This window comes from Chiloscyllium punctatum, chromosome 11, assembly GCF_047496795.1.
Source record: "Chiloscyllium punctatum isolate Juve2018m chromosome 11, sChiPun1.3, whole genome shotgun sequence".
NCBI lineage: Eukaryota > Metazoa > Chordata > Chondrichthyes > Orectolobiformes > Hemiscylliidae > Chiloscyllium > Chiloscyllium punctatum.
The window spans coordinates 92,901,318-94,031,296 of NC_092749.1; the positions used below are offsets into that span (position 1 = coordinate 92,901,318).

General features: G+C 40.9%; 12 protein-coding genes, 3 long non-coding RNA genes and 2 other non-coding genes across 37 annotated transcripts; 9 read left to right on the top strand and 8 right to left on the bottom strand.

The window, feature by feature from the left end:
- Positions 1 to 964: 964 nt before the first annotated feature.
- Positions 965 to 9,963, bottom strand: LOC140483207 (ADP-ribosylation factor 6-like). 5 transcript variants are annotated; one of them, XM_072581283.1, is made up of 3 exons: positions 9,760 to 9,962; positions 5,935 to 6,033; positions 965 to 3,491 (listed from the first exon to the last, which is right to left on the bottom strand). In XM_072581283.1, the coding sequence occupies exon 3, from the start codon at positions 3,027 to 3,029 to the stop codon at positions 2,499 to 2,501; it is 531 nt and encodes a 176-aa protein (XP_072437384.1). In that variant the 5' UTR covers positions 3,030 to 3,491; positions 5,935 to 6,033; positions 9,760 to 9,962; the 3' UTR covers positions 965 to 2,498. The 5 variants fall into 5 exon arrangements, with proteins under 5 accessions (XP_072437384.1, XP_072437386.1, XP_072437383.1 ...); XM_072581285.1 differs by lacking the exon at positions 5,935 to 6,033 and having other exon boundaries at positions 965 to 3,488; positions 9,838 to 9,963; XM_072581282.1 differs by lacking the exon at positions 5,935 to 6,033 and having other exon boundaries at positions 965 to 3,488.
- An 80-nt stretch (positions 9,964 to 10,043) lies between these two features.
- Positions 10,044 to 38,580, top strand: LOC140483206 (serine/arginine-rich splicing factor 7-like). The gene is made up of 9 exons (XM_072581280.1): positions 10,044 to 10,158; positions 22,878 to 23,058; positions 27,086 to 27,262; positions 28,184 to 28,258; positions 28,347 to 28,424; positions 30,924 to 30,977; positions 33,361 to 33,408; positions 34,403 to 34,438; positions 38,176 to 38,580. Exons 1-9 carry the CDS (start codon positions 10,131 to 10,133, stop codon positions 38,228 to 38,230), a joined length of 732 nt encoding a protein of 243 aa, XP_072437381.1. The 5' UTR covers positions 10,044 to 10,130; the 3' UTR covers positions 38,231 to 38,580.
- Positions 38,581 to 54,560: 15,980 nt separating this feature from the next.
- galm (galactose mutarotase) lies at positions 54,561 to 124,045 on the bottom strand. 3 transcript variants are annotated; one of them, XR_011961912.1, is made up of 8 exons: positions 123,393 to 124,043; positions 118,149 to 118,303; positions 86,687 to 86,893; positions 77,039 to 77,120; positions 61,027 to 61,168; positions 59,371 to 59,525; positions 55,592 to 55,766; positions 54,561 to 55,099 (listed from the first exon to the last, which is right to left on the bottom strand). XR_011961912.1 is itself a non-coding variant. In XM_072581286.1 (7 exons), exons 1-7 carry the CDS (start codon positions 123,577 to 123,579, stop codon positions 55,022 to 55,024), a joined length of 1,026 nt encoding a protein of 341 aa, XP_072437387.1. In that variant the 5' UTR covers positions 123,580 to 124,036; the 3' UTR covers positions 54,561 to 55,021. The 3 variants fall into 3 exon arrangements, 1 of the variants encoding a protein (XP_072437387.1); XR_011961913.1 differs by lacking the exon at positions 54,561 to 55,099 and adding an exon at positions 58,882 to 59,027 and having other exon boundaries at positions 55,660 to 55,766; positions 123,393 to 124,045; XM_072581286.1 differs by lacking the exon at positions 59,371 to 59,525 and having other exon boundaries at positions 123,393 to 124,036.
- A 35,783-nt stretch (positions 124,046 to 159,828) lies between these two features.
- Positions 159,829 to 205,646, top strand: LOC140483210 (heterogeneous nuclear ribonucleoprotein L-like). 2 transcript variants are annotated; one of them, XM_072581287.1, is made up of 13 exons: positions 159,829 to 160,272; positions 173,818 to 173,990; positions 183,264 to 183,501; positions 183,773 to 183,858; positions 186,068 to 186,164; positions 186,254 to 186,326; positions 190,575 to 190,634; positions 193,685 to 193,884; positions 194,417 to 194,538; positions 194,641 to 194,842; positions 198,670 to 198,727; positions 203,200 to 203,295; positions 205,029 to 205,646. In XM_072581287.1, the coding sequence occupies exons 1-13, from the start codon at positions 160,105 to 160,107 to the stop codon at positions 205,082 to 205,084; spliced, it is 1,629 nt and encodes a 542-aa protein (XP_072437388.1). In that variant the 5' UTR covers positions 159,829 to 160,104; the 3' UTR covers positions 205,085 to 205,646. The 2 variants fall into 2 exon arrangements, with proteins under 2 accessions (XP_072437388.1, XP_072437389.1); XM_072581288.1 differs by having other exon boundaries at positions 159,831 to 160,260.
- Positions 205,647 to 226,054: 20,408 nt separating this feature from the next.
- Positions 226,055 to 249,368, top strand: LOC140483211 (uncharacterized). Its single transcript, XR_011961914.1, has 3 exons — positions 226,055 to 226,184; positions 231,999 to 232,196; positions 244,793 to 249,368. It is a non-coding gene; the product is annotated as an uncharacterized lncRNA (long non-coding RNA).
- Positions 249,369 to 286,473: 37,105 nt separating this feature from the next.
- On the bottom strand, positions 286,474 to 318,034 carry LOC140483214 (uncharacterized). 5 transcript variants are annotated; one of them, XR_011961917.1, is made up of 6 exons: positions 317,886 to 318,034; positions 316,283 to 316,441; positions 310,898 to 311,119; positions 307,456 to 307,586; positions 297,134 to 297,190; positions 286,474 to 286,866 (listed from the first exon to the last, which is right to left on the bottom strand). It is a non-coding gene; the product is annotated as an uncharacterized lncRNA (long non-coding RNA). The 5 variants fall into 5 exon arrangements; XR_011961919.1 differs by lacking the exon at positions 286,474 to 286,866 and adding an exon at positions 295,598 to 296,293; XR_011961918.1 differs by lacking the exon at positions 286,474 to 286,866 and adding an exon at positions 296,312 to 296,945.
- Positions 318,035 to 318,119: 85 nt separating this feature from the next.
- atl2 (atlastin GTPase 2) lies at positions 318,120 to 426,027 on the top strand. Of its 5 annotated transcripts, XM_072581290.1 has the most exons (14): positions 318,623 to 318,825; positions 351,033 to 351,280; positions 382,774 to 382,908; positions 392,414 to 392,518; positions 393,976 to 394,026; positions 394,915 to 394,971; positions 398,582 to 398,674; positions 398,981 to 399,119; positions 403,207 to 403,334; positions 403,446 to 403,502; positions 404,593 to 404,664; positions 421,583 to 422,014; positions 424,082 to 424,096; positions 424,225 to 426,027. In XM_072581290.1, exons 1-14 carry the CDS (start codon positions 318,753 to 318,755, stop codon positions 424,324 to 424,326), a joined length of 1,707 nt encoding a protein of 568 aa, XP_072437391.1. In that variant the 5' UTR covers positions 318,623 to 318,752; the 3' UTR covers positions 424,327 to 426,027. The 5 variants fall into 5 exon arrangements, with proteins under 5 accessions (XP_072437393.1, XP_072437390.1, XP_072437391.1 ...); XM_072581292.1 differs by lacking the exons at positions 318,623 to 318,825; positions 424,082 to 424,096 and adding an exon at positions 318,120 to 318,337 and having other exon boundaries at positions 424,849 to 426,027; XM_072581289.1 differs by lacking the exon at positions 424,082 to 424,096 and having other exon boundaries at positions 318,567 to 318,825; positions 424,849 to 426,027.
- On the top strand, positions 324,029 to 324,130 carry LOC140483431 (U6 spliceosomal RNA). The gene has a single exon (XR_011961960.1). It is a non-coding gene; the product is annotated as a U6 spliceosomal RNA (small nuclear RNA).
- A 7,773-nt stretch (positions 426,028 to 433,800) lies between the features above and the next one.
- eif4a3 (eukaryotic translation initiation factor 4A3) lies at positions 433,801 to 461,171 on the bottom strand. Its single transcript, XM_072581294.1, has 12 exons — positions 460,969 to 461,171; positions 452,845 to 452,917; positions 451,251 to 451,317; positions 450,973 to 451,035; positions 449,391 to 449,523; positions 447,451 to 447,531; positions 440,607 to 440,748; positions 439,179 to 439,317; positions 435,599 to 435,714; positions 435,404 to 435,511; positions 434,585 to 434,712; positions 433,801 to 434,128 (listed from the first exon to the last, which is right to left on the bottom strand). Exons 1-12 carry the CDS (start codon positions 461,111 to 461,113, stop codon positions 434,112 to 434,114), a joined length of 1,212 nt encoding a protein of 403 aa, XP_072437395.1. The 5' UTR covers positions 461,114 to 461,171; the 3' UTR covers positions 433,801 to 434,111.
- Positions 461,172 to 470,963: 9,792 nt separating this feature from the next.
- ninl (ninein-like) lies at positions 470,964 to 628,631 on the top strand. Of its 4 annotated transcripts, none has more exons than XM_072581295.1 (26): positions 470,964 to 471,239; positions 483,200 to 483,399; positions 486,849 to 486,945; positions 505,784 to 505,989; positions 509,587 to 509,653; positions 519,285 to 519,475; positions 535,869 to 536,012; positions 536,879 to 537,046; positions 549,361 to 549,497; positions 561,916 to 562,056; positions 564,267 to 564,441; positions 574,415 to 574,525; positions 575,001 to 575,090; positions 587,251 to 587,407; positions 589,139 to 589,260; positions 589,604 to 590,124; positions 591,891 to 592,544; positions 593,737 to 593,841; positions 593,930 to 593,999; positions 601,883 to 602,167; positions 614,372 to 614,485; positions 615,420 to 615,566; positions 616,835 to 616,948; positions 624,008 to 624,220; positions 626,845 to 626,958; positions 627,633 to 628,631. In XM_072581295.1, the coding sequence occupies exons 2-26, from the start codon at positions 483,217 to 483,219 to the stop codon at positions 627,819 to 627,821; spliced, it is 4,515 nt and encodes a 1,504-aa protein (XP_072437396.1). In that variant the 5' UTR covers positions 470,964 to 471,239; positions 483,200 to 483,216; the 3' UTR covers positions 627,822 to 628,631. The 4 variants fall into 4 exon arrangements, with proteins under 4 accessions (XP_072437396.1, XP_072437397.1, XP_072437398.1 ...); XM_072581296.1 differs by having other exon boundaries at positions 591,891 to 592,436; XM_072581297.1 differs by lacking the exon at positions 615,420 to 615,566.
- A 146-nt stretch (positions 628,632 to 628,777) lies between these two features.
- Positions 628,778 to 673,892, bottom strand: gins1 (GINS complex subunit 1 (Psf1 homolog)). Of its 2 annotated transcripts, XM_072581300.1 has the most exons (7): positions 673,677 to 673,885; positions 647,745 to 647,809; positions 641,703 to 641,801; positions 639,833 to 639,923; positions 634,347 to 634,463; positions 630,348 to 630,422; positions 628,778 to 629,612 (listed from the first exon to the last, which is right to left on the bottom strand). In XM_072581300.1, the coding sequence occupies exons 1-7, from the start codon at positions 673,749 to 673,751 to the stop codon at positions 629,544 to 629,546; spliced, it is 591 nt and encodes a 196-aa protein (XP_072437401.1). In that variant the 5' UTR covers positions 673,752 to 673,885; the 3' UTR covers positions 628,778 to 629,543. The 2 variants fall into 2 exon arrangements, with proteins under 2 accessions (XP_072437401.1, XP_072437402.1); XM_072581301.1 differs by lacking the exon at positions 641,703 to 641,801 and having other exon boundaries at positions 673,677 to 673,892.
- A 9-nt stretch (positions 673,893 to 673,901) lies between these two features.
- Positions 673,902 to 819,668, top strand: abhd12 (abhydrolase domain containing 12, lysophospholipase). Its single transcript, XM_072581299.1, has 14 exons — positions 673,902 to 674,003; positions 679,543 to 679,750; positions 696,293 to 696,414; positions 698,251 to 698,356; positions 724,560 to 724,679; positions 731,593 to 731,623; positions 748,385 to 748,430; positions 774,971 to 775,100; positions 778,983 to 779,020; positions 783,423 to 783,502; positions 794,903 to 794,985; positions 799,961 to 800,039; positions 809,333 to 809,451; positions 818,117 to 819,668. Exons 2-14 carry the CDS (start codon positions 679,572 to 679,574, stop codon positions 818,148 to 818,150), a joined length of 1,167 nt encoding a protein of 388 aa, XP_072437400.1. The 5' UTR covers positions 673,902 to 674,003; positions 679,543 to 679,571; the 3' UTR covers positions 818,151 to 819,668.
- Positions 819,669 to 828,517: 8,849 nt separating this feature from the next.
- pygb (phosphorylase, glycogen; brain) lies at positions 828,518 to 931,360 on the bottom strand. Its single transcript, XM_072581302.1, has 20 exons — positions 930,999 to 931,360; positions 912,854 to 912,955; positions 910,798 to 910,876; positions 907,073 to 907,176; positions 895,753 to 895,884; positions 894,157 to 894,268; positions 875,757 to 875,839; positions 874,029 to 874,172; positions 869,999 to 870,091; positions 868,171 to 868,317; positions 855,580 to 855,743; positions 851,613 to 851,727; positions 849,913 to 850,014; positions 847,818 to 847,965; positions 841,705 to 841,763; positions 838,008 to 838,149; positions 834,682 to 834,889; positions 832,833 to 832,967; positions 830,865 to 830,931; positions 828,518 to 829,248 (listed from the first exon to the last, which is right to left on the bottom strand). Exons 1-20 carry the CDS (start codon positions 931,239 to 931,241, stop codon positions 829,096 to 829,098), a joined length of 2,532 nt encoding a protein of 843 aa, XP_072437403.1. The 5' UTR covers positions 931,242 to 931,360; the 3' UTR covers positions 828,518 to 829,095.
- A 29,831-nt stretch (positions 931,361 to 961,191) lies between these two features.
- On the top strand, positions 961,192 to 963,817 carry LOC140482617 (barrier-to-autointegration factor-like). The gene is made up of 2 exons (XM_072580133.1): positions 961,192 to 961,317; positions 963,671 to 963,817. Exons 1-2 carry the CDS (start codon positions 961,192 to 961,194, stop codon positions 963,815 to 963,817), a joined length of 273 nt encoding a protein of 90 aa, XP_072436234.1.
- An 11,972-nt stretch (positions 963,818 to 975,789) lies between these two features.
- Positions 975,790 to 1,036,319, bottom strand: entpd6 (ectonucleoside triphosphate diphosphohydrolase 6). 2 transcript variants are annotated; one of them, XM_072581304.1, is made up of 14 exons: positions 1,036,198 to 1,036,319; positions 1,032,036 to 1,032,326; positions 1,024,679 to 1,024,755; positions 1,013,354 to 1,013,497; positions 1,007,286 to 1,007,361; positions 1,005,355 to 1,005,390; positions 1,003,991 to 1,004,079; positions 995,806 to 995,885; positions 994,627 to 994,682; positions 990,958 to 991,059; positions 989,836 to 989,976; positions 988,660 to 988,716; positions 978,416 to 978,528; positions 975,790 to 978,315 (listed from the first exon to the last, which is right to left on the bottom strand). In XM_072581304.1, exons 2-14 carry the CDS (start codon positions 1,032,265 to 1,032,267, stop codon positions 978,232 to 978,234), a joined length of 1,287 nt encoding a protein of 428 aa, XP_072437405.1. In that variant the 5' UTR covers positions 1,032,268 to 1,032,326; positions 1,036,198 to 1,036,319; the 3' UTR covers positions 975,790 to 978,231. The 2 variants fall into 2 exon arrangements, with proteins under 2 accessions (XP_072437405.1, XP_072437404.1); XM_072581303.1 differs by having other exon boundaries at positions 994,618 to 994,682.
- Positions 1,036,320 to 1,069,263: 32,944 nt separating this feature from the next.
- Positions 1,069,264 to 1,119,916, top strand: LOC140482618 (uncharacterized). Its single transcript, XR_011961769.1, has 3 exons — positions 1,069,264 to 1,069,487; positions 1,106,691 to 1,106,863; positions 1,119,459 to 1,119,916. It is a non-coding gene; the product is annotated as an uncharacterized lncRNA (long non-coding RNA).
- On the bottom strand, positions 1,085,396 to 1,085,554 carry LOC140483408 (U1 spliceosomal RNA). The gene has a single exon (XR_011961943.1). It is a non-coding gene; the product is annotated as a U1 spliceosomal RNA (small nuclear RNA).
- Positions 1,119,917 to 1,129,979: the final 10,063 nt, after the last annotated feature.

Genomic DNA, 1,129,979 nt, shown 5'->3' on the forward strand with positions numbered 1-1,129,979 from the left:
TCTTTCCCTCCCTGCTCTCCAACCAGCAGAGCTTGACACTGTAATGGCAGGTGGGAGATTTGCTTCCAGTTTTTTTGTAGAAGCTCATTTATCTCTGAGTCAACTGCCAAGAAGCTAGCAAGAGCTATCAAAACACAATGCTTCTTTTCATTTCCAACATTTTTTGCCTTCTTTGTGGTGCTTTCCTACAGTGACAAAGCTGAATTTAGGGACTTAGTAGAGTTGGATACTGATCCTGCATATTGTTACTGTGTGTCACTTTGTGTTAATGTTTAGATTAGTTTAGATTACTTACAGTGTGGAAACAGGTCCTTCGGCCCAACAAGTCCACACCAACCCTCCGAAAAGCAATCCACCCAGACCCATTCCCCTACATCTAACAATATGGGCAATTTAGTATGGCCAATTCACCTAACCTGCACATCTTTGTGATTGCGGGAGGAAACCGGAGCACCCGGAGGAAACCCAGGCAGACACGGGAAGAATGTGCAAACTCCACACAGACAGTTGCTTGAGGCGAGAATTGAACCTGGGTCTCTGGCGCTGTGAGGCAGCAGTGCTAACCACTGTGCTACCGTGCCACCTCAAATGCAAAAAGAAAAAAAACTTTATGCAAAGTATTATGCATAGAACAAAGTAGTTTGTGAAGCACTACTACTAAAGATCCCCTGTAACCAATATTTCCTTGTAGCCAATAAATAGAATTAAATAATTTACAATGTAGTCCTTTTAAGATTTGGTCAAACTCATTCAGCTGTAACGTGGCAACTATCAACAATGCATAAGTCAAATTCACATTTAAAACAAACGAATTTGAGACAATGAAAAATGAGGTTATTATGTCATTACTATTATATAAAAATGCAGGTCAGCTGAGTTCAAAACATAAAAATTGCATTCATAAACCATGTTCCAGGTAAATTCAAATTCTCAATTTTGTAACAGAATCTGGTTAAATTCCAGTGTTTCTTTTTGTTCTTATAATGACTTACACTCAGACTCAGTAAGTGCTCCAAGTCCATTCTATATTGATGGCATCAAATGGTTCATACAATCAATTGTGAGACAACTAAGTGATAGAGGAGTATCAGTCATGAGGTACATTAATTTTGTTTTCAATTGTGCAATTTCCCACTTTATTATTGGTAGGATTTCACATTATTTTATGAATCACAGAGAATATTCATGAACAAATTATCAAAATAAATATATCCACTCTAATATTTCTTTGATATTTCACACTTTTAAGTATAGTAAAACAGTAATATTACCACAACATATCGTTTCTGTTTCCATACCAGTGTCAGGAAGTAAACTTCTAATGTTTACTTTATAAGAACTTATACTTCTATCACTCTCAGCAAGCAATGATATTAAATCTGCATTTCAAAACCTGAAGTTTTTTTGTAATGTAGCTTTAAAGATTTTTACCTATTCCAAAATAAACACGATATTTGTTACTACGGTTAGGCCACTTTTGGAATACTGTGTGCAATTCTGATTTCCCTGCTATAGAAAGGATATTGTGAAATTTGATAAGGTTCAGAAAAGATTTACAAGGATGTTGCCAGGATTGGAGGACTTGAGCTACAGGGAGAGGCTGAATAGGCTGGATAGGCTGGAACAGTTTTCCCTGGAGTGGTGGAGGTTGAGCGATGACCTATTAGAGGTTTATAAAATCATGAGGGGCATAAATAAAGTAGCCAAGGTCTTTTCCCTGGAGTGGGGGAGTCCAAAACTAGAGGGCATAGGTTTAAGGTGAGAAGGGAAAGATTTAAAAGGGACCTAAGGGACAACATTTCCATGCAGAGGGTGTTGCATGTATGGAATGGGCTGCCAGAGGAAGTGGGGGGTGGAGGCTGGTACAATTACAACATTTAAAAGGCATCAGGATGGGTATATGAATAGAAAGTTTTTCAGAGGAATATAGGCCAAATGCTGGCAAATAGGATTAGATTAATTTAGGATATCTGGTCAGTATGGATGAGTTGGACCAAAGGGTCTGTCTCCACACTATAGAACTCTATGACTCTAAGTAAACGTTTAACACATATGATGCTTAAATGTTCAGCAACATTGGAGAATAAAAACAACCACAGTATATGGTTGCCTTTTTGCAAACTTTTGAAGTTCTTTATAAACACTAACAGTCTAATGTAAATTTAATACTTATTCTTAAAGGCTATCCATTAAATGTAGCACACACACTGTAACTGGACTGCCAGGTATCAATACAGATTCTGCTAATAGATCAACAGTGAAAATAAAAATCTGACTTTTAATCAATCTGACATAGTCAAAGCCACATATAATAAAAGCTAACTGTGATAATAATGTTGCTATAAGCAAATCTTTACCAAGTGCCAAGTTGCTCTTATAATGCCATTCCTCCTACATTGTTAAAAGCATCTTTTCTTTGAAGCAGTTCCACTCTGTTGCAAATTGAAGGCAACGGGTATGAAGTTCATATGCAACATCTCTAAGTTTTAACTTTGTTCTCAAGATGTTTTGTAATTAGAAGTTAGCCAGGTTAGCCCTTCATACAGTCCATCTCCAGTGGTTGCTGAGGAAGGCTGAACATACCAGTTACGATCTTGAATCCTATTCAGGCCCAGTTTCTCCTGGAGCTCAATGGGTTTCATGGCATTAGGCAGGTCTTGCTTGTTTGCAAAGATTAGAATAATAGCATTGCGCATTTCTCTGTCATTTATGATGCGATATAGCTCTTGTCTGGCTTCGTTAATGCGATCTCTGTCAGCACAGTCCACCACAAAGATCAACCCCTGGGTCCCTGTATAATAGTGCCTCCAAAGAGGTCTGATCTTATCCTGACCACCTACATCCCAGACATTGAACCGAACATTTTTGTAAGTCACTGTCTCCACATTAAAGCCTACAGTTGGAGTTGTACTGACAGGCTGTCCCAGTTTGAGTTTGTATAGAACCGTAGTCTTTCCAGCTGCATCCAGGCCAAGCATCAGAATTCGCATTTCTTTGTTTCCAAAAATCTTTGACAGGAATTTCCCCATTTTTAAAATAATCAATGCAAAATATGTTCTCACAAACAATACTGGATTAATACTGATATTTTAACATCAGATTTCTCGAAATATTAACACAGCCTTTGAAATATTTGAGGAAAAAAAGCATAAAGGAGTGACAACCTGTTGCAGAAAAGGTAACACCAAAGCGAAATCTCTCACTGTTCTCCCAGATTCTTCTTGCTTGTTAAGTCAAAATCAAATATGAATGAAAAAAGTTTTCCTCCTGCTCTAGTTGTAGCAGTCAATATTGGCTCGAGAAAGTAAGATGATTAGCTTCTGAAATTCATCAGCTTCACAATAACAGAGCAATTCTCAGTTTGTAAAGATCCCAATTAACCAAACAGATTAGCAGAAAAGTGCAGATCGAGTGAAACTGTTTTGACTCCTTCGTTCTCTTCTATTTAGTAGGTTTAAGGCCTTATTACTCAGGCCTCTAAACGCCACCTGCTGGAGGAGATGTAGAATTATTTCATTGGTCCATTTTTGCATCATGTAACTATGGCAATACAAATTCAATAAACTGACACTGAAACACTGTATAAGGACTCATAAATTCTGAGTTTAAGTAATTCAACAGAGATTTTTGAAGATCATTTGCAGAGGTTTATAAAATCATGAGGGGCATGGTTAGGGTAAACAGACAAGATCTTTTTCCTGGAGTGGGGAGTCCACAACTAGAGGGTATTGGTTGAGGGTGAGAAGGGAAAGATTTAAAAGGGACAACGTTTTCATGCACAGGGTGGTGCAGTATGGAATGAGCTACCAGAGGAAGTGGTGGAGGCTGGTACAATTACAGCATTTAGCATCTGGATGAGTATATGATTAGGAAGAGTTTAGAATGATATGGGTCAAGTGCTGGCAAATGGGACTAGGTTAGTTTAGGATATCCGGTCGACATGGATGAGTTGGACTGAGGAGGTTTCCGTGCTATACTCTAAGGAATTCCTAAAGATGCATTATATAACAGTTCAAGCACTGCCAGTCATAAGATCACAATGTACTTATAGGTGAGAAATGCCATTCAATCAAAATTCATTCATCTAAAATGATCATATGCTCCTCCATTTGCTGTATTTAACTATAACTTAAATTGAAGGTTTTCATCTGCACCATTCTATGTGGCGATCAATTCCAAGTATTGATCAACCTTTAATTTCACAGTGCAGAAGGATTTGGGTGTTCTTGAGAACAAAAAGCACAAAAGTTAGCTTGCAGGTACAGCATGTAATTAGAAAGGCAAATGACTTGTTGGACATTTTTGCAAAAGAATGCAGTGTAAACATAAGTTTTGGTACAACTGACAGGGAATTGTTAGAATGTACTTAGAATACTGTCTACAGTTTTGACTTCTTTACATAAGGAAGGATATACTTGTCTTTGAAGCAGTTCAATGTAGATTTACGAGGCAGATTCCTGGGTTGAACCAGTCTTGTCTATAAGGTAACGGTATGATGGGCCCTTCTATGCTGTAAACGTCTGTGAGCCTATACTCATTTACAAGAATGAAAAGTGATCCTATAGAAACAAATAAGGTAGAGCTCCGATGTGGGGGAACCTATAACTAGGATGCACTGTTTAAAAATAGGTGGTCTCTCATTTAAGACTGAAATCAGGACAAATTTCTTCTCTGAGAGGGTTGTTGTCCTTTGGAATTTGCTTCCATAAACAGCATTTGAGTCTGGACTAATGAATGTATTCAAAGCGGTGAGACTTTTTTTATCTACAAGAAAGTTGAAGGTTATTGGGAGCAAGGAGAAAAGTGGATTTAAGGGCACAATCAGATCAGACATGATCCTCTTGAATAGTGGGACAGGTTGACGAATTACCTACTCCTGTTCCTTATGCTCTTGTTTTCAAGAAACCATTAATTTTCTGGATCTCTCCATTTTGTGGCAACAATTTAACTTATATTTTGATTGGTGGGTCATTTTCAAATTATTATTATAATGGAGTAATTCCGTTTTAATTTCCACATTTGCCATTCAGATAGACAAATGCTGGCTTTGTAGTTCTTTACTCATCTAGAAAAAAGACACAAAATATATTAATCATCCTAAACTCTAAACTGTCATCTTAACTAAAAAGAAGTAAAAGGGAGGCTTGTACTTATACAGCACCTTTCATGATCACAGGATGTCAGAAATAGTTTTCCAGTCAATTAAATATTTTTGAAGTTTTTCATAATTTTAATGTAAGAAAAACAGCAACCAATTTGTGCACAGCATGGTCCCACAAACTGAAATGTAATAATGATAAAAAAACCTTGTTGCAACAAAACTTCGCAAAATATAGGAAAACAAGATTCCATAGTACTGAAGTAACATTCAACCCCGATACATGAGTTATTAATTTCTCTCCTTTTTCTCTTCATCGCTTAATCTGACTTATGCAATTCAGAACTAATGCAAACCTGTGTTCCAAGCATATTGGGGGTGAAATTGGAATGAGGCTGCAGCATAAAATGGGCAACAATAACTAGCAATCATTTACATGCTCTTCCAGTAATATCAAACCAGAAGAAATAGGATAATTGTCAAATCTACACATTCAGAATGGAAGCAAGGGATGGAAAATCACGTAATATTTAAACAATACTGGCAAGCATTTTATGGTGACAATTATAAGGTAACATGACAATTATCATAATGAAGAACTACCACTTTTATTTTTCTAACAATGACACATTTTGAGATGAAAATCTTGAAATTAAGATCAATATTGATGGTGAACACTTGATATGTTCATTTAATGTGGCTTTATTTGCTAATCATGCAGATAAGGTAGTAATTTTAAAAAGAGTTAGGAATATTATACTAACATTGGCCACACTATATTTGGTCCAAACATATTTATGATACCAGAAAGAAAATGGAAGTAATATGTTACTTACTTTATCACAATGTAGGAAGGAACTAATATTTCACGTTCATGCTGTCCTGGTGTAATTCACAAACAATCAATTACTTCTGAAGTGTACCTACTGTCATAACTTTAGGAAATGTAAACGATTCACCATTACTGTTTTTGGCAAAGCTCAGAAATGTAGATTCTCTCACATGAAGCAATAAACAAATCAGAAACTACTGAGGTTAAGGTTTTGCTTTGGGCACAGTCTGCAATCTGGGCATTTAAACCATGCTAGTTTCCTGAAGTGAAGTTATAGTTCTTGTTTCAGTTCAAAATTATTAGTATGTTTCAAACAAAAAAATTCTATAAGCCAGTGCAATTAGGCAATGTCACATTGGATGTAATTTTTGTGCTTCCCTTGCATTAAAAAATCCTTCATGTACTGTATTTTCGTGGATCTGCTGCAGTTTTATAACATAATACTGCAAAAATGAATTTATCACAAAAGGTTAACAACTTCTAGTTCCTTACCTACAAGTAACGTGATTTTGAATTATCAAAAATGTCTTTAGGCATCTATGCAAAACTATTTGCTTCTTTCATTCATCTGTTTCATAAGCCAACATAAAACACATATGAGCTGTAAATCAGAAACAAAAACAGAAGTTGCTATAAAAGCTCAGCAGGTCTGGCAGCATCTGTGAAGAGAAATCGGAGTTAACGTTTCTGGTCCGGTGACTGAGGAAGGTACACTGATTTCACTGCACAGGTGCTGCCAGACTTGCTGAGCCTATCCAGCAGCTTCTGTTTTTGTTTCTGATTTACCACATCTGCAATTCTTTCAGTTTTTATAAAATGCATATGCTTCATTATAAAATTTTGAAAAGTGCATCAAATATAGTGTCAAAAGTCAACCTTCTCTAGAGGAAGTGTATAATCCTGGGACCACCCTCCTACAAAAATATCCTGTTCTATGATTTGTAGTACACTCACTTCTAAAAACTACCAATATTATAAGAAGTCCAAGCCTATGCTTGAGTTTTCCACAATCCCACTCCCATTATGTGAGTTTGACTCAGCAGTAGCACTCAAATTACAACTGAATCATAGTGAGTTTAAGCTACTTTTAGGATTTAATCACATAAGCTTGGCTGATATTTGAGTGTATAGACAGAATGCTTTATCAGTGGTAACATCTTGCCGTTTGTTCATAAAACTGAGATTCCACAACACTGATAGTTATTATATTGGGCCAAATCCAATTATGAAATAGTGTAAATAAATCTGTAATTTTTTTTGCTGGTGTCAGATATATTGAGTAGTGGCACTCTAACTTGTTACAGAAATCTTATAAGCCTATGGGAAATAGGAACAGGAGTAGGCCATTCAGCCTCTCAAGCCTGCCTACTGTCAGAATCATAGCTGATCCGACATTTCTGAAGTCCACTTTCTCCATAATCGTTGATTTCCCCCTACTAATCAAGAACCTATCTCAGCTTAAATATACTCACAGCTCTCTCTGGCAAGGAATTCCAAAGACTCAGAACTCTCTGAGAGAAGGAATTCCCTCCCATCTCAGTCTTAAATTGGCACTGCTTTATTCTGAGACTATGCCCTCTAGTCCTCGACACTCCCATGACAGGAAACATCCTCTCAGCAATTACCAAGTATACCCCTTAAAAATCCTATATGTTTCAATGCGACCACCTGTCAATCTTCTTAACTCCAATGAGTCCCAATCTGTTCCGCCTTTAATCATAAAACAATCTCTCTATACCCAGGATTATCTTAATGAACCTTCTATGAGCTGCCTCCAACAAAATGATATCTTTCCATAAAGAGATCAAAACTGTGCACAGTACTCCAGATGAGGTCTCACCAGCACCTTGTACAGTTGCAGTAAGACTTTCCTACTCCTATATTCCAACCTTCTTGAAATAAGAGCCAACATTCCATTAGCTTTCCTGATTATTGCTGCACCTGTGTGCTAGCTTTCTGTGATTTGTACACAGATGCCCCCAAGTCCTTTTGTATTGCAGCTTTCTGCAGTTTTTTTTCCATTTAAATAATACTGTTCTTTTGTTCTCCTTATCAAAATGAATAATTTAATGATTCATTAATTGCTTTAGGGAAGGGAGTGTACCATGACTAGCCCACATATTATTCTGGTCCCATACTATTTCATTATTTTTGCCTTTTGAGGTAAGCTTATTGAAAAAACAATTGTCTTTCAAGGACAACTATGTATGAGCAAATGCTGTCTTGCTAGTGCCTTATTTATGAACAAGAAGTACAGAAAATTGACATCTCTGAGAAGATGTCAATTTCTTGTCACTTACATCTTAAATATATTAAAAGATGTTTGCTTGTCGGTAAATAACTTGAGAAATGCTATTGAAGCTTTTTATCTGGCACTTATCGGGCAAATGTAACTTTCTCAAGGGAATCTACAGGGAAACTAACAGCCCAAAAGTGATTTTATAAAAATAAATCACAAACTTAAATTGAAATTGCCTAATGAAATTGCCAACTGAAACAGCACACCTAATGGACGAGTTCAGAATTACTGATAGCAACCTTCAAATTATTGTGTGCAGGTATTTGAAATTGCTGTCAGTTTCCTTATAATGACGAATTATCCGCTGTGCTGTCATTTCTGCAACAAACTATATTGGAAGTGACTTCCTCAAATGAGGGGACACTTGTAAAGCAATTTTCTAATTAATAATACCAGAGCAATCTAATATCGCCTATATTTGTTCAGTCAAAAATAGTTACAGCCTAGACTGAAATGTCAGTTACTGAAGGGGTTACGCATTGCATGAGATGCTCTTCTTTGGAAAAAATGTTAAAATTGTGTTCTTTAAACATTCCTAGAGCTTAGTCCCATTCATTCTATGCCCAGTCACTACTGCCAGAAAGTAGATTAACTGACCATTCACCTATCTCATTGTCACTTGTGGGATCTTGCCCTGTCTAAAATAGCTAACAATAACTGAGTGAAATGGTTTGAGGACTTTCCAACAAGCACCAAGACATCATTTGGCTGGTGGTGAGAAGGACAATACTGTGAAATTCTTCATGTACGCCAAGACTCTCTGCACCACCACAGACTGCTCTCGAAGCAGCTGCAGAGTAGAGACTGTCACACATCTTCTGGAATGTGCCTTTGCAAGGAAAGTCTAGAGACAAATGTAGTGGATTTTGTCAAGCTTCATCCCGAGCAGCTCTGTGACGCAGGACACTGTGCTCAACGGTCTGTTCCCTGGGACACACAGACACAAACATTGACCACATCTGAAGGACCATCAAATTAATGAAAGAGGTCTGCCTGAAATTTATTGGGTCTCTGACAGCAAAGAGTTGACTCTGACTGAGTGTTGCAGACTGGCATATTCCAAGGTCCAGGACTTCATGATGAGGGATGCACTAGAGCTTGGGGGAAGCTGCCGCGAAGGTGCAGTGGGGAAAAGGCCACCTCCTCTGCCAATATTAAATGGGGGTCTATTCAGTTATCGGACTCCCCCATTTCCTCGAATGTATGTAAACTTAGTCTTGTAAAAATAAGAAATGCCTTGGGGTTGTTTGTCTTAAGTGTGCTATAGTGACTATGTTTATCTCCAAAGGTTTTATATGAATAAAGTATATTTTTGAAATAAAAGTTTGGGGTATTTCAGAGATGCAACAACGCTCTATATGAATGGAAGTTTCTGTTTAGTTTCTTATACCTAAAGGAAGCATTTGATTTTGTTTTACTTTCTGGTGTTTACAAGAGATAATTCTGGACTGCAAAATAATGTGCAGGGTAGGAATAAAAGTTTCAAGTTCGAACAAGGACACAAAATCATTACAAGTGCAGTGTGCTCACAATCAAGCTTCGTCAATATTCGGTATCAACTCCGCCTACTTCCTCCGTCCGATCTAAATAACGAATTATGGTGCGTACATTGCAGTTTCTGTTGCGTATTGGAAGCCATTTTGGAGCTGTTATTATTCAACGGAAAACACTGTGATCAATATGGATCCCACAGAATACGACAAAGGTTCGGCGCGTACTGCGCACGTGATCTCGATTCCAAACTGCCATCCGTTCCAATCCTTTCAGCCCGCTCGCGCCGCACTTTATCGAGTGCCCGTATGTGACTATGTCCTAAACGCACATGCGCAAGTGACAGAGGCGGGGCGGGTTTCGCTCTCAGTTAATGGAGAACGGGCGAAGGGAAGAGTGAGTGTGTTATTATGTCCCGATACAACCGGTGCGGTGGAGGTGAGGATCCCCCCCCTTTAGCACTGAAGGAAAATCCAAACGGAAAATAAACCCATCAAAACAGGCAAGCGTCTGATCCCCAGGCACCCCCTTCAAATCGGATGCTGCTTGTACAATCCCGAAAGGTGCGGAAGCTGCCATCCGCGCGATGGTGGCACGCCAGCCTCTTCAGCATGGAGGGGGTCGGAGCTGCGAAATGGCGGCCTCTTGTTCTCTTTCCTCTCGTTACTTTCATTTTGGCGATGCCTTTTGCGATTTTGATTTTTGTTTTAAAAACCGCTGTACCTTGACGGTTAAATATAAATACTGTGAGGAATATACGGGGAGCAGCCACTGAATGACAATAGTGCGCGCTTTGGCGGGCAGTGCAGGCGGCAGTGCCTCCATATTGTTTAAGGGTACACAACACATCTCCGGTTTATGCTTGAAGGGTTTGGGAGAAGTGATCACCGAATTGTGAGCCCGACATGTCGGTGATTCTTGACTCGGTCTGGGGACCGAAAAGCAAAGGAAGCACGGCAATGTATCAAGCGATTGGATCCAATACATCATTTTGACTTCCACCCCCAACGCGGTTAACCGTGTTCTCGTCCAGTAAAATACGATTTAACATTGCTCATTGGGGGAATTTAACGATGCAATATTATTTAAGATCATAGCATACACCATTGGAGCTGTGACCCAGGTTTAGAATATCAATTTATATAATACGTTCGGTTTTCAAAATCAGCTTATTGAGGAATTGTTTATTAAAATTATAAAATTTGGAGTTGTGCCTTCTAGGTTTTTCCCTGTGCCTATAGTTGAATTTTACTTTGATTTTTATGGTGAGCAATAAATTCACAAGAGAAATTGGTTGCCTTGAGAGATTAGGTTATTTTATACAATAGAGGTAAGCTTGATTATAATATAAAGTTAAAAGCCTGTGCTTGTCAGAACTGAATTACTTTCATAAGCTGCAAATAAAAAAATGCTGGTATATGGAATCACTTGATCCACACTACCTGTTCTGGTTCTAGTTCCACATTCTAATGTAACCTAAACTATTTTTGCTTACACTTTACGTCATCTTCCATATTTTTATTCAGTGTTTATATAACCCTTCCTGGGTACAAGTTTGTTTCCTTCATTCTCACTTACTAGTGAGAAAGTCCATTTCCTATTGATCTGAGCAATCCAACCATCTTTGCTTCAAGTGTCAGCCTCGACTGTGGCAACACTCTTACAGCTGAGTGAAAGTAGGGATTTCACCTGGACATCCTGGAACCAATATCTAGTGATTTTCTTACTGCTGTCTGTGGGACCCTGCTGTGCACAAATTAACCACCATGTTTCCTAATCTTATAACAGTGGCTGCACATCAGATCATGGAGCAGGCGAAAACCATTCAACCTCTCAACCCTGCTCCACCATTCTAGATTATAACTGATCATCTACCTCACTACCATATTCTTGCACTATCCCATGTCCTTTGTTGGAACCTGTTGGACTATAACCTGGTGTTGTGATTTTGATGGTATTGAATGACTTCATTAGGTTAAAGTGCTTTAGACATTGTTAGGAATGGCACTGTAGAAATGCTTTATTATTAGTTCTGAGCTGGGTGCCTGACATTTCCGATTCAACAGAAATATATTTGTATTAATACGTGAAAATACTTTCATTTTTACTGCACATATTAGATTTCTTTTTATATTCTCAGCTGCAAACCTATTTATATTTTACAATATCCTAATCCTTAAACCAATTGATATCACAATCTGCTTTTAAAATCTTAGTTCTGTAATTTTTGTGATCTTCTGAGGTACTGTATTTAACTTCTGACCATTTTAATTTATGTTTCCTCTCTTTTTAAAATTGTGCTGCATATACTTCTGTATTTTACTGTTGCTGTCAGATCAACCAATTATAATACTACTTGTCTTGTACTTTTTGGTTCTCTTTTCTACAGTTTGCAAGGTCATTTTTATTTTCCCTGAGTATATGTCATAGTTTTTACAGCATAGAAAGAGGTCTTTTGGTCAGTCATCAAACATCCATCTATTCTAATCGTACATTCTAGCATTTGGCCCATAGCCTTGTATGCTTTGGTGTTTCGAGTGCTTATCTAAATTGTGCTTAAATGTCTTGAATGCCTTATGGGCAGAGTTCCAGATAACCACGACCCTTTGGGTGAAAAATATTTTCCTCAAATTCCCTCTAAACATCCTGCTCCTTGTCTTAAAACTTGCCCTTTTGTTATTGGCCTCTGTACTAAAGTGTGTGTGTGTGCGCGCGCGCGGAGGGGGGATCTATTTACCTTGTCTATGCCCCTCAGAACTATGTACACCTCATTTGGATTCCTCCCACCTCAGCCACCTTTGCTCTGAGGAAAGTAATCCCAGTATCTGTAGTCTCTCTTTCATTAATTGAATTGCTGTAGCCCAGGCAACACCCTACCGAATCTCTCCTGCATTCTTTTTAGTCCAGTTTCATCCTCCTTATACTGTGGTGACCGAGCCCCACAGTACTCCTCCTGTGGCCTAATTAACACAGTATGCAGCTCCATCATAAATTCCTTGATCTTGTACTCAATGCCTTGTCTAATAAAGGCAAGTATCCCATATTCTTTCTTATTCATCTATCCTGCCTTTAAAGATCCAAGGATATGTAAGCTGAGGTACCTCTGATCCTCTGCACTACTTTGGTACTCCTTTGCTTTGTTAGTCCTCCCAAAACCCCTCACCTCTCAGGATTAAACTCCATTTGCCATTATTCAATTCATCTGACCAGCCCACCTATATTGTCCCATAGTTTGTTTTTTCTCCTTGCTATCTACCAACTATCAATTTTCATGTCCTCTGTGAACTTACTGATCATACCTTCTACCTTCATGTCTAGACCATTAATGTACTCAAAAAGCAAAGGACCTAGCCACTAGGTGCAAGCTTCCTGTCATAAAATACCATTCAGCCATTGCTGTCCACACGCTGCCATTAAGCCAGCTTTGAATCCAAGTTGACCAGTTGCCCTGGTCCCCAGAATCCCTTAGCTTCTTACCAGCCCACCATGCAAAACTTAATCTAAAATCTTATTGAAGTCCACACAGACTACACCAACTGCACTACCCTCATCTACACACCTAGTAACCTTGTAAAATTCAATTAAGTTGTTAGGTATGATCTCCTTACAAAATCATGCTGACTTCCTTGATTCATTCCGTCCCTTGGAACTTTTCCAGTAGTTTCCCTACCACCGATTCATTTATATGGAAATAAAATATCTTGGTATGTTCCTGGGATAAATGTTCATTTACTGCGGCTGTCCTGCAATCCTGCAGTTAATTTTTTTTAATACCTGGTTTTAGTTTAGGGAATTCAGTGTCGCAGTTCCTCAGACGCTTAGTAGTAGTCAAACTATAACATGACTTACATAGTTATTATCTTGCTTGTATAGGTTACTATTTTTATACATTGAGTATCATTGTCTCCCGATAAGCGACTGCATATTATGTTCTAACTGAATAAATGTTTAAGTACTCCTATTAAAAAAGAGTAAATGTACATCGGTTCCTTTTATTTAGATAACTAATTGTCACTGTTTTGCAAGATACTATACTTATGATGGGGCCATTAGATCTAGCAATTAGCCCAGAGTTGATTAGAGAAATAACACTGCTGATAAACATCAACACCATTGAAAAGTTCTGATAATGTTTTGGTCAGGTTCTACCTATTCATAATTTTTCAATGTGTTTACTGACATCAGTTATCCAATAATCATTGCTGACTGCATGTGCTCAATGTTGATTATTTACAAATGTTATTAAGCTGAATTTTTTTTTCATACTGTCACCTTTTGTTTAAATATATTTCTGTGATATCCCTGCCAGTGTGCATGTTCCTGGGTGTCAGTTAACAACCACTTTTCTTTCTACAAAATGTTGGTGCTCCAAATGCTCCCAGCTAGTAACATTTCTTCACTTGACCAGAATGCGTATTGGCTTTTCATTTGATAAACTAGGGAACGTTCTCAAACTAGAAGAATATCTTAATTCGATAATTAAATGGACTTTGAAGAGGGATTTTCATTTTTGTAGCAGAGGTGTTCGATACTGTTTTGAAAACATGCAAAAAGTTTTCACAGCTATAATGCTTCTTGCATATACTACAGAGAATGAATGTGAAAAACCCTCTTTGAAATAATGATATAGCAAAAATGTTTTTGCATAAGTTAACATGCGTGCACTCTATTCTAAGAACCTGTTTTAGTGTCATAGATTCAACTACTCCAGTGTATTGGAATTGGCTATTCATGTTTTTTGGCCTCTTTTCCTAGTTTATTTGTATCATGGTATTATTCCAAAAAAAATTAGATATGCTATTATAATTTTTTTAAAAAATAATCATGTTTCTGATGTTGGGTGCGCTGCAATAGAAAAGTGAGCTCTAGTCACATATTCCCATAGTAAGGGGAAGTTGTAAGGAGGCTTGCATTAGAATTGTACAATTTTTAGTGACTAGTTCCCTATGCATGGATGTGATTTCTAGAGCCAGATTATAAAAAATGTGCAATCATGTTAATTGAAAAATTATTGTAGATCATCAAACATTTTGATTACATCTCATGCACAATATACAGTGGTTACCTTTTGTAATTGTGGACGGTCATCCATAACATTCTAAACCCATTCAATAATGTATTTCTAATCTTGTCTCCCTTCCCCATCTCAGTCTAAAACTGAATCCTTTGCTAATTTTGAAATTTTGTTCAGAAACTACATGTTTTGCTGTGCTTGTATGCAATTCATCTTCAGTTTGACATATTGTCTAGGAATGAGGTGGTCTTTAATAATGAACAGTAGGACTTAATGGTGAAAACTTTTGTGTTCAGAAAACAGGGTCCCATTCAGCAACTAACATTTTTGATCTGCATTATTTCAGACTGCCAATTTTGTTGCCACTTGCACAGGAGGGCATCAAGCTGAAGATAGTTAGAAGGAAATTTATATGGAAATAACTGGAGACCTGTAGTTGACACTTTTGGTTACTGACTAGAAATTACGAGAATGAACTTTGACCAGATTCCTACCATTCATCTTTGTGGCTGACGAAAAAATGGTCCAGAGAACATGAGAAAAACTAATCAAGCTTTGAATCGAGATTCTAAGAATTTCCTAATTTGCAAGCCTCCCATGTCACTATTGTACTAGTTGATTCTCATTTGTAAGAAATTTCTAAAATTTTGATAGTTTGGTATGCATACCAATATGCAATTCACTTTTGCTGTTTGTATTAAAACTTTATGCTTTAGACTGAGTTGCGACTAAGGGACTTTTCTGAGATGTTCTTGCTGCCTGTGTGATTAAACGAACGCACCAAAGCATTGATGCAAGATGCCATTTGAGTGAGGGGGTTGTGATGAATGTGACAGTGGTGGTTTTGAGGCGGAGGGGTGTTGAAAAAGAATACAGTACAGTTCGGTCAAAGCTGCAATGAGCTGTTTTAAGCTCGTGCTACCTGCCTGCTATCAAGTCATCTCTTTGTGATTACAAAAGAACTTTGAAGTTGAACATTGAAGATCCAGTTATGGTCCATGATGGAACCAGTGGCAAAAGTTGAACTGAGAGTGGTTCAGAAATTTTGGTGGAAATTAAAATGTAACTTTGCAATTAATATATTTTGTTATTTAGGCAAATAAATTAGAGTTTTATAAAAGCACAATGCTAGAAAAACTCAGGTCAGGCAGCATGTGCAGATAGAAATTTAGTAAATGTTTCAGGTCAAGTGACCTTTTGTCAGAAGTAAAGAAGGATTGTATTGGAAGGTTTTTAATCAGTTTTAAAAAGGGATAGGGCAGAAAGAAGAAAAGGCAAAGAAACAATGCTGGAGAAATTCAACAGGTCTGACAGTATCTGTGGAGAGAGAAACTGAGTTTTGAGTCCACTATGATTTCTTTGAGAACGAAAGACAACTTCTTTGATAACAGGGGGACCAAGGGAGATTTTAAAATAAAAGATTTCATGATGTAAAAGCTGAAGAGAGTGGTGATGGTCAAAGAAATAAAGGTTTTGTCCAAATGTTGTAAATGGCTAGGCAAAAACATAATAAATGCAACATGAGGAATAAAGAAACAAAAAGCAAACAGAATGAACATAATTAGAAAGCACAATAAGCCGAAGGCAGAGTCGTGATCTAAAGTTGTTGAACTCTTGAGCCCAGATGACTATAGAGATTTAAATTGATAATAAGGTGTTCTTGCATTTGTATTGGAACACACCATGGACAGAAATGTCGTTGTGGGAGCAAGGTGAAAAATGAGGATGAGCACCTGGAGGCTTGGGGTCAGTTAAAAGGAGTTTTGTATAAAGTGTTACCCAGTCATGAGTTTGAGCCCTCCAAGGTAGAAGTGATTGCATCATGAACTGAATGTACAGTATGCTAATTGAAAGAGTAGAAGTAAATTGGTTCCATTTGGAAAAAAATATTTAGGGCATTCGATGATGAAAATGGCAAGTGTTGCATCTCTTGTGCTAGCATGAGAAGCTACTGTAGGGAAGTATGTGGGTTTTAAGAGTGAATGAGAAGTGGATGAGAATGTCAAAAAGAGACTGATCAATTTGGAATTGTAAAAGTGCAGGCAGGGAAAATGAGTTTGATTTAAGGTTGCCAACTTATAGATATATTATGATGTCATGGAATCAATGTCCTGTGGCACAATTGTTCAAGCTGATCCACTGGGCTGAGGGGACAGTCAAAAAACCCAGGCACCTGCTGAACTGGGTACAGCCCTTTATAAACAATTGCTTCTAAATCCTCAGCTCAGACCCCAGTTACTGTACTTTCCCATACATATGGGTTCCTGAAAAACAATCTCTTAAGCAGGCATTGATCAACTGCCTTGGGTTTTAGTCTCAAACCAGTGCAATGCTTCCTCCTGTTTGTTGCATTAGCAGATATGGCATTGTAATGAATGTAAAGCAGCTAGGAGGTTTCCTCTAACAGACAAATTTTTGTAAAGTATGCTGTTCTCCACAGCTATATGGGAGTATTAATATATGATGGTAGGAATGGGTGTGAATGTGTTACATGTACATGACCCATGTCTGGTTCTGGTGCATTTAAGTCATCACATTGGCAAAAATACTGTCTGATTGCTATTATACAATGAATAATAAGCTTTTGACTATTGTGTATATTAATTTATTTTCTTAAAATATCACAGATTGCTTTCAATTGCCACATGCTGATTCTAGGAGATTCTGGGCTATTCCACATGATTTGGTCGTATCATACTGGACTTGGTGGAAATGGCAGAGGATGATGCCCTGCTTCCTTTAATGACTGCATTCCATTTTCCCAGTCTTATGGTGGAACCTAATTTGATGGTGCAACCTTCTTTATCAATGCTTCTGACATTTTTTTCTCAACTATGGATTCTCGTCCAGCATAGTTGTTGGGGGTCTCCAAACGGACTGTTCCCTGCATGCACCTTTGTGCACTCCTCAGTTATCCTAATACCCATGTCATTCCATGCAGCAAATATTGATGTAAGCGTATTATGTGTCCATTGCGTCAATTTTCTTGAACTTTCAATTTTAATCTGTATTTGCAGTTTATAATGTGTTTTCCTCTTTGAGGAGATGACAGGCTGAGTGACCACTTTGCAGACAATCCATTAAGTCTGCCAGCATGACCCCAGTTTCTGGTTGTTTGTCACTTTGATTCTTGACCTCACTCCCATGGCAATCTTTCTGTCCATAGCCTTCTCCAACACTGGCTTAATGATCAACATGTTTCCTTTTGATTTGGCTCTGCAGCCTCTGAACTCACCAAGTTATTTTGGATCATAACCTCTCCGTTCTTTTTCTTTCTTTCATTTTATTTGTTGGTCTTATTTGTTTCTTTATTCATTTGTATTGCATTCAAATGATTTTTATCGTTCAATTGGACTTAATTTTGTTCCTTTTATCGGTCTCCATTCATCAACCCTTTAAGAAGATTTCTCTTAAGCTCTGTTTACAAAAATAAGGTATCGTCTATTTCAAGAAAATCTGTTACACTTCACCCTACCATGGAACTTGTCTTTTGTTCTTCTACCACCTCCCTTCTTTTGCTGTTGTAAAAACTCTTTTGTAGATTTTTTTCTATTCTGGTGAAAGGTAACTTACCTTTGTGCGTTCTCTTTCTTTCTCTGTCGCTCTCTCTCTCTATACACCACCTGACCCTGCCCAGTTTGCTGAGCTTTTCCAGCAGTTTTGTTTTTATATTAAATTAGGATTTCAATCGCTTCACTGAGAGAAGCGTGTATGATGTGGGGCACTTGCACCGGTATGGGCAAAATAAGTTGTTTGATTAGAAAATATCTGAAACATGTTTAGAGATGTTATTACAACCCTAGAGAACTTTTGGGATTTTAACTGAGCTGTCCTGGTCCTGGGACACTACCACTGTACAACAGAGCCTTCCAAGAAATTACCTTGGAATATTTTTTAATTAACCTGTTCATGGTTATTATTACACCACCCTAAAAATAGTTGGGTGTTGAGCCTGGGTATCTGGCTGAAAGGTTGGAACTGTGCCACAAGAGCCCCCCCTAAAATTGTATTGGCCTCCATTTTAATCAACTAAGTAGAGGATAGAGAAAATTGATGAAGGAACAACTGGGAGGATTCAAGTAGAGTACTTGCAAAGCAGTTAGAAGTATAAAGAATGTAGAGAAGAGTAATGATTGAGATTAAAAAATGTAAAGTGTGTCTGGAAGAGATGTCCAAGAGTTTAACAAGTTTCATATCATTCCTGAGATGAGGCCTTCGGCAAGCCAGCATTTATTGTCTATTGTTAGTTTTATTTGAGAATGTGGTGCCAAGTTGCCATCTTCAACTACTGCAATTTTTGTTAAGATACAGCCCCAGTGCTTCTAGGAAAGGAGGTCAAGGATTTTGTTCCGGTGTCAGTGAAGGAACAGTAATATCCCCTCCAAGTCAGGCAGTTGGCCTCCCGTGCATCAGCTGCCTTGTCCTGCTAAATGATAGGGGTTATCATTTTGGAAGATGCTGTGAAAGGAGGCTTGATGAATTGCTATGGTCATTTAGTAAGTAGTGTACACTGCTAATGCTGCAGGAATAGATATTAAAAGGGGTGAGGTGGCTGCTTTGTACTATATTTGAATGTTGTTGGTGGTGCATTTATCGAGGCAAGTGGAGAGTATTCCATCATACTCCTTTTTTTTAATTAGGAGAAAGTGAGGACTGGAGATCTGAGTCTCGAGTCTGGTGCTGGAAAAGCACAGCAGGTCAGGCAGCATCCGAGGAGCAGGAGAATCGAAGTTTCGGGCATAAGTACTTCATCAGGAATTTCCTGATTAAGGGCTTGTGCCCAAAATGTCGATTCTTCTGCTGCTCAGCTGCTGCCTGACCTGCTGTGCTTTTCTAGCACCACACTCTTGACTCCATTTTTTTTAATGCCTTATGGATGGTGGTGAGGCATTGGGACTTAACTTGCTACACAATCAATGAAGAATTACTTGCTGCAGAAGTCACATTACCTGATTTGCTCTTGTATCAATAGTATTCATATAGCTGGTCCAGTTCAGTATATTGTTAATGGTAACTCCCACAATGTTGGTAGTGGGGATTCATTAGTGGGTGGTCATTCCATTAAACCTCAAGTGGTAATGGTTAGATGGGATTGACAGATGTCTTTAATTATTCTCTTTCCACATTGTGAATTTTGTATTTTTGATTTTAAATGTATAACCTGTCTTAAAGAATTAATATGCTTTTAATATCCTACAATAGTGAGCTGTATGCAAGCTGATGTTGGGAAATATATTTGTGGCAGAAATTTGTATATCATGAGACAGGTTGTCAGAATGAAGAAAATGCAACCTACTAGTTTAAATCCACTCTACCAAATCATTCTCTGTATTACTTTTGAAGTTGCATACTAATGTGGCCTTTGAGACCTTTCCTGATGTGTAGGAGAAAGTGAGGACTGCGGATGCTGGAGATCAGAGCTGAAAATGTGTTGCTGGAAAAGCGCAGCAGGTCAGGCAGCATCCAAGGAGCAGGAGAATCGACGTTTCGGGCATAAGCCCTTCTTCAGGATTCCTGAAGAAGGGCTTATGCCCGAAACGTCGATTCTCCTGCTCCTTGGATGCTGCCTGACCTGCTGCGCTTTTCCAGCAACACATTTTTCAGCTTTCCTAATGTGTGTCAATTTCAGCTATTTACTCTTTCGAAATTGCTTTTAGCTCTGGTTCTCCCCATTTTTTGATATCCTCTTTTTCAATCTCTGGTTGCTGGCTCAGGATTACAGTGATGCATGTCCAGTCTGTTCATCCCCGCACCACTAACAACCACGACAGAAAAATGTGTTTGTGTCCATTTGGGCATGCAAAACACTGCAACATTTGGGATGAGACCTTGTTTGACAACATTATCTTACTAGGTCTATCATCTATTTGAAAAAGTGTTGAGGGTTGTCCCTGTCCTTCTAAATTAGTTAATGTAGGTGTGTGTGTGGATGACAGTCTCAGCAGAGAAAAAAATTAGGAAATTACAAAACAGGTAAATAAACTGAATACAGAAATGGGTCTTGGGTATTGAATTTTGTTCTGGGGCCAACTTATTAAGAATAACAGTATATAGACTTATAGCCTATCCACATGGTTGATTTGTTAAAATAACCAATTGTATTAGTTTTGTATTTGCAACAACAAACACATCTTTGAATTTCTCTCAGTTAATCAAAATTCAGATGATACTTTTGAAGCACCTTGTTTAGTGAATGAACGTAGAGAGTACTGAATTATCGTTAATTATGTGCAGTCAGTTCATTTAGTACTTGTGATTGAGTTGTATAATAATTTTTGCCATATTTTAGTCAGTCCTTTTGATATATTTTGTTCACACTTGTATATATGTGGATGTATTTCAATGTTTTTCCCCTTACTACAGAAGATGGTGACCATACTACGACTTAGTACAATAAATTCCATAATGTAGACATTGTCCACCAGTGTTAGTTACTTAAAAACTTGCAGGTTTAATGCCCAGTGTTCCCTTTGCATTTGCTGAGCAGCCCTTTTCTGTATATTTTAATTTTTTTTTAGTAATGGTTAAGAGAGGAACGTTGATAACTTATCAGATTGGTTCTTTGGTTGTGCCATGTATCTTTGTACTTAATTGTACATAGGTTGCCCAATTACTGAAATGTGTTTTAGATTAGATTACATTATAGTGTGGAAACAGGCCCTTCGGCCCAACAAGTTCACACCAACCCGCCGAAGCGTAACCTACTCATACCCCTACATTTACCCCTTACCTAACACTACAGGCAATTTAGCATGGCCAATTCACCTGACCTGCACATCTTTTGGACTGTGGGAGGAAACCGGAGCACCCGGAGGAAACCCACGCAGATACAGGGAGAACATGCAAACTCCACACAGTCAGTCACCTGAGGTGGGAATTGGTCTCGGGCGCTGTGAGGCAGCAGTGCTAACCACTGTGCCACCGTGGCGCCCACCTAATTGGCATATCTGTTTTCTTAATTTCTGTAACAAAATGTCCAAATAACTATGTACTCAAATTCAGAAGTAGAGTTTGAACTCAAAACTTGGCTGAGAGGTGAATGCTGACAACTTAGCCACATTGACAGTTTCTGATCAAAGTATGTTAAATGATTAACATGTACAAGTTACAACCAATGAATCATTTCTATTACCAACCACATAGCCATATTTATCACTGGCCTGCTGGTGTTAACTATCGACCTACATTATTGCTCAAGTTTTTTAAATTACTTTCCTTCACGTTCATAATTCTTTTACCCTGTGTCTTTCGTTCACTTGTAGTCTCTTGTATTTGGAATATTAGCTCTTCATATGTGCAAGCGAAAGAAATACTTGTCTTAAAGTCTATGCTCTTTTCTATTTTTATTTTCAACTTTTATTTCTAGCCCTTACTAATCAATCCTCATCAATTCCACTACAGTCTGCAGTCAGTTCATCATGCAGTATTTTTCTTTTCCATTCCACATTGAGTCAGTGGCATAAAAACAGTATGTTGACAATACAGGAGAGATAAGGCAACATTTGTGGAAAGAGAAATAATTAATGTTTCAGATTAATCATGGATCTTTAAAAAATTGTTTCGTTGTGCACAGACATAACCATACTTTGGATATTTCCTGCATTTTCACTTTTATTCAAGATTTCCAGCAATCACAATATTTTACTGTGTGACTAAAATTCTGGTTCCAAATGAGTCTGCTGCCAAACATTCCCATCGTATCTGCACTTCTCAAGCAATTTTCCCCACTGTCATAAATTTGTTGATCTTGAACATAGGTATTTTGCCATGATGTTGCACTTCACGTGCCTCCATAACAAATAATTTTTGCATTCATTAACAGAGAACCTTCTTTAAAAATTGTGTAGAGATTTTTCACTTCATGTTAAGTCGGAGTACTGTGGAATAGAGTCCTTTATTGCCTTTTAATAGATGTCTTTGTATGCTAAACATTTCTGTTCTTCGATAAGAGATTCATTTTTATCACTTGAGATTTTCTCCCTTTCCTGTTTCTCTTAGTGCAGTAAGGTTTATGTTTTTTTAAGTATGTACCTAAAGTACACAGTCCAATAGTTATCAGATAGTTAAGTGTTGTATATTTAAAGTAGTTTTTATTTAGTGTTTTATTTCGTAGACTAATGATGTCTGATGTGCATCTCAACAGAAACCAAGGTCTATGTAGGTAACTTGGGAACAGGTGCCGGTAAAGGGGAACTAGAGCGTGCATTCAGCTACTACGGACCACTGAGGACAGTCTGGATAGCACGGAATCCCCCTGGTTTTGCTTTTGTGGAGTTTGAGGAGCCTCGAGATGCTGAAGATGCTGTTCGTGGTTTGGATGGCAAGTAAGTAAACTTTAAAGGGGATCTATACCCCCTTGGTAAAGTCACTGCTTTCATTATTACTTGCTGATCTTTCGAATTACTTAAATGAATGTTTTCAGCTGTTTTTTAAAAATCTGCTCAGAGCACAGTTGTTTGGTTGTGAAGGTACTAAAGGGCAGGTTTGTTTCCTTAAAAGTAGTGATAGTAATAATAGTGAATGTGCAACCTTTCCTATAATATTAATGTCAATATGCAGGAACTTTCAGTATTTAGGAACATGGTGGGCATTGTGTGCTCTGATCAGGAAAAAAACAACATCTGAGGATCATTCACTGTACTTTAAATGAGGGTATGAATAATGAAAGGACTGACTTTATCATTTGGATTTAGCTCCCCTTTAAATATGGGCAGTTGTCAGTGAGTGACAAATGTATAAAATTGTTGTATATATGTGTGTGTGACTGTTGTGCTTGGTATCCATACATTTTTTTTATTTATTACAATAAATACAATAGTGTATGGATAAAAAAACTATGACAGCTGCCATTACTGTAACCAAACCTGTATGAAACACTCGTGTGGTCTGACACCTGTGGAAATGATAAATTGTTTCCACAGTTGTCATGTCATTCACCAGCATACCAGTGCTATTTTCCCATCAGAGAGCCTGTCCAGTAACTGAATCTGTGTATCATTGTTTTTCTGTTTTTTTTAGGTATTATCTGCCAGTCAGATTCTAACCAGTTAAGAGCCTTGTTTGACTGATTTTACTGCTTAGCTTATTCTGCCAGTTTCTCCTTGTGTACTAAGCATTCAGTGGTTAGAAGGAATGGAGGTACTTGCTCCTAAATGTCTGTCAATACTGCACTGTAATCTTCCCATTTGCAGGAGTATCTAAATCCAGTATAGGCAGTCTAGAGTATAAATCTGTGTTGTTGATTAAAGGGTCCCAGACTTCTTTTGCCAATGCCTCCCCTTTTAGAAATTTGTATGAGCTCAACCTTTTGAGCAACAGTTGGGGGAATAATTAGTATGAAACCAGCAACATCAAACCATAATGGTCTTTTGATTGTGTATGATTTCAATTGAAGTTAACAAAATAAAGAAGAACATGAAGTCAACTGGGGTGTTTGATATTGACTCTGGCATTATTGACAAATAAGTACTTCCCTACCCCTGTCTTTTTGCTTGGAGGATTTTGTTTTCTCAGCACAATTAATATTGATTCAGACTGCAATATAAATTGCACTGACCTTGTATTATACAACTAAATAAGTCAAACGTAAAACAATCCTTCGTGATTTGCCTTATCTCAATTCGGATGAATTTATTGCAGTGGCATAATTTGAAAATTAATGCTTAATACTGAAAAAAATCTTAATTCTCACATACTTTGAAATAACACAAGCAAATAATAAATAGGCTAATAGGGGCATTGGATTTGAAGTGAGATTCAGCATTGATCAAAAGGCAAAACTTGAAAATTTTCTGAAAACAAAATGATGGATATGTTTTTTAAGATATGATGCCAGTCAGAAATTTACTACAGAATCCTGTTTTGATCCCAGACAGAATACTTCAGAATTATATCTTTAACCGAGGTTTCACATTTCTCAGTCCATAACAGCAGAAGGCAATATTAGGAATATGGCTCATAGGCAGCTTTGAAAAGACCGATCCCAGCATATCATGCTGTTTCAGTAGTACCTGATCAACTTTAATTAGTACAACTTTTATGATAAAGAAATCAGCATGAATTCAAACATCTTGTGATGTGATTGCCTTATGCCATGTTACATGTTTTACACTCTTCCTTTGAATTTCAACTTCAATCTGCTCAATTTCTTAACAGTTTAAAGTAATTTATATTTTCTGAAGTGCCTCCTGTCTGCGAGGTTGTATTGGTGGCTCACCCTTCAGCCAGCCTGTGGTCATTGCTCCCATCCCCTGGCATCTTTGTCTGCCTAGGGAACTGCTGCTGCAAATAGCTTGACTGTCATATCCTTTTAATTTCAGGCTGCCTATACTTGAAGATACATTTACCCATTTGTTCGTCTCAACGAACCTTGGGTTCCCCTTGCCAGTTTCATTGCCGGGATCTGTCCCTATGCTTGTGCTAATGCTCCCTTCTGAATATTTTTGAGATACTTTAAAAGTGATTCCTTTTGGATTTTTGTTTCGTATGGAAAAGTGCTTTTGGCTTCACTTGTCCCAATCCCTTTATTGTATGCCAGAGATTTAGAACCTGTGTTCGAACTAGAAGTTTGAACATAATTTGGGCTTTAATGAAGCACTTTGGCACACTGTCCAATTCTTCTATCCTTTTCAATTTTTAATGGGTTCTGTTGTGGAGTTGAGGACTTCCTTTATTGCTCACTGAAATACATTTGAACTATGGCTAAGATATTGTAAGTTTAATGTTGCATCATAGTTTGGTTGATATTTGAAATATCATCCAGTTGTTTGTTGCAAGAAGAGTTTCGTATGGCCAACTAAAGTATGTAAGAGTGCTCTCAGCACTCTTTATACATTTATTTAAAAATGACCACTTGAGTATTATATGCTGTGGAGGGAAGTGAAATAGTTTTTGATTTGCACTTTGGGAGAGATTAATTCTCCTGCGACTTTGTCGCTCATGAATTGTTAACTTTGACAGTGGGCAAATTGTATTTCTTGCTTTTTATCCAGTATCTTTGGTCAGCTGACATTAATAGGCTATTTAAAATTTCTCTAAATAATAGTTCTGATCTGTGGTTCCAGATATTCCACAGGAGCAGAGGTCCAAATAACTGCCCCAACTCCAGTTTCAAAATAAAACTTTGATATGCGCTTACAAGGCTTTGGCTTGACTTTTTGTCTCCTTTTTGCCTTTTCCCTTTCACAGAGAAAGTAAAGATAACCCGTTTTTACTAAAATGTGATAAATGCCATAAAAATCATTTTACTTAAAGTAAAAATAATAATGAATTTGCGTAGATGCACAAGTGTTGGCATCAGTCCCAGTTAAACTTTTGTAATGGTAATCTCATTTCCTTTCATTAAAATGAATTCTCCTGTATTCTGTCACAGCTTTATTGGTGTCTAATTTTTTTATCTGACTACTTTTCATGATTCTCGCTTTCCTTTCATACTCCAAACTTCAAATTAAGTCAGACACCTGAGTCAATAGATAATACATTGCCACACTGGACCTTCTGTTTAAAAAGTAGAGGCACAGAGTACCTTTTTAAGACACCATGTTTTGCTAACTTGTGAACTGAAGTTTGACTTTTTTTGCTGTAAACGTAACTGCTCAAAGTGTTAAAATTTAATTTTCATTTAAGTGGATGGAGTTACTGTGCGACTCTCTGCTCAGTTAAATGGTGCAGTGCCTTTAACCTTACAAATACTGTTGATTTGCTTCTGTTTTGCGTTAATTTTGTGTGTTTTTGATCTGTCTCAGCTGTGATACTGTTTTTTTCCAGTCTAGTGTCAAGAAAGGTAGGTACTGTTTGTCGTCTCCTCTTCCCTTGCCATGTACTTTTCCTCCTTACCCTCCCCATTCAAATTGTTTTTGATTTTGATTGGTTTGGATTTTATCCTTTAGGATGTCGGGAGACCTTTTTTTAGATTTTGGTCAGATCTTCAACTGCCTTTCCTGCTATTCTTCCCATATCAGACAGGTTTGCTTATGCAAATGTTGCCAAGCGACTTTTAATGTGACGAGCTTCATCGTAAGTTTATATTTCCATATTTGGCCTTTCATGCATTGGTGATCTAATGTTCACCTCCCTCTTGTAGGAGAAAACTTGAACAGGGGTAAAAAGGAATCTGAATAATCTGATTTATTGATATGTTATAATAGGTGTTGAAACTATAGAAATTGCAGAGGTCCAAACAATTTGCATTTAACTGTATGCATCATAAGGTGAGGGACAGGTTATGCTGTTGAAGCCTTCAAGTGCCAGCCATTTCATAGAGATAGTATTGTTTTAGTTACATCTTTTTAACTGATGCTTTATGATGGATTGTCTTTGGCTTTATGTAAACACTAATTTCTTTAACTTAAGGGTAATTTGCGGCTCACGTGTTCGAGTGGAATTATCAACAGGAATGCCACGCCGCTCACGCTTTGAGCGGCCACCAGCACGCCGACCCTTTGACCCAAATGATCGGTGTTATGAATGTGGAGAAAAGGGTCATTATGCTTATGATTGTCATCGCTATAGCCGACGCAGAAGGAGCAGGTATGAGTTGCCAATCTCTATGACTTCTAATATTGCTTTAAAAATTTAAATTTAAGTATATTTAAGCAACTTTATTTTAAACTGAATAAAGAAATGCAATATTTATCATTTTTGCTTTATAATTAAGTGATAATCAGGCCTTGTGGCAATTTTTGCTTGACTTTTTGAGTTTCACTGTGAATGTTTTGAATATTAATGATCCACCTGGTCCAAACCTTTCAGGTTTCTTCGTTTGAGTCAGTCACCGCGATTCAGAATGTCGTGAGCCTCATGATATCAGGCTAAGGCATCTAGCAAATCCAACAGTTTTGATGCGCCTAGAGCATACGGTGATTGGCATGAGGCCAGATCCCCTCGAGAACCTGCTACAACTAGCTTCACCTTAAGATTCTTTTGAGGGCAGAAAATGTTTGAGAATGAGACAAGGTGATCGCCGTTATGCTGTAAATTGGCTTTCAATTGGGCCCCTTTCTAGAGGAACGCCAGATTGACCGCATTCCCTCGTAGACAAACCATCCTGCGTCAATCAAGCCTCACTTTGGCTCATTTGGCTGTCAGTTTGATCGTCGTTAGATTGAAGAACATCTAGATGCTGCGATGGTCTGATAGATACTTCTAGATCGCCTAGATCTGCTAGACCTTGGTCCAAAGAGAGGGTCGACTGACCTGCAAACTTGCAAGGTTTACTTTACGTACCACTTACAAAGTGTTTTTACAATGCACAGAATACTAAAAACTATGTAAAACTTTTAACTGAATCTACGTTATGTAGATTTAATCTAAAAAATAGGGCCCCACGTTGTCTTCAAACTGACAAATGCATACTATATTGTAGCAATCTTGTTTTGACTCCAGCAGAGGTATTCCAAGATTTTAAATCTGAATTGTTAAATTTAATACTGCATTCTTCTGTTAAACCAGGTCTAGGACTAGATCACGTTCACGCTCACGGGGAAGAAGGTATACCCGTTCACACAGCCGTAGCCGTGGCAGAAGGTATATCTTTGATTATCAGGTTAAGATTTGAGAAGTGAAGCCTTCACTTTCTAGATATCCATTTAAAAATGACCAATTTTTAAATTAGGTCCAGGTCTTTTTCTCCTCGGAGGTCCAGGTCTTTCTCTCCAAGAAGGTCTCGGTCATTCTCTCCTAAAAGGTCCAGGTGAGTGAACATTTTTCGTTTTCTTCCTTTTTCCAGTTGAAGTCAGTTTTTGAAATATATGATAGTACAAATTGTGTTTTTTTTTCCCCATAAGTGCAATCACTGGGATTTAAGCATATGTACTTTGTTGCCTGATGAATGTTTGAGAAACTTGATTTGCAATGAAAGAACTTATTTGTTAGTGCGACACTGAGAAGCTGCCATTATAAGAAATAAGTAATTTGGTGCTGCAAACTTTGAGTTTTATACAAATAATCTTTCTCTTAATTTGCATGCATGTAGATGACAGCATTTTGGTCAATATAGTCATTTACTATCAATCTACCTTTACATTTGGGCAAATTGTAACCTATTTTTACTTAATCTTTTTGACTGTTACCAGGCTACTTCCTTTCTTTGTGTCTTAAGCTTCAGCTTATGACCACCTTTACTGTGGGCTTTTGACTTATTGGGTTTTTCTTCAAGATGAAGCATGGAAATGCTGTTTGGATGTTATAGTTTCCATGTGCCAAATGGAAAGATACTGTTGAAATGGAACTATTTGATGTAATATTAGAATTTTTATTTGTTGTTCATGGGATGTGGATGTCACTGGGTCAGCCAGCACTTTTTTACCCAGAGGGCAGTTAAGTGGCAACCACATTACTGTCGGTCTCGAGTCATGTAATAAGGGCAGCGGAATTCCTTCCTGAAAGAATATTAATGAACCAATCAGCAATGGTTTCATGGTCTTCATTAGAGTCCTAATTCCATGTTTTTATTGGATTTGAATTCCACCATCTGCATGGCAAGATTCAAACCAGAATCCCCAGACATTGATTAGGGTCTCTGGATTAACAGTCTGGTGATAATATTGCTAGGCCATTGCCTCCCTTTTTAACTGGTTCTGTAAATGTTCTTTCTAGGAAGCTCTTGGTTTTCATTTGATAGTGTTAGTAGTTGGTAATCTTAGCTGCAGACTTCATTCTGTCTTTCTCAGGTACATCATTCTTAAGAATTTATTTTAAGTCTTCTGGCTTTATTATGGTTTTGTTGACTTATGACACCTGATGTGAATCTTTCTCAGTTATTCTGGACACTGCAATGAAGCAATACAGTTTACCCAGAACATTGAATGGTGCGCAAGTGCTACATCTGGGGAAACAAAAGCAAAATGTCCTAATGCTGCCACTTTGCTATTGAGTTTGTATGAAAATGATGTTGACATTGCCAGCCTAACTGAGCAATGCTGACTTTTAATATTTTTGATGGCATGTCGTATGGAGCCTCACTTGTATTTTAGAGGGATGATATAAGGTAATTTGCATATATTATCTGCTAGTACAGCCCAAAATCTGTAGCTTTTTATCTCAACCATCTCGAGCAGAATTGGTGTTTGTAGACTGATATGAAGCTGATTGTCATCTAATGCACGTGATTATGTAGGTGCTCATTTCTGCAAATCCCTTACTATAATCTTGTAATGTGAAGTTGATGTAATTACAGCATACAAATGCATTATTGCCCTTATCAGCTTCTGGGAATTGTAAGAGATTAGATGTGTACAAATTATCTGTCTACTAAACTTGCTTTATTGATAGCTTACAGAATTTTGAATGTGGCACCCTTTGTAAACAAGAGAATTGGTATTTACTGGGATTCTTGTCTGACCACAAACATTATCCTATTATATAAAGTTTTCTTTAATGCATTATCCCTGCAAACACTTGGAGACATTGGCATCATGGTAGTGTCACTGGGCTAGTAATTCAAAATCAAGGGACGAAATTCGAATCCCACCAAAGGAGATGGTGAAATTTCTATTGAAATATTGGACAAAAAGCTTGTCTAGTGGCAAACATGTAATAACTGTTGATTGTCATTTAAAGCCCATTGGGATCGCAACTGTCCTTTAGGAAAGGAAATATGCCATCCATACCTTGTCTGGCCTAGTTGTGACTCCAGACCCACAGCATTATGATTGACTCTTAACTACCCTCTGCGCAGTTGGAGGTAGGCAATAAATGCTGGCCTGGCTCGTAACCCCCTCGTTCCATGAAAAAGATTTAAACTAGGAGCTATGTTATATGTTTCAACAGATTTTAGAATAGTTAGTGATTCGGTTTTCATAAACTCCAGAAAACGATTGGCTGTCCCCAGTAGAAATGAGTCAGAAATTTCCTCTGCAGCAAACCTTTAAACTGTTGAAAATTGTCTTTTTTTTATGCTTGCAAAATGATAACAATACGCGATTTATTTTTAAGCTTATTCTCAGCTAGGTTCTTTCCAGGAAAGATTGAGTTCTTTAAAATGCAAACTAAATTGCATAATTTCCTCACTGCTCATAGAAATTATTGTATTGGCACTGCCTTGCTGGAGTTGACTTGACTTGAATTTCTTTATGGGTGACATGTAGATGCTTGAAGTGTTTTTTTTCCCCAATGTGCCCTGTGAATATTTCCTAGTAGCCTACTTTTCCTATATCACCAAAAGGGTCAATGCTTTTGTTTCTCTTCATAGGTCTAGATCAAGGTCACGGTCCAGATCCAGGTCTCTGTCGAGACAGAGAAGCAGGTTAGTTTAGTTTTCTCCCTCCATTCTAATAATTGACAGGTGCACATTTGATAAGTTGTCAATTACGTAGGGGCTGTGTCAGATACAGTTGAGTCGAATATGATGCCTAGTTAAAGTAAAATTTAGAAGCCTATTTGAAGAAAGCTGTTTCAACTGTGCCCTCTAAACCATGACCTTTCGTATTACGAAGGATAAAGGTAGTAAATACCTGGAAGAAGAACTAGGAACAATTCAACCCCTCAAATCTGCTCCGCCATTCCATATGATTATGGGTGATCTTATCTTGGTCTCAAATTCAATTTACTGCCTCCTCCCTATAATCTTTCTACTGTTACTATTTTTAAAATCTTTCTCTTGCATGTATTTATATATATGGTATCAGCCACATTCTGGGGAAGTGAATTCCAGAGATTCATGATCCTTTGAGAGAAGTAGTTTCTCATCACCTATTTTAAATTGCTATCCCTTATCCGAAAGCTATGACCTCTTGTTATTGATTGCCTCACAAGAGGAAACATCCTCTACATCTATGTTGTCCGTCCCCTTTGGTGTCTTACATTCCTCAATAAGATCTTTCATTCTTAAATTCTAGACAACGTTGGCGTAAACTGTTCAATCTCTTTTCATAAGACTAACAATTGATCTCTGGTATCAATCTAGTGAATCACCTCTGAACTGTCTGCAAAGCCTCCCTTAAGAACATGAAGACTCTGCACTGTACTCAAAGCGTGGCCTCACTAATGCTTTGTACAGTTATGGCAACGCTTCCATACTTTCATACTCTATTACTTTCACAATGAATACCAAAATTCCACTTGCCTTTCTTATTCCCTGCCATACCTCATCCAGTTTCAGTGATTCAGGTACAAAAACACCCAGATCCCTCTGCACTGAAGTACTGTGAAGTTTCTCTCTTATTTAGTCAGTAGGGTTACCTTTCAGTTCCACTGACCACAAAGGCTGACCTCACACTTATGTTATACTCCATCTACCAAATTTTGACCCATTCACAAAATCTATCCATATCCATTGTTAAATTTCTTGTTTCTTTATTGCAATTTAATTTCCGACTAATTTGTGTCGTCTGCAAATTTGGTTTGTCTGCATGTCTATGTCTGCATTCAAGTCATTAATGTAGATTGTAAATAGTTGGGGCTTGAGGTCTAAACCCTGTGGTGCCCCACTAGTTATATGCTGCCAACCAGAAAAAGGCCCATTTATCCTAACACTACTTTCTGTTGGTTAGCTAATTTTCTGTCCAAGCTAATAAATTATCCCTAACCCCATGTGACCTTATCTTGTGTAATAACCTATTGTGTGGCACCTTATCAAATGCCTTCTAAAAGACCAGATATAATATACGTGTTGGATTATCTACTTCACTTGTTAAAATGTTTGAAGAACTCTAGCAACTTATTCAAACACTATTTACCCTCCATGAAACCACGCTGACTCTACTAGATTGTGTTATGACTTGCCAGGTGTCCTGTTATTAGTTCCGTGATAATGAATTCTAACAATTTCCCATTGACAGATATTCAACTAACTGGTCTGTTGTCTCATACTTTCTGCCTGCCTCCCTTTTTGAATAAGGGTCTTTATAATAGCAGTTTCACAATCCACTGGAACCTCTCCTACACCCAGGGAATTTTAAAGTATTATAATCAATGGATCCACTATCTCTGTCGCTTTCTTTTAAGACCTAGGTTGTAGGCCATCAGGCCCTGGGGATTTGTCTGTCTTAAAACTTAATCGTTTGTTCAATATATTTTCCCTACTGATTATTCTAAGTTCCTCCTTTTCTATAACCTTGGCATTATTCTTCAAGCAGGCAGCAATTACATTAGTTATTGGGAGGAACTTTCTACCAATTTTTCAAAATGTTAACAACTTGTCCATCAAGCTGCACCACATTTTGGATCACAAATCTTAATGTGAGGCAGAGCAGTGGCAGAGAAGGAAAGGAGATCACTCCTGCTCTTGGGATTATGGGATACCCTGTTCTATGTGCCCAAAGATCTCTGGGTCAAGAATTGGCTTGTTTAGTCATATGAAGACCTGTGGCATAAACTCTTGGTCCTAAGTAGATGCCATCCTCGAGTCAAGACAGAGCTGATGAAGAATGGGAGCTTACGAGAGAGCATCAGCAGGTTCTACAGTATAAAGTATCTTGTCCAAAAAATATAGAGACAAAGATTGTATGACATGAGTTGGTGCTGCAATAAGCAATTACATTAAAAGCACAAAGAGAATAACTCTGTTGGCTTGCTATTGAGAGACTTGCATAGATGTGAAATAATTTATTCACAAGTGGGGAATATGTTTAATCTGAAGGTAATACATTTTGTTGCTGTCAGCTAGCACCTTTATTTTGTTTTAATAGGTCTCTATCTCCCTTAAGAAGATCCCAGTCTGGATCACCGGTTCGAAGGTGAGGAAACTAAATAAAACTCTTTTAAAACATTTAAGTTTTCCTAATGTTTGCCCTCCAATATTAGTTTACAAATGGGGCTTCTGATGCTTCAGGGTTTTCCATAACTACATACAAGATAGTTGACTTGCTCCCAACTATCTAAAAGTAAAGTTGAGCCAGTTGGTGATAGCTGTGCAAAATTAGTATGGATAACTGTTTATCTGTCATTTCAGGGATTCTACTATTAAAGTACTGTTAACATAGCTGTGATCGGATGTCTTGCATTCTAGTCATTGCATGCTAAAATACACAAATGCTTTTCTGTGTTATGGGAGCCAAATGAGTATTGTTTTATCGGTGCGGCCTGAATTTGAATTACGCCCAAACTGGTCATTTGAGTTTTTGATTAAGTCAGCTTGGTCATTCTGAACCCTTGTACTACACAATTGCCCACCAATTAGTGAAGTTGGTTAATACAGAAAATTTGAAAAAAGGCGATATTATTATTTTGAGATTATTCTGTTGTTCAGGTAAATTAGAGAGAGTTTCACTCTGCAGTTTTCTTTGTGGTGCCTGATGGGGTATGATGCTACCCAGCTCCTCTCAAATAATAATCTTCAACGTTGGTGAAAAGAGAAATGTTCTTGTACCTTTTTCGTATTGCATTCATCAATTGAAATACCAGAATGCCAAATTTTAAACAATCTCAACAGTTTATAGTTTAGGAGAAAAGGGTTGGCTGATGTGCGGTTATGGTGAAAGCAATAGGGAATTAGGTTGCTCACACTTCCAGATAATTCAAAAAGTGTGCAGGACTTGAACAGTATTTTGTTTGCAGGGAAACTGTGTAAAGTGTGCAGTGTCGTTTCTCGCAAGTGTAAATAAAGTAGGTTATAAGAGCAACGCATTATCTTAAATTTATTGAGTGTAACTATTAGTATATTCTGAATTATTCTGTATGTGATTGATCTGGATGGTTTGCTAACCTTTGTACTTTCATTTCTTAAAACAGTCGCTCAAAGTCAAGATCACTTTCACCAAAGCGAAGGTAAGGAATTATTTTCTAAGTAACACTTTATGCTCCATTGCCATACAGTCTGACTTTGGTTTGGGGCACAAAAGATTAGGTCAATCAAAAAGGTGACAATTTTAAAGTGGAAATACTGTCTGAAGGAGGAGAATTTCCAACATAATTGAAGATTGCCATTTTCTGTAATTTTGCATTGATTATAATGATCTGTGCTGATGAGAATCCTCCACTAGATGGAGCATGGTTAAATTAACAGTAATGAGAGGTATTGCATTTTCCTTTGTTAAACAAACAAACAACTTAAAACAAATTAAAGATTTGTGAATTAGGAATTTACAGTACATGTGGTATTGTATTTCAATTTTGATGGTACAACTATAATTTTTAGTCTCTACAAGAACCTAAGTTCAATTTTACCATTCCGTCACTGAAGTTGCAATTTTCAGTAACGTAATCCTGAATTTGATGGCTCCCTGTATCTAAGATCCTATCTGTCAAATTAGGCACAGCCTTAATCCATGATATTTAGATAAAAATTGTTAAAGGTGTGTATGCTACGTTAAATAGGATAGATTACTTTAAAGGATGTTATTACTTGAAGATATCCACAATTAACAATTGAAATATTGTGTACAGTAGATTCACCTGCCATACTTATTAGACGTTTTCATGAAAGTAATTTATTAAAGTGAATGAAATAATGTTGTTTCATGCCAGATACCCTTACGTAAATGAAAGATTTCACTTTAAAAATACAGCTTCTAAATTACTTTGTTCTCAATGAACAGCAATTATTTGGGATGGGAGGTTTCAAACACATGGCATTGTCAAATTCCTAGATGGCATATAGCGTAACACAGAGTGTGATATTTTGTCGGATTCAAATGAAGAAGACACTGCATACAAATTCTATACTCTTGCTTAACTCACTATTTGAGATGGAGCATAATATAGAAAAATGAGAGTTTGTCCACTTTGGCAGGAAGGATGGAAAAGTAGACAATTATGTAAATGGAGAGACTGCAGAAAGCTGCAAGATAGCTACAGAGAGATTAGGGAAACATTATATAAATCACAAAAGACAAGCATACAAGTTCAGGTAATATGGAAGGCAAAATAAATCTTTATTCCAAATAGAATAGAGTACAAAAAGAGGGAAGTCTTGTTAAAACTGCAAAACATCGATTCAACAAGAATTGGAATAGTTTTGGCCCCTTTTCTCAGGAAAGATTGGAGGCAGTCCAGAGACAGTAGGTTATGTTGATCCCAGGTATGGAGAGATTGTCTTATGAAGAGAATGAGTAGGTTGGGCCTGTACACATTGGAGTTTAGAAGAATGAGAGGCAACCTTGTTGAAGCATAAGGATTCTTAGGGACTTAAGGTGGATGCTGGGAGATTGCTTCCTCTTGTGGGAGAGTCTAGGACCAGAGGACATAGGGTAATAAATCTGTGAAATACATTTACTGTAGAAGCTGGGTTATTCAGTATATTTGAGGCAACATAGAGGGTTATGAGGAAAAGAAGGGAAGTGGAGTTAAGGATCAACAGATCAACCGTGATCTCATTGAGCAACAGAGCAGACTCTGTGGGCTGAATGTTATAGATGGGATGATGTTTCAGTACAGAGGGATGTAGATGTCCCCGAAAATGAAATATTTTAAAAAGTCAGTGTACAAATACACAAGTAGTTAGGAAGGCAGAAAATATGTTGGCCTTTAAAGCAGAGGGATTTGAATATAAAAGTAGGGAAGTCTTATTACAATTGTGCAGGGCATTAATAAAACAACAACTGTGGTACTGTACAGTGTTTTAGTGGTCTTAAGGATTTGAGGCAGTTCAGAGAAAGTTCACTAGATTGATTCTTGGGATAAAGGGGTTGCTCAACAAGGATGGTATTCAGGAGAATGAGAGCTGTTTACTCCTTTTTTTTAGATTAGATTACCTACAGTGTAGAAACAGGCCCTTCAGCCCAACAGGTCCACACCGATCCTCCGAAGAGCAACCCATCCAGACCCTATGGGCAATTTAGCATGGCCAATTCACCTAACCTGCACATTTTTGGACTGTGGGAGGAAACCCACGCAGACATGGGGAGAATGTGCAAACTCCACACAAACAGTTGCCTGAGGCGGGAATTGAACCCGGGTCTCTGGCACTGTGAGGCAGCAGTGCTAACCACTGTGCCACCACGCCGCCCATATGTAGTTTGATGGGGACAATCTAGAACTGGGGGCACAGTTTCAAAATAAGATGTCTCACTTAAGCTGGAGATGAGGAATTTCTTCAGGACTGTTAACCTTTGGAATTCTCTTCCCAGGTAAGCAGTGGAGACGGTCATTGAATATATTTGAGGCTATGTTACATTTTTGATTGGACATTAAGGGTTATTAATGCCTAGTTATGGGGGGGCAGGCAGGACGGTAGAGTTGACACCTCAGTCAGATTTGTCAAAATTTTATTTAATGGCTTTTTCCAATTGTGTTTCAGCTATAGAAACATATTATAGCTCCTAGTTCCAGAGGAAGTGGTGGAAGCTAGTACAGATGCAGCATTTAAAAGGCATTTGGATGGGTATATGAATGCGAAGGGTTTGGAGGGATATGGACAGGTGGGACTAGATTGGGTTGGGATATCTGGTAGGCATGGACAGGTTGGACTGAAGGGTCTGACTCTGTCATTTTTGCAATTTGGCCTTCAGTGCAACTTAATAATAATAATGATGCAACTGATTAAATTCCAACTTCATTCATAAAATATTATCACCTAATAAGTGAGTTTGGCAAAAACCTTGTGACAAGATCCATAACTGTTTTGTTGGTCAGTGTTATGGCCCAAACCAGACCCCCTCAAAACATTTCAAGAAAGTAGCCTGTACCCTAACTTTGCTAGTTGATTTAAGCAGGTGTAATGTGGATATTCCAGTGTGATGCAGCTGTCCCAACCACTTAGCTTTAAACAAAACAATTTATTTGCAAATTACTGAATGAAATGCAATCAAAAGAGAGCAAAAATGAAGAATGCACTGCCAGCAGTGGTAGTAGAGTCAGATACATTAGGGACATTTAAGTGACTTTTGGATATGCACGTGGAAGATAGTATAATGAAGGGTATGTCAGTTTGTTTGATCTGAGTAGGATAAAAGATCAACACAACATTGAGGGCCAAAGGGCCTGTACTTTGCTGTATTGTTCTATGTTAACAACCTGTCTGAAAACCCAACAGACTATCCCAACTTAATGATGCTGTTACAAATACTTCCCATGAACACCCCTTGGCACAAAAGGAAAAGTCTAACATATGAGAGTCCTCCAGGAGAGATGTCAGAGAGAGGGAGGATCGGCATGGACCTGCATCTTTGGATCCAGCAGCTTCATAACTCTGCTAGCCAAAACTAAACCAAACCAGATAAAAGCTGAACTGGGAGAACTGGCCACTCCCCTTTCATTGTGCAAGTATTTTTGTTTAATGTGAAACATTTTTCCTGAGACCGTGTCCATTATAATCAAACTGGCCCAAAAGCTCTCCAAAACGAGACCCCCTGAAGTCTGTGTTTAGGAATCCTCTGGGAGGAAAAAAAACCCAAGGACAACATAACCTTGTTAAAGGAACAGCATCATCAGAGTTAATAAACCAGTGAGTTTTACTCTGAGAATAAGCTGAAGGAAATTGAGTCACATGAAATAAAGATGTAAAAATCAAATTAATTTTTCTAATTTTTAAATTTAATGTGATGAATTTTATTTTTCTCTTGCAGTCGTACACCATCTGAAAACTCTCGTAGAAGTGCAAGTCCTGACCGAAATGACTAAGTTGCAAAGCAGAACTTTAGAATGAATGTTTTTTGTTTACATTCTTTGAAGTTGTATGGGAATCTTGATTCTTTGTGGGATTTTGATTTGATTTTAAATGTAAGGGCTTATTTCTAAATTAATTTTTCATGCTTCCTTTCCCCCTTTGTGGAAAACATTTGGCGCGGGTAGGCCTGATTTTTTTTAAAGAATACACATCTTAGAGTAGATACTAAATCTAGTAATCTGCATTTATTTTCCTGCATAACTGTGTTGTATTCTTTTGTTCTAATATCAGATTCCTCTCAGACCTGTTGAAGTGTATTACATTTTTGTATCTGGAAATAGAAATAAATAAATTGTCCTGAGAATTGTGACTTTCTCTAAATTTGCATGCATTGGTCAGAGACCTTTTATGTTCGGACAAACCTACTGGTTGTACAGGTAGTTTTATAATGCAATGGTTGTGTTCTTGTGCAACCCTCTGTTCTAGAAAAATCACACTTTGCCAACACCAAGTGCTGTTTCTAATGTAACTGCGTAATAGCTAAAAAGTTTTAAGAGTTTGCACTTGAGAGACATTGTTCCCAATTCATCAATTTCATTACAGTGAATTCACATTAACAAAATGCGCATGATAGCAGAACAACCTGTAATTCTTTGGCGTTGCTCAGGCTGGTCAAATTTCAGAATAGTGGGCCGTGGAATGTTTGATCAGGGAATATTGTGAATTTGATCTCAAATTACTGTAGCAGGAGCTTCTTGGACCATGCTTGAGGCAATATGGTAATTAGGCTCCTGAATTACAAATCAAGTCCCAACACAACAGCAGGGGACCTAAATCCAGTGGCTTTTTTTTCTTGATTATCAGCCATGATGAATGTGAAACTGACTATTTCCTGCATGTAAAAGCAAATCCAGCTTAATGATTTACATGAGTAGTTATTTTAGCTGTCCTGCAGCAACATAGTTGACTCTCTTCTTAATTGCCATCTGAATTGATCTAATAAGCAACTCAGTTGCATAGGGCTAGTCTTGCCAACAACACCTGAATTGTATGAAATAATGAGGACCAGTGGGATGGGAATGAACAGCAACCTTGGAATTTGAAAACCTTAAGAGATTCTGATTCAGGGGACATGCTATTTTGTGGCTTGAGAGCAAAGGAGAACTGAGAACAGTATGAAGAAGAACCTTCTGGGTTTCAGCAATAATGTGAGCAAGGGTGAGGAATTTAGAACTGCAGTCTGGAAGTATTGGCAGTTGCTAGGATATTCTAATATGGAGAAGGAAAATAGAATCCAGCTTCACTTTGTGAATTAGCAAGACTGGGGTGAATAGGATTGAAATTGGTCTCACTGTTTCTCAAACCATCTACCCTTGAGCCTTCTCCCCAAACAAATCTAACAAATCCTTTTGTGCTAAAAAATATTAAACCCATAACTGCTACAATCATCTGATATAACTTGGTTAAAAGAATTGAGTACAAATTTAAAATTAATGAATAAAACTTCAGGGCTAGAAGTCTTTGAAAAAAAACTGGAAAATTTATTGAACTTCAATATAATTGCTGTCCTCTAGCCTAACAATTTTCTGTAAAGGTGTTGTTACAAATTAGTTATTTATACTTTCCTGTAAACTGTACCTAAGTTTCAAGGGTCAATAATTAGAGGGCACAAATTTTAGATAATTGGCTGAAGAACCAGAAAATGAAGGGGAGAAGATCAGCTGTGCCTTATGATTTGGAAAGCACGGCAGAAGTAGATTCAACACTTTTTTCAAAAAGGAATCGAATACGAACTTGAATTTTTCGGGGCTAATTTTGTGATTTGATTAATATAAATAGATACAAATTTTAGATACTGTTTGACTGGGCTTTTGGTAAGAATTGCTGATATGTGAAGAACTGTGATTGCACGACAATGGCATGCCTTAGACGAGATGCACATAATAGATGCAGTATCATGAAGAGTGAATGAGGGCAGTGGACAGACACTTGTCATATGTGACTCCATGTTGCCCCATGTCAGAGTCCAGGATATCTCAACAGCTACAGGAGTAAGCAAGGGCATTTTGAGTGGGGAAGGGCTGAACAATAGAGGTAATGGTCTGTGTTGGAAACAATAACAGGAAATGAGGTCTTACATGTGGACCTGTAGTAAATTGAAAAAGCAGGATTCTAAAGGTAGTAATCATAGGATTGCTCCTTATACCCACAGTAGTGAGTCTCGGAATAGAGCATTAGAGCAGATGAATTTGTGGCTGGAGAGACTGTGGGGAGGGTTTAAGATTTCTGAGGCATTGGGAGCAGTGGGAACTACTAGGATGGGTAACAGTTGAACAGGAATGGGGCCAATACCTTGGCAGTGAGGTTTGTTAATGCTATTGCAGTGCTTGTAAACTACTGTATATTAAATGGGATTCCTACAATTAAAGGGCAGAGAAGTTGACGTGTTTTTGTAAGTTGAAATGGTCTAGATAGGGTGAATTTAGCAAGATTGTTGGAATAGCTTTAATGCAAGAAGCCTGAGGAATAAGATGTCACATGCAGGCAGCAGTATGATGTCATCTGAGACTTGGCTGAAAGTTCAGCAGGATTGTCAGTTCAATATTCCTGGATATTGAATATCGAGCTGAGAGAGAGTAGGGTATTGCAATATTTATTGGAGAACCGATTAAAGTAATGAGGAGAGATGATTGATGTCTTGGAAAGATTCTCAAATGAGGCCATGTGGGTAGAAGTAAAATAAATCATAAGGGGCTATCTGTGGTGGTGTGTACTATAGATGCCAAAACAGAAGGGATAGAGGATGAAATTTCATAAAGTGTAAGAATAATAAGGATGGAATGCTGAAATATTAAAGAAATTAATTTTGAGAAGAGATACTAGGGTTTAGCAGCCTTAAAAATTGATAAAGCTGGATGCCCAGGTGCGATGTCTTCCAGGATGTTAAGGAAGGCAAGAGAGGAAATAAGAGAGGCCCTGGCAGTAATTTTCAATTGCCCTCTGACCACTGTTGAGGTGCTATTTTTTTAAAAAGGCAGGAAGGAATAGCCCAGGAGGTGACAGGCCAGGCCAATTAGTCTAACCTCAGTGGATAGGGAACTTATTAGAACGTTCTGAGGGATATATCTGTACTTGCAGAGACATGAGTTAATCAAGGTAGTCAAGGATTTGTTAAAGGATGGTCAATTCTATCAGATTCAATTAAATATTTTGAGATTGCCAGGTGTGTTAATGAAGACAATGCATTTGATGTGATTTATATGGACTTCAGCAAAGTTTTTGATAAGGTCTGTGTGAGCAGACTGGTCAAGAAAGTAAAAATCCATGGGATCCAAGAGAGAATAGTTCATTAAATCCAGAACTGGCTGAGTGTCAGGAAGCATAGGATGATTGTAGACAAATATGACTGGAAATCTGATTTGAGCAAGGTGCTAGGGCCCTTGCTGTTCGTGGTGTACATTAATGATTTGGACTTAAATGTAGGGGTATGACCAAGAAGTCATTTGATGATATGAAAATTGACAGTGATAAATAGCATAAATGGGGCTGGTTAGTTTACAGAGCAGTGACAAATGAAATTCAGCCTGGAACAAAATGAGGTAATGCAGATAGAGCGGGCTAACAAGGCGAGGAATTACACTGTGAATGGTAGGACCCTGGCAAAGTGCTGAAAACCAGAGGGATCTTGGTGTGCATATCTACAGTTCCTTGAAAGTAGCATGGCACTTCAATAAAGTTATGAAGCAGATATATGGAATATTTGCCTGTATTAGCCAAGGCATACATTACAAGAGTAAAGAAATATCCCTCTAAACCCTTCCTATTCATGTATCCATCCAGATGCCTTTTAAATGCTGTAATTTTACCAGCCTCCTCCACTACTTCTGGTAGCTCATGCCATACACACTACCCTTTGTATGAAAAACTATGCAGAAGCAATAACTGAAAAATGTTTTAAGAAACTAAAGATCTGTATAATGTCTGTGGTTCAATAATCTGGTGTAACCATCCAGAAATTTATATTTCACGTTGGTTTTCTCAACTCATAGGTGTGTTGAGATCTAGCATGTTGTTATGTGTTGACTGTTGTCCTCATGCCCTTTTACATCTTCCCATTATCTGAGTGTATGTTTACATGTACACTGTGCACAACTAAAATGTTGTACAGTTTCCTAAGTTGGCTTGTTTCTCCTCCATGTTCCACAAGATATTGCAACTTTGTAGGATCTAGGTTTACTGCATTCTTTAGGTACCCTTAATCTCTATGGCTACGCATATACCCTATGCAAGGTGTATGTTTGTCATTTTAAACTGGATTAGACAGGTATATCTGTACTCATGCACTTCTTCCATTGTAGCTTGTTTCTTGAGAGGTTTGAAATATATTGCTGAGAACTTGGACAGATTATGACTTGACTGATTGTTCTAACTTACTGTCCAAACTTGGGCTTACCATCACCAGCACACATTGTTCCAGAGGTGTAACATAGCAATATGAAAATCTTTTTTGTCACTTTGACGGTGTGAACATTCATTTGGCCAGACTGTTAGATCTGAGTTAACATGGCGAGGCTGTTATGTGGCTTCTGCTTGCTATCTTATGGCCCATTGTCAGATGTGATTCTCGTTGTGGACTAGACAAACCATACATTGAATCCATTGTGTCTACCACCGATGCACTTGAAGTGTCCTTTAACTATCTAACAATTATAAGTTAGTAAAAGTTGTCAGTCGCTAGCAGAAAATCATCACCATGTACAGGAATAAATCTATACGATTTGCAACCAAGAGCTTATGAGGAGGTAGGACTCATAAACTGCATTTATTTCAATGCAAGAGGCCTAGCAGGAAGGTTGATGAACTCAGGGCATGGTTAGGAACATGGGACCAGGTTATCATAGCAATTAGAGACATGGCTCAGATGGACAGGACTGGCAGTTTGAATAGGAAGGGTTTAGAGGGATATGGGTCAGGCGCTGGCAAATGGGACTAGATTAATTTAGCATATCTGGTCACTATGGATGAGTTGGATCAAAGGGCCTGTTTCTGTGCTATATATCTCTGTGACATTATCTGTGATTTAGAAATTGTTTGTGCTGTTATCAGTGACTCTTGTATTCCTTGCTGACTTCGCAGGACAGCCATCTCATTCGCTCTATGTCGATGCCCTTAATATAGCTGTGACACAGATGGCTTTTTATCTGCCTTTAAAACATATGATTCTTTGGATACCTAGTTCATGTTAATGTCTGGCACCTCTTAACATGTCAGACAACCCTTCTGTTTTTTTTAAATAACTATATTAGATAGAATTAGTGTAGACTATCTCTAAAAGGGCATCATAACAAATATCAATATTTCAAGCAGAATTTACAGATTGAAATCTGTATAATCTCCTGGGGTAGTGAGATGGTGCACTCGAGCTCCTGTGGCAGCCTTGCATCATGGAAGGCCTGAAGTGTAACCAGGGACACCTGGTTTCGGGTGTAACCATAGAGGAGAGGCAGGCACAGTGATCCCCTCCATAATCCACTGCCCGACCTGTTCATTACTGCCTTGCCCAAACCCAAGAGCAAAGATGGTAAGAGGTCTGATGCACCAGGTGTCTAAAGATTGGGACCATGGGGCTAAAGTGCAAGCAAAAGTTTAAAAGCAAAGCCTTTAGAAACCAGAAGATATAAACTCCAGTCCGTATTCGTAGATGCCTTGTGGGTTCTTTGGTTATAGCAACAATTCCAGGCAAACAGAATCCATGAACCAACTTAATCTATGGTTGCATGGGACTGCTGTCTGCACACCCTTAATCCAAGATCCCTTATGATAAGGGGGTGGATTCCTGCATAATGACCTGTCAATCAGGGACCTTCACCACTACTTTTAGGCAAAAATGGAAGGACACATAAGGTATTTCCTTAAGGTTTGGGGCACAGATTCCCAAGAGACATTTTGGAGACAATGAAGTTCCCTGTGGAAGGGGAATGAATTTAGACTGATATCAAACAGCATGAGTCTTTCATGCTGTACTTTGGAATAGTTGGATTATGATTGTATTTGTATCCAAAAGTCTACCACAATTGGTTGGCAACTCTCTCACGCTGTGCACTCCTAACACATTCTGGGATGCACTAATTTCCAGAATTGCCTTTTTCCTTGTATCAGAGTTCTGTAGGATAGACAATTCTGCTGACAACTCGAAGATTCAAACATATTGATGGTCCTTCTGCTACACGCAAGATACAACTTCCCTTAGTTCTCTGAACAATGATGCTTTATTAGAAAAGTTTGGTATGTATAGTGCTAGTAAGACTCTATAGTCATTTGTAACTTATTGTAGTTGACTACTATTGTCATGTAATCTCAACCAGTCTATGAAGCAGACTGGCAGATACGTGCAGCCAGTGTCACTGAAACAGATTAGCAGCTGTTGGGGGCAATAGCAGGAGACAAAAACCAGGAACAAAGAATCCCTTCAATCTGTTTCTACTTTTCAGAGGTGAATTGTAATGTCACAGGAAAACAGGTAGGTGATTTTTTTTGATTCGTCAAGGGGATTTAAATCAGGAGACAATATTACAGCTGAAGAGTATAGTCAAGAAATTCTCTAAAATATTTAACATTTAAACTAATTTGCTGGCAGGTGAGGTGGTGCAGCTGTAGAGTGTAGGAGCTGATGTATAATGATACATTCCACGGTGACCACATCTATAGCAATGTTGGCTGTTGGCTATTAGAGGAACTTTGAGTCAGAGTTAATGAGCTGGAGAGTGAGCTGCAGCCAATGCAACAGATGAGAGGGGGAAAAATTACCAGGATATTGTCTCCAGCCACAGTCACACTCTTTAGATTAAGTGCATCAAATTTGGCCTGTAGTCAGGGACAGGAGGGTGTAACTGTGAGTCAGACAGGTATGGAGATCTTGAATTTAGCTTTGGAAGAACCACCAATGCCCTTGTCCAATAGGTTCAAAATTTTGTTCCTGGTGTGCATGAGGGCACAGAGGGTAGGGAGGATGAGCAAACTGACCATTACACCATATTGTAGAGTGGCATTCAAGTGAGGAGCAAAAGGCACTGGTAACAGGGGTAGTACAATTAGTGGAATAGACTGTTCTCTGCAGCAAGGACAGAGTATCCCAAAGACTGTGCGCCTACTTAGTGCCATGATTCAGCACTTCTCCTCTGGGCTGGAGGGGAACTTGGGAGGAGGAAGATGGATTCAATTGTCATTATCCATGAAGATACAATTGACATTAGTAGAACTAGGAAAGAGGTCCTGCTGAGGAATTACAAGCATCTCAGGGCTAAATTAAAATACACATCCAAAAAAGTTCATATTCAAAATTATTTCCTGAGCCTCATGCAAATTGCATAGAATAGGAAAGAATAGCAATTTTTTGTCACTTGTGTGAAGAAAAATACAGTGAGATGTGCATAAAGGACCACAATTTAGGGCCATGTTAATTACAGAAATTTTAAAAATTGGGACCAAGTTAGCATTAAGTTCATCTTTTGTTCCATTCACAACAATTTGGGTTTATGGAGTGGCTATGGGATGCTGCCAAAGCAAGGATTTCCAGCACGCCGCCACCACCGAAGCAGACACTAAAGCCATTACATTGCTGCCAATAGCAAGGAGAGACACACCAGACAGAACAAGTTGCCGATGCTAAAGCCATCACCACTTCAGTCACCACCCAAAGCTGCTACATGAACACCACAGCCATGAAGAATGAATTAGAACCACCACACCCCCATCAGGAGGAATGAACCAGACCTACCGCCTGAAGTCTTCAGTAAAGCCTCAGCCGGTATGCCAGTACTAGGCAGAGAGCTGTTGTATTTTTTATATAAGCTTGGAGGTTTATTATAACATTTGTGTCTTAGACACTATCAAATCAAAATACATCTGTACAATTGGTTGAAAATAAAGTACCCATTAAAAATAAAGGTGGATGATGATGCATGTATGTACAAAAAAATATATATTTCTTCCAAACGAAAGCCTTTATTCCAGATCATTCTCTTTGTTTCCAAAAGAGAATTCATGAACTTGTTAAGCAGTAATAGATTGTGCTGGCCCGGAGCATGTTCAGATGAAGTTCATGAGAATGGTCCCAAGAATGAAAAGCTTAATATATGAGAAACGTTTGAGGATTCTAGGTCTATTCTTGATGGAATTTAGAAGGATGGGGGGGGGGGGAATAAATTAAAACTTACATAATACACTTTGGGAAGATGTTTCTATTGACAGGAGAGACCAAGACCTGAGGGCACAGCCTCAGAGTAAAGCAAAGACCTTTAGAACAGAGATAAGGAGAAACATCTTCAGCCAGAGAGTGGTGAATCTATGGAATTCATTGCCACAGAAGGCTGTGGAGGCCAGGTCATAGAGTATATTTAAGACTGAGAGAGATAGGTTGTTGTTTATCGAGATGATCAAGGATTACAGGGAGAAAGCAAGAGAATGGGGTTGAGAAATGTATCAGCCACGATTGAATGGCAGAACAGATTCAGTGGGCTGAATGGCCTAGCTTTTGCTTGTATGTCTTATGGTCTTATAATCTTGTTGCTTTGAAGCTCGGTATGGTTCATATGCTTTGTTTTCATCATTCTTTGAGAACATGGAGAAAGCATGCTGTCAGTTGGACTCTGGAAGAATTACAGAGCTGTTCTATTGAACAGACCTCATCTGGAATCATGCTGGAACTGGTGTCCTGGCAAATAGTAGAACTAGGTTGTAGATTGGGATTTAAATTAATTAGTGAGGGGAAGTGAGAGAGCAGAGGTGCTAAGTAGTGAAGAAGTAAACAATAATCAAAAGTGTGACAGGAAGGGTTTGACAACATGAGCAGAACAATACAGCAGAAATTTCAACAGAGAAAGTAATATGTGAATGTACCTACTAGAGAAAGAGCAATACATGACCTTCTCTTGGGAAATAAAGCAGGGCAAGTGACTGAGGTGTCAATGGTGAACACTTTGGGGCAAGTGATCATAATTCTATTATTTTTAACACAGTTATGGACAAGGACAAACCTGATCTACAAGTTAAAGTTCTAAATTGGAGTACAGCTGATTTTTATGGTATTACACAGAAACTTCTAGATGTTGATTAGGGAAGGCTGTTCGCAGGCAAATGGACAGTTGGATCATTGGGATGCCTTCAAAAATGAGATAAAAAACATCCAGAGATAATATGTTTCTGTTAGTGTAAAGGGCAAGGCTGGTAGGTGTACGGAATGCTGGTTGACTAGATAAATGGAGACTCTGCTCAAGAAAAAGGAGGCATATGTCAGGTACAGACAGCTGGGATTGAATGAATTCATGGAGTACAAGGGCAGTAAGAGTATATCAATGAGGGAAATCAGTAGGGCAAAAGGGGATATGTGATAGCTTTGGCAAATAGAGTTAAGGAGAATCCAAAAAGGTTCTATAAATACTTTAAGGGAAAGAGTCAACATTTCAGGCAGAACCCTTCATCAGGACACCTGCTCCTCTGAACTGCTTAACCTGCTGTGTTTTCTCCTGCTCCACATTTTATCGACTCTGGCTACTGCGGTTAGGTCACATAGCATCCAAAGGGAGCTCGTCGATTGGATACAAAATTGGCTTGAAGGTAGGAGACAGAGGGTAATGGTGGGGGGTTGTTTTTCACCTTCAAGGCTTGTGACCAGATTCAGTGCTAGATCCACTGCTCTTCTTCATATATTTAAATGATTTAGATAGGAATATAGGAAATATGGTTAGTAAGTTCACAGATAAAAGTAGGTGTTGTGGACAGTGAAAAAGATTATCTCAGACTACAATGGGACCTTGATCAGATTGGCTGAAGTTTAATTTAGATAATCATTAGGTGTTGTATTTTGGTGAGGCAAACCAAGGAGAACTTCCATCAGAGCCCTGGGCAGTGTGGCCAAAAAAAAAAGAGACACCTGTGGAGAAGATAGTTCCTTGAAAGTACACACAGGTATACAAGGATAGTGAAGGCAGCGTTTAGCACTCTTGCACTCTATGTTATGACCAATGGAGGCAAGAGTTAGGATGACATGTTGCAGCTGTATAGGACAGCGATGAAGCCACTTTTGGAATACTGTACTACATTCAATTCTGGTTGCCCTTCTACAGGATGTTACTCAACTTGAGAGGACATAGAAAAGACTTACAAGGCTGTTGCTAGCACTGAATGGTTTCAATTATAGGGAGATGCTGAATAGGCTGGGGCTTTTCTCCTTGTAGCATCGGAGATTAAGGGGTGAACTTATAGAGGTTTATAAAATCATGAGGGGCATGGAGAGGGTGAATAACCAAGATCTTTTTCCTAGGGTGGGGGAGTTCAAAACTGGAGGGGGGGGGGGGGGCATAGGTTTTAAGGTGAGAGGGAAAGGACTTAAAAAAAGACCCAAGGGGCAGAAGGTGGTGCATGTCTAGGACAAAGTAGTGATGGAGGCTGGTACAATTACAACATTCAAAAGACATAGGGATGGGCATATGAATAAAAAGGGTTGAGGTGGATATGGGCCAAAATGCTGATAAATAGGCCTACATCAAATCGGGATATCTGGTCAGCGCAGATGAGTTAGACTGAACAGTCTGTTTCCATGCTGTATGACTTGCTGTAAATAATACTTGGCCTTTTATATTTCAATGAGGAAAAACCAATTAGCCATGTTGTGTGGCATCTGCCATGTGTTTGCCCACTCACTCAACATGTCTAAATCATCTTGAAGGTGATGAAGGGCTTATGCCCGAAACGTCGAATCTCCTGCTCCATGGATGCTGCCTGACCTGCTGTGCTTTTCCGGCAACACACTTTTCAACTCTATCACCATGAAGCCTACTTACAGCCTCCTCACATATTGCTCACACTGGGACGGTTTCAAAATATAGTCCATCCTAAATCTCTCAAGAGCAGAAAAAAAACACAGCAGAAAGTGTCTAAAGCTCTGAGGGGCATGTTTTTAGCCCCAAGTGAAGGGTATGTATTCAATACTAGGGAACAAAGTGAGAAAGAGTCTATAGATCAATACATAATGTAATTAACTCCACGAGCAGACCAGTGAATGTATGCAATTAAAGGAAGAGTTCATTAGATGCAGGACTTATGTTTAAAAATAAGGGATTCAAAAATGACAGCCTGCCTATGGACAGAAGACAAACTTAGGAGAGCAACTGACAGAAGTACCAAAGTTGTGAATCAACAGACAGAGCAAATTCATGGCTGAGCAGACCAGTTCTTACATTATGAAGACAGATAGTTCAGGTACAGAGGGCAGAACAATCACAAAGCATGGGATACAAGTACTGCAGAGGACATCAGACAAAAATGAAAACATGTCTAGCATGAGGGAAGCATGCTAGACATACAAAAACAGAATAATCTTGCGCACAGATGTACAGCTAAAAAGAGTCACAACAAGCAGATACAGCTGGCCACTGAACAGGTAGCAGCTAAAGATTCGGATGAATCCGTGTAGTCTATACGACAGGTTGCTCCAGTCAAAATCAAGAGGGAAGTTATGGTTTGTGACTTTTGGAACGATGAATACAGAAGGAGAACATCAAGTCAACATAAAGTGTTAGATAAACACTGTTGCAACATGCAAATCATGACTTTGACAGACCTATGCAAAGTGGCTCAACATAGCAAGCCAAACAGTGAAGTCCTTCAAAGGAAGGTTAGGCTATATGATAACACCATACTCATTCCAACAGACTAGATTAATGAACTAGTAACTCTCAAGAGTGCTAAAAAAAGAGATCTGCAACGTGTTGCAGTGCACTAAACTATAGGCTATGAAACACATTCCAGATGAGTGCAAGAATGTGTCCACCTGCCATCAATGCCAGGCTGAAAAATAAGATACAAGAGCTGGAAAAGATGGAAGCAAGAAAGAAAGTGATGACTCCCACTGAATATCAACACAGCAGCAATGAAATGACCTAGCAAACAGTGAATGCATCAATCCATAGAATCCAAATGAAGTCTCAGAGATTGCAATTCCCTCCAGTTAACCATTGAAGCAATTTTGCCACAACTTGGAGACAAACATTTTTGCTAGCTTAAAGCAAAGGATGGTTACTGGCAAGTGACACTGGATGAAAGCAGTCCTTTTCTAATCACATTCTGCACACTCTTTGGGAGATGCAGATGGTTGCAAATGTCATTTGGCATTTGCCTTGCTCCAGAAGAATATCAACACAGGCAACACAAGGGAGGCAGCGATTTTCCTGGAGTGGAATCTATATTGGATGATCTGCTAGTCTATGGATGGAGACACAATGGTAAAAGATATTTCGGACAGCGATCAAAACCTAGTGTGTGACTGATTGACAGAGCTCACTAGATGATACTTTACTTTACTTTACAAGATGCCTAAAATCTTGTAGACAGGCCATATACTGACAGCAAAAGGTATCTGACTAGATTCAGAAAAAGTGGACACAGCAACCAACAGATGTAAAGGCGGTGCTATGATTCGTCAACTATATGGCAAAATTCTTGGCCAATTTGTCATTGGAGTGTGAACCATTATATAAGCCCTGAGCTAAGGACCTGCAGTGGTACGGAGGCACTGACACAGATTCTGGATTAGTTGTGCTAGAAAAGCACAGCAGTTCAGGCAGCATCTGAGGAGCAGTAAAAGCAACATTTCAGGCAAAAGCTCTTCATCAGGAATACAGGTATAGTGCCTGATGGGTGGAGAGATAAATGAGACAAGGATGGGGATGGGAAGAAAGTAGCAGAGAGTACAATAGGTGAGTGGGGATGGGGATGAAGGTGATAGGTCAGGGAGGAGGGTGGAGTGGATAGGTGGAAGAGAAGATAGGCAGGTAGGACAAGTCATGGGGACAGTGCTGAGCTGGAAGTTTGGTGAGGTGGGGGGAAGGGGAAATGAGGAAACTGTTAAAGTCCACATTGATGCCCTGGGGTTGAAGTGTTCCTCCAGGCGTCAGGTGGTGAGGGAGCAGCGGTGAAGGAGGCCCAGGACCTCCATGTCCTCGGCAGAGTGGGAGGGGGAGTTGAAATGTTGGGCCACAGGGCTGTGTGGTTGATTGGTGCGGGTGTCTCGGAGATGTTCCCTAAAGCGCTCTGCTAGGAGGCGTCCAGTCTCCCCAATGTAGAGGGGACCGCATCGGGAGCAACGGATACAATAAATGATATTGGTGGATGTGCAGATAAAACTTTGATGGATGTGGAAGGCTCCTTTAGGGCCTTGGATGGAGGTGAAGGTGGTGTGGGCGCAGGTTTTGCAATTCCTGCGGTGGCAGGGGAAGGTGCCAGGACGGGAGGGTGGGTTGTGGGAGGGGGGGGGGGGGGGGGGGGGGAGAAAAAGTGTGGACCTGACTAGGTGGTCATGGAGGGAACAGTCTTTGCGGAAGGCAGAAAAGGGGTGGGGAGGGAAATATATCCCTGGCGGTGGGGTCCATTTGGAGGTGGCGGAAATGTCGGCGGATGATTTGGTTTATGTGAAGGTTGGTAGGGTGAAAGGTGAGCACCAGGGGCGTTCTGTCCTTGTTACGGTTGGAGGGGTGGGGTCTGAGGGCAGAGGTGTGGGATGTAGACGAGATGCATTGGAGGGCATCTTTAACCATGTGGGAAGGGAAATTGTGGTCTCTAAAGGAGGCGGCCATCTGGTATGTTCTGTGGTGGAACTAGTCCTCCTGGGAGCAGATACGGTAGAGGCGGAGGAATTGGGAATACGGCATTTTGCAGGAGGTAGGGTGGGAAGAGGTGTAATCCAGGTAGCTGTGGGAGTCGGTGGGTTTGTAAAAAATGTCGGTGTCAAATCGGTCATCATTAATGGAGATGGAGAGGTCCAGGAAGGGGAGGGAGGTGTCAGAGATGGTCCAGGTAAATTTAAGGTCAGGTTGGAATGTGTTGGTGAAGTTGAGGAATTGCTCAACCTCCTCGTGGGAGCACGAGGTGGCGCCAATGCAGTCATCAATGCAGCGGAGGAAGAGGTGGGGAGTGGTGCTGGTGTAATTACAGAAGATGGACTGTTCTGCGTAGCCAACAAAGAGACAGGCATAGCTGGGGCCCATACAGGTGCCCATGGCGACCCCTTTGGTCTGGAGGAAGTGGGAGGATTCGAAGGAGAAATTGTTAAAGGGTGAGGACCAGTTCGGCCAAACGAACACAGAGCAGCATTCATTTAATAAAATCAAGTAGTGATAGCAATGCCAATGCAGAAAAACTACAACAATTTATGAAGTAAAACGGTGGTGTGCTGCCAGCGAGACTGGACTTTGTGCAACCAGCATTTGAATCCAGGGTGCTAATACAAGCAGAGAGGCATTATGACCAGATTAAGCAAAAGTGCCTAGCCATTGTTTTTGCTTTGTGCACATTTTCACCAATACCTAACTGGGAGAGAGAGAGAAAGTGACAATCAAGTCCAACCATAAGACACTTTAAAGCAAGCCGCTACCTGCTCCAAAAATATTACTGATTATAGAGCTACTACTTGGATGTGACACACAAAAGTGTTATGGACCAGACCAAACCCCCTCAAAATATATTAAACAGATAGTCTAGACTCTAATGTTTTCTTGTTTTAAAAAAGTAAGTGTAAGGCTTTGTGTTCCAGATGCAATTCTATTAGTCAAACTACCATGCTTGAGACAAAATACACTGTACTTGAAGTAGCAACTCGCCATGCACTGGAAGTCATTAACTTGCCAAGACATTGAATCTAATTGTAAAGTTCTTTGTTCAAATCAAGCAAATTATCCAAGACGCACACCTCTGAGGGGTGTAAAAAGTCAAGGTGAAGAGCTGGCCCGAGAGCATCAAGGACAAACCTGTTGCTGTAGCAGCATATTAGGCAGACAGAAATAAATTGAAAGGTCAGAGTGGCATACCGTGCAAAGGAAATATAGCCATTATCCTGAAGGAGTTGAGAGGAGAAATGCAAAAGTGTGTCCATGACAGCCTCAGGAATTAAGTCAAGTCTGAGAAAGGCATGACATGAAAAATGAAGGCATTGAAATTGGAGACCACATCAGCCAGTGAAGTACTTGTAATGGGGACCACGCTAAGCAAACTAGACAACTGAGGGCACATGACATCCCAGACAGACCATGGATGAACAGGTGGTTTCATCCTAGTTTTTGGCTTATGGGTACACTTAGCTTTTAAAGAAACACACCTCTTAAAACAAAACAGGACTAGAGCACAAAATTCCAGAATGACACCAGTGAGGGAGTGCTGCAATGTTTGTGGTACCATCTTTAAACCCTGTCTGCTCCTCTCAGGAGAAAAACTCATGGCACTCTTTCCAAAATGAGATACCAATATCTTTATCAACAAAATACTGATCATTATCATCTTATATTTGCTTTAAGAACTGTCGGAGTTTGCTGTCTGCAAATTGTCTCCCCATGCACTGCAACAGGACCACAATTCAAAAGAAAACTAAGTGATTGTAAAGCAGTCTGAGACATCTTTCAGTCGTAAAAAAATCTCCTGTCACTGCATTGGAACAGGATATAAATGCCAAGGATTTCATTCCTGTGCACCCACTGTTGCTACTTCCCTGTGCTGCCCTACTTACAACTACCCTACTTTCCACATCATTCTCCCATTCACTTCAGTCACTGCTCACTGTCCTATTCTCTTCACTCACTGCTCAGCTTGCCACTTGGCTTGACAGCAGGGCAGCGAGAAGAGCAAAAAGGTGGACGTTAGCAGGACAGTGAGTGAGCTGGGAAATATGGCAGTAAGGGATTGGGAAGAGGGCCAGCAATTGATCTTTCGTACATGCTGTGGCATCACAGATGCTGTTTCAGTGGCAGTAAACAGCCCCATATAAATTCAATTCTTTCTCTTGTGTCTGTTGTGGCTCTTCGAAAGTGCATTTCTTCCCCAAGAATAGCTGCCTCATTACTCAACTTTCTCTGTCCTTTCTTCATAAGAATCACTAGTGTCTTTGATTGTACAAAACAAATGTAAAGTCACATCACTAATGAACTAGAGTCATGTTATCTGGAATGTATTGCTTGAAATGACTGCAGCCAAAAGATTAAAATTTATTCTGACTTAATTTTGGCATGTGACATTTTCCTCATTAGTGAATGTGCTGTCAGCTAGACATTCAGGATAGTGATCACAAAGAACAGCAAAATGAAAATAAAAGTGAGTTCTTCAGCAATAGATGTGATGTGGAAATACTCTTATGTCACTGGTCATAAATTCCAAGCATTTTATCTTTGAAGCAGCAGTTATCACATTTATAAAGATATTTTTTCCAAAGTTGCTTGTTTTTAACAACAAGGAAACCAGCAACAAGATGCACGGTCATTAAAAAAATCTTAAAATCGATTCTTTTAAATAAAATCACGTCACTTTCCAATTCAAACAAGTTTTATTTTTATTAGAAGTCCTAAGTTACAGATGTTAAGATTCATTTTACTCACTTACATGTAGTTTGGTTCTATGGGAAATGCAGATCTTTGAGCATTATTTTATTATGGACAAATTGACAATTGCTAGGGGTTTGGCTAGTATTAAATATCCAATTTTCTAAGTGTTTCTGCCTTCCCAAATAGATTGGATCTGAACTGGTATATAATTTAAGACCTCTCTGATTTTTAGGAAATACTCTTAGATAAATGCTCATTCTTGGTATGCATTGCTCAACATATGGGCACAATGAGTAAATACTGCACACAATTTAATTTTCCTCCCAAACAGTTAGTATTAATGTTTTACCCCATCACCAGTGATTTTTAAAAAAATATTAAAAGTAAAGCAAGTGTTTTGATTAAAGTATGACAACGGAAATTCAACTACCTACATTACAGCTGTTAAAGTACAGAGAACTTAAACCATGTTGTATGGTCATATTCCTCGCCGGGTCTCAACAACGCATCTGGGAAGTTTGCCTGCAAAATAAAACATTTGAATGCATCAAATTAAAATGTAATGCAACTATCAGAAACAGTAAGCAACAGTTTACTCTCCTGACCAGCTTTCCAGTGCTTTCAGCACCCCAGTACACTTAAATTCATCAAATGCTCTGCAACTTGCATCAAATTTTATCTGGTAATGTTCTCATGAAGCCCCTTAGGAGGTTTTACCACATCAAAAGGTGCTAGGAGTGCAAAATGTTTTTCTAACAATTTGCAACTTGTCCTAATTTGACACATCATCTGTTTTTTCTTCATCTTAGCAGCAGCAAGGTTGCAGTTGCAGGAAACATTGTGTTATGCTTTTCTTTCAAGTTAGAAGTAAAGGTTTAACTTAAACGGTTTTCATAATCCATATGTCAATCTTGGGCACATTAACAGAAATTTTGTTCAACTAGAATTCTTATATTATTTCTAAATTAATGCACATTAAAATGTGAACAGGTTCCTTTCCCCTCTCCTTCAAACCTTGTTAACAGCATCAGGCCAATTCTGAGTTTCCAAACAAAAAGCTGAATGCTTAGGGTACACAGCCCCTCCTTTGCCCTTCAGATTCCCATCCAGAAAATTGGCAGTGTAGAACTGAACTCCAGGTTGCGTGGTCTCGATCTCCAGTAACCTGCCACTTGGCTGGTGGTAAACCCTGTAAATAAGAACAATAGGTCTTCACTGGCCATCCTTCTTTCAGCCTAATTCCACTGGTGGCTGAAGAAGCAAAATGCTATTAAGTTGCTCTAATCTGCCAACAGCAACTGAGACCTGAACACAGTCGATCCGTGGGCGATACTGAAATCGTCATGTCGGATTCGAAATATTAATTCCATGCTGCCAGACCTGCTAAGCTTCTCCAGCATTCTCTATCATTGTTTCAGATTTCCAGTATCTGCAGTATTTTGCTTTTATTTTAAATTGAATCCCTACAGTTTGGAGGCAGGCCATTTGAGTCATAGGTGAGCCAGAGCTGTTCAGCACAGAAACAGACCCTTCGGTCCAACTCATCCACGCTGACCAGATATCCTAAAATTAATCTAATCCCAGTTGCCAGCACTCGGTACATATTCCTCCAAACCCTTCCTATTCAGATACAATTACAACACTTAAAAGGCCTCAGGATGGGTAACAGCCACCATCACTACCTCTGGCAGTTCATTCCATACACTCACCACCCTCTGTGAAAACGTTGCCCTTAGGTGTCTCTTAAATCTTTCCGTCTCACCATAAACCTATGCCCTCTAGTTCTGGAACTCCCCACCCCAGAGAAAAGACCTTGTTGTATTCACCCTATCCATGCCCCTCATGATTCTATCAGGTCGCCCCTCAGCCTCAGACGCTCCAGGGAAAAACAGCCCAGCCTGTTCAGCCTCTCCCTATAGCTCAAATCCTCCAAACCTGGCAGCGTCCCTGCAAATCTTTTCTGAACCCTTTCAAGTTTTCACAACATCCTTCCTAGAGAACAGAGACCAGAATTGCATACAATATTATAAAAATGGCCTAACCAATATCCTGCTCTGCTGCAACATGACCTCCCAACTCCAATACTCAATGCTCTGACTAATAAAGGCAAGCATACCAAACACCACCTTCCCTATTGTGTCTACCTGCGACTTCACTTTCAAGGAGCTATGAATCTGCACTCAGAGGTCTCTTTGTTTAGCAACACTCCCCAGGATTTTATCATTAAGTGTACAAGTCCTGCCCTGATTTCCATTTCCAAAATGCAGCACCTCACATTTATCGAAACTAAACTCCATCTGTCACTTCAGCCCATTGGCCCATCTGATCAAGATCCCATTGTAATCGGAGGTAACCTCCTTCACTGTCCACTATACCTCCAGTTTTGGTGTCATCTGCAAAATTACGAACCATACCACCTATGTTCTTACCCAAATCATTTATGTAAATGACAAAAAGCAGTGGACCCAGCACCAATCCTTGTAGCACACTACTGGTCACAGGCCTCCAGTCTGAAAAGCAACCTTCCACCACCAACCTCTGTTCTCTACTTTCCAGACAGTTCTGTATCCAAATAGCTAGTTTTCCCTGTATGCCATGTGATCTAACCTTGCTAACCAGTCTACTATGAGGAACCTTGTACAATGACCAACTGGTCTATATAGATTACATCCACCATCCTGCCCTCAATCATCTATGTTGCTTCTTCAAAAACCCCAATCAAGAAATGAAACATGGATTTCCCATGCCGCATCCCTCCGGATTCTCTCCAACAATTTGCCCACCACCGATATCAGGCTCACTGCTCTGTAGTTCCCTGACTTTTCCTTACCACCTTTAAGTAGTGGCCATGTTGCCAACCTCCATTCTTCCACCACCTCATCTGTGACTATCGATGATATGAATATCTCAACAAGGGGTCCAGCAATCACTTCCCTAGCTTCCCAGAATTCTAGGTTACATCTGATCAGGTTCTGGATACTTATCCACCTTTATCCATTTTCAGACATTCAGTACCTCCTCCTCTGTAATATGGTGACATTTTTCAAAATGTCACCATCTGCTTCCCCACATTCTATATCTTCCATGTCCATGTCCACAGTAAACACTGATGCAAAATACTCATTTAGTATCTCCCCAATCCCCTGTGGTTCCACACATAGGCTGCCTTGCTGATCTTTGAGGGGCCCTATTCTCTCCACACCCTCTGCTGAAGAAAGGTTCTTACCCAAAACGTCAATTCTCCTGCTCCTTGGATGCTGCCTGAACTGCTATGCGATTCTAGCACCCCAGCCTCGAAGTGGACCCTATTCTCTCTCTAGTTACCCATTTGTCTTTAATGTATTTATGAAATCCCTTTGGATTCTCCATCACCCTATCTGTCAAAGCTATCTCATGTCCCCTTTTTGCCTTCCTGATCTCCCCCTTAAGTACACTTCTACTGCCGTTATACTCCAAGGATTCACTTGATCTCTGCTATCTATACCTGACATATGCTTCCTTGTTTTTCCTTGACCAAAAACTTCAATTTCTCTATCGTCATCCCACATTCCCTCCACACCAACCCACTAAAGAGCATTCCACATAGACCCATCCTCCTACTCTATCCCTATAATTCTCATGGTTAGTCCACCTAGCCTGCACATTCCTGGACACTATAGGTAAATTAGCATGGCCAATCCACCTAACCTGCACATCTTTGAGATTGTGGGAGGAAACTGGAGCACCCAGAGCAAACTCATGCAGAGATGGGGAGAATGTGCAAACTCCACACAGACAATTGCCCGTTAGAATTGAACTCTGGATCCCTGACACGGTGAGGCTGCAGTGCCACCAATGAACCACCGTGCTGTGTCACATGGATGCTATTTGCTCTGTTCAGCATCTCTCAAGATGAAAATGGAAGTCATCAACTTGTGAATGGAGACTACATTCCTTCATTTAGCTGCAGCTCACAACCACACAATTCTGCTTTTAAAATCCTATTGTACACCTTAACTACACAACTTATCTTGTTGGTTGATCTTATTTCACAAACCTCCTGGGGTCAAGTCCCTCCAGAGACTTGAGCACAGAATCGAGGCTGATGCTTGGTGACAATACTGACAGTGTGCCACATTACCACAAATGTTGTTTTCCAGAATGGACATTAAATAAGAGATGCCGCTTCCCCTCTCAGATGGGAACAACTCACTTTCACCAACATAAAACATCAAGTTTTACAGAATATTTTGACACTGAGCCAAAGGAAAGCAAGTGTCAGAATGTGTGTGAACAAATGCTTAAAATATACTACTTCAACCAACCTGAGTCTAAGAGAAAGATAAAGATTGAGTTTTATGGAGCACATTCTGTGACTGCACGGGTAAGAGTTGAACAAGGCAAGGTTAGTCCCTTTCATTTAGCCAACAGAGGCATTCAAGGAGAATGGTGAGCTCAAATGCGGCAAAGGCTGAAGAAAGAAGAATGAAAAGGAACACAGGATCAGACGTAGGCCATTCAGCCCATCAAGCCTGCCTATCATTCAATACCATCATGACTGTTCATTTACTTTAATACCTATTCCCACACTATACCAGTGTATCTTTATATCGTAGATAGATTTCTAAATACCAATCTCTAAACATACACAATGACAGAGCTTCCACCACCCTCAAGGATACAGAATTCCAAAGATTGATAATCCTGTGAGTAAAGTAAAATTCTACTCATCTTGGTCCTAAGTGGCTTCCCCCTTATTTTGAATTAGCCCTTGGTTATAGATTCCCCAATAAAAGGTTAAAAAAAAAGCTTACCTGCGTCTATCCTTTTAAGCATTTTGTAGGTTTCAGTGAAAGCATCTCTTACTCCTTGAAACTCTAGAGAATCTAGTCTCAGTTTACCCAATCTCTCTTCTAGGACAGTCCATGAATGAACCTTTACTGCACTTCTATATGGCTGTAATATATTTCTGAAAGGGGACCATATTGCACATTAAGTACTCCAGGTATGAGCTATCAAACATATATACAATTGAAACAAGACTTTGCTACTCCTGCTTACTTAAATCTTCTTGCAAAAAGTCCATCATACCCTTAGCCTTCCTTATTACCCACTGCATGTTAACCTTGTGTCTTAGTGGCAAGGATACCTAGGTTCCTTTGTACATCTACCATTTCTAACTTCTGCAAAAATATTCTGCACATCTATTCCTCTGACCAAAGTAGTTAGCCTCACATTTTTCCACAGTACATTCCATCTGCCAGGTTCTTGCCCACTTAGTAAGTCTGTCTAAATCTTCCTTAAACCACTCTGTATTGTCCTCACAGCACACAAACCCACTCGGGAATAGTACTCCATGGTAACATTCACATAGAATGTCATTTGTGATTTTGATCAAATTTGTTTCATCATTGATGTAGGGACAGAAACCTGATTGAAGAGGTTCAGTGACAGGATTGTGGGAAAAATTGGCACAGATTAGGGAGGCAGCAACACATTCTTCAAGGTCCTTGAGGAGAAAAGGGTGGATGGAAATGGGACAGTAATTTTCCAAGGAGGAGAAGGTGAAGACTAGTATTTATTGAGGGCAAGGTGATGACGACAGATTTGAAAGGAAGGGACTCGTGTCCGGAAATAGTAGACCATTAATGATATCAGCTAACAACAGCATCTCTAAAATAGATTATTTCTTAATTCTCACCCAAAGTATTGTGGAATCATACAACATTCAGAAAACTGCCATATTACGTATTTCAACAGTGATTACATTTCAGAAATACTTCATTGGTGCTTAAGATAGTGAAAGACACCATGTCAATGGAAGTTTTTCTCTTTAAATAATCATCCCCAAAATTGCTACCGCTAAATCCCAGCAGTTGAGTTTGGAATAAAAACACAGAACATACCATAGACTTGGGAAAAGGTAGACTTTGGGGTGGCACAGTGGCTCAGTGGCTAGCACTATTGCCTCACAGCACCAAGGGATCTGGATTCCATTCTCGGGCGACTGTGTGGAGTTTGTACATTCTCCCAGTGTCTGCACGGGTTTCTCCCAGGTGCTCCTGTTTCTTCCCACAATCCAAGGAAGTGAATCTTAGGTGAATCAGCCATGCTAAATTCCACATAGTGTCAGGGATGCATAGGTTAGGTGCATTAGTCAGGGGAAATGGGTCTGGGTGTGATACTCTTCGGAGGGAGTGTGTGGACTTGTTGGGCCGAAGGGCCTGTTGTTTCCACACTGTAGGGATTCTATGATTTAAGTGCAGTAATATGAACACCTGGGGTTTTGGTTGAATTAATCGTTTCAGTGTGGCTGTTTTATTTTAAAATAAAATAATTTCTGAAAAAAATTATGCAAACTTATTTTTACAAATGAAGAAAATCACAAGTATAGCTAGCATCACAAAACACACACAATTATGCAAATAAGGCAAACCTAAGTTCAAGAGTCCTTTTCTCAGGTTGGTTACCTTGCACAAGGAGATGGTTGTTTTGAGGAATTTAAACAGAAGTTGTGGTCAAAGCCTCCAGGTAACTTATTTGCAATATGGTCTCCAAGAACTACCGGGTTCCTCAAGTCAAAGCTTGTGTTCTCCACCGCAGCAATCTCTCCTTCATAAATGAGAAATACTGAATGAAGCACAGGATATTAAAAAAAAGTCTGTTTGTCTTTTGTTAATAAGGAATAAAAGTACTGATAGTCTTCATAACCTTCAAAGTCTTCATGTGTTAGCTGTGATGTGTTGGTTACCTTCCACCTCCGAATCAGAAGATTGTGATTTCAAGGCCCCCACCAGACATTTGAGCAAAACATCAGTACAGAGACATCGCTGCACCTTCAGAGATGGCAGCTTTCAAATGAGATGTCAAACTGTGATCCTGTTGACCCTCTCAAGTGGATAGGAGATATCCCAGGACATGATTAAGGAGGAGCGTTCTCCATGCTGTCCTGGCTGATAATTATCCCTAAAAGCAGATTATCTACTCAACAGCATGCTTATGGGAGCTTGCTGTGCATAACCTGCTTGCTTCAATTCTTACATTGAAACGAAAACAAAAATTGCACTTCATGACTGTAAAGCACATTGGGAAATCCTGAGGTTGTGAAATGTACTACATAAATGCAAGTCAGTCGTGTGTTGTAAGAATGTCATAACGTTTACTTCCTCTGAAGGCTCTCTGCATAACTCTTCCTCATGTCCACCACAAGGTGGGTTTACTTACTGTACAACTTTAGTTTTACATCAAAGTTGGAGAGACTAGAAAAAAAACAGGTTAGTTCTAGTTTAAAGAGGAGATTATAAGGGGTGTTCAAAATAATGAAGGAATACTACAGACAAAAGCAGCTGTTTTCAAACACAAGTGAGTCAGTAACCAGATATTGCTGATCTACTGACAAAAAAAAGAGTTACTGGGAGACAAAGAGGATTGTTTTACATGCGGCCAATTATTAAGTCTAGAATGTATTGCCTGAAAGAGTGGAGGAGGCAGAATCCATAGCTACTCAAAATATTTAAAAATGAAATTGCAGGGCTATAGGGAAACAATAGGAGCGTTTACCTAAAAGAGCTGATGCAGTAAAATTAATGGCTCCCTACACATTGTATGATTCTAGATTGTATTGTAAGTCTAGACTATTTAAAACTGAAATCAGAACCAGCTTCAAGAACCAATTGAAATGAGTCTCCATGTGCTAGCAGTTACTGCCTTTATTTCAGATACAACTATGTCAAAAAGCTGTAAAACAGATTTAGTTTTTTTTGGCTTTGACCTTTTATCGGCACTTAAATGCTGATGAGATACATCAGTTCCTAAATATCACCTAACATAAAGGAAACAGGATTTGCCCTCAAAACAGGAAGTTGCATCATTCATCAACTGTTTATTAGATAAAATCAACACTGGTTTAATGATGCAGTATAAAAATTCACCTCTGGAAGGCAATTAGAACAAATGAGAAAATAGATGGTGATTTTTTTTTAAAAAATCAAGAAAAAGAGGCACACACAAAAAGAACATACACTAAGAAAAAAAATAAAGCTTTGTCGGTGCAGTTACCTTAGCATGAAAATAGAGAATGGTGAAAAAATAATAAGTTTATTCCCTCCTGATAAACAACCGGCAACACAGGATGCGTACCCTTAATCTGTTCCTTTGAATGTATCTTCTGACAAATAGTTTACCTGATCGAATAGGAGATAACTTGGCAAATTGGGTATAATTTGTCTCTGCTTTGACTCAATAGTTTGCACATTCACCCTGGCTGTGGTTACCTGTCTCAATCCAGAGATGGGAGCTCATTGAGGCTGACATTTCATGCTAAGGAAGGTGCTGCCCCTGTTTCCTCTCACAAATGGATATAAAAGCCCCCAATGCGCTATTTTGAACAGTCTGCCATTATGGCAAATCTCTGAAGCAACATCGTTGGAACAGATTATTTAGTTCTGCATCACATCACTATTTGTTGAATCTAGCTTTGTACAAATTAGCGGTCATGGTTCCCACATTACAACAGTCACTGACAACTTAAAGCGACAGTACATTGGGGGTCATCCTGAAGGATTTAAAGGCACTATATAAATTCAAGGTTTTAAACACTACCAATTGTAACCACGATCATGTTTACCATCTTTAAAGGCTAGGTGTATATCCTGGAATCAGCACAAACAGATTGACTAGTTATTTGTCTTTTTGCCTTGCTGTTATTACTGATATACTAATTACCACAATAATTAATGGTAATTGATTCACAGTGAACCATTTTAAAAAACAGCCAAGAGGATGTGACCAATACTTTGCAAAGTACAAGAAATTTCTTCATCACATTTGTGCCTGCAAGCGGAGAATTCAAATCTGACAATACAGATTGGAGCATAGAATCTGCAATAATAATTTGAAGCATTACAATGCTGCATTCTCAGAGCTGCAGCCTTTTGACAAACATCAAACCTATCTGCTCTCAATTAACGCTGAGAAAGAGAAGGGAGCTGTTCTGGTCTGCTGGACAAAATAAGTCTCTCAAACAGTATCACCAAACAGAGATTATTGGATCATTATCACACAGGTGTCTGTGGGATCGTACTGTGCGCGAACTGGCTGTTATATTACAATGAGAATCTTGGAATTTACCTGGAAAATCGTTTGATTACAGAGATCTTGAGGACCGTTGAGAAAGAGATATGTCAAAGCTATTCATCTTGCATTCATGTCAGACACAAGAATACTTAATATCAAACGGAACAACAATTTATACTGCCTGTGAAAACAATGAGTACAGGGACTTTGAGTGAAGCATTGCCATGGACAATGCAGCAGGGAACAAATATCCCAACCATTCAAATTCATAGTCAAGTAGATTCTGATTGGTTAAGGTGTTGCCGTGGGAACTGTTGCCCCATGTACTTTTGATGAATATAAAAGATAAAAGACCTTATTCTACTTTCTTTCTGTTTACTGATGACAAGTTTTTACACAATATATACAACTCCCAATAAGCACTGGTGAACCACATTGCAAATCTAATTTATAATCTTACACTGGCTGTTACTGCAATTCCTAGCATACTTGGGACTCTTCAGTACGTGCTGTCCTAAACAGACTCCTGGACATTACGGGCAGAATCCTGTAATTTTGGGGAGAGACCTGTACTGCCACTTCCAGGGGTGCCTCACTGAATCTAATGTGAAATAGGATTGGCAAAGCCAGTGGTAAGCCTTCACTTGGAACAAAGATCTCAGGGAGGGGAGTGTGTAAACATCCCATCCAGGAAATACTGCCAACCAATCTTACATGCTGCAGCACCTCATACAGATGACCGTAACTAGTGCTGAAAGAATATTCAAGAATGCAGAAGATATTGGAGCAAGTAAATGATTTTTGAGTAGAGGGGAGGTTTATGGGGATTGGGGTTTATGGGCAAGGGCCAGTGATAGGAATCACAGGCCAGGAAATGGGAGCTAAGGTTGAGTGTGGGCACCCAGTGGACACTTCCCCCTGCTGTGTCCAATCCCTTGATCAGGCATTGACCACATCTGATCAAGGGACCACAATGATCTCCCCAGCTCCCAAACCACACAACCCCAGCTGACAAACTGTCTGTACAAGTTGATCTGTTGGATACACCACACAGTAACAGACCTGCTTGCGGCTGGGTTAAACTGAGGATTAGTGAGCTAAGGCCCTAAAGTCTCCCCATAATTGGCCACTTGGCTTCAAATGGCAACAAATGGTCCTTTTTGTCCTGATCCTAATTCCAGTCAAAGCAAGAGGTGGTAGAAGTTTGGTTAATCCAGGATGGGACCATTCGCCACAGCAGATTCGTCGCCAACAATTAGCCACTGCCCTTTGACCACCGAGGACGCTTAGCCACCGTCCATTGGCCACTGAAGATGATTTGCCACCGCAAATAAGTTTAAAATGTTAGAGGACAAGCATATCTAAAATTGGCATTATATTGGTTAAGGTAGTGTTTGCATTGTTTCAGTAACAACTTATTTTCGTTACAGGAGAGTTTTTTTTAAGCTTGTATTTCTTTTCCCATTTACCCTCAAGTCTTCAAAACGGAAACAGAAATTAGTAAACGTAGAAATAAGAAGTTTTACCACGATGGTTTTATACATGTTTTTGATAAACTGTCCAAGAGTGATTCAAGTATTAAGTTTTGGTGATGTGAACATTCTTATTGTGTTCTTATAGTGTTCTTATTAACGAATGTGTAGCTGATGTCCCTCAGTCAGTCCTAACATCTTTACCGACGACAAGCAACATGAAGAAAATAATTCAACCAGAAAGAAATGATAGGAGACGCAGACAATAGAATACAACAATTGTTCTTGAATACTGTGAAAGAGATTGTTTGGAATATCTTAGAGGAATAGCGCATAACTATCAGAGTAAGTAAAAATTTCACTGTTTAATATTAATGTGAGATTTTACTGCCATTATAAAGATTTTAAAAATATATTTCCTTTTTCTGGTTAAGGTTTGTAACTCTTATATACAAACCAATAAAATGATATTTATTTTACTTTTTTTTTAAAAATCAATATGTAGTGTGTAGTATGTAGTTGTATAAATAACAGGGACTGAGAAGTATGAAAGAACAGGTGGGAGGGAAAACAATCAGTACATATATATATATATTTCTGGTGGTGAATAGTCTCCAGAGGTCAAACGACCCCAGTGGAGAAACGCTGGTGGAGAACTGGCAGTGGCTAATCATCAGCGGCAAATCGTCACCAACCCGGTTAATCACCACCTCCAGGAATGGATAATTCTGCCATAAAGTTTGAGTTTTGCCATCAAGGGGCTGATTGAGTACAGTCAGTGTCTACCTGTTCTGAGCAGCTGAAGAGACAACTTGAGTGCAATATATATTGTTGTTCCCCTTGAACTTTGTGAATTTCTTGTTTACTTTTTATATGGAAGGACTACTTTGAAAAAGGCTTCCTTCCTTTAGTTTCTAATATTTCCCTTCACTAAACGTTTACTGATCTCCTCACTGAAGTGTTCCAACCCAGGTAATACCCTACTGAATCTCTACTGCATCCTCTCTCGTGCAATTACATCCTTCCTACAGATGGTGACCAGAACTGCATGTACTACTCCAGTCATGGCCTATCTAAAATTATAGAGAGCTCCATCATAACCTCTTTGCTCTTATATTCAGTGCCTCAACCAATAAAGACAGGCATCCCACATACCTTGACCACCTTGTCTACCTGTCCTGCTGCCTTCAAAGATCTATGGGCATTGTTGATGCTGTTATTTTTATTGTTCTGTATTTTTGATTGTGGATTGAAATGGGAAAAGCATAGTTTTAAAACTAAGGATTTAGGAAGGAATCACTGCACTTTTAAACAGCAAGCTGTAAGTCATGCTTATGCTGCTGCCTTGTCCAAGCAGTGGGGAAGGACTGTTTGCAGAAGCACTGGCACTGGAGGGTGTATTTTAAGTGAGATTCAGCCAGCGACAGATTGCTAATTAGTTTATGGAACGGTGAAGAATTGTGGATGACAAAGGCCATTAGACTAACAACTACTCGACTGGAACAATACAGGCAGAAGCCTATGGACCTCTAGAAGGGAAGGTGGAGTGTCTGTGCAGCTTAAAAAAGAACATTAAGTTTGAGGAAAGCCACTTTTATTCTCTCACCAATTGCTGCAAGCTATTGTTTTTAAACAAAGAGCTAAGAGACTTTGCAGTTAACTCCTGCAAAGGGGTGAAAAGGTCTAGAGAGGTTGAAGAGCAGCAAGCCCTGACAAAGAAAATTTCAACGAAACCTGTGGGCTACAGGCTATTAAACTGCTTTCCCAGGATTTTCCCTCCATTTTTAATAGTACTGTTTTTTAATCTGTCTATACATGTGCACTAGAGTAGCATTTTAACCGGGAGAGTTATTGAGGAATTTTGTATACTTTGATAAGTACTCCGGGAACAGCAAGGCTTGATTTCCAGTGCACTACCTCAGTGAGGTATAACAAAATGCACACTAAGGTCTCTGTGATACAATTCCTATGGTGCATTAATTTTTTCCTACATACATTCACGTTCATCATACATAATCCCCCAAAAGTGCAACATCTTATACTTGAGAGTTAAATTTCATTTGCCACTGTTCAGCCCATCTAATAAGCCTGTCAATGTCATTCTGTGGTCGAAGGCTTTCGTCTTTGCTATTTACCACATCATTAATTTTTGTTAAAAATCACAACACCAGCTTATAGTCCAACAGGTTCATTTGGAAGCACTACTTCTTCATCAGGTGGTTGTCACCTCCAAATCATGACTAATTTTTGTGTAATTTATTAAATTTATTCATCATAAATGCTGCAATCATGTAAAGATCATTAATGTACACAACAAACTGCAAGGGAGCCAGCACCGAGCACTGTCATATGCTGCTGGACACAGGCTTCCGGTCACAAAAATAGCCATTAAACATCACCTTCTGCTTCCTGCCATTAAGCCAGTTTTAGATCCAATTTGACAAACTGCCCTGGTCCCTAATGGCCTCTTAGCTTCTTAACCAGTCAGCCATTCAAATCATTATCTAAAGCATTACTGAAGTCCATGCGGGCTACATCAACTCCATTAACCCTCATCTCCACCTCAAAAATATTCAAATTTGATACCTATGATCTCCTCCTGATAAGTCCATGATGAAAACATTAATTCTGTCTGAACTTTTTCCACTAGTTTCCTGACCTAGTCAGACTCACTTGACTGTATTTTCCTGGTTTATCCCTCTCACCCTCCTTGAATAATTAAGCCACATTAGCTGCCCTCAGTCCTTTGAGCACCACATCTGTATCTGGAGAGGATCTGAAAAGTCTTCCACACCAACATGGGATATATCCCATCTGAACCTGATGATTTATCTACTTTTAAGCCTGATAAACTAGCATTTAGTGGGTAGGGACATGAATGGTTTTAAGTATATCACAGACCCCTCTGATTTCTATACTTACACGATCCTTCTCTACAGATGCACAGCACTCAACTGAAACCTCACTTAAGTCTGCTGACTCCACACGATGATGGTCAAATTGGTCCCTCACGGGCCTACTGTTTCCCTGATTATTCTCTTGCCCCTAGTATATTTTGGACTTTAACTAAACAGTATTTTTCATTACACTCGTCCCTTAAAGTTGTCAAAACTGTGTGGCTGTGTATGATGTCCGGATGCTGGATGACCTCTAAATTTGCCTAACAGGCCCACTGTTCCGTATGTGTGCCTGAATGGTGAAAAACAAAGTGATAAGAAATAATGCAGTGAAGCCCAAACTCATTCTCAGCCACATTTCATTTAATTGTGCGCCTCAGTTCCAAATGTCACATGACGTACTGGAAAAGCACATTCTTGCACATTCCTCCCACAGAATGAATCATCTATATACACTTTAGTTTTTAGTAATTCACTACAATAATTTTACACATCACTAGTTAAAAAGCTAGGCATCTAAAAAGAATTTCACTGATTATAACAAGGTTTTCTTTTTAAGATCAATGGCAATAGTGAAATACTAAACATCGAAGAACATAGATCATGACAGCTCAGAACAGGCCCTTCAGCCCTCAATGTTGCAGTGACCTGTGAAACCAATTTAAAGTCCCCCTAACCTGTGCTATTCCATTAGCATCCATATCAAACTTTAAAACTGGTGAGTCTACTCAAAGTTTGAGAGAAGATTTGTAGCTCAGGTGCTTGTTGTGGTTCTGTTCGCCAAGCTGGGAATTTGTGTTGCAGAACTTTCGTCCCCTGTCTAGGTGACATCCTCAGTGCTTGGGAGCCTCCTGTGAAGCGCTTCTGTGATCTTTCCTCCGGCATTTATAGTCTACTACTGTTGCAGACAGGGTGTCCCATACCCTTACTACTCTGAGTAAAGAACCTACCTCTGACATCTGTCCTATATATCACCCCTCAATTTAAAGCTATGTCCCCTCGTGCTAGCCATCACCATCCAAGGAAAAAGGCTCTCACTGTCCAACCTATCTAATCCTCTGATTCATCTTGTATGCCTCTATTAATTCACCTCTCAACCTTCTTTCTAACGAAAACAGCCTCAAATCCCTCAGCCTTTCCTCAAAGTCTCCATACCAGGCAACATCCTGGTAAATCTCCTCTGCACCCTTTCTAATACTTTCACATCTTTCTATAATGTGGTGACCAGAACTGTATGCAATACTCCAAGTGTGGTCGCACCAGAGTCCTGTACAGCTGAAACATGACCTCATGGCTCTGAAATGCAATCCCTCCATCAATAAAAGCTAACACATCGTATGCGTTCTTGTTGGGGAAAAGTTAACATTTGCCTGGAAGCCATTTTCCTGATTCGGCTGAGAGTTCCATTTTGTTCCCCCAGCCAGAACTTGATGGCTATGCATTCCTTACTATGAGTTAGTGTGAAAGGTTGTCCTTATCTTCCCTCTTAAGATAGTGTCGCCTCCCTCTGCTAAATGATCAACGCAGACTGTAGAACCAGTCAAGCTGATATAGACTTTCCAATTAGTCCCCCTTCCTCCTCTAGTTATTGCCTCTTCACGGTCATTCAGCCAATTAAGGATATCTCTGCTTAGTATTAGCAATCTGTGTAGCTAGAACAGATGGTGAAACAAGTTGATCTGTCCACTTGTGGAATGCATAACAGTGCTTTAGTTTTGACCTTAATGACTAACCTCTAATTTAATACCAACTTGTAAGCATGCCAGACTGTGCAATTAACAAGCAGCTCCTAGCTGTTTTCTCTATATATTCCTGTAGTTCCCTGATGTACTTTGGAATAACACTGAGCCACAGTTAGGACAGTGAATTCTCCATGATATATCATGTAATAAACTAATCAGTTTGCAAAGTCCAAGTCTGAGAGTTTTCTTCAACAGTTCTTACAACCCTCTCAGCCTGGGTGGCACCTTTCAAGGATATATGTACCTGGACACAGATCTCTCTGCTCATCTACACTACCAAGAATCTTACCATTCACCCAGTACTCTTTATTTTCGATGTTCCTTCCAAAGTGAATATTCTCAATTTTCCACATTAAATATCATCTGCTACTTCTCAGCCCAGCTCTGCAGCATCCTTCCACACTGTCCAAAACTCCTCCAACCTTACTGTAATCTGCAAGTTTACTAACCCATCCTTCTACGCCCTCATCCAGGTCATTTACAAAAATGGCAAACAGCAGTGACCCCAAAACAGATCCTTGCAGAACACCACTAGTAACTGAATTCCAGGATGAACATTTCCCATCAACCACCACCCTCGGTCTTCTTTCAGCTAGCCAATTTCACCCTCAATCCCATGCCTCCATATTTTCTGCAAGCCTACCATGGGAAATCTTATCAAATGCTTTACTGAAATCCATGTACACCGCATCAACCACTACCTTCATCCACCTTTTTGGTCACCTTCTTAAGAACTCACTAAGGTTTGTGAGGCACGACCTACCCTTCACAAAATCATGTTGACTATCCCTAATCAAATTATTCCTCTCAAGGTTATTATAAATCCTCTCTTATAATCCTTTCCAACACTTTACCCACAACCAAAGTAAGGCTCACTGGTCTATAATTAACAGGGTTGTCTCTACTTCCCTTCTTGAACAAGGGGACAACATTTGTTATCCTCCAGTCTTCTGGCACTATTCCTGTAGACAATGACGACAAAGATCAAAGTCAAAGATTCTGCAATCTCCTTCCTAGTTTCCCAGAGAATCCTAGGAGTAATTGCATCTGGCCCAGGGGACTTGGCTATTTTCAATCTCCAGAACTTCCTGCTCCTGTCCTTGACTGGCCCTAATCTTACTCTAGTTATTATTTTATTTCTGACCTTCCTATAGAAAGCTTTAGGATTTTCTTTGATCCTATATCAAGTCCTTGATCCAATGACTTCTCATGTCCCCTCTAGGCTCTTAGCTCTCTTTTAGGCCCTTCCTGGCTAACTTGTGACTCTCAAGCACCCTAAATGAGCCTTCACGTCTCATCTTTACATAAGCCTTCTTCCTCTTGCCAAAAGAGGTACCTTCCTTCGTAAACCACAGCTCCCTTGCTTGATCACTTCCTCCCTGCCTGACTAGTACATACTTAAAGACCTGCAGTAGTTGGTCCTTGAATAAGCTTCACATTTCAATTGTGCCCATCCCTGCAGTTTCCTTCCCAATCCTATGCATCCTAAATCTTGCCTAATCGCATCATAATTGCCTTTCCCCTAGCTATGACTCGTGCCCTGTGGTATCGGCCATCACTAAAGTAAACGTAACCAAATTATGGTCACTATCACTAAAGTGCTCATCTACCTCCAAACCTAACACCTGGCCTCGTTCATTACCCAGTACCAAATCCAATGTGGCCTTGCCTCTTGTTGACCTATCAACATACTGTGTCAGGAAACCCTCCTGTACACACTGGACAAAAACTGACCTATCTAAAAGTACTTGAACTATAGAGTTTCCAGTCAATGTTTGGAAAGTTGAAGTTCCCCATTACAACAACCTTCTTAGTTTCGCTCCTATCCCAAATCCTCTTTGCAATCCTTTCCTCTACATCTCTGGAACTTTTCGGAGGCCTATTGAGAACTCCCAATAGGGTGACTTCTCCTTTCCTGTTTCTAACCTCAGCCCATAGTACCTCATTAGACGAGTCCTCAACAAATGTCCTTTCTACCACCATAATACTATATTTAACCAACAATGCCAGATCTCCCCTTTTACCACCTTCCCTGTTCTTACTGAAACATCCAAACCCCGGAACCTGCAACCACCATTCCTATCCCTGCTCTATCCATGTGCCTGAAATGGCCACAACATTGAAGTCCCAGGTACCAAACCATGCTGCAGGTATATCCACTTTATTCCAGATGTCTCTGGGATTGAAGTATGCATACTTGAAAACCACTTTCCTGCCTGCCGGTGCACTCGTGACCTTGAAACCTTATTTATGACTTCACTACTCAACGTCCTGTAAACTGAAGCAACAATTGTCTCATTCCTGATGAAGGGCTTATGCCAAAAATGACAATTCTCCTGCTCCTTGGATGCTGCCTGACCTGCTGTGTTTTTCCAGCACCACACTCGACTCTGATCTCCAGTATCTGCAGTCCTCACTTCCTCCTAAAATTCAGGTTCTCACCCCCCTGCTGAATTAGTTTAAACCCTCCCGAACAGCATTAGCAGATTACACCCCCCGAGATATTGATACCCCTCTGGTCCAGGTGCAGACCATCCCATTTGTAGAGGTCCCACCTACCCCAGAACAAGCCCCAATTATCCAGGTATCCAAATCTCTCCCTCCTACAACATTCCTGTAGCCACGTGTTCAACTGCTCACTCTCCCTATTCCTTGCCTTGCTAGCACGTGGCACAGGTAACAAACTAGAGATAACAACTCTTTGTTCTAATTCTAAGCTTCCACCCTAGCTCCCTAAATCTCTACCTTACATCCCTATCCCTTTTCCTACCTATGTTGTTGGTACCCATGTGGCAATTGAAACCATTCCCTGTGCTCATCTCATAGCCCTATATCTTCCTTTGTTAGATTTACTTTTCTCATAAAAGCCACTTCACAACTTCAAATACCCCTGTGCCCTAATCATCCTTTGCACAAATAAATCATTCCTAACTTCTCTCCTCATTCTTCCTATGACATCTATACCCCAGAACATTAAGCAGTCAGTCCTGTATATCACTGAGCCACATCTCTACAATAGCTTTGATGTCCCATACCCATGTTCCCAACCATGCCCTCAGTTCATATTTGTCAAGATAAAGTGCACTTACTTCAATACAAGTTATTAGTTTTACCTCGTTCTCTGCCAAGCTCTTGTCTGCCTTGATGAATAGACTTGTTCCCCTTATTTACCATACCAGCATCAGTCTTTTCTCACTATCACTTTGGTTCCCACCACTGCATCTGCATCTCCCCCCCCAACCACCCCCACTTTAGTTTAAAGCCTCTCAAGTAGCACAAGCAAATCTCCCAGCAAAAATATTGGTCCTCTTCCAATTCAGGTGGAACACGTCCTCCTTATATAGCTCATTTCTACCCCTGAAGAAATCCCAATGATCCAATAATGTGAATCCTTGTCCCCTGCACCAGCTCCTCAGCCACGTATTAATCTGCTCTCTCCTCATATGCCTATTCTCACTAGCACATGGCACTGGTAGGAGACATATTATCTGCACATCCACAAATGTCATTTACTGTATCCATTGCTCCCAATGAGGTCTCCTTTACATTGGGAAGACTGGATACCTTCTTGCAGAGCGCTTCAGGGAACTTCTCTGGGACACCCGCACCAATCAACCCCACCGCTCTGTGGCCGAACATTTCAACTTCCCCTCCCACTCTGCCAAGGACATGCAGGTCCTGGGCCTCCTCCACCGCCACTCCCTCACCACCTCAATCTTCCACCTCGGCACACTTCAACCCCAGGGCATCAATGTGGACTTCACCAGTTTCCTAATTTCCCCCCCCCCCCACCTTGCCACCCCATTCCAACCTGCCAGCTCAGCACCATCCTCATGACCCGTCTTACCTGCCAATCTTCCTTCCCACCTGTCTGCTCCACCCTCTTCTCCGACCTATCACTTCATCCCCATCTCCATCCACCTATTGCACTCTTAGCTACCTTATCCCCAGCCCCAACCCCTCCCATTTATCTCTCCACCCTGGAGGCTCCCTGCCTCATTCCTGATGAAGGGGTTTTGCCCAAAACGTCATTACCCTGCTCCTTGGATGGCCTGGCCTGCTCTGCTCTTCCAGCACCACTTTAATCTTGACTCTGATCTCCAGCATCTGCAGTCCTCATTTTTGCTAGATATTACTACCATCAAGGACCCACTTTTTAAAACCTTCTGCCTCGTTTCCTATATTGTCTCTGCAGAACCGCATCCTTTTCCTTACCTATGTTGTTGTCAACAGCCTGCACAACCTGCTCCTGCTGGTCACACTCCCCTTTGAGAATATTCTTCACTCACTTCAAGACATCCTTGACCCTGACAACAGGGAGTCAACATGCTATTCTGATGTCTCACTGATGGCCTCAGAAACATCTGTCCATACCTCAGGCTAGAGGACTTTCTATTACAGTTGATCGCTTGGAATCTGAAATTCCTCATGACAGTAAAGCCAATCACTATTAGAAACCTGGCTGTCAGTTTACACTCCAGAGATGCCACCCCTACTACAGGATCAGGTGGACCAAATAGTCTACTCCGATTCCTATTTCTTATGGTCTTAAATCACTCCTTAACGTGCATCGAATACAATTTATATCATTCATTATAATTTAATTCTTGGAGGCCAGGCATCATACTGGTAAATCTACACTGCACTACCTCCACAGCCAACATTTCCTTCTATAGACAAGATGTCCAAGAGTGCACACACTACTCCTGGTGTGATTTAACTGTGGTTTTCTTATTGCTGAAGCTTGACTTTTACCTCCTTGTATTTTAGTCCTCTAAATATAAAAGCCATCTTTGCATTAGTCTTCATGATTATTTCAAAGCCTGTTCAGTTAGGTATTTGAACCCTACTCCTCCCACCTACTAACATGCTCTGAAACAGATTTGAATCAAAACATTTTCTAGATTTCCACTATTTAAAAAAATATCATCTTTTTATTTAGTTTGAAATGTTGCTGACCTTATGTTTGCCTATACTGAAATACATTTGCCATAGATTTACTCATTCATTCAAATGATGAAAGTCTCATCAAAAGTTTTTTTGTATTAATTCATGGAAAAAGGAACATCACTGGCAGTTTGTTGCTCATCCTCAATTGTCCTTAAGGTGGAAATGAGCTGCATCCTTGAACTGCTACAGTGCACATGTTGCACATACACCCAAAGTCCTGATACGGAGGAACTTCCAGGATTTTATGCTTCTGGCAATACTGATTACAACTCTGGACATTTTCGTGTCATTGGCAAATGTGGCTTTCAATTTCATCATCTAAGTCATCTAAACACCAAATAGTTCAGACCCAAGAACAGATCCTCCCAAGCCACCGTTGTGTGCGCTCTTAAATAAACGACCTGCCCATTATCCTTGTGGTATGTCTTCTGCTGCTCAATGTTATGAGGATGTCAAAATGTACTGTACCTTTAAGAAAGTTGAAAGCTAACAAGGACTTAGAGAAGCACAGAGTGCTAGAGAATTTACAATGTAACTTTTGATTCAGAACAGCTAGCTCTGACTGGGCTGCCTGGAGACAAAAACAAATTCAAATTTGGCTAATCAGTTTACATTATACCCCAAAATACCAACCTCCAATCAAGTTTGAACTTAGTATATTGACAATATTAAAAACTAATGAAACAATCGATGCTTTGGGGTATAAGTCTGGTAAAAATTGAGCAGTTGGGAGGAGAACTGTCAAGCCACCAACATCTGCAGACTGCCGGGAGAACAGCTCTCTTAAAAGGTACTGTTGTCTATCGATGACCTGTGAAACAGAAATCCTTAAAAAGAAGAAAATCTACTGAGGAAAATACAAAGGGATGATTCAATAGCTGCCAGGTTTTGGAATTTGAATTTTTGGTAAATCTTGCTCAGGGGTTTTATCGGACTAGTATTATAGAAGGGAAAGTAAAAGGTTAGGAGGAGTTGTAAATAGTTGTTAGCTAATTATTCTGTTTTACTTTAAGCAATAAAATTGTTTTTTTTCCCTTAAATACTTCTTGGCCTCTTGAATTTTCACAGAATACAATCTTTTCTGTGTTGCTGGTTTATGTTAGCAGAGGGGTTTATCAGTGTCATAACATCAACAAAGTCCTAATCAGGTCAATAATAGTGCCTTCAATTTCATGAACTTCAACTTTAACTAACAGTCTGTTATGGGGGACTTTATCAAATACCTTTCCAGAAGATCACAAACAACATCCACAGGTAATCCTTATCCAGTATTTCAGCTGCCCCATCAAAAGATCAATCAGATGCATTAGGCGTGATCTAGTCTTTGTAAAAAGCATGCCGGATCTCAGTAATCAAGTTTTCAAGGTGCCCAGAAAACCAGAGTACAGAGAACTGACCCCTCCCAATGTTACCCGGAAAGAACGTTAATGGCAAGCTGAACAGATGGAGAACAAGATTTGCCACCTACCAAAAGGGGGTGAGGATTGTGAAGGGATGGGTTTTAAAGGCCATGCAAATAATAAGGGAGGGATGCAATACCTTGAGTGCCCATGATGAGCCTTCCTTCCTGCGGTTTTAAACACTTTTTAAAAAGTGCAAGCTCTTCTGGCAGTGGTAGTGTCCCTCCATCCAAGCCAGGAGACCTGGGTTCAAGTCCAAGTTGCTCCAGAGGTGTGTCATAATGTCTCTGAACAGGCTGATTAGAAAATATATACCCACTCCCACCTACCTGCCCATGCCAGGTATTACCGTGTCAGCAGAATAACATTGGGCTCAATTGAGCTTTTTTGATTCACCCCTCGCCCCCCCACACCCCACCCCACCCCCACCCCGCCTAAGTTCAGTTGGCCCTTAATTATTTACATACAGGTTCCAATTTCATTACCGCACCCTCTAAGTGAGTTCAGAAATCGGTGGAAAGATGGTGAGCTATAAATCTACCCTATTTTACTTGCCCCTCCCCCAACAGCAATCCCAAATATGAAAATTCAGCTTGGCTAGGGGCATGGAATATCTAGCCCCCATTTCCACCAATTTTCTGACAATAGATGTTAGACTAACTGGTCTGTAATTCTCTGGTTTTCTCCACTATCTTTATCAGCACAATTTTCCAATCTAAATAAATTGTTCCTAGGTCTACAGAGCTCTGAAAGATCAGGGCACTTGCAATGTCCTCATCTATTTTATTTAAAACATTAAGATGAAACCTCCTAGTACTGGACAGTTTTTGGTGCCAATATTTATCACATTGTTACTTTGCTTAGCTTAATTATGGAGAATACTCCTGATTCAATAATTCCTAATACAGGAACCAAAATATAAATAAAATAACCTGCATATTCTTACCAGTTGGAATTGATGTTTTATCGACCGGCAGGTAGTTCTCTGCTTCTATAGAAACCTCATGATCATAGATATTAGGGAATCCCTAAATGGAGAAAAGAAAAAAAGTGAAAATTCGGATGTTAGAATATCTTCCTTAAGATAGAACACAGAACAGCATATTACAGGCCCTTCAGCCCTCAATGTTGCGCAGACCTGTGGAACCCATCTGAAGCCCATCTAAATCTATACTATTCCATTCTCATCCATACACCTATCCAATGACCATTTAAATGCCCTTAAAAAGTTAGTAAGTCGCCTACCGTTGCAAGCAGTGCATTCCAAGCCGTTACTACTCTGAATAAAGAAATTACCTCTGACATTTGCCCTATATCTATCACAAGGTATTAGACAGTATCTATCTATAGAAGGTATCTATCTACAGTAATTATTATAGTTCATGCTCAAAACAATCCATGGTCTCACCTCATTTTACCTATGATCAGAACTCACTCTCCCTCCATTTCTGGCCCCTTGCACATCCGACTGCCTACACCCCGTCATTAGGTAAAGACCAAAATGCTCTGGCATGCTTATTCTAAGCTGGATTTTTAAATGAGGTGTTCACATTAAAAATCCATGAAGATCCTGCGTGGGATCAACCCATCTAATACCTCAATATTTAAACGCTAAAAATTCCTCCTCAAACCTCCCCATCCTCCACCAATCTGTCCCTTTCAGGCTCTCCTTAAAATTTACCCAAGCTTATGGTCACAATTCCTAATGTAATTTTTATTGAATTGGTGGGAATTTATTTTCTGTGGAGCATCCTGAAATCTTTTGTTACATTAAGAGGTGCTACCTGAATTCAAGTTATTGTTTTACTGCACTCAAGGAATTCCAGAAATGGCAAGTTACCGTTCTCTCTGCGGATGAGATTATTTACAATTTACCTTGTGTATTTGGAATAGAAATGGAAACTATGTTGTGTCAAATGCAATAATTTATAAAACTAATATTTCTGGGTTTCATAGTAATAGAACCAGGAGTAGGCCATTCATTAAGATCATGGCTGATTTACCCATCATCTCAGCTCCTCCTATCTACATTATCCCCATAACTCTTAACTCCCCTACCATACAAAACCCATCAACTGTGTCTTGAATATATTTATTGAAGCTGTTTCTACTGCTTCCTTGGGCGGAGAATTCCATAGATTCACTACTCTCTGGAAAAAGCAGTCCCTCCTCATCTCTATCCTAAACCTACACCCCCTAATCTTGAGGCCACATCCCCTAGATCTAGTCTCACCCACCAACAGAAACTTGCCTGCCTCCACCTTATCTATCCCTTTCATAAATTTTGTTTCTATAGGATCTCCCCATTCTTCTAAAGTCTAGCAAGTACAGTCCCAGGCAGCTCAACCTCTCCTTGTAGGGTAACCCCCTCATCTCTGGAATCAACATGGTGAACCTCCTCTGCACCACCTCCAAAACCAGTATATCCTTCTTCAAGCAAGGAGACCAGCACTGTGCGTAAAGCTCCAGGTGCAGCCTCACCAACACGTTATACAATTGCAGCAGAATCTCCCTGTTCTTAAATTCAATCCTTCTCGCAATGAAAGCCAATATTCCATTTGCCTTTCTGATTACATGTTGCACCTGGAGGTCAACGTTTAGCGATTCATACATGAGCACACTTCTGTCCCTCTGCACAACAGCATGCTGAAATCTTTCACCATTTAAATAATACTCTTGACCTACTATTTTACTTCCAAAGTTGATAACCTCACATTTACTAATATTGTGCTCCATCTGCCACACCCTTGCCCACTTACTTTATCTAAATCTCTCTGCAGACTCTGCACAGTTTGCCTTTCCACTCAATTTAGTGTTATCACCAAATGTCACACTGTCTCCTCTTCCAAATCACATATCACTAACAGCTGCTGGCCCAACACTGACCTCTGTGGCACCAGAGAAATACCCATTTATTACAACTCTGCTTTTTATTGGTTAACCAGTCCTCTCTACATGCTAGTATATTCCCCGCAACTCCATGCATTATCTTATGGAGGAGTCTTTTATGTGGCAGCTTGTCGAATACCTTTTGGAAATCCAAGTATACAACATCCATCCACCATGCTTGTTACATCCTCAAAGAACTCCAGTACACTTGCCAAACACTACCTTCCCTTCCCGAATCCATGCTGTGTCTGCCTGATGGAACTCTTTCCATCCAGATGTCCCTCTATTTCTTCTTTAATGAAAGCCTCTAGCATGTTCCCGACTACAGATGTTAAGCTAACTGGCCTATAGTTATCTGCCTTTTGCCTACACTTTTTTTTTTTAAGACAGCGGTTTTTCAGTCCACCAGGACCTGCACTGAGTCTAGTGAATTTTGGTAAATTACCACTAACGCATCTACTATAAACTTCCACTATTTCCTTCAGCACCCTTTGGATACATTCCATCAGGACCAGGGGAATTTATCTACCTTTAGACCCTTGAGTTTGCTCATCACTACTGCTTTAGTGATAACAATTGAATTGAAGTCTTCATCTCAATCATTCTTTGACATGTTAGACACATCTTCCACTGAAGACTGACAAAATAGTTATTCAAGCCTTGGCCGTTTCAACATTACCCAATATTAATTTCCCTTTCTCATCCTGCAAAGCACATACATCTACTTTAGCCACCCTTTTTGTTTTATATAAAAACTTTTCCTACCTGTTTTTATATTCTGTGCTTGCTTACATTCATAATATAACTTTCCTTTCTATATTGCTTGCTTTGGGAAAACTTCAAAAAGCAAACAAAGAACCACAATCTTCCTGTTTCCCACTACTCTTGGCTACTTTGTAAGCCTGAGCATTTAATTGGATGCCTTCCTTTATTTCTTTGGTTATCCAAGGCTGGCTTTTCCTCCTCTTACTATCCTTGTTTTCGACTGGAATATACTTTCCTTGAGCTCTGTGAAAAATCTCCACTGTTCCACCATATTATTGGTGTTCAGCCTAATTTAGCCAACGCCTTCCTCATCCTATTATAGTCTCCCTTGTTTAAGAATAACACCCTTGTTTTAGATTATACTATTTCACCTTCCAATGTATCTGAAATTCTACCATAATGTGATCACTCTTTGAGAGGATCCTAACTACAAGATCATTAATTTTACCTGTGTTATTACATAGGACCAGATCTAAGATTGCTCACTCCCTTGTAGGTTCAGTAACATGCTGTTCAAAAAAAAGTTATCACGGATGAGTTCTATGAACTCCTCAACATTGCCTTTACCGATTTGATTCGGCCAATCAATGTGCACGTTAAAGTCACCCATGACTGCTGCCATTCCATTCTTACATGTCAGATATTTCTTGATTACTGTCGTCATGTGGATATGGTTTAGGGTTTCAGTCGCTGATTTGACTAGATCACAAATGTGAGGTACCAACTGGATGCCACGGTTTATTCCAGTTGGGGGTAAGGAATAATAACGAGGAATAGTCAAGTCCATACACATCCTGGGCATAGTCTTGGCCCAGAATTAGCAACAGTTTGTGAACAGACCATGCAACAACTGAACAGGGAAGTCCGGTTAGGCAAAGGAAGAGTTAACAATATTGGAGAAAAAACCAAGTGGAAATTCAAATCATTAAAATATCCACAAGGCAAAGGAACAATCATAAAAGTCTGTATTCCTGCAGCAGACTAACTTAAACTTGTGAAAAATCCTTGTTTGACAAATCCTGGTCAGAGACCACCAAACATTTCCTCTTGAACACTGATTAGAATATTATCGACTGATAACTTGATTTGAGCTATTATTGTCACATGTACCTGTGTACAGTGAATGTTTTGTTCTGCTTGCAGTACAGGAAGATTATATCATACAATGATCACAGGGTGATAGAACAGAGCAAGAAATACAAAGTTACAGCTACAAAGAGATGCACAAAAAGCAAGATCAATATTAGATTTGAAATTAGAGAGGTTCAAAAGTCTAATAACAATAGGAAAGAAGCTGTTCTTGAACCTGTTGTACTTGTTGAAACTTTTGTTATCTTCAGCCTGATGGAAGAGGTTGGAAGAGATTACAACTAGTTCAGAAAGGGTTTCTAGCTGCTCTACTGGGCAGAAAAATGACCCTGGGAGGTGTTCCCAGCAAGTGACTGATTTATTTTTGCATTAAATGATACAGCAAACTTTTTAAATCAACCAACACTTATAGGACCAAGAGTGTGCCAGTAGATCAAATATTCTGGTTGATCAAAAGGGCCATATAATATAAAAACCATACACCAAGTATCAGAAACATATTGCAGGGGGTATATGCATCACTGATAAACTTGATTTATAGCATAAATTACTTTAATAATAGTGCAACTTTGGCTTAAATAAAAAACTTAGTAGAGAGCACCTGCACACACATACACACAATACAGTAATCTTCCAGGATTTGAGTTACACAATTTTTGCCTTTTTCAGTTCATAAGATGCTGGTTAAAACAAAAATTGCTGTAATGTTTTCTTTTTTAAAAATTTGCTGCAAAAAAGCTGACTCATTAGGTATCAGCACTGGCTCAAATAGTGGCATGCATGCTTCTGAGCTTGAAGGCTTGAACCCCATTCCAAATGTTTGAACACAAAGATTAGACCAACAATTCAAAAGGATTACTGAGGGAGTTCTGTATAGCCAGAGCTGCCGAATTTTGAATGAGATGTTAAAGAGAGCCATGCGTGCAGCCACGTCCAAAATATATTTTAACTAAAAACTTTTCTTTTCTGCCTTTGGTGGTAAGCAAATTTTCCAACAGAGAAAGGTAATTACAGATTTGTAGAGGTGCAGGTCATGTTTCCAGCTTAAATGCCTCGGTCCCTCCTTGGTGACTTCATGGTATTTATTGTACAATCCCTGTAAACAGCAATATTTTTAAAAAAGAAAGGGATTCCCACAAGATCAACAGAAAGTTGTGGACAAAACTACATTTTAAAAATTACTGCAACAAATCAGACAAAGCCAAAGTGCCTCAAACATTAGTTGATGGGTGAAGGATATTTGAAACAAAAAGTCATTTTTATAATCAATACAAAGGTAAACTTCACATAGTTGCAAACTTTTGCATTACTTTTGTATAAATGAGGCACACAATCTCAGTCTTTCCAAATTAATTTCAGTTTTGAAGTATTTGATTTTCCACCAAATAACTTTAGTCATTAAGTCACAATCACGAGCAACTGTATTCCATTCAAAGTCCCAGTACAACATATACAATGCCAAGGCATACATCTATGAACCCTCTCTCTCACCCCTGTCATGACAGTCCTGATGGCACAGATTCCTCAGTGACTCCCTTCTCCAAGCCATTTAAGCGGTCAGAGAGCCATTATATAATCGAAACAGCAGCAATGAAATAGTCTAATCCACAATCTATTGTACCTAAATCTGTCCCTTTCAAGTACATAACACACCATTACAGTCTCTGCTATATTCTCAGAATATACCATAAGAAAATTCCCCCATTTGGGGAGAACATTAATTTCTCCTTCTCCTGATCCATTCATCACCATGACAACGTCAAGTCACGTGTAAACCAATTAATCTTCTTTCAGAATACACCCCAGTATACTTTGGTCTTCGAGGGATTATTGCACAAAAGTAAAATCCTGTTTTTTAAAAAAAAAAGACATTTTGTCAAAGCTTCTCATTTTGTTTCATCAAGACAATTTAGAAAAAATACCAATATATAGGGAAAACAACAGGCAAAACATGCATGAGAAAGAGTGCTGATTGGTTGACAAGTGGACCTGATTGGAAATTATGTTACCATGCAGAATTCACCATTTAGGTGATGACTGACAGGCTTTATTTAAATTTTAAACAAGACGTTGACACTGGTGGGTCAAGACATTTAAGTGACTGTCAGCTATTTTGTTGACTTGAAACAGATGCAATATGTATACTTTTTTTCTGCCTTCAAAAGAACATTGTCCTGTGCATTAATACATGTAGCTTCTGGGACATGAAAGTGTGCCATACTCTGAACCCAACTGGCATTTCTCATATTCAGCATAATTCTTAGCACACTTAGTAAATGTTGTCCAATCACAGAATCTTAGTCAAAACATGTGATGCTGGAAAAGCACAGCCAGTCAGGCAGCATCCGAGGAGCAGGAGAGTCTGTTTTGAGCATAAGGACACTGCCTGACCAGTTGTGCTTTTCCAGCATCACACACTTTGACTCAGAGAATCATATCTAATATTGGACCTTGTGTGTTGAATTTTGCAAGTGCAGGCTGGTTGGGTAAGATTGATGGTCATACCAAACAGTATCTTTGTTTGTTCTCAACTATGGAACCTGCAGCCTACGCACCCAGTGTCATAGACTACATTACTCACATGTGTGATAGGCAGAAGATGGTTTTGATTTGAAGGTAGCTTCCTATTAGTGGTGAACACCATTTATGCAGTTACTGTACAGTAGCACATGAAACAGCAAGCTTCATCTTTTGCTCAAACTTCAAAAACACAAACATGATGGCCCTCACATCCTATGACCAGTTCTGCAAAACTTAAATTGACCAAGTAACAGATGAATTATTACCACCAACCCTGAAAAAGTTTTCTATCATATGGTGAAGGATTCCTTCATTTTAGAACTTTGTTTCTACACTGTAGGGAAACTAATCTAATTTTTTTTTAAAATGGGCAGTGGCACGATGGTTAGCACTGCTGCCTCACAGCACCAGTGACCTGGGTTCGATTCCAGCCTCGGGCAACTGTCTGTATGGAAATTGTACATTCTCCCAGTGTCTGCGTGGGTTTCCTCCAGGTGCTCCAGTTTCCTCCCATAGTCCAAAGATGTGCAGGTCAGGTGAATTGGCCATGCTAGGTTGTCCATAATGTTAGGTGCATTAGTCAGAGGGAAATGGGTGGGTTACTCTTCAGAGGGTCAGTGTGGAGCTGTTGGGTCAAATGGCATGTTTCCACACTGTAGAAAATCTAATCTAATCTAAAGCCTCCATATAGGACATGCATATCAATAGCAATATTGTGCTGTTCCCTGTGCCCATTTGAGAGAACTAGCTTTTTCACCTATGTATCAATGTGAAAACAGGATGCATCATTGCCACCCTATTCAGATCATTCCTTGCTGTTGTGTTATTCCTAAAAAGCAGCTACCTCAGATTGCCCTGGAAGGATATCTCAGATATATGAGCAACAGGTGAAGCTAGCAACTTACCAGATAATCCTTAGATTGTAAGAATTACAGTGACAACCAATTTTGGATTGTTAATTAGGCTCACATTGTGACCTACTAGCACATACTAGAAACTACATATATTAACTCCCAGGGCTTTGCTTTTGTAGAGAGAACAGATCCATCCATTGAGACTGTTACAAATCAACAAAACACATGACAACCACTTTCTGGTTCATTTCTCAGGGAAATGCCTTGACCAGAGTCACTCTGCCCAGTTCAAAACCTAAACAAAGCCTGGTAAATAACTATCATTCATCATCTCACTGGTATTCGCCATCTCAACACCGCTACAATAATCCATTTGCTAGCCAATCAACATCTCTTCTCTCATACATGTTGTTTTCTTTTACTTTAGCATTGTCCTGATGGTTGAAAGATTAAAGGGCTCAGCAAAATATCTTTTTTTTAAAAACCTCGCAGGTTCAATACTACAGGCTTTTCCCAATGCACATGGGTCATCACCGTGAACCTAGGTTCACCCATAGACACTATCAGATTCCTCTGAAGATCCAGTGGACACATATTCCCAACACACACACACACAAGCCACTCTCTAACTAAACAACTTGGTTTGGGAGTCAGACAGAGGCCGCTCACCTCTCAAGGGGTCATCCCAGATATTCTGTTACATCCCGGTTATCCATGATGCCTGGCAAATTAAATATTCCTCCAGCACACATCATTCTTAAAATATTGATTTGTGGAAAATGGACACACCAGCAAGCTAACTGTTTGTTGCTTATTTCTAATCAACTTGAAAGATGTTGGTAAGTCACTTCTTGAATGGTGCTCCTTGAGATGAGGATATTCCCAGAGCCATTATAGCAGGGATACAAGCCATGGCCACTCACTTCTGCCACCACATTCCCCCATAATGGTCCGAGTTAGATCAGTGAAGAAGTGCCAGAGATGAGGAAACTGAGATGGGTGGATAGAAGCTAAAGATGCTAGAAATAGAACAGAGAGGTTAAAGAAAGATTTCAGAAGTACTCAAATTAAGAAGAGTAATTCAGGAGAATTCAGTTCCAATTGACAACGCCAGCAATGAGTAAGCACAGATTTAAGGTGATAAGCAAAACATGATGTCGTAACAAAGCAAATTTTCAGTTATGATCTGGAACGTGCTACTTTGGAAAGACATTGGAAACAAATTTAACACCAAATCTCAAAATGAAATTGAATGAGTAGTTGAAAAGGAGGGCATTTCTAGTGTTTGGACAAAGGGCAGGATAATTGGATAGCTCTTATAAAGAGCCAGCAGAAGAATGGCCTTCATCTATGTTTTCTGACTGTAAGACTTCATCATTACTCTATCACTACACCATGATAAGCAGGAGAGGCTCAGGGTCCAAACTTTGCTAGTCACCAGTTTTTATGACAATAGGTTGCGGGTCAAGTTGTCCGGTCTTGGAGAGGCAGGGCAGTACTCTTAACTTTCCTATTTAAGTCCACTCTCAGTATCGTGGAGGACAAAATCTAAATATAAAAGCTCAAGTTGTGTTTCCCAGGGTTCGGGATATTGAACTGCTAAACAGTGACGTGAAAAGCCAGCTGCAACAGCTAAGAATATTTTGGAGCACCTGTCATGAGCCAGGCGGTGCAGAAGGCTCTTCCAAATTCCTTGAACATTTGGCCTCTTCTCCTGCTCATTGTGATCCCTCAGTGCTGTGATCAGCCCAAACCCTCTTCTCCAACCACCAAACTTGAACTCCTTCCCTTACTATTATTGTGCTCCGACACTTCTCTCAGCATCCTGATCCCGGGCTTTCCCCCTCACTCTCTCTCTAAGGCCTAACGCTGACAAATATTGGACGATTGAACAGGGATCACTTAGAATTTGGGATTGGCAATTCACACAACTATATTAAGAATTATGCGTCACCCTGAGAAGAGCTCCCCAGCCTGCCCCCCCACCAGCCCAAACCTCTTACATTCCTTTGGATTAGTGGTGCTGGAAGAGCACAGCAGTTCAGGCAGCATCCAAGGAGTGGATGCTGCCTGAACTGCTGTGCTCTTCCAGCACCACTAATCCAGAATCTGGTTTCCAGCATCTGCAGTTATTGTTTTTACCTCTTACAGTCCTTGCAGACCATCCTAATAGTCCTCAGCTGTGGTCTCCTGTCACTGCTTTTAAATTTCGACAGGGTCTCCATGATCCCAAGACTTCTAGATTTCCTTTTCCCTCTAATCCCTCACCTTACCTCTATGAATAATGGGCCCTGAAATTCAAATAAATCCAAAACTGATGGACAATATGTAGCGAAGGAACTTCAACGGCTAATGGGACAAAAGGTCTGACTTATTAGGACCATCATGGGACTCTTATCTTCATTCCAGTCACTTCAATATTAAACTTCGACAGATCAAGCTACTGCAGTGAACTTGTTTAAGAAAATTGATCTTACATGTCCTGCCAGATTGAAATAGGAATGGTTGGTCAGGTTTACAGGGGTGGTCTCAGTGGTTTGGGCCTTGTAATTAATAGACAGCACTGCTCCATCAAGACTGTACGTCACACAGACTTTCAGCTCTCCAGGATACCCTTCTTCACCATCAGCACTTGTCATGGAAAACCTCACTCCATTTGATAATATTTCGGATGTCCAAAGCACCTATGAGAAAAATAATTTGAATTAAAAATGCATTCAATTGAAATGACTAATCAATGACAAGTCTAAAGAATAATGCAGTCCAAAGATGTGCAGGTTAGGTGGATTGGCCATGGGAAACTCAGGGTTGCAGGGATAGGGTAGGGGTACTCTAAACATCTAAAACTCAGGAACAGTTCCAGTTCCTTCCCCATGCTCTTGCAGCTAATCTCAGCCTCAACGCTTCAATGTCACAGAGCCATCCACTGCCTTCAGGCTTCTCCAAGCACCCAACTACTCACATTCAGCTCCAATTGCCCTCAGCATACACAGAGTCTTTTGAAGGAAGACAGCTGGAGGCTAGAGTCTGGACAGGATTCAGAGACTGCTGTTGCTTTCACAGGTACAGTGTTGGCAGCACTGGCTCTTTGCAGAAAGACCCACTGCATCACCTAACAAATCAGGCAATTGGTAGACTGTCCAGAAGCCTTCCTGCTCCAGCCTTAATCAAGGTGAAGGCAGGAAGGTGCCACTATATCCAGTGGAATTAAATGGCTCCCTTGCCACTAGACATACTACAGGGGACAGCACAAAACTCTTTTATATATCTAATACTTAGAAAAGATTTTGACATTCCAAACAGTAACTTCTAATAACCCTATGTCACAAGTGAAGAACCATCTGTACGTGGGTCTTGAAGTTATATTCAAGTTTAATTACAACTAAAATTAGGAACGTTACTCTAATCCTTCTAAAATATCACAACACAGTATTAACCGTCTAAAGAAGTGTAATAAAGTAATGCAATATATTTTAAAGGGGGAGGAAGGAAACTTTTCTTTGGTTTCAAAAACTGAATTTCTCTCAAACTCCCTTTCACTCCAGTGGATAAACAAAACAGATAATTAGTGATCAGGTTACAAGGCTGGTATGAAATAGACAGGGATGGGGAATTCCAATTGGAACAGACATCAATGTGAGTAGTTCACGAATGTCTGTCAGACTTGCATTTACTTATTGCCTTTCATGACCATTAATGTCCCAAAGTGCTTTACAGCTCATGAAAAACTTCAGGAGAGTTATCATTGTTGAAATATAGAAACCATGGCAGCCAGCTGACATAAAACAAAGTCCCATAAACAGCAACGCAACATTGACAGAGACCTGTTTTAGTGAAAAAATAAACATTATAAATATCACCTAATACACCAATGAGCTCTCCATTTTGGATTTTCTGCATTCAGCTGAGAGGGCAGTTAACTCAAAAATAAAGGCATCTCCAACAGTACTGTATTCCTCCAAGTTTTACATTGGATTGCCAGCTTAGAACATCTGTTCAAGTCAGTTGGCATGTGCTAAGTATAGAATTACTTATTTCAAACCTATATCTATATTATGTATACAGCATTACCACAACACAATCCGTAGATAAACGTTTTGCAGTTTAGTTATACCAGAGGTTGAATTACCAACTTTTTCACGCAGAGGGTGGAATGAATTGCCAGAGGAAGTGGTGGAGACTGGTACAACTACATTTAAAAGGCATCGGGATGGGAACATAAATAGGAAGGGTTTAGAGGGATATGGGCTAAATGCTGACAAATGGGACTGGATTAATTTAGGATGTCTGGTCAGCATGGATGAGTTAGACTGAAGGGAATGTTTCTGTGCTATAAATCTCCATGACTCTACTGTACACTGTTGCATGTGCAACATGATATGACTTGCTCTATCAGAAGATATCCATCATGGGATCAGATAAAATATTTCTCAAAAGTAATTTCCTGCCAGACAGCGTATTGTATCCATGTAGTGCTCATTGCAAACTTGAAACATAAATCAACAACTTGCATTTACATAATGTCCTTAAGACAAGTTCCATTTTGCTTCAGAAGGAGAGAAATACGAGACAAAAACTGACAGTGTTAAAGGACTAAGTGGTTACTAGGTTTGGTCAAAGGAGCAGGTTTAAGAGAAGGAAACAGAAATAGACAGTTAAAAGGAGGCAAATCCAAACCTGAAGTCAATGATAGAGAAATGCTTTATAGATTGGAAGAGCAAATATCACAAAAGTACTAAGTACGCATACACAATTCTCAAAGATGCAAGATCAGTTCGCAAATTTTAAAAAACAAAAAGGAAAACCTCTATTGATGATCTATTCTATTGCACAGCAAGGTCCTCAGAGGCATCAAGAAATTAAATTTATATGATACTACTTACATTGATCTAACATTTATAATGTAGACAATCATTCCACAATATTTCAAAGTTGCGATCAGGGAAAATTGATGCAGATCACATCAGGAGTCCATGGAACAGTGACCCAAAGTTTGGTCAAAGAGGTGGGTATTTGGGACTACCTAAAAGGAGACAGATGGAGACATCTAGAAAACAATTCAGGAGGGAGTACCAGAGTTTAAGGCCATATAGGCTGAAAAGACAGATACCCAGTTAGAAGGTGAAAGATGTGGGCATGGGGCATGAGACCAGAATCTGAGGAACGTGCGGATCCTGAATGTTGTCAGGCTCAGGGAGACTACAGAAATGGAAATGGATAAGGCGTGCAGGGCTTTGAACATTAGGAAGTATTGGGAAATTGAGAGTCAATGAAGGTCAACAGGAATAGGAGTGTTGGGTGAGCCGGAATTTGTGTGAAATAGGATAAAGGCTGTAGAGTTTTAAATTAACTACTTTAAACAGAATTTGCTCTTAGTAGAGATGCTTGGTAATCTAAAATGCAACAGTCTAAATAATGATTTGAGATCTTCTCTCCTTAACTAAAATAATATAATGTAAACACCAAATGGCGATCATAGACAGCACACATACTCGGTCATCAAAAGCACAATACACTGCAAGTGTGAAAGCACCTGGAACACAATGTACAGTAACTCAAAGTCTGTAACTGAGGTTCAGTTTGTTTACAAATAGACTTCGTTAAGTGTTAGTTAACTTTCTGACAATGCTCTACTTATAATGTAGATGTGGGTTTGAGCTAAGTAGTTCTATTTCAAAACAAAACTGCAATGAAGTGGCACAACATATTTCTGCAGCTCAGATCAGATCTATTTTTCAAGGGGTTTATTTAGTGCCCCCATTTTCAAACTGCATCAGCCAAAAGGAAGGGTTCAAAATCCCACATCGACGTAAGGTTGCAGCAATCCAGTGAGGTGGAACCTCAGATTCCAAATTTAGGAACAGATCAGTTAAATATGCTGGGTAGGTACACAATACCTGCACAGCCACAATGAAAGCCATCTGCCCCAATAAGACATATACCATCTAATATCTGGCTTCTGATATGCAGGTGACAGAAGGTTACTTTTTTAAAAAAGTAATGAATTCCAAATGGATCGAATTCTGGTCAGCTATGATTTAAGACCAGGAAACATTCAGCTTTGGCTGATAAATGTCAAATGCCAGACAACGTCCACCTCCAGTGAGAATCAAACCATATCCCTTTGATATCAAACGCTATTACCATCAACGAATCCCTCACCATCAACACAGCAAGAACTGTCATTGATCAGACGAACCAGTTACATAAATTGTAGCTTTAAGAGCAAATCAGAGCTGAGAGCTCTTATACAGTAACTCTTCACTCCCCACAGCTTTTCAAGACAATAAGTCACAAATATTTTGGAATATTTTCCCCTTCCCGTGATCAGTACGGCTCCAAAAACTTTCAAGATGCTCAACCCTCCAGGATAAAGCAACCCATTTTATCAGCACCTCATCTCTTGCTTAAAAATTCACTCCTTCCAAAAATGACACATAGAAGCAGCAAAGTGTGCTATATACAAGGTACTATATACAATGCAGCAGCAATGCAGCAATTCAAAGGTTCCTTTGACAGCACGTTTCAAACCCATGACCAGTACCACAAGGGCAGCAGACATATAGGGTGAAATCTTTCCAGGCACTGAACGCACTGGCATTGGTGAAAATGTAGAGAGAATTGCATGGGATCAGCAATAAGGAAATTCCCAATGGAAAGTCTTATTCTCCAAGCAAGTGTTGAATGGAGATTCTCACTCGTCAGTGATGAGAAGCCTATTTGCATGTATTAATGTTCTCATTATAAAGTCTTCTGGCCTTGTTGATGTGCAGTTTCTATTTTTCCTCCCACTTATAGAAAGTAGACAGTGACAATCCCCAACATGAAAGTCAGAGCAGTTACCTAATAACATTAGCTTGCTCCTCCAGCCCTTCCTCTTGCACAAAAGTGCCAACATCAAGGCAATCAACTGCATGCTCACCGCTGTCCACTGGGATCTCCATGGCCCTCCAGCAAAGTGTGCTACCAATTTCCCTCTGTTCAACATGCCTGAAACATTTGACAGGAACTGTGCTGTGCAAACAAAACCAGGCAAGTGCTTTACTGGGTGCACAACTAGACTTTAAAGATGACTTCAGTACCAAGAATCCTCAGAAGTCCTAGCAGTCTCAATAATTTGAAGAGGTTACTGAGAAAATGGATAAAGGCTGAGCAGTAGACATGTCTACAATGGACTTCAGCAAGGCCTTAGATGAAGTTCTGCATGAAGGACTAGTTAGTGGGGGTTAAATCACATGAGATCCAGGTAGAACTAGTCAACTGATACAAAATTGGCTTGATCATAGGAGACAGAAGGTGATGATAGAGGGTTATCAGACTGAAGGCCTGTGACCAATGGTACACCGCAAGGATCAGTGCTGGGTCCATTGTTGTTTGTCATTTATATAAATGACGTGGATGAAAACATAGGAGGCACGGTAAGTTTATGGATGACAGCAAAATTGGTGAAGCAGTGGACACTGATGAAGGGTTTATGCCCGAAACAACAATTCTCCTCCCCCAGGGATGTTGCCTGACCTGCTGTGCTTTTCCAGCACCGCACTCTCGACTCTGGTTCCAGTATCTGCAGTCCTCACTTTCTCCTAGTGAAGAGGAGTACAATGGGATCCTGATCAACTGGACCAATGAGCTGAGAAATGGCAGATGGAATTTAATGCAGATAAACATCAGATGTTGCACTTTGGTAAGACAAACCAGGGCAGATCTTTCATGGTTAACAATAGGGCCCTGAGGAGTGCTGTTGAACAGAGAGACCTAGGGGTGCAGGTACATTGTTCCTTGAAAGTGGCATTACAAGTGGACAGGGTGATGAAGGCATTCAATTTGCTTGCCTTCATTGGTCACAGCATCGATTACAGGAGTTGAGATGTCATGTTATGGCTGTACAAGACATTTGTAAGACCACATTTCGAGTACTGCATAGAAGAACTTTGGTTGGCCTGCTAAAGAAAAGAGGTTATTAGACCGGAAAGGGTGCAAAAAAGATTTACAAGGATGTTACTGTGACTCAGTCAGTTATGAGGAGAGGCTGGATAGACTGGGTTTTTTTTTCCCTGCTGCATCAGAGGCCGAGGGGGTCATCTTATAGAGGTTTAGAAAATCGAGAAAGTCATAGATAGGGTGACTAGTTAAGGTCTTTTCTCCAGGAAAGGGGAGTCCAAAACTATACAACACAGGTTTAAGGTGAGAGAGGCAAGATTCAACAAGGACCCAAGGGGCAACTTTATCACAGAGGGTGGCATGTGTATGAAACAAGCTGTCAGAGAAGTGGTAGAGGTGGATACAATTACAACATTTCAAAGCCATTTGACAGGTACATTGATGGGAAGGGTTTAGAGGGATATGATGCAAGCAATTGGGATTAGTTCAATTTGGGAACCTGGTTGGCATGGACGAGTTGAGCTAAAGAGCTTGTTTTGGTGCAGTATGACTTTGACAGTGGTAAGTACTTGCACGTGTGGCAAGTGGGAAAAATTGACAAGTGGGATGCCATAGGAGTGTGGTGCTTCGATAATGAGATGAATTTGGGAAGATAGTGAGAGAAAATTCTTTAGGGCTTGCAAAGTAACTTCCCAAGAAACTTACCAAAATTGACGTCTAGCCAATTTCTGCTTTTTCTTTTAAAAAAAAGCACATAGGAGTATCACCTGAAAGTTTCCCTACAAACCATGCACCATTCTGACTTGGAAACATACAAGTTTCCTCATTGTTACTGGAACTTCACTTCTAATGGCACTGAGTCTACCTACACCAAACAGACAGCAGCAATTCAAAAGGGCAGCTCATTACCATCTTCTTAAGGATATTTTTAAAAACTTTATTTCTTTATTTTTCTACAATTATACTAAGCCTGTAGTGCTGAACTTTCTAAAACATTTCTTTATTTTTCTACATCTGTAACTAAGATTTTGTACCTGGGTACTTTGTACCTAAGATGGCTCTGTGTCTGGTGACATTCTACACTTTTTACACCTGCCCTCTTTTCAGAGTTCATGTGACAATAAAACCTAAATCTAAATTTAGAATGGGTAATGAATATTGGCTTTGCCAGCAAATGAAAGAATTAAAATAAAACTTCAGTTCATTTGTAACACTTTCAGCCAAGTCAATGCTTTTGGGTTCAAATCCTACTCTAGTACTTAGGCACAATATTCAATGCTGACATTCCAGGTCAGTACAAAAACAGTACTGTGTTGTGGGCCTTGTTTTTATAGGTAACGTGGCCCAATGCTCTCTTAGATCACCACACAAAAAAAATCCCATGATACTATTTTGAACAGCAAAGAAGGTTCTCCAAACATCCTGGCCAATATTTATCTCTCAAATCAATATCACGAAAACAGATTATCTGAACTGGAATCTCAATGCTTTCTGTGGAGGGCTTCTTGTGCATAATTCTGTCGTTGCATTCATTACATTAAATCATTGACATTTCTCTTAAAACAATTAACTTACTCACCAAACTTGTAGACTGAGACTTTACAAAAAAAAATTCACTTGACTGTTACAGAAGGGGCAAGAAAAAGTTAATGTGTCCCAATATAGCACCTCCTACTCTATACTATTGTAATAGTCTTAATATTGGCAAATTACTTACCATGACAAGTAAAAAGGCCAAGGGCAAAACATTTCAATTTGGAAATCACAGACTTGCAATAAGTGCAAAACTTTCTTCAATGTCAATTTCCACTCAGGGGTGCCTCAATACATTTTCAATACTCTTGCTCTACAAGGTATATTCTTCGTAAGACACCCAACACAAGGATACAACATGATTTGGAGGTGCCAGTGTTGGACTGGGGTGCACAAAGTGTACAACCACCTGTTGAATGAACAGCATTCTGAAAGCTAGTGCTTCCAAATAAACCTGTTGGACTATATCCTGGTGTTGTGTGATTTTTAACCAAGGATACAACAGTTTCAACAGCTGGATTTTTAAACACCTCAAAAGGACTTCACTGCACATAAAGTGCTTTAGCATTTAAGATTGTGAAAAGTGCAAGACAAATGCAAGGCCATTCTTTTCCTTCATGCTACCTGATTATTTAAATTACATTGCAAAAAGAAGTTTTGAAAGAAAGCGTTAACCTGTGCAAATCTATATGCAATAGAGCGGAAGACGCTGAGGTTCTTTAGCCACAGACAACATGCAATACTTCCTTTGAAGCACAAGATGAAGCAGATAAGGACACAATCTTTGTCTTATTTCCAAAGTAAAAACGACAACAACAACACTTAGTTAAGTTGTCATATTTCTGATTGAAATTGGCAGCACCTCACTCACAAATACAAAAGGTTTCCGTGCTTACCTAATTAAAACTTCAACGGTATCTGCTTTTTAAAAGATACCTACTCCCAACTGATCTCGATACAGGGTTGTGATACAAAGGTACAAAGAACAAAGCAATATTCTCCATAAAACAACAGATGATATCAAGCTACCCAAGAAATTATAGATTAGACATAGAGATCGAGAACATAGAAATTGAGAAAACTAAAGAGATTATCAGATTCTGCACAGTGCACAGTTGAGAAGCTCCAACCTTCATGCACCTCCCTCACTTGTCTCATTTGGCTCCTACTACTCCTCCTGATCAAGGGTTTTTGGAGGCTGGAGATCAACAATTCTTATAGCTAGTTACTGAAGCAGAGCTATAGGAACTAAATTAGATCATTTAGCCCCTCCGTTGGAACATGAGTAAGCCCTTTGGTCCTTAAAGCCTGGTCCTGCACTCAGTCTCCATTCCAACTTCTTGTCTGTCCCCAATAAACCTCAATTGCCTTGTTTAACTTAGCCTTGAGTAAATTAAATAACAGAGTTTCCACTGTCTTATCTGGAAGTGAATTCCACAAACTAATGATTTGGAGTTAATTTTTTTTCCCTTCCTCTTCACCTGAATAATGAAGACCTCTTACTTTTAAAATTGTGCCCTCCAGCATTCACCACTATTTGATTAGATTATAGCTGATCTGGTTGGCACTCACCTCTAGTCAAGTTCACGGAATGCAGACAGTCAACAAATCAGGATCTTATCAAATGGCAGAACAAGCTCTAGAGACTGAATGGACTAATCCTTCCTCAAATTTGTATGTCACTTTGTATGTTTGTCTGTATTAAGAAATAAAGATAAAACTGATCCAATTCTTTTTTGAAAGATATACTGAATCTGTATCCATTATTCTATCAAACAGTGCACTTTGTCTTCATGTTGCCTCTGCTTCTTTTTACAATTCATTCAACTTGTGTCATCGCATTGTTAAACCATCAGCCACTAGAAAAATTTATATTTACTCTACCTAAATCTTTAGGATTTTAAATATCTCCATCAAATCTCCTCTTAATTTATTCTAAGGAGAGCAACTCCAGCTTCACTTCACTGTAAACATACTAGCAAAAGTATTCTGCACCCTCTTCAAATCCTTTGCACTATTTCTAAACCAGTGTCTAAAATTAGATTTGGGTGCATTAGAATATAGCTGTATATAGTACAAGCACAAATAGTGCTCTACACCTCTATTTATAAAGCCCAGGTTCCCAATACTATGAACCGCTTTGCTAAATTGTCATGTCATATTTAAAGATCTATACAAAGCCACCCACGGACCCTTTTTACTTTTTTTAAGATTAGATTACTTAGTGTGGAAACAGGTCCTTCAATCCAACAAGTCCACAGCGACCTGCCAAAACACAACCCACCCAGACCCATTCCCCTAACACTACGGGCAATTTAGCATGGCCAATTCACCTAACCTGCACATTTTTGGACAGTGGGAGGAAACCCACGCAGACACGGGGAGAATGTGCAAACTCCACACAGGCAGTCGCCTGAGGCGGGAATTGAACCCAGGTCTCTGGCGCTGTGAGGCAACAGTGCTAACCACTGTGTCACCATGCCACCCCTTCTTTCAAGTACACTCTTAAATTGTATCATTAAGCATATAGTGTCTTCACGCTCCCTAACAAAATACATCATTTCACTTTTTTGTGTTGAATTCCTTCTGCTACATGTCATCTCAAAGTCTATTGCTCACTTTCTCACCATTTCCTATATTTAAGGTAATTTGCATATATCAAAATATAATTGGATATAAATCCAATTTACTAATGCTTAGCAAAAACAGTGGTACTCTAGTACTTAACCTTAGGAAATTCCAGTGTATACCTTCCTTTAGCCCAAAACAAACCACTCATAACAAATGCTTTCTAATTTTTGCCAATTTTATATCCCTACTGTTACAGCTCATTTTATGCCATCAGCTTCAATTGTTACTGATAAGTTTGAAGTGTCACTCCATCAAAAAATGGTTGAATGTTCATATAAATAACAACTGCACTGCCATCATTTATCCTTTCTGTTAACATATTCAGCCACAATATGATCTCGCAACTCCTATACTCAATGCTCTGACCAATAAAGGAAAGCACCTTCTTCACGATCCTATCTACCTGCGACTGCACTTTCAAGGAACTATGAACCTGTACTCCAAGGTCTCTTTGTTTAGCAACATTTTCCCTATTGGTTAGGCCACTTTTGGAATATTGTCTGCAATTTTTGTCTCCCTCCTTTCAGGAAGGACACTGTGAAACTTGAAAAGGGTTCAGAAAAGATTTACAAGGATGTTGCCAGGTTTGGAGGATTTGAGCTATAGGGAGAGTTTGAATAGGCTGGGGCAGATTTCGCTGGAGCGTCGAAGGCTGAGGGGTGACCTTGAGGTTTACAAAATCATGAGGGGCATGGATATGGTAAATAGACAAGGTCTTCTCCCCAGGGTGAGGGAGTCCAGAACTGGAGGGCATAGGTTTAGGGTGAGGGGGGGAAAATTTAAAAGGGACCTAAGGGGTAATCTTTTCACGCAGAGGGTGGTGCATATATGGAATGAGCTGCCAGAGGAAGTAGAGGAGGCTGGTATAATTGCAACATTTAAAAAGGCATCTGGATGGGTATATGAATAGGAAGGGTTTAGAGAGATATGAGCTAACTGCTGGACTAGATTAGGTTAGGTTAGGATATCTAGTCGGCATGGATGAGTTAGACCAAAGGGTCTGTTTCCGTGCTGTACATCTGACTCAAGTCAAATATAACTTATCCAAAATAAACCCTAGCTCTCTTTTATCCATCTACAATTGTGGAAGTGGCTACTAATATTTTCCTGCTTGTTTCTAAATGTTTCTCCATGAGCAGACCTAAATTCACTTGACTATAATTGTCATACTTACCCTTTGCCTTGTCCTGAACAAGGCTGCAATCCTCCAATTCTTTTGGAACCACCTCTATATAAGCAGCAGAGGAAGATGCTCTGAACTTCTACCCTTACTTCCCCAGCATATGGCACACCTGGCCTGGATAACTTGATTCTAAATACAGCCAGCCTTGCACTGCCTATTTTTACGGCATCCAGTATTCCAACCTCATTTAGCTTTAGCAATATCTTCTTCATTGGTGAACACTTCTATAGAATACTTCTCAAAAATCACAAATCTGTTTAGTATCTCAGTCATGCCATCTATCTCCACCAGTAGACTGTCTTTTTGGCCCTTCATAGGCCCCAGAACCTGTCTGATAACACTTTTACTGCTATTATGCTTAAAGATGCCCTCTGTTAGATTTCTCCTTAATATGCTGAAATTATCTTCCTTTAGTTAAGTATTTTACTGGGGTGCATGATGGCCTAGTAGTATTATCACTGGATTGTTAATCCAGAGGCCCAGGCTCTGGTGACCAAAGTTCGAATTCTGTCACAGCAAATGGTAGAATTTGAATTCAATTTTAAAAATCTGGAATTAAGAGTCTAATGACTATGAATCCATTGCCAATTGTTGGCAAAAACCCATTTGGTTCACTAATGGCCTTAAGGAAGGAAGCTACTATCCTTACCTGGTCTGGCCTACTTGTGATTCCAGACTCTCAGCAATGTGATTGACTCTTAACTAATCTTCATTTAATTTAATACAATGGTCACTATCGGCTAGATGCTCCCCAACTTTGACAATCACCAATTCATCCATCACATTCCTCAAGACAAAATCCAGCCATACTTCCTTCCTCATTGGGCAGAAAACATATTGACCAAGAACATGCTCCCAAACTTCAGAAATACCCTTCTCTACCGTTAACAAAACTACTATCCCATTCCATGCTGGGATAGTTAAGTTATCTCATCTTATCATCATGACTCTATGCACTTGTGTAATTTCTTTGCAAGCCTGTTATTTTATTCCCTTCCTACTATTCAGAGACTTATAAAATATAAGTGGTGTTGTGGCTCCTCTTTTTTTCCCTAAATTCCAAGTAAATAAATTATCCCCTTAAAGGCAATATCTCTTCCAAACACAAAGGTTCACAAATACAGCTGACAACACTGGATCTACTTCAGTACCACCTCTCTTCATCACTGATTTGTCACACTTCTTATCTGACCACTAGTACTAAATGAGTACAAACTTTCTCCAGTTAACCATTGAAAAGACTGAAACCATTGCCTTCCATCTCCAAAAACTCCATTCCCTATCCATTTTTATCCCTTTTCCCAGCAGTTCTCTATACACATCTGCCCCAGCCTACTTTCATCTCTATCATTCACAAACTCAGATCTGACCTCAGAACATCTGCTACTGAATTCTTCACTAAACACTTCCTATTGCCTTAACAATTACCACATTCCCCTCATCGACTTCCAGCCTTTTACCTTCCACAACCTTCAGCTTAATAATCCTGCAGCTCATATTCTATGCTTTAGCACCCCATCCACCCATTACAGTTATATGGGGCTGGTTTGCAAAGCAGTGTGATGCCAACAGCTTGGGTTCAATTCCCACACCTCCATGAAGGACATTACTTCTCAATCTTCACCTCACCTGAGGTGTGGCAGCCCTCAGATTAGATCATAAGACCATAAGACATAGGAGCGGAAATAAGGCCATTCGGCCCATCGAGTCCACTCTGCCATTCAATCATGGCTGATTGGCATTTCAACTCCACTTACCCGCATTCTCCCTGTAGCCCTTAATTCCACCAATCATCTCTCTAACGACAGAGCAGCCCTATAGCCTGGTAAGATTATGGTGGCTTGACCTGACACCTACATGCTTCCTGGCCAAACTGCCTCTCAGTCCAGCAAGACCTCTGTACTACCATTTCATCCTTGATTCCAAATCCCTCCATGATCTCATCCCAATTTTCTGTGTAACTTTCTCCAGCCCCACAACCTCAAAGATCACTGGTTCTCCATTTCTAGCCCCTGATACAATCCCGATTTTAGTCACTCCATTAGTTGAGATCATTTTCATCTGCTAGGGCTCATACTTTTGGAATTTCCTCCATAAACATCCACAGTTTCCTTCAGGATAAATGGCAAAATTATCAAAAGCCATGTGTGGAGAAAGTATTTTTTTTAAAAAAAGGTGCATTTAGGATCTTAAGTGCATTTTGTAAGTGTGTGGAGAAGGTAGATTCAATTATGGCTTTCAGATAATTATCCAATTTCCTTTTGAAGAGAAAATATTTGTAGGCTACGGGGAAATAATGGGAGAATGGGATTCTTGTAGACAACATGAATAGGACGATTTGTATGTCTTCAGATTGTGCCGAAACCATTCTGCATCCATAAGACACTCCCTGCAGAGATCGGAACCAGGTGGATTTTATTGACTACGAGATCCTTGATTGGGGTTGTTAACCTGGGTCAACCAGGGAGCCGTGTCTGACTGATATAAACAGAATATTCAGAATCCCCACACTTCAGGGACCCATACCAAGCTGGCTGGCCACATGTAGATAAAGGGTGACTTGGTGACCTCTGCACAGTTATTTCAATCCCTAAAATCTAACTTTTCAATCAAAGGAAGATGATTTGAGGTGACTAGTTAAAAAGACAGAAATAGATACTGTAACATGGTAAGCCTACAGGACTAAGCATACCCATCACAGAGAGATAAATACCACACATTGATTGGATTGAGCAACCTCTTCCTGCACTATAATTCCCATTATTGTTATAAAACGTATTTTGTCTCTTTTACAAAGAGAGCAGAACGGCGGCTCAGTGGTTAGCATTGCTGCCTCACAGGGACCCAGATTAAATTCCAGTCTTTGGCAACTGTTTGTGTGACGTCTGCACATTCTCCCAGTGTCTGCGTGGGTTTCCTCTGGGTGCTCAGTTTTCCTCCCATAATCCAAAGATGTGCAGGTCAGGTCAATTGGCCATGCTAGATTGGCATAGGGAAGTGTAGGTTAGATAGATTAGTCAGGGGCAAATATAGGATAGGGAAATGGGTCTGGGTGGGTTACTCTCCAGAGGGTCGGCATGGACTTGTTGGGCCAAAGGGCCTGTTTCCACACTGTAGGAATTCTAATTCTAATCTTAATTTAAATGTAGACCTAATGGTACTTTCAAAATATTAAGTTGTGGGGTTAGGATGATCATTTGCGTCTTCAAACAAACATTCAGTTCTCCAAATTGCAAAGAAGCACAGATAGCAGACTACAGCATATCTGCTATCAGTGGTGTTCCTGTAATGGGAAAGTGCATTCTATTCAGTTTTCTATTTTAATATTAGTTTGTAAGAAACCATGTATGTACAAGGCAGAGTGGTTAAAAGCATACAACTCAAGCACATCAGCTACATTTAACTTATACAACCACAATGACTCAAAGCCACAGGCGCTCTGACTTAAGTACTTTTTGCTACTTTGTTACCCAACAATTCCAGGAGTGAAACATCAAAATAAAGGTATGACACCTCTTTGCTGCTAACATATCTGCAGTTCTTCCCACATCTCCTGCACAATGACTGAAGAAGCATGCCAATATAGTGTAGACACCTACCAATAGCACTGGGATATAAATGGGGTCAGATAGATCCGTTGGCTGGATGGCTGGTTTGTCACCAACAGTGCAGGTTCAGTCCCTGTGCCGGCTGAGGCCACCATTAAGGTCCTATCTTAACAACCTCATCCATCACCTGGGGCATTGTAGCCCTCAGGTTAAACTCACAACTAGGCTTCCCCATCTAATGAGAGCGCAAACCTATGGTCCTCTGAGATGATAGCAACTTTACCTAAATGGAGGAGACTCACAATGGTTGGGTCTGGGTGAGTTTTGAGAGGATTTGTAGCTCCAGTTAAGGTTCTGGATGTAGGTTTGTTCGCTGAGCTGGAAGGTTCATTTCCAGACATTTCGTCACCCTACTAGGTAACATCTTTAGTGGGCCTCAGGCAAAGCACTGTACATGATTCCTGCTTTCTATTTACATGTTTGGGTTGGTGTTGTTATTTCCTGTGATGTCATTTCCTGTTCTTTTTCTCAGGGGATGGTAGATGGGGTCTAACTATGTGTTTGTTGATAAGAATTCTCACGCATGTCTCTGTTTGGCTTGTCCTAGGATGGAGGTGTTGTCCCAGTTGAAGTGATGTCCTTTCTTATCTGTACGTAAGGATGCTAGTGACAGAGGGTCATGTTGTTTTGTGGCTAGTTGGTGTTCATGTAACCTGGTGGCTAGTGTTACGGAACATCTAGAAATGAACCTTCCAGCTCAGCGAGCAAACCTACATCCAGGTTGGGTCTAGTTTTGATGCTGGATTGACTTGACATTGAATCTGATTTAAGAACATAGGAATAGGAATAGCCAGTCAGTCCACTAAACTTATTCTGCCATTTAGTGAATTCATGGCTAATCTAGGTCACCCATCTACTTAACTTGGATCATCCATGTCCCTCAATGCCATTACCTAACAGAAGTCTATCAAAACAAAATGATTAAGTGAGCTAGAATCTACTCACATTTGTGGGAGAGAGTTCTACACTTTGCATGAAAAGCTGCTTCTTAATTGTCACAACCAAGCAAGGAGGAATGAATGCATCCCCCACTCTTCAACCTTTTCAGCTGACCACAAGGAAGATTTAATGATTTTTTTTAGCATGCAGCTCTACCTCACCTCAATAAAAATGTAGTTATTTAGTTCACACAAAATATTACACAGCCAGTTAACAAAGTTTTCTTGAGTACAAGCAAGAGGAATCTTATTACTTTCAAATACTGATAAAATTAATAAAAGACATAACACCAAAACACGCATACATACAAAATTAAAGACGTAAGAGCATCCACTGCAAAGGGGAGGAAAGAAGATCCTCCATAATGGGATAACTTTCTTTCCTGAATGGCCTAACTGTTATTTTAAGGTTATGTCCCTTTTACCAAATCAACCCACCACGAGAAAGGGTTTCTCTTTACCTACTCCATAAATTCTTCTTCCTTAAGACTGTAATCAAACTTTCCATCTACATTCCAAGGAATACAAGTTTCACTTGTGCAATTTCTCCTTATATTCTAACTTTCAGAATTCCAATAACATACTAATAAGTTTATTCTATGCCTGTCCAAAGTTGATACTTTTTTTAAAGGTGTGATGCATCCATCTCTAAATATTTCCTGTACCCAGAGATTTGCATTATGATAGCAAAGTCTTTTCTCCATTATATTCTTGCTCTCAACTTGTAAAGGCCATACTTTCATCATGGCAGGACTCTTATCAGCATTAACGCACAGAAGGATCTTGGGTTCAAGCCCACAGGCTCCCTGAAAGTGGCCATTCAATTATATAGGGTGGTAAAGGAGGCATATGGCATGCTTGCCTTTTTTGAATGAGGAATTGAATGCAAAAGTTCAGATGTTATGTTGCAGCTTTATAAGGCTCTGGTTAGGCCACACAGGGTATTCCATTCAATTCTGGTCGCCACATTACAGGAAGGATGTGGAGACTTTAGATAACGTGCAGAAAAGATTTAGCTGGATGAGAGAGTATGTGCTATAAGGAGAGGGGAGTGAAACTGGTGTCATCTTCTCAGAGTGGAGACTTGATAAGAAGTCTACAAAATGAGATGCATAGATAGGGTTGACAGTCAGAATGTTCTGCCCCCAGAGTTGATATGTCTAACACTAAGGGGCATGCATTTAAGGTGAGAGGAACAAAGTTCAAAGGAGATGTGAGGGGCAAGTTTTTTTTAAAAACACAGAGTGGTAGGAGTCTGAAATACACTGCCGGGGTGATAGTGGAGACAGACATGATAGCAGCATTTAAGAGACTTTTAGGTAAGCACATTAATATGAAGGAATGGAGGGATATGGACCAAAGGCAGGCAGAAGGGATTAGTTTAATTTGGTATCATGTCTGGCACAACATCATGGGCCAATGGGCCTGTTGCTGTGCTTACAGTTCTATGTTCATACGTTATTGTACATATCGAAAACATTTTAGTGATCCATTTGCCTGAACACCTAAAACTCCACATTTTACACTCATCATTTAAAATAAAAATTATGAAGGGCATGGATAGGGTGAATAATCAACATCTTTTTGTAGGGTGGGGGAGTCCAGAACTAGAGGGCACAAGTTTAAGGTGAGAGGCGAAAGATATAAAAAGGACCTGAGGGGTAACCTTTCCACACAGAGGGTGTTGCATGTATGGAACAAGCTGCCAGGTGAAGTGGTGGAGGTGGCTACAACGACAACATTGCAAAGGCATCTTAGATGGGTATATGAATAGGAAAGGTTTAAAACGTTGTGGGTCAAATGCTGGCAAATGGGACTAGGTCAGAATGGGATGACTGGTCAGTGCAGAAAAGTTGCACTGAAGGGTCTGTTTCTATGATACTATAAAAAATGCTAAAAATCTATCTTATTTTCAAAGTCAAAATGAGTTACCTCACACTTAACTACCAGTTACTTACTGTTACTTGAATAAAAGTTATTTTAGAATTTGGATATGAACTAGTAGCATAGAGGTTTGCTGTGTGTCTATGAAGGGTTGAATGATTAATTAGTAAATATTTCTATAACCAAAGTGATTTCCTTTTTTTAAAAAAAACAGTCTGAGGAAGATAAATTTTGAAGGTTAATGGGAATTTGTTTACATTGGGAGAATTTTTCATGAGTAAGTACACTATTGTGCATTAGGCTTTCAAGTGTAAATTTTTTTTTCAATTAGTAGAAATATCCACACCTTGTCCAAAAATCCCGATTGTTTCAGTTTGGCAAGGAATCCTTGTTAGCTCTCGCTAATCTGTTAAAATTTCTGTTGGTTTTCAGTAGATTTGTCTTTTATTATAAATTCTAATAACTTCCCCTCAATAGCTGTTACACCAATAGGAATAATTTCCAATTTTTTCTCTCAAAACATTTTTAAATAATGGAGTTACATTTTCAATTTTCCAATCTCCAACGAAAACTCTTACATCAAGTATACTTTAGACTACAGCTAGCTAATTCATTTGCTATTTGCTCACTAACGATAAGGCTCTTGAAAATTTTCATTTTTAGAGCCATCGTGTTCCCCATCATGTGTTGGGTCTAGTTTGCTTACTTTTTGGATGTCACACAGAATCATTTGACAGTGGGAATAGATCAAGAATATAATCCAAAAAAAAATTTCACCAGCAAGACAAACTGCATTTTTCAGGATAGATCACCCAAGTGTCCTGGCCAACATTTATTTCTCAACAAACACACCGAAACAGATCAGGTGGCAATTACCACATTGTTCTTTGTGGCCCTTGCTGTGCGCGAATTGGCTGACGCATTTCCTGCATGAAAATGGTGACTGCACTGCAAAAGTACATTAACGATTGAAAGTCATTTGGAGACATCTGTGGTCACGAAAGATACCACGTAGATATGTCTCTTTTCTTTACATATACTTCAATGCAAAGTGTCTAGCAAAGTAAAATGCAGCAAAAAAAAAACTCAGATCAATCGAAGCTAAATAAATAGGGAGAAGGAAGGACTCGGCGTCTGAGGTGGACCCAGGGGTGAGGAGATGGCATAGAAAAGGGAGAATAACTATATTTAATTCAGAGTTGCATTATTGTTAAGCAGACCAGCAGACATGACTAACGGTTCAAACAAAAATGAGGCAGAGAGATTTGGAATGGTTGAGGTACTGAATACACATCACTTTTAGTATATTGCTGTATGGAACAAGTACATTCAGTCATCAAAGTTGGCTAAATTGATCCAGAAACTGAACATTGTTTAAACCTTTTGACACACGTGTACGAGGGTGGGGGAGGGGATAGAGAAGCAAGGATTCTTCACCTACAACTGCCTGTGTTGCACCTGAAAAACAAGTGGTTGGCAGTTGGAGATCTAACACTTTGTGCATACATGTGTTGAATGGTAATTTGCTTTCTCCCCCCCCACTCCCCCCCCCCCCCCCCACTCCCCCCACTGTGACCCCATTTCAAAGACTGAAAATTGCAGGACGCCACAGTTGAGAGCTATTGGACAAGGGGGATGCAGGGCAGGGAGATGGTGGGGTGAGATGTGGCACAGAGAAGATTTGGGGATAGCAAGAGACAAAGCATTTAATCCGCAGAGGTTTTCATTGGCATTTTTGCAACAGGACAGTGGAACCACTGGAAGTTGACCAGAGGAGGCTACTCTCTACTTTCAAGTGCAGTCTGTTGTCATAGATACCACCAAAGCCTAGGATAGGTTCTTCCACCATCCCCTGCCTGCTGCCAAAATTGCTAAACTGACTACATTTCTGTTTCTCTTTATAGAAAATGTCCCTTCTGCCACTCGCAATGACAAATAGGATGCAGATAGTGCAAAACATACTAAAATAGTGCGGAAAGACTGGCAACAAAAGCTCTCCCCAGAATACTGTAGTCATATACTTTAGTGTTACGAATGTATCAAGGCTGATTTTTAGCACAACAATAAATATCAAAACATACAAAATAAAATATTCGTAACGACTGGGTAAAAACAATGACTGCCGATGCTGGAAACCAGATTCTGGATTAGTGGTGCTGGAAGAGCACAGCAGTTCAGGCAGCATCCTGATTTTACTGCTCCTCAGATGTTGCCTGAACCGCTGTGCTCTTCCAGCACCACTAATCCAGAATTTGTAACGACTGGTCAACCATTGCAAAGACTTTCTCTATTTATCCTATCCATACTCATGATTTTATAAACCTCTATAAGGTCACCCCTCAGCCAACACTCCAGGGAAAACAGCTCCAGCCTATTCAGCTTCTCCCTATAGCTCAAACCCTCCAACATCCTTGTAAATCTTTTCTGAACCCTTTCGAGTTTCACAGCATCCATCCTATAGGAGGGAGACAAGAATGGCACACAATATTCCAAAAGGTGGCCTAACCGATGTTGAGGCTGTACAAAACATGACCTCCCAACCCCCAAACTCAATGCTCTGACGGAAAAAAAAAGGGAAAGCATACCAAATGCCTTCTTCAATATCCTATCTACCTGTGACTCCACTTTCAAAGAACTATGAATTTGCACTCCAAGGTCTCTGTTCAGCAACACTCTCCAGGAGCTTACCATTAAATGTACATGCCCTGCCCTGATTTGCCTTTCCTAAATGCAGCAACTCATATTTATCTAAGTTATTTCTAAATTACATTGCAACAATGTTGCCAGATAAGCTCTGTCAGGTAATGTCTTAAATTGTCCTTTGTTAATAATATCAATCCTCTTGTTGGCAATACTACAGATCACAACATAAATGGATAGAAACTGTCATTGAAAAAGTCCCCAGTTGAGATCATCTTCCCACTGGTGCAAAATAAAAGCTGCTCGAAATTGAACAAAAACAATGCTAAGTGTTTTTCTTTAAATAATACTCAACATCAATCCTCTAATTACAACATTAACAAAAAAAAATACAAAAACTGCAGATGCTGGAAATCAGAAACAAAAATAAAAATTGCTGGAAAAACTCAGCAGGACCAGCAGCATCTATGGAGAGAAAGCAGAGTTAATGTTTCTAGCCCAGTGACCTTTCAGTTCTGAAGGAGGATCACTGGACCTAAACTTTAACTCAGATTATAACTGTATTTATTAAGGATACATAGTGATGTCCTCTTGAACAGCCTCCCTCTTGTCAGCTCCTAACCACTTCCTGTTTATAACCAGGTATTCATGTGTTCTAAATAACTGCTAACGTACTTAGGACTACATTCCACTTTCATTTCTTTCTCTTTCCTTTAACTCTTCAATCATCATGACTCCTTTCATTCTCAGCTCCACTCCCCCAACTACCCCACTCTGAAATACTGCTTTTGCAAATCCCTACCTCAAATCTGTAGTTTTCCCTCAGTGTCTCTCGATCTCATTGAGTCACTCTGCATTGGCTTATTACCAGCAGCAATCCCACCCATCCATTCTATTCTCACTCTGCATGTCCAGCCCTGCACAGGAGAGGCACAAGATGACGACTTGGGGAAAGGAGCCTAAAAGGAAAGTGGTAAGGAGTATCCAAAGTCCAGAAAACTTCCAGGGAAGAGAGACAGATAGACCAAGAGACACCTCAACACAGATAATGGATGTGACAAAACATCCAAGAGTGCTATCATTGGAAAACCAAGTGCATTGGTTGGTAAGAAGCTGCTAAGTGAGCTGAATAGTTAAAATTTAGAAAAATGTATCATTTATTAGCTGCTTCCGTAAGGAACACTACCAAAAGAGAAGTAAAATAAAACAATAAAGTAAACCAAAGAAAAATAAAATTGACACAAGCAAACATAAGCTACCAGTAATTTTTATAGTAAGTTCATACTTATTCTAAGGGTAACAAATAGCTTTTAAGAGAGTTATGAGATGGCACCTCAGAAGAACCAAGTGAAGTGTACATCCATAGTATGTGTGAAGTCATGAACACAGCATGTATCCAAAACACATCTGTGGAAAATATCACCAACTGCACACACGTGGGTTTCTGGTTTTCTAGCTTCAGCAGCAGTGTGTTTGTAAGGCAGAGGACTTACACGTATGGGGTGGGGTGGGGGGAGGGGCGGTCACACTGCAGGTTCGCAGCGTGCTTCAGAGACGGAATGGCTGAACACCAGATAGTCTGGGGTAGTCAGGCAATTAGTGCAAGAGACCCCAGTATATTCAACTTGCCAATCTGTATTTAATTTTGGAAACTGGTGAGCACAATAGTTCCTCAAGGGAATGCAGCTACAGCCAAGTCCATGGCATCACTGGCATCTCAACCATATGATAGTGGGTAAAGGGCGAGTGGGCAGAAAAGGAGAAATCGAAGGGCAACTCCATAAGCAGGGGATCAGACAAGCATATGTGCAGGATTAAATATAACTCTAGGATCATGTTTTGCCTCCCTGGTGCCAGTGTCAGGATGTCACAGAATGGCTCTCTGACATCCTTGTAAGAAAGGGAAAATCAGCTGCAGTCATAGTCCATATTTATAATACCAACATGGATAAGTTAAGTAAAGTTGCTCCAAAATTAGATTTCAGGTCATTTAGAAGGAAGTTAAAAATCAGGACTGACCTCAAAAGCTGTAATCTCAAGATTATTCCCAGTGTCACAGGCTAGTGAGCATAAGAACAGGACAGATCAAATGAACTTGTGGCTAGAGAACTGGGGTAGGGGGAGGACATCAGATTTGAGGCACTAGGGCCAGATCTGAGGCAGGTGGGACATGTACCAGCTGGAAGGGTTATATCTTAACAGGACTGGGGCTGATACCCTTGCAGAGAGGTTTGCTGGTGCTGTTGGGGTGGGTTTGAACTCGTTTGTCAGGGTGATAAGAACCTGAAGGACAACACAAATTAGAAGGGAGTAACAGGAAATAGAAAAGATTCTCAAGAGACTGGAAGACAGGGAAATAACACCATGCATAATGTACACATCAAATCCAGATTTTCATCAAAAAAGAATTAAGGACACTAACTGAATACATGCAGGACTTGCAACAAAGCAGATGTCTGAAAAGGCACAAACAGACATAAATGTGGTCTAATTGCCATGACAGAAACATGGCTGCAAGGTGACCAGGATGGGGAATTAAACATTCAAGGACGTTTGAAGTTAAGAAGAACAGATGTGGGAAAATGAGATACAGTTGCACTGATAATAAAGGACGTCATCAGTATATCAGTGAGGCAGGATCTCAGATCAGTAGAATAATGCATGGAATTGTGAGCTTTGAATGGAACTAAGTAATAGCAAAATGTATTAGATATTGGTTTGAGTTATTTATAGGCCACCAATTGGAAGTAGCAGTGTGGAGCATGGTGCTAATCAGGAGATGAGAGAAACATGAAGCATGGAAATATTATCATGGATGACTCCAATTTGTAAATAGACTGGATAAACCCTGAACACTGAAGCTGTGGAGGATATGTTTCTGAAGAGACTTAAGGATGGTTTTTGAACTAGTATGTTGAGGCCATGAGTTTAGGAGAGTCTATTTTAGATCTTGTATTTTTTAATGAGAAAGGATTAGTTATGTTGTAAAATAACCTTTATGGATCAGTGACCTACAGAAAGTGAGGTAGTTCAATCTGAAGCAAGGTTGTTAAGTTTGAAGAGGAGACATTATGAAGGAATGAAGCATCAATTAACAGATGGATTAGGAAAACATATTAAGACCATAAGACATAGGAGCAGAAATTAGGCCATTCAACCCATTGAGTCTGCTCTGCCATTCAATCATGGCTGATAAGTTTCTAATCCCATTCTCCTGCTTTCTCCCCATAACCGTTGATCCTCTTGATACTCAACACTATCAATCTCAGTCTTAAATATATTCCATGATCTCACCTCCACAGCCTTCTGTGGCAATGAATTCCATAGAGTCATCATTCCCTGGTTGAAGACGTTTCTCCTTATCTCCATTCTAAAAGGTCTTCTAAGGCTGTGCCCTCGAGTCCTAGTCTCTCCTACCAATGGAAACATCTTCTCAACATCTATTCTGTCCAAGCCATTCAGTATTCTGTATGTTTTAGTTAGATACACCCCTCATCCTTCTAAACTCCATATATTCCTCATATGTAAGCTTTTCATTCCTGGGACCATTCTCGTGAACCTCCTCTGAACACACTCTTGGGCCAGTGCATCCCTTTGGAGATATGGGACCCAAAACTGTACACAATACTCCAAATGTGGTCTGACCAGAGCCTTATAGAGCCTCAGTACATCCCTGCCTTTATATTCAAGTCCTCTCAAAATAAAAGCCTTTATTGCATTTGCCTTCCTAACTACTGACTCAACCTGCAAGTTTACCTTGAGAGAATTCTGGACTAGAATTCCCAAGTCACTTTGCACTTCAAACCTCTGAATCTTCTGCCCATTTAGAAAATAGCCCATGCCTCTATTCTTCCTACCAAACCTTCCCACATTGTACCCCACTCGCCACTTTGCCCAACCTGCCCAAATCCTTCTGCAGCCTCTCCAATGCTACCTGTCCCTTTACCTACCTTTGTATCATCTATAAACTTAGCCAATTCCTTCATTTACATCATTAATGGTTAAAGTGAAAGGCATGGCTGTATAAAAGCAATGGATAGTCTTTAAAGAACGGTTACCTGACTTGCAACTATACATTCCTTCAAGATACAAAAACTCAAAATGTCAGTCATCAACTGCTGATGAAGCAAGTTAAAGATTAAGTAACAGGCATATAAAGTTACATAGAAACAGAAGATAGGAGAAGACAACTCGAGCCTCCGTCGCCATAGCTGATTATAAAGCTTAATGCCCCTATCCCAACCATTTCCCTTCATCTCTTTAGCCACAAGAGCTATATCAACCGCCTTCTTGAAAACACATGTTTTGACCTCAACCTCTTTCTATGGTAGCAAGTTCACCACTCTCTGGGTTTCTCTTTACCCCACTCCTAAAAGGTTTACCCCTTATCCTTAAACTATGGCCCCTGTTTCTAGATTCCCTTATCATCAGGAACATCCTTCCTGCATCTAACCTGTCTTACCCTGTAAGAATGATAAGTTCTCTCTTATTCTTCTAATATTCTCTCTTCACATCAGGCCCTGCTATCCCAGGAGTCAATTTGGTAAATCTTCGCTGCAATTCCTGTATAACAAAAGCATTTTTCCTCAGAAACCAAAACTGCTCACAATATTCCAGGTGTGGTCTCATTAATGTTCTGTATGATTGCAGCAAGACATTCTTGTTCCTGGACTCTAATCCACTTGCTACGAGGGCCAATGTACAGTTTGCCTTCTTTACTGCCTACTACACCTGCGTACATACTTTCAGCAACTGGTCCACAAGGACACCCAGGTCTCATTGAGCATTCCCCTCACTCAGTTTACAGCCTTTCAAAGATTAACCCGCTATTTTTGCTATCAAAGTGGGTAACGTCACATTTATTCACATTTTACTGCATGGCCTTGCATTTGCCCATTGACTCAGCCTTTTCAAATCAAACTGCAATATCTCTGCATCTTCCTCACAGCTCCCCCTTCCATACAGTTTTGAGATATTATATTTCATTCCCTCATCAAAAATAATAGAAAATCTCAGGAATGGAAGGCTTTTAGAATACAGTAAAGGAGAACAAAGAAACTGAGAAGGAAAAGGAGAATAGAATAGGAATGCAATCTAGCGAGTAACATAAATATGGACTGTAAATACTTTGAAGACTACACAAAATGGAAACATTTCAAATGTGAGTTCATTAAATGCAAAGGCACAGAATTTATAATGAGAAACACAAAAATGGAAGAGAAGCCAAATGATTATTTGAATCAGAGATGTAGAGCATGGAAACAGACCCTTCAGTCCAACCTGTCCATGCCGACCAGACATCCCAACCCAATCTAGTCCCACCTGCCAGCGCCTGGCCCATATCCCTCCAAACCCTTCCTATTCATATACCCATCCAAATGCCTCTTCAATGTTGCAATTGTACCAGCCTCCACCACATCCTCTGGCAGCTCATTTCATACACGTACCACCCTCTGCATGAAAAAGTTGCCCCTTAGGTCTCTTTTATATCTTTCCCCTCTCACCCTAAACCTATGCCCTCTAGTTCTGGACTCCCCGACCCCAGGGAAAAGACTTTGTCTATTTATCCTAACCATGCCCCTCAATTTTGCAAACCTCTATAAGGTCACCCCTCAGCCTCCAACGCTCCAGGAAAAAAAACCGGGGCTGTTCAGCATCTCCCTATAGCTCAGATCCTCCAACCCTGGCAACATCCTTGTAAATCTTTTCCGAACCCTTTCAGGTTTCACAGCATCTTTCCGATAGGAAGGAGACCAGAATTGCAAGCAATATTCCAACAGTGGCCTAACCAATGTCCTATACAGCCGAACATGACCTCCCAACTCCTGTACTCAATACTCTGACCAATAAAGGAAAGCATACCAAACGTCTTCTTCACTATCCTATCTATCTGCGACTCCACTTTCAAGGAGCAATGAACCTGCACTCCAAGGTCTCTTTATTCAGCAACACTCCCTAGGACCTTACCATTAAGTGTATAAGTCCTGCTAAGATTTGCTTTCCCAAAATGCAGCAACTCACATTTATCTGAATTAAACTCCATCTGCCACTTCTCAGCCCAGTGGCCCATCTGGTCAAGATCCTGTTGTAATCTGAGGTAACCCTCTTCGCTGTCCACTACACCTCCAATTTTGGTGTCATCTGCAAACTTACTAACTGAACCTCTTATGCTCGCATCCAAATCATTTATGTAAATGACAAAAAGTAGAGGGCCCAGCACCGATCCTTGTGGCACTCCACTGGTCACAGGCCTCCAGTCTGAAAAACAACTCTCCACCACCACCCTGTCTTCTACCTTTGAGACAGTTGTGTATCCAAATGGCTAATTCTCCCTGTATTCCATGGGATCTAACCTTGCTAATCAGTCTCCCATGGGGAACATTGTCGAACGCCTTAGTGAAGTCCATAAAGATCACATCTACTGCTCTGCCCTCAATCTTCTTTGTTACTTCTTCAAAAAACTCAATTTACACAGAGGAATAAACAAGCTGGCCCAGAGTTAAAGATCAGAGTGACGAGGGAGTTAAAGGAAATTAGTATTCGTAAGAAGATTGTACTGGAGAAATTAATGGGGATGAAAGTTTATAGCTGCCCAGGACCTGACAGTCTATATCCCAGAGCTTTGAAGGAAGTGGCTAGAGAGATAATTACCAATGCATTTACTATCTTCCAAAATTCTAAATATTCGAGAACAGTACTTGCAGATTGGAAGCTAGCAAATGTTACTCCACTATTTAAGAAAGGAGCAAAAGAGAAAACATGGAACTACAAACCCGTTAGCCTTATATCAGTAGTAAGCAGAATCTATTGCAAAGGATGTGCTGAATGGATACTTGGATAATAATCTGATTAGAGACAAAAAGCACGGTGCTCCTAATAATCTGATTAGGCATGTCAGCATGAAATTGTAGATGGGAAATCAGATTTGCCAAATTTGTTGCAGTTTAATGATGTTACTAACAAAATTGACAAAAGGGAATTGATGGATGTTTGGATTTTCAAAAGGCTTTGATAAGGACCTAAAGGAGGCTGTTTAGTAAAATTAAAGCACATGGGATAGAAGGCAAAGTGTTGGCATGGATTAAAGATCAGGTAGCATGCGTAAAGCATATCATAGGAATGAATCGGTTATTCAGACTGACAGACCGTAACTAGTGGGATATCACTGGATCAGTACTAGAGCCCCAGCTGTACACAATATTTATATAAATTATTTGGATGTGGAAATAAAATGCAATAGTTCCAAATTTGCAGACATTATTCTGGTGAAAATGTTTACACGGAGAAAGTGGGTAAAGGATATTTTAACATTTGATGAGCTACGATTGTATTAAATGTTGGAGCAGGCTTGATGCACTGAATAGCCTACCTCTGCAGCTACGTATGTCAGATGGGTCTATTTTTGTCAATTTCCTTCCTGTTCAAATCATCCATCCCACTGCTGACCGTGAAGACTCTGCAAGTGGCTCTGCTCTCACCATCTTATCCACATCACCTTCCAGGATATTCATTCACTTGTGGCCCTGGTCATCCATAAGGATATTGTGAAGGATTGCTTCAGCATCATTGCCTTGATGGAGTGTGACTGAAGGGATGACATTTTCTCTCTGTTAATGAAGTCTCATATCTGGCTACACATTCTACGACTTGCCTCATCAAGAACATAGCAGTGAGGTGTGGTGCTAATCATCAGATTACATTTTGTCCTGGCCCTCCACTCTTTTGGAACCAACACTTCCTTTGAGTAGCTCACCTTATTCCACCCTTCTCATGCAAAATCCTCATTGTGAACTATCCACCCAAGTTAATAAGAATTTCCCCACTTTACCTGACTTTTAGACACATTTTGATAGGAAGGGGTTTTTCTACTGAACAAGCAGCACTATTTAATCCTCACAATTAGACTCTAGCTACTGATAAACAGTTAGAAGCCATCCATATATATTACTACCAACCAAAACTCGAATCCCCTTGTAAACTCCCCGTTACATACACAAACAAGCGAATGGGGAAATAGGGACAGTTCAGTAGTTTTTGTTTCTAGATTCTGTTGTTGAGATGATCCTGATGACTTTTTTGTTGCCCAGCACAACGCTTCAATCACCTTTTGCTCATGCTTCCACTGGTTGTAAGAGACACAGATGGGCCAGTTCTTTATTAAAAGCCTTGGAATTATCAGTTAAAACAACAGTTTGGGAAGATAAACTGATTTTCTTCAGGTTTATAGTGAGTTTTGACTGCAAGTAAACTGCTCCTGAACTGGAAAGTAGTAAATGATTCCCAGCTCCAAGCTGTTAAGTTACCAGAGAACCAATCACACAATGTTGGCAGGCAAATAACTGTCACCAGTCCATAGACCAATCAACTTTTTATTGCCTGCACAAGAATGCAGTTTTGTTGCATTAGAGTGAAACTGGAGTTTGATGAAACAGGGAGTTAGGTGAAAAAAGGGAGGTAATCAGTAACTCCTTTTCACTTATTGATGTTTTTTAAATATAAAAGTAAGGTCAAGGGCATAATGGGAAAGAGTGACCAGAAGAACCTCTTACAGTACAGACCACAGGTCAGAGAGACACTGAATCTGGCAAGGACCTTCAGAGCAGAACAGTGAGAAAACTTTTGAATGACCAGCCCATTGTTATTTTTATTCAATCCAGAGGCAGAGCTCATGAGGTGGTGTCAAAGTGACATGGAGAAGTGGAAGCTGCTGAATGAGTGAGTAAGGGCAACAAGCATTATTGCATATTGGTTGTGAAGTCTTTTTTGTGGTTTATAATTTGTAAGGGCTATATTTTGTTTTAACAAGTGAAGAAGAGCTCTAAAGCAATTAATGTTATTTGAATAGTCCTTTAAAAACTTAGTCCAGAGGGGTACATCATGGCAGGTGAGCTCAAAGCCATGATTTACTCCTCAACTATGTGGGAAGCTGGGCACAGTTACAATGCCTAGGGCGAGGATGTGTGCAGGAAATATCACAAGCTGGAGACCTGGGTTTTGGAGTGGCAGCTGGGTACACTATGGAGCAAATGTAAAGCTGAGAATATTGTGGACAGCATGTACAGAGAACTGTTCACACTATTTGCAAAGACTCCATAGGTAAAAAGGGAGTGGGTGTCCACCACAAGAGAATGAAAACTACATAGGCTTGAACCCATTGTGGTTAATCCTCTGCAAAGCAGACATACCACTCTGGATAGTGTTTTTGGGAGGAGGGGTGGAGCGCAATGACTTCTCAGGGGAAACCAATAACAGCCAAATTAATTGTACCACAGTTGGCTCTGCTAAACAGGAGAGGAGAGAAAGTGTAGGAATGCGATAGTCATTGGGGGATTCAAATGTAGAGGGAAAGGTGGGTGTTTCTGTGGCTGCAAACAAGATTCCATAATGGTATGCTTCCCTGATGCTACCGTCAAGAATGTTTTTGTGTATCTACAGGACATCCTGGAGGGGGAGGGTGAACAGCCAATTGTAACGGTACAGGCCCTCCATGGCCTCACTCCTCCCTATCTCTATTCTCCTTCATACCCTTTTACCAGTAATGTTTCCTATACAACAGCTGTGACTACATTTCAAAAGTACTTCAGTACAAAAATCTGTGAAGCATTTTGAGATATTTCCAGTGCTCATGAAAGGCAAAGTGTCTCTCTTTCCATCTGCACTCATCTAATTCTGGCCTCTTGAGAATCCACTATTTTGATTGTTCCATTCAGTTCCCGAATTCTCTCCCTGAACCTCTCCACTTGTCTCTACTCACTTCCCTCCATTAAGCACTCCCCAATATCTAACTCTTTGACCAGGCTTTTAGCTATCTATCAGAATATCTGATAGTATCAAAGTTTGCTTTGCAGTGCTCCTGTCAAATTCCAATGAATATTTTATTTATCTTTTTCTATCCAGAAGGGCAATCACATGCAGCCAAATGGCCTTTTCCACATCTAAAGCAATGGTTGGCAATTTTCACCTATTAACCACCACCATTAAAATTACCAATGTTTTCCAATTGTTCAATGTCTTTCAGCTGTGAATTTTATTTTATTCCCCCCCCCCCCCCCGCCCCACATATCCAGAAGTCCTCTCTCCTACAACTGAACATTTATTTCTCAAATCATAAAATCACCCTTGCATTTTTCATCCATTAACCATCACCAGTAAATCATCGAAATTTCCCAATTGATTAACTTATATGCAAAGCTCATTAAGGGCAAAGAAGACCAGCAAAGGGGAGGGAGAGGAAGCAGAGTTGGAAGGGAATGAACATTTTGTTGTTAATATCCATTTATAAAACACATTTGTTGATGTTCCTGATTGTTAGACTGCGAAACTTCACATGAATCTAGCACATTTTAGAGTCGTACTTAGAAAATAAAGCAGAAATTGTGCAGATTTCTAGAATTTTACAAAATGCAAGATGACATTTTAGCCCCTGTACTACTGTCAGCTCTTTGAAAGAGATATCCAATTAGTAACACTCCCTCTTTGTTGGCACAATCCAGAAATGCCTTACTTTTCAGTATATTTTAAATCTTTTGCAAATTTCTATTGAGTCTGCTTCCATGGTTTTTCCAGATCACAACTTATGTTTATAAAAACTCCCAATGATTTTAAATCTTGGTCCACTGGTTACTAACAGTATCAGCAGCAAGTACCAGACTAATGTCATTTACAAGTTCGCTGATGACACCACCAGAGTTGGTCGAATCTCAGATGGCAATGAAACAGATTAGAGGGGAGGTGGAAGACATGGAAAAATGGTGCACTGAATACAACCTAGCTCTCAATGCCAGAAAAACCAAGGAACTCATTACTGACTTCCAGTGGGATATTACTCATGCCCTCCCCTACACAGTAACAGCAGAGAGGTGGAATGAGTGGAGAGTGTCAAGCTCCTGTGTTAATCAACAAGCTTTCTTGGACTCTTCATGTGGACACTCTGGTTACAAAGGCCCAACAATGTCTCTTCTTCCTCAGGCAGCTGAGGAAACTTAGCATGATGGTGAATACCCTTGCCAACTTTTATAGGTGCACTATCGAGAACGTTCTGTCTGGATGTATCACTAGCTGGTATGGCAACTGTACCAGTCAAGATTGGAGACTGTAACAGAGTGATGAACCCAACCCAGACAATCACAAAGGCCAATCCCCCATCTATAAAATCCATCCACTAGGCCCGCTGTCAAGGAAAGATCGCTAACATTTTCAAAGATCCATCCCACTCTGGCAATGCTTTTCTACAACCTCTACCATCAGGGAGAAGGTACAGAAACCTGAATACATGCACCAGCTGGTTTTTAAACAGTTTCTACCCTACTGTTGTTAGGATACTGAATGGACTCAAAATCTTAGCATTTGTTTGTACCTGTGTTTTTGTTTTGCCACTGTATACCTATAATTTACGTGGCTATGTTATTTAACTATGTGATTAGCCTGTATTGCTCGCAAGACAAAAGCTTTTCACGTGTCTCGGTACAAAGTGACAATTAAATTCAATTCAAGAGTTTCATTAAAACCCTTCTGCTTTGAGCACCTGTATCAATTCTCCCTGAACCTTGAACCGAACAATCCCAGTTTCCACAATCTCTCCACCACCTTACTTTTCAGTAATATTGTAATATTGCTCAGCATTGTTATATATTTGCCTTACCTTGTCAAATCCTTTCAAGCCACCATGTATACTGTTTGGCCCATTATTAATGGGCAGCTGATATTCCTTTCCATCAATACTAAATTTCCCTTCTGCAATTCGATTTGCAACACGGCCAATCACTGCCCCAAAGTATGGATGCTTGTTAATATAACCTGTAAACATAATTTAAACAAGTTATCATCCAGGAGTGAGTGATTTTGACTTCTTAATACTTTTTTGCACTTTACAAATTACATTGACACTCAATCAAATTTTGTTAGTATTTTTCCTCTCTAAAATTGTTACTGTTTTCCAATGTCTTTTGGAATGAGCAATAACAACCCAAGTTTATAAAGCATTTTTATGTATTCAGACATCTGACATATCTCACAGAAGCACTAAACTGTCTGACTTGTTGCTCTGTCCTGTTCAAAGAGGCAATGGGCCAGATCATCTTGACATTATATTGCATCTACCAATTTGTTGTTCATTAGCTCAACCTGACTATAATTCCTTTACAGATGCTTGTGTCATCCTCACCACTTGCTTTCCCAATTATTTTGGGTCATCCACAACTTGATAATAGTTCATTCATTTACCTCAGCCAAGTCATTAATTATATACTGTAAATACCTGTGGTCCCAGCACTGTTCCCTGTGGCACATTGCTGGTAACAGATGGTCATTGTGAAATCCTACCCTTACGCCAGGGCTTGGAATAATGATGGAGGAGGTAAAACTACACTGTCTCTGAGCATTTTGCTTTGACTGCGCAGGGGGGGGGGGGGAAAAAGAGGAGAACAGGACAGCAGACTGATCTCTTTCCTCAGTATCTCCCTGGGTCCCACCCCCTACCTTACGAGTTTAAACCCTCCCCAGCAGCTCTAGCAAGTCTCCCTGCCAGTATATTAGTCCCCTTCCAATTCCGGTGCAATCCGTCCTTCTTGTACAGGTCACTTCTACCCCAGAAGAGATTCCAATAATCCAAAAATGTGAATCCTTCTCCCAGATACCAGCTCCTCAGCCATGCATTCATCTGCTCTATCATCCTATTCCTGTCATCACTAGCTCGCAGCACAGGGAGTAATCCAGATATTACTACACGCAAGGATCACCTTTTTAAGTTCCTGCCTAACACTCTATATTCTCCCTTCAGAATCTCATCATTTTCCATTCCTGTGTCATTGGTTCCAATGTGTACAATGACCTCCTGATGGGCCCTCTCCCCTTTGAGAACATTCTGCACCCTCTCAGAGACATCCTTGATCCTGGCACCGGCAAAGCAATACACCGTTCTGATTTTTCGCTGCTGGCCACAGAAACATCTGTCTGTACCTCGGACTGGAGAGTCTCCTAACATAATTGATCTCTTGGAACCAGATGTACCCCTCATTACATTGGAGCCAGTCTTGATACCAGAAAGTTGGCTGTTCAGGTTACATTCCCCTGAGAATCCATCACCCCCTATATTTTCCAAAATAGCATACTAGCTTGAAATGGGGATAGCAACAGAAGACTCCTGCACTACCTGCCTATCTCTTTTACCTTTCCTGGAGTTAACCCATCTATGTGACTGTATCTACACCTTTTCTCGTTCTTGTAACTGCCACCCATCACACCCCCTTGCTCTTGTAAATTCCTCATTGCCTCTAACTGTCTCTCCAACCGCTCAATTCAATCTGACAGGGTTTGCAACCAATGATATTTATTGTAGGTATAATTCTCAGCAACATGTAAACTCTCCCTAAACTCCCACATCAGTAAAGAAGAGTATATCACTCTACTAAGGGCCATTTTTGCTTATTTTAATCTACAGACCTAGAAAGTAGCACTGCCTTATTCTTCAGCTCCAGGCTAACTTAATATGGGGCAGCATGGTGACTCAGTGGTTCGCACTGCTGCCTCACAGCGCCAAGGACCCAGATTCGATTCCAGTCATGGGCGACTGTCAGTGGGGAGTTTGCACATTCTTCCTGTGTCTGCATGGGTTTCCTCTGGGTGCTCCGACTTCCTCTCTCAGTCCAAAGATGGGCAGGTCAGGTGAATTGACCATTCTAAATTGCCCATAGTGTTAGGTACATTTGTCAGAGGGAAACAGGTCTGGGTGGGCTACTCTTCAGAAGGTCAGTGTGGAGTTGTTGGCCGGGGGGCCTGTTTCCATAGTGCAGGAATGTAATCTAACTTAAAAATATAAGCCATAAGTATTAAGTTAAGACATATTTCAATACAACATATAAAATAGAGAAAGAACCCACTCTACTATTGCAGACTTATTGTTAGGCCACAGTTAAAAATATTCACTTATCTGTTTCTGTGCTGTGATCTCTCCCAAACAGATTCCTTCAAGATCAGTTGTGAATTTCACTGTTTGAAAGTCTCTCACTCTCTTGCACTGCCTGACCATGTGCTGCCTTTGTCTGTTCCTCTCCCTTTTAAAAGTGCTGTTATTGTGACCGGTTTTTCCTCCAAAGTTCCAATACAATGCAACAGTATTTAAAACAGTAATTGCTGCTCCTGGAATTTAAAGAAATCACCTCCAACACCTAAAATACCTCAAAAAAAAAAGAGCAGCCTGTTACATCCAGAATTTTTTTCCTGTCATCCATCTTGGATTACCCAGAATCCATCTTTCCAATAATGGACATTAAGGTAACTGGCCTTTGTTACCAGTTTTTATTCACTATTTCAATGAAGATGCTATATTTTCAGTTTTCCAATCTTCCGATTTTCCCAGAATCTAATGATTCCTACAAGATTATTATTCATATATCCACTATCTCTGTAGCTACTTCCTTTAATATCCTGGGACACATGCAAACATAACCATGAGAGTTGTCAATCTTTAGCCCCTTTAGTTTCCAAAGCACTTTACCTAGCGATAGTTAATGCACTTATTTTATCTCATAAATATTTAGTAATTTTAGAATGCTCCTAACATTTTCTACTGTGAAGACTGAATTGAAGTATTTATTCAAATCCTAAACATTTCCTGGTTCCCCATTATTTCCCAAGCCTCATTCTTGATGGGGGCCTGTGTTTATTTTGGCTTCCCTCTTCTTTTTTTGTTTATTTGAAGAAGCTCTTGATGTTACTTGCAAGTTTACCCTCAAAGTTTATTTGGTCCCACTTAATTTATTTTTAGTCAGTTTTGTTTGAAATTTCCCAATCCTCTGCTTACCATTAACCTTTGTGTGCTTCTTCTTCATGTGATAATCTGATGCTTGTTAACATCCTGGTTAACCATAGTCCGTTTATCCCCTTTTCTAAAATCCTTTTGCCTCACTGGAATATGTATCTGATGTGAGGTATGAACTAGTTTTTTAAACATTTGCCAGTGTTTATCCTCAACTGATTTTACTGCTAAACTCCTTTAGCAGTAAAGTTCACTCCAGACAGCTCTGCTCATTCCTTTGCAATTGCCCATTTTCAACCATAGCAGTGTTGGTTCCAACCCAAGTTCTCAAACAATTGCTGAATTCTACATTTTATGGGTCCCTGCTTCCAAATGGATCTTTTACACGAAGATCACTTACTAAATCTGCCTCATACACGTCACCAGATCCAAAACATCCCTTTCTGGATCCACAACATACTGTATTGTTCCAGGAAACTGTGCTGAACAGCATCTGAATTCTTCATGACTTCCTCTGCCAATCGGACTCTTCCAATCTACATGAAGGTTAAAGTTACCCATGATTAATGGACTTGTTAACGCCGTCATTTTCTCCTGATTTTATTCTGTGTCCCACTATAAAGCCTACAGATTACTTCTCTACCAATATCTTCTTTCTCTTTTTAATTATCTCTACATCTTCCAATCAAAGATCATTTCTTGCTATTGTATTTACTCCATCCCATATTAACAATGCTACCCACCACTCTTTTTCCTTCCAATGTGTCCTTTTGAAAAGTCACATTCCACAAATATTTACTTCACACCTTTGATCTCCTTGTAACCATGTCTCTGAAATGGTTATAAGCTCATACTTGTTAACCTGTATTTGTACAGTTAATTCATCTATTGTCTTCAACATTTATGCAGGTTCAAGGAAAGAGCCATCAATTTTGCCTTTTACCAATTTTCCCTCTGACCTTATTTTGTTACTGTCACTTCCTGTCCCACTCTGGGTATTGTCATCCAAATAACTGCACTACAACGTCACCAAATTCTGGGTGCTAAGTCTACATTTCCCCTCTTCCAAAAACTCCCCCACTCTGGTTTCAAGCTCTCTGTACAGCATAGTTCAAGTGAAACCCATCATGTCCAAACTCCACCACCCCACTGATCTCCAGCCTCCTTAGTCAGTTTGCCCATGGCTCAAGCAAAATTCCAGAGATTATCTTGGCTTTTCTGCTTTCTAATTTAACTTCCAACTATTAGAAATCTTTCAGCAAAATCTCTTCTTTCCAGTCCTACCAGTGTCACTGTACCATGTGGATGACTATTGGATTCCTTCCCTCTCCAAACCCTCCTTCAATATAGAAGAGGCTGCCTTAATCCTGGCACTATGCAGGCAACACAACGTTTGGGCCTCTTGCTCATGGATACAGGGAACAGTATCTATTCTCCAATGATATTGTTCCCTACCACAATTACATTCTTATTTCCTTCCCCCATTTGAATAAAGCAGCCATGGTCAGTTCTCTCATCCTCCCTGCAGTCCCCATTCTTGGCTGGATAACTTGCAAGAACCTTCAAACCTAACTGTCAAGACTAAGGAGACGTTTTTAAAGGTCAGGAGAAAGATTTTAAAAGACACCAGGGCCAAAAAGATCAGAGAAAAAAACACACTAAAAGAACTGCAGATGGTGGAAATCAGAAACAAAAACAAACTGCTTCTAGAAGGATTAGGAAATAGTATGTTGTGGATCCAGGAAGGGATGTTTTGGATCTGGTGATGTGTATGAGGCAGGTTTAATAAATGATGTTAGTGAAAGAGATACACTTGGAAGCAGGGACTAAAAAATGTAGGATTTAGCAATCCGTTTAAGAACTTAGTCTGTCCACAGATGCTGCCAGACCTGCTGAGTTTTTCTAACAATTCCTGTTTCGGTTTGAGAAGCCGACAGTGGTAGACAGAGCATTGCAGAGCTTAAATTGGAATTTCTTCACAAGTAGACTATTTTGTTTTTAAATAAACACGCGAAGGCCCGGTTTGTTGTTTTATTGCCTCATGAGCGGCGACAAAACGCTCCCCCTCTGGGGAGCTCGCGGCTGAGTGTGAAGGCCTTGCGGTCGGTCGGTGGGTGTCCGCTCGCCCACCTTGCAAGTGATCGAAGCCCAGGACGATGTCTGCCAGTCCTCCGCGCCGGTCCCCGGTCTCCAGGCTGGTTATGATGCCTCCGAAGCTCAGCACTGACAGCTTCACCGAGTCGGAGCGCAGCGTGAACCGGTGAACCAGCCGCCCGTCCGGCAGCGTCCCGAACACATCGCGACTGACCTCGGCCATAGTCCGAGCGGCCCGCCGCGGCGTTTCTGCCGGAGTCACTCAGCCAACCCGAGGCCCGCGGCTGATCGACGAAGGCCTTCCCTCTCCTTAGTGAGCAGATGTGGCAACTCCCGACTTAGGTCGTAAGCAAAAAGTTCGTTCGGGATTTTGCAAATTCCAGTTTTCGGTTTAACTTCACGCTTTTTGCCGTTTTCTTATCCTCTACATTTAAACTGTACGGCGGGATCAGCCGTGTCGCTTGCCCTCCAAAACCAGACCCCGCCAGCACTCTCTGTCCTTCGGCCCCTATTTCCTTGCTGAGCTGGGAGGGCAGAGTCTACCTGCAAAAAGGGTTCCCTACATTGATTAGTTTATTCACAAGATTGCTGCCAAAGTCTGCCATTTATTGCTTTGCTTCCCCTCCTAATTGCCCACGTGCCATGACCATATCAAATAGTTGTGAAATGGTAACCTCAGGATGTTGATTTTTTTTATATATATTTAACCCCCACACTACCGCCTAAGTGCGGTAGTGCTTATTTTTATTCCCCAACACCCATAGTGTGTGTGTGTGCAGGTGTGAGACACAGTGAAAGACACAAAGTGCCTCAGGATGTTGATAGTGGGATGGACCGTGTTGCTATTAGATGATTAGACGATGATTAGAATCTGTCTTGCTGCAGATGGTCATTGTCTACAAATTGGGTGGTGTGAATATTATAGTCATGATTAGATTCCCTACAGTGTGAAAACAAGCCCTTCAGCCCAACAAGTCTACACTGGCCCTCCGAAGAGTAACCCACCCAAACCCATTTCCCTACCTAACACAATAGGGAAGGCCAAATCACATCTTTGGACTGTGAGAGGAAACCGGAGCACACCCACACAAACACAGGGAGAATGTGCAAACTCCAGGCAGACAGTGACCCAGGGTTGGAATTGAACCTGGACCCCTGGCGCTATGAGGCAGCAGTGCTAGCCACTGTGCCATCCATGCAGTTGTAGAGGTCAGCAGCACAGAAAAAAAGTCATTCAGTCCATTACTTGCTACTTACCAACTCAATCCTGAATGTTGTCCAGGTATTTCCACATATGTGGAGATGCTGGTGTTGGACTGGAGTGCACAAAGTTAAAAATCACACAACACCAGGTTATAGTCCAACAGGTTTGTTTGAAAGTACAAGCTTTCAGAGCATTACTCCTTAGTCAGGTAGCTAGTGGAGTAGGATCATAGGACACAGAATTTATAGCAAAAGATCATCATGCCATACACTAATGCGATGTATTGACCAAATAGAGATTGATATTAAGTCTTTCATCTTTTAGAGTGGGTTGCAGGTTTCGATTCATTAGTAAGTAAATCCCACAACATCTTTCAAGTCAGATTCCAGAGACAACTTAAGGTTTTAATTTTTAAAAGTGATTTCTCAACTCAGACAATGATAACCTCACAATGCTGCACTTCATTAGCTTCTGCCTTAAACATATTAAAACAGCCATCCCCTATGGACAAGCCCTAAACATACACAGGATCTGTTCAGATGAGGAGGAATGTGATGCACACCTGAAGTGCTGAATTCGCCCTCATAAGAACAGGATGCAATGTTCAACTCATCGATCACCGGTTCCAACGTGCCGCACTGAGAAATCACTATGATCTCCTCAGGAGACAGACATGGAATGCAACCAATGGGGTACTCTTCATTGTCCAGTACTTCCTAGAGAGGAGAAACTATGCCATGCTGTTGGTGTACGACAGTTGGCATTCTGTGTCCCCGATGAACTGTATCCGTTGCTCTCGATGTGGTCTCCCTACATTTGGGAGACAGGACACCAACTTGCGAAACATTTCGGAGAACATCTCTGGGGCACATACAACAATGCCCTGTGGCCGATCACTTCAACTTCCCCTCCCACTCCATCAAGGACATGCAAGTCCTGGGCCTCCTCCACTGCCAAACCTTAGCCACCTGATGACTGGAGGAAGAATACCTCATCTTCTGACTTCGACAATCCAAACATACAAAATCAATGTCAATTTCACCAGTTACCTCGTGTCTCCTCCACCTTATCCCAGCTCCAACCTTTCAACTCAGTACTGCCATCTTGAACTGTTCAACGTGTCCATCTTCCTTCACACCTATCCGGCCCACCCTTCACTCTGACCTTTCACCATCACCCCTCACCTTCATCTACCTATCGCATTCCCAGATACCTTTCCCCCCAGCCCCACCCCCTCCCATTTATATCTCAGCCCCTTTGGACCGCCGCACATTCCTGATGAAGGGCTTATGCTCGAAACATTGACTCTCCTGCTCCTTGGATGCTGCCTAACTGGCTGTGCTTTTCTAGCTACACACATTTTGACTCCATTATAGTTCACTCACTGTCCAGCTTGTCCTGGACAGTAAAGTGTGGAATGGCACTGAGAGCTTCTTCAGTGAAAATGTTCTCTAACATGTTGAGTTTAAGCTAGTGCCTCATCCACCTTTCCATTTGACTGCTGAATTTAGTAATGTTTCTCACTACCTTTATCCTCAAGTGAGCTGATTTAGTTGCTGCTGAAGCTGTTGCTTTCTTGGTTCCTTCATACATCCCTCTAGCATCTCTGATCTAGCAGATCATGTGCTGTGCAAAGTTTTAAACAATACTGATTGGCTCAGTTAAAAATAACCAAAAGAATTAGAGATGCTGGAAATCAGAAACAAAAAAACAAAAACCCCCCAGGGACCTGGGTTCTATTCCGGCTTTGATTGTCTGTGTGAAGTTTGCGCATTCTCCCCGTGTCTGCGGGGGTTTCTTCTGGGTGCTCCAGTTTCCTCCCACAGTCCAAAGATGTGTGGGTTAGGTGAATTAGCCATGCTAAATTGCCCATAGTGTTCAGGCATTAGTGAGGGGTAAATATAGGGGTCTGGATGGGTTACTCTTTGCAGGTTCGGTGTGGATTTGTTTCCACACTGTAGGGAATCTAATCGTAAGGCTCAGCCGGTCTGGCAGCATTTGTGGAGAGAAATCAGAGTTAATGTTACGGTCAGAGTGGTGTTGGAAAAGCACAGCAGGTCAGGCAGAATCCGAGGAGCAGGAAAATTGATGTTTCGGGCAAAAGCCCTTCATCGGGAATAAAAACAGGGAGCTTTGACAAAGGGTCAGTTAGACTCGAAACGTCAGCTCTATCTCTCCTTACAGATGCTGTCAGACCTGCTGAGATTTTCCAGCATTTTCTCTTTTGGTTTCAGGGAGCCTCCAGGGTGGAGAGATAAATGAGGGGGGTGGGGCTGGGGAAAAGGTAGCAGAGAATACAATAGGTGAATGGGGATGGGGATGGAGGTGATAAGTCAGAGGGGAGGGTGGAGGGGATAGGTGGGAAGGGAGATTGGCAGGTAGGACAGGTCATAAGGACAGTGCTGAGCTGGAAGGTTGGAACTGGGGTAAGGTGGGGGAGGGGAAATGAGGAAACTACTTCGGGTCCAGTGACTGAGGACAATTAGGAAAATGTCTTTTTTTTAATGCAGAAGATAGGGTTGGTGGATAGTGTAAGGAGTAAATAATAATGATTTGGAGATGCTGGTGTTGGACTGGGGTGTACAAAGTTAAAAATCACACAACACCAGGTTATAGTCCAACAGGTTTAATTGGAAGCACACTAGCTTTCGGAGCGACGCTCCTTCATCAGGTGGTAGAGGAGGGCTCAATCCTAACAGAGAATTTATAGCAAATATTTACAGTATGATTTAACTGAAATTATACATTGAAAAATTGATTGTCTGTTAAGCCTTTCATCTGTTAGAATACAGTGATAGTTTCACTTCTTTCATGCAGTTTTTGAGCAAAGTACAATGTAACCCTGAAAGTACAAATTGACCCCACAAAATGTGTGTGCATGTGGGTCTTTGTCTGTGTGTGTGTGTCTGTCTGTCTGTCTGGGTTGGGGGTTGTGAGTGTGAGAAAGTATATGTGTGTGTAGTGAGTGCAGAGTGTCTTAAGTCTGTGAGGGGGTGCATGTGTGAGTGTGGGAGTGTGTGTGTCTGGAAGGATGTGTGTGTGGGTGTCTGTGTGCACATCTGTGTGTATGTGTGTCAGTGTGTATGTGTGAATAGGAGGGCCTGTGTGTGTGTGAGAGTATTTGTGTGTGTGTATGAGTATCTGTGTGTGTGCGTATAGTGCAATGGTGGTCACCTGTAATGTGACATGAAACCAAGGTCCCAGTTGAGGCCCTCCCTATGAGTATCGAACTTAGCTATCAGCCTCTGCTCGGCCACTTTTCTCTGCTGCCTGTCCTGAAGTCCATCTTGGAGGATGGTCACCCAGAGGTCCAAGGCTGAATGTCCTGGACCACTGAGGTGTTCCCCAACTGGGAGGGAACCCTCCTGTCTGTTGATTGTTGTTCGGTGCCCATTCATCCGTTGTCGTAGCCTTTGCTCGGTTTCCCCAATGTACCATGCCTCCGGGGTTACATTGTACTTTGCTCAAAAACTGCATGAATTTATGTAAAACTCTGTTATCTCATTTTTCATATTAGAATCAATCTAAACATTGTGGAATAGATGGAGAACACAGAGGGTCAACACCTTCAACATATTGTCTAGCTATCACCATTGTTAACAGCTAACCCGAGAATGCAACCTTTTTTAAAAAAAGGTTTTGTGATTTACACATGAAAGAAGTGAAACTATCACTGTATTCTAACAGATGAAAGGCTTACAGACCATCAATTTTTCAATGTATAATTTCAGTTACATCACACTGTAAATTTTTGCTATAAATTCTGTGTGTTAGAATTGAGCCCTCCACTACCACCTGATGATGGAGCTTCGCTCCGAAAGCTAGTGTCCTTCCAGTTAAACCTGTTTGACCAAAACCTGGTGTTGAGTAAATAATAGGTGGAGATAGAGCCCAAAGAGAGAAAACGATAGTTGGCGTGGATAACGATCAGGCTAGGAGGGTGAATAGCTGCTAATGGGGACTGTTTTGACTAACAATGGGCTATGTGTAATAGCAGACAATGTGATAACAAGGTCTGGAGTGTGGGGGTTGGAGTAAGGACATGGAGACAGTGCCTCAAACTCTAAAATTGTTGAACTTGATATTGAGTCCTAAAGGCTATTGAGTTCCCAAGTGAAAAATGAGTTGCTGGACCTAATGCATTAAAAGAATAACATTTTGCTAACTGCTATCAGTCTGAGGAAGGGTCACTGGACCCGAAACATTAACTCTGATTTTTCTCTACAGATGCTGCCAGAACTGCTTTGCTTTTCTAGCAATTTCTGTTTTTGTTCCTGACTTGCTCAGTGCTGTGCACTCTACTCAGACTTGACAAAGCATCTAGATTTTGTTTGCCGCAGATCTGCTTATAGATCATGAGGTTCTCATCTTGGTTTCTCACTGGTTCCATTTCCATCCAATTAATCTCATACCAGTCAGCAGTGAGTCAAGATGCAGTTGTGCGCAGGTGATCACATTTTGGGACTGCATCTTGGCTTTCAGTGTAGTTATCCAAAACAGCTTAGAGTTATAGAGATGTACAGCACGGAAACAGACTCTTCAGTCCAACTCGTCCATGCTGACCAAATTTCCTAAATTACCCTGCTCCCATCTGCCTTCATTTGACCCATATCCCTCTAAACCCTTCCTATTCATATACCCATCCAAATGTCTTTTAAATGTAGCAATTGTACTAGCCTCCACCACTTCCTCTGGCAGCTCATTCCATGCACGCACCACCCTTTGCTTGAAAATGTTGCTCCTTCAGTCCCTTTTAAATCTTTCACCTCTCATCCTAAATCTACACCCTCTAGTTCTGGACTCGTCCACCCCAGGAAAAAGACCTTGCTTATTTACCTTATCTACATATCTTTTGATTTTATAAACCTCTATAGGTCACCCCTCAGCCTCCGATGTTCAAGAGAAAACAGCCCAGCCTATTCAGCCTCTCCCTATAGCTCAAATCCTCCAACCCTGGCATCAACTTTATAAACTTTTTCTGAACCCTTTCAAGTTTCACAACATCCCTCCTGGGGAGACCAGAATTGCACACAATATTCCAACAATTTTCTTGAGCAACATCAGGGGCCTCAGTGCAAATGTTGATCAAAGAAGCACTTTTCTTCTAAGAGTGCCTTTGCTATGCATCAGGAAGTGACCTGTGTCAGCAGATCAGTCAGCACTGTGATAGCTGAGTGATGAAAGCACTGTTAGGGGTGAGACACATAAAGGTAATAATGATGAGATCTAGCTGGTTCCTGTGGTGTGATCTCCATTGCCTTCACCACAATGTCTTGCATAACTTGTTTTGGAGGTAGCTATTTATTACACCGAATCCCTGTCAACAGTATAGTTCCAGAAACCTCTTGCTCATTTTCGCTCACCTTGCCAATTGCCCAGACCCTCATGCATGTTGGTCAAGCTGTGTAATATGAAGCCAACCTTGCATTGAGGTGCAGTTCCTTAACGCAGGGAATCCTGCTCATAGCGGCATCAAACATTTCATAGAATCGATCCTTGATATCAGAGATGAAGTTGGGTGTTGGGGCCTAGCTGAGGTTGACCAGCAAATAAATTTCTGTAAGTTTTCTGTGGGGGGGTGGTTTCAATCATCACGAGTGTGGTGTTTTTTTGCTGTGAAATCTACATTGTTCTCATACGCTGCCTCTGGGGTCTTCCCTGTCAGAAAAAAAAACATGGGTTTCTTTCTAAGGGATCCCATTTGAGTGAACCAGTTTTTTACTGTCCAGTTATAGCCATATAGAGCTTTGTAAGTTCTTTATCGATCACAGGTGTATATTGATCTTTAGAAGGTCATTAAGGTCGAAACATGTGGTCCTTACCTTTGAACTTGCAATGCAAAATAACTGATGTCTTCTTAGCTTTGTTTATCTTGCTCAGTGCATAGATTATTCACCAGCCTGCTGAGAGAAAACTCTCTAAACTTCAACTATAGAAGCAAGCAGACTGCAGAAAGAGAGCAGTTGGGTGCTGCCAGTTTGAGACATGAAGTAATGAGCCAATCAATACAATGATCTTGTGCTCTACCACCAATAAAGTGAGCTTATACCTCATATATTGCCTCCCTTGTTGTGTTGACATAAATATGATATTGAATGAATTGAAAGCAGACATTGTGAGAGCACTGGCTATAAATTCCCAATTCTCCTTCAGTGCAGGGATAGTGCCAGAGGACTGGAAAATTAAACCCTTCTTCAAAAGACACGGCAAATCCAGGCCAGTTAAATCTCTGTGGGACCACTTTTAGATGATAACTGGGGACAAACTTAGTGGGACAAATGTGGATTACTAAGGAAAGCCAGCACACATTCAAGGGTAACTTGATTGAGTTTTGTTTTGTGAGGTAACTGATATTTTTATGATCCCTTTTAAAGTCAGGTTACTTTTCTAAAGAAATTTTAGCTTCCAGTCAAAGAAAGAATGACAAAACAAGATTTCATGTTTTAAAACTTAGTGAAACAAATGATTAAAAACATTATTGACAACCTATTTTTTAGACAACAGTGCAAGAGATTCTCTTTTATAAACACATAGCACTGTCCAGAGAATTACAGTCCCTAAAATTAAACAGTCCAGAGTGCTCCCACCTTCCAGTGAATTTCTGTATCCCTGCTTCACTTTGACTGGTTCTTTCCTCACTTTTGGAGGGTGCTTAAGTCCAGCACCAGCAGACTAAACTATTCTGATTCCTGTTCCCTCAGCCATGCCAGAACAAAATCTCTTGGAATCTGTTGAAGACTGCTGAATGCACCTATTCAACTGGAGAATATCTCCTTCCTGCATCCACTGTGATACCTCACAAATTAAAGTTGCTTTTTCTCTGACCACACAGAGCCTCTCAATCGTATTGAAAAAGCCTGAAACTGAAATTCCTGGTCTCTGCAATCACAGACCCTAGGTATAAGAATTTCACATCTCGTCCAGCAAGTTCCTCCACTTGAGGTCCCATAGCAACCGGGCTTAATATCAAGCTGTGTTTGAACAGGTCACATGAGCCCCAGCTTTACCTACATTTAAAGATACGGCCTCAAAAAAACTAAGTCTTTCAAACCTCAAAATTGGAACAGATTGAGTTTAGTGTGGTTAACGTGATGTACATGGACTTCCAAAAGGCATTTGATAAAATGCCCAATAGTAGTTTTTAACAGGAAAGTTAGAGTCCATAGAATAGAAGTGATATGAAACAGTAATGTGGAACAGATTTTCATTGGAATGGAGAAAGATATATACAGTAATAGGGTTCTCCAAGAGTCAGTGTTAGGACCACTTTAATTCTTATATCCATTACTGACATGGACCTGGGTGCTCATGACACATTTTAAATTTCCCTAATGTTACAAAATTTATAATTCTTGATAAGTGTGAGGAGGATAGTGGTAATCTCAGAGGAAAGACAGGCTGATGGCAGATGAAATTTATTGCAGAGCGGTGTGAAGAATGAGGAGAAGGCAATATGAAACAAAGGGTATAATTCTGAAGTGTTGCAGGAGGACAGCAACATGGGGATGTCTGTACAAAAGTTATTGAAAGTGTCAGGGTAGATTGAGAAAGCAGTTAATAAAGCATACAGCATCCCGGGCATTATAAATAGGGCTGTTTTCTTGGAGAAGTGAAGACTTAGATGAGATTTGATAGTAGATACCCTACAGTGTGGAAACAGGCCCTACAGTCCAACAAGTCCACAATGCCCCTCCAAAAAGTAACCCACCAGACCCATTTCTCTCTGACTAATTTACCTAAACTATGGGCAATTTAGCACAGCCAATTCACCTAACCTACACATCTTTGGACTGTGGAAGGAAACCCACGCAGGGGAGAACATGCAAACTCCACACAAACAGTCACGTGAGGCTGGAATAAAACCCAGGTCCCCGCTGCTGTGAGGCAGCAGTGCTAGCCACTGTGCCGCTCAACAAAATAATGAAGATTCCAGGCAGGTTTGTTAAGAAGAATGTTGTTAAGCCTTCAAAAAAAAAGATAGTTACCTGAAGAAAAAACATATAAATAGATGTGGGGAAAAATGGGTAAGGGGGACAAACTGAATTGCTCTTACAGAGAACTGGCATGGATACATCTCACCGAATGGTATCTGTCTGTGCTGTACTCACTTTTTGATTCATCTTTCATATTGCAATATGACATTATTTCTTGTGTAATTTTGTTCCAGTAAAAATAACTTACTAATTATCGTAGCATCCCTATAGTGTGGAAGCAAGCCATTTGGCCCATCAAGTCTACACAGACCCTCAGCATCCCACCCAAATCCATCCTCTCACCCTATCTCCAGATGATATGCTGAAGCTTTTGCAACAATCTTCAGCCAGAAGTGCTGAGTTGATGATCCATCTTGATCTCCTCTATTGGTCTCCAGCATTACAGATATCAGCCGGTTACTGCAAAGGCTACAGGCCCTGGCAACATTTCCAGCAATAGTACTGAAGATTTGTGCACCAGCATTTGCTGCTCCCCTAGCCAAGCTATTCCAGTACAGTTACAACACTGGCATCTACCCGACAATGTGGAAAATTGCCCAGGGCTATGTCCTGTACATAAAAAAATCCAAATCCAACTAATTACTGCCCCATTAGTCTACTATCGATCATCAGGAAAGTGATGGAAGGTGTCATCAACACTGCTATTAAACAGCGCCTGCTCAGCAATATCCTTCTCAGTGACTTCTAGTTTGGGTACTCCCAGGGCCACTCAGCTCCTGACCTCATACAGGCTTTGTTCAAACATTGACAAAAGAGCTGAATTCCAAAGGTGAGGTGAGAGTGACAGTCTTTGACATAAAGGCTGCATTTGACCAAGTATGGCATCAAGGAGTCCTAGCAAAACTGGAATCCATGGGTATCGTGGGAAAAAACTCTCCAATAGTTAGAGTCATACCTGACATACAGGAAGATGGTTGTGGTTGTTGGAAGTCAGTCATCTCAGCTCCAGGACATCTCTGCAGGAATTCCTCAGGATAGTGACCTAGGCCCAAACAACTTCAGCTGCTTCATCAATGACCTTCCCTCCATCATAATGTCAGAAGTGGGGATGTTCACAGATGATTGTGCAATGTTCAGCACCATTCACTACTCCTCAGATACTGAAGCAGTCAATGTTCAAATGCAACAAGATCTGGACAATACCCAGGCTTGGGCTGACAAGTGACATTCAGAACAGACAAATGTCAGGTTTTGACTATCACAAGTAAAAGACAATCTAACCACCGTCCCTTGACATTCAATGGTGTTACCATCACTGAATCCCCCACTATTAACATTCTGGGGTTTATCATTGACCAGAAACACGACTGGACTCACCAAATAAACACAATGGCTGCCAGAGCAGGTTAAAGGCTAGGCATACTGTGGCAAGTAACTCATCTCCTGACTCCCCAAAGCCTGTTCATGATCTACAAGGCACAAGTCAAGAGTGTGATGAAGTACTCCTCACTTGTCTAGATGAGTGTTGTCCCAGAAATTCACCAAAGATCCTTAGACAACACTTTCCAAACCCACGACCACTTCCATCTAGAAGGACAATGGCAGCAAGTACATGGAACTACCACTACCTTTCAAGTTCCCACCAAGCCAGTCACCATACTGACTTGGAAATATATTACCATTCCTTCAGTGTCACTGGGTCAAAATCCTGGAATTCCCTCCCAAATGGTATTGAGGGTCAACCCATAGCAGGTGAACTGCAGTCGTTCAAGAAGTTCACCACCACCTTTTCAAGGGCACCTTTTCAAGACAAAGACAGTAAATGCTGGCTGGCCAGCGATGCCCACATCCCACAAATAAATACATGAAAAAAGTATTCCTGTTACCCTGTATTTTCCCATGGTTAATCCACAAAGCCTGCACATCCCTGGACACCATGGGCAATTTAGCATGGTCAATCCAGCTAACCTGCACTTCTTTAGACTGTCAGAGGAATCAGACTCCCTGGCAAAAACCCACGCAGACATGGGGAGGATGTGATGTGCAAACTCCAAATAAACAGTTGTCTGAGGGTGAAATCAAACCCAGGTCCCTGGCCCTGTGAGGCAGCAGCGTTAACCACTGAGCCACCATGCTGCCCAAATTAATTAATAATCAATCCTTTATGAGATCAAAGCTTTTATTCAAAACAAAAAACAAAGAACCGTGGATGCTGGAAATCTGAAACAGAAACAGAAATTGCCGGAGAAATTCAGCATATCTGGCAGCATCAGTGGAGAAAATGCAAAGCCACGTATCAGGATCAGTGACCTCTTTCAGAATGAATACTCTGTGCTGATATTGTACACTGTCTATACCAGAGGGAGACTGAAATACTATGTGGTGTTTTTTCTATTGTAAACATGGAATGAGGAATTGATTGTGAGCAAGTTAACACAAAGCATTCTTGAAAATATGATAGAAACTCAAGATTTGTGTAGAAGTGATTATAACTGCAAGTAATAGGCCATTTTTCAATATTATAGTTTCTTTCCAGCCTTTGTTTCCCCTAGGCCTATTGAACTATCATTAAAGTGTTTGCCACATTGTGAGACTATGTTCAAGAATGCCTTAATGTTGGGTGTAACTTGTTTACTGTGACTTTTTTGTCGTTGTGTACTATGTAAAACTTTTGTATTACTTCACATTACAAAGTGCTAAGTTTCAATTTGTTTGGGTGCTGTAGTTGAAGCTGTCACTCGGGATAGCTAGCTTTCAGTTTGATCAACGAGTTAATGATTAAAGAACATTAATCTGATCTCCTTGCTTTTGGAAAATTGTTGTCAAATTTGAAAGGGTGCAGAAAAGATTTACAAGGATGTTAATTAATTAGAGGGTTTTAGTGAAAGGAGGAGGCAGAATAGGCTGGGACTTTTTTCCCTGGAGTTTCAGAGGCTGAGGGTTGACCTTATAGAGGTATATAAAATCATGAGGGGCATGTTGAGGGTGAATAGCAATGGTCTATTTTCCAAGGTAGGAGAATCCTAAACAGGGAGCATAGGTTTAAGGTGAGAGGGGAAAGATTGAAAAGGGACCTGAGGGGCAATGTTTTCACACAGAGCATGGTGCGTGTATGGAGCAAGCTGCCATAGGCAGCGGTGGAGGCTGGTACCATTACAACATTTAGAAGACATCTAGATGGACAGATGAATAAGAAGGTTTTAGAGGGATATGGGCTAAATGATGGCAAAGGGACTAGATCAGTTTAGAATATCTGGTCAGCATGGACGAGTTGGACTGAGGGGTCTGTTTCTGTGCTGTACAGTTTCATTACTCTGTCTGGAAAATGTTAACTTCCAGTTATTTCAAACTATTGACTCGAGGGCTTTGGTAAGGTCTAAAGCAAGGAGGTAATGAAAGCATGGCTTCATAACTAAAGCTCCTGTTCCCCATTCCCTACGACATATGAACCATTCAGCAGTCTTGTGGTCTTATAGACTTCCTAATTTATCAGTATGATCTGTGTAATTATGAAAAAATGATGAAGAAAGACATTGACATAAGTAACAGATTTCTTAGGGAAAAGATTAAATAAAATCTTATGATGTAAATGGAGAAGTCCAAATCTCATAAAAGGGAAATTTATATCAGACCTATCACAATGAAGTAAGCCTTGATATTTGGCAATGATGTGTGCGATTGTGGGTTATCATGACACTGAAAAGGACATGAGCCAAGTTTAATTCTTTTACTGTAAAAACACAATTATGATACATAACAAAAGAACCATTTCATTTAGAAAATTTAAAGCTTTTCATATCAACTTTCCACTTCATAGACTATTAGCATAAAAGGATTTCAGACATTTATTTGGAAGAAAGTTTTCCCATTTCTCAATGGTTGCTTACTTTATCTCTCATAATGGGCAATAACTGGCCCCAGACCCAATTTATTTTCTCCATTGACAACCCCAATGGGAAATGCATCCTTCACGGTAGATAGAGTCTTTCCATTATCATGATAACTTTTTTTTTCTGGTATCCACGGAAGGTACCTATTTCTATACCTTGCAGATAACAAGGAATAAACCATACGACCATGAAATACAAAGTAGAAAAAGGCCATTTGGCCCATCAAGTCTGCGCTACCGTTTGATCATGGCTGATATGTCTCTCAACTCTGCTCCCTGACTCTCTTGAAGTTCTGGTATGCTGCTGGTGTTAGAGAAGATTTGTAGCTCAGGTTGAGGTTCTGGATGTAGGTTTGCCCACTGAGCTGGAAGGTTCATTTTCAGACGTTCTGTAACCATACTAGGTAACATCATCAGTGAGCCTCTGACCCATTTTCTATTTATGTATTTAGGTTTCGTTGTGTTGGTGATAAATCATTTCCGGTGATGAAGTCATTTCCTGTTATTTTTCTCAGAGGGTGGTAAATGATCGCTGGTTTGAAGTTTGCCATTGGCTGTTTGCTCTACTGTGACATCTAGGAATGGCGGTTTGTTGTTGTTTTCCTCCTCTTTACTGAATTTTATGCCTGTAAGGGTATTATTGATGGTCTTGAAGGTTTCCTTTAATTTGATTTATTTAGTGATAACAAAGGTGTCTTCCATGTAGCTGACCCTTAGTTTGGGTTGGATGGTTGGCAGAGCTGTTTGTTCAAGTGTCTGCACTACTCCCTCTGCTAAGAACCCTGATACTGGAGATCCAATGAATGTTCCATTAGTTTGGCTGTAGGTTTTGTTGTTGAAGGTGAAGTGGGTGGTAAGGTATAGGTCAACTAGCTTGACGACATTGTCCTTGCTGATGAAGTTGGTGGTGTTTGGTGTATGTGTTTTAGGTTCTTCTAATAATGTAGTCTGTGTTTCCTTGGCCAGTTGATCATTTACCACCTCCTGAGAAAAACAACAGGAAATTATATCACCACAGAAAATGGCGTCCCCACGGGAAATTACATCACCAACCCAAAGAAACTTAAACATATAAATAGAAAGCAGACCATGCCACCAATGCTTCATCTGGACACTCACTGATGATGTGAAATAGTATGGTGATGAAATGTCTGAAAACAAACCTTCCAGCTCAGCGAGCAAACATACATCCATGCTACTGGTGTCTTCCACTGTGAAGGCTGATGCAAAGCATACCTGTCATATAAACCCAAACCACTCTGGATGCAGTAAAAGATGTTGAAATTCAGTAGGTCTGGCACTATCTGTGAAAAGAGAAAAATCATCGGCTACATTGTACATTTTTTGACTAAATCCGAGTTTCCTGGAATATTTTGCAAGGGTCTGTGACTGCACAGCCTAGCAAGTTTGTTTGCACTTTCTTACCAAACCCATTGGATTAATTACTAGACAGGAAAACTGAAAGAACTGTGGGTGTTGGAAGTGTGATACAAAAACAGAAATTGCTGGAAAACCTTGCAACATCTGTGGAGAGAAATCAGAGTTAATGTTTTGGGTCCAGTGCCCCTTCTTCATAACTGATGGTAGCTAGGAAAAAGTTGTTTTTTTATACAGAAAATAAGGTGGGGTCCGAAATGAGGGACGTAGGTCAAACCTGGCTGAGTGCCTTGTCAACCATGATGCTAGGGAGTCCTCAGTTGAGGAAGAAAGTGGACATTTCAGAGGCCTCCTTGTCAATGTTGTCATCATCAGAATAAATGCAACAGAGATAGAGAACCTGGGAGAATGGAATATGTCTTTACAGGAAGCAGCATGTGAGGATATATAGTGTAGGTAACTGTGGGAGTCAGTGGGTTTATAACAGATGTTAGAGTCATAGAAATGTACCGTATGGAAACAGACCCTTTGGTCCAACTCATCTCTGCCGACCAGATATCCTAATGTAATCTTGTCCCATTTGCCAGCACTTGTCCCATATCCCTCTAAACCCTTCATATTCATATACCCTTCCAAATGCCTTTTAAATATTAGTGGCCAGCCTATTCTTAGAAATAGAAACAGAGATGACAAGGAGGGGAAGGGAAGAGTTAGAGATGGATCAGGTGAAGGTGAGAGCAGGGTGGAAATTGGAAGCAAAATCGACAAACTTTTCCAACTCCAGATTAGAAAGGGAAGCAGCATTGTTGGTGTCATTGATATACTGGAGAAAGAGTTATGGGTAGGGGCTGGGGTAGGATTGGAACAAGGAATGTTCCATATATGACACAAAGAGAGAGGCGTAACTGGGGCTCTGTAGGTAACCATGGCCTCCTCTTTGACTGAAAGGAAGTGAGAAGTGATAAAGGAGAAGTTGTTCAAGGTGAGGATGAGCTCAGACAAGCGGAGGAGGGTGGTGGTTGATGGGAACGGTCCAGGGTTTTTTCTGGAAGAAACAGAAACCTGAGACCGTCCTGATGGGAGATCGCGCACCCATGATAAAGTGGAGGCAGCTGCAGCACGCAGACTGGACATTCTGAAACCGACACAAAACATCAGAAGAATCATGGATATAAGCTGGAAGGGAGTGGACAAGGGGAGAAAAATATCAAGTTGAGGTAGGATTTACACTTTACACATATATATCAGCAAACAGAACACAGGATTGGACACCTTGGACAAAAACATTCCAAGGGAATCTGTGGATAATTTCAATATTAACCTCGACAGATTAATGAAAAAATGTGACTATGGAACTTTGAAATCTGAATTAGCAAGAGACTCTATTGTTGACTCTATCAGTGAGACTTTGTCAGATTTCTTTCAGTTTAAGGAAAATGTAACTTTGGAGGAAACTGTTGAAGTTGTACTGAAAGCAGAAGCAAAAAAGGCTTAGACAGATCCTGAGAGGGGAACAGCTACCCCAAAAGAGCAACAGCATCTGTTCACTTGATAGCATACAAAAAGCCCAAAGCAGCTCATGTTATGGAAATATTGATGAAGAAATGAATTGAGGTAAACATCAGAAAGTGCTGGAAGAACTCAGTGGATCTGGTAGCATATACAGAGAGAGAAGAATAGATTTAATATTTGAAGTCTGTATGAGAGTTCTTTGGCACTGAAGAGAGATAGAACAGTGAAGAGTTTTATCTTTATTTATTTCATCTAGAAAAAGATGGGGAGGAGCACATGAAACAGGAGAGAAGGTTCAGGAAAGATTTGAGGTTGTGAGAGATAAAAGGTCAAAGGTGTCACAGAAGAAAGGGCAAAGAGAATTGCAATGATTGTAAAGGAGAGAAAGTGTAGATCCACCGTACGTGTTTATATTAGGTGAAAATAATAGAACATTGGTCGGTTCTGGTCGAAAATAAGACACAGTAGGCAATGGGTGTTGATGATCTTAAGTTGTTGAGTACAATGTTGAGCGAAGAAACCTATAAAGTGACCAAAAGGAATATGAAATGCTGTTCTTGCAGCTTGCTTTGGGCTTCATTTGAATACTACAGCAGGTTCAGGGCAGAAATATGAATGTGGGAGAAAAATGGTGTATTGAAATGGTGAATGACCACTTCCTTGGCTTGTTAAGCATTTCAGTTGGGCTCATGGTGGGTGGATTAATGGCTGCCTTGACCACCCCTTGTAATATGGGAACATGTCAGTGGGCTAATCACCTGCCATAGTTTACATGTCTTCTCTCACCAAAAACCAACCCAACGTAGCACCATAACATCGAGCCCAATAACCTGGGAGAAACATTAACAGTCACTGGGCACGTATAGGCTAATAAAGGTGAATTTGTTTTGAGTAAAATGTTGTCTGACAAAATAGACTGTTTTTTTTATATAAATATTTTTATTGAGAAGAAGACTTTGAGTTTTTAACAAAAATATAAAATTACTACAAAATAATAGAATAATCTTGCAAGATAATAACAATAACAGTAAACAAATTACTACTCCACTCCACAAACAATTTAGGAGAAAATAAAACTCTATACAAGTAAACAAATTACTACTCCACTCCACAAACAATTTAGGAGTAAATAAAACTCTACACAATCTACAATTCAATAAATAACTAAATCAAAACAAAAAGAAACTAAATTAAACCAAGCTGAACCAAAGCAAATTAAATGAAATTACATTTAAGTTACAACACTCAGCGCAATCCCACCAAAGCTCCCCATCACCGGGAGCATCAGTTGGCATACCTGTATTTGTTCAGAATTCTTACCCCCCCAGGGGACCCCAGGCACTGTCCTCATGGCTACACAAAGGCCCTGACCAACATAGCTGATAAGTCCGCGTCTATATGGTTCAAAAAGGGCTACCACGTCCTATAAAAAGGTTGCGTTTTCTAGTGCACCATACTTGTAAGGAAGTCCAGGGGATATGCTCCATAACTAACCTATGCCACCCTGGGGGATTTTCCAACACCCAGCTCATCAGAATGTTCTTCCTCACACAAAATGAAAGAATACGAAACAATTTCTTCCCATGCGCGTCCAAAGAGATGAGATTCGGCGAACCCAGAAGAAGGGACACCAGATCCAACTTGACTTCGGTTCCTAAGACGCCTTGTAAAATATTCGCTACAGCGCCCCAATACCTACAAAGCTTGTGCATGACCACAAGCAATGAGTAAGAGTACCAATATCTGTTTTACATTTGGAGCACACTGGGGATGTTGCTGTCGTAAATTTCGCAAGCCACTCTGGTGCCAAATAAATCATGTGGAGTACCTTCACTGCGTCCTGTTACAAATTGAAATCCTCCTTACCTTCTCCCAAATATCCTCCCACTCCTCTGGTGAGATCTCCACCCCCAATTCCTGAGCCCAGATTCCATGCAGCTGCTCGATGTCCTTCGAGACACCACCTCCTAATAAATTATAGAGGGTGCTGACCGAGAGAGTGCCCGTGGACCGAAGCACTCTCCTCACCATATTCGATTTATAGGGACTAACCATTAATGTAGTCTTTTTCTGTATAAAGTCCCTAATCTGAACGTAACGAAAGAGGTCCCTCCTAGATAGCTCATATTTCTGGCTCAACTGCTCGAAAGACCTCATGACCTCCCCGTAAAATAACGTCTCCCAAACAGGAAACTCCTCTTGACTCCCAGGGACTAAGGCTGGAATCCATCGATCCCGGCTGGAATCCTACCAATCCTACTATGGGGGTAAAAGGGAAAGTTTTTGAAAAACGCCCTCACTTTGTCACATCATTCTCCATGCTTTAACCGTGTTAAGGAAAATCGGATTTCTGCAATGGTCCATAACAGTCCTCATCTTGTCTGTGAACAACAGATTAATGAGGGAACATTTTGCCTGGGAGGCCTTGATGTCAAGCCAGATTGAGCACAGGACCTGGCAAGCCCAATCAACCACATAGGATACTGGGAACTTATTTGGTATTTCTTAAAGTCTGGAAAATCTACACACCCCATCCCCTGTGGAAGCTGCAATTTGGCAAGCTTAATAAGAGGCCACTTATGATGCCAGATGAAAGATCTGAGCCAACTGTTAAGCCTCTGTAGTGCCTGCCTGGGCAGCATCAAAGGGAGCATTTGCATGGACTATAATAAATCAGGAAGAACATTCATTTTTTCATAAATATTTTTATTGAAAAAAAATTTTAGGCATTTTACAAAATTACTAAACCAATGCAAAATAGTATGACAACTTTATAATATAATAACAATAATAGAAAACGAACTACTACTCTACTCCATAGACTGCAGAAACACAAAAAAAAGACCCTATAAAAACTATAGTTCAATAAATAACCAAGGGGAAAGAAGAAAAAAATAAATAAACAGATGAAATAAAATTAAACCAAGTTATAGAGCATAGAACATTACAGTGAATACAGGCCCTTCGGCCCTCGATGTTGCGCCGACCTGTCATACTAATCTTAAGCCCATCTAGCCTACACTATTCCATGTACGTCCATATGCTTGTCCAATGATGACTTAAATGTACTTAAAGTTGGCAAATCTACTACCGTTGCAGCCAAAGCATTCCATACCCTTACTACTCTCTGAGTAAAGAAACTACCTCTGATATCTGTCCTATATCTATCACCCCTCAATTTAAAGCTATGCCCCCTCATGCTTGCCGTCGCTATTCTTGTCCACCCTATCTAACCCTCTGATTATCTTATATGTCTCTATTAAGTCACCTCTCAACCTTCTTCTCTCCAACGAAAACAGTCAAGTCCCTCAGCCTTTCCTCGTAAGAACTTCCCTCCATACCAGGCAACATCCTAGTAAATCTCCTCTGCACCCTTTCCAAAGCTTCCACATCCTTCTTATAATGCAGTGACCAGAACTGTACACAATACTCCAAGTGCGACCGCACCAGAGTTTTGTACAGCTGTAGCATAACTTCATGGTTTTGGAACTCGATCCCTCTATTAATAAAAGCTAAAAAACTGTATGCCTTCTTAACAACCCTGTCAACCTGGGTAGCAACTTTCAAGGATCTGTGTACCTGGACACCGAGATCCGTCTGCTCATCTACACGACCAAGAATCTTACCATTAGCTCAGTACTTTGCATTCCGGTTACTCCGACCAAAGTGAATCACCTCACACTTGTCAGCATTAAACTCCATTTGCCACTACTCAGCCCAGCTCTGCAGCTTATCTATGTCTCTGTGACCTACAACATCCTTCGTCACTATCCACAACTCCACCAACCTTAGTGTCGTCTGCAAATTTACTAACGCACCCTTCTACACCCTCATCCAGGTCATTTATAAAAATGACGAACAGCAGTGGACCAAACACCGACCCTTGTGGTACACCACTGGTAACTGGACTCCAGGATGAACATTCCCCATCAACCACTACCCTCTGTCTTCTTTCAGCAAGCCAATTACTGATCCAAACTGCTATATCTCCCACAATCCCATTCCTCCACATTTTGTACAATAGCCTACTATGGGGAACCTTATCGAACGCCTTGCTGAAATCCATATACACCACATCAACTGGCTTACTCTCATCTACCTGTTTGGTCACCTTCTCAAAGAACTCAATAAGGTTTGTGAGGCACGACCTACCCTTCACAAAACCGTGCTGACTATCCCTAATCAAATTATTATTTTCTAGATGATTATAAATCCTATCTCTTATAACCTTTTCCAACACTTTACCAACAACTGAAGTAAGGCTCACTGGTCTATAATTACCAGGATTGTCTCTACTCCCCTTCTTAAACAGGGAAACCACATTTGCTTTCCTCCAGTCTTCTGGCACTATTCCTGTAGACAATGACGATTTAAAGATCAATGCCAAAGTCTCAGCAATCTCCTCCCTGGCTTCCCAGAGGATTCTAGGATAAATCCCATCCAGCCCAGGGGACTTATCTATTTTCACACTCTGCAGGATTTCTAATACCTCTTCCTTGTGAACCTCAATCCCATCTAGTCTAGTAGCCTGTATCTCAGAATTCTCCTTGACAACATTGTCGTTTTCTAGAGTGAATACTATCAAAAAAAAAGGTAACTTAAATAACAAGGTAACATAAATAATATTCAATTAAATTACTACACTCAGTGCAATCTCATCACAGCTCCCCACCACAAGGAGCAGTAGTAAATAGGTCCGTATTTGTTAAGGATTCTTCCTCCCGGGGTCCCCAAACTGACAGACACAGTCCTCATGGCTAAAAAAAGGCCCTGAATAATATAGCCATTATAGCTGCATCAACATAATTCAAAAAGGGCCACCATGTTCTGTAAAATAATTCTGTTTTCTGGTGCACTATATTCATAAGGATGTCCAGGGGCATGTGTTCCATGCCAACTCGAGGGTCTGGGGGATTCTCCGACACCCAGCTCATTAGAATGTTCTTCCTCGCACAGAAAGAAAGAATATTAAACTATTTCTTCCCATGTGTATCCAGTGAGGGAAGATTTGGGAAACCCAAAAGGAGGGATACCGGATCCAAGCTAACCTCAGTTCCGAAAACCTTTACCAAAGCATTCGCTATGTCATCCCAATACCTGCAGATCTTGTGGCATGATCACAAGCAGTGAGTAAAAGTATCAACCTCCATTTTGCACATGGGGCACATTGGGAATAATCTGTCTTGAATTTCGCAAGCCGTTCTGGTACCAGGTGAGCCCTATGGAGTACCTTCAGTTGAATAGCCTGGGTCTTATTACAAGTCGAGATCTTCCTAACATATTCCCAGATATCCTCCCACAACTCTGAGGAGATTTCCACCCCTAATTCTTGAGTCCAGGTTTTATATAGTTGTTCAATGTCCTTCGAAAGATGACTACCTAACAAGTAAAGAGAGTGCTAACCAAGAGGGTGCCCGTAGACTGGAGCACGCTCCTCTCCATGTCCAACTTTTAGGGATTAACCATCAATGGAGTCTTTTCTTGTACAAAATCTCTAATCTGGAAGTAACGAAAGAGATCCTTCCTAGGTAGCTCAAACTTCTGACTCAACTGTTCGAAGGACTTCATGACCTCCCCGTCAAATAGACCTCCCAAACAGAAGATTCGTCTGGACTCCCAGAGCTTAAAGCCAAAGTCCTGAACATTCATTTTAACCAAAGATATTCTACCCAACCAGGATATTGGAAGATCCTCCCAGTGCCGAAGGTTCTGTCTTATCTTCTCTTGCAGCTCCACAAAGTTAGCTTTATATAATGGATCGAATGTCGGGGTGATAAAAATGCCTAAATACAAGAAACCTCCCTGTGACCGTCTGAAAGGGAATCGGATTCCACCCTCACGATCGGGTACTCCAGTAAGACCCCGACAGACATGGCCTCCGATTTCATTAAATTGATTTAATATCCCGAGAAAGAGCCAAATAAATTAATCACATATTAGATGGGTCACAGATATCGTCAGGTTATTTAGAAAGACAAGAACGTCATCTGCATAAAGGGTGATCTTATGCCTTTCTGATCCTACCTCTGGGGCACTTGCATTGGGTCATTCCAGATGGCCTCTGCCAACGGCTCAATCACCAATGTAAATAATAGCGGTGAGAGAGGGCACCCTTGTTGGCTGCCTTTGCCAGTACTAAAATTGTCAGACCTTATACCATGAGTGAGAACCGCTGCTTTAGGGTCACTATATAACACTGCCACCCACCTGGCAAAGACCCCTTCAAGAGCAAACAGTTCCAGGACATAAAAGAGGCACAGTGGCACATTGGTTGGGCGGCACGGTGGCACAGTGGTTAGCACTGCTGCCTCACAGCGCCAGAGACACGGTTACAATTCCTGCCTCAGGCGACTGACTGTGTGGAGTTTGCACATTCTCCCCGTGTCTGCGTGGTTTCCTCCGGGTGCTCCAATTTCCCTCCACAGTCCAAAAATGTGCAGGTTAGGTGAATTGGCCATGCTAAATTGCCCATAGTGTTAGGTGCAGGGGTAAACGTAGGGGAACGGGTCTGGATGGGTGCGCTTCGATGGGTTGGTGTGGACTTATTGGGCCGAAGGGCCTGTTTCCACACTGTAAGTAATCTAAAAAAAAGATACAGCCACTGCACCCAGTCAAACAATTTCTCTGCATCCAGGGAGACTACCAAGCCCGGAATCAACCCTTGCTGGTATACCTGAACCATATTTAGCACTCTCCTAATATTATTAGAGGGCCTGCGAATACAAATAAAACCTGTCTGGTCCTCCCTTACGATGAAGGGCAAGACCTTCTCCAGCCTCAATACCAGCATTTTCTACAAAATTTTAAAGTCCATGTTTAATAATGTTATGGGCCCATATGAAGTGCAAACCTCTGGGACTTTCCCTCTCTTGAGAATAAGAGAAACATTTGCTTCTCACAGAGGCTGGGAGCAGTCCTAACTGTATGATTGACTGTACATATCCAACATTGGCCCAGCCAGTATGTCTATGAACTCCTTATAAAACACACTCCGAAATCCATCTGAGCCGAGCATTTTACCACTCTGGAGCTGCCTCACCACCTCCTGTATCTCTTAGATTGTCAGAGGGGCATTCAAAAGAGACGCCTGCTCTGAAGTTACACCTGGGAGGTCCGAGGTCCTAAAAAAGGACTCAATCTTCACCAATCTGTCCTCACAGCCCTCCGACCAGTACAACTCACAGTAGAACTTCCTGAATGCTGCATTAATCTCCCTCTTTGCTGTCTGGGTGAGCACAGTATTTACAACAGCCCAGAGAGCTGTAATCCTCTGCAGCTTAGTTACAGACGGTCTGTCAAAATATGTTGTCTCGGCTGCCTTCAGCCAGGCCTCGAGCATACACTGCTGCTTTCCCTTCTGCTGCTTCCGAGTCGTTGAGTAAGAAATAATCAAACCCCTTGCATAGGCCTTGGCGGTCTCCCAGAGCACTGACGGATTACTGGTCGTACCTGAATTGATGTCTCAAAAATTTTTTAATTCCCACAAAAAGTACTCAATGAACTTGCTATCCTTCAGGAGGAAAGGGTCCATGCGCCAGTGCCACAAGCCTGTCCCATCATCACTGGCCTTAACCTTCATGTACACTGCCTCATGATCAGAAATGGCTATGTTCCCAATTCTGCAGGAAAGTACCAAATTCAAAAAGGCGGATGGAGCAAACAACGTATCAATCCTGGTATAGCACTTAGGTGGATTAGGAAAAAAGCTCAAGTCCTTACCCTCAGGGTGAAGACATCTCCACAAATCCACCAGCCCCAGCTCCCTGTTCAGGTCCACCAGCTGCCTGGGTTGCAGGGAAATGCTTGCGAGACCCCTAGTCATCCTATCCAGCTCGGGGTCCATAATTCGGTTAAAGTTCCCCCCTATAATTGTACGACACGCCCCAAGGACCATTAACCTGGAGAGCGCATCCATTTAAAATTTAGGGGGTGTGCCCAGGAGGCAATATACATTCAAGATTCCATATTCCTCTCCATGTATTAAAGCTTTAAGGATCAGAAACTGCCCACATTGATCCTTAATTTGATCTTACAATTGAAATGGAAGGTTCTTCTGAATGTGTATCGCTACTCTACTTTTCAAATTAAAGGATGAAAAAATCCTGGCCGAATCCTCCCTGCTGTAACTTTTTTTTAATATAATATATTTTTATTAAGAAAATGTAGTTTTTAAAAATATTACGACAAATACAAAACAATGCAATTCAAAACAGTACAAAAATAGTTCAAAACTAAACCCAAATATTTAAAAAAATTCCCCAGCCCACCCTCCAATACGAATGTATAAACATATATAGAGAAGTATAAAATTTAAAAAAACCTAAACTAGCTATTTAACGAACTAAATAAATACCTAACAACAAACAAATAAATAGTAATAACTCAGCCCAGCCAAACAAAACACTCATACGTTCACAGTTCCTCCTCCCTGGATATTGGACTCATGAAATACAATCATTATGGCTATTTAAAAGCCCTTGTTAGTGTGGCAGATAAATCTGTGTCCAGATATTTCAAAAAGGGTTGCCATATCTTGTAAAAATACTCAGTTTTGTGGTGTACCATATTTGTGAGAAAATCCAGGGGAACATGCTCCATAACAATCTTCCGCCAACCCGACAGGCCTGGGGGGTTTTCTGATATCCAGCCTAGCAAGATATTCTTCCTTGCACAGAATGTAAGAATATTAAAAAGTTTTTCCTTATGCAAGTCTGCAGGAAATACAATGGGTAGGCCCAAAAGGAGCGAAATAGGGTCCTTCTCCATCCCTACACCTAAAATCCTCTCTCTTGCACCCACCACAGCGCTCCAATATGTTTGAAGCCTGTCACAAGACCAAAGACAATGGGTAAGAGTGCCCATGCAGACCTTGCACTTGGGACATGCCGAAGATACCCCTGGTTTAAATTTTGACAAATGGTCTGGGGCTAAGTGGACCCTGTGGAGAATCTTCAACTGTAAAGCATGGGTCCTATTGCAAATGGATATCTTCCTTGCATTCTCCCAAATATCCTCCCATGCCTCCGATGAAACTTCAACACCCAGCTCTCTTTCCCACATCTTGCAGAGTCGATCAGATTCATCTGAGGTGGCACCCCTCCCAATTGGTGATATAGATTACTGATAGAGAGTGTACTCTTAGCCCTTAGTACCCCTCTTTCTATGTCAGATTTGTAGGGATCAGTTAAAAGTGTGGTCTTTTTCTGAATAAAATCCCTAACTTGAAAAAAACGAAAGAGGTCTCTATTAGGTAACTCATACTTCCGTACTAACTGATCAAAGGACATCATTACATCTCCCTCAAATAAATCACCCATGCAAGATATACCCCTAGCTGCCCAACGTTTAAATCCTGAATCTATCATACCTGGTTGAAAACTCAGCATACCTACTAAAGGTGTAAACAAAGATGTTTTGCCAAGATTACTTCCCCTCTGCCAAATTGTCCTCCATGCTTTAAAAGTATTGATGACTATTGGGCTATGGCAATATTCCCTAACTGTCCTCACCTTGTCCAAAAACAGCAAACTGGTAAGGGGGCACCTTGCCTGGGAGACTTCGATATCTAGCCATATTGAAAGAGGATCCCCACAAACCCAATCACTTACATAGGTCAAAAGCAAGCTTAATTGGTAATTTTCAATGTCCGGAAGGTCTACTCCCCCCAATCTGTGAGGCAACTGCAGTTTGGCTAATTTAATGAGGGGCCGTTTACAGTGCCAGATAAAGGAGCTGAACCAACTGTTCAGTCTCCTGAGTGTTTGTTTATTGAAAATCAGGGGGAGCATCCGTATAGGGTATAGCAAACGGGGCAGAATATTCATCTTAATAAGTGCTATCCGACCCAACCATGAGACTGGAAGTGCCTCTCACCTTTGGAGATCTTGTTTAATTTTTTCAAATAATTGAATAAAATTGGCTTTGAACAGCCAATCCAGAACTGGAGTAATGAATGTGCCCAAATACACAAAACCCCCCTGTGACCGCCTAAATGGGAATCTATAGTCACTCTCAAGAGCCAACTCTTTCGTAAGACCACCCATAAGCATTGCCTCTGATTTAGCAAAATTAATCTTATACCCTGAAAAAGCGCCAAACGCATGAATGCATTGTATCAGGCAAGGCACTGAGACTGCTGGATTTGTCAAGAAAATTAGAACATCATCTGCATACAGCGAGATCTTATGTAATTTTGACCCCACTTCTGGAGCTGATATATTGAGATCCCCTCCGAACGGCCTCTGCCAACGGTTCAATCACCAACGTAAAAAGTAATGGTGAAAGGGGACAGCCCTGCCGGCTGCCCCTAGAAATATTAAAACTACTTGACCGTACCCCGCTGGTAATGACCGCAGCGAGAGGTACACTGTAGAGAACCTTTACCCATCTTATGAAACCGTGACCCAGACCAAACCGGTCTAGAGTATAGAAAAGGTACGGCCACTCAACTCGGTCAAATGCCTTCTCTGCATCTAAAGAAATCACCAAATCCCTGTATTGACTGCTGTTGGCATGCTTGAATTACGTTAAGCAGCCTCCTAACGTTATTGGAGGATCTGTGACCCTTTATGAAGCCCGTCTGATCCTCTTTAATAATAGAGGGTAACACAGTCTCCAGCCTTAACGCAAGAGCCTTAGAGGAGGATCTTAAAGTCCACATTTAAGAGCGAGATGGGCCTGTATGAAGCACAGTCTTCCGGATCCTTCCCTTTTTTAAGGATAAGTGAAATATTGGCCTCTCTCAGAGATGGTGGGAGACAAAGATGACTGTATGAATCATTGAACATATTCAGCATCGGGCCTGACAGTGTACTTATAAATTCCTTATAGAATTCACTGGGAAGTCCATCAGGATCGGGTGCCTTTCCACTCTGAAGCTGCCTCACAGCTTCCTGCATTTCTTGCTCTGATAATGGGGCATTGAGAAAGGACTGTTGTTCGGGAGTCACACCCGGGAGCTTCAGATCTCTAAAAAAGGATTCCATTTTGGCCTGCCCCTCCTCACAATTCTCAGACTGATATAACTTGGAGTAGAATCTCTGGAACGCCACATTAATCTTTTTAGAATCACATGTTAGGTTCCCAGACCCTTCCCTAATCACTGTAATGGTTTGTGGGGCACTTCTCTTTTTGGGAAGGTATGCTAAGTATTTGCCTGGCTTGTCACCATGCTCGTATAACCTTTGCTTTGCAAAAGCCAGCTCCTTCTTTGCCATCTGTGTGAGCATGGAATTTAGTGTAGACCGCAGTGCCATAATCCTCTGTAGTTTGACCAACAAGGGTCTGTCAAAATAGGCCTTCTCGGCTGCCTTCAACCGTGCTTCAAGGAGATGTTGCTGCTCACCCTTCTGCCACTTCCTACTTGTGGAATATGAAATAACTAACCCTCTGGCATAAGCTTTGGCAGTTTCCCAGAGAACAGATGAGCTAGCAACTGAGCCTATGTTGATGTCTAGGAATGCCTGAAATTCCCTAGAGAAATACTCCACAAACTTGCTGTCCATGAGAATAAAGGGGTCCACTGACCAGTACCTTGAATCCACTGTAACATTCTTAATTTTAACCATGAGGTACACTGGAGCATGATCAGAGGTGGCAATATTACCAATCGTAGAGGATGCCACCAGATCCAGGGGTCAGAAAAAAATCAATCCTCGTGTGACATCTATGCGGATTGGCGAAAAACGTGAAATCCTTACCTCTAGGGTGGAGACACCTCCAGACGTCCACCAACCCTAATTCCCCACACAAACCCAATAACTGTTTAGTTTGTGCAGAGGGTATCGAGGGACCTTTAGGCAACCTGTCTGCTGTGGGGTCCATGAGGCAGTTAAAATCTCCCCCAATGTGCCGAGACTTGAGACTTATCAGTTTAGAAAAAGCATCTACCAAGAATTTAAGAGGATGAGCTGGGGGACAATAAACATTTAAAATGCCATATTCTTCCCCATTTATCAAGGCTTTAAGAATTACAAACCTCCCGTATGTGTCTTTAACACACTCCAACAATTTAAATGAGAGATTTTTCCTTACCAATATAGCCACTCCCCTACTTCTGGTATTAAATGATGAAAAATAAACTTGGTCAAAGCCATTCTGCTATAATTTCAGATGCTCCTTGTCATCCAAATGTGTCTCCTGTAACAAAGCAATATCCACCTTCTCCTTTCTAAGACTCAAGAGTACCTTCTTCCTCTTAATTGGTGAATGACTTCCCTTGATATTCCAGGTACACCATTTAATCAAATCATTAGCCATAATCTTCTGCAATTACATTTAAATTCCAGAGAGGAGGAACCCAAACCACAAATTGCTGAGCCTTAGTGTTGCATGGTCCATCAAACATAAAAACTACATAAACTAAAACCACTACATTTAACAAACATACAAAATTATTAAAAATAAAAAACAACAAAAACCAGAAAACAAACCAACATGTAAAGCGCCAATAGCACTGAGTAGGGGAACTCACCCCCTGCCCAGAGGGGGCAACTACCCATCCCAAACTGCCCATAAATAGGCATCTAACCATCTCAACCACTTCACTTCTCCCAGCTAGAGCCGCATCGCAAGCACAAGCTAAAAAGAATAAACACCCCATAGAATATCAATATGAATAAAAAAACATTCTTTTATAAAATAAAGGGGAATAAATACCCCACCCATCCTTTGGTATGTCCTAACTTAGAAATTTAAAATGTACATCTTAACCACCGCCAGACATAGTTTGAATCAAATTATTATCAATAGAGGAAAAAAAAGGGGAAAAACAAAGCTCCAACTGGATTTCCTCCATTTCTTTTACAGAATGATAAACGCATACCCAAGCAACAATATTTATACGTACTACAATTGTTTAAATTAGGTTAGTTTGTCCACACAGTCTCTTGCCTTCTCCGATGTGTCAAAGAGATGCATGGATCCATCTAAGATGATCCGAAGCACTGCCGGATATCTCAGGGAGTACTGAATCCCAAGCTTCTTCAGTCTTCTATTGACATCATCATACAATTTTCGTTTCTGGATCACCGCCGCTGAAAAGTCCTGAAAAAACATGATCTTAGACCCCTTGTAAATTAGGGCCTTTGGATCCTTCCCCTGGAGTCTTGAAGCCTCCATGACTCTCTCCTTATCCCGGTAATGATGGAACCGCACCAGGAAAGGACGAGGGCATTGAGCCAGATCCGACCTCCGTGCTGCGACCCGGTGAGCCCTCTCTATCTTCAATCCTCTCATGCCAGTCTCCAAGACAAGGAATTTCGGAAGCCAATCTTCAACAAATTCTGCAGGCCGCTCACCTTCCTTACCTCAGGCAGACCGATGATCCGAATGTTTTTTCTCCTGCCCCTGTTTTCAAGATCATCCATTTGGTCACGCAAATTACGAACCTGCGAGTTCAGGGCTTGGATCGCTTCATTGAATGAACTAGCATCAGCTTCCACCACTGTGACCCTGTGCTCCACCTCATCAGTCCTCTTCTCCAGGTCTCCCAGCTGCTGCTCCTGCTTCTGCAGCATGAGAGAGACTGGAGCCAGCTTTTTCTTCAATCTGTTTCCCCAACATCTCACAAGATTTCGAGAGCTGGTTCACCAGGTCCTGGAGAGTAATCGTCTCTGAGGCTGCTGCAGGCTGAGCTGCAGGCCTGGCCTCAGATGCTCCTCCTCCCTTTTTAGGCATTTCTGGACAGCTGAAAATACAGGTAAGTCAATTTTTAAATGTTTCTTGGGGCTCCACAATCTTCCAACGCCCCAAGAAATCCTGATGACCTGTGTTGGGTGGGTTAAAGAACCGTCCTGCTCCTGCTGCGACGCGAAGCTCTGCAGTGTGATCTTCTCAGATCGCCGCCATCTTAAATCCTCCCCCCCCCCCCCTGCTGTAACTTTAAGTGCTCCTTAGATGTGTTTTTTGCAGCAAGGCTACATCAACCTTTTCCTTTCTAAGGCTTGAAAGGATTTTTTTCTTAATCAGTGAATGACTCCCCTTAATGTTCCAGGTGCAGCATTCAAATGAGTGTTTAGCCATACCCATCCAAAGCAGCCATGACCCTGTGGGAGGAAGAAATCTCATTTATCGCGCACCGAGTGAAGGAAGAGTAAACAGTTTGTACAAACTTGAAAATAAAATAGATTGATTTTTGATGAAATAACAGAATTGTTGGATGAGACAGCACAGTTGATGGTATGTACATGAAGTTTGAAAAGGTGTTTGATAAAATACCACAGAATAAATCTCTTAAGGCTGTGCAAGTGCAGCTTGATAGCACTGTGGATATTGTAGTTAATAGAATGTCCCTTTCAAATGAAACAACAACTTTTTGGGTACTAAAAGTAACATTAGTCAACTGAATGACACGCTGGGAAAACTGGCAAACTGAATAGCATGTTGGGAATTGGATCAGTCCAGACAGATATGCAAACCATTGATTGATTATATTGAATAGGTGTTAATGAAACAGTGGAACTGAGTAAGCAAAAAAGCTTGCAGGATTCACAGTCAAACTGGATTAAGCTGGACAGAAATGCAAGCCATTCACCTTGACTGACCATATTGAATAGGTGTTGATGGGACAAGGTTTTCGTGCAACAATAGATCAGTGTTTCAATAGAATCAAAAAGTGTTGGAGATCACAGCAGGTCAGACAGTATCCAAGGAGAGAAAGCAAACTAACATGTGGAGTCTGGATGACTCTTCATCAGAGCTCAGGCCATATTGCAGCATCTGCAGTAATTTCCTCCTATGTGGAGTTTCAATGAAATTGTTTTGAGACAGCCAACCTCCTAGGGTCAGCTCAATCATGAGTGAAACTACAATATCCAATACTGTCGTTTGTAAGACCCTTCCTGTCACACTGAATTATGTTGATTACATTATTACATCAAACTGGTGACACTTAGTGATATTAAGTGAAGCTTGCCAAATGCCTTCTTCACCACCTTGTCTACTAGAGTTAAAAATCACACAACACCAGGATATAGTCCAACAGGTTTAATTGGAAGCACACTAGCTTTCGGAGCGACGCTCCTTCATCAGGCGATCACCTGATGAAGGAGCGTCGCTCCGAAAGCTAGTGTGCTTCCAATTAAACCTGTTGGACTATAAGCTGGTGTTGTGTGATTTTTAACTTTGTACACCCAGTCCAACACCAGCATCTCCAAATCTTGTCTACTAGAGTGGACTAATTCAATTGGAGCGAAGCAAGCAAAAACCAGATTTAGTTAAGGGTTTCAAAATTAGTGCTTTAAGGGAGGCATAGAGGAATAACTCTGCTTTTATTTGGGAAGTCAGTGTCAAGAGGTCATCAGTGTAATATGGTACAGAATTTCCTAAGCTTGCACAAGAGAAGAATAACAAACCAAAAGAACTGCAGATGCTGAAGATATGATAACACGTGATAACGAGGCCTGGTATGTGGTTGTTGGGGTAAGGACATGGGAGAAGGTGCCTCAAACCCTAAAATTGTTGAACTCAATATTAAGTCCAGAAGGCTGTACAATTCCCAAGTGGAAAATGCGGTGCTGTTCTTACAGCTTGCACTGTTTTCTAGAGCACTGCAGCAAGCCTGAGCCAGTGATGTTGGCCAGGGAACAAAGTGGTGTGTTGAAGTGGCAGGCAACTGGAAGCTCTGGGTCTTTTTTGTGGACAAAATGTAGGTGGTCTGTGAAGCGGTCACCCAGTTTACACTTCATATCCCCCATGTAGAGAAGACCAAATTGTGAGAAGTGAAGGGACCAGACTTTGATTAAGTGAAGTACTGATAAAGTGCTGCTCCATCTGGAAGGTGTGTTTGGGCTCTTGGATACTGAGGAGGGAGGAAGTGAACAGGAAAGTGTTACACCTTTTGTGACTGCAGGGGAAGGTGCCATTGGGCTGTGGGGTCACTGGGAGTGAAGGAGAAGTGGACCAGGGAGCCCTGGAGGGAGTGGCCCCTCTGGAAGGCTGATAAGGGAGGGGAGGGTCTGGTTTTAGCATCCCGCCAGAGATGGCCAAAATGGCAGCTAATGATTCCCTGCTTCTGGATGCTGGGTCAGATGGTAGGTTAGGAAAGGGGGACCCTTTTGTTGTTGTGGGAGGGAAGAGATGGAGTGAGAGCCGAAGTGTGATGGGTTGGACCCGGCTATGGTGCTGGGGAATCCTCGGTTGTGGAAGGTGGACATTTTGGAGGCTCTCTTGTCAAAGTTAGCATCATCAGAAAGGATGCAACAGAGGCAGAGGAACTGGGAGAATGGAATAGAATCTTTAAAGGAAGGAGAGTGTGACCAAGGTAACTGTGGGCATCAATGGGCTTGTAGTGGATATTAGTGGCCAGTCTATTCCAGAAACAGACATCGAGACGTCAAGGAAGGGAAGGGAGGAGTCAGAGTTGGTCCTGATGAAGGTGAGAATGGGGTGGAAATTGGTAGTGCAATTGTTACATTTTTCCAGTTCTGGATGAGAGAGGGAAGCAGCACTGATGATGTCATTGATATAGCGGAGAAAGAATTGTGAGTGGAGGCTGGAATAGGCTGGAACAAGGAATGTTCCACATATCTCACAAAGAGACAGGTTTAATTCGGGCCATGCGGCCACTCCTTTGACCTGAGGAAAGAGAGAGGAGTTAAAAGAGTAGTTAAGGGTGAGAATGAGCTCAGCCAAGTGGAGGAGAATGGTGGTGAATGGTTACGGTTCTGCCCAAAACCATCCTAATGGGGAAGGAATGTAAGGGGATTACACGTCCATAGTAAGGGGGAGGTAGCAGGAGCCTGCAAACTGATGTAAAGCATCAGAGGAATCGCAGACATAAGTGGGAAGGGACTAGACAAGAGGAGAAAAAAGCTGAGTCAAAGTAAGAAGCGATGAGGTCTGTGGGGCCGGAGCAGGCAGAAACAAATTGTCTGTGCAGGCAGTCCTGTTTGTGGATTTGCAGAAGGAGATGGAAGCAAGTTATTTGGGAGACTATGTGCTTAGAGGCAGTGGGTGGGATTGGGAAATCACCAGACAAAGTGAGATTAGTGACTGTAGTGGACACAATGGCCTAATGTTTCATAATGGGGTCATGGTCTGGGGGAGTTAGGAAAAGATATCTGGGAGCTGCAATCTGGAGGTCAGTCCGCCAGACTACAACAGTACCACTCTCGTCAACAGGCTTAATTACAAAGTCAAGGTTGGATCTGAGAGTTAGGACTGCAATCAGTTCATGGGGAGATAGTTTGGAATGGGTGAGGGGGCAGAGAAATTGAGGTGAACAATGTCATGTTGACAGTTCTCAATGAACAGGTCAAATGCAGGTAAATTGCCAGAGGGCAGGGTCCAGCTGGAGGGAGAGTGTTGGAGCTGGGCGAAGGGGTCTGTGGAATGGGGAATGGACTCACATCCAATCAAAATAGGCATGAAGGTGAAGGAGATGGAAGAAAAATTCAATGTCATGTCATGCTCGAAATTCATTAAGGTGGGGACACAGAGGGATAAAACTGAGACCTTTGCTGAGGACAGAACATGCAGCATCAGAGAGTGGTCAGACGGGATAGTAAACTCTCATAAAGAGGTGGGGTTGTGAGAGGCTAAAGTGGGGTAAGAGAAGGAGAATAAAGTTAACACACAGGAATTAGTTTAAGATTAAGCCAAGGCATGGCAGGGGAGCTCAGTCCTATGTATTGCACAGCCTGTGACATGTGGGAAATCTTAAATGCTCCTGATAGACTGGATGACTGGTTTGTCCAGCTTGACGGTCAGCTGAAGGCACTTCAGTGCATCCATGAGGCGAAGAGTTACTTGGACATCATATTTTTAAATGTGGACACAACACCCGTAAGGAAGTGCAGTCAGTGAGGGAATGAGTAACTATCAATTAGAAGAAGGGAAGCAGACAGGTAGTCAGGAAAGCCCAGTGTGTATCTCACTCAATGGCACATTTTCTGTGTTGGAAGATGATGAAAGTTATGGTTCCACCTGGGAATGCAGCCAGTGCTCATCTGAACAAGGGGAGAGCACAAACTGAGGAAGAACAATAGTGATAAATGATTCAATAGTGAGGGATAGAAACAGGTGTCCCTGCAGCCACAGACAGGACTTCAGGATGGTGTTTCCTATATGAGGCCAGGCTCTCTTGTGTTTTAATGATAATAAACCATGCCTCATGTAAACCACATATTATTAGTGCAAAACGAGTCCCACTAAGTACGTATCTCCTTCCACTATGATACTGATGATCGAGAGTAGGTTGCTGGGCCAATAATTGGCTGAGTTGGATTTGTCCTGCTTTTTGTACACAAGTCATACCTGGGTAACTTTCCATATTGTCAGAAAAATGGCAGTGATGTTGTTGTACTGGAACCGTTTGGCTAGGGGTATGATAGGTTCTAGTGCACATGTTGTTTCTGTTGCTAGATCATTGTCAGGGTGCAAAATGTATGCAGTATCCAGTGCCTCAAACCTTTGCTTGATATTACATTGAGTGAATCAAATTGGCTGAAGGTGGCAACTCTGATGCTGGCAATCTACAAAGATATCTGCGTTACAAGACCCCTAAGAACATCTTTTTTAAATGTGCAAAGCTAGGAAATGTAGTAGTTCAAAGAGATTTAGGAGTTCTTTAACACTGAGTACTAAATATAAACATAGGGAATGTTAACCTTTAATAGTTAGAAGGCTCGAATATAAAGGAGAAGAATTTTTGGGGCAATTTTAATCAAAATCCTGGTTCCACCATATACCAAGTAGCTTGTCCAGTTCTGGTCACAATCCTCAGAAGGGATCATTGACTCTGAAAGAAGTGCAGTGGAGTTTTATCAGTCAGTTCCCAGGTATAATTTACAGGGAAAGACCCCTTGATTCATTCACTCTTTGCCACACAGCTGCAGTGACTTGAGTATCTCATATATGTTCTCCACCTACAAAATGTTAAGATTTCAAATGTCAATTTCAATAATTGGTTTTAATTGTGACTTCCATTTGCTTGTAAATATTCAATAAAAAAGAACAAGTCGATATGGAGTAACACAATAAATGAGTAGCACAGTTGCATGATTTCTTGTGGTCAATTATTTGGATGCTTTAACCAGTTTATATATTAAAACATTTTACTGAAGCGTTCTTGTCAATGAGCTGGACAAAGGGACACAGAATTCAGTTTGAAGTTCAACTCAATTTTATTAACAAAACATTCCTTATAAATTTCCACAATATTTACATCCAATCTAGCTCTATCCTTCTGCAATAATCCACATGTTTGAGATTGAATCTCCCTCCTCCCCGATGAAAGCTGGCTCTCTTCTATGAAAATCAGTCTCACAGTCAGGGAGGATCTTCTTAGGGTGCGATATGGTCTTCTGACACAAAACTTGCTAAGGGGGTGGCTTCTAGGTGTGTGTTTTATTCCCCTCGCCCCAGACATCTCTGATTGTTCTATGGCTTTTGGCCAATGGGATCATGAATACCGTTCAAAGCATCCAACGGGGTCACGCCAACACACTTCACTGTTACTACCCTGAGGCACTGGCTGGAAGTCAAGGTGCTGGAAAGTCTGATCAATACTTTTCCAAAACACAAACCTCTGGCTGACCTTGGTTTCCACTATTCTCTGTAGCTCATAGCTGCTGGCTCCTGATTAATTTATTTTGGCCAATTATCAGTCAGACACGATTTCTACAGCTATGGGTCGCTTGGCCACATCTTTTTGTACCAACAAGAATTTTGAATTTCTTGGTACTTTTTAAACAGGACGTGCCTCAAGATGTTTCATATTGGGGAGTGCAAAACGAATGCGAAATGAACTGTAGTTTGTTAAGAAGTGTTTTGGGCGTTTTGTTTTCAAGGTAAGCTGGAGAGAACTGAATCCAGAGGGGGAGATTTTCAGTAAATAAGTGAAGTGAAAGTATAATTTATAGATAATGAATATTGCTTTGTGGAAAAGGGTTTGGGTGGTGAGTAAAATAAACTAGGGTAGTTTCGGGTCTTTGCAGAGCAGCTCCCTTTAACAGAGTTGGCCATTGGCAAAGTCAACAATTCGGTTCTGATCCCGAAGAAAATGTCAGCGGTAGAAAAATCCTGAAATTTCAGAGCTCTCTCGCGAGATCAAGAGTGAGGCTAGATTTGACTAAGAAACTGTGCCTCTGACAATTTTGCCAGAGATGGCATTTCTATGCTCCACAGGAAAATAAATATTTCTTGGTGCTAAAAGGCAGTAGAAACCTTTCCTCAAAATGCAGCAGATTCTAGCTAAAGCAATCCTGTTAAACACAAGATCAGCGCATTTCCGCTGACCACGGGGTGTGGAGCCGAGCTGGATCGAATACGGATCAGCCACAATCCCATTGAATGGGGAAAGATTACACAATCTCCCACTCCCCTCTACATTTCCAGCCGCTCTGCCTCCGACTGCAAGGGGGTGGCCGGCAGGCAGCGGAGGAGGGCGGGAAGAGATGCGGGAGTACTGACGTCCCAACAGCCAATAGAAAGACAGAAGGCTCAAGCAGCGTCTTGCCCCTTTGTTCTCCTCTTCAATCAGGGACGTCCGCCGGGTGTCCCTCCGGCCAATGGGCGAGAGGCTGGGGGCGGGGACGCGCGCGCGGATTGTGCCGTGCCCTGACGATCCATCGCATTTTCGCGATCGTGGACAAAAGACTGAAACGCTGGGTCGGTTGCGCTGAGAGGAGCGGGGATAGAAAACGGCTGAACTGAGGTGTTTTCATTTAGCAAGGCTTTCCTTCATCGAGTGGTGACTGACAAACTGGCCCCTTTTCAAATTGTCTAGTTGCTGATTTATTTTTTTTTAAAAAAGTTACATAACAGCTGCGGCCTCCGGTTTCCTCTCTCCCTCTGCATCGCATTTATTCTGGGGGAAAATTCTCTGGAGAAATGTCGTCGGCGGACTATTACGAATCGACGGACTATCTGGACGAATATTACGAGTCCTCCCGGCACCCGTCTAAGCGGCTCAAGGTCGACGAAAGCGACACCGACTTCGACAGCGAGGAGGATGAAGGACGCGACGTTGGCGGCTCAGATGCCGGGGTAAGCTGCGAGGTGAGGGCGGGGGGGGAGGGGTGGGCATGGGAGTCAGGATAGACGGTTGGGAAGGGCGGAGCAGGTGGAGTGGGTGGGCGGGGTGGTTGGGATGGGGGAGGGGCGAGGTGGTGAAGATTTGGCGCTCGAACGTTATGTAACAATGCGGGGCGGGGCGGGGGGAGGTGAACGCTCCTGCACGTTCCAACTTTACACCTTTCACATACTCTCGCTCCCAGGCCGTGCTGAAATTTCGGAGCAACTTTAAATAGTGTAATTCAGAGAGAGTACGCCCACCCCCCCCCCCCCCCCCAAGTCCCGGCTTCGTTCGTTTGTTTCGTTGATCCAGACTCTGCTTTTTCGCACTGCACCAAATGTGCCAGCGTGACACTTGTTTTTTTTTTATTTTGCGCACTCCAGCCAAAGTGCGGCTGCTGATCTATCTTTAACGTGAGTGCCATCACCACCTGAGAGGTTGGGGAGGCCTCAATCTGGAGTTGTGAGCCTGTATTTGCATACTACATGTTTTAAAAACTTCATCGGTCTACACCACCGCACGCTAGTCTACGAGTGGCTTGTTGCGATAATTATTTTGGTTAGGCAAAGGCATGTCTGTCCAGCGTCCGCATTCCCTCTGCTTGCACCGCCGCTAAAAATTGCCATATTTACTGGTTAGATAACCAAAAGAGCCACTGAGACAACGGGAGGTTGCAAAGCCTATTCTATTTTAACGAATCAAACAAATTTTCATTTTTACAGAAATTGAAATAAAGACTCAATCAACAGCTGTGTGGATTTTTTAAAATGTTGCTAAGTGTAACCTGTTAAACTACAATATTGATCCTAAAGCTCCGTTTCTCAGACCCAAAGAAACCGGTGCTTAATGTTTAAATACTGCTGTTTGCCGGATAAATCCGCTAACCACATTAGGTTAGGAGATTAGGATGGAGGGTTGGTCGGAGCCTGTTATACTTTTATTTCTGCAGTATAAGCTAAAAATACAATATTTGTAAAGGAATAACGCTGTTCTTGTGTCCTGAAATAGACAGTAATATGAGTAATAGAGATGTCAACCTCTGTAGCGCAATATGCCGACTAGCGAGTGTTGGCGTGTTTTTGTTCTGCTTATAAACCAGTGAAGGGAATGAATATTTGTGATGGGTATTATTCCTTCTCCTCCATTAGGGACTTACCGTTAATTTCAGGCGTGAATTGCAATCTTTGATATACAATTTAAATTCACGTAACTTAATCTTCCATATTACAAATTATGGAAATTGTCTTTTCGTGCTATCTCCAAGATTAATATTTTCTCAGTCATCTCTCTAGTGAGAGAGCAATCCTATCGTCCTCTGGGACTATGGAGACATGATCCTATTTGACTAATGTTTCCTGTTATGCCAAGCTTTGTTCATAACTATTTCCCTTTTGACATCTTTTCATGCAGTTGCTCCCAAATTGTAATAGTGTGATAATTTAATACTTAGACCATCCCCCCAGCAGGCTTCTAAACTGCCTGATCAATCTTGACCAAGTACTTGAATGTTGATTTATTTTGCTGTAGACACACGCAGACGAAGAAGAGCTTTTCATTTCATAGAGCTGTTGGACAAATATACTCCTAAGCAATGCCACAAGGCATCACTTGCGAAGTTCTTCTCTGGGTCATATTTTATTAACTTATTAGTGACAGTCACACTATATGTTTCCTTCTATGAATCATGGAATTCTGATAGTACAGATGTTAAAATACCTATTTGAGACTGCTCAGGAAATCCCTGATGGACTTGACCTGTAGCTTCTCTTGGTTCGCCCCAGAGATCGCACTCTGTGGTAGTCTGGAATATAAAACTCTTACAGACAGTTTAATTTAACTTGTTCCCTTTTATTTAGCAATGGCATCAGTGTTACACTATAACACCAATACCCTTCCTGATGAAGGGCTTTTGCCCGAAATGTTGATTTCACTGCTCGTTGGATGCTGCCTGAACTGCTGTGCTCTTCCAGCACCATTAATCCAGAATTTGGTTTCCAGCATCTGCAGTTATTGTTTTTACCTCTATAACACCAATACCTACAAGCCAGAACATGGATAGCTACAAGCTAGGCTTGTGTTAAGGTTCTAAAACCTTTAGCAGAGTATTAACATTACAAGAGTGCCACATGTCCTCAATCAGATAAGCAGCAATAAAATGGCAAAAGTTTGCAGAGGAAGAGAAACTCATTGACAGGTCTGCATATGCTTGACTAATTAAGCTACATGCACATCAAAGTGGAAAACCTTGATCCAGCCAGGTCCCAAATGGCTGATTGCTTTGGCTGGATAACCTTCCCTTTAAACAGTACCTCATAACAAGGGACTAGTCTAATCTATGTGGAAAGGTCATGAGGTAACCTTGCTCAGCTAACATATCCAGTATCATTATCCTACAAAATGGCTTTTTGTTTTAAAATCATCTTAGACTTCAAGAATGCAGATTAAATTCATAACCTTCCTGAATCTCGAGCTCCAGTGAACAACATGCATTCAATCCATGACAAGCCAGTGTTCACTCAAATCAGACTCTCTTTTCTCTCTCGTTTGCTCTTGCGTGTTCTCTCATTCACGTGAACATCTTCCATCTTTCAAGCTTCTTGTTTTCTGCGCCTGTAAGGGTAATGAGACATTCATTTCCCAGAGCAGTCAAGATGAGGGAGCTAAGCTTCATAAATTCAAATCTGCTAGTGTGGTTTACGTGAAAATTCCAGGATTGTTATATTGTGTGCATATTCCACTCAGTTTACTAAATTACAAGTACATTTCCTATTGAGGAAAATTTATAAATATTGAAAATCTAAAACGTTTTCCATAGACTGAAAAATACTCAGCTAAGCTAGACATGGTTCCATTGTCTTTGTTTAAAGTTTCAATGTAAAACTATTTAACTAATTTGAGATTAATATATTTTTGCTGGACAAATGTATCATTGATGTAAGAGACAAAGACCACACTTTTAGAAGAGACCATCACGTGCACACACCCCAACCACCATCAATCACATTACCAACAAAAACATCATGAAGCTAGTGGACCTGTGCCTCACCACCCACACCTTCAACAACACAATCTACAAACAAACCAATGGCACACCTATGGGATCTCCGCTATCTGGATTCATAGTAGAAGTGGTAATGCAAAGACTAGAACAAACAGCCCTACCAACCATCAAACCAAAAATCTGGGTCCGCTACGTAGATGACACCTTTGTCATCACAATTCGAAACAAGATAGAAGAGACATTTAACATCATCAACAACACCCTGAAGGCATAGAGTTCACCAAGGAGGAAGAAACCGACGACTAACTCGCATTCCTGGATGTCACAGTCGAAAGAAAGGACAATGGAGAACTACAAACCTGCGTATACAGAAAACCGACAAACACTGACCAAATCGTTAACTACACCAGCAACCATCCCAACACACACAAACGAAGCTGTATCAGAACACTATTCCAACGAGCCACCACACACTGCAGCACAGACGAACTTTGGAAAACAGGAGAATCACCTATACAACGTATTCAAGAAGAACGGCTATTCAGAAAATACAGTCCGCAGATTCCTCAAGAACAAACCACGACAAGCAGACCAAACACAGCCAGAAACCCTAACCACCTTACCATACATCAAAGAAGTTTCAGAAATGACAGCCAGACTACTAAGACCCAGCGGAATCCTAGTAGCTCTCAAACAAAAACTAACAAACTTAAAAGACCCAGTACAACCAATGGTCAAAACCAATGTCATCTACAAAATTCCACACAAGGACTGCCACAAACACTACGTGGGACAAACAGGAAGAAAGTTAGCCACCAGGATACGCGAACACCAGCTAGCCACAAAAAGACACGACCCTCTCTTCCTTGTAGCCCTACACACGATGAAAAAAAACACCACTTTGACTGGGATAACACTTCTTCTATCCTGGGACAGGCTAAACAAAGACATGCCAGAGAATTCCTAGAAGTCTGGCACTCCAACCACAACGCCATAAATGAACGCATAGATCTAGATACCATCTATCAACCCCTCAGAAAACGAACAGGAAATGACATCGCCACAAACCCCAGGAACTCCATCCAGGACAAACGGATAAATAGAAAGCAGGAGACGACAGTTTCGCTTCACTTGGATGTCGCCATTGACGATGTTACCTAGCCAGGTCATGAAATGTCTGGATATCAAACCTACAGCTCAGCGAGCAAACCTACACCCTACACAAAGACCAGAAAATAAGTCCGAGCGAATAGTCCTCAGCTGATTTTTCTTGACTATTATTTGATTTAGCCTGTAGAATTATTAAATGGACATTTGAGCTAAAATAGTTATGTGAATCTTCAGCAGTTCAAGGCATAAACTGTGTAAAATTATCATTCTTGCCATCCATCTTCCTATTATGTGTTGTGAGACTTTGGTTTCTGTAGTTTGCCAATAATTTATTTCCAGATCTTTGGAGTGTTAAAATTCTCCACCTTCAATATAGGAGTGCTATTAGAAATTTGGAGAATGTGATACGCTGATCAGGTTTATCGGTGAGAGAAAGATCGTGTTGATGTGCTCTGTTGAAACCTGGTTTTCTTTAAAATGGTTGACATTTCAGTTTTCTTGCTACTTATAGCTAACTTGTGAATTGTTGGATAATGTGTTACTTAACGTAACTTGTTTGGAAAACTAGTACTGTATTATGTACTTTGAATGCCACAACTATTTTGCACTTCATAGCTGGCTATGTTTTCTGTCACCCAGATACACACTTTTTATACTTGGAGCTAGATTAGTTAGTTACATCTGCTCTTTCCTCCTTACTGAAAAATAAAATTACTTTATACTTTTCAAGTTATTATCCGGTAATTTAAGCTTTATGGGGCGGTATAACAGAAGTATTCAGCGCTTAAGAGCCTATTCTGCTATTGACTTAGATCACAATCAAAGTCTGCACCTTGACTGTTTTCCTGTCTTTGTCTCTGACCTCCATGATTGTTTTACATTGAAATTTTTAACAAAGGCAACGGAACCATGCCTATCTTAGATGAGTATTTTTCATTCTTTGGAAAATGTATTCTAAGCGTTTTATCCTTGGCTTATTGATAGTATTCTTGCTTTTAATCATAAGATTTATAGCCTCCAGTATCACTTGAACACTTAACCTTAGCTGACACTCCAGTGCAGTGCTAAGGAGTGCTGTGCTGTGCTCTTGGTATGTTCAGTTGAAATATTAAATCCCACCTATCACAGCAAAGCCCCGTAAAAGTACAATGTACAAATTAGCATCCAGAATTCCTACATTATATCAGTAAACATTGAACTGATACACATTGATGAGAGGTACACTAAATGCAAGCTCTTTCCTCTGTAATGTGAGTCACCGTTTGCAAATGTACATAATTTGCACCGTTGTCCTTGCACCCTCTTAGTTTGCTGAAATAAAACAAATCTAAAAGCTGGAATGAATGTGGGTGTTTCTGGTCGTTACGTGAAGTCTGGGCAGTTCTCTTCAGCATTTTGATCATGCATTGTGTAATTGTATTGTGGAATTCTGCAAGTTTTTAGAATTTTTTTTGTAAGTTGCATAAAGTAGGAATTCTGTAATGATTTTTGTGCATACCTGTGCAGCTCTGTTCACAAACTTTTTATTGAATCATTTAAGTGCAAGAAAAGTCCAATTAGTCTTTTGTGTTAGAGTTTGGAAAAGCTATTCATCTGTCTCTCTGGCGCTCTTTCTTTCCTTTAGCCCTAAATAGTTTCTTTTAAATATATACATTTTAAAATTGAGTCTATATTTATATTGGACATGTTTATTTAAAATCACCAAGCTTTTTGAGCACTACTCCTTTTTGTAAGGTGCCAGTCCTGACAAAATGCTTATACATCTCTGAATCCTTTCGTGGTTTTACAACATCCTTTCCATAGCAGGGAGACCTGAATGTTCATAGATTGTTGCAATTCTGTTAAAAATTGCCTGCTCAATTTTTTGCTAAATGTCTTGTGTGAAATTGCATTCAGTTGCTCTGTGGCATGTGTTACTTCAGTTCACTATTAGTATCGCAATCAGCCAATTACCTTGAATGGCTTTGTGAGTTGGCAAAATTCAGGACTACTTTGATTTAAAGAAAAATTATTTTTGTCATTAACCTAAGTACAGTGTAAAGCTTTTGTTTTGCGAGCAGTACAGGCAAATCATACATACAAGGACATACGGATCATAGGGTGTTTAGACAGAATGAAGCAGACATGGTTCGGACTAGATTAGATTAGATTCCCTACAGTATGGAAACAGGCCCTTCGGCCCAACAAGTCCATACTGACCCTCTGAATAACCCACCCAGACCTATACCCCATATTCACCCCAATTATGGGCAGTTTAGTATGACCAGTTCACCTAACCTGCACATGTTTGGATTGTGAAAGAAAACCCACGCAAACACGGAGAATGTGCAAACTCCACATAGTCAGTTACCCAAGGCAGGAGTCGAACCTGGGTTCCTGGTGCTGTGAGGCAGTAGTGCTAGCCACTGAGCCACCATGCCTCCCATCATGGGTGCACAGGAGGTGCACAAAGGCAAAATCAACATTAGCTACCCACCCCCTGTCGAAGTAAAATACTCAAAGACACAGTGTAGTTTTAACTCCTTCATCTTTATTCCGGGCCCTGGAGGGAGAGAGGAGCGATCACCCACGTGCACAGAGACATGAGTTCTCGGCCTTCTCTCGTGAGCAACAGTTTCTTAAGGAATTGTATACAGAGGAACCTCTACTATTGGAATGAGATGGGTAGGCACTATTTCGTTCGGATAATTGAATATTCGGTTAATTGATTCAATCCCTTTCCTCTGGGGCTCGAGTTTTCTATTAAGTTTGCTCCGTGTTCAGTAGACTAGCAGCAGAACACCGCCTCCAACACCACCCACCCCCAAAACCCCAAATGTGTGGCGAGGGAGAGAGGGCGGGAGGTTAGTCATTTGGAGACAATACCTTGGCTCTCATCTATGTCCAGTACTGTTCTCGGCAGAGGTCAGTTTAATCAGTGTAAACAGAAGACTTGATCAGGGTTGAAACAGCTCTTTCACGTAATGTTTCTATCGGGACCTCTATCTCCTTCGGATAATTGATATTTGAATAATTGAGGTTCCTCTGAAGTCACTTCACAGGGAGGAGCATCCAGATAAGGCCACGTACATGTTGGGTGACCGTTACAATCAAAGTGTCAATAGCGATTAAACCATCTACTGTTACACAATGAATGTTCTTAACCTTTAACTGGCTTCACATAATGAATACTTTACTTTTCACCTTGTTAACTGATCTTACTTACTGAATGCTTCCATTATTGTGAAATGGCTCTACATAATGCTTTTCCACCTTGTTAACCCATTACCCTTGCCTCCAGCACCCAATTGTTAACTAAATATTCTTATCTGATCTGTGTCATGCTCAGCTGAACCTCTTGTTTCATAGAACTCAAAGCGTAACTCATCCCTACCTGCTTATACCCATACACATTCTCATTCCCTCCTATCATTTCGTGATAACCACCTAGATGGCACTACCAGCTTTCATAAGATTCTGACAGCCAGTGTTCAAGCAAGTTATTGATACACAGTGTACAATGATCATAGAGTCATAGAGATGTACAGCACGGAAACAGACCCTTCGGTCCAAATCATCCATGCCGACCAGCTATCCCAACCTTGGCCTATATTGCCCCAAATCCTTCCTATTCATATATCCATCCAGATGCCTCTTAAATGTTGCAATTGTACTAGCTTCCACTACTTCCTCTGGCAGCTCATTCCATACACGTACCACCCTCTGAGTGAAAATGTTGCCCTGTAGGTCTCTTTGGTATCTTTCCCCTCTCACCCTAAACTTATGCCCTCTAGTTGTGGACTCCCCCACCCTAGGGAAAAAACTTTTGTCTGTTTATCCTATCCATGCCCCTCATGGTTTTAAAAGCCTCTAAGGTCACCCGTCACCCTCCAGTGCTGCAGGGAAAACTGCCCTAGCCCTATTCAACCTGTCCCTGTGACTCAAATCCTCCAACCCTGGCAACACCCTTGTAAATCTTTTCTGAACCCTTTCAAGTTTCACAACATCACTGCGACATGACCTCCCAACCCCTGTACTCAATACTCTGACCAATAAAGGACAGCATACCAAATACCGCCTTCATTATCCTTTCAGTGCAGCTCCACTTTCAAGGAACTGTGAACCTGCACTCCAAGGTCTCTTTGTTCAACAACACTCCCTAGGACCTTACCATTAAGATGTATAAGTCCTGCTGAGATTTGTTTTTCCAAAATGCAGTGCTTCACGTTTATGTAAATTAAACTCCATCTGATACCTCTCAGCCTGTTGGCCCATCTGATCAAGATCCTGTTGTAATCTGTTTTCTAACAACAAAAATTACTAGTTGTTACAGTAAATAGAATTTGAAGAATTCTCCCATCTGGGGAGAAAAAAATCACCAGTAAAGATCCTAAATCCGTAATCTTTAGCGACCACTCCATCCCTCCTAAGTCAGGTGAAAATGAGCAAGTTCTCCAAAATCTCCTTCAGTAAAGTCCAACCCAAAAACAAAATTCAGTCTTGTCCTTCTGTATCACTCCACAGAGAAATCTGAATTCTTGGATAAGAGCAGTTAAATGCTTAACAACACTGACAAGACTTCCATTCTTCTGGAGATACTTCAGACAGAGGATACCAGCGCATCTGAGCGTGCAGTGCAGTAGCTGCAACTGCAGGCTAGGTGAAAGCAGCATTCTTCGCTGACTCTGCTCCTGCTCTGCTGTCAAATGTAACAAAGCCAACAGGCCGTTCCAATGTTTGCTTGGTCAGTGACCCTTCATATCACTTAAATGATCGAAAGAGAAGGTAAAGCTTATGTGGCCTAATGTCTATCGAAGGCCACTGACAAAAAGTGTACCGACTTCCTATTCGCTGTTGTTAGCCTATCCACCCCTCATGCTCATGCCTGGGGATCTTATTGAATCCGCTGGATCAGATTGTAGGGGGTGGGCGGTGCTATGGAGGCGTGTCAATCCTGTGAATGGAGGAACCCTAGAGAAGCTGTTAGGTGCTGAAAGCATCCTTGTGTCTCCTCTCCCCACCAAGGTGGCCATCAGTATGAAGATAGACAGACGCAATTTAGTGTAATTAAATGTGTGACTATCTCCCCCCTTATCTGAATTCTTGAAGCCTGTTAATTATTTATGACATTATCAAGTTTTATACAATCCATAAACCTCTAAATTATACTGCCTATACAATTGTAAGTTGTAAACAACAATCAGTAGTCCTAAAATCAAACCCTCTGGGTACCCCATTCAGGTTATTCAAAAATTATTTTCCTTTAACAAATTGATACTTTGTTAATGTGAAAGCTGGCAGGCAGAGGTTACAGTCCTCCTTGCTGCATTGGGCAGATGGGTGGGCGTAAGAGGTTAGAGTCTTGTGCATGGTAGTGGGGCTCGAGTCCCCTAGGTGAAAGCTGGCAGGAAAAGTATTTCAAAAGTCTGGAATGGCAAAACAATGAAAAAAGGTTTCCTGTGCTTTCGTAATTGAAGAGACTGTTTCAGTTCAGATTTAAATCTCAAATATTTATGGAAAATAAATGCTGAATATTTTTAAAATGTTCTCCAAACTGAAACTTCCTAAATAAAACAGTCAGAATTATGGTGGCAACCTTGATAGAGATCAACATGCCTTGAATTTGCAACATGAAGGGGGCCAATGAAGTGTTAACAATAATTAACAGAACTGAAACAGCTCAGCCTCAAGTTCAAGTATTCTCCAAATCTTAACAAAACATCAAACTCAAAATGCACTCTTTTTGTGAACACTCTGCATTAAAAACACAGCCTGGATTAGTGGTGCTGGAAGAGCACAGCAGTTCAGGCAGCATCCAACGAGCAGCGAAATCGACGTTTCGGGCAAAAGCCCTTCATCAGGAATTGCCCGAAACGTCGATTTCGCTGCTCGTTGGATGCTGCCTGAACTGCTGTGCTCTTCCAGCACCACTAATCCAGTATTTGCTTTCCAGCATCTGCAGTCATTGTTTTTACCTCATTAAAAACACAGCAGCAGTACTATCATCTGGCTAAAGCATGATCACTGACAATAGTTTTTTTTGAAACAGGCATTGTAGAATTTGAAACAAATCAGGGGCTCATGGCTCTCAATCATGAAATTGTACAACATTATATCCTGTTTAGAATGATCAATGTAAACACAAAATCTGGCCCATTACATACTCCACAAAACACATTGAATTGAGATCCTGATTCAAACAAGGCAAAACCGTTACTCAAAAGGATTTTCTGAATCAGTATTTTAATAAATGAAAGTTTTTAAACATCAAATGCGCTCAGCTTGGCACAATTAACATCAAAACTTTCCTTTTTCTACCCAAGTATTAGTACAACCTTAATTTCAGCATTTCTTGTTTTTTATTTTTTTCATCCTCACTGAAATTACACTTTAAAAAAGAGAGCCCTCGCAGTGGACCACATGGCGCTGTAGTCCAAACCGTTCTTTTTTTTTCCCCTAGAGCAAAGATTCGCAGAGACTCAAATTTTGCCACCAGGGGACTTTAACCCCTTTCTCACTTTAATCCTCACTGGGGCTTGAACCTCACTTAAACAGAGTTCAAACCTCAAATCAACCCACCCAGTACACTTAAACCCCAATCCACAAAGAGGACTTGAACCACAATCAACCCCACCTCGGGGACTCGAGCCCCAGTACCATGCAGAGGACTCTAACCTCTTACGCCCACCCATCTGCCCAATGCAGCAAGGAGGACTGTAACCTCTGCCTGCCAGCGCGATTGCATAACTGTGTCTCTCGACTGAACTAATTACCGTTCGAGGAGTCCATGGAATAAGAATGATTGAATGAGGGGACCATCTCTGGCGCACAAATGTCGAGAGGGACCAAGGTTTAAAATCTTACCTTGTGGGCCCATCTGTCTCAACACCGAGTGACCACTGACACCGTCTGATTGTAACTATCTGTTTGGATCCTGCCAACTATGTCAATATTGTCCCCCTTCCCAACACGCACCACCAGACTTTGGATTTTGGAGCTTTTTGGATTTTGGAATTTAAGATAAAGGGTTCTCTATTTGTACTTTCAACCTCCTGTACACTGGAGCTACAATTCAGGTTCACATCCCCTTGCAGAATTAGTTTAAACCCTCCCAAAGAGGATTAGCACCCCTCCACCCAAGGATAGTGGTACTTCTCTGGTTCATCTGTACACCACCCTTTGGTTCAGGTGCAGACCATTCCATTTGTAGAGGTCCCATCTTCCCCAGAATGACCCCCAATTATCCACGTATCTGAATTCGTCCCTCCTGTACCATCCCTATAGCAGTTGAACATGTAGCTCTCTGTCCCTATTCCTTGCCTTGCTAGCACATGGCATGGGTAGCAAACCAGTGATAAAACTCTATTCTACCTCTTAGCTTCTACCCTAGCTCCATGAATTGCTGCCTTACATCCCCATCCCTTTTCTTACCTATGTCATTGGTTCCTATGTGGACTATGATCTGGTGCTTTTCCCCCTCCCACTTATGGATCTTGGAAAAGACAGTGTTGTTGAGGAGAATACTGAAATATAGGCTGTTAGACTAGACAGGATTGAGGCTCACAAGGAGGAGGTGTTAGCAGTTCTGGAAAGTGCAAAAATAGGTAAGTCCTGCTGGGCTGGATGGCATTTATCCTAGGATTCTCTGGGAATCTAGGGGGGAGATTGCAGAGCCTTTGACTTTGATCTTTGTCGTCATTGTCTACAGGAATAGTGCCAGAAGACTGGAGGATAGCAAATGTCCCTTGCTCAAGAAGGGAAGTAGAGACAACCCTGTTAATTATAGACTAGTGAACCGTACTTCGCTTGTGGGTACAGTGTTGAAACAGACTACAAGATATAAGATGTATAATCGTCTAGAAAGGAATAAGTTGATTAGGGATAGTCAACACGGTTTTGTGAAGCACGACTTACCCTTCACAAACCTTGAGTTCTTTGAGAAGGTGACCAAACAGGTGGATAAGGCTAAAGCAGTTGATGTGCATACGGGTTTCAATGAAGCATTTGATAAGGTTCCGCATGATTGGCTATTGCAGAAAATAGAGGCATGGGATTGAGGGTGATTTAGCAGTTTGGATCAGAAATTGGCTAGTTGTAAGAAGACAGAGTGGTGGTTGATGGGAAATGTTCATCCTGGAAGGATGGTTTAGTAAATTTGCGGATGACACAAAGGTTGGTGGAGTTGCGCACAGTGCGGAACGATGTTGCAGGTTACAGAGGGACTTGGATAAGTTGCAAAGCTGACTGAGAGGTGAGAAATGGAGTTTAACATGGAAAGATGTGAGGTGATTTACTTTGGAAGGAGTAACAGGAATACAAAGTCGTGGGCTGCTGGTAAGATTCTTGGTAGTGTGGATGAACAGAGACATCTTGGTGTCCATGTGTGTAGATCCCTGAAAGTTGCCACCCAGGTTGATAGGGTTGTTAAGAAGGCATACGGTGTGTTACCTTTTATTGGTAAAGGGATTGAGTTTTGGAGTCATGAGGTCATGTTTCAGCTCTACAAAATTCTTGTGCGGCCGCATTTGGAATATTGTATTCAGTTCTGGTCGTGACATTATAGGAAGGATGTGGAAGCATTGGAAAGGAGGGTGCAGAGGAGATTTACCAGGATGTTGCCTTGTGTGGAGGGAACGTTTTGTGAGGAAAGGCTGAGGGACTGGTGGCTGTTTTCATTAGAGAGGAGGAGGTTGAGAGGTGCCTTAGAGACATACAAAATTATCAGAGGATTAGATAGGATGGATAGTGACAGCCTTTTTCCTCTGATGATGGCTAGTAGGAGGGGACATAGTTTTAAGTTGAGGGTTTGTAGATCTGGGACAGATGTGAGAGGTAGTCCCTTTTACTCAGAGTAGTAAGGGTGTGGAATGCCCTGCCTGCAACAGTAGTAGACTTGCCAACTTTAAGGACATTTACATGGTCATTGCCCTTTCATCTTAAAGATGACCACTGTTTTGTAAATGTCGCAATACTAAGTGTTGCTGCACTGTGTGTCAGTCTGATTTTCAAACCCCTGAATGGGAACTCATTCAAGAAGTGATTTGTGATGCCTACTGAACCACGGTTAAATTACTAAGCATCAATTAACAATTAAAACAGTTCAGTCTTATTACTTGAGACTTGTTTAAAGTTAGTTCTGACTGCATGAGTGTTTCAAATTAGAGAAATAACACTGGTTAGATTAGATTACTTACAGTGTGGAAGCAGGCCCTTTGGCCCAACAAGTCCACACTGACCCTCCGAAGAGCAATCCACCCAGACCCATTCCCCTACAGTTACCCCTTCACCTAACACTTTGGGCAATTTAGCATGGCCAATTCACCTAACTTGCACATTGTGAATAATTTGATTTGATGCAATGACCCATGCAGGGATAAAGTATTAAAATAGAATTGTCTTGAAGATCATTTATTTACAGTAACAAACATTCCCCTTTTAGGATCGCGATAGAGATCGGGATCGCGATAGAGATAGAGACAGGGACCGAGATCATGATCGACCGAGAAGTCAACATAAGACTGCCCCATCACCTGTGGTTCATGTCCGTGCTTTGTGTGACTCTGTGATCGAAGCTGACCTGGTGAAGGGCGTTGATCGATTTGGGCTCATAAGGTAAGTGACTCACCTAATTAGCCAACGGTAGTTGGTTAGAATTCTCACTGACCTTCATGCACCTCTTCTGTTTCCAAAGTGAACTGTGTTGTATAAAAGTATTGTGTATCAGGTTGCATGGATTCCTCTTTCAGTGTAAGATGAGAAGACAAAGGATGGATTGGTGGAAGTGGGAGGAGTGAATTCTGAGTTTTGGGAGGGGTTACTAAAGGCACTTTGTAGTTTAAATGTATGATGCTCTTACACATTCACTAATTTTGCGTAAATGCGCTTCATCACCATATTGTATTTCAAATTCCCAAGATGAAATATCTGGCAACAGCAGCTGATTTTTCTCAGCCGTTAGGATTAGGGTTGAAGTTATTTAATTGATGTTCAAGCTCGATATTGTGCATGAGGTTCAAATGCTTTGATTTTACTTTTCTTTCAAAAATATATAATTTGAAAAATAAATTTCTGATATTACAAATACAAACAATACAATTCAAAACAGTACAAAGAAAGAACAAAAGAAACCAGATTGCACTCATGTACAAGTGTATAAATCTGTATATAAAAAAATAAATACTTTAATAAACAATAACTAACTAGTAAATAATCATAATAATACAGCTCAGTGAGACAAAACACTAGCCCTCCACTATTGAGAACTATTTCCACATTCATACATTCGTAGTTCCCTCTCTCCAGGTATTAGACTCTTTAAAACACAACTGGTTTGGCTATATAAAAACCCTTATTAGTGTGGCAGACATCTATGTCCAGGTAGTCCGTAAAGGGCTGCCATGTCTTATTAAAATTTCTGTTTTATGGTGCACCATACTTCTAAGAATATCCAAAGGGATATGTGCCATAAGAATCTTATGCCAACCCAACAAACTCTGATGAATTTCAGATACTCAACCTAACAGAATATTCTTCCTTGTGCAAAAAATAAGGGTGTTGAAAAGTTTTGTTTATTTCTGATGCGCATCTACAGGGAATACATTGGGAAGGCCAAGAGGAGGAGAAATCTGGTCCATCTCCACCCTTGTCCCCAAGATCCTCTTTATTGTACCTGCCACAACGTTCCAGTATGTTCAGAGCCTGCAGCAGGACCAGAGAGGCACTGAGTCAGAGTACTTTGCACTTGGGACATGTTGAAGACCCTGTGGGGAATCTTCAACTGTAAATTGCAAATCAAGATCTTTCTCTCGTTTTCCCAAATGTCTTCACATCTCTGTGAGGCGATCTCAATCAACAACTCTCTCTTGCACCCTGCAAAGCTGTATAATCTTGTCTCCTGGCTCCTCCTCTTCCCCCCCCAACAGGTGATAAAGCGTGCTGACAGAAAATGTGTTCTTAGCACTGAGCACCCTCTTCTCTATGTTGAATCTGTGGGAATTGGTTAAATGTTCCTTCCCTTTTTGAACAAAGTCCCTAATTTGGAAAAAAATGAAAACGGGTCCCTGCTATATAGCTCATTTCCGAGCTGACTCGTCAAAAGACATCGTTGTTTCCCCCTCAAATAAATCATTCATGCAGGATACACCCATAGGAGAAAGTGAGGACTGCAGATGCTGGAGATCAGAGTTGAAAGTCTGGTGCTGGAAAAGTGCAGCATGTCAGGCAGCATCCGAGGAGCAGGGGAACAGACATTTTGGGCATCGATGCTCCTGCTCCTCTGATGCTGCCTGACCTGCTGTACTTTTCTAGCACTCAGTCACACCCCTAGCTGCCCAAAGCTCAAATCCTGAGTCCATCATCCCCAGTTGAAAACCCAGCATACCAACTATAGGTGTTTTTTTTTTAAAAAAAAATGTTTTGGCAATATTGCCTTCAGTCAGCCACACTGCCTTCCATGCTTTAACAGTATTGATGATTCATTAGTCTGTACAGGCAATATTTCATAACTGTCCTCACTTTGTCCAGAAACAGCAAGCTAGCAAGGGGGCACCTTGCCTGAGAAGTCTCCATATCTAACCACATTAAAAGAGGGTCCCCACAAGCCCAGTCACACTCATAAGATAAAAACTAGCTTAGTTGATTTTAATGTCTGGGAGAATCACTCCCCCAGTCCATGAGGCAATTGCAATTTAGCTAACTTAATAATGGGCTGCTTACGATGCTACATAGAAGAGCTGAATCAGTTGTTCAGTCTCCTGAACATTTGCCAAGTGAAAATCAAGGGGGCCATTCTCATAGGTTACAATAGAGGGGTTGGGGGGGAGGGGGCAAGAACATTCATTTTAATGAAGGCTATCTGACCTAACCAAGAAACCAGAAACTCCTCTTTGAAGGTCTTGTTTGATCTTTGTCAAATAAATGCACAAAATTAGCTTTAAACAGCCAATAGAAAACTAGAGTAATGAATATACCCAAATCCAGAAAACCTCCCTGTGAACACTTAAAAGGGAATCGAGATTTGCCATCAAAACCTAGCATTTTTGTAAGACCACCTATAGGCATAGCATATGACTTTGCAAAATTGATCTTGCAACCCAAAACAGTGCCAAACAAATTGACACATTGTATCAGACGAGACACCGAAACTGCTGGGTTTGACAAAAAGATGAGGACGTTGCTCACGTACAACGAAATCTTGTGTGCTTTTGACCCCACTTCTGGAGCCTATATATTAGGGTCCCTACGAATAGCCTCCGACAACTGTTCAGTCACCAATGTAAAAAGCAATGGCGAAGAGGGACAGCCCTATCGACTGCCCCTAAAGATATTAAAATTGCTTGATCGCACATCATTGGTGAGAACTGCAACTAGAGGGTCACCATAGAGCACCTTTGCCCATCTTGTAAAGGCTTTGCCCACGCCAAACCTTTCTAGAGCATAAAAAAGGTACAGCCACTCAACCCGGTCAAATGCCTTCTCTGCATCTAGCGAGATCACCAATCCCTGTACAGACTGTTGTTGATACGCTTGAATTACATTAAATAACCTCCTGACATTATTGGAAGATCTGTGGCCCTCTATAAAGGCCATCTGGTCCTCTTTAATAATAGAAAGCAACACAGTTTCCAGCCTTAACGCAAGAGTCTTAGAAATGATTTTAAAATCAACATTTAAAAGTGAAATGGTCCTATAAGAGGCACAGTCCTCCAAGCTTTCCCTTTTCTTAAGAATAAGAGAGCTATTGGCCTCTCTTAGATGGCGGGAGGCGATTATGACTGTATGAGTCATTGAACATGTTGAGCATCGAGCCTGAAAATATGCTTATATGTTATAAAATTCACTGGGAAGTCCATCAGGACCAGGCGCCTTTCCACTCTGAAGCTGCTTCACAGCCTCCTGCTCTGATGAGGGGGCATTAACAAAAGACTCTCTTGTGCGGGAGTTCCAGAAGCTCCAGATTCTTGAAAAAAAGGCTCCATCCTAGCCTGCCCATCCTCTCTACTTTCAGACTGGTATAATTCAGTAAAATCTTTGAAATGCTGCATTAATCTTTCTAGAATCATAGGTTAGGTTTCCAGCACCTTCCCTGATTGATGTAATGGATTGAGGGGCACTCTTTTCTTTTCCTGGCAAGATACACTAAGTACTTGCCCAGTTTGTCACCATGCTCAAACAGCCTTTGTTTTGCAAAAGTAAGCTCCTTCTTTGCTGTCTGCTTGAGCATGAAGTTCAATGCAGACCAAAGAGCTGTGATCCTGTTACTTAGCCAACGAGGCCCTGTCAAAGTACCCCTTCTTGGCTGCCTTCAAGCAGACGATGCTGCTCCCCCTTCTGCCGCTTCCTACTGGTGAAGTAGGAAATAACTAACTCTTTGGCATAAGCTTTAGCAGTTGCCTAAAGAATGGACAGGTTACCAGCCAAACCTGAATTGATGTATAGGAACGCCCTGAATTCAGTAGAGAAAAACTCCACGAACTTACTATCCTTCAGGATAAAAGGATCCATTCGCCAGTGTCTGAGACCCACTACTGCTTCCTTAATCTTAACCAAAAAGTACACTGGAGCCTGATCAGAAATATTACCAATCGTACAAGACATCGCCAAGTCCAGGGTTGCCTCAGGGCAGTCAAAAAAAATTAATCCTGATGTGGCACCTATGCAGATTGGGGGGAAAAATAATGTAAAATCCCTGCTGTAGGGTGGGCACTCCTCCAGATGTCCACCAACCCTAACTCCACACACACACCTACTAATTGCTTGGTTTGTAAAGAAGGTATCGGGGGGGCTTTGGACAACCTGTCTACTGCAGGATCCATAAGACAATTAAAACTTCCCCCATGATATGCTGCGATTCAAGACTAATCAATTTAGAGAACGCATTTACCAGAAATTTGAGGGATGGGCCAGGGGACAGTAGACATTTAAAATACCATATTCTTTACTATTTATCAAAGCTTTAAGGATTACAAACTTCCCATGTGTCTTTAACACGCACCCTAGTAACTTAAGGGAGATTCCTCATAACCAATATGGCCATTCCCCAACTCCTAGTATTAAAAGATGAAAAGTAAACCCGATCAAATCCATTCTGCTGCAATTTCAAATGTTCGCTATCACTCAAGTGCTTCTCCTGTGACAAAGCAATATCCACCTTTTTCCTTTCTAAGACTTGAGAGTACCTTCTTCCTCTTAATTGGCGAGTGACTTCCTTTGATAGTCCAGGTACACCATTTAAACAAGTCATTAGCCATAACGTTCGGCAGTAATATTTAGACTCCAGAGAGGAAGAACTTGAATTAGAAGTAGCTGAGCCTTAATAAAAGAAAATCCACAGAACCTTTAAAAACTACACAAACTAAAACCACTACAATTAACAAACCTAGTCGAGAGTGTAGTGCTGGAAAAGCACAGCAGATCAGGCAGCATCCGAGGAGCAGGAGAATTGATGTTTCGAGCATAAGCCCTGAAGGGCTTAAGTCCTCCTCGGGTGCTGTCTGACCTGCTGTGTTTTTCTAGCAATACACCCTCAACTCTAAGCTACAGCAACCAAGGCATTTAAATACCTGAACTGGCTTAAAGTGGCCGTAAGTAGGCATCTTGCCATCCCAATTATTTGTCTCCTCCTAGCTAGAGCCGCACCATAAACACAAGCAGCAAGAAAAAAGAAAGTATAAGAAAGAATAATATTGTAAACAAAGAAGTTAAAAGTGAATAGTTAGTACCCCACCCATCTGCTGGTATAGCTTAAATTAGGAGTTAAAAGTAAATTCCCCATTCATCCCAGAGCATAATTGAACCCAGATTATTTCCAAAATGAAAGAGGAAAAGAAAACCCCAACACTTTCCTTTTTTATAAAAAAAAGACATCCAAACAATGTTATTACCTGTACATATTAAATGATTCAGACTAAGTTAGCTTGTCCAGAGTCTCTTGCTTTCCCTGAGTCAAAGAAGTGTATGGATCCATTAAAGGTAATTTGAAGCACTGCCAGATAGCTTAGAGAGTACTGGATCCCAAGTTCCCTCAGTCTTCTCTTAATGCCATCGTAGGATTTCCTTTTCTGGATCACCGCCATTGGGAAGTCCTGGAAAAGCATGATCCTAGCGCCCTCATAAACTAAGGCCTTTGATCCTTCCCCTGGATTCTGGAAGGTTCCATGATTTTCTGCTTATCACTATAATTATGGAACCGCACCAGGATAGGGCAAGGATGTTGGTCCAGACCTGGCCTCCATGCCGTGACTCTGTGAGACCTCTTAATCTTCAGACTTGACCATTCCAGCCTCCAAGTTAAGGGATTTCGGTAGCCAATCCTCAATAAATTCCACTATTGCTCTCCTTCCTACCCCTCTGGCTGACCAATGGTCTGAATATATTTCTTCCTGTCCCTGTTCTCGATCATCAACCTGGTCAAGCAAATTACAGACCCACGTCTCCGGGCCTGGATCCTATCCTTAAAGGAATCAGTCTCCGCTTCCACCACTGTGACCCTGTGTTCGACTTTGTCCGACCTTTTCCTGAGGTCTCCCAGCTACTGTTTGTGCTGGGAGACCTCTATTGTGCATAATAGAGATCGAGGCCAGTTTCTTTTCAGTTTGCTTACCCAGCTCCGATATCAGGGCCTGGTAAGAAATCAAGTCCCGGGATCCTGTAGGTTGGGCTGCGGCCCTGGCCGCGGGCGAGTCTACTCCCTTCTTAGGCATCCCAGGATGGGTAACTGCCTTCTTAGAACTTTTTAGGACTTTGCAACTTTTTCAGAGTCATAGAGTACTGCGATGACCTGGGTAGGGTGGGTTAGGGCTTTGTCCTGCCTGCGATGTGGTGCAGAGCTCTGCAAAGTGATCTTCTTTTATCGCTGCCATCTTGGATCCCCTCCACTGTTACTTTTAAGTTTATACAAATCTTGAAACCCAGTAAGAATTTAAAACTTACAACATTAGAGTATACCCCTCAGAAGCTGTGATGTGCCTTCTCAGTATTCGTCAGACAAGCAATGATAATGAACAAAACAATTGTTGAAATTTGGTTTAATGCACTGCATGTGAGGGCAAAGTAGTGTACTTTATGAATAACCTGTAATTCCGAAATGACTGAGATCAAGTATCTTAGACTTGATGCTAAATGTATCTAGTGCAATAATCAATAAAGACATTAAGGCATTAAACTCCATGGCCCATTATAAAAGTTGATAATCCAAAATTGATCGTTCTGCTCAGATGCTACCTGGAGTAAAGTTCCATTTTGAAATCAAGAAACAAGGGGTCTTGAAAAACTGGACATGGTCCTGCAAAGAATTACAAAGCTGCTTTCTGATCTTATGAGGCTGGACTGGAAAAAACTGGTCGAGAAATTCGATTGTGGTCAAATCTGTATATGATTGCAATGTAGTTCCCACTGTGAGGCCCACTGCGGATCATTTCAAAGTGGCCCTCTGTCTTCATTTTATTTATGGCGCATCTTGTGTTCAGTTACAAAGGAGTTTGCAGAACAAGTTCTGAAATAGATGTTAGGCTCTCCATTTGAAGAGGAGGTGGGGTATAGGGCAGGAAATTGTGTGGTCCTCCAGCTATCCTACATCTAGGCAAAGTGGAGAAATCTTTGGGGTGAGGCGGAATGAATGACTCTATGCTGAACATGAATAAAGTGTGATTTTGGAAGGGGTGGGGAAGATGTGTGGAGGTTGCTTTGGAAGGCAGATGTGTGATGGGACAGAAAAGATGAACACTTTGTGTGTAGGAGGAGGAACTTCACGGTTTTCTGTCTCTAGGGGACGCAACCCATGCGAATGACTAAGGGATTTGCAAAGCATTTTAAAACATTTTCATATTGATATGATGATTGTGTGTTAATCTATAGCACATGAAATTTCAACCAAATGTCACTGTCGTTTTGTTTTTGTTGGCATTGTGGTTTCATTGATTTCCAATTTGCGGGTGTCACTGACCAGACCGGTTTTTGCCCATTATGTTTGCCTTTGGAACTCACCACCACTCTTTCATAGGGATCACATTGGATTTCAGTATAGCTTGCAGCCTGTGCAGTAATTTGCTCCTACAAGGTCACATTCTTTTGTTAGCAAAGACTTTGTCCTGTATTACATGCTATAACTGCAGTAAATGCTCTGGTCACTTTTGGTGATTTGATACCATTGAAACTAGAGACCAACAGTAATAAGTTTCAGAAGATTGCTTTGTCCCAATCTGACAAGAACATTTTACCCACCTGAATAATTTGTGACATGTCCATCAGTTTAATAGTGTCATAGCAAAGAGTGAGGAACCATAAAAATATAACTGAACTGCCAAGTTCCCTCATTTTCCCAACTGTCCATTATGACACTTCTGCCTGTATACTGGTACTTTTGCCCATCTGATTAATTATTTCAAACATCTAAGATTTAGTTCTTCCTATTGTTTTTAAGATCAAGATCTAATTTAAATTTCGGCCCCAGATTTTTAAATTTGTTTCAACTGTTCGAATTCTTTTTATTTGTATACCTGTGTTATTTACAATTAATAGTTCTTTAATGTGTTGAGGGGAGGTAGTCTTGTGGTGCAGTGGATAATGTATCTACCCTTTGAACCAGAAGCTCTTGGCTTGAGTCTTATTCCTGGGACTTATGACCACGGGGAAGGTGTGTTCATAAATTAATCAAACAAGTTGATCATCCACTGTAAAGCTTTTATGGCAGGTAGGAGAGTTTGTTTGATTTGGAATGGTTTCCTCAAGCTATACAGCCTGTAGACATAACTATATACTTTGTGTCATGCACTGCTGGACAAGCAAAAGCCTCCAAATCAAATTACTTTTTAATCTGCAGGCTGGATAACTTCCTAAATTGGTCATTGATTAAATACAGCATTTTATTTTTGTTAACTCTTTCTTTATGTTTGTCCAAATAATTTTTGAAGAATTGGCATCTGGGTCTAGACTTGTACAAGTCATTTTCCTACAATGGTCTTTTTGTTAGCACAAATTCGCTATATCACGACTGGGGACACTGTTTCTAAAGCACGAACTTGTAAAATGTGTGTTGACTGTCATTCAACTACATTGCCAACATTTTAAAGTGCTCTTTCTAAAGCACGATTTTCCTATAATGCAGGGTTGCATAATAATGCAACCATCTAGTTATAGAAGAACTACCTGTATCTTAAAGGTTACCCTATCAACCCAGCAACCTAATTCTCAAATCATTAGATGGTTATGGCCTATTGTGTCTGTGCCAGCTCTCTTCTAAAGAAAATAAACCAGTCTCACTCTGCTATATTTCCATTGTAGCCCTGCAAATGTTCTCTCTTTCAGAAATGAATCATTTCCCATTTGGGGAAAAACTCTCAATTGAATCTGTTACGAACAGTTTTGGGCAACTCACTGCAGAATCTAGCCTCTTGCTGTTTTTGTTTAGGTAAAGTTTTGGTCATGCTCCAGCGGTTCTTTAGATGTTCACTTTAAATCGATATCCTGGATGTGATCCTTGTGCTGAGAGGAAACACTTTCTCCCTGTTTACTGTCTAGTCATTTTATAACTTTGAAGAGAACGTTGAGAGGAGAACAAGCCTACTCCAGACTATTTTAAGATGCTAATAAAGCATAATGTTACAAACTTTTAGGAAGCCTAGTGATTTAGTGTTGGACTTGTTTGGGCATGTTTTGCTATGATATCCCCTAAATACAGTTTGTCAAAGGGTGGGTAAAGTGAGACCTGAGTTAATATGCCACCCCAATTTAAGTAGGTGAAGTGATAATGTTGACTTGTGCTGTTTTGCACTGCTGTGGAGATGGTTCAGTTGTTCGAATAAGTGTCTTTCCTCTTGTAGGCTGTTTGGGCTACAGCAGTGTTTTAGTCCTAAGAGCAATTCTTCATTGCTGGACTTTTCATTACAGCTACGTGATGATGTTACCAAACAAACGACAAGCTCTGGTGGAGTTTCAAGATTTGCGAAGTGCCCAGAAGTGTGTTGCTTATGCTAAACGGCGGATTGTCAATATTGCTGGACATCCTGCTTTCTTTAACTTCTCCACAAGTCAACGGATCACCCGTCCTGGGGGTCCTGAAGATCCAAAGCATGTCAACAATGTTCTCTTCTTATCTATTCAGAATCCGCTATATCCAATCACAACGGTAGGTTTGTCTTAAACCCTTAACAGCTAAAGTCACAATTGTTTTTAAATATTTGAAACTCCTCATATGATAGACTGACAATTTGTAAGTCATCGTAACTTATGTCTTTTATTTGGAGCGTGTCTGGCCTTATGCTAAATTTTCATTGAATGGAAAATAATGAATGAATTACAGTCTGGACCAAATTCTAATGGAAGAGACAAACCTTGAAAGCTGTTGCATCTTCATGTTCAATCCTGCTGTGTCAATCCCCATGTCTTTTTTTTTCCAGGATGTTCTGTATACTGTCTGCAATGCATGTGGTCCAGTCCTCCGTATTGTCATCTTCAAGAAGAATGGAATACAGGCTCTGGTTGAATATCTTTTTGCAGTAGGGGAAATGCACTGCCCCAGTGTGCAACATCCATTGGCTTTGACTTCCAGTTGATGATCACATTTTAGAACACTTTTTTTTTTTTATTTTGCTACAGGATTGTTTATAGGTTTTTAAACCTGTAGTGTGTTCAAGTAGTTGCTTTACAGTATCATTAACTATTTAGACACCAATACATTTATGATCACAAATGTATTTCAATGAATGAGTGAGGATAATGCAGCTGATGCGGTTACTTGGGCTTCCAGGAAACCTTTGATAAAGTACCATGTAGCAGTCTTGTAAGCAGATGTAAACCCTTGAAGTAAGAGACTGTGGTAGTATGGTTGAGGAGTTGATTTCAAGACCAAGAAACAGTAGGGGTGAGTATGCTTATTTCAGGTTGGGGGACCATATAAAGTGGAGTTTCTAAGGAGTCTTATTCAGATCATGTCTTTTCCTGTTCTCTAAATAATTTGACCATGAGTATGCAGGACACAATTTCAAAATTTGCTGATTCCACAAGATTTGGAAGTACTGTGAAGAAGAGAATGATAGAAATTAAGAGGTATTTAGAGTTGGTGGTTGGAGTGAGTGGTAAATTCTGGTAGAAAGAGCGAGGAGAGGCAGTATAAAAGATTATTGCACAAACCTTTGAAGTTGACAGTGTAGGTTGAGAAAATCGCATATGAATTTCTATCAGAATGATCCTGAGCTTCAGGAGAAATTTGATTGAGATGCTGAAAATCATGAGGGGTCCAAATGAGTAGATCTTATTATTCACTTATAAAATGTAGGCATCACTGGCTGTGTCAGCATTTATTGCCCAGAAGACAGTTAAAAGTCAACCACATTGGTATGGGTTTGCACTCGCCTGTAGATTATTAGGTAAGGACACGAGTGAGCAACTATTCTCATTGGTTTCAGAACCACCATGCCCAATTACCATAGCATAAGAATGAAATTTGAGAAGAGAAAACGTTTTCAAGTGTATAAGGTCTGGGTTGCGCTGCCTGAGAAAACAGAATCCATTTGTGGCTTTTAAAAGTGAATTGATTAATTACCTGAAGAGAGAATGTGTGGAGCTGTAAGGTTGTGGGATTGGAAGATGTGCTCTTGCAGTAAGTGGGCATGGACCTTACAGCCAAATAAGCTCATTCAGTGCTTTTGTCCTTTTGTGGTTTTAGACCAGAATTTAGTGGGTGGTCCAGAATCATGAGAGCACTGAGAAGGAGGCTACATGGTTGAAAGTGCTTGCTTTTGGGTGAAATATTAAACTGAGGCTCTGTGTTCCACTCAAAAATGGATATAAAACATTTATTGACGCCACTAGATGACGAGAAGGGTCGTTATATCTACCCCTCAACCAGCATCACCAAAGCCATTTATATGACCTGTTGACTCATTGCTGTTTGAGATTGTTGCTCGACAGGTTTGTTATTAAGTTTCCTATATTACTGTGGTGACTATGAATCTGATGTACTCCATGGATGTAAAGTTAATTTGGATATTTTGAGGTTTTGAAAGCTGCATATAAGAACGTGGCATGAGTAGGCCTTTCGGTTTCTTGACCATGCCCCAGTATTCATTCAAATTGTGGCTATTCATCTACCTGGGCTGCACCTTTCTAATATATACCTAATAAACCTCAATTTCTTTAGGGGCCAAAATCATATTGATCTTATGTTGAATGTTTGAATCAACTGGACATCCACAACCCTTGGATGGACAACTCTAGTGATTCACAAGCCTTCTAGTAATTTAACTTCTTCTCAGCACTGAATGGTCAACCACTTATGTTGAGTTCAAGCCTTCTAGGAGAAAGTGAGGACTGCACATGCTGGAGATCCGAGCTGAAAATGTGTTGCTAGAAAAGCGCAGCAGGTCAGGTAGCATCCAAGGAGCAGGAGAATCGACGTTTCGGGCATGAGCCCGATTAATGAAGAAGGGCTCATGCCTGAAACGTCGATTTCCCCTACTCCTTGGATGCTGTCTGACCTGCTGCGCTTTTCCAGCAACACATTTTCAGTTCAAGTCTTCTACCCTGGGAAGATGGAAACAATTTTGCATACCGACTTCCAACTCAACATGGAGGGACTGGATTGAAAAAGAACCTTTTATCCACATTCATAGGACAGAAATGGGTATGGCCCTGACTGTTGTTTGTTAATATTTACTTACTAAAGTCACTGTTTGCTCCTTAACATTTTTCACATTTGATTCAGTCCAAAGTGCCCAGAAGGCAAAGGCCTCTCTGAATGGTGCAGACATTTATTCTGGTTGCTGCACACTCAAAATTGAGTATGCCAAGGTAATCTTAAAATGGATCATTTTCTAAATGAGAATTCAATTCTTGCTTTTCACACACTAAAACAAGAAGATGTTCTTTCAATTCACCAGCCTACTCGACTGAACGTATTCAAGAATGATAGCGAATCCTGGGACTACACTAATCCCGATTTAACTGCTCGAGGTATGGTGTACCCTCATTATTTGTGTCAGCTTTTTAGATTTTGTTTGCACATGATGCATCCTGTTACCATGTTAGACCTCCAGCAACAAATATCCATTTTGCCTCAAGTCCAGGAATAGTGACAGAAATCTGTCTTTAACTTAGCAACAGGGTATGTGCTAAAATAAGGATCTGTCATATAGAATGGCCTTTAAAAATTATACAATCTATTGTACCATGTTCAAACACTATTTGGTTTGCACTCATAACATTGACTAACTTCTATCTGTTTTAATTAGCAGTCGAGGATTCACATCTGTCTTTTAAAATTGTGGGGGGTTTTTTTGCCTAATGGACATGGGAAAATTGGCCTTTAAATAAGGGGTGATGACAAATGGTTCTTAATATTCTGAACTGTGAAAGGGTGCAATTTAGACTGAGTTTGTTCTAATTTATGTCTTCCCAGTGGAAATCAGACACAGTTAATAGTATAAACTATATATTTCTTCTGAATTAATTGACTTGTACCAGGCATTGGTATTTTTACTATATTACAACAGTTACTGTATTTCAAAAAGTGTTTAATTGGCTGTAAAAGCTTAGACATTCTGAAATTGTGAAAGACATGATAGAATAATTGGTCTTTGTGTAAAAGCTGGTCTTTCTCTCTTGTGGAATCAAAGGCTTGAGAGTTACTGGTTTCAGAAGAGAGCTGGAAATATAGGGAGTCCTTCAGTGCAACCCATGTGTGACCTGAGTGATGCAGATTGTTAGAACGGCTCTGTGATTCAAATTGAGTTGTCCAACCCTTGTATAAAAAATGAAGGGTATCTTAAATTGGGGGTGTGGGGGAGGGGTCTTTATTGGCTTGACTTCATATTTAAGCTTTTAGCGATGCAGCACTCACGTTCTGTAACTTTGTAGCCTTAAAAAAGAAAGCCAAATCCTCATTTCACAGTACAGCTTTAGTTTGGTTTAAATTCTTGCTACATTTTTCAAAGTAATCCAACCCAGATTATGAACTAATCAAGAGATTTAAGTATTTTTTATTAAAGGAGGCTTGAGAAATGAAGAGCATACTAAATAAGTTAGCTATCCATTAGCTTTTTTGCCAAGAAGTGAAAGTTGATGCATTCATTTTATGGAATTGAAGATAGTTTTTTTTTAAATGGTTCCTGCTGTTGTTGCATAATCATTTCCTAACTATTGTAACCACTTTGCTTGATGGTTTGTATATTTTTGCAGCAATTGCTGGTAGTCTAACATTTTTGGAAAGAATATTATTCAGGTTTAGCTGCCTGTGTTGACCTGCACTGTCCTCTGCTGGATGTTTTGAAGTTCACTTGCAACACTTGTTATAGCACTGTGTAGCTGCAACTCACCTACATGAACTGTACATGCAAACAAGGCTACGGCACAGAAAATCGCAGATTTCAAAGTCGCACGCAATACTCAAGAACATTTCACTCAGAGGGGAAAGAGAGAGAACCAAGACTTCAGTTACAGAAATACTAAATCTTCAAAGCTACATTCACCTTCTGCAGATTAACATCTTCACTGTTGGAAGGATATTGATCCTTTTTCCCCCCCTCCCTTCTGGAGCAAGACATTTTCTCAGGTACACCAGCGAAAGTGACACCACAGAGAGAAGAGGGGCAAGCCAGGCAAACTAATCAATTCATGCACCTCTCCAACGAATGCCAGCATTTCGCAGTTACAAATGACAACAATCCAGCCTTCAGAAACAGAACAGACTCTCAATAAATCTCAGATCACCCAGACTGCATGCAAACACATCCTCAGGAAACTTGATCAGGAAGGACACTTTTCTTTTCTCCCCATTCATCGGTGCACAGAGGATATGTTTGCAAAGTTTCATCGTAAGACTGAAATGAAATTCTATTTGAATGCATTTAATGCTGTGAAATAAATTATTTAATGAAAAAGCTGCTCTTGTAAGTTTTTGTTGAAGAGAAGTCGTCCACTTAATGACTGTTTGTTTTGCTTTTTAATTCTTGTGGAGACATCTGAGTTTCAGTTCAAGATTGAAGTAACTTGAGCTTTTTGACAAATCCAGGAACCACTGTATGCTTGCTAGATGGAGGGCTATAAGAATTACCAGGGAATTTTTTGTTTATAATAGCCATATTGCTATTAATGGTAAAATTTCTGTAGTGCATTCAGTGAGATAATGATCACTTGGTATTGTCATTTTTAAATTGGCACATTCCCAATGTGCCCTTTTGTTACTAATACATGCTTTTAAGACCTAAAATATCAGCCGTGTAAGATGTTTCAAAAGCTTGTTTTTACTTGCTTTACAACTAAATGAAGCCCTTGTCTTCCTGTGACTTTGTAGATATCACTTTTGACTAAGTGAGGCGACCATTGATGTGTCAAGTCCTACTGCAGAAACTTGAGTCCATTATGCAGGTTGACATTTTCACTGCAGTAGAAACAGAATGCTGCACTGTCGGGTGTGCTGTTTTTGAGATATAAGAGATGTTTAATTGAGATCCTGCGTGCTCTGTCCAGAAAATGTATAAGCACTGATTTCGTTAGCAGTTTATTAAGTGCAGGGAAGTTTCCATGACTTCATCCAATTCTGAGAAACAGGTTATTTTGCTACTTCCATAGGACAGTTTGGGATTTTGCTGCCTTGCTTTTCTGTGTAAGTCACTATGCTTCAAAAAGTAGATCATTGGCTATAATGCACTTTCAACCATCCCAAGTTTATTTAGCAATGTTATATAAATGTCATCTTAATAAAGCATCACAAGATGTTTACAAACTGGAAATGCTTTACTTTAAAAATAATTAAACCTTAATTCAATTAAGTCCAATTTGAACATCTGGCTAATACTACATTTAGAAGTTAATGAGGAAATAGCAAATTTTATTTAAGCCAGGAATTGTGCAGTTCTTTAAGATTCAGTAGAGTCTGTTGATGAAATTGAACTAACTCAAAATATGAGTATATCTTCTAATTGTTAAGCATGACATGTTTCAGTATCCTTGGGGTTAGGCTATAAAATAGGGAGGAGGAGAAGAAACTGATGAGGGCAGTTACTGTATCAACTGCCAACACGAGATGGATATTTAGATTGTGGTACTGGAAAGTAAATTGGTGCATGCCCATAAAGCCCTCTCCTTCTCATACTGTTATGCTTTCTCCTCTGTCTGTTTACAATTGTGTTCTACTGGCTTCCATATTTGAATGTCAAAGCAGAGATATGTGGGATTCCCCTTAAAATGGAAAGCAAAAATAACTGCTAGCGCAAGAAAGATATCTTCATTCTCATCATAAGCTGGCCCTTTTTTTTGTCATTATGGCAATGTGTTTATAATTGTCTTGATCAAATTCATTGTAGTTTTGTATCAGTAATTGATTTGAGAATATAACTGGTTACTGTAATTCTTGATGGACCTTTCAGTACTCTGTTTTCAACCTAACTTCTGGCCATAAAATGCATTGGAAATGACAATCTGCCAAAATTGCTGAGTATTTGTAAGCATGATACATACAGTTAATTCCAAAAAAGCAGAGTTTTTTTTAGGTCTTAAAAGTTGTAGAAATGTCAGAAATGCCTGTTTCGGTTTATTCTTACTCCATCTTTGCACAACATTCGATTGTTTCTGGATTTGTGATCAAGCTTTGTTGGTTGACCATATCCATACATTAAAATAAATGGCTTTAGCTTCAAAGCCAAAATATTTGTTCAATGTTCTGTTATTACTCATCTAACTCGGCAAAGAAACCACTCCTCACATGTCTGCTGACTGAGGCAAATTTCTATATAGAATGAGGTATTTGTAAAACGTTAAAGCCATTGGATTTGCCCAACCAACTATTCTGATTTTTATTTTACCACATGTAAAGTTTTTTTTAAAAATTATGTATGTTTACCTTTTAAAACCCTGTATTTACTGATTATAAAACTGTAATGCAGGGGCGAAGCATCTCGCTTTTGCTGAATCCTCCTGCAAGTTATTAAGAAGGCCGTTTTGAAACTGCTGTATCTTGCTGTTTGAAGCTTATGGTACAAAAGAACAGGTACTGTTTTTTCAAAATTGTATTTTTATCAATTGTAAAATGCATTGTGCAAGTGTTTTTGACTTTCTGTATAATGTGTTCATGAAAAGTGAAAAATTTTGTTTTTAAATAAATACTGTACAGGGGAACCTAAGTACTGAATCTCAGTACTGTACTTGCATGATTATGCAAGCATTTGCAAATCGCTTAATTTCTGTTCCTTTCTTTAATTCCAGATGAAAGAAGGCGACAAGGACAGCCAGCCCTTCTAGGAGATCACCCTTCAACATATGGGGGTAACCAGCAGTTCTAATAAAATATTTCAGGACTCTTCTCTTTATATTCACTAACCCTAATATTGTAACCATAGACTGATTTTCACTTCCTCTTATTGAAAAAAAGGCTTGCTTTCATGGTCATCTGTTAAGCAGAGTGAAAATTCTTTCTTTTGAGCCTTTATTTGAAAGCATAGGAGAATATTTTGCATTTTTTGAATTTCCCTTTGCCATTGCAGAAATTCTCTTATTACTCAATCTGAGTCTGCCTTGCAGTATTGCCTGTACGTTCCACAGGAAGAGGAACTTGCATGATTTGGGTGCACAATGTGACCAGTTGAGCAATTGTTCTAGTGCCATCTTTTCAAAAGAACTATCCAAATTATCCCATTCTCTTGCTCTTTATCCAAATCTCTACAAAGTTTTCCCCATCCAAATGCTTATTCAGTTGTTTTTTCTTGAAAGTTACCAAATCTGCTTCAACTGTCTCCTCAGGAAGTAAATTGTAGATTTGTTATTATTTACTGGCAAGACAGTGCTTTCTTACCTCTGAGTCTTTATTATCTTAAATTTTTGCCCACTTTTTACGAATCCTGCAATGGAAACAGTTTCTCCTTATCTTCCCTTTTAACATCTGTTTTAAACAGAGCAACTCAGTTTTCTATAGTCACTCAAAATAACTGAAGTGTTTTGTACATAGGCTTGAAACAACACACTTTTGGAAGAGTGTCTGGAATTGACAAACCACTCCAACTAGAGCAGAATTATTATTTCATATAAAGGTTTCCTTATTTTTATGCAGACTCCTTAAGACTAACAATCTTCTATACCTTTTAAGCAGCTGTCTCAACTTAGACCAAAAGACACAGGAGCAGATATTAGGCCATTCAGCCCATCGAATCTGCTCCACTATTCAATCACGTGTGATAAATCTCTCAACCCTGTTCTCCTGCGTTCTCCTGCTTTCTCCCTGTAACCATTGCTTCCTTGATACTGAAGAACCTATCTATCTCAGTCTTTAATACATTCAATGACCTGGTCTCCACAGCCTCCTGTGACAACGAATTCCATAGTTTCACCACTCTGTGGCTGAAGAAGTTTCTCATCTCCATTCTAAAACATCTTTCCTTTACTCTACTCTAAGGCTGTACCCAGTGGTCCTAGTCTCTCCTACCAATGGAAGCATCTTCCCAACGTCTACTCTATCCACGCCATTCAATGTTCTGTGTGTTTCAATTAGATCTTCCCCATATCCTTCTAAACTCCATTGAGTATAGGCCCAGGGTCCTCAAACGTTCCTCGTATGTCAAACTTCTCATTCCTGGGACCATTCTCATGAACCTCCTGAATACGATCCAAGGTCAGTAGATCCTTCTTGAGATATGGGGCCCAAAACTGTGCATAATATTCCAAACGTGATCTGACCAGAGCATTATAGAGCCTCAGAAGTACATCCCTGCTTTTGTGTTCAAGTCCTCTTAAAATAAATGCCAAAGTTTACTTTGAGAGAATCCAAACTCAAACTCTTAAGTCTCTCTGCACTTCAGTCTTCTGAATTTTCTCCCCATTTAGAAAACAGTCCATGCCTCTTTCTACTAAAGTGAATGAGCTCACTCTTCCTCATATTGTACTCCATCTACCACTTCTTTGCCCACTGTCCTAATCTGTTCAAATCCTTCTGCACCCTCTCTGCCTCCTCAATGCTACCTGCCCCTCTACTTTTCTTTGTACCATCTGCAAACTTAGCTAGAATGTCCTCAGTTCGTTCATCTAGATCCTTAACGCATAAAGTGAAAATTTGTGGTCCCAACACTGAGCCTTGTAGAACACCACTTGTCACCAGCTGCCACCCTGAGAAAGACCCTTTGTCTCCACTCTCTGCTTTCTGCCAGGCAACCAAGCTTTAATCCATGCTAACACTTTGTCTCTGACACGATGGGCCTGTATCTTAGTCTGTAGCTTCCTGTGCGGCACCTTGTCAAAGGTCATCTTGAAATCCAGGTAAATAACATCCATTGGCTCTCCCTGGTCTAACCTGCTCGTTACTTGCTCAAAGAATTCTAGTAGATTTGTCATGCATGACTTCTCCTTTATGATATCGTGCTGACCCTGCCCTATTTTATCATAACCTACAACTGTCTTGTACCTGCACCCTGTGTCTGTATCTTACCATTCTCTCTCCCCTCATTCTCCTCTCTTTTCAACTACTCCTCATTCTAATGCAGTTTGTTTCTGCCAACCCTCTGTGGAACATTCATTTATGTTTGGTGTCCCTTGGCCTGGTTCTTTTGGCTTTGCTTCATAAATAAATTGAGCACAGCCACAGCAGATGTAAATTTGGTGTTTTAGTTCACATGTTTATCAAGAAGCTTTTCCATCTTTCAAAAAGCTTTCATTTTATAATTGTCATCTAGAATAGACCTTCGAGTCGTAACAGTTTTCCTATTCTCACTTCCACTGCTTCCCAGCTCTTCAAGAAGAAATACCACCCCAACATCACAGATTGACTTTTGTAATTTTTGTCAAAAAAACTTTTGAATTATCAAAGTAATAAATGAAATATCATGATGAAAGCCAATGAGGGCACGTGGGTGTGTTGCTGTAGGGTCATATGCCATGTTTTTGAAGGTGAGGAGACCAATGTGATAAAGAAAAACATATTTACATAATATGTAAAGATTTCAGTCAAAAGAAAAGAGATGAAAAGGCAGAAAGTCAGTCATTAAGCTGGCTGTTACACTTAAATATTTACTTACTCTAATTGTGGTTACATGTATTTCCTTCCAAATCTGTACATCTTGATGACAATAAGACATTTCTTCATGTCAAGGCCATGTAGAACTAGTTGGAAAAGATGGACATGAACAGTTTGTTTTTGAAGTTTGGTGTATTCAGAAATTAAAAATAACAACCAACGGTACTAACATTTCACCAATTTTTTTTTTGAATGAAGCTTGTCCTTAAATGAAAGATGCTTTTCAGAAATGTATTTATTTATTTCTGGTATTATATCTGTGCATAATTACTTTACAAACTTGACATAAAAGATAATTTTAATAATCTTTGAACAGGATATCAAACAAGCCCATTGGCATTAGCACATAGAATGGATCCACGCTCTTCCAGCAGTAGACCGATGCATCTCTACTCTGCTCCTGACTTTGAATTTGTGCCTCAGGGCAAGGTTATAATGGTTTATGGACTTAATCCACATAAAATGAATTGTGAAAAAATCTTCAATCTTCTGTGCCTCTATGGCAATATTGAAAAGGTAAGACTTAAGTTATTTCTGTTTTAGTCTTTATTTGTAATGCTTACTTGCCTTTATTGTTGAATTTTAAGCTTGTCTGAATTGAATTTTTTACAATAGCTCTAAACTCCAGAATCAAAATGTACAGACTTGATGCCATACTTTAGAAACAGTCTGGGATTGACATACCATTCAAACTGCAGCAGAACTATAATTTCACGGAAAGATTTCTTTATTTTTATACCCTGACTTCATAAAGCTAAAAATCTGTATGGGCCTGATTTGTCGGTAATTGATTTGAGATGCTAAATTATAAAAACTGTTTTCCACCTGAACCTGCAACAACCTCTTTTAAAAAAGGTTTTATTCCTTCAATGGACTGAAGAATATTGGTACCAAGCCATCCAAGCTGGGGTGAAAACCACAGCCAAATAGAAAATTTAATTTGTAATATTTTAAAAATAACTTTTTTTTTTAGTAAGATACTGTGCTACAGAATGTGGCTGCCTTTTAAAGAAATTTCCAGTCTTTATAAATGATCTGTTGATCTTAGGTCAAGTTCATGAAGAGTATGCCTGATGCTGCTATGGTCGAAATGGGAGATGAATTTTCTGTGGAGCGAGCAATCACCCATCTGAACGGTGTGGAGATGTTTGGAAAGAAACTTAATTTGTGGTAAGCAGTTTTCTTTGTTAAAAAATGCTTTCACATTTGTAGAGAATTCTCAGTTCAGTTTTTGTGATGTGGGCAGTCCCTGTAACTACTGTGCTGCTTCAGTGTCTCTAAACAGGCATCAATTGTACCAAGCCAATCATATGAGTTGGTGGATGGTACTGATAGTTACAAGGAGTTCACCAATTCGAGGAATAACCGCTTCACTAATCCTGGGCAGGCAGCCAAAAATAGGATCCAGCCTCCTTCCAATGTACTTCACTTCTTCAATGCTCCACCTTGTGTTACAGAGGAAATCTTTCAAGAGGTAAGGTGCCTAATGCAAGTGAAATAGTAAGACTTCCATTATTCCCATATCAGAAGTTAAGACTGGAGAATTGAATTATATAGCAGAGAAACTGGCCCTTTGCCCCACCATATATGCCAACTAACAAACATCAAACTACACCACTCTTGTTTAGGTGCACTTAGTCCATAGCCTCCTATGCCCCTGCATTTTAAGTACTTATCCAGATGTTTCATAAATGTTGTGAGACTACTTACCTCCACCACCCTTTTCGGCAGCATGTTCCATATGTTTGACTTTTGTTTTTCTCTTGGATGTCATCTAACTCACTACTGCTCATCTTAAACATGCCCTCCAGTCTTACAAAGTTGTAACAATTTCCTTGCCCCAGCTAATGAAAGCAATCCTTTCATATGCTGCTTCACCACCCTATCTACCTGTACTGACACCTTCAGGAATCTATGGACTTGTACAGCAAGTTCTTTTGTTCCTCATTACCCCCTAGGGGCCTGCTATTCATTTGTATATGTTGTTCCCTTACTATGCATCACCTCTCACTATTAGGATTAAGTTCCATCTGTCATTGCTCTGCCCAAGTTACCAGCTGATCATATCAGACTAACCTGGGACTATCCTCCATATCAACAGTGTCATCTGCAACTTGCTAATTAAACCTTCTACATGAACTTTCAAGCTGTTAATGTGCATAACAGCAAGGGCCGTAGCACCGATGCTCAATGGTACACTGCTGGTCACAGCCCTCTACCATCAATCTTTTCCTCCTATTTGTAAGGCAGTTTTGGATTCAGTTTGCCAATGTCTTGGATCCCATGGGTTCCTGACTTTTGACCAGCCTTCCATGTCAGACCTTGTAAATACCTTACTGGCATCAATGTAAACCACGCTCACGGTACCACCTTCACCATTTCAAAATTAAATGAAGAAATAAATTAATATTAGACAGAATCTCCTCCTAACAAATCAGTGTTGACTATCTTTGATCAATCTCTGCCTTTTATCTAGTATTGATTAATCCTGTTCTTCAAAACTTTAGATTAGATTACTTTAGATTACATTAGATTACATTACATTACAGTGTGGAAACAGACCCTTCGGCCCAACAAGTCCACACCGACCCGCCGAAGCGCAACCCACCAATACCCTACATTTACAACTCTTGCCTAACACTATGGGCAATTTAGCATGGCCAGTTCACCTGACCTGCACATCTTTGGTCTGTGGGAGGAAACCGGAGCAACCGGAGGAAACCCACACAGACACTGGGAGAACGTGCAAACTCCACACAGTCAGTCGCCTGAGGCAGGAACGGTGACACAGTGGTTAGCACTGCTGCCTCATAGCACCAGAGACCCGGGTTCAATTCCCGACTCAGGCGACTGTCTGTGTGGAGTTTGCCCATTCTCCCCGTGTCTGCGTGGGCTTCCTCCAGGTGCTCCGGTTTCCTCCCACAGTCCAAAGATCTGCAGGTCAGGTGAATTGGCCATGCTAAATTGCCCATAGTGTTAGGTAAAAAGGGGTAAATGTAGGGGTATGGGTGGGTTGCGGGTTGGTGTGGACTTGTTGGGCTGAAGGGCCTGTTTCCACACTGTAAGTAATCTAATCTAAAACTTCTTCCAATAAATTCCCAACTTCTGATATCAAACCAACTAGTCCTATCCTTGCTGTCCTCTTTGAACAAAGGAACCACATTATCTGTCTTCCAGTCATCTGGCATGTCACCTGTGGCCAGGGCAGTGTTACACACCTCTGCCAGGGCCCCAGCAATCTCCCCTCTTGCTTCCCGATCAGCCTAGGATACATACCATCTGGTTCTGGGGATTTATGCACCTGTATGCCCACTAAAATGTCTTAATGTATCATCCTTATTAATCGTAACTTCATCCCAGCTGACTACTCGGTGTTTCAGTGAACATGAATGAAAAACAGTCATGTAAGACTTCACCCATGTTAGCTGGCTCCATGCACCGGTTGCTACTTTAGTCTCTTACATTTCTCAGTCTTTCCATGGTAATCCTCTTACTCTTAAAATACTTTAAGAAAAGCCTTCGGGTTTTCCTTGATCCCATCTGCCAAAGGTATTTTGTAGCCCCTCTTTGCCCAAGGAGAAAGTGAGGACTGCAGATGCTGGAGATCAGAGCCGAAAATGTGTTGCTGGAAAAGCGCAGCAGGTCAGGCAGCATCCAAGGAACAGGAGAATCGACGTTTTGGGCATAAGCCCTTATGAAGGGCTTATGCCCGAAACGTCGATTCTCCTGTTCCTTGGATGCTGCCTGACCTGCGCTTTTCCAGCAACACATTTTCAGCCCCTCTTTGCCCTCCTACTTTCCTTTTTAAACAACATCCTACACCCTACGTTTGAAGGGCCACCCCTGTTTTACTGTGCTGTACCTGGAATATCATCTTTCTCTAATATCCCTTGACACCCAGGATCCCTTGAAATTACTTCCCTGTCGTTTGCTCTTAGAGGAATATGCTGGCCCTGAATTCTCCTACTTTAAAAGACTCCTACTTTCCAAAAATAGACTTATCTGCAAGTAATTGTGCCTAGTCTGTTTGCTGAATCTTGTCTAATGATGTTAAAATCAGCCTTCTCTAATTTATACACTTAACTTCTGCATTATCTTTATCCCCTTCAGTAATGACTTAAGAATTCAGTCACTATCCCTAAAATGCTTGCCCACTGGCACTTTAACCATTTGACTGGTTTCACTGTTTGGGATTCTGTCCAGCACTGCCCTCACCTTTGTAGGATAATCTACGTACTGGCACAAAATGCTCTCCTGGATGCATTTTAAAAAAACTTCCATCCCATCTAGTTCTTTCACTAAGGTAATCCCAGTAAATGTTGCTAAAATTGAGATGCCCTACAACAGTAGAGTCATAGAGATGTACAGCATGGAAACAGACCCTTCGGTCCAACCCGTCCATGCGATCAGATATCTCAACCCAATCTAGTCCCACCTGCCAGCACCCAGCCCATATCCCTCCAAACCCTTCCTATTCACGTACCCATCCAAATGCCTCTTAAATGTTGTAATCCTGTTTCTCTCAAATCTTCTGTGATTTGCCTACATGTTTGCTTCCCAACCTCCCTCTGACAGTTGGGAGGCCTGTAGTATAATCCCAGCATGGCTATTGTCCCATTTTATATTTGGAAGGTCTACCCATATGCCTCATATGAAGATACTGCTATGACATCCTTCCACGTATTGCAGTGATGATTTCCTATGAATACAAGAATGCCCCACTGTTCTTCTTGCTGTCCCTGTTGTTATTCATCTCTTTCTCCACACCCCCACATCCCCCCCCCCCCCCCCCCCCCCCCAAGAATAAAATGGTGTCTGAAATTTCTATACCCTGGTATGTTGAGCTACAAGTCCCACCCTTCCTTCATGTCTCTCTGTTTGCAACAATATCATATTCCCCATATAGAGTGATCATGTCTCTTCCTGATGATTCTTGGTTCTGTATAAACTGTCCAGTTTTGGAATGCCAATCAGTTCTCCTCCAGTATGGCAATTGTACGACATGACATGGAGTTTCCTCGCTGTCTTATCTGTAGAGACTGTGCATCATACCAATGCTGTTATATCTATGGCAATATGGACAGATTCAAATAGGTTACACCCTCATGCTAGTTTCCTTACAAGTAGTTTGGTTTAGTGACTACTGAGCAATTCTTGGTCACTTGTGTAAAATTCATAATTTTGTATCCATTAGGAATGCTTCGCAATTAGTTGTAATGCACTGGGATGATTGCCTCACTGTTATGAAATCATTCATGCTCTCTATAGCATTTAATGTAAACCATTCTATGTCTCACCTAGGTTTGTGAAGATTGTGAACTGAAACCTTTTAGAACTTTCAAGACATTTACTGGAAAATGTAAGTGGACAATTGAAAACTCAAGTCATAATTGTGTAATTCTATATTTTTAATCTCTACTTTTTTATGGAAACTTAATTTATTTGTGATAAATATTTTTAAATGATTTGAGATTTGATCATGCTTTGAACATTGTGAAACCTTTTCAAAACAGATGTGATTTATGCAATTTCCATTTCAAATAATTGAAATCTAGCTTCAGCTGTTCATTGCCTTCAATCTGAGTATTACACCATTGCTTCCCAAAACTCTTCTCATTTTCCCATTTTGCTGCTTGAAAATTGTAATGATTCCAGACTTGTGACACTGAATGGGGAGGGGTAAGAGACCTGTGGCAGCGGGGATGGATACAGTATGTATCCGAAGGTATGAGAAATCTTTGACAGTGGAAAAAGGGTTGAGATAGGGAGGTAAGGAGAGGTCTAGACATGGGAGAGTGGAGAACTGTTTAACTGACAACTTCTTAAAGTAAAATGTACCTACCTTTCCAATGATTTTTTTCTAGATCAGTTTCAGGTGTGCCAGATTAGTCTTTTGGGCCAGGCCCACTGTTAGAAATGCAAGATTTAAAGGAGTCGCACAGCTGTTAGCACTCAGTTGGAGCTCCATGACAGCTGCTGGAGTTCACAACCTTTTTAGTTTGGGAAGCCTTAATCATAAAAATCACACTTTCAGTTCTATTAAGTGTCATAACTTAGAATAATATAACATTTGAATTGAAGCCATTTGAATCTGTGCCAGCTTCATTTTCAAGAGTAATCTGATTAGTCTCACTTTCCCATAGTTCCTGCAATTATTTCTTGCAATACTTCCTTGCTACCCTATGCCTGTATGAGATATCTGAAATATATGCATGCCAGGAGGCACACAGAGGCATGCCCTCCACACCCAAACTTTTATGATTTGCTATTGCATAATTTGTGCCTGGCATTTTTAAAGTTAAAATTACCAAAACTAGCAATTTTTCATTTATTTACTTACTGCTGTGGACCTAATCGCTTTGAAGGTGGCGAGGAACCCCTTTCTTAAATAGCCGAAGTCCCTGGGATGTAGGTATACCCATAGTGCTGTTAGGGAAGATGTTTGAATATTTTGACTTCAAAACAGTGAAGAAATGGAGATTTAGTTGAAAGTCAGGAATGTGTTATTTGAAGAACTTGCAGGTGCTGTGTGCATGTGCATCTATTGTCCTTGTCTTCTAGATATGGAGATACATAATGTGGTGTTTATAGCCATAGTGAGTTGCTGTAGCACATATTGATGCACCACTGCATCCGTGGTGAACAGAGTGAATTTGAGTGTTAGATGGTTGGCTAATTAAGTGGGGTTCTTTGTTCTGGATGATTTCAAGCTTCTTGGGTGGTATTGAAGATGCATTTGACCAGGCAAGTGAAGATTATTGCATCACGTTCTTGCCCTGTGTCTTTCAGATAGTTGTTAGGCTTTGGGAAGTCAGGAGTGTCTGGTGTATTCTTGTGTGTGTATGTGTCTTATGTATGTATATGGCTGGTACAGGTCAGTTCCTGGTAAGCGGGATCCCTGGATGTTGTCACACGTCTACAGAAGGTGACCACATTCCCTCTTGTATGAGATGGGCAGTGTCTGACACTTGTGTAAATGAATGTCACTTCTTATCAAGCCAAGCTGGGTGATGTTCAGGTCTTGCTGCACATAGACACCGGCTCCTTCAGTATCTGAGGAGTCAGGATTGGTGCTAAATATTGTGGAACATGCTCATCTCTGACCTTTTGTGGTGAAGGGAAAGCCATTGATGAATTGGTTGAAGGTGATTCAGTCTGGGACACATAAACTCTTGAGTGATGTCCTGGGACTGAGACTATTCGTGCCTGACAATCATGACCAGCTTTTGCCCATTAACTGAAAATGTTGCTGGAAAAGCGCAGGAGAAAGTGAGGACTGCAGATGCTGTAGATCAGAGCTGAGGAGAAAGTGAGGACTGCAGATGCTGTAGATCAGAGCATCTGCAGTCCTCACTTTCTCCTTATGCCCATTAACTCCAGTTGTGCTAGGGCTCCTACATGCTACACTTGGTCAAATGCTACCTTGATGTCAACAGCAGTCACCTGCACCTCCTGTTTTCACTTTAGCTCTTCTGTCTATGTTCAAACCAAGTCTGTAATGAGGTAAAGAGCTGAGTGGCCCTGATGTAGTACAAACTGAATGTCATTGAGCATGTTATTGCTGGGTAAGTGCTGCTTAACATCCCTGTGGACAAATCTTTCTATCGTGTTACTGATAATCAAGGGTTGATTGAGGCAATAAATTTAACCTGCTCTTTTGAGGAGAAGACACACCTACACCATTTTCCACATCGCCAGATTAATGTTGGCATTACAATTGTACTGGAACAGCTTGGCGAAGAACTAGGTGCTTTTTTTTAAAAAAATCCAAAGCCTTTCAGTGCTGTTGCTGAAGTGTTGTCAGGGCCTATAGTCTTTGTAGTATTCAGTTCCTTGAGCCGCCTTTTTTCTAATATGGAGGGAATCAAATTGGCAGAGATCTGTAATGCTGGGGACCACAGGAAGAGATCCATCATATGTTCAGCACTTCTGACTGTAGATGTTTGCAAATGCTAGAGCTTTGACTTTTGTACTGATGACTGTGTTTACTTATCATTTAGAATATTTCTGGAGTCTGCTGTTCCAGTTAGATTAATTGTCCTTCATTCATTACTGAATTTGGCAGGTCTGTAGAATTTTGATCTAATCTGCTCGTTTTGGAATAGCTTAGCTCTGCATATCACATAATTTTGTTTGGCATGGAGGTAGTTCGGTGTTATATCGTCTCTTGGCTGATACGTCACTTTGGTATCATATTGCTTTTGCTACTGGTATTTTCTCACTCATTGAACTTGGATTGATCTTCGGGTTTGACGGTTATGGTAGAATGTGGGTTATGCTGTGGCCGTAAGATTACAGATTGTGGTTGAATACAGATGTGCTGTTGATGGCCTTTGGTGTCCCATAGATGTCCATGTTTGAGGCTAGATGTTTTGAAATCTATCTCATTTAACATCAGTAGTGACATTCAACATTGGCAGATATCCTTTCTCTGAAGACAGGACTTTGTTTCAACAAGTGTGTGTGGTGGATACCCCTGCCGATACTGTCATGGACAAATGTATCTGCAGCAGGTAAATTACTGATGACAGAATCAAGTAGGTTTTTCACATTTGGTTCCGTTGCCACGTGTGCAGGCCCAATTTAGCATTTATGCCCTTCAGGACTCAACCAATTGGTCAGTTTGGGCACTATTGAGCAAGTCTTGGTAATGGACATTGGAATTTCCCACCCAGGATGCATTCATGCCAGGTGGACAAATGTGATGATACTAGCTTTTACAGTGACTGACTGACTGGGCTTTTACTAGTTTGATGACCATGGCCTTGGGTGAAGTTCCATTTAAGCTTGCAGTGTATTTTTGATCTTATGTAATACTGTTGAAATGGCAGACCTCCAGGAGACAAACTCCCACTCCTTTCACTGCCAGCATAGTTTTTATCTTCGTCTGTCATTTATCCTAAAATTTTTGGCTGTCTGATTTCATCGAATACACACTTTCCAACTATCTTTCGTTTTACCGCACTGTCCTCTTCAAGTCTGTTAAGAATCTTGTCATTGTTCATTTTCTGAGGGTCAACCCAAATTCAAGTCATTTATATACATTTAAGAGAATCTGTGGTCCTGATATCGATCACCATTTAATGATGTGTCTTACAAACAAATGGATTACTGAACAAAAGGGGTAGAAGTGGAGGTTTAGGAACGTGTGTCTAGCTGAAGAAAAGTGAGTTTTGAAGATGTACTACTAACTGGGCTCTGAGAAAGGACTTTCAAAGTGTGTATGTTGGGTGTAATGGAGGAACAACACCATCTTTAAAACTAGAAGAGTGGAGAGTTGCAATCTAAAACTGTAAGGCAGGGGTTTTAGATGTAGCAAAGCTTCATTGACTAGAATTAAAAAGCTGAACAATTGGAGTAGTGGATAGTGAACTTAGTGCACTGTGAGATGCAAGCTCTTGAAGTTCAGTCAGGGTTGCTGTTTAGAAAGCAAGTCTTAATAAAGAAAAAGCATGAGTCAAAGTAGAGACAAGGAAATTGTTGAAGTGGGCTTGGTGATTGTCTTTTTGTGTATGGGTCTGGGACAACATTTTTTAAGTTCACGTTTAGAATGTGAAAGGGAGATTTGTGAAGTCAGCATGGGTGTCTTTTAAAGTTTGGGAATTCTGCTTTGTATTAAATATCTTCAGCCTTGTTTGTTAATCTGCACATAGGGTAGCTTGACGACAGACATGAGGATAGGCTTGCGTCCATTGCATGGCAATGCTTGAGTCTGAACAGTCACTTCTGAGACATCACACTAACATTCTTTCTAGTATTGTTTTAATTTAATGTATAGTAATCTGGTAGTCTACTTGTTAGATGACTTTTGGCAATCTGTTTCTTTTCTAGCTGATAGGAGTTTATCTGGCCTTTTGGAATGGGAGACGAAAAGTGATGCCGTGGAAGCACTGACTGTCCTGAATCACTACCAGATGAAAAACACAAGTAAGTGTTCTATAAGTGGGATGGTGAAAGCTTAAAAGGTTCAATTTGTGTAATAGGTAAGGATTATCTTAACCTCCCAGAGCCTAAACTAGAAATGGATATGAAAATTTGTCCAATTGTGTAAATTTAAATTTGTCAATCTGTTAGGTAATGTGGGAAACTTGAGGGAAGTGCTGTACAGCTGTGACTGTGACTAGATTACTCATATTGACTTTAGTGAGAAATTTTATCCTGTTGTTGCTTTCAGCAATAACTTGTAGGATTTGCACGCAACAAATCAAACAGAATGAGTAGCAGAGTGACTATTTTGACAGTTTCCTTAATCTTTGGGGAAGGGAACGAAGCCATAAACAATGTTCATCTGTGTCATGATTATATAGTCATGATCTAAACCAGTACTAAGTACTGCACATGCTTAAAATCTGAATACAGAACATGTTGGAAAAACACTGGAAGTGGTGGAAAAATTAATGTTTTGGGTCTTTTGTCAGAACCTGAAACATTAATTCTTATCACACTTCTTTCTACAGAAGCTGATGCTGCCAGACCTATTCAGCATTTTCATCTTTTATTTAGAATATGATAGTAGTTATGGTATGATGAGGTGGATAATTCTAGCAACTCAGTGCAGCTGGATTTATCTTTTAAATTGAGAAGATCAATGTGTGTGTATTCAAATAAGATATTTATTTCTATACACCTTTTGTATTTGCAGCACAAATTAACAAATGATAAAATTTATGACTTGAGATTCAAATACATCTATCATTCTTATGAGTTCTTGTTTATACGGGAAATGAGAGATTATAAGCATGGTTAAAGGTTAACTCCCATGAGAGAGGAAAAAATGCAAGTCACTACATCAATAGGAAAGGGCCAAAAAGCTGAATCCTCATTTTACGGAGTTAATTGGGGTAAATTACTCTACATAATTTAACACATTTTAGAATGGGAGAGTGCTGCATCAGTAAGGAAGGAAGGAATGGCTGACTTTGAGCAATACTTGAAATACCCTGGATGACAACAAATAATATGCGAAATAATCCGATTCACTGCTACGTTATCACTAAGAATGTCTATCAGACAGAAATTATTTCACTTTAGACTTGAACAAAAGTTTTTTATTGAACAGATTCGTACGTTGGGAATATTTGATTGCACATCCAAGCCAGTGTGTCTTACTGATTTATGGATTATAGCAGCTTTTTGAATTGATCGAATTGAATTTTATAGGGATTTCTGGTAGTGTAGTTATGAATGGCAGAACTTGGTTGACAATTTTGTCAAAGATGGTAATGATTGAAATGAAATTAAAATGTGATGGGTTTTTTTCTTGAAAGAAAACTTTCTGATAATGGGTCAGTGTTCTCAAATTCAAACCGCTTTCTTTTCTAATTAGATTAGATTACTAACAGTGTGGAAACAGAACAGAATTGTTTTTTGATTGTGGTATGCCCACACATTTGGTGGAGTAGCTTTTGTGACAAAATTATTTAATCATGCAATTTGCCAGCTGAAAAATTTATCTTGCATAACACTTATGGAACAAGCATTTTTCATTGAGTTGTAATGAGCAAATAGCAAATTAATTTTAGTCCCCAAATTGCAAATTAGTAGTGGGGCATTCTACACATAATGACTTTTACTTTGTAATGCTATTTAAAATATGTTTTAACTTCTGTTTTCAGTTATGTGACATTAAGCCAAGAATGTTTTTTTTTTTTAATTTTTAGATGGCCCATATCCTTACACCTTGAAACTCTGCTTTTCCACCATGTCCCATGCATGAAGATCCAAGTAAAGTCTGAAGATTTTGAATTAACACTTTGTAGTAAATATAAATGGGCCATTTACAAATTGCGAGAGAGGAGTCCTATCTTGCAACTACCTACTAAGTGGAAGACATTTTCTTTGTTTTGTTCAAATTGTAATTTTTTTCAGAATTGTATCAATGTAAAAGTAGACATTTAACTAAAGTGTTCCTTTTCCTAGGTAATTTTCTTTGCAGTCAGTGTATCAGTACTTGGAGCTTAATGTTTATGCAAGTGACCTTGTACGTTAGAACTATGCAAGTGGTGAAAAATATCTGCTTGTGGCATATTTACAAATTTAAAGGCACTTTCCGTAGTGAGATGAAACTAGGATTTTTATTCTTTGGGAAATGTAGTTTGCAAGTTTGTTTTGCTATTAACGAAAAACAGTTGTCATCTGGAAGGTTATGTATTCTACAAACTGAAGTGCCAACTGAGTTGATTTTGAACACTATACTCATACTTGGTATATGTATAGCTTGTTGCCACATGTTGATTCTTGCTGTGGTTCACTAATTCATTAAACAATTATTACAACTACCCTGTGGTTTGTTTCTCAAGTAGCAATAATAAAGGTTGTAAAACTAAACTTAAAATTGGTGGTCAACTTGTTGCAACTAAGAAACCAGTTGTCGCTAACTGTACTCTCAATATTTGCTTGTTTTTGTTTCTTTTCTTTCCTCCCCTAACCCCACACATCACAAATCCAGTCTGTGTTTGAAGCATGTGTTACAGAATTTGATCTTGACATTGCTGGGAAATCTAAATGCATCATTTGCTTAAAAGATGTGGAGTTCCCTTTCCCAAAAGATGATCAATTGATTTATTTAAAACGAGCTCGTGTTATCCAAATCCTCAATTGGAAGCCTTCCCAATGGGCATGACGGTGGGAATTGAACCGTACAGCTTAACCATACAGAGCAGTTGTCTTGCCACTACAGCTCTGAATTACCTCCGAGCACTGAGACTCTAAACTGGCTTAACTATCACATTTAGGAAACAGCTATGAGGATTTTTCACAATTCTGATACTTTTGTTGCCAGGGATGTCTTTGAACCGCCTGGTTAAATATATTCTGAATGTTCTTGCTGGCGAAAATGTTATAATCATTCAATGATCTTGTTAAAAGTTGATGATTTAAATTATTTCGTGTGAACATTATTCTTAATGATTTAGAGCAAAGCTGCGCACTTTCTGAATCTGACAGAAGCTATAAAATGGCAACAGCAATTTATATAATCTGTTAAATATATTTTAAGTCCACGTGGCTAAGGTGCATCGTAGAACCATACCTTTTGAGATGAGTGGAATACCTTTTTATAATCTGTCAAAACAAAGTCTTGCTGATGCTGGAAATCTGCATAAAGTTCTGACCTTACATCAGAACTGGCAAAAGTTGGATTGTAACAAGTTCCACATGTATTCACAGGTAAGGTAAGGAGGGAATGAAAAAGAACATCTGTGATAGGATGGAAGACAGGAGAGATCAAATGATGAAATGACTAGTGGAAATAAGCCACATGGTGTTGCAAGCCATTCAGTAAGTTTATGGCTGGTTTGCTACTGGCCTCCACTTCTTTGCTTGTTTATTTTCTGTACTCGTTCCCAAATATGTACCATTGTCTTGAATATCCAATGACAGCTTGATTCACTCTCAGGTAGAGATTTTCAGGTCATCAATATTCAGTCAGCCTAACCTACACACACGTATTTGTCCCATTTGACTTCAGACTTCATTGAACCAAAAGTTTTAAGCACAGGTTAAATTCTAGAGGTGAGTACGGAGTTCCTGCTCCACTGTCTTCAACTTTTTTTTCCAATGTCTTTCTAACACAAGGTCAGAATGGGGTTGCTCATTGATTACATAATGTTCAGTTTCATTTACACTATTTCAGGCCAGTATGTGACAGGCCTACCTTGCATGCAGTAACCCTAGACAAGCTTCAAGTTTGTGTGATAGGTGATAAATAACCATGTGTGCAATAATGGCCATCTTCCACTTCAGATTCAGTGGTATTACCATCTAGCAACTCCAATTATCAATATTCTGGAATAGTCATGAAGCTAGGCTACACAATCAGGCTCAACATTGGGAAGTCAGGGAGTTACTTGCTCTGGAATACTAGCTTCACTGCTAGTAAGTAAGAATGATGGAATCTCTTAGAACCATAATTTGTCCCATTTTGTCAATTGTTGCTCAAAAGATGCCAGATGCCCTTTTTAATTTTGACTGCATCATGTACTTCAACCAACACACAAATTCTTTTGATTCCATTCACTATAAAATGTTCTAATGATTGGCATGTGTACTGTTTGGAATCAGCCCTGCAGAAATTTACCAAGCCTCTTTTCAAGCCTACAAGCTCTACTATTCCAGAAGACATGGGCAGCAGATGCATGAGAATGTGACCGCTTGAAATTCCTCCCCAAGTGCCATATCAAATCTGAACTAGAACAATGTCACTGTTTCTCCATTGTTATGCGTCAAAATCCTGGTCCTATTTCCATAAAAAGACCATGAGTGTATCTAAACCACATAGACTGTAGCAGTTTAAGAATGCAGCTTGCCACTGTCACCTCATGTATGTTAGTAGCTCTTGCAAGTAGCTCTTTCCACATCTAGGATGGCCTGGAGTGGAATTGCTTCACTTCTCGCACCTCTCTGGATACAGTGCATTATCTTCTGCAATTCTCCCCATGTACAGTCAGACCCCACCACCGATGTATTTTCCTCCCCACACTATCTGTGTTCCGTAGAAACCGTTCCCTCTGTGACACCCTCGATAAGTCTACACCCTCTCAGCAACACACCTACACCTGGCACCTTCCCTTGCAGCTGCACCTCCACCCTCACTTGTGTCCAAGGCCCTAAAGGATCATTTCAAATCTATCAGATTTTCCTGCCCATCATCCTACCTCAATTACGCTGAAAGTGGTTTCCTCTATGGTTGGGAGACCAAGCGCCAACTCATGGAGTGGTTCAGGGAACATCTCTGTTCTGCACGCATCAAACAACTCCAGTGCCCTGTGGCCAACCACTTCAATTCCCCAAGGACTTGCAAATCCTGGGCTGCCTACAGTGTCAAATTGAAGCCACCTGCCATGAGGAGGAAGAGCACCTTATCTTCTGCCTTTGAACCCTACAACCACACTTTAGGAGTTAGCAATATTGCTGTGGGTCTGGAGTCCCAAGTGGTCAGACTGGGTAAGGATGCCAGTTTCTTTCTTCCCCCCCCCCCCCCCCCCCCCGAAGGGCATTCTATTTTATTTTTGACAGTAAACAATGCATTCATGGTTATTACAAGCCTCTTAATTCAAGATTTTTATTGAATTCAAATTTCACCATCTGCTGTGGTGGATTCCAACCCAGGTTCCCAGAACATTATCCTGGGTCTCTGGATTAACAAGTCCAGTGATAATACCACTAGGCTATTGCTTCACTGGTACATAAAAGCAGGACAAATCCAATCTAGCCCAATTACTGTCTCATCACTCTCAATCATCAGTAAAGTGATGGAAGATGTAACCAATGCAAAGGGTTATGGTAGTTGGAGGTCAGTCACCTCCGCTCGTAAGGCAGGATGTCCCAACCCAGCCACTAACATCTTCAGCTGCTTCATTAATTAACTTCCTTCCATTATGATGTCAGAAGCGGGGATATCTGCTGATGATTGCACAGTGTTCAGCACTATTTGCATCTCCTCAGATACTGTACAAATGCAACAAGACTTAGGCAGTATACAGACTTAGACTGAAAAGTAGCAAGTCACTTTGGCACCACCAGGCAATGACCATCTTCAGCAAGAGAGAATCTAATCATCACCTTTTGATAAACATTGATATCACCATTATTGAAATTATCAACATTCCATGGGATACCGTTAATCAGAAACTGAACTGGACTAGTCATATAACTACTGTGGCTACCAGAGCAGGTCAGAGGCTAGGAATCTTGCAGCAAGTAATTCAACTCCTGACTCTCCAGAGCTTGTCCACTTTGTAAAAGGCACAATAGTCCTCACTTGCTTGGATGGGTGCAGCTCTGCTTGATTGACACCACATCCACTCCCTTTACCACTGATACTCGAAGCAGCAATATGTACTATCTACAAGAGGCTGTATAGAAATTCACTAAGGACTCTTAGTATATTCCAAATGCATAACCAATAACATCTAGAAGGAGAAAGGCAGCAGATACAGGGGAACTCAACTGCCCACAAATTCCTCTACAAGCCACTCACAAACTAGATTTGGAAATGTATCACTGTTCCTTCACTGTCACTGAATCAAAATCCTGGAATTACCCCCCTCCCCCTGATGGCATTGTGGGTATACCTACACCAAATGAATTGAAGTGGTTCAAAAGACTACCACCTTGTCAAGAGCAACTCGGAATGGACTATAAATGCTGGCTCAGTCAGTGAAACCCACAATCACTGAATTAATTTCAAAAATCACTAAACATCACAAAATACATAATTAGCAATAAAGTAATTTATTTGTGAGGTTGCTATATAAAATACAATGTCTTTTATTCATAAAGCAAGTAACTGGAGATCTGGAACCAAAAGCAGCAATTCACTTTCGAACAAAGGTCACTGGATTTGAAACATTAACTCTGTTTTCTCTCCACGGAAGCTCCAGACCTGCTGAGTTTCTCCAATATCATTTTTCATTTCTAAATTTTGTCAAACCATGAGATTGCACAAACCACCACCATTAAGCTGAACCTGATCTATCTTATTAGCTCATACATCTGCATATGTCAGTGATCTATACATAGAGTCATAGAGATGTATTACATAGAAACAGACCCTTCGGTACAACTCATCCATGCTGACCAGACATCGTAACAATCTAGTTAAAAATCGCACAGGTTAGAGTCCAACAGGTTTATTTGGAAGCCTTCATTGGTTATTTGGTACCCTTCGTTGTCCAGTACTTTCCGGGACTCAAAAATCTATGCAATGTTCTTCACAGCCTGCAACACATTACTGATGAGGATGAGCATCTCTCCAAGATCTTTCCTACACCTCCACTTCTTGCCTTTAAACAGCCCCCAAACCTTAAACAGATGATTGTTTACAGCAAATTGCCCAGCCTTCAGGACAGCATCGACCATAACACCATACAACCCTGTCATGGCGACCATTGCAAGGTGTGTCAGAGTGTTGACACATATCACCATTACTCATGGGGATATGACCACCGTGTACACAACAGGTACTGGTGTCTCGGTTAACAGTGTCTATCTCACATGCTGCAGACAAGGATTCCCTGAGGCATGGTACATTGGTGAGACCAAGCAGACGCTACGATAACAGGTGAATGAACACCGCACAACAAACAGACAGAGGTGTTCCCTCCCAATCGGGAAGCACTTCAGCGGTCAGGGACATTCGGTCTTGGAACTTTGGGAGACCATTCTCCAAGGTGGACTTTGGGATAGGCAACAACTCAAAATGCTCGAGTAAAGGCAGATAGCCATGTTCGGTACCCATGGGATGGCCTCAACCAGGATCTTGGGTTCATGTCATGCTACAGGTGACCCCACTGCACTATACACTCTCTCTCTCTCACACACACACGCACTCTTGCATACTCACACACTCACGCAGACTCTCCCATACACATACTGTCTCTCATACGCACACACATATACTGTACACCCCCACACTCACACCCACGCACACACCCTCTCACAGGCTTCTACTCCATCACACCCACATGCATACTTTACCAAGATTTCACACACGCAAACACACTCTCTCACATGCGCTCACACTCACTCACTCTCTCTCTCATGCACACTCACACATGTTTTTGGGGTGAATTTGAATTTGCAAAATTATACTTGCAGATACATTCTATTTTTCTCAAAAAATGCACAAACCAGAGGCAGTCAATGCGGGCTGTCAATCCATGTAATATTTTGTAAATTCCACTTTGGAAATAGAACTGGTCTGACTCAAGATTGGGATACAGACAGACAATGACCTCATGCCTTTAATGCATTCTCTGAGCTGAGATGTCATCTTTTGTTATAAAACCTTAAGTCATCTTGAGAAGGTGACTTCAAAGAAGTTCTGGATTTACATATTAATGAATTGAAACCTACTTATTATAAAAGATGAAAGACTTAACGATCCAGGTTTGTTCCTTATATTATTTCAGTTGCTTGACACTGTAATCTTTTGCTATAAATTCTGTGTCTTATCTTATACTCCACAAATACTTGATGAAGGAGTAGCACTCCGAAAGCTAGTGCTTCTAAATAAACCTGTTGGACTATAGCATGGTGTTGTGTGATTTTTAACTTTGTCCATCCCAGTCCATCACTGGCTCCTCCACATCATAACCTAATCTCGTCCCATTTGCCTGCACTTGGCCCATATCCCACTAAACCTTTCCTATTCATGTACCTGTCCAGATGCCTTTTTAAATGCTATAATTGTACCAGCCTCCACCACTTCCTTTGGCAGTTCATTCCGAACACGCACCACCCTCTGTGTGAAAAGGTTACCCCTTAGGTCCCTTTTATATCTTTCTTCTCTCCCCCTAAACCTATGCCCTCTCATTCTGGACTCCCCCACCTAGAGAAAAGATCTTGTCTATTTATTCTATCCATGCTGCTCATGATTTTATAAACCCCTATAAGCCTCTGTTTCCCCTGCTCCAGGGAAAACAGCCCCAGCTATTCAGCCTCTCCCTGTAACTCAAATCCTCCAACCCTGGCAACATCCTTGTAAATCTTTTCTGAACCCTTTCAAGTTTCACAGCATCCTTCTGATAGAAAGGAGACCAGAATTGCATGCAATATTCCAACAGTGGTCTAACTAATTTCCTGTACAACATGACCTCCCAACTTCTCTATTCAATACTCTGACCAATAAAGGAAAGCATACCAAATGCCTTCTTCAGTATCCTATCTACCTGCAACTCTACTTTCAAGGAGCTATGAACCTGCACTCCAAGGTCTCTTTGTTCAGCAACATTCCCTAGGAGCTTACCATTAAGTGGAAAGTCTTGTTCTGATTTGCTTTTCCAAAATGCAGCACCTCGCATTTATCTAAATTAAACTCCATCTGCCACTCTTCAGTCCATTGGCTCATTTGTACAAGATCCCATTATACTCTGAGGTGACCTTCTTCGCTGTCCACTACACCCCCAGTTTTGGTGTCATCTCCAAACTTAGTAACTGTACCTCTTATGATCACATCCAAATCATTTTTATATAATGAGGAAAAGCAGTGGACCCAGCACTGATACTTGTGACACATACTGATCACAGGCCTCCAGTCTGAAACACAACCCTCCACCACCAGCACACTCTGTCTTCTACTTTTGAGCCAGCTCTGTATCCAAATGGCTAGTTCTCCCTTGTATTCCATGAGATCTAACCTTGATAACCAGTCTCCCATGAAGAATGTTGTCGAACACTTATATCTTGGAGATACTGAGGCCTACTGAAATTGACTAACTCAGCACTAAATGTTTGATTCAGTTTGGGACCTGACATATCATGAGCCACTCAAGTTATCCAGAGAGACCATGTTTCTGATGTCAAATCTTAAAATTATTTGACTGGGACTTTGTTTTCCAGTATTTCTGGTCTGTACCACATGTGCTCACATGGCATTGATCAGCATTGGCTCGAAATCTGGTAACACAATAACTTTCAATTTCCTATCTTTGTTTTTAAATTCCTCTTGATTTCAACTCTCTATCTCTCTAATCTCCTTAAAACCTGCAACCATTTGAGATATCTGCTGTCCTCCAATTCTAGGATCTTGTGCATCCCAGATTTTAATTGCTGCTCCATTGGTAGTTATGCCTTTCACTAACTAGGTCCTAAACTCTGGAATTCCTTCCTCCCTGTCCCTTGACCTCTTTCTTCTTTTGTCCACCTTCGAGGGAATAGTGTGATATTGCAAAGAAAGGTGTCATTTGAGCTACAGAGAGAGGCTGAATAAGCTGTGATTGTTTTCTCTGGAGTATCCGAGCCTGAGTGGTGTCCTTATAGAAGTTTATAAAATCACAAGGGGCATGGATAGAGTAAATAGTCAAGGTTTTTTCCTTGGGTGGGGGAGTCCAGAATGAGAGGGCATAGGTTTAGGGTGAGAGGGGAAAAATTTAAAAGGAACCTAAGCTGCAACTTCTTCACACAGAAAGTGGTGCGTGTATGGAATGAGCTTCGAGGGGAAGTGGTGGAGGCTGGTACAATTACAACATTTAAAAGGCATCTGGATGGGTAAATGAATAGGAAAGGTTTACAGGGATGTGGGCTAAGTGCTGGCAGGTGGGACTAGATTGCGTTGGGATACCTGGTTGGCATGGATGGGTTGGACCGAAGGGTCTGTTTCCATGCTGTACATCTTTATGACTCTATGTATTGGTGCAGACTTGGTTGGCTGAAGGATCTGTTCCCTGTGCTGTACTGTTCTTTACTCTTTCCTAATACCTCTCAGCTTAATTATGGTAATTTATGCAGGCTAATGTTTTGTCAGCATTTAGACATGAAAGAAATAATTTGTATTTTATTAAGCACCCACATAAAATGACATCCCAAAATGATTTTATTTTCTCAATGTCAAGCGATGTCTATTAATATTCCAAGTTAAAGGCACTATACAAATGCAAGTTATTGTTAGGTTTCTAATGATTTTTGTTTTGATTTAAGAGTAGTTGGCACAATTAATAATAAGGAGCCCAATTTTGTGAAGCTACAATTCCAGTACCACATCACTCAGATGGTGATTATTGATCAGTGTGGACTGATGAACTGTTTGATCATGGGTAGCATCACAGCCAAGTCCTGTCTTCTTCTGACTTCATAAAGAATCAGATTCATAGCTATTTTCCCACTCTCCATCTAGCTCAGAGTAACAGAAACCAGTGGTGCCACTGTTCCAGCTGAGAACAGCTGACAACATGGAGAAGAGATCAAAACTGGGTCACCTGCCCTTATCGGAGTGGCTCAGTCACCCAGCTGTTAGGCCATTGAGCAAATGTAGCAATCTGTTAGGTCGAGATTTTATTAATAAATAGTAATCAGGGTTTAGAGTTTCAGGTAAAATTTTTAGCCCAAGAGTGTGCATGCTAGAAAGAAAATATAGGACATTTATAAAAGCCATGTTGCCAGGACATTTAAAATCATTTAACAATCAGAGAAGCAATTTTGAAACTGTTGGAATGTAATAATATGGCCTTATCACAAATGATATCACAAACTACATCAAAAAGCCACTTTGGTGTGAAGAACTGAACTTTGTCGTCATGGATACAGAAGGGCAGTTCCTATCCTATAACAGGAAACTGGGCTGGGGAATATGCACACAACAGTACTCCATGTGGGGCCTCATTGTTTTCGGGGTTTGATAAAGGGTGTGGTTGCCATGGTACTATTCTGTACACAGAAAAGAGTGCGATGACATGATTGGCTGTAGCATGAAATCATCGTATTGTTTGCCAGTTCCTTGTGGAATTATAATTCATCATCCTTCTTATTTATTCAAAAAATAATTGGTAAAAGCTGCCAGAAAAGTTCAGGGTGGGTCAAATGTATGTGGTGCATGAAAATCCTTATGCCACTGATTACCATAAAGACTGATTGTGGAGAACAGTAGGCCAGGTTTGAGTCATAGAGATGTACAACTCATCCAGGTCGACAAGATATCCTAAATTAATCTAGTTCCATTTGCCAGCGTTTGGCCATATCCCTCTAAACCCTTCCAATACATAAACCCAACCTGATGCCTTTTAAATGTTGTAATTGTACCAGCCTTCACCACTTCCTCTGGCAGTTCATTCCATCTATGAGCCATCCTCTGTGAAAGAAGTTGTCCTTTAGGTCCCTTTTAAATCTTTCCCCTCTCAGTTTAAACCTTTGCCCTGACAGTTTATTCCAATTATACCTGAAAGTCAGAGAGTGGACTAGGCCCCGTTGTCAAGGGCAATGTTGACTATGCCTCCAAATCACAGGTTTCCAGGTTCAAGTCCCATTCCGGGGCTTGGGCACAAAGATCAAGGCTGAGACTCCAACACAACATGGAAGGAACATGTGCTGTCAGCAATGCCATCTTTCAGATAAGATATTAAACCAAGATACTGGCTCAGATGGCCGTAAGTGGTCAATAGCACTATTTCATAGAAGAACCGGTTGGTGGGGGTGGTGTTAACCCTGGTGGCCTCATTAATATTTATTCCTCAATGACAAAAAGTCATGCTGCTGTTTATGGTACTTTGCAATGTAAATAATTGTTGCATTTCCTACATTATGGTTACGTTTTGTACTTCATTGAATGTAAAGCAATCTGAGTCATGCAGTGTACACGGAAAACATTATACCAATGCAATTCTTTACATCTACAGCAACATAAATTTATGTGGTACCTTCTAAACAGTCAAATCTCCTCAGGTGCTTCACAGGAGAATTAACAAACAGAATTTGCCATCAATCCACATTAAAAAAAGATATTTGGACAGGTGACCAAAATGCTTGGCCAAAGAGGTAGGTTGTGAGGAGTATATTAAAGGAATGTGAAGCAGAGTGGTCTCGGGAAGAAATTTCATTGCTTAGAGCCAAGACCATTGAAATCGCAGCCTCCTGTCAAGTGTTGAAGAAACTCAGGGATACACAATAGGCCAAATTTGGAGGAATACGGAATTCTCAGAGAGTTGCCAAGATGGGGGAGGATACAGAGATTGTACAAGGATGTTATCACAAGGGTAGGGGTTTCAAATCTATGGTGTTGTTGGATTGTAGTACGGTGACTGCATTGGTAATGAGAGAATGACATTTGGGTAGGAATAAGATAGGGACAACAAAGTTTTGGAAGTACTGGAGTTTACAGATAATGCAAGATCAGATGCCCAACAGGGCATTGGAAGTTTGATTTAAAAAAGGCACAGAGTCATAGACATCTACAGCACGGAAACAGGCCCACGCCGCTCAGTTTTGACAATTTAAATTAGTCCCATTTTGTGTAAGAGTTTCAGCAATGGGTGAGCTGAGGCTGGAGCAGAGAGTGCTGACATTGTGATATAGAAAATAGCTGTCCTGGTGAGAGATGTGGCCTTGAAACCTTAAGTCAGGATTAAGTTGGACGCTGAGGTTGCAAATAGCCCACTTTCGCTTCAGACAGTGGTCGGGCAGAGGGCTGAAATTGAGGATTAGGCAACTGAATTTATGGCAGGGGCAAGGGCAAGGGCAATTACTTCAGAGTTTCCATTACATAATTGCATGAAATTTCAGCTCATCCAATACTGGATGTCAGAGAAGCAGCATGACAAACCAAAGGCATTGGAAGGAACAAACGAGAGGAAAATGAGGTAGAAACAGGTACCTGTATTGGTCATTTATATGTGAAACTTGACATTGTGTTTTTAGAGAGTGTCACCAAGGAGCAGCATGTGGATAATAAATAGAAGGGGGCTAAACATAGATCCTTTGGGGGCTCCAGAGATAAAGGAAGGGAGAGGTAAACTATTACAAATGATTCTTTGGTTATAACTTGCTGAATAAGAATAAAACTGAATGGTAGAAGAGAGGCATTGAACAAAGATGGGGCATTCAACTGTCTTAAAGTTGTAGACAGGCTGAGAAGAATGAAGAGGAATAATGCACAGAGTCACACAATCTAATATAGGCAACACTACTTTATTGTTAGAAGTGTTTAAATATTTCTAAAGCCAGGAGAAACTAAGTTGATATATATTCCTATACTTGTACAATGCATTAAAGGTCCCTGTGTCGAGGAATGTATAGAGCAGATTTCTAGTATTTTTCAGTTTGAAAACTGCGGAGTTCCAGATTAGATTAGATTAGATTCTCGACACTGTGGAAACAGGCCCTTCAGCCCACAAGTCCACACTGACCGTCCAAAGAGTCACCCATCTCATTGTGAACTTGCTTTAACAGAATTTAGAAAAGTTTAAAAGAAGTTTATTTTAATCAAGTTCCCCTCTTGACTGCAATTCAAGTTGGTGTTTGAGCTTTCATGCACAATCCATTATGGGTGGAGCTTAATTCAATGTGAAAAATGTGATCTTAGAGAAATTAATGCCAAAAATTGGACTGTTGACAAACCAATTAACCTGCGAGAAACTACGTGATAAATAACATAGGGTACAATTCTAGTGTATTATTATCCACACAGTAATTACTTACCACAATGTTTTAACTGGTCATACTTTGTTATTTTAGTTACTGAAAGTGTTCATTCATTTCAAAGATTTCTGGTGGAATTTTAGGTCCAATGTCATCCCTTTTACATTGTCCTTTGGTTCCTTACCTATTACCACATTTTCAATTTTTAAAAATTTAATAGCTAGCCTTCAGACTGTCTACTAAGCATGAACATCCATCATTGTGGTGGGAGGGAACAGCATATTTTGGCCCGTTACTGTATTACAATTTCTTTCTCTCAGTCGATTATTGGCCTTCATCTACATACTCCCTATTGTGGGTCAGCTGTATAAATCACAGCACTGTGATCACAGGCCTATTAGCTCTTGACTGATCTGGTTGGTTAAAGGCACACTCAACTGTGAAACAGCATGACCCAGGAGTTGGAATTAAAACTTCATTTCAGTGAAACAACATTCAGCCTGAGGAAAAAACAAGCTAGCTGGTGCCATCTTTCGATTTCTATATACCTCCTCTGTCTGGGTTTGACAGTGAAAATAAACGGTTTTTAGAAAATTTGCTTTTGCTTTTGTTTTAGTTTGAAGTGAAGAAGTAGTTACCTAAGTGGCATGAGAAACTGAGCAGTGACAAGTTAAAAGTTAAGTATTGCAGATTTGACAACAGTGTAGGGATCCTGTTTTTTCAAAACAAATGTTTGAAGAAAATATGAGTATCAACAAGAGGTGTCCAACGTTTTTCATCTCCCACATCCCGGAGACACCCTCTCATGATAAACAAAATCCTGGATTGGGATGTCGACCAGTGAACCTCTGGGATGGGCTGTCTATAGCTCACCTCGATCTCAGGAGAGCCTCTCTCACTGATTCCAGAAATAACCTGGTGTCATTGGTCCGGGGAGTCTTGCAAAAGGAAGAGGAGGATTCAGCGAATGACACAGATGACCCTGAGATGAAGCCAACCAAGATCACTGGAGCTATCCCCTGCATGAGCCGGTCAATGGCTGTCTTCTGCCTAATATTGAACATCATACTTCCAGGCACAGGTAGACTTGTTTAAATAGAAATCAACAATTAGTGTTTATAAGTAAAGTGCTTTGAGCAAACTTTTAAATAAAATATGTCCACATCAACTTTTCCCACTTATTTCCTTGGAATGTACAGACTCTTTGGTGAAGGCCAAATCTATATGTCCTGAATGTTCATTATAACTAACACAGATGTCCATTTAAGCTTGAACTGAGGCAAGTAAACCATGGCAACCAATTCCTGTGCAGGGTGCATCAGAACCAAGCTCACATTTGATGTCTGCACAGCCATTTTCAGCAAGTCTCTTGAAAGCAAGAATAGTCCAATGTTTCTCTCCCTACTCCAGGGCACTGAGGTGAATTATGGTGAGCTAACCCCTCCAGTTGGGAGCTGTTAGGTCTGTACAGGTCAGGGATTAGGCTGGTCTCTTTGGCTGTGATACTTGGTTTGGGAGAGGGATAAGAGAGTTAAATTATGTAATATCAGAGGCAATGCCCTCAATTTATTGTGCATTGTGCTATGTGCTTATAAAGAAATTTTAGTTTAAAAAGGTAATCAAATAATATATATTAATTAAATATTGAAAACTCTAAAAAAGAGACTTGTAATTATATAGAGGCTTTCATTGCCTCTTGATGTCCTAAAGAATTCTGTGGTCAATGAATTACTCTCCACTATAGGAAGAAATGCAGTAATAAATTTGTGTGCTGTGAGATACCACAAAAATTAATGTGATGATAATTAGGAAATGTTTTAATGATGTTGAATGAGGGATAAATATTAACCAGGTTACTGAGGGAAAGTCCCCAGATCTTCATCAAATAAAACCACTTGAGAGAAAAAAATAATTTTTAGGTGAAATACAGCACTCCATCCATACTGTACTGGAAGCATTAGCCTAGATTTTATGTTCAAGTCACTGGAGTATGAATTGCACAATCAACTTTTTAAATCAGAGGAGAAAGTCCTACAAACAGAGCCACAACTTTCAGATATATCAAATTCTGCTTGATTGGATTTTGCTGAGGATTGTGATGGAGAGTGAAGGGATACCAGCTACAGAAAGCCACCTTTAAAAATAATACGTTCAAAGTTGGGTGTTTTGTGTTTCTGCCCCATTGTGATCTGAAAGTTAAGTCTCCTGGAAACAGAGGTGAGGGAAGGGGCCAGGTAGGCTGAAATCATGCAGGGAAAGACACATAAATATTTCAGTTGCTGCTGGTAAACTCTTTTCTTTATGAAGTCCAAGGTCCAATGTGTATCGCATGAGTAGTTTAATAATGTTGATGCTGAGCAGAGCTGGAAAACTATGGCACAAAGCAGGCACCCAAACGTCAAAAATGATTGCACTGGCAATGAAAGCATTTGTTTTAGAGACAATGAAGTATTTTTGAAGTTTAGTCACAGCTGTAATGTGGGAATATGGCTTTCAATCCCCATAAACTAATATGATAATGTTAAAAATATGTGGAACTGAGTGAGACATAAATATTGTCTTGCACACAGAACAGAGCCTTCTTCCTCTTGTTTGGACTAGTACCTTGGCATCTTTAACGCTAAGCTGAGAAGATAGTTCCTCTGTCCCAAAGTGTCAGCCTGGATAATACACTCTAGTCTTTAGTGGAACTTAATCTATGATATTCAAATTCAAAGACAGGAGTGCTAACCACTGAACCAAACTGACAACAGTATCTTGATGAGCTAATTCTCCAGAGAGGACCAGTTCCACCACAGAACACACCAGATGGCCTCCTTCTTTAGAGACCGCAATTTCCCTTCCCATGTGGTTAAAGATGCCCTCCAACGCATCTCGTCCACATACCGCACCTCCGCCCTCAGACCCCACCCCTCCAACCGTAACAAGGACAGAACGCCCCTGGTGCTCACCTTCCACCCTACAAACCTTCGCATAAACCAAATCATCAGCCGACATTTTCGCCACCTCCAAACAGACCCCACCACCAGGAATATATTTCCCTCCCCACCCCTTTCCGCCTTCCGCAAAGACCGTTCCCTCCGTGACTACCTGGTTAGGTCCACGCCCCCCTACGACCCACCCTCCCATCCTGGCACTTTCCCCTGCCACCTCAGGAACTGTAAAACCTGTGCCCACACCTCCTCCCTCACCTCTATCCAAGGCTCTAAAGGAGCCTTCCACATCCATCAAAGTTTTACTTGCACATCCACTAATATCATTTATTGTATCCATTGCTCCTGATGCGGTCTCCTCTACATTGGGGAGACTGGATGCCTCCGAGCACAGCGCTTTAGGGAATATCTCCGGGACAACCGCACCAATCAACCACACTGCCCCGTGGCCCAACATTTCAACTCCCCTCCCACTCTGCCGAGGACATGGAGGTCCTGGGCCTCCTTCACCACCGCTCCCTCACAACCAGACGCCTGGAGGAAGAATGCCTCATCTTCTGCCTCGGAACACTCCAACCCCAGGGCATCAATGTGGACTTCAACAGTTTCCTTATTTCCCCTTCCCCCACCTCACCCTAGTTCCCAACTTCCAGCTCAGCATCTCAATTACTTAGCTGTTTTGGGAATTCAATAAAAGAAACAATGCAAATAATGAAAATTTGAAACAAATGCAAAATTTGCTGTTAGTTCATAGCAGCTTATCAGTCCTACAATTCTGATGTAGGTCTCTTCCCCCACCTCACCCTAGTTCTAAACTTCCAGCTCAGCACTGTCCCCATGACTTGTCCGGACTTGTCGTACCTGCCTATCTCCTTTTACACCTATCCACTCCACCCTCTCCTCCCTGACCTATCACCTTCATCCCCTCCCCCACTCACCCATTGTACTCTATGCTACTTTCTCCCCACCCCCACCCTCCTCTAGCTTATCTCTCCACGCTTCAGGCTCACTGCCTTTATTCCTGATGAAGGGCTTTTACCCGAAACGTCGATTTCGCTTCTCCTTGGATGCTGCCTGAACTGCTGTGCTCTTCCAGCACCACTAATCCAGGATTGGTGAAGTACCAGCTAACAGTATTCCTATATGGTGGCAAGCAGTGACCAGATCATAAAAAAACAGCTGAAAACAGTAACCAAAAGCCTGAACAAAAAAATGCAGTAGCAGAAAGCAACAGCAGCCTAGTAATTAGACTGTAGAAAGGGAAAAGCTTGAGGAGAAGCTAACAGTGGCATCAGACAGAGAAGGACTTCAAGGTTGGCCCAGCAATCAGACCACAGAGAGTGAAACTGTGTGCAATACTGATAAACTACTAAAGACTTCAACCATCAGAATCCACCTCAGAAATTCACCCACAACAGTGACAAGAGCAGAACACCAATGGAGCCATCAACAGCTAAAGCTGAAGATGCCAAAAACCTTGCCTTTACCCAAGCCCTTAGATTATGAGGAGGATCCAATCCAGTCACCTGCTGGATGAAATCTGTGGTGGTGCTTATGCCATTTTGATTAAACAGACCATAGAAGAAGGAACCACCAAATATAACAATCATATTATAGACCAGGAGAAGTTTAATTGGTGCAGCCAGGAGCCAGGAGAAATTATTGAATCTTCTTATAAATTACTTGTTTTCGCAGATCATTCCCACTATAGGACATTGATTGATGAACTTATAAAGGGCTGAACTGTAATGGAAGACTGGAATTTTGGAAAATTCCAAATTGATGCAAAACCTGTTTATTTCCATGCCTGATATAAATGAAGCTATTTAAAGGGGTTTGCTGAAACAGCTGTAGAGGAGTTCCACCAATGGGACAAAAGCTTAAAACCAGATCACTGCCAAGTGCAACTGTCAAAGAAATAAGTTAACATTCCTCTTGAAGGTAACCGTAAATGATTTCCAATATAGGTGAATAACAAGAAAACTAATTTTAAACTAGGTACGAGACAGGCATAGCAATTCGTTCAGATGCAACACTGTGGTTGAAGCTTTTATTTTTCCAAACATCTTTCATTAAACGTCAGGCTGCAGGGGGCACCGTAATAAGGGCAAAAGGACAATTGCAGGCTATACTTTACTGTATTGGGAAAGAGATCACAGATAACCTGTATGTCAACCTCATCAGCAATGTTCTTTATTAAAGTGTATAGCATTGAATCTTCTTCTCCAACTCCAGCAGAATTTGACATTGACTCATTATTGCTGTGAGTCAGTCTTCTGGAAAGGAATATCATCCCGAGGACAAATAAAGAGAATGCTGGAGAAACAGCGTGTGTGACAGGCATCTATTTTAGGGATAGAGTTAATGTTTTGAGGCCAAAGTGACTTTACTTCAGAACGTTCAAATGAGACTTGGAAATATTAGAATTAAGCAAGATTGGAGAAGTCCAAGTATCTAAAAGAGATTGCTGAACTAAAACCCCAGCTATTCGCAGTCACACAGCACCATCAAACCTCAGGAAGAGAAAGAGTCACACATTAGAAATGGTACAATAGAATAAAATGAATATATTGTAGTAAAGCAATGTACAAGTGCTATGCTGTATCTAAAGAGGTTACAGAGCATCAGACAGAAGTAAAAGTTACAGCACAACTATCTGAAGAAGTACCAACAGCAACTGGCCTTCCCGTTACTGTGGTAAAATATGAGATGTTAAAGTTCAACTTTCATTTAAGTCTGCATAACTTCCTTTAAATTCCAGTCCTGATTTGGATATCTTTGAGAGTCTAGATTCCTCAAATCTTCACCTTTATTGTACATTATTGTTGATGATGGAACCCTCATTTACACTGATGGAGTTTCCAAGATGTTGTTATCGGAAGAGAAGCAGCCTCAAGCTGAATGGAATATGCCAATAGTATTACTACTTACAGGAAGAGATCTTCTTGCCCTAGATTTATTAGGGAAATGATAATTTCTTCATTCTCAAAATGTCTTCAGAATGTTCTCTGGAAAGCATTTTGTCTATCAGGTTCATTCCTGAGGAAAGTCTTGAATATTTCTTCATCATTGCAGCAGCAGTGAATATCGCACCTCTGAAGTTCTTTATATGAACTGAAAGTGCTTCATTTCTTTTCCAGCCAGTGCTTTAGCCTTTGTCTAGACTGTACAAGGGGAGGGGCGAGAAGTTTCACTTCCTCATCTTCATCAGGGTTCACTTCAGTGTCACAGCCCAAGTAATGTGTGTTGTGAGAAGCTACTATCTCACTTGCCAATGTGTTTACCTTCCAAGGAAACAAATACAGCATGTTCTATAGTCATTGTGATGATGTCAGCCAGGTGGAACTCATAGAGTATGAGTTCCCTGATTGGGTCCAAACTGGTCCAATCAGGGAGCCCTGGCTGACATATAAAAAAACAGGAGTGTTGAAGGTTCTGATCACTTTGAGAGCTGGCTCTGAGCAAGCTGGATCAGTATCAAGGACTCTCCATGTGTAAATAAAGAGTGACTTGGTGGCAGGATGTTGGCCTTTGTGGAGTAATTTCATGTATCTCCTACATGTTCCCTCAGAAAGCAGTGAACACTGTTGGAAATTGAAACCTTTAGTGAAAGTGACTCAGCTTGGGGACAGGAGAAGTGCTACAGTTGGAGTTGGATGGAAACTGTAAATAGTTCATGTGGTTAGGTTAACAATTCATAGGAACTGAAAACTTGCAGGAGGTGCAGAAGAAGGAAATGTTTTACAGCAAAGGTATTACTGTACCAAGACTCTTATAAAAGCTACTGAGTAAGTGTGTAAGAAGCTATGTCATGATGACATCAAATCACATATAGGGCACATAGAGTCATAGACATCTGATGGAATAAGGCCCAAGTGAGTTCTGTATCTAGTTTATTTGGCAGTAAATCTTAATAGTTTGCATTAACCTCGTGCTCAGTTCTTACATGTCTTATGTTCCTAGAAGCTGATAATGTGTTTACTACAAAATTGATTGGCATAAGGTTGTACATTGAAATGATTTGAGCAGAGCCATAAGGCAATTGCCCAATATTTCACCAGAGGGCACTGTTATCCCTGTGGAAGAATTCCTTCATGCTGTGCACAAGTACCTTAATAACTCGGGTCAAATGAAATGAGTGCTCATTTCATAAATTATTATTCTTGACTTTTATTGCTTTGAGATGATGTACTTTTCAAATAAATGATGTTCTCTTTAATAGATAATATGATACATTTGTGTGGCAGTTTCACTAATGCTGTGCATAGGGACTGGAACCATCTTGCCTCAGGTTAAGCAACAGCTGGAGATATTGCATTCTTCTCAGTCTTTGCCTCGGCACTGTGGGACATTTTCCTCCCAATGAGGACATTTTTCTCCCTTCCCATCTCCCGATTAACCTCTGCAATGCCAGGCTTCCCTCTTCTTCCTCTTCAGTGACAGGGTCAGCTACATCTCACAGCATATTAGGCCGATACAATCAATGAGTTTAATCTTTGCCATTTCTTTGTTTCCCATTATAATTTTAGTAATATACAGTGCTAATATTTTTAATGTAAAGAATAATACACAGATTTTATAGTTAGACTGTCTTGCCAACATTGTATTTATAAGTTAATGTGTCTTCAGTTAGAATGGGAGCTGACTTTATAAACATGGAAGGGACTAATGCAGCACGTTGCCAAGGTAAAGGAGTTAATGTGGGTCCCACAATGCAGCAAGATGGGAAAGGGAGCTAGTTGTACCTGGAGGCTGCATTTAAGTTGGGAGCGATTGATAAGAGTGACCATCCAGAGAACCCTTTCCCTTCCCAAACACACATCTTATGTCCCCTTCCCATCACTTCCTCCTTTCCTCACTGCCCACTGATACTCACCTTTGACCTATCTACTCAACTTATTTCTCCCTTACACTGCAGTCTCTCTAATTACTCAACCTCCAAACTCTCCCCCTTTCCTACTTCTTCTCGAAGGGTGGGTGACAGGAGTCTGAAACACATATCACGCATACGAAAACCTAGCATCAACAAACAGCAAAAAAAAAGTGTCTTTTGACAAATTTTATAATATTCTTTTGATGCTTAAAGATAACATGGCTTCTAAGACATTAAGAATAAAAACTGACATTAAAGAAAACATAAATGCTGGAACAAATCCAATGTAATTTCTGAAAGATTAACAGTTCAAGTAGAGGTAAAAACAATGACTGCAGATGCTGGAAACCAGATTCTGGATTAGTGGTGCTGGAAGAGCACAGCAGTTCAGGCAGCATCCAAGTAGCTTCGAAATCGACGTTTCTGGCAAAAGCCCTTCATCAGGAATAAAGGCAGTGAGCCTGAAGCATGAAGAGATAAGCTAGAGGAGGGTGGGGGTGGGGAGAAAGTAGCATAGAGTACAATGGGTGAGTGGGGGAGGGGATGAAGGTGATAGGTCAGGGAGGAGAGGGTGGAGTGGATAGGTGTAAAAGGAGATAGGCAGGTAGGACAAGTCCAGACAAGTCATGGGGACAGTGCTGAGCTGGAAGTTTAGAACTAGGGTGAGGTGGGGGAAGAGACCTACATCAAAATTGTAGGACTGATAAGCTGCTATGAACTAACAGCAAATTTTGCATTTATTTCAAATTTTCATTATTTGCATTGTTTCTTTTATTGAATTCCCAAAACAGCTAAGTAATTGAGATGCTATTTCTACTGGAGCATCCACATGGTGGCTGGCTATATAGATTGCAGCAGATTAATTCCTACATTCCCTTTGTGATTGAGGGAAGATTGTGTGGGGGGAAGGGACAGAGCTTAACACCATTCGCTGTGCTCAGCACCTGTTCCTGCTGCTATGCATTCTTTTAACCGGCAGCTCAGTGCTGTTCACAGGAATACGTAAAATAATAAAATACCTAAGATGCCTGTAGAAGAATCTGTAGACCGCAACATTAATAAGGAATATTTCTTGTATTAGAGAAACATACACACAATGTGTATATTAGATAATAAGTGAAGCTTACTAAGATGCCACCAGAGATGAAGAGCACAGTTTTGAGGTAAGGTTTGTTAAAAAGTAGAACTAGGATTAGAAAATATACTAGAGAAATGAGAATTCTCAGATAAATTTAGCTACTTTGAACAAAAAGCCACAGATGGAAAAGATTACGAGTGGAATGAAGTTATGTTAGACTTTCAGTTCTCATTAAGTAAGATTAACTCAGAAGCTTACTGAAATATATGCACTCAGTGGTATGTGGAAGCATTAAGGTCATCCACAATGCACAATAGCCTAGTTCACCAGCCCCACAACGGGTAAAAACAGCTGTACTGAACAGTCATTTATGAATCTTCACCGGTGGGCCTTGTGAACAGGCCAAATAATAAATATCTGAAAATGAAATGAATACAACCTTTTACAAGTTGGTGCGGCACCAGAAACAGAATAAATAGTAGGAAAGGGCTAGTCTGAGATAGACAACTTTATAGGTTAAAAGGGAAAGAATATGGCCAGAAAGCATGCAAAGTTCCAAAACATACTTTTTTTTTTCACTGAATGCATTGCCAGCATCAGGAATGCTCTCTCTGAAAAGGTGGCAGAAACTGATTCCATAAATAATTTTAAAAGTGAGTTGGATTGATAAAGAGAAACTTAGAGTTACATATAGAAAATGGATATGTAGGACTAGGTGCAACTGTTTTTGCAAAGAGCCAAAGGCATGATGGGCCAGTGGCAACTGTATGTGCGGGAAAAGACCTACTGATCCATCAAGTTGAACCTGTAATCATGATGTCTGACCATCACAAGACAGGCCAACAGGGGAAAATCTATCCCATCAATTCATCTGCAACACGCAATCAAATCAGTCCAGAAGATCAGATTGCCAATGTGTAGAATAATTGTTAATTCATTCATTAAGATGCGATCTCTGCCTCAGCACAGTTCCTTCTTGAAGGCCTGCATATCTCTTTGAGATAAAATGCAATGCTATACTGATGCTTGCCATACCATTGTGTGATTGTTTCTCTAAGCACAAGAAATAAATATACAACCTTTCTTATTAATTGTTGCTGTCTATAGATTCTTCTGCTGGCATCTCAAGTATTTTATCATCCACATATTCCAGTGAACAGCATTGAGCTACGAGTTAAAAGAATATCTCACAGCAGGAACAGGCGAATGTTGTTAAGCTCTGAAGCTGTACAGCTTGTGGGTGAGAATGATCCATGAGAAGCATTTGGACCTTTGGAGGGACGGTTTGCATCTCCCTCTCTGCAGAAAAAAACTGAATTCTGAAGAAAACCAGCTATTTTCTCCTACCAGTTTCCAGTAAGCCATTGCCCTTAACCAGTAACAAGAGATCTTTCAATTGATGTACCAACTGCTCTTTGCCTCCTGTGAAAAAGTGAAAGAGACTGGAGAACAGAAACGGAAGAACAGAAAGTCCTAACAAGCCAAAAGGATTATCTATGGACTGGTGTTATTGTACTGTGGCCCCTAGTTTTTTCCCCTCCATCCATTTTCTTTGATTGTGTGTCCCTGTCTGTATGTGTGCGGGGGATTTAAAAGAGGGTTAGAGCTGTAACCAGCTTTAGCCTTCTAATTCCTAGGGGATTGGAGTTCAAAAATAGCAAAGTCTTGTTCAAGCTGTACTTTGCGATGGCATGGTGGCTCAGTGGTTAACATTGCTGCCTCACAGCAGCAGAGACCTGGGCTCGATTTCATTCTTGGGCAACTGTTTGTGTTGCGTTTGCACATTCTGCCTGCATCTGCGTAGGTTTCCTCTGGGTACTCCAGTTTCCTCCCGTAGCCCAAAGATGTGCAGGTTAGGTAGAATGGCCATGCTAAATTGCCCGTAGTGTCCAGGGTTGTGTAGGCTAAGTGGATTGGCCATGAGAAATGCAGGGATAGGGTAGGGGAAAGGCCTCGCTAGTATGCTCTTTGGAGGGTCAGTGTGGATTTGTTGGACCAAATGGCTTGCTTCCACACCACAGGGATGCTATGATTCTATGTACAGCATGTTGATAAGACAGCACATGGAGTATCATGCCCAGTTTTGGTTCCCCATTTAAGAAAACATGTACTGGCACTGTTCAAAAGAGATTTTCCAGGATGATCCTTTGGATGAAATGGTTGATTTATCAAGAGTAACTAAACACATTAGCTCTTTATTTATTGCCACTCAGAAGAATGTAGCGTGTTCTTATTGAAACATAGAAGATTCTGAGTGGGTTTGACAGGCTAGACTGTGGACTGCTAGCCCACAGTGGAAGCCTAATTTGAGTTGGCTGTAAATGAATGGCAATAAGTCACTGATTGGTCTGCACACCAGTGATCAGTTATTGATGACAAAGGCTTCTGTCTGCCAACAACTTTGTGATTGGCTCCCAGGTAGCTGGGAGTGTGAATGAAGTAGTCAGAATAAATTGGACCTCCACAAAGGTCAGTAAAAAGCATCACAAGTCTGAAGTTAGCCAGTTTATTTCCCCTTGTAGACAGACAGGAGCCTGGAAGAACGCAGCAAGCCAGGCAGCATCAGGAGGTAGAGAAGTCAACATTTCTTTAGGACTGGGGGTAGATGTAGGGGGAGGCTGCAGATAAAAGGGGTGGCAGGGACAGGGTGGTGAAGTGGAGATAGGTGAAGACAGGCTGAGGGTACGGTCTGGTTGGTCAATGGGAGGAATGAATCCGGTTGGTGGCTGGGAGCAATGGAAGGGAGAGGAGACAGGGGATGGGAAGGGAGGTTATTTGATATTGGAGAACTCAGTGTTGAGTCCTCCAGGCTGTAAGCTACCCAGGCGGAGGATGAGGTATTGTTCCTCCAATTTGCAGTTTGGTTTGCTGTGGTAATTGAGGAGGCCAACGATGGCCATGTCGGAAAGGGAGTGGGAAGAGGAACTAAAATGGACGATGGTTTGGAGGTCCAGTTAGCTCCTACGGGCCCGGCTGAGATGCTTGGTGAGCCATTCCCTATGTTTACGAGTGGTCTCCCTGATGTAGAGAAGACCACATTGAGAGCACCTCATGCAATAAACTAATTGGAAGAGAGGCAGGTGAGCCTCTGTCTCACCTGGAAGGACTGTTTGGGGCCGTGGATGGAGGTGAAGGGGGTGGTGTACCAGCAGGTTTTGCATCTTTTCTGGTTGTAGGGGGAGGTACTTGGGGGTTCTGGGGAGTTGGTGGGGATAGTGTCACAAACCAAGGATTGTTAAAGGGACCAGTCCTTGCGGAAGGCAGAGAGGGGTGGGGAGGGGAAGATATTCTTGATGGTGGGGGCTAGTTGGATTTGGCGCAAGTGTTTGAAGATGATGTATTGGATGCAGAGACTGGTGGGGTAATAGGTGAGGACAAGGGAACTCTGTCTTTATTGCATTTGGAAGGGGTGAGATTTTGAGCAGTGGAACGGGGAATGGATGTGGTATGGTGGAGGGTTGTCTGGATGATAGAGGGAGGAAAAGCACGTTGTTCGAAATAGATGGACATCTGGGATGCTTCGGAATAGACCTTCTCTATCTCTGATTTCCTGGCTTGCTGTGTTCTTCCAGCCACCTGCCTGTCTATTTTGGATTCCAATATCTGCAATTTTTGTGTCTCCGACCAAGCTTATTTCCCCTTTTACCAGTCACCCTGTGCCTCTGTACCCCATTTGTAAAATAAGGACATTCATGTTAAGGACAGAAACTGGGTCCATGTTTTCTGTCAATCAAAAGACAGGTTAATTGGGGAATTCTATGTATTTTTCCAAATCTTTTCTTGGTGTGACACTCTAGGAGTAGCAAGGTTTTATTTCCAGCATTCTATCCCAGTGAAGTCCGATCAGAGCAGCTAGACAGCGTTTTGAAATATTGAAGAATTGACGGCTATGATAAGGTGGCACAAAAGAAGAGTTGAGGCCTGGAACTGATCAGCAATAATTTTGTTAAATATTAGGATCGGCTTGAAGGGTCAATGACCTACTCCTGCTCCTATTCTGATTTATTGTTTGTCTCTAACCAACCCTAAGTAGATGAAAAGTTTTGTTTTGCATGCACTACAGGCAAATCATAACATACAAAGACATACAGATCATAGGATGTTTAGACAGCATTACAGCTGCACAGGAGGTGCACAAAAGCAAGATCAACATTAGATTTGATATTGGAGAGGTCCATTCACAAAACTACTAACAGCAGGGAAGAAGCTGTTCTTGAACCTGCTGGCATGTGTGTTTAAGCTTCTGTATCTTCTGCCTGATAGAAGAGACTATTACTGGGGTGGGAGGGCACTTTGATGATGTTGGCAGCATTTCCATGGCAATGAGAATTTTAGATGGAGTCCAAAGATGGGAGGTTGGCTTGTGTGATGGTCTGAGGTGTGTACACAACTATCTGTAGTTTCATATGGTCTTGGGTAGGCTGGTTGCCATATCAAGCCATAATGCACCCAGATAGAGTTCTTTCTATGGTCATTTGTACAAGTTGGTGAGGATCCTTATGGACGTACTGTATTTCCCAAGCCTCCTGAGGAAAAAGAGACATTGTCGTACCTTCTTAACCATTGCATTTACATGGGAGGTTCAGGATAGATAGTTGGTTATCGTCACTCCTAAGAACTTGACGCTCTTGATCCTGTCCACTTTAGCTCCATTGATCTAGATAGGGGCATGTCCTCTCTCATTATTTCTGAAGTCTTTAGTTTTTAATTTTGCAGACATTGAAGCAGAGATTGTTATCTTTGTACCATGACACCAAGCAGGCTATCTCCTTCCCATATTCTGATTTGTCATTGTTTAACAGCGTATCTACAATGGTGGTGTCATCAACAAACCTGCAGACGGTGTCCATACAAAATTTGGCCACACTGACATGAGTGTGCAGGGAGTGTACTCCTATTTCCTATGTTCTTATATGTACCAAATCCAGCACAGATGTACAGAAAGCAATCCTCGAGTGGGCAAACATGATGGCATGGAAAGTGGTTCAGTGCAAAAGACTCATTTTATGTTGGACCCAATTACTCTTTTAATAGCAAAATATAGCATACCATCATTAGATCCTGAAAACTAAGGTGAAATGGCATGAAGTCAAATTTCATTTTATTAAACTGTTAAACCATTGCCAGCATTGAACACTACAGAATCAGTCAGACTCCAGGGCATCAATGTGGATTTCACCAGTTTCCTCATTTCCCCTTCCCCCATCTTACCTCAGTTCCAACCTTCCAACTCAGCACTGTCCTCATGACCAGTCCTACCTGCCAATCTCCCTTCCCATCTATCTGCTCCACCCTCCCCTCTGACCTATCACCTCCATCCCCACCCCCCATTCACCTATTGTACTCTTTTCTACCTTCTCCCCAGCCCCACTCCGCCCCCCCCCCCCCCCGCCCCCGCACATCATTTATCTCTCCACCCTGGAGGCTCACTGCCTCTATTCCTGATGAAAGGCTTTTGCCCGAAATGTCGATTTTCTTGCTCCTCGGATGCTGCCTGACCTGCTGTGCTTTTCCAGCACCACTCTGATCTAGAATCAGTCAGAGTTCAAATCTTCAATGCTCTCAACAATAGTCAGCTCATCTGACAACTTGGGATCTGAGTAGACCAGTCTAAACCTCTATGGTATATTGTCAAAAGGAACAACCAGGTGTACCATTACGTTTATGCTGAGGGTAACATTTTGAAATGAGAACAAATAATTGAGTTGAAGTTTCTAAAAAAAGAGTGTGGTGGAATCGATCACATCTTTCATAAATGAATTTGCCTTGCTAGTTACTGATTCAGAATGATTGTCAGGTATGATAAATAGCGCAATAACGTGTTTCATTAGTCTCTGTCTCAGTTTGTCTAAACTATTAACAAATGTTGATTGTCTGTGAATGGTGTCTAATTTTTCAGGTACGATTTTGTCTGGGTTTACACTTCTGTGCTGTTCTGAACCAGCAACACCCACAGGCCGCAAGACCAGTGATGAGATGATGGCCCTCGTGTGCCTGAATGTTTGGGTGGGAATCTCACAGCTTTTCACTGTCCCCTTCCTCTTGGTGGGCTGGTTCTGGAGCATAACCTGGGGAGTGATGATGATTAACCTATCCTGTAAGTACTTGCCTGTGACTATAAGTCTTTGGTGATTCACCATAACAAGGGATCTATTTCTATTGTTCTCTTCTCCTAAAAATACTGATTCATGCTGAACTATGATCCATCATTGAGTCATAGAGATGCACTTCATCTTCACTCCTTTATGTGTGAGTTTAGGCAGTATTTAATCACTGGTCACACCCAAATTCTATCATGCTCTGTGCCAGTTAATACCCAGGAGTGGATATTCGAGTTAATCTGTTTCCCATTTTCTAGATGACTGCTTTCATCTTCCCCTCAGCCCATCTAACTATATATTCAAATCAGGGACAACTTCCTTTCAAAGATGTTCTTCATTAACTTCCCCATGAACAAATATAAAAGAAGAAACAAAACAGGCAATTCTTTGCAACACTTTCCACCCATTATTGTACCTATTCTGAATCAAAGCAGACTGCTAGGAGACCACATGTGTGGGAGCAGTTGAGAGAGATGGAAATGAAGGAGTGTGTAGTGGTATAAAGAACAGAGCACATATCTGGAATAAATAGTTTTTCTTCATTCATACTCTCCCATATTGTTACAACTTAACCTCTAGAATGGCACTAAATATGCTGCAAATTAGCTTAATATCTCTCGATAAAACAGCTAAATTGGAAACTCATAGATTGAAGAGAGCACACAGAAACCTGAACTTCATCAGCCAAAGACACTGTACACTGGTGTGCCAATGCAATGTGTTAAGGCCTCCTGGAAGTTAATATTTCTTAATTTTTTTAATTTCAAAAATATACTTTATTCATAAAATTATTTGGATCTCTATACAATTGGTCATGCCATTCTTGTGCACACATTACATTGCTTTACATACAGACATCAAAATTTATTTTTCCTATATACAAGTCTGTACATTGACTATCCAGCTCTTCTGCTGAGGCGTCAGCGGAGCCCAAATGACTGGGTGGGCCCCCTGTTCTTCTTAGGCAGGCAGAGGTGGTCTTTCCCCACCGCGCCTTGGCGGCAGCTGCCTCAAGCTTCTGCGCGTCCCTCAACACGTAGTCTTGGACCTTGGAATGTGCCAGTCTGCAACATTCAGTCAGGGTCAACTCCTTCAGCTGGAAGATCAACAGGTTTTGGACCGCCCAGAGAGCGTCCTTCACCGAATTGATGATCCTCCAGGCACAGTTGATGTTAGTCTCAGTGTGAGTCCCGGGGAACAGGCCGTAGAGCACGGAGTCCCGCGTCACGGAGCTGCTCGGGACGAACCTCGACAAACACCACTGCATTCCTCTCCAGACTTCTTCTGCATAGGCACATTCCAGAAGGAGGTGTGTGACAGTCTCATCCCCCCTGCAGCCACTTTGAGGGCAGTGTGCGGTGCAGAAGAGAGTCCGGGCATGCACAATATTTCTTAATGTCCTCCCTCTCCTCTTAAACTACCTGCTGGAATCCAATCCCAATGGCATCCATGGTTCAAAGTTAACACACTAGCACCTTTGTCAGAATGTTGTGAGCTTAAAATGTCAGATATTTTGTATATTTTACAAAGAGGAGCAGGGAAATTCTTTCCTCTGCCCAGGCAAATATTTATCTCTCAATCAAAACCTAAAAGCAAATTTTTTGATTATTATATTGTTTGTTTATGTGCATGTAAATTGGCTGCAGCTTTACCCGTTTTATATTGGTGTTAAAATGCTTTGCATATCCTGAGGCACTTTAGACATGAAAGTCATTCTTTTTCATTTACCAATACAGGTGTGAATAGATAAATTGGTTGGTTGTTCAACAATGTCACTGAACACCAGGCTGCCCTCAGGAGGAAACCATAGACATGAAATGTCTATAACATTTATAATTCATCTTCTGTCTTCCCAGGGCCTACTACATACAAGGCAGAAGTCAAGAATAATGAAATACTCTCAATTTTCCCCAATGGTGTAGCTCCAATGCTCAAGAAACCAACACCATCCAGAGTGCAGCCTGCTTGATTCGCACTCTATCCACCATCTTCAACAGTAACTCCCTTCACCAATGATACACTTAGGCAACAGTGTGTACCCTTTACAAGGTGCAGTGCAATAACTCATAAAATCTCCTCCAACAGCACTTCCAAACTTATAACCTCAACTACCTAGATGGACAAGGGCAGCAGATGTATGGGAACACCACAATCTGCACATTCCCAACCAAACTACATAGCATCTCCACTGTATAACAGTTTATTCACTGCCATTGGGTGAAATCCTGGAACTTCCTTCCTAAAAGCACTGTGGGTGTCCCTAAACCCCAAGCACTGCAACAGTTCAAAAAGGCAGCTCACCATCACCGTCTCCAGGGCAATTAGAGATAGACAATAAATTTTTGCCCAGCCAACACCCTCATCCCAGATGTCCCTCACACCTGGCATCTATTTAGTCAATGTTTGCTTGTCCCTTCTAGAGAGCCTTTACGTCTTTGAGGATTAAAATCTTTTCTGTAAATTTCTTCTTGCATCTGGGCTACCATGTTTGTTTCAAGTTCCCTATTTAAGTCTCCAAGTGCGTGTTTGTGGACATTACAATTGACTATATTTATTTAATCAATAAAATCTGGGGTAATGCAAATTCAATGCAAATCAAGTGTTAGTCATGGAGCTATATCATGTCCTTCTACAGGTGACAGGGTCAACGACTTAGAGCATACGTTGTAAAAAAGTGAGACCGAAACTGTGAAACTGTCTTTAATTTCTAAACTTACACATTACCCTAGATATCTCACAAATTAAATTGGATGGGAAGGGTGAAGAGCAGAACTTCCTTACATTGTCCAATAGTTGATCCCAAAGGCATTTCCCAGAGTTGGGAATAATTTGAATATCCAGGGATAGCTCTCTGCCCTGTTGGAGAGAATAGAATAGAACACAACTCTGTGCTACACCTTTATTCCAATTCAAGGCAACTAGAAAAAGTCAATTTTTAAAAACTTTTTGGGTCAGCCAATGAGCATCTGCTGAAACGATGCAGACTTATTTAGGTTTGAAATGTGGGTTGAAGATGTTCTCTTACTGGACAAATTCCCTTGAGACTATGAGGAGATAGCTAGATGGAATTTCTAGTGTAGAAAGAAGGACTTACCTTGAGTTCAGTGTCTTTTACAATCAGAGGTCATTCTAGAACACTGCACAGCCAGTGAAATTCTTTAGATACCTAGTCACTTGTAATAAGTTGAACTGAAAATGTGTTGCTGGAAAAGTGCAGCAGGTCAGGCAGCATCCAAGGAGCAGGAGAATCGACGTTTCGGGCATGAGAAGGGCTGAAGAAGGGCTTATGCCCGAAACGTTGATTCTCCTGTTCCTTGGATGGTGCCTGACCTGCTGCGCTTTTCCAGCAACACATTTTCAGCTCTGATCTCCAGCATCTGCAGTCCTCACTTTCTCCTGTAATAAGTTGAAACCAATTTGTTCACTGGAAGCCTTTACAAACAGTAATCTAATAATGCCCAGATAAATTTTTTTTATGCTAATAGGGATAAATATTGGTCAAGGAATTGCTCCATTGCTCATTCAAATACAGCCTGTGATCTTTTCCATTCAGTGAAGATGGAAGCATAGTTCAAAATCTCATCTGAGAGACAGTATCTCCAATAATGTAGAATTCCCTGAGTAGCACTGTGGTTTACCTGGGCCTTTATGCTTAAACTCTCAAGTGGGACTGGAGTCCAGAAATAGTCCAACACATGCTTTAATGTAATGTGTTTAGGCAGCGAGGTAAAAACAATGACTGCAAATGCTGGAAACCAGATTTACCTCGTTGATTTTAACCCTACTGCGAATCCTCTTGCAAGGATGCCTGCCTTGAAGAAGTTTTCCTCCTCTCTCTACAAGAATCTCAGGGAGTCCCTCTCCCACTGCAACTCCCAGGTCATTTCCTCTGCCCTGCCACGCTTCAGGCTCACTGCCTTTATTCCTGATGAAGGGCTTTTGCCCGAAACATCGATTTTGAAGCCACTTGGATGCTGCCTGAACTGCTGTGCTCTTCCAGCACCACTAATCCAGTGTCTAGGCAGCAGCCTGCCCTAAATCAAGCTACTACGAACATATCAAAGGCAGAAGTCTGTTGCAGAACTGCTTCCCTTCCTCCTGCAAACTGGAATTTCTACTCTAATGTAAAGGGCTGACAGAAAAATAAATGGATGTGCCTTGTTCAGTGGTTTTTTTTTTAGATTTGCAGGTATTTCCTTTTTCCTCCATAGGCATAATTGATTCTCTTTTAGCAACAGATGTAATGCTAATTACATAGGCATAAGGGTAGAGTTGGCTGGAGTGTGCTGGGAAAGGAGTTTAAAGGAAGTTTAGAGGGGTTTTGATGAACAATGATAGACATCTTTTTTAAAAAAGTCATGACTCCACAGCAAAAATATATTCTAGTGAGGAAGAAAGATTCTAGAAAGGGGATAATCTGACCATGGTTAACCAGGAAATTCAAATGGAAAGCAAAAGCATGCACATGGCAAATGTTAATATCAAATCAGAGGACTGCGTAAATATTAAAAGCCAACAAAAGATTACTAATAAAACAGGTAAAATTAACTGTGAAGTCAAACTAGCAAATAACAAAAAAGACAGTAAGAGCTTCTTTAGATATATAAAAATGAAGCGAGAGGCAACAGTAATGATAAACCCCTTATAAAACAAAGCTGTGGAAATAATAATGGAGAGCCAGGAAATGTGTCGCAATACTATGGCTTAAAGAGGTTTACTTTGTCCTTTTTTTAATGAAGAGAGGTTGAGACAGAGGTACTGGGTAGTTTTCTTCAAGCCAACAAATTATACAGTTTATGAGAATTGGGCTTGTTCTAAAAAAATAGAACAATAGAAGCAGCCTGAATGGGTGGGGTCAAGTTCCCACAGAAACTGGATTTTTAGTTTATCTTTTGGTAGTTGACTGCTGGGGTCTTGAAGCTGGATGTTGAAGCTCTTATCCTTTCTCTGTTACAGCTAAAAGCTGGGGCTTGCTTCCTGCTGCTAGAATTGCATGTGAGATAATTTATTTTGCTGAGTTTGCCTTTTGCCAAGGGTGTGCTTCTGGGATGTTACAATATTGAAACAATTAATGAATAGTTTATTATTTTGTTAAGTATTTTGATAGAGCTACAGTTAAGCCAAACCTTCTCTTTTCTTTGAATTTTACCTGTATATTAACTATAGTGTACAAATAAAGCATCTTTTGCTTCAAACTTGATAGTTTGACCATTCAAATTGCATCTTGAATACAACGCCTGGCACTTGCCATTAAAGTAATAAGTTGGGGTCCATGTTATCTCCATGACATGTTTTGAGGGGGTTTGATCTGGTCCCTAACAAATGGCAATATAGTTAAATAAATACTTTGTATCAGTCTTTACAATAGAGAATGCTAATAGCAGTCTGAAAATACTAAATAATCAAGGAGTTAAAGGTGGTGGGGTGATGGTTGGAAATAGACAAAATAATTCCCTTGAGAGAAAAATTATTAGGAAAAATAATAGGGTTGAAGACCGGTAATTCCCTCAGACCTGATGGGTTGCATCCTAGGATTTTAAAGGAAGTAGCTACAGAGATGCACTGGCAGTGATCTTTCAAGAGAGATCCCAGAGAGAGAGAGAGAGACCAAAGAAAAACAGCTATCTATTGGCCATTTGGCTTAACATTGTCATTGGGAAAATTTTAGACTATATCATGAAGCATTCAAAAATATAATATTTAGAAACATAATATAATCAAGCAGATTCAACATGGCTTCATTAAGGAGACATTTAATTTTGCCTGACAAGTGTATTTATTTCTTTGAGGAGGTAACAAACAGGGTAGATAAAGGAGAAGCAGAGTAATATAATATATTAATTCCCAAATTTTGACAAGATACCACACATGAGGCTATTTAGTAAGTAACTTACCCTTTATAAAGCCAATACAACAAGCATCTCATTGATTGATCAAGTAATCCCCTCAGCATGAAAACAATCTCAGCCACTAAGTCCTTCAAAACTCTGCCATCCTCAGAGTTCAACTCCTATTCTTCTCACAGAATTTGGTCATTGAGTTGCCTTCACTAGCAGCTTTACTTATCTTTACTTTACAGACATGGTTGTCTCCATAAGAGCGTACTTCTGCAGAAACTCCTTGGCTTACCTCAGGATAGTGTTTACAGCTTGGATTCTGCAGGATCACCTTTATCCAAATACAGTCAGTTCTTCAGTTCGTGATGGCTGCATTCTTGTGCAACCCCGGATTATAGAATAATTGTGCTTTAGAAACAGCACTTAAAGTATTAGCGCTGTAACTGCATTGCAGCCACGCACGCTTTAAAAGTTCATACTGTAGAAACAGCATCCCCAATTCATCAATTGTGTTACAGCAAATTCATATTGATGAAAAGCGCGTTATAACAGAACGAGCTGTACTCAGAAAAAACACCAGCCCTGGTTAATCAGTTCCTTTAAAACTGAAGCAGCAATAGTAACTTCATTTCACTTTCTTTGCTGCTAAATCCATCCTGGTTGGAAACCTGAAACAAACACAGAGATTGCTGAAGAAACTCAGCAGGTCTGTCAGCTGGAGAGAGAAAGAGAATTAAGTTTTTGGAGTCCAGTATGACTCTTCATCAGTACTTCAGTTCTTACATGTTCTTTAAAAAGATAATTTGAATAGAGAGAAACTTCAGAGGGCTTTGATACCTAAGGATCTAGATGTCCTCTTCTATGTGTTGCACAAAGCTAGTCTGCAGGCACAGTAGGTAATAGGGAGGACAAATAGAATCGAGGCATTAATTGTGAAACAAATGGAGTATAAAAGTCGGAACGTGTTGTTGCAACTGTACAAGACATCGGTGAGATGCATCCATAGCACTATACAGAGTTTTACACCTATTACTTGAGGAAGGCTGTAATTGCATTGGAAGCAGTTCAAAGAAGGCTCATTAGATTAATTCCAGAGATGAAAGATTTGGTTCGATTTGATTTGTTATTGTCACGTGTTGTGTGCACTGAAATCGAGTCATGACGTACAAAGAGTATTAGGGTAATAGAACAGATAGAAGAATATAATGGTAAAACGTGCACAGGGAATGAGATTCAAGTTTAGGCATGAGTTCAAAGTGAGAGGGGAAAAGTTTAGGGGAGAAATTTGTGGGAAGTTCTTTACTCAGAGGGTCGTGGGTGCCTGGAACTCGTTGCCAGTCGAAGTGGTAGAGGCATGCACGATAACGTCATTTAAATTGTATATAGACAGACACATGAATGTGCAGGGAGCAAAGGGATACAGACCCTTCGAAAATAGGCAACAGGTTCAGATAAAAGATCTGGATCAGCGCAAGCTTGGAGGGTCAAAGGGCCTGTTCCAGTGCTGTAATTTTCTTTGTTCTTTGTTCTTGTTTGAGATCAACATTAAATTTAAAATTTGAGAAATCCATTAACAGCAAGGAAGAAGCTGTTTTTCAATCTTAATATCTTAGCTCGATGGAAGAGGGTGGAAGAGAGTGTAAGAGTGTAACTGGGGTGGTTGCTTTGCCAAGGCAGCAGGAAGTATAGATGGAGTCAATGGATGGAAGGCTGGTTTACGTGATGGACCAGACTGTGTTCACGATTCTCTTGAGGTCTTGGGAACAGCAGTTGCCAAACCTCGCTGTGATACCTTTGATTAGAATGCTTTCTATGGTACATCTATAAAAATTGGTAAGGGTCCTTGTGGACATGCCAAATTTCCTTAGCCTCCTGAGAAAGTAGAGACATTGTTGTGCTTCTTTGACCAATGCGTCAATATGGGTAGACCAGGACAGATTGTTGGTGATTACTATTCCCAGGTGCTTGACGTTTTCAACCATCTCCACCTCAGCTCCATTCATGCAGACAAGGGAGTGCCCTCAAATTCGCTTCCTGAAGTGAACGACCAGCTCCTTTGTTTTGCTGACATTGATGTGGCACAGTGGCACAGTGGTTAGCACTGCTGCCTCACAGCGCCAGAGATTCGGGTTCAATTCCCACCAGTTCAATTCAGGCAACTGACTGTGTGGAGGTTGCACGTTCTCCCTGTGTCTGCGTGGGTTTCCTCTGGGTGCTCCGGTTTCCTCCCATAGTCCAAAGATGTGCAGGTTAGGTGAATTGGCCATGCTAAATTGCCCGTAGTGTTAGGTAAGGGGTTTGGGTGGGTTATGCTTCGGCGGGTCGGTGTGGACTTGTTGGGCCGAAGGGCCTGTTTCCACACTGTAATGTAATCTAATTGTTGCCTTTACACCACGCCACTAACCACTCAATCTCTTTCCTGTATTCTGTCTCATCGTTGTTTGAGATCCACCCTACAATGGTGGTGTCATTAGCAGACTCCAAATGGAGTTTGGCCACATAGTCATGAGTGTATAAGGAGTACAGTAGGGAGCTGAGTATACAGCTTTGCAGGGCACTCATGTTTAAATAATGGTGAGGTAAAAACAATGACTGCAGATGCTGGAAACCAGATTCTGGATTAGTGGTGCTGGAAGAGCACAGCAGTTCAGGCAGATTTCGCTGCTCCTTGGATGCTGCCTGAACTGCTGTGCTCTTCCAGCACCACTAATCCAGAATTTAAATAGTGGTGGTCTAATGTTTGTCTTGTGAGGAGAGATTGAGTAGTTTAGGACTATACTCACAAGAATTTAGAAGGATGAGAGGAGATCTAATTGAAATGTATCAAATGTTAAGGGGGATTGACAAAGTAATGTCAAGCAGTTGTTGCCCTTTGTGATGCAATCTAGAATCAGAGGTCATAGTTTTAGGCTCAGTGGTGACAGATTTAAGACAAAGATGCGGAGACATTACGTCTGCCAAAGGCTCATGACTCTGTGGGACTCACTATCCCACAGTGCAGTGGAATGCCAGGACAGTAAATAAATTTAATGAAGAAATAGATTTTTAATTAGTATTGCATTAAAGGGATACGGAGAGTTGGCAGGAAAGTGGAGTTCATAAGATATAGGAGCAGAATTAGGCCCTTCAAGTCTGTTCCATCATTCGATTATGGCTGATATGCTCCTCACCCTCATTTTCCTGCCTTCTCTCCATAATCCATCAATCAGTTATCAATTAAAGGTCTGTGTAACGTCTCCATAAATGTACTCACTGTCCCATCATCCACCTCACTTTGGGGGAGTGAATTCCACAGATTCACAACCCTCTGGGGAAAGCAGTTTCTCCTCAACCCTGTTTTAAATTTGCTACCCCTTATCCTAAGGCTATGACCCTCTCATCCTAGAATGCCCCACAAGAAGAAGCGTCTGCCCCATGTCTATTTTATCCAAATCTTTTATTGTCTTGAATACCTCAATTTGATCTTCCATCATTCTTCTGAATTCCAGAGAGTATAGGCCTAAAACTGGGGCCGAGATGAGACCAGCCACATTGTATTAAATGGTGGAGCAGCTCAAAGGACTAAGTTGCCTACTCCTGCTCCGAGATCTTACGTTTCTATGTTTCTTATGTTGCTAATCTTTTCCCATAAACTATTGAAAGCCAAATCCTCCAAGCTACATTAATGTCTGAAACAGAATAGGATAATGGCTGAGACTTGCTTGCTTGAATATGTTTTCAGCACATTGACATCAAACTGCATTCACACTGTAGATATTCCCTATTAAGATTAGTATGAAATCTCTGTAGAGTTAATATAATTTCTGTGAAACACTCTGTGTTCGAACAATCTAGAGGGCAATTTTATTCAACCTCATCCAGTCCACAACCAATACCCATCAGACACTACTGGAAAAACATCAAATATAGGAAAGCCAAGGGGACTTAAAACAAAAATATTTCCAATATTCACTCCTCTGTCACCAAAACATCTGACAAATGAACTATTGCTGTATGTGGATGTGTCACAGGATGGAATCTTAAAATTCCACCTACCTCCTATATTTACCATTTCACGAATAAATTGGATGCCTTACTTGCTCATAACACTGTAGTATCTTGGACAAAAGACCATTCAGATTCTTGATGGTAAGGAATCTGTTCATCCACAAAAGACCTAACTAAAACAAAATCAATGCTCAATCCAACCAACATTATCCTATCATCCAGTGCATAGACTTGTGAAAAAGATACACGTACAACTCTGCTGCAAACCAGATCTACCTGTATAAATGTCAGGAATCAGAGCTGGAATTAGTTTTAAAGTACAGTCCACATTAAAGCAGCTTTAACTAAACTTACCAACCTATCTTGAATAGGTAGGGCCACCTCTGCTAATGAGTATTTAATTAAGCCAATCTAAACTGAATTCGAAGTTAGTTCTCATGAAATGAATGTGAGAAATGTCTTTATTTGCTCTGATCCCTCGTTGCTCTTCGTTTTACATTTTGTCTGGTCACCATGTACCTATATTTTCTCAGGAAAACCAGGCAAACCTTCCAAAGATTCCAATGTAGATATTTTCTAATCAACCTCTTCAGAGATGCTATTGCAGACCTTTGGGACAAGTGGGATTTGAACCTGGGCCTTCTGGAAAATATGCAATGCAAAAGGTGACTTCACACGTGTATAACAGAACCTGTCTACAGGGGGCACCTGTTCAGGAGCGATTTAGATGGGAGCTTGGTTCACCTTTCAGATTTCAGTCTTGGATTTCTTTCAGAAGTTAATACTTCGGGATGCAGTGCTTGAGTAATTTGAGACTTGTCACATGGCTAGTGTAGTGTGCCTGACAGGAAAAGCAGCCTAGGACCCAATCTGTTTCCAAAACACCCCACATTAGAGGTTTTCCCATGTCATGTCTGGGTTGATTGTAAATTGACCAAAAGAGGTTTACTGCTATGAATACTTTTTAGTTTAGCAATGCCTTGTTGGCAAGAAAACTGGTTTAAACTAGTAAAGCACTGGGAAGTTTTAAATACACATTTTACAAATACCACTTGATGATTCCTCATGAAGGCCCCTATTACATATTTAAAAGATTTAAATAACTAGGAAAAACAAATAGTGAAATAATTCTGGATGAAATGGACCTTATAGGAAAGTAAACAGGCCAGTAAATAGGAAATATATTTCAATGTAAAAAAAATTCAATAATTATTTTATAATTCAATACTTATATAATTACGTATTCAGGACTCAGAGGCATGGACAGGTTTGTGGCACTCTATGTAGGTCCCTTAATTTCATGTACAACAATTGAATTTTCCATTAGCCACTTCTTAAAACAGTCAATCCAATTGTGCCTGCAGCTAAAATTCTCAATTGAATTCCATTTTCCACTTTCCACTTTATCAGTTCATTTATAGCTCCAGAGTATAACATTATTCCTCAACTATCAATCATATGGTTAATTTTCATATCTGCAAACTTAATCATGTCTCCTTCATTCAAGTGTGAATTACTAATATGCATCATGAAAAGCAAGAGACTCAGCAGAGAGCCCTGCAGAACCACACTGGGAACTTCTTCCCATTATAAAAAAAACCATGCTTTGCTTTCTGACACTCTACCAATTTAAAATCTAACTTGCTTCTTTCCCTTGGCTCTACTTACTTTTAGAGTCATTGTGTCAAAGAACACGGGAACAGACTCTCTGGTCCGACCAGTGCACCATAATCCCAAACTAAATTAGTCCCACCTATCTGCGCTTGTCCCACATCCCTCCAAATATTTCTTATCCATGCACTTACCTAACTGTCTTTTAAAGGTTGTAACTGGACCTGTCTCCACCATTTTCTCTGGAAGATCATTCCATACACAAACCACTCTCTGTATAAAAACAAAATGCCCCTCATGTCTTTTTAAATCTTTCTCCTCTCACTTTAAAAATGGGCCCCCTAGTCTTGAAATCCCCCACCCTAGGAAAATGACACGTGCCATTTACCTTATCCCTTATAATTTTATAAATCTCTATAAGGTCACCGCTCAACCTCCTATGCTTCAGTGAAAAAAGGCCCAGCCTGCCCAGCCTCTCCTTATAACTCAAACCCTCCATTCCAGGCAACATTGCAGCAAATCTCTTCTGAATTATTTTCAGCTTAATAATATCCTACCTATAACAAGGGCAACCAGAACTGGACACACTAGTCCAGAAGCTCACCAACGTCTTGTTGGTGAGGCTTCAACATGACATCCCAACTCCTATACTCAAAGGTCTGAGCAATGAAAGCAAGCGTGCTAAACACCTTCTTAACCAGCCTATCTTTATGTGATGCAAAGAATTACATATCTGAACCCCTAGGTCTCTGTATTATACAGCACTAATTCTCTTGTTGCCTGACAGACTGACCTCCACATTGCAGAGGCTAAGTGCCAGATCTCATTTTTCTGACCAGCTGACACCAATCATTTGGTTGCTATGATGAGGTTTTCAAAAAAGTTGAAGAATCTATTTCTGCATTAGATCATGCTTTACTTGGGTTATGTTTGAGGGACATACTTAAAGCAATATAGTTTAGATATGCACTGTGCCTAACTTAGACTTAATGTTAACACCAAGTTCCAAACAATTATTTAATTGTCCAACAATTACCTCCTTTATCTGATGAGTACTAAATTTAAAAACCAAAGCACATTGGTATGATATTTCTTTTGGCATTTCACTCGATTGAACCAGCTGACAAATTTTGCATAATAATCTTTTTCTGTTTCAGATGAACAGAGGAATGCTGGGGAAACACAGACCGTTACCATGGAGACAAAAACTGAAACTGTATTTCTTCCTTCTTGGATAAATGACTCTGTAAAATAAGATTAATTGGGTATTTATTCAGTGTTGGACCTGTGGGAATTGTGATACACGTACTTACCATCAGTAATTATAATAGGTGAAGCTTATATTCACAAGCTTACAATGACAGCTCCATGTATTGGGTGGATCAATGGATCATACAAAAATGGATAGTTAGGTTCACAGTGCAGAATATCTTTTGGTGTCGAGGTGGCTTTCAGAATAGCAATATATTGCATTACATTATGGGTCCGCAATTCAAAATGTATTCTGGTAAATAGGTCTTAGGGTTTATCCATCTGCGCCCCCACCCCTCAGTGAAATTTGGGCATGACATGACATCACTTCTGCCTCTGTGCCCATTTCTTTGGACAAGAGTCCTCTCTCTGCCCCAAGACCTCTTCATCCACCTCCAACACTCTCAACCAGGATCTTTTCCTCTGGCTTTCTATCTGCTCTTGATCTATTCATTAAAATCTATCAATGTGACACTGATCACTTTAATTTCTCTGCTCCCTTCACCCATTTCAAATCTATCTTCCTCTGAACTGACTGCAGCCCATACTCTCATACTCCCTGACCTTGTAACTTAACCTGCTGCCAAGAATGGTGCTCTTATTTTTTGGCAGACTAACCTCTACATTGAGAAGGCTAAATGCCAGCTCTCAAACACCTCCTCTTATCTCCCCCGGACCATGACCCCACCATGGACCATCAGGCCTCCCACCCCTCCACTGCCCCCCGGCTCATTGCCCCCAACTCTGTATATCCCACTTTCACCATCTCCCTAAAATCTACAAACGGGACTGTCTGGACAGACCCATTGTTTCTACCTGTTCCTGCACCAAGGAACTTATTTCTTCCTGACTTGACTTGATTTTTTTGTCTGCCCTTGTCCAGTCCCTTCCCAATTACATCTGCAATTCTTCTGGCACGTTGTGTCGCTTTCAAAATTTCCAGTTTGCAGGCTCCAGCTGCCTCCACTTTACCGGGGACATGCAAACCCATTACATGTCCATCCCCCACCAGGATGGTCTCAAGGCTCTCCATTTCTTCCTGAAAAGAGGCCTGAACCATCCCCATTCACCACCACCCTCCTCTGCTTGGCCCAAGTTCATTGTCACCCTGAACAACTTCACTTTCTTCAAAGGTGTGGTCACAGGTACCTGCATGGGCCTCAGTTATGCCTATCTCTTGTGGGATACATAGAGCGTTCCTTGTTCTAGTCCTTCTCGAGCCCTACCCTCAACTCTTTCTCTGGTGATGCCTTCAGTGCTGCTTCCACCTCTTGTTATGATTTGGAAAAAATTATCAATTTTGCTTCCAATTTTCACTCTGCCCCCACCCTGGTCCATCTCTGACTCCTCCCTTTCCTTCCTCGACATCTCTCTTTCTACTTCTGGGGATAGGCTGGCCCACTAGAAACCCAACTACTCCCACAGTTATCTGCACTATACATCCTCACACCCTGCTTCCTGTGAGGACTCTAACCCATTCTCCCTGCTTCTCTGTCTCCATCACATCTGTTCCAATGATCCACTTTCCACAGGGGGGGGGGCCTCAGAAATTCCCAACTTTTGTTTCAAGCGAGGATTCCACGCTACAGTGGTTGACAGGGTTCTCAGCCGCGTCTAACCCATCTCCTACACTTCTGCCCTCACCTCTTGTCTTCCCTCCCATAACTGAGAGGGTGCCCCTGGTTCTCACTTACTACCTCATCTAAAGGATCACTGAATGCCATTTCTACCACCTGAGGGGTATGCCACCACCAGATATATATTCCCCTCCCCTCCTTTGTCAGCATTCTGCAGAGGCCATTCCCTCCAGAAATATAGAATGACTACAGTGTGGAAACAGGTCCAACAAGACCACACTCACCTTCCGAAGAGTGACCCAATCAGACCCATTCCCCTACCCTATTACTCTACATTTACCCCTGACTAACCTACACATCCCTGAACACTATGGGCAATTTAGCATGGCCAATTCACCGAATTTGCACATCTTTGGATTGTGGGAGAAAACCAGAGCACCTGGAGGAAACACACGCAGACATGGGAAACATGTGCAAACTTCACACAGACAGTCTGGAATCGAACTCAAATCCCTGGCACTGTGAGGCATCTGTACTAACCACTGAGCCATTGTGCCACTCTGGGACACCCTGGTCCACTCCTCCTTCACCCCAAACAACCCCACTGGCCTCATGGCACCTCCCCAGCAATTGCCAAAGGTGTAACACCTGCCCATTTATGCCACTGTCCTCACCATCAAAGTGAAGCCACAAGTTACCTGCACCTTCAATCTAGTCTACTGTACTTGCTGTTTACATTGTGGTCTCCTCTAATTGGGAAAATGAAATGCAGACTCTGTGACCATTTTGCAAAACACCCCTATGTTCTATCTGTAAAAGTGACCCCAAGCTTCCAGTTGTCTGCCACTTTTAATGTACCACCATGTTCCCCTGTTCACATTTCTGTTTTAGGTCTCATACAGTGTTCCCAAGAGCCTTGGGGCAAGCTTGAAGAATTGCATTGCATTTTACGCTTGGGGACCCTGCAGCTTATGGAATTCAACATTGAGTTCAATAACTTTAGACCCTGACTGCATCCTTCCATGTTTTTTACCAATCCCAACACCCTGGTCCTGCATGATATGAGTCGTCTTCAGCACAGCCTGCTCGTTCCTTCCTACCATCAATTCTCATTATCACTTATTCAGCTTCTCTTCTGGAATGGCCTACCATCAATAATTCCCTCTTTCATATCTCTCGCTCTCTCGCGCTCTCTCTCTCTCTCTCTCTCTTTCTCTCTGGGCTCTGTCTCCACCTACCTGTTCACCACTCTCCTATCACCAACACCTCCCAACCTCACCTTCACCATAAGTACCATCCTTTCCCAGCTTTCTCTTCTGTTCTAATGGAAAATCACCAGACTCTGAACATTAACTCTGCTTTCTTCCCTCAGATTCTGCTGACCTGCTGAGCTTTGCCAGCAATTTATGTTTTTGTTTCTGGTAAATAGGTACCTAAATTACTAATTTTTTTATTTCACCAACATTTGTATGTTTTCTTTTCCATGTTTGAGATTCTCATTTATGTTTTATTGTCTCTTAACTTGTTAAAGAAAAAAGTAGTATTTATTTAGCTCCTTCTGCAGGATATTCAGAAAGACTACAGTCCCTTTTGAAGAGTAGCGTAATGTTGGAAACACAGCAGCTAATGTGGCCCAAAGCAATGCCCGATAATGGTAGCAATAGAAGGACAGAAAATTGATTTATGTGACAGTAGTTGAGAGACAGATACTAGCCAAGACATTAGGGAGAACTCTCCTGCTTTTCTTTAACAGAATGCTTTGGGATCAGTTTCACCCACCCAAAAGCTATGGTTTAACATTTAATCAAAAGAATCTCAACAGGTCAGCAGCCCCTCAAATGTCAAACTGAATATGTGCTGGAATAGAAACTGAACCCTATGTTTCAGAGGCAGAAATTCTGTCAATTGAGCCAAGGTTTACGCATGTTGTTTACCATAGCCCATTCTCTTTTGTTATTTCACCGCTGGTATCTGAAAAGAAGTTATTCGCTGCAGATGATCATGATGTGGAGGTGCCAGTGTTAAACTGAGGTGGACAAAGTTAAAAATCACACAACACCAGATTATAGTCCGACAGGTTTATCTGAACGTACAAGCTTGTACTTTCAAAGAAACCTGGTGTTGTTAGACTTTTAATGTTGCAGATGATGTTATTTCATCTTGGTTTGAATAAATGACACTTGTCAGTTTCCTCCTCCCTGTGGGAGTCCATTTGCAGTCCTTTAACAATGGTACTTTACATCAGAGGCACAAGGCACAACCCTGGCGATTACACTCCTTTTCCCCTTTTTGGAAAATGCTGGCTGCCCCTGGGATTGTGAATTTGGTGAAGATGTGGCAGCATTTGAATTGGGATCTGTCTCCTCAATACTGTTGAATGTCAAACACAGTTTGCTATTGTGTTTTCACCATTATTTGTCAGCCTATGGAAGCAGAGGAGAAACTGAACTGACTGTCAATTTCATTTTCCTTCCGTGACATTGGTACCATCTGGAACCATCTGTTTGACAAGCCTTCAACCATCTGCAGTATTGGATTTCTCAGCAGCTGATAATTGTTCATATTCTGTCCAGATCCTAGATATACAACCATCCTCGCATCAGAGTAATGCCTCATTAATCTACTTTATTCAGTTTTATTGTAATGATGTGGGCATATATTGGAGTGCCTAGTGCCATTTTAATAGATGAACATTAAAACAAGTGATTACTTTTGTGATGCAGAAGGCTCAGATTAAAATCATAACCTTCATAAAATTAGTCAATCGTTAAGAGTTCAAGAGTATGCACAAGGGTCACCACACCAGGGAACAGTGCAAATGAAACGTAGATGGATTTCTTGCTGTTAATTGTATCCAGTAATGTTTAGTGGGAAGTGCATGTGGACAAGAATAGATTTAGCATGACCAGTCTTAATTTTTTTTGATTCAAAAATAAAGTTTATTCATTAAAATAACTTTATGTACACACAGTCAGTTTGGTTCTGCACAGTAACATAAGAAGAAACAAAAAAATCATTGGAGTTTGATTCTATCCAACAAACAACCTAAAGGCATCTTGTACTTGTGCAAGATTATATTCACATTTATTAGAGGGTCCAGGAGGGTCTGATAACTGAACAGACATCTACCTTCAGCAGAAAAACCTCAGACACTGGTCTTTCCCCACCGCATCTTGGTGGCAGCTGCCCCAAGCTTTAGTGTGTCCCTCAGCATGTGGTCCTGGACCTTAGACTATGCCAGTCTGCAATACTCGGTCAAAGTCAACTCCCTGTCCCACTAGCTACCTGATGAAGGAGCCGCGCTCCAAAAGCTAGTCCCTCCAAATAAACCTGGAGAAAGTGAGGACAGCAGCTGCTGGAGATCAGAGTCGAGAGTGTGGTACTGGAAAAGCACAGCAAGTCAGGCAGCGTCCCAGGAGCAGGCGAATCGGTTTTTCAAGCATAAGCCCTTCATCTGGAATGAGGCTTGTGGGTCGGGGGTCTGAGAGATAAATGGGAGGGAGATTGGGACTGGGGAGAAGGTGGCTAAGAATGCAATATGTAGATAAAGGTGATAGGTCAGAAAGGAGGATGGAGTGGATAGATGGGAAAGACGATGGATAGGTCAAGAAGGTGGTGCAGAGTTGGAGGCTTGGGACTGGGATAAGGTGAGGGGAGGGGAAATGAGGAAACTGGTGAAATTCACATTAATCCTGTGTGGTTGCAGGGTCCCAAGGCGCAAGATGAGGTGTTCTTCCTCCAGGTATCAGGTGGTTAGGCAATGGAGGAGGCCCAGGACTTGCACGTCCTTGGTGAACTGCGAGGGGGATTTAAAGTGTTCAGCCATGGGGTGAGGGGTTGGTTGGTGTGGAAGTCCCAGAGGTGCAACGATCTGCAAGTTGGCGTCCTGTCTCTCCGATGTAAAGAAGACAGCATTGAATGCAATGGATACTATAGATAACATTCGTGGAGGTACAGGTAAATTTCTGTCAGATGTGGAAGGATACTTTGGGGCCTTGGATGGAGGTCCTAACCACACAATGCCCTGGAGGAAGCCCACTAGCCTCATTCCTGATGAAGGGCTTATGCCTGAAATGTAAATTCTCCTACTCCTCGGATGCTCCCTGACATGCTGTGCTTTTCCAGCACACCCTCCAAATAAACCTGTTGGACTATTACCTGGTGTTGTGTGATTTTTAAAATTTTGTCCACCCCAGTCCAACAACCAGCACCTCCACATCCTTGCTTTGGAAGACCAATACGTTTCAGGCAGACCAAAGAGTGTCTTTCACCAAGTTAATGGTCTGCCCTCCTGAAACTTGCTGGTAAAAAAAATCAGGCATGACAAAGGAGCACTTGGACAAGAGAGCTTCTAGTTATTGCAGAATTTCATTTCACCATGAGTCACCATCTTCAGTAGATGGCAAAAAATTCAAGGTTAAAAATATACGTTGGTATGTGGCAGTGTCTGCAGTTTTTCCAACTCGACATTTGGGTTAACACCTGGCATTGATCTGTCAGTACTTATTTGTATACCAATGAAAAATGCAAATAATTTTCAGCATGGTGATCATGACCTTTAAAATCTAAATTTTGCATAGCCACATTTTCAGTGCTGTCTTTGAGTACTATGATGTAAAACATTTGATGACTGATTTCAAAATATTGCCTGCGTCGCAGCCTCTTTGCACTTCGTTTGTACAGGAAATGCTTGGTTTTTTCTGTTAACCCTGTGCTACCTCCTAACTGCATTAGTGCTTTTATTAGGAAATGTTTGTTCACAAAACCCTCCCTAATCAATCACAGTTGCCTACCTTCATCAACAACAACTTGTACGATTGCAACAAAGGACAAGATCACTGGGCAATTAACACAATCATTATTAAACCAAACTTGACATCAAAGCAGAATAGCAAAATGTTGGCAATGAGGTAGGTTTTAAGGAAACTCTAAAAAGGAGAAAAGACAGTCAAAGAGTTCAAGGAATTCCACGGCTTTAAGGTCACAAATTATAACACAATTATAATCAGTGACACTTAAGCAGCTAAAATTAGATAAATGCATAGAATAAAGCAAATAACCAATGATGCCAGAAATCTGAGAAACTCAGCAGGCATGGCAACATCTGTGGAGGGAAAGCAGAGTTAGCACTTCGAGGCCAGTGATCCTTCTTCTGAACTTATTTGCTGAGTTTCTCCAGCAATTTGTGTTTTGTATAAGATTGCAATTTGAAGGGTTGAGAGGTTGCAGAAGAATACAGATGTAAGTGGGGGGGGAGAGGGGGGCAAGGCCCTCGAGGGATTTGAAATGAAGGATGAGAATTGAAAATCAAAATACTGCTAACTCACGAGCGAATATAAGTCAGTGAGCAGAGAGGTGAAGGGTGAATGGGACTTAGTCCAAACTAGGAAATAGACAGCTGAGTTTTGGTTGGCAGAGAATAGAGTATGGCAGGACATTCAAGAGTGCATTGGTGATATGAAGGCAACAAACAGGGTCGGCACGGTGGCTCAGTAGTTAGCACTGCTGCCTCACAGCATCAGGGACCTGGGTTCAATTCTAGCCTCAGGTGACTGTCTGTGTGAAGTTTACACATTCTCCCTGTGTCTGCATGGGTTTCCTCCGGGTGCTCCAGTTTCCTCCCACAATCCAAAGATGTGCAGGTCAGGTGGATTGGCCATGCTAAATTACCAATAGTGTTCAGGGATGTGTGGGTTAGGTGCATTAGTCAGAGTGGAAATGTAGAGTGATAGGGGAATGGGTCTGGGTGGGTTGCTCTTCAGAGGGTCAGTGTGGACTTGCTAGGCTGAAGGGCCTGTCCCCACACTATAGGAATTCTAATTCTAATTCAACCTGGAGATTTGAACAGCAGATAGCTGATGCAGGAGTCAGGCAATACTACCCACGTGAAGTAGGTGGTATTGGTGATGATGTGGATATATGGTTGGAAAGTTATTTTTGTGTTAAATATAACAGGAAGGTTGCAAAGAGACTGGTTTAGTCTCTTTGTTAGGGAGAATAATATGGTCAGTGACTAGGGAATTGAGTTTGTGGCAGGGACTGAAGATAGTGACTCTTCCCAATATTTAGCTGGCAGTGATTTCTGTCCATTTGGTACTGAACATCTGAAAAGAAATTCTGAAAACGTAGACACAATGCAGGAGTCTAAGGGCAGTATTGAGGTAGATCTTGGTCAGCACGTAGATGGGAAATAGGAGACGGCCAAGCATAGATTCTAAACCAATGCAGGTGATATTCTGACTATAATTGTCTTGATAAGAACAAAACCAGGCTAATGTAGTTCCATTCAGCTGAATGACAAGGAAACAGTTGGAGCAAGGTATTAGGGCCAACTGGAGACAATCGAGAAAGTTAAGGAAGGATAGACTATCTTTTATGGGCACATAAGACTTTATTTGCCTCAGGTGACTGTCTGTGTGAAGTTTACACATTCTCCCCGTGTCTGCATGGGTTTCCTCCGGGTGCTCCAGTTTCCTCCCACAATCCAAAGATGTGCAGGTCAGGTGGATTGGCCATGCTAAATTACCAATAGTGTTCAGGGATGTGTGGGTTAGGTGTATTAGTCAGGGTGGAAATGTAGAGTGATAGGGGAATGGGTCTATGTGACTATGTGACTATGACAGGGCAATATGCTGGACACAAAATTTGAGAAGCAACAGTTTTAAGGTATTAGAGATGGAAGGTGATATCATATATGGTGTAATAGAGGGTGCAGTTGTGAATTTTGCTTTATACATGCCTTGCAGGGGATATTATAGATAACATCTAGAGGAGGCAACATTGATGTCAGTTTTCCATTTCAGTGTGTGCCAAATTACTATTAGTAACATTGGCTTTTAGAATTAAGGATGAAAGCATTACTGGTGGAATCACACTAACCTCCCTGCGAGAGAGAGAGGTCGCCATCTTCTTTGGTGAAGTTTGATTCAAGAGTGGCCTCTGAGGTCATCCTGGACAGCAGTTGAGAGGCATCTGTCCATTGGTTTCTGGGTAGTGTAAGAAGTTTTTTGCTGTCAAGGGGTAATATTAAAACTACCGAACTCATTGACTGATAAATGAAGAACTGCAGCTGCCTTAGGTTTTTGATGGGGGATCCCAAGTATCACTTCAAGAAATAAAAGGCAGGATTTAATAAGGGTCTGAGCAACACGGACTATGGCAAGATGTGCAGCAGAATCGGGTGGCAAGGTCAGGAGCAATTGGCAAGGTCATCTTTTGTCTTTTCACAAGCAGCATAACATGATTCTCAACTGATGAACATCTTGTTAATGGCACAACTCACCCTGCTAATATTCAGCCTCAAATCTTACAAAACTCAAACAAGCTCAATGTCAGGAAGACTCAACATGGAAAGCAGGGCGTGCACTTGGTGCATTCAGCTCACAGCTTGCTCCAAATGACATCCATGTTGCCTAATGCCAAACCACAGCTCACAGGGCGATTGACAGACACTAGCTGCAGCACCCTTCAGCCACAGGTACTGGTACCTGAAATCTGCCATTTTCTTGTGACCAGCCTGCTACTTCTCCAATGCACTGGCAGTGAGGTCTTGCAATGCAGGGCTTACCAGCAATTAGCATCAGAAGGCTGCAGTGGGGACACAACACACAGGGACAGACACCCAGCTCCCAGACTGGACCAGTCTACGATTCTAGGCTACTCAGTTGCTCTCTTTGTGTTTGCTCACTTACTGCCTACCTGTACACCCTCAGAACCCCAGCCTTGCCTTGCCAATGAACACAATCAGAAAAACAGGAAGCTTATCCCCTTGGAAGTCACATGATTTGGTGCTGGGGCTTCAAATCTTTACAATTTATGTAAATGACGAAGATGAAGGGACCAAAAGTAGTTAAGTAGGAATTGGAGTTGTGAAGAATACATAAAGAGCCTACATAAGGATGCAGATAGGCTAAGCAAGTAGGGCAAATGGATTACAATTTGGATAAATGTGAAATTGTCCATTTTGGCAGAAAGAATAAAAAGAAGCATGTTATTTAAATAGTGAAAAGTCGCAGGGCTCTGAGATGCAGAGAGATCTGGGTGTGCCTTTGCAATGAATCACAGATGGTTAGTGTGCAGGTACAGTAAGTAGTCAGGAAAGCTAATAGAATGGTATGGGTTATCTGAAGGGAGTTGAATGCAAAAGTAGAGAGATTATGCTTCAGCGTTGGTCAGACTACAACAACTTAATGTTCATTTTATGCCTTAAGATAGAAGAAGTTTATCTTATGCTACTTTCCATTTTAACCCCCGCTACTAATATATAAAACAAGAGTCAGTACATATTTCACGCTGTTGTTAAGTTGTTAGGTGTGCAATGAAGGAAGGAAATCAGTGACACAGCTGTTTCTAGGCAGGTTGCTTGTGATTAATCTGATCATTGATGATACCAGTAAACATAATCCCAAATTACCCCATATCATTTATTAAAAGTCACTAATTTCAATATAGTAGACATTAGACATTACAGACATTAGGATGTGTTGAGTCTTAGTTACTCAAAGTGAAATGTAATGACCATCACCAATAAGGAATATTGTTTTAGAATGTGAGAATAAAGAGGTAAAGCAGAGATGGGGAACCTCTGGCCCTGGGGCTAAATTCAGCCCATTGCTTTAATGAATCCAGTCTTTGGCAAGATCCCGGGGAAATTGGTGCGTTGAATCACAGGGAGCAGCTTGAGAGTGCAGGACTCGCTGCCAAGAAAACAGAGTGAAAGCACTTGAATTGAATTGAATTGAATTATTGTCACATGTACTCAAATGAGTACAGTGAAAAGTTTATAAGTCACCAATAACAGTGCCATCTTAGGCACAAGGTACCTAGGTACAGATTCTTCAGTACAAGTTCTTGGGGAAAAAACAATTAGAAAAATAAAAATGTTAGAAGTCCAGCATTGCAGATCATAGGGATAAGGTTAAAAAATAGAGAAATAACAAGTTCAGAACAATAGTCCTTCCAACCCAGTTCACACTGACACTTCGTCTCCAGTCTGCACAGAGCCTTGACTCCAGACTGCTGTGCTTCACATAGAGGATCTCAAGACTGGGAGATTGCTCTGGACTCACCTTGGAAGTTCATGCCGGGCCAAAAGACCATCATGGGCCCCTGAAAGACAATCGCGCTGGGCTGATAGACTGCCACTACCCCCAAAAGACCGCCACACCTCGCTAGAGACTGCCATGCCAGGCCAAGGAAGGAGTTGGAAATTGCAGGAACCACATGTAAAGATGTACATCAGTGGAGCACAGTGAGAAAGCCTGGGACCCACTGACAGACAAACAGCAGGAGACAACAGTGGAGAACCACCAGCAAAGCTCTGTATCGAATGTGCAATGTAGGATGAACACAAGATGGCTCCTGTGAGTAAAGTGAGAAGGGTAGTTGCAGATTGTGGGGTGTTTAATGAAAAATGGGCAAGCAGCATTTCTTTGTGGAGCTGAAATGCAAGCCCTGAGCCTGATCTGTGGAGGAAATATTTCTTCCACATTAAAAAACCAACATGGAATGACATTAGAATACAAAAGCTCAACAAATGTGAAGAAATAAAACAAGAACACTTAGAAAGAATTTGGACAGGCAGCATGCAAAGTTCACAAGGTAAGGGTTACTCAAGCCAGTTAAGTGTTGAGTGAACTCATTGCAGAAAAAAAGACCTCATACGAAGGGTGAGTTTCTAAAGGTGTGCATCATTGAGATCCTGGAGGAGAGATTTCTTCACCCAGAGAATGGTGAGTCTGTGGAATTCTCTGCCACGGAAAGCAGTTAAAGACAAAACATAGAACATTTTTTGACAATATACTAGATATAATTACAAAGGCTAAAGGGTCAAAGGATATGGGGTCAAAGTGGGAACAGGGTAATAAGTTGGATGATCAGCCATGATCGTATCGAATGGTGGAGCAGGCTCAAAGGGCAGAATACTGGATTAGTGGTGCTGGAAGAGCACAGCAGTTCAGGCAGCATCCAACGTTTTTTTTCTGTACTGTTTGTCCTGTTCGGGTCCGAACTCTGCTGGTTTAAAGGTGGTCCAGAGTCCGTGTGGGATGAGTTGGTTACGGAGGCAGGCACTGAGGAAGCAAATGTGGCTGTGGTAGCGAGTTTGTTTCACGACATGGTTGAAGAGCTTCAGAGCAGAGGAAATGACCTGGGAGTTGCAGTGGGAGAGGGAGTGGGAGAGGGCAGAATAGCCTACTCCTGCTCTGTTTTTGTTTCGATGTTGAGACCACAGTTTTATTGGTTCCAGAGAAGCTTACATTATCTCAGAGTGCATATTTGTCTCCAGGATTGTGTTAGAGTGGATAGTGATTAAGGACTTTAAAGCCTCCTAAAGATTCTGCGGGTGATTTCAAATTCCAATCTCTGGCTATTAATGAGATAACAGACATAATAATTGCAGGCCAACTGTAATTGTGGTGCATGGAATCACAGCAGATTTTGAGAGCTAGAGAGGATTTACTTTCTTTAGCATCAATGCATGACACCACCAAAGGGGAAGATATTTTTGAAAAGGTTACATCAGCGGTGCACAGGTTTCAGTTATCATTTGACAAACCTAATTGTCCTAGTATTTGCTGTGGTGTTCTAGACATGCTTGAATCTCAAACGGGGTTAGTCACTCTCATCGAGAAAGAAATGGATCACCTCAAACTTGATCAGGGTTATTTGATTGGATGCCGCTGCTTCATTCATTAAGAGAATCTGCCCACAGCCCCAGAGTTGGATCAATGTAATGTTGAAAGTAGCATCAAACATAATCTTTATTAAAAATAATTCTTTAAACAGCCATAAGTTTAAAGTGTTACTGAATGACCTGGATTTTCTTTACTATTGTAAAGTGACGAATGCTGATGGGGATTTATGAATAGAGGAACAAAGTGAAAATTGTCACGGAGAGGAAGGCAATACCTGTGGTTGAACTGAACGATCCTAAGAGGATCTATGTCTTGACATTCAAAGTCACCTTTATGCAGTATCTGTTTGCAGAGTCAATGCCAAACTGCAAAGGCCTTAAAAGCTACTTTTTTGTCTTCCAAATTTGAAATCCTTTGAAGCTAAATTAAAGTTGTGGCAAACATGTGGAAAAGAAAATTCATCCTCTTTAGGGATAATAATGGCTCAGTGATTAGCATGGCTGTTCTCACCGTGCCAGGGACCTGGGTTCGATTCCACCCTCGGGTGACTGCCTGTGTGGAGTTTGCACATTCTCCCTGTGTCTGCGTGAGATTCCTCTGGTTTCCTCCCACAGTCCAAAGATGTGCAGGTTGGGTGGATTGGCCATGCTAAAATGCCCTGTACAGACTTGGTAGATTAGCCATGGAAAATGCAGGGTTCCAGTGCTAGGGTAGGGAGTTGGATCTGGGTGGGATGCTCTTTGGACGATTGCAGTAGACTTGATGGGCCAAGTGGCCTGCTTCCACACTGTAGAGATTCTATAATCTGGAACAACAGAGGAATACCCTAGGGAATGTGCAAATTTGCTTGAGAAATGTGAATTCAAAACCTAAACATGGAAGAATTTCAATTATATATTTTTACCACAAAAGTCAATATTGAAGCTGCTGATTTACCCGAAAACCTTCAACCTGATGTCATAGAACTGCAAATAAACCGCAGACTGAAGGTCAAATAGAGTAATCTGCCTTTGTTGGCAATTTATAGATTTTACGTAGGTGCCATTGACTTTCTGAACTTGAAGAGATATACACTGTAAACTGTAATCCTGTTCGACACTACCTATGGCTGTTACCAGACCTTTTTTAAAAACCTTCGCTGACAATGAACTTCGCTTTCCAGATTAATAGATGAGGATTGGGAACAATAGTTTTGAGTAGCAGCATCTTCATTGCTAATAGATATGGGAAGACTCACTAAGGCAAAGCAAACTCAGTCATCGTATTAAAATAGTGGGCGAGCTGAATGCTTTAGTTTTCTCTCAAAAATTAAATTAAACTGCTTTCTTTTCTGTTCAGCCCCTGACAGATATTGTACATATGTTATTAGCATTAAATACCAGACGTAATTTCTCCCACCAACCCTAAACGATGTATCACTCTCCTTGGCTCCCTTGTCCCATGCCCACATGTCAACTTGGCCCCTACTTAACTGGCATCTCATCCCTCACACTTATCTTATATCTTTGGGCAGCAGTATTTGAAGTGGCTGTCTGTGATTCTGGACTTTGATAATCCCAGAATGCAGCAGCTAACTGCTGTGGAAAGGTGGTGTAGTTTACCTTCCTTTTGACCTTTCTGCCCTGTCAGGATGGAAATATGACTCCACATTTCTGAAGGAGCTCTAGTCGGAATCTCCTGGGTGGAACGTTTCGTCTTGTTTAAAATGAACCTGCAGGAGATTGCCATTTGTTGGAAAATCCGGCCCAATATTTCCTCTTCGGTGGAAGAGCACCACTGTTAAGCTAACCCATATATATTCATTAGGAATTCAGGAGCAATTTCTTTACCAAAGAGTGGTGAGAACTTGATGTAACAAGGGGCAAATGTACTGAATAGAACAGATACATTTTAGGGGAAAGTAAACAAGCACTTGAATGAAGGAAAAGGGAATAGGTGAATCGAGGAATAAAGTGAAAATTGTCACGGAGAGGAAGGCAATACCTGTGGTTGAACTGAACGATCCTAAGAGGATCTATGTCTTGACATTCAAAGTCACCTTTATGCAGTATCTGTTTGCAGAGTCAATGCCAAACTGCAAAGGCCTTAAAAGCTACTTTTTTGTCTTTCAAATTTGAAATCCTTTGAAGCCAAATTAAAGTTGTGGCTAACATGTGGAAAAGAAAATTCATCCTCTTTAGGGATAATAGTGGCTCAGTGATTAGCACGGCTGTTCTCACAGTGCCAGGGACCTGGGTTTGATTCCACCCTCGGGTGACTGCCTGTGTGGAGTTTGCACATTCTCCCTGTGTCTGCGTGAGATTCCTCTGGATGCTCTGGTTTCCTCCCACAGTCCAAAGATGTGCAGGATGGGTGGATTGGCCACACTAAATTGCCCTGTACAGACTTGGTAGATTAGCCATGGAAAATGCAGGGTTACAGTGCTAGGGTAGGGAGTTGGATCTGGGTGGGATGCTCTTTGGACGATTGCAGTAGACTTGATGGGCCAAGTGGCCTGCTTCCACACTGTAGAGATTCTATAATTATAGTGTAATTATGAGTGTAATGGTAGATCTAGATGAGAAAAGATGGGAGGAAACTCAAGTGAAGCATAACCAGCAGTAGGACCAGTTTAACTAAATGTTTTGTTGTCGTATCATATGTCTGTCAGTGCTTCTCAAATGTCTTTCCATATGACACCCAACTGGAGAATTGAAAGTTATTGGGACCCTTAGTCTGATATGTGATAGCAGTTGGGGGCAGGGGATTCAGTGTGTGAGCAGATGCTGGTATTATATAACACACAGTCACTTGCTCACTCTCTTTCTTTCACACACTTGTTCACACAATCACCCTCCATAAATTCTCACTTCTTCACACTCTCTCACTGTCGAAACACTATTGCATTCATTTTCAGCTAGCTATACTCACTTTCTCACACTCTTTCTCAATCTTTGTCAATCAGTCTCACACTAATTCTCTCACATTCACACACACTGACACGTACTCATTCATTTGCTGTTTGTCACAGATGCAGTTATTCTCTCTCACTCTCATTTACTAACTCAGACACTATCACATCCTCTGCCATATGCACTCACTCAGTTTCACACTCCCTCTCTGTCACATTTATTTTCATTCTCCCTCTCACTCACATTTGCAGGGACAAGAAGTCATTTGTAGTCAGCCTGCATTAGGAAGAAGACATCAATGGGTTTGTGAGGTGGGCTTTGAAAGAACTATCTGCAGCCATATTAAACTCATTGGTCAGAGCAGGTTCCTTTACTCTCTGACAGAACCCAATAGGACAGGAGGCAGGCAGGAAAGACAGGAGGACCATCACCAATTCTGGTGTGTACTAATGGGCTAATGATTGTTATTATAGAGTCATACAGCACAGAAACAGAACCTTCAGTCCAACCAGTCTGCATTTGGCCCATATCCCTCCAAACATTTCTTTTTCATGTATTTATCAAACATTGTAACTATACCTGCATCCATCACTTCCACTGAAAGTTCATTCCACACGTCTTGTTTTAAATGTTTCTCCTCTCACCTTAAAGATACACTCCCATCGTTGTTGAATTCCCCAACACTAGGGAAAAGAACCCTTGACATTCACCTTATTTATACTCATGATTTTATGAACCTCAATAAGTTCACCCCTCAACCTCCTATGCTCCTGTGAATCAAGGTCTCAGCCTCTCCTTATAAAACCTCAAACCCTCCATTCCTGGCAACATCCTGGTAAATCTTTTCTGAAGCCTCTCCAGCTTAATAATATCCTTCCTAAAACAGGGCGACATAAAGGTCTTCTCCAGGTCGACTGTTTTAGTTCATGATTGTCGTGATTGACGGAGAACTTGGCCATTGAGCCTGTCCCCAGAGCTGAGCATTTCAGGAAATGAGGTAAATACAATGACTGCAGATGCTGGAAACCAGATTCTGGATTAGTGGTGCTGGAAGAGCACAGCAGTTCAGGCAGCATCCAAGTAGCTTCGAAATCGACGTTTCGGGCAAAAGCCCTTCATCAGGAAATGCTCTGTTGTAGTCCCTAGTTACCATTACAGAGTTGTGAGGCAAGACCACCTCATTTCATCAGCCAACCCCGGTGGGAGTTGCGACCCACAGTTTGGGAAGCCTTATTTTGTAACTAGGAAATGGAAGGAAAAGGATGCAGAATTGCAGTTTTCAAGGACAGAGAGATCAAGTTTGGGAAAAGGGTGATGCTGGAAAATTTGAAGGAGTGTGGCATAGTATCCAAAGAGAAGGAATTGCTAATGATATTAGCTAATATTAGAGGTAGTTTTATGCTCCCAGCTAATGTTATTACCAGACAAATCAGATCCCAGACTGAAACCTGGCTTGAGAAATAAAATAAAACAAAATATATTCTAATAAAGTAGTCTTTCACTGAAAAACAAACATGTAGATATGGTTTTAACAATAAAACAGAAGTTTATTATGCAAAACAAATGAAATAAAGTAGAATGAACAAAATTATTTTCATAACACACAATGTGAAATATTTCAAAACACAATAAAATACAATCCTATCTATACCAACAGCATACCTTTATAGTATTCAAACATTAGTTTGCTTCCCTATTACATCTACAGGTTTATCTTAACTGTTTCTTTCAACTCCTGGTCCTGAGAGGTTGGTAGCCTCTTCTATCATTAGTGACAACTGAGCTCAGCATATGCCTTCTGTTGCACCTTTGCTTGTCACAGATTCCCAGAATTGTTCTGCTGAAGCAAGTAATTTGGCCCATCATGTCTGCGCCTGTCCTCTTTGTACATCCATGCAGAACTCCCTGCAGTGGCTGCAGCATGGATAAAGTGAGGCTGTTGACCTTATGAGGGACACAACCAAAGGTCTTACAGGACACCTACAAGTGGTTTTGGCTGAATTGTGGACCGCACTGTCTCAACATGGATGACAACAATCTGAGCAGCTGTGAGAGGCTAAGTGCACAGTTGGTAAGAGGCAGCATTTACAGCTATAACTCCCTGTTAAGAGGTCAAAGTTGTTGTTAATTGATGCAAGCTAACCTCGTGATTTTGTAAGCTAGCTTAGATGTACAGTTACTTATTAGCAAACTTGGCAATGGTTGCATGTGAGGATCATTTTCACTACAGCAAGCAACAGAAAGTTTGCATTGCCTGAATTGGAAGCAACAAGTCATCGCACATTGCAATTCCTGTTCTCAATCCATATCCAATTTTACCGCCTGGTCTGTATTTATGTAGCAGGGTTTTACAATCTGTAGTTTTCATTGCAAAGGTTTTGTACAGTTTGTGGCAATCCCAACTGAAATTTGCCAGATTCCCCAAAATTGGAACAGCTGAAGTGAAAGCCACTACCTTGTTTAAGGGAATAGCGCATAAACATTTGAAAGGAGAAAGCATGACAGTAGAATTAATTTCGGACAGCTCACCCCAAAGTGCCATTTCAATGAACATCAAAACGATTCAGTAAAAAGCAAAGCATTGAGCAATAAGTGGATTTAATCACCCAATTAATCATACCAAATCAGCTTAAGAGAACGAGTAATAGCAAGGTCCTGAATCATAAACGCAGCCTCCCTGCATCTGAAATAATCAGACACCAGGGGGATATTGAATCATTTTGTTCTAAACTGTATCTCCCTTCAGTACACCAGAGACTAGTCTAATCTTACTAAATAGAATTATAAATTTAGCACCTTACTTTGCTGATGAATCAAATGTTTCTCAGCAAATTATTAATGTCTTCAAGCAAACTATCTTTTTCAGGAAACTGCTGACAAAATTAGGAATTTTGCTTGAACATCTTCACTCATGTGGTCTGAGATTAAATTAAGTTCCAAACATCTTGACAAATTCTCCACTTGATTAAGGCTGTGTCTGTTGATAAAATTCACGTGTGCGTTAAATGGAATTGGCACAAACGGGTTTGACTTTAAGCTTGCAAATAAAAGCAGAATACTGCAGATGCTGCAAACCTGAAATGGCCACAATGAACGCTGGAGAAACTTAATAAACCTGTCAACATCTGTGAGTGAGAAACAGAGTTAACATTTTGTGTCTGTTGTGAATCTACTTCGGAACTGAAGAGCAGAACACGAGGAAGGGGGAGGGGAAAAGGTAGTGGGGGAGTGTTGTAGATGGGGAGGAAGGGGTTGTGGAGAGGGAGTTCAAAAGAGGTGGCATGGGAGAAGGAGAGGGAGAGGGTGTAGGTTGTGGGGGTGAGGCTGTTGATCTTATCTCCCCCGTCACTGTCATCCTCTCACCACTGTCCCCATCACCACATACCCTCTCTGCTCTTACCTGTTACGACACTGGGTAAACTCTCCTGCTTAATTTAAAACCAGCAATACCGAAAAGATTTATCCACAGTAATTTGTAAAAATTCAAATGGCCAAGGACTATTTATGTAAAATTAACAACTTTATTTCTTAAAGTGTAACAGAGAATAATTAACTAACCACTATTTACAATTTCTTTCTCTAACCTATCTTCTACAATACTAATCCAATAAAATTCCCAATTAAGATTTACAAACAACACTGCTTATCTCAAAACCAGGCAGCTGTAGGTTCTTGTCTTCGGATCTTCCTATGTCTTCTTTTCCCTTTGTTAGGAATTTCTGCACTACAGTTTACTGATTGAAAAGGTACTTTTAAGAGAGATGTTTTCTTCATGCAGTCTGGTACATGCTAGGATTGGAAGTTCTCCTCTCAACTGTTCAATTTTCTCCTGGTCTTATACCCAAGAGCAACGGAGTATGTAATTGGCTTTTACGATTGTCAATATACTCAAGGTTGTTGTTTGGAAATTGGTATTTTTTTCAGGGTATAATTTAAACTGATTGGCTGAATTCAAATTTGTTTTTTAATCCAGGCAATGAACTACTCGAGTTGTTCAACCCAGTGTTATATACATTGTTGCCTTATTGAGAACATTTGGTGCTGTGTCCGGTAGTTCTGCTGCTTTTAACTCTCTTAAAGGTACACCCACATCTTCATAACACCTGTCCACCCCTGTCCTCACTCCACCCATCCTCATTACCCTCCCTCCGTCCTCACTACACTGTTTACTAACTCACTGTCATTACTATCACCAATCCTCACTCCCCTGTTCTCAATTCCCCACATCTCAACACACCCTGGCCTCACACCCACAGTCTTCACTAACCCCATCCTCATTCCCATAGCCCTCATTAACCCCATCCTTACTCCTCCAACCTCACTAACCCCTACCTTCACATCCTCATTCTCAAACTATCCCTTCTCTCTTTCCCATTTTGCTATGTAAGACAAAAAAAACTTAAAGAATCCTAAGACAGGAAAAGATCTAGGTCTACCCAATTAATTACTGAATCAAAGAACAACTCATGTTCTAGAAACAACACTGCTTCATCTTTGCTAAAACCAAATAATTGAGAGACAACTCAACACACCCTTTCAGATTTACAGACATGGTGTTCCCTGTTTATATTTTTCCACCCATAACATTTGTAGCTACTACCTGCCTTTAGTCTGTCTGATTTGTGAATGCATGTGTTTGTATTTGGGGTTTTAAAGGGGTATAGTTTAAGTTGCACAGCAGTAGATTAGTAATTCTTTATTTTCCTCTGCCATTTGTTAAATAATATGTGTTTACAATAAATAGTTTTTTTCTAGTTAATGATGAAACCTGGTGTGAATTGCTTTTGTCCTGAGTAGCAATCAGTTAGACAAATTGATCAGCTTAATCGTTTAGGAGCAAATTAATGGTTTAATTGGGCACTTATACAGTACCTGTCTGATGGCTCATAGATAAATAGAGCTCATTTATGGGCACACTCTTCCAAGTTAAGTCAACCTGTGCGTACACCAATTTAACCTCAGAGGGCGATTTAGTCCAGCTGTGCTATTTAGTCATGTTTGTTTGGATTTTTTAGTTTGTAGTTGGTGATATTAGCCTAAACAAGTTACTCAGAAAATAGGCAAAACAGGTAGTCAAGTTCCTATCAAGGTCATTCCATATGGACTTTTCAAGTGACAAACAGTTGACTTTGCTTGACGCTCAACGTAGCTTTTAATTTCAATTCATTATGGCAATATTCAGAATTACATGGCAACTCCTACCTAGAGAGTTTGCCTCTTGCCTACACCCTTTGATCTAAAATTAGAAATGTACTTGTATATATACTCTTCTCTATGAAACATATTTAGCTATTGAGAAACTGCTCAGTGAAAGGAAGAACTTACGTGGTGCCTGAGAGCATGCTCACAACGTTGCATAGATGTTCACAACTGAAAACTTGCTTTGCAGTAATTGATTTTTATTCAAACAAAGCAGGCAATTTGCACACAAGGTGCTGCAAATAGAAACACGAGGGAAGTGACTAGATAATCTACTTTTTGTGGTTTGGTTTGAGGGATGAAGCAGGTGCAAGGGTCCAGACTCTAATTGTTAGCTTGCTCTCTCTTCATGGGTGCTGTCTGACTGCAGTGATTTCCAGCATTTGTTGTTTTTCAGTGCAGATTCCAGCATCTGCAGTAATTTGCTCCTCCAGAACTACTTCTTTTCCTCAATCTCAATCAGGGCCATGAATGCCTTCCATCTACGCAAAACCCGCATTTGGGACTGGTTTAACATCTCCTTTAATGCAACACACTGTAAAACCTGTTGAAAATAGCTGCAGGCGATATGTAAAAACTGTAATAAAACAGAAGAAATACTTGAATCAAAGCAAAATGCTGTGGATGCTAGAAATCTGAAACACAGAAAGCTGGAAAAGCTCAACATCTGTGCAATGTTTTCAGTTCGGTCTGATTCTTCTTCAGAACTGCAGTTGGAAGTATTTAACAGGGCAAGGTTCATCCATGGAGTTTCAGGCCGTTGACTTTGTGTCAGAACTGGACAACACTACAGGTTTAGCTGGTTTTAAGCAAGTGAAGGGGGAGGGGAGGAAAGAAAGAAAAAACTGGTCTGTTGAAAGATGGAAAGTGATTAAATGATAAAAAGTTTGATGACCCATTTTTATGCTATTGCAATGCACAAGTAAGCAAGCACAAATTGGATTTAGAGAAAATAGAAATTGCAGAATCAGAAACATTACCACTCCGATGTCCGAAAAAGACTGGAGCATTTTTATAACACCATGATTAGCCTGGAGGTTATAAACTGCAGAAGTAAGATGGTGCTCCTTGAGCTTTTAAATTGTCCCCCTCTCTCTCAGCAACTCTGCTGTCTCTCAGCGCAGGAGAAAGTGAGGACTGCAGTTGCTGGAGATCAGGGTCGAGTGTGTGGTGCTGGCAAAGCACAGCATGTCAGGCAGCATCTGAGGAGCAGGCAAGTCGACATTTCGGGCATAAGCCCTTCATCAGGAATAAGGCTTGTGCACCAAGGGGGCAGAGAGATAAATGTGTGCTGGTGGGGGGAAGGTAGCTAAGGTGGATGAAGGTGGGGGTGAAGGTGATAGGTAGGAGAGGAGGGTAAAACGGATAGGTGGGAAGGAAAATAGACACGCGTTCTTCCTCCAGGTGGAGGGTGGTAAGGGTTTGGCGATGGAGGAGGCCCAGGACTGGCCTCTGTCCAAGGCCCCAAAGGAACCTTCCACATCCGTCAGAGATTTACCTGCACTTCCGCACTTCAGTTATATCCGTTGCTCCTGATGTGGTCTTCTCTACATTGGGGAGACAGGACGCCTACTTGTGGAATGCTTCAGAGAACATCTCCAGGACACCCGCACCGACCAACCCCATAGCCCTGTGGCTGAACACTTGAACTCCCCCTCCCACTGCTGGGCTTTCTCCATCGCCAAACCCTTTCCACCTGTCTCTCAGCTCAGACAGTTTGTTAGATATCTAGCGCTGGACAAGCAGAAGCATCCTGCAACTAAAACCTCAATTTTGTATGTCAAAGCAAGTCACCCTTTACTTACGCATGGAAGATTGTTGACACTAATCCAGCTTCCTCAGAGCCAGCTCTCAGAGTGAACAAGATGTCTGACACTCCTGTTCTTTTTTTTCAGAACATCTGACTCTCCTGTTTGTTTTTTTCCCTTTTTCTTTTTTTTCCCTTAAACCCCCACACTACCGCCTAACTGCGGTAGTGCTTATTTTTTCCCCAGCACCCATGTTGTGTGTGTGCAGGCATGAGACACAGTGAGAGACACAAGGTGCACTCCTGTTTTTTTTTTCCTTTTTTTTCTTACCCCCACATTACCATCTGACTGTGGTAGTGCTTATTTTTTTTCCCCAGCACCCATGTTGGGTGTGTACAGGTGTGAGATACAGTGAGAGACACAAGGTGTACGAATCTTTATTCAATTTCCACCACCAGGAAGATAGGAAAACACCCTAGTGGCCAGTGACAAGCACTGCCCTTCACAAAAGGCAATGCTCTGTGATCAAACAGTGAAGGAGAGAGCAGGGATTAAATCAAAATAGAGTTGGAGGGGGAAATAATGCACTCCACTCCCTGCGGCACCCACCTCTCCCTGAACAACTCCAAGGTGTTGGGTGGAGACCGCGTGCTCCATCTCCAAGGACACCTGGGCTCTAACGTAACACTCCTGTTCTTTTTTTCTTTTTCTTTCTTTTTTCTTCTTTTTTATCTTTTTTAACCCGTTTTTCTTTTTTTTTAACAGGATGTCTAAAACCCCTGTTTTTTTGTTTTTTTTCTTTATTTACCCCCACCCTACCACCTAACTGCGGTAGTGCTTATTTTTTTCCCAGCACCCATGGTGTGTGTGTGCAGGTGTGAGACATAGTGAGAGACACAAAGTGTACGAATCTTTATTCAATTTCCACCACCAGGAAGACAGGAAAACACCCGAGTGGCCAGTGACAAGCACTGCCCTTCAAACCACAGGGCAATGCTGTGTGATCAAACAGTGAAGGGGAGGGCAGGGATTAAATCAAAATAGAGTTGGAGGGGGAAATAATGCACTCCACTCCCTGTGGCACCCACCTCTCCCTGAACAACTCCAGGGTGTTGGTGGAGACTGCGTGCTCCTTCTCCAAGGACACCCGGGCTCTAACATAACACTCCTGTTCTCATCTGTCAGCCAGGACTCCCTGATTGGACCAGCTTAACAGCTCCAATCAGGGAACTCATATTCTATTAGGTCCAGCTCCTGACCTTGTTACAATCATTTCATCTCTCCCCCTCTGAGTCCAAGGACGCAGGCTGGTTCTTTTCCTTGTACTTCCTCCTGGGACATTTTAGCATCAGGTCAGGTTCCTCTGAACCTGCCTCTGATAGGGGTGGCATGTAATGCACAATAGGTTGCCTCTTGCGCCCGGAGTGATTAGATTAAATTCCCTACAGCATGGAAACAGGCCCCTTGGCCCAACCAGTCCACACCGACCTTCTGAAGAGTAAGCCCCCCAGACCCATTTCCCTCTGACTAATGCAGCTAACACTATGGGCAATTTAGCGTGGCCAATTCACCTAACCTGCACATCTTTGGATTGTGGGAGGAAACTGGAGCACCCGGAGCAAACCCACACAGACACGGGGAGAATGTGCAAACTCCACACAGACAGTCACCAAGGCTGGAACGGAACCTGGGACCCTGGTGCTATGAGGCAGCAGTGCTAACCACTGAGCCACTCCAAGTATCTTGGAAGAAATTCATTTTCTTCTTCAGATGGCAAAGGCATTGAAATGGTGACATCTGCTGTGTCCTCTCAGATTCTGAGGTGGCTTCAATGCTTGACAGAGAGGGAGAACCCACAGGTTCTGTCAGCCTTCCGATGAGCCAGGCTTTCATATGGAGCTTGCTCAGGATCATCACACCTAACCAAACTTTATCAAACCTTATCCTATATCAAACTTTGACCCCTGAAGTAAACTGTCTCTCTCTCTCTCTCTCTCTCGCGCTCTCTCTCTCTTTGCAGAATCTTGAGTTCAGCAGTGGTATTCCTGATGCTGTTTCACCCTCTCTGCGCATGTCTCAGAAATTCCGATTTAACCTGGTGCAGAGTCTTCTCCCCATTAGCAACTCTGCTGGAACTATCCCTGTAGTTGCATGCGGGGTGATCCTATAATCAAAGAGCAACCAGGACAGTTTGGTTTCTAATGATGTTGTAGCATGTTTCTTTACAGTTTGAACTGTTCTTTCTGTCAGACCATTAAATTATGGGTGGTATGGAGCTGCCCTTATATGCTGAATGCCATTCAACTCTAGGAAAAACTTGAAATCCCTGCTGGTAAACAATGGCCTGTTATGTGTGACTAACACTCCCAGGAGTCTGTATTGAAATAAATGCACAGGTTTTGTATCATCATCCCCTCATTTGATGAATGAACTCTTTGCACATCCAGCTACTTTGAATGGGTGCCCGCAATGACTAAGCACGTTGACCCATGAAAGCACCTGCATAGTCAATGTGTAACTGAGTCCAGGATTTACCTCGTCATTCCCATGAATGTGGGGAGCTGCTGGCAGTAATGTTTGTTCTTATTGGCACTCTGGGCACTGCCCGCCAACATGACTATGTCTGCATCCAATCCTGGGCACCAGACATACCTTCTCGCCAACATCTTCATTTTGGAAATCCCTGGATGACCCTGATGGAGTTCAGCCAGTACCCCACTGTGACATTTGCTCGGGACAACTACTCTTGTTCCTTATAATAATATGCCGTCCTCTATTGTGATCTGGTCCCTCCAGGTCCAAAAAAGTTTCAATTTTGGTTGTGATGTCCTTTTGGTTTTGCCCATCACCACAAGCTGTTTCAGTTTTGCCATGACCAGATGTTTCTGCATGCAAAGTCTGACATTGTCAGCTGTGACTGGAAATGTGCTCAGAAAATTTAAAACCATTACAGACTCTTCCAGTGGTATCACTAGTGGTGTACCTGCTAGTGGGAGGCTGCTCAATGAATCCTTATTAGCTACTTACCCTCCCGGATGGTCTTCTAATTGTAATTATACACGTTAGTAGTAAAGTCCACCATTGAATTTGGTCTGAAGTTACGGGCAACACTGTCTTGTCTTCTTTAAGTAGAGCTAGCAGGAGTTTGTGGTGTGTTTGTTGGTGGAACTTCCTGACTCCAAATATGACCGCCAAACCTTCCTTCTCTATCTGGATGTTTTTACAGTCTGCATTAGCCACTGTCCTGGATGGATGCACTATCGGATGTTCCTCTCCATTGGGCACCCATGAGCTAAAACTACCGCGATGCCATGTAGGGAAGCATCACACGTCAATACCAGATCTCACTTGAGATCATAGTGTGCCAACACCTTAGAAGATGACAGCTGTTTCTTCATTTCCCTGAAACCTATGGCTCACCTACATGACCATTTCCAAGGCTGTCTCTTTTTCAAGAGTTGATGCAAAGGAGCCAGCCTGGAGGCCAGGCTATATATGAACTCTCCATAATAATTTACCAGCCCAAAGAAAGACCTGAGCTCTGGCTTGATGATTTTGCTCTCCAGCCATCTGATTTCTGTCTCTAACCTGTAAGGCAAATAGCCTAGGGAGGGCCTTGCAAAATCATGGAATTGCTTCCTGGTCAAAATGCATGGTGGCTTTGGCTCCTTTGAGAGTCCATAGATCTTCCTGAAAAACCTCTGGGCAATTAATTAGGACTTCACTAAAGCAGCCATTTGCTAATTGAAAATATTGAGCCAATATACGTGAATCTTTCTCAACCAATTTCGCTCCATCAAGTGTAGACCTGAGCCTTTCACTACAATCAGTGGTAACTAAACCAGCTGCTTCTCATAAGAAACCAGAACAAAGTTGCACCCTTAATCTGTAGTGGTTCTCCAGTATAGGTTCTCGGTGTAGTCGAGATTTGTGCAAACTTAAGGGTTGGAGTCCAGAGTGAATTTTGTTAAAGACTGTTTCTACGATCACTGAGATGCCATGTTGGTATCGACTTCCGTTAGAACTGGGTGACCATTTAACCAGACATTTATTTTGATTGGTTCTGATTTGGATGCTGCTAAGCAATTTATCTAGTTCAATCCAGATGTAGGTGGATGTCCAGGGTGTGCACTCTCCTGGATACCAGCCTGAGTTCTCTTGCTCAAGGTCTAATGGGACACTTTTGCATGGTTATATCATTCATCCCATATACCAAATGGTGTCTCAGCATCTCATAAAGGGTTCAATCAAAGTCACATGCCTCTTAATCTTGTCAAAATTCCCATCTTGGTTCTCAAATTGCCGAGTAAAAGCAATAGCGACTCAAAATTTAGAGGAGGCTCGGGGTCATAATGTTCCTTAACTAAATCCATCAAATCTTGAAAGGTTTTAGTACCTGTTGCCTCAGAGAAAGTTAGGCTCTTAATAACCAAAACAGCTGCGGGTCCACAAGCTGTCAGGAGAATTACTTGTTGCTTTTCATCTGCCCCAGTATCATTTCCCTGTTAAAAAAAATGCATTCTTTCCACTTGTCCCTGCCCATTCTTCCACAGCAGGGACAAATGAGTCAAACTTCCCAAATAACGGCAATCAATGCTTACCTCAACTTAAAGACAACTGTTGCAAATGAGTTTCTTCAGGACATGCTTTACTCTCGTAGCCACTGAAATAACTTCACAGAGGCCGGTATCCGATCACTAAGTCACCCTTTATTAACATGTGGACATCCTTAACTGATCCAGCTCTCTCAGAGTGAACAGAACCTCTGACACTTTTGTTTATATGTGTCAGCTAGGGCTCCCTGATTGGGACTGTTAATTTGGTCCAATCAGAGAACTCATATTCTTTGAGGTCCACCTGAATGACCGCATGACAATCACTACAGTTACATTGGAGACTGTCCCCACCAACTGTCCATAGCACAAAATAGCTAAAACTACTTCTATTAAATACTTATTTTCAACATAGATAATGACTTTCATGGGTAGAGATATTCATTTCTGTAAACAAAATTGATTGCAGTTATCAAATTTAAAAGCCATATATTCATATTTATAAATGTCACTCAGTTTTTTTTTAACCAGTACAGAAAATGGGAGATATCAGCCCTAGTGGCATTATCGCTGGACTATTAATCATAAACCCAGGTAATATTCTGGGGACTTAGGTTTGAATCTCATGACTGTAGTTGGCAGAATTTGAGTTTGATTTTTAAGAAACCTCTGAAATTAAGTGTTTAATTATCAGAAAAAAAACCCATCTAGTTCACTAATGTTCTGTTGAGAAGGAAACTGCCATCTTTACTTGGTTTGACCTCCATGTGACCCCAGACCACAACAATATGGTTGATTCTTAATTATCCTCTGGGCAATTAGGGATGGGCACAGCCAGTGATGCCCATGCCCCATGAATGAATAATAAAAAAAGAAAAAAATGCTATTTGGCAGCAAATCCTATATAGGTCATGTATTAATATCTACAAATTGCTCCTTTCTTGCCTGCAGAACCAAGTAGTTCATTCTAATTTGTTCCTTTAATGGCATTAAATGGATTATGAAAATTATCTTCAATCATTCATGTTGTCATGGGCCATATCATTCTCCAAGTAATCATTCTCTGTTCCAACGAGTGCATTGGAGATCAGCCATTTTAAAATTATTCAATGACAATCTCCATTCTAATTTTGTTTCAGGACTCTCCAACCCGCACACAGGAATGCCAGTGTAAGAGTCTGAATGCTGCCTTCCTTGGTGAGTGACTTGTCTCCTCCAGTCACCCAAACATTCCAATATTTTCTCACATTATCCTCAAAGGGCTTGTTTAGCGAAATATTCAATGGTTGAACAAGACTCATTTGACCACCAGGAAATACTGCAGGATCACTATTTCATCGTCTCATTTCATCAACAAGCTTTGGTTGAAGTTTTGCTGGATAAGGAGACTTTTTCTTTACTTAATATTCCTGGTCAGAAACTCTGAACTTTCCTCAACTATATTTTCTAGCCCCGTTCATAAATCTGGATGACTTGTCCTTTTGGGAATTGCTATTTTAGATGGGTTTTTCTTTTGAAGGTCACCATTGACTTAAGCTTTTTCCTACTGACACATATACAACATTGAATGCATTGAACACCACCTCCTTCACGACTGAGCATTGTAGTGTCTTGCAGGACTTAAGTGACACACCCAGTTCCAATAACGGAGATTTGGGTGCAGTGATCACTCACTGAGTAATTGATGCCCGAAAGACAAGCAGTCTGTTTTTGTTCCCAGAGTGAAACACAGTTGTGAAGAAAGATCATGTTAACTCTGCTTTCTCTCCACAGGTGTTGGCAGACCTATTGAGTTTCTATTTGTTGCTATTTCTGTATATTTGTTTTCGTTTGTTTTTGCCTTTGTTGAATAAAGGTGAATGCTTTGAACTGTTTAAAGGCATTCCTGAATACTATGGCACCATGTTAAACAATGAGAAGATGCTGTACTCCACTGAGTGTTGGGTCAAGAATAGCACTGATTAAGACAGGGTTGTAAGATGGGACAAGGCTAAGGACAACTAAGCTGCATGACTTTCTTTATTCTTGAATAGCAACAGATTAAGCAATTAATGATAAATCCCTGGGTAGTGTTGTAGAACAGACAAACCTAGGGGTTCAGGGACATAATACTGAAATTTGCATCACAGGTAGACAGAGCGGTTATGAAGGCATTTAGCATGCCTGCCTTCATTGCTCAGACTTTTCAGTGTAGGGGTTGGGGTGCCACGTTGAGATTGTACAGGATATTGGTGAGGCCACATCTGGAGTACTGTGTGCAGTTCTGGCCATCCTGTTATAGGAAAGATATTATTAAGCTGGAGGGGTTTCAGAAAAAAATGACCAGGACCTTGCCAGGAATGGAGGGTTTGAGATCCAAAAATGAACTGGAAAGTCTGGGACTTTCTTCACTGGAATGTTGGAGGTTGAGGGGTGACTTTATTGAGGTTTATAAAATTATGAAGGGCATAGATAAGATGAATGACAAGGATCTTATCTCTAGGGTGGGGGAGTTCAAAACTAGGGGGCATAATTTCAAGGTGAGAGGAGAAAGATTTAAAAAGGACATGAGGGGCAACTTTTTAAACTACACAGAGTGGTTCGTGTGTGGAATGAACTGCCAGAGGTAGTGGTGGATGTAGGTACAGTTACAATATTTAAAGTATATGAATAAGTTCATGAATAAGAAAGGCTTGGAGGGGTAGGGACCAAATGCAGGCAGGTGGAGATAGTTTAGTTTGGGAACATGGTTAATGTAGATCATTTGGACCAAAAGGTCAGTTTCTCTGCTTTATGGCTTTATGACTCTAAAGAGGAGTGTGTACTTGTCTGTGCAATGAAGTGTCAGCCATGTCACTTGGAGAAGCATTGATTTGTGGTTGCTGTCCCATGTATGGTAAAGGTCAGTTTTGGACTGCCAGCACTTGAATGGGTGTAAAGCTGGGCATCAAAGATGGTGCTGATTTTAGGGAAATTGAGATATCTGCCCATGGTACTTCTGCCCATGGTGAGTTGAAGGATATGATGAGAGGAATGCCACAGGGATATGGTCCATCGAGAATGAGGTAAGCATGTCAAGGCAATGTGAAAAAAAAACTCACAAAGGGAGACCCTCCCCCATGACACTCACTAAAATTTACACTTGGCCGATTTCTGGTCAATTTCAGGCTGCAGTATTGGAAAACGTAGATAATTCAATGTAATCCACTGGTGCTAGAAAAATGGCCAGTGCTCCAGAATGCTGCTCTTTGAACTGTGCTGTGTTAATGAAATCAGGCCAAACATTTCAAGCTATCTCTCTTCCTTAAGGAAAAGTAAGTAGTCAGAAGATCTCTAGCATTACTGATTACTGTTAAGATCAGGAAGCTATCAAGTGCTCATCAGAAAGATGAAGTACTTATACTGAAGCTTCTGTGGATTCTGTTTGGAACTGTATGAGATAGGGAGAAAACAAAGGCCAAGGCCCCTGCCTTTCAATGTGATTACATTGACCTGGACCTTGTGGTCAGTGGTGAAATGGAGGTATTCACTGCTAACTTCACAGCTGTCTGGCACTTATTCTTCCTTTCCCCACGTAAGCTGAAATCTGGTTGGCAGTTCAAGAGGGTATGTAACAGGACTGTTGTCAGCAAGAAAGAAGGCAATAAATCAAACAGAAATATGCACCCACAGAAATCTAGAAAGTTATATAGACTTAAAGCTGTTAATTTAAGTTTTCAGATAGCAAAATAAATGTTTGCAAGCTTTAAGGTAGGAGCTAAAGGAGAAAAAATGTTTTAAATAACTTTTAATAACAGTGTAATGATAATTTGTAGATAAAATGACAATTCAAGAAGATTGTTCAACAGTATTTATGAAGTTAATCAATTAAAATCTCAGTTTTACCTGATTTGATGGGCTTTATGTTTTTCTATTGCAAAAATATACTTTAGTCATAAAATTAATTTGTAAGTACATACAAAAAAGGTTGTCATTCTGTCCTATACAATCTTTCCAAATGAGGCAAAAGAAACACAAATGAGACATTTGTAAATTTACATCCCACAGAACTAGCATGCAGTTGCAAATAACAAGGGTCTTTTAACTCATGCACAAATAAAATATTTACAATTTTTGTCAGCTGGGGGGTCTGACAACTGAACAGGCCCCTGTTATACTTTGGCAGAAAGATCTTAGATGGTGGTCTTCATGATTGTAAGAGAGATAATAACCATGGGAACCTCTACCAGTGCTTTGGAGAAGTGTACTCACTAATCCTACAGATCTCTGCATTTTTCAATCATTCTTGGGACATGACTGCTGCCTACTTTCTATCCCTAATTGCCCATGAGAGGTCATTGCAAGTTTTCTTTTTGATTCACTCCTGTCCGTGTTTTATAGATTATGTCCCTAGTGCTTCTAGGTAGGATCTGGTCCAGGATTTTAATCATGCAATAGTGAAGGAGTGTTAATATAATTCCAGCTGAAGATGGATTGTGACTTGGAGGGGTGTATACAGGTTGCATTTATAGATTTGATTGAGAAATTAATGCAAGTGGTTGAATGGGACACATATAGGCTGTTAGTTAAGTTAATAGACTAATACTCAGCACAGTCAAACCAAAAAGGCACAAAGATTAGTTTAGTCACAAGAAAAGGCCTTTTACGAAGTAGACACCATCATACCTAGGTGTGGAAATAGGATGTTAACAACAGAAGAGGTATTGTAACATTAAAATGTTCAACTAATAACAGATGATATTCGAAAATCCTCTTCACATGAATATCATTAGACACCAGGTTCAGAAATATTAGAAACTCTCAGATAATATTTCTCAAAAAATATTTTTTTCTAACTAGGAGAAGGTATCTTACTTGACCAGGGATTTAAGGTAAAATTTTAAAAGTTGATGGATATTCTGTTATGGAGTCATAGAGTTATAGAGATGTGTAGCACAGAAACAGACCTTACCATCCAACTCATTCATGCCAACCAGATATCCTAAATTAATCCAGCCCATTTGTCACCACTTGGCCCATATCCCTCTAAACCCTTCCTATTCATATACCCATCCAGATGCCTTTCAAATGTTGTAATTGCATCCACTTCTACTACTTCCTCTGGCAGCTCATTCCAGACATGCATCACCCTTTGCGTGAAATAGTTGCCCCTTTGGTCGCTTCATAGTCTTTTCCATCTTACTTTAAACCTATGCCCTCTAGTTCTGGACTCTCCTACCACAGAGAAAAAGACCTAGTCTATTTACCCTATCCATGCCCCTCATGATTTTATAAACCTCTATAAGGTCATCCCTCAGCCTCCAACGCTCCAGGGAAAACAGCCCCAGCCTCTTCAGTCACTCCCTATAGCTCACATCCTCCAACCCTGGCAACATCCTTGTAAATCTTTTCTGAACTCTTTCAAGTTTCATGTCATCTTTCTGATAGGATGGAGAGCAAAATTACACACAATATTCCAAAAATGGCCGAACCAATGTCCAGTACAGCCACAAAATGACCTTCCAACTCATATACCCAATGCTCTGACTAATAAAGGAAAGCATACCTAACTCCCTTAGGAGCATCCAAAATCCTTTTAGAGAGTGTTTTTCAATCTCCTCCACTTTGGTCTCCAGGACTTGTCCTATCCTATATGTTGTAAAACTAATTGACTGTCATCATTTGTATATGATCAATATCCATTCACAGTGGGTTTATGGTCTGCATAGACTGGTTGGACTGAAGGGTCTGTTTCCATGCTTTAAGACTCTATGACACTATAATTGGCCATTGGTAGCCATATCCTGAACTTAAATTAAAGGAGCCTAAGGCTTGTAGATGATTTGGAGTCTAAATTGTTCTTTGACTGTAATTGTGTTATGAAAGATGTTACCAGAGTTTAACAATGTGATTGAAAATATACAACAACCTAATCACTTTGTATTGTCCTTTCTCGGTCTTATATTTTTGAATTGCTTATTTCGCAAGCAAACTAAATCACTTTAAGCTGATGTATTACCATTTAATTATTATGACTTGATCCAGTTTCTTACCTTTTGCCTCTGTAAGTGCCTAGTTTTATACAACATCATCCCTATTCATTGTATGGTACCTTCTATTTACGTTAAAACTAATCAATGTAAATAACTTTTCACAAACCAGTGGTTAACTCCATACTTACTGAAAGCCCATCAAACATTTATGAAATACAGTACCTAAAAGTTGTAGTACACAGAAAAATGTATGAAGATATTTTATAAAAGATACAAAAATCAGTATCATCTGGCAGAATGTATATCCTATGAACCGTAACATTTGCATAAACTGGTTTATGTGACAAGGATGGTAAGAAAAATAAAGAAATTGCGATTTTTGACAACATTGTAATGCACCCCCACAGAATACTAAAATGTGAATTTATCCTTCAAGCTTTCAAAATTTCAGTTATAAACACCTTCTGACTTAGAAAAACTGTGATAGAGTAAAGGGTAATGAATTCTTAAAAGACAAACCAGAATTAATTTTGAAAAGGTACATTGAATTAGCTGCTGTCCTTACCCATGTTGAAATCTTCAGTAACAACTAGAATTTGTACAAGGCAATATTACCTATATCTTCATTCAATCTTTATTGGTAGTTCTGTCAGTAATTGGATCAGCAAATTTTCACTGACCAGTTATTCTTTAAGTGCTTGGCAATAAGTATTTCCTGAAAATGTCATCACATGTGACTTCTCACACAATAATTTAAAATAATAATTTTTTCCAGGTCCCCCCCCGCCGTCCCTGAAAGCACAGGAGGCTCCAAAGCATTGAAGATGTCACCTAGACAGGGGACAAAACGTCTGCAAATCAACTTCCCAGCTCGGCGAACATACCCACAACTACAACAACTGGCACCCGAGCTACAAATCTTTAAGCAAACCTTGAAGCTTTAACTCTTTGTGACTGAGTTGTACTGAGGCCAACAGCTGATTTACCCAAGTGGTCATTCCTTGTGACAGACAAATTATTGGATCGATGAGCCAAGCTTGATTCTACCCGTAGATAAACACAAAGAACTGGAAACGTTAGCTCTGTTTCTCACTCTATAGAGGCCAGCAGACCTGCTAGTATCTCCATTATTCTCTGATTTGCTTCAGATTTCCAGCATCTGCAGCATTCTGCTTTCATCAAATTTGTTGATCATCTGATATAACAGCTCCCACACGATGAACGAGACAATAGTCGAATCTCAGCCAATTTCTCAGTTTTCAAGCAACCAGCCAATATGGTGCATTCATTATAAATTTCACATTAACTTCAAACTTATCAATTGAATATTTAATCTGATCTAAAACACCATTATGCATGTTTTGTTTGTCCTTAGAAAATAATAGCATTGAACTGCACACTACAGATTGAAGAGCTCAAACCCCACCTTCTTCAGATACTTGTCTCTTTGTTTCAGCTATTATGTATTATGTATATTACCCCCTCCTTCACCTGTTCTACAATCAAGCTACTATTGGAGGATCTATAGACTGCTCCCACCAATGTTTTCCCACGTTTTTTATTTCTTACATACACCTATATGATTCTATATCTTCCAATCCAAGACAATTTCTTGCTTTTGCACTAGTTCCAATCTGTGATAATACATCAACTCCACCCCCTTTCCTTCCTTCTCAACCTTTTGCAAAATCACATACCCTTGAATATTTGGTTCCCAGTTTTGATTTCCTTGTCACCGTGGCCTTGGAATCATAGATCCATGGAATCATACAGTACAGAAGAGGCCCTTCTGCCCATTGAGACTGTACTGGCAACATTATATTACTACCTATACTAGTCCCACTTTGCTGTACTAGGTCCATAGTCTTGAATGTTATGACATTTCAAGTGCTCATCCATGTACTTTTTTAAAGATTGTGAGGTTTCCTGCCTCAAGTACCCTCCCAGAAATGCATTCCAGATCCCTACCACCCTTTGTGTGAAAACGTTTTTCCTCAAATTCTCCCTAAACATCTTGCCTTTCACTTTAAAATTTTGCCTTTTTGTTATTGATCCTTTGACTAAGATCCTATTGACAATATACTTTCCTACATATCTTTATGGTTATAAAATTAGATGCATTGACCTCTACTTGCACCAATGATCTATTTATTACATTCCAAATACTGCATGTAGTCAAGTAAAGAGCAATCAATTTTGCCTTTTATACTATTATTTCCTCTATTGACTCTTTTTGCTGCTGCTTTTTCTGTGTTTGCATAGACTATCCCTTTCTGTCTATGTTTGTACTCTCTGTTCCTTCCTTCAGGATTACCCTGAGATAAATATAAATATAGATAGATTACACTTTGAGCAACTTTCACTCTGAGAGTCCTAAAATGCCTGCAAAAATTCAATTGCGGGAGGGAGTGATAAATTGGAGAAAGGTTGGAAAGACAGAATCTCTTTCAAGCCTCTCCTCTTGTCAAAGACACCCATGAATGCTGCTCCAACTCCACCATTTATGGGTTTCCACTGTCCCTATTCCTCCATGTACAAAGGGTGGAATTTTCTCAGATCCTGGACAACATTGATGATGACAAATCAGTTGGGAAAATGTGGAGCGATCAGAAAAAAATGATGTTGAGAACAAAAGTCTGATTTTCACGGATGGGTGAGAATCTCCAAGTGAGTGGCAAGGGGTTTATTTGCATGAATGATTACCTCATTGTTACCTAATCTTACCTCATTTATACTCAGTTTGCTATTTTCCTCGGTTCTGGAGAGAAACTGGACCGTGATGCTCCCTGATGTCAAAGTTAGAGAGAATACCTTGCTGGCACCTTGTCTCGACCTCCGCTGAGATTTCCCAATATCTCAGGTCACTGGGCAGTGACCACCTGTAAACTGTATTCTTGGAGACCAGCATCGGCAAAGCACGAGGATGACCGCTTTGTGGATTCACTTGTGACTCACCTTTCATTGTAATGCTACTGCTAGGTGGTGTTGTGTGCAGGGACAGCACTTCCCTCATTTATTGGAATAGGGTGCACCTCAAGGCTCTTTGCTTGCTTTCTTTGGAACCATTCACTTTGCACCTGTTTGGGTGCTCACAGCATCTCAGCCAGACTATGCCTTTTAGCATTGACAGATATTGAGGTCAATTACAATCATAGAGTCATAAAGATACACCACATGGAATCAGACCCTTTGGTCCAACTCATCAAAGCAGACCAGATATCCTAAACTAATCTAGTCCCATTGGCCAGCACCTTTCTCTAAGGCTTATGATCTCTCATAATCTCAATATTGCATGGAGCATCTTTCTTCAATTGCTTTCACCTATTCCCCCAAACTACCAAGCCTTCCTACTCTCCACTTCCTATTCACTCAATCAGGACTTCACACCAACTTTCCTGACTGACAGACTAAACCCTGCCTGACCTTAGTGCTCCTTGACTGACCAGTGCTGGCAAGGGGAAAGATTTAAAAGGGGCAGATTTTTCTTGCAGATGGTGGCATGTGTATGGAATGAGCTGCCAGAGAAAGTGGTGGAGGCTGGTACAATTACAATGTTTAAAAGGCAGCTGAATGGGTATATACCTAGGAAGGGTTTAGAGGGATATGGACCAAATGCTGGCCAATGGGAGTAGATTAGCTTAGAATATCTGGTCTGCATGGATGAGTTGGACCAAAGGGTTTGATTCCATGCTGTGTGGCTCTCTGACTCTATGATTGTAATTGACCTCAATATCTGTCAACGCAAAAGGCAGAGTGGGGCTGAGATGCTGTGAGCACCCAAACAGGTGCAAAGTGAATGGTTCCAAAGAAAGCAAGCAAAGAGCCTTGAGGCACACCCTATTCCAATATATGAGGGAAATGTTGTCCTTGTACAGCCTAGCAGTAGCATTACAATGAAAGGTGAGTCACAAGTGAATCCACAAAGCAGTCATCCTGGTGCTTTGCTGATGCTGGTCTCCAAAGATACAATTTACAGGTGGTCACTGCCCATGAAGCAGTGACCTGAGATGTTGTGGAATTTCAGCAGAGATTGAGAGAAGATGCCAGAAATGCAATATGTATAAAGTAGTAGAGAGAAGTTGGTGACACTTAACCTTATGGAGTGTAGTAGTTCATTAACCGTCTTTGCAGCATCACTGCATATTCCTTTGGATTGTGGAGATGGCTACTCCAGTCTGGGACAGCAATGTTTGACACAGCACACAACTGGGCTTTAAATATGGCGGCCACAGCATAAACACAGGAAGACCCTGGTGAGTGCAGAATCGCATGAGAGCAGCACCATGCAGATGTGAGGTGAGCAGCATAAAATTGCTCACTCAGGCTCACAGAAGGAAACCCTCCATGAAGTTCCCCAAAGTTGATTCTTAGCAGATCTTTTTGGAAAATTCAGCTCAGAACCTTTCAAGGGCAGGAGCATGGGAACTGGTGATTGGAGGAGCTATTATGATCATTCCCACAGTTGCCATGCAGAGCTGCTTTGCTTAACAGAAATCTATCTATCTCACATTTAAAATTAACAACTGATCTACCAGTACCATTTGTGGAAGGGAGTTCTAAACATATATCACCCTTTGTGTAGAAGTGCTTTCCAACATCACTCCTGAATGGCCTGTAAAGTATCATCTAATAGCAGAGTTAGTGAGAATGAAAAGGTGTCCCTTTAAAATCAAGAAGTAATCCAAATGATAACATCTCAAGAGAAATCCTCAAAAAAATGTATTTCTATCCTTTGTGGGTCAGCAATTATGAAAACTCTGTCCCCATCCTGAATAAATTATAATTCTTTATTTTCAAAGATTTCGCTTTGATTTGCCCTTACCAGCTCTCCAACAGGAAATGCCTCAACTAATGCTCACATCTTGGTGGTTTAATCACTTCTCTGTGCCTGAGTTTCCCAGGAGTTTCCACTCCTTTGAATGCTCCCAAGCTTCTGTTTATTTCAGCTTTATCACCAGCTAATTTCACTGAGCTGCTTCTGAATTTTCCAAGCTCCAATCTTTCTCTGACTGCATCAAACAAATAGTGCTTGTGGGCTTCCTTTAGCTGACTCTCAGCTGCACTATATTACCAATAGCTGCCAGAGCTTCATTTTTGTCCTAACCTTCTTCCATGACACGGAACCATCATTCCTTGGGGCTTGTCCTGAGTCTTAACTGCCTAGATTAGCATCTCTTTGGCTTTGGCACTCTGAGCTCCAAATTACAATAATTACAATTCCCAGCAAATACACGGCCAGAGAATTCAAAATTTGAGAACCTTCTAAGTTCCACCCATCTCCATTATGATGTAGATTGCTCTGAGCTATCCTTAACCTGACTTTAAGGTTCAGTATCCCTCATTTATAATTCATTATTTATCTGATCATGTAAATGTGCTTTACACCCTTGCAGGGCTCACTGAACTTTTTAACTGACTTGGGTTTAACTCCTGAATATAGGAGTTGGAACGTCATGTTGAGGTAGTACAGATGTTGGTGAGGCCTCTTCTGGAATGCTGTGTCCAATTCTGGTCTCCCTGTTAAACAAAGGATATTATCAAGCTGGAGAGGATTCAGAAAAGATTTACCAGGATGTTATGAAGAATGAAAGGTTTGCCTTATAGGGAGAGGCTGGGTAGGCTGAGATTTTTCTCACTGGAGCATAGGAAGTTGAGGGGTGACCTTACAGAGGTTTATAAAATAATGAGGGATATAGATAAGGTGAATGGCAGGTTTCTTTTACAAGAGGATTTCAAGAGTAAGGAACATATGTTTAAAGTGAGAGGAGAAAGATTTAAAAAAGACATGAGAGGCAATTTTTTGACCCAGACAGTAGATTCATATGTGGAATGAACTTCTGGAAGAAGTGTTGGATGTGTACAGTTACAATGTTTAAAAGACATTTGGATTAGGTACATGTATAAGAAGTGTTTGGAGGGATATGGACCAAATGGGATTAGCTTAGTTTGGGATTATATTTGGCATGGACTAGTTGGACTAAAAGGTCTGTTTCTGTGCCTAATGACACAATGACTCCTGAAACATCCAAGTGGGAGATGATGATAATGTGGTGGTAATTTTACTGGGCAAGGAATGGGGCAAAATTTGGAGTTGTACCATCATTAATTTTCATAACAAAAAGCATCTGATTCACTAATGCTCTTTATGGAAGAAAATCTGCCATATTTACCCGATCTGTCCTAGATGTGGTGTGCCAGTCACTAAGTTCGGAATAGGAAACAAATGCTGACCTTGCTGACTGCTCCCATATCCCATAAAAGAATAAATAAAATGTAACAATTTGGACTGTCATTATTGTAAGCAATGATGACAATACATCAGCAGCTCCATTAGCAAGCCGACCTGTTGTTTCTGATCCTATCTTTCTAGTTGTTAGTTTATAAAGACTCAGGAAGCCTTTAGAAAATAGGGAAAATATAAGGAAGAAGGTATAATACAGTGTTTGTTAATGACCTGGGATTTGCTGACCAAAAGGATGATGAAGTGGAAAATGCTTTCAAAAGAAAATTGGTTGGCACTTAAAGGAGGCAAACCAGCAGGGATTGAGACTGACTGGATTGCTCTACATGGGACAAACATATATTTGATGGACTGAATCGCTTCCCTTCAGTTCTGTAAATTACTCCTTCCAATAGAAAGGCTTGTCTTGGACTAGCTCCCTACTATGTTGCCATTTCTTTTGTTTCTGAATGTTCATGATCTGTTGTTGGTATTTTGCATCAACCCATTCAAGGATGTTATGATACACCTCTGGAAACAGGGGAACTTTGAGCCCAGGCCTCCTGGCTCAGAGGTAGAGACACTACCACATTACCACAAGAGCTCTTCTGATCTATCGTATAAGCCATGGGCCCCACTAAATACTACATTGGCTCCTGAGGAGCTGATGGAAAGTTTGTTTAACAAGATCAGTTATCTGAACCAGTCTGCTTGCCTGCTCACACCTCATGTAAAATCACCAACGGTCAGAAAGACAACAATATTACTATGGCTGTAAAGTGACTAATTTTTGTGCTCCCCTATCCCCATACAATGCTAAATGGGATGACTGTGTTTGATAAATTCTGCATTCTTTGTTTCTTTCACTGTGCTTGAACAATACAATACTTCACTTTTTAGAAGTGTATTAACATGAGATGAGATAAAATTCAATAACCATTTCTTCATCCGCACATGACTATGACACAAAAATCGATGTGTGCTTAGTTTGGATTATGTTGCAATGGGATTGTTAGATTGTACTTGTTTTGTTATGTACAGATAATGGTAAACAACAGCAAAAAGTTACATTTTAAACAAATAGAGCACAGCTTTTTTATACTTGCAATATGTTCCATAAGGTTAGGAAACTCAGCAGAAATTGGTAAGACTGGGGATTCTTCAACGCAGATATCAGGGTTCAGTGAATCATGGCACATATGATTTATAGAAATGAACTCCATTCAGAATAAAACAAAATCAAGAAGAGCACTTTTAAAGTGCTACCCCTCTATAATTAAATACTACAGACTGTTATTGTTGTTGTGTCTCCAGTAGAAGTGGGAATGTGAGGGTGGTCAGGCATTGTTCTCTTGGGGCACCTCACTGAGAATGCTGCACTCAAACACATGCATTCAATCTAGGGGGCAAAACATTGGGATTGATGTAGAGAAAAGACCGTCTCATTAAATCAGTTTCTGTCAAAAAATCCTCACTGCGCACATTGAAGTCACTGGCCTCAAAAACCAGGGCAGGATACACCAACTGATACACCAGCTGACCAGATGAAGAGGAACTAAAAGTGATTGAACAAGTAAGAATAATGTTTGTAGTTCCGCTTTTTGTTTGCATTTGTTTCTTTAAATTGACCATTGTGAAGTCTGACGAGAATAAATTGTACCATTGCAGTTTGACTATATGAATAACTTTGTGCATTTGAATAACTTTGTTCAATCCTCAGATTACTCTGATTCAATGTTGGAGCACTGACATTTTCAGCAAAGCCTGAACTATCTTTTGAATAAAAGGCCTTTCAAGCTATTACTGCTGACGTTGGCAACATTGGAGAAAAATATTGCTGCTCTCTATGGCTATTGCTGTGTCCTTAAGAGCAGCTTTCTGGTTAACAGTTCTTCGCACACTACGGCTACTTACACAACACTGGGAGCAGCTGCAGAGAATACACATTTTTTACAAGTTAAATGTAATAACATTGAAAACTGTGATAGAATGCCATGTGATAAATCACCGGGTTTTAAAATCCTAATAAGAGTTTCTGTATTGAAATCTGAGCTCTTCTCATGATAAACCAAACAAGGCAATTCTCTGCTTCTTTTATTAAATTAAAAATAACTTTTAAAAAAAAGTTGGACAGTTACAATTTAACATTAAGTCTTGTTGATTTTTTAAAGAATGTTGATAAATTTTGAGGAATCCGAAGATCTGTCTGGTAATCACTGCCAATTGCAATGCCATATACGGTAGTGACTGTCATTTGATATATTCACATATAAATGTTTTATTTTCACTGGTGTGTTATGGCACCGTGTAAAAAGGTGATAGTGGCTAGATAAATGTGTTATTTAAAGAAAACCTAAAACAACTTCAGTAATTATGATTGGGTGTGCCATGATATATTGAGAATTTGAACATTTTATTTCTTATATTTTAAAATTGAGTGTGCAAGGATATGCATATTTACAAATGGCTTGGGTTATTTTAAGAGCAAGTGAAGCTCCTTGCTACTGCAGTCAGCATTATATCCTTCAGAGTGCAGATGTACTAAGTTTAGAGTTTCATTTACCTTTGCCCTTCACTTGGAAATCTTCTCCTCATCATAAAGCTTAGCAATTCGACCATCGGCCTCTAAAATAGTTATGTCCATATAAATCACATCATAGCAAAACTTTGATTTAAACTTAAATGTGTTTTTAAATGCATCATAACTAAACACGCTAAACTATCCAATCCAGGAACCTATTGTTTGGAAACAGCAGTTAAACACAACCTTTTGAGCGAATCCAACTGTCACATTGAATGAATGAATTAGCTTTATTGTCACATGTACTCAAATGAGCACAGTGAAAGGTTTATAAGTCTCCACTTACAGCATCATCTCAAGTACAAAGGTATCCAGGCACAATCCTTAGTTACAGAATAGGGAAATGAAAAAAAAGAAAGTTACCTTACAGCTATATACAGTATAACCATAGGTCAGAAAAACATGAAGTTAAAAAGACAAACATCACAGTCTCTTTCCAAAGGCTCTCGGCAGCAGTCCAACATAGGGGGCCTCCATGCAGTCTGACTGCTGGCTGCCAACGCACTCTGCACTGGACCACTGGTCGCCGACATCCCCTCTCTGGCTGCTGCTGGCTGGCATCCCTGTTCCAACTGCTGGTATTCTCTGCTGACCAAACTTCAAAGACCGGCTCCAGGAATCTAAGGCTGAAAGAAGGGAGAGAGGGGCAATCTAAAACAGAATTTTGGAAGCATGGATATTGAGTACTTGGATCAGTAAAACATATTTTGTTACTGTTTTATCATTGTTTTATACTGAGTACATATAGAGTTTTCTGGTTGGTTAGGGACTGTAACATCAGTCAACAGTCCAAAGGTAATGGTAAGTGACAGCCTTAAGACACTTTCCAACTGTCTCCTCACATTCACCCTGAGATGTGACTTCAAGTGGAAGCTGATGAAGGTGTCACTATGGAGCTCATGATGCTCACATTTCCTTGCCAACCCTGCCTGCTGTTATTTTTCAGAAAGTTATCTGGTGAAGCTTTTTATATACATTTGTAAGTTTTTATGTTCAATTACACATCACAGCAAGCCTCCTAACCCCAGTAAAAATCAATGACTTTCTACCAGTTATTCAGATTCACAGTTATAGCACTGTGCATGAGCCCAGAGACTGGTAAAAGCATCTGCAGGACAAGCATTAATGGAATGTTATTATGATCAGTTCCTGGATGAGGTTCTCAATTTATTACGGTTCCATACAGAATATTCCAAACTGCCAAATTCTCGGGTGTGATGGATGCATTGTAGATATTTAAGGTGTTATTTCAAAATACATAGAATAAACTAGAAGAAAATTCCAAAGAGAGGAGCCACCAACTGTGGTTAGCTAAACAATTTAAAGAAAGTATCCAATTTAAGAAAAAGCATATGATTGTACAAAGATAAGTAACGGTCAGAAGTTTGGACTGAATATAAGTAAGCAAAGAATGACGTAAAGAGTAACAAGGGGGGAAATTAGAGTACAAGAGAAAGCTAAATTGAATATAAAAACAGAAATGGTTATAGTTTTGATAGACGTTTGAAAAAAAAATTAAGTGAGCATTGAATAGTGGTAAGGAAAAGCTGAGGAACTATAGTGTTAGGTAAGTTGTTGAAGGGCATTCTAAGGAACAGGAGTTACATGATTAGATTACTTACAGTGTGGAAGCAGGCTTTTCGGCCCAACAAGTCCACACCAACCATCTGAAGGGCAACTTGCCCAGACCCTTCCCCGACATGTACCCCTTCACCTAACCCTGCGGGCAATTTAGCTTGGCTAATTCACCTAACCTGCACATTTTTAGACTGTGGGAGGAAACCGGAGCACCCAGAGGAAACCCACACAGACACAGGGAGAATGTGCAAACTCCACACAGATAGTTGGCTGAGGTTGGAATTGAACCCGGGTCTCTGGCACTGTGAGGCAGCAGTGCCAGCCACCGTGCCACCCAGATGTATTTGGAAAGGCAAGGACTGATTTGGGATAGGCAACGTGGCTTTGTGCATGGAAAATCGTATCTTACTAACTTGACTGAGCATTTTGAAGAACTACCAAAGAGGATTGATGAAGGCAGGCCGTTCAACTTTGTCTGTATGGACTTCAGTAAAGCGTAGGACAAGGTTCTGCATAGTAGACTGGTTAGCAAGGTTAAAATACATGGAATACAAGGAGAATTAGCCATTTGGATACAAAATTGGCTTGAAGCTAGGAGACAGAGGGTGATGGTGGAGAGTTGTTTTTCAAACTGGAGACCTGTGACCAGTAGTGTGCCACAAGGATTGGTGCTGGGTCCACTCCTTTTTGTCATTTATATAAATGATTTGGATGTGAATATAGGAGGTACAGTTAGTACGTTTGCAGATGACACCAAAATTGGAGGTGTAGTGAACAGCAAAGAAGGTTATCTCAAAGTACCATGGGACTTTGATCAGACAGAGAAATAGGCCAATGAGTGGCAGATGGAGTTTAATTTAGATAAATGTGAAGTGCTACCTTTGGTAGGGCAAACCAGGGCAGGACTTATACACTTAAGGTAAGGTCCTGTGGAGTGTTGCCAAACAAAGAAATCTTGGGGTGCAGATTCACAGCTCCTTGAAAGTGGAATCCCAGGTAGACAGGAGAAGGCATTTAGTATGCTTGTCTTTATTGGTCAGTGCATTGAATAGAGGAGTTGGGAGGTCATGTTGTAGCTGTACAGGACATTGGTTAGGCCACTTTTGGAATACTGCATTCAATTCTGGTCTCCCTGCTATACGATGGATGTTGTGAAATGTCATATGGTCATAGCGTCATAACGATGCACAGCATGGAAGCAGACCCTTTGGTCCAACTCGTGCATGCCGACCCGCTATCCCAACCCAATCTAGTCCCACCTGCCAGCACCCAGCCCATATTCCTCCAAACCCTTCTTATTCACATACCCATCCAAATGCCTTTTAAATGTTGCAATTGTACTAGCCTCCATCACTTCCTCTGGCAGCTCATTCCATACACATACCATCTGCTGCGTGAAACATTGCCCCTTAGGTGTCTTTTAGATCTTTCCCCTCTCACCCTAAACCTATGCCCTCTACTTCTGGACTCCCCAGGGAAAACACTTTGTCTATTTATCCTATCCATGCCCCTCATGATTTTATAAACCTCTAAAAGGTCACCCCTCAGCCTCTGATGCTCCAGGGAAAACAGCCCAAACCTGTTCAGCCTCTCCCTATAGCTCAAATCCTCAACCTTGGCAACATCCTTGTAAATCTTTTCTGAACACTTTTAAGTTTCACAACATCTTTCCAATAGGAAGGAGACCAGAATTGCACGCAATATTCCAACAGTGGCCTAACCAATGTCCTGTACAGCCGCAACATGACCTCCCAACTCCTGTACTCAATACTCTGACCAATAAAGGAAAGCATACCAAACGCCTCCTTAACTATCCTATCTACCTGTGACTCCACTTTCAAGGAGCTATGCACTTGCACTCCAAGGTCTCTTTGTTCAGTAACACTCCCTAGGACCTTACCATTAAGTGTATAAGTCCTGCTAAGATTTGCTTTCCCAAAATGCAGCTCCTTGCATTCATCTGAATTAAACTCCATCTACCACTTCTCAGCCCAATGACCCATCTGGTCAAGATGCCGTTGTAATCTGAGGTAACCTTCTTCACTGTCAACTACACCTCCAATCTTGGTGTCATCTGCAAATTTACTAACTGTACCTCTTGTGCTCACATCCAAATCATTAATATAAATGATGAAAAGTAGTAGACCCAACACCGATCCTTGTAGCACTCCACTAGTCACAGGCCCCTCCAGTCTGAAAAACAACCCTCCAACACCATCCTTTGTCTTCTACCTTTGAGCCAGTTCTGTATCCAAATGGCTAGTTCTCCCTGTATTCCATGTGATATAACCTTGCTAACCAGTATCCCATGGGGAACCTTGTCGAACGCCTTATAGATCACATCTACCGCTCTGTCCTCATCAATCCGCTTTGTTACCACTTCAAAAAATTCAATCAAGTTTGTGAGACATGATTTCTCATGCACAAAGCCATGTTGACTACCCTTAATCAGCCCTTGCCTTTCCAAATACATGTACATCCTGTCCCTCAGGATTCCCTCCAACAACTTGCCCACCACGTCAGGCTCACTGGTCTATAGTTCCCTGGCTTGTCCTTACCACCCTTCTTAAACAGTGGCATCACATTAGCCAACCTCCAGTCTTCTGGCACCTCACCTGTGACTATCGATGATACATATATTTCAGTAAGAGACCGAGCAATCACTTCCCTAGCTTCCCATAGAGTTCTAGGGTGCACCTGATCAGGTCCTGGGGATTTATCCACTTTTATGCATTTCAAGGCATCCAGCACTTCCTCCTCTGTAATATGGACATTTTGCAAGATGTCACCATCTATTTCCCTGCAGTCTATATCTTCCATGTCCTTTTTTCATAGTAAATACTGACACAAGATAGTTGTTTAGTATCTCCCCCATTTTCTGTGACTCCACACAAAGGCCGCCTTGCTGATCTTTGAGGGGCCCTATTCTCTCCCTAGTTACCCTCTCGTCCTTAATGTATTTGTAAAAGCCCTTTGGATTCTCCTTAACTATTTGCCAAAGCTAACTCATGTCCCCTTTTTGCCCTCCTAATTTCCTTCTTAAGTGTACTCCTACTACCTTTATACTCTTCTAAAGATTCACTCAGTCTATCCTGTCTATACCTGACATTTGCTTCCTTTGTTTTCTTAACCAAAACCTCAATTTCTATAGTTATCCAACATTCCCTATACCTACCAGCCTTCCCCTTTTACCCTAACATGAATATACTTTCTCTGGACTCTCGTTATCTCATTTCTGAAGGCTTCCCATTTTCCAGCCATCACTTTACCTGCGAACATTTGCCCCAATCAGCTTTTGAAAGTTCTTACCTAATACCGTCAAAATTGGCCTTTCTCCAATTTAGATCTTCAACTTTAGATCTGGTCTCACATTTTCCATCACTATTTTAAAACTAATAGAATTATGGTCGCTGGCCCCAAAGTGCACCCCCACTGAAACCTCAGTCACCCATCCTGCCATATTTCCCAAGAGTAGGTCAGGTTTTGCACCTTCTCTAGTAGGTACATCCACATAATAAGTCAGAAAAATTTCTTGTACATGGCTTAACAAATTCCTCTCCACCTAAACCCTTAACACTATGTCAACCCCAGTCTATGTTTTGAAAGTTAAAAGCCCCTATCACAATTTCTTACAGATTAAAAAAAAATGTAAAAATCAAATGTGAAAGGTTTCGGAAAAGATTTGTTAGAATGTTGCCAGGGTCAGAGGATTTGAGCTATAGGCAGAGGCTGAATAGATGGGGGCTGTTTTCCCTGCAGCATCAAAGGCTGAGGGGTGACCTTATACAAGTTTTTAAATCATGAGGCGCATAGATAAGGTGAATAACCAAAATCTTTTTCCCAGAGTAGTGGAGTCCAGAACTCGAGGGCATAGGTTTAAGGTGAGGGGGGGGGGAAGGGACCTAAGGGGCAACCTTTTCACGCAGACGGTGGTGCGTGTTTGGAATGAGCTGTTAGAGGAAATGGTGGGACTGGGACAATTACAACATTTAAAAGGCATCTGGATGGTTACATGATTAGGAAGGGGGTTTAGAGGGTTTGTGGGCCAAATGTTGGCAAGTGGAACTAGATTAATTTAGGATACCTGGTCAGCATGGACAAGTTGGACCAAAAGACCTGTTTCCATGCTGTACAGCTCTATGACTTTATTGTAAAAACAGAAGTGAATATATTTTCTATAGATATTTGAAAAAAAGAATTAAGTGAGCATTGAACTTGAACAAAAGTGAGTCTGTGGGACTCATAATGGAAAATAAAAGATGAAGAGGAAGTGCTGGATGTCTTGAAACACATAAAGGTGGATAAATCCCCAGGACCTGATCAGGTCTGCCCTAGAACTCTATGGGAAGCTAGGGAAGTGATTGCTGGGTCTCTTACTGAAATATTTGTATCATCAATAGTCACAGGTGAAGTGCTGGAAGACTGGAGGTTGGCTAACGTGGTGCCACTGTTTAAGAAAGGTGGTAAGGACAAGCCAGGGAACTATAGACCAGTGAGCCTGACGTTGGTGAAGGGCAAGTTGTTGGAGGGAATCCTGAGGGACAGGATGTATATGTATTTGGAAAGGCAAGGGCTGATTAAGGATAGTCAACATGGTTTTGTGCGTGGGAAATCATGTCTCACAAACTTGATTGAGTTTTTTGAAGTGGTAACAAAGAGGATTGATGAGGGCAGAGCGGTAGATGTGATCTATATGGACTTCAGTAAGGCGTTCGACATGGTTCCCCGTGGGATACTGGTTAGCAAGGTTAGATCTTATGGAATACAGGGAGAACTAGCCATTTGGATACAGAACTGGCTCAATGGTAGAAGACCACTCAAAGGTGGTGGTGGTGGGTTGTTTTTCAGACTGGAGGCCTGTGACCAGTGGTGTGCTACAGGATCGGTGTTGGGTCCACTACTTTTCATCATTTATATAAATGATTTGGATGTGAACACAAGAGGTACAGTTAGTAAGTTTGCAGATGACACCAAAATTGGAGGGGTAGTGGATTGCGAAGAAGGTTACCTCAGGTTACAACAGGATCTTGACCAGATGGGTCAATGGGCTGAGAAGTGGCAGATGGGGTTTAATTCAGATAAATGCAAGGTGCTGCATTTTGGGAACGCAAATCTTAGCAGGACTTATACACTTAAAGTTAAGGTCCTAGGGACTGTGGCTGAACAAAGAGAGCTTGGAGTGCAGGTTCGTAGCTCCTTGAAAGTGGAGTCACAGGTAGATAGGATAGTGAAGAAGGCGTTTAGTATGCTTTCTTTTATTGATCAGAGTATTGAGTACAGGAGTTGGGAGGTCATGTTGCGGCTGTACAGGACATTGGTTAGGCCACTGTTGGAATATTGCGTGCAATTCTGGTCTCTTTTCTATTGGAAAGATGTTGTGATACCTGAAAGTGTTCAGAAAAGATTTACAAGGATGTTGCCAGGGTTGGAGGATTTGAGCTATAGGGAGAGGCTGAACAGGCTGGGGCTGTTTCCTCTGAAGCATCGGAGGTTGAGGGGTGACCTTATAGAGGTTTACAAAATCATGGAGGCATGGATAAGATAAATAGACAAAGTGTTTTCCCTGGGGTCGGGGAGTCCAGAACTAGAGGGCATAGGTTTAGGGTGAGAGGGGAAAGATATAAAAGAGATCTAAGGGGCAACCTTTTCAAGCAGAGGGTGGTATGTGTATGGAATGAGCTGCCAGAGGAAGTGGTGGAGGCTGGTACAATTGCAACATTTAAAAGCCATTTGGATAGGTATATGAATAGGCAGGGGTTGGAGGGATATGGGCCAGGTGCTGGCAGGTGGGACTAGATTGGGTTTGGATATCTGGTTGGCAAGGTCGGGTTGGACCGAAGGGTCTGTTTCCATGCTGTACATCTCTATGACGCTACGATAACAGGTACTTTGCATCAGTTTTCATTATAAATAGTAAGGGTCACATCCCAGATATAGCAGTGATTCAGGAAGTATAAAGTAGGGAGGAACTCAAGATTAGTTCAATAACAAAAGAAGGGGTAATAAGCAAATTATTGATACTTTTGGTTGACTAATCTTCAGATTCTGATAGATTTCATCCTATGGTATTGAAAGAAGTTGCTATTGTGATTGTTGATTTCAATTTTACAGAATTCCTGGGTTTCAGGGAAGGTCCCATTATATTGGGAAACAGTGAATAGACCTCATTTACACAAAAAACGGTGGAGACATAAAGCAGGAAACTACAGACCAGTTATTTCAACATGTGTCATATATGATCAAAGTTATTATTAAAGATATTACAACAGGGCGCTTAGAAAAATTAAAGGTTATGAGACAAAATCAACATAATCTTTGGAAGTGAAAGTATATCTGGCCAATTTCTTGGAGTTCTTTAAAATAAAGGTGAACTGGTGGATGTACTATATGTAGATTTCCAGAATATATTTGATAAGGTATCACATGAAAAGGTATTGTGAAAAACAAAAAGCACAGGTAAGATGTTGACATGGATTGAAGATTGGCTAGCTAACAGAAAATAATATGCATATAGGTCATCTTCTGGTTAGTAAGATGTAACAAGTGATATGTCACAGTGATCAATGCTGGGCCTCAACTTCTTACAAAATGTATAATCTACAATATATACAAATGTACAGATAACAGACTGAAGATATGGTCAGTAAGTTTGTGATAACACCAAGATAGATAAGAAAATAATTTATGATGTGAATATAAGGATAGTAGAAAGCGATATTGATAGATTAAGTGAGTGGGCAAACATCAATCAATTGATTTGTAATGTAGAAAAATGTGAAATTGTTTATTTGGCAGGAAGAAAAGAAGCACATTAACTGAATGCTGAGAGATTGTAGAATTCTAAGATAAAAAGTGATCCGGGTGTCCTAATGCATGAATTTTAAAAGATTAGTGTAAAGGAACAGCAAGCAATTAGGAAAATTAATGTAATGTTCCTGATAATTGTGAGGGTAATTTAATGCAAAAGTAGGGAGGTTATGCTTCAGTTATGCAGGGCACATCTGGGGTTGTGGGTGCAGCACTGATCTTATTTAAAGATGAATGTTTATGTTTTGAAAGTATTTCAGAGAAGGTTTGCTAAACTAATGCCTGGAATTGATCCTGAGAAGTCGCGATAGAATCGATGTGGAAAGGATTTCCCCTCTTGTGAAATAATCCTGAACTAGGGCTCACTGTTTAAAAATAAGAGATTGTCCATTTAAGACAATGTTTCAGAGGGTCATGAGTCTTTGAAACTACCTTCCTCAAAAGACAGTTAAAGCAGAGTCTTTGAATATATTTAAGACTAAGTTAGCGAGGTAGATAAGCAAGAAGGAGCAATGTTATCATGGTAGGAATGTGGATTATGGTCATACTGAATGGCAGAGAGGCTTGAGGGGCCAGGGGGCTTAAATGCTGTTCCTAATTTATATGCTTGTTTGTCAATTAAGAAGCATCCACATGTAAACCAAGACTGACAACTGTTTTTCAAGGTTTACTATCTGGAAAATTCCTGTCTTCTTTTCCTGTCCCCAGAAGGATGATCTTGCCTTATCTTGGCCCAAATGTCTGAGTTTAATATGCTTCCCTTGGATTTTGGATTCCAAGAAATTGTTGTTGATTGAACCTGGCACGGTTCCTTAGGGTGTTCCATTCAACGCTTACTATTCGCTCTCCCACCTTCCCTTAACCAACCTCCTATGCAGACACAGGTATTACTTTGAATCCCATTATTTTAGGTTTCTGTAGCTATCTTTAACAAGAAACATGAAATAACTCCACACAGGCTGGTATCCTGCAACCAAATCACCCTTTATTGACACATGGATAGTACATGATCTAAATAGGTCAGAGCCAGCTCCTAAAGTAAGCAGGACCCTTGACACTCCTATTTATGTCTGTCAGCCAGGACTCCCTGATTGGACCAGATGAACAGCCCCAATCAGGAAACGCATTTTCTATGACATCTACCTGGCTGACCTCAATACAATCACTACAAAGCCTTATTACAAAGTATTATAATGATATAGTGCCCTTTATAACACAAAATGTTCCAAAGTCCTTAGCAGCCAATGAATTGTTTTTGATATGTTATAGTGTGGGAAACATGGCAGCCTATTTACGCACAGAAAACAAACTCAAAAAGCAACAGCAAGCTAAGATGTTTTAGTGCGTAAGTTGAGGATATATTGTCCAGGACATCAAGAACTCCCATCTCTTTCTCAAAATAGTTCAATGAATCTTTTGCTTCCATCCAAGAGCAATTAGGTTTAACCTCTGAAAGGAGAGGTGTCTCTAAGTACTGGAGCATCATATTCAAATGATGGGCCAAAGTCTCCATAGTGGGGCAGAAACTAACAACATGCAAGAAGTGTTACCACAAAGCCACAGTTGACAAAGTTTTCTCAGAGCTTGAATGTTCCTTATCATATGGCCTTCCACTTCCTCATTTCTTCAGAAATGTTGAATAGATTTCGCAAAATCACGTCCTTCTATCTGGTAAATAATAGATTACGTTTATGCAATAAATCCTGAGTTTGTGTCAGACAATTATTTACATTATTTTCTTATATCTTGATGTTAGATTGATATGTATGAATTCATTTTTTTTAAGCACTGTTTGTTAGCTTTTTATAAATTTCTAGCTGGGCCTAAAGTTTGGCTCCACAGGCTTGTGACATGCTAAAGTATTTTCCCCTTTTTCAGTGATGTTATTTCAAAATGGATATCTTCATAACTTTGCCCTTTTAGCACCTCCGTTGGGGAGCTATTGTATTAAAGGCCTATTTCTAACAATTGCTTTATACAAGCAAGTTAGAAGTGTGGAATTGGTGAACTTGCACATGGACATAAACTATAAAGACATCCATAACCTAGACAGTGGTGGAGGCTAGTACAATTACGACATTTAAAAGGCATCTGGATGGGTATATGAATAGGTAGGGTTTGGAAGGATATGGGCCAGATGTTGGCAGGTGGGACTAGATTGGGATGGGATATCTGAACGGTATGGACAGGTTGGACCGAAGGGTCTGTTTCCATGCTGTACATCTCTATGACTCTATAATTGCTCTTAGGTGCAAGCAACTTTGGTCGATTTTCCACATGTTGTAATTCTGCTTGTGGTACCTGAAACAGCATTTACCACCTAGAAAGACAAGAACATCAAAAGCATGAGCAGACCACCATCTTCACGTTCTCTTCCAAGCCACATCATATCCTGACTTGGAACTGTTTAATCATTCCGTCACTATCATGTGCTCAAAATCCTGGAACTTCCCAGCAGTGGGTGTACGTACACAAAATTAACTACAGCAGTTCAAGAAGGCAACTCACCGCAATCTTCTCTGGAACAATTAGAGATGTACAATAAATACCAGTGACATCCTTATTCTGCAAAAGAATAAATAAGAGCAATTTAAGAAGGAGCAATAAGTGCTGACCTAATCAATTAGAATTTTAATCCTCATTATCATATCTGCTTAACCATTGCAAGGACCATCTTCCCATATTAAAATACAACACTCAAAAATTAATCTTTATATATGATGATGGGACATCAGCAGGTAGCAATGAAAATAGGACACTCATATACAGTAGCACATATTCAGTACAAATGGTGCATGTACAGAATCTACATATATTCAGTTATAGTACAACCAGCTTTCTCAGGAAGGATGGAAAATAAAAACGATCTGGGTTACTCCCAGATGATACTTATTAATTGAAATTTGTCTGTAATTAGAAACTAGGTTAGCAACCCCATTGACTGTAGAAAATTAGATTTTATTAGAAACTAATAAATTCTGATGAGATGCTATTTAGTAGCGTTGAAGGTTATCAGTTAACATTGGGCCCACTTTGTTCCTTTCGGTGGCACAATTTGGTGAATGACATAAAACACTTATTGCAATTATTGGAATAAACCACAGGGACTGAATAGCATTGTGAACTAGCCCACAGTTAGTCGCTTGGATCCTGAATTTGAGTTTAATGCAGGTTGATGAGATGAGATTTTTCTATTAAAATCTACAGGAAATTGCAAATAGGATTTTGAGAAGGCTCAGTCTTGGTAGATACTGTGGCCCACAATTTGACATTAATTGGCATTAAATTTCAGACCAGTGAGCCTGACCTCAGTGGTGGGCAAGTTGTTGGAGGGAATCCTGAGGGACAGGATGTACGTGTATTTGGAAAGGCAAGGACTGATTAGGGATAGTCAACATCGCTTTGTGCGTGGGAAATCATGTCTCACAAACTTGATTGAGTTTTTTGAAGAAGTAACAAAGAGGATTGATGAGGGCAGAGTGGTGGATGTGATCTATGTGGACTTCAGTAAGGCGTAGAACAAGGTTCCCATGGGAGGCTGATTAGCAAGGTTAGATCTCATGGAATACAGGGAGAACTAGCCATTTGGATACAGAACTAGCACAAAGGTAGAAGACAGAGGGTGGTGATGGAGGGTTGTTTTTCAGACTGGAGGCCTGTGACCAGTGGAGTGCCACAAGGATCGGTGCTGGGTTCTCTTCTTTTTGTCATTTACGTAAATGATTTGGATGCGAGCATAAGAGGTACAGTTAGTAAGTTTGTACATTACACCAAAATTGGAGGTGTTGTGGACAGTGAAGAGGGTTACCTCAGATTATAACAGGATCTGGACCAGTTGGGCCAATGGGCTGAGAAGTGGCAGATGGAGTTTAATTCAGATAAATGCAAGGTGCTGCATTTTGGAAAGCAAATCTTGGCAGGACTTATATACTTAATGGTAAGGTCCTAGGGTGTGTTGCTGAACAAAGAGAGCTTGGAGTGCAGATTCATAGCTCCTTGAAAGTGGAGTCACAGGTAGATAGGATAGTGAAGAAGGCGTTTAGTATGCTTTTTTTTATTGGTCAGAGTAATGAGTACTGGAGTTGGGAGGTCATGTTGCGGCTGTACAGGACATTGGTTAGGCCAATGTTGGAATATTGCGTGCAATTCTGGTTTCCATCCTATCGGAAAGATGTTGTGAAACTTGAAAGGGTTCAGAAAATATTTACAAGGATGTTGCCAGGGTTGGAGGATCTGAGCTATAGGGAGAGGTTGAACAGGCGGGGCTGTTTTCCCTGGAGCATCAGAGGCTGAGGGGTGACCTTATGGAGGTTTACAAAATTATGAGGGGCATGGATAGGATAAATAGGCAAAGTCTTTTCCCTGGGGTGGGGGAGTCCAGAACTAGAGGGCATAGGTTTAGGGTGAGAGGGAAAAGATATAAAAGAGACCTAAGGGGCAACGTTTTCACACAGAGGGTGGTACAGGTATGGAATGAGCCGCCAGAGGATGTGGTGGAGGCTGGTACAATTGCAACATTTAGGAGGCATTTGGATAGGTATACTAATAGGAAGGGTTTGAAGGGATATGGGCTGGGTGCTGGCAGGTGGGACTAGATTGGGTTGGGATATCTGGTCGGTATGGACGGGTTGGACCGAAGGGTCTGTTTCCATGCTGTACATGTCTGTGACTCTATGACTCATCATTTTCAGAAATAATTTAAGAAGAACTAATGCATGAAATGGAAAAAACCTCAGGAAGTTAGATAAAAATATTCAGTATCCAGGCTCAGTGATAGCAGCAGCAGGATGCAGAAATTGGGCAAAAGCCTCAGCCCCACCCTCCTGTCACAACTTCCAAGAGGTAGGGAGTTGACTGCTACCAGCTGGCTGGTCCTCACTCAAATCTAAAGTGATATTTGCTATAAACCCCAGCCCACTCATCCCTGTTCAGAATTGGAATGACTAAAATGTTTTTCTTATTTGCTTTATTGCTGACAACAACTTCAAAACAGCCATTTAAATAAGGTAATGTTGGTGCAATTACAGTCAGTCTGTACCAGCAACAGAAGTGCCATTGGACTTTAGGATTTTATACCAGCTGACCTACAAACATCTAACACCCCCACTGGGGGATCCTGGCTAGCAGCCTTTTAAATTCTGTTTGGCCTTTAGCTGAATCCAAGGTTATATAACAGTGTACTGAGCAGCTTAATGAGTTGCACAGCCTTACAGAGCTAACAATTAAACTTTTAACAGCCAGCCGTTGAAGTAGGAAACCAGATACCAATATTTTACTTGATATTAAATTCATTTACTTAACTGCAACATTACAAATTTCTGGTACCTCCTTAACTGACATACAGTGCCCCACAAGTACTTCTTTAACTGTATATCCTTGACCTTATTGTACAATTAAGATACCATTAAAATTTTTCCTTGTTTTCTTTAAAACTTTATGACACACAAGGAATATTTCAAAACATATTAAAGAAAAAGAAGACAAATGATTTTCTGTGTTCTGTACCTCACATCATAATACAAGATATTCCTCTACTAGGATCTCCAAAAATCTGTCTATGCAACCATTCAAAAGCTCACCAGTGATGGCTTTTATCCACATATTTTGTTTTGGAGCTTTCTTTTTTTTCTAGCACATTATTCCCACGATCAAGATTAATCCTTAACCTCTCTTCAGTCATACTCTTTGTCAAATATGTGTATCCTAAAAGGAGCAGTTATCCATAAAATGTTCAGTGCACAAGCTATTCTCAAAATGCCCCTTTATATGATTAATTCCTTCTGGGTTAGTCAGGGTTGGAAATCTGAGTGCACACTGCTTTAAACTTCATTTCTTTAACTTCTTATGTGCCTTCAACACTTCTCTAATAGTGATATATTTTAAAATGCTGTTTAATTTTAATACATTGGAGCACAATTCTTGGCCAATTAAACTTCTCGACCAATCTGCTTCTTCCCTAGTTGTAGATCTTTTGGGATCCTATTAATATAGTCTCGGTTTAACTGTTGATTCAGGGTTATTCCCAACTTAGTCTGCCTAATATTAAAGCCTGTGGACAGCCAGCTACTGACCAACTTGGGCACTGGGAAGAAAGTTAGGAGAATCACATTAAATCAGCAGGAAAAACAGACTTCCAATGATGAAATTAAAAATTCCTATTCTCCAACCATATATTGAACGGCGAGTTGAGATTCTTACCAATGAGTGATGAGAGGTTTTTTCATTCTTATTCTCAATATTGGCTCTTCTCACCTGATGTATATGCAGTTTCCCATTCCCTCAACAGCTCCAATCCCTCCACCCCACCAACCAAGCACTACCACCAGGGCACATTCCATGGGCAGGGACTGCATACAGGACATCCAGTCCCTATTGAGAAAGTGGTGTGCCAATTTCCCCTCTGCCCGACATGTCTGAGACAATTGCCAAGAACCGTGCAGGGTAGCTGCAGATTGCCAGCACCTGACTGAGCTTTTTGGTTTGATTTATTATTGTCACGTACTGAGATACAGCGAAAAGTATTGTTTTGTGTGCTATCCAGACAAATGTTATCTTAGGTAAATACATCAGGGTAATAGAACAGAATACAGAATATAGTGTTACTATAGGTACAGAAGAAGTGCAGAAGAAGAGCAAGTCTACTATGTGAGAGGTCCGTTCATGTCTGATTACAGCGGGGAAGAAGCTGATCTTGAGTCTGTTGGCATGAATTTTCAAATTTTTGTATCTTCTGTCCTATAGAAGAGGGTGGAAGTGTGTATAACTGGGGTGCGAAGGATCTTTGATTATGTTGGCTGCTTTCCTGAGGCAGCAGGAAATGTAGATGGAGTTAATGGAAGAAAGGCTGATTTTCATGATGGTCTGAGCTGCATTCACAACCCTCTGTAATTTCTTGTGGTCTTGGGCAGAGCAGTTGCCGTTCCAAACTGTGATGCATCTGTTTAGGATGCTTTCTATGGTGCATCTATAAAAATTGGTAACAGTCATTGTTGACATGTCCAGTTTCCTTAGCTTTCTGAGGAGGTAGAGGTGGTTGTGTGGTTTCTTGCCTGTAGCATTGATGTGGATGGATAGGCTTTATAGGTGACATGGTACCAGGAATGCTGGAGATCCCAGCAGTGCCCAGTACTTCTGCCTGTGGTGAGGAGAAAAGCACAATCATTGGGATGCAAAAGGGGTAAATACTGAAGCAACTTTGGGAAAACAGTGTGAGAAATTTCACTAGGACTTATGGAGAGAAACCCTCCATGACACTTGCCAAAATTGACACTTGCCAAAATTGACACTTAGCCAATTTCTGGTGAAATTCAATGCTATATATTTAATAGCACCTGGGATCTGACTTTCAATTACGAATTCCATTATTAAGCTTACCTATCACTAATCTTTCCCAGAAGGAACTTGCCCACATTCATTAAGAAAATGCCTCAAGTTATCATTCGCAGTTCCAATACAACATTGCTGGATCGGCTTTTAGCTGAGTACAAGTCTTTAGTAGGAGAGAACTAATGGAAAAATACCACATCCTGTATGCATTTATCCCATAGATACCTTCATAATTTAACATCTGTATCTTCAGCTCCTTTTGGAGGCTTTGAAATTGGTGCCCTTGCAGAAAATGCTTCTTTTTACATCAATGGCTGTACAAATTCATTAGTATCTTGCTAAATGTGCTAGGAAAATCCGAAAACTTGCTTTCTGGCTGTTGGAGAGTCTACCCTCACTCCTTGTTGTCTATTTGTTTCTCAAGTTTCGGAGCAAGTCTGGCCTTGGTTCCAAATCATAGAATCGCAGACACGTACAGCAGGGAAACAGATCCAGCAAGGTTTTATTGGAACTGTGAATGATAACTCGAGGCACTTTCTTAATGAATGTGGGCAAGTTTCTTCTGGGAAGCTCTGAAGCTTTTGAAAAATTAGTGATAAGTAAGCTTAACAATGGAATTCATAATTGGAAGTCAAACTCCAAGAGCTATTAAATACAAATCAGATATCCTAAACTAATCTACTCCCTTTTGCCAGCACTTGGCCCATATCCCTCTAAACCCTTCCTATTCATATACCCACCAAGATTCCTTTTAAATGTTGTAATTGTACCAGCGTCCATCACTTCCTCTGGCACCACCCTCTGTGTGAACAAGCTGCTCCTTGGGGCCCTTTTAAATTTTTCCCCTTTCACCCTAAATCTATGCCCTCTAGTTCTGAACTGCCCCACTGGAAGGAAAACACCCTGTTTATTTACCCTATCCATGCCCCTCATGATTTTATAAACATCTATAAGCCCCTCAGCCTCCAACGCTCCAGGGAAAACAGCAACAGTCTTTTCAGTCTCTCTATTAGCTGAAACCTTTGAACTCTGGCAACATCCTTGTAAATCTTTACTGAATCCTTTCAAGTTTCACAACATCCTTCCTGTAGCATGGAGAACAGAATTACACACAATATTCCAGAAGTGGCCTAACCAGTGTACTGTACAGCCACAACATGACCTCCCAACTCCTTTACTCAATGCTCATTGCACTGACACATAAAGGAAAGCATACTAAACACCTTCTTTACTATCCTATCTACCAACAACTCCACTTTCAAGGAACCTGCACTCCAAGGGCTCTTTGTTCAGCAACACTCCTTAGGACCTTACCAATAAATTTATAAGTCCTGCCCTGATTTGCCTTTCCAAAATGCAGCACGACACATTTATCTAAATTAATCTCCATCTGCCACTCCTTGACCCATTGGCCCATCTGATCAAGTTCCCGGTGTACACTGAAGTAACTTTCATCGCTGTCCACTACATCTCCAATTTTGAAGTCATCTGCAAACTGACTAATGGCACGGTGGCTCAGTGGTTAGCACTGCTGCCTCACGTACCAGGGACCTGGGTTTGATTCCACCCTCATGTGACTGCCTGGGTGGAGTTTGCACATTCTCCCCATGTCTGTGTGGGTTTCCTCTGGGTGCTCTGGTTTCCTCCCACAATTCAAAGATGCGCAGCTTAGGTGAATTGGCAATGCTAAATTGCCCATGGTGTTCAGGGATGTGGAGGTTGGATGCATTAGTCAGGGATAAATGTAGAATAATAAGGTTGGGGAAAGGGTCTGGGTGAGTTTCTCTTGGGAGGATTGGTGTGGACTTGTTGGGCCAAAGGGCCTGTTTCCACACTGTAGGGATTCTGTGAATGCATACCTCCAATGTTCACATCCAAATCATTTATACAAATGATGCAAAGTAGTGGACCCAGCACTGATCATTGTGGCACACCACTGGTCACAGGCCTCCAATCTGGAAGACAATCCACCACCGCTCTCTGTCTTCTACCTGCGAGCCAATTTTGTATCCAAATGGCTAGATCTCCCTGTATTCCACAGGATCTAGCCTTGCTAATCAGTCTACCATGAGGAATCTTATCAAATGCCTTACTGAAATCCATATACATCAAGTCCACTGCATTGCCCTCATCAATCCTCTTTGTTACTTCTTCAAAAAGCTCCATCAAGTTGGTGAGACGACATTTCCCATGCACAAAGCCATGTTGACTATCCCTAATCAGTCCAAATACATGTAAATCGTTTTCCTCCAACAACATGCCCACCACTGATGTCAGGCTCACCAGTCTATAGTTCCCTTGGTTTTCCTTACCAACTTTCTTAAACAGTGGCACCACGTTAGCCAACCTCCAGTCTTCCGGCATCTCACCGGTGACTATTGATGATACAAATATCTCAGCCAGGGGCCTAACAATCACTTCACTCTCTTCCCACAGAGTTCTCAGGTACACCTGATCAAAGCCTGGGGATTTATTCACTTTTATGCATTTTAAGACATCTAACACCTCCTCCTCTGTAATATAGACATTTTTCAAGATGTCACCATCTATTTCCCCACATTCTATACCTTTCAGGTCCTTCCCCACATTAAACACTGATGCAAAATACTCATTTAGTATCTCCCCATCTGCTGCAGTTCCACACATAGGCTGCCTTGCTGAACTTTGAGGGGTCCTATCTCTCCCTAATTACCCTTTTGTCCTTAATATATTTATAAAATTGCTTTGGCTTCTCCTTAACCCTATTTGTCAAAGCTATCTCTTGTCCCCTTTTTGCCACCCTGATTTCCCTCTTAAGTATACTCCTCCTGTCTTTATACTCTTCTAAGGATTCACTCGATTTCTGCAGTCCATACCTGACACATGCTTCCTTCTTTTTCTTGACCAAAACCTCAATTTCTCTAGTCATCCAGCATTCCCTATACCTACCAGCCTTGCCCTTCACCCTTCCGGGAACATTCTGTGGACTCTCGTTATCTCATTTTCCATTAGTCCCTTCATCTGCAAACGTCAGCTCCCAATCAACTTTTGAAAGTTCCTGCCTCATCCTGTCAAAAATGGCCTTCCTCCAATTTAGAACTTTTACTTTTACATCCAATATATCCTTTTCCATTATTATTTTAAACTATGAAGTACCATCAGGAAGTACTTTTTCCATATATATTCACTTATGAGGTAATGCTGGCTGTCCTTTAACTAGCACCCTTGCATATACCCCAAATTCTTTCCAACTTCCAAGTTTTTTTCATTTTATTGCCTTTTACCCTTTCCTATCTAGCTTTGTCAGCCACTAGGGTTTCTCTATCATGATCTTACTGCTTGCGGTGTTCCTCACCTGTTCTTCGGCTCTTGCTCTTGTTTAACCACATCCCCTACCAGGATCCTTGTTCCTGCCTGAACTATTACATCTCAACCTGCCACCAGACTTCCTTTCAGAGGTTCTTGATCTTTTCCTTGAACTAAGATCAGCATGAAGCTCAACGTCTGATCTGACATTATGTTTCTTGACTTTCCACAATTTTTATCTCCTCCTTTCAATCATTCGATCTGATATTCTGCCCCTTGTCTTGCAAATTCAGTCACCTTTTGTATTTCTTAGTGTTGCTTCTTGCCCTTCCTACTATGATGACTCACTTGGTCCTCCTGGATGATTGATCTTTGTGACAAATGGCCTTACTCTGATCTTCATCATCACTTGGTATACTCTTGGTTGTATTTCACAGCTGCTGTCTGCAAAGGTCTTACATACATAGGCACATCATTGGTCTTCATCATTTGTTCAGACTCCATCAGCGTGCAATCAGTGCCAGTAAGAATGTATGCTATATGGAATGTACTCTAACAGGTTGTAATTGTTTTCAGATGTTTTGTCACCATGCTAGGTGACATCATCAGTGAGCCTCCAGTGAAGTGCTGGTGTTCTGTCCCACTTTCTATTTATGTGTCTTGGTCTATTAGGGTGTGTGATATAATTTCCAGTTCTTTTTCTCAGAGATTGGTAAATGGGTTCCAAATCGATGTGTTTATTGATGGATAAGCAGTTTCTAGCCTCTAGGAGTTCCTGTGCATGTCTCTGTTTAGCCTGTCCTAGGATGGATGTGTTGTCCCATTCGAAGTGGTGACCTTCTTCGTCCATATGTAAGGATACTAGTGATAGTTGGTCATGTCTTTTGGTGGCTAGTTTGTGCTCGTGTATCCTGGTGGCTAGTTTCCTGCCTACCTGAATGATGTAGTGTTTGTTGCAGTCCTTGCAGGGTATTTTGTAAATGACATTCATTTTGCTGGTTGTTGGTACAGGGTCCTTTAGGTTCATCAGTAGCTGTTTCACTGTGTTTGTAGAATTAGAAGAAACCTATAATATCATTAACCACATATTTACTGGCATAAATTTCACCAACGAATAAGAGTACAACAACAGGCTCCCCTTCCAACATGGAACAGTCAATGGAGAACTGCAGACCAGCATCTACAGGAAAGCAACACAGATATTCAATGACAGGAACAATCATCTCAACACCCACAAATGGAGCTGCAGGACATTATTTATACTTCCACAATATATTGCAGCACCCAGGAACTACGAGAAGCAGAAGAAAAATACCTAAACAGAGTATTCAAGAACAATGAGTACCCGATAAACATAGTATGCCAATCCTTAAACAACAAACCCAAAAAGAAGATACAACACACCCAGAGATTCTCGCCACATACCATACATCAAAAACATCCCTGAGATGACTACCAGACTACTCCGACTCCTTGGCATCATGGTAGCCCACAAACCTACCAACACACTGAAACAGCTCCTGATGAACCTAAAGGACCCTGTACCAACAACCAGCAAAATGAATGTCATTTACAAAATAGCCTGCAAGGACTGCAACAAACATCACATCGGACAGACAGGCAGAAAACTAGCCACTAGGACACACAAACACCAACCAGCCACCAAACGACATAACCAGCTATCATGAGTATCCTTCCACACAGACGAAGAAGGACACCACTTCCACTGGGACAACACATTCATCCTTGGACAGGCTAAACAGAGACATTCACAGGAATTCCTAGAGGCCTGGCATTCAAACTGGAACTCCATCAATAAACACATCGATTTGGACCCCATTTACCAACCTGGAATAGAACTGGAAATGATATCTCCCACCATTACAGACCGAGACCCATAAACAGAAAGTTGGACAGAACACCAACACTTCAATGGAGGTTCACTGATGATGTCACCTAGCATGGTGACGAAATGTCTAAGGACAAATCTACCAGCTCAGCAAGCAAACTTACAACCTGAACCTCAACTGAGCTACAAATCTTCTCAAAAATCATAATTACTTTAATAACTTAGTTTCTATGTTGCAAGATTATAGTTGTACCATCAGTGCCTCTACCTTTCTTGTCCATTCTTTTAGTCTTCCCTCTTAGAGTGTGCTATGTCCACAGGATTTAAATGCTTTTTTTCCCAGGGGCAAGGTCTGTACTGACACTCTTACCCATTGTCTCTGAACTTGTGGTAGGCTTCAAACCTACTGGAATGCTGTGGTGGGTGCAATGGAGAAGATTCTGGGTGCAAAGGTGGAGAAGGACCCGATCTCTCTTCTTCTTGGCCTGCCCAGTGTGTTCCCTGCAGATGTGAATAAGAAAAAAAACTTTCAAGATCCTCACTTTAAGTGTAAGAAAGAATACCTTGCTGGGTTGGGTATCTGAAAACACCCCCGGCCTGTCGGGTTGGTGGAAGATTGTTATGGAGCATATCCCCTTGGATTTTCTCACTAGTATGGTACACCACAAAACTGAGAATTTTATATAAGACATGGCAGTCCTTTTTGGAATATCTGGACACAGCTTTATCTGCCACACTATCAAGGACTTTTATATAGCTGTAACGATTATGTTTTAAGAGTCCAATATCCAGGGAGGAGGAATTAGAATAATAGAGATGTACAACATGGAAATAGACCTTTCAGTCCAACCTGTCCATGCCAACCAGATATTCCAACCTAACCTAATTGGATTTGCCAGCATTTGGCCATATATCCCTCTAAACCCTTCCTATTCAAATACCCATCCAGATGCCTTTTAAATGTTGCAATTGTACCAGCCTCCACCACTTTCTCTGGCAGCTCATTCCATACATGCACCACCTTCTGCATGAAAAAGTTGCTCCTGATCTTTTCTGAAAAGTCCACCTTGATAAATGCTGTACTGGTAGTATGCATGGAATTTAGTTGATCTAATTGTAGCCCTTTCCAAAATCTGGGGTTGGGGGTAATCCCACATGATGGAGAATATTTTAGGATTCCTTCCAAAAACTAACTGATGGGCACTACAGACCCCAGATATCTGATTTTGTTTTGCATGTACTGGCTGTATTAAAGTAGTTGTCAATTTACAGTTTGATAGGTCAATTAAGATTATTGTCCAGCATTTTGTTAATCATAGCATAATTTCTTTCTCAAATCTCATTACTAACAAGACTTTCTGCTATCATGTGCATTGCTATAACATTCTAATTTTCACAAATACTCCTGAAATACTCATTGGAAAGTTCTCCTTCATTGTTTGTTTGGCATGTAGCTGATGATCCCCACCCATCTCTCTAATATGTCATCAATAATTTCACTGTAATCTTTTCTATAAATTACCACTAGACTAAACTCAGTCACTATGACCTCAAAATATAAAAGATAAACCTTTATTCCTTAAGGTCTATTGCTACAGTTTAATTAGAATTTCTTTCCAGTGGAAGACTTACTACTGTTTGCAATTTCATTCTCCTATACTTTTTAAAACTATTACAGTTTTTGTGAATATCCTCTAAGTTTACCACATTCCTCATTGAGTACGTTTGCATCCTTTCAGAGAATTTTCAATTTGTGACATGATGGATGTAAAATCTTTCAATGTGGTTTTGAAATAATCGGCTTCTTTCCCTGTAAATCCTCATCCCCAATGCCATTTATAATACCTTAATGATCTGCTTAAAAATGGTAGGCCTTCTAATGGATTGCAATAAAGTCCTAACTGTGTGAATTGCAAATCTACGGATCTCCCAAAGTCAAATCACTTTATTGTACTCCATATCCAACTTAATTTGGTGCTTTTTAAGTAAGTGGTCAAATAAAAGTAAAGGTATATCATCAGACACTTTGTCGGTAGTTTTGATGTGATTTACCAATGTTGTCTTGCACAGTATTACTATTCTTTTCAGTGATTTCAATGTATGGTCATCACTGACGCTAAATTAGTAGAACATCATATTCTTTGAAACAAGCAAAAATGTAAATTACTAGAGAAACTCAGCAGTTTGGCAGCATCTGTGAAGCAAAAACAGTGTTAATATTTCAAGTGAAGAAGGCATTTGGTAAGTTTTCCTTTGTTGGTCAGAGTATTAAGTACAGCGGTTGGGAGGTCATGTTGCAGCTGTACAGGGCATTGGTTAAGCCACTTTTAGAATATTGTGTGTAATTCTGGTCTCCTCCTATTGGAAGGATGTTGTGAAACTTGAAAGGGTTCAGAAAAGATTTACAAGGATGTTGCCAGGGTTGGAGGATTTGAGCTATATGGATAGGCTGAATAGGCTAGGGCTGTTTTCCCTGGTGCGTCGGCAGATGAGGGGTGACCTCATAGCAGTTTATAAAGTCATGAGGGGCATGAATATGATAAATAGAGAAAGTCTTTTCCCTGGGATGGGCGAATACTGAACTAGAGGGCATAAGTTTAGGGTGAGAGGGGAAATAGATAAAAGGTACCTAACAGGCAACCTTTTCATGCAGAGGGTTGTGCAGGTATGAGCTGCCAGAGGAAGTAGTGGAGGCTGGTACTATTGCAGCATTTAAAAAGCATCTGGATGGGTATATGAACAGGAAGGGTTTAGAGAGATATGGGCCAAATACTGGCAAATGGGACTAGATTAATTTAGGCTATCTGGTCAGCATGGACCGAAGGGTCTGTTTCCCTGCTGTACATCTCTTTGACACTATGACTGAAGGTTCTGGTGATCAATACATTTCTTTCTGATTGGATATTATTGTCTTCCTCTCCTTCCAGACTTTCTGTTTTATATATCATGGTGAAATCCCTGTTATTCCACTCACAATGATATTTTGTGTCACATTCGAAGCCTCTATTACCTCCATCATGTTTTTTTGGTGTTCATGCCTCTTCCATAATTGTTGAACTTCAGCTGCCTATTACAGCTAACAGAAGAGTTTTTATCTTCAGTCTTTCTTTACATGACATTTTGGGCCTCATATTCAAATGTGTCAATGCTGCTATCGTTACATCGTCCATTTGTGCTGTTACTGCTAATTAGCCACTTTTTACCATAAAAGTCACTAGAAATTAATACTTGCTTGAAAATCTTTTTAGAGGTTCAGATCTAGAAGCATGCATCTGTCTTTGAACCCAAATCCCATTGGCACAAAAAGGCTATCCATGTTTAGTGTTTGATTTATTTACTGTCAAGTGTATCTTGTTACCAAAGACAGTGAAAAGTGTTGTATAGTGTTGAAACTCTTAGGTACCATGTTAAAACACAGAAAAATAAACCAAAACATAGAATATAAAGGCAGAAAAATGAAGAAATAAAGTGTCAAACTTTACAGTCTTTCTTGTTAAATGCTGCGTTACAGCCCATGGGTGCATGACTCCCCTTGTTGTTGTGCCACTGTCACTGGAACAAAGGTTGGCACTTCTGGTGCCATCCCGCCTCCAACAATGCTCTCGCCACTGAGTCCTCATTGGACTTGGCCAAAGCAGACGCCACCGATGCTAATGGGTGCCAATTCCGCTGCTGTCATGAATCTGATGTGGGCCCACCTTGTTGATGTGGCTGCTGCTGATGCCGCCAGATCTTATAATATGCCCAAACGCACCTCTGCTATCTCCATGGATTTGCACTGAAAAAAGATGCTGCTGGGAACCCAAACTCACCTCTGCAACAGCAGCCATGCGTTGCTGCTCGGATGTCAGAGGCCACCAAATTAATCTCTGACACTGCCACTATGAGTCTGTGCTGCTGGGCTCACTTGAATCTGCACTGTTGGGCCCACTTCAGTCCATGCTGCTGGGCTTTCTCAAGTCCTCATTGTTGGGCCCACTCGAGTCTATGCTGCTGCGTCTACTTGCTGCTGATGCTGCCACTGCGACTGAGCTCTTCACCAAGAGGTACATAAAATAAAATGGAAGAGAAAACAAAAAGAGAAGAGAGAAAAAAAGAAAATAAATCAAAAGCAGATGAAGTAGACGAGCTCTGGGTTCAGATGCTCCATTCCACCACTTTAAACTCCTGGCGCAATCCAATAATTTGAAGGCAATTACAGATGTTGGGATTTTTACATGAAATTGTTGCAATCTCATATATATGTGATTAAACTCTAAGATGTAGTTTTCTTGGAAACATCATCCAGCTTTCTTCGTCTGTCAAAATCCAACCAAGCCTCATTGGAGGGAGCCTTTAGTCTTGAAAAGGTGAGGTAACACAGATGAACATATGAAATAGAAGCAAGAATTGACCATTCAATCCCTTGGAGTTTGTTCTGCCATTGTGTTTTGAATTCTACATTCCTACCTAACCTTTTAAATTACAGAGTCTTCTGTTCTATGTTTTTTCATGAAATGTAAGGGAAATGCCAAATCTTTTTCATTATTCAGCTGTTCAGTTTCTAGTTCTGAACTACTTTGCTGTTGATCTTACTGCTGCCAAGAAGTGAGAAAGAAGGGGCCAGTTGTGGCTTTCTCTTTGTTAGAGATGTAACTCATGCATTGACTTTATTCTCCATTCGCTATAAGATTCTACTTCACAAAATAGTGGTAGGAAACCATATACTGAAACATAATACCTGGTTTCAGTTTTCTTTTTTCAAACACTTTCCATTTGCTGCCACCTCAAAACAAATTGACTTTAATTCGATTTGAATTGAATTGAATTGAATCTTCTATCTGAAAGTAAATCTTTGTTTCCCAGTTTCACTTTTAGAAGACCATTCCATGCTACCAATGTTAAAGAATCCCTGAGCCCATTTGTGAAACATGCACAATACTTCAGAAAAGAGTCTTTATTTCTTCAAACCGAGCTTGTTTCTCCATTCACATACATTCTCCCCCTCCTTCTGGCTGGCTCTTCATTATATACATCTTAATAACTATTTTAATTAACCTGGTCAGATATGCTGTGACACACATCTGGGACAGGTGGGATTTGAACCTGGACTTTCTGGTTCAGAGGTAGGGACATTATCAATGTGTTACCAGACCCCACATACATTATAATACAATTAACTAATTAATCCCAGCACCTATTTACTTTGTTACTTTTGACTCCTAACCATTTAGTATACTGTTATATACTAATTATATACCACTAATAGGGAGTTCAACTTCAAGGACTGTTTCTAGATTATTTCGTAGCTCTTGTAGTGTTGTAGATTCTAGTTGAGCATAAGCATCTATTTGCACTTTGATGGTTTTCTGGGCTGCTACTACAGGTTCTCTCACATCCTTGATCAGGTGATCACTCTTTACGTAGGATTTGTTTAATTGGTTGCTGCAAATTAAGAGACAGGACTGCAGATGCTGGAGATCAGAGTCGAGAGTGTAGTGTTGGAAAAGCACAGCAGGTCAGGCAGCATCTGAGGACCAAGATTATCGATGTTTTGGGCCTAAGCCTCAGGAATGAGGCTTGTGGGTTGGGACTGAGAGATAAATGGGAGGGGTGGGGTTTGGGGAAAGGTAGCTGAGAAAGCGATAGGTGGATGAAGGTGAGGGAGAAGGTGATAGGTCTTTGGCAGGGGGCATTGATGAACAGGTCCAGAGGGCAGTGCCAATTTGGAGGCTTGGGACTGGGAAAATGTGGGTGGAGGGGAAATGAGGAAGCTGTTGAAATCCACATTTATCCCCTGTGGTTGCAGGGTCCCAAGGCGGAATATGAGGCGTTCCTCCTCCAGGCGTTGGGTGGCAATGGTTTGGTGGTAGAGGAGGCCCAGCACCTGCATGTTCTTGACTGAGTGGGAGGGGGAGTTGAAATGTTCAGCCACGGGGTGGTGGGCTTGGTGGGTGTGGGTGTCCCAGAGATGTTCTCCGAAACAATCTGCAAGAAGGCGTCCTGTCTCCCCGATGTAGAGGAGTCCACACCGGGTGCAACGTATGCAATAGATGACATTGGTAGAGGTGCAGGTAAATGTCTGACGGATATGAAAGGGACTAAGGTAACAGCACAAGTCAAAGTCATACGACTATGGTAACTCGGCCAGTACAGTTTGATCAAAAGCACTTCTCTAATCATCACTTTTTTAGTCAGAAAAGCAAACAAAAATTGCATGCACCATCATCTGCACTTACAAGTTATCCATGGTACATGGTCAACAAAGTGAATGATCATTTATTGACAAAACTGTTGCTTCAGTTTCACTTTCATTAGTTTCTACACATGCATTTTTTATATCATGCAGGTTTTCTAATGGTGTGTGCTGTTTGTCTGGCATCTGCTCATTCCTGGATGATCCTTTGTGAAACATGCACGGCATGATGAGTGTTATTACCATGGTAAACATTGTTGTTGATTCATTTCCATTGTGGGGAATACTGGACCTTTGACGCATATGGTCTTTCTCTACTTGGTGTAGATAATAAAATCACATGGGAGTCATAGAGATATAGAGATGTACAGCACGGAAACAGACCCTTCGGCCCAACTCATCCAAGCTAACCAGATATCCTAAATCAATCTAGTCCTATTTGCCAGCACTTGGCCTATATCCCGCTAAACCCTTCCGATTTATGTACCCATCTAGATGCCTTTTGAATGAATTGCGCCAGCCTCCACCATATCCTCTGGCAGCTCATTGCACACAAACACCACCCTTTGCATGAAAAGGTTGCCCCTTAGGTCTCTTTTATATCTTTCCCCTCTCACCCCTAAACTTATGCCCTCTAGTTCTGGACAGTCCAAACCAGGGAAAGGTCTTGTCTATTTACCCTATCCATTCCCCTCATGATTTCATAAACCTCTGTGCGGTCATCCCTCAGCCTCTGATGCTCCAGGGAAAACAGTCCCAGCCTATTCAGCCTCTCCATTAGTTCAAACCCTCCAACCCTGGCAACGTCCTTGTAAATCTTTTCTGAACCCTTTCAAGTTTCACAACATCCTTCCTCTAGGAGGGAGACCAGATTTGCACACAATATTCCAAAAGTGGCCTAACCAATGTCCTGTGCAACCGCAACATAATCTCCCAACTCCTTTACTCAATACTCTGACCAACACAGGAAAGCATACTAATGCCTTCTTCATTATCCTATCTACTTGAGACTCTACTTTCAAGTGACTATGAACCTGCAGTCCAAGATCTCTTTGTTCAGCAACACTCCCCAGTACCTTACCATTAAGTGTATAAGTTTTGCCCTGATTTGCCTTTCCAAAATGCAGTACATCACAATTATCTAAATTGAACTCTGTCTGACAGTCTTCGGCCCATTTGATCAAGATTCTGTTGTACTCTGATGTAACCTTCTTTGCTGTCCACTACACCTCCAATTTTGGTGTCATCTGTAAACTTACTAACTATATCTCCCATCTTCACATCCAAATCATTTATATAAATGATGAGAAGTACTGGACCCAGCACCAATCCTTGTGGCACACCACTGGTCATAGGCCTCCAGTCTAAAAAGCAACCCTCCACCACCACCACTCTGTGTCATCTACCTTGAAGCTGGTTCTGTATCCAAATGGCTTGTTCTTCCTGTATTCCATGTGATCTAACCTTGTTAACCAGTCTACCATGAGGAACCTTGTCAAATGCCTTACTGAAGTCCACATGGATCATGTTCACTGATCTGCCTTCATCAATCCTCTTCGATACTTCTTCAAAAAACTTAATCAAGTTAGTGGGACATGATTTCCCAATAGCTGCCTGCAGTGAATGGACATTTGCACATAGGTCTGTGATTGAAACAAAATACATGGTAGTTCATATTTAGCATGTATGATTGAGGTGACAAATGCTCTTGTTGAGAATGGTGAATGTTTGAACTTTGTCTGGCTTTTTAATGCTTAGCTTTGGCAATGTTAGCAAAGTGAAATATGGCTTTCTGTCACTTCACGTTGATTTTGTCACTCCCTCCTGTACGACATTTCAATTCAGCAATTTTATTTTCCAAGTTGAAAGACTATTTGGATGTGGTATGACATTTATATTAGATTGGACTGCTTTCCAGGCATTCACTGGGTAAATTTAATCACTCTAAAATTGAACTGGGATGCGCTGGATTTGCTTGATTTTTTTATGAGTTGTTTGGCAGTTTTCACTGCTAGCTCAGCCTTTTTTATTTGATTGAGAAAAGTGTGGGAATGATGTATGGTACTGAATTTCACAATTCCTTATGATGCACCTGAATTCTTCACTTATGAATTGAGTGCCAAAGTCACTTTGTCACAACGTGATTCATACCAATCAAAGTGGGTTTTCAAGCAGTTTGCAATCCCGTTGGTTGTTGACCGTAGCTGGTCCAATTCCCAGTTGTCAGGATAGTATCAAATGGTGACAAGATAACCATTTCCTGTGCTGTTGAAGTCTACTCAAAGCATCATTCATGGTCTGTCTGTTATTTTGTACAATCTAAGCAGTTCTTTAGTTATCTTAGCTTAGCATTTGTTATGAGCATTGTGCTAGCTAATGTGATTCTTATTATCATTACTTAAGTTTGGCATTAGAGCACCTCTCCTGCCTTCTTTAGACTAGACTCAATTCCTGGATGGCTTGCTTGGATGTGCTTCAGCATTTATTTTCTCATCTCTTTAGGTATAATGACTATGTCCTTTGTGTAAAGTGGCACATACATATGTTATTACTACACCAGTCCTATCATGGGCTATATAACAAGCATCTTCATCCTTGTTCTTTGTACCTTAATTCCTATGCTCTACTGATGCCTACACCCTATATCTGAACAATCTTTAAAGGCCTTAACCACTGGGTCTTTCGTTAACCTTTGTGACACTACAGAATATTTAATTTATACCACCAAGACTGCTGGAAATGACTTTTTCCATAATTCACATCCTCTAATCTGCTCTTTTGGCTACAGTATTTATATTGGATTAGTGGTGCTGGAAGAGCACAGCAGTTCAGGCAGCATCCATCGAGCAGCGAAATCGACGTTTCGGGCAAAAGCCCTTCATTAGGAATAAATATCTGGTCCAGTTTAGTTTCTGATCAATGGTAACCTTCAGGAAATTGATAGTGAGGAATTCAGCAAAAATAATCTGCCAAATATTAAAGGAAGATAGTTAGATTCTCTCTTGTTAGAGATGGTCATTACCTGATATTTGTGTGGCCTGGATGTTACTTGCTGGTTATCAGTGCAGATCTGAATATTGCCCAGTCTTGCTGCATACGGACAGAGATTGCTTCAGTATCTGAGGCGTTGAAAATGATACTGAATATCATCCAATCTTCAGTGAATGTTCTCACCTTTGAACTTATGATGAAAGGAAAATCATAGGTGAAATGACTGTAGATGACTAGGCCTAGCAAACTAACCTGAGGAATATCTACAGCAAAGCCTTGGAACCAAGATGATTGATCTCCAACACAACTATCTACCTTTGTGTTAGGTGCGACTCCAACCAGTGGAGATTTCCATCCACTCCCCCCATTCCCAGTTTTGCTAAGGATCCATGATTGCACACTTGGTTCAATTGTCTTTGATATTAAGTATACTAATGCTCAAAGTATACAGGTGGTGGATGAATGCACTCGTGAGCCTATCAGCAGCAAAGTTGGGAAAAAAAGTGAGCCAGTTATTGGAGGAACACAAGTTTCTTCAATACTCTCATTAGCTCCTTGCTTACCCTCTATTTCTTTTATCTACCATGGTTTGTAATATGTAGATTGTTTGCAACTTTTGAAAAATTCTCCCACAAACTTGTAGTCAGCTTGTATGTTGAACGTAAGATGTGAACTGCCAGTGTTGGTGTTCACCAGCTGCCATGGGCATTCTGCTTAGCCTGGGCACATCTTGGTAACATTTCTATACCACCTGCTTTATCTTGTGAAGTGACTTAAAAAACAAATTTAATCTTAAACATGTATTCTGAGCTGAAATCTTGAATCCAACTCCTAATTTATATATGGTCCTAAACATGCAATTATTAGCTGAAAAATAGGGGGACCCTATTAACTCTATGTATGTTATTTCTCCATTCACAGTATTAGTGTTAAACCATTTAACTTTTCTGTGTTTTGTGAGTGAGTGGGTGTGTAATTCAGGGCTTTTGAAGAGATATAGTTTAAGTCTCATTGTGGAAATCTTTACTTTCTCTTCGTTTTTGTTGAAGTGTGTATCAGTAAATAATTATTTTTCTGTTACTGACTTAACCCCTGGAATGAATTGCCTTTGTCCAAATAGGAATTTGGACAGTTAGGAAAATTTGTCATTTTGGTGGTTTAATTGGATTTTATATATTTTGGGATAGCTTTTGCAACAGTGGGGCACGAATATTGGCACTCTTTCCAGAGAAGTCCTAAGACTTCCTTGATTGTGTACTTGCTTAAATCTTCATCCAATTCAATTTTTTTCTCTAAAGCTCCTTGGCCTGGATTGATAACACTTTCTGTCAGATCATAGATAGTGCCCAATCTGCTGATCACTTCGAGCTTCCACTCTGGCATCCAAAACGTTTCACTCTTATACACACACTATTGTTTCGCAATAGCGCAAAATGCACTTTAGGCGCGTTTCAATTTTGAACCCATTTGCTCCCTATTACAAATAGTGCGCAATCTAAATCTTGTCACGTAAATATAAATGCTGATATTAACGTCTGTTGAGCCAGAGTAAATTTTGAATATTTAAGTTTTGCGTTTAATGCAATTTCGGCCATTCATTTAGACGTTAAGGATTTTTGATCTGAAAAGCTGACCTATTTTAATGGCATCTAAGTATTCTGAAACAGCTTGATCAATTCACACATTTATTAGTGGTTCTGAAGAAGGCTCACTGGACACGAAACGCTGTTTCTCCTTCCACAGATACTGCCAAACCTGTTGATTTCTGTTTCGGTTGCAGATTTCCAGCACTCAGCAGCTCCCTGAGTTTTGAGTTGCCGTTTTCCGCTTTGGTTTCGGAACAGAGCTTCAAAGGTCTCAGTTGACGAGGGGCATTAGGACCGCGCGGAGCCACAGTTCGAAGTTCCCCCAGCGGAACCGCGCTGATAAGAACCATTGCCAGGCTTTTGACGTCAGTTACATTCCTGATTTAAACTGTCAAAGATGGCGGCAGGCGGCGAATGGAGGGGGTCAGCGATTTGTCGTCGTCGTGGTGGTGGTGGCGACCACGATGACAACAACGTTGAAGACGACAGCATCAGCGAAGGTAACAACCCCGTCCACGGAGTATAACTTCTACATTTTAACTGTGCTGTGTCGCCGTCGGCTTGTGGGAGGAATCCGGTCACATTTCCGACCGTTGCGTCCGGTTGAAAAAGTTCGTTAGCTGTCCTACCTCGGGCAAGATTTGAACAACAGCGTCGCGCGGTCAGGAACCCGCGCGCGTGAAGGGAAAGTTTTTTTGGAGGGGGGGGGCGGGGGGAGGAGAGTGAGAGAGGAGGGTTCAGCCCCTGGATTCTATGCTGTCGCGCAGGCGCAGTGAGGACGTGGCGGTTACGGCGCGGTGTGTTCTGACTGTTCCCTACGCCGACTTCCCCTTCTCCCTTTACGCATGCGGCCGTGAGGCGACGTTGCTGGCCCTAGGTCGCTGGGGGTCGGGGGCGAGGGTGAAGAAAAAGGAGATGCCGTTGAAAGCGGCAGAGAAATCTGAGGAGATGCGGGCTGGGTTCCGGAGATCCCCGGGTCAGGCAGCCGGTGAGTTTGAGGGGGAAAAGGAGATCATTGTGGGGATGGTGTGGATGGGGAGCGCGCTTCTAGCTTATTTAAATGAAGATTTTGGACAGACGCAAATGGCCCTGCAATCCTCGGGGTTTGTGCAGGCCCGCACTAGGTGCTAAGGTTGGGATTCAGGATCAAATGAAGTCAATGAAATCAAATGAAAACCCGTTTACATTCCTGGGTTTAAAAAAAACACTAACTACGGAAAGCCGCATATGTCAGGAGGACTGGCCCCAGCGTTGCTGGAGCGTTTTCCTTCATGGGGATGGGGGTGGGGGGGTTAACGCTTCTTTTCACCTACAGGCTGGCGTGTAAGTAGGGCCCCTTTGCTTTTTCATCCGATGTTGAGGGAGGAGAGAGTTGGGGACAGACTAGAGTTGAGCAAAATGAATCGGAGGAGAGTATCTTTGCAGACGCCGCGTCCTCTCGTCATTGACGACTTGTAGGACAGAAAAGTCGACCATTCCATCCCGCGATGTTGTGAAGTGTCAGCTGCTTTTGAGTGAGCTTGGGGGGGTGGGTTATAGAAGGCGTGGAGAGGGCTGAGCTCTCAGCCCATGTGTTAAGAAATATCGGGCGCTGTAGTATATTAGAATAACGTTAATTCGACCGGGCTTTAACTGTATTCCAACTTCCCTCCCCTCCACCCGTGCCTAAGGGCTGCTCGTTTGTGGCTGTGTCTCGACCGTTGAAGGAGGGTTCGTGCATCTGCATGTGGCTCGTACCCCTCAAGGCTCCGCCCTCCAGGAATTTGGTTGCACACTTCGTTGGGGGGGTGGGGGGTGGGGAATGGTTATGTAACAGCACGCAAATCCAATGCCAAGAGAAGCAAGGACATTTTTACTAGGGGGAGGGGAGAAGTGGAGAGTGAATTGATTCTACCAGATTCATCCTGCTATGTCAAGACCAGGTACTCTACTATTGCTTTAGAACGAAGTGGGTGGATTTGTCTCCTGATTCGGAGCTCATTGAGTGAAGTCAAAGCCTGAACATTTATCATTTCTTTTCAATTTTCGGTTTTTAAGAAAAAATAACGTAGAAAACCATTCGGGGCTTTCTGAATTTAAGGTTTGAGTATCACCATGCACGTTTCTGTTTTTAGTTTTGTTAATTTTGCACGTTGGCCTCAGATCCTGACATTTCATACAAACTGCCCGAACTCCTTCACTTGTATTATCTCAAGTTTGTAATCTTACACTATTGATCAAAACTGGGGACATTTTTGTGATTTCTGATGCGGTTTTGTTTGACATGGTACCTTCACTTCAGTCATGCTGTTGAAATAATTTTCTGCATTTTACTGCTTGCACGATTGTTGAATCATGTAGAATTGAATTAAGAAAAGTATCAACCCAAAGTGTGTAATTAACCAACTGTGCAACATTTTGAAGCACTGTTGCTGATAATGTTTATTGTTGCCCCTGATGGTTACCCCCCCTCCCTCCACACGCTGTAAATGCTTGAGATTTTTTATCATCAAAAGCCTTTGTTATTTGGTATCTATAGGTGTAAGTCAGCTTTGTGGCATAGCTTTTTGATTGAATCTCTAACATGACATTTGAAGAATGATCTTATTGTCACAATGAAGTTTGAATGTTTTATTGTATTTTCACAATAAAATCACCATGAAGAACTTCCACAGTCGCTCTGATCTGGTGCCATTTTGAATAGTTTAAAAATAATGCATTCGCCAAGGTTCCCCATGGGAGACTGATTAGCAAGGTTAGATCTCATGGAATACAGGGCGAACTGGTCATATGGATACAGAACTGGCTCAGGGGTAGAAGACAGTGGTGGTGGAGGGTTGTTTTTCAGACTGGAGGCCTGTGACCAGTGAAGTGCCACAAGGATTGGTGCTGGGTCCTCTACTTTTTGTCATTTATATGAATGATTTGGATGTGAGCATAAGAGGTCCAGTTAGTAAGTTTGCAGATGACACCAAAATTGGAGGTGTGGTGGACAGCGAAGAAGGTGACCTCAGATTACAACAGTATCTTTACCAGATGGGCCTGAGAAGTGACAGATGGAGTTTAATTCAGATAAATGCAAGGTGCAAATCTTAGCAGGACTTATACACTTAATGGTAAGGTCCTAGGGAGTGTTGCTGAACAAAGAGACCTTGGAGTGCAGGTTCATAGCTCCTTGAAAGTGGAGTCGCAGGTAGATAGGATAGTGAAAAGGGCATTTGGTATGCTTTCCTTTATTGGTCAGAGTATTGAATACAGGAGTTGGGAGGTCATGTTGCGACTGTACAGGACATTGGTTAGGCCACTGTTGGAATATTGCGTGCAGTTCTGGTCTCCTTCCTACCAGAAAGATGCTGTGAAACTTGAAAGGGTTCAGAAAAGATTTACAAGGGTGTTGCTAGGGTTAGAGGATTTGAGCTATAGGAAGAGGTTGGGGCTATTTTCCCTGGAGTGTCGGAGGTTGGGGGTGACCTTATAGAGCTATACAAAATTGAGGGACATGGATAGGGTAAATAGGCAAAGTCTTTTCCCTTTGAGGGATCGGGGAGTCCAGAACTAGAGAGCATATGTTTAGGGTGAGAGGGGAAGGATATAAAAGAGAGCTAAGGGGCAACTTTTTCAAACAGAGGGTGGAACATATATGGAATGAGCTGCCAGAGGAATTGGTGGAGGCTGGTACAATTGCAACATTGAAGAGGCATTCGGTTGGGTATATAATAGGAAGGGTTTGGAGGGATATGGGCCGGGTGCTGGCAGGTGGGACTAGATTGGGTTGGGATATCTGGTCGGCATGGATGGGTTGGACCGAAGGGTCTGTTTCAATGCTATACATCTCTGACTCTAACTGACCAGTATGCAGGCTAGATGGGGTTAGCCATTGGGAATACAGGAGTAGGGATGGGTCTGGATGGGATGCTCTTCAAAGGGTCCGTGTAGGCTTGATGAGCAGAATGACCTGCTTCCACACTAGGGATTCTATGGATTCTATATAGTTGACTGTTCATAACACTCCTGCCACTGCTTTGCTGCCGCCAGCACTGGACTCAACCAGTATTGAAGTTATCGCTCCTCAGGCAGCATCTTTTGCTGCTGGACTTACCTTGCCAATATAGCAGCTGAAGCTGGTCCTCTGCTCACCTCTCTGCCAGCTTCCTCCTTGCTGCCATTTGTCAGGGTCCTACTTTGGGCTCACCAGCTACCTCACCAAGTAGGTCTTTTAATACATTTACAAGCTATTTTGAGCTAATCAGATCCACATAACAATCTAGTAATCCATGCTTGCTTGTTGCAAAGGACAATACTTTTTTAAATCAAGTAGGATAATATTCTGGACTTTATTCAGAGTTTCTTCATCTCCAGAAGGAGATCTTGTGAAGTATTTTCAGTTGATTATAATGGCAATTCTGACCATTCTCTAAGTGTTAGTATATGTCCCTGGTATTGTATGAGCGAACTACTGTATTTATGGGTGACATTATGGGCATCTCATAATTATTATAAGTCTTTCATAGGTGCTGTCCAGGAGTAACTTTTGTTTATTGCTGTAGCCTAGGAATGCTTTTCTGATCAGTGCAATGAAACAATCTTTGAAATTAGAAAGCAGCTAATTTTATTTTTCCTGCTATACTGTCATAGAAGCAACCATACAACTTTTAAGTATCACTGACTTTCTAGTTGAAGCTTAATTTATAAGGTTTCTTTGGCAATTCATCCTTCCTTCCAAGTTGTTTATTCCTAATTGCTGTTGAGAAGGTGATGGTGAGCTGCCCTTGAGCTGTTAGTTTGTCATGTAGGTACCCGCACAGTGCTGTTCAAAAAGGAGTTAAATTTTCTTTTTGACCTACCAACAATGAAAGAATGGTTGTTTTATGACATTGGGACCTTGCAAATTGTGGTGTTTCCATGTGGCTGCTGTCCTTCACTTTGTGGGTGATGGTCATGGCTTTGGAAATTGCTCTGAGTTGACAGTATGCACTGCTACCAGCAATACTAGTAGAGGGGGATCAATATTTAACTTAGTGGAAGGGAGCTGACAAAAGGACCTGTTTATTTTCTGTGGTCTTGAGCTTCTTGTGTGTTGCTGGTACAGGGGCAAGAAAAATATTCTATGCTCCTGACCTGGAAATACTAGCTCTGCAACCTTTTCAGTACAATTTATTCAATATGAATTACAGTGGACTGTGAAGCTTTTAAATGTCTTCCATACCAGATGTTAATTTTGGAGTGCTGAAATGTTGTGGGGGCGGAAGCAGCAAAGAGAGCTTTTCGAAAACACTTCAAGCAGTGCTTCATTTACATTACAGTGTAAGAAGCTTCCTACCAATTGTTTAAAATGATGGCTTGTACATCAAGCTTTGTGTCCACATAGCTCAATGATGAAGTACAGTAGCAGCAGAGAAGGATGATAAAGGAGACACATTCAGAATCTTGCATCCTCGTAACATCCTGTCCCACGTGGCCAAAGATGACCTGGTACAGAATGGGCCTGTTTAGTGATAGTCATGTGGTAGTAATGTGTGTCCTTGAATAGACTTTGTCCTCAAATCAAAGGACAGCTACTGACAAATGTTGAGCATCATACAACATGGGAATAGACCCTTTGGACCCCACAAGTCCATTGCTTTGAGGAAGAAGTCTACTGTAGGACATAGTCAGTAGGCATGTTACTCAGTTCCACAATGTTTGAGGAGTTTTTGATGTTGATGATTCACAAACTTAGCTGGTAGCGTGCTTTCCAGAAAATGTTAACATTAAGTTTTAAAAGATTCAGCACTTATGGATTGGTAGGATTTTGTGAATATAACTTTCTTGGGAATGTTTTGAAAATCTCTCTGTTCAACTTGCATTTAAAATACTTTTTTAAACATAGTAATTAACAAAGTGGCTATAGATTTGGTCTTGTTTAAATTTTGTAGGATTGAAGATGTACAGCATAGATTGCTTTAGTAATGAATTGGATAACAGTGGCATAATTGTGCCACAGACTGAGTAGGGCATATGACAGTATGAAACCAAGTGTTTCCTTCTAAAGTGGCTATTGCTACGTGTAGGAATTGCTTAAAGTTGCAATTTTCACAAATACACTACAATTTGTGAAAATTCTTTTAAGTGAAGAATTGCTACGTTCCCTGTCCTTAGCAGAAGAAAGTCTGTGCCTGTACCCCACAAGTTGAAATGCAGTGCTTTAGATTTGTAAGTGAGGACATTGAACTTGCTTTGGCAGCATTATACTAAAACTGGAATGGTACAGAGGAGATTAGCATGGCCTCATGCATAAGGATGACATGCAAATTTGTGAAGAGTTCCATATTTTTAGAAGCCCTCTGGCACAGTGGTAATGTCTCTACTCTTGGATGGGACATCCAGTTTCTAGCCTCTCCTGCTCCAGCAGTGTGTAGTAATATCTCTGGACAGGTTGGTTAGAAAAGTAAGTTAAATTTAGAAACAATTTTCAATATGCTAGGGTAGCTGTGGGTTCAGCATTTTCCCCAAAGATTAAGATATGCCACTGGCTTTTGTCTGAGACCATTGCTTGTTACTGGTCATGCTATGGCCATTGTCTGTCTGGTGTTTCTTGCTTCTGCTTTTGGTGTCCACTCAAGCTATTGTTCATTGGGGCTGCTCCTCTTGGTTGGCTATGAGGCCTTGATTTTCTTCTCCTCCAAGGTGACAGGGTGTTGATTGTGGCGGGGTTCACTGGGCTTTTTCTTTGGGGTAGCCAAAGCTGTGGGGCTTCTGCTCTAGATTGTCCGAACAACCACAAAACACAATGTGGGTGAGCAGCTAAATCTTGCCCAGGGGAGAATGATGGTCAGGTTGAGTTCTGCAGTTTCCTTGCATTGTTCCACCGGTAGTCTGCAATTGACAAACTAACGACTGGAGGGGATATGGTATGCTGGTAAATGAACAATCTTGGAACTGGTGTTTGGGGTTGCTTGGTGTTGCCTGATGTGAGCCTGCAAGCCAGCAGATTAGCAGTGGGTAGCATGTACGCATGGAAGAGATTGTCAGTTGCGTTATCAAAACAAATATTAGAACAAAAGGTTTGCAATATGTAAGCTTTCAGCTCCCAATAACTTATCAACATTTAATGTGAAATCACACTAAATGGGGCTGTCTTAAATAAGAGCTTTCTTTATTGGGTACAGCACCATAACTAGAGTTGAAAAGTATGGGGCTGGAAAAGCACAGTAGGTCAGGCAGCATCAGAGGAGCAGGAGTGATGACGTTTCGGTCATAAGCCCTTCATTGGGAATGTAGTGGGAGGGAACTGAGACATAAATGGGGGGTGGGGTGAGAATAGGTCTGTGGGGGGAGGGGGAAAGTATGTTGAAGGCAGTAGGTGGGGAGGTGATGTTCATAAGTCAGAGGGTGGAGCAGATATGTGGGAAGGAAGATTGACAGGTGGGATAGTTCAAGGGGGCAGTGCCGAATTGGAGGATTGAATCTGGGATGAGGTGAGGGGGAGCACAGATGAAGAAACTGGTGAAATCAACATTGATGCCGTGTGTGTGGTTGGAGAGTCCCAAGGTGGAAGATGAAGTGTTCTTCTTCCAGGCATAGGCTGGCTAGGTATTGGTGGTGGAGGTGGCCCAGAACTTGCATGTCCTTGGTGGAGTGAGAGAAGGGAGTTCAAATGGTTGGTCAGAGGGTGTTTGTGTGACTCAAAGATGTTCTCTGAAACGTTCATTGAGTTGGTGTCCTGTCTCCCCAATGTAGAGCACATCAAGAGCAATGGGCACTCTAAATGAAAACTCTTTTGAAAGTGGTAAAAGGGTAGACAGACTTCATATTTTGGGGTCTGTTGAAAGAGTGCAGACGAATGGGGGTAAGATTATCTTGGTGGGGCAAGTTCAAAATATTTGGGGCAGTTTACAGCATTGGATTGACACTAGCATCCTGAAGATTAGTGAAAGGCTAACTTTTTGTCTTGGTTAATGTCTGACTAATCATGTTTGACTTCAAATGCAGTGGGCAATTGAGTCATTTGCATTGTATTATAACGTTGGGCAAACCCTCTTGCTTAATGTAAACCACAACACAGAAAAGATTTATTTTGTGCAGTAATTTGTGAAAACTTGAGAGGCCAAGAACTATTTAAAGTAAAAATTAACAACTTAATTATTCTGTTACACTTTAAGAAATAAACAACTATTCACAACTCCTTCCTCTAACCTATCGTTTACTTTCCCTTCTATAAAACTAGTTCGATTAAAGCCCTCGATTAAGATTTACCAAAAAATTCAAATTTTCAAAACCAGCCAGATGTCGAATCTTCTCTTTATATCTTCCTCCATCTCCTTTTCTTAGGGATTTCTGTTTCGCAGGTTACTGATCAATAAAGGTACCTTTTTAAGAGAGCTATTCTCCGGGCAGTCTGCAGATGCTGGTGGCTTGGCCATTCTCCTCACAACTGTTCAATTTTCCCTGGTCTTGTACCCCGAAAGCATCGGCTTTTAAGATTGTCAGTATACTAAAATCAAATTTGATTGGAGTTTGGTATTTTTGGGGTATAATTTGGCCTAATTCGAATCTTTTGTTTCCAGGCAACCTTTGTTCAGAACACTTAGTGCTGTCAGGTAGTTCTGTTAGCTTTTAACTCTCTCAAAACACAGTACACTCTCGTCTTTATAACAATTGTATATTCTACCTGTTGCCTATAGATTTGAGGTCATAAGGCAGATGTTATGTTCAGTAATGGTAGGAATGAGTGATTTGATGAAAGTGGAGATTTGCAGTCTGAAACAAGGTGGTTCACTATTATTGGGGCTGACCTTTTTGATTCTTAACAGTGATGTAATTGGAATAAAGTTGCTTGATTGTTCGGTGGGAAACAAGTGATGAGTTGATGAAATTACATTAGTGTTTTTTTTTAGAAACCTCTGTCTTGAATGCTGTACCATTTGAGTTCATAAACCTTTTCATTTGTGTTGGATTCATTTAAACTTGAGTCTACTGTTCAGATTTCATGGAGTTGTCGTGAAAGTGCAGCTTTGAATTGTAAAGTTTTTTTCCCCCACAAGAAAACTGGATCTCATAGATGTGAATGTTTCCAGTTAGTGTCATCCTGTTTCCCCGCAGTCAAAGCAAAATGCTCTGACACAGTATAGTTTTATCTCCTTCACCTTTATTCCGGGCCCTGGAGGGAAAGAGAACGATCGCTAATGTGCACAGAGACATGAGTTCTCAGTCTTCTCTGGAACAGTAGTTTCTTAATTATATAGTCACTTACAAGGAGGAGCATTCAGATATGACAACATGCACATTGATTGGGTGAGCATTACAATTGGAGTGTCAATAGTAAAGATTAAGCCATCTGCTGTTATGCAATGAATAACTGGTTTCGCATAATAAATATTTTTCACCTTATTAACTGACCTTACATACTGAATGCTGCCAATATTAATAAATGGCTTTATATAATGAACACTTTTCCACCTTATTAATCTATTACCCCTGCCTCCAGCACCCCCATTGTTAACTGCAAGTTCTTATCTGATCTAAGTCATGCTTAGCTGAACCTCTTGTTTCACAAAACTCGAAACTTAACTCTCTTTCCCTACCTGCTCATGCCCTATACACATTCTCAAGGGGCTACACCCAAATGTAAAAGACTTGATATGCAAGGAGCTGACTGTAGATACAGAACTGTGCCGTTAGATCAAGTGCTGTTCGTCATTGCAAGTAAAACACAGGTTGCTCAAGTCAATCCTGCAGTATGGTATTTGTCAGCCTTTGGAAAAATCGTGTGAAACACTTCAGTGTTTTCTGATCTGTGGTATGAGTGGCTTATCAGCATCTATGGGTGCAGTCTCTTGCATGAAAGACTACTTTTCAAAGGATATTAGGGAAGTCAAACTGAAAAGTAAAAGGCTTTTGACATTTGATGTTTACTGCATTAAAGGACAGGCATTTTGGAGTTCAGTACTGGCTTTTAAATCTTATTAGATAAAAACAATGACTGCAGATGCTGAAAGCCAGAGTCTCGATTAGAATGGTGCTGGAAAAGCACAGCAGTTCAGGAGCAGTAAAATCGATATTTCGGGCAGAAGCCTTTTAAATCTTATTGTATTGGTGGTACACTGGGCAGCAAAAACTTTTGTCTTGGCAGAAGATGTGAATGAAAAGCACCTCATGTTAATACTGTACATCTCCATGGTAGAAACAATCTTGTTGCCACAGAGTTCTACTTAATGCTTGTACTTTAAAATTTTAATTTATAAAAAAATTGTACTTTGTGCTGAACTGCAGATCATGTATTTCTTTATTACAACTGTTAAGTTTACCAGGCCACCAGACCTAGTCTTATGAAAATTTTAGTGGATCTTAAATACTTTCATCCTCACCGCCAGCATAATGTAATCTCAAATTGCTATCTCTGGATATAACAAAACTGCATGGAAAAAGGTCATGTTCACTTGGGGATTTATGGAAATTTCACTAATCATTCATTGCAATATTTGTAGTGAGAGTTGAAAGAAAATTGTGTTTCTGTCAAACTTTGAGCATCGTTTGCTTTTAGGATCAATCCATTTAAATATGGATTACAATGTGGAAATGAAACCTTCATTCATCCATCTTTCTGCAGATTATCTTCCACTTTCTATTTCAAAATTTTGTATGTTCATTTTGATGCAAAAATGAATTTGTTCACAAAGTTTGCAAGATAAAATGTGCTGTGCAAAAGCTGCTTGCAATGGTGAGGGAAAAGAAAGCATTTAAGTTCTGTTAACAATTTAGTTTCTTAGCTTCCAGATCAAAAATATGTCAAATGAGGCACCTGAGAGCTGTTAAATGTGCTGTACTTTGTGACACTGATCAGTTTTCTTGGAGCTGCATTGTTACATAATTCAGTAACCAACATTTTTTTTTGTAGATTTTTAGCTGATGGGATTGAAATTTATAAGTTGTGTAGAAGTTTAAAAACAAATTATTGAGGTTTACTTTTAACTACTTTAAAAGGTTTGTAAGAACATTTGATCCTCATCTTTTTGTGATGCAAAATTGCTAGGAAGTACTGTCAATTGAGCTGCTGAGATCTTTTTTACAATAAACTTTTATACTAGATGCATAACATTGGACAAATGGATTTTGTTTTATCAGAACTCTTTTATTATTTCAAGGCCATCCAATTCCTTTTACAGCAATGTCTATGAAACTGAGTGGACAGTAATTATTTCCGTATTTAGTACTATGAACTATATAGATTAGATGGTTGCCTAAAAAATAAACTTGTGGGTTTGTCAGTTTTTCCCCCTAGTACACCATATACATATTTTTCTCTTATAGCTCTTGGTAATGTTTATATACTAAAGTGAGCTTGATCCCACTTAACCTGAAGTGGCAATAAAATTAATTGACTTTAAATCCCCAGGTTTAAAAAAATATTTTTCATGAAATCCCAAGAAAGGCTGTCAGAATTTGGGTTAATGGATTTGATTCCTATTGTGTAAAACTAGATTCTTGCACCTAATTTGCTATTTGTGCACAAGTACGGAGGTTTCTCCTAAAGTAGGATTCAGAAATATTGGAGTGGAAACTTCTTTTTGTGAGACAATACCTTGTTGTTTTGTGATTGGTTACTTAGAACATTTAGTTTTTCCACAGTTGCTTTATAATTTATCAGAATGAAAATTGGTGACAAGCCGAATGACCACTTTTATTAATGTCGCTAAAATGTGCAGCTGGAAAAGCATTGGAGGAACAGGATCGTCAACGTTTTGGGTCGGAATTTTTGTTAATCCTTTGTAGCAAAAGCCAGGATATTTTTAAGAAGAACTTTTTTGTTGCTGCATATGTGCAACTTTTTAAAATGAACTTTACTGTTGTATATCAGGTAGGAAGGTGTTAACAGTTGAATATCTCTACAAAAGAGGTTTAGATTCAGTCCAACCATTAAATTCCATGTAGTTGATAACTCTCCACAGGTGCTGGCATACCTCCAGTATTTTATCATGAGACCATTCTTCGGTCAAAGTTTCACTATCAAAGGAATTGAAAAGTTTTATCAATTTTCCCTCCAATTTCCACCTCACACTGTCCTTCACCTGGTCTATCTCTGAATCCTCCTTTGCTTTCCTTGATATTTCTGATTCCATTTCTGGGGATAGACTGGCCTCTGATATCCACGACAAATTCACTGACTCCCACAGTTAGCTTTATACCTCCGCACATACAGCTTCCTGTTTTTTTTAAAAAAAAATTTGTTCTAGTCTCCCAGTTAATCCTGCTCAGTTGCATCTGTTCCGATGATGCCATCTTCTACAAGGGGGTCTCCAGAATGTCCTCCACCTTCCTCAGCCCAGGTTTCCCTACCGTCATGGTTGACAGGGCTCTCAGTCATGTCTGACCCATCTCCATTTTTAAAGAAAAAACTTGGCTGTTCCCCTGCTGTGAGCAGTTCTCCTTAGATCTTTCACTATTTACTGTATTTGTCTTAAACCTAACTAAAATAATGCAACAACTTTGAGTAATTACTGCTCCAAGACATTAAGGAAATCAGCTCCAACACTGGAAAATATCTCAAAGGATCAGCTCTAACAGCCATAATCATCTTCTGTCCTCCATCTTAGATTACCCCTACGATGTTCCTACAATAGACAGGACATTGGGGTGACTTGATGATTTTTAAGGTAGGTTGTTAAACTCATGGTGCTGGTAATTTTAATATAGCCTTCATTTGATTCGGAGTAATGTCTGCTTTCCAGACAAGAGGAAGTACAGGTTTGAGAATTTGTAAGTCCATGTACTGCAGTTTGTTCACTATGCCAAAACTGGTTGAAAATACAAGGCCTGAGACTAATTTTGTGCCAATTGCAGTGTTGTTGATGGTCATGAAAGTACAGCAGGTCAGGCAGCATCCGAGGAGCAGGAAATTGACGTTTCGGGCAAAAGCCCTTCATCAGGAATAGAGGCAGGAAGCCTCTGGGGTGGAGAGATAAATGGGGGAGGGGGGCAGGTAGAGAAGGTAGCAAAGAGTATAGTAGATGAATTGGAGGGGGGGGGGTGGAGTTGATGGGTTAGAGGGGATGGTGGAGCGGATAGGTGGGAAGTGAGATTGGCTGGTAGGACTGGTCATGAGGACAGTGCTGAGTTGGAAGGTTGGAACTGAGGTAAGGTGGGGAGAGGGGAAATGAGGAAACTGGTGAAGTCCACATTGATGCCCTAGGGTTGAAGTATTCTGAGATGGAAGATAAGGTGTTCTTCCTCCAGGCGTCGGGTGGTGAGGGAGCAGCAATGGAGGAGGCCCAGGACCTGCATATCCCTGGCAGAGTGGGAGGGGGAGTTGAAATTTTGGACCACGGGGTGGGGGGGGGGTTCATTGGTGCGGGTGTCCCAGAGATGTTCCCTGAAGTGCTCTGCGCGGAGGCGTCCAGTCTCCCCAATGTAGAGGAGACCGCTTATGCCCGAAACGTCGATTCTCCTGCTCCTTGGATGCTGCCTGACCTGCTGCGGTTTTCCAGCAACACATTTTTCAGCTCTGATCGCCAACATCTGCCGTCCTCACTTTCTTCGAGACTGCATCAGGAGCCAAGGGTTCAATAAATGACACTGGTGGATGTGCAGTTGAAACTTTGAAGGATGTGAAATGCTCCTTTGGGGCCTTGGGTGGTGGTGTGGGTGCAGGTTTTGCAATACCTGTGGTGGCAGGGGATGGTGCCAGGATGGGAGGGTGGTTTGTTGGGGGGGGGGGGGGGGGCGTAGACCTGACCAGGTAGTCACGGAGGGAACGGTCTTTGCGGAAAGGGGTGGGGAGGGAAATATATTTCTGGTGGTGGGGTCTGTTTGGAGGTGGAGGAAATGTCGGTGGATGATTATGGTTAATGCTAGGGTTGGTAGGGTGGAAAGTGTGGGCTTCTGTCCTTGTTTCAGTTGGAGGGGTGGGGTTTGAGGGCGGAGGTGTGGGATGTGGATGAGATACATTGGAGGGCAACTTCAAACACATGAAGGGAAATTGCGATCTCTAAAGAAAGAGGCCATTTGGTTTGTTCTGTAGTGGAACTGGTCCTCCTGGGAGCAGATACAGCAGAGGAATTGGGAATATGGGATGGCATTTTTGCAGGAGTTAGGGGAAAGAGGTGTAATCCAGGTAGCTGCGGGAGTCTGTGGGTTTGTAAAAAAAAATATGTCAGTGTGAAAGTCGGTCGTCATTAATGGAGATGGGGAGGGAGGTGTCAGAGATGGTCCAGTTGAGTTTAAGGTCGGGCTGGAATGTGTTGAAGTTGAACTGCTCAACTCCCTTGTGGGATCACGAGGTGGCGCCGATGCAGTCACCAGTGCAGTGCAGGAAGAGGTGTAGAGTGGTGCCGGTGTAACTACGTGGTTGACAAAGAGACAGGCATAGCTGGGGCCCATATGGGTGCCCACGGCTCCCCCTTTGGTCTGGAGGAAGTGGGAGGATTCGAAGGAGAAATTAAGGGTGAGGACCAGTTCAGACAAATGAATGTGTGTCAATGGAAGGGTACTGTTGGGGACGTCGGGAGAGGAAGAAACTGAGGGCTAGGAGGTCCTAGTCATAGAGGTGTAGAGGAATTGGATGTCCATGGTGACGATGAGACGTTGGGGGCCGGGGAAACAGAAGTCTTGGAGGTGGAGGATGTGTGTGGTGTCTCAGATGCTGCATGACCTGTTGTGCTTTTCCAGCATCACTCTGATCTAAACTTTGGTTTCCAGCATCTGCAGTCCTCACCTTTGCCTAGTTGAAGCAATAAGAATGCCTAGTGTAGGAAGTGAAATATATTAATGACCGGCTGAGGCTGGTTATAAACCTTTGAGCTTTGCATCTAGTATTTGTAGTCCTAGTAGCTTGTCCTTTTGTCAGGTGAACCCATGGTGTAAGCTTTGATATATTTTCTACAGTACGTGTTGCAATGCTGCATCAATAGTTGAAGGTTATGTATCCAGTTATTAGTAAACTTCTTTGGAACATTTTTTTATTTAGCCAAATATTTAATGATTTGAGCTTAAGAGCAGTTTGAATGTTGCGCTCTTGATAGCTGTTGAGACTGTTATCTTTTTGGAACTAGTTTTGCTGTTAGCATCACGTGTTTGGTAGCTATGTGTTAAAACCGATTGAGATGTCAATGGCACCTGATGGGAATTAGTATAACAGCAGTGGTGCAGTCGAGCACGTATTCAGGTTTGATTTATACAGAAAGTACTATGGTTTAGAAAGAATACTGGTATCTGTCCCGAGGCTAGGATGGGGTGTCTCTGACTTAAGATGGATTGTAAGGAATTTAAGGCTTTTGTCCGAGATGTCGATTTTTCCCGCTCCTAGGATGCTGCCTGGCCCTGCTGTGCTTTTTCAGCACCACTCTAATCTGGACCCCGGTTCAGTGTTCATGTTGATCTCTCTGTGCACCTTCTCTTCAGCTATAACATTACTCTGTACTTTGTTTTGTTACCTGATGCACTTTTTGTGGTATGATCTGCCTGTAGAACGCACAAAGCAACACTTTTCACTGTATTTTGGTACATATGACGACAAATCAAAGTCTGTTTCTCCTAAACTTCCATCTATGCTATAGTTCTTGAGGGAGGCCTTTTGGGAGTCTTTGAAACACTTCCTTTTGTCCTCTTCTTCAAGTGCCTTCATTGAACTGGATGAAGGTGATTTTGTTTTGATTGGAACTCTCACATCCAAACACTGGTTAGGGCTTAAACCCAACTTAGGAAAGCATTGCACAACTCTTGCTTTCCTTGCCCCTATTTATACAACCAAGGATTTCCCCAATACTTTTTATAGCTTTCTCAACTTGCACCTTCCCAGACTCTACTTTATTCCTGAAAGCATCTGTTCCTACACCTTTAAAATTGGTTCTTTTTGGTTTAAGTTGCTATTACTGATTCTCTCTACTTGGGGCGGCACGGTGGCACAGTGGTTAGCACGGCTGCCTCACAGCGCCAGAGACCCGGGTTCAATTCCCGCCTCAGGCGACTGTCTGTGTGGAGTTTGCATGTTCTCCCTGTGTCTGCGTGGGTTTCCTCCGGGTGCTCCGGTTTCCTCTCACACTCCCAAAAAAAAAGATGTGCAGGTCAGGTGAATTGGCTATGCTAAATTGCCCGTAGTGTTAGGTAAGGGGTAGATGTATGGGTGGGTTGCGCTTCGGCGGGGCGGTGTGGACTTGTTGGGCTGAAGGGCCTGTTTCCACACTGCACTAAATTATAATCTGCCATGTATCTGGTCATTGCATCAGTGTGTGTTCTCCTGAAGTCTATTACTATCCTCTTTGTATCACTCTCATCCACCATCCTTACCTGTGGAGGAGCTGTCCCCAATCACTTCCAGTAGTTTCAGAATACCACTTATCTAACTTTAGACTGGTCTGTTTCTCTTTTTTTTCCCCCTGCACCAATGACTTGTATCACCTTTTTGGGATAATTGGTCCTTTCATTCACAGCCAAATCTGGCTAAACAGTATGAAGTACTAGCAAGTCCTCCTGCAATCTGGTAAAATTGCTCACTATTTCAGGGTCATCATTAACTGCAAATATAACCCCCAACTTTTCAACCCACTGCAAGCTGATTCAATCTTTTTTTTTTCTCCTGCATTCAGCAAAGGTGAGGGACTCAGACTTACATTTTCACCTAAGGTGAGATGAATAACTGCCTTTGTGACTTATCTCCTTTTTGACAAGCCCACTGCAAGCAGAGCTCCTTTCCTAACTCTGAATTTGCACCTCCTAGTTTGTTTCCTATGTTCCTTAATGCCCTTTGAGCTCACTTTGTCCATGATACCCATCTCTTTTCATCTTGACTTTTTGTGTTGTTACCAAGCTTTGCCTCAGAGTCCTCATGTTAGCTGATGTTCTTTTAGAATTCTATTCTTTCTTGAGGTACTCTTCCTTGATCCTTCTAGATCTGCTGTCATTATCCCACTCTGCAAAAAAATGTCACTTTGTCCCCATTGTCCTTGGAAGTTACGACTTTATTTTGTAAGTCCTTGAGCATGTTATTGCATGCTCAATAACTACCTATCTTAACTGGAACACAATGTTAGTGTTCCCTGAATTTGGCTCTTCAGCCACATTCCAGCATCTCTTGAAGACCCAAATGATCTCATTTTGTGTCTAATAAAAGTCCATGGCCCCTTTTGAGTCAGTTAATCATATCATCCACCCCTGACACCTTCTCAGTGCTGCCTACTTGGCTCAGCGATAAGGAATTTCCTCCATTGGCAGAATTGTCTTTGGTATTGTAGAATTTTTGTCCTTAATTTTTTTTTCTCTCCAATCTCCAACTCCACAGAGGTGCATTTCAATAAAAGCAATGCTACTTTTGAGCTTACAAACAGCAAGCTGAAACTAGACTTGCCAATGATTATGGAGTAAAAACAATAACTGCAGATGCTGGAAACCAAATACTGGATTAGTGGTGCTGGAAGAGCACAGCAGTTCAGGCAGCATCCAAGGAGTAGCGAAATCGACGTTTTGGGCAAAAGCCCTTCATCAGGAATAAAGCCAATGATTACGCTAGGGCATGTATATTTGCAGAGTGTGCTTGGCCGTGGCTATCTACAAAGTGAAGTGTGGTTTTATCAGATGCAGCACCAGAGCAGACTGTGGGGAAACATTGAACAGTGTGTAACTGTTGCAAAGGATGGAGATTGATCAGAGGTTGTGTATGGCTCCGAGATAAGCAATTGGCTGGGTCGGACATACCTGAATGTTCAGGTATGTCCGACTAAGCCAGTTGCTTGCCTCGGGACATCTGGTAGTCGACTTTAAGAGTGCAATTTGTAAGCACTGTACTGAGATATGTCAGTGTAGTTTGTTTTCTTTTCCCAGCAGATGGCACCTATTTTCTAGGTTTGACTTGCCCTGGGCAAATGCTTTTTTTCCCCACTATCTCCCAATGGCTACAAGGAGTCTGGAGTAAATGATTGGTAAGAGTTTGAAGATTGTTGTGGTGTTTTGGTCTGAAGATCCTGAATGTTTGATCATTAGATGTGAATTTTAGCCATGGAAGACTCTGTTGTAATTAACTTTTTAGTGTGCTGAACTAGTTTTCTTGGTTATAATTCATTAATAATAAGTCTCTTTTAAACACTACTCCATTTTATTGACCAGAATGGAACCTCAAAACATGCTTGATTTCCATGACTTAATCAATTAAATTGATGGAAGACATGGGGTTTAATTTGTAATTTTGTTTTAACCAACCTTATATTTTTGAGGCAAAATAGATTTTATAAGTGTTGATTTGGATTTAAACTTGTAACTGCTGCTATATTTGGAAAAACCATTAATTGAAAATGTTCCAAAAATGCTATTGTGTGCATAATAGGGCCTTAATCTAGTTGAATTCCAAATTGTACATAGCATTATAAAACAGCATGACACTGAACCACAGAAAATGGTATTGGGTCAGATGTGTGAAACCTGATCAAAAATATAGGTTCTAAAGAATGCCATTATTGCACAAAGATAGGTAGAGGTCGATTCCAGAGTTCAGGACATGGGCGGCTGGTTTCAACAATTTTTAAATTTGGGGTTGTTCAACCAACCAATATTAGATGTAAAATTCTTCTGAAATGAAAGTGTGAATATCTTGGTGGTTTCTGGAACTGGCAAAGATTAGGGGTAAGACCATGGATGGATTTGAAATGAAAACTAACACATTTTAAGTTTCAAGATGTTGCTTAACCAGGAAGGTTGGTCATCTTGGTGAATGAGATCTGGTATGATTTTAAAGATACATGCGTTAGTGTCTTGGCTGAAGTTTAAAGTGTTTAGGATGTGGAATCTTGATCAAGAATGCATGAAAAATCTAGAGAACGCAGATATGGGTGACAATTTTAGTAGCAAATGACCTGAGGCAAGGATGGAGATGGGCAATGGTGGAGATGGAAGGGAATGATCTTCCTGATTGATGGTTGGGAGCTTCTGCTGTAGTCAGATTTGGTTCAGGCTTAGGAAAGGGATGAAATAGGGGCGTGATATTAAAGGGTTAATTTGCTCTGCTGATGTCCCGAGGCTAGGATGGGGTGTCTCTGACTTAAAGTAGATTGTAAGGAATTTACATTCCCATCCCTTGCCACTCAGAGCCATTTGCATGGCCATTTCCTAGTTGTTCAGAGTAAAAGAATTGCATCATCATCCTATTCAGAAATCATTAAGAACATTACAGTTAGCATTTTGACTACTCCCTGCCATTTAAAAAAAAAATGATTCCCAACAGATTTGACCATTGAAGGATGATTTTACATTATATTGTTTCTGGAAATGATGTGGTCACTGCGTTGTCTTGAGTGGCATGTGACTGTAGGGGAGTGACTGGGGGTTGTATTGTGGGCATCACTGACTGTGTGATGTAAAGATTTTGTATAAAGGAAGGACTGTTTCCTTTGTTCAGAGAGAGATCCCTTCACATGACTTTGCAAGCATTGAGAAGAGTGTTCAAGGTTTCTCCAGAAAGTTTGTACTATGTTTGCTTAATAAAATTTTGGCTGTTCAGAGGTTGGCATCTGTAGTTGCATCAAGTGTATAAGAATCTGAGGAAAAAGAACTTAACGGGGGCTAGTGAATTGAGTTACCAGGAGCCTGAAGACTATCTTAGAGTCATAGAGATGTACAGCACAGACACCGACCCAGGCCCTTCAGTCCTCCGTGCCGACTAGATACCCTAAATTGGTCCAGTCCCATTTGCCAGCTCTTGGCCCATATTCCTCTAAACCCTTCTTATTCATATACCGATCTGGATGCCTTTTAAATGGTGTAATTGTCCTAGCCTCCACCACTTCCTCTGGCTGCTCATTCCATCCGTGCATGACAATGATGCCTCTTTTTAAATCTTGCCCCTCTCACCTTAAACCTATGCCTTCGAGTTCTAGGCTCTAATTATTTTGAAGTTTCTCCTCATCCTGTACTGGATGTTGAACAAGCAGTCTTGAGTTAGAAAGAGGGGTTGAAGGAGGTGAAGGAGGCATGTTCTTATTATGCATGCACTGACTCCAGTTGATGGTACAAATCGAGGCCTGGATTAGTAGATGATCTTTAACATAGTAGTTAGTCACTGGCACATTTACGAGTCCGCAGAGTTTCTTTAATAATATATTAGATTTTTATTATATTGGAGAAAATACTGGAGAAATCAAACTATCTACATATGGAATACTGCTTGAATGATTTTAATACTATTTTTGTGCTAACTTTGTTTTCCTGATGCTATCTATTACAGGGACTCATTTGTCAAAATTACTTGGAGTCATAGAGCTATACAGCAAGGAAATATTTGGTCCAACTCCTCCATTCTGATCAGAAATCCTACATTAATATAGTCCCATTTGCCAGCATTTGGCCCATATTCCTCTAAACCTTTCCTATTCACGTACCCATCCAGGTGCCTTTTTAAATGTTGTAATTGTATCAGCCTCCACCACTTCCTCTGGCAGTTCATTCCGTACACATACCAGCCTCTCTGGAAAAAGTTGTCCCTTCGATCCTTTTTGAATCTTCCCCTCTCAGCTTAAACCTCTTCAGTTTTGGACTTTTCCAGCCCAGTGAAAAGACCATGGATGGCTACTTGCCTTATCCATGACTGTCATGATTTGATAAACCTCAAAGATCATCTCTCTGTCTCTAACACTCTAGGGAAAATAGTCCCAGCCTATTCAGCTTCTCCCTATAGCTCAAACCCTCCTACCCCAGCAACCTCCTTTTATGAATCGTTTCTGAACTCTTCCAAGTTTTGCGTCCTCCCTATAGCAGGGAGACAGGAATAGAATTCAGTATTCCAAAAGTGGCCTAACCAATTTCCTGTACAGCCGCAACATGACTTCCCGACTTTTACACTCAACGCACTGATCAATAAAAGAAAGCTGCTTTCACTATCCTGTCTATCTGTGTCATGGAGAAAATGTAGAGAATCACCAGGAGACGCAGAGTTCTTCAAGAAGTAGGTCTTTTATTTGCAAACAAAAAAAAACATGAAGTTGAGAAAGCAGATTCTCGAATGCCCACGAACCTGAGTCCGTGGTTTTCTTTTTATATTTTGTTTCTGATGGCTTATCAGCATGTTCAACTATATTAATCAAAGTACCTCACTCTAGCTACACAATAAACCAGTGATGTTAGTTCCCAGCATCTCTTTAGTTGTACATTCTATTAATGTTATTCTAATGTCATAGTTAAATATTTAGGGTCAGCTTTTGCAACAGTAGTCTTTCATTCCAGACCTACTTAATATTTTCCTAATATTATGATCAGATATTTATTGTCAATAATCTCAAGCCGGCTGACACTACTAACTATTTATTAGATATTTAATGTCACGTCCCAAATATTTAAGGTCCCAATCTTGTCATAATGATACTAACAGGGAGGATATCTTATCATACCAGCCTCAACCTTACTCTGCTAATTGGTGTAAGTGTATTCCACTATTCTTATCCCATCCTGCATTCCACAGAACCCTTGCAACCGATCGGCAGTGGACTCCATGCTTTAACCCTTCCCTTTGCTTTCATGCTGTTTATTTTCCATACCTACGACTCTACTTTCAAGGAACTATGATGCTGCACACCAAGGCCTCTGTTTAGCAACACTTCCCAGGACTATACCATTAAGAGCATAAGTTCTGCCCTGATTTGCCTTTTCAAAATACAGTACTTTACATTTACCTAAATTAAACTCCACCTGCCACTCCTTGGCCCATCTGATCGAGGTCCCGTTGTACTCTGAGGTAACCTCCTCCTTATTTTTCCACTACATCCCAAATTTTGGTGTCACTGCAAAGTTACTTACCATAACTCCTATGTTCACATCCAAATCATTTATATAAATGACAAAAAGGAGTGGACCCAGCACTGATCATTCTGGCACTGGTCACAGGTCTCTAACTTGAAAAACAACCCTCTACCACCACCCACCTTTGAGCCAGTTCTGTATCCAAATGGCTAGTTCACCCTGTATTCCATGTGATCTAGCCTTGTTAACTAGTCTACCATGTGGAACATTGTCAAACGCCTTGCATCCACCACTTTGCCTTCATCAATCCTCTTTGTTATTTCAAATATCTCAAAGTTAGTGAGAAATGATTTCCCACATAGAAAGCCATGTTGACTATCCACAATCAGACCTTGCTTTTCTAAATTTTGTAAATAGTGTGCCTCAGGATTCCCTCTAACAACTTTCCCACCACTATGTCAGGCACACTGGTCTATAGTTCCCTGGCTTTTCTGTATCACCTTTCTAAAATAGTTCAACCACCTTAGCCAACCTTCAGCTTTTCAGCATGTCGCCTATTATTGATACAAATATCTCAAGGGGCACAGCAATCGTTTCCCTAGCTTCCCACAGAGGTCAGTGGTACACCTGATCAGGTCTTGAGGATTTATCCACCTTTATGATTTTAAGACATCTTGCACCATCACCTCTGTGATACTGACATTTTTCAAGAAGTCACTATTTATTCAAGTTCTTTAGCTTCCATATCCTTCTCCACTGTACTCATTTGCTATCTCACTTATCTCCTGTGGTTCCACACATAAGTGGCCTTGCTGTGATCTTTGAGGCCCTATTCTCTCCCTAGTTACTTTTATTTGGGTCCTTCGTGTATCTGTAGAATCCCTTTTAGATTCTCCTTAACCCCATTTGCCAAAGCTATCTCCTCCTCCCCTTTTTGATCTCCTGTTTTCCCTGTAAGTATACTCATATTGTCTTTATACTCCCCCAGGGATTCACTCTATCTATGCTGTCTACATCTGGTATATGCTTCCTCTTTCTCTAACCATCCAGCATTCCCTACATTCCTTAACCCTAACAGGAAAATACTGCCTCTGGACTCTTGTTATCTAGTTTTTGAAGGCATCTCATTTTCCAGAGATTCCTTTATCTGGCCCCAATCAACTTTTGAAAATTATTATCTAATACTATCAAAATTGGCTTCCTTCCAATTTTTAGATGTTTAACTTTTTAGATCTGGTCTGTCCTTTTCCAACTACTTCATTCTGTTTTAAAACTACTTCATTCTGATCACCGGCCCCAAGTGCTCCCACATTCTCACCTCCGTCACCTGCCAAGAGTAGGTTAACTTTTGCTCCTTCTCTAGAAGGTACATCCACCTGCTGAATCAGAAAATTTTCTTTTACACACTTAACATTCTCTGTATCAAATTTAAGTTCTACTTAATTGATTCTTCCCAGTTTCCTTTCTTGTGAATTATGGAGTCTCCTTAAATGAATGCACTCAAAATAGACCATGAAAAAGGAGCAGAAGAAGGACATTTGGCCAATTGAGACTGCTGTGCCATTCAATAAAATCATGTCTGATCTGATAATCCAAGTCCACATTCCTGTATTTTCCCCATACACTTTATTCCCTGCCTGGCTATCTGCCACTCTTAAGTGTTCTTAACAATCCCATCTCTCTAATCAGTTATGGTAAAGGATTCCACAGATTCACTACTGACTGAGGAGGGGAAAATAATTTCTCATTTGTCTTAAATGAGCAATCTCCTCTTCTGAGATTATGACTTCTGGTCCTACACTGTCAAGGGGAAACAAACTCAGCATCCACACTGTCAAGCCATGTAAGGATCTTTTTATGTTTGAATAAATTTATCCTCATTTCTTCTAAACTGAGTGCCTGACCTAACCTATTCAACCTCCCCTTGTAAGACAATATTCCATAACCAAGATCAATCTCGTGAGCCCAAACCAGACATCGCTGGCAAAACTCAACATGTCCGGCAGTATCTGGAAAGAAACTAGTTAATGTTTCAAAGCTGTTTAGTTACTTACTTCAGTTGCCCTTTTGTAACAAGTCTATCATGTACTTGATGAAATGTCACATGCTAATGAAGACTTAAATTGTTTGTCCAGATGATTCAGCCATTCAGAATATAACTGCTAATGTAAGGATATGTGTATAACTTGAAGGACTTGATCCACTGACTTTGATGTTTTTTGAATATTGATTGACTTCTGCCTTACTTTACATTCAGGGACAAAAATTATCTGTATTACACCACTGAAAAGGAGGTGGGAAGTCTGCCTGCTGCCTTGGCAGTAACATTCGTTACTTAGACAGTATCATAGAACATAGAAAAATACAGCACTGTATAGACCCTTTGGCCCTCGATGTTGCGCTGATCCAAGCCCACCTAACCTACACTAGCCCACTATCGTCCATATGCCTATCCAATGCCCGTTTAAATGCCCATAAAGAGGGAGAGTCCACCACTGCTACCGACAGGGCATTCCATGAACTCACGACTCGCTGAGTAAAGAATCTACCCCTAACATCTGTCCTATACCTACCACCCCTTAATTTAAAGCTATGCTCCCTCGTAATAGCTGACTCCATACGTGGAAAAAAGTTCTCCTGGTCAACCCTATCTAAACCCCTAATCATCTTGTACACCTCTATAAAGTCACCCCTAAACCTTCTTTTCTCCAATGAAAACAGCCCCAAGTGCCTCAGCCTTTCCTCATACGATCTTCCTCCCATACCAGGTAACATCCTGGTAAACCTCGTCTGCACCCGTTCCAGTGCCTCCACATCCTTCCTATAGTATGGCGACCAAAACTACACAATACTCCAGATGCGGCCGCACCAGAGTCTTATACAACTGCAACATGACCTCAGGACTCAGGAACTCAATTCCTCTACCAATAAAAGCCAGTACGCCATATGCTGCTTTCACAGCACTATTTATCTGGGTGGCAACTTTCAGAGATCTGTGTACATGGACACCAAGATCCCTCTGCTCATCCACACTACCAAGTATCCGACCATTAGCCCAGTACCCCATCTTGTTTCTCTTATCAAAGTGAATCACTTCACACTTAGCTACATTGAACTCCATTTGCCACCTTTCTGCCCAGCTCTGCAGCTTATCTATATCCCGCTGTAACCTGCCACATTCTTCCTCACTGTCAACAATTCGACCGACTTTTGTATCATCCGCAAACTTGCTCACCCAACCTTCCAGCCCCTCCTCCGGGTCATTTATAAAAATGACAAACAGCAATGGTCCCAAAACAGATCCTTGCGGAACACCACTAGTAACTGCACTCCAAGATGAACCTTTACCATCAACTATTACCCTCTGTCTTCTTCCAGCCAGCCAATTCCTAATCCAAACCTCCAACTCACCCGCAATGCCATACCTCCGTATTTTTTGCAGTAGCCTACCATGGGGAACCTTTTCAAACGCCTTACTAAAATCCATATACACATCTACCGCTTTACCCTCGTCCATCTCCTTAGTCACCTTCTCAAAGAATTCAATAAGGTTTGTGAGGCACGACCTGCCCTTCACAAAACCATGCTGACTATCCTTGATCACAGGCTCTAATCTTGCTATCCAGATGTTCATAAATCCTATCCCTTACAATTCTCTCTAAGACTTTGCCCACAACAGAAGTGAGACTCACCGGCCTATAGTTACTATGGTTATCCCTACTCCCCTTCTTGAACAAGGGAACCACATTTGCAATCCTCCAGTTTTCTGGCACTATTCCTGTAGACAACAAGGACATAAAAATCAAGGCCAATGGCTCTGCAATCTCCTCCCTTGCTTCCCAGAGAATCAGAGGATAAATGCCATCAGGCCCAGGGGACTTATCTATTTTCACCCTTTCCAGAATTTCCAACACCTCTTCCCTACATACCTCAAAGCCATCCATTCTAATTAATTGTGACTCAATATTCACATTGGCAACAATGTCCTGTTCCTGAGTGTATACTGATGAAAAGTATTCATTCAGTGTCTCCCCATCTCTTCAGCCTCCACACGCAACTTCCCACTACTATCCTTGACTGGACCTATTCCTACCCTAGTCATTCTTTTATTCCTGACATATCTATAGAAAGCCTTTGGGTTTCCCCTAATCATACCAACCAAGGACTTTTCATGTCCCCTCCTTGCTGCTCTTGGCTTTCTCTTTAGATCCTTCCTTGCTACCTTATAAATCTCAATCGCCCCAATTGAACCTTCACGCCTCATCTTTACAAAGGCCGCCCTCTTCCCTTTAACAAGGGATTCCAATTCCTTAAACCACGGCTCCCTCACACGACCCTTTTCTCCCTACCTGACAGGTACATACTTATCAAGGACGCTCCATAGTTGCTCCTTGAACAAGCTCCACATATCGATTGCGCCCTTCCCTTGAAGCTTACTTTTCCAAGCCACGCATCCTAAGTCATGCCTCACCGCATCATAATTTCCCTGCCCCCAGCTATAACTCCTGCCCTGTAGTACACACTTATCCCTCTCCATCACTAGAGTAAAAGTCACCGAATTGTGGTCACTGTCCCCAAAGTGCTCACCTACCTCCAATTCTAACACCTGGCCTGGTTCATTACCCAGAACCAAATCCAGTATGGCCTCACCTCTTGCTGGCCTGTCTACATATTATGTCAGGAAACCCTCCTGCAATTCATTGGACAAACACCGACCCATCTGACGTACTCGAGCTATAGCTTTCCCAGTCAATATCAGGAAAGTTAAAGTCCCCCATAACAACCACCCTACTACTTTCACTCTTCTCCTGAATCATCCTTGCAGTCCTTTCTTCTACGTCTCTAGGACAATTAGGCCTGTAGAAAACTCCTAAAAGGGTGACCTCACCTTTCCTATTTCTAACCTCAGCCCAAACTACCTCAGATGGCGAGTCTTCATCCATCGTCCTTTCCACCGCTGTAATACTATCTTTGGCAAGCAATGCCACACCTTCCCCTCTTTTTACCCCCACTTCTGACCCTACTAAAACCCTTAAACCCTGGAACCTTCAACAGCCAATCCTGTCCCTGTTCTACCCATGTCTCCGTAATAGCCACAACATTGAAATCCCAGGTATCAACCCACGCTGCAAGTTCACCTACCTTATTTCGTATACTTCTCGCATTGAAGTATACACACTTCAAGCCACCTTCCTGTTTACAGGCACCCTCCTTCGAGATTGATACCATGTTCCTAACCTCCCTACACTCCAGGTCCTGCACCCTAAAGCTACAGTCTGGGTTCCCATGCCCCTGCAGAGTTAGTTTAAACCCCCCCAAACATGCATGCTTGTGGGGCCTTGCTGTGTACGGAACAGGTTGCTGCATTTGTGATGCTACACCAATGAACACTTGAAAGTCTTTGACTGTTAATGAAATGTTGCAGTGTGGAGAAAGTTGTTTTATAGGTGTAAGTTCTTTATTGGTCTTTTAACTCCCATTGCAGTTGAAATGATTTTGGTTTTCTGAATTTCTATTTTATTTCAGCAACATTTCTGAACGCAACTCTGAATTCTAAAATTAATATTTTCTGGCTCACCAGCTCAGCTACAATGATTCCAGAGTAAACAGAAGAAGGACTTGATCAGAGTCAGAGATGCACAGCACAGAAACAGACCCTGTGGTCCAACTCGTCCATGCCAACCAGATATCCTAAATTAATCTAGTCTAGTCCCATTTGCCAGCACTTAGCCATATCCCACCAAACCCTTCTTACTCATGCCCATCCAGATGCCTTTTTAAATGTTGTAACTGTCCCAGCCTCCTCCATATCCTCTGGCAGCTCATTCCATACGTGCATCACCTCTGTGAAAAAAGTTGCCTCTTGGGTCCCTTTTTAAATCTTTCCCCTCTTGCTGTAAACCTGCGCCCTTTAGTTCTGGACTCCCCTACCCTAGGGAAAGGACCTTGTCTATTTACCCTATCCGAGCCACCTTATAAACATCTATAAGGTCTCCAGTCAGCCGCTGATGCTCCAAGGAAAACAGCTTCAGCCTATTCAGCCCCTCCCTATTGCTCCAACCTTGGCAACATCCTTGTAAATCTTTTGTGAGCCCTTTCAAGTTTCACAACATCCGTCCAATAGGAGGGAAATCAGAATTGCACACAAATCCAACAGTGGCCTAACCGATGTCCTGTTCAGCCGCAACATGACCGTCCGAACTCCTGTACTCAATACTCTGACCGATAAAGGAAAGCATACGCTGCCGTCACTATCCTATCAACCTACGACTTCACTTTCAAGGAACATTGAACCTGCACTCCAAGGTCTCTTTGTTCAGCCACACTCCGCAGGACCTTAACATTAAGTAAATATGTCCTGCCCTGATTTGCCTTTCCAAAATACACATCTCACATTAAACTCCATCTGCTACTCCTTAGCCCACCTGATCAAGGTCCCATTGTATTCTGAAGTAACCACCTTCACTGTTCACTACACCACAAATTTTGGCGTCATCTGCAAACTTACTAACTATGCCTTCTATATTTACATCCAAGTCATTTATATAAATGACAAAAGAATGAACCCAGCACTGATCCTTCTGGCACACTACTCGTCACAAGCCTCCAGTCTGAAAGGCAATCATCTGTCTTCTACCTTTGAGCCAGTTCCAAATACAGATGTTTAGTTCACACTGTATTCCATGAGCTCTAACCTTGCTAACCAGTCTACCACGTGGAACCTCGTCAAATGCCTTATTGAAGTCCATGTTCATGACATCCACTGCTATGCCCTCATCAATCCTCTTCGTTGCTACTTCAAAGAACTCAATCAAGTTAGTGAGACATGATTTCCCATGCACAAAGCCATGTTAACCATCCCTAATCAGTCCTTGCCTTTCTAAATACATGTAAATCCTGTCCCTCAGGATTCCTTCCAACAACGTGTCCATCATCAATGTCAGGCTCACTGCTCTATAGTTCTCTGGCTTTTCCTTTATCACTTTTTCTTAAATAGTGGCACCACGTTAGCTTTCCATCTTCTGGTATTATGTTCTTTTTTTCCCACTGAGATTCTTATGCACTTGATGCAACTGCAGACTCCAACTTCCGTGAACATCCAAACTTTTATTAAGCAAATACAGTACAAACTTTGGGGAAACTCTTAACACTACTTGCTGTGCTTGCAAAGCATGTTGAGAGGTGTCTCTGAACAAATTAAACATTCCTTCCTTTTACAAAATCTTCAGTCAGTAATGCCCACAAGACAACCCTCCAGTCACTCCCCTGCAGTCACATGCCACTGAAGACACAATGCAGTGACAATATAATGTAAATCATCCCTTAATGGTCAAATCTGTTGTGAATTGTTGTAACTACAGGGAGTAGTCAAAATTCCACCTGCAATGTTCTTATTGATTTTAAATAGGATGATGCAAATGTAAATTATCTCTGAATAATAGGTGATGGCTATGAAAATGGCTCTGAATGGCAAGGGGTTGGAATATAAATTTCTTGCAATCTACCTGCAAGTTAGAGGCATCCCACCCTAGCCTGTGGCTATCCAATTTCCTGCAGATCAGCAGAGCAAATTTAACTCTTTTAATGGCACACCGACATCTCACCTGTAACTATTGATGATACAATTATCTCAACAAGGAGCCCAGCAATCACTTCCCCAGAGTTCCAGGGTACACCTGATCAGGTCCTGTGGATTTATCCACCTTTATGCGTTTTAAGACATCCTGTATTAGCACCTCTGTAATAATGGCATTTTTCAAGATGTCACCATCTACTTACTTACTTTCTATATGTTCCATGTCCTTTTCTACCATAAACACTGTTGAAAAATACTCACTTAGTATCTCTGCCCTCTCCTTCAGTTCCACACATAGGCTGCCCTGCTGATCTTTGAGGGGCCCTATTCTCTTCCTAGTTACCTTTCTTGGTCTTTAATCTATTGATAAAATCCCTTTTTAGGTTCTCCTTAACTCTATATTTGCCAAAGCTATCTCGTGTCCCCTTTTTGCTGTCCTGATTTCCCTCTTAAGTGTACTATTGCCTTTATACCCTTCTAAGGATTCACTCAGTCTCTGGAGTCTACACATGACGCATGCTTTTTTTTCTTAACCAAAACTTCAATTTCTCTAGTCATCTAGCATTCCATCCACCTACCAGCCTTGCCTATCACCCTAAAAGGAACATATCGTCTCTGGACTTTTGTTATCTCTTTTTTTTTTGAAGGCTTCCCATTTTCCAGTTGTCCCTTACCTGCGAACGTGCCTAATACTGTAAAAATTGGTCTTCCTCCAATTTACACTTTTTAACTTTTACACCTAGTCTATCCTTTTCCATCGCTATTTTAAAACTAAAATAATTATGGTCGCTGGCCCCAAAGTGCTCACCCACTGACACCTTAGTCACTTGCCCCGCCTTATTTCCCAAGAGTACGTCCAAGTTTTGCACCTTCTCGTAGGTACAGCAACATCCACATACTGACCATGTGGTTGTTGCCTTTTGTCACTTCTCTTTAAAGTGCCACTGTTTAGGCCCCTCCTCTGCCGCCACCGCCGTGCAACACTATGAAACACTAATCGCTGTTCCTGGGATTCAAAGAAACCACCTCCACCACCTAAAATACCTCCAAGGGAGCAGCTCTTCCAGCCACATTTTCTTTCAGTCCTCCAACTTCAATTACCCAGAATCATTCATTGCTTCAGTAGATAAGTATTTTGTTTTTAAATTATGGGCAAAATGCCTTTAAGAAAAGTCTTGTTTACACTGCAGTGTTGAGGTTAGATGTTAATGCTTTCAGAATGGAATTTGGGGACTTGATTTTCACCAATGCCCTTGAAGTTGAGTTTGTGTTTTTAAAGCATTGAAATATTGTTGTAACAGATCTATTGAAAGCAAATCAATCTTAGACATTCATTCTTTCTGGAAGTTTTTCAGCATTTCCTGTTTTGGACCTTTTTTGAATTTTAAATATGCCATTTAAGTATTTATTGCTGATGTTCTACAAACAACTTAGCTGAGCAGTTTGTTGCTTCCCAACCCCTCTTTCTCATTTGTGCTTACTGCAAAAATCTACTATTTAAGAGTGCAGAAGTGAAATACTGCAGATGCTGGAAATTCTCATCAGGTATAGCAATACCTATAGAAACAGTTCTGAAAGGGTTAATGCCCTTAAACTTAGTTCCTGTTCTTAGATGCAGCGTGGCCTACTGAGTATTTTCTATTCTTTCTATTCTAAAAATCCACATTTTCTGTTTGCTCAGCCTCTTCCTTTGATCACTAATGCAAATTAATGGGTCTAGAACTGAAATTGTCAATTCATTTTAGCACCAGGGTTAGGGAAGCATGTTAAATAGCAAATAAAGTCCATTCTAGCCACCTCTTCAGTACTTGCGAGCATAATAAAAACCCTAAATGTTTATGTAAGCAGACTCCTTTTTTTATGCTTAAATTCTTCTAATGAATTTATAGAATTGAACTGAGCATAGAGGTTAGTCCTGCTACTTTGATGTGGTTGTAGGCAATTTTTAATAAGTGAAATTCAGCATAAATTGGGATTAACATATGTTTGAATTTTAGTCATAAAAACATCAATTACATTCCTTTCTAACTGCTGTTGGATATTAATGATCCTCATCCTTGACTTCAATGCTAATTAGTGACTCAATGCTTTAATTTATAATCATCAATATATCAGTGCAGATCTGTACATGTAGTACTTCAGGCTGGTGCCAGAGTTTTGCTCAAAGCCAGGAATTGACATTGAGGCCCGATTAAAGGTCCAGTGACTACTGTGGACAGTCTAATTGAAACTTTCATAAAGTACAATGTGCAAGTCCAAGTGTTTTTCTCCTTTTTGAAGTGTGGTATTGGTGCAATAATTGTATCCTTTGTTTCTATGGTTGCATATGCTTACGCATATTATTGCCTTTTTATAGATTTCATTTCTCTTTCTTCCTTCTACCCTTTTCAGTCAGACATGTTCATTAGTAATTTTAGCTGTTCAAAATTCTCTGGACATTTCACACTACATGTATTAGCCAAGATTGACCTTCAGAATCTTTGCATCCTTATCTTGGATTCTTACTACAAAGAAGTCTTCCTCTAATCTCACACTTGGGTGCCAATGCCCCTCTGTCCATTTAAAGTTCCATTCTTGCCTATGCTAATTGTATTAATATTGAGTTTAGTAATATCAGTAGTCACTGACAGATTCAGAGTGCCCTGTGCATAAATAGAGACCGTGCCCTATTGTAGTTGGATATTGTTGAACCCATGCCAAAACTGGAAGCAATTAGAAGTTAATTGATTAACAATGTTTAAAAGATTGTGAACAGTGCATCAGGGAGTGCTTAGTGTGAAACATATTTTAAAATGTTCTGGTTTGGTCATGAGCCTTAACAATTTTGGCAAAATACTAAATGGCTTTTTGTCATTAGAATGAAGGCTGCATGTGACAGTAAGATGCTCTGACATAACTTAGTCGTAGATCAGAATTGGTGCAGCTGATGTACATGAGCATGGCTAAGAAATTGAATTGTTTGCATCAGTGTAAAAATATCTCTCTACTTGAACCTTTTTTAAGTACAGAATTTTATCTGTGATTTTGGTACTTTTGAGCTTGTAGGAAGACAAAAGCATTCAACAACTAATGCATATTTTGAAGATTCATTTTAAATGATGTTTGCATTTATGCAAATTGTTAACTTGTTTAATGTGTATGTTTTGCCTTTGGAGTGGATGTTCTTTTGGAAGAAATTGGTCGGAGGTTAGAGTATTTCTAGCAGGGAAGCCAAGTACTTTAGTCCTGTACAAGTGTAAGAGGTTTACAATTACCTCTGCCATTTTTGTGTACCAAAACAAAAGAGATATTTATTGAAACTGGATTTTTTAAAAAAAGAGTAGGGATAGAGCACAATGTTAGTTGCTTCGTGTCCAGTCTTCATTCTATTTCTTCTAAGTTACTTTTTTTTCTCTAGAATAGAAATATCTGCTTAGTTTGCAGGGAAATTGTAATCCTGAAGGAAATGTGAATTGCCTGATTTCATCAGCAACTTGTAGGTTAGTACTGATATTAAGTTATTGACTTTGACCTTGTTTTTGAGCTTGTGTTGGCATGTAAATTGCTGATACAGATGCCTTGAAACTTGTAGATAAGCACAGTTGCATTATTTTTGTTTTAACAGTTGATTAGCTGAACAATTTATACATAACCTTTTTGTTTAAATCCTAGTTAAATAGGAATCACTTTGCATTTCAGTCTGATGACCGTTAATTACTGTGCCTGACTAGGGTTTTTAGGGGTAGAACAAGTTTGTCTGTTTTGGATTCGAGGGAATATTTTGAAGATAAAAATGTTTGATTCATGGTGTGAGCTGAGTACGGTGGATTTCAGTTTGGCTTCAATTTTTGTGACATGGTTCTGTTTTAGGAAAGAAAAAGCTTATCATGGTAAAGTAGATCACATCTCATTGCGTGTGTAATTTTTGTTTTGGCATAGGCTAAATTATATATTATTTTGGTTTTCAATAGATGAATATGGTGTGCAGGAGGTTGCAATGAATTCAGATGATGTACCCATGAAAGAAGCAAGACCAATACAGATAGTGTTGGCACATGAAGATAATCATCATTTTGATCTCGATGAAGAATCCTTGGAGCGAATTCTATTGCAAGAACATGTTCGGGACTTGAATGTTGTGGTTGTCTCTGTGGCAGGAGCATTTCGTAAAGGCAAATCCTTTTTGTTGGACTTCATGTTGCGTTACATGTACAATCAGGTAAGAGATTACATGCTGTCAGTTTCTTTTGCATGAGACTTCAATTGTTTTGGAATGTGCATGTTGAAGAATTTTCATTTACTTAACGGTTGTTATTGAGATTGTCACTGGAGTGCTTTGATCAGTTAGCCATTTTCAAGCATTGTTTGGACTGACCTATTAAATGAGACTGAATCGGTTAGGATTATTTTCATTGGGGTTTAGAGAATGAGGAGATCTTATTGTAACCTGTAAAGTTCTAACAGGACTAGACCAGTTAAGATATTAATGACCAAAGTGTGCAGAACCAGGCATTACGGTCTAAAACACAGGGTAGGCTTTTAGGACTGATGAAAAATTTCTTCTAATTCTGTGTCTGAAAAGCAGTTGAGGCCAACACATTGTTTTCAAGAAGAAATTCAATAGAGTTCATGGGACTAAAGGGATACATGTGGAGAAAAGCAGGAGCAAGGTACTGAGTTGGATGATCAGCCAACTGGGAGGGCTTAGTTCTATTGCTCCTATTCTAGGGAACCTGTATTCAAATCCCACAGATGGTGAAATTTGAATTCAGTTAAGATGAAAAGGTCTGGAATTGAGTCTAAAGATGACCTTGAAACAGAGGTTGATTGTCAGGAAAAACCCATCTAATTCACAAATTTCCTTTTGAGGAAAAAAATATGCAGTCCTTACTTGGTCTGGTCGACATATGACTTCAGATTTACAGCTGTGTAGTTGACTTTTAACTGCCCTCTAAGCAATTAGGGACAGGCAAAAATATTGGCCTCCTGTCCTCGTGTCCCATGAATGAATTGAAAACAAAAACCACAATCCTGTTGGTACACCAGGCGTGAAGGACTGAATGACTTACTCCTCCTAGTTTATATTTCTATGCAATCAGGTTGCCTCAATGTTTTACTTGCTGTCATTACTTGGAGAACACTTGTTTCTTGGCTCTCGTTTAGATTAGATTAGATTACTTACAGCGTGGAAACAGGCCCTTCGGCCCAACAAGTCCACACCGACCCGCCGAAGCGCACCCACCCACACCCATTCCCCTACACTTACCCTGCACCTAAAGAAGTCTTGAGCATTTGGACATTGCAATTTTAAACTTGGAGAATTGTAATATTAAAAGGGCACGGTTGAATTATTTGAACTTGCTCACCAAATATGTTTGTTCTTCCTTGCCTTTTTCTTTGCAGTGATTACTTTTATAAGTTAGGATAGCCTCTCACCTTGTCCAGATCTCAATCACTGCGAGTCTTAATTGTGACTGCAAATGGGTTTTTTGATTGCAGAGGGGATCACAGTTGACTGGGAGTCTGTCAGACTCTGTAGCCAGTCTCTGTCTGCTTCCATTGGATCAGTTGCTGAAAATCCTTTTTCAGGAGCTTTTGATTAGCCATTCATTTCTCAAGCTATTGTAAGTTATTCGGTCTAAAACAGCACTGCCGACATGACTTCTTCCATAACCATCCACTGTGGTTGACAGTACCCTCCACCTCATCCTACTTATCACCTGTGCTTCCGCCCTTGTCCCTTCCTATCATCCTCAACAGTGTGATTGGGTCTCCCTTGGCCTCAACTTTGCGTCACACCAGCCTCTAGTGGATCATTCTCCACCATTTCAGACAGCTCCAGCATCACCAAACAGATGTTCCCCTCGCTCCTCCTGTTCGTATTTTGCAGGAATTGTTCCTTCCAGGGTACCCTAATTCATTCATTGACCACTGATACAACATCGCCTTCCCACATAACTGCTGAAGGTGCAACACCTGCCCCTTTACCTACTTTTTGTTATCCAAGGGCTTAAATAGTCTGTTCCACCTGTACCATTTCCAATATTGTATTCGCTGCACCCAATGTGGCCTACTCTACATTAGAGAAACCAAACCAGGCTGGGCGATGGCTTTGCAGAAAGTCTCCAATCGGTGTGCAAGTGTGACCCTGACCTTGCCATAGCCAGCCATTTTAATAGAGTCTTGCTTGTGTGCCCACTTGTCTGTCCTCTGTTTGCTGTAGTGTTCCAGTGAATCACAGTGCAAAACACTCATCTTCAGACTAGGCACTTTACAACCTTCTGGACTTAATATTGAGTTCAGCACCTTCAAAATGTGAATCAACTCCTTTTTTTTCCCCCTTTTTTCCCCCTTTTTTTTCCCTTTTCACTTTAGTGTTACTTATTACATGCTCTGCCACCATGCATCCCCCTGCCCCCACCTCTCTAATGGAACTGTCTGTGCTTTCAAATCGAAGAGGCTTTCCAATCCCAAGCATCCCAGATATCCACCTATTTCGAACAATGTGCTTTTTCTACTCCTCTGTCATCCAGACAGCCCTCCACTGCACCACCTCCATTTGCTGCTGCACTGCTCTCTACCACCTCTCCAAATGCAATACAGAGTCCTCCTTGTCCTCACCCTCTACCCTGCCAGTCTCAGCATCCAATACATCATCCTTGAACACTTCTGCCAACTCCAACTATATCCCATCGCCAAGAACATCATCTTTCTCTCTCCAATCGTCTGTCTTTCACATGTACCCTTTCCTTCTCCAATCTTTGGTTTGTGCCACTCTACCCACCAACACCCCACCCCCAGATCCCCTGTGCCTTCCCCTGCAATTGTAAAAGATGCAAACTCTGCTGGCAACCCTGTTCACCTCCATCCAGGGCCCCAAACTGTCCTTCCAGGTAAGACTGAGGTTCACCTGCCTCTTTTCCAACCTAGGTTACTGTATCTGGTGCTCCTGATGTGGTCTTTACATCATTTGAGACCGAACATAAACTAGGGGCATGTTTTACCAAACATCTCTGCTGAGCCCACAAGGGCCAACCTGACCTCAAGTCACCACCCATTTCAATTCCACTTCCCATTCTCTCTTTGACATGACCTCCTCCATTGCCACAGTGAATCAGACTGCAGATTGGGGAGCAACGCCTCATTTTCTGTCTGGGCAGCCGACAGCCCAGAAGACTCAACATTTGAGTTCTCCAGTATCAAATAATCTCTGTTTCCATCCCACCCCCACCCCAATTCCTGTGACAAACCCTTCCTTCCAACTATCAAAGGATTCATTCCTCCTATTGATCAACCAGGCTGTACCCTCTAATTGTGTTCCCCTATCACTACCTCACCATTTGCCCCACCCCTCAAAATCTGCATTCCCTTACCCCCACCACAAGACTTGAAGAAGGATCATACCCGAAACGTTGGTTTGTTCACTACCTAATGCTGCCTGGCTTGTTGATTCTTCCAGCCTCCTGTTTGTCTACTTTGGATTCGAGCATTTGCAGTTTTTTTTTGTCTCTAAGTCTGGCAGTAAAACACACCATTGTTCTGTTAATCTCTCATTCCAATCACTTAATCTGCACCATCAACACCTTTTTAATCTTCCAGCACTCTACATACCATCCACGTCCCTTATGCATGCATGCATGCACAACTTCAGCTCTGACAAAGTCATCTAGACTCAGCATTAGTTTGCCCTCTCCATGAATATTGTTTGTCCTGTGATCTCCAGCTTTTCTTGTTTTTAGTCTGTTATTTCTAATTGATCTGGTCAGAAATGTTATGACAAATTTCTTAGGGCATGTGGAACTTGAACCTGGATCATCTGATCCAGAGGTAGGGAGGGATACTATCACTATGCTACAAGAGCCCTCCCAAGCGAATTAGTGTAAGTGTTCCCTAACTAGGCACAGATTAAATCCCGAAAGCCTTCCAGTTAAATGACCAAGGATGCACAGGAAACAAGTAGATAAATTATTCCCTGAAAGTGCACATTTCAAGAATAGAACCATCTGCATGTTCTCTTTGCTTTCTATTTCACTCCTCGCTTCAGCAAAGTTTGGCAAATTTCACCATACCTGTAAATATTTCTTGACAAATTTAATAAATGCTGACTATGTCTTAGAAGTCCAACTGGAGTCTGAAGTTTTTGGGTTCAAGATAATTCCAGGATTTGTGCATAAATGCCCTGACACTAAAATTTGTGTAGAAGGTGCTTTTGTCAGATGAGACATTAAATGGGGGTCCTTTGTGCCCTATCAGGTGGCCATGATTTCTTTTTGAAGAGCATTTGGGGTGTGTATCCCTTATCCTTCAACAGAAACAGATTATTTGGTTATCACCTTGCTATTGTGGGGACATGTAGAAATTTGTTACTGTATTTTCTGTTATAGAGACTACACTCAAGAAGTATTTAATTGATTGTAAGGTGCTTTGGCATAGGAATGTGAAAAGGTATCATATAAAGTTCAAATGTTTTATTTAATAAAACAAGATACTGCATTTTGGAAATCAAATTTTAAAAATGCAGAAAACACTAAATTTAGCAACCTAGAAGGGGGGTCCCTGTTTGTGTATCTGGTTGAATGCAACTTAAAGAACTAAATAACAGCACAAATGTATTGATTTTTATGATGCCAGGAATGGGGAGAGAGAAGATCTGGGATTGGGTGAAGAATGAGAAATGAAATGGCAAAAATGTCATGAAACAAATAACAAAGTGGTGACGATGGTTGTGGAAAAGAGAAAGCATTTGTCTAAAGTCAGGCTAATAATTGTCAGGCTAATAGCAACTCTGCAAAAGCACAGCATGTGGCAAATAAAATCAAAAGTGCAGGATAAATATCATGGTCTGTAACTGTTAACTGTCCAGAGTCCAAAGGGCTGTGAAGTTCCTAATTTGAAGGTTATGGGGCGTTCCTAGAGTTTAAAATGAGCATTACTGGGACACTGCAGCAGGCAGAGTACAGAAGTATGAGTGTGACCTGGGTGCTGCATCAATGTGGCACGCAACCAGAAACTTGCGTTTGCAAGCTGAAATGTTCTGTCAAATGGTCTCCCAATCTGTATTTGGTTCTCCTGAAAGTAGAGAATGCATTGTGTGTGGTGAATACAATACACCATAGCATAAGTTGCATGAGTAAATTGCTGCTTCACCTGGAATGAGTATTTTGAATGGGGAGGAGTACATTCCTCAGTTGAGGATGGGAAGATCTATCAAGGAGCTGTTGTGGAAGGTCTGTCAGAATAGATCTAAAGCAGACCGAAGAACCAAGAGAATTGGCTTGGAGCATTATGGGACACAAAGTTTGAGACCATGTAGTTGGTGAACTTAGCAAACAGCCTATCCCCAGAAATGGAAACCCAAAGTGGGAAGAGAACTTACTGAAAATGAGTAATGGCAGGATGAGTCAGAAATTGGATGCAAAATTGACAGATTTTGTGTTGTTCTTGAGAACAGGAATCTGCACTTATGAATCTTATTATATGGCATTTTACAGCCAGTTTATGAAGATCAGTAACCAGTTTGATATTCGCACGTAGTGAAAATTTTAATTACAAGAAAAAATGTAAATGACTTGTTTTCTCTTTGCATATTTACAGCTTGGGTTTGTATTTGATTTTCTTAGTGATTTGAATGTGAAGTACTCTAAGCCAGACTATATGACATCAATATTATTAGTAATATTCTAATCTTTGAAGCATTACACCCATAGTTTAAATGCCCAATCACAGTTGAAATTCAATGGTTATTTGATTACTGAGAAAAATGTGATAGCTTGAATATTTTTATTTAATGTTGGTTACGATAAAGGCTGTTTTTAATTTATGTAAGGAATTGGGAAAATTATGCTTTTTGAAGCAAAAGATTGTGCAAAGTGTTGCTTTCACAAAGTGTCATTTGGTATGCATTTGCCAATGATGTTTAAACTGCTATTTGTTGTGGTGGTTGCATTAGTGGTTCAGTAGCAAAATGGTACCCTGCCATGTGGCAGGCTTGGGTTTGATTCTCAGCAAATGCATAGGACTCCTTTCCTTCCCTCCTTGGAGCTTGCTTGTGGTACAGGGTAGTAGGAGAAAGTGAGTACTGCAAATTCTGGAGATCAGAGTTGAGAGTTTGGCACTAGAAAAGCAAAGCAGTTCAGGCAGCTTGCAAGGAGCAGGAGAATTGACATTTCAGGCATAAACCCTTCATCAGGAATGAAGCTTGTGGGCCAGAGTGCTAAGAGATAAATGGGAGGGGGGGGAAGGAGCTGAGAATGCAATGGGTAGATGAAGGTGATAGGGTGGAGTGGGACAGATGGCAAAGACAATGGATAGGTTAAGAGGGCAGTGCTGAGTAGAGAAGCCCACATCAGGTGCAATGGATACATTAGATGACATTTGTGGAGATGCAGATAAATTTGTTGGGTGTGGAAGGATCCTTTGGGACCTGAGATGGAGATGAGAGGGGAGGTTTGGGTGCAAGTTTTGTACTCCCTTTGGTGGCAGGGGAAAATGCCAGGAGTGGGCTGGAGGGGGTGTTGATCTGACAACGTGTCATAGTGGGGATGATCTTTCTGGAATGCTGATAGGAGTGGAGAAGGAAATATATCCCTTACCTGTTTGCAGATGGTGGAAGTGGCAGAGGATGATGTGATGTGTACAGAGATAGGTGAGGACTGGGGGCATCTGTTCTTGTTGCATTGAGTAATGGGGTTCAAGGGAGACAATGGGCTGGAGGGCATCGTCAAACACATGGGAGGGGTAATTGCAGTCGTCGAAGAATGAGGCCATCTGACATTTTCTTTGGTGGAACTGGTCCTCCTGGGAACAGATGAGATAGCGGAATTGGGAATAAGGGATGGAGTTTTTACAGGAGGCAGGATGGGAAGAGGTGTAGTCCAGGTAGCTGTGGGAGTCCATGGGTTTGTAGTAGATGTCTGTGGTTAATTGGTCGCTGGGAGATAGAGAGATCCAGGAAGGGGAGGGAGGTGTCCGAGATGGTTCAGGTGAATTTGCGGTCAGGGTGAAAGGTGTTGATGAACTATTGTGGGAGCATGAAGTAGCGCCGATAGTTGTTGATGTTGTGAAGGAAAAGGTGGGGGATGGTGCCAGTGTAGCTGCGGGAGATGGATTGTTTCATGTACCTGACAAAGAGGCAGGCATAACTGCAGCCCATGTGGCTGCCCATGGCCACCCCTTTGGTTTGGAGGCAGTGGGAGTATTGGAAGGAGAATTTAAGGGTGAGAACCAGTTCAGCCAAATGGGTGAAGGTGTTAGTGGAAGGGTGCTTGTTGGGATGGCGTGAAAGGAAAGAAACTGAGGGCTTGAAAGCCTTCGTCATGGTGGATAGATGTGTACAGGGACTGGATGTCCATGGTGAAGATAAGTCTTTCTTTGAGGTGGTGATGGGCATGGGTGGTGTCCCAAACGTAGGTGGTGAATTCCTGGACTAAGGGAGACAGGATGGCGTCAAGGTATGCAGGGATGAGTTCAGTGGGATAGGAGCAGGCTGCGACAGCAGTTGGCCAGGGAAGTCAGGCTTGCAAATCTTCGGTAGGAGGTAGTATTGGGCAGTGCGGGGTTGCGGGCAATGAGTTTGGAGGCTCTGGATAGGAGGTCCCCACAGGTGATGAGGTTTTGGATGGTCTGGGAGATCGTTTGCTGATGGGAGGTGAGGTTATGGTCGATGGGGCAGTAGGAGGAATGTGAGTTGGTGCCTAGTTTCAGCAGTGTAGAGGTTGGTGTGCCAAACTGCCAGAGGTTCTCTTTCCCCACCCTGTCTGCTGGTTTGATGGTAATATTGAGGTTGAGTGGAGGGAGATCCAGTGGATGTAGTGTACCTGGACTTTCAGAAAGCCTTTGAGAAAGTCCTACATAGGAGGTAAGTGAACAAATTTAGGGCGCATGGTATCGGGGCAAAGTACTGACTTGGATTGAAAATTGGTTGGATTCCTGAAGAAGGGCTTATGCCCGAAACGTTGATTCTCCTGTTCCTTGGATGCTGCCTAACCTGCTGTGCTTTTCCAGCAACACATTTTCAGCTCGTGGCTGACAGGAAACAAAGTAGTGATAAACTGCTCCCTTTCGGAATGGCAGGCAGTGACCGGTGGGGTACCGCAGGGATCAGTGCTGGGACTGCAGCTTTTTACAATATATATTAATGATATAGAAGATGGTATTAATAGTAACATTAGCAAATTTGCTGATGATACAAAGCTGGGTGGCAGGGTGAAATGTGAGGAGGATATTAGGAGATTACAGGGTGACCTGGACAGGTTAGGTGAGTAGACAGATGCATGGCAGATGCAGTTTAATGTGGATAAATGTATGGTTATCCACTTTGGTAGCAAGAACAGGAAGGCAGATTACTACCTAAATGGAGTCATGTTAGGTAAAGGGGCAGTACAGAGAGATCTGGGTGTTCTTGTACACCAGTCAATGAAGGCAAGCATGCAGGTACAGCAGGTAGTGAAGAAAGCTAATAGCATGCTGGCCTTCATAACAAGAGGGATTGAGTATAGAAGCAAAGAGGTTCTTCTGCAGCTGTACAGGGCCCTGGTGAGACCACACCTGGAATATTGTGTGCAGTTCTGGCCTCCAAATTTGAGGAAAGACATTCTGGCTATTGAGGGAGTGCCGAGTAGGTTCACAAGGTCAACTCCTGAAATGGTGGGACTATCTTATGTTGAAAGATTGGAGCGACTGAGCTTGTATACCCTTGGGTTTAGAAGACTGAGAGGGGATCTGATTGAGACATATAAGAGTATTAAAGGATTGGACACTCTGGAGGCAGGAAACATGTTTCCACTGATGGGTGAGTCCCAAACCAGAGGACACAGCTTAAAAATAAGGGGTAGGCCATTTAGGACAGATGAGGAGAAACTTCTTCACCCAGAGACTGGTGTGTGTGTGTGTGTGTGTGTGTGTGTGGAATGCTCCGCCCCAGAAGGCAGTGGAGGCCCAGTCTCTGGATTCGTTTAAGAAAGAGTTGGATAGAGCTCTCCAGGATAGTGGAATCAAGTGTTATGGAGATAAGACAGGAACAGGATACTGATTGAGGATGATCAGCCATGATCATAATGAATAGTGGTGCAGGTTTGAAGGGCAGAATGGCCTATTCCTGCACCTATTGTCTATTGTATGTTGCAAGGGTGGGCGGTTGGAGTGGGTGAGGGTGTTGGAAGGGGTAGTATCCCTATCCTCTTCAAGATCTAGCTGTTCCAGGGATGTGTATAACATCTCTGAACAGATTGATTAGGAAATAGGTTAAATTAATAACTGCCAACTGTACGACCACTGGGGGAGATTACTATAGATGAGCTGGAGCAGAGGGTGTGTACACAAATGGAGATTTTGGCAGCAAGTAACTGTGGTGTGGAGTGGAGTGGTGACCAGTTGCATCTGACCAATTCCTCCTGTCTGCCCACAGCTGTTTGATTGTTCAACTGCTTGGGAGCCATCTTGTGGGTGTGAATGTTCAGGCAGAAAGTGTTGGACCTCAAAAGCCAGGAACTGTCAATTTCTTTATCCCTCCAGTAAAAACATCTAAAGCTTGCAGGAAACCAGTTTGTTTTCCCTCATCAGTTACTGTAATCTGTGGCACTGTAAGGAGGTCAGAGACCTTTTTTTTAATATAAAGGTGTGAATCATTCACCCTGTCTCCTGTATGCAAGTGAATGTGTACCTGGAGAAAAGATCCAGAAGCAACATTCTAATCAGCAAAGGAATTATCACAGCAAGCCCTGTAGTGAGGGATCTCTGAACAGCTTTCCCAGTATTTCCCCCTGACTATGACACCCACCTTTTTGCCTCTGTGTAGAGAATGTGTTTATAAAGAGCTTAGTTTTGACAAGTAGCTATGTTGATAGGTCATTACTGTTTCTGTACTTGAGAAAAACCTATTTGTAATAAATAGTCAATGTTTCATGCTTTTTTTGACAATTAAATATATTTTAACTTTGTTTTTGGTAATAGTGGCTTGACCTTTAGTATGCTTAAGTGAAGTGTGTAACATTAAATTTCATGTGTTTTTTAAACATTTATAGTTACGTGTATCATGAAGCTAAACTAATCAAAATGACAAATTGTTTCAAATGAATGTTTGGGACACCACAAGAATACCCAAGGAGATATGAATGTTGATTTTCTTCTGATTTAGGATAGACAGTAATCACTAGTTCTGTACCTGAGCCAGTCAGATACTGGTTTAGTTTTTCTTTCTGCTTAAAATCTGTTTGTGAGCCATGACTCTTGTATCAAAACAGAATGATCAAAGTTTGTGAAAAGATTTGTAGCTCGGGTGCTTGTTATTGTGGTTCTGTTCGCCGAGCTGGGAATTTGTGTTGCAGACGTTTCGTCCCCTGTCTAGGTGACATCCTCAGTGCTTGGGAGCCTCCTGTGAAGCGCTTCTGTGATCTTTCCTCCAGCATTTATAGTGGCTTGAATCTGCCGCTTCCGGTTGTCAGTTCCAGCTGTCTGTTGCAGTGGCCGGTATGTTGAATCCGACTGGGACAACACTACTATTATAGGACAAGCCAAACCGAACAGCCAGGAAATTCCTAGAGGCATGGCACTCATCCACAGATTCAATCAATAAGCACATCGACCTGCACCCAATATACCGGCCACTGCAACGGACAGCTGGAACTGACAACCGGAAGCGGCAGATTCAAACCACTACAAATGCTGGAGGAAAGATCACAGAAGCGCTTCACAGGAGGCTCCCAAGCACTGAGGATGTCACCTAGACAGGGGACGAAACGTCTGCAACACACATTCCCAGCTTGGCGAACAGAACCACAACAAAAACAGAATGATACATCAACCAGTCGAATAAACTATTTGATTCTTGAAATGTTGGTGTATTGACTTACTTACAATATAATATTGTTTCAGAGGAATCTTTGATTTAGATTTGCCTTGTGCTGCTCAGGAACATTAGGTTTTAGACACTGAAGGGCTGAGCTGTGCAAACTGATTTACGTAATGTGCCACCATTTAAGAGGTTTAGGGATTTGCTACCACAATTGTATTAGTTATAAAATAATAGAGCCACTCAACTGGATATATTTTTAAGATAGTTCAGTGTGGCTGTGCAGGACAAATCATTTTGAAGTACCATCCTTTTATACATTTTAGTCAAAAATGCAATATCTTAAAAATTGTAATGCTGAAATACCAATAATTAAAAGCCAAACTGAGATACTTTTAAAGAGGTTCTGTCCAACAAAACTATTTTAATGCATGCAAATATACATTTTGACGAGGGTATTTGATCACAACATTTTAAAAGGTTTCCACAAGTACAGCTAATTGTCATTCAAATGTTAAAAAGGTTTTAAAAAGCAAAACATGCCCTTCAATTTTGCCCTGTTCACTAACTATTGTTTATTTTAAAGTCATTTGTTTAAAAAAAATGGTAGTCAAGATTTAGACCATTGTTCATGCTGGCACTTAATATGCTACCTTAGTTAGCTACACTTGACTGCATAGTTTACTGACCACCAACATCCATGTAAAATTATAACATGGGTAGAACATAATGGCCTTTGAGCCTGCTCTGCCATTCATTTAAAGTCTTGGAATTTATACTACTTCCTGTTTCATTCTTTTATGAATGTCTGTCTCTGAACACCAGTATTCAAATGTTTTTCACCATTTAAAAAAACTTGCACTCATTTAGTAAGAATAGAAAATTAAAAACCTTTCTTGCATATACAGCATTTTACAGGGAGTCCATTTTTAAATTGTTAAAGTAAGCTCACTTAAAACTATTTTTTTACCTTGTAGTTGCTTCTCACTTTAAAATTGGTGCTTTATTTCCTTTGTCCTTTCATTGTTAACATCCTTTTTACTACTTGTTGCCTCATGGCACTTGTCAGCAGCAAGGCCTTTTGATTCTGCTAGAGTTGGGACTGTTTGACCTTTATTCGCAATCAATTTTTAAAAAATAACTGAGCTGTGATATAAACTTGGATATAAACTTTGTCTTTTTATTTCTCTATGCATCCATGTGAGCTTAGTGTAGCTGAGAAACCATTTTTTAAACTGTACCACTGATATATTAGCTGAGGAATTAGTACTGTACTATCTTTTTTTAAAAAAAAACTTTACAAGCAGAAGGCCTGCTTTCTCTGAAGTTTTCCATACATGAATACATGCTGTATGTAGAATGGTTTTACAATGCTTACATTTGCTTTTCTGGACAAAAATTGCTTTTGGGAACCGAACTTAGCTTTAACATTGAATTTCACAGGAAACCATGCTTCAGTTAAAATTGTTTCATCTAAATTAGATTGGATTCCCTACAGTATGGAAACAGGCCCTTCAGCCCAACAAATCCACATCGACCCTCTGAAGAGTAGCCACCCATTCCCCTACCCTGACTAATGCACCTAACACTATGGGCAATTTAGTATGGCCAATTCACATAACCTGCACATCTTTGGATTGTGGAGAAAACCCTCAGACACTGAGAGAACGTGCAAACTCCAGGCACAGTTACCTGAGGCTGGAATCTAATCCGGGTGCCTGGCGCTGTGAGGCAGCAGAGCTAACCACTGATCCACTGTGCTGCCCCAAGTTATTATTTAAAGGAATTATTTTTCAGGATTGTAATTTTCAAAGAGGATACTCTCCTTGATTCACCTATTATATTATTGTTCATTCTTAAACTGCCTGTTTCCAACAGCTTTACTACTTGAGCTTGCTTTTCCCTTCACTTTTTAATTTGTCAGCAAACATGTGCTGCCTTCAAAGTGGCAAGTATGAGGCACTAGCAATGGTCCTGAGGGCACTCCACTTCTTTACCTTTTTTATTTTTCTACTTACTCCACTTTTCTACTTTCTGCTTCTCTGCCTCTTAGTTGTAATCTGACAGTTGCAATTCAGTTTTAATGCACTGCAGTTCTTTTTCCTTTTTTTTGTTTCTTTCCCTGAGTGTATGAGTGAACAAGAAAACATCTAGGGACACTACTAGAGCCACTTCGTTGTGGCCTTTTAATTGTCTTCACCCTTGCACCTGCAACTACATTTACTGAACTAGTAATTTTATACCTTGAAAAAATTATCACATCAGCATAATGTCAGATGACAAAATGGTGCACAGCCTTTATAAGGAAAAGGTGTATGCAAATTATTGTGAATCACATCATAAGATGTGCTAACATGAACGTTCTTTGTCCTATTTGAAGTTATTACTTCATACTTTGTTTTCTCGACAAAAGCTGTGCAGCAGGGGTATAGGTGCTTAGAATCCTGTAAACTTGGCATGTTTATATTTTTTGATTAAACACGTGGTCCAAAGGTCCTGATCAGTGTCTGATGCTGTCAGTCAGAAAACTTTATGGCTGAAATTTTAATGCAGTGTCCTAAAAACTAAATGTTAAAGTCCATTTCAGAGATCCAAATGGAAGCATTAGCTATCATATGTTAAATCTTAAATCCTGGCCTAAATATTTCAGTGATTGAATGTGAAAAGGTGAGGTGAGTGATTGGGATTCTACTCCATGGGCAAGTTAAATAAGGAACCTTTTGGGTAAATATCATTGACTTGTACATAGTTTCTGACTCAGACTCTGGTCCTAAGGTACAGTGTGATTATTCAGAAACACATGTAAATCAGGGCATCCTAATCTGGTCTCTGACTTATTTCTGAACTGAAAGGACAAACTTTGAAATCATTCCTAACATAATGTTATCTGTCTGTTTTGGGGAGATGGGGGAATAAAATAAAATGGAACATTTTTTTAAGAGGAAAAACTGAGCAGGTCAGACATTTGTAGAGAGAGGAACAATTATCGTTTGATCTTCTATCAAAACTGGAAAACATTGGAACCCATGCCATGCATTCTTCACTGGAAAGGAGGGAATATTTGGAACCAAGAAACATGGCATGTTCTCAACCTTCTTCCTTACACTTCCAATGAAACCTGTGGTGCTGTACTTTCCTCTTTTAATTAGGCACATTACAGCTTCTGAACTCTGCCCTTTTTTAAATGGCTGCTGTTCTAGCTTTTCTCATTGCATCCAGACCCACTTGTTTTTATCTGGTAATCAGCATATTTTTCCCTGCACCTTGATTACTTTCATCATTAATAATCTTTTTTGCATTCCATCCTGTATGCCTTTCCCTATTGTTTCTTCACATGCTCACCCACCCCTTTTAAAGAAAAGCCTTCCTTTAAAATTTGCCGATCTTTACAACATTTTCACCTCCCTCATCCAAACTGCTATGCCCAATGAGTACTTCCATCAGATTCTGTTTTTCAGATTTTCAGCAGCTGTAAAACTTGAACTCAATGAAGGTTCTACCAGTTTGGGTAGCGTCCTCTTTGAACGCAGGTAAATGAACTTGACCCAGAGTTGTCTTTCCTGTCTATACTATATACAGCAAAAATTTTATTAATCTGCACCTATGGAGCCAAGAGTATGCTGATTAATCAAATATACTGAATGATCACTGGAAAAACACTAGAAACGTAATGCGGGGGTATACACATCGCTGTGTACTTTATTTACTGTAAATCATTTTAAATGAAATGTTGCCTGACACAGAACTTGTCAGAAGAGCACCTTCTCACTCGTAAATGACTACTCTGACGTCGTGAGGATTGTGACAATAAGTAGACTTCCTGTATTTGGATATATGCCTATTGTCCATTTATCGAAGGTGCCGGTTAAGATGGTTTGCTGCACTTTTATGTACTGAAGCATGGATTTTATTTTTTAAACTCAACAGAACTCTAGTTTGTGTAGCAGTTTGCTGTAATTGTGAGCAATAACACAATGGCTAAAGATAAGTTAAATTCTATTTTCAAAACAAAAGTGAACTTTTGCATATTGAATCAATAAATAAAATCTTTACATTTACCTCCCATCTGATTTTGATTTTTTTTCTTAAATGTGACTTGATTTGAACTGTTGAATAGTCCATGAATTTCTTTCCTCATGCACTTTGTAGTAGTTGAATTCTGCAGGGCGTGTTTTTGAATTTCTAGTTGAAGATAGTACTGCTTTTGCATCTAAAAGCAATAAAAACTAATATTGTGAAAAATTAGATCTTATTTTTACAGTCTCTATTGTTCCTTGGTAGCAATTGGTTAATGAAGACATCAAGTCAGTTCACTTTTTTATAATAAATTACTTCCATTTACAGTACTCTTGTTCTTGGGCTTCTAGTTTCCTATGCACAGACTGTGAACTCAAGGTGAACTTGCTGGACCTTTCAGGTTGATAGAAACAGAATCTCTATTGTTATAGTGCAGGAGGGGGACATTCAGCTCGTCCTGTCTGAAAAAGCTGTTTGAAAGAGCAACTTGCTTAGTGCCATTCTCATGCTTTCTCAACTCTGCACATGCGTTCTTGTTAGATGGCTACAATAATGCATATTCCTGATGAAAGGCTTTTGCTCGAAATGTCGATTTTCCTGCTCCTCGGATGCTGCCTGACCTGCTGTGCTTTTCCAGCACCATTCTAATTGAGACTCTGGTTTCCAGCATCTGCAGTCCTTGTTTTTACCTACAATAATGCATGCCCATTTTCCATTGCATTTCAGGCAGGTACTGATCTCTAAGTAAATGTTGTAATACATCATCACTTGCCTTTATTTGCATCTTTGCATTTTTATTACAGTACAACAATCATGAGACACTTTAATGTAATTGTTGCCTAACTTGATGGAAATCAGTTTTAAAAATAACCTACTCAGGCTTATTGCCTTTGTGTCTGTTCCCAAATCCCAGCTGATAAACAGCATGCATCAGTGACTTTGTGACACATCTGAGGTGAATGAGTAACTTGGTCTATATACAAACTAGCAGTGCAGTCTTATTCACTGGCTTTTTCTGCTGAACAAAGTACCTGATTGTCAATAAGCACTCAGATCCTACCTTCAACATAAACCAGTGAAATTTTCAAGGTTTAGTTAGCAAGCATTACTCCTTTGGCAACGCAGTCAATCAATACCTGAATTGAGTTGAAGAGCAATTATGTACAGAGGGGAAGGAATATCAGCTGCCATTGACAATTGGCAATGTATGTGATTGCATGAAAATATTTGATAGTACAGATTGATTACCAAATTTGGTTATCTCATAATTGAGATTATTTTATTTTAAACAGCTGAAGTATTAAGGGAAGGTTTGATTGTAAAGTGTAAAATTGGAGAGGAAAATAATCCTCAAGACTGGATGCTGGCTATCTGAAACAAAAACAAAGTGCCGGAGAAACTCTTTTTTTAAAATTTGAAGATGTTTTGGTGAAAATTAAGAACTATTTTCACCTACCAGCTACCTCAACTGTTCACTCCCTTCATTGTCAAAGCACAGCGGCAATAGTGTGCACTCTGTGCAAGATGCATTGCAACATTTCGCCATGCCCCCCAGAGTATTACCTTCCAAAACCACTTAAGACCAGTACAGTGGATGTATGAGAACACCACAGTCTTCAAGTTCACCTCAAATCTGCACACAGTCCTGACTTGGAGCTATATTGCAATTTTGTCACTCTGGGTCAAAATCTTGGAACTCTGAACAGCGGTGGGTTAAGTGAGCATACAAAGCCACCAATTGGACTACATTTCACTGCCCATAGCAACATTTGGTTTATAATGTGCTATGATTTAGCTGATGTTATTACTGGGCATCAGATCCCAGATTGAAATCCAGATGGATATATCATGATTTGGGTTTAAAAAGATGGGGTCTCGCCGAGATGAAACACATCATGTTGCAATTTAATTTTAATAAAAGGAAATTTATTAAGCATATTCTATGGTTTATTCTATTTTACTTTCAATCTGTCTGCTTATAGCACAAAATCAGTTTTAAAGGTACAATAACCATAAACACAAGCTTTTAAACCATCAGTTGTACAGTACCTAGCAGTATCCCTTGTACAATACCCTTTCTCAAATCCCTTCCTCTAGTACAAAGTTCAGAGTAACTGACTTGAAGGTAATGTAACTTCTGTATTCTTTCCTCTCAGAAGTACTGCTCTATGTAACTATTCCCATTCAAGGACGACACAGAAATGTGTAACTGAAAATATATCTGAAACAACAACCTCTCCCTCTGACTTATGGGTATTTCCTTTTTGAGTACTGCCATAAGTTTCACCAACTTCTCCAAAATAGCTGGTGACAGAAGACTAAATATTCAGTGCACTTATTGTAATCAGTACATGTGAGGTCCACATCACAGTGCCTTTTCTGAACATTCTCTAGAAGCACTCCACTCCACAATCATTCTAAGGAATCTCTCTCCTTGAGTCTTGTTGCCAGTGCCAGTGAAGGCAAGCTGATATCACAGGATAAGAATTCTGTGCATCAAGCAGACAGAGCTCAGTAAAAGTCTGCCATGTGTCCACCTTTTTTTTTTACCCCCTGCCCTTGATCAAAAACAGTTGCACCAATCGGTGGAAATGAAAGTCCTGAGCCCACTCAACTATATCAGTGATTTGGATGAGATACAAGGCATGGTTAGTAAGTTTGCTGATGACACTAAAATAGGCAGTATTGTGGATAGTGAGAAAGGTTATCGGAAATTCCAGCAGGACCTTGATCAGCTGGGGAAGTGGGCCGAGAAATGACAAATGGAGTTTAATATAGATGAGTGTGAGATCTTGCATTTTGGAAAGTCAAATCAAGGTAGGATTTTCATGGTAAATGGTAGTGCCTTCAGGAGTGTAGTGGAGTAGAGTGATCTTTTGAGTTTAGGTTCATGATTCTCTGAAGTGGAGTCACAGGTAGACAAGGCAGTGAAGAAGGCCTTTGACACACTGGCCTTCATCCGTTGGGGCATTGAGTATAGAAGTTGGAATGTTATGTTGCAGTTATACAGGACGTTAGTGAGTCTGCACTTGGAGCATTATGATCACTTTTGGACACCTTGCTATAAGAAGCATGTTATTAAGCTGGAAAAAAGCAGAAGAAACTTGCAAGGATATTGCCTGAACTCAATGGTGTGAATTATGGGGAGAGGTTGGACAAGCTAGATTGTTTTTTTTTCTTCAGAGCATAGGACACTGAGTGGGGAATCTTTTTATAAAAGTGTATAAGATCATGAGACATGGATAGGGTGAATGCATTCAGTCTTTTTCCCAGGCTTGGGGTATTGAGGACTAGAGTGCAGCAGTTTAAGGTTAGAGGGGAAAGAATAAAAGGGAACCTTAAGGGCATTTTTTAAAAAACCATTTGGTATGCATATGGAATGAGTTGCCAGTGTAAGTGGTTGAGGTGGATGCATTAACATTTGAAAGGCATTTGGACAAATACATGGATAGGAAAGGATTAGAGGATATGGGAGTAGAGAGTATGGGTGCTGGAACAGCACAGCAGGTGAGGCAGCATCGAGGAGTAGGAGAATCGATGTTTTGGGCATAAGCCCTTCATCAAGAATCATATGGGCCAAGTGCAGAGGATATGCACTTCAATGGATTTGGGTGAAGTGTAGAGAAATGGGGTTAGTATGGACAGACATTTTGGTCGGCATGGACCCATTTGGGCCAAAGGGTCTGTCTCCATGTTTTAGGACTCAAGCTCTCTGAGTACTTTACATCCTTGCTGTTTGGTTGAAAGGTGTTGTGGTCTGTCTTGCAAGAATTTTCACTGCAGTCATCATTGTCCTCAGAGGGAGAGCTTATGAGCCCAAATGTGACCTTTGCGACCCCCATTGAGAGTTGTAACCCACAGTTTTGGATCTGCTGTGTATAGGTTTAACATCCTAGGACAGGCTAAACAGAGACATGCACAGGAATTCTTAGAGGTCTGGAATTCAAACCAGAACTCCGTCAAATTAATCTCTCAAAAATAACCGGAAATTATATCATCCACCCTAAGAGACCAAGACTCACTAATAGAAAGCAGCTGCCACCGAAAGCTCACTAATGATGTTACCTATCATGGTGATGGAACGTCAGAAAACAAACCTGCCAGTTCAGTGAGTAAACTTACAACCTGGATAGTTAAGGAATGTTGCGATCCCAAGCTGGCTTTTAATGCTGAGGTGCTATTGCTTTTACTCAGCAATTTGAGAACCAGGGGAATCCTTAACAGGATTTTTGACGAAGGGTGAGGGGTGACCTTAGTGGTTTATAAAATCATGAGGGGCATGGGTAGGGTAAATAGGCAAGGTCTTTTCTCTGGATTGGGGTGTGTGGGGAAGTCCAGAACTCTTTGGCATAAGTTTTAGGGTGAGAGGGGAAAGATATAAAAGGGACCTAAGGGCAACATTTTCACACAGGGTGGTGCGTGTATGGAATGAGCTGCCAGATGAAGTGGAGGAGGTTGGGACAATTGCAATGTTTAAAAAGCATCTAGGTGGATAGATACATAGGGTTTGTGGGCCAAATGCTGGCAAGTGGAGCTAGATTAATTTAGGATATCTAGTCAGCCTGGACGAGTTGGACCAAAAGATCTGTTTCCAAGCTGTACAGCTGTATACTCTCTGACTAGGTTAAACTGACTGGTAGAAGCCTGAGAATTTGGTTAAACTCTTAATGTGATGCTTAGAGAGAATGTAGAATGTGGGTATAATGTGACAATGCAAAAACGCCTACTGGCTGAAGTTCAACTAGACTTCAAACAGGTGCTATCATTGGCAAATGTGGCACATGGAGCATGTGGGTTGTAAGGTATTCGATGGAAGTGGGCAGCTTTGCCAGTCTGTCTGAGCTTGGGGAACACCATGTAAGTGTAGGCAGGTGTACAACCTCACTCAGGTAGTATCTTGATAAGAATAACTCTAGATTTGCTCAAGTAAAACACCAAATCAAAGCTCAAGTTCAGTCAAACAATTAGTTTTCTTCTGGATCCTGCTTGATAAGACATTTGTAATTGGTATGTGGATTCAGGACAGCAACAGTGTCCTACCATATGTAAATGGAGTAAGAAAACTTGTAGGCTAGTATCCAGGAGAGCTTATATCCTAGAACTACACCTGCATTTCATTTGGAACTGTTAAATTGCTTAGCAACGTCTAAATCTGAACCAATCAAGATAAGTGTCTGCTTAAATGGTTGTTTGGTTCAAATGGAGGTCGATACAGTGATTGCAGAACCAGTTATTGGATTCCTGCCCTTAAATTTGCGTTAAGACTTCAGCTAGACTGAACCTATATCAGGGAACCTTTTGCAGGTTAAGGATATAGCCTCTGTTGTGATCTCTTATGAAAAGCAGCTGATTTAGTTACTAGTGATTGTAGCAGAAGGCATGGGTTGCAAGAGATTCACCTAGATTTTTTTCAATGAGAAAGTGGCAGTCTGAGTGAAGTCTTAATTAAATACCTGAAGTTTTCCAGGAATGTGTGGGGACTATCAGAAAAGCCAAAGCAGCTTTTGCATGTTGTCTAGAAGGCAATTCTTTGATTCTGCAAGGCCTGCCTAGTGCCATTTGCCTTATGGGCAAAAGTGGAATCAGAAGACTGGAATGTGAAAGAATCATCTAACCAGTACAGTTTGTGGAATGGGCAGTGCTAGTTGTATCAGTTTTGAAGCTTATTGGGTCAGTTTGCCTATGTGGTGATTTTAAACAAAAACTTTTTTTTGCAGTTAGCTAAATACCTATTTCCCATGGGTAGAGGATTTTCTGGGAGCAGCTTTGTCCATCAAGCTTGATGTGAACCACACTTGCATTTGTGTTGTGGGGGGTGCTGGAAAAGCACAGCAGATCAGGCAGCATCCTAGGAGCATCATAGGAGAATCAATGTTTTGGGCATAAGCCCTTCATCAGGAATTAGGCATGTGGGCTGAGATTTAAATGGGAGTGGGGTGGAGCTAAGGGGGGGGTGGGGGGGTGGGGGGAGCTGGAAGGTAGTTGAGAATGCAGTAGGTAGGTGAAGGTGGGGGAGGAGGAGATAGGGCAGAGGGGAGGATGGAGTGGACAGATGGGAAAGACTATGGACAGGTAGAGGGCAGTGCCACGTTGGAGGCTTGGGACTGGGATAAGGTGGGAGGTTGTCATCCTGTTACAAGTTCTGAGTTGAAGCAAACACTTAGACCCAGTATGGCTTTACCATCTTAATCTTTATTCTGGGCCCTGCACTCGTGTGCATAGAGACATGAGTTCTCAGTCTTCTCTCGAACAGCAGGTTCTTTAAGGAATTATATAGTCACTTACAGGGAGCAGCATCCAAATTAGGCAATCTCTATATTGATTGGATGACTGTTACAATCAACGAGCGTCAACAGTAAAGTTAAGCCATCTGCATTATACAATGGATATTCTTAACCTTGTCAACTGGCATTACATACAAGATGCTTTTTACCTTGTTAACCCACTACCCTTGCCTCCAGCACCTTCTTGTTTACTGCAAGTTCTTATCTGGTCAAAGTCACGCTAGCTGAGCCTTTGTTATGCAACCCAAAACTTAACTCTTCCCTACCTGCTCATACCTTTATACACTTTCTCAAATTGGGGAAATGAGGAAACTGGTGAAATTCACATTAGTCCCAAATGGTTGCAGGGTCCGAAGGCAGAAGAAGAGGCATTCTTCCTCCAGGCATTGGGTGGTTAGGGTTTGGCGATAAAGGAGGCCCAGGGGTGAAAGGTGTTAGTGGAGTTGAAGTGTTCAACCTCCTCGTGGAAGCACGAGGTAGCAGTGATACAGTAATTGATGCAGTGGAGGAAAAGTGGGGGTGGTGCCGGTGTAGCTGCAGGAGATAGACTGTCCCACCTAGCCAACAAAGAAGTAGGTATATCTGGGACCCATGCGGATATCCATGGTTACCTCCTTTGGTCTGGAGGCAGTGGGAGGATTGGAAAGAGAATTTGAAGGTTCAGCCAGATGGATGAGGGTATCAGTGGAAGGGTACTGGTTGGGATGGCTTGAGAGGAAGAAACTGAGGGCTTGGAGGCCTTTGTCATGGCAGATAGATGTGTACAGGGTGTCCATGGTGAAGATGAGGTGTAGGGCCCTGGGGAAACTCAAATCTTTGAGGAGGTGAAGGGCATGGGTGGTGTTCTGAATGTAGTTGGGGAGTCCCTGCACTAAAGGGGAACAGGATGGTGTCAAGGTATGCAGAGATGAGATCAGTGGGGCAGGAGCAGGCTGCGACAGTGGTCGGCTGGGGCCGTTGGGCAGAAGCTATTGGACCTCAAAAACAACTGTTAATTTCTTTATCTCTGCAGCAATAACATCCAAAGCTTGCAGAAAACCAGTTTGTTTTCCCTCATCAGTTACTGTAGTCTGTGGCTCTAAAGAAGTCAGACTTTTTAAATAAATGTGTGAGCCATTCACCCTGTGCCCTGAGATTGGCATTTACCTAGATATCCTGGTTACAAGCAAAACTAATAACTCTTGGAGAATCTGGATTTAGTCCTAAGGCATTTTACCAAAGCCGATGTATGCTTAAGAAAGGAAAAATGTGTTTCAGTCTACTCAAGTCAACTACAGGGTTGACAAGATTGGGTCATATCTGTTAGAAGGTAAAGGTGAGGATGACCAAAGGTACCCTGGCCCCCACATCTCTCCAGATATTTAAGTCATATCTGGGTCTAGTAAACTCTTAGAGAAAATTCATAGACAACCTGGCATCCATTCTAGGCATAATTTCATCAAATCCTAAAAAACGTTTAGCCTGGGAAATGGTCTCCTACAGGTCCTAGCTTTTGATTAAGTAAAGAAAATACTACTATTCAGTAATGTGTTGGTACACTATGATCCCAAGAAAGATCTGGTGTGATGCCTCACTGTATGGCATCTGAGTGATATTAGCTCATAAGCAGCCCATTGCAGAGCAATGCCCTATAACTTCTGCATCCAGAACTTGCTCTAATTAAGAGCATAAATATGCCCAAATGAAAAAAGGATTAGCAGTCCTGTATGGAGTCAAAGCTCCACCAATATCTTTGACTGGGAGGGGTGATGGTGGGTGGAATTAATGATCGTGGACCAAAAACCCCTGCTTGGTCTACTAAAAGAGAATAAAGCAGTGCTGTCTAAAGCTTCACAGGCTGCATTTAGCAGTGGGCTCTAATGTTACATGCTTATAATTACAAATTAGAACACCATCTGGGAGGCTGAGTAGCAAATGCGTTGAGCTGTCTTCCATTCGCAGGTATATGCGAATGGAATACAACCATGATACCCCCCACATGGAAGAATCTGTCATCACGTTGAATTTTCTGGGCAAGCTCCAGTTACAGCGCTCATGGACTAGACGAAGCCACCTCAAACATGTCAAGAAGATAGCCTAGATTCTAACTTTTTATTTTAATTTAAGGCATTTTAAGATGCTATGTTCCAGATGTAATTTGGTTGGTCAAACTGGTAGGCTTTAAGCAAAACACTCTATATTTTAACTGTGGTGTAAATATAAAAACAAAAACAAAAGAATTGGCATAACTTTAACTCTTTTGAAATACTTAAACTAATATTTTTAACAACTACTCATCAATTGTTCAAATTTAGCAGCATCCCATAAACGAGCCCTTGGCAAAGGCACATTTCAGCAAAATAGATTTGCTCATTTGCTATCTGCAGTTCAGGAGAAAGGAAAAACTGAAAGAATGAATCCAGCAGCAAAGACAAGCCTTAAGGTTTTTACAGTAGCAGAGTGCTATATCTAGCAGTGTAATCTCCAAAAACACCCAATTTCAACAACTGAAAGCAAAATTAAAACCCTAGGTCTGTGAGCCTGTCAGGTTTCTTTTGCCTACCTTTTCTTGTTTTAAAAAAAACTGTTTATTCTTTCCATGGAGCAGATTACTTGGCACCAGGCTTACAACCCCTCTTCAAGACAATCAGGACAGACTGCTCACTCTTAAAGACACAATGTCAGAAATAACAATAGTAGACTTTGGATGCAGATCCAGTTTTTCCCAAATTTGGTATTAATAAGGGAAACCAAAGGGCCGTTGAATGTCTTTTGCGACATAGAATCTGGGAGGTATTGGTCACAATAATGGGCCACTGTTTACAAGTAGAGACTTTAGTTACTACTTGAAGACAAATGGGATTCGACATATTAGGCCAGATCCATGCTATCCATCATCCAGTGGCCTGACAGAAAGGCCAGTCTAAACTTTGAAGACTGGACTGAAGAAACAGCCTTTAGCCTCATGAGATACCAAGCTGTCACTTGTCTAAGTGATTATTGGACCACCCTACATACAACTAAAGGGATAGTATCAGTAGAGATGCTAATGGATAGAAGACTCTGCAACATGCTAAGTCTCATCTTCTTGGACCTGTGGAGGCTTAGTGATGGTGAAACAGCATTGGGAACTCCAGTGCCAAACCCAAGACTCTGCCAAGTGAGAGGGATGGTTTGATTCAGGGGACAAAATTTGGTGAAAGAATCTTGTAAATGGCCCCACATGGGTAAGAGTCATGATAGTGAGATCAGGGTCAGTGACCTATAAAGTCCCGGTAGGTGTGATTGTCTTGAATAAGCATGTGGACAATTTGAAAGTTGCAAATTCACAGACTGCCCTGCCTCTCAGAATCTTCAGAAATACTTCACTAATCTGAGGATTCGCCCTTTCCATCAAACATTGTTGAATTCTCTGCGTCAGAGATGGACATAACAGAAGTAGCTGCCTTCATGCCTTTGCCTCTGGAAGCAGGGAGTGAAAATTTACCCAGGCGCTGCAAACGCAGTGATGAGCTTCTGTTTATTATATGCCTCCTGTGTCAGATTCAGAGTTGGAGGTGTTAAGATGCCCCCAGGATGAGGTCAAAAGAATCTGTCCATAAAATGTCAGAGCAAAAATTAGGCCATTCAGCCCATCGAGTCTACTCCGCCATTCAATCCTAACTGATTTTGTTTCTCAACTCCATTCTCCTGCATTCTTCCTGTAACCCTTGATTTCCCTGACAATCAAGAACCCATATCTCCGTCTTAAATGTATTCAATGACTTGGCCTCCTCATCCTTCCGTGGCAATGAATTCCATAGATTTACCATTCCCTGGCTGAAGAAGTTTCTCCTCTCCTCCATTCTAAAAGGTCTCTCCTTTACTCTTCCCTCAGGTCCTAGTCTCCTACCGATGGGAACATCTTGCCAACATCCACTCTGTCTAGGCTATTCAGTGTTCTATAAGCTTCTATTAAGTCCCCCTTCATCCTTCTAAACTCCATAGAGTATAGACTCCAGAGTCCTCAAATGTTCTTCATCTGTTAAGTTTTTCATTCCTAGGACCGTTCACGTGAAACTCCTCTAAACACACTCCTCCAGGGCCAGTTCAGCTTTCCTGAGGTACAGGGCACAAAACTGCACACAATATACTAAATGTGGTCTGACCAGAATCTGAGGTACATCCCTGCTTTTATATTCAAGTCCTCTGAATATAAATGTCAACATTACATTTGCCTTCCTAACTACTGACTCAACCTGCAAGTTTACCTTGAGAGAATCTTGGACTAGAATTCCCAAGTCTCTTGGCACTTCAGACTTCTGAATTTTCTGCCCATTTAAAAAATAGTCCATGCTTCTATTCTTCCTACCAAAGTGCATGATCTCACTTTCCCATGTTGTACTCCATCTGCCACTACTTTGCTCACTCACCTAACCTGTCCCACCTAGTGTCCGTAGACTCTGAGGAATGTCGTGGTTGTAGTGTGATCAGCCGACTGGACGTCACAGAATGAGTTCACTGGTTAACTATATTGAGTGTGACCTGGGCGACGTGAAAGGATAAATATCACAGATATTGAGATACTAGATGCCACACTCTGAGAGGCAGGGCTGTTGTAAAAGACAATGCATTTGTAATTGAATGGTGATTGGTGATGGAATGCTGGCCTCTGAAGATTTATTTCAGTGGGTTCCAAAGGCTTTCAACTGGATGACAGCAATCTGATTGGCCGCTGGGTAACTGACCAATTTAGGAATGTTTGCGATATTGGCATAAGCCTTCAGATTGCTGAAAGGTCAGATGGTGCCTCTGTCACTTGCATCCTTGTGTTCTGTCATGTGCACGGTTTGTCAAGCTCTGAGCCTGAGAAAAGCTAGTTTATTTTCTCTCATTAGTTGCTGTAGCCGTTTGTTTTTCACTGGTCACTCAGACTTCATAATTTATGAACCGATTGCCCTGTGCCAAAGTGAATGAAGCAAAGAATTTAGGGAAAATGGATGTTTGAAAAGCTGCTAGGCCCGTGGCAATCCTGAATTGTACTCTTATTTAATAAAAACTCCTCCATCATATTACTTCCAGCTTGTTTCCCATCAACATGTAACATCAGTGTTTTTTGGCCAGTGTGTTGGCAGGTTGGAAGGGGTTTAGAGTTTTAACTAATAGAATCTTATGTCAATTCATTTTGGTTTGCCTGTAGTTATAGTCTCTCTTTGTGAAAAATAGTTCTTAAATATGGAAACCTGGTGTGGAGTTGAGATCAATTGGGGTCTACTTGATGAAATCTTTGACTTTTGTGATGATTCCAAGATTAGCAGGGCTTGATCTCCAACACATTACCCCATTAAGGTGTAATAACACATTTACTAAGCTGAGTAATGGCATCATTGCAGTAGACTAGAATCTGAGAGCAGCTTTCTTTCTTCTCAATCATAGATGTTTGAAACTGAAGTATCCAAATCTTCTGTGGGTTTGAGTGAGGCAAAATTACATTGACTGCGTATGACCTTAACTTTCTGAATTCTGAGTTAAAATTGCTCCAATTTCAACATATTTTGTCATTTTATATAAACGAACATAGGAGATATAGTTAGTACATTTGCAGATGACACCAAAATTGGAAGTGTAGTGGACAGCAAAGAAGGTTACCTTCGATTACAACTGGATCTTGATTAGATAGGCCAGTGGGCTGAGAAGTGGTATGTGGAGTTTAATTTAGAAAATGCGAGGTGCTGCATTTTGGGAAAGCAAATCTTAGCAGGACTTATACACCTTAATGGTAAGGTCCTAGGGAGTGTTGCTGAACAAAGAGACCTTGGAGTGCAGGTTCGTAGCTCCTTGAAAGTGGAGTCGCAGGTAGATAGGATAGTGAAGAAGGCGTTTGTTATGCTTTCCTTTATTGGTCAGACCATTGAGTGCAGGAGTTGGGAGGGCATGTTGCGGCTGTACAGGACATTGGTTTGGCCACTTTTGGAATATTGCGTGCAGTTCTGGTCTCCTTCTTATCAGAAAGATGTTATGAAATTTGGAAGAGTTCAGAAAAGGTTTACAAGGATGTTGCCAGGGTTGGAGGATTTGAACTATAGGGCTGTTTTCCCTGATGTATTAGAGGCTGAGGGGTGACCGCAGAGGTTTGTAAAATCATGAAGGCCATTGGTAGGACAAATAGACAAAGTCTTTTCCCTTGGGTGGGAGGTGTCCAGAACTAGAGGGCATAGGTTTAGAGTGAGAGGGGAAAGATATAAAAGGGACCAAAGGGGCAGCTTTTTCATGCAGAGGATGGTATGTATATGGCATGAGCTGCCAGAGGAAGTGGTGGAAGCTGGTACAATTGCAACATTTAAAAGGCCTCTGAGTGGGTTTATGAACAGGAAGGGTTTGGAGGGATATGGGTTAAGTGCTGGCAAATGGAACTAGATTAGGTTGGGATATCTAAACTACTTTTGACCTCCGCTGTATAGTGAATTGGAGTTCCCTTCCGTTGAGACATGTACTGTAAGATGTTTTTCTGGTATTTCTCCTATTGAGTTACAGAATGAAGAAATTACTAGCACCGCTGCAAATGTCAAAGTACAGTGTTCAACAGTTGAGTTTCATAGGATTGTGGGACTTGAGTAACCATTTTCTAAAAACTATTTTATAACGTGGTTAAAACGTAACTCGTGTTTTTTTTAAAGTGCTGACTTTGGATTGATTTATCCATAATGTATGATTTGTCTTTCGTTTGAATGTTACACTTTTGAATTGCAGAACAAATGTGTTCCTGAGTAATAGAAATGCAAATATGTTTGGATGTTTGAAAAGCTGGTAGATCATTGACAATCCTGAATTGTACTCAACTTTAACAGAAGCAATGGAATATTTCCAAATCAACTTCAGGTTGACTAAACTCTCTCAATCGATCCATTCAGTCTTGCAATAATTTCTACCAGAAACATAATCTTCCATTGTTCTTTGATCTTATAGATTTTTAAAAATCAATTATTACATTGTTTTCAGTTCATAAGTATCCAAATCGGAATTGTGGCTCTTTATAAACCATACCCGACCATGCTTTCTTTAAAAATGTATTTAAATATATGTACCACATTAAACTAATAAGCTTCGACCTCAAAAACTGATAAATTTCCTGTGTTTAAGTGCCACATATTTAAGGTGATCTTGGCATGTATAATTCACAATAAATAACATTTGTATTAGTCAATTTAGGTTAGGAATCCTGGTGAATTTGGTTTGGTTTTTTTCCTCTCCGTGAAATGCAGTGCCTAAGCTTTAAGCCTTGACTCTTATCAATTTGGTTGGCTCTCAATGCTTCACTTATTTTTAAATGATGCCTTCCCAAGTAAGGGATGTGCCTGAAAATTATATCTTTGTTTGTATTCATCCGGGAGAAAGTGAGGACTGCAGATGCTGGAGATCAGAGTTGAAAAATGTGGTGCTGGAAAAATACAGCAGGCCAGGCAGCATCCGAGGAGCAGAAGAATCGACGTTTTGGGCATAAGCCCTTCTTCAGGAATGAGGCTGGTGTGCCAAGCAGGCTGAGATAAAGGGTTGGGTGGAGGGAATTTGGGGGAGGGGTGCTGGGAATGCGATAGGTGGAAGGAGGTGAGGGTGATAGGCCGGAGAGGGGGTGGGGGTGGAGAGGTCGGAAAGAAGATTGCAGGTCAAGAGGGTGGTGCTGAATCCGGGGGTTGGGACTGAGATAAGGTGGGGGGAGGGGAAATTAGGAAGCTGGAGAAATTTACATTCATCCCATGTGGTTGGAGGGTTCCTAGGCGGAAGATGAGGCGCTCTTCCTCCAGGCGTTGTGTGGTCAGGGTCTGGCGATGGAGGAGGCCAAGGACCTGCATGTCCTTGGCGGAGTGGGAGGGGGGAGTTAAAGTGTTCAGTCATGAGGCGGTTGGGTTGGTTGGTGTGGGTGTCCCAGAGGTGTTCCCTGAAACGTTCCGCAAGTAGGAGGCCTGTCTCCCCAATGTAGAGGAGACCACATTGGGTGCAACAGACATAGTAAATGATGTGTGAGGAGGTGCAGGTGAATTTGCGACAGATATGGAAGGATCCATTGGGGCCTTGGTGGGAGATAAGGGGGAAGGTGTGGGCGCAAGTTTTGCACTTCTGGCGGTTGCAGGGGAAGGTGCTGGGAGTGGTGGTTGGGTTGGTGGTGTGTGTGGACCTGACTAGGGAGTCGCGGAGGGAGTGGTCTCTCCGGAACGCTGAATAGGGGTGGGGAGGGAAATATATCCCTGGTGGGTTTCATGGCAATTGCATAGAATTTATAGATAACTTGTTTGGAACATCTAATTTGTGTTGATATAATGAGAGATAGGTAGTACTGTTGCGTGGAGGTTGCCTAACGTGGTGCCACTATTTAAGAAAGGTGTTAAGGAAAAGCTAGGGAACTATAGACCAGTAAGCATGACATTCATGCTAGGTAAGTTGTTGGAGGGAATCCTCCGGGACAGGATTTACATGTATTTGGGAAGACAAGGACTGATTAGGGATAGTCAACCTGATTTTGTGCATGGGAAATCATGCCTCACGAACTTGATTGAGTTTTTTGAAAAAAAAATGAAGCTGATTGAGGGCAGAACAGTCTATATGGACTTCAATAAGGCTTTTGACAAGGTTCCTCATGGTAGTGTAATGTTAAAAGATTAAATTGTATTATCTCTATGGACAGTATAGTTTAACCCTTTAACATTACATTACTGTCTCTCTACAAAGAATTGAAGTGGGTGGGTGCAGCATTCTGTCTGTCAGATAGCATGTAGGAATGTGGATGACTACCTTGTAATCCACACTTCATTTGGGCAGCCATTTACTATTATTTTACTGCTATTATCAAATTAAACTCTCATTCAGAAATGCTTTCATAGTCATTCTCTAGACAATCAAATTTGTTTGTGTAATCATCCCCAATGCTGAAGCGTATCACACTTACATCGTCCTGGGGAATCACTGAATCAGGAAATTGTTTGCATAATGATTCCCCACGACCAGGACATTTACATTTACACTATCTCAGGTACAAGGGTAGGATGAGGTCATCCTTGGAGATAATGTGTGGTTTGGGGTGGGGGGGTAAAGGCTGGAGTACCTGTGAGCATCACCAACTGACCTGTATAAGGAGATGTACCTCTTTTGTTTGGGGCCTTTTTTGACTTGACTTAGCATGCCTGCAAAGAGTGTCAATGGGGGTCACCTAGCTTGTCTAGACTTTAATTGTTTGCCAAAGCTGGTGTGTGCAAATTGCATCTCCTGGTGTGAAACTTCGGGAACCAAACCTAACAGTAGACTAGTTGGCAAGGTTAGATCTCATGAAATGCAGGGATAACTCGCCATTTGGATACAGAACTGGCTCAAAGGTAGAAACAGAGGGTGGTGGTGGAGGGTTGCTTTATCGACTTAAGGCCTGTAACCATGAGGATCACTGATAGGTCCACTGCTTTTTGGCATTTTTATAAATGATTTGGATGTGAACATAGGAAGTATAGTTAGTAAGTTTGCAGATGACACCAAAATTGGGGGTGTAGTGGACAACGAAGGGAGTTACCTCAGAGTACAATGGAATCTTAATAAAGTGTGCCAATGGGCTGAAGAGTGGCCAATGGAGTTTAATTTAAAGGTGAAGTGCTGCATTTTGGAAAGGCAAATCAGAGCATGACTTATACTCTTAATGTTAAGGTCCTGGGGAGTGTTGCTGAACAAAGACTTTGGAGTACAGGTTCATAGTTCCTTGAAAGTGGAGTTGCAGGTCGATTGGATAGTGAAGGTGTTTGGTATGCTTTTCTTTATGGGACAGAGCATAGGAGTTGGGGAGGTCATGTTGCGGCTGTACAGGACATTAGTTAGGCCACTTTTGAAATATTGTGTGCAATTCTAATCTCTCTCCAATTGGAAGGATGTGGTGAAACTTGAAAGGGTTCAGAAAGTGCTTACAAGAATGTTGCCAGTGTTGGAGGATTTGAGATACAGGGAGAGGCTGAATAGGCTGGGGCTGTTTTCCCTGGAGCGTCAGCGGTTGCGGGACGGCTTTGTAGAGGCTTACAAATCTCATGAGGGGCATGGATAGGATAAATAGGTCTTTTCCCTGAGGTGTGGGAATCCAGAACTGAAAGGATGGGAATCTAGGGTGAGAGGGGAAAAATTTGGAAGGGGCAACATTTTCACCAGGCGGTGGGGTTATGTGTGGAATGAGATGCCAGAGGAAGTGGTGGAGGCTGGTACAATTGCAACATTTGAAAGGCATTTGGATGGGCATATGAATAGGAAGGGTTCAGAGGGATATGGGCCAAGTGCTGGCGAATGTGACTAAATTTGATCAGGATATCTGAGCTGCATGGACGAGTTGGATCAAAGGGTCTCTTTCTGTGCTGTGCATCTCTATGACTCTGTGTACTAGATTTGACCATTTTGCTGTAATTCCTTCACTCAACCACATGCATGGCACATGTTTCAATCACTAACTCTAATCCATTTTACACCAACAAATACTTGATCTTAAGTATTTTTCAAAACCACGGGTTTTATTGTTATATCTATTTGAGTTAATTTGAACTTCATGGGCAAAATTCAAAGACAACACTTTGCAACCAAATTGCCCCTACATAGCATACATTATTGCAATTTTACACATTCTAAATGTGGTTTTTTTTACATCTGCAGAATCCTGATACTTGGCTAGGTGGGGATGATGAGCCGTTAACAGGCTTTACTTGGCGAGGTGGCTGTGAGCGCGAAACTACTGGAATACAAATTTGGAGTGAAGTTTTCGTCATCAATAAATCTGATGGAAGCCAGGTATGCTCAACCATGAACTTGAACTTGTACAATCAAAGAAACTTCACATTTTTCATATGTCTTGGCTTTTTCTATCAATAGGGACATTGTCTGCAAATGCTCTATATTTCCCTGATGTGTGTCTTTTTGATACATTTGATCCAAGAATTTCAGTTTCCAGCCTTTTATGGTTCTGGCTAAGGTTGAGTTAATGACAAGTCATTTTTGGAAGAGCAGGAATCTGAAGAAATAGTTTGAATTGATGGAGGAGAAATGAAAATAATAAGAGCAATCCTTGTTCTCATGGCCCTATCCCTTGCCGCCAGTAATCTGTTTTAAGAATACACTTACAATAAAAACTAGAGAGTTTGTTATAATAATGTTGAAACAATTCTTCTTCATTACTATTCAAGTTTTGTCTTGAGTAATTTGAAGTCAAAAAAGCCTCCCTTTAGCTCTTGGATGATTTTCTTCTCCTCTTGGGTCTTTTCCCCAGTTCTACTAAGGTTACTTCAAATCACACTCTAATGTAACTTGATCAAATAAGCCAATGGTATGGAATTATCATGGGAAAATATATTTCACCAAAGATGCTAATTCTGGAAACAAATAATAAAGGTTTTTTTCATTCACTCTAGTCTGCAGTTCTGCCTGTAAAGGATGGCAATTATGTCATTTAGTGTTAACAAATGAGAGAGGTATCATATTTAGAAGAATGTGTATTTTCCCTTGATCAAAATGTTTTTAAAAAAATCTATAAAGTCTACATATGCTGAAACTGCGTATAATAGCTTGAAGCATCTTTTGAAGAGCTTTAAGCAGTGTTATATTGTAACAATATATGGTGAGAATTGCCTGAAATGAAATGAGACAAATATTGCATAGAGCTGCTGATATTTATCAAATTAGAAAAATTGTTCCTTGAGCTTCTATGTCCTTGGGATGAAGGAGTCCAGAACCAAAGGGCATAGGTTTAGGATGAGAGGGGAAAGATTTAAAAGAGACCTAAGGAGCAATGTTTTCATTCAAAGGGTGGTGTGTGTAGGGAATGAGCTGCAAGAGGAAGTTGTAGAGGCTGGTACAATTACAACATTGAAAAGGCATCTGGATGAGTATATAAACAGGACGGGTTTAGAGGGATATGGGCCAAGTGCTGGCAAATGGGACTAGATTAGGTTAGGATATCTGGTTGGCATGGACGAGTTGATCGAAGGGTCTGTTTCTGTGCTGCACATCTCTTATTCTATGACTCTAGGGTTAAAAACAAATCAGATGGGTTTTTACTTTACAGTTATAAAGTAGTGATTCTGGTGTGAAAAATACACCCATCCGAATAGACAGAAGCCCAGTGGTCGTAATGGCCTTTGTGGCAACTGATGCTCACTGGGTTTTGATATGAAGAAGAGGCGCTTCATCTGCGAGCTACTAATACCCTATGATCTATATTCTGATGTAAGTGCCTTCAGGAGAAATGGATTAAAATGCATTTTTAAAAAAACTTTTATAAAATAATCTTCTAATGTCTGACAGGTTGACCAAAACGATCCAAATGGGCATCTCTGGAGGGACCATTTGGTGCACAGTGCCTTGCATATCTTGGCAGTTGGTTGCTTGGATATTTTAAAATATATTGTAATGTTTAAGTAAAATAAAACCAGGAACTGTGGGTGCTGGAGGTCAGAAACAAACAAAAACAGAAATTGCTGGAGAAACTCAGCTAGTCTGTAGCGTCTCTGGAGAAAAGTAGAAACAGTGATCCTTCTTCAGAGAAAACATTTTGAGTACAGATAATTAAATCAGGTACAAGACATTGGGATAGAGGGAGGACAGTGGCAATTGGTAGTGATACATTGTTCACCCACCCTTCTTTTAAATTGTGTTGGCCTTATATTCACATTTCAGAGAAGGGTCTAGGGAATGGAATGTTGCTTTTCCAACGATTGTGTTGATTTCCTATTTGACATATTCAAAACCACTTTTCATTTAAACTATTCTATCCACTAAAAAAAATTTTGAGAAAAGTCGGTGCATTCAAATAACTAGTATCAACTGTAAATGAAAATCAAAAGCCTTGGCATCCTCAAATATGACGCTCAGAAATGGTCATATTATTCTAAATATCCAACTGGAAGCGTTTATTTTATACTCTTTTGTACATTCTGCCTCCTTTTGTAAAAACTTGGATCCAGAATTTTTTTTAAAACTTCTGGCATTTTTGCCACCTTCAAATATTTATATATGCACACCCAGGTCTCTGTTCCAGACCCCTCTTTAAAATTGTCATTTTAATTTATATTGCCTTATCTCTGTCATACCAAAATGAATAACTTCATACATCTCTGCTTTAAATTTTATCTGCCCAGTTCACTGTCTGAAGTTTGACCATTCTTACTGTTTGCTGCATTTAAGCTTTGTCTTTTATGCCATTATCCAAATTTAACAAACTTTTGAGCTGGCGTGTGAACAATTGGAGATTCTTGCTGCACACGTAGAGGTTATCAAGAGCACGAGTCTTGACATTTCCATTAGGCATTACAGGTAAATTGTCCTAGCTTCATTGTTTTTCTAAGCATGTCCATTTGTAAGTGAAGGCTGCTTCCAATTAAATCTGTTGGACTATAACCTGGTGTTGTGTGATTTTTAACTAAGTGAAGGGGCGTATTTTTGTAATAGTTTTTGCTGAATGATAATCATCCCTCAAGAAGGGGAATTATACATTTTGAAAGCACTGTGGAATGTGCCACACCATGGTAGGGTAGTTTGGGGGTGTACCAAATTATAGTAGCAGTGCAATAGAGAAGTTATTGTCCTATGATTTGATCATTAGGGGTTTGGCCGTAACCCTGATGTTGTGACAGAATCCAAAAGGGATAAGTGATATAAGAGCAGTTAGGGGGGAACCTGGAAAAAGAAGATTCAGTTGTCATGGTCCACTTAGAGATATAGGGAAGAAAAAAAAGGCCCTACTAAGTAAATGTTTGAAGTACATTAAAAAGAAACAAATTATTGGTCTTCCTAGGCTTATAGTGTGAGCTGTATGCTAATTGCATGGGGATGAGGTAAGTAGATTAGGAAAGTGAAAGATTGGTGAGGAAAATTGTTCCATTTAATGAGCGATGCCACCAGTACTGGACATGAAAGAACTTTATTGTTGGGACAATTTCCACCTGACTGTTCCTGGGACCGAATGGAAAGGATAAGTAAGACTTGGATAGTTAGTCTGAAATGTATTTCATATTTATCTACTCCATTTGATTGCTTACTATGGGTTATCACGGTGGCACAGTGGTTAGCACTGCTGCCTCACAGCGCCAGAGACCCGGGTTCAATTCCTGCCTCAGGCGACTGACTGTGTGGAGTTTGCACGTTCTCCCCGTGTCTGCGTGGGTTTCCTCCGGGTGCTCCGGTTTCCTCCCACAGTCCAAAGATGTGCAGGTCAGGTGAATTGACTATGCTAAATTGCCCGTAGTGTTAGGTAAGGGGTAGATGTAGGGGTATGGGTGGGTTGCACTTCGGCGGGGCGGTGTGGACTTGTTGGGCCGAAGGGCCTATTTCCACATTATAAGTAATCTAATCTAATCTAATCATGTCCAGTTTACTTTTTATTTTAAATGCCATGTGTGCATTGCTTTATAATTCAATTAATCTTATACCAATTGTTCCTTCTACTTTATTTTTGGTGATTTTTTTTTTATTCTTCATTCTAAAACTGAATTTTCATCTTTTAACATTTGTTATCCTTGTTTCCCCTCTCGGTCTGATCTTTACTCTCTACTCCTACTTGGCACTTCAAGTATTTTGTCAAATCTGAGAAATGTGACAAGAGGAATGTCCTAGCAGTATTTTCGTTGGTCTGTTGATCTGGGGACCTGAGTTTGAATTTTGCTACAGCAGATGATGGAATTTGAATTCAGTAGAAATCTGAAATTAAGAATCTGATTATGACCATGAATCAACCATTAATTTTGGAATAACCCATCTAATTTGTAAATGTTATTTAGGGTAAGAAACTGCCTTCTTTACATAAACTGGTATATGTGACTCTAGGCTTAAGGAAATGTGATTGACTCTTAACTGCCCTCTGGGTGATTAGAGATGGGCCTAGCTGGTGATACCCTCATTCTATGAACAAATTTTTTAAAAATCCAATGTGAGGAATCAGATGAAGTAGTTGAACATGAAATACATTGCTGCATCTCTCCACCACCACCCCACCTTTTGTGGAATGTGGGTGTCGCTGAATGGCTAGCATTTATTGCCCGTCCTTAGTTGCCCTTGAAAAGGTGATGGTGAGCTGCCGTCTTTAACTGCTATGGTCCACATGCTGAAAGTTGTGCTTAGGGAATGCCCTTAGGGAAGGAAGTCCAGGAGTTTGACCAAGCGACATTGAAGGACAGTGATATATTTCTAACTCAGGATGCTGAGCAGCTGGGGAACTTGCAGGTGGTGGTGTTCCCTTGCCCTTCTATATGGAATCTGTTGTTGGTTCGGAAGGTGCTCTCTGACGATCTTTGGTTAATTTCTGCAGTGTATCATGTAGATAGTACGTACTGCTGCTACTGAGAATCAGTGGTGGATGCTTGTGGATGTGGTGCCAGTCAAATGAGCTGCTTTTTGCTGGATGGTGTCAACCTTCTTAAGTCCTGATGGAGCTGCACCTATCCTGGCTAGTGGGGAGTATTCCATCACACTCCTAATGGTGGACAGGCTTTGGGGAGTTAAGGGGCGAAGTACTTGCTGCAGTATTCCTAGTCTTTAACTTGGTCTTGTAGCCACAGCGTTTGTGTGGTGAGTCCAGTTGAATTTCTGGTCTTTGGTAACTCTGGCGATGTTGATGAGGGAGTTAGTGATGGTAACACCATTGAATGTCAAAGGGCATTCTCTTACTGGAGATAGTCATTGCCTCGCATTTGTCTGGTACAGATGAAACTTGCCACTTATCAACCCAAGCCTGGATGTTGTCTGGATTTTGTTGTATTTGAACTTAGACTGTTTTAGTATCCTGAGTTGTCATGAATGGTGCTGAACATGGTGCAATCATTGGCGAACATCCCCACTTCTGATCCTTGATGGGAAGGCCATTGATAGAGCAGCTGAAGATGGTTGGATGTAGAACACTACCCTGAGAATCTCCTGTAATAATGTCCTGGAATTGAGGTGACTGATGTCCAACAACTGAAACCATCTTCCTAAGTACTGTGTAAGACTCCAACTTGAGGAGAGTGCCTGATACGCATTGATTCGTTTTGTTGGCCTCCTTAATGTTATATTCTGAGGTTGAGGGCTGTCACTCTCTCCTCACCATTTGAAACTCTTTTGCTTGAACCAAGGCTGTAATGAGGTCAGGAGCTGAGTGGCCCTGATGGAACCCAAAGTGGGCATCACTGAGCAGGTGCTGCTTGATTGCACTGTTGATGGAAACCTTCCATCGCTTTCCTGATGATCTAGAGTAGACTGGTGGTAATTGGCCAGGTTTGATTTCTCCTGCTTTGTGTACACAATATACCTGAGCAATTTTCACATTGTCAGGCAGATGTGCAGCATTGTGGCTCAGTGGTTAGTACTACCTAATAGTGCCAGGGATCCAGGTTAAATTCCAGTTTGGGGTGACTGTCTGTGTAGAGTTTGCACATTCTCTGTCTGTGTGAGTTTCCTCAGGTGCTTCGGTTTCCTCCCAGAAGATATGCAGGTTAGGTAAATTGGCCCATCGTGTTCAGGGATGTGTAGGGTTAGGTGCATTAGTCAGGGGTAAATGTAGGGTAATTGGGTAGGGGAATGGAACTGGGTGGGTTTCTCTTTGGGGGGGGATCGGTGTGGATTTGTTGGGCCAAATGGCCTGTTTCCACACTGTAGTATTCTGAGATGCCAGTGTTGACTAGGGCAATGGCATGTTCTGGAACCCAGTCTTCAGTGTTGCAGGAATGTTGTGAGGGCCTGTAGTCTTTGCACTACCTATTGCCTCCAACCATTTCTTGATATCATGTGGAATAAATTAAATTGGCTGAAGACAGGTATTTGTGATGCTGGGGACCACTGGAAGAGCCTGAGATTGATCATCCACTTGGCATTTCTGGCTGAAGATTGCTATAAGTACTTCAGCCATATGTTTTGCTCTGATATGTTAGGCTCTGCTATCGTTGAGGATGAGGATATTTGTGGAGCCATCTCCTTAAGTGAGTTTTTTAATTGTCTACTGGCATTCATTTCTGGATGAGGCAGGACTGCAGAGCTTAGATCTAATTCGTTGGTTTTGGAATCGCTTGGGTCTGTCTATCGCTTGTTACTGTGCCTTTTGGAATGTAAGTTGTCCTGTTTGGTAGCTTCACTAGGTTGACACCTCATTTTTATGTATGCCTGGTGCTGCTGCTGGCATGCCCTCCTGTACTGTCCGCTGACTGAGATTGGGAATGGTTGGGTGAGATATATGCCAGGAGGTTGGATGTTGTGCTGAAGTACAGTTGTGCTGCTGTTGTTGGCTGAAAGTGCCTCATGGATACCCAGTCTTGAGTGCAGGATCTCTTTGAATCCTGTCCCATCTGGTATGGTGATAGTGCCACGCAACATGGAGGGTATTCTCAATGTGAATGTGGGACTCTATCTCCACAAGGACTGTTTGTGGTTGCCTCTCTTGCTGCTACTGTCATAGAAATATGCATCTGCAGTTGGCACATTGGTAAGGATGAGGTCAAGTATGTTCCCTTTTGTTGGTTTCCTCCCCACCCACTGCAGACCCAGTCCAGCAGCTCTGTTCTCCTCCATCCAGAGCTTGCACCCTTGCATCCTTAATGCTTCCTCCCTGTGTTGTTCAACATGGAGGAGTACTGATTAATCAGCTGAAGGAGGAAAGTATGTGGTAATCAGCAGGAGAGTTCTTTGCTCATGTTTAACCTGAAGCCATGAGACTTGATGGGGCCTGGAATTAATGTTGAGGATTCCCAAAGCAACACTCAACTGTGTACAATGCTGTGCAGCCACCTCTGCTGGATCTGTTCTGCCAGTGTGAAAGGAGATATCTAGGGCTGGTGCTGGTGATGTCTGGGACACCATGATTCTGTGAGTATGACTTTCACATTGTTGCTTGACTCATCTGTAAGACAGCTGTCGCAATTTTGGCACCAGCCCTAGAAGTTAGGAAGACTTTGCAATGATGACCGATCCGTTTTTGCTGTTGACTTTTCCGGTGCCTTGAACGATACCAGGTAGTCTGACCAGTTTCATTTTCTTTGTTGCAACATTGTAGCAAAAAGGACCTTGGCTATTCACTTTATCTATGCTCCTCATGATTTTATAAATCTCTATAAGGTCACCCTTCAGCCCCCCTCGCTCCCAGTGAAGAAAAGTGCCAGCCTATTCAGGTTCTCCCTATAACTCAAACCCTTCAATTTAGCTTCCAGAATTGTATGCAATATTCTAACAGTGACCTGACTAATGTCCTATACAACTGCGACATGACATCCCAACTCCTACATTCAGTGTACTCAACGAAGGCAAGGTGCCAAACACACTCTTCACCACCCTGTGTACTTGTGACTCCACTTTCAAGAAACCATTGGCCCATCTGATTAAGGTTCTGTTTTAATGAGAGAATCATCTTGACAGTCCGTTTTACCACCTATTTTGGTGTCATATGGAAACTTACTAACTCTACCTCCTATATTCACGTCTAAATCATGTATATAAATGAGAAAAGACAGTGGACCCAGCACCAAATTTTGTGGCACATCACTAGTCACTGGCATAGTGTCTCCATCACCACCTGCTGTTTCTGAACTTCAAGCTAATTTTGTATCCAATTGGATAGCTTCCCCTGGATCCCTTGTGATCTAACCTTACTAAATAATCTACCACTGTGGAACCTGTCAGACACTTTTCTGAAGTCTATCCTGACAATGTTTACTGCTCTGCCGTCATCAATCATCTTTAGCACCTCTTTTTTTTTTAAAATCGGGGGTGGTGGGGGGAAGAGGCTGGTAAGAGGCAGAGGGTGTTGGGGAGGGAAGAGCCAAAGAATTTCGCCAAAGACATTGCTTAGGCCGTTTTTGGAATGTTGTGTTCAATTCTGGTCTCCCTCCTTTTGGAACGATGTTGTGAAACTTCAAAGAGTTCAGAAAAAATTTGAGCTATAGGGAGAGGCTGTTTTTTCCTGAAGGCTAAGGGGTGACCTTAAAAGGTTTATAATATCATGAAGGGCATGGATAGGGTAAATAGACAAGGTCTTTTTCATGGGGTGGGGGAGTCCAGAACTAGAGAGCATGGCTTTACAATAAGTGGGGAAAGATTTAAAAGGGACCTAAGGGGCAACTTCTTCATGCAGAGGGTGGTGCATATGTGGAATGAGCTGCCAGAGGAAGTGGTGGAGGCTGGTACAATTACAACATTTAACATGCATCTGGATGGATGTATAAATATGAAGGGTTTAGAGGGGTATGGACCAAATGCTGGCAAATGGGACTAAATTAATTTAGGATATCTGGTTGGTGTGGAAGAATAGGACCAAAAGGTCTGTTTCTGTGCTGTACATCTCTGACTAGATTTGCAAGTATGACTCCTTTGTTCAAGAAATGGTGTGAGGACAGTCCCAGGTAACTGCATTTGAGACTCTAGGATAACCAGCAGACTAAGTTTGACCAAGTTATTTGAATGGTATGTGTTGATCAAGGAAATATAGGTTTTCAGAAAGTTTTAACAAAGTGTAGCAAGTGGTCTACAAAATGGAAACTCGTGGAATAGGAGGATAGTATTTAATTCAATTATAAAGCCTACCAACTCCTACAAGCTACCTTGACTACTCCACCCCACACCCTGCTTCCAACAAGGATTCCATTCTTTCAGTTTCTATGTCTCCATTGCATCTATTCATTATGATACCGTTTTCTGTCCATAGGAATAATCATTTTGCTCCCAAGATACTTAACATCTCAATAAACCATCTTACTCTCTTGCTAACATTTTTGTTCTCGGCTTGCTGCAATATACAATGAAACACAGTGCAAGCACAAGGAACAATGCCTTATTTTCTGCCTAGGTACTCTATATAGCCTTGATTTCATTACTAAATTCAATAATTTTGGAACCTGATCATATTTTGTCTGTTATTCATTCTTGCATTTTTCTTCCACCAAATGTCCTGTATTGTTTGTGTCTTCTTTACTTTGCTTTTAGTATAGAAGACCCATTCCCTTCCTTTCACACCTTCATTTCAACCCATTTTACATCTTTGTTTTCTTTTTCCACCATTAACAACCCTTTTGTCTTTTGCAGTGGGCCTCAATTTAATTAAAGTACATTCATAAAAATATTTTCCAATGCCTTTCAGCTCTGAAGAGGAGTTATACCAGACTTGATGCTAATCTGTTTCTGTCTCCATGGGTGCTACCAGACCTGCCTAGTTTCTCCATTCCGTTTGTTCAGGTTTCTAGTATCTGCATTAGTTTGCCTGTATATCAAACTACCAAATCTTGGTGTTTTGAACTATTAAAAATATTTTTAGAAACGCTATTTCAAACTTGGAATAATTTCCTTCTAGGTTGCAGTGCTTTTAATGGATACTCAGGGGGCCTTTGACAGTCAGTCAACCATAAGAGACTGTGCCACAGTTTTTGCTCTCAGCACCATGACAAGTTCGGTTCAGGTAAAGATTGCTTTTAAAACTGCTTACTTGGGGTGCAGCATGTTTGTCCTGTTGCTATTACGTAGTCTTTCATTTGGAGAGATTAAAAATATCCCAGTTTTAATAATTGGTATTCAATTGTGGATTTTTTCTGTATAGAATAGGATATGTTAATAATTTTTACTATCTGTTGAATTAAATTTATCACTTGTCAGTTTCTCAATAAGACAAGAAACCAAAAAGTGTCATCGGTATATTTAATAATGCAACTACCTGAAAAGGTATGTAAGGACATATAATAATCTTTTTAAAATGTACCTTTCTTTAAATGTGGTGGTAACAGCAAGGAATTGATACTGATAGGATCACTTTGAGAATATAGAAGGTATGGTTAGTTTGTGGATGATACCAAAATTGGTGGCAAAATAGACAGAAGAAGGTTTACAAAGATTACAAAAGGATCTTGATCAAATCTGTTAATGGGCTGAAAAATGGCAGATGGATTTCAATCTGGATAATTGCGAGGTATTGCATTTTGGTGGTACAAAAATGGGTAGGACTTTACAATTAATGGTAAGGCCTTGGGTAATGTTTGAGAACAGAGGGATCCAGGGAGTCCAGGTACAAAATTCTTTGAAGTTTGCATCATGTAGACAGGGGGTTAAAAAAGTGTTTGGCATGCTTGCCTTCACTGCTCAGCCCTTTCAGTTGGAAGTCATGATGAGTTTGTACAGGATTTTGGTGAGACCTATTCTGGAATAATGTGTTCAGTTATAGGAAGGATATTATTAAACTGGAGAGGGCTCAGAAGAGATCTACTGGGAAAGTTTTGAGTTATAAGAGGCTGGATAGGCTGGGACATTTTTCACTGGAATGTAGAGTTTGTGAGACAACCTTATAGAAGTTTATAAAATAATGAGGGGTATAAAAAGTTAATGGTAATTGTCTTTTCCCTTGGATGGTATTGTATGACTCAAGTAGCATGGATACTGGACCAAATATTGGGTGTTGCTGGCAAGGACAGCATTTGTTTATCCCTAATTGTGCTTGAGGTTGGTGTTGAGGTACCTTCTTGAACTCCTCCAATCTTTTGAGGTGTAAGTGTACCTGTGATCCTATTATGAAGTGAGATCCAGAATTTTGATCTTTTGACAATGAAGGAACATAATGTAGTTCTAAGTTAGGATGGTATGTAGACTGGAAGGAACTTACAGATGGTGTTCCTGGGTGTCTGCTGCTGCCCTCTTTCTAGATGGAGATGTTATGAATGTAGAACGTAGTGTCTGAGGAAGCTTGATTTGTCACAGTGCACTTTCTAATGCTATGCTCTCTAGCAATTATATTGTGGCTGAGAAGTAGAGAATGTAGGTGATGGGTGAACTGGATTTCTCTTGGAATGGAGCCACGCTCCTACAAGTAATTGGAGGATAATTATATCACATTTTTTTCCAACCAGTTTTTTTTCCCTTTGTTTATAGGTATACAATTTGTCTCAGAACATTCAAGAAGATGATCTGCAACACTTGCAGGTATCGTAGCCAATTTAAAAAAAATTAAAGCATGGGCTGAGGGTGTCGCAGCATTTATTGCACCATCCCTAACAATTAAAAGTCGACCACGTTGCTATGGGTCTAGAGTCACCTGAGGCCAGACCAGGTAGGAATAGCAGTTTCCTTCCCAAAAGGGCATTAGTGAACCAGGTGCTTTTTTTTCCTGACAATCAATATTGGATTCATCTGCCATGGTGAGATTCGAAATCTGGTCCCCAGAACACTACCTGGCTCTCTGGATGAACAGTCCAGCAATTAATACCACTAGGCCATCACCTGCCCCTAAATATGTTAGAAGGAAACTTTAATATTTTGATACATTGAAGGTCATGATTCCAGTTTCAGAAACTAAACTGCATTGAGATATATTCCAGCATACTAATATTTACTCGAGTTTGGCAAGTTATTTTGGCCTGGTTTTGACTCTTGCAAACTATCTCTACTTCACCTAACTTTAGCTAACCAAGAGCTGCAACCTCATTTCTAATGAGTTTCTATTCTCCTCCTTTCTCCTAATCAAAAAAAAAACCCTAACTTCCAGTTTTCAGTTAAATCAGTGTTGATTCATGTTTACCAGCATCTAACAGATCAGTCCTCCATGTTGGCATTAACTCAACATATTTATATTCAATAGATTTAGGAATACAGATGTTCAAAGTAAATGCCAGCAAGGTGAGTGTGTCTGCCTCATACAATGCCTCCATTCCAGGTGAGAAGGACTCAGCAAAACCTGTTGTTTACTGACTCAAACTTCTGGTATCTACAACTGTATTTGTAGATGTATTACATCTGTTTTCAGCCAGAACTTCAAAGCCTGAATCTATGCTAACTTTCTGATTACAATTTTTTTTTTTTGCTCTCTTGTAGCTTTTCACAGAGTATGGCCGACTAGCAATGAAGGAAGTGTATCAAAAGCCCTTCCAGGTTTGTGTATTTAATGACTTTTTTGGTATTGTGGTTACTTTATATGTAGGTTAGGTGTGAAGTTGTTTCATGATTGTATTCCTTCGGAGGTCTAGAACTTTTACATTGGTACTCAAAACCTTGTAATGAAAATAGCCTGTTTATTTCTTAAATAGCTGAGCAATTTTTAAGATAATTAAATTCAGCCTTGTTAATAAACTTATAGATCTCTCATATCATACAGGAATAGCAAATTCTTCAGTATGTGAATGTACCTACTAGAGGAGGTGCAAAACTTGACCTCTTGGGAAATAAGGCAGGGCAGGTGACTGATGTGTCAGTGGGGGAGCACGTTGGGGCCAGTAACTGTAATTCTATTAGATTTAAAATAGTGATGGAAAAGGATAGACCAGATCTATCCTTCGAAGTTCTAAATTGGAGAAAGGCCAATTTTGATGGCATTAGGCAAGAATTTTCGGAAGCTGATTAGGGGCAGATGTTCTCAGATAAAGGGACAGCTGGAAAATGGGAAGCTTCAGAAATTAGATAACGAGAATCCAGAGAAAGTATATTCCTGTCAGGGTGAAAGGAAAGGCTGGTAGGTATAGTGAATGCTGGATGACTAAAGAAATTGAGGGTTTGGTTAAGAAAAAGGAGGAAGCATATGTAAGGTATAGACAGAATAGATCGAGTGAATCCTTAGAATATAAAGGCATTAGGAGTATATGTAAGAGGGGAATCAGGCGGACACAAAGGGGATATGAGATAGCTTTGGCAAATAAAATTAAGGAGAATCCACAAAGAGTTTTTATAAATACATTAAGCACAAAAGGGTCACTAGGGAGAGAATAGGGCCCGTCAACGATCAGCAAGGCGGCCTTTGTGTGGAGCCACAGAAAATGGGGGAGATATTAAATCTAAATGAGTGTTTTGCATCAGTATTTACTGTGGAAAAGGATGTAGAAGGTATAGACTGTAGGGAAATAGATGGTGATACCTTGCAAAATGTCCATATTACAGAGGAGGAAGTACTGGATGTGTTGAAATGGGTAAAGGTGGATAAATCCCCAAGACCTGGTCAGGTATACCTGAGAACTCTGTGGGAAGCTAGAGAAGTGATTGCTGGGCCTCTTGCTAAGATATGTGTATCATCGATAGTCGCAGGTGATGTGCCGGAAGGCTGGAGATTGGCAAATGTGGTGCCACTGTTTAATAAGGATGGTAGGACAAGGCAGGGAACTATAGACCAGTGAGCTTGACGTCGGTGGTGGGCAAGTTGTTGGAGGGAAACCTGAGGGACAGGATGTGCATGTATTTGGAAAGGCAAGGACTGATCAGGGACAGTCAACATGGTTTTGTGCATGGGAAATCATTTCTCACAAACTTGATTGAATTTTTTGAAGAGGTAACAAAGAGGATTAATGAGGGCAGAGCGGTAGATGTGATCTATATGGGGTTCAGTAAGACATTCAACAAGGTTCCCCATGGGAGACTGATTAGCAAGGTTAGATCTCATGGAATACAGGGAGAACTAGCCATTTGGATACAGAAGTGGCTCAAAGGTAGAAGACAGAGGGTGGTGGTGGAGGGTTGTTCTTCAGACTGGAGACCTGTGACCAGTGGAGTGCCACAAGCATCGGTGCTGGGTCCTCTTTGTCATTCACATAAATGATTTGGATGTGAGCATAAGAGGTACAGTTAGTAAGTTTGCAGATGACACCAAAATTGGAGGTGTAGTGGGCAGCAAAGAGGGTTACCTCCGATTACAACAGGATCTGGACCAGATGGGCCAATGGGCTGAGAAGTGGCAGATGGAGTTTAATTCAGATAAATGCGCGGTGCTGCATTTTGGGAAAGCAAATCTTAGCAGGACTTATACTTAATGGTAAGGTCCTAGGGAGTGTTGCTGAACAAAGAGCTTGGAGTGCAGGTTCTATAGCTCCTTGAAAGTGGAGTCACAGGTTGATAGGATTGTGAAGGTGGTGTTTGGTATGCTTTCTTTTATTGGTCAAGAGTATTGAATACAGGAGTTGGGAGGTAATGTTGCGACTGTACAGGACATTGGATAGGCCACTGTTGGAATATTGCGTGCAATTCTGGTCTCCTTCCTATCAGAAAGATGTTGTGAAACTTGAAAGGGTTCAGAAAAGATTTAGATTAGATTAGGTTCCCTACAGTGTGGAAACAGGCCCTTCGGCCCAGCTGGTCCACTCTGACCCTCTGAAGAGTAACCCTCCCAGACCCATTTTCCCTCTGACTAATGTGCCTAACACTATGGGCAATTTAGCATGGCCAATTTACCTGACCTGTACATCTTTGGACTATGGGAGGAAACCGGATCACCTGGTGGAAACCCACGCAGACACTGAGAGAATGTGCAAACTCCACACACAGTCGCCGAGGCTGGAATTGAACCTGGGACCCTGGTGCTATGAGGCAGCAGTGCTAACCACTGAGCCACCATACCACCCAAATTACAAGGATGTCGCCAGGGTTGGAGGATCTGAGTTATAAGGAGAGGCTAACAGGCTGGGGCTGTTTTCCCTGGAGGGTCGAAGGCTGAGAGGTGACCTTAGAGGTTTACAAAGGTATGAGGGGCATGGATAGGGTAAATAGGCAAAGTCTTTTCCCTGGGGTCTGGGAGTCCAAAACTAGAGGGCATAGACTTAGGGTGAGAAGGGAAAGATATAAAAAAGACCTAAGGGGCAACTTTTTCACACACAGTGGTACGTGTGTGGAATGAACTGCCACAGTAGAATTGTAGCATTTGAAAGGCATTTGGATATATGAATAATAAGGGTTTGGAGGGATATGGGCCGGGGTGCTGGCAGGTTGGACTAGATTGGGTTGGGATATTTGGTCAGCATGGATGGGTTGGACCGAAGGGTGTGTTCCTATGCTGTACATCTCTATGACTATAAATGTTGGCGGAACAAATGCTTAAATTTTTTCACAAAACCAGTGAGCCCAATATTATTTTTGTTTGGCAATGCAGCTGAAATCTAATTTAGACTAGTATTAATAATGTAATTGGCTGATTGGTCCAACTTTCAGAGGTATCCGGATATTTATTACATAAAACCATGAGGTATAAGAGCAGTATTAGGCCAATCGGCCCATTGAGTCTGCTCCACAACTCGATCATGACTGGTATGTTTCTTAACCCCATTCACTTGCCTTCTCCCTGTAATGCTTGATTCCCTTACTAATCAAAAACCTACCATTCATGGAGGAGAATGTGTTTAACAATGATTTGTATTAAGAACAGAGATTTTAATATTTACAACTGTGAAATGTTGAGTTTTCTAGCATGCATTATTAACTTGTCTATTAGACGATCATGGGCTCTTATTTCACTGGGACTTGAGCGTTTGATTTTAGCTGATACTTCAATACAGTACTGATCGAGTGCTCTGATGTTGAATGAAGCATTTAAACCATGGTCCTACTTACCTGTTCAAATGATATTAAAGATTTTTTAGAACTATTCAAATCTGGCAAGACAGCTCTTTCATGGGTAGACATTGAGATATTCTGCTGATTGGAAAAGCTGTGTATGCAAGTGCAGACTCTTTTTTTTCAGTTGCAGAAAATTAAAGTAAGTGAAGCTAATAATGTTCTTTCTATATAGACTCTTATGTTTTTAATAAGAGATTGGAGTTATCCCTATGAACATCCATATGGATTGGAAGGAGGGAGGAGCTTCTTAGAAAAACGGTTAGAGGTAAGATTTTAAATGTTATCCTTTGTCTTACGTCAGCAGAAGAAACAGTCACCGGTTATTGTTGGTTTGATGTACCTGTTAGAAATGAAAAACGTGTTGCTCCATTTAAATTTTTAATTTTTGGAGATAAGACTGGTCAATGTTTTTAATATTTTCGGATCTTGTTGGAAGTGTTTGGGAGAAAAGTACTCCAAGAAAACAATAATTGCCTAAGTTGACAATGCCACCATGTTGTTCCTATTCTTAAACCAGTAAAAACTCTACTACAGTTCTCTAGCTTCACTTGACTATTGTTTTGATCCTTAGATAAAACAAAATCAGCATGAAGAGCTACAAAATGTGAGGAAACACATTCATTCCTGTTTTGCCAAAATCACTTGTTTCCTAATGCCTCATCCAGGTCTGAAAGTTGCCACAAATCCTAGTTTTGATGGAAGATTAAAAGGTATTTGAATGCTACCTGAAGTCGTGTGCATATACTTGCTGGATGATAAATTCTGTTTGTTGAGATGACCAGTTTGTTGTGGTAGATGTTTGACCTCTCTTGAATTCTGGTTTGCATATTCATTAAAAAAAGTACAAATCAGAAGTTTGTAATATTTTCTGACATTTTAAGATTCTGAAGTAGGATTTATTTTTACTGTCAAAACTTGCATACATTTATTTTTAACATTGAACCTCATTTTAGTTGCCTTGTAAATAAATTGATAGTGTGAATATATGACAGGATTCCCCTGAGTTACTGACCACTATGTTCTCATTCTTGTATTGTCCTTTAAATTTAATTTTGCCTTGTCTTACTGACAGATTTTTAGTTGTTCGTGGGCTGTGGGCATCACTGGCTAGGCCAGCATATTGTGCCCCCCTGATTTTCCCACTGAAGTGGAGTTGCTTGTTGAATAGTCAGGATGCTTGGTTGTACATACCTCCGTAATGTTGTTAGAAAGGGATTTCCATGACTTTGACTTCCCAACAGTGAAGGGACAGCAACATAATTCCAAGTCAGGATGGTGTCTGGCTTGGAGGGACCTTGTGGAAAGTTGTTTCCTTGAGCCTGATGCCCTTGTCTTTCGAGATGGTTAAGTTGTGATTTGGAAAGTTGTGTTGACGGAGCCTTGGTAAGTTATTGCAGTGTGTCTTGCAGATGGTATGCTGCCACTGTTGATGCAGGGAGTAAATGCTGAAAGTAGTGATCGTGCACTAGTCATGCAGGTTGTTTTATTCTGTGTAGTGTCCAGCATCTCAAATGTTGTTAGAACTGCACTCGCTGTGGTAAGTGGAGAGTATTCCATTATACTCATGCTTTATTCTTTGTAGATGGTAATACCCAACTTCTCACTTGATTTTATAGCCACACTATTCATGTGGCTGGTCCAGTCAGTTTCTGTTCAATGATAATTCCCCTGGGATATTTGTAGTACAGGATGCAGTGAAGACAGTACTGACTGTCAAGAGGCAATGGTTAGATTCTCTGTAGGGATGATCATTACCCAGTACTTGTGCAGCGCAGATGTTACTTGCCACTTAGCAGCCCAAGCCTGAATTTTGTCCAGGTTTTATGCATGCACATTGACTGTTTCAGTATTTCATTAATGCTTAATTTTGTAGAATCATTAGTGAACATTCCCAGTTCTGACTTCTTATGATAGAGGGAAAGTCATTAATAAGCATCTCAAGATGATGGAGTTTCAGATACTACCTTGAACCCTGCAATGATGTCCTTTCTCGCAGAGCACTTTGGGGAACATCTCTGGGACACCCGCACCAATTAACCCCACCGTCCCGTGGGCCAACATTTCAACTCCCCCTCTCACTCTGTCGAGGGCATGCAGGTCCTGGGCCGCCTCCGCTGCTCCCTCACCACCCGACGCCTGGAGGTAGAACGCCTCATCTTCCGACTCCGAACACTTCAACCCCAGAGCATCAATGTGGACTTCACCAGTTTCCTCATTTCCCCTCCCCCCACCTTACCCCAGTTCCAGCCTTCTAGCTCAGCACCATCCTCATGATCTGTCCTACCTGCCAATCTTCCTTCTCTCGCCTATCCGCTCCACCCGCCTCTGACCTGTCACCTTCATACACCTGTTGTACCCTCTTCCCAGCCCCACTCCCCTCCCCTCCCATTTATCTCTCCACCCCGGAGGCTCCCGGCCTTCATTCCTGCTGAAGGGCTTTTGCCCAAAATGTCTATTTTTCTGCTTCTCAGATGATGTGTGACCTGCTGTGCTTTTCCAGCACCACTCTAATCTAGACTCTGGTCTCCAGCATCTGCAGTCCTCACTTTTGTCTAGGATGATTAACTACCACCAGCTGCAACTATCTTTCTTTATGTTAAGTGTGATGCCACCCAGTGGAGAATTTTCTAGATGCTCATTGGCTGTATTTTGCTCAGGCTGTTTTGGTTCAGTTGTTGATCAAATGCTAACTTGATGTCATAAAATTATAGAACACATCAAAAACTGTCACTCTTTTGTCATCCCTAATGTTTAACTCCTCTGTTCATATTCTGACCAAGGCTGTGATCAGGTCAGGAACTGAGTGACCCTGATGGACTCCAAGTAGGAAGCAGATTATTCCTTTGCATTGTGCTGCTTGAAAGCACTGCCAGTGACCATTTCCATAGGTCTGTTAATGTAAAATGTCAGGTATTGAGTTTGAACTTCAAATAATCTTGATTCGAGGTTTAAAGAATCTGACAGTTCAAAATATTACGTCTAAAAGTGATCTGCAGTCCATTGTTGTGCAGAGCATGAGAATCTCAATTTCTAAGATTCTAAAGTATTCATCTCCCTTCCAGTATTACAGCTTATTTTTAACTTGGGAGTTCTAGTCTTGCATGTGTTGAGGTCTAACAAAGTTCTATCTACTTGGGTGATGATGGGAGACAAAATGATTGATATTTTTATTGCCATTATGGTCATGCTATCCACTGACAGCTTTTGCATTTCCCCAAAAAAAAGTTGATCGCTCATCCAGTCTTTCTGGCCTGAAGAAATGGCAGAAACTACATGAATTAGATTAAATTACTTGGTGTGGAAACAGGCCCTTCGGCCCAACGAGCCCACACCGACTCGCCGAAGAGCAACCCACCCAGACCCATTCCCCTACATCTAACACGGGCAATTTGGCATAGTCAATTCACCTAACCTGCACATTTCCGGAAACCGGAGCACCCGGAAGAAACCCATGCAGACACTGGGAGAATGTGCAATCTCCACACACAGTCTCACAAGGTGGGAATTGAACCCGGGTCTCTGGCGCTGTGAGGCAGCAGTGTTAACCGCTGTGCCACTGTGCCGCCCATAATTATTAAAGGATCAACTCCTTGCAGTTGCATAAAACACAGACATATAAGTTACAGGGCAAAATGCAACTATTTCTGCACTCTAGTGGAGAACTACGGTTTGGCAACTTGGTGAGGGAGGAATAGCATTGAACTTGACAGAAGAATTGAGAGGAAAATAACCGAGCTATGGAATATTGACTTTGGCATCAGAACAACGCAAATTCTTGGGCTAATCCTGGAGCCAAAAACTGGTGACAAAGTCCTTGAGAAGGAAACTGAGTCAGTGTCATTATCCGTGCTTTGATTGGTTCTGACGTTGCTTCCCATACTTGCCTTCACCCTTTAAATAGTCAGGCAGCTTTAAACCTCCACCCAATGCCAGTAAGAGCTTCTGGTCTTTGCAGGAGCGTAAGCCAAACCTACATTTCTGTTTGTTGAATACATTCTTTCTGCTTCTCTCCATCTGATTATAGTTAAATATAGGGTAGAAGCTCCCCAACCTCCCCAGAATTTCTAGCCTTGACTTGAGAGTAGCCGGAATTTTTTGTATTCCCAAATTTCTCTTCCATAGACGTACCTACTTAATTGCAAGTGAAAGATTGAGAAAATTCAATTCCTCACAGCAGTCCTTTTGTTGTTTTAGCAAGGAGCTCTTAACTGAATTGTCGTTACATATAGATTAAGATTTGAAAGGAAGAACATCAAAAATGGATTAGACAACTTCATTCAAATGTAGTTATTGTAAAAAGATCTGAAATGCACAAGGCAATTTGTTCATGATATGTAGTCAACCAGAATAGTTTTGGTACTAAACAAAATTTTTAGTTAACTACTGGCATCCTATACACAAATAGAAAATGCAGTAAGGCAGTACAGTATATGTAGAAGAACATAAATAGCCCTACAGGTCTATGATAACTTATCGGCCCTTTTCTGATTCTGTTTTTGGTTTCCAGTATTCACTGTATTCTGTTGATTTGATCATCACACTGTACATGGATATTAAAACATATGGATTTATGTTGCACCTTTTATATCATTTTAGGGTGATGGACCAACTTTTTAATAGTTATTTGCGTTGAATTTTGGGGTGTGACAGCCTAATTTGTCAAAATCTTGGATTCTATTTAAAAGTTTATTGCACCATGAAGTAAGCTACTCAGGTGAAAACTGCAAGATGATATGTTTACATTCGGAATAGTTTTTGTAATTTATGATTTGCAGACTTAGTATTTTATCCCTATAGATATTGATGATGACTTCAAGATAGGGCTCCATGATGTAGTGCCATTTCTACTGTCTCCTGAAAATTTAGTAGAAAAGGAAATTGGAGGGTCCAAACTTACTTGTCGAGACCTTCTGGAATATTTCAAGGTAGGAAAAGTAAATAGTCACTTTTTAAAAAAGCTTTTTGTTGCAGTTCTTTAATTCAGAAGGCTGTGTTAGCATATTAACGATCCAGGAACTTGTTTTTGTGTACTTCAGGCTTACATCAAAATTTACCAAGGAGAGGAACTACCTCATCCAAAATCTATGCTACAGGTACTTTCTTAAAAAATCTCTTTCTTAAAAATATATCTTCTTGGTACTGATATGATCAAGAAAAGTATTCACACAAATTCTCTTTGAATGTGGTTTAGAGAGGGAATCAAGAGTGACTTTGACAAAACTTCAACTCTCAAATATTGATCCTTTTGACATAAGTGTTCCAGATTCCTCCAAAACCCAGTTAATATTGCTGTTGATGCAAGATATTGAATAAGTCTGCTCAATGATTACTGGTGATCTTAATGGTTATGTCCATCCATCTATCTCAAAGATTGGTTTTTGGAAAGCAGGAAGAGTGAGGATTATTTGCTGTTTGTTTTGACACTGCTTAAACCAGCAACACAGAAAAGATTTATCCCATGCAGTAATCTGTGAAGCCAAGAACTATTTAAAGTAAAAATTAACCACTTTATTTCTTAAGGTATAACAGAGAATAACTAACTAACAACTATTCATAACTCCTTTCCCTAACCTATCTTTTACCTTCCCTTCTATAATACTAGTCTGATAAAACCCCCCGATTAAGATTTACCAAAATTTCCAAGTTTTAAAAACCAGCCTGCTGTTGAATCTTCTTTTGGATCTTCCTGTGTCGTCTTTTCTTCTTGGGGATTAAGCTTCACCGATCACAGATCGATATAGGTACCTTTTTAAGAGAGCTATTCTCTGGGCAGTCTGCAGATGTAGTTCTCTGGCTTGGCAGTTCTCCCAGCTGTTCAATTTTTGTGTCTTCTACCCCCAAAGCATTGGATTATGTCATTGGCTTTTCAGATTGTCAATATACTAAATTCAAACCTGATTGGAGTTTGGTATTTTTTTGGGGGGTATAATTTAAACTGATTGGCCTAATTCAAATCTGTTTTGACGTTTCCAGGCAACCAGCTACCCTAGCTACTGAACCACGTGTTACATTATATCTTGTTCAGAACACTTGGTGCTGTCAGGTAGTTCTGCTAGTTTTTAACTCTCTTAAAGGTACAGTACTCCCACATCTTCATAACAAGTTATCTTAAGTGTGTGAAAATTATCCTCTGGCAAAAGTTTGCTATGATAATGATTAATTAAAATAGTAATTCTTTTACAGGCAACAGCTGAAGCCAACAATCTAGCAGCTGTAGCAGGAGCAAAAGATGTCTACACCAAAGCCATGGAGATGGTATGCGACTATTTTTCTCTGAAAAATTGCCTTTTTTTTTGATATAGTGCAAATGCTTTGTTTTTGTATAGTGTTGATTCTGTATCTTGTACTGTGTCTATCTCAATTCCATGGCTACAATTCCTGATATGATACTAACCACATTTCAAGTTGGAGGGAGGAAGTTCTTTAATATTGTTGCCTGTATAATGCAAAGTTAAAAGTTTCACAACACCAGGTTATAGTCTCATCAGGTTTATTTGAAAGCACTAACTTTTGGAGTGCTGCTCCTTTATGTAACTAGTGGGGCAGGTACACATAACACAGAATTTATAAGTAATAGATCAAAGTGTCGTACAACTGATGCGTTGTATTAGACAAACTTAGATGGCTACGTCTTTAATCACCTAGAATGGGGATGCAAGTTTTGATTGATCAAGATGTAAATTCCAGAGTTTTCCATGTCACAGCCCTGAGCTAACTTGAGGTTTTATCAGTAGTTAAAACAAGGTGACATCTCAGCTCAGATAATGCCTTAAAGGTGTGAGGTTAGAGTCTGTCTGTATCCTAATCTGGAGTCAGACTGGTTTTATTATTCAAGAATAAAGTGAAGTGAGTTTCGTCCATTTTTATCTATCAATGATAATAGGCAATCTGTATAACGTCCCAATTTTTGATCTGTTGTTTAACTAATCAGTTTAATTTGACTTTGTTGTTTTTAACATACTAACAAATTAATTAACACTTATTTTTCTAACTTAATACACGACAAGTTCCTATATATAAAACTGCTGCATATATCCAGTTAATAAAACCATGAGGCATGGGAGAAGAACTAAGCCATTCAGCCCAAGTCTGCTCCAACATTCAATGAGATCATGGTTGATTTGATAATCCTGAGTGCCACCTTCTGCCTGATCCCTCATAACCTTGGATTTCTTTACTGATTAAAAACCTGGTTGTCTTAGCCTTGTATGTACTTAATGCCCTAGCCCCAGCCACAACAGACCTTTGTGTTAAAGAATTGCACAGATTCACACCCTCTGAAGAAATTGCTCCCTCCTGTCTTAAATGTGTAACCCCTTATCCTGAGATTGTGCCCTCTGGTTCTACACACTCCCACGGATGGGAAAACCTTTCTGCATCTACACTGTCAAATCCTCTTAGAATTTTATCTGTAATTCCATAAAGTAGCCTCTGATTCTTTTATATTCCAAGTACAGGTCTGACTTACCTTTATGAGGAGAAATAGAGAGTATGAGGAGATTCTCCTTCTATACTGGTATCAGCTAGTGAACCTTCTCAGAACTGCCTCCAATGCCAGTATATCTTGCCTTGGATAAGGAGCCCAAAACTGGTCAGTGTTCCAGCTATGGTCTGACTAGTGCCTCATATAGTTTTAATCCTTTTATACTGCATTTCATTTGAAACTAAAGGCAGCATTCTATTTGCCTTCCCTATTATCTGCTGAACTTGGATTCTAGATTTGAGATTCATGGATGAAGACTCCCAAATTATTCCCTTCTGTAGCTTTCTGCGGACTTTCTCCATTTAGAACATGTTCAGCACCTCTATTCTTCCTGCCAAAGTGCAAAACCTCCTGCTTCCCCATAATAAATTCTATTAACCATGTTTTTGCCCACACTTTTTAACCTTTCTGTATCCCTCTGCAGACTGTCAACTTCACCACTTGCCTTTGTGACTATTTTGTGGCACCCATAAACTTGTCTAGTACATTCTCTTTCCTTATCCAAGTTATTAATGTATATTGTAAGTAATTGTGGCCTCAGCACTGATCCCTGTGGCACACCACCGGTAACAGGTTGCAAATCTGAAAACGCCCCGTTATCCCAATTGAATCTTCCTATTTGGCAACACATTGTGTGATTAAAGGCAGTCAGCATGGCTTTGAGAGGGGCAGGTCAGCCTCACAAATCTTATTGAGTTCTTTTGAGGAGGTGACAACACAGGTTGGCGAAGGTCGAGTAGTGGATGTGGTGTATGTGGACTTCAAGTTATTTGATAAGGTGCCCCATGGTAGGCTCATTCATAAAGTCAGGAAGTATGGGGTACAGGAGATTTGGCTATCTGGATTCAGAATTGGTTGGATAGATAAAAAGTATTCGGCGTGGAGGTCAGTGTTGAGTGGGGTCCTGCAGGGCTCTGTTCTTGGGCCTCTGCTCTTTGTAGTTTTTATGAATGACTTGGATGAGGAGGTTGAGGGGTGGATTAGTAAATTTGCAGATGACACAAAGGTTGGAGGTACTGTCAATAGTATTGAGGGCTATTGTAGGCTGTAGCGCAACATAGACAAGAGGCAGAGCTAGGATGAGAAATGGCAAGTGGAGTTCAACCTGGTTAAATGCAAAATAATGCTTTTTGGAAGGTCGAACTCTAATATTGAATATAGGATTAAAGACTGGATTCTTGCAGTTTGGAGGAACAGTTTGGTATTCAACTACATCCCTCAAAGTTGGCACCCAAGTGGAATAGGGTTGTTAAGAAAGCATATGGTGTTTTGGCTTTCATCAACATGGGAATCAAGTTTGAGCCCTGAGGTTTTGTTGCAGCTCTACAAGTCCCTGATGAGGCCACACTTGGAATATTGTGTCCAATTCTGGTCGCCCTACTATAGGAAAGATACAAAATATTTAGGAAGGGTGCAAAGAAGGTTTACCAGGATGCTGTCTGGACTGGAGGGCTTGCCTTATGAAGAGAGATTTTGGCAAATTAGATTACATTACAGTGTGGAAACAGGCCCTTTGGCCCAACAAGTCCACACGAACCCGCCGAAGCTCAACCCACCATACCCCTACATTTACATTTGCCCTTGCCTAACACTACAGGCAATTTAGCATGGCCAATTCACCTGACCTGCACATCTTTGGACTGTGGGAGGAAACCGGAGCACCCGGAGGAAACCCATGCAGACACGGGGAGAACGTGCAAACTCCACACAGTCAGTCGCCTGAGGTTGACTAAGCTCTGACTTTTCTCTCTGGCGAGAAGGAGGAAGAGAGGTGACCTGATCGAGTTATACAAGATAATGAGAGGAATGGATTGAGTCAATAGTCAGAGACTTTCCCCCAGGGCCGGATTGACTGGCACGAGGAGTCATAGTTTTGAGATATTAGGAGAAAGGTATAGAGGGAACGTCAGGGGAAGGTTCTTTGTGCTGAGAGTTGTGAATGCATGGAATGAGTTGCCAGCTGTGGTGGTGGAAGCAGAGTCATTGGGGACATTTAAGCGACTGCTGGACATGCACATGGTTAGCAGAGAATTGAGGGGTGCGTAGGTTGTTATTTTATGTTAGGATTAATCCTCGGCACAACATCATGGGCCAAAGGGCCTGTTCTGCGCTGTACTTTTCTATGTTCAATGTTCCTCTATCCTTACTAATATACTAGTTTCAACATCATGGGCTCTTGTGTTATTAAGTAGCCTGATGTGTAGTGCCTTATCAAATGCCTTCTAGAAATCCAAATATTTTACATCCACTGCTTTCTCTTTATCTATCCTGCCTGTAAATTTGGGAAGGCATGATTTCCCTTCGTGAAGCCATGCTGATTTTGTTTGGTCACACGCATTTTTAAGTGCTTTGCTATTACATCATTTATAATAGAATCTAACATTTTCCCAATAACTGACATTAAGCTAAATGGCCTGCAGTTAGCACTTATTTCTCTACTTCCCTTTCTAAATAAAGATATTACAATGGCAGTTTACCAGTCTCCTGGGACTTTGCCAGAATGTAAGGATTCATGGAAGTTCCACTCATCCACTGTTTCTGTAGTTGTCTCCTTTTAATATCCTAGGATGCATCCCATCATATGCAAGGAATTTAGCAGTTCCTAGTCCCATTAGTTTCTCTAGAACTACTTCTGTAGTGATAGTTATTTCTTCTCTTGCCCCTTGAGAGTTTCAAATTTTGAGATGCTGTTAGTGTCTTCTACTTTGAAGACTGATGCAAAGTATTTATTCAACTTGGCTTCCCATTATTATTTCCCCAGTCTCAATCAAGTTCTGTTATTTGGTAAAGACATCATTCTGACATATAATTTGACTAATACTTTTCTCCACTACTAATTATCGCAAGTAAGTTTCTCATCCCAAACCGTAAACTGTTATCCCAAACAGGTAAGGAACTGCACACAGGTTGGTATCCTGTCACTGAATCACCATATACAGGAGAACCTCGATTATTCGAACGTAATGGGTGGGTAATCGTTCGGATAATCAATTATTCGGTTAATCGATTAAACACCTTTCCTTTTGAGGCTCGGAGTTTTTAAAGTCTGCTCCTTGTTCAAGAGACTAGTGGCACACAACATGCAAGGCCCTGCCCCCAACTCTGTGCAACACTCCCCACCCCCCACCCCCCACCCAAATCTGTCCCACACTGCCCCCGTGCAACAACCCCTGCCCCCAACACTGTCCAACACCGCCCCCTACCCTGTCCCCCACCCCAACCCTGTCGAAACACACTTTTTTTTCCTCCCTCCCCACGGCACGCACATATGCGGACACACATTTACTTGTGCACAATCTATCCACTGTGGCCAGCCAATTCTGAGTCAGTCCTTTCAACTGAGGAGATTGTAAATCCTCTGTTCATATGGGTCAACCATTGCCTCCTGATTGATTGAGATAGTTAACCTGGAGAAAGTGAAATCTGGGCCAAAGACTCATCAACAAGGTGCACCTGGTTCCAGTCACTTCGCTATTAATTTCACAAGTTCTAGACGTTTTTTCAGATGTACAGTGAGCAGTTGGACAGGACCAAATTTCATCCTGCAAGAGACTAAGGTGATCATTTTTGGTGATCGTGGTATGTGTGAAACCTAACTTATCAAACTCCATTTCGAGAGCCTCTTGCTTATTATCCATCTTTGTGTTCTGCAGAGTAGTTTTTTTGAATTATTTAATAATGGAATCATATGGCACAAGAGGAGGCTATTTGTTTTTTTGAACAAAGAATAAAGAAAGTTTACAACCCAGGAACAGGCCCTTCAAACCTGAGCCGGTCCAAATGGACTGTCTAAACCTGTCGGTCAATTCCTAAGCATTTGTATACCTCTGCTCCCACTTACACGTGCATTTTTCCAGATGCATCTTAAATGAATCTACCGTGCCTGCCTCTACCACCTCTGCTGGCAATGCGTTCCAAACGCCCACCACCCTCTGTGTGAAGTACTTGTCGTGTGTATCCCCTTTAAACTTTCCACCTCTCACCTCGAAAGCATGACCTCTGGTTATTGAATCCTTCTTCCTGGGGTAAAAGCTTGTCTTTATCCACCTTGTCAAGACCCTTCATGATTTTGTAAACCTCAATCAGATCCCCCCTCAATCTCCTTTTTTATAGTGAAAATAAACCTAACCTAGTCAACCTCTCTTCATAGCTCGCACCTTCCATACCAGGTAACATCCTCATAAACCTTCTCTGCACCCCCTCCAAAGCATCCACATCCTTTTGGTAATGTGGCGACCAGACTGTACACAATATTCTAAATGCGGCCGAACCAATGTCTTGTACAATTTTAGCATGACTTGCCAGCTCTTCTACTCAATACCCCGTCCACTGAAGGCAAGCATACTATATGTCGCCTTGACCACACTATCCACCTGTGCAGCAACCTTCAGGGTACAATGGACCTGCACTTCCAGATCTCTCTGCCCGTCAACTTTTCCCAAGGCTCTTCCATTCCTTGTCTAATTCGCTCTAGAATTCGACTTGCCTAAATGCATCACCTCGCACTTGTCTGGATTGAAAGCCATCTGCCACTTTTCTGCCCAATACTACCTATCTATATCGTCCTGTATTCTCTGACAGTCCCTTATGCTTTCTGCTACTCCATCAATCTTTGTGTAATCTGCAATCTTGTTAATCATACCAACAGTGCCCTCTTCTTGATCATTTATGTATATTACAAACAACAGTGGCCCCAATACTGACCCCTGTGGAACCTCACTGGTCACCTTTCTCCATTTCGAGAAACTCCCTTCAACTACTACTACTACTCTCTCTCCTGTTGCTCAACCAGTTCTTTATCCACCTAGCTAGAACACCCTGTAACTTCACTTTCTCCATTAGTCTACAATGGGGAACCTTATCAAATGCCTTACTAAAGTCCATGTATATGACATCAACAGCCTGCCCTTCATCTAACAACTTGGTCACTTCCTCGAAGAACTCTATCAAGTTGGTAAGGCATGATCTTCCCCGTACAAAACCATGTTGCCTATCACTGATAGGATCTATTTATATTTAGAAAAGAATGATCTTATCTCTTAGTATCCTCTCCAGCAACTTCCCCACCACTGACGTCGGGCTCACTGGTCTGCAGTTACCCGGATTATCCCTACTCCCTCCTTGTACAGGGGGACAACTTAAGCTACCCTCCAGTTCTCTGGCATCTCACCTGTATTTAAGGATGCCACAAAGATATCTGTCAGGGCCCCAGCTATTTCCCCTCTCTCCTCCCTCAGCAACCTGAGAGAGATCCCATCCGGTCCTGGGGATTTGTCCACCTTAATAACCTCTAGCATACCCAATACATCTTCCCTACTTATGTCAACGTGATCCAGACTAACCAAACTTCTATCTCTAATATCAAGATTCATCATGTTCCTCTCCTCCGTGAACACTGATGCAAAGTAATCATTCAGAAACTCACCCATTCTCTCAGGTTCGGCACACAGCCTTCCTTCATTCTTTTACTGGACCAATCCTTTCTCTAGTTACCTGCTTGCTGCTTATATAGGAATAAAATGCTCCGACCCTCCAGGGTACAACATCATCCCTGTGCCTAAGAAGGCTCCTGTAGCATGTCTCAATGACTACCGCCCGGTGGCCCTAACCTCAGTGGTCATTAAGTGCTTTGAAAGGCTGGTTATGGTATTTATTAACTCTAGACTCCCCACTACTCTTGACGCACTCCAATTTGTCTGTTGCACTCAGATCCATGTCAGATGCCTTATCACTTGCCCTTCACTCCTCCCCAGAACATCTTGATACCAAGAACAGGTACGTAAAACTCCTACTCATCGACTACTGTTCAGTCTTCGAAACTGTTATCCCCGTGAGACTGATTACTAAACTTAGTGATTTCTGACTAAGGCCCACTCTCTGCAACTGGATCCTCCCATTCCTGACCCGCAGGCCACAATCAATGAAGATTGGGGATAATATTTCACCCTCATTAACACTCAACACTGGAGCCCCCCCAGGGGTGTGTACTCAACCCCTCCTACTGTACTCACTGTACTTATGACTGTGTTGAAAATACCAGACTAACGCCCTTTACAAGTTTGCTGATGACACCACTATAGTTGGTCAAATGTTAGATGCCGATGAAACATACTACAGACAGGAGGTGGAAGACCTGGAAAAATGGTGCACTGAGAACAACTGAGCTCTCAAAGCTGGCAAAACCAAGGAAGTCATTGACTTTCGGCATGATGTTACTCATGGCCCCCCCGGCACATTTAACAGCACAGGTGGAACGAGTGGAGAGTGTCAAGCTCCTGGGAGTGGTCATCAACAACAAGCTTTCTTGGGCTCTTCATGTGGATGCACTGGTCACAAAGGCCCAACAACGTCTCCTCTTCCTCAGCCAGCTGAGAAAATTTGGCATGACAGCAGAATCCTTGGCGACCTTTATAGGTGTGTCATTGAGAGGATTCTATCTGGATTCATCACTACCCAGTATGGCAACTGTACCATTCAAGATCGGAGACTGTTACAAAGAGTGGTGAACTCTACCTGGACAATCACAAAGGCCAACCTCCCATCCTGTTGTCAAAGAAAGGCCACCAGCATTCTCAAAGATCCATCCCACCCTGGTAATGCTTTTCTACAAGCTCTACCATCAGGTAGAAAGTACAGATGCCTGAACACACACAAGCTGGTTTCGAAACAGTTTCTACCCTTCTGTTGTTAGGATACTGAATGGACTCTTAAACTCTTAGCTTTCATTTGTACCTGTGTTTTTGTTTTGCCGCTGTTTATGTATTTACTTAGCTCTGCTATTTTTAACTGTGATCTGCCTGTATTGCTCACAAGACCAGCTTTTTACTGTGCCCCAGTACACGTGACAATAAATTCAATTCAATTCGATTCAAAACAGCCCCAGCCCATTCAACCTGTCCCTATAGCTCAAATCTTCCAACCCTAGCAACATACTTGTAGATCTTTTCTGAACCCTGTCAGGTTTCACACCATCCTTCCAACATGACCTCCCAACTCCTGTACTCAATACTCTGCCCAATAAAGGAAAGCATACCAAGCGCCTCCTTCACTATCTTATCTACCTGTGACTCCACTTTCAAGGAGATATGAACCTGCACTCCAAGGTCTCTTTGTTCAGCATCACTCCCCAGGACCTTCTCTGCATTGAAGTTTTATCTGCTATAATAACTTCAAAGTTTGGCTCTGCTGGTTAATTTGTTAAAAACAACACTTTAACACAATTAATTAACACTTATTACAGAGCACATTACATATGCAGTCCTTGTAAGTCTAACTCCCAGATGCAATTGAAGGGTAAGTCCCCACATGTCTTTGCAGATTCCCTACTGTGTCCAAGATTGGACTAGCAAGTCACATGACCCCTCTCAGCTCCGCTATAAAGGGGCCAACCGCTTCATCCCGCCTCTTTAGTCCCGTATAACACATCAAATAATTAAAAGACAAAATAATCAAAACAGTAATGGAAAGAATACTTTTACATTATTCCATCAATATCTCAATGTCTGTCGGGTGGCTTTATCTTCTTGCAGTGTGATGTTACTTAACTGACTGAGATTCTACTAATGAGGTAGTTACTGTTGGATTTGTTTCGCAAGGAATTGCTCCTGGTACCATTGTTTCACCTTCCTCTGTTGCCTAGGGGATAACAGTCTGGCCTTTTTTGGATAATCTGACAGTTCAGTCCACAGGCGACCCACAACCCTTCCTGCTGACATCATTGGATCCGATTGTAACTTTGGCTCTTGAGATGGCTCTTGCCCACAGAAGAGGTGCAGATACTTGGCCTATTTTGACTACAATGCCTCCTGGAACCCAGTTTGGTCTGCTACCAAGGTTCTTGGAGAACACTGGATTGCCTGTCTCAAACACTTCTGCACTTTTAAATGAATAGTGGTTCCTCTGTCGTTCCCGCTCTCCCAGTTAAGTTTGGGAACATTAGACTTAACCTAGTCCTCAACTAAAGATGCGTGGGCAGCTCAGCTGGAAGGACCTTAGTGATCATATGTGGGTGATCCTACGATGATTTTTTAAAAATCCTGTCAACTTTGTGTTTAAAGCCAAGGTAGTTACTTCTTCAAGCCAGCCTTGAAAGCTTTCACTGCTTTTTCAGATGGTCCATTGGGCGAACGACAGTACAGTGTTGTTCTGAAATAGTCCTAGAGATGTACAGCACAGAAACAGACCCTTTGGTCCACCCATCCATGCCGACCAGATATCCCAACCCAATCTAATCCCACCTGCCAGCACCCGGCCCATATCCCTCCAAACCCTTCCTATTCATCTACCCATCCAAATGCCTTTTAAACGTTACAATTCTACTAGCCTCCACTACTCCCTGTGGCAGCTCATTCCACACACCTACCACCCTCTGTGTGAAAAAGTTGCCCCTTAGGTCTCTTTTAAATCTTTCCCCTCTTACCATAAACCTATGCTCTCTAGTTCTGGACTCCACGACCCCAGGGAAAAGATCATGTCTATTTATCCTATCCATGCCCCTCATAATTTTGTAAACTCTATAAGGTTACCCCCTAGCCTCTGACCCTCCAGGGAAAACAGCCCCAGCCTGTTCAGCCTCTCCCTGTAGCTCAAATCTTCCAACTCTGGCAACATCCTTGTAAATCTTTTCTGAACCCTTTCAAGTTTCACAACATCCTTCTGGTAGGAAGGAGACCAGAATTGCACGCAACATTCCAACAGTGGCCTAACCAATGTCCTGTACAGCTACAACATGACTTCCCAATTCCTGTACTCAATACTCTGACCAATAAAAGAAAGCATACCAAACATCATCTTCAATATCCTATCTACCTGTGACTCCACTACCTATGAACCTGTACTCCAAGGTTTCTTTATTCAGCAACACTCCCTAGGACCTTACCTTTTGAGTGTATAAGTCCTGCTAAGATTTGCTTTCCCAAAATGCAGCACCTTGCATTTATCTGAATTAAACTCCATCTGCCACTTCTCAGCCCATTGGCCCATCTGGTCCAGATCCTGTTGTAATCTGAGGTAACCTGTTTTGCTGTCCACTACACCTCCAATTTTGGTGTCATCTTCAAACTTACTATACCTCTTTTGCTCATATCCAAATCATTTATGTGAATGACAAAAAGTAGAGGCCCCAGCACCGATCCTTCTGACACTCGACTTGTCACAAGCCTTCAAGTCTGAAAGACAACCCTCCATCACTACCCTCTGTCTTCTACCTTTAAGCCAGTTCTGTATCCAAATAGCTAGTTCTCCCTGTATTCCATAAGATCTAACCTTGCTAACCAATCTCCCATGGGGAACCTTGTCAAACGCCTTACTGAACCCCATCTAGATCACATCTACCGCTCTACCCTCATCCATCCTCTTTGTTACTACTTCAGAAAACTCAATCAAGTTTGTGAGACATGATTTCCCACACAACCATGTTGCCTATCCCTAATCAGTCTTTGCCTTTCCAAATACATGTACATCCTGTCCCTCAGGATTCCCTCCAACAACTTGCCCACCACCGAGGTCAGGCTCACTGGTCTATTGCTCCCTGGCTTGTCCTTACCACTTTCCTAAACAGTGGCACCATGTTACCAACCTCCAGCCTTCCGGCACCTTACCTGTGACTATCGATGATACAAATATTTCAGTACAAGCCTGAACCATCACTTCCCTAGCTTCCCACAGAGTTCTAAGGTAACCTGATCAGGTCCTGGGGATTTATCTACCTTTATGCATTTCAAGACACTTCCTCCTCTGTAATATGGACATTTTGCAAGATGTCACTATCTATTTCCCTACATTCTATATCTTTCATGTCCTTTTCCACAGTAAATACTGATGCAAAATACTCATTTAGTATCTTCCCCATTTTCTGTGGCTCCACACAAAGGCTGCTTTGCTGATCTTTGAGGGGCCCTATTCTCTCCCTTGTTACCCTTTCCTCTTTAAGGAGAATCCAAAGGGTTTTTAGAAATTCATTAACTCTATTTGCCAAAGCTATCTCATGTCCCCTTTTTGCCCTCCTGATTTCTCTCAAGTATACTTCTACTGCCTTTATACTCTTCTAAGGATTCACTCGATCTATCGTGTCTATACCTGACATATGCTCCCTTCTTTTTCTTAACAATACCCTCAATTTCTTTAGTCATCCTGCATTCCCTATACCTACCAGCCTTTCCTTTCACTCTAACAGGAATATACTTTCTCTGGACTCGTTATCTTATTTCTGAAGGCTTCCCATTTTCCAGCCGTCCATTTACCTGTGAACCTTTGCCCCCAATCAGCTTTTGTAAGCTCTTGCCTAATACTGTCAAAATTGGCCTTTCTCCAATTTAGAACTTCAACTTTTAGATCTGGTCTATCCTTTTCCATCAATATTTTAAATCTAATAGAATTATGGTCGCTGGCTCCAAAGTGCTCCCTCACTGACACCTCAGTCACCTGCCCTGCCTTATTTCCCAAGAGTAGGTCAAGTTTTGCACCTTCTCTAGTAGGTACATCCACATACTGAATCAGAAAAATTTCTTGTACACAGTTAACAAATTCATCCCCATCTAAACCCTTAACACTGTTTGTCCCAGTCTATAGTTCTGAAACTACACCCTGGCAAAATTTGTTGTGTGAAATGAAAGCCTCTGGTACCCTGTGAAACACTGGTGTGGTTTTTCACTTATGGCGTACAAAATTGTGGACCACCATCCACTTTTGAATGGGTATCCACTAACAACAAAAACATTGTGCTCATGAACAGACCAACATAGTCATGTGGATCCTAACCTACTGTCAACCAGGCCATTTCCATGGACGTAGTGGAGTTATGGCAGATACCTTCTGAAAATGGCACTGATTGCAATGCTTTGCCACTCCTTCAATTCCTACATCAATGTCAGGCTACCAAACATAGCTTCTTATTTACATCTCAATTTTTTGACATGACCGGATGAGCACTCTTCCAGTAATAATTCTGTCCTGGTCTAAGAATGACAACACTCAATCACCGGGGATGATACCATTTTCTCAACTCAGCTTATTTTTCCTGATCTGCTAAGGTTTAATTTCTTAAAAGTCTTCTAATCTGCCAATTGTACAATATGTTGCTTTCAACTTTGATAACTGTGGATCTCTGTCAGCCCAGTACTTGTTGAACCGATAAAGGCAAGGTGTATAGAAAATTCATGGCCATCATCTTCCAATATTGTGAAGCGTGTATCCATCTCTGGCAAGGGCAAACTACTCAGGACATCTGCGTTGGCAATATACATCCCAGGGTGGTGATCAATGGCATACTGATAGGCCAACATGAACAACATCTAATGCTGTATCTGACCCGAAGCTATGTCCTCTCATTCTGGACTCTCCCACCCCAAAGAAAAGTCCTTTTCTATTTACCCTATCCATGCCCCTCATGATTTTATAACCTCTATAAAGTCACTCCTCAGCCTCCAACATTGCAGGGAAAACAGCCCCATCCTATTCAGCCTCTCCCTATAGCTCAAACCCTCCAACTCTGGCAATGCCCTTGTAAATCTTTTCTGAACCCTTTCGGGTTTCACAAAATACTTCCTACAGCAGAGAGACCAGAATTGCACACACTATTCCAAAAGTAGCCCAACCAATGTCCTGAACAGCTGCAAAATGACCTCCCAACTCCTTTACTCAATGCTCTGACAAATAAAGGAAAGCATACCAAAATCTACCTTCACTATTACTATCTACTTCCAAGGAACTATGAACTTGCATTCCAAGGTCTCTATGTTCAGCAACATGCCGCAGGACCTTGCTATTAAGTGTACAAGTCCTGCTCTGATTTGCCTTTTCAAAATGCAGCACCTTGCATTTATCTAAATTAAACTCCGTCTGCCACTGCTCAGCCCATTGGCCTATCTGATCCAGATTTCATTGTACTCTGAAGTAATCTTCTTCACTGTCCACTACACCTCCAATTTTGTTGTCATCTGGAAACTTACTAATCATCCCTCCTATGTTCACATCCAAATCATTTATGACGAAAAGCAGTGGACCCAACACCAATCCTTGTGGTGCACCACTGGTCACCGGCCTCCAGTCTGAAAGTCAACCCTCCACCACCACCCTCTGTCTTCTCCCTTTGAGCCAGTTCTGTATCCAAATGGCTAGTTTTCTCTGTATTCCATGTAATCTAATCTTTCTAACCAATCTACCGTGAGGAACTTTTTCGAAAGCTTTACTGAAGTCCATATCAATCATATTTACTGCTTTGTTCTCAGCAATCCTCTTCTTAACTTGATTTTGTTTTTGAAGTAGTAATTAAGACTTGATTTCCCACACACAAAGCCATGTTGACTATCCTTAATCAGTCCTTGCCTTTCTAAATACATGCAGATCCTGTCCCTTAGGATTCCCTCCAATAATTTACCCATTGCTGATGTCAGGCTCACTGGTCTATAATGCCCTGGCTTTTCCTTACCATCTTTCTTAAATAGTGGCACCACGATAGCCAACCTCCAATCTTCTGGCACCTCACCTGTGACTATTGATACAAATATTTCAATAACCAGCCCAGCAATCACTTCCCTAGCTTCCCACAATTCTAGGGTACACCTGATCAGGTTCAGGGGATTTATCCATGTTTGTGTTTTAAGACACCACCTCCTGTAATATGGACATTTTTCAAGTTGTCACCATCTACTTCCTCACATTCTATATCTTCCATGTCCTTCTCCACAGTAAACACTGATGCAAATTGCTCATTTAGTATCTTCCCCCATCTCCTGCGGTTCCCCACACAGGCTGCTGAACTGATCTTGGAGGGGTCCTATTCTTGCCCTAGTTATCTTTTTGTCCTTATGTATTTACAATCTTAGTGTTAGTATATTAGTCCCTTCCAATTCAGGTGCAATCTGTATTCCTTATACTGATCACTTTTACTCAGAGATTCCAGTGATCCCAAAATGTGAACCCTTCTCCCCTGCACCAGTTCCTCAGCTATGTATTCATCTGCTCTGTCCTCCTTTTCCTACTCTCACTAGCTTGTAGCACTCTGAGTAACCCAGATATAACTACTCTCCAGGACCACCTTTTTCTAAAAAAAAAACTGCCTGACGTTCTATATTCTCCCATCCGAATCTCATCCTTTTTCTTTCCCATGTTGTTAGTTCTAATGTACACAACGACCTCCTGCTGGTCTATTTCCCCTTTGAGAATGTTCTGCACTCTCTCTAAGAGATCCTTGATCCTGGCACCAGGGAGGCAACACCGTTCTGATTTCTTGCTGGCTGCCGGAATGCCTGTCTGACCCCTGACTAGTGAGTCTCCTATCGCAATCAATAGCTTGGAACCAGACATCCCCTCGTTATGTTAGAGCCAGTCTTGGCACCAGAACCTTGGCTGTTCGTGTTACAGTCCCCAAGTCTCCATCACCCCCTACATTTTCAGAAAACCAACCCGTTTGAGATATGGGTAGCCACATGAGACTCCTGCAGAACGTACCTCAATCTCCTACCTTTCCTGCAGGTAACCCATCTATCTGACTGTCTGTGGTTTTTCTCTCTTCTAAAACTGCCATCCATCACACCCCAGCTCCTGTAAGTTCTTCATTGCATCTAACTGCTGATCCATGCGATGTGATAGGATTCACAACCAAAGACCTTTCCTGCAGATCTAATCTCCCACATCCAACAGGAAGAGTACATCTCTCTACTAAAGGCCATCTTTACTCTTTAACAATCAACCGATCCTGACAATAGCACCATCTTACTGCTCTTAAAAAAAAAACCTACCCGTTTGAGATATGGGTAACCACATGAGACTCCTGCTAAGTTTGTATCCATGTTTTATGTTTTAAAAATGTAATCAAGAGACAGATCTCAATAAAACATAAAATGAAAAAAAAAACCCAGTCTACTCACTACTGTAGATTTACAGTAAGGTTACACTTAAAAACTGCACTCGCTTTCTGCTGTGCTGGGAGCTCGCCCACACAGGTTCCTCCAAGGTCACCTGTGAATTTTGCTGTTTATTAATTTTTCTTAGGTGCACTCTGATGTCCAGAGACTTGAAGTCAAACAACAAAGGCACTAACTGTGCAGATTCACTGCTGTCAGTCAGCAGTGTAGGTTTCTGTCTGTCTTTGTCTCTTCCTCCTTTTTAAAGTGCCATTGTTTTTATCTTTTCCCCCTCAAATGTTCCAAATCAATGCAACAATTTATAAAACAGTAATTCTGCTGCTCAAATTCAAGGAAATCAGCTCCCACACCTAAAATACCTCCAAAGAAAAGAGGAGCTGCTGTTACAGCCACATGTTTTTCCTCCATTTGGATTACCCAGAATTCTTCTGTAACCATCTCCAGAAAGGATTTGAATTCAGAGTTATTCTTCAGGGCCAGCACCTCCTTGATTGCTTTCATCTTGTCTTCTATGGGGTGCCACTCCTGTGTATCCATCCAATAATGAAAGTAAACTGCTTCTTTCGCCTGGAAGGTGCACTTCTGCTTTGAGATGCACTCCTGTGGCCATTGATTTTAATGTAAGTAAATCTCAGGTTTCACTTGGGACACATTAAAAAAAGGTGCTTTCAAAATGGTGCAAAACTATGAACAGTGACGCCCTTTCAAGAGTAAAATTAGAAAACATGTAATAAGTGGTAGGTGTTTGAAATGGCAGTAGATGCTTCGTTAGTTTTGATCTTGAGATTGATACCTTGATACACAATCCCTTGGACTGCTGGGACCTTTTTTGATTTCTTTCCAAGTCTGATGGGACAAAGCCCTCTTAATTCTGATAAAACTGAAAATGTTTCGGCTAAAAAATTGAAGACTTTTCTATAAAAGCTCTCCTGGCTGAGAAATTCCACAAACTAGACGTCACTTCTGCTAAGATCACCTGAAGTGACTTGATTCTCCTTCTAGGAGTAGGAATTCTTCCTGACAGCAATCATGTGCTTTCTTGAGGTTGTCACTTTACAAAATAAAAGTCAAAATAATTTGTTAAACATTACATCCATAGATCTCTCTTTGTCGTCATTTTTTCAAATACGATATTGATTTTGAAATAAAAATCCCAAAATATAACACAATTGCGAACCTTTCATCACAGTGTAATTCATTGGAATGGGTGTGGCTAGATCAACTAGAGTGATATTAGCTAATTGAAGTGCACAGAAGCTGAAGCCCTTTCCAATTAAGCCTTTTCATAAGATTAAAAAAGAATGTTAATAACTTTTTATAGTATTTAAAACTTTTGTGGATAAGATGGTACTGGAGTGGGATGTTGGCAGTGATCAGTGAAGAAAATGGGGCCATGGGTGGATATTTCTTGACTGACTGAAAGAAAATTTACACATTGTCCTGTTGAAGAAAGAAATTAAAAATGGATCTGAGCATGTCCAAATAAGGACATGAAAAATGAATAAACTTCTGACATGTATTTCACACTTTCTCTTTGTACTCAGCAGTTAATGCACAACGAGATTATTTTTACATTATTTTACATATTTCCTACCCCAAAATAGACACATTGTACCCATCAGCACTGGAGTTCAGTAAATCTAATTTGTTTAAAAGCAGAATCAGTTTTGAAGTATACACACATTCCATGCGCTTTGGCTAAGAATTTTGACTTCAATATTATGGAGAAAATGTCATTTGTCCTGCACCTATAGATCCTAAAAATCATAATGTCCTTAGAAAATAGCATTATATTCAAGAATTGTAAATCTGTTTGTCTTTGCAGTTCTGTGGGGGAGATAAGCCTTACATAGCACCAGCAGATCTGGAGCAGCAACACCTGAACTTGAAAGCAGCTTCTATCAAGCAGTTTCGATCTGTCAAGAAAATGGGTGGGGAAGAATTCTGTCAGCGCTATCAAGAACAGCTTGAGCAAGAAATGGATGAGAACTATGCAAACTTTGTAAAGCACAATGACAGCAAAAATATTTTTTATGCTGCTCGCACACCTGCCACACTCTTTGCTGTGATGTTTACCATGTACATAATCTCAGGAGTGACTGGATTCATTGGCTTGAACTCGATAGCTTCTTTATGCAACCTTGTGATGGGAATGGCTCTAATATCCCTCTGCACCTGGGCTTACACAAAGTATTCTGGTGAATTCAGAGAATTTGGAACAATCATTGATCAAGTGGCTGAAACTATATGGGAACAGGTGAGTACAATTCCTCCACAGCCCCTCCTTTATTGCCACTATGATGTACAGTTTAATGTAGAGAAAAGTCCCTAGTTTAAATAATATGTTGATCATTACTGTATGACTTTTAACATTGATTGCAATCTTAGCTAATTAACAGTTTATGCAGTACTTTCTAAAGGCATTGCTTTAAATTATTTGGGTGCATGTTCATAACTACGTAATCTTTCAATATGTAGCTGAATAACAAGCATGTATTAACTCTTCAACCCTATTTAACGTCTGTCGGCAATGTCCTTCCCATTAGTCCTTTGCTTCTTTCCTAAATGTCTGTCTGTCAAAATTAATGGAAATTTAAAAAACAATCTTTGAATTGCATTTGCCAGATTTAATAATAGATAACTATTTCGAGTCACCCTATTTGGATATGTTATTACACATTTCCAGGGCAGGTGGGAGTTGAACCTGTACCTTCTGGCTCAGAGGAAAGGACACTACCGCTGTGTCACAAGAGTCATCATCTCACCTTCCATTGCTGCATCACTTAATGAAAAGTAGTTGCAGCTTAGATGACCCATAGTATCTGCAACTTACTTCCCTTTTGAAGTTCTCTGCCTAAACTTTACTGCCCAGTTTTCTCATGACCATTGTGACATGTTATGGGATTTGTTTATGTCCACTGACAGGGAAGGAAGAGCCTTAGTTTAACACTTGATCTGGAGGATTGGAAGAGTGATTGGAAAGTGCAATATTTCTTCAGTACTTCTCTGGTGTGCGAACCCAGATCATGGGGTTATGTTTCTGGTGGAGGATTGAAACTCACCACCTCTGGTCACTGTTGTGACTAACTGAGCTAAGGTTGTTATATTCCCTACAGCCAGTGTGTGATCAGGATAATTAAAATAGAAAACTGGTTTTTCACCCTGAAGTACTGGAGTTCATTGGCTTTTTTTTTGTCTGTTCATCTTTTTTGCCAGTATTTGGAACGACGCAAGCTTAATGGAATTTCTCTACCTGAAAATGATCCTTTACTGAATTAGTCTAAAGTTTTAGTTGTGTACATTATTCTAATATTAAAATAGAATGTTTTAATGCAATATTTGCATTGATTAAAATAACCATGATTTGGCATGCATTTATTTTTAATGTAGCTGATTTTCTTTTCCAAAACAAGTGCATTACAAATTTATTTTCCTTTTTTGTTCTGCTTGTTGAGAGTCTCAAATATGAAATATAGCTGCTTTGAGCAATCAAATCACTAAGGTGAATTGCATAGCATTCATTTGGTTGTAATTATAGACTCTGTAGCATAGATGAGTAAGCACATGACTGAGGACGTGAGTCTGCATAAGAAAACTGACGGAGACAAATGATCAGATTTCTAAAGGTGGAGGGACATTGGTCATCTACATGACATCCTGTGCTATGGTTCAGCTTTGGTATTTGCCTGTGATCTTTCAAGTGCAAGTTCCCAATCACTGCTGTGAACCACATGTGGCAGATTTTTCACAGCATTTTGCTCTGGGTTTGCTCCTAGTTGGTTCCAGAGTGGCATTAGTGAGTTGTGAGCAGAACATGTCAAGATTGTACAAATTGTACAATAACAACATTCAGCTGATTTTGGGAGACATAGTCAACAAGCCATGAGGTCCTAATTCAGTTTTTCAAACCGATTTTTGTTTCCCTTTTACACATTACTTAATTTTCTCAATGTGAATGAAGGTGGGATGATTTTAAACCAAAAACAAGATTATCCAACTATGTTATGGGGAAATGAGACAAGGATTCAAAAGTAGTTTGTTTGACAGTTGAGACACGTGCATCAAACTTGGGAAAGAGCTTTGGATCTCAGTGATAATTGAGCTTGTATTTATCCAATATCCCAATATAAATAATTTAATAATAATCCCTGTTTTAGAGGATAGCTCAAAGTATCTGCTGCTGCTGCTGCATTCTATATTCTGATGGCTGTTGTTCTGTGCTTCTTCTGAAGTATTCTTTGATTCCTAGTCTTTCCCTGTCGGTACTGATTACTACATGCATTGATTGCTCATTTTCTTCCCTTTCCTCCTTTATGCAATCCAGAGGAGTCCAAAGAAGGTGAAAACCTTGTTTTGACTTATTACACAAACATAATTTTTTTTGACTTATTGTAGTCTTCCCAGTTCATAACTAAATTGGCAAATTGAGTGTTTTGGAGATCACTAATTAACAACTCCTTGTTTTAGGTATTATGCAAGCTGTTCACTTCAGCTCGAAGTAGAGTGGTACATCGTTCTATTACATCACTGAGACTCTCATCAAACAACAACAACAAGAAGAAAAACTAGCTGTTGTGCTTTAATCATGTGGTCTTTTTGGAGGGTGTGGGAATGTGGACATTTACACACTTGTCAGGGTCATGTTGTGTAACAAGTTATCAAATGTTCGCAGCAAATTCAATAATGTAAAGTGCAGAACTGCTCATTTAAGTGACTGTTAAGAAGGCAGGCAGATCCATGTGAAGAAGAATAGTGGTAAATGTCTCATCATTTCAGATCATTTAATTTTGAGATTTTTAAAAAATATATAAATCATGTATTATCCATTGTATTATATACCAGAATAATGCAGGCTGCTGTGCCCAGCAATTTTTCCACTTAACATGTTTTTTTCTCTTTCAATGCAGAGTTGAATTTAATTTCACATTCCATCTTTCCTCATCATTCCTTTCAATCCAACGTTCTTGTAGTTATTTTGCAACTAGTTAATGGGAAAATATTTAACAGATGTGGTTTTACTGTTTTTTAGCGTGTTTTTGGTTACCCCATTTTAAGTCTCCCTTTCTTTCTTTTAACATTCCCATATTACAGGTGTTGAAGCCACTGAGTGACAATTTGATGGAGGACAACATAAGACAGACTGTAGCAAACTCCATCAAAGCAGGTTTGACTGAACAGGGCTCCCAACATACCAAATTAAAGACAAACTGACAATCCCTTGTCTGGTTCTATTGGTGTCAAGTGTTTGCTATAGGTTACGGACTTTGAATCAATTTAAAGTTAGTCTGCGTAGATTTTGAAGTGAAAGGCCCAACTTCACTGGACACTGCCAAAAAGGTCTGAAGAACGAAGAAGGAAATATTCATGGAGATGATTTTTTTCAGTGGGTAGGTAGTTACATTGCTAAACAAGATCTAACAGAGGTTTGTAACATTTGTAACTTGAATGTTGACGTAAGAACACTAGTCAAATTTCCTTTTCAGGTCTTGTGAAAGGCTGGTTTGCACTGTAGTATACTGTACAGATAAATCAATGGGATCATTGAGGTAGCCAAGCATAGTTAAGCTTGATGAGCCAATTCATTTTTTTTGTTAATGCTTTTGCTCGTATTACCAGTATTATACATTGCATGAATCCAAACTACACAAGCCATTGGATTAATTTTGAGGACAAGATTACTGTTAGACGGGGTAATTTGAAGCTTGCCTTGCCTTTTTCCTGAAAGCAGCCCTAGAACAGTCGTATGAACAGTGACAGTCGAACTGCTGGGAAGTTTAACCGTTTCACTACTGCCACTTTAGTCCATCCAATATGCCTTTTTCATTTTTTTGTGGGGGGAAGGGGGGAGTAAACCACCCAAAAAGAACTGTTTCCCGTAGCTACCAGTTAGCATTGTCTGTACAGTGCATTTATTTTTTTTAAATTTAATTTTCTATCAAATCATAGAGGTGGGGCATGTATATTAAATATAAATATATAAATACCAAATTTTGTATCAAAGTTTTTGTAGTTAATGGCAAAATCTGGTACAGTGGTAGGCTCTGTGCAGTTTATGTAAAGGAATGTTATTTGTGATTGATGTAAACATAAGTGCACCAAATTTGAGGTTTTGATATATTTGTGATATTACCTGCCTTGAGCATTGCAGTCCCACCCCTTATGGCAAAGCAATGGGAATGTTATTTCGTGGAATTCGGTTGTCTTCTGTTGCATTTTAAAGTTATTTCCTGTAATTTATTTTTCAATACACAATTAAAGTACTCTATGAAATTCCCTGTTTCTGATTGATTTCACTGAAAATGTAATGAATCTACACGATACACTGTAAAAGAGATTAAATGTCAAGAGAGTAATTCAGTCTTTACATGTTTCTAAAGTCAGTTTTTAAATTAAGTTCAGCCGACTAAATGTGCCTAAACTATTGTTAACTGCAGTTAAATATGAAAATATTGTGTTACTGTTAAATATTTGCACATTCACTAAACAATTTTCACATAACTGATATTCCATAACAGAACAATTGAGAATTGCATAGTAATGTCTGTAATAACTATCTGTTAGGGCTGTATATGGTTTAACTCAGACCAACATTTAAAAGACTGAAGTACATCTACAATAAATTTATACAATGTTATTTCAGCTATTTCAATCTTTTGAGTGCTAACCTTACAGCCTCCCTATTACTTCCACTTCAATATTGAGTTCTACACAGCAGCCAAAAGAGAATACCTCTTTAGTGTCCCCTTGGTTTTGGACTGAAGAATTAGTGGGATTGGACCATAGAACTCCTTTTGTGGAAGTAAGGCTTCTAACTGTTCCTCCAATAATTGCTGTACTGAAATCCATGAATGAGCTCCCTGTCTGTACTTTAAAATGTGATTGTAAATGGGAGACAACTTGTACATTTGACAAGCAGTAACTTGTAGTCAAGTATAAAAGCGACAAGAAATTCTGGAACTTTTGGGGTTAGGTAGCATGTTTGGAGGAACAAGTTAATTTTAAAGTCCATAACCTTTCTTCAAAACTGGCAAAGTGTTACAGCTCTGGTATTGAGATAGGGAAATGGGGGGTGTGCAACTGCAAGAAATGCAAAACTTGCGCCCACACCTCCCCCCTCACTTCCCTCCAAGGCCCCAAGGGATCCTTCCACATCCGTCACAAATTCACCTGCACCTCCACACACATCATTTACTGCATCCGCTGCACCCGATGTGGCCTCCTCTATATTGGGGAGACAGGCCACCTACTTGCAGAACATTTCAGAGAACACCTCTGGGACACCCGCACCAACCAACCCAACCACCCGTGGCTGGACACTAACTCTCCCTCCCACTCTGCCAAGGACATGCAGGTCGTTGGACTCCTCCATCGCCAGACCGTGGCAACACAGCGCCTGGAGGAAGAGCACCTCATCTTCCACCTAGGAACTCTCCAACCACAAGGGATGAATGAAGATTTCTCCAGCTTCCTTATTTCCCCTCCCTCCCCACCTTATCTCAGTCCCAATCCTCGGACTCAGCACAGCCTTCTTGACCTGCAATCATCTTCCCGACCTCTCCGGCCTATCACCCTCACCTTAACCTCCTTCCACCTATCGCATTCCCAACGCCCCTCCCCCAACTCCCTCCTCCCTACCTTTTATCTTAGCCTGCTTGGCACACCCTCCTCATTTCTGAAGAAGGGCTCATGCCAGAAATGTTGATTCTCCTGCTCCTTGGATGCTGCCTGACCTGCTGCACTTTCCCAGCAACACATTTTTCAGCTCTGATCTCCAGCATCTGCAGTCCTCACGTTCTCCATGGCAGTAGTGATATCAAAGCTGCTTTCTCGAGAGCAGCAATTATGATCTGAAATTGTTAGAATTGATATTGAGTTTGAAGACTGTAACGTGCCTGATTTAAAAGATAAAGTGTTGTTCCCTGAACTTGCATTGTCTTTCATTTGCACAGTATTGGAAGCCAAGACCAGTAAGATCAAGAATTAAAATGGCAGGTGACCAAATCTCTGGGTCAAGCTTGCAGATTGAATGGTGCTGTACTGCAAAGTGATTACCTAATTTGTTCAGTTATCTCAATGTCGAGGAAACCACATTGCTACAAAATTGTTCTGGCCTAGAAGTAAGCCTTTGGGCCCACTGTGTCTGCACTGGTTCTGTGCGTTTTTAATTATTGGCAACGTTTTCACTGCTTCCTGTGACTCCTGTTATTTCCATTTAGATAATTATCTAATGTCAAAGACTGATACAGCATAGAAACAGGCTCTTGAGCCCACAAGTCTATGCTGACTAACAAACAATACTACACTAATCCCATTTACTTCTGCTTGTCCATTGCCCACTATGCCCTGGCATTTAAATACTCATCCCAGATGTTTCTTAAATGTTGAGAGTACCCTCTCAGGCAGCATGTTCCATATATCTATCATTTCTTTTCCCCAGTCTCCTTGAAACCACTTTCTCCCCACCTTAAACTTGTACCCTCTGATTTTTTGACATCTGTCATGGGGAAGAGATTTTCATGATTTGCTCTTTTTGTGCCTCACGTAATTTTTTTAAATCTCAGTCAGATGTCTCCTCAGCCTCCTCTGCTTCAAGTAAAACAAACCCAGCCTATCCAGTGTCTCCTTATAATTGAGACTTTTCATCCCAAGCAACATGCTGGTGAATGTCCTTTGCACCCTCTCCAATGCAATCACATCCTACTACCTGCTTGAATGCCTCCATCATACTTCTAGGCAATGCATTCCAGGCCCTAACTATTTGCTGTGTTAAAAATCTTCCTTTTCCTCTTTAATTGCTTTTTTTTAAACAGAACACTTTAAAACTCTACTGACTGGTTCTTGACCCTTTCTACTTTTTCCAGATCTCTCAGAACTTTTCAATATCATATGATATCTCCTCAGAAGGACCAGTCAAGCACTGGTCCTTCTGAGAATTCCTTTTTTCAAAAAAAGGGAAGAGCCATCTACATCAACAGGAATAGACTTCACCTGTGGAACTTTGGTCAAGTATCAGCAGTGAAAAGGTGATGTGACGTAACATAACTGTGATAGCATCCAAACTGACAGTGAGTGCCTTTAACGTGGAGGTGTACCCAATATTTCAACAAAAAAGCAGGAGAGGCATTGTGAACAGCCATGGTCTTTTTCCTAGCATGGGGGAATTCTAAAACTTGAGGGCATAGGTTTAAGATAGAGAGGAGAAAGATTTAAACAAAAACTTGAAGGATAATATAGACTGATAGGAAAAGGTGGTGATGGGGCCTTGCTGGTGAAAGGGATCAGTGCTGTAATGAGCAATGACGACAGTACAGGAGATCAAGATGTGGAATCAGTCTGGGTAGAAAAAAAATAGTAAAGGGAAAAGGACTTGGTAGGAGTAATTTATAGGTCCCCAAACAGTGGTTCTGCAGTGAAGCACAGTATAGACCAAGAAATCTTTACAGATTTGCAAGAAGGGTAGTGCAATAATTATGGGTGATTTTAACATGCGCATAAAATGGCAGAATCAAATTGGCAAGAGTTGCCTGGAGGCAGAATTCATTGAATGTATTAGAGACATACTGTTTCTTGGAGCAGAATGTTGTAGAACCAACCAGGGAACAGGTTACGCAGGATCTGGTGTTGTGTGATTAGGAGAGATTAATTGATGACATCATAGTTAAGGATCCTGGAGGGAGTAGTGACCATCGTATGTTGGATTCAAAATGCAGTTTGGGTGTGAGAAAGTGGAGTCCCAAAGTAGTGTTCTGGAATATATAAAAAAATATATAGGCATGAAGACAGATTTTGCCTGAGTAGGTTGGGCAGGAAGGCTAAATGGTAAGACAGCTGATGAGCAATGGCATGTTTAAGGACCTACCTGATTCATTACAACTAAAATATATCTCAGAAAGATAGATGGTAAGGGGGGTTAAAAAATATCAATGGCTAAACAAAGAGATCAAGGACAATATAAAGTCAAAAACTAAGGTATACCATATTGCAAAGGCCAGTGGTGGAATGGAAGATTGGGAAACTTTCAAACATAAACAGGGATACTAAAAAATTAATAAAAAGCAGTAAGATAAATTTTGGAAGAAAAGTCTCAAAATATTAAAGGATAGCAAAAGTTTTTTCCAATGTGTAAAAGAGTTGCCAATGTGAATGTTGGTCCCTGGAAGATGAAACCAGAGAGTTAATGGTAGGGAATACAGTGATGGTGGAGGTGCTGAATCAATACTTTGCCTCAGTTTTCATGGTGGAGGATAATCGTACCATCCCTATTGGAACAGGCAAGTCAGGGGCAATAGATACGGTAGAACTTTGAACAATCAACATTGATTGAGGAAAGGTACTGAGCAAACTGCTAGGATTGAGGACAGGCAAGTTCCCTGGGCCTGTGGCCTCCATCCAAGGGTAGTAAAGAAAGTTGCAGCAGAGATAATAGATCCACTGGTTACAATATTCCAAGATTCCCCAGATGCAGGAAAGGGTCCAGTGGATTGGAAAATGGCTAATTTATTGCCCTTATTCAAAAAGCAAGGGAGACAAAATGCAAAATTACAAATCTGTTAGTTTAACATCTGTTGTTGGGGACGTGTTAGAATCGATTATCAAGGAAGCAGTATCGGGACGTTTGGAAAGTCAAAATGCTATCTGTCAGAGTCAGCTTGGTTTTATGAAGGGAAAATCATGTTGAAGAACTCTAACGAATTAGTTAAAAGAAATGGCAAGCAAAGTGGGTAATGGGGACGCTGTAGATGTAATATGTCTGGACTTCCAGAAGGTGCTGCACAAGAGGTGAATTCACAAGGCTGGATCATATGGGATTTGGGGTAATTTATGAGCTTGGGTAGATGACTGTCTTCTATCCATCAGCCAGTCAGGATAAATGTGTTTTTTTTCTGGATGGCAAGATGTAACTAGTGGGGTGCCACAGTGTTCGGTCTTTGGACCCTAGTTATTTTAGAATCTACATTAATGACGTGAATACAGGGATAGAAGGCTGAATAGCCAAATTTGCTGATGACACAAAAATAGGAGGCACGGTAATGAGGAAATAACCTTACAAATAGATATAGATGTGAGAGAGGGCCAAAATGTGGCAGATGGAGTTTAATGTGGATAAGAGCCAGTTCATACATTAGAGTTGATAAAATGGAGAAGGCAAGCTATTATCTTAATGGGAGAGACTTTGGGGTGCTTTGGTGCACAAGGGTCTAGGGTGTACTTGTTCATAAGTCTCAAACCTGTATGCAAGTACAGCCAATAACAAAGAAAGTGAATGGAATATTGGCTTTTACAGCTAAGAAAATAGCACATAAAGGTAAGGAGGTATTGGTGAGACTGCATTTAGAGTACTGTGCACAGTTTTGGTCTCCTTATTTGAGGAAAGATGTGACATTGGAGGTGGTTCAGAGGAGGTTCATAAATTGATCCCAGAGGTGAGGAGTTTGTTGTATGAAGAAAAATGTAAAAGTTTAGGCCTATACTCTGGAATTTAGAAGAATGACAGGAGATCAAATAGAGGTATTCAGGATTATAAAATAGATGAAGTGGATGCTTCCTCTTGTGGGGCATTCTAGGACAAGAACTTAGTTCTAGGATAAAAGGTAGCAAATTTAAAACAGTTCAATCTGTGGAATTCGCAACCTCAAAGTATGGTGGATGCTGGGACAGTGAGTAAATTTGAGGAGTTAGTCAGATTTTTAATTGGTGATGGGTTGAAGGGATATGGAGAGAAGGCAGGAAAATGGGAGTGAGGATCATTTTTGCCATGATTGAAGGATGGAGCAGACACTTGGGCCAAATGGCCTAATTCTACACTCCTATCTTATGAACTTATAATTACACGGAGGTTGGTGTGTATGGAACAAGCCAACAAAGGAAGTGACAGTGATGTTTTCAAAAACATCTGGATGGGTACATGAATAGGAAGGGTTTTGAGGGATGTGGGTCAAATGCTGGCAAATGGGACTAAGTCAGATTGGGACATCTGGTAGGCATGGACCAAAGGCCTGTTGTACTGTATGACTGAATTGAAAAATTATGCACATGACTTCACTATTTTAAGATGAATGGAGGGGGCAAACCAATTAATTTGTTAAAGTCAGTAGTAACTTACATTAAAGAATTAGATAGCTAAAGACCTTGAAATCTTTCAGCTCTTCAGAGGTGCCCTGGACTGAATTGTAAAGGAAGTTATTCCCATTGAACATGATTTAACTTTGAAGTGACTGAAGTAGCAGACAAGGATGTGTAGGGATATTATATGAGCTTCCTGAAGGCATTTTATAAAGGCAACTGCAAGAAACTGTTAGTTAAAATTGAATCCCACAGATCCAAAAGCAAATATTGACCGGATTAGCAAATTGGCTGAGTGACAAAAGACATAGTCATTGAGATATACAGCATAAAAACAGACCCTTCGGTTCAACCTTTCCACGCTGACCAGATATCCCAACCCAATCTAGTCCCACCTGCTAGCACCCAGCCAGTATCCCTCCAAACCCTTCCTATTCATATACCCATCCAGATGCCTTTTAAATATTTCAATTGTACCAGCCTCCACCACTTCCTCTGGCAGCTCATTCCATACACTTACCACCCTCAGTGTGAAAAAGTTGCCTCTTTGGTCTCTATTATATCTTTCTCCTCTCACCCTAAACCTACGCCCACTACTTCTGGACTCACCCCACCCCAGGGAAAAGACTTTGTCTATTTATCCTATCCATGCTGCTCATGATTTTATAAACCTTGAAGGTCACCCCTCAGCCTCTGACACTACAGGGAAAACAGCCCTAGCCTGTTCAGTCTCTCCCTATATCTCAAATCCTCCAATGCTGGCAACATCTTTGTAAATCTTTTCTGAACCCTTTCAAGTTTCACAACATCTTTCTGATAGGAAGGAGACCAGGATTGCATGCAATATTCCATCAGTGGCCTAACATGACCACATGACCTCCCAACACCTGTACTCCATACTCTGACCAATAGGAAAGCATACCAAATGCCACCTTCACTATCCTATCAACCTGTGACTCCTTCAAGGAGCTATGAAGGTACACTCCAAGGTCTCTTTGTTCAGCAATATTCCTATTAAGTGTATAAGTCCTGCTAAGATCTGCTTTCTCAAAGTGCAGTACCTCACATTTATCTAAATTAAACTCCATCTGCCACTTCTCAGCCCATTGGCCCATCTGAACAAGATCCTGTTGTAATCTTGAGATAACCTGCTTTGCTGTCCACTACACCTCCAATTTTAGTGTCATCTGCAAACTCACTAACTATAAATGATGAGGAGTAGTGGACCCAATACCGATCTATGGGGCACTCCACTCGTCACAGGCCTCCAGTCTAAAAAACAACCCTCCACCACCTGATCTATGCTTGTATGTGACTTCAGTCTGACATCAATGGAGTCACTTCATCTGAAATGTCTTGGCATGCCACTCAATTGTATTAAGTAGTCAGCAGTAGAGCAATCATGTTGGCTTTAAATGTATGCAATATCACAAAAGCAACAGATATCTGAAGGGAGGGTAGTCAAGATTGAGTGAACTCTGAATAAAGGTGAGAAAAGATTGATATGGTATGGTCACCTGTTGTGCAGAAAGGTAATATGTTGAGGTGAGTGATGAACATTCCTGTTTACTTTATTACTGGCAATCCCAAGACCAAATGGAATGTTATGGTTGTAATATTTTCTTTTAAGAAAAGGATTGAAAAAAGAATGGATGATTAGTCAGTGTTCTCCATCTTTAGCCAAATCAGCATTGAGATAATTCCCAAGTAAAATGGGAAAAGCCAAAGGAAATCATGTTGGCCGTATCAGTAACACCCAAATCAAGAAAGGTATTTTGCAAAGTCTTTTTTTCAGGAAAAAAAATTGGATAAATAAAATATGAAGATCACTACACAAACTGCATAAAAAAGTGGCCCTCTTCTCTTATATCAACACCTATCAAATAGCAAGTAATTAACTACAGACCTTCCTAACTGAGACCACAAGACTTGGTGCCTTCATTTCTGAAAACTTATTTTAAGTTATGTATGACTACATACTTATGTTAAAGGATATTAATATCAAACTTTAATGAAGATAATGGTATCCATACATAGTATTTCTCTAAAATTACAGATGAGTTCAAAATTCTGTACTTAATTGCAAATAAAAACCTATAATTCCCTGTTTAACAAAAGAAACTAATAATAGTGGTTTACAAAGCCACATGGTACTGAAAGAAAGATCCAAAATTCACAAAGCTAGGAGATACACAAACAAGGTCCTTATCCTTATATAATGTGAAGTTTTTGTTTTGAACTGAAGAAATGCAATCCGCTGCTCATCCAGGTCCTCTGGTCTTTCACTTCCTTCAAATAAGGTCAGCAACTAGGTTAAAAAGAAATTGAAAAAAAAAAGTTAATAAAATGCAGGATATACAATCTGCTGTGCACACTTAATGCTTTCAAAAATTCCTATAAGGAGAAATGAAGGAACCTGAATGGCCTTCAATTAGTTAAGTTCCCCAAGCATAGCAGAACCACAATATTAATTAATGTGAATAACCAATCAATCATCATTTTCAGGCCGATAAGTAACTGTCCATTTTATACAGGGACATTTTAAATGGCGAGACTCAGGCTAACGGTTCTAAGTTTTTGTGTTGGTGTCAGTAGACTCCAGAACAAAACAACTTGAACTATTAATAAATTATGTCCACAAACTGCTAATGCATCTTATCTGGCCTATTTTTGGTAAACTAATCGATTAAAAATAATGGTAGATTATCACAACCTTATCTGTATGTTGAATAACCAGCCAAAGTTTACTATAATCAGAGCTCACCATTCATTGGCATTTCATCAATCTGTGTAGAATAGTATTGTTCAATATCTCGCAGTATACGAATGTCATCATTCTTAACGAAGTTGATAGCCACACCTTTCCGGCCATATCGACCCGATCGACCAATCCTGACAACACAAGGGCATATCAAAAATACTGTAAAGGGATTTACTGGGGTGAATCCTCTCATCTTCAACAGCTCCAAGTATTAACAGAGGAACAAATCAATGGCATTCAAAATAATTTGCCACATTACCTTGAACCAATTATAAGAGATACTCACTCGGTTCAGAATTTATTACACAGGCCTCACTTGTTGATATGTGAAGTTGGCCCCATCTTGCTTCCCTCCTCCCGCCTCCCCTCCATTGTCTTATCTGGTCTGCAGTCCTTTGCACCACATAGGAATTGTATCTACAAGAAATCTGTGCCTGATCCCTTGTCAATTATGAGGACTGGGTATAATTAGATATTTTGAGAATGTGTCAAGATACTATTTAAAATAGTAGTTTAGCCACCTCTTGCAATTATTTTGTCAAATAATGAAAATGTTTGCAGATCATTTTACTCTCCCATTTACTATAACTTGGCTTCAATCTTAAGTTCCATACTATACAAGAGAACAGGGTGGAATGGGGGATACATTGATTTTCATTGGTAGCAATGAAGAAAGGGAATTAAGATCTGTCATTTTACTGAGGAATGAGGAATCAGACAGAAACCAAAATACAAGGAAGCACACAAAAAGAAAATCAGATCAACAACTTCTGGAGGTTCCAGAGTGTGCATATATTATAAATTTAAAACATGACAGCTTACCTGTGGATATACAACTCTCTGTTATTTGGTAAATCATAGTTTATGATTAGTGAGACCTGAGGGACATCCAATCCTCGTGCCCAAACATCTGTTGAAATGAGCACTCGACTGTAAAGCAAGTGCAGGAACAGTTTATCTTTAGATCAGTAGTAGAAGAAATAATAAGCAAGACATCTGGTTTCAACCACGACTCACCTTGCACCAGAACGGAATTCCTTCATGATGGACTCCCTCTCCTTTTGTGGCATGTCACCATGCATTGATGACACTGTGAAATTGGCCTCTCTCATTTTTTCAGTGAGCCAGTCCACCTACAGATGGAAGAATAATATTGGAAGCTATTTACTATTAACTTCCCCATTGAGGACAATTTCTTTTCACCATAATGGATCTTTTTAATTAAAAAATATGTTGCTCAGAATCTGAAATTAACAAAGTTCTATTAAATGGTACAGCAGAACTTTTCACTTAGAGGCAGACAAAGCAATGCCTTAGGAACTCCAGAACTTGTTCTATGAATTAAGTCATTAAAATTTTGAAGGAACCTACAACTTAATTGGAATTAACTATGTTATTGTGTATTTTCTTTACTGCACTCTTTAGTTAGACAAGCCTACGGCATTTTAAAAAACCTTTCAACCCATCAAGTCTGAACCAGTCAAAAACAGCCACCAAACTATTCACATCCCATTTTCCAGCACTTGGCCCAGACATTTGTATGCTTTTGCATCAAAAATGTACAAAATTAATATTTAAATATTTTGAGGGTTTCTGAGTCTACCACCTTTACAGGCTGCAGTTCCACATTCCCACCACCCTCTGGGTTAAAACTTTTCTCATCATGTGTCCTCTTAGCCACCTCCCCTTTAGCTTAAAACTATATCTCTAGTCATTAATCACACCATCAAGGGGAACATTTCTTCCTGTCTACCAAATTAATACTACAACAATTTTTATGCTTCTCAGTCATGATCCCCCCCACCCATCTTCTCTGCTCAAAAAAAAAACAACTCTCCAGCTCAGACAACATCCTGGTAAATTTCCTGCACCCTCTCCAGTGCAATCACATCTTAACTATAAACGTAGATTACAAAATTGAAACAATACTTTAATTGTGGCCTAACCAACATTTTATATAGATCCAGAATAATCTCCCTGTACTTCAACTATAAGCTGCTGCTATTAAAGGCAAGTATCCCATATGCTTCCTTAACCACTTTATTCCACCTGTCCTTCTACCTTAAGGTACCAGTGAAACATGCACACCATGATCCCTACAATCCTCGGTGGTTTCTAGAGTCCTACTTTTCATTGTATGTCGTCCTGCCCACATGCATCACCTCATCTGGAATGAATTCCATTTTCCACTGATCAGCCCATCTAAAATCTCTTGTAATCCAAGGTTATCTTCCTCACTATTTATCACCGGACCAATTTTTGTATCATTCAAAGTTTAAATCATTCATAGAGACCACAAACAGCAATAATCCCTGTGGAGCTCCACAGGAGACACTTCCAGTCACAACACCCCTTGTCCATCACCTTCTGCTTCTTGCCACTCAACCAATTCTGGATCCAACTATCCAAATTCCCTTGGATCCCATGGGTTTCTACTTTCACTACGTCTCCCAGGCAGGACCACATCCTGCTTGCAATGTATATTTTCTATAAACTATAAAACGTTTCATGATTGTTTTCAAGACATTCTCATCTTAACTTACTTATTAGTAACTTGTGAGCTTATAGTGTTATATGTATAGCACATAAGATAAGTTTTTTTCTTTGTGACATGGGAGTGATTCCAAGACACCTATTGTTTCACATTATTTTCAAATTGGAAAAGCACTTTCTGAACATATTCAGAATTAACTTAATTTTCTCATACTTTTCTACATAATGTTCACATCTCTTTGTTTAAATATCCAATCCTAGTATTTTGTCCAATCTCATTCTCTTCAATCTTCTGAGGTATACCCACAGACATTAGATGTTTGGCAAAGGTCATCTCACATACCTTAATGACATTCAAGTTAACGCAACAAAATGCATCATACCTGGAACCCTCTGCTCAACATCCTGCCCCAGCTTACTATCTTAACAAACATCTCCCTGAACATGTGCTGGCCAAAAGTACACAACTGGTTGAAACTATCGGTGCTTTCCTCATCACTTATTCATCACTTATTCAAATGACTTATTCAACACAACTCCTGCTTATCTTTCATCTCAGAACCCCACATAAACAATCTTCTTCAGCCAGTCCGGATGAAGGGTCCCAACCTGAAATGTCGACCTTCCTGTTCCTCCGGTGCTGCCTGACCTGCTGTGCCTTTCCAGCTCCACGTTTTATCGACTCAACCTTCCTCAACAAGTTCTTTCAACAAAAATCTTTTTGATCAAGGAATGGGAAAAGTTGTAAGTTGCAAGTTTCTTGTGACAAACGGCAAACCACCACAGCAAGTGTGTTCCTCTCGAGACAGAAACAGGACAGGCAGGTAAAAACAATGACTGCAGATGCTGGAAACCAGATTCTGGATTAGTGATGCTGGAAGAGCACAGCAGTTCAGGCAGCATCCAAGGAGCAGCGAAATCGACGTTTCGGGCAAAAGCCCTTCATTATCTTTATGTAGTCAACCTCCACCAGCCTTAACATAAACCCCTTATGCAAAGGTGGAGACACACAAACAGCACTGCACATTACAATGGAATGTGCCCTGTACAGACGAAGTGGCAAACTAGTCACCTTAAACTCAGCAAAGGAGGCTGACGCTTGCTTTCAGGAATTTGCAATCACTAATTCGGTGGACGGCACGGTGGCACAGTGGTTAGCACTGCTGCCTCACAGCGCCAGAGACCTGGGTTCATTTCCCGCCTCAGGCGACTGACTGTGTGGAGTTTGCACATTCTCCCCGTGTCTGCGTGGGTTTCCTCCGGGTGCTCCGGTTTCCTCCCACAGTTCAAAGATGTGCAGGTTAGGTGAATTGGCCATGCTAAATTGCCTGTAGTGTTAGGTAAGGGGTAAATGTAGGGGTATGGGTGGGTTGCGCTTCGGCGGGGCGGTGTGGACTTGTTGGGCTGAAGGGCCTGTTTCCACACTGTAAGTAATCTAATCTAATTAAACGCTCAGGAGTCCTCAAACTTGTTACCAACTGGAAGAAATTCTGATGCAGTGTGGAAATAGCTGTTAATTTTCATCCCAAATCAGATAATCTTACCCCAAGAAAACATAAAAGCTAGTCACCTTAGTTCTAATCTAATACTTTAGAAAACAATGCTTTTATGTTAAAATCTCAACCACTCCATTATACTGGAAAATAAATTTGTGCTAATGCTGTCTCGCACTCACAATGAAGTACATACACCCACTCCTTGTTATACATAGATCCACACACTCTCATGTTGGCCCCAGGCTCTATTTTATTCCATCTCAGACTTGCCCAGTCTGATCACATGATCCATTGTGGTCAATAGTTGTGTGGTAGCAGTACTGCATTTTATGTTATCCACAAGAAGTCCATGTCTTTTCCCCTTCGTGGTAAACACGGATTTGGCGGAGTTTATATTTTGAATTTGTTTTTTAAAAAAATGTATTCAAAGACTAACTAATTGAGCCAATACTGTTTTGTCCAACAAGATCAGTAGATTTAGAACGTAGCTCAGAATGTTAGTTTTCTTCAAAAGGAGGATTGATTATTAGCTCAAACTCCCAACTACTTAAATGTAATTCCTTTCATACAAGTTAAGATGATGGGTGGATAAGAAATGTTTTCTGTACCTTCCGTTTTGTATTGCAGAATATAACAGCTTGAGTAATGGTCAGTGTGTCGTACAAGTCACACAGTGTATCAAATTTCCACTCCTCCCTTTCAACTGCTACAAAGAACTGTTTGATTCCTTCCAAGGTCAACTCATCACTGCAAACAAGAACAAAGTGAAACTGCAAGATTGTGCTTTACTGGCTTCAGTTCCATCACTGGTCCTCAAGTTAGTAAGTTCTTTATGTCCCAATGTAAACCTTGTTCAAGCAGGGCATTAATTCTTCTTTCGGCCAAGTCTAAGCTAATGTAAAACGTATAAAACTGTAATATAATGCCACCCCATAAAACAGCCTTTTGAACACATCACAGTAAATTTGCACATGAAGGGTGAACTAGAAACAGATCTGTCAGAACTTAAAATGGAGCTTGATTCTTGACTCTACCAATTTTGGTGTGGCTTGCTGCCTAGATGGGCATATGACGGAGTTACACAGACCAAGATAGAACAAACGTTTCTTGTTCATTAGTTCAGAGCCAGCCCATTTCAGCTAGGCTGTGTGGGACTGACAAGTAGCCATAACCATTTCTGAAGCCCAGAGCAGAGACAACACAACAATTTTTAATTTTTAGTAAGGTATAATTTATAAAATTTGGAACATAACTAATACAAGACTCTGTATTCTAAAGGCACAAGAGCCCCTGGAAACAAATTTGGTAGCCAAAAAATGTTGAATGCAAATAACATCCTGATTGGACGTTTATAAATGACAAGCAATTCATAAGTTAAGTGAAAACCTTAGCTCAGTTGGCAGCAAATCCCATTTCAGGACTTCAGCTCAAAAACTACTGAGCATACAGCAGTGCAGTACTGAATCAGTGCACTGTGGAGAGGTGCTGTCACTTGGTGCATTGGAGGACTCAGCAGTGTGTTGGGTCTCCAAGATGGCTGTTTAGAAGGTGGAGAAGCAGCGGGATACAGAAATATACAGACTGTACTCCAAGCTTACATATTTAATTTCTATTCAAATGTGGTCATTTAAAGCTATCAAAGGACTTGCCTCCTGTGTCAATTAGGAATTATATTTGGTGCTATAAGGCAAAATAGTTTTTAAAGCCCTATGAGAAAATAAGAAATGTATGCAATATGAGTTACATTAACCATGCAATAATTTGCAAAAATTAAATAGTAGCATAGTAAACAGAAATTTCTACTTGGGCCTAATTTATGCAGCTCATAGTGAACACTATAACAGTATATTTAAATTCAGTAAAAGAACAAAAAGCTAAGTTAAACGATACAATTTGAATTAATTGAAGTTTTAGTTAACTTCAATAAATTAAAAACATGCAATAGACTGTAGTCAATTCAGAGGCTCCGAGCACTGTAAGTTCTACAGGAACTTGAAATGGTGCCTTTATTAATACAGAAACAACAAACAACATACCGTTTGACAAGGATTCGGATCGGATCAGTCATGAACTTATTGGTCATTTCCAGGATTTCATGTGGCAGTGTTGCACTGATCAGAATTACTTGTGTGGCTGGGGGTAAATACCTGTACACATCATAGATCTGCTCCTTAAAACCTAAATTCAAGAGACAAAGTTAACAATTGTTGCCAGACAGACTATACAAACACTTCAGACTGGCTTTAAGATAATACTTTAAATCAACTCATCTTTCATGGTATAATTCAACACAAAATGAAATTCTGGATTAAATAAACAAATGGACATTTTATCTTAACAAACAAACATTTCAAAATATTTATTTAAAATAATTTAAGAGCATCAAAAAAAAACTTAGTACACAAAATGTACACACAATATTCAGAGTAAATGGAACTAAGAACCAAACATTACTTCTTATAATGATGTGATATATGTTTAATACAGAGGCAAATTGAATAACCATCTTATTTACTGCAACCCTTTGGGCAAAATATGGCAGAGAAAAGGATAACAAGTTAATGAAGGGATACGAACATAGGAACAGGCCATTTGACCCACTGAGCTAGTTCCACATACAATTAGATATGGCATTTCTACACCTAAATTCCATCTACCCATTTTTGCACTACATGTCCCGATACCACTATTCCTTGTAAACCGCGCAAAGTTACCAACCCAAGACATTCACAAGTTGAGAAAATGAGTGTGACATATTACGTGTGCACAGCCATGCTAAAGAGTGTTTAAAAACATAGGCATTCAAATCATCAGGCCACAAATGGTCATTAAAAGGCCACAAAATCAGGAGTGTGTCCCCAAGGTATGGATGACGCATGTAATTGTGCAAATTTAGTTCACATTAGAATCTGGAGCACAGGGAAAAGAGAAGCTCCATTTTTTTTTTGAAAAATCAACCTGCAGTCATTTATTTATTATCATCTTTAACCTTTATCATCATCCAAGCTAGGGAACTGCATTCTTCGACATATGACTTTAGCAATGTAAAACAATTCATTCATTCATTAATAAAATACATTTACTTTGACTGCAGTTTGTGGAAACTTGTGAAATGCACTGACGTCCCAGGAAAACATATCCAGTAAGTGTTTCCACTTACACAACTTTGGTTCAGAATTGAATTAGAGGCCTGAGTTACAGGCATTGGAGGAAGAGGTACAATACCTGGATACTTTGTTCCAGAAGGCAGTAACACCCCTTAGATTATGTGAAACTTAGAGTCAGTCAACGGACAGAGACAGGAGTGTGCGCCTTAGAGTCAGACAGACACAAGGTAATTGTTACTTATGGGGATGAGGATCAGCAGATTGATCATGCAGCACACTGAAGGATGCCATTCAAATGGCTGGAGTTACGAGCAATGTGGAGTTAGGGGGCAGTATAGTCAGGGGAATAGATACATAGTTGTGTCACCTAGCTCATTAAGAATATTGCTTCCTAACTGGAGCAGTATTTTATGTGAAAGGGGAAGATACAGTTGTTGTGGTTCATTAGGAGCCATCATAGATAAAAATAGGAATGAAGTCCTGTTAAGATGATCAGGGGCATTGGAATACATATTAAAATGCAGAACAAAGGTGGCCATCTCTGCATTGTTACCCAAGACATATGCTAATTGGAAAATGGTCAAGCAGATTATAGACTTAAACACATGTTTCAGAGTGGGGTTGGAAGAAGAGATTTTGATTCATGGGGACTGGCATTAATAGTTATAGAAGATTTAGCTATTCTTTTGGGATGGGTTCCAACCGAATCATGCTGACATAATGGCTAACTGTATAACTGATGTGGTTGAAAGGAAAACTATAGCGATGTGGATAAAACAAGGAGAGTGAGCAAGGGATTTAATACAAATCAGCAAATAGGGTCATTTCAAGAAACGGAGGTTTAAAAATGAAAAGGTTCCTTATTCTAATGGCAAAAATAGAGATAAATTATCAACATTGAGCTATCATTAGAGAGGCATGGCACTAAGGTAATCAAGGGTAGGAAATAAATATTCCAGGTGCACAAAGTTTGGAGAGACGTGTATTGGTGAGAAAGGATCAGGTCTCAGAAGACCATGAAGTAGAATAAATTTAGGTGCATAACAGAAAACAGTAAGAGTAAGAAAACACAAGAAACAGGTTATAGGCCTTCTAACAGCAGTTGCAACATTAGACACAGTATTAACCAAGAAATTATTAACAAAAACAATGAGATAATTGTGGGAGACTTTCATGTTCATATAGACTGGGACAATCCTACTGACAATACTCTAGATAACAATGTTGCAGAATGTTTTAATGACAGTTTCTCAGAACCAACCAGGAATAAAGCAACTTCAGATCTAGTATTGTGTAATGAGGCCTGGTTGATTAATAATACCATTGAATTTCAAGGTAAGTTAGAAAGTGATATACTCCAAATGCAAACAACAATCTTAAAGCTAATTCCAAATAGCAGAGAACAATTTTTTTTAAATTCAATGTCAACAAAAGTATACTCAATTTTAAAAAATCAAAAACTCAGCTCCACTGACCCAACTGTGGCTCATTTAAGAATAGTTATGTCAAAACAGCTGGTAATATTGTAAAAACAAAGTAATAGGTCAGAGAATTGAGAGTATATAATAGAATGCATAGAATACCTACAGTGTGGAAACAGGCCATTCGACCAACAAATCCACATCCACTCTCTGAAGAGCTCCCCACGCAGACTAACCTCGCCCCACCCTATCTCTGTAACCCTGCACCTTCCTCGACCATGGCCAATCCACCCAACCTACCCATCCCCAGACATAATGGACAATTTAGCACAGCCAATCTACCTAACCTGCACATCTTTGGACTGTGGGAAGAAACTCTCACAGATATGGGGAGAATGTGCAAACTCCACACAGACAGTTGCCAGACGATGGAATCAAACCTGGGTCCCTGCCGCTGTGAGGCAGCAGTGCTAACCACCAAGCCAAGTGTTGTAGAAATCAGCAAAGGGTTACCAACAGGATTAATAAAAAGGGTAAAGTTAGAATGAAAGAATAAACTACCCAGAAATATAAAAAAAGACTGTAAAAGCTTACACAAGTATAAGAAAAGGATGAGCTTCTAAATTAAACATTAGTTCCTAAGCAAAGATGAGTGAAGAAAAGGCAGAGGCACAGAGCAAATAATTGTGGATAAGTCTGCAGCAGGAGATACATGTTTCAACCCAGAAATAGACAATAGCCTATCGGCTAAAGAAAAGTGAGGAAATTAATGAAAAACAGTGATACACAAGAGAAGCTGCAATAGGACTCTATTCAAAAAGGCTACAAAATTCTGCAGCACTCCTGACCTATGAAGGGAAGAAGACGACCTCTACAGAGTATTGCCAATAATGGGTATCCCACAATTACATCTGCAGATGCCTAATAGACAATGTGATGAGGACATGCCATGACCTAACTCACTAGCCATGACACCTTACATAAAAAAAGTCTCGAAACTGACAGCCAGACCTCTCTGACCACTCAGATACATGACAGCCCATAAACCAACAGCCACGCTCAGACAACAACTCACCAGAACTAGAGAACCCCTTACCCATCATGTGCAAGACTAACGTAATTTACAGGATTCCATGCAGAGATTGCACGAATTGCTGTATAGGACAAATAGGTAGACAACTAGCAATCTGCATCCACGAACACTAACTAGCCACTAAACACCACAACCAGCTGTCCGTGGTAGCCATACACACAGATGACAAGGACCACAAATTCGACTGGGAGAACACAAATGATCATTGGACATGCAAACAGAGGACAGCCAGAGAATTTCTAGATGCATGGCACTCAGCCATGGACTCCATCAGCGAGCACACTGACCGAGACCCAATATACTGGCCACGACAATGAATAACTGGAACCAGCAAACAGAAGCAGCAGAAACTGAACCAAATAATCTCCAGAACACACAGTACTGCAATGCTTCACAGGAGGCTCCAAAGTATTGAAGATGTCACTGAAGACGAAACGCCTGTAAATCAACTTCCCAACTCGGCGAACATACACACAACCACAATAACAGACAGGAAAGAGAGTGTGGACATAAATGAGGTACTCTCAAACCAGCATGCAGTGATTGTGAAGCATCACAAGGGGAAGGGCTGAGATCTCAGCTTGTATAAACTACATTAATGACTTAAATGAAGGGGCAGAAAGTAATGTATCTACCGTCTAAGTGTAAGTTAAGGGGAGAAAACAAAGACTGCAAAGAGATATAGACAGGTTACATAAGTGGCAACCAAATTACAATGAAGGAAAGCGTGAATCTATTTACTTTATTTATAAGAATAGAAATACAGACTTTTACAAAGAAGCACAAAACCTATAAATGTTGATGTTTAAAGAGAATTGGATATGCTCATGTAGAGTACACAGGACGTTAGCATGTTCATAAGCAATTATGAAGGTAAATAGTATGTTGGTATTTATGCTTAGGGGACTAGAGTAAAGGAGTTATACAAGGTTTTGGTGAAACCAGATCTAAAGTGTCATGTATAGTTTTGGTCTTGACATTTGTAAAAAGAGATCTTTGGATTGGAGGTAGTATAGACAAGATTCACCAGTTTAGTCCACATGATGCAGGGGATGCTCTCTGATGAATACTGTAAAAAACTATAATCTCTAAAATTTAAAAGAATGAGGGATGATCTCATTAATACATGCAAAAACCTTAAGGGGCTTGATTGGGCAGATGTTGAGATGATTTCTGTTGGTCAGGGAATATAAAACATGGGGAACCTCTCAGAATAAGGGACTGATCATTTAAGACTGAAACAAGGAGAATTTCTTTCACTCAAAGAGTCGTGAATATTTGGTGTTCTCAGCCCTGGGAGATTGCATTGTTTCCATCACACAATACAGTTTAAGGCTGGGCTAGATGGATTTTTGGTGTCAAAGGGAATCAAGGAATATGGACATGAGTAAAGAACTAAGTAAAACCAAGGGCTGCAGATGCTGGAAACCAGATTCTAGATTAGAGTGGTGCTGGAAAAGCACAGCAGTTCAGGCAGCATCCGAGGAGCAGGGAAATCGAAATTTTGGGCAAAAGCCTTCATCAGGAATACAGACAGAGTGCCTGCAGGGTGGAGAGATAAATGACAGGAGGGTGGGGGTGGGGAGAAAGTAACAGAGTACAATAGGTGGGGATGGAGGTGATAGGTCAGGGAGGAGGGTGGGGGAAGGTAGTAAAGGGTACAATGGGTGAATGGGGGTGGGGATGAAGGTGATAGGTCAGAGAGAGAAGGGTGGAGTGGATAGGTGGAAAGGAAGATAAGCAGGTAGGACAAGTCATGGGGACAATATTGAGCTGGAGGTTTGGAGCTGGGGTGAGATGGGGGAAGGGGAAATGAGGTCAGGACATGGTTGAAGAGCTTCAGAGCAGAGGCAATGACCTGGGAGTTGCAGTGGGATAGGGACTCCCTGAGATTCTTGTAGAGAGAGGAGGAAAACTTCTTCAAGGCAGGCATCCTTGCAAGAAGGTTTGCAGTAGGGTTAAAATCAACTAAGTAAAAACAAAGGCTGCAGATGCTGGAAACCAGATTCTAGATTAGAGTGGTACTGGAAAAGCACAGCAGTTCAGGCAGCACCCGAGGAGCAGAAAGCAGAGTTGAAGCCAAAAAGCAATGATATTGACCTCTTCTCTCATTCATTTTTGGAATATGTGCATTGCTGGCTGGCCAGCATTTATTGCCCATCCCTAGTTGCCCTAGAGAAGGTGGTGGTGAGTTGCCTTCTTGAACTGTACTCCACCTGCTGTGGGTTGACTCACAATGCCATTAGGGAGGGAATTCCAGAAACTTGCTCCTGTGACAGTGAAGAAATGGCAACACATTTCCAAGTCAGGAATAACAGTGGCTTGGAGGAGAACTTGCAGGTGATGACGTTCCCATGTACTTAGAGTCAGAGTTGTACTTGCTGCCCTTGTACTCTTACATCAAAGTGGTCAAAAGGTTCTTTTATGATTTTTGCAGTGCATCTTGTTCATAGTACACACTGCTGCTACTGATCAGTGGAGGTGGGAATTCACGTTTGTAGATGTGATGTCAATCAAGCAGACTGCTTTGTCCTGGATGGTGTCAAGCTGCACCTATCTGGGCACATGAGGAGTATTGCATCTCACTCCTGACTTATACCTTGTAAATGATGGACAGGGTTTAGGGAGACAGGTGGTGAGTTACTTGCCACCGTATTCCTACGCTCCAACCTGCTCTTGTAGCCAGTGTGTTTTATGTGGAGAGTTCAGTTGAATTTCTAGTCAATGGTAACTCCAGTGATGTTGATAGTGGGGGATTCAGTGACAGTAATACCAAAAGAATGTCAAAAGGGGTGATAGTTAGATTTTCTCTTCTTGGAGTTGGTCATTGTGCCACACAAATGCCAAGACAATTATTATTCAAAATGCCAAGCAGTGGCAGAGAAGGCTCGTTGGGTCATATTCTTTACTATAACTGCTCGAGTTCTTGTGAAAGCTTAGAGGGAACTTTACTTGGTACCCAGCCTAACTCCCCAGAAAACAAAACAAAAAGACTACTGGTTACTTGGTATTTTCAACTATCAAACCTGTCCAGTATGCTTTGTGTGAAGGGGATCCTGATCATGCTCCCTAATAACGTCATTCTAATATGAAGACATGCCCGCTGTTTGGACTTGCTGCATCAGAGAAAGTATTTTATCTTCTTTGACCAAACTGAAACACTTTATACTTTATGCATTGGTTAGATCTTGGCTTCTATACTGAAAGAGATTACAAGCCAAGCTATTCCAACTGATGCTCGGATTTAAGGATCAGGTACCTTTGTTCAGCATCTCATCTGCTTCATCAAGAACCAACATTTTGATGGCACGTGTCCTCAAACTTCGCCTTCGGATCATATCTGTAAAAACACAAACCATGGTCAGGATCACTTTCCACGGACTGGCAATCATGGATGAAGACACAACAATCAAACGTTTTGCATATATGCTCTGGATAAAATTATAGGAAATTAAAACAAAGAACTGGATACTGGAAATATGAAATAAACAAAAACAAAAATTGCTGGAGAAACTTAGGTCTGACAACACCTCTGAAGAGAAAACAGCTAATGTTGAGTCCAGAACTGCTCCATTACAAGACACACAACAATCAATCATGTTACTCAGATTTTGGCAGATATTTGCTCACTGAAAATATGGATGCAGTTGAGAACAATATTTATTGACCTATAATTAGCAAGATCAACGGTTTGGAGAGGACTTACATCCGTTGTAGAATGGTACAGCATGAAGACCATTTGGTCAAACCAGTCTATGCCGAACAGAATTCCAAACTAAACTATTCCCACCTGCCTTCTCTTGGTCCATATCCCTCCAAATGTCTTTTAAACTACTTCCTCAGGAAGTTCATTCCACATGCAAACCACTGTAAAAAAAATTTGCCCTTAGTGACTTTTTAAAATCTCTTTCCTCTTTCCTTAAAAATGTGCTCCCTCTTCTTGAAATCCCCCATCTTAGAGGGAAGATAACTACCATTAACTTTATCCATACCCTTCATTATTTTATAAACTTCTATAAGCTCACCTCGCAACCATCTATGCTCCAGTGAAAAAAGTCCCAGCCTTTCTTTATAACTCAAACCTTCCATACCTGACAACATTCTGATAAATCTCTTCTGAATCTTCTCCAGCTTAATATCCTTCCTATAATTAAGCGACCAGAATTGGACACAGTCTGCTAGAAGAAGCCTCATCAATGTCCTGTTTAATCTCAACATGACATCCCAATCCTTATATTCAAAAGGATTGTGCACTTTTTCCTTTTCCTGGGAATCGTTGAAATAAATGGGTGATAATAAGAAACCACAAACCTCAACATGTAAATATGAAGCTTAAATGGGACAGCTAATACTGCTGACAAAATGCTTTCATGTAATGACCATACTGATGGATCTACACATGCAATATGACATGTTCGATAAATATGAAATCATTAATTTCCATTAATCACATGTAGGTAATGTGCTACATTATGGTATTGTTAGCCATAGCTTAGCGATGTTCTTTACACATAACGAGGTTGTTGAAGCTTCACTCCAGAAATTCAAGACCAAATCTTTAGACTGACATTAAACTTCCATATATACTAAAATACCCACTTCTGAAGATGCGATCTTTGGATGAGATATTAAACTCTCTAGTGGATACAAAAAAAATAAGCTTATGGTTGTTTATTCAGTGATCTGCAGATCTATAAGATCTGAATAAGATCAAGACTGTTGATTCGGTGTCCTGGTTAATATTTTGCTGGTCTGTGCCCATTAATTAGGAGAATGAGGACTGCAGATGCTGGAGCGTGGGGTACTTGAAAAGCACAGATCAGGCAGCATCCGAGCAAGAGAATCAACTTTTCGGGCATAAGCCCTTTGTCAGGAATTATGTCCAAAATGTTGATTCTCCTGCTCCTGTTGAGTTTTTCTAGTACCACACTCTTAACTCTGCTCCCATTAATATCTGAAAAGACTCAGTAATTCAGCATAAGTTTGACAGACCGAATGACCCATTCTATATCACAAAATTCCATTTTTACTTATGGAATGAACATAAGTGACAAAATTAATTAGCTCTTTTACTCTATGGTTTATAAAATTTTCAAATTGTATTATCTGTTTATGAACATTTTATTAGACCATCTTGATCAAGAGAATTGAACATTTAGCAATGATTTTTTTAAAATGAAGGGCAAAACAAGTTCTCACCAAATACACGCCCTGGAGTACCAGCAACAACATGCTGCCCATAGTCCAACTTCCGAATGTCTTCTCCAACATTAGTACCTCCAATACAAGCATGGCATTGTACATTCATATAGTCACCAAGAGCAAGGAGGACCTGATGTATAGACACAGGATACTCAGACACCACAATAAAATGGCACCAAACATTGCACTCAATTCTAAAGCTAGGAACTTAGCATATGGAGGTTCAGTGGGACTAGCAGATGCTATAGACATGTTCCCCATCTGTATCTGCTGAACATTTTTAGATTCCTCTTTCAAACTTTCTGTAGAGTCTGCTATGATAAAGCTTGCAATATGGTGGATGAGAAGCAAAAGATCTTATGACTCTATTGAAAAGACATGCTCAACAGTTTTTCCTATATCCCACCCTACATTCATTCTTCCAGAAAAGAAATTGGGTCAATTATCTCTCTGTAGCCTGTGGGACGTTGCTATGCATGAAATGGCCACCACACTTCCTTAAAATAGTAACTACATTTAAAGAAGAGAGTGTTAATTAATTGGCCATGGAGCATTTTGCAATATCTTTAGATTCTGAAATTTATTATAATGACATAAATTTATTATATTCAAAGTCAAAATGTTGCAAAAGACCAGAATACTTTGATTTCACACTGAAATACATAGTACAATAACAACAGTATATATAAATGTTAAAAAGACAAGTTATTTAGACTAATGCTTCCATCTTCATAATGTACAGTTAAACATCAGAGGTAGGATTACTATAAACAGACATCCTACATTTTCACTTGCATTTCACTTTTTCATCCCAACACTATTGGGATGTAGGATTCAATTTATGTATGGTGCAACAGCAAATCCCATCAGTTGTCATCAAAGATTCAAATGGGATTACCACAGTTAAGTAAATACTTTTGAGTAGTGCAGACTTGATGGACTAAAGGGCCTTTTAATGTGCTGTAGAACTCTATCACTTCCCAGAAAGGGCCACTGGTTTGCAATCAGAAGTTACTCTCGCAGCACTCAGGAGGACCAACATCAATTTTAATATCCCATTTCTGCCCAAGCGGAGTTCAGCAAACTCAGCATGTCTGTGATCTACCAAGTTACACAATGCATTCTTCAATACACCACGAGAGAAGTTGTAACTTAGTAGAACAAAAAAAGAAAATCAACAGTACAATCAGGAATGTACCCTTGAATTAATATCACACAACAACTGTAGTCTTGTATTTATCTCAGAAAAGATATATTGTGACATAACTATAGCAAAGGCCAGAACCATTGATTTGCACAACAGAAGAAGGTTAAATTCTATTTTTATTGTGTGGCATTCTGGAATCATATCTTCCAATTCAACTTACAGTTAGGGCCACTGGTTCATTACTACTTAATAAATCAACCTAACCTTTATTACAGGTCAATCCCGTATACTTACAAAGGTTTTGGAGACAGAGGACCCTTTTTATGAAAGTTACAAACTCAAATTGAAAATGATTCTTCAGCAGGTTGTGAACTAGCATTTGACACCCAGTTCTAATGATAAAGACAGACTTGTAATATGTATAATTCTTACCTTCTGTATCTGCCCTGCAAGTTCCCGAGTTGGTGCCAATATTAAAGCTTGGGTCTCACGAACCTAAATTTTAAAAATCCATTAAAAACAAGATTATGACATTCTGTTGTGAATTGCCAGCTGAACATTGCATGGCTTCAGAACTGATTAAAACAACTTTATATAACGTTCTCTTCAGTACTGAAAACAATGGTATAAGCAAAGAAATAAAGCAGAAAGTTTTGAATATAAATCAATTTCTGAGGAAATAACCAGATTCATCTGTTAGTAAGTTCTACCTGAATGTCCAAGCACTGTAATACCGACACACAGAATGTTGCGGTCTTCCCTGTACCAGACTGGGATCTAGAGTAAAAAAGTAAATTGTAAATCACAATGAAACCATTTACAAACATAATGCTTGCCTCCATCCATTAAGATCAAGACAACCATCTGGAAATGTGGACCATCGGAAGCCTCCTCTCAACAGAGGCAGACAAAGACTTCCTGATGAAGGGCTTTTGCCCGAAATGTCGATTTTGCTGCTCCTTGGATGCTGCCTGAACTGCTGTGCTCTTCCAGCACCACTAATCCAGAATCTGGTTTCCAGCATCTGTAGTCATTGTTTTTACCTAATGATATTCATCACCACCTCCAATGTGCCAATTCAGCCTTCAGCTGATAGAGGGGAAAAGAAAATTAGGACCAGGAATTCTGACTTGAGATTAGGTTAATAGTCTACCAACAGCAGTGATCCCAGTGCTTCTGTAATGGTTTGGACATTTGGACAAACTACAGCATGCAGTGGGTCAAAATCCTGGAACTCCCTCCCTAATGGCATTGTGGGTTTACTATAGCACAGGACTGCAGAAGTGCAAGGCAGCAGCTCACCACCACTTTCTCAAGGACAAGGGCAATAAATCAGGGTGAGAGTAGCAGCCTGTTGTGGGAGTACGACAGTAGTAGCCTGGTGCAGGAGCTGGGATAGTGTCCCAGCATGGTGCACAGCAGTAGTCTGCTGCAGACAGCCTTTGGACAGACCGTGATGTTTGTCTTTTTAACTTTGCTTCTTGTTTCTTTCTGACCTATGGTCATACTGTATATAGCAGAAATGTAACTTTTTCTTCATTTCTCTATTCTGTATCTAAGGATTGTGCCTTGGTACCTTTGTATCTAAGATGGCGCTGTAAGAGGCAACTTATAAACTTTTCACTGTACCCATTTGAGTATATGGCAATAGAACTAATTCAAGTACTGGCCAGTTAGGGATGCCCATGTCCCACAAATGAATTTTAAAAAGGGAAAAATGTTGGAGAAATATCACTAGCATTATCTTCAAGATGCTCAGACTCTGGTGTTAAGATAGACAATCCAATAGCAGAATCCATTAACAAGCCAACTGAGCTCAGTATAGAAACAGTGATCACTCTAAAACACTGCTGTTCAGGATACATGGTTCACTTGTTTAACACCAGACTTTCAAAACTACTGTTCTTCTCAGAACCTGGCCACACTCAGATTCCCAAGAAACCTTTCAGCGACATTCAAGAAGAGGTGAAACATCCATGCCAACTCATGGGAGCCATTGGCTCATGACTGACTAAAGTGAAGAAGGTTCATTCAGGGAGGCACCAAATACCTCAAAAGATTTCATCAAGGACATGCTGAGGTAAAATTGCGACATTGAATTGAGCACCAACACCCCATAATCCAAATCTTCAATTACCACCCGCTCATATATGACAGTGTATACAGAACACACTTTGCATTTCTCAGCCACTTAAGAACCCAGTGAACCAGAGCAGAAGCAAGTAATTCTTGATCGTGAAAGACTGCCCCCTAAGATGACAATTTAAAACATGCAATGCTAAACCTTAAAAATGTTAAACTTACTGAGCAATGACGTCTCTCCCTTTGATTATTTGCTTGATGGCCCTTTGCTGAATTGCTGATGGTTTTTCAAAGCCTACAAGTAGTAAAATATGTATCAGTTCCATGTATCAGTTCTAAATTTAAATTTTGTAATAAGTTAGACTGTGGGAAAAAGCTAGAGTAAAGGGTCACATCTGTAGCTCCTCATTTTGCACCCTGGTATAATTGCTATTAAATAGTACCAGTATAGTACTATACTGGTATCTTGAACATCAAAATGCAAATAGTATTTTGAACACCAAAATGGTCCCCACGCATGCAGAGGCATAGCCCAATACAGGCTAACTGTACACGCTAATGCAGCCAATATTTGACAACTATCACCATGTATTGGCCAGGTAACATTTTATGATCATTTATGGCCACTGAAAGACTTTTTCCTTTTTTAAAAGCACATGCAAAAATTAAGAATCAGCATACAAATAGAAATTGTTTGAATAAAAGCTAAAGTTCACACACCAAAAATTGAAAACTTAATTCCAGGCCATATCTGATTTTCAAATCAGAATCAGGTGTTGCATTCACAGTCGACAACAGTACTGTGGATTGTAACTAATGACAAGCAGTTTGAGGAATAAAATTGCTACACAAATCACAAAACAACATTTATTAAGACAGTAATTTTTATCATTCCTCTTCCTTCAGTGTTACCCATTTGCAACAAATAACAGGAATTCTACAAGGTTTCTCTAGCAGTATCTCCTAAAACTAACCTCTACACCTAGAAAAGTACTTTCAGATGCAGTTTTCCTTTAAATCCCACATGATCCTGCCTTGAAGCATTTGTTGCCATTCATTCATCACAAGTTCAAATTCCTAAAACACTAACAATAGTACCTTCACACTGCATAGTCTAAAGCAACCGCGCATGCTTCCAACCTATGCCACATTTTCAATCTGCTCTGCAACCAGATCCCCAATCATCAACAAGGTCAGCAAATTTCTGTCTATTTGTTACCATATCTCAATTTTTCAATTGTTGTTCAACTATTAGCCTGTTATTTGTTCCCGAATGCCAAACAAAAAAGAAATTTTAGAAAAGGGTAGACCACAAAAAAAAAGCACTGCGCTTTTTCAACTGTAAGTGAAGGCCACAAAACAAAAGGAGCAAATTAGACCATTTGGCCAAACAAAGTTGCTCTGCCGTTTGATCTTGGCTGATACATTTCTCAACCTCATTCTCCCGCCTTGTCCCTGTAACCTTTGATTTCCTTAGTAGTCAAGAACCTACACATATCACTGCCTTAAAGACACTCAATGACTAGGCCTCCACTGTCTTCTGCAGCAATGAGTTTCACAGATTCTCCATCCTCTGCCTGAAGGAGTTCTTCCTCATCTCAGTTCTAAAGAGTCATCCTTGACCATAGCCTTATATGGATTCAGCACTATATCTCTGCTCTGCCCTCTCAAAATGAATGTTAACATTGCATTTGCCTTCCTACCTATCAAATGAACCTGCATGTTAACCTTAAAAAACAAATCCTGAACCAGGACTCCCTTTGTGCATCAGATGTCCGAAGCCTTTTCCACGTAGAAAACTATCTACACTTCTTCCCACAAAAGTGCATAACCTTCTAACTTTCGAATAAAGTGCACTTTCCAACATCGCATTCCATCTGCCACTTCTTGCCCACTCTCCTAGCCTATCCAAGCCCTTCTGCAGCCTATTGCTTCTTCAATACTACCTGTCCCTCCACCTATCTTTATGTCATTAGGAAATTTAGTCACAATGCCCTCGGCTCCTTTGTCCAGTTCGTTAATGTAGAACATGAATAGTTGAGGTCTCAACACTGATTCCTGTGGAACTCCACTAATCATCAATTGCCATCCTGAAAAAGAATGGTTCACCCCAACTCTGCTTTCTGTCAGTTAGCCAATCCTCTATCCATAACGCCATGGGCTCTTGTGTTATTTAGCAGCCTCCTGTGTGACAACTTGCCAAAGACCGTCTGGAAATCCAAGTAGATCACATCCACTGGATTTTCTTTGTCCAAAGTACCCATTACTTTTTCAAAGAATTCTAATAGATTTGTCAGGAATGACCTCCCCTTGTCAAAGCCAGGCTAGTCAGCCCTGTTTTACTATATATTTCTGAGTACTGTGCAGTCTCATCCTAAATAACAGACTCCAAAATTTTACCAGTGACCAAGGTCAGGCAAACCAGCCTACAATTTCCCATCTTTTGCCTCTCTCCATTCTTAAATAGGGATGTCACAATAGGCATTTTCCAGTCATCCGGGATGCACCTTGACTCCAGTAATTCCTGAAAGATCAACACCAATACTTCCATTATTTCCTCAGCTATCTCGTTCAGAACTCTGGGGTGTAGTTCATCTGGTCAAGGTGATTTATCCACCTTTCAGCTTCCCCAGCACCTTCACCATAGTGATGGCCACTCACCTCTGCCCCTAATTCTCTCAAGTTCTGGTATGCTACTGGTGTTTACCACCATGAAGACTGATTCAAAATACCTATTCAGTTCCTCCCCCATTTCTTTGTTTCCATTACTACTTCTCCAGCCTCATTTTCCAGCAGTTTAATGTCAATTCTTGCTTCTCTCTTCTTACCTTTGTACATCTAAAACTCTTTCAATCTAGCTGGTTTACCCTCATTTTATTTTCTTCCACAGCTTATTGCTTTTTTGAGTTGTCTTAGAAGATGCCTAATCCTCTGGCTTCCTACTAATCTTCACCACACTATGTGCTTTTTCATTTGCTTTTATGCTGTCCCTGACTTCCCTTATCAGCCATGGTTGCTTCAGCCTTCCCTTTAATGTGTTTCTTCTTCCTTGGGATAGATTTCTGTTGCGCCTCCTGAGTTAGCCCCAGAAACTCCTGTCATTGCTGGTCCACTGCCCTCCCTGATAGTTCCCCTTCCAATCAACTCTGGCCAGCTCTTCTTTGTACTTACCTTTACTCAATCGTAAGTCTGTTACAACTGATTTCAGCTTCTCCCTTACAAACTGTGGGGGGAATTCTATCATTGTATGGTCACTGTACATTCACCTTAAGCTCCCTAACCAAGTCTACCTCATTACACATCACCAAACATTAAACTGTTTCCCTCTCCACAGATGCTGCCAGACCTGCTGAGTTTTACCAACACTTTCTGACTTTATGAAATTAAGCTGCTTTTGCCCAAAGAGAAAGAGGATAGAGATAAAAAGGAACCTGGATGTTCCTGATTTTGGAATGGCTAAATATTAAAACAGTAAAGTTCAAGGCTGAGCTAAGAAGCCAGCATTTATAAAAACAGAAACTGCTGGTGAAAATCAGGTGGTCTGGCAGTGGCTGTGGAGAGAAAACAGATTTAACATTTTGATTCAGTGACCCTTCTTCAAAACTTAAGTCAACAGTTACAATGTTTTGTAGAAATGTTGCACAGTAAGCCGCAAGCAAACTTAAGGATCCTCATTTAGAGTCTTTTACTCTAAATGACTCATTTAGAGTCATTTACAGATGCAGGCCCAACTTGTCCATATCAACAAGGTTTCCTAAACTGAAGTAGTCCCATTTGCCTGCATTGGGCTCATATTCCTCTAAACCATTCCTATCCATGTACCTGTCTTAATGTCTTTTAAATGTCGTAATTGCACCTCCCTCTGCCACTTCCTCTGGCAGCACGTTCCATATTTATCGCAGATTGCAAAATAGCTAGCAAACTAAGGAAAAGTCAAAGAGAATTCTAGGCAGCTTTGGCATTCTTGTTTTGGTTCCAGCCGAAGAGGTAAATGAACCCTCAAGATTGTAGAATTAGGCAGTAAAAAGGGAGACTGGATATGAACTCTTGATTACACATCTTGACAAACTATAGTATTATGGTAGTGTGCTTGCCTTGTCTTAATATGTACAGCAAAGTCGGTTTTGTTTAAAAACCTTATATCTAGCAGTGTAATTCTAGCAGTAAATCATTAGGTGTTTAAATTTCTCATTAAATGCGACTGCTCCGAAGCTCTTAACATGTATCTTCTGGCAAGTTAAGGATGATTCTAAAGGAAAGAGACATGACAGGCAGCAAAACGCAAAGTGACGAAGTAGAGCCCTCAGCAGGAAGCCATATCCACCCAGAGTCTTCAGGAACTATTACTGTAAGTGTTCACATGCTACAAAACCATTGTATGAAAAGTGAATCATGGAGATATGGCCTCATATCAGGAAAAGCATCAGCAGAGTCAGACTTGCATTGCCTTTAGAAATTAAGGTCACACACACTTGATTTTTATGCTACGAGATATTCCAGACATTATATATGCAGCATGTCATAATCCTCTGTGCATTTCTGCATATGTAGTGTCATTGAGTGTTTATCAGAATAGCAGAATGATTTTATATCATTGTTGCCAGAGAAAACCAGAAACATGGAGCTCCTGGATTCAACAGCAGTTAGTCATTTAGCCTATGGAGCCTGTTCTATCATTCAATAAGTTTCACCTCATCTTTGCCTTAAATGAGATACCTGTTATTACAAAACTCTGCACCCTTGTAAATTCCCCAGTGAGGGCAAACCTCCTCTCAATATCTGCTGTGTCAGGGCCTCTCCTAATTTTACGTTTCAATAAGATTATCTCTAATTCTTCTAAACTCCAATGCATATAGGCTCAACTTGCTCAACAGTTTCTCCAAAGATAATCTTTCCATCCCAATTCAGTTTTGCCCACATTCTTTTAAATCCTTCCTATTCATCTACCTGTTCAAATGTCTTTTAAATGTTATAACTCTACCACTTCCTCTGGCAGTTCATTCCATATACAGGTAAGTACCACATTTTGAAAATGTTATCCCTCAGGTCCCTCTTAAATCTTTCTCCTCTCACCTTAAAATTATGCCCTCTAGTTTTGCATTCCCCTACCCTACAGAAAACACCTTTGCTATTCACCTTATATATGCATCACCCCATAACTTCCTATGCTCCAGAGAAACAAGTCCCAGCCTCTCCAGTCTCTACTTATAACTCAGATCCTCCAGTGGCGGTAACATCCTTAAAATCTTAAAACCCTTTCCAACATAACATCGTTCCTACTGGTCAGCATGGACGGGTTGGACCAGAGGATCTGTTTCTGTGCTATATGACTATGATCATTTTAATTATAAAACTATGTGCCCCACATAGCAATAGGTAGTTACACTTCAACAGTATTGAATTACTTTATGGTTGTTGGCTAGATGGCTACTTTGTGATGCAGTGATGCTCACAGCAGAGGTTCAATTCTTGTCCCAGCTGAGGTTATCATGAAGGTCCCACCTTTTCAACTGTGCCTCTCACCTGAGGGGTGGTCACACTCATGTTAAACTACCATAGTCATCTCTCTCCAATGAGAGAGCGCAGCCCTGCAGTCCTCTGGGACTATGATTACTTTACTTACAGTCAGCAACAGGTCATGCATCCTAATAATTTCTTGCAGATGTTCACAATCCAAATGAGCTTTCTCCCATACCTGTACCGTGATATCTAACAGCAGAGCACAATCACAAGGCAAATTATTTGAATAATGTTAAAATGTGATATAAAATAAAGGTGTGTGGAATGTACTGCCAGGGGAGGTGGCAAAGGCAAATTTATTAGCAAGGTTTCAGACATAACAGACAGCCATAACAACAGACAGGGAAGATGGGGATGACATATGCAGGAAAATGTGATTAATTTAGAATGCATGATGGTCAGTAATACATGATGGGCTGAAGGGCCAGGTCCTGTGCTGTAATGTCCTATGTTCTAAAATACTGATTCATATCGGAGTTGCTCAAACATGTCTCACTCCAGCTGTAGGAAGGGACATGCTGGCAGCGTGGAGAGGGGATCAACCGAATGAGAGATGAAAAGACTAACCTGCAAGTGGGTCCAGTTATCTGCGTGACACTTTGAACACAAATGACCAAGATACAGTACATCATTTTACATTAGATAGCAATTAAATCGATCACAGCTTCCCAAGACAGTTTTTAGAATACACATATGATGATGTATGAATTCAGGGATTCCAACCATGGCAGTTATATCACTAGTTGGTCTTTTTTGTTGCCTAAGAACTTCATATCTGCATTATTTACTTACATGCATGTTTTCTAGTGACAACTGCACAGTTTAATTTACATTTGTAATGTTAAAAATAACACTTTATTGTAGTAGGAGGACTGTTTGAAAACTAATCATATAGTATAACTCTTTATCAGACATAGGACTAATTCTTCAGCTTGCAGTTCTATGAAACTAAGGTGGAAGAATCAACATGGGCTAAAGAATTTAAGGAAAAGCCATTTTGAGGCAGGCAACAGGAGCAAACTAAGATCTGAGAAAAACCTTTTTTGTCTTGGACATTTTAAGGTATTTGTGTCAGATTTGAGTTTAAATCTTAAAATTAACATATGAATAAAATGCACTCTGTGGGCAAAGGGACAGATCACATTTTAAGTTGATCCTAAAACACCTTAAGTGACTTGGGTCCTACTGAAGCATCAACCTCAGTAAACCAGCTACTTGTGGAGCACAAATGCACTTGTAACTGTCTTTGTTGTTTAGTCTTTTAAAAGCATAGTGTTTGCAAGTCTATTTTGCAGCCAGAGTACTTTTTAAATGTCATCCAAAGGTCCACACCTAGCAAGGTTCCACACAATGAGATAACAATTAAACCAGTTTTTAAATACTGTTGGTTGATATAGTTATGGGTCACAATGTAGGTGATAGTCCCATAGGGTTTTTATATTCCCATCGGTTTACAAATGATGATACCTTTAACAATGCTGCACCCAGTCCACACTGCTCCAGACTGTCAGCCTGGATTTTGTGATCCTCAGCCGAAAATGTGTTGCCGGAAAAGCGCAGCAGGTCAGGCAGCATCCAAGGAGCAGGAGAATCGACGTTTCGGGCATGAGCCCTTCTTCAGGAATGAGGAAAGTGTGTCCAGCAGGCTAAGATAAAAGTTAGGGAGGAGGGACTTGGAGGAGGGGCGTTGGAAATGCGGTAGGTGGAAGGAGGTCAAGGTGAGGGTGACAGGCCGGAGTGGGGGTGTGGGCGGAGAGGTCAGGAAGAAGATTGCAGGTTTGGAAGGCAGTGCTGAGTTCGAGGGATTTGACTGAGACAAGGTGGGGGGAGGGGAAATGAGGAAACTGGAGAAATCGAGTTCATCCCTTGTGGTTGGAGGGTTCCTAGGTGGAAGATGAGGTGCTCTTCCTCCAGCCGTCGTGTTGCTATGGTCTGGCGATGGAGGAGTCCAAGGACCTGCATGTCCTTGGTGGAGTGGGAGGGAGAGTTGAAGTGTTGAGCCACGGGGTGGTTGGGTTGGTTGGTCCGGGTGTCCCAGAGGTGTTCTCTGAAACGTTCCGCAAGTAGACGGCCTGTTTCCCCAATATAGAGGAGGCCACATCGGGTGCAGCGGATGCAATAAATGATGTGTGTGGAGGTGCAGGTGAATTTGTGGCGGATATGGAAGGATCCCTTGGGGCCTTGGAGGGAATTGAGGGGGGAGGTGTGAGCGCAAGTCTTGCATTTCTTGCGGTTGCAGGTGAAGTTGTCGGGAGTGGAGGTCGGGTTGGTGGGGGGTGTGGACCTGACGAGGGAATCACGGAGGGAGTGGTCTTTTCGGAACACTGATAGGGGAGGGGAGGGAAATATATCCCTGGTGGTGGGGTCCTCCTCCCTACCTTTTATTTTAGCCTGCTGGACACATTCTCCTCATTCCTGGAGAAGGGCTCATACCCGAAACGTCGATTCTCCTGCTCCTTTGATGCTGCCTGACCTGCTGCGCTTGTCATATTTTCAGCTCTGATCTCCAGCATCTGCAGTCCTCACTTTCTCCTTTTGTGATCCTCATTCCGGGAGTGGGGCTGGAGCCACTGGCTCCGAAGCGAGAGCACTGTCCACTCAATACACGCAGACAAGGAGATGGAGATGGAGATGGAGCCTATAATATAAGCGCTCTGGCCCCAGAGGTGTGGAACAGGCTGCACACCATCAAGGCCGCAGTCTGAGGCCCTGTACTCCGAGCCTGCCGGGGCCCTTGGTTTCAATCACCTCAGCATCATGGCATCACGGGCCGCTCCATCGAGAAGCCACCGTGAGGCTGCCTCTGCCCGTCTAGGCCGCACTCACCGTACGCGTAGATCCCCCGCAGTAAGTCCTCCCGCAGGCCCATGGTGTCGAACGTGGGAGTGACATCGACCTCCTCACTTGTCTCGAACTCCACCTTGGAGATGTCTTCCTCCTTCAGGATGCGCTTCCTCCCCGAACTCGCCATGATCAGGTTCTCGGCCACACAAACACCGTCCGACGACACGCATGCGCGAACACCACCACCACTCCACGCGTGACCTCGCTACCATACGTCATCACGTAACCATCAGCGTTGAGTCGTCTTTTGGCACGTGTCATTGATTTGATTGACAGCTACATCTGAGGGATTTAATTCAGATATTCCTGGACAGTATGTTGTATTTAAATCCCCATGATATCCAACTCTAATTATCCATTTTTGACACCCTCTATACTGTCATTGTGCTGACAGACTTCATGTGGGAAAATGTAGCATTGGATTCATCTTGGATTACTCAAACTGAGCATTGGGAAACCCAAAGTTATCTGTATCCCTTCCATAGATACCTCCTCTATGCAATTGATTCTAACCTTCATGCCAGCCATTGGTTCAGGATGAACTAAAGTGTTCACAGCTTCCATGTTATGACTGCCGCTAGCTGAACACCAGACTTTAAATCGTCTCCATTGCTTATGGAAAGTTGCCATTCCCCCTCCCCATTACCAAGCCAATTTAGTCATAGTCATAGAGAGGCTCATCCATCTATAATTCCCTGGCTTGTCTTTACCACCCTTCTTAAACAGTTGCACCACGTTTGCCAACCTCCAGTCTTCCGGCATCTCACCTGTAACTATCAATGATACAAATATCTCAGCAAGAGGCCCAGCAATCACTTCTCTAGCTTCCCCACAGAGTTCTTGGGTACACCTGGTCAAGTCCTGGGGATTTATCTACTCTTAACCGTTTCAAGACATCCAGCACTTCCTCCTCTGTAATCATAGAGTCTTAGAAATGTACAGCATGGAAACAGACCCTTCGGTCCAAATTCCACACTGACCAAATATCCCAACCCCATTTAGTCCCACCAGCCAGCACTCGGCCCATATCCCTCCAAACCTTTCCTATTCATATACCCATCCAGATGCCTTTAAATGTTGCAATTATACTAGCCTCCACCATTTCCTCTGGCAGCTCATTATATACAGGTTTCACCCTCTGCGTGAAAAAGTTGCCCCTTAGGCCTCTTTTATATCTTTTCTCTGTCACCCTAAACCTATGCCCTCTAGTTCTGGACTCCCCCACCCCAGGGAAAAGACCTTGTCTATTTATCCTATCCATGCCACTCATTATTTTATAAACCTCTCTAAGGTCACCCCCCCACAGCGTCCAATGCTCCAGGGAAAACAGCCCCAGCCTATTCAACCTCTCCCTATAGCTCAAATGCTCCAACCCTGGCAACATCCTTGTAAATCTTTTCTGAACCCTTTCAAGTTTCACAGCATCTTTCTGATAGGAAGGAGACCAGAATTGAATGCAATATTCTAAAAATGGCCTAACCAATGTCCTGTACAGCTGCAACATGACCTCCCAACTCCTGTACTCAATACTCTGACCAATAAAGGAAAGCATATCAAACGCCGCCTTCACTATCCTACCTACCTGCAACTCCATTTTCAAGGAGCTATGAACCTGCACTCCAAGGTCTCTTTGTTCAGCAATACTCCTTAGGACCTTACCCTTAAGTGTATAAGTCCTGCTAAGATTTGCTTTCCCAAAACGCAGCACCTTGCATTTATCTAAATTAAACTCCACATGCCACTTCTCAGCCCATTGGTCCATCTGATCAAAATCCTGTTGTAATCCGAAGTAATCTTCTTTGCTACACTTTCAATTTTGGTGTCATCTGCAAACTGGCTAAGTATACCTCTATACATCCAAATCATTTATATAAATGACGAAAATTAGTGGACCCAGCACCGATCCTTGTGGTCTCCAATCTGAAAAACAACCCTCCACACCATCCTCTTATCTTCTATCTTTGAACCAGTTCTGTATCCAAATGGCTAGTTCTTCCTGTATTCCATGAGATCTAACCTTGCTAACCAGTCTCTCATGGGGAACCTTGGCGAATGCCTTACCGAAGTCCATATAGATCACGTCTACCGCTCTGCTCTCATCAATCCTCTTTGTTACTTCTTCAAAAAGCTCTATCAAGTTTATGAGACATGATTTCCCACGCACAAAGCCATGTTGAATATCCCTAATCAGTCCTTGTGTTTCCAAATACATGTACATCCTGTCCCTCTGGTTTCCCTCCAATAACTGGCCCACCACTGATGTCAGGCTCAGTGGTCCATAGTTCCCTGGCTTGTCCTTAGCTCCTTTCTTAAACAGTGGCACCACGTTAGCCAACCTCCAGTCTTCCGGCACCTCACTGTGAATATCGATGATACAAATATCTCAGCAAGAGGCCCAGCAATCACTTCTTTAGCTTCCCACAAAGTTCTAGGGTACACCTGATCAGGTCCTAGGAATTTATCCACTTTTATGCGCTTCAAGACAACCAACACTTCCTCCTCTGTAATATGGACATTTTTTCAAGATGTCACCATCCATTTCCCTACATTCAATATCTTCCAAGTCCTTTCCCACAGTAAATACTGATGTAAAATACTCGTTTAGTATGTCTCCCATCTCATGCAGGTCCACACAAAGGCTGCCTTGTTGATCTTTGAGGGCTGAAAATGTGTTGCTGGAAAAGCGCAGCAGGTCAGGCAGCATCCAAGGAGCAGAAAGAAGGGCTCATGCCCGAAACGTCGATTCTCCTGTTCCTTGGATGCTGCCTGACCTGCTGCGCTTTTCCAGCAACACATTTTCAGCTCTAACTTTTTCCATTACCTATTTTAAAACTAATAGAATGATGGTCACTGGCCCCAAGGTGCTCCCTCACTGACACCTCTGTCACCTGCCCTGCCTTATTTCCCAAGAGTGGGTCAATTGTTTGCACCTTCTGTTATAGGTACATCCACATACTGAATCAGAAAGTTTTCTTGTACACACTTAACAGGTTCCTCTCCATCTAAACCCTAAACACTATGGCAGTCCCAGTCTATGTTTTGAAAGTTAAAATCCCTTATAATAACCACCCTATTATTCTTACAGATAACTGAGATCTCCTTACAAATTTGTTTCTCAATTTCCCTCTGACTATTAGGGGGTCCATAATACAATCCCAATAAGGTGATCATCCCTTTCTTATTCCTCAGTTCCACCCAATAACTTTCCTGGATGTATTTTCAGGAATATTCTCCCTCAGTACAACTGTAATGCTATCCCTTATCAAAAATGTCACTCCCCTTCCTCCCTTGCCTCCCTTTCTGTCCTTCCTGTAGCACTTGTAGCTAGCAGCTGCCAGTCCTGTCCATCCCTGAGCCATATTTCTGTAATTGCAATGATATCCCAGTCCCATGTTCCTAACCATGCCCTGAGTTAATCTGTCTTCCCTGTTAGGCCCCTTGCATCGAAATAAATGCAGTTCAATTAACCAGTCCTACCTTGCTCTCTGCTTTATCCCTGCCTGCCCTGACTGTTTGACTGGCCTTTGTTCTTAACTGTACCAGACTCAGATTGATCTCTTTCCTCAGTATCTTCCTGGGTCCCACCTCTCCCCCACCGCCACCCCCCTCCCCCTTACTAGCTTAAATCCTCCCGAGCAGTCTAGCAAATCTCCCTGCCAGTATATTAGGCCCTTCCAATTTAGGTGCAATTCATCCTTCTTGTACAGGTCACTTCTACCCCAAAAGAGCTTCCAATGATCCAAAATTGTGAATGCTTCTCCCATACATCAGCTCCTTGTCCATGCATTTATCTGCTCTATCCTCCTATTCCTGCCCTCAGTAGCTCATAGCACCGGGAGTAATCCAGATATTACTACTCTCAATGACATCCTTTTTAAACTCCTGTCTAACTCTCTGTACTCTCCCTTCAGAATCTCAACCTTTTCCCTTCCTATGTCGTGGATTCCAATGTGTACAATGACCTCCTGCTGGCCCCTGTTCCCCTTGAGAACATTCTGCACCTTTCTGAGACATCCTTGACCCTGGCACCAGGGAAGCAACGCACCATTTTGATTTGCTGCTGAAACCCTTTCAAATCTAGATTTGATATTCCAGAATGATCTCACATTGCCCATCCTCTGAAATTTAAACTGTTTACAGTTTTCCAAACATGCAAAGTCTTGTTTGTTTCAAACCCTTAATCTTGTTTGATCTCATTGCCCTCCTGTTGCAAGGTTTGAAATTTTAAAATTATAATCTTCTTTATTGAAATATTCCATGGCATCACCCTTCCAATCAATTGGAAACCCTGTATCCCATAAAACCATGCTCAAAAGTTGATCCTCTGACTCCAACCTCTGAATCTCTCCCCCACCCCTCTCCTCACCAACAGCTGCAATTTTTTGAGCAACCAGGGTTCTATTCACTGAAAACCCCTTCCCAATGATCTCCACCTGACAATTTCTATTAAAAAATTGGTTACCCCTTCCTCATGTCACAACAAGGAAGTTTTATGTTATAATGTATTAAGATTGATATTTTGATTTGTAAGCGTGTTCAATTTTGGAATAGGTAGAGACAGTTGCAGCTTTGGTTTTATGTAGGTTTCAACTCACCCAGAGTTGAGGGAGCAAAATAAATAGATGTAAGCCAGACCTGCACCTTAGGCAAAGACAATTGGATGTGAATATAGGAGGTATGGTTGGTAAATTTGAAGATTACACCAAAATTGGTGTAGTAGACAGCGTAGCAAGTAACTTCAGAGTACAACAGGACCTTGATCAGGTGGGCTGAGGAGTGGCAGATGGAGTTTGATCTAGATAAATGTGAGGTGCTACATTTGGTGGGGCAAATCAGGGAAGGTCTTATACACTTAATGGTAAGGTCCTGGGGAGTGTTGCCAAACAAAGGGACCTTGGAGTGCAGGTTCATAGTTTCTTGAAAGTAGAGTTGCAGGTAGATAGGATAGTGAAGGTAGTGTTTGGTATGCTTTCCTTATTGGTCACAGTATTGAGTGCAGGAGTTGGGAAGTCATGTTGTGGCTGTACAGGACATTGGTTAGGCCACGTTTGGAATACTGCGTGCAATTCTGGTCTCCTTGCTACAGGAAGGATGTTGTTAAACTTGAAAGGGTTCAGAAAAGATTTACAAGGATGTTGCCAGGGTTAGAGGATTTAAACTATAGGGAGAGGCTGAGGGGTGAACTTATAGAGGTTTATAAAATCATGAGGGGCGTGGATAGGATGAATAATCTATTCCCTGGGGTAGGGGGTCCGAAACTAGAGAGCTTAGATTAAGGTGAGAGGGAAAGATTTAAAAGGGACCTAAGGGGCAACTGTTACATGCAGAGGGTGGTGCATGTTTAGAATGAATTGACAGAGGAAGTGGTGGAGGCTAGTACAATTACAACATTTAAAAAGCATCTGGATGGGTATATGAATAAGAAGGATTCAGAGGGAGAGGCCAAATGTTAGCAAATGAGATGAGACTAATTTAGGCTATCTGGTCGGTTTGGATGAGTTGGATGAGTTTCTGTGCTGTACATCTCTATGATTCTATGACAATTGTAACCTTATTGTGAGAATACTGTGGGAGCTCATGCTCAATTGAAGAAAGAGTTGTGAGGGGGAAAAGAGGCTAGAAGATCTGCCTACCTTGGAGTTGGAAGATGACATCTACAGGAAACTAATTGGGCAAAAACAGTTCAGCTTGGGAACAAGCAAAGTGAAGCAGCTTGTCAAGTACTGTAAAACAATTGTTGGACTAAAAGGTTTACAGAAAATGAGAGGAAACAGGGTGTACAGGAGACAACCTGTATTAAAGCAAATCCTGGGGGTACTGGAAATCTGAAATGAAAACAGAGTGCTGGAGAAACTCAGTGAGTTAACCTGAAGAATTTAACTGTCGCCCTTTCCATAGATGCTGTCAGATCTGCTAAATTTTGCCAGCACTTTCTGCTTTAATTAAACCACCTTGTATCTGTCCAAAAAACAACAACAAATGGAACTGGGATGTTCTGATTTTTAAATTGCTAAATATGAAAGCAATGAGGTTCAAGGTTGAACTCAGAAGTCACCACTTATGGTATTTTATAGAAATGTTATACAGTCACCAAACCACAAGCAAACTTAAGGATCCTCATTGCATCTCATAATTTGGAGAATAGCTAGCACATTAAGCAGAAGACAAAGAGAATTCCAGAGAGCTTTGGCATTCTTGGTCTGGTCCAGATGAAGAGGTGAATGAACCCTCAAGAATGTGAAATCAAGCAGTCAAAAGGGAGACTGAAGAAGAACTGTTGATTAAAAGTCTTGACAAACTACAGTCTTACATTATTTGCTTTGTTTTTATTATCTCACAATAAAGTCTGTATTGTTTAAAACATTACATCTTTTGGTGTAGTTTTTCCAGTTTCTCACTGGATGCTCAAGTTTCTGTTTAGTTACTGTTCTCAATAGAACTCTTAACACCAATAGCCTCTTCTTGCAATAAAAAGTGTGTTTATACTGTACATTATCTTATTGGAATGCAGAGTGTAGGAGCTCGGGTTTCTATAAGGATTTGAATTGATCTGATTTATTATCATCATGTATATCGAGAATACAGTGAAAAGTAGTGTTTTGCGTGCCATGCAGGCAAAAAACATACCTTACGTAAGTCCATTAGAGTAATAGAATACAGTGCAAAAAAAAGTAGAACGATTATAATAGATGAGTCCAGTCTGAACTGAAATTTGTATCAATTTATGGTGATTAATTTAGGTGCAGAAAAGATTCAGGAGAATGTGTCCAGAATTATGAACTTTTGTTATAAAAATAGATTGAAGAAGTTGGAACAGTTTCCTTGGAGAACAAAAGTCGCGAGGAGGTTTGTAAAAAAGGTACAAACACAGAATTCCAGGAAACTCAGCCATTGCTTTAAACAAAAATGTATTCATATTCATGAGGGGCCTGGACAAAGTGAATAGGAAGAAAATATTGGGTGGCACCATGGCTCAGTGGTTAGCACCACTGCCTCACAGCACCAAGGTCCCAGGTTGGATTCTAGCCTCAGGCGACTGTCTGTGTTGGGTTTCCTCCCATAGTCCAAAGATGTGCAGATCAGGTGAATTGGCCATGCTCAATTGCCCATAGTGTTAGGTGCATTAGTCAGAGAGAAATGGGTCTGGGTGGGTCTCGGTGTGGACTGGTTGGGCTGAAGGGCCTGTTTCCGCACTGTAGGGAATCTAATCTAATCTAAAATACTCCAAGTGGCGAAGGTACAGTGGTGCCTTGGAATCAGAATTTAGTTTGTTCCAGGAGGCTGTTCGGATTGCGAAAAGTTCGGATTCCGAAACTATTTTCCCCATAGGAAATAATGGAAAGTGAATTAATCCGTTTCTGGACCCAATAAAACACATTTCCAAGACAGTTTTAACTGCAAATACACATGGTTAAGGTAAAGTAAGATGAGTAAATGACCTAAATATCAAGTAATAATAATAAAAACAAGAAATAAATGTACTAACATGAAAATAACTTCATTTACCTTAGTGAGGAGTGCTAATGGTGCATGTGGAAGCTGGAGACTAGGAAGGAGGGAGAGGGTTTACTGCTGGGAAGGTGAGTCACCTTCCATAATAACATCAGGTAACTGTGCTTCTGGTGTTTGCTCTCTTTGTCTCTTCATTGTCGTAACACTAAGACCACTTGTAGAGGACTCACTGGACTGGCTTTCTTTAGAGGTAAAAACAACGACTGCAGATGCTGGAAACCAGAGTTTAGATTAGAGTGGTGCTGGAAAAGCACAGCAGTTCATTTAGAGTGGTGCTGGAAAGCTTTCTTTAGAGAACCACCTTTCCAAAATTGTCTGGTGTTGGCGACTTTTCAGAATTTTTCTGAAATGGTCAATCACATTGTCATTGAACAGGTTTATGCTCTGCCTTGTTAGGATGCCACTTTCCAACAATGGCCTGTGTTTTAGACCACAGGGAGCACAGTTCCTTAATTTCAGCACTGGAAATGTTTCTTCCTCTTCCTCCTCTGAAGAAATTTCCTCTGCCACTTCTTCTTGCTGTGTCTTGTGGAGGTGCTGAAGTTATTCTGTGGTGAGTTCATTCTTGTGATCCTCCACATCCTCTTCACTCACCTCCAAGCCCATGGACTTGCCCAGAGACACAATAACAGGCAGAACAGGTGGTTCTTTGAAGCCTTCAAAGTCTCTCCCTGCAACACATTCAGGCCAGAGTTTCTTCCAGGCAGAGATCATTGTCCTCAGAGACACTTCCACCCATGTTTTGTCTATGACTCTTAAGCAATGGAGGACATTATAATGATCTTTCCAAATGTCTGAGGGTCAGTTCAGTCTTGTTTGTCACCTCAAAGCATCTCTGGAACATAGCCTTGGTGTACAGTTTTTTGAAATTTGAGATAACTTGCTGGTCCATGGGTGGATGAGAAGAGTGGTATGGGGGGCGGGGGGGTGGGTGGGAGAAAGAACTTCACCTTGATGAAGCTATATCCGCCCACCAAATCTTCTTCCAAGCCTGGAGGATGAGCAGGAGCATTGTCCATCACAAGAACAGCCTCAGCAGTAGATTCTTTTCCTCAAGATAAGCCTTCACAGAAGGGGCAAACTCCTCATGAATCCCCTCAGTGAAGAACTCCCTGGTAACCCATGCTTTCATGTTTACCCTCCACATAACATTAAGCTTGCTCTTCATAACATTGTTCTTTTTGAATACACGTGGATTCTCTGAATGGTATACAAGCAAAGGCTTTATCTTGCAGTCTCCACTAGCATTACCACAGAACAAGAGAGTAAGCCTGTTTTTCATTGGCTTATGGCCTGGTAAAGACTTCTCTTCCTTAGTTATATAGGTCCTCCTTCGCATCCTTTTTTCCAGAAGAGGCGTGTCTTATCACAATTGAACACCTGTTGTGCCACATACCCTCAGTGTTCACAAACGCACTAAATTTCTTCACAAAATTTGCTGCTGCATCCACATTCGAACTAGCAGCCTCTCGATGCATCACGACACTGTGGATCCCAGTTCTCTTCTTAAAGTTTTCAAACCACCCCCTACTAGACTTAAACTCATCACTATCAGCACTACTTCCAGGCACGTCTTTTTTTAAGATCAGCATACAGGATCCTGGCTTTCTCACAAATTATGCCCTCAGAGATGGGATCACCAACCAACTGTTTTTCGTTTATCCACACTAAGAGGAGTTTTTTCACCTCCTCTATAAACGCTGATCTCTTAGAGGTCACAGTCGTAACACCTTTTGCCACATCAGCTGCTTTTATCACTTCTTTATTTTTCAGATTTTGGCATCTCAAACATGGCAGCGAGATCAGACACATGCGTACCGCTCTCATGCTTAGCGATAAGTTCTTTCTTCAACTCAATTGTCGTTCTCCCGGACTTCCTCTTACTTTTATTTGCTACACTGCTCTTCTTGGGTGCCACGGTGAATGCACAAGGGTGATCATTTTAAAAAGCCAGCACAAATCAAGGTGAAAACACGAGGTAAACTAGTGAAGGACACACGAGAGATGCTTTCATGACTACTTCCGGGGACGAACTGAACAAACAATGTGCGACCTGAACGGTACGTGGTGTTCGGATTCTGAAAATGTGTTTGGATTTTAGGGCAAAGTTTTCTCGTAATAATTGTTCGGATTCAGAGTTGTTCGAACAATAGGGCGCTCGGATTTCGGGGTCACCACTGTATTAGGAAGTGGAGAGCGCAGATATAAAAAAGATTCGCAAAATTAGAAAAGGTGACATGAAAAAAAAACTGCCTGTCAATGTGGTAGAGGCAATTTCAAAAGTTTTATTCAAAATGGAATTAGACCGCCACTCACAAAGGAAGAATGTTATGAGAGACAATGGGCCAAATGGCCTCCTTCGGTACTGTAACACCTTCTGGTGATGTTCCTCCAAGCCAGCAGGGGCTGCAATCAGTAAAGAACAGTTTTAAGGACGATGGTTTGCAAACCCTGCCCCCAGCTTCCTGTGCTGGAGGCGAAGTGGGAGAGGAGGAGAGGTTGGTTTATGCTTGCTGGAGTTCAGAGGTGAGAACCTCGGTCTGATTGAATGGTGAAGAGTAACACTCGCCTGCTACATTGTAACAAGGCGGCGAAGTATCACAGCGATACCGACCTGGCCGATCAACACACGGGATACAATGGAGCCATGAAGATCACTGATTCTTATTCAGTGAGGCATGATAGAGAGGTTTGGGAAGAAGGTAAAGTGAAGTGAGAGCAAGGGCGAGGAAGAAAAAGCGGTAAGATTTTAAAAAAAATATATTTTCCATTCACCCCGGCTCTCATAGGAATCTTAAAACACGAATATTTACAACAGTTAAGTTATTCCAGGGCTCACTTGAAGAGTTGCCTCGGTTCCCATGGTGAAGCGTTGTCTGTCCCTCCCTCGCCGTTCTGAAAAAAAAGGTTTTATTTCCCCCTGTAGCCGGGAGGCATGTCCTTCAAAACCTTCATTTAAAATAAACTTTTCAGGTGTTGTATTTAATGATCATCCCACCTCATTAATTTCCCGCGTGCCTCGTCCGTTTTTTAACAGCGGGCAATGAAATGCTCTCCAGTCCAAGCAAAAACAAAATGTACAATTTGCTCTAATTTTTTTTGAAAAAAGAAGTAACATTTGGGTTTGCTCCAACCAAACGGGAATCGAGAAGGGCACCGTCTCCAGCTATGCTGCACCGTGTTTCTGAGTTCATCTCTGAATTTTGCTGGGCGTGTTGCCAAAATTCCTGAACATAGAAATTCTGGTAGACAGAACTTTTTTAAATTAAGGCTTGAAATTTAGCATTCTCGCCGTTACCGATCCTATGGTCAAAAAATAAGCAGAATTCGTCCTGCTATTGTTTTTTGTCCTCTCAATAATGTTGTATTCCTGTCTTGAGTCATTTTTATTTCAAATATATATTTTTCTCATAAAATCATTTGTACATCCATGCAAATGCTCTAACTCAGTTTTGTATAGTCTTTGTTTTTAGAAAACAAACATTGAAATTTTGACATTCCGACCTATCCGGGGTTGCACCTTTTTATTTCAAAAATATACTTTATTCATGAAGGTATATTTTTATATATATACAGTCACAAACACAGTTCGGTCCGGGACATTAGCATATCAAGGAAACAAACATTCGAATTTGACTCTTCAAACAAACCAAAGGCATATCTTTCTTGAACCAGGCTATCCTTGCATGCATTTGAAGCACCAGGAAGGTCCGATAACTGAAGGGACCCCCATTTAACTTCAGCCTGGAGTCGTACTTGTTTTATTTTTTAAAAATTTACACGTTATTCAGAAAAGATCAATGAATACACATAGTCACAAATGCAGTTCGGTTCTATACAGTAGCATATCAAGGAAACAAACAAACATTGGAGTTTGACTTTATTCAAACACCAGTTCACTTTATAAGCCAGTTCAAAGTTGGATTTTTGTTTTGTTTCATGTTATTTACTATCCTGCATTATAATACCACTTTTGGCTGGAGGTGACACCATAAAGCTTTATAGTATTTAGTATAACAGTACCAGTGTGAATGCATCATTAAGGGTTTGAGGAATTAATACAATTAGGAGTAAAAGATTCTTTCAGTTTTTTTTCCCATTCAAGTAGCAGAAGGTATTTGATAGTATTACAGTTTTGCGAAAAACTAAGGAGAAAATCCACTTGAAGCTCTATTGAGAATTTTAGTTTAGATGACAAAATTTTGCTAAATGCCCACGTGCATGTGGGTCTTCAAATAATGCACAGCATGGAGTGCAAAATGTAATGAAGTCTCCATATGCCAAAGTCTGTAAAATAATTCGCATTATACATGAATATGCTTGTTTCTGTACTGACATGTTGGGAAAATACCACATTCCACAGGAATTCTTTTTAACTTTAATTTCTTTAGCAGATCATTGTTAGTTTGAAAAAGTCCAGTTTTTCCATAGCTATCTTTAAAAGGTAAATAATATTAGAATATGAAAATTAGTTTGGTCCAAAAAAGGCAATAGTTATTTATTTTTCCTTGATTTATGTTCTCCCTTCCACCGTCTCCTTTTCTGTTCAGTCTGCACAGTCAATGAGTTGGACTGTACAAACAATATATCTTGAACTAAGGTTGGATTTGGAAACACTTGTGCATTTTTTTTCTTAGTCTCTTTAGTTTTCTTTTCCAAATGATGTCTCTAGTGTTAAAATAATTTGGAGATTTTCAGAAAAAGTCTCTGAATTCCATGGAAAGAAAATAATGTAATGTCCAGCATGATAAATAATATTATATTCTAGAGAACATGTGAGAATCTTGATCCATATATCTAAAGCATTAGAGTTTCCAATATATATCTGAACTCTGATTTGAATGCTTTTAAACAAGGTATTTATTTGTATAGGTTTATAAGATAACTTCTGATAATATGATGGATGAATGGACTCAGACTGTAATAGTTTATGGTAATGGCTTAATCATCAAATATTTAAAGAACCAAATTGAAAGCCACTCAATTCAACTGATAAACGTTTCAATTTTTGTAATAACTTTCATGATTTATAATGTAACTTAAAATAAAATGGTACCACAATATTATTAACTGTTTCATATCAGTAAAGTTACTACTATACCTGTGTTTAGTATTCATCCTAGAGATTAAATTGCGCCACAAACTAACTTCTCTCTGTAGCCATAACCTCTCCTACATTCTTCTCAATGGCAACTTGTGGAGCCCTGTTTCACTTGTCTGATCATTACTGATCACTGTCAAACTTTGCTTAATTGCATGCCACCTTTCAGGTCAATTGGCTGTCCATGTTTCCAGCGCACGAATTGAATTTTTTTTTTAACAACTTTAGGCCTGGGCGCCAAAAGGAGGGGAAAGGCGGTCTCATGGAGATGGAGAATTGTAGATGCTAGAAAGTCAGAGTCAATAAAATGTGGAGCTGGAAAAAGGACAGTAGGTCAAGCAGCATCAGAAGAACAGGGGAGTTGACATTTCGCTAAGATCCTTCATCAACACCCAATGTGGTGGTCTGCCAGTGTGGAAGTCTTGGCCTTATGTAGGGGTGGTCTTCATCTTGAGCGTCCAGATATTCCAGCAGCCCAGCAAACAGCCTTGTCCAGGAGTGATGGTCTCGGCCCAGCATGATGGCCACCTTTGGAGGTTTCTGGCCCAATAGTCCACTGGACTGGCATAGCGGTCTTGTCCTGGCTGTGTCTTCAGGGTATTCCACTATTCATTAATTGGCTTTCCACAAGCCCAGCAGCCGTTAACTAAACTGTGATGAACTTTATCTTGATATCACATTTTAAAAATAATTATATGTGACTTCTGATATTGATGTCAATGCTGTGGTGGGGTGACTTATAAACATTTTCACTGTATTTTTCATGTAAAAATACAAGTGACAATAAATTTTTATTCTATTCAATACTAACTTTAATACCCAAGCATCCTACAAAATGTATGCATTAAAATACAGACCTTAATCAATGACTTAGTGTTGCTAATTGACATTAATGTGATGAATGAAGTTTTTTCTTTGAACATAGGTGTCGGAACTTGTTCTAGGCAGTGGTGTGAAACAGGCTGTATTGGATGGGCTGCTAGTTATATTCTGTGTCTGTCAGTCAGTTTTATTTTTATTGGTCAGATAGTGCCTGCTTTGCCCCGGTATCTGGTATAAGTTTCTACCCCATAAATCATTTTATTAATTTATAGGATGTGAGCATCACTGGTCTCCAGATCTTTAATTGTCATTGAGAAGGGGTGATGTGCTGCTCTTTTGAAATGCTGTCGTCCATGTGGTGTAGATATATCCATAGTGCTGTTTGTATGAGAATTCCAGGACTTAGTTGATCCAGGGACAGTGAGGGAATGGCTAATTTGTGGCTTGGAGGCAAACCTGCAAGTGTTGTTGTTCTCCTGTATCTGGCATACTTGTCTTTCTATGTGGTAGAGATCATGGATTTAGGAGACGCTGAGAAAATAGTCTCGGTGAGCTGTTGCAGATGACACCCGTTGCTACCACTGTGTGGCAGTGGCGTAGGATGTGAATATTTGAGGTGCTGGACGAGATGTCAGTCATGTGGGCTGCTTTGTATGTGATGGTGTTATTTGAGCTTATTGAATGTTCATGGAGCTATCCAGTCAGGCAAATATCTATTGCACCTCCTAACTTAGTCCATTTAGGTGGTAGGCAGACTTTGAGTAGTCAGGAGGTGAGTTATTCACTGCAGAATTCCCAGTCTCTGATCTGGTTGGTGTGTTAGCTGAATACTTGAGTCATTAGTTATCCAATATGTTGGATCCTAATCCTAATGTTCTTTTATTGCATAATTAGACAACTAATCTTTGGTTGGCCATAGAGTCATAGAGATGTACAGCATGGAAACAGACCCTTTCGTCCAATCCGTCCATGCCGACCAGATATCCCAACCCAATCTAGTCCCACCTGCCAGCACCTGGCCCATATCCCTCCAATCCCTTCCTATTCATATACGATCCTGCTGATCACCTACCCAAAATATCTCTCCTTCTCACTTCATTCAGAAATATTTTTTAATTGTTGCCAGTGACTATGGGAATATCTGCTATTTGCTGTCACTAAACACCATGCTATGAAAAACCGATAAAAGATGAAAATAAACTCTGCTCCTTTAGAATCGTACAATTTGGAAGAAGACCATATATAATTGATGTAGATTTTCATATAAGGTAAAACGTGATAGCAATACCAAGTCCTATGGGACTTAAATCCACCTTGCCTCCCATTAGAAAAACATCCATTCACCACTTCTTGTATTTCAAACCAATTTCGCACCAAACTTATTTTTGAAATCTGCAGGTATAAAACCTGATATGGGAAATTATATAAAATGGACAGGGTTTGATCACCTAAGCTGTTCCTTAACCATAACATTTGGTATTCAAATGCACTGGAGTCAATGGAGTCTGTGTGAAATGGTTTTCCCTCATATCACTCATTTTGTGCCAATGTCTGGGACAAATCCTTAACCCCATTTGTACAGCATCTATGGATTACCATCATCAGATGGTCCATAAGATGACTCATTCAGGTTTGTCAGACATATTTGCATATAATAATTCTGTGCTGATATCCTTTATTAACCTGTGGTTCTCCACCACTGATTTCAAGTTTGCATTCTGACCACTCAGACAGACTAAAACGAACTATGTGTATCCTTACCAATCCCTTTGATTATTTGATACCAAACTAAATTTCAATTCCCATCACCTATTTTTGCCTTTAAAAAATTGCTGCCCCTCCGTCACTGAGATCTCGGTCCATGATTATTAAAAACAAAAATGTCCATCTTCCAAAACATGCCACTTGTTCAAAATGCAGCAACTAGTACAGTGGTATCTGTCCTGTATGAAGTTCCATTGACTAGTCATTGACTAACTTCCCTTTGACCCCCCCCCCCCCTACATATTAACATTAAATGACTAATTCTTACCATTTTCCTTCATGGCCTTGCTGCCCCTATCTGTAAAATGCCTCCAAGTTTTATATTCCCTCCTGCTGCATCCTTCAGCTCCTTCAGTTCTCTTTTCTGCAATTAACTTATCCAGATGTGGTTTATTTAATGGCATTGCCTCCAATATTTGGCTGTGGTCCTCCACGTGTCCACCAGTCTCTCCTTTAAAAGTTTTCTCAAAACCCATCATTTTGGTCATGCCTTGCTGATCTGTTTCTCTACTGCATGTAGTACTTTTCTTTTCAACCTCTGTGAATTTTCTTGGTACTTTTTCAAATGTAGATATATTTTGTTAATGGACTGTTAAATCATATGCACATTTTCTGATTCTGTGATATTGATAGTTACACTTGATTACAAAAACAAACTCTGAATTTCTTGCTTAAATTGGTGAATGTGCCCAGGCTGAAGTGGTGTTGGGAAATGAACAGCATTGCTGGTTCTACTTAGCTCTTTAGTAGTCGGCAACAGCAGGATCCTGAAATGACTCGGCTTCTTGCTGCCTGCAGGGCAAATGAAATACTTCCCCACACTTCAGCCTGGAGTCATGGGGTTTTCCGAAGCCTGTTGTTGCCAGTTGAAGTCAGTGGGTGGGAGCAGTGGTCCCACTTGCTCTTCCAAAGCCATCTCTAACTAGGTGTCCCATGGTCTCAAGAAACCACATTGTGATCAATTGCTTAGCCAGCTTCTCCAATTTGTTAAGTGTGGAAATTAGGCTCCTTTGCTTGGGTCATGCGTTGCTTTGAATAACAAGCTCATTTCCAGAAAGTTTGGTAGTGAATGAGTCTTCTGAGGAGATTTCTGACCTGTGCGGGTAAGCTTATACAAAAGGCTGGAAATCAAAGATTTCTTTCCTGGGTCCAATCCACTAGGCCATTACCATATGTTCTTGTGTTTTGAAGAAAAATACAATTGGTTAGCAAACATTCACTGGAAAATATTTTAATTACTTTCATTTTTATACATGTGAAATGAAAAATTGATTAAAGGAAAAACCTGGATAAATATTTGTGCTGGCGCTCAAATCCACCAATAGACAATTCTCTTGTGTAGATCAGGTGTGTGTCAGTTTTGAAACACCTACTGTAGACTCTAGGCCATCTCTGGTTTTCCCTCCCTAAACTACCTGATTAATAATACTCCATAAAAATTAAAACTTTGACCATATGTTTTGTTACCTGTGCTATTGTCTCCTCTGGCTTAGTATTAATTTTCTGATTTCTAGCAGCCTTCAAAAGGATGTAATGTTTCACCGTTAAAAGTGCTGTATAAATGCAGTTTACTTTTGTTCCCTGTTTGAACCTATTTCATTGACCCTAGCTGAATGTTTGACCCAAGGTGTATTGCAGAATAGAAAATTAAACTAGAACTCTGCTCATGGTTATTACTATCCAGTGATCTAAGCATTGTTTGAGCTTGGGATTTGGCCTAGACCAGAGAGTTTTCTGACACTTGTTATCAAGGCATAATTGTCTACCAGTCTCTGTAGTTGGAAATGCTGTTGAGGATATTAGTGAGAATATCACTTGATTGCAAGCAAAACTTAAAAAAAAAATGCTTGACACATGTAAACTGAAATGACAAGTTGAAAACTAAGTTGGATTCCTGTGGAAATTATTACAAAGTAGATTTCACAAAGTACTAGAAACAAATATTTGAATATATCTTTGGGATGTCTGAGTGTGTTACAGCAAGTGGAGTACATCCATGTTTTAATGAATTTAGGAAGAGCAGTTAATTTATCTGATAGTAATAAATTAAATATCCAGGTAATTTTTTAAAGATATAAAATTAGTTGAGAGATAAGTGTTAATCTGGACATGAAAAGAAACATATGACTTTTTGTTTGAACATAGAATTTCTAATTGAGAAGGCAGATTGGTTTAGCATCTCATCTGGAAGGGTACACCTCCAACAGTGCGCTACTCCCTCAGCATAGAACAGCCTAGATTTTGACATCTGCTTCAGGCTATTTTTATCTTTCTACCTTTTAAGAGTTTGATCTACATTTAATAGTGCCATGTAACATCCACTTCCTAGTCAAACCAAAAATGAAATGGATATGTTGTGACAAAAATGTTGTACCTTTACACCTCAGCTTTTTTTAAATGTGCTACTGTGTCTAAACCTTTTTATTAGCAATTGCAGATATGAGGTATTATAATACACTAGTGTTCAATGTATCACATTAATGTAGGAAATAATTGAAACAAAATATATTGAATGTGAATTTAAAAAGACATAGCATTCATAAAATGAATGTATAGAAGTGGTTTTTGATTCCTGTGCATATTTCTTGAAATCATTTGATATTAATGATCAGAATATATAGTGGAGGGGAAAGTGAAATATTTTACACAGACCAACACAGGAAAGGATGTCATAGGAGCCAGCATCCCAGCAATGAACACCATAATCATCTTAACTGCAGAATGCTACTGTTGTGGAAATTAAATCGACTCTATTCAAATGCTAGTAAGAGCAAAGAAAAAGCTTTATTGTAACCTCTGCAGGGGGCCCAATACAGTTGGCAAGATGCCGCATGTAAAGGACTGAACAACTTTCACATATTCTTTTTATACTACATTTCGCATATCCTTATCACACGCTCAAGGACAAGAACTGAGAACATTCGGCTGTTGATATGACTGCTTATGTTTTCCCTGACTCTTACTGAATCTGACTGTTTTGCAAGACTTGCAAGGCCAAGCTATCTGCTTGCAGTATCCAGCAAAGCCAGGCTGTCTACTTAAAATTTTAGCAAAGTGTTAGTTTTAACAAAGTGTTAGATTTACCAAAGTATTCTCTTTCAGATTTCACAGTAAATGTTAATTTTCCATTACACTACATATCAAGTTTCCTTTTACCATAAATTTGAGAGTTTGAAATTGCTGTTTTGGCAGCACAGCATCGTGCAAATTAATTTGCAGAACTGACAAACAGTACTGTACTAAGAGTAAAGGTTAAAGGATTGTAATCTCCAAATCTTGTATTTTGTAGTTATTTTGTCTCAGCAATATCTTGTCCAATTTTAATTAAATTATTGTTCGGTTATCTACAGGTGGCCAGAATGACTTTAAAAAAACAGCTTTTTGATTCTTGCTTCATAGTTCTTTACATGACAAACACCTTTTGTCACATCAGCATGTTCTCTGATTGATCCTATTTTGTAGTGCAAGGCTGCGATATTGTTTTAAGCAGAGCTGATCTATTAATACTAGTATAATCTCACAAATCAAGGTAGTATGATCTGGTGTCCTGGGATTGCTTCCTTCTCAGCTGCCTCTTTGCCTAATCATTGAGGCATTTGGAATCTAATCATGGTGTATCTTTACATACAAATTGATATATAGCAAGTCTTTACAGTGATTAAGATCAAGGCTACTGTGCTTTAAGGAGAGCTAAAGAAATCACAATTAAAGCTAAATGACTCAACAAGCTACTTGGTAAGTTACTTGCTGTTTATTGACCTATGAAAAGCCAGGCCAGAAGCAAGTGGTAGTTCTGAAGAAAAGAACCATATCAGCAGATCTGCTGTTCAGCCGCATAAACATATTCAAAGCCTTCTGTTTGTTTCTTAGAGTTTAGTGAGAAAGGTTAATGAGTTTGATTCGGTGGCTTTGTGCCTCAGAGAGAGACCAGAACAGAGCCAATAACATTTTGATGAATGTACAGAAAAATCACTGAATAGAAATGCTTGCCAATTTGTCAGTTCAATAAGAAAGTTGAGATTGAAGATCGAGGTGATTCTTCACTGGGGTTGAGTGTACTTTTAGGATATTGTTGGGGAAATATGGGTTGAATATTTTTCCTGTTTATGATGAGATCTTTTCAATATACCTTTTATATAAATAGCTATTTTAATTTCCCTTCTTTTAGAACCTTCACTGATTTTTTTCATATTGTTATTCTTTTATCAGTTTTGGTTTGGAGCTACGAGTTGAGAACTGAGCTGAAAATGACCAGTCGAACTGTGGGCAGAAGAGTGATAGAGCTGTGCAGCATGGAAACAGACCCTTCAATCCAACGTGTTGAGGCTAACCAGATATCCTAAATTAATCTAGTCCCATTTGCCAGCATTTGGCCCATATCCCTTTAAACCCTTCCTATTCATATACCAATCCAGATGCCTTTTAAATGTTGTAATTGTACCAGCCTCCACCACATCCTCTGGCAGCTTGTGATTTAAAAAAAGCAGAAGAAGTAAACTGTTGTTTGTTTGTGAGGCCAGGCCAAGTTAATTGTGGATTAATCAAAAGGTTCTACAGATGATAGGGGAGAGCAGTTTGTTTAAGCAGATAGCCGCTGCTGGTTGTTAACTAGGTCATTACCTGTGATTGGTTCCAGTAAGTCTGAGAGAGACCTTGTGCTCTACCAGATAGCAGATGTTAAATAGTAACTGGGACATCATGGGAAGGCAGTCAGTCTGACAAAGGCCAGAGCTTTCAATTGCTTATTGGATTGTGTAAGCTGGAGAAAAAATTGGCTGTTTTTGTTGCAGCATGAAGATTTGAAAGCTCTCTGCCTAACCTTTAGTTATCAGCTATTAGTAGTTCGGAGAATAGAAGCTAAGTCATGAGTATTACCACTTGGTGTCGTGTTGCAATGATAACAACTTCTCTCTCAATGTCGGGAAAACAAAAGAACTGATCATTCTTTTCAGGAAGAAAGGAGGAGGTCACATCTCTAACTACATCGAGAGTGCAGAGGATGGAGAGTGTCAAGTTCCTAGGAGTGACAATAACAGGCAATCTGTCCTGGACCTCCTATGTAGATGCAATGGTCAAGACTACACAGCAATGTCTCTTCTTTGTCAGGTGGCTTAGGAAATTTGGCATTCCATAACGACCCTTATCAACTTTCACAGATGCACCATGGAAAGCATTATATTTGGGTGCATAATGGCATGATAAGGCAACTCTCTGCCCAGGACCTAAGAAACCACAAAGTTGTATGCACAAGCCCAGACCATCACAGAAGCTAACTTCCCATCCATGGACTCCACTTACACTTCTCACTACCTCAGAAAGGCTGCCAACATCATCAAAGATCTCTCCCACCCCAGTTGTTAATGCTCTCTTTAAACCTTTAGGCAGAAGATGCAGAAGCTTGGACACATGCACCAAAAGATTCAAGAACAGCTTCTTCCCTGCTGTTATTAGAATTCTGAATAGATCTCTGTAATGTAAATTAATGCCATTCTTGCTAATATTGATCTCGCTTTGCGCACCTCCTGTGCAGCCATAGCTTTGTATACCTCACTCTACTAAGCACACTATTATCTGCGTGTTGTTGCTTGCTATGATCTGACTGTACCGCTCACAAAACAAAGCTTTTCACTGTACTTAGGTACATGTAACTACTATAAATCAAATCAAATTAAGTTCCAGTGAGTGAGCTGAAAAGCTGATCAACATCAAGAAACAATAGTCAATGTTTTTGGAACAACACATTGTGAAAAACCACTTAAGTAATCTGGCCAATTTTGTTAATTTCTTTTATTTATTACTTAGTCGGGTCTGTCTTTTTTTTGTGTGATTGGGTTGAAAACTCATGCTATTGGGTTTAAACATACATATCATTTAGAGTACTTTGTTGTTTAACGTTGTTCTACTGAAGTTACTGCATTGCTAAATTAGATTAGATTACTTACAGTGTGGAAACAGACCCTTCGGCTCTTTTGTTTAAGGTATGAACCAGTGTCGAGAATTGGTTATCCAAAAATGTCTGGTTTGGAACTATTGGGTTTAATTTTGAGGGTCTTCGAAGGCTTTAATTTTAACCATGGTGTGAATACAGAGGTAGAAAGGCTAACTTAGTTTGGCTTTCTTTGTATTGTAATACTTTTGTGTAATAAATTTACTTTCTTTTTTCAAAATATGTTGGCAGCCTTGTGAGAGCTTATCCAGTGGCTGACCACCATCGTAACCAATTTGCAAAAGTAAAAGTTGTGAAGCCAGGTTTCATGTCTGAAATCTAATTTATCCATTGCCATCAACTGGGATCATAACATTGGGGATTTGAGTTGTTTAACTCCGTGTTACTTTGTGTGTAGATCTAGCACTGAATTAGGATGGAGAGCTTGCTGTTTTTTGAGTTTTTATTTTGTTTGTAAAGAAACTAAATTATTTTCCTTCTGCAAGCAGACTCATTTTTTTTTCACTCTTGTCTACTTCAATAAGGCAGGTTTGGAATAGGAATCAAAATGCTATCTTTTTAAAGTTGTGTATAATGAAATATCAGCAGTGTTGAATAGTTTTAAGATATTGCCAAAGATTTTCTGAAAAAGCGCTTTGAAAATTGCTCACCCCTTCCTAAGAAACATTTATTTTTGTATAATCAATGTTTGTGCAGATACAGCATCTTCAGTGTGTTTTATTCTGATTGTGGTTTTAGTCTGTTCCATGGCCTTTAAAATTTTAAATCTGAAGTCTAAACATATCATTAGAACTGTTGGCTTGGAAGCTTTTTGGATCTCCTCCCACTTCGATGTAAGTAATTTTGAAATCACAGATCCAAAGAATTTCCTGTTCTACCTGGTAACCTGGTCTTCCCACACACTCACATCCCTGTTTGGAAAACTGTTATTTGTTTTCTGGGAAAAAAAACAATCTTTGATTTAGGGATGGCTGTCATTCTTGTATTATTCCTTTTACTCAGTGGAATATAATTCCGACACTTGTCGTCTTTTAAACTCTCGTCAACTCTTTAATGTTCCCTTGCAGCTGGACGGTGCTATGGGATGGATGAAGCAGAGCAGAACAAATATGTGTTGCAGCTTAAGGATGTGTTTGACAACTGTGACACTACAGGGACGGGTTACCTGGACAGGGAGGAGCTCAGTGATTTGTGCCAAAAGCTCCACCTGGAAGCTCAGATCCCTCTTCTACTGCAGACACTTTTGGGCAGCAACTATCATGGCCGGGTAAGTCCCACCTGTGGATATGTGTAAGTAATATTTTTTTCCTGCATTTAAGTATGTGCACATGTTGCCACATGTTCCTACAGCTGCTGAGAGTGTAATGAAACCTTTATGACTTGCATGCAAAATCCAACTTCACAGTATAAATTTCTTAGAACAGAGGTGCTCTATGCTTGTGGTATGAAAGGAGAGGTATAGAGTTGTAGAATCCATTAGCACAGAAAGAGAGTTTTGATCCATCATCTTTAAAACATCAAGCTTCCCATTCTGTGTTCATCATACCTGTAGAAGTACTTCCTTTTTATGTATAGAGGTCAGTTTTGTTTCAGTCCCAATTTCTACTGAATGTGCTGTCTGCCATCTTTCAGGTAGTCTAAACAAGATTGTAACAAATGCAAGTTTTCAAAAAAAAACATTTCCCCTCTAGTTATTTTTTTATTCATTCACGAGATGAGGGTGTTGCAGGCTAGACCAGCATTTATTGCCCATCCTCAAATGCCCACAGGGCAGTTAGAGTTATCCACATTGCTCTGGTCTGGAGTCACACGTAAGTAGGGATGGTAATTTCTTTCCCTAAAGGACATTAGTGACCCACATGGGTTTTTCTGACAATTGACAATGGATTCATGGTCATCATTAGACTCTTTAATTCCAGATATTTATTGAAATCAAGTTCCACCATCTGCCGTGGTGGGGTTTGAACCCAGGTTCCCAGAACATTACCAGAGCCTGTGGATTAACAGTCCAGTAATAATACCACTAGGCCTTTGCCTCAGTTATCTTAAATCTATGCCATCTGGGTACAGATTCTCCTTTCAGAGGAGACCATTTCTCCTCATTTACAAATTCTTCTTTGGCACTCGCTCAGGGTCAAGGGTGATGCTTCCATTGTGGTGGTTGAACAGTTCAGTCATTGAACCTCAGACACTGCCACGGCTGGGAGGATGGGATGTTATGGATTCTGCATGCCGTTTCTGCTTGGTTTCTACTCAGTGACGCTTGAAGTAGTTTGTGCCTTCATGGATATTTCTTCGCCTGTTTGTGTGTTGTAGGGCAACTGAATGCCCATGTGTTAGTGGGAGTATACATTTGTTTAGGGAGGCTTTCAGGATGCCTGTGTAGTGTTTCCTCTGCGGTCTGACTGATCGCTTACCATTGCGGAGCTTAAAGTCGAGAGTCCTGTGTTGGGCACATGGATAGTGTGGCTCACCATCACAGCTGGCCATGTGTGACCACTGCCAGGATATAGGCCTGGGAGAGGACACTCACGTTGGCATATCTATCCTGCCAGTGGATTTGTGGATTTGTAAGACAGCTCTAGTGATAACCCTCCAGGAATTTGATGTGAATGTTGTACGCGGTCAATGTTTCTGATGCATACAGGAGGGTGTGGGAGCTGCTCTGCAGACCATGAGCTTGGATTTGAGGTCTCAGACTTTAAGTATATTCTGTTCCTCAGACATCTGAAGGCTGCACTGGCACATTAGAGATAATGACAGATTTCATCATCAGCGTCTGCCCGTACTAAGAGGGAAGAGGCTTCCGTGGTATAGGAAATGACCTACATTGTCCATGGGCTCATGTGGAATTTGGTGATCGAAGAGTTGTGTGGTAGGAGCAGGCTGGTCGAGAATCTTTTGTTTTCCAGATGTTTAGTCTGAGGCCCATTTCTCTCATACACCTCCATGAATGTCACTGTGCATGCTGGGTTTTAATGTACATAAAGATTTAAGGAGCAACATGCAGAATCATTAAAAGCTAGATGGCTAATTGACAAAAGAAAAATTAAAGGGTCAGCAGGATATTGACCGTTATCTCAAAAGGTTACATTACAGCTGTACAGAACTCTGATTAGACCCCCCCCACTAGGAGTACTACATTCAGTTCTGGATATAACACTTCTTCATCAGAATGAAGCCCTCACTAAGAAAGTTAAATAATGAGAATATTTATGCAACTTAGATTCCCTTGATGATAGAAACCTAAGGGGTGATCTAATTGAGGTGTTTAACATGAATAAACAATCGATTGGGACTGAAACTATGTTGTAGGAAAGTGGTAGGTCCATAACACTGGTCTATAACAGTAGCATTTGAGTTAGGGTGATGTCAGGAAGCAATTTTTTAACATACAAACCAGTGTGAGCTCTCTTCTGTTAAAAACTGATTACTCGAAAGGTTCAGACCTGAGATTATATTTATTTTAAAACAAGGAATTAAGGGTTATAGCAGCAAAGTATGAGGAAATTCAGTTTAGCCAGGCTTGAGGGGTCTAATGCCTCCTATTGTTCACACATGGCACCAAATACCCTCCTCCACTTGTTCAAACAGCCATCATTCATCTGTGAGTCTTAACTGTAAGTGTTGGCACGGTATTTGGACAGCACATATATGAGTGACTTCGTGCAATTTAAACTATTGACATTGATATTTTTGATCAATAAATGACTCAATTTTCACTATATTGTGCAATTACCAGGATGACAAAAGGCAATGTGCTGCAGTCACCACATGCTGTGACTCCTGTCATAGAGTCATAGAGATGTACAGCGCGGAAACAGACCCTTTGGTCCAACTTGTCCATGCCGACTAGATATCTCAACCCCATCTCGTCCCAACTGCCAGCACCTGGCCTATATCCCTCCAAACCCTTCCTATTCATATACCTATCCAGATACCTTTTAAATGGTGCAAATGTACCAGCCTCCACCACTTCCTCTGGCAGCTCATCCCACATATGCACCACACCCCTGCATGAAAAAGTTGCCCTTAGGTCTCTTTTATATCTTTCCCCTCTCTCCCTAAACCTATGCTCTCTAGTTCTGGACTCCCCCACCCTGGCAACATCCTTGTAAATTATTTCTGAATCCTTTCAAGTTTCACAAGATCCTTCCGATAGGAAGGAGACAGAATTGCACGCAATATTCCAAAAGTGGCCTAACCACTGTCCTGTACAGCTGCAACATGACCTCCCAACTCCTGTGCTCAATACTCTGTCCTGATTCCGAAAGGGTTTATTTCCGAAAATAACATTAAGACAGTCAGCAGAGAGACTGATTTTTGTTGAGGGATGGAGGTAAAATACCTGCACAGGGTAAAGAAAGATCAGTTAATGTTTGATCCAGAGACATGCTGTTGATTGAGATGTTAGGAAGGAATGAGAAGGGATCCTGTTGTGACGTTTAAAAATAAAGAAAAAGATTCAATATTTAGAAGTTCCAAACTTGTGAAACAAGGTATCCATTGGTGAGTGTTGACACGCGACCATATATCAAATCGTGCTGCTGGTAATAGCTCGCTCTTGTGATCATGTGCTCGGTGCCATTCTGTAGATCACTGGTCTAAGACAAGAAAACAAGGACAGAATCTGATCATTTCTGTATATAGTGATGTCAGTTGTTCATTGATCATTATATTCTTCCAAGAAGTAACTGATACTATTGAAAATTTTAGGTAAATTTTGAGGACTTTAAAGAAGGATTTGTTGCTGTGTTATCTACCACTTTTGACCTCGGTAACTCAGAAGATGAGAGCAGTTATTTAGACCCAGGTAATTATACCTCCATTACATTTGTTTTAATTTAATTTACCTCAAGATAATACTGGATCTATTTTTCCATCATTTAATATAGAGAAACCTTGTAATAATTTGTTGGTGTAGCATGCATAAATGTCCGAAAACTGAACACCTAAGAAGATAAAGTATAGGAGAAGACTAAACTCCTCCATTCAGGGCGATCATGACTGATGTTGGCTTAAACGCCACTTTCCCACCTACTCGCACTGATTCCTTAAGAAGTGAAAAATCTGACTACCATGGCCTTAAATATATCCAAGAATAGTGCGTTCAGAACTCTGATGTCAAGACTATCAAAGATTCAGAGCACTTTTGAGTGAAGAAATTCTCCTGGTCTCAGTCCTGAATGATTAGACTCCTTACCCTGTAATGGTTTCCACCCTTGTTCTAGATATCTCAGCCAGGAGACAATAATATCTCCGTACTTAAGACAGCAGGAATTCATCCAAAGGAAAAATAAAGATACTAAGGGGCGGATGAGGCAACTGTGGCTGATGAAGGAAGTCAGGGATAGCATAAAACATGAAGAAGATTAGTCGGAAGGCAGAGGATTGGGAAGCCTTTTTAAAAACCAGTAGAGGACAAAGTAATAAGGGGAAGGAAGATGAAATATGAGGATAAACTAGTTAGTAATACAAAATAAGATTGCAAGAATTTTTGTTTTAGATATATAAAGGGTAAAAGAGATGCAGGAGTGGACATTGTTATCCATTAATACATCTTCATCAACAGTCCAAAGAAATGAAGAAGAGCTGAATGGGTACTTTGCATCGTTGTTCATGGTGGGAGACATCAGTATGATACTTGAACTTAGAGAGTTAGGGGACAGAGGTGAGTGTTGTGGCCACCAGTAAGAGAAGGAGCTGGAAAAACCGAAAGATCCGAAGGTGGATGAATCTCCCAGACTAGATGGACTACACTGCAGACATCTGAAGGAAATAGCTAAGGAGATTGTGCAGGCATTGGTGGTGATCTTTCTGGAATCACTTGAGTCGGGGAGAGTCCCAGAGGACTGGAAAATAGCTGATGCTACATTTCTGCTGAAGAAAGGAGGGAAGTAGAAGATGGGAAACTATAGGCCGAATACCTTGCCCTCAGTCATTATTAAGATTTTAGAGTCTATTATAAAGGATGAGGTGCATAGTACTTAGAAGTGTGTGGTAAAATAGGACTGAGTCAGCATAACTTCATCAAGAGAAAGTCATGCCTGACAAATCTGTTAGAATTTTTTGAGGAGGTAACAAGCAAGTTAGGCAAAGGAGAGCAAGTTGATGTAATCTTTTTGGATTTTCAGAAGGCCTTTAACAAGTTGCCACACAGGAGGCTGCTAAATAAGATAAGAGACCATAGTCTTCGGGACAAGGTACTGGCATGGATGTGGGATTGGCTGACTGGCAGAAGGCAGACAGTAGGGATAAAAGTGTCTTTAGAGGATGGCAGCCAGTGACTAGTTGAATTCCAGAGGGCTCAGTGTTGGAATCATAACTATTTGCGTTCTATGTTAACAATATGGACAAAGGAACTGAGGGCATTGTTACTAAGTTTGTGGATGATGCAAATATATGTGGAGGGACCAGTAGTGATGAGGAAGTGGGGAGGCTGCAGAAGGACTTGGACAGGCTAGAACAGTGGGCAAGAAGCGACAGATGGAATGCAATGTGGGAAAGTGAGAGGTTTGGTAGGAAGAATAGAAGCATAGACTATTTTCTAAATGGGGAAAGATTACAGAAATCTGAAGCACAAAGTAACTCAGGAGTCCCAGCTCAAAATTCTCTTAAGGTTGACATGCTTGGTTGTTGGGAAGGCAAGTGCAATGTTAGCATTGTTTTTGAGAGGGCTAGGAAACAAGAGCAGAGATGTACTGCTTGAAGCTGTATTAGTTGCTGATCAGGCTGCTTTCGGAATATTGTGAGCAGTTTTGGATCCCATATATAGGGAAGGATGTGCTGGCCTTGGAGAGGGTCTAGAGGAGGCTTGCAAGAATGATCCTGGGGATGAAGGGCTTTTTAATATGAGGAAAGGTTGAGGACTTTGGGTCGGTCTCATTGGAGTTTAGAAGGAAGAGGGGGTATCTCTTTGAATCTCTCAGAATACTGACAGGACAGAATAGAGTTGACATTGGGAAGATGTTTCCACTAGTTGGAGAGAATAGGATCTAAGGATACCGCTGAGTGAAGGGATGACCTTTAGAACTGAGAAGAGGAGGAATTTCTTCAGCTGGAAGGTGGTGAATCTGTGGAACCCGTTGCCAAAAAGTGCTGTGGGATCCAAGTCATTAGGTGCCTTTAAGTTAGATAGGTAGATTCTTGAATGGTTTGGGGATCAAGAGCTCTGGAAAAAGCAGGAGAATGGGGTTGAGAAACATATCAGCCATGATCGAATAGTGGGGCAAACTTAATGGCCTCTTATATCTTATGGGCTCACATTCTTCTAAAGTCCAAAGAATATTGATCCGCTTTACTTAGCCTCTCAAAATAAAATCTGCTTTTCCATTTTTTTTATTTATACATTCATGGGATGAGGGTGTCACTGGCCAGGCTGGCATTTATTGTCCATCCTTAATTACTCAGAGATCAGTAAAGAGTCAACCACATCTGCTGTGACTCTGGAGTCACATGTAGGCCAAGCAAGGTAAGGTTGACATTTCCTTCCCTAAAGGATATTAGTTAACCAAATGGGATTTTCCAATAATCAACAATGGATTCATGGTCATTTTACAAAGAATTGAATAAGTTCTCACTTCCTCTCATTGTGCTCCATCTGTCACTTTGTTGCAAATTCATTACCTGTTACCTGTTCATGCTCAGTTGACACCTTTACAGCTTGTCTACCCAGCTAACTTTCAAACTTTCAGCAAATGTAGGTATATTACTCTCTGTCTCTTCATCCAAGACTTGAATGTAAATTAGAAACTGTGGCGGCACGGTGGCTCAGTGGTTAGCACTGCTGCCTCCCAGCAGCAGGGACCCAGCTTGATCCCGGCCTCGGGTGACTGTTTATGTGGAGTAACACAGTAAGGAGAGAGAATGAAAATGGATTGTTAAGGGCAAAGACTGGAGATACTCTCTTTTGATGTTTCCTTCCTCATCATGAAAACCACCACTGGTGGTGAAACAAATTGGAGAAATGTCCATTCAGTGAGACTTGACAATTCTACAAATTTTGCATTTGCTAGGGGTGCAAGACATTAACTAAACAGCCATAATCTTGGGTTCAACTTTAACAACTGAAGGGCTCTAAAAAGGTTTTTGTAGTGATTGTAATGAGGTTAGCTAGGTGTAACTCATAAAATGAGTTCCCTGATTGGGGCTGTTAATCTGGTCCAATCAGGGAGCCCTGCCTGACAGGAGTGTCAGAAATTCTAGCACTCTGATAGCTGACTCTGAAGAGGCAGTCAAGGACTTTTCATATGTAAATAAAGGGTGACTTGGTGACTGAGTACTGGTCTCTGGAGTTATTTCAGTGGTGGTGAGAGTAAGATATGTTCCTGAAGAAACTCTCTTTCAACAGTCATCTTTGAGTTCGGATAAGCATTTCTTACATCATGCTTTTGTTTTAGAAGCTTGACTCTTTCAATCCTGCCATTGAAGACTGGGCCGACTATGTGGAAAGAATACGTTTTGGTTTCTAGGCAAATGACATTGTGGCAGATGAAAAGCAACAAGTAATTCTTCTGACAGCCTGTGGAGCTACAGCCTTTTCTGTTATCGGGAGCCTAATTTTCCCAGAAACACAAGATACTAAAACCTTCCAAGAATTGTCAGACATAGTTAAGGAATATTATGACCCCCAGGCTGCCTCTAATTCTGAGATGCTATTTGTTTTACTCAGCATTTTGAGAACCAAGGAATCCGTATCAGGACTTTTGACTAGGTTAAAATGACTGGCAGGAACATATCACTGTGGTTTAATCCTTAATGAAATGCTTAAGAGACCATTTGGGATGTGGATTAATGATGTAACTATGCAAAATTGCCTACTAGCTAAAGCCCAACTGAACTTCAAATAGGCACCACAAAAGATGTATAAGAGTTGCAGGGTTTTCTGATTGAAGGGGGTACCTTTGCAAGTCGTAAATGAGCTTGGGAAGCATCATTTGAGTGTAGGCAATTACATAACCTCACTCAGAATATATCCTGAACAGAAGGACTCTAGGTTGACCCACAGCAAAACCCCAAAACAATGCCCAAGCCTCGGGCATTAAAATTTTCTTCAGGATCCAGGCTGGCAAGCCATTGTAGTTGCTGTCAGCATGTAGACTTGAGACAGCAAAAGAATCCCACTAAATTAAGTAAGATGACTCATAAGCTGGTATCCAAGTGAAGTCATACCCTGGAAGGTCCACCAACATCTGTTTTGTAACAATTAAATTGCTTAGCAACATCCAACTCAGAGCCAATCAAAGTAAATGTCTGGTGAAATGGTCATCCAACTCTAATAGAGGTCAATACTGGCGTGCTGATTCAGTGATCGCAGAACCGTTCATTAACAAAATTTGTCTGGACTTCAGCCCTTAGGTTTGTGCAAGACCTCAGCTAGGCTGAGAACCTATACCAGGGAGCCTTTACAGATTAAGGGTACAATTTCAGTTCTGGTTTCTTAAGAGAAGCAGCTAGTTCAGTTATCAGTGACTGTAGTAAAAGACTTAGGCCCAAGTTTGATAAAGCAAAATTGGTTGTGAGAGATTCACCTAGATTGGTTCAATGTTTTTCAATGTAAAAATAGCTGCCTGGGCTATTACTCTATATATTCTGAAGTATTCCAGAAAGGTCTAGGGACTATCAGAAGAGCCAAGGCTGCCCTGTTGACCAGGAAGTAATTCCACAATTCTGCAAGGCCCTCCCACTGCCATTTTGCCTTACAGGCAAAAGTGGAGGCAGAAATCAAAAGGCTGGAAAGCAAAGGAATCATCAAACCAGTACAGTTTACAGAATGGGTAGCACCGATTGTGAAGCCTGATTGATGGAGAGTTCACCTTTGTGGGATTATAAACCAATGCTATACTGCTTTTTACAGATGGATAAGTGCTCAAACCCTCACATAGAGGATTTATATGCAAAGCTGGCAGATGGGACTATCCTTCATGAAGCTGGACATGAGCCATGCGTACTTGCAATTGTAGTTAGATGACGATTCCCAGAAGTAAGCTACAATTAATATCCATAAAGGCTTGTACCAATATCCGAGGCTGCCATTTGGGAAATTGTCAAGCTGTGCAGTTTTTCAGCGGATGATGGAGAGCGTTTTGCAAGGGCTACCTCAGGTCACCATTTATCTAATCATGTTCAAATAACGGGGAAAGCAAACAAGGGACAAGGACATTGTCCTAAGGCATTTTTCCAAGGCTGGCATAGAAGGGAAAATTGTGTGTTCCAGGCACCCCAGGCTAACAGAGTGGACAAGACTGGATTATTCCCATTGAAAGATAAAGTGAGCGTGTTAAAAGGTACCCCAGGTCCCATGTTAATACTGGAGCTTTGGTCTTTCCTTGGGCTGATTAATTATTATGGAAAGTTCATACATAATCTGGCCTCCATCCTGGCATCTTTGCCTCAACCCTTTAAAAAAGGATCAGCCTTGGAAATGGCTGCATAAACAAGCCCTAGCTTTCAGTGAAGTAAAGAAACAGCTTTCAGCTTCTAAGGTCTCGGCACACTATGATTCCAAGAAAGATTGGTATTGACATGTGACGTCTCCTTGTACATCAGTGCAGTGTTAGCTTGGTCTGCTTAATGCAGTGGTCTCAGAGAGGACATGGCAGTGCCACCCATAGCTTTGGGCCACATTTAGCAGTGGGCTTTGATATGGAGTTCTTGTAATTACAAGTTAGCACACTGAGAGGCCAAGTAGAGAATACTGATGCATTGAGCCACCTCCCATTAGCAGATAAACCATTGGTGTTGCCCACAATAGAAGAGTCTGTAATGGTTTTAAATTTTCTGGACATACCCCCAGTCATAGCTGACAATATGAGATGCAAAAATATCCAGTCCTGTCAAACTGAAATAGCTTGTGGTGATGGGGGCCATCACAACTAAAATTAAATGTTTTTGGACCCAGAGAGACCAGTTCACTGTAAAGGATGACATATTGTCATGGGGAGTGAGAGTGATTGTCCTGAACAAAGGTTGCCGTCAAATACTGGCTGAACTCTGTCAGGGCCATCCAAGGTGTCTAAAATGAAGATGTCAACAAGGCATTCTGTCTGGTGGCCAGGCTTGGTTGCAGACACAGCTGCAATGGCGGGCAGTGCCCGTAGTGCCAACAAGGACAAAAATTACTGCCATCAACTCCACCCCATCTGTGGGAATGGCCGGGGTAAATCTTGGACTTGGTGGCATGTCGTGCATGCAGATCTTTTCATTGGCTTACATGTTCTTAGTCATTGTAGATGCTCACTCTGGTTGTGCATAGAGTTCATGTATCAAATAGTGGGATGAAGATAGAAAAACTGCCCACATCTTTTGCAATACATGAACTCTATGATATGTTGGTCACAGATAACAGGCTACTGTTTACCCTCAGAGAACTTGAGAACTTCATAAAGCCGAATTGAATTCGACATAGAAGGACAGCTCCATATTGTCCATCATCCAATGGCCTGGCAGAAATAGCAATCTAAACTTTGAAGGCAGGCTTCAAGAAAGAGCCTATAGCCTCACTAGCTACCAAGCTGTCACAGTTCCTATTTGATTATAGGGTTATCCCACATGCAATTACAGGGATAGCTCCAGCAGAGTTGCTACTGGGGAGAAGACTCTTAACCAGGTTAATTTGGCCTTCCCAGACCTTATGGGGGAACATGAAATGGCATCAGGAATGCCAATGGCAAACACAAGACTCCACCCAGCGAGAGAGATGGTTTGATACAATGGATAGGTTTGGTGTAGAAACCACAGAAATGGCTCTGCATGGGAAAGAGACATGGTTGATGCAAGTTCAGGATCTGTGACACACACAGTTTGGGTAGGTGCGATGGTTCTGAATAAGCAAGTGGACTGTATAAAAGCTGTGAATTTGCAAATGGTACCGGATCAAAATGTGCCCTGCCCCTCTGAACATTTGGCAAGAGTTCTAGAACCCCTGGGTTCACCCTCTCTGTCAAGAAGGAGAAAGTGAGGACTGGAGATCAGAGTCAAATGTGTGCTGCTGGAGAAGCACGGCAGGTCAGACAGCATCCGAAGAGAAGGAGAATCTCTGTTTCGGGCAAAAGCCCTTTGTCAGGGCTTTCATGATGAAGAGCTTTTGCCCGTAATGTTGATTCTCCTGCTCCTTGGATGCTGCCTGACCTATCTGTCAAATGTTGATGCAGAGATGGAATGACATGTAGCTGCCTCGATGCCTTTGCCATCAGAAGAAGAGTGAAGGCACTCCTGGTGTAAGCAGTGAGCTCCGGTGCGTTACACCCCACCTAGATCAGACGTCGAGCTGGAGGAGCCAGACCCAGAGATAAAATGCCCCAGGAGTTTCTGCAAGAAAATGGACTGGTGTATGTCCACGGACTCTCAAAGGGAGAGATGTAGTGATTGTAATGAGTCCTGCCAGGTGGATGTCAGAGGATATGAGTTCCCTGACTGGGGCTGTTAATCTGGTTGAAACAGGCAATCCTGGCTGACAGATAAAAAGAGGGTTTTCAGAGATTCTGGCACTCTGAGAACTGACTCCGAAGAGATGGTACTAGAGTTAAGGACTCTTCAGCTGTAAATAAAGGGTGACTTGGTGAGGAATAACTGCCTCTGTGGAGTTATTTCAGTTTCAAACAGAATTTTCTTCATCTTCCAATTATTTTCTACTTTCTGCCACTGATTAGTTTCAGACTTCTTTTGGGGTAAATGATAAAATTCTTGCTTCTTTCACTCAAGAAAATTTTGTAATTGTCTTTTTGATTTTGTTCTACTTAGTTAATATATTTTTAATTGAATTGTAATAAAGCTGCATATGGAAAAGAATTAAAATTCTTTGTGGCTAACTGACAGGTGTTCAAAAAAAGGGGAGCCATTTCCCACCTGGCTGCAGCCCTTCTTTTCCATTTGATATGTTTGCCAAAGCTTTTACAACCTGATTGATATTCCTGACTAAAATATCCCTGTTAGTGATTTTATCAATATTTAATGGTTTCTGGGAGTCTAATCCCTGCATGAGCTTGGCACAGGTTGGTATAAGGTTGGCTTAGCACCCATCGGGCTAAGTGATAGCATCCAAGCTAACCTCTACTTCAAGCTGTTAAGGAGTACTCTGAACTTACTTTTCAATGCAGCATGAGTCTTGAAGTTTTGGAAATGCTATCCTTTGGATGACCCATTATAACTGGTTCCAGTGATTCCAATGTAAAACTCCTCTTGGCATTTATACAATACTGAACAGGTCCCTAAAACAGATGGCACGAGCTTCAAATTATTTCAGACACCATGATCAATTCAAAATGTCAGCTGCATTTGCAGGCAGTAAGTGAACTGTTAAGAATGTTACATGTGTATCATTTTGGGACTTCTATGAGGCATAAGTTACTTCTCTTTAACCTCATTCAAAGAGGAATGATTTTGGAATTCAAAAGTGAACAGTTCACATTTGATTTAAAGTTTTGTGTCATTATGGTTCAGGGTGTATAATGCTACTTGCGTATAGCAAAGATATGTTCACCTTGTATTCCATCAATAGTTGCACAGTTTACTGAACGATTACCAATTTGGGAGTAAACTTTCAGACAATGTGGCTTCGCGAGTAACAGCAAGTTGCACTTACCTACATCTTTAATGTAGATAATGCAGTGGAGGCACAAGAGGAAAAATAATAAATGCTGAGCCAAAGGAGGAGCAATTAGTGGTGAGAACATTGGGTGAGGTTAGAGGATTAGAAACTCGGCTGGGGTTTGAATAGCGTATCACAGTTTTGAGCAGTCTGATCAACTGTGATTTTGAGAATGAAAAGATTGGGTTGTTGATGGTCGGAATCTAGGGTTTGTGGTGGGAGGATGGGGGAAGCTCTAAAACCATCTTTTTGATTTTCCTCAATATTTGGTAAAGGGCCTGTGTTCGCCTGAGACTGAAAGTCAGATACTCAACCTGACTGAGGTAATGGAGAAGTACTGCTAGGCTGCAATTTGTACTTTCTCATCATGTCAATGGAGGCTGATGCCATGACTGGTTAATGCTGTCAAGGTGACTGAAATAACTCCACAGAGACCGGTATCCTGTCCCCCATTCCCCTTTCATTTACACATAGAGAGTCCCTGACACTGATCCAACTTCCTCAGAGCCAACTCACAGAATGGACAGGATGTCTGACACTCCTGTTTTTTTTTAACAGACCTGAAATAACTTGACAGAGGCTGGTATCCCATCACTAAGTCACCCTTTGTTTACATGTAGAAAGTCCTTGACACTAACAGCTCTCTCTGAGCCAGCTCTGAGTGATCAGAGTATCTGACACTCATGTTTATACATCCTGTTTATATCTGTCAGCCAGGGTGCCATGATTAGACCGAATTAAGTGTCCCTTGGAGTGCGAGGACATAGGCTAGTTCTTTTTTGTTTGTAACTCCACTTGGGGCATTTTAGCACTGAGTCAGGTTCCTCCAACTCTGCCTCTGACGCAGAAAGCATGTAATGCATAGTAGATAGCCTCTTGTGCTCAGTCTTGGAAGATATTCATTCTCTTTTCAGATGGCAAAGGTGTTGAGGCGATGACATCTGCAGGTCCACGTCACATTCCAATGTATCTTTATCCCTGGAGTCAGACGGAGAGCCTACGGGTTCTGGAACAGTTGGAAAGGCTGTTGAGGAGCCTTTCATGTTTTGCTCCCCCATCGTTTGAGAGTTTGCAGCTTCCATATGGTGCACGTGCTTGTTGAGGAGTGTTGCACCCACCTGAATTTTATACGTCTGGACTTTACCTTGCACTGACCATGCCTCTTACCCATGCAGGGCCATTTCAGTGGTTCCTACACCAAACTTATTTCCCTGAAGTAAACTGATTGTCTCACTTATTGGAGTCTTGTGTCTGGCATTGGCTTTCCTGATGCTGTTTTAGCCTCCCACCCTGGGTCCGGAAAGATCAGATTTAACCTGGTGTGGACTCTTCTCTCCACCAGCAGCTCTGCTTGATCTATCCCTGTAGTTGCATGAGGAATGGTCCTATTAACAACTAGGAACTGGAACAGTTTGGTATCTAGTGTAGATGTAGGCTGTTTCTTCAAGCCTGCCTTCAAAGTTTGGACTGCTCTTTCTGCCAGACCATTGGATCATGGATGATTTAGAACTGGGAGAAAATGAGGACTGCAGATGCTGGAGACCAGAGTTGAAAAGTGTGGTGCTGGAAAAACACAGCAGGCCAGGCAGCATCCGAGGAGCAGGGGAATCGACGTTTTGGGCATAAACCCTTCTTCTGGAATGAGGCTGGTGTGCCAAGCGGGCTGAGATAAAAGGTGGGGGGGAGGGAATTTGGGGGAGGGGCACTGGGAATGTGACAGGTGGAAGGAGGTGAGGGTGATAGGCCGGAGAGGGGGTGGCGGGGTGGCGGGGGGGGGGGGGGGGAAGAAGATTGCAGGTCAAGAAGGCGGTGCTGAATCCGGGGGTTGGGACTGAGATAAGGTGGGGGGGAGGGGAAATGAGGAAGCTGGAGAAATCTGCATTCATCCCGTGTGGTTGGAGGGTTCCTAGGTGGAAGATGAGGCGCTCTTCCTCCAGGCATCATGTGGTCAGGGTCTGGCGATGGAGGAGGCCAAAGACCTGCATGTCATTGACGAAATGGGAGAGGGAGTTAAAGTGTTCAGCCACGGGGCGGTTGGGTCAATTGGTGCGGGTGTCCCAGAGATGTTCCCTGAAACGTTCCGCAAGTAGGCGGCCTGTCTCCCCAAATGTAGAGACGACGACATCGGGTACAACGGATATCGTAAATGATGTGTGTGGAGGTGCTGGTGAATTTGTGACGGATATGGAAGGATCCATTGGGGCCTTGGAGGGAGGTGAGGGGGGAGGTGTGGGTGCAAGTTTTGCACTTCTTGTGGTTGCAGGGGAAGGTGCCGGGAGTGGAGGTTGGGTTGGTGGGGTGGTGTGGACCTGACTAGGGAGTCGCGGAGGGAGTGGTCTCTCTGGAACGCTGATAGGGGTGGGGAGGGAAATATATCCCTGGTGGTGGGGTCTGTTTGGAGGTGGCGGAAATGACGGAGGATGATACGATGTATCCAGAAGTTGGTAGGGTGGAAGGTGAGGACCAGTGGGGTTCTGTCCTGGTGGCGATTTGGAGCTGTCCTTATATGTTGACTGCCATTCGACTTTAGGAAATACTTGCATTCCCTGCTAATAAACAATGGCCTGTTATCTGTGACCCACACTTCTGGGAGTCCGTGTATTGTCAAAGTTGTGTGCAGTTGTTCTATCGTTATCGCGTATATGGCGAATAAACTCTGTGCATGTCCAGCCACTTTGAGTGGGCATCCATAATAACTAAGAACATTTGAGCCCATGAATGGACCTGCATAGTTGACCTGTAACCACACCCAGGCTTTACCCAGCCATTCTCTTGAATGTTGGCAGCAATTTTTGTCCTTGTTGACACTCTGGGTACTGTCTTGACACTGTCTGCATTCAATCCTGGCCACCAGACATAATGTCTCACCAATGTCTTCATTTTGGAAACCCCTGGAAGACGCTGGTGGAGTTCAGCCAGTATCTGGTGACCACCTTTGCCCGGGACAATCACTCTTGCTCCCTATAATAATGTCATCCTCTACTTTGATGGCCCTTTGGTTTCCCCCATCACCACTAGCTGTTTCAGTTTTGTCAGGACTAATCTTTCTGCCTCCAAACTCTGATTATTGTAAGCTGTGACTGGGAGTAAACCCAGAAAATTTAAAACCGTTGTGGACTCTTGAAGTGGTGGCACCATTGGTGGTGTATCTGCCAGCAGGAGGCAGCTCAATGCATTTGCATTTGCATTTGCATTTGCTACTTGACCTCCTGTACAGTATTTTAACTTGTAATTATACACATTTAGTAGTTGAGCCCATTGTTGAATTCAGCTGAAGCTACGGGCAGCACTGCCTTGTTCCCTTTTAAGTAGATGAAGCAGGGGTTTGTGGTTGGTTATTATGTATGTAGAAGTATTGAGGGAACTTCTTGACTCCAAATATGACTGCCAAAGGTTCCTCCTCTACCTGGATGTATTTACGCTCTGCATTAGCCACAGTCCTGGATGCATATGCTATTGGAATTTGCTTTTCATCAGGCCACCTATGAACCAATATGACCTCAATGCTGAATGGGAAAGCATTGCATGTCAAAGCAGACCTTTCTTGGGATTGTAATGTGCTTAGAGGTTGATAGCTGTTTCATCACTTCCCTGAAAGCTATGGCATCGCTATGCAACCATTTCCAAGGCTGTCCCTTTTTTAAACGAGTTGATGCAAAGGTGCCAGGATTGGGGCCAGGTTATGTATGAACTTCCCATAATAATTCACCAGCTCAGGAAAAGACCTAAGCTCCAGTACATTCATGGGAGCCGGGGCATCTTTGATTACCCTTCCTTAATCTTTCAACGAGTATAAACCCGTCCTGTCAATTTTGTAGCCACAAGTAAGTCACTTGGGGTGCCTGAAACACACATTTTGCCTGTCTAAGATGTTCGCCTATCTGGTAGAATCATCTAAGTTTTCTACGTGGTCCTTTTGGTTTTCCTTGTTATTAACATGCCTCCTGGATATATGGTGACCTGGGGTAGACCATGTAAAATGTTCTGTATTGTCTGATGAAACGTACCAGCTGCCAATACCCCAAATAATGGCCTCGTATATTGGTACAAACACTTATGGATATTAATTGGAGTATACTTCTGAGGATCACCATCTAATGACAATTGCAAGTAAGTATGGCTCATGTCCAGCTTCATGAATGTTAGCCTCCCCTGCCAGCTTTGCATCTAAATCCTCTGTGAAGGATAGGGTATTTATCCAGTTGTGAAAAGCAGTTTACCATTTAGTTATAATTCCCACAAAGGCAAACCAACCTATTGGGCTACAAAATAGGTATGACCAGTGTTGTCCATTCACAAACTGGTTTGATTCTTTTGATTTCCAGCCTTTTGATTTATAGAGTCATAGAGATGTACAGCATGGAAACAGACTCTTTGGACCAACTCTTCCATGCCGACCAGATATCCCAACCCAATCTCGTCCCACCTGTCGGCACCCGGCCCATATCCCTCCAAACCCTTCCTGTTCATAAAGCCATCCAAATACCTTTTAAATGTTGCAATTGGAGTAGCCTCCAACATTTCCTCTGGCAGCTCATTCCACACATGCTCCACCCTCTGCATGACCTCCCAACTCCTGTACTCTATGCTCTGACTAATAATGGAAAGCATACCAAACACCACATTCACTATCCTATGTAACTGTGACTCTACTTTTAAGGAGCTATGAACCTGCACTCCAAGGTCTCTTTGTTAAGCACCTTTCCTGAGGACCTTACCATGAAGTGTATAAGTCCTGCTAAGATTTGCTTTCCAAAAATGCAGCACCTCTCATTTACCTAAATTAAACTGTATCTGCCACTCCTCAAACCATTGGCTCATCTGATCAAGATCCAGTTGTAATCCGAAGTAACCTCCTTCGCTGTCCGCTACATCTCCAATTTTGGTGTCATCTGCAAATTTACTAACTATATCTCTTAAGCTCACATCCAAATCATCTATATAAATGATGAAAAGTATGGACCCAGCACCGATCCTTGTGGCACTCCACTGGTCACAGGCCTCCAGTCTGAAAAACAACCCTCCACCAGCCTCTGTTTTCTACCTTCGAGCCAATTCTGTATCCAAATGGCTAGTTCTCCCTGTATTCCATGAGATCCATCCTTGCTAACCAGTCTCCCATGGGGAACCTTGTCAAACTCCTTACCGCTCTGCCCTCATCAATCCTCTGTTGCTTCTTCAAAAAAAGTTTGTGAGACATGATTTCCCACATTCTTTCATATGTAAATCACAAAACATTTTAAAAGTTACATTCTTAGGTTAACTCTAACAATTGGTGTCAGCCCAGAAAGGATGTTAAGACATTGAAGGTGTTGGCCCCATGTGTTCTGTGGTCTGTGCCATAATGTTTAGACTGATTCTAATCTTAAAAAGTGAGTTAGCAGAGTCTTACATGGAAGTTTTGTGATTTACATATGAAAGAAGTGAAACTACCATGGTCATTCTAACAGATGAGAGACTCAACAACCAATCAAGGTATTTTTCAATGTATAATTTCAGTTACATCAAACTGTAAACATTTGCTATAAATTCTGTGTCTTACGATCTTATACTCCACAACCATCTGATGAAGGAGCAGCACTCCAAAAGCTAGTGCTTCCAATTAAACCTGTTGGACTATAACCTGGTGTTGTGTGATTTTTAACTCCAGTCTTCCAGCACCTCACCTGTGACTATCAATGGTACAAATCTCTCATCAAGAGGCCCAGCAATCATTTCTGCTTCTAATTTGCCTATAAGACAATTGGCAGTGGGTGGGTCCTGCAGTGTTATGGAATTGCTTCCTGGTCAACATGTAAGATGGCCTTGGCTCCTTTGGCGGCACGGTGGCACAGTGGTTAGCACTGCTGCCTCACAGTGCCAGAGACCTGGGTTCAATTCCCGCCTCAGGCGACTGACTGTGTGGAGTTTGCACATTCTCCCCGTGTCTGCGTGGGTTTCCTCCGGGTGCTCCGGTTTCCTCCCACAGTCCAAAGATGTGCAGGTCAGGTGAATTGGCCATGCTAAATTGCCCGTGGTGTTAGGTAAGGTGTAGATGTAGGGGTATGGGTGGGTTGCGCTTCGGCGGGGCAGTGTGGACTTGTTGGGCCGAAGGGCCTGTTTCCACACTGTAAGTAATCTAATCTAATCTTTGTTAGTCCGTAGACTTTCCTGAAAATCCTCCAGGTATTTAATTAGGACTTCAATAAGGAAGCTATTTTGTATTTGAAAAATATTGAGTCATTCTAAGTGGATCTTTCTCAACCAATTTCACCCCATCAAACTTGGGCCTGAGCCTTTTTACAACAATCAGTGATAACTGAACCAGCTGCTTCTCCTAATAGACCAGAACTGAAGTTGTACTCTTAATTTGTAACGGTTCCCTGATAGTGGTTCCCAGTCTAGCTGATGTCTTGCACAAGCATAAGGGTTGGAGTCCAGAGTGAATTTTGTTAAAGCTTTGTTCTGCAATCACTGCTATGGCCTCACTGGTACTGACCTCCATTAGAACCAGGTGACCATTTGACCAGAAGTTTATTTTGATTGATTCTAGTTTGGATGTTGCTAAGCAATTTAACTGTTCCAAACCAGATGTAGGTGGACTGTCCAGGCTGTACGCTCTCCTGGATACTGGCCTATGAGTTCTCTTGCTCAGTTTAGGTCTTGTGAGGCATTTTTGCTGTCTTGAGTCTGCATACCAGCAGTAACTCCAATGGCTTGCTGGTCAGGAACCTGAAGAAAGTTTGGCTTTGTTTGGATTTTACTGTGGGCTGGTCTATAGTCCCTCTGTTCAGGATATGTCCTGAGTGAGGCTATACAATTGCCTTCACTCAAGTGGTATCCTCCAAGCTCAGTCGGACTAGACAGGGTGTCCACTTCATCAGCATACCCTGTAACTTCTATGTTTTACTAGCCTCATTTTCCAATGATAAAGCCAACTGTTTGAAGTCCAGTTGGGCTTCAGCTAGTTGGTGCTTATGCATGACTACATTGTTAATTTCAAGTCTCAAGTAATCTCTTGGCATCTCATTAAGGATTAAACCAAAGTCACATGCCTCTATTAGTCGTCTTAAACTTGTCAAAAATCTCGACAAGGATTTCCTTGGTTCTCGAATTGCCAAGTTAAAAACGATGGTGCCTCAGAATTAGAGGTGGCTCAGAGTCATCATATTCCTGAATTGAATCCATCAACTCTTGAAAGCATCTAGTGCCTCAGGGAAAGTTAGGCTCCTAATAACCGAAAAAGTAGCGGGTCTGTAAACTGTCAGGAGAATTACTCATTTCTTTTCATCTGCCCCAATGTAATTTGCTCAAAAAGTATTGCATTGTTTCCATGTACTGGGCCCAATCTTTGTCAGCAGGATTGAATGTGTCAAGTTTCCCAAGTAATGACATGATGCCAGAAATGCTTACCCCCAACTCAAAGACAACTGTTGCAAGTGAGTTTCTTCGGGCGCATGCTTTTTCCTTGTTGCTGCTGAAATAACTCCACAGAGGTCAATATTCTGGAACTCCAGTCACGCTTTATTTATATGTGGAGAGTCTTTGACACTGACCTTGCTCCCTCAGAACCAGTTCTCAGTAAACAAGATGTCTGGCACTCATCTGTCAGTCAGGGCTCCCTGATTGGGACTGTTAATCTAGCCAAATCTGGGAATTCATAACCAGGTCAGCCAGGCTGACCTTCTATATTACAATCATGACAGCGGCCACTGATGCGGGAAAGATATGGTGAACAAAAATGGTTTTGGTGGGTGGAAGTATTGGATAAATGAGAATAGTTTCAAATGAAGACAATTTTACCAAGTTAGACAATTGAAAAGATGTAATGTAGTTGATTGTCAAAAGGCTTTAGTAAGCACAAAGAAAGATCATGTGCCATCAGGACCATTTAGTGCTGCAAGAGGGGTGAGATCTTGGTTTCAACAGAGTTGCTGGAAAAACGTCAGGATGTGGCATCCTATGTTCAGAGACTTGGGAGTGGAAAGGAAAGTTGGAAGTGGAACAAGTGTTTGCAATGATGAAGGCTTTGAAATTTGTTTGGTTTTACCTTTCAAGAAACCAATCATAGAAAATTTACAGTGTAGAATGAGGCAATTTGCCCGTTGTGTCTGTGCAGGGCAAGAAAAATCTATCCAGTCCAGTCTTACTTTCCAGTTCATGAACAACTGTTTATGGCACTTTCATTACCTATCCATATATTTTTAAAATGAAATTTGAAGATTTTGAAATGAAAGGGGAATTGTGCTTAGTTTAAGGGAACAATTTCAAATGTCAGCCAGCATGGGGGCCAGGAAATGGGGGAGGGGGCATTTGATGGTCAGTGGGATTCTTTAGGATTGGGCTTAAGGAGCTGTGAATAGTTTGTATGAATAAAGTAACAGTGGAGAGCCCGTGGTAAGGGAAAGGGACGCTATCGTGCAGAGCTTTGTGGTTGGTTAGGGAGAAACTTATTCCCCTTAGTCCAAGGAAAACAGCAGATACTGTTGGACGTATGTGCTGTCTCTTAAGTACTTAATGAGCACCTTAAGGATGGCTGGGGTGGTGGGGGGGCAGGGAGGGGTGGGTGGGGTGGGGGGGAGGGGTGGTGAGGAGCCTTAATTTCACATAAGATGAATGGAAGCTAAGGGACGTAAATGCAGTTTTGAAGGCAAGTGATAACATATGTATAAGTCAAAGCATTTTCTAAATTCACCATAATTATGTACACAAATTATTGCCTATTGGTTGTTCCTTTGTCATGTTCCAGTTTAAAACCATGGATACATATGCAGTTATTACCAATCAGTAACAGTTAGGAAAATGACTGTTGTGTCAAATGTTTAATTGTAAGCTATTAACACAGGACATTTCTAAAAAAAACTGAGCCTTTTTTATTATCTTTAACACAGCTAAAGTCAGGTTGGGGTACAGTTAGCACAGTTCAGCCTATCCTGCTAATGTGCTGTGTCTGATTTTTGATATATGTTTACACATTTTTCAGATGCGATTGAATCTGACACATTTTATATTTCCTGTGAAGTCTTTGGTCAGTTCTGAATATTTATAGATAGCATCTATTTGAAGTAGAATACATAAACCTATTAAAATGTTATTTGACTATAGTTTAAGCTGCCCATCAGCTTTAATTAATAAAATTATTTTATAGGCTATTTATTGTTCCTGTGATATGTTAGTGGACAAAGTTACTGCATGGAGGGAACAGACTCAGGGAGAGCAGAAGGTGTCAACTTCAGTCTTGCAGTCTTTATTCAAAATGTGATCTCTACTCATACTGTAATGTGATGCTGTATCTGGCTTCAGAGCTCCTGGCTGGGTTGCAATTAGCATCTAATTTTGCATGTTTGTTTTTAGTGTCAGCTGTGGCTTGGTAGGGAGAACTCTTGCCACCTACAGAGTGAAGTGAATTGCCACTTGCAACAAGTTTTCATATACTTTCTTGAGAATGAGGACACCAGTTTCTCTGTTAGTTTTATATTTTTAAGCTCTAATTTGGGCATTTACCTTACCTTTACAAACAAAGACTTTTTAAGAGGCATGTTCCAAAAATCGGTCCTTCAAAATTAGCATTGCTTACGATCATATTTGCCAGAGGAGTAGCCTCTAAAATAGAAGTTCTGCACAAACTGGATTGACCAAATGGACTATTCCTGTCTGTCATTGTTCGCAAAGAGACCTACAAGGGTTCACTGCACTCTCACGAAATTAAGAAGTAATGAAATCTCTAATCATCAGACTGGCAATTTGTGTATTCGGCAACTCCTAGCTAATTTTTCGGGGTCAGAGGATTTATATCTAACTAATATTGTACTGGAGTGTTGACCCATTTTACTATCAAATTCTAAAGATTTGTTGAGAATGAAAAACGGAAATGTTGTTGTAGATTACTTTGTTTAATGGTCCAGTTTTTTTTGTACTCTAGCCTGATTAGGTGGTTAAAGTGCAACTCAACTCCTTTGAGTTTTAAACTCAACACTTTGCCTCTGTTCAAATAAATAAACTTCTGAGGAGACATTTTTAAGGGGCAAGGGAGATTTCAACAAAGATTTCTGTGTGTCTGAGTTTGTATGTTCATTGATTTCAGCTACCCCGGAGCAGGTCGAACCAAAGTATGTCAGGGGAGCCAAACAATATGGCCGCCGATCTATACCCGAATTTCTGGATTCCAAAGTGGAAACTACATATGATTTGGAGGAGTCACTTTGTTTTAGGACAACAAAGGATGAACTGGTCACACAAAGCACCAGCAGAAGTATTTTAAAACGCTCGGCATCTCTGGAGAGTGTAGAGGTTTGTCCATCTTACTGTTCTGTTCAAGTCCTCGTCGACCTTCCATCTTCCCTTTTGGGAAATGTCTGTACCCCAACCTGACTAAACATTCATCCCATGTGTTCACTGAATTTACACCACTTTTTGATCCTCAAATTTTAAGTTCTTGTCCTTGTTCCTACAGTGTTCAAATTGCTCCAATGATTGAGTCTGGTTTATTAGTAACGAGAAAATAAGGAAATGGAGGGTGAATTGTACAGATATATTTGTGTCTGACATCCCAGATATAACTGTAAAACAATAGATGAAAGAGAAGAAGTTTAAATAATTCCAATCACTAGGGAAAAGGATACGGGGGGGGGGGGGGGGGGTGCAGAATGAAACGGGCCCTTCGGTCCAACTCATCCGTGCCAACCAAACATCTCAATCTGACTTAGTCCTATTTGCAAGCATTTGGCCCATATTCCTCTGAACTTATCCCTCACACCTTAAACCCATGCCCTCTAGTTTGGACTCACCTACCCTGGAAAAAAGACCTTGGCTATTCATCTTATCCATGCCCCTCAGGGTTTTATAAACTTCTGTAAGGTCATCCTTCAGCCTCTGACACTCTAAGGAAAATAGCCCTAGCCTATTCAGCCTCTCCCTATAACTCAAACCTTCCAGTCCTGGGAATATCCTTGTAAATCCCTTCTGCACCCTCTCAAGTTTGCACTGTGCATTGTTCCAATTTCCATATCCCTCAGTTAAACCTTAGTTAAGGGCGGCGTGGTGACTCAGTGGTTAGCACTGCTGCCTCACAGCACTAGGGACCCGGGTTCGATTATGCCTTGAGCAACTGTCTGTGTGGAATTTGCACATTCTCCCCATGTCTGTGTGGGTTTCCACCGGGTGCTTTGGTTTCCTCCCACAATCCAAAGATGTGCAAGCCAGGTGAATTGGCCATGCCAAATTGCCCATAGTGTTAGTTGCATTAGTTAGGGTAAATATAGGGTAGGGGAATGGGTCTGGGTGTGTTATTCTTCGGAGGGCTGGTGTGGACTTGTTGGGCCGAAGGACCTGTTTCCACACTGCTGGGAACCTAGAATCAAAATCACACATGAACAGTGTCCACAGTTCTGGTCTCCATATCCCTCCGTTAGATCCACACTTGGGAGCACTGTCTCAGTTCTGGTCTCCATATCCCTCAATTAGATCAAACTTGGAGCACTATACATGGTTCTGATCTCTACATACCTTGGAGCCAGGTCCAGAACTCAAGAGGCTATCAGCATTAGACAGTCACTGACAAATCAATTTGGAAATTCAGGAGAAAACCTGACACCCAGAGAGTGGGAAGAATGTGGGATATATTCTGACGTGGAGCGGTCAAGGAATAAACAGAAAATTAAGAAAGGATTGAGATGAGACACTGGCGTTGAAGTGTAGAGTGAGGATGTGAGGACGTTCATATGGAATAGGAAAAGGAAAACAGCTGATGGGCCACAGGCCTGGTTTTTTGCTATGAATACTTTCCAAGATCTTCGTGGACAAATGAGTTTCAGTTGCTCCCTATTTTTACTTTTTTGTTGAAGAAGTTTCAGGATTTGACCCAGCAACACTGAAGGAAGAGCAATACATTTCCATCCTTGGTTTGGTGGGGAAATTGTTGGGGGTGGTGTTCCCATTTATCTGCTGCCCTTGTCCTTCTATATGGAAGTGGTCATGAGTTTGTAACTTGCTGTCAAAGGATCATTGATGAATTACTGCTCCTGAACGTTGGTGGTGGAGGGAGTGAATGTTTGTGAACACGGTGCCAATCAAAGTGAGTTGTTTTGTTCTGGATGGTGTCAAGCTGCTGGAGTATTATTGGAGCTGCACTCATCCAGGCAAGTGGTGAATGGTGACTGGTGCTGAACAATGTGCAATCACTGGCGGACATCCCCACTTCTGATCTTATAATAGAGGGAAGGTCAGTACTGTGCTGCATTGTTGGAGGGTCAGTACTGAGGGAGTCCTGCAACCCTCGTGAGGTTTTTATATTGGACAGGAGTGCCTGATGTTGGTTACAGATTGTGGGACAGTGACTGGTATCGTATTGCTGCTGAATCTGTATACCATCAAAAATGTGAACGGATGGTGACTGATACCTCCCCCTCATCATGCCCTGACTCCCAAAATAATCTGGCTCTACCTCAGAACATCACCTTACCTCATCTTGATGGACTTCATCTACTGTCTTAAAGAAAGTAGCTTTTGTGATGGTGATATTGTTAATTTTCCACAATTCTCTAGGTTGTAGAAATATCCAGGAGAATAGCAAATGTAACTTGTTTACTCAACACAGAAAGGGGAAACGTAACAGGAAACTACAGGCCAGTTAGCCTAACATCTATCATAGGGAAGTTGCTGGAATTCATTATTAAGGAGGTTATAGCAAGACACTTAGAAAATCTCTGCACAATTAGATGGAGGCAAAATGATTCCTTAAAGGAAAATCATGTTTGTCTAAACTATTAGTTTTTTGTTGATGAATTAACAACCGACATGAATGAAAGGAACCTGTAAATATTGCATACTTGGATTTCAAAGAGGCTTTCAACAAGGTGCCGCATCAATGACCAGTAGAAAATCATAGCAGATGGAATATGTTTGGCCTACATATCTGCTTTGTTGACAGTATGAAAAACTGGAGATATTCAACTGTTTGTACGCTTTCTAAAATATAGGGTTTTGCCATGGAATAATGTGGGCTATAAGCCACATTCTGATTATGTAAATTCAAGCAACTTTGGAAAAATAACCAAGCAAATCTTTTAGGGAGATAAGAAGTGGGTTTTATTACCTTTTTAAATGCTGGAAACCTAATTGGAAAATATTTTGGGGCCCTGTATTGTTGATTTCAAAATCTTGGGGAGCTCGAGGGGGTGAAAAAAACCTCCAAAGCTTGCATTAGAATCTAATTCCTCTCTCTCCTGCAATTTTCACTCCGTTCAAATATTTGGATGATTTTTTCATAGTTAAGTACCTTAACTACCTTGCAAACCCTGAAAAGTTGAACAGTCATCCACTCTCCAAAGACCAAGAACAGCTTGACCTCCATCTGAAAGCAATACATTATTTTTAAACTTTACTTCTGTGTCTTCTTTCAAAGATAATGCAGTGTAGTGTCTCTGAATATGTCATCTCTGTACTCCTGAAACGGTTGCTTGTGTAACATGTAGGAAAATGTCTGCTCCTTGACAAAGTGAATTGAGTGAGTAAGTAGTGCTGGCCATTCAGTGATTGCAAGTCAAAGTTAGGCTCAATTCAAGTGAGCAGCACATGAAAGCAGACACTGAGGGTTGGTGGAATTATACATTTTTGTTTTGTCTTTAAGTTTAGAAAATATTGAATTCTAGATATTTTCTGCTTTGGTTCTTGTTTAATAAAATAATGTGTGATATGTACTAATGACGCAATTGAATTAGAAGCTCATGAAAGTAGACTTTGAGGGTTTCAGCATGAGTGCATCGTCACACTTTGAGCAAGTGCACAATTTGCACTGTACTTGTCCTGCCACCTCAGCACCTGCAGTCGAAAATTTGTCATGTTCCCCAATTGTAAGCTTGAATTTACGAGGGTGATTTTCTATTACAGAGCCTCAAGTCTGATGAAGAGCTAGAGCACCATCAGGAACCTTTGCAAGAAACCTTTGAAGCACAAGGTAAATTGTTCATATTTTTTATCCAGTGTTAGTATCTGACTTTTTTTATCCTGCAGTTTTCACTTAAATACTGACATAAATGCAGTAAAATGTCCAATGGAGCTTGATTCAGCATAGAAGGAGAACTAGGCCATTCAACCCCTTGAGTCTGTTCTGCATAGGAGCAGAGAGTCATAATGCATAGAAATATATCCTTCAGTCCAGCAAGTCCATGCCAAACATAAGCCCAAACTAAACTAGTCCCAAAAGCCTGTTCCTGGCCCATATCCCACCAAATCTTTCCTGTTCATGTACTTAGTGTCTTTTAAACATTGTAACCATGCCTGCATCCACCACTTCCTCAGGAAGTTCATTCCATGTGCGAACCACCTCTGTGTAAAGAATTTGCCCATAATGACTTTCACCTTAAAAATATGTTCCCAATCTTGAAATCCCCCATCCAAGGGAAAAGACACCTACTATTAACCCTTTATATCTCTTGTGATTTTATAAACATCCGTAAGATCACCCCTCAACCTCCTATGTTTCAGTGAGAAAAGTCCCAACCTATTCAGTCTTTCTTTGTAACTCAATCCTTCTAAACCTAGCAACATCCTGATAAACCTCTTCTGAACCGTCTCCAGCTTAATAACATCCTTCCACTAACAGGGTAACCAGAACTGGACACAGTATTCCAGAACAGGCCTCACCAATGTCCTGTCCAACCTCAACATGACTTCCCAATTCCTATACTCAAAGGGCTACGCAATGAAGGCAAGCATGCTAAATGCCTTTTAAACCACCCTATCTATATGTGATGCAAACTTCAAAGAATTATGTACCTTAACCTCTAGGTCCCCCTGTTCTTCAACACTACCTAAGGCCCCACCATTAATTGTATAATTCCTGCCTCTGTGTGTTGTACCAAAATGCAACACATATTTATCCAAATTGAGCTCCATCTGCCATTTTTCAGCTCATTGACCCATAGAATCATGATTGGACAAAATTTGATACCAAGCCAAAGAGTGACTTAGTAAAGGGACCAAAAGCTTAGTCAGAGGTAAGTTTTATGGAGTATCACAAGGGGAAAGGTCATGAGGTGGAGTTTCTGGGACCAGATGACTGAAGACATAGCTGCAGACGTTGGTGTGAAGGAAGTAGTGGATGCAAGAGTTTGAGGATCGCAAAGTTATTGTAGGACTGGCAGATGACACAGGATTGAAGAGTGGGTGAGACCGTGGAGGAATTTGAACATGTGGATGAGAATTTAGGTGTTGCAGAATCAGGAGCCAGTGTAGTATACCAAGCCTAGGTAATGGGTGAAAGGGACGAGATGAGTGTTGGGATCAAAATTGAAATGACACATTTTGAAAGTGACCTTGATTGGAGTTGTTTGTGCCATTTTATTTGTAGCAGTTCTGATTGCAATTGGTACTTTAGGAAGAATATTTGTACGGTCAATTCAAATTCTGTTTTCTTTATTTCACTAATTTTATAGGATTTTGTTTACTCAAATTTTCTGTAAACTAATGCGTATTGCAACAAAAAAATCTTGAGTATCAAATTAATCCTGGCTGTCTGCTCTGCCTTGACAATATAATACAGCTGTTAGTGTGAGTAAAAGATGAAAACTATTTCCCCAAGTTCCATAGTGATGACAAAGCTGGGTCCTGTTGATTACTAGAAGGCACAGCTGTATAGACAGCTAATTTTTATAATAGCTTTGTAACTCTGTTTCATAATATATTAATCTTGCCCAGTTACTAGGCAACTAAGCTAAGACACTGAGAATATTATTTGTTCTTTATCAACTATTGGTATCTACATCTCGTGATGTGGCTTACTATTAAAATATCCCTCAAGCTAATGGAAATTTACTTTATATAAAAGGACAAATAAGTAGATTACAGAATTGTACTTGCTTTGTTCTGTGATTCTAAATTACAATCACTTTGTACAGAACCCATCTTATTGCAAGTTATTTTTCACAGCCATTTCAGAGCTGGTATGTATTTCCACTTGTCTCTTCGCCCTTTCTTGTGATAGTTCAGCTTGTTTTCAGGGCTCTGCTAATCCTGTTCTGGTAATGGAGGGTAGACAGAACAGTATCCTAGAGAGACTTGTGGCATTACCCAAACCCTGTCCCACCTGCTACTGGTGATTTGATAAAACTGGATTTGTTATTTGTGGAGAATTTTTAGATAATAACTGTTCAACAGTTAACGTTGAGTTACACCTTGCTGTATATTGACAATGCTGCAGAACCCAGCCCTAACATCTTAAAGAACTAAATCATGAGGACAAGTGCATTTACTTTGGGTTGTATTCTCTTGAGTTCAGAAAGTTGAGGAGTGATTCAATGTTTAAGGTGATGGAGGGTTTCGATAACACAGATACAGAGAAGCTTTATCTTTTTGGAATATCAAAAATAGTGGTGCATAAACCTTAAAATCAAAGCTAGGTCATTTAGAGGTCAAATCAGTAAGTGTTTTGTCAGAAACAAGGTAGTATAACTCCCTTTACTCCTAAAAGGCTTGTTGAAGTGAAGTCAATTGGGATTTCAAACCTGCGATAGATTTCTGTTGGATAAGAGTCAAAGGGGTATGGAGTAGAGGAACAGCCATGACCCAATTCAGTGGCACAACAGATGTGGGCACGACAGCTGCTCTTGTTCCTATGATTCTTCCCTTTCACTAAATAACACCATTGTTTTGCTCCAGTGTAGTATGGTGAAGGTAATATCAAGATGCAGAAGACTAGGGTCAGGAAGGAGGAAATGCCGATGTGATAAACCTTTAAATATTTTAATCAATATAAAAATATACTTCTAAGTATTGAAATGTGAAATACACATGAAGTGTCCTGATGTTCTGATTAAAGCTAATCTTCAGATGTTAAAACTTAAGAGTCTGAGGAAAATAGGCTTTCCATTGTTTCACAAAATACAACACTCACTTTTGAAGGGGTTCAAATTTATCAATCAGGATTACTAAAGCATGCAGAAGCAAAGTATTGAGGTTGCTGGAAACTGAAATTCTCCTTTCACAATTGCTGACTTGTTGAATATTTCCAAAATTTCTGTTCTTATTTTATGTTAACATGTTTAGGTTATATGTTTCATATTGGAGATTGGGTTCACTATGAACTGTTGTTTGTTGTAAAAACCCATCTGGTTCACTAATATCCTTTAGGATAGGAAATCTACTGTCCATACCTGGTTTGGTCTACATATGATTCCAGATCCACTGTAATGCGCTTGACTCTTAATTGCTCTCCAAAATGGCCTAGTATCTAATCTCTGGGGGCTAGTGTCAAATTTAGGGATTGAAAATGTCTCTTACACTAGTCAAGCAAGAACCTGACAATGTTAAATTCTCAGTATTGTACCTTTATAGAAAATCTCCCAGAAAACACCATGATCATCTCTGATCGACTGGCAGTACAGATTCGGCAGAATTGACAGCACAGTGTATGCAATTTGGAGGGGGGCTCTTAACACTGACTCTGGACTCCATGAAGTTTTATGAGGAAGGAAGACCCTTTTCTGATTACCATGTACTGCCCTTAACACCCTTGTCCATCCATCTTCACCAAGCATCTATACATAACAGTGTCAGAAGAAATGACCCCTACATCATCCTTGTGGAGGTGAAGTTTCATCTTTGCGTTGACGTTCTCCTCCATTGTATTGTACAGCACTATCACTGTGTTAAATGGGATAGATTTTGAATATGTCTAGCTGTTCAAAATTGGGAATGATGACGCGTGTGGGCCATCAGCAGCAGCAGAATCGTGTTCAAACACAGACTGCAACCTCATGGCCCAACATATTCCCCCCACCCCATCAAGCCAGGGAATTGACCTTGGTTCAATGGAGTGCAGGAGGGAATGCCAGGAGCAGCATCATGCTAAAAAACTGGTGAAGCTATAAAGTAGAATAGTTGCATGTCAAACAGCGTAAACAGCAAGTGAAAGAACTAAAACAGTTCCACAACTTTGGATCAGATCAAAATTCCATAGGCCTGCCACATGTAGTCATAAATGATGGTGGGTAAATAAACAACTCACTGACTATGAAATTTCCATAAATAGCCAATTCAACTCATTCCATATGACATCAACAAATAGCTGAAATACTGAATACTGAAAAGGCTATGAGCCCTGAGATCTTCTAGTAAAAGTAACTGAAGAGTTTTGCTCCAGAATTTGCTGTGCCCCTATCTCTAGCCAAACTGTTCCAGTTCAGCAATAGCAACGGCATCTACCCAACATTGTAGAAAATTACTCAGTTATGTGTTGTCCATAAACAGCAGGACACTTTCAACCCAGCCAATTGTCGCCCCATCAGTCTACTCTTGTCAGCACAGTGATGGATAGTGTCATTAACAGTGTTACCAAGCAGCACATGCTTTAGCAATAACCTGCTCACTGAAGCTCAGTTCAGATTCTGCCAGGGTTACTCAGCTCCTGACATTATTCCAATTTGGTCCAAAAAATGGACAAAATCTGAATTCCAGAGGTTAGGTGAGACTGACTACCCTTGACAGCAAGGCTTTGTTTGACTGAGCGTGGCATCAATGAGCTGTACAAAGGTTAAAGTCAATGGGCATCGGAACGAAAACTCCCCACTGGCTGGAGTCCTGTCTCGCACAAAGGAAGACGATTGTGGTTGTTAGAAGTCAAGTCATCTCAGTTCCAGGATATCTCTGCAGAAGTTATTCAGTGTAGTATTCTAGGCCCAACCATTTCGCCTGCTTCCTCAGCCAAAAGGTCACAAATGGGGTTGTTTGCTGATGATTACAAAATATTCAGCATCATTCACAATTCCTCAGATATGAAGATAATCCAGACCCAAATGCAGCAAAACTTGGACAATATCCAGGTTTGGGCTGAAAAATGGCAAGTAATACATACCATACAGTGTCAAGCAATGACCATCCTAACAAGAAAGAATCAAATCATTGTCTTTCAACATTCAATGACATTGCCATTGATGAAATCTGCACTGTCAACATCTTGGGGGTTACTGCTGACCAGCAACTGAACTGGATGTTAGCTTTTATCGCTAAAGGAATAGAATATAAAAGTAAGGAAGTATTGTTTCAACTATACAAGGCATTGGTGAGACCACACCTGAGATGTTGTGCACAGTTTTGGTCCCCTTGTTTGAGAAAAGATGTAATGGCATTGGAGGCAGTTTAGAGTAGGTTCACTAGATTGATTCCAAAGATGAGGGATTTGTCGTATGAAGAAAGATTGAACAGTTTAGGCCTATAACCTCTTGAATTTAGAAGAAAGAGGGGAGATTAAATTGAGGTATTCAAGTTGATAAAAGGTGTGAATAAAATAAATGTGGATGCTTCCTGTTGTGGGGCATTCTGGGATGAGAGATAGCAAATTTAATATAATTGAGGAGAAACTATTTCTCCCAAAAGGTGTGGAATCTGTGGAATTTGCTATCCCAAAGTGCAGTGGGTGCTGGGACAGTGAGTAAATTTAAGGGCGAGTTAGACAGACCTTTAATTGGTAATGGGATGAAGGATTATGGGGAGAAGGCACGAAAATGGGGGCGAGTAGCACATCCACCATATTCAAATGGTGAAACAGACTTAATGCCTAATTCAGGTCCCATACCTTATGAACCAAACATATCAAGACTGGCTACAAAAGCAGATCAGAGGCTAGTAACACTGCAGCAAATAACTCATTTCCTGATTCCTGAAACTTGTCTATCATTTACAAGACACAAGACACAAGTCAGGAGTGTGATGAAATACTGTCAGTTGTCTGGATGGATGCAGCTCTAACAACACTCAAGAAGTTTGACATCATCCATGACCAAGCAGCCCATTTGATTGGCACCACATTGCAAACATCCATTCCTCCCCACCACTAATGCTCAGTAATGGCAGTTTGTATCATTTAGATTAGAGTGGTGCTGGAAAAGCATAGCAGGTCAGGCAGCATCGGAGAAGGGCTTTTGCCCGAAACGTTGATTTCCCTGCTCCTCGGATGCTGCCTGACCTGTGCTTTTCCAGCACCATTTTAATCTAGACTCTGATTTCCAGCATCTGCAGTCCTCACTTTTGCCTAGTGTGTATCATTTATCTGATGCACTACAGAAATTCACCAAGGTGTCTTAGGTTGCAGATACTTAAGAACAGTACCATGTGCAAGTTCCCCTCCAAGCTATTCACCACCGAGACTTGGGAGTATATTGCTGTCATTTCAGATTCATGAGGTCAAAATCCTGAGACAGTCTTTCTGATAGCATTGTGTGTGTACCTAAACCAAATAAAGAAGGCAACTTACCACCACCATCCCAGGAGCATAGGCAATAAATGCTGGATTAGCCAGTGAAGCCAACTTTCCATGAACAAATTTAAAATTAAAAAGTCTTCTGGACTTTATTCTTCCAGTGTTCTCTGGGTTGCCCCACTCCCCCGCAATCTGATTTCAACTAAAACTCTACTGTCTATGTACTAACTTGTATCAAATCCTGCTCACTCAACATCCCTGGCAATGCCTTTTATTTTAAAATTCTCATCCTTGTGTTTAAATTTATCCATGACCTCTCCCCTCCCTATCTCTGTAACCTCTGTCAGTTCTGCAACCCCCGGAGATTTCTACACTCCAATTTTGGCCTGTTTGCATCCTCCCTCCCCTTTGTTCCACCTAAGGACGTTTGAGAAGCAAGTTAAACAGCAACAAAATATTACTCTAGATTTCCACAGTGTTCTACACTTTGAATTAGACTTGGAACATGTACATAACCATAGGGATAGGTGGGTGCCAGGGATTGTCCCTCATGAATATAGTAAGTAGTTCTTTTGTATTTTCTGACCCTTGTGATTCTGTTGCAGTTGTGCCCTTGTTTTGGAAGGATACTGTTTACAATGGCAGAGTTAAAGGAAAGTCTTTTGTCAACTCTATGATCACGTGGAATGTAGTGTGTTTTTTTCAAAGTGGTGGAATGTTTTTGTTTTATTTTGAAGGATAGAAAATGTTGAGATTTAGACAATTTTTACTCTGCTTCTTGTTTAATGAAACAACTTGGGATATTTACTAATAACACAATTGAGTGCAATAGAGAGATAGTTGTGTTAACCTTCTTGAATTTGTTTGGTTTGGAATTCAGCAGGAGTATTGTGTACAATTCTGGGCACCCCACTTTAGGAATGATTTCAAGCCCTTGACGTAGGTTTAGAGGAAATCTGTCAGAATAGTATCAGGGAAGAGGGACTTTAGTTTGGAGATACTAGAGAAGCTATCAACACCCTAGAGATTGTTATTGACCAGAAACTGAACTCGACTACTCATATACAGTAAATACCATGGCTACAAGCGCAAGTCAGCAGTTAGGAATTCTGTGGCAAGGAACCCAACTCCTGATTATCCAAAATGCGTCCGTCATCTACAAGGCACAAGTCTGGAGTGCGATGGAATAGACTCTGCTTGCCTAGACCGGTGGGGTTCCAATAGTACTTGGAAGTACAAGGAAGCTTGATACCATCCAAGGTAAAGCAATCCAATTGTTTGGCATCCTCTGCAGCACCTTCAACATTCACTCCCTTCATCACCCCTGCACAGTGGTAGTTGTGTGAACCATCTAAAAGATGCAGTGCAACAATTTGTCCAGCCATCTTCAGCAGCACCTTCCATACTCCCCCACCCCTACCATCTAGAAGGACAAAGGCAGCAGATGCAGTGTTATGATCCCAGCAAATGTTACGACTGGACATGTCAGGAACCTGGTTTGATGGATCCCATTTTTTTGTTTTGGTTTTAGGCAAATGGTCCCTGACAGTAACATAAACATTCAATGCTGCAGATTTTGTCTTGATAACAAATGGAAGTTTATTATAAAAAAAAGATAAAATGGAATAATCTAAACTACATATTCAAAAAAAAATGCAAACATTTTACAAGCTGTAAAAATATAATTCCATTATTCCGAAAGCCCCCCTATATAATTTGAAAAAAAGAAACAAAACCCCTTTTGTAAACACTCCAGTAAATTCCTAACAACACCACTTATATAATACTCTCACTGGAAACTGTGTATCTAACACTTAGTATGTTTAAGTCACATAGCTTCAAGGCTTAGCATGGAAATGTAGATAGCTTCTTCCTGGAGTCAGCACACTCCTGAGGTTCTGTTTTAAGTAACCTTTTGAAGTTTTTATACTTCTGGTCTCGGATGAACACTTACTTTTCACTCCAAGGTAATCTAATTCACTAAATCTTTCATTCCCTCTTTGGGAGCACTGCTCTACACAGCCATCCTATGCCAGTCATGATTTGGCGATGCCTGTGTTGGACTGGGGTGGACAAAGTTAAAAATCTCACAACATCATGTTATAGTCCAACAGGTTTAATTGGAAGCACTAGCTTTTGTAGCGCTGCTCCTCGTTCAGAAAGCTTGTGCTTCCAATGAAATCTGTTGGTTTATAATCTGGTGTTGTGTAGTTTTTAACTTAATCCTATACCAGAGTCTTCACAGAATGACACTGTCCAATGTCAAAAGTGAAAGTAAAAAGTTTCTCAGTTATGGGCGTTTGCTTTAAGCTTATTTTTAAAAATCCAGATTCCAGAGCTCTATGAAATCTTTTTGCCCTGTAATTTACACCATACTAGATCGCAAACAATCTAAACAAATGAAAAGTCCATTGTGCACATAATCCATACAATCTACAGCCAGACTTTAGAAGAAATTGCCAAGGTTGCAAAAATACTTAAAAATAATTATTAACTTTAGCCAGACAGACCCACAAGTTACTAACTCAAAACCGAAATTCAAGTTTACCAGAATTAACGTTAAAACTTGTTAGTCCCACATTTTACATCACAGTAAGAACACTATTAGTTGCATGTTCCCCTATTTATTACATAACAGCCTGACATGGAACAATATAGAAATTTTGGAACAACCTTCCTAACAGCACTTCCTACACCAGGGCAACTTCAGTGATTCAAGGAGACGGCACCTCCATCGCATTCTCTTGGACTATCGGGGGGGCCTAGTTAGTAATGCCCACACCCCATGATAAATAAAAAACATAAAACTAACCCTGCAGCAGAGATTTGAGGAGATATTTATTACAAATGAGCAAAACTTTGGAGGAACTTTAGGAAAAACACTGTTTCCACTGGCAGCAGGCTTGATAAATTATAGCTGTAGGTTGAAGGCACTATACGTGGCAAAAAGGGCTAGAAGGCAGATGTGTAATTTTATGTCGAGAGTGTAGTGCTGGAAAAGCACAGCAGGTCAAGCAGCATTGGAGGAGCAGGAGAATCGACGTTTCGGGCAAAAGTCCTTCATTAGGAATGAGGCTGGGAGCCTCGGATCTTCACTTCTGCCTATGTGTAATCTTATGCCATAGGCTGTATAGACTGCCAAGAAAGAGGGTGTCGTGGATTCAATAGTAACTTCCTAACAAACATTAGACACATACAATGTTTGAAAAAGTAACATATACTGCACAGTAGGCGAGAGGGAACAGGAGACTAATTGGATAGTGCATTCACAATGACTTTGCTTTATGACTTAGTTTTGACATGTCCCAGTTAAACATTCTTTCTCTAAAGTTATCTATGAAAATTGTAAACACTGATAAGTGCTGGGTTTATGTTTAAAATTTCCAATTAGGTCAATTGAACAGTTGGAATCCTGATGGTTTTGACAGTCCCAGGAGGTCCTCCACTCCTTATTCTGAAGCTACAGAAAACCACGTTCAAGCCATCTGGGATGAATTGGGAGTAGGGAAGAACGGCTACCTCAGCAGGGAGGAATTGCCAACAGTCTGCAGCAACATTGGCCTAAAGGACCTCAAAGACACAGTATGTGTGTTAACTAAACTTAATTTATCTTTACTGTAAATGCGTGTTGTTGACAAATCTTCCAACTATGTACATTAGGGACCTAGAATATTTTCTAACTATCTTCAATTTCCTTGAGTTGAGTGAGCTGAGAAATTATTCCCACAATCTAATTGTAATTTCCTATATTCCTGTATTGGTTAGATCAGAGCTACTGATTTTTTGATGTTGATTTAGATATGGAGTGAAGGTTGCAGCTGTAATTCACTACACGAATAATCCACTGTCACAGGTTAATGTTCTGAATACAAATTCAAGTTGTGCCGTTACAAATAGAAAATTTTGAATTCCATTTTTAAAAATCTACAGTTAAATGCCAGTTTGATAGCAACTATGTGCCATTGTTGATTGTCATAAAAAAGCATCTATTTCACAGATGTCCTTTTGGGTGGGAGATTTGTTGTCCTCACCTGGTCTACATGTACTCCAGATCTACAGTAATGTGGTTGATTCTTGTCTGCTGTCTGAAATGGCCGAGTAAGGTCCTCAACCTGGACAAAATCCTAAATAAAGGAATGAGACTGCACAGATCAGCCAGCACCCCTACCTAACAGCATTTTGGGTGTGGCTACACGTCAAAGACTGCAGTTTCAAGGAGGCAGCTCACCACCACCTTCCCTAGAATACTAAAGGGTAGGCATTAAATGCTGAGCTAGCCAGCGATGAATGAATAAAACAAAATAGCTCTGATCTCAGAAAATTATATGATTCATATAAATGTAATACTTTTGGGTGCTGATGTTTGATTTCCAGTTTAAATCTACAAGTTTGCCTACAACAGAATTGCAACCAAAATTGAATGGAAGCCAGCCATTGAATGCTGAAGTGTTAAAGCAGAAGATATTGGAGTAGAATTAGCCCATTCTGCCCATTGAGCCTCCTTCACCATCTGACCATGGCTGATATATTTCTCAACTCCATTCTCCTGCATCTCTCCATAACCCTTGATCCCCTTACTAATCAAGAATCTCTCTAATTCCAAAAAAAACAAACAACTGCAGTTGCTGGAAATCAGAATCAAAAACCAAAATAGTTGGACAATCTCAGGAGGTTTGGCAGCACCTATGGAGAGAAAGCAGAGTTAATGTTTCTGGTCCAGTGACCCCCCCTTCAAACCTAATAGGGAATTTTAAACATTAACAGCACTATCTATGTTATGAACATAGCTCCCTCTACCATGGTGCTAAGGTCAGTTTGCTTATCCTCTCTCCAATCTCTCTGTCATCCACCAGAGAGCAAGAATCTCAAACCTGTTAGACAAGCTCAAGGGCTGAGGGTCCGACACCACAACGTTCTGGATCCCTCTAGCTGCCTCCCTCATAGTCACACCCACCTGTCTCTGACCACTGATTGAATTTGAGGTAGTTAATCTAAGGGATGTGACTGTCTCCTGAAGCACAGCATCCAGGTAACTCTGCCCTTCCCTGATGTGTCACAGTTTTTGAAGTTCAGATTCCAGCTGAACAATTGAGTCGGAGTCCCTTAAGCAATTAACAATTATCACAGATGTGGCCGCTACAAACCACAATTGGATTCAGCAGCTCCCACATCATGCAGGTACAACACATCACCTGGCCCTGCATTTCTATTTTATTTACTTAGTTCTTAATTTTTAAAAGGTTTCCTACTGTTATTTTAGTTTGTAACCTGTAAATACTTTTTTTATTTCAAAAATATATTTCAAAATTTATTCATAAATTATTTTGATGATCTGTACAATTGGTCACGCCATACATACATAAACATTCCATTTCTTTGCATACAGAGATCGGGTAATCATTGGTATATACAGGTCTGTACATTTAGTATCCATATATTTAGGTTAGGTGTCAGTGGAGCCCACTTACTGCGTGGGCCCCCTGTTCTTTGGCAGGCAGACGTTACACGGTGGTCTTTCCCCACCTCGCATTGGCGACAGCTGCCCCAAGCTTCAGCACGTCCCTCAACACGTAATCCTGGACCTTGGAAAGTGCCAGTCCGCAAAACTCAGTCGGGGTCAGCTCCTTCAGCTGGAAGATCAACAGGTTTCGGACAGACCAAAGAGCGTCTTTCACCGAGTTGATGATCCTCCAGGCACAGTTCAATCTGAAAGTAACCTATAATCGCTTAATTAGTCGCTATCACCAATTAATGAAGTTGCTGTTCTCCTGTGAGGTCACTCTTTCTTTTGTGTTGGGTCCCTAATAGAATCCCTACAGAAAGAGACCATTTGACCCATAAGGTCTGTACTGACTCTCCGAAGAGCAATCCTCCCAGTCCTCACTCCCACCCTATCCTGCATTTGCCATTGCTAACACACCACGGGGCAATTTAGCATGACCAATCTACATAATCTGCACATCTTTGGACTGTGGGAGGAGACTGGAGCACTGAGCTGAAATCTGCGTAGATATGGGAAGAACGTGGGCAAACTCCCTGCAGACAGTGACCAAGGCAGCGTGAGGCAGCAGTGCTAACCATTGGGCATCCATTTATACTGGGAAAAAGATCTTGCAAACTATGAACCGAAAAAACAAGCAAAAAGCACCTCTTCCCCTCTGCACTGAATTGCTGTATTCCCATCAAATTCCCCAAACTATATACTCACTCTCTCCTTTCTGACTGTGCATAGCTGTTAATGTTATGATATGGAGATCATGATTTATGAGTTGGACTGGGGTGGACAAAGTTAAAAATCACACAACACCAGGTTATAGTCCAACAGGTTTATTTGGAAGCACTAACTTTCGGATCGTTGCTCCTTCATCAGGTGGTTGTGGAATACAAGATTGTAAGAGACGGAATTTATAGCAAATGTTGACAGTGCGATGTAACTGAAATTGTATATTGAAAAAGACCTGTGTTGTTTAAGTCTCTCATCTTTTAGAATGAACAGAATGTTCAGACTGATTCTAATCTAAAAAAACGAATTGAGAGAATCTTACATGGATTCATGCGATTTTTGGGCAAAATAAAATGTAATTCTGCAAGTACAAATTCACTCCACAAACATGTGTGTGTGCATGTGGGTGTGCTTTTGTGGGGAGCGGGGGTGTGGTTATGAGTGTCTGTGAGAGAGTGTGGGAGTGTATGAGATAGGGTGCGTGTGTATAGTGCAGTGAGTTCACCTGGATTCATGTCACACTACAGGTGACCCTACTGCACTATACACTCACACCCACACCCTCACATGCAGATCCTCTCTCAGACACAAGCTCTCTCTCATAGGCTCACACATATACACCTACATTCCCACACTCTAACGTGCACACACACCCTCTCATAGACGTATACCCCTTTACACACATAGAAGTTTGTGGGGTGAATTTGTACTTGCAGAATTACATTTTATTTTGCTCAAAAACTGCATGGATCCATGTAAAATTTTGTAAATCCAGTTTTTAGATTAGAATCGGTCTGAATATTGTGGCACAGACAGTCTCGCACAGGGCACCTCACACCTTAAATGCATTATCTGGGCTGACATAACACCAATTGTTAAAGTTCACTTGAGAATATAACTTTTAAAAAGTTCTGCAATTTACATATGAAAGAACTGAAACCAACATGTTCATTCTGAAAGATGAGAGACTTAAAAACAATCCAGGCCTTTTTCAATATACAATTTCTTACATCACACTGTAAATGTTTGCTATAAGTTACGTGTCTTAAGATCTTATATTCCATAACCACCTGATGAAGCAGCGCTCTGAAAGCTAGTGCTTCCAAATAAACCTGTTTGACTATAACCTGGTGTTGTGTGATTTTTAACTTCGTTAGTGCTATGGTTTTATTGGAATGATGGTGAGTTTAATGGTGCTCACCTATTATCAATGTATAACTTGTGGTGTAAAAACAATACCTGGTGACTTGTCACAAGTTGCTGGATGACTTGTGTTACTTTTCCATTTTTAGATATTAGATTACTTACAGTGTGGAAACAGGCCCTTCGGCCCAACAAGTCCACACCAACCCGCCGAAGAGCAACCCACCCAGACCCATTCCCCTACATTTACACCTTCACCTAACACTACGGGCAATTTAGCATGGCCAACTCACCTAACCTGCACATTTTTGGATTGTGGGAGGAAACCGGAGCACCCGGAGGAAACCCACGCAGACACGGGGAGAATGTACAAATTCCACACAGACAGTTGCTTGGGATGGGAATTGAAGCCGGGTCTCTGGCACTGTGAAGCAGCAGTGCTAACTGCTGTGCCTTTGTGCCGCCCAGTACCTTGCAATAACGTTACAAATCACACAACACCAGGTTATAGTCTAACAGGTTTATTTGGAAACACTAGCTTTTGGAGTGTTGCTCCTTCATTAGGTGGTTGTGGAGTATAAGATTGTAAGACACAGAATTTATAGCAAAAGTTTACAGTGTGATGTAACTGAAATTACATATTGAGAAAGATCTGGAGTGTTTAAGTCTCTCATCTTTGAGAATGACCATGTTGGTTTCAGTTCTTTCATATGTAAATCGCAAAACATTTTTTAAAAGTTACATTCTCAAGTGCACTTTAACAATTGGTATCATGTCAGCCCAAAAAAGGTACTGAAGGTGTTTACTCCCTGTGAGGCTGTAAACATTTGCTGTAAATTCTGTGTCTTAGAATCTTATTCTCCATAACCACCTGATGAAGGAGCAGTGCTCCGAAAGCTACTGCTTCCAAATCAACCTGTTGGACCTGGTGTTGTGATTTTTAACTTTGTCCACCCCAGTCCAACACCGACATCTCTCTAAACCTTGCAATAAAGGCAGCACACTGTCAAGGAAGTGTTGCATTTGTATGTAAATTAACAGTTAAAATCACAGCTGAATGTTACAACTGCCATGTTAACATACTAATATCTTCTCAATGTGGAGATTTATATCCTAGCCATGCTAATTAATCGCTGTTTTGAAAAATAACCCACTCAAATTATTTCTGCATTTCTGTTGGTGATAAATTGTTCTTTGAAATTTTTAAAATTTAGTGTATGAATATTTTTCCCCTTCCTGTTTCTTTCTCTTTCTGCCTCTTAAACCAATCTAACGCATTTGCTCTTTCTATCTTTGATTTGATTCTAATTCATCTGATGTCTTGCTCAGCCATTCCTCTGTTTCTTCTTTAATACTTGTCAAATAAAGAAACTGTTGGTTCCATCATTCACGTGGTTACCCTGTGCCTCCCTGTTGCCCATTTGCACATTTCAACAGCTTCCAGGGAAAAAACTCCACATCCCACTCTGCTGAGGACATGGATGTCCTGGGCCTCCTTCACCGCTGCTCCCTCACCACCAGACGCCTGGAGGAAGAACGCCTCATCTTCTGCCTCGGAACACTTCAACCCCAGGGCATCAATGTGGCCTTCAACAGTTTCCTTATTTCCCCTTCCCCCACCTCACCCTGTTTCCAAACTTCCAGCTCAGCACTGTCCCCATGACTTGTCTGGACTTGTCCTACCTGCTTATCTCCTTTTCCACCTATCCACTCCACCCTCTCCTCCCTGATCTATCAACCTTCATTCCCTCCCTCATTCACCTATTGTACTCTATGCTACTTTCTCCCCACTCCCACCCTCCTCTAGCTTATCTCTCCACGCTTCAGGCTCTCTGCATTTATTCCTGATGAAGGGCTTTTGCCCGAAACATCGATTTCGCTGCTCCTTGGATGCTGCCTGAACTTCTGTACTCTTCCAGCACCACTAATCCAGAATCTGGTTTCCAGCATCTGCAGTCATTGTTTTTACCTAGGGAAAAAACATTGTCAAATTGACAGATAAGGGGAAATCAACTAGGAGAAAGTGAGGACTGCAGATGCTGGAGCGCCTCATCTTATAGAACAATACAGCACAGAACAGGCCCTTCGGCCCACAATGTTGTGCCGAACATTTGTCCTAGCTTAAGCACCCATCCATGTACCTATCCAATTGCCGCTTAAATTTATACCCCCTTGTAACACTCTGTTGTACCCGGGGAAAAAGTTTCTGACTGTATACTCTATCTATTCCCCTGATCATCTGATAAACCTCTATCAAATCACCCCTTATCCTTTACCGGTCCAATGAGAAAAGGCCTAGCACTCTCAACCTATCCTCGTACGACCCATTCTCCATTCCAGGCAACATCCTGGTAAATCTCCTCTGCACCCTCTCCAAAGCTTCCACATCTTTCCTAAAGTGAGGCGACCAGAACTGCACACAGTAATCCAAATGTGGCCTAACCAAGGTCCTGTACAGCTGCAACATCACCTCACGACTCTTGAATTCAGTCCCTCTGCTAATGAACGCTAATACACCATAGGCCTTCTTACAAGCTCTATCCACCTGAGTGGCAACTTTAAAAGATCTATGAACATAGACCCCAAGATCCCTCTGCTCCTCCACCTTACTAAGAACCCTGCCGTTAACCCTATATTCTGCATTCTTATTTGTCTTTCCAAAATGGACAACCTCACACTTGGCAGGGTTGAACTCCATCTGCCACTCCACAGCCCAGCTCTGCATCATATCTAAGTCCCTTTGCAGCCGACAACAGCCCTCCTCACTATCCAAAACTCCACCAATCTTCGTATCGTCTGCAAATTGACTGACCCACCCTTCGACTCCCTCATCCAAGTCATTAATAAAAATTACAAACAGCAGAGGACCCAGAACTGATCCCTGCGGAACTCCACTTGTAACTGGGCTCCAGGCTGAATATTTACCATCTACCACCACTCTCTGACTTTGACCGGTTAGCCAGTTCTCTATCCAACTGGCCAAATTTCCCACTATCCCATGCCTCCTGACTTTCCGCATAAGCCTACCATGGGGAACCTTATCAAATGCCTTACTAAAATCTATGTACACTACATCCACTGCTCTATCCTCATCCACATGCTTGGTCACCTCCTCGAAGAATTCAATAAGACTTGTAAGGCAAGACCTACCCCTCTCAAATCCGTGCTGGCTGTCCCTAATCAAGCAGTGTCTTTCCAGATACTCATAAATCCTATCCCTCAGTACCCTTTCCATTACTTTGCCTACCACCGAAGTAAGACTAACTGGCCTGTAATTCCCGGGGTTATCCCTATTCCCTTTTTTGAACAGGGGCACAACATTCGCCACTCTCCAGTTCCCTGGTACCACCCCTGTTGACAGTGAAGACGAAAAGATCATTGCCAACAGCTCTGCAATTTCCTCTCTTGCTTCCCACATAATCCTAGGATATATCCCGTCAGGCCTGGGGACTTGTCTATCCTCCAGTTTTTCAAAATGCCCAACACATCTTCCTTCCTAACAAGTATCTCCTCTAGCTTACCAGTCCGTTTTATACTTTCCTCTTCAACAATACGGTCCCTCTCATTTGTAAATACTGAAGAAAAGTACTCATTCAAGACCTCCCCTATCTCTTCCGACTCAATACACAGTCTCCCACTACTGTCCTTGATCGGACCTACCCTCGTTCTCGTCATTCTCATGTTTCTCACATGCACAAAAGGCCTTGGGGTTATCCTTGATCCTACCCGCCAAAGATTTTTCATGCCCTCTCTTAGCTCTCCTAATCCCTTTCTTCTGCTCCATCCTGGCTATCCTGTATCCCTCCAACGCTCTGTCTGAACCTTGTTTCCTCAGCCTCATGTAAGCCTCCTTCTTCCTCTTTACAAGACATTCAACCTTCCTCGTCAACCAAGGTTCCCTCACACGACCATCTCTTTCCTGCCTGACAGGTACATACATATCAAGGACATGTCGTATCTGTTCCTTGAAAAAGTTCCACATTTCAATGATATCCTTCCCTGACAGGATCCTGTCTTGCAGCATCATATTTACCCTTCCCCCAATTGTAAATCTACCCTGTTGCATGCACCTATCTCTCCATAACCAAGGTGAAAGTCACAGAATTGTGGTCACCGTCACAAATGCTCACCTACTAACAAGCCCATCACTTGTCCTGGTTCGTTACCGAGTACCAAATCCAATATGGCCTCCACTCTGGTCGGACAATCTACATACTGAGTTAGAAAAGCTTCCTGGACACACTGCACAAACACCGCCCCGTCTAATCTACTTGATCTAAAGAGCTTCCAATCAATATTTGGGAAGTTGAAATCGCCCATGACTACTACCCTGTGGCTTCTTCACCTTTCCAAAATCTGTTTCCCAATCTGTTTCTCCACATCTCTGCTGCTATTGGGGGGCCTATAGTAAACACCCAACAAGGTGACTGCACCTTTCCTATTTCTGACTTCAGCCCATACTACCTCCAAAGGCAGATCCCCCTCGAACTGCCTTTCTGCAGCCGTTATACCATTTCTAATTAGCAATGCCACCCCCCCTCCTTTTTGACCACCCTCCCTAATCTTACTGAAACATCTGTAACCAGGAACCTCCAACAACCATTCCTGTCCCTCTTCTATCCACGTTTCCGTGATGGCCACAACATCGTAGTCCCAAGTACCAATCCACGCCTTAAGTTCACCCACCTTATTTCTGATACTCCTTGCGTTGAAGTATACACACTTGAACCCATCTCTGTGTCTGCAAGTATTCCCTGTCAGTGCTACCTTCTCCACAGCCTCCCTACATTCTTGGACATCCTGAAAAACAGCTAACCTACTTGCTGGACTACAAGTCCGGATCCCATCCCCCTGCCAAATTAGTTTAAACCCCCCCCGAAGAGTGCTAGCAAACCTACCTCCCAGGATATTGGTGCCCTTCTGGTTCAGGTGCAACCCGTCCTGCTTGTACAGGTCCCACCTTCCCCAGAATGCAGTCTAATTGTCCAAATACCTGAAGCCCTCCCTCCTACACCATCCTTGCAGCCACGTGTTCAACTGCACTCTCTCCCTATTCCTTGCCTCCTGAGCTCCTGAATGACCTCCCCACCCTCTTCCTACCTATGTCATTGGTGCCAATGTGCACCACGACTTCTGGCTGCACACCCTCCCCCTTAAAGGTTCTGAAGACACGGTCCAAGACGTCTTGGACCCTGGCACCCGGGAGGCAACAAACCAACCGAGAGTCTCATCCATGTCCACAGAACCGCCTGTCTGTCCCTATAACTATAGAGTCTCCTATAACTAGCGCTCTCCTCCCCTTCCCCCTTTCCCTTCTGAGCCTCAGAGCCAGACCTCGTGCCAGAGACCTGGTCACTGCAGCTTACCCCTGCTAGGCCGTCCCCCCCCAACAGTATCCAAAGCAGTATACTTATTGTTGAGGGGAATGACCACAGGGGATCCCTGCACTGCCTGCTTCCTCCCCTTCCCACCTCTAACTGTTACCCAGCTACCTCTGTTCTCTGGCGTAACTATGTCCCTGTAGCTTCTATCTATCACCCTTTCAACCTCTCGAATAATTCTCAGTTCATCCAACTCCAGCTCCAGTTCCCTAACGCGGTCTGTGAGGAGCTGGAGCTGGCTGCACTTCCTGCAGATGAAGTCAGCAGGAGCATCGGTGGTCACCCCTACCTCAAACATCCTGCAGGAGGAACATTCCACTGCCTGCGCTGCCATAACTCTACACTTAGTCTCCAAAACAAGAACACTAAGTATCTTACCTTTTTTTAGGTTAGAGTAGGAGGGAGGGTGGGAGACACTACACATGTAGTGTCTCGGGTTCCTTCTCCACTCGAATACAATCACTTACCTACAATCTTCTGCCTAGGAACCCTCCAACCACAAGGGATGAACTCAGATTTCTCCAGTTTCCTCATTTCCCCTCCCCCCACCTTGTCTCAGTCCCAACCCTTGAACTCAGCACCACCTTCCTAACCTGCAATCTTCTTCCTGACCTCTCTGCCTCCACTCCACTCCTGCCTATCACCCTCACCTTAACCTCCTTCCACCTATCTCATTTCCAATGCCCCTCCTCCCTACCTTTTATCTTTGCCTGCTTGGCATACTTTCCTCATTCCTGAAGAAGGGCTCATGCCCGAAACGTCGATTCTCCTGCTCCTTGGATGCTGCCTGACCTGCTGTGCTTTTCCAGCAACACATTTTCAGATAAGGGGAAATGCCTAATTAGCAAAATTCTTGGCACCAGCAGCTTCTGAATCAAAGTTTCACCTTAACAAAATCGTTTCAGTCCCACAATCATTCTTTCTCTTTCTTTTGGCTTGTTGCATTCTCTGTCACCATGTCCTCTCTCCCTACTCCAGTGGGACACTCTATTCTTTCCAATCTGGCAGTTACACCCATCATTGTTTGACCATTCTCACATTCTCATCACTTAATCTGCACTAAAAGGAAATTGCATCTTCCCCTTTGGAACAAGGAAGAATGTTTTACCATAGCTTTGAAAAGGCAGTAAGATCTTATCATAAACCTCTAACCAGCATCTTATTACAACTACATTAGGGCAGCACGGTAGCACGGTGGTTAGCAGTGCTGCATCACAGTGACAGAGACCCGGGTTCAATTCCCGCCTCAGGCAACTGACTGTGTGGAGTTTGCACATTCTCCCCGTGTCTGCATGGTGCTCTGGTTTCCTCCCACCGTCTAACAATGTGCAGGTTAGGTGAATTGGCCATGCTAAATTGCCCGTAGTGTTAGGTGAAGGGGTAAATGCAGGGGAATGGGTCTGGGTGGGTTGTTCTTCAGAGGATCGGTGTGGACTTGTTGGGCCGAAGGGCCTGTTTCTACACTGTAGGGAATCTAATCTAATCTACACTGATATTTCTTTCGTTTAAATTCTTGCATTAGTTATATTTACAAAACTATGAAAGCATAACTCCAAATCAAAGTAAGTACATTTGACAAACAGGATTAACAGCTTTTAAACATCAAAACATTAACCTAAGTCAATGTTTGCATTTTTTTTGCATTCTTTTAACTCTGAAAGGACTGTTGCAGTTATGTCAACAGCCAATTGTCACACTTTGGTTAGCTGTAAGTGTAGCCCCATCCCTAATTTCATTTTCTGAACTGAAATATGGTAAATTTTCAGTTTTAGTAAATAACATTAAAATGGCTTCTTTGTGTGCTCACAGTTCATCTTTGTTTCGATCAAAATCCCTTTTGTCTGTTTCAAGAATGTTTTGGGATGCTTCTCATATTGAAATAAACATGGTTTGTATTCCTGCTTAGCTCTCTTGTTCTTCAAATTGCATTACAGTTCAAAACTTTCATTACTGCTTTTCATTAATAGCATTGCAGTAATTCATCAATCTTCATTTTTAGTTCTGTAATCAATCAATCAACCAGCTGTTTTGGTTCATCTGTGATTCCTTCTCCAAGTATTTTTCATAGAGACTTGTGATATTTTAAGTTTGTCAAGTTTAAACTGAAGACATATCTATATTGAATTTGCTGCGACAAGTTTGTCATTGAAACATTTTAAGTCCTCATTCAAGTGTTTTACTACCTGTGACTTGTACTGAAGTGTCCTTGCCTGTGTGCATTTTTTCTTTAGTAAATTTGCTTTGGATGTAAGAATTTTGATATTCTAAATTTCAGTTTTTCCTTTAATTTCTCATTATCAGGAATAAGCTTCTCATAATTGGCTATTGTAGCTGTGGGGAGTTTGACAAGACCTGTACAACACAATCATCACCATGTTCCCATCTATGCTGGCCAAATGATTACCCAATATATAATCTACTCTTTCAATTGGTAAACCAGTAACAATTCCAGTAGTTACAACTCTGTTCGCAAATCTCTTTGTGACTTAAGTGAAACAACGAACCGTGGATTCTGGAGATCTGAAATAAAAACAAATTGCTGGAGAGATTCAGCAGGTCTGACAATATCTGTAAGATGAAGAAAATAACATTAGTGTTTCAAATCTGGTGATGTTTCATCAGAACCAAACTCGAAGCGTTAAATTTGCTTTTGTCCCCCAGTTGCTGCCAGACCTCTGAATCTCTCCAACAATTTCAGTTTTTGTTTCAGGAAACAGGTTCACAAATGCCATGAGTACTTATCATATGAAATATGTTTTCTTTCATCAAGCCATCTGAAATACAAATCATATCATCAGCCATTGTCAATGATCAAACTGCCACAGTGTCTCAAAGAGTTACTTTGTTTACAGGTTTTATGGAAGAGTAAGGGAGCACTTCTCCCTTAGAGAAAAGAATCTCAATAATCAAAATCATTTCATTGTCTTCAAGGAAGAAGCCACTTGACTATCCTGAAGTGCATTCCTATTCTGTTAGGTTGTCCGTGAACTTACTTGACTTGTACTATTGCCAATGATTTAAACCCTGTTTTCCTTACCAGTATTCTGTTTTTTTTCTAAATATTCTTTTTGCATTCCCGTGACTGTCACCAGTTTATCGTTCTGTATCCAACAATTTGCTTTTACATGTTGTGTCCTGTGACAATAAAGGCATACTGGTTTTCTAACATCATTTTCATTTTCTATATTATTGTTTCTATTAATTGGAATGGATTATGTTAATCTATGTAACTCAAGTTTCTCTTTAATTCATACTTAATTAAAATCCCATTTCCTGCATCATTTCTCTCTCCTGTCTCTCTGCTTTCTCTTTCTCTTTGTGTAATGCTCTTTCTCATTCCTCCTCAGCCTTTGAAATTCTAGCCCTAGTCTTCTGTGTTCTAACTCAGTTTTGTGAATGCTACCTTGCCAACATCCAGTTCTACACTTCCCTCAATCTTCTAGGTTCAGTGACCTAGATTGGTGGCCACTAGTTTTAGAATTTCTTGTTTCTTAGCTTTTGATTTAAGTTTACTTTCAACAGCTCAAACACATATTTTAGTTTGTCAGTGAAAAATACCTATAAGTATTATCATTTATCCCACTCTGCCACAAGACCTACCTATTGCAAAACATGACACTTAGGTCAGTATAATCTTTCCTCTGAAGTACAAGAAAGTATTTTTCTTATTTCTTTTAATTATGGACCCCACTTCTAATTATACGACTATGGGTTCAATGGTGGATGTAAGCCCCTTAATATATGTTATGATCAAGATTGGAAGACTGCACTGATTACTTTTTAGTCTCATTCCTCTATTTTAAATTTAATAAAGATTGGTGACATGGTAAGTTATGTTTCTGATTTAGTATTAGACACAGCTACAACCAAGTTTCTTTCTTTGATTAATGCATAACTAGTTTGCTGCAAATACAATATAAACAAACATACAAAGATTATTAGACAGCGCAAATAGAGAAAAGTAATCACAGTGGGCATCACTAACTGGGCACTGACTTGAAAATGCTTGTGCTATAAACTTAGTTTCTCTTTTAACTGTCCACCTCTTCATCCTGAATGTAACAAGGAAAGTGAAGATTCATTCACCATTTTCAGGACCAGCTCACAAAGTATGGCGCCATCCTCTGGAATTTATTTTGATTTGTACTCCTAACTGTGCATTTAAGGGTAGATTCTGTGGCGATTCTTCCACTAGCTTTTAGCTAAGCAACCTTCCGTGGGCGGCACGGTGGCACAGTGGTTAGCATTGCTACCTCAATTCCTGCCTCTGGTGACTGACTGTGGAGTTTGCACATTCTCCCAGTGTCTGCGTGGGTTTCCTCCGGGTGCTCCGGTTTCCTTCCACAGTCCAAAAATGTGCAGGTTAGGTGAATTGGCCATGCTAAATTTCCCGTAGTGTTAGGTGTAGGGGAATGGGTCTGGGTGGGTTGCTCTTCGGCATCTCGGTGTGAACTTGTTGGGCCGAAGGGCCTGTTTCCACACTGTAAGTAATCTAATCTAATCTAATCTTTAAAAATCTCTGTAGATACTTCAGTATCTTGTCCTTTTTTTTGGGGCATACCTAGTCTGCTTTTTGTTTTGCACAGCATCTGTATAGCGCTTAATAAAAACCATCAGCAGCCCCTCTTCCTCGAGCACTCCAATCCCTCACCATTGGTGGTGCCCCCTCCGCACTTCATGTCACCTCTGATGAAGAGTCATCTAGACTTCAAATGTTAGCTCTCCATCGATGCTGTCTGACCTGTTGTGATTTCCAGCACTTTTTGTTTTCGATTCAAGCTGACTTTGTTTGTTAGTTTTACCGCAAGGCTCTGTGATGCCATTGTAGATTTCTTCCCTTAGCTTCAAGCTTGATAACTTCTCTAGCTTTTTGTCCCCCTCATGAGTTTCAACTTGAGCTCAAGTATTCTATGTAGTGAACAATGAAGTTATTGTTTTATCTGCTTAGACGCAGGCCTATGTCAGATTAATTTCCTTGGCTGTTCTGACTCTGTGGTGAAGTCTACACAAGTTCTTGTCTGTAACAGCCTCTGTCCTTCTCAAAATAAAATGCTTGTTTCTCTCTGCAGAGAAGGGATATAAAAGTATGAAAACACACCAATAGATTTAAGAACAGCTTCTTCTCTGCTGTTATCAGACTTATGAATGGACTTTTCATATATTAGAGTTAATCTTTCTCTGTACTTTCTCTGTAGCTGTAACACTATATTCTACATTCTGTTCTGTTACCCTGATGTACTTATGTAAGGTTTGATTTGCCTGGATTGCACGTAATACAATACTTTTCACTGTATCTCTGTACATGTGATAATAAATCAAATTGAATCAGAGGCTAAACAAAAAAAGCTGTCCGACCAAAATTCCATCCTAAATTGCATTCACTGTGGCAATGTGACAAGCTGTAGCATGGTTCCAACAGAAATACAAGAAATAATTTTGCACATAACATAGCTTTTAATTCTGCAACCTAATTACTTTAGTTAAAAATGAATAGTTCATTTTGCTTGACTGTCATCTCTGACCTTGCAAACACAGCTGCCCATTAAATGTAATTATCTTCAAGCTTATTTGCATTGCATTTATATCAGGGTTGCTGGTCTCAATCAGATGTTTTCATCTTTCTGCAGTCAAATTTGAACCGGATTTTTGGAACATCATATTTTTCAAATCATTCAAACTTCAGTAAATGATTCTTCTGAATGCTTGCATTCATAAAGCACCTGTCACAACTGGAGGACCTCCCAAAGCACTTTTACAGCCAAAGAAGTACATTTGAATCATTGTCCAAAAATAAAGAACTGCAGATGCTGGAACTCTGAAACAAAAATAGAAATTACTGGAGAAACTCGGGTCTGGTAGCATTGGTGGAGAGAAAGCAGAGTTAATCTTTCTCTGCACCTTCTCTGTAGCTGTTATAGCCTCCGTGAAGGGTCTGAAGAATGATCAATCGATCCAAAATGTTAATTCCATTTTCTCTGCACAGATGCTACTGGATTTGCTGAGCTTCTCTGTAATTTCTGTTTTTGTTTCTGTCACTGCTGTAATAGGAAGTATGTTAGCTAACTTGCTCTTTCAAAAACAATGTGATGAGATTAGAAGTCTTGTTTTTTTTTGGCAATTATGATTGAGGAATAAAGTTTGACTGGGATAACTCCCAGCTGTTCACTTGATTGGTAAGTTGTGGAGGAGCCAGTGTTGGACTGGGGTGGGCAAAATTAAAAATCTCACAACACTAGGTTATAGTCCAACAGGGTTATTTCGAAGCACTAGCTTTCGGAGCTCTGCTCTTTCATCGAGAGCAGCGCTCTGAAAGCTAGTGCTTCCAAATAAACCTGTTGGACTATAATCTGGTTTGTGTGACTTTAAAAATTTGATTGGTGGTATGGTGCTTGTAACAATGATCTGAGAGAGCAGATATTACTGTGACATACAGACACCATCCAAAACATGGTACTTCAATTCCTTCTGTTATTGTTGCACTGGAGTCCCAATTTAATCCCTGCATGTTTATTGCACATACTGTTGGTCCAACTTCGTTTTTGTCCCATTGGTTTGCAATTTCAATCCATTCCTTTGAGCATAAATTCCTCCATCTTTTAATGGCCTGTTCCATCTTTCTCCTTGAACCTTCTACATCCGATTGGCACCATCTTGTTTCTTGGCTGCCCACATCTTCCTATTCCCAGCCCCTCTCGTACATCCCCCTCCTCCTCACCACTACTTCTATTCTCCATTTCGCCCGAGATGGCACAATCTTCGCAAGATGATCTGATTCTTTAGAAATCCTCCTCTCCCTTTGTAATTGTTGGCCAAGGCTTTCCTTTACCCTCTTCGGTGGGCATAGCACTACTTTGAAGAAAAGTGAGAATTATGGACAACTAGGCCCAGGCAATAAGTGCTGGCCAACCAGCAATGTTACGAATGAATAGAACAAATTTTCTATCATGTCCCATCTTTATTTTTCCTCGACCAAGACCTGAAATAATTTACTTATAACGTTGTTTGTGGGAGCTTACTGAGTGCAAATTGATGACTGTACTTCAGACATACTTCTTTGGCTGTGAAACTCTTCAAAACGTCCTGACATCATAAAACATACTAAGTAAACGCAGAGTATTCTTTCTAATTTACCTGATTCTAGCCTGGCCTAACTCCTTGCCGCCCCATCATTTATTGGTGTGAAGTCTTGGCTCTGTGTGTTTAAGGTGCCATGAACCTTTTTCCACAGGAAGTTGATGATCTATTCAGAAAGTTGGATAAAGACGGTGATGGAAAAGTGAGCCGCAATGAGTTTCTTCTTGGCTTATTTCGGCATGGATCTGCTGTTTCAGTCCCTTCCACACCCTGCAAGCAGAGACACCGTCTCCATCAGGTAAGGCCACATTAAGTTAATCTTTTGTAAACTTGTACTTAATATATAATGTCAAGCTTGGGTCCTCATCATTTTTTTTCTTTTCACATGGTTCATCAATTGTTCCTCCAACATGTAGATGCCAATCTAGGAGCTTCATTCTTTCCACTTCATTCTTTTCCTGTTGCTTCTTGTATTATTTCCCTGCTATTTTGTTCAGAATAGCTCATTTTCCCCCTTACTGCAACTACATTTGCCCACATCCTGTACTACCATTGACTCAATGCTCTATCTTCCCTTCTTGCAAACTTTCCCTAACTGTTTGGCACCCCATCACTTAGCCTGAATACTTAGCACTCCATCTCTTCACGGCTGCCATGCCATCACCTTTGCGTTGCTCACACTCTCCCCTACTTCTCTCTTCTGGTCCCTTACCCTTGTCCTATCCATCATCAAGCTGAAACCCTTGCATTCATACACACACTCATCTAAAATGCTAAGTTCTCTCATTCTTCTGGAGGCCTCCTGGTTTCCCAGTATTATAAGGACATTGAGCTATAAAGGAGGTACTTCTGAAGTTTCCAAAGGCATGAACAGTGTCAATAAAAGGGAATCGGGCAGCATTGAAACAATCCCTCAAGTGGAACAAGAACAGAGGGCCTCAGACTCTGATGAGGCAGGCAAATTCTGAATTGGTGCTATATCTGATGATTCGGAAAGAAGAGAAATCGACCAAATGAACAGTGGAACAGTGACAAATTGAACTTGTTTCTAGCAGTTTCTTCAAGAAGAATTCCAGAAGTAAGGAGTGACAAATATAATTCCCAGGTAGTCAATTTTGGTAACTATGTTTGCTTGCATGAAGAATCAATTATTTTCTCTTTCAGAACTCTAAGGCGAACAGATGTAGAACAGCAACTCCATCCTTGATATCAAACACTGTTGGTTTGCAACTGTTTTCTGGTCTTGATGATGGTACTGGTTACGCAGCACCGGGACAAATAATCAGCATGTGGCAAGAAGATGGAATTAAAAACAGTCAGGAGATTTTAAAGGTGAGACTGAGCATATTTTGAGAGCATTAGTGAATGCATCATGTTCTGCCTGAGTTAAATCAAGGTCCGGTTTGCCTTCTCAAGCGGACCGAAAAGATTCCATGGCACTGTTCTAAAGAACAGGGCGATCTCCCTGGTATTCTGACCAATAATTATTATTTGACTGACATCACTAATCCACAGTATCTGGACATTATCTGAGTACAATAAAGTTTCTGGTTATTTCTGGGATTGCAATGTATGCAAATTGGCTTCTCTATTTCCAATGCTAACACAATGACAGGACTTAGAAACGGTGAAAGGTGCCATATGATACAAGTGTTTAAAATTTCATTTAAGGAAGTCATTTCCCTTTTCTTTCTAAAGAAAGGAAATGATACTTCTGTTAGTTATTAAATTTATATATTTTAAATATTTTCAATTGTATTATTTCTGAGCTAAGCTCGCTTTGTGGATAGTAAGTACTTCCTGTGCCTTTTTTCATATTTCATCTATCCAGAGTTTCTGAACTGTTTTTGAATTGTCTTTTTAATAATTGGGTAATTATTTCTCACTTCCTACTAAAAAGGGGAAGGACAGAACCAAATTATTCAGAAATCAATAGCTGTACTTGTTTATCATAGGAAAATGGAGCTAACTTAGTAAAGAAACTTAAAAGGTTGTTGGGCATCCAATGCAAAATGTGTGTCCATGGATCTTTTAAATTAGCCTGTCCATGTAAACCAGGATTTTGGTGGTCTTTCTCATGTTAGCTGATCTAATTTGGGACAGAATAGAACTATGATAACATAGAATACTGCAGCATAGAAAGATCTAACCAACTGGTTCGACACTTCCCCTTGCGCACTGAAAATCTTTCCTTTTCAACAACAAGAAGTTCCCTTTTGAAAGCTAGTACTGACATTTGGTATAGCTCCGCTTTGGTAAAGCGGTCAGCACGTTAGTTTTATTTCAGTTGGTGTTGAAATTTTGAGGCAATGCTGATTATTTTTAGATAAAGGTCCGATAGAATGTGAGAGGAATACATTCTCTTACATAGATCAAGAGGTTTATTTAAAGCTACTTTTGAACAATTGCATCAAGGAATAGGAGAAATAAGATGATTTATTTTCAAATAGTTTAATCAATTCAATTTATATCTTGGGATTGCTATAATTCATACAGCTGCACTCCCACAATTTGTCTGTTCCTCTCCTGACCCCTCATTGCCTCCTGCTCACTGTCCCACACCTTTACTCTTTGCAAGTGAGGGAGCAGGTTCTTGAGTGGGTAGGAGGCAATGTGGGTTAGGAAGCTAGGCAGCGAGCAGAGGGCTGAGTGTAAGTTTGCATGTACCAAAGGGCAGAAGGATGCCAACGTTCCTGACACACATCGATGACTGACAGTAGCTTTGACTTCCTGCCCTAATGTGGTGTCATGAGATGTGGTGTTTTTGCATTTGGGCACACATGTGGATTGAGAGCTTGAAGGAGGGAGCAGAACAGAGTTAACTTGCAGAAATATTGTTTTTATCACTGCTTGTAAAGTGATATTTTCAGCAATCAGGAAGGATGTTAGAACAGCTAGAAAGACTGTGTTCAAGAGGTGCTGAAACCAAGTGTCGCCAACGCCACTTTTGTTGCTCTTAATTTTCATTGCAATCTGTTGCAGCTTCTTGCAGTTTCATTGTGTTCAGTCATTTTAGTTATGTGCTGTTTATTCATGCAATAAGTTGCAGTCGGTAAATTGCAAATGATGACCGGAATAAGACCATAAGATGTAAGAGCAAAAGTAGGCTATCTAGCATCTGCTCTGGCCTTTAATACCTACTCTGATAATCCTTAACTATACTTTCTTGTCTTTTCCCATAATCATCAATTTTCCTCAATCTGAGTTCTGATCAAGGGACACTGGACTCGAAATATTAACTGTTTTCTCTCTACATATGCTGCCAGACCTGCTGAGTTTTTCTAGCATTTAGATTTCTAGTATCCACAGTTCTTGGTGTTTATTTTAATACTCTCAATTCACTTACTGATTAAAAGTCTGTCTATCTCAGCCTTTAATATACTGATTTGACCCACACTCTGTGATAGAGTTTTACAGATTTCATGGCTTGTTTTTTTTTTCTTTTTTTGACACTTTTTCATTGTGTTCAGTGTTCATATTGAAGCATTTGCACTTCAACCTGACTTTGTTTGTTTGTTTCTCTCTCTCTTTGTCTCTCTCTTTCTATACTTCACTGTTTCCTTTGTCTTTTGTACCATCAAACTGTTTTGCCACGTAATCTCTCCTATTTTCAGCCTTTCCATTTGTTACAAGAAACAGAAATTACCGGAGAAACTTAGCAGATCTGGCAGTATCTGTAGAGAGAATGCAGAGTTAATCTTTTGAGTCCAGTGACACCCTTCCCTGTTCTTTCCATTTTCCCCCACTGCCAACACTATCCCTAACGCTTGATTAAAATCTACTGGATCTCTATCCTTTTCAAGTTGTGACCAACCCCATTGAATGTTAACTGTTTGTCTCCACAAATGCTGCCAGACCTGCTGAGTTCTTCCAGCATTTTCTTTTTTTATTTCCACATTAAGCTGTGTCGGTTTCATGCAATATGCTTTATGGCAGATCACAGAAACACTGAATTGCTACAGAATCTTAGATTCTTAGAATCATAGAATCCCTACAGTGCCGAAAGAGGTCATTTGGCCCACTAAGTCTGCACTGACTCTCTGGAGAGCATCCCAATCAAATCCAGCCCTCTACCTTATCCCAGTAATCCTGTATTTCCCATGGCTAACCCACCTAGCCGGCACATCTGTAGAAACTATGGGCAATTTGGCATGGCCAATCCACCAAAGCTGCACATCTTTGGACTATGGGAGGAAACTGGAGCACCTGATGGAAACCCAGGGGGAGACAGGGTGAATGTGCTAACTCCACACAGACAGTCACCTAAGGCTTGATTCGAACCCGGATCCCTGTCACTGTGAGGCAGCAATAGTATCCATTGTGTCTGCACTAGCTCTCCAAATGATTAATCCACTTAATTAAATTATTCTGCCTTTTCCATGTAACCCTGTGCATTCTTTGTTTTAAGATCTTCTGGAAAGAGGAAAAAAAAATGTCTAACCACTTCACTTGCCATTCTTAGGCTAACTCATTGTGGCATAATATTGATATCAGAATATAGAAACAAAAATAGACATTGACCCCTCCTGACTATATTTTGGCATTCAGTTAAATCATGAATAATCTGTAAATCTATTTATGCTATTAAATTTATTAACCATGTTTAAATCCATTTACAACCTTGGTTCTGTAGCACTGCATGTCCATGCCCAAGCATAATGTATCAGTTTAATAAAACAAAGAACAGAAGATTTGATTGTGTTTGTGTTTTAAAAAAAAATCTATCAGATCTTCAGTTTTCAAATTGTCATTTAAGCTAGCATTAATCAACTTTCAGAGGGAATATGTTCTAGATTTCCAATGCCAGTTGTGCAAAGAAGTATTTTTTGAGATAAACCTTTTAATGGCCTTAAGACCAGAAGACATAGGAGTGGAAGTAAGGCCATTCGGCCCATAGAGTCCACTCCGCCATTCAATCATGGCTGATGGGCATTTCAACTCCACTTACCCGCATTCTCCCTGTAGCCCTTAATTCCTTGTGACATCAAGAATTTATCAATCTCGGCCTTGAAGACATTTAGCGTCCCGGCCTCCACTGCACTCTGTGGCAATGAATTCCACAAGCCCACCACTCTCTGGCTGAAGAAATGTCTCCACATTTCTGTTCTGAATTTACCCCCTCTAATTCTAAGGCTGTGTCTACGGGTCCTAGTCTCCTCGCCTAACAGAAACAATTTCCTAGGGTCCACCCTTTCCAAGCCATGTATTATCTTGTAAGTTTCTATTAGATCTCCCCTTAATCTTCTAAACTCCAATGAATACAATCCCAGGATCCTCAGCCGTTCCTCGTATGTTAGACCTACCATGCCAGGGATCATCCATGTGAATCTCCGCTGGACACGCTCCAGTGCCAGTATGTCCTTCCTGAGGTGTGGGGACCAAAACTGGACACAGTACTCCAAATGCGGCCTAACCAGAGCTTTATAAAGTCTCAGTAGCACAACGGTGCTTTTATATTCCAACCCTCTTGAGATAAATGACAACATTGCATTCACTTTCTTAATCACGGACTCAACCTGCATGTTTCCCTTTAGAGAATCCTCAACTAGCACTCCCAGATCCCTTTGTACTTTGCCTTTATGACTTTTCTCACTGTTTAGAAAGTAGTCCATGCTTGTATTCTTTTTTCCAAAGTGCAAGACCTCGCATTTGCTCACATTGAATTCCATCAGCCATTTCCTGGACCACTCTTCCAAACTGTCTAGATCCTTCTGCAGCATCCCCACTTCCTCAGTACTACCTGCCTGTCCACCTAACTTCGTATCATTGGCAAACTTCGCTAGAATGCCCCCAGTCCCTTCATCCAGATCATTAATATATAACGTGAACAGCTGCAGCCCCAACACTGAACACTGCGCGACATCGCTTGTCACCGGCTGCCATTCCGAAAAAGAACATTTATCCCAACTCTCTGCCTTCTGTCAGACAGCCAATCCTCCATCCATATCAGTAGCTCACCTCGAACACCATGGGCCCTCACCTTACTCAGCAGCCTCCCGTGTGACACCTTATCAAAGGCCTTTTGGAAGTCTAGATAGACCACATCCACTGGGTTTCCCTGGTCTAACCTACTTGTCACTTCTTCAAAGAACTCCAACAGGTTTGTCAGGCACGACCTCCCCTTACTAAATCCATGTTGTCTTTTTTAATCTGACCCTGCTCTTCCAAGAATTTAGAGACCTCATCCTTAATGATGGATTCTAGAATTTTACCAACAACCGAGGTTAGGCTAATTGGCCTATACTTTTCCATCTTTTGTCTTGATCCTTTCTTGAACAAGGGGGTTACAACAGTGATCTTCCAATCATCTGGGACTTTCCCTGACTCCAGTGACTTTTGAAAGATCTCAACCAACGCCTCCGCTATTTCCTCAGCCACCTCCCTCAGAACTCTAGGATGTAGCCCATCGGGGCCAGAAGATTTATCAATTTTAAGACCTCTTATCTTTTGTAGCACTATCTCTTTTGTAATGGCAACCATACTCAACTCAGCCCCCTGACTCCCTTTAATTGTTGGGATATTACTCATGCCTTCCACTGTGATGCAAAGTACTTATTAAGTTCTCCTGCTATTTCCTTATCTCCCATCACTAGGCTTCCAGCATCAGTTTGAAGTGGCCCAATGTCTACTTTTGCCTGTCATTTGTTTCTTATGTATTGAAAGAAACTTTTACTATCATTTCTAATATTACTGGCTAGCCTACCTTCATATTTGATCCTCTCCTTCCTTATTTCTCTCTTTGTTATCCTCTGTTTGTTTTTGTAGCCTTCCCAATCTTCTGATTTCCCAGTGCTCTTGGCCACTTTCTAGGATCTCTCTTTTTCTTTAACACATTTCCTGACTTCCTTTGTCAGCCATGGCTGTCTAATCCCTCCCCGGATAATCTTTCTTTTCTTGGGGATGAACCTCTGTACAGTGTCCTCAATTATACCCACAAACTCCTGCCATTTTTGCTCTACTGTCTTCTACGCTAGGCTCTGCTTCCAGTCTATTTTCATCAGTTCCTCTCTCATGCCCTCATAATTACCTTTATTTAACTGTAACACTATTACATCTGATTTTGCCTTCTCTATTTAACTGTAACACCATTACATCTGATTTTGCCTTCTCCTTGTTCCGAGTGTCCAGAAGAAATATATTTCCCGTTATCAACCCTGACACATCTTCCTATCATCCTAAACACCTTCCTTAAGCCACCCCTGAAATTTCTATATTCCTGGGAATACAAATCTTGACAACTTGTCCTCACAATAAATTATTTTAACCTCTGTATTTCCCTGCATGACCTGAACACACTGTCTGGACTGGAATGCAGTCATGTACAAATATCCTTCCCAGTCTGCCATAGTCATGTGACCTCTACCATGAAGAACTCCAGCCATAACAGACATGCGTTCACTTCGATACACTTCATATTGAACACCGTCTTGTGTTGCACACAGAAAGCATGGTATCAGGACTGACACTGAGGTGAGTGTTGCATAGCTACCAATAGAGAGATCCAGCTATGTGCACAACTGTGCACTGCCACTAAAATAAATAAAAAGTCAAGAACAAGGAAGCTAACCACAATTAATCATTGGTCATGAGAAAATGGCTGCAGCTTTTCCCTCATCAGTTTCTGTTCCAATGATGGGGGATTTATACAAAAATGGATTCATGATATAGCAACACATTTGTTGATCAAGGCAGAACAATTATGAGTTATTGTATTCTTATCATTCCTGGGTAGAGACTGTTTCAAAGTATCTTACGGCTCGCTGAAGAAAAGAAAAAAAAATCAGAAAATTTAGAAGTTTTGAAGTTGAGCTTTGAGCCCCAATTAAAAATTATGTACGGACAGTGCATTTCAATATTAGGGACCAAAGTGAAAAAGAATTCATTGATCAATATGTAACAATATCAACTCAACTTACAGAAATCTATGAATTTGTGAAATGAAAGGATGATCTAATTAAGACAGGATTGTTTTAGGCTGGATGACACCACCAAGACGATGGATTACTCTGTGGGAATGATTAACATGAACGATGATCTGGAGTTCCAGGTCACAGAGGGAAAGTAAAATGTCACTCTTCTCAGCCAGGATAAGTCTAAAGCTTGAACTGATAATACTCAACATGCTAAAAGAGTGTAGAGTGTTGAAGCGCACTAAACCACTGATCGTGGAACAGATCGTAGAGTAATAAGATGACGTGTTTAGAGGGTTATGATGTCTTTTAGGAGAATGTAAGCTTGAAATAGATGTGAACACAAGACAAGATCAGCATTTGCTGAGGAATGTTGCAGCTGTCCTTGAGACCAGATTGAAAGGCAAGAAAACTGGAATAGACAGGAGTAATTCAGAAAGTAGGTAAAAGTGAGGACTGCAGATGCTGGAAATCAGAGTCTAGATTAGAGTGGTGCTGGAAAAGCTCAGCAAATCAGGCAGCATCTGCGAAGCAGGAAAACCGACGTTTCCTGATGAAGGGCTTTTGCCTGAAATGGTGGTTTTCCTGCTCCTCGGGTGCTGCCTGACCTGCTGTGCTTTTCCAGCACCACTCTGATCTAGTAATCCAGAAAGTGACAACTCCTATGGATTATTAGCATGGTAACAGTGAGACAACCCGTAGAGAAATTGAGCAAGTCTCACACAAACAAGGCAATCCTTGAATGGAGAATGTCACCTACTGAAGGAATGGAAAGTAATCCAGTGCAAAGACCAATGTCATTGTGTGCCTAAACTACACTATCAATAGCAAAAAAGCAACTGAAGCCAGAGGTAATATCAAGACATGAGTGAGCAAAATCAAGATGAATCGGTAGAAAGCCAAATTTCACTTTGACAAGTGTGAGCCAGTCAGGATACAAATACCTAACAACCTCAACAAAAGCCAGCCTAATTGGCAATTTGGGACTAGTATGGAGCAGTTTTCAAGTCGACTCGGTGAAAGCGCATGACCTTGTATACCGTTATAACTGTCGTCACCTTCACCCAACTGCAAAGACTGTGCCTCCTGTACAGGCAGCTGATCAGGAAGAGTGAATGCAACACTTGCTCAGAATGCAGAGCAGCACAGCAACCCATCAACAAAAATGGAACAACAATGGGCCCAACAGTGATAGCAAATCACACAGGAATGATACTCCCCAGGAAAAAAAAACATCACCCAGATGATTAGCCAGTGATGATAATCTGTACATGTCCCATTTAAGACACCAGCAGGACTCTAGGACAAAATTCCCTTGAATTTTTTCTCAGTCCGAAAACAGAAGTCAGTGTATCAGCACATCATTTGGTGGAACTTTGGAGTGGCTGTGTTGCCACAGAGCTTAAAGGGAACATTATTAAAGGACAGTCTGTTTAATCCATCTGCAGAGACTGATGGGAATAGGAAATTGCTAATACATGAGTACAGGTCTGCGTACAGTTGGTCATGTGGGAAAATGAAACATTAAATGATGTATGCAATTTTGTTCTTTGCTTTTTACATTAAAAAAGCAGGTTTTCCTGCTTTGCGGATGCTGCCTGACTTGCTGAGCTTTTCCAGCACCACTCTAATCTAGACTCTGATTTCCAGCATCTGCAGTCCTCACTTTTGCCTACTTTCTGGATTGGAATTTGGTGCAAGTATCCTTCCTCTTCTGCTCTATGTTAATTGTGATTTCTACCATGAGGCTCTATGCTTTAGGTAGCCAATTTAAATTCATTTCAGTAATGTGTTGAACATGTGTATCGTTCTTTTGTACAAGATACATATACCTCTTCAAGGGCCCCCATATCCTTTCTGAGGACCTGGGGTCAGAAATAAACATGATATTTTGGATGTGGATAGGTTTTTGTAATTGCGGTATAATCGGTAATGCTTTACATGAGTCAGAGGACTTAATGATGATCTATTAGGTGAGTAATTCTGCTTTGTGCTGATAATGCAAGGGGCAAGTGAAAAAGAGCACTCCCTGTGCCTCAATTATATGTAAATATAATCTTGTACAAGGAAGACACGCCTTTGGTTTGTTTGTCGGGACAGAGTTTATTTGTTTGTTCCTTCATATGCTACTGCATAGAACCAAACAGCTTCGTGACAATGTATGTTTATAAAGATATTTTTATAAATAAAGTATATTTTTGAAATAAAAAGACAACTGAACCAAAATGTACTACTTTCTGTTAAATGTCATACATTTGTGTTTATTTGAAGAGACCAAATAGAAATTGAGCAGTTTGTAGTGAGAGCAACGATTGGATACTTCTGATAAACCAATCCAGTGTGTTGTCTTGGTCAAATATATTTGGCCCATCATACTTGTGCTGAATCTTTAAAACATCTAACCAACTAATCTCATCTCACCCTTTTCTCCGTAACTCTGCAATTTCTTTTCTTTTCAAACATGTATCCAATTTATTTTGAAAGTTGCTGTTAAACGCAGCAAGTTCAGTCCAGATCATTGACCCACTATAGATTTAAAAAAAGTAAAATTCTCATTATCACTCCAATACTTTACTGTTAATCTTAAATCTGTACTCGCGGTTGTGGATATATTCGTCGAGCTGGGAAGTTGATTTGCAGACGTTTCAACCCCTGTGTAAGCAACATCTTCAGTGCTTGGAGCTTCCTGTGAAGTGCTCCTGTACTGTCTATTCTGAAATTTATTTGGTTCCATTTTCTGCTGCTTCTGTTTGCTGGTTCCAGTTGTTCATTGTAGTGGCAGGTATATTGGGCTTAGGTTTATATGCTCGTTGATGGAGTCCGTAGCTGAGTGCCCTGTTTCTAGAAATTCTGTGGCTGTCCTATGTTTAGGTTGTCGTATGATCGTTGTGTTCTCCCAGGTGAATTTGTGGTCTTTGTCATCTGTGTGTATGGCTACTTAGGACAGCTGGTTTGGGTGGTTGCTGTTCTGGTTCAGGACCTGGTCAATGTGTAGTTTTCCTGTACGCTTTTGTTGTGCATTGACCATTCTGTATTCTTTGTAACATCTCATTCAGGAATGGGAGTTGATTGTTGGTTTCCTCCTGTCATAAATCTGATCCCTGTGAGTATGGTGGTGATAATCCGGTGTGGGTTCTTGATATCTGTCCTCTTATTGATAGCAAAAGTGTTATCTACGTGTCTGATCCAGAGCTTGGGTTGGATTTGTGGTAGGGCTGTTTGTTCCAATCTTTGCATTACTGCTTCTGCTGTGAGCCCAGAGATGGGTGAGCCCATAGATATTCCACTTATCTGTTCATATATGTAGCTATTGAATGTGAAGTGTGTCGTCAAGCACAGGTCTGGTAGTTAGAGTATGCAGTCCTTGTTGACAGGTTCCCCGGCATGTTGTCTGTTCTGTTTGTCCAGGAGTTTGGCTGTTGTCTTTGTGGCCAGGGTTTTATCAATTGAGGTTAGTAGTGCTGTTACATGGAATGACACCATTGCTTCGTCCTTGTCTATGTTTATGTTCTTGATGTTTTCTAGGAATTCCTGTGATGATTGTATGGTTTGCTTGGATCACTAATAGGATGTTTTAGTTTTTGTTGGCGTTCTTCTGCCAGTTTGTGCGATGGTGTTGCCTGGGGTTGCCACAATGGGTCTAAGTGGTATGTCTAGTTTGTGTACTTGGGGTAATCTGTAAAATCTTGGGGTGTTATTACTTTCTGGTTTCATACTTTGTCGGGTAATCCAGGTTATTAGTCCGGTTTTTTTTTGTAGGTTCCACAGTGTTGTTTATTCTGTTGGTGAGCTGTGGCGTGGGGCCACACTCCCTCTGTAGGTAGGTGTCAGTATCTGCAAGTAGTCTCTCTGCTTTCTGAATATATTTGGTCTTGTCCATGATAACAGTCATTCTGCCCTTGTGCACTGGTACTATGATTATGTTCTTGTCATTTTTGAGTATTTTTTGAGCTTCTCTCTCTTTGTTGTTGAGGTTGTTCATTAGTCTTCATTAGTAAGGGTACAATGGTTTGTCTGACAGCTTGCTATGTCACTTCAGTTAATCTGTTAGTTCTGAGCATACATTCTAGTGCAGCTAGTAAGTCTGTTGATTTTGCATCCCTGTGATTGAGGTTGAATCCCTTGGCTAGCACCGCCTTTTCTATATCTGTGAGCTGTTAGTTGGAGAGGTTACTATGTCCTGTTGTCTGGTAGCACCGTTTTCCTTCTGTATGTGGTTCTGCTCTGTCTTATGGTAATTGCCACAGTCCATTCCTAATTTGTTTTTGAAATTTACAATTTTTGGCACGCAATTTCTTGTCTGTACTGGTGTAGTCTGTTGAGACCATCCTGACATGGTTTTGTCTGACTTGTTTGTTTCTGTGGCTTGTGGGTTGTTGATTGGTGGTCTCCATCTAATCTGACACACGTTTGTAGAATTTGATTCCTTCAGCATCCATATAGGAATCAGAGTTGTTCATAGGTAGCGCTAGGCAGTTGGCACAGGAACACACATTGGATTATCAACACCATACTCACTGGGATCAGATTTAAGAGTGAGGAGAACATCAACAATCAACTCCCATTCCTGGATGTGATGTTACAAAGAATACAGAATTGTGAGTGCACCACAAAAGTGTACTGGAAAGCAACGCACACCGACCAGGTCCTGAACTACAACAGCAACCACCCAAACACACACACACGGGAAGCTGCATTAGGATTGTGTTCAAAAGGTCTACAACACACTGCAGTACTCCTGATCTATGAAGGGAAGAAGAAGATCACCCCCACAGAGTATTCGCCAAGAACAGATATCTCCATAACTTCATCCATAGATGCCTAATAGACAAACAACATGACCTAATTCACTAGCCACAGTACCTTACATTGAAAAAAAGTCTCGGAACTGACAGCCAGACTACTCCGCCCACTTGGATTCATGACAGCCCATAAACCGACAGCCAGGCACAGACCCAGCTCACCAGGACAAAAGACCCTACACCCATCATGTGCAAGACTAAAGTAATTTACCTGATTCCATTCAGAGACTGCACAAAACACTATATAGAACAAATAGGCAGACAACTAGCAATCTGCATCCACGGGCACTAACTAGCCACTAAATGCCACAACAGCTGTCCCTAGTAGCCATACACACAGATGACAAAGACCACAAATTCACCTGGGACAACACAATGATCATAGGCCAACCTAAACATAGGACAGCCAGAGAATTTCTAGAAGTGTGGCACTCAGCCACGGACTCCATCAACAAGTTCATTGACCGAGGCCCAATATACCGGCCATTACCACGACCAATTGGAACTGGCAACTAGAAGCAGCAGAAACTGGACCAAATAAATTCCAGAAGAGAGAATACAGCAGTGCCTCACAGGAGGCTCCAAAGCACTGAAGATGTCACCTAGACAGGGGACGAAACGTCTGCAAATCAACTCTCCCAGCTCGGCGAACATACCCACAAGCACAACAACTAGAACCCGAGCTACAACTCTTTACACAAACCTTGAATCATCAACTGTCCAGACTGTTTGTTTCTTATTTACACAATTGCACAATTTTGAACATATCTATGAAATCTCCCTTTTACCATCTCAGTTTTATGGGTATGCACCTATTTTAAATGCATTTTTCTACAAAATAGTAAAATCATTGATTCATTCATTTACTGGTGTAGGTTATGGAAGCAACTTTGCAGCATTCACAGTTAAAATTCTAATTGTTCCTTTTTGACAGATATTAGACTTTGATGTGGAACAGAAGGTGAACCTTGCAGAACTAACCAAAGCACTTGACAATGAGTTATTGACCAGCAAAAATGGAATTCATCAGGCCGCATTCTCCTGTTACAGAAATGAAATAAATGGCCTTCAGTAAGTGCGTTGCTTTTAACATCCTTTTAAGTTTTGATGAGTGTCATCCATGGCTAATCAGTGGCTGGTGGTGGAACACTTGCTTTGAAATCAGAAGGTCAGAGTTCAAGCCAGGGACTTGAGCACTAAGGGCTGATGTTCCAGTGTAGTACAGAAGGAATGCTGCATTTTCCAAGGTACTGTCTTTCAGCTGGGATATTAAACAGGGATGCCTGCTTCTTGGGTAGATGTAAAAGATTCGAAAACTGTGTTTTGAAGAACAGCAGAGTTCTCCTTGGTGTCTTGGCCAATGTTTATTCCTCAGCCACATTATTAAAACTAATTGACTAACATTATTTATCTATGCACATTGGCATTTTTACAACAGTGATTACCTTAAAAAATGTACCTAATTGGCTGTATAGTGGTTTGGGACAGCCTAAGGTTGTGGAAAACAAAAAGTAAATGGAGCTTTTTTCCTTCTAACTTATGAAAATGTTAAACTCTTCTGTATCCCTATATAACATTAAGCACCTCCTACCTTAAATGCTGCAGTTTCAAACAGCCTGTGAACTGGAAGTTATGGCACTTAAAGATTTAAATAATTTAACTCTCCTTTTAAAGTCAGGTTCCAGCACCTGCAGTCATTGTTTTTACCTCTTCAGTTAAAAAGACCTATCTTGCTGTCCATCTGCCATCTGGTGACTGTTGAAGGTATTGCTGTATGGTTGTAAAAATTTTGTTTTGCACATTCCATTGTTTTGTTGGGAATACATGTGGATTAAGATTTGTCTTTCACTGTGAATAGACAAACTATCTAGAAACCATTAGAACTAACACTGTGTAAAAATATAAATAGCTTCTAAATGCAAAAAAAAACCCCAGAAATTGCTGGAAATGTTCAGCAGGTCTGGCAGCATCTGTGAAGAGAAATCAGAGTTAACGTTTCGGGTCTAGTGACCCTTCTTCAGAACTGATTGTAGCTGAGCAAGTATTAATTAATTTGCAGAAGAGAGGGTGGGGGGAGGGTCTGAGGAGTAAACAGTACCTGGTGATAGAGCCCAAAGAGAGAAGAACAGTTGGATAGACCAAGGAGTGGATAACAATCTGGCTAGGAGGGTGAATGGCTATTAATGGGGACTGTTAGTGGCTACCAATGGGTTGTGTTATTAGCAGACTATGTGGTAACAAAACCTGGTGTGTGGAAGTAGGGGCAAGGACATGGGGGAGTTCAAGTCCTGAAGTTATTGAACTCAATATTGAGTTCAGAAGGATGCAGGGTTCCCAAGTGGAAAATGAGGTGGTGTTCTTCCAGCTTGTGTTGAGCTTCACTGGACCATGGCAGCAAGCCAGATATTGGCCAGGGAACAGGGTGGTGTGTTGAAGCAGGCAACTGGAAGCTCAGGGTCTTTTTAGTGGATAGAACATAGGTGTTCTGCGAAACAGTCTGGATACTGAGGATGGAGGAGGTAAATGGGCAGGTGTTACACCTTTCAGTTGCAGGGGAAAGTGCTGTAGTAGTGTGTTGGGAGTGAAGAAAGAGTGGACCGGACCAGGGTGTCCTGGAGGGAAGGTGGACAAGAGAGGGGAGGGGAATATGTGTCTGGTTTTGGCATTTCACTGGAGGTGACGGAAATGGTGGTTAATGATCTTATAGTTGTAAGATGGAAATCATTTGATCAGTTGTCTTTGCCATTTCCCCTTCTTCCCCTAATCCAATAGACCAAACCTCCAAGACATGCACCCAGTTCTAGTCCTGACCTTGAACGTTTTTCTAGTTTCTCCCTCATTTTCCGTCATGTTGAGCTGATTTTGTTCATGAGACCTATTTGTTCTTTCAACTCAAATCCCACTAAACAACTAACTGTCCAACTCCCCTTCCTGGTTCCCATGTTAGCTGATATTTTTAATGTTCTTCCTCCTTGGGTTTTATCACTTTCAAATCTGCCACTGTCACCCTTCCCTCAAAAAAAAAGAACCCTTTACTCCTACCCTGGCTCCCATCTTTTTAAACAACTACTCTGTCTCCAACCTGCTTTTCCTCTTTAAAGTACTTGACATTGTCTCCCAAATTTGTGCCTTTTGTTCTGGAACTCCCTGTTTGAATCCCCTCAATAAAAAATCCCCTGCTACTTCCATAGTACACAGCTTGGAAGGATAGATAGGGGTGATGGCGAGGTAGATCGGAGTGTTGTCAATGTATGTTTGTAAACTGATCCATGTTTTTGGATGATGTAGGCAAGAGGCAACATGCAGATGAAAAGTAGGAAGGGAGGAGAGTAACAAATTATGTCCTATGTGACTGTGACAGAAGAAAATTCATCCTTTTTTGACACGTTTGACATCTTTGATCATGCCATCCTCCTCGATTGCCACTCCATTACCATCCAGCTGGGTGGAAATGTGCTGCTTATTTCCATTCTCATCCATTTAGTGGCAATTGGAGAATTGCCTGCAATAGTTTCTCCTCCCACTCCTGTACTATGACCCCTGGTGTCCCTCAGGGGTTTATCGTTGGGCCCCTCCTATTTTTCATTAAATACTTGCCCCTTGATGACATCATCTGAAAACACACATTAGTTTGTAAATGTACACTGTGAACATCCAGATTCGCCTCACCATCGTCCCCCTCTATCCCTCCGCAGCTTCTGAATTGCCTGACATCTGCTCCTAGATGATTAGAAATAGCCCCCATTCAGATATTGGGAACAGCGACAACATTGTCTTTGGTGACTTACAAAAGGAAGAGCGACAACATTGTCTTTGGTGACTGTTACAAAATCTATTAGCCAGCCACCAACTTCACCCCTCTCCCTGACAACTGTATCAGTTAAACCAGATTATTTGCTAATCTGGATATCACATGTAACCATGTGAGCATCCTGCATCATAGCCAAGCCATTGCTAAAACAACCTGTTTCCAACTCCATAATGTTTACTAATATCACTGTCATGGCTCATCTGTTACTGAAACTCAGCCATGCCTTTATTTCAAGATTATTGTAATGCACTGGTCTTCAATGTTATACCCGCCATAAACTTGTGGTCATTGAAAACACTGCTGGCCATCTCTTTGTATCAGTTCTTGCTCTTTAATGGATCTGTGCTCAATGACCTTTATGCAATCAGTTAAAACAATGTCTTGGTTTGAAAGTTCTTATCTTTGTTTTTGGATGCTTCCATGGCCTTTTCTCTCCCTATCTTGGTAAATTTCCTTCAGTCCCCAAACACTCTGAGATAGCAGAGTGCGGCATGGTGGCTCAGTGTTTAGCACTGCTGCTTCACAGTGCCAAGGACCCAGATTGGACTGTGGGAGGAAACCAGAACACCCGGAGGAAACCCATGCAGACACGGGAGAATGTGCAAACTCCGCACAGACAGTTGCCTGAGGCCTTGTTATATTTGGTCTCATTACTTTAACATAAATGTAAATGCATGCAGATATAACAGCCATTTATTAAAACACCACTGACGATTATAAAAGTCCTATAAGATGATTTGCTTATACTTGTATTTTTTTCCCCACTTCATGCATAGTATCAATAAATCATGTTGAAGCAAAGATGTGTGTGGGTGACTATATAATTAATTAATTGTGCCAGTAATAGAGAAATAGTATAGCCAATTAGTTAAACAAAGGTACATGATCTCTGAAAAGCATTTTATCCTGCACAGTCCTTTTCATCTGTCCTATTACCATGATTATATTACCTAATTAGCTCAGTACCATTTCTCCTGAGCACTGGTGATCAGATAGACATACACTAAATCATTACAGATATTGCTGAGTGTTTACTTTCAGGCATTGCATCATCCCCTTAATCAGTTGAAATGTAGCACCCTGCCCACACATGGTGTACAGCTTGCATTCTCAGATTCAACCTCACCATGTTCAGTGGAAAGTCATTTTAAACTCAAACTGGTCTTTAAGAAGAGGCTGGTCCCACAAGTTGTACAAGACATTAAAATATCTGTGATACTATGGACCGTCATTCCCACACTCCTCCAATTCTTCTCAATGTTGTCTGCCATGTAAAACTGTCCTGGTTGGCCCTTGTTTTCCAATATTCCATTTGCAGATGAATTATTGTGAGCAGCGTAGTTAACTGAAATAACATCAGCATAAGACCCGGGTGTATCATGGTGTTCATAACACTGACCGCTGTAAGGATACAGTTGAGCAGTGATTCCCACCTGCAAAAATGTCCAACCTATTCAACAAGGTGCCACACAAAAGGCTGCTGCATAAGAGAAGGATGCATGGCATTACAGATGATGTATTAGCAAGAATAGAGGATTGTTTAACCAACAGGAAACAAAGAGTGGGCATAAGTGAGTGCTTTTCTGGTTGCTAATCAGTGACTGGTTTTGTGCCTCAGGGATCAGTATTGGGACTGCAATTATTTGTAATTTACATAGACAATTTGGAGTTGGGGACCACGTTTCGTGTGTCAAAGTTTGCGGATGACACTAAGATGAGTCATAGAGCAAAGAGTGCAGAGGACTGTGACACTTTGCAGACGGACATAGATAATTTAAGTGAGCGGGCAAAAGTCTAGCAGATGGAGTACAATGTTAATAAATGTGAAGCATTCATTTTGGTAGGAATAACAATAAAAATGTCAATTATTTGAATAGTAGGAAATTTTAGCATGCTGCTGTGCAGAGGGACCTGGGTGTCCGAGTGCATCAATCACAAGGTTGGTCTGCAGGTGCAACAGGTAATTAAGGCAAATGGAATTCTGTCCTTCATTGCTAAAGGGATGGTTTAAAAGCAGGAAGGTTATGTTGCAGCTGTATAGGGTGCTGCTGAGACCACACCTGTAGTACTGCTTGTAGTTTTGGTCTCCTTACTTGAGAAAGGGTCTACTGGCCCTAGAGGGGGTGCAGAAGAGGTTCACTAGGTTGATTCTGGAGTTGAAGTGGTTGGCTTATGAGTGGTAGTCTGGGATAACATTCATTGGCATTTAGAAGAATGAGGGGAGATGTTATAGAAATACATTAAATTAAGAAAGGAATAGATAAGATAGAAGTAGAGAGGATGTTTCCACTGGCAGGTGAAACTAAGGACAAGAGGTCATAGCCTCAAAATTAGGGAGAGCAGATTTAGGACCGAATTGAGAAGGAACTTCTTCACCCAGAGGGTTGTGAATCTAAGGAATTCACGGCCCAGTGAAATAGTTGAGGCTTCTTCATTGGATGTTTTTAAAGCTGAGATAATTTTTTGAACAGTAAGGAAATTAAGGGTTATGGTGAGAGGGTGGGTAAGTGGAGCTGAGGCCACAAAAAAGATCAGGCATGATCTTATTGAATGGCAGAGTGGCATCGAAGGGCCAGACAGTCTACTCCTGCTCCTGGTTCTTATGTTCTGTAGGTTTGTGGAAAGATTAATTCACAGAGGAGATTTTTCATTCTGTCATGCGTCCCACTCTTCTGATTCAAAGTTTGTAGAAGTCTCACTTTGGACTTACAATGGTGACTGTCCACAACAGTTACTTGATTGAAATGCTGAAGCTGTTGACATTTCCCTCTGGTACAGCATCTGTTTCGCCCAAATAACAGTTTAGGCTTTTAATTTATAAATAAGAATGGTATGCCATGAAAGACCTAATATTTGATGTGTGTGCAGCAGAGTTTCTGCCTCACTTTGTGCTGGGTTTCCTACCATCATCCTCTTTGACTATTGGTATCCTACAAGGCCTGATTGAGCTAGTGTGATAGAGGAAAGCCATTTACTGGTCCAACTAGAAGAGACCATTGTCTGAACAAAAAGTAGTTTGTTTCATGTTAGTAACTTGTACACGTTACATTCAAATTCACAGGTTTATATCATCAATCTCTTTTCTTCCTGCCACCTTCTTGTAATTTACCCCTCCTGTTTTATTCTAGTAATCCCCAAACCCCCTAGCAAAAGCAAAGTACTGTTGTTGCTGGGAACCTGAAATCAAAACAGAATGCTGGAGAATTTCCGGTAAGTCTGTGGAATGAGAAACCAGACTTATCATTTCCAGTCCAATATGACTGTTCTTCAGAACTGAAGTCATGTTGCCTTCACAGCCTCTGAAGGAGTTGGGAGATTTCCGATCATGTTCTCTCCTTACCCCTTACACATTCCAGATTACAGGGAAGGTGAGTGAACTGTTGAGAGTGACAAGCGTCTAAGGAATTGAATGGCCATCCAACTGCTCCTCATTATATAACATAACTGGTTGAACTGTACAAGCGTGGGACTTTGGTATCTGAAAAGTAAAGGGGTACAGAAGCATTCATGACCATGGCCTTTGTCCCAAAATCTCCTCAACAATGTTTGGATCAGGGAGTCCTTTGAACATCATCCGGTTTTATTCATTTCAGTCTCTGCTGAGTATCCCAAGATATGGGAGATGTGGAAGTTGGACTGGGGTGGACAAGGTCAATAATCAAACAACACCAGGTTATAATCCAATAGGTTTGTTTGAAACTGCGAGCTTTTGGAGCTCTGCTTCTTCTTCAGGTAGTATGGGCTGAAGTCAGAAATAGGAAAGGTGCAGTCACCTTGTTGGGTGTTTATTATAGGCCCCCCCAATAGCAGCAGAGATGTGGAGAAACAGATTGGGAAACAGATTTTGGAAAGGTGCAGAAGCCACAGGGTCGTAGTCATGGGCGACTTCAACTTCCCAAATATTGATTGGAAGCTCTTTAGATCAAGTAGATTGGATGGGGCGGTGTTTGTGCAGTGTGTCCAGGAAGCTTTTCTAACGCAGTATGTAAATTGTCCAACCAGAGGGGAGGCCATATTGGATTTGGTACTCGGTAATGAACCGGGACAAGTGGTGGGCTTGTTAGTGGGTGAACATTTTGGTGATGGTGACCACAATTCTGTGACTTTCACCTTGGTTATGGAGAGAGATAGGTGCGCACAACAAGGAAGTTTTTACAATTGGGGGAAGGGAAATTACGATGCTGTAAGACAGGATTTGAGGAGCATACGTTGGGAGCATAGGCTGTCAGGGAAGGATGTGGTGGAAATGTGGAACTTTTTCAAGGAGCAGATACGACGTGTCCTTGATATGTATGTACCGATCAGGCAGGAAAGAAATGGTCGTGTGAGGGAGCCTTGGTTGACGAGGGAGGTTGAATGTCTAGTAAAGAGGAAGAAGGAGGCTTACATAAGGTTGAGGAAACAAGGTTCAGACAGAGCAGTGGAGGGATACAGGATAGCCAGAAGGGACCTGAAGAAAGGGATTAGGAGAGCTAAGAGAGGGCATGAAAAATCCTTGGCGGATAGGATCAAGGATAACCCCAAGGCATTCTATGCGTATGTGAGAAACCTGAGAATGACGAGAACGAGGGTAGGTCCGATCAAGGACAGTGGTGGGAGACTGTGTATTGAGTCGGAAGAGATAGGAGAGGTCTTGAACAAGTACTTCTCTTCAGTATTTACGAACGAGAGGGACCGTATTGTTGAAGAGGAGAGTGTGAAATGGACTGATAAGCTAGAAGAGATACCTGTTAGGAAGGAAGATGTGTTGGACATTTTGAACAACTTGAGGATAGACAAGTCCCCCGGGCCTGACGGGATATATCCTAGGATTATGTGGGAAGCAAGAGAGGAAATTGCAGTACCGTTGGCAATGATCTTCTCGTCTTCACTGGCAACGGGGGTGGTACCAGGGGACTGGAGAGTAGCGAATGTTGTGCCCCTGTTCAAAAAAGGGAATAGGGATAACCCCGGGAATTACAGGCCAGTTAGTCTTACTTCTGTGGTAGGCAAAGTAATGGAAAGGGTACTGAGGGATAGGATTTACGAGTATCTGGAAAGACACTGCTTGATTAGGGACAGCCAGCACGGATTTGTGAAGGGTAGGTCTTGCCTTACAAGTCTTATTGAATTCTTCGAGGAGGTGACCAAGCATGTGGATGAGGGTAGAGCAGTGGATGTAGTGTACATGGATTTTAGTAAGGCATTTGATAAGGTTCCCCATGGTAGGTTTATGCGGAAAGTCAGGAGGCATGGGATAGAGGGAAATTTGGCCAATTGGATAGAAAACTGGCTAACCTGTCGAAGTCAGAGAGTGGTGGTAGATGGTAAATATTCAGCATGGAGTCCAGTTACAAGTGGAGTTCCACAGGGATCAGTTCTGGGTCCTCTGCTGTTTGTAATTTTTATTAATGACTTAGATGAGGGAGTCGAAGGGTGGGTCAGTAAATTTGCAGATGCTACAAAGATAGGTGGAGTTGTGGACAGTGAGGAGGGCTGTTGTCGGCTGCAGAGGGACTTAGATACGATGCACAGCTGGGCTGAGGAGTGGCAGATGGAGTTCAACCCTGCCAAGTGTGAGGTTGTCCATTTTGGAAGAACAAATAAGAATGCGGAATACAGGGTTAATGGTAGGGTTCTTGGTCAGGTGGAGGAACAGAGGAATCTTGGGGTCTATGTACATAGATCTATGAAGGTTGCCACTCAGGTGGATAGAGTTTGTAAGAAGGCCTATGGAGTATTATCGTTCATTAGCAGAGGGATTGAATTCAAGAGTCGTGAAGTGATGTTGCAGCTGTACAGGACTTTGGTTAGGCCACATTTGGAGTACAGTGTGCAGTTCTGGTCACCTCACTTTAGGAAAGATGTGGACGCTTTGGAGAGGGTGCAGAGAAGATTTACCAGGATGTTGCCTGGAATGGAGAGTAGGTCGTACGAGGATAGGTTGAGAGTTCTCGGCCTTTTCTCGTTGGAACGGCGAAGGATGAGGGGTGACTTGATAGAGGTTTATAAGATGATCAGAGGAATAGATAGAGTAGACAGTCAGAAACTTTTTCCCCGGGTACAACAGAGTGTTACAAGGGGACATAAATTTAAGGTGAAGGGTGGAAGGTATAGGGGAGATGTCAGGGGTGGGTTCTTTACCCAGAGAGTGGTGGGGGCATGGAATGCGCTGCCCGTGGGAGTGGTAGAGTCAGATTCATTGGCGACCTTTAAGCGGCATTTGGATAGGTACATGGATGGGTGCTTAATCTAGGATAGAAGTTCGGCACAACATCGTGGGCCGAAGGGCCTGTTCTGTGCTGTATTGTTCTATGTTCTATGTTCTATGTTCAGGCATGGTATGATAGGGAAGTATAAGACCAAGACAATACTGCCACCTGTTGGCCTCCCATTCCTTTGACCTGACATGAGGTAATGAGGTGGTAGAGACCCCTGTGATGTCTGCCAGGCTCACTGCTAACTTTGTGTGTTGCAGCTTTGGATATTTCTTTTGTCTGACCTTGATTTTTGTTCTGTTTGCCTGAAAGATGTTGTACTTGCAGCTCTAAGTATGTCCAGATTTCCACCACCTACTTAGTTTTCTCACTGCTCTTGAATTCTGAAACTTCTTTATCTCTGGCCTCAGCCTTTTCTACTAACTTAAGAATCTACATTTGACACGGTATAGCTATTGTCTTAGTTTGTGCGACATTAACCATTAGGTAGCTTCAAATTGTGAAGAAATATCTGAACCATGTCCAGAATATTCCCAGGTCTTGCCATTGTTAATTGGAGATCCTCCTTGAGCTGCATTCCTGAGAGAATATCTACCCCTTGAACTGATGCTAACTTGATGAAGATTGAATTACTTCAGGGTTATCAAAATGTTTGTCAAATTTGTCTCATTACTTTAAGCACCAATGTAAGCACTCGTGCAGTTGTTACAATGCAGGATCGAATCTTGATTGTTTCCTGTGAGAGTTCCCCAGTGCAATGATTTGTTCATCCCCACTTAAACACCATTTGTTCTTTTTGATCTTGTGCATATTATCAACAATAATCAAATTGCAGTGCAACAATTGCAGTGAAGAAACAATTCCTAAAAATGAAAGAGTAACCAATTAGTTGTACCAAAACAAAGCTATATAGTATAATAAATTAATTGTAGTTAAAGATTCACTGTTAGAATATATGCTTTTCCAATTATCCCATTACAATGGTAATATTGAATCATTTCACTCAGCACCACTTCCCATAAGCGCTAGGATTTGGCATGTTCCTGATCAATGCTGCCACCACTTTAGATTCCTCCACTGTCACTAGATTATCAGACAGCTCACTTGGCATCCAATATTTTGAGAAGATCAAAGCTGTGTTTTTGGTACAGCTACAGATTTTTATCCCAATCTACCAACTCTAGCCCTCACTCTGGCAATTACCTGAGACAGAACAATGTTTGCATCTGTGATGTAAAGTTAATCCTGAGATGCTCACCCAAACATATATTTGTGCCAATACCAAGGTTGCCAATTTCCACTTAATTTGTTTGTTCAAGGGAGAGGATGTTGCTGGTGAGACTGGCATTTATTGTCCATCTGTAATGGTCCTTGAACTGCTGCTTTGCCTAATGTATTGGTACATCTACAGTGCTGCTGGGAAGTGAGTTCCAGGAATTTGACCCAGCAGCAGTGGAAGAATGATATAGTTCCAAGTCAGGATGGTGTGTGGCTTGGATGCTGTTGTGCTTCCAGGTGGTAGAAATTTGGGGTTCGGAAAGTGCTGTCAGAAGAGGTGTGATGTATAATGCCCAACTCCGTGCTGCCTCCTCTTATCTGCTGCTGAAATGCTTGTCTATTCTTTTGTTAGCTCTAAATTTGACTATTCCAACTTGATCCTGGCCAATTGCCCACATTTCACCTTCCGTAAACCTGAGACCATCTAAAACTCTGTGCCTCTTCCTTCCTCACTCACCAAATTCCATCCATCCATCACATTTATACTTGATGACCTACACTTACTCCTGGTTTAGCAAAAGCTTGAAATTCTTGACCTTCATTTCAGATCCCCTGCAATGGCCTCAGCACTCCCCATCTCTGTTATCTCGTCCAGGCCAACAACCTTCCGAGACATTTGTTCTCCTCTAATTCTAGCCCCTTGAGCATCCCTAATTTTACTTATTCCACAATTACTGAGTTTGCTTTCAGGCATCAAAGCCCTAGTCCATAGATTCCATCTCTAAACTCTGTAATGTGTCTTTCTACCCTCCCTCTGTTTAAGATATTCCTTTAAGCCAACCTCCTTTACAAAGCGTTTTGTCATCTGCCTTAAATTGCCATATGTTTTATGATACTCCTGTGAAATGTCTTGGGACATTTTATTGCATTAAAACTGCTTTATATAAATACAAGTGGTGTTGTTACAAATGTTGCTGGGTACTTAGTTAAAGAAATTGCATCCTCCTGTTTATTTTTGGAAATGTTTGTTCTCACTGGACACTTACACAGTACATTCCTTACAATCCTATTTTTAGCAGAAAACTCATCACATGTCGATCCTAATTTAATGTACATTGGTCTGACAACATGCCCAGCACATTGAGCTTCTTGAGTTGTATGGGCCCTTGTTCTCACAGAAATGTATTAGGATCCTTCCATGCATCATTTATTTAGACTCATAGACTCATACATTATGGACAGAGACATTTTGGTCCAACTGCATTTGGCCCATATCCCTGTCAACCTTTTCTGTTCTTGTACCTGTCAAAATGTCTTTTAAATGTTGTAACTTTTCCTGCATCCTTCACTTCCTCTGGCAGTACATTCCATATATGTATCACCTCTGTGAGGAAAACGTTGCACAAGCTTCACTTTCTACTTTTACAAAATAAGTAGGCCTAACACAGATTTCCAGATTAAACACTGTTCTGAGGAACCTGCAATGTCACCGAACCTGCAATGTCAACTTTAATTTCTTTTCACAGATGCTGCCAGACCTGCTGAGCTTTTCCAGCAATTTCTTTTTTTTGTTACAAATCTACATTTACTTTTCTTCGGTTCTCTAATAGTTATAATCAATATATTAATAAGAAACATAATAAACGGCCATGTGTCTATCTACCCTCCTTCTGTTTAAGATATTTCCACAGGTTGGTTTAAAGGAATATTAGGCTACCACCTGTGACGTGCATCTCACGAAGGGATCATACAGACAAGACAAAATACTAAACATGTATATAAAATCAAAAATCTAAAATTAAAGAAAAAACAAATAATATAATAATCAGTACGTTTAACAGCATCTTTGGAGAGAGAAAAGGAGTTAGTGTTTCAAGTTGAATATGACTCCTTTGAGACAAATGACTTTTGTTTTCAGAAGAATAATCATATTTGACTTGAAGCACTAACGTTTCTAACCCCAAAGCAGAGGCAGTAAGCTATATTTTTGTTCTATTGATTCTCACAGGAATCAAAGATACCTTTCCTATATCTGAATTTTATCCCAGAGATGGTGGAGAAATATCATAATAATGACTCTGACTCTGTGTTCAAGTGGGGAAGCTATTCCCAGTATATTATCAAAATATGTTTTGGTTACATTGAGTAGGAAACATCTCATCCTAAATGACTGCTACTAAGTATTCCTACTTGATTTATTTTATTCGTTATAAGAAATTAACAATGATATCAAATTGATGTTGACCAAACCTTGTTTTTGCAGAAGACAAATTCAGCAGTTGTACAAGGAGAGAGAAAAGACCAAAGCAGACTTGGACAGAGCAGAGAGGTGTAATGTCGAGCTAGCCAAAGAAGTTGATGACCAACATGCCACAATGGAATTGATCAATGAAACCAAAATCAAGTCAGTAGGAGACATTGGTTGATTTTTCTTTTGTTTACTTTTGTTCCCTAGGTGTGAGCATTTCCCAGGATGCAGGAGGAGAAAATATTGTGGATCGCAGAAATGATATTTATGGGGCATCTTATTGGCAGTGTTGCAATTTTTACCTATCCCATGGTAACCCTTGAGAGGTAATAGTGAGTTGGCGTCTTGAATCACTGCAGTGTGTGTAGGAAAGCCACTGCCATAATATTATTAAGTACGGCATCCCAGGATTTGACCAGCAATGGTGAAAAAATTATGATACGTGGCAAAGATAAGATAGTGTATAATTTGGAGGTGGTGTTCCAATGCAGTTGCTGCCCATGACTGTCTTAGTGGTGGAGATCATGGATTTCGGAAGACCTGTCCAACGCTATCAAAATTTCAGGCTACCTCCATGGTTAAGAATGCATTGGTGGGCTTCCTGTAAAATGTTTCTTATCAGCTCTTTGATGGGTTGAAGTATTGTCTTTCGATGTTCTCATCAATTTGCTCCTGACCCTATCTTGCTCAAGATGTTTATTCCTTCCCAAGTTTGTTTCTGTGTCAACCAGGAAGCTTTCACTACTATTAATGAGTATTTTCCTGCCAATGTGCCATCCAGAGACATCAGAGCCTAACCTGACCTCCTTCCCAAACACACACACCTTTCATCAGTAAAGCTGGATGTCAATCAGGAAGAGGAACCTTTGGCAACTTCTTATTCTAAGTTATGGGCACTGAGGCCCTGTTGTCCCTCTAACGTGGGTCAGACAACTAGCTACAGATCAAGAGTGCCTTGAATTCCCAATGTTCCCCCTAAAACTATCCGTTAACCCCCTCCCACCTCAACTGAACACTGTTTCTTATGTAAGTAGCACATACGATTCTGACCACAGACTTGTTTATAATACCTCTCTCGCCACAGTGGTTTTAGCAATATCATGATATGAATGACGATTTGGTAAGAATACTAGGTGACTCTGGAAGCTTATCACAGCCCCAGTCTTATCCCAAAGAAGGAGACAATGAAGAAAGTTCTCAATAGTAATATGTATAATAGGAAATAGGAACAGATTCAACTTTTTAAATACAAAATCAGTAGCAAGCCATTTGCCCCACAACACTGTTATGCTCAGCACAAAACTCCCATTCAGCTTGATTGAACCCTAACAACATGTCATTATTTTCTTTCCTCCCTTTATGTAGTTAGCTCATTTTCCTTCAAATGAATTGTGACGAAAGGGGTAAATTTATATGTATTAAAATCAATATTGGTATTTGGATTTGAAAATAGAGGCAGCTGAGTGTTTATCTTTTCGAGGGTTTCTATAATAAAAAAAGAAGGGTTGGGAAAATCCTTCTGGAGTAGTGACTAAGTTCAGCATTTGTCAAACTAAAGTGTCTTCAGACCCAAATCATGTTAATGCACAGATGTTTATACTGTTGGCTTTATGTTCGTAAAATAAATGTGAGGCCATTAGCTTTGCTTTCAGTTCAGAATAATCTAAAGTTTAGAGTTTCTTTTTAGTTCAGTAGTGAAGATAACTCTGTTGAGTTTAAAAACAAGTTTAGTTGAAGGAGTTCAGTGCAAGGAACAAGTCATCTCATCAGAAGAGTTTTTAATTTGTGAAACTTCCAAACCAGGAGACTTTGATAAGAAATCTGCAAGATATTAAGAATATTTTGGCTTTCAGATTTGTGACAAATTACTGTTGGCAGATTTGGAAAAGACTCATCAAATTGTCTGCATCACACCGCAAAGATCAGCTTTAGTAATATTGAGCCCTAAAGTGTTGCAATAAGTGTACAATTTATCTGGATTTGAGTCTCTGCAGCCAATAGTGTTGGGGAAAAGGCTGAAGCTTTGTTTTGCTGTATTTTGAGATCAATCTTAATTGTCTTCTCCATTTATCTTATTTTTTTTTCCAAAATAACATCTTTTGTGTAATAAACTTCTGTTGTTAAAGAAAGATCAGTTTCATGTATATACATCTCACACCATCTGCTGCTAACCTGCCCAGTGAGTGTCTATGGTAATGAGTTCCAACTTCTGGAGAAGACACATCTCCCAAATGTCATTTGTTATAGCCGACATGTTTGGCAATTTACATTTTGTGGTGTGATTGTTGTATTCAGCTATTCTTTTTAATGCAACTCTAGTAAATTGTTTGCTCACCTTATCTGCTTGACCATCCCCCCCTTCGCAGAGCTTTGGATCAAGGATACAAGGAGAAGATAGCAGCCGTTAAATTAGAGATGGGCAAGGAACAGGAGATGATTGTACAGCAGGTGAACACACAGCGAGCTGAACTTGAACATGAGTTAGATTCCCTCCGATCCGATGAGATCCATTTCCAAGAAAAGCTGAAACTGGCAATGAAGGTATGTCAAAGAAAAGCCTTGTGTTTCTCCCTTTTGGGGAGGATAAATTTATTCAGTTACTTATTGTTCCTGACTGCTCAGGTGCAGGGTCATCATTCCTGGCTGGAAAGGGTATTTGAGTGAAATGACCACTTGAGAAGGAATACTTAGATAATTCCCACAAAAGTAGACTGTATTCTTCCACCACTTTCTCAGTTTACATAATGTGAGGTTCTTAGGAATCCTCTATTGCAGCTCCCCCAGTTTATAACAGGCAGAGCGATATTGATGATTTTCACCCTCTATATAGAGTGGCTGATTAAAGAAGAAACTTTCAAAAAGAAGTGGAAGGAATTGTCAGTCTTTAACTTAGTTTGAATGTCTCAGTGATGATTTGTTCTGGAGAGAGTGAAGGAGAGACAGACAGAAATGGATAGTCCCTGTCCCCTGTGTTGCAGAATTGAAAAATACAACAATACAAAAACAAGATGTGATCAGCTACTGAATTGTTCAGAATGTTGGAGCACTTTCCACTCTTTAAGTCTTTTTATTTGACACTTATAATCACAGCAAATTACTAGTTTTGGGCCAGTATGTGTGCTCGATAGGTTAAGCATGCATGGCCTAAGTTGGGCTTTGTCATATCAATGGAAGGTGTTGTTACTTTGAAATTGCAAACCATAGCATTTTTTTCCAGCTTTTTATGATGTAATATTGGCTTTGCATAAGTGAGGAAAGTTGTACAGTTTCTTAAAATATTCTTTCTATTATTATAATATTAAAATATCCTTTATTGAGTAAGATGCATGCAATTACTGTGGAAATGACCGGTCAAATTTTTTGATAATTGTATAAAATTCCTGGTATTTTGTGCCTCCCCTCTCCTCCCTCAAGACTTGGTCTTCTTGTATACAATATCCTATATTGGCAACAAAACAGGTTGTGTCACAATCTACGTTCTGCAGTCCTGCCACATCCAGTTGTGAATGGTGAAGAGCAATCGGAACAGTTAAGAGGCGGTGGAGGCTCCACAGATTTCCCTATCCTCAACAATGGGGAAGTCCAATTGGGTCCTTGCACAGTGGGCAGCTAAGAGTGAACCACATTACTATGGGTCTGGAGTCAACATGTAGACCAGACCAGGTAATGGCAGTTTCCTTCCCTAGAGGATATTAGTGAACCAGATGGTTTTTTTGCACAATCGTCAATGGATTCATGGTCCTCATTAGACTCTTAGTTCCAGATTTTTATTGAATTCAAGTACTATCCTTTGCCATGATAGGAGTTGAACCGGGTCCCAAGAAGATTACCTGGGTCTATCGGTAATAACATGAGGCTATCGCCTCACTTATTACTCAAATTGATTCACTTCACATGATATCAAGAAACGGCTGAAGGCACTGGATACTGCAAAGGCTTTGGGCCTTATCAACATTCTGGCAATAGTACTGAAAACCTGAGCTCCAGAACAAGCTGTGCCTGTAGTCAAGCTGTTCCTGTGCAGCAGCTACACTTTGCATTTGTTGACAACTCAATACTAGGTGAAAGTGTGAGTTGTATTGAAGAAGTAAAGAAGCTTCGGAGTGATTTAGCCAAGTTGAATGAGTGGGCAAATGCATGGTAGATGTAGCATAATGCGTATGTGTGTGAAGTTATCTACTTTGGAATGAAAAGCTGAATGACAGTGTATTAATTAAATGCTGGCAGAATTGGGAAACATTGGTGTACAAGGGGACCTGGGTATCCTTGTAAACCCATTACTGAGAGGAAACATGCAGCAAGCAATTAAGAACACACATGGCATGTTGGGATTAACTGCAAGGATGTGTTGAGTGCAGAAGCAAAGATGTCCTGCTACAATTGTACAGGGACTTGGTGAGACGACACCTAGAGCATTGTGTGCTGTTTTGGACTCCTTACCCGAGAAGAAATAAACTTGTCATAGAGAGAATATAACAAAGATTCAGCAGACTGGTTCCTGAGATGGTAGGTTTGTTGTTAGAGATGAGATTGGAGGCTTGTATTCACTAGAGTTTAGAAGAATGAGAGGGGATATCATTGAAATGTATAACATTCTGACAGCCTTGGACAGGCTGGATGGGTGGGTCTAGAACAAGGCAATATATTCTCAAGCTGCGGGGTAGACCATCGAGAACTGAGATGAAGAGAAATTTCATCACTCAGAGGGTGGTCAGACTATGGAATTCTGTATGACTTAAGGCTGTGGAGTCCAAATTACTTGAATATATTTAACAAAATAGATTTCTAGACACTGAAGCCATCAAGGAATATGGGCAGAGAGCAGGTATTTATCATTAAGGTAGAATATCAGCCATGATCAGATTGGATGGTAGAACAGGTTCAATGGCATGAATGGCTAACCCTTGCACAGAAACTGGAAGGGCCATTTAGCTACACATTTCCGTTCTGCTAATCATTGCGATTGTGACTGATCACCTTACCTAACTGCAAAAACCTACCTTTTCCCCCACTTGCTTTAGATATTCTCCAAAGATATCAGTCTCTGATATATATTAATAATTGATCCAGCATCAATTGGAATTTGTAGGGAAAAGGTCCAAATGTCTATGCTTAAAACTGTTTCCTAGTTTTACTCTTGAAAGATATGGCTCTCATTTTTCACATAAACCACTTTGTCTTAGACTCTCAAATAAGTTAAAAGACTTTTTTTTCTTCTTTCTGCCCTATCTGTTGGTCTTAATATATTGAATATTTTGATCTAATTACCCTTAATCATCATAATTTTCAAGGAATACAAACTAGTTACAATTTTTTCTTGTAATTTAACCTTTGGATTCCAAATATTGTTCTGGTCATCCTTCTCTTGACTCTCTCCGGAGAGTCTCTCTTCCTAAGGTCAGCTGCCCAGTCTATTCACAGCATTCTAGATGTGACCTAACTTGGACTTTATGCAGATGAAGTATAATTCCTAGGCAGTCTGCTGACATCTATACTATGCATATATGTTAATCCAGAAACATGCGTTTGCATGATTCCAAGCTCAATACTAAGAATCATAGAATTCCTACAGTGTGGAAAGAGGCCATTCAGCCTATCAAGTCAGCACTGACCATCCAAAGAGCATCCCAGCCAGACAAAGACACCCATCCTATCCCTATAGCCCTGCATTTACATGGCTAATCCATCTAGCCTGCATATTCCTCGACACTACAGGGCAATTTAGCATGGTCAATCCACCTAACCTGCATATCTTTGGACTGTGGGAGGAAACTGGAGAACCCAGCGGAACCTATGCAGACACAGGAAGAATATGCAAACGCTACACAGGTAATCGCCAAAGATTGCAATTGAACCTGGGTGATTAGCGCTGTGAGGTAGCAATGGTAAACACTGAGCCACCATGCTGTCCTTTATTGCAGAGTTTATGTATGGTGTCATATGCAAAGGCCAAACTCTGAAGAGAGCTATTGAGATTTTGAAACCTGGTTCTGCAGTAATGATGGGGTACAGAGGTACAGTCCCAACAATCTTTGTGCTTGTGGCAAATGTGAACAAGTTGGATTCCAACCCACTGTCTCACTCATTAACTAAGATTCTTGCAGGATACCTTTTGGTCACATTCTGCTCATTATCCCCACTCTCTGTCTCCTGTTACTTGGACACTTTTCTAACCAGGTCAATTATTTGCCATAAATTCCAGGAGCTTCAGCTAACTACCTCCTGTGAAAGACTTTATTAGCATTCCCTGACTACTGCTGCAGCGACCTCTTAAAATAATTAAATCACGATGATCGGTGTGACCTGCCCTGTAGAAGAACTCCACGCTGGTCACCTCTGATGAAGTAAAACGTTTTAAGATGTTTGATCACTCTATCCTACAATTACAGGCTGTAGCCCTTTCCTAGGAGAAAGTGAGGTCTGCCGATGCTACAGTCGAGGCTGTGTTGCTGGAAAAGCACAGCAGGTCAAGCAGCATCCGAGGAGCAGGAGAATCGACCATTTCGTTTTGGGCCATTTCCTGATTAAGGGCTCCAGCTCAGACCGTCGATTCTCCTGCTCTTCGGATGCTGTGCTTTTCCAGCCACACAGTCTCGACTGTAGCAATTTCCTGTCAATGCTGACAGGCTAACTGACCTATAATTCTGTCTTTCATGTTTCTTCAGTCAAGGAGTGACTTGTGTAATTCAGTAATCTGCAGGAATGTTTCCTGAATAAAGGTAATTTTTGGGAATTGTAATTGGTGAATAGACAACAAGAATGTTTTTGAAAACAGTTATTGGGATTGGAGGTGACTGGAGGGTTTGGGAAGGGAAGTAAGGATGTGAGGCTAAGGAGAGAAGTGATAGGTGATTAAAATTCTTTTGAGGCAGCACCTCAAATAGGTATTAGTGAATTTAAAACCCATTTTAAATCCTATCCTTCAGATACAAAAGTGAATGTATAATTAAAGTTGTTTAATTTCAGTGCTGATTGTAAACACACAAAAGTATAGATTTACATTCCTGTATAGCACCTATGACAAGCTTAGGATGTCAAACTTTTACTGTCGAGAGTGTGTTGCTGGGAAAGCAGAGCAGGTCATCCGAGGAGCAGGAGAATCGACGTTTCGGGCATAAGCCCTTCCTCTAAACCCTTCCTATTCATATCCCTTTTAAATGTTGTAATTGTACCCACCTCCACTACTTCCTCTGGTAGCGCATTCCATACACTGACTACTCTTATGAAAACGTTATCCCTCAGGTCATTTTAAAAAAATTTTCCCCTCTCATCTTAAACCTATGCCCTCTAGTTTTGAACTCACCCACCCTAGGGAAAAGACTATTCACCCTATTCATGCCCCTCATGATTTTGTAAATCTTTATAAGATACCACCTCAGTCTCTGATGCTCCAGAGAAAATAGCCCCAGTCTATTCAGCCCCTCCCTACAGGTCAAACCCTCCAGCCCTGGCAACATCCTTTTCAAACTTTTCTGCATCCCCTCAAGTTTAACAGCATCCTTCCCATAGAAGGGCAACCAGAAATGTACACTGTATTCTAAAAGAGCCCTTGCCAATATCCTGTACATCTGCAACATGATGTCCCAATTCTTACACTCAGTGCACTGACCAATGAAGGCAAGCATGCTAAATGCAGCCTTCACCCTGTCTACTTGCAACTCCACTTTCAAGGCAAAATGCACCTGCACCCTTAGGTCTTTTTTGTTTGGCAATACTCCCCAGGGCCCGACCATTAACTGTATAAGTCCTGCCCTGATTTGCTGTACCAAAATGCAACATCTCGCATTTATCTAAATTAAACTCCATCTGCAACCATGAGCCCATTGGCCCATCTGATCAAGGTCCCATTGTAATCTGAGACAATCATCTTGACTGTACACCTATTTTGGTGTCATCTGCAAACCTGCTAATCGTACCTCCTATATTCCCATCCAAATCGTTTATATAAATTAAGAAATGCAGTGGACCCAGTACCAAACTTTGTGGCACACCGCAAGACAGAGACCTCCAGTCTGGTAAGCAACCCATTATCACCATAGAACATAGAACAATACAGCGCAGAACAGGACTTTTTGGCCCTCGGTGTTGCATCGACCTGTGAAACCAATCTGAAGCCCAACTAGCCTACACTATTCCATTATCATTCATATGTTTATCCAATGACCATTTAAATGCCCTTAATGTTGGCGAGTCCACTACTGTTGCATTCCACACCCTTACTACTCTCTAAGTAAAGAACCTACCTCTGACATCTGTCCTATATCTATCACCCTCAATTTAAAACTTCTATTCCCTCGTGTTAGCCATCACCATCCGAGGAAACAAGCTCTCACTGTCCACCCTATCTAATCCTCTGATCATCTTGTATGATAAAGTCTATAAAGTCAACTCTCAACCTTCTTCTCTCCAATGAAAACAGCCTCAAGTCCCTCAGCCTTTCCTTGGAAGAGCTTCCCTCCATACAGACAACATCCTGGTAAATCTCCACTGCACCCTTTCCAAAGCTTCCACATCCTTCCTAAAATGCGGTGACCAGAACTGTACGCAATATCCCAAGTGCGGTCGTGCCAGAGTTTTGTACAGCTGCAACATGACCTCATGGCTCCAAAACTAAATCCCTCTACCATATACCTTCTTAACAACCCTATCAATCTGGGTGGCAACTTTCAGGGATCTATGCACATGGACACAGAGATGTTTCTGCTCATCCATACTACCAAGAATGTTACCATAAGCTCAGTACTCTGTATTTCAGTTACTACTTCCAAAGTAAATCACCTCACACTTGCCTTCGTTAAACTCCCATTTTCCACCTCTCAGCCCAGCTCTGCACTTACCTATGTCCCTCTGTAACCTGCAACATCTTTCCCAACTGTCTGCAACTCCACTGACCTTAGTGTCATACACAAATTTACTAACCCATCCTTCTACGCCCTCATCCAGGTCATTTATAAAAATTACAAATAGCAGTGTCCCCAAAACAGATCTTTGTGATACACCACTAGTAACTGAACTCCAGGATGAACATTTCCCATCAGCCACCACCCTCTGTCTTCTTTCAGCTAGCCAATTTCTGATCCAAACCGCTAAATCATCCTCAATCCCATACATATATATTTTCTGTAATAGCCAACCATGGGGAAATTTATCAAACACTTTATTGAAATCCATATACACCACATCAACCGCTTTACCCTCATTTACCTGTTTGGTCACCTTCTCAAAGAACTCAAAAAGGTTTTTGAGGCACAAACCCATGTTGACTATTCCTAATCAAATTATTCTTTTCTAGATGATTATAAATTCTAACTCTTATAATCCTTTCCAACACTATACCCGCAACCAAAGTAAGACTCACTGGTCTATAATTACCAGGGTTGTCTCTACTCCCCTTCTTGAACAAGGGGACAACATTTGCTATCCTCCAGTCTTCTGGCACTAGACCTGTAGACAATGATGACATTAAGATCAAAACCAAAGGCTCTGCAATCTCCTCCTGAGCTTCCCAGAGAATCCTAGAATAAATCCTATCCGGCACAGGGGACTTATCGATTTTCACACGTTCTAGAATTGCTAACCTTAATCCCATCTACTCTAATAGCCTGTATCTTAGTATTCTTCTCGACAACATTGTCTTTTTCCTCTGTGAATACTGACGAAAAATATTGATTTAGCACCTCTCCTATCTCTTTGGACTCCACGCACAACTTCCCACTACTGTCCTTGATAGGCTAATAATCTTACTCTCGTCTTACCTTTATTCCTGACATACCTGTAGAAAGCTTTAGGGTTTTCCTTGATCCTACCTGCCAAAGACTTCTCATGTCCACTCCTGACTCTTCTTAGCTCTCTCTTTAGGCCCTTTCTGGCTAACCTGTAACTCTGAAGCGCCCTACCTGAGCCTTCATGTCTCATTTTTACATAAGCCGCCTCCTTCCTCTTGACAAGATTCAACTTCTTTAGTAAACCACGTTTCCCTTGCTTAACCACTTCCTCCCTGCCTCACAGGTACATACTTATCAAGGACACGCAGTAGCTGTTCCTTGAACAAACTCCACATTTAAATTGTGCCCATCCCCTGCAGTTTCCTTCCCCATCCTATATCTTCTAAATCTTGCCTAATTGCATCATAATTGCCTTTACCCCAGCTATAACGCTTGCCCTGTGATATATACCTATCCCTTTCAATCACTAAAGTAAACTTAACCAAGTTGTGGTCACTATCACAAAAGCTCTCAACCACCTCCAAATCTAACACCTGGCCTGGTTCACTACCCAGTACTAAATCCAATGTAGCCTCGCCTCTTGTTAGCCTATTTACATACTGTGTAAGGAAACCCTTCTGTACACATTAGACAAAAACTGACCCATTGAAATTTCTCTAACTATAGCGTTTCCAGTTAATATTAGGAAAGTTAAAGTCCCCCACCACAACTTTCCTCCTTATCAGAATCATCTTTGCAGTCCTTTCGTCTACATCTCTTTTGGAGGCCTATAGAAAAATTCCAACAGATAACCTCTCATTTCCTGTTTCCAAACTCAGCCCATACAGTCTCAGTACATGGTCCTCATCAAATGTCCTTTCTGCCACTGTAATACTGTCCCTGACTAACAATGCCACACCCCATCCTATTTTACCACCTTCCCTGTTCTTAGTGAAACATCTAAACCCTGGAGCCTGCAACAACCAGTCCTGTCCCTGTTCTATCCTTGTCTCCGAAATGGCCACAATATCAACGTCCCAGGTACCAACCCATGCTGCAAGTTCACCCATCTTATTCTGGATGCTCCTGGCATTGAAGTAGACACACTTCAAACCACCTTCCTGCCTGCCGGGACACTCCCGCGATCTTGAAACCTAATTCATGACCTCACTACTTGCAACTGTCTGTACATTGGAGCTACAATTCAGGTTCCCTTCCCCTGCTGAATTATTTTAAAAACTCCTGAAGAGCACTAGCAAATTCCCCCACCCAGGATATTGGTACCCCTCTGGTTCAGGTGTAGACCATCCTGTTTGTAGAGGTCCCACCCACACCGGAATGAGCCCCAATTATCCAGGTATCCAAATCTCTCCCTCCTGCACTATTCCTGTAGCCACATGTTCAACTGGTCTCTCTCTCCCTATTCCTCGCCTCATTAGCAGGTGGCATGGGGTAACCAACCAGATATAGCAACTCTGTTTGTTCTAGCTGTAAGCTTCCACCCTAGCTCTTAGAATTTTTGCATTATATCCCCATCCCTTTTCCTACCTATGTTGTTGGTGCCTACATGGACCACGACTTGGGATTGCTCACCCTTCCCATTAAGGATTCCAAAATCACAGTCCGAGACATCATGGACCCTGGACCCTGGCCCCTGGGAGACAACACACCAACTGCGAGTCTCTCTTGTTTCCACAGGATTTCCTATCTGTCCCACTAACTATGGAGTCCCCAATGACTAATGCTATACTCCTTCCCCCCCCACCTCCTCAATACCTGAGGATCAAGGACAGACTCTGTGCCAGAGACCTGTACCCATGGCTTGCCCCTGGTAAGTTGATTCCTACTACCTCCTCTCCCCTCCCCACCCCACCTCCCCCCATCCCCCAATAGTATCTAAAAGGTGTTATAGAGGGGAACGACCACAGTGGATCCCTGCACTGTCTGCCTGTTCCCTTTCTGTCCCCTGACAGTAACCTATCTACCTTCTTGCTGTACCTGAGGTGTGACTACATCCCTGTAACTCCTCTCAATTACCCCCTCAGCCTCCTGAATGATCTGAAGTTCATCCAGCTTGAGCTCCAATTCCCTAACATGATTTCTGAGGAACTGGAATTGGGTGCACTTTCTGCAGATGAAGTCAGCAGGGATATTAATGGTGACTATTGCCTCCCACATTCTGCAGGAGGAGCATTCAACTGCCTTGACATCCATTACCACTGTTCTGAATTCCCAAAGAGACTACTGGGGGGAAAAAAGCTAGTAATCTCACCAGTGTAGTGCCCAGAAGCTTTTTTATTGGTTCGAGGAGGAGGATGGGTAGGAGACATTACCTGAGTACTGTTTCAGGTAAAGCAACCACCCAAACTACACTCTTTTGCCTACCTTCAAGCCAATTTTGTATCCAATTGGTTAGGTCCCCAGCTCCCATGGAATCTAACCTCATTAACCAGTCTGCTGATGCAGAACCTTGTCGAACACTTTGCTTATGTCCATGTTGACAATGTCTACCACTCTGCTTCATCAATCTTCTTTGTCACCTCTTCAAATAACTCAATCAAGTTACTGAGACATGATTTCCCACACCCAGCCATGTTGGCTCTCCTTAATCAGTCTTTGCCTTTCCAAATGCATGTAGATCCTCAGAATCCCCTCCAACAATTGACCCACCACCGACTTAAGGCTCACCGATCTGTAGTTCCCTGACATTTCTTTACAGCTTTTCTTAAATAATGATACTACATTAGCCCCCAATCTCTAATCTATATCTAATTAATAATTACTCAATGATAACCTTTTATTTTCAACAGGAGAACAGTCGATTACAGAAAGAATTGGTGGAAACGGTGGAAAAATTGACTGAATCCGAGAAATTGATTTCCAGGTTACAAAAGGACCTTGACTGCATGCTGAAAGCAAAAGCAAGTTTCACACCAATAAGTTTGGAATACATTTGATTCGGGGCAGTGGGTTGGTGGAGGGAACCAAAGTAGGGGGTAGGAAAGAGATCCAGTCAAAAAAGGAGGGTGTGTTGAGTAATGGGCCAAGTTATTTGCTTATATTATTGTAACAGTCAGTATTTGACATCATTCCTACTGTCAACCCCGTGTCCATGGTATCACAACCTTATATGATGCTATACTTCCATGTTGAGAATGGATGATTAAGTGGGGGCAGAAAAATGTGGTGAGATAGAATGCTTAAATATTTAGAATGCAAATGTTTGAAAATGATGGTCTGTCAATTATGTTTGAGCCTTAAAAGGTACACTATATTCTATCTCCCTCTCACCCTTTCCCTCCTCTCCCAGCCCACAATGACTGAGAACTAAACTCCTTTTGGCTTTTCTTTTTGTCCTAAATGTGCTGCATTCCTTTGTTCCCTGTCTCTATTCAGTTTGGAGAATGGGATCATCCGAATGTGGAGATCACTGGCCACGAGCAGAGGTTCACGGGGATTATAATGGAATATGAACAACAGTGCAAGGTGGGTATTGGTCCAAAAAAATCTTTTCAGTACATTACGTTGGCAGTACCCCTAGGCTGGCTCTTACTTCAGTTCACGACCCAGTGATGGAGGAAATCTGGGTAGAGACTGATCAAGCTGGAGTTCCACTTTAGCACAGCAGTGAAAAACTGTTGGTGTCTGTAAAAGATGCCCAGCAATCATAGGGAGGAAACTGGAGCAAAGGTGAAATTTGATTTGTTTCAGTTTTTTTTGTGTGTTTCTTAATATTTCTAATGTTTGTTGAACTTGTTTATCAACTGCCTTGAATTTAATCTGTGTTTTTAAAATTAATTCTCTGTTTTGATTTCCATCATTCTACCTTGTTAATGAACTGACGGTTTTAAATATGGAAGGCTAGATTGTGTATCAAGTTACAGACCCCGTAGTCTGTGCTGCTGTTACATTTCAGTTCATTATCTCTCTATCACTTGATATTTGTTAACTATGTTCACCTCAGTTTTACATTTTTTAAAATTGAACCAATCTCACTTGCTTTATGTGGAGGGAGAGAGTTCTAGATATCCTCTATCTTAAAAAAAAATGTTTGCTGACATCATCCCTGAATAAGTGGTCTCAGTTATGGGGCCAATGTTCTGGACTCCTCTCCCCAAGAGAGTAGATTCTCTTTATTTATCTGATTTAACCATCTTAAGGACTACCTAACTGGGTGAAGACATGAGAAAGTAGTGAGAGTGTGAAACTTGCTACCACGTTTAGTGGTAAATTGGCAGACATTTTACAGAAAATGGCTTATATTTATACATTGCCTTTTCAGTGCCTCTTCTCAAGGAAAGGCCTCTTCATTTTAATGCATGGCACCTTTAAATTTATTTTCTCTGACTGTGGTATCCTAAAGTGAATGGTCTGCATGCTACCTTTGCGTCACACTTAGAGGGAACATTGGTGTTGTTATTTAGCACTTGGGGCTAAAGGGATGAAAGGATATGGGGTAAATCCAGGATCAGCCATAATCATAATGACTGGTGGAGCAGGCTCGAAAGGCCCATTCCTGCTTCTATTTTCTTTGTTTCTGTTTATTTGCAGTAAAATGTCCCAAGATGCTTTATTGAAACATATCGTCGTATTTTGTGTGTTTGATAAAACTACGTGAAACATTGAAACGTTTGAAGGAAAACCTGGTCAAAAGGGAGATTTTCCTGAATATTTTAAAGGGAGGAGAGAGGTGGGAATGTGGAGGGACTTGAGGAGGGAATTACAGCTGCTAAGGCATGATACTGAGTGGTGAAACAGTTAATATCAGGGCTGGCACGAGAGCAGAATTGAAGGAGAACAAAGATCTTTGGAGGGTATCATCACTGGAGGAGGTTATGGAGGTAGTGGGGCCAAGTTATGGAAATGTCTGCAAATTATGATGAGAATTTTAGAGTTGTACAGGAGCCAATATAAGTCAGTGAGTACAAGGTAATGGGAGAACAGATCTAGTTATGATTTAGAATATGGCAGCAGAAGTTTAGATAAATTCAGCATATGGGGTTTGGAAAGTTGGGAGGCTGTTCAGGAATATATTGGATAATCCAGTCAGGAGGTAACAGTGATATGGATGAAGGTTTCAGTGGCATATAAGCTGAAGGTGATATTATAAAGGTGGAGATAGGTGATCTTGGTGGTGAGGTATTCAGCCTCAAATCAGATGCAACAAGAGTGGGGCTTTTGATAAGGTGGTCATTATGACTGTTTGAAAAGGGTGGGGACAGTAAACTCTTCTCTGAGGAGAGAAAGCCTTGAAAAATATCAAATAAGATGGGACCATGGAGCTAAATTGAGCAATCAGTCTCAAGAATGGGGTGAGGGCAGAGACAGCTTGAGGGAAACTTAGGGAGAAATGGCAGACAGAAGAAGTTTTGCATTAGTGCAGAGGAAAGCTAAGGCGAAGTTTTGTTTCAGAAAAGGAAGGAAGCAGCAAAGGCAGCTGACAGATGACCTCAGTCTTGCTGACAAAAAAGCTTTGTGCGGGGAAGGTATTTCAGAGTTTGGTGGGTGTCTGGAACATGCTGCAAGTTGAGGTGGTGGAAGCTGACACGTTAGCAACATTTAAGGTGTGAACGAGTGGCGAACAGAGGGATAGAAACTGTGTATGGGCAATAAGTAGTGGGCCTAAATAAGGTCTAGGAATTGGTGCAGGCTTGGACGGCCTAAGGGCCTGTTCCTGTGTTGTATTGTAATTGTTGAGTGCTCGATAAGTACATGAGGAGAATAGCAATATGTGGAAGTGAGGTGGGTCCATTGGATCCAACAGTCTGTTTTGATTGGTAAAATTCTATCTAAAGTACATGAATGAGTAAAAATTGCAGAACTGTAAAGATTCCTTTCTGTAAGTCTTGGAATTCAACTTGTAGAAGATATTAATTTACTTAATAATGCTAATGAAGCAAGTCTAATAGCAATTATTAAAATTTTGACATGTAGACATTTATCTGTTGCGTTTGTCTATTTATTCATTCACTTTGCAGAGCCAGCGCTTTTCATCTGCATTTCTTTTTTAGCACTCTAGTTGGCACTGATCAAATATCTTCCAATGAAGTTTTATGAAATTAATGTCAGTCTTTGCAGTTGGTAGAGTGTTGATTGGAATTAAAAGCCTCCAAATCTGATCATTGTAACATCTTCTTTGAGGGACGTTCAGTTTCACAAGGATTAGATGTTGGTGAGTCTTGTTTAGATGGTGGCTGTACCTAAAATTTGGCTTGTTAATATGCTTCATTTAAAAAAACCTTAATACAGTTTAACCTAATTCTGGATTAGTAGTGCTGGAAGAGCACAGCAGTTCAGGCAGTATCCAAGCGAGATTTCGCTGCTCGTTGGATGCTGCCTGAACTGCTGTGCTCTTCCAGCACCACTAATCCAGAATTTGGTTTCCAGCATCTGCAGTTATTGTTTTTATCACCGTTTAACCTAAGACATTTAAAAAAAAAAATTGTTACTGTATTTGTAAAACCGAGTAACCATGCTTCTAGTTTTGGGCAGATCCTATAGTCAAATGAACATTAAAAGTATTGTTGATCTAGTTGAGCAACAATATAGTTGCTAGTGGAAAATATCTCTTGTTGATGTTACTCTTAAACCTCTCTTCTTGTCTGGACAGAGGAAAGGGTTAAATTGTACTTTATACAAATTCCACAACAAACATAATGTTTCTTTATAAAAGGAGGCTGTGCCTCTACTCACTTTGTCCACTATCTCTCTCTTTATTCTAATGCTTTCCTTTTGGAATTACTAGAGAGTGAAGGTGAGCATTACTCAATTTAATTTTTTTTTAATCAGTTCATATTTTTTCTGTATTTTTAAAGTACAACTCAAACTCTCCAAAAATAATCTTGTTTTGTTCATTGCTCCTTGTCCTTTCCCATTTCCAGTAACCCATGTAAAAATTGAAAACATGACAGAAAGTACCTAAAACATCTATGCCCCTTTGAAGTGATCATCTTCACCCCAGTCTTGCTTTGAAACTGACAAGGTCAATACTCAAATGTTTTGACTTTCCAATTTGACAACAAAACCTTTCTGCAGACCTTCATCTCAAAGACTTTGTCTATATATCCTATCCATCCATAAACCTCTATAAAATCATGAGGGGCATGGATAGGATATATAGACAAAGCCTTTTCCCTGGGTTGGGTGAGTCCTGAACTAGAGGGCATAGGTTTGGGGTGACAGGGGAAAGATATAAAAGAGACCTAAGGGGCAACTTTTCCACACACAGAGCTGCCAGAGGAAATGGTGGAGGTTAGTACAATTGCAATATTTAAAAGGCACGTGGATGGGTATATGAATATGAGGGGTTTGGAGGGACATGGGCTGGGTGCTGTCAGGTGGCACTAGGTTAGGTTAGGATATCTGATCGGCATGGACGAGTTGGACCGAAGGGTCTGTTTCCATGTTGTACATCTCTATTACTCTTTTTGATTTTACAGTAATGAGTGAAATAACTCCACAGAGGCTGGTATCACATCACCAAGTCATCTTTTACTTACACATGGATATCCTTGACACTGATCTAGCTTCCTCAGAGCCAGCTCTCAGAATGAACAGGCTGACACTCCTATTTTTATCGGACCAGATTAACAGCCCCAGTCATATTCTCTGAGGTCCACCTGGTTGACCTTGTGAGAATCACGATAATGAGTTTTAGCAGATCTTAAACAGTGGTATCTGTTTTGCAATTTTGCCAACATTTTCTTCAAAACATGGGAATTCAGTTGATTGTAATACCTTGCAGTTGTTTGAAAAAGCATGCAGAAAGATGATAAGATAGCAACTATTTTGTACTTTATTAATACTGGTCCTAGTATTCGCTATAGATCTTCCAAGAATCCTCACTGGTTTTGTTTAGATGCCCCTTGTACAGACTCAGATTTTAATATTTAATTACCCTGAATAGGCATTGCTAGATCTTGAGTCTGCCCAGTTAATTGTAGAGGGATATGTTTTTCTAAGTTCTTGTTCCTTCTCTTTTCTTTAATGTTTAATGTTGTTGCATTGTGGGTGTTGGAACTTGGAACTTTTATAGAACTATTCTTAATTTAACAATTATTCAGTCTAGAAAAATAACTGTTAATATCTTGAAGCTCCTAATACAGCCATTAAGTAGATAAATCTTCTCTAGACCCTGCTCCATTCCCCCACCACCCACTACTCCCATTGCTCTACTTCAATCTATATTCACTCAACATCTTTCCCATCATCCCCATCTACTCAGAAAATTCCTGTACCTTTAATCCCAATTCCTTCTCTTACAATTATTACTTCCTGGCTCTATGCCCAGGAACAGCACTTTAAGACTGGTCAAATCTAAAATATTATAGAAATCCTAATTCCTTAAAAATGGTATAGTTGAGAGGTCTAGTGCTCCTTCCTCTCAAAGAATGCATGGAACAATGATCTGATTTAAGAAATTCACCCTATTGGACAGACTCTTAATGTTGATGTGAAAATAGTGGTTCTACCTGCAGGGATACAAAACTATTGGCCCAATGTGCAAGGCAGTCAGTAATAAATCCAGTCAAGCAAAATACAGGAGAAATGTCTTTACTGAGTGAGAATGTACAACTTGGTCCCACATTGAATGCTCTGTGTACTTCAATGTGCTTAAGGGGAAGCAAGATAAGTCCATAAGTACATGAGGGACAAAGGACCATAAGGAGATGATGGAGTGTGATGAAATAAGGGAGATGAGTGCATGTGGAGTGGAAACAGTGACACAGATCTTTGTGTTGAATGGCCAGGTCTTGTGCTATAAAGTGTTATGTAATTGACTTCATCTCCATATTCTCGATCTGCCTTTTATCTAGCCTAAACATCAGATATATAAATTTTAAAAATCATTTACTCTGATCCTAGCTTGGTATTCTCCCGCCACCCCCCCCCCCCCCCGCCCCCCATCTCCTAATTTCCTTCACTTTCTGCTATGTTTAACATTGGGGTATCTTCTGTGGTTACCTCCTTGACAATGCTTTATCCTGGTTCCTCCTACGTATTGCTGTCTGGCCCCTGTATAGGAACTTCACAGATGCCCAGAGCTCCCTTCTGCATCCTGCTGCTTGACAACATCATTCATAGTGATTGGATCAGCTTTCATAAATCAGCTGGTGGCACTCAACGCTACCTGTCGACTGGAATGTTCAATAATAGACCCACCAGAGTATTTTGCTGACACTGACGATAACAAATTATAATTATATAGCACCACTGACATAATGAAACCTATCAATGGACTTAACAGAAGCATTATAGAACAATGTATGACACTGAGCCACGTAAGGAGCTCTTGGATCAGGTGAACAAAGTTTTGTTAAAGAAAAAGGTTCTAAGGAATATAATTGTAAGTTTGCTAGCTGAGCTGGTAGATTTGTTTTCAGTCATTTCATCACCATGCTAGGTAACATCATCATTGAGCCTCTAATAAGGTGTTGGTGTTCTGTCCCGCTTTTTATTTGTCTTGTTCTGTGGTGGGTGATATCACTTCCTGTTCTGTTCTGAGGGATTGGTAAACGGGGTCCAAATCAACATGTATGTTAATGAAATTCCAGTTTGAATGTCAGGTCTCCAGGAATTCCTGTGCATATCTTTGTTTAGCCTGTCCCAGGATGGATGTATTGCCCCAGTTGAACTGGTGTCCCTCTTTGTCTGTGTGTATGGATATCAGTGATAGTTGGTAAAATCTTTTGGTGGCTAGTTGGTGCTCATGTACCCTGGTGCCTAGTTTCCTGCCCATTTGTCTAATATAATGTTTGTTGCAACAAACCGTAACCAGTAGAACGAATGTCATATAAAAAATACCCTGCAAGGGCTGCAACAAGTTTGCTGAACTTTTGTTGCACTCTCTGTATGGCAATAGTTTTCTTTCCTGAGTTAAGGCGACCAAAACTGCGCACACAACTCCAGCTGCAGTTTAGCCAAGCTCCTATAGATTTGAAACAAGAGTTCATTACTCCTGTACTTGACTGGAAATGCTATAACTCTACTACGTCGGATAGATCAGTTTTTGTTCGATGTGTACAGGAGGGGTTTCCTGACACAGTATGTCGAAGGGCTGACAAGATGGGAGGCCACACTGGATCTGGTACTTAGTAATGAACCAGGCCAGATGTTTGATTTAATGGTAGATGAGCACTTTGGAGCGAGTGACCATAATTGGGTTACGTTTGGTTTAGCAATGGAAAGGGATAGGTACATGCCACAGGGCAAGAGTTATAGGTGGAGCAAGGGCAATTTATAATGCAATTAGGCAAGACTTAGGAGGCATAGAATGTGGTAGCAAAATGCAGGGAAATGGGGACAATTGAAATGTGGAGCTGGTTTAAGGAACAGATATTGTGTGTCCTTGATAGGTATGTCCCTAACAGGCAGGGAGGAAGTGATTAGGTAAAGGAACTGTGGTTTACTAAAGAAATTGTATCTCTTGTTAAGCGGAAGAGAGAGGCTTATGTGACGTTGAGAGGAGATCGTTCAGATGAGGCAATGGAGAGTTACAGGTTAGTTAGGAAGGATTTAAAGGGAGAGTTAAAAAGAGCAAGGAGGGGACATGAGCAGTCTTTAGCAGGTAGAATAAAGAAGAACCCTAAAGCTTTCTATAGGTATGTGAGGAATAAAAGGATGACTAGGGTAGGAAAAGGGCCAGTCACAGACAGAAATGGGAAGTTGTATGTAGACCCTGTGGAGGTCAGAGAGGTGCTAAACAAATATTTCTCATCTGTTTTCACTCAGAAAAAGGAGAATATTGTAGAGGAGAATACTGAGATATGGGATATTAGACAAGAAAGGATTGAGGTTAGTAAGGAGGAAGTGTTATCAATTCTCGAAAGTGTGAAAGTAGATAGGTCCCCTGGTCAGATGGAATTTATCTGAGGATTCTCTGGGAAGCTAGAGGGGAAATGGCAGAACCTTTGGTCTTGATTTTTGAGTCATCATTGCCTACAGGTTTAGTACCAGAGGAGTGGAGGATTACAAATGTTGTGCCCTTGCTCAAGAAGGGCAGTAGAGATGACCCAGGTAATTGAACCTTATGTCTGTTGTAGGAAAAGTTTTGGAAAGGATTATAAGAAATAGGATTTATAATCACCTAGCAAGCAACAATTGGATTGCATATAGTCAACATGGTTTTGTCAAGGACAGTTAGTGTCTCACAAACCTCATTGAGTTTTTTGAGAAAGTGACCAAGCATGTAGATGAAGGTTTACGTGGTGTACATGGACTTCAGTAAAGCCTTTGATAAGGTTCAACGTGGTAGGCATCTGGAGAAAATCCAGAGGCGTGGGATTGAGGGTGATTTAGCAGTTTGGATTAGAAACTGGTTTTCTGTAAGAAGATAGCGAGTGGTGGTTGATGGGAAATATTCAGCCTGGAGTCTGGTTACTAGTGTGCCACAAGGATCTGTTTTGGGACCACTGCTGTTTGTCATTTTTATAAATGATTTGGATGCAGGCATAGGTGGATGCGTTAATAACTTTGCAGATGACACTAAAGTTGGTGGAGTGGTAGACAGTGTGGAAGAATGTTGCAGGTTGAGGGACTTGGAAAAACTGCAGAATTGGGCTGAGAGGTTTCAAATGGAGTTCAATTAAGATAAATGTGAGGTGTTTCACTTTGGGAAGAATAACAGAAAGGCAGAATACTGGGTCAATGGAATGATTCTTGGTAATGTGGATGTGCAGAGGGATCTTGATGTCCATGTACGTAGATCCCTGAAAGTTGCCACCAGGTTAATAGTGCTGTTAAGAAGGCATATAGGTTTTATTGGTACAGGGATTGAGTTCTGGAACCGTGATGTCATGCTGCAACTATACAAAACATTAGTGCGATCACACTTGGAATATTGTGTACAGTTCTGGTCCCCCCATTACAGGAAGGAAAAGATGCAGAGGAGATTTACCAGGCTGAGGTACTTGGCACTGTTCAGATTGGAGAGAAGGCGGCTAAGCGGGGATTTAATAGAGACATACAAGATGATCAGAGGATTAGATAGGGTGGACAGAGAGAGTCTTTTTCCTCTGATGATGCCGGCTTGTACGAGGGTACATAGCTGCAAAATGAGAGGTGATAGATTTAAGACAGATGTCAGAGGTAGGTTCTTCAGTGTGTGTTAAGGGCGTGGAATGCCCTGCCTGCCAATGTAGTTAACTCAGCCACATTGGGGGCGATTAATCAGTCCTTGGATAAGCATATGGATGATGATGGGCTAGTGTAGGGGGATGGGCTTTGATTAGTTCACAGGTCGGTGTAACATTGAGGGCCGAAGGGCCTGTTCTTCGCTGTATTGTTCTATGTTTGATTAAACCCTCTTGAAATAAAGGCTAGCATTCAAGTTGCCTTCCAAATAGTTGACCCACATTTTCATGTTAGCCTTCATTGACTTATGGACAAGGACACCTAGGTGCCTTTGTGCATCTACCATTTAGGAAATACTCTGCATGTCTCTTTCTCCTCTCAAAGTACATAACCTCTCATTTTTATACATTAAATTCCATTTGCCACATCCTTGCTCATTTACTAAGCCTGGCCAAATTATCTGAGGCTGCTTTATATTTTCCTCCCAACACTCATTCCCCTTTAGCTTTGTATCATCTGCAGGTTATATTTCATTTCCACATCCAAATCATTGTTATAAGTTGTGAACAGCTGAGGTCTAAGTAATGATACTGGCAGTACCTGACTAGTCTCAGCCTACCAATGAGAGAATAATCCATTTATTCCTACTGTTTGTTTTCTGTCTGTTAGCCAATCATTAATTATTCCCATTCCCATGTACTTCAATGTTTTTAATCAGCCTCCTATGATGGATGTTCATGGAAGATTTCTGAAAATCCAAGTATGCCATGTCTATCAGCTCTCCTTTATCAATTCTGTTCATAACATTTTCAAAACTCCAATAAGATAATCAAATGTGATTTCCTACTCAGAAATCCAATCTGACTGTACCCAATTGGATCACCAGCTAGGTATCTATTTATCCCACTCTTTGTAATAGATTCTAGCATATCTTTAGTACTGATGTAAGGCTAAGAGGTCTGTTGTTCACTGTTTTCTCTCTCACTCCCCTCTTAAATTGTGAGGTGATGTTTGCTACCTTTTTGAGATTTTGCACCTGAAAGGAATATATTGTTGCTGTAATGTAGTAATTCTTTAAAGACTGACCATTGGCTGTGTACAGTTATGTCTTTTAATGTATTTTCCAAATCTACCTGGGCCAATTTGTCTCTTGCTTTCATAATTTCCTTTATTCAAATTTAACACCCTTACTTCAGATCAAACTTTCAAATGTAATGTAAAATCCTATCAATTTGTGTTAATAATCCGTAAAGATTCTGTTACAACAAGATTATTAACTAGCCCTTTTCATTATTCATGAAACAGCATGTCCTCTAGTTGGCTCCTTAATGTATTATTTTAGAGAACCATCCTGAGCACATTTCTAGAAACCTGTCCAAATAAATAAATTCCACACATTGTCATTCCAGTCTGCCACCCTCCTTATTAATGTACTGATCCCATCAGAACAATTCCACCATCTTTTCCTGCTAGTCTTTCCTTCATAACTGACAAATATCCTTGAGTGTTTAGTTCTCAGTCTTGGTCACCATGCAGCCATGTTTCTGTAAAAGCAATTAGCCCATGCCAATATATCTCAGTTTGTGAGATTGTTTACATTGTTGTGAATACTAACTGCTTTCAGGTGGAGTGTGTTTATCTTTTTGACATCATTCCACTTTCAAAGTATACTCGTGCTTGTCTTTCTTTTCCTTGTCTTCTAGTCTCCCAAGCATCATCTTTTTGACTTTCTTCGTGTTACCAGCTTTACCTCCTTCTAATATAGATTGCACCTCAGGTTCCAATCCCCTAGCTTAAACCCACCTTAACAGCTCTAGCAAACCTCCCTGCAGGACTACTAGTCCTGGTTCCATTAAAGTGTAAGCTGTTCAGCTCATAAGGTCTCACCTGCTCCAAAACCAATACCAATTCTTCTCTTCCACCTGCACCAATTCTCTAGCCACAAGTTCAATCAATCCTCCTGTTCTTATGCTCATATGGCACTGAGGTTAGTCCTGAGATTACTTGAAGTCCTGCTTTTTAATTTGTTCTTATCTCTCTGAAAACTGCCTTCAGGACCTCTTCCTTCCTATATTATTGGTACCAATGTAGACCATGACTTCTGGCTAAACCCTTTCCCCCAGAAGGATGTCCTGCAGCTGCTTTGTGACATTATTGACCCTGTCACCAGGGAGACAACACTTCATATTGAAATCATGTTTCATGCATGGAAATGACTATCTGATCCCCTGACTGTGGAATCCTATTGTTCTCTCATTCCTCTTCCTCCTTCCCTGTACAGCCTAGTCATCTGTGGACTCATGGGCTTAGCTCTGTCTGCGCTCTCCTGAGCAACCATCGCCCTCATCAGTTTCCAAAATGGAATGCTGATTAGCAAGCAGGATAGACTGAGGGGACCGCTGCATTATGAACCTGTTTTATTTTCCAGCCTGCCTGGTGGTCACCCATTCTCTGTCAGCTTATACGGTTACAAAGCTATTGTAAGATACAACCACCTGATAAAGGAGCAGTGCTTCGAAAGCTAGTGCTTCCAATTATACCTGTTGGACTATAACTTGGTGTTGTGTGATTTTTAACTTTGTACACCCCAGTCCAACACCGGCATCTCCAAATCATGTTTATACAGTGTAATCTGCAGTGTGACTATCTCTCTAACATGTTGTGCTCTGCCTTGCAGATACGCTACAGTGACTCCAGCCGTTGCTCCAGTTCTGAAGCCTGGAACTCGAGCTTGTGCAGCTGGTAACACTTTCAGCCGAAGAGTTTGTCTGGGACATCTAGACATTTAAATCCAAACTAATACCCAACTTTCACTTTAAAGACTGAACCTACTCGCCAATCAGATGCTTTTCCTGTACATGGGAATGTCATAACATCTTTGGTCTAAATACAGGAGGGCCTCCTGATTTCCTCTCCTGCCTCTCCTGCTCACCCCTCACTCCCTAGAGACTTTATTTCTTGGAGCAATCATTAATTAAGCATCTCTCTCATTTTGACCCAAATTCCTCACTGATTCAATCTCTCTGTGGTGTAGTTTCCTTACTTTGACCATGTGGCTCTTTCTGGCCTTCTCTGAGACTTGCCTAATGCTGATAATTTTGCCTCCCTTTAAGTCACGTATGTGGTTTAGACCCAGATTAGTAGTGTGTTTTGTGAGCATGGAAGATATTCATGTCCCAGCTGCTTTCACAGGCACTTGATATTAAAAAAAACATATTTCTTGGCGACCACTTGCCCCTCATCTCAGTCGTAGTGAGTTGGCCAATGAGTTGGAGGTAGAGTACATCTTGAGATTTTCTGAATTTGTGACCAGAATACAAGAAATAGGGTATAGCAGAATTATTTGTCCAGAAAAATACAGAATGGAAAATAGTTGCACCATACAAAGTATGTGTGAAAATCAAATCTAGTCACTTACAGCAGATGTGATTAGTGAGTATTACCCAGTCACCTCAATTCTGGAGCTGGTTTTCGTAAACTTTTTTTTCATAGAGTAGTAGGATAATATAGAATGGAAACAGGCCCTTTGGCCCCTTGTTTTTCCTAAAATAAAAAAAATTGTTCATTCCTACAGGAGTTACGCGACCAGAATGATGAGCTACAATCTAAAATGGAGTTGCTTCAATCACAGCTGCACCACAGAAAACGGAGCATTGTGGGTAATAAGAGGGTGAAGAATCCCATTTGTTTAGGCACTGATGGCGGGGTCACCAGGTGCCAGTCTGGTCCTGGTAAGTGATAGCAGGTTGACCCTAGCCCCCTCAATCTCTATCTCCTCTCATCTTTCCCATGTATTATGATGTATGGTTAGCACAGCGAAGGATAGTGTGTACGGCGTAAAATTGTGAGTCGGTATTCACATTGAGAATGACTTTGGGAGATGAGTAGTGCCTCCAATGCTCCAGGGAAAATGCCCAGCCTATTTAGCCTCTTCCTATAGCTCAAACCCTTCAATCCCAGCAGCATCTTTGTAAATCTTTTCTGACCTCTTTCAAGGTTAACAACATCCTCCCTACAGCAGGGAGGTCAGAATTGCATGCATTATACCAAAAGTGGCCTAACCAATGTCCTGTACAGCCACAACATGACCTCCCAGCTCCTTACTCGATTCACTGAAAAATAAAGGCAAGCGTACCAATGCTGTCTTCACCACTCTGTGTATACCTGCACCTCCACTTTCAAGGAAATATGAACCTGCACCCCAAGATATCTTTGTTTGGCAATGCTCCCCAGAACCTTTACTGTTAAGTGTATAAATCCTGCCCTGATTTGCCCTACCAAAATACAGCAACTCTTATTTATCTAAGTTAAACTCCTGAGAATACAGGCCCAGACTCCTCAATCTCTCATCGTAGGACAATCACACTATCCCAGTCTGCTGCACTGTCTCTGGGGCAAGTTTATCTCCTTCTAGGCAAGGAGGTACAGAATTGCACACCATATTCTAGGTGCCATTTCATCATTGTTTCAATAACTCCTTCTGATTGTGAAATATCTGTTTACCTGTGACCTTTGCATTCCATGAATTTCCAACAATTCATTTTCTTTCAACCAGCTCTGAAGCATATATTACAGCTGTTGGCTGTAAAATTATATATGAAATAGAATTGCTTAGAACATACAACAAAGATATAAGCCAAATGAAAACCAAAAGAACTGTTGGTTGCATGTTGTAAATCAGAAACAAAAACGGAAGTCACTCAAAGCTCAGCAGGTTTGGCAGTGTATGTGGAGAGAAATCAGAATTAACGTTTCAGGTCAGGTGGGCCTTTCCTCAGAATGCAAGCAAGTGTTGTGACGAAGGGTCAGTCAACCTGAAACGTTAACCCTGAACTCTCTGCACAGATACAAGCCATTTGGCTCAAATGGTCTGTGTTGGTGTTTATGCTCTTCCGCAATACTATCACCGACATCTTCCAATCCTTAGTGTCAATTTTTTTTTAGTTTTCCCTTCAATATTTTTATGCTGTTCATCTCATCTGCTCCACATGGTAGCAAGTTGCATATTTTGACCTCTCTCTGGGTAAAGATGTTCTCCTGATTAGAATGTATTGGTTTTCATCTTATATTTATGACCTCAATTTTTTGGATTCTTCCACCCAATCATCCCACAAGAAATGTGGAAGTATCTTTGCTATGTTAGCACTGTGAAAGCCCTTCATAATTCTAAAAGTGCTCATCAGGTCACATCTTCAGCAATCTCTCTCACAAAATATAGTGCTCAGCTATTTTATCTTTTCTGATGGTTACAAACTCTCAGTTCTTACAAACCTCTTTCTCATCATATGCAGTGATACCTGTGTCCTTTTTGTAATATGGGCACCTATGCACAGAGTTCTAAATGGTCCGACAAAGTTCTACATAAGTTGAACAACTTCTCTGTTTGCCCATTTCCCTAGAAATAAGCTTTATAGTGCTTTGTTTGCAAAATGTTGAACTTCATAGCTATATTTTTTGAACAGATGAAGCTTCCCTAGAAAGTGAATGTGCCAACGTTAGCATCCAAACAGAGATGGCAATGGAGCAACTCAGAAGGCAGCATCAAGAGGAAGTGCAAGACCTTAAAATACAATTGGAAACAAAGGCAAGTAATTTTAGTCTTTTCACACTTCTTCACTTCCTACCCTTCCCCTATACAGTAAATATGCATAATTTTTAGACCAAAGGGCAGCCTCATGACAACAAGTTCCAGAAAATCAAATATATCCATTTGAAAATGCATAAAAAGCTTTGGATTTAAATACAACTTATTCATGCTACTGAAGCCAACAAGATTGAGGGCTAATGGGACATCTCCTGGGGAGAGAAAGAAAACGTTTTACGTAGTGGAAAAACTGAAAAGCATTAGTTGCTTCAGTCCAATTCTGCTGCAATCGTTCTTCAAGTTTTGAAACTAAAGGTGGGATAATGTTGTGCTTATCTTGCAGGTAAATTATTATGAGAGAGAAATTGAACTGATGAAGAGGAATTTTGAGAAAGAGAGGAAGTACGTAGAACAAAGCTTTAAGATTGAGATCAGCGAACTGGAGGACCAGCGTGTTACCAGGGAACGGGAAATGGAGCGGCTTCAGGGTGTGGTGAATGAGTTGCGTGTTCAACAGCAAGATGCAGAAGTCAAGCAGGAGGAAGCCATTGCTGATCTGCTAAGGCGACATGAAACAGCCAAGCTAAACCTGCAAGAAGAGGTGAGGAAAGGACAGGAGGAAAAGTGCAAAATGGAGGAGCTGAAGAAGGACGCAGAGTTGATAAAAATGTTCAAAGCGCAGTCTAAATCAAATTTGGCATTACAAATACAAGAACTGGAAACAAAGTTCCAGTGGGAAAGGACAGCCCAACAGCAGGCCTTTGTCAAGGAGAAGTCAGAATTAGAGCTACGGCTGTCGAAGGAGAAACTTAAAATGGAGAAGGAACTGAAACTCCAACATCAGAAGGAGTTGCAGCAATTAAGGTAAGTTGTGGTGAACAGTATTTCTTTACTATAGACACAAGGGGGCATCATTAGGTCAAAGTGGGAACTGAAGATTAATGTACATATCTAGGTCAGTATCAGTTGTAGCAGCAAATTACTGCGGATGCTGGAATCTGTATTGAAAATGACATACACTGGAGATTACAGTGGGTCAGACAGCATCCATTCGAGCTGAAACGTTAGCTTACTCTCTCTCCCTCTCTTTCCCCCCCAGTGGAGGCTGCCTGACCTGTTGTGATCTCCAGTGCTTTTTTGTTGTTGGTGTCAGTTGTAGCTCAGTCGGTGACCTTCTCACACTTGAGTCAGCATTTCCCAAACCTGAATTATCCAACCTCTGCAAGAATGAGGGCTGCGAGCGTAGAAACACAATCTCCTGACTTGATCTGTCGTTATTCCTTCGTTGTTATTGAGTCAGAATCCTGTAAATTCCTATGTAACAGCAAAGTTGAAGCATAAAGGAATAAACAGAAGCAGGAGTAGGCCACTCAGCCTTTCAAGCCTGCTCCACCGTTCAGTTAGATTGTGACTGATCTTTTATCATAGCTACATCTGCCTGCACTATCCACATACCCTTTGATTCCAGTATTTCATATCCAGAAATCTATTAAGCCCTGATAAAACATTGCAAAAGGTTACAGCACTTTAAGTGAAGAAATTTGATATTGAATAGAATGATATAGAATCCCTACAGTATGAAAACTGGCCCTTTGGCCCAATAAGTCCACACTGACCCTCTGAAGAGTAACCCACCTAGACCCATTCCCCTACATCTACCCCAGATTAATACACCTAACCAACACATCCCTGAACACTGTGGGCAATTTAGCATGGCCAATTTACCTAACCTGCACATCTTTGGATTGTGGGAGGAAATCGGAGCACCCAGAGGAAACCCACGCAGACACTGGGAGAATGTGCAAACTCCACACAGACAGTTGTCCGAGGTGGGAATCAAACCCGGGTTCCTGGTGCTGTGAGGCCAACTTTCTCCTCAATTTGGTCCTAAGTGGCTGATTGCCTCATTCTGATATTATGACTTCTAGTCCTAAACTCCCCGGCCAAAAAAAATGACTTGCACCTTAAGCCATACTGACTGCAGTAGTTCAAGAAGGCATAGCACGTCTACTGAATCCTGATTCAGCAATAAATACTACTAACACCATGCCCAAGAATTAATAAGATAACTGGTCTGTATATTTTCTTGTGATCGATCGCACATAAATTAATTTTTCATCATTCTCTATACTTGGAGGAGCAATCCTTTGGGTGAGGCATTAAAGTCTGTCCTCTTAGAAAAACGCAAATGATCCTGCACTACATGAACAGAAAAGGCAGGACCTTCCTGGTTTCTTGCCCATTACTTATCCTTCAACTAACAATTAATTATCTAGTTACTATTTCGTTTACGTTCATGGAATCTTGCTGTATGTACATTAGCTGTTCATTTCTTACATTAAAACAATGACTGTTCTTCAAAAGTATAATGTGCTTTGGGATATGCCATGGTTGTGAAATACTACCCTTTGTGAATGTTATTCATTTCTATTAGAATATTGGGGAAGGGGGTGATTGGTATCATCAATTTGAATCTATATCTTGCTGTCTGATCCAAGGTAATGTGACATGGAGAGCGCTTAATAGTCACTGCTGTTCTTGTAAATGCTATATTCCCAATACCCTTACAGAAATAATTGTTTTGAAGGTTGTTTTCTGTAGTTTAATGAGAAGTATTTAAATATCCTTAGGAAGGCAACACAAGATGAATCTAACCTGAAGCTCTCACTTTTGGAAGCTGACCATGTTGCTTTAACACAAAAGTATCAGTCTGAGAAAACACAGCTGATCCAGGGATATGAGCTGAAAATTGAGGAGCTTACAAGACAACAGAGTCAAGAGAAAAGTCATTGGGTGTCTCATGTGCAGATGACTTGTAATGAGGCCAGGAAAGAAAAGCTAAACCTGCAAGAAAAGATGCATGAGGAACAGGCTAAGATCTGCAAAACATTTGCAATAGAGAGGGAAGAAATGGAAACTAAGTACAAAGAACAAATATGCAGTCTTAGTTGTGAGATCGAGAGCTTAAAGGCTCAGGTAAAAGAGCTAAGAAGAGTGAACGACATGGAAGATCTAACACATCCTGATGAAAAACCCACTGAGGACAACCCTTGCCTGTACCAAAGAATCCACGTCCAGTCTTCGACCAATAAAGAGTGTTTTGCACTTTTAAAGAATAAAGAAGATGAGATATTGAGTTTAAAACAGCAAAGAGATGAGATGGAAATAAAACTGAGGCAAGTAATGGATGAGTCAGAGAGAAAGGAGCAAGTGCTTCAAAATGAGGCAACGAATCTGCGGAGGTTGGTAACTAAGATAGAAGCTGAGACTGAGAAGAAGTACAGGTTTGTCATTATAATTATCTTCGAATCGCTAATGACCACATTACTTCTGCTACTAATCACAAGAATTGCATCCTAATCATGAACTGACAGTTAATCTCCTGTTAATCGAAATCGAGCATGCAAACCTTGCTTTCTTTTTGTCAACAATTAAAACTGATTTCTTCATCCTTGGCAACTGTTCAAGAATGAGGTTTCTGCAATGTCATCAGGTTTGCCTTTTCTGTGCCATTGTGCCTTGTCACTGCTAGTTTGCAGGTTTACATGTAGTCACTTCCTACCTTTTCTGACTGTACTCTGGACCTATTGTTTATATCCATTGCTCTCGCTGTGGATGAGCAGAAGAAGTTAATCATACAGTGATCAGAAACTCTGCCAATATAAAGCAAGCTGCTCAGATTCCAAGATGAAAATATACCTCAAAGACAATATGCTGTGGAATTTGAAGGACCTCTTGAGTGCTTTGGAGGTGCTCTTGCATCAGCTGCTTCAATTCATGAGAAGCATCTGTTAATCTCTAATTGGAATTTCTTGAAGCCCAAGTTATTTTCAGGCACTTTGCAATGTCCAAACTGATTTACTAATCAGTCTTCCGAGGTTTAAATTGAAATTAGTAAGGGTGTTTGTTCATGCATTCATCTAAAACATTCCATTTGCAGGAATAAACTTATGAAAGTAAGTGAGCAAACATGGAATAATATAGTCTCATAGCTTGGCAGAACATTATTTGTAAAAGAGCTATCCAAAGGGTCCCAATCTCTATTCTTTCCCCATGTCCTGCATAACTTCTCCTTTTCAGGTGTTTGTTCAATTTCCCTTTGAAAGTTACTGTTAATTTGCTTCACGCAAGCTTTTCAAATGTCCTTATCACCCTCTAACACACACGATGTCAATGATGGTAGAATAGTCAAATTTAACTTAATTTATGGATCATCTATGTCAGTTTTGGTGATGGTGGTAAATGTACTAAAAGCATGGAGACTATCTTTGCATGTCTGATATGATCACCATGTCTTTCACTTACTTCCAATCCTTGCATTCTATGTCCATCATGATGAACAATGTTAGACCAGATAAGAGTATTTGCAACATCAGGGCCAATAGTTAGTGATTCCCTAAATTCTGTACTTGGAGCATTCCTGAAATTCTCTAGAGGGTAGCTGTAGTTATTTGACAAGAATAATGTATTCCTTAGATGTGAGTCTGAAATGATCTCTGAAGAAAACTCTTCCTTGAAAAGAGAAATGGCGAAGCTTCATCAGGAGTTCCGGGATCTGGAAGGAGAAGTTAATGAACAAAGGTAAGTTAGGTGGTGCTTTTGATGTTTTGCAAAACGCTTGTTTTTGGTGGCTGGAATTCCTTGTTTAAAAAAAGACTGTGCTGTACAGGAAACAAGTGGAACACCTGCAAGATGAAAGAGAGCGCAGATATAGAGAATCTGAAGAACTTCAGAAACAGGTAAGAATTTGAACCTGTCACTGTTGGTTAGAAATGTTGTTTTGGGCTGAACCAAAATCTGGTTTCACCGAAGCAATTTAATGGAATAAGAATGACATTAATTGAATGTGATTTGACTAATCTAGTAGGTTAATTTGGCTCTTTGAAATTGACAGGTATTAAGTTAGAGCTCTAATCTCTCGTCTATTAGGGTGTGATTTTAAGTTGAACCCATGTAGATAAATTTAAAATGTTTCTTTGACATCTGCAAGAAAGTGATTTGAGGCTGTCTCATCCGTTCCTATTGCGTAGTTCTTCCTATGTTCAAAACCTCTGTGACTTTTCCTCTGCCCTCTCTCTGCATCGTCTTTGGACCCCAGGCAGTCTTATATCTGATAGGAACAGGAGTATGCCATCCAACCCATTGGGTAAGTTCCACCAATCAATGAAATCATGGCTGATCTTTGGCATAACTCCATATACTTGCCTTTGGGCCGTTCCCTTAATACCTCTGCTTAACAAAAATTTATCTATCTCAGATTTAAAGTTAACAACTGATCCGACATCAAGTGTCATTTGTTGAAGAGAGTTCCAAACGTCTACCACCCTCTGTGTGCAGAAGTGCTTCTGAACATCTATCCTGAATGGTCTGACCCTAATTCTCACACTATGCTCCTGTTTTGAGAATCCCTAACCAGTGGAAATAGTTGTCTTTTCCTGTTAATATCATGAAGACTTCCATCGGATTACCCCTTAACCTTCTAAATTAAAAGAAGCCTAATTTGTATAATTTCTCCTCCCAACCCTTGAAGTCCAGGTATCATTCTTCTAAACCTCTGTTATATTCTCTCCAAGGCCAATATATCTTTCCTGAGATGTGGTTTCCAGATCTGTTCACAGTACTTTCATAATTTCTGCATTTAATTAGCTGTCTTAATTATTTTCTGCACTTCTTCATGACATTTTAACGATCTGTGCACGTGTACCTCAAGGTCTCTTTGGCCAACCACTGTATTTAACTTCATACGATCTAGAGTACCCTGATCTATCTCTCACTCATTTACATTGAACTCTGTCGGTCACAGTTTTGCCAATTAACTCGTCTATCTATATCCTTTGTATTTTTATCCTATCATCTGCAATGTCCACAATGCTGCATAACTTTGTGTCATCAGCAAATTTGAATATATGACTTTCTACGCCATTATCCAGTGGTTAATAAATAATGTGAATAAGCTGGGCCCTAATACACATCCTTATTGGATACCACTGGCCACATCCTGCCATTACCTACCCATTATCTGTACTTTCTGTTGCCTGCCTCTGAACCAATTTCCCAGTCATTAATTTGCCTTCAATTCTGTGGGTTTCTACCTTAATTAACAGTCTCTTATAAAGTATTTTATCAAATGCCTTCTGGAAGTTCATATAAATAACATCCACTGTCTTAATCTCTTCAAAAAATTCAGTGAGGTTTGTTGGGCATGACCTACCATTAATAATCCCTTTTAGTAGTTTTTATAAGTTATTTTATAACCCTTTGCTAGTCTTTGTAGCTTTCCTATTCAGTCTGATCTGTGCTGTCTTTTGTAAGCCCTTTCTTTTAGTATTATTCATTCCCTTATCTCTTTAGTTGTTCATGACTGTTAATGCTGTGACTTGGAGTGTTTCCCTCTCTGGGGATCGAACACAGGCAAAAAAATTGTCTACTCGTTAACACCTACTGCTTTCCCTCTGCTGATGATTCAGCATTGTTTCAATTTGAATGGCCACTTCTAAAGGGCACTAGGATTAGCAAGGGGCTCATTCTACTACGAATTGAAGATGCAGTAGTCCATGGTAGCATTATTTGGAGTGCCTCTTTATGGAGACAAAGCCTTTCTTCACATTGAGGACACCCTTTTGTGTTGTGTGCTGCTAATACTGTGTTAAGTAGGATAGATTCAGAACAGGGTAAAAACAATGACTACAGATGCTGAAAACCAAATACTGGATTAGTGGTGCTGGAAGAGCACAGCAGTTCAGGCAGCATCCCTTCATCAGGAATAAAGGCAGTGAGCCTGAAGCGTGGAGAGATAAGCTAGAGGAGGGTGGGGTGGGGAGAGAGTAGCATAGAGTACAATGGATGAGTGGGGGAGGAGATGAAGGTGATAGGTCAAGGAGGAGAGGGTGGAGTGGATAGGTGGAAAAGGAGATAGGCAGGAGGGACAAGTCTGGACAAGTCAAGGAGACAGTGCTGAGCTGGAAGTTTGAAACTAGGATGAGGTGGGGGAAGGGGAAATGAGGAAGCTGTTGAAGTCCACATTGATGCCCTGGGGTTGAAGTGTTCCGAGGCGGAAGATGAGGCGTTCTTCCTCCAGGCGTCTGGTGGTGAGGGAGCGGCGGTGAAGGAGGCCCAGGACCTCCATCTCCTCGGTAGAGTGGGAGGGGGAGTTGAAATGTTGGGCCACGGGGCGGTTTGGTTGATTGGTGCGGGTGTCTCGGAGATGTTCCCTAAAGCGCTCTGCTAGGAGGCGCCCAGTCTCCCCAATGTAGAGGAGACCACATCGGGAGCAACAGATACAATAAATTATATTAGTGGATGTGCAGGTAAAACTTTGATGGATGTGGAAGGCTCCTTTAGGGCCTTGGATAGAGGTGAGGGAGGAGGTGTGGGCACAGGTTTTACAGTTCCTGCGGTGGCAGGGGAAAGTGCCAGAATGGGAGGGTGGGTCGTAGGGGGGTGTGGACCTGACCAGGTAGTCACGGAGGGAACGGTCTTTGCGGAAGGCGGAAAGGGGTGGGGAGGGAAATATATCCCTGGGTGGTGGGGTCTTTTTGGAGGTGGCGGAAACGTCGGCGGCTGATTTGGTTTATGCGAAGGTTTGTAGGGTGGAAGGTGAGCACCAGGGGCATTCTGTCCTTGTTACGGTTGGAGGGGTGGGGTCTGAGGGTGGAGGTGTGGGATGTGGACGAGATGCGTTGGAGGGCATCTTTAACCACGTGGGAAGGGAAATTGCGGTCTCTAAAGAAGGAGGCCATCTGGTGTGTTCTATGGTGGAACTGGTCCTCCTGGGAGCAGATACAGCGGAGGCGGAGAAATTGGGAATACGGGATGGCATTTTTGCAAGAGATAGGGTGGGAAGAGGTGTAATCCAGGTAGCTATGGGAGTCGGTGGGTTTGTAAAAAATGTCAGTGTCAAGTCGGTCGTCACTAATGGAGATGGAGAGGTCCAGGAAGGGGAGCGAGGTGTCAGAGATGGTCCAGGTAAATTTAAGGTCAGGGTGGAATGTGTTGGTGAAGCTGATGATTGCTCAACCTCCTCGCGGGAGCACGAGGTGGCGCCAATGCAGTCATCAATGTAGCGGAGGAAGAGGTGGGGAGTGGTGCCGGTGTAATTACAGAAGATCAACTGTTCTACATAGCCAACAAAGAGACAGGCATAGCTGGGGCCCATACGTGTGCCCATGGCTACGCCTTTGGTCTGGAGTAAGTGGGAGGATTCAAAGGAGAAATTGTTAAGGGTGAGTAACCGTTCGGCCAAACGAATGAGAGTGTCAGTGGAAGGGTACTATTGGGGACGTCTGGAGAGGAAAGAACGGAGGGCTTGGAGGCCCTGGTCATGGCGAATGGAAGTGTAGAGGGATTGGATATCCATGGTGAAGATAAGGCGTTGGGGGCCGGGGAAACGGAAGTCTTGGAGGAGGTGGAGGGCGTGGGTGGTGTCTCGAACGTATGTGGGGAGTTCCTGGACTAGGGGGGATAGGACAGTGTCAAGGTAGGTAGAGATGAGTTCAGTGGGGCAGGAGCATGCTGAGACAATGGGTCGGCCAGGGTGGTCAGGCTTGTGGATCTTGGGAAGGAGGTAGAATCGGGCAGTGCGGGGTTCCCGGACTATGAGGTTGGAAGCTGTGGGTGGGAGATCTCCTGAGGTGATGAGGTTCTGTATGGTCTGGGAGATGATGGTTTGGTGATGGGGGGTGGGGTCATGGTCGAGGGAGCAGTAGGAAGAGGTGTCCTCGAGTTGGCGTTTGGCTTCAGCGGTGTAGAGGACAGTGCGCCAGACTACCACTGCGCCCCCTTTATCTGCTGCCTTAATGGTGAGGTTGGGATTGGAGCAGAGGGATTGGAGGGCTGCGCGTTGTGAGGGTGAGAGGTTGGAGTGGGGGAGGGGGGACGACAGGTTGAGGCGGTTAATGTCCCGGCGGCAGTTGGAAATGAAGAGGTCGAGGGCAGGTAATAGGCCAGCACGGGGTGTCCAGGTGGATGCAGTGTGTTGGAGGTGGGCGAAGGGGTCCTCGGAAGGTGGGCGGGAGTCCTGCTTGTGAAAGTAAGCTCTGAGGCGGAGGCGACGGAAGAATTGTTTGATGTCACGTCGTGTATTAAATTCATTGATGCGTGGACGGAGTGGGATGGAGGTGAGTCCTTTGCTGAGGACTGATCGTTCGTCCTCAGTGAGTGGGAGGTCTGGGGGGATGGTGAAAACTCGGCAGGGCCGGGAGCTGGGATCTGGTGTGGGTGTGGAGCTGGGAGTGGGGTCGGAGCCAGTACCTGGAGTGGGTGTGATGGTGGGGGGAATGGGGGTGGAGGCATGAGCTGGGGTAATGTTGCCCTTGTGGTTCTGGGGTGTGGGGATAGTGACAGTGGGGTCTGTGGGGGGCGTGTCAGCAGAATGCAGGTGAGTGGCGCTGGTGGGGGCGGAAGTGGTGGTGATCATGGCAGTAGGGGTGGCGGATGTCACTGAGCGTGTGGCATCAGCGATGATGTGAGGGCTGGAAGTGGCTGTGGGAGTGGCCATGATGGGGGCGGAAGTGACATTACTCAGCGTGGGGGTGGTAGCTGCGTCAGCTGCATGGCTAATGGCGTTTCCGAGGCCAGGGGAATCTTCTGGAATGTTTGAGGAGCGCTGGTTATGGAGGTGGGTGGATAAAAGTTTGTTGTATTTGCAGTTTTTGATGTTTGAGATGGAATTGAAATACTGTTTGTTGAGAGTATGAATTCTCCTGAGGATGTAGTACAGAGTGGGTCCTTTGCAATTCTGAGAGAGTGTGGCCCTCAGCTGAGGCAGGACTGACTGGAGAGAGGTTAGGTGCCGGCGCATTGCTGCAAGCGTGGAGCGGAGGATCTTGAAGGAGAACTGTTGCTGGTGTTTTTGAATCTGTAGTCTGTACTGTTTGTCCTGTTCGGGTCCGAACTCTGCTGGTTTAAAGGTGGTCCGGAGTCCGTGTGGGATGAGTTGGTTACGGAGGCATGCACTGAGGAAGCAAATGTGGCTGTGGTACCGAGTTTGTTTCACAACATGGTTGAAGAGCTTCAGGGCAGAGGAAATGACCTGGGAGTTGCAGTGGGAGAGGGACTCCCTGAGATTCTTGTAGAGAGAGGAGGAAAACTTCTTCAAGGCAGGCATCCTTGCAAGAGGATTCACAGTAGAGTTAAAATCAACAAGGTAAAAACAATGATTGCAGATGCTGAAAACCAAATACTGGATTAGTGGTGCTGGAAGAGCACAGCAGTTCAGGCAGCATCCAACGAGCAGCGGAATCGACGTTTCGGGCAAAAGCCCTTCATCAGGAATAAAGGCAGTGAGCCTGAAGCGTGGAGAGATAAGCTAGAGGAGGGTGGGGGTGGGGAGAAAGTAGCATAGAGTACAATGGGTGAGTGGGGGAGGAGATGAAGGTGATAGGTCAAGGAGGAGAGGGTGGAGTGGATAGGTGGAAAAGAAGATAGGCAGGTCGGACAAGTCCGGACAAGTCAAGGAGACTCTTCACGCTTCAGGCTCACTGCCTTTATTCCTGATGAAGGGCTTTTGCCCGAAACGTCGATTTCGCTGCTCGTTGGATGCTGCCTGAACTGCTGTGCTCTTCCAGCACCACTAATCCAGTAGATTCAGAACAGATCTAGGCATCCACAAGGCATAGCAGCATTGTATTCAGGCATAATCTATCACATTGTTGACTGGCATTTCTATCACTTCCCATTACTGTCAAAGCAAGGAAACAACCTTGGTTCAAATGACAGTGCAAGAGAACTTGCCAGCAGCAATATCAAGGGTTAAAGTAAAGGTAAAGTTGCCATAGTCCTACCAGACCATAGGATAACTCTCTCATCAGGTGGATGATGTTCAACATGAGGCTCACCAGACCTCGGGTGAGGGGAGAGGTTGAGAAGGAAGTTCGCACATGCTAACCTCAGTCATATACCTAAAAGCAAGGAGCCATTCAGATGAAGCTGTGACGTAAGACTACAAGTGTGCTAAACAGCAGAAGCAGTATGTGATCAACAGAGCTAAGTGATCGCACAATTAACAGATAAGATCAGAGTTCTGCAGTCCTGCCATATCCAGATGTGAATGATGGTAAATAATGAAACAAGGTATAAGGGGTACTGTACCTTTAAGAGAGTTGAAAGCTAGCAAAAGGACTTAGAGAAGCACAGAGAGCCCAGAACAATGTAACAATGTAATGCTTGGTCAGAACAGCTAGCACTGGCTGGGTTGCTATGAGACAAAAACAAATTCAAATTCGGCCAATCAGTTAGAATTATGACCAAAGATACCAAACTCCAATCAAGTTTGAGTTTAGTATTTTGACAGTATTAAAACCAATGAAACGATCCAATGCTTTGGGGGTATAAAACTGGAAAAAAATTGAACAATTGGGGGAGAACTGCCAAGAGACCAACAGATGTAGGCTGCTAGTAAGAACTCTCCAAGAGGTACCTGTCTGGAGAAGGAGTTTGCATTGAAAAAAAAATCGATCCCAAAGAGAAGATTCGACAGCTGGCTGGTTTTGAAATTTTGAATTTTTCTGTAAATCTTAATCAGGAGTTTTATCAGACCAATACTGCGGGGGGGGGGGGGGGGGAGAGGTGAGGTGGGGGGGGAGGAGGGGGGGAGAGGAGAGGTGGGGGGGGGAGAGGTGAGGTGGGGGGTAGGAGAGGTGGGGGGTGGGAGAGGTGGGGGGGAGGAGAGGTGGGGTGGGAGGAGAGAGGTGGGGGGGAGGAGAGGTGGGGTGGGGGGGGAGGAGAGGTGGGGTGGGGGGTGGGAGAGGTGGGGTGGGGGGTGGGAGAGGTGGGGTGGGGGGTGGGAGAGGTGGGGTGGGGGGTGGGAGAGGTGGGGTGGGGAGGAGAGAGGTTGGGGGGGGAGAGGTGGGAGGTTGGGGGGGGAGAGAGGTGGGAGGTGGGGGGGGAGAGAGGTGGGAGGTGGGGGGGGAGAGAGGTGGGGGGGGAGGGGGAGAAGTGGGGGGGAGGGGGAGAAGAGGTGGGGGGGAGAGGTGGGGGGGGAGAGGTGGGGGGTGGGTGGGTAGAATGGTAAAAGATAGGTTTAGATAAGTAAGTTGTAAATAATTGTTAATTATTTTTCTCTGTTAGACTTAAAATAAAGTTGTTAATTTTTACTTTAAATACTGATTTTTGGGATAGTTTTTGCCTCTCAAATTTTCACAGATGACTGCATAGAGTAAATCTTTTCTGTGTTGTTGGTTTAAATTAGCAGAAGGGGGGGGCTTACCCCATGTTGTAACAGGGTTGAGAAACACATCAGATTTCTTTGACAGCACCAACAATTCCTATGGCTTAGAAGAATAGGAACAGCAGGCATGTAAGCCTGCCATCACTTACAAGTCCCCTTCCAAGTCATATCCTGATTTGCGGAGAGAGCAGCCTTGTTTCACTACCACTGAATTAAAATCTTGCACCACATTGCTGACTATAAGTACTGGAGATTATACTAAAAATTGCAACAAGCATACCACCAGTTTGGTTTACTTTATCCATTTCTGTGTATGGAATGTTTTTTGATGGTTTTACACATATAGGTATTAGCTATTTTCTCTTTATCTAGATGTTCAAAGAATAGAGTGTGCTAAAATCTGCCATTGTAATGTGAGATAAATATTGCCTGTTCTTTTGAATCAATCTTGTCTAGAACAAACAGTATGTGGCTGAAATTGCCCAGCTCAATAGCAAGAATGTACAGCTCAGCAATCAGAACTCACTATTCAGTGCCAAGGTAGAAGCTAATCAGCAGAGCATTCAGATGCTCAGTACAAGACTAGCTGAACTCTCCCAGCAGAAGGAAGAGGTGGTCAGTGTTACCAGACAACTGCAGAAGACTTCCAGCAGATTGGAGAAAGAGCATTTCCAACAGCAATCTGTATGGGAAAAAGAGAAAGAGCTCATGCAACAGGAACTGCAGGCAGCTAAGAAAAAGGTATGACATGTTTCTTCTTTGTTCCTTATGGGTCTTTTGAGATAAGATGGAACTTTGTGAGATTGTGAAAGCTCTATACAACGTCCCAAAGTGCTGTAAAGCTAATTAAGTACTTAGCAGTCACCATTCTAACATGGAGGAGTTTGCACACAGCAATCCCATAAATCTAATTGAATTACATGGCCAGGCCATAGGCTTTTAGTTAAAGTAAATTAGGTGATAAATGTTGACTAGAACAACTGAGAAAGACAAAACTTCTTCCATACTACACTGAGAGGTCAGCTAATCTAGATTGTGTGCTCAAGAATCTGAAATGGGACTTGAATCCTTAGTTTTTTAAAAAATAAGTTAAGAATAATTTATGGTGTGCATAAATCCACGTTGTGCATGCTGCGACAAGACTCCAGACCAATGTGAAAGTGGGTACAAGGCCTTGGCCAATGCCGAAATTAATCTAGATGCTCCCACCACAGGGACCTCTGTTTTTCACCATTTTTAAAGGGTTAAAAAATATATAAAAGTTTATATCTGATTATCTAAATGCAACCACAACTGGTTGACAATTTGGGATCACTCATAGTTTCAAATCCCAGAGGGAAGTGGGCCCAGGACCTGGGGGTTGGAGGGGTGGGGTAGGTGGTGCAACAAAGTGGGCCAGGAGATCCTCTATCCTTCCGTCGGTCTCCCTTCTTCTGCACCTCGCATGACCCCCACCCTACCCAGATGGGGACATGCACAGACGCGCACACATGTGCATACCTCCCCTCAGTCTTCCCTTTCCAGGATCCTGATCTCGCTCTCCCCAAGCCACGTTTCTGCAAAACTGTTTGCATGTACACATAGTGCAAATGCACTGATATCAACAAACTCATCCTAGTGATTGAGGCATTACACTAAGACCTCTGTAAGGCGAGCGTAAGAGATTCCACTAATGTGTAAAAGAGGTGAGGATTTCAACTAACCACTATTTATTTAGAAACAGGAGAGGAGAGGTCACACTGCTTGGAGTTTTTTATAGGCCTCCGCAAAGTTCCAGGGAGGTGGAAGAGAGGATTAGCAAAATCATTCTGGGTAGGAGTGAAAGGAACAGGGTGGTCATTATGGGGGACTTTAACTTCCCCAACATTGACTGGAAATGCTATAACTCCAGTATGTCGGATGGCTCAGTTTTTGTCCAATGTGTACAGGAAGGTTTCCTGACACAGTATGTCGAAGGGTCGACAAGAGGGGAGGCCACACTGGATCTGGTGCTTGGTAATGAACCAGGCCAGGTGTTTGATTTAGTTGTAGATGAGCACTTTGGAGAGAGTGTCCATAATTCAGTTATGTTTAGTTTAGTGATGGAAAGGGATAGGTACGTGCCACAGGTCGAGTTACCGGTAGCAAGGGCAAGTATAATGTGATTAGGCAAGAATTAGGATGCATAGAATGGGGTAGCAAAATGCAGGGGATACAGACAATGGAAATATGGAGCTATTTTAAGGAACAGATATTGCATGTCCTTGATAGGTATGTCCCTGTCAGGCAGGGAGGAAGTGATAAGGTAAGGGAACCATGGTTTACAACAAAAATTGCATCTCTTGTTACGAAGAAGAAGGAGGCTTATGTGTTGATGAGGCAAGATGGTTCAGATGAGGCAATGGAGAGTTACAGATCAACTAGGAAGGATTTAAAGAGAGCGTTAAGAAGAGCAAAGAGAGGACACAAGCAGTCTTTAGCCAACCCTAAAGCTTTCTATAGGTATGTGGGGAATAAAAGGATGACAAGGGTAGGAATAGGGCCAATCAAAGACAGAAGTGGGAAGTTGAGTGTGGACCCTGTGGAGATTGGAGAGGTGCCATACGAACATTTCTCATCGGTTTTCACTCATGAAAAGGAGAATATTGTAGAGGAGAAGAATGAGGTACGAGATTTTAGACTAGGAAGGAGCGAGGTTAGTTACAAACAGGTGTTATCAATTCTAGAAGGAGTGAAAGTAGACAAATCCCCTGGGCCGGATGGGATTTATCAGAGAGTTCTCTGGGAAGCTATGGAAGAGATAGCAGAGCCTTTGGCTTTGATATTTGAGTCGTCATTGTCTACATGTTTGGTACCAGAGGACTGGAGGATTGCAAATATTGTGCCCTTGTTCAAAAAGGTAATTATAGACCAGTGAGCCTTACTTCTGTTGTAGGAAAGGTTTTGGAAAGGATTATGAGAGATAAGATTTATGATCATCTAGCAAGCAACAATTTGATTTCAGATAGTCAACATGGTTTCGACAAGGGCAGGTCATGTCTCACAAACCTCACTGAGTTTTTTGAGAAGGTAACCAAGCATGTAGATGAGGGTAGGGCAGTTGATGTGGTAAACATGGACTTCAGTAAAGCCTTTGATAAGGTTCCACATGGTAGGCTGTTGGAGAAGATGCAGAGGCATGGAATTGAGGGTGATTTAGCAGTTTGGATTAGAAACTGGCTTTCTGAAAGAAGGCAGCGAGTGTCTTGGAGTCCATGTACATAGATCCCTGAAAGTTGCCACCCACGTGGATAATGCTGTTAAGAAGGCATACGGTGTGTTAGGTTTCATTCGTAAAGAGATTGAGTTCTGGAGCTGCAATATCATGCTGCAACTATACAAAACGCTGGTGCAGCGACACTTGGAATATTGTGTACAGTTCGGGTCCCTATATTTCGGGAAGGATGTGAAAGCATTGGAAAGGGTGCAGAGGAGATTTACCAGGATGTTGCCTGGTCTGGAGGGAAGGTCTTATGAGGAAAGGCTGAGAGACTTGAACCTGTTCTCATTGGCAAGAAGAAGGCTAAGAGGGGATTTGATAGAGACCTACAAGATGATCAGAGGATTAGATAGGGTAGACAGTGAAAGTCATTTTCCTAGGATGATGACGTCAGCGTGTATGAGGGGGCATAACTACAAATTGAGGGGTGATAGATTTAAGACAGACGTCAGAGGCAGGTTCTTTATACAAAGAGTGGTAAGGGTGTGGAATGCCCTACCTGCTAATGTAGTCAACTCAGCCACATTAAAGAGATTTAAACAATCCTTAGATGAGCATATGGATGATTTTGGGATAGTGTAGGGGGGGGCGAGCTGAGAATCGTTCATGGGTCGGCACAACATAGAGGGCCGAAGGGCCTGTTCTCCGCTGTATTGTTCTATGTTGTATGTTCTACTTTTCAGCCATTGCCACTAAAACAAATTATCGGGTCATTAGACCTGTGTTTATAGATCCTTGCTATGTCTTAATTGCTGCCATGTTACCTTACGTTACAAGAGTGAATATATTTTTAAATTATTTCTTACTGTAAAACATCTTTCAACAGCCTAAAGTCATGAAGGCTGCCATAAAATGCAAATTCATTCTTTTTGTTACTTAATTAGTTACTACTGAATTCTATTGAAATGTCCTTTTTTTTAGCCTTTTACAACAGTTTCATTGTATGATTCACCGATATTTGCTTTTACAATGCCTATAATTGCAAGAAATTTCCATTAAGTTCCTTAGGATGTTATTTTTGCATATTTGGCTTTGTGTAGTATCTGGTTTGATGAGGGATGTTACTTTTAGTGAAATGCTTAGGGGACACACCAACTCACTACAACTCTTTCCTTCACTCATCCCCAAACTGTCCCCTTTGTCACTGTGAAGCAGGTGGGATTTTGTGTCTACTTTTTGCAGCCCATACCTTTACATTACTTCTCCTCTTGTCACTATATAATCTGTTAACATGCAGATGTGTAGGTGGTCTAGTAACAATGATGTAGAAGATTTGGACAAATGAGCCACAGTTGTGACCTCAGTTGTATATCGTAATAGTTTAAGATTTTTAGTTCTGTTCTAAAATTCCAGAATAAAGTTCTGGTATCAGTAAAAGAGACATGAAACTGTTAGGCTTTTGTTAAAGAAAGACCCAACTAATTTACTCATGGCCGTTGTAGAAAAAACACCGTCATCCTTACCTGATCTTGTTTACGTGTAACTCCAACCCCGCACCAACTTGCTTAACTCTTAATGACCTTCTGAAATAGCCTACCAACTCCCACCAATTAGATTACCATTTCCTTGGGGGCAACTAAGAATGAGCACCACCTGAGAATAGTAGTGAGATGTGTATCTAATTTTATAGTTACAAATGTGCAACAGTACGATTTGTTCCCTTTTAATTTCTCTGCTAAGTGCCCCTTTTACAATAGTGTATTTAAGGAAATAGTGATTGTATTTCATTAACAGCTAATCGATTTTCAAACATACATTGAAATGTACCTCTGTTTGAGTTTCTTGCTCAGCTTGCTGGGAATTCCACATGCACTTACATTGTGGTTTTAAAGGCTAAGACTTAGTCATTTTTCACTATCCCAGAACCAAACTTTCTGTACTTAAAACCAGCATAATCTGTGTTCCTGAGATAATATCTCTTCTTAATATTAAGATCATACCTGGTTCTGACAATTCTTGTGGATTAAGAGACCATTTGGTTGATACCAAGTGATAAATAACATGTTTATTAGTATTTAGCCATGATTGACAAGGTGGGCATTTATTACCTATCTGCAGTTGTCTGAGAAGGTGGTAGTGGGTCACCTTCTCAAACGGTGACTACAAAACAACATGATCATTTATGAGGGTATTTAGCTGTCATCTTAGTTGATGTAGCCGGTCAAAAGAAGGAATAGGAATTCGCACATGCTTGGTGGGCTGAAGGGCTTGTTCCTGTACTGTATTGTATTGTATGTAGGACTGGAGTCACATGTAGGCTACAATGGATAAGGAAGGCACATTTCCTTAGTAAAGAGCCTCAGTGAAGATGGGTTTTCACAACAATTTATGACAAGGTTAAATTCATGTTCACGTTCTTAAAAGAAGATTGGATAAAAATTCCTAGCCGCCTTCCATTAGTCTAGTCCCCTGGAATCCTAGTTCAGTAATATAGTCATTAAATTTATATATCCATTTCACACAACTCCTCATTATTATTATTATTATTATTATTATTATTATATTTTGTCATCTTTGTCTTATTTTATTCTCCTATTGCAGTGAGATTTTGTCCAAATTTTCCTATTGCCAATGTTATTTAGTTTCTTGCCTAACAATGCCTCCTTGCAAATTGTTTGAGATAGGAAAACTTGGTTAGTTTTGAATGTCAAGCCATTCTTGACCGGTGCCAATAAGTTAACACGTAAGTTAGTAAAACAGAAACAATTTCATTTGCCTTCTCCCTCAAGTCACAGCCAACAGTCATGTCCATCACCTGGTCAGTGACCTCTAGATTTCTGTAGCTTGTGTAGGCCCCTTTCCATTTGTTATGATCCACATTATGGCAGACCAACAGTCAAGGTTTTGTTTAAGCAATGTCAAGGTTAATTTATTTACAAGTTATTCACTGAAGATTCCTTGAGGATAAAGTTATTAATAAGTAATTGCAAATATCAAGGGTAACATAAGTACCGATGAGATAAAATATTATTTTCAACAATAAGTCCCAGTTAGTCTTTGTTGTATATCATTGGGGCCCTTTACTGGAGTTGCTTATTGCTTCTTACTTACAGTAGAAGACAGATCCAGCAGCTGTGATTGAATTGAATTTATTGTCACATGTACAGAGGCACAGTGATCTGCCTTGTCTTGGGAGCAATACAGGCAGATCACATAGTTAAGTAGCATGGATACATAAATAATAGGTAAACAGCGGCAAAAACCAAAACACGGGTTTAGGCAAATGCTAAGAGTTTGTGAGTCCATTCAGTACTTTAACAACAGGAGGGTAGAAACTGATTCGAAACAGGCTGGTGCGTGTGTTGAGGCTTCTGTACCTTGGTTGAATAGATTTTTATTAAAGGTAGGTTCCTCAGAATAGTAGATTTTGTGGGAGAGAGGGGAAGCCTCCTAGCTTCCAGTTAAAGGGTGATTTCGATAATATTATGCTCCCAATATGGGGCATCATTTGATTGCTTCCGTACAGCAGCCCTAATTCTCTGGAACAAACTCTGTCAATTGTTCAGTGAAAGAATCCGTTCTACATTTGTCTTGCAACTAAAACATTTCTCTCTTGAAATGTACTTCTCTAACATCTGTAGTGGCAACTGAGAGACAAAACTGTTTTCCAAATTTGGCTTTGAAGAAGTAAATGTGCAAGTAAGAGACCTTTTGAATCTGATTCTGTCTACTCTCTACGATAATAAAGGTGAATTCAGATTGAGTTGAGACAGTTAAAACTATGAAGGATTTTATAGGATAGATGTAGTTCACGTTTTTCCACTTTTGAGGGAGTCCAAGACTATGGGTCATAAATATAGAATGGTCACTATTAAAGCCAATAAGGAATTAGAGTCATAAAGTTATGCAGCACAGAAACAGGACCTTTGGCCCAACTTGTCCATGCTGACTAGGTTTCCTAAACCGAACTAGTCCCATTTGCCTGAATTTGGCCCATATTTCTCTACACCTTTCCTATCCATGTACCTGTCCAAATGTCATTTAAATCTTGTATTTGTACTTGTCTCTATCAACTTTCTTTGGCAGCACATTCCATATATGCATCACCCTCTATGTGGGAAAAAGTTGCCCCTCAGGTCCCTTTTAAATCTTTCTCCTCTCACTTTAAACCTATGACCTCTAGTTTGGACTCCCTAATCTGGGGAAAAGAACTTGGCTATTCACCTTATCTGTGGACCTCATGATTTTATAAACCTCTATAAAGTCATCCCTTAGCATCCTACATCCAGGGAAAATAGCCTCAGCTTATCCAGCTACTCCTTATAACACAAGCCTTCCAGACTTGGTAACATAATGTAAATCTTTTTTGCACCCTTGTCAGCTTAATAACATCCTAGTTATCCGGGGTGGAGTGAGAATGTGGAACATGTACCATATGAAGTGGTTAAATGAAATAACTCCAGGGAAAGCCAGATAAGCATGACGGAAAAAGGAATAGAAATTTTTCTAACTCATTCAGGGAATATGCACTTGGCTGACCACACCAGCACTTATTGCCTTTGAGAAAGTGGTGGTAAGCTGCCTTCTTAAACTGCTGTGGTCTATTTTACGTAGGTATACCAACAATGCCCCTGGGGAGTGAGTTCTAGGATTTTGACCCAGCAACTTTGAAGGTGCAGCAGTTATAGTTCCAATTTTGAGTAATCCAAGATGGGGGACAAGAATAAAATTATGGCTTAAGAGCTGCTTTTTTTTTTGAAAGCATTTTCAGTTGTTGGAGCTGATTTCCTCAATTGTTTGGAGCAGGAATTACGGTTTTATAGGCTGTTATAAACTTTGAATCACAATCCCATACCAATAACATTTTTTAAAAAAGGAGGTAGAAAGCAGATACCACATGAGGGGCAATAAAACAGAGAAGTAAACCTGCACAGCCATGTGACCCAGTAGTGAACCTGTATAGCTGTGTGACCAAGCAGTGACTGCTTCAGTTGTTTTAGTTTCAAGAATCGCTGGACATTGGAGTTCTAAGTAAACAAACAGTGAAATTCACAGCTAACCTTCCAGAAACCTGCGTGGGAGCTCAGCATGAGAGCAGCTAAGTGGGTTATTTTTAAAGTGTAACCTCTGTATTTTCTTGTAAATCTACAGTGGTAAGTAGAGTGATTTTTAAAATTAGATTATATGTTTAATTGAGATCTGTCTCCTGATTAAACTTTCAAAGTATTAAACATAGATATTAAGTTATCCTGAAGCAATGATTTTGGAGCAGTAAGACTGTGTTATTTTCTTGGACTGTAGGTTGTTAAGGTGCAAAGATGGCCTTGAGTAAAATGATGTGCTCTTCCTGTCAGATGTGGAGGGTTAGGGAGAGTTTCTGTGTTACTGATGATTATGTTTGTAGGAAGTGTGTTCGGTTGCGAATCCTATCAGATCGCATAGATCGGTTGGAGCAGCACTTACAGGCAATGAGGGATTTACAGGAGTCTGGGAGTGATGATGGCAGTTCAGGAAGGGAGACAAACCGCAGATACAGACAGGTAGATGGCTTGTAAGAGGAGTGGTCAGATCATGCAGGCGTCTCCTGTCTCCCCATGTCAAACAAGTATGCTGTTTTGGAAAATGTAGGACTCTCGGGGCTATGTAGCACTGACAACCAGGTTTCTGGTACCGAGACTGGTAAAAATATAATGAGGAGTACATCAGGATCCAAGCAATTCATTATGATAAGGGACTCTTTAATCAGAGGCACATATAAAGGTTTCTGTGGCTGACAATGAGATATCAGAATGGTGCCAGAATCAGGGATGTCTTGGTGGGGGTGCAGAATATCCTGAAAGAGATGGACCAGCAGGTAGTCATTGTACACATTGGAACTAATGACATAGGTTGAGAGAAAGACAAGTTTTTTTGAAGAAGTAATGAAGAGGTTTGATGAGGGTATGTTGCTGAACAAAGAGATTTTGGAGTGCAGGTTCATAGTTCCTTGGAAGTGGCATCGCAGGAAGGTAGGATAGTGAAGAAGGCATTTGGTATGGTTGCCTTTGTTGGTGAGGGCATTGTTATAGGAGTTGGAAGGTCAAGTTGCGGCTGTACAGGATGTTGTTTAGGCCACTTTTGGAATACTGCATGCAATTCTGGTCTCCCTGCTATAGGAAGGAGATTGTGAAACTTGAAAGGTAGCTGTAAAATGACTAGAGAAGTTGAGTTTTTGGTCAAGAATAAGAAGGAAGCATGTATTAGATATAGACAGCAGGGATCAAGTGACTGCCTAGAAGAGTATAAAGGCAGTAGGATACTGAGGAGAAAATTCAGGAGAGCAAAAAGGGGACATGAGATGCTTTTGGCAGATAGGGTTATGGAGAATCCAAGGAGATTCCACAAATACATTAAGGACTAAAGAGTAACTAGGGAGAGAATAGGGCCCCTTAAAGATCAACAAGCCCTCCTATGTGTGGAACTGCAGGAGATGGGGGAGATATTAAACAAGTATTTTGTATCAATGTTTACTGTGAAGTAGTATATGGAAGATAAGAGGACATAGCAAAATAAATAGCAATATCTTGAAAAATGTCCATATTACAGAGAAGGAAGTGCTGGATGCTTTAAACACGAACAGGTGAATAAATGCCGAGGATCTAATCATGTGTACCCTAGAACTCTGTGAGAGGCTAATGAAGTGATTGATGGGCCCTTTGCTAAGATATTTGTATCGTTGATAGCTACAGGAGAGGTGCCAGAAGACTGGAGGTTGGCTAACATGGTGCCACTATTTCAAAAAGGTGGTAAGGAAAAACCAGGGAACTACAGACCAGTTAGCCTGACATCAGTTTGGGCATGAAAATGTGTTGCTGGAAAAGCGCAGCAGGTCAGGCAGCATCCAAGGAGCAGGAGAATCGACGTTTCGGGCATGAGCCCTTCTTCCTGAAGAAGGGCTCCTGCCCGAAACGTCGATTCTCCTGCTCCTTGGATGCTGCCTGACCTGCTGCGCTTTTCCAGCAACACATTTTCATCTCTGATCTCCAGCATCTGCAGTCCTCACTTTCTCCTATCAGTTTGGGCATGTTTTTTGAGGGAATCCTGAGGGACAGGATTTACATCTATTTGGAAAGGCAAGGACTGATTAGGGATAGGCAACATGGCTTTTTGTGTGGGAAATAGTGTCTCACTAACTTGATCGAGTTTTTGAAGAAGTAATGAAAGTTCTGGGGAGTGTTGCTTAACAAAGAAACCTTGGAGTGTAGGTTCATAGTTTCTTGAAAGTGGAGTTGCAGGTAGACAGGATGGTGAAGAAGGCGTTGAGTAAGCTTGCCTTTGCTGGTCAGTGCATAGAGTGAAGTAGTTGGGAGGTCATGTTGTGGCTGCACAGGACATTGGTTAGGCCACTTTTGGAATACTGCATGTAATTCTGGTCTCCCTGCTATAGGAAGAATGTTGTGAAACTTGAAAGGGTTCAGAAAAGATTTACAAACATGTTGCCAGGGTTGGAGGGTTTGAGCTATAGGGAGAGGCTGAATAGTCTGGGGATATTTTCCCTGGAGCGTCAGAGTCCAAGTGGTTTTCCCCATGGTAGCAGAATCCAAAACTAGAGAGCTTAGGTTTAAGGTGAGAGGGAAAAACTTAACTGGACGTAAGGGGCAACATTTTCATACACAGGGTGGTGCATGTACGGAATGAAATGCCTGAAGAAATGGTGGAGTCTGATACAATTACAATATTTAAAAGGCATCTGGATGGGTATATGAGTAGGAAAGATTTACAAGAATATGGGCCAAATGCTGGCAAATGGGAGTAGACTTATTTAGGCTGTCTGGTCAGCATAGATGAGTTGGACCGAAGGGTGTGTTTCCATGACTCTAAGTGAGGGTGTTTTGAAGCTTTGAGAAGAACTTGTGAATGATGGTGTTCCCATGGATCTGCTAACCTTGTCCTTTTAGATAGTTGAGAGTTTGGAATGTGCTGTCTGAAGCACTCTTGGTCAATTTCTGTACTGCATCTTGAGGATGGTACCTGTTGCTGCTTCTGAGCATCAGTGGTGGTGGATGGGGTGCCAATCAGGTGGGCTATTTGGAATGGTGTCAATCTTCTTAAATACTGTTACAGTTGCATCCATCCAGGCAAGTGGAGAGTATTCCATAATACTCCCGATTTGGGCCTTGTAGATGGAGGACCGGCTTTGGGGAGTTAGGAGGTGAATTACTTGCTCCAGCATCCTGAGCTCCTCATCTGCTCTTGCAGCCGTGGTATTTATATGCCTAGTTCAGTTCAGTTTCTGGTCAACGGTAAACCCCAGGATGTTTGTAGTGGAAAATTCAGTGATTCCAACACTACTGAATGTCATGGGATGATGGTTTGATCCTTTCTTATTGGAGGTGGTCATTGTCTGGTACTTGAGTAATGGGAATGTTACTTGCTACTTGTCAGCCCAAGCCTGAATCTTGCCCAGGTTTCACTGCATTTTGCTATGGACTGTTTCAGCATATGAGGAGTTGAAGATTGTGCGATCATCAGCAAACATCCCCATTTCGTATTATATGATATAGGGACAGTCATTGATAAGCAGCCGAAGATGGTTGTGCCTAACACACTGTCGTGAGGAACCCCTGCATTGATGTCCTGGAATTAAGATCACTGACTTCCAGCAACTATAACCATTATCCTTGAATAGAAAGTTTTCTCATTAATTCCTATTGACCCTAATTTTGCTTGGGTAACTTTATGCTACATTCAGTCACATATGACTGCTTGGGCAAGATGAATTAAGGGAAAAGACTTGTGTGAAACATAAACTTTAGCACCGACATATTGGGATGAATGCCCTATGACCATGCTGTAAATTCTGTTTATATTAAGGTGAGGTCCAATTTGCACACAATTGAGAAATTCATAAAGTTTGATTTGTAACTTTCCAGTATGTACAAACGGTCAATTTATGCTTTTAAAGTGTAACTTGCAATACCAATGAACTATGTATCTCTTATTTAAGAAAAGTAAATTCAACTGTGTATTGAATGCTCCATGGTATTTCATTTGCTTTAAAGTTTTGAGTTGTAAGAGGTCCTGAGAAAGGTGGCACAGTGGTTAGCACTGCTGCCTCACAGCGCCAGAAACCTGGGTTCAATTCCCGCCTCAGGCGGCTGACTGTGTGGAGTTTGCATGTTCTCCCCATGTCTGCATGGGTTTCCTCTGGGTGCTCCGGTTTCCTCCCACAGTCCAAAGATGTGCAGGTCAGGTGAATTGGCCATGCTAAATTGCCCGTAGTGTTAGGTAAGGGGTAGATGTAGGGGTATGGGTGGGTTGCGCTTCGGCGGGTGGTGTGGACTTGTTGGGTCGAAGGGCCTGTTTCCACACTGTAAGTAATCTAATCTAATCTAATCTAATATATTCTCTTTTCATTAGACCTGTTTCAATTTAAGGTTCAACTTTTGAGCAGTTATTTACAACTTTTCTGTTGCAGTGTAGGACATGTTGAGAGACGTTAGGATCATTATAAGCAAGCTCAATGGAATTTCGAAGTACCTTGGGTTACTTTTTAAAATTTCATGCTACAACAACATATTGAACTTAATAATTGCTGACAAATGCAAAGCTTGGTTACTTTTTCCTGCCTTTTTTGTTTGCAAACTCTTCCCTAATATTCTTCTTGCTTTTTAAAATTGATTTCAGTATTTACTAATATTTCTGTTCCCTGAATTTCTAAAGAGCCTCACTTATTTTAAATGTTTAATATGTCTCATGTTTTGTTTCCTCACTGTATGCTCCCAAAGTTATTAGATCTAGATTCACTGGCTAAGGAGACAAGTGTACTAAGGGCAGAGAAAAAGAGCCTAGATAGCCAATCTATGACAATGCTGCAACACCTTCAGGAGGCCAAAGAGAAGGTATTGACATTATCAAGTAAAAATTGTATATCATTGAGTTAAACAGTGTACAAACTGAACATTATTTGAACTGTATATTGCTCGGTTGTCCTGATCTAATATATTTTAATTTAAGCATTCTAGAGACTTAGTCAACTCAATGATCCTTGTGGTAAGAATGTGAAGAAGTTCAACAATGATCTGACTGGCAGAACAGGCTTGAGGGGCTGAATGGTTTATTCCTGCTCGTACTTCTTGAGTTCTTAAGATCTCCATTTTAAATCACAAGTCTTTTGAAATTAGGTGATCGCCATTGTGGAGGTGCAGTTGGTACCTTTATGATGCAAAGCAAAATCAGCCAATGCTCCCACTCGCAAACATTGCTTGTAGGGCTCGTGTACCAAGCTCTCTAGTGAGCAGGATCCAATTTGGCTGTAATCCCTTGTGTTCAAAAAGAATGGTTGTTGCTTGTTGTTTTTATCTCACATGTAAGGCCTACAAGCCAAATATTCCAAACATACCAAAATTCAACATTTTCGGAAGAGGGTGAAAGGATATCCAACTTAGAAGTATATGTCTGTCCAAAATTGAACAAATGCAAATCAGACCAAATTCAAATCTGGTTTGGTGCAAGGAAATAATTGAGCATTGTTTGGAGGAATTCCTACAAACATTTGAAGCTTACAAGGCTTTAACTTAAGATTGAAACCAGTTTGTGTTGGTTGGGGAGACAAGGCTGATTTGAGGGATCATTTTGCACAGAAACACTCCATTATGTCTTTATGTAGTTGGCAAACAAAGGTTCCATAAAATAAAGATCCACTTCATAAATTCAACAAATCTTTGAGCTCCTATATTAGCTCCTGCTGTTTTAGTGAAACAAATTTATAACTATTTCTGAGCGGGGTGGGTGCAAATAGCAAATTACTAATTCCAAACACTGACTTAAATTCAGATAAAGATCCTAGAATTGGGTTTGGATCAAGCGCATTCTAATCAAGACCATCTGAAGCTAGAACTTCAAGGAAAGCACCAAGAAAATTTGTCACTGACAAAGGAGATTGGATCTGTTACAAAGTCATTGCAAGAGGCAAAGAATAAGGTATTGTATGTGCCTGTTAATTGGAGCACTGCAAATGATATTGAGCAATAAAACAAAACTTATTTTCTGGACATTAGCACCACTGTAGTTGCAATCAAGCTTTTTGATTATTTTAATTATCAGTGGTTGCAGGAGGTGAAAAGTTCCTTTTTTACATTAAGGGTATCATAGAGAAGTAGCTTTTTCAAAAGTATCTAGAGCTTGAGTTAGATTTCAATGTAGATTAGGACACTTCAATTATACAGTAGCCATTTAGCTCCGCACTGAAACCTTGCAGTCAGCTCGAGGATTTTGAAACATTTATTTTTAAGCTGAGGCATCCAGAAATGCAGAGCTGGGTAAATGCACTATCTTCCCTTACTTACAAGTCAAGCATAATGTTTTGTTGCACAAATAATAGTATAAAGTAAAAAGCAGTTTGCAAAGTCAATTGAATTGTAGCACTTACAGCAAAGTAGTCTCTTTTTAAATGGGACAATGATAAGTCCATGGAATTTCATCAATATTAATTAAACAAATAGATTTGTGTTTGTGTTTTCTGTTTATATCTTCACTCACTTTAATCAGTGAAGTCTCCAGCTGGACTAGTGTTATCTATAATACAGCTGGTGTGTTGGAACTGCTTATAATCTGACTTCTCTTCTGTATGACTGCAGTTGCATTTCATTTGTTTATGCTACATGAATTTATAACGGTATGCAAGATTATGATTTAAAAACAATCCCATATACAAGCTTCAAAGGACAAAATCTGTTATTATATAAGAACAGAAGATCTAGGAGCAGTAGGCCATCTGGCCCTTTGGGCCTGTTCTGTCATTCAACAAGATCATGGCTGACCTTTTTGTGGCCTCAGCTGTACTTACTTGCCCTCTCATCATAACCCTTAATTCCTTTATTGTTCAAAAAAATTTACATTAGCCTTAAAAATATTTACTGAAGTAGCATAAACTACTTCACCGGGCAGGGAATTCAATAGGTTCACAACCCTCCGGGTGAAGTTCCTTCTCAATTCAGTCCTAAATCTGCTCCCCTTAATTTTGAGGCTATGCCATCATCTTAGTTTCACCCACCAGTGGAAACATCCTCTCTATGTCAATCTTATCTGTTCCCTTCATAATTTTATATGTTTCTATAAGATCCCCCCCCCCATATTCTTCTAAATGCCAATGAATTATAACACTAAATTTAAAATAATTAAAATATTGCTCTCTGAACTATATATCTAACATGTAATATCATGCACACATTATTGTATTATTGTTGCAGATCAGCCAAGTGTGTATCCTGGAGACTGAACTAGAATCTATGAAAAAAGAATATCAGATTTTGCAAAACAAAGAAGTAAAGTTGGAAGCTGACCTGGTGGAGTCACAGAAACAGGTATATTGCTGAAGTTTCCATGAATCTCTTTGCCTCTGCCCCCTATTTTATAATTCCTCCTTAAAGTCCACCTCCCTAATAACACTTCTTTGAAGGACCTTTGGAAAACTGTCATGACCACATCAGGTAATTTCCTCAGAGTGGTTTGTGAACTGAGAATTTGCATAAGCTCGAATGTTAACCCCCTTTTTATTTTCCAAATGTTACAAGTTAAAAACAACTAGCAGCACAGTTTTGTGTTTTAAACAAGGTTTAAAAAGTTGGTTTAATGCACAACTGGTGCTAAAATAGTGCCAAATTTTGGCAACTTATACACATCTCACTGTATTTTCATAAATACAAGTGACAATAAATTGCTATTCTATTCTGAAAGCCACTTGGGTGAATGAGGTGGAGCTAATAGCTAGCAAAAAATACATATTTGAGGAGTTAAAGTAACAAAAGATAAACACTATGTTGCTGCAGGTCCAGCTTGCTTAAAAATGCTCTTTCTGAAGTGAAGGAGTTGAAACAGAGACAGATTCAGTGAGGTGTTCCTATAGGTGAACTAAGCAGAGAGTAAGTAAGCAAAGACTCCTTTATTCCACGTCAATGGAACTGCTGTTTGTGACTCTTGGTAACCTGGTTTAGTGCAAAAGGATTTAGCTGGCTTGTCCTGGAAGCCTCCCTCTTGAGAAAGAGATGATGTTTGAAGATGTCTCTCATTTGTGTTTAGATGGATCTCTTCTAATTTTGATCAGTCCACAAAGCAAAATCAATTATTCTGGGATTCCTCCCTGTTTTTCTGTTTAGCACTAGAAATAGTCAATGGCAATCATACAGTCATTGAATTATTTAATGACTATTTGTGATTGAATCTTAAGATAGTCTGATTTTCTGCTTTGGCTATAGTTGAATCTAGAGAAATAATGTGGCTTTTGGGAGCTATGTTGTCAGATTCTTTGTGTCCATTTTAAACATGGCTTTGCTGCTAAACTTCTGAATCTCCATGCATTTATGGAATGGTAGATATTGTGTGTCCCATTGAATGCAAGTTATCTGAATGTATATAATTGTGTTTTTCTAACTAATAGTTTTGTTTGCATGCAGTTGTAAATCAAATAACATATTTACTTTATATTTTGTGGTGTTCTTGGATAATATCATCAGCACCTGGTTCACAGTAAATAACTTTAGACCATAAGACACAGAAACAGAAATTAGACCATTTGGCCCATCAAGTCCACTGTGCCATTTAATCAAGGAGAAAGTGAGGACTGCAGATGCTGGAGATCAGAACTGAAAATGTGTTGCTGGAAAAAGGGCTCATGCCCGAAACGTCGATTCTCTTGCTCCTTGGATTCTGCCTGACATGCTGCGCTTTTCCAGCAACACAGTTTCAGCTCTGATAGGTTTTTCAACCCCATTTTCCCCACTTTCTCCCCATAACCTTTGATCCCCTTGGCAATCAAGAACCTATCTATCTCTGTTTTAAATATAATCAATAACCTGGCCACCATAGCCTTCTGTGGCAATGAATTCCACAGATCCACTATTATCTGGCTAAAGAAGTTTCTCCTTATCTCCTTAGCCACTTAGTATCCATTAACAGCTATTCACCCTCCCAAACAGATTGTTATCGACTCCTTTCTTCTCTCTTTGAGCTCTTCCCTACCTATCATTTACTCCTTACCGCTTCCCCTAATCTATCTTCTGCATATTATCTGACATTTTCCTAGCTATCATCAGTTCTGAGGAAGGGTCACCAGACCTGAAATGTTAACTTTAATTTCTCTTCACAGATGCTGCTAGACCTGCTGAGCTTTCCCGGCAACTTCTATTTTTGTTTCTGATTTACAGCATCCACAGTTCTTTTGTTTTTTATAAATGTGTTGCTGTACCGAGTTGACTTTGCTTATTTGAAATGTGGGAAAATGTTGTAAGCAATCCCATTAGATCTTCCACTGTCAATAAACTTGAGCTCATTCAAACTTCTGCTGCTTGTATTTAACTTGGATCAGGTCCCAGTCACGTAGCATTCATGTGCTTACTGATTTATGTTGGCTCCTGGCCCACGAACACCTCATTTTAAAATTTTATCCTCTCATTTAATCTGTCTATGACTTTGTCCCTGTGTTTATAATCTGGTCTACTGCTATAACCCTGCAAGATCTCTGCTCTATTACTCTTCTCACTCTGTAAACCTCTTGTATTCCTTTGGGACACTCCTTAAAACCTAACTCTTTAATCGCCTTCAGTTAGGGCTGGGTCAGATATTGTTTGGTTTTGCTCTTGTAACATGCTTTGGGAATCCTTTTTACTACATTAAAGGCTTTACAAGTTGTGTTTCTGAAATGGGCAACTTCAGAATTGAGTTGCAGTAGGATCTTGCTGATTTGTTTTTGTAAGAGGGGTCATTTCAAGTTGGTTTGGGCTTGGTGGATCACATCAAGTGGGGTTAAGGGTCACTTGAAACAACAAAAGTTAGTCAGTGTGCCAATGCTATTGTCCAATGTAAAATTTTAAAGATGTAAGGTAAATTTGTTATTTTCTAACATGGAAGAAAAACTGTTATGATTGTTCGATTATAAATTGGCTTTTTTTAAAACCCATCTGTGATTTCCAAAATCTGGGATCCATGAATTTTGATTATTGTTAGGCAAAAGTTATGTTTGATTGCTCAGAAAATGTCTTGACGTTTGTTTACTGCCATATTTCTGATGGCTGGATGTAAGACACAGTATCTATTTAAATACAAGAGTTGAGATTCCAGCTTATACAAACAGAGAGAGGCTTGAATGCTTCTCATTACTAGAAGCTATTCCAGAGCTGCCATTCATTCCTTTTTTAGTATATGTCAGTAACAGCTATATTATCAGCTGTAACTGGTGTGGAAAATGAATGATGGCTTTGAAACAGAAAGGATCCTGTTTGTAGTAGAGCCATTTTTTGTCGACAGTGCTTTCTATTAAATTGTTCCAAATAGAACTTCCTTTTCACTTCTTTCATAGTTTGTAATTGAATGTCATCTAGAGATAGAAGAAATTGATTAATCTAACACATGTAGACTGGGACTGCCATAGTGTTAAGGGTTGGGTGGAGAGGAATTTGTTAAGTGTGTACAAAAAAGTTTTCTGATTCAGTATGTGGATGTACCTACTTGACCTACTAATGGGAAATAAGGCAGTGACGTGTTAGTGGGGGAGCACTTTGGGGCCAGTGACCATAATTTCTATTAGTTTTAAAATAGTCATGGAAAAGGAGAGGACGATTTAAAAGTTAAAACTCTAAAATAGAGGAAGGCCAATTTTAACGGTATTAGGCAAGAACTTTCAAAAGTTGATTGGGGGTGGATAGTGGATATTTGCAGATAAAACTATAAGACACAGGAGCAGAAATTAGGTCATTCAGCCCATTGGGTCCGCTCTGCCATTCAATCACGGCTGAAAAGTTTGTCAAACCCCATTGTCCTGCTTTCTACCTGTAACCCTTGATCCCCATGATACTCAAGAACCTATCTATCTATCTCAATCTGAAATTTACTCAATGACGGTCTCCACAGCCTTCTGTGGCAATGAATTTCATAGATTCATCACTCTGGCTGAAGAGGCGTTTCCTTATTTCCATGCCAAAAGGTCTTCCCTTTACTCTAAGGCTGCGTCCTCAGCTCCTAGTCTGTCCTACCAATGGAAACAGCTTCCCAACATCTATTCTGTCCAGGTCATTCAGTATTCTGTATGTTTCAAGTAGCTCCCCCTCATCCTTCTAAACTCCATTGAGGGTAGATGCAGAGTCCTCATATGTTAAGCTTTTCATTCTTGGGACTATTCTCGTGAACCTCCTCTGAAAACCTTCAGGGGCTCAAAACCACACACATGTTATTCCAAATGTGGTCTGACCAGAGCCTTATAGAGTCTCAGAAGTACATCCCTGTTTTTATATTCAAGTACTCTCAAAATAAATGCAATCACTGCCTTCCTAACTACTGAGTCAACCTGCAAGTTTACCTTGAGAGAATCCCGAAGTGGAACTCCCAAGTCTCTTTGCACTTAAGACTTCAGAATCTTTTCCCCATTTAGAAAATAGTTAATGCCTTTATTCGTCCTACCAAAGTGCATGATCTCTCACTTTCCCACATTGTACATCATCTGCCACTTTTTTGCCCACTCTTTTAACCTGAACAAATCCTCATGTAGCCTCCCTGTCTCTCAATCTATCTTTTGTACTGTCTGCAAACTTAGCCAGAGTGCCTCAGTTCCTTCATCTAGATGATTAATGTATCATGTGAAAAATTAATAAAGGAATGGCTGGAAAATGGGAAGCCTTCAAAAATGAGATAACAAGAGTCCAGAGACAGTATGTTCCTAATAGTGTGAAGGGCAAGGCTGGTAGCTGTAAGATGATTAGAGAAGTTGAGTTTTTGGTCAAGAATAAAAAGGAAGCATATATTAGGTATAGACAGCAGGGATCAAGTGACTCCCTAGAAGAGTATAAAGGCAGTAGGATACTGAGGAGAAAAATCAGGAGAGCAAAAAGGGGACATGAGTTGCTTTTGGCAGATAGGGTTATGGAGAATCCAAGGAGATTCTACAAATACATTAAGGACTAAAGAGTAACTAGGGAGAGAATAGGGCCCCTTAAAGATCAACAAGCCCTCCTTTGTGTGGAACTGCAGGAGATGGGGGAGATACTAAACAATTATTTTGTATTAATGTTTACTGTGAAGTAGTATATGGAAGAGGACATAGCAAAATAAATAGCAATATCTTGAAAAGTGTCCATATTACAGAGAAGTGCTGGATGCTTTAAACACGAACAGGTGAATAAATGCCGAGGATCTAATCATGTGTACCCTAGAACTCTGTGAGAGGCTAGCGATGTGATTGATGGGCCCTTTGCTAAGATATTTGTATCGTTGATAGCTACAGGAGAGGTGCCAGAAGACTGGAGGTTGGCTAACATGGTGCCACTATTTCAAAAAGGTGGTAAGGAAAAACCAGGGAACTACAGACCAGTTAGCCTGACATCAGTTTGGGCATGAAAGTGTGTTGCTGGAAAAGCGCAGCAGGTCAGGCAGCATCCAAGGAGCAGGATAATCGACGTTTCGGGCATGAGCCCTTCTTCCTGAAGAAGGGCTCCTGCCCGAAATGTCGATTCTCCTGCTCCTTGGATACTGCCTGACCTGCTGCGCTTTTCCAGCAACACATTTTCAGCTCTGATCTCCAGCATTTGCAGTCCTCACTTTTTCCTATCAGTTTAGGCATATTTTTCGAGGGAATCCTGAGGGAAAGGCAAGGACTGATTAGGGATAGGCAACATGGCTTTTTGTGTGGGAAATAGTGTCTCACTAACTTGATCAAGTTTTTGAAGAAGTAATGAAAGTTCTGGGGAGTGTTGCTTAACAAAGAAACCTTGGAGTGTAGGTTCATAGTTTCTTGAAAGTGGAGTTGCAGGTAGACAGGATGGTGAAGAAGGCGTTGAGTAAGCTTGCCTTTGCTGGTCAGTGCATAGAGTGAAGTAGTTGGGAGGTCATGTGGCTGCACAGGACATTGGTTAGACCACTTTTGGAATACTGCATGTAATTCTGGTCTCCCTGCTATAGGAAGAATGTTGTGAAACTTGAAAGGGTTCAGAAAAGATTTACAAACATGTTGCCAGGGTTGGAGAGTTTGAGCTATAGGGAGAGGCTGAATAGGCAGGGGATATTTTCCCTCAAGCGTCAGAGGCTGAGGGGTGACCTTATAGAGATTTATAAAATCATGAGGGGCGCAGATAGGGTGAATAGCTGAGGTCTTTTCCCCAGGTTGGGGGACTTTATAATCAGTAGATGTAGGTTTAAGGTGAGAGGGGAAAGATTAACAAAGCGACCTAAGGGGCAACTTTTTCACGCAGAAGGTGGTGTGTGTATGGAATGAGCTGCCAGAGGAAGTGTCAGAGTCTGGTACAATTACAACATTTAAAAGACCTCTGAATGGGTATATGAATAAGCACGGTTTAGAGGAATAGTGGGTAGTGCTTTTACCTGTCAGAACTACTTTACAGATGAGCACATAATTCAGGGGTGATCTGATAGAAGTTTATAAAATCTTGAAGGGCATGGATAGGATAAATAGACAGTCTTTTCCCTGGGGTGGGGGAGTCCAGAACTAGAGGGCATAGATATAGGGTGAGGGGGGAAAGATTTAAAAGGGACCTAAGGGGTGACTTTCACACAGAGGGGAGTGTGTGTATGGAATGAGCTGCCAGAGGAAGTGGTGGAGGCTGGTACAATTCCAACATTTAAAAGGCAACTGGATGGGTATATGAATAGGTACGGTTTAGAGGGATATGGGCTAAGTGCTGGCAAAAGGGACTGGATTAGGTTAGGTATCTGATCTGCATGGAGGAGTTGGACCGAAGGGTCTGTTTCTGTGCTGTACATTTCTATGATTAGGTGAGAGGAGAAAGATTTTAAAAAAGACATGAGGGGCAATTTTTTTGTGTGTTTCCTGTATGGAATGAAATTCCAGAGGTGGTGGTGAATGCAGATACAGTTACAACTTTTAAGACATTCCAGTAAGTACATGAATAAGAAATATTTGAAGTTACATGGGCCAAGCGCAGGCAGGTGGGATTAGTTTGGTTTGGGATTATGGTCGGCATGGACTAGTTGGAACAAAGGGTTTATTTCCATACTATATGACTCTTATTAGGTTAGATTAGATTACTTACATGTCCACACCGACCCGCCAAAGCACAACCCACCCAGACCCATTCCTCTACATTTACCTCTTCACCTAACACTACAGGCAATTTAGCATGGCCAATTCACCTAACCTGCACATTTTTGGATTGTGGGGGGTAACCGGAGCACCTGGAGGAAATCCACACAGACATGGGGAAAATGTGCAAACTCCACACAGTCAGTCGCCTGAGGCGGGAATTGAACCCGGGTCTCTGGCGCTGTGAGGCAGCAGAGCTAACCACAGTGCGGCCTATGAATGTTAAATATTTGTCAGATAAGTGCCTTGGGATGCTTTACAATGTTGAGGTTCTCTACTGCTCCACTAACCAATGCTCTCCTGTTTCTCCTCCCCCCAGTTGTTAGAAGCTAAGACCAACTTGCTGCTCTCCCAGTCTCAACACCTGCATGAAGTGCAACAATTAAAGGAGCAAATTGGCAATACTGTGCCCAAAGCTCAGTTGACAGAATTACAGCTGAAACTAACAGTGGAAGAGCAGAAAGTACAGCAACTTCAAGAACAGATCGCTGCCCAGACGAAGGAAGCAAACAGTTTGATGTTTGAACAACAGGTAAAAAACAAGTCCTCTGGTACTAACAGTAGTTTTGGACCCAAATTAGATTCTGGCTTTCAAGCCTCTAAATGTTTTAAAAGGCCAAAACCATTAAGTTCACTTTTGAACAGTTTCCACTCAGCTCCCCTGAACAGGAAACAGTTCACATCCAAAATTGTTCTGGCTGTAGCTTAACCAACATGTTTGTTTAGTAGGGGTTGGTTATTTCAGTTGGCTGGATGGCTGATTTGTGTTGTCGAGTGACACCAATGGCATGGGTTCAGTGTCCTGTACTAGCTGAGGTTACAACAAAGGACTTCTTCTCAATGTCTCTTCTTGCCTGACATGTGGTGATGCTCAGGTTAAAGCACCACCAATTGTCTCTGTAATAAGAGCAGTCCTATTGTCCAGTAGGGGTATAGCAACTTTATTCATTTAGTGCTTTAATTCGATGCAATATCTCCTACATTAAGAGTAGATGATCAACAGCTTGGTGAAAGACCTAGGCTTTTACAAAAAAATAGTTAAGAGGATAAGTGAATCACTAACTAGGTGAGCATTTGTTGCCTACCCCTAATTACTAAGGGGCAGTTAAAAATCAATGACATCGTGGAGCTGGAGTCTTGTGTAGGCCAGACCAGATAAGGAATGCAAATTTCATCTCCCTAAAGCAGATTAGTGAACCAGGTGAGTTTTCAATGACAATGGACAGTGATCACATGGTTGCCATTAGGCCAGCAATTTTAAAAGTTGAATTGAAATGTCACGACTGCCATGGTGGAATTTGAATTCATGACCTCAGAATATTATCTTAGGGCTCTGGATTACTAGACCAGTGATTTCACCACTTCAAACTTCTTCAGGATTGAAAGATTTAGGAAAAGAATTCTCGAGCTGAAGAACCCTGGGAGTTGAGAGCATGGCAACAACTGATAGATACTAACCAAGGGAATGAATGGTAGTTCTGGTCCATTAAAGTATCAGAAGTATTCCAAGTCTCATTTTGTTCGTCCAAACAGGCATCAGAATCATGCTGAGCTGCTTAGAACTTAACATCCCGTACTTTTCCAGTGCTTTAATGTGATAAAATATCTCCAGTCAGTTCACAGCAGTGCAATCAGTCATTGAACTCCAAGCCAACAACACAGAAAAAAAATAAGTTTGAAAAAGGAAATGTAGAGGTTTCCTCGAAGGAATTTGAAAATCTGGATGGCTGAAAGCATAATTGTCAACAGTGGAGTAAGGTAAACAGATGTGCATGACATTGATACAACTGCAAAGATCTTACAAGGTTGTAGAATTGGAGAATGTTATGGAAACAAGGGTCAAGGAAGGATTTTAATGAGGCAGTGGTGGACCAATAAATGCAGAATAAGATGAAGCATGATTTAAAAAAAAAAATATATATATACATGGTATGTTAGTGCCATTGGCAAGATCAGTAGACATTTTCCGTCCCGAATTGTCCTGGAGGGTTTCTCATCACCCCTGTACTCACTGATCTATATTAACGTGTAGGTTAGCAATGCCTCAAATTTAAGAATCTCATCCTCTATCTCTAGTGTTTCAATTCTGCTTTCCTTTACATCCTCCTTTCACCTCACCATTGACAGCCGTCTATGCTTTAAGCTTGAAATTCTTTCTCTAAATCATTCTACTTCCCTGAAACAACTGACATCTGTGCCATTACCTTTGTGGTATTTTCACATTTTTGTCTGTTGAGGCTCCCATGAAGTACTTTGGCACAATTTAAAATATTAAAGGACCAAATATAAATGCAAGTTGTTGTAATGAGTTTAATTATTGAATGCAATCCCAAATTGCTTCATTCTCCGATACCTTGTAATACGAAGAAATATATCCTATTCACCACAGGCTTGACTCTCAGGATTTTGTTTAATTCTTTTGCTATTTTGAAATGAGATGAAGAACTTCAGTTAAGTGGAGAAATCAGAGGTTATGAGAGGTCATCAAAATTATGAAGCTTTTTGATAGGTGATGGGAAGAAACTGTTTTCAGTAGCATGAGAATTTATTTTTATGCAGAAAATTGTTACAATCTGAAATGCATTTCTTGACATTGGATCTATCTCCACCATAATCATTTTCAAAAGGGAACTGGATATATACTTAAAACTAATTAATAGTACGTTCCAAAAGTTGGCATTGGCACGATAGGTTAAATGGCCACCTCCTTGTATCGGAAATGCAGTGGAATACTGACACTGCTGGAATGATACAAGGAGAGATGATGACCTAGTGGTATTATCGATAGACTATTAATCAGAGAATCGAGGTGATGTACTGGGGATCTGGGTTTGAATCCAGCCATGGCAGCTGGTGGAATCAATCTAATGGTGACCCAACCATTGTCAATAGTTAGGGGGAAAAAAAAAATCATCTGGTTCACTAATATCCTTTAGAGAAAGAAACTGCCATTCTTACCCAATCTGGCCTACTTGTGACTCCAGACCCACAGTAACATGGTTGACTCTTAACCGTTAGAGACCAGCAATAAATGCTGGCCTACCGGGGACACCCACATCCCGTGAATGAATAAAACAAAAGCCAGGTTAAGAGTTTGGAAAAAGTGAAAAATTGATTTCTCTTATTCAAGAGACTGGACATTGTGTTCCATTTCAGGAGGAGTACAAAAGACTTCTAAAGCAAATGGAGGAAAGAATGGAGGAGGTTGAACAAAAGCTGAAACATGTACGAATGATGCTTCAAGATAAGGTGAACCAGCTCAAGGAACAGGCAAGTAAATTTAGCTACAAGATTAATACCAAATAACATTATGGCAGTCACAAACAACTACCTTAGATCTTGATGTGAACAGAAATAAATTATTAAAAGATATGCAGTGTTTATCAGACTTGCACACTTCAGAATATCTTAAATGTAGGATTTACAGGCAAAACTAAGCTAGTTTGCCTCATAAGATGCCCGTATCTTCAGTGCAACTACACCACTTTTTCATTATTAAGGTCCTTTGGGTGTTTCTCATCTGGCGACACTTTTCTCTAGATTGTAAGGACTCTGCAGTAATAAATTCAGACTTGTTTGGGTGGTGTGAGGATTTTAATTAAATGCATTATTAATAATAACTTGCTGATTGACATTGGTTGCTTGTTTGGAAATGCCATAGATTTTTACACACTGTTTTTAGAGTTTTAGTAAAATGGGGTTGAACTCCATGTGGACCAAAACACCAAACAGCGCAGTCAATACCAAGATTAAGTGAGTAAAGTCACCTTGTGCTGAAAATAACTCTTTCAAACTCAATGTGACTTGTACGTGTTCCAAATAAAATTGGCCCATTGTGGCGGAGTGCTCCAGTGAAGCATCTTTGGACATGTTACTATGCTAAATACTGCACAAATGCAAGTGTTTGAGTGTAACAAATTGATTATCTCTTTTTTTGCCTGCAGTATGCAAAGAATGCTAAGTCTGATTCGATATTGAAGGATCTGTATGTGGAGAATGCCCAGTTGATGAAAGCTTTGCAGATCACAGAGCAGCGGCAAAAAGGTGCTGAGAGAAAGAACTTCTTGCTGGACGAGAAAATCGCAGCTTTAAACAGAGTGTTAAGAAAAATTGCTCCAGCCTCTCTCTCTTAACTGTGTCAAAACACCACCATACTCAACATTTTGGGTTGATGGTCTTAAAATGGTAACACACTTTCTCTTGTTGCCAAGCTATTCAATTTCTAACATTTCATGTTTTTATTTCTCATTCCAACTATCTACAGTATTTTGCTTTTGCATGACCATTTACCTCTGACACTTTTTACAAAGCAAATAATAGTCCTCCATCCCAATAAAATTATTTTGATACTGATCTTTCCATGTGTAATCAACTGAAATCAAGTCCTCTCTTGGTATTCTATTCAGATTCTTTTCCTCTAAAATGCAATGCTCCAAATCTTTGTACAATTCTGTTTTATGCACCAATTCCACTGCTTATTAGGACATCTGTTTTATACAACTTGACTGAAGATGATCAACTTTTCCCATCAATAAACCACACTAACGTGCTTGCTCCTACCTTTGAAAGAGACTTAAATAATTGGTATGGATTTTCCTGAGGATAATGCATCTATGACAATAATGTAACAGTAACAGCCCTCAAAAGACTTCACAAACACTCAGTACAGACCCCAACAAGGGTTTAAGTACATTTTTGTATGTCTATATCATTCATCATACTGTTGAGTAAATGGGATATTGATGTTACAAGTTTTTTTACATTCACTGTATTTGATCTTGTTTTGTTATATTTACTTTTTTCCTAAAGTAGCTTGATTACTGGATGTGCAAAATGGAGCTTTTGATAAGAGAACTATGTACAAATGATCTGTAAATGCTGACCCTGCTGTGCAGAAACAATTTTTAAAATTTAACTGACTTTGATACTATTGATAATTTTTTATAAAATTAAAAATTATCCAATTATGCTGATTTGAATTATTTATGTACTTTCAAATAGCCTGTATAGAGATGTTTATGACACACCTATGGAGAGGGGGAACTGTGAGTGAGGAGGCCTGGGTTTAGAAGTATAGACACTACCACTGTGCCATAAACCAATTTATTCGCTGGATGTGTTTTTAAAATCAACCTGTTCAGACATATTATTCACATCTTTGAAGAAGGTATGACTGTAACCCAGGCCTTCTGGGGCAGAGATAGGGACACTTTCACTGCTCCAAAAGTGCCAGCAAATATATTCTCTGGACATTTTCTAATCAATCTGTTAGAGATATTATTACATACGACCTGGAGAAGGCATAGGGGAAGAGAGAAAACTGAACCCAGGTGTCCTGACTCAGAATACAGCCACTCTCATTGCAACTAATGAAAGTTTTTTCAAAATTCCCTTCATGTTATATAGATCAGTTCATGCAACTGAGGTGCAGACTCCCATAGCATGATCATGCTTTGTACCTTTTGTAAATATCCATATTCGCTTGAATATACAATTGTAGTAACTAACAAATAGCAACCCATGTCTATGATGTAGACTTAAAATTACAGATCACTGATCTCCAGTTTCTTATTACAATCTCCGATTTGTCTGAAACCTACAAGGCCTATTATAGTTCTCAATGCTCCTTAAACTATAAACATAAACCTCATGAAATCTTACATGAAAATTAGTGTTTCTAATTATAAAGGAGAATTAAGCTAACAGCCAAAGAATTTTAAAACTTGCTGAAAAGTTAAAGCTGATGTTCACAACTAAATCACATTTTAGTTCAACGTCTACAAGATACGTCAAAGCAGCAGTTTTAAGCAAGTAACCAAAAGGGAATTAAAAAGTAATTTTCTTTAAACTGGCACTCAGGACAGCACGTGCTCCAGGATCCCCTGACGAATTAGCTGTTCACATTTCCACCTGGGCATAAAATGCTGAAAGAAAACCAAACACCATAGTTTAATGATTTTATTTTCCTCTAGTGAGATCGAGAAAGAGAAAGATGGGGAAACCACCCATAAGCTAAATCCTTGGACTTTCTCAATCGAATAAAATTGACAATGACATTATTAATATAGGAAGGACCTGCTAAAATCGAATAGGTGGTCTCCCCCGACAATGAATGGCCTCAACTACCAGAACCAGAAATTGCTTCTGAAGAACCTCTTCAAGTGACTTAAATAAGCTCTGGGTGATCAGGCTGTCTGCTGCCTTACATGGTAATAGGAATGCTTCAGGCAGCCACCCGCTGTCTTCCTGTGCTGTTTTGCCAAATTAAACAGATCTCAAAGTTTAACTCCTTTGGTGGTTAAAACACTTTGGAATGGACCAAAAATCTTAACTGAGAATCATTACAGTGAATGTAATCTATAAATATTACAAATGTAGAACAGCAGTAGTTGGAAGAGCTCCTGTGATCTAACATTTAGGATTACTGGCCGTTAAAGAAAAATACCTTCTGCTCCTCTGATGTTTTTATGGGATACTTTCTGTTCAAGTAATCTATTTTCTATCTCGTTCATAGTGGCATAGCTTTCATAATTTGTGCTGTGTCTTAAATACTTTTAAAACTACAATCATAGACATCTTATTTCTGAAATCTAGCTTCTATGGGAAAGAAGTTTAAAAAAAATCAAAACAAGATATATAGAAAGCAGTCTCAATATTACCTGGCTGTTTTTCTTCAGAAGCACTGTAGTACCATCATCAATTTCATATTCACCATAATCTTTCAAACACCTTACCTAAAAATGAGCAAGAAGACCCATAAAAAGTATCAAGTCTTGCATTTATACACGGCACTTGTTAAAAACCAAGAAATCCACAAGACTGATAACCAAAACAAATCAACACTCAACCATATATGGAAACATTAAGACAGGTCAGCAAAAGCTCAGATTGGTTTTCAAAGAGCTTAAAAAGAAAGAGGAGAGAATTCCCAAGTCGAGAGCAGAGAGCAGGGGTCAGATCTCCAGAATAACTGATGAAAAATCAGGGATGCATAGACATCAGACTTGGGAGAAGTTCACTATTCCCAGAGGATTAAACAGGGCTAGAGTTGGGAGGGGAAGAGAACATGAAAGGATTTGAACATATGCTAATTGGGTTGATGTACGCCAGAGTGTCTTGGGATGAACATGAAGTCATGTTTTTTTGTTGCTTGTTTATTGAAGTAGTGTTATTACAAAGAAAATCTAAAAAGTATCAAAATGTATCATATAAATGTGCCTAAAATAATTTTCCATTGCATTGTGAGAACTAGTTGCACTTTGAGTATTAATCTTGTCATACCACAATAAGGAGACACTGAACATAAGCCAATCAATATGCTTTGAAAGGAGCATAAATAACACTACCAGTCAAATTGACTGGCACAAAGATCCAGATTCTCTTCCCTTGGCAATTCTGCAGAAAAAGATTTAGGAATATTGTCCTCATTGGTTGCAGGCCTGCTGGTGGCTAGTGAGGCTTATGACTAGCATGTTTTTCCACATTAGGTGCTGAAGGTGTAATTGCTGCTGGGAACAATGGATCTATCTTATTTTCTCTTTCGTACTGGTTCTTCGTTCAATCTCAAAGGTTACCGTAGCATTCCTACTGTGTTATCTCCAAACATAAGGATCTATGACTAGCACCTCCCGATGGCGATGGTCAATGTGACACAAAGGAGTGGGATTTGAAATACTTATGTGGGACCCCTCTGTTCTATTTACCCATGGTCAACTCACCATACAACACTATCTTGGGCAGATGACCATCCACCTGATGAACATGATCCATGCAACACAATTGGCTTTGCAGGAGAAGGTCTGTTTCCAGGACTTCAATGTTCATGATGCAATGCTGCCAGCAGATTTAAAATAAGCTAGGTAAGCAGTGCCGATGGAGCACGTGACAGTGATGGATCCCATGACCTGGCACCACAGAGAAGGGTGATGAGGACTACAGCCTTATACATTTTTGATCTTGGTCTGTTAGTTGCTCCACAATTTTTATTAGAGTCTTAAACATTGCTAGAAGTGAATAAGTAGTTGGAGCTTTTTATCCTATACTTACCATTCCTAAGAAAAACTAGTTCTAAACAAGGACACCAATTTGTACAGCATGCAGCAATGCCCCTCTGTGAAGTGCACTTGTCACTGGCCACCCTGGTGTTTCCTTTCTTCCTGGTGGTGGAAATCGAATAAAGCTTTGTACAGCTGTGGTCTTTCACAGTGTCTCACACCTGCACACACAACATGGGTGCTGGGGAAAATATAAGCACTACCACAGTTAGGCAGTAGTGTAGGGGTTTCAAATAAAGATATATATAGTGATTTAGAGTTTCCTCAGTTTAGGGTACTGACTCTGTGCTAGCTGGTGCTACAGTCAGTGTGATCCTGCTGTTGTTGGTTTCTGCAAAAATAAAAAAGTCTCCCTTGTCCTCACTTACCACCCCACCAGTCTCCGGATCCAATAAATCATCCTTAAACACTTCCGCCGACCCCAACTCAGCCCACAACCAAGAACATCTTCCTCTACCCATCCCTCTCTGCCTTCCGCAAGGACCGTTCCTTTCAACAGTCCTTGGTTTGTCTCATTCTCCCCACCAACCTCTCTGAAACCCCAGGAACCTTCCCCTGTAACCGGAAAAGATGCAAAACCTGCCAGTACACCAACCCCCTCGTCTCCATCCAGGGCCCTAAACAGGCCTTTCAGGTGAGACACAGGTTCACCTGCCTCCCTTCCAACCCAGTTTACTGCATCAGGTGCTCCCGATGTGGTCTTTTCTACACCGGGGAGACCAAATGTAAACTTAGGGAATGATTCGTTGAGCATCTCAGCCAGGCCCGCAGGGGCTGATCGGACCTCCCAATCACCGCTCATTTTAAATTCCCCTTCCCGCTCCCTTTCCAACATGACCATCCTTGGCCTCCTCCATTGCCGCAATGAACCGAACTGCAAATTGGAGGAACAACACCTCATCTTCCACCTGGGCAGCCTACAGTCCGGAGGACTCAACAAGAGTTCTCCAATTTCAAATAACCTCCCTTACTCCGACTTCCTTTCCAGCCCCTTCCACTCCTCCCAGCCACCTATCAAATTCATTCCTCCCAATGATCAACCAAGTATCCTCTGCCTGTCTTCACCTATCTCCACTTCATCACCCTGCCCCTGCCACCCCTTTTACCTGCAGCTCCCCCTAAACCCATCCCTAGTCCTGAAGTGTTACACCTGAAACATTGATTTCTCCACCTCTTAATGCTGCCTGGCTTGCTGGTTTCTTCCAGCCTCCTGTCTGCCCACTTTTGGATTGCAGCATCTGCAGTTTTGTTTTATGTCTCACTATGATAAGGAACCAGGATGAGTAGCTAAGCTTTAAGGACTTTCTGTTCAGTATCAAATGCCTTGGTGAGGTATACAAAGGTGGCAAACTGGCCTTTATATTGCTCTCACATTTCTTAATATTTGTAGTTTGAAAAAAATAATGTCCCTCTGTCATCTCTGAAACTTCACTAGCTCTCAGAAGTTTTCTTCTGCAAAGATAGGTACAAGCCTGTTCATATGAATTCAAGCCATGATCTTCCCAGCAATAGAATGGAGGGTGATACCACAGTAGTTGGAGAAGTCTGACTTCTCTGTTTTTGCACAAGTGTATAAGAGCAGCATCATGAGATCCAGTGGTATCCTGCTATTTCCAAAAGGCCATGGAGGCTGGTACATAGGATAGGTTATCATCGTTCAAAACTTCAGATGGAATTTAATAGACTCTGGAAGCTTTAGTGCTCTTCATCTGGTTGATGCAGTCAGGTTCCTCCTGAGTTGGACTCTCATCAAAATGACAGTTATTTGACACGGTTCATTGTTGTATTATATCCTTTGTGTTTGGTATCAAAAGTGCACTGACCAGCAATCCAGAACTAACTAACTGTCGATGTGTAGCATCTTGCTATTGTGGTCCACAATACAGTGTAGTGCACTTTTGATTCAAAATAGGATGGTTATTTGAACCACTTGTAATCTTTCTGCCTTGATTGTTATCTTTGTCAAGGAGGACATCTAATCTGGTGGTGTTCATCCTATCAATTTACCCATCAGATGAGACAACGGGCAGTTGGAGCCTGCAATGAGAGTTGGACATAGCTGAGGACCAATGATTCCAGTCCACCCTACATGCAGGATGCAACAGATTGAAAACACAAGGAGACTACATCTAGCTGAATACCCCATACTGATCTATACAAACCCATTTAACACTTGAAGACCTCAAGAGGGGAAGGAAGTTCATACCACATGGTTTGGCTGTAAAATTTGAAATTTCATAATAAAGGGTATACTTGGGCTGCCTTACATATGAAGAATGTGATAGGAATTCACAAGTTTAGTTTCTTCAGAGCATATGAAACCAACATTGGGGAGAAGTTTTTTTGCTGTTTCAGGAGTCACTGTCATTTTCAGAAACTTATTCAAATGACAAAACTGTAAAAGAAATACATTTTACCACTACTTCACGTGCAGATTTGTTAGAAATTATCATGAATAAGTTCATTAGACAACACACCACCTTACTTCAGATATTAGAATTTGAGGTGTATTAAGGATGCTTCTTCAGGAGCCACAATGATCAATATTCTTCAGTTTACAGTTGAAACTTATGCACTGGTCACTAAATTCAAGTTATGACTTACTTCAATAAACAAACTTTTTGGAGGTTTCATATCTTGAGTTATATCCAATCCTCCTTCACCTCCAATAGACCTCATGTATGTGGCAAGTGACTTTTTGTACTGGTTGAACCATTCAGTCTGCAGTGAAAAAAAATTAGAACTTACACAAAAGGAACTACTGAAACTGAATAATTACAAGGATAGCAGTGTTGCACAGAAAACCTCAGGAAAACTACCCCATGATGAGAATACTTCAGGAATTCCCCAAACCCAACTTTACTGGCTAGGAACTCCACCTTTAAAAAACGGTTCAAACATTCTGTTTTGTGCCACACAGTTTATATGGTCAGCAATTTGATAAACTATCTAAAATGTTAAAGCCAGCATACATTGCCCTGCCTAGTAACCTTTTGTTATTGTTTTTGCAGTGGTATAAATGACTTGCTTGGTCACTTCAGAGACAGTTCAAGAGTCAACCATGTTGATATGGGATTGGTGTTACATAAAGGCTAAACTGGGTAAGGACACTAGGTTTCCTTTATGAACCACTTGGATTTCACAAGAATCCAACTTCATGCTACTCAAGACTTTGCTTTTTCTAGATCATTAGCCAAGGTCACTGGAATAATCTCGTAACATACTGTAATATGATCACAGCCTTCAATGTAGAAATGTTAAAACTTAACAATAACATGGCATTTAAATAGCATCTTTAACACTGTAAAATTATCAAAATGGAGAAATTATCAAACAAAATTAGACACTGAATCAGGTAAAGAGATCAACAAAAAACGTCAGGTGAATTCTTCAAGCGAGAACCAGGACAAATAGGCTAATTGGGGAATGTAAAGGAAAATAAGACTAGCAAATAAAAGCATGAGAACTGAATGGCAGTAACACAAAAGGGAACCCAGCAGTCTTCTACTGACAGTTAAGTGAGTAATAAGTAGTGGAGTGGGCCTATTGGGGATACAGAGTGTGACATATTTAGTGGTGAAGGGCAAGGCTGGAATACTTAGTGGACATCAATGCCAAACACTTTAGGAAATTACATGGTTTGGCTTGTATCTCAGGTTGCAGGAGTAGAGATAACAGAATGTCTTGCTGTAATCCTCTAACCTACCCTAGATATGCAGAAGGCCAGCAGATCTGTAAAAGGCAGATACTGCTTCACTAACCCAATTGCTTTATTTTTGAAGTAGTAACAACACAGAAGTTTAATGTATTAAAAAAAAGACAAAGAACTACACAAACTGCTGGTGAACTAAATTCTCTCACAAAATAGATCCTTAGTGCAAAGTTGGATTATAAATATTGGTTTAAGGACAGAAAATATAGCAGTTTGTGCTAAGTGGCTGGTTTTCAAACTGGAGGATGGTAAACAGTGGTATTCCTGAAACAAGGAATAAAATTTCAAATCTAGTGATCATACTAAATTGGGGAAGTGGCAATCAGTGAGGTTATTACTGATCAACTGCAACAATTGGGTAATCTACCAGATTGGAAAGTAGTTTATGGAAATAAACACAAAGAAGTTGATTCACCCCAGGATTGGGAAAGAAAATACAGATTAAATGGCAGTTATAAAGAGTGTATAGGGACAGTGGGGCCTGACTGGGTGTATGGAGATAGTTCTTTGGTAGCAGGACAAATTGAGAATAATTAGTGAAGTAAAATCTAAAGAACTTCACATGCTGTAAATCAGAAACAAAAACAGAAGTTGCTGGAAAAGCTCAGCAGGACTGGTAATATTGGGTTCTGAAGAAAGGTCACCAGACTGGACATGCTAACTTTGATTTCTCTTCATAGATGCTGCCAGATGTGCTGGTAATTAGTGAACATTTTAGGATCTCTTAGGTTTTATAAAGAAAGACACTGAGTTAGGAAAGTTATGCTAAATCTTTAGAAAGCTCTGGTTAGGATTTGGCCATAACTGTAATAGTATGTCAAGTGTCTGCCACTACACCTTATGCAGGATTCGAAAGTCCTTGCAGAGATTTACCAGAATGGTTCCAAGGCTGATGTATGTTAGCTACAAGGTTAGTTTGGAGAAGCTGGGGTGGACATCTTGGTAGCGACATTAAATAGATATGTACAAGATTAGACAGATTTGGAGAAAGTGACGACTGCAGATGCTGGAGATCAGAGTTGAGGAGTGTGGTGCTGGAAAGGCACAGTGGGTCAGGCAGCATCCAAGAAGCAGGAATGTTGATGCTTTGAGCATAAACTCTTTGTCAGGAATGAAGAGCTTAGGAGCAGGAGAGTCAATGTTTTGAGCATAAGCTCTTCGTTCCTGACAAAGAGCTAATGCTCAAAACATCGACACACCTGATCCTTGGATGCTGCCTGACCTGCTATGCCTTTCCAGTACCACATTCTTCAAGACAGATTTGGATAAGGTAGACAAGGAAAAACCCTGTTGGCAGATGGCTCAAGGATTTGTAGACAGACGTGCAAGGGGAAGAACATTTTTATACTGTGATTGTTAACGACCTGAAAATTGTTGTTCAAGAGGGTGGTGGAAGCAGAAATCAGTGATTTGAAAACAGAAACGGGATGGGTGCTAGTTGGAAACAAGCACTGAAGAACTAGAGGGATATAGTGAGAAGATGGAGTGGCTGGATTACTCCAAGAGGAGATGGAATGAATGCCTTCCTTGTGTGTTGTAAATGACGATATGAGGATAAGCGATTAAAAACTTGATTCAAAGTAAAATAGCAGCATGTGGTTGGAAGCTGTAAGGAGGAAATTGCAGAACTTAAGGATCTAAGCAGCTCAACCATGGAATGAAAAACACAATGATAAGCAAAAGGCCACAAATGGATGAATACAGAATTCTTAGAGGGCTGCATAGCTTGACAGGGTTATAAAGATATGGAGGGATGAATCTACAAATGGAATTGAAACAAAGTTGCACACTTTTAAAATCAAGGTGTGGCTGGACCAGAAAGATCAGAGATCATAACAATAATGGATGAACAGGGCTTGGTGTGAGTTTAAATACAAGTAATGAAGTTTTCAATGAACTCAAGGTTATGGCTAATGCAAGGTGAGATGTGGACAGGCAGAAAACTGGAATTGTCTAATCTAATGGACAATGGGTGAGGCTTTCAGCAGATAAAAAATGAAGAGACATAAATGTACAAAGCTACAGGTGGAAGCAGACAATCTAGGTGATTGAGAGTGGAATTGGGCTGACATTTCAACTCAGAGTCTAATGGAAGCCTAGGATTAGGCAGGAATGGGAGCACATACCCACAAGTCTATACTGTTATTGCACCAAATCAAAATATTTAACTCATTAAAAGGATAATTCCTGGCCAGGTTGGGGAGGAAATGTAATGCTAAATATTTCTATTGCAGTTTTCTCATTCACTTATTCTTTAATTAGGCACAAATGGCTATTTTTAGTTTACTTGCAAGATTGCAAAAGCAAAACTCTGGAGTTCTCTATAGATTCAACTTTGGCTCTCTGACTTATTTCCCCTGTGCCATCAGACAAGGAGTCCATTTCCACATGGTTAAGGAAGACAACCAACTCCACTTTGCTAGATTTCTTTTTCCATTCTAATGTCCAACAAGCTTCTTGTCAAAACATCTAATCTTAAGAGTTACAATATGTTTCAACTAAACATTGGAAAAACCAAAATTATCACCTCCAGCCTCTTCACAAGCACTGCGTTCTCATCACTGTCTCAGCTTGAACCAGCCTCTTTTTAACGCGTCCCTGGCCGATGTCAACCCAAATGCTCAAAGTTCACTTTCACAGAATCACAAAAGAGTTTTAGCACAGGTGACCATTTGACCCATAATGTCTGTGCCAGTTCTTCAAATTCAAATCATTAGCCATTGCTAATTTACTGCTTTTCCCCCCCAAACTCTGCAGGTAATTTTTATCCAAATGATCATCCAATACTCTGGAATGCCTTAATTGAATCTGCTTCCATCACACTACCAGGAACAAGTGTATTCCATACCCTAACTATTCACTGTGTGAAAGAGATTTTCTTGTATCACATTTGCTCCTTCTGTAAAATTCTCGAAACCTTTGACCTCTGATCCTTAATTCTTTTACAAGTGGGATTAGTTCCTCTCTAAGTTCTATCAAGCCTGTTTATGACTTTAAAGACCTACATCAACTCTTCTCTAAGACTTCTTTCCTTGAAGATGAACTGTGTTAACTTCTTCAATCTAGCTTCATAACTGAAAATTCCCATTCTTGGAGCCATTCTTGTAAATTGCTTCTGGACTCTCTTCAATGAATTAATATCCTTCCTATAATGTGGCATCAATTACTGTATACAACAATCCAACTGAGGTCTAACAAGCGTTTTATATGCAACATAAACTCCTTGCTCTTGTACTGTATGCCCCTATTAATACAACTAAGGATTGCTTTATTAATTACTCTTAACCTATCGTGCCACCTTCAGCAATCTGTGTACACATAAACACAGAGCCCTCTGCTTTAGAGTTGAATTCCCTATTTTGTACTGTCTTTCAATGTTCTTCCTATCAAAATCTATCACCTCACACTTCTCTGCATTGAAACCCATCTGCTACTCATCTGCCTACACCTGTATGTGTCCTTTTGAACTTCTAAACTGATCTCTTCAGATTACAATTCTTACAAGTTTCATCATCACTAATCTACATTCACCAACACTTCACTGCTCACCTCTGTTCCATCGGAATTCAGTGCCAGCTGAAATTCTCTCAGGTGCTTTTATCATTCCTCCACTCATCTACAGTACATCAATATATTCCATATTGGCTTTCCACCTCTGCAGAAACTCTACCACACCCAAAAGCTTTCTGTCTGTATCACCATCAGATTAGTCATTTGTAACTACTCCTGGCCATTTAATCACTCAAATTTTAAAAAAGTCTTGCTTGTGTTTAAATCCTTCCCTGTCCTTTACAGGTCACCGCCCCTGCAAACCTCCCTGACACACCTATATGTTTTAAACACAACATCCTTCACATTTAAATCATAATTTGCATTTTGCATGTCAAGGGGAAGACGTGGTTTTAATTTGTGGAGTTATTTCAAGCTAGGTGCAGAAGATTCAGGTTTGTTTTGTTTACATCCATTTAATGAAGTTATAAATCCTTGACTTGTTCAGTATTGACATCAGCAGCAAATAATAACAACTGCCTCTCCTCTTTTGAGATCAGCTGCCCAGATCCCACTTCTCTGGAACTCTTTTCCTTGCTTTAAGGTGCTTCTTCAATCCTACACCATCATTCAAACTTTTCAGTTGCCTAATATGTATTGGCATAATATTAAAATGGAAGTGGATTAAGAACTAGTAAATGGAACTACAGTCTTTACCTAAGGTGTGGAAAATGACCTGCTCTAATATTGAAATATCAATGATTCCAAGAATGACCAAAACTAAATTAGTGTGCAACACTAAAAGAGTCCAGGCAGAGTAGGAAGGACTATAAACAGTCTTTCCTCATTCAGTTTTAGGCTCTGACATTCTATTATAAAACAGCCGTACCTCCTCAGCAGCAAAGTGGAACCGAATTCTCGATGGTAGAACACTTCCATATTCCCACCTCAATGATCGAATTCGCAATAGACGGTCATATCTGTGGAGAAGACGACAAGTTGCGTTTTAGCTGAATCCTTTATGGTCCAGTTTCTCCTCCTTTTTAAACGTTTGTTACATCTTGTAGGTGGTACCTACATCACTGCCTGAAATTTTACAGTGGTAAACATGATGCTCATCAATTGGGCTGCTTAGTCCTGGAGGGCTGTCAAATTTCGTGAGTTTTGCTGGAACTGCACTTATTCAATCAAGTTAGGAATATTTCAAGTAAAAACTGAAATGCTAGAAACACTCAGCAGGTCAGGAAGCATCTGTAGAGAGAAACAAATGGTATCTGACTTTTTGAATATTTATAAGATTTTGTTTTATTTATGAATTCCTGTATCCACAGTAATTTGTTTCTCCACTTGAATATTTTATCTCTTTCCTGACTTGCGTAACTTGGAGCTGATGAATAGACTGGAGTCTAGTGCCAGTTACTCACTAAAATTCTTAGCCTATGATTTGCTCATGGTGTTAATATTTACGTGGCTGGTCCAGTTAATGGTAACCCCCTTAATACTGCTGGTGGGGTTTTCATCAATGGAAATGGTTAGACTCTCTTTTGTGATACAAGTGTTGCCTTACCTAGTCTCAGTCCAAGCCTGAATGTTGTCATAACCTCATTGCTTTCATTTCTGTTCTTCAGAAGACACCTATTCACAATGGCTTTCCATAGACCTTAGCCCTCCCAATCTTGCTTATTTTAAAAAAAAACTGCAGTACCTTTGTCAATCTATTTAACTCTGGATCCCAAAGTTGTCCTTCCCTGACAACAGCCATGGCAATCAGGAGATCAATCCCTTCATAGTCCTTTTCAGAGAACCACTGTTAAAAAGCACCTCAATAAGGGTCTTAAAAGTCTGGTCTACTCCTTATCTTTATAGCCTGATCCAGTTTTACAATTCTGCATTCCTCCAATATTGGCCTCTGGTGTATCCTCCAAGTCCTTTGTCTCACCTTTGTTGATCTGCCCTAGCCAAAATTCTAGAATTCCTTCCCCAAGTCCTTACATCCTTTTCTTTGGCCACTGTGAAATCATGAAACAATCTATCTTCATATAGCAATACTAGATCACATGCAGAGGACAGCAATTTAAGATATTTGAGAAAAGATACAACAGTGACATGACTATTTTGCTGTGTTTGTGTTTTAGACACAGCAAGTGATTAGGATATGGAATGCACAGAGAATGGTGTAGGCAGACCAAATTAAGGCTTTCAAAACACAATTGGATAATCACCAGAAGAGAAAAAAACAAATGCGTACAGGAAAAGGTAGGAATGTGAGATTACTTGAGTTGCAGAGTGCCAGCAGCAACTGAGAGCAGAATGGCCCCCTTCTGTGCTGTAACCCTTCTACAACTTGTGATGGTGTGCATGGACTCTAGTATCTTATCCTAATATCAATGTTCCAGGTTCATGTTAGATAGAATTGTATCTTAGCAAATGCCACTTTCTAAAAAGATTTCAAAATAATCTGTTAAAGGATGGTCCCTCAGTCATTGGTCATATCCAAAAAGCTCCTAAAATCAAACTAACCGTCACTAACTAACCAAACAGCAGCTGGAATAAATTTAATATGTATAGATGTCAATCATTAATTGCATGTTAGCAGCAGAAAGTTAAGGTGCTTTTACAACTTGAAATAATGCGTAAAATTGCGCCAAGACGATTTACTTTTGATTATATTGCATTGCAGAACTGAAGAATAGAAAGGCAATCTAATGTAAAGATTAAGCTCAGAACCACAAGATCCCATAATAAATAATATGACATACAAATATGCTAAAATACAGCGTTTATTCCTCAGCAAACAGCAGTGGCGAAACTTGATTGTTGGGATTAAGTCTGTCCTGCCATCAGATTTAGCCTCATTCCTACAAAGGAAACAGAACACAATGTACAGACTTGTTTTGATTACTATCTTCACTTGCACACAATCTAACATTTTGTCTATGAAACAGGTACATTATTCCAGAACGTAGTGAAAAGCTAGCTTCAAAGGCAGGTATCAAATATAATAAAAATACATAGCACAGAACTCAGATCTGTGAGCAATTTCAGTCAAAGTGGGAAAGTGATCTGGTGTCAAATTGCCACTGCTAAATTAGTCAAAGCAAATCTGCAGTCTTTCCTAATTATATTGTAGACATTATCTCCATCCATGCGCCTCTGCTGTAAACCACTGAAAATACTACCATGAGCACTGGGACCATTTTCTGTTATCTCAGCTTGGAGGCCCACATGATTTTGAGGAAAAATGTATATATAATGTTCGGTCATGGTCCCTTAAAGAGGTAAATTCCTTCAAGAGGTAATTTCTGGTAAAGGAATTTGTTTCCAGCAACTGATCATGTGACCAAGTTGCCTGGGAGATAGATTCAACAATAAAATAATTACAGGAAATAGAGGGTGGACTGTGGTGTGGTTTTAATCACATTGGGAATTTTAGTTTATAATGTAGAACATGTTGAATGCAGGGAATGCCTCTTTCAAGCAGGGTTCAGTTGAAATTGTATGTTTCAGCATAAATTGTTTAGAAATCTTGAAAACTGAATGAGTCTGAAACCAAGAGGAATTGAACTTTTGTGATAGCTAAACTGGGGTGCAAGAGCCAATTTTAGAGCCAAGGCTCCACAGAAAAAACGTAATAACCAGGAGGGTTTCACCTCCAGGTGGCTACACTCAAGGTACCAGTAATGCCCATGGTGAACAGTAAGTTAGGAGATAGTCCAGGAAATCTCATCCCTTGTATGAATCCTTAAAACAGCATTCAGACCATGTGGTTAATCTCCCAATTTCTTATAAGTATCTGATTGAAGGTTTGGGCGGTGTAAGTCAAACCGCTATATCAAGATCATCTGTAATTCTGCTCACTCTACTTTTAGTATCTTTAACCTAACAACCTAATTAAGACAGGGTTATTGGTTCGAGAGTTAACAAATATCTCATTCTCAGATTCTTTTTTTTGGAGTATAAGTTTTACCTTATACTTAAAAAAATGAATTCCAAACTAAGTGAAAAGTACACCTGGCTTATGCAGCTGGCAAACAAACATGAAACAAGAGTTGACAAATGTGGTGCTGGAAAAACACAGCAGGCCAGGCAGCATCCGAGGAGCAGGAGAATAGACATTTCGGGCATAAGCCCTTCTTCAGGAATGAGGCTGGTGTGCCAAGCGGGCGGAGATAAAAGGTAGGGGTGAGGGGCGCTGGGAATACGATTAGTGGAAGGTGGTGAGGGTGAGGGTGATAGGCCAGAGAGGGGGTGGGGACGGAGAGGTCGGGAAGAAGATTGCAGGTCAAGAGGGCGGTGCTGAATTAGAGGGTTGGGACTGAGATAAGGTGGGAGGACGGGAAATGAGGAAGCTGGAGAAATCTACATTCATCCCGTGTGGTTGGAGGGTTCCTCGGCAGAAGATGAGGCGCTCTTCCTCCAGGCGTCGTGTGGCCAGGGTCTGGCGATGGAGGTGGCCAGGGACCTGCATGTCCTGGTTTTGATTACTATCCTTGTTTGCAGAGAATTTAACATTTTGTCAATTAAACAGGTACATTATTCCAGAACATAGTGAAAAGCTAGCTTCAAAGGCAGGTATCAAATATAATAAAAAGACGCAGCACAGAACAATTACAAGTCAAACAATGATCTTTAGGAGAAAGTGAGGACTGCGGATGCTGGAGATCAGAGCTTAAAAACGTGTTGTTGGAAAAGCGCAGCAGGTCAGGCAGCAAAGGAACAGGAGAATCGACGTTTCAGGCATAAGCCCTTCTTCAGGAATGAGGAAGATGTGCCAAGCAGGCTAAAGATAAAAGGTAGGGAGGAGGTACTTGGGGGAGGGGCGTTGGGACTACGATAGGTGGAAGGAGGTTAAGGTGAGGGGGTGGGGGTGGAGAGGTCGGGAAGATGATTGCAGGTCAAGGAGGCGGTGCTGAGTCTAAGGGTTGGGACTGAGAAAAGGTGGAGGGAGAGGAAATGAGAAAGCTGGAGAAATCTGCATTCATCCCTTGTGGTTGGAAGGCTTCTAGGCGGAAGATGAGGCGCTGTTCCTCCAGGAGCCGTGTTGCCATGGTCTGGCGATGGAGGAGGCCAAAGATCTGCATGTCCTTGGTGGAGTGGGAGGGGGAGTTAAAGTGTTCAACTACAGGGCGGTTGGGTTGGTTGGTGCGGGTGTCCCCAGAGACGTTCCGCAAGTTCTTTGCTTGTTTAAAGAATTGTTAAACAATGATCTTTGCTTGTTTAAGGAGGTCATTGTGGGAAGTATGGAAAACTAAACATTGGATTACCTTCCAGGTAGAGATGAGCTGTCTCAATAAGAAGTTGAATTGTTCCTATGGTTTCCAAGAACAAAAGGGAACGGGACATCCCAAGAATGTCACATTGCTATTGGGATAAATCAAGGGGAGGTTTTTTTTGTTTTTCGATTTTATCTGTGCGATTTATTACAAAAAGCAGGCAGTTAAAATCTGAGTCTGGGGCAGGCGCTGGAGACCAGAAGCAGGAAGGCGGTCAGGAACCAGTTTTTTTTTCCCCGACTTGAAGTTACTGCAAGCTTTTTATTAACCAGCACCTATAGGAACAGGAGTGTGCTGGCTGATCGAATATTCCGGAAAATCAAGAGATACACATAATCGCAGTAAACCCTAACCAAGCAAATATCAATATCCCTCAAAATTCTATGTAAAAACATCAACACATCTCCTAAAATCAATGTCAAACACACAGTGAGTAACAGAATCTTAATGAAGGGGGTTTACACATTACTGTTACACTTTATTTACAGCATAAATACTCAGACACTGTGGTATTTGAGGTATAAGATTTTAGCCAGTTTATCAAATGTGCAGGTTGATAAAGGCACCTTTTAAAACGAAGTTTGCTTCAGTCAGCAAAAGTGCAGTGATGCTCATGCTTGAGCAAGGGAGTCCCTAGTCATGAGGTGGTGAAAAGGAGAGTGAAATCGGTCATCCTTATATGTACTGGTATACACCTGTATATGCAATCTCTGAACTAATAATAATGTGGTTGACTCTTAAGTGTTCGTTGAAATGGCTTTGCATGCTTTCAAGGACAATTAGGAATGGGGACCAAATACTGGTATTTCCAGTGAAACCTACAGTTCATGAAAGAAAAGTTGGAAGATTCAAGTGGAAATAGAAGGATTTCAAGAAATAATTCAGAGACTGACAAGAACATGGATGATAATTAAAGTGAATTTTGAAGATTTGTGGTATAACTTATTTTGCTCCCACCTGAATTGAATGAATCTGCACGATCCTGGAAAGGATACGGTAATTCTTGAAAGGCAATTCAAGTAGAATGAGGAGTGCTCTATTGAGTTTTCAAGTGTAAAGTACAAGTGTTTGCAATTATGTTCGATTAAAAGTACTTGCCTTAACTCTTGTACAACACAAATCTTTTTTTAAAAAAAAAGATGAAATCTTGTAGTGTAATTTTTTTCAGTTATTAACTCAGGGTTCAAATTAAATTATTGGCCTCGACAAAGATCATAACAGTATGATTCAGTAATGCATTTCAAGAGCTCAAGGGTCCTTGCCAAATTAAAACACTGCTTGATTTATAAGCCTTTCACCACAGGCATAATTATTCTAGCAATGTCCCCTCAGTGACAGCAGTAGCTCAAGGTCGGAGTGAAATACATACTTGTCTATCTCAGCACAATCCTTGGCTATAGTCAAACGTGTGGTGATTAACAATGCCACTTACTATAGTGACTGTGCTATAGTGTCAACCAATATGGAGTAAGGCTCCTCACCACCTCCCTTTCAAAAGTGGAAGTACATGTTGACTGGATTGTGCACAGCATTTGTACTGGACATTACGACCAGTGGAATTAATTTCAAAACACAATGAGGTTCAATTTAAACTTTAAGTAAATAGCAGACAAAAATTCTGTCAAACTAAATTAAGATGCTATTAAGCAAGGGTCATTGACACTAGCTGAACAATTCAAATTCTGTATTTATTTCAGTGGTAGTTTGAAGGGGACAGGGTCCAGGATTTGTACTGATGTATTGGGGATCAAAACTTGCAACCTCATTAGGTTTCTTTTTGACAAAAACTGGAGTTTCAAAAAAAAAGTTCCCAGAACAATGATCACTCACTGTCCCCTTTAAAGTGAGAAAGCAATTATTGCATAACTAACACTTTTGTTTGTCTACATACTTATACAAGATTCAGAAATTAACATTCTTAAAATATGAATATTATTTTTCATAGTATCCAATGTTTGCACTGATGAATCCATATGAAGTTCTATTAAGCTATCAATTACATAAACACCAAAATACTAAATGGATCCTTCTCTGCATCAATGAATCTTAATTGTCTGCTGTTCAATTAATGAATTTCTAAGGATAAAACCAAGACTTTGAAGGGATTTATAGATTTAAACAGTTCATACTGATTGTCAGTGTTGGAAAATTTGCTTGGAAAAAGAGAAAAAGTAAAGCATGATTGCGAAGCATTATTCAATACTTAGTTTAACAACTTGCATAGTTGATGGAGTTTTCAGACACTGAAAAAATTAATAACCCCCTTATGAGATTTGCTCATTACTGTTCTATTTCCAAATAACAACCAGAATTGGGGAGTGGCAAAAAGAGCCTCTTTTATCCAGAAATCACAGCCCAAGTTTGAAGAGGCAATAGAATCCCAAAATACAGTCCTTACAAGAGCCTCTTCATACAGTTTTACATATATTAAAATGCCATTACTATGGTGTAACTTTTTTAAAATCTCTAGACCACAAAGGTTTGAAGGGCATCTGTCCTGGGAGACAGGAGATGGTTAAAACATGTGCTAAGTGCTGGGTGCTACTTCTGATGGAACATCTGTCTGGTCTGCTTGCATAATTAGGTGTTAGTCCTTTTGTCTTTTAAGTTAATAAATATTAATAAAAATGCTAGGCCTAGATGCTCTAAGTAAGTTAAAAATTGTACCTATACTTAATGAATAAAGGATATTAAACTGATTATTGCAGCTGGGTTGTGATATTGTAATAATATTGTAATAATATTTATTATTTGCTGGTATGAGTTTCATTCATTCATCCAATTTCATGGAAGCACTGTTTTGACAGCTTCTTAAAGGGATAAGGGCCCGGTTAAAAGGTATTTAACTGGTACTTAATATATTTAGGTCCAGGAGATGGTTGGGGAGGCCTGGTTAATATTATAATGTTTCGTGGACACTTGATGGGGATAGTATTGTTCTGTATGCTACACTTGTTCAGAGGTAAACACTGCTTGCAATAAGGGCTGATAAGGTTGAAAATGCAGTAAATAGGTTTGAAAGGGTTGTTTTGAAAAATCTGGATACTACAGAACTGCAGTTTTAGGAACGAATGAAAGAAACCAGGTTATAGTAAACATTGGGTTAGTAAAGGGTAATGAATGAATGAATGGGAACCTGGTATTAATGAATATAGCGCATTGGTGAGTGAGTTAATAAAGATTGCCTATAACACGATATCTCATAACACAATATCTCAGTTCCTTGCAAAGAAAGTTCTGGTCTTGGTTTACATTTTGTCAATTTGGAGATTGCTTTTACCACATGACATTCTTCAATTGAGTAGCATTAATGAAACCACAGGTAACTTGCAATTTGCAAACCTTCCTGAGATAGATTTCTAGAAAGACACAAGTTCTAGTCTGTTAGGGGCTGGAAGTGGCTGTTGAATGGTTTTTAAAAATAGTTGTTCTATAATTTTCATGCATTATCCTTGGTGCTACACTTGAAAAGTTAGTCGACTCTCCACCAGGCAAATCAGTATATGAAGAGTTATAAAAAATGCTTACACATCAGTTTGGTTCTGTTCATACAAAGCTTTCATCTCTTCAAGAACTTGTCTGATACCATCCTCCTGCAAGAAATAGATTCCATTCTGATAAATTTGAGATTCTACAGTGGATTTCACATATTTTAATCAGATGCAGCATAACTTCAGCACATGAGGCAGAGTGAATTTTCTCAACAGGCCACTTGGTTGAAATGGTCTCAACCAGTGTTTCTTCTTTACCTTCCCTACATAACCTAATAGAAGAGTTATTACTCTATTCCTCCCTCCCTCATTTACCCATCTACCTTGCACCTAAGTATACATACAAGGAAATTCTTAGAGCTGGAAGTTAACTCTCATTTTTTGGATGACTAGAGACACAACCACTAGCCCAAGTGTTATATTGTTTACTAATATTCGCCCTTTACCCTTCAAATATTTTCAGTGCTAGATCACATTTTTACACTATTAAGTCAGTTTATTATTTTACTTTAACAGAGAACTTATTTTACACACAACCCCAACAAGCAAATATATGCAACTCAAGCAAGGTATAGAACAGGCTGCTGGTTCACTACCTCAAAAGGTTCATTCTACCCTTACTATTGACAAAGCTGAGTTCTATAAGATCATAAAATTGGAACAGTCAACGTATTTATTATGAAGTACAATAGTTTTCTTATTATGACTTCTTTAAACAATGAATCCTTATTGGGATGGAGCACTACAAGCACTAGATATCTGCTTATGAATTACTATTTGACAAGGCTTTACAAACACATTCACAAGCAAGCCCAATCCTGTTTATATTCTAAAGGCAGTGAAGGGCCAAAGGGCCTGAACCGTGCTGTAATGTTATATAACCTGCATTGACTTACGTGAAGAACATCCTCAGTTCAACCGTATATACTTTTAACCAGTTGGAAATTGTATTCCTGCCCTATTGTTGCAATTAAATTGAAAATACTTTTGAGTTTACCTGGCCATTCTATTTATTATCTTGCTAATCAATCTCCAGTGGCAGTGCACACCTGAAGACCAAAACTTAAGACAATTTGGGAAGATGAAAGATAGATTGGTTGCACTAAAACGTTTACAGGGTCCTCTGCAGGGAAATTGAAGTGTTAGGAGATTCAAATCTAAATGCTAGTGTGTTTGGAATGACATATGCCAAAAACTGATTAAGAAAGCAATTCACGATCACATACTCAATTAGGAATGGGTAATAAATGCTGGTCTAGCTAGTGTTACGAGACGGGGTAAACACCCCTGTTTAATGTAACACAGAAAAGATTTATCCCGTGCAGTAATCGGTGAAAGTTTGAGGGGCCAAGAACTATTTAAAGTAAAAATTAACAACTTTACTTCTTAAAGTACAACAGAATAATTAACAACTATTTACAACCTATCTTTTACTTTCCCCTCTACAATACTAGTCTGATAAAACCTCCTGATTAAGAATTACAAAAACAAAAAACTTCTTATCTCAAAACCAGGCAGCTTTCATTCTTCTATGTATTTCGGTCGTCTTTTCTTCTTCTTGGAGATCCTGCTTTACAGGTTACTGATCGATAAAGATACCTTTCAAGAGAGCTATTTTTCAGGCAATCTTTTTACAGGCAGATGGCTTGGCTTCCCGGCCTGATACCCCCAAAGCACTGGATTGTGTAATTGGCTTTTAATATTGTCAATATACTAAATTCAAACTGGACTGGGGTTTGGTATTTTTCGGGGTTTAATTTAAACTGATTGGTCGAATTCAAATCTGTTTTGTCATTTCCAGGCAACCAGCTAATCAAGTTGTTCGACCAAATGTTACATTTTTTTTTAAGAACACTAGGTTCTGTCAGGTAGTTTTGCTAGCTTTTAACCCTCTTAAAGATACAGTACACCCACATCTTCATAACACCTCCCCCTTAAGAAACAATGAAACATCATAATGAAAAGGTGGCTTCATTTTTTCCCTCCTTTTTAAACACATAACACTAAACTTCTTCCTATATACCTATGTGCGCGAAAAATACCACTAAATAAATACAAATCTCATCTAAACTCAGTTAAATCCGCGATAATGTATCTGCGATTACATTCTTATGACCTGCAACATGTATGATCTGTAAATTCAATGTCTGTAACATAAGACTCCAATGAAATAGCCTCCTATTCTTGTCTTTAAAGCATTCTAGAATGTAAGCGGATTGTGATCTGTATACACAACAGTCTTTGACATATTGTTGTTAGGCCAGTATCAAATTCAATAGTTCCTTTTCGATTGTGGAGTATTTCATCTGATGGATTTTGATTGTCTTTGAAAAGTAACCAACTGGCAGTTCAATCCCAGCCTCATCTTCTTGTAGGAGTACAGCTCCAACTCCTATATCACTAGCATCGATGGTGACTTTAAAAGGTTTTGAAAAGTTAGGTGTAGCTAAAACTGGTTTGGTGATTAATATGGCTTTCAAATGGACGAATGCCTCCTGGCATTGTTCTGTCCACCAAAATTTTGTGTTCTTCTTCAGCAAATCAGTTAATGGTGCCACTATGCTGCTGAAGTTTGGAACAAACTTCCAATAGAATCCACTGAGTCCTAAGAATCGAAGCACCTCTTTCTTTGAGGTTGGTTGTGGAAATTCCTCAATGGCCTTCGTCTTTGCATCCTGCAGGGTCAATCTTCCATGACCGCATCACCTCTACTTTTGCGAATTCTGTTTTATTTAAGTTTATCACCAGTTTTGCTTCTCGTAGTCGTTCAAAAAGCTCTGCCAACTGTACCATGTGATCTTTCAAGGACTTATTAAAGATCACTACATCGTCCAAATAGACTGCACAGTTTGTTAACCCAGCCACAACTCTGTTCATGAGTCTTTGGAATGTGGCGGGTGCATTCTTCATTCGAAAGGACATCAATTTAAACTGATATAGCCCATTTGGGGTTACAAACGCAGAAATTTCTTTCGCTGTCTCTGATAAAGGTGTTTGCCAGTAACCACACATTAAGTCAAACTTGGTGATGTAACTGGCTTGTCCAACTTTCTCGATACAGCCTTCAATCTAGGAACTGGATAGGAGTCCGATTTTGTAACAGCATTGACTTTCCGATAATCCACGCAGAATCGTTGAGTCCCATCCAGTTTGGGAACTGAGACGATTGTTGAACTCTACTCACTTTGGTTTGGTTCAATGATGTTCTCGTCGGGCATGGCCTCTAACCCCATCTGGGACCATCTGGCTCTGAAAGGATTAAGCCGATAGGGGTGTTGTCTTATCGGAGTGGTATTCCCTATGTCTACTTCATGTACAATAGCATTAGTCCTCCCCATCTGATTCTTACATATGTCCTTATGCTACAGTAACAAATTTTTCAACTTCGTTCTATGCTCCTGAGACAGATAACTTACTAACCTATCCCCTCCTCAAGATAATCTATTTTGTGGCACATCAAAATCCACATCATCTGGATTTGATTCCTCACTCTGTGGGGCAATAACTAACACCTGTTCTCCAGTTCTTTCTTTCTAGTAGAATACAGTTTCAACATGCTCACATGGCATACTTGATAGCTTCCCCCCCCCCCCCCACCCCACCATTTGGCATCTTCATTAAATAGTTCACCTGACAACTTTTTCTCAATTTGAAAGAGACTATTAAACCTGGCTTTGAAGGGATCTCCTTTCACTGGTAACAGTACTAACATGTCATCCCCTTGGGGAAACATCTGAATCTCAGAGCTTTTATCTGCCACATGCTTCATTCTACACTGCGCCCTCTTTAGGTGCTGTAGCTAACTGACCTACTCTATTTAATCTCTCCTTTACCTCCGGTACATAATCTAAGTGTGAGATCTGACTTTGGTTCTGCCAATTTTTCTTCAATTAATTTCAAAGGGCCTCTCACTTCATGACTGAATATTAACTCAGAGTAAATTGAATAGATTCGTTTGGGGCATCTCTAATGGCAAACAGTACGAATGGGATATCTTTATCCCAATCATTCAGGAGTCCTGACAGTATGCTCTCAACATAGTCTTCGAGGTCTGATGCCACCTTGCTAAAGTTCCCTGGTATTCAAGGTGATATGCACTTGATTTAAAGTGCTGTATACCTAAGCTATTCATAACCCCCTTAAACAGCCAGCAGTAAAATTTGACCCTTGGTCTGACTGAATATCTCAGGTTAGCCCATACCGTGTGAAGAAAATTACCAACTCCTCTACCACCGTTTTTGCGTTGATACTCTAATGGAATTGCCTCCAGAAATCTGGTAGAGACATCCATTGTGATTAACAAGTACCGGTTCTCACTTTCAGTTCTTGGGAGGGGACCAACACAATCAATTATAACCCACGTGAAAGGCTCTTCAAATGTGGGAATTGGCAACAAAGATGCTGGTTTTATTACTGTCTGTGACTTACCTACCATTTGGCACGTATGACATGCATGGCAAAGGTTAACCACATCCTTGTGCACTTCCAACCAACCGAAATATTTTTCTACTTTAGCCGGAGTCTTTTGTACTCCTAGGTGACCTCCGACAGGTACCCGTAACACCACCTGTCAAATATGCTACCTGCAACACAATCTGGTTTACTTTGGCACATTTCTCCTCTACACTAACTTGCTGTGGTCTCCATCTCCATCTTCAGATTTTATCTTTAAGATAATAACCCTCCGGAATATTCTCTGGCTCCTTTTCAGAATTCGCATCCTCAGATATATCTTTTATCGTCTTGTCTTGCTGTGGCAAATTCCTTAGCCTTTCAGGACTAAACACTTCTGTCTGACCCTCTTCCCTGTTCAGGTTTTTCCTGCACCATTACATCAAACAGGGTGTCCACTAACTGAACCTCAACTCCTTCATCTTTCTCTTTACTTTTTGCTTCGTGCTGTGACTTATGATAGTGGCATCTGGTTGCCACACAGTCAGGGAAAATATCAGGATATTTCTGTTTTAACTTCTCGTTTCTTGGTCTTCCTTGGGCTTCTCCATAACAAAGGGTGTCACTCCTATCTTGGATCCTGTCAAATTATTCCCAAGAAAAAAAAACTGAATTCCTGGAGCTGACACACTGTCAATCACTTCCACTGTAACTTCCCAGTCTCAAGTTGGCACTCCAACCTAATCTTACATAGGGAACGCTAAATTCCTGTCCATCTATCCCACAAATTACCAGACTCTCAGGTAACAGACCAGAAAGAGTGCATATTCGCTCGTCTCTTATTATGTGACTGGTTAGATCCTGTATCTTGCAAAATTATAACTTCTCTGAGTAAACTTGACCCACAGAAGCAAATTCTTTGTAGAGATCAGGTACTAACTGTATACCCAGCCCCTGCCTAGGCTGCGTACTCCACCGCAGCTCCTCAGCTGTTCTTGGGGTCTCCTTTACTACCTTCACTAACGCCACTGGCTTAGCTTCTTTTAATACATCTTTTCTCACAGTGCCTTTCTTTAAAGGCCACCACTGTGTCTTTAAGAGTCCCACCTTCTGGCTGTGAAAACACCTTTTCGCAGTGCCCTTCAGAAACCACTTGCACTGTAATTTTCTCTGTCACACTCCATGACAGTGAAAACACCCGAGACCTTTCACCCACTCTCTTGGGCTTCTTTAACCTGTAGTAAAATCTTACTAGTGCACTCTACTCTTAGTTTTGTAGTGTAGGTTCTCCCAATTTCCATCCCTCACAGGACAAAATTCTGGCCAGAAGCTTGTCTTATGCACCAACACGTACTCATCTGCTAATTCTGCTGTCCTTCTCACTTCCTGAACTTTCTGTTCCTCCACCTGAATTCTTATCTTTGGAAGTGGGTTTTAAACTCCTCCAGCAGAATAATCTCTCTTAGCGCCTCAAAGATCTTATTTTCAAAGCATGAACCTGATCAAAATGACTATGTTGAATTCTTTCAAACTCAATGCAAGTCTGACCTGGTTCCTTCTTTGTGTTTCTGAACCGCTGTTTATATGTTTCTGGTACCAATTCATAAGCACTTAAAATAGCCTGTTTAACCTCTACATAATCTCTTGACCTCTCATCTGACAGTGTGGCAAATACCTCACTAGCTCTGCCTACCAGTTTCGTCTGAAGTAGCATTACTCATAAATCTTCAAACCACTCCATCTGCCTAGCCAATTTTTCAAATGAAATAAGGCAGGATTCAACTTCTTTCTCAAAATATGGCAGAGGTTTGACATATCTTTATATATCACTATCTTCTCTTTTAATTTCCATCCTGTTAACTTGACTTTGCTGACTAAGTTGTAACTTCAAGTTCAAATTCTCTCTCTTTTTGCTCAGCTAAGATACTGTAGGGAATCTAATCTAATCTAAAAAAACTTCTCTCTCGCGCTCTTTTTTCTCTCTCTCCCTCTTCCCCCTTTTTTCTCTCACCACTTCCCTTTCTCTCTCTAACTCCATTTTCCTTGGCAAATTTGAGAAACATCTTCAAATGAAATTAAACAAATTGTCTCACCTATGTTTTATTTAAAGATCTAAGACACTAACCTGCAAATGTCTAAATCTGCTGGGATTTTTCATACTCCCAAATCTATTCAAATCTGTCTAAATCAGTTCAAATTACAGACCCGAGCCCCCACGACACAGGGTAATCTCTCCTACTTAATATAAACCAGCAACACAGAAAAGATTTATCCCATGCACTAATCTGTGAAAGTTCGAGAGGCCAACAACTACTTAAAGTAAAAATTAACTTTAGTTCTTAAAGTATAACAGAGAATAACTAACTAACAACTATTTACAATTCCTTCCTCTAACCTATCTTTTACTTTCCCCTCTACAATGCTATTCCAATAAAACCCCCCGATTAAGATTTATAAAAGCAAACCTTCTCATCTCAAAACCAGGCAGCTTTCATTCTTCCCTGTATTTTGATCTTCTTTTCTTCTTCTTGGATCACTGCTTCACAGCTTACTGATTGACAAAGGTACCTTCTAAGAGAGCTATTTTTCAGATACACAGTCTTTTTTCATGCTGGTGGCTTGACAGTTCTCCTCTCAACTGTTCAATTTTCAGAACACTTGGTTCTGTCAGGTAGTTTTTGCTAGCTTTTAAACACTCTTAAAAAGGAACAGTACATCCAAATCTTCATAACATCAGTGACACCCATATTCCATTAATAAAATAAAAAGATGTCATTATTTGGTAGTATAGACCTCGTGTGTTACTGAAAGGACATATTTGCACTCGTTAGGACAATTCACAAGAACAGCAATTTATAACAGGCCAGTACTAACTGATTGGCAAGTGTACAATTTTTGATGAAGGCATTGACATGGACAAAGTAAAAGTTAATATTGATTGTAATTAACTGCCAGGATTTTAAAAACAGGCAGGTTGATTCTGATTGCACTGAGAAATGAATAAGCTGTCACCTAACTATCCCTGATGAAGAGCTTTTGCCGGAAAAGTCGACTTTCCTGCTCCTTGGATGCTGCCTGACCTGCTGTGCTTTTCCAGCACCACTCTGATCTAAGCTCTGGTTTCAAGCATCTGTAGTCCTCACTTTTGCCCTGTCACCTAACTTTGTTTCATTGACAGACACACTGTGCACACTTTCATTCTATCGGCAAATAACAGGGTTCAGTGTATTGGTATATGTAGTCCAGGGGTCACAGAACCACAGTTGTACAGCATGGAAACAGACCCTTCAGTCCAACCAGATATCCTAAATTAATCAAGTCTTATTTGCCAACATTTAGCCCTACCCCCCTAAACATTTCCTATTCATGTACCCATTCGGATGTCTTTTAAATCATGTAATTGTATCAATCTCCATCATTTCCTCTGGCAATACATTCCATATAAGCATCACCCTGTGTAAAACAAAATGCCCCTTAGGTCCCCAAACGTATGCCCTCTAGGTTTGGACTGCCCAACCCTACAAAAAAGACCTTTGTTGTTCAACCTATCCACACCCCTCATGATTTTATAAACCTCAGCCTCTGATGCTCCAAGGAAAACAGCCCCAGCCTATTCAGCCTCTCCCTATAGCTCAAATCCTCCAACCCTGGCAATGTCCTTGTAAATCTTTTCTGCACCCTTTCAAGTTTAACAGCATTTTTCCAATAGCTGGAAGACCAGAATTGAACGCAATACAGGGTGACCCCATATCCGCGGATCTGGTTATCGTGGTTTCAGTTACCCCCGGTTTACCAAGGCCCAAACATATAAAAGGGAACGTTCCAGAACCAGGGACTAGAAGACTGCTGGGAAGGTAAATTTTCCATTTAAATGAATGAGATCACACCTATCCATGGTTTCAGGCTTCCGCAGTAAGACTTGGTATGTATCCCCCACCGGTATTGGGGGGGGGGTTAGGGAGATAGGGAGATGACTACTGTGTTTCAAAAGCAGCCTAAACAATACCCTATACAGATGCAATGTGACATCCAAAATCCTATACTCAATGCACTGAGCAATTAAGGCAAGCATACCATATGCCTTCTTCACTACGCTGTCTACCTGCAATTCCATCTTCAAGGCACTACGAACCCATACCTCAAGGTATCTTTATTCGGCAACAGTCTCCAGGACCCTATCATTAAGTGTACAAGTCCTGCCCTGATTTGTCTTACAAAATGCAACATGTCATATTTATCTAAATTAAACTTCATCTGCCACTCCTTGACCCATCTGATCAAGGCCCCATTGTACCCTGAAATAGTCTTCTTCACTGTCCACTATACCAACCAATTTTGGTATCATCTGCAAACTTTCTAACCATTCCTCCTATATTCATATCCAAATCATTTATCTGAAAAGAAATGCTCCACCACCATCGTGTCTCCTACCTTCAAGCCAATTTTGTATCCAAATGGCTAGTTCTCCTAGGACTCCTCATGATCAGATCTTACTAACCAATCTACCACATGGAACCAAGTTGAAATTCTCCCTAATCTCCCACATCTGACAGGAAGAGCACATCATTCTACTCAAGGCCATCTCCGCACCCTAATCTACTGGCACAGAAAATGGCACATTCTTACTGCTCTAGGATAACTAAATACCTATGTTTAATATTTTTAAAAAAATAAATTACCTCAGATTACAAGAGGATCTTGACCAGATGGGCCAATGGGCTGAGAAGTGGCAGATGGAGTTTAATTCAGATAAATGAGAGGTGCTGCATTTTGGGAAAGCAAATCTTAGCAGCACTTATACACTTCATGGTAAGGTCCTAGGGAGTGTTGCTTAACAAAGAGACCTTGGAATGCAGATTCATAGCTCTTTGAAAGTCGAATCACAGGTAGATAGGATAGTGAAGGCGGCGCTTGGTATGCTTTCCTTTATTGGTCAGAGTATGGAGTACAGGAGTTGGGAGGTCATGTTGTGGCTGTACAGGACATTGGTTAGGCCACTGTTAGAATATTGCGTGCAATCCTGGTCTCCTTCCTATTGGAAAGATGTTGTGAAACTTGAAAGGGTTTAGAAAAGATTTACAAGGATGTTGCCAGGGTTGGAGGATTTGAGCTATAGGGAGAGGCTGAACAGGCTGGGGCTGTTTTCCCTGCAGCATTGGAGGCTGAGAGGTGACCTAATAGAGGTTTACAAAATTATGAGGGGCATGGAAAGGGTAAATAGGCAAAGTCTTTTCCCTGGGGTCGGGGAGTCCAGAACTCGAGGGCATAGGTTTAGGGTGAGAGGGGAAAGATATAAAAGCGACCTAAGGGGCAACTTCTTCACACAGAGGGTGGTACATGTATGAAATGAGCTGCCAGAGGATGTGGAGGAGGCTGGTACAATTGCAACATTTAAGAGGCATTTGGATGGGTATATGAATAGGAAGTGTTTGGAGGGATGTGGACGGATGCTGGCAGGTGGGACTAGATTGGGTTGTGATATTTGGTCAGCATGGACGGGTTTGGACCAAAGTGTCCGTTTCCATGCTGTACATCTCTATGACTCTAAATTAAGAGACAAATCTCAGTAAAATCTAAAAAAAAAACTCACTCTAGTCACTAGTATCGATTTACAAAAAACAGATTAAATTTTATCAATCTTAAAAACAAACACTTAGCTGTTTCATGGTCTGGAAACCTGACTCCTGACTGTGAGTAGTCCTGATAATGAGGTCTCTCCAAGGTCAGCTGTGAAATTTCACTGTTCCATTTCCAAAGATGCTTGTACTTTCACAGTCAACTGTGAAAGTTCACTGCTTGGTGTTTGATGCACTCTACAGCCATTCTCCAATCTCCTATGTGCTCTCTCCTGAAACTCCTGCTCTCTCTCTTTCCTCTCATTTAAAGTATCATTTTTGATTTTTGTTTACATTCCAAAAAAAGCCAAACTTATAAAAAAATTATTGATCCAAGAAAACAAGGAAATTAGCCCCAGCACTGAAGACACCTCAAAAAAACAGTTCAGTTGGCTGGATAGCTGGTTTGCAATGCAGAGTGATACCAGATGCACGAGTGCAATTCCGCACCAGCTGAGATTACCATGAAGGCCTCTCTCCTTCTCAACCAATCCCTCACCAAAGGTGTTGTGACCCTCAGGTTTCACCACCACCAGTCGTCTGTAATGAGATAGCTGTTCTAAGGTCCAGCAGGAATGTGGCACCTTTACCTGTATCCAATACAAGAAAATGCGTCACACTGCCAGCCCAACTGACAAATTGTTTCTAAACCAACCCATTCAAAAAATACTATTACACACCTTAGGTCGGATTTGAACCGGAGTCTCATAGGCTAGAGAGCCCAACTGACAATGCTAAATATTATGGACCTGTTTCAAATCAAAATAACTAACAGCCATTTTCTGCTCATTTCTCAGGGCAACTCCGTGACCAATCTGAATCAGTTTTAAAATTTGAACAAAGCCTGGCACTTAACTGCCAAACATGAATTGATGTATTCTGCAAAGCAATGCCCCTATCAGAGTCCAGTTACAATGTATCAACGAGTAGCCTTGCATGAGCAAAGAGTGCCAATGTTGATCTTTTTACAAGGTTACTATACCCTTGAGTTTTTTTTTCCAGAGAGGGGGTAATTAGCCAGGCTCGAAAAGTTTATTGGGGCCCTTTTTGTTTACGCCTAACAGATAATGGAGTCAGATGTACAGCACAGAAACAGACCCTTCGGTCCAACTTGTCCATGCCGAGCTGATATCACAACCCAATCTAGTCCCACCTGCCAGCGCCTGGCCCATATCCCCCCCTAAACCCTTCCTATTCATATAACCATCCAGATGCCTTCTAAAATGTTGCAATTGTACTAGTCTCCACCACTTCCTCTGGCAGCTCATTCCATACACGTACCACCCTCTGCGTGAAGACATTAACCCTTAGGTCTCTTTTATATTTTTCCTCTCTCACCCTAAACTTATGCCCTCTGGTTCTGGACTCCCTCACCCCAGGGAAAAGACTTTGTCTATTTACCCTATCTATGCCCCTCAATTTTATAAACCTCTATAAGGTCACCCCTCAGCCTCCGACGATCCAGTGAAAATAGCCTTAACCTATTCAACCTCTCCATATATCTCAAATCCTCCAACTCTGGCAAATCCTTGTAAATCTTTTCTGAACCCTTTCAAATTTCACTACATCTTTCCAATAGGAAGGAGACCAGAATTGCACAGTATTCCAACAGTGGCCTAACCAATGTCCTGTACAGCCGCAACATGACCTCCCAATTCCTGTACTCAATACACTGACCAATAAAGGAAAGCATATCAAATGCTGCCTTCAGTATCCTATCTACCTACGACTCTACTTTCAAGGAGCTATGAACCTGCACTCCCAGGTCTCTTTGTTCAGCAACACTCCCTAGGACCTTACCATTAAGTGTATAAGTCCTGCTAAGATTTGCTTTCCCATTTACTTCACATTTATCTAAATTAAACTCCATCTGCCACTTCTCAGCCCATTGGCCCATCTGATCAAGATTCCACTGTAAACGGAGGTAACCTTCTTTGCTGTCAATTACACTTCCAATCATCTGCCAACTTACTAACTTTACCTCTTATGCTCACATCCAAATCATCCTTGTGGCACTCCACTGGTCATAGGCCTCCAGTCTGAAAAATGACCCTCCACCACCCTCTGTCTTCTACCTATGAGGCAATTCTGTATCCAAGTGGCTAGTTCTCCCTGTATTTCATGTGATCTAACCTTGCTAACCAGTCTCCCATGGGGAACCTTGTCAAATGCCTTACTGAAGTCCATATAGATCACTCCTACCATTCTGCGGTCTTAAAAAAAAGGTATAATCCAAAGGGTGTAGCAAGCATGCTGTGTAGCTAGCCTTCATTTAGATTAGAGTTTTTGATTTAGTGCAGCAGCAGTGCATGTGAAGAAAGGCTGCTGGGACAAGTCCACCCGGGTACTCTATCTCTCTAACTTAAAGCCTGTGAGCCCTGTTTTGCTTTATTTTTACTCTTTGTGCGAAGGGATGTGTTTATTGGGATTGTTACAAGTATGTTCAGAACAGCACCATTAAGTTGGGATAGTCTGTCGGGTTTTTTGATAGGATAAGTTATCCAGTATTCTATTTTCTGTGCTTCGTGTTTCATTCCATAATTTTGTAAATAAATTGTTTGTTTAAAACTTGGCAGTTGAATCAGCTATTTCAATCCAGGAGCATCCATTATACACTTACCTAAAATAAAGTTACAGTCTGGGCTACCTGCATACAAATGTTTTCAGGGATCGGGCCTGCTCCACAGCAGACTGGCTCTTTGCGGAAATTAAACAGCGAGTGGCAGGTGTTACTGCCTTTTATTTCAGGTGTTGATATGGTTGGCTTAAACAGCGCTTGGATAGCAATGGCTCTTGCAGTCATGAAGGAGATTCTAGAGGTGGAAGAACTGACCTCTGGGGGCTTTACAAAAGTCAAATAAAGACCAAGCTGTAGGGATTAGTAAACAAGCTGAAGTTGAAGTTACCTCCTAATGTGAGGAAAGAGAAGATGATTGCAGCAGTCGCTCAGCATTTAAATTTGATGGAAGCCCCATCGGGACCAGTAGAGATAACTAAAATTCAATTTCAAATGAAGAAGCTTCAATTAGAAGCAGAAATGAAACAGTTGGAGTTATGATTAAAATCGGAAAAGCATGAAAAAGAACAAAGGACTTTAGTGGAAGAGAAAGAAAAAGAGTTTGATCTTCAGAAAATGACATCGAAAGGAAAATCAACTTAAAAGGATGGAGATGAAGGCTGAAGGTAGACTTAGTGAAGAAGAGAGTGAGGAGCAGCAAGCCCCTGGTAGTCAAAAGCCTGGTGAAATACTGTTTAAGTCTGTTCAAGCATTGCCTAGATTTGATGAGAAGGATATTGAAGCTTTTCTCATCTCACTTGAAAAAGTGGCTAAATAAATGCAGTGGCCAGTGACAATGTGGGTTTTGTTGATCCAAACCTAACTTCTAGGTAGAGCTAGTGAGGTATTCGCATAATTATCAGAGGAGCTATCTGGGGAATATGAGAAAGTGAAAAAAGCTATCTTAAGTGCATATGAGCTTGTACCAGAAGCCTATAGACAATCAAAGTTTGTGCGAATATTTGTAGCTCAGGTGCTTGTTGTTGTGGTTCAGTTCGCTGAGCTGGAAATTTCTGGTGCAGACGTTTCATCCCCTGTCTAGGTGACATCCTCAGTGCTTGGAAGCCTTCTGTGAAGCGCTTCTGTGATCTTTCCTCCGGCATTTGTAGTGGTTTGAATCTGCCGCTTCCTGTTGTCAGTTCCAGCTGTCCGCTGCAGTGGCTGGTATATATTCAATCAATAAGCTCATTGACCTGGACCCTATATACCGACCACTGCAGTGAACAGCTGGAACTGACAACCGGAAGTGGCAGATTCAAACCATTACAAATGCCGGAGGAAGGATCATAGAAGCGCTTCACAGGAGGCTCCCAAACACTGAGGATGTCACCTAGACAGGGGACGAAACGTCTGCACCAGAAATTCCCAGCTCGGCGAACAGAGCCTATGTTTCAGGAACCTAAGTAGGGACCTGGTCAGACGTACATTGAGTTTGAAAGGATCAAACAAAGTAATTTGATAGGTGGATAACAGCTTTAAAAACAGAGCAAATTTATGATGCTCTTAGAGAGACAATTATATTGGAAGAGTTCAAAAATTCACTGGCTAATGTAGTGCAAACTCATGTGGAAGAGCAGAATTAAAACGGCAAGGTTAGCAGTTGAAGTGGCTGGTGAATGAGTTGCTCAATAAAACATGGTTTGGCTTCCAGAATCAATTTCAGTCCACGAGGGCTGGAAATTGTGGCAAAGAGAAATCCTTACGTGGAAAGGGAAAGGTAGATCTCAGTGAAGATCATAAGGCTGACTCACCACAGGGTAAAAACGAAACCTTTGAAGGGACAAAGGTGAAAAGCTCTTTATTTCATTGTAATAAAATAGGCCACGTGAAATCAGTGTTGGTGGACTAGGAAAAAGCCAGATTGAGGAAAACCGAACAAGTCTGGGAGTTTTTTTGGAATGGGAGAAAGCTACATCAGAGCTTACAAGCTGATTGGAGGTTGGTTAAGGAGGAAGTGCCGGACCTGCTAAGAAAATATATCTGCAAAGGTAAAGTTTATTCACATAGGCCAGGAGTAGCAGGTTACAATATTAAGGGACACAGGATCCTCTCAGCCCATGATGCTGAAAGACGAGGAGATATGTACTCCTGAAGGACTTTCGCCAGACAAGGTACCTGTAACGGGAATTCGTGGTGAGACAAAAAGCGCACAATTAGGTAAAGTGAGGCTAGAGTGTCCAGAAAAGAGTGGAGAATGTGTGATAGGAGTACTGGACAAACTCTCAGCTCCAGGAATACAATTTGTCCTTGCAAATGGTACAGATGATTCACCGGTAGGGGTACCACCTACTGTGGTTGAAAAGCCAGTGGAGACTCGGGTAACTGAAACAATGCAGGATTTTTACCCTGGAATCTTCCGATTGTGTTATAACGAGGTCACAGAGTCACCAGTTGAAACAAGAGGGATCAAAACGGTGTACGTAAGGAATCTGAAGTGGCATAAGCAGGGACTGTGTTTGATCAGATCATTGAGACAAAACAGGAGCAAATAGGTAATCATGCAAATATCTTTAGCTCTGCAAAACTCATTGAGTTACAGCAGAAAGATGAAAACTTAAAGCAGTTATATCGAAAGGCATAAATAGAGAAGGAATATGAATGTATCCCTGAGTGTTATTACCTGAAAAATGATGTCTTAATGAAGAAATGGAGACCATCACACAATCAGGCAGATGAGAAGTGGGCAGACGTTCATCAAATTATCTTGCCAGTGGGGTGGAGAAGGGAAGAGTTGCGAGTGGTGCATGTGCTACAACTTGGAGGTCATTTAAGAATGAGGAAAATACAGGCTAAAATACAAAGACATTTCTACTGGCCTGGACCACTCAAGGATGTAGTTGAATTTTGCCAGATGTGCCATACATGTCAGGTAATTGACGGTAATAAAACCTATTCCAGCATTTAATACCTATTCCAGCATTTAAGGACCCTTTTACAAGGGTCGAGGGCGGCACGGTGGCAGTGGTTAGCACTGCTGCCTCACAGCACCAGAGACCTGGGTTCAATTCCCGCCTCAGGCGACTGACTGTGTGGAGTTTGCACATTCTCCCCATGTCTGCGTGGGTTTCCTCCGGGTGCTCCGGTTTCCTCCCACAGTCCAAAGATGTGCAGGTCAGGTGAATTGGCCATGCTAAATTGCCCGTAGTGTTAGGTAGGGGTAGATGTAGGGGTATGGGTGGGTTGCGCTTCGGCGGGGCGGTGTGGACTTGTTGGGCCGAAGGGCCTGTTTCCACACTGTAAGTAAACTAATCTAATCTAATCTAATCCCCTATCACAAACAAAAAAAGTGGAAATCAGTTTTTGTTTACAATAACGGATGTATTGACTAGATTTCCAGAGGCCGACCCATTACACTATCACAGCTAAAAAGGGTTGTAGAGAAATTACTCAAATTTTTTACTAGACACAGACAACCAATAGAGATACAGTCAAGTCAAGGGTCAAACTTCACATCCAAACTATAGTTCAAGGAAGTTATGGACTGCTTAGGAATAAAACAATTCAATCTACTGCATACCATCCAGAGTACTAGAAAAGTGGCATCAAACCCTAAAAACCATGTTGAAGCCTTATAGTCAGGACTATCCAAATGATTGGGATAAGGGAATTCCGTTTGTGCTTTTTGCGATTAGAGATGCACCAAATGAATCCACCAAATTCAGTCCACTTGAATTAGTTTTTTGGGCATGAAGTGACAGGAATATAAAAATTGATTAAGGAGAAGTTAGTAAGTCAGAATTCAGAGACCATGCATTTGGACTATGTGTCCAATTTTAGAGAATGAATAATTAGAGCTTGGGAGTTGGCTATACAGCATTTAAAAATATCGCAGCATGTAACGAAACAGAAGCAGACAAGAAATCAAAAATTCGCAATTCTGCTGTTGGGGATAATGTATTAGTGTTACTTACAGTAATAGGTGAACCTTCAAAAGCAAGCTTCAGTAGACCTTCTAAAATCAAAAGGAAGTTGAGGGAGGTGAACTACTTGATAGGGACTCCAGACAGGAAAGGAAAGTAGAAAGTGTTATTGATTACAACACAGAGGGAAGAACCAAGTTCAGAGGATTCTGAATTGGACATTCCCTTAATTAAATTGGACAATGAGGAAGTTGTCAAAAATTGGGATAAATTATTGAATTACCTTCCTGAGAAAAATTGAAGTGACCTGAAAGAGTTATTACTATCATGCGGATATGTGGAAATTAGCTGGGAATTACTAACCTAATTGTGCATGATGTAGATATAGAAGATGCTGTTCTGATTAAGCAAAATCCTTATAGACATAACCCTCTAAAGTTGGCACAAGTTCAGAAGGAGATTGAACTCATGCTCCAAGACAACATAATCTAAGTGAGTTACAGTGACTGGAGCTCACCTATAGTAATGGTGCCAAAGCCAGATGAGACCCAACAGTTATGTGTGGACTATCACAAAGTCAATGCAGTTACAAAGACTGATGCATATCCAATTCCGTGTTTGGAAAACTGTGTTGAAAAGGTGGGGCAAGCAACTTAGATTTCTAAATTGGACTTGCTCAGAGGCTACTGACAAGTACACTGTCAGAAAGAGCAAAGGCAATTTCAGCTTTCGTAATGTCAAATGGACTGTATCAGCTTAAAGTCATGCCATTTGGTTTGAAAAATACTCCAGCCACATTTCAGAGACTAACCAATAAAGGTCATTGCTGGATTGCCCAACTGTCATGTACATCGGTGACCTGGTGAATTTTAGTCACACATAGAAGGAACATTTACAACTTTTATCAGACTTGTTCAATTGACTTCGGAAGACAAGCTTGTTGGTAAACCTACCTAAAAGTGAATTTGCCAAAGCCCAAGTCAGCTTCCTGGGCCATGTTATTGGAAATGAACAAATGGTCCCACGGGATGTGAAAAGAAAAGTAATTAGGGAATTTCCCATATTGTCGACAAAAAGACCAGTACTACCGTTCCTGGGATTGAGTGGATTTTATCAAAAGTTTGCTTTAAAAAATGCAAGAGGTTTCAGCGGACAGAAGGCGTTTGGCAACCTGAAGACGGTATTAACCACTGCACCAGTATTAGCCACTTTGAAAGGCTTTGCATAACCAGGTGTGGCGATCGATGAGAGTGATGTGGGTGTCAGTGTTGTATTCCTGCAGGATGACGAGAAGATAGAAAGACTTAAATGTATTTCTCCAGGAAGCTGAACTGAATAGAAATATTTGACAATTGAGAAAAACACTTTGAGCTTGGTGCTGCAGTACAACATTTCGGTGTTTATATTACAATGCAATGCATCTGAGACAATTGTATACACTGATTATAACTCATTGAAATTTGTAGAGAAATTGAAGGACAAAAATGCCAGACTGTTTAAATGGAGACTGTTGTTACAGCCATTCAATTTGAAAATTATGCACATGGCAAGTCGAGAAAATGTGACCGCCGATGCATTATCAATACTCTAATGAGAAATGGCGGCATTCAATGGTGGGAGAACCACAAACTGAATCTACATGTAATCGTGCATGTTTTCATGTTTATAGTCAGTGAATATATGTGTGTGTTTTAAGGTACTAACCATTATTTTTTGGAGTTTTGAAAATTGAAACCAGCTTTGGGTATTGACTTTTCACTTTTTTTTTGGAGGGGGGGGGGGTATCACAATGTTGGTTCTCCAGCCTAAGTCTTTCATGTCTTAACAAAAACCAGTATAATCAAAAGCGAGTGGCCAGTTCACTTAGATTAGAATTTGAGTCAGTTCAGCAGCAGTGTGTGTGAAGAAAGACAGCTGGGGCAAGACTAGCCGGGTATTCTATCTCTCTAACTTCAAACCTGCAAGCCCTGGTATGTTTTATTTTTAGGAGAAAATGAGGGCTTTCATTTTTACTCTTTGTGCTAAGGGATGTGTTTATTGGGACTGTTGCAGGTATTTTCAGAACAGCATCATTACGGTGGGATAGTCTGTCGGGTTTTTAGATAGGTTAAGTCATCTGGTATTCTATTTTCTGTTCGTTGTTTCATTCCATAATTTTGTAAATAAATTTTGTTTGTTTAAAACTTGGCAACCAAATCAGCTAATTCATTCCAAGAATATCCACTATACACTTACCTAAAATAAATAGTTACGGTCTGGGCTACCTGCTTAAAATGTTGAGGGGTCAGGCCTGGCCCGTTAAAAAATGTTATTTTCTCTTGACATTCTCTTAACCATTCTGGTGAGAGCAAGACAAAAAGGTTTGTCTTTTTTCAGTAATAAAAAAGGAAGAAACTAGAAAAACAATTTTGTGTCAACAGTTTCCATTTTAACAAAAATAAGAAACTTGGAAAAATTACCACTTTAAATTAGAGCTGTGGCAACAATATGGAAACAGGAAGTAAAGCATTGTATAGGAGAATTATGGAAACATACAAAATATTAAGATACACACACGCATTATTCTAATCCTACTTTTAAGTTATATCTCTTCAACGTGGAAAAGCCCACATTTTTCATAACTTTCATCATACATCAGTTCTTTGACAGAAGGGATCTGCAACATTCTTCCCTGATGATTATCCAATACTTTGATATGGCAATTGTTCACGAATAGCAAAGGCTGGACATTACTCCTGCTGGTGTCTAAGCAAAGCATGACGTAGTTTGAGATGATTTCTTTCAGGTTATGTTTCAGATCATCTTCCATCATGGAAATTGAAAGTATGCTTTAAATAACTGAAATTGCAATTTTATTTTTAAAGGTAGAGATTGCAGGCATTGAAATAGTACATTAAGGCCAGCTGGTCAGATGCTACAGCTAAATCTTTGTCAAACTTGCTACAATGAAGGTCAACCGCCAAATCCCAGTCCTATCAGACAGTATTTTGTTATCCTGTCTTAAATGATCAGCAATTCTTAATAAACAATGTGGCAAAAAATTTCTGTTCATGCAAACACACACTATACTTTGCTTTCAGAGATAAGAATTTACAAACAAAGAAAATAATACCGTGGCTGGGTGTAGTCAAGATTTAAACAAGTGACAACGAGAGCGTATGCCAGAATATTTGAATACCAGAACACCAATTTAAGAGGCAAGTAGTTGGACCATTAGAAAATGAGGCTGGGGAAATAGTAATGGGGAATCAGGAAATGGCAGAGGAATTGAAGAAATACTTTACATGTGTTGTTAGAGTAGAAGACACTGATAGCATCCCAAAATTACCAAATATTCAAAATACAAAAGGAAGAAAGGAAATAAATACAATAACCATCACTGGAAGAAAAGCACTGGGGAAACTAATGAGGCTAAAGACCGATAAGACAGAATCCCTACATTTTAGAAAGAGGCCAGCCAGTCTGCACTGACCCTCTGAACAGCATCCCACTCAGACCCTACCATATCCCCATAACCTCATATTTACTAAGGCTATTCCACGTAACTTGCACATTCTGGATGCGATAGACAATTTAGGATGGCCAATCCACCCAACCTGCACATCTTTGCAGTGGGAGGATTTCGGAGCATTTGGCAGAAACCCAAGTGAGGGGAACATTGCAAAGTCCACATTGTCACCAAAGGCTGAATCAAACTGTTAGCGCGGATGAAATGATATCAGTCCGAGCCCAGAGTGCGGTTCAACAATCGGTAACGTTTATTGATACAGTAACACCGGCGGAGACCAACCGAGGTCCGAATCTCGGCTGTTCTGCTGTTCCCGCGCGCTGCTACACATTATATACCTTTCTTTGTCAGGATGTGAGGATTTTGAGTATGAATGGGATGATAGTTCCCCATCATCGCTGGAGTAGGTGCAAATGGTGGGTTTTTTGCCGTCCCAGGAGAGTTGCAGTGCACACACAATAGGGTGCCAATTGTATTATGTAAACGGGTCCGGGTATTATCTGCTTGTCTCTCTCTGTGAGGGCTGGAGGCTAGCACCCCCCTTTGTTCCCTTGGGGTGCTGGTGTGTATTAGTCTGTTCGTTCCTGTCTGGTGGAAGCCTGTCCTTTGTGTCAGGATGGTTCTGTATTGATGAATATGGGTGTGTTTCAGTCAGTCTCTTGATTTGATTAGGAGATGGGTCTCCATATTAATTAGCTCCGGAGTTTCGGTCTATGAGTCATGGTTAGTGTCTGGCCTAGTGTGGATTTGATCTGTCCTCTGGCTCCCATTTCCCGGTCATGTGGGTGGACTGGCAGCTGCTGAATTCTGTGGGTTTAAGCTGCGGCTGCCGTTTAAAACACAAAATGAATTTCTATAGTTTTACCGATGTAGGCGTAGTCCTGTGGCAAATGCGGGGCGGCTCTGATGCCCGCTTGCAAAACCCAGATCTCTGGCACTAAGAGGCAGCAATGCTAACCACTGAGTTACTGTGCCACCCCTGAACCAGATGGGGTGCATGCTAAGATTTTAAAGGAAACACCTATACAGACAGTAGATGCACAGGTCGTAACTTTCTAGGAACCCAGAGGATTAGAAAACTGCCAACGTAACACCAAACAGGTAACCATGGGCCAGTTAAATTAATGTCTGTTATCGGGGAAACACCCCACTTTCCAAATTCTGTTCGGCTCACAGCAACACCCCATTACAAAAAGTATAAGGACTGGTATGCCAGACCTCGGTGAGATATGTCACTTACAAAAAACACCCCTACAGAGGAATACAGACTATGGGTCACAGATTGGGTGCACCCTTGATGTTCATACCAAACTGTGGGACAGGTCTGTGTTACTTCTTTGCTTTTACCAATCTTGGTGGATTATGTACATAACTGTACACACCTAGGCAAGGTGGAAATGGTCAGTACTTTGCTACAAACATGGTGGTACCCTGATTCCCAAAAGAATGGCTGAGAAACTAGCCAAAGCATGCTTGATCCGCAAAAAGACAAATCTGGAAAAGGAATGCTGTGCATTTCTGGGATTTCTCCATTGACTGGTGGGCCTTTCAACTGTCTACAATTAGATTTCATAGAATTACCCAGGGTACAATGTTATAAGCATTGCTTGGTGATAGTAGATGTTTTCAGTGGATGGATTGAGGCAATCCTGACATGGGATAACACAGCTGCAAAAGTGGTAAAAATACTGTGGAGGGAAATAATTCCCCGCTATGGACTCCCAGAGACAATACGCTCAGACAATGGGCTGCATTTCATGGCTAAAATTAACCAGGGGATCTGCAGGGAACTAGCAATAAAACAACAATTCCACTGCATTCACCACCCAAAAGCGGCTGGAGTGTGGATTGAGCAAATGGTACCCTAAAAGATAAGCTGGCAAAGCTGAAACAGGCCTAAGTTGGTTGAAGGTCCTACCCTTGGTCCCTTCAAGCAAAACCGGTCAGTCTCCGTGGTTTATGGGAAGCCCATGAGGACCCCATGGGGACCTGGGATAGTCCAACCCCACCCACCCACCACCGCCCCGCCCCCCCCCCCCCCCCCCACCCACAAAAGAATGTTTGCATTCTTTGGAGAGATTTGGTTAGTTCCTGCAGGTACTCCCTGACCAGAGAAAGCGACGATCTGTTTGAAGGGGACTACCCCGCTGCCAAGCCAGGGGATTTCATCCTGATAAAGGACTGGGATGAAAGAAGCTGGGATCAAGATGGAAAGGACTGTTCCAGGTGCTGCTTACCACCCCCACAGCTGTGAAAGTACAAAGGCACCCCCGGTGGATACACAGAACTGACTGCAGAAGAATCAGCGTGGAAGCAGATACCAACTAAGGACAAAGATGTTTTCCATATGACATTGGTAACTTTGGGAAATGGGGCCTTGGGAATAGATAGATTCCAAATTGATACTCCTCAGCATAATAACTTTTTTGCACCTAGCCTATCAGACAACCCCTGTAACAGGGAGACACACACACTGCTGGGTATGTGCCCACATGCCATCCCACTCAGTGGGAGGAATCCCTTTGTGGCCCGTACCTTTTCACTGGCATGAACTGGCCAAATGGCTACTGCGAAGCCTTTCCAGTGATCTTGCTAACACCAATACGCACGAGTACGGCGGTCGGCAGGGTATAACCTGACCTCACTCGAAGACTGGTAGCATCCTAATTACAGCCAATCCTTTAGGCCTCCCTCCCTTGTAGTTCTCAACAATACTTTCAACTACACCATTCGTTTCAGGCGGGAAAGGAAGCCTTCCAAAGTTACTTACGTGGGAACGAGTGAATGAGTCTCTGCCATCCCCTGGGCCGAACCTATTCGGACCTTAACAGAATATGGGTGTTTTATATTTGTTTTGGCCCACCATCCACAAAAGAACCTCAGGCCACCTCTGAAATAATCCTGCTCCCAGATTATGTTGTGCTTTTTTTTTGGGGGGGGGGGGGGCATGGTTTGACAGCTTACGAAGCCATATACTTTATTTGCAGGCTAAAAGCCCACCCTTGGCTTCCCTCCAATTGGGGTATGTTGCATTTCAGGCGACTTGCCCTCACCCCGAGTCCCAGAAGGTTCCTCATCTGAGTGAGAACGTTCTCTCCGCCAACAGGAATCTATTTACATGCCCAAGAACTTAGTCAGCATGGGAAAGGGGTCACCAATGATATGGCTAGTGCTTTAACTGAAATTAACGCACAGCTACTTGCAGTTAGGACTGTGACCCTCCAGAATCATTTGGCCCTGGACTTCCTGCTAGCCAAGGAGAGTGGTAGCTGTGCTATTGCTGGGGCAGAGTGCTGCACCTACATCCCTGATGGGTCCACTAACATCACTGATCTCACTAAACACATCACACAGGAAATCCAGATTCTCCAAACAATGGAGGAGTGGCCACTAGGGGTATTCTTGGAGGATTAGGAGGCCTGCTGGTACATATCTGAATTACAATACTAATCGTAAACACCTGCATTCTAGTGCTCTGGTGCTTATGGCCACTGTTGTCAGAATGTTTTCGCTATAGGCTCTGAGGGGACCTGGTTGATCATAGAATGATCAAAAGGAGGGAATGAGGAAGTTAGAAAGCCACAAAGGAATCAGTTCCATCTTTTACTTATTTTTTCCTACTGGGCACTCAATGGTTAAACATGCCACTACCAAAGAGACTTACTGCAGTATCAATTGGAAGCCTGTCCTCTTACAATATAGACAGAACATCTCGGGGGGGGGAGCTGACTGTATCCCAGAAGAGGAGTCCCAGTGGAGCCACATATGTGGATTCCTCTGCAGCCTCAGTCAAGACTAATAGTCTTGGCCACAACCCTGTTAAACTGCCTTCTGGCTGCCGTTGTCTTACTTCCCCTCCAAATTAACATGGGCATGTGAGTTCCCCCATTGAGAATAGGCAAAACCCTTCTGCTTTAATCCCATCAACACGTGGTCATGAAGAATACGATAATCAGTCCATGCAATCCATTCGCAAGTTATCACAGGACATCAACATTCATTGCGTTTTGTAAATTCCATCTTAAACTAAGTAATGACTATTGACCATGTGAATGATAAACCTTTTGGTTAACCCCTATATATAAAAAAATACTGTCTTTGTGTGTAGGGCAGAGGTTCGTGGACAAGTGTCACCACAGGTAGACACACGACTACTTTTGGGGACATTTGAGAATCACTTGCCGGCTGTCTGGTACCGTTGTACAGAAACTAGTGTCATCTGGATTTGTGGAACAAAATATACATCAATACTTGTGGGAGAACCTAGGGCCAGAGGGCATAATCTCAGAATAATGGGTTGACCATTTAAGACAGATAAGGAGGAATTTCTTCTGAGGTAGCGAATCATGTGAATTGTTTAGCACAGAAGGCTGGGCCATTGAGTCATTAAGACTGAGATCTACAGATTTTTTTAAATCTGTAAAGAAATCATGAATTATAAAGTCGGGAAAGTGGAGTGGAGGATTATCAGTTCAGCCATGAGCTCATTAAATGACAGAGCAGACTTGATGGGTTGAATTGCCTATTTCTCTTCATATCTTATGCTTTTGTAGTTTTTGCAGTTAAAAGAAAATTTATAGTTTAAAGGATCAGAGTACATGATTTATTCTTCCTTTTCACTCCTTGATTAGATTAGATTAGATTCCCCACAGTGTGGAAACAGGCCCTTCGGCCCAACAAGTCCACATCAACCCTCCGAAGAGTAACCCACCCAGACCCATTTCCCTCTGACTAATGCACCAAACACTATGGGCAATTTCGCATGGCCAATTTATTTGCCCTGCACATCTTTTGGACTGTGGGAGGAAACCAGAGCACGTGGAGGAAACTCATGCAGGCATGGGGAGAATGTGCAAACTCCACACAGACAATCGCCAGAGGTTGGAATCAAACCTGGGACCCTGGTGCTGTGAGTCAGCAGTGCGAACCACTGAGCCACCATCTTTGAGGGGAAGTGAGATCGAGCAAACTGAATAAAACAACCTGAAGATTTGATTGTAGGCATTTCTCAGCAAAGCCATAAAATAAATTGGAAAGTTATGAAATAGGAACTAGCCAACATGTTTGATCCACAAGGGACCTGAAGTTTACACCCTTAATATTAACTTACAGTTGAATTGCCTATTTCTCCTCATATCTTATGCTTTTATAGTTCATATTAACATACAGTACAGTTAGATATTTATCAACATTAATAGAAAAACAAGAATCCTGGGACCACATATAGGAAAGATCATATCAGAAAATATCTAAGGCAGATGTGAATATAACATGCTTTTATTGTTTTACTTCTGTAATCCAGGCTTTAAATGGCCTAATTCATTGCTGCGTTCCAGTGTTTTAGACATAAAGCAGATCTATTGTGACCCCTAAATCTCTTTCCCTGCTGCATCCTTCGTCATTATCATTCATGGTATGCTCACATTTCCTCTATCAGAGGTGTTCCAAGTTATTGTAGATATCGGAGAAGACTATTGAAGCATGTCCATGTATGGAATGAGCTGCCAGAGGAAGTGGTGGAGGTTGGTATGATTGCAATATTTAAAAGGAGTCTGGATGGGTATATGAATGGGAAGGGTTTAGAGGGATATGGGGTGGGTGCTGGTAAATGGACTAGATTAGGTTGGGATATCTGGTCGGCATAGACAAGTTGAACCAAAGGGTCTATTTCCGTGCTGTACATCTGAGATTCTAATTGCATTCCAACAAATTTCTCCGGATTAGTCCTATCCAAATAAATAACTCGCCATTTTTCTGTCCACTTGACCACTCGCAAAGCAATCAATAACTTCCTCCCTCACGACCAGTTCAATAACGGCTTTACTATTCAACGGCTTTATTAATCCCGTCCTTTGTCATTGCAATGATTGAAGTATAGTAAAGGATAGGGTGTTTTAAAAAAAAGCATTCTAGCAGCACCTCTAGGAAGAAAAACGAAGTTGAAATCTCGAGCCCAATAACATGCCTCCGGAGAAAGACCAGTGCTTCACTTTTAATATTTTAAAAAGATTTATTTGGAAACTACTTCATTACTCACATTAAAAGCGGGCAGTTGACCGTCCGCTGCTCGTTGGAGCTCTCGGATTAACTCTATAGCTTTTTCACAAAACATTACTCACAGAAGAAGCAAACGCTATTCTATAAACCTCACCACACACAAAATAAATCCAACACCGATGAGCTCAAAACATGGAACAAAAATCTTCAATCCGAACTCCCGCCAAAACCGAGCAGAGAGCGCGGTGTCGTCGGGACCAATCAGGAAAGTGGAGAGTGAGCAGCCAGCTCCGTCACTTCCCCCGGAAACCAGCTTCACTGTAAAGTCTAAACAGCGAACAATATCTACTCAATGTTCGTACAAAAGGTATATGTACCCGAGTGACTTTTTTTTTAAAAATGTGTAGTTCGTCTTCGTTTATGCCCCCCTCCTATACGCAGATGAACCGTTTGGTTTTGCTCCCCGCCCCCGGCTCGAGCTTCCCAGTCAAACGGCTACTTGGACGCGAGACCAACTGGCGAACATGCGGAGGGCGCTTGCACTCTAACTGCTTGTTCCTTTCGCTGCTGGCAACCCTATCTCTATAACAACTCATACGTCATGTTCATTTGTACTATTAATTCATCCATCTTACAAATGCTGTGTGCATTCAATTAGAGTAATTAATTCCTGATGAAGAGTTTATGCCGAAACGTCGACTCTCCTGCTCCTCGGATGCTGCCTGACCGGCTGTGCTTTTCCAGCACCACATTCTCAACTCTGATCTGCAGTCCTCATTTTCTACTAATAATGCTTGTATGCTCTGTCCTTTCCCATCACACTGGTTAATAATTATCTCCATCTCTGTAGTGTTGCCTTGTTCTTTCTTCACAACTTTCTAAACTTCCCCTCACGTGAACATTATCTTCTTCCAACTGCCCTTTTTTAGCTGAAAGCCTGCTGCACGGTCCTTGTTATGCAATTTGGCAAGACAGTGGTCTTAGCACAACTGAGAAGACTGTCTGCACAGCACTGCTACTTTTTGTCCAGCACTGAAGCCAACTCTCTCAGAATTTAAATGTATTTCTTCTGTACTAATCTTTGAATCGTACATTCAATGCTCTGAACTTATTTACTTTATGCCAAATTTGTTGTGTTCCGGAAGTAGTTCAGAGACATACCTAGTCGTATAACTAGTTAAGGTATAAGTCCAATACAGCGCATGTTTCTCCCTGTTATTAGTTTAAACTACTATTCCACTTTTTCAGGGAATAACATCAGCAAACCTTTAACACTTCCCTAGCTTCTGGAAAAAAGTGAAAAAGCAGCACGTTTTCTCTTCTGCAACGAACTCCCAAGCTGACACATTTGTGTTCATAGGTTTCTGCTTAATATGTTCAGGATTGAAAAGAGGTCTTCAGATCCATTCCTAGGAGAAACTGAGGACTGCAGATGCTGGAGATCAGAGTTGAGAGAGGGGTGCTGGAAAAGCATAGCACGGCAGGCAGCATCCAAGAAGGAGGAGAATCGATGTTTTGGGCATAAGCCCTTCATCCGGAAATCTGGAAGAAGGGCTAATGCCTGAAACATCCATTTTCCTGCTCCTCGGATTCTGTCTGGCCTGCTGTGCTTTTTCCAGCACCACACTTGATTCAGACCCATTCCTGTTTGATTTTCTGATTTGACCACAATCCATCAAATTTCCCATATCTGCCACCTAGGAGACAATGAACTGATTCACTGGTGCTCTTTGACCTCTCCTAGCTAAGTCTTCTCAGGCTCCAGAGCCGCAAGTTACTATTCAGAAATAATTTGTGCTTCATTTATTGTGATCACTTGTTTTCAAGTGTTCTAATTAATAATAAATAGTCACTGTCATGGTTGAGGATCTGTAGTCAATGTCGGAAATAGGAAACTCATGGAAATTGGCAAAAGTAATGGATGAAAGGTCTTTAGGATTTTAAGCAAAACCGGATGAATTAGAAATGAGAACAGAAAATTCTGGAGAAAATCAACAGGTCTAGCCACATTTGTGGAGAGAGAATCAGTTTTGAAGGAGTGTCTTTGAACTTGAAATGTTAACTCTCGTTTCTTTCTGCAGATGTTTTCAGTCCTGCTGAGTTTGTTCAGTAATTTGTTTTTATTTCAAATTTAAAGCATCTGTAATATTTGATTTTATTGTGAGCAATTAGAATTTATCTGTCATAAGAACCTGAAATAAGAATCAAAGGCATAGCTGAAGGCTCAGTGAGAATGATGTTACACATTCAGAAATAGGTACTTTTGATGATTAATTCAACTTGGAATTTAAAGTTCACCCTGTAAAGGTGGAGATCTCCAACTCAATAAGCAGCAGGTAAAGGAGATGAAATCAGGTTCGAAGGCATGACATTTCTGTAACTGGTTGCTTGACGGCATGGTATCAGACAAACTGATGAACAGAATGTTTTGATCAAATTTCTGAGCAGAAAATCACTAAATTTTAAAATCTTTCAGCAGGGTTTTGGCATTCTATTTAAATGCTGCTCCATGTTTTCTCACACAGATGAGAATGCATTGAATTGCATTGAATTGAATTTATTGTCACATTTACTGAGGCACAGTGAAAAGTTTTGATCTGTCTGTATTGTTTGCAATACACATAGTTAAATAGCATAGCTAAGTAAATAATAGGAAAACAAGGGCACAACATAAACACAGGTACAGACGAATGCTAAGAGTTTTGAGTCCATTCAGTATTCTAACAACAGTAGAGTAGAAACTGTTTCGAAAACAGCTGGTGCACGTGTTCAGGCTTTTGTATCTTCTCCCTGTTAGAAGTTGTAGAAAAGCATTACCAGGGTGGGATGGATCTTTGCGAATGCTGGCAGCCATTCCTTGACAGAGGTTCCGGTAAATGGGTTCTGTAGATGGGAGGTTGGCCTTTGTGATTGTCCAGGCCAAGTTCACCACTCTCTGTAACCGTCCCCAATCTTGAGTGGTACAGTTGCCATATCAGATAGTGATACATCCAGACAGAATGCTGTCGATGGTGCACCTATAAAAGTTGGCAAGGGTATTTGCCATCGTGCCAAATTTTCTCAGCTGCCTGAGGAAAAAGAGATGTTGTTGGGCCTTTGTAACCTGTGCATCCACGTGAAGAATCCAAGAAAGCTTGTTGTTGATGGCCACTCCCAGGAGCTTGACACTTTCCACTTGTTCCACCTCTATGCTGTTAATGTGTAAGGGGGGCATGAGTAACAGCCTGCCGAAAGTCAATCATGAGTTCCTTGGTTTTGCCGGCATTGAGAGCTAGGTTGTTCTATGTGCACCATTTTTCCAGGTCTTCCACCTCCCATCTGTAGTCTATTTTGTTGCCATCTGAGGTTCGACCGACTATGGTAGTGTCATCAGCGAACTTGTAAATGGCATTAGTCTGGTATTTGGCGACACAGTCATGAGTATACAGCAAATACAGTAGAGGCTGAGTACACACCACTGGGGAGCTCCAGTGTTGAGTGTTAAGGAGGATGAAATATTGTCCCCAATCTTCACTGATTGTGGCCTGTGGGTCAGGAAACTGACAGTTGCAGAGAGTGGGGTTTAGTCAGAGATCACTAAATTATCTTCTAATATGCAAAAGGTCACTTCAAATACTCTATTTCTAAGAAACATTTCTTGCCACTTACTTAATAGTACTGACCTAAAGAGATCTTGTTGCAAATTGGTAGTGTCCTTACCTTTGAGCTAGAGGTTATAGGTTCAATTCCCATCTTAAGACTTGATGTCAAGGGAAAGCATCTCACTACTTGGGAAAATAAGATGGTTATTAATCTGCAAGTCATTTTGATACACTCAAGGTAGACCATAAGAATGGAAAAGTTTTCTTGTCAGCTAGACCATATGGTAGCCAAAGCATAACAGCCTTCCCATGTCAAAGGGTTTCACATTGTTTCCTGGTACAAGCTACCTTCATCCCCAGATTGAGGGGCTGCTGCACACTGTATTAAATTTGGTCAGCCTGACACAGGTGGGAAGAAAGAGACCAATATCTTTCAATCCTATTGTTCAATTCATTTTGAAAATTTTAATATAATTGAGAAGTACATTTTGTAAATGAATTTGTTTGGGTACATCTCTATAAAGGATTTTGAATGTATTTTTAAGCACAGCTTTTACTCAATCAGTTGCCGTTCAGATGTTGAGAGTGACGTAGCAAGATAGACCTTACCTGGTAGTAAGCAAGTAGCAGAAAGTGAGGACTGCAGATGCTGGTGATCAGAGCTGAAAAATGTGTTGCTGGAAAAGCGCAGCAGGTCAGGCAGCATCAAAGGAGTAGGAGAATTGACGTTTAGGGCATAAGCCCTTCTTCAGTTAAACAAGCACCCAATACATAAACAAGGGTCAGATTTATGTTTAGTATTAATACAGTTTTATTTTCAATCATTCAAGGGAAATCTGTCTTTCTGACAGAACATCTGCCTTCTCAGATGAATATAAATGATTCATTAGCACAATTCAAAAAAATAGGATGGGTTTTTTAAAAATATAACCACCACCAAATCACCTATTTGACAAAGTAAACAATTAACAAGCACTACCAGCAGTCGTGCAACATTTTAAAAAAAGGGGCGGTTACGATGCGAGGGAGGGGATTAAATTGAAATGGAGTTGAAGGGGAAATTAATGCACTACACCCTCCTGTGTTTGCCCAATCTTCTTTAAAGAATTTGAAAGTGTTCTCTTGGAACCTTGAGTTAATTGTATCATAATTGGCCATAGAAATTGTGCTCAGGTGATTGGCATAAAAAGGGGATTCATTTGGCTTCCTATGTTTATAGGGTAGGACAGAAATTATGGTTGGTTACATTTGGGATGCATGTTTGTAATATGTGTAAATAGAATCTTGTAAATGTGTAAAATTAGACTGGAATTCTATGCTTTATCACCTGGTTATCGAGCCAATAATTATCTCGCAACTAATGCAGAGAAAATCTGATTATTTACATAATTTGTTGTTTGTTGAACCTTGCTGTGCACGGATTAGCTACGTATTTCCTCCATTTCGACAGTGACGACTGCTCCAAAATACTTTATTGTCTGCAAAGCTTTTCATAATGTGCGGCGGTTGTGAAAACTATTTAAATTCAAATTTTTTCAATAATTAAAATCTGTAATTTCAATACTTTGCTTTTTGTATCAGCGCAACTCGCATACTGATCAATAAATTTTTCTCGTAATAATTTAGACAATTATTGGAGAGTAATTATTATTTCATCTAACTGGAGTCAAGAAAACTGGGATGGCAGAGTGCTGTTTGGTCACGGCCAGCATTTTTTTCTTTTCTCAATGGCATACCTTTTTGAAAGTTATTGGCGTTGACTTTCACCATGCTGACGGGCAGTGAATTGCAATCCATACCTTTGCAAAAAATAAAATCTCTGGTTCTTTTGCAAATTACTTTAAATCGGTGTCATGTACTTAGAATCCTCTTGATAACGAAGGGATACTAGAGTAATTAATTCTGTGCTGTACGTTTTTAACTGAATACTTGTCTTACACTCCCAATAAACTTGCAACTTGTTTCCAGACAGATCATGCATTTTTTTTTATATTTAGCAGAAATCAGCTGGGAGATTTATTTTAAAGTCTTCTCTCAAACGCTCAATTATTTAGGGACTTTTTCCGGCCTGCTAGCCTGGGGGAAAAAAAATGCTTACTTTAACATATTGACTCTTTAAACATAGGAGGCGTGTCTCCTCCAAACGGGTGAGAGGTTGGAACTGATCAGCTGATGCGAAGCTGTGGGAGTCGCTGCAAACAATGTACTGAATCGGGCTTCTTTCGAAAAACCAAAACACTAAGAGACTAAAGTCTGGGCTGGTATAGCTGATTTCCACTACCAGTGCTTCGCCTTCAGCTCTTTATTTTTCTCTCCTAAATAAAGGTGGCTGTTCACATTTTCCTCTTCTAGTAATGCGAAAGAGGAATAATTCCTTGATAGTAGAACATGACACGACCGTCACGACACTGCAAAAGGACTCCGTACATCTTGCACCAAGCTTGAAGCACAGCCACGAAGCAGCAAGTAGCAAAGGAAGTGATAACAACCTCGACATAGACGAAAAAACGGGAATGCGAACTGGTCATTGGAGGTAAGAATGGTGCGTGTGTGCGAGGGCAAGTGCTGTACTACAAGATATATACCGCAGAAAATCAGTGGTTGTAATGAGAGCTCGAAAAACGACTGGTCAAATCAGGTGAAACGTTAAAAGCTCAATGTCCTATAAATACAATTCGTATTTTTCGAGTTAGAATTGTAATACTGTAGTACCAAACGTAACCAAAGGCACGGAAACATCTGACCGGAAATTTCACATGAATATTGAGTCAGGTTTTCTCTAGGACAGAAAAGGACAGTTGAAAAATGATGAACCTATTCTATCTGGAGGAAGAATTCGGAATGCAGTTTAACATTTTAAATAACTTAGCTGCGTATTAAAGCACATCTTGGCTAATTTCTCAATGCGTACACCTGTTAAGAAGAAAGATGTGGCTCAAAGAGAATAAGTATCCAAATCGTTTACCCCAACGGATTTGCTAAAGTAGACAGTCACAGTTGTTATTTGATTTTACCATTTTTGTGTTTGTATACTTTCGATAGTTATAACATTCTTAATTCAATGATTTTGGAGTCAGTTTAAAATAAAAATTGAAAAGTTTTGATCTGATGGTCATAATTTAAATTGTCTTAACATTTTTTTTTGCTGCTATTAATTGGTGTGCTATTCTGAGAAGAATGGCCAAGGATTAAGTCAATGCTTATAGTTTGTGGGATTTGTGAGAGAGTGAGGTGGATTAGTATGTCTTTCTTCCTCAGTCATTTGCAACCACCTCCTCCAACATGTCATGATCAGGTCCAGGAAATAATCGAGGCTAATGGAATGCTGACCTTTGTATTGACAGAACAAAGAGGCAGGAGTCATACTTCATGCACCACCCTTGATTTCACTCCAAACAGCTATGAGCACCACACTTTGAGGACATATTGACTTTAGAGGGAATATATAGAATGATACCTGAACTCTAAGGGTTAAATTTATGGTGGATTTCACAAACTGAGGTTGTATTCTCTGGAGTTTAGGTCAAGGAGTAACTTGATTGAACTTTTTAACCCACTAGGACAAACGTAAGGTCAATTGGGGGGGAGGGCATGTTTTTACTGCTTAAAGTCAAGGATTAGGAAGCAGCTTTAAGTCAGAGCTGAATCTTTTCTGAAATAATAAAATTATGCAGTGTCTTAAAAAGCTTAACTCACTTCTGCAAATCATGTTTGCCCACTGTTAATCTTAAAATATCAGATTGAAAGATTTTTGTTAATAAACGTGTTAAGGTATGTTGGACAAAGGTTTATGTTGGATAACAGATCAGCTAATCTTATTGCATAGGGAAACATGCTGGAGATGCTAAATGGCTTACCTTTGTCCCAGTGTTCCTATGATGGAACACATTTAAGGCTAATGCTGGAAGGTAGAATGCACATTTTCAGACTGTTTGTTTGGATACAGATTGCTATGGCATAAATGGCTATGAAAGTTGTTGGTTGTAAAGTCTAAAAATTGAGAATCCTTTCAAGAAAGGAAATTAGGAATGTCTTGCTAATAGAAACCTAGGATCCATCCACTTCACCTTATTTTGGTAGTCAAATGGAACAATGATAATAGTGTTGTTGAATGATCATAGTAATCAACTTCCATTAATTCATCTACCAAGGAACTTGACATGATTCAAGGAAAACCCACTGGCAGTGAACTTTTGGAACCATGGGCCAAAGTCAGCCATTTCTGCTCTACTAGTGCAGTTATTACTTGTACTAAATTATTCCCATGCACTACCTCCAAACACTTTTTTTTCTGAAATAAATTTTTGAATTTCATTCAAAATGTGAGGGGATATGGAGGCTCTTGAAATTGTTTTAATGTTGATTGAATATAAACTACCACATGAGTGGATAAAAAATGGAGCTGGAAAAATTGCAGCAGATCAAGCAGCATCAAAAGAGAAGGAAAGTTGACATTTCAGGTTGGAACCTTTCATCAGAACTGGGAGAGGGGAAGGGGGCTGCAAAATAGAGGAAGGGAGCTGGGGGAAAGTTAGGTGGGATAGCAACAGATGGATGTAGGTAGGAGGTGGCTGGGACTGGTCAGTGGGTGATTGGGGTGGACCAGATAGGTGAGAAGGATGGTAGGCAGGTAGGGTCAGGTTAATGAGGTGGGGAGGGAGGGCTGAATCTGAAATGAGATGGAAGCTGAGGAAATTTGGAAGCTGGTGAATTCTGTGTTCAGGCCATAAGGTTGTATACTATTGAGGCGGAAGGTGAGGTGTTCTTGCCTCCAGTTTGCATGTGGCCTTGTGTTGATGGTGGAGGGGGCCCAGGCTGGGCGTGTCGTCCGGGAAGTTCAAGTGGATGACAACTGGAAGGTGGAGTTAATGAGAGTGTATGGACCATAAATGTTCCCTGAACCATTTGCCAAGTTTACATTCGGTCTCTCAGATGTAGAGGAGACCACCTTGAGACCAATAAATGAGGTTAGAGGAAATGCACGTGAATCTCTTGCGGGCTTGGAATGATTCTTTGGGGCCTTAGAAGAAAGTGAGGGGGAGGAGGTGGAGGACAGGGCTTCCTCCACCTGTGGCAGCAGAGGAAGGTTCCAGGTGTGGAGGAGGGTTTTGTGGAGTGTGTGGACCTTACTAGGGAGTTGTAAAGGGAACAATCCCTGCGAAAAGCAGATAGGAGTGGGGAGGCAAATATCATTTCAGTGGTGAGGTCAGGCTGCAGGTAGCAGAAGGGGTGGAGGATGATGCGTTGGACTTGGAGATTCGTGGTGTGGAATGAGAGGACCGGAGGACTCCGTCCTTGTGGTTGGGGAGAGGGGGCGGTTTGTTTGAGGGCATTGTTGTGCGTGAAATAGAGAGATGGGTTATGGTCCATACATTCCAATCAACTCCACCTGCCTCTAATCTGATTTATTGCATTCATTGCTCCTGATGTGGTATCTCTACATCAGAGAGACTGAGCGCAAACTTGGGAATTGCTTCAGGGAGCATTTATGGTCCATACACTCCAAGCAATCACACCTTCTGGTTGCCATCCATTTCAGTTTCCCTGATGACATACCCATCACTTCCATTATCAACACAAAGCCACAAGCAAACTGGAGCAAGAACACCTCGTCTTCTACCTCGGAGATATAACCATTTAGCCTTAACATAGAAATCACCAGCTTCCAGATCTTTGCACCAACCACCTCTTCCCCGTGCCCCCCACTCCACCTCATCCCAGGCCTAGCCCTCTCTCTTCAACCAGCCCCCTTAACCTGACCCCCACCTGTCCATCTTCCTTCATACCTTTCTGCTTCACCCTTCCCACTGACTAATCACAACCACAACCTGCATCCACTTAATACATCCCACCCACCGTTTTCCCCTGCCCCACTCCCCCTCTATTTTTCAGCCCCTTTCCCTCCCCCAGTCCTAATGAAAGATTCTGAACTGAAAGGTTGACTCTTCTTCTCTGCTTGACCTGCTGTGCTTTTTCCAGTTCCACTCTTTATCTACTTTGACTCTCCAGCATCTGCAGTTCTCGCTATTTCCAAGAATTAGATACAACGTAGCTTGCCAAGCTTTATGCTATTATGTTGCTATCCTGCATTAAAGACATCTCTTAAAATAGCTTTCAGAAGATTTAATACTGCAACCACTGAATTATTCTTGCAGAAAGAGCTGAGTGGTCTTATTCTGAGCGATTACATTTATTATCTCTTTCACATCACATGCTTTTTACTTTTCAGTGATTTTATTCACATTTCTTGTTCCTTTTGTGACCTGCTTCAGACAGTTACACAAAATCTAATACCCACTACATTGCTTTTGTGATTTGATTAATTGCAGTATTGGGAAGAAGAAGCCAGTACTATTTCTGCTTTATCACTATTTTGTCAGAGGACAAACTCTCTGTCTCTATTAAATGGTGAAAAGAAAACCATTAAAATGTTTGATATTGTTCTTTAAAAATCAATTATGCTTTATTGTAAATAAAATTGTCCCTGTAGCTATGTCGTAGCATTACAGATGTCAGCTGCAATGTTCCCTTTACCTACAGTGCAGCAATACAATAATTAGTGGCTGGACCAACAACTGAAGCTTGATGATCAAAAGCAATTGCTTCAGATTGTCACATTTATAGTATATATGTATTATTTCAATATATTAAATACATTTAACTTATGACCTTGTTCAACTGCTTACTTTTGTTGAGTGCTGTTGGTTAAGAAAAGGTGGGTAATGGAGATAGGGAGAAAATGTTGCACTTGAGGTGATTAATATCAATCTTGGGAGCACACAATTTGTTTTGCTAGACTTGTATATTCCAAGGTTGGATGCCAATAATCAAGATTACAACTTTGCTTTGCTACAACTATGTTCCTTTTCTCCAGCATTGTATCTATGACTGCACAAATGGGAATTTTATATTTTGTATCAGCTCGTATTTGCCTTGAAAAAATGGCACAAATATGTTTTTGAGTTGGCATAGAATTACATGAAATAGCAGGAGAGGAGGAGGTTATTTGGCCCAATCGGTTTGGAGCTCTGTCTGATATCCTTATTCAACTAACTCATTTGCAAACCTCTTTTACATTTCTTGCATGTCACTAATTGCCTGTGAACAAAGTTTAAAAATCTCACAACACCAGGTTATGGTCCATAGGGTTTATTTGGAAATACTAGCTTTCAGAGCTCCGCTCCTCCTTCAGGTAGCTGTGGAGAAGGAACATAAGACACAGACTTTATAGCAAAAGATCTGAGTGTCTTGTAACTGAAACAATATATGAACTAAACATGGGTTGCTGTCAACAAAAGTGGCCCTTCCTCAACTGATTAGTCATATCACATTTCTTATACTGTCGGATATTCACCATCCCTCCTACCCTTTCGCTCTCCAATGCTGAACATTCTGTACTCAAAGGTCTTAGTTATATCCCTCTGCATCCCACCTTAATTAATCTTGGATACTGATGTCAAACTCTTTCTTTTTTTCATCTCCGTGCCCATTTCTTTGGATAAGAGTTGTCTCCTGTTTCATCTCTTCGCCCAGCTCCAACACATTTCCTCCCTTTGCCCTTTTACCTGCATTCGATTTGTTCAGCGAGAACTGTCGATGTGACATTGGTTGCCTTCATTTCTCTGCCTCCTCACCCAATCCAACCTATCTCCTCTGAACTGACAGCAATTCTGACTATGTCCACACATTTCAGTGTCACTGCAGCAGTTTGAAATTCCACTTAACTAGTCAGAACATCATTGCAGCGCTGCAACCACATCTGTGCACCCATCTGTGCCATCTCATTTCCTCTAATCTCCAGTCATTCCCTTTTTTTGGATTGGTTTTCTGACCACTGCAGCCTGCTTTTGACGGGGAAGAGGATCTCTTGCCATATGTGGATGAGAGTCTCCTTGGAGTTATCACTGAAGTTAGATGCTGTCCTATTGCAATTACTCCCTTGTTTGATCTCCCTTTCAATCTGAATATTTGACACTTGTATCCCAGTGTTACCTACCCCTTGTCTATGCTGTCTTCATTTCATGACAAGAAATCACTGATAGATGCACAGATGTGGTTGGAGTGCTATAATAACCTTCTGACTGGTTAAGTAGAACTTTGCATTCTAAGATGTTAGCTCTGGATGTCACAAAGGATGCCAATGAAACATGAGGAGTGGTAATTAACCCAGACACTGGGCATGATCATGCACCAGTATTCACAGTGAAATGAATAGCTGCCTCCAATGCAGACCACTGATTAGTCAGGAAATCCTGCAGCATTGCCAATACTGAATGCTTACTTGCAGAAGACATTCCAATGACATGCTCTGGATATTAAAATTGATGCAGACAAGAGTGCCAGCAGTTGGGTTATGGTGAGTAACTTCATGGGAGGAGGCCATAAAAGCTGATGATCACTGACTATGGCCCATAAGTATCACCCTCTGGTGAATATAGGATTCCCAGCCTACTTACTATTTAATTGAACCTGTACACAAGATCCAGTTTCCTGCCCTTGTGGCCATGTGACTCAATTTGGGGCAGAAAGTGGGAATTTCTGCATAATGAAGTGTGCCCATTCTTCTCTTTGAAAATCTTTCAAAAAAAATTGTCACTTTTTTTTTTGAAAAGACCTAACTTGTTCATCCTTCCTGTTGGTGAAACCTTGCTGTTCTGGTATCATTAGATTAGATTAGATTGCTTACAGTGTGGAAACAGGCCCTTCGGCCCAACAAGTCCACACTGACCCGCCGAAGCGCATCCACCCATACCCATTCCCCTACATTTACCCCTGCATCTAACACAACGGGCAATTTAGCATGGCCAATTCACCTGACCTGCACACCTTTGGACTGTGGGAGGAAACCGGAGCACCCGGAGGAAACCCACGCAGACATGGGGAGAATGTGCAAACTCCACACAGTCAGTCGCCTGAGTCGGGCAATGAACCTGGGTCTCTGGCGCTGTGAGGCAGCAGTGCTAACCACTGTGCCACCGTCTCGCCCACAAAATCATGATTGTTAAACTTTTTTGCATCCTCTTCACTGCTTCTGTAATCCTCTGTTCTTTTGCATATGGTGACATAATTGGAATACCTCTTTCCTTCTCTGTTTCAATTCTTTCCATCTAAGTAAACCCCACTCCTTGTGTTACTTCTGTTTCAGCATTATTGACATTTTTGAAGATATGATCTTTCAGGAATGCTGCCATTGCTGGCTGTGCCAGTGTTAGTGTATCCTTAGTTGCCCTGAAGGTTGTGGTGAGCTGCCAACTTGAACTGTTGCAATCCAAATGGCATAAATGCACCCGCGTTGCTGTTATGAAGGGAGTTCTTGGTGTTTGATCCAGTGACAGTGAAGGAACAAACATGTTGTTCAAATCAGGATTTTGTGTGGCTTGGAGGGAAATTTGCTACATGTGTTAGTATTTTTAGTGGTCATGTATTTGTACTCAGATATTTTACTCCTCCCATTTTGTTTTACGTTTTCCCAGTGGCGTTATCTTTCTTGAATAATGTAAGGTATTAGATTTTTCTACTTTGTAATTCACTTGCCTATTATATGGAGCTTCGACAGGAAGGCACTAAAAAGGCAATGTAATGATCACTGTTTCAGTGATTGTTGGTTTAAGGATAAATCTTGGCAAAAGCATGAAGGTGAACTTTCTTAACTCTCTTTGAAGTTTTGCTATGGGACTTTGTGTCTACCTGAGCGGTAAAATGGAGTCTCATCTAGACATTTCACCTGAGAGGCGACATCTTCAGTACGTGAAGAGTGTGGCATGAAGGAACCCTATCAAAACTAGCCAAAGATTTGGGGAGAACTTTCCACTGGTTTGAAGACATAACTAATACAAAGAAAATTTGAGATTGTTGAAATTCTGTCATCTCTGCAGGAGTTCCTCAGGGTTGTTGCTTAGGCCCAACCATCTTCAGCTGATTCATCAGTGACCTTCTTTCCATTGTAAGGTCAGAAATGGAGATGTTAGCTGACTGGGCTAAACATTATGCATTTGTGATTCTTGGGTACTGAAGCAATCTTTGTCCAAATGCAGCAAAATCTAGACAATTTCCAGATTTAGGCTGGCAAGTGATGAGTAATACTTGTCTACATAAATGCCAGTTGATGACCATCTCCAATAAGAGAATTTAATCACATTCAATAGTGGTGCCATCACTGAATCTTCTGCTATCAACATCCTTAGTGTTACCATTGACCAGGATTCCATGGGACTCACCAAATAAACACAGTGGCTACAAGAGCAGGTTAGAGGCTCAGAATACTGCAACGAGTAATTTACCTGACTCCCCAAAATCTGTCTGCCATCTACAAGGCACAATTCAGGAGAGTGATAGAATATTCCCCACTTGTCTGGATGGGTATAGATTCAGCGATACGCTAGTGATCCAGGACAAGCAGCCTACTTGTTTGGCACCCTGTCCAAAAGCTTCCACTCCTCCACTAACGCTCTGCAGCAGCGTGCACTACCGACAAGAAGCACTCCGGAAATTCACCAAAACTTCTTAGCACCTTTCAAAACTCATAACTACTTCCATCGAGAAGGACAAGGGTAGCAGATAGATGGGAACATCACCTGCAAGAGCCCCTCTAAGCCATTTATCAGCATGACTTGGAAATAAATCACCATTTCTTTGTTACTGGATCAAAATCCTGGAATTCCCTCCATAAGGGTGTTGTGGCTCAACCTACAGTGCATTGATGGTAGCAGCTCACCACCATCTTCTCAAGGGCAACTGGGGACAAGGAATAAATGTTGGCCAACCATCAAAGCACATTCCCATGAGTGAATTTTCAAAAAAAAAACAAAAGCAAGTCTGTCTTGGAGCCCTCACTTCCCACGTACTTGAATGAGTCCATTTCCAACAACAATCAAGATGCTTGACATCATCCAGGACAAAGCAGCCCCTCCGTCATTGACACCCAATAGCAGTTGTGTACACTATTCACCAGGTGTACTGCAGAAATTCACCAACACTCCTTAGATAATACCTTTCAAAACCGCGGTGGCCATCTTGACGGACAAAAGCATCAGATAGATGGCAACGTCATCTGCAGGCTTCCCTCCAAGCAATTCAGCATCTTGAAAATATCACCATTCCTTCAGTATCACAAGATCAAAATCCTAGAACTTCTGAATGCATTGTGGGTCTCCCTGCACCAAATGGACTGTTGTTCAAGAAGGCAGCTCTCAATCACCACCTCAAAGGCAATTGGGATGGGCAATAAATTCTGTTTAGCCAGTGACACCAACATCCTGTGAGTGAATGTTTAAAAAGAACTTGGCATGTCATCTTGGATTGCATGCTCCTATATCAGAACTAAAATCCTAGGACCTTTTGACTGCAACTTGAGTGTGCTACTTCTGAACCACAGTTGACACCCAATTCAGAAATGCAGGTCCTACACTGATCCAATTGCCTAACTCCTTTTTAAATTGACCAAGGGTGTAAGAATTCAATTCCGAATTTAGTTATATTTGTGCCTGATAAGGTTGACAGGCTAGTTTCATTTGTAATAAGATAGTAAAATAAATCCAGCAGGTATTAAGTTTGACATATTTGGACAGGCTTTGCTTCCTATTTTAAACTTGGAAAGTGCACAGACTCAGACCATGTATCTGAAGCCAAAACTTAAGTTGTGTTCCTCTTTGTCTGAAAAGCATTCTTGAACAGCATGCTTCACTCTAGTCCTTAAAACATGACACACCTGTATTCTTAAGGATTTGTGGTGTTTCAAAACATTTTTTTCTTTGCCTTGTTCTCTCCAAATTCTCCAGTGTAGAAGGAAAGGACATGTCCGCTCTGTCCTTCCAGCCAGCCTCAGCATGAGAGATTTCAGCTGAGTGCACTTAAAGAATCAATCATTGTTCATTTCTGATATTCTTTATAAGTGCTCAAAAGATAAATTTACTCAAAACATATTTGCTACTTTCTAATCTAATCCCCAGAATTTAAAATGAAAGAAAACTGTAAACTGACGAGCAAACAAAAACAAAAATTGCTCATGAAACTCAGCAGATCCGACAGTGTCTATGGAGAGAAAGCAGTTAATGTTTCAAGTCCTGTGATCTTTCTGCTTTCTTGCCACAGTTGCTTCCAGACCTGCCGAGTTTCTCCAGTAATTTCTATTTTTGTTTGTTTCAGATCACCAGCATCTGCAGTTCTTGTTTTATTTTTTTTTAAGTTTCATTTACTATTCTTTCCCCTTTATTTTCTTGCCCCTTCGTAGTTGGAAAGTCTCAATCCAATCTTGTGTTTTGAGGTGAAATTATATTAATTAAGTTGTTTACATGTTGTATTTAGTTCTGCATGGCCAACATAATACTTGTAATAAAATATGATCTTAGTGATCTGATGGAAACCAAAGTGGTCTATACCCATCTCGATCTGATTCCATTACTCTAAATGCAAACTAGAGGATCTTAATCAGATGAAAGTTGATGGCCTGAAAAGCAGCTTCTAGAACATTTAACCTGTTAACTTATTAAAGTACTATTTCCTTTCTCAAGTTACATAATTGCTTATTGTTTTTAAACTAAAACATAACATCCTATTCTTATTTTCATTGACAGCTTATGCCAGAATTATCAGAAGCAATAAATAACAATATTAAATCATTAGTAGCTCATTGTGTAGTTTAATATCTAAAATTCTTAAGTCAAGTTGTAGTAGACTTTGAGATATTTATTGTTTTAACGGCTTTGTATAACAGTACTTCTAAATGCATATTGCACCTTTTTGGCTGTGCACCAAATTGTTGTTTAGCATACACAAATGGAATAATAGTTGGCTTGGATTGTATTACATGGAGATAATGGATACCCAGGAGGGATTACTGATTAGTAATTCTGTCAAGGGAATTCAGGTAGGATCGTAAATAACCTGAGAGATTAGCTGACAACCTTGAAACAGCTGCTGGGGAACATTATCTGAGAGATGTGATGAGGTAACAAGTTCAGGTAGTGATAGACCATTGATCTGTTCAGCTTACCCTCTGAACTTGCTTCAAGGTGTCCTTGATTTAGACTTAAATCTACATATCTCAAGTATATTTTTATTGACAGGATGCTATCTAGTTTCTTTCTGAACTCCAATCTCTGCTTGTTATCGACTTTCATATCTTTACCGTGTTATAAAATATATCCGATCAAACTGCTGGTATTAATCTTGAGAGGAAGAGCTCTGGATTTTTTTTCTTCAAACTGGTCCTTGACAAGAGGCAGTTGAGCTAAACACCTGAATATTCTATTTAAACGTTGGAACTTGATCCTTCATTGCTCATGTAATTAAAGTGCTCAGATCATACCACGACCTGAAGAGTACAGCTCGGGAAGTTCCACCTGAACACCCTACAGATAGGCATGATTTCAAAATTACAGTTTCAAGTAGGTTTTGAATCTGTCATTATAAAGCTGTTTCTTGTATATTCTTTGTCCTTGTGATGGCTTCCAGAGAGTAAAACGATTAACTAGTAGAAACATTAATTGGGAAGTATGCCCACTTTACATAAACTGTGGGGATTACATTTAAACTTATTTTCTTTTAAATAGCTGGATCCAGTTAGGTCTTTTTTAAAAAAATGTCCAGCAATGAATTAAGGATGAATGTCTTTACTCAAAGGGCAGTTAAAATGTGGCACCTGTTGCTACATGAAGTTGAGATGAAAAGCGAAGGTGCATTTACAGGAAGCTAGGATAAATGCATAAATGGGAAAAGATTTATAGGATATGTTGATAGCCTGGTAGGAGGCTCATGTGGATCATTAACACTGGCGAAGATCTGTTAGGCCATGTGGATTTATTTCTGGGGTGTAAATTCTACGAAGGCTCATCTTTGGTAGGATGGTTAAAATTCAAATGGGAAAAGAGTAGGAATGTAGTTCTATTGGAATGGCTTTATGCACTTTGCCTGGTTTTCCTCATCATTAACTTCATTGGACGTGGGATTTATGATCATCAACCGATCCGTATCAGTTGCTTTTCTCCTTACTCACTCAAGTTGAACTTCAACTTGTTTTTCCCAGAATTAATGCATTTTCCTGGTTTTAACATCTGTTGCTTTTTTGATGTAACTTACTTCTTATGTGGTAGGGAAAGAAATCAAATTTTCATATTACTAAAAGATGCACTACATATGGAATAATCACTGTTGATAAGGAAGATGTGTTAATGTCACTGAGCTAATAACCTAGATATCAGCATGGTTGGTCTGCAGGTGCAGCAAGTAATTAAAACAAATGGAATTTTGTCCTTCATTGCTAAAGGGATCGCCTTTAAAAACAAGGTTATGTTGCAGGTGTATAGGGTGCTAGTGAGGCCACACCTGGAGTACTGCGTGCAGTTTTGGTCTCCTTATTTGAGAAAGGATGTACTGGCACTTAAAGGGGGTGCAGAGAAGGTTCACTAAGTTGATTCCAGAGTTGAGGGGTTGGTTTATGAGGAGAGACTGAGTAGACTGGGATTATATTCATTGGAATTTAGAATGAGGGGGGAATCTTATAGAAACATATGAAATTATGAAGGGAATAGATAAGATGGAAGTAGAGAGGATGTTTCCACTGGCAGGTAAAACGAGGACAAGAGGTCATCGCCTCAAAATTAGTGGGAGCAGATTTAGGATCAAATTGAGAAGGAACTTCTTCACCCAGAGGGTTGTGAATCTGTGGAATTTTCTGCCCGGTGAAGTAGTTGAGGCTTCTTCATTGTTTTTAAAGCTAAGATAACTTTTTTAAAACAGGAAAGGAATTAAGGGTTATTGTGAGAAGATGGGTTAGTAGAGCGGAGGCCACAAAATGATCAGCCGTGATTTTATAAATGGCAGAGCAGGCTTGAAGGGTCAGACGACCTACTCCTGCTCCTAGTTCTTATGTTCTTGTTTTTATTAATGCTTAGGGTCGTAGGATTTGAAAACATCATGGCAGTGATGGTTATTTAAATTCAATTAATATCTAGAATTGAAAAACTAGTCTCCATGATAGTACAATTTTGCCATCATCAATTAGTCTTTTAAGACAAAAAAAAGTTGTTCACTAATTTCAATTTAGGGGAGGATCTCTGCCATGAGTATCTGGCCTGGTCTGTGAGTCTTCAGATGTGACTGAATCTGAATTAGTGTCATGAACGAGCAGCATATGAATTGAACAGTTTTTTACTTTCCTCTTCTGTCTGTAACAGAGGTGATTTTTAATTTGTTACTTTTCTTTTTTAAAAAGTAATATGCAGTTGTGTGTTTCTTTAAACCTGACTTAAGAAATCCAATTTTTAAATGGCACACAACAAACTGCTTACAGTTAAAACAAAGTTGTGTTCATTCACGTGTTCAAAAGTTTGTAACAGACATTTGCTCTTACAGGGTAGGAAAGGAAATTACAAATTTTTGAAAAATTGAAAATGCTGATATTAATTTATCTAAGTTAGTCTATTAAGTAAATATCCATGAATGTTTCCAGTTGGGTGACCTGGCCAGAATTCCTTTATGTAGAATCTTGAATACAGGTATAAAGTAGTTCAAGTTAATTCTTTTGTACTCTGGGAAATTCTTTTTTCAGGCTAAATAGTGGATTCTTTCCAGAAATTGAGTTTTGAGAAAAGTTGATACCGGAGGCAGATATTTAGATGAGCCTGAGTTGCTTTTGTAGTTATCTGTTCTTGTGTAAAATGTAAACTAAGAAACCAAACTGAAGCTGTTCAAAATCCAACTGTTTCAGTCATGTAACTGGGGTTCCAGGATAGATCACCCTGGTGAACAAGATTGGTCAAAAACTATTGTGTTTTAGTAGAGTTATGAAGGCCATTAGCACCATCTCATACATAATATATTTTAAATGTCGTCTTTGTTCTGAACTGGCTTGCGTAGTTATCTTGTTAGTTGTTCCTTTCTTGTGGCTTGAAAGAAATATCTATAGAATGTAGAGTGTGACATTCCAGAAAATGATGTAAGTTATTGTGTCCAGGTTACTGCTGATCACGACTTTGCAGAAGTTGGCATTAGTGGCAGCCATGTTATCAGTTTAGTGAAGTGTCTATTTCAAAAGAAGTGTAAGCAAGAGGAAATAGTTTTGAAGAAAAGCAATTTCTGATTTAACTTTGTGTCTGCTTGCCATGACACTACCCTCTGACATAGCCTAGCAAGCTGTACATTTCAAGGACAATTAGGGCTGGGTAACAAATGCAGGCCTTCCAAGCAATGCCCACATTTATGAAAGAACAAAAAATGCAAGCCACTCTATTCCAATTACGAGTTCATTCAAATTTGGCATGCATGTGGATGGGCTTCTATACCATTGAGAGGTATTTATTTAATTTCGATCTTTTAAGCTCAATTATTTTGGTAGACGTAGCATCTATTAATCTAATGGAAGCATTATAACACCATCTCCCTTTTTAGAATTTCTCTGTCTTAGGTCATAGGTTGAGGCTGAGAAAACCCAAAAAGTTCCTTTTGGCCTTTCTCTTTGTGACTCTTACCACCTACCAAGAGGTGGTGTGGAACTAGATGAGGTGATTTTAAACATCTAGGTTTCATATCTTTCTCTAAGGAATTAATTAGCTCTTAATCAGTCCTTATCTTGCTGATGCTAGGATTTTAGCAGATGTGAAGTTGTGAATATGAAGCTGGCTGAGTTCTTTCAACATCTTCAGATTAAGCTTTCATGTATCTTTATAAAGGAAATAGTTGCACTTGTATGATGCCCTCACGCTGTGCCGAAGTACTTGTAAAGTGTGGTCAGTGTTGTAATTTAAGAAATGTGGCAGTCAATTTGTACACAACAACCTCTCAATTTCTCAACAATTAAAACAAACTGCCATGTGATAATAATCAGGCTTTTATTTAAGCAGCTTTGGTTGAAGGGTTGGACAGGACAGAGGAAAATTATGTTACTCTTCCTGTTAGTTCCATGGCAGCTTTTGTGTTCACTTTAAAAAGTAGCCATGATCTCTGGTTTAACATCTCATTCCAAAGATGCATATCTGACAATGAAGTATTCTCACTCTCCGCTAGAGTGCTAGTATTAATTATGTGCTCAAGTCTGTACTTTGGGGCTTGAACAGAAATTCTGATCTCTGAGAAAACTCCTGCACAATGAATTGCCGATATTTCAATTATGCTTCTAATGATCTGTAGAGACATATATATAAAAGGTAATGAAATTTTCAGCCTCTGACATGCAACAAAAGTTTACATGCTATAGAGAGAGAGAGAGAGGCTGAACAGTCTGGGGCTGTTTTCCCTGGAGTGTTGGAGGCTGAGGGGTGACCTTAGAGGTTGTCAAAATCATTAGGTCTCTTTTATATCTTTCTCCTCTCACCCAAAAACAATGCCTTCTAGTTCTGGACTCTCCCACCCCAGGGAAAAGACTTTGTTTATTTATCCTACCCTACCCTACCCTACCCTATCCTATCCTGTCCTATCCTATGCCCCTCCTGACCTTATATACCTCTATAAGGTCACCCCTCAGCCTCTGACACTCCAGGGAAAACAGCCCCAGCCTATTCAACTTCTCCCCATACCTCAAATCCTCCAGCCCTGGCAACATCCTTGTTGATCTTTTCTGAACCCTTGCAAGCATCACAGCATCTTTCCATAGGATGGAGACCAGAATTGCATGCAATATTCCAAAAGTGGCCTAACCAATGTCTTGTATAGCCGCAACATGATCTCCCAACCTCTGTACTCCATAGTGTCACCCATAAAGGAAAGCATACCAAACACCTTCATTATCTACTTGTGAATCCACTTTCAAGGAGCTCTGAACCTGCACTTCAAGGTCTTTGTTCAGCAACACTCCCCAGGGCCCTACCATTAAGTGTATAAATCCTGCTAAGATTTGCTTTCCCAAAGTGCAGCACCTCACGTTTATCTAAATTAAACATGATTGAATAAATCTTTTTAAAAAAACATCAATGGTTTCCCCTCATGTGTGAATTTAGAATTGGTGTCAAAGTTAAAAAAATAACAAGCTTCCCATTTTACCGGAGAGGACGAATCTCTTATGGTCTTTATTCAAGGCTGAATTGGACGTATTTTTAATCGAGAATGGAGTTGAGGAAATGGAGAGATGGAGATGGTAGGTAGGAAAATGGAATTAAGGCCATAATTAGATCGGCCATGATCATATTGAATGGGGGACTAGATTCAATGGGCTGAATGACCTACTCTTTGGGATACAGTTGAAGGTCTGGTGAAACATTGCAGCAGGCAGAATTTAATGTTTTGGATTTGGATTTGGATTTAATGTTTTTTAAGAAAAAGGCTATGTAAATACACTGGACTGTAAGTAAGACATGCATGATTTTAACAATTTATGCTATCTGGTTCAGAATGCCTAAAAGTTACCAACTGAAAAGGATATGGAGAGAATTCAACTAACTAAATGTCAATTGACTTTATCTCCAATCTAAGATATTAGATTCCTTACTCAGATTAATTCAGCTTTTTTTTTTCAAATTTAGTATAATGAATCCAGCATCTGGCTGCTCCAAATCCCATACCAGCCTCACCATACCTACATGCATGTTTATCAAGGGAGAGCTGCAAAATTATTATTTTTTTAAACAATCTCTATCCAAGGAACACTGAGCTGATTGTAGCACAAATCTAGGATTGATGAAGGGTGCCCACACCAAATAGTGTATGGCTTTGTAACATTTGTTACATATTTTGAGCTGATATTTTGGGAAGCTATGCTGCAAGTAACCAAAGTTTGAAGATAATTATCCAATTTAATTTTGTGAGCATTTGATAAATTTTCTGCAAATGAAACAAGTCATCATAATTTAAACTATAACTGGCAATTGTGCTAGAATTCAGTTTGCAAGATAAACAAGTTCATGTTGACAGAATTTCTTTAAGGAAAGGTAATAGCATTCATTTTATGGAACTTTTCAGTATGAATTTGAGATGTTAAAATACATTTTTCTTGCATCTTTTTTGTTTTTTATTGATTATACGCAATGTAAAATTAAGGATTCAAGTATGAACATAGAGTTTCACTTCACTATTTGTGATGAATACAATGTTTCATCTCTTTTTTTTTGTAGAGTGACTTTTTTTTTCTTTTGCTTCCACATTTTAGGAATTCTTGGCTTTCCAGATTCAAGAAACTAGCAGTGTGGTTGTTAGCCGTGTACATATGCATTCCTTTCATAGTAAAAATATGCCCAGCTATTCAAGCCAAGCTGGTCTTCTTAAATTTTGGTGAGTAGCAATTCCAGTGAATTGGATTAACTGCACCTGTTTGTCATTCACAAAGCCTTTGGCATGCCATCATGCATTTAGAACCAGAGCCCTAGAAATTTCCAGCAGATCAATCTGATTCACCACCTATATGTACTCCTTTAATTTGCAACATGTCTTTGACCATGTTTTTGTTCACCCCCTCCAAAAGAGTTTGGCTCAATGATACAGTTCATTTGCTTGCTTAATTACAGTAGATTAGAGAGTCCTATATGTCTGGTCCACTCTTCAATTAGATAATCAAATTCCTCTTTTTCTCACAAAAGTTATTGAGCTCAGAATTTTACATCTTGAAATCCTTTTTTTGTCCCTTCTTCTCTGCTGTTCCATTGGTGGCTGCTCATATCCACAGGCTTCTAAAGCTAGTTTTTTTCAGGAAAACTCTTATTCTGTGTTCAAAATATCTCAACATGTTTAAGTGCCTGTTTTCTCAGAATATTGCATGATGCCTATTGAAGAGTTTGTGACAAGTATACAGTGTCTATGAAATAGCTGGTGGTTTAACATCTATATATAATTTAGGTGGATCCCATGACAAATATAACTACTTTAAAGCAAGTTAGGCTACTTACTATCTTCCACCCTGCCCTGAGAGTCCACTGCTCCAAATTGCAAGTACTTCACTAGTGGATAGAAACTTCACATGTCACTTAATTTAACCTAAACACATGCATCTTTTGGAAACGTGCATTCATATTGATCCATTAATAACTTGTGTTTGCTTATCTATTTCATTGCTTGGGATTTTGCAGCAAAGGAATTAATTTCTTTATTCATCAGTACAAAATTTACACAGCTGTTTAGGGTTATTTGAAATGTTTGTTTTGCTTTTGAAGTATTATGTAAGGGGCTTATTTATTTAGCTCTGAGCCATGCAAACGAGGAAGACCCCACATTTTCAGTGGCCCAGGCTTAATTAACTGCCATCAGCAAACCAGCAGCTGTCTATAATGCTCTATGGTTAATCTATTGATAAACAACAAGAGTTTGAGACTAGGATTTCTGTAGTGCACCCCGTCCCACCCCTGTAACTGAATAATTAACTGATACTTGGCAATAAAGAATCTCTCCACTCTGGAGGCTTCCTGCCTCTATTCCTGATGAAGGGCTTTTACCCAAAACATCGGTTTTCCTGCTTCTCAGATGCTGCCTGACCTGCTGTGCTTTTCCAGCACCACTCTGATCTAAACTCTGGTTTCCAGCTTCCGCAGTCCTCACTTTTGCCTAATAAAGTTTCACGGTTGAACAATAGCCGTAAGGTACAAGGGAGCCAACTGCTCTTTGAACCATATCCTAGTAACAGCATAGGCCCCCCCAACAGAATGTAAGCAAACAAAATAGTACTAAAAATGATTATAATTTAGGGAATGGTTTAACGGGGTTCCAAGCTGCAGGCTTATGTAGGCTTTCAGATAATGAAAATGCTGTTTTTGTTTTCCAGCAAATATCTTTCCAAGTTAACTGCAAACAACTTTATGAACAGAATAAAACATTTTTAAATTTTAGTGGCCAAAATTTTGATATCTTTATTACTATAAATTTTTAATGGAGTGGTTTTTATATTTAAATATTAGTGTACAAATTAGTATTTCCTATATCTTTTGAGGAAAAAAATGATTTATCAGTAAATTAATTGGCTATTTTCTGCGCAAAGTGCATTGGTCAAGATTTTGATGGGATTGCAGTTTACGATTAAAAACAAATTATTATAGATTTGAATTTATTCTATGTAATTGGTTTGTAGTCTTAATCATTTGAAAGCTCTAAAATTTTTATTGACACCTTTTTTTTTTGTAGTGCGGCTACCATATTTCATTGACTTGAAGAGGCCACAGGACCAAGGGTTGAACCATACATGGAATTTTTATCTTAAACCCGAAGAGACAATTACCATTGGTGCTTGGTAAGTGAACAGAGACTGGTTAAAAAAAAAACCATTGTCTTAATTTCACAGTTGTTGACAGACCTGATGTGGGTTCCTAGTGGTGTATATTTTTGTTGTTTTGCTTTATTAATGTTTTGGTACAGCTGGTTGTCTGTTACATGGACTAGAGCATAAAATAGGCTGACGCTCTAGTGCAGAACAGACAGAGTGCTGCCTATGCTGTTTTTCAGGTTACACACATGCCTCTTCAGGTGGAACATTAAAAGTTCCCAAGGTATTATTTTGAAGGAGAACAGTAGACTTCTCCCTGAATCAACATCACTGAAACAAATTATATGTTCATGTTGCTGTTGTGGGAGACTTGTGTGTATGAATTGACTGAGTTTTCTATGTTACAGCACCAGCAATTTGGATTTGCATGCCATCTTTAAAATATAGCATTCCATTACAATCGTGACTGCACCTCATACGTAGTTGGTTGTTAACTGCCTTCCAGTCAAGCAATATTTTAATTTTAAGAATGATCCGTGGTCTTGTTCCTTTCTATCTCTAATCTCCTCCTGCTCCTACAAATCCTCCAAGATAACTGCACTCCTTTAAATCTGTATTTTTTCTGCAAACCTGATTTTATTTGCTTCATCACTGGTCTTCACACTCAGTTGTCTCAGTCCTAACTTCTATTACATCCCCTATATTTTTCAGATTCTATACTTCCCTTTTCTCCTTTTAAGACACTGTAAAGCCTACTTATTTCATGTAGCATTTAGTCATCTAACTAGACATCTACTGTCACTTCCTTGAAGTGATATTGTGCATAACCTATTGTTTGGCATATCCTGAGCTTGCAACTATTGTTCCCGTTCTCATTACTGTTTGCATTCCTGCTCTTCCTGTCAACTTGTTTAAACAGTTAATTAGAGGACAGTTAATTTAAAGTTGACTTGATGAAGGGTTATATCAGGCCTAAAAACGTTAACTATTGCATTCTCCACAGATATCAGACCTGTTGAGTTTCTCCAGCATTCTCAGTACTTGCTTTTGCATGTCTTTTATTTAAAACACATCTAATTTTGCTGCTATTTTTAATTTGAAAAGAAATGCCTAGTCAATTTGCTCACCGTTATTTGGGAAACTTTGTTAATAATCAAGAGACAAGCAAAAATGGTTAAGGAGGGAGCTTGCATCCAGTGTTAGATGTCATAGAGCCATAGAGATGTATAGCATGGAAATAGACCATTTGGTCCAACCCGTCCATGCCGACCAGATATCCCAACCCTTCCTATTCATGTACCCATCCAAATGCCTCTTAAATGCCGCAATTGTACCAGCCACCACTTCCTCTGGCAGCTCATTCTGTACACACACCAGCCTCTGCATGAAAAAGTTGCCCCTTAGGTCTCTTTTATATCTTTCCTCTCTCACCCTAAACCTATGCCCTCTAGCCCTGGACTCCCCGACCCCAGGGAAAAAACTTTGTCTATTTGTCCTAACCATGCCCCTCATAATTTTGTAAACCTCTGTAAGGTCACCCCTCAGCCTCCGACGCTCCAGGGAAAACCACCCCACCCTGTTCAACCTCTCCCTATAGCTCAAGTCCTCCAATCTTGGCAACATCCTTGTCAATCTTTTCTGAACCCTTTCAAGTTTCACCACATCTTTCCGAGAGGAAGGAGACCAGAATTGCATGCAATATTCCAACAGTGGCCTAACCAATGTCCTGGACAACCGCAACATGACCTCCCAACTCCTGTACTCCGTACTCTGACCAATAAAGGAAAGCATACCAAACGCCGCCTTCATGATCCTATCTACCTGCAACTCCACTTTCAAGGAGCTATGAACCTGCACTCCATGGTCTCTTTGTTCATCAATTTAATAGAAATTGATGTCAAGCCACCAGACCTTTGTACAAAGAAATAAAACTTGATAACATCATGTTACATAAATTCCATAACAATAGAAGGAAATAAATTCTTAGTTTAAAGTGAAACAAAATTTCATGGCTGTTAAGAACTGGGAAGTACAGCTGTGTGGTAAGTTCTTTCAAAGAGCTATTATAACTGCAACCTTCTACACCACCTTTTGGTTTTGTAAGATGAAGTGTTGACAGCACCCACTCAATGCTTTTTAATGTTCTAGTTAACTTTACACCCCAGTTCCATGCATTAGATTCCCAACAGTATGGAAACCGGCCCTTCAGCTCGACCCTCCAAAGAGCAACCCACCATGAACCACTCCCCCACCCTACATTTATTAATGCACCTAACACTATGGGCAACTTAGCATGGCCAATTCACCTGACCTGCACATCTTTAGATTGTGGGAGGAAACCAGAGCACACAGAGGAAGCCCTCCCAGACACTGGGAGAATGTGCAAACTCGACACAAACAGTCGCCCGAGGTGGGAATTGAACCCGGGTTCCTGGCACTGTGAGGCTGCAGTGCTAACCACTGAGCCACCATGCCTCCATTGTTCTTCTATTGTGTATATCTTCCTTAAATAAGCTTTTAAGCTGTTTAATTTCAAAAGATGGGAAGTCTTACATTTTCAGTAGCATTTCAGACAGTTGTTGGAAATCAGTGCATTGAATACTTTTGAAGTGAGCAGCAGCCATTTGAACATGGCAGGTTCCCATGTGATAACGACCAGGTAATTGTATTTCTGGCATTCTCTTAAAGGAAAATATTAGTTCTGACACAAGAAGCAGCTCTATTGCACCTCCTTTCAAATATTATTGCAATCTCTTCCCTCACTGCTATCATCTATTAGAATTCCAACAACATTGATCCTGCATGCTGTCTGCGCTGCCTGCTCACTTGTTCAGGATACCTTCCCACCTACACTAATACTAACAGCTGTGCCATCCAGCTTAATTTCCCTTAATGCCTCCCTATTTCAGTCCACCATAGAACTGGAAGAAAACAGGGTAATGCCTGACATTTGGCTCCTAACCCCTAATGAGAGGATCTTCTCTCTCACTACCCTGCGCAACTGACCAAATCTAAGACCTTGGACTGATATTTGACGCTATCCTTGACTTGGCTGAGGAATGTTGGTAATGTGGCAAGCTTCCTGGCTTTGTCTGTGCTAAATAGCATAGCAATGCAGCAGTACCATGAAACTGGAATCTCTAGGTGAAGGGCCAGGCAAAGCAGGGATGCTGTGAGAATCCAAGTAGGCTAAGAGTAAGTGACTACAATGAGAGTCAGTGAGCAGCCTGGAGATGTAGCCTGTCCTAATCCATGAGCTGGGTTTGTGTCCCTGAGTGCTAAGTGTCCTTGCTTCAGCATTACAATAATATATAGTAGCCATTGCACACCAAGGTGCAGTGTGAAAGTGCAGAAGCATACTGAAAGTGAATTTATATGACATTGTTAGGTTTATGTTCTTTTTTTTCTTGAGATTCTTACACACTTGATGCAGCTGCAACGTGCCAGCTTCTGTGAACAACAACCAAATTTTATCAAGCACGGTGTGGTATAAACTTTCTGGAAGAACTTTTAAAACAGGGCTTGGCAGAGTCATGTCAAAGCTCTCTCTGAACAAAGGAAACAGTCCTTCCTTTATACAAAGTATTTATGTCACAGTGATGCCCCCAAGACAACCCCCAGTCACATGCCATTCAAGCCGCAATGCAATGACCTGATCATCTCCGGAAACAATATAATGTAAATCACCCCTCAATGATCAAATCTGTTGCAAATCATTTTTTAATGACAGGGAGTAGTCAAATTCCAACTGTAATACTTTTATTGATTTCTGAATAGGGGATGAAAATGTAAATAATAGGAGGTGACAATGTAAATGGTTCTGAATAATAGATGATTATGTAAATTTCTTACAATCTATCTGTAAGTCAGAGGCATCTCACCCTAGCCTCGGAACATCCAAATGCAGGTCAGCAGAGCAAGTTAACTCCTTAATATCACAAAATAAGATTCTTGGGGCTGGTCCCTGTGGCCAAATCTCTGCCTCCAGAGATGTTAGTTCCTGGTGTCCAACGTTTGGAGTAAGTAGCAAGCTAGAGTCATGAGGTACCCACACTGTCTTACATGACACAATGTTTTGGTGTATGGTTTGCTCACAATGGTTAATTGAATTAGAAGTTGCATATTAGTAAGGTGAGATTACGATAGATATGATTTGGAGGTGTTGGTGTTGGACTGGGGTGTACAAAGTTTAAAAATCACAGAACTCAAGGTTATGGTCTAACAGGCTTATTTGGAAGCAATAGCTTTCACAGCGCTGCTCCTTCAGGTAGTTGTGGAGTATACAGGTGATAAAGGAGCAGTGCTCCAAAAGCAAGTGCTTCCAAATAAACCTGTTGAACCATAACCTGGTGTTATTTTTTTTTCTCTAACTTTGCAATAGATAAGATCGTTAACAATCAATAATCCCCTTCAAATCCAACTTACTGCTCCCTAGTGTGAGGCTTATCTTACACCTAGAACGTAGTTAAAAGATGTAGTGAGCTGCTGCTGACTCTTGAGAGAGGCTCACACAAGGAGTGTGGCTCGGCCCATCACATTAGTTGCGATAGCCCATGTCATTCAGGTCTTTATAAACTGCCCCTTGTCAGTGCAGTGCCCCTTCAGTACTACAATGGAGTATCCAGCTCTGATTGTTGTGCTCAAATACTGAATTTATTCTCCCTCATTTTGGTTGAATGCAGAACCTTCCATTCTTTCAATAATGCTATCCCTGGTCATTGTCAGTCAAAGTCTATCCTGGTTGTGGGTATGTTCGCCAAGCTGGGAAGTTTATTTGCAGATGTTTAGTCCCCTGTCTAGGTGTCATCTTCAGTGATTGGAGCCTCCTGTGAAGCGCTTGTGTCTTCTGGAATTTTATTGGTTCATTTTCTGCCGCTTTTGGTTGCTGGTTCCAGTTGTTCATTGTAGTTGCCAGTATATTGGGTCTGTGTGCTTGTTGATGGAGTCTGTAGCTGAGTGCCATGCTTCTAGAAATTCTGTGGTTGTCCTATGATCATTGTGTTGTCCCAGGTGAATCTGTGGTCCTTGTCATGTGTGTATGGCTACTAAGGACAGCTGGCCTGATGTTTAATGGCTAGTTGGTATTTGTGGATGCAGATTGCTAGTTGTCTTCTTGTTTGCTCTATATACTGTTTAGTGTAGTTTCTGCATGAATCCTGTAAGTTACGTTAGTCTTGCACATGATTGGTAAAGGGTTTTTTGTTCTGGCGAGTTGTTGCCTGAGTATGGCTGTCGGTTTATGGGCTGTCATGAATCAGAGGTCAGAGAAGTCTGGCCATCAGTTCAGACTTTTTTATGTAAGGTAGTGTGATTTTGGTATAAAGCGCACAATTTTGAAATTTGCTTGAAGTCTGAGCATCAATTATAAATAATAGGATTAACATAGGTATGTATGTTTGCAGGTTAGTTGTGTAAAATGTACACTGAGAGAAACTCTATTTTTATCCTCATTTTCTCCATTTTTTTTTTCCACTTCCAGGATTATTCCTTCCTTGAGCAGTTAAACAGAGGACATGTCAGTATTTTTACCTCTGCAACTCTGACTTGGCCTGCTAGGAGATGAGTGAAAATGAAGGTTGACTTGTCCTCTAATTAAATTGCTTCTTTGTATTGTCAGTTGTAGCTCACAGCACTCTTGCTTCTAAGTCAAATGGGTCTGTATTCTAGTTGGGCACAAGACTTGCAAGTTGTGAACTGAGAAGGAGAGTAATCAGCTTGAAAAAGGGCATGGATAGGTTGGTGGAATGGGCAACCATAAAGCTGTTACTATTTAATAGTGTAAAGTAAAGCATATTGGTAGGAAGTTTTGAGGAGCAACAATACAAACTAATTTAATAATACAATTGTTAAGAGCTGGTGCAGAGTGACCGATGGGTATTTCTGTGAAAACTGTTGAAGGTGACAGGACATATCTGAGAAAGTGAATAATAAGGTGTATGTGGTACTAAAATTTATAATAAAATGCATAAAATACCATGAGAAAGTGATGGTAAACCTTTATAAAACAGCCTCATCTCAAGTATGCTGTCCAATTATAGCTTCCACACATTGGGAACAATGCAAAAGCCTTAGAGAAAAGGCAGAAAAGATTCTGTTTCCACAGTCGAGGGACTCTGAGTAGGTCATAGAAATGTACAGCACAGAAACAGACTCTTTGGTCCAATTCGTCCATGCTGACCAGATATTGTAAATTAACCTAGTCCCATTTGCCAGCACTTGGTCCATATCCCTCTTAAACCCTTTCTATTAATATACCCATTCAGATGCCTTGTTTTAAGTGTCTCAGCCTCCTCCATTTCCTCTGGCAGCTCATTCCATAACGCACCACATGCCTCTGTGTGGAAAAAGCTGCCCCTCAGGTTCCTTTTTAAATCTTTCCTTTCTCACCTTACACACACGTCCTCTAGTTTTGGATGCCCCCACTCCATGGAAAAGACCTTGCTTATTTACCCTATGCACGCTCCTCACTTGATAAACCTCTGTAAGGTCATCCCTCAGCCTCCTCTCCTCTAAAGAAAGCATCATTCCTGATGAAGGGCTCTTGCCCGAAACATCTGTTATCCTGCTCCTCGGATGCTGCCTGACCTGCTGTGCTTTTCCAGCACCCCATTCTCAACTCCAGGGAAAACAGCCCCAGCCTATTCAATCACACCTTATTGCTCCAACCCTCTAACCTTTGCAGCATCCTTGTAAATCTTTTCTGAACCCTTTCAAATTTCACAACATCCTTCCTACAGGAGGGAGACCAGAGTTGCGTACAATATTCCAGACGTCGCCTAACCAATGCCCTGTACAGCTGCAACACGACCTCCCAAATCCTATACTCAATGCTCTGACCAATAAAGGCAAGCATACCAAACACCTTCACTGTCCTATCTACCTGCAACTCCACTTTCAAGGAGCTATGAACAGTAGATCAATAGATTTGGGCTGTTTTATGAAAAGAAAGTTAAGATTTGATAGAGACTTTTAAAATACGAGAAACTGGAGAGACTAAATTGAAAGCGTTCCCATTATTGGAAGTGTCAGGTGCTAAGAGAGACCAAATCAATGGTGACAGTAAAAAGAACCAAAGGCAATATGAAGAACCTTTTTTTAATGCATCAAGTATCTAGAACAGATTGCACGAGTATGGTGGGGTGGATTCAATTGTCACTTTCACAAGGGAATTGGGTGGTTATCTGACTATTTAAAAAATTGCCAAGTTATGAGGAAAAGAGAAGGAAGTGAAACGAGTTGATATGCTCTTGCAACAAATAGGGAATAGCTGACCCAATTGGCTGCTGCATTTGCTGTGAACATTCTGTAAAAAGAAAGTATTTTTCAGATGAGGATATGCTCCAAAGAACCTGACCATTGCTCTTCTGACATGTTAAGTCTGAGATTAAAGCTAGCAATCTTTTTTAAAGTGAATCAAAGCTATAAGCAGTACCTGCATTAAACATTGGTGTTGTAGTGGTAATGTCATTGAACGTCTAATCCAGAACCGTAGGCTAGTGTTCTGAATTCCACCATGGCAGAAGGTAAATTTGAATGGAGTAAAAAAGATAGTCTAATGGTGACCATGTTGATTGTCATAAAATCACGTCACTAATGTCCTTTCCAGGGAAGGAAATCTGCTATTCATTACTGGCCTACATGTGATTACAGACCCACAACAATGTGGCTGACTCTTAACAGTCCTCTGGGCAATTAAGAATGGGCAACAAATGCTGGTCTAACCAGTGATGCCTACATCCCATAAATGAATATTGTTTCTAATAATTCTGTAAACTCCCTGATGCTAGATGTAACTTTAGAATTACTTCTTAGGCGACACTCTTCTCCAAAAACCTAAACTTTGCCAATCTTTCTAACTACCATTGAACGTTACCACAGTTTGACAAACTGTCCAATACGTTCTTCGGAGTTGTTTCTTCTCTGCTGTAAAACCGTCATTCTAAGCTCTTAAGATATTCCTATATTAAAAATCTTAGGTTTTCCTCATACTGACTTTATTACAGTAAATATCAGACTTTGTCACCTAAGCACTCGTATTGTTAAATTAGATGTTTCTAACTATTTTATAATAGCAAAATCCCATATTTTGGAAGATCGGTTGTCGTTATAATTTTAACATTAAACATTTTATAAATATCCTTCTGGAAAGAAAGCCTATTTATATTTTTTCCCCGATCTGCATTATGATAATGAAACTGTTTCACATGAACTCAACTGGTTCACTAATTTTCCTATAAGGGAGGAAACCTATCCGTGTCTGGTCTGTCTGTGACTTAACCGATGAGTCAACCAAATGGAAATATTGAAGCAACTAGCATGCAACTTCGTTGTATTGAAATGGTTTAAAAAGGCCGTCTTGCTACTGCCACCACTGCCATCTTCGGGCATCAAGGAATGTGCAGTAAATGCTGTGGTCCCAATAAGATTGCATCCTAAAAATATGATTCATTTTTAAAGTATTTTGTCAAAACCAGAGTAATCTGACTCGATCATGAGACCTGATGTCACACTTCTCACCATTTGATTTAAACCCAAGGATGACATTTTGAAAATAACTGCAATTTATTATGATAAACTTTGCAATAAGAATGTTTCAGCAAATTGTGTAATATTTGACTGTAGTCGACATGAATTTTAAAACTTGTTAAGGTTGCAACATTTGTGGACGACTTTTCTGATGGGTTTTAAATAGATGAAACTGTAAGATTTTGTTACTATTTTCTATTATGCAATTTTCTTCAATTTAAACTGGATATTAAAGTTTATTTGAAACTTCTGACAATTAGTGACTTCATATGAAATGTTATAGTTAGTTCTTATCTTCCATTTCCTATTTAATTTTGATTTAGAAAACTACCTAAATTTGCGACCAACCCACAACTACTATTTTAGTGACAATCATTACATCAGTCAGGAGATCTCAGCTGAACTCTGGTCAGGAACGCTGTCTGGATAAGAGGCAAGAATGTCTACCTTGCGTGTCAATTAAGTTAATAACAGAACTAGAATAGGTATGTATGTTTTGCAGGCTGCTTGTATAAAATGTACAGTGAGGAACTCTTTATTTTTCTTCTCCTTTTCTCCATTTTCCCAGCAAAGTGCATCTTTCCTTTCTTGAGAGATTAAACAGTAGACCTGTGTCAAGATTTTTATCTCTGCTACTCTTGACTGAGGCTACTAGGAGATGCGTGAAAACGAAGGTTGACTTGTCCCCTTATTAAATTGCTTCTTTGTATGGTCAGTGTGATTCATTGGCAGCACTCTTGCTTCTGAGTCAAATGGTTCTGGGTTCAGGGTGTGCTCCTCAACTATCATCTCTAACACACATTATCTAAGTTTGCTACATTACAACAGTGATAAGTTTTAAGTACTTTATTGACTCTAAAACATTTTGGAAAGTTGAGGACTTGAAATATGCTATCTGAATATACATATGAGAAATATTTTTGAGGTAACAGGCTAATTGGTAAAGGTCAGAAGTGGATGTAACATAGTTGGATCGAGCAACAGGCAGTTACCTTTTTAAGTAAGCTATTTTATTTACTTGATTTGACAACTATACAAGCCAAACTTGGAAAGCACAGAAGAGTTGAAATTTTACTTTGAATCAAATTTCTAACATTAGTCAGTGGCTCATTTTAACCTTTGTCTCACTGCTGCAGCCTCACACTGACCATGCTTCTTACTAACTCTAACAATATTTCTAAGGCTAGAAAGGAGATTTTGCTAAAAGACTTTGAACAGCTGGGACCTAATTTATGAAAGTAGAACCACCAAGGTGGCAATGTTTGGATTACTATCTGACCATAGGCATAGGGTAAATAAAGTTAACGAGTTAAATATTTGGCCCAAAGAATAGTGTGGGCTGAATTGGATTTCAGTTTATGGGGTATTGGTACTAATATTGGTGTAGAATGAGCTGTTCTAATGGGATGGTCTTCACTTGAACCAAATTGATACCAGTGTTCTGGTGAATCAAATATATAAGGCAGTAGAGAGCTTTAAACTAACCAGAGTTGGGGAGAGATTGAGAGAGAGGAAACATAGACCTAAAAGCAAGAGGATATAGTAGATATATAGATAACGACACCTAGAGTGCGACAAGAAGGACCAGAATATGTGAACATAGAAAAACAGCAGTAATAGGGTCAAAAGGGGGAAAGTATTTTTTTAGAAGGGGATAGTCAACATGGCTTTGTGTGTATGAAATCATGTCTCACTACTTTGAGTTTTTTTTTGAAGAAATAACAATGATGAAGGTAGAAGAGTGGACCTTGTCTACGTAGACTTCAGTAAAGTGTTCAACCAGGTTCTGCATGGTAAATTGGTTAGCAAGGTTAGAGTACGCGGAGTACAGGGAGAACTAGCCATTTGGATACAGAACTGGCTTGAAGATAGAAGACAGAGGGTGGTGGTTGAGTGTCGCTTCTCCAACTGGAGGCCTGTGACCAGTGGTGTCCTCAAGGATTGGTGTTGGATCCACTTTTTTTTTTGTCATTTATATAATTGAGTTGAATGTGAACATAGATATGGTTAGTAAGTTTGCAGATGACACTTAAGTTGGAGGTGTAGTGGACAGCGAAGAAGGTTACCTCAGGTTACAACAGGATGTTGACCAGATGAACCAATGGGCTGAGAGGTGGCAGGTGAGTTTAATTTGGATAACTTTGGGGTGCTGCATTTTGGAAAGGCAAATCAGGGCTGACTCATGCACTTAATGGTAAGGTCCGAAAAGTAGAGTTTCAGGTAGACAGGATAGTGAAGGTGGTGTTTGGTATGCTTGTCTTTATTGGTCAGCTCATTGAGTATAGGAATTGGGAGGACATATTCCGGCTGTGTGGGACATTGGTTAGGCCACTTTTGGAATATTTCGCGCAATTCTCGCCTCCCTTCTCTTGGACGGATCAGGTTGTCTGTTTGCTTGCTGAGCAGGTGGTTTGTTTTCAGGCATTTCATTAGCATGCTAGGTAACATCAGTGAGCCTCCTGTGAAGCTTGGTGTTCTGTTCTGCTTGCTATTTGATTCATGATCTGTGGTAGTGGTATCATTTCCGGTTCTGTTTGAGAGGTTGGTAAATGGGATCCAAATCTGTGTGTTAATGGAGTTCTGGTTTGAATTCCAGACATCTATGAATTCCCCCCCACATCTTTGTTTGGCCTGTCCCACAATGGAAGCATTGACCCAGTTGAACTGGTGTCCTCTTTCATCTGTGTATAGATACCAGTGATAGTTGGTCATGTATCCTGGTAGCTAGTTTCCTGCCGGTTTGTCCAATGTCCTGTTTGCTGCAGTCCTTGCAGGGTATTTTGTACATTATGTTCATTCTGCTGGCTGTTGGTACAGGGTCCTTTAAAATCCTAAGTAGCTGTTTTAGTGTGGTAGTAGGTTGTTGGGCTAGCATTATGCCTAGGGGCCAGAAGAGTTTGGTGGTCATCTCTTAAATGTCTTTGTATGGTAGGGTGACTAGAGTGTCTGGGGGTGTTGTCTTCCTGTTTAGGTCTGTTGTGCAGGAATCGGCAGACTGCGCATATCGGCTAACCATTGTTCCCGAATACTTTGTACAGCTGTTTCTCCTCTGCTTGTATTTCCAGGGTGCTGCATTGTATTGTGGCTCATTTTAGATAGTGTCCTGATGCAGTTCCATTTGTGGATGTTGGAATGGTTGCTTTTATAGTTGTTTGGTCAGTGTGTATGACTTTACTATAAATGCTAGTTTGCTGTTCTCCATTGGCTTTTCATTCTACCATGATGCCCAAGATGGGGAGTTGGTTATTGTTCACTTGCTCTTTGGTGAACTTTGTACTGGTAAGCATGTTGTTTGTGTTTGTGGGTTCCTTCTAGTTTGTCATGTTTCGTGATGACAAAGATGTCAGCTGCATAGTGGACCCAAAGCTTAGGCTGAATTGTGGGAAGGGCTGTTTGTTCTAACCTTTGCATAAGCACTTCTGCTCTAAGTCCTGATATTGGTGATTCCATAGGCATCCTGCTGATTTATTTGTTTATCTTGTTGAAGATGGAGTGGATTGTGAGGCATAGTCCAGTAGTTTGAGCATCCTGTTCTTGCTCATTGGAGTTGGTGCTGTCAAGTGTTTGTGTCTCTGGTTTGTCTAGCAGTGTGGCCTCAAACTACTGGACTTGTACCCCTCAACCTACTTCACCTGCTTCACAACAGAAGCAGTTATACAGAAGTTAGAACAAACAACCTTTCCTGTGATCCAGCCTAAGCTTTGCATCCGCTATGTGGATGACCCCTTTGTCACCATGAAACGTGACAAACTAGAAACCCACAAACAGCATCCTCACCAGTATGACGTTCACCAAAGAGGAAGAGAACAATAACCAACTCTTCCCCCTTGGACGTCACAGTAGAGTGAAAAGCCAATGGAGAACTGCAGACCAGTATTTACAGAAAAGCCACACGCTGACCAGATACTCAACTACAGAAGCAATTTTCCCGATACCCACAAATTGAGCTGCATCAGGACACTATCTAAATGAGCCATAACACTCTGAAGCTTCGTGGAATTACAAGAAGCAGAGGCGAAACACTTATACAATGTGTTTAGGAACAACAATTACCCAATAAGTGCAGTGCATCGATCCTTAAACAGGAAGAGACAACACCCAGAGATTCTAGTCATCCTACCATACATGAAAGACATTTCAGAGATGACCACCAGCCTATTGTTGCCCCTGAGCACCATAGTAGCCCACAAACCACCTACCACACTAAATTCATCAGTAACTGTTTTATATATAGGACCCTGCACTACAGGCAGCAGAACGAACGTAATATACACCTTACCCTGCAAGGACTGCAAAAATTATTACATTGGACAAATTGGCAGGAAACAAGCCACCAGGGAACATGACCAACTGTTGCTGGTATCCATGTACAATCACAGAAGTACACTAATTTGACTGAGACATTGCATCTATGCGTGGGAATTCCTAGAGGCCTGGCATTCAAACCAGAATTCCATTACCAAACACAGATTCGAACCCCAATTACCAACCTCTCAAACTGAACCAGACCAAGACACACACATAGCAAGTGGAACAGAACACCAATGCTTCACTGGCGACTCACTGGTGATGTTACCTAGCATGGTGACAAAATATCTGAAAACATAGCCACCAGCTCAAAGAGCAAACAGACAACCTGATCGACAAATCTTCTCCCAAATCTCAAATGTTGTGAAACTTGAACATCCATGTGCAGAGGTATCTAGGTGTACAGGTCCCCAATTCCCTGAAAGTGATAATGCAAGTGGGATAAGGTGGTTAAGAAGGCATATGGCATGCTTGCCTTCATTGGCCAGGGCATAAAGTACAAAATTGGCAAATTGTGTTGCAGCTATCTAGAATTTTGGTTAGGCCACATTTGGAATATTGTGTACAGTTCTGGTTGCCATGCTATAGAAGGAATTGGAGGTTTTGGAGCGGGTGCAGCGTAACAGTATGCTGCTAGGCTTGGAGGGTATTAACTGCGAGGAGAGATTTGCTTTCACTTAAATGTTGAAGACAGAGGGGTAACCTCATAGAAGTCTACAAAATTATGTGAGACATTGATAGATAGTTGGAGTCTTTTTTTTCTCTCTCTCTCTTCTCCCCCACCCAGGATAAACATGTCAATAACCAGGGGACGTAGGTTTATGGTAAACAGGGGTAAGTTTAAAGGAAGTGAGAAGCAAGTTTGCTTTTTACACAAAAGGTACGAAGTGCCTGGAATGCATCTCAAAGGAGGTGGTGGAGGTGGATGCAATAGCAATGTTGAAGAGGCATCTTGACAGATAAATGAATAGGCAGAGAATAGAGGGAGGCAAATGGCATACAGACAAAAGGCTTTTAAGTTTAGAAAGACATCATGTGTTAACATTAGTCTTGATACTCCAAAGGACCTGTTCAGTGTTGTTCATTCTTAATGTTATAGAACAGTGAGATTTGGTAGTCCTTGTGCATGAATTTCAAAAAGCTAGCACCCAGGTGAGTGAGTATCGTGGAGGTAAAAATGGAATGCTGGCCTTTAGTTCAAAAGGAATGGAGTGTAAAATTAGGGAAGTTTTGCAATACCATACAAGGGACTAAGCCCACAGCTGGAATACTGAGAAAAGTTTTGGAATCCTTTATCTAAGGATAAATATGCTGGCATTGAAGACAATCCAGTAGAGGTTCTCTTGACTGATGCCATGTATGGAGAGTCTGCCTTCTGAAGAAAGATTGAGTAGTTTGGACCTGTACTCTTTGGAATTTATAAGAATCTATAAGAATGAAAGTGACTTTATTAAAACACAATATTCTTGGGGCAAAAAGAGTGGCGCTGGAAAAGCCCAGCAGGTCAGGCATCATCCAATGAGCAGGAGAGTCAACGTTTCAGGCATAAGCCCTTCATGAGGAATGCTTGTTTCCCTCATAGGAGAGTCTAGGACCAGAAGATGTAATTTCAGAATAAAGAGTCATTTAAGTACATTCGTGGTGAAGATAGATTTTGATCAATAAGGCAATTGAGGGTTGTAGAGGTAAGTGGAGTCAAGGATTATTAGCCATGGTCTTGTTGTTTGGCAGAGCACACTCAGGCTGAATTGCCTAATTCTGCTCCTACATCTTATGGTCTGATATGTTTTTCCCTTATCCTTTAGTTTCTCTCTCCTCTCAGCCATGAACACTTCATCTGCTAACTTGGTCCCATTCCAGTTGTCTCATAGCCTCAGTCCTGGATGATTTTGTAAATTACTCTTTCTCAAATACTGTCTACCCCTCTCCACAATCTTTGAAATCCAGTCATTATACTTGTTTCCCCCCAAACAACTCTATTCTGACAAACCACCATATCATTGAGAACCTGCCTTTCCTCTGCAAATATGATGTCACCTGAATCTCTGCCTACCATTTCTGCAGTTCTTTGTTTGGCCCTCCTATTAGGGTTCTTCTGCTTCACAGCACCGGAAGTAGACTGGCAGGAAGCTGGAAGAACACAGCAAGCCAGGCAGCATCATAAGATGCAGAAGTTGATGTGTCGGGTGTAACCCTTCTTCAGGACTGGGGATGGATATGCAGGGAGTTGCGGATAAAGGGGGAAGTGGGGGCAGGGTGGTGAAGTGGGTATATGTGAAGACAGGTAAAGGGTATGACTTGGTTGGTCAATGGGAGGAATGAATCTAGTTGGTGGCAAGGAGTAGTGGAAGGGAGGGAGGAGAGGCTGGGGAGGGAGTTGGGGGATTGGGAGGGAATTTATTTGAATTTGGAGAATTCAATGTTGAGTCCTTTGGGCTGTAGGGTGCCCAGGTGGCAGATAAATTGTTCTTCAAATTTCAAATAACCTCCCTTCCCATCCCTGACTCTCTTCCCAGACCCTCCCCCTCCCTTCCACTGCTCCTAGCCATCAACCAAATTTATTCCCTCCCATTGACCAACTAGGTTGTACCCTCCATTTGTCTTCTCTTCAATCCCCACTTCACCACTCTGCTCCATCTCACCACCCTGCCCCATCTCCCACTTTATCTACAACTCCCCCCACACCCACCCCCAGTCCTGCAGCAGGGTTACACCTGAAATGTCTACTCCTGCGCCTCCTGATGCTGCCTGGCTTGCTGTGTTCTGCCAGTCTCCTGCCTGTCTACTTTGGGTTCTAGTATCTGTAGTTTTATTTTGTCATTCACAGCACTATAAATGGCATTTGTTGGCACGAGATAACCTTCTTTAATCCACATACAATACCTTTCTACCTCCTTGACATCTTTGCAAACCTTGATATAATTGCTGCTTTGTCATGAGGTTGGGGCGATTTCAATGTAAGAAGCCTAATCTGGATAAGGGATAACATTACAGCTGTACTTGGGGAAGATATTCTTGGGAATATGTCCAGGGAAGTCATTTGGGTGGAACTGAGAAATAAGAAAGAGATGAGCACTTTATTGGGATTGTACTATAGACACCACCACACCACCACACCGCCCCCCCCCGCCCACCTCCGTAGTCAGCAGGAAATTGAGAAACAAATTTGGAAGGAGATATCGGTTATCTGTAAGAATAATAGAGTGGTTATGGTAGGGGATTTTAACTTTCCAGACAGACTGGGACTGCCATTGTGTTAAGGGTTTAGGTGGAGAGGTACAAGAACATTTTCTGATTCAGTGTGTGGATGTACCTACTAGAGAAGGTGCAAAACTTGACCTACTCTTGGTAAATAAGGCAGGTCAAGTGACTGAAGTGTCAGTGGGGGAGCACTTCAGGTCCACTAACCATAATTCTATATAAGTTTTTAAAATAGTGATCGAAAAGGATAGATAAGATCTAAAAGTTGAAGTTCTAAATTAGAGGAAGGTCAATTTTGACAGTGTTAGGCAAATACTTTCAAAAGTTAAGTGGGGGCGGAATTTCGCAGGTAAAGGGATGGCTGGTAAATGGAAAGTCTTCAAAAATGAGGTAACAAGAGTCTAGAGACAGTATGTTCTGTTATGGTGAAAAGAAAAACTGGTAGGTGCAGGGAACACTGGATAACTAGAGAAATTGAGGTTTTGATTAAGAAAAAGAAAGCATATACTAAGTATAGATGGCAGAGATGGAGTGAATCTTTAGAATATAAAGACAGTAGGAGTATACTTAAGAGGGAAATCAGAAGGCCACAAACGGGACCTGAGTAGGGTTAAGGAGAATCCAAAACTATTTTATGATACATTAAGGTCAAAAGGCTAACTCTGGAGAGAATAGGGCCTGTTGAAGACCAGCTAGGCAGCCGATGTGTGGAACTGCAGGAGATGGAGATACTAAACAAGTATTTTGCATTCGTGTTTACTGTGGAGAAGAACATGGGAGATATAGAATGTGAGGAAATAGATGGTGACATCTTGAAAACTGTCCCATTACAGAGGAGGTGGTACTGTATGTGTCAGAATGCATAAAGATGGATAAATCCCCAGGACCAGATCAGGCATACCCTAGAACTATGGGAAGCTAGGCAAGTGATTGCTGGGCCCCTTGCTGCGATATTTGTATCATCGATTATTACAGATGAAGTGCCTGAAGACTGGAGGTTGGCTAACATGGTGCCACTATTTAAGAAAAGTGCCAAGGAAAAGCCAGGTGAGCCTGGCATTGGTGGTGGCCAAGTTTTTGGGGGAATCTTGGGGGACATGATTGACATGTATTTGGAAAGGCAAGGACTGGTGGCGTTGTGTGGAAAATCTGTCTCACTGACTTGATTGAGCTTTTTGAAGAAGTAACAAAGAGGATTGATAAGGGCAGACTGGTGGATGTGATATACATGGACTTCAGGAAGGTGTTCGACAAGGTTCCCCATGGTCGACTGGTTATGAAATAGAATTAGAATCCCAACAGTGTGGAAACAGGCCTTTGGCCCAACAAGTTCACACTGACTCTCCGAAGAGTAACCCACCCAGACACGTTCCCCTATCCTATATTTGTCCCTAACTAATGCACCTAACCTACACATCCCAATGGGCAATTTAGCATGGCCAGTTGACCTAACCTGCACATCTTTGGACTGTGGGAGGAAACTGGAGCACCCGGACGAAGCCTAGGCAGATACTGAGAATGCGCAGACTCCACACAGGCAGTCGCCTGAGGCTGGAATCGAAACCAGGTCCCTGAAGCTATGTGGCAGCAGTGCTAATTACTGAACCACCGTGCCACCCCAAAGTTAGATCAGATGGAATGGAGGGAGAATTAGCTATTTGGATATCGAATTGGCTCAAAGCTAGAAGACAGGGGTGGTGGTAGAGGGTTGCTTTTCAGACCTAGGCCTGTGATCAGTGATGTGCCATAAGGGTGCTGAATCCACTCCTTTTCGTCAGTTATGTAAATGATTTGAATGTGAACATACAAGGTATAGTTAATAAGTTTGCAGGTGACTAATTTGGCAGGGGGCTGGGAACCAGAAGAAAAGGCTACTAGACAGTGAGGTGGAAACTGAGACTGTAAGGATCATGAAATTAGCTTTACCAAGGGGAAGAGCAGGCAGAGAGCAGATGAAAGCAAAAGAACTGGTGGCCTGAAGTGCATATATTTTAATGCAAGGAGTATAGTGGGTAAGGCAGAAGAATTTAGGGCTTGGATTGGCGTCTGGGAGTATGATGTTATTGCAATCACAGAGACTTGGTTGAAGGAAGAGCATGATTGGCAACTAAGTGTTTCAGGATATAGGTGCTTCAGACAGGACAGGGAGGGGAGTAAAGGGAGGAGGAAGAGTTGCGTTGCTGGTCAGGGATGATATCATGGCTGTGCTAAAGGAGGACACTTACAGAGGGCTTGAGTAGCAAGATGTTATGGGTGAGGCTGAGAAATAAGAAGGGTGCGGTTATATTGGTGGGGCTATATTACAGGCCTCCCAACAGTGAGCATGAAGTAGAACAGCAAGATAAACAGATTATGGAAAGATGTAGAGGCAACAGGGTGGTGGTGATGGGAGCTTTTAATTTTCCCAACATTAACTGGCATACACTTAGTGTCAGAGGTCTGGATGGAGCAGAATTTGTAAGGAGCATACAGGAAAGTTTTCTCGAGCATTATGTCAATAGTCCAACCAGGGGAAGCAGCTCTATTGGGCCTGGTGTTGGGGAATGAGCCAGGCCAGCTGGTAGAAGTTGCACTGGGGGATTTCTTTGGGAATAGTGACCACAATTCTGTAGGTTTTAGAATACTTGTAGGCAAAGATGAGAGTGGCCCTGAGGGGTAAGTACTAAACTGGGCCCAGGCCAATTATATCAAAATTAGGCAGGAGCTGGGAAATGTGGATTGGACACAGCTATTTGAAAGAAAGTTCACATTTGATATATGGGAGGCTTTCAAAGGTAGGTTGAAGATAGTGCAGCATAGGCATATTCCTTTGAAAACAAAGGATAGGAAAGGCAAGATTCGTGAACTGTGGATGACAGGAGAAATAGTGTGACTAGCCAAGAGGAAATGGGAAGCGTACATAAGGTCCAGGCAGCTAAGAACAAAACTGGCCTTGGAGGAATATTGGGAGAGTAGGACTAATCTTAAATGAGGAATCAAGCAGGCTAAAAGGGGTCATGAAAGAACTTTAGCGATCAGAATTAAGGAGAATCCCAAGGCCTTTTATTCTTATGTAAGAAGCAAGAGGGTAACCAGAAAAAGGGTTGGTCCACTAAAAGATAAGCAAGGAAGGTTGTGTTTCGAACATGAGAAAATTGGTGAGATTCTCAATGACTACTTTCCACCAGTGTTCACTGAGGAATGAGAAATGATGAATGCTGAGATTAGAAGTAGAAGTTTATTTATTCTAGATCACTTTGACATGAGGGAAGATATGTTGGATAGACTGATGTCAGTGGTGGGAATGTTGCTGGAGAAGGTACTGAGGGATAAAATCGATCTATGTTTGGAAAAGAATGGGCTTATCAGTGATAGGCGTTAAGGTTCCCCATGGTAAACTAATGTAGAAAGTGAAGTCACATGGTGTGCAGGGTGTTCTAGCTAGTTGGGTAAAGAACTTGAGCAACAGGAGACCGAAGTAGTTGAAGGGAGTTTCTCAAAATGGAGAAACGTGACCAGTGGTGTACCACAGGGATCAGTGCTGGGACCACTGTTGTTTGCAATGTACATAAATGATCTGGAAGAGGGCATTGTTGGTCTGATCAGTAAGTTTGCAGATGACATGAAGATTGGTGGAGTAGCAGAAAGAATAAGGGACTGTCAAAGAATACAGGAGAATATAGATAGACTGGAGAGTTGGGTGGAGAAGTGGCAGATGGAGTTCAATCCAGGCAAATGTGAGGTGATGCATTTTGGGAAGTCTAATTCTAGAGCGAGCTATATAGTAAACGGAAGAGTCTTGGGAAAAGTTGAGCAGAGAGATCTGGGAGTTCAGGTCCATTGTACCCTGAAGGTGGCTGCACAGGTGGATAGAGTGGTCAAGAAGACATATGGTATGCTTGCCTTCATCGGCCGGGGTATTGGGTGTAAGAAATGGCAGGTCGTATTAAAATTGTATAAGACTTTGGTTTGGCTGCATTTAGAATGGTCTGCACAGTTCTGGTCGCCACATTACCAAGAGGATATGGATGCTTTGGAGAGGGTACAGAGAAGATTTACAAGGATGTTTTCTGCTTTGGAAGGTGGTAGCTATGAAGAGAGGTTGAGTAGGTTAGGATTGTTTTCATTGGGAAAAAGCAGATTAAGGTGGGAACCTGACTGAGGTCTACAAAATCATGAAGGGTATAGACAAGGTAGATAGAGATAAGGTATTTCCCAGGGTGAGGGATCCAATGAAGAGCAGTCACAGGTTCAAGGTAAGAGTTGAAAAGTTTTTAAGGGGCATATATGCGACAAGTATTTAGCACGGGGTGACAGGTGCCTGGAATGCGTTGCCAGCAGAGATAGTAGAGACAGGCACAGTAGATTAATTTAAGGTGTGTCTGTGCAGATGCACGAGTAGGTGGGGAGCAGAGGGATATACAAATGCTTAGGAATTGGGCGATAGGTTTAGACAGTGAATTTGGATCGCTCAGGCTAGAGGACCGAGGGGCCGATTCCTCGGCTGTAAATTGTCTTTGCTCTTTGTGTGACACCTAAATTGGAGGTGCAATAGACAGCAACAAAGGTTTCCTCCAAATACAATGGGATCTCGATCAGGTGGGCCAGTGGGCTGCGGAGTGGCAGCTGGAGTTTAATTTAGATTAATGTGAGGTGCTACATTTTGGAAGGGTAAATCAGGGTAGGACCTGTACCCTTAATGGGAAAGTCCTGGGGATTGTTGGTGAACAAAGAGACCTTGGAATGGAGGTTCGTAGTTCCTTGAAATTGGGGTAGCATGTAGATAAGATAGTGAAGAAGACGTTTGGTGTGCTGTCCTTTAATTGGTCAGAGCATAGAATATAGGAGTTGGGAGGCTAATTTGTTGGTGTACGCGACATTGGTTCAGCCACTTTTGGAATACTGCATGCAGTTTTGGTCTCCCTCCTGTAGGAAGGATATTGTGAAACTTGAAAGGGTTCAGAAAAGATTTACAACAATGTTGCCAAAGTTGGAGGATTTGAGCTATAGGGAGAGGCTGAATAGGCTGGGGCTGTTTTCCCTGGAGTGTCGGAGGCTGAGAGGTGACCTTAAAGAAGTCTACGTAATCATGAGGGGCATGGATAGGATAAATACCCAGGTATTTTCCATGGGTTGGGTAGTCCAGAACTAGAAGGCATAGGTTTAGGGTGAGAGGGGAAAGAGTTAAAAGGGACCAACAGGGCAACCTTTTTGTAGAGGGTGTTGCACATATGGACAATAGACAATAGGTGAAGGAGTAGGCCATTCTGCCCTTGGAGCATGTACCACCATTCAATATGATCGTGGCTGATCATCCTCAATCAGTATCCTGTTCCTGCCTTATCTCCATAACCCTTGATTCCACTATCCTTGAGAGCTCTATCCAACTCTTTCTTAAATGAATCCAGAGACTGGGCCTCCACTGCCCTCTGGGGAAGAGCATTCCACACAGCCACCACTCTGTGTGAAGAAATTTCTCTTCATCTCTGTCCTAAATGGTCTACCCCGTATTTTTAAGCTGTGTCCTCTGGTTCGGCACTCGCCCATCAGCGGAAACATGTTTCCTGCCTCCAGAGTGTCCAATCCTTTAATACTCTTATATGTCTCAATCAGATCCCTCTCAGGCTTCTAAACTCAAGGGTATACAAACCCAGTCGCTCCAGTCTTTGTGTAAGGTAATCCCGCCATTCCAGGAATTGACCTCGTGAACCTACGCTGCACTCCCTCAATAGCCAGAATGTCTTTCCTCAAATTTGGAGACAAGAACTGCACACAGTATTCCAGGTGTGGTCTCACCAGGGCCCTGTACAGCTGCAGAAGAACCTCTTTGCTTCTGTACTCAATCCATCTTGTTATGAAGGCCAGTATGCTATTAGCCTTCTTCACTACCTGCTATACCTGCATGCTTACCTTCATTGACTGGTGTATAAGAACACCCAGATCTCTCTGTACTGCCCCTTTACCTAAATTGATTCCATTTAGATAATAATCTGCTTTCCTGTTCTTGCCACCAAAGTGGATAACCATATGTTTATCCACATTAAACTGCATCTGCCATGCATCTGACCACTCACCTAACTTGTTCAGGTCATCCTGTAATCTCCTAACATCCTCATCACATTTCACCCTGCCACCCAGCTTAGTATCATCAGCAAATTTGCTAATGTTATTGCTAATACCATCTTCTATATCATTAACATATATTGTAAAAAACTGCGGTCCTAGTACCGATCCCTGCGGTACCCCACTGGTCACTGCCTGCCATTCCGAAATGGAGCCGTTTACCATTACTCTTTGTTTCCTATCAGCCAACCAACTTTCAATCCAAGTTAGTACTTTGCCCCCAATACCATGCGCCCTAATTTTGCTCACTAACCTCCTGTGTGGTACTTTATCAAAAGCTTTCTGAAAGTCCAGGTACACTACATCTACTGGATCTCCCTCGTCCATCTTCTGAGTTACATCCTCAAAAAATTCCAGAAGATTAGTTAAGCATGATTTCCCCTTCATAAATCCATGCTGACTCTGAGCTATCCTGTTACTACTATCCAGCTGTCGTAATTTCATCCTTTATAATAGACTCCAGCATCTTTCCCACCACTGAGGTCCGACTAACTGGTCTATAATTTCCTGCTTTCTCTCTCCCACCTTTCTTAAAAAGTGATACAACATTAGCCACCCTTAAATCCGCAGGAACTAATCCAGAATCTATCAAACTCTGGAAAATAATCACCAACGCATCCACGATTTCTCGAGCCCCTCCTTCAATACACTGGGATGTAGACCATCAGGCCCCAGGGACTTTTCAACCTTCAGACCTGACAGTCTCTCCAACACCAATTCCTGGCAAATATAAATTCCCTTAAGTTCAGGTCCTTCAGCCACTGTTACCTCAGGGAGATTGCTTGTGTCTTCCCCAATGAACACAGATCTGAAGTACCAATTCAATTCTTCTGCCATTTCTTTGTTCCCCGTAATATATTCCCCCGTTTCTGTCTTCAAGGGCCCAATTTTAGTCTTAACCATTTTTTCGCCTTTCACATACCTTTAAAAAAAAATTTACTCTCCTCCTTTATATTATTGGCCAGTTTACCTTCGTACCTCATTTTTTCTCTGCATATTTCCTTCTTAGTAATCCTCTGTTGTTCTTTAAAAGCTTCCCAGTCCTTCGTTTTCCCACTTATCTTTGTTATGTTGTACTTTCTCTTTTAACTTTATATGTTTCTTAACTTCCCTCGTCAGCCACGGCCACCCATGCCTCCTCCTAGGATCTTTCTTCCTTTTTGGAATGAACTGATCCTGCAACTTCTGCATTATACACAGAAATATCCGCCATTGTTCCTCCACTGTCATCCCTGCTAAGGTATTGCACCATTGAACTTTGGCCAGCTCCTCCCTCATAGCTCCATAGTTCCCTTTATTCAACTGAAATATTGTCACTTCCGATTGTACCCTCTCCCTCTTAAATTGCAGATTGAAGCTTATTGTATTATGGAATGAGCTGCCAGAAGAAGTGGTGGAGGCTGGTACAGTTGCAACATTTAAAAAGCATCTGGATGGATATATGAATAGGAAGTGTTTAGAGGGATATGTGGCAAATGGGACTAGATTAATTTACCATGTCTGGTTGGCATGGATGAGTTAGACCGAAAGGTTTATTTCCATGCTGTTCGTCTCTGACTGCTGTTACTTATATGGTCATAGTCACAGCATCTGTAGCAATAGCCTCCCTTACTTTGTACCCTATTGACTCCTGACCCCACGATGTCAACTCTGGAATCATCGAAGACAGTGGCATTGGTTTGGTCCTCTTCTCACGTCTTTATGACAACATCTGCAAATGATGTCAGCTTGCTACACATGTACTGTTGCATAATGTTTTCGATGTAAAAGGTACTGCAAAAATATTGTTTGCTGCTTTAAACTAATTGGCAATTTCTCAGTAGCTCAGACTGGGAACATACTGTGAAGAAATGAAGCAATTAATTTGGATTCTAATGGCTGATTTAATTTTTATTTTGAGAAGCAATATAAAGGTTCTGTCTTAGAATTGTTGAGCACGGTTGGTAGGAACAAGAAAATAAAAGTCAGCACATTAGTCATTCATCCAGTTTCAAAATCAAAAACAAATCATTTTTGTCTTTTTAAAATCTACTTCCTATTGCTTCCTGCTGAAATTGAACCCTGTGTAATTCCACGTTCATTGCTTCGGTTAGATCACGGTTCTACTAATTTTGGTTGTGTAGATATTGAAAGGTTTTATTTTCTGGATCTAACTAACAATACCAACTAAAATCCATTTGTTTATTATAGGTCTCGTAAATGTTAGTCGTAGTGCCATGAGCATTTATCTTGAAGCATGAAAACAATGGTACCAGATCTGGTTTAAATGTGAATATTTGCAGTTTAACAATGGTGTGTTGATGTGTCCTAAACAAAGTCCAGTTTGTTCAGGTTAACGTTTACTGCTCAGCTGTGAAACAGAAGGCAAACAACAACAACAAAAAAAAATTGCTTGCTCTTGGAAAAAATGCCAGTGGTCTTCTGTAGAATTAGATCTGAGCAATAAAGACAGATATACTTATAATCCCAAATTCCTTGTTATTTGGATTAAATTGAAGACCATAGTTAAATCATGTTTTCAAAAAGCCTGCTTTTATACTTTATTTTCTTGTGCAAATTTTCAGCTTGAAGGGTCAAGTGATCTGGATTTCAATATGGAAGTTTTTGCAAACAAAACACCATATATAATGTAAATTTTCTTCATTTTGCTGAGGTGAATCAACTTAGTTCAGTATAGGAAGGCTTGGATTTTCATTGAAACTCACCCAAATAACTTTTTTTAGAATTATTTTCTCTGAATTTGGTGTTGTGATGGATGTTGAGCATTGGGAGTGGAAGAGGTTTTTGGCATTTATTGTCAATATTGTTCTAGTTAAAGTAGATATTGCAGTTTGATGCAAAGTTAAACTCACTTCACTTTTCTCCAATAACGGAACATTCTATTCCAGTTTCAGAACGCTATTTTCTCCTTTCGCAATCTTGTGATGTTTTCCCATGTCAGCTATTATTAGATTAGGTTACTTAGTGTGGAAACAGGCCCTTCGGCCCAACAAGTCCACACCGACCTGCCGAAGCGCAACCCACCCAGACCCATTCCCCTACATTTACCCCTTCACCTAATACTACAGGCAATTTAGCATGGCCAATTCACCTAACCTGCACATTTTATTTTGGATTGTGGAAGGAAACTGGAGCACCCGGAGGAAACCCACGCAGACACAGGGAGAATGTGCAAACTCCACACAGAGTAGCCTGAGGCGGGAATTGAACCCGGGTCTCTGGCGCCCATTATGTTGATATTTGAAATGGTGTTTAATTTACGATCATGATTTTGTTGTGCCCAGTGTAACTGCTTTGAAACACCCAGGATCCTTTCATGGAGAACGTTTGTTGCCTGTAACCAGAAGAGAATGCAGTCATCACTGGATTTAAGATTTCAGAAATCAAAGGCTGTTGTGTCACTCAGTTTTTGGAATTCTGGGTATGAGGTTTAAAGCAAACCCAAGCTGATTTGAGAAAAATAACTTTTGTGCGAAGGGCATCCCTGGTATTGAACTGTTGAGTTTCAAATTTAAAAATCCAGTTTTCCATTGCTGATGTTGATGAGAAATTATTTTGGGTGCATTCACAGATTTGCTTAGGGTAGTACTAAAATGATGGTGTTAGAAAGAAATGTGAATCTGGTGCTGCTTGCTGCATGATTGCCTGCACAACAACCTGTCATAGAGATGTACAGCATGGAAACAGACCCTTCAGTCCAACCTGTCCATGCCGACCGGACATCCCAACCCAGTTTAGTCCACCTGTGCCCATATCCCTCCAAACCCTTCAGATAGTTTAATTGTGTCGTGATGGCATCACCTTTTGGTGAGAGAGGTTAAAAGTTAATTAAGGCCCCTTTCACCTGTCATTAGAGTACCTTTTCTCAACTGTTCATCCAGTGTAATTTATGGCAGTCATGGAGTGTGTCACAGCTATAGGGCCGGGGAGGAACTATCCACGAAAGTAGGATACAAATAAAATATAAAATTTAATTCTAGCAATTAGAGTCCATTATGTCCTACAATCAAAAAATCCATTTTATTTCATAAAGCATTCTTTTGTTAAGAGCAGTGCTCTGTGTACAACACTAACCCACTCTGTTTATTTGTAGGCACACAGTACCTGCCAGTCTATGGAAGGAAGCTCAGGGAAAGGACCAAATGTGGTATGAAGGGACCTTGGCATTAGGCCATCCTATCATTCTTTACTTCCATGGCAATGCAGGCACCAGGTAAGAAGTTGGATGATTTTTTAAATATCTCAAACTGGTTCCTTCCAAACTTTCTCATGATGTAACCCAGACTGAAAATATTGAGATGAGAATGAGGAGTATAGTTACAGAGCAATTGATGTAGTAGAATTTGAAATCATTGACTCCCCTTTTGAAATAATATGACCATGGCAGCAACTGGGCCTCTGCGAACAGGTGGCTGAGTCACACTATTCAACAGAAAATATGTTGTGATTCTATTTGCCGAGCTGGGAATTTGTTGCAGATGTTTCGTCCCCTGTCAAGGTGACATCCTCAGTGCTTGGGAGCCTCCTGTGAAGCGCTTCTGTGATGTTTCCTCCGGCATTTATAGTGATTTGTACCTGCCGCTTCCGGTTGTCAGTTCCAGCAGTCCGCTGCAGTGGCCGGTATATTGGGTCCAGGTCGATGTACTTATTGATTGAATCTGTGGATGAGTGCCACGCCTCTAGGAATTCCCTGGCTGTTCTCTGTTTGGCTTGCCCTATAATAGTAGTGTTGTCCCAGTCGAACTCATGTTGCTTGTCATCTGCGTGTGTGGCTACTAAGGATAGCTGGTCAGGTCGTTTCATGGCGAGTTGATGTTCATGGATACAGACCGTTAACTGTCTTCCTGTTTGTCCTATGTAGTGTTTTCTGCAGTCTTGCATGGGATTTTGTACACTACATTTGGTTTTGCTCATGCTGGGTATCGGGTCCTTCGTCCTGGTGAGTTGTTGTCTGGCTGTTGGTTTGTGTGCTGTTATGAGTCCTAGTGGTCGCAGTAGTCTGGCTGTCAGTTCAGAAATGTTTTTGATGTATGGTAGTGTGGCTAGTCCTTTGGGTTGTGGCATGTCCTCATTCTGTTGTCTTTCCCTTAGGCATCTGTTGATGAAATTGCAGGGTATCCACTTTTGGTGAATACATTGTATAGGTGTTCTTCTTCCTCTTTTTGCAGTTTTGGTGTACTGCAGTGTGTTGTGGCCCTTTTGAACAGTGTCTTGATGCAACTTCTTTTGTGTGTGTTGCGGTGTTTGCTTTCATAGTTTAGGACTAGCCACACTACCATACCAAAAACATTTCTGAACTGACAGCAGACTACTGCAACCACGAGGACTCATAACAGCACATAAAACCAACAGCCACTCTCCGACAACAACTCACCAGTACGAAGGACCCGATACCCAACATGAGCAAAACCAATGTAGTGTACAAAATCCCATGCAAGGACTGCACAAAACACTACATAAGACAAACAGGAAGACAGCTAACGGTCCGCATCCATGAACACCAACTAGCCACAAAACTACATGACCAACTATCCTTAGTAGCCACACACGCAGATGACAAGCAACATGAGTTCGACTGGGACAATGCTACTATTATAGGACAAGCAAAACAGAGAGCAGCCACGGAATTCCTAGAGACATGGCACTCATCCACAGATTCAATCAATAAGCACATCGACCTGGACCCAATATACCGGCCACTGCAGCGGATAGCTGGGACTGACAACTGGAAGCGGCAGGTACAAATCACTATAAATGCCGGAGGAAAGATCACAGAAGTGCTTCACAGGAGGCTCCCAAGCACTGAGGATGTGACCTAGACAGGGGACGAAATGTCTGCAACACAAATTCCCAGCTCAGCGAACAGAACCACAACAACGAGCACCTGGGCTACAAATCTTCTCCCAAACTTTCAACAGAAAATAAATCTGAATCTTTAAAGAAATTTTGCAGGAAATCAAAATTGAAAGAGTACAAAGATCTATTGGGCAGAAGGTGGTTACATAGATACAGAGGTATGAAGCTGTCAGGGAATTGAAAGCAAGGAAGAGAATTTTAACAGGGTGCTAATATTTTCAAAGTGCAATATGTCACATCTAATTTTAAAAACTGTAGGTGCAATTCTATAGTTTTGTGTTCTTGAGGGTCAAAGATTAGAAATAACTACAAGGGAAGATTTCCCAATTGATTTTAGCTTTACTGTAATAACAAATGTGAATATAAAAATGTTGACAGTTGTTACAAAGAGCAACAAGGGAAGCCTACACAAAATAAGAGTGTTTATAACATAAGCAGGAAAGAGAAGTGAATATGACTTTTTAAAAAACCTTTATTATTCAGCTGGCAAGCAACTCTTAGCTCAGGTTCGGACTAAGAAAGTCAATCAAAACATGTAATTGGTAAGAAGAATGTTATGAAGTTGATCATGGGGTCAATCAGCCACTGCAAAGTTTCTGTTATTCCATTTAGTTCTAGCCATTGATTCAGGGTTTCTAGCTTGTAAGTCAGTTGGCTTTTTAGTAATAAAAATGTAATTTTTCCAACTTGCACGTAACAATCTCTTTAGTTTTGAAATTAAATTTTGCAGAGATTGCATTTTCATGTCTCAACTTTGCCCAGATGTTATCTGTCACCAGATTTATTGCAACTGAAATGTCTCCATTTCAAATTGCTTCCAATTTTCAAAGTTTTAAAGTCAGCAGCAAATTTACGTAGATTCTTCCAGATGTCTAGAATTGCATGATGACTCTTTCCTATTTTTTATCATAGTTGATTTCTCAAGCCTGCTTAATTAGTTAATTGTGTTTAGCAACTCAACAAAAACAAATGTTGAATCCTGATTTCTTTGGGCAGAGTGATTAAAGTTGAATTCTACAGAGAACAACAGATACAATTTCTGATCAGAGAAGCAATTGAGCATTAGCAGGGAACATAACACTACATTTGCCTGACTGATCTACACGAGACCAGCAGGCTACCTGAGGTGAGATGCCTTTGGGAGGCAGTAGTGTAGTTGTAATGGTAATCTTGATGACTAATCTTGATTAGTAATCCAGAAATTTGGGTAAATGTGCTAGCCTCGTGGGAATTGAATCTCACCATGGGAATTGGTGAAATTTGAAATCTGTTAAGAATTTGGAATAAAATGTATTATGGACTAGGCCAAACTACTCAAAGCATTCTTAAGCAGGCAGCCCTGACCTTAACTTGGCAATTTGTCTTGGTAAGTGTACAGTGAAAATTACCCAGATTAAGTTAGCCAGGTTGACTACCAGATTTTAAAACAGACAAAAATGTAGTTACAAAATTATGCAATGAAGCACAGAGAACAAAATAAGGAACCCCAAAAGAAATCAGCCTATCCAAACTGGACTTAATTATGCTGTTCCCAAATATACACAACAACCCCGATAAGTAAGCCCCCTATATAAAAAAAACAGTAAAAATGGAACACGTGCTTACAGGTTGAAGTTAAAAGGGCAGAAGGAAAGAGCGAGCCTGTTTCCACACAGCTGAACTCCTAACTAGTTCTGGACTGAACTGCTCAGCTAGAGAACTGACCATTCCCCTTTCATTATACAGATCACTTCTAAAACATGATCACTTTGGCCCGAAGTCACATCCGTTTACATATAAACAAAGACGCTCGAGTCTAATCAGGACCAGGAGCTGTTTATGATTTCTCTGAAAACCAAAGAGACAGTATCCTTGAGAAAAGCCTTTAGAAAACAAGGGACCAGCTTAGTGACAAATGTTAGCTAATGGTAACAAAGTAACCACTATTGATTTGGTTTTTTTGGGTTATTAGCATCCTTTTAGAGTCATAGAGTCGTACATATCTCAGCAAGAGGCCCAGCAATCACTTTTCTCTAGCTTCCCACAGAGTTCTCGGGTGTACCTGATCAGGTCCTAGGGATTTATCCATCTTTAACCGTTTCAAGACATCCAGCACTTCCTCTCTGTAATCTGGACATTTTGCAAGATGTCAATATCTATTTCCCTACAGTCTATATCTTCCATATCCTTTTCCACAGTAAATACTGATGCAAAATATTCATTTAGTATCTCCCCCATTTTCTGTGGCTCCACACAAAGGCCACCTTGCTGATCTTTGAGGGGCCCTATTCTCTCTCGAGTTACCCTTTTGTCCTTAATATATTTGTGAAAACCCTTTGGATTCTCCTTAATTCTATTTGCCAAAGCTATCTCATGTCCCTGTTTTGCCTTCCTGATTTCCCTCTTCAGTATACTCCTACTTTCTTTATACTCCTCTTCTAAGGGTTCACTCAATCTATCCTGTCTATACCTGACATATGCTTCCTCCTTTTTCTCAACCAAGCCCTCAATTTCTTTAGTCATCCAGCATTCCCTATACCTACCAGTCTTTCCTTTCACTCTAACAGGAATATACTTTCTCTGGATTCTTGTTATCTCATTTCTGAAGGCTTTCCATTTTCCAGCCATCCCTTTACCAGCGAACATCTGCCTCCAATCAGCTTTTAAAAGGTCTTGCCTAATACCATTAAAATTGGCCTTTCTCCAATTTCGAACTTCAGATTAGATCTGGTCTATCCTTTTCCATCACTATTTTAAAATGAATAAAATTATGGTCGCTGGCTCCAAAGTGCTCCCCCATTGACACCTCAGTCACCTGCCCTGCCTTATTTCCCAAGAGTAGGTCAAGTTTGGCACCTTCTCTAGTAGGTACATCCACATACTGAATCGGAAAATTGTCTTGTACACACTTAACAAATTCCTCTCCAACTAAACCCTTAACACTATGGCAGTCCCAGTCGATGTTTGGAAAGTTAAAATCTCCTACCATAACTATCCTATTATTCTTACAGATAGCTGAGATCTCCTTACAAGTTTGTTTCTCATAATACCTCTGCACCCTCTGAGACATCCTTGATCCTGGCACCATGGAAACAACACACCATTCTGCTTTTTCTCTGCTGGCCACAGAAATGTCTGTCTGTACCTCTGACTACAGAATCCCCTAATCTCTTGGAAGCCGACGTACCTCTCATTGCGTTAGAGCCAGTCTCAATATCAGAAACTTGGCTGTTCATGCTACATTCCCCTGAGAATCCATCACCCCCTACAATTTCCAAAACAGCATACCTGTTTGAAATGGGTATATCCACAAAAGACTCCTGCACTAGCTGCCTACCTCTCTCACCCTTCCTGGAGTTAACCCATCTATGTGACTGTATCTGAGACTTACTCAGATGATTGACAATCACCTGATGAAGGAGCGTTGCTCCGAAAGCTAGGTGCTTCCAATTAAACCTGTTGGACTATAACCTGGTGTTGTGATTTTTAACTTTGTACACCCCAGTCCAATACTGGCCTCTTCGAATCATGACCAAAATTGGTGGTATAGTGGACAGCTGAAGATGATTTTCTAAGATTACAGAGGCATCTTGATCAATTGGGTCAATGTTCTAAGGAATGGCAGATGGATAAATGAGAGATGTTTCACTCTGGCAGGATTTATACACTTAATAGAGGGACCCTGCGGAGTGTTGTTGAACAGAGACCGAAGTTAGCAGGTACATAGTTCTTTGAACGTTGCTTCACAGGTAGACAGCGTCTTTAAGAAGGCATTTCGCACACTTATACTCAATGGTTTGAGCAATGAAGACAGGAGTTGGGATGTCACGTTGAGGTTGTACGCTATGTTGGTGAGGCCATTTTTGGAGTATTGTGTGAAGTTCTGGTTACCCTGCTATAGGGAGAATATTAAATTGGAGAGGGTACAGAAAAAAATTTCCGAATATGTTATGAGGAGTGGAGGGCTTGAGTTATAAGGAGATGCTGGATAGGCTGAGATTATTTTCTCTGGAGCATAGGAAGCTGAAGGGTGACCTTTATAAAAACTTTTGAAATCAAGAGGTGCATGGATAGGGTGAATAGCTAAGGCCTTTTCCTCGGTTAGAGGAGTTCAAAACTAGAAGGCACATCTGTTAAGGTGAGAGTTCTCTTTTTAAATGTTTCGCATGTGCAATAAACTACCAGAGGAAATGGTAGATGCAGGTACTGTTACAACATCTAAAAGACATTTGGAATTTGGATTAGTACATTAATAGAAAAAGTTTAGAGATATGTATTTACAGGTATAACACAGGCAACTGGGGCTAGCTTCGTTTGGGAAACTTGGTCAGCATGGGTCACTTGGATTGAATAGTCTACTTCTGTGCTGTATAACTCTGAATGCCTCATTGGATCAGCTAACTCTCTGTTTTGCACGTTTTTATGAGAGTTATCACTCATTCCTGTACATGTCTGCTGTGGAGAGTGCCAGCTTCTTTACCCCCAAAGCAAGTTATTGATTGATTTGGATTAGGCTATTAGAAGGATTCTCCAAATTACACTTCCCCTAAAAATATTAACAAGGCTAACATTCCTAACTGGAATTTCATTTATACCTTGTTTGTTTGTGGGGTTTTTTTCCAAACCCAGTTTGCATTATGAATTTGTCCAGATAGTGGCCAGTAGCTGTGATTTTTTTTTTCATCTTTTTCAAAGTTCTGTTTGTAGGAGCCTGTTTTCTTCTTTGAAACAGGATATTGGGAATAGACAATTATTGCTGGCCTAGCATGTGATATTCAAACTTTGAATACTTTAACAAAGAAAGAGAATCTTTAGGGCCTAAACTGCCTTGAAATGTAATTTTTAAAGAACTGCACATGATCAGAGAAATTAACCTAGTGTCTATAAATGAGGTCCCATGAATTTTCCTGTACCTATCCTATACCTCAGTAACTGGCATTTTTCTTTTTTTTTGTAGAAATGAGTATCTGGATGACATTGAAAAAGATGTTTTAACTATATTCTTGTTTTTATACGCATTCTTTTTGTAAAATTGCTTAATTTGTTCGTAAGCATTCATTTTGTATGATGGACCTGATTGTGTTCTAAGGTGATGACCCTGAGGAATATTAACTTTGAAGTTTTATTAAATGATGTCCTTTTGTTTTCCACATTTTAATCGAAACTAACCTACATTATGTTGTTTTAAAATTGAAAATGCCACACCAGTAAATTAAACACCATGAAATCCAACTCAGGAAAATTATTCTCTTAGAAATTTATTCTAATTTTCCTTTTGTGTTTATCTGCAGGGGTGGGGATCACAGGGTTCAGCTATATAAGGTAGGAGGTTTTAAAATTAATATTATGGGGGTGGAGGAATATTATTAATATAAAATGCAACTTTAGTTTTCAAAAAAAACTGAGTATATTAAGCTATTCCTGGTCATTCTTGTGTTCTACTCCATTTGAATATCTTGGGGTTAACTTCTTAACAAATTCTCGTTCGAATGAATGTTTGCAGTGGTGCTTTAAATCTGTTGTTCCAAGTTTTAGCTTAGATAATGGGCATCTGACAGAGTCTCAGCCATTTTTGTTCAGCATTTGAACATCAACACCTTTTACAGTCATGCCAAGCCATATTGCGGCACTAACTGTTGAAGTTTTGAAGAGCAATTACCTTTTGCATGTGACTGTATGACTGGTATTAATTACTAGGCCTATTTCAATTGAAATGCTTCCGCTTCAAGTTGCTTCCAGTATAAAATAACTCTGGCAACTGGGAATGTTGCATGTTCTTCAGTATACTTTAACAGATACTCTAAAGGTACTCATCATGGAACCACCCATTGATCGATACATTGATCAAGATGGATTAGTAAGTCTTCCACCTAGCCATATACAGATCTTGAAATGGAGTACATAATCCAGAAAATCCAAGATTTAGCCCTCTGCTGTTTTAGGTTCCAATTTCTTCATGAAATTGATTTTTTAAAAACAGCTTAGATATTTTGCTTTGATAAGTGATGAGACAGAATTTTGGGCATGATTGGATTTTGACTTCTCTTTTGCAATGAAACATATCCGGTTTAATCTCACATATGGTGAAGGTTTTTAAAAATCAATGCCTAATGTCTGGCACTATTTTAATAATATGTTTTGTGGTATTAGTGATGACATTAGATTTCAGCAGCCATAATATTTTTATTTAGTGTGCATAGTCACTGAGCTAAGAAATAATCTTGTCATTGTTTAGATGGCGTTCTTGAACCCCACCTTCTGGTTTACTCAGTGAATACTCCTCAGCAGCGTTGTTTAAATTGCACCACAGCTGCGGCCGGTGGGGTAGCATAACAGAGGCATTGGCATGTTTGGAAATTGTTCAATCAGGCCAACTACTATTGTAGGAGATTGAAATTGGGTGTACAAGTAGGTGAGTCAAAAAAAGTTGTGCTGGAAAAGCACAGCTGGTCAGGCAGCATCCAAGGAGCAGGAGAGTTGATGTTTTGAGCATAAGCTCTTCATCAGAAATTCCTGATGAGCTTATGTTCGAAATTTGACAAAAACTCCTTGGATGCTGCCTGACCGACTGTGCTTTTCCAGCACCACACTTTTATTTTGACTCTGATCTCCAGCATCTGCGATCTTCACTTTCTCCTGTACATGGAGTTGAGTCTAAAAATCAAGAAGTGCTTCCTGATGGATGTTTTCTCCTATGCTGTCTGCCATAGATCCTTAGTTAGAGTCTGGTGGGTTTAGCTATCTGTGTAGTATGTAAGTTCTTCGTGTACAAAGGTGTTCAGAAGAAAGGCATGCAGAGCTGTGTCAAGGAGGATCTTAAGGAAAAGCCAGCAAGTCTCAGACATTGCCTCAAAGGCCTCCAAGATTATGGATTGTTGAGCAGGATGAGATGTGCTTGCATTTCTTCTTCCAGAGCGTGCACAGGGAGAGCTTGGTAATCAACCGCCTAAAGAAAGAAGGTGGTTCAGTAACATCGTCTGGGTCTGACATCCTGCAGATGTGTGGCTGCCCAGTCATTCCTGTCCTCTACTGTGGAGGCCTTTGATGGCAGCACGAGAGAGAGGCTACTCTAGCCACTTTCTGTAGATAGTTAATCTTAAGAGTCCTCTTGTAACAAAAAAGTCCCAAAAGTAATGGCTTACCAGCTGAGTTTTATTCAGCTTTATGGGATTTGATTGATGAGGACCTGCTGCAGGTGTACAACAGTATGCTTCTGGCTGGTAGCATGTGTAAATCTGTGTGGAAAAGTATCATTGCCCTCTTCAAGTAGAAGGGGGAGAGGGAGGGAATTAGTGACCAATTTCACTGTTGAATGTGGATTATAAAATTATGACCTAAGGTCATTGCCAACCAGGTGAGGTGATTCACTTTGACCAAACTTGTGCTCTTCTAGTCAGCGGAGGCCAACATGTCAAAGCCTCCCTGTATATGGATGACATCACCATTTCTGCTCTGATTTGCTGTCTATATGCAGACTCATGAACATCTGCAACCAGTTCAAGGCCAGTGGCCTGAGCCCACCATCCCCCAGCACTGCCCCCTCTCCATTGCAGGTAACAAAAACCTGCTCATCAGGGGGGAGAGTCTGTTGTTGTATGTGGTGAAGGTCTAGCCTATTCCCTTAAGGCTGCAGTTATCCAAGCCATCTTTCACTTCATCTGGATGTCAAAGATGGACACTATCTACAAGGGCACCTTGTGAAAATCTCTGGGTATGTTCTTCCCCCATTTATCCAATGTCACCTTCCTCCTGATGGCCAACTTTGTGTGGCCAAATCAAGCTATCGACACTCAGTACGCAAACACCGAGTGTCACTATGTTCTACGTGTCCCCGGTGTTGCAAAGGATGAGCCTGGCCTCATTGCCACAGAACAGTTGTACCATCCCTTATCACCTGTCCCTCTTGGAGAAATTTGTAAAGTGAAGTGCGTTTGACCACATGTCCATCAGGCAGTGGTCAGCATGTAGCGTCATTAATACCTGATGGGGAAAGGAGAGGGTCGATTCTGTTGGTGGTTCCCTGAGCAAACTCAAAATCATTTGGAAGAATGACTCTTCACCAGTTCTTTCCAACAAGCACCAAGACATGGTAGTGAGAAAGGTACGACTTGTGCGATCCTCCATGTACGCCTGGACTCTGCTGCCACATGCTGCCCTTGAAGCAGCTGCAGGGGGAAGAGACTGTCACACAACATCTGGAGTATACCTTCACAAAGAAGTAATGGAGAGAGATGCAGTCGTTTTTGTTGAGATTTGTTCTGAGCAGCTCTGTGACCTAGGACTCTGCTCCATGCTGCCTCCCTGGGAGGCACACTGACGTAAACATCGAATGTTCTGGAACACCATTAATTCTGTGAAAGATGCTGTTTGGTCTGCCGAAAGCGCACAGATCTTCCAGTGCAGCACGTTAACTTCGACCAAGTGTTGTAGACTGGCACCTTCCAAGGACCTAGACTACGTGCTGAGGATACACTAAAGCTTGGGACACCTGCCACCAAGGTGTAGTGGGGAAAGACCACTGTCTGAGGTCTTTGCCAAAGTCTAACAAGGATTTGTTCGGTTATCAGACTCTGCCTCAAAATATTTGTAAATAGTCTTGCGTGAGTCAAAAATGCATTTAGCTTTTGCAACTGCAGGGAATGCAAAGACTGTACAAACTTGCTTCAGTACCTGGTATATGTGCATGAAGATTATTTTTATGTATTAAGTATATTTTTGCAATAAAATCTGGGATGGCACATAAGAAGTACTGCTAGTGGGTTGAGGAGCTCATTGAATAAGGGCACACTTGGTTCTGTAGCTTTTTCCAGTAACTTGTCTGTTGGAAATATCCTCCTGATGTGAGAGATGGTGCATGTTGCAGAGGCTAGTGAACTACGGAGGTCAGTTGTTCAGAAGTACCTGAAATTGAGATCGAAGTAGGAACTGAATGTTGCCCGAAATGGCCAGGGACTGAAGCAGAATGGAACCCTGTTTATTTGGGTTTACCACTGACAGAATCCTCATGCACTGACAGCAGGCCCAATGGAAATACAGCTTAATAGAATTTAGAGTTGGCTTTCTTGTCACATGAACTTGAATGAGTGCAATGAAAAGTTGGCAATAGCATCTTAGGTACAAAATATCTAGGTATAGATACTTAAGTATTTATTACAGAATTGAAAGAATAATAAATACAGTCCAGCATAAGCATAAAAAATGTTTTTAAAAGTACTCAAATTACAGTCCTTTTCAACAAATATGTGTCAGCTCCTAGCCTCCACACTGCACTGGGCCAAGCCTCCAGACTGCACCAGGCTTCAAAACTTGAGGCTTTGCCTTCAGTCCGCAAGGACCTTGCCTCCCTCATGCCAGCCTCCGGTCCAGAGCTCACTTCCCACATTGGCTTAATAAATTAGGAGCTCAAAGATCACTATATTTTTGATCAATCTGAATTGTACTGTGATGCAGTCTATGGTGAAAAGTTTAAAATGGCATGGAAAAATTAACACTCGACAAAGTTAATTTGAAAGTATACATTTCACCACCAGAATGCTCCTTACTGATGTTGATTCTGAACTATTGAAACAAATGTATTATGCTTCTGTAGATAAAACAAAAGTTTCAATGCACAAGGCCCAAACTGGTCAACATTTTGACAAAATAAGCAATAGATTGTTGTCTGAAAATAATATTGTGCTAAAGGTATGTTGCATTCCTCTTGTTTATGATAAACAATATTTTGTTTTTATTCACCTGTTCAATTTTATACTGATGTAACTAATGATCAGACATTGGGAGTTGAAGAATCTATTCAGTAAAATTTCAAATCTGTATTTATTATAACTTCATGCGAATTGAAAGATATCTTGGGGAATGGATCTGTTTTTGAAGTTTGAGCATGTGATTCTCCATGCTGTGGGTTAATGCATTTCTTTCTTTACAGTTGACAGGAGGAATTCTGTTCAGTTTCTGAATATTGTCATAAACAGAAAGGATATCACATTTTTTGGATATCACATTTTTCAGATTCACATTCCATGGTACCCATTAAAAGAGAAGCGAAGAGTTGTTTGTGTTTATGTAGCATATTTCATGATCTTCGGGTGTGCCAAACCACTTTGCAGCTCATTAGATGCTTTTGAAGTGTGATTACTCTTCTGATGTGGGAAACTTATTGACCAATTTGTACACATCTGTAATAAGGAACAATAGTGCAATAATCAGCTAATCTGTACGTCATATTGATTTGAGGGATAAATGTTCACTGGTCACCCACGGAGAATTCCTAGCTCTTTGAGAAAGCAACATGAGACATTGCTGAAAACATCCAGGGTCTCTACTGTATTGGAAATGTCAGTCTCGATCATCTGCTCAAATCTCTGAAATGGAACTTGAATCTGCAACTTTCTGACTTGAGTAAAGAGAGTGCTACCTTAGCTGCAACTAACACCAGATTAACACGTGGTAGTGAATACTCATCACTGAGTGATATACAATGTAGTTTAAACAATGAAACCAAAGTTAAGTGATGATTCAAAAGATCTAAAAATATTGGTATTGCTGTTGTCTTTCAAACACTATCAAATTATATCTGAAGAATAACACATTTCTAATTGAATTAGAGCTAAATACACTAGCAACACAGTCAGCTGCCTCGCTGCAAATCCTGTCTAGGAAGCACTTATCGGTTTTAAAGTTGACACTTGAGGAAATGTTAATTGTGAAGCTTATGATTCAAAAAGCTTGGATCCAGGTTATCATACACAAATTTACCTGTGTGGATTTGAGTTCTTGTTTGAAGCATAGAATAAAACAAAGATCTGAGTAGGGTTTGTAGTGCATTTAGGTATATTTTAAAAATTATAAAATTTGAGCTGTAGCTGCAATTAGCCATGTAATATGTTGTGATAATGGAAATCTAGCTCAAATGGTTAAATCTGGTACTAAATATTCCTTCTCCTTTCTTAAAAATATACCTTGCATCCAGGAAGGGAAGTAAGAGGTGCTGCTCTAGGCTGCCATCTTGGTGCTACATTCAGTGGGCCTTGCTGCCACTTGGGTCGAATGAGCAGATCTAACCATCATGCCCAAGACTGTGATCAATTGTGTGACGCTGGTCTAACATGCAACCACAATCCATCATTCCGCTAATGGTTCTGGTCCCAAAAGTGAGAAATTGCAACTGATATGGTTTTGGCCACATTTCCACCCTTGATAACGGTACTATAGCGTGATCCCTCCGAGAATCTTGGAGAGACAGAGGATTAAACATATAATCAGAGCAGTGTTAGAATCATAAGGCAGCAATAGGGAATTTTAGTTACCCAAGTATTAACTGAGATCATTTGTGTGCAAGATGGGGAGGGAACAAAATTTTTAAATTGCGACCAAGAGAACATTTTAGCTAATATGCAGCAAGATCCAGCAGAGGAGGATGCAGTTCTGGACCTAATATTCAAAATAATTCTAAAGTCAGAAGTCACACAACACCAAGTATTAATCCAACAGGTTTATTTGAAGTTGCAAGCTTTTGGAGCTGTGCTCCTCCAGGTAATGAAGGAGCAGCTGAAACTGAAGCTTGCAACTTCAAATAACCCTGTTGGACTCGAAACCTGGTGTTGTGTAACTTCTGACTTTGTCCACCCCAGTCCAATAGTGGCACCTCCACCTCAAAATGTGCAGGGAATTTAGACTTTAACTATGTGATTTCACAGTTACTGCTTAGAGCAGCAGCATAGTGTGGAAGTAGTGGTAGCAAGAAAATAATTGACTGTCTTCTGCAATTATTTTCTGCAATGATAGCAATTTTGACCCTGCTTCTTCCAATCTGAAAAATGTATCACTCTATCGTTCATACATATAAGCTATTCACCTGCCCAGGAGTATGAGTTGTTGTTAGCCTGATGGCCTTTGGCATCTACAGCTGGTCATAATTGTATCGTTCAATCAACCATCTTTTGCTGACCAAATGTGTTTGTGCACACACCTCTGGTGATATGGCATTTTATTTCACCTCCACCTATTTACAAAGCATGACTGTGTGTTCTGGAAACTTGTTTTCAAAGCTGCAGCAATTCCTTCCACAGTTCTTTGTTAACTGTCTTTTTAGCCCACAGTCAAAGATGGAAAATCAAAACCTCGTCTTTACAGTGATTGTAGTTTAGTTAAATTTGGGATAGTTACTCAAAAGGACAAGGATCAACAGGGAATAAGAGTTTTAAGACTAGATGTGACTTGGCCCAAGTGGATGAGGAGCAGCTGCTGTCAGATCAGTGGGCATACTAAAGGAAGAAATAGCAAGAGTGCAGAGCAAGTGTGTCCTTGTAAAGATAAAGGAAGGAACAAAGACTGGAGAAACCTGGATGTGAAGGTGCATAAATGTTAAGATTAAGGGGGAAAATAAGAAGCTTATGGTAGATACTGAGGGGTCGATATGGCAGAGTCCCTAGAGGGGTATCCGAAATGTAGGAGGGAACTTTAGAAAGAAATTGAGAAAGCGAAGAGTGTGCATAAGAAAACATTGAGTTGAATAAAAGATTAAACATAGATAAAGAGCAAGAAAGAATAACTAGGGAAAGAATATGGCCACAAAAACTCTTTGATGGAAAAGCGCAGGTCTGGTAGCATCTGTGGATAGAAATCCGTTCGTTTCGGATCGACAGACGCTTCCTTAGAACTCTTTTCTCTCCAGATGTTGCCTGACCTGTTGAACTTATCCAGCAATTTCTGTTTTTCTTTCAGATTTAAAGCATCCAGAATTCTTTCGGTTTTGTGTTATGAAGTTAATCACATGTACTGTGCCTTTTGAGAGAGTGAATGCTGTTCTGAACTGAGATTATAAGCACTTGTGTATGTGACTAGATGGCAGTCCCAGAGTGTACTAGAAAATTGAAAATATGTAACATTTGGCTGTGAAATGGATGAGAGTTTTGGATGCTGTTGTGACAACCATTTGAATTTAACCAATCAGTTGAAATTATACCCCAGGATACTAAAACCCAATCAATTTTGAATCTATTGGTTTGCCAACATCAAACCAATGAGACAATCCAATTGTTGGGGTATAAAAATACAGATGTTTTGAAAATTGGAGAGAGAACATCTGCCATCAAGACAGAAACATCTGGAGATCTAACATCTTGCTCTCCAAGAAATTAAGAAGCACACTGTATCCAAGGTACTTTTTCAAATAAAACATACTTCCAGTAACAAGAAAGACAATGACCCAGGGAGATCTTCAGCTGGAAGAAAGGCACAGAAGACAACAGCGGCTGTATCGTTTTGAAATTAAGTTGATGTAATTCCAATAAGTGTCTTATTGGAACAGTATATTGTTAGAGATGGAGGCAGATTGTAAGAGTTAAGAGAGAGGGGGGCTTAGAATTGTGAGTACTTGTTTAAAGTTCATTTTGCATTTTAAAAAAAGTTGATATTTTCTTTAAATAGTGGAATTTGAGAGTTCTCTGTCACTCATATTTTAACAGATTATGAGGCAATGTGAGCTTTTCTGGGTGTTTGGTTTAATTAACAGAGGGGTTCACCTCCATATTGCAACAAGAGTGTGGCCATTAGGTATAATAGGGATAACTTGTGTATGGACCTTGAAACTGTGGGCACAGACCTCAATGAAAATCGTCAGCCTTGACAATAGAAAAGGATAATGCAGGTGGAGGACCATGAGCTATTAGAAGAAACAACGTAGAAAGAGTGTGTGTGCAGGTACTTGCAACTTAAGTAGTTTTAGAAGTGGAAGATGTGAAGGCTCAGATAAGATGTATGCTAGGTTGGAGGGAAAGGAGGAAATATCAGGGGTCAGAGCAGTAATTTTTCAAGTCTTTGGCCACAGGTGAGGTGCCAGAGAACTATAGGGCCACTAGCATTGACCTATCCTTTCTTTTAAACAAAAAAAGAAGCAAGAGATAGACCATGCAATTACAGTCTAGTAAGCTTAACCTCCTGTGGTGGGGAAGTTGTTAGAATTCTGAAGAATAGAATATACCTACACTTGAAGATACATAGATTAATTGGCAATAGTTGGTATGGATTGGTTAAGGGAGGATTGGGTTTAACAAATTTCATTGAATTTTTTTTGTGTTAATGAGGGTGATGCATCTGACGAAGGCCATGTGAACTTTAATGTGGCTTTTGTCTCGCTTGTGGCAGACTTGTCAAGGAAAGAAGCAGTGAGATCCAAAGCAAAGTGACACCTTGGAGAAAAAAGGCTGAGAGTTGAGAAGCAGAGGATGGTGGTAGAGGGATGTTTCTGTGATTGGAAATCTGTTTCTAGTGGAGTTATGCAGGGGTCTGTACACTTGCGGTATGGATTGAATGTAGGGGGTATGATCAAGAAGTTCCTAGATGATGTAAATTGGGGGTAGAGTGATAAAGAGTGAGGTGGCTAGCTATATAAACTAGTGAAGATCAGAGGGATATCCACAAATCCCTGAAGATAACAGGGCAAGTAGCTAATGTGGTTCTAATGGCATATTGGATACTTTATTAACCTAAGCATTGAATTCAAGAGCAATGTTATGTTGGAACTGCATTAAGCGCTAGTTAGGCCGAAACAGGGATTTGTTTCTGATCATTGCATATTAAGAAAGATGTGATTGCTCATGAGGGCCTAACTCGCACTTAATTCAGTTCCAGCATCACATTGCTCTTGAATTCTGTGCTTTGGCTAATAAAGTATCCCATATGCTGCCAGTACATAAGAAACGGTGCAGTGGGAGATTTACCAGGATGCTGACAGGGCCTGAGGGTCTGAGGTATAAGGGAAGATCAAATAGGCAGAGGTTGTTTTTCCTTGGATCAATGAAGATTGAGAAGGAGCTTGATAGAGGTATACAAGATTGAGCGCCACAGAGAACACTTTTCTTTATCCCATTAACAGTGAGAACAGTCACTGGGGGCATAGATTTAAGATAAGTGGTAGAAGGTGAGGAAGAGAGTTGAGAAATTCTTTCGAGAGGGTGGTGGGACTCTGGAATTCACTGCATGAAACTCTCTAGAAGAATATTTAGAAATTCACATGAGTTGCCATAGCTTCCAGGACTATGGTTCAGAAGCTGGAAAGTGGCATTAATGTAGTGAGATCCTTTATTGACTAGAGTGGATATGATGGGCTCAATTGGCACTCTTACATTGTAAACAGTTTTTTCAAAATTTCATTTTTGAAAGGAAGAGTAGCTTTTACATTTTTGAACAATCACCAGACTCCAAGTTAATTCTGCTTTCTTTCCACAGATGCTGCCAGACCTGCTGAGTTTCTGCAGCAATTTTTGTTTTTGTCTTTGTTTCAGATCTCCAGCGCGCAGTTCGTTCTTTTACTTAAATAAATGTTTATTTCTCAGTACCAAACTGTACTTGCAACAACACTCACTCTGTCACACGCAGAAGAGACATGCACACACAAGAAAAAGTGACTGCAAAAATGGTAGCATGCAATTAGGGATTTTTTGGGCTTAAAAACTATTACTTGGAGTCTTTTGAGATGGAAGCTGGAAATACTGTAGTTGCTATAATTCTTTTTGTTCACTGAGGAAATGTAGATTGTCACCAAAAATACCAATGTTGTTGTGGGTTACTACTTGTGACAGCAAGTTTCTGACTTTGCCCCAGTTGAAGGGCAGTTGAGCCTTGTATTGAAGACCTGTCCTTTGCTAGCCCCACGTATTTGCCTGTTGATGAATTCTAGATAAGGTTGTTCTTCCTTTCACTGAGTAGGATCCTCCCTTTGGTTTCCTTGCCTCTTGGACTTCAGTGTGAAGATGGAACTGTGTCCACAAGGACTGTCAGTCATTCCAATTAACAGTGCCATGGTTAAGTGCATCTGCAACAGGATGAATTGGGAGGACAAAGTCAAGGAGGTTCTCTGCCCCTTGTTTGTTTCCTCAATATCTGCCACAGACCCAAACTAGCATTTAAGTTTCTTTTGGACTCTATCAACTTGATCAGTATTAATGCCATCAAATCTTAGTAATGGATGTTGAAGTGCCCCACTCAACATTTGTGCCCTTGCCACCTTCACTTCTTCCAAATGATTTTCAACATTGGTACTGATTTATCAAGCTAAGGAAAGAGTGATGGGTGGTGATCAGGGAGCTTGGGAGGTTTTCTTGCTCTTCTTTGACCTGGTGCCATGAGACTTTGAGGCCTGGAGCCAATATTGAGGAATGACAGGTTGATATCCCATTGTGCTACCCTCTGGTGGGTTTGGCTTGCTGGTAGAACGGGCACACCCAGGATTATAATGGTTTTTGAGCAGTCTTCTATAAAGTATGATTTAGGGTGTTGCTTGTTTAATCTGTGGGACAATTCTCCCTGTTTTGAAGCAAATGTTAGTAAGGATATTTATGCAGAGTCAACCGGGCTGGGTATATCATGTTAATAGTATCTAGGTTGGTGTTAAGTGATCTGTACAGTTGCACTGAATCAGAATTCTGAAATCCCTACAGTGTGGAAGCAGGCCATTGGGTCCACACTGACCCACTGCATCCCACCCAGACCCACCCACTACCCTATCCCTATAAACTGCATTTTCCTATGGCTAATCCACCGAACCTGCACATCCCTGGGTACTATGAGCGATTTAATATGGCCAATCCACCTAACCTACACATTTTTATTATGTGGGAGGAAACCCAGAAGACATGGGAGAATGTGCACAGACTGACACCTGCGGGCGGAACCAAACCCGGTCTGTGTTGTGAGACAGCAGTGCTAACCACTCTACTGCCCCACTGCTTTTTGACTTTTTTGTAATGGTTTGTTGACACTAAGAGGCATGTTTTAAGGTAACCACATTGATTTAGACGTAATTTCAGACTCTGTCAGTTTAGGGTGGCAGATTTCCTTTGAAGAATATTAGTGAACTGCATTTTTAGCCTGAGCCTCTGAGATGCTAGTCTAATTACCTTGCCAATGTACCACCACCCCTCCTAATTTTAGACACCACCTTTTTATGAAGAATGTGAATGTTTGAGTACAGAAAAAGTTTGAGTATGATTTCAAGGATGCGGGATTTTAGTTTGTGGGATAGATTGGAGAAGATGATCAACATGCTCAATTTGAAGTTGATACTGAAGGCAGAGAGAAACTATTTTCTTTGGTGTGATTGAAAACTAAAGGAAAACGGTTTTGTGGTGATTGGCTAAACAGTGAAAGGTAACAAAAGTTTGGGAACTGGAGTTTGCTTGCGGTGGACACATCAATTAGTAGTTTTTAAAGGGATTTGGATAAACGCCTGAAAATTACCATTTGCTGGGTTTGGGAAAGGGTGGGAGAGTAGGGATAACTAATTAATGGACTTCCTGTGGTGGAGATGTTCTGTAGGCAAAAGTGAGGACTGCAGATGCTGGAAATCAGAGTCTAGATTAGAGTGGTGCTGGAAAAGCACAGCAGGCCAGGCAGCATCTGAGGAGCAGGGAAATCGACATTTCGGGCAAAAGACCTTCATCAGGAATGGAGGCAGGGAGCCTCCAGGGTGGAGAGACAAATGGGGGGGTGGGGTGGGGAGAAGGTAGCAAAGAGTACAATAGGTAAATGGGGGTGGGGTTGGAGGTGATATGTCAGAGAGGAGGGTCGGGGCAGGTAGCAAAGAGTACAATGGGTGGATGGAGGTGGGTATGAAGGTGATAGGTCAGAGGGGAGGGTGGAGTGAATAGGTGGGAAGGGAGATTGGCAGGTAGGACAGGTCATGACGGTGCTGAGCTGGATGTTTGGAACTGGGGTAGGGTGGGGGAAGGGGAAATGAGAAAACTGGTGAAGTCCACATTGATGCCTTGGGGTTGAAATGTTCTGAGGCAGACGATGAGGTGTTCTTCCTGCAGGCATCAGGTGGTGAGGGAGTGGCGGTGGAGAGGCCCAGGACCTGCATGTCCTCAGCAGAGTGGGAGGGGAGTTGAAATGTTGGGCCACAGGGTGGTGGGGTTGATTGGTGCGGGTGTCCTGGAGATGTTCCCTAAAGTGCTTTGCGAGGAGGCGTCCAGTCTCCCCAGTGTAGAGGAGACTACATCGGGAGCAATGGATACAGTAAATAACATTGGATGTTCAGGTGAAACTTTGAATGTGGAAGGCTTCTTTGGGGCCTTGGATGGAGGTGAGGGGGGAAAAGTGTGGATGCAGGTTTTGCAATTCCTGCAGTGGCAGGGGAGGGTGCCAGGATTGGGTTGTTAGGGGGGTGGGGTGGGGGGGGGGGTGTGGACCTGACCAGGTAGTCACGGAGGGAACAGTCTTTGCGGAAAGTGGAAAGGGATGGGTAGGGAAATATATCTCTGGTGGGGTCCGTTTGGAGGTGGCAGAAATGTCGGCGGATGATGCGGTCTATGCGATGGTTGGTAGGGTGGAAGGTAAAGACTGGGGGGTATTCTGTCCTTGTTACGGTTGGAGGGGTGGTGGTTGAGGGCCGAGGTGTGGGATGTGGATGAGACGCATTGGAGGGCATCTTCAACCACGTGGGAAGGGGAAATTCGGTCTCTGAAGGAGGCCATCTGGTGTGTTCTGAGGTGGAATTGGTCCTCCTTGGTGCAGATATGGCAGAGACAGAGGAATTGGGAATATGGGATGGCATTTTTGCAGGAGGTAGGGTGGAAAGAGGTGTAATCCAGGTAGCTGTGGGAGTCGGTGGGTTTGTTTAAAAAAAAAAGTCAGTTACAAGTCAGTTGTCACTAATGGAGATGGAGAGGTCCAGGAAGGGGAGGGAGGTGTCAGAGATGGTCCAGGTGAATTTAAGGTCAGGGTGGAATGTGTTGGTGAAGTTGATGAACTGCTCAACCTCCTTGCGGGAGCACGAGGTGGCGCCGATGTAGTCATCAATGTAGCGGACGAAGAGGTGGGGAGTCGTGCCGGTGTAACTACGGAAGATGGACTGTTCTACATAGCTGACAAAGAGACAGGCATAGCTGGGGCCCATACAGGTGCCCATGGCTACCCCTTTGGTCTGGAGGAAGTGGGAGGATTCGCAGGAGAAATTGTTATGGATGAGGACCAGTTCCACCAATAGAAGGGTACTGTTGGGGACCTCAGGAGAGGAAGGAACGGAGGGCTTGGAGGCCCTGATCATGGCAGGTGGAGGTGTAGAGGGATTGGGTGTCCATGGTGAAGATAAGGCGTTGAGGCCGGGGAAGCAGAAGTCTTGGAGGAGGGGGAGGGCATGGGTGGTGTCTTGATCGTATGTTGGGAGTTCCTGGACTAGGGGGGATAGGACAGTATCAAGGTAGGTGGAGGTGAATTCGGTAGGGCAGGAGCATGCTGAGACAATGAGTCGGCCGGGGTGGTCAAGCTTGTCGATCTTGGGAAGGAGTTAGAATTGGGTGGTGCGGAGTTCCTGGACTACGAGGTTAGAAGCTGTAGGTGGGAGATCTCCTGAGGTGATGAGATTGTGTTTGGTCTGGGAGATGATGGTTTGGTGATGGGGGTGGGGTCATGGTTGAGGGGGCGGTAGGAGGAGGTGTCTTCAAGTTGGCGTCTGGCTTCAGCGGTGTAGAGGTCAGTGCGCCAAACTACCACTGCACCCACTTTAACCGCTGGCTTAATGGTGGGGTTGGGATTGGAGCAGTGGGAGTGGAGGGTTGCGCGTTGTGAGGGTGAGAGGTTGGAGTGGGAGGGGGGTGGACAGATTAATGTTTCGGCGGCAGTTGGCAATGAAGACATTGAGGGAGGGTAATAGCCAGCGTGGGGTGTCCAGGTGGATGGAGTGTGTTGGAGGCGGGCGAAGGGGTCCTCGAAGGTGGGCGGGACTCCTGATTGAAGCAGTAAACTCTGAGGCAGCGGAAGAAGTAGTGTTTGACGTCACTATGCATGTTAAATTCATTTATGCATAGGCGGAGGGGGATAAAGGTAAGGCCTTTGCTGAGGACTGATTGTTCGTCCTCAATGAGGGGGAGGCCTGGGGGGCCGGTGAAAACTTGGCAGGGCCGGGTAGGACCTTGTGTAGGTGTGGAGCTGGGAGTGGGGGCAGAGCCTGTAACTGAAGTGGGAATGGGGATGGAGTCATGAACAGGGGTGATGTTCCTCTCTGGGTTCGGGGGGGGGGGGGGGGTGCAGGGATGGTGACAGTGGGACCTGGGGTTGGGTGGGGTGGGTAAGGGGAACAGGCATGGTTGCATGTCGGCAGAATGCAGATCAGTGGCGTTTGTGGGGGCAGAATTGGTGGTGAACACAGCAGTAGGGGATGGAAGTCGCTGAGCATGCGATGGCAGTGATGACGTGGGGGGAGGGCTGGAAGTTATGTCACTTGTGGTGCATGAGGAATCGTGAGGGGTGGGAGTGGCTATGGACGTGGCCATGATGGAGGCGGAAGTAATGTCATCGATCGCTGCCTTGTCCTGTTTCCGATGTCTATGCACTGACACACAACTGTGCAATATCAAAGTACAACAAAATCCTATGGCACTACTTGAAAACTAGGAAGGTTCTCCCTGATGTCCTGGCCAAAACTTATTATTTGGGCAGCATTGCTGAAATAAATAATCTAGTCCTGATCTCATTCGTGCTTGTGAGATTTACATTGTCTATCTGCCGACACATTGATGTATTTCCTATGTTATAGCAGTGATTTGTTTTTAAAGAAATACTTAATCTCACGACATCTTGAGGTATTTTACGGTGTTATTTTAAATTCATTCATGGGATGTTTATTGCCCATTCTAGTTGCCCTTGTGACGGTTGTGGTGAGTTGCTGTGTTAAATCACAGTAGTCCACATTTTGTAACATTCTCAGTGCTGTTAGGGAGTTCCAAGATTTTGGTCCAATGTTACTGAAAGAACGGTAAATAATTTCCAAGTCAGTCATGAGGGGCTTGGAAGGGGACTTGCAGGTGGTGGTGTTCTCTGCTGCCATTGACCTTTGAGATGAAGTTGATTGTGGGTTAAGGAGGTGCTATATAAGAATACTTGGTGAAGTTCTGCAGTGCATATACACACTGCTGCCACTGAGCATCAGTAGTGGAAGGAGAGAATGTTTGTGGCTGTGGTGCCGTATGTTATCAAGCTTCTTGAATGTTATTGGAGTTGCACTCATCCAGCCAAGACAGGAGCCTTCCATCACAGTCCTGACTTCTGCCTTATGGATAGCGGACAGGTTTTGTGGAGTCAGGAGGTGAGTTACTTGCTGCAGGATTTCTAGACTCTGACCTGCTGTTATAGCCACTCTGCATGGTGAATCCAGCTGAGATTCTGGTCAATGTTAATGCCCAGGATAGTAATGGGGGAATTCAGTGATGGTAGCATCATTGAATCTGAAGGGGCGAATTGCCTGGAATTTGTATAGCTTGAATGTTATTTGCCACTTAACAGCCTATGCTTAGATATTGTCCAGGTCATTCTGTATTTGAGGAATTGCATGTGATGCTGAACATTGTGCATCTTAAGGTCAGAGCCCGCAATAGTTGCTGATAGCACTGTTCAGTGTATTGTGAAAAACGCTGTATGATTGCAAGTATATGGACAGCCATTGGAAAACAGGATTGCACTAGGCAATGAGAGAATTGTAGTTTGTTTTACACTGAAGAAGCATTACCCCACTGTATATGGATTGACAACCTATTGAGAAATGATAAGTTTTATATGTGCAACCCCAAGTTATTGAAATGCAGTTTATCTTGGTGCCTCACTTCTATTTTTCTCTAGCTTTGACTTTAGAGCCATTAGAAACGTATGCACATTACTGAGAAGCTGCATCTTTAATGTAATAAGGAAAACTTATGTTGTGCTTACAGCAACAAAAATCTGAAAGGGACAATTTTATCCTTTTACTTTGTTGCTTTTAAATTCATAAGGGTTTAGCAGCAGCATGTTCATAAACCTGTTAAATGATACTGAAGGTCACGTTGAAACTGTCTTCTTTATGTGATGACCTGATCCCAATAAGAATTGGAGATGAATTACACTCAACAATAAGAAATGCATTGTCTCTGTATTACAACTCATCTCTCCGAATGAAAATGCACATATTGTTCACTTGTATGCTGTGGAAGTCAAGAGGAGAGTATATGCTTATCTTTGAGTGCAAAATATTTATTAATTATGCATGATAGCATTTCAATACTGAACTTATTTGTGCATTACTTCTCTACATTTTTGATTTTCTTCCTGTTTTAGGTCTTGAGCTCTCAAGGCTACCATGTAGTTGCATTTGATTATAGGGGTAAGTAGCTCTGTAGCTCTGGATTTAATTAAAAAATTTAAGTAGTGTTTATCTGTTTACCAATAGAAATGGATCTGGTAAATAATAGTGCACCGGTATGATCTCTAACAAGAAATGTGTAGCACGTGCATTAATAAAGATTTTAAAGGAGTGATCTACTGCATAAAGAACAGCCAGAATTAGGTAATTTCACAGTATGTTGGCAGTATAAGTGAGCTTGAATCATCACTGTCTTGTGATTTTGGGGCACTGTTTGTTTGAATCCTGGTCTCTGTTTGGTTTCGAACATGAACAGCACAAAACTGCATGTTTTTTTTGTTTCAGAAAGTATAAAAAAGTGCTTGTTTTGCTTTCTGTCTCCTAACTTAAGTATTTTTCCTTCAGATCCTTATTTTGTATTTGCCCTCCTTTCTGGTAGTAATCACACTATTACAAAAAGGTGTGATATGGGGCTGAATTGTCTGCTTGCATGCTTCTCTTTCTTGGTTTTATTGTTAAAGATGCAATTCCATTCATCCTCTACAATTGTAGAGTTAATTTAATTCCAGCCATTGTTTTAAAATAGCTTTAAAATATATAGATATGTATCTATTTTATATGCCTATATAGATATATATATGCTTTATCCCACCAATCTCCCTGTCACATTGATAAGTGGGGGAATCCCATGATAGTAGCGCTTTGAATGATTAGGGGCAATGGATAAATTCTCTCATTGAAGATGGTTATTACCTGCTATTTGTATAGCATGAGTGTTACTTGCCACCTAAGTATAGAAACTGTCCAGACTTTTCTGCATTTGGACACGGCCTGCTTCAGTATCTTAGGAATCGCAAATAGTGCTGAATATTATGCATCAGAAGGTCACAGCCAGCAATAGTTGCTGATGATTGCACTGTTCAGTGTATTGTGAAAAATGCTGTATGACTGCAAGTTTAGTATGGACTGCAAGTTTTAAAAAAAAACAGGATTGCGTGAAGCTGTTATCCCCTAGTTTTATTTTGCTCTGTAGAAGTACTACCCATAACAGTTATTGGTAGCAGTTACCGATGCATAGTCCTTGTGAAGATGAAGTCCTTTGTCCATACTAAGGACACCCTTCATTGTATTGTGTGGCACTGTGTTAAGTGGGATAAGTTCAGATTAGATTTAGGATCACAGTAATGGGTATCCATGAGGCAGAAACAGCAGCATAATTTTTTTCCATCACAATATTTAATATTCCAATAGGACGAGTTCCTTAATCTGTCTAAACATGGTGCTAATGCAGTTTAACATGTTCGTTGACCTGTATTGCAATTTCACTGGGTTGGTACCTCATCTTTAGGTATCCATCACGTTGTTCTTAGCAAGCTCTCTTCTAGTTCTTATTGATCCAGGATTGGTCCCTTGGCTTGACTGGAATAGGAGATTGAAGAATATGTCCTATTGGAGGGTTCAAGATTGTGGTGTAAAATTTATGCTGCTGTTTCTGCTACCCCACAGTGCTTCATAGATGTTCAATGTTGTGCTGCTAAATCTGATCTGAATTTATCTCTGTAAACACAGTTGTCATCTCTCATAATACAAGGGAGGGTCTCCTTAGTGTGGAGAGAGGACTTCATCTTCGCAAGCACCAAGGTCATTGGCAGCAATAACTGTGCTGGGCAGGTGTATCTATGGTTTGTGGATTGGGGGAGGATGATAGAAGAAGTATATTTTTCCCTTGGTTAAAGTTCTCAACACTTACTTAAAGCTCTGCTTGGCAGATTTAGGACATGCTAGCTCGGTCAGTAGTTTTTCTTCCCCAACCACTCTTGCTGATGGCTTCCCATACAGAGCTGATTTAATAGCTTTGCTATTCGTGGTAATTTTTAACTTGAACAAACTGTCTCCCTACATGACCAGGATACAAACTTTATTTTAAACTCTTTTTCTTGGCATAAATGTGAACTAAGCAGTCACGTTCTCAAATTTGCTTTCTGCGAAACCTTACAAATGAATGCTCTGATTTGTCATCTTAATTAAACTGAGGATTTCCAACAAATGGAAAGATATTGGTTGAGCTGAGAAATTAAACCACTGAAGTTGTGCGCTGGTTAATAGGCACAACGTGAACTAGAACATTTTGCCTGTTCTATCTGGGAGCAAATCCAAATTGACGTGCTGAAATCTTTTCTTCCTTTTGAAATATGACTTTTATAAATTGATCGACCTTTAGTAGAGCAAATGTCATTTCAAGCACACATAGTCCTGAGCATAACACTGATCATAATTTGGGACTAATTGACTTGTTCCCTATGAGAAGTAAATTGTTGGGACAAAGGAGATGGTGCTGTATGTATTGCACTAGATACCAAGATTTAATGCAGAGGTGCAAAATATTCCAATCCTCAGCATGAATGGTGTAAAGAATGAAAAATCAGTCTTTTTAGTGAGGTCATTTGTTCAGGGACCTAATGGACAATTATTATTTGAACAACTGAATTATCTTCATGGGTGACTCTCTAAAAAGTGTCTCAAAGGCACAGGGCGCGCTTGCTCATCTGGTAATCACGATCTTGGTTCACTCTGACATTCTATTCAGGCTACTGAACCTTGGTAGGTGTGACAAATATGTGCATGTTGTAGATTGATCAGCCAATAAAGTGAGTACCTGTGAGTTCAGTATGTTGCAATGAACAAAAATTGGCTAAATTTGAATATGCAGATCATACATGTTGATGATACAAAACTTGGAAGCATTATGAACTGAGGAGGATATGGTAAACCATTAACAGGACATTGAAAAGTTGGTAAAGTGATTGGATAGGTGACATATGGAGTTCAATTTTGAAAAATACGAGGTGGTATATTTTTGTAGGAAGAACATGGAGATCTGAAAACAAAGGGTATAACTCTGGAAGGGTGTAGGAGTGCTTGTATACTTGGGTATAAAAATATTTAAAGTATGTACAAGTACTTACTTAGGCTTAAGTATTTAAAGGTGGCAGGACAGGCTGAGGGGGAAGTAGTGGAGCAGGATGACTAAATCACTTGACATTTGGAGTCGACTTCCAGCAATAAAGAGTTTATAGATGTTACATTGGTGGGAAGAAGCCTCTGAGGGGTCCAGAAGCTGCTTTCCTGAGCAAAGGCAAGATGTACACTTCAATACATTTTTATCCCACCTTTAGTGATTACAGATCAGTCATGTTATGAATTAATTACATACACACCTAATCAAATTAATCAGTAATCGTATGGTCAGTGATGGGCAGCCTTACAGACAACCCCAGGTATTCCCATGAACTGTATTTACTAGCCATCCTATCTTTAACCTTGGGCCTTTTACAGTACATCTTATTCAATCCACATTCCAATGCCTGCTGATTTATGCATCTGTAATTCAGTTCTCCCTCTAAGCAGTGTGGGGGGTCTTTCCTGCTGTCTGAGGAATTGCTTATCCATAGGAATTTTTGGAATCTTTCTCATGCTCAGTTTGTTTTTTAAAGAAAATTATATTGAAAATCTATAACTGATTATCTGGCAGTCTAAACTAAATTTGTGTTGCAGACATTTCGTCCCCTGTCTAGATGACATCCTCAGTGCTTGGGAGCCTCCTGTGAAGCGCCTCTGTGATCTTTCCTCCGGCATTTGTAGTGGTTTGAATCTGCTGCTTCCGGTTGTCAGTTCCAGCTGTCCGTTGCAGTGGCTGGTATATTGGGTCCAGGTCGATACCGGCTGCAACGGACAGCTGGAACTGACAACCGGAAGCGGCAGATTCAAACCACTACAAATGCCGGAGGAAAGATCACAGAAGCGCTTCACAGGAGGCTCCCAAGCACTGAGGATGTCACCTAGACAGGGGACGAAACGTCTGCAACACAAATTCCCAGCTCAGCGAACAGAACCACAACAACGAGCACCCGAGCTACGAATCTTCTCACAAACTTTGAAGTCTGAACTAAAGTAAATAGATCTTTTCTGTTTGTGATGGATTTCAGACCTTAAATCAGCGAGGTATGGAATTTTTCTGTCAGCTTATTCAAGGGTGTCCTGATCCAGCTGTCTCTATGTAAACAACTGCAGTTGTGTTTGCAACAAGACACTTTGTATACTGTCTTAATCGTATTATCTTGGATATATTCTGTCTACAAAGCTACAACTGTCCTAACTTATGGTTTACTTCAATGCATACTACACTAAACAAGCTACTACTTCAGCTGAAAATCCTCTCTGTCACTTTTAGCCTTTTTATGTGGCTTTTATGCTATGGGTAGTCCCAATAGTGTCCTGGGATTTGTTAATATGGGCATTGAATGCAATAGCAAGGAGGTTATTTTGAATTTGTATAAGACTCTCTTAAGTTGGCCTCAGCTGGTGTTTGATGTCTATTTTGCTCCACAAATTTGGACGGCACAGGATGTCCGTACAACAGTAGTGGCTTTGTTATCGGACAGTCGGCAAGAGATTCAAGTGTCTCCAAAGTAGCCATGTGTCGACTTGTGATGACACTTCTCCACTAATCTCTGCCCTACACACCGAGAGAGTACGCTTTATAAGAATTTTAAAAAGGTTTATCAGGCACATGGGCAATTGTCACCACATAGTTTAAAGTAGGTAATTATGAATTTACAAAGCCTGATGAATGTCAATGTCCTGTGATAATATGTGAATGGATTACAGAAACTGATTATTGTATTCTTCATGATTATATTGATGGTTAAAAATCTCACAACACCAGGTTATAGTCCCACAGGTTTATTTGGAAGCACTAGCTCTCGGAAAGCTAGTGCTTCCAAATGAACCTGTTGGACTATAACCTGGTGTTGTGAGATTTTTAACTTTTGTACACCTCAGTCCAACACTGGCGTCTCCAAATTGTGTTGATGGGAAGAGATTAAGGCAGAAGGGTTTTGTCTGTTGTAAATGGGGGATTCACATAGCTATGCTAATATTGAGGGGAAGTAAGACTGTGGGAGCGGGAGGCAGTTTAACAGGGTTGTGGCCAAGGCTATCAGTCTTGTCTGGGGCTACAGGGGGAATCCACATGTGTGGCTCCAATAGGCTCTATTTCTGAGACACGGTTAATCTCCCCCTTACTGAGATGTTCTCTCTGTATTGTAAGAGTACAGGCTTGATACTGCAGTAAGTCCTTTGGCAGTGGAATGTTTAACCCTTGAGTCCTCAATGTGTCTTGAAAGAGAAGTAAAGCATGGAACTGACCCCTCTGTGGCATTTTAACTTACTCATTGGTGTCTGGGACCTTACTTTTGGAGGGCTGTGAAAGCAGGCATTGGAGATATTACAGACCACCTGATGAAGGAGCAGCGTTTTGAAAGCTAGTGCTTCCAATTCAACCTGATGGACTGTTACCTAATGTTGTGTGATTACAGAACAGGTTTGCGGGCATGAGGAATTTTAGTTAAATTGGATTGAAGATGCTAGGATTGTTCCCCTTAGAGAAGAGAAGGCTGGAGGAGATTTGGCTGAAGTATTTGAAATCATGGGTGATCTGACCTGTGTAAATAAGGAGAAATTGTTCCCTTTTCTGAAAAGATTGAGAATGGGAGGGCACGGACTTAAGCATTTTTTTAAAAATGCAAACATGATTCCAGTGCAATCAGTGGGTAGCATCTGTAATTCGCTGACTGAAAATATGATTGAAGCAAACTCAATCAAGACATTCAAAAGATGGTTCCTTGAAAAGGAAGAATGTATAGGGTTAGGGGAGAAGACAGGAGATGGCACTAAACTGGTCATTTGGAGAACCAGCAAATGATGGGCCAAGTGACCTCCTTTTGCATTGTGGTGATTCTGTATTTAATAAAACCTGATGACACTCACATTGCTTCAGGTACATGCTTAATTGTATGAATATTTTAGAGGAGTGGGGGGCCAATTCAGGAGAGCAGTGGAAATGCACTATGTACTTCTTTGAAATGAAGTACTACATTCCGACTTCTATAAATGGATTCTGAGAAGGCTGAAAGCACTTGTACAGGAGTGGAATGAATATGATTGATTTTTATGCATGAACATTGGAGGGAGTGGGGGAAGCAATTTTAGGTATTGTACAAGATGAATGTAGTGCAACTGAATATACACCAAGTTGAAGTGTTTAATGTTCAAGGTTAGTGACAACAGAATTTGAAAAATAATATATTCCTTCCATGAAGATAAATATGATTGGCACATTTTTTGGACTTTCAGGAGAACAAGCAAAGCAAATTTACTTATCAAGATGATAGTAGCCAGTTTCAATAAGATTGAATTGAGAAGTCACGCATCATTTCTTTATATATTTGATGAACTTCAAAAATTTTAATGGAACTTTTGAATTTGAAGGTGTCATTATTAGGACAGCTGTCGTGACTTGAGTTCATTGTAGAATGCAGTGAAACTAGTATGATCAGTCTTTTTGTGCAATGAATTGGTTGGTTGAAACTGGAATTTATTGCATTTAAGTTGTACTATAATTCGTTACAGTTCAATTTCATGGAATGCTTCTTTACCTATTATAAATCTCTGTTTCCAAAGAAAAAGATCCACTGCAACTGCAGTGATTATATAGAATTGACATTGGAAACAAATGTTTGCTGATTTTTCTGAGGTGTTTAAATTTGATAGTGTTGATGTATTTTAAAGAGTTGCTTGATGCAAACATGAGAGCAGATAGCATAATAAAGGGTAGTGAAAGCCAACTAGAATTGGAGGAGAGTCATGTGAAATATAAACAACAAAGATTAAAAAAATACTTGCACTTGTAACAGTAAATTTTTTAAACCTCCAAACATCCAAAAATGTGTTATAACCAATTGTGTGCTTTGAAGGCCAATCATTGTTGTAATATAGGAAGTGTGGGTGCCAACTTACACGCAGTAAGCTCCCCCAAATGGCAACATGATAATAAGCAACTCTGTTCTAAGAAATAGATGTTGACCATACCATCAGGGATGTAATAACCCTATTCTTCTGTCAAAATAGTTCAGTGGAATCTTCTACATTTGCCTGAGGGGGCCCACTGGGTGCACTTTAAAGTCTCATCTGAAAGATGACACCTTCAATAATGAAGCATTCCCTTGGTAGTGCATTGGATTATCAGTTTTAAGACTTAAACTAAAAGTGCTATTGACTAAACACTATTATTGAAGTCAATGGTTATACTTTAAATTACACAACAGAACTTCACCCTGATTGAAAAAAAATCAATATGCACATATCTGCTAAATAATTGTTCAATTTTCCTAGATCTAGCCCAAAATGAATTTTGCTTCCAGACTGCAGAACCAGTCATCTAAGCCTCTTCATTTTACTTTTAAGGCTGTGGTCCCAGAACATAACATTATCATAATCCTTACCAGTGGTAATGGCTAAGGATCCCAACTGCCTTTTTACAACTTCCTGTCTGAAAGTTGGCAGAACACATGTGTATGTAGTCTTCAATGTCTCACTGAGTATTTTAGAAATCAAATAGTATAATTTTAATGTCTATCCTCAATCTTACAAGGCTTGATAGGGTAGATGCAAGAGGACATTTCTTCAGGTTGGGGAATCTAGACCAGGGAACAGTACCTCAGAATAAAGGGCAGGTCATTTAGGACTGAGATGATAGAATTGCTTCATTCAGAGTGGTAAATCTTTTAGAATTCTTCGTCCTAGAGAGCTGTAGATGTTCCATCATTGAGTATATTCAAGACAGAAATTTGTAAGAAGATCTCCGTTATCTGTAAGAATAATAGGGTGATTATGGTAAGGGATTTTAACTTTCCAAACATTGACTGGGAGTGCCATAGTGTTAAGGGAGAGGAATTAAGTGTAGACAAAATTTTCTGATTCAGTATGTGGATGTACCTATTAGAGAAGGTGCAAAATTTGACCTACTCTTGGAAAGAAAGCAGGGCAGGTGACTGAGGTGTCAGTGGGGGAGCACTTTGGGGCTAGTGATCATAATTCTATTAGTTTTAAAATAGTGATGGACAAGGATAGACCACACCTAAAAGTTGAAGTTCTAAATTGGAGAAAGGCCAATTTTGATGGTATTAGGCAAGAACTTTCAAAAGCTGATTGGGGGCAGATGTTCGCAGATAAAGGGACAGCTGGAAAATGGGAAGCCTTCAGAAATGAGATAACAAGTCCAGATGCACATCATGGAAACAGACCCTTCGGTCCAACTCATCCACGCCGACCAGAAATCCCAACCCAATCTAGTCCCACCTGCCAGCACCCGGCCCATATCCCTCCAAACCCTTCCTATTCATATACCCATCCAAATGCCTCTTACATATTGCAATGTACCAGCCTCCACCACTTCCTCTGGCAGCTCATTCCATACTCGTATCACCCCTCTGTGTGAAAAAGTTGCCCCTTAGGTCTCTTTTTTTATATCTTTCCCCTCTCACCCTAAACCTATGCCCTCTAGTTCTGGACTCCCTGACCCCAGGGAAAAGACTTTGTCTATTTACCCTATCTATGCCCCTCATAACTTTGTAAACCTTCAGCCTCCAATGCTCCAAAGAAAACAGCCCCAGCCTGTTCAGCCTCTCCCTATTGCTCAAATCCTCCAACCCTGGCAACATCCTTGTAAATCTTTTCTGAACCCTTTCAAGTTTCACAATACCTTTCCGATAGGAAGGAGACCAAAATTGCACGCAATATTCCAATAGTGGCCTAACCAATGTCCTGTACAGCCGCAACATGACCTCCCAACTCCTGTACTCAACACTCTGACCAATAAAGGAAAGCATACCAAATGCCTTCTTCACTATCCTATCTACCTGCGACTCCAGTTTCAAGGAGCTATGAACTTGCACTCCAAGGTCTCTTTGTTCAGCAACACTCCCTCGGACTTTACCATTAAGTGTATAAGTCCTGCTAAGATTTGTTTTCCCAAAATGCAGCACCTCTCATTTATCTGAATTAAACTCCATCTGCCACTTCTCAGCCCATTGGCCCATCTGGTCAAGTTCCTGTTGTAATCTGAATTAACCCTCTTTGCTGTCCACTACACCTCCAACTTTGGTGTCATCTGCAAACTTACTATACGTTTTATGCTCCCATCCCAATCATTTAAGTAAATAATAAAAAGTAGTGGTCCCAGCACTGATCCTTGTGGCACTCCACTGGTCACAGTCTGAAAAACAACCCTCCACCACCACCCTCTGTCTTCTCCCTTCGAGCCAATTTTGTATCCAAATGGCTAGTTCTCCCTGTATTCCATGCAATCTAACCTTGCTAACCAGTCTCTCATGGGGAACCTTGTCGAACGCCTTACTGAAGTCCATATAGATCACATCTACCGCTCTGCCCTCCTCAATCCTCTTTGTTACTTCTTCTTCAAAACTTCCCATGCACAAAGCCATGTTTACTATCCCTAATCAACCCTTGCCTTTCCAAATACATGTGCATCCTTTCCCTCCGGATTCCCTCCAACAACATGCCCACCACTGACGCCAGGCTCACTGATCTCTAGTTCCCTGGCTTGTCCTTACCATCTTTCTTAAACAGTGGCACCACGTTAGCCAACCTCCAGTCTTTCAGCACCTCACCTGTGACTATCGATGATATAAATATCTCAGTAAGAGGCCAGCAATTACTTCCCTAGCTTCCCACAGAGTTCTAGGGTACACCTGATCAGGTCCTGGGGATTTATCCACGTTTATGCATTTCAAGACATCCATCATTTCCTTTGTAAAATGGACATTTTTCAAGATGTCCCTGCATTCTATATCTTCCATGTCCATTTCCACAGTAAATACTGATGCAAAATACTCATTTAGTATCTTCCCCCATCTCCTGCGGCTCCACACAAAGGCCGCCTTGCTGATCTTTGAGGGGCCCTATTCTCTATCTCGTTATTCTTTTGTCCTTAATGTATTTGTAAAAATCCTTTGGATTCTCCTTAACTCTAATTGCCAAAGCTATCTCATGTCACCATTTTGCCCTCCTGACTTCTATTACGTATACGCCTACTGCCTTTATTATCATCTAAGGATTCACTCGATCTATCCTGTCTGTACCTGACATATGCTTCCTCCTTTTTCTTAACCGAACCTTCAATTTCTTTAGACATCCAGCATTCCCTTTAACTACCAGCCTTTCCTTTCATCCTAACAGGAATATACTTTCCCTGGATTTTTGTTATCTCATTTCTGAAGGCTTCCCATTTTCCAGCCGTCCCTTTACCTGCGAACATCTGCCCCCAATCAGCTTTCGAAAGTTTTTGCCTAATACTGTCAAAATTGGCCTTTCTCCAATTTAGAACTTCAACTTTTAGATCTGGTCTATCATTTTCCATCACTATTTTAAATCTAATAGATTATGGTCGCTGGCTCCAAAGTGCTCCCTCACTGACACCTCAGTCACCTGCCCTGCCTTATTTCCCAAGAGTAGATCAAGTTTTGCACCTTCTCTAGTAGGTACATCCACATACTGAATCAGAAAAATTTCTTGTACACACTTAACAAATTTCTGCCCATCTAAACTTTTAACATTGTGGCAGTCCCAGTCTATGTTTGGAAAGTTAAAATCCCATACCATAACCACCCTATTATTCTTACAGATAACAGATCTGCTTGCAAGTTTGTTTCTCAATTTCCCTCTGACTATTAGGGGGTCTATAATACAATCCCAATAAGGTGTTGTGCCCAGTAGCCAACCTCTCATGTAAATTGTTGATCATGCTTACGAAGGATGATATCTGTCCCCTAATTATTAAATCTCCATTAAAGTACGATGTAAGACTTTCCCCTTCTCCACCTTCCTGCTTAAAATTGCCATTAACTGCAGTCTAGCTGTTCTTCAGACAGTCTTTATCTTATCTGCACAGGTAACAAGTAAATCATACCTGTTGACTTATAATTGGTTCCTCCGGATCCTCTTTTTTTAAAATCCTACGTTGTTTCCCTTTACTTGGCATTTGGGGCGGGGCGGGGGTTGGGGTTTAGTGGACAGGTCTGACGGGTTAGGGATACACATGGGAGGGAGGGCAGAGGCTCACACGCATAGTCTGCTTTGTCTCCTGAATGGGGAGCAGACTTAACAAGTGCTTGCTGTGTCAATCCGATTGAACTGATTTTGGGATGGGGTGGGGTGGGATCGGATCAGCAATGCTGCAGGTCCCTTGCACACAAGTGTGTCTCTGCTCAGAAACAAACCCTGAGACACAGAGGGAGAGGAAGGCAGGCAGAGTGAGGAGAAAGGAAAGTTCAGTTTACCGAATAATCAATTATCCGAACAAAATACTGCCCACCCATCTTGTTTGGATAATCGAGGTTCCTCTGTATTTGCTACCCAGGTTCATTCTGAATCTGCAACTTGGTATAGGATGTAAATGAAGTCTGTGGAACTCCTCCCCTTCCTTTTGTCAGTCTTCAAATTTCACTAGGTGATATAATGGACAGTGAAGATTATCTCGGAGCCAATGGGACCTTGATCAGATGGGCCAATGGACTGAAGAGTGGCAGATGGAGTTTAACTTAGATAAATATGAGGTGTTGCAATTTGGTAAACCAAAGCAGGGCAGGACTTATACCCTTAATGGTAAGCCTCTGGGGAGTGTTGTCAAACAAGGACCTCGGGGTTACTTTAAAGTGGAGTCGCAGGTAGACCGGGTGGTGAAGAAGGCATTTAGCACACTTGCCTGTATTGGTCAGAATGTTGAATGTCAGAGTTCGGGTGTCATGTTGTGGCTGTACAGGATGCTTGTGAAGCCATTTTAGAATACTGTGTGCAATTCTGGTTGCCCTCCTATAGAAAGGATGTTATTAAAATTGAGAGGGTGCAGAAAAGATTTGCAAGGATGTTCCTGGGCCTGGAGGGTTTGTGTTATAGTAAGAGGCTGAATAAAGTAGGACTTCTTTTCTTTGGAGCATCGAAAGCTGCGGGGTGACCTTATAGATGTTTAGAAAATCATGAGGGCAATGGATAGCATGAATAGTCAAAGTCTTTCTCCCAGGGTAGGGGAGTTCAAAACCAGAAGCCGTAGGTTGAAGGTGAGAGGGGAAACATTTAAAAAGGACCTGCAGGGTAACTTTCCCTCAGAGGATGGTGTGTGTATGAAGCAATCTGCTAGGGGAAGTGGTGGAGATGGCTATATTTGAATGTTTAAAAGATATCTGGATGGATTTATGAATTAGGCCAAATGCTGGCAAATGGAACTGTGTCAGATGGGATGTCTCATTGGCATGGATGAGTTAGACCAAAGGGTCTGTTTACATGCTGTGCGACACTGAGGCACAGCGATTTAGTCTGAGGCACGTGTTGTTTCCACAAGTCCCACCTAATCTTAGTCTAGGTTATCAGTTATTTATACCAACTTACTGTTTTGTTGTATTTGTCTTTTTCCAAACTTAAATTTGAAATAAGCCCAAAGACTTAGACCATTTAAAAAAAATTCTCAGTTTATTTAGACTACTGTCCAAGCTGACCAGAAATAAACATGGATTTGGTCCAGATTTGACTTGGGAGAGAAAAAAAACACCTATGAAATTGTTGCCTGCCAATCTGTTTCTGCGGTTGCAATGCTGTCACTTGTAAATTTCTTTGTTCCATCTGCAGCTTTCACTCTTGTGTCTGACCATCTGGAGAGCACTTGCCCAGATTCTGTCATGCCACTTTTACTTATTGGTCTCTGGAGTGTTTTTCCCATAGGCTTTCTAACTCCATTCTTGCAGATGCTCACCACAGTTTTTTGCTGTTGAGCTTGGGCAATGCTTTCCCTCGGGCTAATGCTCCATGCCTCAAGGGGATAAATTATTTACTGGCTGGAGTCATAAGTAACCCATAATCTGTTTTTTTTTTATGTAACTGCAGTTTGCTGCTACTGCACTTAGTCAAATTCATCTTTAATGTGGAGGACTGAAATTTGCATCTTGCCTCTGGACTTAACTCTTTTTGTCCATGTTCATACTAAGGTTGTAATGAAGTCTGAATCTGACTAAGCGGACATTATTTAGTACAGTACAGTCGGTTTTGCTGTAACACGGTAGTTTTGTTCTTGTGCAATCCCATGTTACAAGAAAATTGCATAATAGCAGCACCGATTAAAGTAATGGGGCCTGATTCATGTTATAATCAATAGACATTTTAAAAGTTTGCGCTATAGGAACAGTGTCCCCAATTTGTCAATCGCATTATAGTGAACTTCATTTAATGAAATGTGCGTTTGTGCAGAATGACCTATACAGGATATTGCTGCAGGTGTCTATTAGTGCAATATTGTTGGGCCAGCCATCTTCAGCTGCCTCACCTGTAACTTCAGTCAAAAGTTTAAAATGGGAATGTTTGCTGGTTTGTGTTTTGGTTCCATTTGCAGTTCCTCCAACAATGAACCAGACTCTTGCCATATGCAGCAAAACTTGGAGAACTGTCAGATTTGGACTGATATAGCACGAGTATTGCTTGTTAACCAAGCACTAGGCAATGATCACCTCTGATCTATGATTTTATAAATAATCTTTCTAACCCCACAACACCAGGTTATAGTCCAACAGGTTTAATTGGAAAGCACTAGCTTTTGGAGCACTGCTCCTTTATCAGGTGGTTGTGGTGATGAAGGAGTAGCACTCTGAAAGCTAGTGTTTTCAATTAAACATGTTGGGCTATAACCTAGTGTTGTGATTTTTAGCTTTGTACACCCCAGTCCAACACTGGCATCTTCAAATCATTACTAATCCCAGTTGTACTGGTAACAAAAGGCTGTTAGCTGTTTGTAAGTCAAAGATTGACAACTAAGCAAGCAAAAACAAATTGCTGGAGATACTGAGCAGGCCTAGCAGAATCTGGAGGAAGAAAGCTGAATTAACATTTTGAGTCCAGTGACGACTCCGATCTGTTCTGGTGATATATAAATTTGTTATATTAAGCAATTTAATAGTTTAATTTGTATGCATTGGTTAGCTTATTGGTGAATTGAATTGATTTTGATGTAGGTAAAAAATACCTTTGCACCTGAAGAATATTAACCAAGTTGAAGAGTCTGTGAGTTGGCGTATTCAGCTGGATCTTTCTGTTTTGAACTGGAGCAAGGCAAATTTTGTGTGGGTAAATTGAACTTAAAAAGCAGAATGCAAGATTGTAGAAAGCTAAATCCTAGTGGTTTGGGATATAACTCCTGTTGAAAGTTCCTTTTATGTTTCTTTGTGTTTTGCCTAGATTGTACTGATATTAAAACAGAATTTCTACCCCATTGCATTTAATTTTATAACCCATCTTTTTTTGTACCATGTTTAAAATAGGATGTGTTTCTATTGATGGTTGCCCGTTCTTTGAACTTTGTGCAGTGAAATGTAATTGTGATTTATTTCATTGATGAGACAGCAAATGAAATGCTGAGTGGCCAAGTGCTTTTATAATTGTGTAAGTGCAATGAGAATTCCAGTGTTTAGCACTTTGTCATGTACTTTATTTCTAATTTGTGAGATCCACAGTTATACATACATTATGACACAGCTTCTGCAAATGTAATAAAAATAGACACACTGCAAATGCCAAGTAAATCTTTGGTGTTTGATTGGATCCCTGTGTGCTAGGATCAAAATAATGAGAGTAGTATAGAATTGGACAGAAGGAGAGCAGGTGATTGGTGCCTGAGGAGGCCAACATTTTCCAGCTTGTCAGAACGTGAGATCAACTGTAATGTCCATTGAACTTCATTTACGATATGTTGTTAGGTATCAAAATCCTGATATGCTTTGTATAATTTTAATTTTTAATTAAAACTCTCAATTCCTTTTCAAAAAGACCCATTTTGTTGAATTAACCAACTTTGAAAACATTTGAGAAAAAATTTAGGAAGGTATAACTTAATTTTTATTCATAATTAACTGACAAGGCTAATTTATTGCTGATCCTGAGTTGTCCTTGAGAAATAGGAAGATTAGACTATTTTCTTGAACTGCTATTTTCCCAATAGTGTACATACCACTGTGTAGAGGTATTATGGACCAGGCCAGACATCCTCAAAATATTTTAAAAGGTAGCCTAGACCCTATTTTAAAGGCAGATGTGATGCAGCTGGTCAAACCACTCAGCTTTAAGCAAAACAGAATTTATTTAAACACTACAGTAGAAGCACAAACAAAAGAAAACTGGAATTTAGAATAACATAATTATTGGAAAACTTAACTGACCTGATACAGCATCTTAACTAAGGAACTGTTCCAATCCAGTAACATCCCATAAACTCACCCTTAGCAAAAAAGATAAATTGAAACACAGATCCTTACAGGTAGTAGGGCACAACTTACAAAGAGATTTCAGAGAGAACGTCCGTCAAGAATCATTTGCTGAAGCTTGCAACCTTTCTGGACTCCAGCTTCTTGTGTCTGCTACAACTCAATCAAACTAGACAAACCTGAAATGGGAGAACTGGCCACTTCCCTGCCATTATTAAACTAGGCTGTTCCAAGACCTCTTGGTACCTCTGCCTTTAGGACACCGTTTTAAAAAGAAACCCAAGGGCAACCTAACATTGTCAAAGTGACAGCATTGTCACACTTGAGTTTTAGGATTTCAGTCGAATGATGATGTGGATAGAGTGCTATACGTCCCACAATGACGTGGTATGTGAATAGTCGTAGTATTCCTCTGAATCTGCTTTGGTGACCTTTCAGGATGTGGAGATGCTGTCAGAGAAACCATGGCAAATTGCTGCAGTGTATCAAATTGGGGGTGGAGGGGAGGTGGTATTCACTTCAACATAATTTTTTATTATTGTACTCTAGTTTCTGAGGTTAAAATGTTTTCTAACTGTAGTCACAGCCAATATTGTTTATTAACCTGATAGCTAATTTAACAAATAAATTATCTTTGTTTGTAATTGTCTCAACAAATGAAACAGTCTGACTTCATTTCATTTTACTTATTGATTGGGCAGAACTTTCATTTTGTATGAATATCTCAATATTTTACTAGTTAGCATCAGAAAGAACACTTTTATCAATTTGTGAGACACAAAATTTTGGTCAGCAGTGGTCAAGAATACATCCTGTCAGAATAGAAATTCTCCTTGTTGAAACTTTGGTTGTGCAGGATCACTTCAAAATTAAGATAGGACCACAGACATAGAAGTTAGGCCGTTCAGCCCATCGAGTCTGCTCCACCATTCAATCATGGCTGAAAGGTCTCTCAACCTCACTCTCTAGTCTTCTCCCCGTAATTCTTGATCCCCTTGATACTTGTGAATTCCATATATTCACCAATTTCTGGTTGAAGTTTCTCCTTATCTCTGTTCTAAAAGGTCTTCCCTTTACTCTAAGGCTGTGCCCTCAGGTCCTAGTCTCTCCTATCAATGGAAATATCTTCCCAATATTCACTGTCCAGGCTATTCAGTATTCTGTAAGCTTCCCCTTCATCCTTCTAAACTCCATTGACTCTAAACCCAGAGTCCTCAAATATTCCTTATATGTTAATCTTTTCATTGCTGAGACCATTCTTGTTAACCATCTCGGAAACCACTCCAGGATCAGTACGTCTATCCTGAGATATGGGGCCCAAAACTGCACACATTACTCCAAATGTGGCTTGACCAGAGCCTTTTAGAGCCTCAGAAGTACATCCCTGCTTTTATATGCAAGCCCTCTCAAAATAAATGCCATCATTGCATTGCCTTCCAAGCTACTGACTCAGCCTGCAAGGAAGCTTGACAGAATCCTGGACTAGAACTCCCAAATATGTGGATATACCTACTAGAGAAGGTGCAAAACTTGGCCTACTCTTAGGAAATAAGGCAGGACAGTTGACTGAGGTGTCAGTGGGGAGTACTTTGAGGCCAGCAACCATAATTCTATTAGTTCTAAGATAGTGATGGAAAAGGGTAGACCAGATCTAAAAGTTGAATTTCTAAATTGGAGAAAGGCTAATTTTGATGGTATTAAGCAATTACTTTCAAAAGCTGATTGGGGCAGATGTTAGCAGATAAAGGGACAGCTAGAAAATGGGAAGTCTTCAGAAAATGAGAGAATGAGAGTCCAGTGACAGTATATTCCTGTGAAAGGAAAGGCTGGTATTTCTAGAGAATGCTGGATGACGAGAGAAATTGAGGTTTTGGTTAAGTAAAAGAAGGAAGCATATGTCAGGTACAGACAGGATCGATTGAATGAATCCTTAGAGTATAAAGATAGTAGGAGTATACTTATGAGGGAAATCAGGAGGGCAACAAGGGGACATGAGATAGCTTTGGCAAGTATAATTAAGGAGAATCCAAAGAGTTTTTTACAAATACATTTAAGGACAAAAGGGTAACTGGGAAAGAATAGAACTCCTCAAAGATCAGCAAGGCAACCTTTGTGAGGAGCTGCAGGAGATGGGGGAGATACTAAATGAGTGTTTTGCATCAGGATTGACTGTGGTAAAGGACATGGACGATATAGAATGTAGGGAAACAGATGATGACATCTTGCAAAATGTCATCATCTTGCAATATTACAGAGGAGGAAGTTCTAGATGTCTTGAAATGGGTAAAGGTGGATAAATCCCCAGGACCTGATCAGGTGTACCTTAGAACTCTGTGGGAAGCTAGAGAAGTGATTGCTGGGCCTCTTGCTGAGATATTTGTATCATTGATAGTCACAGGTGAATTGCTGGAAGACTGGAGGTTATCGTGATGCCTCTGGAGGCTAATGTGGTGCCACTGTTTAAGGAAGGTGGTAAGGACAAGCCAGGGAACTATTGACCATTGAGCCTGACATCGGTGGTGGGCAATTTGTTGGAGGAAATCCTGAGGAACAGGATATATATGTATTTGGAAAGGCAAGGACTGATCAGGGATAGTCAACATGGCTTTGTGCGTGGGAAATCATGTCTCTCAAACTTGATTGAGTTTTTTGAAGAAGTAACAAAGAGGATTGGTGAGGGTAGAACAGTAGACGTCATCTATGTGGACTTCAGTAAGGTGTTCAAGGTTCCCCATGGGAGACTGGTTAGCAAGGTTAGATCTCACGGAATACAGGGAGAACTAGCCATTTGGATACAGAACTGGCTCAAAGGTAGAAGACAGGGTGGTGGTGGAGGGTTGTTTTTCCAGACTGGAGGCCTGTGACCAGTGGAGTGCCACAAGGATCAGTGCTGGGTCTACTACTTTTTGTAATTTATTTAAATGATTTGGATGTGAGTTTGAGGTATAGTTAGTAAGTTTGCAGATGACCCCAAAATTGGAGGTGTAGTGGACAGCGAAGAAGATTATCTCTGATTACAACGGGACCTTGATCAGATGAGCCAATGGACGGAGGAGTGGCAGATAGAGTTTAATTTAGATAAATGTGAGGTGTTGCATTTTGGGAAAGCACACCATAGCAGGACTTATACACTTAATGGTAAGGTCCTGGGGAGTGTTGCTGAACAAAGAGACATGGGAGTTCAGGTTCGTACTTCCTTGAAAGTGGAGTTGCAGGTTGACAGGATAGTGAGGGAATGTTTGATACACTTGCCTTTGTATTGCCAGTGCATTGAGTGTAGGAATTGGGAGGTTCTGCTTTGGCTGTACAGGACATTGGTTACCAGTATTTGGAATATGGCATTCAGTTCTGGTGTCTCTGTTATAGTAAAGAACTTGAAAAGGTTCAGAAAAGCTTTAAGGATGTTGCCAGGGTTTGGAGGTTTTGAGCTATAGTAGAGGCTGAATTGGGCTGGGGCTATTTTCCCTGCAGCCCTGGAGGGCTGAGGTTTGTGGTGCATGGTACATCGACAGGGTGAATAGCCAAGGTCTTTTCCCCAGGATAAAAGAATCCAAAACTAGAGGGCATAAGTATAAGGGGAAATTTAAAAGGCACCTAAGGGGCAACCTTCACAGAGGATAGTGCATGTATGGAATGAGCTGCCAGAGGAAGTGGTGCAGGCTCGTACAATTACAATATTTTAAAAGGCATCTGGATGGGTATATGAATAGAAGGGATATGGGCCAAATGCTGGCAAATGGGACTAGATTAATTTAGGATATTTGGTCAGCATGGGCAAGTTGGACCAAAGTGTCTGTTTCTATGACGCTGTGATCCAGGGAGATTGTGCCACATTATTTTCCTAGATGGCCTCCTGTCCAGTTCTTCACTGTACAGTTACAACTTGACAGCAAACTTTGCATTTCCCACTATCAGACAATCCTTTACCCAGTGCGTCAGTAAGCAAAGATTTCTTTTCCTACCCCATATGTTGTATTTCTCTTCAGTAGTTGTAATCTCACTACCCATCTTACCCACTCAGTGCCCCCAGAATGTATGTCCAAGCTCAACGTTTGCTTCCCCCATCACATGAAATGTCCAGTCGGAATCACTTTTTTAATTGTTCATGAAATAGTTGAAGTATTTCAAGCAATGATTGTAGTTATTAATGTTTTCTTATGGTCTGGATGTAAATGGGGTGCAGATTCTTCTAATCACTAACATTATTTGAGCCTTCCTGATCTTACTAAAAAGGTAGCAGTGTAAAAACTCTCTTTTTATTTTCAGTATTTTTGATTGTGGACTAAAATGGGAAAAATGTTATAAAATCCATAGATTGTGGAGGGGATTGCTGCTTTTTTAAAAATAAACAAATTACCAGCACTTGTTTGTTCACCTATAGTGGATTTTTCACTGTAGATAAGCTGGAACCAGGGAGTTTGTGCATAATATGATTTGGCTGGCAACAGTTGGCTGATAAGTCAATGGATTGATGACCAGTTGTTAACGCCAAATGTTTAAATTTTGGCCATCTGTATTGATGCTGCAGGCATGTGCACTGCCTCATAATTTTCGCATGCCTGTTTGTCCAAACTGATGCTTGCATATTTAAAGAGATTCATTGCCAATATGCATACAGCACTGATTTAAATAGGTGCAATAACTAATGCCTGTACTGAACTCTGTTTCAATTGTAAGCTTACCTTCTGTGCAAGTTCAGTTTATTTGTTTACAACATCTTTTTATGTTGCCTGACACGTCATACATGTTTCTGGAATTCTTTGCACATATGTTTTCCAGATTTGTGTGCATGCACACTTGCAAGCAATCCAGGGGTCAGTGCACACTAGTTTCTGCCTGCCAGCATGTAATTGGCTCTGAGGCAGCTGAACAATTTGTGGGTGCAAACGAGCATTTGTTTTCAGTACAGATTCCGGCATCTGCAGTAATTTGATCCTAGATTGTTGGAGCTTTTGGACCTCAGGAAAAGAAGATGCTGTCTTTGTCTATCTCTGTGGTTTAAAAAGTACCTAAAGCCTGGAAGCTGGTTTATTTTCTGTCACCAGTTGTTGTAAACTGTAGCTTTTAATAAGTCAAACTTTGTACTTTGCCTGCAGGAGATACACAGCAACTGGTTCACAAAGAAAAGTATCTTGAGAAGAGAGAGTTTGCCAAATAAGAAGTCCTAACAGGCCAAATGATCACCTTGTGAGCCCTGTGGACAGGGACCTTTTTGAACTCCTTTCCTGGCTTTTCTTGCTATCAATAACGTGTGTGTGTGTGTGGCTTCATCAGGGAGTTAGTTTTAACTAGTCAAGGTACATTGTCTACAGTTCATAGTTTATTTGTAATAAATAACCATTATTAAGATGAGAAACCTGGTCCATTCTTTCTGTCAACCTGGGTCCAAAAAGGTAAATTGGGGGATTTTGTGTACTCTGATAAAATCTGTTCCTGGCTTTGTCACTGAAGTTAATGCAGAGCTTGATTTCCAGCATGCTACCCCAGTAAGGAGAGACACCAAGGATAAGACTTTTTAGTTGTGTGGAGAAGCTCGAGACAATGTATTATTCTCCTTAGGCCTGGAGAAGTCAGAGAGATTTATAGAGATGTTAAAATTTGAGGGCCTCAGATGAGATAAATAAGGAAACTAGCTATATTGCGGAGTGGCTCAGTAACAAGAATACAAAATTTGTGGTAATTGGCAGAAGAGCCAGAGGGAATGTCATTTTTTTTTGCAGCAACTTATGATCTGAAATGCACTGCCTGAAAGGGTTCTGGTAGCAGTTTCATTTATAGTCTCTAAGCTAAAATTGATATGTATACTTGAAAGTGTATATGGGGAAAGAGAGAGGGAATAGGACTAATTTTATAACTTTTTCAGGGAACTATGATGACTGAAATGGCCACCTTCTATGTTGTATCATTCTGCAATTCTTTTGTGATTTGAAAGCTGTATCCTGTAAATCAAAGTACTTAGTCACATCCATGTTATTATATCTAACAGCAACTTAGTTATACACCTCGCCCATAATTTGGGGAGAGAAAAATCAGTACACTAACATTCAAGTCTTGAAACTACTTGTTTGACTACTCTTTGAAAGTTCTCCGTTATACATACTTTGTATAAACAGGAGGCCCGAAACATTGCAATAAAATTCAATTGCTGTATCCAAGCTTGTGTTTTCATTTATTGTAAATTATCATTTTGTATCGCCTAAGGTAGTTCTGAATTCAGCTAAGTATTCCTCAAGTCCTGCATGTTGAACTTTGCAATTCCTTTTGAAAGTCAATAAAATTATAGATAGCCCTCTTCTATTGATTCGCTAATTTGTTGCAAACATTTGGCAAATGAGTGAAACATAAGTAATCCCAAATCCAAACCTCTTTGAGGGAGAAATGTGAAGACATTGTACATGAGCCTATCAATGTTTAACTGGAGAACGTGAAGGTCATGAATAATGCTTTCAAACAAGCCAGTGCAGGACATTTTTTAATAAATTAAATTTGATTATTTTGAGCCTACTTTTGTGGAACCTTGCATGCTCAATACAATTCTCATCATGGTTTGGAAGGAAATTGCCACGTGAAAATAATTTCTCTTTTTGGAGAAGTTAAAATTCAGACAAAACGTAATTCAGTTTTTTGAGTGGAAGTGATGTAAGCAAATTGTTTAACTAAAACAAAATACTGCTGTGTTCAAAATCTGAAATAAAGATGGAAAATGCTGAAATTCTGAGCAGCAGTTGTGGAGAGAGAAAATTAGTTGACATTTCAAGTTAATCTTCCTTCAGAACTGGAAGATGTTGGATATAAACAACTTCTGAAACAATTTGACTTAAACTTTGAACACAAAACTAGAGGACCTGAGTGAGAGCTTGGGAAATATTGGAGGTTCCTCCCTAAGGGCATTGTGGGTATACTTATAGCAAGTGGACTGCAGTGGTTCAAGAAGGACGCTCACTACTACCTTCTCGAGAGCAACTGCAAACAGGCAATAAATGCTAGCCTGCTAATGACCCTCACATCCTACAAGTAATAGAAAAAATATTGCAGTAAACTGAAAATGAGGAATCTCAGATAATGTCATATGCATGATACTTAAGTTAGTGAATGAACAATTACTAATTTGGTAGAAATTTGAAGATGATGTGAAACTCAGACATATAAAATGAGGAAGATAATCCTAGACTGTTGGAATGGATGATCAAGTAGCAAATCAAATTCACTGTTGAAAAGTGTGAGGTGATGCTTTTTGGTAGGGAGAATGCCAGACAATATAAGTAAATGTTACAGTTTTAAGGATAATTTTAGAGATGCTAAAACTACTACGAGCAAACTTTCCAATGTCTTTGCACTGCCTATGACATTAGTGACTGAAGAGCCCTGATTATTGAAATACAGCCAGATGTGAAGAAAACCTAAAGCAGATTAATGGAAATCTCCCTGGCTTAGAGTCCCAGTTTGCCTGAGTAGTAACAACCTAAGTAGCAGTCAGTAAATTCTGCTGATGAGATAATGCTTATTTCCCAGACTGCATGTTGTCCATGTGCTTAACTATATTAATTTCAACATTAGAATTGTACAAAAGCTGATTTTGGTGTGGAAAATAATGGTTACTGTGAAACATTATTTTGCTTCCATGAAATATCTAATCTTCACCATTGCCAAATAGAGCACCACTTAGAATGATGAGAGACTGAAACTCTGTGACAAGAGCTTGTGAGAACTTGGGGTGGTGGGGCAAGGTGCAAGCAGTAGAGACAGAATGTGCTAGAGAAAGTGACTGAGCAAATTATGTCACCACTTGCAGGCACATGCCAATAATGGCAGTGAGGAAACATGCATTAGTGGATGCCATTTGATCTGTGTGTGTACATGCTGTTTTGGAAACTCAGTCGGTGTCAGTGGTTACAGTATTGTTGAGAGGATGCAAGAATAGTGAGATCTGGGATGATTTTGGGCACAGATCTGTATAGGCAAAGAACTGATAAAGTTAATAAAATGCATTGCTTTCTGAAGTGTAGCATGGAGTACAAAGGCCAGAGAGCTATGCTGTACCTTTTGTTTTAGAAAATGTAAAAGTTGCATCACCCAAGATGGATTATTGTGTCCACATCTGAGGACTACAGGTTAGGAAAGCTGAGTTATTTGGAAGAGATATAGAATTGACTCACCCGAATCATTGATATTAACAAATTGAATCGTCCAGAGAGACAGTTGTTTTCCTCAGAATGAAACAGGCAAAGAGGAGAGTAAATGGAGCAAAACTGCCAATGGCTGAGATGCTGATATCCGGAGGGGGCAGATTCAAGATAATTGTCTCAGGTTTTTCTGTCAATGAGTGGTTAGGGTTTCCAATATATAATGTCTGAGGTAGTGGTAATTGATACAATAGAAGCTTTTCAAAGGAAACTGAAGAAAGTGTGTGAGATAGAATAAAAGAGATATTGGGCAAGAGGAAAGAAGTGTGACTGATGGGCTCTTCAAAAGACCCAGTATTGACTCAATTTAACAAGGCTGCTCTTAATTCCCACTGTTCATGATAGGCAACCTGGCTCCATGTTCCTTCCAATATGATGTGAAAACCAGTAATTCTTGAAACAATCCTAAAGGTTTTTTGCAATTATTCTCAACAGTAAAAGGTGCATGATGCATTAAATGGTTTTTAGTTTAGTAATAATCAAATGTATCAAGATGGGTTTGGAGGCAATGACCACTAGCGAAATGGAGGGTAATGTATATTGGCAGCCCTTAGTTTTTGATAGTGTCATTGGGATGGATGTCGATGTTGTGGTCCACTCTCTAATTAACTGTGTTCACTGAGTTACATTAATGCCCTGTCCATAAATATTTCAGCCTTACAGTGCTTAATCTCACTTTCACACCTCTATCTGACCTCAGCCTCCCTCCTTCTGTAACTTTCTCCAGTCTTACATTCCACTAAGAAATCGGTGTTCCTCCAACTCTGCTTTTTTTGCGCATCCTCCGCTTTCTTCACCTGATCATTGATGTACTTTCTGCTCCCTTGACCTTAAGGATTCACTGTCTTGGTAAATCTTGCTACTTCTCCATCGCCCTCTATTTTCCTTTGGTACTGCTACCCCAAAACCAGCCTCTTTGACCAAGCTTTCAGCCGTCCATCCCAACATTTCCTTTGGCTCAGTGTAATTTCTTTGTCTGATCGTGCTCCTGTGGCGTGTACTAGAGCATTGCACTCCTTTAAACATATCGAGTCATACAGCATAGAAACAGGCATTTTGGCCCAACTCATCTATGCCTAAACTGAATTCATCCCATTTGCCAGCGTTTGATATGACATTGATGTAGTTGAATCTAGAGTGGGCCCTCTTGTAGTACAGTAGTAGTGTACCTGCCCCTGCATCGGCAAGGTCTTGTTCAAGTCCCACCTCCTTCATAGATGTGTAATAACGTCACTGAACAGGTTGATTAGAAAAATAAGTTAAATAAACAAAAAAAAGTTTTACGTATGCCTTACTGATGGTATGCTGTGACATAGGTAAGACACCTTCCTGACTTCTCTCAGTTTTGGCTCAGATTTCTTTTAACCTAAACCACTTACTTAGATATATTATACTGGTACTTAAATTTGTATTTGAAGGTTGGGGAAGTATGTGGAATAATGGTTATACCTGGTTTTACTAACCAGGCAGAAATCCTGTTTGCAGTATCATACGATTAAAATAATTCTTTCTCCTACATTAGGGAATAGCAGTAGTTAATCAAAAAAACTAACCAGTAATGATGTGATAAGTATGTATGAATATGTTCATTTTGATTATTAATATTGAGTGAAAGTCCATATCCTAATAAAGTGATACAGTTGAACTACTGAATATCTTGTAGATGTTTTATATTGCTTCATATCTAACTGACATTTTGTCTGTTTTAATTGTAAAAACTGTGTCTGCTTTATTATGGAGATTTTGTCCACACTTCAAGAATACTGACTTGATCTATTTGGATCTCCAACGATGACTGACTCAATGCTGACATTTTTTACAAACCCACCAACTCCCACAGCTACCTGGATTACACCTCCTCCCACCCTATCTCCTGAAAAAATGCTATGCTGTATCCCCAATCTCTCCACCTCCACCGCATCTGCTCCCTGGAGGACCAGTTCCACAACAGATGGCCTCCTTCTTTAAAAACTGCAACTTCCCCTTCCATGTGGTTGAAGATGCCCACCAGTGCATCTCATCCACGTCCCGCACCTCCGTCCTCAAACCGCACCCCTCCAACCGCAGCAAGGACAGAAACCCCCCCCAAGTCCTTACCGTTTACCCCACCGACCTCCGCATAAATCACATCATCTGCTGACATTTCCACCAGCTCTAAACGGACCCCACCACCAGAGATATATATTTCTCTCTCCCTACCCCTATTCGCTTTCCGCAAAGACCGTTCCTTCCGCGACTACCCGGTCATGTTCACGTCCCCTAACAACACACCCTCCCCTTCCTGTGCCACTGCAGGAATTGCAAAACCTGCCCCCACAGCAGCCCCCGCCCCGCCCCGCCCCGCCCCGCCACGCCAAATCGAAGGCCTCAAAAGAGCCTTCCACATCCATCAGAGTTTCACCTGCACGTCCACATGTCATTTATTGTATCCATTGCTCCCAATGCAGTCTCCTCTACATTGGGGAGACCGGATGCCTTCTCGCAGAGTGATTGACGGAACATCTCCGGGACACCCGCACCAATCAACCCCACTGCCCCGTGGCTAAACATTTCCAACCTCTTTCCTCTCTCTCGCTCTCGCTCTCTCTCCCCACCCCAACTCTGCTGAGGATGCGCAGGTCCTGGGCCGCCTCCACTGCCACTGCCTCACCACCAGATACCTGGAGGAAGAACGCCTCATCTTCTGCCTTGGGACCCTTCAACCCCATGGTATCAATGTGGACTTCATCAGTTTCCTCATTTCCCCTCCCCCCCAGTTCCAATCTTCCAGCTCAGCACTGTCCTCATGATCTGTCCCACCTGTCAATCTTCTTTCCTACCTGTCCACTCCACCCTCCTCTCCGACCTATCACCTTCACCCCCACCTCCATCCACCTATTGCACTCAGTTACCTTCTCCCCAGCCCCACCCCCTCCCATTTATCTCTCCACCCCTGAGGCTCACAGCCTCATTCCTGATGAAGGGCTTTTGCCTGAAACATCAATTTTCCTGCTCCTTGGATGCTGCCTGATCTGCCGTGCTTTTCCAGCACCACTCTAATGTGGATTTTGATCTATTTGAAGCAAACCTGAATCCTAGAAAGTGATGAGCAAAGTATAATTCATTCTTTGGATTAATTGCTGTTTCAAGTGGAAGGCCTTGTTCCTAGCTTGCAAGACTTACATTGAATTAAGTGCCTGTTTGTTAAATTTTTTGATTTTGGTTTGTCTTTTGAATCTAGGATGGGGAGACTCTGAAGGAACCCCGTCAGAGAGCGGAATGACCACAGATGCTGTCTACACTTATAAATGGTTGAAAGCAAGAAGTGGTAAGAGTTCAGTCTACATCTGGGGCCATTCGCTAGGAACAGGGTAAGTGATTAAGTATGAAGATCCCACATCATGGAGACATTACTGGCTGTCTGCAGTTGTTTTATTAAAATAACTAATAATCTAGGTAAAATCTGATAAAGGCAGCAAGACATTTTTTGAGATTTTCCATCTCTCTAAACTCATCTAGGAAAATGAGAGGCTGGAATTTTTACTGGCATATTTCAGAAATTCAAAAAACTCATCAGATAGAGGTTGCATATGAAAGAATTGTACTGTATTAGACTTCCTTACATCATCTGTGCTGGAAATTCTGCAGTGAGTAAATCCCCTCCTGACTCCCTGAAGCCCATTCACCATTAACGCAGCACAAATTAGGAGTGTGATGGAATGTTCTTTGCTTGCCCAAATGGGTGAAGCATTAACAACATCCAAATGCTTGATACTGTGATTCATACTCCATCCACTGCCTGAAACGTTCACTTCTTCCATCACAGATGTACAGTGGCAGTTATATGTACTATTTGCAAGATTGACTGCAGCAACCCACCAAGGCATTTGACAGCACCTTCCAAACCTGCAGTCTCTATCATCTAGAAACAGAAGGTAGCACCACCTGCAAGTTCTCCTCTGAGCAAGTTCACCTTCCTGACTTGGGACTACATTGCTATTCTTTCACTACCGCTGAGTAAAACCTGAGAAGTCCCTTTCTAATAACTCTGTGGGTGCATTTACAGCACAGAGACTATGGTTGATCAAGAAGGCAGCTCTCCTCTACCACCTAGAGGGCAATTAAAGAATGGGCAATAATTGCTGAGTTAGCCAGCGATGCCTGTGTCCCATGAGTTAGTAATTTGAGCTTTTTAAAAAAAATTATATCAGTGCCATCATAATCGAGGAATTATGTATGTTCATAAGTCTTGGCTATTTTTCTGAAAGTCTGTTATAAATATGTTTGTTCTAGTTGCTGAGTGCTTCAAAGTTGGAAGTGACCTATTAGAACTACAGGGGATATGTTCTGCCACCGGTCTCTGCTGTACAATTTAAATGGAAAGGAGTACAGTGTTAAACATCTGGAATTCACTGTCCAAAGATGACAAAAATATTTGAAGATAACACATTTACAGAAGTGTAGAATGAGAGTTGATAAAGTGTGGCACTGGAAAAAATGCAGCAGGTTAGGCAGCATCCAAGGATCAGGAGAGCGGATGTTTCAGTCAGGACCCTTCATCCCAACTTCAGAAGTAACTATGAGTAACTTGTCACTGGCTGAAAAGTGCTCTGACAGCTTTGTCGTTTCTTATTTTGTGAACTCTATGCTCCCTGTTCCACCTTCTGCATTCCATCAGTGTGTTAGGTTGCCATAAAAATAACACATTTTAAAATGGCAAGGTACACTTTTGCAACAGTATAAATGATATTCATTTAGCTTTTTCTGTTCACCTGCATCAGAACAATGGGTTTAATGGTAAACAATTATGTTTAAAGTACTTTTACTAATTTGCGCATACAATACTGTCTTGCCTAAAAATCTTAGAATCCTTAAGAAATGCGCACGATCTAATTTGAAAACTCATAAAAATTTAGGCTGGAGTATCTAGATGACTCTGGCAAGCTAAGATTTTATTGCCAATGCTGGTTGATGTTCAGAAGCTGGCAGTGGGCTTGAGCTGTGGTCATCCTGTGATGAAGGTCCACCCATCCACCTCGCTTTGATAAGAAGTTCCAAAATTTTGACCATGCCGCAATTTGTCTTGGAGGGAAGCTTGGAGGTGTTTCTTCATAATTGTGGCCATTACCCTTCAAGGTGGCAAAGTTTGGTGTTCCCTCAGTCTTCATTATCTATGAAGGATTGGGAAGTGGACTTGCCTCAAATAATACATTGGAGTGGTATCTGCAGTTGTATCTCCAAAGGTCTGCATGATTGGTTTACTGAGGCAGGCAAGACGAAACACTGAGATAAAAATGGATGTGGTCTGGGTACACTGATCCATGGTTCACTGGATAACAAGAACTGACTATTTGTTTGGACCATGCAGTCGTTCAGAAATTATCAGCACAATAATGATTTCCAAGTTGCATTGTTGAGAATCCCAAGCACAATGCTACATTCCTGTGCCTTTATGCTACAGTGCCTCAACATAGTGTCATCCTACCTGTTGGAGTCAAATTCATCCTATGTTTTTGTCAGGTGACTTGATAATACCAATTTACATTGTAACATTATTGTTAATTGATTACTTCCTTTTGCTAGGTGCATTCATGGGTATTAGCTAATTCTGTGTGCATTTTGCCTCATTGCTAAAAATAATGGAGGGAGCAGATTAGGGATTTATTCCCTACAAACCAACTAGAAGTGTAGACAACTATAATGAGGAAACGATTGAGAGAAACAAAGCAAAGAAGTGTAACTAATTTGATTTGTACACATCACTTTTTAAAAACCTATTTTAAGTATTGTGATATTTAATACAGGTTTTTTGTATCTTAATGCAGTGTTGTCTCAGTCAATACAACAAGACTGAGAATGCATTCAATAGATTTGAGAGGCTGTAATATTTGTTATCTGTGGGAAAAGAGATTCATCCAATAATTAAGTTTGACCGTGAAACACCAGGTTAAACTAGTTTGTTACATTGTGAATGGACATGCCGAGTATTTCAGTTTCTGGCAAATGTGTGGAGACAAACAGTTAATGTTTCATGTCAATTATTCTTTAGTGCTGAGGATAGAAGTCTCATGGCACAATGATAGCATTTCTGCCTATGAGCCAGAAACTCTGGCCAAGGAAGGTGTATACTTAACATGACGAAACAGATTGAGTATGAATTTGTTTAATCCTTTCAACATACCAAAATTTCTAGTCAGTGATATGATGGAAGGAAATTGGAGCCTCTATCATCCCTATCCACAGCTCCAGGCTACAGTTTATATGTAAAAGTATACGTTACTGCAGTGACCCTGACTCTTTGGAAATTGGTAGCTCATTTGATTAAAATGACAAGTGTGGATAAGAATGGTACCAACAGCACGTAGTTTCAATCTCATTTTAGGTGGTGGGTTCTACTTCCTTGCCTTACCTGTGCTGGAGGACTTATTGCTTTGAGTTGGACCTGTCTTTGGACAGAATTCAGGATTAACTTGAAGATGTAGCACCTTTTTAAGCAAGGTAACTTGAAACCAAAAGCAGAAAGCTCCGACAGGCAATTGAAGAGTGCAACTCCATGAAGATTGGTGAAATTAACAGAGGAGGTATCCCTTAGACACATTCTAGCACCTATATTAGAGAGAGCCAGAGAGTTAAGGATATGACCAAAAGGAAGTCTGCAACATGGCAGAGGAAATGCAAATGAAGTAAAAGATCAAAACTGTGTGTAGAGGAGGCGTACGTGTGAAAAGCAAAATTTATCACAATCGGCTGTCATGCAAAAGAAAATTCCCATTTTCTTTTACTTTTTACCACCATCCTTTTGTAATGTCTCTGCTACCTTCAAACCAATGTTAGATCCTTTTCTTGATATTTCTTCCCTTTCCGACACGACCTCCCACCCCTACTTGGTTAGCTTAAAACTGTTACTCTCCAAATGTTTCCAAGTTCTGTCAAAACATCATCCATCTGAAACATTATTATTTCTCTTGCCACAGAATGCCAGACTTGCTGAGAATTTCTTTTTTTGAGTTTGAGCATCTATAGTATTTTACTCTTACCTTATGTTACATTGGTCAACAAGTGATCTTATCTTCTATTTATGCAATTCAATAATTAAGTAATTTTGATAAGTGGGATAGTGTACGCAAATGAAAATAGAATATCTGCTGTGTACTAACTTGAAGAAAGATATTCCTTTCTTCTTCTTCTTTTGTTGGGTTCTGTTAAACCATGTTGCATCATGCTGGAAATAGAAAATTTCTCATCTTTTTCAGAGTTGCTACAAATGTTGTACGGCATCTAAGTGTGAAAGGTAAAATGCTTCAACCAACTTATTGCTTATGTTCTTGCAACAATCCTTTTATTTCTTATAATTCTAACAATCAATATTGCAAAGATTAATCCTGTGCTTTCTTAAATGAGTAGATCAATAAGCTACATACTAATTTAATGTTGCTCAACTTGTTACAAAAATTAGTTTGCTAATCAAGTTCATAGTTGCAACATTCTTATAAACCCAAAGTCTATGGAAAGTCCGAAAGCAAAGATTGGCAATGGTAATCTTATTTGACTCACCACATACCTCTGAATCATTGATAGCTGCATGCAAAATCACAAGGTAAGGAAGACCTATGGTGGTTCATTTGGTAAAAATGAATTTTCAGGAACTGTCCCACTATTGTAACATTCAGTTGCCTCTTAACTAATTCTGGAGCTTTCTTCTCAATTGTTCTATCCATGAATCTGTTCAATGCCTATAAGTGCTTGTGTGAAAACTATACTTCAGAATAATTCTACATGTGGCTTCTGCTAATTTGAATTACTTGCCCCCATTCTACTTGTTAATTTCAAATTAATAATCCAGATTGAGTTGTAAATTCTGTGTATTTAATATGACATTTTATTCAAGCAATGTGTTTGAACCCAAAGGTTGTTTTGCAGTGAAGATTGCACTGAAAAACTTATGGGCTAAGTAATCAAGTTGAAAATCGTGCAATTGTATAGCAATCATTTACCTTTCTATTGCCGGTCAAAAAGCTGGTAGAGCACACTTTTCAAATAAAATCAAGCTAATCCTTTGATGTAACTGTTTTCATTAGAGACATTGCCATTACTTGTTTAAAAATGTGTTGAGAGGAACGTTAGTGCAGTACTCTTGGAAGACATCCACTGGTGATGTGTGGAATTACAGCTGCAATTTTAAAGTCTGTAAAAACAATTTACCTATTTAAGGTGCTCAAAAGGTTCTGAATGTTCAGTGAATGGAGTATATTGTTTGCATCACAGCAACAGTAGGATAGTGGAAGAACAGTTGGCATTCTAGAAAATAAATTCAATTCTGGTTGTTTATCTGGGGACTGAAACGATGGTTCTAAAGAATTACATTGAACAAATTTATCGCACAAAATCAGATTATTCATCCTAGTAGGTCTGTGCTAATGTTATGATCCACATGAGATCCTGTTCTATTTATTTAACCCTTTCTCATCAGCATATTAATTTCGCATCTGTGAAAATGGCCTTAACCATCTATGTGGCAGGAAGTTCCACATTTGTACCTTCTCTGAATTAAGAAGTTTCTCTGATTTCTTGATTACATTTATTAGTTGCTACCTCATATTTGTCCTCTAGTTTTCAACTCAAAGCTTCTAAACATCAAAAATATTGAGCCAATTCATAGCTTTTAAAGAAATTCACCAGGCCATCTTTTCTTTGTCAGAGGAAAAAACCCTAGATTCAGTATTTCCTGACTTTCCTGGTATCATCCTCGTAAATCTCTTGAATGTAAAATTTGTAATACAGAGGTCAGTATTCTGATTGCAACCTAATCGAGATTTGATGAGCTGAAGTAAGAATCACCATGACCAAATTAGGCCAGAATAAGGCCATTCAGTCCATTGTGCATACACTGGTTCTGTTCCCTCGTGCTGATGTCCTGCCTTTCCCTATATCCCTGCACACCGTTTCTATCCAAATCATCCAATGCCCAATAATGGTGTCTGCTGTTGAAGTCTTGTCTGATAGCCGTACACCAAAGGCTGCAATGGCAGTTTATGGCTCTTCTAAACTTGTTCTTTGAACAATGCTGTTGTATTTATTTCCTAAGGAACATATATTAGGCTGAAGAATTTAATACCGAAAGTAGCTAATCGCAGCTGGTACTAGCTCCTTATGACGTGATTCACAACAAAAATGCTGCTTTTTCACTGGATCAATATCGTGACAGGTTTATAATTGGCACACTATTTGCAGCACTATTATAGATGGATGTCAACATATTTAATGACTTTTCCACAGAATTTAGGATGCGTTTGGAAATCAATATTTACGATCACACCGCCAATTTAACGACCATAGATCATGGCATGTATGTTGATCTGGTATTGTTTTAAAAAAAAACATTTTTCTGGCCCCCAAAATTATGATTTTAGCATGTGCTCTATATGCCTTGGTCCACCCCCTTGTCAGCTGCAACATGCTTTATTCACATTAGTCGTCAACCTCATTTTGTACGTCTTATGGATGAATGCAAGGAATTGAGCAAGTGTTACTGGCTGTATTGTGAAAATCCATTGGGGTTTAATATATAAATACATAAAGTAGATTCTTCGTGAGCAATACAGAAAAATGAGTTATGCAATAAAAATATGAGTATGCAGTTGGTTTCAAACTAAAAGTTTTAATATCTTCCAACTCACCAAATGACCGTACTGCAGTGAGGGAATTTGATGTGAATGAAGAATTGATGTGAGAATAGAAGATGATGCAATTCGCCCTGAGGAAGATGCCCAAGATTAAATGGGCCATGCAAACAAATACTGATTACTGTCTTGAACATGTAACAGAATGTGTCCTCAAATTGCCACAATCGATACTGTCACCAGAAATGCATTGTGTCTTTAAGCACTTAAGTGCGCCAAGATAACTTTCCCAGCAATAAACAGTTGGGGTATTTGCTTTATGGAATTAAACTGACTGGTCTTTTGGAAAAGACTAAGATTTCTCAGACTAAAGACCTCTATGCCAAAGTTACTAGTTTTCAGTCGTTCTTTAGAAAATGGCAAAAAGTAGCGTATCTATTATGCCAGATTGATAACATGCATAAATGTGTATGAATTTAGAGATGACTGACAGTCAAATTGTGGAGTGGAAAGGTTTCAAAAACAGTTTCGGTGAAAGTGGAAGGCTAGATTTGTGGTGGTACTTGCCTGCATGACCAAAAGAACAACATTAAAGCCCATGGTAATTTTCAAATGTAAAATCATGCTGAAAATCTTTACTATTGAAGCTATTAGTGTATAAACTGTCATCAGGTCATGCAGAGAAATGTGGGTGAAAAGGAGGGTTTGTGGTGGAGGTATGATTCTGAAACCTAAATTGGCACATATAATTCTTGTGGTAGTATACTCATGGTGATACCACAGCTAAAATGACTGTTGAACTCTTGTATCAGGTGCTAAAGGCAAATAATTTTATGGATTTAAACATTTTTTCATTGTGTTAAAGATATCATTGTGTAATTTTTGTGTGTTAAACTGTCACATTATCATGGATTACCACTTGTGTTTTTTCTCATTTCAAAATGGGAACCACCTACACCGATGATTCACATGTTATACTTAGCACAAGTCTTTCTTTCTTTGTCAGTCGCTCACACTCAACATACACATACGTGCACTCTTTCTCTTCTACCGCGCCTCCCCCCGCCCACAACTTCCATGTCTATTAGTGATGAAAGCACCAAAAATCGAAGTGCCCATGTAAGTAAATTATATAAGTGTGCACAAATTATAAAGGGTACAAAAAATTCAGAAGTCCAATCGAATTTGGCTTTCATCTCATGGAATTTCAGAAATTATGCTTCAATTGTACAAAACCTTGCCCAATTTACAGTTCTTGGCACTGAACTTCGGGAAAGATATTTTAATATTATAAACGATGTAGAATGATATGAAGACTTGGCAAAGGAATCAAGTTACCAGGACAGGTTAGTATAAACTTGGTTTGTATTCTCCAAGTTCAGAAGGGTATGAGGAGTTACCTAACTGAGGCCTTTAAAATAGTAGCTAACCTATTGTGCCTGACAGGGAATTCAAAGGGATATTATGCTATCGTGAAAGATATGCAAAGTAAGAATGAAGTCAGGTAGCTGTTATTCTCGCAAAAGGTAATGGACATGTTGATCTTGTTCCTCCCAACTACTCAGGTGTTTGGTCAGTTGAAGTTTTTAAGGCGGGTTAATAGATTTTGTTGGATAAGGGCAAAGACGGGCAAATAGAATTGAGATGCAGAGCATTCGTAATCTAATTGAATGACCAGAAAGTCTCTAGGCCGAATGCCTGCATCTGTTTCTACTTGTTTATTGGGTAGGGTGAGGGGGCAAGTGTAGAAGTCTAAAATCATTTCAAATATTGTACGACCATCTGTATGATATAATGACAGCAGAAGGGCCATAAAACCAGATTCATGTAATATATTGAGCACTGAAAAAGATTTGTGGCACACACTTAACCAATCACTTTAGCCATCCCTTTTGTAATATATAACACTAAACATTCTGAACTCCACTGTTTGAAGATGTTGGTTTCACATGGTGCTGAGAGAAATGTACAGCCAATAACTTTTATTTAGCTTTCAATATATTGCATAGAGACTTTAAAATGCTATTTTATGTGGTTCTAATTTTGTTACATATGGCTGTTTTTCATTCTTAGACACCCCTCCAGATGCCTTAATTTTGGAATCTCCTTTCACTAACATTCGGGAGGAAGCCAAAAGCCACCCTTTTTCACTGGTAGGGGTCTTGTTATTTTAAATAATGTTCTAGATTATATTATATTAGAGCATGAAACTAGTACATTTTTTCTGCCATCAGAATAAATCACTGCTCATCACTGTGGTGTATTGTACCTCTTGTAAGAAAAGCACTGTAAATGTAAGTTATACTGATTTCAGATAAACTTGTTCACAACACTCTAACAGTGATATGCATTTATATTGTGTCTTTAATGTAATGAAGCATTCCAAGGTATCACAATAACAAAATTTGACTTCTCACCCAACTTCAAGTGTAATGACTGATCAAGGATATTTTTGAACGAAATGGCTGCAGTAGAGGTTCATTGATGAATTTAAGGCTTTAATGTCAGAATTCTAAAAGCACAATTGCCAACGATTGTGCAAAGGAAATCGGGAATGCCTAAGAGGGCAAACATAGAAGGTGACATGCTTTGGCCTGAGAATGCCCACCCATGACTGTGGAAGGAAGAATCATCAGACCACTGAAGCTGAAATTGGATTACATAATGCATATCCAGTCACCTGTGCCATTTGATCGCATCGTTTATACTGTTGTCTATCAAAATTACTGTGTAATATCAAAGACTCACTGGTCTTTTCCAGTCATATTTGTTACTTTTATTTCAGAACCAGTGTTAGCTTGGCTTATGAAGTGTCATTGATTAAGCTGATTAAAGCATCTTGGATCCTTGACTTTATAGAGTCATTGAGTGCAAATTTGAGGAATTTCTAAAATTTATTATAAATTACTAGCTAGGCCTCAGCTACAGTATTGTGTCCGCTTTTGGCCAATATGAATGGATTGCTGCTCAACAAAGCTGAAACCAATATTCTCATGGGAAGGTTAACCACAGCCATGGAGGTGGATTTAATTGGGTTTAGCAGGGAAAAAACACCAAGATAAAATGTCAGAGAGAAGAAATGATGTGCAGAGAGGACGGGCAGAGACAAATTGCATTAGAATAAGGAACAGTATCAGCATAAAGCTAAGATAAAGTTGCCATGATCTTGTCATACCATAGGGCTGTGCGTTCATTAGAGTGGGATGACTTGGTGGTGGTCTAACCTGAGAGTCAGTATGCCTCGGACAGTGGAGAGGCTGAGGAGAATTCGTTGGTAATCTCAGCCAGTGGAGGAATTGAATCCATGCTCTTGGTGTCATTCTGAATTGCAAAGCAACCAACTGAGTTAAACCGACTCCCACTGCAGGAATAGGAAGGATTAGACAGAGGATAGTTTAAAGTGGATTTGGAATTCATGTGTGCAAAGACATGTGGTATGCTAATACAGTGGGCTGTAGGTAAGAGCTTCAAATGGAACTGCGATTTGGCAGCAATAAGTGGATACCCATTTCAAAGGAGGGGAAGATTAGGAAGATAATATCTCTGGCTGAGGTATTTAGAAATGGTCGGCACAATCAGGATTTGTGGCATCATTGATAATGTTACCCCATTGCTGCGCTATTATGATTTTTTTTCTTCGATGTGGGTGTTGCTGTCTGGGGAAGCATTTGTTGTTTTTCCCTAATTGCTCTTGAGTTACTGGTGATGAGCTGACTACTTGAATCATGGCAGTCCACCTGGTGTAGATATACTCATAGTGCTTTTAGGGATGGAATGCCAGGATTTTAATCCAGTGACAGCAAAGGAATGGTGATATATTTACAAGTGAGGATGGTATGTGACTTTAAGAGTAATTTGATGGCAGTGATGTTCTTGTACACCTGCAGCCACCATCATTCCAGATGGTATGGTCAAAAGTTTGGAATATGATTTCTAAGAAGTCTTAGTGAATGTTTGCAGTGCATCTTGAAAATGGTGTACTGTTACTGTATTGGTAGTGGGGCAAGTACATTTTGAAGGTTATGAATGTGGTAGTCATCAAAGCAGGCTGCTTTATCCTGTGGAAGAAGTCAAACTTCTTGTATTATTGGAACTACACATCATGGCAAGTGCGGAGTATTCCATCACAGTTGTCTTGTAAATCGTGGTGAGGGACAAAAAAAACTGCGGGATGTTGGAATCCAAAATAGACAGGCAGGAGGCTGGAAGAACACAGCAAGCCAGGAGGCATCAGGAAGTAGAGAAGTTGATGTTTCAGGTGTTTTGGGTCCTGAAGAAGGGTTACACCTGAGACGTCAACTTCTCCACCACCTGATGTGGCCTGGCTTGCTGTGTTATTCTAGCCTCCTGCCTGCCTGTCTTGTAAATTGTGGGCAGGCTTTGGAGACTCATGAGATGAGTTACCCTCTGCAGACTTCCCTGTTTCTGACCTGTTGTTATAACCACAATATTGACCAGGTCAGTCCAGTCCAGTTTTTGGCAAATCACAACCCTCCGGATGTTGATGGGGATTCAATGATGACAATACCATTGCATGTCAAAAGACAATGGTTAGATTCTGTCTTGTTAGAAGTGATCATTGCCTGGCATTAAGGTGGCAGAAATGTTACTTGCCAGTTGTTAGCCCATGCTTGCATATTGTCCAGGTCTTGCTGCATTTGGACATGGGCTGTTTCAGTATATAAGGTGTTGTGAATAGTGCTGAACATTGTGCAATCATTAGCAAATATCCACATAACTTTATGGAGGAAAGAACGTTCACCTGGAGAACTCCTATAGTGATGTCCTGGAACTTAGGTAACTGACTTCAAGCAACTATAACCATCTTCTTTGTGCTAGATCTGACTTCAACCAATGGAGAATTTTCACCTAATTTCCATTGACTCCAGTTTATCTAATGTTGCTTGTTGTCAAATGCAGCTTTTGATTTGAAAGGGCAATCGCCCTCACTTCCCCTCTGGAGTTTAGCTCTTTTGGTCCATATTTGAACCAAGGCTGTAATGGGCTTATGCCCGAAACGTCGATTCTCCTGCTCCTTGGATGCTACCTGGCTTGCTGTGTTTTTCCAACACCACATTTTTCAACTCTAGTACTCCAGCATCTGCAGTCCTCACTTTTTCCCTATGAGTGCAGCAGGTTCTGCACCACAGGTCTTCAGTGCTATTACTGGAATATTGTCAGGGTCCATAGCTATTGTAGTATCTTGTGCCTCGAGGTTTTTCTAGGTTTCATGTGGAGTGAATTTAATTAGCTGTACACTGGCATCTGTGAAGCTGGGGACCTTTGGAGGATGCTGAGATCTCAGTTGTTGCACATGCTTCCCCCAACATGAGAATGAGGGATATTTGTTCAGCTCCCACCTCCAGTGAGCTGAGTTGTCTATCATTGTTCATGACTAGACGGGGCAGGATAACAGAGCTTAATTGTGATTTGTTGGTTGTGGAATTGCTTAGCTGTATCTATCACTTGCTAATTATGCTGTTGGGTGTACAGTTAAACCTGTACTGTTATTGCATCATGTTAATGCCTTGTTTTTAGCTGCAGCTCCTGGGATACTGTCCAGACTCTTCATTGAATCAAGGTTGACCCCCTGGCTTTATGGTAATGGTAGTGAGGGCGTTATGCTGGGCCATGAGATTGCAGATTGTGTTGGAATAATGTTGCTGATGGCTAACAGTGTCTCATGGATCCTTACTCTCAAGTTGTTAGATCTGTTTGAAATCTCTCATTTAACATGGCTGTAATTTTGTACAGCATGCTACGGGTTTTTTATTGTGAAGATGGAGCTTCATCTGCACAAGGACTTGTTCAGTGGTCACTCCTACCAGTACTGTCATGGACAGATGCGTCTTCAGCAGACAGATTGGGGAAAATGATATCAAAGTTGAAGAGTGTGGTGCTGGAAAAGTATTAGCATCTGACGTTTCAAAGCAGAAGCTTTTCATTAGGAATCCGATGAAGAGCTTATGCATGAAACATCGACTCTCCTGTTCCTTTCGTGCTGCCTGACCGGCTGTGCTTTTCTAGCATCGCACTCTTTGACTCTGATCTCCAGCATCTGTAGTCCTAATTTTGTCCTAGAGGATGAGGTCAAGTATGTTTACACTCTTATTCATTCCCTCACCACCTGTAGTAGTTTAAAAAAAAGTCTGTCTCCTTGATAAAGAAGAAACCTTCTAACAGAATAAACTACTCAGTCTTCTGGAAACCTGAGTAGCAGAAATCAATATCTTTAACTTTCTGTTAAACTCTGAAAGATGGACTCTATTTCTTCCATTTAAAGACCCAAGTCAAATTTACTTTACATCTGAACTGAAGATCTAAAGGTCTTCCAAAGCTAGTTGCATACATTTCAGGAGGGTCTGTACACATCCCATATTCAATCACCCTGCCCTCATACTTCTGTCATTGGTCATCCATATTTATATTTTCACTGTACATCACCTTCTAATGCTAATTAGAAAACAACTGTTTGATTTTTGACTTTCACTATCACAAGCCTTTTTGTCTATCTCCAATATGCGAATAACTAATAAGTGTTTAAAAAAGCTGGAAATAAAGTGCACTGTGTGATTCTTTTTCTTGGTTTGTCAAGGAAATTGATTTCAAGTCAATGGCCTGCAGCTATCTAGGCCCTAAGCTCAGACATGTATTCCCTAAATTTCTTTACCACTTCTTTTTAACATGTTCTAATAAATGCTCCTCTTTGACCAAGCTTTTGGTCCAGTTTTCTAATATCATATACAACCTGCCATCAAATTCTTAAAATGCTCTAGTGTAACAGGGATATTTTATTGCCTTGAGGTTTTATATATGACATTTGTTACAATTGCTGAAGGCTTCACAATAATCCTATTTTGCAATATTTAATACCTTAACACAAGGAAAAATCCTATAACCAGTACTTAATTTGAGTTATGGTTAATAACTTCTAAAAATATTAAAGATGTAACTGACTTTCAGGGGCAGTTAGCTGGAGTCTTTTCAGTCCCTAGAGTGAATCACTCTGAATCATATGTTAATATCTGTAATGAAACATTCAGTAGCTTTAATTTTGCAGCAGAGATACCATTAGCAGTTAAAGTTGCTTAGTTCATGCCTCTTGCTTTAATTAGTTATCTATCTTATTCCACCATGAATCCTGCATGATCACCGAAAGTATTAGATGTATTAATTTAATGGTAATAAAATATTTAGGTTAATCAGGTTTCTGTGTTTTCTTTTTAATGGCAACAGATGGCAGCTATTAATTTTTGTGGCTATGAACCCTGATCAGATAGATTATAAAAGTAGTGACGAAAGTAGTTGATGATTTAAAATGGTATGGTCATCCATGGTGGATAAAGAGAGGAAGAGGGCAAGTTGTGAGGCAAATGCTGGAGATGGGACTGCCAGGAAGGAGGTGAAGAGGATGGCCAAGGATCAGATGCGAAGCTGCACTAAATAACAAAGTTAATTGTGGGATTGGATAAGGAATGAGTCCTAGAGATGTTCAGCACAGAAACAGACCCTTCGGTCCAACTCGTCCATGCCGATCAGATATCCAACCCAATCTATTCCCACCTGCCAGCACCTGGCCCATATCCCTCCAAACCCCTCCTATTCATATACACATCCAGATGCCTTTTAAATGTTGCAATTGTACTAGCCTCCACCACTTGCTCTGCTAGCTCATTCCATACATGTACCACTCACTACGTGAAAAAGTTGCCCCTTTTGGTCTCTTTTATATCTTTCCCCTCTCGCCCTAAACCTATGCCCTGTAGTTCTGGACTCCCTCACCCCAGCAAAAAGACTTTGCCTATTTATCCTATCTGTGCCACTCATGATTTTATAAACCTCTATAATGTCATCCCTCAGCCTCCGATGCTCCAGGGAAAACAACCCTAGCCTATTCAACCTCTCCCTGTAGCTCAAATCCTCCAACCCTGGCAACATCCTTGTAAATCTTTTCTGAACCCTTTCAAGTTTCGCAACATCTTTCTGATAGAAAGGAGACCAGAAATGCACAGAATATGTCAACAACTGGCCTAACCAATGTCCTGGACAACTGCAACATGACCTCCCAACTCCTGCACTCAATACTCTGACCAATAAAGGAAAGCATACCAAACGCCGCCTTCACGATCCTATCTACCTGCGACTCCACTTTCAAGGAGCTATGAACCTGCGCAGTGACTGAAGACAAAAGGGCAATTAACCAGTATTTTGGCAATCCCATATAAAACGGGAGAAACTGAAAAACAGTGATGAAAGTAGCACTTAAATCTTTGCAGGACAGCTTTCTAATTTTCTCAAGGAAATTAATTTCTGATTTTGGGAAACGACAAGACAATTTTGTACCATTTGGCAGGGGGTGGGGGATGGGGATGGGGAAGGGGAAGGGGAAGTGGGAAGAAAAGCCAAAATTTGCAGTGTACTGAAACACCTTGTATGTAATCTACATTATGATTTTGAGCTTGTTGAATTTGTCATTCTGGTTGTGCGATTGCAACTATGGAGTAAGGAATAAACACCTTGTCTCCCAACCCTCAACACCACTTTTCATATTGACAGTCATGTTGGCATCATTTTTTAAAAAACAAAGTCATGATATGTGGGTGTTGCTGGCTTGGCTGATGTTTATTGCTCATCCCTTATTGCCCAGAGGGCAGTGGAGTCGCATGTAAGACTGACCAGGAAAGGACAGTCAACTTCTTTCCCTGAAGGACATGAAAGAACCAGATGGACTTTTCCTGGCAATCGGCAACTGTTTCATAGTCATCATTGGACTGGTAATTCCAGATGTTTATTGAAGTCAAATTCCGTAGCAAAATTTGAACCTTTGTCTCCAGAACATGGCCTGAATCTCTGGATTGATAGTCTAGTAATAATTCTACCAAGCCATTGCCATGCCCTATTGATCTGTTCTGTTGCAATTTGCTATGTTCCTCTGAGATTATGCACAAATTTATTAAAAACTGAATTTGTGCTTTGAGTTGAATAATGTTATTGGTTCTTGGGCACTGTAAAAACTTCCAGTAAGTTACAGGAATATTTGATTTTAGTTCATTTCTTGCCTGAGTCAGAAAACCATTGATTTAAACAACGTCTTGTGATTTGAGTGGATTATCTAGGTTGACCTGTGCAACGTAATATTTGATGTGATAATAGTGTCTCACAGGTGCTAACCTGCAGTATAGATTAAGTAAAAGCCTGATTTTCTTGTAATAGTAGAGTTGTACAGCATAGAAACAGACTCTTTGGCCCAATTGGTCTATGCTGACCAGATATCCTAAATTAATCTAGTCCCATTTACCAGTGTTTGGCCAATATCTCTCTCAACACTTTTTATTCATCCAATAATGTATCCATTTAAATAATGTAGCCTTTTAAATGTTGTAATTATACCAACTTCCACTTCCTCTGGCAGCTCATTCCATATACCACCACCCTCTACATGAAAAAGTTGCCCCTTAGGTCCCTTTTAATATCTTTCCCTATGGTTTTGGATTCCCCTATACTTGAGGGAAAAAGACCTTGGCTATTCACTCTATCCATGCCCCTCATGATTTTATAAACCTCTATAAGGTCACCCTTAAGTCTTCGCTCCAGAGAAAATAGCCCCAGCATATTGAGCCTCCCCTTATAGCTCAAACCCTCCAAAACTGGTCACATGCTTGTAAATATTTTCTGAACCCTTTCAGGTTTCACAACATGTTTCCTATAGCAGGGAGACTAGAATTGAATGCAGTTTTCCAAAAATGGTCTAACCAAAATCCTGTACAGATACAACATGACATCGCAACTCCTATACTCAGTGCTCTGACGAATAAAAGCAAGCATGCCAAATGCTCCCTTTGTTACCCTGTCTGCTTGCGACTCCACTTTCAAGGAACTATGAACCTGTACCTGAACCCAAGATCTCTTTATTCGGCAACACTCTCCAGGACCTTACTATTAAGTGTGTGAGCGCTACCCTGATTTGCCTTACCAAAATGCAATACCTCTCATTTATCTAGATTCAACTCCACCTACCATTCCTTGGCCTATTGGCCCACCTGACAAGACCCTATTGTACCAAGATGATAACCTTCCACTGTTAAGTACACCACCTATTTGGTGTCATCTGCAAACTTAGTAATCGTACCTCTTGTATTCCCATTCAAATTATTTATATAAATGACCAAAATCAGTGGACCCAGCACTGAATCTTGCAGCACACCGCTGACCACAGGTCTCAAGTCCAAAGAGCAGCCCTCTCCCACCACCCTCTGTCATCTTCTTTCAAGTCAGTCTTGTATCCAAATGACTGACGCTCTCTCTATTCCATGTGATCTAATCTCGCTAACCAGTGTACCATGCGGAACCTTGTCAAACGCTTTGCTGAAATCTATATAGACAGCATCCATCGCTCTGCCTTCATCAATCTTCCTTATCACTTTGTTCCAGTATTCATGTGGAAACCAAAATATTAAGCCAATGTTTGAAGAGAGACCAGCACAACAATCATTTCTCAAATAACACTGGTGAGGCCTGAGTTTATTTGCAAAACATAAAGCAGCAAATCCAAAAGCCTGAAGCTCTTGATGTTCTGGGATCTGTCAGAATATCATGAATGTGAACTGTTGATTCCTACCAAGCTTGTGTTGAGGAGAAGCCAATGACTTGCATGATTCACCAATTTATTTTGGCCGTTCTCTTGATATGCAGGGTGGGTCTGCAGAGTTCCTATGTCTAATCTTGTGTCCCAACAATTCTCTCATGGGCTAAGTATTTTCACATGCTTCAGTGTTGTTTCTTGGTATTATGTATATTCATCTGAAGCCAGTTGTTGATTGTAAACTGTTTTGGCAACTTGTTAGTTTAAATTGATTGTTCACTTGATATTATATGTAAACTTGTATACAAATATTTTGATTTGAGCTGAAAGCATATGACAAAAGATTTGCGTAATGAATCTCTCCAGTCTGTTTCTCTCTACTATTTGCCCCTCAGTATTTGCTTTGAGCTCTGACTTCCTTGTTTCCCTCTAAGGTCTTTCATGTTGACTCCTGCAAAAATAAAATTTAACGATAAGGTATTTTGTGCAGCAGCCCAAAACACAAGTTGGGAGAGGGCAGCTGATGGTACAAGATCATCAAGAGGGATAGATATGGTCTAGTGGTAATGTGGCTGAACTGTCAATCCAGAGACCCAAGTGAAGTTCTGGGGACCAGTGTTTGAATCCTCCCTTGGCAGATGGTGAAATTTGAATTCAATAAAAATTTGAAATTGAGTCAAATAGTAACCGTGAATCTATTGTTGAATAAACCCATTTGGTACACTCATATATCCTTTAGGGAAAGAAACTGCCAACTGGCCCACAATAGCTGTGGCAAGTTGGATTAAGGAGAATCCAAAGGTATTTTATAAATACATTGAGGACAAAAGGGTAACTCAGGAGAGAATAGAGACCCTCAAAGATCAGCAAGACAACCAGTGTGTGGAACTGCAGGAGGTTGGGGAGATACTAAACAAGTATTTTGTATCAGTGTTTGCTGTGGAGATGGACATGGAAGATATAGAATGTGGGGAAATAGATGATGACGTCTTAAAATGCTCATATTACAGAGGAGGTGGTGCTGGATGTCTTAACACATAAAAGTGGTTAAATCCCCCAGGACCTGATAGTGTAACCTATAGAACTCTGTGGGAAGCTAGGGAAGTGATTGCTAGGCCCCTTGCTGCAATATTAGAGTCATCGATAGTCACGAGTGAGGTGTCAGAAGACTGGAGATGGGCTAACATAGTGCTTTTTTTTAAAAAGGTCATAAGGAAAAGCTAGGGAACTATAGACTGGTGAGCTTGACATCAGTGATTGGGCAAGTTGTTGGAGTGAATCCTGAGGGACAGGGTTTACATGTATTTGGAAAGGCAAGGGCTGATTAAAGGTTATTAACATGACTTTGTGCGTGAGAAATTATGGCTCCCTAGCTTGAGTTTTTTTTAAAAGGGGTAACGAAGAGGATTAATGAGGGCAAAGTGATAGACATAATCTATATGGACTTTAGGAAGGTCTTTGACAAGATTCCTCATGGTAGACTGGTTAGCAAAGTTAAATCACATGGAATACAGGGAGAATTAGTCATTTGGATACAGAACTGGCTTGAAGGTAGAAGGCAGAGGGTGGTGGTGGAGGGTTGCTTTTCAGACTGGAGGCCTGTGACCAGTGGTGTGCCACAAGGATCGATACTGGGTCCACTGCTTTTCATCATTTTATATAAATGATTTGGATGTGAACATAGGAGGTATAGTCAGTAAGTTTGCAGATGACACCAACATTGGAAGTGTAATGGACAGCAGAGAAGGCTACCTCAAAGTACAACAGGATCTTGATCAGATGGGCCAATGGACTGAGGAGTGGCAGATGGAGTTTAATTTAGATAAGTGTGGGTGCTGCATTTTGGAAAGGCAAATCAGGGCAGGATCTATACATTTAATGATAAGGTCCTGGGGAGTGTTACGGAGCAAAGAGACCTTGGAGTGTAGGTTCATAGTTCCTTGAAAGTAGATAGGATAGTGAAGAAGACGTTCCTTTATTGGTTAGAGCATTGAGTATAGGAGTTGGGAGGTCATGTTTTGGCTGTACAGGACATTGGTTAGGCTGCTTTTGGAATATTGTGTCCAACTCTGTCTTACCAGAGGGATGTTGTGAAACTTGAAAGGGTTCAGAAAAGATCTACAAGGATATTGCCAGAGTTGGAGGGTTTGAGCTATAGGGAGAGCTGAAATGGCTGGGGCTGTTTTTCCCTGGAGCATCAGAGACTGAGGAATTACCTTCTAGAGGTTTATAAAATCATGAGGGATGTGGATAGGGTAAATAGACAAGGTCTTTTCCTTGGGGTGGGGAGTCCAGAACTAGAGGGCACAGGTTGAGAGTGAGAGGGGAAAGATTTAAAAGGGGCAACTGTTTCACAAAGAGGGTGGTGCATGGATGGAATGTGTTGCCCGAGGAAGTTGTAGAGGCTGGTACAATTGCAACATTTAAAAGGCAGCTGGATGGGTATATGAAGAGGAAGGGTTTGGAGGGATATGCGCTAAGTGCTGGCTAATGTGACTAGATATATTTAGGATATCCAGTCTGCCTAGATGTGTTGGACCGAAGGGTCTGTTTCCGTGCTGTACATCTAAGTGAGTTCAGACTCTCAGCTGCCCTTGGGGCAATTAAGGATGGACAATAAATGCGGCCTAGCCAGTGAGGCCCTCATCCCTGTGAATAATTTTTTAAAGAAGAGGTGAACATTCTAAAACTGAAATGAGAATATAATCATTGGAAATGAAGGGAAGAGAAGGGAAAGAGCAAAGTAAACCAGAATGCAGAAATTTGGGGATGATTAAAAACTAGATCAGCATTGGTCATCTAGTGCCTTGTACTTGTATGAATCAGCAGTAATAATTTTTGGACTTCTCATGGTAATCAACCTCTTACAAATGATGTAGAAAGAGTAAGTGCTCTGACAATATCGGAAGATGATGGAACATGTGGACTGCAGATTTCTGACCTTTCTTTTTATTGATTGTTGATGTTTCAGGTCTATAGATACCTACCTGGCTTTGACTGGTTCTTCCTAGATCCAATCACTGAGAGTGGTATCATCTTCCCAAGTGATGAGAAGTAAGTCAGTTTTTTTTTCAAAAAGTATTTTAATGCAATAATTGTATTTCTTTTAATTTAGCCATTTGTACCACTGTTTATACATGTTTATACACAATATGATATGTGAGTTTCCATCATAACCAGTCTGATTTTAATTGATGTATTGCAATGTTGATGCATTTAGTACCAATGGGAAAATTATTACATTTGGCATTAGCTTTGGCTTTAGTTGACAGCGCTCCTCTAAGTCAAGGTTGTGGACCCTATTCCCAAATTTGTTTGCATGATTTAGACTGATACTTCACTGCAGTACTAAAGAGAGTTGTACTGTCATAAGTGAGGATAAGATGTCAAACTAAGGCCCTCTTGCCCCATCAGATTGGAAATTATTCAATTCGTAGAAGAGCATATTGTTTGCAAGATGTTGCTGTGTGTAAGTTGGCTGACACTGTTCATGCATTGCAGCAATGGCTGTGGTTCAAAGTACATAAACTGTAAAGAGCTTTTTAGGATATCCTGTGGACACAAAATATTCTGCTGAAATTCTGATTAAAATGATTTCTCATGCATTATCATTTCCCTGTATATGTAATTTATTATTTATCTAAATTAGGTAAAGTTAGTGGGTGTTCTCTTATGTTTAAAGCCTAATTTGAAGTATTAGCCTAGAAATGTTTTCTATTCTAAAAATTAATTTCATTTTCTATTTTCCTGTGACAGAACACAAAATTATCTAGGTAACCTCTACATCTGAGTCTATAACTGTTCCTTACCCCTAATCTAACTGAGACACCAGATGGTTGAAGATTTTTGCTTATTGAGTTCTCCTTTGATTTTCTTTTTACATTCTCAATCTATATCCGTAACTTTTTATTTTCTTCCCTAACAAAAGTTGTTGAGTGAATGTTCTTAGCTTACAATTGGCCTAGTGTCATCTTACCTTTGCTCATAAGACAATCCCTATTATTCCAGGGATTGTCTCAGTGAACCTTCTCTGAACTGTGTTTAAGGAATTAATCTCTCCCCTTTAAATAAGGAACCAAAAACTGCTCTCATTACTCCAGATGTGGTCTCACTGGCACCTGATTTAGTTGCAGTAAGACTTTCCTATTCTTATCTTCCAATCTCCTTGAAATAAGGGCAAGCATTCCATTAATCGCCTTGATTATCTGCTAGCTTTATGTTTCTTGTGCAAGTATCCTCTGGTCTCTTTATTTTGCACTTTGCTGCAATCTCCATTTAAATAATACTGTTCTTTTGTTTTTCCTTCCAAAATGAACAATTTCACACTTTCCCACATTTGGCAACTTTTTGCCCACTTAATTAGCTGAGCAATGTCTCCCTCTTTGTATCCTTCTTGCAACCTGTCTTTTCACTTATTTTTCCCATCTGCAAATTTGACTACAGTCCATTTGCTTCCTTTCTCTAAGTCATTAATATATATTTTAAACTGCCAGCACTGATCCCTGTGGAAACACAGGTTACAGGTTACCAACCAACCTGAAATAGTACTCCTTATCCCCATTTGCTGTCTCCTGCCCAGTAGCCAGTTATCTCCACATGTTAATTTGCTACTCCAATGCTAAGGGGTCCTTAGACTTTCAGGTCTTGCGGGGTACCTTGTTAAATATAAGGGAAGTCCAAATACAATGCATCTGCTGGCCCACCTCTCTCCAGTGATTCCTTGAAAAACTCAAGTTATTCAGGCATAATTTCCCTTTCATGAGGTCCTGCTGATTATGCTTGATTAGTTTGATTTTCTATGACTGTAAAGAATACTTTGTGTTCTTTTGGACTCAATGTATTTTCCTTGGTTTTTGACCTGAAATCTTTGTCAGTCTTTCCAACAAGATGACCGATGATCATTTTCTAATTCGAGTTTGTCTTTGTTTGTTCTGACTGGATATAATCAATATTGGTAAAGCATTATTATCTCAACACAGGCTGATTTTATTGAAGCTTTTATTGTTTTACACAGCTTGTCACTGTTGATATCAACTTAATTTCTAAATGGTAGGTCAAAGCTAGACTCGAATGTTGGATTTTAACTTGCTGGAAGGGAGGATCCATGAACCAATGTTCTCAGATACAACTGTGTTGTTTTAACTTGTTCATGTGTGTACTAAGTCTGCACCTGGAGTAATGTGTTAAAAAGCTTTGGGTACAGAATCAAAGACCTTGGACAGTGGGGTGGGAAGTCAGAGGTTTGAAAGAAGAGAGTCGACAGCTTGGTAGATATGCAGTCAGGCAACTCAGAGTGGAAGGGGTGGTGGCTGGATAAAGGCCTTTGTGGGAAGATTTGGTGATTAGAGGGATTCTGGGTGGTTTCCAATTGAGGAAGATTACCCAGATAGGCATGCTGAATTGAGCAGGTAAGTGGCAGGGTAAGTACCTAACATTGCTTTTTCTTGGTTTAGCTGCCCATTCTCCTGTTACTTGGGAAACCCAGTCATCCAAAGTTAAATTCAAATAATGCATACAAATAAAGATTGTCATCTTGTAAAGCATCAGAATATTTCTGGGAGCGCTTAGTGTGTTCCTTGGCCCTATCCCACCACTGTCAAAGCAAAATACACCACAACTACTCTGCCCCTCCCTCTTAATCCAGTCTGTTTTGGGGTAAGCTAGTACATCATGATATCCCTCTACACCCCTGCCCCACCATTTTTTTGATGTTGTGTAGCGCATTCAATTTATAACTCTGTTGCTCTTTAAACTTAGTCTTATTTGTGAGAAAACTCTGAACAGTTCTATTTAATTTGTGAATTAAATAGAAGCAAAACTCCAGCAGTTAAATGTGACCTTAATTTTGGTTAGCTTAATTCATGATTACACAAAACAAGCCACCCTGAGAAAGAGAGAAAAGCTAATTATCATTTGTCCTACTTGACATGGATACATTTATTTTTCAGTTTTCAAAACTGATACCTTTGATTTGTAACAATTCGAAGGTTGACCCCTCTCCCTCTGAAAGCTAGAATTGAAACAACCAAAAAGGAGCACCTCGCCGATAATCTATAAAATGTGAAAAGTGGTGTAACCGGCTCTTCAGCAACTTCCAGTGGTTAAATAAGTTAATCCCTGACATTCACTTTTAAAATCACCAAGTAACAATTTATTTATCTAACTCTAACAGTGAGCAAATTAACTAAAATATTAACAAACCAAATATATCCCTTAACTAACTATTCCTGAATAAAATAAGATTCCAATTGTATGCTATTCCAATAAATATAAGTCCTATTTATAGACAAAAAAGTAGAATTTAGTCTCCCAAAAGTATAGCCAAGTTATGTGTCTTCCAGAAGATTCTATGCCTTTTCCATGGAGTCTTCTGTCAGGAACACTTCTTCTGATTCCTCTGTCAGGAAAATCTTTTTCTGGTGTTGGTACCATTATTGTTTTAGATGATGCTTTCTCTGTTACATGACTGTAAGAGTTGATTTTTTTGAGAGCTAAGGAGTATCAGCTCTGGCAGATGGCAGGTAGCTCTTGGGTCTTTCTCCAACTGCTCTCTTTTATACACTTGATAACATAGCAATATTTCTTACATAGGATTCATCCAATCTTGTTAAAACAATCAGATGTAAATTTAATAGGTTTGTGGTATCTAGGTGTCTAGTTTAAATTGATTGGCTAAACTTAAAAAGAACTTGTCTTGATTTGAAAACTGCAGCATAGCCTGCTAACTGTATGGCCTTTTGATACAAAATATTCTAATTCAGGTGCTGTCTGTTCCCGCAACCCTTAAAGGTGTACACAGACATCCATTTTAATTCTAAGCAAGGGAAAAAAAAAGCACCATCTTTCAAAGGGACCATGCAATGTTTCCACTTTTACAATTTTACAAACACCAAATTCTAACTTCCTGTGTCTCAATCTACAATTACTGTACCCAATTTCGCAACACTTTGATGCATATAACTAGCTACTTTTTAATACTCCTGTTAGAGGATAGTAACTAGTTTTGAAAGGCAGAATGTCAACAGATTAAACCATACGAGAGAAATAAACAACAAGTTGTATTTATGTTATATAGCACCATTCCATTGCACTTGATAGGAACTTTAAAAGGAAAATGTAACGACAAGTCACATTAGAAATAATAAGTTAGTTGATCAGAGTTTGTCAGAGGTAGATTTTAAGGAGGAATTGAGGCAAAGCAGTACAGCAAATAAATTCTTGAAAGTGATCTTAGACATATGAAGATGCAGCCATCAGTTGTGGGGTGATTTAAGTTGAGTTACTCAAAAAGCCAGAATGAGATGAGTGTAGGTATCTCAAAATTTAGAGGGTTGGAGGGAATTAATTATAGCAAGTGTTGAGGCTTTGGAGGGATTTGCCAAATTGGATGAGAATTCTAAATCGAGATATTGCTTGACCAGGAGCAAAATTGGCCCATCTTATAAAGATAAAAATCATCAGGTGTTCATTCAGTCAAATATGACATCAAAGCTGTGGTTTATTTTCAATGTTGTCAGACAGGGATAAAATCTGATGGTAAATGGGAACTAGAGAGGAGATAATAGTAAGGAATTAGTCTTAAATTTAGAAGTCCCATGCTATGATAATGATGACAGTGGTTGGGTGGATTTAGCATGGAAGTATCATTGAATTTAAGGTCATTGTCTAGTTAGGGTCACTTCACCCTTCAGTAAGAATTTCATTCTCAACACCTTAAAACTGGTTGTTATATTGATCGAAATGCATTGACCTTTTCTTCCCTCTCAGCTAATTCAAATGAGATTATGGAAAGTCACCTTCCCTTAACCAAGCAATGGAAACATTAAACTTGGCAGCTTACATCAAGAAGACTTTCTGACTTTGAAAGAAGGTGTCACCTCCATTTTGAATTTGGCATTTAAAGGGCTATTTAAAACCAAACAAAAACAAAAGGATCTGATGTTCTCTTTAGTCCTTTAACTATATGCTCTTTTTGTGACTCTTCTGCTCGAATGTGCCAACTGCCATTCTGCTAATTTTCCTCCTTTAGTGTGCAGCATATCACCTGTCCATTGCTGATTCTTCATGCTGAAGATGATGCCGTCATCCCCTTTCACCTGGGAAGAAAGGTGAGTCATGCACGCAAGTCTAACTTCCAGTAGTTGAATGAACTTGTGACCAGTTTTGTATTTGATACAGCTTGTTCCCTATAACACCCATTTCATTAGCGTGAGTTAGCTGTAGCGTGATTGACGAATTGGGGACATTGCTTCTAAAGCACAAACTTTTGAATTGTGTGTTGGCTGTAATGCGATTACATCGCCAACACTTTAAGCACTGTTTCTAAAGTATGATTTTTCTATAGAATCATAGAGTCCTACAGCAATGGAAACAGACTCTTTGGTCCAACCAGTCCATGCCTAATGCAGGGTTGCATGTGAACGCGACCACTGTGTTATAAAAGAACTAGCTGCACCTTGTTGAAGCATTGAAACCTTCAGTTTGTACCTTCATCACAATGTATCATTTGAATGAAGTTTTTTATAACAATCATTAAATCTTTCTAGGCTTAGAATATGGTTCCTGATATTAATCTGGTGTCAACTGTGACTTGGTGGTAACACACACGCTTCTGAGTTACAAGCTTGTGACTTCTGTTCTCACTGAGCATGTAATCCAGCATGACATTCTCCAATGTAACAGTGAGCAGCGTTGCACAATTGAAAGTGCCATTTTTGGATGAAATGTTGAACTCTAATCATATCTGCATGTCAGGTGAAAGATTTTAAAACAACTCCTGTGCTAATATTTGAAGAAGAGCAAGGAAGTTCTCCACAATGTTCTGCTCATTATCATATTACTGTTTGTGGGAGCTGGTTCATAACGTCCATTACAACATTGACCATATTTCAATAATACTTGGCTGTAATGTGCTCGGGGAAGTTGTGAAATGCATATTTTTAAGTTTATTCTTATTTTAATCTCAAAATATATTTTTATGCCAGTTAATTAAGTTGCTATTTGCACATGCGTAGCTGAAATCAGAATTATTTCCAAAAGGAAAAGCAAAGAAAAATATTTATCAAAATAAAATTATTTACAGTATAAACAATTAGAATAATTTCCTTCAATTGCAGTTACACAAAATTAAGACAGCCAGAGCTATTTTTAATAAAAGATTGCTGGAAAAACTCAGCAGGTCTGGCAGCATCTGCAAAGATAAATCAGTTTATCTGGTGACCTTTCCTCAGAACTGATGGTAGCTAGGAAAATGTTCGTCTATGTGCAGAAGATAGGATAAGAGTATAAATGATGGGGGGGTAGACCCCAAAGAGAGGGAAGAGCAGTTGGACAGACAAAGGAGTGGATAACAATCTGGCCAGGAGGGTGAATAGCTAACTTTTCACTTGGAGACCCTGCATCCCTCTAGACTGAATATAGAGTTCAATAATTTTACGGCCTGAATTCTCCCAAATTCAAGCCTCCTACCCCACACATCAGGCCTTATCTTAGTGTACCATTATGCACTACTAATTGCTGGCCATTAATAGTTATTCACACTCCTAGCTAGATTGTCACCTGCTACTTTGTCTATCCAGCGGCTCTTCCCTATGTTTGGGCTCTATCCTCACTTATTGTTTGCTCCTTGCCCCCTCCTCCCACCCTATCTCCTGCAAATAAACTGACATTTTCCCAGGTACCATCAGTTCTGAGGAAGGTTAACTGATACTTCACAGGTGCTGCCAGACCTGCTGAGCTTTTCCAGCAATTTCTGTTTTTGCTTCTGATTTAAAGCATCTGCTTTTCTTTCGGTTTTTATTTTGTAGCTATTTTTAGTTCATTACCATTTGGCAAGCCTCATCTACTGGAACTAGTCACCATTCAGAGCATCTGTTTTGCCTGAGTCGTACTGATCTTCAGTCATTTCGAAGTAGTATTCTTATCCAAAACACTAGCTTTTCCTCAGCTATAAAGCAAAAAGTTGCCAATCTTTGCAAGAATGAAATACTTTGAAGACATTTAAAAAAGAGTTTAAAAGTACTAGTGGTGCAGTAGTAGTGTTCAAGTCCCATGTGGTCTGCCCTAATATGTCTCAACAGGTTGATTAAAATAACTACTACGGAGATTAATTAGAATGGATCCACAGATAAGTATTACTTTGAACAGTCCCTTGGGATCACGGAATACTTCCTTCCAGACCAGCCTAATGGGTTCTGAAATGGCTGTTAAACCCAATGCATGATCTGCACTTTCTGTCATATGTGGGATAGGTAGTGCTGAAAAGTCAGCTTGATGAGGTGTTTGGAGGTTAATGAGGTGCTGTCCAATCTTTGACTTAACCTGTGTATGTTCCTATTGAAATCTCTTAATCTGTTTAGTTTCTTCCCAAATAAACTACCTCCATTTTGGTTAGTCATAATTCAGAGACTCCCATGAGTTGTGGAGGGGGACAGAATGGTTGCTGATCTCAAGGATACTTTGAGGTCATTCCTAAAACATTTCTGTTGTCGTCCTGGTAATCTGCCTTGTTCTCCTAAGCAGAACAATTGATTTGGAAACATGGCATCAGGCAAGGTTTGCTGGAGGTCTGACATCCTTTGCCCCAACTTGGTTTCCTGAGCAGGGATCAGGATTCTGAGCGGGACCTCAAGTTTCAAGACATCAATGTGTGCCATAGAGCTCTGCCCACCTCCAACTTACGTCACAGGTCTTTTTGTTTTCCCATCAATTAACCCTCTTTCCCCCACTGTTAACATTTATCAATGATAAGTCCAAACCGTCCCCAAGCCTCAGTGGGGTCACAGCACTGCCCTTCATGTTTCCAATTATGGGAAATACCTTAGGACTGGGATTGCTAACTTTCCAAGATTAGAGTTTCCAGGAATTGAACATTAATCTCCAAGGTGCTGCTTTGAGCAACCTTGGGGGGGGAAAAAAATTGCACATTTGAAATTTTCCAAAAATTTGAATATTTCAGTTATTAGCTTCAAACTAGTTAGAGATGGGGGAAAATGTCTGTTTTATAGTCTAAAATCATCCAGTTGTGAAATGAGATTTTCTCTATGATATGGCATGGGAATTGGAGCGTCTCAAGGATGAATTTGAGTGACAAGAGTGGGCTTGGGGAAGTTGGCAGCAGATAGTCATGTGATGAAACTTCCAGGAATTATTCAACCAGAGTTAGTCCAGAGCAGCGAATATTATCAGGAGTTATCCTAGCCTACAAAAGGTGAAAGTGCATAAGGCTGCATTTGACTGAGCTGGAGCCAATGGAATTCTGGATTGGACCATTTTCTCAGAGCATCTCTGCTGGAGTTCACTAGGGTATGTCCTTGGCCCAACCATTTTCAGGTGCTCCATCGATGACCTTCGTTCCATCATAAGGTCAGGAGTGGGGACGTGGGACATTTGATGATTGCACAATGTTCAGCATCATTCATGATGACTCAGTTACTGAAGCAAACTGTCCAAATGCAGTAAGGACTGGATACTATGTAGGCTTGTGTTGAAAAGTAGCAAGTAACATTTGTCAAACAATGCCTATCTCCAACAACAGAATCAAACCATGACCCCTTGAAATTCAATGATATCACCATCACTGAATTGCCCAACTGTCAACATCCTGGGAATTGCCATTGACTAGAAACTGAACTGAGACAATTAATACAAATCCTGTGGCTAAAAGAGCACATCAGAGGTTAGGAATCTTGCAGTGAGTAACTTACCACCTGACTCCCCAAAGCCTGTCTACTATCTATAAGGCTCAAGTCAGGAGTGAGATGAAATACTCCCCAATTGCCTGAATGAATGAAACTCCGACAGCAGTCAAAAAACTTGATGCCATCCAAGATAAAACAGCCCACTTGATTGGCACCATATCCACATTTAGTCAATCTAGCACCAATGCTTAGTAGCAGTGAACATTTACGAAATGCATTGTAGAAATTTAACAAGGCTCCATAGCGCCTTTAAAACCTATGACTGCTTTTATGTAGAAGGTTAAGGGCAGAAGACAGATTGGAATACCATCACCTTTCATTCCATGCCTCTTGCCATCCAGACAATCCAACATATTTCAAATATATTGCTGTTCCTTTATTGTTGATAGATCAAAATCTTGGAGCTCTCTCTGTAATGGCATTGTGGGTCGACATACACCAAATGAATTGCAATTGTTCAGGACTACTTCTCACCACTATCTTCTCAATGGCAATTAAGAATGGGCAGTAAATGGTTGTCTAGCCAGCAATGCCCATTTTCCGTGAATTAATTTTTTTAGAAAGACCATTCATCTTTTGCTGGCTTTTCCAAATAAAAGACTCACAGTGGATAACTCCTCACCCTTTCAGTTCTAGGACATTTAGTGAAAGTCATTCGAGAGGTATTTAGGTGTTGGAGGTGATTTCCTCAAATTCCAGGAGCAGCAATTAGTGTTTTCATATGCTGTTGCGTTGTTTTGGAACTTTGGCAAAAAAAGTAAAAACAACAGCAGTTTAAAAGGGAGAAGAGCAGACAAAGGAAGCACATGGTGAGGACAGTGCAGGAGAGAGAGAGAGAGACAGAGAGAGAGAGAGAGAGAACCTGCACAGTTACTGCCTTTGTTGTTTTTGAATTCGTGTTTCGCTGGACTTCGGAGTGCATTTGGGAAAATTAACAAACAGTGAAATTCATAACTAATCTTGGAGGAACTGTTAGGCGAAGTTCACAGCACAGAATCAGATAAGTTAATTGTTTTAAGTCTGTCCAGGAGAAAGGCTGCAGTAGTGAGTATAGTGGATTCTTTCTTGAGTATATGCTTTTGGAGATAAGTCTCTTGATTAAACTTAAGTTAATAGCTATGGCTTATATTTTAACCTGGGGCAGTGTTTGTAGAGGAATAAGACGGTGTTATTTTCTGGGTCTGTAGATTGTGAAGGAGCCAAAATGGTCTTTGCAGTGATATGTACTACTTGTCAGATGTGGGAGTTTAAAGAGAGTTTAAGGGTTACTGCCATAAATGCTGTTGGATGCGAATCTTATCAGATTGAGTGGATCGGTTGGAAAGACAGATAGAAGCGCTGAGGAATTTGCAACAGCAACAGTACATGATGGATGGCAGTTATAGGAAGGGGGGAATGTCTCAGATACAGCCACATAGATGGGTTAACTCCAGGAAAGGTAAGAGAGGTAGGCAGCTAGTGCAGGAGTCTTTTGTGGATATACCCATTTCAAACAGGTATGCTGTTTTGGAAAATGTAGGGGGTGATGGATTCTCAGGGGAACGTAGCACGTACAGCAAGTTTCTGGTATTGAGACTGGCTCTAATGGAACGAGAGGTACGTTGGCTTCCAAGAGATCAATTGTGTTAAGGGATTCTGTAGTCAGAGGTACAGACAGGCGTTTCTGTGGCCAGCAGAGAAAAAGCAGAATGGTGTGTTGTTTCCCTGGTGCCAGGATCAAGGATGTCTTGGAGAGGGTGCAGAATGTTCTCAAGGAGGAGAGGGGCCAGCAGGAGGTCATTGTCCACATTAGAAGGCAAAAGGTTGAGACTCTGAAGGGAGATTACAGGGAGTTAGGCAGAAATTTAAAAAGGAGGTCCTCAAGGGTAGTAATATCTGGATTACTTCCAGCGCTACGAGCTAGTGAGGGCAAGAATAGGAGGATAGAGCAGATGAATGCATGGCTGAGGAGCTGGTGTATGGAAGAAGGATTCACATTTTTGGACTATTGGAATCTCTTTTTGGGTAGAAGTGATCTGTACAAGAAGGACGGATTGCACCTAAATTGGAAGGGGACTAATATACTGGCAGGGAAATTTGCTAGAGCAGCTCGGGAGGATTTAAACTAGTAAGGTGGGGGGTGGGAGAACCCAGGGAGATAGTGAGGAAAGAGATCGATCTGAGATGGGTACAGCTGAGAGCAGAATTGAGTCAAACAGGCAGGGACAAGGTAGGACTAATAAATTAAACTGCATTTAGTTCAATGCAAGGGGCCTAACAGGGAAGGCAGATGAACTCCGGGCATGGATAGGAACATGGGACTGGGATATCATAGCAATTACAGAAACATGGCTCAGGGATGGGCAGGACTGGCAGTTTAATGTTCCAGGATACAAATGCTACAGGAAGGATAGAAAGGGAGGCAAGAGAGGAGGAGGAGTGGCATTTTTGATAAGGGATAGCATTACAGCTGTGCTGAGGGAGGATATTCCCGGAAATACATCCAGGGAAGTTATTTGGGTGGAACTGAGAAATAAGAAGGGGTGATCACCTTATTGGGATTGTATTATAGACCCCCCAGTAGTCAGGGAATTGAGAAACAAACGTGTCAGGAGATCTCAGCTATCTGTAATAATAATAGGGTAGTTATGGTAGGGGATTTTAACTTTCCAAACATCGACTGGGACTGCCATAGTGTTAAAGTTTTAGATGGAGAGGATCTTATGGTCTTAAATTTGTTAAGTGTGTACAAGACAATTTTCTGATTCAGTATGTGGATGTACCTACTAGTGAAGGTGCAAAACTTGACCTACTCTTGGGAAATAAGGCAGGGCAGGTGACTGAGGTGTCAGTGGGGGAGCACTTTGGGGCCAGCGACCATAATTCTATTCGTTTTAAAATAGTGATAGAAAAGGATAGACCAGATCTAAAAGTTGAAGTTCTAAACTGGAGAAAGGCCAATTTTGACGGTATTAGGCAAGAACGTTCGAAAGCTGATTGGAGGCAGATGTTCGCAGGTAAAGGGATAGCTGGAAAATGGGAAGCCTTCAGAAATGAGATAACAAGAATCCAGAAAAAGTATATTCCTGTCAGGGGGAAAGGGAAGGCTGCTAGGTATAGGGAATGCTGGATGACTAAAGAAATTGAGGGCTTGGTTAAGAAAAAGGAGGAAGCATATGTTAGGTATAGACAGGATAGATTGAGTGAATCCTTAGAGTATAAAGGAAGTAGGGGTATACTTGAGAGAAATCAGGAGGGCAAAACGGGTACATGAGATAGCTTTGGCAAATAGAATTAAGGAGAATCCAAAGGTTTTTACAAATATATTAAGGACAAAAGGGTAGCTAGGGAGAGAATAGGGCCCCTCAAAGATCAGCAAGGCGGCCTGTGTGTGGAGCCACAGAAAATGGAGGAGATACTAAATGAATATTTTGCATCAGTATTTACTGTGGAAAAGGATATGGAAGATATAGATTGTAGGGAAATAGATGGTGACATCTTGCAAAATGTCCAGATTACAGAGGAGCAAGTGCTGGATGTCTTGAAACGGTGAAAGGTGAATAAATCCCCAGGACCTGATCAGGTGTATCTGAGAACTCTGGGAAGCTAGAGAAGTGATTGCTGGGCCTCTTGCTGAGATATTTGTACCATCACAGGTGAGGTGCTGGAAGACTGGAGGTTGGCAAATGTGGTGCCACTGTTTAAGAAGGGCAGTAAAGACAAGCCAGGGAATGATAGACTGGTGAGCCTGACCTCGGTGGTGGGCAAGTTGTTGGAGGGAATCCTGAGGGACAGGATGTACATGTATTTGGAAAGACAAAGACTGATTCTGGATAGTCAACATGGCTTTGTTCGTTGGAAATCATGTCTCACAAACTTGATTGTTACTTCTTCAAAAGACTCAAAGAAGATTGATGAGGGCAGAGCAGTAGATGTGATCGATATGGACTTCAGTAAGGTGTGCGACAAGGTTCCCCATGGGAGACTGATTAGCAAGGTTGGATCTCCTGGAATACAGGGAGAACTAACCATTTTGGATACAGAACTGGCTCAAAGGTAGAAGATAGAGGGTGGTGGTGGAGGGTTTTTTCCAGACTGGAGGTCTGTGACCTGTGGAGTGCCACAAGGATCGGTGCTGGGCCCTCTACTTTTCGTCATTCACATAAATGATTTGGATGTGAGCATAAGAGGTACAGTTAGTAAGTTTGCAGATGACATCAAAATTGGAGGTGTAGTGGACAGCGAAGAGGGTTACCTCAGATTACAACAGGATCTGGACCAGGTGGGCCAATAGGCTGAGAAGCGGCAGATGGCGTTTAATTCAGATAAATGTGAGGTGTTGCATTTTGGGAAAGCAAATCTTAGCAGGACTCGCACACTTAATGGTAAGGTCCTAGGGAGTGTTGCTGAACAAAAAGACCTTGGAGTGCAGGTTCGTAGCTCCTTGAAAGTGGAGTCGCAGGTAGATAGGATAGTGAAGAAGGCATTTAGTATGCTTTCCTTTATTGGTCAGAGTATTGAGTACAGGAGTTGGGAGGTCATGTTGCGGCTGTACAGGACATTGGTTAGGCCAATGTTGGATTATTGCGTGCAATTCTGGTCTCCTTTCTATCGGAAAGATGTTGTGAAACTTGAAAGGGTTCAGAAAAGATTTACAAGGATGTTGCCAGGGTTGGAGGATCTGAGCTATAGGGAGAGGCTGAACAGGCTGGGGCTGTTTTCCCTGGAGCGTCGGAGGCTGAGGGGTGACCTTATAGAGGTTTACAAAATTATCAGGGACATGGATATGATAAATAGACAAAGTCTTTTCCCTGGAGTTGGGGAGTCCAGAGCTAGAAGGCATAAGTTTAGGGTGAGAGGGGAAAGATATAAGGGAGACCCAAGGGGCAACTTTTTCACGCAGAGGGTGGTACGAGTATGGAATGAGCTGAAAGAGGATGTGGTGGAGGCTGGTACAATTGCAACATTTAAAAGGCGTTTGGATGGGTATATGAATAGGAAGGGTTTGGAGGGATATGGGCCGGGTGATGACAGGTGGAACTAGATTGGGTTGGGATATCTGGTCGGCATGGACGGGTTGGACCAAAGGGTCTGTTTCCATGCTGTACATCTCTATGACTCTATGCCTCTATAACATCAGGGAATCTGGCTGAAAATTAAATTTTCAAGCGTTTAGAATGTTTGTTTATATTAGATGAAACATTACATTTTTGCAATAGTAATTCATTTCATTAAATACTGCAAGTATTTGTCCAATGTTTCTTTGGCTTGGAGAGCCAATGCAGGGACAAGGGAGAAAATACCGTAAAACAAGATTAGAATGAATAATGAATGTAAAATTCCCAAAAGAGATTGCATATTCAATAAACCTCACCTTAGTCTGTGGATCAGAAAATGTTGCCTTGCACTCTGAAATTAAATGTTCGTGTATAGCACGTAGTTGAAGAATAGATGTTATGTTCTCAGTTTGGTATTGGTATGGTTATAAAAGACTATATTGATGGGCATTTTTATGGTGTTTATAAGCTGCAGTAAGATACTGGATGAGTTTTAGTAACAATGCATTATCTGCACTTGCTTACAATCAAGTACAATCTTCATTTGTCATCCTCACTGTTACTTGGGTGCCCTTTGGTCTGAGAAAGAAACTGTCTTCATGGAATGGAAACTTGAAAGCAATGATCTTTCTTATTTCTCAATTAAAATATTTTGTTTATCCACAGCTTTTTGACATTGCATCTTCAAAGAGCAATAGGAAAGTGCAGTTTGTTTCCTTCCACAAAGATCTCGGCTACAGGCACAAGTATATATACAAGAGCCCACAGCTTCCTCATATACTAAGGTAAATGGACTTTTGTTTTATGAATATATTGTGTTCTCACTATTTCACTTCTGGCTATTCCAGTGCAGTTGCTACATCTGTTGTTTTGTTGGGCAAAGGTACCCTAGGGTATGCAGCTAAAATTAGTAAATGGAATTCAGGCCACATCAGCCATAAGAGCATAAAAATAGGTACAGGAGCAGGTCCTGTGGCTTTTTGAGCACACTTGATCACTCATTATGATCATGGCAGACATCCTGCCTTAATTCCACTTTGGCACCCAAGTTCCTTTTCTTTTCTTGAGAGATTAAATGTCTATCTATCTCAGCCCCTGGCACAGACAATTCCAAAGACACTCAGTCCTCTGACTGAAGACATTCCTTCGCATCTTAAATGAAGCAATCAACTCCTTTATTCTGAAATAATGCCTCCATGTTATAAATTTGCAGCCAAGAGAAGCAGCCACTCAGTGTCCACTCTGTCAAGACCCTTCAGGATCTTGTATGTTTCAGTGGAGTGGATCTTATTCTTCTGAACTACAACTCATCTCATCGTGGACAATCATCCTAATCAGGAACCAATGAAATAAATACACACACAGGCGCATGCACACAGACAGGCAACACATGTTAAGATTTCCTTTTCATTGTAGTCCAGTCCCCTAGCAATAACTACAACATGCCTTTTAACTTTCTAATAGCTTGCTGTACTTGAATATTCACCTAAATACCTCACCTGACAAAGAAGCTGCTCTCTGAAAAAGTGTGATTTTAAGTAAGCCTGTTGGACTATGACCTAGTGTCTTGTGACTCTGGACTTTGTCCACCGCAGTCCAACAACTGCACTTCCACATCATGGATACTTTAGTATTAACCTTTCATGTTCATGTCTCTCTGAACATCAACATTGTCTAGTTTTTTGCTTTTAGAAATAAATATTTTGCTTTTCTATAGTTATGGCTACAGTGAATAATATCACACTCACCCACATTATACTGCATCTACCACATTGTTGCCCAGTCACTTAAACTATTTATATCTTGTCGATTTGTGTCATACTCACAGCTGGCATTCTCTTCTAGCTTTCCACCATCAACAAACTTAAATACATTGTTCTTGGGCGCTTTGTCTAATTCGTTTATATAGATGGTAAATAGTTGAGGCCTCAGCACTGTCCTTATGGCAATCCATTGTCTCACATCCACTCAACTTCAAAATACCACAGTCCTCCTCATTTCTGCGTGTTAACCAATCCTCAAATTATGCTAATATATTGCCCCCAATGACAAGAGTCCTTACCCTGTATTTTATGCATGATACCTTATCAAATGTCAATTCAAAATCCACTTTCTATTTTACTAGTTACATCCACCCAAACTCTAATAAGTTTGTCAAACGCAGTTATCCTTTCTTAAAACCATATTGGTTCTGTCTGGTGGTGGGTCGGTTGCATGGAAAATTACAGAAAAAGTTAAGTGTGGAGGGCTCTGCAGAAGTTTTAAAAATTTCTAAAACCAGTAATAGGACAGAGGTCAGAAACCTAACCTTGGGCACAGTGGGCAAGGGTACAACTATGAGAAGGAGGGGTGACAGTTAACACATGACTGAAGGTGTTTGACTTAAATGCATGCAGCACATAAAACAAAGTAAATGAGCTTGTACAGCAGATTGAAATTAACAGGTTCACGATTGTAGGTATCGCAGATGTGACAAGGGGTTCAGGACTGGAAACTAAATATCAAAGGAGGTTGACTAAGCTCAGACTTCTTTCTCTGGAGGGGAGGAAGAAGAGAGGTGACCTGATCGAGGTATACAAGTTAATGAGCGATATGGATCGATTCAATAGCCAGAGACTTTTCCCCAGGGCAGGATTGACTGGCACAAGGGATCATAGTTTTAAGATATTAGGAGACATCAGAGGTAGGCTCTTTGTGCACAGAGGAGAAAGTGAGGACTGCAGATGCTGGAGATCAGATGCTGGAAACGTCGATTCTCCTGTTCCTTGGATGCTGCCTGACCTGCTGTGCTTTTCCAGCAACACATTTTCAGCTCTTTATGCACAGAGTTGTGAATGCATGATGTGTTGCAGCGATGGTAGTGGAAGCAGAGTCATTAGGGACATTTAAGCAACGGCTGGACAGGCACATGGACAGCAGTGAATTGCGGGGTGCATAAGTTAGGCTATTTTATTTTAGAATAGGAATAATGCTCGGCACAGCATTGTGGGCTGGAGGGCCTGTTCTGTGCTGTACTTTCCTATGTTCTGTGTTCTATTTAGGTCCTATTAAAAGGGCAGGCAAATTGGCATAGGGAAAGGATCGCCCTGTTCAGTTTTTTAAAAACAATCAGGAGCAAAAAATGATGTAGAATTGGTGTCGGTGTAGACTCTGTGTTGGTTAGGTAGAGGAATTGTAAAGGAAGAAAGACTTTGAGAGTCCTGTGCAGACCACCTAGCAGTTGACAGAATGTGGAGAAGAAAAGGCATGTAAGAAAGGCACTATTGCAATAATCATGGGGGACTTCAGTCTGCACATGGGCTTGAAAAATCAGGTTGATGTCAGATCTCAAGAAAAGGAATTAATGGAATGGCTACAAGGTTTATTTTTGGAGGAGCTTTTGGTAGAGCCTGCGAGGGAACAGGGAATTTGATGATGTGTAATGAGGCAGATTTGATTAAAGAAGTATCAAGGTGAAGGACTCTCTTGGGGCGGTGACCGTTATATGATAGAATTCATCCTGCAGTTTGAGAGAGAGGTTTGAATGAGATAACAGAAATACATTTGAGTAAACATAATTCAAGTAAAAAGTAAGAAGGTGTGAGGGAGGAGCTGGTCAGGGTTGATTGGAAGGGAAGCCCAGCAGGGAAGATGGTGGAGCAACCAGGACAGGCGTTGCTGTTGCTAATTTAGGAGGCAGAGCAGAAATGCATTCAAAGGAAGAAGAAATATGCTAAAGGGAAGATGAGGCAGCCATGGCTGACAAGAGATCTCAACAACTTAAAAGCAAAGGAACAGCCTATACTGTGGTGAAGACTCGTGGGAAGCCATTTTTAAAACAAAAACAGCAAAGGATAATTGAAATAGCAAGAGGCAGGGCGAAGATGAAATATGGGAGGAAGTTAACTAGTAATAGAAAAGAAGATTACAAGAGTATGTCTTTGATATCTAAAAGATGAGAGAGGCAAGAGTGGACATTTGACCACGGGAAAATGGGGCAAGAGAAGTAGTCTGGACAAAGAAATGGCAGGCGAACTGAATAGGTACTTTGCATCAGTTTTCACATTGGGCGACATCAGGTACCAGAACTTTGAGTCAAGGGGCAGAGTTGAGTGTGGTGCCCATCACTATGGGGGACATGCTGGAGAAGTTGAAAGGTTTGAAGGTGGATGAATCACCAGGACCAGATGGACTACACTCCAGAGTTCTGAAGGACACCTTTCGGGAATTACTGGAGTTAGGGAGGGTTCCAGAGTCTGGAAAATAGCTCATGTAACACCCCTGGTTAAGAAGGGAGAGGGGCAGAAAATGGGAAATTGTAGGCTGGTTAGCCTGACCTTGGTCGTTGGTAAGATTTTAGGATACATTATTAAGGATGAGACTGCAGAATATCTGGAAATACATAGTATAATAGAGCTGAATTAGCATAACTTTGACAAGGAGAGGTTATGCTTGACAAATCTGTTAGAATTCTTTGAGGAGCAGATTAGACAAAGGAGAGCCGATGGATGTGATCTGTTTGGATTTTCAGAAGGCCTGTGGCAAGATGTTGCAGAAGAGGCTAATAAATAAGAGCCCATGGAGTAAGGTACTGGCATGAATGGAGGATTGGCTAACTGAGGGAAGGCAGAGAAGGGGTAAAGGGGTCTTCTCTGGATGGCAGCTGGTGACTAGTGGAGTTCTGCAAGGGTCAGTGTTGGGACTACAACTATTCACAATATACTTTAACAATGTAGGTGAAGAAACTGAAGGTATTGTGGCTAATTTTACAGATGACACAAAGATAGGTGGAAGGACAGGTAGTGTTATGGAAGTGGAGAGGCCGCAGAAGGACTTGGACAGGCTAGGAGAGTGGGCAAAGAAGTGGCAGATAGAATGTGATGTGGGAAAGTGTGAGGTTGTGCACTTTGGTAGGAAGAATAGAGGTGTTGACTATTTTTTCTAAATGGGCAAAGTCTTCAGAAATCTGAAGCATAAAGGGACTTAAAACATAACATAAATAGGAGCAGGAGCAGGCCATCTGGCCCTTAGAGTCTGCTCCACCATTCAATAAGATCAAGGCTGATCTTTTTGTGGCCTCAACCGAACTCCCCCTCTTACCATAATCCTTATGTCGTTTTGCTGTTCAAAAAATTATCTATCTTAGCTTGAAAAAACATCCAATGAGAGAGGCTCAACTACTTCACTGGGCATAGAATTCAACAGATTCTCAACCCTTTTAGGTGAAGAAGTTCATTCTCAATTCAGTTCTAAATCTGCTCCCCCTAAATTTGAGACTGTATCCTCATGTTCTAGTTTCACTCGCTAGTGAAAACATCCTCTGAAATTCTATCTTATCTATTCTCTTCATAATTTTGTTTCTATAAGATACCCTCTCATTCTTCTGAATTCTGATGAATATATTCCCAGTCTACTCAGTGTCGCCTCATAAGCCAACCCCCTTAACTCCAGAATTAACCTAGTGAACCTCCTCTGCACCCTGTCTAGTGCCAGTATATCTTCTCAAGCAAGCAGACCAAAACTGCACACAGTACTCCCAGGTGTGGCCTCACCTGCACCTTATACAGCTGCAACATAACCTTCCTGCTTTTAAACTCAATCCCTTTAGCAATGAAGGACAGAATTCTATTTGCCACCTGTTGCACCTGCAGACCAACCTTCTGTGATTCATGCACAAGGGCACCCAGATCCCTCTGCACAGCAGCATGCTGCAATTTCTTACCATTCATGTAATGGTCCATTTTATGGTTGTTCCTAGCAAAATGGATGACTTCACATTTATTAAGATTACACTCTGCCAGACCTTTGCCCATTCACTTAAACTATCTTTGTCCCTCTGCAAGGTTTCACAGTCCTTGATTTGGGAATCCTAGTTCAGGATTCTCTTTAAGAGAGGAACTTTAAGTTACACTGCAGGTTCAGTTGGTAGCTAAGAAAGCAAATGCAATGTTGGCATTCATTTTAGGAGGACTAGAATACAAGATGTACTGCTCAGGCTGTACAAGGCTCTGGTAAGACTGCATTTGGAATACTATGAGAGCAGTTTTGGGTCACGTCAAAGGAAAGTGGTCCTGGCCTCCCGATCTGTTATGCTCTTATAGCTATAATATTTACATGGCTAGTCAAATTCAGTTTCTGGTCAATGGATGTTGTAGTGGGAGATTAAAACAATGATGCCATTGAAGACCAAGAGGAAATGGTTAGGTTCTATTGTTGGAGGTAGTCATTACCTGGCACTTGCATAGTATGCATATTGCTTAACCATGCATCAGCGCAAGCTTGAATGTTGTCCAGTTCTTGTTTCAGTCTCTGAGGTCTTTAGGATTTGCTGACCTCAAGTTGGTCAACTTCTCCACGATCATCGCTGATACTAATTAGTTGAAGTTCTTCACTCTTATAAGTTCATTGGTTTTTCTTTTCTGGTGTGTGGTTATGTCTTTTATTGTGAAGACAGTTGCAAAGTATTGCTAATGATTGTTATTTTGTCATTCTCCACAGACTAACATTTACACTTCAAACACTCCTTTATTCATAGTCATACAGTATGGAAAAAGACCCTTTGGTCCCACTTGTCCATGCTACAAGGTTTCCCAACAAAACTAGTTCCGTTTGCCTCTGTTTAGTCCATATCCTTCTAAACCTTTCCGATTTAATGTACATGTCAAAATGTCTTGTAAATGTTGTAATTGCACCCACCTCTACCACTTCCTCTAGCAGTTCATTCCATATCCACACCATCCTCTGTGGAAAAAGTTGCCCCTCTGGTCCCTTTTAAATCTTTCCCCTCATACCTTAAACCTGTGCTATTTAGTTCTGGAGTCCCCTACCCTAGGGAAAAGACCTTGGCTATTCTCCTTATCTATGGCTGTCATGATTTTATAAACCCCTCAACCTCCAACGCTCCATAGGAGAAATGACCCAGCCTATCCAGCCTCTCCTTTATAACTGAAATCCTGTGGTCTCATAACATCCTTGTAAATCTTCTCTGCACCCTTTCAAATTTAATAATATCCTTCCTATAGAAGGGCTACCAGAGCTATATGCAGTACTCCAAAAATGGTCTTACCAATGTCCTGTGCAGCTGCAACATGACATCCCAAGTCTGTACTCAATGCTCTGAACAATGCTGCTTTCAACACCCTGTCTACTTGTAATGTCACTTTCAAGGAACTATGCACCTGAACCCCTGGGTCTCTCTGTTCAACACACTCCAGAGCCCAACCACTAATTGTGTAGGTCCTGCCCTGGTTTGTCTTATCAAAATGCAACACCTCACTTTTACATAAACTAAACTCCATCTGCCATTCCTTGGATCATTTGCCCTGTTGGTCAAAATCCTGTTGTACTCTTAGCCAGTGTAAGCTTATGAAAAATCTACAATTTGGTTTTTATATTCCTGGTTATTACCTACATTCTATTATTTTGTTGTTTTGATCAACATTGGCTGCTGGTAGTTTCTAAACCACTCCTACTTTTCAGACTTCATAATGTTATAAACCTCTTCATTTAATCTAATACTGTCAGTGAGCTACAAATAGATAGAGTTTTTTAAGTCAAATAACTTCTTGTTGAATTGGTTCTGTAAATATTTTCCACTGCTTATTTACCACCATACGTTTGAATCAATTTACCCAATCAACCTCTCCCCGGATACATATATAATTGACTTTTACTTTCCTCCTTGTTTCATTTCCTAAATGTCTCCCTCAAGTCAATTCATTTGTATTCTGATACTTTAGTAATCGTACACAGTTAAAGATAATTAACCCTCCATCCACACTGCTACCTGATCTTTGAGCTAAGACTCTTTCTTACTACTGTCCTTTTGTTATTTATCAAAGCTTCTCTGCCTCCTTTTCCATTTCCCATCTTTTTAAATGTTGAGTACACTGGGGGTTGCTTCTTGCTCTGTCTTGGTCATTGTTTAACTGTCTCTGTTGTGGTGATTATATTGAATGCATTCACTTCTAATTGTGCCAATAGTTTATACAAATGCTATATTCAGAGCCATAAATTGTACTTTTTACTCACTGTTTTGTATGTGGACTTTGTTGCAATTATTACCATTGTGTCCACTGGTCATTGCAGCAACTTGACAATGGACTACAACCCACAATGACACTTGGTAATTTTATGTACAGCACCTGCAGTGGAACCTGCCTTTAAAGGATTGGCCTCTTTAACCATCAGCACAGATGTCCTATGTGAAGCCACCCCCATGTGAAATGGATTTATCTGCTATATTTTTGTCATCTTTCAAAGATTGAAGAGTAATCCCAGGGAAAAAAATAAACTTAAATTTGCTGCCTAACACTGCTTGATTTACCCAAGTCACCAGTTGGGTAAATTTTGTCAACTTTTTGTCAGGATACTGATGCCATCCAAGTTTTAAATGGAGCCCATTTGAACAGAATTATAATCTAGTGGATGGTGAAGCAGGAATAGGTGGCTGAATGACCTATTCCTGTTCCTGTGATCTTTAAAACTTTTATGCCTTTTAAGTCACTCCTGCATGATCCTATCTGTCCCATTTCTATTCATCTTTCATCGACACAGCCAATTTCTCTGGTAATTGGGTGCATGAATGGCTAAGAGAAACTCTTAGTGGCTTCTGGCCTAAATGTATTTGAAATGGTTGGAGTTTGTCCAACAGAGTTTGAAAAACATTGTTTCAAACAACAGTAATTCTTATGAGTTCAGGAGTCCATCTCCAGTGACTAACGTTTCAACTGTCTTCGGCAGGCTGTATTGCAACTGAAGTCAAAGGGGAGAAACTAAGCTCAATACTGTTGAGAATGAGGAAAGGAAAAAATGAGAAATCTACTTTGGGTTGAAAGGGAGGAAAAGCAAATGTTTTTTTTTATCCATGTACTAGAGCCATATTATTTAGGCAGAAGGGTACAACAGAGTGTTACAAGGGGACATAAATTTAAGGTGAAGGGTGGAAGGTATAGGGGAGATGTCAGGGGTAGGTTCTTTACCCAAAGAGTGGTGGGGGCATGGAATGCGCTGCCCGTGGGAGTGGTAGAGTCAGAATCATTGGCGACCTTTAAGCGGCATTTGGATAGGTACATGGATGGGTGCTTAATCTAGGTTAGAAGTTCGGCACAACATCGTGGGCCGAAGGGCCTGTTCTGTGCTGTATTGTTCTATGTTCTATGTTCTAAGGAAAAAGATTGAGCCTGTATTAGTTAGGGATGAGAAAAGCACACTTTTGTGAGGTTGAGCAAAGATGGTTAAATATATTTTGTGGGGAGCTGGGAGGAAGGCATGTGAAGTGGACGAGTTGGAAAAGTGGAAAAGCATTAGTTCCAGCTTTTCAAGAAATGGAATTTAAAAATGTTGCCCGGGTAATGGAGCCCTTATTATGAAACAGCATCATTCAGCTTCACCATAATCAATTTACTAGATCCACTGGTAACTGAGATGCTTGAGAGTAATTATGAATCCCTTTCTTTCTTTTTGTCGCAGGAAGTTCTTAAGTGACCCAAATATGCATCAGTAACGAAGTGGACCACAGAGATTAGTTGCATCTTTGGAGCGCATGAAGACTTCAATTTATGTCACTCAAAACGTGCATGACTTCCATTGATTTGCATTCTACAAACCTTATTCATCTGAACACAAAACAAAAATGATGCTGCTTGGGTTTTTTTCCCCACAGATGAGGGAGCTCAGTAGACAACACAGCCAAAGAGTGAAATGAAAGAACTATTGAGAATTTGGTTCTTGTTATATTAAAAAAAGAAGCATACAATTTTTCATGACCACAATGATGAACTTCCTTGAGTGAAATATAGTTAAGATTTTAAAGTGCAAAGTTAAATGATGGATAATCATTAATTTCAAAATATGATTCTGAATCAGCGCACTCCATTTGTTTCTGAATCATGGTTAATTATTCCAACTGAAGTACTTTTGCTTTTGAGCATTTCAACCTATTCATTTTTTTAAACCCCATTGTGTTGCATGTACTAATGGACATGCTTTTTCAGTTTTATTCTGCCAACTAAAGGTTTTAAGATGAAATGCTGCTCATAACATATAATAACTCCCCTACACTTGGTGCAAGGATTTTTTACGATTCATACGTTTAGCTCAGATGGGTCTGTTACAATATCTAACAAAGTATTTCAAGTAGATGATGGTGACCGTATCCAATGACATCGTCTAGAATTATTAAATAAGTACTTTATTTTATACCCTATTTTATGCCAGTGTCTTCCTCTTGCTATTCTGCCCTCCTTCAGTTGGAATGGGGGTGGGAATGGTCATTGTACATATTAATCAGTTGAAGGTTGTCTATTTGTTGGACCCAATAGGAGGTCTTATGCAAAGTGACTGAACATTCTCCTCCCAATTTTTTGTCTGAGCGTGACAACACAAAATTGACAACCTTACTGAAGGCAGCATAATGATGTCTGGTGTGAGAAGTGGAAAAGGCACATCCTTTGATAGTCTGTTTTGGTTGTGTTATGCAGCTGACTACAATACCTGACCTAGAAAATCTTGATGCTGACATTGGTGATAGCATTGATCAAACTCTTTTAATTTCCCGTCATTTTGAGCACAAAATTCCACCCAGGTTTTCTTAATTTCCAAGGTAACTACTTAAAACTGAGTCAAATATTGATCTATCTTTGCATCAGTTCTACCACTAAAAGACTTTTTTCTTAATGAATTCAGGTAACTTCAGATGTTTATGCAAAATTTCCTTTGTGACACGAGCTTTGTATACAAATAATGGGTTTTGGTGTGATCACCAAAAGAATAGCAACTAACTGAACTGCTTATTACTTATGAACTGTTGGCACAGTGTTGCTTATGCACTGCTAGTACACTGGTCAACTATACAACTGGAACAATACTTGTGTGGAATATGTATTAAATTATTGGTTGACTTCTGGGATATGATATAACGTAACTGCTATTGTTGAAATCGGTTGCTGTAAAATGTGTACTAAACAATATATACATCAATGTAAATAGTATAGCCTTTATTAAAAAGCAAAATTCTTATCAACACGTTGCATTGTTTCAGTGAAGATTAGAAATGGCTGCCTAGTTGCAGTCAGTAAGAGAAAGCAGCTTTCTTGAATAGATACATAGTACAGCTTATGTATTAAAATACTTAAGAAATTCTGAACCACATTTTGAATGCATCCTGAGTTCTGAAGAAAATTAAACTGCTCAATGCTAGTGAGCTGAACCACAAATAGAAAATTTGGGGAAAATACAGCAAACTCGTAATCTTAAAGGAAAAGGCAACAAGTTATGTTTTAGGCGGCAAGAATCTATTTTTGTCTTCTCAGATTTGTCCATTTCTGAAATTGTTTGTGAAAATGACATCCATCTGTTAAAAGGTATTCCTGCCTCTCCAACAGGGCCAAGATGAATTGCCTCAATTAGCAGGGCCAAACATCTTGGTTCATGGAGCCCCTTCAACTAGGATAAAATTGCATACTTTTTTTTTACAGCCCAGCTCCAATGGATCTATACTAGTTTTACACTCCCAATGAGTCTCGTTCGTCCTTACTTCACCTCACCTCATCAACATATCCTACTCCTTTCGTCTCATGAATGTAATTAGCTTCTGTTGATCGTCTTAAGCCACCAAGTAAAGGTGTCTAAGTTGGAAAGCAGATTCTTGTGGAAGAATGCTCTCCTGCTTAATCATGTTTGATTTTGTTGATTCTAGCAGCCAGCAACTCTGTAGAAAATCCTGCTACCAGTGGTAGTTTCACTGACCCGCGTGATAAATCGTCATTTGTTCTGAAATAAGTACCACTGATTAGAGTTACTTCAGATTATTTCATAGTTTAACTTGCAATAAGGATTTGTAATACAACATGACTGGTACGTGTGTGTGTCTGCAGACGTTTGACATTCGCACTGAAACTCGCTGGATTTCCACATGTGTGAATTAAAATCTAAATGTTCAAATTTAAATTCCCCAATCTTGTTTTACAAAAGGGAACATCTCTAATTGTTCTGCACAAGTTCACATGATTAATCACTAATTAAACATTTTGAGTTTCATCCATGATATGTACTAAATTCCCTCACTGTTAATCATTCTCTTGATATCTGGTCTGTGATTAGGAAAAACATTAATTAAGTTAGGCAATTGTCTGTGCCTTTGGTTGAAGTATAACAGTTAAGTAACCGACCAATTTATTTGAGTATAGCGTATTAATATTTTGTTTATTGTGGCTATTTGTAATTTTTTTAAACAAAGCACATTCCAGCTTGGCATACCTGATAAGAAAATTTGACACAGAGAGCAGCAGAGATTTGATAATTGCCGGTTACTGGTTCAGGAATTGGAATACTCTGATAAGCTCTAAAGGAAAATTGTGTGATTATGGCTGCTTAGGTTTTAAAGAGGAGTAACTGCAAACTTTGATCTATTAGAAATTTTTCTTTCATCCACTTCAAATCTTTTTCTTGTGTGTATTTGAATGGGAGAAATGTTTGCATGCAGACAGAAACTAGACCACTTGAACAGCTCCTTAGATTCTTCATGTTTCACGAATGGCACATTGTGGAACTACTCCAATCCTATATCTGCTTATGCTATTTAACATAAAAAACTCTCCAATCACTCCCCTTTATTATGAAATATGTCTTATAAACATCTGTACGTAGCTATTCTGAAATGAAAATAGGTAAAATTCAATTTGTTACATCTTTGGCAGAGGCAAAAATAATTTTGAGGTGTGATAAACATTCTTTTCAGTGATATGTTCAGGAACACCATTACTAAACATTTCTTTTGGTGTGTTGCAACTGTTTTGGCTATTTACATGACACCTGTCTCTTCATTGCAAAAAGTACAGATCAGACTCTTCCCATTTGCTAATGTCGTCAATGTTAATTTTTTCGTGCAGATTTAGTGGTGGTAATACATGCAAAATTGTCACTTTGCTATTACAAGTAGCAGCAATTTCGGAAATCATGCTGATTGTTTTCACTGTATATGCATTAGCACGTTGCTGGATTAAAATTCTGGAAGTGCCAGCCTAACAGCAGGAGTACCTTCACAAGCATCTACTGTTCAAGTAGAAGGCCTGTCACCACTATTTTTGGGACAATGGGTGGATTTTAAAAATGCTGCCTCAGCCAGCATTCGTAAATTTAATTTTTAAGAAGTGGGAATTGCCAGCAAAAGTTCACAAGTTCCGAATGTCTGTGGAAGTGTACTAGAAGAGATGACCATTTGAGTTGTTTTGGAAATCTGTGCCATCTCTTGATCCCCTTCATAAAGGTGATCCCAGTTTTGGGGAGATCAAAACTAGGGATCGTAAATATGAGCCATTAACACATCCAGTAAAGAAGTTTGAGAAACCAACTTTCTAGAGTAGTAAGATGATCAAAATTGCTATCATATGGAATAATTTAAGTGTCTAACATGCATCTAAGAGTACACTAAAGCATCTCAAGACTGGAATGGAAGGATAAAATTTGTAGGGTTATATGAAGTAAAGTAGGAGCTGTTTATGTAAAGCATGGTCTCCATCAAACTGTTTCCCCAACCCCTGGCTGTATTGTGATTTGTAACATTTTGTTTTTAGCAAAGGTGTAATGAGCTTTGCATACTTCAAACTTACAAAGATTTCAGTAATTATTGTTTTACCAGATGCAAACAAGTAGAAGTGGTTGAATAGTCATGTGAACATCAAATATATCCACATCTTTTTGATGTTGTGATTGAGGGAGGTCGATTCAACTTGCACCTTTTGTAAACTGCTTAATCTAGGATTTTGCTTTGATGTTGTGATTTTATGCACTGTATATTTTTTAAATAAATAGATCTTGAGTACTTCAAGCTGTATTTATTTAGTTTTAGAGCACCTTTGTTTCATAGTAATATACATTGACTGAAATTAATGAAGGCTGACTGTTCTAAATTTCGCAGTTAAGAATCCAAAATACAGAAGATTGGTGATAGACAATGGCTGAGTTTCCTCTATGTTTACACCCAGATATGCCTATAATCTGCTTTGTGGTTTAAGGAATAAATTGTGGTCCTGTTACATGTTTAATCATAATATTCTCAAAGTAACCTCCATCTTTTATATCTATTGATCAAGTTCTTGGACAATAAATTCCCACCCAACAAACTATGTTACTGCAACACTAGCAAGGGCTGTGCTTTCCAATCTTGTCTGTTGGGAAGTTTTTTTTCTGTTGAAACAGTAAGTAAAACTGATCTGGATAATTAATTGCAATGTTTTTATTTTAAAAATTTATCCTCTTCTCTGTCTCCATTTCCCTGACAAAATGTGAGTTAGAACCTCTAAATTTTATAACTGAAGAGAAATGTGCTCTTTCCCGTGGTCTTGATTGAGTGTACTCTAAAATGGTTAGAGGACAACCCATCCAGATTTAATGGATGTTAATAATCCATATTTACAAAAAGTATATTTTAGTTCCATTCAGAAATGTTAGACTTAATCACACTAATTACTGTCTTTTTGTTTTTATTCTTTTCACATTCAAGTTCTCTGGCAGGATACTTTACCTTGTTGAGGGCCAGGCAAGATGGAGGCAATTTTGAGGTGGGGAGCTTATTTGAATAGGATCCACGTGCCCTTTCTCAGACATATTTCCTCACGTAGATCTGGAAGCAGACATGTACAATTTCAGGGAGGTCTGTTGGGCACATGATGGAAAATAGGGTAGCAGAGACCAACATGGTACTCTTAGGCTGCTCCTAGGCCTCGATTTCCCTAGTGAAATTAGCTGGAGGACATGAAGTCAATTTATGCTGACTTGTGGTGTAGAGATAGTGTCCCTACCTCTGACCCAGGAGACCTGGTTTAAGTCTCATCTGCTCCAGAAGTATGTAATAACATCTCTGAACAGAATGATTTAGGAAAATTAGTAAACATTTAAATTAGAATCAACCCAAGTGTCTTGTTCCAAATAAAGTTGTGGGTATGACAATGTTGTTATGTTACTAGATTAATAATTCAGATGGTGAGTTCAAATCCTACCATTGCAGTTAAATTCAATTTTCAAAAATCTGAAAATAAGTTGGCCTTAGTAAAATGAGTCATTATAATACACAATATAGCACTGAGCCGTGCAAGCAGATAATTTGGATGAAGAGGTAGTCTTTAAGCCTGTATGAAGCGAAAGTGAGGTAAAAGAGAGTGATGTGGAAAGGGAGCAGCTTATGTTCTAGACAACTGAAGTTGCAACCCACTAATGGAGCAATTTAAAACAGGGGATGTTTAAATACTTAAATCTTGAACTGTATGAACAGGGTCAGTTAGCTCTGTTGTCTGGCTCATTTGAGATGCAGAACGACACCAATTGCAGGAGTTTGATTCCCTTATTGGCCAAAGTCACCAAGAACGCACAACCTTCTTGACTTTGTGTGAGGCATCAAGAACCTCAGATTAAATTTGCCACTCATCTTTTCTTTGTAATGAGTTAGAAGTCACATGACACCAAGTTGTAGACCAACAGATTTATTTGAAATCACAGGTGATTTGATCTTTTGATCTCTCTGCCCATAAATTCTGTGTCTGTGTGCTTCTCTCTCTCTTCACCTGATGAAGGGACTATGCTTCGAAAGATTTCAAATAAACCTTTGGACTATAACCTGGTGTCGTGTGATTTCTGACTTTGTGGACCCCGGTCCTACACTAGCACCTCTATATCTTTGTAATAAGAACGCAGTCTCTAGGACATGAGAGACAGTGTCATTATCTGAAAATGCAAGTTTGAAGAGCAGCATATAAATAAATAGGAAAAGTTGCATAGTAGTAATTGAACAAAGGGTCGGTTTCCATGTTGTATGACTCTATGACGAAGAAATGTTAATGATGGTCATTTTATAGTTATTAGATACTAGCTTTGATAGGTTGATTCTTGAAAAAGAATGGTTCACGTTACTAGGCAATATCTGTGTGGTCTGAAGGTGAGCTTTGCATTGAATGATATTAGCTCTCTTTTTAATTATCTTGTCAGCATGTTACAGAAACCAGAAAGTGTGATGATGACAAATGCATTTTTGACCCATTGAGTTTTGATTTGGGCCACTGTTCCTGTCACACTGTACCTGCTGGAAGGATCTACCATTCTTTTCCAAAAGAAATTAGATCAGCGTACGGAAAATTTGCAGAGCTGCAGGGAAGTCTGAGTGGATAGGGTGATTAACTGGATAGGTGTTTCAAAGTGCATTATGGTGCTTACAGTAGATGCTAAAAGTCTATGAACTGATGGTAGTTGCCTTTGTGCGTAGTGGCTAGTGCTTCAGGAAACACTGGAGAGGATCAGGACAGGATAGGGAGTGCCATCTACTGGATACAATTGGACATGTACAATTGTGATTCAAATTCATAGATAATTGGGCTAGTTTTAAGTTATCACTTTTTAAGTGTTCATTTCTTAGTCTTAAATTTGACAGATTTTCTTTTCAAATTACAATATGAATACCTACAATATAGACTTATGGAGTCTTTTATTCTTCCAGTTAGTTATAAGATTCATTCCTGATGAAGAGCTTATCCTTGAAATGTCTATTTTCCCTGCTCCTCACTTTTCAGCACTACACTTTTTGACATAAGATCATGTTTTGATGCAAAGATTTGTCCATTATGACCGCATCCTTCCAATGCTTGCTCCTAATTTCTTTTACCTCCTTTTCTGCAAATTCTGACTTTCTGCTGTATTCTTCCTTTTGCTGCAAATCCTACATTGACTCCTTTGTTTCTCTTTTGCTGCTTGCCAGACTCTGCAGTGGTGATGCAGGATGGAAGTTGAGCAGAAAGAGTTGCAACTTTATAAAAGAGGTTACAAAAGCAGAGGAGACAAAGAGGGAAATAAGTGGATGAAAGTAAAATAGCAATGGAAGAGGAAGGAGGGAGAGAGAGGTGTTGCATTTAATCAGCATTTCATCAAAATAAAGTTTAATTTTCAACTGAATGATGGCAATGTAAGTTATACAAAAGTGAAATACTCTTGCACAATTGGAAAACGTAAACAATACTGTTCTCACCATTTAAAATGCAATTGTAAACATTGAGCAACTGCAATAATTGCTGAATCTTGTAAATGTGTCCTGGCCCTGATGGAATACAGCCCAGGGTACTAAGATGGTGGGAGAAATGGCAAATGCATTTGTGATAATTTTCCAAAATACACTCGACTCTGGTGCAGTTCCAACAGATTGGAAAATGGCAAATATGGTGGCACTGTTTCTTTTAAAAAAATGTAATTAGACAAAAGATGGGGATTAATAGACCAATTAGCTAACTTCTGTAGTGGGGAAAATGTCTGATCAAGAAAGAAATAGCAAAACATCCAGATAGAAGCAGCATAGGTTCATGAAAGGCAGGTCATGCTTAACTAATCTACTGGACTTCTATGATGACATTTATGAGCAATTTATTAGGGTGGTTGGAGGATTGGTTAATGAACAGGAAGTAAAGAGTGGGGATAAATGAGTACTTTTGTGATTGGCAGTCAGTGACTGGTGGTGTGCCTTGGATCAGACTGCAATTATTCACAATAGGTGATTTGGAGTTGAGGACCATGTGTAGTGTGTCAAAGGTTGCAGATAACACTAAGGAGTGGTACAGCAGTGTACAGAGGACTGTGAAACTGCCCACTCTCAAGCTACCTATGTCTGTTTGCAAAGGTTTGGCAGATGGAGTACGATCTTAATAAATGTGAAGTCATCCATTTCAGTAGGAATAACAGTAAAATGGACTATTCCTTGAATGATAAGACATTGCAGCATGCTGCTGTGCAGAAGGACCTGGGTGTCCTTGTGTGTTAATCACAGGTGAGTCTGAAGGTGCAACAGGTAATCAAGAAGGCAAATGGAACTTTAACCTCCCTGCTTTTAAACTCAAACCCTTTAGCAATGAAGGACAAAGTGCAGATGTATAGGGTGCTGGTAAGGCCACACCCGCAGTACAGCAAACTCTTTTGGTCTCCTTACTTCAGAAAGGATATACTTGCACCAGATGGGGTGCAGAGGAGGTTCAATGGGTTAATTCTAGAGTTAAGGGGGGTTGGTCTTTGAGGAGATTAGGATTATAATTCTTCAGCATTTAGAAGAAATGAGGGGTAATATATATTCCCTTCATAATTTCATCTGTTTCTATAAGATAGTAGAAAGGAGGATTCCACTGGCAGCTGAAACTAGAACAAGAGGGTATAGCTTAAATTAGGGGGAAGTAGATTTAGGACTGAATTGAGATGGAGTTTCTTCAGCCAGAGGGTTGTGAATCTATGGAATTCCCTGCTCAGTAAAGTAGTTGACACTTCCTCAGTAAACATTTTTAAAGCTGAGATAATGATGTTTTGAACAGTAAAGGAATTCAGGATTATGGGGAAGAGGGTGGGTAAGTGGAGCTGAGGCCATGAACAGATCATCCATGATCTTAACAAATGGCAGAGTAGTCTCAAAGGACCAAGTTACCTACTCCTACTTCTGTACCAGAATGTTTCAGTCCACCATGCCATATAAAGTAGGCAATAAAGTTTTCTTTTTGGTTAAGGACTTTTATGCCTAAACAAATAGACTTCCCTGCACCAGCCTGAATCAAGGTGCAAATGCAGCCACGCTGTAGTTAGTCAGGAATATGAACTGTTGCAGGTGCCATCATTTAGCTGTGAAACTAAATGAAAGTAGCTCGCATTTCACTATATCAAAGAACAGCAAGGACGTTTTCACTAGTGTCCTGGCACATTTTTCTCTCTGAGCTGACAAAATAGATGACTTGCTTATATTATGTTCCTGATGTTCCACTTTGTTGTCATGGTGGCAATGCCTAGACTTAAAGTACTTCAGCTGTGAAGCACTTCTGGACAGCTGGAGACCAAGAATAGCATTAAATGAAAGTAAATTCTTTTTGAGATTAGATTCCTGGAGAAAATCACTCTTTATTTCCATGGTATGTAGGTAATTTTCCTGAAGATTGACAAACTGCATTAAACAACATGCCCTGCTGACCCTTTGCAGCTGGCAGCAACCTGACTGTTCAGCAAACCTGTGCTTGCAAGTCTGTCATTAGCTGTGATTCTGCTATTGGAAATTATTTTAAAAACTCATTCAGACTACACTTACTATTTCACCAGAAAGCAATGTTAGATCATTAGCCAGGCCTATCGTGTGATATATTTGCACCTATTACACAAAGTACATAAATATTCCAGTCCCTGTTTGATGCAGGCATAAAGAATTTGCATGTTGCACCTTTTTCAAAAGTGATCAGAGACAGCCCAATTCTGCTGAATCCCCAGGGCACTTCTCTAACTAATCAATCTCCCATGTGTGGTTTGTGAGTAAAGATTAACAGTGAACTTGCTGCATCTCTATGCCATTTATAGCCCAATCAATCCACACAGTTCTCATTCTGTTTAAAAAAAAAGGTCTCTCTCTTGTCCTGGTTCTAATGCATGCAAGATGAAAAGCTTCAACTTCTAGTCTCCTTTTAGCAATTTCTTTTATCTCTGTTTTTCTATTTACCTTTTCTTGCTGCAGAGATTTTAGGAATGGTGAACAAGAGATAGAAACAATTCTTTGTAAACCAGCCAGGGAACATGAGTCCATCTCAACCTAAAGGTCCCAGTTTCAATCAACTCTAATCTGACACACACATTTCAAACAATTTTTTAAAAAACTGATTATTACAAATATCAGTATATCAATTGATCAGGTTGAGCCCTTAGAACAGTCAAAGTATTCAATAACTAACTGAGTTCAGCAGGTCATTGTTTTACTGTCTATTCCCCTTTGCTTGCTTCACTAATAAGGTAACTTTGAACTGTGAAGTCAATTTGAATGTCCAACAAATCGATAATAAAGGCAGGCTAGACCATGAATGCGAATGAGGGATTCACCACACGTGCCAGCAGAATGTTTTAATTCACTCTTAAATCCTCAGATTTTATTTCTAACCTTCGTGCCTTAAATGCTCAATTTCAGTAAAAATCTCAGTGCTCATGTACAAAAAGTTCCCTTGTTACAGTTACCTTACACGTAAACAAATACTGCATTTGAGAACAGCCATCAAATTAAACAGTACAGGCACAATCCGTTAAAGGCATTTGTGGAAGAAACATTACTACTATTATAGTTCTGAATTGAGCTCTGCCCACTAGACACAATCAAGATCACGAAACAGAGTCAAACAAATAATAAAAAAAAATCAGGCTCAACATGTTAACCCTTTGAAGAACAGACAAATCCATAATTATATTAAAGGAATCTACAGTTAAAAAGTAAGCTGATTTAGGTAACAGACATCAAATAACTTTTCACAAACATTTTAATAAGGTGCACAGCAAGTGTACTTATAAAGAAAAACTAATGCAAGGCCATTTCCATAATAAACACAAATCTGGCATATGTGCAGAGGTATTAGACAAAAACACATCAGCATAGATTGCGCACACTCCTGTCTTGATATTGATAAGCACTTAAACTAAGCCTTTGGTTCGTTAGGAGGAGGAATCTTCACGTCTGAAGGCTCCACCCCCCAGATCTCTCTGGCATACTCCTTGATGGTTCTATCACTTGAAAACTTGCCAGAATTGGCAATGTTTTTGATCACCACCTTGGTCCAATCCTTTGGATTCTGTGAACAAAGAACACCACTTACTAATTTGCAAATTATACTCAGAAAACCACTTTATATAACATGGCACCAACAAATCACATGTGGGACTTGTACAGCCTTAACCCATGCACACAGACAGAACTGGGCACAGCTTGGCCAGACACAAGCATATGGGAACAGGCACAGTCCAACAGACACACACAGAATTGGGCATAGCCCCAACACACACAAGAACAGGCATTACATTAACAGCACAGCACAGCACCAATACACATGTAGACAAGAACAGGTAGTGCTGAAACATGGACCGGAGAAACTCAGTCAAGACGAGGCGCTGACAGAAACATTAAAAGTGAGATATGTACAAAACTTGCATATAATAGTTATTTACAGATAATTTACTGTTTACACAATTCTGATCAACACTTCTGTTGATTTTTTTTTTAAAAACAATCTTGTTTTATGTAGTGGTTTGCAAAAAAAGTAATCACGCTCCAGAAGTGATTGGTTGTGTGAAGCTTGCCACTATTTTAAAGATTTTTGATTTTCTTCTATTTATTGACCACAGTTTCAAACTTCAGAAAAAAAATCTGGTTTGTGACTACTTGATGAAAAGACATGTTATGAAGATTGCATACAGGGGACTATGTGACTTAATCATCTTTTATGTTGATCAATACCCTAGAATGATCAGTATCAGTATTCCGAACCAAAACATATTTGATTGTATCCTATGAAACTGTCAGAGTTAGAACACAAACACACCAGCATCTCATTTTGTGTGCTACTGGTTTCAACTCCTCCCTGATTTGTCAATCCCTCTGGTATCTAACAATTAGAGCTAGCTCTATTGTGTTTGCTGCAGTTCTGAGATCATTTAAAACAAAACTCAAATTGTGAATGTTACCTGATTGGAGTGAATGAAATGCAAACAAGGTCACCTAACTCCACAATTCAAAATTCAAGTTTTACATTTCCCAGAGATAATCAGGATTTTGTGGAAAGAAGTGAAATGGAAAATAAATTCAAATCCAGCACTGACTGATGAAAGATCACCTCTGCTGATCAACCATTAAAGGTCTTACATAAAATTAATTGGTACCATTTCAATTCTGGTCATAGACTGAACTTGTGAAAGAGTTTGATATTGCAACACTAATTACTCCCTCTGCAATAAGCATAAAACTCTGAATACTGCAAATCAAATACCCAATCTTCAAGCACTCAACCCACTTCTCTGTAGGCCTAATTAGTTAAGAGGATTCTATCTCTCCGAACTCTGTCAATGTGCCTTCTTGCTGCGAGAACATCATCTGTAATACTGAACCCTAGTCCTCTTTTCTGGGTGAGGTAATACTGGTGATGAATAAGTATAGAATGCCCTTAAAATTTATAGCAGTTTGGTCAAACTATACAAAGGATATAAAGGCTTTAGATGATGCGAGATTGGAGATGTAGTAACTACTGTATTACTACTGAATAACTGATGAACCAGGTTACCAATGGTGGAAGCACAGGGGACAAAATGTGGAAGTCAAATGATGCAATCTCCTGCAATATCATCCAGCGTAGGTAAGGTGGTTCATTAACTGTATTTAAAGACATCAACACAGCAAGATCTACAGGAAACTCACCTTATAAAGCTTACTAACTTTCTCCTGGCATTTCACATATGCTTCAAAGTCAGCAAATACTTTAAACCTGAAAGAGTTGAAAGTCAAGATTAAGCACAGAACACAAGATCCTGCAAACTGGCGAAACAAATGTAGGAGATTAAATACACCAGTATATAAATGTCAGATTAGTTAATTGAAACAAACAACTCAGCTTCTGAATGTTTGATCGGATTTTTCAAATGAGTTTTCTTTAAAGTAGTGTCAAAAAGCCTTTGGAATACTTGATTTTTTGAATCCTGAACTATATTAATATTTGATGGATGAGCACAAAGTTTGGAGACAGATCTGGGTAAATTATAACTGGAATGGGAAACAGAATTTGGTGCTGTTAGGAATTCAGAGTGAAATGAAGGAGATCTTTCATGTCAAATATGAATGAGTGGAACTGCAGAACATAAAGTAAGTACACAGGTTAAATATTTAGAAATCTAATATTTGGGTTCATTGTCATTAGTATCTCAATGGCTCTTGTTAAGCTGAGTAAATAATTTCGCGGCAGGAAGAACATGTTCAAGGCAAATGGGTCGCAACTGAACTGAGTTACGACCAATGTCCTTGTGGGCAGGTTAAACTAAATCCTCCCAGTAGAGCAGTAATCACATTTAGAGGAGGATGGGCAAAAGTATATAGCATTAAACATAGCAGCAAAATATACAGAAGATGGGAGAGAGTAATAAAGAATCAGGTGGAATAATAGAAAATACAAAGGACTCTAACATTTGAAATGCATGTGTACACATTAGTGTTAAGTGAGATCTGTCTTATAAAAACAAAGAATTGGTCGCTGAACATTTTTGAGCCCAAGCCAGAGGAATGGCAGAGAAGTAGAGAAAAAAAATAATAAAAGAGAGGGTGCACCCTGTACTCCCCAGTTTAAGTCAATAAAATGTTACTGAAAAGAGCAGTGGTTCCCTTTGGCATACCTGGAGGAGCACCAGTTTACTTAACTGCAGTGTAACAAATTGTCATTCACCACAGCTGTTGTTCAATATTACACTTTTTGCTGTATTTTACAAGTCACTAAATAGTGGGAATGAGATAAGAAAGCAGACAAAGAAATTACTGAGCTTCGAAAATAAGGAGGAGGAGTTATGACTAGGAGAGATTTAGTCTAAAAGTACATAACTGAAGGAAGGGAAAATGAGTGAGAGATGTAGTCTGGATAAACTGGAATCAAAGTCTGCCAGGCAGAAATGTAATGGAGAATGTGGACAGCTTTTGAGTAGGAAATAGTTTGGATGCAGTCTAAGTAAATCCCCAAGGGGGGGTAAGTGGAGGGGCAGCCAAAACCTGATCTTCCTGGAAAAGTTTGGGAGTAGGATGAACCGGAAATGAGACACACACATAATAAACAGCACTTTGTTCATACAAGAAAAAATTGGAGTGTATATAAATAAGCGAAAATGAAACAAGCGGGGCAAAAATACAAATGTTGAATGGTTTGGCAGCTGACATAAAAAGGATACCACAATTTAAGGACACAGGGTAGCCCAGTTAGAACTGAGATGAGGAGAAATTCCTTTAACAAGTGAGTGGAACACTGCTACACAGCAGTTGAGGTCAAAACACTGAATGTTTTCAAGAAGTTAGGTATAGTTCTTCATGCTAAAGGGAACAGTGGGTATGGAGATATAGCAGGAACAGCGTATTGAGTTGGATGATCAGCCATGATTTTATTGAATGGCGGTGCAGGATCAATATGCTGCTCCTATTTTCTATGTTTCCATAAAGGATATCAGTGAAGCCATTGGGTTTTTAAGATTGCTTTACTGATACTTAACCAGATATTTTAAAGTTCAAATTCTCAAAAAGCCAAGGTCCAGCCTCCTGCTTGTCTACCAAGGTTGGTTTTGAACCTTTTTTTTGATTACTCATCCAGTATCAGCTGCCATCGAGGTGAATGGGCAATCTCTCAGTGGAAGTTACCTGTCATGGTACATCAACATGTTAACTATGTCTTTAAACAGCTCTGGCTCTTTAGGAGAGAAATATCCACCATTGATCTGATCTATAGCTTGTCTCAATTCAGGCAGCTTTTCGAAGTATTCTCTGGCATTGTACCTGTACAGAATACAAAATCAAAGAGTAATTTGTACACAAGGTTTTCTTGTTAACTCGTGAGAATGTGGGCAACACTGGCTGACCAGCATTTATTGCCTGTTCCTAGTTACCCTTGAGAAGGTGGCCATAAGCATTTGTCTTAAATGCTGCAGTCCACATGCTGTAGGTGGACCCATGATGCCCTCAAGGAAGAGATTCAAGTTGTTATCCGTCGGAATAATTATGGAATTTTAAAAACAAGAGGTGACTGTTTGGCGTATCAAGTTTGATTGAAATGCAGTTCAGCCATGAAGAGCAAATTCATTGACTCTTCTCTGCATAAAAGGATGCAGATAAAACACTTCCTGGCCTGACACAAGCTCAGTCTGTTCAGAGGCCATCTGAAGTGAGTGAGTATCTAGAAACATCACAAAAAACACACAGGAGGAATGATCAGAGCCAATGCTTCTTCCTGCATTGTACAGGAGAAATACAGATTTAGACAGTGCCCTTAGGGACTTTAGTTTCAAACTGACTATATACAACTGACAAGGAGAAAAAGTGAGGACTGCAGATGCTGGAGATCAGAGTCAAAAAAAGTGTGGCGCTGGAAAGGCACAGCTGGTCAGGCAGCATCCGAGGAGCAGGAGAATCGGCATTTTGGGCATAAGCTCTGGTGAAGAGCTTATGCTTGAAATGTCAACTCTCCTGCTCCTTGGATGCTGCCTGACCAGCTGTGCTTTTCCATTGCCACAGTTCTTGACTATATACACAATTCACAATTGCTATCACTATGTAAAATTTAACTGGATACATAAACTGAGCAACGCCATCGAGATGTACAACACTCAAGCAGACCCTTTGGTCTAACTTGTCCATGCCAACCAAATATCTTAAATTAATCTCATCCCATTTGCCAATACTTGGCCCATATTCCTCCAAACCCTTCCTATTCATATGCGCATCCATTTGCCTTTTACATGTTGTAATTGTACTAGCCTCCACCACTTCCTCTGGCAGCTCATTCCATACACACAACCTCTACGTGAAAAAGTTGCCCTTTAGGCCCCTTTTAAAATTTTCCCCTCTCACCCTAAACCTATGCCCTCTAGTTCTGGACTCTCCCACCCCAGGGAAAGGACCTTGTCTATTTACTCTATCTGTGCTCATGATTTTATAAACCTCTAATAACGTCACCCCTCAGCCTCTGACACTCCAGGCAAAACGGCCTCAGCCTATTCAGTCTTTCCCAGACCTCAACTCCTCGAACTCTGGCAACATCCTTGTAAATCTTTTCTGAACCCTTGTGTTGATGAAGAAATCACTGCATGTACAAAACACTTTTCACAATTTCAGGATTTTCCAATGTGTTTTACAAATATTGAAGCACTTTTGAAATTGAAAAGTCACAGTTTGTTACATAGGAAACAGATCATCAATTTGTGCACAGGGAAGTTCCACTAATACCACCAAGATCTTGACTGGATTATCTAGTTTAATGGTGTTAACTGAGGGATAAATATTAGCCAAGGCACTTGTGCAGTCAGATCTGCAAAGATGGATGGAGCTTTTTTCCACTGTCCAATCCAAATGATGGCACATCTGGCATGGCAACATGGCATATTGAAATTGAATACAAATTGGATTTTGTGCTTGAATCTCTGTAGTGGAACTATGATATCTTTAATGAGTATCAGCCAAAGGGTACAGTGCAGCTGTTAAATGTATTACCAACCCCTTCTTATCCAGTGCCTCAACATCTTCCACTCTCATTCCAAAGATGAAGAGGTTCTCCTCTCCTGCCTCTTCAGCCATTTCTACATTAGCACCATCCATGGTTCCTATTGTCAAGGCTCCATTTAGCATAAACTTCATGTTCCCTGTGCCCGAGGCTTCTGTACCAGCCGTTGAAATCTGTTCAGACAAGTCGGATGCAGGTATCACTGTTATGAGGAATGAAGGGAGAGGGAAATGAAAGCAACAGTTTAGCACTATTGTTTTAAAACTTGGCAATACTTTATTTTTCCTTTTGAGTTGATCTTTTCAACTTATAACTTCACTCTATAATAAAAACTTGGATTTATACTGCATCTTTACTGATGTGCCTTTATGTCCTACACAGGACTATAACTGGGAAAAATGGGCAAGATATACAAGATGGCATGACATAAAAACCTGATCTATAGATATGTTCGGAGGAGGAGGAAGAGGCTATTCAAGGAGATTAAGGTGGAGAGATTTCTAAACAGCCAAAGGCACAACTGCCACAGCACAGCAATTTGGAAGAATGTGAAGGTCTCAGTTTTTGGGTGGCGAGGTGATGACTGGAGAGGGAGATTAGTGAAGGGAATTTGGTGCAACTAACAGAGTTTCAATACAAAAATCAACAGCCCTTTATACTAAAGGACATCCTTTTACCATTGTGTACCCTTATCCAAAGAGCATTATTATCTGTCTATCTCACATTTGACTCCTTGACCATTAGTTGATTCCAGTCTGTATGCAGTTTAATACTTTGTGGTTTGCCACCTGACCTTCTTGCAGGATATCCTCAGCAAATGTTAAACACCCAGCAGGAGTGATCTAGAATACAGTTTGCATTTGAGCTCTGCATTTGAGTAGAATCAATCTCTCATGAATTGGGGGGAGGGCATATTAATGGTCACAAGAATTGTGATGAAATTATGCAATTGTTGCAGTATTTATGAAGTCCAATTCAAAATTTACAGAAATGCTGTACCAATACCTCTTAGTAACTGTTTGTCACACTATATTAAAATATGTATGTTTATGCAGCATCATTGACAACCTCAGAACATTGAAATAAAACTACCAACCAATGAAGTATTTTGGCATGTCTGGGCACTATTCACTGTAGGAAGACAACAGCCAATTTGAGTAATGATGGACTTTAGGAAAAAAGTTAATCCTCATTTAATAATTTTCTGCCCATTTCTAACAAGGTGGCAACACTGCTTTCAGCTGTTTAACTAAACTGAATGGCCTGTTAGGTTACTCAAAGGCAATTTAGAGTCAAGCACATCGGTATATAATTGGAGTTACAAATATGCTAGAGTAAGGACAACAAAATGTCATATTCGTAATATATATAAATAATCTAGAGGAAGATATAGATGGTCTGATTAGCAAGTTTGCAGATGACACTAAGATTGATGGAGTAGCAGATAGTGAAGGGGACTGTCAGAGAATGCAGCAGAATATTGATAGTTTGGAGAGCTGGGTGCAGAAATGGCAGATTGAGTTCAATCCAGGCAAATGTAAGGTGATGCATTTTGGAAGATCCAAATCAAGTGCGAACTATACAATAAATGGAAAAGTCCTGGGGAAAATTGATGTACAGAGGGGTCTGGGTGTTCAGGTCCATTGTACCCTGAAGATGGCAACGCATGTCAATAGGGAGATCAAGGAGGCATATGGCATGCTTTCCTTCATCAAATGGGTTATTGAGTACAAGCGTTGGCAGGTCATGTTACAGTTGTACAGGGCTTTGGTTTGGTCACATTTGGAAAACTGCATACAATTATTGTCGGCACACTACCAAAAGGATGCAGGGATGCTTTGGACAGGGTGCAAAGGAGACTCATGAGGATGTTGCCTGGTCTGGAGGGCACTATGAAGAGGGGTTGAGTAGATTAGGACTATTTTCATTAGAAAGACAGAGGTTGAGGGGGGACTTGACTGAGGTCTACAAAATCATGAGGGGTATCGACAGGGTGGATAGCAAGATGCTTCCCCCCCCCCCCCCCCCCAGAGTGGGGGATTCAATTATTAGGGGTCACAAGTTCAAAGTGAGAGGAGAAAAGTTTAAGGGGGATGTATGTGAAAAGTTCTTTACGCAGAGGGTGGTGGGTGCCAGTGGAGGTGTTAGAAGCAGGCACGATAGCATCATTTAAGATGCATCTAGACAGATACATGAATAGGCAGGGAGCAGAGGGATAACAGACCCTTAGAAAATAGGTGACCGGTTTATTTAGAGGATCTGGGTCAGCACAGGCTTGGAGGGCCGAAGGGTCTGTTGCTGCACTGTAATTTTCTTTGTTCACCCTAAAACCAGTAAAGGCTTTTCTAACAACTTCATGGCCACTTCTACTGATAACAGCTTTTTATTTACACTTTTAAAACTGCATTTAATTTTCCTACTGTTAGAAGGGATCTGCATTTGGGTTCTTCTGATCACTAATCCAGACTCCTTTTTGAATAATTAGCTTCCTGTTCCTGTATGCGTTGCTGTGACTGTGTCAGGAGTGGAGTTGGTGGGTTAACATCATCTTTTCATAGAAATAGGCCAAAGAAGCATTTATATAGTATGTTCCCATTGGAGATTAGATGGATGAAGCAGAGTCCACAAAAGGATAGTTTCTATTTAGTCTGTGTAAAGTACACACTTAGAATGCCAAAGAACTTTTGCAAAGTATGAATGAATAGAGGACTGAAGATTTTTCAAACAACTGCATAAATAGTACAAAGAATCATGTGGTAATACAGAACTTGACAATTACTGAAAAATATGCAATTTTTGAAAACTTTTTGTCTTGCACTCATCCGAATAGTGCTCAAGATATACCAAGGTAAAGGAAAGGCAACATTTATACTGTGTGAGAGGAGAATGATTAGTTGGCAAATGGATTCCTCTGCTGGACAGTCCAGTACAATGGGGAATATCCCTAAAAGTAGAGTTAGGCCATTGAAGGGTAACATTGAAGCAATTCTTCATGCAAGATGTTGTGAAAATCTGGAAATGTTCCCCGTTAATCCCAAAAGACATTGAGGCTACATCAGTTTGAAGTGCTAAAACTGAGATTGATAAGACTGTGCATTACAAGGCTAAAACAGGTAGATGGCGATAAAATTAGAGTGATACAATTAAATGGCTAAATGACCTACTTTTGTTCTTACATTGCTCTTTTGCTAGAGCATGTAAATTTACAGCCAAACATTTTTTGAAAATCTACCTTTTCAGAAGCACTTGCCATGGTTATTATTTTCTCTCTGCCAACCAACTTAAAAAGGTTAGATTCCTGTGGTCCTGCCTTCACTTACCTTTCTCAGCAAGGGACACTCGGTAGTTCTCCAGGAAGATGACCTTCAGTCTGTCACCCACAATGGGATCATTGTTGACGACATTTCCAACGGATGTTATGAGTTTAATGATCATCTTGGCCATGTGGTAGCCAGGAGCTGCCTGTAAATGACCAGGGAAAACAGGATAAACAGGCAGCATGGCCTAACTGTACTAGATACAACCAGCAAAGTAAAGATATTAAAATAAATAAATTAGCTGATGAGCTGTCAGAAAATAATGTGGTTAGATAAAGTAATATATGTACAGAGAAAGACCAATGTAAAAGTTCAATTAATATTTTGTACGTGGAGTTTTTTGTATGATTTAGTTTAATTTTTGATTGCTTTTGTGGCTTGGTATCAAGAGATATGAAGATCTGTTTTGTTTACATGCATTTTAAAATGTTTTAAAACTTAGAGGCGAAGAGTTCTGTGTAGTATACAGAAAGAGCAAAACAACCTGTTGCTTAGCAACAGGAAGTCAATGACATACAGAAAAATATAGAACAATCTAAAATATTAGTCAGTAAGCATGATGCATGCCAAGGTGGGAAGGACCTCTGAACACTGGCTCTAGGAAATGCATGTAGTTGTTCTGAAGTTAGTCATGCTGAGTTTAGTTGGCAGTTTGTCTATTTCAAAGAGAGAAACCAGATGAAGGGAATAGGTGTCTAATAACTACATGGAACTTTATTGAAAAGGAAACCAACTGCAGCTGTACCATTTCAAATCTGAGCAAGTAGGCTCAGTGTAGAGATAGCAGCAACTTTACTTAGCTTTTTGTAACCACCTTTGTGTCAACTTTACTGTTTTGCACAGAGCTTTTTCTCATGAGCCCTAGCAAGATTTCTTACACTATATTCCAAAACTGTCTTCATTATCTAAGCACCATGGCATCCTCCTGTTGGGCACACTTTTACCCTAAACACAGACAGAAGTGGTCACCATTGCAGGGATGTTCCAGGGTTCCTAATACCAAAGCCATATTTAAAAACACAGTTGGGTACCAGGTGAAGCAATGTCAGTCTTAAGAACAATTCTTTTGTCTGACAAATTTTCTTGTAGTGGACAGAGGAAATTGGCACGCCACTTTGCCAACAGGGACCTTTAAGGGTGAGATGGTGCAAAGAAGGGCTGTCCAATTCTCTCAGGATCAGTAGAGAAGATCACATCCCGATCAAGAGCCCTACCAGAGTCTGGTCAGAGGTATGGTGTTGCCATCTGTTCCTTTGGAGCATTAATATCATAAGGTGGTCAATGACGTTTCCCAATCCGCAAATGTTACCTCACATTCACTTCTTCAAACTCTACTTCTGCTACTGCAGTCACTGCTCACTCAAGCGCATGGTCCACCACTCACTTTACTGCTTGCAACGTCTTCCCTCACCTGCTCTCACCCACCCAGCGTCTCTACACTGCCAACCCTGCATGCCATCTGCACCACTTAATGCACTGATTTGGGACACCTCACCACTTGTCTCTCAGCTGCACCAACAGCTTTGCCCGTCACTTTCATCGCACACAAACCCAGCCCCATCTCATCCCAGGAGACAAAGGCCAGTGATAAAGCAGGAAGAGAGAAGATAGGGTGCCCCACAATGTTCATCTCCTCACACTTTACAAGGAGGAAATCATTGCTCTAGCTGGTGAGAATCACAACTGTCCTCATTGTGATACCACAATGTTCATGTCTTAGCAACCAAGAATCACTGTCCATTACCATGCCGCTGTACTCCCACTGCGAATGTAGTTATCCAACATCTACCCATTTTTTTGGAGATCTTTTTCTCTTTTGTTTCATGCAGATACCAATAGAAACTGCATTGTCTGCACGGTCAAGAGAGGAGCCCCACAAGATATCTTCTCGGCCACAGAGGAAGGTTGTGTTGTCATAGTCTTACCATACCATAAGGCTGATCTCTCATTAAAAAAGATGACTAGTAATGCCTTAACCATTGGGGGGCCACCATATCTCAGGAGGGAATGCGGGGGGGTGGGGGAGGGGTGGAAAAGATGTTGAAAAGGAGAGTCCTTCATAATAGCGTCAGGAATTTAATCCTCATTGTTGGCATTACACTGCTTCACAAACCAATGATCCAGCCAATTAAGCTAAACCAACCCTCAGAGTCAACAAAAACTAAACTGAGACTCTACTGACTGGATCTTAGATGATTGAGATATGTTTCAAAGAGGTCACATAGGATTCTTAAGGGATTTGACAGGATATGAAGGGATAAAGGGACAGGCAAGAGTGAGAATCAGAGTCCAAATTCATTCATGGTCATAGTGAACAAAGGACTAGCCTTGATAGGCATGGCCTTCTCCTATTCCTATTTCTAACATTGAGTGACAGTTGCACCACTGAGCACAAAACTGCAAGATACCACTCAGGACATCAGCACTTATGTTTCGTCAATGCTGTTATGCTGCCTCTCAATCAATCAACCAGCCCAGACAGAAGCTGGGATTTCTAGGTGCACAAGTCCATTCTGCAGGCTTTCATTTCCTCTGTAAAAGTCAACAGCCTTCCAGCAGCCACACTGGAGCTACAGAGATCGCACTACAGAAGGGAATTAGGACAGCCAAAGATATCTGAAAGGCAGGAACAATGGAAAAGTCTATTTTAGGTTTATGGATGCATGATTAGTGGATAGTATAAAAATACTATTGGAAGAAAATGTAGACAGCGATTATTACAGCATTTTTGTCACAAAAGAGTATGATGAGATGTGGTGGTGGACAGGAAGGTGAGAGAGTATTGAAGCAGAGGTGCTGAAGAGATGAAAAAACAAACTGACAGTTTAAAAATGAGGGGCCTTCCATTAAGACCAAGGTGAGGCGAAATAGTTTCTCTTAGAGGGCAAGTAGTCTTTGGAATTCTCTTCCACAGACAACAGCTATGTCACTGAATACATTCATAGTTGACTTTTAATTGACAAAGGATCGAGACAGGCAGGAAAGTGGAGTTAAGGTCATATTCAGGTTAATCATCTTACCTATTTGCAGATTAAGCTTGATTAGCCAAATAATTGCTATCTGCTCCTAGTTCATATGATAGAGTAATCATATAAAATTTGCCATGATGTGGAGGAGCCACCAGATGGAAGCACCAGTAAGCTGTGTGATGAAGGAGCAGCGCTCCGAAAGCTAGTGCATCCAAATAAACCTGTTGGACTATAACCTGGTGTGATTTTTTTTAAACTTTGTTCATATAAAATTTGACATTGAGCATTATAAATAGATGTTAGCAGAGAAGACCAAAAGCTTGTCATAGAATTAGATTAGAAGGTGTGTCTTACAGAAGTGCAGAGAAGTGAAAACGTTTAGTGAGCGAATTTCAAAGATTAGAATCTACACACTTGAATACATCAAGTGGGATAATGGATGTGGGGTCAGTTAACAGGTAAGAATTGGAACCATGCAGAGATCTCAGTAAGTTGTAGGACTAGAGCAACTTGCAAAAAAAAAGTGATGTTCAAGGCGCTGGAGGGATTCAATATCAAGAATGCGAATTTTAAAAGCAATATATTACATCACATTGTGCTTCTGAAAGCTCAGAACGAACATTTCATTTACACAGCTTCAAATACAACCTTCCACCAAACAATACCTTCTCTAAAGGAATATGACTGACCGTTGAAATGAAATGCTTTTGTACTCTATTACTTTTCCTCACCTTCCCTCCAATCAAGATTGTCCTTGGTACAAAGGCTTTGTTTGGTTCCTTCTTGATACCTGAAAAACAGATGGCAGATCATTTCAAAACAAAACACTTGCTGTTAACCTTTGATCTTGCATTTATAATTGCAATTCTAGCGTCAACCAGTACGCTTGTCCAACAGGTGCAAGATTCTTGCTCCCAGTGAGGAGGGGGGCATAGACTAGAAGGAGAACTTACCTCAGCACCATGATCCAGAATGCCATTCAAGTTGGAGAACAAGAAGAACAGTAGTAGTAATAGCAGACAGCTTGTTAGGGAATAAACATTATTCTCTGCAAAGGGACAGAGTCTTGAAGACTCTTTTACCTCATTGGTATCAAGGTTCAGGACATCTCTGCTGGGCTACAGAAGAATTTGGAATGGGAGGGGAAAGATCTATCTGCTGTGGTCCATGTTGGTACCAATGACATGAGTAGGACGAGGAAAAGGTTCTGAGGGATTACGAGCATCTTAGGCCTGAATTATAAAACAGAACCACAAATACAATAGTCTCTGGGTTGCAACCCAAGCCAGCAAATCTGACTTAGGATACATAAGATTTGCAGGGTAAACGCATAGCTCAAATAATGGTGTGGGGAAAAACAGGTTCTAATTCATGGGGCACTAACACTAGTACCAGGGAAAGACAGAGGCATTCCATTCAGGCAGGCTTCATCTGAACCATGCTGGGACCTGTAACCTGGCAAATCAGAGTCATACAGCATAGAAATAAACCCTTCAGTCCAAGTAGTCCATGCCGACCATGTTCCCAAATTAACATGGTCCCACTTACTTGTGTATCCCTCCAAACCTCTCTTATTCATGTACTTACCCAAATGGCTTTTAAATGTTGTAACTGCACCAGCATCCACAAATTCCTCTGGCAGTTCATTCCACATATGAACTGCTGTGTTAAAAAAAGTGCCCCTTACATCCCTTTTAAATCTTTCTCCTGTCACCTTAAAAACATGCCCCCTAGTTTTGAACTGCCCACCCTAGAGAAAAGATTCTTGCTATTCATTTTATCTATGCCCCTCATGATTTTATAAACCTCCATAAAGGTCACCAATCTCCTACACTCCAATGAAAAACATTCCAGCCTATCTTTGTAACTCAAAACCTCCAATCCCTTCAACATCCTATTAAATCTTTTCTGAACCCTCTCCAATTTAATAATATCCTTCCTGTAGCAGGGTGACCAGGACTATACGCAGTAATCCAAAAGTGGCCTCACCAATTTTCTGTACAACCTCAACATGATGTCCCAATTTCTATACTCAAAGGTCTGAGCAATGAAGGCATGCATGCTGAACACATTCTTAACCATCCTGTCTACGCGTAACATAAATTTCAAAGAATTAGAGACTTGATACCCTAAGTCTCTCTGTAATACTACACTACTCAGGGACTTAGCATTAATTGTATAAGTCTTGCCCTTGTTTGTTTTACCAAAATGCAATATCTTGCATTTATCCAATTTAAACTCCACCTCCACTGCTCAGCCCGTTGACCCAATTGATCAAGATCTCTTTATTATCTTAGATAACCACTTTCACTGTCCACTAGACCACCAATCTTGGTGACATCTGCAAACTTACTAACTGTGCCTCTTGAATTCTCATCCAAATTGTTTATATAAATGACAAACAAAAAAATGGACCCACTATTAATCTCTGTGGAACACAACTGGTCACAGAACTAGAGTCCAAAAATCAACCCTCCACTGCCACCCTCTGTCACCTACCATCAAGTCAATTTTGAATCCCATTGGCAAACACTCGGGATTCCATGTGATCTAACTTTACTAATCAATCTACTATGCAGAACCTTGTCAAAGGCTTTACTAAAGTCCATATAAACAATGTCGACGGCTCTGCTCTCAATCTTCTTGGATATCCTCAAAAAACAATCTTAAATTTGTGAAACACTATTTCCCCCTCTCAAAAAAAGTGATGCTTACTATCCTTCATCAGTCCTGGCCTCTCAAAATGCATATCCTGTAAATCCTATCTTTCAGAATAACCTCCAACAGCCTACCCACCAGCAATAAAAACTGATAGAACTACGGATGCTATAAATTACAAACAAAAACAGAGGTTGCTGGAAAAGCTCAGCAGGTCTGGCAGCATCTGTGAAGAGAAATCAAAGTTAACATTTTGGGTCCGGTGACCCTTCCCCAGAATTTCCTCCGATCTGAGGAAGGATCACCAGTTCTGAAACATGAACTTTGATTTCTCGTCACAGATGCTGCCAGACCTACTGAGCTTTTCTAGCAACTTCTGATTTTTGAAACCCCAGCAATATCAGACTTACCCATCTAAAGTCCCCAGGCTTCTCCTCTTGCTCTTAATATACATGTAGAATCTCTTCAGATTATCCTTAACCTTAACTGACAAGGCAATTCATATTCCCTTTTTGCCCTCCTGACTTCCCTCTTAAGATTGCTTCTATACCCTTTATACTCTTCAAGAGATTGATTTGACCCCAGTTGTCTATATCTAATATATGACTCTCCCTTATTCTTGACCAGAACCTTAATATCTTTATCGTCCATTGTTCCCTACTCTTACCAGCCTTTCCTTCACACTAATAGGAACAGAAGGCCTCTGAACTCGTTATCACACTTTTTAAAGCCTCCCACTTGTCAGTCATCACTTTACTTATGAACACTCTACTCAAATCAGCTTTTGAAAGTTCCTGTCTCATATAATTAAAATATATGGAAGGCCTGTCCTTTCCATAACTATTTTAAAACTAATAGAATTATGATTACTAGTTCCAAAGTGTTCCGCTACTAACACTTCGGTCACTTGCCCTGTCTTATCTCTCAACAGGCCAAGTTTTGCTCCTTCTCTAGCAGATAATTTTCTTTATCGATATGTAAATATATCTTGAACACGTTTAATAAATTTTTCACCATCCAAGCCCTTCACACTATGGCAGTCCAAGTCAATATTTCTAAAAATTAAAATCCCCTACAATTACAACCTTATTATTCCTACATATACCAGCGATCTCTCTACATATTTGCTCCTCAATTTCCCTGACTATTGCGCGTTCGAGGGGTGGTGGGGGTTGTCTATGGTACAAACCCATCAAGATGATGATTACCCCTTTCTTACTTCTAAAGTTCTAACCATATATACCTTCACTGGATGCTCCCTCAGAAATATCCTCCCTAAGCTCAGTAGCAATGTTTTCCTCAATCAAAAACACTACTACTCCTCCTCTATTGCCTCCTCCCTGTAACAACTAAAGCCCAGAACATTGGGCTGCCAGTCTTGTGCTTCACTCCGCCAGGTTTCTGCAATAGCTATGATGCCAGGGTCCAATGTTCCCACACGTTCTCGGTGTTTGTCGGCCCTATCTGTACGATCTCTTGCATTGTGGTAGGGGATGGATGGAAGGGCAGGAAGGAATTCATGAAATCTTGCCCATCCCTAATTATCCAGAGGGTAGATAAGCATTTAGAATATTGTAAGGAGTATCTAAGGATGGATATGCTGGCTTTGGGAGTTTACAAAGACAGGATGTGGGGACCTCCTTTGAAACTTACAGAATACAGAGGGGGCTGGATAGAGAGAACAGAGAGATGTTTCCAATAGTAGGAGAGACTCGGACCCGAGGGCGCAGCCTCAGAACGAAGGGATAACTCTTTAGAACGGAGATGAAGAGAAATGTCTTCAGCCAGAGGGTGGGGAGTCAGTGACACTCATTGCCACAGAAGATTGTAGAGGCCAAGTCACTGAATATTAAGATAAAGAGAAACAGATTCTTGATTAATATGAGGATCTAGGGTTACAGGGAGAAAGCAGGAGAACAGGGCTAAGAAATCCAGTTGTCACAATTGAATGGTCTACTTTGGCTCCTATTTCTTATGGTGTTGTAACATACAAGACTACGGGCCAGTCCTAGAAATTGGTCCTAGTGTAGATTTAGAGTAGTTTTGTTAATACAGACTGAATGGCTTGAAGGGTCTCTCCTGTACCGTACGATCCTATGATTCTATAGTGTTTACAATAGTTACAGAATAACGAGACACTCACAGAGACACAATGGAATTTCTTGTCTGAGGGTAGTGACTGTATGAAATTCTCTACCCTCGAGTGTTTGTGGAGGTTTGACCACACAGTATTTAAACAGGAGACATATTTTTCATAGATCATGAAGTTAAGGGCTGTGATAAGCTGACATAAAAGGAGATAAGACCATGATTGTGTTGGATGGTAGGGCAGGCTTGAGGGGCTGAATGAGCTACTCCTGCTACTATTTATTCTGTTCTTGAGTAGAATAAATTGTTTGCATTCCCTGCTGTGATGGGATACTCTTTACATCATCAGACTGATAAAGGGGAACTCAGTGTTGGGGTTGGTGAACTGTAATTGAACTATGTTGAACTTATAAACAGCCAGCATTTCCTGCACCTTCCTTTGCTTCTTAGCTAGTTACAGGTTCAGGATATTTCAATTATAGCCCAACAACCCCAACATGGAATTCAACTTTATATTACAACACTACTCCAAAGTTCTCGAATAGGTGCTGGCAATGGTGGTGTTTATTTGCACTGCAAGTAAATTGGACTAGATTTCCGAATGACCCATTTTTTGTCTGGATTGTAAATTGATCCCACCCGCTGTGGAGTACTCCTAGGTCTGTGAATGTTTAATTTGAATCAGTCATCGTCAGCCAGACTCCAAAGATTATAGTGTTAAACAAGCTCCTTCAAACAAGACACAGTAGCTCACATACTGAGTTCAGAGAAAACCCATATCTATAATCAGTGTTCAGCAAACAAGACTTGCAGTTAACTAAATACTCGCAGAGTTTAAAATGAGCTCAAGTTTTTTTTTAATTTTTGACTCAAAAATGAGCGCCTTTTTATCCTGATGGCTGCGTTCGGTTAGTGGAGTAAACAAGGTGCATGTTTAATGCAAAGTACTCGTGTAAAGTTGTTAGCCTCATCTGTTGTTCAAATTTCTGAGACTCCTTCCCCTTTCAGGGTACTGAGGAAAGACTGGACACCGTTCAGGGCCAAAAATGGAGGCCATAGGCTGTTTCATGAACTTGTGCAATTCACAATGAAAGATAATTTAATCAGGGTAGCAAGTGTCACACAGCATTGTTTCCACATGCCCTGGCACAGCATCAATTGCGCACTGTAGATGACTACACAAGTCAGTGAATCTTGAATTTCAGTGCTGGCGTAATGGAAGATATGTGGGCCGTGTGCCCCAATACCTGACACACCATATCAAAAAACACCAGCTTTTGACCATTCCTAGTGGGCAGTGTTCCAGAATGCCCAGTCTGTCCTTGCAAACCTTAGAATACCATGTCCAACATTAAATGTAATTCAGCTATTGGTCAACATTTATAAAATAAACCACACTCTCGTGGTTTCTTCCTGTCTAATCTCAGCTCGCGAATCTACCCATTTCTGCACAGTTATCTCTGGTGTCAAGTATCTAATCTTAGCCCCTCCAATTTCTCATTTACATACAGTTGCCTAACAACAACATCTGGAAACAAGTCCTTCTACATATATACTGACAACATTACCCTTTATCTCCCCATCCACTCACCAAGCTACCCCATGCATCAGATTTTCTGTAGTAGATGAGCAAAAATGTTCTCCAATTAAATATTCGGAAGATTGAAGCCCTGCTCTTCAGTTCCACAATAAATTTGACTCCCATGCCACTAATTCCATCCCTCTCCATAGCAATTATCTGCAACTAGGTCAAAATGTTTACATTCTTGCAGTCATGTCTGACTCTGAGAAGAGCTTTCAACTATGTACCTAGGCCATCACCAAGATACCTATTTTCACCTTTCAAACATTACCAGACTCTAGCTGCCTGTGCTACTGAAACACTCCTACATGCCTTTACTACATCCAAATTTGACTACACGAACACATTCCTGGCCCAAATTGTCTCCAAAAACCTACATACATGTTAACCATAGGTAACCATCAGTAGCTGAGCAGCAAGGATGTGAGTGAGAAGTACTTCCAGTCAATTTAATGTACAGATACTGACCAATAATGGATATGACACAATATAAACAATTTACGGAATGTGACTTACGGTTATACAGAGTGATAATATGTAAACAGTTAAGTAGCTGCCTTTTATATTCATGGATCCGCTTCACATGAACATCAAAGAGAGAGGAAGGGTTTATTTTGACGTTATACTCTTTTTCCAAATAAGCAGCAAATTTTAGTTTATTTTCCTGAAATTAAAATTAAAAAATTGTCTCAGCATGAAGACTGCCAAAATAATGAATTAGTCTTTTACATTAACTGCATACTTAATGTTACAATAAGCAGTATTCTTGATGTATAATCACTGTTATAATGTAGGAAATATCACCAACTTGTAACATTAAGGTCCAACAAACATTAAATGTGATAATGACTAAAAAATGTGAGCAGATCACCTGCTCAAAAATGGTAAGACACCCATATTGACCTTTTGGAGGAAGGCCTGCTGTATTGCTTTCCAATCAAGCAGCTGAGAGCCTCTCTCCAAAATCAAGTCCCAGCAGCCCAAGGTCCCTCCCACTGCTGGCTAATTGCTGATCAGTAACACTCTTAGTTTGCTGTGCCAACAAGGCTGCTATGGTTGCTGCTGCTGGAAGAACAACCAACATTGCAAGGTGCAATGTGCCAGCTGTATTTTTTTTCTTGAATGGCAGCAGATTTCAAGGGCTGATCAGAAGCAAATACATTGTGGTAAATGCCTCTATTCTACATCCATGCCCTTGGATCATTCACAATGTAGTGCCGATTGGGGGAAACCCAGTCCTCCCCTCAATGCCAACAAGCAGCTCCACACTGGCTTACCAGTTGTGTGGATTGTCTCATTTTTCCCACCTGGGGCTTACAGAGATATGCAACTCGAGCTGGAATAGTGTCCAAAGGTGGTTCTTAATTGACCACTTATGGGCCTCAAATTGGTAATGGGTAACAAGGCACCCTATACTCAATTCTGGTTGAGGTGGAAAAATTGTAAGGTTATAATACGCTGCCCCCATCCTGCTGAATTAAGTTGGAAGATGCCATTCTGTTTAATGATTCAGTTCAAGAACATACGTTGGATCGGACTTTTCAGTGAGATCATCAGATCTTTTATATCAGTGCTTCCCAAATGGTTTCCCATTATGACCCAATATGGTGTTGGAAAGTAGCCGAGATCCCATGCCAGAGACAGTAGAGCAGGAAGTGAGTGGTTGAGAGCTCTGTGGGAGTGGCAGAGAAAGCTGTTTCATCCACAAAGGTTTTTCAAATAAAGCGTATCAGCCTTCCCATTAGGGTTCATAGGACAGAATTCAGGCTACAAAGATTGACCAGTTAGGCCATACCTTCTATTTAAAAAAAAACTGAAAATTAAAAGGGATCTCACTGCTGTTAACACTTGGCCAGACCACAAACAGTACAGTCTGTTCTGATATAATGCTATAGTCCCATTCCTGTGCTGTTAGAAAATCACATAATGGCAGCACCATTTAAACTAATGGGATTGGCACTGTGTTATAGACATCACCTGTATAGGTAAGAAAAGTTCACATTCTACAAATTCTTCAATCGCGTTATAGCTAATTCACGCTGAAGAAATGCATATTACAGCTGAACAGATTGTACATCCTGCTGCATCTGAGCTTGGGAACCCAAGTTGATTGATCTCACTGGGGTTTGCAGTTTACAATTTGGGAAGCGTGTTGCACATCAACCTGACAATAGAAAGAGCTTCAGGTTTCATCCAAGAGATGGCAATGACAGTGCTCCACTCAATCACGGAGCTCAAGACTCTGGAATGGACCTGAACTCAGAACCTTCTGGCTCAGAGGAGAAAGGGCTGTCAAAGTGAGCCAAGGGTGCAGTGTTAGCCTTGAACCAACATTTATTTGTCCTTGACCTGACATCATTAAAACACAGAATGGGACCTTCCAATCCTGGAGGCTGGAAAACAATACCAAATTTCTGCCACCGTCCTGTTTATGTTTCTATCCCGACCTCTTCCACTTAATAGAACAGTCTTACCTCAACTATGATATCTACAAGGCTGGGATTGTAACAGCAAACATCTTGGAGTGATCTTATTTGCCTTATCATATATCACAAAATAGGTTGCAGAATAAAAAGAAAAATACAAAGCTAATCTGAATTATTAATTGTACCTGCTTAACATTGGCCACATCTCTAATGAATGCTTCATTTTCAGCAAAGGCCAGCAGTTTCTTCAACTGGTGTAAGTCTGTGATAAAACCCTCTCCAATCCTCTTTGGGGAACAAAATTGTATTTAGCCAGTGAGAAAAGTACCAAGTATTCAAACTGAAGCAGGGGTCTTTTCAAAAGCACAGTTCTTTATTGTATAACAAACTCCAATTGTATACTGCAGTTAACATAGGAGAACATTCAAAAACCGAAATGAAATAGTGCGGTGTATCTTGTACATTCACTTGCAAGGGCAGAGGTAGTCTCAGTGTAATAGCTCAGGTAAAAATCAACACCCCCAATTCAGAATCACACAGAGTACAGAGGAGACCTGTTGACCTGACAATAACCCAATCTTAGCTGGCTGTGCTTCATAGCTAAACTACTCCATTCCAAGCAGCATTCTGATGAAGCTCCTCTGCACACCTTCCAGTGCAATCACATCCTTCCTGTACTGTAGTGACCAAAACTGCATTCACTACTCCAGTTGCAGCCTAACCAAAGTTTTATACAGCTCCAGCATTATCTCCCTGCTCTTATAACCTATGCCACAAGCAATCAAGGCAACTAGCTCATTGGCTGCTTAAGCACTGTATTAATGTGTCCTGCCACTTTTAGAGATCTATAAACAAGGATCCCAAGATCTTGCTGTCACCTCTGAGCTTCTTAGTGTTCTGTCATTCATTGACTACTCCCTTGTCTTGTTAATTCTTCCAAAGTGCATGACCTTACACTTATCAAGGTTAAATTCCATTTACCATTGAGCTACTTATCTGACCAATCTGTCTACATCCTCCTGTAATCCAAGACCTTCTCACTCACTGTCAACCAGCCAGCCAACTTCCATGTCATTCACAAACTTCTTCATCCCCCACACTTTCTTGTATATTATTTAGATAGATAACACAAACAAAGGACCCAGCACCGTTCCCTGTGGTACACCACTGGGCATCAGACTTCAGTCACACAAATACCCATCTATCACCACCCTCTATCTCCTACCCTGGATCTCATGTGCTTTTACCTTCTTTATCATATGGGACTTTATCAAAGACTTCACTGAAATCCATATAAACTATATCAACTGTACAACCTTCATCTACACACCTGGTCACCTTCTTGAAAAACTCAAGTGTTAGGCAAGACCTCATCTGACAAAGCTACATTGACAATCCCTGATAAGATCTTGCCTCTCAAAGTGGAGGTTCATTCCCTTATTCAGAATTTTCTCCAATAGTTTCCCATCACTAATTTGAGACTCTCTGCTCTGTAATTCCCTGGTTTACCTCTATCATTCTTCCTGACAATTCATTCATTCTCCATTGTGACCAAACAGAAATTAAAAATTTGAGTCTAGCCCCTGCAATTTCCTCCCTTGTCTCCAACAGCAGCCTGGAATACTGTGCTTCAATCTGCATTTCCTAAAAGCAATATCAACAATGTGCAATTATGCATCATTTTAATATAGTAAAACTATTATAGAAGTGATTCACATAAGCATTATCAAAGGAGTCAATATATTAGATAGAGAGACATTACCTTTGCCAGTTGAGAATCAAAATATGGGAATACAACGTTAATCTTAAATCTCCGTCATTCAGATCAACATATGGTTAATTGAGTTTTGATCCCAATCTCTTCCAGTTAAAAGACCTTTCTCACCTCAGCTATGACATCTGCAAGGCCAGGGTTGCATAGTAACAACCAACGTCTTGGAGTAATCCCATTCGTTTTATTTTGGAATTTGTCTGGCTCAAGTTCATAGAAATCCTTGAAACTGGTAAAAGAAGACTAATATGTTGTTGTTTTATTTTCACATTTGCATGCTTGCTTGACTTTGTCGTTATTGCTTGGTTGGGGGGGGGGGGTGGGGGGGGGGGGAAAGGAGCAGGAGAGTGGAAAATGTGATAAAAACAAATTGCTTAAAATGCACCCCGTCACATGTGGTTTTGATAGGTTTATTCAAAATAAGAAAAAAAAAGGATTGTATTTATATAGCAGAACTTATATCAGCATAAGTTCACAACAACGCAAAAGCACTTCATAGCCTATTAAGTAATTTTACAAGAGTAGATCCTGTTGCAATGTAGGTCTACAATTGTATTAGATTCAGGGCGAGGATTGTAACTAGACACTATTATTATTGTATCTTTTGAAAACCTGCATTCCCCTTGAAGTATGTTGCACTTTCTCCAAGATCATGAATAAACAAATATAAATGAGGACAATATGTATTGATAAAAATGAATTCTCAATTTACATTACTGCATGTAATGTCTAAAACCTTGTTATTCCAAATTAAATTGTGCTGTCAAAACTAAAATCCTTCAAGTAATCATTTCATGTCACAAGTTCATTCCTACCATAGTTTTAAAATTAACTGTCACAATGAGAATCGGAGCTAGATTCTTTAACTATTCAATCACTGTCCCATAAATATTTAATTTGGTAAGACAGTCACAATCCAACATAGATTGACACTATATTGTACCATTAATGATCTGTAAAACTGCTTTTATGTAAAGGGCCACATCAGGTTTTGAGAAGATCTGTAGCTCAAGTTGAGATTCTGGATGTAAGTTTGCTCGCTGAGCTGGAAGGTTCATTTTCAGACGTTTTTGTCACCAGACTAGGTAACATCATCAGTGAGCCTCCAGTGAAGCACTGGTGTTATGACCAGCTGTCTATTTGTGTGTTTAACATGTCATTTCCCATGGTAAATGGGGTCCAAGTCCATGAGGAAGGACACCACTTCAACTGGGACAACACATCCATCCTAAGACAAGCAAAACTGAGATACGTGTGAGAATTCCTAGAAGTATGGCATTCCAACTGGAACTCTATCAACAAACCACATTGAGAATGGGAAATGACATCACCACAAGAAATGACATCACCAACTCAAGGAAACCAAAACACATATAGAAAGCGGGTCACAAACCAATACTTCATCGGAGGCTCACTGATGATGTTACCTAGTATGGTGATAAAATGTCTGAAAATGAACCTTCCAGCTCAGCGAACAAACATACATCCATAAAAGGGCCACAACTGCCACAAAAATTGAAAAAAGAAACACTTGATTAAATTTACAGCATGTTGTAAATATGGATGTTTGACAGGTACAAGTTGACTTTAAGGTCTTATTTCCTTTGCTTGCTCCCACCAAACATTTTCATCAAGCACCGCATCTATGTACCTCTCAGATTCCATTTCCCAGAAACTGGGCATCGTTGACAGGGATGACTATTGCTCATCTCTAACTCAAAGATGTCGGTATTAATTTGGAACCAGTGCAGTCCATACCTCCACTGTGCTGTCAGATCAGGACTGTCCAAATTTTGACCTTCTGGCAATGAGGGAATGACAGAATATGTCCAAGTCAGACCATTGTGCAACTATGGAAAACTTATAGGTGACGGCGTTCTCATGCTGCCATACTTGTTTTTCTACAGAGTGTAGGGCATAGGTTTGAGAACTGCTTTTGAAGCAGTCTTGGCACGTTGCTATGGCGCAGCTTATAATGCAACTGACCTGATGAAGGGTCACTGGACCAGAAACGTTAACTCTGATTTCTCTTCACATATACTGCCAGACCTGCTGAGCTTTTACAGCAATTTCTGTTTCTGATTTACAGCATCTATAGTTCTTTTGGTTTTTATACAGTATATTGATGATGGATATTAGGTCATTGGATCGACTGGCAGGATACCAAACTTTCACGCTGGATGATGTCAGGCATCTCAGCTGGTGCAGGAGCTTCACCCATGTGAGGGTCAGTGGACAGCATTCTATCACATTCTTGACTTGTGCTACGTAGATTGTGGAGATGTTTTAGGGAGTCAGAAGGTGAGCCATTTTCCACAGAACACCCAGTTTATGATCTCTTCTAATGACACATTTGTCTGGTCATTTGAGGTCAATAACACAAAGTTAGGTAGTGCAGTAATCTATGGACCATTATTAAATGCAGAATGCTGCAGTAAAAAGGAATACAGGTGTACTTGTACATAAGCTAGAAGACCTCAACTACATTTACAACCACATCCTGCATCTGCCACACTTGCATTCCATTCTCTCAGTTGCTTTATCTCTATTGCATCTGTCTAATGATGCTACTTTCCACAATATTGCTTCCAACACGGCTTCCATTTCCCTCAACCAAGAATTTCCTTCACTGTGGTTCACAGAATCATCAGCAGCGCTTGACTTGTACTGCTGCTCTCAATCCATACCCTCCCTCTCAAAACCACAACAGGGTTCACCTTGCCCTGACATGCCGTCCCACAGACCTCTGTGCTCAAAACAAAATCCTCCAACATTTCCACTACCTCCAGCATGATGCCACAACCAAATACATTTTTCCTTCCTGACCATTCTATAGGGACCATTCCCTCCATGACACTCGGTCCACCTTTCCATCACTTCTTCACCAATCCCATAGCGGCTTTCCATGGAATTGCATAAATATAACCCTCCTCACTGACTAAAGCATTAAATATGATTTCCAGGTGAAACAGCAATCTAGTAATACCTCTTTCAATATAGTCTACAGAATTAGCAGCTGACAAAAATGCAGACTAGCAACTGCTTTGCAAAACATTTCCATTCAGTCTAGAAGCTTGACCCAAACCTTCTGCCCGCTTGCCATTTCAATACATTATCTCATTCTCATGCTCACTATTTCTGTCCTAGATTTACTGCAGTGTTTCTGAGAAGGCCAATACAAGGAACTGAAGGAATAGCATCTAAGTTTCCACTTAGGCATTCCTCAACCTTCAGGACTCAGCAATGGGGTCAACAACTTCAGATCATGACATTGTCCTCTATTTTGATAGAATTTTCCACCCCAGCATCTGTACCTTGTTTACATGATTTTGCTTTCAGTCAGAACTAATCTCCATTCTGCTGTAAATGACTACGCTGGTCCAATGCTTTGTCTTTCTTTGATACAATCACTCCTACCCTTTTGTTCTCCAAAATCTTTGATCTCTCATTACCCCTTGTCCTCTAGCCCTTCTTTGACCTTTCCTTATTGTGCACTTGTTCTTCCTTCCCCACTCTTTTTCTCAACAGCATGAAACCCAGCACATTTGTGCTTCTCTCATCATTTCTTCAAACATTAATGCTGTTTCTCTCTCCACAAAAACCACCATATCTGTAGAGTTTCTCCAGCTTGTTCTGCTTTTATTAACTTCAAATTAGTGCTGGGCCATTTAGGGGTGAAGTCTTGAAGCTTTTGTTCACATGAAGAGTTGTGGAAATCTGGAACTCTTCAAAACAACTGTTCAGGTTCTTCCAGAAATAGATATGATTTTACACAGGCAAGGGGATTAAAGCAATAGGGTACCAAAGCAGGTTAAAGGAATTCAAATTCACTATAATCTAAGTGAATGATGGAGTAAGCTTGTAGGGATGAATGATCGATTCCTGTTCCTCTCTGTCAAGAGACCTATAGCAACTGTCAAGGTTAAACAAGCAGAGAGTTGTGAGCTCTGCTGAACCTCAATCAGCAGAAATGTTATCCATCTGGAATCTCTCTAGTTAAATGAACATTGAATTTCTGTTCACAAAGTTAAATTTTTCTTCAAAGACAACTATTTTATCTGTTGTTATTGCCACCACTTACACTGTACTTTTCACGATTTCGGAATGAATTTGTGCAACTCCATTAACAGCATGTGATCCAACAACGCTCAGGTGTGCCATGTTAATCCTCTTGGGATCTCCCTCTTCAATCAGAGACATACGTGCCAGGCGGTCAACGTCACCAGGATACAATGCAGCAATGTTCTACAACAAAAAGTGAATGCTTGGATGACCTTAACTAGTAGATAATATAACAAGGTTCTTTTAGTCCTTTGACCCAATGAAACAGCTGGGTAGACGTACTGAGGGACATTCAAATAGCAAAGCATAAGAGATGAAAAACAATCCTAAAGCAAACCTCTAAGCAGATAGTTACCAAAGATTTATTCTTAAAGATTTTGCCTTCATTTTTCTCTACAAACTTAGAAAAAACAAATAGGCCAAATCTGAAGATTCACTTCAGCAAGACAACTAGGATTGATAAACGTGAATTGATTTTGATCTTGTTAATAATTGGGTGCAAGTTTTGCTAGAATGAAATGTTTTTAGCTCTGTGTAACAAATTGTGAACAGTTACATTTTAAAGGGATAAACCATACTTTAAATCTGGCATAATTCCAACAAAACAAAGTCCCAAATACAAAGTTTTGTGTGAAATCTGGGTATAATCTAATCTATTTTTTTTTAAAAGAGGAGAGGAATCCTGTGGTTCTAGATTGGTGTTCAGGCTGTAGGAGCAGAAAATCTACAAGCAGCACTGTTGATACATACCCTGAAGTAAGTCTTCAACTTAATTGCATAATTAGGAATTTCAACCAGATCATCGCTCTATCGATGTTGAAGGGGAAAAAAGTACATGCCTTTTTTGTGCCTTTCTTATGGTATGTTTCAAGGCATAAAGTAGGTAGAGCCGTAGTCATTGTTATAAAATAAGAAAACACAAAGCCAAACTATTAGTGATTTGGTGATGAAAAAAATTCAGTTGCGTGTAAGAGCACTTTTGAATTATTCACCAAATCCTATAAACAGTAATGTAACAATGACTAGATCATTTATTAGTGATGTTTTCGAAGGATGGAGGTCCACAGCATATTAGATAACTGTGAGAAGATTTTAAAGTGGTCTCCGCAGATAAGGTACAGAACTCAGAGGTTGCTGAATAGAATTACCCATCTCTCTCACGAATAAAAATTAAAATGAATACGAAAATTGGCAAATAAAAGCAATTCACCTCTCCCTCAGGGGTGTTCACTGAAAGGAATCTGCTCTTTACAGTAAATCAATAGCACAAAGCAGCGTAGGGACATCTGATACCATATTCTGGAGGAGTGGAATGGAAACTGATCCCCTGAACAGGGGTGATTTTCAATTTCAATGCCTTTATATGGGTGAGCTCTGATGATAGTCAGGAAGGAATGGAGTGTGAGGTACATGGAGTAAATATTCTTGTACCTCCTGGTCTTCAAGATGCGCTGTAACACCACTTGCCTTCTTTCCATGGTTATCCTCATCTCGCTGCATCTGCCAAGTTTGCCAAGACCACAGTAAAACTGAAGCAGGTTATTTAAAGGCTGTGGCCTTCATTAACAGACTAAAAGTGGGTCAGACATCTATCCCTTATCAAACTGAGTAAAACCTGGAAGTTGGTGGTTTGGAGCTGCCATCCAGATTTATTTCTATTTTTTGGTCATTTATACGCCACATCATGCCCAATCCGACAGCTCAATTGCATTACAACTGTCCCTAAAGGATGGCTCTCTCACCATGTACTGACCATGGGCTTTCCCACTTACCTTTTCTGGAAATAGGCTTCTTTAGGCTTATATGAAACATAATAGTAGTTAAAGCTGTAGAACAGAGGGAGAGTGTTGTTATTAAATACATTAGGAGCCAGCTGCTTACTCAATTCTAGAATCTAAAGCTTTCTGAATTTCTTAAAAGGAATATTGATTTTGCACTTTTAGAGACTCAGTACTACCTTTGTTTGAGCACATAGTCTATACCTCAGCTCTTCTAAAACTATATTGCCTATATTTAATCCTGTACAAACATCATTGCCTCACTGATTTACTTGGGCTACTTGTTCCCCAATTCCTCACTTAAAATCCTCATCCTCATGTTCAAATCATATTATGCTCTCTGAGACCCCATCCCAACACCTCTTTCTTCTCCAACCTTGGTAAATTCTGGAGTGAAGGGAACAAGAACGCACAAGATACCTTCATTACAGGAACACAAAGTACTTGCTGTGCTAACAGGCTGGACAGTATTGCACTGAGTGAGGGAGGGGTGAAGCTGTGAAAGAATTCAAATGCAAGAATAAAAATTTTAAAATGTGAGATACTGGGGACAGATAGCCAATGTAGGTCAGTAAGCACAAGGTGGCTGGTTAGTTAGCAGGAGATAAGATGGGATAGGACTAAGGCTCTCAACAGTCAGATGTTCATAGGATCCACCAAAATAATAAAAAATAATCTGCAGAAGAGGGGATTCTGCAATCTACCTATGTCTCACTCTTATTCTTTCCAGATTTTTCAATTCAGCCAAAGGCTATTAATATGGCCTCACCATTCATGCATGCATAAAGGTAGTTCACTGCTTCAACACCTCAAAACACCATCACCTAAACCTCAATCTGTTCCCAACTCTCAAAAGTCAAGCCTCACCTTGCTAACTGTGCTCCATCTCAAAGTTCTGACCTTGTGTTTTCAACAAGAATCACATTGAGAAACACATGGGGGTGGCATGGTGGCTCAGTGGTTAGCACTACTGCCTCACAGCATCAGGGACCCAGGTTCGATTCCAGCCTCTGGTGACGGTCTGTGTGGAGTTTGCACATTCTCCCTGTGTCTGGGTGCTCTGGGTGCTCCAGTTTCCTCCCAACAATCCAAAGCTGTGCAGGTTAGGTGGATTAGCCATGCTAAATTGCCCATAGCATCCAGGGATGTGTAGGTTAGATGCATCAATCAGGGGTAAATGTAGAGCAGTAGGGGAATGGGTCTGGGTGGGGGCTCTTTAGGGGGCAGCACGATGGCTCAGTGGTTAGCACTGCTGCCTCACAACACCAGGGTTCCCAGGTTCGATTCTAGCCTCGGGCAACTGTCTGCGTGGAGTTTGCATATTCTCCCAGTGTCTACATGGGTTTCCTCTGGGTGCTCCGGTTTCCTCCCACAGTCCAAAGATGTGCAGGTTAGGTGAGTCGGCCATGCTAAATTGCCCATAGTGTTAGGTGCATTAGTCAGGGGTAAATGTAGGGGAATGAGTCTGGGTGGGTTGCTCTTCAGAGGGTCGGTGTGGACTTGTTAGGCCTATTACAGAGTTAAGTCTAATAGATTGATGGTCCAGTTTTCTCTCTTGCTCTCTTCTTAAACAGTTGGGTGACATTTGCTATTTTCAATTCACAGAAATCATTCTAGCACCTGTAGGGAATCTAATATAATCTGCATACAGAACAAGTGAAGTGAGCTTTCGGGAGAGTGCATACTGCTGCCGCATTATTTTATCTCAATATTTTTACAATTATACAGCTCTTCTTGGAGTCTTTCTTCCTTGCCTGATTAATGCTCTGCAACTAAAATGCTGAAAAAAGTAGATTTTTTAATTTAGATCTTTGCATTTAAGTCTTTCATCTCAAAAGGCTTCAGGCAAAAACGACATTCAATAACCTGGTCTGAAAAAAATCTGCTCCGATTTTGACAGCTGTGAAAAATTTCACCACCTGCAGATGAGACAACCAACTACATTCTCAATAAAATTACCCACAACCACCTTGGAAAAAAAATTAATTCATTCTATCCCGTTAAGTTAACGGATACTTTAAGAAATTCCAAGAACTAGATCTGCATCATCTTATCCATTAGTTATGGAGGTATATCGTTTAGAGAAAATTAGACTAACTAGGGCTCATCTACTCTCATTCGGTGCCAGGGGTCTAAGAAACATATGGATATTCTTAATGTTATAGCTGATTTGTACTTTTGCTATTTTTGACTTAAATGAGAGTGAAAGCAACTAAAACAAAAATAGGAGATGCTGGAGAAACTAGGTGTTTTAAGTTCAGTGATCCTTCATCAAAACATTTGGATTCAAAACATTAGCTGTTTTTTCTCTCCAGAGATGCTACCAGATCTGCTGAGTTTCTCCAACACTTTCTGCTTTGTTTCCAATTTCCAGTATCTGCAATTCTTTGTTTTAGTGAAACTAAGGCCGACACTTGCACCTGAATTAAAAGCAGACAGATTCTGCAACAGTTGATTACCCATTTTAACAGATTAACAAATCCGAGAAAGATGATGAAAATTTCTCACTTTATCGAGCCCACATACTTTTCCATTTCATGTCAGAGTAATATTTCTGACTCAAAAAAACATAGAACTGTTAAAATTTGTTTTCACTTGAATAATCTGAACATTGGTGAAAACTGGAATTACAGACACAACATCAAATTCAAATGAAATCTCACTAAGATTTCTTTCACTCAATGTGCCAGCAGCACAAAGAGCAGGCATTTATTTACAGTTAATTAGTACTATTGCATTTATTAGATCAATTCTCTCACATGGTCGGCACTTCAGCTTTGAAGCATCAAATAATGCCGTGAATATATGTAAAGAATTGACAAATACTTCAAAAAGAATGCTTCAGGATTATATGCCCTTGAGTATAGAGGATTTAGGAGGTGGTTTATTTAAGATCCTTAATAATAACTGAATGATTTAGAAACATAGGAATGGGAATAGGCCATTCATCCCATCGGAACTACTAAACTATTCGATATGGTCATGGCTAATCAAGCATCTTTTACCCACCCCATATCCTTATAAGCTTCTACAGCCCCATGATAGCAAATTCCAAAGACTCACAACACACAGAGTAAACATATTTCTCTAAATCTCAGACCAAAGTTGCAAAGCCCCTATTCTTAAACTGTTCTCCCTGGTCTAGTCCTGAAGTAGAGGAAACCCATGATTTGAGCTGAAAATGTGTTGCTGGAAAAGCGCAGCAGGTCAGGCAGCATCCAAGGAACAGGAGAATCGACGTTTCGGGCATAAACCCTTCTTCAGGAATCAGATTCCTGAAGAAGGGCTTATGCCCGAAACGTCGATTCTCCTGTTCCTTGGATGCTGCCTGACCTGCTGCGCTTTTCCAGCAACACATTTTCAGCTCTGATCTCCAGCATCTGCAGTCCTCACTTTCTCCTCTAAACCTGCGATTTGCCTCTATAACAAGACTTAGCTGTCCTTTTAAGCATTTTGTGTTTCAAAGCGATCCCTTTCAACCTTCAAACCTCTCGTGAATACAGGTTCAATTTGCCCAAGCTCTCTTTTTAAAACAGTTCTGCCATTTCAGGAACACGTCGAGTGAACCTTTGATGCACCCCATCTCTGGCAAATAATATTTTCCTTAGATAAAGAAACCAAAGCTGTACACAGCATTCCAGGTGCAATTCCCAACCAAGCTCCTATACAATTAGAGGAAGGCTTCACTACTCCTGTACTTAAATCCTATTGAAATAAAGACTAACATTCTATTAGCCTTCTCATACCTTGCTGCATCTGCACAGTAGCCTTCAGTGACTTTATTGTCAAGAACAAGTAGATCTTTTCATACATCGATACTTTCCAATGTCTTACAACTTAAGAAATACCCTGTACATCTATCTTTTCTATTAAAGTTGATCTCACATTTTTCCTCATATGGTATTCCATCTGTCATGTTCCTGCCATTCGCTATGCCAGTCCAAATCCTCCGAAAGATATTTTACATCCTCCTCACAACACATTCACACATAGCTTTGTACCATCAAATTTGTAAGGATTACACTTGGTCCTCATCTCCAAATGTTGTGAACAGTTAGGATCCAAGTACCAAATTCTGTGGTAATGTCAGCCTGCCAATACAATTGTCTATTTAGTTGTACTCGGTTTTCTGTCTGTTAGCCGATCATTAATCCACACCAGAGCCGAGAATTTGGTGCTGGAAAAGCACAAGTCAGGCAGCATCCAAGGAGCAGGAGAATCGACGTTTCAGGCAAAATCCCTTCATCAAGAATTAATCCATACCCGTACATTACCTCCTATTCCCACGAGCTTTAATTTTTCTAACCAAACGTCTGAGAGGGCTTTATGAAAAATCTTCTGAAAATCCAGGAATACTACATCCATTAGTTCTCCTTTACCAATTTCATCAGTAACATCTTCAAAAAAACTCAAACATTTCCAACAATTTCCCGTTCACAAATCTATGCTGACTTTGCCCAGTCAGATTATCAACCAGGTCTTTATTTATCTTAACCTTTAGCATGTTGCCTATTACAGAGTTAAGTCTAATAGATTGATGGTCCAGTTTTCTCTCTTGCTCTCTTCTTAAACAGTGGGGTGACATTTGCTATTTTCAATTCACAGAAATCATTCTAGAACCTGTAGAGTTCTGGAAGATAATTACCAATGGATTAACTATCTCTATATCCACGCCCTTCGACTCTCTCAATTGTAGATCATCAGGTTTGTGAGAATTCTGATCTTCACGACCCATTGATTTCTCCAGTTCGATATTTTTACTAATGCTAATTGCCTTCACTTCCTCATTCTCCCAATCCATTAGGATTTCTAGTTCTGGAAGATTTCTGGTATCTTCCTTTGTGAAAACAGACAAAGTAATAATTTAGCTTCTCTGCCATTCCTCATTATAAATTCTCATGACTCTAATAAATCCAGATTCATTTTAGCCAAAGAAATCTTTCTGACATATCTATAGAAGCTTTTACAATCAGATTTGTTGTTTACTCAAATTTATGTTCCATTCTCCCTTTCCTGATCAGTTTCTTAGTCCTCATCTGTTGTATTCTATAAACTGCCAAATTCTCAGAATTAGTTATTTCTTTAAATTTATAGTCCTTCTTGTTTAATCTTCTACAATCCTAAAGTTCTTTGTTAACCATAGTTAATTAACTTTTTTTTTGATTTTTGACCTTGAAAAAACATATAGTTGGTCTAAGTGTAATGGATCTTTAAAGATTATTTGTTGCCTGTATGCGGGCATGCCTTTTAATGTATCATCCTAATCTACCTCAGCCAATATGTACCTCATGTCCCATATTCAAATTAACACCCTTGCCTCAGAATGAACTACCTCAGTTTCAAACATAACAGAATTCTATCATATTGCAGTCACTCATCCCTAAAAAGCCTTTACACAGATTCAACTAACTCAAAGCTGGCCCCTAGAATGAACAGTACTCCTGACACACTCTTTACATCTGTCAGCCAGACTCCCAGGTTAACAGCCCCAATCAGGGGAATTATATTCAATGAGGTCCACCTGGCTGACATTGTTCCAATCACAACAGTTAGGAAGAACTTTCCCACATATAGATTTACAGATAAATTACTGAGACAGATGTACAAAAATCACTGATAGGTGCAAGATCTATACAGTCACAACAATGGGAGACTTTACTATCTCAGTATTGAATATGGCAATGATTTTACTGAGGTGGGGGGGTGTGGGGGGGGTCACACCTCAGAACTATGATCACAGCATCAATAGTTACGGAAAGGGACAAGGTGTATTTTAAAACTAACAAAAGTGACTGGAGGAAATCCATAACTACCAACAAACTGGAGGAGAGCTAAAAGCCAAATACAACAGATGCTGAAGATCTGAAATAAAAACAGATGATGGAGGAGAAACGATACCTGGTAGCAGTGGTGGAAAGAGAAGCATAATTAACATCAAGTACTAAGAAGAAGTCACATGTCCTTTAATTCTGCTTCTTTTCTGATTGGTGCCAAAAGGACTGAAAGATGCAGGTTTAATGCTCTGGTGGTGTTTTTTTTAAAAAAACTGACAATCTCTTGGTCTACGTAAGGACAGCCCAATCTATATCTGACATGGGTAAATGGTGCTTTGGCTCAAGTGAGTGAGTTTTTTTTGCTGAGGCAAGAGAGGATGAGGTCAGTGCAGTTATGTCGAAGTGAAAGACTTCAAAAGTAACACATAATAGGCCTTTTCTTTCGCCAAACTGATGCCCATGGATAAGAAATATACACAACAAGAATACAAATTTGCCCAAGGGACAGACAGCAAACTGCTGTGGTGAATGACTTTTCTTCAGTCTACAATGGGAGTCCCATGATGCTGTACCAGGACAACCATTTTTGATAATACATGAATGACTTGGGTCTTTGGGTTACATATTACAATTCCAAAATTCCTGACAACATTAAACTTGTAAGGGCAGCAAACATTAAGGAAGATTAGTAATGGGTTGGTGGAACAGATGGATACATAACAGATGAAATTCAACACAGGTGAAACATTTTGGAAGGAAGAATGGAAAGACACAATTGAAAGAGACTTCTAATGTGCAGTGGCAATGCATATTGAGCCAGGAGACTCACATTCACGTTCCACCTGCTCCAAAGATGCATCATAACACATCTGAAGAGATTGTTTGAAAATGGCTAGACTGTGCCCCCTTAAAATGAAAAATGGTCAAAAACTGAATTGAGGGGGCTTCTGTGGTGCAGAGGTAGTATCCGTGCCCCTGGATCAAAAGACCTGGGTTCAATTCCCACCTACTTCGGTATGTGCAACTACATCTCTGAACAGGTTGGTTAGAAAAATAGGTTGATAAAAAAAAATTCAAAAAAAGGAAATAAAAAAAGAGACAATACAGATTACATGGCATCATTTTAAAAGGGATCCTTCTGCACAAAACCTTGCAATTTGGTAGGACAGGATTGCAAAGCAGTTAAGGAAGTTCATGGAATCCTGTGTTTTATGAATAGAAGCATAGAGGAGAAAAGCAGGAAAGTTATGCTAAAACGACATCGGCTCAAATGTATAGAGTCCAATTCTTGGTTTCATACTTTAGGAAGAGCGTAAGACATTAGATAAGGTACAGAATGATAGTTCTAGCTGCTAAGGCAAATGAATGTTGAATTTTTAGAAGGAAACGTTCAGCAGGAGTGATTAATTGATTTAAGAACATCAAATGTGAAACAAAAAATGAAACAAAATTTATTTTGTGCAAAGTTTTGTAAACCTATTTTTTTCCCTAAAAATAGAGAACAAGGATTATTCTTCCTCCAATGTACATACAGTGGGGACACCAGGAATTTTCAAATTCTGCTCATCGCAGATAAAATAAATATGTCCATGCCCCATAACTTTAAAAAATTAAACAAAAAATGTTGGGTAAAATTGTTCCCTATTGCCTTCTCCATGGCAACACCTCAACCACAGTGGATTGGCCAACACATCAAAACCCCTTCCCGGCGTAACATAAATTTCTTCCCCATTTTGTGATGATACTATGGCTTTAAGAGGTGTATTTTGTCCTTTTTAAAAAGAGACATTTTAAGGCAGAGGCGTTGAGCTGTCTATTGAAAGCCAATAAAGTAAACAGCTTGTGAGGCCTTTTTTTAAAAAGCCTGGAACAAAACAAGCAGCCTAAATGGGTGTGGAGAAAGTGAGGACTGCAGGTGCTGGAGATCAGAGCTGAAAAAAAATGTGTTGCTGGAAAAGTGCAGCAGGTCAGGCAGCATCAAAGGAGCAGGAGAATCGACGTTTCGGGCATAAGCTTAAGAAGGGCTTATGCCAGAAACGGTCGATTCTCCTGCTCGTTTGATGCTGCCTGACCTGCTGCGCTTTTCCAGCAACACATTGTTCAGCCTAAATGGGTGTGGCAAGCTCCCTCAGGAGCAGTACCTTTAGTTTTAGTTTATCAGTAATTTTTGCTGGGGTCTTGAAGCTGCAGTACATCACTCCCTCTGAGTTTTCTCTGGATGTTTTCCTCCTGGACTGGAGAATATTTTGAGAGACAATCTACTTTTCTGAACTTACCTTTGTCAAAGGATGTGTTAATGAGATGTTACCATATTGGAGTAGTTACTTTTTGGCAGTTAAGCAATCTATTATTCTCTTAAGTTTTTGAATAGAGGCAAGTTATTCCGATTCCTCCTTTCTTTTGATGTATTTGAACTATAGTGTATGAATAAAATGTATTTTTCTTCAAATCCAGTAGTTTAATCAATCAAATTGCATCCGGAATGCAACACCTTACACTTAATGGACCAGACCAGACCCCCAAAATATTTTAAGAAGGTAGCCTTCTTATTTTAAAAGCAGATGTGAAGTGGGTATTCAAGGTGTGATGTAACTGGTCAAACCACTCAGTTTTAAGCAGAACAGAATTTATTTAAACACTACAGTTGAAACACAAACAAAATAAAGTGGAATTTAGAATAACTTAACTATTGGAAAGCCTAGGCGAAAGGGAGGACTGCAGATGCTGGAGATTAGAGTCAAGATTAGAGTGGTGTTGAAGCTGGTGATCATTCCTGATGAAGGGCTTTTGCCCAAAATGTCGATTTTCCTGCTCCTCGGATACTGCCTGACCTACTGTGCTTTTCCAGCACCACTTTATTGAATTGGAAAACTTAACTGACCTGATACAGTAACTATTTCTAATTAACTATTCCAATACGGTAACATCCCATAAACACATCCTTTGGCAAAAAGGTAAATTCAAGCACTTCCTCCAGAGAGAGATTTCACAGAAAGTCAAAGGAATCCTTTACTTAAGTTTGCCACTCTTGGACTCCAGCATCTTGTGACTGCTCCAGCTAACAATCAACTAGAAAAACTGAATTAGGAGAATGGCCACACTCTTTCCATTGTTAAACTAGACTCTTCGGTACCTCTGCCTTTACGATCTCTCTTCAAAAAAAAAACAAGGACAAAATAATTCTCTTAATGTGACAGTATCATCACAATTTACCTTTAAATTAAGAAAAAGTTAGGATCTGGACTCTCTTTGTATTATATGGAGGGGTTTAGTCTGGTCCATAACAATTTGAAATTTGGTGCTCTTGACTTTGCCCGGATGAATACAACATGAAAAGCTTCAACAGTACGAATTTTCAAAGACTATAAATAATGAGTATTTTATTTTTGATAGGCACCAGAATTGGCACATGCAATGCTGATCAGCCAGAACACTGCAACTGACTGGGTTATGTTTAAAACAGTCACACTTCCAATCCAGTATTGTTTTCGTCTTTTATGGCACTAGTCGCTGCATGGTTAAGTTTAAAAACCATTGAGGAATGCTAGTGAATGCATTCCTTTGAATACTAGTGAATGCTGGGTGAGTGGATCAGGTGGGTAAGTGGGCAAGATGGTAGGTGGTAGTGGTTCTAGTGTTTCACTGTCGTGGCATAAGTGGGTTTGATTAGTTGAATAATCGGGTTGATGGCTAGGGAGGGAGTCAGTGCAGGGGTAGTTGGTTGGTTGCCGGTGAAGTTGCAAAGGTAGTAAGATGGTCAGTGGGTTACTAGGTGGTCAGGGTTAGTCAGGCTGGGTTGCATGATTGAGGAGGGCATGGCTGTAGGGTAGATCGGTGACAAGGGAGTCAAATAATTAAGTACTCAAGTTAACTCAAGGTTAGCCAGTCAGGTCAGGGCTGATCAGTTGTGTAGTTACCTAGATGTAGACTAGGTTTTAATTTGTCCAACATTTCCTTGTAACTCCCCAGGTATATACTATGGAACTGCTTAAAATCTCCAATGCTAGCTCAGAACTGGAGACCTCCACAATGGAACCCAGGAACAGAGGAACTGAGTACCATAAATTTAAGTTCCCACATGAGTGCACGTCAGGACTTCTGTATGGTCCTAAGATGCATCTTCAATCATACCCCTGATGATCCAGAGACCTGATCTGCCCAACGATTTTTTTTAAGTTAAAAGATCCAAGGCGTATATGGAGCAAAGGCATTAGTTGAGGTAGAGATCAGTCATAATCTAACTAAATGTAGGCAGGCAGGAGGCTGGAAGAACACAGCAAGCCAGGCAGCATTAGGTGGTGCAGAAGTTGACGTTCCAGGACGGGGGTGGGGGGAGTTACAGATAAAGGAGGAAGCGGGAGTAGGGTGATGAAGAGGAGATAGCTGAAGACAAGTAGAGGGTACGACTTGGCTGGGAGGGCTGTAAGGTGTTGTTCCTTATCTTCTGCCTTGGCACCCTATTGCCTGGAGGACTCAACATTGGGTTCTCCAATTTCAATTAATCTCCCTTCACAGTCCCTCTCCCTCCCTTCCACTGCTCCCTGCCACCAAACAGATTCATTCTCCCACCGACTAATCAGCATACCTTCTACCTGTCAAGACCGCTATGCTATTCATTTGATCATGGGCTTTAAATTCACTTTCCCAACGGTTCCCACACATCTCAAGACACCAAAATGTCTGCCTGTTTCAGCCTTAAAAATATTCAAAGTCATATTCATAACCCTTCTGTGGTAGAAAATTTCAAGGCTTGTAACCTTTGAGTTAAGAAATTTCTACTTAGCTCGGAATGATCATACCTTTATCATAAGATTTACCTTTGTGGTTCGATTCCCTAGCTATTGCAAATAACCCCTCAGTGTTGACCTTTTCAATGCCTTCAGAATCTCACATCGTTTTAATGAATTCACCTTCTTTTCCTCCAAATTGTGGAAAATATGGCTCCAATTACTTTGTTTCTCATCATAGCATAACCCTCTCATTTTAGGCAACGGAAAACGGAAGGAAGCAAGGTAAAGTGAGGAACAGCATACAAAATTGTACAAAAATATTTCTTACGTCCAAATGTTTCTGGTTGATTTCATAGATTATTTGCAGGTGTCTCGGCAGAAGACGTTCAAACATCTGAACTGGCCAGCGTTCTAGAGCCTCAGGTAGCACTGTGTGGTTGGTATAAGCACAGGTCCGTTTTGTTATATCCCAAGCCTTTTAAAGAAACAATGCCAAGAAAAAAAAACAGCACGAAATTCACTTGAGACACAATAACAGTACGAGAGTAATTTGTGACACAATATGTAACAAATACAAATGTTTTGGTGATTCAGGTAACTGTAGTTCTACGGTTCCCAAAGTTGACCACCACTAGGCCTTTTAAATCATTATGTCTAGGCCTGTTGTGGTCTAATTGATAATGATTGCTTGCTACGATTAGTCAAACAACCAGGATGGTAGAAGGCAAACCAATTGGACTATATGGGCTTTGGTCTTTGTTCACATCCAATGGTTTCATTTTAAATGGTACTTTAGGCAATCATTTAAATAGACCCCAGATCCAAGTAATCCAACTAAAAGTGAGTATTAATCGCATCTCAGAATTAGTTGGAAGCCATTAGCAGTTGATCACAAATGACAACGTGAAATTGCCTCTGCAGTTAAGTTGCATTATTTTAGAATCATTAATCGGGATGTGTGCCTTACTTGCCTTAAGCAGCTGGTTTGAGACCAGTGAAACCCACTTGGTTAACTAATGTTCTTTAGAGAAGGAAACCTGCTGTTCCTACCTACAGTAATGTGACTGACTTTTAACTGCCCTCTCAAACGGCCTAGCAAGTCACTCAGTTGTACTAAACCATCACTCAACACGGACAGCAGCAGTTTAACATGAAAGATCACCATTTTTCAGGATAACAAGAAGTGAACTATAAATGGCAACCTGTTCTGTAATCCTTAAGCCTGCAGAATGAACAAAATTCTGGAGAGAAATTTTGTAGATTAAAGACAGCCAACACTCCAACATGGGTCTAAATCTAAAATGTTTTCCTGATACATAGTACTGGATTGTTTTGTTTCCTCCTGTCTCAATTCAAATTGTTTCTGATGGACAATATGATACTGTGCTTCCTCAGTGTGCTGTTGACCTTTGCCCTCCTTGAACAAAAATAGATAAAACTGTTTGAAATTGTTATTTATGGCAGTTAAATTTTAAATTTCAGATTAATTTAAGCCTTCTGCTTTGAATGGCTGTTTTAAATTATTCAGTTTAAGCATGTCAGCAGACTGGCAAGGTCACTCTTAGTGGCCTTGATGAAGCTTTATAGTTTGGAATGGCTTGCTAGGGCACTTCAAAGATCATACCACATCGGTATGGATTTGGAATTGCACATAGTCTAGACCAGGTAGAATGCAGGTTTCATTCCACAAAGAACACTTATGACCTAACTGTGCTATACTGGCCAAATACCAGCTGCTTAAGGCAAAGGCATAACAGAGTAAACCTCCCTGCTGTGGATGCAGGCAAAGCGGAAGGGCATCTGCCATAACAGACTGTGCAAAAGATATCCAGTGATAGACCAGGGCAGTCAGACTCGGTCTGACAAGAAACCATTCACTTATGTAAACTAAGTTTTGCTTTTAAGATTCCTATATAAATATAAAAGATCCTATGGAATGAACAGTCAGTATTTCAAATCTGAATTAATCCTATGAGTCATTATCTTGATGACGAAACTGGCTTTGGTTACCTGGTCTAATATATCTTTTATGTGGCTCAGTGCCCTCTTTCAAATTTTGACAGATAATATTCATGTCAAGAACCTTTTGAGTGTTGTACTATGTTAAAGGAATTTATTTGAAAATGATAAATGGAATTGACTGGTCAAACCCATACCTTTTCCCAATCAAGCTTCTCGACATCTACTAGAATTCTCATCAGTTCAGGAATGGCGAGGGCAGGGTGGGTGTCATTGAGCTGAATGGCAACCTGTGAACAAAGGAACATCAACCTTAATACATCAAAAAGATTATCAGGCTTACTGAAAAATTGGGAAGAGTACAGGGACTGAGTAACAGCAACACATAGGTCATTAAAACAACTTTCCAAGCTTGACTGTTCATAAACTGGACAACAGGATACAAGTATTCATTCTTACATTCATAAGTTGAAAGCTTTATTTCCTCCACTTGTACGCAGGGAATTTTGTTATTAATCTGTGACACAGTGGTAGGTAGCACTTGCCCCTCAGAGTCTAGAGGTTATGGTTTCAAGATCTAAATCAGAGACATGAGAATCACCTGTGCTCACACACACTGAATTAGGAAGTGTAGTGATCAATTTTTGCCAAGACGAATGAGGAGAGAGGATTCAAAAAAGGTACAACTCCAGAGGGGGTGCAGAAGTAGAAGGACCTATGGATATATGTGCACCAACTATTGAAGGTGTTCAGGCAGATCCAGAAAGTTGTTAATAAAACATACAAGATCCTGGGCTTTATAAGTATAAACAGTAAAGTATAGGAGTTGGGGAGTCATGTTGAGGTTGTACAGGACATTGGTGAGGCCTCTTCTGGAATACTGTGTCCAGTTCAAATTGTCCTGTTATGGATAGGATATCATTAAACTAGAAAGGGTTCAGAAAAGATTTACTTGGATGATGCCAGGTATGAAAGCTTTAACTTACAAAGAAAGGCTGGATAGGTTGGAACTCTTCTTTTCCACTAGAGTGCAGGAGCTTGAGAGGTGACTTTAGAGGTTTATAAAATCACGAGGGATATAGATAGGGTCAATGTATTTGTCATTTTCCTAGGATGGGAATTTCAAAACTAGAGGGCATATTTTTAAGATGAGAGGAGACAGATTTAAATAGAAAAAGGGAGGCGAATTATTTTTTAAAACACAGAGGGTGGTTTGTGTGCAGAATGTCCCTCCTGAGGAAGTGTTGGATGCAGGCAGCTACAACATCTAAAAGACACTTTGATAAGTACATGAATAGGAAAGGATTGGAGGGATATGGACCAAGAACAGGCAATTGGGACTGGTTTAGTTAGAGATTATGATTGGCATAAACTGGTTGGACCAAAGGGTCTGTTTATGTGCTATGTAAGGAAATTAGGATAAACACAAACATTAGCTCAGCCTCCCAGCTTCAGGAAGAATGTGAAGGCCTTAAAGATTCACGAGAAAGTCTCTATCCATGGAACCAGTCAGTCACATGGTGAATTGAAGCTGGAATAGTTTTCCTTGGAGGAAAGATTAAAAGGAGAGTTGACAGAAATACCAAAAATCACAAGATGTCTGGACAAAGTAGATGCAAGGAGAAAGTGAGGACTGCTGATGCTGGAGATCAGAGTTGAGAGTGTGGTGCTGGAAAAGCACAGCAGGTCAGGCAGCTTCAGGAATCCCGATGAAGGGCTTATGCCCAAAACGTCGATTCTCCTGCTCATCAGATGCTGCCCGACCTGCTGTGCTTTTCCAGCACCACACTCTTGACAAAGTGGATACAAGCAAAATAAACCAGAAGTATTGAGAACCAGAGGGCACCAAGTTAGGATGATAAGCAAAAGTAGTAATGATGAGACGAAGAACAATTTTTCCATGTGGGGAATGTTTCAGATATGGAATGCTCTGCTGGTGTGTGTTGGTGATAGGTCAAATCATAGCTTTCTAAAGAAAATCAGACAAGTCTCTGAAGAGAGCAAATGTGGAGGGCTGCAAGGAAAAGGCAGAAGAGTTAAGCTCCGTTGTTCTTGCAGCACACACAAAATAGGTTGAATTATCTCCTTCTGGACTGTAAGTATTCGGTGATTCAATGATTCTATACTCTTGCTGCCAAATGCAGATGCCTTTCTCAGAACTTTCAGTAATTTAATCTGCTGTTTCTGCTTGGCACAGCAAACTGCCCCATTAACATTCTGAATTCATTGATTACGGTTTTGAAACAATTGCTTATTTAGGCAATCTGTTTGTCATGCTGAGTCATCACTACACCAGGGCAACATTTTTTTTTTTTTACATATCAGACATAAAATCTGATCCACTGACTGAGATGTGGTAAAACAAGAGACAATGAAAGACAATAAGAGAGAGAGAAAAGGGAGAAAGACTAGAAATAGAAAAACAAGTCGATTATACAGCCCCTTGAGTCTGTTCCACAATTCAAACCAGATCCTGGCTGTTCTCCTACCTGCAGGTCATTTTCCCAATATGAATGGATAACTTTTCATCGCTAGAAATTTATCAGCCTATCAACATACAAAACAGATAGCCTGAGGCATTAAGCCATAATAGCACTGTTAGCCATTTAGACCCTTAAGTCCAACTCCCCAGCTACACAAGTTCACTCCTTCAAGGACCTAACCAATTTTATTTTGAACACATCGACTACTACTGCTGCACAATATTCTTATATAGAGTGTTCCAGGTCCTTACTATTTACTGCATAAAAATGAACTTCCTCATATTTCTTGTCCAAAACCTGAAATCAGACAAGGAAACAGAATTGCTACTTCTTGTAAACCCCTCAATCTTGTAAAGCCCTATTGAACCTCCCCTCAAAACCCTTTGCTCTTTCTCCAATCTAACTTCGTCACAAAATCCCTCATCCCTGGAATCATTCAAGTAAATCTCCCGTGTGCTCTCCAAGGCCCTCACATCCTTCCTATAGTGCACTGACTCAAACTGAGTCGTAATACTCTAGCTTTGCCTCATCAAAGCTTTATAAAGGGTTCAGTATAACTACCCTGTTTTTGCACTTGCCAAGTTGATAAGCTTGAAGAGAAGTCACAATTTGTTTTACAAACAATACGTTATTTAAATTTTACATTGGTCTTTGTCAGACTAAAACATTACTACTGCCAATCAAAAAGATGGAAGTTGCCTACAATGTTTGGAAAGTTCCAGTCAGTTAACAAGTGAAATCTCATATCCCTACAATGTACGAAGCTTACAGTCAATAAACCTAAAAAGAACAGTCAACGAAATTACTCCCATTCCTGATTAAGGGCTTTTGCCTGAAACATCGATTTTCCTGGTCCTCAGATGCTGCCTGACCTGCTGTGCTTTTCCAGCACCACTCTAATTTAGAAAGGACTCCCCAGCAGAGTCTAGTAATCAAAGAACTATCAAAACTCATTAAGCCTGAAAACTGACTCAATAGCTAACCATCTATCTTATAGAAAGAAGATGATTTTGACTAGGTTTCCCCATTAACTAAAGTGGCTCATGCAAGAAACTTATTGCATGACCAAAACTCCTCTGGTCTTTGAAAAGCTCTAATTAAATGTTCCTTAAGTCAATCCAGGCTCTAGTAAGAATCAATCTGCTATTAACATTGAGTCAATATAAAGAGAATGCAATGTGTAACACCATAACCAGACTTCAGGCTTAATTAAGCCTGTCTCAAGTCCAAGTAAACCTCCTTGAAACGCAGTTGTGAAAGACATTTTGTGTTTATCTGAAAAGTGGACCATACTGCTGCATCTTAATCAACTTTGAAGGGAACTCTAAAGCTTCTACCTTGGAAAATAAACCCATCTCAATCTGAGCTCTCATGGAAAAGAACCTCCTTCATTGGATTTCCAAAGAATTCCTCTACTTTTCACCTAATTGGAAATACCTAGCTGATAGGTGAAAGATCTCATTGAAGATTACTCATTACCTGTTCGTCTTTGGTTAGATTTTACTCTGGCTTGATTCACTCATCTTTTTGAAAGTAATATTCTTCCAATTTGGAAATTTTACTTGCTGTTCTTAATTATGAATTTCTACCTTACAGTAAGTACATGATCCCTCTTACTCAAATGCTCCTCCATTGGTCCATCTGACTCACCTCAATCCTCAACAACAGATCCAGCAATGTCTCCTTCCTATTTGGATTATACTCCAATTAAATTCTGCTAAGTAATCATCCTTGGGCAACTCACCTTGTCTGGGAAAGTTTCAAATGAAGTGCGGACTGGATCCCGACAACCAAACTTTGAAGACTTGAAGCGACGGATGATGTCCTGGAGCGAGGCGGCTACCACAAAATATTCTTGCTTTAAACGGAGCTCTTTACCTTCAAAAAACTAAATTGTTGATTGTTTAAAAGAGTCATAACTTTGTCACAAAATCAATAAAAACATAAGGCAAATGCACCTCAACAACTATTTAGTCTTCCCATATCGCATGGACCCAACCATTGTGGGTGGGAGTTGCTTAAAGGGTGTGAGTGACACTGCAGCAGCTTCACATTTTACTTGGTAATTATTTCATAAAGGAAATGACCTTGGATCTATCTAACCCCTTTACTCAGGCAGTTCCTTTGGCAAATTTCTAGTAAGCTTAAATCTCACTCACTCAAGAAAATATCCAGCTACTTCTTGATACTTTTTGTTCCATCTCCGATAGTAGTAATTTGTTCCAAACACTTAACACACAATACCCTTTTGGTTAAGACTAAATTTCCTCCTGCATTTTGTTGTTCTTAGTTTATAAATATGACCCCAATTCTGAAATTATGTACACAACAGAAAAGCTCACTTGACTCCAAGCCTTTCAAAATATTAAACTTTTCTGACATTCACTCTCAGAATTTTCTTTACACAAAGAGGATCTTTCCTGTGAGATTCAAATCCTAAAATTGTTTCAAGCTCACTTCTACTTATCCCGTCTTTTTAGTTCAGGATTTTAAAACCAGAATTCAAGCTCTAACTCTCTCCACATCACCAATTCAGATACATGGTTAGAAGTCCAATAATACATTACTGTGATCCATGATAACAGACCTGAGGTCACATCCATTTTAACTACTTACCTCAAGTGCCAAAGCCAAACTTTCCAACATGGCCACCAGAGAAGATCAGCATGTGCTCTTTTTACACAAGGAGTGGCCATTACTAAATGTCCACTCAGTTACTTAGAATTAAATAAAGTGCAAGGCAAATACATTATTCATCCTAACTATTCTATGTGTTGGTCTATGCACAACATGATACCCCTCCTGCTCTCCTTCAGTTAACCCTACCAGCATATTCTCCTATTCCTTCCTCTTTAAACATGCTTAGCTAGCTTTCCCTTAAATGCAATGGTGCTGCTCACCTCAACTAAGAGGTGGTGGGAGGGATCCAACACTGGAATCCCAACTGCTGACAGCAGAATATCAAATAGACTAGTTAATAAGCCAGCTGAAAGGTGATTGACCCCATGAACACCAAAGCTCTTAACGCTCCTGCTGGTGCTTCCAAGCCACCACCTGACCACACTCAGCTATCTCCAGAACTTAGCAGTTATCCTCGTTAAAGGACACAGAACATACAGGCAGCAACAGCCATTGTTCTCAATAGTACTGCCAGCATTGCAAAGCTGATGGTGTCTGATTAGCTGGCAGCTCCTAGGTGTGGGATTTCTATCATCGTTGGTATTGGATCATATATTAGTCCCAATATTGTCCAGTTAAGTTCCTGACTACACGTAAATAATGTCAGGCCTCCCAGACAGCACTGATAGCAGGTTCCAGCTCCCACTGGTTCGCTCTCAGTGTGGGAAACACCTATTACAGGAAGCTAATTTTTCCCATTGTCAAGAGGAAATGAAGTTGGGGGTACAGTAAAGTTTGAAATGGAACTGTTACAAGAAGCAGCTTTATAAAAGGTTGTGGATGGTGTGCTTACATTGTCATTGGGGTACAGCACTCGAGATATATTCTCTGCCAGGTTTCGATCTAACACAGCCTGGATGTAGTCACCAACATTAACTATTAAAACAAAACACACAAGTTCTTCATTTAAAATCAGTTGATCATAATTTCATTTCAGAAAAAGCAAAACTCACAAATGTTATACCTTATCTTCTGACTATGACAATAATGGCCAAGTTATAAGCACTCCTTCCTTGGAGGTGGAAAATTATGGATTCAGGTCCCATCGCAGAGACTGAAGCTGTTCATATATACTTCCAATTTACTACTGAGGAGTTGGAGGTGCTATTCTTCAGATGAGATGTTAAGCTATCATGCCAGCAACATTTTTATTTCCTTTTATCAGGTTATGGTGCTAAAGCAACTCTTTCATTGCCTGTTGTAATTATACTAACGAAAATACTTTTGTAGAAAATTGCAATGAGGTAAAATTTCACATCAAAATAGTAAATGAGAAAAATGAAATAATTTATATTTATAGGACACCTTTTAAAAAAAAGTGATAATTTTGACTTGCATTACCTCAGGGCTTCTCAAAGCACTTACAACTAATTTATTTTCACATTATCATTGCTGTGATATTGCGGACAAAGCAGCTGGGAATTTGCACACAGCCAGGTATTTAAGTCAACTAAAGTCAATGGGAATCGGGTGGCAGGATTAGGGAACAACGGATGAATTAACATATTAAGATTCCAGTCAAGTATATAAAAAATTATATTAGATATAGACAATTGGGATCAAATGAATCTCAAACAACATAAAGAGTGTAGGGGTATTCTTAAGAGGGAATAGAGAAGCAAATAGGGTATGTGAAATAGCCTTTGCAGGCAAGTTTAAGGATAATCCAAAGAGATTCTACAAGTACATTAAGAGCAAATGATTAATTAGAGTGAGTAGAGCACCTTAAAAGGACAACATGGTCATCTTTGTATTGAACCTCAGGAGATGGGAGAGATATTAAATGAATATTTTGCATCAGTTTTTACTGTGGAGAAAGAAACTGAGGCTACAGAACTCAGTGAAATAAATTTTGATGGCTTGAAAACAGTTTACATTAGTCATAGATAGAATCCCTACAGTGTGGAAACAGACCATTAGGCCCAACAAGTCCACACTGACCCTCTGAAGAGTAATCCACTCAGACCCATTCCTCTACAGTATTACTCTACATTTACTCCAGAATAGTGCACCTAACTGACATATCCCTGAACACAACGGGCTATTTAGCATGGCCAATCCACCCAAACTTTACATCCTTGGATTGAGAGGAGGGAGCGCCAAAAGTCTTAGAAAACAAAGATGGATAAATCTCAGGGAGATGTATCCTAGAGTATTCCAGAAACTTAGGGAGGAAATTACAGGATCCCTAGCTGAAATATCGATATCATCCGTAACCACTGGTGAAGTGCTGGAGGATTGGAGGGTGGCCAGGGTTGTGCCTGTTGATATTAGGATGAAGCAGTGCACTGTACCTTTAAGAGAGAGTGAAAGCTGGCAAGCACATGTCAAGCATAAAGTGAACTGGACAATTTGAAGATGCAACACTTGGGCTGTAACTTAAGATACTGAATTGTTTTCACAGCAGTTAGAATTTAACCAGTTTAAATTATGCCCCAAGATACTAAAACCCAATTGAATTTGAATTTTACTGTTTTGACAACATTGAACCAATGAAATGATCTGATGTTTTGGGGTATAAAAAGTAGGCATTTTGGAAAGTTAGCCAGAGAAACAGCACCTTCTGCTATAGTCAAACAGACTGCCTGAAATCTCTCTCAAAAAAAACCTTTTCATATGAAAAATCTGTGTAGCAGAAGACCAAATATGACCCAGGGAGATCTACAAACAGAGGATCAACACTGCTGTCTTTTCTTTGAAAATTGATTGAGTGTAAATTTAATAGGGGCTTTGTTGAATCAGTATATTGTTATAGCATGGGAGGTAGATAACAAAATCTTTAAGACAGAGGAGGCTTGGTGTTGTAAACAGTTATTGTTTAATGTTCACTTTTAAAGTTAAAGAATAAAATTGTTTTTTTTCTTTAAATAGTGGAATTTGGGGTAGTTCTCAGTCACACATACTTTAACAAAGTATGGGGTGATATGAGCTTTTCTGTGTTTGGCTTAGTTAGCAGAAGGATTTACCCCATGTCATAACACTTTTTTTTAAAAGAAAGGCTGCAAGGAGAAGCCTGGGAACTACAGTGCTGTGAGATTGACATCAGTGGGAGTTTAATTGTTGGAGGTGATTCTGAAAGATAGGATTTACATGCATCTGGGGAGGCAAGGAATTATTAGGGATAGTCAGCATAATTTTCCATGAGGGAAATCATAGCTTGCAAACTTGATTGACTTTTTTGAGAAAATCAAAAAGATTGATGAGAGCAGAGCAGTTGCTCTTGTTTACTTGGACTTTAGTAAAGCCTTTGATAAGATTTCACATGGTAGGTTAACTCGTGAAGTTAGATCACATGGGATTCAGGGTGAGTTTGCTAACTGAATATAAAATCAACTTGACAGTAGGAGACAGAGGGTTTTGGACCGGTAGTGTTCCACAGGGATTAATACTGGGTCCACTTTTCTTTATCATTTTACATAAATGATTTGGATGCGAATATAAGAGGCATGGTTAGCAAGTTTGCAGAGGACACCAAAATTGGTGGTATTGTGGACAGTGAAGATGGTTATCCAGGATTACAAAGAGATTGTGATCAATTGGGTCAATGGGAGTTTAATTTGCATAAATGTAAGTATTGCATTTTGGTAAAATAAACAAAGGCAGGACTTATACAATGAATGGTAGGGGCCTGAGTAGTGTTGTAGAACAGAAACACCGAAGGGTGATACTTCTTTGAAATTGCATCACAGATAGACAGGGTGGTCAAGGAAGCATTTAGCTCACTTGCCTTCATTGCTCAGACCTTTGAGCATAGGAGTTGGGACATCATGTTGAGGTTGTACAGGATGTTGGTGAGGCTTCTTTTGGAGTACTGTGTGCAGTTCTGGCCACCATCGTCATAGAAAGGATATTATTAAACTACAGACGGTTCAGAAAAGATTTACCAGGTTTTTGCTGAGAATGGAGGGTTTGAGTTATAGGAAGAGGCTGGATAAACTGGCACTTTTTATACTGGAGTGTGGGAGTTGACCTTAGAGAAGTTTATAAAATCAAGGTAAGGTGAATGGCAAAAGGTCTTTTTCCCAAGGTGGGGGAGTTCAAAACTTGGAGGCACAATTTTAAAGGTGAGAGGAGAAAAAATTTACAAGGGGCATGAGAGGCAACTTCTTAAACACAAAGCATGGTTAGTACATGCAGTGAATTGCCAGAGGAAGCTGTAGACAGGTACAGTTACAACATTTAAAACAGATTGGTTAAGTACGTGAATAAGAACGGCTTGGAGGGGTTTGGGCCAAGGTGGGACTAGTTTAGTTTGGAACATGGTCGGTGTGGACTAGGTGTTTCCATGCTGTATGACTCTATAACTGGCTGGAGTCCTACAGAGGAGGAAGTAAGATAGCTGTGATTGTTCAAAATTATAGGAATTCCTCAGAATAGTGTCTAAGCATTTTCAGCTACTTCATCAGTTGACCTGCCCTCCATAAAAGGTCAGAAGTGGATATATCAGTTACCTTTTGCAACTGTTCAGGTACTGAAGTCTACATCAATAGCCAGCAAGACCAAGGCAACATTCAGGTTGGAGTGATAAGTGGCAAGTAATGTTTGTGCTCAAGTAGTGCTAAGCGATAGCCACCTCCAACTAAAAAGTATCTAACCATATTCCCTTGACCTTCAACAATATCACTGTAATTGAATTCTCAGCTGTCAATGTGCTGTGGGTTATTATTTACCAGAAACTTAACCAGACAGCCATATAAATATTATGACAACAAGACTGGGTTAGAAGTTGGGAATTTAACTGTGAGTAACTCACTACCTGACTTCCCAATGCTTGTCCATCATCTTCAAAAGTAGATGTCAGGAACATGACAGATTTGGACCCTAACCACCAACTCAAAATATTTACTTCATTCGTTCAGACCCAAGATGGCAGCAGTCTGTACCATTTACAAGATGTGCTGCAGCAACTCATGCAGGTTGCTTTCACAGTAATTTGTAAATCCGTGAACTCTACCATGTAGAAGGACAAGGGCAGCAGACACCAGTGAACAACACCATCTGCAAGTTCCCCTCCAAGTCACAGTGTTCTAACAGGATCATAATGCTGATCCTTCATTTTCACTAAGTTATGTCTTGGAACTTCCCAACAGCACTGAGTGCACCTATACCTCTCATGCCCTTTTAAAATTTTTCTCCTCTCACCTATGACAGTTTAAAATGGCAGCTCGCCATAATCTCTCTCAAGGTCAGTTAAGGATGGCCATCCCATGAAAGAAATGATCCTGAAAACAAATATGACAATAACCACCTTGATCTTGGAATCTGTCCTGATTGCAGTGGAGAGATAAATATTGGGAAGGATGGCGAGGATCCTCCTAACCTTTTGTTTGATCAAACCTTTCACTTCTTTCGATCAGTAACACTGTTTCAGCACTGCTGTTCCTGTTCCTGCCAGGTTGCAGGTCAGCTTCAGAGAACTAACAATGGCCACCCACTCCCATGAAAATCTTAAGACAAAAGACAAGCTCTTAACAAGTTCCCTAACACCTTCTACAGGTCCAATGAGATGGATGACCACTTTTTCCACTCACTCCATGCCCTCATTTCTGTCCTTGAGAAAGTCAGAGATGAAGGTAGCAGCCAGATACATAAGCCACTGATGCCTTTTTTAAAGGAATCATTCTGCCAACGTCCTGTCCCACTGCTGTGTTAGTGGCCCAGGCCTCGTTACTACAAGTCCAGTTTTTCAACTGAAGCATTATCATACCAAACATGAAAAGAAACATATGCTAGCCTGCAACCTTCAATATCACAAATATTTCACTTCACATATTGTAGTCGGACCAGTTAATATTGTCTATTATATACCCATCGTTTACGAGGTCATAAATAATCCCTCATCTCCCTTTGCAGAGCCCTTTTTTACCATTTAATCAAAGGGCTACAATTTGGAATGGATGTAGAATCTTATTGGAGAGCCCAAGTTAGAGACAGAGTTATAATATCACACTCTTTTTCAAACTGTAACCCTATTGCTTAATGAGGAATTAGAAATTCCAATAGGATAATATTGTTTTTACCGTCAGACAATTCATCAATGTCGCCTGAAGCTTATTTTCCTAAAGGGTTGGCTGGATTGTATCTTCAATAACTAAACTAATAATGATTTTCTTAAAATAAAAATGACAATTCAATTAGTGTGGTAGTTGGAGCATGAAAAAAAAATGAAGTCCTAGAAACTGATTCAGCCACTTATTTGTCTGATATTGCAAAGTCCTGCTTTAATTTATTACAAAAGTCAAAGAACAAGAAACTAGCAAAAGGAGGACGATGACTGGGAGGGGGACACAGTGGAACTAATTGGAAGCAGGACTGGTTTCAACCACCTGCAAAATGAAAAGCCCATTTGTGCAAACTTCTTTGATGTTGTGAAATTTACTGCACCCTACCAAAGTACAAGACAACAGTTTCAGAAATAAGAAATCAAATTATTTGTATAGTTGCATCCAATAGAGGTTGTTATGAGATACATGCAAGGGAAGAACTTTTGCAGCACATTGGTAGTGTCCCTACATTGAGGTTAGAAGGACCGAGTTAAAGTCCCATCTGTAGAAGGTGTGTTAAAATAGTCTGAACAGGTTCATTATAAAAAATACCAGTACATGAGGTACTAAAGAATTGTGCTGGGGTCACAAACGTGCTCCTAGCTACTCTAGCTACAGTATTTTTGTACAGATTCTGGTCAGAGGTAGAACCTCTTTGGAAAAATGATATTTTCACAGATTTGAAAAATAGCAGAAGCCATTACTCTAGGATATTCACTGCTACAGCATTAAAAAAAGGTAAAACTCTGATACCTAGACTTATTTCTTAGACTTATCTCACTTCTCTCAAGTCAGAAGGTCCGGGGATTCAATTTCGATCATAGAAATTTGAATACAAAGTTTTGGTTGAAAATTCGAGCATACTAAAACCAGAGGACAGCATTGAAGGAACACTGAATTCTTGATGGGTTCTGGCCAATATTTATTGCTGTCACTCGGACAAAAAAAAAATCCTGGATATACCAACATATCAGGTGCAGCGGTTCAAGAAATTGCATCTCACAGGGTAGGTGGGGACAAGGCAACAAACGTAGGCCTTTTCAGTGATGCCCGCTTTCCATGAAATAAAAAGCTATGAGGGAGTGATGCCTTGTTAAGGTCTATTTTTCAACTAAGACATCATATCAAGGCTCTATTTGCGAAGCATGACTTGCATGTTGTACTACAGAGTCCTTGCAAAGCTCATGTGTGGTTAATCATGCAAACATCTTAAAAGGGACATTTTCTTGTGTACCCCTGTGTGATATGTTCCTGACCGCATTATTGCCAAGCTCTGATGCAGCTTAGAGCTGGGCTTCCCATACTGTGGGACATTATTTCCCAGTTGGAGCTTCTAGGGTCGCACGTTCCAAGGCAACAATGACAACTATAGAACTCAAAGCTGCAAGACCCATTCAAATCCTCAAGTTATTTTTTTTCTAATGGTGGCTGTACACTAATGCACATATATTAGAGATATGATGCTTGTTTCAATAAAAAACTATTAAGTAAACCTTCAGTGTAAACATTTCCCACCACACTCAACCTCAACGGCCCTCCCCCACCAACTCAGCAGCTGAAGCACACCTCACAAACACCCCTCCAATTCAGAAACCATTCCACCCCTCCTCAGCTAACAGCTAAAGCCCATCCCCCAACTGCACAAACCACTCCCTGCTCAGAAATTCTCTTCACCCCAAACTCTCACTCTGGGATCATACAAAATCTGCAGCATTAAAACGGAGTCACACGGGGCAAGAAAGTTTGAGAAGCGCTGACTTACAGGCAACATTGTTTGAAGAATTTTTATTCACGTATGACTTTTATGTTATTGTATTTAAACTACAAGTTCATCACACAGCACCAAAGGTTGTCAAGCTTGTAATCCTTTCAACAGAGGTTCTCAGCACTTAATGGAGTATGTCACTCACCGACATACACAGCACCATATAAAAGGAGAAAAATGATAAGCAGAACTACCTCATTCCTGCAATTGAAATAAAGAGCAATTCATATCACAAAGAGATTAGTAAAGACTGGAAAGAAAACCTATTAGCTCTCCTTGCGATAAATTAAGCTTTAAAATCAGTACGACAATAAGAACTAACATTTATGTAGCACCTTTAAGCAAATAGAAATCACAGTGGGCTTTGAAAACAAAAGTGATTACTTTTAAAATAAATCTAATCAATCTCATAGCAATGGCATGATTTGAAAAGTTGCAGGAGACGTGCTTTATTTACCCTTTGACCAACACTTAAATTATCTGGACATTTGTCAAGAGGCTACTGCAAATGCCTTCAAGATAAGGACTACTGGTGCAAACCAAAATGAAGAAGGTTCGTTCATGAAGACACCAAACACATTGAATCTCCCAATGAGTGTATTCACTTCCCAATTTTAGAAGGCCTCATTTTAGTGACTTTGAACAGAATGTCAATCAGTATTTACCTTGAGGTAGAACCTGATTTGACACAATCCAGGACTGAGTAACAGGAAATGGAATCTGTTTTCATTGTGTGTTTAAGCAGAAATGCTGGAATTACACCACCACTCATCAATGGTGAGTTTATTTAACAGGTTGCAAGCTGCTTCTGAAGCTGTAACTATCATGATGTTAGCTCTCCAAACAATCCTTTGGGAAGATGTTGTAAATTTTGGCAAAGGACTGCAGCCAATGACTGGGGAAGGTTCTTGGCGAGAGGTTGGAGAAGTTAGTCAACTTGTTTCATTTTGGTACACTGCTTTCATCATTCACTAAAACAAAAGTGGAACAACATTTGAAATTGTCACGGTATCATTCAACAGTTTTCCTACTTAGCAGCGACCTCAAATAACAGTTGATGTTGTCCAGCAAAGTATAGTACGAAGGGAGTCTTATATTGTCAGATACTTCAGATTAGATGCAAACAGCGTGCCCTTTTAGATACACAAAGGATCCCATGGCATTATTTTCAAGAATAGCAAACAAGTTCACTCTGACAGCCTAGTGGATACTTATCTATCAACCCAATCTAAAACAGATGAAAACCAGTCAGTCATTTATTTTTCTAGTTGTTAGTGAGGCATCATAAATCCTAGTGACTATACTTGATCAACTGTGAAACACACTGGGAGGCCCGGAGGTTGTGAAAAGTGCTATGTAAGTTCAGTCTCTCTTTTTAATCCAAATTGCTTCCACACATTGGGCTAAAAATTAATCTTTTTCTGTTTTAAATGTACACCTTACTATTTTTAGAAGTGCCATGATGAAAACTTAACTTAGCAATTCCATTAAAGTACACACTACTATTTGTCTGTATTTTGGGAGATGGTAGTCACAACCTTTTTATGACTAATTCCTATATTTAGTCTCAGGGCCTGTTCCAGCAACACATTCAAATCACAGGTTACTCAACTAGATGATTAACACTAAGGCACTACCCCATTCCCAGTATTCTTATCATTCAAAAGATATATATTCAACAGAAAATGAAGGGCAAAACAATTTTTAAAAAGAAAATATGTCCAATGATTTGTTTCCAGATTTACTTGTAGCAGTGTTCAAGATCAAACAATTCTGGAAGGTTGGCAATGCTGGCTATAAATATTGTTGGAGCAGCATGTAACAATGCATGACTCACACAAAGGAGAATCTGCATTGTTGACATGTATCTGACTCCAAAGAGATGAAATTAAAACACACTCTAGAAGTAATATAGGGCTATCTATAAAATGTAAATTATTGAGTCATGGCCTCTATTTAATATTTTCAGTGATGTTTTAGGTTGAAAGGCAGTTTTCCATTTTCAATCACTGGAATGTTTTTCTGACTCGTGAACTATAGGCTGATTCTCAATGCTTTCAGGAGGGAGCTGGACCTGGTCTTGACTGGGGCATGAATTTCATTACGTCGAAAGTATGTGGTTGCATAAGTAAAATTTGATGCACGTGATGTTGGAGTGATTTTAATCATCTGAAGGGGATGAGGGGAATATCATTTGTTCCTTTATTGGCCTTAGTTTATTTTTGGCTTTATCCAGATGATGTCATGGCTGGGGTTGCAGGGACTAGCATTTATTCATGATGGAGAACGTGAGGACTGCAGATGCTGGAGATCAGAGCTGAAAATGTGTCGCTGGAAAAGCGCAGCAGGTCAGGCAGCATCCAAGGAGCAGGAGAATCGACGTTTCGGACATAAGCCCTTCTTCAGGAATGAGGAGAGTGTACTAAGCAGGCTAAGATAAAAGGTAGGGTGGAGGGACTTGGGGGAGGGGTGTTGGGAATGCAATAGGTTTCCAACGCCCCTACCCCAAGTCCCTCTTCCTACCTTTTATCTTAGCCTGCTTGGCACACACTCTCCTCATTCCTGAAGAAGGGCTCATGTCCGAAACGTCGATTCTCCTGCTCCTTGGATGCTGCCTGACCTGCTGCGCTTTTCCAGCGACACATTTTCAGCTTTATTCATGATACACCAGTGCCTATGTGCCAAGGTTAACAGATCAGCCAATTTTTTTTGCAGTCCATCAATTCTGCCCCATGTAATCCTTGCAGATTGTTTTAGCTGATTAGGCTGCAATGTTAGCGGCACTCTGAATATCTGTTTCCATGTCTTTGTATAAAGCAAGGAGACTTTGCTTTGATTGCAAACCAAGGTTTAACTCATCAATACTATAGCTGTTGAACAGCTCATGAATACTACACAAACTCCTATTTAGAAATATAACTCCCGAACTGCTAGCATATCCACAATTCATTTCAGATAACAAGTCATTCAGATTATTTCCTTACCAAATAAGCATTCATTAAACATGCTAACAAAATGGAATCTAACTCTGGAAATTCTTTCTTCAAGCAGTGCAATGACTCGTTTTAGCTCACATTAACCTCAGAATTAGCTTCCTGACCACAGTAGTGATTCCTGAGAACACTGCCTTGACTTTCATTGAGCTGAACCCCAGGACCGACCATGACCCATCCCACTGCTTGACTTGGACAGAGAGACACTCCCAGTTGGTGGCTGATCAAACCGCTTGCTGATCTCTGTGCAGCCATTTCACTGAAGTACCATAATTCCTGGCTGTACTAAGCCTGCAAGCCCATCCCCGGACTGTACTAATATAGACTTCTTGAACCCAAGTGGTCGACAGATTGCACCCAAGCTCCTAGACTGATGTGGGCAATGCCTTCATCTTACTGAGCCAAGACCCTCTAATTGAAGGCTGTCTTTTCCTTGACTTGACTAAAGGCTATAACTAGTGGACTCTGAGACACAATCATTTGTTTGAAATACATGCAAGTGTGTTTGCCACATATTTTGCACCATGTGCCAGCAGCGTGCGAGACTGACATAGCACTGTGTGCATTCATTCCCTTGACTTATCAATCTTGACCACCAAATAAGGAGGCGAAACATACACACAGTTTCATCCCTTCGCACACAAAGTCAGATTTTTAAATAAAATCGCAAATTCATCTTTAAGTTTGAACAACTACTAAGTAAACTACCCAGAATTAGAAGCACATATCAAAAAAAGCAGCAGGCAGATTTGCAGCTATTGCCTCTTTATAGCTGGAGGCATTGTTTGTATTTTACGAACTGGGCCAACTGCAACTCCCTCTGGCTCACATTCCTTTTACTCTTCTCCAATAATAGTTTACCATTCTAAGAAGGGAATGCTAATACTGTCATCTATAATTTATTATAGAGGGCGAAGGTGGAAAAAGTAAAAGACACTTACACAAGACTGGTTAGACAAGAATCCAAACAGTTGCAGTTAGAAATTCAATTAACAAGGAAGCAAGCCTTTTCTCATTTAACTATATAAGGCAAAAGACAATCTGATAGAAGAGAAAACAAACCATTGCATTCTCTAGAAAGCCAGTACAGTATTAAGGACCATCCTCTCATTTTTTCAAATACTTCACAGAGGTTCACACCAAAAGGAGAAAGTGGAAGATGGCTTGGGTGACTGCAATGGCACAGGTACTGGGAAGGTGGACCATGTCTGAGGGGACAGCATATGCAAAACTTGGCATTGGATGGTTGTGGTGGTGGTCGCAGTGATGGGGGAGGGAGAATATATCCAATGCCACCCTCATCCTGATGGCTATGTTTGTGTGAGGCGGCATCAAGCTGTGCGTACAACTTTGATACACAAACAGTAAGTGTCACTACATATCAAAGTTTTATTTATTCCTGATGTGCAAAGGATGGATCTCGCCTCATTGCCACAAAACACTCCAAGTACTTGGACCATTCCATATCACCTGTCCTTCATGGAGAAATTTGCAAAGAAAAACATCTTTGATCACAATTCCGTCAGGAAGTGGTCAACATGTAGTGTCTTCGAGACCCTACAGGAACAGGAGAGGGTGGATCCTGTCAGGTTCTTCCCTGGACAGACTTTCAAAGTCATTTTCAGAATGCCTCATCACCAGAATTTTCCAACAAGCACTGATATCGCTGGCTGATGGTGAGAAGGGCACTACCTGTGAGATGCTTCATGTATGCCTGGACTCTGTCACCACACGCTGCCCTCCAAGAGGCTGCAGAGGGTGTAGAGACTATCACTCAACTCCTTTTGGAGTATGCTTTTACAAAAGAAAGTCTGGAGAAAGATGAAATGGTCTTGGTCAAGGTTGTCTTGAGCAGCACCATGATGCAGGACTCTGTGCTCTACGGCCTGTTCCCCAGAATGCGAGACAAACAGAGACAAATATTGACTGCGCCGGAAGACCCATCAACTTGATGCAAGAGGTTCGTTGGTCTGTGTGAAACTTGTTGAACCTCCAGAGCAAGGAGCTGACTTCAACTGAGTGTTGCAAACTGACACATTCCATGGTACAGGACTATGTGGTGAGGAACACAGTAAAGCTCGGGACAGCTGCTGACAAGGCAGAGTAGGGAAAGATCACGATCTAAAGCCTTTCTGCTGAAGTTAAATGGGACGCCCGTTTAGTTATCAGAAATCTCTACCCCCCTACAGGTGCCTCAAATATATGTACATTTAGTCTTGTAAAAGAAAGAAATGTCTTTGGTTTGTTTCTTGGATACAGTCAAACTCCAATGTTTGTTTGTTTCTACATATGCTCCCATATAGAACTGAACTGCTTTAAGGACTGTGTATACAAAGATATTTTATGAATAAGAAATATATTTGAAGTAAAAGTTCACACTGAAGGAATCCTTTAAATCTTAAAAAGGGAATCAAGTTATAATAATTTAAATGATGTTATTCTCAAAATTTCTTGAAGTTTTCATTGTTCAGTGTTTACACTTTGAAACTAGATTTCTGATAATTCACATTAAAACAGTGAAAATAATATTAAAACAACTCAGTTTTAAGTTAAGTCAAAGTGAATCTCTTAAAGCTTGGTAAATCTTGTTAGAAGTAAAATTTGATTCACAGTCTCTAAATGTTCAAATATGTCACTTTTTAAAATGATTTATCAAACTTATTCAAAATATTTATGCACATGGTTCTGATTAAACCTATTAAATCAACTTCTGAACTTTGCTAAATGAAGAATTTTTTTTTTAAAAAAGTTCAACTTAAACCATTGGATAGAATCATCCCAGCCACTAATGACATGGGCACATAAGGCAAGATGACTATAAGTAGATTCTTAATTCTGAAGGCAAAAAGTCCACTTCCCCAAATGTTGAAGGGTGAGAAAAGATTTTTGCTAGTCACTAGAGAGCTGAAAATGTGTTGCTGGAAAAGCGCAGCAGGTCAGGCAGCATCCAAGGAGCAGGAGAATCGACAGGAAAGAAGGGCTCATGCCCGAAACGTCGATTCTCCTGCTCCTTGGATGCTGCCTGACCTGCTGCGCTTTTCCAGCAACACATTTTCAGCTCTGATCTCCAGCATCTGCGATCCTCACTTTCCCCTAGTCACTGGAGAGGCCTATTAACATTCATTTACATGAATTAGCATGTTATTTTTTAAATCTCACTTTACTGATATGCAGTTGCCTAGGGAGGAGGAGGAAATCAGAAATTGGAGACCAATCTCACTATTAAATGCAGATTACAAAATCTTGGCAAAGGTCATCGCCAACCAGGTCAGGTCTGCTCTAGGATCAGTGATCCATCCTGACCAGAAGTCTTTGACAGGCTATCACATACGTATAGGAGAGATGTTCTCTCCAAAATGGGCTTTGGGGAGGGAATCTGCAATTGGATCAGACTGCTCTACACCAACATTGTCAGTGAGGTCTCAATCAATAGGTGAGAATCAGATAGCTTCCCAGTCAGAACTGGAGTCAGACAGGGCTGCCCTCTCTCTCCTGCCTTGTTTGTGTGCTGCATCGAGCCATTTGCCGAGTCCATCAGAAACGATGTGAGCCTGAGAGGGGTGACTATTCCTGGCAGCAGGGGGCCTGCAGGTTAAGACCTCCCTGTACATGGATGATATTGTCATTTTCTGCTTGGATCCACTGCCCATGCACAGACTCTTGTCTGTTCGAACAGGCCTCGGGGGCCAAGGTCAACCGAGGCAAGAGCGAGGCCATGTTCTTTGGTAACTGGGCCAACCAATCCTTCATCCCCTTCACAGTCAGGACTGACCACCTGAAGGTGCTGGGTATTTGGTTCGGAGGGGCTGGGACGTGTGCCAAGTCTTGGGGAGAGTGTATCAAGAAAGTGAGGCAGAAACTGGGCAGATGGAAGCTACAGTCGCTCTCCATCGCGGGTAAAAACCTGGTCATCAGGTGTGAGGCACTGTCAGTACTGTTATATAAGGCACAGGTCTGGCCTATTCCCAGAACCTGTGCTGTCGCAGTCACCCGGGCCATCTTCCAGTTTATATGGAGATCAAAGATGGCCAGGGTCTGAAGGGACTCGATGCACAAAGCTCTGGGCAACGGGGGAAACAAAACACACCCAATGCCACCCTCACCCTGATAGCCACCTTTGTGTGTGGCTGCATCAAGCTGTGCACGGATCCCCGGTACGCAAGCACAAAGTGTCACTACGTACTGAGGTTCTACCTGTCCCCAGTGTTGCGAAGGATGGGCCTGGCCTCATTGCCGCAGAACGCTCAGAGTAGTTGGACCGTTCCGTATCACCTGTCCTTCGTGGAGAAATTTATGAAGAAAAGCACCTTTGACCACAAGTCCATCAGGAAGTGGTCAGCACGTAGAGTCCTTGAGACCCATCAGGAATAGGAGAGGGCGGATCCTGTTGAGCGGTTCCGTGGGCAAACTATCAAAGTTATTTGGCAAAATGCCTCATTGCCAGAACTTTCCAACAAGCACCAAGACATGGCTTGGTTGGTGGTGAGAAGGGCTCTGCCTATGAGATCCTTTATGCACGCCCGGACTCTCAGCCGCACCGCACACTGCCCTTGAAGCGGCTGCGGTGGGGACGAGACTGTCACACACCTCCTTCTGGAACGTGCGTACGCAAAGGAAGTCTGGGGAGGAATGCAGTGGTGTTTGTCGAGGTTCGTCCCGAGCAGCTCCGTGACGCGGGACTCCGTGCTCTATGGTCTGATCTCCGGGACACACACCAAGACGAACATCAACTGTGCCTGGAGGATCATCAACTCGGTGAAGGACACTCTCTGGACGGTCCGAAACCTGTTGATCTTCCAGCTGAAGGAGTTGACCCCGACTGAGTGTTGCAGACTGGCACATTCCAAGGTCCAGGACTACGTGTTGAGGGACGCACTGAAGCTTGGGGCAGCTGCCGCCAAGGTGTGGTGTTCATCTGCCTGCCAAAGAAGAACAGGGGGCTCACGCAGTAAGTGGGCTCCGCTGATGCTTCAGCTAAATACATGGATGGTAAACATACAGACCTGTATATACGAATGATTACTCGACCTCTGTGTGCAAAGAAATGCAACGTTTACGTATGTACGGCATGATCAATTGTACAGATCAAAATATTTTTATGAATAAAGTATATATTTGAAATAAAAAAATGCTGCAGTTAGGGCAGCTTATGGATTGGCCTAGGATGCACCTCGAAAGATCCTCGTTTGAACCTGTATTGCTCACTCATTTTGTACCTGCTTTGACATTCACAAAATCACTGCCTTGCCTTTCAGCACAGACAGTTTGTCCACCTCCTTGACTGCAAAGCACAACATGTTGTATACACTGCTATGATTAGATTCCCTACAGTGCGGAAACAGGCCCTTCGGCCCAACCAGTCCACACCGACCCTCCGAAGAGTAACCCACCCAGATCCATTTCCCTCTGACTAATGCACCGATCACTATGGGCAATTTAGCATGGCCAATTCACCTAACCTGCACATCTTTGGACGGTGGGAGGAAGCCAGAGCACCCAGGGGAAACCTACGCAGACACAGGGAGAATGTGCAAACTCCACACAGACAGACAGTCATGTTAATCTTACATGTATACCATGTGCCAGCTGTGTAAGCAACAAGCACACTGCATGTCATTCAAACAAATGGCTGCGTCACAGAGTCTATGGGCATAGCCCTCAGTTGGATCAACATAGACAGCCTTCAATCGGGGTCTTGCTCAGTAAGCAATGGGCAGTGCCCACTATCAGTCTAGGGGCTTGGGCACAATCTGTCGACCACATAGGCTCAGGCATTCACATCAATTGGTGGGCCTACAGGTCTAGTGCAACAAGGAGTCAGGGGAGGTCAGTCAAACAGCTGGACAGACAGCAGTGTAGGGTTTGGTCAGATAACAATTGGGACACTCCATCTATCCAAATCGATCAGCGGAATGGGTCATGGTCAGTCCTGAGGTTCAGCTCAAGGGAAGTCAAAGGAGTGATGGAGCTGTTCTTAGGAATCACGATTGTGGTAAGGAAATTAATTCTGGGAATTGGAGGCAGGGATCTGGGAAGATACAATAATTGAGAAGGGGAAAACTCAACACACAAGGGTAATAAACAATTGCACATTGGAGGACATTTTGTATTCAAAAATCTAAAATATCAAATGTGAAATATGAAATATGAAAAATAAAAACTATATTCAAAATAAAAATATGGGATTCAGTTGGTTAGAGAGCTGTAATAAAACAGAGAACTGTGGAAGCTGGAAATATAAAAACAAAAAAAATTGCTCAGCCCCAGGCAGAAGAGGACCCCATGGTGTTGTTAATTAACTACATGGAAATGCACAAGTAGACACAGTGGAACAGGAATGTTTGTCCAACTCATCAGACCAACTGACACCAAGGTTGCAGAACTGCACCAATGTCAATGATATCAGGCATGAGCGTGTCTGGCAGCCTCCATGTTCATGGTGGTGGCTGCAATGGAGATCCTGGTCCTGCACAGTCATAGCCTGCTGGACATATGCAAAGACCTGTCACCCATTTCTCCAGCTATTATTCCTCAGCACCGAAAACAAGGTGCCTGGGAGACCCAGGGGGTGGGTGGAAAACAGGACCTCACTCCAGATGCCCCTTCCTCAAGATGCTAAAAGGCATCCTGCCAGTTTAAGAATCATGTTATAGTCCAAAGTGTGAACTCAGCAGCTCATCTTCCAACTTGGAAGATGCTTGTCACTTTGGCAATAAGGATGAATCACTCAAAGTCACAATACATTACCTGTGCATCATCTCAGCCATTAGTGTGATTGATTCCTGATGCTGCAAGATGTGGCGAAATGTGCTAAGGGCCAGGATTTTTATTCCACAGAAGATTAATGTCCAAGGTTCACATATTACATATAACACTCAGATGCCTTTCATACCATGTGCGGGTGTGTGCGTGCAATACTGTTGCCCTTTGAAGGGGCTTCCGTCACTGAAATCAAAGTCCCTCCCTCACAGAATGAAACACCAACCCCAACTTACACTCTTCAGCACATTAAGTCAAAATGCTGATACAGAAGTTCTTCACCACCCCCACTATTGAAACCAGAGTATTTTTCTTTACTGTTGAACCCCTCCTTCCCACGTGAAGGTTTCTCACCACCCCCAACCACATTCTGTTGCCTCCCCACACTACAGATTGATTTGACCCATTCATAATTGTTACCCCCACTGCATCCCAGGCATCCTTCCTCCAAGCTTAAAAATGTGTTGCTGGAAAAGCGCAGCAGGTCAGGCAGCATCAAAGGAGAAGGAGAATCGACGTTTTGGGCATAAGCCCCTCCTACCTCCAAGCCCCATAAATGATTTCTCTAGTTTCCTTCTCACGGCAGTGACACCTGATAACCCCTATGACATTTAGTGGATGAAGCCACAGGACTGACCACGGCCCACCCTCCTGACCAACTTAAATGGACAGTCCCGAACACTGAGTGACCAGACCTCAACGATCTCTATGCAACTCCCTGCCTAACTTCCCACAAATGCACAGACTCTTTTTTGCACTGGACCTGCAGGTTGTGTACTCCCTGGACTGAGGAGGAATGGTTTCCCTAGACTGAGAAGGAATGTTTGCCCTCCTCATGACTGCCCCAAGCAGTAGACTGACCATGCCATAGCCCCTTAACTGATATTGAAGCTACCCTTGACTTACTGTATTGGGAACATCTGACTAAAGGGTACCTCCCTTGACTTGGCTGACAATTACTCCCTTCACACTTTGACCCATGGCACTAATTTTGTTTGCTATTCATTCACAGGATGAGGGCATCAGTGGCTTGGCCAGCATTTTATTGCCTATTGCTAATTGCCCAAAGGGCAGTTAAGGATCAACCCCATTGCTGTGGGTCTGGAGTCACATGTGGCCAGACCAGGTAGGGATAGCAGTTTCTCTCCCTGAAGGAGATTAGTGAATCAGATGGGTTTTTCCAACAATCAGCAATGGATTCACGGTCATCATTCGACACTTGATTCCAGATTTTTATTGAATTCAAACTCCACAACCTGCTGAAGCAGGATTTGAACCCAGGTCCCCAGAATATTACCTGGGTCTCTGGAATAACAGTCCAGCAATAATACCACCAGGCCATCACCTATATTATTGGGGCCTGAACACTCACTGACTCATTAAAAGCTATCCCTCTGGAACATGCCTTCTCGTTACCTCTTCTTCAAAACCTCTAACATACATCGCCAAAGTTATGACATTGATCGCCTGTCCAAAATTTCTTCAATTCTTGCTCAAAGGCATTCTTTCAAATGAGGACCACTAAAGAGGTGTATAATGACAACAGTAAGCCATATATTGTAGAATAAAACAGTAGTTATATAAAGGGGTACAAGATCTACACAATGTCAGATTAGTTTTCTAACAACTTACAGTCTTTGAGGTTGAAATCATTGGGAGCCTTGGCAGACCACAATCTCATGGTGTTGACAGTGTTGTTCTTGAATCCTGGCACTGGAGTATCATACGGCATGGCAAGGACAACCTGTTCCCATTAGCATAAGGTCATTATTTGGCACATAGGACTCTTCATCAGAAACAATGATGCAATACTTGCCATCAAACAATTAAATTCATTCACACTATATTGTGTAGTTTCAATGCAATTTTAAAAACAAATTTGGATTGGATTTTAATTATTTTCCATAGGAGATTCAGCTATTCAGTCATACTTTGCCATTCAATTAGATTTTGATCTCCATCCGCTGAATATCTTTTAACTACCTTATTCAACAAAATTCCATTGATTCAGTCTTCAAACTCCAACTCTCCCCCTAGAACTTCAGCTGTTTTAGGATAAAGAATTCTAGACTTCTTCTGTATCTTGCAGATCAATCCTCTGAGTTCCAAACTCAAGGAAATTTGTCATATCTGCAAGCTGCCTTTGCAATTTAATTTTCTAAATCTCTGATTCTGATTCAGATGCGCTGTATCCCCTTGAAAGCTTCCTTCCTGAGATGCAGTGCCAGAACTGAGCACATTACTTCAGGTAGAATCTGATGAAGGTATTGTACAATGGCTGCAGGATTTCAACTGCCTTATTGCATTCTAGCTCCCTCAAGATGAAGACCACCATTCCTTTTCACACCTGTACACTGGTAAGAGGTTTACAGTAGAATATAATTGGGAAAGCAAAACAGGAAAAGAAAAACAATGCCGAGGCAGTCTCAGGGTTGCAAACAGATTTTCTTAAATCTGTTCGCAGACAATTTGCTTGCAAGTCAGAACACAATGCAGAACAATATCAAACAGCTGTTCATAACTATGGGAAAATGTTCATATGGCAGATCTTTAAAATTAGTATTAATACACGCCTGCATGGGACCAGGTTTGTAAGTATGAGCATTCAGAAGTTGCACATTCATAGGTCAGTGACTGTCTATAATATTTTAGTATTGCATCCTTTCATTGCACCATCAAGTGAAGACAAAATTTGTTTCCTTTTCAGACTCCCAAGGCTTAGCAACCTGTATGAAGTGTGAACAACTTGAAGTCATTTTATTGAACTGACTCACAGACAGTCAGCACCACTATCTTTTGCTGTCAGGAATTGAGACGAAAATATTGTACCATAGAATGGTAGGTTATAGCTTTATGGGGATGAAATTCATTTAATTTCTGAACCAAAAATATCAGAATGTCTACTTGAAGAGAAACATTTGTAGAATTATGGGAAGGAAACAGGTTATTTGGGGCTAAGTGAATAGTTCTTTGATAGAGCTGACAAGACTGATGAGTGTTTTCTGTGCTGTGTGATTATATTAATACTTTCCCCATCTATTATTTTCACACAAAAGATTCAAAAATATAGAACTCTCATCCCTCCAAACAAGCTGTGAAGGTTCAAGGGGCTGGAATAGTTGATTTCTGTTCCCCTAACAAAAATAAAGTTATGTGGTTTGATAATGTGACTGAACTCTGTGGTTTATTCCTAAAGCTCCTATGTATTACAGGTTAAGCAGTACATACCTGAGTATCAACCCATCTGATGCCATCTGCGGTATGTTCAACCCGCCCATGGAAATGAACAGGGAGCATGTATTCGGGCCGTGCCTTTTCCCATGGGTTACCATAGCGTAACCAATCATCAGCTTCCTCTACCTGCAAGTAAAATGTTAAAAACTATTATTAAACAAAACAAATGAACTAAAAAGGGTTGCAAAGTATTATCTCCTATTGAATCTTTTTTTCTAAAGCACTATGCGTTTTCTAGTTTAGAAACAAAAAATTAAAATGAATGTAAAAATATAAACTGCAAATACTAATTTTTGGTACAAGAATAAAGGAGTGGATTACATAGGCTATAAGACACTGGGACAGGTCACTCCACTTAAATCTACGTCAACATTATGCTCCACTGGTGTCTTCCCCGCAAAACTGGTTAACTCAATTGGCTGGACAGCTGATTTGGAATGCCATCAGAATAATGTCATCAGTACAAGTTCAATTCCCATGTGCGTCACCACAAAAGGTCCTGCTTTCTCAGCTGGTGACCTTGAGGCTAAACTCACTATCAGTTGTCTCTGTCTAATGAGAGAGCAGCCAATGGTCCTATAGCAATTTTCATTTCATTCCTCACCTAAATCTATCATTGTAACTATCTATCATCTGCTTCCTCAAATGTTTATCTAGTTTCTCCTTAACAGCATTTATGTCATTTGCTTCAACCAGTCCTTATGTTAGCAAATTCCACATTCTTACCACTCTTTGGGTGTAATTTCTTTGAATTACCTATTGTATTTTGTGATGATTATCTAATATTAATGGCCTGTACGTTGTGGTCTTACCTAAAAGTGGTATCATTCTTTCTGTATCCACTCTATCATAATTTTTAAAACCTCTATCAGATCTGCTTCAGACTTATTTTAGAGAAAGAAAAATTAGTCAGAGAGATCAGCACAGACTAAGCCCATTCATCATTTCCTATATATACTCTTGTATTTCTAGTATAATCATAGCAAATCTTCTCTGTGCCCTCTTCAGCCCAACTTTCTTAGCTCCTTCATGAGGTGGGCAATGGTGAGTCCATTCAGAAAGACTGGAAACAAAAAGAGTTGCTTGACATAAAAAAAAAACAAATTTCCCTCCTAAGGTTTAAACAGTGCAGATGAAAATTTCACACAGTTACATCTCACTATATATAAATGAGGTGAGATCAGGTACCAAATTTCCTATTCTCCCACTCAGCAGAGAGAGAAACTAAACAGATAATTTCTGACATGAAAGTCAGATCAGGTACCTGGCAGCTCCAGCTCAATGCTTGCTACTTTGAGCCTCCATCTTGGTCAGCCGTCCCCAGCATCTGAATGTACACTCCATGGACAGTGAGCATGTGCACGACCGATCCACAGAGATTGGCATCAGACATACACAAGCATTGTATCGTCATGGTGCATTTCAGATTTACTTGGAACAGAGATCACCACTTCAGTGCTGAACCTAGGAGTGCACCAATCCCTGATATTGCAATGATGTCCCAAGGCAGCTTTTCCCCACAGGGACAGGCACCCATCTCATGCTTTGGAAGAGGGTGCAAGGCTTTGGAATATGGTGTGCCAAACAACTCTCAGCTTGGTCTTTTAATGCTCACTCATTTCACATCTGCTTGAAGGCTCACAAAATCTCTATCTTGTCTTGCTGCAATTTTATACCTTACTCAGAATTCCCAGTACTTCTATTTGGACTTACCATTTAGCACTGACAACAGCAGGCAAGTTGTCATGGTTGTGAGCAGTTATGTGTCAAGGTGGAGCACAGATTTTTGTATGGCATTGTATTCCATCAATGTCACACCTACAGCATGTTTCAGCAGCTTACATGGCACATGCTTCAGCCAAGTCATGTCTCAAAGTCTATGGATAGTAATCTTTAGTCAAGTCAAAAAGGAGTATTGTTAGTCAGGGGTATCACTGAAGCCAATTAAGAACTGTGTTTGACCTCAGTCCAAGGCTCAGACACAGTCAATCAGCTATTTGGGGAAGTCAAGGTCAAGGGTTCTGTCTTGCCACAATATGGGGCATGGGCAATAGTCAGTCCTGCCAGTCCAGTGCAAACAGTTCAGGGACTAGTTCATTGTCAACTCCGGAACTGCACCGATACCAGTCAGGATTCCAGTCACTCATCAGTCGAGGTTATCAGGCAGGGTGAAAGGTCATGGGCCACAATCAGTCCTGGGTAGTCCGCTCACTTAAACTCAAGGGGGATTATCAGGGGCCATCACTGTGGTAGAGGAGTTGAGAAAGTGAAATGTAGAAATAGCAGGCAGTACTTTGGGATGCAAAAGGGACAAACTAGTTAAAGGAGAAAACTGAACCTAAGTGAGATTGATTTTGAATAATGACTGGTCATGTTATTAAAAAAATGTCAGTTGCTCCCAATGTTCTCCAAACAGAATAGTCTCTCAGGATGCAGAGAAGGTACGGAAGCCCCACGAGCAGGACCTCCTCAATGCCATTTCCTCCAGATGAGCATGGTGCATTGCTGCCACAGACTTAAGATGCCCTGCAACACCATCAGAAAATTATGCCATCTGCAGGACACGGGATTTGCAGCCTGAAAGGGTGGATAACTATCCAGGTCATGACTGTGTTAAATTTTTATTCAAATAGCTGCTTGCAATGTGGTGACCCAAGCAAAATCTCTCAGTCTTCAGCCCACAAATGTATCAAGATTGTTGACAATGCAATTCATGACAAATCACACCACTTCGACTCATCTCCCTGTGATAAGGTCAGTGCTGCAGCTCAAACAGTAGGCTTCGTCAACATAGCTGGCTTACCCCAGGTGCATGGTGCTATATATAGACCATATACTTGTTGTGTTGAGTGCACCACATCCTAACATGGCTGACTTCATCAATAGAAAGGGGTTCATTCCATCAATGTAGGAATCAGCTGTGATCATCAGTATCACATCATAAAAGTGATGACCTCAGTGGTGGGAAAGATGCTGGAGTCTATTATAAAGGATGAAATTACGGCACATCTGGATAATAGTAACAGGATAGGACAGAGTCAGCATGGATTTATGAAGGGGAAATCATGCTTGACTAATCTTCTTGAATTTTTTGAGGATGTAACTCGGAAGATGGACGAGGGAGATCCAGTGGATGTAGTGTACCTGGACTTTCAGAAAGCTTTTGATAAAGTCCCACACAAGAGGTTAGTGAGTAAAATTAGGGCGCACGGGATTGGGGGCAAAGTACTAGATTGGATAGAGAATTGGTTGGCTAATAGGAAACAAAGGGTAGTGATTAACGGCTCCATTTCGAAATGGCAGGCAGTGACCAGTGGGGTACCGCAGGGATCCGTGCTGGGACCGCAGCTTTTTACAATATATGTAAATGATATAGAAGATGGTATCAGCAATAACATTAGCAAATTTGCTGATGACACAAAGCTAGGTGGTAGGGTGAAATGTGATGAGGATGTTAGGGGATTACAGGGTGACCTGGACAAGTTAGGTGAGTGGGCAGATGCATGGCAGATGCAGTTTAATGTGGATAAATGTCTGGTTATCCACTTTGGTGGCAAGAACAGGAAGGCAGATTACTACCTCAATGGTATCAAATTAGGTAAAGGGGCTGTTCAGAGAGATCTGGGTGTTCTTGTCCACCAGTCAATGAAGGCAAGCATGCAGGTACAGCAGGTCGTGAAGAAGGCTAATAGCATGCTGGCCTTCATAACAAGAGGGATTGAGTATAGAAGCAAAGAGGTGCTTCTGCAGCTGTACAGGGCCCTGGTGAGACCACACCTGGAGTACTGTGTACAGTTCTGGTCTCCAAATTTGAGGAAAGACATTCTGGCTATTGAGGGAGTGCAGCGTAGGTTCACGAGGTCAATTCCTGGAATGGCAGGATTGCCTTACACGGAAAGACTGAAGCGACTGGGCTTGTATACCCTTGAGTTTAGAAGACTGAGAGGGGATCTGATTGAAACGTATAGGATTATGAAAGGACTGGACACTCTGGCAGGAGGGAACATATTTCCGTTGATGGGGGAGTGCCGAACCAGAGGACACAACTTAAAAATACGGGGTAGACCATTTAGGACAGAGATGAGGAGAAACTACTTCACCCAGAGAGTGGTGGGTGTGTGGAATGCTCTGCCCCAGAGGGCAGTGGAGGCCCAGTCTCTGGATTCATTTAAGAAAGAATTGGATAGAGCTCTTAAAGATAGTGGAGTCAAGGGGTATGGAGATAAGGCTGGAACAGGATACTGATTAGGAATGATCAGCCATGATCATATTGAATGGCGGTGCAGGCTCGAAGGGCAGAATGGCCTACTCCTGCATCTATTGTCTATTGTCTATTGATGGCCTTGTACCCTGGAAGGTTCTACATTGCCAGTATCTTGGAGAACTCTCATGTCCCTGCTTTGTTTCAGGGATCAATCCTTACAAGGACGGTTACTGGGAGACAAGGGCTACCTTTCATAACCGTGGCCGATGATTCTACTATACAATCCTCTGAATACGGCCAACCATATTTGGCCAACACATCCCATTCTTCTACCAGAACTATGGAGGAGCAGACAATGGACACCCTGAAGATGAGGTTCTGGTGTTTCAATTGGTCTTGGGGGACCTTACACTATAGTCCAGACAGAGTGTACCACATGGTGTGCCCTGCACAACTGGAGAATGCAGAGGAGGGGGGAAGAAGAGATGTGATGGATGTAATTAGCTGAGCACATGGCAGCAGTCCTCCAAGCAACAAGATGAGAACATCAGGTAGGAAGAACATCAACTTCAGCTGTGCAGTTTTGGGCGCTACAAACCAGACAACATTTAATTGACACCCACTTCCAATAAATAGTAGTTGGGAGAGTTGATCATTTGTTGCTTCTCGCTAATCAAGCAGGGCCTGTTAGTTCCCGGGAGCAAACACAACCTTTCTTTGTTTGCTTTGTCTTTGCTTTTGCTAACGTTTGAAAAATTTTAAGATTTGTAACTGTTTGAAGGTTTTCCAATTTGTGATGCTCCCACATTAAACAATGATACATGGTGTTAGGGAAAATAATAACACTCCCTTATACAGAGCTCTAACATGGTATAGGTTCAAGGATAGGTAGCTGTTGTGGCTTGATTCTTAATCTGCAGTTATTGGGCATTTCAATTCTAACCCATTAGAACTGATGGCTAGTTCTAGGTTTCCTTTTTTTTTGAAAAAAAAAGAAAGGCTGTGATTACCTGTGGCACAGCTTTTAGAGATTGCAGTACTTGCATTTCAATATCTCTTTGTTCCACTACCCCAACAATTGGTTGCACTTTATAAATGAATGATCTTATTCTTCCTACAAGATGTACCACTTCATATTTATCTGTGCTGAATTTAATTTTCCAATTATTTGCTCCTTCTGTGAATTATCATCTTGTAATTTGTTGCACTCTTCCTCAATGTTAACTACATCCTCTGCCACACTCCTGTTAGTGTTTTCTGCAAATTTAGAAATTGTGTTTTTGAGAGGTATTTCTCATATCATATGAACTAAAGAATGCTGTATATATAGTATATTCTTGACTATTTAATCTCCATTTGACATCTCGCATGACACAATGGGAACAGTCTAGTCTCAGATCTTTGGAAATACATTATATAACTTATTGCTTTGAGCGTGAATTGTAGCTTAGTGGTAACTATTTCTCATCTCAGAGAAGATTATGGTCAAAAGATCACTACAGAGGCCTGAGCAATACTCTAGTCAATATTTATTCTCAAATAATAGCACTGGGATCATCACAAGGCACCAAATTGGCAGCCACTGTTGTACAAATGACAACAATTCAAAAATAATAAATTGGTCATAGAGTCAGAGTCATAGAGACATACAGCACAGACCAGACCCTTTGGTCCAACTCATCCATGCCAACCAGATATTCCAACCCAATCTAGTCCATTTGCCAACACTAGGCCCATATCCCTCTAAACCCTTCCAATTTATATACCCATTCAGACGCCTTTTAAATGCTGCAATTATACCAGCCTCCACTATTTCCTCTGGCAACTCATTTCACACACACATCACCCTCTGTGAAAATGTTGCCCCTTAAGTCTCTTTTAGATCTTTTTCCCTCTCACGCTAAACCTATGCCCTCTAGTTCTGGACTCCCCAACCCAGGGAGAAGACTGTCTATTTATCTTACCCATGCCCCCTCATGATTTTATAAACCTCTATAAGGTCACCCCTCAGCCTCTGACATTCCATGGAAAATAGCCGCAGCTTATTCAGCATCTCCCTTTAGCTCAAATCCTCCAACCCTGGCAACATCCTTGTAATATTTTCTGAACCCTTTTAAGTTTCACAACATCCTTCCGATAGGAAGACCAGAATTTCATGCAATACTCCAACAGTGGCCTAACCCATGTCCTGTACAGCTGCAACATGACACCCCAACTTAGGTACTCAATACTCTGACCAATAAAGGAAAGCATACCAAACGCCGCCTTCACTATCCTATCTACCTGCGATTCTACTTTCAAGGAGCTATGAACCTGCACTCCAAGGTCTCGTTGTTTAACAACACTCCCTAGGACCTTACCATTAAGTGTACAAGTCCTGCTAAGATTTGCTTTCCCAAAATGCAGCACCTCACATTTATCTAAATTAAACTCCATCTGCCACTCCTTAGCCCATTGGCCCATCAGATCAAGATCCTGTTGTAATCGGAGGTAACCCTCTTCGCTGTCCACTACACCTCCAACTTTGGTGTCATCTGCAAACTTACTAATTATACCTATGTTCACATCCAAATCATTTATATAAATGACAAAAAGTAGTGGACCCAGCACCAATCCTTGTGGTGCCCCACTGTTTACAGGTCTCCAATCTGAAAAACAACCTCCACCATCACCCTCTGTCTTCTAACTTTGAGCCAGTTCTGTATCCAAATGGCTAGTCCTCCCTGAATTCCATGAGATCTAACCTTGCTAACCAGTCTCCCATAGGGAACCTTGTTGAATACCTTACCAAAGCCCATATAGATCAGGTCTACTGCTCTTCCCTCAATCCTCTTTGTTACTTCTTCAAAAAGCTCAATTAAGTTTGAGATATGATTTCCCATGCACAAAGCCATGCTGACTACCCACTAATCAGTCCTTGCTTTTCCAAATAAGTGTAAATCCTGTCCCTCAGGAGTCCCTCCAACAACTTGCCTACCAACGACGTCAGGCTCACTGGTCTATGGTTCCCTGGCTTATCCTTCGTACTTTTCTTAAATAGTGGCACCACGTTAACCAACCTCCAGTCTTCCGGCACCTCACCTATGACTTTCGATGATACAAATATCTCAGCAAGGTGTCCAGCAATCACTTCCCTAGTTTCCCAGAGTTCTAGAGTACACCTGATCAGGTCCTGGGGACTTATCCACCTTTACCAGTTTCAAGACATCCAGCACTTCCTCCTCTGTAATATGGACATTTTTCAAGATGTCACTATCTATTTCCCCACATTCTATACCTTCTGTGTCCTTCGCCACAATAAATCCTGATGAAAAATACTCGTTTTAATATATCCACCATTTCCTGCAGCTCCACACAAAGCCCTACTGATCTTTGAGGGGCCCTATTCTCTCCCTAGTTACCTTTTGTCCTTAATATATTTGTTAAAACCCTTTGGATTCTCCTTCACCTTATTTGCCAAAGCTATCTCATGTCCCCTTTTTGCACTCCTGATTTCCTTCTTAAGTATACTCCTACTTCCTCTATACTCTAAGTATACTCTCATAATATCTTGTCTATGACTGACATATACCACTTACTTTTGCTTAACCATACCCTCAATTTCTCTTGTTATCCAGCATTTCCTACACCTACCAGCCTTTCCTTTCACCCTAACAGGAATATATTGCCTCTAGACTTTCATCACCTCATTTCTGAAGGCTTCCCATTTTCCAGTCATCCCTTTACGTGCAAATGTCTGCCCCCAATCAGCTTTTGAAAGTTGTTGCGTAATACTGTTAAAATTAGTCTTCCTCCGATTTAAAACTTCAACTTTTAGATTTGGTCTATCCTTTTCCATCACTATTTTAAAAACTAATGGAATGATGGTTGCTGGCCCCAAAGTGCTTCCCCACTGACCTCAGTCACCTGCCCTGCCTTATTTCCCAAGAATAGTCAAGTTTTGCATCTTCTCTAGTAGGTACATCCACATACTGAATCAGAAAATTTCTTGTACAGACTTAAATTCCTCTCCATCTAAACCCTTAACATTATAGCAGTCCTAGTCCATATTTGGAAAGTTAAAATCCTCTACCATCGCCACCCTATTATTCTTAGAGAACTGAAATCGCCTTACCAATTTGTTTCTCAATTTCCTGCTGACTATTAGGGGTCTATAATACAATTCCAATGAGGTGATCATCCCTTTCCTATTTCTCAGTTCGACCCAAATTACTTCCCTGGATATATTTCTGGGAATATCTTCCCTCAGTACAGCTGTAATGCTATCCTTTATCAAAAATGCCACTCCCCCCTCCTCTCTTGCCTCCCTTTCTATCCTTCCTGTAGCATTTGTATCCTGGAACATTAAGCTGCCAGTCCTGTCCATCCCTGAGCCATGTTTCTGTAATTGCTATGATATCCCAGTCCCACGTTCCTAACCATGCCCTGAGCTCACCTGCCTTCCCTGTTAGGCCCCTTGCACTGAAATAAATGCAGTTAAAAATTTATCAGCCCTACCTTGTTCTCTGCTTTGTCCCTGCCTGCGTGACTCACTTCGTTTCTCAACTGTACCAGTCTTACACTGATCTCCTTCCTCACTATCTACCTGGCCCCACCACCCCCACCTTAAATCCTCCTGAGCAGCTCCAGCAAATCTCTCTGCCAGTATATTAGTCCCCTTCCAATTCAGGTGTAATCCATCCTTCTTGTACAAGTCACATCTATGCCTGGAGAGATTCCAATGATCCAAAAATGTGAATTCTTCTCCCATAAACCAGTTCCTCAGTCACGCATTCATCTGCTCTATCCTCCTATTCCGATCTTCAGGAGCAATCCAGGAATTACTACCCTCGACAATCTCCTTTTTAAATTTGTGCCCAACTTTCTATATTCTCCCTTCAGAATCTCATCCTCTTCCCTTCCTAGGTCATTGGTTCCAATGTGTACAATGACCTCCTGCTGGGTCCTCTCCCCTTTGAGAATATTCTATGCTCCTTTTGAGACATCCTTGTTCCTGGCACTAGGGAGGCAATACGCCATTCTGATTTTCCGCTACTGGCCACAGGAATATCTGTCTGTGCCTCTGACTTGAGGGTTCCCTAACACAATTGATCGCTTGGAACCCGATCTGCCGGTCCTGGTAGGTCATGAAAAGTAGTTTATAAATGCCAGTTCCTTTACTTTTTCTTTTATCAGATTGCGCAGGAGCAACCTCGAATGAGTCATCCTTTTATCTGTAACAGGCCACATTGTTTTAACTTTGGACTGAAATTATTTAAATTCAGTTGCCCATTTTTCTCAAAGGGGGAAAAAAAACAAAGATGTTTGTGGAATACTAGTTTTCAGAAGAGTTCTGATGAAGAGTCACTGGATTCATAATATTAATTCGGTTTTCTCCCACAGAAAAAGACTGAGCCCAGGATCCAACAAATCAACCAATGAACTAAAGACTAGTTGGCATTCTACAAATAACACGGAGGCATTATCAAAGAAAGGAAAATAGACTGTAGAACCAACCTAGCTAACTTTTAGATTTTGGGCTAGTGTTACAGAATTATATTCTTCAGATGATTCCCTCTTGCTCCTTCCCCCGCTCATATATTTGTGATTGTCTGTTTGTTTTGGTGTGTGCATATGTTGGATGCAGATAGAAGTTTTAAAAGGGGCAATATTTAAGTTACATAAATTAGAAATATTTTCCTTTTACCATTTTTGTCTAAATTATACAGTTATAGATTAACAATTCATCAGGTCTACTTTTTCCTTTTGCTTAAAATAGTTTGACTATAATAAATAGTTGCTTTCTTGTTAAGGTAAAAAATAATATTCTGTATATTGGATAATTACTGGAAAAGGAAGCACAAATTGCAATGCCTGATGAACTCATAACCAGTATGTGAATGCAGACAGGATAACAAGATGAACTTCATTTCATGAATACTGTGTTTGGAAAAAATCAATGAATTATTAACCACTAAGTTGTCAGTAGCTGGCAGAAATTAATTAGAATTCACTTTTGCTCCTATAAATAGGCACAGACTGAAACAGTGATTGGTGGTTGAGCAGGTACATGCTCAGAAATGGACGTACATGTCTATAGAAGTAGGTACAAATAGGCTTTAATTCATTCTTTCAATTGACTTCTGGAGTACAATACGACTTAATATGGAAGTGTTTCCAAATTATAGACTGGCGCACTCTGTGGAAGAGATTACTTTTTATACCTATCTACTGCAATTTGCTAATCAGTATGCATATGCCTCTGAAATACTTCAGACCTCGCCATTTCCTAATATCCAATGATATCCAATCTATCCGGTTATCATTCAAAATGAATCACCTCACACCTACTAGTAGTGAAACCTATTTGCCAATTTCATGCACTTAGTATCGCGCTCTCTGTAATGTTATGCCCCTAATGTACTATGAGCATTTCTTTCTGTAGTTAGCATGTGACTCTACTTTGCTATTTAAGCTATTAAGAATTTTAAGTTAATACTTCAGGTCCTAGTACAGATCCTCATGGCACACCACTAAACTCCTCTTTCCAATTATACATCCATCAACCACATTCTTGTCTGTTGTCATCTAACTGGTTCTCTAAACAGCTCAATGATTGCTTTCAATTCCAAAATCTTTAATTTTAGCTACTCATACGTCAATCTGTAGAATTATTGCATATCAATCACATTAGTAATGCACAAGTGGTGGCTTAGATTCTGCTTGCTTACATATGTAGGAACCAACTGAAAAATTATTGATGGTTGGAGGTTTACAATATATAGAGGAACCTCGATTATCTGGCACTCGATTAACTGAATTCTGGATTATCCAAACAAGATCACAAAGTCCCAATGCTTAGCTAACTATGTTATCCGGCTACTGACTGAAATACTCCCTGCCGGTATCCTTCAGATAATCAAGGTTCCTCCATACAGGGTGCTTCTCTTATGTAAAAGCTTATTAAGGATTAGGCTCCAGAGTTCTTTTCATCATCTACCATGCAAGAGGTGACAGCTTATTGGAAGTTAGATCTATGTGAATTAACCAAACAACAATAATCAATGATCGCATATTACACGCTTTTGTTCAACAGATCATTAAAGAATTCAATTATTCCAGAAAACTCACCTGCCAGCCATTATGAATCTTCTGATTAAAAATACCAAATTCATAGCGAATTCCATAGCCATATGCTGCCAAACCCAGTGTGGCCATTGAATCAAGGAAGCAGGCTAAATTCAAGAATAAAAATAATTAGCCGAAGCGCTAGCTTTCACTTTCCAATGGTTGGTCACATTATAATAAATAGAGTTTTCATTTAGTGGCACTGGTTTTGCATTGCAATATACCTGAACTTGGTTAACCCAGTGCAAAAGATCAATGCATTTTAGGTGTTACACCCAGTCTGAATTATTTAGATGGTCACTTGAGCTGGTTGAAAAAGAAATGTAGAGCTGGAAGCTGTCCCTTTCCAAAAGGAAAACTGGCTACACTACCCCAATTTGAATTAATCGCTATCAAGCACTTTTGCCAAATGCATCATTTGCACCTTCCAGGAGCCTTTTTTTTAAGCTAAAGGATATTTAATTTTGCATTTACATTTTTAAAAACCTGACACAATTACATGCCAGTAAACAAAAACAAAAACTCTACAGAATTATTTAAGTTTTTGATAACCATGTTACTCACTTGGTGAATTAAACACATATTATAAACAGGAGACAGGGAGGTCTGCAGATACTGGAGATCAGAGTTGAGAGTGTGTTGCTGGAAAAGCACAGCAGGTCAGGCAGCATTCCTGATGAAGGGCTCTGGCTCGAAACATTCATTTTCCTGCTCCTCGGGTGCTGTCTGACCTGCTCTGCTTTTCCAGCAACACACACTCAACATATCATCATCTGGGATCAACAGTGTCATCAAACAATTGGAGTAAAAAAAGCAGCAGTACATCAGCCCTCCTGCAGAAATAGTGCCTAAGACCTAATCCCATTGCAGTCAATGAAATTATATCAGATGCTGTAGAGAACAGGCAGCCAATCTGACACTTTCCATTTTGTGCCATCACAGTGAATGAATTTCTACCCCATCATTTTTGTGATAAACCCAATTCCATCTGTATTAAAACAACTGATGAACATAAATACATTACAGTCATAGAGACATACAGCACAGGAACAGACACTTCAGTCCAACTCGTCCACGCTGACCAGATATCCCAAACCAATCTAGTCCCACCTGCCAGCACCTGGCCCATATCCCTCCAAACCCTTCCTATTCATATATCCATCCAGATGCCTTTTAAATGTTGCAATCGTACCAGCCTCCACCACTTCCTCTGGCAGCTCATTCCATACACGTACCACCCTCTGCATGAAAAAGTTACCCCTTAGGTCTCTTTTATATCTTTCCCCTCTCACTCTAAACCTATGTCCTCTAGTTCTGGACTCCCCGACCCCAGGGAAAAGGCCTTGTCTATTTATCCTATCCACGCCCCTCAATTTTGTAAACCTCTAAGGTCACCCCTCAGCATCCGACGCTCCAGGGAAAACAGCCCCAGCCCATTCAACCTCTCCCTATAGCTCAAATCCTCCAACCCTGGCAACGTCCTTGTAAATCTTTTCTGAGCCCTTTCAAGTTTCACATCATCCTTCCGACAGGAAGACGACCAGAATTGCACACAATATTCCAACAGTGGCCTAATCAATGTCTTGTACAGCTGCAACATGACCTCCCAACTCCTGTACTCAATACTCTGACCAATAAAGGAAAGCATACCAATTGCCTTCTTCACTATCCTATCTACCAGTGACTTCACTTTCAAGGAGCTATGAAGCTGCACTCCAAGGTTTCTTTGTTCAGCAACACTCCCTAGGACCTTAATATTAAGGGTACAAGTCCTGCTAAGATTTGCTTTCCCAAAATGCAGCATCTCACATTTATCTAAACTCCATCTGCCACTTCTCAGCCCATTGGCCCATCTGATCGAGATCCCGTTGTAATCTGAGTTAACCTTCTTCGCTGTCCACTACACCTCCAATTTTGGTGTCATCTGCAAACTTACTAACTATACCTCTTATATAAATGATTTGGATGTGAGCATAAGTGATGAAAATAGTGGACCCAGCACTGGTCCTTGTGGCACTCCACTGGTCACAGGCCTCCAGTCTGAAAAACAACCCTCCACCACCACCCTCTGTCTTCTACTATTGAGGCAATTCTGTATCCAAGTGGCTAGTTCTCCCTGTATTCCATGAGATCTAACCTTGCTAGCCAGTTTCCCATGGGGAACCTTGTCGACTGCCTTACTGAAGTCTATATAGATCACATCCACTGTTCTACCCTCATCAATCCTCTTTGAAGAAGTTGACAAAAAACTCAATCAAGTTTGTGAGACATGATTTCCCACGCAAAAAGCCATGTTGACTATCCCTGATCAGTCCTTGCCTTTCCAAATACATGTACATCTTGTCCCTCAGGATTCCCTCCAACAACTTTCCCATGACTGACATCAGGCTCACAGGTCTATAGTTCCCTGGCTTGTCCTTACCACCCTTCTTAAACAGTAACACCACATTAGCCAATCTCCAGTCTTCCAGCACCTCACCTGTGACCATCATTGATGCAAATATCTCAGTAAGAGGCCCAGCAATCACTTCCCTAGCTTCCCACAGAGTTCTAGGGTACACCTGATCAGGTCCTGGGGACTTAGCCACTTATGCATTTCAAGACATCCAGCACTTCATCCTCTGAAATATGGACATTTTTCAAGATGTCACCCTCTATTTCCCTACATTCTATATCTTCCATGTCTTTTTCCACAGTAAATAGCACCGAGAAACATTTTAAGGTGCAAATAAATAATTACATTCTAAAACACTGCCTGGTTGTACAGATTCATAAAGACTTATATGTTCTGCAACAAAAGAATTAATTTGAGCAGACAATTGAACCAAAACTCGATTTTGAAAAACTGGTACACTTTAGAACACAATTGCACCCTAACGAAAACTCTACTTCAAGCTGTCAGTACCAACTCGCCAGTCATTTACATCAGTCATAATTGTATTGAATGACAAAGCATGCTCAAAGGGCTGAATATTTCACTTCTGGACTAGTAAAAGTAGTATTTGTCAGGTGAGACATTAAACTGAGGTTCCATCTACCATTTGATGATGTAAGCAAGAGATTTCACAATGTTATTTTAAGAATTCACCTGAAGTTATGGCCCAATATTTAGTACTCAATCAACATCTAAACACCCTGAACACCACCACTTCACCAACCTTGAAATCACTTTCCATTTTATTTAATTCCAGTTTATGGAACCTGTACGAAAATTGGCTGCTGAATTTCATTACAGTAGTTGAGGAAAATACCATACAAATGCAAATTCTTCCTTAATTGAAATAAATTGTGTGTCAACTGCAAAAAACGGCCACCGCTAGACTGACTCTGATTAATGGAAAGAAAGAATGTAAAACACTTATTTCAGAGCTAATATAAACTTCCTTCACAATTAAGATACTCTTGCTTGCCCACTGGAGATCCAGGCTTGTACACATTGCTGCCAATTGATGGGATGAGATAGGAGGTAAGCACACTGTTGACAAGTCACTTAACACTAGATTTCCCACACAATGTGTCACACTATTAAAACAAGTTCTATACAATATTGTTTTTGGACACAGTTCTCAGAAATATACTTACAAAAACATGAGGGGGAAAAGAGGGAGGACAGAATTCAAATGGATATCTGTCTTCAATTGAATTCTAAAATATTTATTTATATATGTGCACCAAGTAGAGGTGGACAGAGATTTTAGAGTTGCTTGTAAAATCAAAACTGTAATGACCTGCCAGTCGACCAAGACCACCGTTGCCAAGTCCAGCATCTTCTTCAATTTCTTCCAATTCTTCAATGTCTAAACCCAGCTAGGAGGGAGAAGAAAGGAATAAAAGTTTCAGCAAATAAGAATCAAACATTTAACATTTATTATAAATTCCCCTTGCTCTGCCAATATTACAGCAGAATATTGTAAATGTTCAAAATTTGAATTCAGGCAACATCTGTTGACTGAAATAAGGTTAAAGTTTTAGGTAATGAGCATTCATCAGAACTGTTCCAGCACTTCCACCTTTTCTTCTGTTTTAATTACTCTGTTTATTAAGAGTTGCAATTGGTCCAGGGTAAAAATACATTTATGCCCTTACATCCCTCTGACCAAATTTATATTTGGAATACTAAGTAGAAGCAATTTTGTTAATACCATGCATGTAGATTTAGCAGTAAGTTTCACAGGGAATGGATAACACTTAAAGGAGAAATTTGCAGGGCAATAGAGAAACAGCAGAAGATATAAGAAAAATTGGATCGCTACTTCAAAAGAGCTAGAATGGGTACAATGGGTCAAAACGTTCACCTTTTGTGCTGCAAGTACATACTAAGTTCAATCTTGTGAAATCTCTGTCCATTAGCGATATTGACTTATTTTAGCAATTGAAATTGTGTGTAGATTCTCAATATTCTGGATGGTGAATACATCAATGTAACCTCCTAAGTAATAAACATATGGTGCATCAATAAAATCCTCTTCAGGTTGAAGCACTATGATCACAGCCACTAGGAAACTCTGCTTGCCAAGCAAATATTGATGAATATCTAAGCATAGTACTACATAGACCAATGAAGTATAGATCAGAAAGCTGAGTACTCTGTGGTGTGATTGGAGATTACATTATGCTGCACCGTTTATTTGTGTATTTGCTATAAATTGGAATTTTCATAACACTGCAGATAAAAAGTTAAAATCAATTTTTGTGTCAGTGCTGTAATGCAACTTAAAGTTACAATATAGCTTTATTAAGATTATTAGCAGAAACATATACTCAAACAGAATAAAAAGCAGCTCCAATGTTAACCTGGACCACACTGCAGGAACATTGGCCAGCTTCTACAATTCATATCTACCCTTGCGTTCGATGGCTTCTATTGACTCCTGGCCCAGTTTCTCCCCGATTTTAACGTTCTCATTTTCACTGTATCACTCCTTACCACTGCCTTACAAATCTCTGAAACCTCAAACTTCCTCAGATGTTGGATACTTGCGCATTTCCCACCTTCTTCACTCCAACTTCTATGGCCAAATTTTCTCAATAAACTTCTTAACCTCTCTTCCTTGAAGCAGTTTCTCAAAACCTACGTTTGATCAAGTATTTAGTTACCTCTCCTAAGGACTCCTTTTTTCATGCAGTGTCAGTTTTTATCAGATTTACACTACTATACATTGACCTGGAATATTTCACCTTATCCAATTCAATAATACTGAGAGAATAGAGCATCACATGGATGGTAAGAGACTGATAGTAATTATAGCATATCCTAGTTAGACATAAGGAGGCTTTGCAGAAGTGAAATCAGGAAGTGTAAGTTCTGAAACAGAGACAATATTGCAGACACAAAATTAAACACTCTCTCAGTACAGTATTTGAAACTGCTCAAAAGTTGAACGCAACAGAGCACAGATCAAAATATGGAAATAAAAATGAAAATAAAACGACAGCTGGTGGAGAATGAAGGATGGAAATAAATAAATCTCATCTTTAACAGAATACTATTGATTAAACCAAGAACTTCATCCTTTGATACATGTCTATACAAACCAATGTCCACAAGAAAATTCAATAGAATAGATTCATTTTAATATGAAAAGGAGATTTTGTTCCTGGAACAGAATTAAAAGCAAAAGACAGTATCAAAATGGAACATCATGATGAAAATATTTGCTATATAATCATAAAGGTAACTAGAACACTACCAGCTAAGCAATAAAAGGCTCCAAATGTTACACTTTGTTTAATGCAAAAATGTTTTTGACCAATGAACTGGGTAATACAATACTACAAACCAACCTGATATATTGCTTCATCACTGGCATTCTCCAATCCCAAGTTCACCATAGTGTTCTGCAGGGTTCGGCCCATGTAGAACTCCAGAGACAGATAATAGATACGCTACAAAACATAGGAGAGAAAAAAACCGTTTATTATAACGGTGAAGGAAGATTTACATTTATATTGCACCTTTCATGACATCAGGGTGCCCTGAAGCACGTTATATTGAATGGAGTACTGCTGAAATATTGTCACGGTTAGGAAACTCAGCAGTTAATTTGTGCACTGCGAAGTCCCACAAACAGCAGTAAGACAATCAATTTTATTTATACTGAGCAAACTGTGTCTAAGTGAAGTCCATTTTGGAAACATTTAATGACTTTCAAAATTTCAAATGACATTTCTTTTCTTCTTTCACAAGATGTGGGCCTTGAAGGCATGGCCAGCATTTGTTGCCCACTCTCAATTGTCCTTGAACTGAGTGGCTCACTACGTTATTTCAGAGAGCAGTTAAGAGTCACCATAGTACTTTTGGTCTGGGGTCATACGTAGGCTAGACTCAGCAAGGACGACAGATCTCCTTCCCTAAAAAGGACATCAGTGAACCAGATGGGATTCTAAAACAATCAATGGCAGTTGTCACGGTCATCATTACTGAGCCTAGCTTTATATTCTAGATTTATTGCTTGAATCTAAATTCCACCACCTGCCATGACAGGATTTGTGCTCAAAGTCAAAGCGCTCCTAGATAACTAGTCTAGGTGATGTTACCACAATGCAACCACAGCATCAGATGCATTAACATAATGGCTACTTTACTGGAAACAAGAGAATGGCATCCATAGTCTAGAAAATATAAGCTGAATATTAATTGCAGGGCTCAATTGCAGGAAAGGAGCCTGAAGACGACTGTGGCACAGTTGTGAAGGAGATTTGACCAATTAAGAAGGGTTTCTCCAGATGTTCCGCCAAATAAAAGGATGGCAGGTCAACCCCACGACCTGAACGCCAATTGGGAACAGTTAAGGTTCTGGGCAACTTGCAGGCCCACACAGAAATATGGGTGCAGTCACTGTAGGTGGGAGGAGAAAGTGAGGACTGCAGATGCTGGAGATCAGAGCTTAAGATGTGTTGCTGGAAAAGCGCAGCAGGTCAGGCAGCATCCAAGGAGCAGGAGAATCGACGTTTCGGGCATCAGCCCTTCTTCAGGAAAGGTAGGTGGGAGGCCAGTGAAGACAACTGAAGATAGAAATACTCTCTGAACACTTGTAAATAACAAAACATACATTGACCGAGTTGTCGGGTTAACACAACAACAGGAGTACTCTTCTACAGAATGGTAATAAACTGCAGCTTTCTTACATCAGCATATCCAACATTACAGATATGCATCTGGTTATTGACACGTTGCCATAATTCCTCAAAGGGAATCCATCGAGGGGTCCACTTGGCTATTCTGATACACTTTTCTCATTTACTTTACTAGGTAACTGCTTGCCCAGTTCAAATACGTTTCTTATACATAGAAAAAACATCACTACCATTTAAAGTGAACTGCTAAAGGGTCACTTAATCAATTGCTAAAGTGTCGACCAGCTTGATGTTCTTACTCATTTTTAGTTAGGTCGTGCAATTATCATTCAAAAACTGCCATCCTTGTTTTCATCCTTCATGATGACCTTCGTTCCTCCCTATTTTCGCAAGCTTGTCCAGCCATACAATCTATCGGGATCTGTATTCCTCCAATTCTGCTCTCTTCCCATATTTATGGAAAGACACAAAGGAGTTGGAGGTGGCTCAGAGGTGGTTTACTAGATCGATACTATAAATCACAGCATGTCAGGCAGCATCCATGGAGGGAGAGCAAGCTAACATGGAGTCTAGATAACTCCTCTTCATTTTTGTTTTCAGTACAGATTCCAGCATCTGCAGTAATTTGCTCCTTTACTCGACTGATACCTGGAATGAGTGGATTGTCTTATGAAGATAGGTTGGACATGTGGACAATATGGATACTTTTTTTTCAGAAAAGTGAGCGGTGACTTGGTTGAAATGTATAAGATACTGAATAGTCTTGACAAGGTGGATATAAGAAGAGTCCTTCTTCTTGTGGGTGATTTCAGAACGGAGGGCCTCAATTAGGGGTTAACTTTTTCCAACAATAATGAAAAGAAACGTTTTCTCTTCAAGGCTTGCTCGACTTTGAAACAATCTGCTTAAAAATAAAGGAAGTGGGGTTGAACATTTTTAAAGCAGTAGTAAATTTATTCTGTTACTTAAAAATCATCTTAGGTTATCAGGAGTAGATGGAATGTGGAGTTCAAAACACAAATAAATCAGCCATGATCTAATTAAATGATAGAGCAGGCTCGAGATTCCATATGGTCTACTTCTGCTCCTATTTCATATGTTCGTAGGCTTGGGATCCAGAAAGGTAATTCAAAAACACATCATAGAATAGCACAAAGATTCACAAAGGCTATAGGAATGTTAGCCTCCACATTAGTGAACCAGATGGGATTTTACAACAATTAATGCCAGCTATTATGGTCATCATTCCTGAACCTAGTTTTATATCAATGAAATTTTGGCCTCTACATTTAGACTAGAATGTAGGAAGTTAGATGTAACACTATTCTTTGCAAAGCCCTAGCTAGGCCACATCTAGACTAATGGAGAAAACGACCACTGCAGGTGTTGGAGATCAGAGTTGAAGAGTTGGTGCTGGAAAAGCTCAGCTGGTCAAGCAGCAGGGGAATTAATGTTTCGAGCATAAGCTCTTCACCAGGAATTCCTGATGAAAAACTTCTGCTCAAAACATTGATTTTCTTGCTCCTTAGATGCTGCCTGACTGGCTGTACTTTTCCAGCACCACTCTTTCACATCTAGACTATAGCAGTTCTGGAAGGAACTAACAAAGGAAATGTATGCCTTGGAGAAACGTAATCTTACAAAGAATACTATCTGGATTCTCAGGATTAAATTACAAAGAATAATTAGATAAACTATGGTTGTATTTCCTTGAAGTTAGAAGATTATGGCTTTATGTGATCAAAGGTTTCAAGATATTAATAAAGTAGTGGGAGGAGAAAGAATTTTTCCTCTATCTACCCAGTTTGGGAATTCTACAATTTAGGAGCTTAGAATAAAAATAACAGCCAGAAGCCTAAGAAATTAAATTCGGAAACATCTTTACAATTTGGAGTATTCCCAAAAACAGCAATTTGAAAATAAACATTTTAGGCTGCTGGTTAATAATAACAAAAGATTACCTGGTTATTATTTCAATGCTATTTATACTTGACAAACACTACACTTCAAAAGTCATTGTCTGTAAAATGCTTCAAGAAAGCAATATAAAATGCTACATTGTGAAAGCACTATAAAAAATGCAAATTCTTTGATAAAAAGCTAATTACCTAAACCATTTTTCAATACACAGTCATACAGATGTACAGCACAGAAACAGATCCTTTGGTCCAACTTGTCCATGCAGACCAAATATCCTAAATTAATCTAGTCCCATATCTCTCTAAACTCTTCTTATTCATACACCCATGCAGATGCCTTTTAATTGTTGTAATTGTACCAGCCTCCACCACTTCCTCTGGCAACTCATTCCATACACACATCTTCCTTTGTGTGAACATACCACCTTTTACGTAAACCTTTAATAAAGTAATTCTTTCTTAAATCACTGGTCAAAACGCAGAACTAACAAGCTCTGAAAAAAATATGCACGGTCTCTGTGTTTCAAGCACACAATCCTCAGACATGGATGGCTCAGCAAGTCATGGAAATTTCAGCTAGTGGTTTAACATCCTAAATTACACCATCTACATACACAACTGCTGCTAAACTAAAATATACTGCAGAAGCCCAATGGTATCATTCTCACCCAAACCAGAAGATTGCAGGTTCAAGCCCTCACTCACAGTCAGAGTCATACATCATGTAAACAGATTCTTCGCTCTAATTCATCCACGCTGACCAGCTTTCCCAAACTAAACTAGTCCCATCTGCCTGTATTCCAAACATGTATCTGTCCAAATGTCTTTTAAATGTAGTAACTGTACCTGCATCTACCACTTCTTCTGACAGTTCAATCTATATATACACCACCCTGTGTGTGAAGAAGTTGCCTCTTGGGTCCCTTTTAAATCTTTCCCCTCTCACCTTAAAACTATGCCCTCTAGTTTTGAACCAGCCTACCCTAGGGATAAGGCCTTTGCTATTCACCTTATCTATGACCCTCATGATTTTAAAAATCTCTATAAGATCACTCCTCAGCCTCTGACACTCAAGTGAACAAAGTCCCAGCCCCTCCCCATAGCACACAGCCTCTACTCCTATTAACATCCTTGTAGATCTTTTCTGCACACCTTTTAATGTAATAATGCCCTTCCTATAGCAGGCCAACCAGAACTGTGTGAAGTACTCCAAAAGTGGTTTCATTAACATCCTGTATAGTTGCAACATAACATCCCAACTCTAATAATCAATGCTCTGAGCAATGAAGGCAAGCGTGCCAAATGTCTTCAGTACTTTATTTACCTGTGATACCATTTTCAAGGAACTATGTACCTTGACCCCAAGGTCTCTCTCTGACAACAATCCCCAAGGCCCTCCAATTAGCAGTACATATTGTGTTCTTGTTTGTCCTACCAAAATGAAACACCCCGACCTCGCATTGATCCAAATGAAACTCCACCTACCACTCATCAGGCATTTGACTGAGTTCATGAAGATCCCATTGTAATCTTAGATAACCTTCTTCACTGTCAAACATACCATAAATTTTGGTATCTTCCATGAAATTACTAACCACATTTCCTATAATCTCACCCAAAAATTGTTTATATAAATGACAACAACAGTAGACCCATCATCGATCCCGACGGAACACCACCGGTCGCACGCCTCCAGTCCGAAAAACAACCCTCTACCATCACCTCTGCCTCCTATCATAAAGCCAATTTTGTACCCAATTGGCTGGCTTTCCCTATGATATAACTTTACTAACCAGTCCACCATGCAGAACCTTGTCAAAGGCCTTTCTAGAGTTCATGTAAATAATTTCAAGGGCTTTGCCCTCATTTATCTTCTTGGTCGTGTCTTCAAAAAACAAAAACCAAGTTTGTGAGAGAATTTCCCACACACAAAACCATGTTGACTATCCCTAAGCAGTCCTTGTCTCTCCCAATGTACATAGACCCTATCTCTCAGACTCCCCTTCAACAACTTAGCCATCATTAATATCAGACTCACCGGTCTATCGTTCGCAGGCTTTTTCTTGCAGCCTCTTAAATAAAGGCATAACATTAGCTAACCTATAAGTCTTCTGGCACCTCACCCACGATTGTAGATGCTACAAATATCTCTGTTAGGGGATGTGCAATTTCTTCCCTAGCTTCCCACAATGTCCTGGGATATACCTGATCAGGTCCAAGAGACCTGTCTACTTTTATGCTTTTTAAGACCTTGAGCACCTCCTCAACTGTATCGCAGACTGTTTTCAATAGATCACTATTTATTCCCAAGTTCACTAGCCCAGGTTGACAGTCTAGTGCATTACTGACACAGTGTGAAACTTTATCAACATCTGAATTAGCAGTAAGAGTAGTCATTCAGCTCCATAAGCCTTCCCCACCATTCAATAATATCATGGTAACCTCAAATCGACATTCTCAGCTGATTAATTTTCATACCTTTGCTTAACAAAAATCTATTTAGCTCTGTCTTCTAAAAAAAAAGGACTCTGCTTCTATCCCCTTTCAGGAAGAAAGTTTCAAACACTCGTAACCTTTCGACAGAAAGAAACGTGTCTCATCTGTTTTAATTGGGTGACCTCTGATTTTTAAATCTCCCATGACAGGAAACATCCTCTCCACATCTACCCCATCAAGACCCACTAGGATTTTATATTTTACAATGAAATTGCCTCTTACTCTAAGAGCTCCAGCAGAAACAAACCTAAGCTGTCAAGCCCATTCCAGGTATTTGTCGAGTAAACCTTTTCTGAAGTGTCTCCAACACACTTATAGATTATTTTGCTCATCAACCTGTTCAGAGACATTATTACACACCTTTGTAGCAGGTGTGACTGGAACCTGGGCTACTTGGCTCAGAGATAGCAACACTATCACAGCACCACAAGGGCCCTATTCCAACGCATTTATACATTTCCTTAAATCAGGTAACCAATACTGTTCACAGTACTACAGATGTGGTCTGATCAGTGCCTTATATAACTGAAGCATAACAATCCAACTTTGGTATTCAATTCCCCTCATAATAAATGATAACATTCTGTTAGCTTTCCTCATTACTAGCTTTACTTGCAAACAAATCTTTTACAAATCATGCACAGACACCCAGATCTTTCTCCACCTCAGAGCTCTACAATTTCTCACCATTTGGATAATATGCTTCTTTTATATTTTCTCAGCCAAACTGTCACAAAGCTAGTCTTTTTTTTCTAAAAGCTATTCCTTGACTCAAGGATACTCTGTCCTTGATTTTTCAGAGGTGTAATAAACCAGGCCAGACTCCGATCAGACTGGTTTGGTAATGAGATGTAAAGGATTTTGAGGCACCTTTGGTTTAATATGTAAACTGATGACACTTCAGGCCTATATCATCATGGTTTAGAAATGACCCTGTAGAATGAAAAGGGGAGTGGTCAGCTCGAGCTGAATGGTTTAGTTCAGTGCAGAACTGCTTAGGAGTTCAACAGTGAGCTGTGTAGAAACTCTCTCTTCTACCCTTCTAAACTTCAAGCTGTAAGGATCTGACCCATTTTTTTTAATACAGTTTTAAAGGGGGGGTATTGCTTATTGGGACAGTTGTGTATATTCGGAACACGCCTACTTAAGTCTCGTTTGGATAGACTGAGTCCTGTAGAGGTTCTTTATTCTGTTCTTCATGTTTCATTGTGTAATTTTGTGAATAAATTTTTTGTCTGTTTTAAACCTGGTAGTCAACCTTGCTAACTTAATCCGGGTAATTTTCACTGTACACTTAGCGAAACAAATTGCAGAAGTTATGGTCTGAGCTGTCTGCTTAAGAATGTTTTGAGTGGTCTGGCCTAGTCCATAACAAAATGGACAAGTTCACATTGTCCTACATTATATTTAATTGACACATCTCTGTCCGTTCACAACTTATTTATTATTGCATTGTAGCTTCTTTATGTCTTCTTCACAACTGACTTTCCTACATTTTGGAGTTTACCATCCTTCGAATGAAACCCTGTTTGCCTTGACCACTGAGTGTAGATGGTGGTCTAATTGAGGTATTTAACACAATTAAACAACTGAACATGGTAGGTAGAGAAAATTTCTCTACCTACTGAATTCAGAGTAAGAGAGCATAACCCTAACATTAGGATTAGGCCATATGTCAGGAAACCATGGTTCACAAAAAGGGTAGTGGGAATGTGGAGAAGTAATTGAGGCAAGGCCAACTGAAAACTTCAAGACAGTGATTGATAATCAGATATGGGTAAAACAAGGTTAGGAGTAAGTAAGGACTGCAGATGCTGGAGATCAGAGTGTGGCGCTAGAACAGCACAGCAGGTCCTGAGGAAGGACTGATGCCCAAAACATCAATTCTCCTTCTCATCAGATGCTGCCTGACCTGCTGTGCTTTTCCAGCTGGCAGCATCCGAGGAGCAGGAGAATTGATGTTTTGGGCATCAGCCCTTCATCAGGACCAGCTGTGCTTTTCCAGTACCACACTCTCGACTAAAACAGGGTTACAAAATTAAAGCAAAAACTTGAGTTAAGATACTGATTAGCCATTACTGAACAATGCTGGAACAGACAAAACTGCCTACATGACTACTTTCTGCTACTTCATGTGCCAATTTTCACTGGGGTATATTCCCTCCAATCCTGCTGCTCTCTTTGAAATTCAAATAAAAAAAGACTTCATTAAAAAAATAACTTGAATTAGATTTTTTAAACAAATGGTTAAACCATGCCACAGTGCATCCTAGAGGTGCATCCTGGAAGACATGTGCAAGCTTAATTCAGATTCCATAACGTCATAACATGCTGAAATAACTCCACGGACACCGGTACCCCTTCACATGTACACAGTATATGCAGTCTGACCAGCTAGCCCCTAGAGTGAGTGCAATCTAAGATCCATGTTTATTTTTTTCTCTTTTTTTTTAAGAACTTCTGATACACCCATTTTTAAAAATTCTCTTGTTTTTTTTTACCCCCACTCTACCGCCTAACTGCAGTAGTGCTTACTTTTCCCCCATGCCCATGTTGATATGTGTGCAGGTGAAGACCCATGTTTATACATGTCAGCCAGGATTCCCCGATTGGACCAGGTCAACCACCCCAAAACAGGAAATTGTATTCAACAAGATCCATCTGGCCAACGTGTTCCAATCACTATACATGCAAAAAGTAAATCTACAGCCTCCATGAAGCAGAAGAATGTACTGAATGCAAAACTGACAAAGATTATAAACCTAATTCTCCAAATTTCGAAAAGAAGTAGCAGGCCAACTGCACCACTCAGTTCCTCCTTGAATGTTTTGCTTTCCTCAACACACTTGTGAAAACTACAGATAATTTTGAATTGCAGAAACAGAATCGCAGAATTAAAACAGCACAGAAGGAATGGTTCATTGTACCTGGCTCTCCAATTGACCACCTAGTGCCATTCTCCTGCACTTCCTTTTCAGATAGCAAAGAAATTCTCTTTTCAATACCTCAACAGAACCAGCCTCACACCTGCTCATAAAATAAAGTGAATCATTTGAGTGTGGTGACCCGTTCAATAACATTCTTGCCCTAAAATTGAGATGGTCAGAGTTCAAAGTTTTACTTCACAGGCACAAGCAGACAATCCAGTACTGAGGAGATGCTATCATTCAGATCAGTGTTTAAACAGATACTAGGGTGGATTCAAAAGGTTCCATTGCATTATCTGAAGAGAAGAATTTTCTCATGGACATTGATGAACATTTAGCATTAACCAACATCACAAAATCTCATTAACATTTGTAAGATCATGTTGCATGCAAATTGGGTGCTACTTCCTTACAATGCGAAAAAAAACTTAATTATCTGTGAAGCAATTTAGAATGTCCCAAGGTCATGAAAGTATTATGTAAATGTAAGGCTTCCTTTCTAGAAACTGCTCTCTAGCATACACCCAAAGGCAATTGGAGCAACATACCATAGGGCAGCAATTAAATCAGCATAGATCAGGCCAAATGAAGTCAACATTTAGCTTTCTGTAAATTGCATGAACCAGCTCAGTCCCTGTCAACTCAAATCTAACTTGATTTCCCTAACTGTCTTATCAACCTAATAAATGAGTTAAAGTTGGGGTTCAAAATTTCAGTAAAGCATACACAGTATATTTATATAATGGGGCATTTGCAATTTTGAGAGAAGTTTTAAAAATGAAATTTAAAACAGAGGTTGAAAAGTTTTGAGAAAGTGTCTTCGGTCATTATATTAACCTTCTGCATTAAACTGTTTCAAGATGAAAAAGAAAATAATTTCAGTTCTTTTCTCATAACTTGCAAAACTAGATTGAAGTACCTGCATTTGGGGCTACAATTTTTGAAGTATTTATATGAGACACTGGTCAATTGGTGCAAAGGTGGAGTTTATCTAATAGCGCATATAGACTTCACATCAATCCAGGCAAATATTCAGAGACAGAAAACTTTGTTAATCAGTTCAAGGATTAGAAACATGTGAATATAGCAAGCTACCGAAATAACAATATCTTCTTGAACACTAACCTCTCTTCTGCATGTAAGCTTTTCTAGTCTGCAATCTACCCAAGATAAATCTCATGTGTGGTTAGTTTTGAGGCCAGAACATTCAGACTAAGACCATTTAAGGAAATGATTCTTGTTGTTCTTCCACTTCACAATGAATCAGCAATAGTTGCAAAAATATAGTGTCAATTTTGACAGTGGTCATAGTCTGTCAGTAGGTTGTGAATTCAAGCCTGACACTAGATATTTAAAAAAAACATTTAACCTATTATGCCCAGTGTAGCACTGAGGGAACGCTGAAGTGGTAGAGATGTTGTTTATATTTAATCTGACATTAAACTGATGACCTATTTATTTCCTTGGGTGAACACAGAAATTCCAATAGTGCTATTTACAGGGGCAGGGAGTTCTTCTGCTGTCCGGCTAATATTTACCATCAGATTACCTGGTAATCTTTTTAATTGCTGTATATGGAACCTTAATGAGGAAAAATCGATTGTTATGTTTCCTACATTATGACAGCAATGACACTTCAAAAATAAATTAGCTAATAAGCACTTGAAGTCAAAATATTTTAGAGAAATTTTTATTTGGTATAAAACAAAAATGATGCCAAAATTGCAAAGAATAGTATTAGAAATGTTACAAAAGGATGGTGGTATTTAAATTTGATAAATTACCTAGATCGGACAGGATACATCTGAAGATATTGAAGAGTGAAAGTTGCAGAGGCACTGGCCATAATCTCTCACTGCACAACATACTGGCTAAAAATATTCTCCTAATGCATTTTAAGATCTCTTGAGATGTTAAAGAGTTAAATTTGCTCTGGCAACCTGTAAGAAATTGGATGCCCCAGGGGTAGGGTGATTTGTTTCTCTGTCTTGCAGGTAAAATGTAAAAATTTACATAGCCATCTCCTGCGATTCAGAGTCAATAACATTGCAGTTAAGATTCTAACCACACACTGCAATTAAAAAAAATGATTTACATCAGATCTTGCCATTAAGGAATGATCTAGTCCATCGTTTCCAGAAACAATCAAATCACTACATTGTCTCTTGAGTGGTATGTGACTCTGGGAGAGTGGCTGGGGGTTGTCTTGTGGACATTACTAACAGTGATGTAAAATCTTGTACAAAGGAAGGACTGGGCCCTTTGTTCAGAGGGATCTCTTGACACAGCTTCGCAAGCATTGCTAAGAGCGGTAAGGGTCCCTCCAAAGCTTGTACTTGCTTAATAAATTTTAGCTGTTCACAGAAGTTGACGTATTGCAGTTGCATCAAGTCTGTAAGAACCTCAGGAAAAAGAACCTAACACTCTGCTTCATCTGTGCCCTTACAATAATTCTATTCCAGTTAACATTACGCGGTTGGTCTCATGTTTTGTATATCTCAATTATGTGTCTTCATATGTGCCCTTCTACCTGTCTCCTTCACAATGCTTCTTAGATAAGTGAACTGGAGAACTGCAAAAATTATACGTTTGTGCAAACAATGCTCAGGTATAAACCTAGCAGCCAGATAGTTTAATTTCATTGGTAGGAAGCCTTTAAGAATGATAATCCTGGACAAAATTAACAATCTTAGAGTCATACAGCATGGAAACAGACCCTTCAGTCAAACTAGTCCTCCAAACCTTTCCCGTCATAAACTTATCCAAATGTCTTTTAAAATGCTGTAATTGTACCCATGTCCACCACTTAGTCAGATGTACAGAACAGAAACAGATCCTTCGGTCCAACTTGTCCATGCTGACCAGACATCCCAATCTAATGTAGTCCCATTTGCCAGCACTTGGCCCATATCCCTCTAAACACTTCCTATTCATTTACCCATCCAGATGCCTTTTTAAATGTAATTGTACCAGCCTCCTCCACTTCATTCCATACACATACCACCCGCTGCATGAAAAAATTGCCCGAGGTCCCTTATATATCTTTCTCCTCTCATCCTAAACCTATGCCCTCTAGTTCTGGGCTCCCCCACTCCAGGGAAAAGACTTTGTCTATTTATCCTATCCATGCCACTCATGATTTTATAAACTTCTATGAGGTCCCCTTAGCCTTCGACGGTCCAGGGAAAACAGCCCCAGCCTGTTCAGCCTCTCCCTGTAGCTCAAATCCTCCAATCCTGGCAACATACTTGTCAACCTTTTCTGAATCCTTTCAAGTTTCACAATATCCTTCCGATAGGAAGGAGACCAGAACTGCATACAATGTTCCAATAGCAGCCTAACCAACGTCCTGTACAGCCGCAACATGACCTCCCAACTCCTGTACTCAATACTCTGACCAATAAAGGAAAGCATACCAAATGCCTTCTTCACTATCCTATCTACTTATGACTCTACTTTCAAGGAGCTATGAACCTGCACTCCAAGGTCTCTTTGTTCAGCAACATTCCCTTGGGCCTTACCATTAAGTGTATAAGTCCTGCTCAGATTTACTTTCCCAAAAGGCAGCAACTGCATTTACCTAAATTAAACTCCATCTGCCACTTCTCAGCACATTGGCCCATCTGATCAAGATCCTATTGTAATCGGAGGTAACCTTCTTCACTGTCCACTACACCTCCAATTTCGGTGTCATCTGCAAACTTACTAACCATACTTATTATTCATATCCAAATCATTTATATAAATGACAAAAAGTAGTGGACCCAGAACTGATCCTTGTGGCACTCCATTGGTCACAGGCCTCCAGTCTGAAAAACAACCCTCCACCATCACCCTCTTGTATTCTACCTTTGAGCCAGTTCCGTATCCAAATAGCTAGTTCTCCTTGTATACCATGAGATCCAACCTTGCTAACTAGTCTCCCATGGGGAACGCCTTACTGAAGTCCATATAGATCACATCAATGGCTCTGCTCTTGGAAGTTCATTCCAGTCACGAATCACTAGCTGCAAAATATGTGTCTCATGTCTTTTTTAAATGAATCTCCTCTCACCTGAAAAAATGTGTCCCCTACTCTTGAAATCTCGCATCCTAGGGAAAAAAAACAACTCCCATTAACTCTATCTATACCCTTCATTATTTTGTAAACATCTATCAGAAACACCTCTCAAAGGAAAAGGGAAAGGGAAAAACAAAAACTACACTCATTGCTGGCAAACCTGTTGACAAGGGTGGTACTGTTCTGAGTAAGGGTCACTGCAACATAAATACTCACTCTGCTTTCTCTTCACAGATGTTGCCAGACCTGCTGAGCTTTTCCAGCAACTTCTGTTTTTGTTTTCTGCTGTTATTGTCCGATATACCAACATTCACCCAACAGAGGCTGAACACTGACTCTCCAATACTTCATTCTCCTTTGCCCTGGACCATAACTTCAACAATGAACATTAATCCATTGTTTACATAGCAGTCACTACCTTCATAAACCCCCCCCGCCCCCAAAATTTTCCCTTCATATCCTCCAACCTCAGAATCAAATCCTGAATAGCCACTTCTATCTCTTTCACAAGTTCCACCATCAGGACTATTCTAGCAGACTTGTCGCACCAGCCTGCTCCTGCCCAATTAAACTGACTGCATCCTAGCTTGACTATATATTTTCTCCTCTTGTTTAGTCTTTTCCTTCTTGGTCCACGATTTTTCAGATAGCTTCTGTTATTTTGAATTTCTAACTTCCAAGCTTTAACAGTCTCATCAAGGGTGTCCAGTAAATAAAACAAAACTTGTTCATGGATACAGGCATTGTTAGGTAGATCAGCTTTTATTTCTCATTCCCAATTCCCCTCCAGAAGATCACAGTGAACTGCCTTCTTGAACTGCAGCGACACAAGAGTTTTTAGGAAGGCAATTCCAGGACTTTGATCCAGCAACTGAGAACAAACAGAGATAGAATTCTAAGTCAGGATGATATGTGGCTTGGAGGGGAGCGTGCAGGTGATGGTACTCCAATCCATGCGCTGCCCTTGCCCACATCAGTGTTAAAGTTCATGAGCTTGGAATGTGCTGTATAGGGAGCCTTGAGTTACTGAGGTGTATCCTGTAGGTGGTACCCAGTGCTGCCACTGTGTTACAGTGCAGAAGGAACAATGTAAACATTAGTGGATTCCATGCCATTCAAATAGGCTGATTTTTCCTGGATGGTGTCAATCTTCTTGAATGCTATTGAATTACTTCCATTGGGACAAGTAGAGAGTTTGCCATCACACATGACGTATGCCCTGCAGATGATGAGCAGAGACTGGGGAGACAGGAGGGGAGTTACTTACTGCAGAATTCCTAGTCTCTAATCTTCTCTGGTATTTAGATAGATAGTTCAGTTTCTGGTCAATAGTGAGCAATCCCAGGATTTTGATAGAGGGGCATTTAGCATTGGTAATAGCATTGAACATCCAAGGGCAATGGTTAGATTTTCTCCTGTTAAAGATGGTCATTGGCTAGCACTTGTGTGGTGCAAATGTTACTTGCCACTATTCAGCCTAAGTGTGGATGATGTCCACGAGGTATTGTCGCATATGGCCACAGTTTCAGTATCTGAGGAACCGTGAATGGTGATCAGCATTGTTGCTAGTAACTGCACATCCCCACTTCTGACCTTGTGATGAGAGAAGGGTACTGATGAAGCAGCTGAAGATGCTTGGGCCTTCTGCAGTGATGTCCTGGAGTTTCCATCCACAGGAACATCCATATTATTTTTACTTCTATAACAAAGTTTACGGTTTAACCATAATCTGTGCCCCATTTTGTCCTACAAATTTTGGTTACACCTCCACTGAGCTCATTTTTTTTTTGAAAAAGCAACTTATGCCACTACTATTCTCTTTCACGATTCTCAATAACTAATTTGTCTCTTAATATCTCCTGCCCTTTCTGATTTTCCTTTTGTTTTGTTACCTCCACCAATTCACCTGAGAATCAGAGTCAGAGGTATACAGCATGGAAACAGACTGTCCCATCTAATCCATCCACTCTGACCAAACATCTGATATAAATCTAGTCCCATTTGCCAGCTTTTGGCTCATATCCCTCTAAACCCCTCCTATTCATTTACCTATCCAGATGTCTTTTAAATGCTGTAATTGTACCAACCTCCACCACTTCCTCTGGCAGCTCATTCCACACATGCAACCGCCATGTGAAAAAGTTACCCTTTAGGCCCTTTTTAAAAAAAACTTTTCCCCTCACCTTAAATCTATGCCCTCTAATTTTGGACTCCCTCCTCCCAGGGAAAGTACTTTGCCTATTTAGCCTATCCATGGCCCTCATGATTTTATAAAGCTCTAAGGTCACCCCTCAGCCTCAGACACTCCAGGACAAATAACCCCTGCTATTCAGTCTCTCCCTATAGCTCAAACCTTCTAATCCTGGCCACATCCTTGTAACTCTTTCTGAACTCTTTCAAGTTTTACAACATCCTCACTATAGGAGGGAGACCAGAACTGCACACAATACTCCAACAGTGGCCGAATCAATGTCCTGTACAGCTCCCAAATCCGATACTCAATGCATTGATCATTATAGGCAAGCATACCAAACATCATCTTCACAATACAGGTAAAAACAATGACTGCAGATGCTGAAAACCAAATGCTGGATTAGTGGTGCTGGAAGAGCACAGCAGTTCAGGCAGCATCCAACGAGCAGCGCTCGTTGGATGCGGCCTGAACTGCTGTGCTCTTCCAGCACCACTAATCCAGTATCTTCGCAATACTGTCAACCTGCGAATCAAGGACAATGAACCTGCACTCCAAGGTCTCTTCATTCAGCAACACTCCCCAGGACTTTACCATTAAGTGTATAAGTCTTGTCCTGATTTGCCTTTCCAAAATATAACACCTCACATTTATCTAATTTAAACTTTATCTGTCACTCCTCAGCCCATTGGCCATCTGATCAAGGTTGAGTTGTACTCTGAGGTAATCTTCTTTGCTGTCCACCACACCTCCAATTTTAGTGTTATTCAAACATATTAAATTTATTAAAACATTCTAATTTTTGCCCATTTCAGATAAAAAGGTGTAATATTAAACAGGTTCCCTTCAGTCCAACTCTTCCACGCCAACCAGATATCCTAAATCAATCTAGTCCCATTTGCCAGCATTTGGCCCATATCCCTCTAAATCCTTCCTATTCATATATCCATCCAGGTGCCTTTTAAGTGTTGTCATGGTACCAGCCTCCACTACTTCCTCTGGCAGCTCATTCCACATACACACCTCCCTGTGTGTGAAAAGGTTGCCCTTTGGGTCCTTTTTAAATCTTTCTCCTCTCACTCTAAGTTCATACCCTCTAGTTTTGGACTCTTCCCTCCCTCCCCCCCCACCCCAAGAAAAAAAGACCTTCTCTATTTATCCTATTCATGCCCCTCATAATTTTATAAATTTCCACAAGGTCACCCCTCAGCCTCCGACGCTCAAGGGAAAACAGCCCCAGCCTATTCTGCTTCTTCTAATAGCTCAAACCCTCCAACCCTGGCAACATCCTTGCTAATCTTTTCTGAATGCTTTCAAGTTTCACAACATCATTCCTTTCAGAGGTATCTCTTGACATTAAGTGCATCTAGATATCAATCAGATTGAGCTTTTAGTGCATCTTGAGTTAGAGAATTCCAAGGATTCACAACCCAAGTAAAAAAAAACTCATCTTGGTTCTAATTAGCTTACACCTTCATCTGAGACTGTGTCTCCCCGATTCTAGATTCTTCCAATGAAGGGTTGGGGTAGAGGGGGCTGTTAAAAGGAAAGTCCTGTTTAAATCATTTGGTTGATGTTTTCTTGGTGAGGTAACAAAGGATACCTTGGTTGATGCTGTGTCTGCACTTCCAAAAAGGTATATGATTAGACAAATTGAAGCCCATGGATTAAATGGGACAGTTGTAATATGGATACAAAGTTGGTTTAGTGATGGGAACAAGCAAAAAGACTCCTCCTCCCCGCTCCAGGCCTCCCCACACAGTCTGGAGAAGGTGTACAAATGCAAATTCTCTAGTACTAGGATTGCTGCTTTTCCTAATGTACATTAATGATCTAGGCTTTGGTGTACAGGACACAAAACTTGTGAATCATGAGGATAGCAATAAACTTCAAGAGGATGTGAAATCGTCAAAGTCCTACTGGACAATGGGGCTGCTCTCTCATTAGAATGGTGGTTTAACCAGAGGGTTACAAAGGGAGAGGTTGAGAAGGATGGTCTTTCATGTTAACTGCAGCCGGCACAGGAATTGAACCCTTACTGTTGGCATCATTTGCATTTCAAACCAGCTGACCCCAAAGGCTAGTGGATTGGGGAATAAAACTGCTGATGAAAAAATGCAGAGAATTGTGAAAGAATATATTTTGAAAAGAAAAATGAGGAAAGACATGCACTAAAGTGATGCAATTTTAGGAGGATGGTAGTATGCACACAACTCTTTGAAGGGGGGGGGGGCAGGTTATCAAAGCAGTCAAAAGACATTTAGACATAATAAGGCAAAATGTGCAAAAGCAAATTACCATAAAAACACTTAACTTCAACTGACTTACTGCCTCAAAATTATGTTTAGATACTGGAGCTGTTTTATTTCCAAGAGTGTTGAAAGATGGTTTGATAGTGTTGAATACTATGAGGGAGCCAGAAAGGGTAGATAAAAAGAGACAAAGTCCACTATCACCAAGATTGAAAAGCAGGGAACACAGATGTAAAGGTGAACAACAAAAGAACGAATAATTGACGAGAAAGAAAAAGTTACTAAACAAGTGATTAGGATCTAGTGTACACTGGGCATGAAGACAGATTCAGTTGTGGCTTTCAAAAAAGTTGCAGGGGAGTGGGGTTAGCCGATTTACTCTTGCAGACAACCAGAATAGGCATGAGGCCCGAAGGTCCTCTTTCTATTTCACCATCCCATGATTCTTGTTGGAGTGAAGTAGAGTTTTCTTTTTAAATGTTGCGGACTAAAGATTTATTGTGTGGCCAAACTAGACCAAAACCACACCCGGAAAATCCAGGCCAAACTAATGTTTGTCCCAATACAACGAACGCCAAACTACGAAACCTATTAAACTGAATGATAACATGAAGACTTGGTAAAACAATAAGGAAGCTGAAAGCATTTTACTACAGTAGTTCAAATTGCATGAGTCGTTTTGAATTGGAAAAATCTAAAATTTAAAATTATAAACCACCGAACACATTGATTGATATTTAAAGTAGAATTCTTGGCAGGGTTTTTTAAAAAAATAAAACATTTTAATCTTTTTAAAACTAATATCTTTTTTTTTCCCGTAGCGCGACTACATAAAATTCCTCTTATACTCTTGCATACTTGTACTGCAATAGAGGGATACATTTCTAATGTAATGTTGTGCAAGCCGTATCAGTCAACAGTTGATAAAACGGAGGATATAACGATACCCGGCCAGAAGAGGACGTGACTGGACTGAGTTGTCGGATTGCAGTTCAGCAATAACCCACCTTGGGATCTTTCTCGTAATAATACTGCTGGGTGCGGATCCATCGTCCGACCAAGTGGTCGCGGATGGTGTGAGCCAGAGCGAAGTAGTAGTCCCGAGGGGTAGCGACATTTCTGTCTTTGACCAGTGTGAAATGCAAATGCCTGTTGAAACTCTTCTTGAGCTCCACCACATCCCCGAGCTCGGCGATCCCCCTCACGCTTATTTGCTTCCTCCTTTCGAAGTCTGTCAGCGGAGTGGCCATAGCTTCCTTGTTGGCGAGAAGAGGTTCTGGGACCGCAGTAGACTGAAGCGCACACCCGAACAGCACAAGCACACAGTTTGTACTGAACCCAGCCGCTGTTTGCGCCTCGTCCTTCCTCCTACGGGACGTGCTCAGTACGTAGCGCACTGAGTACAGGAAGGGGGAGGGAGTGAGTCCAAACACGGGAAATAATTCTGTGGAACGCCACTTCCAAGTACGTTGCACTGCACCGAACAGGATTGCGGATGAGCAGAGTGCGAGATTGTTGATTTTCCCCCTTCCTCCATGAAAACAGTCGACAACCGTTCACCCAAAAACTGCTGCAACAGATGTAATGGTAGATTGAACTCCGAATTAAACATCACACTCCTATATTAATACAGTGAGACAGATTGTACCTGTTATCAACAAAGGTTAAATGCCGATAGACAGAAACAGATTGGGCCCTCCGCATAAACAGTGAATTAAGTTGCATCTGCATGGAGATCTACAGCATTAAAAAGGCCATTCGGTCCATCGAGCTTGCACCAGTCGATAACAATCACCTAATCCAATTTCCAGCACTGGCCCATGGCCTTGTCACCATGCCAATCTATCTGAATATTTCTTAAATGTTATGAGGGTTTCTGTCTTTACCATCCTCACAGGCAATGATTCCAGATTCACCCCACCCTCTGGATGAAAACATGTTTTTCTCACATCCCTCTAAACCAAATGCCCCTATAGTCACTGAGCCCCCCCACCAAGGGGAATTTTTTTTCCATGTCTATGCTCCCCATAATTTTACATATCTTAATCATGTCCCCATCCCTTTCCTCTAATCCATGGAATACAACCCCACTCGAATCGATCTCTTGTCATAGCTAAAAATCTCCAATCCAGGCAACATCTGGATCCAGTAACTTTTCTTCGCATCCTTTCCTGCACAATCTCATCCCTCTTATATGCATTTCAGAACTGTACACAATACTACCCTGATTGCGATCTGACCAACATTTTAAACAGTTCCAACATCATCTCCCCGCTCTTGAACTCTATGCCTTGGCTAATAAAGGCAAGTATCTCAAATGCCAACTTAACCACTTTATCTATCCATCCCACCAACTAGAGCAGCAGTGGACATGCACCCCAAGATTCCTCTGACCCTTGATTCTTCCCAGGTTGAATGTTGAACACAGCATGGGTCCCAAAAACTGACCCTCACGGAACCCTACTGGACTACGATCACCATCAGAATAGCAGCCACAAGTATTACTCTTTGCCTCCAGCCATTCAGCCAGTTGTAAATTCAATTTGCCAAATTTCCTTGAACTCGTTGGGTTCTTGTTTTGTTGCTTTGATTTTTACCTTCTTTCATTTCTTCTTCAGATGTAAATCTTGCTGGGGTAATCAGTGCTCTTGGGCAGCAGCACAGTCCAGATTCTACATGATGGTCACCCTCCCAGCAACTTGCTGAGCTCCTTGTCGTTGTGGATGGTGCACTGCAGGTGATGGCTTACTTGTTGACCTAGGCCATATTGCCTGCCAACTCGAAGATCTTGGTGGTCAGGTACTCAAGGATGGCAGCCAAATGAATGGGAGCCTCACCCCCTTGTCTGGCATTATATCTCTTATGGAGTTGGTAATGGATATGACTGACTGGGAACTGGAGGTTGTATGTATGTATGTAAAAATGCCATCCCATATTCCCAATTCCTTCGCCTCTGCCACATCTGCTTCCAGGAGGACCAATTCCAATACTGAACAACCCAGATGGCCTCCTTCTTCAAAGACCGCAATTTCCCCTCAGATGTGGTTGACGATGCTCTCCACTGTATCTCCTCCACTTCCCACTCCTCCGCCCTTGAACCCTGCCCCTCCAATCGCCACCAGGACAGAACCCTACTGGTCCTCACCTACCACCCCACCAACCTCCAGATACATCGTATCATCCTTCGTCATTTCCGCCACCTCCAAAGAGACCCCACCACCAAGGATATATTTCCTTCCCCACCCCTATCAGCGTTCCGGAAAGACCACTCCCTCCGTGACTCCCTTATCAGGTCCACACCCCCCACCAACCCAACCTCCACTCCCGGCACCTTCCCCTGCAACCACAAGAAATGCAAAGCTTGCGCCCACACCTCCCCCCTCAATTCCCTCCAAGGCCCCAAGGGATCCTTCCATATCCATCACAAATTCACCTGCAGCTCCACATACATCATTTACTGCATCCGCTGCACCCAATGTGGCCTCTTCTACATTGGGGAGATAGGCCGCCTACTTGCGGAACGTTTCAGAGAACACCTCTGGGACACCCGCACCAACCAACCCAACCGCCCCGTGGCTGAACACTTTAACTCCCCCTCCCACTCTGCCAAGGACATGCAGGTTCTTGGCCTCCTCCATCGCCGGACTATGGCAACACGATGCCTGGAGGAAGAGCACCTCATCTTCCGCCTAGGAACCCTCCAACCACAAGGGATAAATGCAGATTTCTCCAGCTTCCTCATCTCCCCCCCCCCCACCTTATCTCAGTCCCAACCCTCGGACTCAGCACCGCCTTCTTGACCTGCAATCTTCTTCCCAACCTCTCCGCCCCCACCCCCTCTCTGGCCTATCACCCTCACCTTAACCTCCTTCCACCTATCGCATTCCCAACGCCCCTCCCCCAAGTCCCTCCTCCCTACCTTTTATCTTAGCCTGCTTGGCACACCTTCCTCATTCCTGAAGAAGGGCTTATGCCCGAAACGTCAATTCTCCTGCTCCTTGGACGCTGCCTGACCTGCTGCGCTTTTCCAGCAACATATTTTTCAGCTCTGATCTCCAGCATCTTCAGTCCTCACTTTCTCCTAGTTGTACATATGTATGTCTATTTATTTATTTAGAAACATTACACAATACAAATGGGCAGGAAATTTGTCACCAGAATACGTGAGCATCAGCCTGCAACAAATCAATACGATCAATCTTCCCGCATATCAATACATACTGACAATGAAGGACACCAATTCAACTAGGACAGCATCACAATATTGCAACAGGCTAAACCATAACAAGCTCAGGATTCCCTGGAGGCCTGGTATTCATCCACTGGTTTCTTAAACTAACACGTTGAAACATCTACAAACCACTATAGTACAAAAGTGGAAGTAGAACCATCCACCACAACAGACAAAACCGTATAAATTCAGGGCAGATTATAACTACAGTACTTCATCTGGAGGGTACACAGCACTGAAGATGTTGCCCAGGAGGGAGACAAAACATTTACAAGGAAATCAACCAGCCTGGCAAACTAACCAACAACTTCAACTGGACGTTGGCTCACTGGTTTATCCTTTGCTCACTTCTTGACTAATGATACCACCACTTGGCCTTAGCCATGCCTTTCTCTCCAGTTTTACCACAACCTAATATCTCCCAAAGAGAAACTTACCTTTGCTACCAGTCTCCTAGGTAGGACCTTATCAAAGGTTTTGCAGAAGTCCAGTTAGAATACATCAAAAGCATTGACTTCATCTACATACCTGGTCAACTCCTTGAAAAATTCGGTCCAGTCGGTCAAACAATGCTGAGTGCCCTTGATTAATCCCAGCTTCTTCAAATTGAGATTAATTGTGTCCCTCAGATTTGCATAAAATAGTTTCCCCAACACTGAGGTTAGACTGACAGGTCTGTAGTTTCCTGGTGTAGCCAGGTTGTTGCATAGAGAAAGACAGGAGGACCTTTTGGAGAAATACTCCTGAAAATGAGATGTTAGCCAGGAGGCTGCAGAGATCCAGAGGTATTAGTTGCCGATAGGGGCTAGGAATGATCAGTATAAAAACAAACTTCTGACATACAGGGGAAAACAGCTTGTAAACTGTGAATGACCGGAGTCCAGGTACTGCTTGGTACCAACCATATTCTGCAGAAAAAGTAAGAAAGATAGTTTAATGCAGAAGCCTTATTTGGATGAAGGGCAATGAGGTAATGCTACTTAGCTCCTTGGTTTGCAGCCAATAAGGTAAGGATATGCAATTAACAGATGAGCCTGAGTCAACAGGGAAATGACATCACGACTTGAGAAAGATAAGGAAAGAAGATAAAAGAAGACCCTTGAGGCATACTGGTCACGATAACTCCAGAGTCCAACACTTGCAAATCAAACTGTATGTCAAGGATGTGAAAAGAGAGCGCGAGAGTAGTGTGTGGCCAACATCAGCCCTCCTCAACAGCAGGAAAACAGTTATCTTTTATATTCCGTGACTACTCAGGGAGTGTCAGAGGACTTGCGTGGGTGTAAAAACAGGTTTTTAATTCAGTTTGTGGGAAAATATATAAACTCTAATTTGTAAGAGAACATATAAGAAATAAGTGCATGGTTCAATACAATCATAAAGTAATTTGTAAAGTTGTAAGAATTGACTCTTCTCCTCTCTACACACCAGCAGCTGCAGCTGACATTTGTTGGAATCAGACAGCAGCTGGCGGTTGCCTGAATCATACAGGCATCAACACTGGTTTATCCTTTGCTCACTTCTTGACTAATGGTACCACCACGGCTGTCCTCCAGTTCTTCGGCACTTCTCCTTTGGCAGAGGGGTGTTGAAACTTTTTGCAAGTACCCCTCTATTTCCTCCTCTGCCTTACTCAACAACCTGGGACATATTTCATCCTGACGTGGAAGTTTATCTATTTTAAGTGTGCCAGACCTCTTAGAACCTCCTCTCTGTTATGCTAATTCCTTTTATTGTATCACAGACTTTCTCCATGATTTCTATACCTATACTGTGCCCCTCACTAGTGAACATCGACCCAAAGTATTCATTTAGAATCTGTCGACATCCTCTGGCTCCACAAACAAGTTACTGCTATGGTTCTTAATGGGCCCTCCTCTTTCCTTCATTAATCCTTTTACCCTACAACTTAGGATTTTCCTTTATCTTACCTATCAGTCTTTTCATATCCCCTTTTAGCCTTCCTAATTTCCTTTATAAATTTGCTCTTGCTTATTTTATACACGTTCTGCTATTTTGATTAAAAACTTGCTTAATTGTAGATTCTTCTGAACTGAAAATGAAGCTAATTTCCTACATATATACTCTACATGTCATAAACCCAACAATATAAACATCTTTCCATTAACACCACAGAGGTGTGCAGTCATCTGATCTTTGACAAAACGTTTGATTTCGTTAGTGTTCACAAAGATCTGATCTTTGTTTTAAAGAGAACCCTTCACAGAAGTAACTAACATTTCCCTGCATCTCTTTAGAAATCCAGATTTCCAAGATAATATATTTAAAACTTATAAAAATTTATAAAACCTTTCAATACATTCCACTCCTCAAAGAAAGATGAAAATTTCCATCAAAATGTTCTTCTCAGCACTACTTTTGTTCTATGAACAGGAATAATATATACATTAAATGTACAAATGTTTCAACATCAACATATTTTATATAAAATCATTTTAGTAATTGCATCAATCTCCTTCATATGTGCTCTCGACAAAGAATTTGCTATAATATTGTTTTTCCAGACAAATAAATGATTTTAAAATAATATGGCTGGAGTATTAAACTCTACCAAAACAACCTTGTCCCAAAATTTCTCTAAAACAAATTAAAGTATTGCAGTATGTATAAATAGTGGTTTCTTCAGAGTTGTTCAATGTGTAAATTTGAAACTGATGTAGAGACAACACAAGATTCAGTCTCTCTTTCTCCACTATTAAATATTTCTGTTGACGTAAATCAGTCTCTTCAAAAAATAACGGGAAGGCTGTTAGATCTTCATTTTATCTTCTTGTAATAAAAGGCACCCACACTAATATTGCTGGCATCAACAGCCAGTTTGAACGGTTCAGTGCTGCTAAAATCAGGTGCATTTATCAGCTCAGCTTTCAAACTGTCATTCTTATGACCATCCAATCTGACAATCATATGTCCATTCAATGATTCTACCTTTCTAATAAAATCTCAAAAGGAATTAACACAGTGCTGAAGTTTGGAACAAACCTCTGATAAAATCCACTCATGCCAACATATCATAGAATTGTGCATTTGTCTTAGGACTTATTTCACTTCTCTAGCCTTGTCCAACAGTGTCTCAAATAAATCACTTTTGCTTTCACAAATTCACTTCTAGCCAGAATTATAATTGAATTGTTTCTTTGTAGCCAAACAGTTTAGTCCAATCAGACAAATGTTCTTCTGAGGTTAAACTGTGTACAACCAAGGCTTCAATTTAGTCATTTATATAGAAAATAATTGGTGTATTTTTCATTCCAAATAGTATAACTTTACATTGATGAAGTCCATCTGGTGTTAGAAAAGCTGACATTTTTTTGGCTGTATCAGTGAATCGAACAAGTGCATATTAGCGGCAATTTGTGTGTCCAATTCTTCCAATGCAGTCCTTGACTCTAAAAATAGGCATGAGTTCACTTTTGTCACTATGTCGATTTTATGCAGAACCTTTGTGATCTACCTCATTTTGGCAACAGCACAATAAGTGTGCTGCAGCTCCTATTATCAGTTGAATTTTGTCATCTAATTATTCCATACTGTTTTCCCTATTGTAAATACATTGTTTTCCTGACTATCCTCACAATAACAATATTTCTTTAATATAACTACCACAGTCATTGATTTTTCTTCCTGTCTGAAGTCCTCACTACATAACTCATGATTACGTTTCTCTTTGATTTGATATGGTCCAGTGGGGCTTACTTTTAATGGTTTGACAGAAACCACACCAATATAGACTAAAATTTCAAACTTTGGCCTTATTAATTAATGTGCTCTGTTTTTCATTGTGTTTTGAGCACTCTCCAAATATGTTTTGGCCAAATTACTTTCTTCAATTAGCTTTTCTCTGAAATTCAAAGTACCAGCTGGAAGTATAACCTTCAACTTAATGGTATTTGCTCCTTGTCCATATTATCACCTCAAAAGGATTGAATCCTCTGATCTATTAGGTCCATCCCTGACAGCAAGCAGTAACAAGGGAATTCCTTTCTCCCCATCATTAGGACATTCTCGACAATAACAGTTAATCACGGTCTTTAAAATTGGATGCCATGTTTCAATGAACCTTGAGATTGTGGGTGATGTTCAGAAGATATAAACTGCCTCACTTCCAAACTATTAATTCTTTCTTTGAATATTTGTGACATTAATTTGAACATGGATCTGTTATATTTCTTCGGGTAATGTGAATCTTACAAAACAATTGAAATAGCTTTTCTCTTACCATTTTTGAAGTCATTTTTCCTAAAGGCACTGCTTATAACATTTTGTTAAAACATGTTAAAAAATCAGTTCATAGAATTCCTACAGTGTAGAGGCAGGCCATTCGAGTCCATACCAACTCTTCATTAGCATCCCACCCAAATCCACCCACCTACCCTATCCCTGTCACCTTGGATTTCCCATGACTAAGCCACTCATCCCTCGACACTATGGGCAATTTAGCATGACCAATCCACGTAATCTGCACATTTTTGGATTGTAGGAGACAATTGGAGCACCAGGACAAAACCCATGCAGACACACAATCTCCAATATGCAAACTCCACACAGACTATCGATCAAGGGTGGAATCAAACCTAGGTCCCTGACAGTATGCAGCAGCAGTAGAAACCAGTAGTTCCATTGTTAAAAAGATACTGATTCTTATTCTTATTCTTGGTTTTAGGTAGGAGTTCTACACAATTTATTTTAAATAAACCTTGGTAAATATTACTTTTAAAGCTAGTATCAGAACTAAAGGTTGAACTGATGGTTGCAATCTCCCTGCTGCCTGATATGTCTGACAAACATGGCAAAATTTGACCACATTTTTATGTAATATATTCCTGTTTAAAATTTTTAAATTTATGTTTGCCGAATACTTAAGTGACCCATCATTGAAATTTTATGAACCACTCATAAAATTTCATTATGATATCCAGATGGGACTACCACCCAAAGGACTACTGCCCATTCTTCACTGGCTGAAATCTGAGGTGGTCTCTATTTCTTCATTAATATTTTGTCTTTCAAATAATAACATTCAGATATTGGTTCTGATTCAACATCTGAGTAGTCAATTCAACATAACTCTCTCAATTCAGCACCCCGTCATTGTATTTCCATTGAAGAAGATGGCTAACTATATCAGACTCATTCTCTTTGCCTTCATCCTTTCCAAGATAAAATTAATTTATTTTATAGGAACTTGGTTCAGTATTCCAACCACAAATTCTCTATTTACTGAGTCACTCTTTCATCCAACTCTTACAATAGGACTGTCTTGTAACCTCCATATGTATTCCAATTAATATTTTCTCCTGTGCTTACCATTCTGGAGGCCACATTGTCTCATCACAGAGTCATATAGCATGGACATAGACCCTTCAGTCGAACTCATCAATAAAAGAACTCCAGAGTATCCCGTCACCAAGTCACCCTTTATTTACATGCCCATAGTTCTTGACACTGGTCTGGCTCCCTCAGGGCCAGCTCTCAGAGTGAACTTCTCACAGTACTGTTTATATCTGTAAGCCAGGGCTCCCTGATTTAACCAAGTTAACAGGCCCAATTGGGGAACTCATATTTTATGAGGTCCACCTGGCTGACCTTGTTACAATCACTACATCCCTCCCCCTCTCAGTCCAGGGACACAGACCTGTTCCTTTTCTTGTAGCCTCCCCTTGGGTGTTTTTGCACTGGGTCAGATTCCTTTGACTCAGCGTCGGATATGAGTGGCGTATACTGGACCATAGTCCACCTCTTGTGTCTGGAGGGTCTTGGAAGAAATGCTACCTTCTCTTCAGGCAATAAAGACTCAAGGCTGCAACATCTGCTGTGTCCATCCCAGACTTTCTGTGAGGTTTCTTCAATGCTGAACAGAGTGGGAGAACCCACAGGTTCCAAAAGCCTTTCCAGCTGTTCTGTGGGGCTAGTTTTGTTTTGCTCTTGTCCCGTTTGTGAGCTTGCAGTTTTCAATTGGTCCACCTACTCATTCAGGACCTTCACACCTACCAAAACATTTTGTATGTAATGGGACATGACCTCACGTAACCATGCCTCTGACCACACAATGCCACTTCCGTCATTTTGGAGCCAAACTTCATCCCCTGAAGTAAACTGTCTCTCGCACTTAGAAGAGTGTGTCCGGCATTGGTGTTCCTGATGCCATTTCACCCTCCCCACTTAGGTCTATGAAGATCAGATTTAACTTAGTGTGGAATCTTCTCCCCATTAGCACTCAGCTGGAGCTATGCCTGTAGTTGCATGAGGGGTGGTCCGATAATCAAATAGGAACCAGAACAGTTGAATCTGTAGACTGTTTCTTTAAGCCTGCCTTCAAAGTTTGGACTGGTCTTTCTGCCAGACCATTTGACAATGAATGATATGGATCTGTTCTTATATGCCAAATGCTATTAGACTTAAAGAAATATTCACATTCCCTGCTGATAAATGATGGCCCATCATCTGTGACCAACACTACCAAGAGCCTGTGTATTGCAAAAGATGCTCACAGTTTTCTATCATGGTTCCCATGTTTGACAAATGAACTATACACACGTTGAACCATTTTGAATGGGCATCCACAATGACAAAGAATGTTGAGCCCATAGAAGGACTGGTGTAGTGACCATGTAACCAAGCCAGGGTTAACCCAGCCATTCCCACAAGTGTGGGGAGCTGTTGGCACTCTGAGCCCTGGCCCACCAACAAGGCTATATCTGCATCAAATCAAGTCTGCCACCAGACATAACTTCTCACCAACAACTTCATTTTGGACACCCCTGGTGGAATTCAGCTAGTATCTGGTGGCGACAATCACTCTTGCTCCACATTATAAAATAACATCCTGTACAGTGATCTGGTCTCACCCAGTTCAGTAAGGTTTCAATTTTAGTTGCGATGGTCCTTTTGTTTCCTGCAAACCAGCTGTTTTAGTTTTGCCAAGACATTCACAGTTTAATATTGTCAGAAGGGCGTTCAGAAAACCAGAATTAACTCTTCTAGCACTACCTGAGGTGTATCTGCTAGCAGAAGGCAGCTCAAACCATTGTATTTGCTGCTTGGTCTCCTGGCCAGTGCTCCAACTTCTATCTGTAAGCATTTAAAATGAGAGCCCTTTGTTTAATTCGAGTTGAAACTACAGGCAGCACTGCCTTGTCTTTTTGAAGTAGCTCTACCAGGGATTTGTGGTCTGTCACTATTACAAATTTACACCTTTAAAGGTATTCGTGGAATTTTCTCACACCAAAGATAACCATTAATCCCTCTTTCTCTACCCGGGCATATTTGCGCTCTACATTAGCTGGTCTGGGAAACAAACGCTATTGGGCGTTCCTCTCCATTGAGCCATCTGTGAGCCAATTTTACTCCAAGATCATTCAGGGAGACATCGCGTGTCAGCACTGCATCTTGGTTGGGATCATAGTATGTCAACAACTTAGACGATGATAGCCACCTCTTCACTTTCCTAAAGGCTCCGTCTTGGCTTTGAGACCATTTCTAAACTGACCCTTTTCAATAGTATATGTAAGGTTGCCAGGATACAGACCAGGTTACATGTGAACTTTCTGTAATAATTCACCAATCCAAGGAAAGATCTAAGCTCCGGTACAGATGTGGGAGTCATGGCACCTTTGATTGCCTTCACTTTATCTTCCAACAAGCGTAACCCAGTCTTATCGATCTGTAGCCCAAGTAGATCACTTGGGATACCTGGGACATACATTTTGCTCTTCTAAGGCACATGACCACCTGGAAGAAATGTATAAGGACTACGTCCAAGTTCTCTTAAGTGCTCTTTAATGGTCTTCCTTGTTGTTAGCACACATGGCGACCTGGGGAGGTCCTTGTAAAATATTCTCCATCCCACTCTCATCGACACTGAAATAGCTCCACAGAGGCTAGTATGCCATCATCAAATCACCAAGTCACTCTTTATTTACACGTGCATAGTCCTTAACATTGGTTTGTCTTCCTCAGAACCAACTCTCAGAGTGAATAGAACTGCTGTCACTCCTGTTTATATCTGTCAGGCTCCCTGATTGGACTAGGATAACAGCCCCAATCAGAGGTCAGCCATATTCTACTGGCTGACCTCGTTACAATGACTATACCTTTAATTTCTGCTTAACTGATCTCCCCAATTTCTTTCATGTGAACTAGGGAGTCTTCTTACATGAAAACAAAACCGAGACCTTAAACTTTTTCAGTTTCCAATTATCTACAGATTTCTAACCAAATCCTTATGCTTGTAAGCTGCACAAATAAACTGCTGAGGTAATATATTCCAATAACTGCTCTGAAAAACTCCTTTCTAGGAAAGAAACTATGTTTGCGTCAGACTCTAATTAACTGTATACCCATCTTCCCTGAACTGTCCTAACATCTTTCAATCTTTCATGTTTCTAAACTGAAATTGATCCTTGATTAATGTGAAGTGGAAACAAGCTTCAATGCTTTTCCTATTTGTTGTAAACTCCAAAGTATTACCAATTTTCCATTAACACTTCAGGATTTGCAGTCATTCGCTCTCTGAGCAATGCTGGAGTAAGGTACTATCTCATGAGGACTTGGATCTTAATTTTACTTTAAAGAAAGCCCTTCACAAATATAACATCCATATGTCACTAATTTGAAATGTAAACTCTAAAAGTATCAATATATTTCAAATTACATACCTTTCATCACACTGACATTTTGACCATTAGACATAACACAGCAGATGGAATATGATAAATTTTACTATACTCATTCCTGGAATGATTAGATTGTCCTGCAAGGAGAAATTGTGTAAATTTGGCATATATTTCTTGGATGTTAGAAGAATGAGAAAAATTTTAAGGGGTTTGACAGGGCATTTGCTGAGAAAATGTTTCCCTATTTGGGGAATCTGGAACTTGATCACAATCTGAGAAGATAGAATCTCTTCGGATTATTTGTGACTGAGAATGATGGGAATTTTCCTCTCAAAATGTTATGAGTCATAATCTGTAGATGCTCAATTATTGCTCATATATTCAAAACATACTAATAGGTATTCATTCAGAAAATGAATGAAGGGCTTTGGGGTTAGTGCAGTTAGGTTGAGAAAGATGACCAGGCATGTTGCCAGGACCAGGCATCATTTTGAATACCAGGTCAGCATAAAAGGGTCAAATGGCCTACTCTTGCTCCAATCTCTTATGCTATTATGACAGCCATATTACATTGATGTTGTAGTTTTGCAGTAAGTTAAGGTATTATAATTGTCTTCCTCTGCAATGAATGAATTTATTAAGTAAAATTTGTGAGACATCATTGACTGATTTAGATGATACTGGATCTCACAGACTGAATGGGCCTCTGAGCAAAGGACAAAAAGAAATAAAGGGTCGAGAATGTCATGCTGGAAAAGCACAGCAGGCCAGGCAGCATCCGAGGAGCAGGAGAATCAACGTTTCGGGCATAAGATCTTCATCAGCAAAGGCTTATGCACGAAACGTAAATTCTCCTGCTCCTTGGATGCAGCCTGGCCTTTTGTGCTTTTCCAGTACTACAGTTTTGACTCTGATCTCCAGCATCTGCAGTCCGCACTTTCCCCAAATAGAAATAAAGCATTGATACAGCAAGCTGAAGAATGTTAGGTGTACCAATGTGCTTTACAACCTATGCAGTACTTTTGAAAAGCAATGTAGAATTGACAGCAGCCAATTTGCACAGGGCAAGAATATACAAACAAGGAGATTATGACCAGGTTTCTGTTTTGTGATGTTGTTTAAGGAATAAGTATTGAACAGTCATCAAGGAGAATTCCCTTGCCCTTCTTTAAAATAGTTATGGGGAATCTTTATTTTAAATTATTCATTGGATGGTGATGATCACTGGCATGGCCAGCATTTGTTACTCATTTCCAATAACCCTTAAAAGGTCAGCCACTTTCTTTAATCAATGCCATCCATTTCTTGTATGTATATTTGTAGCACCGTTAGAAAGTTCAGGGTAGTTGACACAGCGACAGTGAAGGAATGTCAATGCAGTTCCGAGTCAGAATAAAGTTCAGAGAGGAGCTTCCAGGTAATGATGTTTCCTTACTTCAGCTGTTCTTGTCTTTTTAGGTAGTAAAGGTGCATTTGGAAGGTGCTGGTGAAGGAGGCTTGGCGAGTTGTAGACAGTTCACATTATTTCAAAGGTCAACAGTGGGAATATTAGATTCACCAGTCTTTCATGAATATTTCTTCATTAGTTCTGATATAAATATTTGAAGGAATAATACCATACATACAAACCTACTAAAATATACTCGTCAAAGATGACGTGTTGCTATCACTTCATTACCCACATATTATACTATTACCAAGGGGTTTCAGTACATTTTCATTGATTAAAAATGGGAACTCTTGCTCCAAGGAGAATAAAAACCAGAAATTAGGTAAGAAGCATTCTAACAATATTTATGTATTTATCCCAACTCTCCAAAGGAGCAATTCACTCACACCATTGTTATGCCTTATTCCCTCAACTTTCTAATTTGAAAGAAATGAAAGAGGTCCCTACTGGGCAATTCATATTTCCTTTTCAAATAGGCTATGAATACTACCAATGACATCTCTGGATGGCACAAAATAAGACATATGAACAAAGAGCAACCAATGTCATTTGGAAGCAATAAAAAGCAGTAGCCAGTCTCAAGGATGGCGCTGCTGGAAGTGTGTGTAATAGGATAAGGAATCAGGACTTAGTGCCGTGAATCATGTTCTGGACCAAGTGTGAGTAACGGGGGTCAGATTGTAAGGCCTTTGAAAGGCAACTAAAGGATAGCACTATTCCAGCAGCTATCCTTTGGCGGAACACAAACTTGAATGAGAAGATTCTTAGATAGAAAGGCAAATGCAATTTTTAAAAAAATATATAGTTTTATTAAAAAAAGGAATTTTTTCTTTTGAGTATTACAACGAATACAAAACCAAACAATTCAACCCAATATTAAAAAACAAGCCCACAAATTACATAGATAAATAAATAATATTTAAGCTAAAATTGGAAAATCTTAACAATAATAATAACAATCATAATACAGTTCAGCGAAACAAAGCAATAGCCCTCGATCATCGAGCACATAAGTTTATATATATTCATATGCTCGTAGTTCCTCCTCACTGGATACCAGATTCATGACATAGAATTGTCATGGCTATATAAAGGCTCTTATTAGTATGCCGGACAAATCTGTACCCAGGTAGTCCAAAAAGGGCTGCCATATCTTATCGAAATTCTCAGTCTTATGGTGCACCATACTCATAAGAAAGTCCAAAAGGATGTGCTCCATGACTACCTTATGCCAACCCGCCAGCCCCGGAAAATTTTCTGACATCCACCTTAATAGAATGTTCTTTCTTGCACAAAAAGTGAAGATACTGAAAAGCTTTTTCTCATGTGCATCTAATGAAAGTGAGTTAACAAAACCAAGAAGAAGAGATACCAGGTCCATCTCCACCTCTGTCCCCAAGGCCTTGTTTATTCCACCTACCACTGCGGTCCAGACAACCCGCAGTCTGTGGCAGGACCAAAAACAATGAATAAGCGTGCCAATGCTCATTTTACATTTAGGACACATTGGAGATGCTCCCGCTTTAAATTTAGTGAGGTGGTCTACGGCCAAATGGTCCCTGTGGAGTATCTTTAATTGCAAGACATGGGTCCTGTTGCAAATCAAGATCCTTCTTGCATTTTCCCAGATATCCTCCATATTTCAGAAAAGATCTCAACGTCCAACTCCCACTCCCATACCCGACAGAGCAGTTCCGTCTCATCCGAGGGACCCTCTCCCAGTAGATGATAAGCATTGCTAACAAATAACCTACCCTTAGCACTCAACACCCTTAGAAGGGTGGTCTCTTTTCATATGAAATTTCTAATTTGAAAGAAATGAAAGAGGTCCCTACTGGGCAATTCATATTTCCGATCAACTCATCAAAGGACATCAATACTGTCCCCTTCAAATAAATCACCCAGGCAAAACATGCCCCTAGCTGCTCACAGTTTAAACCCAGAGTCCATCATCCCAGCTAAAAGCACAACACACCAACTATGGGTGTAAAAAATGATGTTTTAGCAATATTACCCTGATACTTTGCCCTCCACGTCTTGACAGTACTGATGACTATTGGGCTATAGTAATGTTCTTTTACTGTTCTCATTTTATCTAAGAACAGCAGGCTAATAAGGGATTGCCAGAGCTATTTTGATGTCCAACCAAAGTGAGTGAGGGTCTCCCTGGGCCCAATCTTTCACGTGAAATAGCAACAGGCTTAACTGATAGTTTTTGATATCTGGAAGGCCCACTCCTTCCAATCCTAAGGTAACTGCAATTTAGTCAATTTAATTAGGGGCAACTTGCCATACCAGATAAAAGAACTGAACCAGCCATTCAGTCTTCTAAATATTTGCTTAGTAAAATGCAGAGAAGGCATTCGCATAGGATTCAACAGGCAGAGCAAAAGGTTCATTTTAGTGAGGGCTACCTGATCTAACCAAGAAGCGCGTCCCACCTATAAAGGTCCTGCTTGATTCTGTCAAATAAATGCGGAAAATTGGTTTTAAATAGTCGATTAAGAACGGGAGTAATAAATGTACCAAAGTAGAGAAAGCCCTTCTGTGATCATCTAAAGGGGAACTGAGATCCACTCTCAGGATCAGGCACTCTTGGGAGACCACCCATGGGCATGGCCTCTGATTTCGCAACACTTATCTTATAATCCGCGAAGCGACCAAATAAATTGATGCATTGTATCAGTTATGGCCCTGAGACTGTCGGGTTTGATAAGAAGACAAGAACGTTATCTGCATACAGTGCAATCTTATGTGACTTCGTCCCCACTTCTGCAGCGGTTATATTGGGATCCCTATGTATTGCCTCCGCCAGCGATTCAATCACCAATGTGAAAAGCAATGGTGACAAGGGACAGCCCTGTCAACTGCCCCTATTAAAATTGCTTGACCATAAATCATTGGTGAGGACCGCAGCAAGAGAATCATGATACAAAACCTCCACCCACCTGATGATGGTCTCTCCAAGCCGAATTGTTTTGAAGTATGAAAAGAATATGGCCACTCAACCCTGTCAAATGCCTTTTCCGCATCTAAGGAGAGATCACCAATCCCTGTACCAATCGCTGTTGACATACTTGGATCATGTTAAATAATCTCCTGACATTATCCATCAATCTGTGACCTTTTATGAATTCTGGTCCTCCTTAATGATAGAGGGCAGTACAGTTTCAAGCCTTAATGCTAGAGACTTATCTAGGATTTTGAAGTTGACATTCAGAAGTGACTTGGGCCTATAGGAAGCACAGTCCTCTGGGGCCTTCCTTTTTTTAAGAATCTCCTCTTGACGCCATCATTGGACTTACTTTTCTGCAGTACTTCCGCTGAGAAGTTTTGAAAAAAACATGACTCTGGAGCCACGAAATAACAATGCCCTTGAGTCCTTCCCCTGTGCTATAGAGGGTTCCATGACCCTCTGCTTGTCTTTGTAATGATGGAACTTTACCAGGACAGGGTGTGGGCGCTGATCTGTACCTGACTTTCGTGTCATGATCCTGTGGGCTCTTTCAATTGTTATCCTTCCCTTCTCAACTTCCAAACCAAGGAATTCTGGGAACCATTTCTCGAAGAGCTACACCGGTTGTTCACCTTCTGTCCCCTCCGATATGCCAATAATGTGCAGGTTCTTTCTTCTGCCCGTTTTCGAAATCATCTATCCGATCCAACAGACCGTGGACATGCATTTCCAGAGCTTCAATCTGGCTCTCGGAGGAGTCAGTCTCTGCCTCTACCCCTGCAGTCCCGCACTTGAGTTTATCGGTCCTTTTTCCCAGGTCTTGCAGCATAGCAGATACAGGAGCCAGCTCCTCTTCAATTTTTTTCTGGATCTGCCTCCCCAGGACATCGTGAAATTTGGCCAGCTCCTCAACCAGGGTCTGGTGAGTAAGCAAGCTCACTGCTTCAATGGTTTGGGCTGTGAGCCCTGGGCAAGCTTCCACCTTTTTTCTCCAGCTGCAAAAATTGATTTTTTTCAGGTTTCTAGCTCCTTTACTGTATTTTTACTCACGGTGAAGTGTATGGGAGGGGCTCCAGCTCTGTCGGGTTGGTTTTGCAGTGTGATGCCCAGGAAACGTGATCCTAACAGGACGCTGCCAGCTTGGATTGCCCCACAAATACAATTTTGGCATTTATTTTGAGAGGATTTGAATATAAAAGCAGGGATGTACTTCTGAGGCTTTATAACGCTCTGGTCAGACCACATTTGGAGTATTGTGTGCAGATTTGGGCCCCATTTCTCAGGAAGGATGTACTGGCCCTGGAGTGTGTTCAGAGGAGGTTCGCGAGAATGGTACTAGGACTAAAAGCTTAAGATATGAAGAACATTTGAGGACACCGGATTTATACTTGATGGAGTTTAGAAGGATGGGGGGGGGGCATCTAATTGAAATATTTAAAAAACTGAATGGCCTGGACACAGTAGATGTCGGGAAGATGTTTCCATTGGTAGGAAAGACGAGGAACCGAGGGCATAGCCTTAGGTTAAAGGGAAGACCTTTTAGAATGGGAATATGAGAAACATCTTCAAACAGAGAGTGGTGAATCTATGGAACTCATTGCCACAGAAGGCTGTGGAGGCCAGGTCATTGAATATATTTAAGATGAAGATTGATAGGTTCTTGAGTATTAATGGTTACAGTGAGAAATTGGAAGAATGGGGTTGAGAAACCTATTAGCAATGATTGAATGGCAGAGCAGACTCAATGGGCTGAATGGCCTAATTTCTGCTCCTATGTCTTATAGTCTTATGGATAGGGTCATCTGGTTGCAGAAAGGCCTCTCTCCAGACAACAAGTGGATGGTGAGAGCAAAGGCTGAGGGGATCTACTCCATAGACACCATCAGTAAGGGAAGTTTTTTTTCTTATCCCCAGCCTTTACCTCTGCATCCCTAGGCTGTTTCGCTCCCTCACCCTCAGCCTGGTGATGTCAATGGCACAAGTGCAGACACATGCGAGCATAATGTTCTCAGACACATGCTGCCTATTGTGGCCATCCTACGTCATGTGCCTCATTTGCACATGTGGTCATTTGGGCATTATGAATAAACGCTCCATTTCAAATAATCATCAAATTTCCCACTGGATGCATGGATTGAATATGCCTTCAGCACACTTTCAGTAGGACGTTCCAACCACCCCAAATTGCTTCAGGAGCACAGTAATTTTTTTAAAAATTACATCCAACCTAAGAAAGTGATTAAAAACAGAAGGGCTGGAGGCACCCAATGGGTTATCGACAGCTTTTTTGAGATAGGTAGAGGGGTACGAGGAGCAAATGAAACAGATTGTAATGGTGCTCATAGTTTATGACAATGGGATTGCTAAAAACACAATTTTACAACCCTTGCAGTTCTGAGTAAGTTATATCTTTTCAGTCAAACTGTTTCTCTCCACAAATGCAGCCAGGGCTGACTGATTTCTTCATCACCCTGGTTTTGTTTTCAGATTTCTAGCATTAGCAGTATTTTGCTTTTATTTTTTTTAAAAAAAAGAAATATTAGGGCAATGCAAAAAAGTCGTGGTGGCTATGAAGGCGAATGTTGACAATGGAGAAATTAAACAGCAGAGGTTGGAAAGGGATAAAGGATGGGAGGATGTGAAAGAAGCATTGGGAAAGGGAGCATCAGAACGAAGAAGGGCTAGAGACAGGGAGGGAGAGAAAAAGGAAGGGAAGGTGAGGATGGAGAAGTGATTGGGGGGGGAGGGAGGGTAATAAGAAATAGCTTTACTGTAAATCTTTATACAGTAATTATTCGTTGTTCAGCGGGGGATCTAAAGCCTTAGTAAAAGTGACACGCAGAGGTGTGGGAGGGAGAGTTTCATGGCTGACACTCCCGCGATAGCCAGGGCAGGAGAGCTGGTTATAGATCTGGGAAGGATCACTAGAAGTTATGACCGATAAGTTTTCAATCAACAACAGGCATGTTTGTTAAAGTTCCACCTATTTTTTTTCTGAAACCCACTTTTTGTTTACACCAAGATTGCTGCAAAGATGGCGGACTCTTCAAAAGGCACCACTCGGACGGCGGCGAGCACGTGGCGGAAGTCACGTGCACTCGCGCGACGCCGAGGCGGGAAAGTGGCTGAGATCGTTTGACAGCGACAGTTAGGCGGGAAGCGCGAGGGCGCGGAGGGAGCGGCGCCGTGAGCCGTCAAATGGTGAGTTGGTACCTTGACGGCTACCTACCTTTCATCACCCCAACGGAGAATCCGAGCCGCCAATATCGGAGATCCCCCAAGGCATTGGGGGGGGGGGGGGGGGAAGGAGGCAGTGCAGCAGGGGGGGTGGAGGTGTGGTAGGAGGCAGTGGAACAGGTTGGGAAGGAGGTGGTGGAGCGGGTGGGGACGGTATGGGGAGGAGGTGGTGGCTGGTGACCGGGGAGGAGGGGGCTGGGGGCGGTGGAGGTGACGGGGTGGGACTGGGGCGGTGGAGGGAGTGGGGGTGGGGCCTGCAGGTGGAGTAGGTGGGGATGGGGTGGAGTGGGTAGTGATGGAGCGGGGCAGGGCTGGGGGTGGTGGAGGGTGCAGGGGTGGGGGTGGGACTGGGGTGGAGGCAGTTGAGCGGAGGCGGGGCTGGGGGAGGACATGGTGGAGCTGCAGGGGTGGGGGGGGGAAGGTTGTGGGGCAGGAACGAGGAAGGGCAGGAGTGTGGACTGGGGAGGAGGCATGGGTGGGATTGGGGAGGAAATGGTGGAGGGGTGGAGGGGTGGGGCGGGGACAATGGAGCAGGCAGATATGGGGCTGGGGGTGGTGCAAGTGGCAGTGTGGGGGCTGAGTGGGGCTGGAGGTGGGGGCAGCGGAGGGGGTGGGGCTGGGGGCAAGGTGGTGAAGGGGGTGCAGGGCTGTGCATGGGTTTGGAGGGGGAGGGTGCGAGGGCATGGAAGGGGTGGGGCAGGGATGGAGGCAGTGGAAGGGGTGGGTTAGGGGCAATGGGGGGGGGTAGGGTGGGGAAGGAGGCCAGTGTGAAAACAGAGAAATTAAAGAGAGGTTGGAAAGGGGGAAGGGACGGGAGCGTGTCAGAGGAGTACAGGTAAAGGGAGGATCAGAATGAAGAGAAGGAAGATGAAGAGCAGAGAGGGGGAGAATAGCCCTAATTTTATACAGTACTTTAAATGACCCATTTGATTTAATTATGATTTTCACTCACCAGCTGCCGTGCTTCACCTTTTATGTTCATTTTAATGTTTACAAATTCAGGTCTGTTATAGATCAAAGAGTTGTACAGCACGGAAACGGACCCTTCAATCCAACCAGACCATGCCAAACGTAATCCCAAACTAAACACTCCTACCTGCCTGCTCCTGGCCCATATCCCTCCAAACCTTTCCAAAACATGTAATTATCTAAATGTCTTTTAAATGTTGTAATTGTACCCACATCCACCACTTCCTCAGGAAGTTCATTCCATACATAAATCACCCTCAATGTAAAGAAAATTGCTCCTATCGTTGCTTTAAAATTTCTCTTCTCACCTTAAAATGTGCCCTTAGTCTTTCTTCCCTTCCCGCAACGTTCTGGGATACATTAGATCAGGTCCTGGAAATTTATCCACCTCTGTATTCTCTAAGACCTCCCAAAGTTCGTCTTCTGTAATGTTAACTGTTTTTAAAAAATGAAAATGTACTTCTCTGCATTCTCTACACTCCATTTCTTTCTCCACAATAAAAACTGATACAAAATATTTATTTAATATCTCCCATCTCTTGGGGTTCAACACAAAGATGACCTCCTTGATCTTTAAGGGGCACTACCCTCTCTCCACTTACCCTCTTGCTCTTTATGTACTTGTAGAATCTCAACTGTCTATGTGGAGTTTGCTCATTCTCCCTGTGTCTGCGTGGGTTTCCTCCGGGTGCTCCGGTTTCCTCCCGCAGTCTAAAGATGTGCAGGTTAGGTGAATTGGCCATGCTAAATTGCCCGAAGTATTAGGTGTAGGGGAATGGGTCTGGGTGGGTTGCTCTTCGAAGGGTTGGTGTGGACTTGTTGGGCCAAAGGGCCTGTTTCCACACTGTAGGGAATCTAACCTAATCTTTCGATTATCCTTAACCTTATCTGCCAATGCTATCTCTTTGCCTTCCTGATTTCTTTCTTAAAAATGCCCCTTGAGTTGAACCAGGTTGTCTATATCTAAAAAAGATTTTCTTTTATTCTTGACTAGAACCTCAATATTTTTATTCATCCATTGTTCCTTAATCGTACCAGCTTCATTCTTCACCCTAACAAGGACGTAATACCTCTGAACACTCAATATCACACTCTTGAAAGCCTCCCACTTGTCAGTTGTCCCTTTATCTTCAGACAATCTACTCCAGTCAACTTTGAAAGTTCTTGTCTCGTACAATTAAAATTTGACTTACTCCAATTAAAATCTTTAATTTTTATGGAAGGTTTATCCTTTTCCATTACCATTTTGAAACTAATAGAATTATGATCATCTGATCCAAAATGTTCCTTCACTTTTATTCAGCCAACTGCCCAGCCTTCTTGCACAAAAGAAGGTCTGGTTTTGATAGGAGAATCGACATATTGATAAAGAAAATTTTCTTGGAAGCATGTTATATTCTTCACCATCCAAGCCTTTATTTATTAAAGTCAGTGTGTGGAAAAAAAAATTTTGGGTGGGGGATGCTTCTTTAGTACTGTACAATCCCATTAAAGTAGTTGTTGTATGTTCTTTGGTTCTGTTGAGTGGGTCACTTTGCTAATTGTGGAAGTTCACTTGCACAGTTCTTTATCCAATTGTGGATTATTTTTTAATCTTAACCAACCTGTTCAGAGATGTTATTACCCAGCTCTCGAACAGGTGGGACTAGAACCCAACCTCCAGCCTCAGAGTTGAGACACTACCACTGTGCCACAAGAGCTTTGTTAAAATATGGATCTCTGATACAGGATATCAGATATTAAACTGATAAAAACAGATACACCTTTGTTCTTAGCCAAAATATTTGAATAATCTCAGGATGTGGCTCTGGTGACATGAAGTATTGGGTCAAACCATTTTTCAGTTACTTTCAAAATGGTATGAGTAAACAACTGGTGAGATTAGGGTAGTGAGTATGATCATGTTGCTCTGTTTTACCACAAATAAATATATGAAGCAACAATTATGTTCACATTTGCAATACATTCTCCTGGATTTAATAATGTGAAATAAAGAACCTGCCTTACTACTTCATATCTTATACTAGATGTTTTCTAATTGTTACATTTCTATTTCTGTTTAAAGATTTTACTGCTCCTTAATCAAAAGTCTGACTTTATTACCCTTACCACCAATTTGTTTCATAAAGCCTGTTTTTGTCTTTTTATCTCCATTCTTACATACAGACAAACATGAATCAAAGACCTTTCCAATCTCATTGATTTTAGGTGTATATCCCTTTTAAGGAGAACATGAAGTTTGCAGAGAGGGCACAAAAGAGATTTGGTAGGATGGTATAAACACAGGAAAGGTTCAGCAGATCTGGAAGTACATTTGGTGACAGAAATATTTTAGGTCAATTATCCCTCCATGAGAACTAGAAGAAGTCAGTGATGTAACAGCTTTCAACAGGTGAGTACAGAGGGGGATACAGGGAGAAGATTTTAAGACAAATGGGAAAGTCTCTGATCAGGCCAAAGACTGGAGAGATTAAATAACAAAAGAGGTGAAGATGCAAAGCAAAAGGAAGTAATGTGATGATTAAAGAACACTCCACTTTTGTGGATAGGCTATCAACCAATATTCACTATATGGTCACTAATTCCCATTGACTACACTTCCTCATATGAAGCTTTTTGTCAGGAAGATGTTCCATTCTCCATCTCTGTTGCATCTGTTTTGACAATGCAATGTTCTGTACCAGTGTTTCTGATATATCTTCCTCCTTCATCAAGAACTCCACTATTCAAGTTGATAGGACCCAGAACCTTATCTGCTATGTTTTCGCACTTCTGGCCTTCTCTTTTTCTCTTCCCTCTTTGATTCATGTTAGAAAATGAAAACAAGGGGAGATTGTAACACTTAATTTTCCTAGTTTCTAATTGCACAAGATAACAAGTATGAAGGCAAAGAGAGATAAAAAGCAGAAGTAGGCCATTTGGCCCATTAAGTCTACCCTCCCATTCAACAAGATCATCGCTAGTTCGATGATTCTGAACTCCATCTTCCTGCTTTATTCTCATAATTCTTGATTTCTGTATTGATAAAAATTCCAGCTGTCTCAATTTGGAATATATTTAATGACCCAGCCTCTGTCGCCTTCTGTGCAAAAGAATTCCAAAGATTGACTACCTTCTGAGAGAAAAAAATATTCTTTTCATTTGTCTTAAATGGGCGACCCCTTACTTTGAGATTATGTCGTCTGGTTCTAGACTCTAGGCTTTCCCACAAAAAAGAACTCTGTGACTATGACTCCCTCCATCTACCCAGTCCTCCTAAGAATCTTATATGTTTCAATAAGATCTCTCATTCTTCTGAAGTCTGATGAGTGTAACCCCAACCAACTTAACCTCTCCTCTTGGAAAAGATTCCCTCCATACCTGGAATCAACCTAGTAAACCTTTTGTGGACTAACCCCAGTGATAGTATATCTTTCTTCAAATGGGGGGACCAAAACTTGTTCTGGTCGCAGTATTCCAAGTGTTATCTGACTAGTACTTTGTATATTTTAGCTAAACCACCCTATTTTTATCCTGCATTTCCTTTGAAGCGAAAAACTGCAGTTCATTTGCTTTCCCTATTACCTTCTGCAGCTTTCTGAAGTCTTTCATTATTTAAATAATGTTCACCTCTTCTATTCTTCCTGCTAAAGTGCATATTCTCACATTTTTCCATTATTCTGTCTGCCAAGTTTTCATCTACTCACTTAACCTGTTTGTATCACTCTATAGACTCTGTGTCATCCTCACTATTTACTATTCACAAATTTGGCTATACAGGGGGTCCTCAATTTACGAATGTCCCACTTATGAATGTTATCTCATATACGGGTGTAATTTTAAAGAACTGACATAAGAACATTTATTGTACTTACGAATAGCTACTTTGTTGTCCTACATTGTGGTCTGATTTGTGTACAAATCAATTTACGAATTGACTCATGAATGGAGCCCTTTTGCAACTTGGGGACTGCCTGTAGTACATTCATCTCTATCATACTTGTCATTAATATGTATTGTAAATGATTATGACCCTAGAATTGATGGCACTTTGGCACTCTATTAGTTACAGGTTGCCATACTGAAAATGCTCCTATTGCCTTTATGCCCAACAATGGTGATCCTGCAGTGCAAATTCACATACTGCCTTTCATGTGTGCGAGAGAGAGAGAAATACATGAGGCCCAGTTTTGGAGAACAAAAAATGATTGCATTTTATAGCACCTTTCAGAACTACAGGATATCCCAAAGATCTTCACAGCAAATTAAATTTTGTACCGTAGTTTTTATTGTGTTGAACAAAATGTGTTATGTACAAAAATGTGATCATGGTTTTATTTTGATAAATAAACATTGGCTCTTGAAAATAGACAGAGTTCAATTCTGATTCTTATTTGAAACATGGTATTTTTGACAGTATAGCACTCCCTTAATACTGTACAGAAGTGCTTAAGTCCTCTCTTGGACCTGAGCCACCAACTGTCTGACTGAAAATTAAGGGTACGGTCAAATGAGCCATCGGAGAATCTGGTAGATTTTCCTGTCAACTTGATCAACGACAAAGAAACAATGAATTCCTGTGATGCAAAAGAGTTTAACATGACTTTTATATCCTTGATACACCTTAATTCCATCCTCCTCCAGCAAATCTCCAAGTGTAGTAAAACCATTTAATGGACCCATCAGAGTCCATTTCCAACGAAAGCAATTTGTGGGAAAATATTATCATCTCACTGGACTGTTAACTTATATATCACAGAAGCGTTAAGGCATAGAAGGAGGCCACTTGATCCATTGTGCTTGTACTGGCTCAATATAAAAAAATCCCCAATACCAATAGACAGCTTTTTCCCCATACTCTGCACAATACTTCTACCAACTATCCATCCAATACCCTAATGAATTCCTTGATTAAACCTCCGTCCACTACACTTGCGTATATTGCATTCCGTACCTGAACTACTTGCTGAATAAAATGTTTTTGCTCACTTCACTCTTGCTTCTTTTGCAGATCACTCTAAATCTGTGTTCTCTTGTTATTTTTTAAGAGATACAATAGACAGGGCAAAACTGTTCTATCTAGTCTGCTCATGATTTTGAAAACCTCTATCAGATCTTCTTAAACCTTCTCTCCAATGTGAACAGTTCCAACTTCTTCAGTCAATCGTCGTAACTGAAGTTCCTCATTACTGGAACTATTCTTGTAAACTGCATATGAATTTTCTACAATGTGTTCACATCTTACCTATAATGTTGTGCCCAGAACTGTATATAGTATTGTAGCTAAGAATCCCATACAAATTCAACATCACCTGATTGTCTCCACCTATTCTGCTACTTTCAGTTATCCACAAATATACACCCAGGTGCTCTGCTACTGCAAGTTACTTAGAATTGTACTGTTATTTTATATTGTCATTCAATGTTTTTCCAAAGAAAGTTCAAAACTTCACATTTATCTGCATTGAAACTACCCTTCTGCCCACTACACCAACTTGTTTATGTCCTCCTGGAGTTCCAGACTGTACTTCTCATATTTTACAATTCTTCTAAGTTTTACTGAATAAACTTGTGCTTCAGTTATAGAGATGTACAGCACAGAAACAAACCCTTCAGTCCAACTCTTCCCATGCTGACCAGATATCCTAACCTAATCTAGTCCCATTTGCCAGCATTTGGCCCATACCCCTCTGTACTCTTCCTATACATATATCCATCCAGATACCTTTTAAATGTTAAACCCAATTTCCACCATTTCCTCTGGCAGCTCATTCCATACATGCACCACCCTCTGCATGAAACAATTGCCTCTTGGGTCCCTTTTAAAATTTTTGTGCCATCTTAAATTTATGACCTCTAGGTCTGGACTCCCCTACCCCAGGGAAAGGACCTTGTCTATCAGTCTCCGTTTGAAATATCTGACCAAGAATACGGTATTCAATCATTCAGTAAATTTAAAAGTTTGATCACATGCCATTAATCCCAAACTTTTAAATGTAACTGAGAGGCTCAACTGCTCTTCTTCACTCTTTATAGAGCCTCAATAACCATTACCAGGAGTGAGGGTTAGAAGTGGATGCAATACAGCAACTGTTAACAAGTCAACTCAGCTCTAATGATTGCAGTTTTGTTTTCCCTGTGGTCAGCACCCCTTAATTGTGAACCTTTGGTGAGTAGTTAGTGATTAATGTAATCAGTTTTCCTTGTGATGTTACTTCTAATGGGCCACCCATAAATAATCTTGAGTTTGTTTACAACATGTTCATAACTCCAGCTCCTTGAAAACCATGTTAGGGAATTGGAGCTGGAGCTGGATGAACTACGGATCATTCGGGAGGCTGAGGGGGTAATTGAGAGGAGTTACCGGGAGTTGGTCACTCCTAAGGCTCAGGACAAAGATAGATGGGTTACAGTTACGGGGAGGAAAGGGGACAGACAGACAGTGCAGAGATCCCCTGTGGACATTCCCCTCAGCAATAAGTATACCGTTTTGGATACTGCTGGGGGTATGACCTATCAGAGGAAAGTCATAGTAGTCAGTTCTCTGGCACTGAGCCTGACACTGTGGCAAAGAAGGGAAGGGGGCAGAATAGCAAAGTACTCATGGTAGGGGACTCGATAGTTAGGGGAATCGACAGGAGATTTTGTGGTCAGGAGGCAATTTCCAATTTACATTTGGCCTTAACAATATAAGACAGACTGCATTGTGAGCAACAATTAAAAAGGAGACTATTTTTTAATTGACTGTGGGCATTAATGGTAAGGCCAGTATTTGTTGCCCATCTCCAGTTGCCCTTGAGAAAGTGATGTAGTTGCCTTCCTGAACATTGAAGTCAGTCTGATGTCAGTATACCCATAGTGCCATTAAGAAGGGAGTTCCAAGTTTTTTATCCAGTGACAGTGAAGTAACTGATATAATTCAAACTCAGGTCCATTGCTTAGAAGGGATCTTACAAAAAGTGGTGTCTGTCTGTTTGCTGCCCTTATCCTTCTGTAGGGATTTGCAATGGGTTGTTGAAGGTATTTTGGCATATTGCTGCAGTCCACTGTGACCACTGTGCATCGGTGGTAGAAGGTGTAAATGTTGAAAGTGGTGATGCCTTACTGATCAAAGTTGCTTTGTCCTCGGTCACATCAAGCTTCTTGGGTATTGGGACTTACAGTCACCCAAGCAAGTGGAGAGCATTCCATCACACGTGACTTGAGATTTGTAAATAGACAGATTGAGGATTTTGAGGTGAATAACTTGCTGCGAAGTTCCCAACCTCTTACCTGCTGTTGTCGCCACAGCATTTATATGGCTGGTTCAGTTCAAATCTGGGCAATGATAAATCCCAGGGTGTTGATTGTGAGAGATACTGCAACGGTGATGCCGTTGAATGTCAAGGGGAGTTAGGTATTCTCTTTTGTTGACATTGCTCACTGTCTGGTAGTTTTGTGGTTTAAATGTTACTTGCATTTATCAATCCAATACCGAATGTTATTTAGGTTTTGTTGCATATGGATACTGAATACTTTAGTATTTGAGTTATTGTGAATAGTACTGAACAATGTGCAATTGTCAGTGCAAATGTTTGACTTTATAAGGTGTGGAAGGTCCATGATGAAACATGGACAACTGAAATGAAGTCAGGAGCTGAATGGCACTGGTGGAATTAAAACTGAACATTGGTGAACAGGTCATTGCTGTGTAAATGCTGCTTAGTGAAACACCATCCATCCCTTTGCAAGTGATTGAGAGTAGATTTATGGAGTAGTAATTGGCTAGATTAATTTTGTAGCAGACAGAGTGTAGCCTGACAACTTTCCACATTGTCCGATTAATACCAGTGTTTCAGCTATATTGGAACAGCTTAGTTTCAGGGCACAGGTAGTTCTGGAGCACTGATCTTCAATATTAAAGCTTTTGCAGGATGTTGTTTTGGACCATATTGTTTACTGCATTCAGCCATTTGTTGATATCATGCGGAATGAACCACACAGTGTGAAAAGTAGTATCTGGAATGTTGGGGCCTCAGAAGAAGGCTACATGTGGTTGCAAGTGCTTCATTCTTGTCATTTGCATTGCTGGACTCCAACATTGTTGAAGATATTTATGGAGCCTCCTCGTATGGTTAGTTGTCCACAAATCTTTGTGATAGAATGTGGCAGGTGTGCAGAATTTAGATCTGATTTGTTAGTTGTGGAATCACTTAACTGTATATGTGGCATGCTGTTTTCACAGTTTAGCATGCATTTATGCCAATGTTGTCGATTCACCAGGTTGACAGCTAATTTTTGGGTATGGTTGGTGCTGTTTGTGATATGCTGTCTGCACTCCTCGGACATGGATTCATATCCTGCCTTTGTGGTAGTGGTAGATTGAGGGATATGCTAGGACATGAGGTTACAGATTATGGTTGAGTATAATGATGCTGATGATTATTCCTGATGTTTCAAGGATGCCCAGTTTTCAGCCACTTGATTCTTTTTAAATCTATCCTACTTAAATGGTCATGAGGCTACACAGGGCCTTTGTCTCCAACATGACCGAGTGTTGGCCACTGCTACCAATAGTCAGGTGCAGTAGCATCTGTTAGGTGGATTGGTGAGGTTAAGTAGGTTTCTTTTCATTTCTTTGGTTCATTTACAACCTGTGATGGTTGTCACTGTAACATAGTTATCCCAGTTTCTGGGATAGCTATGTCCTTTAGGACTTGGGTAGCTTGTTCAGTAATGGTGCTGTCAAGCCCCCCCCCCCTTTCCCCCCCCCCCCCCTTGCTATGGACATTGAAGTACCTCTACTCTGAGGAAATACTGCGCCCTTGACACTCTTAATGCTTCAATTAAATGTCATTGAGGGTCTCCCCCCTCAGCTTTCTCTGCTCCAAGGAAAATAAGAGTGTGGTGCTGGAAATGCACAGCAGGTCAGGCAGCATCCACAGAGCAGGAGAATCAAAGTTTCGGGCATAAGCCCTTCATCAGAATGATGAGATATACCCTCACGGAAAATCTGGCTATAACCTATATGCTAATACTGACTCACCTCTGAGAGAAAGTGGCAGAGAGAGAGAAAAAAACAATCTTTTTAAATCTATAGAAAGACTTGTCTAGCGATAGGAAATATCTTACTGATTCTGGCATTTGAGTGAGTTGTGAAGAACTCTCACCAATCAGAAACATTGTACAGAATTTAATTCCTTACTGCAGCAGAGGTTTGAATGGCTGGAGAGGGGATGGTTTGGAATGGGATGGGGAAGAACTCATTACTTTTGTAATTTTCTCCATAAGAAAGGTTGAGAATGGCCTTCCAGCCTGGACTCTGATTAAGGGCCTAATGCTATCAGAAGTGGGTGTTCAGCCAGACAGTTGGGCGTCACGTCATGTAGGAAAACTGCCAAGTAAACTTCAGCATGCATGGCTGCAAATGTCATTGGCAGTCTCTCCTTTTCTGGCATCTTGCACCCACTGGATGGTCCCAATGGAGGCAAAACATTCTCTTTGCTCTTTACAATAACCCCAATTCCCTTCTTTGACTCTCTCTTGTACAATAACCCTATGGTCTCTCTGAGTGGCCCCATCAACCCCACACGCACACACATGATCCACTTCCTAGGCCTCTGTAATCATTCTACAATGTTCTAACTTGTAAAATAATTTGAATTGAGAGAAGCTTTTTGCAGTTCAAAACTTGTACAGCTTCTCCAGATAACCAAGCATAACGTTTGCTTACTGTTACCAACAGATTTAACAGCTCTAAAACATGATTTCAACATCACACAAGCACAAGAATTTTGTTTCTGAACCAATGGGGAACAAGTCAGTTTCTTCCTTAGCTGGTATTGGAACAACGCTTGGAAGAAAACTGGAAGAGCAAGGCTTTGATAAGGTAACAAACCAATAGAAGAATGCTGCATATGTATTGGAAATTAAATGTCTAAGAGATGCAGTGGTTTAAAACTTGTTGCATCTCACTTTTTTCAGTTTAGATGTAAGGTGTGCACAGTTGCCATATTCCTGGCCCTAAATGCCATTTCATGATAAACTTCAACCCTTCCAAATTCCCACAGCCTCCTCCCCAAACCAGGTCAACTGCGGTCTATTCATTTTCTTAAATAGGGGATCATCTAATCCTAAACATCCAGTACCAGCCTCAACTTGGCTGAATGTGTGTTTTCATTGAAGATAATTCCTCTGGTTCCACTCACATCTTCCATATAAAAGGTGTTCTTATGGAATCCCAACTTGCTCTGACTTTGCCTTTTTTTGTGGGATACATAGATTATTCATTGCTTTAACTCTGCTCCCCTCCTTTTTCTGGCATATTAATGCATGTGTACCATCTAGTCTCCATCTGGAAATTCATCATCTTTGTCCTAGACTATCTCAGATTCTTTGCTTTCTGAACCTCTATCACTTCAGTGCATGGACTATTAACCACTGTTCATTGTAAGTGTACTGATTCCTATAGCTCCCTGTAAGAACACTATTCCATACACTGTTTTGTATTGTCTCCACTGCTTCTGTTCTTAGAGATACCCTCAACACCAATGCTTCTTTAGCGAAGAACTTCTCTCAACTGTGGTTGGCAGGGCACTCAACCAAATCTGTACCATTAATCCACACTTTTCCCTCACCTCCAGCCACCTTCCCAAAATCAACCTTCCGTTCCACATTTAATGGATTAGTGTATGGTATTTCTGTTTCTAACAGCATGATGCAATAATCAAATACATTTTCCTCTGACCTTTCAAAATTTGGCATGATCCCTTTACTTGACCCACTCTTCCATCACCCTCAACACCCAACACCAGTATTCCTTCTCATGGTGCATATGTCCTTTCAGTTTCTCTTTTCTCAGAGTACAGAACCCCAAACACTCCTTCCAGATGAAACAAGTGATTTACTTGTATAATACTTTCAATTTTATCTACTGTGTTTGCTGGTCACTATGCATTCTTCTCTACAATGGTGAGACTAAGTGAAGATTGGATGATAGTTTTGCAGAATACCTTCAGTTTGCTAGATTCAACCCTAGTTAAAAATCACACAACCCCAGGTTATAGTCCAACAGGTGTCTTACAATTGTGTACTCCACAACCACCTGATGAAGGAGTAGCTCTCCGAAAGCTAGTGCTTCCAGTTAAACCTATTGGACTATAACCTGGTGTTGTATGATTTTTAACTTTGTACACCTCAGTCCAACACCGGCATCTCCAAATCAGAATCACCCTAGGCTCTGTTATTGAACAAACTCGACACAAAGTTACATAGGAAATATTAGGAAAGATAGTTAAAGGCAGGGTCAAAGAGGTAGATTGTCTTAATAGAAGTAAAGCGAGGCAGAGAGGTTTTAGGGAGGAAATTCCATAATTTAAAGCCAAATCAGCTAAATGTATAGTTACAAGAGCAATTAAAAGAGGGAATAGTTAAGAGGCCAGACTTGGAGGAGCACACAAATCTCAAAGAGCTATGGGACAGGAGAGACTTACATCATTTCAGCTATTAATGGAGATAACTAAATCACTCCCAGGAGACAGGTTAGTCATTTAGAATGTATGATGAGGATGCATGCTTCGGATTGAAGTTTCATTTTCAACTTTAGTCTGAGCGGCTAAAGTTGAAAGGTAGAAGGTAGACGAGAACTATTGGGTCCAGTAGGCAAGCGTCTTTTCAGTCATTGGATTGATTTGGCTGCCGTGTATCCATTCCCTTCTTTTTGATCAGATCCCAACCCCCAAAAGGCTATGATATTAATCTTTTCTGGAAGCTCTTCTCTCTAGAAAAGTGAAGATTGATTATAGTGATTAAAATTTATGAGAGAGTTTATACATAGAGAATGGTTAAGATACGATGGAGAAAATGTTTCACTTGCAAGGACAAAACTGGGGACAGTAAATATAAGTTATGACCAAATTAGGTTAGTGACTAATAATGTGGAAGCACAAGGAAAAGTAAACTGAATAGAATAGATTCATTTAAAGCTAGAATGAGGATTGGGATTTATGAAGATAGGTGGAAGGACTGTGAGCACCAACACTGTCATATTCCTGTTGGGCTTGTTTCTGTGTTGTAAATGCACAAAACCGTTCTGGAAAGAGCACTTCATGATGTGAGTGTTAAATGCAATTTGCTGTGCCAGTAATTGATAAACATTGGTATTTGTTTGCCAGACACTAAGTCCTCTATAAATCAAATGTTCATGTACTTACTGAAAAAAAATCAATATTTTCTCTTTTTAGGCATATGTATTATTAGGCCAATTTCTCGTTTTGAAAAAGGATGATGAATTGTTTAAAGATTGGTTGAAAGACATCTGTGGGGCCAACACGAAACAAGCTGGACAGTGTGCCACCTGTTTACAAGAATGGTGCAATGCCTTCCTCTAGCTAACACTTTTATCTAAAGCATCTAGCTTAATTGTTCAAATTAAATAAGTGTTGCAGAATAACATCTGTTTTCCCATGCTTGCCTAAACATGTGAAGCTTATGTTAAATGTATGTGAATTTCACAACTTTAAAATCCTGTTGAAAATAATTGTTTTATAGTTTAATTGATTTTACATGTAATGTTAATCTTTTGATGCAGGCTGCAATGTAAATGGTTCTCCTATAATGCTGTAGTTATGTTCCAGTGAAACCTCACTCCAGTGAAAATCCCTTAATAGAAATAACGGGGCCTGTGGGTAAATTGGTGTTAGGGACAGACCAGCAAAAAATATCACTAACAATTGCTCAAGAATCACCCAAAAGTCTAATGCAAAGTATAACACAGCCTGAATTAAGGTTGAAATCATATTTATTAACGAAACAAGGGTAAATTTAACACAGTACATTTAAAAAGTATAAGAAAACTGCTCCCTGCACATTACCTCTCCCAGAAAGCTGCTCTGTCAGCGTTTGACATCGGTGCTTGCGCAGAACGGCATGAAGACCAGCATGGATATCATGCATGCGCAGAACGGCATGGAAATTTCGGCTCATGCACAGAGCAAACTGCACAAATCGATCCGGCTGGAATCGCGCTATTACCAACGGAGGTAAAAGCATTCTCCAAAATACCATTCCTTAATTCTTCAGCAGTGTTATTGCCAAATCACACTGCTGAAACGTTGTCCCAGAACTACCTGCAAATGGTTATGGTCAAACTTAATGTGTTCCCTTCCTTTTAAAAGAAGGCAAAAAGCTTAGTACGAAAGAAGACACAAAACTAGTCGTTAAACAAAAATCAAAGGAAAAGTTAGGTATTAAATGAACAACTTTTGTTTTCTAATGTAAAGAATTGATTTTTGAACGCCATTAATGTACTTTTAAATGTTTACAGACAGAATTCTTACTCTACAAGAAGCTGACACAAGAGGTTTAATTTTTTTTGAATTTCATCTGATTTTCACATCTAACATTAAGGTTTCCCAAATCATTGGTTTATAAAGGCGTCCACTGAGCCAAGATTATTACACCAATTTGAATTTGTCTAAAGATGTGTGTATCATATTCAAGAATTCTGCACTCTATATTCTTGCTGAAATAGCATATTACCATCTGTTCATGTTTACTGATTAAAGGGGTTTGTTGCAGTAATTGCGTTGTCTTTATGAAATTAGGCTACTGAATCTCTAGGTCGGCGTTTAGGTGCTCTGGAATGATTCCTCAAAAATTGTCAGTGGTTACATCAACAGTATTTTGAACTGTTTTATATATTTGCTAGTAGGATGTAGACATCACTGAAAACACTTGCATTTGTTGTTCATCACTAATTGCAACTGAGTTAAAATAGTTGGTAAAACATTGCCACAGTCCTTTGCTTCACATGTAAAAAATCCAGCAAGGTCAAAGTCTGAACTTCATCCTTTTCATGTGCACTAACTACATTGAATGCTGAAGTGAAGAAATCATTTTATGTAAATGCATCGGTGCACAGTCTTGATAGTAATAGAAAGTAAATAAAGGGGAAAAGTAATGTTTCTACCTGTTACGAAGATATAGGTGTACAAACCTTTTAAGAGAGTTAAAAGCTAGCAGAACTACCTGACAGCTTCAAGTGTTCTGAACAAGATATAATGTAACATGGTGTTCAGTAGCTAGGGTAGCTGGTTGCCTGGAGACAAAAACAGATTTGAATTAGGCCAATCAGTTTAAATTATACCCCCAAAAATACAAACTCCAATCAAGTTTGAATTGAGTATACTGACAATCTTAAAACCCAATGACACAATCCAATGCTTTGGGGATATAAGATGGGGAAAATTGAACAGTTGGGAGGAGAACTGCCACAAGAACAACAGCTGTAGACTGCTAGTCAGAACTGTCTGAGAGGAACCTGTCTAGAGAAGGAATTTGCACAGAGAAAGGCATCAACACCAACCTGGAGAGCAAATCTGCAAAGAGAAGATTCAATAGCTGGCTGGTTTTGAAATTTGAATTTTTCAGTAAATCTTAATTGGGAGTTTTATTGAACTAGCATTACAGAAGAGAAAGTAAAAGATAGGTTAGAGGAAGGAGTTGTAAATAGTTGTTAGTTAATTATTCTCTGTTATACTTTAAGAAGTAAAGTTGTTAATTTTTACTTTAAATAGTTCTTGGCCTCTCAAATTTTCACAGATTACTGCACGAGATTATTCTTCTGTGTTGCTGGTTTAAATTAAGCAGGAGAGTTTGCCTCGTGTCGTAACACTACCACTTGAAGGCCAAAAATTCTACTCATTAGAAGGGGCATAAAAACATTTTTTTACAAGTGTTGTAATTATATGATTCCTTGTCACAAAAATATAAACATTTTCTTCTCAGCCACTTTCATCCTACGAAAGGAACAAATTTCTAAGGATATTAGAGAATTGCAACAATTTGAGAGGAATTACAATGGAGGTGTGGAGATCTTTAAAAAGTTTTAATGTGGTCTCCCTTACATTGTGGAAATGAAGTATAGACTGGGTGACTTTTTTACAGAACACCTACATTCTACCCACAAAAAAAGACCCTGAGCTTTGAGTTGCCTGCCACTTCAACACTCCACCCTGTTCCCTGGCCAATATCTGTCTCAGGCTGCTGCAGTGTTCCAGCAAAGTTCAGCACAAGCTGGAAGAACAATGCTTTTTCTATTTGGGGACCCTGCAGCCTTCTGGACTCAATATCGAGTTCAATAACTTTAGGACTTGAACTGTCCTATGTTCTTGCCCCCTACCTCCACACACCAGACTTTGTTATCACATAGTCTGCTATTACACACAACCCATTGTTAGCCATTAACACTCATCATTAATAACTATTCATCCTTCTAGCCAGATTGTTATCCACCCTTTTGTCTGCCGAACTGTTCTCTCTTTAGGCTCTTTCCCTATTGTTTACTCCATAAGTCCCCCCCACACACACACACCATCTTCTGCATATAAACCAACATTTTCCTAGCTACTATCAGTTCTGAGGAAGGGTTCCTGGGCCCTAAATGTTAATTCTGATTTCTGTCCACCGATGCTGCCAGACCTGCTGAGCTTTTCCAGCATTTTCTGTTTTGGTTTAACTTTGTTGTTAGGCAAACTTAATTAGTCCAGTAACAGGAAATTGCTTAGTGGGTAAACTGGAGTAAGGTTCATAATGGAGTTCTCTGGGGGTTAATTGTTTAGACCCCTGTTCTTTCTGCTATCTATTAATGAGTTAGCCTTTGGGTCACAGGACACAATTTTAATAATTGTAAATGAGGACTTTAAAGGCACATGGATGGTTTGTGGATTAGAAAAGTGGCAGATGAGATCGAGTGCAGAAAAGTGACTCATTTTAATAGGAAGAATGCAAAGAGATGATGGAATAAAAAGGGTACAATTCTAAAGGGATTGTCAGGACAGAATGACCTGGGTCGAACAATGCATAGTCATTGAAGATGGCAAATAGGTTGAGGGCATAGTTAAAGTATATAGCATCCTGGAATTTATCAAGATGCATGGTATACAAAAGCAATTAAGTTATATTACACCTTTATAAAATACTGGTTCAGCCTCAAAATAAGAAGTATACCTAGTTTTGGGCACACATTTAAGAAAGAATGAGACAGCTTTAGAGAGGGTGTAGTAATTAAATTCTTTATCATAGAACCAGTTATATAGAAAGATGGAGAATTTGGGACTTCTAAGAAAGACTGGGGCAATTTGAATAGGATTAAAAATATCAGGAGTGATCTGAACATAATAGGGAAAAACTACACTCTTTCATGGAAGAATCAGAGGGCACACACTGAAAGTAGTTGGTAAAAGCAACAGTGACACCAGGAAATATTTTTGATGGAGAGTAGTTAGGATCTGGAATGCACTGCCATGACAGCATAGTGGAGGCAGAGTCAGTTGAGGCTTTCAAAATCACTGTCTGGAAAGGAAACAATTGCAAGTCTTTGCAAAAAAAGGCAGGCAAATGGCATTAGGTAAATTTTTCCATCAGAATGCTAGTAAGGATGTGACAGTTTGAAAGGTCTCCACCTGTGCTGTAATAATGCTAGGATTTATTTGTGCTACAGCCATTCAAAAGATGTTATTTCAAAAGTTGATTAGATTAGATTCCCTACAGTGTAGAAACAGGCCCTTCGGCCCAACCAGTCCACACCGACCCTCCAAAGAGTAACCCGTCCAGCCCCATTTCCCTCTGACTAATGCACCTAACACTAAGGGGCAATTTAACATGGCAATTCACCTGGCCTGCATATCTTTGGACTATGAGAGGAAACTGGAGCACACTGAGGAAACCCACACAATGTGCAAACTCCAAACAGACAGACACCCGAAGCTGGAATTGAACCTGGGACCGTGAGGCAGCAGTGCTAACCACTGAGCCACCGTGCTACCCAAATGACAAATTCACAATAGTACACTGAAGAAAATATTACGTTCCCTTAGTGCTGATTAGATTTTGGCTGTTCAACATATGAAAAAAATTAAAATAAGCAAATTCTGAGGACTGTCAGACTCCATACATTGGAGTGTATTTTGGAATCAAACCCATATCAAGCAATTGAAGTGTTTATATTCAACAGTGGTAAATATTTATAAGTAAGCTGTTCATGGCCAGCCAAAACTTCTTTGTAATGATGGTCGCTGTTTAATATTAGAACTATTTTCATACGTTATACACAGGATTTTTAAGTTGTCATATTCCAAATAATGAAATATTAACTTGAAGGTAACTGGACCTGAAACATTAACTGTGATTTCTCTCCACATTTGCTGCCAGACCTGCTAAGTTTTTCCAGTAATTTGTTTTTGCTTCTTATTTCCAATAACTGCATTTCTTTTGGGTTTTTTTTGTTTATGCTGAAATATGTTTAGTCCCTTGAAGATACAATAGATGTAAATATAGAACTATTGATATCTTTTTATAAAACACATTAACCAGGAAATTGGAATGAAAAGCGGAGAGTGAGTCTGCAATGTGAAGATGGGAAAGGAAAACAGAATACCTGTACAAATAACTTGGTCTTACAGTAGCTGTAGTAACACTGATTCACAAACAGCAGTTCTAGTTCTATACCAAGTAAAGCAAATTAGATTAAATGCAATGAGGATTAGTTTTCTCTCATTATGATTACACAATGCAGGTGTATCACGTGAGATTTTGTATTTACTGAAGTAATTGAGAAAATTATTTACAAAACGTAGAATTAAGGGTAGTACGTTTATAGTTGAATGTGATACTCCACTACAAGCTTCATGTCTAAATGTTGGGAAATATTTGGTAGTTTTAAATACATAATCATCTGTTTACAGCATGTGATATTTAGAAAGTTGTAATGAATGCAACTTAGAACCAACATTATCACCCAAATTTTGCTGGAATGAACACCATATGCAGTGCCCCACAAGACTTCTAGGTGTGCTCACCAGCTTGATTTTATTTTCTATAATTTGACCATAGCAGAATCTTTTGGTCACTGGGTTCAGAGTTAACAGGTTGGGAGTCTGTAACAATAATCAGGTGACTCACTTGCCCCAATTTTACACGAGGTAGGAGAATTCGAAGGATTATTGTGCAATTAAAGATTGCTTCCCTGTCTAGCCTTGTTGTGAGGGGGTCATGGCTCTCCCTCAAAGGATATTTTCTTCCCTCTCACCAGATACCTACTATCAAGGTCTGGCCTGCACATGGAATCCTTTCTCTGACTTCACCAAACAAGATGCTGTCAGTCCAAAAATATATTTTACCTTCCACACAACTGATCAATTGAGCTTGTTTCACTGTGATTGCTATCATTATCCTTTGATTGTTACTTATAGAGCACAGACTGTACTCAACTGGCCCATGCTTGCAAAACCCAACATAAGATATATCAAGCTTGATTCTGCAATTGGGCCTCAATTGCTAAATAATACTGTGAGCCAAAAGCTAGGCTAACAACTTATTTAACAATCAATCAGTCAAGCTCATTAATGTGGCTGAGTTACACTTATTAGAAATGAAATTCACAGGGACCCATTCTCTGCAAACAAAAGTATATTCAACTGTCTTGCTTTCTTAGATCCTTGTAAGTTTTTTTTGATGGCAACAATTCAATCAATCAACTTGATAACAAATCAGCAGCATCATTTTCTGTCATAGAAGTTGATTGTTTGAAATTGGGACATTTGTACAAGGTCAAAAAACTCAGCATCATTTCCCATTCTGGCAGAGAAAAATTCAAGTGTACTCTAAATTATTTGTACATAATCGTCTTTGTCTTTTTCCTTCCTAATTGACAGTCACGGATCAACGGTGCTTTCAATAAAATGGACAGGAGGCAGTTTATTCCTTTGCAAAGGTTGAGGGGTCTTTGGAAAAAGTACAGAAGGCACTAGAAAATTTCAAGGATTACAGTTATGGATAGACGAGAGAAAAGGCTGTTTTCCTGAAAACAGAATTACTAACATGAGACATGATACAGAAGTTTAAATCAATGACCAGTTTACACTAGTAAAATTGCTTCTAATTTAGAGAAAGGCTGAAGGGTAGAAAACCAAAGGTCACAGATTTAAGGTGATGGAAAAGTAATCAGACTAGATGAGAAAAATAAAATTTACACAAGTTTAGATCTTTTAAAAAGAATGGGGGGAGGGGGGGAAATGGATGTAGCATTGTTAATTAGAGAGTGGATAACAGCTGCAGAAAAGGTTGTTGAGGAGGGTTTGTCTACTGAGTCACTTTATGGGTATTTTCTATAGACCCCCAATAGCAGCAGAGAAATGGAAGAACAGGTCGAACAGCAGATCTTGGAAAGGTGTGGATGTTAGAGTTTTTGTTATGGGTGACTTCAACTTCCCCAATATTAATTGGAACCTCCGTTCAGATGGTCTGGATGGAGCAGATTTATCAGGTGTGTCCAGAAGGGATTCCTGACTCAATATGTAGATAGGCTGACTAGGGGGAGGCCATATTTGATTTAATGCTAGGCAACCAAGTCAGGCCGAATGTAAGATCTCTTGGTGGGAGAACATTTTGGCGACAGGTACAACTGCCTCACATTTATCATCGTCATGGAGAGGGATAGAAGCATACAGTAATGGAAAGTATTTAGTTGGGGCAGGGGAAATTATACTGCTATTAGGAGCTATGAAGTTAAATTGGGAACAACTGTTCTACAGGAAAGGCACAACAGAAATGTGAAGACTGTGTTGAGAGAACTTTGTTCCACTGAGCCAGGTGGTAAGGTTTCATTAACAGGGGGATTGAGTTTAAGAACCACAAGGTCCGGGTGTCCTTGGAGAAGGAGCACGCGGGTGTCCACTGACACCCTGGAGTCGTGAGAAAGAAAGAAAAAGAAAGAAATTAAAAAAAAAAGAACCACAAGGTTTTGCTGCAACTCTATAAAAGTCAAAGTGTGATACTGGAAAAGGATAGCCAGTCAGGCAGCATCCAAGGAGCAGGAGAGTCTATGTTCCGAACATGAGGTCTTCATCAGGAAGGAGGGTGTCGCATGGGGGCAGAGAGATAGATGGTAGGGTGAGGGGCTGGGACGAAGGTAGCTGGGAATGCGATAGGTAGATGAAGGTGTTGGGTATGGTATGGTGATAGGTGGGAAGGAATATAGGCAGGACAGTTGAAGAGGACGACACGGAGTTGGAGAGTTGGATCTGGGATAAGGTGGATGGAGGGGAAATGAGGAAACTATGACATTGATCTCGTGTTTGGAGGGTCCCAAGATGAGGCGTTCTTCCACCAGGCATCAGGTGATTAGAGATGGTGGAGGAGGTGGCCCAGGACTTGCATTTCCTTGGCGGAGTGGGAGGGGGAATTGAAGTGTTCGGCCACAGGTCGGTGAGGTTGTTTAGTGAGTATCCCAGAGATGTTCTCCGAAACATTTCACAAGTTGGCATCCTGTTGATAAGGGATGATATTTAGTCTCTTGCATGGGGAGACCTAGAATCAGGGGATGTAGAGTCAGTATGGATAGAGCTCAGAAATTCTAAGGGTAGATAGACCCTCTTGGGAGTTATCTACAGGCCCCCAAACAGTAGTATGGATGTAGGGTATAAGTTGAATAAGGAGCTGAAATTGGCCTGTCGCAAATTACTACAGTTGTTATGGGAGATTTCAACATGCAGGTAGACTGGGAGAATCAGGATGGTATTGGACCTCAAGAAAGAGACTTTGTGGAGTGCCTCTGAGATGGATCCTTAGAACAGCTGGTGCTGGAGCCTACCAGGGAGAAGGCAATTCTGGATCTGGTATTGTGCAACGAACCAGAATTGATCAGGGACCTCGAAGTGAAGGAGCCATTAGGAGGTAGTGACCATAATACAATAATGGTCAATCTGCAATTTGAAAGGGAGAGGTACAATCGGTAGTGACAATATTTCAGTTGAAAAAAGGGAACTATTGAGCTGAGGGAGGAGCTGGCCAAAGTTCAATGGAGCAATACCTTAGCAGGGATGACAGTGGAGGAACAGTGGCAGATATTTCTGGGTATACTGCAGAAGTTGCAAGATCAGTTCATTCCAAAAAGAAAGAAAGATCCTATGAGGAGGCAGGGGTGGCCGTGGCTGACAAGGGAAGTTAAGAAACATATAAAGTTAAAAGAGAAAAAATATAACATAACAAAGATGAGTGGGAAAACGGAGGACTGGGAAGCTTTTAAAGAACAACAGAGGATTACTAAGAAGGAAATACGCAGAGAAAAAAAATGAGGTACGAAGGTAAACTGGCCAAAAGTATAAAAGGAGGATAGTAAAAGCTTTTTTAGGTATGTGAAAGGGAAAAAAATGGTTAAGACTAAAATTGGGCCCTTGAAGACAGAAACAGGGGAATATATTATGGGGAACAAAGAAATGGCAGAAGAGTTGAATTGGTACTTCAGATCTGTGTTCACTGGGGAAGACACAAACAATCTCCCAGAGGTAACAGTGGCTGAAGGACCTGAACTTAAGGGAACTTATATTTGCCAGGAATTGGTGTTGGAGAGACTGTTCGGTCTGAAGGTTGATAAGTCTCCGGGGCCTGATGGTCTACATCCCAGGGTACTGAAGGAGGTGGCTTAAGAAATCGTGGATGCGTTGGTGATTATTTTCCAGAGTTTAATAGATTCTGGATTAGTTCCTGTGGATTGGAGGGTGTCTAATGTTGTACCACTTTTTAAGAAAGGAGCGAGAGAGAAAGCAGGAAATTATAGACGAGTTAGTCTGACCTCAGTGGTGGGAAAGATGCTGGAGTCAATTATAAAGGATGAAACTATGACACATCTGGATAGCAGTAACAGGATAGGTAAGAGTCAGCATGGATTTATGAAGGGGAAATCATGCTTGACTAATCTTCTGGAATTTTTTGAGGATGTAACTCTGAAGATAGACAAGGGAAATCCAGTGGATGTAGTGTACCAGGACTTTCAGAAAGCCTTTGATAAAGTCCCACATAGGAGGTTAGTGAGCAAAATTAGGGTGAATGGTATTGGGGGCAAAGTACTGACTTGGATTGAAAATTGGTTGGCTGACAGGAAACAAAGAGTAGTGATAAACGGCTCCCTTTCGGAATGGCAGGCCAGTGGGGTACCGCAGGGATCAGTGCTAGGACCGCAGCTTTTTAACAATATATATTAATGATATAGAAGATGGTATTAATAGTAACATTAGCAAAATGGCTGATGATACAAAGCTGGGTGGCAGGGTGAAATGTGAGGAGGATATTAGGAGATTACAGGGTGACCTGGACAGGTTAGGTGAGTGGACAGATGCATGGCAGATGCAGTTTAATGTGGATAAATGTATGGTTATCCACTTTGGTGGCAAGAACAAGAAGGCAGATTACTACCTAAGTGGAGTCAAGTTAGGTAAAGGGACAGTACAAAGAGATCTGGGTGTTCTTGTACACCAGTCAATGAAGGCAAGCATGCATGTACAGCAGGTAGTGAAGAAAGCTAATAGTATGCTGGCCTTCATAACAAGAGGGATTGAGTATAGAAGCAAAGAGGTTCATCTGCAGCTATACAGGGCCCTGGTGAGACCGCACCTGGAATATTGTGTGCAGTTTTTTTTAGATTAGATTAGATTACTTACAGTGTGGAAACAGGCCCTTCGGCCCAACAAGTCCACACCGCCCCGCCGAAGCGTAACCCACCCGTACCCCTACATCTACATTTACCCCTTACCTAACACTATGGGCAATTTAGCATGGCCAATTCACCTGACCTGCACATCTTTGGACTGTGGGAGGAAACCGGAGCACCCGGAGGAAACCCACGCAGACACGGGGAGAACGTGCAAACTCCACACAGTCAGTCGCCTGAGGCGGGAATTGAACCCGGGTCTCAGGCGCTGTGAGGCAGCAGTGCTAACCACTCCAAATTTGAGGAAAGACATTCTGGCCATTGAGGGAGTGCAGCGTAGGTTCATGAGGTCAACTCCTGGAATGGCAGGACTGTCTTATGTTGAAAGATTGGAGTGACTGGGCTTGTATACCTTTGAGTTTAGAAGACTGAGAAGGGATCTGATTGAGACATATAAGATTATTAAAGGATTGGACACTCTGGAGGCAGGAAACATGTTTCCGCTGATGGGTGAGTCCCAAACCAGAGGACACAGCTTAAAAATAAGGGGTAGGCCATTTAGAACAGAGATGAGGAGAAACATCTTCACCCAGAGACTGGTGGGTCTGTGGAATGCTTTGCCCCAGAAGGCAGTGGAGGCCCAGTCTGTGGATTCGTTTAAGAAAGAGTTGGATAGAGCTCTCAAGGATAGTGGAATCAAGAGTTATGGAGATAAGGCAGGAACAGGATACTGATTGAGGATGATCAGCCATGATCATAATGAATGGTGGTGCAGGCTCGAAAGGCAGAATGGCCTACTCATGCACCTATTGTCTATTGTTCTCCCTAATGTAGAGGACACCACTTTGAGAACAATGGACACAGTAGATAACATGTGTGGAGGTAGAGGTATATACAGCTCTGTAAAACCCTGGTTAGACCACACTTGGAATATTGTATCCAGTTCTGGTCACCACATTATAGGAAGGATGTCGATGCTTTAGACATGGTGCAGAGGGGATTTACCAGGATGCTGCTTGGATTGGAGGGCTTGTCTGATGAAGAAAACTTGAGTGAACTCAGGCTTTCTGCACTGGAGAGAAGGCGGCAGAGAGGTGATTTTATAGAGGTATACAAGGTAATGAGAGGCATAGATAGAAATCCAGAGACTGCTCCCCAAGGTAGAAATGACTGTGGCGAGGGATCATAATTTTAAGGTGATTGAAGGAAGGTATAGGGGAGATGTCAGTTAGTTCTTTACGCAAAGGTGGGGGTGCGTGGAATTCACTGCCAGTGGGGATAGGAGAGTCAGAGACATTAGGAACACTTAAGCGACTGCTGGACAAGCATATGGATGGCAGTGTATTGAAGGTTGTGTAGATTAGGTTGACCTTAAATTAAGATAAATGCTCGGCACATCATGAGCTGAAGGGCCTGTACTCTGCTGTACTGTTCTATGTTCTACAACCTATGGTTAGGATTTCAAATGTGTTCCCTCTTGGATAGAAAAAGCAGATTTAATAATAATCTTCAAAAGGAACTTGAATAAAATTGCACAGAAATAGGAAGTTATATGGGATTACCAATGACTGGGAGAAAGTGAGAACTGCAAATATTGGAGATCAGAGCTTAAAAATGTGTTGCTGGAAAAGCTGCGCTTTACCAATGACTGGATTGATCTTGAAAGGTGCTGTTATTAAAGTTGGTGGATCAAATGGGCTACTTCTATGTTGTTCTGACGTTGAATAATTCAATTTTTTTGCAATATTAACGGTACAACGTCTTCCATGAGAAGTCCATCAAATGAGAAAGTTTCACCTTTCTGATCAAAAATTTAACAGTAGCAATAACGAATGAATCAACCAATATGCTTAAAATAGCTAAAGTACTAAGTCGTACACAAAAAATAAATTTATTTACAGCATTTATAGATCTGCATTTCCAATTGCAGATTCTACTTTCAATTGAACTGAAGTTTGAACATCTTGCATGAGTCATGTAACATTATAAAAGAGAAGTATAAACTAGCAATCAACTTGCGAAGAGGTGGTGAAGGAAGATCCCATATTGAAGGAACTAGACCGACTGAATCAATGGTATAAATAATAATGCAGACAAATTAGTCAACTGTTGGGAATTTCTGTTCACCTCATGGCTGTGCCTTTAACAGTTAAATTCCAGGAGTATCAGACAATTCGCAACAGGCACTCAAGTCACTTCTACTGTTACAAAGCAAAATACTGTGGATGTTGGAAATCTAAAATAATAATGGGCACTGACAATACTCAGTTGGCACTCTTTCATTCTCCCAGTTTCTCTGTTGCATCAGTTCTGATGATACACTATTAGCTTTCATGCTTATGCTACCAATGCCTTCCTTTCCCCTTAAAGATTTCCTTCCTGCTTGTCCTCAGAAGAAAGATTTTTTGTCCTTGCCTTTCACTTCATCAGCCTTCGGATTTAAAGAATCACTCTGCTCCTAAAGTGCATACCAACAATAAACAAATGTTGATCCTATCCACCTCAATGAGCCTGCCAAAGAGGACACTGATCTATTCCCCTAATGCTCCATCCTCCTTCCATGCAAATGAAAGAGTTGGAACATATGCCTTTTCATCTCTAATATTCAAGGCACCAAACACTCCATTCCAGTAAAGTGATATACCACTTTCAATTTAACATAGTGTTTGCTGCGGTCAGTTTGCTATGTAGAGGGATTCCAACAGAATGAGTTCATTGCTGCACTGGCTGAGGTTGCCATTGAAGGACTCTCCTTCTCAACATTTCTCCTCACGTAAGGCATGGTGACCCTTAGGTTAAACTACCACCAGTCGTCTCTCTTTCTGATGAGAGAACAGTCCTATGAGCCTCTTTTATACTGGAAAGACTAACTGCGGTTCCCAGGTAACTGGTTTGTTGAACACATTCAGTCCACAAAACATGACCTAGATTTCTGATGGCCTGCCATTTTAATTCTAACCCATTATCATTGACTTTGGAGTCTTACACCAGAGCTTCCCAAAGAGAGGCCAGGAACTAAGTTGGGGTCATGAGATCTGAAGTAATGACTGCTGCGGAATTTTGATCAAGGTATAATAACCAAGCTTTCCTCTAACAGGCCCTTGTTTTCAGTTCTCACTAAAGGATCACGAAAACTTAATTCTCAAAATGGGGTCACAATGTGCAAAAAGCTTGGGAAATGCTGTCATACAGTTCCAATGAAGTTCAATGCAAGGGAGGTCACATTACCTTTGATTGGACTTTCACAAGTTCCTGGACTTAAGATGAAGTTCAATAATTTCAGATAATTCTCCTTTTTTGGATGGCAGTTGTAGATATTAATATTGCTATTCTCATTTAAATCTTCCCCAGACCGATGCTTAATTTCTTACTTGTCCCATTAGTGTTACCTTTTACTTTGCATCATCCCTTGTCATTTAATTTCTTCTGTTTTTATCCCATCAGACATTCCCCCTTACTCTTTCTCCACCTAATGCCCTGTGCTTCCTTAAAGTGCTACACCTCTAACTTTATCCAGTACTGACAAAAGTAACTGACCTGAAATATTAACTGTTTCTGGCTCCACACATGCTACCTGCCTTTCCTATCTATTTCTAGCATTTTTGACTTCTAAGTTTCGGTGGCACTTGGCAAACACATGACACCTGGGTATCTACCATTGTAGCATCCTACCATAAAATACATTGGATGACCATGACAGGTGAAGATATTGGACACCATCACAGTTTCGCGATTCATTGACTATAGGCAGTGTGTTGAATCAAAATTAGTGATGCCGAACAGATCATAGGAAATGGGATCAGAATTAGGCCATTTGGCCCATTGAGCCTACTTCACCGTTCTCAACCCCATTCTCCTGCCAACTTTTATCTACAGGTTCGGCAGTAGTAATAATCAACTCTGCATGTTATACAAAAAAAAAGTTTTACTTTTATGGTTTGAAGAGGATCATGAAAAGTTGCAACATGTTGTTCTGTGGAAATCAGTCTTTGGTTATGGGTCAGCTTGCAAGTGTAGATCCTTTAGTATACAAACATTATCCCTTATATTGATTGACTAATCAAAGAACATTCTCTTCACCCACTGACAGAAAGGTAATTGTCAATATGTTAGCCAATTGCTTTGATTGGTGAGCATTTGAATCATTAAACACCATTTTTATACCACAACATTACATTTGAACAGTATTACAATCTGAAAAGCCCAGACCCACATTTGGAGATTGCTCACTCCCTAAGAGCAGCACCATTTACACAAGGCCATAAATTCAATCTGACTGAATTATTTTCTAACATAAACATGAGTTAATTTTTCACATTAATTTCTCTGAAGAGAATCAATATAATGGAATGTGGCGCCCAGTGCCCAACTGCTTTCAACACCATTGATCTTCCTGGCGAGCTGTAACAAGAGTCACAAATAATTTCAGATTAGATGCTGTCAATGAATTACAACAGGAATACTAAAAACTTATTAATTTTATGAAGTTGTTCAAACTTACCTTCAAAACTGCATCTTTTTGAAAACCAAGTTCTTCTAGCAATACAGTTATGTACACTAGATCCATGCAAAGGAATGGTTTATCTGTTGATTCAGATTCCATACTTTGACACACTAAATAAAGAAACAAATGAATTTTACGTTTATGGACTATCTGACTTATGACAAACAGTTAGCTCAGATACTTATCAACTTTCAGTATGTTACACAGTCACTGGCAAACAAGTTCAGAAGTTCATGTAGAGGATAGTATTTCATCTCAATATAAAGGAAGTACACCTGAAGAAATAATATCCTGCTCGTAATAGCTGAAACAACATTCACAGTATGACAGTATCAGGAGATGAAAAATATTCTTGCAGCTGTAAATAATTAATGCACAAAAGTGAAAGACATATATTGAATAATTCAAAGCTTTTTGCTTTTGCTGCATACAAATTAAAATTCTGTGGCAACATTTCTGCTGCTCCTTTCCTTCTGGTATTCTTAATAGTCCTTCAATAATATTTAAAGAAAAAAACTGAACTTCTGATTTCTCCCCTCTTGACAATTTCTTGCCCACCTTGATGTTAGAATGCTGCATGATTGTGAGCATGTAAGCAGTGGTGGAAAATGTCTTTGCGTTATTTAACTATGGAAAATGTTGCAGTGGAGTTCAAACCTTTCCTCAACAAATGTCCACAATGTATTTTCATGCATGAAAGCTGACAAGTTCGCTTGCCTACAAGCCTGCATTTTAAATAGCTGTGGAAATAATGGTTGCAATGATTTTAATCTGGTATTCCAAGATTCTGGACAGGCCCCAAGGATTGAAAACTGCAAATGTAACATCTCTATTCAAGAGGTGAGGAAAACAGAAAGCAGGAAACTATAGGCCAGTTTGCCTAATATCTGTCATTAGCAATATGCTAGAATTTATTGAGGAACATTAAAAAATCAAACAGTGTCAACATGGTTTTGTGAAAAGGAAATGATGTCTAACAGATTTAAAATATTTGAAAATGTAACAAGCGGTATAGGTGAGGGGAACCAGTAGATATAGTGTATTTGGATTTTCAAAACATCTGATAGGGTACAAGGTTACTTTATTGCTGCTAACAGGGAATAAAATCAAGGTTAACAGGCCATTTTCAGGCAAACTGCAATTAATGGGGTGTCACAGAGATCACTGCAGGATCTCAACTATTTACTGTCTATGTTAATGATGTGAATGAAGGGGCCAACTGTACTGTCCAAACATTTAAGGTTATACAAACATGGAAACACCAAAAATTTATGCAGAAATAGGCCATTTGGTCCTTCAAGCTTGCTCTGCCATTCAATAAGGCTGATCTTCCAACTCAGTACAATGTTCCCATTTCTGTCGATATCCTTGATCCCTTTAGTACTTAGAACATATCTAAATCTTTCTCGAAAGTCTTCAATGTTTTGGCCTCAACAGTTTCCTGTGGCAGAGAATTCCACAAGTGCACTACTTTCTGGGTGAAGAAATTTCTCATTTGTCCTAAACAGCCCAGCCTTATCTTCAAATTGTGACCCATGGTTCAGATTCCCTTGTCATCCTTGTTGCATCTACCCTGTCCAATCCTGTTAGAATTCTATACATTTCTATGAGATCCACACCTCTGCTACCCTCACCCCAATTTTTCTAAATTCTAGTGGATATAGTCCTAATCAATCCAGTCTCTCCCTGTATAGGAGTTCTGCCATCCCAAGAATTAGTCTACTAAACCTTCTTTGCACTCCTGTCAATCGCAAGAGCATCCTTTCTTAGACAAGGAGACCAGAACAGCGTACAATATTGCAGGTGTGATCTTACCAATGCCCTATACAGTGCAGCAAGACATCCCTGCTCCTGTTTTTGAATCCTCTTGCCACGAAAGCCAACATATTGTGTGCCTTCTTCGCTGACTGCACCTCCATGCTTACTTTCAATGACTGATGCACAAGGACACCCAGGTCTCATTGCACTATCTCCTTCCCCATATTACTAGCATTCAGATAATAATTTGCCTGTCTATTTTTGCTACTATAGTCCATAACCTTACATTTATCCACATTGTACTGTATCTGTCTCATATTATTTTGTCAATTTAGTCTACTTGTCCAAATAAGAGATGTCTTTGCATTCTCCTCAGAGCATACCCTCCACCCAACTTTGTCTCTTCTTCAAACTTGGAGATATTCCTCATTTAAATCATTAACATATATTGTGAAAAGATTAAATATATATTGTGAAAAGCGGAATTGCAAAAAAAAATCCCGTGGGACCCCACTATCCATTGCCTGCTGCTTGGAAAAAGGCCCTTAATTCCTATTGTTTCCTAGAGGTGTGGATCTCCAATCAGTTCTTAATCTCTTTCAGTACATGACTTCCAAACCTATGCATTTTAATTTTGCATGCTAATCTTGTGTAGGACCTTATCAAAAGCCTTCTGAAAATCCAAGTAAACCCCATCCACTAACTCCCCTTATCCACTCTATTAGTTACATCCTCAAAAAATTACAGCAGATTTATGAAGCACAACTTTCCCTTCGTAAATCCATGCTGACTGTTCAATTTTATCACGATCTTCCAAGTGCTCTGCTATTACATATTTTACAATGGATTCTAGCATTCTTCTCACTACTGATGTAAAGCTAACTGACCCATAATCTGCTGTTTTCCCTTTGCCTCCCTTCTTCAATAGTGGGGTTGCATTAGCTATCCTCCAATCCACAGGGACTGTTCCAGAATCTGTAGAATTTTAGAAGATGACCACCAAAATATCTGCTATTTCTAGGGACACTTTTTAGTACTCTGGAATGAAGATTATCAGGCCCTAGGGATTTATCTACCTTGAAGTCCACTGGTTTCCCCAATAATATTTCCCTACAAATATTATTTTAAATTCCTCCTTCCCATTTGACCATGCGTTACCTCATATAGATTATTAGATTAGATTAGATTACTTACAGTGTGGAAACAGGCCCTTCAGCCCAACAAGTCCACACCAACCCTCCAAAAAGCAACCCACCCAGACCCATTCCCCTACATTTACCCCTTCACCTAACACTATGGGCAATTTAGCATGGCCAATTCACCTAACCTGCACATCTTTAGACTGTGGGAGGAAACCGGAACACTAGGAGGAAACCCATGTAGACAAGGGGAGAATGTGCACACTCCACACAGACAGTTGCCCGAGGTGGGATTTGAACCCAGGTCTCTGGCGCTGTGAGGCAGCAGTGCTAACCACTGTGCCACTGTGGATATTAGGATATTATTGGTGTCTTCCTCTGTGAAGACAGAACTAAAGTATTTAATTGGTCTGTCAACTGCTTGTGCCCCATTATAAAATCCCTGTTTCTGATTGTACGTGATCGACATTTGCCTTTACTAATCTTTTTCTCTCCACAATAATATATAGAAGCTTTTACTGTCAGTTCCCTGCAAGATTCCTGTCATTCGCCCCTTTCTCTCCACTCTGTCTCCCTTTGCTGAAATCGAAATTGTACTCCATCCTCAGGTCTGTTGTTTTTGTGGCCAATTTATATGGCCCTTTCTTACGATACTGTTTCTACTTTCTCCTGTTAGCCATGGCCTGACAATGTTTCCTGTTTCATTTTTCTGCCAGACTAGAATGAATAACTTTTGTAGTTCATCCATGCAGTCTTTAAATATTTTCCATTACCTATGTATTGGCATCCTTCATCTAACAATCCCCAATATATCATAGCCAGCTTGCATCTCTAAAATTCAGGACCCTAGTCTCAGAAACTAGGAAAGCAAGTTGTGAAGAGGATACAAAGAGTCTGCAAAGAGACTTAAACAAGGCAAACAGAAGGGTATATTTTGGCAGATGAAGTATAATGTGGGAAAACGTGAGCTTGTCAACTTTGGATTTGGACTAGTAAAACAAAATTTTATTTAAATGCAGAGACACAAATCATAGAGGGATCTGGGTTTCCATCCACATGAATGACCAAAAGTTAGCATTCAGGTACAGCAATTAATTAGAAAGGCAAATGGACTATTGGGCTTTAATGCAAGGGGCGTTGGATAGAAGTCTTGCTGTGACTATACAGGGCTTTGGCGAGATCATATCTGGAGTACTGCACACCGTTTTGATCTCCTTATTTAAAGGAGGGCTACACTTGCATTTGAGATAGTTCAGAGAAGGTTCACTAGGTTATTTCTGGGATGAAGTGGTTGCCTTATGAGGAAAGGTTGAGTCCTCAGCTACTCAAGTTAAGAAGAATGAGAGTTGACATTATTGTAATAAGAAATTCTGAGGTGGCTTCATAGTGTAGATGTTAAAAGTATGTTTTCCTTTGTGGGTAATCTAGAACTAAGGAGCACTGTTTAAAAGTGAGTCTTGATTTAACATGGAAATGAGGAAGAACTTCTACTCCTACAGGGTTGTTGTCGTTAGAATTCCCTTCCAAAGAGAGCACAGCAAGTTGGACCTTTGAACAAATTCAAGGTGAAATGTACAGGTATTCAACCTACAAATGAGCTAAAGGGTTATGGGGATGCAAGAAGGTGGAGTTAAGACCACAATCGGATCAACCATAAGACCATAAAATATCAGAACCATTCAGTCCACTGAATGATGGAACAGACTCATTTACAGCTGGTTTCTCAACCCCATTCTCCGGCCTTCTCCCCATAACCCTTATTCCCCTTACTAATCAAGAACCTATCTGTCTTAAATACATTCAATGACTTGGCCTCCACAGGCTTTTGCAGCAATGACTTTTATAGATTTACCATCCTCTGGCTGTAGAAGTTCCTCCTCATTTCAGTCATAAAGAGTCATGCCTTCACTCTGAGGTATGCATACCCTAGTCCTAGTCTGTCCTACAAATCGAAACATCATCTCTCTGTCCACTCTATCCAGTCCTCTCAGTATCCTGTAAGTTTCAATAAGATTGCTACTGAGACCAGCTAGTTCAATTCAGATCAGATATCAAAGAATTGGCCTTCCTAAATGTGTGATAGTCAATGTATAAGTTTAATGAATTATGGAGCATCATTAAGGCATAGGTGAACTTATCCAGTATTATGGGCACATTAAAGATAGATACATAGAACATTACAGCACAGTTCAGGCCTTTTGGCCCTTGATGTTGCGCCGCCCTGTGAAACCAATCTGAAGCTCATCTAATTCTACACTATTCCATTCTCATTCATATGCCTATCTAATGACCACTTAAATGCCAGTAAAGTTGGTGAGTCTACAACTGTTGCAGGCAGTGTGTTCCATGCCCCTACTACTGAGTAAAGAAACTACCACTGACATCTTTTCTTTATCACCCTCAATTTAAAGCTATGTCCCCTCGTGCTAGCCATCACCATCCAAGGAAAAAGGCTCTCACTGTCCACCCTCTGTAACCCTCTGATTATATGTCTCAATTACATCACCTCTCAACCTTCTTCTCTCTAATGGAAACAACCTCAAGTCCCTCAACTTTTCCTTGGAAGACTTTCCCTCCATACCAGGCAACGTCCTAGCAAATCTCCGCTGAACCCTTTCCAAAGCTTCTACATCCTTCCTATAATGCGGTTAGCAGAACTGCATGCAATACTCTTAAGTGCGGAAGCACCAGAGTTTTGTACAGCTGCAGCATGACCTCATGGTTCTGAAACACGATCCCTCTACTAATAAAAGCTAACACACCATATGCCTTCTCAACAGCTCTATCAACCTGAGTGACAACTTTCAGGGATTATGTACATGGACACTGAGATCTCTCTGCTCAACTGCATTACCAAAGGTCTTACCATTCGCCCAACATTCCTGTTATTCCTTCCAAAGTGAATCACCTCACACTTTCTTCATTAAATTCATTTACCATCTCTCAGCCCAGCTCTGCAGCTTATCTATGCCCTCTTTAACCTACAACACCCTTCGGCATTATCCACAAATGTATTGAACTTGGTGTCATCCGCAAATTTACTAACCCATCCTTCTACGCCCTCATCCAGGTCGTTTACAAAGATGACAAACAGCAATAGACACAAAACAAATCCTTGCGGTACACCACTAGTAACGGAACTCTAGGATGAACATTTCCCATCAACCACCACCCTCTGTCTTCTTTCAGCTAGCCAATTTCTGACCCAAACCGCCAAGTCACCTTCAATCCCACACCTCCATATTTTGTGCAGTAGCCTAACATGAGGAAACTTATCATCAAGTGCCTTACTGAAATCTATATACACCACATCAAAGGCTTTACCCTCATCCACCTGTTTGGTCACCTTCTCAAAGAATTCAATAAGGTTTGGGAGGCACAACCTACCCTTCACAAAACCATGCTGACTATTTCGGATTCATTATACCTATTGAGATGATTATAAATCCTCTCTTTTATAACCTTTTCCAACACTTTACCCACAACCAAAGAAAGACTCACTGATCTATAATTGCCAGGGTTGTGTCTACTCCCTTTCTTGAACAAGGGAACAACATTTGCTATCCTCCAGATTCCTGGTACTACTCCTTAGACAATGACGACAAAGATCAAAGCAAAGCTTGGCAATCACCTCCCTGACTTCCCAGAGAATCCAAGGATAATTCCCACCTACCCCGGGGGTTTATCTATTTTCACACTTTTCAGAATTTCTAATACCTCCTCCTTGTGAACCTCAATCTCATCTAGTCTCATAGCCTGTTTCTCAGTATTCTCTTCCACAACATTGTCTTTTTCCAGTGTTGAATACTGATGAAAAATATTCTTTTAGCACTTCGCCTATCTCCTCTGACTCCATGCACAACTTCCCATTGTCCTTGGTTGGTCCTAATCTCTCTCTAGTCATTCTTTTATCCCTTATATATCTATCTGCCAACAACTTCTCATATCCCCTCCTTGCTCATCTTAGCTCTCTCTTTAGGTCTTTCCTGGCTACCTTGTAACTCTCAATTACCCTAACTGAGCCTTTACATCTCATCCTAACATAAGTCATCTTCTTCCTCTCGACAAGAGATTCAATTTCCTTAGTAAACCACAGCTCCTGCACTCGCCAGTTCCTCCCTGTCTGACAAGTACATACTTACTAAGGACACAGTAGGTGTTCCTTAAATAAGCTCCACATTTCTACTGTAACCATCCCCTGCAGCTTCCTTCCCCATCCTATGCATCCTAAATCTTGTCTAATTGCATCGTAATTGCATTTCTCCCAGCTGTAGCTCTTGCCTTCCGGTGTATACCTATCTCTTTCCATTGCTAAAGTAAACATAACCAAATTGTGGTCACTATCACCAAAGTGCTCACCAACCTCCAAACCTAACACTTTGCCAGGTTCATTAGTCAATATCAAACCTAATGTGGCCTCACTACACAGTGTCAATATAGCCCTCCTGCAAACAATGGCCAAAAACTGACCCATCTAAAAGTACTTGAACTATAGTATTCCCAGTCGAGAGTGTAGTGCTTGAAAAGAACAGCGAGTCAGGCCGCATTCGAGCAGCAGGAGAATCGATGTTTCGGGCATAAGCCCTTCATCAGGAATCCTGATGAAGAAGAACTTATGCTTGAAAAGTCTATTCTCCTGCTCCTCGGATGCTGCCTGACCTGCTGTGCTTTTCCAGCAACTCACTCTTGACTCTGATCTCCAGCATCAGCAGTCCTCATTTTCTACCGTAGTATTCCCAATAAATATTTGGGAAATTGAAGTCCCCCATAACAACTGCCCTGTCACTCTCGCTCCTATCAAGAATCATCTATCTTTGCTTTCCTTTCCTCTAAATCTTTGGAACTATTTAGAGGCCTATAGAAAACTCATAACAGGATGACCTCTCCTGTCCTGTTTCTAATCTCTTGTCCTTGACTAACAACGCCATACCCCCATCTCTTTTCCCATCTTCTCTGTTTTTACTGAGACATCTAAATCCTGGAGCCTGCAACAACCATTCTTATCCCTGCTCTACTCATGTCTCTGAAATGGCCACAACATCGAAATCCCAGGTACCAACCCATGCTGCAAATTTACCCACCTTATTCCGGATGCTCCTGGAATAGATATACTCCAAAACAACTTTTTGCTTGCCAATGCCTTCTAGCGACCCTGAAACCTTATTTTGGTCTTCCCTATTCTTGACTTCCTCTATACTCGAATTACAATTTAGGTTCCCATCCCCCTGCTGAATTAGATTAGATTCCTTACAGTGTGGAAACAGGCCCTTCGGTCCAATCAGTCCACACCGACCCTACGAAGAGTAACCCACACAGACCCACTTCCCCTCTGACTAATGCACCTAACACTATGGGCAATTTAGCATGGTCAATTCACCTAACCTGCACATCTTTGGACTGTGGGATGAAACTGGAGCACCCAAAGGAAAGCCACACAGACACGAGGAGAATGTGCAAACTCCACAAAGGCAGTCGTCCGAGGCTGGAATCGAACCCACCCGAACAGCATTAGCAAATTTCCTCCAAGAATATTGGTACCCCTCTGGTTCAGGTGAAGACCATCTTGTTTGTAAAATGTTTGTAACAATTGGGCAAGTACAATAACAGATAAATCAATAACAGACAAATGCATTTCACCTATGTTGATAATGCTCCCTTCCCTTCAAATGTAATTAAAATTGAAACTACAGACAACAATGTAGATCCATAAATCTAGCTTTGTTCCGGGATGAGCGAATCCTTTTGAATGATAAATTTACCAAGAGCAATGCCAGGTATACAATAGCATAATGTGCAACTTTAACTTTCTTATTGTGCAGGGTTCATTTAGATACAGTAACATACATTATTCTAGTGCCTATGCAAAATCATGTGATGTACTAAAAGCACTATCTTCATAGAACATAGAACAATACAGCACAGAACAGGCCCTTCGGCCCACGATGTTGTGCCGAACTTCTAACCTAGATTAAGCACCCATCCATGTACCTATCCAAATGCCGCTTAAAGGTCGCCAATGATTCTGACTCTACCACTCCTGCAAGTGAATAATGCATTGTCTCTTTGGATTAAACAAGCACACTCTTGAAGGGGCCAAAATGATCTTAGCATAACCCACCAATTAGTCATAGAGATGTACAACACGGAAGCATACCCTTCGGTCCAACTCGGTTATGCCGATCGGATATCCCAACCCAATCTTGTTCCTCCTGCCAGCACCTGGCCCATATCCCTCCAAACCCTGCCTATTCATGTACCCATCCAAATACCTCTTGAATGTTGCAATTGTACTAGCCTCCACCACTTCCTCTGGCAGCTCATTCCATACATGCACCACCCTCTGCGTGAAAAAGTTACCACTTTTATATCTTTCCCCTCTCACCCTAAATCTGGACTTCTGGACTCCCCCAACCCAGAGAAAAGACCTCGTCTATTTATTCTATCAATGCCCCTCGTGATTTTATAAACCTCTATACGGTCACTTTCAGCATCTTATGCTCCAGGGAAAACAGCCCCAGCCTGTTCAGCCTCTCCCTATAGCTCCCTGTTTTCCCTGGAACGTCGGAGGTTGAGGGGTGATCTTATAGAGGTTTACAAAATTATGAGGGGCATGGATAGGGTAAATAGGCAAAGTCTTTTCCCTGGGGTCAGGAAGTCCAGAACTAGAGGGCATAATTTTAGGGTGAGGGGGGGAAAAGATATAAAAGAGACCTACAGGGCAACAGAGGGTGGTACGTATATGGAATGAGCTGCCAGAGGAAATGGTGGAGGCTGGTATAATTGCAACATTTAAGAGGCATTTGGATGGGTACATGAATAGGCAGGGTTTGGAGGGATATGGGCCAGGTGCTGGCAGGAGGGACTAGATTGGGTTGGGATATCTGGTCAGTATAGACGGGTTGGACCGAAGGGTCTGTTTCCGTGCTGTACATCTCTACGAGTCTAAGCCAAAATGGAACACAATAACAATGGAGATGAAGACATAACCATATGATGGTAGGGTATTCCATATGATGGTAGGGTCTACTTATTGAATAAGTAATACTCCACAATTTTGGGATTCAAAATGCAAGGAAAATTTTAGCAATATCAATTCTTTGCATTCAAGTAGTTAATGCCACCAGTCGAAATGACTTAGCAAGTGAATGCAGAAGTTCACCTTTATTGAATGTGCTAGTACACTACTTTGTTGTATTACAACCTATATATAATTGTCCTTGGAAAAGTAACTTACTCAAGTCATCTGGATAATTAAAATACTCAGTTCAAGGATACTTGTGGTTGTGGCCTTTATAACATGAATAGACAAATTCATGCTGCTAGCTACTTTTGTACAATTTTTACCATGTCTGGCTGCTTTTCCATAATCCTCAACCTTTAAAGTCCCTCCTTTCTCTTCACCTAAAACAAAAACAGAATTTATTAAATCAGAAAGTCCATGAAGAGATTAAAGATGTATTTAATTATATTTACTATTTTAATTTATATTCTAGTCCCTCCCTCAGCCATAACCTCCCCAGCATAAGGACATTGTACCATCAAAGACTACTTGAGACTCTCAATTCTGCACCTAAGTGTACTGAGTTTTGCAACTAGTGGGATGGGGAACAGTCCACACACTGATGCTTTGGTGTCTCATGTAATGTAAGTGCTGGTGTAGACAACCACAGACAAACCTAATCTCATTCAATACTAATCCTAATTTTACAGCAGATGTCTCCAACTAGCCATCAGAAGTATAATCCTTGGGTTAATTTGAGATTGAAGGGGAAATTCAGACTAACAATTGAGGAAGAGATTGATTACAGGTTAAAGTTGGATGGATTGGGAGAGAGAAAAAAATATTGACAGATCACAAGACAGAGCCTGTGATGGTGAGTTAGCACAGGTAGAGGGCCATATTCAGCTTATTTAAGTAGCAGGGAAGTCAAAGGGAGCACTCCTGCGAGTCCTGACCCACAAGAAGGTCTACAAAAAGCACTTTCTGAAGCCAATTGCTCCAGTCTCTGTTTAGCAGCTAGATTTTCCAAGTATTTGAAAATATCAAACTATCTCCCCGTATGGAGACCCTGCACTTAGATTAGATTACTTACAGTGTGGAAACTGGCCCTTCGGCCCAACAAGTCCACACCGACCTGCCGAAGCGCAACCCACCCAAGACCTATTCCCCTACATTTACCCCTTTGCCTAACACTACGGACAATTTAGCATGGGCCAATTCACCTAACCTGCACATTTTTTGGACTGTGGGAGGAAACCCACGCAGACACGGGGAAAATGTGCAAACTCCACACAGTCAGTCGCCTGAGGTGGGAATTGAACCTGGGTCTCTGGTGCTGTGAGGCAGCTGTGCTAACCACTGTGCCACTATGCCGCCACTTCTCCTTTGCTTGAGAGAACCTAATTTAGCATCAAAACTTTCACATCAATGTGGCAATGATGTGCTACCTCACTGGATACTGAATTTACTTAAATCAGACTATCAAGGCAACTCTACTTAAATTAGTCACAAACACTTACCAATAAGTCCAACATCAACTGCTCTATCATAGTAGTAGGAAAATGCATAAAATGACAGACTCCCCACTTCTTCAGGTTTATGCACTTTTCTGTAGAGTATTTTTTCTACCCTTGCATAACAGGAATCATAGATGGGTTCTCCTAGAAGCATAGAGGGGAAGAAAATGAGCTTGGAAAATCAGCTTCAGATTTCACAGATAACCAAAAAAAAAGAAAGGATACTTCCAGATATACAGTTTGAAAATGATGTAGGAAAAATTGAAGACCAGATTTTTCAACACAGAGGAACTCAATTACAGAATTACCAGCAGGCAGGTGGGAGGAATAAATCTCATTTACTGTCCTCGGGAATAAAGAATATCAGTCTTGGCTACAGAGTGGTTTGTATGTCCCAAATTGCAAGAGGATAACAAGGTATGTAAAATTTGATCTGGCAACTCTTTCCTTATCTATTTAAGCAGTCAGTTTATATCCAAGTTTCAATTATTAATTGCACAGTGCAATTCTGGAAGCTCAAACAGAACAATGTTCTATTGTCTCACACACACAACCAAATACATTTGCTTTACTGACTGAACACTTTCAGTCCTGGAATGACTAAATCCTAAGCAGCATCAAGCTTTGTAGACAGGTGTAAACGAATCATTACTTCACTCTGCTTCTGTTTCAAAACCGATCAACTGTAACCTAAACATTATGGGCATATTATTTCCGTCCATATATTCCTCCCTCATAACTCAGTGGAAAGGGTACCAGAAAGAGATAATCACATTTCAGACACAAAATTCAGTACTATTTAATGAATGCATAACTGAAAGCGAGATACATTAATTAACCTGTTATACATTTACAAGAACACAAGTTGATCAGTTAGCTCCTGAAATCCATTTCACCATTCAATTAGATCAGGGTTGTCCAGTTTCTCGGCTTCATTTACCTGCCTTGATTCCCAGTCTGGGCAAAGCATAGCAAATTGGTTCCTAAGAGCTGACATAGGGACAATGAGCCAAACGGTTTCCTTTCAGTACTATAAAATTCTGTATTAGTTCACTATTTGTTAGTTTGCCACAGTATAAGGTGGTTGACAAGCGAAAAATCAAATGCAATTAAATAGACACTTACCTGATTTCTGTCCTTTAACATTGTAAACAATTTCAGCATGCTTCCATTCTGCTTTATAGTCTGGTGATAAGCAAGAACTTACAAGCTCTTGCCCTTCCTCAGCTGCAAGTGAGAGAACAATAAAAGGACAGCATACTTGCAAAATCAGAATGTTACAATTGAACTGCACTTTTGCAGACTATTTAAATAATGTGATTGCTAAATTTATTTGGAATATTTAATGAATATCATTACATTAATTTGTGCATTTTATTTTGTTCAGTCCATGCATAAAACAAAGTGTCAAAGATCCACAAAGTTTGTACCCTTCTACAAAACCCTACTGTAACTCTCTAGCAAGCTTAATGTCTACAAGTCAGATAACTGCATAACGTTATAGAGTCATAGATATCTACAGCACAACAAAAGGCCCATTGAGTTTGCACCATCATAAACCACTTATGCAATCCTATTTTTCAGCACTTGGCCCATAGTCTTGTATGCCTTGGCATCGTAAGTGCCTGAAATGTTATGAGGTTTCTGCCTCTACCACACAGGCAAAGGCTTCCAGATTCCTACCAACTCTAGGGTAGAAAGCTTTTCCTCACGTTTCCTCTAAACCTTATCTTAAATCTAAGATCCCTGGTCACTGAGCCCTTCATTGAAGGGAAATGTTTCTTGTTTACCCTATCTAAATGCCCTCAATTTGAAAAATTTAAATCACATCCCTTCTCAATTTCCTCTTTGGTAAACTCTCCAGCCCAGGAAACATCCTAATCTATTTCCTCTGTATCCTCTCCAGTGTTATCACATCTCTCCCATATAATGTGGATTCCAGAAGAGCACATAATAATGTTAGCTGCAGTTAAACCACATTTTTTGCAGTTCCAGCATCATTTCCTTGCTTTTAACCTCAATGCATCAGCTAATAAAGGCAAGTAGACCATATGCCTTCGTAATCACTTCATCCATTCGTCCTGATTTAACATTCTAAACAGTGCTATCTTTTGCCAATTTTCAAGTACTGCACTATGTAAAAGTTACAAATAACCTGAATTCAAAACTCATTAGATGGATAGCCTGTGACCTACATTTGTACAATGTTGTCAATCTTTCCAGTCATTCTTGGTGTTAATTTCATACTTATTATATTCTTCATGAAGAGAAACAGCTTACTTTTCCGGTCAATGACCTTTCATCTGACATGGGAGAAGTTACAGATGTAATAACATTTGACAAAGAGGTGGATGAGATAAGGTCAAAGGAATGTGAGAGATAGGGAAGACAGGAAAGATTGAATGATGGTAGTTTGTCCAATATGGCCGAAGAGAATGGCGATGGGGCAAGAAAGGAAAACAAGATGTGCCTAAAGCAGGTGAAACGTGCAAAGAACAGGAAACAAAATCTGAAATTGTTGAATTATGTGGTGGTCCGGAAGGCTGTAAAGTCCCTAACTGGAAGCTGAGGTGTGTTCCTCAATCTCATATTGAGCCTCATGGAAGGCCATCAAACCGAGGACAAATGTCAGTATGAGAGTAAGTTGGAGAATTAAAAGACAGCCTACAGATTATCAGTTGGTTAACCTATTACCATATAGAGACACAGAGAAGTCAAGCAAGGGAAGAGCCTAAGATGGATAGTGTGAAATTGAGAGAAGGGTGAAAAGTAGAAGTTGAGGAACTTTTCCAATTCAGAATGAGTAGTTAACAAATACAGAAATCAACATATTGGTCAAAAAAAGTGTTGAGGGAGAAGACCCAACTAGGACTGTAAAATGCAATGTTTCACATTTCCTATTTAAAAAATGGCAGCCTTGGCTAGTAAAATGAATTAAAGGAGAAATTGTTCAATGAGATGAAAAGGTCAGACAAAGGGGAGGGCAGAACTCGTGAGAAACTAGTTGTGTCTCAGTGAAGGAAGTAGTAGAGAACCCTTAGACTGTCCTGGTTTGGGATGCAGGTGTGAAGAGTTTGGATATTCTCGTGAAGAAATGATTATTTCCTCACGAGGAAATTGAAAACTGTTAAAATGATAGAGGGCAATCAAAAGAACCATGGATATAAATGTAGAGAGACCGAACAAGGAAAGAAAAAGATTGAGTCAAGAGTAGGATAAAATTAGCTTAGTGTGGCTGAACTGGAGAAGCAGTGGCATAATGGCAATGTCAATGGTCTAGCATTCGAGATTCCCCCGTGTTCTGGGGAGTGTATTCAGTAAATCTGGAATAAAGAACTGGCTCAATGATGGCCATGTCACCACTGTCAATTGTTGTAAAAACCCATCTAGTTCACAAATACTCATTAGAGAAGGAATCCTTACTTGGTTGGGCCTACAGGACTACGTGATTGGTGTTGTATAGGTGTACATATGGTTGACTCTTAATTGTATTCTGGCCAGTTAGGGAGGGGCAATAAATGCCGGCCTAGACAGTGATGCAGACATCCCATGCATGAATAAAGCAGCACAGAAGTGGTGGGGCAGTTCTGTTTATTGATATTGGGAAGGAGGTAGAGACTTGTTATTTTAATTTTCTACCTTGCTCTCATATTGTTCTTACCCTTGACTAATGCACTGGCCTAGTGAAGCTCAACATTATCTTACGTAGTAGCCCCTCATCTTTTGATTTGGCACTTTTACAGTCTTCCAAACTCTATGTTGAGTTCAACAATTTCAAACCATAAACTGTCTTCCCATTTTCTTGTGTTTTGCTCGCATGCTTTGGCTTTTCTGTGATTTTTGCTTTTGGACAGCACCATACCTTATTTCTTTTCTTGTCCCAATACCATTCCCTTTGACCACGTAAAATTAACTCTTGGCATTCAATCACCTGTCTTCTACTCTATCACAGATTTTCTTTTGTCCCTGTCTATTACTTAAATCCTGTTACCTTTTTCCACTTATCATAAAATGTACGTAATCTGAAATGTGTACTCAGTTTCTCTTTCCACAGATGCTGCTAGATCTGCTAATTTCAGGATTTTCTATTCTTGCAAGTACTGACTTTGTCGCCTCAGATACAAATGATGTAATCTATTTTTCCAAAACCCCACCATCGAACAGGTGCTACAAGAACAGGTAGTTCTCACTGAATAAATGGGCAATTTGGAAACAATGGAGCTGGTATAGCAAAAACAGAACTGTACGGCACAAGGTTTGTTGACCGATTACAAGGTTATTTGAAAGCAACTTCAAAAAGAAATTCATTTTGCAAATGTTGCTCACAAAGCTAGCATTCCTCAACACCCCAGGGGGTAGTAGTGGACGTCATCTTCTTGAAATGCTGCTGGTTGAGTGGTGAAGATATGCCCACAGTATTGTTAAATGAAGAATTTGAGAAGTTTGATTCAATGATGACAAAGGAATAGCAATATGGGTCAGAGCTAGAATAGTACATGACATGTAATTGGGTGGTGTTCCCACAAGCCAGTGTAAATGTGCTAACTTCATGCACAAGTCCTAGGCCCTTCTATAATGTTGGGAAGGAAAAGTGTCAGAGGCAGAGGACTACAGTAGATAGAAAGAGGGTGAGGGAGAATTAGCTATGCAGCTTCCAGCACTCCCACTGTCTGTACTCATGGAGTCCTTTACCTTATGGAATAAAGCAGGCTTAAGTAGTCTTATTTTGAGAAATTACTGGTGTTCACCTTGAAAAATAAGAAAGTGTAAGTTAAGCTAACTTACATGGTCTACCTTCAGTTCCTCCTAAAATCGCCAGTCTTGCTGACATCAAGCCAAATCCTAGGTAACTGAAAATGGAAAACAATGAGTGAAATATATGACAGTAAACTGATTGCCAACACAAAACTCTATTGTTTTTAATATTAATAGATGTTCTAATGAGCTGCTGTCCTTCTTGAAGGGTGAGCAGCTACCCACTTATTCTACTCCTCCACTTATTCTATTAGATAATCCCTTTCTAATATTAAGTCATAGCCCACTTAAAAAAGTTATAAATTTTGCTTACACAGTTGGTTACCTGTGAAAAATTAATAATATTTGAATCTACAATGAACTTAGGGGTTTCTAAGTTTAACTTCCCCTTAAACATGTTAGACAATTGCTTCACTCTCTGATAGAATCCAAAGTTTGTTCAATCTTCCCTTTCTTTTGTTCTCTATAGCTGTTGCTTAATTTCTTTGTAGAAATGGTTGCACCTGAAATATGCAGATGGATCTTAGTAGCTGTTTTTATATGGCAATGCCCTGTCATCTGTGTTGGGGGCACAGATTGAAAATATAAAAAGTTATCGAATAGCTGCACAAACAAATGGTTTAACAGACAGACAATGCACCAGATGTCCATCCTATCTTTCAGAACATAGATCCAGACATTGCAGCTCATTTCTCAACATGTTTCAGCATCTTGTACCTACTATATGTATCTAAATTTGAAGGCATTATACTATACTGTACACATCCCTACTGCCCATCCTGTGAATTTTGTTTCTGTTTTCAACCTGAAGATTGCACTATTCAGTAAAACATATTTCACGTGAAGAGTTTTTAAAGATATTATAGATTAAAAATATTGCATGAAAATGTACTGACACCTTAGTGAATAAGTGATTAACTCAATAGAGAAAGGATTTTGATCAGGACTTCCTCAAATAAAATTAACAAAATTGTGTGTGCAGCTATTCGATAACTTTATATTTTAGCTACTAAGATCCATCTGCATATTGCAGGTGCACCAACAGTGACAGGAGTAGGAAGACTACACTTCCTACACAAACTACACTTAAAATGCTGTACACATTTAATATTAATTTGAAGAAAATAACTTTGATTCAAAAGCTTGTTGTATGCAATTTTTAGCACGTTTAATCATGACACATGATGTAGTAGAACCAGAAAGGACAATAGTACTAACCTGTGAGAGTAGACTGTGTAAGTGCTATTGAACATCTGAATTGAGGTAATATAGTTAACAGGAGAGGTCTGGAGTGTTATCTGTGGGAAAAGTCGAAATGTTACTCAAAGTGACTGCAATTCTAAAGGATAAGACTGATAATAGAAGCACAATATTTCAGTATACCCAAGTGTACAATATAAAAATCAAACAACTTTCACTTTTGAGATCAAAGGCCAAAGACTACATGTTTTAGTCAGATATTAAAATCAGAATACAATTCTTAGCCGGACATTTGTTGACTGGAATCAAATTAGAACAAGTAGTATGTACACCATACATTAATTTACTTTTGAAGTGCTTTTATTTTTCTGCAAGTAAATGCAGAACATTGACTCTCTACTATGCCCACAAATAGATGAATATTCTGTTAAACTACTTTTGGTTATCATGACTGGATCTCCCTATCCTCCTTCAAGTAGCACCATGGGATATTTTACAACTCTGGTTGAACAGCTCATGTGCATCATCTATGCAACAATTGCACTTAGTGTTGATCAGAATATACTGTGTTAAAGTCTCAATTTAGGCCTTGACCCACAACCAAATGTAAAAAGATATTATTTTGTCTGGGATATATTTTAAGGTGATTACATTGAGCTGCAATAAAGAAAACCTGAGCACGATGACATTGCCACATAACCTTTGTCTTTATATAATTTTCATATTTCAGCATCTAAAGGAAGTGCACATTTAAGGCAGCAGTGGAAAGCATAAATATGTCAATCTGCAAAATGAAGTTTTGTGACATTGACAAAATTTTAAGACAAAAAAACTTCCCTTTTTCACAAGCACAATTCTCTTTCTGAAACCAGTAGGGCTACTATGTCATAACAGCACCCTTCACTTTTTTGTTTGAAGGCCAGCTGAGAATAGAAAATCTTTGTGAGGAAAATCCTGGAAGAGATCCTGCAAACTGCCATTCTACAGTGAAATACTTCATTGTCCTGCTTCATTGGACTCAGTCCAATTTTAGTATATTTTACTGGGCAAGCTACTTAAATCAGAGGTTAAAAAACAAAACTTGACTAACACCAAAAGCTTGTTGCATCTAATCTTCTGTTCACAAAAACAAAACCTTTTCTGTTCATGAGCAAGAACCCTTTCCAAAACGTCTTGTGTTGACATGGCAACTGCTGCAGAGCTTCCTGAAGCAGGTTGACTTGGCTCTGCAGAATAATTTGGCAGAACATGGTCACAAGCAGAAACTGCACAATTTTTAGGTTGGTTCAAGGTATCACAACATGCAATCCCATGGAATCTCATATAGCTATACAGAATATATTAATTGCAGTGAAAGAAACGGTAGCTCAGTAGTTAGCACTGCTGCCTCACAGCTCCAGGGAGCCAGATTCGACTCCAGCCTTGGACAACTGTCTATGTGGCGTTTGCACATTCTCCTGGTGTCTGTGTGGGTTTCCTTCAAAATGACTCCAGTTCCCTTCCACAATCCAAAGATGTACAGGTTAGGGGAATTGGGCATGGTAAATTGCCTATAGTGTTCAGGATGTGTAGATTAGGTGCATTAGTTGGGGTGAATGTAGAGTAATAGGGTAGGGGAATCGGTCTGGGTGGGTTACTCTTCAGAGGTTTGGTGTGGACTTGTTGGGCCAAATGGCCTATTTCCACACTGTAGGGAATCCATGATGATTCTATGAAACCACCACGAGATAGAAATATAGCTTCAGTTGAGATCTCACAAGAAATTTTAAGTGTTAGGTTATAAAAACCACAGTGGTAATATGTTAAACACAGATTCTGCTTCCGATGTGCAATACAATCAGTAAAGCTGAAAAATAGTAACTAGCATGTTGTGAAACACAAATATAATCGTTCTTTAGGCATATGTTGCCAGATGTCAGCACTACAAACAACAGTGAAACCAATTAAATTCTTCAGAAGTTCTCAGAAAAATACGAAGAACAGATTAAGGTCTCTGCAGTTCTTTCATTAAAAATATCTTGCACTTAAAGTTGAAAGTTAGGAAACTGATCACATTCCCAATTTTAACAGAAATATTAGACAGGTCCAGAATAAGGAAGGGTAAGAATTGAGGCAAAGCAGACTCAATGTTAACAACCTAACTTTAAGGATCCTTCTCCATTACATCAGATTGTTGAGAGTCAATTCAAACTAACCTTCTATGTAGCAGCACGAAATATTTATATTCTGACCATTTCAATCGGATTCCGAATCCATTTTGAGGATGGACAAAGAATACACAACCAGCATTCCCATTATATCACACACACCTCTCCCATCTCCCAACCAAATTCAGGATGCCACAATCATCTTAAACCCATTAACTTTATTATAAATCTGAATCATCACAGGATCTCCATGATCCACCATTATATATTCTCGAATGCAGAGCTGGAGTGTTAGATGGAGACAAGATTGACTGAGGCATTCTAAAGCAAATTAGACTGTTATTTGAAAAAGCCACAATGTACAGGATTCCAGGGGGAATGGCACCAAGTGAAACAATCGCTGAACTGGTACAGAAAGTGGGTATAATGGCCTTCTATATAGTAACAACTCAAAGATATTAGATTAGATTCCCTACAGTGTGGAAACAGGCCCTTCAGCCCAACAAGTCCACACCGACCCTCCGAAAAGTAACCCACCCGGACCCATTTCCCTCTGACTAATGCACTGAACACTATGGGCAATTTAGCATGGCCAATTCACCTGACCTGTACACCTTTAGATTGTGGGAGGACACTGAAGCACCCAGAGGAAACCCACGCAGACACGGGGAGAACATGCAAACGCCACACAGACAGTCGCCAGAGGCTGGAATTGAACCTGGGTCCCTGGTGCTGTGAAGCAGCAGTGCTAATCACTGAGCCACCATATCACTCATTGACATTTAGATGAGATATAAAGATAAACATGTGGATAAGGAACCTGATTAGGCAGGAAAATGGGAAAAGGAAATCGTTCAGTACGTTGAGCCTGTTCTGCCACTCAATTAGATTGTTGTTGATCTGCACCTCATTTCATTTAGCACCATTTTCTCAAATTTCTTAACATATCAAAGCTTTATTACTCAGTCTGGAACATTTCAATTGACCCACCATCCATACTGTGTGCGTGTGTGTTGGGCAAGTTGGGGGGTGTGTTAAAGTATTCTACATTCACTTTGCCTCAAGTAAAGATTGCTCAATTTCTCTCAACATTACAATAAATTTTAAGAATGTGCATCCTTAATCAAAACCCCCACCAGAAAAAAAATGGCTATGTTGTAACGACCTTATCAAGTCATTTCAGTATCACAAACGTCTCAAATAGATCACCTCTTACCCTTAACTTATTTTCTCCTGAGCCGGTCTGAGGCCAAATCATACATTACACAATTTTGGTGTTGTGGTTTACACTGTTTTAACCTGCTTATCCACTGTCTAACACAGAATAGCTTCCTATCTGCTCACCAAAACCACCTCTCTCCATCTCAAACATCACTTAGCTCAGCGTCAGCTTCAGTTTCATCAGAGCTTCACCACCAAGAGCCCTCACTATTCTAATGTCCGCTTGAGTCAGCTTCCATCTACCGCCCTTATCCTGCTTTACACCAAGCTCCACTGACATCTTTACTTGAAATGTCTGTTTTCCTGCTCCCCGGATGCTGCCTGACCTGTTGTGCTTTTCCAGCACCTGCAGTACCCACTTCACCCTCATGCTTACTGATCAACACTGGGTCCCTATACAATGTTCAGATTTTAAAATTCAGCAAAAATCACATGACATCAGGTTATAGTCCAACGGGTTTATTTGAAAACACTAGCTTTCAGAGTGTTGTTCCTTCATCAAGTGCTAGTGAAAGGAGACCTTAGACACAAAATGTAGAAGGAAAAGATCAAATGGTCTTACAACTCATACAAATGAACTGAACACACCTAAGATGGTTCTTAAATCTTTAAATCAATTAAAATGGAGGGGTAAGTTTCAGTTGATTAATATGCAAATCCCAGAATTTCTTTCAAGTCACTGCCCTGAGATAATTTTAGATGTTGTCAATGTAAAAGGAGGTCTTGTTTGGAGTCTGTCTCTTAACCTTGAGTCAGACTGGTTTTTCTTTCCAAAGTAGTTTATAAAATGCTACTGTCTACAAATTGTGCACTTTTTGAACAAAATAGAATGTATCTACAAATGCAAATTCACCCTATAGATGTGAGAGAGTGAGACAACGAGAGACTGTTTGAGTGTGCTTGTGAGAGACAGTGTGTGCATATCTGTGTATAGTGTGGTGGGGTCAGCTGTAGTGCGATATGAACCTAAGATCTGGTTGAGGCAGTCCTCATGGGTACCAAACTTAGCTCTATTCGGCGACTGTGTGTTCTTGTGTATTCCTAAGTCCGCCTTGGAGGATGTTTACCCAAAGATCCAAAATACAAACAATTACATAGTGATACCAACAAGTTTCATTCCACCATCAGATTTATGGACAATTTTTTTAGAATCAGTCTCATTCTTGGACACACATCTCAAAAAAGGATGGACACCTCAATACTTCACTCTACCACAAACCTATGGATAACCTTACGATGCTCTACTTCGAGCTTCCATCCTTAACATATCAAAAAAGCCATACCCTATAGACAAGCCTTCCGCATACACAGGATCTGTTCAGATGAGGAGGAACGTGACAGCACCTGAAGACGTTGAAGGGTGCCCTCATAAGAGCAGGATACGACACTCGACTCTTTGATCGCCACTTTCAATTTGCCATAGTGAAAAACCATAATGACCTCCTCAGAAGACAGTTGTGGGATATGACCGACAGGGTACCCTTTGTTATCCACGGGAGTGCCATGTTCTTCACAGTCTGCAACACATTATCAATGAGGATGAACACCTCGCCAAGATCTTCCCTACACCTCCATTTCTTGCCTGTAAACAACCGCCAAACCTTAAACTGACCATTGGTCGTATCAAACTACCCAGCCTCAGGACCTCAAGCACATGACCAGTAAACCCTGCCAGGGCAGCCTCTGCAAGACATGTCAGAGCAACGACACCGATACTACCATTATACAGGAGTACACTGCAGATTCTTATGTGACTCAGCCAACATTGTATATCTCATTCGCTGTAGGCAAAGATGACGAGGCACATTATATTGCTAAACCATGCAGATACTATGACAACAGATGAATGAACACTGCAACAATTGCCAGACAGGAATGTTCTCCCCCCAGTGTGGGAACACTTCAGTTGTTAAGAACATTTGGCCTTAGATCTTTAGGTAAACGTCCCCCAAGGCAAACTTCAGGATATACAATAATGCTGAGTCACCCAGCAGAGGCTGATAGACAAGTTTGGTACCCATGAGGACGGCCTCAACTGGGATCTTTGATTCATGTTGCTCTACAGATGACCGCACCACACTATACACACTCTCACCTGCATGCACTCTCACAAACCCTTACACGCACACACACACTGATGCACATACTCCCTTACACTTGTGCACACACATTCTCTCTCCCTTGACACACGCATGCACACAAATCTGTGGGGTTTGCAAATACTTTCTATTTTGTTAAAAAAAAACACACAATTTGTCGACAGTCATTATAGCATTTTATAAACTCCTACTTTGGAAATAAAATCAGTCTGACTCCAGGTTAAGACACAGACTCCAAACAGGACTTGACGCCTAAAATACAATGACTGGAGGTGTCACCTCCGTTATATTGATAACATCTTTAGTGATCTTGGAGCAGTGACTTGAAAAGAAATTCTGGGATTTGCATATCAATCAAGTGAAACTTGCACCCCCATGCTAACTGATTAAAAATTTAACAGCCATCTTAGGTGTGTTCAATTGATTCACATGAGTTGTATGACTCCTTGACCTTTGCCTTATAAATTCAGTGCCTAAGGTCGTCTTCTCACTAACACCCAATGATGGAGCAGCACCCCAAAAGCTAGCGTGTTCAAACAAACCAGTTAGACTATAATGTGGTGTTGTGAGATCTTTGACCTTGTCCAACCCAGTCCAAGATTGGCACCACCACACTTGAAAACTCTTATCCTGGTTTTCAAATTCCTTGAAGGACATGCCTCTCCCTCATCTCTATTGCTCTCCAGCCTTACTGCCCTCAAGATTTCTGCACTCACCCAATTCTGATTTTTTGCGTTTGCCTGATTGTAATCACTCCAACACTCACTGCCATGACGTTTGCTGTGTTGAGCATACTCAAGCTCTCGGACTGTACTTTCCACCGCTCTCCTCCTTATGTGGCTCAGTTTCAGACTTAGTTTGATAAAACTGCTGTCAAGTATTTTGGGATTACATTGAAGGATCTGTGAAATTCCAAACTGATGACTGTTCTAAACTCCAAAGGAGTACAAGCCATGTTTATGTGGCCTTCTTCACAATAAACATTTTGCAAGATTGTATTTGAGCATAGCAGAAAATAGACTCTTTATCTTCAAACTAGAATGTCTATTGTGAGATAGTGTTAGGAGATATTGTGTTATAGTTTATCTGTACTAACTCACCAGCTCGCTAATACCAGGTTCGCATTCATTCATAACCCTTTATTAACCCCTTATTTACTATAACACTTCCAGTCATTTATTCATAGAACTGTGGTTCTGTAGTATTCAAATTTAAAAACAACGCTTTCAAACTCATTACTACATTTGTACATCTTATCAGTCCTTGGTACAAGCAGCATTTACCTCTGAATAAGTGTAGCATACAGAATACCATCGCCATCAAGTCTCCATGAAACATTAAAATATTAATCAGCCCATACTAACCATCTCCTGGACCCGAATAGATCACGTACCTGTTAAATACCTTTTAACTGGACCATTATCCCTTTAAGAAACTAACTGCCATGAAATTGCATGAATGAAATGAAATGAAGCTCATACAGACAAATAGTAAATAAATCTCACAACCCAGCTGCAGTAATCAGTTTAATATCCTTTATTCTTTTACTGTGATTTTTAATTTATTAGAGCATTTAGACCAAGTATTTTTACTAATATTTACTCAATTAAAATACAAAAGAACTAACACCTTTTGATTATGTAAGCAAACTGGTCAGACACCCTTAATCCCATCAGAAGTAACAGCCAGTACTCAGCACAGGTTTTAACACATCTATCTCCCACGACAAAAGTCCTTCAAACTTTTGTGTGCTGTAGGTGATAAATGTAACACCATAGTTATGGAATTTTAACATATGCAAGAACTGTGTATAAAAGGGCTCTTGTAAGGACTGTATTTCGGGGTTCAATTGCCACCTCAAACTTGTGCTGTAATTGCCAAATACAACAGCCTATTTTCGCCACTCACCAATTTCAGTTGTTATTTGAACATGGGCCCACACTACAATTGAAATAGTTAAACCTGCACAGATGATCTTGGGAGATTTGCATTTTCTGCTTTTGCTAGAGAAAATTGGTATAACCAAGAGATAAAGGACTTTAATTATAGGTCAGGAAAATAACTAAATCCTGAAAAACAATTTTACATTTGAAACACTCCATCCAATTCATCTGATCTTCAATGACTTAATGTTTTCATAACTTTATGAAATACAAGAGGTATTTTCCAGAGAAGTGTTGCCACTACAAAATGGGCTCCACTTGGCTGCTAAAAGCTATCTTTTCATAAAGCACAGAAATAAAACAAAACAAACAATTCCACTGACATTTTGTTAACTACTAACATGTTATACTTACCATTTCTTAAGCTTAACAGTCAAGTTAAACACTGCCTTTGAAAATAATGGAATAGATGCACCATATAGACAAATTTGGACAGCTCCCAAAAACAGGTGAACAATGAGATTGAAATAAAAATCAGATCCAACCTAATCAGAGAAGTCACAGATCTGGTCCAAGCTGATCTCAGTTGATTGGTTTTGGACTGAAGATGTTACACTTAGTCTTGACGCTGGACACTAACGAGCAGTCACTGCTGGGATTTTTTCAGCATGGGATATAATCCATTATAATGCCCTGAGGTCAAATAGCCTGACAAAAGGGCTATTTAAACATAAATATTAATCAATGTCCAAAGAACTGATCTTCACTGGAAAGCAGGGTAAGGGAGGAAACCAGCAGGATTAAAAAATGTAAATGAATTAATCGTAAGACTAAGTTATGGAGAAAAACTTACCTCATTGTGAGGCAAAAATGTAATCTGGGTAGAGCCTCCTCCAAGATCAAGTATTCCTGTTGTGTTACGCTCTTCCCCATGCAAGCTATCTAGAAAGAATAAGCTACAATGAACATTGAAAACCCATCATATGAAGGAAGACGCTGAAATATTTTCAAGACTAGGTAAATTGCCTTTCAATAAAAAAAAAGACATGTGAAGTGGAAATTATGTATAGTCTCCACTGGCATTAATCTCAGTTTTGGAGGCTGAAGCAGTCATACGTGCAGCTATTAAATAGACCTAACCCTTAAAGTGCCTGACCTGCTGTGATTTTTAGCACCACTCTAACCTTGACTCAAATCTCCAACATCTGCACTACCTACTTCTGCTATCCATTAAACTGTCAGTTACATGCTTCCATGTCTGATGGCAGATAAAGATTAATTACAATTTGTGGATATTTCTGGAGTAAAATAATCAAATTCCCATTAGAAAGCAAAGAGGATCCCTCCTTTCTGCAAACTGCAAGTCTGTTTAGACTCTCATCTCATAACAGAACCCAAAATATTGATGACAAGCCACACATTGCAATTAGTGTGACTTCAGATGAGAACTATTGCTGCAGGTACAAAAGTCAGACTAGATCTCCGGTAAGTTGAACCTGGGTTCCTGCTAAGTGAAAAGGGAGGTTTTACAGAAGTGTTGATGTATTCCCATCTCTACCATAGAGTTGTCTGCCAAAATCAGCAAGCATATTAGTGGACATTCAAGAAGTTGAAGATAGGGGTAGGGAGATACAGTGGTGATAAGTTGGGCAGAGGGGTGTTTGGATAACACAATATATAGGTCATGGCATACTAGGGTGCATCTAAAGAAATGCAGCATGGACAGCCTGGAAAGAAAATTAAATATACTATGACACTAAACTGAGAAATGGAAGGTGGTGGAAAAGACAGTGTGCCATACTGCAGTGTGACTGGAACGTCTTTTTCTAAAAGTGTACCTGGTGTATACATTTAATATGCTTTGAACATGAAACAATAGTTTGTGATTTTTGAGAAGATTTGTAGCTCAGGTTGCGGTTCAGGTTTGCTCACTGAGCTGGAAGGTTTGTTTTCAGACATTTTGTCACTATACTAGGTAACATCATCAGTGAACCTCCAGTGAAGCGCTGGTGTTATGTCCCACTTTCTATGTGTGTGTGTTCTCTTAAGGTGGGTGATATCTGTTTAGCCTGTCCTAGGATGTATGTGTTGTCCCAGTCAAAGTGGTGTCCTTCTTCATCTGTATGTAAGGATACCAGTGATAGTGAGTTGTGTCTTTTGGTGGCTAGTTAGTGTTTGTGTAAAACACAAAATCAAAAATATAAGCTTTACACTTACCCATTAAAAAGTTCACAGTGATCCAAGCAGAAATGCCTGTAATTACAAGACATTAATTGTGAGAAAATAAACAAAACATAGACAATGGTACAGTATTCATCAAATGAAGGCAAAGGATTTCTACTTTCACACTGAGGTCAGCAACTTACAAAGAGTGAATAACTTACAATAAGATGCCAAATTAAACATGCAAAGATTTAAAGGGCTTGAAATAGAAGTGGCAAGTGGTTTTAAATAAGAATGTTGAATTCCACTCCGTGCAGAACCCAAGAATATGACAGGAGGTCACTGAACCTTTGGGTCAGCGCCTTGAAAAATTATATAATTCCTACTCCCAGCTCATGAAGCACTAGCTAGTTCAATAAAACTATCTTCTTGAAGCATCCACTACTTTCTCCCTCTTGCATGTCTGCTATCACTGTAACCTGTGTCCAAGACACAATCCTTCCTTCCTGATGTAAAGCTCTTCTGCTCTACATATCCTATCTTACCTATCTACATCTCTCTCACTTTTTTTTATGAAGCAACGTTTCTCATATGTATTTTAAAGCCTGTATTTGAGTATAGGAGTTGAGACAACATGTTGTGGCTGTACAAGACATTGGTGAAGCCACTTTTAGAATACCACATAATTCTGGTCGCCCTGCTATAGGAAGGATGTTGTTAAACTAGAAAGGCTACAGAAAAGAAATTGCAAAGATGTCTCGAGACTGGAGGGTTTGAGTTCTAACGAGAGGCTGGGACTATTTCCCCCGGAGTGGAGTCTGAGGGGTGACCTTACAAAAGGTTTATAAAATCATGAGGGGCCTGGGTAGGGTGATTAGCCAATGTCTTTCTCCCCCAAGGGTAAGGGAGTCTCAAACTAGAGAGCATAGGTTTAAAGTGAGATACAAAGATTTAAAAGGGTCCTGAGGGGCAACATTTTAACAAAGAGGGTGGTGCATGTAAGGAATGAGCTGCGGGCGGGGGGGGGAGTGGTAGAGGTGGTAAGTTTATAACCTTTAAAAGACATTTGGGCAGGTACCTGAATGGGAAATGTTTAGAAGGATATAGGCCAAACACAGGCAAATGGGACTAGTCCAGTTTAGGATACCTGGTAGGCATGGACAAATTGGACTGAAGGGTTTGTTTCTGTGCTGTATGACTACAATAATATAGGAGATGGATACGAGGAACCACAGAAAGATGACCAGTGGAGTGCAGAGATAAACAGGAAAGTGCCTGCAAGTTGCTGCAACATTAAATGTCAAATTGGAGTTAAAGCCTTAAGGTGACATTGAACATTACGGAGGAGATATGAATTAGTAGGAACAATTGGGGAAACTTGGGTTTTTCAGAATTGAAGGGGCATTGGGGGAGGTGAAATCTTTGAATTTACAATCTAGATATTCAAGATGATAACAGCTAACACAGGACTTACTTTCTTCCATTAAGTCTAATCAATTTGAGGAACTGCTTTAGAGACCCAAAATCCTATCAACTACAGTCAATTACTGTAAATGGCAACAGAATGGCACTTGAACCAAGATCTATGACTGGCCACTTTCATTTATAATTATCTCGTGATCCTGGAATTCAGCAGTAGGAAAGATTCATCATCTTCTACCGAGGAGCATGAAATGGTTATTTTTTTCCACAACATGGATTGGTGGATTAGAACTGCCAGCAGAAACCTTCAAGGATGTACAAGGTTTCAGTTTCAATTTGGCAAGACAACATAGGAATGCAGACGATTTGTCTTTGTGCTAGATGTCAATTAGTGCATTTCACTGGGTGACATAATGTGATGCATATTTTGGGAAGAATGGAGGGAAGCAAGGTGGAGAAAATATCTCATAAATCAAAACCTGAGTATGAGAATATTTAAACACGGACATGATCTGTCTAGGTTCAAGTGCAAGTTATGATTAATTTAAGAGCCAGTGCCCTACCTTCATCAGTCCCATCCATGATACTAACACAATCGTTTGTTACTAGGAAAGGGCTCAACTGAAATACTTCCTTTACCTAGAAGAACGAATAAATTCAGCAAAATACAAAGTATTTAATTAAATCATCCTTTCCATTAACTTTTGTTTTGGCAAATGATTAACAAAATAAATCTAGTATTGTACAAACCAAGTCAATTCAAAATCATTCGATAACCCAAAAAGCTACAGACAACCAACTCCATGACATTTATTCTATTACATACATACATTTAGACAGTAGCATGCTGAGAGGCTAATGCTAGAATCAAATCTGTCCATACGTACCCTGTGATATGAAGAGCTCCAAAGCCTTAAGGATTCACGCACTTGTATTTTAAGCAAGATACAGAAAAATTTCCACATTGTATCATAGTTTCACAATTTACAAACAGTGTGACCTTTAGACATGTAGATCAGGATAAACATCAAAATTTGAATATGTTGAAACTTAAATGCTCCAAGCCATCATCTGTACATATGCAAAAGTGGTTAGATAGTATTGCACATCACCCAATTTCAAAATTCAAAAACAAATACCCAGTCTTGTCTAGGAAACAAAATAATTTACAAGGAATTCCATTTTGTGCAACAGGAATGCTGGCACAGTTAACATCTTAAGGTTTTGAAGATGACAATTATCTGCTGCAATAATGGTGTACATCATGTTCTACAACATTATGCAACGACCTGGAAAAGAATGCAGTTGTGAATTCAATCCTGTTTAAAAATACTAGACCTTCGAGCTCACTATAGGGGGCCACAGTCTTCAGTAAATCTGCTCCTCAGGGTCAGGCAATAGACGAGAGCAATGAGAAACTCTACATCAACTTTGAGCACCGTCCAGTCCAAAGCCCAGCAGACAAAAAAAAACTGATCTGCCTTGGAAATTTCAAAGCCACAGTCAGAAAGAATGCAAATTTCTGGAAGGGTGTGACAAGAAAGGAAGGAGTAGAGAAAGTAAACTCTACCAAAATTTTCCTTCTTATAAAATGTCTAGAACATGAGCTGGTCATAACAACTTATTTTACCTGCATGATAAGACGACTTCATAGCAACATTTATGGCCCAAACACTGGTATTTGCTCAACTATGTTTTCTTTCATCAAGAAACTGCAGAGATGTTCACAGCACCCAGCCACATCAGATACTGATGACTTCTGAACCAAGAATTGCCTTATCTGATCTATCATCTCCATTAGCCTGGCACTTAATTAATGACTCCTTCTCCAAAGCATTGAAAAAAATGCACCTTCCTCTTAACACCCAGAAAATTAAGTCTTCTTCTAAACAGCTCCCACAGCAAAATACCTTCTCTTGTCAATTAAGTACCCAGATGAAGTCCTGGAAAATGTGGACCATTTGTCATGTCTTACAAGCATTCTCTTGATGAAGGCAGCCATGGAGGACAAAATTCATCAACGGCTTCATTGCACCAGCTCAGCTTTTTGCCAACTGAAGAAAAGAGTAATTGAGTAGTATGATCTTAAAACAAACTAAATTTATAATAACTCATACATGCTTCAGAGACTTAAGAGTCATAGATTCATAGAGATGTACAGCATGAATTACTGTAAGCACCTCAAACCAGAGGAGATATACCATCAATGGTGCCTTTGCAAGATCTTTCAAACCCAGTAGGAAGAAATGCAGTCTAACAGTTATAGTTCTCTTTCAAGCCAACTTGCCAAGCATAGAGGTAACAGGAAACTCACAGGACAGTAGAAATGCTTTTGGGATGACGTTCTCAAAACTTAATGACTGAAGAGGTCAAATATACTTGTCAACTTGGAACAGCCTGGCCTCTAATTGACCAAAACAAAGGCAGCTCATTGGGGAAGGCATATGACACATTAACAGACTTCACTGGGAATATGCAGAAACAAAGGTGAGGTGACAACCTATCCATCCAACACTATTCAACCTGCACATGGCAGTCTGTAGATCATGTATTGAACTACTCAGCTTTATCTGAAATGCACTGAATCACGGAGAAAGCAGACTCAGGATTAGCTTTCAAAAGAAAATGGGCTGTACACTTAAAAAGAAAAATCTGCAGTGACAGCAAGGTCACTGGAACTTTCAAAATGTTCACACAGGAATGATGAAACAGATGGCTTCCTTTGCAATGCAAAGATCTGAAGAAAGCAAGCTGGTATATACCTTTCACAACATACATTTATTAGGTTTGCAATGGGTCATCTCATGAAACATACTTATCCCATTCCAACTATTAGATAGTATATTAAGTGCAGATACAGGCCATTTGGCCTAACAAAGCCAAATTTAATCATCTTCGAGCCTCCTGCCACCTTTTCCCATGCAAATCGATCACTGTGAAATATCTTTTCCCTTCTCCTTCATATGCTTGTCTCATTTCCTCAGATGCATCTATACAGTGGACTTTAATCACTGAGACAGTGGAGTCCACAATCCCATCACTCTTTGGATAAAAATGTTTCTTTTGAATCTCTTATTGGGATTTCTTGACGATATTTTATTGATATCGCTAGTCATGCTCTTCCCCACATTCTCTCTGTATCCAATATTAAAACCCTCTATAATTTTAGTTACTTTGATTAGGTCACCCCTTTTTTTTTAAGACAAGATCCATCGTGTCGATTCTTTTTAGTATGCATACAGATGCATTCCTGACATCATTCTTATATATCTTCTCTGTATCCTCTTCATAAATCCTCTGTATTTATGTCCTTTTCATAATATGTTAACCAGAACATCATGCAATGCAATAGCTCTGGTGCAACAAAGGCTCACCAATGGTTTAGAATAACTTCTCTACTTCTCAATTCTATCCTGCCAGAAATAAAACCAAGTAGTTTCATTTGCATTTTTGGATATTGCTAACTTGTGGTGCAACTTTTAAGTGACTAGTGTATTTACATTGCAATATCCTGTTGTTCTTCTATTCTACTTAAATTTGCACATGTAATCAATTATGCTTCTATTTCTTCTACTAAATGCTGTCTAACATTTGTATTTGAATTTCATTTGTCAATTGTTTGTCATTTCCATGAGTTTATTAACCTCCTCTGTAAACTGGTTGCAGTCAAAGAGTGTGGTGCTGGAAAAGCACAGCTGGTCAGGCAGCATTTGAGGAGCAGGAGAGTCGATGTTTTGAGCATAAGCTCTTCATCAGGAATTCTGAATTCCTGATGAAGAGCTTATGCTCAAAACATTGACTCTCCTGCTCCTCAGATGCTGCCTGACCAGCTGTGCCTTTCCAACACCACACTCCGACTCTGATCTCCAGCATCTGTAGTCCTCACTTTCTCCTTGTAAATTGATTGCAGTATTCCTCAGAATTGACTATCCCTGAAACCTACCCCATGCCCTCAAAACCTTGTGTCATCCATGAATTTAGAAATTGTTACTATAATTGTGAGCAGTGGTCCCAGCACACTCCCTTGCTGAGCATCACTTTCTAGAAGTGAATAATTACTCTTCACTCCCACTCTGCTTTGTGTGTCATAGAGTCATACAGATGTACAGCATGGAAAAAGACCCTTCGGTCCAACTCGTCCATGCCGACCAGATAGCCTAACCTAATCTAGTCCCATTTTCCAGCACTTGACCTATATCCCTCTAAACCCATCCTATTCATATACCTATCCAGATGCGTTTTAAACGCTGTAATTGTACCAGCCTTCACCACTTCCTCTGGCAACTCATTCCATACACGCACCATCTTCTGCATGAAAAATTGCTCCTTTTGTCTCTTTTATATCTTTCACTTTCCCCATCTTGGCAATTCTTTTTTAAACTATCTCTCAACCAACTATCACTGTCCCACAATTTTTACACCGTATTTTGTTTTGTCTGATTTCCACCTTATCTAACTTAAGGCCTTCTAACATTTGCTGCGTAAATTTTCATATTAGGAAGTTTTGAAAATAACTAGCAAACCATTTTGTTTTTTGTCCTGCTTCTATATTCTCTGACCTTTTAAGGATTCAGATAAATTAAATCTACTGCTTTACTGTTGTCTATTTTATTACCTCAAATTCAGTAAGTTTGGTCAAGGAAAAATTTCCCTTTTGAAATCCATACCAACTATTTGTTCTATTTCTAATTTCTAGGTGTTCTCTATTCTCTTTCTTTGAAAGGATTCTGATTTTTATCCTGCTACTGATGTTAAGCCAACATCACTAATTCACTGCTGTTCCCAGACCTCATCTAACTCAAGCCTTGCTATGATCCTTTTCCAAGTGCAATAACTTCCAGCCATGAGCAAAATCCTCTAGGGTCCCAGTCCATAATCACACTGGGTTCCCAGACCTCAGTGCTCTCATACCCAATTCTCTCATTGTACCTAGGAAAAATCACCCAGACACACTGCCTAGTATGGCCTTTTCCCAATTCCAGACTTCTTAGCAAACCCATCAGTCCCATATTCATCATCGTTGCAACAGTACCTTTTCAAGAAATTCAACTCCCCCAAACCTTTCAAAATATAAACTGCATAGACTTCATTAGTGAAAGACATACAGGTGAGTTTCATGGAGACAGAGGGGAGACAGTGAGAAAATAAAATATTTGAAGGGTGAGAAAGAAGCAATAACTTCACACAAATACGAATAAAAAGCTTCCCCATATGAAAACACTCAGCAAGTAGGTTAGCTGGCCGTAAGTTAGCGAAGGTGAAAATTGGACGGAATGAAATAGACAATTTGGGTTGTAAGTTTACTTGCTAAGCTGATAGGTTTGATCTTAGACATTTCATCACCATGCTAGGTAATATCGTCAATGAGCATCCAATGAAGTGCTGGTGTTCTGCCCTGCTTTCCATTTGTGTGTCTTGGTCTGTTAAGGTGGGTGATATTCATTTCCGGTTCTTTTTCTCAGAGGTTGGTAAATGGGATCCAAACCAATGCACCTATTGATGGAGTTCCAGTTTGATAGTGATAGTGGGTCCTGTCTTTGAGTGGCTAGTTGGTGTTTGTGTATCCTGGTGGCTAGTTTTCTGTCTGTCTGATGAAGTGTTTGTTTCAGTCCTTGCAGGGTATTTTGTAAATGACATTTGTTTTGCTGGTTGTTGGTATAGAACCTTAAAGGATCTTACATCAGACTGTTAGTGTATCCTGGTGGCTAGTTTTCTGCCTAACACCAACAAGACACCAAAATGCATGATCCACAATCACTAGGATCCTTACGTACAGACGAAGGAGGACACGGCTTCAACTGGGTCAACACATCCATCCTAGGACACTCTAAACAGAATCACGCACGGAAACTCCTAGAGGCATGGCATTCAAACCGGAACTCCATCAATAAACACATTGATTTGGACCCCAGTTACCAACCTCAAAAAAAGCTGAAAATGATATCACCCACCTTAACAGACTTAGACACACAAATAGAAAGAGGGACAGAACACCAGTGCTTCATCAGAGGCTCACTGATGTTACTAGCATGGTGATGAAATATCTGAGAACAAATTACCAGCTCAGAGGGCAAACTTATAACCTGAACTACAAATCTATTTCACAATGTTTGAGAAGATTATGTTAAAATCGTGGGACAACCCTACAGTTGGTTGACAGTAAAAAATTGAATATCAAGAAAGAGAAAGTGACACAATAGATAGAAAAAACTGCAAACACAGATCACCTTTGCTGTCACTAATGATATCATTCGCATTATATAACTCTTTTGCATCATTTGACTCATTGTGGACAATGCCACAAATACATGAAGTAGCAACAAAACAATTCAGCATAATGCATGAATATAGCTTCAGAGTCAGACAATGTCGGTTCGTACCCACTTACTTCCCCCATATCAAGACACCTGTGTTGCCCAAACCTTCAGAAATCCAGAGCACAAATACTTCATTCACTTTGGAGAGATAAACAAGCTGATAAAGCACAGACCATTCTCCTACACATTCTACAGCCAGCTTTTACTCATCACTTACTTCTTCACAACAATCTATCAAACGTGTATTATATAAATTCTTCAAATCACTAATTTTTCTTCAATATTAGTAAAGAAAGTTGCTTCACTAGAGTTACCTTATCCAACAATTGCTGAGCTTTTACTCCTGGCAACAGACGTAAACCAGCAGTAGCTTTTAGTACTAATGGTGTGCTTGCCCAAAGATTCCTAGGAATTGACTCTTTGGCAACGTCCAATAGGTCCTGAATGCCTTTCGTGGCCTGTAACACACAAACCAGACATACCCAAATGTTAAAAAAAAGTCTCAGTTACAAAGAATTTAATCCTGACAGACGAAGTTTCAATAGTAATTCAAATCTACAAACAGTAATGTCTGTTGCTTGGACAGCATACATGCACATTTTCTGCCTGTCAATCAAAACCAAATGTAGTATTAAGTATTAATTCAAGGCAGTCACACTAAGTTCTTGTGCATTTCCACTTATTAGTATCTGTTCAGTTTCCCAAGTAGTATAGGTTCCATTTGTAGTTAGAGTCATGGTTCAATACAGTCGGTTCTGCTATAATGCGCAATTCTTCAATGCAAATTGACTTTGACGCGATCGAAGAATTTAGACCATTATTTGTAGAACTTACGATCTCGGTTCCATTCGTTTAAATGATGCTACTGCTATGCAATTTTCTTATAACGTGGATTTGCATGAGAACGGTCTATCACTTTATTTTAAAATGTAAAGACTGCAAAATGATATAGTGGTTTAATATTACAGGCAGCCCCCAGGTTACAAATGGTTTCCATTCTGGAGTCCATACACAAGTCAAATTGTACACAAGTCAGAACACACTACAGGACTATGGAAAGCAGCTGTTTGTAAGGATAGGAAATGTTCATCTATGTCAGGTCTTTAAATCTATAACCACATACAGGATTGCAATTGTAAGTATTTGCAAGTTGGTTGTTTGTAACTCAGTTGTTTGTAACTCAGGAACCCTCATACAGATTTTAGGACATTTATTTCTGTAGAGTATTTGGATGTTGAGGAAAAGGATTACTTCTTGCTAAATATCCTTGAAAAGTGGTGGTAGTGTGCCTTCTTGGACTCTTGTAATCCATATGGTGAAGGTGCATTCCACAGCGCAGGTAAATTGGAGAGTTCTGGGTTTAGATTCAGTGGTATCACAAGAATGGTGATACATGACTACGTTAAGATAGTGTACAAGATAGTGAACATTAAGGTGATCATAAGGCTTGCAATAGTTCTTTCAAAGTAGATAGAACTTGTAATATAACATGTTTAGTATTTGCATACTTGTGAACTGAGATTTTGAAATGGATAAAAATATCTGAGGAAGGGTTACTAAACCTGAAACATTAACTCGGATTTCTCTCTACAGTTGCTGCCAGGCCTGCTGAGTTTTTAATGCAATTTCTGTTTTTGTATGTGATTTCCAGCATCTGCAGTTCTTTATTATATATTAACATTAGTCTAGCAGACAGGAAATATGAATGCCTCATTTTCCAACTGGCAAGTTATTAGAATTTGTGCACATCAATGCTGAGCCTCAGATTTTTACAATTTACCTAAATAACTTGGATGAAGGAGCCCATGGCATGGTTGCTAAATTCGTTGATGACACAACGTAAATTTTTGTTAAGGATATAAGGAGACTGCAAATAAATACAAAAATATTAAGTGAACATCATGGAGTATAATACTGTATAGAAATGAGAGATCCTGGCAGGAATAACAGCAAAGAAGCATATTACCTAAATGAGGAGTCATTTTCCAGAGTTCTGATCTGTAGAGGTATCTGAGTTTCCTAGCGTGAGTTTCAAAAGGTATACCAGTACAGCAAGTACTAAGGAAAGCTAGCAGAATGTGATTGCCTATCATGGAGAATTGAATGCAAAAGAAGGGAAATTGTACACAGCACAAGTGAGATCATAGATGGAGCACTACATACAGCATTGCTCTCTTTAAGGATGTAACTGCATCAGAAACAGTTCAGAGAAAGTTTATTAGACTAATACTTGGAACTGGTGGATTGTCTTAAAAGGAAAGATTGGATAGGACAGGCTTGTATCTGCTGGAATTTAGAAGAGAAAAGAGCAATTTGATTGCATCATAAGATCATGAGTTGTCTTGACACGGTGAATGCAGTGTGGATATTTCCTCCTGCAAGAGAATTTGCGAGCAAAGCACTTGACAGAGATGAAGATAAATTTTTCTCAGTGGGTTGAATGCTTTTGGAACTTTATTCCTCAAAATGTAGAGTCATTTGTGATAGAAAAACAGCTGCTCCTGCCCTGGGATCAGCAGAGAAGTCACAGGAAGATCCCAAACTGATTTATGAAACTATCCCTTTACCATCGTTAATCATAATGAGTAGAACTGACTAAAAATGTCTCAGAACTGACCCTCGCCCTTCCGTCATCCCTATGCTATAAAGTATTTTTATTTTGAAACAATCTTTCCCTTTTGCTGTCCATTCCAACGCCCATGTTGTTGCACACCTAGCATTGTCTACCTTTGGAGTGTAGACATCCCAGAGTGTCCTGCCCTCTCACACCTCAAGTGGATTTTTACAGGCCACTCCAGTCACCTGCTGCTGTTCATCCAGTTCCATGGCAACATTTCCCTCAGCGCCATCTTCAAACACGTGGACGCAGACACCATCGCCCACCCACTATGGAGTCCATTCCCACAGGTGAAGATCTTTCTCCCGAACTGGAGTCAACATTTTCAAGGTTTGCAATCCGATTTCGCCACTGTGGCAATGCTGGATTAGAAATAGGATGCAGAACTTGCCGACTCAGCCCTTCAAGTCCCCTCACCCCCTCCTCTAGACAGCAACATGGCAGATTCTCCTTGCATGCTCCAAAGGATCCTGGAATCCGCTGTTCCCATATTGGATGGGGTCAACGACTGATCATCCACACCCCATCCCACCCCCACCAGCCCCCTTCCCATCTCAGTCCTAAATGGCTGCCCCCCCTCCTCTTTTATTCAGAGGCAATTGTCCTTCCCAGGGGTGCACAGATTCATAGCTGGGCCGAGGGGGGCTAATGTCTTTGACCCTTTGAGACATTGAGGTCACAAAAGACGCTTGAAGATGCCCGAAATTACTTTGAGGCTCAGGAAACATTGTGAACTATGTTCTCCGATTCTGCACTGGAGCCTAGGAATTGCAGACACTTATAGGTCACAGTGCCTGGCATGGATCTATCGTTGAGGATCTATTGTTGCATAAGCCCCACGTTGTCAAGCTGCATCTAGGTGCATCATCTGCTTCCATAATTATCCACTCCACTGAACATTTACCTGCCAACTGCCCACATGGTCAGCCGTTACCACAGGTAGGTATCATCTTTCCCTCCCTCCCGCCCCCTCCAATCCCTCTACCTCGGTCTCACCATCAGCAACGTGAATCCTTTTCCTCCTTTTTTTGTCGATCTTTGATGCCTGGAGAGGTTCCCAATGTCACAGGCAACCTACAGGAGATGCTTCTGAGTGTTCTGAACATTGTGGGGAAACATTCCTGGGACACCCCCACAGCTAGAGATGTGGCAAAGTGAGAGGAAGTAGTTCAGATGACAGCGATTAGTGAATTAGGAATCTCTGCCAACTCCGATCCAGTTGAAATGGAAGATTGGTGCAACCCCCAACTACTGCTGGTTGACAACACCGCTGGTGGACAGTGACTTCCAAAAGAAGCTCTCTGAAGGGTTGACTATGCCCAGGAAAGCGGAAATGGAATTCAGCACATCACCACTCCCGATCTTGGGACTTCAGATAAATGTGAGGTAGTGTGTTTTGGCAAAGGAAATCAATACCGGACATATACACTTAATCGCAGGAGCTTGGGGAGTCTGGCCAAACAAAGACCTTGGAGTGTGGGTTCTTAGGTCGAGTCACAGATGGACAGGATAGTAAAGGTGGTGTTTGGCATTATTAGTCAGTGCATTGAGTATAGGAGTTGGGAGGTCATGTTGTGGCTGTACAGGACATTGGTTAGGCCACTTTTGGAATATTGCATTCAGTTCTGGTCCCCCTTCCAAAGGAAAGAAGTTGTTAAACTTAAAGAATGTGGCCAGTATTGGAGGGTTTGTGTTATAGGGGGAGGCTGAATAGACTGGGGCTGTACAGAACATTGGTGAGGACACTTTTGGAATACTGCATTCAATTCTGGTTTCTTTGCTACAGGAAGGATGACGTGAAACTTGAAAGGGTTCAGAAAAGGATGTTGGAGGGTTTGAGCTGCAGGGAGAGGCTGAATATGCTGGGGCTGTTTCCCCATAAGCGTCAGAGGGTCAGGTGACCCTGTACAGGTTTATAAAATCAAAACGATCATGGACAGGATGAATAGCCAAGCTGTTTGCCCCAGTGTAAGGGACTCCAAAACTAGAGGGGAAAGATATTAAAGGAACCTAAGAGCCAATTTTTTCACCTAGAGGGTGGTACATGTCTGGAATGAGCTGCCAGAGGAACTGGTGGATGCTGGTACAATTACATTGTACAAGTACAACATTTAAAAGGCATCTGGATGGCTATATGAATAGGAAGAGTTTAGAGCAGTATGGGCAAAATGCTGGAAAATGGGACTGAATCAGTTTAAGATATCTGGTCGGCATGGACGGGTTGGACCAAAGGATCTGTTTCCTTGCTGTACAACTCCGAGATGCGCAGAAACAGACCCATCAGTCCAACTCATCTATGTCAACCCTCAGCAACCTTTGAATATTTTCAAAGCAGAGGTAGGTAGCGCTTGATAAGCATGGGGTGGGGGATCCAAGGTGGCAGCAATCTAAGAGGTCTGTTTTGCTGAGCTCTGCACCTCAGTCCAGGCAAAGTTGCCCTCTTACCTCCCCACTTAAATCATTTCTATGATAAGCAAGGGGTGAAACGTCATCAGGGTAAGTAGAAATATAGTCAGATCAACCAGGATCATTTTTAGGGTGCAGAAGGTTCGAGGGACAAGTGACCTACACTTTATTCCTAATGTAGATGCTCACAAAATTGTCAGTTTCACATACCAGCACCAATTCATCATTCAATCAACACAGTCTGCAAATTATCCAAAGTTAACCTATTGTCCTTAGTAAGTAATGTGCCAGGCAGAATATTCTACTATCCTCTTGAAGGCTGGAAATAGGAGGATAGAGCAGATGAATGCATGCCTGAGGAGCTGGTACAGGGGAGAAGATGTCACATTTTTGGAATCTCTTCTGGAGTAGAAGTGACCTGTACAAGGATGGATTGCATCTGAATTGGAAGGCGACTAATATACTGGCAGGGAGATTTGCAAGAGTTGCTCAGGAGGATTTAAACTAGTAAGGTGCGGGGATGGTACCCATGGAAATAGTGAAGAAAGAGATCAATTTGAAACTGGTACAGTCTGGAAAGGGAACAAGTCAAACAATCAGGGCGGGCAGGCAGGAACAAAGCAGAGAACAAGGTAGGACTGATAAATTAAACTACATTTACTTCAATGCAAGAGACCTAACAGGGAAGACAGATGAACACTGGGCATGGTTAGAAACATGGGACTGGGATATCAAAGCAATTACAGAAATGTGGCTCAGGGTTGGACAGGACAGGCAGCTTAATGTTCCAGGATACAAATACTATAGGAAGGACAGAAAGGGGGGCAAGAGAGTAGATGTTCTCCGATAAAGAGACAGCTGGAAAATGGGAAGCCTTCAGAAATGAAAGAACAGGAGTCCAGAGACAGTATATTCCTGTTAGGGTGAAAGGAAAGGCTGGGAGGTGTAGCAAATGCTGGATGACTACAGAAGGTGAGGCTTTGGTAAAGAGAAAGGAGGAAGCATATGTCAGGTATAGACAGTAAAAATCGAGTGAATCCTTAGAAGAATATAAAAGCAGTAGGAGTTAACTTAAGAGGGAAATCAGGATGGCAAAAAACAGGACATGAGATAGCTTTGGCAAATAGAGTTAAGGAGAATCCAAGTGGGTTTTATAAAGACATTAAGAACAAAAAGATAATGATAGAGAGAATAGGGCCCCTCAAAGATCAGCAAGGTAGCCAATGCTTGGGGCTGCAGGAGATGGGGGGAGATACTAAATGAGTATTTTGCATCAGTGTTTATTGTAGAGAATGACATGGAAAACTTCAGATGGACATTTTTCAAGATGTCACATTACAGGTGGTGATGCTGGATGTCTTGAAACGCATAAAGGTGTTTAAATCCCCAGGACCTGATCAGGTGTCCCCTACAACTCTGTGGGAAGCGATTGCTGGGCCTCTTGCTGAGATATTTGTATCATCGATAGTCATAGGCGAGGTGCCAGAAGACTGCAGGTTGACTTAACGTGGTGTCACTATTTACGAAAGGTAGTAAGGAAAAGACAGGGAAATATAGACTGGTGAGCCTGACATCGGTGGTTGGCAAGTTGATGGAGGGAATCCTGAGGGACAGGATGGACATGTATTTGGAAAGGCATGGACGCATTAAGATAGTCAGCATGGCTTTGTGCTTGGAAAATCACGTCTCACAAACTTGAGTAGAGTTTTTTGAAGTAGTAACAAAGAGAACCGATGAGGTCAGACCAATAGACGTGATCGATATGGATTTCAACAAGGAGTTCGACAAGGTTCCTCATGGGGGACTGGTTAGCAAGATTAGATCTCATGGAATACAGGGAGAACTAGCCTTTTGGATACAGAACTGGCTCGATGGTAGAAGACAAGGTGGTGGTGGAGGGCTGTTTTTCAGACTGGAGCCTGTGACCAGTGGTGTGCTACAAGGATGGTGCTGGATTCACTACTTTTCGTCATTTATATAAGCGATTTGGATGTGAATATAGGAGGTATGGTTCGTAAATTTGCAGATGACACCAAAATTGGAGGCGCAGTGGACAGTGAAGAAGGTTAGCTCAGAGTACAACAGAATCTTGATCTGATGGGCCAACAGGCTGAAGAGTGACAGATGGAGTTTAATTTAGATAAATGCGAGATGCTGCATTTTGGGAAAGCAAATCTTAGCTGGACTTATACACTTAATGGTAAGGTCCTGGGGACTATTGCTGAACAAAGAGATCTTACAGTGCAGGTACATAGTTCCTTGAAAGTAGAGTTGCAGGTAGATAGGATAGTGAAGGTGCCATTTGGTAAGCTTTCCTTTGTTGAACAGAGCATTCAGTGTAGGAGTTTGGAGGTCATGTTGAGGCTGTATAGAACATTGGTTAGGCCACTTCTGGAATACTGTGTGCAATTTTGGTCTTTCTCCTACAGGAAGGACGTTGTGAAACTTGAAAGGGTTCAGAAAAGATTTACAAGGATGTTGCCAGGGTTGGATGATTTGAGATTATAGGGAGAGGTTGAATAGGCTGGGGCTGTTTTCCCTGAAGCATTGAAGGCTGAGGGGTAACTTTATAGATATTTATAAAATCATGAGGGGCATGGATTGGATAAACGGACAAGGTCTTTTTGCTAGGTAGGGGAGTCCAGAACTAGACGGCATCGGTTTAGGAGGACAGGGGAAAGATATAAAAGGAATCTAAAAGGCAATTTTTTCACAAAGGGGGTTGTGTATGTATGGAATGAGGTGCCAGAGGAAGTGGAGGAGGCTGGTATAATTACAACATTTAAAAAGCATTTGGATGGGTATATGAATAGAAAGGGTTGAGAGGGAAATGCACCAAATGCTGGCAAAAATGGGACTACATTAGGTTAGAATACCTGGTCTGCATGGACAAGTTGGACGGAAGGATCTGTTTCCATACTCTACATCTCTATGCATTTAAAGAAGGGTGATCCACCCTGCCAGACATATTCAGTGCAGCTATCAAATGCAAGGGATTCCTTTCATTATCATGAAAAGTCCAAAGTCAATATATCATTGTTAATCTGTAGTAGCTGGCTTGAAAAGGTTTGGTGCTTTAATTTTTTTTTTTAAACAAGATTACTTGTTTGAGGACCACAAAGACTATTACAATTGGACTCAAAGTTTGTAGATTACTTTTCATCATTATCTACATGTCGTTAATGGCAAAAAACCCAGCTCTAAAATGGACTCTGAAGTTATCTCACATAATGACATATATATGTTTTCAGGATATGGATTGAGGCAGTTTTTCTAATTCCATCTTCAGAGAGATGTTTCAGCTGTTTTACCCAGAGTATCCCCAAAGCTGCATAGTCCAAATGGTGTCATATTATAACTTGTTGCCAAGCAAAAATTTGTGCTACTTTTTGCAATAACTCATTTTTGACTGGGGCACTTTTATCCAACAGAAATGTGAAATTCTGAGACTGCTGGATCTCTCATTTTTAGAGATCAGATATGGTGGTTTATATGCTATTCTGTGCTGGCTAGTGTGAACAGATTCTTGTTACTGACTTGTGATTTGCAGATCCACTGACAAAAGCAAAATAATGGAATCTCTGATTATCCAAAATTAATCAACTTCTAGAAATACTGGGAAGATCTGGTACCATCTGTGGAGAAAGAAACAGAGTTTCAGGTTGATAACTTTTGTCAAAATATTTTCATCCGAGAGGTTAGCTCTCTATGTCTCTGCACATGCTACCAACCTGAGTATTTCCTGTTTACTTTTATTATTGCAGATTCTCAGGGCTGACTACTATCACTGCATTGTTGAGCCCAGTGCTGAATGACATTGAACTTATACCTAATTAGCATGGCTATATTTTACATGTTTCTGTTCCTGTTGACTTTGTTTGGAATTCTTGGCAAGGCGCTACAGCTTTTCTTTATGGGTGTGCAAAGTGATCTGATGTAAATGTTGAAAGTCCCAGTGCCAAATATTCAGGATGGTGCTTAATGCAATGACATTCTATATTGTTCAATGACCTGAACGGAAAGTGAAAAGGTCACAAAAATACCACTTTGGTTATTTCCAAAAATTGCAGCCTTCGACAGATGCTGCGAATGCTGACTCAGCTCAAGAAGGCATCTAATTTTAGATTGCATTGCAGTGCAGAAGCATTGCCTATATCAGTCAGTTCTGATAGAATATGATAGCACAAGAACAGAACTATTTTACATTATTAGAAAATCACTCAATAGCCACACCAGTAAACTAATGGGGCCGGAATCGCGTTATAACCAATACAGGTAAGGAAAGTTCTACAAATAACAATCCAAATTCTTCAATTGTATTAAAGACAATTTGCATTGAACAAACAAACATTATAGCAGAACTGACTGTACACTCAAAGATTCAGCAGCTACACCTCTGATCTGCCATTCAGCTTGTGGCGGTCACACTGGTCATACTAGTTTATCAACTTCAGCTACAGTCTAGTTCCCAAGAAGCAGTTGGCAATGGGGTGAATAGGAAGTCTTGCATAAGGTACAGCAGACCAACCAGCTTTATTGCAGAGGTGATAGATATCAGTTGAGAGTTTGGAGAAACAAAACAATAAATGTTAAAGCAAGACCTCACACAAGATAATCAAATTTGAGGGGATTTTGTTAGATTAAGGAAGCAACTGTTTCCTCAAAAGAATAAATTTAAAATTGAAAATAATTGACAAAAGAATTAGATGGCAAATTAGGAGGATGTTTTCACAGAGGGCTTTTTAGATCTGGAAAAGAGCTGTGGAAACAGATTCTACAGGATTAAAGATTTGCAGGGTAATGGGGAGGAAGTTGGGACCTGGGACTAAGTTGGACACCTGTTTCAAAGACTCAGTCCAGACATGATAAATCAAACAATTCCATGTTTCCTGTAAGATTCTAAGACCCTAACCCTGTCAACTCTCCATTCCATCATCTCTGGTTTCTTGTATATCCCCTGCTACCCTTCATCCCAATGCAAAGGATTAGGTGCTAACTCCGGATTTTGACACATCTATTGCATCCTTTATTAAACTCAACTTAAAGCTTACCCCTTTGATCAAGCATTTGGCATGCTCTCCATCTAGTTGATAGTCTTTTTTTCTTACACTTTTGTGAAACACCTTGATATTTTACTACACTAAAAAGGTGTCATAACAAAAGTGGGTTGATATCACTATTCATCTTTCATCCAACATCTCCAGTTTTTAAATCAATATGCATTCATATCAAATTATTTCCATTGCCTTGGTCATTTTCCCTAAAATCATTGAAATCTTTAACCCCTTTGTCCTGCATTCTGTATTCTTGAGATTCATGGCTTCTTCACTGAAAAGAAACTTTACAATATGAAATCTTGTATTTTTCCACTACTTTGCAGTACCAAACTGAGCAGTTAGCTGAATACCACCTCCAATTTGTAAACATGACCTGCTCTTCGAGTCCTTGGTTTATTTAATTATCCAACCCATCTCAGACTGATTAGAAAATCTTTTGCCTCCTACACTGTTTCAATCAAGCTCATTATAAATTCCCTCTATCAGGCACGTTACAGCCTCAATAACGAGTGAACAATTTGTAACAAAGGATATTAAAGTAGTTTCTCTGGTATGACAAAGTTGTAAGCTGGTGCTCAATACAACTGGGATGCTTGATTTTCTTCAACAATAGTTATGGAGCGGGGAAACTTCATTTTGCCGAATTTTCCATTTTATAAACCGCAATTCCTACTATTCTGCTGCAACTATTGGAACTTTTGTTTTTGTCAACTGTCCCCTGCCATCTCTGCATCCATGTGCAACAAGACCTTCATGCCATGCAGCATCCATGTAACAAGTGTCAGAAAGTCCATTGCCAATAATATAACAGTCACTCTTTGACATTTAGGGAAATGTCATATCTGAATTGTCAACGATGAAGACCCTGCAGTTTACCATGGACCAGAAACTGAACTGGACCAACCATATACACACTCCAACCACAAGGGCCAGACAAGACTAATTCTGCAGTGAGCTGACTGGCACTCCAACTAACAACTTAGCCATGCACTCCCAACACCACCAATATTTAATGGCATTAGTGCACATTGTAAATAAAGTACACTGCAGCAAGGCTGTTTTTTCAGAACCTTCTAAACCTGAGCTCTCCTAATTGGGAAGACAAAATTAGCAGATACATGGGACTCCAACCACCTATACATTCCCTTCTAAGCCACACACTGTCCTGATACTGAACTATAATCACTGTTCTTTCATTGTTACTGGGTTAAAATCTAAAACTCCCTCTTTGTACCATTGTGGGTGTGCCTAATCTACATAGACAGTGGTTGATGAAAGCAGCTTACCACCACCACGTTGAAGGCAATTATAGATGGGCAACAAATGCTGACCTTGTGAAAGAACAATTTAAAAAAAAAATAGTCTTACAAAAAGTTGACCATCTGTAATATCTTCCATTTCTAATGAAGGTCATTTTTCGAAACATTAACTTTCTTTCTCTTTCTGTAGATGCAGGCTGGCCTGTTTATTGTTTACAGCCTTTCCTATTTGTAATGTCAAAGTTTTGCTGGTAACTTTTTGTTCACCAATAAGAAGCATAGAGTAAGATAAAGTAATACCAAATGGGGCTCATCAGAATATGCCGACAATCCTGGCTTCAAAGCTTTGAATGTTTCGTGTGCAAGTTTAGGAGATTCTGTTGAAAGGAATCACAAAATTAGAAATTTGGATGATTAGATTTCTCAACAGTGCAGTTCATGTCAATTAAGAGAGTATGCAATGGGAAATAACCACTGAAAGACCAAAGCATGAAATTACAAATTTAGGCAATAAATATTCAAATGCTTAACAGGATACACATGGAAAGTCAATGCAGGATAAATACTAGAGAGCTTTAAAAAGTATTCTGATTTAAATGTTTGTGGTGCAAATTAAGGCAATAAATGCTCATAAAAACATGATTCAGCATTAAAAAGACAATATAAAGTGCGCTGCTCTCCTTTGAGCTAGCACCCTGGAATCTCTTTCTTCCAGTTGAGGGGGCACCCTCAAAATAGTGACTCAAAAACAGCTCCACTGACTATGCTTGGAGATCAAAGGTTACATTTCTGGGCTAGCAATCTCGAGAACTGAGTGTTGAAAATCCTTGAGCGCTTTTCAGACTGGAGGCCTGTGACCAGTGGTGTGCCAGTCCTGGGTCCACTGCTTTTCATCATTTATAAAAATGATTTGGATGTGAGCATAGGACGCATAGTTAGTAAGTTTGCAGATGACTCCAAATTTAGAGGTGTAGTGCACAGTGAAGTTTACCTCAGAGTGCAATGGGACCTTAATCAAATGGACCAAGGAGTGACAGATAGAGTTTAATTTAGATAAATGTGAGGTGCTATATTTTGGAAATGCAAATCAGGGCAGGACTTATACACTTAATGGTAAGGTCATGGGGAGTGTTGCTGAACAAAGAGACCTTGGAGTGCATGTTCATAGTTCCTTGAAAGTAGAGCTGCAGGTAAATAGGACAGTAAAGGAGGCGTTTGGTAAGTTTTCCTTTATTGAACAGAGCATTCAGTGTAGGAGTTTGGAGGTCATGTTGCATAGGACATTGGTTAGGCAACTTCTAGATCCAGTGTGCAATTCTAGTCTCCCTCCTATAGGAAGGATGTTGCAAAACTTGAAATGACGCAAAAGAATTAACAAGGATGTTGCCAGAGGTGGAGGATTTGAGCTATAGGGAGGGGTTGAATAGGCTGGGGCTGTATCCCCAGAGCATTAGAGGCTGAGGAGTGACCTTATAGCTGTTCATAAAATCATGTGGGGCATAGATAGAGTAAATAAACAAGATCTTTCCCATGGGGTGGGGGAGTCCAGAATTAGAGGGCATAGTTTTAAGGTGAGAAGGGAAAGATTTAAAAGGGACCCAAGGGGCAACTTTTGCACACAGAGGGTGGTACCTGTGTGGAATGTGCTGCCAGGGGAAGTGGTGGAGGCTGGTATAATTATAACATTTAAAAGGTATCTGAATGGGTATATGAATAGGGTTGGTTTGGAGGGATATGGGCCCAGTGCTAGCAAATGGGACTAGATTAGGTTAGGATATCTGGTCAGCATGGATGAGTTGGACCAAAGGGTCTGTTTTGGTAGTGTACATCTCTATGACTCTACTTAAATTCTGATAATCAAATAAATCTGGAATAAGCAGCCATCAACAGTTTAGTGATTATAAAACTAGTGAACAGTCACGAAAATTACATCTGATTCACTTAATGTCCTTAAAGTAAAGGAATCCGTCAGCCTTGCGCAGTCTGCCCTGTATCACCTGTAGCGATGTGGTTCACTCTTAAACTGTATCAAATCTCAATTTTAAAAAATCAAATACAATAAAACCAAATGAACCAGGTAGAATCATTCTAGATTAGGATAAAGGCAAAAGTAATCCAGTTGATTCTATAAAGTGCGCCTCATGTCTGGGGACTCGCATCAAAATTAGTGACAGCCAACTCAAGTGACAGTCATACATGATATTTATACCTTTCGTACAACTTCCCAGACATCTCTAGCAATACCTTGTCCCACTGGCAGGATAGATCTATCAGAGGTAGCATTGCGTATAATCATGTGCAATTGAGAGTGGGAAATACTGGGAGTCCTCAACATGGAGTCTGGATCTCGTGAAGTCCCATGGTATCGCATTAAGCTTAAATCAGGAAACATCCTGATTTCACCTACTACCCTCCCTCAGCTGATACTCCATGTTGAACCCCATGTGGAAGCAGCAGGTATCTAGGATGGACGTGGAATTTCATGTCCATGATGGTTAAGTCTACACTGAGGACATCCTTTAATGTGACACTATTAACATGCTAATTGGATTGATTCAGAACCGATATACTACCTCAACATTGGGAAATCAGGACAGTTTGCTATTTAACTATATTCAACCACAATCCATAAACAACTTCACTCACTCTGACATCACCATCAAATCAGGGTACTGAACCCTGGCTCAAAGAGAAATGTAGTGAGGATGCTAGGAGCATGTGTGGTACGTATATTGTAAATCCAATTCTCTTTTCAATATTACTGCGTTGAATCTGTGTCGAATCTGCGTCCTCTATCTCTTCAACCAGTTCATTTCAAATCATTATGCCAGCTGCATAAGACCTTTCACTTCATTACTCCTGCTTCTTTTCCCAAAATACCTTAAGTTTGTCCCCTCTTTTGTAATAATTAAGAGAGCAGAGATTGAGAACACACACTGGATTATCAACACCAAACTCACAGGGATCAAATTTATGAAAGAGGAGGAAACCAACAACCAATTCCAATTCCCATTCCTGGATGTGATGGTAGAATGAACACAGAATGGTGAATGAACAAAAGTGTACAGAAAAACCCCACACACAGACCAGATCCTGAACTACAACAGCAACCACCCAAACACACACAAGAGAAGCTGCATTAGGACCCTCTTCAAAAAGGGCTACAACACACTGCAGCACTCCCCGCTTGCAAAAAGAGGAAGAACACCTCTACAAAGTCAAAGTCATCGCCAAGAATGGATATCCCCGCAACTTTATCCATAGATGCCTAATAGACAAATAATGCAACAAGGATGTGCCATGACCTAACACACTAGCCAAGCTATCTTATGTAAAAAAAACACTCATGGAACTAATAGCCAGACTTTTCCAACCAGATTCATGACAGCCTATAAACTGACAGCCATGCTCAGACAACAACTCACCAAAAGAAAAGACCCACTACCCATCATATGCAAAATAAATGTGGCTTACAAGATTCCATGCAAAGATTGCATGAAACACTATATGAAACAAACAGGCAGACAACTAGCAATCCGCATCCATGAACGTCAATAAGCCACGAAACAGTGACCAGCTGTCCCTAGTAGCCATATGTATGAATGACAAGGACGACAAATTTGACTGGGACAAACAATAATAGGACAAACTAAACAGAGGACAGCTGGATAATTTCTAGAAGCATGGTAGTCATCCATGGACTCCAATAAACACATTGTAGTGGTATATTGGGTCTAGGTCATGAATAACCAAAACGAGCAACCTGAAGCAGCAGGAACAGAACTAAATGAATTCCAGAAGACAGTACAGCAGCACTTCACAGGAGGCTCCAATGCATCCAAGATGTCACCTAGACAGGGGACAAAATGTCTGCAAATCAACTTCCCAGCTCAGCGAACATACCCACAACTGCAGCAACCAGCACTTGAGCTACAAATCTTTACACAACCCTTGATCTGTCCCTTCTGGTTATCGGCCATCCTGCCAGTCTAAACAGCTTCTGATTATTTACTACCTTAAAACCTAGTATACCAGCGAACATCCCTATTAAATTTCCTTTTATTCTAGTCAAAGAACAATGAAGCTGCTATAATCTCGCTACGAAACTCAAATCCCTTAACCCTGGTCTTCTTCTAGCACAGAATTGGATATAGACAACATTCTGGCCGACGTCTAACCAAAAATTTATAATTTGGAGGTTGGAATGGGGTGGGCAAAGTTAAAAATCAGGTAATAGCCCAAAGATTTATTTGCAAGTACAAACTTTCAGAGTGCTGCTCCTTCATCAGGTAGTTGTGAAGTAGGATCATAAGGCAGAATTTATAGCAAAAGGATTACAGTGTCGTACAATGGAAATGATATATTGAAAAACCTAGATTTTTGTTAAGTCTCTCGTCTTTTAGAATGGATTACAGGTTTCAGTTCATTAATATGTAAATCCCAGAACTTCTTTTAAGTCACATTCTCAAGATAAGTTAAGGTTTTATTTTAAAAAGTGACATCTCAGCTCAGCCAATGCATTAAGGGTGACAGGCATGGGTTGCAACCAATAGGGTACCCTTCGTTGTCCACTACTTCCCGAGAGCTGAAAAACTACGCCATGTTCTTTACAGAAAAATGCGTTGCTGGAAAAGCGCAGGTCAGGCAGCATCCAAGGAGCAGAAGAATCAACGTTTCGGGCATAAGCCCTTCTTCAGGAATCATTATGCCCGAAACATCGATTCTCCTGCTCCTTGGATGCTGCCCGACCTGCTGCGCTTTTCCAGCAACACATTTTTCAGCTCTGATCTCCAGCATCTGCAGTCCTCACTTTCTCCATGTTCTTCACAGCCTGGAACACATTACCGATGAGGGTGAACACCTTGCCAAGACCTTCCCTACACCTCCACTTTTCGCCCTTAAAACAACCACCAAACCTTAAACGGATCATTGTTCGCAACAAACTGCCTGGCTTTCAGGACATCAACCACAACACCATACAACCCTGCCATGGCAAACACTGGAAGGCAAATACAGTGTCAGAGTGTCGACATTGATACCACCATTAAATGTGAGGACACCACACACCATGTATACGGCAGGTACTTGTGTGACTCAGCCAACATGGTCTCTCATATGCTGGAGGCCAGGAGCCCCGAGTCATGGTACATTGGCGAGACCAAGCAGACACCACAACAGCGGATGAATGGACACCATGCAACAATCTCTAGACAGGGGTGTCCGTCCCAGTCAGGGAACTCTCCAGCAGTCGTGGACATTCAGCCTCTGATCTTCGGGTAACCATTCTCCAAGGCATGGTTGCTCAGTGGTTAGCACTGCTGCCTCAACGCCAGGGACCCAGGTTCAATTCCTGTCTCAGACAACTGTCTGTGTGGAGTTTGCGCAGTCTCCTTGTGTCTGTGGATTTCCTCTGGGTGCTACGGTTTCCTCCCACATTCCAAAGATGTGCAGGTTAAGTGGTTTGGTATGCTAAATTGCCTATAGTGTTCAGGGATATGTAGGCTAGGTGTATTAGTCAGGGGTAAATATAGGGTAGGGGGAATAGGTTTGGACGGGTTACTCTTCACAGGGTCGGTGTGCACTTGTTGGCCGAAAGGCCAGTTTCCACACTGTAGGGATTCTGTCAGATAGACTTCAGTATAGGCAACAACACAAAGTGACTGAGAAGAGGCTGATAGCCAAGTTCGGTACCTTGGGTTTATGTCACGCTGCAAGTGACCCAACTACACTATACATTCTCTCACACACAGAATAAATGTTCACACAGACCCTCTCTCATACACATACGCCTCCTTTCACCCCATCACACTCACTTTACCAAGCTTGCACACACAAACACACACACACTTCCCTGCACATGCAAATACACAAGTCCATATTGGGTGAATTTGTATTTGCAGACACATTCTATTTTGCTCAAAAAATGCAATCTGCAGGCAGTCAATCCATGTAATATTTTGTAAATTCTACTTTGGAAATAGAACCAGTCTGACTCAAGATTGGAATACAGATTCTAACCTCACACCTTTAATGCATTGTCTGAGCTGAGATGACAACTTAAGGTTTTATTTTTAAAAAAGCTATCTCGAGAATGTGACTTAAAAGTAGTTCTGGAATTTAATTATTAATGAGCTGAAACCTGCAACCCACTCTAAAAGATGAGAGATTTAATAACAATATAGGTTTGTTCAATATATCATTTCAGATGCATGATATTGTAATTTTTTTGCTATAAATTCTGCATATTATGGTCCTGCTTCACAGCTACCTGATGAAGGAGTAACGCTCTGAAAGCTAATACTTCCAAATAAACCCGTTGACTATAAGCTGGTGTTGTGTGATTTTTAACAATAATTTATGAAGATTTAGCATCAGGACTCAAAGTACATGGGCAGGGGTTGGTGCAGCAAATTTGTTCCCAAAAGCCCTTAAAACATCTGGGATATTTTAATCATGTGGGGTGGCCAGAGAGAAGTCATCCCCATACCCAGAATAGAGAATCTTAGAGAAGTAGTTTATCCAGAGATCCTGTGTCTCTCCAGCTCCTTCGATAATACATTGCCTTTCTCCTGCCTCGCCCTGCTTAATGTAATTTCCCTATACCTGTACTTTTAATTCTAAAGCTGTGAATGCCATGTTTTTGTTTTAAAAAAGCAACTGCAAGATGCCCTATCACTTTCAAAGATTTATCTATATTGTAACAATTATGAGGTTTAAAACACTGCTATATTATGCGGCTCTAATGTTAAGGTAAAGGAAAGAAAGGAGTCATGTGACCATGTTGGAATCTGATTCACAGCTTGAAAACAATAAATGCTGGAGGTCAGAAGGTCAGACAGCATCCATGATAAGACAGCAAGCTAACATCTCGAGTCTACTTGAAGAGTTGTCTAGACTCAAAACGTTAGCTTGTTCTCTACTCTCCATGAATGCTGTCTGACCCTCAGATCTCCAGGGTATTTGTTGTTTTCAGTACCGATTCCAGCATCTGCAGTAATTTGCTCTCACAGTAAGCCGCCATCCTCAAATGCCCTCAAGGATGAGTTGGTGAACTGCATTTTTAAACTGTGTGGTGTGGGTACACCCATGGAGTTGTCATGGAGTTCTGGGATTCTCAAACCAATGATCTCAGTCTCCCAAAGTGAGAAAGATGTTTGTGGACATGAAGTTGTAAACAGATATTTTTATTCATTGACAGGATGAGGGCATCGCCAGCTAGCCAGCATTCATTGTCTACCCCTAAGTTAAGAGTCAACCACATTGCTGTGGGCCTGGAGTCACACGTAGGCCAGACTAGGTAAGGACAGCAGTTTCCTTCCCTAAAGGACATTAGGGGACCAGATTGGCTTTTCTGACAATCGACAATGGTTTTGTGGTCATTGTTAGACTATTAACTCCAGACTTTTTTTTACGTTATTGAATTCAATTCCACCCATTTGCCATGGCAGGATTCTAACATTGTCTCCAGAACATTACCTGGTATCTGGGTTAACAGACCAGTGGTAATGCCACTAGGCCCTCACCTCCCCATACAGCATTATTACTCAAACTACAGTTACTAATTGCAGTTAAAAAGTATTGGAGCAGGGGTCATGTTTCTCAGTATCAGTATCCACATCTTAGCAATTTTGCAAAGTAGCTGGAAACAAACACCTACCATTTGGCAACTTGGTAAACTTGAAGACATGAATGCGTGTCCCAGTACTGCCAGCATCAAACATAATTCCATAGAAGTCTTGAGGCACAGATTGTCCAAGTGCTGCCTGAATGATGAATCCAAGCCCATTTTGTGTTCTTTGAAAAGGTCGCTTTTGATACACATATATTAATATGCATACGAAAAGGACAAACACATATGCAACTTTTGGTACCTTCATGGCTCCCAGCATTTAAAATCATTTTTTTTGGCTGCAGATTCAAGCACAATTTGCACAACTCATTGTAGAATCTGTAATAAAAGTTAGTTTAAATAATTAACCAGTTTCAAATATTTAAGACATTTTCTCAAGCTGGACAGTGAAAGTGTTCTTGCTTTTTAATCAGCAGTGTGTAGCCTTGCAAAATTCTCAAAGTAGCAAAATTTAAAACCAAACAAATCCAGGTAATCAATGCTGGATTAATTGTAACATGTACTAAAATGCAGTATAATGCTGCACTGCTGAGGCAGAGTGGGACCAATGACCAAAATGACCCTTTCAAAAGCTGATGTTACACCCATTATCTGTTCTGACACATATGTGGCACCAGTCTTAGAGACTAGTTGACTCTGAAGGGACATGGCAACTTACTCAGCCTTAGAAGGAAAACTTCTGATGGGCAATTAATGTTAACTTTGCCAGCAACATCCACATCAAAAGAATGGGTATAAGAACAAAAAAAAAGACTTGGCCCAGTACACGCAAAACTCATGTCAAACTGTGCTCAGCATTCGCAATGTGAATGAAAATGACAATTTTATAGTCTTTGACTTCTCTTTAGCAAGGTGGGAGGGGGGGGGGGGGGAGGTGTATTTTCTAATCTATTTATAATGCCTGGTTGAAACATTGAAAATAGCAATAGGTCAGTGGATCAGGGCTACTTTGAAGTTCCATTGGATCTTAACTGGTCAGTCTCGTTGTTATTTTCCTACAATATCCCTATATCGCTTTTTACCTTAATCTAGAAATCCATTAATATTTGAGATGAGGAATACACTTAGTGAGCCTCCTCAACCCTCCAGTGTAGACAATTCCAAAGAGTCGCATTTAGAGGAAAGAAATTCCTCATTTCAATCCTAAACAAACTACCCTTATTTGAGTTTGCCTCCCCCTGGTTTTAGCACCATCGACAGTAGATAATTCTTCCTGCTTGTGTCCTGTCAAGCCCTGTAAGAAGCTCTTGTATGCTTCATCTAGATCACTGGTGTAAGCCTAAAGTACAAGACATATTTAAATAGCAAGCAAACAAACAACTTGAAAATTACATTGCTGTTTTGGCTGCTGGTAGTATTCTTGTGTGAGAATCAGAAAGTTCTGCTTTTGAGTATCATTCCAGCCATCTGATTACTAAATCTAAGTTGAAACTCTGGTGCCAAAGTGAAGGAATGCTATTGTTAGAGATGCCATCTTTCAAATGACATGTTACCCTAAAGAGGAAATTAATATTCTTCATATAATCTGGATTACAATTGATTATTATTTGAGGGATCAATATTGACCATGTGGAATGATTCACTTTATTTTGAACCAGTACCATGGAAACCTCCACATCCACCTAAGTAGGGGGTGAGGGAAGAATCTGTGACTCTTAACATCTCAAGTGAAAAACAACACCTCAGACAGTGTAACACTTCAATCATCCTATGTAGCGTGTCATCTAGATTATATGTTCAAGTCTATGGAGTGGCACTACAACCTTCAATTTACTGCCCACAGACTTCTGATTCACTCTTATCACTGAATCAAGGATGACATAATTGTTTCAAAGGCAGAAAATTATGCAGAGCTACAGAACAGAATAAGTTATACTAATAGATTGCTTTTTCATGGTGAGTCAGAGGATGCATTATTGGAACGTGCATTATGTCATTGTGTTATAATCAAGGAAGTTTAAAAATTATGGAATTAAGGCAATAATCTCAGTAAATAATCCCAAAACCCTGCTGGGTCATAATTTAGCAAATTGGAAGTAGTTTAACATAGACCATGAAAAATATCAACACACTCATGGTTACTGTATAACATAGTTATCCTCTTGGTAGGCATTTTAATTAAACCACGAGGTTGCTAGAAAAGCTCAGCAGGTCTGGAAGCATCTGCACAGAGAAATCAAATTTTCCTCAGAATTGAAGGAAGCTAGGAAAATGTTGTCAGGGGATGGAGGGGGGCAGGGAGAGGGAGGGCAGAGCTCGTGAAAGCAGGATGAGGGAGGAAGGGAGCAGGGTGAGGGTGGGGGAGCAGTGTCAGTAGGGTGAGGGAGGGCAGAGCAGGGCAGGGGTTGGTGCAGCAAATTTGTTCCCAAAAGCCCTTAAAACATCTGGGATATTTTAATCATGTGGGGTGGCCAGAGGGGAGGGGGGGGAGGGGGAGGGGGGGAGGGGGAGGGGGGGGGAGGGGGAGGGGGGGGGAGGGGGAGGGGGGAGGAGGGGGGGAGGGGGGAGGGGGGGGGAGGGGGAGGGGGGGGGGAGGGGGAGGGGGGGGGGAGGGGGGAGGGGGGGGGGGAGGGGGGGAGGGGGAGGGGGGAGGAGGGGGAGGGGGAGGGGGGAGGAGGGGGAGGGGGGGAGGGGGAGGGGGAGAGGGGGGGAGGGGGAGAGGGGGGGAGGGGGGGAGGGGGAGGGGGAGAGGGGGGGAGGGGGAGGGGGAGAGGGGGGGGAGGGGGGGGAGGGGGGGGAGGAGAGGGGGAGGGGGGAGGGGGGGGAGGGGGGGAGGGGGGGGAGGAGGGGGGGAGGGGGAGGGGGGGGGAGGGGGAGGGGGGGGGGGAGGGGGAGGGGGGGGGGGGAGGGGGAGGAGGGGGGGGGAGGGGGAGGAGGGGGGGGGAGGGGGGGGAGGGGGGAGGGGGGGGGAGGGGAGGAGGGGGGAGGGGGGGGGGGAGGGGGAGGAGGGGGGAGGGGGGGGGAGGAGGGGGAGGGGGGGGAGGAGGGGGAGGGGGGGGAGGAGGGGGAGGGGGGGGAGGGGAGGGGGGGGAGGAGGGGGAGGGGGGAGGAGGGGGGGAGGGGGGGGGAGGGGGGGAGGGGGAGGGGGGGAGGAGGGGGAGGGGGGAGGAGGGGGAGGGGGGAGGAGGGGGAGGGGGGAGGAGGGGGAGGGGGGGGAGGGGGAGGGGGGGAGGGGGAGGGGGAGGGGGAGGGGGGGGAGGGGGAGGGGGGGGAGGGGGAGGGGGGGGAGGGGGAGGGGGAGGGGGAGGGGGAGGGGGAGGGGGGGGAGGGGGAGGGGGGGAGGGGGAGGGGGGAGGAGGGGGAGGGGGGGGAGGGGGGAGGGAGGGGGGGGAGGGAGGGGGGAGGGGGGAGGGAGGGGGGAGGGGGGAGGGGGGAGGGGGGAGGGAGGGGGGGGGAGGGAGGGAGAGGGGGGGAGGGAGGGAGGGGGGGAGGGAGGGAGGGAGGGGGGGAGGGAGGGAGGGAGGGGGGGAGGGAGGGGGGGGGGAGGGAGGGAGGGGGGGGGGGAGGGAGGGAGGGGGGGGAGGGAGGGGGGGGAGGGAGGGAGGGGAGGGGGGGGAGGGGGAGGGGGGGAGGGAGAGGGGGGGAGGGGAGGGAGGGGGGGAGGGGGGGGAGAGGGGAGGGGGAGAGGGGGGGAGGGGGAGGGGGAGAGGGGGGGAGGGGGAGGGGGAGAGGGGGGGAGGGGGAGGGGGAGAGGGGGGAGGGGGGGGGGAGGGGGAGGGGGAGGGGGAGAGGGGGAGAGGGGGAGAGGGGGGGAGGGGGGACGGGGGGGAGGGGGGAGGGGGGACGGGGGAGGAGGGGGAGGGGGGGGAAGAATGGGGGGGAGAGGAGGAAGAATGGGGGGGAGGAGGAAGAATGGGGGGAATCAGAGGGGGAAAATGGGGGGCAGGAAATCAGATGGGGGGAGTGAATGGGGGTGGAAAATGAGGGTGGAGAAGAATGAGGGGGGAATGAGGGGGGTAATGGGGTGGGGGGAGAGGGGAGGGAGGAGGGGATGGGAGGAATGAGGTTGAGAGAGTGGGGGGTGAGAGTGAGAAGTAAGGAGGGAGGGGAGGGGCGGGGCAGGGTGAGAGGGAGATTGGGGCGGGGAGGGTGCACATTGAAATTCCGGGAGTGGTGGGCGGGCAGTTAAACCCGGCGCAGGAGGAGTGGCCTCCCTCGAGGCTGAGACCGCGGACTTGAGGAAACTTACCGAAGCGGCTCCGTCCATCACCCAAGATCCGCCAGGCGCCGACCGCCATCGACACTCAGCGTCAGCTGTTAGGAGGCGCTCGTCCCCGCGGGAGCGGCCCCGCGCACCCAACTGCTGCTGCGCGGGATTGGACTGGGTGTGGGTGCGCGCGCACAAGATGCTCCAAGTCGCCTCGAGCTCCCCCACAGCGCATGCGAACTGGGTTCAGTTAATATGGGTTTAATGCAGTTGGGGTGTGGGTGAGATTTTAGATTAGATTAGATTACTTACAGTGTGGAAACAGGCCCTTCGGCCCAACAAGTCCACACCGACCCACCGAAGCGCAACCCACCCATACATCTACCCCTTACCCAACACTACGGGCAATTTAGCATAGCCAATTCACCTAACCTGCACATCTTTGGACTGTGGGAGGAAACCGGAGCACCCTAAAGAAACCCACGCAGACACGGGGAGAATGTGCAAACTCCACACAGTCAGTCGCCTGAGGCAGGAATTGAACCCAGGTCTCTGGCGCTGTGAGGCACCGTGCCACCGTGCCACCCATTAGATTCCCTACAGCGTGGAAGCAGGCCCTTCGGCCCAACCAGTCCACACTGACCCTCCGAAGAGAACCCCACCCAGACCCATTACCCTCTGACTAATGCACCGAACACTATGGGCAATTTAAAATGGCCAATTCACCTGACCTGCACATCTGCAAACGTATGTGCACGTGCGTGCATGCATGTGCATGTATGTGTTGGGGGGTGGTTGTGAGTGTCTGTGAGAGAGTGGGTGCATGTGTGTGAGTGTGAGTATAAATGGGTATAAGTTTTGCGAGGGTGCGTGTGTGTATGTGTGTAGGAGTGTGTGTCACTATTATGCATGGGAACACCTCCCACCATGTATGTGGCAGTTACATCACACTGTAAACTTGTGCTATAAATTCTGTGTTTTACAATCTTATACTCCACAACAACCTGATGAGGGAGTAGTGCTCCGAAATTTGGTGCTTCAATTAAACCTGTTGGACTATAACCTGGTGTTATGTGATTTTTAACTTTGTACACCCCAGTCCAACACTGGTATTTCCAAATCATATCAATTTTTAGACCTTTTAGCTTTTCTAGCACTTTCTCTTTTGTAATGGCTATAAGCGGCCCGACCAATTCACCTATAAATTCTTTATAGAACTCAGCCTGGAATCCAACTTTGCCCCCTAACTCTCCTTAATTGTTGGGATATTACTCATCTCTTCTACTGTGAAGACTGACGCAAAGTGAAGTTATTCAGCTATTTCCTTATCTTCCATCACTAGCCTTCCAGCATCAATTTGGAACGACCCAGAAAAGACAAAAGGGAGAACAACAGCGTCTGCTCGAGGCTCACCTGAAGGCAGCTGAGACAGCATATGTTGTCAGGCCCTCCATTACTAAACTACAGCGGATCACAGCCCTCAGGGAAACTTTGAATACCGCACTTACTCAAACAGCAAAGAGGGAGATACTATTTGCGAAGCAGAGAGTATTTGAATGTGGCGCTAATCCGGACAGGTATCTAGCGTACCTTGCCAGAAAGAAAAATGCTCCCCAATCCATTATGTCTATTAGAGAGAGTGCTGGTACCCTGACTTGTGATTGTAAAAAGATCAACGCAGCTTTCAGAAAGTTCTATTTTGAATTGTATAAGTCGGAGAGCTGTGAGGATAGAACGGAGAAGATGAGTCTTTTTAAAAAAAATCTGGCCCTCTTGGGCCTAACCTCAGAGCAGGTGTTGTTCTTGAACGCCCACCTGATAACCCAGGAAGTACAGGAGGCGGTGAGGCACCTCCAGAACGGTAAAGGACCTGGATTCCAGGCTGAGTTCTATAAAGAATTTATAGGTGAATTGGTTGGGCCGCTTATAGACATGTACAATTATTCACTGTCAGGGTTGCCTCCCGACTTCTCTGAGAGAAACAAGTATCTCTTTCATTCTCAAGAATGGAAAAGCCCCAGATGACTGCTCTTCATACAGACCAATATCCTTATTGAATGTGGACTTTAAAATATTCTCAAAAATGTTGGCATTAAGATTGGATAGGGTTTTACCATTCATTATAAAAGAGGATCAGACGGGGTTTATAAAGGATTGCAGATCGACTAATAACATTAGAAGAGTGTTAAATATGGTACAAACCTGCCAGCAAGAAGCGATACTGAGATTAGTTGTCTCCCTAGATGTAGAGAAGGCATTCGATCAGGTAGAATGGCCATATCTCTTTCATACTTTGGAAAGGTTTGGTGTTGGAGAGGTCTTTTCTAAATGGGTTCCAGTATTACATAATGACCCCAAAGCAACGGTGATTACTAATGGTGTAAGTTCAGATAGCTTTAGTGTTGGCAGAGGTTGTTGTCAGGGATACCCTCTCTCACCACTATTATTTACGTTAGTGATTGAGCAGCTGGCGGAAGCTATACGACCTGAGCCTAATATAATGGCCCCGGAGGTTGGATCGAGTAAGCATAAAATCACTCTCTACGTGGATGACGTCCTTCTTTTCCTAGATGACCCATTGACATCTGTGCCCTGCTTAATTCAAGTGGTTAACTTATTTGGTATGTTCTCAGGCGACAAAATAAATTTTATGAAATCAGAGGCCATGCCGCTAGGAGGTCTTATCAGCATATCCAATTTTCCAGATGGACCCCGCTTCCCCTTTCGGTGGCCACTGGGAGGTTTTTTTTACTTAGGTATTTTTATTACTCTGATATTTGGTCAGCTATATAAAGCTAACTATACACACTTATTAGAGAAAATAAGGCAGGACCTTCAACCCTGGGAAGATCTCCCGATACTTGGCTAGGAAGAATAGCTTTGGTTAAGATTAATATTCTACCTCACCTTTTTTACCGAGACAGTTGCTGCGTATGCTCTATGGTTGGCTTGGCTCCTTTATTTGGAGTCATAGATGGCCCCTTATTAAATTAGATAAACTGCAGCTCTCACAAGTAAAGGGTGAGCTGGATTTTCTGGATTTCAGGAGGCACCAATTGAGCTGTCTGTTATCTTATGTAGCTGACTGGGTCTCCTGTGACCTACAATCAATCTGTTTAGATATTGAGGCCGGCCAGGTAAAATGTCCCCTCATCAATCTACTATTCATGGATAAGATGTGAGTCATTACGGATCATTGTAAGAATCGCGTTGTATTAAATACAATCAAAGCTTGGAGGATGATGCAACAGGATGAGGGTAATCTACAAAAAACCTCCCCTTTTACCTCTATAGTGGGAGTGTTGGGATTTCAGCCAGGCTTGATTGATGCTGGATTTAAAATCTGGGAGTCCAGAGGTATCTCCTGATTGGGAGATCTGTTCGATGGGGAGGTCTTGATGTCCTTCAAACAGTTATGTCAGAAGTTTGAGTTGACCAGCAAAGACCTTTTTCGATATTTTCAAATACAAGACTTTATACAAAAGAAGACCACATTGATGATTAATCCTGATAAGTCGGATATGGAAAGACGAGTGCTTCGGCCGATGGGTACGTCCTCAGTCAGTACTCTCTAACACTTGCCATGTAATAAGGTATCAAAGGACATGGAACGGTTATATAAATCCTGGAATCAAGAATTAGGGATAGAAATCTCCTTTGAGATGTGGGAGGATGTCTGGGAAAATGATAGGAAAATCTCCATCTGTAATAGAACTCAGGTTATTCAATTGTAGATACTTCATTGGGCTCACATGGCACCAGAGCGACTCGTAAAGTTCAAGACAGGAGCATCTCCAATGTGCCCTAAATGCAAAATAGAAGTTGGTACCCTCACTCATTATCTGCGGACATGCCATAAGATTCGCAGATATTGGAATAGCGTAGCAAATGCCTTGCAAAGATTTTGGGAATGGAGATTGGGTTGGAACCAGTGTCTCTTCTTCTGGGTTCTCCAAATTTCCCCTCTCTAGATGCATATGGGAGGAAATTAATCACTATCCTTTCCTTTTGTGCGAGGAAAACATCTTGGTAAATTGAGTATCTGAAAGTCCCCTGGGACTTTCAAATTGGCATTGGATAGTTATGGAATATATTTCCCTTGACTTCCTTACGAATATGGTGCACCAAAAAACAAAATTATTTTATAGAACATGGCAGCCCTTTTTGAACTACATTGACGCAGATATATCGGCCATATTGTTTAGGGCCTTTGCTTAGCCATGGGGATGGTGTTGGCTGGTTCAGCGGCTCCCAGGAGGAAGAATCTCGTATAAGTATGGGTTTTATTATGACTTGATATAAATTTGTTTTGAATGTGTGTCTAGTTATTTATTTACTTATTTACTTCCTTTTCTCTTTTTGTTGGTCATTGTGAATAATGTACAATATCCTATTTTGTGTTTTGGTAGTGTGTAGGATAGATTAGTAGTTAGTTTTTAAATTTTATACTGGTGTTGTTATTATATTGTAAAGTAGATTGCACAATTTTGTACTTTTTAAAAATTTTGTGAAAAATCTCAAAAATCTTTTTAAAATAGAATATTTATAAAGGCAATTAAACTTTTAATCAATCACACGATATGCACATTCTCCACCTCTCTCTGCATCAGCACCGCCTGGGAAGATCAGATTTAACCTGGTATGGAATCTTCTCCCCATTAGCAATGCTACTGGAGGTATCCCTTTAGTTGCTTGAGGGGTGGTCCTATAATCAAATAGGAACTGGGACAGTTTGGTATCACATGAAATTGCAGGCTGTTTCTTTATGCCTGCCTTCAAAGTTTGGACTACTGTTTTTACCAGACCTTTGGATGATAGGTAGCACGGAGCAGCCCTTATATGATGAATATTATTCAATTTTAGGAAATACTCAAACTCCGTGTTGGTAGATGATGACCTATTATCTGTGAACAACACTTCCAAGAATCTGTGAATTGCAAAAGATGCATGCAGTTTTTCTATCATAATCCCTGTATTTGATGAATGAACTCTATGCATGTCCAGCCCCTTTCACTGGCATCCAACATTGAGCCCATGAAGAGACCTCCATAAACAACGTGTAACCGAATACAGGGATTATCCAGCTATTCTCAAGAATGTAGGGGAGCTGCTAGCAGTCTTTTTTGTTCTTATTGGCACTCTGGGCACTGCACCACCAATGCAGCTATATCCCTTCTTCTTCCTGAAAAACTTCTGGGTGTTTAATTAGAACTTCACTCAAGCTTTTGTTTTCTAATTGAAAAGTGTTGAGGCAATCTACAATCTTTCTCAATCAGTTTCGCCCTGGCAACATCCTTGTGCATCTTTTCTGAACCGTTTCAAATTTCACAACATCCTCCCGCTAGGAAGGAGACCAGAATTGCACGCAATATTCCATCTCCTGCGTCTCCACATATAGACAGCCTTGCTGGTCTTTAAGGGTTCTGGGTTGGTGGTACTGGAAAAGCACAGCAGTTCAGGCAGAATCCGAGGATCAGTAAAATCGACGTTTTGGGCAAAAGCCCTTCATCAGGAATAGCCCTATTCTCTCCCTTGTTACACTTCTGTCCTTGATGTATTTGTAGAATCCTTTTGCATTCTCCTTCACTCTTTTTGCCAAAGCTATCTCATGTCTCCATTTTGCCCTCCTGATTTCCCTCTTTATTATATTTCTACTGTCTTATACTCTTCCATAGTTACACTCGATCTCTGCTGTTTATATTGATATATGCCCTCTTCTTTTTCTTGATCAAAACCTCAATTTCTCACATTATCCAGTATTCCCTACAACTACCAGCTTTGTCTTTCACCCTAATGGGAACATACTGTCTCTGATGTTTGTTATTTCATTTTGAAGGCTTCCCACATCCCAACTGTCCCTTTACCTGTGAATATCTGTCCCCATCAATTTTTGGAGGTTCTTGCCTAATGCTATAAAAATTAAAAAATCACACAACACCAGCTAATAGTCCAAAAGATTTATTTGGAAGCACTAGCTTTCAGAGCACTGATTCTTCATCAGGTAACTGTCAGGAGGATAGGGTGGCCACCAATATCCACTACAAACCCACTGACTCCCCAGTTACCTTGATTTTACATCCTTACACCCTGCATAAGGACTTCATTCCATTCTCCCAGTTTCTCTGTCTCCGTTGTATCTTCTACAAAGAGGCCTCCAAAGTGTGCATCTTCATCCTCAACCAAGGATTCCCTTCTGCCATGGTTGATAGGACCCTAAGTTGTGTCCGACCCGTGCCCACACTTCGGCCCTCTCTCCTTCTCTTCTTTCCCATAGCAGTGATAGGGTAACCCCTGGCCCTCACTTACCATCGCAGCTGCATCCACATCCAAAGGATCATTAGCTGCCACTTCTGCCACCTCCAGCGGGATTATACTACCAGAAATATATTCCCTTCTTTGTCAGCTTCTGCAGGGACCGTTCCCTCAGTCCCCCTCCACTCTGAACACCATCCCACACCCCCATGCAATTGTAGAAACTGTAACACCTGCTGGTTTACTTCCTCCCTCCTAATTATCCAAGGCTACAGACACACCTTTCTGGTGAAGCAGCAATTTACCTGCACTTCACTCAATCTAGTCTACTGAATTCGCCGCTCACAATGCAGTCTGCTCTACAATGGGGAAATGAAACGCTGACTTGGCGACTGCTTTACAGAACACCTACATTCTGTCCACAAAAATGATCCTGAGCTTTGTGCTGCTGAACACTTCTATGCGCCACCATGTTCCCAGGCCAATATCTATGTCTCAGGCTTGCTGCTATGCTCCAGCAAAGCTCATTGCAAGCTGAAAGATCAGCATCTCATTTTCCACTATGGGATCTTGCAGCCTTCTGTATTCAACGTGGAGTTCAATAGTTTTGGAGCATGAGTGGCTTTCCCCATGTCTTTACCCCAAAACCCACACAACCAGACCCTGTTAGAACATGGACAGTGCTACCATAAATAGCCCATTGTCAGCCACTAATGGTTCCCATTAGCAATTATTGATTTTCTGAGGCTGACCTTTACCCATTCCATTGTTTGCCCACTTGTTTTTCTAGCTCTTTGGTCTCCATCTCCGCCTATCATTTACTCCTACCCCCACCCTATCTTCAGTCAGTTCTGAAGAAGGGTCGCTGGACCTGAAACGTTAACTCTACTTTCTGTCCATAGCTGCTGCCATACCTGCTGTTTCCAGCAATTTCTGTATTTTTTTTTCTGTAATGGAATATTAGATAGGCAGGTGATATTAAATAACAATGTTGTAACTGCATAGGAACAGCCTGGCTAGGGGAGCAGCTAGTTCTGGAACACAGAATTTCAGTACAGTTGCCAGAATGTCGTCAGGGCCCATATCCTTTGCAGTATCCAGTGCCTCCAGCCATTTGTTGATATCACGTGAAGTGAATCAAATTGGCTCCAGACTGGCATCTGTGATATGGGGACTTCAGCAGGAGGCCGCAATGGAACATCCGCTCAGTACTTCTAGCTGAAGATCTTGCAAGTGCTTCAGCTTTATCTTTTGCATCATTCAGGATGGGGTTATTTGTGGAACCTCCTCCTTTTAGTTAAACATAGAAAATAGCTGCAAGAGTAGGCCATTCAGCTCTTCCAGCCTGCACCACCAACTCCTCAGTCCTTAATCTCAGATGCTGTAAACTCTGTCTGGCATTTTCTCATTAGCACAGTATCTCATCCAGCAAAAGCCATTCCCACTATTCCTTGGCTGAACAGAATGGGAGTCTTTATGAAAAAAGTGACATGGCGTCAGGTTTTTCATTTTGCCCTCATTCGGACAGGTGCAGGAATATCACATTTAAAAGGGAACAACAATTTATACTGTATGAGAAACAGGAATTGATTGTTTGGCAGCAGCACTCTGATTGGTTGCAATGCGGGCATGGAGAATATGCCAATAAACAGTTCTCTGACAGTTTTGTTTTACAAAAAGTAATTTGTCATCTCCCACCTCTCACAGAGCCCTACCCCTCACTGAGCTCCTACCCCTCACAGATGTCTACCCTTCACAGAGCTCCTACCCCTCACAGAGCCACTACCTTCATAGACCCTCACCCTCACAGAGCCCCTTCCCCTCAGAGATCCCCTATACCTCATAGACCCCTACCCCTCACAGAGCCTTACCTCTCACACAGCCATTCCATCTAACGGTTCCGATCCCTCACAAAGCCTATTCCTCACAAACCCTCTTTGCACTCATCCCCACCCCATACACCTCACAGCACTCTCCCTTTTAGCTCCATCGCCCTCACAGACACCTCCCCCAAGGTATCCCCACTTTGTATCTGCCCTCTGACATTTCCTGCGCCCTTCCCATCAGCTCTCTCCCCATATCCCACGACCATCACAGCTCCATGCTCTTCACATACCGCAGGCCCTCAAATCCCCACCCATCCATCTCTCTCCTTGTCCTCTCCCTCACTGACCCCACTTCCTCATCAGCCCCCATGTGTCTCTTCCCAAATCCTCACATCACTCATCCCGTCAAATACCACTCCCTCTATGTCCCTCCTCCACCTCCTTCCTCACATCAACCTCCCCCTTCATATCTCCCCACATCTATTACGCCTCTCCCTCACATCTCTCTCCCTCCTACTCGGGTCTCTCCATGTTGTTTGATTGTCCATCACCATTTATGATGGATATAGCAAGACAGCAGAGCTGAAGGAATGCGACTTAGAAGGTCAGTGGTGCCATGGTAGTAATGTCACTTACTAGGTTATTGTTCTCGGGGCACAGATTCAAATTCCATTTAAATCCAGTAAAAATTTGGAATTACAAAGTAGTCTAATGGCAACAGTGTAACCATTGCTGATTGTATGATTAAATGAGTGTGACTATGTCAGGCTGTTGCATGGGACACTCTCCCAATTTTGGCACAGGTTCCCAAATATTAGTAAGGATGATTTTGCACAGTTGATAGGGTTGTGTGTGCAATTGGTATTTCCAATGCTTAGATTGATCCTGAGTGGCTTATCTGATTTCATTCCTTTTATCAGACTTTGTAGTAGCTAGATACAGCTGAGTGGCTTGCTGGACCATTCAGAGGGCACATTGCATGTCTATCACATGTAGATCATATTAGATAAGGATTGTCTAAGGATAGCATCGTCACAGATCTTACTGCGCTGAAAATGAAAGGAAGGCCAATGCAGAATAAAGGGGGAAAGAGAGAGAAGAAAAGTGGAAAGAGAGAGAGTTTGAACTATAGAAGTTAACAATTAGAGAGGAATTAAAAGGGTAAAGATGAAGGTAAAAGCTTGGTTTAGTGAGAAAAATAGTGATGATGAATAAATGCATTGTAGCCAAAGGCCTGATGAGGATTTGTTTAACTATGTCTGTTTAAAGCAGTTTCTAAATTTGATGAGAAAGATGTAGAAGGCTTTCTCATTTCATTTGATAAAATGGCTAAACAAATGAAGTGACCGTGTCGATCTTGTTCATTTAAACAAAGATGGAAGGCAGAAGTAGTGAGATATTTGCATCGTTATCAGAGGAGGTAATTGTGACGTAAGAGGAGGTGAAGAAAGCCGTCTTAAGTGCACATGACCTTGTGCCACAAGCCTACAGACAACATTTCAGGAATCTAAGGAGGGATCCTGGTCAAATGTACATTGAGTTTGAAAGGATCAAACAAAGTAATTTTTTGATAGGCGGATAAGGGCATTGAAAATAGATCAAACATAAGATGCTCTTAGAGAGAAGATTATTTTGGATGAGTTCAAAAATTCACTTCCTGAAGTAGTTTGAACTTGTGGAAGAGCAGAGAATTAAAACTTCAAGTTTAGCAGCTGAAATGGCTGATGATTATGAATTGGTTCACGAATCAAAGTTTGGCTTCTGACATTAATTTTAATCTGTGAGTGATAGAAATTGGGGAAAAGAGAAATCATTAAAGATAATAAAGATAGTTTACCACAGGGTAAAAAGGAAACCCATGAGGGGAAAAGAGAAGAAACGAAGGTCAGTTGTTTTCACTGCTGTAAAATAGGCCACATGAAGTTGTAGTACTTGTCGTTCAGAAAAAATACTGGGAAGATGGATGTAGGAAAACAGGATAAGCCAGTGAATTTTGTTGAAGTGATAAAGGAAAGTAGTTAGGTTTTGCTGGAACTTATCAGATGATTTAATGAAGGTATTAAATGGGTAAGAAAATGGAGTGCTTGGGATGTAGCATTAACACATTTTGTGATCTACATTAAGGATGTCCTGCAGGAATGTTTGATTTTCGGTGACAATCACCACTTACGACCAGGGATGGAATGTGGTTGCCAGTGAATGCCATTATCAAGGCCCAAAAGTCCAATTACATTTCAATTTGTAACTGGACAAAAAAAGCAATGGCTGGGAAGCACATTTAATCTGCTTTATATAGTTTCTATTTAGAATGGGTCCAAAGGATGAAAGAGTCATGGAGATATTTCAGGTCACCATGGGAGACTAAAAAAGAACCATCAGAGTCTTTTCAGCCTAATAGGCTGAGCAGAGCTTCTAACCCAACATCCCATTCTCAAGATCAAGAGTTCAGGACCAGAGGTTTCTAGCCCTCCGGATTTCAAAGAAGTTGCAGTCACCACTCCATCAATCATGCCCTTGGATTAGCTTAACTCTTATTAAGTGTGATGTTTGATTATTATCATTCCTTACCAACACTTCCCCAAATCCCCAACATTTGCTTCTGGATGATACAGGCTGATCAGTTGTTTGAGTCATCTGCGTATGCAGCGATAGAACTTTCAATATTTACAGGTTCCTGGTTACTGGAGGCACTCAGGTCTTTGGCACTGGAGGCAGTGAGATTGCAGGATATGGAAGCACAAATAAATATGGCACTACTTCTCTGCATTATTGCAAATGTTGATCTCATTTAGTGCAACTTACTTATGCAAACCCAAAATTTCAGCAATGATTTAAGTGAAACAATGCACCAAGTCAGGATTAACATTCCTCCTCCCCCTCCATCTATCTTTCAATTTGCCCTTCCTCCCCCTTTGTCAACAGCATAAAAGCTATCATTTTCCAGCCCACTTCAGTTCTAAAGAGTCATTGGATTTGAAACATTAACTCCGTTTTTCTCTCTATAGATGCTGCCAGACCTGCTGAGTTTCTCCATCACTTTCTGTTTTTACTTTAGATCTTAAGCATCCTTAGTATATTGTTTTCATTAAAATTCATAATGATATCCATGTGTGTTTAAACAGTATGATGCTGGAAAAGCACAACAAGCCTTCTCTCCCTTCTCCTGCATGTGTTTTTGCTGAGTTACCTTATAATATGATTTAACAGATGGAAGGCAGAATTAATGAGATATTTGCATCGTTATCTGAGGAGGTTTTGGGGCATATGAGGAGGTGCAAAAAGCCATCTTAAGTGCATATGAGCTTGTGTCACAAGCCTACAGACAACATTTCAGGAATCTAAGGAGGGACCCTGGTCAAATGTAAAAGAAATGGATTTATTCATGAAGAGTTAATTGGGTGTGAACTGGTTGTGTAAATGTTGGGGGCTAGTAATCAGTGGGGCAATTTATTGATGGTTAATAAAGGAAAAAAATGGGGGATTCAAAATGGCAGCAACCCAGTAGATCTGCTTTGTTGAGCTCTGCACCAGAACCCAGACAAAATGAGACACTCACCCTCTCTTTACTGCTTCATTTGTTGGAAATAACCATTTTTTGACCCTTAGAACTATTTAGTACCAGTTTGGAGCAATTTGGAACTGTTTGAGGAAAGTTAAGAAAATGACTAAGGGGAAGAGAGCATCAAACCACGACCCCCACCCCAACAACAATGGACACACCCGGGCTGCAGCGCTGGCCTCACTGATGGAGAAGAGCCTGATCTTGGAGTCCGTGAAACTCTGAGAGAAGATTGATTGGTCGATGGAGGAGACCCGGACCAGGCTTGAATCGATCTCGGTCATGCTGCAGAGGCATGACCAGGAGATCCAGCGCCTCGGGCAGCATGTTGGGGAGGTGGAGCAACAGGCTGCGGCTTCTGAGACTGCGATGGAATCCTCAGCGGGTCAGGTTCAGCCTCTGGAACGCTGAGTGCGGGCCTATGAGGAGCAGGTCAACGACCTCAAAAATCGAGGTCGTCGGAAGAACATCTGGTTGCTGGGGCTTCCCGAACGGGAGGAAGAAGGCCAACTCGTCAGCTTTTTGGAGCAATAGCTCCCGCAGGTTCTGAGGCTGGAAGTCGAGTGCGGGTGCCGGGCGAGCGGGCCCATCAAATCGCAGTGCACAGGCTCGGAATGGACCAGCACCCAACCCCCACCCGGTCCTAGTGCGACTCCAGCATTATAGAGACAAACAAATGATGCTGGAAGCCTCTAGAGCACTGGGGAAGGATCCCCAGGCTCTGATATATAAAGGATCATGAATTATGCTTTTCCAGGACTTCTCTCTGGTCATGATTCACAAGAGGAAGGCCTTTGATGAGGGACTTGAATATCCAGTATTCCGTTAGATATCCGGTGATACTGCGTTTCAGCCACGGAGGGTCCATGTTCGACTTTGATTCACCGGAAAAAGCAATGGACATCTTGGATGCTTTAAAATAGACTGACTGGCCTGAATTATATGGACAATTCTTTTTTCTCTCTGTAATTTGCATGGTTTACCTGGTTGTTTAGGCGTGGTCTTGGTTTTCTTTTTAATGTATGTCGGGGTCATAATTATTTTCCTTTTTTTGTTTCCTCTCCCTTCTCTCTCCCTTTCTGTCATCTTTTGTTTTCCTGGGTTTTCTTTTCTTATTATTTCCTTTTGTCCTTCTCTTCTGGTTTGGGATGGTCAGGGGAAGTGGGGGGCAGTGGGGTGAGGTCATTTGTTTGTTCTAACAGGAGTGTCTAGGATTACAGTATGGAGGGGATAGGTTGAGCCCACTTTTAACTTTCTTATATGATTTTTTTTTCTTTTACTTTGTGTTGCCTGGAGTCATGGTGGGGCTAATGGATGGCATGAGTGCCCCCTGTGGACAAGGGAGAAAGTCTCCTTTCAGTTATGTTATATGTTGGTATGTTGTAGAAGTAGCTGTTGGAAGTTTTGATTTAGCAGTTTTGGAAGTTGCATTTTTAAACTTATACGAACTGTTTATGGTTTTCACTCGGCACACTATGAGTGGGGTTCTTCTTCCCAGGGCGTCACGGATTGTTTCAGATGATGATGGTCAGCTATTCGTTTAAATGGTACACCTGGAATGTTAAGGGGAGTCATTCACCAATTAACAGAAAAAAGATACTGTCAAGCCTTAGAACAGAGAGGGTTGATGTAGCCTTGTTACAAGAAATGCACTTAACTGATAAGGAGCATTTGAAGTTGCAACAGGGAGGATTCGGCCAGGTGTTTTTCTTATCCTTTAACTCGAAAAGTAGAGGAGTGGCCATTCTCATCTGGAAGAACCTCCCTTTTCAAATGCTAGGCCAAATTAAAGATAAGTGCGGGTGATTCATAATTCTTAAAGCTTTAATACATGGAGAGGAATATGGGATTCTGAATGTATATTGCATCCTGGCACATCCCCTTAAATTCATAACGGATGTGTTTTCTAGATTGATGGCCATTGGGGCACGTCATATAATTATAGGGGAGACTTCAATCGTATTATTGACCCCGAGGTGGACAGGATGTCTGGGGGTCTTGCGGGTGTGTCTCCGCAATCCAGGCAGTTGGTGGACTTGAACAGGGAGTTGGGGTTGGTGGACATGTGGAGATGTCTTCGCCCTGAAGGTAGAGATTTTACCTTTTTTTTATATTCCATTTAAGTGCTATACTAGAACTGAAATTTTTTTTGTCCCATCGACCTTTTTGAACTCAGTGCTGACTTGCAGAATAGGGAACATAGCCATTTCTGATCATGCGGCAGTGTCCATGGAGGTCAAGTTCGGAGGTGATGGAGCAAGATCCGGCACTGGCTCATGGACCCTTTCCTCCTGAAAGTTAGCACGTGTACAGAGTATTTTTTGCAGGAGTTTAAAATCTTTTGGGATATTAATTTAGATACAGCCAGCAACCCATCGGTGCTGTGAGAGACCGCCAAGGCCTATGCACAAGGTTTGATTATTTCTTACTCTGCGACCCAGAAGCGGCAGAAGGGAAAACAGTAACGTTTGTCGAGGCTCGTCTGAAGGCAGCTGAGTTAGCATACTTTGATAGGCTGTCTATAACTAAATTACAGCAGATTACAGCCCTTAGGTCTATTTTGAATGCTGCACTCACCCAAACAGGAAAGAGGAAAATCTCTTGCGAAACAGAGATTATTTGAGAATGGTGATAAACCGGGCAGATATCTAGCATACATGGCCAGAAAGAAGAATGCCCCCCAATCTATTACATCCATCAGAGAGAGTACTGGTACTCTTACTTGCAATGCTGAAAAGATTAATGCAGCATTGAGAAAGTTTTATTTTGAGTTGTATCAGTTGGGGGGCTGTGAGGACAGAATGATGAAGATGGAATCCTTTTTTAAGACCCTGGACCTTCCGGGTGTAACCTCAGAGTAGGCGTCCTTTCTGAGTGCTCCCTTGACAATTCAGGAAGTACAGGAGGTAGTGAAACTGCTTCAGAGTGGTAAAGCACCTGGACCAGATGGATTTCAAAGTGAGTTTTATCAGGAGTTTATGGACAAGCTGGACGGGCCATTCTTGGATATGTACAATTACTCATTCAGTCAGGGCTGTCTCCCATCTTCTTTGGAGAAGCAAATATTTCTCTTATTCTTAAGAAAGGAAAATCCCCAGAAGGTTGTACTACATGCAGGCCTATATTGTTATTGAACATGGATTTTAAAATCCTATTGAAAATGCAGGTGTTGAGGCTGGAGAGGGTATTGCCTTTTATTGTAAAGGAGGACCAGGCAGGTTTTATTAAGGGCTGTAAGTCTACCAACAATATTAGAAGAATATTAAATATGGTCCAAATATATCAGCAAAGATCGATCCCGGGTTTGGTAGTCTCCCTGGATGCAGAGAAAGCAATTGATTGGGTGGAGTGACTGAACCTCTTTTATGTCATGGAACAGTTTGGTCTTGGAGAGGTTTTTGCCAAATGGGTGGCAGTGTCGTGTAGTGATCCGAAAGCAGCAGTTCTCACTAATGGTATAAGGTCAGATAGTTTTAGTGTTGGCAGAGGCTGCCACCAAGGGTGCCCTCTTTTGCCACTATTATTTACATTGGTGATCGAGCCATTCGGACAGATCCCAATATAACTGAGTTAGGGTCAGGCAGGCATAAAATCACCCTCTATGCGCATGACATCCTTCTCTTTTTAACTAATTCAATGACATCTGCGCCCCACTCAATACAAGCGGTTAATCTATCTGGTTTGTTTTCAGGGTATAAAATTAATTTCATGAAATTGGAGGCCATGCCTGTGGGAGGGTCGTACTAGTATATCCAGCTTTGGGGATGGAACCTGTATCCCCTTCCAGTGGTCACTGGGAGGTTTTCTGTATTTCGGCATTTTTATTACCCTGGTTTTTGATCAATTATATTAAGCCAACTATGTGCAGTTTCTAGAGAAGATAAGGCAGGACCTTTGGTGCTGGGAAGATCTTCCAATATCTTGGTTGGGCAGAATAGCTCTGGTTAAGGTAAATGTTCTTCCTTGCTTATTATATCCCATGCGAATGCTCCCTTTGATGCTGCCCAGGCAAACACTGCACAGGCTTTACAGCTGGCTTGGATCTTTTACTTGGCAGCATAGGCGGCCTCTTTTTAAGCTGGATAAATTGCAGCTTCTGCAGGCGAGGAGAGGGGATCCAGACTTTAAGAATTCCATTTGAGTTCTTTACTATCCTATGTGACTGAACGAACTTGTCAGGATCCACTATCAATCTGGTTGGATATTGAGGCCTCCCAGACAAAATGCCCTCTCATTAATTTGTTGTTTATGAACAAGATGAGAATTGTTATGGATTACTGCAAAAGCCCGATTGTCCTAAACACAGTTAAAGCATGGAAAATGATGCGGCAGGGCGAGGGCAGTTTACAAAAAAACTTCCCATTTCACTCCCATGGTGGGAATGTTGGGATTCCAGCCAGGTTCGATGGACTCTGGCTTTAAGCTCTGGGAGTTCAGAGGAATCTCCTGTTTGGGAGATCTATTTGACGTCGAGGTCATGATGTTCTTCAAGCAGCTGAGTCAGAAGTTCAAGCTACCTAGGAGATCTCTTTCATTACTTCCAGATTAGAGACTTCATACAAAAGAAGTCTACATTGATGGCTAACCCCCACAAGTTGGACATAGAGAGGAGAGTGCTCTGATCTACAGGTGTCCTCTCGGTTAGTACTCTCTATCACTTGTTAGGTAGCAATGTCTTGAAGGACATTGAACGGCTATGCAGAACCTGGACTCAAGAATTAGGAGTGGAAATTTTGTCAAAGATGTGGGAGGATATAAAATGGAGGTTGGTACTCTTACTCACTACTTGTGGTCATGCCACAAGGTCCGCAGGTATTGGGATGCCATAGCAAATGTTTTGGCAAAGGTTTTGGGAACTGAGGTTTAGTTGGATCCGGTGACCCTCCTTTTGGGTATTCCAAATCTTCCCCCTTTGGATGTGCATGGGAAGAAATTGTTTAATATTCTTTCATTCTGAGCGAGGAAGAACATTCTAATGAGTTGGGTGTTGGCGAATCCACCAGGAATCTCGAGCTGGCGTAGGTTAGTCATGGAACACATCCCTGGACTTCCTCAAGAGTACAGTGTACCAGAAAAGGGAATTGTTTTACAGAACATGGCGGAATTATTTTGAAATTATATTGATGCAGACTTATCAGCTATATTATTCAGGGCCTTTGTGTAGCCATGATGGTTGTGTCTGTCAGTCTGGGGGCCCCTGGGGGGAAGAATCCTGAACAAATACACATTTACTTCCTATTGCTCCCAATGGTGGGGAGCTTCGGTGAGATTGCACTGAGTGTAGTAATTTAATTGAATATAATTTATCTTGCTATAACATGGTTTAATTTTGTTTTGTTTGTTTATTTATTTTCCTTCTTTCTCCTTGGTTATTTATTGAGTTGTAGTTTTTGTAGAGGTCTTTTGTCTTTTTGTTTGTGTTTCGGAAGTTTGTGGAGTAGAGTAGTAGTTTGTTTTCTGTTATTGGTATTATGTTATAAAGTTGTCACACTATTTTGTACTGGTTTTGTAATTTTGTAAAACATTTAAAAACTTTTTTTTCAATAAAAATATTTATTAAAAAACAGAAAAAATATAGTGGTTTGGTGATAGGTATACATATTTGTTGTGTGTAAGAGCACTCCTGGATATTAAAAAAAAGAGTAGATGAAAAATATACCACAGGTGATTGTGGATGAGTTCAGTTATGTAAGAATACTTATGGATGTAAAAATAAAATAATCAGTGGAACATGAGTTTATGGAACACGGTTAACTGAAATAAAACTAATGTGAAGAGTGGACTTGGATTCTTCAAAAACATTTATTTTCTAGTGTATAACATTATCTTGCATCTTAACAGAATTTTTCAGCATAAACAGCAAGTATCATGATACATATTAAGTATCATCATAAATGCAATAAAAATTATGTCCTTGTGAAATTATACAACTAATTTTTACACTGTAAAAATATGTGTGGGGACTGTGAGATTATACTTAGCATGGCAACAATGCAGCACAGCACAAGGGAATGTATCCTTGACATGAAGATTGGACTTTATTTCCATCAGGATGGTATAATGGTCACTCCTAAGAATACTGTCATGGATTGATGCATTTGTGGAAGTTAGATGAATGAGTATGAGGCACTGCAACTTTTTAACTCTTGTTGACTCCATCATCGTTTGCTGCAGACCCAGTAAATCAGCTGTGTCCTTCAGAACACACTAGGTAGTGGAGCTCCTGAGCCCTCTTGGTAATGGACATTGAACTTTTTCACCCAACGTATATTCTGTGCCTTTGCCACCCTCAGTATTTCCTACATGTGCTATCCAACCTGGAGGAATACCGGTGCAGCAGCTGAGGGCTAGCAGTAGTTCCTAATCAGCAGGAGGTTTCCATGCCTTTGTTTGACCTTATAAAACAGATCTCACCTAGTCTGGAGTCAATGTTGAGGACACAGGATAAGGCTTTCCTGACTCTGTGCCACTATGGTGCCACCTCTGGTGATGTCTGGGCAATTGTTAGTTTTGATTCTGTTGCTGGATTAACCTGCAGGACAATTTTCCAAACTTTGGCATGAACCCCCCAGACGTTAGAAAGATTTTGCAGGGTCGACTTGGCTTGGTATGTCATTGTTTCTGATGCCTAGTGATCTATCCAGTTTCATTCCTTTTTGACTTTTCTGTAGTGATATGTTACAATGGTTTGGCTTTTCCAGAGGGCAGTTAATAGTTGACCACTTTTGGTTTGAGTTTGGAGTCACATGCCCAGGTATGCAGCAGCAGATGGGTTTTTATAACAATGGTTTCATGGCTACCATTGCTGATAGTACCCCGTTTTAATTCCAGATTTATTTATTGTACTTGAATACCACCAGCCATCATGGGATTTGAACAACTGTTCCACAGGATTAGCCTCTGATTACTAAACCAGTGACATTACCACTCTGCCATCATCTTGGCATTGACCTGCATTGGCTCCTGGTTCAACAATCTCTTTAAAAGTCTAATTCTCATTTTCAAACTGCTCCAAAGCGTTGCTCTTCCCTATCTTTGTATTTCTTTGATCCCTGTAACCTGCTGAGATTTCGGTACACTTCCAATTTCAATCTCTTGCCCATTCTGACTTTCATCACTATCTCTGTCAGTCGTGTTGTGGCTCCATCCACTCATATACTTTCCTTAAATCTGTCCTCCTCTCTACCTTTTTTTCTCTTAAGATTCTCCTTAAAACCTATTTCTATGAGCCAGCTTTTCATCTCCGTTTCAATTTGGCCTTATGTGCCTTGCTGACAAATTTTATTTGCAACACTGCTGTGAAACACGTTTGGACATTTTACTAACTTATATCACCGAAAGTTGTTCCTGTTCTTACAGTCTCCGTCAGAATGTTTAAAACTTGCCATAAACGTAGTGACCACATTAACAACTCATGATTTTATGCAGGACAATATCTATAATGCATGTTGCAATTATGGTTAACCACAGTTATATCATTATGAAAACTGAAATTTGCTAAATTGAAGAGTATTTGTTTTGGTGGAAAAAAATGTACATGGTACAGTACATCCCTGAGTAACAGAAAATTGAAAAGCTTGTCAGCTTTTCTCCTTTTTTAACTATCAGTTCATCTTCTGTCACGATTCTTGAACATTAGTGTGGAATCTAGAGAGCTTATGTAATAGGTTTGATTTGGAGATGCTGGTGTTGGACTGGGGTGTACAAAGTTAAAAATCACACAACACCAGGTTATAGTCCAACGGGTTTAATTGGAAGCACTAGCTTTTGGAGCACTGCTCCTTCATCAGGCAGCGCTCCAAAGCCTAGTGCTTCCAATTAAACCTGTTGGACTATAACCTGGGGTTGTGTGATTTTTAACTATGTAATGGTTAGTTGCTAAGATGAAGTTATGTTTAATCTGATTTGTCTCTTTAACCTCTGCCAAGTTATATATGGGACATGTGACCACTGAAATGTCTGATTTACTGTCACTATGTATGGATCAGATTGAAGATGTTAGGTTTGTTTACAAGTTATTCACGTTTTTGGGAACGTGATCTACTTGATTGGGAAGTGATCTACTTGAATAAAATCTATGGTTAACTACAGGGAGCTGCTTCTAAATCCTGGCTCATGGCTTTGAAGAGAAGTCTTTATTAAGATTGGAGAAAAAGAACAGCAAATTACTAGTTCAATTTTTCTTTTCTAATGCTTTTGACTATGCAATAATGTCTAGTATGTGTAAAACTTTTATATTAGATTGATTTAGCATTTAAAAACATACATACATAACAAGTAATGTAAGCAAAAAAGGGTGTTGTTGGATTTCAACTGTATTATATATATAAAATTCTGAAAAAGTTAATGTTGTATTGAGGTCACACACAGTCTGTGAGTGGAGGTGAGGAGTCCCATTCTGGCTTTTAGAGGGAATAGATATATTTATACCAGCTCCCTTAGATCCTAGTAACCCTGATATCTAAGAACAATGTCACTTCTGTAGTTCCTCTCCCACCAATCATGAACAAGCCCAAGACAAGTGATCAGTATGGACTTCAGTAAGACGTTCAACAAGGTTCCCCATGGGAGACTGGTTAGCAAGGTTAGGTCTCATGTAATACAGGGAGCCATATGGGCCAATGGGCTGAGAAGTGGCAGATGGAGTTTAATTCAGATAAATGCAAGGTGCTGCATTTTGGGAAAGAAAATCTTAGCAGGACTTATACACTTAATGGTAAGGTCCTAGGGAGTGTTGCTAAACAAAGAGACCTTGGAGTGCAGGTTCATAGCTCCTTGAAAGTGGAGTCACAGGTAGATAGGATAGTGAAGGCAGTGTTTGGCATGCTTTCCTTTATTGGTCAGAGTATTGAGTACAGGTGTTGGGAGGTCATGTTGCGGCTGTACAGGACATTGGTTAGGCCACTGTTGGAATATTGCGTGCAATTCTGGTCTCCTTCCTAATGGAAAGATGTTATGAAACTTGAAAGGGTTCAGAAAAGATTTACAAGGATGTTGCCAGAGTTGGAGGATCTGCGCTACAGGGAGAGGCTGAACAGGCTGGGGGTGTTTTCCCTGGAGCGTCGGAGGCTGAGGGGTGACCTTATAGAGGTTTACAAAATTATGAGGGGCATGGATAGGGTAAATAGGCAAAGTCCTTTCCCTGGGGTCGGGGCATCCAGACCTAGAGGGCATAGGTTTAGGGTGAGAGGGGAAAGATATAAAAGAGACCTAAGGGGCAACTTTTTCATGCAGAGGGTGGTACGTGTATGGAATGAGCTGCCAGAGGATGTGATGGAGGCTGGTGCAATATTTAAGAGGCATTTGGATGGGTATATGAATAGAAAGGGTTTGGAGGGATATGGGCCGGGTACTGGCAGGTGGGACTAGATTGGGTTGGGATATCTGGTCGGCATGGACGGGTTGGACCAAAGGGTCTGTTTCCATGCTGTACAAAAAATAAAAATAAAAAAAACTAGCCATTTGGATACAGAACTGGCTCAAAGGTAGAAAACAGAGGGTGGTGGTGGAGGGTTGTTTTTCGGACTGGAGGCCTGTGACCAGTGGAGTGCCACAAGGATCTGAGCTGAGTCCACTTCTTTTCATCATTTATATAAATGATTTGGATGTAAGCAAAAGAGGTACAGTTAGTAAGTTTGCAAATGACACCAAATTGGAGGGGTAGTGGACAGTGAAGAAGGTTACCTCAGATTACAAACAGGGTCTTGATCAAATGCGGCAATGGGCTGAGAAGGGGCAAATGGAGTTTAATTTAGATAAATGCAAGGTGCTGCATTTTGGGAAAGCAAATCTTAGCAGGACTTATACACTTAATGGTAAGGTCCTGGGGAGTGTTGTTGAACAAAGAGACCTTGGTGTACAGGTTCATAGATCCTTGAAAGTAAAGTCGCAGGTAGATAGGATAGGAGGATTTCAGCTCTAGGGACAGGTTGAACAGGCTGGTGCTGTTTTCCCTGGAGCATCAGAGGCTGAGGGGTAACCTTACAGAAATATATAAAATCATGAGGAGCATGGATAGGATAATCTTTTCCCTGGGGTCGGAGAGTCCAGAACTAGAGGGCATAGGTTTAGGGTGAGAGGAGAAAGATATAAAAGAGACCTAAGCAACTTTTTCACACAGAGGGTGGTACGTGTCTGGAATGAGCTGCCAGAGGAAGTGGTGGAGGCTGGTACAATTGCAACATTTAAAAAGTATCTGGATGGATATATAAATAGGAAGGGTTTGGAGGGATATGGGTCTGGGTGCTGGCAGATGGAACTAGATTGGGTTGGGATATCTGGTCGGCATGGACGAGTTAGACCGAAGTCTGTTTCCGTCCTGTACATCTCTATGACTCTATCTCTATGAATCTATCTCTATAACTCACTCCATAAAATATATTTCCCATAGCCTATCCAATTCTTTTCCAAATATCTTAAATCTGTGACCTCTGGTTGCTGAATCCTCTGTCACTGGAAATTATTGCCCTTTACTTATTTTATTACAGCAATTTATGCTTAGGAACACCTCTGCCAAATTTCTTAATCTGCTCTGTTTTAATCATTACAAGCTGGCGTGTATGGTCTCTCTGCAACACTGAAGGCCCACATGCCTGGGACAATTTTAGTAAACCTCTCTGTACCCTTTTTAAGGCCATGACACCTTTTCCAAAATGTTATTCCAAGAACTGGACAAAATATTCCAATTGAGGCATAACCGCTGTTATATAAAAATTACACATAATCTCTTTGCTTTGCACTCTATTCTTCAATAATAAAGAGCCTTATAGAACAGCCATTTCAATTTGTCTTGAATACCTTTTAAAGATTTATGTACATTTATCATTAGACTTCTCTGTTGCTGCATCTCCTAAAAATTGTACCATTCAGTTAGTTTTACCACTCCTTGTTCTTCTGAGCTAAATGTGAACAGAGTAATAAAATTGCAAAGAAGAAAAGCTGCTGATTCTGAAGGTATTGAGAGAAATATCCAGCTCAAATTCCTTTGAAGCTTCCCAGGTTCTTGCATAGCAAAACGTAAATGACAGATAAGGAAGGAGCAAAACTGGAAATTAACTCCAGACTGTTGACAGGAAACTGCAGAACTTTTATTGAGCTCCAAGAATCAGAATCAAAAGAAAAGTACAATTAAGTCGATAACAGATGGCTAATGGCCAACTTCTGCCTCTACTTCAGTTTGACTCTAACTGAAGACTGACATAAATCTAAAAGAAAGACCACCATTGACTGGAGAGTGGAGCTTTGATGGTCAACATTTCATGGTTTGTTGAGGTGGGGATTGGTTAGCTCAGTTGTCTGAATGGCTGGTTTGCGATGTAAAAGATGCCAACAGCATGAGTTGAATTCTCACACCAGCTGAAGTTATCATGAAGGACTTTCCCTCTCAGCCTCTCCCTCCCTTGCCTGAGGTATGCTTACCCTCAGGTCAAATCACCATCAGTTATCTCTCTCTATTGAGAGAACAGCCCTATGGATTACGAGGACTGTGACAACTTTATTTTTATGTAAAGCAAAGTGAAAGTTCACAAAATTATAGCATTGGCATTACTCAATGACACCGTAACTTCCTGAGATCATTTATCTGGGAACGGACCTGGTGCTATAGATCCAGGATATTGTAAACCATTGTTATCTAATGTGTGACAAATTCATTCTGTTTAATCATACCAGTTTGACCTCTAGTGGCTAATAGAATCTTCAATAAATTAAATGCAATCTGTTTGAACTTAAGTTTTGATTGAAATATGAGAAATGTGAACAGTTCATTGTGACCCACAATTACCTGATCAGCCTTTCTAAGATTTGAGGATTTTACCAAAGTGACAAAATACGGATAGACTCTGTGGCAATGGACTTCCCACTTTTCATGTAAACAGTCAACGACATAATTTAATTTAAATATTTAAAAGTGATAATAAACGCCTCATTCTTAAACAGCACCAAGAATAGTGTAACAAAATTATCAAAACTGTGATGGAAACTCACAAGTTAGATGAAGGGGTAATGTGCGTTCCAGTCTCTCCAGTGCCCATTGATGGCACAAGTGTACTGTCAGACACCACACACTCCTGCTCCAGTGACCCATAGGTGTAGATGTAACTACAGAAGAGAGGCAAAGAGTTTGGTCCATGACTCCTGAGCTATCCTCTGGTGAGACCTGATGATGACCACTATTTTTAGGCCCAGGGGCAAGGGAATGGAATTCTAGGTATCGAAAAAAGCAAAAACAGAAAATAGATTTTAACTGGAGTATTCGTCAGGGTAAACCTTGCCTTGGCAAAAATGTAGGAAAGGTTCACCAGCTGGAATTGTGGGAGAAGAGGCCAGGCCTGAGAAAAGAGATTGTGTAAGTTTGACCAATACTCTCTGGTATACTCTAGTCTTGGGACAAGGGGATTGTCATTTTTGAAGGTATTGAGCCAAGGAGAAATTCTTTTACTCAAAGAGCTGAAAATCTTTGGAATTCTTATATTCAAATTACATTAGCTGCGCTCATTCTACTGAGGTCACACAGTCTGAAGTGGAGCCAAGAAGTCTTCCCGTTGTTTTTAAAAGGCAGTAGATATATCTGAACAAGCTCTCTCAGGTCCTAGCCATTATGTCTGACTGAATGTAACTGTTTTTATTGAAGTCTTGCAATAAACCTTGATATCTAAGAATAGTGCCTTTTCCATCAAGACTCTACGGTGGTACATCCACTATCACTAATCACTAGTTAAGCCAAAGCAAAGCAAAGACGGGGGTGGGGGATTACCACTAAGCTCCACAGAACCATTAACTTATACAACACAGTCAGCTATTCCACCATATTGAAGTCATCAATAAACCATAGGGAGGCTCCTTGATGACAAGATCTACCTTTTCTGTACCTGGTTCATGCCACTTACATACAGGGAGACATTGTGTGACAATGAGTTGGCCATTAGGTTTCAGTTTCCCTGAAGATCTCTCCACCTTCATGTTACTCCACCTTTCCATCCTTCTGCTCTGGTCTGTCATTATGCCTCCAGCCAAAATCCTGAAATAAAAGACACCACATAAATTGGTAACAGCTACATTCGACAACTCTTTAGATGCTGTACATGCCAAACACTTGCTTTCCTGATGAAGGGCTTATGCCTGAATCTTCAATTCTCCTTCTCCTCGGATGCTGCCTGACCAAATCAGACACTTGCTGTCATCGAAGATGTTCTTGGCAATAGTGGTTACAACAGCCTTAGTGAATGCCATACCCATGATTAGCAGCACCATCTTTCCCAATGAGTTCAGGAAATGCAGGCATGCCTGTTCTCTGCTGCTTCTCTGTTGTTCCCTCTTTTTATGCTCGACCTTGTCCTGCACGAGAGAGTGAAGAGTGTCAGTTCGTATTTTATAATGTATTTGGGTAATGTGCCCATCACAGCTGAATAACTGGAAGCTCATGGAAGCTGCAAAATGCGGGCGTGATCCTTGCAATAATGTTAAGTGTGTGGTGGTGAAGAGGAGCATAAGAATATTAGTCATTGATTCCTGATCACTGGAGATTACTGCTGGGTGAGCGATCGAGTTTTGGTGGATTAATTAGTTTATGAGGTTGGTCGTGAAATGGGAAAATGGCATTTGAAGATGTAGTCAATGATTTGACCATCCATATGAGGTCATTGACCATTTGGAGTAGAATCTTCTAGGGCCTGGAATGATGTTGGTCATGGCAAGAAATATGACAGAGAAGTTCAGTGAGGCCTATGTCATGTCAGAAACAACATGCTGCATTTTTAAACTACGTGTTTGGTGCCAAGATGAGATTCTTGTTCAGGAATGGCGAGTTGCTTATTATGGGGAATTATTGTTTGTTAACAACCTTACTAACTGCATATGGACAGCACAGGGATATAGTGGTTCAAGAAGTCAATTTGTGAACACTTTCTCAAGGGTAGCTGCCCTTGTTTCCTTCACAGTGCATGTTGTAAAGGTGTGCTGGCTACATTGCAGAGAAATGCTGTCTCTCCTGCTTTCCACTTCCTGGATGAAGACCTTCAGGGCTGCATTTTATTCACTCGTGGCTCTGGATGTCACTGGCTGGCCAGCATTTATTGCCCGTGGAACTGGAAGATGCTGTCGAAGGAACTTTGGTGAATTTCTGCAGTACAGCTTGTAGGTAGTACAAACTGCTGCTGCTAAATGTCAGTGGTGGAGTGCCAGTGATGGGCATGCTTGTGAATGTCATGCCCATCAAATGGGCTAATATATCCCAGATGGTGTTAAGCTTCTTGAGTGATGTTTGAGCTGCACCCATCCAGACAAGTGGGGAGTATTCCATCATACTCCTGACTTTTCCTTAGAGATGGTGGACAAGTTTTGGGGAGTCAGAAAGTGAGTTACTTGCTTCAGTATTCCTAGTCTCTGACCTCCTCTTGTAACCACAGTGTTTATATGGTCAATCCAGTTGAACCTCTGGTAAATGGTAACTGCAGATGTTGATAATGGGGTTTCAGTGATGGTAACACCATTGAATGTTAAGGGGTGATGGTTAGATTATCTCTTACTGGAGATGGCCATTTACTGAGATTTGTGTAGTATGAATGTTACTTGCCACCTGTCAGTCCAAGTCTGGATATTGCCAGACCTTGTTGCATTTGATTGATTGATTTATTGTCACATGTACCAAAGTACAATGAAAAGCTTAGTTTACAAGCAATACAGGCAGATAGTCCTCACCCTGAACAACTTCTCTTTCCAATCCTCCCATTTCCTCCAAACCATAGGAGTAGCCATGGGCCCCAGCTATGCCTGCCTCTTCGTAGGATATGTGGAACAGTCCATCTTCCGCAGCTACACTGGCCCCACCCCCCACCTTTTCCTCTGCTACATCGATGACTGTATCGGCGCTGTCATGCTCCCACGAGGAGATTGAACAGTTCATCCACTTTACCAACACTTTCCACCCCGACCTCAAATTCACCTGGACCGTCTCAGACTCCTCCCTCCCCTTCCTAGACCTTTCCATTTTCATCTCGGGTGACCAAATCGACACGGACATTTACTATAAACCGACCGACTCCCACAGCTACCTAGACTACACCTCCTCCCACCCTGCCCCCTGTAAAAACGCCATCCCATATTCCCAATTCATTCGTCTCCTCCGCATCTGCTCCCAGGAGGACCAGTTCCAAAACTGTACCACCCAGATGGCCTCCTTCTTCAAGAACCGCAATTTCCCCCCAGACGTAGTCGACGATGCCCTCCATCGCATCTCTTCCACTTCCCGCTCCTCTGCCCTTGAGCCCTGCCCCTCCAACCGCCACCAGGACAGAACCCCACTGGTCCTCACCTACCACCCCACCAACCTACATGTCCAGCGTATCATCCGCCGTCATTTCCGCCACCTCCAAACGGACCCCACCACCAGGGACATATTTCCCTCCCCTCCCCTATCAGCTTTCCGAAAAGACCACTCCCTCCGTGACTCCCTCGTCAGGTCCACACCCCCCACCAACCCAACCTCCACTCCTGGCACCTTCCCCTGCAACCACAAGAAATGCAAAACTTGCTCCCACACCTCCCCCCTTACTTCCCTCCAAGGCCCCAAGGGACACTTCCATATCCGCCACAAATTCACCTGCACCTCCACACACATCATCTATTGCATCCGCTGCACCCGATGTGGCCTCCTCTATATTGGGGAGACAGGCCGCCTACTTGCGGAACGTTTCAGAGAACATCTCTGGGACACCCGGACCAACCAACCCAACCACCCTATAGCCCAACACTTCAACTCCCCCTCCCACTCCACAAAGGACATGCAGGTCCTTGGACTCCTCCATCGCCAGACCATGGCAACACGACGGTTGGAGGAAGAGCACCTCATCTTCCGCCTGGGAACCCTCCAACCAAAAGGGATGAACTCAGATTTCTCCAGTTTCCTCATTTCCCCTCCCCCCACCTTGTCTCAGTCAAATCCCTCAAACTCAGCACCGCCTTCCTAACCTGCAATCTTCTTCCTGACCTCCCAGCCCCCACCCCACTCCAGCCTATTACCCTCACCTTGACCTCCCTCCACCTATCGCATTCCCAATGCCCCTCCCCCAAGTCCCTCCTCCCTACCTTTTATCTTAGCCTGCTGGACACACTTTCCTCATTCCTGAAGAAGGGCTGATGCCCGAAACGTCGATTCACCTGTTCCTTGGATGCTGCCTGACCTGCTGCGCTTTTCCAGCAACACATTTTCAGCTCTGATCTCCAGCATCTGCAGTCCTCACTTTCTCCTCAAAGAATATAGTAAGCATGGATGTTCAGATCAAAAAGATTTAAACAGAGGCATACAGGTTACACTGCATAGGGCATGGGCGAGATGAGATCAACGTTTGCAAGATTAACATTGTTTGAGGCTAAAGAGTTCATTCATCATTCCAATAATGGCCAGAAAGAAGCTGTTCCTGAACCTACTGGTGCATGTGACCAGACTTCTCTATCTTCTATCTGATGGAAGAGGTTGTAGGAGATCATTATTGGGGTGTGATGGGTCTTTGATGATGTTGGCAGCCTTTCCATGGCAGCAAGCCTTGTAAATGGACTGCTTTAGTATCTGAGGAGTCACGATTGATGTTGAACATTGTGCAATCATCAGCGAACATTCCCACTTCTGATCGTATGATGGAAAGAAGTGAAATAGCTCTACAGAAACCGGTATTCCATCAGCAAATCACCCTTTTTTTACACGTGGCAAGTCCTTGCCACTGATCCAGCTCCTTCAGAGTCAGTTCTCCAAGTGAACAGGATGTCTGACACTCCTGCTCATATCTGTCAGCCAGGACTCCCTGGTTGGATCAGATTAACAACCCCAATCAGGGAACTCGTACTATATGAGGCCCACCTGGCTAACTTCGTTACAATCAATACACCTCTCCCCCTCTGAGTTGAAGGACGTAGGCCAGCTTTTTTTCTCGGTAGCTCCTCATGGGGCATTTTAGCACTGAGTTAGATTCTTCCAACTCAGCCTCTGATACAGGGGTGGCGGGGGGGGCATGTAAAACACCTCTTGCGCCTGGAGCATCTTGAAAGAAATGTATTCTCTTTTCAGGTAGAAAGGGCATCATGATGGTGGCATCCACCATGTCCATCTCAGATCCCGAGACATCTTCAATGTCTGACGGAGAGGGAGAACCCAAGGGTTCCAGAACACTTGGAAAGGCTGTCAAGGAACTGGGTACAATTTGCTTCCACATCGTTTACGGAGTTAACAGCTTTCATATGATCCACGTACTTGCTCAGGTGTTCAGCTAGTATCTGGCAGTGATTTTTTGACTCGGAAAATCACTCTTGCTTTCCACAAAAATGCACAGTCCTCTATCGTGATCTGGTCTTTTTGGGTCGAAAAAAGGATTCAATTGTGTTTGTGACAGCCCTTTGGTTTTCGTCATTACCACCAGGTGTCACAGTTTTGCCAGGACTGGATCTTTCTGCTGATATCGTCAGCTGGGATTGGAAACGTGTCCAGAAATTTTAAAACCATTATCGCTGTTCCAGTGGTGGTACCACTGGTGGTGTACCTGCCAGAAGGAGAGGTTTAACACAATCGCATTCGCTATTTGACCTCTCAGATGTTGTTCCAAAGTGTAATTATACTCACTTAGTATTAGACCCCACTGCTGAATTCGGACTGAAGTTATGGTTGGTACTAACTCGTCCTCTTTAATTGGCCCAACAGGGGTTTGTAATCTGTTATTATTGCAAATTTATGTCTGTAAAGATATTGGTGGAACTTCCTGACTCCAAATATGACTGCCAAATATTCCTTCTCTTTCTGGACATATTCACGCTCTGTTTTGCCAAAGTCCTGGATTCATACACTATTGGGCTTTTCTCTCCTTTGGGTCACCTATGAACGAACATTACCACGAATCTGTATGGGGAGGCATCGCGTCTCAATACCAGAGCTCACTTGGGAATATACTGTGCTAACACCTTAGAGGATGATAGCCGTTTCTTCACTTCCCTGAAAGGTACAGTGTGGATACCTTACCATCGCCAAGGCGGATCGTTTTTGAAGCATTGATGCAAAGGTGCCATCATGGAGTCCAGGCGATGTATGAACTTTCAGTACTGATTCAACAGCCCAAGGAAAGACCTAAGTTCTGCAACTGATATAGGAGCTAGGCCACCTTTGATTGCCCTCACTTTATCTTCATGGCAGCAAGCCATGTAAATGGACTGCTTCAGTAACCTGGTCTTCAGTAGCCCGGTCTTGTTGACTCTAGCCCAAGTAGGTCACTTGGGGGTGCCAGGAACATGTACTTTTCCCTTCTAAGGTGTACACCCGCCTGGGAGAAATGTCTAAAGACCATGTCCAAGTTGTGTATGTGCTCCTTATTGGTTTTCCCTGTTATTAATACATCACCTAGATAAATGGTGAGCTGGGGTAAACCTTGGAATTCTTCTCCATCATCCGCTGAAAAATTGCAGAGTGGTGATACCTAAAATGGCAGTCTCATATATTGATACAAACACTTATAGCATACTTCTGGGTATCTTCATCTAACTGCAATTACAACTACACATGGCTCATGTCCAGCTTCATGAAGGACAGCTCCCTGCCAGATTTACACATGCAAGGGATTGTATACTTATCCAGCTGTGAAAAGCTGTTTACCGTTGGTTTAAAATCCCTACAAAGGTGAACTAACTCATTGGGCTTCAGAATCAGTATGACTGGTGCTGCCCATTCTACACACTGTACTGGTTTAATGATCCCTTCGCTCTCCAACCTTCTGATTTCTGCGTCCACTTTTGCCCATAAGGAAAATGGCCTTGCAGAATCATAAAATTCCTGGTCAACATGCAATGTAGCCTTGACTCCTTTTGTGGTCCCTATACCATGTTGAAAAACATCCGTGTATTTAATTAAGACTTCACTCAGGCAGCATTTTCTAATTGAAAAACGTTAAGCCAATCTGGGTGAATATTTCTCAACCAATTTCGACCCATCAAGCTTGGGCCAGGCAGTCATTTACTACAATCTGTGGTAACTGAACCAGCTGCTTCTCATCAGAGACCAGAACCAAAATTGTAAAGGTTCCCTGGTATACATTCTCAGCCAAGCCAAGGTCTTGCACAAACTTAAGGGTTAGTGCCCAGACCAAATTTTGTTAAAGCCTGATTCTACAATTACTGAACTAGCTTCCGTTAGAACCAGGTGACAATTTAACTAGATGTTTATTTTGATAGGATGTGATTTGCATGTTGCTAAGCAATTTAACTGTTTCAAACCAGATGTAGGTGGCCTTTACAGAGTGTGCACTCTCCTGGATACTGGTCTATGAGTTCTCTTACTCAATTTAAGTCTTGTGGGACCTTTTGCTGTCTTGAGTCTGCGTACCAGCAACAACTACATTGACCTTGTCAGTCCAGATCCTGAGGAAACTTTTAACTGTTTGGTCAATGCTTGGCTTTGTTCTGGGATTTTGTTGTGGGCTGATCTACAGACCCTCTATGCAAGATATGTCTTGAGTGAGGATCTGCAATTGTGTTCACTCAAGTGGTGTTCCCCATGCTCAGTTGGGCTGGCCAGGGTGTCCACTTCCGTCAGAATACCCTGCAACTCATACACCTCACTTATCATATTTTCCAATGAGGAAGCCAGTTGTAGTACCTGTTTGAAGACCAGTTGGGCTTCAGCTAGTAGGTTCTTTTGCATGGTTACATCATTAATACCACATACCAAACAAACAATCTCTCAGCATTACATTAAAGGTTCAACCAAAGTCACATTCCTCTGCAAGTCATGTTAGTCTAGTCAATAATCCTGATACAGATTCCGCTGGTTCTCAAATTGCTGAGTAAAATTGATAGTGTTTCAGAATTAGAGGAGGTTTGGGGTCATAATATTCCTTAACTAAATCCATCAACTCTTGAAAGGTTTTAGTATCTGATTCTTCAGGGAAAGTTAGGCTCCTGATAACCTAAAAAGCTATGGGTCCGCAAGCTGTCAGGAGGTTCACTCATTGCTTTTCATCTGCCCCATTGTCAATTGCCTGGAAAAAATGGCATTCTTTCTACATACTGAGCGCAGTCTTCAATAGCAGGATTAAACAAGTCAAGCTTCCCAAGTAATGGCATGATACCAGAAATGCTTACTCCACCTCAAAGATGACTGTTGAGAGTGAATTTCTTGAGGAGTGTGCTTTTCTCTCATTGCCACTAAAATAACTCACAGAGCTCAGTGTCCTATCACCAAGTCACCCTTTATTTACATGTAGAGAGTTGTTGAAACTGATCCAGCTCCCCTCAGACCCAGCTCTCGGAGTGAACAGGATGTCTGACACTCCTGTTCATTTATCTCTCAGATCCCTCGTGCCCCCCCCCCCCCCCCCCCCCCGCCCCAGCAATCCTGATGAAGAGCTTATGCTCGAAATGTCAACTCTCCTGATCCTCGGGTGCTCTCCTGACCAGCTGTGCTTTTCTAGTGCCACACTTTTTGACAATGCCCTCCTACACTGTCCATTGAACCAGGGTTGATCCTTTGGCTTGATGGTCATGGTTGAGTGGGTAATGTGCCAGGCCTTGAGGTTGCACATTGTGCTGGAGTACAATTCCACTGCTGTTGATGGCCCATAGTGCCTCATGGATGTCCAGTCTTGAGTTGCTAGATCTGTTCGATTTCTGTCCCATTTAGCATGGTGGTAGTGCCACACAACAAGATGAAGGATATTCTCAACATGAAGGTGGGACTTAATCTCTCTTACCGATACTATCATGGACAGATGCATCTGCAATCAGTAGATTGGTAACGATGAAGTCATGTATGTTCTTACCTCTTGTTGGTTCCCTCACCACCTGCTGCAGACTCACTCGAGCAGCTATATCCTTTAGTACCTGATCACCTTGATGAGTAGTGCTTCGTGCTGAGCCACTCCTGGTGTTAGACATTGAAATCCCCCACCCAGAGTACTTGGGAGCTCTATTTCTGGACTGCCGTTTCTTCGTCGATTTTATTCCTTGTGACGAACAGCTTTTGGGAGCTCCAATCCATACTGCAGCTAGGACACCTCCCTTCATTGAAAGATGGAAGCTAACTTTATCTTTCGTTCGTGATGTATGCATCTGGGCCCCAGCTGAGTATGCAGACAATCAGCAGCACTTTCAACACTGGGGTGCACCTCCAAATAAAATGGAGATTAAGGAGCAGCATAGGGTTCGACTGGCATCACCTTGGTCTGGTACAAAGTAACCATACAAGATGATCATTGCAGCAGCTGTAATGAATTTTTAGCCCGAACAGTGGAATTAAGAAACAACAAAAGAGACACAAATCCAGTGGGAGCTGTCTGCAGATGCTGCTCAGATCCGTGATGTCCTCTAGAGGGTGCTAGGCAACCTGTATCTTATTCTTTCAGGAATTTGTGGTCATGATCAAATGGATAAGGGCTACTTATTTCCTGCAAATTGTGGAACATCATGCGTTAGAAGCAGCAAGAGCATGCTGAACAGGTTGGTTAAAAATATTCACACAGCCCAATAGTAAGTGTTCCTACCTTAGGTTCAAGGTCCATGTTCACGTCTGACAAGTATGCAGGTGTGTGTCATAACGCAATCAACGAAAAGAAAGAAAAAGAAGACAAAAAATAAGTTCTTGTGGTACAGTGATAGTAGTGCCACCATTTGAACAATCCAAGCCCTTTTACTTAATGGGCAGATAATGATCAGAAACTAGACAACAGGTGAGTTTAATTTGATTTTTACTCATGAGAATAATGTGTTTAATTCACTTGTACAACACATCCGGCGTTATCCTTATTTTAACTAATCCTTACTCTCATCATTCTAATTGCAATTGCAAAAGTAATCTGCTTTGGTGTAAGACAAAGGATTCATCCCATGCGTTGAGATGAACATTTTATAGAAAGTAAAGATTTTTACTTCTCTCCAATTCTAAGTTAAGGGAGTAATTTTAATCTGTTGTCCTATTAGCAGGTAAATCTGTGTCAGCCACCTGTCTGGTTGGCTTAAATAGTGTCAGCGGTTAAGTTCATTAATTAATAAAGGCTAAAAATGGCAAATTGCCAAGATTTATGGTTCAATGCTGTGCAACATTGTCAGAGAAGACCAGTTCCTGCAGTAGGGATTTTCAACACAGGAAAATTGGGAAAAATTGACAAATCAGTCAACCTCGTGAATCCTCATGGGCGACAATTGCAAGTGTAACCGGCTAGGTGAAAATGGTACTTAGAAAGATTGAATACTAATTGAATTTTAATCTTTGCAAATTTAACCCTGACAGAACAACCCAAGATGCTGCATGGGCTACTCATGCTCCTAAGTAGCCATCTACCTTTTCCCTACATTGGAAAAGCTAGAATTAACATTTCAAAGTTAACTGTGCACTGTTTTTCATTTTACTGCAATTAATGTGCCTCATTTTTGTACTTGCTTTAGTTTGACCACTCAAATCATTTGGACCATTTGTAACAATTCAAAATCAAAAGCATTTCATATGAAGGAAAACTACATGGTACAACTGGCATGTCAATAAATGACCGTTCCCATCCTCCCCATTTAACTTTTCTAATTATTATATTTTGTATTTTTCAAAGACTGGAAGATTCTGCTGTGGCCAAAATGTTTTCAAAGATGTAGCATGGAACGGTAAATGAAAGAATTAGGCAAGTGTCTGTTTGGACCATCACATTTTTAATACCTACATTGAAGCATTTCTGTTTATCTCGAAAACAGTAATTAGTAGCACTTTGTCCTTCCTGACAATATGGCACCAGCTGGTCCCTCTGTGATTGGCAAATGTTAGACACATTGCCATTTTCCCTGTGTCTGCGGTGCTACAGGTTATGAATCGTTTTGTTAATGTTTACCAGTCTGAAGCAATCAGCCTGTTATTCATTATCTCAGTTAACAAGCACTGGAGCCTGCACAAGGCCCAATCTGTTTCTTGAAGAGATTGTTTAGGGTGCATAGAATATTTATTGGTCAAGCCAATTAATATCCCCTCATTGATTATCTAGGGAATTCCACTGAGTGGCAAGAGGACACCAAAATAAACATTTATTCCCCTTTGTGTCTCTAACCTGAATGGATAGAGCATCACAAGCTTGGAGCTGCCATATGCTGTCAGTACAGGGTACTGCCGGGTTATAATGCAACTTGTTAGAGACTCACAGTCTGTCTATTCTCTGCGGTCATGTGGAGCAGCTGGGGGTTGGGGGTTGGGTGTTGGTGGTGAGGGGAATCAAACTGTAGCCACTCTCAGTGGGCGTGACAGTCTCATCTAAATAGCTGCACAGTTGAGCAATTCCATTGTTCCCTACAGGTCATTACATCTGCTCATTAACAGTCATAGCAAACGTGGAGAAAGAAAGGGCTGAAGCCCCAGAGAGCAAGGAATCCAAAATGCACCCGATGTCAATTGCAATTAATAACTAAACATGTCAGCTTGCTGATGACGTTTGTTGCTATTATCCTAGCATTAAGCAGTTTGGAGCCAGTTTATAGCCAGCATCCAACGAGCAGCGAAATCCTGAACTGCTGTGCTCTTCCAGCACCACTAATCCAGTATTTGCTTTCCAGCATCTGCAGTCATTGTTTTTACCCCAGTTTATAGCCAGTCCAGTTTAGAGTCTGGTCAGTGATAAATCCCAGGATGGGAGAAAGTGAGGACTACAGATGCTGGAGATCAGAGTCAAATAGAGTGGTGCTGGAAAAACACAGAAGGTCAGGCAGCATCTGAGGAGTAGGAGAGTTGAAGTTTCGAGCATAAGCTCCTCATCAGGAAGGTGGTGGGGGAAGGGGGTCCCAAAGGGGCTGAGAGATAAATGGGAGTGTGGTGGTGCTGGGAGGAAGATAGCTGGGAATGCAAGAGGTAGATGAAGGTGATAGGCTGGAATGGAGGGTGGAGTGGAAAGATGGGAAGGAAGATTGACAGGTGGGACAGTTCAAGAGGGCGATGCCAAGTCGGAGGGTTGGATCTGGGATAAGGTGGGGGAGGGGAGGTGAGGGAACTGGTGAAGTTCACATTGATCCCATGTGATTGGAGGGTCCCAAGGTGGAAGATGAGACATTCTTCCACCAGGTGTTGGGTGGCTAGAATTTGTTGGTGGAGGAGGTTGTTGGACTTGCATGTCCTTGGCAGAGTGGGATTTGAAGTGTTCAGCCACTGGACGGTGGGGTTGTTTAGTGTGTGTGTCCCAGAGATGTTTTCTGAAACGTTCCACAAGTTTGCATCCTGTCTCCCAAATGTAAAGGAGACCACATTGAGATCAATGGACACAATAGATGTCGCATGTGAAGTGCAGGAAAATCTCTATTGGATGTAGAAAGATACTTTGGGGTCTTGGATGGAGGTGAGGGGGAAGGTGTGGGCGCAGGTTTTACGCCTCTTGCAGTGGTAGGGGAAGGTGCTAGGAGTGCTGGGTGGGTTGGGGGTGTGGACCTAACAGGGCGTCGCGGAGGGAATGGTCTCTGTGGAACGCAGATAGGGGTGGGAAGGGAAATATATTTCTGGTGGCAGAAATGGAGGAGGATAATGCGTTGTATCTGGAGGTTGGTGGGGTGGAAGGTGAGGATCAAGGGTGTTCTGTCCTTATTGCAATTGGAGGGGTGGGGTTCAAGGGTGGAGATGCAAGACGTAGAGGAGATATACTGGAAGGCATTGTTGATCACATGGTGGGAGGGGAAAGTGCAGTCTTTGAGGAAGGAGCCATGTGAGATGTTCTGGAGTGGAATTAGTCCCCCGGGAGCAGATTTGGGGAGACAGTGGAATTGGGAATAAGTGATAACATTTTTACCAGGGAGGGAGGTGGTGTGAGAAGGTCTAGTCCAATTAGCTGTTGGATTTAGTGGGTTTGAAGTAGATGTCTGTGTTAAGTTGGCTGCCGGAAATAGAGATGGAGAGGTCCAGGAAGGGGAGGGAGGTGTCCGAGATGGTCTAGGTGAACTTGAGGTCAGGGTGGAAAGTGTTCGTGAAGTTGATGAACTGTTTAACCACCTTGTGGGAGTACGAGGTAGTGCCAATACTATCATTGATATAGTGGAGGAAAAGATGGGAAATGGTACTGGTGTAGCTGCAGAAGTTGGACTGTTCCACGTACCCAACGAAGAAGCAGGCATAGCTGGGGCGCATACAGATGTCCATGGCTACCCCTTTGGTCTGAAGGAAGTGAAAAGATTCAAAGGAGAAATTGTTGAGGGATGTTCATTGTAGGAGATACAGCAATGGTGATGTAGTTGAATGTCAAGGGGAGTTGGTTAGATTCTTTCTTGTTGACAGTGACCATTATATGGTATTTTAATGTCTAAATATTAGTTGCACCCTGAGTGTTATTTAGATCTTGGTGTATACAGACACTGACTTCTTCAATATTTGAATTATTGTGAATGGTATTGAACAATGCGCAATCACTAGTGAATATCCTCACTTCATGAATTGGCAAGATCCATGATGAAACATAGACATATGAAATGATGTCAGGAGCTGAGTGGCACTGGGAGAATTAAAACTGAACATTGGTGAGCAGGTCATTGCTGTGTAAATACAGGTTAGTATCACACCATCCATCACTTTGCAAATGATCGAAAGTAGACTAATGGAGTCGTAATTGGCTTGATCAGTTTTGTAGTGGACAGGGCATAGCCTGGCAACTTATCACATTGTCCGATTAGAATCATAGAATCTTTACAGTGTGGAAACCAACAAGTCCACACTGACCCTCTGTAGAGGATCCCATCCAGACCCATTTCCCCAACCCTATTATTCTACATTTACGCCTAAATAATGCACATAGCCTACACACCCCTGAACACTTAGGCTGATTTAGCTTGGCCAATTCACCTAACCTGCACATCTTTGGACTGTGGGTGGAAGCCAGAGCACCTGGAGGAAACCCATACAGACACGGGGTAAATGTGCAAACTCAAGACAGTCACCCGAGGCTGGAATCGAACCTGGTTCCCTGGCGCTCTGAGGCATAAGTGCTAACCAATGGACCACTGTGCCACCATGATTATTATCAGTATTGCAGCTGTACTGGAATAGCTTAGTTCAGGGGCACAGGTAGTTGTGGAGCACAGATCCTCAATATTGCATCTTTTGCAGGATGTAGTCATGGACCATACCCTTTTCTGCATCCAGTACCTTCAGCCATTTGTTGATATCATGAGGAATGAACCACACAGTGTGAAAAGTAGTATCTGGGATGTTGGGGCCTCAGAAGAAGGCTACATATGGTTGCAAGTGCTTCATTCTTGTCATTTGCATTGCTGGACTCCAACATTGTTGAAGATATTTATGGAGCCTCCTCGTATGGTTAGTTGTCCACAAATCTTTGTGATAGAATGTGGCAGGTGTGCAGAATTTAGATCTGATTTGTTAGTTGTGGAATCACTTAACTGTATATGTGGCATGCTGTTTTCACAGTTTAGCATGCATTTATGCCAATGTTGTCGATTCACCAGGTTGACAGCTAATTTTTGGGTATGGTTGGTGCTGTTTGTGATATGCTGTCTGCACTCCTCAGACATTGATTCGTATCCTGCCTTTGTGGTAGTGGTAGATTGAGGGATATGCTAGGACATGAGGTTACAGATTATGGTTGAATATAATGATGCTGTTGATGATTTCTGGTGATTCAAGGATGCTCAGTTTTCAGCCACTTGATTCTTTTTTATTCTATCCTACTTAAATGGTCATAAGGCTATACAGGGCCTTTGGCTCCAACATGACTGAGTGCTGGCCACTGCTACCAATACAGTCAGGTGCAGTAGCAGCTGGATTGGTGAGGGTGAGGCTAAGTAGATTTTTTTTTCATAGCTTTGGTTCATTTACAACTTGTGACAATTTCTCAGGTAGCTGCTTCCTTCAGGGCTTAGGCAGAAGCTACACAACACCAGCCTGTAGTCCAACAGGTTTATCTGGAAGTGACTTCACTTGACAAAGTGCTCTGAAAGCTTATGATTTTAGGTAAACCTATTGAACTATAACCTGATATTGTGTGACTTCTTACTTTGTTCACCCCAGTCCAACACCAGCATCTTCACTATGGGATTTAGTCAGCTGGTTCAGTCATGGTGGTACCAAGCCCCTCTTGGTATGAACATTGAAGCATGTCACTCTGAGTAAATACTGTGCCCTTGACACCCTTAGTGCTTCAATCAAATATCAATGAGGGAAACCCTTCAACCTTCACTGCTCCAAAGAAAATAACCCCCGCTTATGTAGTCTGTCCTGGTCAATCTTTCTCCAGTTCAGTCACATCCTTACAGTGACAAGACTGCATAAAGCCTCGAACTTTAGCCTAATCCACATCCTTTATCGATCCACCAAAACCTCTCAGCTCTTGTATTCTACATCTTGACTAATAAAGGCAAGTGTAATTTATTTGTAAGATCTTGGATGACTGCTTTTGAACCAGTGCTCCCCTAACTTGATATGAATTAAAAATGCAATCATTTTGTAATTCCAGGTTATTTACATGTAACAGAAACAGGAAAGCAGCAGAGACAATGTGGATCAAAAGCGCACTCCATTAAGACAAATTACTGCTTCTCTCTCTTTATCCCATTTGTAAAGGTTTATTTGAAAACCAAGACCATCTTCAATGTGGATGCTATAATTGCCCACTTCTAGTCTACTCAATTCTATCTATTAGTTATTAGAGTATTCAAAATAATATTTGAACAATTTTTCAAAACATACTGACCTGAATTTTCCAGTGGCCAGACAGTCATTATGCCAGCATGGATAGGGGTTGTGCATGGGACCTTGTGGAAATCCATTGTTGTAGACTCTGGAGGAATTGTTCAGGCAGCTGAAGTTACTGCTGGACAATTCCCCATGCATGGGACTCACTGTACATCTTTATTTAAATCTGACACGTCAGAGGAAGAAAGGAAAAAGAAAACACAAAATGCTTGAGTTAAAAATGGCCAGAAATTAGTAAATATTATTGTCCAGTGAGTTAGGGTTATTTTATACACAAATATCAGCAAGTTAACATGTTGGTAGAGCCAACAAATAGGAGGACAAATTGGTTTGAATGTGGAATGAACTGCCAGACGAAGTAGTAGATGCAGGTACAGTTTTAACATTTAAAATGCATTTGGACAGGTACATGAATGGGAAACGTTTAGAGGGATATGGGCCAGACACAAGCAAATGGGACGAGATTAGTTCGGCAAACTTCGTCGGCACGGACAAGTTGGACCAAAGGGTCTGTTTCCGTGCTGTATGACTCTATGAATCTCTATGAATCCAAGTGTTCCAAGTATTTAGACTTATTACATGTGAGAACAAGTAACATGCTATGAATTGCAAAGTTTTAAGGCTAATTAGTTTAAAGAAACAGTATATGATGGATGGTAGTTATAGGAAGTCTCAGATGGTAGTCTCAGATACAGTCACATAGATGGGTTAACCCCAGAAAAGGTAAGAGAGGTCGGCACCTAGTGCAGGTGTGTTCTGTGGCTATCCCCATTTCAAAGAAGTATGCTGTTTTGGAAAATGTAGGGTGTGAAGGATTCTCAGGGGAACGTAGCTCGAATAGCCAAGTTTCTAGTATTGAGACTGGATCTCATGCAATGAGGGGTACGTCGGGTTCCAAGAGATCAATTGTGTTGGGGGATTCTCTAGTCCGAGGTACAGACAGACATTTCTGTGGCCAGCAACGAAAAATCAGAATGGTGTGTGGCTTCCCTGGTGCCAGGATCAAGGATGTCTCAGAGAGGGTGCAGAAGTTCTTAATGGGGAGATGAGCCAGCAAGAGGTCATTATATACATTGGAACCAACGACATAGGAAGGGAAAAGGTTGACATTCTGAATGGAGATTACAGAGAGTAAGGCAGAAATTTAAAAAGGAGGTCCTCGAGAGTAGTAATATCTGGATTACTCCTGGTGCTACGAGTTAGTGAAGGCAGGAATAGGAGGATAGAGCAGATAAATGCGTGGCTGAGGAGCTGGTGTATAGGAGAAGGATTCACATTTTTGAATCATTGGAATCTCATTTGGGGTATAAGTGACCTGTACAAGCAGGACGGTTTGCACCTAAATTGGAAGGGGACGAATATACTGGCAGGGAGATTTGCTAGAGCTGCTCGGAAGGATTTAAACTAGTAAGGTGGTGGTGGGTGTGAGGATGGGGGGGGATCCCAGGGAGATAATGAGGAAAGAGATCAATCTGAGACTGGTACAGTTGAGAATAGAAGAGAGTCAAACAGTCAGGGCAGGCAGGGACAAGGTAGGACTAATTAATTAACCTGCATTTATTTCTATGCAAGGGAAGACAGGTGAACTCAGGGCATGGTTAGGAACATGGGACTGGGATATCATAGCAATTACAGAAAAATAGCTCAGGGATGGGCAGGACTGGCAGCTTAATGTTCCAGGATACAAATGCTACAGGAAGGATAGAAAGGGAGGCAAGAGAGGAGGGGAGTGGCGTTTTTGATCAGGGATAGCATTGCAGCTGTGCTGAGGGAGGATATTCCTGGAAATACATCCAGGGAAGTTATTTGGGTGGAACTGAGAAATAAGAAAGGGATGATCACCTTATTGGGATTGTGTTATAGACCATCTACTAGTCAGAGGGAAATTGAGAAACAAATTTATAAGGAGATCTCAGCTATCTGTAAGAATAATAGGGCAGTTATGGTAGGGGACTTTAACTTTCCAGACATCGACTGGGACTGCCATAGTGTTAAGGGTTTAAATGGAGAGGAATTTGTTATGTGAGTACAAAAAAAATTTCTGATTCAGTATGTGGATGTACCTACTAGAGAAGGTGCAACACTTGACCTACTCTTGGGAAATAAGGCAGGGCAGGTGACTGAGGTGTCAGTGGAGGTGCACTTTGTGGCCAGCGACCATAATTCCGTTAGATTTAAATTAGTAATGGAAAAAGATAGACCAGATCTAAAAGTTGAAGTTCTAAATTGGAGAAAGGCTAATTTTGACGGTATTAGGCAAGAACTTTCAAAAGCTGATTGGGGGGCAGATGTTCGCAGGTAAAGGGATGGCTGGAAAATAGGAAGCCTTCAGGAATGAGATAACGAGAATCCAGAGAAAATATATTCCTGTTAGGGTGAAAGGAAAGGCTGGTAGGTATAGGAAATGCTGGATGACTAAAGAAATTGAGGGTTTGGTTAAGAAAATGAAGGAAGCATATGTAAGGTATAGACAGGATAGATCGAGTGAATCCTTAGAAGAGTATAAATGCAGTAGGAGTATACTTAAGAGGGAAATCAGGAGGGCAAAAGGGGGACATGGGATAGCTTTGGCAAATAGAATTCAGGAGAATCCAAAGGATTTTTACAAATACATTAAGGGCAAAAGGATAACTAGGGAGAGAATAGCAAAGATCAGCAAGGCAGCATTTGTGTGGAGCCGCAGAATATGGGGGAGATACTAAACAAGTACTTTGCATCAGTATTCACTGTGGAAAAGGATATGGAAGGTATAGAATGTAGAGAAATAGATGGTGACACCTTACAATTACAGAGGAGAAAGTGCTGGATGTCTTGAAACGTGTAAAGGTGGATAAATCCCCAGGACCTGATCAGGTTTACCCTAGATCACTGTAGGAAGCCAGAAAAGTGATTGCTGGGCCTCTTGCTGAGATATTTGTATCATCGATAGTCACAGGTGAGGTGTTGGAAGACTGGAGGTTGGCTAACGTGGTGCCACTGTTTAAGAAGGGTGGTAAGGACAAGCCAGGGAACTATAGACCAGTGAGCCTGACCTCGGTGGTGGGCAACTTGTTGGAGGGAACCCTGAGGGATAGGATGTACATGTATTTGGAAAGGCAAGGACTGATTAGGGATAGTCAACATGGCTTTGTGTATGGGAAATCATGTCTCAGAAACTTGATGGAGTTTTTCAAAGAAGTAGGTCTAACATATGAGGAACGGCTGAGGATCCTGGGATTGTATTCATTGGAGTTTAGAAGATTAAGGGGAGACTTAATAGAGATGTACAAGATAATACATGGCTTGGAAAGGGTGGACGCTAGGAAATTGTTTCCGTTAGGTGAGGAGACTAGGACCCGTGGACACAGCCTTAGAATTAGAGGGGGTAAATTCAGAACAGAAATGTGGAGACATTTCTTCAGCCAGAGAGTGGTGGGCCTGTGGAATTCATTGCCGCAGAGTGCAGTGGAGGCCGGGACGCTAAATGTCTTCAAGGCAGAGATTGATAGATTCTTGTTGTCTCGGGGAATTAAGGGCTACGGGGAGAATGCAGGTAAGTGGAGTTGAAGTGCCCATCAGCCATGATTGAATGGCGGAGTGGACTCGATGGGCCGAATGACCTTACTTCTACTCCTATGTCTTATGGTCTTATGGTCTTCTGGTCTTATGGTCTAAGTAACAAAGAGGATTGATGAGGGCAGAGCAGCAGATGTGATCTATATGGACTTCAGTAAAGTGTTTGACATAGTTCCTCATGGGAGACTGATTGACAAGGTTAGATCTCATGGAATACAGGGAGAACTAGCCATTTGGATACAGAACTGGCTCAAAGGTAGAAGACAGATTGTGGTGGTGGAGGGTTGTTTTTCAGACTGGAGACCTGTGACCAGTGGAGTGCCACAAGGATTGGTGCTGCGTCCACTACTTTTTGTCATTTACGTAAATGATTTGGATCTGAGCATAAGAGGTACAATTAGTAAGTTTGCAGATGACACCAAAATTGAAGGTGTAGTGGACAGCGAAGAGGTTTACCTCAGATTACAACAGGATCTTGATCAGATGGGCCAATGGGCTGAGAAGTGGCAGATCGAGTTTAATTCAGATAAATGCAAGGTGCTGCATTTTGGGAAAGCAAATCTTAGCAGGACTTATACACTTAATGGTAAGATCCTAGGGAGTGTTATTGAACAAAGAGACCTTGGAGTGTAGGTTCATAGCTCCTTGAAAGTGGAGTCACAGATAGATAGGATACCGAAGAAGGTGTTTGGTATGTTTTCTTTTATTGGTCAGAGTATTGAGTATAGGAGTTGGGAGGTCATATTGCAGCTGTACAGGGCATTGGTTAGGTCACTGTTGGAATATTGTGTGCAATTCTGATCTCCTTCCTATTGGAAAGATGTTATGAAACTTGAAAGGGTTCAGAAAAGATTAACAAGGATGTTGCCAGAGTTGGAGGATTTGAGCTACAGGGAGAGGCTGAACAGGCTGGGGCTGTTTTCCCTGGAGCGTCGGAGGCTGAGGGGTGACCTTATAGAGGTTTACAATATTATGAGGGGCATGGATAGGATAAATAGGCAAAGTCTTTTCCCTGCGATCGGGGAGTCCAGAACTAGAGGGCATAGGTTTAGGGTGAGAGGGGAAAGATATAAAAGAGACCTAGGGCCAACTTTTTCATGCAGAGGGTGGTACGTGTATGGAATGAGCTGCCAGAGGAAGTGGTGGACGCTGGTACAATTGCAACATTTAAAAGACATTTGGATGGGTATATGAATAGGAAGGGTTTGGAGGGATATGGGCCGGGTGCTGGCAGGTGGAACTAGATTGGGTTGGGATATCTGGTCGGCATGGACGGGTTGGACCAAAGGGTCTGTTTCCATGCTGCATATCTGTATGCCTCTATGACTCTAAGTGAGTTAAAACAAACATAGCATTCATTAGTTGCTTGCAATTACATTAGGGGCTCCTGTGGTGCAGTGGTAGTATCTCTATGTCTGAGTCAGTGGTCCTCAGTTCAAGTCACGCCTGACCCAGAGACCTACAATAACAACAACTCTGAACTAATCATTTTGAAATTCCAAGAATTACAGCATTGTGGTGGCCATTCAGCCCAACTGATCTACAACGGTGCTAATATGCAGCACAAGCCTTCTATCACACTGCTTCATCTATCAACATGTCCCTTAATTCTCTCATGTGTTTATTTTACACTGCCTTAAATAAATCTGTTCTAATTACCTCAACAGCTGATGGTGGTAGAAAGGTCCACATTCTAACCATTGTCTGGCTGGAGAAGTTTCTCCTCAATATTTTACTGGATTTATTAGTTAAATAACAAAATTTCTATTTGTGCCTCTTCATTTTAAAACCAGTCTGTCTTAGCCCATGAAGCTTTAGGAGATAAAGTCATTTCTAAAAATATTTTCTATTAGAGATAGATTATATAAGTAATGTGATTCGATTGGTACTGAGTGAATATTAATCTCTGACAAAATCCTGCATTCTGAGAGTGTCATTTGATTTTCAGAAATAATGAAAACACGGATTCTTAAAGGGACCATGCAGTGCAGTACTACGTATTGTTTTGTGAAAAACATATATTTACCATGCTTTTTCCCTACATTTTCTTGTGTTCTTCGATCTTGAATTGACATATTTAGGAGCAGTCTAAATATTCAAAACTCTTGTAAATGTACAGGAATATACTACAGAAGATATGAAAATACAAGAGAAAGTGTATTCAATAAGAAAAGTTGAATTATATATTGGGAATGCTGGAGTCTACATATGTTTCATCTTTCAAATAGACTGGAATGTCTTAAAATTCAGGGATGTGATTTACAAAATCTGTTCAGGGTTAGATCTGGCTGAAATAACTTCTGTGGAAATAGTTTACAAACAACTCCATATTTTAAATGCCACATTTCAATGCCATGCAAGGAAGTCATTTTCAGAAGTACAGGATAATAGAGACAACTGCCTGATATCCTGGCATGTATTTTTTGCACTTCAGATGTAGGCTCACTTTCACAAAGTTGCTGGCAAAGTGGCAGTGGTTTTTAAATGAATACTGTCATCCTGAGAGAGGACTGCACGTTCTTGCACCACTGAGAGCCACTGGTACTCTCTGGGCTGTGTCTTAACAATCCTGGTAATCTGCTGAAGTATAGTTTGCTGGATGGTTGGGTGAGGTTGCATGCTCACAAGTTAAGTATGTATGGTAACAAGCATGGATTTCATGCCTTTCATCTGAATTTCTTTGCTTCTTTTGCAGCACAGATGTTTGCTGGCCTCTGCCTGTAGAGCAGTAGAAATTGAGGTTGTGCCCACCAGACACTGCTTCACAGCTGGGCAAGCAAATGCTGGCATGGAGCAAGTTCGTCTGTGTCACATTGTAACTGGCCTGATCTATGATCCTTGACAGTGCCAAGACACTGTCTGGTAGGCATTCCAATGCATGTTCCATCTTTGTGTGTATGTTCATTAGCATCCTCCTGTATGCTGTCCCTGTTAAATTTCTCATCTAGGACCTCTGTAGAAAACCTACATGGGACCTTGCTTTCACACAAAGTGATCCTTTCCACCAGACTTGCTGCAGCCCAATTGTGACTGCTGACCCACCGTGTGCTGATATAATCTTTATTCTACCCCATATGTTTGTGCTGTGTCAGTACCTGACCTTGTTGCTGTGAGGGTCAAACAGAGCAAAAGTATTCAAACAAACAGCAACAGAAATTTCTGGAGAAACTTGCCGATATCTGTGGAGAGAAAATGATTTGGAGGTGCCGGTGATGGACTGGGGTGTACAAAGTTAAAAATCATACAACACCAGGTTATAGACCAACAGGTTTATTTGGAAGCACCAGCTTTCAGAGCGCTGCTCCTTCATCAGGTAGTTGTGGACTTTAAGTTTGTGAGACACAGAATTTATAGCAAAAGTTTACAGTGTGATGCAATTGAAATGATATATTGAAAAAGACCAGGATTGTTTGTTCATGATTGATTAGATTAGATTCCCAACAGTGTGAAAACAGGCCCTTCGGCCCAACATGTCCACACCGACCCTCTGAAGAGTGACCCACCCAGACCCATTTCCCCCGACTAAGGTACCTACCACTATGGGCAATTTAGCACAGCCAATTCATCTGACCTGCATACCTTTGGACTGTGGGAGGAAACCCACGCAGAACATGCAAACTCCACACAGGCAATCACCCAAGGCTGGAATCAAACCTGGATCCCTGGTACTGTGAGGCAACAGTGCTAACCACTGAGCTACCATGCTGCCCCAAAGTCTCTCATCTTTTAGAATAACCATGTTTGTTTCAGTTCTTTCATAAGTAAGTAAATCCCAGAACTTTTTAAAAAAGTTACATTCTCAATTGGACTTTAACAATAGGTTTTCTGAACATTGGGACACAGACAGACAGATTTTAGTCCCACACCTTCAATGCATTACCTGAGCTGACATGGCATCTATTGTTAGTTCTGGGATTATGTATGAAAGATCTGAAACCAACATAGTCATTCTAAAAATGAGAGACTTAACAAAATATCCAGGTCTTTTTCAATATGTCATTTCAGTTGCATCGTATTGTAATCTTTTGCCATAAATTCTGTGTCTTATGATCTTATACTCCATAACCACCTGATGAAGGAACAGTGCTCCGAAAGCTAGTGCTTCCAAATAAACCTGTTGGAGTCGAACCTGGTGTCGTGTGATTTTTAACTTTGGAGAGAGAGTGGAGTTAATGTTTTGAGTCTCATGACCCTTCATCAAAATGAAGGTACTTCTTCACTGCTAATGCAGTATTTTCTCACCCTCACACTGGAGGCTGCCGGGGCAAGCAGCAACTGTTGATTATTGGCTGCTCTGTTTGTGATCTTGAACTTCAAGAGAAAGGAAAGACTATCGATAATTGTACTCTACTCGGTTTAGGTGACATTCTTGCCGTAAATGAAGAACTGTATGTGTATGAGAGGTGGGTGTGAAACTTACTGTGTGTTATTTATGGGTGGCACTATGGCAAGTGTTGCTGCCCCACAGCACAAGGGACCTGGGTTCAATTCCAGCCTTGGGTGACTATCCGTGTGGATTTTGCATGTGCTCCCCGTATCAGCATGGGTTTCCTCCAGGTGCGGTGGTTTCCTCCCACAGTCTAACGATGTGCAGATTAGGTGAATTGGCCATGCTAAATTGTCCCATAGTTTCCAGAGATGTGCAGGTTAGATGGATTAACCAGGTTGCTTTGAGGGTCAAAGATTAAAGTCCAAAGTCCAAGATTATGAGGACAGGATGAGGGGGCAGGGTCTGGTTGTGATGCTTTATGGAGGATTGGTGCAGACCCAATGGGCCAAATGGCTTCTTTCCCCACTGTAGGGATTCTGTGAGAGGTTGGTGTGAGGATGAGGTAAAACAGCTGAATATTATGCCTGAATCCAGACTGTTCAGGACTACTGCTCGATCAATTATGGAGTGTGGTGAACTGAACAACATGTGTGGTTGGTGATGTAGCATGTCAGAGATGCCCTTTGACAATGCTGATTTGGATTACATGTCATTGAACTTTTTGTGGCACTGTTACCAGGTTTGAGGGGCTCGGCTCTATCAGTTGGCATCCCTGGCCATCTGCTTTCATTTCTTTCTGATAGTGCTCTCTTATGGCCTCATGGTCCCTCTCATTACCTTATCACTATGGAAGCACCACCTCTCTGCTCCAGCTGACCTCCATCACTGAATGACACATCCATAAATCTCTTCCCAGGAAATAAATTAATTTGGCCCCTGCTTTCAGCCATTTTCACAACCAGCAGTGAGCAACAACCTCCTTTCAATGAGTGTGCTCTCCTTTGCAAGGAGAGATTGTTTGCCTTTAAATGGAACAGAATATCTTGAATACTTGCTAATCGCACACATTGCTCGGTGCCCTGTTGAGCATTCAGTCAGCCAGGTGTCTGATTTTTGCTTAGCTGAATTATGGAAATAAACAGGCAACAGAGCAAAGTAGGGGAGTGGGGAATGGGTCACATCTGGAGCAGGGCCAGGTCCAGAGGTAAGTAGGATCCCAGCTAGGTAGCTGCCAGAGCTCCAGGTATGTGGCGTGCCAGGTGGATAAGGTGCCGGGGAAGGATGCCAGGTGGGTAGGGTGCAAGGTGCAAAGGAGCCAGGTAAGTGACATAGCGTTCAGGGTAGGTCAGGATGGCTGGGTGAAATCGGATCAGGCGAGATCCCTGCTCTGCGCTTGACCTACTTACCTGACTCTCACAGTCTTATCTATGTCTTAGAAAAAAACATAATCCAAATACCAACAATACCAACAACGGAGAAGGCATTCCTGACAGAAGAATCAATGGAGAAGGCACAGAACATTCCGGAAGACACATAACCTGGCTGTAATTTCGAGAGACTAAACTCTATTTCTTTTATAGATGAGTGGGACTTATATTTATTGGAACAGCATACATTAGAATCTTGCTTTATTCAGAAATTGTTAGCAGTAGTTAGAAGGGAATCATTTGATTTGTTAATAGTTTAGTTAATTTGTTCACTGTTAGAGTTAGATAAATAAATTATCACATGTTGATTTCAAAGTGCGTGTCAGTTGATTTATTTAACCGCTATAAGTTTTATTAGATTAAATTCCCTATAGTGTGGAAACAGGCCCTTTGGTCCAACCAGTCCACACTGACCCTCTGAAGAGTAACCCACCCAGACCCATTTCCTTCTGACTAATGCACCTAGCACTATGGGCAATTTAACAAGGCCACTTCACCTGACCTGCACATCTTTGGACTGTGGGAGGAAATGGAGCACCCAGAGAAAACCCATGCAGACACAGGGAGAACGTGCAAACTCCCCACAGATAGTCACCTGCGGCTGGAATCGAACCTGTGACCCTGGTGCTAGGAGGCAGCAGTGCTAACCACTGAGTCACCATGTCACCCCAGAGCACAAATGCAGTCCCCCATTGCCACAAGTTTTGCAGTTGAGTATCCCACATGTGGGGATATCGCAGGCATCAGCACACCAAGAGTACAATGGGATTGCCTCGTCCTGGGAGAACCACCTTACTGATCATGGTATCTCCCCTGCCATGTAATTTGCTGGGAGAAAGTGGAGGCTGCTCACTAGAAGTTTCTGAAAAGTGGGTGACATCACTTTTCACACACCTTTTACAGATTGCAGGGTGAAGCACTGCTCTTTGGTTGTTTTGGTTTTAGTTCTCAGAGAAGGGTCAACCTCCACTTTATAACACCAGTGGAATCTTCAATTCATGTGCAAATCCTTTGTAGTCTGCTATTATGGGAATTCCACAGGATTCCCGTGCACAACTCCCCTTGATGCTGGAATAACAACTGTCTGGCCACTGGAAAATCTAGATCAGATGTGCAAATGATAGTTCATAGCCCAGAGATTACATAAAATAAACACTTTTACTTTTCTATTGTGGATCGAATCTTTGAAGCATTAAATATAGGCTATAATTTTTTATTGGTTACATTTTAGTGGCATTTTAGTACAGGAATCAATTCTAGATTACTGATTAACTCACCAAAAGCCAAATGAAGATTGATTAAATTCAAATAATGATTCCTGATGAAGGGCTTTTGCCCGAAATGTCGATTTCCCTGCTTCTTGGATGCTGCCTGACCTGATGTGCTTTTCCAGCACCACTCTAATCTTGACTCTGATCTCTAGCATCTGCAGTCCTCACTTTCACTTAAATTTAAATAACTATAAGATGATCAAACCTTTTAAAATACTATATGATAACAAATAGCTGTATGGTTCCCCCCTCTTAAACTTAGGATATGCAAACAAATATTTTATAAAAAGTATATTGACAATCCAGTACAAATTTGAAGGCTTTCTGTATCTTGTTTCAACCTTAGAGGAACTTGTTTTTAAGAGAATGCAACTCTGTATCTGTGTTTCTGTGTTACGAAAAAGTACACTTATTATCCAGTTTGAAAGAAATTCAACTGCTGTCTGTAGCTTAGCAAAACAGGTTTACTGTGAAAAGTTTTTCTCAACTTGAAAAAGGGTCTATTTTTAATAAACATTATCGCTTATGTCTTAATTTTCTTTCAATGTATCAACTGCCTTCAAGCTATTCTTACAGGTGTTAGGCTGACCACCAACAGGAAGACTTTCAAGGCTTCTACATGAATCCCCTGCTGGCCGTACAGCATATATGAGCTTCTTGGCAACAATTCAAATCTATTCAATTTACATGTATGTTCCCCAAGCACCCAGTGGCCTGCCATTTTAAATTGCCACCTTACTCTCAAGCTGACATCCTTGGCCTAAGGCCTCCACCTGGATGGAGGTGATTAAATGTTCCCTTTTGCCCATTGTTTCAGCCTGCTCCTTCCCAACTAGAATGGATTTCTTCCTTTTTTTTTGACTGTTTCTTTTCTTCCCTTGTCCCATCTCTCCCCAACCACACCTTCCAATGTTTTTCTGATGCTCTTTGATATTTTGACTCCTTACAAATTCTGACCATAGCTGTTTCCTTTGCAATGTGGACTTTCAATCTCACTACATCTCCGTCCTTAATCAGGTGTGTTTGAGAGCTCTGCCCTGGTTCCTTCCATGGAGCTGTGACTCGTTTCCTTCAACCATCTCTCTCCTCTGCCTGGCTGAACTTGTTCACATATTGAACAACATCTCTTTTATATCATCCCACTTCCTCCAAGTAACAGATTTTGTGATGGCTACTCACATGCGTCCTACCTAATCCTACATTTTCTGGGACATGGAACATCACTATTCCTTTCTTACTCAGGCCAACTCTCTCAAGTCTTTCTCTGGTGACAGTATCAGTGCCAATTCCCACTCTAGTCCTCAACTGGAAAACTTTGCTACACTTTCCATTCTTTGCTCACCTTCACATGGTCTATTTCAAACTCTTCCATTCCCTTGCTTGACTCCTCTGTCTCCCTTTCTCAGGATAGGCTATTCTTTATAACCTCGCTGATTCACACAGTTACCTTAACTCCACTTTCTCGTACTATACAAGCTCTAACGATTCCATTTGCCCAACTCCTCTGTCTCTTGTTCCATTTATTCCAATGATGTAACCTTCTGAAACAGCACCTCCAATATATCTTCCTTTCTCCTCAACCAAAGATTCCTAGTCAGCATGATCAGCAGGACAATTGACTGTGACTGATCCATTCCCTATACTTATTTCTCACCTCTTCTACTCAATCCCAGAAGCACAATAATGCCGCTCCTTTTTTTCATCAACTGCCCTAACAGCCTCTGTATTTAATGAATTATCCTTCACTGTTTTCATCACCTCCAAGATGATACCACCACTAAATAAAATTGCCCCTCCCACTGCAGCACTTGAATTCCATTTCTCTAATGTCTCCAGTGCTACATTCCATTACCTTGGCATATTGTCTTAATGCCCCAACACACCTTCCAGGTGAAGCAGCAATTTATATTTACTTCTCCAATTTAATGTATTGCCCTATCACCATTTGCTTTGGTCCTGTAAATATTAACTGACTAACTCTTCTGTCATTAATCTCTCCTTTCTTCCATTCTGCCAAAGCGCTTTCTTTGGCACCTTTCTAGATTGGGATGAAAGGTCATTGACCTGAAATTTTAACTCAGTTTCTCTCTGCATTGATGCTGCCAGATAAGATGAATATTTCCATTGCTTTCTGTTTTTATTTCCGATTTCCAGCACGTGCAGTTTTCTCTTTTTGAGAATGCAAGTGGCTGCTTTTTTCAAGCATTTACAAACTTTACAGGCTTATTTTCCCAGCATCTTGTATTTCTCTTGGCTTCTTTTTGCCCTCTGCTGTCAAGCTGGCTTAGGAGTCCATAACATATGTAGCAGTCAGCTGTGCATGAGTGATTAAGAAACTCAAAGCAGTAAATGTCCACAAGGCAATGGCCCAGATGGACTGACATCTTCTCTGGCAAAAGTGAAAACAAGGGCGATGAGCTGCTTAATACTTTCACAAGCTCTGTAAGTACTTGAGAACTGCAGATTAGTTCAAATAATTGCAAAATTTCCACAGTGAGTACAGGAAATTAATCAGAAAGATTTGAAAAGAAAGACTTGCATTTACACAGCACCTTTCAGAACCCCAGTACATTCAAAGTAATTTGCAGCCAATTTTGAAGCATTTTTTTAGTGTCACAGTAAATTTATACTTAGCAAGATCCCACAAACTGTAATGAGCACAAAAGGTTAACAAGAGAGGTAAATCATTGACCAGGCCACCTCAAGGAAAAGTCCTCTGCTCTTCCTTGCAATAATACTGTGAATCTTTACATCATCCATACAGGGCAGTTTAATTGTGCATCTGAAGACATGAATTGACCTGAGGTGCAGATCAGCCATGAGATAATTGAATATCAGAACTGGATTGAGAGTTGCGTGACCCACAGTGACAGTCCAGTTACAAAGAGAATGCTTAATGATGGGTTTTGTTGTCCCTACCTTGTAATAGTGAGTCAATTTTAAAATTGCTTCATTTCCTATGATGTATCTTGCTACATTCTGAAGGCACGAAATGAAAAATATAAATGTTAATGAATGTTGTTGATAAGACACAGAATCACCTAAGTCTTACAGTACAGAGGGAGGCCATTGTACTCTTCAACTGAGCATGATTGCCTATGGCCAATCTCCTTCTTTCTCCCCATATCCTTGCACATTATTCTATCCAAGGAATCATCCTGGTCCCTCTTGAATGCCTTGATTGAACCTGTCTTCACCACACTTCCACTTCGTGCATTCTATACCCTAAGTAACATGGTAAAAACAATGACTGCAGATGCTGGAAACCAGATTCTGGATTAGTGGTGCTGGAAGACCAGATTCTGGATTAGTACCACTAATTGAGAATCTGGTTTCCAGCATCTGCAGTCATTGTTTTTACCTCGTTGATTTTAACCCTACTGTGAATCCTCTTGCAAGGTTGCCTGCCTTGAAGAAGTTTTCCTCCTCTCTCTATAAGAATCTCAGGGAGTCCCTCTCCCACTGCAACTCCCAGGTCATTTCCTCTGCCCTGAAGCTCTTCAACCATGTCGTGCATCTTCCGCCTCGGAACACTTCAACCCCAGGGCATTAATGTGGACTTCAACAGTTTCCTCATTTCCCCTTCCCCCACCTCACCCTAGTTCCAAACTTCCAGCTCAGCACTGTCCCCATGACTTGTCCGGACTTGTCCTACCTGCCTATCTCCTTTTCCACCTATCCACTCCACCCTCTCCTCCCTGACCTATCACCTTCATTCCCTCCCCCACTCACCCATTGTACTCTATGCTACTTTCTCCCCACCCCCACTCTCCTCTGGCTTATCTCTCCACGCTTCAGGCTCACTGCCTTTATTGCTGATGAAGGGCTTTTGCCCAAAACGTCGATTTCGAAGCTCCTTGGATGCTGCTTGAACTGCTGTGCTCTTCCAGCACCACTAACCCTAAGTAACATGTCTTTTTTTCTTGTATCATCTTTGCTTCTCCAACAGTACTCCAGTTGAGGTTTATCAAGTGACCAATACTCTTCAGAACATTTCTAAAGAATCCAAATTAAAATGGAAAATACCAATATATATGGTGTATGAGAGGAAAATGCTGATCAGTTGGCAAATCGACTTTGGTCGAGATGTTGCTTTGGAAAATGCACTGGTTATTGCTGATTGACAGTTAACAGTTAGATTTTACCAGGCAGGTTGAATCTGGTTGGTTAGAGTATTGTCCCAGGATAAATTAATATGCTACCTATGTTGGTGAGATCAAATAGGCACAGTAAATGCACGTGCTCTTTCTATCTGCAAACAACAGGGTGACATATATTAATATATGTAACTTATAGAACATAGACATACATTGCCAGTGTTAGGGTCGCAATTATGTACATTATTTATTATGTGAATAATAGAAAGCCATTTATCCAAACTTGTTGATGACACAAAGTTAGGTGGCATTGTAGACGATAGCATAAAATTACAAGGGGATATGATAGCATAGGAGAATGGGCAAAACTGTGGCAGGTGGAGTTCAATGTAAGCAAGTATGGGTTATCCATTTTGGACTGAAATTGGATAGATTAGAGTACATTCTAGATTGGATGAAGTTAATTACAGGGATGTCCAAAGAGACTTGGGGGTTCAGGCGCATAGATCTTTAAAATGACACAGAACTGGTTTAAAAAATAACCAAGAACACTAATGGAATGCTGGCCTCTATATTTAGAGGACTACAGTATAAGTATGCAGAGGTTGCGCTGCAGTTATACAAAACCGTGGTTAGAACTCATTTGGAGTACTGTGAGCAGATGTGAATACCACACCTTAGGAAGAATATGTTGGCCTTGGGGGGAAATGCAATGTAGGTTTACAAGAATGATACCTGGAATTCAGAGGTTAAGTTATGAGAAGAGATTATATAAATTAGGCCGATTTCTTTTCTGGAATTTAGAAGATTATGGGATGATTCAGTTGAGGTCTTTCAGATATCAACAGGAAAAGACAGTGTAGATACAAATAAATTATTTCCATTTGTTCAGCATTCTAGAAACCACAGAATATCCGCACTGCCTAGTCTGCTGTTAAACCACATTTTAAAAAATACCTATAGGATGACTGTAGCTCTTTTTAGTAGGAGTCATCAAGACTAGTTTGACAAAGGTCCAAAAGCTACTAAATCATGAGCATAAGGTGCTTTTGCACAGGAGGTAGCACCAAAACATGAGGGAAGGAAAGCAGATCTACAGAGAAATGGAGGCTGAGGTACAACTAAAAGCCTGTGAACTGAAGAATAGATGATGGCTGAAAGTGTGCAAGAAATCTGGCAACTCGCCAGAACCCTGAAATGTGTGGATTTGTCAATGTAATAAAGACCATGGATGGCCCAAACCCATAAGGGCCTATCTCACTGACAGATGAGAATAAAGAGGTGCTCATCAAGGACACTGAGAGAGTGAGCACCCATTGGAAGCAGCACTTCAAAGATCTCCTCAACTGAGACTCAGCCCTTGACATTGCTGCCCTACAGCATAGTACCTGCGATCATCTCAGCAAAAACCCTAGCCCAATGGGTTTGGAAGGTCATCTGACAGCTAAGAACCCACAAGGCTGGCAGCATAGTTGGGATCCCTGCTGAAAATAAAGTAGGGAGGGGATGAAGGGGAAATAGTCTTTGCTCAAATACATGACCTCATCTCCCTCAACTTGAAGGAGAATAAAATGCAGAGGATCTCTGAGATGTGACCATTTGCAAGAAAGGAGGAAAAAAACAACTGCAGTGAGGAATAAGAGTAGCAGTCACATGGGAACAGCAATGTTTCCAAGTTCCTCTCCAACTCACACACCATTTGACTTGAAAATATACTGCTATTCTTTCATTGCCGCTAGAGTCATAATTTTAGTATTCAGTTAACAGTTTTCTAGGTGCAAATACACGCCAGCAGTATTTCAAGAAGGCAGCTCACCATCCTCTTCTCAGGGTTAAGAATGGGCAATAAATGCTATCCTTTGTCAGCAATGCCCAAGTTCCATGAATGAATGTAAAAATTCCAGATTAAATTCTTCCTCTTGATGAGCATGTCCACAAACCAATTAGTTGGTTGTGCATCTCATTAGCTGTATATGGGATACAGGTCAGGCAGCATCCTAGGAGCAGGAGAATCGACGTTTTGGGCATAAGCCCTTCTTCAGGATATTGTTGTTGTGCAGACCAAGTAACCTGCATTTTCTGTCTGAATTCATGTGGTCCTGTGACTTAGTTGCCAAGGATGCAATCAAAAGCTATACAACTGCAAGTTCAAAGTTTTGTTTTCTTTTATTACTTTTGGAAATGTTTTGGAAGGAGAGGATTTGGAGCCAATTATCCCCTTCAAGCTACAGTTTCTCTAATATTTTCAGACGGGTGACGTATTAGAATGGTGCCATGCCTCAGGTGATAGCAGTCTTGTCTCTGAGTCACAGAATTTTGGATTTAAGTCCACTCCAGGACTTAAGGACAAAAACCAAGGCTAAAGCCCCAGTGCAGTACTGATGGAGAGTTGCACTGTTGGGCGTGATGTCCTTCAGTTAAAACAATAAATTGAAGCCTCATCTGTCTGCTCAAGTGTATGTAAAAAACCTTTCAAAGAAAAGCACAGGAAGTTATTCCCAATGCCCCGGCCAACATTTATCCTTCAATAAATAACACAAAAGCAGATTTTCTGGTAATTATCTTATTTGCCAGAGCTTGCTGTAAGCTTAATGACTACTAGATATTCATTTCACAACAGTGGTTAGCCTGCAGAAAATAAATTCTTAATTGAGTTTAAAGTGCTTTAAGGTGACAAGAGGTCATAAAAAGCATGATATAAATATAATGATTTTTTGGTTTGGATGTTCAATATTCCTTGATAGTCCATTGTTAGTTGTGTAGGATTTTAAAGATGTTTTAAGGATGTAAGATACAATTGTATCAAATCTTGTTTAGACTATTGCTCGAACACTGCTTATAACTTTAAATTCCATATTTCAATAAAGTACAGTAGAGATACTGGAGAAGGTGCAAAAAAAATTACCATAAGTTCAAAGTCTACTTATCAAGAAAGGATCAACAGGTTGGAATTGACCTCTGGAAAAGGTTGAGGGAGACTTCTTAGAGATCTTTACATAAAAGAAAGGTTTTTACATATATATAAAATATTTCTACTTAATGAAAGTCATCATTATATAATAGTCATCCAAATATAAAATAGAGAATTTATAAGAAAACTCTTTACTCAGAGAGTTGTGAGAATATGGAACTCATTACCACATTGGTGGTTGATGGTTGAAGTGATTATATAGATGCATTCAATGGGAGGCTTGATAAGCATGCAAAGCAAAAGGGAATAGAAGTAATACTGGTAGAGCTGATGAGGAAAGATAGGAGGAGGAATGTATGGAGCATAGGCCCTATCACCTCTGTCAACCTGGAATCTCTCCTCCCCCATTTTCACCAAATCCCTCCACATTTTGCCCCCTGAAGCTAGAAACCATATCAGGTTCCAATGCTCCTCATGACTATCTGTCCTCCCATCATTAAGACCAATTGCATTCCATGACTCCAGCTTCTGCCCTACCAGTCCTAATACCCCCTGTGATTGTGAACATATCCGGTTCCAACCAATACCACTATGCACCTTATATTCTCATGCACAAGGGCAGCCCTGGACATCTCTACAATTCTCTTTCTAGACATGGCTCCCAATCTCCCCAAGAAGTGATAGAAACTGCAGTGAGCATCACCTGTTCAATCCTCAAACCACATTCAGTCTTGATTCTATTGTTGTTTATAACGAGAAAAATTCTATTGGAAATCTGTTCTGATAAGCTTAGAGTGAAAGAGGGGTAAAGCTGATTACAAATTCCTAAGTACAATACAGGACTAGACCACTGCCTGGCAGGAGAACAAGAATTAAGGCTTCAAATTTAATGTGCTTGAAAATGTGGTAGTTATGTAGTTCTGCAGTGGATATTGTGCATAAAGAAAATTTCATTTGATTGATGTTTCTACTGAATCATGGAAGTGTTCTTTCAACACAGATCCATTGGGAGCTGTCACCATGTCCAAGCTGAGATTACTGACTTACCCAGGGTTGAAACTGGGTACTCTTTCAAAAGAGTCGGTATCATATATAATATATATTGGCACATTTATCTATTGAAGCATCAAATCAGTTTACCCTTCCAATTCTTCCTTCTTTTTCCATTAACAACTGGTGGTTCTCTGGCCTCTGAGTTTCACTCCACAGACTTAAGCACATACATTACTTCAATTACCAAGGGAATGCCACACTGTTGTCTTTCACATGAGATGTTGAACAGAGGAGACATTTAAAAATCCAAGGTACTATTGAAAGAAGCACAGAAAAGTAAGTAGTGATGCTTGGGAAATAGATTTCACTCCAGATCTTGAAGTTGTTCAAATGCATTTTGATAGTTTGATAGTCTAAATGGCTAACAGCGACCCTCATCTCAGACAGTTCTAGATTTGAATACAATTCCCAAATGGATATTTACTTGGGAATTGTTGTTATTTCCTACTTTGACAATAAATGAAATAATGTAATGATGTTTTATTATAAAAGAAAGATAAAAATGTATTTATAAGTCAATTTTCATGACTTCAGAACACCCTAAGAGATTTTACAGCCAATGAAATATTTTGGAGGTGCTGTTATTGTTGTAATTTAGGAACCTGAGCGGTCAAAAAGGCCCCTCAAATAGTGGTATAATGGTAACTAGTTAATGTGCTATAATTATGCTTGTATTGGGAGAAATATTGGTAAGACGCAGGGGAGAACACTCTTGATCAGAAGGCGTTGTGATATATTTTATGTTCACCTGAGAGGGCGGATATCACTGCAGATTAATAGCTCATTCAAAAGGTTGCTAATCGCAAAATTCAGATCTCTCTTGCCACTGCTTAGAATGTCAGAGTAAAATTAAGAAAGGTTTAGATCCAGTGAAATTAGTCCTTCATATTTCCATGACAGTTTTGCTATAATGCAGTAGTTCTGCTCTCATGCAATCCTGTGTCATAAGAAAATCATGTAATTGCGGCATCATTTAAACTGATGAGGCCAGATTTGTGTTATAACCAATACACACTTTAAATGTTCGCTCTGTAGAAACAAAATCCTCAGTTTGTCAACGGTGCTATAGTGAATTTGTGTTAATGAAAGACATGTTATAGCAGAATGGCCTGTACTTTGTTCTGAGCTCCAGTGGCACAGGGTCATAAATGTCAGCTCTGTATTCTGTTTCTATACTCTAGTGCAGCTTTCAGTCCAATGATTACTGAGTGTTTCTGTTAACAGTAATCTGAATTTCCAATTGTAGACCATCTCAAGTTTTCCAACATGCAGAAAGATGAGTCTGAGTTAGCATTTAGGCAAAATGTTTGCCTACTGAAAAGCTGCCTTCCAGCATTCATTTTGTTTCTGCATTAGGGTGGGACAGTTGAGCCTGTCTATGAGGACTCTCCATGGGTTGCTATAATCAGACATCAGGAGCTGATTTTATTTCTTCCTTCCACCCCTCACCCCCAGTGAGGAGGAACACTTTGTGTTGCCTGATATTCCATTGATTGCAGCAGACAGGCTGGAACTGATTAAAATTGGCCAAGAAAAACAAATGAGTTTGGATGACATTTAACATTAGTTTCCTCCACTTACTCACTCTGATTAAGAGTCAAACAGTTGCCCACTTGAGCAACCAGACCATCTGTTATCTTTGAACCAAATTGGAAGCTATGATGAAGGTGAATAGTGCGTTCCTTAAAGAAAATTTTAAATCAGTACCCCGAAAAATCATTTTGTTATCTATCTAAAGGCTTAGGTTGCACCCACTTGCTTATACCATAATAAACTGTTAATGAAAATGTAGGGAATGCATGCTTTTGAGATGTTTGATGCCTCAGAAAAAAAGGTTTTATGGGAATGACAAATTAGTAATCAATTATAAAGCAAAAACAATCAATTATAAAGTACATATAATAGAACATTTTCCTTTTATGTTTCTCAAGCAGCTTTGAGCCACTCTACTTTTGGTTACTCCTGGAGCTTCTAGTCCAGTAATGACTTGATTTTAGACATTTCTCTCCCCATGTTCAAACCACTATATGGCTTTGCCCGTCCCTACATCCTTAACCTTCTCTCACCCAAGTATCTCTCTTATAACTGCATTCCTCTGATTTTAGCCTGTCTGGCACACTCTACCTCTTTTGCCCATATTGCTGGCCATGCATTCAGTCATTTGAATATTCTGCTGTGGAATTCCTGCCTTAAATTGTTCTGCCTCTTCACCTCTCTCCTGCTTTAGGATACTCCTGAAACCCTACTTCTTTGCCCAAGCTTCTGGTCACTTGACCAAAAAGGCAGAATCTTATGCCCTTTAAAAGATTTCAAACATAGGGATCATTTCCAGGTAGCAGTGCTATATTGTAGCATCACCTGTTTTGGCATATCATTTTAGCTTTTCCTGCTGCTTTTCCCAGTATACTTTCCTATGCTACTCAGTAATCAAGGATTGGACCCCTGGCTTGATGAAGATGATGAAGTGAGGATATTTCATGTACGATTTCACAGTCTGTGGTTAAATACAATCCTGCTGCTGCTGCTGCTGCTGCTGAAGGTCCAAAGCACTTCTTTAATGTCCAGCTTGGAGGTGCTGGATTTGTTCTGAATCAGCCTCATTCAGCAAAGTTGTAATTCCACAAAACATATTGAAGCATGTCCTCATTATGAAGATAGGACTTCATCTCCACAAGGACTGTGCAGTATGCACTCCTACTGATACTCTTATGGATTTATGCATCTGTTGCAGGTCGATTGGTGAGAATAAGATCAAAATATTCCCTTTTCTGATGAAGGAGTGCTGCTCCTTCATCAGGTAAGCTACCTGATGAAGAAGCTGTGCCCTAAAAGCTAGTGCTTCCAAATAAACCTGTTGGACTATAACTTGGTGTTTTGTGATTTTTAACTTTAGAAGCTGGACAGCTCAGTCAGTAGCAATACAACTGAATCACTCTACATCATGGACATTGATGTCCCGTCACAAAAATGCACTCTATACCATGGCTACTCTCATTACATTCTTCAACATGAAACTATATAATCATTGTTGATTGTAACTAAAATCCATCTAGTTCGCTAATATCCTTTAGGGTCTGCAAACCACTGTTTTTATCTGGTCTGGCGTAAATTTATTCCAGACCCAATGTGTTTGACTCTTAATTGATTTCTGAAATGGCCAAGCAAACTGTTTAGTTGCAGGGCAGTTAGAAATGGGAATAAATGCTTGCCGAGCCAGTGACACAGACATCCCATGAATGAATTAAAAGATTGAAGGTGGAGGAACTGAGGGTAATTAGTAAGGAGATTTCTTGTCCTTATTTGACCTGATGCCAGGAGACTTCATAGGGTATGGAGTGATTGATGAAGACTTCCAGCACCACTCTCTTCCAATGGTATACCACACACTGCCACCTCTGGTAGGTCTGAACTATTGGTGGGACTGGATGCCCCTAGGCATGGTAATAGAGGAGACTGTTGGCTGTAACATATGATTTGGTGAATATGATTATGTCAAGCAACTGCTTGAGGGACAGCAGGACAGTTCTCCCAATGCTGGCATAATCACTGAATGTTAATGAGGAGAGTCTGTCAGAACTGACTCAGTAGGGTATGTCTTTGTCATTTCTTGTGCCTAGTTTGATGCCGTGTTATCCATCCAGTTTTATTCTCTTGCAGATGAGTTACTTGTGTTATGGACCAGACCAGAGTCCCACAAAATCTATTAAGGAGGTAGCCCAGGCCCTAAAGTTTTCTTATTTTAAAGCTAAGTGTTAGGTGCTGTGATCCAGGTGCAATATGATTGATCAAATGACTTGGTATTAAGCAAAACACAATTTATTCAAACACTATAGTTAAAATTCAACAAAAGAAAGAAGAACTTGGAATAACTTAACTTTACTGGAAAACTTAACAGAATAATACATACAGTCATAATTACTAATTAACTGTTCCTACATAATAACATATCATAAACACATCCTTGGCAAAAGGCAGATTCAGAAAACAGATTTTGTCTCATACACAATCTAGTAGGCCAGGAGGAGAACCTTAGTTTTTGGCTGTAATTGAGGGAAGGGAAAAATAGCTTCTTCTTCAAGATTCCAACAGTAACTGCTGCTGGAAACAAAGAAAACTAAAAATCCCTATGGATCTTGACCATACCCATTCAGGCTGCTTCTATTGTTCCAGCTTTTAAAAAAAACCCAAGAATTCAGAAGTTGTTTATCTTCTCATAGACTGCTCAGCGTCTGTCTCCCAATCTCTCTCTCTAAATGAAACCAGGACAAAACACACCTCTTAAAGCTACAACATCATCACACTTGCTAGGCCATTTATGAGAGAAGTTGAGACAATTGTATTGCTGCTCGTCTGGAGTTTTGTGTCGGCCAGAGAAGGCAAAATGATAATTGGGGCAGTAGTGTAATGACAATGTGACTAGTCTAGTGCCCTAGCTAATTTTCTGGGGAACATAGGTTCAAATACCACCGTGGTATACTGAGAATTAAATTAATCTGACATCAAAAACTAGTTTAATAGTGCTCACTTTCAGACAGTGAAGTGTATTTTTTTAAAAAATAGCAGATTTCCTTCCTTAAAAGGGCACTTAATGAACAAGGTGGTTTTAATGATAATTTATTAATGAGCTTGGCATAATATTTCAGAATTGTTAATTAATTCAATTTAAATTCAATTAGTCACAATGGTGAATTTGGATTTATCACCAATAGTCATCAATATTAGTCCAGACTACTGGCCCAGTACTATTCCCATTATGCTGCCATTTTCACATAACTGAACTCTCGTATAATTCTGGTAAACGTCCTCTACTCATCTCTAAGTTGGCAAAAGATAATGGGGTAGTTCTCAGCTCAATGAATTCTGATGACTTAAAAACCTCAAAATTCTTCTCATCGCTTATTAATCCATTCACCACTAGAAACATTTTTGTTTTTGAGGTGTTTTGAGGTCAGAATATCTTTTTATTTCCATGAGGTCGGAGACAAATGATGAAACATTGACATATGATCTGAAATAATACCAGGTTGCTCATCTCTGAAGTAAGCATACTCCTTTAAGGAGAATGGATTGGTACAATTTGTTTCCTGTTATAAACAGCAATGTGAAATTTATGTGGTTCACTAAAGTTGGATTCTGTTGATTCATGTAATTTGAGTCTGTCAGTCAACCTGCTAAAGGCTGAAAGAAATATGAAATCAGAATACATGTGAGATCATAGTATCTGATAGATGTGAGGGATCTTGTTGCTCTAGTTCTTGTGGGTTGTAGGGGATCTTTTTACAGGAGAAATCAGTGACAAGGAGCCCAAAACAATATTCAATACAGATGCAAAATTTACAGTGCAAAATTTGCAAAATATTCCCTGCCTGATTGATACGAGCTTCATATTGAAACTTGTTCTTAATACTTGCTTCACATTTCTTTTTCTACTGATTTTAAAAGTCACTTTTAAATGTCACCCTTAACTCAATTTTAGCAACGTTGTGGACAGTGATACAATGCAGGGACAATTGTATGCACAAAGTGATCTACACCCTGTGGATTTTTAAATTACAATATCACCACTTGTACCACTTAGGGTAACTTTTCATTATGACCAACCAAAATGTGTTGACAGTGTGGTGCTGGAAAAGCACAGCAGGTCAGGCAGCACCTGAAAAGCAGGAGAATTGATGCTTTGGGAAGCCCTTCATCAGGAATCTCATCCCTGATGAAGGACTTATGCCCAAAACGTCCATTCTCTTCATTCCTGATGAAGAGCTTATGCCTGAAACGTTGATTTTCCTGCACCTCGGATGTTGTCTGACCTGCTGTGCTTTTCCAACACCACACTCTCGACTCTGATCTCCAGCATCTGCAGTCCTCACTTTCTCCCAATCAAAATGTGTTGCATGTTCTACAGCCTTAGCATTCAGAGAAGCATATCTGCAGCATTAATGATAAAGTCTTATGACAGGACAAGACTAGTGCCTGCATAGGATGACTGAGCATTGACAAGGTAGATTTGTTGTCTAAATACTGCGCTTTACAGTTATAGACTCAGAATTATACAGCACAGGTTCAGACCCTTCAGCATGTCCGATGAGAACATGGTAGTGCTACACCTGAAATAGGTTTCCTCTTTAGTCTGCTTCCTCTCAGGCACAGCTGGAGGCCCAGAAAGTGACCCAAGATTTTCAACGAGCCACTGAGGTGGTGTGAGCGGCCAAAGAGACCATTGCCCTGACTGAACAGAGGCTACTGGAAGACAAAGAATGTCAGTTTGATTCAGCGTGGCAAGAGATGCTTAATCACTCGACACAGCGGGTAGGCCCAACTCTAATCCACATGATTGAGTCTACAGGTGACAAATCCTACAATGCTGTTCCTGAAGCCAACTTGCAGGAGAGTTTCTGGAGATCCTGGATTCTGATGCATATACTTATTCATTAAAATGCATAGAAATAAAAATGATCCTGCTTGGCAGGTTTGTTCATCTTTGCCTGATCTCAATTCTTCCCCTTCATTAACACTTAATTCTCACCTTATTACAGGACTTCAGATTGAACTTTGGAGTAACTCTCCATAAGTTGTTGAAGTTGGCAGGAAAGGTAGATTAGATGGTCAAGAGGGATATGGAATATTCATTGGCTCAGTCAAAGAGGATAAGAAGTAGGAGAGCTAAAGAAATGCTGTTGTTAAACTTAAAAGGGTTCAGAAATGATTTACAAGGATGTTGCCCACGATTGAGAGTTTGAGCTGTAGGGAGAGGCTGAATAGGCTGGGGTTATTTTCCCTGGAGCGTCTGAGGCTGAGGGGTGACCTTATAAAGATCTATAAAATTGTGAGGGACATGGATAGGGTGAATAGTCAGGATCTTTTTCCCAGGGTAGGGGAGACCAAAACTAGAGGGCATAGGTTTAAGGTGAGAGGGGAAAGATTTAAAAGTAAGAGGCAACTTTTTCATGCAGAGGGTGGTGCGTGTATGAAACGAGCTGCCAGAGGAAGTGGTGGAGGTGAGTACAATTACAACATTTAAAAAGCAGCTGGATGGGTATATGAATACAATCAATTTAGAGGGATATGGACTAAATGCTGGCAAATGGGAATAGATTAATTTAGGATATCTGGTTGGTGTGGATGAGTTGTGACAATTTAACGTGCACCTATTCAATTAGGACTTACTCACTGCTTAAATGGCCAGTGAGCTATTAAGGTATCTGTCTTGGTCAACCTTATCACAGAATTAGAAAGTTGTAGCTTCAAGATTGATTCCAGAAATCTGACAACAATCTAGGCTGACACATGAAGTAAAGTGACAGTGCTATATTGTTGGACATACTGTCTTTCATATGAGATATTAAACTTTAGGTACCATTTGCCCTCTCGGGTGGATGTAAAATGTCCCATCAGACTAATGCAAAGAAAATCAGGAGTTCTATGCTGTCCTTCAGTGTTTGTCTTTCAACTAACATCTTATTTTTAAAGAATTGTGTATCTGGTATTTGCCTTGTTTATATTAGTAGGAACTTGCAATGTACAAAGTGACTGCCGTATTTCTAAGTTACAGCAGTGTCTCATTTTAAAAAGTACTTAATTGGATGTAAAGTGTTTGGGATAGCCTCCTTGTGAAGATGTATAATGTAAGTGCTTTCTGTTCATCCTCAAGTATGGAAAGATTACGCGTCTTTGCAAATTGGCACTAATGCCATCTAAGCACATTTTTAACTCCTTAATTACCATTTTTCAAATGGCACCATGTTCAATTATAAACAACAACAAATATTCCCATGGCTTTAACATCTTCCCACAATGTAATCATTGCTTAATTGAAAGAGTCACTTTTAAGACTTTCTCTCAGCTATGTAAAGAAAGCTATCCACAGACTTCATATATGTCACTTCAATTACGTTAAAAGTTTTTGTAGTACTGGAGCATTTGGGTCAGGACGGATACAGATTGGCAAATTACTGCAGCTTGCTTTGAATCAGCCATAGTGAAAGCTTTCAGCAAGAGGGACAGATTGAAGACAGATTGTACAGAGGACTGTGCACAGTGTCACAGGGTGGAAGGAGTGGCTTGTGAAATTGATTTTAATCATTCAACATGAGACATCTGCCACTGTTCTAACTATTGATTGAAACTTTAATGGATCTCGCAACAAATAAAGGCATATTTCAGGCCTAACAATCACCGAGCAAAGTATTGAATACTAATGTTGAAGAACTTATTGCAAAGTCTAATAAAATTTATTTTGCAATTGCCAGCCAATTACCCCTAAATCACAACTACAATTTATAATAACAATAAGTATTTAAGTGAAAAGCCTTTTCTGTAGGTCAACTGGGGATGAATCTCATTGCATCTCAGAAGCTGAAGGAACTAAATATAGTTGATTTATTGTATTTTAAAATCAATTTGAACTGATCTTGAGTCAGACTTACAAAGGGAAGTGATACGGGGTAGTTGGTTGTTACATTTAATTAGAATTCAATGGAACAGTGAAATTTCTTACATTGAATTCCATTTTTATATCTAACATTTTTTTTCTCTCAAATTTTTGTCCTAATATCCAAAACAATTAGGATTTGATTTCATTGGCTTAGTATTTAGTGATACCTCAACCCACCATGACTACTTCATCCAAATTACGCTTCTGCAGATCGAAGCTTAGATAGTGAGAGTCAGCAAGCTGTTAAGAAAAGACATGAACTGAGATCCTGCGTACCACCTCAGGGTGTCATAAAAGATTTCCAAGCTAGACTCCCTCAAAACATTTCAAGAAGGTAACCCAGACCCTAACTTTTCTAGCCATTTTAAGCAGGTGTAAAGTGGATATTTCAGGAGTGATGCAGTTTATTTACACACAAATGAATTTATAATAACATTAGATTAGATTACTTACAGTGTGGAAACAGGCCCTTGGGCCCAACAAGTCCAAACCGACCCACCAAAGCGCAACCCACCCAGACCCATTCCCCTACACCTAACACTACGGGCAATTTAGCATGGCCAATTCACCTAACCTGCACATTTTTGGACTGTGGGAGGAAACCGGAACACCCGGTAGAAACCCAGCAGACACAGGGAGAATGTGCAAACTCCACACAGTCAGTCACCTAAGGTGGGAATTGAACCTGGGTCTCTGGTGCTGTGAGGCAGCAGTGCTAACCACTGTGCTGCCCACTATTACTATTTGAAAACTCAACTGACTCTATCGCAACTGAGTGATGCTGTTCCAAATACTTGCAACATCCCAAAACACCCATGGCAAAAAGGTAAATTCAAACACAGGTTCTTATGAGAGAGAGATTACAGAGAGAAAGATAGATAGAGAGAGAGAGAGGGAGAGAGAGAGGTTCAGTATGGAACTGCTTCTTTGGTTCCCCAGCAGCTTCTCTGCATTCCCAGCTAAAACTTGACCAGCTGTTGCAAACAAAACAGCTTGCTAAAACCAAACCCTGAACTGGGAGAACTGGCCACTCCCCTTGCATTGTACAAGTGTTTTTTTTTAAGAAAGTGTTTAAAAAAAACTTAAAAGCTTCTTTAAGTAGATAACCCAGACATACCAGAATCTCTGTCTTTATGAACCCTTTTGAAAAATAACCAAGGACAACATAACCTTGTTAAAGGACCAGCATTGTCACACTGGGCACTATTTGAAGGAGGCCAGGTGAGTTCTCCCAGGTGTCTTGGCCATGCTATCCCTCAACTAACATTATGAAAAAAATCAGAATGTCTGGTCATTATCTCATTGCTATTTGTGCGATCCCTGCAAAGTAGCTGCCACATTTCATATATTACAACAATGACATCACTTCAATGACAATTTGCATTTAAATAGCACCATTGATTACTAAATAATTGACACCAAACCACATAAAGAGATATAGGACAGGTGATAGGTAGAGGAGAATGGTGCAGTCAACTACCTCAAAGATTACAGACTAATTGAAAATGAGGATGAGGGATAGTTTACTGTGGCCACAGTCGCATAAGATATCTTTATGACTTTGATGATGGCAGTATCAGATGCCTTTGAGCTACACAATTGTCCAGAAGGTTATTTGGGACATCACAAAAGACATTACATAAATGAAAGAGCTTTCTTTTCATATACATTGTAAACATGTTCATGTTGTCTTCAGAGAGCACTGCAAAATGTAGATTAACATTAATATATCCTATAATTGAATCAGGAGAAAAGATTTTCAGACTAATGGATTTCTATGCCATTAAAAAACTAACAGTAGTATGATCTGCAGATTATAATGAAAATGAATTGATACAGATCACCCTGACAGATTGTCTAAAATACTACCTTTTTCCTCCAAGCATTGGATAGTTTATAGATGCAAGTTATTTTCACAAGATTTTTACTTTAAAACAGCAAAGTACCTGTTCCATTTCTCAAATTGAAAGATGATTATTTGATGGATTTAGTGTTTATTATTTTACTTCATAACCTTTAAAGAACATGATCCAGGTTGTTGCTAGAAATCTGAAATAAAGTTCTGGAGAAACTCAACAGGTCTCACAGCATCTGTGGAGAGAGAAAGCGAGTTAAAGTATTGAGTTCAATGATGCTTCTTGAGAACGTGGGAATCTGTTGCTGTGCCAACTGAGATTTTCAGTCACAAGTGTAGGTTGATGTGAAGTTGGCCTGAACCTTGTCCAATGATTCACAATGTTATGTAACAGAAACGACCCAAATCACTACACTGTGGAAGTTCACAAAGTATCTCTTGGTTGTGATTATTGATATGGAAATGGAACAGCTAGTTGAAGAGGAAATAACCTACTGGATCACATAGGGACCCTGCAGGTCTGTGTCCTGTGCAGTGCATAGGTATGTGTGTAATGTTCATTTTTCTTTAAAGGTCCTCACATGGGTGCGTTTTGCAGAATCACCCTCTCACAAGTTCAGACACTTACCCCATCCACACTGAGTGTCAGCACATGCATTTTCTTCCCCATTGCACACTTATGGTTGCAGCAAAATGATAGATAGCAGTTAACGTTTTTCCACCAGTGGTTTCTAGCCTCTGCCTGCATGTATTGGTGAAGTCCCTAACATTCATTTTCCCTTTGTGATAGCCCTAAAAATGAACACCAGAGGATTTACACCTCTGCAAACAACTTATCTACGTGAGTCTTCACCTGCCCATTGAACCCCATGCTCCACCATCCCTAGACCCCATCATTTGAGGTGACAATGCCAAATGTGGTCTTTCACTGTCCTGCTTGAAGCCAAGGCATTCCATGAAAAAAATCCCCCTCCCACATGAACCTCCTCCTAAACACGCTTCACCATAACCGCCAACATCCATTACTTAGAGATAGAACAATCTCTGTAGCAGTTTTTCAACTTCCTGTTACAAATTTTACTTCCTTCTAATTTGAAATACTCCCTCGGTTCCCCTCTCTCTGACAAAGCTAGCATCCACACAGCACTAGTAAACCTCCCAGTGAGGACAGCAATCCCAGTCTTGTTAAGGTATAACCTTTCCAGCCGGTAAATGGCCCAGAACTTGTCCCAAAGCCTCAGAAATCTGGTAACCCCATCAACCACCCCCACCACACCAGTTCTCTAGCCACGAGTTTATTTGATCAATCCACTTATTCTTCTGCTTACTAGCGTGTGACACTGGGAGTAATCCTGGTCATGAGGTCCTGCTTTTTAATTTCCTTCCCAACACCCTGAAATATGTTGCCAGGACCTCATCCCTCTTCCTACCTGTGTCATTGGTTTCAATGTGGACCACAACTTCTGGCTGATCCCCCTCCACCAGGAGGACATCCTGTGGCTTCACTATGGCAGCTTTGATCCTAGTACCAGAGAGGTAACATCCCAACCTGGAGTCATGTTTCATGTTGCACAAATGCCTGTCTGATTCTCTGACTATGGAATCCTCTATCAATGTTGCCATTTCAATCTTCCCCCTCACTCAGGTGAGATGCTGATCATGTCAGGGACTTGGCTTCAAATGCACTTCCCTGAGTAAACTTTGCCCTCAGCCGTTTCTGAAATGAAATACTGATTATCAAGCAGAATAGACTCAGAGGACTCATACACAAACTGCCTGGTTCTCAGATTGCCTGATAGTCACCCAGTCCCTCTCTGGCTGTATGTTTCTAATAGACAATGTGACCACTTATCTATAAGTAACATCCATGTTGTTCTCTGCCACAGTTGCACAACAATGACTCAGACAATTGCTGACATTCCGAAGGTCAAGTTTATGTAACTGGTGAAACTTCCTGCAGATGCGTTTATCTGGGACATATGGTATGCCCATGATTTCACACATACCATAGGATGTACTCTCTATTTGGCCCAGATGACTTGCTATTGTGTAACACTAAAAGCGATTTATTACCCTTAGAATAAGTATAATATTACTGTAAAAGCTTATTTATACCTTAACTACACTTACATTAACTTAATTTTCATTCAGTTAACTTTATTATTTTAATCTATTTCGCCTTGATTTAACTTTACTTCTCCTTCGAGAGTGTTCCTTACTGAAATCTAAGTAGCAACTCTTTATAACTTAAAGCTTTTTTAAAGTTTTAGGCTATTTACACTTGCTGTCTAACAATAGTTTCCCAGGAACCAACGTATTTACAGTTTGCTTTGTTGTCATGCTTAGACTTTTGTTCACAACCAGCCCAGCAGCTGAATGGCCCCAAGAAGAGGTACCTCCTGCAGGTATGGCTGTTTCTGCTTTGGAAAGTGAATGAAAACCTTGAACCTCACCCTGTCTTCATCCACTGTCTGAGTCCAGGTGTCTCCTGCAGGTCTGGCTGTCTCCACTCCTGGAAGGTGAGTAAATACGTGTGTGTGTGTGTGTGTGTGTGTGTGTGTGTGTGTGTGTGTGTGTGTGTGTGTGTGTGTGTGTGTGTGTGTGTGTATGTAAATAAACATACCCTTTTCTATTTGATAAACTTATGCATTTTTGTTAAATTACATTAGGAGTCTCATTTGAATCTGCTCAGTGACTGATCACTATGATAATCAAACTGAGAAAAGAATTATGATCTATCTAGCCAGGTCTAATCTGGGATCTGATGGTACAGTGACTATCACCAATTAACTGTTCCAATACAGTAACATTCTATAAACACAGCCCTTGGCAAAAAAGGTAAATTCAAACATAGATTGCTTGGTTAGGAGAGGGATCATGTGGGAGGGGGATTTTTTCATGGAATGCCCTGGCTTCGAGTGGGACAGTGGATGACAACATTTGGCATTGTCACATCAAACATAGATTCTTACAGGCAGGAAGGAACAACATCCAGAGCGGGGTTTCAGAGAAAGTTGGAGGAATCCTTTACAGAAGGTTGCAACCTTCTGGACTCCAACATCTTGTGACTGCTACTGCTAAAAAAAAACAAGAAAAGACCTGAACTGTGAGAACTGGCCACTCCCCTTCTATTGTTAAACTGATAAGCTTCCTAGACTCCTCAGTACTTCTACCTTTATGACCTCTTTTCAAACAAACCAAGGACAAAATAACCTTTTTAAAGTGACAGCATTGTCACACCTTCCCCTTTAAAAAAATGAACCGTCAAAATACAAAGATGGCTTCATTTTAAAACCTCTTAGTCTTACTTAGCATTAGTGCACTGTAATATATATTACTTTTTACTTTAAGCATGCAAACATTCACTATTACATTCCATTTCAGTCCGTTTACTCCTGCCACCAAAATCTCATCCAAGTCTTGACAAAGCATTGACAATCACATTTTGTCATTCTGCCACATGTTTAATTTTCAAATTAAATGGCTGCAGTAATGAGCTCCATCTAAAGAATCTGGAATTTTTGTCCTTAAATTTCTCCAAAACCTTTAATGGGTTATGATAATTATATGTAATTGTCTCAGACACATTACTGTCTATAAATATAAATGCTGAAATGTTGTAATGCCAACACCAACCTTAAGGTCACCTTCTCAGTTGTGGAATATTTCTGTTGAATATTCAATTTCCAAAAGAAATATCCAATAGGTCTTTCTTTCTTTTCAGTGATGTGGTGTAAGAGTACAACACCCATATCGTTCGCATCAGTAGCCATCCTGAATAGCTTTCCTTAATTAGGTGTGGCTAATACTGGGGCAATGGTTGACACAGCTTTCAGAATGTCAAATGCCGTCTGACAGTCTGCTGTCCACTGAAACCTCTTGCACTCCTTCAGTAATTCAGTGAGTGGAGCAGACACATTGCTAAAATTCGGTATGAATTTCTGATAAAACCCATTCAATCCCAGGAATCGTAGTACTGCTCTCTTCATTGATGGTGTGGGAAAACTTCCTAATAACCTTTGTTTTCGCATTTCCGTGGGGCCACCTGTCCATGTCTGATAACATGGCCCAGGAATGTGACTTGGGCTTTGGCGAATTCACTCTTAGCCAGGTTTATCACCAAGTCTGCCTCCCAAAGTTGATCAGATAATTTCGATAAATGCTGCAAATGTTCCTTCCATACGTAACTAAAAGTCACCAGGTCATCGATGTATACTATTCAGTTGAGTAATCCAGCAATTACTTTCTTGGTTAGTCTTTGAAATGTGGCTGTCCTATTTTTTAGAACAAATGGCATGGCCAATTTAAATTGGTATAGCTCATTTGGTGTTACAAAAGCCAAAATTGTTTTCACTCTTTTGGAAAAAGGTACCTGCCAATATCCAGTGAGCAAGTCCAACTTAGAAATAAGTTGCTTGTCCCAGCTTCTCAATACAGTCTTCCAAACATGGAATCCAATATGAATCAGACTTTGTAACTGCATTGACTTTGCGTTAGTCAACACATAACTGTTGGGTACCATCTACTTTTGGCACTATTACTATGGGTGAGTTACAGTTGCTGTGCCTCACTTTGATTATGGCGTCTTGGAGTGTGCATTTAATCTTTTTGAACCTGTGCCAACTTTAGAGGGTTAAGTCTATTAGGATGTCGCTTAACTGGAACAGCATATTCTGTATCTATATCATGCATAATTAAATTAGTACTTCCCAGCTTATTCCCACATATCTCCCCATGCAATAGCAATAACTCTTCCAGATCATTTTGATTTTCCTCTGGAAGGTAATTCAACAATTTATTCAGAGTTTTGAGAACTTTCTAATTGTCCTATTTAATTTGAGAAATGTCTAATTCAAAATCCTCTGAACATGGTTCTTCATAGAGTCATAGAGATGTACAGCATGGAAACAGACACTTCGGTCCAATCTGTCCATGCTGACCAGATATATCCCAACACAATCTAGTCCCACCTGCCAGCACTTTGTGTTGTAAACAGTAACACATTCTCTTTTTGCTTTCCTTCCCTATCAAAATACGTTTTGAGCATATTCACATGACATGCTCTGAGATTTCTTTCTATCTGGAGTCCTTATTAAATAATTCACCTCACTCAATCTCCTTTTGATTTGATAACGTCTACTTTTAACTTCCACCCATCACTGGAAGTAACACTAATCTCCGATAGCAAAATTGTGCATTTTTGATTTCTTGTCTGCTTCCTGTTTCATTGTATCCTGTGATACTGTATTTTTAAATTCTGTCAAGTCAACTATCCCACTCCATTTAATTGTTCCCTAAAATTTGACACTTAGTCCAAGTATGTGGTCTTTAAATTCTGACTCCCAATTTTTCCTTAATTAATTTCAACGGTCCTCTCACCTCATACCCCAAAACTAATTCAAATGGATTGAATTTGGTTGATTCATTTTGTTCATCCCAAATGGAAAAACAAACAAATGGAATTCATTTATCCCAATTGTCTGTACAGTAAGATTATAAGCCCTTAACATGGTCATTAAAGTTTGATTCCACCTTTCTAACATTCTGTGATTCTGGATGGTATGCAGTGGATTTGAATTGTTTTGTTCTTAAGCTATCCATAACTTCCTGAATAATTTTGATGCAAAATTTGACCCTTGATCTGTTATATCTCTGTGGATAGTCTGTATCTAGTGAAAAATTTGAGTACTCTTTCACAATCTTATTTTCACTGTGATATTGCATAACGGAATGGTCTCTGGCAATCTAGTGGACACATCCATTTTTGTTAACAAATACAGATTACCACTTTTTATTTTAGATAGCAGTCCTATGCAATCAAGTAAGACCCTTGTAAAAGGTTACTCAAATGCACGAATGGGTATTAAAGGTGCTGGTTTTATCATTGCTTGAGGTTTTCCAATTACCTGCCAAAGTGCAGCAGGTCAGGCAGCATCAAAGGAACAGGAGAATTGATGTTTCAGGCATAAGCCCTTCTGCAGGAATGAGGAGGGTGTGCCAAGTGGGCTAAGATAAGAGGTAGGGAGGGGGGACTTGGGGGAGGGGCTGTGGAAGGAGGTTACGGTAAGGGTGATAGGCCAGAGAGTGAGTGGGGGTGGAGAGGTCGGGAAGAAGATTGCAGGACAAGAAGGCGATGCTGAGTCTGAGGGTTGGGACTGAGAAAAGGTGGGGGGAGGGGAAATGAGGAAGCTGGAGAAATCTGCATTCATCCCTTGTGGTTGGAGGGTTCCTAGGCGGAAGATGAGGCGCTCTTCCTCCAGGCGTCGTGTTGCCATGGTCTGAAGATGGAGGAGGCCAAGGACCTGCATGTCTTTGGTGTTGTGGGAGGGGAGTTAAAGTGTTCAGCCACGGGGCGGTTGGGTTGGTTGGTGCGGGTGTCCCAGAGGTGTTCTCTGAAACGTTCCGCAAGTAGGCGGCCTGTCTCCCCAATGTAGAGGAGGCCACATCGGGTGCAGTGGATGCAGTAAATGATGTGAATTTCTGACGGATATGGGGCTTTGGAGGGAAGTGAGGGGGGAGGTGTGGGCGCAGGTTTTGTATTTCTTGCAGTTGCAGGGGAAGGTGCCGGGAATGGAGGTTGGGTTGGTGGGGGGTGTGGACCTGAAGAGGGAGTGGTCTTTCCGGAACTCTCCTAGGGGTGGGGAGGGAAATATATCCTTGTTGGTAGGGTCTGTTTGGAGGTGGCGGAAATGACGAAGGATGATACGATGTATCTGGAGGTTGGTGGGGTGGTAGGTGAGGACCAGTGGGGTTCTGTCCTGCTGGTGATTGGAGGGGTGGGGTTCAAGGGCGGAGGAGCAGGAAGTGGAGGAGATGCAGTGGAGAGCATCGTCAACCACGTCTGAGGGGAAATTGTGGTCTTTAAAGAAGGAGGCCATCTGGGTTGTTCGGTATTGGAATTGGTCCTCCTGGGAACAGATGCGGCGAAGGCGAAGGAATTGGGATTATGGGATGTCGTTTTTACAGGGGGCAGGGTGGGAGGAGGTGTAATCTAGGTAGCTGTGGGAGTCAGTCAGTTTATAGTAAACGTCCGTGTTGAGTCGGTCGTCCGAGAGAGAAATGGACAGGTCTAGGAAGGGGAGGGAGGAATCTGAGATGGTCCAAGTAAATTTGAGGTCAGGGTGGAAGCTGTTAGTAAAGTGGATGAACTGTTCAACCTCCTCGTAGGGGTTGAATCGCCCCCAGTATAGCTGTGCCAGTGTGAAGGAGGGTGTTAGTGGAAGGGTACTGGTTGGTGTGGGGGGCAGGGATTGGCGTGGGGGCAGGGATTGGCGTGGGGGCAGGGACGCATGTAGCGTGGTCGTTTTGCAGGTGAGTAATGTCACTGGGGGCGGATGTGGATGCAGCGACGGCAACTCCGGGGGCGGAAGTGGCTGCAGCGAATGCAGAAACGGTGTTGTTCCCGGTTGTGTGGACCCTGACAACGACCACGCCACATGCGTCTCCGGCCCCACGCCGATCCCCGCCCCCACACCGTTCCCCGCCTCCACGCCTAACTCCACCCCCACGCCTAACCCCACCCCCATGCCCAGCTCCAGTCCGACACCAGGTCCCAGGTCCTAGCTCCCAGCCCTGCCGTATTTTCACCATCCCTTCAGACCTCCCCCTCTGAGGATGAACGATCATCCTCCCAAAATCCACAAACCTGACTGCCCCGGCCTACCCATTGTCTCAGCCTGCTCCTGCCCCACTGAACTCATCTCTGCATACCTCGACACGGTCCTGTCCCCCTTAGTCCAAGAACTCCCCACCTACGTTCGGGACACCACCCACGCCCTCCACCTCCTCCATGATTTTCGCTTCCCCGGCCCCCAACGCCTTATCTTCACCATGGACATCCAGTCCCTATACACCTCCATCCCCCATCATGAAGGCCTCAAAGCCCTCCGCTTCTTCCTTTCCTGCCGACCCAACCAGTACCTTTCCACTGACACCCTCCTTCGACTGACTGAACTGGTCCTCACTCTGAACAACTTCTTCCAATCCTCCTACTTCCTCCAAACCAAAGGAGTAGCCATGGCCACCCGCATGGGCCCCAGCTATGCCTGCCTCTTCGTAGGATATGTGGAACAGTCCATCTTCTGCAGCTACACTGGCACCACCCCCCACCTTTTCCTCCGCTACATCGATGACTGTATCGGCGCTGCCTCGTGCTCCTATGAGGAGGTTGAACAGTTCATCCACTTTACTAACACCTTCCACCTAGACCTCAAACGTACCTGGAGCATCTCAGACTCCTCCCTCCCCTTCCTAGACCTGTCCATTTCTATCTTGGGTGACCGAATCAACACAGACGTTTACTATAAACCGATTGACTCCCACAGCTGCCTAGATTACACCTCCTCCCACCCTGCCCCCTGTAAAAACGCCATCCCATATTCCCAATTCCTTCACCTTCACCGCATCTGCTCCCAGGAGGACCAATTCCACTACCAAACAACCCAGATGGCCTCCTTCTGCAAAGACCGCAATTTCCCCTCAGATGTGGTTGATGATGCTCTCCACCGCATCTCCTCCACTTCCCGCTCCTCCACCATTAAACCCCACCCCTCCAATCGCCACCAGGACAGAACCCCACTGGTCCTCACCTACAACCCCACCAACCTCCAGATACATTGTATCATCCACCGTCATTTCCGTCACCTCCAAACAGACCCCACCACCAAGGATATATTTCCCTCCCCTCCCCTATCAGGGTTTCGGAAAGACCACTCTCTCCGCGACTCCCTCGTCAGGTCCACATCCCCCACCAACCCAACCTCCACTCCCGGCACCTGCCCTGCAACCGCAAGAAATACAAAACTTGCGCCCACACCTCCCCCCCTCACTTTCCTCCAAGGCCCCAAGGAATCCTTCCATATCTGTCACAAATTCACCTGCACCTCCATACACATAATTTACTGCATCCGCTGCACCCAATGTGGCCTCCACTACATTGGGGAGACAGGCCGCCTACTTGTGGAACGTTCAGAACACCTCTGGGACACCCGCACCAACCAACCCAACCACCCCGTGGCTCAACACTTTAACTCCCCCTCCCACTCCGCCAAGGACATGCAGGTCCTTGGCCTCCTCCATCGCCCCAGACCATGGCAACACGACGCCTGGAGGAAGAGCGCCTCATCTTCCGCCTAGGAATCCTCCAACCACAATGCTGATTTTTCCAGCTTTCTCATTTCCCCTCCCCCCACCTTTTCTCAGTCCCAAACCTCAGACTCAGCACCGCCTTCTTGATCTGCAATCTTCTTCCTGACCTCTCCACCCCCACCCCCTCTCCAGCCTCTGACCCTCACCTTAACCTCCTTCCACCTATCATATTCCCAACGCCCCTCCCCAAGTCCCTCCTCCCTACCTCTTATCTTCGCCTGCTTGGCACACCTTCCTCATTCCTGAAGAAGGGCTTATGCCCGAAACGTCGATTCTCCTGTTCCTTTGATGCTGCCTGACCTGCTGTGCTTTTCCAGCAATACATTTTTAAGCTCTAATCTCCAGCATCTGCAGTCCTCACTTTCTCCCAATTACCTGCCAAGTATGTCAGGTTTGGCAAAATTCAACTACATCTTTATGAGTCCATGCCAATAAAAATGTTTTTGTATTTTAGCTTGAGTTTTTCTTACCAGTAAATGAACTCCGACTGGTAATTCATGTACTACCCACAACACCTCCTTTCTCTAACCTGCCAGTAATACAACTTGATGAACTTCTGCCCATTTCTCATTTGCCTGAATATGTGACGGTCTCCATTTCCTAATCAAGACATCATTTCTAAGTTAATAACATTTGGGAATACACTCAGATTCTTCTTCTGTGTATGCTTTTTGATACAATTGCTTCAGTTTTCATCTTTGTTGTAGCTTAGTTAATTTCTCTGAACTAAAAATATTCACTTGTTCTTATTTTGTCTCAACCATTCGATCAAACATTGTTTCTGATAACTCTACTTCAACTTCCTTATCTATATTCTTTGACTTCTCATCGTGTTTCAACTGATGGCTTGTTACCCTGTTATCCTACAGTCAGGAAAAACCCCAGGATATGCTTCCTGTGATATCTCAGTTGCCTGATTTTCTATGGGCTTTTCAACCTCAGTAGGCAGCACTCCCACCTGTGATCCAGCTAAACTGTTACCAAGGACAAATTGTATTCCTGGAGCCAAGGGTTTCTCCAGAACTCCTGCCACTTCTCCACTTCTCACCAGACATTCTAACCTCACTCTACATAACGGAGCACTTCTCGTCCCACCATGAATTCCACATTCATGGAGTGGACTCGATGGGCTGAATGGCCTTACTTCCACTCCTATGTCTTATATCTTATGCCTTATTATTTTGCTGGCAATAGTCCATCTTAGTTACATTTCTCTCAACTTCATGATCCCATATCTCTTAATACTGTCACTTCTTTATCTGCTACTCCTGGCCTATGCGAGTAAACCTTCCCTGTGCAAGTAAATGGCTTAAAAAGATCTGGTACTTCCTCCTTAACCACCCTCCAACCAGGCTGTATATTCTGGTGCAGCTTTTTAACCTCCACTGTGCTTTCCTTTATCACTTCGACAAAATTCACTGGCTCATTCTGTTTTCCTACACCTGGATCCCAGTGCTTTTTCTACCCATCAACACCATGACTTCATGTGGCATACAGCATTGCAGTGAAAACACCAGAGCTTTGTAACTTCTCTTTCCCCTTCATGAGTTTCCTTTTTGCCCTGTGCTAAACTGGCTTTATTATCTTAATAAGGATCCACGTGAGGATTTCTCTATTCCCCAATTTCTATCCCACATGGATTGAAATTGGTGTTGGAAGTTGAACTTTGATTTATGAACCAATTCATAATCATCAGCATTTCAGCTGCTAATCTTGCTGTTTAACTCTCTGCTTTTCCACGTGAGTTCTCACTACCTCAGGAAGTGAATTTTTGAACTCCTCCAAAATAATTGTATCTCTAATAGGCTTGCTCAATTTTTAGTGCCCTTATCCACCTATCTAAATTACTGTGTTTGATCCTTTCAAACTCAATGTTTGACCAGAGTCCCTCCTTAGATTCCGGAAACATTGTCTATAGGCTTCTGGCACAAGCTCAGATGCACTGACAATGATTTTCTTCACCTCATTATACTCCCCAAAACCTCCTCTCTGATACTGATGCAAATATCTCACTCGCTCTACCTGTCAGCTTTGTTTGAATCAACAATAACCACATGATCACCAGCCACTTCATTTGTTTAGCCACTTTCTCAAATGAGATAAATAAAGGCTTCTACATCCTCCTCGTCAAATTTAGGCAATGCTCAGATGTATTTAAAGAGATGCCCACCAGGGCTTTGGCTATGATGGGTTTGCTCATCATCACTATCTTCCTCACTATACCTACCTTCTACCCTGACCTCCATCCTTTTATGTCGACTTTCCTGTCTAAGTGCCAACTTCTAAAGTTCAAACTCTCTCTCTCTTTCTCCCTTTCTTCTGACTTTTTCTCTTTCTTCTGCTAGGACCTTCTTCTCCTTTTCTTTTTGCTCTACTTTTAATCGCAGTTCAAACTTTTCAGTTCCCGTTCATGTTCAAGCCGCTTCACGTGCAGTTGAGTTCATGCTTTTGCCAAAGATTCCGACTGCAATTCCAGCATTTTAAGTGTCAAGGTATTGCTGTAATTACCTCTCCTTTTTTCACAGACAAAGGTAATCCCAACTCCAGCCTGTCGGCCAATTCCAACAGCTTTACCTTGCTCACCTTTTGTAAAAGGCCCAAAATCACTTCTTCCACCCCCAGAAAAGTCTTAGTGACTGAAAGAGCCATTACTACACCAAGTAGTATTTAAATCAAATGAGTTCAACACCTGAAATAAAAGACACTACCACTTACCACTCACTACCTTCAAGTCCAACAACCCTAAACCCAAATTGGAATTATAGAGTTATCCCAAAAAGAGTCCCTAAACTGTGATGGACCAGGCTAGACCCCCTCAAAATATTTTAAGAAAGCAGTCTGGACCCTAACTTTTTTTTATTTTAAAGGTAAATGCGGTGTTCATATGTGATGTAACTGGTCAAATCACTCGATTTTAAGCAAAACAAAATTTATTTAATCACTATAGTTGAAACGTGAACCAAAGAAAAAGGAGCTTAGAATAATTTACCTATTGGAAAACTTGATCGATCCAATACAGTTACAATTAACTGTTCCAATGCAGTAACATCCCATAAAATTACTGCTTGGCAAAAAGTTAAATTTAAACATAGATTCTTACAGGCAGGAGGAAACAAAATCCAGAGAGAGATTTCACAGAAGGTCAGAGAAATCCTTGAGTGAAACTTGCAACACTTCTGGACTCCAACATCTTGTGACTGCTGCAGCAAAAACCTGAATTGGGAGAACTGGCCATTTCCCTTCTATTGTTAAAGCTGCTAAACTCCCTGGACTCTTCGGTACCTCTGCCTTTATGAGCTCTCTTCAAGAAAACCAAGTAAATAATAACATTTATAAAGTGACAGCATCATCACAATATGATGATGTTATGATTACAGTTGAATGTAAAACTGGACAATCAAATCTCAGATTAAACATGGCTTGATAGATCATAAGTTTTTTTCCAGTTTGGTTACCATAGCGGTCAGTCACTGAACATTTTCAAATGATTGCTAATGTAATTTAATAAAAAGACAAGTTTATCAAACAACACATTCCAAGATTCTTCACAGCCAATGAAGTGTAGTTACAGCTGTAATGTAGAAGTGAAACAGCTAATTTCTGTACAGTAAGATCTCACAAACAGAAATGAGATGACCAGATAATCTTTTCCCTTCGGGACAGTGGGAAGAACTTACCTACCCTTTTATGAAATAGTGCCATTGAAACTTCAACATCCAACTGAGAGAGCAGATGGGACATTGGTTTAGTGTCTCATCTGAAGCCTGAAAACAGTAAAATTGGCATTATGTTCCAAATGAACATTATTTTTAAAAAAGACTTTAAAGTTCTATTCCAATGAAGTTTTTGAATCTTCATTTTAAAGGTTTCTGATATCCTCCAAATAGTAATGCAATATCCTTTATCTCTTTCAAATTATTTGAAGAGTGCCAGGTTTTCAATACTTAGTTGACTTGGGAATTAATCCTGCATCTAAAAATTAAACTATTTGATCACTTTTATGCAAAAGAATACAACATTGCTTTACAATCTTTCTAATTCCTCAAATGCCAAATTACAGCCACTTGAATAGTTCAATTTTGAGATTAGTTAACAGCTTCCCCTCTTTTTCTCTTACTGGGTGTCTGTGTAATTGACTTGGCAATTTCTGTTAATTAGCACGCTTGTAGCTGGGCTATTCCAAATGACTGAGCAAAGTGAAGCAGACAAGCATGCTGCAGTGAAGTTCTAGCCTTTCTGCAGGGCTAATCGATGTGGACAATTTCTCAGCAGCTCTGTGCGTGTTCACAGTCAGACATGTCCTGAGTAAGTCCACCCATGTGCCCAGGACTTGTTCAAGAGCAAGGCAACTACCTTGTTTGCATCAATTGGCCCTAATGAGCTGGAAAAGGAGGACAGGAACTACAGCCTATCAAAAACAGCTTTGAGGTCATTGTTAATAATTCTTTTCCAGTGCAAAGAGTTTTACAGTGCAGAAGGAAACCACTCAAGTAATCATGCTTCCAAGAAAACTAATCTAGAGCAAATTTATTCATTTTTATATCATAAAGTACTATAAATCAAAACTTAAAAAAAACTTAATGAATGCCTGTTAATTGCAATGCTTGATATAACTGAGTTATGTTTAGAAATTTGAGGTTACATACCTCGGCCCCTGTTTAATTAGAGTGATATAACTTTTAACATTGAATGAGCCAACAGCTCTGTTAAAATACCAGCCTGGGGAGTTTGTTGCTGACATGTGGCGTTTCCTACATCAATTTCCAGATAACATCAAAATATGTAGAAGTTACAATGGAAGCAATTTATCAGATCTAAGTAGATGCATTCACATTTGGAGTACTTTTTAAAAATATTAAGTATTAATATTGTTTTGCTCTGAAGTAGAGTTTCCTGTCAGTGCATGTATCAATTAGCAGCTTTTGTTTTTCTTCCTTTCTTCATTGTTTCAAAAAATAACGTATTAAACTTTAGTTTTCAAGAAATTTGAACTTAAGAGCTCAAATATAAATGTCTTGACTTTTATGGGGAGTCTTGATAAAGGTCTTCAAAATTATGAAGGGATTCACTGGGATAAAGCTAGAAAAGATATTTCCACAAGTAGAGGAATCAAAAATTAAGAAATATTAGTATCACATTGTCATTAGTCAGATATTCAGGAGAAATTTATTTACTTAGAATATTTAAGTTGCTGTCACAGAAAGTACTGATCTGATTGGAATACACACATTTAAGAGGATGCTAGTTAATTACATGGAGCCAAAAGAAACAGGATATGATGTTCAATGTAGTATGAAAAGGTTAATTTGAAGAAGATACTTTACCTCATCATAGGAAGTGACATAAACTCACATACCTTATGGGAACAGGTTTTCTCTGGAAGTCTCATGTGAAGTCCTGTACATAAGCATCCTGTAGCCAATTAGTATTTAAGTTGATTAAAAAGTAATGTTTGCTAACAACCAAGTTTCCTGCAATCTTTCCTGGCTCCATTCCTGGACACAAGAAAATTTGAACAATAGAATCAGGTACAATGACATATGGTGGGAAGAAGTCTTTTGAAGCTTTGTTTTTGTGGACTTGTTGAAGTTAATGGCCTTTTTCTGGTCAGAAATGCTTACCCCAACTCCAAGATGTCTGTTGCAAGTGAATGTTTTTCAGGCACATACTATCCCACACTCATTGCCACTGCAATAACTGCACAGAGGCCAGTATCCCATCAACAAGTTACCCTTTATTTACTTGTGCACAGTACACTGACTGTGGCCAGCTAGCACAGGGTCAGTCCAAGAACTGAGGAGATTCTAACTCTTCTGGTTATATTGGTCAGCCAGGGCTTTCCTGATTGGCCCAGGTTAACAACCCCAATCAGGGATCTCATAGTCAATGGGATCCAACTGGTTCCAATCACAACACTATGTTAATGTCAATAAATTATCTTCACCATCTCTCTGTCTGTATCTTCAGTACGACTGGGTCAGATTATTTGAAAAGTGGCTAAAAGAATGGAAATTTCAAAACATATCGAAGGGCTTTTGCCCAAAACGTTGATTTTCCTGTTCCTCGGATGCTGCCTGACCTACTGTGCTTTGCCAGCGCCATTCTGATCTAATCTCTGGTTTCCAGCATCTGCAGTTCTCACTTTTGCCTATATCAATTAATCTGTCAATCAAATATGTATTTTACAAAAACACAATGTTCAAGTGAGTGTCTTTGCATGTTATTAATATTATGCTCTTATTTGATGTCTCAAAATGTTTCACATTCTGTGAAGTACATCCAGCCATTTTAAATAAATTTAGTCATTGAATTTGTGTTTCATTGGCTAGGCCAGCATAATTGCCCTTGAGAATTTGACGGTGAGCTGTCTTAGTTATTAACACACAGAGGTCTACAGCACGGAAAAATGTCCTTGGCCCAACAGATCTGCAGGTCAAAAACAACTGTCTGACTATTCTAATCCCATTTTCCAACACTTGGTCCATGCCTTGTATGTCTTAGCATCTTGAAACACTGAAGTTCATGTGGTTATACCCAGAGGGCATTTCAGGATTTTGACCCAGTGATACTGAAGGAAAGACAATATGTTTCCAAGTAATGATGAGTGACTTGGAGGGGAACTGACTGTAGTGGTGTTTTCATATATCTGCTACCCTTGTCCTTCTAGATGGTAGAAGACATAAGTTCAGAAGGTACAGTCGAAAAAGCTTTGTGAGTTGTTGCTGTGCATCATGTAAATAGTACACACTCTGCTACGATGTGCCTTGTGAATGTTGATGGTGGTGGTAGGGTTATGCCTGAAATGTTGATTCTCCTGCTCCTTTGATGCTGCCTGACCTGCTGCGCTTTTCCAGCAACACATTTTTCAGCTCTGATCTCCAGCATCTGCAGTCCTCACTTTCTCCTGTGGTGGTAGGGTGCCAATCGAATGGCTGCTTTGTCCTAGATGGAGCTGAGCTTCTGCAGTGTTGTTGGATACTACCCTGAGGAACTCTTGCAGTGATATTCTGTGACTGAGATAATTGAATATCATATTATTTCCACATACTAGGACCAATATCTAAACCAATATTCCTGATGAAGTGCTTATGCCCGAAATGTCGATTCTCCTGCTTCCTCGGATGTGACCTGATCTGCTGTGCTTTTCCAGCACCACACTTTTGACTCTGATCTCCAGCATCTGCTGCCCTCACTTTTTCCAATATGAAAACAGTCAGGTCCCACAAACAGCAACAGCATAGTGACATTATTATTTAGGTTTATTTTAGTGATGATTGGTTGAAGGATAATATTTGAAATTTTGGTTGTCTTGTTTCTTTTTATCCTTTTTTGATGGATTCAAAAATTTGGCAAATGCGTGGTTGTATAGTAGGTGGAAAACTACTCCCAAATATGCCAATCACAATCAGTTTAACCTCCTATTCTGCAAACCTTGCAAATGGCATTGTGTAACTATTTCAGCTGAAGATTTCATCACATATAATATAAACACAGCCGGTATGAACTGCAGTAATTATACATGCTGGCAGCCTAATTTATTGCTCATTAAGCAGTTTAAAGCAATTACTGTTAATGTGCCCTCATTTTGCCTTTGAAAAAAATTAACATTTTTAAGTGCATTAAATCAGACGGTTAAGTAGAGGTGATTAACCCACATTTGCTGCCCAAAACGCCTTAGCAGCCATGTGGCTAGTTTAGAGTTTTCATAGAAATTAAGGAATTATGGAGTACAATCCCCAAATCACAAGTAAACATCTCAGTCATCCATAATTAAAATGAAAAGACTCACTTGGTCATAGCAAAGCAGTAAGGTGTGCTTAGGTGTCAACATGGCTCAATGGTAGCAATCATGCATCTGATTCAGACGTGGCGGGTACTTCAGATTTTCAAGGACATGTTAAACACAAGGCTTCTCTGATGGATGTAAAGGATGTCACAATGTTATGCTGAAGAAGTGTAATCTCCCCAGTGTCCTACCTAATATGTATCCTTGAATCAACACTAAACATCACTAAAATAAATTATTTGATCACTAATCTCATTGCTATTTGTGGGGATCTTGCTATCTCTAAGCTGACGGTTTTATTTCTCACATTATAGCAGTGGCACTGTTTCAATTGTATTTCATGCGTTGCAAAATGCTTTTCGACAATAATTTGCATTTATATAATACCTTAAATAAAGTACACCATGAAGCAACAAAACGTATTGTATTTTTTTCCTTTCTAGTTGTCAGGGTAGATTGTACTGTTTGCATAGGCTCAAACACTGCTGTAAAAACATATAAATCATGAAATCCTGCTTGAGTTTTGTTGCAGATAGTTTTCTGCATTGTTACTGATCTCTCTCAGCTTTACCTTCTTCAAGATTATTCCTTAGAATGCTGATAGAAATATGATTGGAACAGGCATTTGTGAAAAATTTAAGGTGCTTCTTATCACAGAGTTATATAGCAAGAAGATTTGGCTTATTATTCCTGTGCCAATCCTTTTAAGGACTTGTACAACTACACCCATTCCCATGACTTTTCACCCTTTTCACAGCCATGAAAATATTTCCTTTTTAAGTAAAGATATAATCTCCTTTTGAAAGTTACTATTAGAGCAGGTTCCACCAGTCTTTCAGGCAAAGTATTCCAGTTCATAACTCATAGCAATTAATCAATCAATTAATCTTCAAAAGAAGAAGACATGAAACTGGAGCTTCGGGAGCTGAGGGGTGACCTTATAGAGGTTTATAAAATCACGAGGGGCATGGATAGGGTCAACAGACAAGGTCTTTTCCCTGGGGTCAAGGAGGCCAGAATTAGAGGCCATAGGTTTAGTGTGAGAGGGGAAAGATATATGAGGGACTCAGGGGCAGCTTTTTCGCTCAGAGGGTGGTACATGTATGGAATGAGCTGCCAGAGGAAGTGGTGGAGGCTGGTACAATTACAGCATCTGGATGGGCATATGAATAGGAAGGTTTTAGAGGGGTATGGGCCAAGTGCTGGCAAATGGGACTAGATTACATTAGAATATCTGGTTGGCATGGACAAGTTGGACCGAAGGGTCTGTTTCTGTGAATCATATTCTCTGTGATTCTCTGACTCTATAAGGAAAGCCCCAGTGATCCATGTCCTCTACCCGGTGGGAAGGAGCACTTAATCCAGCAGAAGAACACCGATTGAGAAACCTTCCCACATTCCCACCTGATTAGGTCCACGGTGGGAAGATGCATGGACGGTCTTCTTATCCCCCCAACAACTTAGCCTCTAAATATTAACTCAGCCGCAGTAAATGGGGAGAAGGGGGTCAGCTCAATGTGTGGGGGTTGCTCAAGATCTCCCAAAGGCAGTGCCTCACTCCATGGCTTGGTTGGGATACCCAGTATCCAGGCTAGGAGGGCCTACTGAGAGCCAGACCCACTGCTCTTCCTGCCATTACTTCTCTGGTGATGCTGACTTCTGATTGCCTGGCAGTTTTTGATGGTTGAGTCTTCTGCCCTGGGGTTCTTAATTCTGCGAAAGGTCTGAGACTGTCCAATTAAGTGTCTGAGTGGCTTTATTTCAGTGGGCCTTCTGTAAGAAGAGCAACACAAGAATCATGCCATCTCCCCTGGCAGTGGACAAAGCTCTTGTTTAGATGTTTTTTTAAGATTTAGATTCCCTACAGTATGGACACAAGCCTTTCAGCCCAACAAGTCCACACTGACCCTCTGAAGAGCAACCCACCCAGACCCATTCCCTATACTTACCCTTGACTAATGCACGTTAACACTATGGGCAATTCACCTGACCTGCACATTCTTTGAATTGTGGGGGGAAACCCACACAGACACGGGAGAACGTGAAAACTCGACACAGACGGTCACCCAAGGTGGGAATTGAACCCGGGTCCCTGGGGCTCTGAGATAGCAGTGCTAACCACTGAGCCACCATGCCACCCCTTATCTCTATTAAATTCAATACTAAGGTCCAAGCTCACCTATTTCTCCCAAGAATGGTATACCTATCACATTTTCAAAACTAAGCCAGAGGCTGAGGGGTGACCTTAGAGAGGTTTATAAAATCTTGAGGGGCATGGATAGGGCAAAGAGTCAAAGTCTTTTCCCTGGGGTAGAGGAGTCCAAAACTAGAGGGCATTTCCCTGGGGTAGAGGAGTCCAAAACTAGAGGGCATATGTTTAGGGTGAGAGGGGAAAGATATAAAAGAGACCTAAGGGACAACTTTTTCACTCAGAGGATGGTTATGTGTATGGAGTGAGCTGCCAGAGGATGTGGTGGAGGCTGGTACAATTGCAATATTTAAAAGGCATCTGGATGGGTATATGAATAGGATGGGTTTGGAGGGATATGGGCCGGGTGCTGACAGGTGGGACTAGATTGGATTGGGATATTTGGTCAGCATGGACGGGTTGGATCAAAGGGTCTGTTCCTGTGCTGTACATCTCTATTACTATGACTATGACTATATACTGTATCCCAAATGTTATTTTGTGAAATAAGTCTACCTAATTTGTATTTGAATAAATCAGTACCAACTAGGGTGGGCTACCTGGAAAAGTTAATTTAACTCAGTGTTATTAATTAAAGTAACTTAATTTAAGCAAATTATGGGCAAAGTTTCCAGAGGACAATAGAATACTCTCTCATGAGTGAGAGAAAGAGAGAAATAATTGGTGGTGGTTTAACCTGAGGGTCTCCAGATCTCAGAGAAGTAGGGACCTTCATGATCATCTCAATTTACCAAGCTTAACAGGTTGCTGCAGTCTAGAAAAATATTACAACACGAAGAGAAGTTATTGCAATATGACTTCCAGTTGAAGTTCATGATGATTTTGGTGTAAGAAAATAACTTCACTTATTTACTCATATCCTACACTGTTCAGCATTTTTTGTTATGTGCTTCCAAGAATTATTGGATTAAGTGGTGCAGGGGATTTCTGATTCTGTTACATGATTGGAATGAATGTATGGTTACTCAAAGTGCAGAAGAAGAAAATAAATTAACTGGAAAAGAAAACAACTAAAAAGTTATTTGGCAAATGCTTATATCTAACAATTAAACACTTTTTCATACTTACAACTGTTATCTTATTATAAATGTTTTAAAGAGAAAGCTAAACTTACATAATGTCCACATTTGAAATGTGAATGTATTTCATACTGATAACTGACTTTTGTGGTGGTGTGTAGTACCTGCACATTATTAGCTGAACATTCGCTGACCCTTGCTGAGAGTAAGCACCTTGTAGCAACTACACGCCAACGTTCCCTCTTCTGTTGCTTTTGTTATTCTTTGACAGAAAACTTTGAGAGGAACTAGAAACAAAAACAACTAGTTAACATCTCACAATCTGAATATTTATAAAGACAGAAGAATTAAGAGCAAAGGAGAGCTAAGAGCTTTTACATGTCCTTGAATTAATTCTGTACCATCCATCACAGCACCCTTTAATGAGTTACTGAATTGTTTATCACAGACCCCTTTAGTGAGCTACTTGGTGTCCCACTATGCTGCCCATGAAGGAGCTACTAGACTGTCCATGACTCTGCTATGTAATGACCTTTCGCAATGGCCATTACAGTACCTTTTATTGAGTAATTAGACTGTCCATTACAGCACCCTTTAAGGGATTATTGCATTGTCCATTACAGCAGCCTTCCTTGAGTTACTGAACTGTCCATTATAGCACTTTAATGAGTTACTGGCATATCCATGATAATGTCATTTAAGAAATCACTGAGTTGTCCAGTACAATACATTATTAGCACATGTATGACATATTGACAAAATGCTTTGGAGAGCAAAGAATTACAAATCTGAACACGTAAAACATTATCTTAAATACTGTAGCCCTAAAGTGACATAAAAACTGTATATAAACACTAGGCTCTCTGAAGCTGATTATGAACTATCCCACACCAATGCTTTAAAATGATAAGATACATGTTGCATACACAAAATTCTTAGAATCACCTAAACCTGGAAGACTCTGAACATTATGGGAACAGAATCTCAGTAAACTGCGTTACGACTGAAATGTGCTTTAAAATGATTTTCCGAATTCAGGTTATGTAATGAAAAGTTATAATTATTCCTGACAGAATGGAATAGTTCTAATAATAATTTCACTCTATTCTGATTTTCAGCTCATGAGCCTGCAATAATGTAGCTTTGATGTGAACTAGTTTGACAAGTGAACCTGCAGGGGTTTCCAGGAATACAGTTCGCAGTCATTTCTGAATTAGCTGTCAATTGTTAGTCTCATTACTGACTATTAAACATTAGTCATGCAGATAACAGAGCAAAAAGTTAGAGAACAATGCACACAATGGCTGATTTGTTAGCAAGGCCTGGAGAGACTCACATCTACAATGTCTTGCTCCATTTGGGTGCGTGTGTCCGTGTAGTATTGTGTCTGTAATCACGATCAATAAATATCTATAACAGTTCCCTAGCAAGTAAATTATTTTAGAATTTGTGGCTCAGCACAATTCCAAAGAAGTCTAGTGTTAGGTGCGGTCAAACTGCCACTTAGGTTGCTCAGATCATTGTCTGTGATGAAACCTGGGTTCTAAAATAGAACTAAAATGGATTTTGGTTTTCAGGCCTAAAATTTTCCTTTAAAGGATCATAAAGTCATTTGAACAGTGATATCTAAAGCATTTCCAAGAAAACCTGTGATTTTAGATAAATGACCAACAATCTGCCCAGGGAAATAATTGTTAAACTGTTTGCTCACTTGAGTTTTACAATCTAGAAAGAGAGAAATGATGGAGGTAGAAAAAGGTGCATTGAGAGAGAAAAGATCCATGGAAACAGAAGTTCTATCAATATCAAACAATTATGGCCGTGGAGAAGCCCTGAGCACTTTGAAGAAATCTCTACAAGCCAAAGGCTGTGGAGGTATCAGAGGAAGACATCCTACAAGCTATGAAAGACATGAGTTTAAGGGATCCATGATAAACATAATAGTGAGCTGGGTTAGCCATGCATTTTAATGTTTTAGAGGAAGGCAGTAATTGAAGAAAATAGTATTGGCTCAATATTCAGCAACATATCATAGCCGTTATGGCTGAACAAGAGGCTTTAGTATGGATTTAGGAGTGGCTTTCACTGAGGTTTGAGCTTGTGTAAGGTTACTGTTGGGGTAAAAGAGTGGAATTCTTTTTTCTGATGATGGTAATTTCTAAACGCTTAGAGCTGGAGACATGTCCTAAGTTGCTTAGAAGAAATCTCTGGAGAGGAAAGACTCATATTCATTTTGAGTTGGTTCCAAATAGTTCTCATATGGTGTAATATAGGTTAAGTTTTTCTTTGGTGGAAAACATGTTATGTGCTTTTTGTTATAAGTACATAGGGAGCCTCTGAGTATGTTCACTGGAGGAAATACAAAAATAAAACATATGGTGTGTCCATCCAGGTTCTACTCTAGGATCTGACTTGTCCAGTATTATCATCAGATGGAACACAACATATTATACATGATGTAGAGGTGCTGGAGTTGCACTGGGTTGGACAAGGTCAGAAGTCAAACAACACCAGGTTATAGCCCAACAGATTTACTTAAAATCACAAGCTTTCAGAGCACACCTCCTTCAGGTAACCTGACGACAGAGCTATGCTCTGAAAGTATGTGATTTCAAATTAACCTATTGAGCTACAACCCGGTATCATGTAACTTCTGGACATATTATAGTCCTCACTTGAAATAGTTTGGGAACTATATAATTCAGGTTGACCAAGCTGCCACTTTACTAGTCTAATTTTATTTGTCCAAAGGAAGAAACAAAGGTATTTCTGATGAAAGGTCAATGACTGAAATATTAACTCTGTTTTTCTTCACAGATGCTTCTGCTTGCTGAGTGTTGCCTGATTTTGCTTTCGCAGAAACTTCCTTCTTTTCTGTCTCTCAACCAGAACAACAGTGTGCTTTTATATGAAATGAAGTGGTATCCTAGTGGCACTGGCATTTGTTGTATGTTGGATTTACAAGGTCAATAACTGAGTAGATATGCTGGTTTTGTGGTCAAATGCCTGAGCCAATTGATACATTGGCATTTTGTGTGGGATAAACTGCACAAGTCCTACAGCAAAATACTTTTGTATCACATTTTTTCAGAACTTCACAAGATCTCAATGCACTTTGGAGAAAATTCAATACTTTTGAAGTAGGGATGCTGTTGTAATTTTTAAATAAAGCAGTCAAATTGTACATAGGAAATTTCCACAACCAGCAATGAAACACTGAGGCAAAATATTGCCAATTCTGTAAATCTGAAATAAAACCAGAAAATGCACTGTGCAACTGTGGTGATGAAACAGAGTTAACGTTCAGGTCAATGACTTTTGACACAAAATGTTAACACTGTTTCTCTCTCCACAGATGGAGTACTTCCAGCATTTTCTGAATTATTCGCAATGTAATATATTACCAGCAAATCTGTTTTAATGACATTGTTAGAAAGATAAATACTCCAGAACACAAGGGAGAATTATCTTTCTATTTTTCTAGAACAGTGTCATGGGATGTTTTACATACATTTAAGGGGGAGGATAGGGCCTCAGTTTCACATGTTATCCAAAGACAGAATCTCTGACAGTGCAGCACTCCTTCAGTATTGCAATTAAGAGTCAACTCAGGTATTACGTTCAAGTCCCTGAAGTGTGATTTGAACTCACAATTTTCTAACTTAGACTGTTAATAACGAAACAGAACTGCCATAACAAAGAAAGTTTGGAAGAATTGAAATTCCGAAGCTTTCAAATACTTAAGTCCTTAAAAATCTGAGTGCTGCTCGAAAACCATTACAAAGGTCACAACAATTTTGGGTTTATATGTAAAAGTATTATTAAAAGAATAAAGACATAATGTTGAATTTATATAGTTATATAGTTTGGGTACTGAAGTGTTGAGTTTTTAGTTTTAATAATGGGATGTTCATTTAAGCCAGAGGTGAGGAAGAATTTACTTTCTCAAAGGCCAGTGGATTTCTTTACTACAGATGGCTGCAGAGTTGGGATTATTAAGTATATTCAAGGCTGAGATAAGAAAGGACAATAAAGCACAAGAGAATTTCGTAGTGAGCACCTATAGTCATGAGGAAACAGTTCACTTCAATGGAAGTCAATTTTAAAGTGCCAATCCATTATCATCCTCTACCTGTTTCTAAGTGCAGTGGTAATCATGGGGATTACCCCATGCTTGGCTCACATGTGCAAGGTACCTGGTTCAAATCCAGTTAGAAACATTATCAAAGCATGAGAAAAGAGTTGCCACCCTAACATGTGTACCATACAAACAGTGACGGCGAGAGCTACTGTTTCCGGAATTATCTATAACCAAGAAGAGCCAGTTTAAAAGTATTCTCTCATTTGCTACCCTGAGCGAATCTGATCCATGCATTTGATGCATGGGATCTAAAGGAAAGAGAGAATCATTCTGACTGCTTGCTACACTTTCATGGACGTGTGCATACCTTAGTGAATATGCAAAGCGAGGCTTTCAAGAGATCAGCAAGGTGTTTTCAAGCCTCCTGTGATTTATGGACATCATAGCTTACTAAGTTCGAGAATCAAGTTTTAATTTAACCCAACTGCAATGTTAGTTTGGATGTTAAAAATAGGAACGTTAAAAATTGTATGATTTCCTTAGAACAACTCTATATATTAATTAAACAGAATAATCTAACTGGATGGAAGACAAAAAAAAATCATCAGAATTTGCAAGTTTTGTGTCATTTCATTGATGCATTTGAAAGCGTCCCAATTAATCTAGTGAGTTGATTTTTGAGATAAAATGCTTTTTTCCCATATCCTCTGAAACACAGAAGCATTTACATTAAAGACAGAAATGTTGTCAGTGCTGGAATGTAGGAAATACAGCTGTGAATTTCAAACAGGTGTGGTCCCACCAATGTCCTGTAAAAAGGCAACAACCTTGCACTTCCCTGCTCTTGTACTCAAATCCACTCATTATGAAGGTAAACATACTAGTGAGTTTTGAGAAGATTTGTAGCTCAGGTTGACGTTCTGGATGTAGATTTGCTTGCTGAGCTGGAAGGTTCATTTTCAGAGGTTTTGTCACCATTCTAGGTAATATCTTCAATGAGCCTCTGGACAAAGCCTATAGTAAATTAGATTAGATTACTTACAGTATGGAAACAGGCCCTTCGGTCCAACAAGTCCACACCGACCCTCCAAAGAGCAACCCACCCCCCCACATTTACCCCTTCACCTAACTCTACGGGCAATTTACCATGGCCAATTCATCTAACCTGCACATTTTTGGATTGTGGGAGGAAACCGGAGCACCCGGAGGAAATCGACACAGACACGGGGAGAATGTGCAAACAGACAGTTGCCTGAGGCGGGAATTGAACCCGGGTCTCTGGTGCTGTAAGGCAGCAGTGCTAAGCACTGTGCCACCCACTAGTGCCACCGTGCCGCCCACAAATAGTACATACTATTTGCCTTCTTTACCACCTGCTGCACCTGCATGCCTA

Excerpts from the sequence above, each read along its gene's own strand:
- eif4a3 (XM_072581294.1), bottom strand. The coding sequence starts at position 461,113 with ATGGCGAGTTCGGGGAGGAAGCGCATCCTGAAGGAGGAAGACATCTCC. Across the intron at positions 439,318-440,606 it reads ATCCGAATCCTTGTCAAACG|TGATGAGTTGACCTTGGAAG; the intron begins GTATGTTGTTTG and ends TCTTGTTTGCAG. Across the intron at positions 435,512-435,598 it reads GAATTCCGTTCTGGTGCAAG|TCGAGTGCTCATTTCAACAG; the intron begins GTGAGTCGTGGT and ends CTTGCTTTACAG.
- atl2 (XM_072581289.1), top strand. The coding sequence starts at position 318,591 with ATGCTGTCGCGCAGGCGCAGTGAGGACGTGGCGGTTACGGCGCGGTGT. Across the intron at positions 398,675-398,980 it reads TCTTAGAAAAACGGTTAGAG|ATAAAACAAAATCAGCATGA; the intron begins GTAAGATTTTAA and ends TTTGATCCTTAG. Across the intron at positions 403,335-403,445 it reads ACCTTCTGGAATATTTCAAG|GCTTACATCAAAATTTACCA; the intron begins GTAGGAAAAGTA and ends TGTGTACTTCAG.
- LOC140482617 (XM_072580133.1), top strand. The coding sequence starts at position 961,192 with ATGATTTCAACATCACACAAGCACAAGAATTTTGTTTCTGAACCAATG. Across the intron at positions 961,318-963,670 it reads AAGAGCAAGGCTTTGATAAG|GCATATGTATTATTAGGCCA; the intron begins GTAACAAACCAA and ends TTCTCTTTTTAG.
- pygb (XM_072581302.1), bottom strand. The coding sequence starts at position 931,241 with ATGGCCACTCCGCTGACAGACTTCGAAAGGAGGAAGCAAATAAGCGTG. Across the intron at positions 834,890-838,007 it reads AGTGTCCCTTGCTGAGAAAG|TGATACCTGCATCCGACTTG; the intron begins GTAAGTGAAGGC and ends TCCTCATAACAG. Across the intron at positions 830,932-832,832 it reads ATGTTGATGTACCATGACAG|GTTTAAAGTATTTGCTGACT; the intron begins GTAACTTCCACT and ends CAACTCTTTCAG.
- LOC140483207 (XM_072581285.1), bottom strand. The coding sequence starts at position 3,029 with ATGGGGAAATTCCTGTCAAAGATTTTTGGAAACAAAGAAATGCGAATT.
- galm (XM_072581286.1), bottom strand. The coding sequence starts at position 123,579 with ATGGCCGAGGTCAGTCGCGATGTGTTCGGGACGCTGCCGGACGGGCGG. Across the intron at positions 77,121-86,686 it reads ATTTCAATCTGGCAGGACAT|GGATTCCCTAATATCTATGA; the intron begins GTAAGATCAATT and ends TTCTCCATTTAG. Across the intron at positions 55,100-55,591 it reads GGCCTGATGCTGTTAACAAG|GCAAACTTCCCAGATGCGTT; the intron begins GTTTGAAGGAGA and ends TTTATTTTGCAG.
- entpd6 (XM_072581303.1), bottom strand. The coding sequence starts at position 1,032,267 with ATGCTGGGAGCCATGAAGGTACCAAAAGTTGCATATGTGTTTGTCCTT. Across the intron at positions 1,007,362-1,013,353 it reads CTCAGCAATTGTTGGATAAG|GTAAAGGAAGTATTTCAGTT; the intron begins GTAACTCTAGTG and ends TCGTTCTTCTAG. Across the intron at positions 978,316-978,415 it reads AAAAAGATGCAGTTTTGAAG|CTCGCCAGGAAGATCAATGG; the intron begins GTAAGTTTGAAC and ends CTCTTGTTACAG.
- LOC140483206 (XM_072581280.1), top strand. The coding sequence starts at position 10,131 with ATGTCCCGATACAACCGGTGCGGTGGAG. Across the intron at positions 23,059-27,085 it reads GTTCGTGGTTTGGATGGCAA|GGTAATTTGCGGCTCACGTG; the intron begins GTAAGTAAACTT and ends CTTTAACTTAAG. Across the intron at positions 28,259-28,346 it reads AGCCGTAGCCGTGGCAGAAG|GTCCAGGTCTTTTTCTCCTC; the intron begins GTATATCTTTGA and ends TTTTTAAATTAG.
- LOC140483210 (XM_072581287.1), top strand. The coding sequence starts at position 160,105 with ATGTCGTCGGCGGACTATTACGAATCGACGGACTATCTGGACGAATAT. Across the intron at positions 160,273-173,817 it reads ATGCCGGGGTAAGCTGCGAG|GATCGCGATAGAGATCGGGA; the intron begins GTGAGGGCGGGG and ends TTCCCCTTTTAG. Across the intron at positions 173,991-183,263 it reads GATCGATTTGGGCTCATAAG|CTACGTGATGATGTTACCAA; the intron begins GTAAGTGACTCA and ends TTTTCATTACAG.
- gins1 (XM_072581300.1), bottom strand. The coding sequence starts at position 673,751 with ATGTTTTGTGAAAAAGCTATAGAGTTAATCCGAGAGCTCCAACGAGCA. Across the intron at positions 639,924-641,702 it reads CGCTGTATTTTAGCATATTT|ATATGACCGTCTATTGCGAA; the intron begins GTATGTCATATT and ends TCTTCTCCACAG. Across the intron at positions 629,613-630,347 it reads TTCTGAAGAAAAACAGCCAG|CATTTTATGCCCAGGTGGAA; the intron begins GTAATATTGAGA and ends GTTTTCTTTCAG.
- abhd12 (XM_072581299.1), top strand. The coding sequence starts at position 679,572 with ATGCGAAAGAGGAATAATTCCTTGATAGTAGAACATGACACGACCGTC. Across the intron at positions 679,751-696,292 it reads ATGCGAACTGGTCATTGGAG|GAATTCTTGGCTTTCCAGAT; the intron begins GTAAGAATGGTG and ends TCCACATTTTAG. Across the intron at positions 779,021-783,422 it reads ACGGCATCTAAGTGTGAAAG|ACACCCCTCCAGATGCCTTA; the intron begins GTAAAATGCTTC and ends TTTCATTCTTAG.
- ninl (XM_072581295.1), top strand. The coding sequence starts at position 483,217 with ATGGATGAAGCAGAGCAGAACAAATATGTGTTGCAGCTTAAGGATGTG. Across the intron at positions 564,442-574,414 it reads AGCTGAAACTGGCAATGAAG|GAGAACAGTCGATTACAGAA; the intron begins GTATGTCAAAGA and ends TATTTTCAACAG. Across the intron at positions 602,168-614,371 it reads TGCAGGCAGCTAAGAAAAAG|TTATTAGATCTAGATTCACT; the intron begins GTATGACATGTT and ends ATGCTCCCAAAG.